This window comes from Aedes aegypti, chromosome 2 (genome assembly GCF_002204515.2).
Source record: "Aedes aegypti strain LVP_AGWG chromosome 2, AaegL5.0 Primary Assembly, whole genome shotgun sequence".
NCBI lineage: Eukaryota > Metazoa > Arthropoda > Insecta > Diptera > Culicidae > Aedes > Aedes aegypti.
In genome coordinates this window covers 159,658,148-160,811,580 of record NC_035108.1, presented here as the reverse complement: position 1 = coordinate 160,811,580, position 1,153,433 = coordinate 159,658,148, and the positions used below count along the sequence as shown (strand labels likewise).

Genomic DNA, 1,153,433 nt, shown 5'->3' with positions numbered 1-1,153,433 from the left:
GCTTTTCCTTCGCGTAGGCGAGTCGTCGAGGCTCGTGCCAGGCTGATGAACAGTAATGTTCGTTACGATAACGGTTGTTTCCGGAAATTCCCTGGTAGAACATCGAACAATGCTAATTTTCAGTTAACGATCGCTTGATTAAGAATCATACCCATCAGGAAGATTATATTCACGCTCATTCACAAATTAATTTTATTCCGTCAGGTAGTCGTTCGAATTTAATTTCGAATGGACTACCCAAGAAAAATCCTTTGCCGATATCGTAGCAGGAAATTTGAACTCCTCCCCTGTTCGATCCATGGGTACCCATTCTACTTGCTTCAAATCAAATGGAAAAAACCCTACCGCCACAGGTAACTCCTACTCCGCTTCTTTGTCTACCGGAAATTCTAATGGGAAATCACATGACATGTCTGCCTCTGATTTTAATTTTCTAACTGAACAATTGAATCTAATGATTGATGCAATGTTCAAAGCCACCACTATGACTGAAGCAGTCCAAGTAGGTGTAAAATTTACAAATCAAATTGTTATTGGATTACGTTTTTCTAATGGATCCAAATAATAATTTAAATATTTTAAATTGGAATGCTCGTTCTCTGAATGGTAAAGAGGACGAGCTGTTTAATTTTCTTACGGTTAATAACGTGCATATAGCAGTTATTACCGAAACGTATTTAAAACCTGGATTTAAACTCAAAAGAGATCCTAACTTTTTTGTTTATCGTAATGATCGCCTTGATGGGGCATGTGGGGGAGTTGCAATCATCATTCATAGGCGTATAAAACATCAACTGTTTTCGTCATTTGAAACTAAAGTTTTTGAAACTTTAGGTGTTTCTGTTGAAACACAGTTTGGTAAATATACTTTCATAGCTGCCTATTTGCCTTTTCAATGCTCTGGACAGAAAGTTAATTTGCTCCAAACTGACTTGCGAAAATTGACTCGCAATAAGTCAAATTTTTTTGCATTGGTGACTTTAATGCCAAACATCGGTCATGGAATAATTCTCAAAGTAATTCCAACGGCAGAATTTTATTTGATGAGTGCTCTGCAGGATATTTCTCAATTCAATACCCTGATAGCCCTTCATGTTTTTCCTCTTCTAGAAATCCATCTACGATTGACTTGGTCTTAACAGACTCTAGTCATCTTTGTAGCCAATTAGTTACTCATGCTGATTTTGATTCTGATCATGTCCCTGTTACATTTCAAATATCCCAAGAAGCGATTCTAAATCCTATCAGCTCCACTTTCAATTATTTACGAGCCGACTGGAATATATATAAAACGTATGTTGACTCTAATCTTGATGTTAACATTTCTTTAGAAACTAAACTTGATATTGACAATGCTCTTGAAACTTTAACAAATTCCATTGTTGAAGCCAGGAGCATTGCTATTCCAAAATGTGAAGTAAAATTTGAATCCGTGATTATAGACGATGATCTTAAACTCTTGATCCGTCTTAAAAACGTGAGGAGAAGGCAATTTCAACGCACTCGCGATCCTGCTATGAAAATTATATGGCAGGACTTGCAGAAAGAAATCAAAAAGCGTTTTGCTCAATTAAGAAACAAAAATTTTGAAAATAAAATTTCTCAATTGGACCCTGGCTCTAAGCCCTTTTGGAAATTATCTAAAATCTTGAAAAAACCTCAGAAGCCAATACCGGCATTGAAAGAGGAAAACAAATTATTACTAACTAATTGCGAAAAAGCTCAAAAACTTGCTATGCAGTTTGAAAGTGCGCACAATTTTAATTTAGGACTTACTAGTCCAATTGAAAATCAAGTTACTCAGGAGTTCGAAAATATTCTCAATCAAGAGAACGTTTTCGAAAATGCCTGGGAGACTGATTTGGAAGAAGTGAGAACTATTATCAAAAAATTCAAAAATATGAAAGCTCCTGGCAATGATGGAATTTTCTACATCCTCATCAAGAAACTTCCAGAAAGTAGCTTATCATTTCTAGTTGATATATTTTACAAATGTTTTCAATTAGCATATTTTCCTGACAAATGGAAAAATGCTAAGGTTGTTCCAATTTTAAAACCAGACAAAAATCCTGCAGAAGCTTCTAGCTATCGTCCAATCAGTTTGCTTTCCTCCATCAGTGAACTTTTTGAAAAGGTTATTTTGAACAGAATGATGGCCCACATTAACGAAAATTCAATTTTTGCCAATGAACAGTTCGGATTCCGCCATGGACATTCGACCACTCATCAACTTTTACGTGTAACAAATTTGATCCGTTCCAACAAATCTGAAGGCTATTCTACTGGTCTTGCTCTTCTAGACATAGAAAAAGCATTCGACAGTGTTTGGCATGAAGGTTTGATTGTAAATTTAAAAACTTTAATTTTCCAACATACATTGTTAGAATAATTCAAAGTTATCTGTCAAATCGTACACTTTAGGTTAATTATCAGAACTCCAGATCTGAAAGACTTCCTGTAAGAGCTGGTGTTCCTCAAGGCAGCATTTTGGGACCAATATTATACAATATTTTCACAACTGACTTACCTGAGTTACCTCAGGGATGTTAAAAATCTTTGTTTGCGGATGACACAGGCCTCTCCGCCAAAGGTCGAAGCCTGCGTGTCATCTGTAGTCGATTGCAAAAAAGTTTGGATATTTTTTCTTCATACTTGCAAAAATGGAAGATTTCTCCTAATGCTTCCAAAACTCAACTAATAATATTCCCACATAAACCAAAAGCTCTTTATTTGAAACCTTCAAGTAGGCATGTTGTCACGATGAGAGGGAATCCAATAAATTGGTCAGATGAAGTTAAGTATCTAGGGCTCATGCTTGATAAGAATTTAACTTTCAAAAATCACATTGAGGGCATTCAAGCCAAATGTAATAAATATGTAAAATGTCTTTATCCCCTTATTAATAGAAAATCAAAACTTTGTCTTAAGAACAAGCTTTTGATATTCAAACAAATTTTCAGGCCAGCCATGTTGTATGCTGTACCAATATGGACTAGCTGTTGTAATACCAAGAAGAAAGCTCTGCAGAGAATTCAAAATAAAATTTTGAAAATGATTCTGAGGCTTCCTCCTTGGTATAGTACCAATGAGTTACATAGAATATCCAATGTTGAAACATTAGAACAAATGTCAAATGAAATAATAAATAATTTCAGGCAAAAATCGTTACAATCTTCTATTGCCACGATTAATGCGTTATATGTTTAGGTTAAGTTAAAATCTGAACTGCTACGGCAGATGAAATGTTATATGTTGTTAACAAAATGTTAATAAAATCTTAAATTTGTTTTACCAAATCAGGATGATAGTGTTGTCCAATAACACAGAACACCTAGATATAAGAAATGAATGTAATGTTTGGAATGAGACTAATAAAAAAATTAAAAAAAAAAATCTTGAATTTGAACCAGATTTAAATCCCAAATACTTGTCTAACGTAACGAACCAGAAGGTGGGTCTTGATCACTCGAAAACTGCTTCGGCAAATAATTTTCCTTTTTTCAACTCCTCAGATTCCGCTTACTATGATCGATATCAATACATGATAATTCAATTTTAAATGACTTTACATAAAGTTATTTCGATTGTTCTAGCAAATATTTCTTTTTTCGCTTTCTTCACCATATAAAATTCGGTTTATGGTGAATATATCTTAAAGCGTTGATTTTTTATGAATATTTTTTATGAAGAACTTTCAATTTTGCACATTTTTGCTGAAGGCACCAAAGAGCTATCTCGAATATTTTTCAAGTTATGGACAATTTTCGGTTAAAAAACATATTATTTTCAAAATTTTGTCAATCGTTTCAAACAAAAACGTCCTCACAGTTTTTTCACCATAAACAGAGAAAAAGATAATCTTTCTAATGCCGACAAAAGATTGAAAATCCGTTTGCGCCTTTCGGAGATATCGGCATTTGAAAACAACCATTTTGTCGAAGAAAATATCTGATAACTCTGTAACCATAAGAGATAGAACAAAAGTTTCTTCGGCAAAAAGTTGCGCAATCAAAAGTTCTAAAAGTGCTCGGAACAAAGTTTTTGCGAGAAATTATCGTATAAAAAGTTATCAAGAAAAAACTGATTTTTCAGTACCACCCTAACTTTTTCGATAAAAAAATCAAAACTCGCGAACCATAAGAGATAGAAATTTGAGTTCTTCGGCAAAGTTGCTCCAAATCGGTTGTTCTAAAACATTGTAGAACATTGTGTAGTCCTAAATGCGTCAGCAAAAAAGTTTATGTGCTGATCTCGTAAACCATGTGGGCCACCCTAATTTCACATCTCTGAAAAATATGGAGAAACTTTGCCGAAGACACCATATATCTAAAATTGACGGTTTAGGCACAATCATTTTTGTCTTCCTAGATATGGTTTTGGGACCAATGTGCATTGTTAGAATAATGCAAAGCTATCTGTCAAATCGTACACTTCAGGTTAATTATCAGAGCTCCAGGTCTGAAAGACTTCCTGTAAGAGCTGGTGTTCCTCAAGGCAGCATTTTGGGACCAATATTATACAATATTTTTACATCTGATTTACCTGAGTTACCTCAGGGATGTCAAATATCCTTGTTTGCGGATGACGCAGGCCTCTCTGTCAAAGGACGGAGTCTGCGTGTCATCTGTAGTCGATTGCAAAAAAGTTTGAATATTGTTTCTTCATACTTGCAAAACTGAAAGATTTCTCCTAATGTTTCAAAAACTCAACTAATAATATTCCCACATAAACCAAATGCTGTCACGTTGAGAGGGGTTCCAATAAATTGGCCAGATGAAGCTAAGTATCTAGGGCTCATGCTAGATAAGAATTTAACTTTCAAAAATCACATTGAGGGAATTAAAGCCAAATGTAACAAATATGTAAAATGTCTCTATCATCAAATCAGAACTTTGTCTTAAGAACAAACTTTTGATATTTAAACAAATTTTCAGGCCAGCCATGTTGTAGGCTGTACCAATATGGACTAGCTGTTGCAATACCAGGAAGAAATCTCTTCAGAGAATTCAAAATTAAATTTTGAAAATGATTCTGAAGCTCCCTCCCTGGTATAGTACCAATGAGTTACATAGACTATCCAATGTTGAAACATTTGAACCAATGACGTATAAATATTTTTTTTATAATAATTTTAGACAAAATCTTTCTATTGCCCCGATAAATGTGTTATTCAGCTAGGTTGAGCTAGGTTAAGTTAATTGAAATCAACTCACCTGTAACAAATCTGAACTGCTAAGGCAAATGAAATGTAAAACATTGTAAGACATTAAAAAATAATAATATAATGTTTATCTAGATATGTAATAGGAAAATAAAGTTTTCATGGAAACTTCAATTTTAAATCGGGTCTTACTAAAGGAGAGCATTTCAACCCGTTTTCCTCAATATTGTATTTATCTCGTGAGGACGTTATCACTGCCACCTATTCCTCGGCAATGGTGATTCAATTCAATCTTATGAAGAAAAAAATCAACACATAGATTCCCCAACTACAGCATGCAGCTTGCAGTGCTGGTACACATTACTACAGCTACATATATATACATTACACTTCTCGAATGATGCCAGAAGCTATGCGAAATCCTTTGAGCTTCGCCCACATGAATCATGTTGGGTTATTCATGACATCGTTTCAGCATCAATGCAGCAGAACAGCATAATAAGTATACGGAAATGTCAAGGTTTCGTTACAGCATCTGGGATGCATTTTGATGTCAAGTGCTTCTAGCTGATTTCAACTTCGATACACTGAAGCCTACTATAGAATAGAAAAATATTTTGCTTAGAGTGTGAGCCCTCTATGATAACAAAACTATGGTGAATAGATTTTCTCCTTTTTCGAAAGTAGAGTAGAAAGTTGTCAGCCATAATAGAGGACACATAGCTCTGATTGTATTTCGTTTTTTGGGTTTAAATTCAGCATGAGCTTTGATCAGTATAACATTTAGACTGATGAAACTCTCATTTCACCTGATGTAGGAATTGTGATTTCTAAATGAGCATGTTGAACGTTCATTCGATACATATTGAGACGACTAAAATTGCAAGTTTTTAAGCTTAATCCTTAACCGCATTATCCAGCCAATTAGCACCAACAAAGAAAATATATTTAATTAGAATTATCAACATTCAATATTCAAGCCAACTGTGCAGTCAGTATCAAATTGTTCAATTCAGATTTGTTATTTGTGGACGACAACTAGGTATTACATTGTATTTCTGCTTAAAAAGACATTCTGGTTAACAAGCAGCTATTCAGCAAAACCAAGCCGGTATCAGAGGTCTTGCTCCAGGGGCATCATCATTTATCTGTGGGGAAGAGAGGAAAAAGAGGTCAGGTTCCATAAAGAGGAAAAACCACATGCTTGCAGCTCCATACTACAATGAGTTCAACGAGTGCCCTCAAAAGGGTGGTGCTAAACTTATGAGCGCAAAGAGAACCTATAGGTTATTATCATAGAAGCATAAGAAAACAGAATGTCCTGAAGGTTGAGGCTTCCTCAGTTTCACTTAATAAATGTAACTAGTAGTAATCGCAGTTGCGCGAATACTTGATATTTACATATCAGTCAGCACGCTGAATATTTTCTATGTTGAGAGGGCAATGCTTTCATCAAGATAGTGCAATTCTGTTTTGACTTTTGACAGATTTGATACATATTTTGCCACCCTAAATAGAAGATGGCTCAGTAGGGGAACTGGGGATAATTTGCCCATAGGGGGCAAAACGTGCCACCCTCGATTTGGACGAACGATGTGTTTTAGAATGCTTTTGTTTTACTCTAGATCTTAGAAAATGGATAAAAATGCTACTCTTAATATATGTTTATGTGTTTTTCTCAAGAAAATCGTTAAAAACGTTAAAAATTTTTTTTTCGCTGTTTACGTTGCAATTATGCGCGATTTTCAAGATCATTTTTTTCGATAAATAACCAAATTCCTGAAACTATCGCCGAGACCCAACTTGTGCACTGTCATAATTTGCATTTCAGTTAACTCTCCCTTACTCGATATTTCGTATTTCGATATCGAGTTAGAGAACCATTAAAAGTTGGTTTTCATGACCTCCCTTGGATCGCAGTTTCACTGGTTTTGTGTTCTGTAACTCGATGGTCCAATATTCAATATCGAGTAAGAAAGAGTTGACTGTATATGCAGAACATATGTTAAATTTGTCCTTGAAAAGCTTATTGAAGGACCTAAACTTTAATCATCTCATGGCGAAAAACGCCCACCCCTATTTCATAACACCAAAACAGCCGTTTGAATTCAAATTCTATCAAAAGTAACGTTGCAGTTACTCACAAATTGGAACCTTATAAATGTATGTTGTTCGCATCAGCATGTATACTATTATTGAACAATAACATCTGAACAAACGCCCAGATGTATGCAATATATGAACAAGCATGATTGTCTGCGTACGTTTACAGCACGGCTAACGCCGACCCCAAAGTGGCTATTTAACTCGTAAAACAATACATATGCAGTTAAGCAAGCATTTTTTTTTAATATTAATTTATAAACCTCATAAAAGCGAAAATGGATAGGTGTTTCTACTATTTGATAGAAAACATGTTTGTTTATCCGACCATAATTGAAAAAGAGCATAATGTAATATTTTTCACATCTAAAATCGCTGTTTTCCTTAACGTGGGCAAACTACCCCCAGTCCCTAATGTACATTTTTGTTCGACGACGCGACTCCAAACTGTTAGAGATGGTTCATACCGCGGTAAGTATATCAAACAATAGACGTTAGAAAATACTCTATTGAGGTCATCAACAAAAACAACAATTGTGACAGTACTTACATCTCAGGTAGTAAACTCAGAAATTAGTACAGCAACGATTACGTCATTAGTGAGCACTAGTGTGGGACAACATTTAGATTCTCGCTCCAGTCCACTTTTTGGATTGCATTTAAGTCCCATAACAACTATGCAAAATTTCAAGTCGATCTGAGAAACTATATTTTAGCGCCAGTCGTTCAAAGTTTGTATGGGATTTACTATGGGAAAACTTACTTTTACAAAGAAAAATCGCCAGAGGTCGCCCATTGTCCTCTATAAAAATTCGGAACATAAACCTCGATAGGTATTTTTACGATGAAGATTATTGCCGAAGACCGCCAAACAATCCGACACTTGTGAAAAAAGTTATTCAATGAAAACCTATTGGCAAGGCGACGTTGATTAACACGTAAAGGAATAACAATAATAACAAAATCGGGCAAAAATTCCGAATAGTCTATGCTTAATAACTTTTTTCACAAGCATCGGATTGCTTTGCGGTCTTCGGAAATGTTGTTCATCGTTACAAATCCCACCGGTCAAAGATCTTTTCGTAAAGGAAGTTGTATCGACTATCTAGGGCATAGCAGTGGCGCAGTTAGAGTTTTCAGAGCCCAGTGCGGTGTCATATTCAGGGGCCCTTAAAATAGGAGTATATGTCGCTGAGCTAACAGAAGAGTTTTTTGAAATCTTGTGAAAATATGGTGCAAAAATATCGAAACAAAAAAGTTATCGCGATTTGAATATTTTTTTAACGGTAAAAAATGAAGCTGCCGGTAGAGGGGTTAATAATAGTTCTCACTTCTTCCAAATCAGACTAAATTATAATTATGCGTGCTTTCAAACTGCATAGCAAGTTTTTGAGCTTTTTTCGCAACTAGTTAGTAATAATATGTTTTCCTCTTTCAAGGCCGGAATTGACTTCTGAAGTTTTTTCGAAATTTTAGATAATTTACTAACGGCTTAAAGGAGTAGTGATGAACGCTGAATCTGTTGCATGTTCCTTTGTGGGCGAGCGATGGAATTCGGATGATTTGTGTCCGGATCGCGTTGTGCGGGTAAAAAAAAACAAAGTGTGCGGGAGAAGAAAACAAAAAACAAAGTAATTTAATAGGATTTAGTCCGCTGAATCTGTTGCATGTTCCTTTGTGGGCGAGCGACGGTTTCGGTTTCGATCATCCGTGTAAATGCTTCCGTTCATACATTTATTTAGTTAACATCTAAAGAGATAACACTGAATCAATAATTTCACGCCACAATACTCGGCTCGTGGCCGCATCTCTTCATCCTCGATTCTGCCCCACGCTCGCCAAATCAATGCCAAATGCTTCCATATTCATTTCAAATTATATCTTTATCGTTTACCAAAACGAATCCTTTCCCATATCCAAAATCCCAGTGTTTTCTTGTGGAAGTGCAGAGGACTCCTCAGCTTCTATAAAGCAAGTTACACGTCAACATTTCCCTTCGATCCTAAAATTGACCTACATTCGGTCGCAGCCGGCGCCGGTATTTTTTGTTATAATGACGAGAGCACTAGTACTTACACATTGAATCTGCTACTGATACTGAGTAGCGTCTGTTGGTTCCCTGTGTAAGTACAGCTGTCCTTGCAATAACGGAGTAGCATAGGAATTCGTTTAAGTTTCAAGAGCATTGTCAACATCAAGTTTTGTTTACAAAGAAATGTTAACATGAAGATAACTATCGATATATGTTTCATATGCATTCCAGTCGGCTCAAAAATAACTGAATGTGGATCTGATAGGAGTGAGAATCGCTTCATGGGATATTTGAAATACAACAGGGACATGATCAGAATCAACAACAGCGTGAGTAATCAGTTGACTACAAAGATGACTAGAGTCGGTTAAAACCAAATCAAATGTATAAGGGTTTCTAGAAGAGGAAAAACAAGTAAAGCTGTCAGAGTATTGAATTGAGAAATATCATGGAAAGTACTCATCAAATAAATTTCTTCCATTGAAATCTCTTGGCGAATTACTTTATGAGCGATGTTTGGCATTTATGTCACAAATGACAAACAATTTTAACTTTTTGCGAGTGAATTTTCACAAGTCAGTTTGAATCAAACTAAATGGCTGCCCATTGTATTAGAAAGGAAAAAAGACAGCTAATAGGTGTTTCAACAGAAACACCCAAAGTTTCAAAAACTTTAGTCTCAAATTTCGAAAAATATTGTTGTTTTATTTGAGCCTTTGCATGCTATAAAACGTGTAGCGGCCTAAAGGCGGCTCGGAGTCTACTACTACAGAGTTCCGGACTGGATTTTAAACGAGTGGCTTGAGCGCCACCTCCGAGGAGGACTCTTCGACTCCATAACGCTTTGGAAGGCGGATTCCTCAACAAGAAACGGGAAAACTCAAGACAAAACGAAACGTGAAACGTACTTCAACTTTCTCAACTATCACTAACTAACACATGGCTTTTAGGGAAACAAGTACTTCAAAAAAGACATTTATTATCATTCAACTAACCTACATTAAGCGGAAGGTCATGGATTCAATTCCCAGCCCCGCCGAAAAAAAATAACCCGTCCAGCCACCAGAAGACGCTGCACGGAGGACCGTGCTTAGGGGAGCACACCCATCCTCCGTCAGTATCAGATGGTGACTGAGACAAACTGACCCACTTCGCAGGCAGCTAGCCTCAAACGACTCAGGAACACGGCAAAACGAACCACCGCAAGAGCAATGGACTATGGCTTATGGAAATCGATTGGACCAATAGCTGAGCACTCTCCTACCTGCTCGGTGTGAGAGCAAAATAGCAGAAGAGAGTGAAAGCAGATGTAAATATAGATAAGTTAAAAATAGAACTGTGTCGGTAAGGCAGATACAAATAAACTGATTCCGGCATAGTAGTGGCCACGAGCACGGAGTGCCATAAAAAAAAAAACTAACCTACATTTTCGTTTACGGTCTTTTCGGCCGACCTTTCTTCGTCTCCTACTATCCCCCTTCCTAGCTAACGTGTGCGGTTCTAATCTCTACTCTCTAGCGCTTTTTGTGTGTCCGTGCTAAACTTCTTGCATGCAACGTTGCGTTTTACTCACGGTTTGTCGAAGCTCACACTCCGAACTTACGGCATGATGGCGTTGCCGATGACGTAGGCTACCTCAGGATGACGCTCTGATGACTTACGTTGCTCCTTCGAATTCACTCTCATTCACGAGGGCGTTGAGGGATCTAGTCCCAACGGGATGACGGTAGGCGAATGGTAATATGCCTGGAGTGCGTTAGGGACGTTCGCAACTCCTTTCCGGTCTCAGGGCGCCGGCGAACTTTGGCACCAGAACGTGGAGGACGCGCGACGTAATGTGATGCAGCGGGACGTTTTCGCTTCTTCCTTTGTGCGATGTAAGGTAAAAAGGTGTAATACGCCCCCCTTAAGGAAAATCTGCTCTATCGCAGTAGCAAATGCATCAAGGTGTTGCTTATTTAGTTGGTCATGCTCTGCACGCAATATTCTTTCCCAGGTTGCTTCAAAAATGTGTACAAGATGTTTTTTGTAAACGGTCTATTTGTTTACGTTTCAAAACAACCCGGGCAATATGCCCTTCCCATAGAAAAAAGATCCACTGCGTTGCAGAAATGTTTCCAAGAATGGGCTTCATCCACCTTGAGGCTTGCTTATCAAATGCAAAATTTTAAACCAAAAATCTGATTTTCGATATTTTTAGAATGTCTATTGATTGTGTATGCTTCTAAAAGAACACATAAGCGCAACATCATTTTTTCACGAATATTTAAGATATGTAATCATATTTACGTATAAAACAACCCTCATTCCCGTGAAAATGAAGAGGGGCGTATTGCCCCGTATGGGCGTATTACACCGAGTTACCCTACGTGAGCTCTATTTTTAGAAAATAACAGCCGAAACTTGCGCTTGGCTAGACGGACACAATTAGCACATATAGGACACACAATAAATGTCATTTACCTTTGAACTGGTCAACTCGAGTTCAACACGCACAACGGTTTACCGCACAATCTAGCTAACTATTTTAGGCCTAAACGGGGATATGGGGACAATTAATATCAGTTAAAGAACACTTCACGTTTTAAACAAACTCACTAAATCACACCACGGGAGAAACTCTACTTCGCGGTCCTACTTCTACCACGATCTAGAACAAAGTGGACGAGAATATTTCTGTTCTTCCTCAGATATGATCTCACTGTATGGCTCCCGGAAACAGAAACTCGACGGTCTCCATTAATTATGTTTGAGTGATTTCAGTTATTAAAATCTCCTTCGCGATTGAATAGTCTTTCCTTATCATTCCGATACAAAGCCAAGTATTCAAAAGCTGACTACTTCGGGTTTCTCTAACACGGTAACGAAAACACGAACAGTGATTCTCGGTCTTGCGCATTTACGCTGCGTATCGGATAACCTATCTACACTTGAAGCAGTTGTATGCAACATCTGAATTGTTCGTGTCATTTTAGTTTTATAACGTCCATGTAACTTTTATTGATAAATATTTAAATGTATCTCAATTCAATTGACTAATTTTTAATAGAAAATAATAAATAAATAAATAAACAATTAACAAATAAACAAATAACAAAAAGGGCTACCGTTACAAACGTTTGACTTTTACTGTGCGCCCTATTTTCAAGTTGCCCACAAGAGAGAGCGAGACAGCACCAACACACGGCACACAGTAAAAGTCATGAGAACAAGGCACGTACAGAGGCTCATGCCTGTAAATGATGATAGCAACTCCCTCACATGCTGCATCCAGTCAATTATTACGTTTGGATATCTTTTAATAAGTAAGTAAGCAATCGTATACTGGAAAATCAGAACTGTTAAAGATTATGCCTGAGAAATAACTGGGGAAATGTTTATAAGAACACTGAGAAGCGAGCCGTGGGACGTAATACCAGAATACATGGAGTATTTTCTCGACTAAATTGTCTGAATCTTTGCAACAAGAAGCACTTCAATACGATGCATATTGTGGCCAAACATGAGCTCAGTAGCTTTCAAAAAAACCCACTGCTGAAGTGAATCAAAAGTGCCAAGAACATGATCCAGCTCCCTATATTAGAATACTAACGTGTTTACAAAATTTTCCCAAATTTCTTCATAGAAATTTTCATATAAACCTATGTCGTCAAAAATCACATAAGGCACTGTGAAGTTTTTTTTTTCGTATCCTTAAAAACACAGATATGACCTCTTCTCGTCCAGCAAACAATGTTTCAGACAATGATACTTTCCAAGCCCTCTATCGAAAACCGATTTTTGGAGTACACACATAGTCTTTTGATACAATTTGCTATACAGGAAAAGCAAAAAGTTGTTAGGCATTATATTATTCATCGGCAGTGCTATATTAATCGGGTCTCATGGCTCACTGCTTTGCCTTAGAAGTGAGCGCACAAATTGCCAACGTTTTATTTATTCAACTCACGGCGAAACTTTTCCATGCAGCTGGAACCGAAAGCAAAAGTGCACTGTGGCACATGCCAGTATTGTCTGGAGGGAACACTGGCAGAATAATATTGTCATGAATGACTCTAATGAACGTGGGTAATGTATACACGTTCCACTGTTTACATAATTTATCATGCATATTGAACGACCAACGAGCAATCTCAAACTAGGGCAACATTTACCAGATTGGTACATATTCTCTGAGGGCAGTTTAGTTAGTTTTGATAGGATGAATTATTTTTTCAACATAATACCAACGGCATGTTCTAGCCTTGACGAACATACCGTTGGGATATGCTGGAAATTAATTCCATTTTCAAACGATACTAAACTTATTCTATTATTAAAAAATGCTCAAAGAAAGAAAATTAATTGGAATTTGAAACATGCTGTAGAAAAAAACAAATGACGTAGTTTAATTGCAAAGTTTCATAAGAAAAAATATTCTTATTGTTCAACAGAGACATCCTTCTTATTCTTATTGTTCAACAGAGACGTGTCGAACAATCTTCCAACAAATAATATGTTTCTCGTTTAAGCAATTTCAGAATATGTAGAACAAAATTGGCATTAAAGTGATTCCGACACAAATAAAGCTTACCGTTTATCCGTCGGTAAAACGATCTAGTGTGATACAAACACATATCTATAAAGAGACCAACAATTTCACGCTTCAAAGGTGAAAACAAACAGAAACCGTTTTGCACGTAAGGTTGAGTAAACGCACTTCTATGAAAGAAACAAATTGGCATTTGTTATTACATTTCCGATCGTTTTATTTTCCTACCAAACACCCGGACGGAATCGATTGCTTCCTGTCTCGTTCCTTTAAGGGTGGTTGAACATTAAGTGTGCCTAACTCTCTATTTTTTTTCTCGAGAAATATCCTGTGGAATGTTGAAGGATGCATATGCGTTATCGGTGCCCTCTTCTAACGAAAAAACGGATCATAACCGCTTGATTCAGGATCCGATACCCTACACGTCGTCCCGCGAGAGAAACCTAGTTTTTTTCATGTTGCATCTTGCGGCTAGCATATATCCTCCTCGGATGCATTATTTCGTTACGTGAGCGTTTCAATGCAGTTAGGAGTGTTTATCTCTCCGGAAATATCTGACTAGTGGTATCCTAGTTGCATCAGAAGGAAATGGCGAGTCTTACATGGCAAAAAGTGAAAATAGATTGACATGCAATTCTATAGAAAAAGTTACTATTCTGAAAAAAAAAATTGCTAATGTTATTTGCTCGATACCAAAAAGGTTTTCTTGAAGTATGCTAACGATACAGAAAAAAAGCAAAAATAATTTAAATCTAAGGTCACCTGGGTCGAAAATAGGGATAATACTAAAATGGTTGAAGATTGCTTTGCATACGATATCAATGAATGTGAACAAAAAATATCAACAATATCGGAAAAAGAAAACTGTATAGTTGAAAATTATGATTACTATTAGAAAGAATTCAAAATTCTAATAATTTCCAGAAGACTGATTTTTTTTTTAAAGTGCCGGTCTGAAAATAACAAACCAATTTGTTCGGATTCTTAGGCTCTGCTATAAATATTTTTTTTGCTCCCAACGCTTCAAATTTATGAAAAAATTCCGATACCTAAGGCAGCGTTATTAGCACAAACATGGATCTTTGGATTAGCTAATAAAAGAGTACTCGAATATTCTACTTTAATACTTTTTATTTTTAAACTAGCATGCGGATCATAAAGAAAATAAAAAAAAAAGCAAATGAGTCATGTATTACTGGTTTTCAGACGCCGCTCAGTTGGACGAATGCCCAAAATCGTGAACTTTTTTCTGTAACGTTTTAAAGCTTGCTGCTATCGGTGAGCTGTCTTCGGATGAAAATTTTCAAATAATTTGGCGCTTCAAGTGACCAGAACACCAGAACGCTTCCACGGGTCAAACGATGACAAAGACCGCCAGCTAAGGGTTGCGTGGCGCGGTAAATGGCTGGGCATGGCGTACCATTGGTACCTCGCGTACCTGCAGGAATAAAATAGACCCCTTTGTACGGTCCTTAGCCTCTTGCCCAGCAACTCCTATCCCTACCTCCTCGTGGTACTGGCCGGGGTACGAGTAACCTTGGGGAAGATCGGGTAACCAACCCCCGGTGGGAACTTTGGTCGTATGCTGACAGGGAAGGGGGGGTTTGCTTTCGCAAACCTGGAGCGTCTGTACTCCACGTTAGGAGCGGCTCACAACAGCGTCTGTTCCCCATGTCAGGGGAGGCTGATCATCGTCCGAGTGCCAGAGAAGGACTCTAAGCTAAACTGCGCACTATGGCCCTCCGAACATTTAGGGGGAATGGTCCTCCGGAAATCTAGGGGGTTGGTGTCAGGCCCTGCAAGCCAGCCGTAAAAACACATCAGCACAGGAACGTCAACGAGAGAATACGGACCGGAACAATCGGCAAAGACCACAGCGACGAAAATGGACTAGCGATTGGAAACTCGGTACGTGGAACTGCAAATCTCTCAACTTCATTGGAAGTACTCGCATACTCTCCGATGTACTGAAGACCCGCGGTTTCGACATCGTAGCGCTGCAGGAGGTGTGCTGGACAGGAGCATTGGTGCGAACGTTTAGAGGTAATCATACCATCTACCAGAGCTGCGGCAACACACGCGAGCTGGGAACAGCTTTTATAGTGATGGGTGATATGCAAAGGCGCGTGATCGGGTGGTGGCCGATCAATGAACGAATGTGCAAGTTAAGAATCAAAGGCCGATTCTTTAACTTCAGCATAATCAACGTGCATAGCCCACACTCCGGAAGCACTGATGATGACAAGGACGCATTTTACGCGCAGCTCGAACGCGAGTACGACCGCTGCCCAAGCCACGACGTCAAGATCATCATAGGAGATTTGAACGCTCAGGTTGGCCAGGAGGAGGAGTTCAGACCGACGATTGGAAAGTTCAGCGCCCACCGGCTGACGAACGAGAACGGCCTACGACTGATAGATTTTGCCACCTCCAAGAAGGCCATTCGTAGCACCTATTTCCAGCACAGCCTCCCGTATCGGTACACCTGGAGATCACCCCAGCAGACAGAATCGCAAATCGACCACGTTTTGATCGATGGACGGCACTTCCCCGACATAACCGACGTCAGAACCTATCGTGGCGCCAACATTGACTCCGTCCACTACCTGGTGATGGTGAAACTGCGCCCAAAACTATCCGTCATCAACAATGTACGGTACCGACGCCCGCCCGGTACAATCTCGAGCGGCTGAAACAACCGGATGTCGCCAATGCGTACGCGCAACATCTTGAGGCAGCGTTGCCGGATGAGGGCGAGCTCGATAGGGCCCCTCTTGAGGACTGCTGGAGGACAGTCAAAGCAGCCATTAACGACGCTGCCGAAAGCGTTGTCGGATATGTGGAACGGAGCTCAAGAAACGATTGGTTCGACGAGGAGTGCCAGGAGGTTTTAGAGGAGAAGAATGCAGCGCGGGCTGCAATGCTGCAGCATGGTACGCGGCAAAACGTGGAACGATACAGACTGAAGCGGAAACAGCAAACCCGCCTATTCCGGGACAAAAAGCGCCGCCTGGAAGAGGTGGAATGCCAAGAGATGGAGTTGCTGTACCGTTCTCAAGAAACGCGGAAGTTCTATCAGAAGCTCAACACATCCCGCAAAGGCTTCGTGCCGCGAGCTGAGATGTGCCGGAATAAGGATGGGAGCATCTTGACGGACGGACGCGAGGTGATCGAAAGGTGGAAGCAGCACTACGATGAACACCTGAATGGCGCAGAGAACACAGGCACAGAAGGTCAGGACAGCGAAGGCGATGGCTACGTCAGCACAGCGGACAGCGGAAATCAACCAGCTCCCACGATGGGGGAAGTTAAGGATGCCATTCAACAGCTCAAGAACAACAAAGCCGCTGGCAAGGATGGTATCGGAGCCGAACTCATCAAGATGGGCCCGGACAGGTTGGCCGCTTGTCTGCATCGGCTGATAGTCAGAATCTGGGAAACGGAACAGCTACCGGAGCAGTGGAAGCAAGGCGTTATATGCCCTATCTACAAAAAGGGCGACAAACTGGAGTGTGAAAATTATCGTGCAATCACCATCCTAAACGCCGCCTATAAAGTGCTATCCCAGATTCTCTTCCGTCGTCTATCACCTATAGCAAACGAGTTCGTGGGAAGTTATCAAGCAGGTTTCATCGACGGCCGCTCGACAACGGACCAGATCTTTTCCGTGCGGCAAATCCTCCAGAAATGCCGTGAGTACCAGGTCCCTACGCACCATTTGTTCATCGATTTCAAGGCGGCATACGATAGTATCGACCGCATAGAGCTATGGAAAATCATGGACGAGAACAGCTTTCCCGGGAAGCTCACAAGATTGATCAGAGCAACGATGGACGGTGTGCAAAACTGCGTGAAGATCTCGGGCGAACACTCCAGTTCGTTCGAGTCTCGGCGGGGACTACGACAGGGCGACGGACTTTCGTGCCTGTTATTCAATATTGCGCTTGAAGGTGTCATGCGGAGAGCCGGACTTAACAGTCGAGGCACGATTTTCACGAGATCCGGACAATTTGTTTGCTTCGCGGACGACATGGATATTATTGGGAGAAAATTTGAAACGGTGGCAGATTTGTTCACCCGCCTGAAACGCGAAGCAACAAGAGTCGGGCTAATGGTGAATGCGTCGAAAACAAAGTACATGCTGGTTGGCGGAACTGAGCGCGACAGGACCCGCCTAGGAAGCAGTGTTACGATAGACGGGGATACCTTCGAGGTGGTGGACGAGTTCGTCTACCTCGGATCCTTGTTGACGACTGACAACAATGTTAGTCAGGAAATACGAAGGCGCATCATCAGCGGGAGTCGTGCCTACTATGGGCTCCAGAAGAAACTGCGGTCAAGAAAGATTCACCCCCGCACCAAATGCACGATGTACAAAACGCTCATAAGACCGGTAGTCCTCTATGGGCATGAGGCGTGGACTATGCTCGAGGAGGACTTGCAAGCTCTTGGGGTTTTCGAACGCCGAGTGCTAAGGACGATCTTCGGCGGCGTGCAGGAGAACGGCGTGTGGCGGCGAAGGATGAACCACGAGCTCGCTCAACTCTACGGCGAACCCAGTATCGTGAAGGTAGCTAAAGCTGGAAGGATACGCTGGGCAGGGCATGTTGCAAGAATGCCGGACAACAACCCTGTAAAGCTGGTGTTCGCCACGAATCCGGTCGGAACAAGAAGGCGTGGGGCGCAGCGAGCTAGGTGGATTGACCAGGTACACCAGGACCTGGAGAGCGTAGGTCACAGTCGAGGATGGAGAGAAGCGGCCATGAACCGAGGGAATTGGCGAAATATTGTTGGCGAGGCTTTATCAAGATAATTGATGTAAAGCCAAATAAGTAAGTAAGTAAGTACTTAGCTGGTAGTGCAGCCTGGGCACTGTTGTCCTTCTGACATCAGCTACAGTGAGAAGGTGCGTCTCGAGCGTCTGTTCACCAAGGAGGTGCGGCTCAAACAGCGTCTGTTCTGGTATCCAGCGGCTGAGTATGAAATGCTGTATCACGTCACACACTGGGGCAGAATCGAAAAAACGCGGAAACAACCTGTCGTTCTTCGGAATTAAGAGATAGACGTTTGATGTCTTCTGCGAAAATGATCCTTTCAATGAGGCCGATGTTTTGAGATGAAGTCATATTTTTTAGTGTTATTCGCATAAATGACTCAAATGCCATTTCGGTCAAATTACAGTTTAGGTGTATGGTTTCTTCGGCAAAGTTGACCGTTATTTCATGCTGAAAATAATTGCTGAAGACGTCAAATTTCCAAGGACTACTATTTTTGATCGGGCAAGTTCGGGCAGGTGTTTTCATCGCCGTTCACTTACGAAAGGTCAGAGCATTCATGTCTGATTTACTCAAGTATATGATATTCAATATATTTTTTCTATGCGATCTGGAAGTATGCTTAATATATAAGAATGTTAAACATTAGTTTATATGACAATGCAAAAGTTTTCCTATAAAAACAAATTTTCAACATAATCATGAGCATTCTTACGGTTTACTGGTAGCTTAATGTACCAAGCTATTTGCTTTGTACATTGTTTGTATATTTGCTATTCGCATAAAGGTGCTAAGCGCCAGACTTATTATATCACAACATTTTGGTTGAATTGAAATTGAGATATATGATTTCTTCGGCAGAGACAACCGTTATTTTAAGCTGAAAACAGTAGCTAGAGGCTACTGTTGAAATAAGTACGTAATTCCAAAATAAACTGTTTTATGAGCAAAAAACTATTCTTGTAATGCTGTACGACTTCAAAAATGAGTTCAGCAGTTCACACTGAAGCTTACACAATATATTTAACACTCAAAGTTTGCATGCAGTATGCATTAGCACCAGCAGATTGTTTAGTACTGGCATTTTCAACAGTATTGCTAACACCTTCATAAACTGGGAATATTTTTTATACAAAACTGACCTTAATAAAAATTAAATAGTTTAAAATCATCATTAGACCTCTATAAACTAGAAAACATGGCATGTCTGTATTGCCAACGAAGTAAAAAGCATCCTTGAAGGATATGCTATTTGGTACCGACCTGATCAAATTCACCCCAGCGATCAATTTGCCCCCGGATTACGGTAACTGGAATGTCAGGACGTTAAATGAACCCGGACGAGTGAGCCTTTTGGCTCGTGAATTGCAGAAGGTTGGAGTGAACGTGGCTACTATTCAGGAAGTAAGATGGTCTGGAACTGGAGAACGTGAATTCAGGGCGGTGGATCCCGTCGCCAACACAGCTTTCAAATACAACATCTACCATAGTGGCAGCGATAAGGTAGAGCATGGTGTAGGATTCATAGTGATCGGGAAACAGATGAAGCGAGTTATGAGGTGGAAACCGATTAATGAACGAATCTGCGTATTGAGGATACGGGGCAAATTCTTCAACTACAGTCTGATCAACATCTATGCGCCGACAAACGATAAGCCCGACGACACGATGGATGCGTTTTATGATTGTCTCGACAAGACCTACGGAGAGTGCCCAAAACACGACGTAAAAGTTGTTATCGGGGATGCCAACACTCAGGTCGGAAGAGAGGATTTTTTCTGCCCAATAATTGGTACGGAGAGCCTTCACTCCGCCACCAATGACAACGGCCTAAGGCTAATAACTTTCGCTGCAGCTAGAGGGATGGCCATCAGCAGCACCTACTTTGCACGCAAAGACATCCGAAAGCACACCTGGATGCACCCAAATGGCGAGCTCTGCAACCAAATAGACCACGTTTTGGTGGACGGTCGGCATTCCTCGGATGTCATCGATGTGAGGACCTTTAGAGGCCCAAACATCGACTCTGATCACTATCTCGTTGTTAGTACAATTCGTGCACGGTTGTCTACCGAGGCGAACACAAGAACACAGCGACCGTTGCGTTTCAATATCCAGCGCTTATCAACAGAAGGTGTAGCAGACGAGTACCGCCGGAAGCTTGATGAGCGGATAAGGGGATACAACGTAGGCGACAACCTCAACAATCTGTGGGAGTCTATCCACGGTGCGATGAGCACAGCAGCGCGAAAGGTGATACTGCTCAGAGACGACCCAGAAACGGATGGATTGATGAGGAGTGCCAGAATGTGACGGATGAGAAGAATGAAGAAGAAGACATCATTACTGAGGCGCAAAACAGCATGGAACAAAATGATATGCGGAGATTTTACGAAACTGTCAATGACGTACGGGGAGAAACTGCGCCGTCTCCCGTCATGTGCAATGACCGCGAAGGTAACTTGCTGACAGACAAAATCTTGGTGGCTGCCAGGTGGAAAGAACACTTCGAGCAATTTTTGAATGGAGAGAAGAGAGCGCGTCTGAGAACAGATTAATCATCAGCAACGTTGGACAAGCTGTGGAGCCCCGACACTGGATGAGGTTAGAAGAGCGATTAAGGAGTTGAAGAACTGTAAGGCTGCTGGAAAAGACGAGCTCCCGGCCGGACTTTTCAAGCACGGTAGTGAGCAGCTGTACGAAAGACTGCACCGTACTCTGTTAAGGATATGGGAGGAAGACGAATTGCCTGCTAGCTGGCAGGAGGGCCTCATCTGCCCTCTGTACAAGAAGGGCCGCAGATTGGAGTGTGCCATTTACCGAGGAATAACGCTCCTCAATTCGGCGTACAAAATAATGTCGCGTGTTCTGTTCAACAGATTGAGACCGCTGGAGGAGTCCTTCGTCGGCGAATACCAAGCTGGTTTTCGTGAGGGCCGATCAACGACGGATCAAATGTTTACCTTGCGACAAATCCTTGATAAGTTCCGGGAATACAACTTGCAGACTCACCATCTGTTCATTGATTTCAAGGCGGTACGATTCAGTAAAGAGAAATGAGTAATGGCAGATAATGGTAGAACACGGTTTTCCGGCGAAACTGATTAGACTGATTCGTGCAACGTTGGATGGATCGAAATCAAGTGTGCGGGTTGCGGATGAGACTTCAACCTCCTTCGTAATACTTGTTTTAATTGTGCATCGTGGTTTTTACGGCTAACCGGCCGAGTGGAAGTTTAACAACTACCGAAAAGCTAAACATTACATATAATTTGCAATTTGATTAAATGGACAAATTGATGTGAAGATTTGCGAAAAAGTTACACGTCTTCTCAGTGAGAATCGAACTCATGACTCCCTGATCTCTAGTTAGGGCGCGCTACCACTACGCTATAAGAGTACTCATGAACGCAGAAGTTAACCTGAATTCGATTTCAGCTCAATAATCACGTGGTTCTTTTTCGCAAAGTGCACCTCTTTCGGAAGAATTAGATGCCCATCCAAACACAACGCTTTCTATATATATCCAATGCCTAGCCCGAGAGCGCATTATTTTTTAGGTAGTGAAATGCCAATTGGATTGCAAATTATATGTAATGTTTTGATTTTCGGTAGTTGTTCTCCTTCGTAACCTTAGATGGATTGAAGCAAGGAGATGCGCTTTCGAACTTTTTGTTCAACATTGCTCTCGAAGGAGCTATAAGGAGAGCGGGCGTGCAAAGAAGCGGTACCATCGTCACCCGGTCGCATATGTTCCTGGGTTTTGCGGACGATATCGCTATAATCGGAAGCCGTAGCCGTAGCCGGAAGCCGTAGCCGGAGCCGTAGAAGAGGCATTCGTGTATTTTAAAAGGGAGACTGCGAGGATTGGACTTACCGTCAACACCAGCAAAACTAAGTACATGATCGCTGGTAGACAGCGTGGTTCCAATCGTGACGTTGGTAGTGAAGTGGTGCTGGGTGGTGAAAAATTTGAAATAATGGTAGAATTTGTGTATTTTGGTATTTTAGTGACATGCGATAATGATGTTACCCGCGAGGTGAAAAGGCGTCTTACAGCTGCGAATAGGGCATTTTACGGGCTCCATGACCAGCTTAAGTCCAGTAGCCTGCAGACGAATACAAAATTTGCGCTATACCGGGTACCCCCGTTGGATACATCGTTCAGATTAAAAATGGTTCAAACGTCATTTCGCTCATGAAACGGAGTGAATTAAGATGGAACGCTGTGGAACGGAACGCAGAATCAAAACAAAACATTGAAAGAGGTAACCAGAAACACGTGTCTAGGGTGACTAGATGTTCAAATTAAAAATGAACCCCGATGGTTTGCATGAGGTACCGTTCAAATTAACGGGGGTGCACGGTATAGGACACTTACCTTTCCTGTTGCTCTATACGGCCATGAATCCTGGTGGCGTCGTATGAATCATGAGTTGTACCAAGTATATAAAGAAGTGGATATGATCAAGCTCATAAAACATGGTAGGCTGCGTTGGGCTGGTCACGTGGCACGAATGCCGGAAGAACGACAAGCAAAAATAATATTCAGTAGAGAACCCAGACGAGGCCGTCGGCTTCACGTTGGCTTTTTGCAGTTGAAGGTTGAAGAGGACTAAAGGTGATTATAGAACGAAGCCACACTTCAAATTTTCAAGAGCACAAGACTTGAGAACCACAAAGCGCTCCGCGTTGAAAACTTATCCCAATTGTCACCAACGCGAATTGTTGTCAAATTCTCCAGTCTTGTGCATTTGAAAATTCGGATTTTGGCTTAATTTTATAATCACCTTAAGGGCCCTTAACGTTCAGGGCGACTGAAAGCGATTGGCTCAGGACCGAGCCCAGTGGAGGAGAATTATCCATTCGGCGTAGATTCAACGTAGTGGATTGTAGCCCATCAAGTATCAAGTAAGTTTTTGACATGGTTCGTATATTAATAAAATTAAAACAAGTTTGCTGAATACACCAACTCTCCATATGGTGGCCCTATCGAAATACACAGATAAATATAAAAGGACCTTGGGGCTTTCCTTAGCCGAGTGGTTAGAGTCCACGACTATACAAAGCAAAGCCATGCTGGAGGTGTCTGTGTTCGATTCCCGACCGGTCCAGGACTTTTTCGTAATGGAAATTTCCTTGACTTTCTTGGGTGTAGAATATCATCGCACCTATTACACGATATACGAATGCGAAAATGGCAACTTTGGCAAAGCAAGCTCTCAGTTAACAACTGTGGATGTGCTCATTAAACACTAAGCTGAAAATCAGGCTCTGTCCCAGTAAGAACATAATGCCAGGATAAGAAGAATATAAAAAGACCTCAAAATATCGTTTTATTTGAATATTTTCTAAGTTTGAAGTTTTTGATGGAAAAAATTTTCCACAAAATTATATAAATCGTGTTTGTGGAAATAAATAGGGTTCAATAACGCAAATAGGAAAAGAATGTCAAATTTTAGTTTAAAAAAATTGCTATTATCCTTAGTTTTTTTATTATTAGAGAGGCAAATGAAAAACCAAACTTCAAACTACATTATAACCAGTTGCTTGTTCTAACTGTTTCAACTGTACCCAAAACGAGGAAATTTGAAGATTATAGGCCTCTATATCAACGAAAATTACCTTATCTGATTTTCTAAGCTTCGGAACCCAATAATGTTCAAGAAAGTGGTGTTTTCATTTTTCAATACATTTGATGGCATATTATATATACCAAAATCGAATATGAAAAAATAATCATGAGTCGGATAATAATAATAATAAATATTAATATAAATATAGAGAATATTTATCCGGAAATTCTGATGATTCTGGAAAGATAAAAAAATAGGAATAGCTTTGCATAAATTAGTGCCTACATCCATAACCAATTAGCGCAATTATTCACCTACATTATAATCAAGTTTAATTATTCGGAAAAGATGACACTTGAAAAATTGCAACAAAGCTATAGGAACACATTGTTGTTTAATGTTTTGATGATTGAGATTAATCAATTTGATATGAATACATTCTTTATTTTATTTTTCAAATTTTAGATTTAAAGAAGGTTCAGTTTTTTTTTCGTATGCGTTAAAAAGTAGTGCATTACTTGTTAAAAGATAATAGGGTTCTAAATGGTATAAAAAATCAGATGCGGTCATATTAGACGTAAAACAGTAGGAACGGTGATTCCTGGCGACTATATTAGCTTTTAAGGAAAATGCTTTTACTCGTAGTATTGTCATTTCATGGTCTTAAAATTAACATTTGCTTAGTATCCATTATACTTGTAATCTGCTTGTTTGACAAAACCAACTAAAATACCTAACAAATCTAGAGCCGGTTCTCCATGACACTAAGCCCGAGTGGCCGCATCTGGTACATTCTAATTGCACCATTTATAATGTTTATAATGTTGAATGTCAGATCTTAATGATTTATGTAAAATTAAATGAATGTAATTGGAAATTAATAAAGATAAGTTGGCATGTCGCCTTTTTCTACCCGACTTGACCCAATGACCCACCGCAATAACTCCGGCTACAGGAGTATTCCCGAGTTCCTCCGGCCATTTCTAGAAACTAGATAGGTGGGCCAGTACACCGACAAAAAATCATTTGAATCCGTTAAGTATTCGCTGAGTGGTAAGGGTTTTAGTATTTTTGCTTTCAGTCAGGCCTATACGGGTTAACAACATATTACATTTCATTTGCCGTAGCAGTTCAGATTTTTTACAGGTGAGTTGATTTCACCTGCTTATAAGAGAGAAAAAACGCTAGCAATTTACTAAGCCTAACTTAACCTAAATATATATCGCATTAATCGTGGCAATAGAACATTGTAACGATTTTTGCCTGAAATTATTAATTATTTTATTTGACATTTGTTCCAATGTTTCAACATTGGATATTCTATGTAACTCATTGGTACTATACTATGGAGAAAGCTTCAGAATCATTTTCAAAATTTTATTCTGAATTCTTTGCAGAGCTTTCTTCTTGGTATTACAACAGCTAGTCCATATTGGTACAGCATACAACATGGCTGGCCTGAAAATTTGTTTGAATATCAAAAGCTTGTTCTTAAGACAAAGTTTTGATTTTCTTTTAATAAGGGGATAGAGACATTTTACATATTTGTTACATTTGTGATTTTTGAAAGTTAAATGCTTATCTAGCATGAGCCCTAGACTTAACTTCATCTGACCAATTTATTGAAACAAATTAAGAGTTTAATAATGCATAAATACTTATTTAAGTATTTCAAACTTTGGTCGCTATGAATAAAAGGAACTTCAACTGAAATTTGAGAACCGAACAGAGTCGATGAATCGACTCATAGACAGAACCCTGTTTTCACACAATATTCGTGTTTGCAATAGTTCTTAAGATATATCTTAATATATATATTTTGATAAATTTTCACCCCCGTGACATATCACCCTTAACGATGCTACCGTAATATTAATCATAACTACTCAACACCAGAGGATCAACCGAGAGCCCATCACACAGAAGATCCACTTGGTAGAAAAGTACGTGAGCCCTGGATTGCAAATCCAGACCAGTATGAGCGAGCATGACAGTTGAAGGACCAGCATGACACGTAGACCAACAGCACCATCGTATGGTACAATGGAGCGTTCTTATCTCAAAACGCTTTGTACGTGCTGATGTTGAAAATGACCTGAAAAAGAGTCTCTCTTTTCCGTGCCTAGACGGTGATAGAAATGCTACTGTATATGAGAGATACATCCTATGCTATATGGAAACAGCGAATGTATTTCACATGAGCAATCACAGTCGAGACACACGTTTACAATGCACAAATCCCACGGATGCAGCTTATCACTAAACATGTCAACAACATTGCTCGATCTCCCCCGAGGAGGGAACGGAATTGCCACCTAGCTGCCAGACCGACACGGACCGACGACGTTTCCTTAGCGAAAAAAATGGTAAATGTGACACCCAACACGCATCGAGCTGCACCTTGGTACTACAGTTTGTGATACAATATAGAAGCATTTTGTGAGCAGTTCTAAATTACATTCGAGGCTGTTCATAAACCACGTGATCATTTTTTTCGGATTTACAGACCACTCCTCTCAAAACGAAACTTCAAAAACAGTTTATCTGTTCAAAACTGAAATAGGAATTTCATTAGAAACTAGGAAGCATTGCCTAAGGTAGTGGTTCCCCCAGAAATTGGTCCAGGGAAAGTAATTTCCTTATTTGATTCTTTCCTAGGAATAACCCTGTAAGTATCATTCGAGCCTCATCAAAGAAGTTTTCAGAATACTTCCGAGAATTAGAATTTGTTTAAGAATTTCTACCCGGATTTTTCTTAGAATTACTCCAGGAAATATCCTATGGCGATTGATGCAAAAAAAACTCCAGACAATTCTATGAGATTCCATCAGAGATTTTTCTAAGAAATTAATCTAATAATTGAAAGAACAGCTTGAAGATTCATTGTAATAACTCCTTTTAGAGGACTTCTCAAAAAGTGGGCTTCGTGGTCGAGCGATTAGTGTCGTCAGGCAGTGAGCCCATCGTGCATGGGGTGTGGGTTCGATTCCCGTTTCGCGGCTGTGCCACTGGAGCATACTTGTCCATTGTCTAGTGTTAAGTTACAGTCTGTGCAGCTCAATGGCTGAAGACGGCGTCCGTGTCTTTTAAAAAGTTCCCCGAAAATTAGTATACATAATTCATAAACTTTCAATAGAACCAACGGATAAATAATTCAAGGGATTAATTATTAAGTACCTCAAGTGATATCATGTGTTGTCATACAGGAATTACATCTAAAATGTATAACATTGATTTAAAACAAAACTGTGCGAAATCACAAAAAAGTCTAAAATTCCTTAACATATTGCTAAATACTATAGAAATCTGTAGTGAAATTTCTGCAAGAATTTCTGAAGTATTTCTAGAAGGAATTTATTGTTACTAGTTTGAAATATATCCATGAATAAATTTTATATTTACCTATGTAAGAATTTTGGTGGCATGAAAAAAAATCTTAGATTCTTGGTGTTTATTTTAAAAGAATCCTAGAAAGGAATAGTAAATGGACAAGGGGAAAAATTAAATTGAATTGTCCTCTGCGATAGTAAATTGATAAGGGAAACTCTCAGTCAATAAAAGGCTTATTTAATTAAAAGCTAATTCATAAATTTCATAACGCTTAAGGGGGTGGGTGAATTTCTACAAAATGTAACAGCTCATACACAATTTGTAGAATTTCCATACAAAAAGTGTTGCAAAAGGTGGGTGGTTGTTTGTCGAAAATGGCCATTTATGGCGTTATTAAATTTGTTAATGAACCTATGAATTGGGTAAGTGCTCACTGAGCTGAGAAGCAGGTACTGTAAAAGCGGGTGAAATTGATCACCGTCTCACACGATTTTATTTCTTACTTATTTAGCACGAAAATCAATGCTACCTATAGTAAATAAACGTTGTTTATTTTAACTACTGTCGAATTGTATGTTGTGAAGTTTTTTTGTTTTAAGGAATGTTTATTTCTTTGAAAATAATGGATAATTCCATAATCGTGTTTGGTGTGGTCTTCTGGTTTTATACAAGGACATGGTGTCAATCTGAAAGTTTGTAAGGATGCTTGAAATATATCCCCAAAACAAATTTTATCATTAAAATTCGTACCAATTTGTTCAATTTGTTTGTTTAAATAATTGAATTTTTGATAAATATCAGAAGGATCCTTCGGAATTACATTTAGGGATTTTCTGCGGTATTCTTGAAATTTAATAGTTTACTTTTTCCGTAAATCTTGCGTTGTAAACAATTTAGGAAGCATATATAGATTTAGAGAGCCCAATTTAATAAAATAAAGTTTGTTTCAAACTAAACACTAATAGTTTTGACAAGTGATCAGTTTCACCCCGAAATAGGATCTCTTGATTTTTATTTTAAAAACGATTTTCAGCATCAAATCAAATTTCAGTATATGAGCCAATGAGGCTCACCGTCGTAGGGTAAATGTACCAATAGTGGAGGTACTAAGCACGATTGAACTTCATTTGACCGCCTAAATTCAAGAAACGCAATTTATGTACATATTAATGTTGTAACGGGAAGTAACGACCAAGGTATCTAGAAGGAAGGTAATCCAATATGTCAGATTTCCCATTCCGCCATTTTGAAATGCCAAGTGACAGCTGGTGAGTTTGTTTTGGTTGTTTGGAAATCAGATGCATGACGTGACAAAGTAGGTTAAGAATGTTTCTCTTGGATATGTGTGGTATATGCGGAAAAGTACCTGAATTTCCTTTACTGTGTAATGCACTGATAGTAGAATGACTATGAACTCGTCGAATATAACCTTCACCGTCAAACGGCAACACCATGGCACATCCTCTCTTCCATCGGTGGACCGTCGGTGGTGGGTGACTCTCATCCGAAGAATTGTTCGAAATTTCCACATTTACATGCATTCCTAATCAACTTTTCAAGTTTGTAATACACTTTTCTGATATTGAAAACACCGGAATACTATTTACATTACCGACGAAAATTTGACTCGCGATAAAAAAGCTCTTCAATGCTGGATGCTACAAAATTTTCACTTCATTGTTTTTATGTTTGTTGGAGTAAACATCCACTAACAACCCCATAGAAACGGTAGAGTGAAAAACAGGGTCGCCAGTCGCCAACTCGCCATCTGTCACTTCCACTTTCCCAGCAGGTAACCACACAGCGCACCCACTGACAGCTTAGATCGGTAAACCTGTCATTAATGAAACCTTGGTAAGGACCATTGATTTAATGAGAAAAATGATTTCATCGCAGTAACCGACAGCAAATCAGTGAAAAATAATACCTCCACTGTTGGTACACTGTTCCTTTAGTTGCGGTATATTTTTAATGTGTGTTCCTATAGTTGCGGTATCAGTTGTTTTGTTATGAGATCCTTCATTATAGAAACACTTCACCGCAACTATTGGTACAAGTAAGAAAACTTTAAGCAATTGAAGTTATATTTCATCAGTTTTAAAGCAATTTGAACGCTGTTTTTAACTATTTCAATTAATACAATAAAATCAGTGAAAATGGCATTACCGCAACTATAGGAACACTCTCAACTAATGGATTACTTACCCTACTTGTTTTCCTGCATTCAGTTGTTTGGGATTGGCAACTATATAGTGATCAGACATCGAAGACAGTAAAAAATGATCACCCGAAATCACGGTACTGTCCCAGAAAAAAGTAGAAGAAGATATGGTATGGTATGGTATGGTCAACATTGTTTGCCCAAACAAAATACTGCACTGTATCTCATACTATGACGCATTTGGAGTAGTGGCGTTCGAGGTAAGGGATGGTACACAAATTATGTAAGGATAAATTTTGAATTTCAAGAGAGTAGCTTATCATTCTTGGTTGATATATTTAACAACTGTTTTCAATTAGCATATTTTCCTGACAAATGGAAAATGCCAAGGTTGAACCAATTTTAAAAACAGTGAAAAATCCGGATGAAGCTTGAACCTATCGTCCAATCAGCTAAATTTCCTCAATCAGTAAACTTTTTGAAAAGGTTTCTTTCAACAGAATGATGGTCCACATCAACGAACGAAAATTTAATTTTCGCCAAAGAAAAGTTCGGATTTCGACATGAACTTTCGACCACTCATCAACTTTTACGTGTAACAAATTTGATTTATTCCGACAAATCCGATGGCTATTCTACTGGTCTTGCACTTCTAGACATATGAACAGCATTCGACAGTGCTTGGCATGAAGGCTTAATTATAAAATTAAAAACTTCAATTTTCTAACATACATTGTTAGAATAACCCAAAGTTATCTGTCAAATCGTACACTTCAGGTTATTTATTAGAACTCCTAGTCTGAAAAACTTCCTGTAAGAGCTCGTGTTCCTGAAGGCAGCATTTTGGGGCCAATATTATACAATATTTTCACATCTGACTTACCTGAGTTATCTCAGGGATGACAAAAATTTTTGTTTGCGGATGACAGAGGTCTCTCCGACAAAGGACGAAGTATATGTGTCATCTTTAGTAGATTGCAAAAGAGTTTGGATATTCTAAAACTCAACTTATAATATTCCCATATACCTGCAAATAGACATGTAGTCACGATGAGAGGGGTTCCAAGAAATCGGTCAGATGAAGTTAAATATCTAAGGCTCAAGCTAGATACAAAGGTAGCTTTCAAAAAGTTAGTTTTAGAGTTAGAGTTACATGGAATATCGAATGTTGAAAGTTTGGAATAAGTGTCGAATAAAATTATTATTGATTTTAGACAAAAATCGTTGCAACCTTCTATTGTCATGATAAAAGCGTTATAATTCTGAGTTAAATAAGTTAATTGAAAGCTTTTTTCTTACAAACAGATGAAACCAACTCACTTGTAAAAATACGACAAATGAAATATTATATATTGTTAACAAAATATTCAGCCATTCCTTGAAAAACTTATCTAGTGGGTAACCGAATTCCGTGAAAATTTGCTATTATATTTATTATCCGAAATAAGGATACACGTGTTAGGGTGACCATATCCGAAATAAAGTGAGCATAAAAATCGCGATTTTGTAAAATTTTTATGTTTTAAAAAATTATAACTTTTGAACCTCTCGACAGATTTTCAATTTTCTTGAATGAAATGAAAGCTAAAGATTTTGACTTCTCAAGAAAAATATAAAATAACAAAAGCTGTATTTTTACATGAAAACAAATAAAAAATTTCCGTTTATAAGTGTTTTGAAAGCCTCGGGACAAGTCCCTATAGTCCCTATTGCTGTTTTAATTTTTTCTTGAAAGTTCATGAAAAATGACTGATTTTTTTATTTTCAAAAGAATATATCTCGAAAACTAAAAAAAATCCTCAATAGACAGTAAACGACAAATTTACTGAACTTTCAAGAAATGAGAACAGCAATAGCCCCTTTGGTCCCAAGGCCTTCATAACACGAAAAAAACGGATTATTGATTTTTTAAGGTAAAAACTAGATTTTGTGGAATTTTATATTTTTTATTTTTTAGCCTAATCAAAAAATCCAAAAACACGTGTATCCTTATTTCAGATAAGGAACAGAACAGCAAATTTTCACGGAATTCTGTGACCCACTAGATCGGTTTTTTATGGAATGGCTGTATTAATAAATGCTTAATTTAGTTTTACCAAATTAGGATGATAGTGTTTTCTAACACAGCACCTTGATATAAGAAATGAATTTAATATTTGGAATGATACTGATTAAAAATAAAAAATAAAAAGTTCCTGGATGTAAAAAACCTCGGAAGCCTGAGATACATGCTAATGAACAACAATTCATTAATGCTTCAGAAGAAAAATAGTATTGATTGTCCCTTTCTGTCCCGTGAAATACAAATTTCATATAGAGGTTAAGCTATGATTCTGTTACACAATGCCTTTGAATTTGTTGGTCCCCCATGAGGGAAATCATGGAATTTATATATTTCCTTAAAAAAACTGAAAAAAGTTTGAAGCATTGTCCAACCATTGCATTATTTTCAGGTAAACAATCGATTTCTAATAGTTTTCCTGCTGCAACAGAATGATAGAACATCACATTGCACCGTCCTACGAAACAAATGCCAGCTCGTGAAAGTTAGGTGCTGCAGTGCTGATATTTGATTTAACAAACTACAGTCTATCCGTATAGCTACCTATTGTCTTCGCTCGCTGACATGACATCTGCAAAATCAATAATGGAAGATGTAAAATTGGAAAAGTTTTTTGCAGTAACCTTGCGTTCCATCGATCGCTGTGACTTGATTAAACTTGGCACGGTTTTCGATTGCCTCGGAAGTTTGCAGTGCAAAGAAGAACGAAAAAAGTCATGCATTATACAGTAAGTTTCCCAAAAGGAAAAAGTTTTACAATAAATAGGAGCAAATATTTTTCTGTTGTGCGTAACAGGACACAAGGATTAAATCTCGGAACATCCAACAATGTAGCTAAATGCATTTGTAGTAATAAGTGAATGTAAAGTTGTAAAAAAATGTCCATTAGTACAACACTATGCCAACTGCATGTGACAGAAAATGTCTTGTCCTACTCCACTAGGAAACGGATTAACACCTCACCAAGCCAAATGCTGCACCGACACCGAGTACATAATTCATGTAGCGACAAAATTACTTGCATTGTCCCACAGCAGCTCAGCTAACAAATGTAGGTACCTGTTTCTCTAATGTGAAAGCTAAAAGACGTGCAACGAGTGCACAGCAAGCTCTGTATCCCCACTGTGAAGCTTCTTCGTGGACCACTCCGCCCTCCCCCCTTTTTTCATCCCCACAAAAATGCGGATCCGGATATGCTGCTTTGTAATGCTTAAGTATGAGTTTGTATTTCTCGGATTTCGCACAATGCTATAGCGAGCGAACACTTTTCCTCATTTTCTGCTTTCCACTTGACACTTTGTAAATTGCATAAACTATTTTTCTTCCCTCTTTTTTTCATTTTGTCGCACCTCCACGTTTGCCCGGAGTTTGTTTCGTTCGCGTTTTTTTTTTTCGATATCCCTCCCAGCTAGCTTCCTACAAACGGTGACTTTATTCAGTTAAAGTTTCACCGAGTGCGATGTTGAAAAATGGTGCCCGCATTTTTTCCTGTCCTAAAAACGTGGGTGTTATTTCTGTAAACCTGCCGTCAGTAGAATGTTCCCCACTTACTGTTGAATCAGTTGGCAGGAACTCGCAGAACGGTAAGTATACCCAAGCACGAGTGGTGACGCTGTCGATGGTAGAAAATAAATTTACTGCGAACTTTTTATTTTTCCCAACGTGCTCGTGAAATAAATGCCGTTCTATGGCAGTTGCTTATTTTCGAAATTTTGCCGGTGGCATCAGTTTGATGAATGAGGACGCACATTATAGGGAAAAGACGGAATACATTTTAGGCAGATCACGTGGTAAGGTTATTTCTATGTAGGGTAATGAATATATTTTGCACTCAAAAATATTTCAGACAGAAAAAAAAACACCAGCCTAAAAACTGGACTCGGAAAAAATGCGACACTTTGTCTTTGGTATAACCTTTCATCGGGTTCATTCAAATATTACGTAGGGTAAGTGTTCCCTTAATTGTGGGTGTTGCTATAGTTGCGGTAGTGCCGTTTTCACTGATTTCATTACATTAGCCACAGAACTGACACTGCCAATCGACGTATTGGCTTGTTGATACACGGAATAGTTGAAAATAGCGTTCAAATTGCTTTAAAACTGATGAAATATCACTAAAATTGCTAATACTGTTCTTGCTTGTACCAATAGTTGCGGTATAGTGTTCCTCTAGTGGAGGATCTCATAAGAAAACCACGGATACCGCAACTATAGGAGCACAAATTAAAAATATACCGCAACTAAAAGAACATGGTACCAATAGTGGAGGTATTATTTTTCACTGACATGCCGTGGATTACTGCGATGAAATATTTTTTTCTCATTAAGTCAATGGTCGTTACTTATCGTTACAACATTCACATGTACATTAATTGCGCTTCTTCATGAAGTTCAATAGTGCTTAGTACCTACACTATTGGTACATCTACCCTAACGCAAAATTTGTCAAATTCATACCACCTCCCTCCCCCCGTAACAGCTTTTTTTATGGGAAATTTAAATTTAATGAAATGAAATTTTGAAATGAAAATGAATTTTGAAATGAAAACCCAAAATGAAATTTTGGGTAATACTAGTTTAGTGTGTTATGTTCATATGTGCAAAATTTTATCGCGATCTGTCAAGTAGTTTTTGAGATACATTCGAGACGTGGCCAAAAAGGTCAATTCGTCGAAGTGGTTCGTCCAGCAGACCACGAAGCGGGCTACGTGTTTTTAAGGTCAGGAAGACGCCAAACCGGATTGATAAGCAAAATACGGTGGCCAAATTGCTTGCGCAAAAGCTGTACAGTGAATGGCTGGTCAAACCAGGCTGTTTCGTTATGGAAGAGACACATACACCCAACCCCCCCGCGAAGTGACAGATAACGCAATTTTCACGTACCTACTTGCAACGTACACAATGGGGCCATCCACCGCTGCCGGCATGATTTTTCACTATGGCAGATCGGAATTTTGTTTCGTTGTTGACGGATGCAAAACAACGAATGGAAGGAAATGAAATAAGGGCGAGTCTGATATTTTCGTTTTCCAATGAAAATAAATTTAATAAAATCACCAAGTTTAAGCACCAAATAAACTTCAGAGCGCACCAATTCGTTCGGTGAATAGATTAAATGACTTGTTAGTGCTTTGTTTTGCGGGAAAGTAATCCATTAGAAATTACTCACAATACAGGCTAACTGATTTTGTGAATCGCTTTTATGCCCGCAAGAGAAATATTGTGGGCCTCGCAGCCGTGCGGTTAGTGTCGTCAGGCATTTAAGCGCTTCGTGTTATGGGGTGTGGGTTCGATTCCCGCTTCAGCCATTGAAACTTTTCGTCAGGAATGTTTCTCGGCTGTGCCACTGGAGCATGCTTGTCCGTTGTCTAGTGCTAAGTTACAGTCTGTGCAGCTAAGTGGCTGAAGACGGAGTCCTTGTCTTTTTATTTGAACGGGTTTCAATGAGATCGAATCAAGTCGAAAAGTGATATTTTTTATTTGCAGTTTTTTTTTATGCAGAATAGTGTTCAATTTTTCTAATACTCACCACCAGAGGTCTAAGTTTCAATCAAATAAGCCTATGAACTAATATACGATGACGCCATGCTGCAACTTCCAGCGAGAAGAAAACCTTTACTGCATAGAGAAAAATGTATAAAAATGTATGAATGCAGAAAAATAAACGATTTTGTTGCACATTTATCCACGCATTGTTCATCCGGTGAACATTCGTGTTGGTGCGGATGTCATTTTATGTAATATTTAGATTTAGATTGGAAAAAAAATCAACAAGAAAAGAAGACTGTGGATAAGTCCATTGGATGAATTACCCAGCTGTGCAAAAGCGGTAATGGCCGCCAAAAGTTAGCTGACTTTCCGGTAGGGATCCAACATATTGACGTTTGGCTTGAGTCCGGTCAATTGACTTGTCCACCGGTGTGATAAATTCACTCGGTCCAAGAATTTTGACACTTTAGCGGGTCACGCTTTTCAATGCTCCCCAAGTGTAAAAATTCTTGGACTGAGTAAAATTAGTGCACCGGTGGATAAGTCCATATCAACGACCCATGTTAAACGTCAGATCACTAGATCCCTTTTTTATAAAAGTGGGCTAATTTTTGGTGATATTACACGCTAACTTCAAAGTACCCATTAATGGGTACTTTCGTACCCATTTCCAACTAAAGTGGTTTAACTCATTAAAAGAGTAAAGCCGACTTACTCATTAAAGAGTATTCGCTTCAAACTTCAAATAATGGGTATATTTCACTCTTGGTATGTAGAATGAAAATGGGTATTAAAACCTCACTTTTTGCAGCAGATTGAGGTTAGGTATCCAAAGAAAATATGAGAAAATTTATAACAGTATTATTAAAAGACTTCTTGAATACAATATAATATATTTATTACTCATATATATCCCCTTGCGGAAACCAAACACTTAAGTGGTGAAGACGCGAATACACTCCAAAACATCCTCATTGGAACCAGCCGGAAGGTCAAACTTTGTACTCGGGAATGGCTGTAGCGAACAGTATGGAATCTGAAGAATGCTGAAATGTGAAAAAAGGAGCAATTCGTAAAACTTATCATTCCGGAAAAAAATCACCGCTATTACTTACGTATCTGTAAAAAGAACTAACTGAGCAGAATGACTTCCACGTTGAGCAACATTTTTTTCGTTAAATTTTGGTTCCGAATCAAAACAGCAACATTGAGACATTGATGGTGGTATGCTATACCGTGTACTATTTACCCATTAATTTTGCGAGTGAGCATACCTTATAATGGGGCTCAAGTACCCTTTTTCATGTCATTGGAAAATACCCTTCTTCTGACATTTCCATACAGTTCATAATAATGGGTACATGGTACTCATTTTAAGGGTACTTTTAAGTTAGCGTGTAGCGCTCGGGGGCCCAGATAGCCGTAGCGGTTAACGCGCAGCTATTCAGCATGACCATGCTGAGGGTCGTGGGTTCGAATCCCGCTGGTCGAGGATTTTCTCGATTCCCAGGGCATAGAGTATCTACAAAAGACTGTTTCCCTCCCTCTATTGTGTCACGTAATATTTGAACGATCCCTAACAAATTTGTCTTGCTTTGAATTGCCAAGTGGCCAATAAATAACTTCGTAAACAAAAGATCGGTTACTATAAGCAACTTACAGCATGCGGACCACATCACACCACTATTCAAAACTCGCTCGTGGGCCATACAAAATCTTCCCGATGGCCGTACAAATCCTTTCAGAGAATCTCAATTTGGTAATCACTCATTTATAATTATATTACAAATGCTAAACAAAAATTGTAAAAAAAGTTTATGTCCATCAAGCATAATTCTAGTTTACGCCCTATTTTGAGCACACTCCTTGATTTCATTGAGTTTGACAGTACCACGGACCAAAATTTTTCGGTACACTGACGTTGTACTGCAGCTGTCATGATGCTCCCGGGTTGCATACACCAAACAAATTCCCGGCCTCGAGTTTTTTGTCGGTACGTCCCGCGTGGAGGTTCCGGAAAAGTTTCCGAAGAAAGATGGACAAATTCGCGAAGAAGTACCTATTGTGGCAAGCGATCTGCGAGTGCGGACGGTACAGCGAGCCGTTCGTTACAACCGGCACCATAAACGGGCAGAATAATCGAGAGGAATGCTTGCAGAAGCGCTAGACGCCTTTGCTCCGCTCTTACCTGGCCGCTGTTCTGGCCGGATCTCGCTTCGTGCCATTACACCAAGCCTGTAATGGATTGGTACGAAGAGCGAAGAGCATTAATATGGTCCCGAAGAAGGCGAATCCGCCAAATACACTAGAACTTCATCCGATCGAAAAGTTTTGGGCGATAACGAAGAAGATGTTGAAGAAAAGCGGAAAAACATTCAAAACCGATGAAGCTTTGAAGAACAAAAAGGGAGGAATTGTGTAAGAAAGAAGGGCAAAGCCTTGCCCAAGATCGCATGAATAGAGTTAAGAGAAATGTACCGTAAGGACGCCATTCACCGCTCATGCTCCATTCACCGCTCATTGAATTATTTTGAAAAATCTGAACAAATTTTCGCAATAAAAGTCATCAAAATGTATTAGTATACCAGAATAGATTGTATCAGAATGAAATTCATATGATTTAATTTTATATACTATTTATAAAAAATAATTTTAGGCTGTTTAAGGCGGAAAACATGAGTTGAACAATGATTTTATTATGGCAGATCGAAAAATGCTTCTTAGCTGCCACGCTTTAATATGTTGTTGTACTATAGTACAAAGATAACAACCAGCTAATGAAAGTAAATTAATTCCAACTAATTGTATATATAGAGCCTCATACTTAGGATGAGCGGTGAATGGCGCCCTACACATGTATCATTGGCATACATGTTATTCGTAACTATTATACGTTGTTCACATTTCAACTTCTTTTCTACAAAAACAAATGTTTTATCTTGCGTCTAGTGCAAAAAGTCGCGAAAAATATTGAAAAACCGATTTTTGACAGAATTTAATGTGTTGAAATGCTGTTAAATGAGCGGTGAATGGCGTCCTTACGGTACGAACATTCAGCTTGGGGAATTTGTTGACGATATACAATCCAGAGACGTATGAGATGCGTATTCGATTACTGATTCTGCGTGGAATTTTCTTGATTTCATTAGAAGAATCTTCTTGACTTCCCAGACATAGGACGAGTAAATTGCTACAAGTTATTTTGAACTGATAACTTGAATCAAGTTTTGGAAAAAAAAAACTACAAATTCCCACCTATTTATGTCGAGGTGAATTGATCATTACACAGAAAAAAAAAATCCGTTCTCGTATCCGTGAACAGCAGACGTGAACTCGTCAACAAGCAAAAATACACCGTGAACTAGATCATGTTTATGTGACCTTTTGTGGTAGTTCATGGTGTATTTTTGACAGTTCACGTTTTCCAGAACTCTTTTTTGAGCGTGTATTTATGGTTGTGTACGCCAATAATTAATGCATTTATGTTGCGAGTGCCACCCTAGCGCGTGGTCACTCACTCTCTGTTGTGATCCACCACTATTGCAAACAGCAGATATATGTATTGATACTGATACCGATCGCTTCCCGATCGTTATCGCTCTAACCACCTCTACGGGGTAGAGATAGCAGAAACTGAAATACCCCAACAGTTAAAAATATACCTCCGCCGCGATCGGTACTTACTGCGCCGTAATAAAACTACGTATTATGTTTACTTTAAACGGAATAAAGTGTAGTTTAATGCTTAACTCGTGTTTTCGATAGTGATTACATCACCGCGGACCTCCGAACGTTATATGTGCGTAAACAATGGTAAAATCGTTGATTGATTTTGCATGAAAATCTATACTGTGTATTGCAGTCAGTTTCTAAACGGTTTTAGATTTAGGGTAGATGTACAAATAGTGGAGGTACTAAGCACGATTGAACTTCATTTAATCGCCTAAATTCAAGAAGCGCAATTAATGTACATGCTAGTGTTGTAACGGGAGGTAACGACCATTGAATTAATGAGAAAAATTATTTCATCGTAGTAATCCACGGCATGTCAGTGAAAAATAATACCTCCACTATTGATACACTGTTCCTTTAGTTGCGGTATATTTTTAATTTGTGTTCCTATAGTTGCGGTATCCGTGGTTTTCTTATGGGATATTACATTACACTTAACCGCAACTATTGGTACAAGTGAGAAAAGTTTTAGCAAATTTAGTGAGATTTCATCAGTTTTGAAGCAATTTGAACGCTCTTTTCAACTATTCCGTGTATCAACAAGCCAATACGTCGATTGGCAGTGTCGGTTCTGTGGCTAATGTAATAAAATCAGTGAAAACGGCACTACCGCAACTATAGGAACACCCACAACTAAGGGAACACTTACCCTAGATGTGAATACAATAGAGTCAAGAAACAAAGAAGTTGATGATCAATACTTGACTACAGTTAAGATTTTCTTTTAAATTGTATCTTAAACATATTTTGAATCATAGTTTCTCAAATTGTTGAGAAACTTTTATTTCGAATAAACTTATAAACCTCAAATTTGAACTAACAAACACCAGCAAAGGACGGCGTAGCTACTTTCTAAGCAACGTTGCGGTCACTGACAACGACAAACAATATCCGTTGTACACAAAAGAATCAATCCGTAATAGAGATCGCATGGTGATAAACGTAGATTAATGTGCTATGCAAGTGAATTATACATGAATTACAGTGTTGTGAAAAACTCAATTTCTCATAACTCACGCTTGAGATTTTTCATGCGCATCACGCAACTCAGCAGTCAAAAAATCATGTATGAGTTGGCTCATCTTTTTGACTCATTGTCTCGTATTTCCACAGTATACTCACATACGGCAATAATTTCTTGTTAGTCTGGTAAAATTATAGTAATCCTTTCTAACGCAAACAACAACATTCGGGCTTCACGAGTTTTTGACGGGCTTTGCGACTGAATCATTTTTTACGGTTTGAGTTGATTGAGTGATTTTGCATCAAAGTCTCAAGCGTGAGATTTGCAAAGCAGATCTCTAATGAGTTTGCTCTCACGGGAGAGCGTATTGATTGAGATTTGAGTGTGAGTCTATCAACACTGCATGAATTTGATAGTTAATAACCAGGGGACTGACACGGCTGTCACCCTGCATACATTTCGGCTCTTCCTCACATCGTTTTGGTACTTCGAGTTTTGGTACCCACTTTCTGGTCGGTTTGCCCTAACCTTGCTCCTGATTTTCGAGCATACGGCTCATACGCTGCTAGTGCTAGATTCTGGCAATCAAACATATCGCATTGAATCGTTGTATTTGATGACGCCTTTCATTAGTGCATCATTTTGTTTAATGTTTTACGCATCATCGAAGTATAATTGATGTCTCCTACCCATAAAAACATATGTTTTGTCCCTCCCAAAATAATCAAAACAAGAGCACTGGACGCCATGTTGAATTGATGTTGGGTTGGTAAATATTGGCTCATGCCACCCCCTGTTAATAACAGCATCACGAATACCGCTGTAATACGTAGTACTTGTCAGTTGACTGTCATTAAGATTCAGGTTACATGTGTCAAGCTATTTTAGGCTGATTTCTGAAATTCTTCAGTTGCCCATCGAGCTTGCTAAATCCAGGGATTGGAAACTAATTATGTGAGGCTAGATTTGTTATAACTGTGCTATTTGAACAATCTTAATCGAACTCAAATAAATTTCTTTCTAGTTTGAGCTGATCCCATAAAACGCGCTGCTTCAAAACTTAGTATCCGCTCTGTGGCCGAACAATCACGCATAGCAAGGAAAATGTAGATTCGCGAAAAAACAAAACATTTCTTCGAAAATTGAAGTCGCATATTCGTTTAGAATGATTAATTCACCTCGACAGATTGTAGAGAATTTCCTTTGGATCTCTATATGTTTTTTGAAGTAATATAGATACAGAGATTCTGTATACAGAGTTCTGCCGATATTATACAGATTCATACAGGTATTGGAGTAAAAATTAAAACAAACATGTGTTTGAAAACATACATTTTTGGAAACTTTAAACTGAAATTGAACTATTTTGCATTGTCGCCAAATAGGTATTATCTTGAAATTCTTGTGTAATTATAATTTCTATCTCAATTTGAATGGATTGTTCAAATACATTTACAGTCAACTCTCCCGTACTCAATATTTTGTACAGTCAACTTTTCATAGCTCGATATTAAGGGACCATCGAGTTAGGGAGGTATAAAAGATAATTTTCATGGCTACCTCGACGGTCCCTTGGATCGCAGTTGCACTAGTTTTGTGTTCTGTAACTACTACACCTCCCTAACTTCATGGTCCCTTCAAAATCGAGTTATGGAGTGTTGACTTTAATAATTAACCAAGTTAAAATAACAAAACATCCTCTCTACATTGAACCAAATTTAAACAAAATATGTTGCAGTTTTAACAAATATACAGCTCATTGTGGTACTTTCTATAAATAGTTATTTTCTTAAGGTGAAGATGAATCGAAGCCAAACTTCAAATTTTCAAGGGCACGAATCTGAATAACCAAACATCCGTTTGAGCTGAAAACTTAATCGATTGGTCACTTGCTGGTGGTGACTAATCGATTAAGTTTTCAATTCCAACGGGTGTTCGGTTCTCCAGATTTGTGCTCTTGAAAATTTGAGGTTTGGCTTTGATTCATCGTCACTTTAACATGAAATAAAACTGATTATTAGCTATTACTCTCAGACTCTACATAACAAATTATGTTTTAATTCAGTTTTTTTATAAAAACAAATTTATTATAGCCTTTGTTATTTTAACTAATTTTGTTACATTGTTCATAACCAACAAACAGCGCATCTAAAAAAAATCTGATTTGTGGTAAATAGCGGTTCATCTAACATGTAATTCCTGTTTAGGTCAATGATCTCAAAACTTTATGAGCCTTTATGATTATAAATTTTGTTCAAAATCCATTGGGAGATCATTGGTAACGCTTGAATATCTGAAGATCATTTAAGTTCATGCACAGTTCGAAGAAAACGTATAAATTTTTGAGACATATAATGTACACACAGCAAAAAAATCTCAAACTTACATGGCACGGAATTTTTTATGATAATCATGTAAAACGAGTTGCAACTGAACATTAAACGATAATTAATGTAAACTGTCTCATTGCATTCGATAATGCTTGCAAACTTGAGTGAAACTGAAACATTTCATGATCTTCCATCCAACATTCGCCAATGTTGCATGCTATCTTGCATCTTGAAAGTGAAATTTCAAACAAGAATTCTCAGTTTACATGATTCTACGATGAATATTCTGTCAAAAATAATGCACATGGATGGATCGACGGCTTGTCATTCCATGTGCATTATTTATGATTGAATTTTCAGCGTGAAAATCATGTAAACCGTGCCGTTTTGCATGCAACATTCTTCGAGAGAAGACGTTTCGCGTTCAATATTCAGGATTTTGGTAACAATGTTGTATATAATAGATGGTTTTATCATTGAATAATACATGGAAAATGGCTTTGCATGATTGAGGCTAATATTACGTTACGTGTAAATCTAAGATTTTTTTGGTGTGCATAATTGGAGCGTGGAGTATCATGCATATTTACATGATATGTTATGTAAACTTCAATGATATGTCATGTAATCCAGCTGGATTCTGAGTGATTACATGACATTTTTACATGATTTCAGACTTAAATTTACATGACGTCATGTTTACATCACATAAATGAAGTTTACATGACGTGTAATCTTCATTATTTTTAACTGTGTGGCTGACCTAAAACGCCACAGAAAATTAACAACAGTTCCACGCAAGTCTCATCTTCATTCTACTAGTTGTAAATTAAAGAACCATTAGGACCAATGCCTTCGATTTTTCGTTGGATCCGTTAGTGAAAGCTACACAGCAAAAAAATCTTAAATTTACATGGCACGTTAACTTCTATGATAATCATGTAAAACGAGTTATAACTGAATTTTCAACGATAAATAATGTATACTGTCTCACTGCATTCAACAATGCTTGCAATCTTGAGTGAAACTGAAACATTTCATGATCTTACATCCAACATTCGCCAATGTTGCAAGCTTTCTTGCATCTTGAAAGCAGACATCATGTATACGCGCTTCACATCAAGAGCTTGAGATCAGCTTGCCATGAGCGCACAAAAATAACCGCGCGCTTGAGCACGTGCTATGGTGAGACACATTTTTTTAGATCTCATGTAGCAATGTACTAGCTCAAACGATCACATCTGCACTGGCTCATGCGCCGTCTCATGAGAAAATCTCAATGTGACAGTGCATTTGAGCCTCGCAGGAGAAGGTTTCAGAAGCAAGAAAAAGGGATTAAACTATGGATCAAACTGCCCGTAGGCAGTTTCAAAGAACTGACGTGATTCAACGCGGTTAAGATTCTGGAATCTGAATTGAAAAACTTGGGCTGGCCACCGAAGAATCATAGGCATAGACCGAATTCGTATGCTTCCGTGGGGTCATTGTACTAGGCAAACATAACTGCATGAAAGTACTCCTAGTAAGCGCATGTGACGAGCCTCACGAGATGTCTCATGAGACTCGCTCACTAGGATATATTTTGTACGTATCTGCATCTCGTGTCTCACATAATCTGTGAGCTGCGATATGGTATATCGCATGGCACACTAGCTCATTCAGGTATACATGAGAAATACGACACTCTGCTTGAAAGTGAAATTGAAAACAAGATCGCTCAGTTTACATGATTCCACGCTGAATATTCTGCTAAATATAATGCACATGGATGGATCGACGACTTGTCATTCCATGTGCATTATTTATGATTGAATTTTCAGCGGGAAAATCATGTAAACCGAGCCATTTTGCAAGCAACATTCTTTGAGAGAAGACGTTTCGCGTTCAATATTAAGGAATTTGGTAACAATGTTGGATATAATAGATGTGTTTATAGGTTTTATCATTGAAGAATACATGAGTCATGGCTTTACATGATCGAAACTAAAATAACGTTACGCGTAAATTTAAGATTTTTTTGGTGTGTAGCGGTGGTAATACTTCTTTGACACCGTCTTTAACAAAAAAAATCGTAGAAGGTTCACTAAACATGGTTGCAACCACGAGCAAAAAGAAGGGTAAATCCCTGAATTCACAACTTCCTTCCAAAAAAGCGGATTCAAAACTGTCATTAAACGTGGTAAATATACAAGAAAGGACGTTTTTTCCGGAATGCACGCTTTCGTCCAAAGGTGAAATGATTAATGTTGATAATTGCATCGGAATGAGCAATCAGTGCTATGCTTTAGACAAGTTTTCCGAACACCAAATCAAAGCAACCTCTAGCCCAGACTTTTTGATTCGAGTGAGGAAACAAAGAATGGCCAGTTGATCCAAATTTGTGTGATTTAGGCAGGAGATCTTGAACTCCATTAGGAGAATAAAGGTTTTCTTCCAAATCACAAAGAAAGGAGACTGTCACGTTTTGCCGGAAACTCTTTAAGATAACGAACCTCCTCCCAAACATCTTGAAGAGAAGAAGCACAATTTTCTTTTACTTATGACTACAAAACTGAACGTATGTTCAAAGTCGTCTAGAAAAGTTTTCTCAAGTGATTATAAGTGTTCTGAAGAGATAATGGAATGAATAATTTACTTGGATTTTCTCCAGTCCATGAAATCATTATGGATACAAGAACCCAATCTGGCATTCTTCAGAAAGGGCTTCCTCAGGAATATTATTTAGTTTACTTTCACGAAAGTGATCTAAACAATATTATAGCCTTAGAAAAAGCAAGACTTAAGTTCGATTTCCGTGAAACATGGGAACAATTCCAGCAACCTGAAAAAAAATTTCAGAACCCCAATCAGTGCCGTCGGTGCCAAAAGTAGGGCATTGATACAAAACATTGCCGCATGGATGCTATATTATGATTTTCGGAGGTTCTAATCACGCTAAGGACGACTGTCCTGTGAAGTAAGATACAAAAAAGTGTGTATGTGCAAAAGGTGGGGGCAACCATAAGTCTTACTTTTGGGATTGCCCTTCGCGTAATCGTATCGTCGAGGCTCGTGCCAGGCAGATGAACGGTAATGTTTTTGGCCCGGGAATTCCCCAGGCAGAATCTCCAAGAATGCTCATTTTTCAGTTAACGATCGCTTGCTTAACAATCATACTCATCAGGTAAATTATAATCATGCTCATTCACAAGCTAATTTTCTTCCGTCGGGTAGCTGTTCGAATTTTTTAATTTCGAATGAATTTACCGAAGAAAACTCAAATGCCAACATTTTAGCAGGCAGTTTCAGTTCCTTCCCTTCAACCGTTCTAATTATTTGAAATTATATCGAACAACTCCTGTCGCTGCAGGCAGCTCCTATTCCGTCTCTTCATTAACAAAACAGAAAAAAATACGATTGAATTTTCTACATCCACATCAAGAAACTTCCAGAGAGTAGCTTATCATTCTTGAATTTATATACTTAACAAATGATTTTGGTTGGCATATTTTCCTGACAACAGTGTTTGGCATAAAGGTTTGATGAAATTAAAAAAAACTTCTCAGTTCTCCAACAGACATTGTTAGAATGATAAAAAGTTATCTCTCAAAACGTACACTTTGATTATCTGATCTCCAAGCTCGAAAGGTCTCCTGTTAGAGCTGGTTTTACTCAAGGCAGCATCTTTGAACCAATATTATACAATATTTTACATACGACTTACCACAGGGATGTCAACAAAATTTGTTTGCAGATGACACAGGCTTCTCCGCAAAAGGACGAGATGAGTTGCAAAAAAGTTTATATATTTTTTCTTCATACTTGCAAAACTGGGAGATTTCTCCTAATGCTTCCAGAGCTCAACTAATAATATTCCCACATAAACCAAAAACTCTTTATTTGAACCTTTTAAGTAGACATGTTGTCACGATGACAGGGGTTTCAAAAAATTGGTTAGATGATGTTAAGTATCTAGGGCTCATGTTAGATAGAAAGTTAAACAAAAACCACATTGAGGGCATTCGAGCAAATGTAACAAATATGTAAGAAGTCTTTATCTACTTATTAATAGAAAATCAAAACTTTGTCCTAACAACAAGCTTGTGATTTTCAAACGAATTTTCAGGCCTGCCGTATTGTATGCGGTACCAATAATGACTAGTTGTTGTTATACCAGGAAGAAAGCTCTGTAGAGAATTTAAAACATAATATTGCAACTAATTCTAAAGGGGATTTTTTTTTTATTATCGGACGATTTGGGCCGAAGGTTCTCCGATTTGCATGAAATTTTCACCAGAGGTAGAACTCGTGGATACATGACCAAAAGTGAAATTCAAAAAAATTATAGTGGCCTATTTTCCCGGAAAACTCTAGATGAATTTTCACGATTTTCCTATATACCTCAAACTTTAAAAATTCATTTCTCCTGAACTATGCATCGTAGAACAAAAGTCTTTTTGTGAAATCTAAAGGAAATTTCCTCAGCAATCTAAAAATATAAAAAGAAAAACATTTCTCAGAAAATTTTTCACCATGGAAAAAATTGTCGGAAAAATAGCGGAAAAACTATCGTCTGTATCATGAAAAAATTTCAAAAAAATATTTTTTGTTTCATCAATTCATACTCTAACTTTCGTCCATAGACGCCAAAGTGGTATCTTTTACCGGTTAGGCGACATAACTGAAAAATCGATGACCACCCGTACGCTTCCCTTAAGAAAATGTGTTCTATTGTGGGCCTCATAACCGTGCGCTAACGGCGGCAGTAATTTACACGCATTGTAAGTGTAACGCAGTAAACCATCCTTCCCTTTCCAGTTAGAAGAAGCTTTTCGTCAATAGGAGCACTCTCCATTGGTCTGTCTGTTGGGTGTTTTGTGTGCCCTTCATCAGCAACGTTATTTAGTATTAAAGCTAACAGCCTCTATGGGAGCCGCACGGGAAGTTCTTGTTACAATCAATCGTTATAATAACGTTTGAATGATCAAATCTGAGAGGCAGCATGCCTACTCGATAAGGAAACGAGAGAAACTACATTCTTACAAGTTAAATGGGTGCGTCTTATATAAGCGCACGATACGGCCAGACAAAACATACAAAAATTATCCTTACGCGCGTTTGCCCAATACAGTTAAGGGCGCTGTTGTGTTGGTCCCAACTGTAGAGGCTGCACGCTGACTGGCAGTGGAATATTCCACAACAGCCCTCAACGGAACAATAGATGGCGTCCCGTTATACAGTTGATTGATATTATATACGTGCAAATACTATACTATATTCTTCCAAGCAACAATTAGAATTTATAGCAAACATATAATTTTGTATAGAAAACAAAACTGAAAATTTAGAAGCGCGCGAATAAATTTTCAGTTCTGTTCATTTTGTTCATTATCTAATCATTTGATAAATTGATCAAAATTTAAAGAAGCAAGTAATTTACAAATAGCGCTTTATGTTTGCATAATTATCTTTTTTTCTTGATACTGTGGGACGAATAAAGGACATACAAATCACCCAACAGACCAATGGAGAGTGCTCCGATTGACGAAAAGCTTTTTCTGACTGGAAAAGGAAGGATGGTTTACTGCGTCACACTTACAATGCGTGTAAATTACTGTTCGCCGTCAGCGCACGGTTATGAGCTCCACAATAGAACACATTTTCCTATGGGAAGCGTGCGGGTGGTCATTGGTTTTTCAGTTCTGTCGCCTAAACCGTAAAAGATTCCACTTTGGCGTCTATGGACGAAAGTTAGAATATGAATTGATGAAACAAAAAATATTTTTTTGAAATTTTTTCATGATACAGACGATAGTTTTTCCGCTATTTTTCCGACAATTTTTTCCATGGTGAAAAATTTTCTGAGAAATGTTTTTCTTTTTATATTTTTAGATTGCTGAGGAAATTTCCTTTTGATTTCACAAAAAGACTTTTGTTTTACGATGCATAGTTCAGGAGATATGAATTTTTAAAATTTGAGGTATATAGGAAAATCGTGAAAATTCATCTAGAGTTTTCCGGGAAAATAGGCCACTATAATTTTTTTAAATTTCACTTTTGGTCATATATCCACGAGCTCTACCTCTGGTGAAAATTTCATGCAAATCGGAGAACCTCCGGCTCAAACCTATCCGATAATAAAAAAAATTCTCTAAAACTTTCTGGTATAGTACTAATGAGTTACATAGAATATCCAATTTAATTTTCGGATTTACAAAACGACGAAAGTAAGATTTTCAACTTTCGCAACTTAACCACTACTTTCGCCGCCCCGCTGTATGGAGAGACAAAGTGACTTTACCACGAATCAAAACAAAACACTACTTGAGTCGATTTTACACTGGTAGAAAATCGTCGCAAGTAACTGAATAAAACGGCTTATCATTTTGTCATAAAATTCTTGTGTGAAATAATAGGAACTCCATAGTTTTTGAACGCGAGCTCATTGTATGCAAAACTTAAGTGATTCATTTTAAAACAGTTTTAGAAGACAGGTTGTGATTCTTCTGAATTAATTTTCTCAAAACCGTATGGAAGTTACTTACGTCGATTTGGAAAAAGAAATCGAGGACAGATCTGCTAAACCGAGCCTCAGCATCATCCTTTTTTCACCTTAGAGTTATCGTTTGGGTAATATAAGGGATTGAACTATTGAGTCTTTTTTACCTGTAACAGTCTTTGGATTCAACTGAACGTTATCTTATAGGTGGCCAAAAAACTTGAAGTCCAGCCAAATCTGGGTTAGGAATTTCTAAACGCACTTACTCTTCAAAAACTGGCCGTTGTCGATATTCAAGGACCATGTGAATAAAGGTGCATCCACTACCTCACCATCCTTCCCCCGCAAAGCCACCAAGGAAAATTCAAGTTCTATTCATATTATTTCTAGTGAGTCTATATCCATCATATCCTTTCTAAAAAATATGTTGTATACAATAAAATGTTCCCCAACATTTGAACATTAACCAAAAAAATGTCGAATTCATTTTACCTTCAATATATTTTTACCGACAAAATATACGACGGCACACAGCTTTGGGAAAGTGAAATTTTACTGCCTTATCCTTTTCTGTTTTTTTTTGCCAGGTGTCACACCATGCTTGGATTTTCTTGGACAATCTAATTTTTTTCTAGAACAACGTCCCCAAAGCTCGCAAGTAATTTGTTTAATGCACTTTGTGTAATGTAGGATAAGAATATTTTGTATCCGAAATCCCCTATCTCATTAAGTTAAGCGGCACTTGCTAACGAACGTGAAGTGTTGATGCTTCTCTCTTTATTTCGTTTCGGCGTTGCATAAAATTAAATTCAAAATATTTATTAGCCTTTTGGGTAATATGTACCAATGTTGTTCACCTAGAATGGAAGGAAAACTGTGAATGAGTTGATTCACTCACCGATTAGTGTTGTCACTCTGGATGTAACTATTTTGAACAATCATGATTATGACTCCAAAAATCATGATTTTTTGTGACGGCATAATGATCTAACCCATTTATGAATTTCATAACTTGCAAATCGTAAGAATAGAATCAGATCCATGAAGGGCTAGCCAATCTGTCTGGCCCACCTTCTGGAGCCTCTGCTTCACTATGGACTCAACGTGAGAAAAAATATCCAACAATATAAGCTAAAACATAACCTGACTTTTTTCCAATATATCAACAGTTATCGCCACAGTCCTTACAGACTCCATCATTTTGAGAGTATACTTTGTTTGAACGCAATCGAAAGCGCATCGTTTTCAGAAGCTTTTATAGACAGTGATACCAGCATCTGCAAAAGGATACATAACATAAGCAACGCAACAATAGCAAATGAATCCCCCATGACTAAACGAATAATAATTGTTTCACTTTCAAGTCCATAGCATTTTTCCATCCCCAGCAATTGCTGCAGTTGATACTCGAAGTTATTGTGTTAAGCCCACGTAAGAGCAGAATCAACAGTGCTGAAGGAATAATCCCACAGAGTATTTGTATGTGCCACAGTCAGAATGAAAGTCACTATCATGGTTTGAAAATTACTGCATCTATTCATGCTTGGTTGGATGATAGCTTGCAATGTCGGAGTACCGTGATTCTACATTTGTACGTATGTCACAAGGTTGGAAAGCGTGTGTGCACTCCGAATGATGAGTGGGTAACGATGGTACTGGATATGTTTGCATATCCCGCTCGGTAATTGAATATGCATATTAATAATATTGAGACAACGAGGATTTGAAGCATATTGTGCGTACTTATTCGTATTTCCACCAGGATAATTTGAGTTCTCAGAGTGGAAAATGAATTTAGCATGTGTTAATTGGTTCTAGCATCATTCGTTAATCCTGTGGGAGCATTAAGATCGTGAATAGTAAGTTATGAACAGCAGCTCAAGCTGTCTGCAGAGAGTCGTGTAGCAGAATCAACAATTTCACGCCATAGTGCTCGGTTCGTGACCGCAGTTCTCCATCTTGGGAAGATGTTCACAAAATCGTTGCACCCATCTTTCTCGTTGCGCTTCAAGTCTGGTTGTACTAACCGGATTCGAAGCGAATACCATCTTTGCAGAGAATTTGTTCAGAATTCTTGCAATATGCCCTGCCCATTGTATTCTCCTTGTGAAAGGGTTAAGTGAGCCCTTGGTTTACTCAGCGTTCATAAACTCAAAAACTTGCATGTCCTCTTCGAGAACGTGAACTATTTTCATCCCCGTCGAGAGCTACAGATCAGATTAGAGTTTTGTATATAGTGAATAAAGAATTGAGAACAACTTCCAAAAACGTTGTGCCTTCATATTTCATAACTAACGTTATTATCAGCCGTCACCAAGGATCAATGGTAGATGAATTCATTTTTTTTTTTTAATTTCTTTATTAGTATCATTCCAAACATTACATTCATTTCTTAGATCTAGGTGTTCTGTGTTATAAGACAACACTATCATCCTAATTTGGTAAAACAAATTTAAGGTTTTATTAACATTTTGTTAACAACACCATATTACATTTCTTTTCCCGTAGCAAATCAGATTTTAACAGGTGAGTTGGTCTCACCTGCTTATAAGAGAAAAAAAACACGATTTCAATTTACTTAACCTAACTTAACCTAAACATACAGGAAGCTTCAGAATCATTTTCAAAATTTTGTTTTGAATTCTCTGTAGAGCTTTCTTCCTGGTATTACAACAGCTAGTCCATATTGGTATAGCATACAACATGGCTGGCCCGAAAATTTGTTTAAATATCAAAAGCTTGTTCTTAAAACAAAGTTTTGATTTTCTATTAATAAGGGGATAGAGACATTTTACATATTTATTACATTTGGCTTGAATGCCCTCAATGTGATTTTTGAAAGTTAAATTCTTATCTAGCATGGACCCTAGATACTTAACTTCATCTGACCAATCTATAAGAACCCCTCTCATCGTGACAACATGTCTTCTTGAAGGTTTCAAATAATGAGCTTTTGGTTTATGTAGGAATATTATCAGTTGAGCATTAGGAGAAATTTTCCATTTTTGCAAGTATTAAGAAAAAATATCCAAACTTGTTTGCAATCGACTACAGATGACACGCAGACTTCGTCCTTTGGCGGAGAGGCTTGTGTCATCCGCAAACAAGGATTTTTGACATCCCTGAGGTAACTCAGGTAAGTCAGATGTGAAAATATCATATAATATTGGTCCCAAAATGCTGCCTAGGGGAACACCAGCTCTTACAGGAAGTCTTTCAGATCTGGAGTTTTGATAAATAACCTGAAGTGTACGATTTGACAGATAACTTTGAATTATTCTAACAATGTATGTTGGAAAATTAAAGTTGTTTTATTTTGCGATCAAACCTTCATGCCAAACACTGTCAAACGTTTTTTCTATGTCTAGAAGGGCAAGACCAGTAGAATAGCCTTCAGATTTGTTGGAATGGATCAAATTTGTTACACGTAAAAGTTGATGAGTGGTCGAATGTCCATGGCGCAATCTGAACTGTTCATTGTCAAAAATTGAATTTTCGTTGATGTGGGCCATACTGATGGAGGAAAGCAAACTGATTGGACGATAGCTAGAAGCTTCTGCAAGATTTTTGTCTGGTTTTAAAATTGGAACAATCTTAGCATTTTTCCATTTGTCAGGGAAATATGCTAATTGAAAACATTTGTTGAATATATTAACTAAAAATGATAAGCTACTTTCTGGAAGTTTCTTGATGAGGATATAGAAAATTCCATCATCGCCAGGAGCTTTCATATTTTTGAATTTTTTAATGATAGTTCCCACTTCTTCCAAATCATTCTCAGGCATTTCCGAAAACGTTCTCTTGATTGAGAATATTTTCGAACTCCTGAGTAACTTGATTTTCAATTGGACTAGTAAGTCCTAAATTAAAATTGTATGCACTTTCAAACTGCATAGCAAGTTTTTGAGCTTTTTCGCAATTAGTTAGTAATAATTTGTTTTCCTCTTTCAATGCCGGTATTGGCTTCTGAGGTTTTTTTTTCAAAATTTAAGATAATTTCCAAAAGGGCTTAGAGCCAGGGTCCAATTGAGAAATCTAATTTTCAAAATTTTTGTTTCTTAATTGTGCAAAACGTTTCTTGATTTCTTTCTGCAAGTCCTGCCATATAATTTTCATAGAAAGATCACGAGTGCGTTGAAATTGCCTTCTCCTCACGTTTCAAGACGGATCAAGAGTTTATAATCACGGATTCAAATTTTACTTCACATTTTGGAATAGCAATGCTCCTGGCTTCAACAATGGAATTTGTTAAAGTAAAATAAAGAAATGTTAACATCAAGATAAGAATCAATATATGTTTCATATATATTCCAGTCGGATCGAAAATAATTGAAAGTGGAGCTGATAGGATTGAGAATCGCTTCATGGGATATTTGAAATGTAACAGGGACATGATCAGAATCAAAATCAGAATGAGTAACTAATTGGCTACAAAGATGACTAGAATCGGTTAAGACCAAATCAATCGTAGATGGATTTCTAGAAGAGGAAAAACATGTAGGGCTATCAAGGTATTGAATTGAGAAATATCCTGAAGAGCACTCATAAATAAAATTCTGCCGTTGGAATTACTTTGAAATTTATTCCATGACCGATGTTTGGCATAAAAGTCACCAATGATAAAAAAAAATTGACTTATTGCGAGTCAATTTTTGCAAGTCAGTTTGGAGCAAATTAACTTGCTGTCCAGAGCATTGAAAAGGCAAATAGGCAGCTATGAAAGCATATTTACCAAGCTGTGTTTCAACTGAAACACCTAAAGTTTCAAAAACTTTAGTTCAAATGACGGAAACAGTTGATGTTTTATACGCCTATGAATGATGATTTCAACTCCCCCACATGTCCCTTCAAGTCGATAATCACGATAAACAAAAGTTTGGATCCAGGTTCTAAATATGTTTCAGTAATAACTGCTATATGCACTAGACTGATGCAAATTTGAAGTTTTTGCTCCCCTATGCTTAAACGATGTCAATTATGATGAAAATGATCATCCCAAAATTTGAAGTGATTCGGAAGAAATTTGGTAGTGCACACGCTATTTGAAGTTTATATGGAAATTACTATGGAAAAAGCAAACCTTTTGTGTTCAGTCCTCTAACTGCTCGTCATAATAATCTATGGAAAAATGAACACACTCATCTCATGTGAAAACGCCCCAGCTACAACTTGCCGAAGACCACATTTCGATGGGACGTAAGGATAATTTGTTATAATTGATAACAAAGTCTATATCATGCTGAGATGATCATTCAATTACTTTCAGAGCAACACTGCTTTTTTGCTGTAGAACATAGTAGGCTGGATTACTTTGATCTATTCTTTCCGCCAGGAGCACCACTGTTGCCTACTGAACAGTTGGTCTTCGGCAAAGTTGTTGCTGGGAGGATTTCACATTAGAAGAATTTGTTCATTTTTCCATAAAATATTATGACGAAGAGATAGAGGGCTGAAAACAAAAGATTGGCGTTTTCCATAGAAATCTCCATATAAACTTCAAATGGCGTGTGCACAACCAAATTTCTTCCGAATCACTTCAAACTTAGGGAGGATGCTATTTACCATAATAAAAATTGTTTAAGCATAGGGGAGCAAACATTTCAAAATTTGCATCACTCTTGCACGTTATTAGCTGTAAGAAAATTAAACAGCTCGTCCTCTTTACCATTCAAAGAACGAGCATTCCAATTTAAAATAATTAAATTATTATTTATTGGATCCATCAGAAAAACGTAATCCAATAACAATTTGATTAGTAAATTTTACACCAACTTGGACTGTTTCAGTCATAGTGGTGGCTTTGAACATTGTATCAATCATTAGATTCAATTGTTCAGTTAGAAAATTAAAATCAGAGGCAGACATATCACTTGAAGTGGGTACATTTGGTGATTTTCCGTTAGAATTTTCGGGGGTTTTCCATTCAACCGGAAACAACCGTTATCGTAACGGATATTATCTTTCATCTGCCTCACACGAGCCTCGACGACTCTCTTACGCGAAGGGCAAGCCCAAAAATTGGTCTGGCGATTGCCCTTGCAATTGGCACATATGAACTTATCGGTATCTTCCTTCACTGGACAGACGTCCTTAGCGTGATAAGAACCTCTGCAAATCATGCATTTAGCATCCGTGCGACAATTTTTTATACTTTTTCTAAAGCTTTTATATTATTTAGATCTTTTTTGTTAAAGTGAACTAAATAATATTCTTGAGAAAGTCCTTCCCAAACAATCTCCTTTCTTTGCGATTTGGAAGGAAACCTTGATTCCCCTAATGGAGTCCAAGATCTCCTACCTAAGTCCCGCAAATTCGGAACAACTGACCACGAAAGGCGGCACTCTTTGTTTCCTCAGAGACTGCTTCGATTTGGTGTTCGGAAAATTTGTCTAGAGCATCGAACTGATTGCTCATTCCGATGTAATTATCAACATTATCCATTTCACCCTTGGAAGAAAGTTCGCATTCCGGAAAAACGTCCTTTCTTCAATTCTTGCCACGTTTAGTGACAGTTTTAAATCCCACTTTTTTAGAAGGGAGTTGTGAATTCAGAGATTTACCCTTCTTTTGTTTGTAATTGCAACCATGTTTAGTGAATAGATGAAAGAAGACGAGACCTCCTAAGAGGTTTTTTCCCAAGACGGTGTCCAAGAAGGATAAACACCGCTAGCTTTCGCCAACGGGTCCAACTAAAAATCGAAGGCACGGGTCCAAATAAGGATCGTTAAGGGATCAATAGTAGAAAAATAGTACTGAAAAGTACTGTTTTAGTAGCACTGAAAAGTACCGTTTTTAATTTTAGCACTGAAAAGTACTGTTTTATTGCTTTAGGTAGTTTTTAAAAAACTTCCAAGTGCAGAGAGAATTCGTGATTGGGTTGTTTACACATGGCCCTCTGTTAGCTTTCAACTTCTATTCATTACTCTCATGGCTTATTTGTGATTCTGTCCATCATTGCTTTCCTTACTCCCTTCCACTTTGAGTAGTGTCGCGTTCACCGAAATAGCCAATAAAATTCTCACAATTCACCGTGTGGAAAAGTTGAGGTGATTTTTCCATTTTACAAAAAAAAATAATATATAAAAGAAGAAAAAAACACAGTTGAATGGTGTAATGGGTCTAAAGGCCGCCTGGATTTGTGGGCCGAATGGGTTGTTTGGTGATGCGTCTGCACTAGATTGAAGCCACTGTGAAATATAACTAGAAAGAACAGCCTTTGTTTAAAAGAAGGACGAACATTGATATGTGTGTTAGCCATTTGAAGCAGTACCCAAGTAACAATTTAGATTCTAACTGGCTTTATTTATTTTTATCATAGTTTTATAGTGGATTTGCATATTCTTCAAGTTTTCATAGTGATTTTCACCCAATAGAAATGATCTTGAACCGTTTTTGGTTTTAAATACTTCTTCAAGAACACTTTGGATGCATCACATAAAACTTCATTTTCAATAAGAACAAGTGATCTTGGCAACAGTTTTATGAAATTCTCGTACTTATCTGTAAGAGTGCGCTCGAGTGAGAGTAAGAACTCTTGCCCGAGAACATCATAAATTTCTCCCCCATCAATCAACGCACTAATCTTTTAGAAAATTTGCAATTGCTTTGATAAAAAAAACCTTGTTTTTCTGATGCTTCGATTGAAATATGGGTTTTCAAAGAAAAGGCTAATATGGTCATTTTTCACAAAATTGACCATGGATCAGGAACTAAAGAAAAGTAAATCCTAAAAGTTACCAGAATTGAAGTTTATAAAGTTTATTTCTGAAAAATATTTTATTAAAAAATTTCCGCGAGTTCGGGCATAGATTTTCCAGCTTTTTTTTTATGAATTTCCCCAACGGTGGAAAATTTTGTGGAAAACTTTTTCCAGTTCATATTTTTTTTTTTTTGGATTTCTGAGAAAATTTGCTTAAATTTTCATATAAAAACTTTGTTTCTACAATGTTTCGTTCTTGAGTTATGATTTTTCAAAGAAAAGTCTTATATGGCACATCTGGACATTTTTCACAAAATTGGCCATAACTCAAAAACGAAAAAAAAGTGCATTCCAAAAATTTCAGTGATTAAAGCTTATAAAATTACCTTCTCGAAAATATTTTTTTGAAAATTTTACACGAGTTCGGGCATAGTTTTTACGGCTTTTCTTAACGAATTTTCCCAACGGCGGAAAATTTTGTGGAAAACTTTTTCCAGTTCATATTTTTTTTTTTATTTTTGAGAAAATTTGCTTAAATTTTCAAATAAAAACTTTGTTACTACAATGCTTCGTTCTTGAGTTATGATTTTTCAAAATAAGTAGTGTCAAGGGAAAACAAAAAATTTCCACCTGAGTTTTCCGGAAAAATAGGCGACCATGAATTTTTCTCAATTTTTTTTTATTCATATATCCATAAGCCCTGCCTGTGGAAAAAGTTTCATGAAAATCGGATACCCTTTGGCCCAAACCCGTACGGTAATAAAAAAAATCCCCTACTGTCTAATTGAAAATTGCTCTGTCCCGGGACGTCTGGTCACTTTAAACTATTTATTATTTTTATAAATATTATATTGTTAAGAATTTAGCAAGCATATTCGGATTCAGGGAGCTCTAATTTATTATGAAGAGTCGTTTGGAAAACTAACAATAATCGCAATGACAAGTGATCAATTTCACCCCGAAATGAGATTCCCCGATATTTTTTATTCGGGATAGTTTTTAGCACTAAAATGGCATTTGTAAGAAAATGTCGGTACATGAGCCAATGAGGCTCACCTTCGTACTTGTTTTCCTGCATTCAGTTGTATTTTTGGTATTATCAATATTATGGAAAACAGACAAGAAAACTCGTGAAAAATGATCAATTTCACCCGAGATTACGGTAACATTAAAAATATCTATTGGACCATGGCCCCGGGCCCCCACATTTGTAAATGCGGCCCTGTATCTGTGTATAGGTGAACATTGAGAAATAAATTAGTAACAGAAAACAAACGAAGCAAAAGCGTATGGAAATTTGAGAAGATTACAACAACCCATCTACTTCAAACATTCAGCTTTGTTGTGAAGACTTTAAGTTGAATTTGAGAAAAAAGTCGATTTTCATACAAAATGCTCTACTTTGACATAACGTAGCTTTTTGTACGTATGAGTAACTGCGATGAAATCTGTGTAGTTCCCTACACTAAGTTTCAGCAATTATATCACCGCTGTGAAGTTTTTAAACTGAATATGTACCGGCAAAAAACTACGTTTGTCAGCTGGTTTTGGACAAAACAAATTCTAAATCTCAGCGATCAATCACTTCGTTTGCTGAGATCTCGTTCGAAAAGATGTTTGCTGAGTGCTCGGTGGTACCAATCTCGGGAAAAAGCTTTGAAAAATACCGTAATTCGGTAAACAAAATTAAGTGTGTATAAATATGTTCAATTTCATTATCACAAATTTTTAGAATGACTAGATTGGTTTTTTTTGTAATCAAATTTGTAGTTTACTGTAAGCATTTCATCTCAAATACTCATTAAAAACAAAAAAAAACAGAATTATAGAATGTATGTACGTAAATCGGCTTTCACAACTATTCTGAACACTACTGTAAGTCAGATTTAAAAATATTGTTTAAAATTGGTCCTCAAACTGCTGACTTGAGGAATACCAGCGACATATTGTGAGAAGTCTTTCAGATTTCGAGTTCTCATAAATAACTTTAGATTTGAAAAATGTAAGATGCAAAACTAAGATTTTCAAATTTTACAGTCAAATATCCTTGCAAGATACTGTTTCATGATTTTTCTAGAACAAAACCATCTGTTGTAAAACGTTCAGATTAAATCAAATTCATTACTTGAAAAAGTTGTTCAGTGATAAGATGTCCAGTCCATGTCAAAATCCGAACTGCTAATTGAAAAAAAAAATAACGCAATCAACGAATTGAATTGCAAGAATAAAGAATCATAAAGCTATGTAGTAAACAAAATATGACTGTAATAGTTAAATGATTCGCAAGTGAAGCATTATCTGCATATTTATCTGCAGTTCAATATCAGACTTCTAGCTTTAATGGTGATTGTGCTACACATTAAAGAGCTATTCGTTTAAATACCCTGTCATAGCAAACAAACCATAAAAGACCATTCCATTACACCTCCTACAGGTTGATGTGGTAAAGCGGATACGATGAGATGTATCCTTTTGCAACATACTTTATTTTTCTCCTGTTGCCTTTCACCTGACACGTTATCTGTTATGTAAACGATAAACTTAAGGTGAAATAGGATAGCGTTCATATTTTGTGAAAATACAGTATTGGACTAAACATTTGCAACTTTTTCGATTTTCCATACAAAATGACCAACTTTGGTAAGCTATATCTCAGTTATTTATAGACCGATTTGAATGAAATTTTGACAGAACATCAGACATAACTTGAATTTTAATATATATTTTTGAGTAATTTTTCCAATCACAAGTTCAAAAGCAGTAACGGTTTGACTAAAGTCAATTTTTTGACGATTTTTTATAAATGACATAACTAAACATATTGAAGGAATAGCTTCATGGTATCTTCAGCAAAGTTGTAGATTTTAACGAGGTGAACAAGTTTGCTGAAGACAGTTTTTGTGTAGGGCTATCAGATTTTGGGATAAATAGTTTTGAATTTTTTGTCGAAAATTAGACTTTAGATAAACCGTTATAATTTATAAACCCGTGATTGGAAAAATCGCTCAAAAATATATGTTAAAATTCAAGTTATATCTGATGTTCTGTGAAAATTTCATTTAAATCGGACGATAAATAACTGAGATCTAGCTTACCAAAGTTGGTCATTTTGTATGGAAAATCGAAAAAGTTGCAAATGTTTTGTCCAATACTGTAGTGTCATTTTCAGAAACTGGACGCTTTCTCTTGCTCGTGAAAATGCGATGATCACGAACGATAACTATCGATAGCTTTATTTTGGATGCACACCCACATGTCCTTAATAGGAAATGATAAATTTCCGACTTCGATAAATTTGATGGCAATGTTCAATCTATACATATTGCAACACCGTTTATCAACTGCCTGGAAGTGACATCAAGCATAGATAATTTGAAAACTGAACGGCTGAGCAAGCACTTCATGTTATCGAAAAGGAAATCGTGCAAGTGCACTTTCCCATTGGTCCCTCTATAAGCACTTATTACATTTTGCGGATGCTTGAAAAATATTTTCGGCTTCTCGGAACAGCTCCCGGAAGTTCGCCTTTGTTCCTGATGAAAGTTTCTGGACAAAGCGGAGATGAAATAATTCTATTTCTGCCCCATTGTTTCTCGATAGCATTTCCTCCACGGATACCGCTACAGCTTTCTCTAACGGAAGAAGCTGCACTAATGCGACGATCCAAGTAAGAAGCATTCCGAAGTGAAAGGGGTATCCTCCAATCGATATAGCTCGTCACTTTTCTTCCCTCACCACACCACTAGAACTTCCGGTCGATAAGAAATTGAGCAAGCTGGTTTGCTATAACTTCAGCCCATTCTTTCCACAAATCGAAGCAATTTTCTTCTAGTACCTATTTTCCGCTTCGGAGCAAAGGCGATTAAAAGAAGATTATCTGCCACAGTTTGGAAGAGGAATCATTTCGATTTGTTTTAATTGACAGTTTTATGGGATTCCTTCGAAACAAAGTTTGCAAAGCGTGAAGACGCAATGGCATAGGTATTTCTCGATGGCAGTCCAATGGACACTGCGGGCTGATTCATGACATCAGATAGCACAGCACGCCTCTACCTTTGATTGGAATTGTTTGCTAAATGGTTTATCCAACCAACAGCTTTGTTTGTTAACGTAGTCTAGGTTGTTTTTGTAAGTTTTTGCTGATAATACTGACAAACGAGTTTCGTAAAACAAAGTTGTACAGTAAGGTGTGCGGTTACAAATCAAGTTATTAAAAAAAATGCTTGGGATTAAAATAAAAATAGAATTTATTACCGTGGTATTGTCGCTCCCTTGCGACACTTATCCACCTATTCATTACCATCATTTGCAAAAACGTTATATAGACTACCTTTACCTTTGAGTCGCATGACCGCTATAGCCGTAGCAAAATAATATAAAACGTTCACGCACCGTCTACCTTCTCCTATGTTTGGTAAAATATTGTGCATTTCTTTTACCACTGGACTATCGCAGAAGTTTTACAAGTGCGAAAACGCAAAAAAAAGCGCACAAGTCCCATGTTCTTCGTAAATCACAGAATAAGTGTTCTGAAGACACCAACATTATTTGGTGTAATCTCGCACTTTTATTCACAATTTCGCACTTATAAGGCCGCACTTTGTAGTCCAGTGCTGAAAGAAATACCCAATATGCTTAAACTAGAGGAAGGTCTTTTCTCTCAAAGCAAATTAGTGGACCCCTCGTACACCAGCTAGCTAAACAATTTGCAAAAAAGCCAATTTTTTGATAAATTTTAGGTATTTCTTCACATGATATACTTTGCATTTTCCTTCAAACACATATGAAACTTAGTGGAATAGTGTAGAGTAAAAATGTAGCTTTGATTTGAAGTAAAAAAATTTCAGTTTTTTAATTTTTGCAGCTATTTGAATGCTTTTATCACCATTGCATAATGTTCGGGCGCCATATAAAGAAGCGGCCTAAACTACCAAAAAGTATTTTGACATTTTTATATATTTATCATTTTGAAATATACTTTAAGTATTAGATTGAAATTGTACCAATTTTCAAATGCTTTTGACTTTTATGCCGTCATATTGGCTAAAGTTAAAAAATTTAAAAACGTAATAATAAAATAAAGCACAAAATTCATATTTTAGGAATGCAATATTTCCTTGATATTAAATACTATCTCGAGATCAAATAGAAACAAAATATGTGCTTTACTTTACTTTTGATGGCGCTACGTCCTTCAAGACATGACCTGCGCCACAATGTTACGCCAACTAACTCGATCCATGGCTGCTAACCTCCAGTTTCTCGATCGCCCCACACTTCCAAGATCTTGCTCCACTTGGTCAAACCATCTAGCTCGTTGCGCTCTCCTTCATCTTGTACCGGCCGGATTCGAGGAGAACAACATTTTTGCGAGATTGTTGTCCGGCATTCTCACAACGTGTACCACCCATCGAACTCTTCCAGCTTTGGCGACTTTCTGGATACTGGGTTCACCGTAGAGTTGCGCAAGCTCGTGGTTCATTCTTCTCCTCCATACGCCGTTCTCACATACTCCGCAAAATATCGTCCTAAGCACACGTCGTTCAAAAACTCCTAGCGCTTGCAGGTCCTCTTCGAGCATTGTCCACCTCTCATGCCCGTAGAGGACTACCGGTCTTTATTTTTCTTTATTTTTCTCCAATCATTGCGCATTGGCACACCGCTCATTTTGAATTCTGAGTTCACCATCAGAAATCTGAAAAACAAGGGCAGCTTCATAAATTAGGTGAGCAATGGTATTTACCCTATGAAATGAACACACTTAGCTCATTTCAACAGCTGAACAGTTCGGTTAAATAAAACACCGTAATTCCGTTGAATTTCTACAGATTCCGGTGAATTTTTACCGAATACTGTAAAAATTTACTGTACTCCGCTAATTTATTCCCGGATCTTTTTATTGTTAAAATTTCACAGGAATCCGTAAAATAATTGAGGTGTGAACGATTTTAACGTATATAGCGTATACAACAAAGTAACAAGTTTTCAATCGTTCGAGTCGAATGAATTATAGAAGTTTCGTTTTGAATGAAAAAAAATCTGGCGGCCATTTTGGATTTTGACGCCATCTTGATTTTAAACAGTTGAATGAGTTGAGCCATCATGTTGAATTTTGAGGCCTTCCAGTAGCGTCACGGGCGCTCCAAGCTTGTCAACCCCATGTATATGAACCGTGGCCAACAGAATTTTGACATTTTTGGGAATCTGACACTTTTGGGAAATTTAACAGTTTTGGGTTGTTCACGTAATCGTTTTAGTGTGCTATTGCTCAACAATTACACGATTGCTATAAATATGCAAGGAAATGATTAAACAATTGTGTATGCCTTAAAATAAAAGGAAAAACTGTTTTCAACTTGTTTTTGTTGTAAGCTACGGGGAAATTGTCTTTTGATGCCCCCTGAGTAGCGTAGCTAGGTGGGCGCGGTGGGTGCGGACCGCACCGGGCCCCGAGCTCCTAGGGGCCCCAAAATCGCAGTGCGGAATATAGGAAACTAGCAATTTGTAAGATCCCAAAAATCGAAATAAGCATGGTAAGCGTAAATCTTGGAGGAGACTTGGTTCAGCGATGTACAGGGGCCCCTTGATTATACCTTATTTTCTAACTTTCTTTAACTAGGTTTAGAGTCGACCGTGAGGCCCGGGTAACCGTGGCTTTGGGCCCCCACATTATAGGGACCTCAACTGATACTTGTTTTGTAAGTTATTTTTCTGCATGAGACAACTGAGCCTTATTATGGAGGCACAGATACTACACACGAATTATGAAACAAAACATTTCCAAATTGCAAGATAATTCCCGCTCACCAACGACAATCAAGGCAAGCTTGGGAAAAAACGCTAGTTTACTTTTGTTGTGTACCTTCGATCTTTCTGGACAAACTTGTAAAAAGGGCCATAGTTTTATGTTCATTTAATTTTAATATTGATTGGAAAAGAGTTAAAAGATTCGTGTTTCAATACTTTATATTCGATCAAATTTAAAGGTGCTATCGTGACATTACTTTTGGGTGTGCAAACGATTATTGTCATTTTTATTGAAATGCAAAAATATGTTTTGATCAATTACGCGCTTTTATCATATTTGTCCATTATTTAAGTTCTGGGCTCACAGTGAAAGTTCGTGACAGCAGAATCTCGGCTCACGTACATAAATTTTGTATCGGTTCCTCCCTCTCAGATTATGGCTAAACGCGACCCTGATGTAGATGTTTAAGTAGGCTCAGATACCTATTTTGAAGATGTTGAGTCTTATAACGGATTTGAATTTATTAATATTAACTTCATGTATTCTGATTCCCAATCAAATCTACCCAAGTTTGTAAACCTCCAAAAATCTGCATTGACCTTTTACATTTTTTTTTCTTACGATACAATACAAGTTTATTTTAATTTTTTTTCTCTTCCACAGTGACAAAAAAGTAATTTTACGCTCATCATGCTTTTAGGTAGTCTTTGGAGTCGTTGTTCCATAGGTTCTTTGGCTTTGAAAACGTTAATACCTTGATAGAGTTGAACAGATCGAGTTAAACAGATAGTTGAGTAAACTACTTTTTCTCCCTTTAAATTTTTCGATTTTTTGAGCCCTATCCCTAAATTAATTCTTTAAAGATAACTACAAGTATATCTCCAGCTTTTCTGCTGTAAAGTATACCAATGATTTCTTGAAATGGTTTCAGGAAATATTTTGATGATTCCTCGATGAGTTTCACTAAACGATCTCCAATGACTCCTCCATTGTAAATCGAAATTTTCTCAGGTATTATTTTTTTTTTTTTAAATCATCAAAAATACCTACCAAAAGTCATTCAATTTTTTTCATTCAACAACTTTGATGAGATAATAGAATTGAACAGGCTGGAGCCAGAAAACCAGTTTTCGCTGGACCACCCTATGTCACCATAGGAAAAAAGCTCTAAATCGGTTAATAGGGTCCTAAAACCCTGTCCCAATTTATTATCGAACGCTTAAATTTAGACCAAAAACACATATTTACTCAATTTTTAAATGTTCTGGAAGTTTAGCAACTACCGAAAAGCTAAACATATACTTTGCAACTGGATTAAATGGAAAAATTGATGTGAAGTTCTGCGAAAAAGTTACACGTCTACTCAGTGAGAATCGAAATCATGACTCCCTGATCTCTAGTTAGGATTCTCACTGAGATGATCTCAAAAATATATTGATCTAGCCCCCCAGAATCACGGGATAATATTCATTTTAGGTGATGCTAAACTTTTCAAGGTGCTGTAATATTCAGTATGAGTGTTGCAATACGCGATTCTATACTTATGGCGGGTAGTGTATGTAATATTGAGCTTTTCGGTAGTTGTTATCTTTTTTTATCTTTACAGTTTTATAGATTTTGTTGCACACCTTGGTTTAAACTCAAAATTTCGGTGTGTTTTGTTTTCCGTGTCCCTTCCGAAATGTCAAACAGAAACAACCTCAGTGTTAAAAAGTTGAATCCCTGTGGCGTTTTTGTCGACTAAATGAACGTTAAACATGATCAAAAGTGACAAGGTTAAAATTTGGACTAATTTTCTAATTTAATGTTTAAATGTGATAAAGCTACTATTTGAGAAAAAAAAACATGCCTAAGTAGTAGCAAAAATACACTCTATGATGTTATTAAATACAATCGAGATTTTATCTAAAATTTTAGGACCCTTTTTAAAAACTAAAAAAAAACTTTTTTCACAAAGTTGCTTGAAATGTAACAGTCTACAACTACTGAAGGATGTATACTATATTTTTTTTTTCAAATAAGAAAGTTAGTTATACCATTTCTATGAAAATGTGGACCGCCCCAAATTTCAATAACACCAAACAAAGGGACTAACTGGTTCAAAAAACTTTGTAGAACACCGTTTTCGTCTAATGTTATTTTTTTTTCTAAAGCTCAAATGCATATTTCCGCGAACAACAGCTTTCTGGACCATAGTGCATTGTTACTGCAGACCGAAGAATTTTCTGAATTTCCACAGTTGTCATCAGAAGGATATTGGTTCAGTGGAATAAGGTAAGGATCAGGGAGTCCCCAATAGTTGGTGATGCGATCCATGATATATTGACGTCTAATCGGATTCGCGAAATTGTTAGACAACCGCCGAACAAGTATCGCTTCACACAAAAATAAAAACACTCAAGTGTTAACTATAATTATCTATTACCGTTTTGCTAATCTTAATATGCTACCTACATTTTTGGCATTAAATTTTAAATATAATGCGTAATTTTAGTTATAGGGTAAGATTAAGTGATAAAATCCTAATTTGAATATGGAAATTGACGAGTGTCATGTTCAAAATTTTGTTACAACTGTAAGAAATTGAATTATTCGTCAAATTAAATAAATTCTCATGTTTTGTTTTTTTTTTCTGTTAACTGTGCATAAATTAAGAAATTAATTTCTTTCCGTGTACCCTACAACATAGGATCCACGAAGCTTTCATTCAATTTTTACTAGTGCTGCTACCTCATTGTCAAAAAAAGCTCGATTTAGATACGTCGACATGATATGAAATCAAAAGCCCGCGCGTGTTATACAAATTGTATATTGATTGGCGAATTGACCTAATCATGTTAATTTTCTTTCTGCACAATTTCCACTTCTGTGGAAAATTCCATCCTTTTTCAAATTTCCAATCAGGAAAAGGCTTCTTAAAAATTGTACAGCTTGCAGACAAACTGCGTCGTAGCTTTTAGGTCTAAACCAATTTGTATCGCGAGCGTCGTTTGATTTAAAGTGGAGTGCTCGAATTGACAAGTCGATATTTTGTCGGAGTGATTCTAGAAGAAAATTCAAATTGTTAAGGTGTATTAGCTTCAAACTGAAATCGAAGTTTTTTATAAGTTGTTTAGTAAAGAACCGTGTGACAACCACGTGTGCCTTAATAGTGGTTTAGTTCAGGCTTTGCCCATCCAACGTGGGCTGTTCGTCCGGAGTTGGTCCATATTTTTCCAGGACGAAGTTGAAGCAAGCCAGACCAGAGCGGTCAGTCCACGTGGTTCGAGTTGGCAGACCGAATTAGACTCTGCGGTGCCGTAGCGATCAACCGTTGGCGCGCAGAAAAGCTAGGCATTGAGCGGAGACACTGTAGCATCGGTGTAAAAGTGTACAATCCGAGTCGGGCTAGCAATACTGCTCGAATTAAGATCCGTTTAGTCAAGTGGGACGATATCGAGCCTCGTCCACGTGCTCGTCACTCCACTAGACAGGGACGCATCTACCCTGAGTTCATCGTCGCCCACGGATCGTGCTAGTGTTTGCTCTATGGTAAGTCCAAGGTAATCTCACCGCCAACAATCAAACCACCTCTCGAACATCGACTGGACTTCCAAGCTTGGCAACGAAACCACTGTAACTAATCGCTCAAGGACAGCGTGGGAGCCGCAACGTTTCCGGCTTAAGGTCAGACTAGTTTATTGCCTAAGAAGAAAGAAATACTATTTTTAGTAAAAGGTTCAAACATAAGCCAATACAGTTAGCCGTGACGTCACAAAATAAAGAGTAGGGTTTTCTTGAACTGAATCGAGTCGTAGAATAAACTGGTTCCTCTTATATGTGAAGCTTATAACAAACCTGATCAGTCAAATTTTAAATGCGAAGCTTGATGAGAAATAAATGTTACTTCGAATTCAGTTCTCCCTCCACTAGTTCGTGACGTCATATAAAGTTAAACTTTCGCAAATTGGTTGGTCTAGTTAGCAAAGACACAACTCGACTGCTCGACTGTACGATTTTTCTTTAGTTATACAATTTTTGTCGGATTTACTAGTCATTAGTAAAGTTTGCTTCATTGGTTGGGTCAATTTGTACACAATTCGGTCCGTTATTAACTGTTGGCCTGCTCTGAGATAGCGGTCTCATGCCGGGATCTAAATCCGAGTTAACGGTCCTTCAATTAGAAGGTGGCGCATAAACCGTTAGCTTTAAGATACAGAAAGGATTGTTACATTTTGGCGCCCAACGTGGGGCCCGAGAACAGTTAGTAGTTCGTGAATTTTTGAATTTAGAAGTTGGTTGGAATTCGAAATTTTAAGTTGTAAATATTTGCTTGTAAATTTGTACCTGGATTGCTTATTCTGAACTCAATTATATTCGTATCGTATTTTGTTTTTCTTAAGTTTCGGTTATATTTGAAGATTCGGTATTTAGTGATTCAATTAGTTCGATAAGGTATTCGGTTTTGATTAGTTATATTCGGTTTCGGTTAGTTGTATTCGGTTTGATAATAGTGCATAAGTGATTTTTTTGGTTCAATTTGATTTTTTAGTGATTAAGTGAATATTTTTCTACTAGTGAATTTGAATTTTTTGGTTTGTTTGACATGGAGTCGTTCAAAATTAATCCTAATCATTTAGATGAAAGTGAAGTGAATTATGAGTTGGCAGTAAGAAACTGTATGCTCACTGGATCCGTCGAAAATCATCGACGAGATCTACGAGTAGTTTTTCGTGATCCGGATTCGGAAAAGTACGTTAGTGTGACTGAAGCAATGATGACTGATGACCTTCGGGAAGTACCGAGAAAACTAAAAGAGATCGCAGATCTTCTGAATGAGGGACCACACCCGACCTGCTTCTCCAGGTTGGTTCATTATTACCATCGTGTTCGCAGGTACACCCCTCGTACTACTCAGCAACAAGAAGCTCTGCATAGTTTGCTGGAAATGATCTCGAAAATTGCGACCACTTATTTTGCTACTGGGTTGGACGAAACCGTCGGCCAGGGACCGAGTGCGGAGTCCACAACCCATGGAAACCCTTCTGACGTTAGTCCGCAGGAGAATCGGATTGGAGGTCAACTTTTGACGAGGCCCAATCTTGGTGATAATGAGACGCTCAGGAACGTGCAGCGAAATCCTGGATCCCCGTGGCTGATGAGTTGGGATGAGACTGAAGGAGCTGTGGGTGGAAATCCGGAGAAATCGGAGAGGGACATTGCCAAGGTGATACCCGCGTTAGTGGAAGACCTGCTGAATTTCCGACAAGCTGAACCGGCTTCGGGTTCAGGTACGGTCCCGCGCCAAATCGAGTTTTTCAATACCTTCCAATCGAATCCATGGACCCTTCGAGTTCCTTCGCTGCCGGCAGAGGAAACTCAGAGTACCACTGGTCTTTCTAACTTCCAAGGATTGGATGCAGGGGCTTCGAACCGTTCAATGAACCAGGGTGAAAAGCTTCGATCGCCTGCCCAACCACCTATCGTCGAACAAGCGACTTCGAGACAGTATTCCAACGATTCGGGCACCGTACGTATTAATGTGCCTCAGCAAAGCAGTGAATACATTCACGTCTCTGAAATAGAAACATACATTAAAAAGCGTGTCGATCAGATTATTCGTCAACAGATGGGTATTTCTCAAGTTCAAAACTCGTCTGTGGAGGCAATAACGGCCAAGATGGCGAATGCTAGCATTGATCCTAGAATTAATTTAGATCATGCAGGGCTTTCAGCTAATTCAGATGTACTTCGAAGCGGTATTCCCGTTCAGCGAGCGATGCCTGATCCTTCGCCGCCACTACAGTTATCTGGATACGCTACTGGGACATATCACAATCCTGCGTTAGGACAAGTTTCTGGAACTGGACGAAGTTTTCCTACTGGAGAACCATTCATGAACAGAACTAGATGCTCTACACCTCGGAATGAGAAAACTGCAAATCTTGACTATTTTCCAGGTGGTCAACGAAATTCTTTGCAGTTACCACCTAGTGGATACTCGAGACGATTGCCGCATCAGCAATGTAGTATTATTGAGAAATGGCCAAAGTTTACGGGTGACTCCAACGCTGTCCCTGTCACGGATTTTCTAAGACAAATAAACATCCTTTGTAGATCGTACGATATTACGAAACATGAGTTGAGGATGCATGCCCATTTGCTCTTCAGAGACAGCGCCTACGTCTGGTTTACCACATACGAGGAGAAGTTTACATCGTGGGAAATGTTGGAAGCATACCTAAAGATGAGGTACGATAATCCGAATCGTGACCGTATCATTCGAGAGGAGATGCGTGCCCGAAAACAGCGACCCTCTGAGTTGTTCAGTGCATACCTGACAGACATGGAGATGCTCGCACAACGAATGATTAAGAAAATGTCGGAGGCCGAAAAGTTCGAAATAATTGTAGAAAACATGAAGCTTTCCTACAAGCGTAGACTAGCCCTTGAACCAATTCACTCGATTGAGCATCTGGCTCAACTCTGCTTCAAGTTCGATGCTCTCGAGTCCAACTTATATTCTTGTTCCGTTCAACCTCAAGGTCGTCCAGCCATCCATCAAGTGGAATGTGAAGATGATGTCACTGGAGAGATTTTGAATGGTGAAGAAGTAGAGGAAATCTATGCGTTGAAAGCTAGAATGGGTAGAGGATTTGGCAGAGCTAAACCAAATGCTGAGACAAACTCAGAGAAGACCAAGCAAGCGATCTGTTGGAATTGTCAACGTGTAGGACATATGTGGAAGGATTGCGATAAGCGCAAAACCATATTTTGCCATATTTGTGGGTTGACGGACACTACGGCCTACAGATGTCCGAATAACCACAATTTGGGTCAACAGGAAGAATTGCCAAAAAACTAATAAAACAGGGCAATTCCAGGAATCCTTGCCCTCGTAACCATAATCAAGAGATTCCCAATCCCAATTACGACATATTCAACAGTATCCATCACATAAACACTACGTTTTACAAATGTCCGCATTTGAAAGTGAGAATTCTATCCGAAGAGATCGAAGGGTTAGCGGACACCGGCGCTAGTTTATCTATAATAAGTTCAGTAAACCTTATCAACAAGCTAGGACTGAAAATTCACCCCATCCCGCTAAAAATATCCACTGCTGACGGGACAGCCTATCGTTGTTTGGGTTATGTTAATGTTCCCTTTTCCTATGAACAGGCGACCCATGTGATTCCAACGATAATTGTGCCCGAGGTCACAAAAACGTTGATTTTAGGAGTTGATTTTCTGACTAAATTTGGGTTTCAATTAGTGTCGTCTGGAACTGAAAACACAAAAAAGGTGAAGAGTGACCACACTAATACGGATTTAACGTTCGCTGAAGATTATTTCGGAGATCGCACCGCTAGAATCTGCTTTCAATTAGAACCATATCCGGAAATTACTGCCGTGAGCACCGCAAATGAAATTGTAGACGAAAGTTTGGAGATGCCTACCGTAGAGTTGCCCAAAAAATCACTTGAAACAGTTAAAGATCTGATTACGGAACATACACTTAAGGAAAAAGAACAAGAAGCCCTCTACCACGCGATTAAAAGATTACCAGAAACTCGAGAAGGACAGTTAGGTCGTACCAATTTAATGGAACACCGAATAGACCTTCTTCCTGACGCGAAACCTAGAAAAGTTTCGTATTATCGGTGGTCTCCTAGTGTAGAGAAGGTAATCGACGCGGAAGTTCAACGGATGATGGACCTTGGAGTTGTTGAAGAGTGCCAAGGACCTGTCGACTTCCTAAACCCCCTCCTTCCTATTAAGAAACCAAACGGGAAGTGGAGGATCTGCCTCGATTCACGAAAACTTAACCAGTGTACCAAAAAGGATGACTTCCCGTTCCCTAATATGATGGGAATCATTCAACGCCTCCCAAAATCGAAATTCTTTTCCGTAATTGACTTATCAGAGAGTTACTATCAGGTACCCTTAGAGGTCTCAGCAAAAGATAAAACTGCCTTTCGCACAAATAAAGGTTTGTTCCGGTTTGTAGTCATGCCATTCGGGTTGACCAACGCACCTGCAACTATGGCACGATTGATGTCTCGCGTGCTCGGACATGACCTTGAGCCTTACGTATATGTTTATCTGGATGATATCATAATAGTCTCCAATAGTTTAGAAGAACATATTCGTCTAATTCAAATCGTCGCCGAAAGACTTCAAAGAGCTGGACTAACTATCAATCTTCAGAAAAGCAAATTCTGCCAGAAGAAAATAACGTACTTAGGCTACGTGCTATCAGAGGAAGGATTGTCGATGGATGTAAGCAAAATTCAGCCAGTCCTCGACTACCCGGTACCGAAGACTGTTAAGGATGTCCGTCGTCTTCTTGGACTTGCGGGTTTTTATCAGAAATTTCTGTCAAATTATTCTGAGATTACAACGCCAATCACCAACCTTCTTAAGAAAGGAGCTAAAAAGTTCACCTGGGCAGTGGAAGCTAACGTCGCCTTGGATAAGTTGAAAGCTGCTTTAGTTTCGGCGCCAGTATTGGCCAATGCTGATTTTACTTTGCCGTTCATTATCGAGGCCGATAGTTCTGATTTAGCGGTAGGTGCAGTACTGGTCCAGGTGCAAAACGGCGTAAGAAAGCCTATTGCCTACTACTCAAAAAAATTGTCAAGCACACAGAGGCGCTACAGTGCTACTGAACGGGAGTGTCTTGCAGTTCTTCTAAGTATTGAAAACTTTAAGCACTTTATCGAAGGATCCCAATTCATAATCCAAACGGATGCTATGAGTTTGACTTTCTTGCAAACTATGTCGATTGAGAGTAAGTCAGCAAGAATTGCAAGATGGGCCCTTAAACTCTCTAAGTACGACATGTTATTGCAATACAAGAAAGGGTCAGTAAATCACGTCGTCGTTGTGGATCCCTATATTGATCAACTGAAGAAAATGATAGAGGCCCATCCGGAAAGGTATTCTGACTTCCAAGTGTGTGATAAAAAAATATACAAGCACATTCACAATGCAGCAATTGCTGAAGATCCCTGTTTCCGTTGGAAGTATGTTGTCCCAGTGGTGGAAAGACGTGCAATTATTCAGGCGATACATGAAGAAGCTCACCTAGGTTTTGTTAAAACCCTGGCGAAAGTTCGCGAACGACATTACTGGCCGCATTTGGAAGCTGACGTTAAACGTTTTTGTAGCCAATGTGAAGTCTGTCGAGAATCAAAAATACCCAACATGAATGTGAAGCCAATATGCGGGAAGCCTAAATTATGCTCCCGACCATGGGAATTAATTTCTATGGATTTCCTGGGACCGTACCCACGGTCTAAAAAGGGTAATGTTTGGTTGCTCGTTGTAAGTGACTTCTTCTCTAAATTCGTCTTAATACAGTGCATGAGGACTGCGACAGCCGCTGCTACCTGTACATTTGTCGAGAACACTATCTTCAATGTGTTTGGAGCGCCCAGAATTTGTATTACGGATAATGCTACCGTATTCAAGTCTGAATTATTTCAGAAACTGCTAGCAACATATTCTGTCACTCACTGGCCATTATCGGTTTATCACCCTAGCCCCAACCCAGCTGAGCGTGTGAATAGGGTAATCGTAACGGCTATCCGCTGCTCGCTCAACCAGGAGAAAGATCACCGCAATTGGGATCATAATGTCCATCAAATTGCAAAAGCAATACGAACAAGTGTTCATGAAAGTACAGGTTACACTCCTTACTTCCTGAACTTCGGTCGCAACATGGTCAGTAGTGGGAGTGAGTACGAGACCATGAAAGAAAGTGAACCTCAGAAGAATCTCGAAAAAAAAGAAGACGAAATGAAGCAATTGCATATTCAGGTGCAGCATAACTTACTAAAGGCCTACCAAAAGTACAGCCACCCCTACAATGTGCGAGCCAATTACCGACACGTATTCCAAAAGGGCGATGTGGTGTATAAAAGAATGGTGCATCTCTCGGATAAATCCCGTAACTTTGTTGGAAAATTCGCAAATAAGTACGAAAAGGTACGAGTAAGTGAAGTGCTAGGTACCAATACATATGCTTTGGAACGACTAGATGGGCGAAAGATAGCTGGAAGCTATCATGGCTCTTTTCTAAAGCGTGCATAGGACGGCAAGCTATGACGGCCACCACAAAGGTGTGCATAAACCAGCATAATTAGATACAAAACACTCAAAGAGTTCATTCCCTACGTCCAATGTTTGAGATGTCAGCTAGTCTGTTTCCTCGCATTGTTGACTCAGCGTACAGAAGTACCAGCTATGACGGTACATCATCATGATGTGCATAAACTAGTAAATTTCACCAAAAAAAAAAAAAAAAACACTCCCAGAGGTATACACTTTTAGGTCCAATGTTCGAGATGTCTGAACAGTTTCCTCACATTGAAGACCTAAATAAACTCCATCAAACAAACCTAAAATTTAGAATATTTTAATAATTTTTGAATGCATTAACTGTGTTGGTATGTGATGCATCAGTTGCATTCCTGTCGACAAATATTGACCTTGACTCACAATCTCACTGGTTATGCACTTTGTTTACTTCAATAGCCCGGTTTAGAAACACAGATTTCCGCAATTCAAAAGTAGTTTTTCAATAGTTACCTATTTCCAAACAGTCACTTTACCTTTTAACTCCATTCACAGTAAATTTCATGCCAGTTAATTCCATTAGTTTCCGTTTTTTCGAAGAAAATCCGTAACACGATGCAGCAACCATACCGTTCAGTTTTCGTCACGTGTGTTTTTAGTTTTGACATTTATGATTAAGCTTTCGGAAGTTAAAAGCTTTCGCGTGTACCCGGTACTGAAAACTCAGTATTTGTGGATATAGTAAGCGTCGGTTTTGTTTCCGTGTGTTTAGGCTATGTCATTTGGATCAGAATGAAAGAGTCGGTAAGAGTTCGGTTATTAATTTAAGGCTTAGATTCTAGTTTTGCTATCGGTTGGAAAACCATATGCTCAGATATTTCTGAGGTTAATTCGGTTATGTTCGGTTTCGGAAAATAAGTATTGCTCAGATATTTCTGAGGTTAATTCAGAATAATTTCATACTCAGATATTTCTGAGGTTGAGTTTCGGTATATATAGGTTTGATAGGGAATTTGAATGATTGTTAGGTGAATGAGTTGAGTTCATAATGGCATAGTTTAAATAGTTTAGTTATGTGTTCAAGAATTCCAACTTAACAAAAAGTAAAATTAATTAAGTAGTTTGAATGGTACATAAGAAACAGAAAAGATTTTAATCTGTGTCTTTGTTGTGTAATCTAGAAGAAAAATTTTGAAAATTTTTCAAATTTTCAAAATTTTTAATATTAGTATAGGCAAATGTAAGAAATTGAATTATTCGTCAAATTAAATAAATTCTCATGTTTTGTTTTTTTTTCTGTTAACTGTGCATAAATTAAGAAATTAATTTCTTTCCGTGTACCCTACAACATAGGATCCACGAAGCTTTCATTCAATTTTTACTAGTGCTGCTACCTCATTGTCAAAAAAAGCTCGATTTAGATACGTCGACATGATATGAAATCAAAAGCCCGCGCGTGTTATACAAATTGTATATTGATTGGCGAATTGACCTAATCATGTTAATTTTCTTTCTGCACAATTTCCACTTCTGTGGAAAATTCCATCCTTTTTCAAATTTCCAATCAGGAAAAGGCTTCTTAAAAATTGTACAGCTTGCAGACAAACTGCGTCGTAGCTTTTAGGTCTAAACCAATTTGTATCGCGAGCGTCGTTTGATTTAAAGTGGAGTGCTCGAATTGACAAGTCGATATTTTGTCGGAGTGATTCTAGAAGAAAATTCAAATTGTTAAGGTGTATTAGCTTCAAACTGAAATCGAAGTTTTTTATAAGTTGTTTAGTAAAGAACCGTGTGACAACCACGTGTGCCTTAATAGTGGTTTAGTTCAGGCTTTGCCCATCCAACGTGGGCGGTTCGTCCGGAGTTGGTCCATATTTTTCCAGGACGAAGTTGAAGCAAGCCAGACCAGAGCGGTCAGTCCACGTGGTTCGAGTTGGCAGACCGAATTAGACTCTGCGGTGCCGTAGCGATCAACCGTTGGCGCGCAGAAAAGCTAGGCATTGAGCGGAGACACTGTAGCATCGGTGTAAAAGTGTACAATCCGAGTCGGGCTAGCAATACTGCTCGAATTAAGATCCGTTTAGTCAAGTGGGACGATATCGAGCCTCGTCCACGTGCTCGTCACTCCACTAGACAGGGACGCATCTACCCTGAGTTCATCGTCGCCCACGGATCGTGCTAGTGTTTGCTCTATGGTAAGTCCAAGGTAATCTCACCGCCAACAATCAAACCACCTCTCGAACATCGACTGGACTTCCAAGCTTGGCAACGAAACCACTGTAACTAATCGCTCAAGGACAGCGTGGGAGCCGCAACGTTTCCGGCTTAAGGTCAGACTAGTTTATTGCCTAAGAAGAAAGAAATACTATTTTTAGTAAAAGGTTCAAACATAAGCCAATACAGTTAGCCGTGACGTCACAAAATAAAGAGTAGGGTTTTCTTGAACTGAATCGAGTCGTAGAATAAACTGGTTCCTCTTATATGTGAAGCTTATAACAAACCTGATCAGTCAAATTTTAAATGCGAAGCTTGATGAGAAATAAATGTTACTTCGAATTCAGTTCTCCCTCCACTAGTTCGTGACGTCATATAAAGTTAAACTTTCGCAAATTGGTTGGTCTAGTTAGCAAAGACACAACTCGACTGCTCGACTGTACGATTTTTCTTTAGTTATACAATTTTTGTCGGATTTACTAGTCATTAGTAAAGTTTGCTTCATTGGTTGGGTCAATTTGTACACAATTCGGTCCGTTATTAACTGTTGGCCTGCTCTGAGATAGCGGTCTCATGCCGGGATCTAAATCCGAGTTAACGGTCCTTCAATTAGAAGGTGGCGCATAAACCGTTAGCTTTAAGATACAGAAAGGATTGTTACACAACTGGACACAAGTTTGGCAAAACTCCATTTTTCCCCCCGAGAGTAATGTTACAGATATTTGTAAAAACCTCTGATAATCTTATTACGTCAACTAAAATAGAAAAATTTTGCTGAAAAAAAAAACAAACTAAAAACAAACAATTCTACATTTATATCACTACAAATTTACTTGTTTTTGAATTGCTTACCGATAAAAAAAATACACTTAATGGAAATCCCATAAAATTCGTATAGTTAGGACCGTATTTTTAGAATTTGCATAAAAAAATATTATTGAAATCAAAATTTTTAAACATAATAATGTAAATAAGTTCAAATTCTTCTAGCAATGCTTTAGAAAAGCATTTATTATTTTTATTTATTTTTTGTTTGCTTATCTCTTCTTCCATTGTGATACAAATCCTAATTTCTCTTTATTATATTATTGATGATTTCAGAAACTCCTCCCGAATTTTCCGCGACTTCTTTTACCAATATTGTGTTGAGCAATGGTTTGAAAAATGCATGTTTTCAAACGCCTGTAATTTGTTTCGAACAGAAAAAAAGATATGGTATGTTTGCTTCTTACATGTTTGTTATTTCGAAATTAAATTGTTGATTCTCTCTGCTATTTATTACCCTTTAAATGGAGCATAAAGTTCTATAACGAAATTTGTTTTGTAATGAGTAAGACATGTATGTGTTTCAAAATTTTCCTTGATGACAAGTGAATTCAGTACAGCTGATCTGTTACCGAATCATTCCTTTTTATTTTGTCAAATCTCTCGTAAAGAGGATCCCTATTAATGTGTAAAATGACAGACGTCTGCTGTCGAAGTTCGTACTTCGATCAGAGAACTTAATGATGCCACAATCAATAGAGTTCACTTTTATCACGTCGTTATGTTTTGTTGATCGCATCAAAGAAGTTTGACGACGGAGTTCCAAGTTCATGGTTTTATTTCAAATGCTACTTGAAAAGCATCTCCATCAATACTCAAAGCCCTAAATGTGAGTCGATACTTCTCCAACTTAATTTTCCGAGGCTCAATGCTGTCTGTTTCAATTTCACAAGTTCGTCTATTTAACCCCATAATTTAATGCCTAGTTTCAATGTGTTGAGAATTTTACAATAATCAACGTTAAAATAACCTTTTCGAATGTATTCAGTCAATATAGCAAAAAACTCCTAAACTTAAAATTATGTGTTCTTTATATTGATATCTCCTGTCCTGTGTTCCGAATTAGAACATAGGGGGTCCAAATTAGAAAAGGGTTGGTCCAATTCGGACCTTCCAGGTCATGTCTAGTCATGTCCCGGTAGGAGATATCATAAAACTCTCTGAGAAAAAAATGTGCGCGCCGAATCGTGCTGTCACGAAAACATAAAACTTTTATGCCGTTTATCGAACTGAAAAGATATTGTCAAAAAACAGTTACTACCCAAGCAATCACAAGCATTATAACATTGCACGTATTCTACTGCATATCAACAACATTGCCTTTATTCGATATATTTAAAGAGCTGTCAAGCAATAAAGCATTAACTCCACATTACAACTGTATCAATGCACTAATATCACTTTATAAATTGCACTGCTGCACTAATGTTACTTTATAAATTGCTTCATTGCTTTATCGTCGTTTTTGCATTAGTACAACCGTAAAAGGGCCCTTTTCCACTTTTAAACTACTTTAATGGTAGGCTTACGGCAATGCAGCTACATTATATATGCAATGATATAATGCTCCATGGTTACTTGGGTAGGTTCAAATAGGACCATGTTCCCCTATTTATTCATCAAACTATGACTGATTCGTCATAAATTTGTAGGCACAAACGTTATGTAGTCAAATTCTATGTAGACCCATTTAAATTTTTATTTGTTCGTTAGTTATCTCCCACACGAAACAATCTGCCTAATTCTCAACGACTTTCTTCAAGCTTTTCACTGAATAGAATGGAAACTTAGTAGTACACATAGACATCACACGCGGAACATCACACTTCGCAGCTATCCACAGCTAGCAGTTCTGTACGACAAGCAGAAGTTTAACAACTTTGCGCGGTCTCTTCTGCACTCCGGTTACCGTTCTATCTCTGGGCTCTGCAGTTTGCACTAGTGCTCCTGCAGGCGTAGAACCAATATTTACTTTGATGAGATTGGAAAAGTTTGGATGAAAGGAAACTCGAGGTGACATTGTGGCACCTTGATTAAACTTTCAGCGCGCACGTTTTCCACGGTTGTCTGAAACAAATCTACGGATTACGAGTTCGGTATAGTGTCTGAAGGCTGCAGAACCGTGACACGGCAAACTATAACTGCTGTTGAAAAGTGAAAAGAAGAAATGCATTCCATTCCGAACGATGACAGTTTCTCGTGGTTAATGTGATTACCTTGCAACTTGCGGTTTAGCGAAGTTGAACAAAATATATATATCAGTTTACTCTGATACATGAGTAGATCGAGGGTATTTCGAGAATAAGTTTTTGGATGAACCAATACACCTGTTGTACTCATTTAGTTTTTCCAAACAATCTGCTAGGGTCCATTATTGCGAGATATTTATCTACTTAGAAATGATGAATTAAGATCCATTTACTCATGTAGAATCATATGCCCAAACACTAAGAAGACCTTAACTCAAACACATTTTAGCCTAATAAGGAACCAAATAAATCAATAAATATGTTTAGGATACTAAAAAAGCATTATTTATAGAAATGACAAAACAAATTTCTTACAAGTAGACCCAAAAAAGCAAATTCTCGTTTTAAGAACTTGTTCAATTTACACATCCCCGATCTTGTTCGTAAGTCGAGGTTACAGTGTATCTGAAATACTTAACGACTCGTAATACGTAATTTAAGGATTATACCATATTAGGATATGTTATTGATAGGTGTTTGTTATGCGTTTTTACTCGGGTAGATTCGTGGCAATCATAAAAAATCTACACACCTTCAAGAGAAACTCGGATTAATTATCACGCGAAAACGGTTAAAAAACTGAAGCGTCAGATAACATCAGTTTAAAATTGTACCAGCAGCAAACTTCAAATTAAAGTCTTCTCAACAGACTGCTTCCGCCGGATGATAAATCGTTTTTATTCTTTGCCTCCCTGCCTGGCTTTCGCTCCATTGATTGATGTTGCCAATAAGGATGAATTCCACGAGCAATTTACAGTGTAAGCTAAGTATAATCAAGCTTAAACGATGCCGTTGCTCACCCCAGTAAAAACATCAATTAATCACCACTCAATCTTCGTCCGATAACCGTCAATTCTTTGGACTAAGCGATGGACTCCGTAGGAATTCTTCTTCTTCTATACCTACCAACAGCACATCCAGACGTTTGCCTTCTGATGCCAATATTTTTCATGGAAAGCGTCCTACTAGCGAAAAGCACGCGTTCATATTTTAAAACCAAGCACTAAAAACAGCTAAAAGCGAAGATGGCAAAGATGAATTCCTGAAGCGTGTGGAAAATAATCAACGTTTTGCCTATAATGCTATTTTTCCTACTAAAAAAGAATTTGAAAACAGTGAGTGAGTGTATAAATTATAATTGTTTGCAGTTGCGTGCTTTTCGATATCTAAAGCATGTATTCGGTTTCTTCAAGCCGCCGGAATGATATTGTTGTTGATGCACAATGTTGATGATGGAGTTGAAAAATACTTATGGCTTAATACTTCATGCTTTTTAATAAATTTGTAAAACAGCGAAACAAATTTTGTCGCGAAGACGGTAGCTGCGACCTTTATGTATTTATCGAGCATTCAATACTTCTTCTTCTTTTTTTGGCATTACGTCCACACAAGGACATAGCCTGCTTCTTAGCTTAGTGTTCACTGAGCACTTCCACAGTTATTAACTGAGAGCTTCTTCGCCAAAGTTGCCATTTTCGCATTCGTATATCGTTTGGCAGATACGATGATATTGTATGCCCAGGGAAGTCAAAGAAATTTCTATTACGAAAAGATCCTGGACAGACCGGGAATCGAACCCAGACACCGTCAGTATGTTTTTGCTTTGTAGTTGCGGACTCTAACCACTCGGCTAAGGAAAGTCCCTTTCATTCAACACATACACAACAACAAAATAAGTAATATCGTCCGACGTCCAGCTATGCATCAATTGAACGTGACTTCATTCGATCACATCCAATGTTCTACAATGTTTCGCTTCAAATGTAAATCAGCGACATCGATGTAAATGCCAACAAAAATATCTCGGCCAACAACACGCAACTTGTTTCAAATTGATCATTCCTCTACAATGTGGTGAGATGACCGAGAGTTAACGGTGTTGGTTTCCACTCGCTGGATCGTAGTTCAAATCCCGTTCATTTTTTACTTTTCTTTTGTTCATTATTCAAACAGGTTCTAACGATAATAAATCTTCGAGCTGTTAGTAGAATACCTATAAGTAGATGAAAAAAACGAAAAAAAAACTATACCATTTAATTCCACTAGAGTTTGTATCCTTTGACAGATACGCGTATTTCGACCTCAACTGTAAGACCGTCTTCAGTGTACTAGACTCGACTTTAACGATTGTTAGACAAATTTTCAGCTGCCTCTGGCTAGTTTTTGAACGTAAAATATGTAATTGTACATCATATTTGCGACGAGAATTATGTGCATTTAAAATTACGTGATATTCATTTTTTGTTATGCATTAAGGTGAAGATGAATCGAAGCCAAACCTCAAATTTTCAAGAGCACAAATCTCGAGTTTGGCTCTCCGTTTAAGCTGAAAACTTAATCGATTCGTCACTAGCTGGCGGTGACCAATCGATTAGGTTTTTAGCTCAAACGGGTGTTCAGTTCTCCAGATTTGTGCTTTTGAAAATTTGAAGTTTGGCTTCCATTCATGTTCACCTCAAAGCTGGCAAACTTCGATCAAACATCACTGTCGCTCCGAGTCTTTGTTTAGTTATTTTTTCAAATCGGCTTGTGAAAATTAGATTTGGCGGATGGTGCTATGCCACGTGCAAATGTTCTGTGAAAACATGTTTTTCAAAGTGATAAAAGTGTTTTTTTTTTCGGATGATGATTTGCTGGCGTTTTGCTCGAAAGTGCTCTGTGATGGCTCCAACAATTGAATTCGTTTTGCGCGACTCGTTTTTTTATCTTCTGTGGTTCACGGATGCTCGGTTCGGGATAGGTTATGAGATGCAGTTTTTATGTCTGCGGCGCGTGCATTTTGATGGGAATTGCCAAGTTATGGCTCACGCTATTGTTCATTATTGAAGAGCGACGAATTGCAGAGGAGTTTCGACAAAGGAATTTGGTGAGTTAGTTCTGATCAGCAGTGCATGATCACAATGCGTAAATATTAACCATTTATCGGCCAGAACGTCTACCAATCGTATCCTATGCCACTACCCTTTCCATGAACATTCCACAACATCCGGTAACACCGTAGAGTTCTCTGCATCTTTCTTAAGTAGGTGTTAAATCAATCATCCTTTCCCATGCCCCAGCTTTCGCATGCACGTGGCCAGGACAGCTCTCGATTATTGGAGGATGCGTCAATCTTGTCTAAAAGTTAGAGATTAATCCCAAATTTTTAACTTTGGTAACGGACGGGAAGGAGGCAACCCTCTTACAATGGTCTAGGACTGTGCCACCTAAGAGTTTGTGCGAAATGCTTAATGCTAATGCTATTGCATTAAAGTTGGCAAGCTTCACCAAAGTCTCTTGGTTCCTTGTGCAACTTCGATTATTCTGGTCAATCACGGAGTAGCTACTACAAATTGAGCCGTCATCAATGCTCATGCTCATTATGATATCTAACATGCACAGTAGAGTGATGCAAATTTTGAAATTATAGCTCCCCTAAGCTTAAACGATTTTAATTATGGTAAATAGCATCCTCCCAAAGTTTGGAATGATTCGGAAGAAATTTGGTTGTGCACACGCCATTTGAAGTTTATATGGAGATTTCTATGGAAAACGCCAATCTTTTGTGATCAGCCCTCTATCTCTTCGTCATAATATTTTAAGGAAAAGTGAACACACTCATCTCATGTGAAAACTTCCCAGCTACAACTTTGCCGAAGACCACTTTTTGATTGGACGTCAGGATAAATTGTTATTCATCATCATAAAGTTGGTTAGCAAGTAACATGCTTCACCAACTGTTCGGCAGGCAACAGTGATGCTCCTGGCGGGAAGAATAGATCAAAGTAATCCAGGCTACTATGTTCTACAGCAAAAAAGCAGTGTTGCTCTGAAAGTAAATGAATGATCATCTCAGCATGATATAGACTTTGGTATCAATAATAACAAATTATCCTTACGGCCCATCAAAATGTGGTCTTCGGCAAAGTTGTAGCTGGGAAGTTTCCACACAAGATGAATGTGTTCACTTTTCCATAGATTATTATGGCGGGCAGTTAGAGGACTGAACACAAAAGGTTTGCCTTTTCCATAGTAATTTCCATATAAACTTCAAATAGCGTGTGCACAACCAAATTTCTACCGAATCACTTCTAATTTTGGGAGGATCATTTTCATCATACTTGACATCGTTTAAGCATAGGGGAGCAAAAACTTCAAAATTTGCATCAGTCTAATGCACAGTTATAAAAATCAGCATAATGCATTAGTAAATTCAGAAACGTTGAGTTAGATTCAAATGACAAAAACATTTGATACCGAAATTGACAATAATATTTTAATGTTTTTCGTAAGGCTTTTTATTAGTAATACAACAACATATACTGCTTTTATAAGCGTAGAACAGTAAAATTGATCCAAAGACATTTGGTCGGATGACGTTTAGTCGAAAGTACGTTTGGTCGAACGGACATTGTACAGAATGGACATTCGGTTGACAACATTTAAATGCAATAGAAATCATATGACATTTCGTTGAAAGGACATTTGGTCGAATCTAAAAAGTAAAGAAATAAATTTTACGTTTATTCAAATTATTGCCAAGAGTAGCATTTTGTCACTAACACACAAAATGCTTTAATTATTTAAAAAAGTTATAGTGGTTTAACAAACAATAAATATACGGATAGCAATATTTTGTTGTGCAATTTGATGAACCATATACTCCCCCAACTTGCTTTTTGATTCAGGCCTGTTCGGCGCGTCAAGACGATCTGATCTCACATGTAAGAAAGCCGGCTTTTGTCACCTCAGTCAAAATGTCTTATCTCACCCAATATACAGAATAAGCCCAATTTCCTTGTTCATTTATTCTCGATCAAACTATTTCTCGGTAAGGGGGCTCCGCAGCCTTGAGGTTACGCTTTCGCTTCATAAGCGGAAGGTCAAGGGTTCAATTCCCAGCCCCTCCACAAAAAAAAACCGTCCAGACACCAGAAGACGCCGCACGGAGGACCGTTCTTTGGGGAGCACATCCATCCTCCGTCATATCAGATGGTGACTGAGACAAAGCGACCCACTACACAGGCAGCTAGCCTCAAACGACTCAGGAACACGGCAAAACGAACCACCGCAAGAGCAATGGACTTATGGACTTATGGACTTAAGCATGGCTTATGGAAATCGACTGGACTAAGCAGAGCACTCTCCTACCTGCTCGGTGTGAGAGCACAAGATTAGAAGAGAGTGCAAGTAGATGTAAATATAGAATAGTTAAAAATAGATATGTATCGGTAAAGCAGATACACACTCAGGCAAATGGACTATCGATAAACATAGGAACCCCTTATGAAAATTCGCCACAAGGAATCGGGTTGAAATTCATAAATTTACCTTATGAAACCGAATTTTGAAAACAAAAATAGTTTTCGTGGCAACCTGGAATTTAACCAAGGACCTTGCGATCGATAGGCTAGGTCGTACACCCCGCGCCTTGGTGTTGAGCGATGCTAAAACGATACATAAAGCGTTCGTATTGCGATAACCGTTCCATCTTTCATAAGGCCAGCCCTGTCGTCGTAAAATTTGAGCTTCTTAGTCGTCCCTTTTTGAGGGGGGCGTTACTATAGCCCAGAGGGCGCTTCTGTTTCCAGGCGTTATGATGTTTTCTCATAAGAAATATCACACATATGTTAGTATATAGGGATTATCTATGACGGAGGTTATATTTGCTATGGGTTTTCGACTTTTAGTCTGTACAGATCATAAACGGAAATCCAAAAACCCTTAGCAACATTTAATATATAAAAATTACAAATATCACAAATACTTCAATATACATTCCTAACAAACGAGAACTAATATGATTTTGCACGTATTTAGTTTGTATTCCATTTCTATTAAAATATGGAACGAAGATATCAAGTACATGGGCTTAAAAGGATTCAGTTGATAATTTTGCTAATGTAAAAAGTGAAAATTATTTACTCCTTGTATCAATTGAAACTACCATACAAATGCCTGTGACTATTTATTAGAGTCTTACAACTAAGACTATTACGATGTGCACATTAAAACTAATCTCAATCCATGAAATAAACTCTGTCTTTTAGCATTTTGAGTTATTTTTTGTTTTTTATTTATGAGGGTTTACACTTGATTGGCCAGTTCATTTGCCTCGCAATTTTAATTAACCAAAACGCTTCTCCTCTAGTTTTATGAAATTGAAGCGAAATACTACACAAACTGTAATTCTAATTATGTATGCCAATGGTAATCACATTTCAGCGATAATTACTCAACCATAACTCGAAACGTTTTTTAACCAAGTATTATGCGTATTCTCAGTCCTGTCAGACTAAGAAAATTTGATTAGGAAGCAAAGAAAAGTTTTAAAGTTAAGCATAAATAAATTAATACCTAATATTCAATGTTTCAAATGATTGATTATATTTGAACGTAAAGTATTCATATATTATACATACATATAGAAAAATATTATATTTTTTGCTTTAAAAAAATTAATCAAATAATTAAGTTAACAAAGACTTTTTTTGAGTTTTCTAAAAGCATGACATCTAGAACCAGGGTTGGGAAAAAATCTGAAATTCACTCTACAGTAGCCAAACAAAGCCAATCACAGTCAGCGAAGCCAGTGAAACTCACCCCCATCGCTGCTGTAGGCAAAATGCCTTGAAAATTGCAAAACACCCATTGCTAAGGGCAACCCAAAATTACTGTAGAAAAATGCTCTAGGGTAAGTGTTCCCTTAGTTGTGGGTGTTCCTATAGTTGCGGTAGTGCCGTATTCACTGATTTTATTATATTAGCCACAGCAAGAACACTGCCAATCGACGCATTGGCTTGTTGATGCACATAATGGTTGAAAAGAGCGTTCAAATTGCTTTAAAACTGATGAAATATCACTTAAATTGCTAAAACTTTTCTTACCTGTACCAATAGTTGCGGTAAAGTGCTCCTATAGTTGAGGATCCCATAAGAAAACAATGGATACCGCAACTATAGGAACACAAATTAAAAATATACCACAACTAAAGGAACAATGTACCAATAGTGGAGGTATTATTTTTCTCTGACATGCCGTGGATTACTGCGATGAAATCATTTTTCTCATTAAGTCAATACTAGTTACTTCCCATTACAACATTAGCATGTACATTAATTGCGCTTCTTGAATTTAGACGGTTAAATGAAGTTCAATCATGCTTAGTACCTCCACTATTGGTACATCTACGCTATTTCCCGCATTTAGAGCCTCCAATGACACTCATGATTTAGAAAATTCATGCACCCAACAGAGGCTACTTGATGAGATTCAAGTTTTTGAATTACTGTACTGGGAGAGCCACGTGATTTTCGCGAAAATTCAATCCTACTACTATTATCATTCCCAGCACTGTCTAGAACGTTCGAACTTTTTTTAACTTTAAGAAGAGGTGTTCAATTTTCAGCCAAATCTTCTTTCTGGCATTACGTCCCCACTGGGACAGAACCTGCTTCTCAACTTAGTGTTCTTATGAGCACTTCCACAGTAATTAACTGAGAGCTTACTGTGCCAATGACCATTTTTTACATGCGTATATCGTGTGGCAGGTACGAAGATATTCTATGCCCTGGGAAATCGAGAAAATTTCCAACCCGAAAAGATCCTCGACCGGTGGTATTCGAACCCACGACCCTCAGCTTATTATTTATTTATTTATTTAGTTGGTGTTACATCAATTAATTTGATAAAACCTCGTTAACGATGTTACGCCAATTTACTCGGTCCATGGCTGTGTCTCTCCAACTTCGATTTTGGCCCACGTTCTCCAGATCTTGTTGCACCTGATCAAGCCACCTCGCTCGCTGTGCTCCTCGCCTTCTTGTGCCAACCGGATTCGACGAGAACACCATCATTGCAGGATTGTTGTCCGGTAGTCTTGCAACATGCCCTGCCCAGCGCACCCTTCCGGCTTTCGCAACCTTCTGGATACTGGGTTCGCCGTAGAGCCCAGCGAGCTCGTGGTTCATTCTCCGCCGCCACACACCGTTTCCCAAGTAACACAACTTGTTTTATAAATGAATAAAATACTTGATTCATACAAATTGGTATGTTTTGTGGTGAATATGGATAACTTTATTTTGTACACTTATATCACCGAAACAGCGCAAAAAATGGCGGCTTATAAAACATCTTTCAAGTCATAGAAGATGTTTCCCAATACATCATTAGAACATACAATTATGTGTTAAAGATATATTACATAGCATCACTAATACTTACTTGTTATATTGACGCTAAGAAGATGTATTGTTTTACATATTACATCTATTTTTGTTTTGATAGCATCAGTTCAAAACAAAATCAAAATAATGAAAGCGAATGTTTTTTTTTCTCTTCACGAATTGCTTATGGTGACTATTAACTTTTCTTCTGTTGATTCCCAATAGTGTACTCAAACTGTGTGCGGCTCCAGATTTATTGTGAAATGCACAATTGTATTAATTGTAAATTCATGCGCCTCAATGAAATGGAAAAACAAAACAAACTATCCTAATAATATGTGTGCCATCATAGAATTTTTCAGCGGATCAATTCCCAATGTCAGAAACACAATATGGCGTCTTCCTCACGAAGCCTGCAGTGCCGTCAAAAAATGTTCGGATGTTTATCGATTAAATATTGTTAACTTTCTATGAAAATTATGTTACTAAGTAACATCCACATTAATATCAATCAAACTACCCTGAATAACACACTATTTGTGGATAATCACAATGTGTTTATTGCGCTCACTTCTCAAATTGACATTCGGACAGCATAAACCAAACGACTTTATATACTATGTCGTGGCAATTTTTTGAACCGTCAATGTTGCCCCCGGCAAATTTTTACTCTGCATTCGTACGTACCACGTGACAACTGAAGCGCTTGTATAGTTTTTTCGAACAACGTATTTACGACGTAAAAATAACATGCATAAATCTCAAATCATCAAGTTGGCTCAAACAGGTGTTTATAATGCGCTATTGACGTTTTACTTAGCATCTCATTTTCAAGAAAGGTAATGAAGTCATATACTTGTATAATCAACGTATTCAATACGCATCAGAAACATATGTTTTTTTGATTGAACGTTGTGAGGCAACTTGTAATCATCAAACCTTACAATGACCGTATCTCACCACCAGTGTTGTGAAAAACTCAATTTCTCACAACTCACGCTTGATATTTTTCATGCGTGAGTTGTCAATCATGCAACTCAGCAGTCAAAAAATCATGGATGAGTTGGCTCACCTTTTTAACTCATTGTCTCATAATTCCACAGTTTACTCACACACGGCAATAATTTCTTGTCAGCCTGGTTAAACTATGTTAATCCTTTCTAACGTGAACAACATCATTCGGGTTTTACGAGTTTTAACCGGGTTTTGCGACTGAATCATTTTTTACGGTTTGAGTTGATTGAGTTGATTTTGCATCAAAATCTCAAGCGTGAGATTTGCAAAGCAGATCTCTAATGAGTTTGCTCTCACGGGAGAGCGTATTGATTGAGATTTTGAGTGTGAGTCTATCAACACTGCTCACCACAAGATGTTTTTCAATAGGATTATAATACTGTTGTAACACATCATATGTCAATATCTCAAATAGCATCGAATGCAATCGCTGTAGCTTAGCTGTGATGACGATGGACTTCAAAAAGTAACAGAGCATGTGCTACTGTATAGAATGCTTGCATTTATATTGGTGAACAATCTCGACTCCACTATGCATTACTTGGTGGTGTAGTGATAAGGTGTTGACTTCTGAATCCAAAGATCACGTGTTCGAGACCGGGAGAAAACTTTTTTTAATTTTTTTATCAAATTTTTGTGGCATCGTATGTCTGATTGTAAAAGTGTGGAAAAGTCGTGCGAAGTGCTTATATAGCCTCCACTTTGATAGGTGTAAAATGGTTTGTAAAGTTTATACCAGCTGAAAATTGTCTTATTGTCACCTTAAAAATTAAGATCAAAACTTTGAGCGTCATACGGGAGTGGGTTAGAAAGGCCCGGGTCAATATGAACAACTTGCCTGATGTTAATGCATCTTCATGGTGTTTCAATGTTATTCAAAACTAATTCAAAATACTTTTTTAGCGCAATCTTGAAAAAGTTATATTAACGCTCATGAAGCTACTATAATAATACCTAGACCGTTTGAGTTATTTCTAATTTATGATCTTGAATGACATGTTTTACGAATACTGTACTATAACTCATATATAACACAAGATGTTATATAATACTCAAGTAGAGCTTCAATATAACAATATATCGTTAATGCTGCACAAAAAGATGTATTTGGTGTTACTTGGGTTTCCTGTACTCCGCCAAAGATCGTCCTAAGCACCCTTCGTTCGAACACTCCAAGTGCTTGCAGGTCCTCTTCCAGCATGTTCCATGCTTCATGTCCATAGAGGACCACCGGTCTTATAAGCGTTTTGTACATGGTACATTTGGTGCGAGGGTGAATCTTTCTCGATCGCAGCTTCTTCTGGAGCCCATAGTAGGCGCGACTTCCACTGATGATGCGTCTCCGTATTTCACGACTAACGTTGTTATCAGCCGTTAACAAGGATCCGAGGTAGACGAACTCATCAACCACCTCAAAAGTATCCCCGTCTATCGTAACACTGCTTCCCAGGCGGGCTCTGTCGCGCTCGGTTCCGCCTATCAGCATGTACTTTGTTTTTGACGCATTCACCACCAGGCCGACTTTTGTCGCTTCACGTTTCAGGTGGGTGTACAGGTCTGCCACCGTTCCAAATGTTCTGCCGCCAATATCCATATCATCCGCGAAGCAAACAAATTGGCTGGATCTTGTGAAAACCGTACCTCGGTTATTGAATCCGGCTCTCCGCATGACACCTTCTAGCGTGATGTTGAACAGCAGGCACGAAAGTCCATCACCCTGTCGAAGTCCCCGGCGGGATTCAAACGAACTGGAATGTTCGCCCGAAATCTTCACGCTGTTCTGCACACCGTCCATCGTTGCTCTTATTAGTCTTGTGAGCTTCCCGGGAAAGCTGTACTCGTCCATGATTTTCCATAGCTCTTCGCGGTCGATGCTATCATAAGCCGCTTTGAAATCCATGAACAAGTGATGCGTTGGGACTTGGTATTCACGGCATTTTTGGAGGATTTGCCGTACAGTGAAGATTTGGTCCGTTGTCGAGCGGCCGTTGATGAAACCAGCTTGATAACTTCCCACAAACTCATTTGTTATTGGTGATAGACGACGGAAGATAATCTGGGATAACACTTTGTAGGCGGCATTCAGGATAGTGATCGCACGATAGTTTTCACATTCCAGTTTGTCGCCGTTTTTGTAGATAGGGCATATGACCCCTTGCTTCCACTCCTCCGGCAGCTGTTCCGTTTCCCAGATTCTGACAATCAGCCGGTGCAGACAGGCTGCCAACCTCTCCGGGCCCATTTTGATGAGTTCAGCTCCAATACCATCCTTACCAGCGGCCTTGTTATTCTTGAGCTGGTTGATGGCATCCTTTACTTCCCTCAATGTGGGGGCAGGTTGGTTTCCCTAATCCGCCGTGCTGACGTAGCCACTTCCTTCGCTGTCGTGACCCTCGGCGCCTGTGTTCTCCGTGCCATTCAGGTGTTCATCGTAGTGCTGCTTCCACCTTTCAATCACCTCACGTCCGTCCGTCAAGATGCTTCCGTCCTTATCCCTACACATTTCGGCTCGCGGCACGAAGCCTTTTCGGGATGCGTTAAGCTTTTCGTAGAACTTTCGCGTTTCTTGTGAACGATGCAGCTGTTCCATTTCTTCACATTCCGCTTCTTCCAGGCGGCGCTTTTTGTCCCGGAATAGGCGGGTTTGCTGCTTTCGTTTTCTTTTATATCGCTCCACGTTATGTCGCGTTCCTTGCTGCAGCATTACAGCCCGCGCTGCATCCTTCTCCTCCAAAACCTGCCTGCATTCTTCGTCGAACCAATCGTCACATGTTCTCCTTTCCACGTACCCGACGATGCTCTCGGCTGCGTTGTTGATGGCTGCTTTTATGTTGCTCCAGCAGTCCTCAAGAGGGGCTTCGTCAAGCTCGCTACCTCGAGATGCTGCGCGTATGCGGCAGCGACGTTCGGTTGGCCAGTCGCGCTAGGTTATACCGAGGCGGGCGTCGATACCGTACATTGTTAATGACGGATAGTTTTTGGCGCAGTTTCACCCTCACCAGGTAGTGGTCGGAGTCAATGTTAGCGCCACGATAGGTTCTGACGTCGGTAATATCGGAGAAGTGCCGTCCATCGATCAAAACGTGGTCGATTTGTGATTCCGTCTGCAGTGGTGATCTCCAGGTGTATCGATACGGGAGGCTGTGCTGGAAGTAGGTGCTGCGAATGGCCATGTTCTTGGAGGCGGCAAAATCTTTCAGTCGTAGGCCGTTCTCGTTCGTCAGCCGGTGGGCGCTGAACTTTCCAATCGTCGGTCTGAATTCCTTCTCCTGGCCAACCTGAGCGTTTAAATCTCCTATGATGATCTTGACGTCGTGGCTTGGGCAGCGGTCGTACTCGCGTTCGAGCTGCGCGTAAAATGCGTCCTTGTCATCATCACTGCTTCCGGAGTGAGGGCTATGCACGTTTATGATGCTGAAGTTGAATAACCGGCCTTTGAGCCTCAACTTGCACATTCTTTCGTTGATCGGCCACCACCCGATCACGCGCCTCTGCATATCACCCATCACTATAAAAGCTGTTCCCAGCTCACGTGTGTTGCCGCAGCTCTGGTAGATGGTATGATTACCTCTAAATGTTCGCACCATCGAACCTGTCCAGCACACCTCCTGCAGCGCTACGATGTCGAAACCGCGGATCTTCAGTGCATCGGTGAGTATGCGTGTGCTTCCGATGAAGTTGAGAGATTTGCAGTTCCACGTACCGAGTTTCCAATCGCTAGTCCATTTTCGTCGCTGTGGTCTTTGCCGATTGTTCCGGTCCGTATTCTCTCGTTGACGTTCCTGTGCTGGTGTATTTTTACGGCTGGCTTGCAGGGCCTGACACCAACCCCCTAGATTTCCGGAGGACCATTCCCCCTAAATGTTCGGAGGGCCATAGTGCGCAGTTTAGCTTAGAGTCCTTCTCTGGCACTCGGAAGATGATCAGCCGCCCCTGACATGGGAAACAGACGCTGTTGTGAGCCGCTCCTAACATGGAGTACAGACGCTCAAGGTTTGCAGAAGCTAACCCCCCCTTCCCTGTCAGCATACGACCAAAGTTCCCACCGGGGGTTGGTTACCCGATCTTCCCCAAGGTTACTCGTACCCCGGCCAGTACCACGAGGAGGTAGGGATAGGAGTTGCTAGGCAAGAGGCTAAGGACCACACAATGGGGTCTATTTTATTCCTGTAGGTACGCGAGGTACCAATGGTACGCCATGCCCAGCCATTTACCAACCACGACCCTCAGCTTGGTCTTGCTGAATAGCTGCGCGTTTACAGCTATGGCCGGCTTAAATTAAAATAAAATATCGCTCTTGAAGTGATATCTAAATGAAAAAAAAAAGTCAACAATTGCTCTGGATTTCAATATATTTCGCTATGGTTTTATCTTTTGTAGTTTTACGTTGGATATATTTGTGAATCTTGGAATTGTCAAGTATCAATTACAGAATTTTATCAAATTTAATAACACGAAAATGCTGCTCTTTTTGCATACTTGATTATAAAAGTTCACTTGAAAATTATTGGTCCAAAATAAACAAGGGTATGAACTGCCTGTCTTAAGAACATATAAGTTGAAATTTTTTTCAGCTATAAACATTAACATATTTCATCAAACTTCGAGAGTGGTCTTGGGCCTCTTAATAATCACGTGCTGTTATCGAAGGATCTCTCAAGATAATTTAACCAACAATTTCTTTAATAATACCGAATATTTGGGATAAAGCGCATACAGCCCATTTAATTAAGGGATTGTGCTACTTTGCCCTACATATTGATTCCCCAAATGTCGTTTCCTCGAACGTCAGTCCCTTGAATGTCTGTTCTCCGAATATCCCGTTTCACAACTTAATACATTTCAGAGTATTGGACGGACCAGTCATCTGGTAGCACTCTGTCACTGAGAACTATTTTTGCACCTTCATGAACTACATCACTTCTCGAAGCGACAGGTCATTCGGAAAAATGGAATTCGAGGAAAAGGATTATTCGGGGAACTGTCATTCGCAGAAGCGACATTCGAGGAAAAGTAGCAAAATCGTTTGACAAATAGTATGGAAATATAATATGAGACAAAATATAGATATTGTAAACAACGTATGGGCCCATTCACAAATATCATAACGCTTTAGGGGGTGGGTGGGTGTCCTAAGGATGTTACGGCTCATACAAAAATTGAATAATGTTCACACAAAAAGCGTTACAAAAGGGGTCCCACAAAAGCGTTGGGTGGGTGTCCAAAATGGTCAATTTTAGCGTTATGAAATAAATGAATGAGCCCTATAAAACGGAAAGAACTCACCAATAATACAGTGTAACTAGCGCATAAGAAACTCTCTGTAACGGTCTACAAACATGATTGACGACAATAAATAAATAAATAAATAAGTAAATAAATAAATAAATAAATAAATAAATAAATAAATAAGTAAATAAATAAATAAACAAATAAATAAATAAATAAATAAATAAATAAATAAATAAATAAATAAATAAATAAATAAATAAATAAATATAATAAATAAATTGCTCAGCATACACAATCAACATTGATCTTGATTGCATCGCTCGTTCTCGCAAGAGCAGACGACGCAACTAAAGTACCAAATACTACTCTCCACTTGATATACGTTAGTTAAGGTCAGAGAGCAAACAAAATTTAATTGTTTTTTTTTACAGGGCGTTAAAATGCAGCTGATCTACGAGAAACAAAGTATTATCACTTCAGGGCGTTGATACAGAATGAAAAAAATTATTGATTTTTACATGGCGTTACGATTCAATTCATTAATGTGGACTTAAATTAAATTACTGCAGGATGTTGATAGAGCTTGGAATTTTCAAGTAATGACCTACAGAGCATTGAGATCTACCTGATCTACTTAGAATAAGGTCAAATTACTCCAGGGCGGTAATACAGTTTGGAATATTCAATTGATGTTCTAAAGTTAACGCCCTTGAACGCACCTGAACTACATAAGATAAGCTTAAAATATTCCAGGACGTTGAACAGGCTAGAATTTCTAATTGATGACATATAGGACGTTAAGATAAACGTGAGAAAGGAACAAATTAATCCAGGGCGTTGATATATTTTGACAATTTCGATGACATCAATCAGAGCGTTGAGATGCACCTGATCTTCAAAGGATGAAGTCAAATTACTCCAGGGCGTTGATACCACTAAGAAATTTCTATTGATTTTAAACAGGGCTTAAATATCCTCCAGATCTTGCAAAGATCTATATGGAATAAATAGAATTACTGCAGACCATTGATATAGCTTGGTCGATTGATGTTATACAAAGTGTTAAGATGTTTCTGAACTATGTGATATAAGGCCAAATTACTCCAGGGCTTTGCAAAAGCTTGGAATTTTGAATTGATGTCCTACAGGGCGATGCGATGTACCTGATCTACATAAAATAAGCTCAAATTACTCCAGGGCATTGATACAGCATGGAATTTTCAATGGATACAGGGCATTAGGTTGCACCTGATTTACGTAAGACAAGGTCATTGGACAAGGTCATAAGATAAGGAAAATAGATATCGAACAGGGCGTTAATATGAATTGATTACATGACACGAGTCCAAATTACTCCAGGACGTTGATACTGTCACACATGGCGTCAAGATGCACTTGATTTACTTGGGATGAGGTTAAATTAGTCTAGGGCATTTAAACAGCTTGACATTTTTTAATAATGTCCTACAGCCCTGTACGTTAAGATGTTGCTGATGTATATGAGACAAGTTCAAATCACTCTAGGGCGTCAATAGATTGTAGCTTTCAATCGATGCAGGTAATTGAGGTACACCTGATCTACGTGAGACAAGGTCAAATCAGTCAAGGGCGTTTGTACATCTTGACATTTGTCCCACAGGGCGTTAAGATGCAGCTGATGTACATGGCACGAGTCCAAGTTACTCCAGGGCGTTGATAATGCTTATAATATTCAAGTGATGTGGGGCGTAAAGATGGGCCTAAGGATGCACTTGGTCTACATAAGGGAGGTCAAGTTACTCTTCGGCGTTGATAAAGCTTGAATTTTTAATTGATGTCATACAGGGCGTTAGGATGCTACAGATCTATATGGGACAAAGTAAAATTACTCCAGGGCGTTGATACAGCTTGTAGTTTTCAATTTTGATCTACGTGGAATAATGTGAAATTACTCTAGGGCGTTGATACAGCTCAAAAATTTCGATGGAATTTTTACAGGGCGGTAAAATGTTCAATATGAAGTTCTGAAAGAAATAGGGCAACAGAGCGTTGGTAGGTACAGGTTGGAAATTTCGATTGATATCTTATGGGGCGTTAGTTTGTTGTTGATTTTGCACATTTTTTTCTATGACTTCGGGTGAAAAATTGAAAAAAAATCTGAGAAAAGCTTCTTAGTCGTCGACTAAGCGCGACTAAGCAGGACGACAGGGCTGCATAAGGCAAAACGTATGAATTTCGATAGTCCAGTTCGCTGCGTGCAGATGAACTGATTCCAGCACAGTAGTGGCCAAGCACAGAGCGCCTTAAAAAAAGGATACTATTTCTCGGTGTTTACTTCGTAACCATTTAAACCACCACCGCGAACTCTGTTATTCACCCGAAGTCATAAACTCTGTCAGCAAAGCCATATATTTTCATGAGTAAGTCATTAAGGCGAAACTGAAGGATTTTCCGTTGGGATTTGCTTAACCGGCTCCAAGTACTGCTCTGAGAAGTATTGTAATTGCGTGAAATTCACAATAAGCCAATTTACTATAAGTAGAGAAACTCTATAGAAGGTTTTCCTAAAATAATTTTTCCCTACCGTTTTAGGCTGATTTCCGCATTCCGAAATCTTATCCACGTCCGTATGCTTCAAGGCCCGGAATTTAGCAATAGATTTCGAGCCATCTCTCCAAGCTTGCATCAGTTCATTATGAAGAACGATGACATTAAAAAAAATTGTTAAATATAAGATCTTACGATTTGGCCGGATGCCGTTTGGCCGTATTACGAAAAAAGCGGAAATTTGCTGGTTGGAACACGACTGCCTTCCATCTAGCGAATCCGACCCCTTAATTGGAACGACTGACGACTGGTGAAAATGCTCCAGACTAACGCATCTAGAGAGCAAAACGTCACGAAATGCACATATACATACACATTTGTTCTATATATGGAGATTTCAATGCGACGGTACTCAGACGTCAAAGTCAGTTTGACATATTATCTTGACATTCGAGTGCTTTATAGTTGGAATATTTTCCAATCAGCGAACATCCAACCATCGAGTCATTCCATGTAGCGGACCCCCAACGAGCGAATCCCCACTGTAACCTAATTGCTACAAGATGTGTATTATTCAGAAGAGCGGCCCAATAACTGTGATGGGACGTCATGTGTGTTGAGAAGACTCAGTCTCAGCTGATGATTCGTCTTTGTGTTACCAACGACGTGCTAAAGTTAAAAGTGATTTTCAGTAGTTTCATCCGAAATTTTTCCTTCTTTTAAACATAGGCTATTCTTTCCACTTCGACTATTGTCAATAATATCACTTATGTTTTAATTAGGAATTTTACCTTTTTTAAATCATTGCCAGTTCTTTGTAATTATACTTATACAACGATTATTTTCATTACACTTGCTTATATTTTCACAACAGATTTTTTTTTGTCTTTACCAAAGGCAGTTCTTTCAAGAGAAAAGTATTTCTTATAATTATTGGAATTGAGGTTAATAATGGGTTCATAAAGAGTCTTATTCCAAAGAGCAGAAGGGTTAATAGGGATATCATTCTCTTCCAAAATTGAGATTGCAACGTGTAAATTGAACTCTGCAACTGAACGACTCGGTATACACTCACGTCAAAGAAATTGACTGTTTCTCCGTTGTGAAAATAATAAGCAAAAATTTCATGTTTGCAAAAGCTGCATGGTGATTTGATTGCTAGAGCTATGAAATAATTTACTAAGTACGTTTTTCAAGGGATCGAAGCAAAGCGATCCTACAGAAGAGAATATGTCGTGAACCGTTTCGGTCACTGTCGAAAGTTGATTACAAACGCAATGGTTTATTCAATGGTTAAGAATAAGCTGTTCTTTGAAATTGAACTTTGAAATTCAGTACAAATGCATGCTAACTGTAGTTCATTATTGTTTTCGTTTTCGGCCAATTGACACTTTCGTACAGATGGCGTTTGGCCAAACGGCATTCAGCCAAATGGTATTCGGCCAAATGACCCGGAACCGTTCTAATATACTGAAGAAATCTCAAAGGCTACTCAATACTAGTATGTCTATGAAATTTAAAGAAATAAAATTCTAAAATTTTTCTAAAGATTTATAACTTATGCGTTAAAATATCTAACTGAGTAGTGTTTGATCCTTTGACCTTTACGATTGCTCCTAAGGGGGCGGGCGATGAGGGCAGGATCAAATATGTCGCACGTCATGTTTGTGTTAAATCTCCCTAATAAAGCTAATAATAATAATAATGTTTGTGTTGTAGTGAAAAAGTGCCACGATTCATTAGTAGTGTTTGATCTATTGATCACTACGTCGCTTGCTCTTGCGGGGCCAGTGATGAACACTTGTTCGGCGTACAATGCGATTATTGAATTATATCGCGAATCCGGTTAGGTGTGATTATATCATGGATTGCATCACCAATCATTGGTGACTACCTGATCCTTACCTTATCCCACTAACCTACTATCCTTTCCATGACAACTGTGGAGATGTAGGAGATTTTTCGGTCTCTAGTAACAATGGTTGTATAACTAACATTCCATCCCTTCCCATATGACCGTAAGGAAGTGGCCAGCGCCGTTATTGAGCTTTAAATTTTAAGCTCTCGATTTGTGCACATTGAAAATGGTGATCTAATCCAAAGCCGCATTAATTAAATCTATGTACAACTTCGAGTAGCAACTACGAATTGTACGGCTATGCTCCGGCTCATGCTCAACTCATGCGTTGAAATATCTAACAATATATCAGTTTTTAATAATATAGAGGATTTTTTATTTTGAACCCAATGTTAAATTTTGAAAATTTGTATCATTCTTTTTCTACACGTTTGCAAACTTTCAATTTATAATTATGTGTTAAGATTCTTCATATCTATGTACATTTTCTAAGCTTTGAGTATTACTGTTTCTTTTCTAGGTGTTTGATCCTTCGACCTTGACCCTTGCTCCTGCGGGGGCCGGCGATGAGGGCAGGATCAAACATGTCGCGCATCGGTCGAGTGAAAGTGAAAAAGTGGCGTGATCATTTAGTTGTGTTTGATCCTTCGACCTTGATGCTTGCTCCTGCGGGGGCCGGCGATGAGGGCAAGATCAAACATGTCGCGTATCGGTCGAGTAAAGTGAAAAAGTGCCGCGTTCGATAAGTTCTTTTTGATCTTTCGACGTTGACGCTTGCTCCTTGGCAGTGCGTCAAGAAAGCCCGAGCAGTCGTCAGTTGTTTTCCCTCTCGGGTCGCGCGCCTATTTTCTCTGTGTGTTTTTATATAGCCGAGCAAACGAGTGAAGCTGAAAGTGGATTGTTGCTGCTCAAGGATGACGGATCAATTGGTGAGCCCGTTTCATGCTACTATATCTAATCTATAAAATATGTATGATTGCACCTTTAATAATTTTTCAACAAACTATGAAATGTTCGTCACTGTGAGTGTCGAAATAAACTCTGATTCATAAATTATTTACGTCAAATTTTTTTTTTACTCAAAACACCTTTTTTCTTTTACTTTTATTTTTGTATTAAAAAAAAAACTTTGAATGGTTCGACACTACGAGTGTAGACTTGCGAAAGGTTCACTTTATTCAACAAACTTTGATAGGTTCGTCACCTCAAGTGTCGGCATAATTTTTATTTACATAGATATTGTTCACACCAAATAGAAAATTTTATATTTACATATAAGCATATTTATAGCTCACAAATAATTATTTATCATGGTCTAATCGCTTATCAAAGTGAATCCTGTGACCCAACGATCCTCCCCATTAACAAACATCCCTCCCAGTAACCTTTGTGTAGATGCAGAGGCAAACACGGTCTCCAAATAGCAAAGGTTACACACTAACATTCCTTCCCCCAATCCCACCTGACTGCAAGGACGTGGCCGGCACCGTTATTGACCATGTATAAATAGAGGCACTGAATTATGCACACTGAAGAAGATTTTGGCCAATCCCAGCCGATCTTCTAGTTGATTCTTTGTGCATTTTCACTGACTTCGGTCAATCACGGAATAGCAACCATTGATATGTGTAGTCAGTCTAAGCTAAGCTAAGCTAAGCTAAGCTTTGAGTATTACTGTTTCTTTTCTAGATAATAATTTGATAAGCCATATAAAGGGGCCCAGATAGCCGTAGCGGTAAACGCGCAGCTATTCAGCAAGACCAAGCTGAAGGTCGTGGGTTCGAATCCCACCGATCGAGGATCTTTTCGGGTTGGAAATTTTCTCGACTTCCCAGGGCATAGAGTATCTTCGTACCTGCCACACGATATACGCATGCAAAAATGGTCATCGGCATAGTAAGCTCTCAGTTAATAACTGTGGAAGTGCTCATAAGAACACTAAGCTGAGAAGCAGGCTCTGTCCCAGTGGGGACGTAACGCCAGACAGAAGAAGAAGCCATATAAAGGATACCTTCATTGCCTCGGGCATGCTTTAGTGGTTTTGAAGCTTTTGGGATTTCCAATAAATATATTTCTGTGTCCAAATCATGAATATTATCTTCTGTTCCAATCAAAATATGATACATCTTTCAACCAATCCAAAACACTTTATTTTATCTTAAAAAATGATATTGGTAAAGAATAGCTCGAATCCAGTATCAACTAATATATGAAATAAAAAAATAGGGTTTGAGCAGAATAAGAAATCCTTATCCAAAAATACTTTGTAATAAATATCCATATTATATGAGTTTTGCGTTTGTTTAGGGAATCATCGTCCACGGATCAATAATCTTCGCACTTATAAGAGAGCAATTCTCGCTGAAACCAGGCCGCCATCGGCACCCATCGTTAGAATTCCAATTTTATGTCACTGATCGCTAGTTTTCGATAAAACTTCAGGGTGGTCCTTCCGGTTTTCTCAAATTGGTGGACCCCTCGTACGACAGCTAGCTAAACAGTTTGCAAAAAAGCCCATTTTTTTTAATTTTGTCAGGAAAATCGTTTTTTCACCATTAGCCATTAGCCATTAGAATTCTGAGATCACCATCAGAAAGCTGAGGAAAAAATGCGTAAGATAGGTTACAGAAACTAGGTGAGCAATGGTATTTACTCTATGAAATGAACGATTTACTAAATCATGTTCTACGATATTGACGTATATAGCGAGTGCAAGCAATGCAAACATCATTCTTTGTACAACAAAGAAATCGTTGGTGTTTTATTCGAGTCGAGTGAAGAATAAAAGTATTATTTTGAGTGATAAAATCTGGCGGCCATCTTGGATTTTGATGCCATCTTGATTTTAAGTAGTAGAATGAATATTTCACCTTGATAGCACTCAGCAGGTCGATATTAGAGGCTACCAATAAACATAAGGTTACGTATACTCTTCTTATTATTCTTCATTTTCCTGACGTTACGTCCCTACCGGAATCGAATACTTAGCTTAATTTGTTATATATAACGGCAAACTTCGTCCATCAAGTAGGCTGTTGAAAAACGCTATGCAAGTCCCGTGTAGAAAATGTCAGATTAGTTTACTCCCGTTTTTCCCACTATTTTTTCTCCGCACAAACACGTCGGAGCTCTGGACGAATTCAACAGTCCAATCACCCGTTCTCAAGCTATTCCGTGACATACAAACATCATTCCATTTATATATTTATATAAATAGGAATTATTCTTTTAATGTAATTATTAATAACAGAATAATTCTTCAACATATCTATGAATTCAGTTATAAATAATACATAAATTTAAAGAATGAAAACCGCCTAAAAACATTGATTGAAATAAACAACCATTTTTAAACATATGCGTTTTTGTCATTGAATGAAGTTTATAAATTGCGCGTTAGGACATTAGTAAGTGTTGTCTTGATAATATCTGTAGTTTTAACGTAAAACATTGCCAAAAGTTCATTAAATAAGAATGGAAATCATAAATTTTAGGCAAAAAAAAATCCTTGATTTTCTGAACCATAATGTATCTTTATTACTACCGCCCAACATGCATGTGAAAAATAGCGAAATTGAAAGATGAGAAGCAGGCTTTGTTCTCATGTGTGCGTGATGCTGAAACGCAGGTGTATCATTTTGAGGTTGGAAAATCGGGCGGCCATCTTGAATTTCGACGCCATCTTAGTTTTTAGCGGTTAAATTTACCATTTATTTTTTACCATCTCAGAACTCATCATGTTGAATTATAAGGCCTTCGTTAAAAAAAACAATCAGATTATTTCTTTCTTATCTTATCTCAGCTGTTCAACTGATTGTTTATTTCTATCAATGATCACCAAATAAATGAAAGTATTAATGCTATTTTTCAACTCGAAGTTAAGCTGAGGGGCTGGCTCTGTTCCAGTAGGGATGTAACGTCGGGAAAATGAAGAACAAGAAGAAGAGTGAGTGTAACGGTAGCATTAAAATTCAACATGTTGTGTGCTATCAAGGTGAAAACTCATTCTACTACTTGAAACCAATTTTTTTCACTCAAAATAATACTCCTATTCTTCACCCGACTCGAATAATACACCAACCATTGAAAATTTGTTTCTTTTTGTACAAAAAATTATGTTTGCACTCGGCATATACGTCAAAATCTATGAACATGATTGAGAAAATCCTTCATTTCATAGTGTAAATACCATTGCTCACCTAGTTTTTGTAGCCTATCGTTCGCGTTTTTTCCTCAGCTTTCTGATGGTGATCTCAGATTCGAAAAGTAGCGGTGCGCTAATGGTGAAAAGACGATTTTTCTATCAAAATTCAAGATGGCGGCCAAATTCAAAATGGCCGTCAATTTTGTTTAACTTCAAATGAAAGCTATGTCCTTTCTCTATACGATGCCGCTAAGTTTGCTATGTATTCCTAGCGAAATATGAGACATGTCACGTGAAGAAATACGCAATATTTAACAAAAAATGGGCTTTTTCACAAACCGTTTAGCTAGCTGGCGTACGAGGTCTCCACCAATTTGAGAAAACCGAAAGGACCACCCTTAAGTTTTATCTAAAACTGACGATCAGTGACATAAAATTGGCATTTTAACGATGGGTGCCGATGGCGGCCTGGTTTCAGCGAGAATTGCTCAAGAGCAATACAACATATGTTTTCTTAGGTTGCCCCCAACTTAAGTTTTGTGTCGAAGGAAGTAGTAATTTGAGGTTTGATTAGTTATTATTATTGTTTAAGTGGTTTTTCGCCATATTCCGAGATTTTTTCAGTGCAGAAACACTTAATATGCTTCATATCAACTTTTTGCACTGAATATATGTATGTGGTTTCTATCAATTTTCAATATTTTTCAATAGCATTAACTTTATGTTTTTTTCAAAAATTTAAATATTGTTCTGGTATGACAATTTTTTTTTGAAATATTCTGCTTTTTCACAACCAGTAAAGCAAAATATCCTCGTTTCTGAAATATTCTTCTGGTGGCCCTAGCGTCGATAGACTCAAATTTAATACGTAGTCTCCTGCTTGAGTGGTGGTTATCTTATCACCTACACTATACGAAATGAAAAGTAAGTATAATTGAGAACATAACTTGAAGTTATAAAAGTAATAATTGAGATAAGTACACGTGGATCACGATATATGAAAATGTCAACTATGGCAAAGAATGCTCTCAGTTATTAAAACTGTGGAAGTGCTCATTGAACACTAAGCTGAGAAAAAAAAAACTCTTCCCCAGTGAGGACATTATACCAAGAAGAAGAAAGTTATAAAGTAAAAATATAACAGTCCTTATAGCATTTATTGATTCCACAAGTGAGTGACTTACAGTGTGCATTATGCTTTTTCCCAGAATATTGATTTACATGTTTCAGAGAGGAACGATAATCGTATTTCAACGTACTGCATTTCACATGTGAGTATGTGTATTTGCATTTTCCTTATTAAATCAACAACACAATAGCTTTTCATCATTTGCATCAAACGCATTAATAATACAATAACTTTTCATCATCTGGATCAGCAGATATGGAAATCTTTTTTCTGCGAAGAGGACGCTCCAGCAGTCGTTTCACATTATCCTCCCGAGGGATAAAAAGAATAACGAAAGCTTAATTTATGCATAATTTAACTTCTACTGCGAATCAACAGTTCCATCGCTCGTCGAGATTTAAACTTCCTTTGCTACCATATCGCTTTATCTCACACCTGGGTTGTGCATCATTCACGCAATTACTAATTAGTACTGTAAAACGGGGTAACTTTGATAGTTTTTTCGAAGAAAACTTGAATATTTCTACATGCTGTTTCAAAGAATTACAATTTATATTTTTAAAACAAGTACTGACATTCTAGCTATCGATTGCACTTGATAGATTGCCAAAAGATTTATTCTGAATGGATTTATAATTATTCATATAATCGAAAGGCGGTTTTCTGTTTTGGGGTAACTTTGATAAGGGGTGATCCATTAATTACGTAAGACAATTTTCGCGATTTTTCAACCCCCCTTCCCCCCATGGTAAGATTTTTTGTATGAAAATAAAGAATAAATTGTATGACGCGTAAGAAATCTGAAAACCCCCTCCCCCCGTAAACCCTTACGTGATTAATGGACAGCCCCTAATGGAGTATAAATATCGAATAAGTTTGAATGAACTACGGAACATTTATAGGGCGTTGCATACCTCTAGGCGTTTAACGCTATATGGAAATTTCTGACTTAGATTACAAAAATGGTCCCAGTTTGTAAAAATGGTTTTCGCTAAGAGTTTTGATACCGAATTCATGTTCTACTATAACTAGGCTGTCATGGGTAAGTGACGAACTCATTATGACTTTATCAAATAGTGGTCGTAGAACAGATTGTTTGTAAGCGTTGCAAAGATGCTAAAATCTTGTAAATTTTTAATAAAAATCGTCAAATGCACTTGATTCCAATGAAAAAAGCTTTGACATGAAGTGCCATACTAATATTCTTTAGTTTTGCATTCGTTTTTCTTAACTGATTGACGGAAACTTCGTTATTTCGTTTAATATGTTGGGGGTCCCGCACTATCAAAGTTACCCGCATTATCAAAGTTACCCCGTTTTACGGTATCCTATTATAATAGGATGATAAAGGTGTTCTCAGTCGAGTTTCAAATCGTATGGCGAGTACATATATTTTGTTACTCACCATACGATTTGTAACTCTGCTGAAGATACCCTAACAATTTGTTGAAAGTTTTTTTTTTGCAAATTGATAAGATGGGAAGAAGCTATTAAAAATATCTGGCATAATTAGAACAAGGATCATTGTACGCATTTAAAACTGTTCAACTACTTTTTGGCTCTATATCTGCACTATGTTCCGTTACCTGAATATTGCCGTAAATCAAATTCATAAAAACTAGTGCGCTTTTGTGCGTAAAGTTTTCAATCTGATTTGCTGCTTAAAATTCGGTCGTATCGCAAATTCGTCTTTATCATTACTTAACCACACCTCTTCTTCCTACCAACAAGAGTATGCAATCGGCTACAGGTTATTTTTTTCAAGCAGCACTACATATACATAGGACCAACAGTGAGAGTGAGTTCCCACTTTTCCAAAACTTTCACACATTCATACCCAACTTTCGGGGCAGCAAGTAAAAGTTGAATTTAATAATATGGACCACATCTGCAACTACGATGTCGGAGGTGAATATTTGTTGGTACAGTACAACTAGCATCTCCATCACTACTAACGGGGGATGTTGTTTGGTGTGGTTTTCGTTGAATGAAAACTTTTCTATTATTATGCACTAACCAGCTTATTAAAAACTGTTAACTATATTGCAGGGATAATGTACCTGAGTGAAAACCCGTATAAAGTGAGTTATTTGGCTAATTGATGGTGCTCTTAGTTAGAATAAATACGTAAGGCTAAATACCTACATTAAATATCTTCATTGTATGGACGTAAACTGAAACTGTTAGCAAATCGTTATGTTTAAGAGAAGGTGTGAAGTATTTTTTCCGGCTTCAATTTCAGAGTATACTTTACTTAATCATCAGTAGCTTAAACTTTTTCAACCAATATTTGTGGAAGAATGTATTACTGAAAAGAATGCCTTCGGATCTTCGATTTTATTACTCAACTGGTCAAGTTCGATTTTTAAAGTTTATGTTATACTAAAGAGATTCAAATGATGTCGTATTTTTATCGCAATGGCTGCCTGGATGAATCATGTGGCATCGTTAGGATACCACAACAGTAAAATACACTTTTATCTTGTCTGGGCTGTCTTTTATAGTGCTGTAATTAAATAAGGCTAAATGCCTACAAATTAAAAAAAAATAATCCTGCATTAGTAGGATCAATCATGTGAGTATAAACTTCCCATCATTGCGTGTGTAGCATAAACCTGTGTCTATTTCTGGCACGCATTGGACGGTTCTGTTTTGGCGGTCTAGTATCATCGAGAAAGCATGTGTTACGCTAACGCCCCATTACGATTCAACTTATAGGCATTGGCCAAAATGGCCATACCAAGAAGGATCAAAATGTGACCGCCATTATGGTTGGACAACGTTTACAAATGTCCTCTTTCGGTCGGTTCAAGCCATCTCTCGTTTGACTAATGTGCACGACACGACAAAGTCCCTTTTTAGAGCCAAGGAAAACGAATGAATTTAGATGACCGCAATCATTTGTAACATGGTGGTGTCCAGGCCACCGCGGCAGCAGCTATCAATGCTATTTCCATGTGTTCTGTTGACGGTGATGGTCTTTGTCTAGGGCGCGAATCCGAGATCCTATGAAGACCCTATCATTCTGCATCAACAATTAGAATGAGGACAAAAACAAATCGGGATTCTTATTATGGAAACTCTACATATCCAAATCCAGGGGTGGAAAGCTTTGAATGCATTTTGGTGCAGATAGTGTGCCGAGCTACTTGGGCATTTCCATGATTCACTTTGGCATTGGGGGGGGGTTCTCGACCGTCTAAAGCTATGACAAACTAAACTTGGAAAAATCAGTTCTGTATCTTTTTTCTTAGCTTTATTTCCACCCTTCAAATGTTATTAAAGTTTGAGTATATGCTTCAAAATTATTGTACCATGCGATATTTGCACTTTCCTTTTCCATCTGCCATAAGATTCCCATCATGAAAGAAAAAACACTTTGCATCAAGACAATAAAACCTGCTAAACTTTCACCAGCTTTACAATGATTTCCTTTTCCTTAATTCATGTCAATGCGCCAAAAATGTGAAATGATAGTGACATCCATGTTATGAGCACAAACTGTATTTATTCACATTTAAAAATATCAAAGGTTATCAATATCAAATATCAAACAAAAAATCAAGTCTCAATATTTGTCCAAAAGAGACAAACTTCCGCCTTTGGATAAATGGTGTTTTCTGTTGCTTTAAGTCTTTCTTCCTCTTGCGTGTTTGGGGTTTTTGAATTATCGCTTTTACCACATGTTTTGATTTGATTTATTGTGACTGTAGGCATTTGCCCATTATCTTAAACAAATTACAATGTTCTTCCGTCAATACAACTAAAAATTAAATCGTATTACATACTTAATTTGTTCTTTGGACATTTCGACATTTAAACAATCACGGTTTGCATAAAATGACATCATACGATATATAGGTTCATTCCTAGCATAGTTTTGAACTCTATTTGGAATTTGAAACGGCCTTGTTAATCTTAAACCTGTTCTACCCTCATATAATGAAATCTGCCCTACTAGGTATTGAGAATTATATCTACCATCAATTATATCCTTTAGGAACAAAGCGTCAGCCGTTTTTCTTCTAATTTCGAGCGAATCAATTCCAACAAGCGTGCATAATGATATATAATCCGGCAAAACGTCTCTCCACCCAAGGTTCCGGAGTGCAAACCTAACAAACTTTTTCTGTACACTTTCGATTCTTGTCTTATGCTTTTCGTAATATGGCTGCCAAACTATCCCAGCATACTCAATAATCGAACGAACTAATCCAACGTAGAGAGAAATTATTGTGTACGGATCATCGAATTCCTGTCCAAGCCGTCTAATCATTCCAAACATGGCATTAGTTTTTGCGATTACTTTGTCAATATGTTTAATCAATTCACTATCGTTTAATAGTGTTTAATCAATTCACTATCGAGGTCCACGCCCAAGTCATTCACACAAAACGATCGATGATGGATGATCGATGATCGATATTTTACCACATTTTCCATAGAGAACTTAACTGCCCATAAAGGCATAACTGTCCCATATGGAAAAAAGTAGGCATTGGGAAAATAGCGCTCAAAGTTTGAAGTTTGTTTTCTTATACAAATATTCATAATTTTCTAATACATTTCTGCATGCCATTTTCAATTAGCTGCACCGCACAGATAACTAATTTTGCTTCTATGGATAAGTAAAAAAAAGTTTGAACAGAATCCACGTTTTGCAATTGCTATTTTGGTTGAAGGTTCATGTATGGACTGTTATGCCATTATTTTCTAATAGGAGACTGCACCACCTACATATTTTTCCATAACATTTTCCAAAAAAGTGAATAACAATTTATTATGAATTATGTATATATTTATACCAAATTTTTGATTCTCAGCTTACATTTCAAGTCTTTTAAAGAGCCTTTCGGAATATAAAGAAAAATATCAACAAAACTTGTTTACAGTACTTTACTTGATTTAAATATATTTTACAAATCAGGGCAAGATGAGCACTTCTAATGGGAAGGAGATTTTTTTTTCAAATAATTGAAATACGCTTAGCAATGCTTGGATTGGATGTTTTAGCTTAATTACATCTGTTGGTTAGCTGGTATTTATAAAATTGAGCCGACTGTATGGTTCTCATCGTTTCCTTCCATTTCTAATAAAATGAAATAAATGCATTAATATCTCCAAACTATGAAATTATTCAAGATTTTCTGCTCGAACAAAATTCAAAATGTATAGCTTGGTGCAGAATATATAATACGTAGCAATGAGAAACCATTGGTAGTTAAAAATGTAAATTGTCTTTTTTTTAATTAAAAGAGTGCTCTTTTTGCCCCGCATGGGTGTTCAATAGACTGATGCAAATTTTGAAGTTTTTGCTCCCCTATGCTTAAACGATGTCAATTATGATGACAATGCTCGTCATAATAATCTATGGAAAAGTGAACACACTCATCTCATGTGAAAACTTGCCAGCTACAACTTTGCCCAAGACCACATTTTGATTGGACGTAAGGATAATTTGTTATTATTGATAACAAAGTCTATATCATGCTGAGATGATCACTCAATTACTTTCAGAGCAACACTGCTTTTTTGCTGTAGAACATAGTAGCCTAGATTACTTTGATCTATTCTTTCCGCCAGGAGCACCACCGTTGCCTGCCGAACAGTTGGTGAAGGGGATTTTTTTTTATTTTCGTACGGGTTTGGGCCGAAAGGTTTCAGATTTTCATGAAACTTTTTTCACAGGCAGGGCTCTGAGAAAAAATCAGAGTCGCCTATTTTCCCGGAAAACTCAGTTGGATTTTTTTTTGTTTTTCCCTGACACTACTTACTTTGAAAAATCATAACTAAAGAACGAAGCATCATAGAAACATATGAAAATGAAAGTAAATTTTCTCAGGAATAAAAAAAATATTAACTGGAAAAAGTTTTCCACAAAATTTCCCACCGGTGAGAAAATTCGTAAAGAAAAGCCGGAAAAACTATGCTCCAACTCGTGAAAAAATTTCAAAAAATATTTTTGAGAAGATAATTTCATTTTCGTTGAAATTTTTGAAATGTACTTTTTTTTCGTTTTGAGTTATAGCCAATTTTGTAAAAAATGTGCAAATGTGCCATTTTGAGCCTCTTATTTGAAAAATCATAACTCAAGAAAGAAGCATCGTAGAAACAAAGTTTTTTTTTATGAAAATGATAGCAAATTTTCTCAGCAATAAAAAATATTAACTGGAAAAAGTTTTACACAAAATTTTCACCACAGACAAACAGACGTCACACTCTCACCGATGTCCATCGACCACCTTTTTAACGGCCGATTCAAATATATGGTAGGTGGCCAATCCACCACCCGCAGCGCTCGCATCGTTTTTGTTCGCGTTTGACGTTTACACACTACCGCCATCTGTTCGTCCATCTGCCAAACACACCGATTTTAGCATTGGGCGCACATGTCATCGTGACTATGATTTTGATCGGGATTTGTTCTAAGTGTTACGTCTGTTTGTCTGTGTTTTCACCGTTGAGAAAATTCGAAAAAAAAGCCGGAAAAACTATGCTTACGGTTATGGTGGCATGCGAAATAAACATTTCCCAACCTATCACAAGCAAAATATTGAGAAAAACTAGCTGTCGGTGAAAATCAAAACAAACATTTACGCCTGATTGCCAAATAGGCTAAAATCACAATGAATTAGCAAGAAACACCGTGTGGAACACATCGGCACACATGATTAAATTACTGGGGTCGGTAAAATTTTACTGGGTTTTGGAACTACCGAAAAAGTCAGTAAAATGAAAACTGTCGCCATGCGTGATTCAAAAGCAAATTTCACCATGTTTTATTTTTTATCGATATATGATATAAAAAGAAAGCTCTCTGCAAAATTTCAGTAAAAAATCTCTGTTTTTCGATATTTGACATTTTTTTTTAGTTTACTGACTTTTTCGGTAGTTCCAAAACCCAGTTATTTTTACCGAACAGATTGAGTGTGCATTTGCACATCGTAACACCCCCAAGTAACCACAAGCATTATAACATTGCACGTATTCTACTGCATATCAACACCATTGATGCAACATTGCTTTTATTCAACAAATTTCAAGAGCTGTCAAGCAATAAAGCATTAACCCTACATTACAAATGTATCAAGCATAGCATAGACTGACTGTACATGTCAATGGTTGCTACTCCGTGATTGATCGGAACTGGTAAGAATTGCACTACGATCCAAATGAATAAGGGATGGGAGTTTCCGCTTACTCTCGAAGTGCAATTTTAGCAGATCTAATATTATTGATCAATAACGGCGCCGGCCAAGTCCTTACAGTCAGTTGGGATGGGGAAGGAATGTTAGGGTGTAATGATTGTTGCTTCTAGAGACCGAGAATACCTCTGCATCTCCACAATCACCACGGGAAGGGTGTTTATTAGTGAGGGAGGAAAAGATCTGGGAGTCACCTCTGGTCGGTGATGCGATCCATGGACAAGGGGGAAATATACGACTTGTATTTAAAGCTAGTTTTGTATTTTTGTCTCGAGAAGTTTTTGGCAAAATACGTCAACATCTATAATGTCGAACAATTCAAAAGACGTTTTTATTAATGACGAAAACTGAAAATTACATGTATATATTTTAACTTATGTGAAACAGGAATAATGCCGACACTTGTAGTGACGAACCATACATAGTTTGTTTGAAAATTACATATGAGTATTACTGTGCATTTTGTCTCGATATGGTAGAAGTTTTAGAAAATACGTCAACATTCACAATGTCGAACAATTCAAAAGATTTTTTTTTAATAAATAATTTTCAATAATGTCAAAAAGAGAATTTGTATATGTATATTCAAATTGTGTAAGAAAAAAGCATAATGCCGACACATATAGTGACGAACCATACAAAGTTTGTTTTAATATTACATAAAAGTTACGCTTTCAAGAAAATATGTGTTATCATAAGCATGAAACGAACTCACCAGTTGGTAATCCATTCTCGACTGAACACAAAACTGACACTGACAGCAAAACTTCTTGGCGTCCCGAAAATAAACCGTCTTGCTTGGGCCTTCCCAAATACGTACCCAGCAAGACGCTCCAAAACAGGTGAAAAAAAAAAAAAAAAAAAAAATCTCCGGCGACGAAAACACGCGCGAATCCGTCAGCAAAATCAATCGGACCCCTACATTACAAATGTATCAATGCACTTAAATCACTTTATAAATTGTACTGCTGCATTAATATTACTTTATAAGTTGCTTCATTGCTTTATCGTCCTTTTTGCATTAATTTAACTGTAAAAGTGCCCTTTTCCACTTTTAAACTACTTTAATGGTAAGCTTACGGCAATGCAGCTGCATTATATATGCAATTATATAATGCTCCATGGTTACTTGGGACCATCAAGACTCTTATATGCACACTGAAATGAATAAGAACAACCGCAAATGTGTTAAGCGACTCACCCCTTGACGGTAGGCGTACCTCGCTGCGTATACCCCCCTGTGTAATACACGTCTGGGTTAGTATACTATATAGGCAAATTTAATGCGCCACCAGCATAGAGGTCGCTAGGTAAGAAGGAGAGAAATGTCATTGAAAATGTTTGTTTACGTCCAAAATTCAATTTTTCGACGCAAAAATTAGCTCATAATCAAATAATTATTAAACTATTTTCCATTGGCATAATCATTTTGACCCTTTACTCTTGGGATACGCATGATTTCACAACAAATTTAGCCACAAACAAAGAATCTGGAAGTTTATAACCTATGTAGCCAAACACCAATTTTCCAATTTTATCCCACAAATCGTACATGAGCACTGACCGGATCTGTATATTTTGGAAGGAAAAAAAGTTTATCATGTTTTTCAATGCTCTCTGATCGTCTACAGCATAACTATTTCGATAAAAAGTGACATATGTGTGCTCCTTCCTATGCTGCACACGGTGCGTTCTCAACCCAACCTCTTTTATGACGGTTCTCCTACTAGCCACCAGATGTCGAAGTGATCGTTCAGCTTTGAAAATATTAGCCTATAGCAGTATATTATATTTAGTATTGAATCAATTATTATTTATAGATTTATCGATACAATAATATAAATAAATCTCGCATAACTTGTGATATCGTCCTAAAAGCCATTGGTAACCGAATGCGTAGCTCCTTGCTTCTAAGGAAATGAATGGACCAGGATGAAAGCTATCACCATTGGGAGATCAAGGAGCATCTTCTTTTCTTCGTAGCATTGTTGAATAACAGTTTCGTTTGCTCAGAAACAACTAGCTTACCAATGGCTTTTAAGGCGAGATCATAGATACTGCGAGAAATATGATAGTAATCGAAGCCATACGATTACGTGAATAAAAGAGTCGAAGAAATTTTTGGGAGTTTAACTGTCACGCTACTTTGAGAAAAAAAAGAACCGTAGACGACGGTGACCCAAAAACAGCGTCACACAGATTTTTCAAAAAATCATGACTTTACAAATGTTTGTCCGAATGTTGAATTGTTTATCCACTAACGAGAACATTGTGGTCAAACGCTATAGAACAATAACACACATAGTCGTAGCAAGGTAGACGGTCCGTAGGGGGCTGTGCAGATGGTCAACTCCAGTAAAAACAGCGTTACAATGGTTCAGAGCTCGTATCTTAGTTTACATTGAGTGGAATGTTTACCAAAACTATAGAAAAATACTTCACTGCCGCTATGCTATCAATTATTGATTATGAATCACGATTCGACACGTCTAGTGTAGATCTTCAATAAAAAAAACTTAACATGTTCGTAGCTAGAAAAAAACAGAAGTAAGGGGCTTCCATAAAAATTGGGGTGGGTAATGTCTGTTACATTACCGCGGGGTTGACGTAGAACTACTATGGACACAACTTCGATCAATTCTGGGTCAGACTCTTACAACAGTGCGGTACCCAGACAACCAAAATGCACGTATAACGAAATCACCTGGAGGCTTTGTATGTGCAAAATTTCACTTATAAGATGTCGCGAAAAGGCCTTCTACGTACAAAAGTGGAGGCGATATGCGTGCATATATTATGTGATGAATAATAACATACATTGCGAGTGTATAAATATTCTACCGAACTAACCAGTGATCTTATGCGACTCAACTTATGATAATAAATGTTGGTTTGACAGCTGCTACGGATTGATTCGACTTACTTTGTACGAGTGTACGGGACGAAGCAAAATGTACAAATGAACTCAGAAAAAAGTGTTTTATGCGAGTTTGATGTAATTAGTATGAATAAACGAGTTATAATGTGAACTTTCATGCGATTTCTGGTTGTCTGGGTAGCTTTTTGCAGGTGATAGGATGTTTGATGATAGGTGCTGTGATTGTAAGTATTCAATAAGGGAGATCTGTCATTTGGTTTGGAAGCTTTTTCAGAGTTTCGGATTTCAGATTTCAAAGTAAAATACTTTAAAAAGGATTTGATTTGATTATGTTGTTTGAATAACAGTGAAGTTTGAGTATGAGTGTGATGAAAGATTATTAATAATTTGTGATGTGTATGAATTTGTAGGTATACTAGTTTTGTGTTGTTATTGATCGGAAGAAGTTTTCAGAAATTAACTCTTTTTGGACTCATTTTGGTGGTCCTAAAAAGGACCATTTGTCGTTCTGTGGTTCCGAGAACCAGTGTTTGGGGTTCCAGGTATAATCCAGTGTGGTACCAGATGATTGAGTTTGTTTGTTTGGTCGTCGCTTCCTTGTGTTGTTTGGTTGGGTGATCGGTTTCAGTTCTGGCTCCAGCCATAGTTTGCCAAACTCCTCCAGTAGATTAGATGTTCGATAGCTCGGGTGCTTTGATCGTGATAATCGGTCTATGGTACGAAAAGTATGAACAATATCGACTGCACACTACACTTATATTTTTAATAAACATCAAATCGTACAAGAACCACCTAATGTGGTCGCTTCATTTGGACGAGTTGCCAACTTCAAATTTATGAAATAGACAAATTTGATATGTTCTTGTTTGAAAACGTCAATATTAAATTAACCGGTGACTACAATAGGAGTATCTTGTTTTACATAATTGAATAAATTACGGGTCATGAACATTTTTATATCTTGCACAGTACGTTCAAGGCCGTATCCTTCTGGTAAATCGCCACTCATCTATCTCTCACGCCTGAGCGTTTTAACTGGTTATGCAGCTGGAGCCAGCAATGTCGACGGAGGAGTGATCGTCTAGCAAGGAATTCTGGTCAGAATTTGGTCTGTAGCAATATCATTGAGCATTTAGGCTCTGTACATTGATACTCATCAATGTGCAGCAGGAGTGAACACGTTTGAAAAGAAGTACCCGGATAAAAAATACAATACAAAAACAATATAACGTATTGTAACAGCACCATTCAATATATTGGAAATACAATATAGTATATAGTAAAATGACAGTACAACTACAGTACAATATATTGTTTTGAACAGTTCACTGTATGGTATATGAGATTTTTGCAATAGGGTAACGTATATAACTTGGACATGCATATAATTTGGACAGGCTAGTCGTTCTATGCTCATTTCCAATGAGATGGTGAGGAATATATGTACTGGAAATTATGTATTGCATTATTAATACACTATGCTACTTAATAATGATAACAATTTTCAATACAATTACAAATTGGCTTCAAAACTATCAAAATTATAAATTGTATCAATAGAAACCTACGAATGCAAGAGGACGTGCATATCAAGAACATACATAAAATCCAATAATAGCGCTCAGAATTGGCATTCATAAAAAGTTTAAAAGTGGCAATATGATAAAATATGTCTAAAATTTAAACTAAGTTCATCTAAAATCTTAACATGAGTATATAAGGTGTAAAACAGGTGATGTCCAAAATACATTATGGTTTTTGTTCTGGTGATATAATTTGGCCATCTGATGAAATACACTGAAATGTCGCATGCATGCATACTTGCAGGCGTTTTTTCGTGGATCTGATGATATGATATGCTTGCATTAAATTAAATAATTAATTATCACTAATATACGCATCCAATAAGCGAAAAAAATGCATAAGTCAGATGTTAACTCCCAAAGTTTTATGGAACAACCATCGTTTGAAGAAACCATTGTATGGATATTGAGATAACGCCCCTGTCCAAATTATATTCACATGAGGGTGTCCAAAATGTATAACAGACAGGCCGCCAAAAAAACGCTTTTTTGGAAGCTAATACTACAGTTTGTAAGCTTGTTTTCCCCAGAAACTCAAAATACAATGAAACATTAAGCATATAAGTATCATTACGTAATAAAATATCAGTATCTAATGCAGTTAATCGATCGCCGTTTCCAGACGTATCCTTAGCCTGTCCAAAATACATAATTTACGCTATAATGTATGGGTGGTTAAGTATCGTAACAATACAAATGTAGATATTTTCTCATACATAAATTTTGAAAATACAATTCGATATATTGTTCATGTATTGTCTTGATTAGTAATTCGTGTATTGTTGTACAATACAAAAACAATTCAACGAACTGTATTTCAATTAGTGGTAAAAAGTATAGAATTTGTATTTTGTATGGATTGTCCCCCAACTTACCGGATATTCATGCCAAAAGTAGCAAAATAATTTTAACTTTTATAGAAGCAAAGAAATATACGTGGTTACAGCTAATGTCAAGTGACTTCTAAAAAACTACATATTTTACATTTTGAATATTTTTCGCACAACATTTCTCGATTACTTTTTCAAATCGACGTAAGTAACTTCCATACGATTTTGAGAAAATTAATTCAGAAGAATCACAACCTGTCTTCTAAAACTATTTTAAGATGAATCACCTTTTTAACATTTTTTCGACATGTACATTGCTTGAATTTTGCATACAATAAGCTCGCGTTCAAAAACTATGAAGTTCCTATTATTTCACATAAGAATTTTTATGACACAATTATAAGCCGTTTTATTCAGTTTGTTGCCACTACTGGCAGCACTGATTTGAATTGAATGGATACGCGATACCCCTCGACGAGACTATGCACGCAACAGGTGATATGAACCGATGCGTAAGAAACGTCAGGGAGACCAACGAACGTCAAAACCCACATACATTTCGCAAGTCATGGTAGATGCCAAGTATAATGTGAATTCTTTCTTCCTAATTATTGAAAATTACGAGTTATATCAAAAGTATTTAGATTGTGCCAGTTATTCCCTGAATTTGTTACGGTACCTTGCGCTATAAGTATGATATGCAGTACGATAGACAGTAAAATCTTGAAACTAAGAAAAATTTGTTCTAGTATAGGTTGTTAAGAGCACTACGTCTCAGATATTGTCCTCAGATCCGATTTCTGAAATACCCATTGTGCTTTGGCTGTAAGTTACTTCTGATTTATTAATTCGATCTAAGCAAACTGAATTAAATACTCCAATAGGGATCCTCTAGTTACACATCGAAATCAAGTTTGTTGGGGATCAATCGAATTAAGGCGACCAGTTGTAAGTAAACATGAATTTATTGCCAGCGAGTTAAACTTATAAATAAACACTTTACAGCTTAAAGAATTCTGCACTAAAAACCATCGTGCTTCTCTGTTAAGAGGTCCCGAAAAATCTCCCCAACAAAACCTTTAAGAACTGCTTTGATCATCAAGAAGAGGTGAAGTATGCCTGAAACGGATCTGTACGACTGCAAACTATGCCGGAGGTCGAATAACGTGGATGATATGGTCTTCTGTGCGGTATGTCAAGAATGGTATCATTACCAGTGCGTGGGTGTTACATCAGCGGTAGCAAACGAAAGCTGGATGTGCGCACGATGCGCGGCTCTACCGTCGCCCACACGAATTGGTGAGCTTTTTGGAAATTATCCGGTACTCCCGGCCACCATCGCTACCGTATCGTTAGTAGGGGCCACCGAATCATCGGCGATCGTAGGTTCAACCTCTTCCGAGGTATCACCTGCGGCGAGTGCTGCACTACCGCTAGTGGCAACTGCAGTATCTCCAGCTGTGACGTCGATTGCAGCTAGTCTGATGCCACCCGCAATTGCTGGACCATCCGGTTGGATAGGATTACCAGACGTACTCTTTTTGGAGTACAAGTACTCTATTTTGCCTTAAAAATGTGTGTACTATTCTTTTTAACTAAATGGGCTCAAGTGTACTATTTTTCAGTTGGTACTGACGATAATCGCCAAATCAAATAACCTGTAGAAGAAACAATATCAACCTTTTTCCCAGGATAACACGGTGTTCGGTCACACCGCGAAGACATCTCCCATTGACTGTATGCTAGGTGCACTTGGTGAGAAAAATAAGAGTAAAATTTCGTAAAATCTTTGATAAAAAGTTGAGAATAATATCTTCCTCAAAAACTTAATCTTACTAGAAATGTAGGAGAAGTGGCTGTGATTGAGAATCAGACATTTTTGCAAAAAAATGTCTAAATTATCAATTAGTAGTGCATTTAAAATTTTTAAGGTAGGCTAAGTGTAATCTTCAGTACTCTTTTAAAAAGTTGAAAATATATATATATATATATCTTTTCAGTGAGAGCAAATATGGTAACCCTACGGTTGGATAACTACAACGACCCCGGCTGTAAGTGCAACTAACTATGGCCAATCCCTATTGACGGAGCAGGCACGAGCGAGTTTACAATGGGTGCAGGAACATCGAGCATTCCTCGAGAGGCAAATGGAAGAGAGCCACAAGAAGGAATTAGAGAGGAAGAAGGCCATGTTGGGGCAGCTCGCGAAAAATGCCATGCAAGGCGTTATTACTGGAGTGACATCGAATAGCATCAATGAGCAGTCCGCTGCAGTTGGAACCAGTAGCGTAGGAGGCTGGCTGGGAAGGATGATCGGCGAGATGGAAAATCTGTCGCTCACACCAGCGTGCACGGAGACAAGGGTGACAGCACCAGTCGTATCCGTACACAACAACAACTCCACACCGACAACTGCGGGTTCTGCTAGCCGAAGCGTGTTCGAGCCATCTTTCTCATCACTTCTCCTTGGAGTGCCTAGTAGTATGTCGAGAGCTCCCACAGACTCATTTTCTGCATGTCAGTACACTACTATGCCATCTACCCCTCTATATGGATACTCACAACCGAGCCGAGAGTTCCAACAAATCAGCGTGTTTCCAATTACCACCCCGGTTTCCTCTATTAGTCTGAGGAATGCTAATTTGACGAACGTAGTCACCGCCTGCCCAACAGTTCCCACCGCATCGATTCCACCGCAGGTGCCGGTTTATGGAAGGTTACCAGCAAATTCAAGCATACCCAGAACGGATCCGAACCCCGTTCCCCCACAAGGTTCTTTGGGTAGCCATCCTTTGGTTAACGCAGCTCAAGCTCTTCCGTTGCCACAAGCGTCACCTTTACCAACGTTTCCTACGCAGCAGCAATTGTTAGCGCGACAAGTCATGCCGAGAAATCTTCCACTGTTTCGGGGAGACCCGGAAGATTGGCCGCTATTTTTGAGTGCATATACTAATTCAACAGCCGCATGTGGATACACAAACGTGGAGAATTTGGCACGGCTTCAACGTGCGCTACAGGGTAAGGCATTCGATGCAGTAAAAAGCCGTTTGCTTCTTCCAGCGTGCGTCCCACAAGTCATTTCCACGTTGTACATGCTGTACGGGAGGCCAGACCCAGACAACCAAAATGTACGTATAACGAAATCACCTGGAGGCTCTATATGTGCAAAATTTCACTTATAAGATGTTGCGAAACGGCCTTCTACGTACAAAAGTGGAGGCGATATGCGTGCATATATTATGTGATGAATAATAACATACAATGCGAGTGTATAAATATTCTACCGAACTAACCTGCAATATTATGCGACTAATGATAACAAATGATGATTTGACAGCTGCTATGGATTGATCCGAATTACTTTGTACGTGTTTACGGGACGAAACAAAATGTACAAATGAACTCAGAAAAGAAGTGTTTTATGCGAGGAAACTCATCAATCTGACGAGTTAATCCACGGTGTTTAGCGAGTTTGATGTAATTAGTATGAATAAACGAGTTGTAACGTGAACTTTCATGCGATTTCTGGTTGTCTGGGGAGTTGATCATCCAGACATTGCTGGACAAAGTTCGGGAAACTCCCGCACCAAGGGCAGACAGGCTGGAAACGTTGATCACCTTTGGTATGGCGGTGCAAAATCTGTGCGACCACATCGAGGCAACGGGGCAAGTAGCGCACCTGTGCAACCCGGTTTTACTGCGAGAGTTAGTCGACAAAATTCCTGCGCAACAACGTCTAAACTGGGCGTTATATAAACAACAGTTCGCTGGGGTTGATCTTCGCACATTTGCTGGTTTTATGTCGATGTTGGTATCAGCTGCCTCGGACGTCACAGTCACAACGGATTCTAAGCAATCACGCTTGGGACGAGGAGAGCGTGGCAGAGATAAAAACTTTCTCAATGCTCATGCTGCCAGCGAACCAGCCTCGAATCTAGTGAGTCAAGACGGGGAGATAAAGAAAGTAGAAGTCAAGGAGGTACTGTGCCTGGCATGCAATGGGCGTAATCACAAAGTGAAAGATTGTGCAACGTTCAAAAGGTGGGAGCCGGACAGTCGCTGGAAGACGATTCAAGATCATCATCTTTGTCGCACATGCTTAGGGAAGCACGGGCGCCGTCCTTGTAAGCTGCAAGCTGTTTGTGGTGTTGATGGGTGTCAGCAACGTCACCATCAGTTACTGCACTCCGGCAGTCAGAAACGACCTGCCCCAATGAGAGAAGGGCAAAAAACTATGAAGCAGAACGATAACCCTGCTGAAGGGCTAAATGCACATCATGCTACCAAGAAATCGACATTATTTCGCATCCTTCCCGTGAAGCTGTTTTGGAAAGGTAAAACTGTAGAAACCTTTGCGTTTTTGGATGACGGCTCGGACATGACTTTGGTCGAATCGATTGCAGAACGATTAGGCATCGATGACGGCGAACCACTCCCACTTTGCCTAACGTGGACCAGCAATGTAACTCGCCAGGAACCCAAGTCCCAACGAATTCGTCTGGAAATCTCCGGAGCCAGCAAAAGTGAATGGTTCACTTTAAACGATACAAGAACAGTTTCTAGCCTCAATCTTCCGAAGCAAACGTTGAAGTACGCTGAATTAGCTCGGCAATACAATTACCTTCGTGGTCTTCCAGTAACCAGCTATGAATCAGCAACTCCAGGCATTTTGATTGGCTAGAACAATGCCAGTCTTACTGCGACGCTATGTCTGCGCGAAGGTCAGCTAGGGGACCCCTTAGCCAGTAAGACTCGACTCGGTTGGTCGATCTACGGATATACAGCGGATGGAGAGAAGGTCACTGCACGATCTTCACGATCTCGTCAAGCAGTACTTCACGCTCGAGAGCATCGGCGTTTCGGCGGACAAGGCACCAGAATCGGAAGAGGACAAGCGTGCTCGTCAGATTTTAGAGGACACCACGAAGCGCATTTCAAACAAGTTTGAGACCGGGCTGCTGTGGCTCCATGACCATATGGAATTTCCTAATAGTTTTCCCATGGCAATGCGTCGTCTGGAATGTTTCGAGCGGAGGATGAAAAAGGATCCAGATCTGCGTACAAGCGTACAGCAACAGATGGGCGAATATGTGGAAAACAACTATATACACGAGGTGACGCAAGATGAAAAGGAGTCGATAGATCCTCGGAGGGTGTGGTACTTGCCGTTGGGCGCCGTAAGAAACCCGAAGAAGCCGGGCAAAACTAGGCTCGTTTGGGATGCTGCGGCAAAAGTGGGAGGAGTGTCTTTCAACTCGATGCTTCTCAAAGGGCCCGACTTACTAACACCTTTGGCTTTGGTGCTATGTAGATTTCGCGAACGACCGGTGGCAGTTTGCGGGGACCTGAAGCAAATGTTTCACCAGTTCAGAATTCGCCAACAAGATGCACACAGTCAGCGGTTCCTGTACCGAGAGCACCCCTCGCAACCCGTAAAAATGTTCGTTATGGACGTCGGTACCTTTGGGGCCACATGCTCTCCCTGTCAGGCCCAATATATTAAAAACCGCAACGCAAAGGAACACGAAACAGAATTTCCCGAAGCAGCGAAGGCAATTATAGAAAAACACTATGTCGATGATTACCTTGACAGTTTCGACACAGAAGCGGAAGCAATCAAGGTTGCTCTTGAAGTTAAGGAAGTTCATGCTCGTGGAGGTTTTGAGATCCGGAATTGGCACGCTAACTCGGATGCCCTTCTGCGACGGGTCGGAGAGCCCAGAGGAATCCAGTCGAAAGTCATCAGTATCGATTTAGAGGGCGATGCGGAACGAGTTTTGGGCCTCCTATGGTTGCCGGAGGAAGATGTAATCGCATTTGCCACTGACCAGCAGTTTGACGGTATTTTACCGACGAAGCGAAACATCCTACGTTGTGTCATGAGCCTGTTTGACTCACAAGGTATATTGTCGCTTATAACAATACAGGGACGGATGATCATTTAGGATACGTGGCGCAAACAGACGCAATGGGACGAAGAAGTCAATGAATCAGTTCGTATACGCTGGCTTTGATGGACGGAGCTGTTTAAGAAGGTCGGACAGATGAGACTACACGCTGGCGTGGGTTAAATCGCAGCATTGCCGGTACCGACAGTTCGTGGCTTTTCGAGTGGGAGAAATTCTAAGCAAGACAGAAGCCACCGAGTGGAGATACGTCCCAACACAACATAACCCAGCTGACGATGCAACTAAATGGGGCAAGGGACCCAGCACGGATGTAACGTCTCGCTGGTTCCAAGGACCCGACTTCCTCTATCAGCCGGAAATAAAGTGGCCGGAACAAAGATCGACACAGACGCTCGACACAGATGAAGAATTGAGACCCTGCATGGTACATCGTCAGAAAACATTCGAGGATGTCTACAATATCTGTAAATTTTCTAAGTGGGAACGTTTGCTTAGAACAGCCGCATACGTTCACCGCTACATCGAGAACAGCAAGCGGAAATGGAAAAAAGGGTTGCTGATCATGGGGCATCTACAGCAGGAAGAGTTGCAAAATGCAGAGAATAGCCTGTGGCGTACAGTGCAGTTATCAGCGTACCCAGATGAAGTCGCTGTGCTGAAACAAAGAAACGGAAACCCGAAGAAGGCTATCGATAAGACTAGTCCAGTCTACAAGCTGTCGCCGTTCTTAGACGAATACGGCGTGATGCGGGTAGACAGTCGCATCGGAGCAGTTCCGTACGTTACATATGACTTTAAGTTTCCGATCATCCTGCCGAGACATCACCATCTCACTAAACTAGTCGTTGACTGGTATCACCGCCGATATCTTCACGCTAATCATGCGACGGTGCAGAATGAGGTTCACCAACGCTTCCATGTCTCTAATCTTCGCTCCGTTGTACGACAAGTTACAAAAGAATGTCAGGCCTGCAAGATCTCCAAAACAGTACCAACCACGCCGAAGATGGCTCCTCTTCCAGAGTCACGTCTAGCGGCAAAGGAAAGACCGTTCTCCCACGTCGGGCTGGATTATTTCGGACCTATACAGGTCCGTACCGGGCGTGGCTGTGTCAAACGATGGGTAGCGTTGTTCACGTGCCTCACTGTGAGAGCAGTGCACTTGGAAGTCGCCCATTCGTTATCTACGGAATCATGTAAGATGGCAGTACGTCGGTTTGTGGCGCGTCGTGGATCACCTGTCGAAATTCGCTCCGATAATGGGACCAATTTTCAGGGGGCTAGTCGTGAGTTGCGTGATCAATTGGTGGCTCATGGGAGCGATTAGTAAGGTCCGTCAAGGTGGCACTTGGCTCACTATGTGGCGATCAAAACCCGGACGATGAAACGCTGCTGACAGTCCTTGCTGAGGCCGAGTCCATAATAAACTCTCGACCGTTAACCAGAATTCCTCTTGAAAGCGTTAGCCAGGAGGCGTTAACGCCAAATCATTTTATCCTGCTAAACTCGCACGGAGTCGTCCAACCTCCTACGAAGCTAGCGGAATTAACAGGCGCAACGCGGACAAACTGGGACCTGGCTAGGAAGCTCGTTGATCAGTTCTGGCGACGATGGGTCGCAGAATATCTTCCGACGATTGCAAGAAGAAGTAAATGGCTCGAAGAAGCTGAGAAGCTCAAAGTCGACGATTTGGTGCTGATCGTGGATGAAGGCCGACGTAACGGATGGACGAGGGGGCGGATAGCAGCGATAATTCCAGGAAGTGATGGTCGAATTCGCCAAGCCATGGTTCAGACCACAGGAGGGTTGTTTCGGCGCCCAGTGACCAAGTTGGCAGTGCTCCAGGTGCAAGGCGATGGTAACGCAGCAACAACGGAAGAACCGGAATTGCGTCACGGGTCGGGGACTGTTGCCACCACTGGCAGCACTGATTTGAATTGAATGGATACGCGATACCCCTCGACGAGACTATGCACGCAACAGGTGATATGAACCGATGCGTAAGAAACGTCAGGGAGACCAACGAACGTCAAAACCCACATACATTTCGCAAGTCATGGTAGATGCCAAGTATAATGTGAATTCTTTCTTCCTAATTATTGAAAATTACGAGTTATATCAAAAGTATTTAGATTGTGCCAGTTAATCCCTGAATTTGTTACGGTACCTTGCGCTATAAGTATGATATGCAGTACGATAGACAGTAAAATCTTGAAACTAAGAAAAATTTGTTCTAGTATAGGTTGTTAAGAGCACTACGTCTCAGATATTGTCCTCAGATCCGATTTCTGAAATACCCATTGTGCTTTGGCTGTAAGTTACTTCTGATTTATTAATTCGATCTAAGCAAACTGAATTAAATACTCCAATAGGGATCCTCTAGTTACACATCGAAATCAAGTTTGTTGGGGATCAATCGAATTAAGGCGACCAGTTGTAAGTAAACATGAATTTATTGCCAGCGAGTTAAACTTATAAATAAACACTTTACAGCTTAAAGAATTCTGCACTAAAAACCATCGTGCTTCTCTGTTAAGAGGTTCCGAAAAATCTCCCCAACACAGTTACTTGCGACGTTTTTCTACCAGTGTAAAATCGACTCAAGTAGTGTTTTGTTTTGATTCGAGGTTAAGTCACTTTGTCTCTCCATATAGCGGGGTGGCGAAAGTAGTGGTTATTTTGCGGAAGTTGAAAATCTTACTTTCGTCGTTTTGTACATCCAGAAATTAAACGTTCTAAAAGTGAAAAATTGAGTTGGTACAGAGCGAAACGTGTAGAATTTCGTCTGCAAAACACAAAGGATCGATAAAGTAAATTTGCATACTTTTTCGACTTTAGTCTGTATGGATAAGTTTTCGAGATTTCTTGCTTTCTGAACTTGTTTTGTTTACTTCTTTGACATAGAAAAAAGCAACAGTTGTTTTACGTGAAAATAGGAATTTGACCAAAATTGTAAGGTATAAAACCAATTAAAAACAATACAGTGTTCTGTTACAATATATTATATTGTTTTTGAATTGTATATCCAAACAAGAATAATGTTGTTTCGACATTTAATTACAATACGCTGTATTGTATCCAATACTTTATATTGTACATTGATGGTTTATTCCATTCACTGAATGGTACGTTTTTATCCGGGTAGACGGCCGTATAGTTTATCTTAATTTTTACCACTTAATTTTTTACCGTGCACATATGGTTCTTCTTTCCCCCATTTTCTCAATGCGACCCGACGCCTCTGCTGCTTTAGCGTTAGCTCTAGTGCGTTTTGCTCAAAATCTGACAGAACTAGTTCAATGAGAAAAACATTATTGCTTTCCGTCGACATTTTTCTGAATATTCGGTGTTTAATTCAATAGTTTTTGAGTAAAATAACAAATATAACAGGTAAATTCATCTTTTATCGTATCTTCTTTGTTTGTGTCGTGAAATTTGGGTACTTTAGTTGTGTTTCGAAGCGAATTTCCGAGCATTATTTATGCCGACGCAAATCGACTCCTCCCCGCCCTTTAACCGGAACCCCAAAACGATGCTAATGCTGCTTTCATTTTGCCCTTTAGGTGTCTTCCCAGCGAATGAACGGTGTCCGAAATGAGTGCGCCGGAACCGGAAAAAGTCAACGATAGTGTTTCAGCCAATCCGCCGTCGGTGGTAGACGACGGATCCCTGACTGCCCCAGCGGCCTCCAGCGTAAAGAAATCGCACCTCGAAGGAACCGACGCCACAATGAGTGACGACGACAACAAAGTGATCACAACCCTTGAAACGCCGAAATCTACGAAAGAAAAGGTGATTATCCACAGCCAGACGATCATTAAACCGGCGGCCGAATCGCCAACGGAGCCAAAAGCAACTAATGATTTGCTGGCCAAAATGAAGAGTCGTCTGAGTAAACAAATCGATCTAAGTGTTATTTCTACTCCAAAGTCGCATCAGATTTCCGGATCTCACGATTCGAGCGGATCGATTGAAATACCCGCCGATTTGATTCTGGGTAGCGACATTCCGGTAACTCCCGCAGCGGCGCATGTCGCCAAAGAAGAACTGGAAGATCACGATCTGATTGCGATCCTCGAAGGAGACGACGTCGATATTACGGAAACGGCAACGGAAATTGAAGTTCGGGTCGGCGGAGGAGACGAAGGTATGTATGAAGGAGAGCAACTGTTGGAGGAAATTCATATCTCTATCGTAGATGAGCAGGATCTTGAGGCGGAGAAGAAGGAACGGGAACGAGAGATCGCGATGAGACAAATGGCCACACTTCCGATTGCACCTAAGGGACGCAAACCAAAACATGCCGGAGATTGGCAAGAGCAGAAGATGCCACCTTTAAAAGCAAGCCCTACGAAACGCTATACTTCGAAGGCCGAATCTTCAACTCCACCAGGGATGATTAAAACGGTGTCTGTGGAAAAGGTTCCACCCGTTTCGAAACCTAATCTAGAGCTGAAAAGTCTTCCTGTAAAATCACCACCAGGAACACCCGGACAAGTAACCATCAAAGGCCAAACGACGATCAAACCAGTTCCTAGACCAATCGTCATCAAGACGGAACCAGTCGAAAAGGGTGCCTTCCCATCGCCCACTAAAAAGGTCATGGTTCCACCTGTTAAGGCTGCTTCCGCTTCGAAGGCACTGATTCAAAAACCTTCATCCCTTACAAAACCATTGCCTACAAAACCACCAACACAGAAACCAGCTTCTACTTCAAAAACAATACCGCAGAAAACTTCTTTAGTTTCGAGTGTTCCACCACAGAAGCCAACCACTCAAAAAGCTAATCCACCGGTACCCAGACCAATACCGATTCCTCCCGCAAAGACGAGTAATGATGATCTAATTAGTTCACTTGTTTCGGACTGGGATGATGAGCCAATTGTTCCGAAGAAAGAGCCAATCAGCCCCATTGCTTCCCCACCTGTAGCGCAACCGACGACAAACGTAACAATGGGTCCACCACAGCCACCCACCCCTGAGGAACCTGTAAAACGTTCACGTGTCATCAAGAAGAAAATAATATGGGACCCCGACAATCCCGAAACACACATGTCGTTTGCCAGTTTTGTTAAATCAAACAGAACGAAACCCTTACCGGAGAGTCCCAAAGAAACGTTCACACCGCCCGCTCCGATTCGCCCTCCGGGAACCGGCATTCGTCGGAAAAGAGCGGAATCCGTGGCCGCGCACATGATCAAAGATACTCCCCAGTTTGCTTTGCCACCGCCACGAAAACGAGCTCGCACTCCGGAACCGGTTTCATCAAAGGCCCCACCGGTTTCTTTCGCGCCCAAAAATACAGCTCGAAAAAAGAAGAGCGAAATCGAAAAACTTCTCGGAGACGAAGGGGCAATCAATATGCTGTATGACGTTGAATGCGAGAACAGCAACACAGATTTACTGAAAACTTCCGACCTCAAAGTCGATTCGGATGACGAAGACGAAAAGCTCATGGCAAAGGCCAAAATTATCACCGACGCTGTCATTAAGCAAGGTCACTCTCCAAACGATAACGCAACACACGTTCCACGAATGAGACCGAAACGCGCACCCACACCTCAACAAACGTCCCCCAGTCCGGCTCCACCTGCGACCACCACTTCCGGCACATCATCGCGTAAATCCAGTGGCACCACGAATGGCCCAGGCCGCAAACGAAAACAACCAGCATCCGGTTCGGAAGATTGGGATTACGTTTACAACTCGCGGAAAACCTGCGATGACGCAATGATCATACGACGTCGTTCCAACAGCTCCTACTCCAGCTCAACCAGCCCTCGTCGGCTAAGCGTTGACCAACCAAATACCACTGCTTCTGACACCCCAACAGACACACCCGAAAAGCCCAATTTCGAGTTCATCAAACCTTCTAACAAATCTCCTTCCAAATCCGAGAACATCAAACTCGATTCCTCCCTTGTCGCCAACATGAAGGGAAAACTCAGCAAAGTTCTAGGTAGCAAACCCGCAGACATATCATCCCCCGACAGCAGTCCTCCGGTGAAAGTGGAGAAGAAGCTCAAAGTGTCCCCGAAAGTGGTCAGTACGGAATCGACCACAGCAACAGCCCCAACGACAACAACGGTTCGTGTCGAGGAGAACGGGGCCGGCAAAAGTTGGGAGTCGCTGCTGGAAAAGCTCACGGAGCTTAAACTGCAGGAGCTCAGCTTCAAGCGAAGTGGCAACTACATTGAGCTTCTGCTGGCACCGAAGGAAACTAAACTCAAAGATGTATTCACTATTGAGGTAAGTAATGTAAAGTGCTAAAGGCACTATCTTTATAAGTGGTCATGCTGAAGGTGTCTGGATTCGATTTCCGGTCGGTCCAAAATCTTTTCGTAATCGAAATTTACTTGACTTTCCTGGGCATAGAGTATCATCGTACCTGCCACATGAGTCTCAGCATCTTTGCTATGGGGAGACTGAAAAGATTGATCCCAGTCAGTGGGATCGTAACACCTTATTTTTTCGGCATTCCATGCAATTTTGTACAATTATTTGTACATACGACAGACAATGTGGTAGCAGGAAATTCATCAGATGGTAAAACAAACGATATCATAGAACCAGTTTGTTTGTATTAACCCAAAAAAAATCAATGTGGATTTTTTAAGGGCTTTGGAAAATCTCAAAAACTTTGCATATATTGCATCAAAATGTCTCAAATTTTCATTACTTGAAGATTTGAATAAGTGAAATTAAACGCCCAATTATAAATTCTATTATTCCCTGTGTATTGCTGTTCAGCATGGTTTTATTTAGAACATGTAGGCTGTAAAACCTGATTGCATAAGATTGTTTCAGGGTTTTTGGAATGATTTTGTTCATGGATTTTTCTAAAAATTTTATAATAATTTCTGATTTTTTCCTCCCCTTTTCAGGAATTTCTGTATGAATTTGTTCAACAAATTCCACCAAGAAGTCTATTAAGATTTTTGCTGGATTCCTTTCCTCCTTAAAGCCTGATTCGCTGCTGACAAGTAATTTCTAGGCCTATCTTGATGTATGGAAAATTTCTGCAAGGAATCGATCAAGGAAGCGCTTTTTTCTGATCGCAGTACGCAGCTGAAAAGAGATGTCAGTTCAAACGGGAGCCGCTATAGAAAATTTCTGCATGGAATCGGCGAAAAATTTCTTTAACGATTCCTTTTCAGTAGCAAATCAGGCTTAACCCTTCTACCGGCAGCTTCATTTTTTACCGCAAAATGAATATTCAAATCGTTATAACTTTTTTGTTTTTCAATATTTTTGCACCATTTTTTCACAAGTTCTCAAAAAACTCTAGTTTTAGGATCTGTGTCGATATTGATCATTGGTCATTTGGTTTTGAAGATATTTTACAATTCCTTGGGGGAACGACGCGTTACTAGAACCCCCTGTTAATTTCTCAGGTTACAGAATTTTAATCGTATTTTGATATTCACTCTTCGGAACAATACATTAATGAGAGTTTGTTATGAAAAAATGAAGCAATTTGGTGCAGCCGTCTTTAAATAATGAGCATTTAGGTTTCTGGAACCACGCTGGCAAAATAAAGATCTCAAAAATTTCAAAATACATCATATCGTAATTTTTAGATATCTCCAAGAATTCTTAATTGATTTGTATGATTTTTTCAGAGAAGCTCCTTATTACTTGGCATTATATAGCCTACATTTTATTTTTTTGATAAATTGACCAAAAACAAAATGGCCGCCAAAGACATTTTATATGGAAAATGTCGGTCCCCAAGGAACATCGGAATATCTTCAAAACCAAATCACCATTGATTAATATCGATACGGATTCCTAAACTAGAAGAGTTGTTTGAAAGCTTTTGAAAAAATGGTGCAAAAATATTGGAAAACAAACAAGTTATAACGATTTGAATATTCATTTTGCGGTAAAAAATGAAGCTGCCGGTAGAGGGGTTAAATTCATTCATAAATTTCTCATGAAATTTCTCCAGAGATTTCTTTTAGGAATTCTTCAAACAACTATTCATGTGGTCTCTTTGTAGTCTAGTAATTCCTTCGATTGTTTCTTATATTATTTCTCCAGAGGTTATACCTTAAGGTGAAGATGAATCAAAGCCAAAGTTCAAATTTTCAAGAGCACAAATCTGGAGAACCAAACATCCATTTGAGCTGAAAACCTAATCGATTGGTCACCACCAGCTAGTGATCAATCGATTAGGTCTTCAGCTTAAACAGATGTTTGGTTCTTCAGATCCGTGCTCTTGAAAATTTGAAGTTTGGCTTCGATTCATCTTACCTCTAGAAAATCCTGCAGGATAGTATCCTGGGTTTCATTTGATGAGGAAATTTGTGGGCTTCGTGGCCGTGCGGTTAGCGACGTCAGTCATTCAGGCGTATTGTGTCACGGGGTGTGGGTTCGATTCCCACTCGGTCGGTGGAAACTTTTCGTCAAACGAAAAATTCATCACTGGGCTACTGGGTGTTATGTGTTGTCCGTTGCCTAATGTTAGTGATCGAAATTGCGAACTGCAGTGCTAACATGGCTGCCAAAACGAATGACCTAGCCTTAAGTACTCATTCTGTTTTGAGTTTTTCGATGCTATTTTGATACAAATGTTTATTCAAATATATGAAATTCCATTCCCCAGAAAACTGCATTTACCGTAAGGACGCCATTCACCGCTCATGCTCCATTCACCGCTCATCGAATTATTTTGAAAAATCTGAACAAATTTTCGCAATAAAAGTCATTAACATGTATTAGTATACCAGAATGAATTGTATCAGAATGAAATACATATGATTTCATTTTATATGCTATTTATTAGAGATAATTTTAGGCTGTTTAAGGCAGTAAAGATGAGTTGAACAATGATTTTATTATGGCAGATCGAAAAATGCTTCATAGCTGCCACGCTTTAATGTGTTGTTGTACTATAGTACAAAGATAACAACCAGCTAATGAACGTAAATTAATTCCAACTAGTTGTGGATAAAGAACCTCATACTTAGGATTAGAGGGTCTTGTTTCCCGGACCCAAAAAAATCCCGGGATTCGGGATTTTATTTTTAAAAATCCCGGGATTTCCCGGGATCGCGGGACAAAAATCAAATGCTTCCAAAACGACTATAGCGCGACCAGAGCGCGTATTTAAACTTTGTTTAGTCTTATAGAGCAGTTTCACAATACCCGAACCTGTTTTCTAAGGTTAAGTTGAATAACAATAGACAAAAACAATGTTGTCTTAGATTTTATTCATCAATATATCACCTATCTGGAGTTGAAGTCAACGGGCATTTATTATAGTTGATTTGAAACGAAAATCAATCATGTTGTATAAGGTATAGTATAGGTGATACCAATCACTCTCAAATTTTACCATATCTTATAAAATCTACTCTCATGATAATGCAACTTGTTTACATTGTTGTGTCAAATCTTCATGCATTTAAATTGTTGGCATGACAAACACAGACAAATTCGTCCTGGAAAATTGTATGGTACACCGAGCAAACTAAAAAGTGTACGGAAAGATAAAATGGCAATAACAAAATTTTAATATGATGAATAATTCAAGTACCACAGAATTTATTGACAAATGGAACAAACCGTAGAGTAACCTACAGTTTATTGGACAACACATAACTAATATAAAAGAAAAAAAAGCATAAGTGGCCCTAAGCCTCAATAAAACGCTTATTGAGTAAGATAAATGCAATAACCAAAATGCATTCCTGTATCAACAGTCAGCGGAAAAAACATGCAGCTTGTTCTGTGCCATTATTTAAAAATAATACAATATTTTCTAGTTCAACATGCAATTTCGGGAAATCCCGGGATTTTCGAAAATAAGACCCTCTACTTAGGATGAGCGGTGAATGGCGCCCTACACATGTATCATTGGCATACATGTCATTCGGTACCATTATGCGTTGTTCACATTCCAACTTCTTTCCTACAAAAACAAATGTTTTATCTTGCGTCTAGCGCAAAAAGTTGCGAAAAATATCGAAAAACCGATTTTTGACAGAATTTAATGTGTTGAAATGCTGTTGAGCGGTGAATGGCGTCCTTACGGTATATACTTTTCTATTTTTATTTTTTTTCTTTGCGTGTATCACTGATGCTAAGGGATAATTCGAATAAAACGTAACGACAAAATATTTGTATGGACCGTAACACTACGGAAGAATCCCTTCCTCCCCCGAATGCGTTACGTAATATTTGAACGATCCCTAAGGTCTGATGTTTTTTTTTTGTTTTTAACAAGAGGGAAATCTGCAAACAGATCCCCTGAGAAGGTAACTCAGGCAATGCGGGGATGACAAACCAACGACGACCCGCTAAAACCAGCCCATGCACTGTACTTGAGCACTTATTTTCGAATTGCTCAAGTGGTGTACAGTGCATTGACATGCCCTTGGACTCAGACCCTTATCTCCCCGGAACCACCTTAAGGTATTTCTTCGAGGAGGGACCAGTGCATATAGCACAACACGTGTAGCAGAACTAGCCTATGCAAACTGCTTCTCCTAGCCGACTGTGGTCTATGGTGAATCGATGGAGGAAGTAGAGTTGACAGCAGTGCACTCTATTTCCATAATTAAGAAATGGATGAAGTCTAGGAAACTAGGACTGGCCCGTCACAAGACTGAGGTGGTGGTGGTCAACAACCGTCCGAGCAACGGGCGCTTATCTCGGTAGGTGATTGCACCATAGAGTCGAAGCGATCCCTTAGGCATCTTGGGGTAATGATCGATGACAAGCTCAGCTTCGCTAGCCATGTTGAATATGCCTGTAAAGTGGCATCTACGGCAATAGAGGCGCTTTCGAGGATGATGTCTAACAGCTCTGCTGTAATTGCCAGCAAACGCAAGCTACTGGCAAGCGTGGCGCTATCCTTACTAAGGTATGAAGTACCAATCTGGTCAAAAGCACTTAGAACGAGCAGAAACCTAAAGCGGTTGGAAAGTAGCAAGTGCATACCGGACGGTATCTAAAGAAGTCGTGTGCATCATAGCCGGGATGACGCCCATCGGGCTCGTCATCAAGGAAGATGTTCAATGCTTCAACCAAAGGGGTACCAGAGGAGTCCGCGACACGTGTAAAGAGGAAACGCTCAGAAGCTGGCAGCAGGAATGTGTCCGTTGTCTGCTCTGTCGACACATATTAGGCACTTAGCGATTTGCTTACAATCGCTTGCCCTATGGCCTTCGGTGCCGCATTTTCTGCACATCTTGCTTCTGTCGGGACCATTACAATTCCACGACTTATGGCTTTTCCCGAAACACTTGAAACAACCTTCAGAAGGCTCAGCCGGCAAACCGACCAGCCTACCTTGAGTATGCCCAAGCTCTTCGCTTTGTTGGCCTCTGCGACCGGCAGCCCGATCGCCGCCACCTGGGTGCCCTGCGGGCCCTTTCTAAGGTGGATGGCCTACTGGCTACGTCGATGTCACATTGCTCTTTGAGAGCAGCCGAGACCTCCGCTGCGTCGGTGACCTCATCCAGATTTTTACACTGAAGAGTCCGCTTCAGCAGTAAGGGATCTTACATTAACCTCGGCCCCAAATACTTCTTGTGCCAGTTGCTTATAGACTGCACCCTTTTCCTTGGCGTCCTTCTTTAAGACTAGGATCATTTCACCAATCCTAGTTCGCCTCGTCTGCGCCCAATGGCGATAGCTTCTCCATACTTCGCATCGCCTTCAGAACCTCGGCGTATTTCGCTTCCTCCGTTTTGATAACGAGGGCTTCGCCTGAATTCCTACGTTTCGCTGTTTTCGGTTTAGCGCTCTCCTTGGGCTCCGTTTTCAGTTTCCTCTGTTTTTTTCTTATTTCCAACTTGTATCCACGGGTTGCTGTTGCCTTGCGCCCGTGGTTCCTGTGGATGCACTGCCTGGTTCTGGTTATCCCGTGGCTCCTTTTTCTTGGCTTTCTTGGCCTTAGGCTTGGTGTTGGCCTCTCCTTTGTTGCCATGTCCTCTTGATCGCGAGGCTTGGCTCGTGCCAGCTTTTCCGCTCTGTAGGACGGCCGCGTAGGTCAATTTTCCCTTAGCAACCATACGTGTTTTCGCCACGTGTTCATCCCCGGAAGGTCCCCTCTTCCGCATCGCGTATCGAATAATATCATCAGATATATTCGCGTTGCATGTGAAGGAAAACACTTCGGGCTGACACGACCTAGTGTCTTTTTTGCCCTCTACCTTGCCAAGTTGTTCCTTGGCTTTCTCGTAGTCCTGCTTTGCAGCTAGGACTGATTGTCGCAATTTCAGTAGACTTGTTTTCAAGTCTTTGCTGATATTGCTTTTGCTCTTAACAAACTCGATGATGACATCAAGTTGCTCAGCAGCTACCTGCATTTTAGGGAGGTCCCTATTGCGATCCGTGGCCTCGATTAGTCCCGGACCATCGGTCACCTCAAATGTTGCACTGGAGCGGCCAGTGCCTGCCGTCGTCACAGTATCAAGGCTTTTGCCCACACTGTTTTCACTAAAGTTGATGTTGGTTGCCTCCTTCCTTGGCGGGAACCTTAGACGGTTATTGATAGGTCCATAAGCCTCTCCTTCACATTCCGCTAGTTGTTTGTTTTGATTGATCATCTCTTATGGGTCCCCCTAAGAGCCGCTATCCATCTCCGCTGGAATAGTCGCCTTTATGATCCCATGGTTATCTATGCAAGCAGGGAGGCCGTGCTAGGGTTGACATAGTCCTTTATGGGGTACCATGTTCAGAGCCGGATCGGCACAGGTCCCTCGTTGGTATAGAAATAATCAATTTACATAAAATATTCCATGTTGAGCTATTGGAGCAAATGTCAAATGAAATTTTCAATAATTTTAAATAAAAATCATTGCAATCTTTCATTGTCACAATCAAGCATTGCAGAATTCGATCTCAATTGATTTCGAGAAACGATCAAAGCAAACGAAGAAAAACATCGCATCTGTAGGTATCGGTCTATGATCGGCAATGATTCACAAGTTGTAACAAGCTTGATAAATAGCAGCTGAGAAAGAGAGCCCCAAATAGAAGGCGATAATAAAACCCATTTTTCTCGCTTATTTACCATTGGGAATATTTGTTTTACTTCACAGGTATGATTAACAATCCCTGTACATCCTATAGCCATCTTTGGAGCTTGTATAAATGGGTTTTTTCATGCCCTGTTATCCCCTCATACAATCAGCGCTGTAGCAGTAGTCGATAAACAGACTCTCATGATGTGTTGCGGTACAATCATGATACAGAGAACGATAAGTAAGCGATACTCTGAATCCAACCTCTGGTCACGATAAGTGCAAATATATAATTAGGTTAAGTAAAGCTAAGTTAGGCAAGCATATCAAAGCCAATTTGTGTACATGTACCTATTTGATTCTCTTTTTTGCAGCTAATCAATGAACTGAAAACCGTACTGAACATACTGAAGGGTGATCCCAACGTGAGGGCTGTCCTAATGCGATCTAGTGGAAAGCATTTCTGCCGAGGAATCGACGTGTCGTACCTGATTCAGACCAACGCAGAAAAACGCAAAATAGCGGCTCAGGTTTACAGCGGTCATTTAAGGTAAACTGCGCAAGTTTTATGCAAAATGGGTAATAGCGATTTCACAGATTTATTTCTTTCTAGGAATTTCCTTCAAACGATGGCCACGTTCAACAAACCGTTGGTAGCTGCAATTCACGGTGACATGGTGGGTCTGGGAGTTACGATGCTACCTCTTTTCGATGTAGTCATCGCTCAGGACAGCTCCACGTTTCAAACACCGTACGGCATATTAGGGCATCTGCCAGAAGCAATGAAGATTTTTACTTCAACGAAAAACTTGAAGCCAAGAGCGGTAAATATATTTGTGAAGTTTATGTTCATCACACCCCGAAGTTCAACATCTTTTTGTCATTACAGATAACGGACCTGCTCTATCTGTGTCGAAAAGTGTCAGTTAATACAGCACTAGATTACGGACTGATTTCGGAGGCAGTCAACGCCGAAAAGTTTCAAGATCGAGCCGACAGTATCACCAAGAAGCTGGCCTCTCTTTCACAACAGGTAAGTGAAACACACCTGGATAGATTTATTTGTTGGATGCAATCATTCAAATCACCACCACTCGTGGTCATAAATTGGCACGCATTTAGCGCGATATGCTGGTCCTCGGTAGAATAGTTCACTGATTTCCGATGGTTCGTAGTCATCCAAATCGAATTTGCACTGGTGTGACATCGGGCAAGTGCAACGGTGGAAGACAAATCCGTAGTCGGGTCGGGCGTATCCACAAAAATCGTACGGTTTGCATCTGTCCAGAGCTGAAAAAAGTTTGAATTAAACGAGTGTGTCAGATAAATTGCATTTTAACATGAGAGAAATTAATATGACGCCAAAAATTATCTTTGTTCGGTTACTCAATGGAAAGCATGCCAAGTCAATTGTCCCATTGTTGAATTTCCACGCATAACTGTCCCAATACTGTATTTCTACGCATAACTGTCGCTCTATACAATTCGTAGCGCTGACCTCGAACACAATAATCAGTACACAGTTTTTAATTGCCTGTTGTTTGGAAAAATCGTTTTGAATATCTTCTTACGTTAGCTTTACACCCCATGTGGAACACAACCTGTTTTATGTATTTGTATTATCAGAGTACATTCATCATGTGTGCTTGACGTCAAATTTTAATGAAATTTTCAATATCAAAATATTATATCTCTTCCGTTTTTCAAGGAATTGTTGAATTTTCAGGATCGATCACAAAATTCTTCTAGTTTTTGGCACCACGGTCATCGATTCGAAATTTACCGTAATTTCGGATTTTTCACGGGGTGTACTGAGGTAACCCTACTTAAAGAATCAATAACCAGTTCAATTTCTAGTCCATGTGACAAATAATCTTCAAGATTTAGCAAACCAAGTCTAAATAAAAAAGCATTTTTGGATTACTTGATCACATACTGGGTTGTTCAGAATACCGGTTCACTGGTGGAAGTGGCCATTATGTTGGCGAATCTGAAACCTGGCTTGCGACATATCAATCTTCATGAATTTGCAAATTGCAAATCGAGTCTAAAGCTGGTTCAAATGTATTTGAATGACTTGCCCACATGTAGAATTGTTCCGGATATCCGGTTCCCTGGGGCGAATGGACACTAAATTGGCGGTTCTGAAACCTAGCTGCCGACATCAAACTTCATAAATTTCAAAACAAAGACTACAAAAGGGGTAATTCAAACGTGTTTCGATGACTTTATAACATGCCAGGTTGTTTTGGATACCCTGTTCCACAGAAGAAGTGGTCATTATATTGGCGGTTCTGATACCTGTTATGCGACATATCAAACTTCGAGAATTTGCAAATCAAGTCAAAAGAAGAATAGTTAACGATGTTTTGGATGACCTGGCCACATACGGGGTTATTCCGGATAACTGATTCTTCGGGGAAAATGGCAAATATGTTGGTGGATCTGAAACCTAATGTGTATCAAATATCATGATTTTGCTAACCAAGTTCAAAGAAATGTCAAATCGTTTGAAGATTTGTATCGTGAGTTCTGAGTTAAATATTTATTCTGCATAATAACCTTGAATTCTCAGATGAATTTCTGCCTGCAGCCTGAAAGTCTCGATATATGAATTTATTAAATCATATAAACTCTCTAACTTACTCATTAACTCTTTCTTTCACAAACTCATACATTTTTTCATCATAACATACACAGAAAACTTTGCTTTCCATCCCAAACTATTATATTTTCATTCCCCCACATGTGGCTCCATTTGGCACATGTCACTTGAGCTTTCATTAAATGCATCAACATAGTCTTGAGGATATACATCCTCTATATTACGTACAATCCATACGTAAGAATGGTATGCTTAGCGCATAATTGGTCACTACTATCAGTGGGACTGTTATGCGTAGAAATTCATCATAAACCCCGTTTTTCTAGGCATAATCGTCCCATTTTGAATTTCGTAGTTTAATTTACTTTTTTTCCATTGTACAAACTCTTGATTCTAATGAACACGCTATTCTTTGTACTGTTGCAAAGATTTTAATTTTATTTATCACCAACCTGGTTAATACGGCGCCCAAATGTGTTAAAATCTTTAAACACGATTTCTCGATTGCATATTTTGGAACGTGGGACAGTTATGCGTATAACGGCAGCGCATGTAGTGGAAATTATAAAATTTTAGGAACAAACTGAAAAATACAAAATTATGATTAGCGTACTAGGAATCCGATGCAAATATTAGAATTTCGGTAGAAATTCTGAAAATGATGAATTCTCGTAAGAGTTTTGTGATTTCGGTAAAAATTCTGGAATGTTGGTAGAAAATCAAGATTTCACTAGGATTCTTGTAGAGAAATCTTTTGAAAATGTAAGATTTTCTCTGAAATACCTGGAATTTCTACCGAAATTTCTAGCATTCCGACTAGAATTTGTGGAATCCATGCGAATGCAACTGAAATCCTTGAGAATCGGACTGGAATCCTTGCGAATACGCGTGAAATTCTTGGGAATACGTCGCTTTTAGAATAGCAAGGATGTCAGACGTATCCCAAGGAATCCTTGCAAATCCGACTGGAATACTAACGAATCCTTGTGAATTCAACTGGAAGTCTTGTGAATTTGACTGAAATTTTGCGAATCCTACTGGAATTTTTGTGCATCCGATCAGAATTTTGTGAATACAAGCGAAATCCTTGCTACTTCGTCTGAAATCTTTGTGAATCCGGGTGGAAGCTTTGCAAAACCGATTGGAATCTTTACGAATCGGACTGGAATCCTTGCGAATCCGACTGGAATCTTTGCGAATCCGACTGGAGTCCTTGCGAATCCGACTGGAATCCTCGCAATTCTGACTGGAATCCTTGTAAATCCGACTAGAATCCGTATGAATCCGACTGGAATCAATACGAATCCACCTGGGATCGTTGCGAATCCGATTGGAAACCTTGTAAATCCCACTGGAATCCTTTTTGAATCCGACTAGAATCCGTGCGAATCCGACTGGAGTCATTAAGAATTTGAGTGGAATTCTTGCTAATTCGTATAGAATCTTCCCGAGCAACACACATGTTATAATTGTGTATTATCAACTTATATATGACTAATTTTGGTCATATATCAGTTGATAATACACAATTATAACATGTGTGTTGCTGGGGTTTGCAAATCCGTGTGGAACCCTGGCTGGAATCCTTGCGAACCCGACTAGAATCCTCGCAATTTTGACTGAAATCCGTGTGAATCCGACTGGAATCCTTGTGAAGCCCACTGAAACCTTTGCAAACCCGAATAAAATTCTTGAGAATCAATCTGGAATCATTTTGAACTCGACTGAAATCATTGAGAATCTGATGGGAATTCTTGCGAATCCGACTAAAAACCTTCATTTCATTTATTTAGTTAACATCTAAACAGATAACACTGAATCAACAATTTCACGCCACAATACTCGGTTCGTGGCCGCATCTCTCCATCCTCGGTTCGCCCCACGCTCGCCAAATCGATACGCACTTGATCCGCCCACCTAGTTCGCTGCGCTCCACGCCTTCTTGTACCAACCGGATCCGAAGCGAACACCATCTTTGCAGGGTTGCTGTCCGGCATTCTTGCAACATGCCCTGTCCATCGTATCCTTCCAGCTTTGGCCACCTTCTGGATACTGGGTTCGCCGTAGTAGAGTTGGGCGAGCTCGTGGTTCATCCTTCGCCGCCACACGCCGTTTTCCTGCACACCGCCAAAGATCGTCCTAAGCACCCGACGTTCGAAGACTCCAAGTACTTGCAGGTCCTCCTCGAGCATCGTATACGTTTCATGCCCATAGAGGACTACCGGCCTTATGAGCGTTTTGTACATGGTACATTTGGTGCCGGCGTGAATCTATTTTGACCGCGGCTTCTTGTGAAGGCCATAGTAGGCCCAACATCCAATGATGATGCGCCTCCGTATTTCACGGCTAACGTTATTGTCAGTCGTCAGCAAGGATCCAAGGCAGACGAACTCGTCGACCATCTCAAAGGTATCCCCGTCTATCGTAACACTGCTACCTAGGCGAACCCTGTCGCGCTCGGCTCCACCAGCTAGCATGTACTTTGTTTTTGACGCATTCACCACCAGTCCAACTTTTGCTGCCTCGCGTTTCAGGCGGGTGTACAGGTCTGCCACCTTTTCAAATGTTCGGCCGACAATGTCCATATCATCCGCGAAGCAAACAAATTGACTGGATCTTGTAAAAATCGTACCCCGGCTGTTGAGCCCGGCTCTCCGCATGACACCTTCTAGCGCAATATTGAACAACAGGCATCACCTTGTAGTAGTCCCCGGCGGGATCCAAACGAACTGGAATGCACACCTTTCATCGTTGCTCTTATCAGTCTCGTGAGCTTCCCGGGAAAGCTGTTCTCGTCCATGATTTTCCATAGCTCTACGCGGTCGATACTATCGTATGCCGCCATGCAATCGATGAACAGGTGATGCGTTGGGACCTGGTATTCACGACATTTTTGGAGGATTTGTCGTACAGCTGACTAAAAACCTTGTGAATCCGAATAGTGTGATTCGCAAGGATTTCAGTCGGATTGGAAGGATTCCAGTCGGATTCGTAAGGATTCCAGAGAAATTTCGAATATTTTTAACGGAATGCCAAAAAAATTTACCACCTCAAGATTATTCATTTTTTCCAATCATGAATTTCCAATCCTAAAGATTCCGCATGTCATAAATATGCCAGCAGAATTCCGATATTTCAGTATTGTTCAATACTGTTTTCACAACCCAATGCTTGTAATTATCAGCGGTATTCTGCCGTTTCAGTTCCTTAGTCTACAATAATAATCTTCAGTTAAATTAAAAGTCTTTTACCTCAAAATCCAATATGCACCCAGTGTTCAAGTGTTGAGCCATTTGCAGTACTTTTCAGGGAGATATGCAGTATTTCAGTAGGACATTACTGCCGTGAATCGCAAGTTACACATTGACGACAATTCGACTTGTTGTTTTTTTCTATTTTTTTTTTCGAACAAATCATGGTGTCTCATTAGTGCAGCTGAAAGTTCATTGGAAGAAAACTGAACTCAACTAAATTTTGACGGAAATGCAGATTGGATTGACTGACTTGTGGGTACGGTAAATGGCTTGGCATAGCGTACCATTGGTACCTCGCGTACCTACAGGAATAAAATAGACCCCATTGTGTGGTCCTTCGCCTCTTGCCCAGCAACTCCTATCCCTACCTCCTCGAGGTACTGGGCGGGATACGAGTAACCTTAGAGAAGATCGAGTAACAGGGTTGGTTGGTGGGAGCTTTGATCGTATGCTGGCAGGGAAGGGGGAGTCTGTACTCCATGTTAGGAGCGGCTGACAACAGCGTCTGTTCGCCATATAAAGGGCGGCTGATCATCGTCCGAGTGCTAGAGAAGAACTCTAAGCTACTCTGCGCACTATGGCCCTCCAAACATTTAGGGGGAATGGTTCTCCGGAAATCTAAGAGATTGGTGTCAGGCCCTGCAAGCTAACCGTAAAAATACACCAGCACAGGAACATCAACGATAGAATACGGATTAGAACAATCGGCAAAAACCACAGCGACGAAAATGAACTAGCGATTGGAAACTCGGTACGTGGAACTGCAAATCTTACAACTTCATCGGAAGCACACGCGTACTCTCCGATGTACTGAAGATCCGCGGTTTCGACATCGTAGCGCTGCAGGAGATGTGCTGGCAGGTTCGATGGTGCGAACGTTTAGAGGTAATCATACCATCTACCAGAGCTGCGGCAACACACGTGAGCTAGGTACAGCTTTTATAGTGATGGGTGATATGCAAAGGCGCGTGATCGGGTGGTGGCCGATCAATGAACGAATGTGCAAGCTGAGAATCAAAGGCCGATTCTTTAACTTCCGCATAATCAACATGCATAGCCCACACCCCGGAAGTACTGATGATGACAAGGACGCATTTTACGCGCAGCTCGAACGCGAGTACGACGTCAAGATCATCATAGGAGATTTGAACGCTCAGGTTGGCCAGGAGGAGGAGTTCAGACCGACGATTGGAAAGTTCAGCGCCCACCGGCTGACAAACGAGAACGGCCTACAACTGATAGATTTTACCGCTTCCAAGAACATGGCCATTCGTAGCACCTACTTTCAGCACAGCCTCCCGTATCGGTACACATGGAGATCACCGCTGCAGACGGAATCACAAATCGACCACGTTTTGATCGATGGACGGCACTTCTCCGACATAACCGACGTCAGAACCTATCGTGGCGCTACATTGACTCTGATCACTATCTAGTGATGGTGAAACTGCGCCCAAAACTATCCGTCATTAACAATGTACGGTATCGACGCCCGCCTCGGTATAACCTAGCGCCACTGGCCCAACCGAACGTCGCCGCCGCATACGCACAGCATGTCGAGGTAGCGTTGCCGGAAGCGGGTAGGCTTAACGAAACCCCTCTTGAGGACTGCTGGAGCAAAATAAAGGCAGCCATCAACAACGCAGCCGAGAGCATCGTCGGGTACGTGGAAAGGAGGACATGTAACGATTGGTTCGACGACGAATGCAGTCAGGTTTTAGAGGAGAAGAATGCAGCGCGGGCTGCAATGCTGCAGCAAGAAACGCGACAAAACGTGGAGCGATATAAAAGGAAACGATAGCAGCAAACCCGCCTATTCTGGGACAAAAAGCGCCGCCTGGAAGAAACGGAATGTGGAGAAATGGAGCAGCTGCATCGTTCACAAGAAACGCGAAAGTTATACGAGAAGCTTTACGCATCCCGAAAAGGCTTCGTGCCGCGAGCCGAAATGTGTAGGGATAAGAACGTAAGCATCTTGACGAACGTGAGGTGATTGAAAGGTGGAAGCAGCACTACGATGAACACCTAAATGGCACGAAGAACACAAGCTCAAAGGATCACGACAGGAAGTGACTACGTCAGCACGGCGGATGAAGGAAACCAACCTGTCCCCACATTGAGGGAAGTTAAGGATGCCATAAACCAGCTCAATAACAACAAGGCAGCTGGTAAGGATGGTATTGGAGCTGAAATCATCAAAATGGGCCCGGAGAGGTTGGCCGCCTATCTGCACCGGCTGATTATCAGAATCTGGGAGACGGAACAGCTGCCGGAGGAGTGGAAGCAAGCATGCCCCACCTACAAGAAGGGCGACAAACTGGAATGTGAAAACCGTCGTGCGATCACTATCCTGAATGCCGTCTACAAAGTGCTATCCCAGATTATCTTCCGTCGTCTATCACCAATAGCAAATGAGTTTGTGGGAAGTTATCAAGCTGGTTTCATAACCGGCCGCTCGACGACGGATCAAATCTTCATTGTACGGCAAATCCTCCAGAAATGCCGTGAATACCAAGTCCCAACGCATCACCTGTTCATCGATTTAAAAGCGGCTTATGATAGCATTGACCACGAAGAGCTATGGAAAATAATGGACGAGTACAGCTTTCCCGGGAAGCTCACAAGAGCAACGATGGACGGTGTGCATAATAGCGTGAAGATTTCGGGTGAACATTCCAGTTCGCTCGAATCCCGCCGGGGACTTCGACAGGGTGATTGACTTTCGTGCCTACTGTTCAACATCGCGCTAGAAGGTGTCATGCAGAGAGCTGGGTTCAATAACCGATGTACGATTTTCACAAGATCTAGCCAATTTGTTTGCTTCGCGGATGATATGTATATTGTCGGCAGAACATTTGGAGCGGTGGCAGACCTGTACACCCGCCTAAAACGTGAAGCGACAAAAGTCGGCCTGGTGGTGATGTGTCATGCTGATAGGCGGAACTGAGCGCGACAGAGCCCGCCTAGGAAGCAGTGTTACGATAGACGGGGATACTTTTGAGATGGTTGATGATTTCGTCTACCTCGGATCATTGTTAACGGCGGATAACAACGTTAGTCGTGAAATACGGAGACGCATCATCAGTGGAAGTCGCGCCTACTATGGGCTCCAGAAGAAGCTGTGGTCGAGAAAGAAAACCCCCGCACCAAATGAAACGCTAATAAAATAAATAAACGCTAATAAGACCGGTAGTCCTCTATGGTTATGAAGCCAGGGCTGGCATCTCCTCAGTGCAAATATAAAAACACAAAGAGTTTGCACTTTGTGTTGATCATGGATTTGAGTGGAGTGCGACAGCAACACTTTCTCACTGGTTCTTACCTCTTTGAGGCCTCTTTATGTTTCTGCTCTCGCTGCAATGCATCCTTCGACACAAAGTGTTGATGGTGAACACACACTCTTTGTGTGGCTCATTGAGTACCTACTGAATGGGGCGAGCTTCTATAGAAAAATATGGGAGAATTGTTGGAACGGGACCGACTTTTGAAACCCAAGATGGCGACTTCCGGTTTGCGAAAATTCCTTCATACCCATGCAATATGGATATTTTTGGAATGGGGCCGATGAGTAGATGACGAAAATCGATGTCCGACGCCATTTTGGAACAAAGACTTCCGGTTTGTAAAAATTCCTTCAAACCCATGCAATATGGATATTTTTGGAATAGGGCCGACGGGTAGATGACGAAATTCGATGTCCGACGCTATTCTGGAATCCAAGATGGTGGCGACTTCCGGTTTGTGAAAATCACTTCAAACTCATGCAATATGCGTGGTTTTCAAGTAATTTTCACAGACCGGAAGTCATCATCTTGGATTTCTCAATGATGGCGTACACCGATTTCCGTCATTTACCCGTAGGCCTCATTCCAAAAATACCCATATTGCATGGGTTTGAATTGATTTTCACAAACCGGAAGTCGCCATCTTGGATTCCAAAACGACGTCGGACATCGGTTTTCATCATCTATTCGTTGGTCTCCTAAAATTTGAAGTGATTTCGGAAGAAATTTGGTTGTGCACACGCTATTTCAAGTTTATATGGAAATTACTATGGGAAAGGCAAACCTTTTGTGTTCAGTCCTCTAACTGCTCGTCATAATAATCAATGGAAAAGTGAACACTCTCATCTCATGTGAAAATTTACCAGCTACAACTTTGCCGAAGACCACATTTCGATGGGACGTAAGGATAATTTGTTATTATTGGCAACTAAGTTTAAATCATGCTGAAATGATCATTCAATTACTTTCAGAGCAACACTGCTTTTTTGCTGTAGAACATAGTAGCCTGGATTACTTTGATCTATTCTTCCCGCCAGGAACACCACTGTTGCCTGCCAAATAGTTGGTGAAGCATGCTACATGCAAACCAACTTTATGATGATGAATAACAATTTATCCTGAGGTCCGATCAAAAAGTGGTCTTCGGCAAAGTTGTAGCTGGGAGGATTTCACATTAAAAGTATTTGTTCACTTTTCCATAAAATATTATGATGGAGAGATAGAGAGCTGAACACAAAAGATTGGCGTTTTCCATAGTAATCTCCATATAAACTTCAAATGGCGTGTGTACAGTCAAATTTCTTCCGAATCACTTCAAACTTTGGGAGGATGCTATTTATTATAATTAAAATCGTTTAACCATATGGGAGCAAACATTTCAAAATTTGCATCACCCTAATGGACACTTATGCGGATTTCAGGGTGATTGTAGCAAAATTGCGTTCCAAGTCCGCAAACGGTATGTTTGTTGGAGAACATGCAGGATTCTATTTATGGCGTAGGTAGAGTTAGGATTGTTTATACAGGTTTCTGTGCCCGTTTTATTATTTTGAAACTTCCTCTCAATTTGTCTTAAAATCAAGCAAGCATTCGCTGGTTTATTATTCGCCATTCAGTACCTTCCGCCTTTAGTCTTTCTGTCTTCTAGTATATTTGGCCTTGAGGTTTTTTGCCTTGTAGTGTTTGCGACCTTTTCGAATTCCGTCTTGTGGTATTTTCTACCTATTGGCATTATGTCATTATTTTCTGCCTTTCGGCTGCTTTGATACTCCGCTTGAGTCCAAACATCTGGGTTCACTAATTAAGTTTGGTTATTTGCTCTGTTGACACAAATTACGCACATATCGAGTTGCTTACACAGTCAACTCTCCACAAGTCAGTATACCGTATTTCGATACCGATTTAAACTGTCCATAACTGCAAATTTGTAACATTTTAATTATAGCCGATTTCGAGTTAATACCGCTCAAATCACAAATGATTTTCATTTGATCAAATCATTAAGTTTCTTTCTAGAAACCCCGAAAACATACCAAGTAGGTTTGTTCATATTATGAAATGTAACAGCATAACAGTCAATGTGTCACATTGCATAACAGTCACACTGGGAATGTATACCAGTTTAATAAAGTACTAGCAATGATTCAAATTTATTTTCTGACATTGTGACATCTGACTTGTCTGATGAACTGTGCCGGATTTGAGCTTTGTATAACTATAATTAAATTTATGGTACTTTTTTGAAATTCTAGATTGTCTCCAGTCAGAGTAACTAAGACTGAAGAAGACTACAAGTGGTAGTCAAAATACGCGTTTCTGTCGAAAAATAAGCAGGGCGAAATTAAAAGGTTAAATACTCAAATGTACTTTTTTTATTCTCTTCATTTATATTCTGTTCAAAAGATTCGAATACGTTAAAGAGTGTAATTGCTTGCCCTATATCCTCCGCTGCTGTATCTTCTGCACATTATACTTCTGTCGGGGCCATTCCATTCCTTTTTTTTCACTACTCATTGAGATATTTGAAATCACACCAGACGCCTAAAGCATGGTATCGCTACATCGAGTATTGTAATACCCATTTTCAATAGTGTAATAGAGTCATTTTTTTTCCTAACCCGATATCGAGTTATGGAACCATCCTATTAAAAGCTGGTTTGGATTGCTACCTCGATGATCCCTTGAATCACAATTGCACTGATTTCATGTTCTATAACTCGATGGTCCCTTCATTATCGTGTTATAGAAAATGGACTGTATTTCAAAAAGTTGGAAGCCACCGTAGATCATAGGTTTTTGTCGTGGTGATTTTTAACTTTTCGGGGGTTATTAAATATTCAAAACAGGTGTTGTAGTTCTTGAAGATACGATTCCATACTGTAGGCGGGTGGTTTATGTATTATAATAGTTGCTTTAATTATTTTATATATTTACCCACGCAACGGTAATTATCTACAACCGTCAACTGATGCCTCTCGTCATTGATATCTTCACCGGTTTGGTTCACGAAAACCCAATGCTGCTGGGTATTATCACATTGGCAACGTGCCACTATTGAAACATTTTTGATGCCATATTTCTGGTAAAGAGTCTTTTTCTGAAGGGCAATTTGATTCGATTGACAACGCTCCAAATGCTTCGTTGACGAACAAAACTTCATCTGCGTTCGAGTGTTAATGTTCATGATGTGGCCATGGTGACTGTAGGTCACCGGACAGCTCGGAGTATTCAGAGGGCAGCGACAGATCTTCTCCACTGCACTTGGCATCCAATAACGATGGTGAACTATGTTGCACACGTCGTTCTCACGACAGGTACCCATCATAGTATCCTGGAATCGATGGGATTAAAATCTTTCACATATGATTTTAATTTGTATTGAGAATCAATCAATGCTTAAAACTTACATAAACTTCGTAATGATATCTGTAGGCATTGGCCACAATAAATGAAACTAAAATGGAATACAAAAATAGCAAAACCTTTTCGTCACTGATCACCATTTTTTCGAATTACTTAACCCACTTAATTGGCGCTTTCAAACGAGCTAAACGCTACATCAAGACTGAGCAGACCGCTGTCGAACGTTGCAAATCTCGTTAAAATCTCGATCAGAACAGCAGAGTGCCGAGCTCCTCTATTTGAAACCTATCATGCTGAAATTTTCCAAACAGATGTGTTGCCTCAAGTCGATCGACCGTCACACACACACAAGATTCCTTACCCGTGGTCGGGAAATAGCTTCTCCCCTAAGCACATGCATCTACGCTGCTGCCAGACAGAACACATGACATGAAAAATAAATTACTATGTCAGGCATTTCTCATCTTCGAATTCCAAACTGCTACAGCGTTGACTGTACGGGAAATGAACTCAAAGTTCGGCGGGCTTTATGTGAACGATGTGATGAGTTTTTTAGTCGGCACTGTTAGTCGAAAGTATCCACTTGATTTTGAACTGATCACCCTTCCCGGGGAAACCCATCTGCCGAAAAATTTAAACCGAACAGCCGGCGAAACGGTAGAAAAACGCAAAAAGGCAAAAACTAGTTTAAGCGCCACGAAGACACTAGGAGCTTAGCCAAAGACGCGCGGTCAAGTCAGTGTCAGACAGTTGGGAGACATAAATAAATATATGGACACAGTGGGAATGAAGTGCAAGATCAATAATAGAAGGCGATTAGAATTAATTGATTATATGTGCACTTTCTGAACAAATAAGCAATTTAAGTAATTCCAAATTAGACAAAACATTAAAAGCTTCAGAAAATTGAAATCAGTTTTTGGAAACCAGTGTTTGCGTGTCACCAAACCGTTATTTTTTTTACGAAATTGAAAAATACCTAATTTAAACTAATAAATTATGTACATTCTTTCCATCTAGGCACTCAAATCAATGAAAGCAAACCTCCGCCAAGAATTACTCGCCCGTTTGGACGAACAGCTAACTGCTGAGCAGAGAAAACTTTCTCAGCAGTGGATTACCACTGAGTGCCAGGAAAAATTCAAACAATTTGTAAACCGTGGTGGCGAATGGTAACACTTTTTCTTTGAGGTAAGTTTCGAGCAATAAATCCACTCGCGTCGTTACATGGATTTGGCCGAGCAATTCGACGTAAGTACACAGATGCTTTTATTCTACATTTTAGATTTACTGACTTTTCAGCCAGTTTAATAGTTATTTCAAGAAACGAACTTAGAACGAGATATTTTCATTGAAGATTTACTTTAAATGGAATTGATTAATGTTATCAGCTACTGATAAGAAGAGATAGAAATTCATTGAACGTAGAATTTTTTCTAATGCGGTTCAAAATTTGTTCATGTTCTACTAAAATTTGATTAATATTTACTATCCCTCAGATATCTATAATAAAGTAATTCAATTGTTTCAAATAGAATTTATTTTCATATATGCGAATATTTTATACAATTGGCATACAATTGTGGCGCATTGAGTGCAAATATGGTTTAAAACAGAAAAAAATAACTGAAGCATACAATATTTTGATCCATAGACACCTACACGTGTATAGCCCATAAGCAGAAGAAATTTGTGGGAAAATCCGCGGTCGATTTATTTAGACATCTTTTATTGCAATACATGTATGAACAAATCAGAATAAAAATCTTCCGTTCTTTCTATTAAAAACATAGACAATCAATTTGTAGAAAATTTGAGAAATTCTTTCATGGACGATGAATTGTCCTAGATACACGATTTGGATAGATCAAAATGACACTTGCTAGTCCTCAAAAGGCTTGAGTCTTTCATTAAATTCGGCTATGAAGTAAATTCTCTGGATTCAACTAATTGCTGGTGATTCTTTTTATTTGTCACGGGAATGCATAGAAACTTCGTGGCAGAGAAAGGTTTCAATCAATAACTGTAAACGTGCTCATAGGCACACTAATCTAAGAAGTAGACTCTGTCCCAGTGAAGATGTAATGCCAGTCTTCGAATAGTAGCCCCTGTTGAAGATGCTCTTATGTTGGTTTCATAACTAAAAGAGTAGAGCTTTTCATCAATAATAATTTTATTATATCCAAATCTTCTGTTTAATTACTTTAAAAATGTGACGACCTTGGGTCAAAACCCTCAAAATGGTTCACCCGAAATCATTTACCACAACATTAAATGCTTGCAGTAATAATAACAGGGAAACGATTCTATATTATGGTTGCACACCATTTTGCCACCAGTTTTTGTAAAGATCTAGAGAAGTGTTAAAGTATCGAATGGATATTAGGGGGAGTCAAATTCACATTTCAGAGCCATTTACAGTACTTTTCAGAGATATATATAGTAATTCAGTAGGACATTAGTGAGGATGAGGTTGATTATACACATTTGTGTAACTCCTTTATATCTCCCCATTATTATTACAAATTGCCTTAAAATTTATTATGAATCTTTTTTTACAAGGGAAAAATCTGCAAACAAACCACTGAGAAGGTAACTCAGAGAGTGTTGTGATGCCGCACCAACGACGGCCCACTAAAACCAGCCCATACACTGTACTTAAGGTGAAACTCCGTTGAATCTACAAATATCAATGGAAATGTAATGGTAGGCACAACTTTATTCTTTTATTCCCGGGAAGTAGTAAAATATGGATCAAATGTACGTCGTTACCAGTAATTGTTGTTCATGTTATTTTTCTCGTCAGTCTTTTCTATCAATTCGCTTTCAAATTGCTGGCTGTCGTACATAGCTTCCAACGATACTGACAACACTGCAACAGCAAAAGTGGACAAAAAAAAAGAAAAATTAAAAAAGTTAAATATTGTGATAGCGCGATTGTTTCGACCACGGTTTTGTAAAGTTTTGAGTTATTTCTACCTAAATCGTGTTGGGCGTCCTACGATTACCAGGAATAAGGAAATAAAGTGAAAAGTGTCCTTCATTTGCCGGTGAATTAGTGAAAACGCGCATCAAAATACTCGGTATACGTGTTGAAAATGACCACGAGTCGGCAGATTTCGTTCATTATTAGTTGAGAAAACGATTGAAATGGAACAGTTATCCTGTTCTTATGCTGTGTTAGCAATTTGGCTGTGATTTATTACAAGTTGCATAATTTGCGAAAAAGGGCAAATCGCTGGCTGAATGTGACTGTATGCGTGAGGAAGCCATTTTCCCTGCCATGACAGGGATTGTTTTTAAGCAATGCTTGTTGAATTGGTCGAGTGGTGTACAGAGTGCACATACATTACCCTTGGCCCTTATCTCCATTTACCGATTACCTTTTCTCTTTTGCTTCCGCACCGTCTCCATAGCCATCCAAACGGTCGTGGAAGCTATGGAAACGCGCGGAAGCAAAAGAGGAGAGGTAATCGGTACTGCGGGGTGGTCACTCTGGTCGTAAAAATGCCTTTAACAGTGCCAGTTGGGCTGCGATCGCTGCACAGATTGAAGATCCCCGAATATATTTGTTAGGTTATCAAGGAGCTATTTGAAAAATCGTATACTGGACTACGAAACAGATGCTGGAAAATGTGTACAATAATCACGGCGGGCGTCCCACAGGGTTCTATTCTTGGCCCGACTCTCTGAAACGCTATGTATAACGGAGTGTTGAAGCTGAGCTTTCCACGGGGTGTGAAGATCGTCGGCTTCGCGGATGATGTGGTGCTCGTAGTCATCGGTTTTTATCAACCGAAGTATAGGCTGACCATAAGCCAGTCAGATAAAAACGGGACAAATAAAAACAAAAACGGGACAATTTCAAAAGACATAGATTATGCACTTTTGCTACTTTTCCCAGAGTTCCAGTTCTCCGAATGACCCATTTCCCCGACTGACCCTTTCCCTTGTGAAGCAATGCAGCTCAAAAAAGTGCAATAATAGTCTTTACCCGAGCAGGCGAAAAAGAAAAGTAATAGCAAATTTTGATATGGACATACAAAAGTGAAATCAACTTGAAAGATATAAGAGATAAACGATCCGAAAATAATATCTAAAATTTACTCTTGGAATACTATTAGCAGATCATATTTAGCTTTTATAAGATCTCACCAATATCAGCGAGGTATTCTTTAGATCTTCCAACATCAAATTTAGCTATGGCTCAGAAGTTCCAGGAATAAAAATTTGATATTATCTTCAGATCGTTTATCACTTATGTCAATCAATTCAATATCTCGATTTAATGGTCAAAATTTTGCTTTTGCTCGGGTAGTGAGATAGTGTTGAAATAGAAAGATCGATAAGCTACCAAAGAAAGAGATATTTTAACGTTCTCGACTAAATACATATTGCCAAAAATACATATTGTTCACTACCTTGAAATGCAAAAGGTTATGACAATTATGAGCGTTAGCACTTTTCGGAAAACTGAGCTTTTTGGGGAAACGGGGTTTTCGGGGAACTAGCATTCTGAGAACAGGCTTTGGGAGAACGACATTCGGGAAAGTAGCAGAACCAGATTATGCAATCCCAAGCTCCATGTCTGTATGATTTAATAAAAATCACATAAGAACCTTGAAGCTCATTCTTTGATTTCCGAAAAGCAGCGTTTTTGGAGAATGTCCGAAAAAAAAAGTTACACTTTTCAATTTTTCAAAATGGCCTATTTTTAAATTTTAATAATATTGTTTGGATTAAACTCGATATAATTCGAAAATAGCTTCTTGTAGAGAAATTATTCATATAATCAGAATCATTTCAAGATGCCTACTGTATCATCAGAACGTATTTATTTTGACAAAAAAAAACAAAATTTTGAAAATCGACCAAAAGTTGTTCTTAGAAAAACTTTTTTATTAAAAATTTCTCCATCATGAAACTTTGTCCCAAACATCTGTATACTACCAAGATTCTATGGTGAAAATTTGAAAAATATCAAAAATGGGGTTTTGTGTTATTTAAAATTAAAGTCTTATTTTCGATTTTTTTATGAAAATAAATAAATTATTTTTTCAGTGTATATTTTTTTCTTATAGTCCAAACGGTTTACTACAACTTCTTCATAGAACATTTTTCTCTAAAATCAACAGTTAGAATTTTTCAAATAAGTTACGTGCAAAAATTTATAGGCCATTTTCAAAAGTTACACTTGAGTCAAAATGATCAATTTTTCTATGGAAAACGTTTATTCTATCATACCAAAAACATGTGCAAAATTTAATCCAAATCGAAGACTATCGAGGTCGATTTTTATTTTTTTTCGACTCATTCTGGATGGAATTCGTCATCAGTAGCTGTACAACAGTTTATTCAGCCAAAATCTGCTGTTCAACTCTTATTCCACCAAAATGTTTGTTGGGAACACATAGTTGTTTTTTTTTCATTTTAGGTATTATATGAATAATTATCTTATGAAGATCCGTATTTTGGAAATCCACCAAAATTTGGCATAAATATGGGTACAGAAACGCAAAAAGTTAAGCAAAAGCATGTACGGATCAAGTTTAACTCTGTTTGAGAAACTAATAACTGCTTGGAAAATAGATGAGTAAGACAATAAACTCTGAAATATTTCTAAAAACTGTTTGTTATGTTGTTATTTTTATTTTTTACTGGTGTTGAAAATTATGTGCCAATTCCCCATTTCCTAAAATACGTGACAATTCGAGCATTTTCCATAAAACGACGGGACAGTCCGTCGAGGGGAAGAAAACGGTACTGTCCCGTTAAATACGGTACGTATGGTCAGCCTACCGAAGTAGTGATGCTAATCAACCGAAAGGAAGTGCAGCATGCGAGAACATCGGTTGGACAGTGTACCCTCGACTCAAATCGGGAAGTCAGATACCTGGGAGTGATGATCGATGATCGGCTGAGCTTCAACAGCCATGTCGATTATGCATGTGAGAGGGTCGCGAAGGTGATATCAGCTCAATCCCAGATCATGCCCAACAATTCAGCGATCAGCAGCAGCAAGAAGCGACTGCTGGCGAGCGGGACTACATCGATACTTAGATACGCTGGCCACGTGTGGATGACAGCACTGCAGACGAAGAGAAACCGCTCCCAGGCTGAACAGTACGTTCAAACTGATGGCCATGTGTGTGTCGAGTGCGTATCGTACGATATCATCGGAGGCAGTCTATGTGATTGCAGGATTGATCCCTATAAGCCTTCAACTCGAAGAGGACAGCGAGTGTTACAGGGACCGAGGCGCACGGGGAATTCGGCAAAGAGCAAGAGATGAAACCATGAAGAAATGGCAACAGCAGTGGGATAGCGCTGAGAACGGTAGATGGACTCACCGACTAATTCCGTGCCTGTCGATGTGGGTAAACAGAAAACACGGAGAAGTGAATTTCCACTTGATGGAATTTTTATCTGGTTATGGCTGCTTCAAGAAATACGTGAATAGGTTTGGACACACAAGGCCGCCGTTATGCACCGGGTGCGACGATGTGCGATGTGGGACGCGGTAAACAGGACAATCGTCCAGATAATGTCTCTGTTACAACGGAGATGGCGAGAAGAGTCATTGGGGCAGCCGGAATCGTCGGATCGACGAGTCAGTCTGTTGGATCGAGCATATAAAGGAGACCAATGGGCGCGACCGGATTAGGCTAGAACTTCCGCCGGAGACTAGACCGAGTAGAGCGGGCGTAGCGTAGTATCGGTAATAAGTCGTTGAGGCGCCTGCAAACCGGAAATCATTCTCCAACCGGAATTGCTGGACCTACCCCGGCACTTAACCGACCAACTTCACGTCGGATTAGGCTATGTCCTTCCGCCGGGGACTAGTTGAGTAGATTGCAAAACAGCACCTGCTAATAGTTGTTATTAGAACGCTTTTCTGCCCCTCCTCTGTATCATAATCAAAAAATCAAAATAGTTTTTAGAAGCTTACACAACTGCACCGGTACCGTGAGGCGGTGAAGTGGATGAGCTATTGCTTCCCAACCGGCGCTGTTGAACGGATTCTTCACATCTTAAGTGACAACCGCGCAGTAACGGATACCGATCTTGTTATACTTACTTGCCACTACAGCTGTCTGAACGACCATCTGGGTAGCGTCCAAAGTAGATTTATCTTTCCTGAATCCAAATTGGTTGTTGGCCAGGCCGTCCGAATCTCCGTTTACGGTACTAGCCTGTTGAGGATCAACCTCTCCAATAACTTTCCCGTCGTATGTATGCCGACGGGTCACCTGGTGGTTTTCCGCATTTGGTAGTAACACCAATTTCTGTTGCTTCCATATATCCGGGAAGATTCCTTCATCAATACAACGCACTTCTGAACATGTCTGGATCTGCGTTGACTGCCGCTTTTAAGGCTTGACCACTTCCCCCAGGGCACCTGGAACCTTCTATAGAGTGGTCTATGTATCTAATGGTTCTGGATATGTTGCTGGAAACATCATTTTTAAGGTTAGCGCCCACTTGGATATAGTTCCGGATAGTATTTACATAATTGGGAATACAAACATGACTGACAATGTTTTCCGGAACCATTTTACGGAAATGGTCATATTTCTGAAGATTTCGAACCAATCTTGATGCGTCCGGCGGCATTCAACCTCCTATTAGTTCTAGTTTCTAGGAAAATAGTAAACATCTATCCAACTTTACGCCGCTCAAAAATACAAACGACAGAAAAAATGACATTTTGACATGACCTCGGAAGATCCGGAACATCTCCGGTATCCAGTGGCCAATATGCATGGCCAAGCAAGTTCCTAAAAGTAGACCAAATTTGCCGTCGGATGCTTCCGGATGCATCCAATTTCATCAATTTTTCATAAAGTTATGTGCATTTGAATTTAGGCAAAATTTTGCCTATCTCAATCATTTTGCCTATCCCCTGTACATCGATTATCGATCGCAGCAACTCGGGCGACTTCTCTTGGGGCGCTATGGCACCTTTGGTCTTAGCCATTACCACTCTGTAGGCGTCACCCCATGGACTACCCAAGTAACCATGGAGCATTATATAATTGCATATATAATGCAGCTGCATTGCCGTAAGCCTACCATTAAAGTAGTTTAAAAGTGGAAAAGGGCACTTTTACAGTTAAATTAATGCAAAAAGGACGATAAAGCAATGAAGCAACTTATAAAGTAATATTAATGCAGCAGTACAATTTATAAATTGATGTTAGTGCATTGATACATTTGTAATGTAGGCTTAATGCTATATTGCTTGACAGCTCTTGAAATTTGTTGAATAAAAGCAATGTTGCATCAATGGTGTTGATATGCAGTAGAATACGTGCAATGTAACAACATCCGACAAACGGTTTGTCCCGCGACAAACAGTGCATCGGATGCTCCATTTATCCTTACTATGCACGCGTGATGAGCTGTTCGAATCATGCTTCTGCAAGAGCAACGGCCCTCTTAGACCATTCAAATACTATGCTGTTAGTCGCTAGAGCCGATTTTTTTCCATCCTTGCTTGTGGTTACTTGGGTAGAATTGACACTCTGGCATAGACTATCAAAGCATGCCCGTTTTCGACTCTTGATTTCCTTTTTGAGAGCTAACTTAGCCTGTCTGAATGCTGCACCGCGTTCTTCTCTGTGTGATTCTGTGCGTGCGAGTTGCGTTCTTCGTATTGTCCGAAGGAAGATTGCTCGAAGATTTGCAATTGATTCGCACCACCAGTACACCGGCGGCCTGTTCTCTCTGAGAGGGTCTTTTCTCGACATGGAAGCATCACACGCTTGTGATATCAAAGCAACTAGCTCTTCACCGTTGAGGTCCAGAGTATTCCGTTCGTGCCTCAGGGCTTCAGTGAATACTTCACCGTCGAAACGCGCTGTTTCCCAACAACGGGCTTGGGTCGAGTTACATCGTACTGACCTCCGCCTGCCAGGCATTGTACTATAGTGAATCGATTGATGATCGCTATGTGTATCACTGTCATGGACGCGCCAGTTAATGGTACCTAGGACTACAGAATGTCACGTTGATTATCGATACTGCACCATGTCTGCAGAAGGTACTCACTGTACCCACATTTGCTAGCTCTACATTTGATGCAGCCAAGGATTCCAATAATAGTTGGCCTCTTTGACTGGTGCAGCGGCTACCCTGACTCCACTGCCCATGCAGTCACCAACTACTGGCTGCCGATTAGCTAGTTCGGCTATCATCCTGTCGACCATGTGGGAAAATTCCTCAATCGACCACCTAGAGGGCGCGTAACACCCCCTTAAGGCCGGTTTGCTACTGACAAGAAAAGGAATCGCCTATCTCGATGCGTGGAAAATTTCTCCCAAGAAATGGTCAAGAAAATCACTTTTTTCTGATCGCAGTACGCAGTTGAGAAGAAATGTCACTTCAAAGGGGGCTCTCTGTAGGAAATTTCTTGACCCTTTCAGTCAAGGAATTTCTTTACTTTTCTTGAGCGAAACAGCATACTTAGCTTTAGACTTGATGAATTTCTCTTATAAAGCTAGGTATGCTGTGCCGCTCAAGAAAAGTAAAAAATTCTGCTCAAGAAATTTCCTACAGTGAGCTCCATTTGAAATGACTTTTCTTTTCAACTGCGTATACACTGAGAAAAATGTACACGTCAAGATCGTGTGTTTTACTTAAAGATTTGCGCAATGAGGAAAACCACATGATTTGAGTGTGGTAGCCATATGGATTTCGTCATTGACTTCACGGTATAATAACATGTGTATCAACATTAGGTGGTCATGTGAAACAAACATGAATGCCCAAAAGTTAAATCATGAAAACCAACTGATTTGCTTGTTGAATTCGAAATGTAGTGGCTTTAGATAATCATGTGTAATAGAACATGAATGTCAGAAGACTGAAAGAAGAAATTTGATAGAGAACTCTTGCTCCCCAAAATATGGATTCGAGGCTCCTCTGCTTGTCGCAAAGCTCACTTGAAGGTTTTTTTTCCAAACAAGTGAGTCAGCAACAAGCGGAGCGCCGCGAACCCATATTTTGGGAAGCCCGGGATTAGCATATTTAATTTTATTCGAAGCTGAAAGCGAGGAAAATCTGTTAGTGGAATCCGATTTTTCTTTAACACCGGACATTATATCCAATGCTGGAAGTAATGCATTTTATTTATAGAAAATTAGAATGAACTCCTCATCTTCACTCGGACATCTTCACTAATAGAAAGAAAAACGAATCCGCAAATTTTCCTCTAACACTTTCAGCTTCAGAATTTGCTTCTTCTCTTTCGAACGTGATGATGACTGTCGCACGACACGAGGTCCGACCGCAATTTAGTTCGCTATGGATTCACTCAACAACAACAACACAGACAATTTAAAAATTTTAACACGGAAATCGACAGCATGCTCATTGAATTCAAATCGACCAACTTGAACACTGAATCGACCAACACTGAATCCGTGTTGGGTGATGATCTATGCACCCGTAGGTTGACGCATATGAATTTGAAATGGAAAGCTTCAGGAACTTATGTGGAAAACTATGGAATTCATGTTGTCGGTTGATGAATCAGTTCATGAAGCAAAACTAAAGAATTGAATGTGTAACACACACGAAGTTGGTAAGAAAATCACAACAAATCGATATAGACGTTCATGAATCGATACATAATTTTAAACACACGGATCAAACGTGTGGATTTTTATCAGTGTACTGCGATAAAAAAATGCTTTTCTTGAGTATTTCTTGCAAGAAATTTCCCACGCATCGAGATAGGCGATTACTTTTCTGTTGAAGTGCATACTTCGCATAACTTCACAATAGCTTCCAGGACATATGAACAAATTTGGGGAGTAGGGTACCGGTACCAATGGTTGTAATGTACCAGTAGATTGGACTATGGAATAAAACGTAATTTTTCGATAAAAACGTCCTGATTTATTTTTGGTGGATAGATCGCCTCTAGTTTAGTCGATTTGCCAAATTTCAGCTTTTTATTTTATCAAAAAGCCATAAAAATAATTAAGTTTACGCAAAAAATTTGCTCCCTTGCACCAATAGTTGCCATCGTGCTCCAGTGGATCGTGGATCCAACGTGGATCAACGGATACTTACTTATTTGGCTTTACATCAATTATCTTGATAAAGCCTCGCCAACAATATTTCGCCAATTCCCTCGGTTCATGGCCGCTTCTCTCCATCCTCGACTGTGACCCACGCTCTCCAGGTCCTGGTGTACCTGGTCAATCCACCTAGCTCGCTGCGCCCCACGCCTTCTTGTTCCGACCGGATTCGTGGCGAACACCATCTTTACAGGGTTGTTGTCCGGCATTCTTGCAACATGCCCTGCCCAGCATATCCTTCCAGCTTTAGCTACCTTCACGATACTGGGTTCGCCGTAGAGTTGAGCGAGCTCGTGGTTCATCCTTCGCCGCCACACGCCGTTCTCCTGCACGCCGCCGAAGACTGTCCTTAGCACTCGGCGTTCGAAGACACCAAGAGCTTGCAAGTCCTCCTCGAGCATAGTCCACGCCTCATGCCCATAGAGGACTACCGGTCTTATGAGCGTTTTGTACATCGTGCATTTGGTGCGGGGGTGAATCTTTCTTGACCGCAGTTTCTTCTGGAGCCCATAGTAGGCACGACTTCCGCTGATGATGCGCCTTCGTATTTCCCGACTAACATTATTGTCAGCCGTCAACAAGGATCCGAGGTAGACGAACTCGTCCACCACCTCGAAGGTATCCCCGTCTATCGTAACACTGCTTCCTAGGCGGGTCCTGTCGCGCTCAGTTCCGCCAACCAGCATGTACTTTGTTTTCGACGCATTCACCATTAGCCCGACTCTTGTTGCTTCGCGTTTTAGGCGGGTGAACAAATCTGCCACCGTTTCAAATTTTCTCCCAATTATATCCATGTCGTCCGCGAAGCAAACAAATTGTCCGGATCTCGTGAAAATCGTGCCTCGACTGTTAAGTTCGGCACTCCGCATGACACCTTCAAGCGCAATATTGAACAACAGGCACGAAAGTTCGTCGCCCTGTCGTAGTCCCCGCCGAGACTCGAACGAACTGGAGTGTTCGCCCGAGATCTTCACGCAGTTTTGCATACCGTCCATCGTTGCTCTGATCAATCTTGTGAGCTTCCCGGGAAAGCTGTTCTCGTCCATGATTTTCCATAGCTCTATGCGGTCGATACTATCGTATGCCGCCTTGAAATCGATGAACAAATGGTGCGTAGGGACCTGGTACTCACGGCATTTCTGGAGGATTTGCCGCACGGAAAAGATCTGGTCCGTTGTCGAGCGGCCGTCGATGAAACCTGCTTGATAACTTCCCACGAACTCGTTTGCTATAGGTGATAGACGACGGAAGAGAATCTGGGATAGCACTTTATAGGCGGCGTTTAGGATGGTGATTGCACGATAATTTTCACACTCCAGTTTGTCGCCCTTTTTGTAGATAGGGCATATAACGCCTTGCTTCCACTCCTCCGGTAGCTGTTCCGTTTCCCAGATTCTGACTATCAGCCGATGCAGACAAGCGGCCAACCTGTCCGGGCCCATCTTGATGAGTTCGGCTCCGATACCATCCTTGCCAGCGGCTTTGTTGTTCTTGAGCTGTTGAATGACATCCTTAACTTCCCCCATCGTGGGAGCTGGTTGGTTTCCACTGTCCGCTGTGCTGACGTAGCCATCGCCTTCGTTGTCCTGACCTTCTGTGCCTGTGTTCTCTGCGCCATTCAGGTGTTCATCGTAGTGCTGCTTCCACCTTTCGATCACCTCGCGTCCGTCCGTCAAGATGCTCCCATCCTTATCCCGGCACATCTCAGCTCGCGGCACGAAGCCTTTGCGGGATGTGTTGAGCTTCTGATAGAACTTCCGCGTTTCTTGAGAACGGTACAGCAACTCCATCTCTTGGCATTCCACCTCTTCCAGGCGGCGCTTTTTGTCCCGGAATAGGCGGGTTTGCTGTTTCCGCTTCAGTCTGTATCGTTCCACGTTTTGCCGCGTACCATGCTGCAGCATTGCAGCCCGCGCTGCATTCTTCTCCTCTAAAACCTCCTGGCACTCCTCGTCGAACCAATCGTTTCTTGAGCTCCGTTCCACATATCCGATAACGCTTTCGGCAGCGTCGTTAATGGCTGCTTTGACTGTCCTCCAGCAGTCCTCAAGAGGGGCCCTATCGAGCTCGCCCTCATCCGGCAACGCTGCCTCAAGATGCAGCGCGTACGCATTGGCGACATCCAGTTGTTTCAGCCGCTCGAGATTGTACCGGGGCGGGCGTCGGTACCGTACATTGTTGATGACGGATAGTTTTGGGCGCAGTTTCACCATCACCACCCGCATAAATAAGAACCATACTTGTACTGTTTCTAAAATTATCCACAACCATTTGCGACAATACATGTACTGTTTCGTATAATACTCAAAATAACAATATATCTACCGAACCACAAACTGTTTTGACAAAATGGCAAATGGTGTTTGAAAAAATAATAATATGGGGAATAGGCTGTTAAGTTATGTAACCATTCAAAAATGCCAATTTTCCGGAACATTTTTTTCTGTTTACAGTTCAAGAAATGGTTGAGATACTATCCAGTTTTTCGCCAATTTACTGTATTGCAAACAGTGTTGAAACAGTTGAACTGTAAAGTCGTAATAAAACAGATAACGTACATGTAATAGTTGATTTGTGGTGTGTTATAGTAATGGAATTACAAGCAATACTGTCCTGTTATGTGTTTACCATACACATTACTTGTTTCATTGCCTTATTCGAAATGAAATGAAAAAATGGAATAAAATGAAAACGTCGTGTATTATTTAGAAAGCTATTATTCTAACGACTTCACGGTTGGTTTTAATCAATAAATAATAAAGCATTAAACTGAAGCACTTTTTATAAAATAACAATTTTTTGGCACTAATCATACTCGCGCTATTGGCGGACCGGTTTGACTACGGCTGCTTCTCCCTAGGCAGGACATCCGGTCATTTTGTGGTAGTCGGGTTCATCGGACCTAAAATGTACGTAACCGTTAGATAATGTTCAACTCGGTTACATATAGGTTTACACAATCTTACCAAGTTTGGATGGTTTTCGGGAGATTCCAGTCACATAGTTGCTTGCACTTCCCTTAAAACAAGCAGCAGCAAGCGGCGTAAGCGTAATAATCATCCTACCTCGAAGTTTCTGTGGACGATAGCCGCTGAAGTTGCATGTTTTGAGAATGTTCTTTTTTCTTCTCTCACCACGGATTAGTTTGAGCACTATTCAATTTAATTTGGCCTGAAGAAAAACTACTTTTGTGGCATTTTCCATCCTACAAACGGATTAAGTTTTGTTGTTTTAGTCTGAAAATTGACAGAAACACGCAGACTGCGGAGATACACACGCTTGAAACTTTTTACAAGGGTTATGATTTTCGAAGACAAATTAACACCTTTTTAGCATTCTATCTTTTCGATCATTAACAGAAGTTAGTATCTTTTCATAAAAAAAAAAAACATAAATATTTGACGAATCTTGCGTGTCATATAAAAAATTGAATGAATAATTCTCGCATAACTTATGATCTCACCCTAAAAGCCATTGGTAACCATGTGTGTAGTTCGTTGTTTCTGAGAATTTTAATGGATTTACACGTTATTTAACAACTCTATGGTAGAGAAAGGATCATTCCCTACCTGCCAGTGGTATTTGTTTGTATGCTTATTCATTCAATTGCTCAGAAACAACGAGCTACACACGTGGTTATCAATGGCTTTTAGGGCGTTATCTCAGATTATGCGAGAATTGTTTGTAACTGACACAATCAATGTATGTTTTTATTGAAGTGCCAATAACGAAAATCAATGTGTTCAGCAATTTGACAAACTGTTTAAAATAGGTAACATATATTAAAATGCACTTGTATTTTTTTTTTACAAAGACGAACAATTTTTCAGAAGGTTATCTTACATTGTCGCTATTTCACACGAGTTTGCAGTGCCAAATAATTTAACAATTTGCATACACTTTAATTTATTGTCACTATTTGACATTCATTATTCAAATAGCCTTTTATGGTTCAAAGTTTCAAAATCTATATTGTTCAACGTAAAACCGACTATTTGTGATACACTTACATCACCAGTTAGAACAATCATACTGTTTGGAATAGAAGGCAAATGGTATTTTGCTATGCGGGCAGGTAGTGGTCGGAGTCAATGTTGGCGCCACGATAGGTTCTGACGTCGGTTATGTCGGAGAAGTGCCGTCCATCGATCAAAACGTGGTCGATTTGCGATTCTGTCTGCTGAGGTGATCTCCAGGTGTACCGATACGGGAGGCTGTGCTGGAAATAGGTGCTACGAATGGCCATGTTCTTGGAGGCGGCAAAATCTATCAGTCGTAGGCCATTATCGTTCGTCAGCCGGTGGGCGCTGAACTTTCCAATCGTCGGTCTGAACTCCTCCTCCTGGCCAACCTGAGCGTTCAAATCTCCTATGATGATCTTGACGTCGTGGCTTGGGCAGCGGTCGTACTCGCGTTCGAGCTGCGCGTAAAATGCGTCCTTGTCATCATCAGTGCTTCCGGAGTGTGGGCTATGCACGTTGATTATGCAGAAGTTAAAGAATCGGCCTTTGATTCTTAACTTGCACATTCGTTCATTGATCGGCCACCACCCGATCACGCGCCTTTGCATATCACCCATCACTATGAAAGCTGTTCCCAGCTCGCGTGTGTTGCCGCAGCTCTGGTAGATGGTATGATTACCTCTAAACGTTCGCACCAATGCTCCTGTCCAGCACACCTCCTGCAGCGCTACGATGTCGAAACCGCGGGTCTTCAGTACATCGGAGAGTATGCAAGTACTTCCAATGAAGTTGAGAGATTTGCAGTTCCACGTACCGAGTTTCCAATCGCTAGTCCATTTTCGTCGCTGTGGTCTTTGCCGATTGTTCCGGTCCGTATTCTCTCGTTGACGTTCCTGTGCTGATGTGTTTTTACGGTTGGCTTGCAGGGCCTGACACCAACCCCCTAGATTTCCGGAGGACCATTCCCCCTAAATGTTCGGAGGGCCATAGTGCGCAGTTTAGCTTAGAGTCCTTCTCTGGCACTCGGACGATGATCAGCCGCCCCTGACATGGGGAACAGACGCTGTTGTGAGCCGCTCCTAACGTGAAGTACAGACGCTCCAGGTTTGCAAAAGCAAACCCCCCCTTCCCTGTCAGCATACGACCAAAGTTCCCACCGTGGGTTGGTTACCCGATCTTCCCCAAGGTTACTCGTACCCCGGCCAGTACCACGAGGAGGTAGGGATAGGAGTTGCTGGGCAAGAGGCTAAGGACCGCACAGAGGGGTCTATTTTATTCCTGCAGGTACGCGAGGTACCAATGGTACGCCATGCCCAGCCATTTACCGCGCCGTGGATCAACGGATGGAAGCAGTTTTTAAAATGGATGTATAAATATGAAGAAAAGTTTTAGAGATGATCTTTATGCTTCATTCGAAAGATATTAGTTGCTGTTCGGAGGGAAAAATGTGAAACCTATGTAGAAATTAACCATTTAGTTTAAAATTCCTTGTACCTTTGCCGAACGTCTACTACTGGAGCACTAGCGCAACTACTGGAACACGTGTACCAACAGTGGCTCAAGCGATTTTATGTTAAAAAAAATAGTTTTATCCCTGTAACTTCAGATTTTTACAACCTGATTTCATTCATATAAAAACGGCCCATGGTAACCCTCAACCATTATTGGTACAAGCGCCCTTGCTGAGGCAAGGATTGCAGTTCTAATGGGAACAATGAGTGCCTCACATCTTATTCCAGTTGGATCGCTTTCATGTAGTGGGTTTGGTCGGTGCATCAATGTTCGATAACTTTTTTTTTTCAAATAGATACCTGCAAATTATATCTATTCATTTACTGGACCTACAAATTAGTTTTCTCTCTAATCAAATATTATTCTGTTACTCTATACTACATAAACACAGTGATGATACGCCGGCAAAACAAACGAGCATGGAAGGGAGAATAGGCCAAAATGTACATTTCTTTTATCTCATCATAGGTATTTAAAAAATGTTTATGCTTCTTTTTAGCATTACGTCCTTACTGCAGGGCCTGCTTCAAAAATTCATGTTTTGCTTTACAAACATATAACTGAAATCTACTTTAACTTATTTGTCATAATTTATTGTTCAAAATTATTAACATCGTAACACCATATTTTGAAGAATATTCGAAATTATAACATAATTTGAACCTTTTAACCCATATCAGGGGCCTTCCTTTACCGAGTGGTGAGGTCCGCGGATTCAAAGCAAAGCCATGATTAAGATGCCTGGGTTCGATTCGTAATTGGTTCAAGGTCTCTTCGTAATGAAAATTTGCTTGACTTCCCTGGGCATTGTATGTTCGTGTCTGCCACACGGTATACGAATGCATCGGGGGCCTAGATAGTCGTAGCGGTAAACGCGCAGCTATTCAGCAAGATTAAACTTTTTTTAGATTTCTGAACTGAAAGCGTAGAATTTCTTCGGTTTTCCATTGTCAATCGATTGATTCGACTAAGGGTAAGCATATTATACAACCAGTGTCGTGGAGTCGCTAAACGATAAAAAATGCCGGGTTTCCAAAATATATACTTTGAGAATCTAAAATGTATTGGTGTCTCCAAAATAATGAAAAACAGTGCTTCACAATTCAATTATTTCCGACGTTTTTCGGATCCTATATGACCGTATGGGCATTTTTATCTCGTAGTGGAAATGTTCTCTACATTCTGGCATGTTCGTTGACTTGGTTACGCTGTGCAATTAATTAATTGAGACAAAAACTAAATTCACTTCCTTAGGGGGTCCAAAATACGACCGTTACCCTATACCATTGTCAAAAATAGTCTTCAGTACCAAAATACATTTTTCACATTTCAAATTGTTCCCCATAAAAACTAATATTTTGTCCTGCGTCTACTACAAAAAAAATACAAAATATAAAAAAAGACAGAAATGAAATAAGCGGTGAATGGCATTCTTACGGTATTTAAAAATATATTATCCACAAATTAAACGAGTTTTTATATTTTAGGAACGATTTACCTATTATTATTTTAAGAATGATTGAACTTTCTTTTGATGCAAATTTTAATTTATTAATATTTTAAACGTACATCATCTAGTGCCCTGTTCATTTGGTGCTCCATTCCCCAGCAAATATTACAAATACAATCCAAACCTCGACGCATATGCTGTATAAATGACGCATGGCCGCGAAAGCACCGACAGTCTATTGCTGTTGTTTGCTTAGCGTATATCGTGTTCAAGTTATTCCATCTGGAATCTATAATAAAAATGGCTCTTCAGCTTGGTGATCCGTTCCCTAACTTCACCGTGGATACCACTATCGGCAAGATCAATCTACACGAGTGGGCTGGAGATTCCTGGATAATTTTCTTCTCGCATCCGGCCGATTTCACTCCCGTTTGTACTACAGAGCTATCGGCCGTTGCACGTTTGGTTCCGGAATTCGCCAAACGAAATGTGAAGCCGATTGCCCTCTCATGTGACTCTACAGAGTCACATCGTCAGTGGATCACCGACATCAAGGACTATGGCAAATTGGAAGACTTCAGCTACCCCATCATTGATGATGCAAGTCGGGAGTTGGCTGTGAAACTGAACATGCTCGACAAAGATGAAATAGGCGCCCAAGGGTTGCCGTTAACATGTCGAGCTGTTTTCATCATCGATAATAAAAAGAAACTACGTCTATCGCTGTTGTATCCCGCCACCACAGGTCGCAACTTCAACGAAATTCTGCGAGTCATTGACTCGATGCAGCTGACGGATAAGAAAAAGGTTGCCACTCCGGCCGACTGGAAGCAGGGCGAATGGTGCATGGTGCAACCGAGTGTAAAAGAAGATGAGCTGCCCGAGCTGTTCCCCAACGGTGTAACGAAAGTGGAGTTGCCATCCGGTAAAGGGTATCTCCGAAAGACCAACCCTTGAACGCTGCACATAACCATCATGCCTTTCATAAAATTGTATACCTACTTGTCCGAACTGTGAAGTATATGTATCCTTATGGTAATAAATCGATCTAATCACAATTAATGGTATCATTAATCTAGTAGAGTGGGCCGTCGTCCCAGGCGAGTTGGTGACATATGGCAATATAGATAATATACTAGTCTTTTATCTCCATTAATATGATAAAAGATAATACTTTCTCCACATACATCGAGCGTTGTTCAATTTAAGAAACGGACACCTTATACCTATATGCTATATAAACCTTTTTATTGTATCAATCAGTTTCATCACACCGTTCAACCGTATGCTCGGACACTTGTTTCAAATTTATGATTCAAAAAGTACAGTATTTAGGGTGCCGGTACCAATGGTTGTAATGTACCAGTAGATTGGACTATGGAATAAAATGAACATTTTTCGATAAAAACGACATGTACTATTTCTGGTGGATAGATCGTCTCTAGTTTAGTCGATTTGCCAAATTTCAGCTTTTTATTTTATCAAAAAGTCATATAAATAATTAAGTTTGTGCAAAAAATTTGCTCCCTTGCACCAGTAGTTGCCGTCGTGTTCCAGTAGTGGATCAACGGATGAAAGCAGTTTTTAATATGGATGTATAAAAATCAAGAAAAGCCCTAGAAATGATCTTTATGCTTCATTCTAAAGATATTAATTGCTGTTCCGAGGAAAAAACGTTAAACTTATGTAAAAATTTACCATTTTGTTGAAAATTCCTTGTATCATACCCGAACGTCTACTACTGGAGCTCTAGCGCAACTACTGGAACACGTGTACCAATAGTTGCTCAAGCGATTTTATGTTAAAAAAAATAGTTTTATCACTCTTTTATATTTTTCGCCTATAGTAAAGGTTGAAATCTTTCTGTTGACGCCAAAAGATCTCTGTTAAGGCTTTTCGTTATTTTGTTATTATTTTTTATAGCTTAGGTGGTCCACTAATGGCACCGGCACCCTATGGCGTTATTTTGTTACTAATTGAAAGTTCTACGATTGAACAAGCAAAAGATAATATAAATGGCATGTTAAACCTTCAAAATTTAATTTTGAGAAATACATATCAAACTTTGTGTACCGTGCAAGTACCATATTCGACGCAATTGTTACTTTTAATAGTTAACAGGGTGTCGACTACCTGGAAAAACCTGGAAAGTCAGGGAATGTCAGGGAATTCGATTCTTGACCTATGAAAGTCAGGGAAAGTCAGGGAAATTCACTAGAGGTTAGGGAAAAATATTCAATACTATAACATCAAACAAGTTGATTAAGACAGGATTGCAAGACAGGATATTTCCTGAAATTTTTATCATGTCGTTTTTGGAAACAATAAAGATAATATCAAAATATTGATATTTGTCCATTTTGTCATCTATTTCAATTTTGATTTTTCAATTTCAATTTTCCAGGATTTTATGAAAATATATTGTATTCCAAGCGTTACTTCAGGAGCTTAGGGGTCATGCAAAAATTACGTCACGCTCCAAGGGGAGGGAGGGGGTCGAGCCAAGCGGAGGACTCATACAAAAAATGTGACAAAGGGGGGGAGGGGGTCGAAAAGTTGAAATTTAGCGTGACATAATTTGTGTACCATCCCGTAGCCTTGAGGTTACGCTTTCGCTTCATAAGCGGAAGGTCATGGATTCAATTCCCAGCCCCTCCACAAAAAAACCCGTCCAGCCACCAGAAGACACCGCACGGAGGAGCGTGCTTTGGGAAGCATATTCATGCTCCGTCAGTATCAGATGGTGACTGAGACAAACTGACCCTTTTCGCAGGCACCTAGCCTTACTAACAGCAGAGCTCTCTCCTACCTGCTCGGTGTGAGAGTGAAAGTTGATGTAAATATATAAGTTAAAAATAGATCTGTATCGATAAAGAAGCTGATCAACTGATTCCGGCACAGTAGTGGCCACGAGCACAGAGTGCCTTAAAAAAAAAAAAAAGAATATACAGGAAATTCTTCAATAAATATGAAGATCATTATCTAAGATAATCCATAAAATCTATAGAAGCAGAAATTTCAGGAATTTAATTTGAAGAAATCTGCTTGATAATCCTTTGATAGTTTGTGAGATTACTTGGAAGGTTAGTCGGACATCGTCCCGTAGATGGACTCGAAACCAGTCTACTAAAAAAGTAAATTTAAATCCTTTTTTAATTGTTTGTGAGAACAATATGTGTTATGTCCGTTCTCGTATCGCGTTCTGTGAGTGTACATGAAGTTCTTACATTAGCTCAAACCCCCGAAAAAAAGTACTTGGAAGATACTCATTGAATACTCATTCTTAGTGGAGTTAAATCGAGGATTGTTGGGGGCACGACACATTAAAACGAACATCTGAAAACCTATTATTAGCGTGTTATTCAATTCCAGATTTCATTCCGTTAAAAATATTTAGATAAATTTCTCGGGGAGAACGGTTGCTTAAATAAAAAAAGTCACATCGGGATTCTTAAAATTAACTGAAATTACCAGTAAAGAATCTTGGTGAAGAACTTTAAGAAAAAATTAATACATTTTGGAAAAAGTGTCTATATGTTCCCTAAACATTTTTTTGAAGTGTTTCTGTAATATTCCTATGAATTCTAAATCAGGGTGGCCACCAAATTTTTATATTGAAATTCCCGCTTTTTTCCCGGTTTTCCCGGTATATTTTACATAATTTTCCCGGTTTTTTTTCCAACGACTTTAATTGACTTTTTGTATATGAAAAATCGTTTCTATGAAAAGCACTGCAACATATTTTTATTATTTATTATTATTTTATTGGAACAATAAGTTGACTATCAGATTGTCTCGCGTTCGCCGAAAATCAATGGAGCTCTGGAGCTATCTATCATGGGTAAAAGATGATTAATTGTAGGGTAGATGTACCAATAGTGGAGGTACTAAGCACTATGAAACTTCATTTAACCGCCTAAATTCAAGAAGCGCAATTAATGCACATGTTAATGTTTTAACAGGAAGTAACGATCATTCACTAAATGGGAAAAATGATTTCATCGCAGTAACCCACAGCATGTCAGTGAAAAATAATACCTCCACTATTGGTACACCGTTTCTTTAGTTGCGGTATATTTTTAATTTGTGTTCCTATAGTTGCGGTATCCGTGGTTTTCTTATGGGATCCTCCACTATAGGAACACTTTACCGCAACTATTGGTACAAGTAAGACAAGTTTTAGCAGTTTTAGTGATATTTCATCAGTTTTGAAGCAATTTAAACGCTCTTTTCAACTTTTCCGTGTATCAACAAACCAATACGTCGATTGGCAGTGCCGGTTCTGTGGCTAGTGTAATAAAATCGGTGAAAATGTCACTACCGCAACTATAGGAACACCCACAACTAAGGGAACACTTACCCTATTAGCACAATCAGATCTTACTCTTGACACGACAAGTGTTTTATTTGAATGCGTTTTGAACCATATTTATAACAATATGCCTATTAGGCCAAACCTCGAAATTTTCAAGTTCAAGTTTTAAGATCTAAAGAACCTGACAACCTTTAGCGTTGAAAATTTGATTTTCTGGTGATGAGAAAACGATCAAAATTTCAGCTCAGAGCTCTATTTGGTTCTCTAGACTCGTGCTCTTGAAATTTCTTAAGTGCATCTTAATGCTGAATTTCAGATAATTGGTGCCTAAGTAAATCATTCAGATGTTCAATAAGTTCTTTACCGTAATTGAAATGATTTCAATTTTTAATCCTTTGAATTTTCTTCATAAAATAAAGAGTTCTCTATAGCAAATAAGTTCAAGGTATGGATGAAACAAGGCTACATATATAGAAGCACTTACTTAGGGCTTACGCTCAATTTCAATAACATCGAAAATTATCACTGTTGACCTCCACCCACCCTCTCCTTTTTGTATGGATAGAACACATTTTATATGAGCTGCAACGGTTATTTAAATTGTTAATTGAGCCCTTATTCAAAACTTTGTCGATTAGTGAGCAGTGACATTTTTTTTCTCATCTGTAGACTGCCCATACTCGCATAACAGTCCCATTTATATAGGAAATCCCATATAATATGGGACTGTTATGCGAGTATGGGCAGTAGAGCCTTCAACCACTGATTCCATTATTTAGGAATATTGTGGTATAACCAGTGACATATTAAAAGCTTTTATAAATAAAGTCTTGGTTTCAAAATTAATAGTGGTATTCAGCAATTACAGAAGAGTGCTAAACCAATCTGCAATAAGTAATTAACCTTTTATTCAAACCGTCGAGTAAAAAAAGTTGAACAAAAGTTCAAACAAGATTAGCCCTGACAGTTGGAGAACAAAAATTCAAAAAAATATTTCCAAATATTGCTAAGAAAAGAGTGAAACATTTTTCAGCTACAGAGCTCATACTGAAGCGCTTCTTACTGCAAAGTTTCAAACAATTCGGCCGGGAAAACCCCCCCATGCCAAAGTGAATCATGGAAGCGCCCTCCCTGCACCCTATTTGTTCAAAATCGCGGATGTCTCATGACAATATTATTAAAAATAACTACTTTTTATAACTTATTTTGGAGGTTGGTTTGTAGATTACAGCTTGATGATGTTCGTTCAAAACAATTTTCCCGGTGATCTTCGCAAATTCCCGGTTTTTCCCGTCTTTTTCCCGGTGGAATCAAATTCCCGTCTTTTTCCCGCTTTTCCCGTTTTTCCCGGTTCGGTGGCCACCCTGCTAAATTCATTTCTAGGAAAAAATCATGACTGAAAGAATTTTTTTAATATTTCTAGAGATTCCTGTAGGTGAATTACGGTGAACAATTGTTTCAAAGAGAAGCAATTTTCTTCCATTATTCATCGGTAAGAAAATTTTATTTTCTTCAAAGGAAATACGCACAGGAGTTCGCCAACTGGAGGTGTAATTATAAAATTCTTAACCTAGTTAAAAATCTTTGGACTAGTTTATGGATAAACAACGTAAGAGTTCTTAAAGCATAATTCTTTGTGATATTAAAGTTATATATTTGGATAAAACATTTGAGGAGGTTCTGGGAGAAATATTAGAGGAGTTCCTGGAGAAAGAAGTATTGGGGAAATACTTGGAAAAATACATTTCAAAATTCAAATTGGATTTTCTGAGATGTTTTTGTTGAACTCCTTGATGCATTTTTCAAAGAAAGTTCTTTGACAATGGCTGTAATTTTACTTGAAAAAGAAGTAGCCATTTTTCACTAAGAAAGTCCTTCCAATTAAAAAGTATAGTAAATTGTCCTTTATGCATGAAACTTGTGAAATTATAGTTGAGGTAGTTCAATATCCGAGTACATCGTTTTCTACAATTTTAAAAGTAATTTTTGCGCTTGGAGATTTCAATATGATCAGTAGATGACTCAGAATTTACTTAGCTTCTAGGGGGATTAGGGGCATAATGAACATACGGGGCGAAATGGACACCCTCTCAATATCTGATAATACGCATATTTCATCAAAAGTCCATTCACTGCATGGAATCTGTAATGCATTTGAAATGTTTGACGGTATAAAAGTTTATTTTTTGCTTCAATTGTTCTTCCAAATTTGACTTAAAATTTTTCTCAGTTTCAAATTGGCATATAAGCAAGACCGTGGAAGAATCTAATTTTTGAGCAAAGTAACGAACCCAGAAAGGTTCTTTTTAGCTATTATGATTGAGGGAGAGCCCTTTTGCATATCGGAATGATTGACAGTCATTTAATATATTGGAATAACTAAATTTCATGCAGGTGTTCATTTCGCCCTGATACCTTTTTACCAGCCTTGTTTTCGACCCAATTTTCTATTTCGCTTTTCTGACATATGATATGATTTTTATCACTATGAATGAATGTGGCACGTCGTACTAACATCAAACTTGAAAACTAGCCGGGGGTAAATTAAAAACATTGCCATTTAATGGTTTTAAAACGAACATTTGCTTAACGTGTCCATTATGCCCCTAATTCCCCTACTCAGCTTTTACTGCTTTATTAATACGAATTATCAAGTTTGAAAAGTAAATACCCAAGTGCTCGGTTTTATCATATCAACTTGAAGAAAATTATCGTAAAAACTATTGCTCAGTTTATTCATACGACCTAACACATAAACTCTACCAAACAAACAAAACAACATGGCTGGTTCATCTCCACGGTTACTTATGATATCTTGGGAAGAAAAACAAAGTATTTTTTTTGTAGTACAGTCAACCCTCCCTTAATCGATATTCCGTATCTCGATATCGAGTTACAGAACCATAGTAACGGTTGGTTTTCATGGCTAACTAGATGGTCCCTCGAATCGCAGTTACTCTGGTTTTGTGTGCTGTAAATCGATACCTTTCTAACTCGATGATTCCTTCAATATCGAGTTATGGAGAGTTCAATGAAAATGAACAAGTTGTTGAAGAGGTTGCAGTTGTAGTTCTTATAAGCAGAGAAGGAATGCCTGAAAAAATATAATGAATATGTAAATAATTGTTGCAGCTGACATAAGTGAAATTGCTAATCGAATAATTCTGGACAAACATTTGAAAAGTGCCCAAGAGGTCTTGAGCCTTTTTTTAGAAACGTTGCTGTTGAGCCCTTCTTAGCCCGCCCACGCAAACTAACACCACTATCAGAAAGATTGGCGTTAGCTCTTCCTGATAATGATATTGGTGAGCGTGATCGAGTTGAATTGGGCTTAACAGCGTCTTGCAAAGTCAATGTTTACCAATGTCGATGTGCCCTTTTGAAATGTTTGTCCAGAATTGGAGGAATACTTAAACACTACGGGAGCCCCTTTGTCCCCTTCTACAGTCGTGACCATGCAGTTAGCGCTGACAGCTGTTACCGAGCTGGATTATGATGTGATTGTTTTAACCGAAACCTGGGTAGCTGATTATTGATAGCTGTTTCTTCTCAATTCAATTGCTGTTCGGATCCTACACCTGTCAATGACCAGCTTGAACAACTTTGGGTTAGGATCCTGTTGCCTGACAGAAATGTGAGCATTGGGGTACTTTACCTACCACCTGACATGAAGAACGATGCGGATGTTATTCGTTGTCATTTTGAGTCAATCGCAGCCGTTCACAACAACCTCTCAGAAGACGACTTAATTCTTCAGTTTGGTGATTATAATCAGTCAGACATCTACTGGGCTGCTGAAGCGGACAATCGTCTCTCTATCGATCTAGATCGCTCTAGTATGTGCCCAGCGAGTTCTGCACTTTTGGATGGGTTTTGCTTCCATGGACTCTCTCAGGTCAACACATTGACGAACACGACACACCGTACCCTCGATCTCGTCCTCGTCTGTGATACTGTGTTGCCTAATCTCACACTTCTTGCAGCCGCCGAAGCACTCACGACACTTGATGACCGTCATCCTGCAATTGAGCTGATAGTCTTGTGCCCGTTGAGAGTTACATACGAGATGTCACACGACTACACTGGATTTAACTTCCAAAAAGCTAATTTTGAGTCATTAAATGCCGCATCAATGTCTGTTGACTGGAACCATCAGGATTAGATCGCTGATATTAATGAAGTTGTCGATTCCTTCACGAATTATGTGCTCCAAGCAGTCACGAATAATGTTCCACCGCATCGCCCGCCCAGTAAACCGCCTTGGTCTACCAGTCAATTACGTCTGCATAGGCGCCGACGTTCTGCTGCCCTTCGGTACTATTGCAATAATCGATCGCAACAGCCAAATTTGTCGTTCAATGAAGCAAGTCGTGAGTACAGGAATTATAATGCTTTACTGTATGCTCGCTATAAACGAACAACGGAACAAAACCTTCGTACGAACCCAAAACAATTTTGGTCGTTCATAAATTAGAAAAGGAAAGAAAACGGCCTACCGACATCGATGTACCTAGACGAGCAGTCAGCCGACTGCGTCAGCGACAAATGCGCACTCTTCACGGCACAATTCCAACGTGCTTTCAACAATTTCGTTGCTGCGCCATCGCAAGTTCATGTTGCATTGGATGATACTACTCGTGATGTCTTCAGCTATGAAATGTTTGAAATCTCTGAACGGGAAGTAGCAAGGGCGATAACCAAGCTGAACTATTCCTACACTCCTGGACCAGACGGGAATCTGCAAGCGCTACTAAAAAGATGCTCAGCGTTGCTTATACCATTGGTGAAGCTGTTCAATCGATGCTGGTAAATAGGTGGAAGCAGTGTATCTGGACTTGAAGGCGGCGTTTGATCGTGTTGACCACGGAATCCTTCTACAAAAACTTCGCAAATGTGGCATGTCCGATAGCTACATCGATTGGTTTGAATCATATCTCACCAACCGATTGTAATGCGTAAAAATATGCTCTAATGAGTCGAGCTCATCCACGAATTTATCCGGAGTGCCACAAGGCAGCAATCTTGGACCTTTGTTGTTCTCGCTATTCATCAACGACGCATCGCTAGTCTTACCGCCCGGGACCAGGCTTTTCTCTTCAGAGATTGTTGAGTGCTTTCGAAGCGTAGTATTCACGAAACTGCATTACGTTGAGCATAGAAGAATGTTACAGTGACCCCACGCAGTTGAATCACCCACAATTTATGAATCAGCTGACTCCAAAAGACAAAATTATTATTAAACTTGTCACAAAACATCACAGAATTATTTTTACTGATAAGAAACTATGTGTAAAAATAATTCTGTGATGTTTTGTGACAAGTTTGATAATCATTTTGTCTTTTGAAGTCAGTTGATTCATAAATTGTGGGTGATTCAACTGCGTGGGGTCACTGTATATCGTTTAACCGAAAGCGGAACCCTATTCGTTTCCAATACACGCTATCTGGTACAGCGCTTGCACGAGTACAACGTGTCCGTGATTTGGGCGTTTGGTTAGACGAAGAATTCACGTTCAACTACCACTTCAATGACATCGTTGCGAGAGCAAACAAACAGCTTGGTTTTGTTCTGAAGGTAACAGAAGGTTTCAGCGCTGTGTCTGAGATCCCTTTACTGCGCTCTAATTCGTTCAATTCTGGAATTTGCTGCGATAGTGTGGTGTCCATTCCACGCCAGCTTGATTACCCGAATTGAATCTGTTCAGAGAAAATTCTTGCGCCATGCCCTTAGAAATCTTCCTTGGCGTGATCCCAGTAACCTGCCTCCTTACGAAGACCGCTGCCGTTTATTGGGGATTGATACTTTGGATAATATATAAGTAAATAAATAAATCTTGAAATGTGTCGGAAGGAAATGTGCAATAACTATTGGAGATATTCATTAGGTAATTTTCTTTCGTTCCTATCCAGAAATGTTTAGATGAATTTGTGTTTAAGTCTTCAAATAAATCCCTTGTTTTTTTGGGGGAAAATTGCACTGAAATTCTCAGAAGATTTCATTACAGATGTACTTGACGAATTCTTAAAGGAGCTCCTGGCAAAATATAAGAAGAAATCTAAAATTACTCTCTGATGGAACTCGAAAAAAAAACAAAGAAAACATTTGAAGAAATTTCGTTGGATTCTTTGGCGTATCCGCCACTTATTCGTTCTAAACAGATTTATTTTGAGTAGCTAATAATTCTGCTGGCAAAATCCGTTGTAGATTCTTGACAAAATCTTCTAATCTTTGGCAGAAGCCTGAGTTAAGTTCCAAGAATTCTCAAATCATTTGACTCATTTTTTCTACAAATGTAAATGCTTAATACAATTCTTGAAAATTTAAAAATAAATTTTAACCTTCGAGGTAAACCAATCAATTTTTTGGCCAGGCCAAATAAATTTCATTGGCTCTAATAATTTGATATATCCAAATATTTGTTACGCATTTAATTATTAAGTGGTTTGCTGGTTGAAGATTACGATGGACAATATTTTATAGCAGCTAGGGTTTGGGACTGGAACGAACAGAAGTACAGTGATAACGTTGCTTAAACAAAACACTTTAATATTTTTCATATATACATACCATACATGCTTAGGAATTTCTTCTCCGTGTAATTTTTATCGGAAGAACGAGAGAATTCTATATTCCTAAGCGTGTACAATAACTTCAAGTTACTCATAGATACGTAAATATATTAATTTCGAAGGCACCACCAGTCTGCGGACGGTCAAGAAGATTTTCCGCCAGACAAAAATTCGTACTGGTTCAAAACCGAATCCGGAATGTATTTCTCGAGTTGCTTACGCTCGATATCCGCCACACGGGTGAACGTTTCTAGGAAACGTAGGGTCATCACTGCTTCCTGGCATATTTCCTGCTTTGCTCTGAAACGGAGAATCTTAGTCATCCAATTATGAGAATACTAAATTCCTTATACTTACTTAAGATTTACATCCACGAAAGACATCACATACTGGCACAAATACTGAATGAAGAGATCCATTTCGGACGCTTGGAACTGCCTGAAGAGTGTCAACAAACCAACCATGCTAGGGAAGCCATCGATTGGATCGTTCTTTTTCTTCGCAATCAAACTGTCCACATTTTTCATGTACTGGAACCGCGGTAGATGTACGATTACGAACAGGAATGCCAATAGCGACAAGAATCGTGGACTCTTTGTGACGATGTACTTTTTTCTATAAGGGTTGTACAAACCCGCGCATTCTAGGTATCGATTCAATTCAACTACGAGATCAGTACTTGGCAATGGCTTCGTATCGTCCAACGTATGACGCTTGACATCCATGAGAATCGCGTCGTTCAAAGCCCTGAGCGATGATTCTAGCTTGGTGGATTTGACCTTGCAGCTACAGTTCAATTCGAAGGCGATATGCGTTCGAAGGATCTGCTTCTGTCCGATTCTCAGTATCCAGTCCAGCAACTGCGGCCAAATGCGGGAAAATGTGGTTGTAAGATTGGCATAGGTCTTGGCTGGATTCTCAACGAAGTCCAATTTGTGTAGTTCGGTTTCCACATTGCTCAGAGCGTCGTACCATAAAGGTTCGTGCTGCAATTTGCGTTGAATCGTTAGAAGGAAATTTTCCAATTCCGATGTTATCATGAAAGAATATAGTTTGTCCAAACCGACCAAACCGGGTGGGCCGAAGGTTTCATTGATGCGAGTGGCAAATTTATTCGTAAGGACAGCCTTGTTGGTTTTATGATCATACCATGTCGTACAGATATCGATGTAAGTGGTTACTCTAAAAGAAGTATGTAAGAATTCAATTAAGGACTTAAGTGTAGATGATGAACTTACTTAGGATCGGTAATTCGTAAAACTTCACGAGCCAAACGCCCTACAAACGTGACCGAGGCCATGTCCACCGGTTCGTAGCTTGGAATCGGAATGGTTTCACTCTGATATTCTGAATTCCACTCTTGAATCTTGTTTTTAATAAACGGGTTACACTCTCGTTGAACGTTGTAATTGATGATGCGTTGCATTTCTTCATTCCATATTCGGAGACAGTGTATATTCAAATAATCCTGGACATACTCAAACGAACGTTTGTAGCCATCGATAATTCGATACAGAGCCGTAAGCTTCGCATCTAGTTCAGATTCTTTGGCCTTTGGGTTGAAGGTTAAACTGCTATGAAATGCATCCGATACGTTTTTGACAAATTCTTTCCTGATACCGTCTTCAAGCAATTGTTTCGGATCCAGCTCAACTACTCCCACAAGAGTCGTTTTCATGGCTAAAATTCCTTCGGTAAAGGTTGATACCGAGTACGTGAGCTTGGCAATGAGAAATCTTTCGTCGAGTTGAGCATACTCCTTCATTTTTTCTTTTTCTAATCTCATGGGAATCTGCTTGATGACATTTGTCTGCAAATCAATAATCTGAGCCAAGATCGTGAACATAGTTTCCGGAATAATTTGCACAACTTTACGAACAAAGTTGGCCAGCTCGTTGCTGTAATATTTGGACACATCCATAAGATCTTCACTCTCAGCTTGATTCAGACGCAGTAATGGTATTTCCAACGCAGATGCTAGTTTCAGGAAAGTTGATCGCAGTTTGATGACTAAAATAGGGTTCTTTTTTATATTCTCTTGCATCATCGGTGTATAGCTGTCGATCAATCGCCATGCGTAACTGAAATCCCCAATTAGCTGTAAATTGATCAAATCGTCTTCCTTGATACTGATTGTGTGAAACATTTGATGAAGATACTGTCGGGTTTCTACGATGTTCTGCTTCACTTGCATGTTTTTACTCAGATCATGGAAGTCCTGCACTTCCTCCAAGGCTTGAATCAACTGGATAATTGTTCTTCCGGAAACGCTTAACATTTTATCATCATTACTCAGAGTATCGATTTCCTTCCGAATGTTCAAGAACCATTTACTCAAACTTGCATTCTTCTTCATTTTGCCAAACGGTTTATCTCCCGAATAGGCATCTGCCAGATCTTGAATTCGTTCGCAAGCCTCCTTCTTGAAATTTTCCCATCGATGCAATCGCTCGTCTAGCAGAGTCTTAAGAATGTCTCTTATCTTTGATTCTAGTTGAGCTGTGTTCAACAACAGCTCGAAAAATTCAATCCCTTTGAAATTAATATCAGCTTCAATGAGATCTTTGACTTGTTTGCATTTTTTCAGTGAAGCTGGACTTCCTACATCGATAACCGGGACTCCAGTGTGTAGCATAACCCAACGAACTGTAAGATTGCATTCGCGAATCAGTGCTGTTACCTTTGGTATATTATCTAAAAGTTTTTGCTCCGTAAGGTTTCCTTCTTTAAGAATATTTCTAGTACGATTGAGCAACGTATCCATCGAGCGCTTCTGCTTGGAACAAATTTCCTTCAGGTTAACTGTATCGAACGTATTTAGCAAGGCTGATTTCGCTGCCTTGAATGGATCCCAAGCATCTGAAAATAGTGACGGAAAGTATAATAATGTTCACCCTTTCGTTTAGAACAGGAACCTACTTAAGAGATTAACGGTAATTCCCATATAGAACGAAACAATCCAGTTATCGGAAAAGAACTTATCCACAATTTCACGCATCTTGGCAGCCTGAGTGTGCAGTGTTTTCGTAGAGAAGAACAAACACACATACAACATACCGGCCTGGTTGGCCAAGGCCGTTGATCGATGCTCAGGTAGCGGATATACCGATATCTGGTTGTACACGTCGTCGGATCGAAGTCTCCCTATCACCATTTCGATGTAGATAGGATCAACCGGGATGCGGTTGAAGTAATCTTCCGAATAGGCGAACACCTTCTTCGAACTGTATGCACTTCCGTCGTTGAAGCCGGTAGAGCGCAATAGTTTGCACACCTCATCGATGTTACTGTCGCCGTCGGTTTTCAGGGCACTGTACCGGTTATACGCGACGAGAAGTCGTTCTCGAACCACACCGGGTATCTGAAGATCAACCACTAGTAGCATTACGCCGTACAAGTAGAGGGCTTCGCACTGAAAATTAAGTAAAAATAATTTTATGAGTCGTTCAATTTTTTTAAAGACAATTTACACCGTCTTCAGCCAAAAGCTGCACAGACTGAACGATCACTAACATTAGGCAACGGACAACACGGAACACCCAGTAGCCCAGTGATAAATTTTTCGTTTGACGAAAAGTTTCCACCGACTGGAGCGGGAATCGAACCCACGCCCCGTGACACAATACGCCTAAACGACTTACGCCGCTAACCGCACGGCCACAAAGCCACGACAGTTGACAGTTTTGATAATTTTTTTAAAATTTTACAATAATCGCAAATTCATTTATTTTCTGGAGACAGATTTTAAGTTGTTCCTATGCTGATAAATACAATCGGTTTCCCATACTTAAACATTCGATAGTCGTCCAACAAAAAATACAGACAAATTAGTCAAATGACCAAATGTTCAAAAACTAATACTAAGTTTTTGGAAATTTGGAAATTTGAATAACAGAAGATTATAAGATCATCTAAAAATTAAATTACAATATACTGACCACATCACATTACTTTTCAAAATCTGTTCGCGGGTCGCACAAAACTCTCAATGGCCGCATGTGACCCGCAGGCCACAGCTTAATGATCATTGTTCTAGAAGAATATCTTACCGTGTGAGACTTTTGTTGGGTTCAAGATAAAATCTTAAAAACCCTCAACCTTCTGGTCGACGTATGATTGATCACCGCGAGAAGTAGACTTGCAAAAGTTTACTTTAATCAACAAACTTTGAATGGTTCGCCACTGTAAGTGTCGGCATAAGAGTGTTCTATGATGTTCCAGCCAATCGAGTTTTTTTCATAAAGGTAAAATATAATAACACATGCTTTCGTCCTGACAGCTGCAGGAATGTTAAATTTAGGTATTTGTTCAACAAACTTTGAATGGTTCGTCACGTCAAATGTCGACATTATTTTCCTCTATACATTGAAATTGTTCATATCAAATGAAAATATTATATTCATAAGCATGTTTATATCTGACAAATCATTATTTATCATGGTCTAATCGCTTATCAAAGTGAATCCTGTGACCCAACGATTCTCCCCATTAACAAACATACCTCCCAGTAACCTTTGTGGAGATGCAGAGGCAAACACGGTCTCTAAATAGCAAAGGTTACACACTAACATTCCTCCCACCTGACTGCAAGGACGTGGCCGGCGCCGTTATTGACCCTGTATAAATAGAGGCACTGAATTATGCACACTGAAGAAGATTATGGCCCAGTCCAACTTCTAGTTGATTCTTTGTGCATCTTCACTGACTTCGGTCTATCACGGAATAGCAACCATTGATATGTGTAGTCAGTCTAAGCTAAGCTAAGCTAAGTTAAGGTAATTAACGGTTTCTAGTACATTTTTTGCAAAGTCCTGCTGCAAAAATCGTCGATTATATGGCATTCCTAGATTTTTTTCCAGATTTTTTTTTTTAACTTCACCAATTTCTTGTGATGTGTTTTTTTTTTGTAGATTTCTAGTAACAAAATATTAACAGATTCAAAGATTATCGTATCGTATTTTTTGAAAAATTTCGTATTGAGATTTTTGTAAAAATTCCACACGGGTACTTAGAAGTTCTGTATAAGATGTGTGGTGAGATACTTGATATATTTCTATTCAGATTCTAATAAATTCTTGATTCGAAAGTTCTTTGGAAAATCACTGAAAAGGTAATTAAGGAATTTTCCTGTGAGTATTAAGTGGATTACTAAACTGCCCATATTCGTATAGTCGACGTAAGCGCCAATATAATCGAAATGCATTTTTTTCATTGATATACATTCTTTACCCAATAGTATACTGATTGAACATGCAAACAGTGCTTATTTGCTCTGAAATATTTGAACTACAGTAAACTCTCCCTTACTCGATATTCCGTATCTCGATATCGAGTTAGAGAACAATAGTAAAAGTTGATTTGCATGGCTACCTCGATGGTCCCTTGGATCGCATTTGCACTGGTTTTGTGTTCTATAACTCAATACCTCCCTAACTCGATGGTCCCTTCAATATCGAGTAAGGGAGAGTTGACTGTATAAGAGGAAAACGGGTTGACATGAGCACATACAGCACACCCGGTCAACCAGTCAGTGATTTTCGATAGCGATCGATATAGATTCGTATTGAACCGTTAGCTATCGCCATCGTTGGTCAGAGATCTATAAAGAATTATGAAGACTGGTTGGTCGGGCATACAACAACTTTATCCATATCACTTGATATAATTCGAAAATGGCTACTTCTAGAGAAGTTATCCATATAATCATTATGGTTTAGAATCATTTCAAAATTCATCAGTACGTAATAAAAAAAACAATTTTGAAAATCGGCCAAAATTTATCCTTGGAAAAACTTTTTTATTAAAAATTTCTCCATGAAACTTAGTCCCAGACACCTGTTTACTATCAAGATTCTATGGTGGAAATTAAAAAAAAATAATATAAAAGGGGGTTTTTGTGTGGGACCCAATCCACAAAGCTGTGACAACAACGGCGCGGGAAGTGATCGGCACTGGTCAACGACGAAGACGAAACGACTGGTTCGATGAAGAGCGCCAGAGAGTGACAGACATGAAGAAAGTCGCCAGAAGCCGTATGCTTGTGGCCGGTACCAGACAGAACAGAGAGCGGTACAGGGCATCGAGAGCCGAAGAAAAGCGAACCCACCGCAGAAAGAAAAGGCAGCACGAAGAAAGTGTGGTAGCTGACGCTCAAGAAAGCATGAACCGGAATGATATGCGGAGATTCTATGCAACGGTCAATGGTGCGCGGCACAATACCGTATCAGTGCCCGCCATGTACAATGATCGAGAAGGGAATTTGCTGACCGATAAAACGGCGGTGGCTGCTAGGTGGAAGGAGCACTTTCAGCAATTGTTGAACGGTGGAAATAGAAGTGTAGCGAGGAGCAGGATGAACATTGATGACGACGATCAAGCTGTGGACCCACCGACCATAGGAGAGGTTTAAAATGCTATCAGCGAGCTGAAGAACTGTAAGGCTGCTGGGAAGGACGAGATCCCGGTCGAGCTTCTCCAGCACGGAAGCGAGTAGCTTTACCAGTCGATCCACCGAGTACTTCTGAAGGTATGGAAGGACGAAGAATTGCCCACCGGCTGGTTGGATGGCCTCATCCGCCCTATCTACAAGAAAGGGCACAGACTGGAGTGTGCCTATTACAGAAGAATTACCCTGCTGAATTTGGCGTACAAAATTCTGTCGCGCATCCTGTTTAACAGACTGCGACCGCTCGAGGAGTCCTTCGTCGGCGAATACCAAGCTGGTTTTCGTGAGGGCCGTTCGACAACAGACCAGATGTTTAGCTTGCGAATGATCCTAGACAAATTCCGGGAGTTTAACTTGCAGACTCACCATCTGTTTATTGATTTCGAGGCGGCGTATAACTCAGTGAAAAGAAATGAGCTTTGGCAGATAATTTCTGAAAATGTTTTCCGGCGAAACTAATTAAACTGATACGTGCTACGCTGGATGGTTCGAAATCAAGTGTTCGGATCGCAGACGATGTGTCAACCTCCTTCGTGACGTTAGACGGATTGAAGCAGGGAGACGCACTTTCGAATTTACTGTTCAACATTGCACTCGAGGGTGCTATTAGGATATCTGGCGTGCAGAGAAATGGCACTATTATCACAAGGGCGCACATGCTCCTTGGCTTTGCGGACGATATAGACATAATTGGAATCGATCGCAGGTCAGTGGAAGAGGCCTTCGTGCCTCTGAAAAGGGAGGCAGTGAGGATAGGCCTAACCATTAATTCTACCAAGACGAAGTACATGGTTGCAGGTAGAGATAGAGTCAGGCATGGTGGTGTAGGTGCTGAGGTAGTGTTTGATGAGGATGTGTTTGAAGTTGTTGAAGAATTTGTTTACCTTGGAACACTTGTGACATGTGACAACGACGTTTCCCGCGAAGTGAAAAGACGTGTTGCGGCTGCGAATAGGGCCTTTTACGGACTACGTAACCGCAGTTTGCAAATGGAAACAAAATTCGCCCTGTATAAAACATTGATTCTTGCGGTGGCTCTCTACGGGCACGAACCGTGGACGTTGAAAGAGTCAGACCGGAAAGTGCTGCGGACAATACTCGGTGGGAAACGCATGAATCACGAGTTGTATCAAGTGTACAAAGATGAGAATATTATCAAGCGTGTAAAATACGGCAGACCTCAGTGGGCTGGTCACTTAGTGCGAATGTCGGAAGAAAGAATTGCGAGAATAATATTCAGCAGGGACCCAGGTAGAGGTCGGCGGCTTCGGGGAAGACCACGAATACGCTGGCTGTACGCAGTGGAAGAGGACCTGGCGACCCTAAACGTTCGGAGCAACTGGAGAAGTTTCGCCCAAGACCGACGAAGATGGAGTTCTACAATACGCCCGGAAATGGCGTGACGCTACGCTGTAGCCATCAAGGTATCAAGGTAGATAAAGCTATAAAAAAAACGAGCTCATTTATTTCAATTTAAAGTCTTTAGAATTTGAAGAATCTCAATTATACGATTTCCATTACCAACTTGCACCACGGTACCTTAGCTGAAAATGGATCAGCATACTTTCTGCATTTAAGGTGAAGAGAAGATGCATCGAAGCCAAACCTCGAATGTTCAAGAACACAAATCTAGAGAGCTAGACAACTCGCTAGCCAACTCGAGGATTGGCTTCGATGCATCTTCAACTTACGCACATGAAATGCCATCGATTGGACCAAGAATCTATTAAAATTCTCGCAACTAAATTGTGGTGAATCTCCCTTGAAATTTACTAAATGTTTTTACAGAAATCTAATAAGCGTGTTTCTGGAATTTGTCCAATTATATTACCGATACTTTAACAGGAAACAGGTAAAATTTTGGCAATGCTTCTCTCAAGGTGTACACCGAAGATCTCATCAAGATTTTTTAGGAATCCCACAAAAAATCAATTTTATTCACAGGAGTTCGTTCTTCTAGTAGCGCTGGACATTTTGTACAAGCAATATCATAGATTCTTAAAACAACTTGCATAAATCTTGTAAAATGGCATAGTCGGTGAAAGCCTTTTTAATACAAAAATTAACTATCACTGTATGTCATTCTTGTACTTCAATTGCAAGATAGTCACCATGTAGCAATTCATAATTAAAATTTCACTTTTATCCAGTATTTGAACAAAACTCTCACATACATATTGTAACCCTCTATTTGACACAATGTGTTCAAGCAAATTCATCAGATTTAGTGTGGTGGTTCATTTTGTCCCATATGGTGACCCATTTCTCACCATATAGTCCCCAATATAAAACATGTTTTCCAATTATGTTTCAAGCAGAACCTATACGAAATGTGAAAAGAGCACTTCGATGTATGAATCAACTTTGCGGGATGATTAATGTTTGATGTTTTTTATGTTTTTCAAGCCCATTTTCTTAGGTGACCTATACCTGAGACGAGACTCGCGAAGACGGTCTTCTTTTTCTGTGATTGCTGAGTTTTTTCTTATTCCACTTTGTGTTTATACCAATTATGCGCATGCTGTTCAAATCCTCACATGAACCTCTCAGCAAAAAATGGTTGAGTTTGCATCACATCGAATCATAAATAGCCGTTTGAGTAAAATTTCATGCCAGCAAACGTAGCAGACATTAGAAATAATTAATCTTCTGCTTAGGGACCGTTCAAATATTACGTAACGCAACAGGGGGAGGGAGGGGGTCTTACATAGTGTTACGGTTCATACAAAAATTTAAAATTTTCCATATAAAAGCTGTTACGTGGGGGAGGGAGGGGGTCTAAAGTTGGCAAATTTTGCGTTACGTAATATTTAAATGAACCCTTAGATTTATCAGCAACTTCGGAAAAAACTGCTCCGCCGACTGAGGTTTCTAATAACAGTTTACTTTGAACACAATACTTTTCACTTTTTCAGCCATAAAAACGGTGGGCTGCATTTGACGTTTCGTGAGAGGGGAATCTGGGCTGCATATGACGTTGATATTTTTCCTCTTCGCGAGTCTCTCTCAGACCTATACTAACCCTATCGCAAAGAATCCATCCTAGTGTTTTCTGATGATCTATCGCATAAAGTATCTGTCAGGAATCTATCAAAAATCTAGCCTAATATCTTCCGAGGAAATCGTCAAGCATCTTTCCAAAATTGTTAAGGATCCCCTAGGAATCATTTCTGAAATTTACAAAAGATCTAACAAGGATTCTTTATTTAAAAAAGAAAATAGAGGAGAATACTACGCAAGAAATCGAATAAAGGTTTAACAGGATAATGCCTATCAGTTCATCAGAATCGCCCACGAAGCTTTAGATAGCTTTGGGAAACATAAAAACTAGCGGAAATTAAATTGACACTTATATTAAGCTGTTCGGTAATTATTGTACTACTTATACACTGCTCACACTATTATGGGTCACCTAGTCACGATTATTAGGCACTCTATTTCACATTTAGTTCATATGCAAATGGTCCATTGTACTGGGTGACCCATGATAGTGTAATTACTGTACTGCCGTTCTAGGCATATTTGTCCCGCAGTTCATAAGGTTTACATAGAACATGGGACAAACAGGCGTAGAAGGACTGTGTACCTCATCTAATATTTCGATAGCATACCATTAGCTGCTTCCCTTCCTCATCTTGGAAAACTTTCTCCATTGATTGCTGGATAAACATCCCCGTGCTCAGCTCCTCTATGAAGGTGTTCAGATCCTTGATGTACTTGTGCATACTCTCGAAAACTATGTAGAACCGATTCAGGATAACAAGATAGTTCTCCCGGATTTCCTCGTCCAGAGCTTGAAGCTTTTCGTCTGCCTCAATCTTTGCGTCCTGTGCATCCGATATTTGGAAATAGCTGAAGTCCATAATAATCTCTCCATACTTTTGCTGCTCTTCTTTCGTTTTCAGACTACAAATGAAATCGATTAGGTTGCAGACTATGATATCTCATATAACCTTATCACAGCTTACCAGAAAACCTCGGGAATAAATTCCTTCAACCGCAACAGTTCACAGATGATCGTATTTCCTTCGGCGACAATCTGCAAGATCGTCTGTCCGCAAACATTATTCTCAGCGAGAAATTCTGCCATCTTCGAGCTGCATATGATGATTCACTAATTAATTCACATGTACCTATCTAGCGTACAGCATAATATAACGACACAACGCACTGATAAGAGTACCGTCGAATGCATAGCCCAAAATACAGCATAGAAAATAGTAAACAAACACCCCACATTTTGGAACTGATCGTATGTATTGGTGTCAACTCGACAACGCTACATGGAGAGCTTTCATTCTTTATACACATACATCAATATATTTTGCCACAGATATGTGCCTACACCTACTCATACATACACATAACATTTTAATGTGGTTGAGCGTGTAAAGAAAATTGTTCAGAGCTTTTCACACAGTGCAACATAAATGCTATGTTTTATCGTTTTTCATCAATCATAGGGTAAACGCTCCCTTAGCTCCAATAGTAGAGGTAGTGTGTTTTGGCATGTTATGCACTAAAAAGAGACTATGTTATATTTTTATTTTATACTAGTGGTCCCGGCAAACTTCGTTATGCCATTAAGTAGGCTGTTGAAAAACGCTATGGATCGTCCCATATAAAATAACAGTTCCGTTCACTCTCGTTTTCTCTTCTTTTTCGTTGAATATCCTGGGGTTTTAATACATACAAACACGTCGGAACACTTGAGGAACAAAACGGAGAAATTATCATTCAAATACGTTGACCCGTTCGTAAGCCATTTCGTGACATACAAACACCACACCACTTCCATTTTTACTTTATTTTTACTTACGTTAGTCTGTAATTTCTAGGGATATTCTGATAACAAATGGACCTCACGATAGGTAATCTATTTTTAATGAGTACGTATCAAAATCTTTGGAAATCGCAAATAACAATATTGTCACATTTTTCGTAGACTTCGCCATCGGTTCCTGATAAACCGACTAGCTTATGTAAGACCACTTACATGTCAGTGTGTAACCTAATTTTGTATTACTGCTACGAGTTTATTAGACCAACCAGCCCATATAAATATAACAGACACATAAATTTTCCGTAGTCGTCGCCTTGTTGAAATCAAATGTTACTGGATTCCATTGCTCATTGCTTTATCTAATGGAGCGAAGAATAAAATCCTAATCAAGCTTCTTCTTGAACCTATAATAATTATTATATAATGAACCAGATGTGTGAAATAGAAAAAAGTAGTATTTATATGGTGTACATCCTCACGTACTTGCTTAATGATCGTTAACATTCCAAATTCATATACAAAATAGATGCCAATATTCTTCTGAAATGGTTCACGTTTCCCTGAAGTCATCCAGTGCTAAAAAATATTGACAAATTCAATGGTTGCATAATTAAAAAGTTTAATTTAAAAAGATATTGCTATTTTGCTTATTACACTTTTTGAGATTAAAAAGGCCAAATTTTCAAGCTTTATCAAAAAATAATCCAGGGATGCTGCAAATCATTTGAAAACGGCCTCTTTCTATACTTTTCTTGCACTTCAAGACCCATATAAACGCGTCCCTGATCCATCCAAAAAAAAATTTTTGTCGAACAGTGCTATATGGGAATAATATAAAGAGTGATAAAACTATTTTTTAACACAAAATTGCTTGAGCCGCTATTGGTACAAGTGTTCCAGTAGTTGCGCTAGTGCTCCAGTACTAGACGTTCAGGAATGATACAAGGAATTTTGAACAAAATGATAAATTTTTACATAGGTTTAACATTTTTCCCTCGGAACTGCAACTAATATTTTTCGAATGAAGCATGAAGATCGTCCCTGTGGCTTTTCTTCATTTTTGTACATCCATTTTAACTGTTTCTACCCGTCGATCCAATACTGGAACACGACGGCAACTAATGGTGCAAGGGAGCAAACTTTTTGCATAAACTTAATTATATATATGACTTTACGATAAAATATTAAGCTGAAATTTGGCAAACCGACTAAACTAGAGACGATCTATCCACCAAAAATAGCACATGCCGTTTTTATCGAAAAGTGTACGTTTTATTCCATAGTCCAATCTACTGGTACATTACAACCATTGGTAGCGGCACCCTAACTTTTTTTATTTTTCGAAATTTCCACACCGTTTTTTCACAAACTTTCAAAAAAGTATTCTATTTTAAGAATCTGTATCCATGACTTCCTCATTGCTAAAAAAGCGTATTTTGCTTTGTTATAGATCTTTGAGTTACATTTCCAAACAAATAAACAGCAGAAAAATCAACAACTAATGCGATATATTGATAAAAAAAATCAAAATAGGAAAATATTTCATTCTTTTTGCTTTATGCAAAATAATTTTCACCGAAACTCATCAAGAAAAGTTCAAAACAAATAACGCAAGTTCGTTTGGCTCACACTTTGACAGAAATGTCAGCTTCCGCGTATCTCTCTTATAAAGGATCACTAATCACGTTATCTTCTTCTGGGCATTACGTTCCAACGTGAAAAAGCTTGTCTCAACTTGGGCAACTGAGTTATTAACTGAATGCTTTATTTGTTACCATACTTGCATTCATATATAATGTGGCAAGTACGATGATACTTTATGTTCTGGGAAATCAAGGAAATTTTCATAGCAAAAAAGTGCTGGACCGTACTGTAATCAAACCCAGGAAAAATGCTTTCCTAAATAGCCGCGGACGTTATCACTATACTCAGGAAGACCCTGACTTAGTCACTACCTACGAAATAAAATAATACTGTAAGCACTGTCTATCTATGCTATCGGTTACATAGACACTCGAATTATGCTGCACATGATGTTAGCATTGCTACTGTGTATTAGTGAGCCAAATGTAAACACGCGACACGGTAAGTGTATTTATGAAATGTGATCAAATGTCACTTTTTGACATTTGTTAAGTCAAATAATTATTTTAGCGTTTACTAATAAGTAGTGTTCAAATTTGTGACGAGTTAATTTGAAACGAAAAATATACAGTTTTAAAGTACGAGTGATTCTTAAGAGCGTGAGAGTTCACTACGATGGAGTTGTTATGTGAGTTTATTTAGTTAGAATGATAAGTTCAACATTTGTGTGGTGCTTATACGCTAAAAACTATGATGCATTAAGTTACAAAATATTGTATAGATGTACAAGCCCAGTTATGTTACGTTCATGTGAATCAGTGATGTTTTCTAATATTTATAGTCAATCTGATTGTTCAAAGGTATAAACAAGAAAGCTTTCAAAGCTTTGTTCGACGAGCGTAAATTTTCGCGGCAAATGGCAATTTTTATATAGCTTACACTATATAGGTCACAGGCAATTATGCCACAGTTTGATTGGAATCGTACAGATGTGTAGTAAATTAAACAATCACACACAATTATTGAAAATGTGTACAAATGAAGTTACCAGTGACATTTTCGTAATATAAAACATTATAATTGCAAGTTTTGCGACATTTTAGCTGCAAAATAATTTCTCATATATGTACGCGTAAAACATTGGGAAGATGCAATGCATAAAAATTAAGTGTACTGATGTTGACAGTTTTTCTACTTGTAGATGTATTATTTTTATTGCATTTCAGTTACATTGGTCTTCGTGATAGAATCTGACTTTTCGGCAAGCGCCAGTTTTATACGCATGTATTGGATAAAGACTTACAGATATGATTTGTTAACGCAAATAATTAATTTGGTTCAAACGAATGATTTGTGAAAAAAAAAAAAACAAACATATAATTTGCCATACTTTGCGCGACAATGTTTGTCATAAAAAGTTCTGCTAAAAATTTTGCATTTCATGATACTTAAAATTTTGATTCTTCACAATATTGTACGTTGCGTGAAATATCTTGAGCCGACGATATTAAAGCCTCGGAGAATCGTTTGTAGATCTCCGCAGTTACTTTAATACTTGCAACCATTCCATGGACAAATCGCCCAAAAGGCACCAAATCGATTTGAAATAAATGCGTAGATATTGTACCTTTCGCAGACATTGCAGCATTCGCTCTTATTTGATTTTAAAGGACAATCAAAGCAATCCATGCAGTCCATGATCGGCAATTTATCGCAATTTGTAACAAGTCTGATAAATAGGAGCAGTAAACGAGAGCCCCAAAGCGAGAGAGCGATGATAAATCAATTTTTCTCGCTTGTTTACCGTTGGGGGTTTACCGTTGGGGGTAGGTGTTTCACTTTACTGGTACGATAAACAATTCCCGAACTTCTAATAGAAACAGTGTCCCTCTGGTATAAACCAATTGAAGCTTGTTGAGAGGGGTTTTATTATGCACTGTTGTCCTTCCGATCTGATCAAAGTTGTAGCAGTATACGATAAACAGCCTCTCATAATGTGCTATATATTATGGCAGTTACAGAGAGCGATACGTGAGAGATTTTCTCAATTTTCCCAGGATTCAATCCCTGATCTTTCGTGAAGTGTTTATAGTAGTACTTTCTCATGTCTTCCGGGGATCTATAGTTTTCTCTTAATATGCCACATTCTGAATTTTTGTTTTATTATTATTTTCAATATAAAAAATTTTAAATATATACGAGTTGCAAGTTCTTGGTTCTTCAAAGAATTTCCTAAGTAGAAGCCTTTCAAGAATTCCAGCAGATATTCCTTCAAAAGTACCGTGACTTCGTCAAGAATTTTTCAAGAACTTTAGGAATTCCTATAATGATTTCTTCAAATATACCTTCAAGAAATAGAATAGGTATTTTAAAAATAATTTTAAATGATTATAATTGTTACGAGTGACATGAGTTTACTTGTAATCTCAAAGATACCCAGCATTTACTTTTACATGGATTCATCTCGAAATTGCACTTTTATGAATTCGACCAGCATTTCTTTCTGATTCCGTCTAAACATTAAAAATATCCCAGATTTTCAACGATTTCCACAAGTATTACAGAACTCTCCCTAAACATTTTTTATAATAAATCATTCAAAAATTTCAACAAAAATTCTTTAATACATTCGACTAGGAGTTTCATTAGATATTTAGTATCCAAACTTATTTTCAGGCAATTATCTATATCATTGCTTTCTCCAAAAATAATTTTATATTTCTAGTTGTTTTACAAAACATTTTTCCGGAAATTCATTCAAGGTTTTGTGTAAGATTTTGTTAGAGAAATCACAAACACATTATTCCAGGGATCCATTTAAAAAATTTTTAAAGATTGTTTCTGAAAAAAATTGTAATAGGAAATTTTGCTCAATATAAGCATTTTACGATGCTAGCACGTTCATTAAACCTTCCATAATTTGTTTTTGGGTAACCATCAAGAATTCTAACGTTTCGCAATTCATCAAGTATTTGCAAGTTATAGAAATACCTCTTTTTGGAGATGTTTTCAATTAATAAGTTTGATGATCCAGGAAATTGCATACAGAAAAAATGCAATTGCAGCATTGTTCCATGTACTCTTTAATTCTTCAAGGTATTTCCACATAAACTATGATAGAATAAGCAAATATTTATGGGCTTCGTGGCCTTGCGGTTAGCGGAGTCAGTCATCTAGGCGTATTGTGCCACGGGGTGTAGGTTCGATTCCCGCTCCAGTCGGTGAAAACTTTTCGTCAAACGAAAAATTCATCGCTGGGCTACTGGGTGTTTCGTGTTGTCCGTTGCCTAATGTTAGTGATCGTTCAGTCTGTGCAGCCTATGTGCTTTTTTTTTTTTAAATAAGCAAATATGTTTTCATTTTTCTTGAATACTTCTAAGACATCAGACTGTATGGGTTTAGAAGAATTTTGAGCGAAACTCCTGGAGAAAAATCTTTGGGATATTTCATAGGATTTGATGGTGTGAAACGTTTTCTTGAAATAATTTGGTACAATAGTATTAATATTCAAAACAGCAACAAGAAGGACTGAGAAATATTGATTAAACTCTTTTAACCTGAGAATGAATCTGGAAAAGGCATCTCGAATATGCCTTAAGCAATTTCTGCCATTATTTTGACACAATCACTGCCATTATTTTGACACTAAAGTTAATTTACTTCGACTTGTGAAACATGGAGCAAAATTACGAGTAACATAATTACGAAAGGATTTTTTAACCTAACTGACTATATTAAATGCTGAATCTGAAATTCCTGTTGAAGGACCGAGAAAAGTTTTTCACGAAATTATTGGAAAGACTTCCCATAAACCCTTACGTAATTGATGGACCGCCCCTAACACGATAGTGCGTGTTCTTGCTACTACCTTGGCATTTTTTTTAGAAGAAAATCGTAAGAGAACCTCAAGAGCTGTCGATGAATTTTTTGAATAATTTTGATGGATTTTTTTTTTATAAAAATACTAATATTCTGCCAAACTCTCAGAATATATCAACAATAAATCTGATTTTTACAGACTCCAACAGATATTATTGTCGCACCGCCACCAAACCGGATCGCGCCAGTGAGACTCGCGACGCGCCTCAACTCACCGCATTTTGAAATCAGTTTTTTAGTGTGGCGCTGCATTCTTACGATATTTATGAACACAGCGCACTATTCACATATTAGCAGCGACGCATGGGGCCCGAGAAAACAATAATTATAAATAAATGTTGGTCTTGATTTCTACCGGATACATAATATTGCATTAATTATGCAATTTTTCATAAGGCTTTCCTCAATCATTCTGCCGAAAATATCTTTCAGATCTTCTTAAGAAACGATTTGAAACATCGTTCAAACCCTATTAAAAATTACTAGTTAATTAATACAGCACGAATTCTACTGAGACATGTGCGATAGTTTTACCATCAATTCACATCATAATGTTGAATTGTTTCAACTATCTAACTAAAAATTATTCCACTTAAATTAAGGAAAATCTTCACAAATTTCTTCATGAATGTACCGGGTACCCCCGGTGGTTTGACCACATTTAATCTGAACACTTTTTAATCTGTACCCCGCTAATTTGCACATCGTTCAGATTAAAAATGATTCAAACGTCATTTAGCTCATGGAACGCTGTAGAACGGAACGCAAAATCAAAACAAAACAGTGAAAGAGGTTACGAGAAACACGATTCTAGGGTGACTAGATGTTCAAATTAAAAATGAACCCCGATGGTTTGCATGAGGTATCGTTCAAATTAGCGGGGGTTTACAATTTCTCAAGTATATTTTAAAAAGGAATGTTTCAGAGAGTTTTAGGAAATTTCGGCATGATTTTCCTCGCGTTGCTGATTTCTACAAAAGTTAGTTTGAACAGTTTTTTCCAACATTTTTGAAATCGACCATTTATATTTAAAATGTTGTAGGTACATGGAGAATTTCTGATTTCAAGTTCCTTCCATCCATTCTGGGCTTTTATGACTTCGTGGATTTCATAAAAATTTATTCAATTTAAAAGCTCTGAATAGAATTGACAAAAATAATCCTGCTTCTTTATTTCCTTCGTAGGAAAAGCTTTAAGATGTTTGGGATTTGTAAAAGAAATCATTAAATACGTCAAACATATAAGACTCCATAAATCATAAAATTCCTTAAAATTAAAAAAAAAAAACTTGCAATGTTTTTCATCTAAGTCAAAGCTGCCCGGATAAAAACGTATCATTCAGTGAATGGAATAGGGTAAAAGCACCGGTTTTGGCCAGCCTAAGAGAAAAAGTCAAAAAAAATTAAATGGGAAGCCGTATTTATACTACAAATATGTCAAATGCAAGCTTTCAATCCATATTATCTGTGTAAAATATCAAAACTCAGCGAAAACCATTTTTTTGCTTTGAAAATCCCGTTGGTCAATATATGCCAACGGTACCAGTTTCAGCCAGAGATTTAACTTCGGTTCCTAAATTGGCCAATCGGATTGATTTCTCATGAGAGTGGCCAAATTAGAAGTGCCCTGGCTAAATTAGGTATATGGGAGTTAAAATTATAAGGAAAATGAATCGTTTTTCTTATGTTTTAATCAATTTGGACGAGTAAATGAATGTAGCTCTATCATGTGAATATGATCTACTGAACACAAATGGTTTCATACTGATTGGCTATGTAAAACGGTGTATAATCCACTATGGTTACAACTGGCGTATGGCCAAAACCGGTGCTTCTACCCTAAACCATTAATGTACAACCATTAATCCATAGATAACAATATAGCATGAAACAAAAGTGCTGCTTCAACAGGGCAGCTATAGTGCTTTCAATAAATCGTAATTTGAGAGTCGTAACGAAGTGAACAAAATATTTAGAGCTTTGAGCAAATTTTGAAGCATTTTGCCTATCAGAACTTTATTTGCAAATTCACAAAATCTTCAAGGTTTTAGGAAATTTTAAGTTCCTTGACAGACTCTAGAACTGAACTGAATCTTAAACTCCATTCCAAAATAAGCTCTCTGTAGAAAATGGTCGCATGGTCGAGGTAACCAGCACTATCTATTCTTAAAGTAATTCCAACGGCAGAATTTTATTTGATGAGTGCTCTTCAGGATATTTCTCAATTCAATACCCTGATAGCCCTACATGTTTTTCCTCTTCTAGAAATCTATCTACGATTGACTTGGTCTTAATCGACTCTAGTCATCTTTGTAGCCAATTAGTTACTCATGCTGATTTTGATTCTGATCATGTCCCTGTTACATTTCATGAAGCGATTCTCAATCCTATCAGCTCCACTTTCAATTATTTACGAGCTGACTGGAATAGAGTAAGGTGGGGCAAAAGTTCGACCTTAGTGGTATAATCAAGGTTTCCAGGAAAACAATAGCAGTTACAACAAAACAAATACCATGCAGTGAACCTTCAACATATTGGCTATAATGTTGTTGAACAAACTTGTGTCAAAATATTTACCCATTTTTAGTTATAACAGTTTCAAAATTGATTGTCTTATTCGAACTTTTGCCCTACCGGTGGGGCAAGAGTTCGAATCTAGTGTGGGGCAAAAGTTCGCTGGCTAAAACACAAAATATCGATCTTTTTATGACAGGCATACTTTACACCAGCGTAAACTAAAGTTTGACGAAAAATACACACTAAATTTTCATCAAAAAATTGCCCAAAACCGGGTTGATTGTAATACACTCAAAAATAGCAGTTTTTCGCAAAACTAAGTGGAAATGTAAAATTTTGTTGACAGTTTTCACACGATCAGACAAATTTAACTAAATTTGAAGATAATATGTGGGTTTTAGGCAATTTGCAAATTTTTCCGTGATTTTATATATGGGTCGAACTTTTGCCCCGCTGATTCAAACTTTTGCCCCACTATGGGCCAAAAATTGTTTTCAAGCATTTATGCAAAAACTAATACACCTCAAAGCATCCTTATGATAGGCCTAGAAACGCCCTTACATAAAATATTGAAAAAGATTTTATCTTCAATTGGTTCCTTGCAACGAAAGTTTGACCAAAAATTACAATATTCACGTCGAAAAACAACAAATAGCCATAACTTTTCCAAATCTCAATCGATTTTTATGATATTTGGATTGAAAGTCTCTTACTTGAATAGCACTCAAACCACTATGACATTTATAAGATTTGTTTTGAATTGAGCTAGAAATCTTAAAAAGAAACTCTTACCCCACTCGAACTTTTGCCCCACTTTACTCTACATATGAAACGTATGTTGACTCCCATCTTGATGTTAACATTTCTTTAGAAACTAAACTTGATATTGACAATGCTCTTGAAACTTCAACAAATTCCATTGTTAAAGCCCGGAACATTGCAATTCCAAAATATGAAGTAAAATTTGAATCCGTGATTATAGACGATGATCTTAAACTCTTGATCCGTCTTAAAAACGTGAGAAGAAGGCAATTTCAACGCACTCGCGATCCTGCTATGAAAATTATATGGCAGGATTTGCAGAAAGAAATCAAGAAACGTTTTGCTCAATTAAGAAACAAAAATTTTGAAAATAAAATTTCTCAATTGGACCCTGGCTCTAAGCCCTTTTGGAAATTATCTAAAACCTCGAAAAAACATCAGAAGCCAATACCGGCATTGAAAGAGGAAAACAAATTATCACTAACTAATTGCGAAAAAGCTCAAAAACTTGCTATGCAGTTTGAAAGTGCGCACAATTTTAATTTAGGACTTACTAGTCCAATTGAAAATCAAGTGAATTTGAATTGAATTACTTTTTTATTTTACTCAGGAGTTCGAAAATATTCTCAATCAAGAGAACGTTTTCGAAAATGCCTGGGAGACTGATTTGGAAGAAGTGAGAACTATTATTAAAAAATTCAAAAATATGAAAGCTCCGGGCGATGATGGAATTTTCTACATCCTGATCAAGAAACTTCCAGAAAGTAGCTTATCATTTTTAGTTGATATATTTAACAAATGTTTTCAATTAGCATATTTTCCTGACGAATGGAAAAATGCTAAGGTTGTTACAATTTTAAAACCAGACAAAAATCCTGCAGTGGGGGACGGACCTGGTGTAGTGGTTAGAACACACGCCTCTCACGCCGAGGACCTGGGATCGAATCCCATCCCCGAGATAGTCACTAAAAAATCAGTGACGACTTCCTTCGGAAGGGAAGTAAAGCCGCTGGTCCCGAGATGAACTATCCCAGGGCTAAACATCTCGTTAATAGAGATAGAAAAATCCTGCAGAAGCTTCTAGCCAGGTCCGTCACACTCGGGTTCAGATTGTGTACCACTTCTAGTACTGCATTTGGTCCCTCGGTAGTACAAAAGGTACCCAAGTTTGACAGATCGCAGTGCACTTTTCACGGCATTCTAGATTACCGTATGAGCCATAAAATTTTGGGCAACTGCAAGGGACATCGGGGTCTTTAATTTGTCTTTGTTCTAGCTATCGTCCAATCAGTTTTCTTTCCTCCGTCAGTAAACTTTTTGAAAAGGTTATTTTGAACAGAATGATGGCCCACATCAACGAACATTCAATTTTTGCCAATGAACAGTTCGGATTCCGCCATGGACATTCGACCACTCATCAACTTTTACGTGTAACAAATTTGATCCGTTCCAACAAATCTATAGGCTATTCTACTGGTCTTGCTCTTCTAGACATAGAAAAAGCATTCGACAGTGTTTGGCATGAAGGTTTGATTGTAAAAATAAAAAACTTTAATTTTCCAACATACTTTGTGAGAATAATTCAAAGTTATCTGTCAAATCGTACTCTTCAGGTTAATTATCATAACTCCAGGTCTGAAAGACTTCCTGTAAGAGCTGGTGCTCCTCAAGGCAGCATTTTGGGACCAATATTATACAATATTTTCACATCTGACTTACCTGAGTTACCTCAGGGATGTCAAAAATCCCTGTTTAATATTCAAACAAATTTTCAGGCCAGCCATATTGTATGCTGTACCAATATGGACTAGCTGTTGTAATACCAGGAAGAAAGCTCTGCAGAGAATTCAAAATAAAATTTTGAAAATGATTCTGAGGCTTCCTCCCTGGTATAGTACCAATGAGTTACAAAGAATATCCAATATTGAAACATTGGAACAAATGTCAAAAAAAAATAATAAATAATTTCAGGCTAAAATCGATACAATTTCCTATTGCCACGATTAATGCGTTATATGTTTAGGTTAAGTGTATTACAAACTTTTTTTTTTCTTATAAGCAAGTGAAATCAACTCACCTATGATATGTAATATGTTGTTAACAAAATGTTAATAAAATCTTAGATTTGTGTTACCAAATTAGGATGATAGTGTTGTCTAATAAAACAGAACACCTAGATATAAGAAATAATGAATGCACTGTTTAAAATGATACTAAAAAATAAATCAGCACTATTTATGCTGGAAAAATGTATGTATGTTGGAAACGTCCGTGCTAAAAAATCCACTAGTGCTATGCCTACCTGTCAACTTTGAGCGTTTAAAATGTTGTGTAAGCTTAAGTATCCCGAATAAAAAATACAATACAAAAACAATATAATGTATTGTAACAGTACCATTCAATATATTGGAAATACAATACAGTATATGTAAAATGACAATACAATTACAGTACAATATATTGTTTTGAACAGTTCACTGTATGGTATATGAGATTTTTGCAATATAATGTATGGGTGGTTAAGTATCGTAACAATACAAATATAGATATTTTCTCATACAAACATTTTGACAATACAATACGATATAATGTTCATGAATTGTCTTGATAAGCAATTCGTGTATTGTTGTACAATACAAAAAACAATTCAACGAACTGTATCATGGTTGCATTCGTCGTTACAGCTAATGTCAAGTGACTTCTAAAAAACTACTTATTTTTACTTTTTGAATATTTTTCACCCAAAATTTCTTGCTTTCTGAACTTGTTGTGTTTATTTCTTTCAGCAAAGCTACATAGAAAAAAGCAACAGTTGTTTTACGCGAAAATAGGAATTTGACCAAAATTGTAAGGTATAAAACCAATTAACCTTTCGGTCGTCGCGCGATTTTTTGTAACGCGAGTAGTCGCGCGTTGTACTTTGTACAACACCCTTGGTTTTGCGAATATCCCTGGAGTTTGACCACCTAGAAAGATGACGCCTTCGGCAAAATTGTTCGGTAACTCAAGAGCTATCATTATTTTAGCCAAGAAATCCGGAGTTTTGCCACTAGGCGGCGCTATTTAACATGAAAATTTTTTTTCGCAGATCTCAGGATCCTGACCACTTAGGAAGATGGCGTCTTCGGCAAAGTTGTTTGGTAACTCAAGGACTATCATTGTTTGAGCTAATTGATTCAATATGTTGCCACCAGGCGGCGCTAGTGAGCATAAAACATTTGTTTCTCAAATATTTCAGGAGCCTGATTGCTTAGAAAGATAGCGTCTTCAGCAGAGTTGTTCAGTAGCTCAAATTCTTTGTTTGTTTAATCCTTAAAGTTCGAGATTTTATAAAATAATGATAGTCCCTAAGCTACTGAACAATTTTGCCGAAGGTGCCTGTCTAAAAAGTCAAGATTCTGCAGTATCCGCAAAACAAACATTTCATGCTCTCTAGCGCCGCCTGGTGACAAAATATCCTATTTCTTGGCTCAAATAACGATGGCCCTTGAGCTACTGAACTACTTTGCCGAAAATACTATCTTTCTAAGTGGTCAGGCTCCTGACATATCTACAAAAAAAGTTTCATGCTCACTAGCGCTGCCTAGTGGCAACATTTTGAATCAACTAGCTCGAACGATGATATTCCTTAATTTACTAAACAACTTTGCCGAAAACACCAACCTTCTAAATGGTCAGGATCCTGAAATGTATGCAAAACAAAAGTAAAACTTCCATGCCCACTAGTGCCACCTAGCGGTCAAATTCCGAATTAAATGAGGTACCATTAGATAGCGCTCCACCTCCAGAACAACTTTACTAAAAACCCCAGGTTTCTATATTATCTGGATTTTGAGATATACCGATTTCAAACTGTGGTTTACTCGAACCGTATATAGTGCGTTCATTATTATGCGAAATCCATGTACATTTGTTAATTTTAGCATATTATAAAGGGCCATACCACAGACAAACAGACGTCACACTCTCATCGCTGTCCATCGACCAACTTTTTAACGATCGATTCGAATAAATGGTAGGTGGTCAATTGACCACCCGCAGCGCTCGCATCATTTTTGTTCGTGTTTGACGTTTACATACTACCGCCACCTGTTGGTCCATCGGCCAACTACAGTGGTTTTAGCATTGGGTGTACATGTTTTCGCGACTATGATTTTGATCGCGATTTGTTCTAAGTGTTACGTCTGTTTCTCTGTGGCCATACTGTAGATAAAAACTGTCAAGTATTGTTCTTAAGAATATTCTTGAGGAATACATTTTGGTTTGGTGTCGATAGATATCTTTGTTACAAAATGATATCATATAAATCACAACTGTTGTATAAAGTACAACAGCGCGACAGCCCGAAGGTTAAAAACAATACAATGTTCTGTTACAATATATTCTATTGTTTTTGAATTGTATATCCAAACAAGAATAATATTGCTTCGACATTCAATTACAATACGCTGTATTGTATCCAATACGTTATATTGTACATTAATGGTTTATTCCATTCACTGAATCATACGTTTTTATCCGGGATGAACTACTGAACTCATTTTTGATATCATACAGCATAGCAAGTATGGTTTTTTGCTCATAAAACTGTTTATTCTCAAATAATGTGCTTATTTCAAGGATAATTGCCTATATTTGGGCGTATTTGGCAGATTTTCAAAACAGATGGCGGTAGTGTGTAAACGTCAAACGCGAACAAAAATGATGCGAGCGCTGTGGGTGGCGGATTGGCGATCTACCATATTTTTAAATCGACCGTTAGGTGGTCGATGGACAATGATGAGAGTGTGACGTCTGTTTGTCTGTGGTTTAATTTTGCAATAAAATGATCAAATACTCGAGTTGTAAGAGTTTTGACATCATTTTCAGATTCAGGAGACCCTAATTTAGTACAGATCGGACTCGATTATCCGGAGTATCGATTTTGTTTTTCACTCCGGATAATCGAATCACAAAAAAAGTTTAAATCTGCGATAAATGAACTCAAATATTATCTATTTTTGTTGTTTTATTTATATAGTAATGCAGTGGCGTAGCCAGAAATTATTTCTAAGGACATTAGGGGTGTTGAGAAGAAACATAATTTTTTAATCGGCATAAACAAAAACCCCTTTTTCGTTCCTTTCCTCTCCTACTTCCAAAACTGCTAAAACATTCGTATTTTATATTACAATACTAAATTATCTCAAAATTTACATAAAAACTGAAAAACAAGAATATAAAAAATATATTCCGGATAATCGAGTCCGACCTGTATATAGAGAAAAAAATTATTCTTGAACCGGCTTTGTTGTATGGTGATCAATTTCGCCCCAGTGTGTCATTTTTATTTTTTGATATTAAAACTATTTTTTTTTTTTTTTTTTTTTGATAATGTTACATATTATTTTATGTAGAGTAAACTGATAAAGATCAATGGAGTACTGATTTTGTCATAATTCATTTGACAATATTTCAATTCTGAAGGATAACACAACAAAAAGTTGTAAAATAGTGATCAATTGGCCCCGATTACGGTACATACTGCCAACGCAGACAGCCTGACATAAAAGATCGCTACGACAACATGGAGCTAGAATGTGCTATAATTGTATTATTGAAATAATTTGTATTGCAACATTTTTCCCATAAGAAGCCGCCGGCCCAATAGTGGATTACCAAAGCAAAAAAAAAATATAACATACTAACAAAAAGTCCTAAAAATAGTATTTAGGCGTGAACCAAAGAATTTGAACCTCTGGGAAAAATATTGAAAGAACGGTAAAATCATGTTTTGAGCATGAGCTCGCTTGAGTATTGATACACGTGTTCCAGTAATTGCACTAGCCGTTCGGTACGGCCGTAAAACGTTTTGCTATAATTCGTTGCAAAAAAATATTTGACATGAAGATCAGGAGCTATTTATCTAAGTACTATTTATTCATAGCTCAATTTTGTTCAAAAAATGATCGAGATAGATAGTTTCGCTCAAAATTTAAGCTCCCTTGCACCTATAGTAGACCTATTGTTCCTATACATAGTAGCACTACTAAGAGGATTTTTTTTTAACAAAATATCTGAAGAATTAAGAATGTTTGATGTAATCGAAAACTTTTGATCTATGTATTCTTTGAAGAAAAATATAAAATTGTAGTAAAAATACGATTCTGATTTGTGTTTTGCATACACTATGAAAGTAGTGCTAGTATAGGAACAAAAATTAGAAATAATGCTACTATAGGCGCATGTGTTCCTGTAGTGGCACAAGCGACATTAAATACACAAATATGAGTTTATTTTTCGTGGTTTATCTTTTTTCCACAGAACCAAGATGACAAGCTTTCAGAAGACTTAAACTTAATGCAGAGGGCTTTGTTTTTTTATACGAATATTTATTCTTAGCTATGCGGTTAACACTGACCCTAAATACTTTAGCGAATTTCAATGCGGTTCATTACTACAATCCGTGTTCCTTCCTGTTAGTACCCCCATACTCCCCTATATAAATTATGCTGGTAAACATGTAGCATAACTGCAGCCTGTACATTGTAAACAAACGAACTTCTCACCAATACAATCCCATCGAGTGCCAAAAAGCTCAAAGCGCTCGCGAAGCTGGATGCGTTTCCGCCATTTTGTTTTTGCTTCGGCTGGTTTTTTACCGCGGACGCTCGACTCGGCGATGTCATTCTGACAGTTCGCGTTGCATTGTGTGGAAGTGCTTTTTGTTATTTCTCCGCTCTTAGTTCGTCACATTTTTGACAGCTCTCGCTGGCTTTTCTTAGCTACATACAGTGTATCAAATTTTCAAACCGAATTTAGGTGGCTTAAAACTGGTGTAATTTGTGTGGAATAGAAGCTGCAAGTGAGGCGATTGCAGTTGCAATAAGTGAAGTGTATTTATAGAACTGATTCCGCCGGAAATCTGGCCGATAGAGGCTTTGAAAAGTCGCCTCCGAAAACTGGACTCGGTAGGGGCAACTCTTTTGCGTTTGTCAAAGGGAGGAAGGAAAACTCAGCAAGCCGAGCTCAAATTTAGTGGGGTTGCTTGGCAAACACCATTTTCGTTTTGATTGAAATCGTTTCTCGGGTGTTCCTCCGGGCCAAAATCCGGAAGCAATTTTGCGCTAGCGTCGAGTGTTGAAAAGCCGTCAAAATTGAGGAAATAGAGGAAATCGTGGAGACCGAGGAGGTCATCCTCTCTCCCGATGAAATGCAACATGAAGAATACGAAATCACCTCGGTGCCCATCGAAACTACAACGGTGCAAAACGTCAAGCGGGCCGACATTCGGGACCTGACTCGGGAGGCTCACTACCAGACCAAATTGCTGCAGCAGGAAAATGAAGGTAAGGACACAACATCCAATCCGTATCGTTTCGAAACTCGCACTGCCTGGTCTCCATTCGTAAACAATAATCTATCAAAATCTATTGCATAATTTGTCAGATATTCCAACTTTCATTACGACTTTTTTGGACGTCCGTCAAACGTCAATTTGTCATCGCTTTATTATCCCTCAAAGTTTAAGAAATTTGTAAGAGTTATCTTTGAAAATGTTACAAACGATTCAACTGGTTTTATTTTAATAACCATAGCGCTATCAAAACCAACAAAATCACCTAAAAATCCCATCGAATTTCTCAACTTCCAGGCTTTGTTCTGCTAGAAAATCATTTCCCCGATTTGACTTTTTCGGATGACATTTCCCCATCCAATATGGCGACGCAGAAAATATTGCGTTTATTATGATGGAATCCGAAATTCAAAATCAAATTGCAGTGCCCAACATAAGTGAAATTTTATGGCTAAACATTACATAGAGTGCTCTCAGTGTCCATTCTGCATTTATTATGGAAAAACGTAATTTCAATTTGAAACGCAGCAGTTTTTTCGCTGGATTCAAGTTTTTCCCCGTCAAAAGAAGCTGTCATTCTGTGTGTTGTTTGTAGTGGTGCACCAGCATAACCATCGTAGCAACGATATACTCATACTTGTTCGTTGTACTGTGGTGCCAGATTTTCAGAATAAAATATGGCAATTCAAAGATATTTTATTTATTGTCTTGTTTTTGGAAAGAGGATGAAAAATGTTCAATATCAGATAACAGTCGACTCTCCACAATTCAATATTCTATAGCTTGGTGGATTTTGAGTCCCTTAAATTTTCATACATCATGCTCTCCATAAATTGATATTTCCAGCCAGTGATGCATTTGAACGCGTTCCAGTTCAATTTGTTGAACGGAGTGATCAAGTAGGCTTGCTCATTGTTCAGTTCAAAAATTTGAACGCTGGTGAGCAGAAAATTGAACGCAGTTTGTTCTGACAGAATTCACGGCATCTTATCGTGCTAGTTGTTTGAAAGGTGCTCAAAGCAAAACAATATGTTTATGTATAACTAAATTGCAATGAGAATAGCTCAGAAAGCAAGAAATATTTGGTGAAAAATATCCAAAAAGTAAAAAAGTAAGTCGTATCATTCAGTGAATGGAATAAACCATTAATGTACAATATAACGTATTGGATACAATACAGCGTATTTTAATTGAATGTCGAAGCAACATCATTCTTGTTTGAATATACAATTTAAAAACAATATAATACATTGTAACAGAACACTGTATTGTTTTTAATTGGTTTCATACCTTACAATTTTGGTCAAATTGTTTTTTTAGCGTGCAGTTAGATTTCAGGAAGAACTCCAGAGGAAAAGTCCTGGAAGGATATCCAGAAGAATCTCAAAAGTTATTCCAGAAAAGCCCAATGAACGTTTTCATAAAAAATCCTGATGGATTTTATGAAGAGTACTCAAGAAACTTCGGGAAGTACTCCAATAGAATTCCTTAAAAAATCTTAGAAATATTTACGTTTCGTTTTCGTTCAGAGAAATTTTCGTAATAATCTTAGGAGTGTTTCCTGAAAAACCGGTTTGTTTCAATTTAGCACTATGGGCTACATTTTTTTTCTTCACAGAGTGTACGACTGCTCGTCACTTGAACTTCGCACCATGTCCTACTTTTGGTGAGATGGTAGACAGATAGATTAAGCTATTCGAAATATTACAAGAAGGGTATTTAGGGATTCCTGAAAAGGTTATTGGCGAGATTCTTTCTAGATTTACAATTAGATCGTAGCCAATTTTTAAAAAAGATCGTTACTAGAATCCTTACGGATATCGAACCAATAATTGACCAATTTCTTAAAAGTTCATTCTGAGAGATCACTGAAAAAGTTATCAGTAGATGACTGGTATTGGGAAATCGCATCGCAGTCAGAGATTGTTTGTCTCTATCATGTGTGCTCTTCCCGCCAGTCACCACATGATCCAGTTAGAACTGCTTTTTCTTATTAGTCAAATTTTACATATGTAGAGAAAATATCGACTGTGAGTCAGAAGCAATGTCAGAATATCTCGCCGAGGAAGAGAAGCACTTTAGAATATAATTGTTTAATCGATAAATAACATATGGAATGAAAATGTTCGTATCTTCTTGTTTTCAAGAAGCAAGCGTTTTAAATCGTTTTGACCGACCACAACTCGGCGCATGAATGTTCGGCGTGCAATTTTTTCGAGGGTCTGAAGCATAATATGTAAACGTAATTAACATTTCTAGGTGTTTTTTGATGATTTCACATTTGGAAATAATGAATACAGTGAAACCTCCATGAGTCGATATTGAAGGGACCATCGACTCATGGAAATATCGAGCCATGGAACAGCAATCCTTTGGAAAGCTGCTTCTAGGGACCATCATAGTAACCATGAAATTTTGTTTTTAGTATGGTTCCATGAGTCGATATCGAGTCATGGAACATCGACTCATGGAGGTATCACTGTACCTACATATAGTTGTGTGTTGCCAAACTGCTATTGATTTTTTTTGTATTCATATCCTTATTATAGTGAACAAAAAGTGACTATGATTTTGACCAAAATAAGTTCATCTGACCGTTGTGCACAACCCAAAAAAAAGGCAAGAAAACATGCCAACTGTCAGTGAGCAGTCTCCTCTCTCTCAGGAGGGGATGGCTGGATAAAAAAATGTGTGGAAAATGTGTTCACTGTATTCTATTCTCCAACTGAAACAAAGTGAACACATTTTTATCGAATATTTTTTATATTTGAACAAAAAAACTGCTTTTGAAGTTTCGATGATGACGATGATTACGATGACGGCATTTTACAGCTCAAAGCTAGTAGAATGTTCATGCAAAAAACGGGTGTTAAAATTAATATTTTCGTTATGGAGTTTATGGAGAACTTTTATAAATTTTTGAAATTTTGTTCACTGCTTGAACATTTGTAAGACCTGTTTGACAACACTGCTAAGTTTTTGACTTTTTCTTCACACTATGCAAGTGTACGTCGAATTTCATTAGTATTGGTTATCCCAAAAGAGTGAGTACCGAGTACGTGATGTTTTTCTCACATTTCCTTTGCGATGACGTTCTATCAATGTTTACGGACCGCCCGAACAGATTCTTCTATGTAGTAGTAACAGCGGTGCCGCCTTCGGTACAAAATGTCAAACTTCGGTTCACGCTCGTTCAGATCTACTCAAAAGTGAGTAGATTTCGACTCACTTCGGAACAAAGTGGAACTGCTCAAAAGTGAGTAAAGCCATGGTTACTCACTTTAGAGTAACACTGTCAAATGTCAAAATTGGAGTAACACTTACTCACTTCGTTTAATCTACAATTTGCGAAAGTGAGTAGATGTCACTCACTCTAGAAATAATGTTTTGGGAAATAAATTTGTTATTTTTATTTATAAATAGAATCAGAAAAATAAATTCGAAAGGCATAACATGTATTTTATTATCTCATACATAAATATATGAATAGTACATTATATTACAAGTAATACAATTGTGATGTTTGGGTCCATTTTTTTTCTCGGTTCTCTGGAATGGATCCCCGGAGGGGGATCAATTTACGATGACGTCACACGGCAACTTCCAGCAGGAAGAAACCTGAAGGTTCGTAGTAAACTGCGGACCGTGTTTACCAAAAATTAACGATTTTGCTGCGCATTTTACCACTCAATGTTCTTCCGGTGAATATTCATTCGCTGGATGTTGATCCGGATGTTTGCCCGAACCAGTAGCTTTTCCGGAAAGACTGAAAAGAACTGAGGATTAGTTCAATAAAAAAAAGTATGACGGTAAAACTTACTGTATATAAACTTTTTTCTTGCGGTTGTTCGATCAAAACCAGGACTTGGTTACCTTCAAAAACTCCGATCTCGCTTCACTTGATATCGGGATTAATAATAACAGTAACAATAAATCATCTATTGCACAACTTGCATGATTCGTTATAGGTAATTCTACAGATTTTAAGCACTGTTTTACTAGTATAATACATATTCTTACAACGATATTTACTCCTAAACTTGGAAGCCGAAATTTTCACAAGTATTTGACAGTTCCAAAGTGAGTCGAATATGTTAGTGTTTACTCAAAAGTGAGTAAGGTCGTTTTCTTTCATGAGTGAGTAACAAGTTACTCACTTTGATAAAATAAAGCTACTCACTTTTGACAGCTATTATGAAAGTTCAAAAGTGAGTCAAAGTTACTCTCTTTTGAGTAGATTTGAACGAGCGTGTTGCGTCTTTTGAGCGAAGCTTTTTTATGTTGGTGGGTGTTGTTGTTTGAGATGATTTTGACAAGCATAGGAAGAGGGAAAGCTTTGTTCGTCTAAAAATGTTGAATGGATTTGTCAATCAGTGGTAATAACAATGGGTTGCTGTACTGTTTTTCACTAAAAACTACATTGTCTTGCAATAATGATTGAGCTCAATTTTTGACAAAATCGTAATCTATAAAATTTGTTGGCTATTACAGGCAACTCTACCCTACTTTTTTGTAAACTGATGGTTTCCAACAATTTGTTCAATGTTTTTCTTAACGATTTCTGCAAACTTCTTTAAATATTTTCTAAAGATTTTAATTGATCACCTATCCTAAAGTATTTACAAAAATACTGTGATCCTTCATTTTAGGTTTCTGGTTAGTTGTTTGTCCATATGATTCTGACAAATATAATATCTATCTATATAAATAAAAATGGAGTGGTGTTTGTATGTCACGAAATGGGTTGAGAACGGTTCAACCGATTTTCAGAATTGGGTCCTAAAATGTTTAATGAATTTTTGTTTTTATTCAATAATACCAAAGAGCATGTTCTTGTAACTACTTTAGCAATTCTTCCAGCTCAAATAACGGCTATAACATATTTAAAATTTAATTTAAAAAATTGTTCCAAATATGAACCTTGACACTTTTGATCATGTTTAACGTTCACTTTGTCAGCAAAAATACCACAGGGCTTTTAGTTTTAACACTGGGGTTGTTCCTATCTGACATTTCGGAAGGGACACGGAAAACAAAATATACCCAAATTTTGAGTTTAAACCAAGGGTTGTGACAAAGTTTCAAAAACAATAAAAAAAATGTTTTATTGACTTTAACCAACGAAAATCATTTATAAATTAAGTAAACATGTGTTTTTGGCCTAAACTTAAGCGTTTGGTATCAAAATTGGGACAGGGTTTTAGGACCCTATTCTTTCACTGTTGAATTTACCAAGGGTTCCGACGTGTTCGTGCGTAGAAAAAGTTTAGGAATGTCTTCGGAATAGTCTTAGAAACGGGAGGAAACTTATGTGTCATTTTGTATCGGTGAATGTATGACATTTTTCAACAGCCTACTTGATAGCAAGACGAAGTTTGCTGGGATCACTAGTTGCTAATAAAAACGAGTATTGTCAAATTCGAATAAGCACGGTACAAGACAAAACAGAATAGCTATTTTACGAGCCGTTTCGGATCAGCTGATCGCTCATTTTATGAATGAACATTTGACAGGAGGCGATTGCGTATCGTATAGGCCTTTTCATGTGACAGGTCAGTCTATGCATTTGTTTACATCGGTGGAGGACCGGTGGTCACACGGGCCTGTCACTTTCATAGAAGAACTGTCAAAGAGCTTCCGGATCAGCTGATTTGAAGCGTCATGTGAATAGACCTATAAAAGTAACAGCAATATCATCAATGTTGTTTTGTTCTCTTCGTCTTTCATGAGTTTCTAACCGCCAAATCGTTTATATTTTTTTAGTAGTAAGATTCGTTTTTATGTAAAGAATATTAATGCAAAATTGTAAGCCCAATGAGTTTTCGAAAACTCATAATGTACAGTAAAAAGCGATCGAAGAAAACATACTAGTTCTCCATTATTTACTTTTAGTGCTTACTTTAATATGCCTATTGATTTATACATAGGACTTCCTATAGAAATTTGGTCACTTTTTTAACCCTCTCTTTCCCCTTGGTAGCACAGGTGATCCACCGATTTTCAACAAACGCTAGCTAAACGGAATTAGTACGATTAGCTAAATAATGATTGATATAAAATTATGCGCGCATTTGTCTAACCAAACATCGAAATAAATGACCTAAGGGTCAAACTATTAAAACAAATCAACGAACTATTGGAAAACAATTGAAAATTTTATAGTGCTTTTGAATAATTTAACTTATTTGAAACAACTTTTGAAGGGGGGTATGTAGCCTTGAGGTTACGCTTTCGCTTCATAAGCGGAAGGTCATGGGTTCGATTCCCAGCCCCTCCACAAAAAAACCCGTCCAGCCACCAGAAGACGCCTCACGAAGGACCGTGCTTTAGGGAGCACATCCATCCTCCGTCAGTATCAGATGGTGACTGAGACAAACTGACCCTCTTCGCAGGCAGCTAGCCTCACTAATAGCAGAGCTCTCTCCTACCTGCTCGGTGTGAGAGCAAAAGAGTAGGAGAGAGTGAAACTAGATGTAAATATAGATAAATTGAAAATAGATCTGTATCGGTAAAGAAGCTACAAGATCAACTGAGTCCGGCACAGTAGTGGCCACGAGCACGGAGTGCCTTAAAAAAAAATACAACTTTTGATTAAATACTTTTTAAAAAAACGCTATTTTGGCAGTTAAATTGTCGAACAAAGCTGTGGGAAAGAAAGGGTGAATGCAAGCCTCTATTTTTAAGAGATGGTCTCTTAAATCTTTTTTTTCTACCAAAATGGCCTCTAAAAGGGGCTGTCCATTAACCACGTGGTCATTTTTTGGAGATCCCGGAAAAAAATGCATTGTGGGATTATCTAATACTCTTATGAAAAAACGTATTTCTTGGTTTGGTTTGCATTTTTTTAATTGTCTTGGTTCCTTTTTTAAGGCTACTAGCCATGTATACACAAGAAACTAGTTTTCAATAGAGTATTAAACCTTTTTTCCTTTTAAATTTTCAGCACAAGAGCTCAACTTCCAGCCGGCATCCAGCGCCGAGGATACCGAGGGCTCTGACCAAGAGCATACCATGGGCGAGCATAACTTCAGCACAGAGCATGAGGATCATATGGACATGGAGGGCATCAGTCCCAATAATCAGTCAGCGATTCGCAAACGTCGTGGAAATCTTCCAAAGCATTCAGTTAAGATCTTGAAACGGTGGCTTTACGAACACAGGTACAATGCGTATCCCAGCGATGCCGAGAAAGTGACACTTTCGCAGGAAGCCAATTTGACGGTTTTACAGGTATAATTCATATCATTCATTCATGCGATAACAAAAGAAGTTATATCAAATGATCTTTTATGCAGGTCTGCAACTGGTTCATCAATGCACGTCGTCGGATTCTTCCAGAAATGATCAGGAGAGAAGGTCACGATCCTTTACATTACACCATTTCTCGACGAGGTAAAAAATTGAACAGCCAGTTAGCGAACATGCAAGTTCCCAATCCGATTACCATGAGTCCTGCGTCAGAAGTCATTGTTGGGGCCACGGAGGAGATTATCGAAGAGGAAGAGGTCATTGAAGAAGGAGTTCCAAATATCATTACTTCCAGCATTGGTCAGCAGTACGTACAGACGCCATCCGGTTTAGTAAAAGTTGAGGAGGACATCGATTTCGAAGATCACATCATATACCGGTTAGTACAGTACTTATATTTTTCCACTAACATTCGCCTTGTCAGAAAAGATCAAATTCTCATCCTGATTTTAACCTTATTCACCTTTGAAGCTACTCCTATAACATTCATTCCTATCGCACCCAAAAACCCATCTTCAACCATGTTCCCAAGAAAAGAAAATATTCAAAACGCAAGAAAATTCAAGCCTTTATCAAACGTCAGAAGAATATCCTCAGGTTACAGATAATAATTCCGCATAAATAGTTTCTGATTCAGGATATTTTTATTGTTAAATTTATTATTTCTTAGATCTGACGAGAGCAATATCGAATACGAATATCCAGAGGAAGAGGAAGAAGAACTTCAAACGGAGCAAACGGAATGGGATGGTATTATTCGATACGCCCACGACAAAGACGAGGAAATACCCGAAGAGTAAGCTTCGAAATCTAGGCAAAACATCCGGCATTCAAAATTATCTTTCTCGTAAATTATTCTTACAGAATCACAGAGGAGGAAGTAATTGCATCGGATAGTCCTGAGTACTATGCGGCAACACAAACCAATGTCACCCATCTGCCACAATTGCCACAAACGCTCAGCACCGCCAACATATCTGGTATGTAGTGATTTTGCACTGAAAGATGAATGTGTTCTTGATTAGTGTTTCCTTTTCTTATGTTTGAATAACAATAGTGCGAGCAACCACGACAACGGCAACGCATATCGTTACCAATCCAGGTACTACTCATTTAATCTTTTTTTCATTTTTCTGAAACGGCATGTTCACTGTTTTGTTCTTGTTCAAGACTATCAAACGATATTCGACTAAACACCATGCATTTCCTCTTCTTGCAGTTCCCGTTGGATTGTCCCGGGTCCATGTGGTGTCCTCTTCGCCTAGTGCCGCCAACGTTAGCAGTCCAATAGTGGGAACGGTGAAATCGATGGGTGGCGGCACAATTGTTACAAGTCAGCAAGCGCTACAAGTCAGTAAAACCACGACGGTGAAGAAACTAATCACAACCCCTGTGGTGGAAACAAACGCCAAAACGATAACTCCTATCACGACATCGACGACGGGAAACGCTGTGGTAACGGCAGTTAACTCGAACAACAACAATAATAACAACAATAACAGTAGCAGCAATAACAACACCACACAAGCCAACTCTCAGCACACAACGACAGCAGTGAAAGTAAAAGGTGAGTCTCAGAAAATCTTACACTTTATCCTAGTGTAGTCACCCCACAGATATGGAAATCCTACAAATATGGATCTCTGATAAAAACTGCCTCTATTCATTAATGCTAAAAAAAAACTAATTAACCAAGGTCTATACGAAATTTTTGTAGAATAAATTTGTTTCTGGGATTGGAATCACTTTCGATGAATTCTAGCATACCTAGGTATATGCAAAACGTCGACGATACTACAAAAGTTCACATCGCACCTTATCTTATGTCGAATTCGTTTTGGAACCTAGGCTGGAGCTTCCACAACCCGTTCTGAATCACCGTTTCAACCCCAATCCGATTCAGGTTCGACCGAACTACGATTTGCTTGACGTTGATTTGTTTATGTGTTGATCACCGTCCCAGTTCCTAAAAACGAAAACGACATTACTTTGTCTTCAATCTCAATTCGACACTGTGCATGTCGTTCTATTCTAATACTATTGAGAAATGATGAAGTACCTAGTCGTTTTTTTTACAATTATCATTCTTTACCATTTTGCATAGTCTCTTACGAAAAAGATACCGCTATTTATACCTTTTGGAGGAAACGGTTTGTCACCATTTACAGGTCGGACTCGATTATCCGGAGTATCATTTTTTTCACTCCGGATAATCAAATCCTCCGGATAATCGAATCACTAAGAAAAAAAAATTGAAATCTTCGATAAATGAACTTAAATATTACCGTAAAATGGGGTGTTAAGGAATGAAAAACAATTTCAACTCTAATTTCGAGCAACTTCTAGTATGTCAATAATTGAATAGAGGACAGCCAGCCTTACCATTCTCTCGTCGTGTATATCAAATGCCAAAAACAATTATGAGGATCCTATGACAGATCTCTGTAATAATCATAAAAATGTGTAATTTTGACGTATATGCAAAATAAGGTGTTAAGGAATTTGAGTTTCGTAAATAAAACCGTATTTTCCTAACGACAAAACATAATCCTTTTGGTCAATAACTTTGATGCTTTCATTCAATTTCATAAGTTATGAACTTGGAACTCCTGGAAACGCAAACCGTTTTATTTTACCTGCTTAAGGCGAAGTAGGTCGTCATTGAAATTTGTACGCTTCGTTGATGATTGTTGCTAATTCATCTCACAATTTCGAATCAAAGAAAATCAGTTGGTTTTGCACTGATTCAGCTGAAAAAGTATCAGCATACTTTATGCATGTTAGCGCGTACAGTGATACTTTTTCTAGTCAGTATAAACTATCAACACTGAGTTTTGTCACTTTGAAATGCAAGCTGAAAAGTAATCATTGTTGCCAACACGAATGACGGGCTACTTAGCCTTAATCCTTTATTGTTATTTATCCTCATTGGGAACTATTAATACATCGTGAAATTGTCTTGAAATGATCTTTATACTTATATGCAACAGGATCATACACTCAGGCAAATGGACTATCGATAAACATAGGAACCCCTTATGAAAATTCGCCACAAGAAATCGGGTTGAAATTCATAAATTTACCTTATGAAACCGAAATTTGAAAACAAAAATAGTTTTCGCGGCAACCTGGAATTTAACCAAAGACCTTGCGATCGATAGGCTAGGTCGTACACCCCGCGCCTATCGACGCCTTGGTGTTGAGCGATGCTAAAACGATACATAAAGCGTTCGTATTGCGATAACCGTTCCATCTTTCATAAGGCAAAACGTATGAATTTCGATAGTCCAGTTCGCTGCGTGTAACCTATACATTTTTGCAGTTTACGAATCCTATAAACTATGCAGAGAAACTTTGTAAATAACCTATTATAGAAGGATAATTTTAACAAGCTTTTAGTTTTAATAGAGGAAATGGCCAATTTGCCCTGTAAATAAAACACTATACTAAAGAACGTATTTGCATGCAACATCCAGTGGCATGGTCGAAAAAATACTGAAGAAAAGTGTTCGAGTATGGAGCGGAAATCTAACGCACACTCTATAACACAATGCGCTTAGTGCCCGGCGAGGCCGCGAAGTTTCTCAAAAAGAACTTAGAAATGACAAAATATTATTATTGTTTACCGCTTCATAGGATTACCACTAAAAGGATCAATAGCTTCAAAACCATTTCCAAATAAAAGAATCATTCCAACTTTCCAAACATCGAACAAGTTAAAAAAAAAATACAGTCAGTATATCGATATCGAATTAGAGAACCATTCAATGTTTGCATTGAAGCCAAACCTCAAATTTTCAAGAGCATAAATCTAGAGAAGTAAACTGCCGTTCAAGCTGAAAACTTAATCGATTGGTCACCACCAGCATGTGCCCAATCGATTAAGTTTTCAGCTCAAACCGCTGTCTGGTTCTCTAGATTCGTGTTCTTGAAAATTTGGGATTTGGCTTTATTTTTCAATATGGGACTGCACCAACTTCATATTTTTCCACAACATTTCCAAACAAAGTGTATAAATTTTCATATGCCTAGTAAAGTGCATATTCAACCATGAATGTTGCGATGAAAAAAAAGTGTTGGTTCGAAAATCAATATGGGACAGTTAAGCTTTTATGGGCAGTGTAATTCTAAAATCTAAAAACAGATAATTCGACAAATTTAGTTTATAAAACACAAAGTAAATGGTTGTAATCTTCCTTTCTAACAAAGCTCTATTTGTTAGATGCTAATTTGTTGCTGAAAATCCATAATTTGTAATCGTGGAACAGGTAGATTTGAGGCTAGGGAATCGCCACTGCTTTAACTTATAAAGTTCAAAGTCGTTTTTTTGTTACTGTGAACAGATTTCATTGCATTAAACATTTAGATTCCTTGAAACAAGAAGCTTATTTAAGAAGGTAGGAGGTCTGTTACTCTCTTATACTCTTGCGACCGTAACAAGAGTAGATACAACAATAGTACAATATGGTAGATCTTACTATGTAACGCACCTCGAAGAGGTGATTTACTCGCGTTACGGGAATCACTGTTGCTTTAAACACGGTCCGATGCACAAAATTGAGTTGATGACAAATTCGACTTTAATCGACCAACACATGTGTGTAATTTAATCATACTCTGAAAAACTGCTCCTTTGTTCCCTGGGCTTGGAATTATATTTTCAAGCGAGCGATGATTTTAGATATTTGAACGCTGTATTCTGTAGTGTTGATTAGAGATTGCATGGACTTCAAAAGAATGGCAAACATTTTTTTACAATCAGATTGTTTTTTGGGTGTTCTGATTTAGTGATCCTATTCAAACTACTGCATGATACGGTTATCATTCATTGAAATCATTTATACTCCAGGAACATACAATTTCAAGCTGGTGAGAACTTAAGGATGGTTTAAAGCACAATCGAGACCTAACAGGGCACCATGTTGCGGATAGGAGCAAAAGGCAGTCAGTAGCATTCACTTAAATAATTTTAGTTGTGTCTTGTGTACCAAAGTTGTTTTTATTGAAATTATATTCTGCGACGGTTAAAGTTTACTTCGCTTCGTTTTAGTGTATTTAATGTTTTAGAGAAAATGATATATAAGCGGTACACTTTAAGAGGACAGCCAAACTAGAGTATTAATCAAGTGCCCAATTGGAACGTAATCAGAAGATGTTATTTGAACAGCTGAATTGAATGTAAAATGCTGAAGCTGGTGAGTGTGTCCCAGTAAGAGAGCTTAATTTTCTTTTTTTTTCAATTTGTAGTTTACCATTGAGTATCTGCATGGCTTTAAATTATTAATCGATTATTATATAATCGTTAAAAAACTATGGATAGTTTGTCACTATAAGTGTCGGCATAAGCCCCTATTTCAGTTTGATTGAGATACGCGTATGTATTCTTTCATTTTATGCAATTTACTAAAAATCATCTTTGAACAGTTCAACAATTAAAATGTCGGCGCACTGATAAATAACTTTTTAAATTTAAGCTACATACACTCCCGTGCATAACTTTGGGTTCACCCCCTAAAAACATACAAAAGTGTTCAGTCCATGTCTCTGGGATTACACGTCCAATTGAAACTCTTTAAGCCGCATTCGAAAAGGAAAAAGTTATTCTTACTTCGTATGCATTTTTCCAATAACATTTTTCAAATTTTGTAGTAAAGTTGAGACATTTTTTAAAAAACACACTGAACAAAACATAGCTAATTTCCTCAGCATTGGATCGACCAAAATTTTAAAACAAGGTGTCATTAGAATCGTAATCTTATATTACCCAAACTTTTTCGCGATGACATCAATGACTGTTTCATTGATTTTGAATAGTTTTCAGATTTTTCTGCAAACATTTCGTGTGCGCCCTAGAAATCGCCTATCGCTATTGTGTAAATGCAGCCCTCAACATGGACTTACTGGATAGGCGCTCTCTAACAACTACAGCTATTGGAACCCATTCAATCATATCTTAAGTTTGTAATTATATTTTCTTCTAAAATGTGACCATTTTTATCCATAACTGTGGGATGACTGTAACTCAAATAAATTTATAAACACTCTCAAAAATGTTGTTATTCATAATTTGCTTTATTAACTCTAATGGTTTGATTGCTTTTCTTTTCTAGGTGTTATCCGCGACGACAAGGATCAGTTCAAATGTCTTTATCTTCTAGTAGAAACCGCAGTGGCCGTCCGCCAGCGAGAAAAAGAGCAGGACGACGTGCACGTTCTCGGGAACTAAAGGCGACAGCACTATCATTTTAGCTCCTTTCCTTCCATACTTTCCCATATCTCGCCTTCATTTCCCTTCGTCTGTTTCATCCAAAGTCGAGAATATCATCATCAAACCCTATTTCCTCCCGAAGTCCCTTCCCCGTTAGTACATAATCGTATAAGCAGAGCAAGATTTGTTATTTTTTCTATATAATACAACGTAGAAAAGCGAAATCCCTGAAAACAGAGAATTTTACTGTAATTTCGTAAGAACAAATTGAGCTAGGTGATAATATGAGGTAAATCTACGTACGCAAAGGAGAATGCAAACAGAAATCTACATACACACAATTCTGCTAGCAAGAATCACACAACACACAAACTTGTATATAAATGGACTATATACACTTACTTTAAAAACATAGGGCGTACACATAATAATGCAGAAAGGATTATTATTACGGTGGATCAGAAAAGAAACTACTATTAATCGTAATTATTACTACTAGTTTATAAGACAGAGTAGCGAAAACAGAGAGACCGAACGCGTGATTTCAGCAGTCCGAGAGAATCGTATATTTTAAATGCCAACCACTTTGCAATTTTACATAGATACCGTATTATTATTTTAATTTGCTCACTTGTACATTTCCGTCTCATTATTTTCTGATTTGCCAACATAATCGATGAATCACATCAAAGAATAAAGTTATTTGCAAAAAATACAACAAATAACAGTTTAGAAACAGCCACAAATCAATTATGCAATAATCAAGCAAAATGATGCAGCCAAAAGTCGATGCGTTCCAATCTCTGTGCTCTGAGGGCTCATTTTTTCGAAAGAGCAGTCACATGTGGACGATTGCAGGAAGTTGACTGTCCTGGAAATCTTCCGCCACTACCTGTGTTAGTGTTTTACGTACGTCGATAATTATTAATTTGTGAACCTGGTAAATTGTTTCTTTAATGGTAATTCAAAGCGCATGTAGTCATTACGAAGAAAGGAATACGTCGTACGGAGAGCGATAGTAGTCATATTAAATCAGGTCTTTTTTTGTTTTTAGTTGTTGAATCATTTGTGAAGGATAATGAATTCGTTTTGTATCTCTTCTTTCTGCATTATTAACTAGCAAAGCTTGGCAACGGATCCACACGATATTTTAGGCCCTTGTATCGGAAGTTAATAAAGTAACAACAAAGTGGTACTCTTACATTGCGTTTCCTTGTGCGGTTTATTTTCCTCTCGTTGAAATGTGCACGAATGCCCCTGTGTCTGATTTTTTATACTTATTTATCAAATTATGTTCAGTCAAACTTGGAACAGGAATAGAAAACAGTGAATTTTGGTATCATTAGTTGAAAATGATAAAACTCTCATAAATAAGTACATTTTATAAATAAATGTAAAAAACTATTCTATAGAAATAATCAAAAATTAAAATGAAACCCCTCACGAAAAATTTAAAAAACTATGTGTTTGGTTAAAAACATTCCCGAAAATTATCCGACATTTTTCCAACCTTTAATATTTTATTGCGAAACTCCAAATCTCTGAGGCCCAGATGGATCAGGTTACCGACTGGTCGCATTATGCATAGATCACACACATTATAAAAAACTCGCCTATGGTACACATCACGAGCATAGTGCTGGTTCAAATCCCGGACGAGTGAGAAAGTTTTTTTTATATTATTTGATTATCACAACATAATATTAAAAGTAGATAGAAATTATCCTTTTGTCAGTTTGTAGCTTACAAACTGTTTCAAATAGGTATCAGATTAATTAACTCATTACGCGTGGTAAAGATGGACAAATTATGGGTGAAATTATGAAAAAATCCACGTGCTCGGCTGGGATTTGAATCCAGGACTCTTGTATGCTAGACGAGCGCTTTACCAACTAAGCTACCGAGCCACTTGGTAACCCAATAACTGAGTTGGTTACAAGTTTAGAATTCAAATCCCTACAGACCACGCGGACCCCTTTCATAACCCATATCCATCCATCTCATTTTACTACACACGCGGAAAGTGCGAGTGCGATTTATTTAGTGTTGAAACTGTTTGCCTATCGTACCTACACTGCCCATAACTGCATATTTGTAACATTCGACAAAAGTAGGCACTGAGTAAATGGAGTACCAAGTATGAATTTCTCGTCAGTATAGGAAGGCCCCAAAATTTCAAAAAATTACCAAGAATTCAACAATGCTCACATATTGGGTGAATAGTCAGAAAAGAATTCTGATAGAAATTTCTTTGTCACAACATTACGAGGCCCATGTATAATCTCAATGTGACTGTTATGCGGTTATATTAAGCAATGTGACAAAACAACTTGGTATTTTTTCCGAATTTTCTAGAACAATCTCACAGATTTTATTAAATTAGTCGAAAGTATTGATGATTTGATGATGTTCCACGGTATTAACTCGAAATCGTCAAAAATGTCGAATGTTACTGTTTTGCAGTTATGGGCAGTACATCGCTTCCACAACAACTGTATTGTGGAAGAGTAAAGATGTGGGACGGCTATCAACGTGTCGTTCTCACGCAAGTGACGGCATGACTACTACAGAGAGGCAGTAACACTCTAATATAAATTGACGCTTATATTGAGCATACAAGAATCCTGGTTTCAAATCCCAGCCGAGCACGTGGATTTTTTTTTTGATAATTTCACCCATAATTTGTCCATCTTTACCAAGCGTAATGAGTTTATTAATTTAATAACCATGCGGATTGGATTACCGAACAGCTCAATATAAGCGTCAATTTATAGGTATCAGATAATAAGTGAGTTTTCGTTTTTAGGAACTTTGCCCCGAAGTTTCGAAAAAGGTCGCAGTGAAACTCTTATTAAGCTTGACAGCTGCTTAAGATGCAGTACTTCATGTAGCCTTTATGTAGTTCCGTCTGGAACTTTTTCTAAACGTTTTTGATCATGAAAGTGTTGTTTGTCGTGGGAAGACGAACTTTTGATTACTTGGGCTAGCGCCGCGGAGCACTTGTCGAAGCTCCGTAGAGAACCAAGATCAGAGTAGATATATTGTTGCTAAATATGGTAAATAGTTAAACAAATCCACTGCCGGAGAGAATCAAATGTGCCAAGAATAGGATCCGTATCCGTATAATTACAGTTGAGAACGGAGAAAACTTTGAAAACTGAACTGAAAAAAGCGGGAATTTCAAAATGGAAATTTAGTGGCCAGTCTGTTAATTCTGGGGAAATACGAAACGTCATTCAAACAACTGGCGACATAGTTCCAGACTCTGGGATCCAGAGTATGCCGAATCCATTCCCCACTAGGTCGGTTAAAATAGCCAGGAGTTCTCCCAGAAACTATTGAAGTCAGGAAATATCGAGGATGACGAGATGATGATGTCTTTCGCTGTAGCGATTCTTTCCTCCAGCATTTCAGTATAGGATTCCCTAAATTTTCTAGAGAACAGGTTATCATTACACATCGAATCATTCGTTCGTCCACGTTTGAAACTATCGGTAGGACAAACGTTGGCAATATTTTGTACATAGTGAAGCTAAGAAAAACTGAAAATTAAAAGTTACCTTATTTTAGGGGCTCAAACGCAAAGGGTCGTTACCACAAAACTAAGAAATCTTCCTGTCTTTACAGGGCTGGGACTGAGCACCTTAAAAATAAGATATTGAAGACCTGTTGTCTGAAAAAAGAGACCTAAAAGGAATCAAAAAGAAGCTGAAAAGAGACTAAACAGGAAGCAAGAAAACAAAACGAAACCTAATAGGAAACCAGGAAAGGCAGCATCCATTTATTACGTAACGCTAAAATTGGAAATTTTTGACCCCCTACCCCCTCCGTAACGCTTTTTGTATGAAAAATTTCATAATTTTGTATGAGTCGTAACGTTTAAGCTTACTCCCCCCCTCCCCCTAGAGTGTTACGTAATTTATGGATGCCGCCAAAGGGGCCTTCCTTATCTGAGTGGTTAGAGTCCGCGGCTACAAAGCAAAGACATGCTGATGATGTCTGGGTTCGATTCCCGGTCGGTCCAGGATCTTTTCGTAATGGAAATTTCCTTGACTTCCCTGGGCATAGAGTATTATCGTACCTGCCACACGATATACGAAATGGCAACTTTGGCAAAGAAAGCTCTCAGTTAATAACTGTAGAAGTGCTCATAAGAACAGTAAGCTGAGAAGCAGGCTCTGTCATAGTGAGGAGATAAAATCAAAGACTTTTTTTTGAGAATTCCTCGTGATATTACGACAAGTATTACTCCTCGTATTACTCCTCGTATTACTACTGTATGTGTTTTTTCATGATCTTCTCATTTCAAAAATTATTTCAGGTTTGTTCAAATATTACTTTGGAAATTGTACATTTAGCTGGTTTATGGACAAAAGGTCGAAAGACAAAACGTCGAAAGGACAAAAGGTCGAAAGACAAAAAGTCGAAAGGACAAAAGGTCGAAAATTATTTGCTTGGTGGGAAATTTTTCCTTCTTTGAAAAAAGATTTTCGACCTTTTGTTCCTTCTTTTTTGTTCTTCGACTTTTTGTCCTTTCGACCTTTTGTCTTTCGACCTTCTGTCCTTTCGGCCTTTTGTCTTTCGACCTTTTGTCATAGATTCCATTTAGCTATTATCACCTACGGAATTTCTCCAAGATTTTTGCTTAGGATGCCTCAAGAATTCAGCCTGAATTTTCCCAAGGAGTTCCACAGAGATGGTATTGCTCCGAAGATTAATTCTGAAATCATGGAAATTCTAAGGGAATTCTTCCAAGAAAGTCCTAATTCCTCCTAGATTTCATCCATAGATTTCCCTGGGACATCCGCCAAGATTCCTAGTCAGTAAATCTTCTAATATTCAATCAATAACCTCTCCAGAATACCTCCATGAATTTCTAATTTTCTCTAAGGATTTTAACTAGATATTTATCTGAAGATACCTTCAGCTATTTCTCCAGACAAGATTTCTACATAAATTCCAACACTAATTCTATAAGGTTTTCTTTGAAACTTTTTATTTTCAGGAATTCTCGTAGGAATGTCTTCAGGGAAAAGCCAAGCATTTTTTTTTCTGAAAAATAAATCTGTGAGGTATTTTTGAAGAAAATCCTAAAGTAACCTCTGATAAAAACTGTGTAAGTTTCAAAGTCATTCTTAATGGAACTCCTGGACTGAGATAATCCGAAAAAATCAATCGAATCTCGGGATGGTATTTCGCAGGATTTTCTAAAGGAATTTCTCGAAAAACATTGGGCAGAATCTCGAAAGAAATTGTGCAGGAAAGATTAGAGGAATTATTGCAAAAATGGCTGTAGCATTAACTGGTGTGAAACCTTAAATAGACTTTTGGAGCTTGCATGGAAATGTTTTGTGAAACATGTTAGAGAATATTTGGAAAAACTGCTGGGATAACATTCGGATTGAATGCTGGAGAATACTTGGATGAAATACTAGAAAAAAATTGTTCGAAGAACTCCTCCAGGAATACCTGAGTCCCTAGGAGGAAACGTGGATGAGAAATCCACATGAACAGGCAAAGCAATTTATGCAGGGTTTTACAAAAATAAAATGATGAAATCATTTTTTAATAACTAACTAAGAACTACTTCCAGAATTCAGAAAGCAATTCTGAATCAGCCAAGAACTTTTTGCCATTGGGAGTTCTATAGGAATTGTTCTGAAAATCATCAAGAGGTTCAGCAATGCTTTGATGATTATGTCAAGAGTGATCGTATATTCAAAAATCGTACTTTGTATAACACGATGCGACTGGTCTTAGATTAATTTATAACCTCTTCCAAAGATTATTCAAGAGTATTCTGATAATTATCTTAATTTAATCTTATTGGCGTGTTCGACAAACTTTAACAGAATAAAATTAGCTCTCAATTGGTGGTAATAGCAAGTGATTTTGATATATGAGGATTGAGTTATGATTTTTCAAACCTTAAAATGAGCATAAAAATACATTTTCAACTTGAAACATAGTGAAATCTCTATCAAATGAGCTGAAAATTTGACCAGACATTGTTCTTAGCATGAGAATTCGGAATACTGCTTGACCGGAAGATTTCGAGACATTTTTTCAAATATGAACAGGTCTAGTATACACCTAATTCTGTTTTTGCACGGGGGATGCGTACCGTGCAAAACAAGTTTTCAGTTCAAAATTTCAAAAACCGTGCAAAAAAAAGTAACACCATTTCTCGACGTTTCATGCAAAAATAAGGTTTTGGCGGAAAAAAATGTATGAAAACTTTTTTTGCACGGCCGTGTAAAAAAATCCGTGCAAAAATAGAATCGGGTGTACTCGGTCTCTAGTAACAACGGTTGTCTTACTAATATTCCTTCCCTCCCCGATGACCGTAAGGACGTGGCCGGCGCCGTTATTGACTTTTTATGTTTGAGCTCTCGATTTGTGCACATTGAAGAATGGTAATCCCAAGCCCCATTCATTAATTCCCTGTGCAACTTCGATTGTTCAGGTCAATCACAGAGTAGCAACTACGAATTGTACGATCATTTATGCTCGAGTTCATGCTCATGCTCAAATCCAAATATTGGCACAGATTTCTTGTGGGTCGAAATTGGTGCTTTTCCCCTACCCAGGTTTTTTTTTGTGAATAGTACAATAGGGAATGCTCGGAAGACGATGACTAACGATCAAAACTGTGCGTTTCTTCACCTTGGCTGACTCAAAAGAATAAGCGTTGCATTTAGTAATTTAGTAATTATGCAACTAAATTCAATTGTGTAATAAAGTCGACATACATTAATAATTCGGTGCAGGAAAGCAGCCTTTTTGGAGATGAACTGGCGTACTGAAAAACAGCAACTATTTTGAATCTTATGTAAAATATTGAATTGAATAATGGGTGTTCCAATCAAGATCTTATGTCATATAAAAATTAAAATACAGTATTAAAAATTGCTCGATATTTATTTCAATAGCTCAATATCCACTATATTACCAATCAATGCAATTGATGTACGGTTGTACGGAATGTCGATAGTGTAGTTCCAATCCATGCATGCAGGTTTGATTGGAGTGAATTATTTTTTATACATTTTTATCAAACGATCCGCTTCACGTCTTCCGCTTGCGATTGCTCCGTGGACGGTTCCATACTGCTCATGGTTGGTAGCCTCACCGGCAAACAGTAATACCGGAGTTCCAAGGCAATCGGTTAGCGGTACGGCTAAATCACGGCAGCTCGTTTTCAGTTGCTCCGTACGCAAAGAATAGCTCGAATACGAGCCTCGGAAATTACGATCTGATGACCATTTGGATCTAATTGAAATGGATAAAAAATTCAAAATTAGAATGATAGTACACACTCCAGTGCAAAAGCTTGAGTCATCTCCCTAGAAAATATTCAAAAGTGTTATGTCAATATTCCTGTGATTATACAACTTATGGAAACATTCTATGACTCATTCGAAAGGCAGTACGGTTATCTTATTTCGTAGATATTATTATTTCCTTTTTAAAACATTTTTGTAATTTTGTTTGATAATTTTTACTTTAAATTATGATATTTTTCAAAATTGCATTAAAAACATAACTGAGAAAATAAGCTAAGTTTTTCAATAGGGTAAAAATCTAATCTTCGCCCCCAAGAAATTTGCACTAATCTTCGCCCCTTCATACAAAAAAGTCTAAATTTGTATGAAGGGGGCGAAAACTAAAGCAGGGCGAAGACGAATATATTTATCCTATAGTTTTTAAAAAATGTCATGACTTAAGTAAAAATTAAGTGAACAAATTTAAAAAAATAGCTATACAAATTTTAAAGTAGAAGAGCAATTACGGAGATATGGACAAAACACATTTGTATGACGACCCATACTTTTGCATGAGACTGTAAAAATCTCACATCAGACAAACCTAATAATCTTCACCGGTTCCGGAATCTCTTCGTTTTTGAAAAATTTCTTCATCAAAAACGTCATACCGTCGATTACATCTCGATCGTCCAAGAGTTCCGCTTGACGACCCTCCTTCCCGATCATCCATACAGCTAACAAATTAGGCTGCCGATCGATCTTGAAGAAGGCCGACGCTCCTTCTGTCCAGGCATATTTGGACTCACAAAGTTTTTCCAGATCTTCAGCGTTCCAAATCAACCCAAAAGTATTTCCGATGGTGGTCCAAAATGGTTCGTCAAACTCCATTATTATTTTGTTGACTGTACCGAAGTAGATTCCCCGGATTGAATTTTGCTTGATTGTTGGAAGCTCGGGGGTGAACAAAGTGCTGATGTTCTCCTTCAGAACCCCTATAGAAGTTGTCACGATCACATGGTTGGCGTCGAAGCTAGTTCCATCAGTACATTTGATCGTCACCGGGTAGTCAGGGACTTTGGACCAATTGATGTTGGATACAGTTTTGTTGAAAACAATTTTGTCCTCGATTGGGATCGGGTCTGCGTTTTGTGCGGGGTGCTTTTTCTAAAATGAGATCATAAATAATCTTAGATGTGATTGGTAAGATTAACTAATTTTAACTGAAAACAGCTCTTGTTTTTTTTTTGTACAAACGAAGCATCTACAGTTAGACAATTCTGCTATGAGCATTTGTATTTCTATTTCCACGTGATATAATACCCCTTAAAAAATTAGATATTTTTATGTGAATCTGTTGAAAGCTCGAGTCTTGTAATTTGAATTGTTTGCCAAATGATATTCATATTAACTGTAGAAATGCTTAATGAAACAATTAGCTGAGAAGTATGCCTTGTCCCTTTTGGGACGTAACACCATAACGAAGAAGGAATTAATTTCTAGGCAGGAAAGCTCAAGTTTTCTTACGTGAACTCTTTCAAGGATTACTCAAATAAACATATTTTTCCCAGAAATTTGGCAGGATACCTCAAATGTTTAAAGTTTCTCCTGATTAACCATGTGTAACTTCGAAGAATACCTACAGTGATTCCTACGACAACTTTTTCAGAGATTCCACAAGAGTTGTTTCTAACAATTTCATCTGTGAATTCTCTTTTAAGTTCTCCTAAAAAGTTTCTCAAGAAATGCATTCAGAGAAATCAACAACTTATTGCACTATGACTTCTTGTACGATTAAGGAAATAACCAAATTGTTTTTGGAATGAGATTTTGTTGATATTTTTATCTGGGTTGTTCAACTTGGAACCTCGCTTTACATTAGGAATTATTTCAGAGATTGATTCAGTGATTGCTTCAGTTAATACTACAGGGATTTATTGAAGTATACATCTTAAAATACCTCCAAGACTTGCCAAAGAGTCTCACACCTCCACAAGTAGTTACACATTGAGCTCGGCGTGACAGGTATGTGTGATAACAACTACATCAGGCTTGTCCCCTCGAATATTTTAAAAGAATTCATGAAGAAATGTTTGAAACAATTTTTATTGCAAGGCAATTTCTTAGAAAATATTTGGTGTACTTCCTGGGAGTATAACGGAAGCATAAAAATTTCTGGTAAAATCTTTGCGAGAATATCTGAAAAAAAATCTGAAGCCAATTTTTGAAGATAAAACTAAAGTAAGTTGGAAAGCTTACCAACTGAAGAAATGTTTGTTAATATATTGGTGAAGTAGTGATGAAGCAGCAGCTGCTTATTGATGAATGAACTCCAGAAGATACGCCTTGAATAATTTCTAGAGAAACCGCAGATGTATTCTTTAAGGTATTCTAAGAAGTATCTCTGGACAAACTATTGGCAAACTACTTGAATGCGTTTCCAATCTCCAGAGAGAGACGTTCGTGCGATATTCATTCATGAGGAATTCAAGAAGAAATACCAGAATCAAAGTCTAGAGAAATAATTTGAAGTTATGGATAGTGGAGATATAGACGAATTTGGCAAGTAAGTCTTAAAATCAATATAATTCGATGAATTTGTTGAGAAATTCATAAGTAGGTAATGGTAGCATTTGTCGAATGTTTTGGATTTTGATGTACACTAGTAGTACTAGTTTGACCGAAATTAAGTTGCCAATATCTCAATTTTAAAATATTGAGTCTAGTACACGACAGTGAAGACGCTTTTACTCATGTTTATAAAGCAATACTATCAATGGAATGAATCAAACATTTTCTGGACGAATTGCCAAAGAAACACCAAGATGCATAATTGGAAGAATACTTTGAAGGATTTTTGGATGAATCTAAAAAAAAAAAACAATTAGGGAATTATTCGTGTAAGACAAGATTTTTGTCTTGAGGTTTCCGTAGATAATTCATGGAAGAATCGTATGGAATCCTTATAAATTCGATCAGTTATGGATAGCACACTGATATGGATCAGAGTTGGATTAAAACGGGAATATCTCATCAAATAGAGTTGCAATTATGCAGAACACATTTTACCTACTTGAACCAGGCTTGGGAACTGTGAACACTATTTACAACAGTTCATCGATTCTTCCAGTCAACCAAAACACAAAGCAGCAGCAGCATCAATACCATCAGGCGTTGCGCTGCCAACAGTTCACACACTGCTTGACTGTTTTTGTCTCTCCACTATGATCATTTTCGGGCAGCCATCTCGAGGTGAATGATTGAAAAAAATGTTAAATAATTCAATCGCTAATATTTCGCTTGTGTTTTCAACTAATTGAAATCTATTAGCGCTAATAGCAAGAGCACAATCATTCCATTGCGATACATATGAACAAGTTCAATTTCATGCTGCCTTTATCGAGCAAAAATGCAAAACCCCGTAAACCGGAAAAATCGTGTCACCACTGTGCTCGAGTCATTTCGCATTCGGGTTTGAAACAACGTTAGGAAGAAAAAGATAACAGTTTTGAAGAGCCGTTACATTTTTTTGTTTTGAACGGTCATGGTTTGCTTTGGATTTTGATGGTCGTGTAGAAAAATGTGAATGTCGAGGTGGTAAATGTTTGCTACAGTACATTTCCCATCCCTGACTTGAACCATACATCTGTACATCATCGCAATCAATTATAATATTACACTTTTTTATATTAAACTTTGGGAGGGGGGGGGGCCCAAATAGCCGTAGCGGTAAACGCGCAGCTATTCAGCAAGACCAAGCTGAGGGTCGTGGGTTCGAATCCCACCGGTCGAGGATCTTTTCGGGTTGGAAATTTTCTCGACTTCCCAGGGCATAGAGTATCATCGTACCTGCCACACGATATACACATGCAAAAATGGTCATTGGCATAGTAAGCTCTCAGTTAATAACTGTGGAAGTGCTCATTAGAACACTAAGCTGAGAAGCAGGCTCTGTTCCAGTGGGGACGTAACGCCAGAAAGAAGAAAGAAGAAGGGATTATTAGAGTATGTTTAAATCTACAAATGAACTTTAACACTTCACTTTTTGCAAAAAATAAAAAATAAAATACTAAAATCACTAAGGTGAGCAAATACCTTTAAACTCTAATATGTGTTGCTTATCTTGACAGATAGGCCTATTTCGTCTGCGACTTACAGACTTCTTCAGTGTCAAGTCGAGCACTCGACACTGAAGAAGTCTGTAAGTCGCAGACGAAATAGGCTGATTTTGATTCTGATCATGTGCCTGTTACATTTCAAATATCCCATGAAGCGATTCTCAATCCTATCAGCTCCACTTTTAATTATTTACGAGCCGACTGGAATACATATGAAACGTATGTTGACTCTAATCTTGATGTTAACATTTCTTTAGAAACTAAACTTGATATTGACAATGCTCTTGAAACTTTAACAAATTCCATTGTTGAAGCCAGGAGCATTGCAATTCCAAAATGTGAAGTAACATTTGAATCCATGATTATAGTCGATGATCTTAAACTCTTGATCCGTCTTAAAAACGTGAGGAGAAGGCAATTTCAACGCACTCGTGATCCTGCTATGAAAATTATATGGCAGGATTTGCAGAAAGTAATCAAGAAACGTTTTGCAGATTTAAGAAACAAAAATTTTGAAAATAAAATTTCTCAATTGGACCCTGGCTCTAAGCCCTTTTGGAAATTATCTAAAATCTTGAAAAAACCTCAGAAGCCAATACCGGCATTGAAAAAGGAAAACAAATTATTACTAACTAATTACGAAAAAGCTCAAAGACTTGCTGTGCAGTTTGAAAGTGCAGTGGACTTACTAGTCCAATTGAAAATCAAGTTTCTCAGGAGTTCGAAAATATTCTCAATCAAGAGAACGTTTTTGAAAATGCCTGGGAGACTGATTTGGAAGAAGTGAGAACTATAATTAAAAAAATCAAAAATATGAAAGCTCCTGGCGATGATGGAATTTTCTACATCCTCGTCAAGAAACATCCAGAAAGTAGCTTATCATTTTTAGTTGATATATTCAACAAATGTTTTCAATTAGCATATTTTCCTGACAAATGGGAAAATGCTAAGGTTGTTCCAATTTTAAAACCAGACAAAAATCCAGCAGAAGTTTCTAGCTATCGTCCAATCAGTTTGCTTTCGTCTATCAGTAAACTTTTTGAAAAGGTTATTTTGAACAGAATGATGGCCCACATCAACGAAAATTCAATTTTTGCCAATGAGCAGTTCAGATTCCGCCATGGACATTCGACCACTCATCAACTCTTACGTGTAACAAATTTGATCCGTTCCAACAAATCTGAAGGCTATTCTACTGGTCTTGCTCTTTTAGACATAGAAAAAGCATTCGACAGTGTTTGGCATGAAGGTTTGATTGTAAAATTAAAAAAACTTTAATTTTCCAACATACATTGTTAGAATAATTCAAAGTTATCTGTCAAATCGTACACTTCAGGTTAATTATCAGAACTCCAGATCTGAAAGACTTCCTGTAAGAGCTGGTGTTCCCCAAGGCAGCATTTTGGGACCAATATTATACAATATTTTCACATCTGACTTACCTGAGTTACCTCAGGGATGTCAAAAATCTTTGTTTGCGGATGACACAGGCCTCTCCGCCAAAGGACGAAGCCTGCGTGTCATTTGTAGTCGATTGCAAAAAAGTTTGGATATTTTTTCTTCATACTTGCAAAAATGGAAGATTTCTCCTAATGCTTCCAAAACTCAACTAATAATATTACCACATAAACCAAAAGCTCTTTATTTGAAACCTTCAAGTAGACATGTTGTCACGATGAGAGGGGTTCCAATAAATTGGTCAGATGAAGTTAAGTATCTAGGGCTCATGCTAGATAAGAATTTAACTTTCAAAAATCACATTGAGGGCATTCAAGCCAAATGTAATAAATATGTAAAATGTCTCTATCCCCTTATTAATAGAAAATCAAAACTTTGTCTTAAGAGCAAGCTTTTGATATTCAAACAAATTTTCAGGCCAGCCATGTTGTATGCTGTACCAATATGGACTAGCTGTTGTAATACCAGGAAGAAAGCTCTGCAGAGAATTCAAAATAAAATTTTGAAAATGATTCTGAGGCTTCCTCCCTGGTATAGTACCAATGAGTTACATAGAATATCCAATGTTGAAACATTGGAACAAATGTCAAATAAAATAATCAATAATTTCAGGCAAAAATCGTTACAATCTTCTATTGCCACGATTAATGCGTTATATGTTTAGGTTAAGTTAGGTTAAGTATATTGAAAACGTTTTTTTTCTCTTATAAGCAGGTGAAATCAACTCACCTGTAAAAAATCTGAACTGCTACGGCAAATGAAATGTAATATGTTGTTAACAAAATGTTAATAAAATCTTAGATTTGTTTTACCAAATTAGGATGATGGTGTTGCCTAATAACACAGAACACCTAGAAATAATGAATGTAATGTTTGGAATGATACTAATAAAGAAATTAAAAAAAAAAAGATAAGACGAGTCCGAAACAAACGCCAAAACGTATGCTTTCACTAGCACACCATTCGTTTACATCGCAGATAAATTGTTGTTATAGTGTTTTGATCCATAATATTAGTCGATTTGATCCATAATAGGGATCCTCCTCTCGCATTGATCCACATCTGTGGGGCAACAGCAGCAACATCCTTCATTATGCTTTGAAGAATGAGTTTTCAATATGGGATGATAAGTTTGTACTTACATTACAGTACTAGCGTGTTTGGAACATTTCTCAAAATTTCTCCATAGTAATTTCCATATAAACCTACATTGTCTTTGGGCCACCTTTAAATCACTACCTAGAATGCTTAAAATTTCACAGAACATTATTTTTATGGTAAGGATGGTAAGGAGCATATGGGAGATTGAATTCTCAAACATTTTTTAAAATTTGAATCGCCCTACTGTGGGGTGACTCTTTGCAAAAAGGAAACTCAGTTATAAAGGTTATTCTTGGCCACCAGTGTTGCCACCAATCGGTTGATTGGCTGCGAAATTGATCTTAGTTTCGTTCCGCCTTCTATTTTACCCACTTTACAAAAAGAGAAGGGTGAAAGTTCTTTAAAGTGTTACGGAGCAAAAATCAAATAATCTGTTCACCTAAATGCCATCTAAATAGTTAAAATCATTCCATCAAATCATAAGTCTAGCCTTAACAACATTTTTTTTTTATCGAAAACTCAGGAAGTTGAGTTCCCAAGTTTCACGACAAAGTGAAGTTTCGGAACATTTTCAAGGTTCAAGAATGCTTCACAGTGCACTGCAGTGACTTCAGACGAACCCTTTTGCTTGCTAAATACATTTTTCCTTACCAACAATAAATCTAGAACAGATTTGTATCCTTTCCCCATCCAACTCAGGGATTGATCTCCTTCGCAATAATCGTAGTCATCCAAGCTTGACGCAATTAAGTCATACCATGAGTCTGTGGCAATGTATCCTTCTTGATAGCTCTGGTAACATCTCAAAAACTGTTGCACTAGGACACGATCGATGTCTTTCATCTTCTCGTCATCCATCATCTTCAAGAACATGCTAGTGAAGAAATCTCCCAACGTTCCATCGTATGAGCTCATGGCTTCTGATTCCATAATTTCATGAGCAGCAGCCATCAACCGATTTGTTATTTCTTGCGGAACGATCTCACCAGTATTTTTCACCAGTACATTCTTGCTGGACACGACTGACGATTCCAACAGATTCAGAGGGCCAGCAAGTTCGTAGACTGCATTGTTTTTTTCTCCATGGCACCACTGGGCTCCCAAATCGATCACATTTCCACCAAACGGAACGGTGTGGACTCGACCTCCAATGCGATCAGTTGCTTCCAGGATTACCAAATTGGTTAGCCCATGCTCATACAAACAAGAAGCAGCTGCTAGACCCGATGCACCAGCGCCCACTATTATAATTCTAGCACTCATTTTCATACACGTCCGATTGGATTGAACGCAACTTGTGAACTAATCGTTGTAAATAATTGTAGCTCCATACTTATGGACATTCTCACGTGTTTGCAATTGTGGGAATTACAACCCCATCGCAATGGTGATAATATTTTGAGAGGTCAGTCCATGATAAACGTAAGATATAATTTTCAATACAAACCAACATGCATGGATGTGTTTTTATCGATTATCTTTATCAACCACAACATTATCTCAAAACGCAGAAGCAAAAAATCCTAACTTGAAAAATGTGATGTGAAATCGAAAACAGACAAGTTTTTTTTACGAGAGTATATGTACGTACTAGATTAGAACGATTCAAAATAAAAAATGTTTGAAAATCCAATCTCCCATATATTCCTTACCATCTTTTCCATAAAAATACTTCATTTCAGCTTCTTCGGTGGTGATTTAAAGGTGGCCCATATACGATGTAGGTTTATATGGAAATTACTATAGAAATTTTTTGAAAAATAGTCCAAAGATGTTTGTACTGTAATAACAAGTACAAATTTACCATCCCATAGTGAAAACTCATTATTCAAACCTGAATGAAGGATGTTGCTGAAGAAACACCCTTTTGAGCTGATATTGTTTGAGATTTTGGAGATGTTGCAAATTTGCAAGACATACCCATATGAAGCTAAATAATAGCAAACAAACTCATACATATATTTTCTCCTATCCGTCGGATTGAATTGCTCTTTTCAGAAAATTCCATTATTATAATAATAATTATGTTTTAAAGAATGAATTTTCACTATGTTTGTACTTACATTCCAGTGCTAACGTGTTTGAAACATTTTTTTAAATTTCTTCATAGTAATGTCCATATAAACCTACAAAGTCACCACCGAAAAAACGGAAAATTTTACGGAACTTTATTTTTATGGAGAGGGTGGTAAGGAAGATATGGGACATTGGATTTTCACAAATTTTAAATGTTGAACCGCCCTAGTACCGTGATTTCGGGTGAAATTGATCATTTTCACGGTTTTTCTAGTCTGTTTTCTATAATGTTAACAATGCCAAACAACTAAATGCAGGAAAACAAGTACGAAGGTGATCTTCATCGACTCATGTACCGAAATGTTCTAACAAATGTCATTTTAGTGTTAAAAAATATCTCTAAAATAAAAAATCAGGGGATCTCATTTCGGGGTGAAATTGATCACTTGTCAATGCCAATATTGTTAGTTTTCAAAACAACTCTACATGATAAATTTGAGGTCCCTGAATCCGAATATGCTTGTCAAAATCTTAACAATGCAATATTTATATAAATAATGAATAGTTAAATTTCAAGAATTACGCGGAAAATGCCTAAATGTATGCAATTTCCTAAGGAATTCAATGATATCTAACAGAAATTCAATTATTTCAACCATTTGAGCTAATTGGTACGAGTTTTGGTGATGAAATCTAGATATATCTCAAGCATCCTCACAAACTTTCAGGTTTATACTATGCTCAAATCCTTGCTTAGAAATAGAAGTTTATAGGTGCTTGTCAATACTGTACCGTGCATGATTTTGAAATGTTATATTATTTTCATAGTAATAAACATTCTTCAACGCTAAAAACTTCACAACACACAATTCGACAATAGTTACGACAAACAACGTTCATTTACTGTTCATTTAAACTTCAAACATTTTCTAGTAGACTCCTAGCTTTTGCCAATTTTTGGTACACTTAAACTCATATTAAAGCATATTCAGCAGCGTTACTAGTCGTATGGCAAGTTGCATAATATTTGTAGCTCCCCTTACGATTTGTAACTCTGTTAAAACACTCTTACTGAAGAATTTCTAATACAAAAAAAGAAGTAGAACTTTTTGTTTATTGAGAGTTTTTGCACCATTTCATTGCAAATGCTCAAAGCCTCTTCTGTTTCTAATTTTATGTCGATTTTGGTCATTCACTGAACATCTGGTTTCAGAGATATTCCGAATTTCCTAGCCGCAGAAATAACGCTCGTAGGTATCTCATGCTATAATGCGAATAATCACTTTTCAAAACAATATAATGATACAAACAATACATGAGCATGAACAGCAGTACAAGCACTAGAGTGTTGCAAATTTTGAAATTTTGGCTCCCCTATGCTTAAACGACTTATATTATGGTAAATAGCATCCTCCCAAAGTTTGAAATAAATCGGAAGAAATTTGACTGTGCACAGGCCATTTGAAGTTTATATGGAAAAGTGAACACAATCATCTCATGTGAAATCCTTTCAGCTACAGCTTTGCCGAAGACCACATTTTGATTGGACGTCAGGATAAATTCCTATCCATATTCATAAACTGGGTTTGCATTTTGCATGCTTAACCAACTGCTCGGCAGGCAACAGTGGCAGACATCATGTGGTATACGCGCTTTATATCAAGGGCTTGAGATCAGCTTGCCATGAGCACACAATAATAATCGCGCGCTTGAGCACGTGCTATGTGAGACACATTTTTTTAGATCTCATGTAACAATGTACTAGCTCAAACGATCACATCTGCACTGGCTCATGCGTCGTCTCATGAGAAAATGTCAATGTGACAGTGGATTTGAGACTCGCAGGCGAAGGTTTTCAGAAGCAAGGGAAAGGGATCAAAAACTTGCCTTAAACTTTCCGCAGGCCGTTTGAAATGACTGACGCGTTTCAACTCGGTTTAGATTCAAAACATATGTATTGAAAAACTTGTGCTGGCCACCGAAGAGACATAGGCATAGACCGAAGCCGTATGCTTCCGTCGGGTTATTTTATTAGGCAAACATAACTGTACTTTTAGTACTCCTAGTAAGCATATGTGACGAGCCTCACGAGATGTCTCATGAGACTCGCTCACTAAGACATATTTTGTACGTATCTGCATCTCGTGTCTCACATAATCTGTGAGCTGCGATATGAAAATGTCGCATGACACACTAGCACATTTTAGGTATACATGAGAAATACGACATTCTAAACAGTGGTGCTCCTGGTGGGTAGGATAGAACAAAAGTAATCCAGGTTCCTTTTTTTTCTTTTTTTATTAGTATCATTCTAAACATTACATTCATTTCTTATATCTAGGTGTTCTGTGTTATTAGACAAACACTATCATCCTATTTTTTTTAAAACAAATTTAAGATTTTAAATACATTTTGTTAACAACATATTACATTCCATTTGCCGTAGCAGTTCAGATTTTTTACATGTGAGTTGATTTTCACCTGCTTATAAGAGAATAAACGCTTTGAATATACTTAAACTAACTTAACCTAAACATATAACGCATTAATCGTGGAAATAGAAGATTGCCTGAAATTATTAATTATTTTATTTGACATTTTGTTCCAATGTTTCAACATTGGATAGTCTATGTAACTCATTGGAATAGTACCAGGGAGGAAGCCTCAGAATCATTTTCAAAATTTTATTTTGAATTCTCTGCAGAGCTTTCTTCCTGGTATTACATCAGCTAGCCCATATTGGTACAGCATACAACATGGCTGGCCTGAAAATTTGTTTGAATATCAAAAGTTTGTTCTTAAGACAAAGTTTTGGTTTTCTATTAATAAGGGGGTAGAAACATTTCACATATTTGTTATATTTGGCTTGTATGCCCTGAATGTGATTTTTGAAAGTTACATTCTTATCTAGCATGAGCCATAGATGCTTAACTTCATCTGACCAATTTATAGGAACCCCTCTCATCGTGACAACATGTCTACTTGAAGGTTACAAATAAAGAGCTTTTGGTTTATGTGGGAATATTATTAGTTGGGTTTTGGAAGCATTAGGAGAAATCTTCCATTTTTGCAAGTATGAAGAAAAAATATCCAAACTTTTTTGCAATCGACTACAGATCGTCCCCTTAATGCTACAACTAGATAACTCGAAAATCAAAATTTTGAGATGTGCAACTTTGAAAGTATGACCGTTTAACAAGGTGATGGTTAATCGCAGAGATTATGATTGAAAAATAATCTTTAACTTGTATATTTTGAATCACACGCTTAAGACCTGTGGATATTTTGCAGATCTAATTAAGAAAAATGTTTTGACATATTGAAGTCGAAAATTTCGAGTTATCTAGTTGTAGCATCAAGGGGACGAGATAACACGCAGGCTTCGTCCTGCTGCTGCCTTGGGGATGCTGCCTTAGAGTAATGCTGCCTTGGGGAACACCAGCTCTTACAGGAAGTCTTTCAGATCTGGAGTTCTGATAATTAACCTGAAGTGTACGATTTGACAGATAACTTTGAATTATTCTTACAAAGTATGTTGGAAAATTAAAGTTTTTTAATTTTACGATCATTCCAAACACTGTCGAATGCGTTTTCCATGTCTAGAAGAGCAAGACCAGTAGAATAGCCTTCAGATTTGTTGCAACGCATCAAATTTGTTACCCGTAAAAGTTGATGAGTGGTCGAATGTCCATGGCGGAATCCGAACTGTTCATTGGCAAAAATTGAATTTTCGTTGATGTGGGCCATCATTCTGTTCAAAATAACCCTTTCAAAAAGTTTACTGATGGAGGAAAGCAAACTGATTGGACAATAGTTAGAAGCTTCTGCGGGATTTTTGTCTGGTTTTAAAATTGAAACAACCTTAGCATTTTTCCGTTTGTCAGGAAAATATGCTAATTGAAAACATTTGTTAAATATATCAACTAAGAATGATAAGCTACTTTCTGGATGTTTCATGATGAGGATGTAAAAAATTTCATCATCGCCAGGAGCTTTCATATTTTAGATTTTTTTTAATAATGGTTCTCACTTCTTCCAAATCAGTCTCCCAGGCATTTTCGAAAACTTTCTCTTGATTGAAAATATATTCGAACTCCTGAGTAACTTGATTTTCAATTGGACTAGTAAGTCCTAAATTAAAATTGTGCGCACTTTCAAACTGCATAGCAAGTTTTTGAGCTTTTTCGCAATTGGTTAGTAATAATTTGTTTTCCTCTTTCAACGCCGGTATTGGCTTCTTAGGTTTTTTCAAAATTTTAGATAATTTCCAAAAGGGCTTAGAGCCAGGGTCTAATTGAGAAATCTTATTTTCAAAATTTTTGTTTCCTAATTGAGCAAAACGTTTCTTGATTTCTTTCTGCAAATCCTGCCATATAATTTTCATAGCAGGATCGGGAGTGCGTTGAAATTGCCTTCACCTCACGTTTTTAAGACGGATCAAGAGTTTAAGATCATCGTCTATAATCACGGATTCAAATTTTCACATTTTGGAATTGCAATGCTCCTGGCTTCAAAAATGGAATTTGTTAAAGTTTCAAGAGCATTGTCAATATCAAGTTTAGTTTGTAATGAAATGTTAACATTGAGATTAGAGTCAATATACGTTTCATATATATTCCAGTCGGCTCGAAAATAATTAAAAGTCGAGCTGATAGGATTGAGAATCGATTCATGTGATATTTTAAATGTAACAGGGACATGATCAGAATCAAAATCAGCATGAGTAACTAATTGGCTACAAAGATGACTAGAGTCGGTTAAGACCAAGTCAATCGTAGATGGATTTCTAGAGGAGGAAAACATGTAGGGCTATGAGAAATATCCTGAAGAGCACTCATCAAATAAAATTCTGCCGTTGTGATTACTTTGAGAATTATTCCATGACCGATGTTTGGCATTAAAGTCACCAATGACAAAAAATTTTGACTTATTGCGAGTCAATTTTCGCAAGTCAGTTTGGAGCAAATTAACTTGCTGTCCAGAGCATTGAAAAGGCAAATAGGCAGCTATGAAAGTATATTTACCAAACTGTGTTTCAACAGAAACACCTAAAGTTTCAAAAACTTTAGTTTCAAATGATGAAAACAGTTGATGTTTTATATGCCTATGAATGATGATTGCAACTCCCCTACATGCCCCATCAAGTCGATCATTACGATAAACAAAAAAGTTAGGATCTCTTTTGAGTTTAGATCCAGGTTTTAAATACGTTTCGGTAATAACTGCTATGTGCACGTTTGTGGATTATTTTAAATACAAATACAAATACAAATACAAATAACTGCTATGTGCACGTTATTAACCGTAAGAAAATTAACCCGTATAGGCCTGAGTGAGAGCAAAAATTCTAAAACCCTCACCGCTCAGCGAATTATTGATGGATTCAAATGACACACATATCTAGTTACTAGAAGTGGACAGTGAAACGCGGAAGTATTCTTGTGGTCGGAGTTATTCCGGTGGATCACTGGGTCAGGTCGGGTGACAAGGGTACTGTGCGTTTGTGCCCCTCAAGGTAGGCAAATTTCAAGTCACACATAATTTACGGAATTGGCTATAATGTGGCCAGTACATGACGGAATTATAAGAAAATTGCATCAGTGTAAACCTTTTGAGAAACGATTGAATTGGATAATCATGAGTTTTGCATTTGATTAATCCTACAAATGATCATTTTCGCGTTCCGGGACGCCTCGAATTTATGATAAAGTGTCCAATTTGTAACTGAACATCTGTGCCAAGCTTGTGGGAATGCATTTTAGTGCAAAATTATGTTTGATTTCTACTTTTCGAGAACTGAAACGGTTTAGTATACAACAAATCTATAGCCGGTTCTTCGGGGCATTACGTCCGAATGGCCACAACCGGTATATTTTAAATGGTGCAAAACACTTCATTTATAATGTTGAATATCAGATCTTAATGATTTATGCAAATTAAAATTATTGTCATTGCAAATAAATAAAGGTAACTTGGCATGTTCCAAAAAATAGACCTTTTTTACCCGACTTGACCCAGTAATTCACCGGAATAACTCCGGCCACAGGAATATTTCCGAGTCCTCTGGCCACTTCTAGAAACTAGATATGTGGGCCAGTGAACTGACAAAAAATCATTTGAATTCGTTAAGAATTCGCTGAGCGGTGAGGGTTTTAGAATTTTTGCTTTCACTCAGGCCTATACGGGTTAAACAACTCGTCCTCTTTACCATTCAGAGAACGAGCATTCCAATTTAAAATATTTAAATTATTATTTGGATCCATTAGAAAAACGTAATCCAATAACAATTTGATTTGTAAATTTTACACCTACTTGGACTGCTTCAGTCATAGTGGTGGCTTTGAACATTGCATAAATCATTAGATTCAATTGTTCAGTTAGAAAATTAAAATCAGAGGCAGACATATCATGTGATTTTCCATTAGAATTTCCGGTAGACGAAGAAGCGGAATTACCTGTGGCGGTAGGGTTTTTTTCCATTTGATTTGAAACAAGTAGAATGGGTACCCATGGATCGAACAGGGGAGGAGTTCATATTTCCTGCTACGATATCGGCAAAGGATTTGATTTACCGTGGGTAGATACATTCGAAATTGAAAGATTCGAATGGCTACCCGACGGATTAAAATTAGTTTGTGAATGAGCATGATTATGATCTTCCTGATGGGTATGATTCATGATCAAGCGATCGTTAACTGAAAAATGAGCATTGTTCGATACTCTACCAAGCAAATTGCGGAAACGACCGTTATCGTAACGGATATTATCTTTCATCTGCCTGGCACGAGCCTCAATGACCCTTTTGCGTGAAGGGCATTCCCAAAAGTTAGCTTTATGAGGGCCCTTGCAATTGGCGCATTCAAACTTTCTGCTATCTTCTTTCACAGGACAGACGTCCTTAGCGTGAGAAGAACCTCCGCAAATCATGCATTTAGCATCCATGCGACAATTTTTTGTACCATGACCCCACTTTTGGCACCGACGGCACTGAGTGGGGTTCTGTTAATTTCCTCCAGGTTTCTGGAAATGTTCCCATGTCACACGGACATCAAACATAAGTTTTGCTCTTTCTAAAGCTTCAATATTATTTAGTTCTCTTCTGTTAAAGTGAACTAAATAAAATGCTTGAGAAAGCCCTTTCCGACCAATGCCAGATTGGGTTCTCTTTTTCATAATGATTACTTGGACTGGGGAAAATCCAAGTAAATCATTTATTCCATTTTTGATCTTTTCAGGTGACTTATAGTAGTTTCAAGACAACTTTGAACAAACGTTCAGTTTTGTCGTCATAAGTAAGAAAATTGTGCTTCTTCTCTTCAAGATATCTGAGAAGAAGTTCACGATCTTTGAGAGTTTCCGGCAAAATGCGACAGTCTCCTTTCTTTGCGATTTGGAAGGAAACCTTGATTCCCTTAATGGAGTTCAAGATCTCCTGCCTAAATCCCCCAAATTCGGAACAACTGACCACGATAGGCGGCACTCTTTGCTTTCTCACTTGAATCAAAGAGTCTGGGCTAGAGGCTGCTTCGATTTGGTGTTCGGAAAATTTGTCTAGAGCATCGAACTGATTGCTCATTTCAATACAATTATTCATTTCACCCTTGGAAGAAAGTTCGCATTCCGGGGAAGCGTCCTTTCTTCCATTCTTGCCACGTGTAGTGACAGTTTTAAAACCCACTTTTTTGGAAGGAAGTAGTGAATTCAGAGATTCACCCTTCCTTTTGTTAGTTGTTGATACCATGTTTAGTTAATAAACGAAAGAAGACGTGACCTTCGAGAGGTTTTTTCCCAAGACGGTGTCCAAGAAGGATTACCACCAGTGCTGTTAAATGTCAAAATTTCAGAAAAATTAAAATACTCATAGCACCCTCCTATACGAAATATCACATCATCACATAATGCCAACCGATAGTAGTCTGGAAAACGTCACCGGAAAAATGCTTTTCCGATGACTTTTTCCACGGGGATCGATGATATTAGCAATATTCGAATGTCAAAGTCACGTGAAATTCATGACATTTAACAGCTCTGATTACCACCGCTAGCTTTCGCCAACGGGTCCAACGAAAAATCGAAGGCACGGGTCCAAACAAGGATCGTAAAGGGATCAATAGTAGAAAAAATAAGTACTGTTTTAGTAGCACTGAAAAGTTCCGTTTTTAATTTTAGCACTGAAAAGTACTGTTTTTGCAGCACTGAAAAGTACTGTTTTATTGCTTTAGGTAGTTTTTAAAAAACTTTCAAGAGCAGAGAGAGTTCGTGTACGCGCAGCACAAATGTACACACTTAGATTTTTTCTCGTTGTTCGGTAATATTTTTTACCGGAAACGTACTGTAAATAAATATTTAACTGAAGTTTCGGTATTACAGACGAGGTTACCGAACACCCTTGAAAAAATGAAAAAATCAAAACAATATTTGACAACTTTTACCGAAATCGTCGTTTTATTTACCGAAAAACTGTAAATCGTTTTAGATTCGCCGTAAACTGTAAGTTTTTACCGTACATCAGTTCATAGTGCTTCAATACTTTACCGAACAAATGGTAACTTGATATTTCTGAGTCAGCCATATTTGTTTAGAAGTGCTAATCATCACGATCGTATCGCGTACGGTACTGTCTAAAATTCTGTCTATAAATATTGTTACAACGGCAGGATGAGCGCCCGGTACTACTTTTCCGTAAGTATGACCTGCGAGTTTCCATTCAAAAGCGAATTTTTAACATGAATGTTTTCGTTGTAGTATACAACAGCCAAGTTATGTTTCCGGATAGCATCGTCGCATAACAACTATAAGCACCCACAACGGAATCGGTGGCGGTTTTGTTCATAAGTGATAAACAGCTGCAAAGAAGTCAGGATTGGCATAACTGAGTTGGTTTGTTCCTGTAGCGCTAGATTCAAAGCGCGAGTTCGAGTTGTTGGTTCTATCGCTGATGCTGTTCAATGTCCCGCTTTCATCAACAGGCAAACATAAGAATGAAAACATGTCCATGAGTTTGATTTAAAAATGAAAATCCGACAATCAATTACATTCGATATCAATACGAAATTAATTGTTTTTATTTTTTCGATCATCCTATTCTATTCCGACTGCCTGTTGTTTTGAACAATGCGTTCGGTAATTCATTTAACAATTCGCTCGGTAATAAATCACGAGCATATTGTAAAATTTTTGACAGCTGCGTGTCGATTAAAATTACTGACTGTTCGGTAGTTCTTAACTTTACCGGAAGCATTACCGAGCGCTCAGCGGTTTATATTTCGGTAAAAAAAATACCGGAGTCGGTGATATTTTCTAAGTGTGTACGATGCGCACTGGTGCGACAAACACTTGTTCGTTGGACAATGCGGTTATCGAATTTTATCGCAAACTCGGTTAGGCGTGAATATGTCATGGATCGCATCACCAACCTAAGGTGACTCCCAGATTCTTATTTAACCCACTTATCCAAAAAAATTTCCATGGCCTGTGGAGATACATAAGATTCTTTGGTCTATAGTAAAAATGATTGTCTAACTAACATTCCTTCTCTTCCCCGATGACCCTAAGGACGTGGCCGGTGTCGTTATTAACTTTTAAAATCTGAGCTCTCGATTTGTGCACATTAACAATGATAAGCTTATCCTAAGCTCATTCATTAAATCTCTTTGTTCTATTGAATTAATGGGAATTTTTTTTTCTAAAGACAGTTTTTTTTTGTAAATTTGTACATAGGGTAAGTGTTCCAATAGTGGAGGTTCTAAGCACGATTCAATTCCATTTAACCACCCATAATAAATCAAAAATTGTAATAATTGTACTTATTATTATTGTAAAGGAAAGTAACGCCCATTTACCCAATGAGAAAATGTTTTCATCGCTGTAATCAACGGCATTTCAGTGAAAAATAATACCTCCACTATTGGTACACTGTTTTTTTAGTTGCGGTATATTTTTGATTTGTGTTCCTATAGTTGCGGTATCCGTTGTTTTCTTATGGGATTCTCCACTATATGACACTTTGCTGCAACTATTGGTACAAGTGAGGAACGCTTCAGCAGTTTTAGTGATATATTTTAATTTTGAAGCAATTTGAACGATGTTTTCAACTATTTTGTGTGTCAACAAGCCAATACGTTGGCACTTACTCTAACCGCAGACAGCTTCAGATCATCTGCAAAAACTTATTTGAACTTACCTGGTACATCTACCTTTCATTGTACAAGATAAAATAATTATTATGGAATTTGAAAATTAAAAAAAATACAATCATTTCTCCTGACTGTGTTGGGCCTTTAACATAATTTGGCAGAATTCTCTCACGTCTTTCGCGTTCCAAATTCAATAACTTTTGCATCTATAAATCTCCATTAAATTCTTACCACTGGATAAACAATTCTCTCGGATCAGAATGACGGGCTACTTAGCCATAAACGAAATCAATTTTAATACCAAAGGTTGTTTCAATTTTTTTTTAATTCAATATATAATTATAACAAAATTTGTTTCACAAAAACATGTGCAGTTTTATGTCGTGTAGAGAAAATAACATATTTTGTTAAAATTCAGTAATGGAAAACAATTTGACCCCAGATTACGGTAGTCTATGCTTTAGAAATCCGAGAAAATTTCCAAACAGTAAAGACCCTCAAATGATGGGATTTGAACCCACAACCTGCAGCATGTTTTTGATGAGTTGTCAATAATCAATTAATAATTGCTTTTATTGATCTTAGTTGATGATCCAACTCTGAATGAAGGAATCTGTTAGAATGTCTTTTTATTGAAACAGTTCAATGGAACCAATACACACTACAAATAACTGTAACCGTATAATTTATGGACGGAACTGATAAACAATTGCGTGTATGTATACTGTATCACAGCATAGAATATTCCTTCTGAAAATGAATGACTCTCCTCTCAGTATACCGGGAGCAGTCCGTGCGAAATGAGTGTAAAAATAGTAATCGTCGGAGCCGGTGCAGCTGGCCTCGCGGCTGCTACGAAGCTATACGAAAGTGGATTGACCGATTTTGTCATCCTAGAAGCGAACGATCGAATTGGTGGTCGAATATGGACGGTTCCCTTCGGAGACAACGTGATTGACTTGGGTGCCCAGTTTTGTCATGGCCAAAAGCATAATGTCGTATTTGAGTTGGCTGGGCCACTGAATCTGTTGGAAGAATCTTTGTTCTCGAAGCGAAACGTACTTGTGTTCTCGAATGGATCACAAGCACCGGTGGATGTAACCGATCGTATGATGCATGTGGCGAACCAACTAATGGAAGCAGATTATATCAGGTCATCGTCATCAGAGAACTGTATCTTGGGCGAATATTTCGTGAAGAATTTTCGTCAAATACTATCTCAGCGAAAAGATTTCCCAAATGTGGAAGAAACCCTAGTGGATGATTTTATAACATTTTATCACAATTACCTGAAAGGCTATCTAGCTGTAGATTCATGGAATTCTTTGACTATGGCCGAAGTTCTGGATTATGAGGAATGTGAAGGCTTCGTTCGTCAAAGTTTGAAAGGAAAAGGTTTTGATAGTATTTTGCAACTATTAATGGTAATCGTTGAGAAGTGTAAATTGAACAATTACTAATTTTTCTTCTTTTTGTAGAAACAACACCCAGCTCAGAGTTGCAGCGCTATATCTTTAAAGGATAAGATATTGTTTAACAAACGCGTGATGCGTATTTCACGCGATAACACTGCAAATATGATAATCAAATGTGAAGATAACAGCGAGTATTCAGCGGAATCAGCCGTCATAACCGTATCCCTAGGAGTGCTCAAACAAATGCATGCTTCAATTTTTTCACCACCACTGCCAGATGTAAACGTAAACGCCATTGAAGGACTTCATTTTGGAACTGTCAATAAGGCTTTCTTGGAATTCCCGGAAGCATTTTGGATAGAGCGTGGCAACGTTTTCCGTTTGGTTTGGTGTGAATCTGACTTGGAGCAACTGCGGTCTTCTAGATACAGCTGGACTGAAGGGGTGTCAACTTTTTTCGGGATTGATGACTATCCAAATGTTCTAGCTGCGTGGCTGGTGGGCCCTGAAGGTCGACAAACTGAAAATCTAGCTGATGATGATATAAAGGAGGGATTGCTAATGTTACTACGGACATTTTTCAGCGGCTGTACCATTCCTGAACCAAAAAGATTTGTCAGGTTGGTTTCTAAGGTTTATGTTCATTCTCAAATGTTTAAATAAACCGTCTGATTTTTTTTAGATCCAAATGGAACAGTGATCCAAGCTTCTTGGGGTCGTATTCTAGCCGTAGCTTAGAAACTGAGAAGCTCAAAACTGGAGCTAAGGATCTATCGACTCCCGTAATCGGTTCCGGTGGCAAGCCGGTACTATTGTTTGCAGGTGAAGCCACTAGTCCAACCCATTGGTCTACAGTACACGGGGCAATAGAAAGCGGGTGGCGTGAAGCCGATCGGTTGATTCAGTGGTATCAATCTTAAGTGTAGTCCAAAGTGTTGTATTAAGGCAATAAATGTGACCTGGGAGGGAGGCACATATACTACACACGAAATTGGATACATTTTTTTTTTTCCAAATAGCAAGATAACTCCAGCTTGCCAACGACAATCATGGCAGGCTTAGTAAAAATCGCTAGTTTTCATTTGTTGTGTACCTTTGATCTTTCTGGACAAACATTGAAAAAGGGCCACAGTTTTCTATGCGTTTAATTTTCAGTTTTAATGAAAACAGTAAAAAAGAGTCTCATTCCAATACGTTATATTCAATTAGAATAAACGGTGCTCTCGTGACGATACTTTTGAATGTGCATGAATTGATTCTAATTCGATTTTTGCTACTTTTGATGAAATTCAAAAATATGGTTTGTCTAATTACGCGCTTTTTTAATGTTTGTCCATTGTTTAAGCCCCGGTCTCACAGTGACAGTTCGTGACAGCAAAATCTCGGCTCACTGTGACGTAGAGAAATTTTATATTGGTTTCTTCCTCCCAGAATGTGACCATTGTTGACATTAAAGTTGATTGTGTAATTTTACAAATCAGATGAGCTTATTTAACCTGATAAAGCCAGACCTTCCTTAGCCAAGTGGTTCTAGTCCGCGGGTGCAAAGCAAAGCCATGCTAGGATCGATTTTTGATCGGTTTAGGATCTTTTCGTAATGAAAATACCCTTGACTTCTCTGGGCATAGAGTACCATCATACTTACCACACGATATACGAATGCAAAAATGGCAACATTGGCAAAGAAAGCTTTTAGTTTATAACCGTGGAAGTGTTCATAAGAATACTAAGCTGAGAAGCAGACTCTGTCCCAGTGAGGACGTAATGCCAAGAGGAGGAAGAATAAGAAGCCAGTATTTTTATTTGCCTTAAAAAATATTAATAGTATGAGTCCAATATTCCTTTGAGCACATCAACTCTCTCTTTGATCGTCATTTTGATTATAGTCAATTATCGGACAAAACAAAAAAGCATACAATGTCAGGCAGGTAGTAAGAGATACTAAACATTACATATACTTTGCAACTGGATTAAATGGAAAAAATATGTGAAATTTGCGAAAAAGTTACACATTTTCTTGGTGAGAATCCAACTCACAACTCCCTGTTTACTAGATAGGGCGCGTTACCTCTACACCATGAGAGGACTCATGGACGCAGAATTAGATTTCAGCTCAATTATCACGTGGTCCTCTTTCACAAAGCGCACCTCTTTCGGAAGAATTAGATGCCCATCCAAATACAACACGCAAACAAATTTTGTTGTATAATCTACCGAATCCATGGTAGAATTAAGAACTGCACCAACGATTTTCAACCGACTACAAAAATCTGTTAAGTTTACTATAATCTGGTGAAAATCACTGAGCAGTGCAGTAGATTTGACTATGTCCATAGTAGCATCCACTGCAAAGCATTGTATTTCAATCCGTGACACGTTGTACGGTGGGACAACACAGTGTGGTCAAAAGTACCCAAGAAACAATTGTAGGCGATTAATAAACTTGCCTGCTTAACTAAAACTTTATAGCAGCCGTGGTAGTTGAACAAAAGCGTAAGTTGTATAAAATGATGATCAAATGTTGCATATATTCTTAGCAGCGCTTTAGTTCCTCACTTTCATGACATTTTAATAGTAAGTAGAACTAAAGTTGAAGCAACGTTGGTTGATAATTTAGTTTGGTTGTGTAAAAGCCTCTCTGTTATAATTGAAGATGAGTTGTTTCTATAGATCCGGACTCTGTTGTTCCATATGCGACATACAATTGAATAACAAGCTTTACCAATTTTTAGAAACACTTGTTTCGTCACTTTTTCAACAATACTTAAATGGGTCGAAACGGCAGTGATGATATATTTGCTTTGAGAAGCTTTGAGTTCAACTTTTCAACCACCCGTAATATAAAAGCTCTAAAACACAGTTGTAGGCTCATCGTAATCACAAATATTGTTCAACTTACTAAGAAACAATTTCTCCCTTGAGAAAAGTTTCTGAGAGCTGATTTATTCAGCTATTGGTTGTTTAATGATTGTCTTAGTAAACATCCCAGTAAACATTTTGGCTGGTATGTTTTTTGCTATACATCATTCTATATGAATCAAATCACTCGTATAAAATGCATGAAAACGCTATATACACACCAAAGTGGAGGCCATATACGCACTTCCCACGACTTTTTCAGACTTTCCATGGTCAGCAATACGATGCCACAAAATTCCTATAAAAATAAAAAATAAAGTTTCCAGCGAGACTTGAACACCAGACCTTTGGATCCCTAACCCAGTACCATACCACTACATCACAGACCGCTTCATGAATAAGGAGTGATTATTTGCCAATATGAAAGGAAGTTTGCTCTACAACACACACGCTTTGTTGTTCTTTGAAGCCCACCGCCAGAAGATACCAACTTCGGGTGGTAAATTTCGCTAAGTTATTGCGATTTTATTTGATGCTAGTCTGCATTGATATATGATCTGTCAGTTTATACAATTTGACGCGATTCTAGATCATACTATTTACGACATGGTTTGTTGTCAACAAAGTTTGTCGACAATGAATCGTAGTGGAGAATTATATACAATTTGTGTTAACATTTATTCGTTTTGATTTGGCATATTGTGCGATTCTGATTTTTGACGTATGAATATGAGATATTTGGCACACATTCTTATACGATACGTGGTTCACTGGGATAAAACTGTTATTCAAGCTTCAATCGCCCAGAAATGGAGAATCTATTCAATAATAAAACATTTGATTAACGTAATATAGTAGATGTCTATTCAATGATCTTACATCGGCTGTTAAACAGTAATAACATTTTGAACAGACTCTACAATGTGTATTCAACAATAACACAACCAGTTATCCATCGAACAATCAGAAATGCTTGTTCAGCGTTTGTCTAACAGGGATTTATAACGAGTAATAACTAAATCGTGGAAGAAAAGTTGAAGAAGTCCTTATTACTTATAATTACCATCATTCCAAAAATAGCCTTTGTACAGTGTTAATTCAACAACATATTATCATAAGGTGATTATTTATCTTCTATTAAACTGTGATAAAGCTTGCGTTTGAGACTTTTTCACAAGCAATAATGTTCAACAATGATGTTTACATATGTTTACACCGAAGGCAAGCAAAATACGTAGACAATGTTTAAACAACATACGTACGATAATCTGTTCGATTATCTTATTATCTTTAAATACTGCTCTTAACCTGCTGATCTATATATCCTTGGTTGGAGCAGTGGAGATGCATGCGCCTGTAAATCGGAAGGTCCTGAGTTCGAGCCCGACATCGCAACAAATTCATAGGCATCCAGATACGAGTATTAAATAAAGTGCGCAATCAACTATCAATGTTTTTGCTGTTTCCATTATAAAGTAAATGTTGAAGAAACATCGAACAAACCTCTTTTTGTACGTTTATACAATTAATTCTATAAATAAATATGATGTCTAATTCAGTTGAACAAAACACTTAAACAAACTGTGTTCAGCATGTGTTGGTGTTGAACGAATGCTGAACAAAGTCTACTATTTTGTACACTAGTTATCATGAGTAATAATGGTACCTACAACTTTTCTTCGACTATTTAGAAATAACACGTCATGAAATCGTGTCAACCAAACGTCTAATAAGCATCTCTGGATGTTCGCTGTATAGGGTGCAGAGCTACTTGGGCACTTCCATGATTCTCTTTGGCATAGGTGTTTTTTTCGGCCGAATTATCTGAAACTTTGCAAAAAGAAGCGCTTTAGTACGACGCATATTGGGGCCAAATATGAGCTCTGAAACTTGCAAGAAACCCCAATGCCGAAGTGAATCAAAAGTGCCAAGAATAGGATCCGGCTCCCTACCTGGTGGAAAAAAATGTTGAATATACATTATAAAGTTTATTTATAATGTTACTACTGTTTAACAGCCGAGGTAAGGTCATTGAATAAACATGTACTAGATTACGTTAATAAAATGGTTGTTGTTGAATAGATTCTCCATTTCTGGGCGAATAAGGCTTGAATAATAGTTTAATTTTAACTAAGTCAATAATTAGGCAACTATCAGCTTAATAAAACAGCTCTGAGAAACTTTTCTCAAAGCAAAAATTGTTACTTGGGTATGATGCTAAACTTCTCAAATCAAGATTGTTTCTAGTCAAAACTACAACTCTGGTTAAATCAACAGAAGAAATTTTCTTGTGTAGTGATGTTGACTATGTTTTGGTAGAGTTAACAGATTAATGTTGTCGGTTGAAAATCGTTTGTGCAGTTCTTAATTTTACCATGGATTCAGTAGTTTCTACAATAAAATTCATTTCAGTGAACGCTTTATTTTGTATATGCAATGCCTAGCCGAGAGCGGATTAATTATAAGATATTAGATATTGGAAAACCATTCAAATTTGTTTACAGGATAAATTCTTCTACCATTCAAGTCCACCACAATTAAAAGGAGTTAAGTTTGATCCTTCGACTTTGACGCTTGATCCTGTGGGGGCGGGCGATAAGGGCATGTCAAACATGTCGCGCGTCGTTCACGCAGCACGGTGGAATAGTATCGGATCGCGTTAGTAGTGTTTGATCCTTTAATCTTGTCGCTTGCTCCTGTAGGACGAGCGACGAACACATGTTCGGCTTTCAATGCTTTTATCGAGTAATAAATATCATGATATATAATAGGCGCATTCATTTCAAATTATATATTTATCGTTTACCAAAACGAATCCTTTCCCATACCCAAACTCCCAGTGTCTACTTGTGGAAGTACTTGGACTCCTTGGCTTCCATAAAGCAAGTAACACGTCAACATTTCCCTTCTTCTTCTTCTTGGCATGAACGTCCTCACTGGGACAGAGCCTGCATCTCTAGCTTAGTGTTCTTATGAGCACTTCCACAGTTATTAACTGAGAGCTTTCTTTGCCAAGGTTGCCATTTTCGCATTCGTATATCGTGTGGCAGGTACAATGATACTCTATGCCCAGGGAAGTCAAGGAAATTTCCATTACGAAAAGATCCTGGACCGACCGGGAATCGATCCCAGATACCTTCAGCATGGCTTTGCTTTGTAGCCGCGGACTCTAACCACTCGGCTAAGGAAGGCCCCAACATTTCCCTCCCATCCCTAAATTGACCTGCATTCGGACGCAGTCGGCACCGTTATTGTTTGTTATAATAATGAGAGCACCAGTACTTACACATTGAGTATACTACTGGTCCCGAGTAGTGTCTGTTGATTCCCTGTGTACACTCCCGTGCAAAAGTTTGGGTTCACTCCCTAAAAAACATACAAAAGTGTTCTGTCCATACCTCTGTGATTACACGTCCAATTGAAACTCTTTAACCCGCATTCGAAAGGCAAAGAGTTATTCTTACTTCGTATGTATTTTTCCAAAAACATTCTTTGAACTTTGTATACTAAATTTGTACTTAAAGTTGTGACATTTTTCAAAAAACACACTGAAAAATCATATCTAATTTCCTCAGCATTGGATAGACCAAAATTTTGATTCAAAGTGTCATTAGAATCGTAATCTTTTATTCTTTGAAGGGACTCCACGAAATTTTGGCGGAAAAATCTGGAAAGTATTCAAAACCAATGGAAAAGTCAGTCAAGTCATCATGCAAAAGTTTGGGTTCACCCCTCAGTATGGTGTATCGTGCAAAAGTTTGGGTACACCTGAACTTACTTAAATCTGTGAAATCTAAATCCAATCATGTACGCGCCATTATTTGTGCTCAAAAAAGCTTTAAACTATTGAAATCGGTTGAAAAATGACAGAGAAATTGACAAAACTGATGTGCGTGCGGCTCTGGTGAACCCAAACTTTTGCACGATTTGCATCATACTGAGGGGTGAACCCAAACTTTTGCACGATGACTTGACTGACTATTTCATTGATTTTGAATACTTTCCAGATTTTTCCGCCAAAATTTCGTAGGGTCCCTTCAAAGAATAAAAGATTACGATTCTAATGACACTTTGTATCAAAATTAAGTAAGTAAGTAAGAATTTAGTATACAAAGTTCAAAGAATGTTTTTGGAAAAATACATAAGAAGTAAGAATAACTCTTTGCCTTTCGAATGCGGGTTAAAGAGTTTCCATTGGACGTGTAATCACAGAGATATGGACTGAACACTTATGCATGTTTTTAAGGGGGTAAACCCAAACTTATGCATGGAAAATCATCGACGTACACAAGTAAGCATACGGTAACGCCGTAGCTCTCGCACGCATAGAGGCACGGATCCGATCCTCGCTGTTTGAAACCGATTTCCAATAATCTTGCGTGAAGTGCCTGATTCCAGCACCTTGCGGATTGTCGGAGTCCGTAAATGCTTCCCAGACAACCAGCAGTCGCATAACGGTTTACGTGAAAAGTCGTTTATCTATACACATTGCATCACACTCGCACTACATAGTGGGTGAAATCGTTTGATCGATGCGTTTTCTCGCATTAAACGCTATTTTATGAGTTTATATGTACAATGGATCATTAAAATAACCAAAACGGCCGCTATGGAAAGCATAGATTGCGCCACCGTAGCCTTGTGTGTTTGACAGAACAGCAATGCTGTCACAATGATAAATCCCATATACAGTGGCGCCATTGTTTTGATGCGGGGAGCACTGACAAAAACTACCTCCAATGATCCATTCGTTTCGTCCCGTATACTTGTACAAAGTAAGTCGGATCAATCCGTAGCAGCTGTCAAATATTTTTTGTTAAGACAAATTAAGTCGTATAAGGATGCAGATTAGTTCACAATAAAATCTGCACACTCGCAATGCATGCTATTTTTCATCATATATGTACGTATATCGCCTCGACTTTTGTACGTATAAGGCCTTTTCGCAGCATCTTATACATGAAACATTGCACATATAAACATCGCATAACGCAAAAGGTGATTTCGCTTTATGTGCATTCTGGTTGTCTGGGTTTTCTGCAACTTACACACAAACTCCTCCTGCCCGGGTGCTTCAAAACCAGGGGACTGTCGCATAGGGTAGAAGCACCGGTTTTGGCCATACGCCAGTTGTAGACATAGTGGATTATACACCGTTTTACATAGCCAATCAGCATGAAACCTTTTGTGTTCAATAGATCACATTCATATGATAGAGCTACATTCATTTACTCATCAAAATTGATTCAAAACATAAGAAAAACAATTCATTTTCCTCATAATTTTCACTCCCATACACCTAATTTGGCCAGGGCACTTATAATTTGGCCACTCTTATGAAAAATCAATGCAATTGGCTAATTTAGGAACCGAAGTTAAATCTCTGGCCAAAACTGGTTCCGTTGGCCTATATTGACCAACGGGATTTTCAAAGCGAAAACATGGTGTTAGCTCAGTTTCGATATTTTATACACATAATATGGATTGAAAGCTTGCATTTGACATACTTGTAGTATGAATACGGCTTCCCATTTAATTTTTATTGAACTTTTCTCTAAGGCTGGCCAAAACCGGTGCTTCTACCCTGTATAGTTCTTCGTCAACCTTGCCATTCAAGTAAGTCCAGCTTAAATCCAAGGAAATCACTTTCAGCGTCTTCATAAACTTCTTCTTCGGGTTGTTCAGGCGCTTCTGCCGCTCTTTCGCCCGGATTACCAATCAATTCCACTTAACATCCGCTATTCTGCGACACATTCACTTCCACAAGTACTGGCTCGCTCAGTTTTTCGGTATCGGCGTGCTGTTCTGAACCGTTGTCCAATTCATCGAATCGTGCGTCGCGGATGATAACGATCCTGTCCGTGTTGCGATTGAGGAAGCGAAATCCTTTGTTGTGCTCACAATATCCGACGAAGTTGAGTTTTTCGGTCTTCGGTTCGAATTTCTTGCGTTTTACATCCGGAATGTTGACATAAGCCTCACATCCGAATACACGGAGCTACTTGAAATCCGATTTCAGCCCCGTTCACAACTCGTACGGAATTCGCTGAACAGCTCTCGTCGGTAAACGGTTCTGGAGATGAACCGCCGTCATTACTGCTTCTCCCCAATAGCGTTTGGGAAGTCCAGCATCAAGCAGCAAACACTTCGCCAATTTCTTGCAAGGCCCTATTTTTTCGTTCAGCTACTCCATTCTTTTGTGGCGTGTATGGAGTGGTGAACTGATAGTGTATACTTTCGGCCTTGTAGAAGTTCAGGAAATCGGTTCCGACATACTCACCTCCGCCGTCTGACCTGATGGCTCGGGGTTTACGGTTGAACTGATTTTCGACCCATCGAACGTACTCCTTTATTTTATTAGCTGCTTCACTTTTCGACCTGAGGAGGTACACCACGCAATAGCGTGTACAATCATCAATCATGGTCATTATATATTTATTTCCGCTGGGAGTCGGGTTTTCCATAGGACCACACAGATCCGTATGGATTAAATCCAAAGGCTGCAGTGATTTTCGCTCTGTGAACTGCGGAAATGGCCGTCGAGCCATTTCCGGTGTTGCTTACACTCACGATGTCCATATCTCTGTGGCAAATTCTGTGGTGCCAGGTGTGCTGACACTTTTCCCTGTGATTACCTTCCACGGCCAGGCACTGTTCTGCTACCTTCAGCTTATATTGGCTTCCAACCATTTCGCAAACTGCTACAACGACTCCTTCAGCCGTTAGAATTTCACAAGAATTTTCCTTAAAGGTGACCACGAACTTCTACCGAGATCAATCCGCCCTCCAGGTTGGGAACAAATAGTACGTTGTCCAGAGTGATCGCGATACGTTTTCCATCACCATTCATCCCGAAGAGTACTCCAGTTCCGCATCCAGCCGACCGAGTTTTAGTGCCGTCGTCTAGGGTCACGTCACGTCGACTATTACGTCCTTCTTGAATTCATTGAAGAAGCTGCGATCATTAGTCATGTGGCAGGTACAGCCACTATCCACCGTCTATGCATCAGCAATCGCTCCTCCTGCGACAATGCAAACGGCCCCGTACACGACGGTATCGTCTCTCACTTGAGCCGGTGGGGTTTCGGCTTGAGCTTGCTTCGCATGCTGATCAGACTTCGCCTGCTTTAAGGGACCAATGACCTTCGGGTTAAAGTCCCTTTCAAACAACAACAACGTCGCCTGCTTTGATTCACTTGGCTTCTCACTCTTCTTCGTCGCTTTGTGGGCTTCGTGGCCTTGCGGTTAGCGGCGTCAGTCGTCTGGGCGTATTGTGCCACGGGGTGTGGGTTCGATTCCCGCTCCAGTCGGTGAAAACTTTTCGTCAAACGAAAAATTCATCGCTGGGCTACTGGGTGTTTCGTGTTGTCCGTTGCCTAATGTTAGTGATCGTGTTCAGTCTGTGCAGCATATGTGCTGAAGACGGTGTAAATTGTCTTTTTTTAAACTTTCGACACTGGCGACGGTAATATCCTGGCTGATTACAAAAGTATCACTTTTTCTTCCCCGTTTTCTGCCTTCAAAGCCTTCTCCGCCACGAGACCGCATGACTGACTCGCTCGCTTCTGGGTTTCATCCCGCAGTCGAGAAACTACGAAGTCCATTGTCAAATCAGCTAGGGGACGATTTTACAACGAAGTGAAAAAGCTGTCGAATGACTTCGGCAAACTTCGTAGCAGTATAATTATACTGAGCAGTTCCTGCAACTCGACACCAGCGTTATCCATTTTTTCGAACAAGTCCTCCGTTTGCTCAATATGCCGCTCGACATCACCACCTTCTTCCAAACTAAGAGCACAGAGCTGTCGCAAAAGAGATGCTTGATTTCCAATTGTCGCTTTGCTGTGGTACGTTTTAAGATTGTTCCACGTTTCACGCGCATTTGTCGATTTCTTGATGAAACGCAGCTGATTATCTTCCACAAAGAATGCGATAATAGCACGAGCCTTTGCATTAGTAATCCTTTATAAGAGAGATTCGCGGAAGCTGACATTTCTGTCAAAGTGTGAGCCAATCGAGCAGCGAGAGCTGTCAAAGTGTGAGCCAAACGAACATGCGTTATGTTTGTTTTGAACTTTTCTTGAAGAGTAATGTAATCCGCTTGAAATTATTTCGGTAAAAGTAATTTTGCATGAAGCATGAAATGAAATATTGAAATTTTTGTCAATGCGATTTTTAGTTTTTGATTTTTTCGGCTGTTGATTAGTTTGGATATGTAGCTCAAAGATCTATAACGAAACAAAATACACTTTTTAGCAATGAGGAAGTCATGTACGTGTTACAATATTATTCTCCTTGACGAGCAAAATCAGCACTGCTGCTCAGTTGCCAAATCATTCAATTTTACTTCCGCTTATCTCTCTATAAAGGATCACTACTTTGCATCATCCTTTTTCCACTGCGGCAGACTAGCATCCGTCTCCTCGGGTTTAGCAGCATCAATGACATACCAAATTTCATCACGCTCAAGCATCGTTTACATGCGATACCTTTTACCTTATAATATGCATGAAGTAAGGGGCCCAGATAGCCGTAGCGGTAAACGCGCAGCTATTCAGCAAGACCAAGCTGAGGGTCGTGGGTTCGAATCCCACCGGTCGAGAATCTTTTCGGGTTGGAAATTTTCTCGACTTCCCAGGGCATAGAGTATAATCGTACCTACCACACGATATACACATGCAAAAATGGTCATTGGCATAGTAAGCTCTCAGTGAATAACTGTGGAAGTGCTCATAAGAACACTAAGCTGTGAAGCAGGCTCTGTCCCAGTGGGGACATAACGCCAGAAAGAAGAAGATGCATGAAGTAAGTTCAACTATTTTTTTGCAGATATATTCACTCTCATCTCAACCTGTTGATTTGGCAAGCTATCTCTATCTTGGCAAGCTATTTAAAAATATCACTTGTTTTTATGATTTGATCAACGAAGTTGACAAAGAAAAGTGTATTTAAAATAGAATTTTCCACTGCATTTATTTGCATAAAGGTCCCGTGAAGCTCTGACTCAACTTAGTCAGCATTACGGTCATTATGCAATTGAATGGTATTGGGACGTACAGGTCGGACTCGATTATCCGGAGTATCGATTTTTTTTTTCACTCCGGATAGTCAAATCCTCCGGATAAACGAATCACTAAGGAAAAAAATTGAAATCTTCGATAAAAGAACTTAAATATTTTCTTTTATTTTTTTTTTTGTTGCTTTATTTATATGATGCCAGAAATTATTTATAGGAACATCCCTACCGTCCCTACCTTACAAAAAAAAATTGACCGGCATACACGAAAAACCACGTTTTCAAACCCCCCTTTTATTAAATACGTTCAAAACTGCAAACCCATTCATATTGTATATTGCAATACCAAATTATCTCAGATCTATGCATAAAAATTGAAAAATAAGAACATCAAAAACAAATTCCGAATAATCGAGTCTAAAATTCCGGAGTGTTGAATCCCGGATAATCGAGTCTCCGGATAATCGAGTCCGTCCTATATTAGCAAAACAATGTTAATTTTAGTGAGACAAGTATCAATCTTAGGGGGGTCCGTAGCCTTGAGGTTACGCTTTCGCTTCATAAGCGGAAGGTCATGGATTCAATTCCCAGCCCCTCCAAAAAATAACCCGTCCAGCCACCAGAAGATGCCGCATGGAGGACCGTGCTTAGGGGAACACATCCATCCTCCGTCAGTATCAGATGGTGACTGAGACAAACTGACCCACTTCGCAGGCAGCTAGCCTCAAACGACTCAGGAACACGACAAAACGAACCACCGCAAGAGCAATGGACTGGCATATGGAAATCGATTGGACCAACAGCAGAGCACTCTCCTACCTGCTCGGTGTGAGAGGAAAAAAAAAGTATCAATCTACAAAATAGTCCACACAACAAATCGATTAAAACATTTTGAACCATTATTAAACATAAATCCACAGACAAACAGACGTCACACTCTCATCGATGTTCATCCATCAATGGTAGGTGGCCAATCCACCACTAGTAGCGCTCGCATCGTTTTTGTTCGTATTTGACGTTTACACACTAAAACCACCTGTTGATCCATCGGCCAAACATTATTTTAGCATTGGGCGTACATATTCTCGCGACTATGATTTTAATCGTGATTTTATAAAATGTTTTACATCTGTTTGTCTGTGATAAATCTATGAAAGAGTTAAAATAATAGTAAAAGTTAAAATAATAGAAACACTGTATGATTTATAAATATTCTTGAAACATGCACAAAACCGACAAATGTATTGTGTAAACATTGAAAAGAATTAAGCGTGATAATGTTTGAAGAAAAACAATAGTGAGAATGTTTGAAGAAAGAATAGTGAGAAAATACAACTGAAAAGTTGAGAAATATTTTTTCTTTCATTTTACTCCTAAGGCTGATTGAAAATGAAATAAACGGTATGCTTGTTTTTTCCTATTGAAGAAATTGTTCATTTTGTACGGCTAAATTCTAAGTGGAAGTAATTTGTACGACAATAATGTCAAAGATGAAATCAGAAATATATGAATAAACTATCAAACCGTCTATTGACAGGTATTATAAAGATTGTCGAGAGATAATATTTATACATTTTAGTTCTTCTTTAGAATTACGTCCTCATTGGGAAAAAGTCGGTTTCTCAGCTTAGTGTTCTAAGCGTACTTCCACAGTTATTAGACGGATCGCAGTAAGCTGTGCGCGCGAACGGGCGTGTTTAAAATTGATCTGTCACGTTTTTATCATCTCCCCAAATAATTAGATTCGGCTGATGCTGTTTTTGAAAAAAGTGTCTTCTTCTGAAATATTTGAGCATAGGTTGAGGTGTATCGAGCTTTTCTCGTTATCGCGGCGATTATAATTTTAAAAGGAGAAAAAACGAAAAGGCTGGTGGTGCTGCTCCGAAAAAAAAAACGTGAAAATGTCTAACCCGTGTTTCTTTGTCTCGGGTTGCTTATCTGCGGTTTGGTGATATTCGGCTGATTGTTCCAAAACTTTCCAGTCCAGAATTTTAATATTTGATAAAGTAGTGATCGACACAAATTTGAATGGATAGAGCAAAACGGATCCTAAATGTTGAGACAACCGTGGTGTGCATTGCATTTGTTAATCGCAGAGTTAATTGAAGAGACCGTGAATCGTTCTATGCAGTTTGAAGGAAGTTTTTTTAACATGTGAGGAACGGAAAATTTGAAAAATCTTCTCCAATCCGTTATGAGTTTAATCTCGAAATTCGAAAAAAAATGAATATTAGCGTTTAGTATTAACAAAAGTGACATTCCACGAGTAAAAGGAAAACGTTGCTTCGTTATCAAAAATCAAAGGCCTACTACGATTGAAAATGTGTGTTAAACGCGTTCCAAACAACCATGACGCATGGATAAAAGTAAAATACCGTAATTTCGGGTGAAATTGATCATTTTTCACGGTTTTTCTAATCTGTTTTCTATAATGTTAACAATGCCAAACAACTAAATGCAGGAAAACAAGTACGAAGGTGAGCCTCATCGAATTATGTACCGAAATTTTCTAACAAATGTCATTTTAGTGTTAACAAAACCTCTAAAATAAAAAATCAGAGGATCTCATTTCGGGGTGAAATTGATCACTTGTCAATGCCATTATTGTTAGTTTCCAAAACAACTCTATATAATAAATTTCCGAATATGCTTGTAAAATTCTTAACAATGCAATATTTATATAAATAACGAATAGTTAAATTTCAAGAAATACGCGGAAAACGCCTAAATGTATGCAATTTCCTTAAGAATTCAATGATATCTAACAGAAATTCAATTATTTCAACCAAATGAGCTAATTGGTATGAGTTTTGGTGATGAAATCTGGTTTGGGGATATATCTCAAGCATCCTCACAAAATTTCAGGTTTATACTATGTTCAAATCCTTGCTTATAAATAGAAGTTCATAGCTGTTTGTCGATTCTGCACCGTGCATGATTTTGAAATTTTACATTATTTTCATATTAATAAACATTCTTTAACGCAAAAAACTTCACAACACACAATTCTACAGTAGTTACGACAAATAACGTTCATTTACTGCAACTTACATTGATATTTGTGCTCCATTACGAATAAATAAAATCGTGTGATACGATGATCAATTTCACCCTTCTGACCAATTACACCCGATTTTACGGTACTGCTAAATGTGTGTAATATTCAACCAAAATAAAATTGGACACGTAACACAGGAGCGAGTTATGGATAATTACGGAAACAAGTAATTTTTTGAGTGAAGAGATCAATTGTCACTAAAGCTGACTGAAATTGGTGAGATTGTTCCGTGTTATTATTACATCACGTCATAGATTGCTATAAAATCTGCTAAATCTGCTAAAAGCTAAGGAAATCATACAAAATGTCGAAGAAATGAAAATGTATGGAATTGTACAAGCGGCAATACAAAGTTTGTCGGAATAGCTAGTAAAACATATAATACATGTAGGGAAAGTGTACCAGTTATGGCTATAGTGGTTCCCTATTTGGCCATATGTGTTTTCACGAGAAATTTTACATTTTAAATCTTTTTGAATGTTTTAACATCAAGATCTAACTTAAATCTAATTACTACAACACACAAAAATTTTCAAAATTTGGTGACATGAAAGTAATCACGTATGGCGAAATAGGGAACCATTATGTCCATAACTGGTACACCTACCCTATATATTATTTAGTTGTACGAATGGCAGTTAATGAAATTATTCAGAACTGAAGTTTGTAATATGAGCAGGATAAGTTAAAAAAGCTTAGATATTTAAAGCAAGTTAAATGTTATGAATATATTTAATATAATTACCTTTGGAACCCTTTTTGAATTCATCATTATGGAAATTTTAAAGTATTACTTAGCATAGAAATGAACTTTCGTGGAACAGCTGTTTCACCTCTGTAATGCAATATCATCACACATATTACCAGACCTTAACTGTGATTCCGTAGTATTTTGATGAACATTTGTAAGTCAACGAACACACACGAAAATTTTAATCAGCACCCTCGAGCAAACTTAACCAACCTCACGCAGCTTAGTTGCTTTTTGGGAGCCGCGACGTCGTGTCGAGGAGTAATTTCGCGAACGCTTCCTCCGCAGCATTGATTGTTGTTAGGGGCCGTGCGTTATGAGTCCAAAAATACTTATCATTGGCGCCGGTGCGTCCGGAATCGCTGCTGCTACGCGTCTTTACGAAAATGGATTTCGGAACTTGATTATACTGGAAGCTGAGAATCGACTGGGTGGTAGGATTCACACGGTACCCTACGGGGACAACGTGCTTGACTATGGTGCTCAATGGTAAGAATTGAGTAATAATGCACATATCGTGAAGAATAATCGAGCACGCTGTTTCAGGGTTCATTCAAACGTGGACAACGTTGTGTACGATATGGGGGCAAAGTATAATCTAGTAGAAGTGGAAAAGCATCGTGAAGATGAACTCTGCATCAAATCGAACGGAGAGGAAGTTCCTATTGAAGTATCTAATCGAGTCATGGATGTACTTGAGCATTCGATAGACGATGAAGAAAATGTGAAACAGTATAAGAAATCCTTAGGAGACTATTACACGGACAGGTATTACTCTATATACACCCGATTCTGTTTTTGCACGGATTTTTTTTACACGGCCGTGCAAAAAAAAAAAAATTCCATACATTTTTTTCCGCCAAAATCGTATTTTTGCATGAAACGTCAAGAAATGGTGTTACTTTTTTTTGCACGGTTTTCGAAATTTTGAACTGAAATCTTTTTTTGCACGGTACGCATCCCCCGTGCAAAAACAGAATCGGGTGTATTTAGATTACTTGATGATGGTACTTATCAAAGCTATTAGTTTTCAAAAAGCATTACAGAGTGGCCAATTTGCTGATATCGATTACGAAACGTGTTATCAACTCTTCCAATTCTTTTTGAAATACCACCATACGTACAATGCCGTAGATAGCGTGTTTGAGATGTCTGCAGCAGGACTTTTGGAGTTTATTGACCATCAAGATGAATACCTTATAAATTGGCGGAAACGCGGATTCAAAACTATACTTGACTTAATGTTGGTAAGGAGGTTTACAATTATTGAAATTGGTTAATATTACATAGCATTTACCATTCGTAGAATCGACTTCCGGAGCAGAAGACGAAACCGATACCAATTGAGGATTACGTATTTTTCAACAAGCGTGTAGTTAACATCAGTTATTCAACCGATGCTAGTCAATCTGCCCGAGTGACCTGTAGTGATGGCAGTTGTTACATTGTAGATCACGTGATAATCACTGTTTCTCTTGGAGTTCTGAAAGAGATTCACTCTACCTTATTTACTCCAAGCTTACCTCAACTAAAGCAGAATGCCATCAAAGGACTGTACATCGGCGTCGTCGACAAGATGGTGTTGCAATTTGAAAAACCGTTCTGGCCGGTAGGATGGCGTGGTTTTGCTATGCTGTGGAATGAACACGACCTGAAGGATCTTCGTAACTCTGACAAAAGCTGGATAGAAGGCGTTGCAAGTTTCTTCGTCCCTGAATATCAACCGAACCTGCTAGTCGGATGGGTCCACGGAAAGGATGCTAGAACCATGGAGGAACTTACCGAGCGTGAAGTAGTCGAAGCGTTATTGTTCGTGCTAAGAAAGTTTCTGGTAAAATTTAACATTCCGGAGCCGAAGTCATTTACTCGTAGTACCTGGTACTCGAATAGAAATTTTCGGGGATCGTATTCCAGTCGATCGATGATCTCGGATGCACTGAACGCTAAAGCAGCTGATTTGGCGCAACCCTTGACAAATTCGCAACAGCTGCCAGTGGTGCAGTTTGCAGGAGAAGCAACACATCCAGAGTATTTTTCAACGGTGCAGGGTGCCATTGAGAGCGGTTGGAGAGAAGCAAACAGATTGATAGAAATTTACAAGGATAAAACTACGACAGTTAGTAAATTGTAAAGCAATCAGGAAGTATTATACAAAAGTGCTTTTTAGAAACAAAAATTTCATGTTTCGAGGTATAGTTGGAATTCAACATTCCATTCTATCTGTAATTTTCAAATAAAAATCACATGTAAAGTAAGGTGTTCCTTAAAACAATCAATTGATCGAAAAGTCAATAGCCAAAAGTCGCCAAACCTAGAATGAAGGATTTGCTTATTTGTAGAACAGAACAACTTTTGAAAAAAGTCGTTATATGTCAATCGGTTTATAAAAAATGTCATACTTTGCATACAAAACCTTTGAAGAACTACGAAGTCTTATTAAAAATTAGCGCGTTGTAGTTTTCGAAAAAAAAACTACTTAAATGTCTATAAAAGATTATAAAAACCATAAACATAGTTTTTCTGGGTAATTTCCTGATAAATTAAGTCGGCTTATTACAACTCTTACTTCAGATATTAGGGGTCATGCACAAATTACGTCACGCTTCATTTGGTCAAGCCAAGCGTGATAAGCCTTACAAAAATTTCGAAGGACTCATATAAAAAACGTGACAAAGGGGGAGGGGGATGGGGTCGCAAAAGTCGAAATTTAGCGTAACATAATTTGTGTACCATCCCTTATCGGATATTTTCTCTTGAATTTCTTCAGGAATTACACCCAGTTTTTCTCCAGGGAATATATCTGGAATGATGCGTAATTTGTTCAGGTATTAATTTAATATTTTTTAAATGTCTTCCGAAATCCTTCCAACCTTCAACTTTAGATATCCTCACACTATGGGCCAGGGTCGCAATCTGGCGGGACAAAATTAATAACTCGGTTACGAAGCATTTCCTGCATTTGGTGTCGTGGGCAAAGTTGTTTGTAACAAAGAGGACCATCTACTGACATAAACGGATAGTTCGTAAAACGTCCGCATAGGTGGTGCCACAATCTAACTTTTAACTGTTACGTTTTAGAGACTTGGCATATTCGGCAAAGTTGTTCAATTTGATAAAATAATAACTCTCTCGAAGACGTCAAAATTCCACAGCCTACTGTTTTCAAGTTATTGGCAAAATAAAACAAAATTAGTGGAAACAACTGTTTTTTCGCCGAATTTGACATTTTTATTAAGAACCATGCCATATAATATTTTTTGCTGATAAAAATATAACATACACAATCTCTGGTGGAAACTTTTTAATAATAAGACGCATGCAAATTGAGGAATAATGAGAAAACTTGAAAAATAGATCAATTTTTAAACCTTAATACTTCTAAAAGCGCAAAAAATCGCAAGCTCAAATTTGTTAGGCATTAGAATGATATCAAAATTTAAAAGAGGTATAATTTGGTGTTTTTTAGATATTTTCATTTTTCTACGGTTTTCTTCTTATTACGCGATTAATATTTTCGTCGCAAATGTTTAAGTGTAATTTAAAATTAAGAGAAATATAATTACATTTTTTATTATTTCATGAAATTATGATATCTTCCTACCATCTGGAATCAGTATGTTACAGTTTTTGGAAGCTTAAATAATTTAAATTTAAATTTTAATTATTTATTAGGATGTGTTAGTTTTGATTATGATTAATCACCCTTCTCTTTATTATTATTATTATTATTATCTTTATTAACGAGATTTGCAGCCCGAGGCTGGCTCATCTCGGGGTCCCTTCTCTTTTCCGCAACCGAGCGTAAATGAATTGTTTTCATACGGAAACTGTTTCCGTAGGAAAACATCAAATAAAAAATTCCGTTTGATCTTGTTGCTGGAAAGAAAAGGCTAAGAGAGCCTTATGTGTTAGTTGATTGGTTGGTATGAATCATCTGTTTCAAAACATCCAAGGATCAACGTTCTTCCCACTTAAAACCAAATTTACAAGCTCATGACAATAGATCGAACGCTCTGAAATTTTAGTATTTAGACATTGATTTTCCGACATTCACAAAATGAATTTGGGCTATGATGACAACAATCAACTGACACATGATCAAATTTTTCATGGCATACTGTATCATTTGAAACATTTAAGAAAAACATTTAATCTACACTTTTACCTACATTACTCGAAATCAACTCATGGAACTGCTCTAAAACTGAATTTCATGGCTACTAAGATGGCTTATTTAAACAGTTTTCTTAAAGTGTTTGTTCCATGACTCGTTATTTCTTAAAGTAATGGAAAACTCGTCTTAAACTAATGGAAATTAAACTGTATTGGAGTAGTATAATCATTGTAAAAAAAATGGAAATATCTCAAAAATACCAAAATATACCTCTCTGAAATTTTGACACCCGTTTCATCTAGTATTGTTCTTTGTTGCCTGAAAATTTGAGCTTGCGATTTTTTGCGCTTTTGGGGATATTAAGGTTTAAAAATTGCTCTATTTTTCAGTATTTCTTACTTTTTCTTACTTTTTCTTACGTCGTATTATTAAAATTTTTCCACCTGAGTTTGTGATTGTCATATTTTTACCAGCAAAAAATATTATATGACATGGTTCTGAAGAAAATTATCAAAGTCGATGAAAAAAAAAAACGTTTTTTTTTACTAATTTGGTCTTATTTTGCCAATAACTTGAAAACAGTAGGCTGTGGAATTTTGACGTATTCGAGAGAGTAGTTTCTTCTTCTTCTTGGCATTAACATCCCCACTAGAGCAGAGCCGGCTTCTCAGCTTAGTGTTCTTTGAGCACTTCCTCAGTTATTAACTAAGAGCTTCCTTTGCCAAACTTGCAATTTTTGCATTCGTATATCGTGTGGCAGGTACGATGATACTCTATGCCCAGGGAAGTCAAGAAAATTTCCATTACGAAAAGTTCCTGGACCGTCCGGGAATTGAATCCAGACACCTTAAGCATGGCTTTGCTTTGTAGCGGCGGACTCTAACCACTCGGCTAAGGAAGGAAGGAGAGAGTTGCTTATTTTATCAAACTGATCAACTTTGCCGGACATGGCAAATCTCTAGAACGTTACACTTAAAAGTTAAATTGTGGCGCCACCTATGCGGGCGATTAACGAAATATCCGTTTATGTCAGTAGATGGTCCTAATTGTTACAAAAAAAACTATGTCGAAGACACCAAATAGTACCTCAGGATATATTCTTCTAAGATTTTATCATATATTTCACCATGCATTCCGCTCGTTTTTTTCCTGAAAATTTTCTTGAAAGATTGAAAAATCAAAGATTGAAAATTTTGTCCACAGATATCTATGAGAACACTTTTTAAAGTGGTATTTTTTTTAAGATTGCAGTCACAATGAAATGGGGAAAAATAGAAGATTAAGAGAACAAAATAGTGTTTTATGTATAACAATCAATAAACGAAGAGTGCTCAAGTGTAGTTCAGGTGTCTCCTGCTAATTGTTGTGCTCCAATGTTGCGTAAAATTGCTGTAAAAAGCTGAACTTTTAGCTGCCTACCCGAGCAAAGTTGAATAACAACCGCATAACATAGTGATAACAAGATGTACAGCATGATTTCATTTTGTTATTTTTTGTTATCAATACGAAGACTCTTGTTATCAACGAATTTTGAGCTGTCAAATCGAGGATGCCACCGACGGGTGAATGAGGTCAAATGTTTGTTATCATAATTCGATCTTTATAACTAATTGATAACATAATGAGTTATCAATGAGGGAAATTGGCTGAATAACAAAAATTGTTATCAATGTGTTTCAAATGATAACACAATGAGATATTTATATGATATCTTTAGTATAAACTTTTGTTATCACGTTTGTTATGTTGCCTGCTTATTTAACCAAAATGATAACAAACTATGTTATCAAATGCTTGTTATCGGATAACACAACTTGTTATCATTTTGTTACCCAACTTTGCTCGGGTAGACTGCCGACAATACGTAAGTTCCCCTATTTTCAGCGCCATTTTCAACTTGCATAGAATATTGCGGTGCGGTATCGATTTGTGTGGTCTTGAAATGGAAAAAATGGCAAAAAATGGATTATCATCAGAAAGCACGAGTTATTGAACAGTCTCTTTTTATCAGGGTTAAGTGGGACCTGATAAAACAAACATTAGAGTCGACTAATGTTCCACAAGTTTCACTTATTATCATTTTTGAGCCTTCATACAATCAATATTGCCAAAAGGAATCCTTCGTTTATTGCGTAATTATTGAATGAAGAGGTTAAATTAGGCATTTCTTCATATCATTAACCATATTCTGATATTGTCAAAATTAATGTAAAAATTCAACATTCTTTACTGTTAAAATTTTGGGTGAATTAAAAATTAAAAAAATTAAAATTAAAATTAAAAATTTTCTCCATTTTAATCAGCCGCGAAAAGTAATTTCATCCATTAAGCGGTTTCTGCCTAACATGGCATTATGTATTGCATTTGCAGCAGTAATTAAAAGTTATAACCACAGACAAACAGACGTCACACTCTCATTGTTGTCCATTGACCACGTTTAAACGGTCGTTTCAAATATACGGTAGGTGGTCAATCCGTCACGTGTAGTGCTCCTATCGTTTTTGTACGTGTTTGACGTTTACCCAAACACTACCACCATCTGTTGGTCCATCGGCCAAACACACCGATTATAGCATTGGGCATACATATGTTTGTGACTATGATTTTAATCGCGATTTGTTCTAAGTGTTACGTCTGTTTTTTCTGTGTTATAACTATCCCATACTACTGTTACCGCTGTTCACAGAAACAAAAATTCAACAGCATATATTACTGCCCATAACTGCATATTTGTAACATTCGACAAAAGTAGACATTGAGTAAATGGGATACCAATTGTGCATTTTATGGCAGTATGAGAGAAAACTAAAATTTCTAAATATTACCAGTAACTCAAAACTGCTTATTTGAGGCTGATATTTTGTACAACTCATATTGCATACTAGGTGAATAGTCAGAAAATAATTCTGATAGAAATTTCATTGCTATTACATTACGAGGTTCATTTATAATCTCAATGTGACTGTTATGCGGTTATAATTACCAATGTGACAAAACAACTTGGTATTTTTTTCGAATTTTCCAGAACAATCTCACAGATTTCAGTAAGTTGATCGAAAGTATTCATCATTTGATGACTCCCCCAGTACTAACTCCAATTTGTCAAAAATGTCGAATGTGACTGTTATGCAGTTATGGGCAGATTAGGTACCGTAATCCGGGGTAACATTCTACCATATTTATCGGACTAACATTGATCAGTTTTTGGTATATATTAAAAATTAAATCTGAAGCATGTTAAAAGAAACCTTTTATGCATTTTTTTTCTTTAAGCTGATATAGAGTTATGTTAACAATTATCGGTAGGTAATTCCGTTACCTACCTTGATACCTTGATGGCTACAGCCGTATTTTACACGCTTGATAATATTCGCATCTGTGTACACTTGATACAACCCGTGATTCATGCGTTTGCACACACCATTTTCCCACCGAGTATTGTCCGCAGCACTTTACGCTCGAAAACACCGAAAGCTTTCCGATTTGCCTCCTTCAACGTCCTCGCTTCGTGCTCGTAGTGGGCCACCGGAAAAATCAATGTTTTATACAGGGCGAATTTTGTTTCCGTTTGCAAGCTGCGGGACCTAAGCTGGTTACGTAGTCCGTAAAAGGCCGTATTCGCAGCCGCAACACGTATTTTCACTTCGCGGGAAACGTCGTTGTCACATGTTACAAGTGTTCCAAGGTAAACAAATTCTTCAACAACTTCAAACACATCCCCATCAGACACTACAAACCAAAATTTTATTGCTGTAAACCAGCAAATTTTTGTTGATTTTTTTGTGTTGTAAATTCAGCAATCGATCCAGCAATATGAAATTTGCTGGATCATTCAGCAAAGCAAATTTGCATAAAAATGACAGCTGGTTTACTGACCATCCAGCAAAGTACATTTCCACTTGCTGAATAATCAGTACTTGGTTATTTGTTCCTCTATTGGGATTTTTTGCTGCTTTTCAGCAATTTTGGGTCACCAGGTCCTGGTTGATGAAAAGTTTAGATAAATGTCTTGAATTATAAAAATGCTACTCCGTTTCATGACATAAATATTTATTTTCATAATAAAAAGTCAAGCAATGTTTTTCTGTACTTGGTGGGGAAAGGAAAAGGCTAAGCACTATTTTCCGTTCCGGATTTGTTACCATCCTAGAAATAAACACATAAAATTTGAATTCTAACGATGGGTGCCGATGGCGGCCTGGTTTCAGCGAGAATTGCTCATAACAAACAATACCGGCGACGGCTGCGTCCGAATGCAGGTCAATTTGGGAATGGGAGGGAAATGTTGACGTGTTACTTGTTTTATAGAAGCCGTGGATTCCTCTGCACTTACACAAGAAAACACTGGGAGTTTGGATATGGGAAAGTATTCGTTTTGGTAAACGATAAAGATATAACACCCGCATAACGCGAACCGGACACGATTGATCCGTCGCTCGCTCACAAAGGAGCATGCAACAGATTCAACGGATAAATTTTTACTGACGAACATCTTTGTTTTTTTCGCATCCGCACACTTCGATCTTTTTTTTTCATCCGCACAACGCGAACCGGACACGATTAATCCGGATTTCGTCGCTCGCCCCAAAGGAGCATGCAACAGATTCAACGGATAAATTTTTACTGACGAACATCTTTGTTTTTTTCGCATCCGCACACTTCGATCTTTTTTTTTCATCCGCACAACGCGAACCGGACACGATTAATCCGGATTTCGTCGCTCGCCCCAAAGGAGCATGCAACAGATTCAATGGACCTATTTCTACTTCAGTGTCTATCGATCTATGGAATGGTACACAAATTATGTCACGCTAAATTTCAACATTTTCGACCCCCCTCCCCTCTTCGTCGCACTTTTTGTATGAGTCCTCCGAAATTGTTTAAGACTTGTCACGCTTGGTTCGACCCTCTCCCCCCTTGGAGCATGACGTAGTTTGTACATGACCCCTATTGTGAAAACTTCCCAAAAGCTTCAGTATTGCACTGCTATCGAGGGGGAGAGAAGATAATCGCTCATTGTTACATAGGTTCTTTTGAAAATGGAATTTGAATTCCACGGTGCTCCCCTGACCGTTATTATCAGAAAAAAAAATTCCATCAAATCTGTGCTCAGCCACTTCTATAGCAAAGAGTTTGATATAATATCGAATTTTTAAACATGGATCAATCAGATGTAATGTCAAGCTTTCATTCAAGGTACAAATCTCTCAGATTGGACTATTATTGCGAACGTGGCAACCATTTATGTCAAAAAAGAGCCCAAAAGGATGGGCAGGCCTGCTTTAGAAGTACTCGGTAGATCGACAGGTAAAGCTGCTCACTTTCGTGCTTGATAAGCTCGACCGGGATATAGCCCTTCCCAGTAGCCACAGCTTGGTCGTCATCTGCAATGTTCATCCTGTTTCTCGATACATTTCCATTTTCACCGTTCAAAAATTGCTGAAAGTTCTCGTTCCACCTGGCAGCTACTGCCATTTTATTGGTCAGCAAATTCTCTTCAAGATCATTGCACATGGCGGGCACTGGTATGGTATTGTGATGCGCGCCATTGACCGTAGCCTCAAATTTCTGAATATAGTTCCGGTTTATTTTATCTTGACCTCATCTTCTTCTTCTTCTTCTTTGTGGCGTTACGTCCCCACTGGGACAGAGCCTGCTTTTCAGCTTGAGATCGAATATCGAATAATCCACAATTGTGCGTCTCCACCATGATCCTCTTTTTTTCAATTGTAATATAATATTAGTTTTTATATGATATTATCTATATGGTTATATTTTATATTATTATATTATGTTATATTACATTATATTATATTATATTATATTATATTATATTATATTATATTATATTATATTATATTATATTATATTATATTATATTATATTATATTATATTATATTATATTATATTATATTATATTATATTATATTATATTATTATATTATATTATATTATATTATATTATTATATTATATTATATTATACCACATTATTTTATATTATTATATATTAATATATTATATTAAAGTAATAATATAACCTAAAATATTAAAATAAAACAATATAAGAGACATAATCTTAACCCAACAGACCCATTCGCGAAAGGGCTAACGTTCAACTCTCCTCGCCACTGAACTGTATTTCGACAGTTTGAATGGCTGGCTTGGGCGTTAGTAGTTGTGCTTTGTTTACCTCTGCTACATTACTCATTCGCAAGCATCGCCCACCGCCTATCCAATCTCATTCACTTGGCCAGCCCAACCGGTACATATTTTTCATTCAACAAGTGGTTGTTTGATTTTTATTTTGATCGCCGTCTTCAACACACTGTGACTTGTTGTACGCACACTCGAGTCCGGCTACGGATTGGAGGTGTTCATTTCTCGCGAAAATTGTTTTATTCGTTGAAATAATGGCTGCTTTTTATTTCAATATAATTCAATAATATCGAGAAAAAATATGCTGAATCATAATTTTTATGAATGTTCGTTATATTTTTTTTACATAAAATGAAAAAAAAAAACACATTTAATACGCAGCTAAACGACTCCGTATTGCTTTGTGGTTATTATTTTGGATTGGAAATTTTCTCATTTCTCCATGTCATAAAATATATTTAGTGTTTTCAACCAGCCGTACACATGAGAAAAGCTGTCAATTGACAACTTTAGAAGGGTAGAAGTGCTCATAAGTATACATATACATACATATGACATAATTAAGGCGTTATAGCAGAATGTGGATAATTTTCGTGGTTTGATTTGAAATAATCCACCAATTTCCAAGTTTCGTGGGTAATAGTTCATTGAATTGTAATTGGATTTAAATTGATCCATTCATGTATTCAATTAACATCTAAACAGATAGCACTGAATCAATAATTTCACGCCACAATTTTCGGTTCGTGGCCGCGTCTCTCCATCATCAGTTCTGCCTCATGCTCGCTAAATCGATGCGCACTTGATCCACCCACCTGGCTCGCTGCGCTTCACGCCTTCTTATATTGCGAATATTTTCTAAAATTTTTCTTTCGTCTACTTAGTTGCGCGACAGGCAGTTACGCGCAGCTCTACTCAGGTTGCGCGCAGCCAATCAAAAACAAAATTGAAAACGTCAAAATCAGCCGACCAGCTGGTCACAAACCCAATTTGTTTTGAAAACAATCATTTAATTTAATATTTTTCCTGTTATTTCAAAAGATTTTACTGCGAAATACACGGTAAGTTTCTCTTTCTTGGATTTGAATACTATCTTAAGCAGAAGATTGAATAAACAGCTTATTTTAGATGAATCAAATCACGCAAGCTGTTTTCAGGCGACAAGCTAGTGCTAACACTAAGTATCATGCACTCTATGGATTCTTTTTCCTGGGTTTTACGAAGCTCCAACTAGCCAAAATTTACGGGAAGACTTCGGTTACTATTGGAAACTGGATTCGGGAATATAAGAGTAGCGGCATGATGACTCGTAAAGAGAGAAAAAGGATATATCTCCAGTTCAACAACGAGAAGCGACAGTGCATCATAAAGTTGTTCCGGAATGAGCCGACTTTGTTTTTAGATGAAGCGAAACACAAGTACGAGCAGACCTTCCAGTCCCCAATAAGTATATCTAGCATTTCAAGAATTCTCCATGCCGAGGGATATACATGGAAAGCCATCGAGAGAAGAGCGATACAGGTGAAAGAAGCTCAAATCTGTTTTTTCGTGAACGAGTTGTGCTCATTCAATTGGAATCTCCACAATCTAGTATTTCTAGATGAGATTTCAATCGATAATAGGGGAATGCTTAGGACTCGTGGGTATGCCAAGGTAGGAGAAAAATTGATTTACCGGGGGGAGTTTAATCGTAAGGCTCGAGTGTCGTTATTGTGTTTTCTTGGGCAAAATGGGATGTTAGAAACATTCAAGACCGACGGAACGTTTACTAGATCGCGTTTCTTTGATTGCTGCAGAAAATTTGCAAACAGTGGCCAAGTATTTCGGCATCCAGGAGTCAACTCAGTGTGGGTGTTAGACGGTGCGCGAATTCACTGTGATCGGCACATAATAGAGTATTTGCGATCACTTGGCATTTATGTCGTATTCCTTCCGCCATACACTCCGTTCTTCAACCCTATAGAGTTTGTTTTCGGATACTGTAAAAAGAAGTTACAGAGAAACTACGTGGAGAACAGTGCTCAAATCATTACCACAATTTCTGATACATTGAATTCATTCACTAATTTCGATTGCACCAAGGTTTTCCGAAAATGTGGATATTTACCAGGGGGAAAATTCAATCCAGCCATTGGATTGAACCAAAATATCCAGTCAATGGGGTTTGAAAATTGAAAATAAAATTTTAAATTAAAATGTAAAACAAAACATTGCAAACGTTTATTGTTAATTCATCACATTACCATAACAGGTACAGTAAAAAACGTATAAAAATGTATCCCACCTACAGATGGTCCATATCCAAACAATCCTCAACCTGTGTGGCCAGTTCAGCACCAAAGACATCCTCGCTTACTTCCATGCTTCCAGATACATCGAATAAAACAGATTCATTGGTAGCTTGCATTGTGCGCAGCGCTGTCAGTCGAAGTTTCATTGAGCTCACAATAACGCAAACTTGATCCAACTCCTTTGTCAACTTATCCAACTCCTCTTTGAATCCCCCGTTCACGTTTTGCGCAATTTTGATGTCGTTCCTTGTACATGACAGCACTCTGGCACTTGCAGTAGGAACCGATTTGAAGAGATGGATCAAGTGCTGAGGAGGACCTTGATGCTTCAATTCATCCCGCTCCAGAGCATCTTTGGTAAAAAGGAATGAAGCCCAAACTGCCCAGTTCACGTCTTGAGAGATGTAGGATGCTTTGTGCAGTTTTTTCAGCTCTGTAACCAGTTCAGAAACCGCCTGATTCGAAGCGGCACCTGCTCTGTCTCTTTCTTCTGGCTTCAAGAGTTGAATTCGAAGCGTGTCATACATGTTTGCTGAGGTAACTGACTCGGAAAAAGCGTAGACAAAGACGTTTATTTCTTTATCCAAAAATTTCTGCAGCTTCTCTGGTTTCTCTATGAACTGTGCCGGCTTGTAAGTCCTCTTTGAAAACTTGTCCTGGAACGTGAGAAATTTATCGATTTCTTCGATAGTCGGTGTCGTTGTTTCTGCCCAGTGAGCTGCATACTGTTCAGTCCCGATTCCAGAAGCTGTGTCAAAGATCACTTCCCGTCTGATGTGGCTTTCACAAGAATTCCATAAGAGCTCCATCGTTTCTTCCACAGTGTTGCAGTTTATGCTCACCTTTCCCACCGATGGCCCTTTTTTGTGTCCTTTGAAATTCCTTGCGTAAATTTGAACGGTGAATCGGAACAGTTTTTGTTCATCCTCCTCTTCTTCATGATTTACGTCCAGATATTCCTCCTCATCATCCGCTATATCCTGGTTCTCAAAATAGTCCATATCATCCATATCGATTTTCAGCGAAACGAGCCTCGGGGATCCTGACAAATCCATCACTGTTCATTACAGATTTCGTCGCAGAAAACTAGAAATATCGATTAATCAATCATTGATCTATAATTTGCATTATAATAGGATTATTTACCTGATGATTAAACCACCGAATGTGAAAAATATGTATTCATTCTTATTCAAATACTCTCGAGCACTAGACAAGAACCAAAACAAATGCACTGCTGGACAACATCATTTGTTTACCACGCATAAGGGTAAAAGTACCCATTCTTGCCTCTCAAGCTTTAAATTGAAATTATTTATACTTATTGAACAAAACGATCAAAAATGCTTCCAATATTTAATAAATGTAAATATGAAGTATTTTTGAATATTATTTTGAGTGTCATTCGAATTCAAAAACAAATCAATTGATTATACTGTTGTTATAAATATAACGACTTATTGCCCATAAAAGGAAATTTACCCTGGCGCACAACTGGATGACAGATGTGTTGTGATGAGAAACGAAAATTTTTACCGAGAAGCACAATACCGACCGGATCCGAAGCGAACACCATCTTTGCAGGGTTGTTTTCCAAAATTCTTGCAACATACCCTGCCCATTAGACTGGCCCAGCTCAGTATGGGAGAAAAATAAAGTTGTATGATTCCACGGGGCACCCCCCAGGATTATTCCTTGGGGTTAGAGGAAGCCTTTCTGAAAAATTCAGTTCATTTGGTCGTTCCATGAGCTGGCGCATTTGAATTGAAGTTAATATGGGATTTTCAGCTCAAACATATGAGCAACAGCACATCATCTACTGTTTGGTTCAGGAAAATTGATGATCGCGTTCAATTGGACCCAGAATGTCAAAAACACTACTTGATGTAATAGCGAAGAATATGGTAGAAGATTGCAACATGATCAAAATTAATAAAGTTGGTGTTTTAACCATCTGAAGTATATCATGCAGTACTGCTTGTATTTCTTCAATATAGCTTGGAGGTAGCCACTAAGCGCATCATAGCCACCTATGACGCTGGGCGAGCTGAGACACATGTCGCATGCATATAAGTGACTGTACGGGAATGCTGATCTATAACTTTCAACAACTGAAAAAGTAATGGAAATGAGATTAAATCTAGATACAACCTTCTGCAATTATGTTCATTAGGGTATCAACTAGTGTATTTGTCATTCTGGGCTTATTTGAACGCGAACAATTGGTATACGGAACGAAACAGTGACATAGGATCAATTTTCAATACATTTGAGACGAATATCCCATACAAACTTCAAATCGAATGCGCCAGCTGGTGGAGCAACCAATTGAGTTGAAATTTTGAGAGAGCGTTTTTCTTACCCTAAGGCTTATATCTAGGGGGTGCCCCGTTGAGTTTTACAACTTTTTTGTTTGAGGGCTAGTCTACTGCCCATCGTATCCTTCAAACTTTGGCCACCTTCTGGATACTGGGTTCACCGTTGAAATGGGCGAACTGGTGGTTCATCATCCGCCGCCACACCCAATTTTCCTGCACACCGCCACAGATCGTCCTAAGTACCCAACGTTCAAAGACCTCAAGTGCTTTCAGGTCTTCCTCGAGTATCGTCAACGTTTCATGCCCATAGAGGACTACCGACCTTATGAGCAGCTTCTTGTGGTGGCCATAGTAGGCCCGACTACCACTAATGATGCACCTACATATTTCACTAACGTTATTGTCAGTCAACCGTCAGCAAGGATCCAAAGTAGATGAACTCGTCGACCACCTCAAACGTATGCTCGTATATCGAAACATTGCTATCTAGGCGAGAACTGTCGCGTTCGGCTCCACCAACTAGCATGTACCTGGGAGGGAGGCACCGATACTACACACGAAATATAGAACAACGTTTGTTTGAACTGCAAGATAACTCCAGCTTGCCAACAATAATCAAGGCAGGCTTGGGGAAAACCGCTGGTTTCCTTTTGTTGTGTACTTTCGATCTTTCCTGACAAACATGGAAAAAGGGCCACAGTTTTCTATGCAATAGATAATAATTTTCATTGGAAAAAGTAAAACGATGCGTTTTTCAATGCTTTATATTCAATCAGTTGGAAGATGCTCACGTGACATTACTTACATTTTGTGCATGAATTGATTTTCATTCAATTTTTGTCACTTTTGATGAAATGCGAAAATGTGTTTTAATCAGTTGCGCGCTTTTTCCATGTTAGTCCAATGTTTGAGATCTGGGCTCACAGTGACAGTTCGTGACAGCGGAATCTCGGCTCACTATGACGTACAGAAATTTTGTATTGGTTTCTCCCTCCCAGGCATGTACTACAATATTCTATTGTACATTGTCCTAGTCGCATTTGCCACCTATTCAACTTTCGCGTTTCAGGCGGGTGTACAGGTCTGCAACCTTTTCAAATGTTCGGCCGACAATGCACAGTGGTCCAGGAATCAGTTTTACGCAATGTCCATATTATCCGCGAATCAAACAAATTGACAGGATCTCGTAAAAATCATACCCCGGCTCTCCGCATAACACCATCTATCGCAATATTGAACAACAGGCATGAAAGTCCATCACCTTGTCGTAATCCCCGGCGGGATTCGTACAAATTGGAATGTTCGCCTGAAACTTTCATACAATAGGGTCATGAAGCCCTGACCAAATTTTAGTGCCAAACGCATAAGTTTAGTCCAAAAACACATGTTTACTCAATTTTTTAATGTTTTCCGTTGGTTTAAGTCCAAAAAACATTTTTTATGTTTTTTTTAGATTTTGTCACACCCCTTGGCTTAAACTCAAACTTTGGGTGTACAGTCGCCTCTCCACATCTCGATATCGAAAGGACCATCGAGATAGGGAGAGATCAAGACATGGGGCTCTGCACAAAAATCCATCCATCTCTTTCACTCTTCCATGAAATTAGTAAACAACAAGGCCAGTAAACGTCAAAATCCCATACAAAATCAAAACAGTGCAGAGCCCCATAGAACAAAATTTTAACGAATACTAGATTGAAAATCACTCCGTTACCAGGAAAATTAAAAACAAACAGATGTCATTGCGTCTTCGAAAATTGTTTTGAATCTCTAAAAACAAGTCTAGTAACCTTTGATAATGGGCATATCGACATACGGAGAGAAAATTGGGAACGAAAATCACATCGAGATAGGGAGATATCGAGATAAGGAGGATATCGAGATATGGAGAGTGAAAATGTATGCAGAATGAAGGGACCGAAAAAATCATCGACATAGGGAGAGATATCGAGATGTAGAACATCGAGATGTGGAGAGTCGACTGTATTTTGTTCTCCGTGTCCCTTCCGAAATGTCAGATAGGAACAATGGACCATTAAAATAACCAAAACGGCCGCTATGGAAAGCATAGATTGCGCCACCGTAGTCTTGTGTGTTTGACAGAACAGCAATGCTGTCACAATGTTAAATCCCATATACAGTGGCGCCTTTGTTTTGATACGGTGAGCACTGACAAAAACTGCCTTCAATGATCCATTCCAGTGTTAAAACTAAAACCCCTGTGGTGTTTTTTGTCGACTAAGCGAACGTCAAACATAATCAAAAGTGTCAAGGTTCATTAATGGATCCAATTTTTAAATTAAAGTTTAAACATGATGTAGCCGTTATTTGAGTGAGAAAAATTGCTAAAGTAGTTGCAGTAACATGCTCTTTCGTGTTATTTAATAAAAACCAGAGTTTATTAAAAAATAGGATCCAATTTTGCACAATTTCCATCGTTGCTCTTATCAGTCACGTGAGCATCCCGGGAAAGCTGTTCTCGTTCATGATTTTCCATAGCTCTAGGTAGTCGATACTATCGTATGCCGCCTTGAAATCGATGAACAGGTGATGCGTTGGGACCTAGTATTCACGACATTTTGGAGGATTTGCCGTACAGTAAAGATTTGGTCCGTAGTTGATCGGCCGTCAACAAAGCCGGCTTCCCAAGAACTCGTTTACTACATGTGACAGACGACGGAAGATGATCTAGGATAATACTTTGTAGGCCGCATTTAGAATGTTGATCGCTCGAAAGTTGTAGATGGAGCATATTATCCCTTTCCTCCCACTCTTCCGGTAGCTGTTATGTTTCCCAGATTGTGCCTATCAGCCGGTTCAGACAAATTACCAGGCTACCCAGACCCATCTTTATGAGTTCAGCTCTGATATTATCCTCACCAGCAGCGATTTTGTTCTTGAACTGGTGAATGGCATCCTCCCTCCTTCCCTGCCTGTGCTCTCAGCGCCATTCAGGTGTTTGTCGAAGTGTTGTTTCCACCTTTCGATAACCTTACGTTCGTCCGTAAAGATGCTCACATCCTTATTCTTGGACATCTCGGAACGCGGCACGAAACCTTTGCGGGATGCGTTGAGCTTCTGATAGAACTTACGTGTTTTTTGAGACCGGCATAACTGCTCCGTCTCCTCGCACTCTGTCTCCTCCAGGCGGTGTTTTTTTTTTCTCCCGAAGTAATCGGGTCTGCTGTTGCCGTTTCTGTCTATAACGTTCCACGTTCTGCCGGGTCCCTGATGCAGCATAATCACCCACGCTACATTCTTCTCCTCCAGAATCTACCAACATTCCTCGTCGAACCAATCATTTTGTCGACTTCTCATTGATATTGATAACCTTAATAAATCGACCTTTCTAAACGTTGTCCCTTATTCGTGTGAAATTCTATTATTATAATGCCTTTTTACTATCTTAACATCGTACAATGTTAGTCGAACGATGTACAGAAAACAGGTCGTGATTTCATTGATAAATCAAAAATATATATATAGCATGCGTAAAGTGTTCACTTTATATAATAAACAATTTTTTAATATGAATCAAAACGGTATGGAACGGTAATGGATTTTCTTTATCAAACATGATTTATAATTAATTTGTCCCTTCCTAGGCTGACCATAAGCTAATTGGATAGAAACGGGACAAATGAAGAACAAAAACGGGACATTCTTAAAAGACAAAGATAATGCTATACTACGATTCCCTTCACAAATTGTAGGAAATCTTTATTAAAATATAAGTGGATAAGTGGAATTTGCCCGTGGGAAAATTTAGACGAAAATGTTTTCGTTAGGCTGATCGAATCATAAACGTAAATTGCAGGGTTCTGAATTTTCGTTCAATGATGCGAAATCTACGATTTTTCGCACGTAAGGAGAATGCTTTTTCCGCTTCCTCGCGTGAACATCTTTTATCGCTCACACTAATTTTCCCTGGAGCTACGATGGAGGATAACCGAAAATCACTCCACTCTGTGGATAATTTGTTTTTCACTCCATAATATTTTCGCTCACCAACTACTCCCGAGAATTATCACTATGTGGATAAACAAAAACTAGTGCCGGCGATAGGATTCGAACCTAGAACATTGATAAAAACAACCGCGATACGTGCACGCTAACCATGCTACCACACCATGGTGCATAAAAGCAACTGCTGCTCGTGGCGATGGATACAGGAAAAATTCTCCATGGATCGGAGAAAGAGAAATCAAACTTCTCACAGCTGCGGAAATCTATTTTCGCTTTGTTTTGTGGACGGATAAAATCGCAAGGCAGCTGATCGCTGAAAATTGCTGTGAGGGATAAATCCATTATCGTGAGAGTGAGTGAGAATTCGGAAGCCTGGTAAATTGTTCTAATATTTCATGGATTGATTAAAAAAAATACATTTTTTAATGACTTTTAGCTTAATGTACGAAACTGTACGAAAGCCCACGACTGGTCCGTCTCCGACTCTTTATAAATCAATTATTGCGTATCAATAGTAAAAGAATCTCTACATGGATCATAAAAAGAAAACTTAAAAATTAGCAATTTGGGTATTTAATAATTAAGTATTTCGATCTGGAAAGTTCAAATGGTATAGCACTAATGTCGGCTTTCATTTACTTTTTGGTATTTTACTAAAAAGTTCTAAGCTTTGTTATCTTAAATATTCGTTATATTTTTTACTGCAAAAAAAAGATTCTGAGTTAGTAGAATTTGCCCTTAGGAAGAGAAATAGACGAATATATTCTTGATATGATAATCAAATCATAAAACGTAATATTTTTTAATCTTTACGTTGTTTTTTTTCAATGGTTCACTTTTTTAAAGATTATTAAATTAATTGCGCATCAATAGTAAAAGTAGATTTGTACTTTAATGTAATTTACAATGTTTGTTAGATAGAGCACCTAGATTATTAAATTGAAATATGTATTGAATACAAATAACTTAGTCCTTTTTTCAATATTTATCTCTTATTTATTTTAAGGTATTAATACTTCATAATATCGATGAATGGCCTCAAATTTTAATAAATTCTAATGTAAATAATCGTTTCAAGAATAAAAATTGGTTTCAAAATAAGTTTGCAAAAGAAAACTTGGAAGGAGATTGAAAATAGGTTCGATTGCTGAACTCATCTCCAAAATAAGTTTTTCCAATTACAGCCTAGGCTAGACCTAGGAAAATGTTGTCGTTTTATATTGAATTTTGCAACATATAAAATGTTTAATTAAAACTTATAATATTTTTATATAAACAAAGAATAACTAAAGACTAAAAAAATGGCATATTTATAAGTATACAACACAAAAAGATTTGAATAGAAAAACTTGTTTTTTTTTTGTTTGTACTGTTGTGTAGTATGCAGTGTCTATTCTCAATTAAAAAAAAGCGACAGTTTGAGCATTTTCAATAAAACGAGGAGACAACTCGCCAAGGTGGTAAAAACGGTACTGTCCCGTTAAATACTGGACGTGTGGTCACTGATTATTGGTCAGCCTATCCTTTACATAATTCCATTCCAGGTCATGGCCTGTGGATGACCTGATGCCGTAGACGATGTTTTGAAAACTTCCTTGCCAAAGATATGGATCTCGATTAATTTTATGATTGATTTTAAGCTCAAATAAGCAAATGTGGTGTACCTAAATGCTTAAACTCGAACACCCCCATGCACGTACGAAATTATCCTTAACCAGACGGGGCCCAAAACAAAACGGAGAACCAACTTCGGTACTGGTGTGTAAGCCCAACAACATTCACTGACTTGGGCTTTTCTTCGACACTTCAGTCGCTTCAATCAGTCTGTTCACGTTCACCGTTCGAAACGGTTCGTTTGGTGGAGCTCTCTTGCTTACACGTGGTTCTCGTTCCGTCTCAGTGCGCTCCGCTCCAAGCAACGACGTCGTTGTATTTCGAGCAACGGTTTCACACATTCGCTTTGTTACTTTGCAATGCTGATTGTTGTACGTTGAAGAAAAGGCTTGTTTCTCCTCCGTGGTGTTGGTTGCTGGAGTGCAGTTTTTTTTTATGTGTGATCGCGATTTGACGGGCTTCTCCGCGGGCTAAGGTCTTTCCTACTTAAGTGGCCTATCACCGCTGTCTGCCCGATAACGGTGCTTTCAAGTGTGTGCGCAAGAAGCGCTTGATACCGTTCAAGTACCGTGCGACGCCTATTGTTTCGCGAAACGATATCACTCCTGAGAATCCAAATCTGCTCATTGCTGATTGTAGTTTGAAAGATTTTACATAATAAATTAAATCAACCGCAGCGTCGTTGTGTTTGTGTTAAATCGTTGATATTTTCAACCGCCATACCACTGTGGTAGTCAGCTTAGCGGTGAAAAACTAAGCCGACTTGAATTAAGGTACCTTCAGTTGCGTACACACCAACACAGTGTGTTGAGATCGTAATAAGTCGAGAAATTTTGATTGAAGAGTAAACGGCAGTGCTGAGTCAGAAGAGTGCACAACTGAGCAATACACGTGTGTGTAGGTGTGGGTCTGTTCAAGAAGAGCATTTGAGAAAAGTGCACATCTCAACTTCAACGATTTAAGTCCCAACTGAGATGTGTGTCAGCCTGATGTAGTGTATGAAGTAAAATTAATCATTGATTAAAAGCGTGCTGCGAGCACTGAGTGTGTTTGTATATCTATATATGCCGTTGTGTTCATCGCGAAATGTGTAAAATCGGTGATCTACTTTTTGATCTTGTTGTATAGTTCCTCTCGGAGGTGTGTGGAAATAAAAAAAGAGTTGCACGTAGATCTCGCGAAGTGATTCACTCGACTTGTGGCGGATGGACAGAATTAATTTGAAAACAGCCAAGAAGAAGCAGACGGCTGCGACAAAGCAAAGGTCATTGAGCGTAAATATTTTCACTACATGCTACGTCGGGCTTGGCATACGCGAGTGTGCTATTGTGTCAGCACAACCCTGAGTGCTGAAATTGAAGCTACGTACGACGGGGCGCTAAAGAAGCTGTTTTTCGTTGATTGATCGTGAACCGAAATCGAGTGTGTTGTACTACCGCCTTACACGGATAAAGGCGACGAGAAGTTTTGGGATTGCAAGCTGATGGAATAACAATTATGACATGGGATCCTGTTCGAGACGACATTTCTTGTTGTCAATATGCGTTCTGCAGTTGGTGAGTAAACATTTTTTTTTGTATATTAAATTATTTACTGATCACTTTCAAGTTTGGGTGCCACACAAATTCATTATAATATGAAGGGTCTTTTTTAAGAATAGTTAATTCTCTAATTCTCTTAGCTTTTGTTTCAATGATTATGCTATTTTAATATATTTAAGCCTTTATTTTCTTTGTTTTCTGAACATTCTAATTAAAACTTAGCCTGCGACTTCATCTTTGTGTTCTTATTAACATTTCTTAAGCAACTGTTCGTTTTTTGACGTCTAAACTAAGATAGAGCCTTAGTGTTCTTCTGAGCACTTCCCTAGTTATTAAACTAAGAATTTTCTCTGTCAATTAACTGTTTTTGCTTTCGCATATCTTGCGTCAAGCACAATGACTCTCTATGCCCTGGAATGTCCAGAAAATCTATTTAAGAAGGTAGGAAGGTATATTCAGCCTTACAAAGGTGCATATATCCATGGGATTGGGTTAGCTGTCAGCGAAGATACACCGCATAGGGTAGGTCGAATCTATACCGATTTAGAGGTATTCACAGACACCATTCAATTTCTGGCCGAACTTACCATAATGAACATTTATATGGATCCGAGGAACAGGGTCGGCAAAAAAAGCTGCTAGACCTAGTCATGCAGTTCCTTGCGCGATACTAGGCGATTTGATCTATCACCACTCTTGGTGATCGCATAGGGTTGACGTAAGAGGAGAACGCTCATATGTGTTACTTGACACGTTAGTATTGAACAAGTTAATACCGCCTTGGCTAGATCATACCACTGGGGTTGAGTCAGTGGTTGATCTTCCCAGCCTTCACGTTGATTTACACTTCCCTATCTTAATGTCGCATGCCGTAATATTAACTGGACTACTGACTGCATAAGCAGATTGGGACGGCTTCTGCAAAAATATCTGTCGTTAGCGCACTGATGGTCAAAGCGTACTTTACTATATCAAATGGAGTACGCTGTTACGTCCCAAAGGTAGGTTGAAGAGGAGATTGTAGGACCGGTCCATGGTGATATATCGATGTCTACAAATCAATTAAAAGGTGGTGCAAATCGCTCGCTATGTCCAAACCAACAGATTATGACAATTGAATGTACCTCAGATTTTTTTCCGCAAGAGCTCAGTATTTGGGTTATGTTTTCATAATCGGAAGGTTTTAAAATATTCCATAGGTGAAATTTTAATGTTTTCCACTTTAAAGCTATTTTTTCATATACAGCCCATGAAAATCACGTTTTCCTACGCATTTTAGCTCATACAAAATGTATGGTAAAAAAAATTCACGGATAGAATATTTTAAAACCTTCCGATCATGAACCTATATACCAAATACTCGAATCTGAGGAACATTCGAGCTTCATATCTGCAGGTTAAGACATAGCGTGAATCGCTTAGAGCACTACACATCGAATTTTTATTGTTGACAACCAGCAAATTTTGCTAACGTTTAGTGAAGACTTCATCATATTTTGATGTAATTCTTTGGCAATCTGATTCATGATTCAGGTTGGTGAAAGATTGTTATAACAATATCTGGAATCTGGAACAAATGAATCCGGATTATATACTTGAAAAAGATTTCTTAAACTCACAAACACCTGTTGTAAAATGGAAGAACCATATATTTGTCGAGAAGAAAAAGCAACAAGTATACAACTACAAGATGTCTTGCTGGCAGTTTCAGTAACCTACAAGTTACTAAATATGCAGCAAACAAAATCTACTTAACTGAGTTATCAGTAAAATATGAATTGCTGAAACCATTCCAGCATTTCCTTTTTCTAGAAGGCAAAATAAAAATTTGGTGACACTGACACTGACTAACTTTGGATGAAGTTTAAGATCGTCAGGGGTAAAAGCAGGCGTATGGAAAGAGTAATCTGAGTAGTGGCAACTTCACCAATCATGCAAGCAGGGTTGTTATCCTCGGGATAGACCTTAACATTATAGTAATGAATTCCTACGGAATGAAAGTAAAACCATTGATCCCAAGATCCACTGGCCCAGGTTCAAAAATCGTCCATATTTCGACCCAGGACGTCTATTCCTCTACAATTTCATCAAACGGTATTTTTAGCACTGAAGCAATTATGTAAAAAGTCATATACTTTTGCAAACTTTATCACACACGCACAGCATGTTGAATGATATCTTTTGATTGTCGAGTTTACTCGCATAAAATACTGTTTTCTGAGTTCATTAGTGCATTTTGTTCCGTATATACGTACACAGCAAGTCAAATCAATTCGTAGCAGCTTTCAAATTAACTTTATTATCATAAGTTAAGTCGCATAAGACTACAGATTAGTTCACAATAGAATCAATAGATTCGCATTATATGCCAATTTTCATCATACAAAATAGGCACATGTATCGCCTCCACTTTCGTATGTAGAAGACCTTTTGACGACATTTTATACGGAAACTGCACATGTAAGCGTCGCGTAGCGCATAAGCTAATTTCGTTGTACGCACATTCTGGTTGTCTGGGTAATAGTAATGATTAAGTAAAGATACCAAAACCATTAAAAAATAGATTAAAAACTCATTGATATCGCTAGTCTAATATAGGGACTTCAATTTATTTTAGATAATTTATCTTTATTAGAGAGGAACTATGAAGGAAAGAGCATTATTTTATCTTTGTATAAGTGTTCCAGCTCGAAAAACGCTAGAATTTACCTAGTTAACCCCTCTACTGGCAGCTTCATTTTTTCATCACAAACAAATATTCAAATCGCAATCACTTTTTTGTTTCTCAATATTTTTGCACCATTTTTTCTCAAGTTCTCAAAAAATCATTTCAATTTCTGTGTCGATATTGACTATTAGTCATCTGGTTTTGAAGGTATTTCGATATTCCTTGGGAGACCGACATTTTCCATATACAATTTCTTAGGCCATCATTTTTTTCAATTTATTAAAAATATTAAATGTAGGCTATAATATGTCAGGTAATAAGGAGCTTCTCTGAAAAAATCATTCAAATCGGTTGAGTCGTCTCCAAGAAATTTAAAAACTACAATATGACTTTGGCTACTATGTCCTACAGCAAAAAACAGAGTTGCTTCGAAAGTAATTACATGATCATTTCAGCATGATTTGGACTTTGTTATCATTAATAACAAATTATCCTTACGTCCCATTAAAACATGGTCTTCGTTGTAGTTGGAAAAATTTCACATGAAAACAGTTTGTTCACTTTCCCATAGATTATAATGACGAGCGTTAGAGGACTGAGCACGAAAGGTTTGCCTTTTTCATAGAAATTTCCATCTAAACTTCAAATGGCGTGTGCACAACCAAATTTCTTCCAAACCACATCAAATTTTGGGAGAATGGTTTTCATAATAATTGACACCGTTTGAGCATAAGGGACCAAAACTTCAAAATTTGCATAAGTCTAATGTGCATATTAGGATGGTCCATTATTATATGAAAAAAAAATCTCATGTAAGCTACTTTGCCCATAACTGCATATTTGTAACATTCGACAAAAGTAGGCATTGAGTAAATGGAATACAAAGTGTGCATTTTATGGCAGTATGGGAGGAAATTAAAATTTCTAAAAATTACTAGGAACTCAAAAGTGCTTATTTGAGGCTGACAACTCATATGGCATACTAGGTGAATTGTCAGAAAATAATTCTGATAGAAATTTCATTGCTATTACATTACGAGGCTCATTTATAATCCCAATGTGACTGTTATGCGATTATAATTACCAAGTACACCCCCAATTCGGACCGCAGAAGCTACACTGTAAATTAGAGAGGAATCCGTCAATTCAAATTCATTTAGCATTTCCTTACAGTTGATGGATTCCGCTCAAATTTTCACAATAGCTTCTTTGACCTCCAGAAACTAAAAAAAAAGGAAGATGTTACCTAATCCGGGGGCAAATTGATCGCTGGGGCGAATTTGATCAGGTCGGTACCAAAAGATGTGGAGCTCGATATCGAAGGGACCATCGAGATAGGAAGAGATCGAGACCTGAGAGTGAGGAGACAGCTCCTATATTTTCTTGCCTTTTTTGACCGTTTTTCACACTCTGCCCTCCGAATGTGCGGTTTTCCAGTGACAGTTGGTGACAGGTTCTCATGACTTTTGGAAGCTCACAACCTAAGCCAGCTTAGGTTATGTTATTTTGATTCAGAAGAGCACACGAATTTATGGTTTTAAAAACTTTCGAAAAATAAACCGCACCCTAGTCTACACCTACTGCTGGGTAGGGTTCTCATAAAATTTTCACAAAGTTTAGATTGACGTTTCACAGACCCCTCGACAGGGGTGTCACAGAACTTTGAATATGGTTTTCGCAGAAACTCATGACAGGGTTCTCACTGAATCTTAAAGAGTATTCTGAACAGGATGATCTCTTACAGATTCCAGACCATTTTTTTTTTCAATTATTTTGAGTGAGATCCTGGATTCACGCAAAATCTTGGGGATTCTCACTGAATCCAGACATGACTGTTTCAAAAACCCTGACAGGATTTCAATATAGGAAATACTATCTGGTCCTATGACATAATCTTATTTCCAATAAAATGTTGAATATAGTTCTTATAAAAATTGTGCATCATTCTCTCAGAACTCAGCGGAGGATTTTTTTTAAAGAATCATAGCCAAGAGTCTGTCGTATATGTTTTAACGGAGTTCAGGACAAGAGCATCTTAATGTGAATCTAGCGGAATCTTGAGCAGAGTGCTCAACAGAAATTATATACTTGTTTTCCAAAGAAGCTTCTTATTATTGCAAAAAGTATTATTCGATTTTACAAAAATGCTGGAATTGCTCTCACTAAAACAATTGGCGACAGTGCATATTTTTTTTTGGATTGGTTGGGCAGGAGAGGTTTAAGTATATGGTAGTATAAAACTTTCAGGTTATTTACTATAAACCAAAGGCAACGATATGATCGATGTTGTTGACAAATACTGCCATACGACAATCAAAAGTTGATTCACATGTATGCAAATGATACAGCCTACGCGATTCAGCTATGCAAACGTGTTACGAAACAATTAGTTGTGTCCAGCACCAAGACGCCGCAAAACGCTGTTTTTTTTTGGTTCGCTGTGCAGGGACCATGTAGTCACCTTTAATGGCAACAGGAAAGAAAATACATGTTTATAATCTAGTTCACAATGGCGCACCCACGCCAGTCATCGGCCTGATTGGCGTCTCGTTTCACCTTCACCTGTTTTCCACCCGCAATAATATGTATTTACTCCCATATCAAGTGTGCCGTTAGGGTGCTCGTATTGATAACAGCACTCAAACAAACCATATACCTGAGGTTCGATATGCAATTCTTCAGTTCAACTCACTTCGTGCCATCATTGATGATTACCGATGCTTGGCTGATAACAAGCACCACCCCCACTTGTACCATATCTTCGACAGGTTCGTCAACCCAAAACCAATCGACATTATTGTTATCGAAGGGAGCTTTCAGCTCGGGTGTTGTTAGGTCAGATGGAGACCGATTCCGAGGTTTCGCATTAGTTTCCCATTTGAGTCAATCCGAATCCACTTGAATGTTGAGTGGTTGTCACTGTCGTTTCCAGGAAGTCACCGTCATACCAATCGCCTTTCACGAGTCCTATCGAACCACAAACGTGCTGCAGTGAATCGACAACATGACCCACGCCCACGCTCTGAAGTTTTGTAGCAGTGGTTCTCAAGCTTTTTGAAGCTGTGAGCCCCTTAAGTTTTATAAACAACACGAATGGAAATGAAGGTACCGTAATCCGGGGGCAAATTGATCACTGGGGCGAATTTGATCAGGTCGGTACCAAAAACCATTTCCTCCCAAGGATGCTGGAGGTCTCCACAGACATTCCTCGTTTTCTAGTTTATAGATTTCTTATGATGATTTTGAACTATTTCATTTTTGTTAGGGACAGTTTTGCATAGAAATATTCACAATTTTTTAAGGTGTAAGCAATACAGTTGGAAATGTCGGTGGTAAACAATCCACTGGTGCTATGCCTGCATGTCAACTTTGAGTGTATAAAATGTTGTGGAAGCTTTTGGAACTCATTTTTGATATCATACAGCATATCAAATATAGTTTTTTGTTCATAAAAACGTTTATTCTCAAATAATGTGCTTATTTCAAGGAAAATTGCCTACATTTTGGCGTATTAGGCATATTTTAAAAGTTTAATTTTGCGAAAAAATGATCAAATACTCGAGTAGTAAGAATTTTGACATCATTTTCAGATTCAAGAGACACAAATTTAGTAGATAGGTAAATTTTTCATTCTTAAACCTTCTCTGTTATATGATGATCAATTTCGCCCCAGAGTGTCCTTTTTTATATTAAAACTATTTTTATGATATGTTAAATATTATTTCATGAAAAGTCGATTACATGAACCGATAAAGGTGAATGAAGTACTCATTTTGTCGACATTTATTTGACAATATTGGAAATCCGAAGGATTACATAACAAAAAGTTGTAAAATAGTGATCAATTTGCCCCTGGATTACGATATGTGAAATCAAAATTTAAGGAAAAAAGAAACCATGAGACTTTTTTAAAGATTAATTTAATATAGGTAGCTCGAAAAAGAATCAAATAAATTGATTGCAATCATTACATCACCGTAAGGATTCAAAATAGCTCAAAAAAGAGTCAAATAAATTTCTTGCAATTATTACATCACCGTGAGACAGGCCTGTCCAACCTTTTTGAGCCACAAGCCAAATCTCTGGAACTTTATTGTGATACGGGCCAAGAATTTTTAGGTGCTATTCAGGTAAGGAACTACTTGGGCATATTCAAGGTTTTTTTCTCGGCCTAATTGTCTGAAACCTTGGAATAAAAAGCACTTCAATAAGACGCATGTTGTGGCCAAACCCCCAGGCCCAAGTGAATCAAAAGTGCCGAGAAAAAGATCTGGCTCCCAGTTTCCAACTTTTTCGTAGAACTGAACAAAAACTTATCCATTGAAGAGATAACTAGTTGAATAAATGCAATTCCATTTATTCAAATATATATCTCTTCAATTGACTAGCTTTTGTTCTGTTTACTGTAGGATTCTGTAAAATCTCTAGGAAGGTTATAGGAAACGCTCCTTGGACTATGTGATTATTTAAACGTGGGTACTTTGAGAATTGTACTCAGGATTATTTCCGAATTTGTTCCGGATTCTTTGATAACCCCTGCGATGGACTTTATAAGAAAAATTATCAGGTTATTAAACATCGTACTCAAAATTCTGTAAGAAATTCGCATAGGATTCTATCATGTACACTCCCGTGCAAAGGTTTGGGTTCACCCCCTCAAAAACATGCAAAAGTATTCTGTCCATATCTCTGTGATTACACGTCCAATTGGAATTCTTTAAGCCGCATTCGAAAGGCAAAGAGTTATTCTTACTTCGTATGTATTTTTCCAAAAACATTTTTTTAATTTTGTATGCTAAATTTTTACTTAAAGTTGTGACATTTTTCAAAAAATACACTGAAAAATCATATCTTATTTCCTCAGCATTGGGTCGACCAAAATTTTAAATTAAAATGTCATTAGAATCGTAATCTTATATTCTTTTAAGAGACCCCACGACATTTTGGCGGAAAAATCTGGAAAGTATTCAAAATCAATGAAACAGTCAGTCAAGTCATCGTGCAAAAGTTTGGGTTCACCCCTCAGTATGACGCAAATCGTGCAAAAGTTTGGGTTCACCTGAGCCACACGCACATTATTTTGGTCGATATCTCTGCCATTTTTCAACCGATTTTAATAGTTTAAAGCTTTTTTGAGCGCAAATAATGGCGCGTACATGATTGGTTTGAGATTTATCAGATTTAAGTAAGTTCAGGTGAACCCAAACCTTTGCACGACACACCATACTGAGGGGTGAACCCAAACTTTTGCACGATGACTTGACTAACTGTTTTATTTATTTTGAATACTTTGCAGATTTTTCCGCAAAAATTTCATAAGTGCTCTTCAAAGAATATAAGATTACGATTCTAAAGACACCTTGTTTTGAAATTTTGATCGATCCAATGCTGAGGAAATTAGTAATGTTTTTTCAGTGTGTTTTTTGAAAAATGTCACAACTTTAAGTAAAAAATTAGTATACAAAATTCAAAAAATGATTTTGGAAAAATACATACGAAGTAAGAATAACTCTTTGCCTTTCGAATGCGGCTTAAAGAGTTTGGACTGAACACTTTTGCATGTTTTTTAGAGGGTGAACCCAAACTTATGCACGGGAGTGTATGTCTAAACCAGCAGATTATGGAATTCGAATGTACCTCGGATTTTTTCCCGCTAGATATCAGTGTTTGGTCTATAATTTTATAATCGGAAGGTTTCGAAATATTCTATCGGTGAAATTGTTTTCAATCTTTTTGTATGGGATGAGAAAATCGTTTGTCAAATTCTGAGGAAATCCTTCTCCGAATGATCTGAGAATCTTCGACAGGAGTCTGTAAGATATGTGCCTAGAATTCCATCTGATGTTACCCCAAGATACATTTTGAGTCCAACCTGAAATTTATGAAAATGCTGTCTTCAGAATTCTGTTTTCAGGAACCAGGTTTGTCACCAACCCGGCCTGAAATTTTAATTTGTCTTAAATTTGGTGATAATTTTGCAATTATTCTCTAAAAATCCTATCCTGCATCTTGAGAGAGTTTCTTTTAAGTTTTCTGCGAAAAGCATGTCCATAATATTGTAAGAGTTCTGACCAAAATTGGGTTTGACTAATTTGGCCTTTTTGCAAGCTCAATCAGAATTCACATCTATGTATCAAACAGTGAAATATGTGATGGGAGAGATTTTTTTCTTATAATACTTTGAAAATTAATCAAAATAATGAAAAACATGTTTTTGTGAACTCTTATTAGGCTAGACTTCTGAGTAAAACAAATAAAAAAAAAACGTACGCATATTCAATATTTGACATAAATTTGTCTGAAATAATCTTGAAATAAAGTGTGTTCGCGCACATTCCAGCGTCTGTTAGGTTGGTGCCATAACTGATCAAACTGCTTTTCACTTGATAGAATTGGTTATGATGTACTTCTAACTGGATACTGAACAAGTACCACGGATTTTTTTCACTGACACAGTAACTCGAACATTGGTCTTTTGATGGCGGATAGTTTATTGCACACGAAATATACATTTGTTGTCAAGAGGTACGTAACAGTTACTTTATATTAACAAACAGTAATTCACAATCAACCAATACGCAAATGATCGCAGAGTTTTTTTTTATAGAAATTCAAAAAGGATTTTACATACACATCTCATCAGACATTAAAAAAAACTATCAAAGAAGTTCCAGAAAATCCTTCAATGAAATAATTTAAACTATATCCTTCACAGGCACATATAAAGATCACGAGTCAAATCCATGTAACACTGTTACATTGTAACAGGGCTGGTAGCAAGTCTCTTTTAAGACACTGTTCATATTTTAATTCAACTCTCTAAAAAGTCTTTAGTTTTAATGGTTTCTTAAGTTTTTTTACCAAAGTTGTCTCAAAAGTTACCATTTTCCTTTAGCTCCCCCGACTCGAAATTCCCTAACCAGGAATTTCCACATGATTAACTCTGAGAATAGGATTTTTCTTAGAAATTTTTCCACCACATTAAGTTTTACACCGAATTTTCCTGGAGTCACACCAGTAGACCTTTCAAAGATTCCTAAAAGAATTAAAAATCCCCAAGGATATATTCCAGAGTATTTGAAGATAAATGTTGAAGATTTGACCAGAAACCTCTACAATAATTTCTCAAGGAGTTCCTACGCTGATTATTTTAATCCCTCCGTGCATTAATCTATGGTTGATTTGAGGAATTGCTCTGAAAATTCTTCCAGGGATAATCCCTCTGGGAAATCAGTAGTAGTAATAATAATTTTCTTTTATGTCACCCCCCCCCTTCAAAAATCCGAAAATTTTGAAGGGGAGAAAAAAAAAGATTTATCATTTTTTTTGACATCAGTTAGGTTTTTTCAATTTTTAAAGCAAAAAACAAGTAAAATAATGATCCAGAGGACGTTTGAAAAAAGTTTAAGAATTATCGTTAAAAATAAAAATTCGTAAAAATAACTTTTTTTTTTCATCTTTATTTTTTTCTTCCTTATTTATTTTTATCCCCCCCCCACTCGTACCTTCCAAGTGGTCTCGGACATAAAAGAAATTTAATATTTGTATCTGCCTTAGTATGCACTCTTCCTTGAATTCCTGAATAAATTCAACCAGAGATTTATTATTAAGTTTCTCCAGAAATTTATCTAAACATTTTTCTAACATTTCATCACGAATTGCTCCTGCAGTTCTTCCAAACAATTCTCGAGTAATTTTTCAATGGGTTCTTCAAATTTTCATTTTTAATTTCACACCAGCCAATACAACAGCCATTGTTCCGGCCATTTACACATAAGTTTCGTCAGGAATATGTTTTAATGTTTTTCGAGAAATATCTCAAGAAAATTCTCAAGGATTTCATCTAGGGATTCGATTGATTATTTTTTTCAATTATCTTAAAAATTCATCAAGAAAAAGCTCCAAGACATCCCAAGAAGTAAGGGAGTTTTTTGTAGATCTAAGCAAGAATCCATCAGGGATATCTACAGATCTTTTGTTAGAGATTACTGAAGGATTAGTTTTGACGATACTTTTCAGATTTTTTTTCAAGGTTATCTCCAATAATGTCTTAAAAATTCCCAATACACCGAAAAATTTCCTGGAAATATTGTTTTAGATAAATTGTTTCTTCATTGGGAAATTTTTTAAAGAATTTGTGCTGGACATTCTGAAGAAAATGTAGGAGGAATCTTTGAAGTAATTTCTAAAGTTAGCCTTAGTTAATTTTTTGGTTGAAATCTAGGAAAAACTAAAGAAATCTTAAGAAATTAGTTGATTGTCCAACTGTAAGGCCGTCTTCAGTGTCGTGAACTAGACCCGACTTCGTCACTGAAGACGGCCTTACAGTTGAGGTCGAAATACGCGTATCTGTCAAAAGATACAAGCTATAGTGGAATTAAATGGTATAGTACTAAATTCGGTTACTAGTCCAATTGAAAATGAAGTTACTCAGGAGTTCGAAAATATTCTCAATCAAGAGAACGTTTTCGAAAATGCCTGGGAGACTGATTTGGAAGAAGTGAGAACTATTATTAAAAAATTCAAAAACATGAAAGCTCCTGGCGATGATGGAATTTTCTACATCCTCATCAAGAAACTTCCAGAAAGTAGCTTATCATTTTTAGTTGATATATTTAACAAATGTTTTCAATTAGCATATTTTCCTGACAAATGGAAAAATGCTAAGGTTGTTCCAATTTTAAAACCAGACAAAAATCCTGCAGAAGCTTCTAGCTATCGTCCAATCAGTTTGCTTTCCTCCATCAGTAAACTTTTTGAAAAGGTTATTTTGAACAGAATGATGGCCCACATCAACGAAAATTCAATTTTTGCCAATGAACAGTTCGGATTCCGCCATGGACATTCGACCACTCATCAGCTTTTACGTGTAACAAATTTGATCCGTTCCAACAAATCTGAAGGCTATTCTACTGGTCTTGCTCTTCTAGACATAGAAAAAGCATTCGACAGTGTTTGGCATGAAGGTTTGATTGTAAAATTAAAAAACTTTATTTTTCCAACATACATTGTTAGAATAATTCAAAGTTATCTGTCAAATCGTACACTTCAGATTAATTATCAGAACTCCAGATCTGAAAGACTTCCTGTAAGAGCTGGTGTTCCTCAAGGCAGCATTTTGGGACCAATATTATACAATATTTTCACATCTGACTTACCTGAGCTACCTCAGGGATGTCAAAAATCTTTGTTTGCGGATGACACAGGCCTCTCCGCCAAAGGACGAAGCCTGCGTGTCATCTGTAGTCGATTGCAAAAAAGTTTGGATATTTTTTCTTCATACTTGCAAAAATGGAAGATTTCTCCTAATGCTTCCAAAACTCAACTAATAATATTCCCACATAAACCAAAAGCTCTTTATTTGAAACCTTCAAGTAGACATGTTGTCACGATGAGAGGGGTTCCAATAAATTGGTCAGATGAAGTTAAGTATCTAGGGCTCATGCTAGATAAGAATTTAACTTTCAAAAATCACATTGAGGGCATTCAAGCCAAATGTAATAAATATGTAAAATGTCTCTATCCCCTTATTAATAGAAAATCAAAACTTTGTCTTAAGAACAAGCTGTTGATATTCAAACAAATTTTCAGGCCAGCCATGTTGTATGCTGTACCAATATGGACTAGCTGTTGTAATACCAGGAAGAAAGCTCTGCAGAGAATTCAAAATAAAATTTTGAAAATGATTCTGAGGCTTCCTCCCTGGTATAGTACCAATGAGTTACATAGAATATCCAATGTTGAAACATTGGAACAAATGTCAAATAAAATAATCAATAATTTCAGGCAAAAATCGTTACAATCTTCTATTGCCACGATTAATGCGTTATATGTTTAGGTTAAGTTAGGTTAAGTATATTAAAAACGTTTTTTTTTCTCTTATAAGCAGGTGAAATCAACTCACCTGTAAAAAAACTGAACTGCTACGGCAAATGAAATGTAATATGTTGTTAACAAAATGTTAATTAAATCTTAAATTTGTTTTACCAAATTAGGATGATAGTGTTGTCAAATAACACAGAACACCTAGATATAAGAAATGAATGTAATGTTTGGAATGATACTAATAAAGAAATTAAAAAAAAAAAAAAAAAAAAAACTAAATTCGGTTTTTCTTCTACTTATAGGTATTCCACTAAACAGCTCGTAGATTTATTATCATAAGAAATTTGTTAAAGAATCTTTGGAGAAATTTCTTGATGGAATTCCTGGAGCAATTTTTGGGGTTATATTTAAAAAAATACAGGTTAAATTCTTGATACCTTGAGCTACTTTCATGAAGGAATTCCTTAAGAAGGCCGTTGAAGAATCAATAAATGAATTTTCTGAGCAAATACTTGAATAAGTTTCTTGTAAAAAGTATCGATTAAAGTGAATATAGTAATACGAGCAGTAACACTTTTAATTTCAAAATATAATGAAAATATTCATAGAAAAATGTCTGGCCGTATTTTCTGTTCATTTTCATGTGATGTCTCTTTTTCGTTCTCAATCGGTTTCTGGTTTTGGTTTCTGTTTTGTTTCTGTTCGGTCTCTTTGGCTCTCTTCTTTCAAGCATTATGTTTCAAGCAAAATTCCTATTTTAACCTATCCTATCGCCACCAGCCCTGATGTAAGACATTTGCTTTGTTTTTTTTTATAATTCGCTTAGAATCTAGCCAGGAGTTTACCAAGTACCTATCCAGTAAGGAACATCAATCATGTCCAAATTTCACAAAAATCTTTCAGAGGATCACAAAAAATGAAAATAATTCGTTATAAACTTTTCCTTGGGAATCCGATGGAAAGTTTTTTTTTTTTAAAATATGAGTTGCAGGAATTTTTCAGATGTTTCCAAAAATCCATGTACATTTTATTGGCAAGAAATTTTCTGAAGATTTCTTTGGGATTTCAGTACGAAACTTGGTAATCAGCTTGACAGCCCATTCTGAACAATTGGAACCTGTACGAATTAAACTAAACTTCCTCAGGTGCTATACGAGAACAGTGTCTGATTTATGTCAAGAGTTTTTGCAGAAAAGTATTTTTTTTTCGAAGAAATTAACATTTATTATTTGAAATGCAGTTTAGATATACGTTTAACGTTTGATTTATGATAAATATTTAGATTATAGACAGCATCAATGAGGGAAAATCTAAACAGATGATTTTGAGTAATCATACATGCAATAATCCTCTACTAGAATGTCCATTAGGGCTGTTCAAAATTCAAAAAAGTTTGAAAATCCAGTCTCCCATATATTCTTTACGATCTTTTCTGTAAAAATAGTGTTCTGTGAAATTTTCAGCTTTTTTGGTGATGATTTAAAGGTGGCCCAAAGACAAAGTAGGTTTACACGGAAATTACTATGGTGACATTTTGAAATATGTTTCAAACTCGTTAGTACTTTAATGTAGGTACAAACTAATAATTTTATAGTTAAAACTCATTCTTTGAATCACATCAACAAAATTTAAAAAAAATGTCATTATGAATCGTCTTAGTGTCCATTTTCCGACCATTTTGCTTGTCCCGGGATTTGGGACAAAACATGAAGCTTATCCCGAAAAAATCCGGGATTTTTATATTTTTTTGAAATAACTGGATAACACCACCACTAGCTTTTGCTTATTACTAATTTTCCAAATTCAAATGAAACTATGGTCATCATACAAATCATAATTTTAAACCCATTTCTTTTAGAGAACTCGATAAGCCATAAATTTTGAAGAGCAAAAGAAATGTTTCAAGATCATTTAATGTATTGAATTGAATCATAAAAAAGAGTAATTTTATATAAACAATCGTAGACTGAAATTTAGGCGTAGGTTCTTTCAGATAAGTTTTTTCAGGTTAGTGCTAAAAACGGCTAATGTTGAAAAGAATCGCATTTGCAACTAGACCAACAAAACTAGATACTTTTTTATAATTTGAACTTTTCATGCAAATATTGCTTATTATATTTATTTATGATACTTATTATTGCATGAAAATATAATTGTTTTACATTTAAAATAAATGGTTTTATCCATTTTTCTATATCCCGGGAAACGGGAAAGAGACGTGGTTGGTAGTCTAATGGCTAGCGCTACTACTTCCTAAGCAGGATGTCGTGGGTTCAATCCCAGTCCCGTTTTTTTTTCTCATATTTGTAACATTCTTACCAATCGCAATCTTCCTTACGGCGATATATCTCCTTCTTCCAAGGTGTAGGAGATTCTCCGGTTTTCAAGCAACAACGGTTATCCGATTGTGGGCTTCGTGACCGTGCGGTTAATGTCGTCAAGGCATTTGACCGCTTCGTGTCAAGGAGTGCGGGTTCGATTCCCGCTTCAGTCTGATAAACTTTTCGTGAGGAAAGTTTTTCGACTGTGCCACTGGGCGTTGCATGCTATTCCGTTGTCTAGTGTGGTGCTTTTATCAAAGGACATATACGTCTACTTGAAGCTCTATCGGCTACTATCCGGCTACTCAGTGTAGTGTTCTAAGAGCACTTCCACTGTTAATTGAGAGCTTTCTTCGCCAAAGTTGCCATTCTCGTATTCGTATATCATGTGGCTGGTACGATGATACTCTACGCCCAGGGAAGTCAAGGAAATTTCTATTACGAAAAGATCCTGGACCGATCGGAAATCGGATACTTTCAGCATGGCTTTGCTTTGTAGCCGCGGATTCTAACCACTCGGCTAAGGAAGGTCCCTAGGAAGCATTAACGTGTTGGTGTTTTTTTTATATAATTAACATTCCTTCCTCTCCTCGATGGGCATAAGGACGTGGCCGGCGTTGTTATCAATCTAGAAATATCAAGGGTTGTGTGATTGCACATTGAGCTAACACCTTAGCTCCATCTGAGTGGTTCTTCATGCAACACTATCCTAATTGATCACGGAGTAGCAACTACGAAGTGTATGTTCCATCAGTTGATCTTTTTTTTATCGAAATTGTCAAAAATATTCCAAGCTTGAAATTTCTTACAATAATACTTAAAACTTTCGTCATTTTAAATGGCGGTCCGCGGAACATCACCGGTTGGGAAACCCTGCTCCATAGGACAGTAGTAGGCATCTAGTCGACAATCAACCCCCAACCGCGCGTCTTCGAACGAATGGATATGGGATATGTGAATAATTCATTCACCATGAACAAGCCGTCGGCTATCAGTGGCATTGGGGTTGAAATGTTTTGTAAAATTGGTTGGGAGTTCATCATTTCTACTATATATGAATACATGAAAAGAGGTGCCGTTCATACACCGTAGGCTTCTGTATTAGTTGAGGTTGACGCAAAGTTTGAGCTTTTTCTCCTGAAGCTATCGATCCTTTATCCGAAAATAAATATGTAACGGTTTCATGTTTATTACAGAAGGCTTTTCTCCTTTTAAAGTTGACAATCTATTTTTTCCTAGAAAGCGAGTCAGAATGTTTCGTGTTTCTTCATGGGGCTGATCAACAAATGGGCAAGTCGAATGTTTGCTTTCCCCATAAATTATTTATCTATTTAATAACGCGTCGGGTCAAAACTTTACCAACTAGCAACTTTTATCAACAATAATTTCCAGGAAATATCGATTTCTAGCATAGCGATAATCCACTTTGTTATCTTATCTCGTTTTGAAACGTAGATGAAATGTGGAAACCGAAAGCAGTCGGTTGATTGGTGTGAAGACGCTTCCCATTGAATCAGTTGAAGCCACATAGGTTTGAAGCAATGATTTCGTAATAATAGACAATCTGAAATCATGAAGAATTTAATTCAATCGATTGTTTTGGATTTAGATAATATGGCAAATGAATATTCTGAAGAACGATTTTACCACATATTAAAATTGTAAAACTTAGTAATACAATCGTACAACTAAGTTTATTGGAATACGTTCGAAGCCGCCTATATCATTCTAATTGTATTGCATGGCACTGTATAAATCGCGTATCACATTTTCAATTCGCAGCAGCATCTGCTTAATCGGCGCTTGGGTTGTTAATAACTTCATTAAGATAAGCCGCGACAGATAGTAACGACGGAAGTTATTTATGCTGCGTCACACAGCTTCCGTTTGAGGCGAGCCTTTTCCTAAATTCTGCGTGAGTTGGCATGTACCTACTGTTGTACAGTGTATTGATTTCGATACCGAGAATTACTTCCGCTAGTGAACCAATCTCAGGCTATGTGGAGAATCTTAAATAACTGATTTGAGGTTGTATCTTGTTACCAGCAGATTCAATTTTATCTTCTAGCAAGCGCATGGATGGATTATCATTACTGAAAGATACTCAGCACAGTTGGTTTCAACTAAGTTATAAAAATATCTTTAGAAAACAAAATCAGGGTTGTGGATAAAAATAAAACATAATACAATCTGAATAGCAACGCAAAAAGCAATAGAGGCGTAAAAACAAATATTTCTTTAGTAATTTAGTGCTCCACTACCAGAATTGTTTTATCAATGCGCTATAAAACCGACAACATTTTCTGGTAATTAATACCTAACTTATTACTTATGACTTTTCTGTTCCTATGGAAATACAAACAGGGTGTTAAAAAAAAACTGTATAACCTGGAATTATCGAAGAATTTTATTAAACCTGGAAAATACCTGGAATTTTCAAAGAATCTTGATAACAATCAGGGAAATTTCTTTGAAACAGTGAATCACGGTAGAATATGTTCATTTTCGCGTCAAAACCCTCCATAAAAATCTATCTAAAGCCTTGAGCTCATTTTATCGACTTCAAAAGATTGAATTTTATAAATATCTCTAAATTTTAACTATAATGGGTTTATGTATCTTCATGCAAGTTTTTTAAAATTACTCTAAATTTTAAAAACTGGAAAACTGATTTTAGGAAATAATCCGGAATGCAAAAAAATTCAAACTTCAAATGTCAAAACAATCAATTCATCAACTTTTGCGCTGATAGCAGGACTCTTTTTAGAGACTTGATCCCTACTATAATGCAAGTCTCTTTTTTTCCTCATCTGTAGAGCCTTTTAACCACTGCTTCCATTATTTAGGAATATTGTGGTATGACCCATATTTTATTTGGTGCTCATCAAATATCCTTTCACAATTGAGATGTGATAGACATTGGTTGATGTGTCATACTGTCCCAACTGGGCACAACTCGTTTTATAAAGTCTATTACCCTATTAGGACTACCTTGCCAAATTTCCAAGGGCTCTAATAACCCTTTTCCAAATGCTAACAATTTTTGATCAAGCAGTTTCGTTTTCAGCTTTGCAAAAACGACACTCAGAGGATTGTATTTTTCCTATATTTTTAAGATGATACCTACTTGGGCAGTGACCGGTCATCAGGCCAGTTATTACCCTAAGATTTCCTTTATTAAGATTCAGTATAGTCCGGGCTTTAGCTAAACTGGGTTTTATGAATCTTTTCGCTTGCTTGGATGTATCCGTGGCGTTCCAATTGGATTCTACCATGGACATTTCCCAATTTTTCAGTTTTTGCAAGTCTCTTAAAAGTGTCTTCTTTTGATGAAAGGTTTATAATGTCTTTATTTTTGCCCCAATAAGAGAAATTCCTTGTCCCTGGGTTCATTTAAGAGAAATTTCTGGTTAAATTTTTCAAAAAGTTTTAAACGGGAGTCTTTGAGGATGTCCAAGTGAAATCGATGTAAGAATCAGGACAAAATCCTGAAGTATTTGGGGCTTTCTTGAAAAATATCTGAATGTAAATTTAAGCAAATTCCTGGTGATTTCTGTTTCAATTTGGCAAACACCAGATTGCATTCTTGAGATATCCAAAACATGATCCTAACTTCGGAGTAACATCTGAATCGTTGGGCAAATACCTGAAAACATTTCTGTTGAAATTCCTTGTAAAAACCTTGAAAATTTGAATATGCATACAATACTACGAGCAGTATTATTTGTCGTAATGCCACGAGGAATTTAAACAATATATTCACCGAGAAATCTCTGCTCTGATTTTATGAGGAATCAAAATCGTATATCTTGGCTCCGGTTTGGTCTATATCATGCAAAAGGTCATATTTTCAATACACTCGCTACCTATTATATATATTCCTATATAGAATTGCTATATATTCATATTTTAAAGAGTCACTACCAGCCCTGCAATTGAAACTGTAAAAAATGAAAGTTTTTGAGTGAAATGCAAGCATTTCATCATATATCGAAAAAAATGTCGGACTCGATTATACAAGTGTTCGATTATCCGTAATTCTATAATCCTATTTTTGTTTACGTTCGAATACTCTTTCGATCGAAAACCGTTTTGTATTTTTCTTTACGCCAGCACAATCAAGTGAACCGTGTATTCGAACGAATAGGAATCGATCGAAAGTTGAACAAGGGTGATTATCCGGACAAAAATGAATTAATCATTCGAGGATTCATAAGTAGTATGTATCATTTGTGTTTACTTGGATGGAAATATACTTATTCAAATACGTAGCAAACTACTTTTGTTGCATTTACACGATGCAATGAAGTGATTAGACATATTTTTAAATAACTTGGCTTTTATCATAACCATTTTATGTATACAACTTAGAAAACAGCGGTGAAAACATAATTTTCATTGTAAAATATTGTCACAAAGATAGGTCATTTTTTTTTTTCTTTTCGCCCATTGAGCTATCTTTAATTAGTGATGGTGTAGCGACTGGGAGGACAATTGTAATTTTATGGCTTTCTCAGTCTAATAAATTGAAACGGCTTGTTTGGCTAAGCCCCGAGAAAGCCATAAAATTACAGCTATCTTTAATATTCGAACGTCCCATGGATATCATTTGACGTTTTTCACTGAACGCGGGCCAAAAATGAATAGTGCATGATCTGTTTTGGCACAAATACGCAGTAACCAATAAATTATAAAGATGAAGCATACTGATGCACTTGAAAGCTCCGTTCAGTTCACAATGGTTATCATAACGATTATTATTATTATTATTATCTATATTATTGAGACTTTCAGCCTGTGTGTGGCTGGTTCGTCTCCAAACAATAAGTATATAAATGATGAAGACTCATTTTTTAATACAATCCAGTTGAATAAAACTTAAGCTTCGATGTTATTCCACCTTGAAATTGCTTCAAAACATATTTAAAAAAATCTGGAAGCTTGAAACTCTATTGAATTAAAATTATGTTGTCATTATTTTTTATCAATTTGAAATTAGAGTACTATGCCAATATTAAATATTTGTCGGTCAGAACGTCTACCATACCGCTATGGTAAATATCAAATATTTGTCGGCCAGAACGTCTATCAAACGTATCCTGTGGCACTACCCTTTCCAGCAACATTCCACAACATCTTGTAAGACCTATGAGAGGTCGTAAAGATCTTTCTTAAGTAGGTGTTCAATCAATCGTCCTTTCCCATTCCCCAGCTTTCGGACGTGGCCAGGAAAACTCTCGATTATTAGAGGATGCGTCAATCTTGTCTAAGAGTTAGAGGTTAGTCCCAATTTTCTGACTTAGGTAACAGACGGGAAGGAGGCAATCCTCATACAATGGTCTAGGACTGTACCACCTACGAATTTGAGAGAAATGCTTAATACTAATTCTAAAATACTATGCTACTGCTAAGCCTGAAACAATTTCAGTTTTATAAATCAAAAATACTATATTTACCCTTAATAATTGATGAAGTCTTATGGAAGATATACCCGTAGCGGAAAACATACAGCTATAAGTGCGAAATCGCAAATAGATGTGCAGGATTACATCATTTCGGTCTGGTGTTTTCACCGCACTTATTGGTCATTGCATGCTAAATAAGTGCGGTGAAGACACCGAATCGATCCGACGTAATCACTTTTAATCACAATCCCGTAATTCTAACCGCACATGTTATGTGCGCAATGCGCTGTACAACTGCATAAATGGTTTATTGGGAAAGAAAGCTTTCAGTGATTAATTGTGGAAATGTTTATGAGAACATTACAATGAGAAACAGGCTCTGTCCCAGTTAGGACTTTCCGTCAAGAAGAAGTAGACGAAGATGTTAAAGGGAAATGTCGTCTCGTAATCGTAATAAACTTAACATGAACCTAAAAATATGGGTTTCAATTCCTATTATTGATCTAAAATGGACCATCTTAATTTAGATTTACGTCTATAACATAGTTCTTCCGATTATTAGAACATCGAAGTAGAGTAAAAATATCACATAAATTTTCAAAAATACCTGTGTGACAATAATAGATTCTCTCCTCTCTCGCTCTTTTTCGATTCTAACAGTATAACAGCCGAAAGACAATGTCCTTGACTAGCGGTCCTTTTGAAAAGTTACGCGAGAAACCATCATCTATTTGATAAACATTCGCGCTTCTTTTTTTTTTCTTTTTTTCAACTCCATATATATAATAAATATGGAAAAATTCATAAAAATCAAACGAATTTCAAAGAATTGAAAGAAAAATATGATAAACAGAGCTATTAAACGATACAAGTTTGCATTCAAAGTTGAAATAATTATTCTTAAGACGGCAGAGCAGTCATTTTCAACAATTTCGTTTTATCAATTACAATGTGTAGATGTGAATTGATGATTTGACAAATTGTTTTGTAGAACTATTTCGAATTCCTACGAATATTAAAAATAAAAATAAGAAAACTATCCATGTTTGCTCCTGATCCATTGTATTGAATGATATTCATGGAGGAATCTCTCACTCTATGGAGGTATAAAATGCAAACCCACTTTGCAGTGCAGCAGCGTAAAAGCTTTCTCTTTTGTGAGATAAAGTCGGTCGATAATTTACCGAGTACCGTAGTCGCTATTCCCATTATGATACCGAGATGACACTCAATGAAATTGAACTGTGCTGCGATTTCTGTTTCCGCTTGTCTTTCACAATTGAATCAGAATTTCGTTCTGCTCTACCTTCTACCATCAGCACTGCATAGCATTCGATTCCTTGAAAAATTTTGACGGAGAAGCAACGAAACAAAAAACAGCATATACATGATGAATTGGATACTCGAAGAATAAGTGCACGCGAAGTAATAAGATGAAGATATTTATTTACATCCTGCCCTAGCGAAGTCTACTTGCTTCGACTTTGCCTTTATTCAAGTCCATAGGCCTGCAATGAGTTGTAGGAAGGTTGGTTGTCTCTCTTTCGTATTTTTTTTTATTTATATCTCCTTATTAGCATTTTTGCTTTGCGGCTCTTCATCGGAGCTTTGTTTTGCTTCTTGTGGTGCCATTGCTTTCCCATGTTTCCCATATTTGCTTGCTCTTGGTCTCGGACTCGATCAGCAAAGCGTAACGTCTAACGCGCTTCCGTCTTATGGCTATGAATTCTTCAGCACAAGTTACTTCGAAGTTGAACATTTTTATCGTTCCACACTTACGGGACGGCATTTTTTGTAGAACGGCTTCCTCTGCTCTACTACTGCATAAACTGGCCGACAGACGCCAGAATCGCTTCTTTATAAACATTCTTTCACTGCTCTATTCTAGTTTACTTGGACATGCTACCGGCAGTGAGCTGCAAAATGACTCGCAAAATATGTTTTAATAAAAACGCAATGAAAAAATATGTTGGGAACTTTTCAGACTTCGTGGCAGGGCATCCTCTAAAGCAGATCTTCCGTTCATTGTGAGGGTAAAGCGATCGAAGTCATCTCGTCAATTGTTGTTTTTGTTAAAATTGCTCGTTTCCTTTTATCATGAGGGTTTATTACAGAGAGAAACTTACAGCAGGAAGAGGTGCGAAAACGGAATTCGTGCAAAAATGTTTATGATCCCTTTCGACCGGAAACCGAACGATCCATATGATGGGAGTTACTTAGTGGGCTTCGTAGTGAGGTGATTGAACGACCGGTAATTGGGCTTTGTTGGTTTCTTCTTATCCTGTAGATTTTTCTCAATAGAAGTGTTCTTAGTTAAAATGTGGTATAAATCATTCTGGAAGTGCCTTAGTTGATTCTTAGTCTACTGTACCGTAATCCGAATACAAATTGAGTGTTTCACAACTTTTAATGTTCAAATATAGTCAAATTAATCTCATGTAATTGTTTTTTTTTTATGAAATAGCATTTAACATTTCATATAATAAGTTTTTATATTGAAAACTTAAAATGATACGCTGGGGTGAATCTGACCACCATATAACAAAGCAGGCTTGAAAATAAAAAATCTCTTAAATATAAAAATGATGCTCAAATTCTTACAAACGGGTTGTAACATTTCTTCATTTTATTGCAAAAGAAAAATTTGTAAACCTGCATCATATGCCTAAATGTAAGCAATTTCGTGCTTTTTTTTCACATCAATTTATCCATTTAATCCGATTGAGAAGTAAATGTAATGTTTAGTTTTACCTAAGGTGTTCAAATTTCCACTCGGTTGATTAGCCGTGAAACCGATGAATGATAATTTGATAGTATATATCGAGCAATGGACTCATGCTCCGTAACCGGTCGTTTGAGAACGTCGCGACCCTTTGGAAGCCCGCGCTATACAAATCTCGCCCAGCACGTCGTTCGTGAGTAGTGTGTGGTTTTTCGATACCGAATAAATAATGCGCTCTCGGCTAGGCATTGTATATACAATAGAAAGTATTGTGTTTGGATGGGCATCTGAAAGGGGTGCACTTTGCGAAAGAGGACCACGTGATTATTGAGTTGAAATCGAATTCAGGTTAACTTCTGCGTCCATGAGTCCTCTCGTGGTGTAGGGGTAACGCGCCCTATCTAGTGAACAGGGAGTCGTGCATTCGATTCTCACCGAGAAAACGTGTAACTTTTTCTCAAATTTCACATTAATTTGTCCGTTTAATCTGAATAATAGAAAAAAATTACAAAAACTTATTGATACCTTGTGGCTAGTCATATAGTGTCATATTTTGCATGTTAACAAGTTCGACAATCCGTTAATTTTACTGGAATTAAAACAAAAGCCTACATAAACTACGGAGAAAGTCTTCAGACAAGAAAGATTCCCATAAGTTAGATTATGAAGCAAAGAAAGGTGCCGATTTTTTAAACAGCGTTTTAAGCTGTCGAAAAACCGAAAACTAAATTCTCCATCAAGTTGTATCAACGAAATAATAGTAAATGATGATGTAGACGTAGAACAAATAATGACATTTTAAAAATTCCTCATGCGAAATAGTTAAAGAATGACAGCGAAATATTGCAACTGGTATTGGTAGCGTCAGTTGTAATGTCATTCGAAACAGAAAATTTCACAAGTAATGTTAGAGTGTGGTGGAAACTGCATGAAAATTTGCTCAAAACATGAAAAATCAAGGGGTGTCGGTTTCACCCTGATAACCCCTAATGTTTGAAATGATACTAATCAAGAAATTAAAAAAAGTTGAAAATTTTATATACTTTCAAAATAATGATAAATTTATTCATTATTCACCCAATTTCTCTAATTCTGTGAATGTTTATTGAGACTTTTCAACTAATTTTAAATTAGAAACTGCTGTAATTTTATTATTAGCAAAATATATTTGAAACTTAGACGAAAAAAGTTTTACAACCACTTTCAACTTCTAGCTTTTTTATCATTAAAATTAGCATTTGACAGCGTAATGACATAACATTTTTTTTAGCTGTGAATCGTTGACCGTGATATTAATTATTTTTATCCTGATATGCTGTCATTTGCAAGAAACCATTGGTGAAATGCTCGGCTCGAGACCGGCACATCATCATCAAGTGAACTAAATAGCCGAATGTCCCGCAGAGATTTATATCGAATATTGGCTTTATCCTGTGGTCGAGTGTACGTCACGCCACCTGCCTCGTATAATGGCACACCCATCAGCAGAAAACAATGTTCTGGCTGAGTTCTCGTTTGCCGCCGCTGCTCGTCGTCAGCTGGCAGAAATTGTGATCGATAATAATCAATGTGGCGTGCATTCAGTTGATTGAGCAAAATGGTTACCCCATCCAAGGGCCTGTTGGAAATATCCTTGCCAATTTGTATGCATGGTGGATCGTGCGTGGCATTTAACTTTTTCCCTGAGTGCTTTTTGGCGCCATCATGATCAGAAATTGTGAACTTGAATTTTGGTGGATGGTCTTCGTGAATGACCTCTTTTAGACTTAACCTATTTTTTTAATTCCTTTATTAGTATTATTTCAAACATTACATTCATCTCTTATATCTAGGTGTTCTGTGTAAGGCAATGATAGTGTTGCATTTGACACAATTAAATAAACTTTTATTAACATCTTGTTAATCACATATTATATTTCATTTGCCATAGCAGTTACACTTGGAAAATGAATCAATATCGTAGGTAAGTTAGAATAGAATCGACAAATAACAGCGATTGCAACGAAGTAGATCGAAACCTTATTCTTATTTTCTTTTAGCTCATCTCACTTTTTCCAAACAAGTCACCGTGGAAAACGATCTCTTTAAATTCTTGAGTAATATGATTTTCAATTGGGGCAGTGAAAACTAAATTTAAATTATTTACGCTTTTCAAGTACATAACAAGTTTTTGAGTTGCTTCGCTATTTATTGATAATTTCCCTCTTTGAACGCCGCTATAAGCTTTTTCAAAGTTTTCATTTCCAAGAAGGCAGAGAGCCAGGGTGTAATTTTATATTTTCATCTTAATACCTCAATTCAGAACAGGTTTTTTTAATATCTTTTTAGAGATCCTTCCATAAAAATATCGTAGCAGGATAATGAAACGTACTCATTATCCTGCTACGAATCAAATGCGCTGAGACCTACAGTGTGTGCCGATAAAAAATGACTGGTTTTTTATTTTCAAAAAAAAAAAAATATCTCAAAAATTACATCGCTGAAAATTTGACAGTAAACGTAAAATTAAAAAAAAAACACCGACACGTTAGAGGCCGTTCAAATATTACGTAACGCAACAGGGGGAGGGAGGGGGTCTTACATTGTGTTACGGTCCATACAAAAAATTAAAATTTTCCATACAAAAGCTGTTACGTGGGGGTGGGAGGGGGTATAAAATTGGCAAATTTTGCGTTACGTAATATTTAATTTATTTACAATGTAAGACCCCCTCCCTCCCCCTGTTGCGTTACGTAATATTTGAACGGCCCCTAAGGAACAAAATAGCAAATTTTCACGGAATTCGGTGACCCACTAGATCGGGTTTTCATGGAATGGCTGTATATAGAAATATCTTGAAGACCACATGTCAAATAAAATTCTGCCGTTGGAATTGCTTCAAGAATTGTTCCTGTGATGTTTGACATTTAAGTCTCCAAATACAAAAAAAAGATATAACTTTGTAATCATACCAACATTATTGTACGATATACATATCAGCAGGAGTGTTATAATTTGTATTATTCTAGCTGATGTCTTGGTCAGCTTTGGAAACATAGTTTGGATGCCCAAAACAATATTCTCAAAAGTAATTACTAGATATTCAACTACATAACTATGTCATTGATCAATTGTTTTCTCGTTGATTAATATTTCGTTGAGGAACTTCTTTGCTCACTACGAAATCACTTCATGCTTCGATGAATATGGAAAAGTCAACATTACCAACATTACGGATCGGTGCTTTCTCCTCCAAGTAGCAACAACTGCGAATGCTGTTTGTAACACTTTCCTCCTCAATCGAGCGGCGTCATAGTTGAAACTTTGACTCCCGTTTCGTTTGATCTTGTCACGCTGCATTTTCCTCTTGTGCGGTGGATAACGACTGTTGAAATGATTGTTGTACAACCTAGACTCGTTCTGTGCGGGAATGTACTGGAGGTAGATACGAAGCAATCCTACTCTGAATCTGACTGTTTCTACTTGAGATTACTCGCTGGCAGATTGCGGGTTATTGTATTGTGGTTTTATCTCAGATGCACTTGAAAAAATGTTTTGGACATACATTTGTTTTTTTTTTCTTACAACCAGTTTTATATTATTTAAATTAAATTATTTTTCTTGATTTTCAACAGAAGAAACTGGAAGAAACCCATATGAACGTAAATAGCCCTTGAAGGATTGATTTATTTTAGTCCAAAAATTATCGGCTTTAAAGTCAAAAAATAAATAAATGTATAGATGAATTAACAAACAGATAAATATATAAACAAATAATTAAATATATAAATAGATAGACTAATAAATAAGTTAATGAATAAATAGACATGCTAATAAATTAAAATTAAATGTCCTAGACATTCATGTACAACACGATGTTTTACGAAATGTTTCCAAAAGATCGACTTTGGATAGAAAAACTGAAATGTGGACGTCCATAAATTTGAAAACAATCTTATTTTTGCTGTGTACAAACACAAAATTTTTGCTGTGTAGTACGAAAGGTTTGCTCTAGCATCATTTAACAGAAGAACAGGTTGTGATTGTTGAAACAAGTAGTTCAGTTGAGGAATATTGCCAGAGTGGATTCCAGGCGACAACTATCAGCAACTAAAACACAAGTATGGAAAAAAAACAACATCGTGAAAATGGAATGGCACTGAACCGGTTGATGCTTCCCCAGCGATGATGACTCCAATAATGAAAACGAACAGAATGGGTCTCACCTTGTCTCGTCTCGTTCCACTAGCGCACTGGTTGCCTCTCTTAGTGCTAGACGACCGGAAAAAGAAGTCAAAGCACTTTCGAAACTTGCACCATCCAGCGTCTGAAGGCAGACAACAAAAATAGGAGTATTGCTGTTACGCTACAGTGAGCATTAAGTGGCTCTCACTTTGGATCAACTTTGACTTTGTTGGGGGGTTCGTGCTTGAAGGAAACGCGAAAATGCTACACCAAAATCGCACATTTTAATAGCCCTACCGTCGGAAACTAAAACGTGAAGAAGCAGTCAAAGATCGTGCTTTCTCCGGACTCGAAAGGAAACGTCTGCTACCGACCAGGTACCGTGAAGCGGGTTATCTTTGATAACGCGGGGGAACTTCGATACTTCGATACCCAATTTACTTAATGAAATTACACAATTTCTGTTAATCAGTTAAGCAATACGAATACAAAAGAAAATTTCTTTGGAATCGATAACATTTGAAGTTTTTATGTTTTTTTTATGGTATTTTAGTATTTTGGACCAGGGACCACCCAATCTGCCCTCGCCTATACCGTGCACCCCCGCTAATTTGAACGGTGAACCTTATGCAAACCATCGGGTTTCATTTATAATTTGAACATCTAGTCACCCTAGAAACGTGTTTCTGGTCACCTCTTTCACTGTTTTGTTTTGATTCTGCGGTCCGTTCCACTACGTTCCATTTCACTTCACTCCGTTCCATGAGCTAAATGACGTTTGAACCATTTTTAATCTGAACGGTGTGCAAATTAGCGGGGTACAAATTAAAAAGTGTTCAGATGAAATGTGGTCAGCAAATTCTGCAGGCCACCAGCCACGTTTTCTTAAATTCAGCAAATCGTGAAGTTAATAACAAATAAAAATCAACGAAGATTCTACCCAGCAAGTGTCAATACCGGGTACCCCCGTTGGTTTGACCACCTTTTTTTTTTGTTGGGAAGGTTGAGCCACTGCGTCCAAAGTTCAATCCAATGAGCAGTGGCTTAACCTTCCCAAAAAAAAAAAAAATGTGGTCAAACCAACGGGGGTACCCGGTATTGACACTTGCTGGGTAGAATCTTCGTTGATTTTTATTTGTTATTAACTTCACGATTTGCTGAATTTATGAAAACGTGGCTGGTGGCCTGCAGAATTTGCTGAAAATTTCAGCAAATCAAACTTAAATTTCAGCAAAAAATTGATAAAAAATTCAGCTCGACGAAAATCAGCCAAAAATTGTTGATTACAGCGAAAAAAAATAGATAATGTTTTTTTCCTGTTTGCATTAACTTAAAACATTTTTGTAGGTGATTTTTTCTATCAATTTTGCATTTTAATGCATAAACTCTAATCCAGTGTTTCCCAAAGCTTTTTTGACTCTCGCCTCTTTGAGGCCAATATTTTGGAATAGCTCACAGACATGTTTTTTTTTTATATTTGATTTGAACGCTACATACTTTTCTGAAGTTTGGACAATATATTATCATAAATGTTCTGAAATTTTGTGAAACTTTCATGTTTATAGATGTAGTACTGATGTATTAAATGTGACAAAATATTTTCAACATTTTTTGTAGTAACTATTCGACGACTCTAAGAACGCCAAAACTTTAGGAAAATTATGAAGATCCAGAATAATTTTCCTATTTCACTGTTTGCCTTGTAACGTAGAAATTATATAGATTAGTAAATATTAACAATTGAGAATTGAACTGGGATTCACTGATATATAACCACCAGCCTGGGACACGGTAATATGAAAAATTTAGATTTTTGCTCCAGTCCACTTTTTGGATTGCACTTAGGTCCCATAACAACAGTGTAAAATTTCAGCTCGATCGGAGAAACTATATTTTAGCGCCAGCCGTTCAAAGTTTGTATGGAATTTACTATGGGAAAACTTACTTTTGGGAAGAAAAATCGCCAGAGGTCGCCCATTTTTGGGCTTCGGGGGGCCCGGGTCAGATCTCTTAACGGGGGCCCTTGGAATGAAATAAGCAAGAAACGCCCAGCATCTACATCTATCTACATCATTTCGTTAATATTGCTTGAAATAAATCATCTGTATAAAATATTTGAAAAGTCGTACATAATATATATGAAGATTGAGCTTGGACTGAATCGTTTTCAACCAAATCCAAAATTTAAAATGTTCCAGTTCAAATCAAGGCCATTTGATTCCTCAAGTGTTGATAACAACAGCAAAGATTACACTAATATTTATGTCAGTTTTTATGCAGATACTTCCAATTAATGAACTTGAACCACAATTGTTATTGGAGCAATAAACAAATCGATTAATTATTTTGTTTTATTGTGTAGCAATCTGATTTCCTACCTCTATTGTTGGAAAAAGTTATACTTTCGCAACTGGATTAATATTATTTTTTAAATACTCAATTTGATTTTCGCAACTATAATGGAACACTATACTTTTTTTATACTAATGGAGAGATCATTAGATTATATTTAAGAAAAAACAGACTGAAATTTCACACTTTACTTCACCTTTTAACTTTTTTTGTGCTCGACTTGAGCGAAGTGTAGTGTTAATGTTCAATTAGTGTTTTTCTAAGAAATGAACAAACGATTATATAGCGTGGTTTCAATTAGATTTTCAACTAGTCGTTATAAACAAGGAGAAATTGGTTTCAGAAAAGCACATGAGCTTCACTCTCGGTCAACTAACAACTTCTTGTGCTCATGTATTGTTCCTTTGATTTATAACTTTTATTTTGCAATTTCCATATTGACAATAGTTTGAAAAAACTATACACGCTTTGACAACTTGCAGATGATGCAAAGACCGTAGCAAAATTACCTTGACAATATTTCTACTTGAGCTAGTAATTTAGAGATAATTGTATTTCAATTTTGTAGATTTGGGTCATAATTTTGCTGAATTATAAGCACTGTAGTTTTGACCTGGGAGGGAGAAACCGATACAAAATTTATGTACGTCATAGTGAGCCGAGATTCTGCTGTCACGAACTGTCACTGTGAGCCCAGATCTTAAAAAATGGACAAACATGGAAAAAGCGCGTAATTGATCAAAACATATTTTTGCATTTCAACAAAGTTGACAACAATCGATTGAAAATTAATTCCTGCACACCCAAAAGCAATGCCACGATAGCGCCTTCTAATATGATCGAATATAAAGTATTGAAACACGCATCTTTTTACTCTTTTCCAATCAAAATTAAAATTAAATGCACATCAAACTATGGCCCTTTTTCCAAATTTGTCCAGAAAAATCGTAGAAAACTAGCGATTTTTCCCAAGCCTGCCTTGATTGTCGTTGGTGAGCGGGAGTTATCTTGCAATTTGGAAAAGTTTTGTTCAATATTTCGTGTGTAGTGTCTGTGCCTCCCTCCCAGGTTTTGACCATATCTCTCCAGAAATCCGTATATAAACCCGGGAAGTTTTTGATATATCCTTGATGGTTTTCATTGGCAAATATAAGGATTTTTATTGGCACTGAAATATCCTGGAAAAAATCGTATTGAATTTACTACTAACTATAAATAACATAATCTAATGTCATAGTATCTCTGTTATAATTCGTATCCAAATTGTACTTTTAATTCAAAATCAATAATGTAAAGGCGGAGACGAACCAGCCAACGGCTGAAAGTCTCGATAATAAAGATAATAATAATAATAATAATAATAATGTAAAAAATAATTACCGTAAAACGGAGTGACTTTGATAGTTTTTTCGAAGAAAACTTCAATATTTATGCATCCTGTTTCAAAGAATTACAATTTATATTTTTAAATCAAGTACTGGCATCCTAGCAATCGATTGCACTTAATAGATTTCCAAAAGATTTATTCTGAATGAATATATTATTTTTCATATAATCGAAAGTCGGTTTTCTGTTTTTGGGGCAACTTTGATAATCGAACAAAATTGAATGAGTTACGAAACATTTATAGATCGTTGCATACCTCTGGGCGTTTAACGCTATATGGAAATTTCCGACTTAGATTACAAAAATGGTCCCAGTTTGTAAAAACGGTTTTCGATCAAAGATTTGAGACCGCACGCAGAAGAATTTCTTTATGTTGCGATTACTATCTCGTTAATTACTTTTACCTACTCACAAATAGTTGTTTCGAAGTAAAACTAACTTACGCCAACACTAAATTAACGTCAAATCAAATGCACACACTTAATTGATTCAGCTATCCACTTATACCTATATCAATTATATTTTGGATAATTGCCACTATCCCAAAACATTCACATCTCTATACTTCAAGTCATGCTCACAAATCTACTTACTTTTAACTTGCAAGGAACAGGGTAGGTGATAAGAAAACCACCTCTCACGCAAGAGACCACGTATCAAGTTTACCGACATTTATTTTGATTTTTGCAATGTTTTTTTTTTAGATCGATAAAGCAGCAGCGAATCTTTTCAGATATGTTGATAAAGCAGAACAAAATGCGGAGTAAACATTGCAAAATATTACAAACCTAATTAAATTTACTTTGAGTCAACTAAAATATAGTTGAATTTTGACGTTTGACATATGTAAATTCAATAAAAAAAAGGTAGTTAACAACTATACGGTATAGTTGTTTTTAACAATATACTGTCTAATCAAGTATATTTATAGTTACCGTAAAACGGGGTAACTTTGATAGTTTTTTCGAAGAAAACTTCAATATTTATGCATGCTGTTTCAAAGAATTAAAATTTATATTTTTAAAACAAGTACTGACATCTTAGCTATCGATTGCACTTGATAGATTGCCAAAAGATTTATTCTGAATGGATATATAATTTTTCATATAATCGAAAGTCGGTTTTCTGTTTTGGGGTAACTTTGATAATGGAGTATAAATCGAACAAGATTGAATGAATTACGGAACATTTATAGGGCGTTGCATACCTCTAGGCGTTTAACGCTATATGGAAATTTCTGACTTAGATTACAAAAATGGTCCCAGTTTGTAAAAATGGTTTTCGCTAAGAGATTTGAGACCGAATTCATGTTCTACTATAACTAGGCTATCATGGGTTAGTGACGAACTCATTATGTTTTTATCAAATAGTGGTCGTAGAACAGATTGTTTGTAAGCGTTGCAAAAATTCTAAAATCTTGTAAATTTTTAATATTTGCATAAAAATCCTCAAATGCACTTGATTCCAACGAAAATAGCTTTGACATGAAGTGTCATATTAATACTCTTTACTTTTGCATTCATTTTTCTTAACTAATTGACAGAAACTTCGTTATTTCGTTTAGTATGTAGGGTGTCTCGCACTATCAAAGTTACCCGCATTATCAAAGTTACCCCGTTTTACGGTATCTCTAAATTAACCTTAAAATATAGTTAACTTGACCGGAAAAAATATTACGAACACTATATTTTGTTCTCCGTGCGAATTCATGTTCTACTATAACTAGGCTGTTAAGGATAAGTGATGAACTCATTATGACTTCATCAAACAGTGATCGTAGGACAGATTGTTTAAAAGCGTTGCAGAAATGCGAACATCTTATAAATTTTTAATATTTTCATATAAATCCTCAAATACACTTGATTCCAACGTAAATAGCTTTGACATGAAGTGTCATAATGATACTTTTTACTTTTGCATTCGTTTTGCTTAACTGATTAATAGAAACTTCGTTATTTCGTTTAAAATATTGTGGGTCTCGCACTATCAAAGTTACCCGCATTATCAAAGTTACCCCGTTTCAGGTAATTGAATTGTGTTTCTTTTTTTTTCACTTTTCGGGGGGCCGCCTTGATCGGGGGGCCCGGGGCATTTGCCCCCTCGGCACCCCCCAAATTCGGGCCTGTCCATAAGCCCTCAGCCCCCCGAAGTAATACCATGAGGTAGTTCCGGGGGGCACCGGACTTGTAGCCCAAGCCAAATAAAGGTGGCGTGGTAGAGTCGTTTTCCTCTGTATTTTTTTTCTCTGTACCACACTCGAGACGTGCATCCGTAATAGACCGTTGAGTAATAGACCATTGAGTGAGAACCACAGAGCCTAAACCCCATTGGCATCCCCGATAGCCTGGGTAGAGAAAGTTTCTAGCTTTGCAAGAAGTGCAAACCGCCTATAAAAAAAAATAAACACTCAAAGTTTGCATGTAGGCTTAGCACCAGCTGATTATTTAGTATCGACATATCCAACAGTATTGCTTACACTTTCAAAAGCTATGCATATTTCTATGCAAAACTGACCTTAATAAAAATGAAACAGATTAAAATCATCATTGGACGTCTGTAAACTAGAAATCATGGAAAGTCTGTGATGCCAACGGGCAAAAAATAAAATCATTAAAACAAATCCTTTTATTTCAACAACAAATGAGGATCTATAAGACAAAAAAAGCAAAAATAATCCTTGTTTATTCCAAAATATCAACAAAGTTACCTCGTTTTACGGTACTGACTTTTGAAATGATGTAGCGGAAATGGCATCTAGATAAATACAGCTTTCGCGGAAAATCAGATTTGCACGAACTTGTTTTCTAATCGAACTTTTATCTAACAATTATGGAAAGTTCTGATACTCGGCATGGCATCGCCAAAGAAGAAACTAGAGGTAGTGCAAAAAAAAATCATCCAACTTGTTCTCAGAGTTCAATAATTATCGGCAAATACACTCTGGATCATGTTCTTGGGATCTCTTTTCGCTCCATGGCACATACACACGATTGGACGCGGATCAATCGAAAACTGGTTTGGCAACCTGTGCCGGAAATGACTCTTAAGTGGTGGCATGAAGCTTACCCATTCACTGTGCCAGCCAGCCAGCTGGACACGCGTCGTCGTGCCTGCAGTCCTGCAACTCGGTAGATGGTAATTGCAAGAGAGTTCGTTGGGGTTTTGCTTATCGCGAAAGACATGATAGGGCAAGGGCAAATTTTGCACCACATCTGCTTTAAGATAACTTATTTGCCATTTATACATTGCTTGCGAAATTTGTAACGATAATACGTTCATTGACCTCAACTGTATGCCAGTTTCATTTAGAAATTGTTTCTAAGGCGAATGATCCAACTTTTATGAGAATTTATTGTCATTTCTTATTAGGAAATTTGCAACGATTGAACTATAATGCGTAGTTTGACCTCAACTGGGACCCAGATTTATTTCAGAACAAATAAAATATTGTATGATAAATAAGAATGATGATATTAATAATATTTTAAATTAATCCCGAATGCAAGGATTCACAACTCAATCTATTATTCAATTTTTAATATGATCGAATTTTGAATTGGAATCGACAATAGAGCATATTTTTCATTTTGTTCATAATGTTTTATATAACTTGATGAACAAACTAGAAGATAGTGAAAAAGGATTATTACTCTATTCAATCATCAATTTTCAAAATCTTCTTTTATAACAATGTTAAGATAATATTGATCGACAGTCTTCATTAAAATACACAGATTTCGAAATCCTTTGTACCATGCAGTTAACCGGACGAAGCCTCATTTTTTCTGTGATTATCACGGCAAAATCAGCCTTTTTATCTATCACGTGAAAATGCGTACAAGTGAAGCACCAAATTGGCATAGCAAATATTTTGAACGAATCCCTAAAACCATTCACGACTTATTTAATCCTTGCATAGGGTGCAGGATCTTTTCTCTGGCTACTGCACAAACTTTTCCATATTTGTCGGACTACTTGGTACCTATAACTGGCTCAACTCCAACAGAAGACTGAAATGAAGCTCCCACTAGCAATTTGCAGTATGTACCATGCTCTATTCACCATCTGTCGTTCAAGCTCTAACTCATTGGGCGATCGAATAGCATAGCAGAGGAAAAATAGTGCAAATATGAGTTCACCACCATTCGTTCTGCGGGTATAGCGTGAGTTGTCACAGTTGAACAGAGCCAGACAGGAGAGCACCGGAAAGTAGATAGTTGACATTGTTGGGCTGATGGTCACAGGCAGGCTGAGAGCTTTCCCGGAAACCGACGACACCCGGCGACAGCAACCGGACGAAATTGATGCCATGCTTCCGTATATCAATATAATCCAATTGGGCTCGAGCAAAAGCCAGTTATACGGTTTGCGACACTTTATCGCCATAGGCACCGTGTGGTTATGGATTGTTTTCCCCTATGTTTCGTACTCGGTGTTCACTAGTTGGCCAAATGCCTAGTCTTGGTGCATATTTGGTATTTGCAGTCTCTGTCAAACCGGGAGGCTTTGGCCGTGAATTATGAGTCTGGTTATTGCTAATCTCTCTTCGGATTGGACATCACACATGTCGTAGTATGCATGGAAAGTGCACATTTAGGCACCTCAAATTAACATGAAGCGATGACATTGGGACTCCTGTTAAGATCCAAATAGGATAAGTGTATGATGCAAGAAGATACGACGCATAATTTAGCAACTGTAGAATACTCTACTAACGATTTCCTTGATATTTCAGAGACAATTGAAGAATTAATACTTTCAATCGAAAAGCACATGACAAGATGCGCTAATTGCTGAATTTTAGTGCTAAATTTCCTAGAATGTAGTCAAGTGACTATACAATACATAATGCGAAGTTTATTGTGGAGTTAAAAGTTTTCGACTAGTATCTGCCATATTAGGTATCACACAAAAATAATTAATTGAAATCTTTGGAATGTAAATTTCATTATATGAGACAACTTTTTTGCTCACATAGATGAACCACGCTCAATAGTTTGAACAGTAAATAATAGAATACATAAAACCAAAGGTTGGAGCCACATCCTTCCACTCAATAATATATGTCTGGTACTGAATGCTACTTAACAATAAATCAGCATATTTTTGCATCTGCTTGTCACCAAATATAACCATTGACGAGTTCAGCTCAAATCAACCGTCTTTGCAAAATATGCTTTGTAAGAGAAAATCGAAACCAATTTATGGTCCTTCTTGCGTGTCAAGCAGACTGACGACGATTCTGGTACTGTTTGCTGCAGTAGCTAACTACAATATCGAATTCCCGTCCCGTCGTCGAAGACGTCGGGCGGTTATCGATAAAAGGCAAACAATTTCAAACAAGGAGAATGCAATTCAGCTCCATGATACATATGCCTTTTTTGCTCTCCGTAGTTCTGTAGGAGAAAAAAACTGAATAATTCACCCAGTGTTGCACGATATTAATCATATGTATTTTTTGTGTAATTTACTATTACTAGCTGTATAACAATATCTTTTCAAAATGATAGCCAACAGTGCTAAGATGACATTGAAATTTGTATAACAACCTTCAGTCTATTTATATATACTGTATAATTATATAATTAAACATTCAGAGTCGATTTACTAAGCTCAAATGAAGAGGTACATAAATAGTGTATTTAGAAAAGTTGTTATTGATAATATGTTACAAATGTTTGCTTAATAATGCTACTACAACTTACCGTAAACAAAGAAATTTTGATTAAACCTAAATAACTACCTTTCTATCTTACACTTTTCTAGAAATATGTAAAACTTAATTACAATCAACCTCTGTGAAGACATTAGGGGTCGTCCATAGATGAAGTAGCATTTTTGCTTTATTCACATTTTCTGTTGAAGCTGTACTTTTTCAAAAGTATCCAGCTTTTTACGCTGATTTGCTATAAACTTGAATCACCCCTTTGTGCCATGTCTTGGCAACACTATAATTTTTTTATGGTTGGATCTAAGTAAGCATCTCGAAGTTGAAAATGTTTGATGTTGACAAAGTGATGTCAGAAATTTACGTCTTGATTTTGGAAAATGTGTATCGATACTGTATTTTCTTATTTTATACTAATGTTCTGATTATTTTAGGTTGGCAGGCAGAATAATTGGTTTGGAATAATGCTTGAGAAAAATTTCATTAGGGTGCAGAGATACTTGGCCACTTCCTACTATCAATTTTGTGGAGTTGGAATAGATGTGGAAACAATTTCGCCATAGCTGAATTTGAGCTTCTACTGGAAAAAATATGTGAAAAATGACATTTTAAGAACAAAATAGTCCAAGGGACGATAACCGACTGTGTTTAGTTGGTGCGCTTAGAGAACATTAGAAAATGACGTCCATCCTTTGGTGAAGGAGGGAGGTTTATGAATGTGTTGCATGTATTACAGATGGGAGTGATGGGGAGGTCTAGAAATCATAAAAACGATGGACGTCATGGAAAGATTGAACCTTAGTGAGTCATACCGATAGAACATACTAACACCTATAATCTACGCTCAATACTTTAATTTTCGTTCCACAAATGTTGGACGTTATTTTCGAACAAGCTCTTGATCCGACAGGCTGCAGACGGGCACGGTTAAAACAAAATGCTTGATGTTCGTCGTAGACCTTGGCGAGAAAAAATAAATGAACATCTCGTACCACCTCTTCTTTTGCAAAGAAATTGAAAGGAATATGTTTTTGGGCGGCTAGGTTTTTCAAGCCATGATCGAAAGCACAGAACATTCATGCCAACAAATGTACTAAACGATGAAATTATATTTTCAATTGAATTTCTTTAAGTTTCGTTTAAAATTGCATTGATTCGGTCTCGCAACTCTTCCCAAACGAATATATGTGATCCTATGGTACCTAAAACGGTGAAACAAGCAGAAAATTAATGATTATTATATGGGAGCTAATTTCAAAATTCAGAAAAAGAAATGGTAGCCGATAATGAAAACAGTGAAACTTTTTGACAGTTATATAATATCACTGCCTACTAAGATTAAACCATAATATCTGCAGGCAAGAAAAGTCAAAATCGAATCACCCCCAGCAGTTTTATAGCTAGCGTAAAAAGCTGGATACAATATGCTCATTTAGGCAAATATTAACGCTATTATAGTGAAACAAGTTATTTATTCAGTGAGCTATGCGTTTAATTTTGCAGGAGATCTCCACTCAAAAAATTTATCGATTTGATTTCATATGCTCTTGATCGAATAGCCGGATAACAATAAGGACATCCAGTTCAAGTGTTATCGAAATTGTCCTATCATTCAGTTTCCTAAATCACTCGGTACTTCAGGGAGAGAACCATTTTATTTTTTCATGGTTTCATTGTAAAATATGTAAGCATATTTCAGTGAGGGAAACGAATTCAAAAGCGCTAAGATTTTTAAAACATTCCAAATATTACAATAATATTTTTTCTTTATCTGACCACTGTTTAAATTTAGATAATGATGACGAAGATACATTCCAGATTAAGGTAGTTTGTTGATTATATTCATTGAAATATGTTTCTTTATAACAATTCCTCTAATATAAGGAAGTTTTGTTCAACATATTAAAATAGTAGTTTACGGAACAAGTTGCAGAATGATGATTTTTACAGCACGAGTCGCAAATTTATCCTACGAGGCTTGCCGAGTTTCGTACAACATTTTTTGCGATTTCGTAGAAGACTACTTGAGGGTATCAGAAATGATTTCGGAATGTATTCACCATCATTTTACAATTTCTAAAAACTGTTGTGTAATAATTCATTACGCAACTCAAAACAGTTGCGTAATGAGGAAGCGTTGCGTAATGAATCATTACATTCCCGCACTGCATACTTCAGTGCAGGAAAGTAGGCCGCTTCATGACAGATTGGCGTGACGAAAAACAGCCTATTACGATGAGAAATTGCAAAAAATATCTTGTACCATTACTCATTACTCTTATCGATGCGATTAAAGATTTTTATTTGCTTGTACATTTTCAGTTGTAGAAAATAAACTTGTTTTAGGGTTTAATGGCAACAGCAGCAAAAGTACTACAAACTAACACTACTACAAATTGGACTTCAAAATTATGTAACTTAAACAGAATATAAGTTTGTTTGAAATGTGTCGTAATGACTTTTGAGCGCTATCAGTATTTCAAATATTATTCGTCAGATTATGATACAGTAAATAATAACAATTATTACCAAACCTTGTGTTCTGTATTAGACCAATTAAATAATACGTTTTTCTTTTATGACGAGAAAATACAGAATAAAATTTATTGATAATCAACAACTTATGTTACTAGGATGTTACTACCCGAACGATACTTGGCATGCCACGTTAATAACGCTGGGGATCACGCGACAGTACATCTCCTCCGTAAGCTAGAACCGCTCTGGAGCACGTACCATTCGGTTACTTTTAGAAACATATATCCCATCATCTCGATAGTATTTTTTTTTTTTTTTTTTTTTTTTATCTTTATTAAGGAGACTTTCAGCCAGTGGCTGGTTCGTCTCCGTTTCTCGATAGTATCCTCTCTACTTTTAAACTGAAGTGGGATCTTCGATAGCCTCATCATCTGCCGATAGATATTCGTCGTCTGGTAGATGAACATTGGTAGTATTACTTCCAACAATTGTTTCTTAAACGCTACTTCTATCGTCCTCGAAATCGTCATATTCATATTGCAGCAGTTGATGAGTTCTTCTTATAAATGTACCAATTTCAGCTGCATAGCATTCGTACAGATTTTTTCCTTTTCGTTTCGTAATTTTTGTCTTAATCCATCGCTGCCTGTCTGGATCTCGATAGTCTCTTGCATATGCTATCTCACCCGCAACGAAATATGCTTCGTTCCTTTTCGCATTATACTTCCATATTTTGACCATCTGTTGTACAAAAATATTATTCCGCAGAGAATCGAATCTAGTTCTCATCTCACGTCCAAACATAAGTTTGAATGATGTCTTATTTGTAGGCATTGCACTACAAATTAGCACGATACATTTGAAGATAACGGTTCATCGTTTAAGCAAGTGACTTACCTCAATAGTTTCGTTTGTTGTCCTCACCAAGTAGGCTTCTACCCACTTTGTGTAGCTGACGGATTTCACGCCAACTCGACAAAGGGATTGGCAGCACCCCTTCAGAATTCAATGAAACTTTCTGGGTGTGAAGACTATGTGAAACTAAGATACTTTACATACTTAGTTTTTTCAAAATCGATCTAGACTAACATTTGGAAAGGGTCAAAGTTTTTTTTTACTTTTTTTTTATATTAACCCGTATAACTCGAAAACGGTAAGACTTACAAAAAAGTGTTGTATGGGGGACTGTCGTGGAATTTCCTGAGGTTTTAGAAAAAATATATTGAAAAAATAAAAAAAAATTCTACACTGGAAAAACCATGATTCAAATCTTTAAAGTCGATTTAAAAAAACGGCCATTTCAGATTTTGATCATCCTCAAGCAAAAAGTTTCGTAATTAAATTTACTAGAAGTCGTCCATACATTGCAAATTGGGCATATTTTAGGGAAATATGTTTTTCTAACATCGAATTTTTCAAGTCCAAAATGATTTTTTTATTTTATTTTTAAATCGCTTTTAATAGTCTAGTATGATCATATTTTCAAGTGATAAATGAGTTTTAATCACAAAATAGATTATATTTGTTTCATTGGGAGCAGTTAAAAGAAATAAAACGGCATTATACAGAGTTTTTTTTTTAAACAAATTCAAAAGCATCTATTGATGATGTCTTATAAAGAGGCGTACATGATTTTTGAAGAAAGATGCCAAAATATAGAAATTGGTTCTACTTTTGTTTACTATGTTGAGGCCAAAACATTGTAGGCTTCTCGATAGCACAGGAATTCACAATGTATGTGTGTGCTCATACCACGAAAGTGTGAAATTATTGCTTAACAGTTTAGGAATTGTCTCTCAGGAAGAAATTAGAGAAAAACTGTTATGCGATGTTTAAGTAAGAACGACTGATTGTTTTTTTTCGAGAATGTGAAAATTGTAATTCCAAAAAAAATATTACAGGAGAACTAATATCACTTTTAGAGGAAAGCGACAAAGAAGATGTAGTTTTTCAGCAATGACTCACCACCGATCGCTGTAACTTAGAAACTATAATAACGCCTGTTGAAGAATTTGTAACGTATTTCGTGAAGAAAGTTGATAAGCTCATAACTCATGATTTTATTTGCAAAGAACAGTCTTCTTTTCTATGTAACAAAAAAGACTGCTTAAAACAAGGTGAAATAATGGTAATTAGCAACTTTTCTGAAAATTATAGTTTTATCATACAAAACGCTGCTCAATGATATCACTGGAATGATTTCCAAACAACGATACACCCATTCGAGATTTACCATAAAAAAGATAATAAATTGGAAAACGTTAGTTTAATTATAATATCAGAAGTGTTGACTCATGACACAGTAGCAGTTCAGCTATTTATTTCAACATTGATAAATTTTCTTAAAAAAAATTCTCAAAAGTTATTTTTATGTTAGATGGAGCTGCAGCTCATTATAAAAATAAATAAAAAATCCAGCTAATGTTATTTCAAGAAAATACATGGATTGGAAGCAGAGTGGCATCTTTTTGCCACATCCCACGGCAAAGGCCCCTGTGACGCTATTGGTGGCACTCTCAAGCGAATGGCAAAAAGAGCAAGTCTTGCAAAATACTATGGAAACACGATCGCAACTCCGCGAGAACTATTCGACTGGGCAGTGAAACAAACTGATACATGTATCACCAAATTAAATTTCTGTTATATATCTAATGAACAATATGTTAAAATGTCGGAGGAATTGGTGGAATTGTTTGATAATGTTAAAACTGTCCCTGGTACCCGAAAATATCATTGTTTTATGCCTATTAGTGATACACAAATTGCAGCAAAATGCATGATAAAAACAAACCACGACTTTGTTTTTCATAAGCATAATATTGACCGTTTCCAGACACCTGTTAATAAGAAATGAAATATTATTGTGATATTTTTCCAACCATAAAAAAACCCATCGGATTGCTAGACGGAGTTGATTTTCTCATAAGCGGATTGGTGCGAGATCAATTGTATTTAATTAAAAAAAAGCTCTGTATAATTCCGTTTTATTTCTTTTAACTACTCCCAATAAAACATATATAATCTATTTTGTGATTAAAACTCATTTATCACTTGAAAATATGATCATACTAGACTATTTAAAGCGAAATAAAAGTAAAATAAAAAAATCATTTTGGACATAAAAAATTCGACGTTAGAAAAACATTTTTTCCCTAAAATATGCCCAATTTAAAATGTATGGATGACTTTTAGTAATTTTAAGTACGATACTTTTACGATACTTTACTAAGGATGATCAAAATCTGAAATGGCCGTTTTTTTTTCAATCGACTTTAAAGTTTTGAATCATTTTTTTTCAGTGTAGAAAATGTTTTTTTATTTTTTCAATATTATTTTTTTAAACTTCAGGAAATTTCACGACAGTCTCCCATACAACATTTATTTGTGAGTCTTACCGTTTTCGAGTCATACGGGTTTATAAAAAAAAAAGTAAAAAAAAGCTTTGACCCTTTCCAAATGTTAGTCTACATCGATTTTGAAAAAAAAAACAAAGTATGCAAAGTATCTTAATTTCACATAGTCTTCACACCCAGAAAGATTCATTGAATTCTGAAGGGGTGCTGCCAATCGCGTGTCGAGTTGGCGTGAAGTCCGTCAACTATCGGGTATAATCAGGAAATTCTTATATTTCAAAATCAGGTGATTGATGTGTACTCGCTCGAATGGATGAGAACATACACTCAGAAACACGGATAGTCACAAAATTACTAATTTTAGTAAATAATGACTATTTTCTATCTGCATCTCTTTCATTCTGTGGGGAATTTATTCCTGTTGATCAATTCGCCTAGGTTGAAGCATCGCTAAGCTTCACCCCAGTTGAAATGAGAGTTAGTGTAAATATTTACAGCAGAACGAAAGAGAGGCAGATAGAAAATAGTCATTAATTTATAAACTTTAGTAATTCTGTGACTATTCCCAAGTAACACCAAAAACATCTTTCTAAGTGGCAGGTAGAAGATGATGTTATATAAGAGGTTTATAAGTGAAATCCAAGACGACAACTTTTGCAATATTGAAGCTATAAAATAGTTTTCCAAAAACATATTATAATCCAATTGCCTTGGTAAAAATACAGTTCCATGAGCGTTACCCAAGTAACACCAAAAACATCTTTCTAAGTGGCAGGTAGAAGATGATGTTATATAAGAGGTTTATAAGTGAAATCCAAGACAACTTTTGCAATATTGAAGCTATAAAATAGTTTTCCAAAAACATATTATAATCCAATTGCCTTGGTAAAAATACAGTTCCATGAGCGTTATCATAACTTCATAAGGACTTGTTTCCATTGACAAAAAAATAAGTTTCAATGATTTTTGTTTTTGATTGGTTGGTTACCGAATGCAAAACCATAAAAATGAATTTTCGTCAGGTAATTGCCCAATTTGACCTGCATCATTTTTTACCCACTCCAATCTGCCAGCGTTTTCTTCCAACATTTTGATAATCCTTTCTCAACATGGTAATGGAAGATCAGCTGGTAAAAGCTTCAAAGACGACACAAGAGAAACAACTCACTTTTCGCAGTATTTTCACGTGCGCTAGGTCAACAACCTCGTTAGGATGGAATTACTTAATGACATACTGCAGCATCCTGGAAACAATGGTGTACTACACAAGTCAAAATGTTTTGCTTCATCAATGGCTTTCTAATCTGGTACCGAACAGTTTCGTCGCGAGTTTTACACTAGAACTTACGCTATTCCTTATACCGTATCGCTGTTTCTTTATAGCAGTAACACTGTTTTCCACTTTGTTTCCAATAGGCCGCTACACTCCCGTTCGAATACATTTCTGCCGTTCTTTGAATGTTTCGAAATTGGTTTAAAATCATAGAATATTTGTTTGATAAAATAGAAGCTGTTGTGTGCTTGTCTCCATCATTATTACTGCATTGTTTACAAACAAATAATATTTTGACGTTTTATTTGTTTTTGAAAAAGAAGCTATAATTAAGTTATTAGGATGTTATAATGACTAACGCAAAAACAAAATAATAACCTATTCGAGATAATTTTTTAAACTTGCTCTTAAGATGGTTTATTAACGTATATTATAAGTGTTTTCACATACCTGTTATTAAGCTGTCATCAAGACATATATTGAACGTAATGTCAACATCTTAATTGAAGCAAGAGTTGTTCCATCAGAAAAAATGGTCATCAAAGTGCCGATTAAAAGTATGCAACTATGGTAGCTAGGAAGATATACCCCAAACTTTAGATAAGTGATCTGAATTCAATATGGTTATGCGGATCAGATGTGTTTTTTTTTTGTAAATAGGAAACATCATCATATGGAATAAATATGACCGATTCAATATCCAGTCATTTAAATGAATTATTGGTTCAAATTTATATTTCATACGTATTCCAAACATTTTCGAACAGCACTATAAGCTTTGTGCCATGTTGTTTTTTTTTTTGTGAATCAAAACTAATCTGACAAAAAACTGAAATTTTGATGATTTTGTATTCCATTTTTTCATTACATCAAAGGCGCATGATTTCTATGAGAGTCAAATTAAAAACTGCACCTTATATCTCGAACCGCATTGGAAACATGACTCATATTAATGAAAATAAAGCATTCTTAAATAATAAAATCAAATAATAAAAAATCATCGACATCATTACTTAGAAATAACTTTTTGGGATAAGATGGCCAAGTATAACCCGAAATGTTTATTTTTTCATTTATGTGTACAATCTATTTTGATTTCCACGTTATTGAACTTGATTATAAGCAGCTTGTTATATAAGTGCTTTCTGCAAGTTCAATCACTAGCAAACGGCTACATTGCAACTGACACACCTTGCTGTAATATAAATGTGATTTGCAAGTTATATTGCTTGAAATCAGCTTGATTACAACAAATTAAAGTAGATGCCAAATTGTCATCTTTTGTTAGCATGTATTGCTTACAGAATACCTTATTATAACTAACTGCTGTTTGAGATTCAGTCGTTACTTCTATTATGTTGAAAATACGTCTATAAATCGACAATTGAATGGAATTATAAGTGCTCTGGTTTGATTACGAGACATCTGTAAGATGTTATATAAGCCGCCATTTTTTGCGCTGTTTGAGCTATACAAGTGTACGATATTAAGTCAGTAATACTAGAAAATAACAACCGAACATGTATAAAACGTGCATTTGATACAGTTATACGACAAGTTGTGTTACTTGGGTTTTTATTTCTGAGATATTCCATGGAGATATTTGAACATTTCCCAATTCTGGTCTGCACTGGATACACTAGTTCGCATCGCTTACCCATGTCCTCAATGTCCTTATCGATGTTAGGCCACCAGAAATAGTTTCATACTAACGATTTCATTTTCACAATTCCTATGTGCGTTGAGTGCAATTCTTGAAGTAAAAACGGCCGAAGTTTTGTAGGCGCTACGATCTGATAGCCCCACCAGGAGCACTTCTTCCTCCACAATCAGCTCTGTTCTACGAACGAAGACCTTCTTCAACTCAGAATCTTGCACATTGGTACGCCATCCAGTCTTGACATAGTTCACGACTTATGACAGGATCTCGTCGAGTTTCAACAATCAATTGCTTCCGTTCTACTAATGATTTCGTTTTAGCTTCTATAAACTGTAGGAACATGACTTCTTCATCGTTGATATCATCGTCTTCATGGTATAATACTGGTGATCGCGACAGGAAATTGGCTACCTTATTGCTACCTCCTTTGATGTATTTGATCTCGTAATCATAATTGGCCAAGAAAACGGCCCATCTCTGTAATTTACCAAAAACCATGTCAACGATGCCTTTACGTCCAAAAAGTGATGCAAGGGGTTGGTGATCTGTCCAGATGGTAAAATTTCTTCCTAGTAAATAACTGCTTAATCTTCGGACTGCATAATATACTGCCAATGCTCCCATGTCTAACGAAGAGTATTCTTTTTCGTGGTTTTAGAGAACTCTTGAACCAAAAGCGTCCGTTACCAATACTACCGGTAAAGCAGGATCATATGGAACTAATACATTATCTGAACGAATTTTAAGCTTGATATCCTGGAAAGCAGTTTCGCATTCAGAGGACCATTCATATTTTTCTTCTTTCTTCAACAGTTGATACAGTGGGATAAATATGGTTGAGACATTCGGAATACATTTTTTTTTTTTTTTTTTTTTTTTTTTTTTTTTTTTTTTTTTTTTTTTTTTTTTTTTTTTATTAGTATCATTCCAAACATTACATTCATTTCTTATATCTAGGTGTTCTGTGTTATTAGACAACACTATCATCCTAATTTGGTAAAACAAATTTAAGATTTAATTAACATTTTGTTAACAACATATTACATTTCATTTGCCGTGGCAGTTCAGTTTTTTTACAGGTGAGTTGATTTCACCTGCTTATAAGAGAAAAAAAAAAAACGTTTTTAATATACTTAACCTAACTTAACCTAAACATATAACGCATTAATCGTGGCAATAGAAGATTGTAACGATTTTTGCCTGAAATTATTAATGATTGTATTTGACATTTGTTCCAATGTTTCAACATTGGATATTCTATGTAACTCATTGGTATTATACCAGGGAGGAAGCCTCAGAATCATTTTCAAAATTTTATTTTGAATTCTCTGTAGAGCTTTCTTCCTGGTATTACAACAGCTAGTCCATATTGGTACAGCATACAACATGGCTGGCCTGAAAATTTGTTTGAATATCAAAAGCTTGTTCTTAAGACAAAGTTTTGATTTTCTATTAATAAGGGTATAGAGACATTTTACATATTTATTACATTTGGCTTGAATGCCCTCAATGTGATTTTTGAAAGTTAAATTCTTATCTAGCATGAGCCCTAGATACTTAACTTCATCTGATCAATTTATTGGAACCCCTCTCATCGTGACAACATGTCTACTTGAAGGTTTCAAATAAAGAGCTTTTGGTTTATGTGGGAATATTATTAGTTGAGTTTTGGAAGCATTAGGAGAAATCTTCCATTTTTGCAAGTATGAAGAAAAAATATCCAAACTTTTTTGCAATCGACTACAGATGACACGCAGGCTTCGTCCTTTGGCGGAGAGGCCTGTGTCATCCGCAAACAAGGATTTTTGACATCCCTGAGGTAACTCAGGTAAGTCAGATGTGAAAATATTGTATAATGTTGGTCCCAAAATGCTGCCTTGAGGAACACCAGCTCTTACAGGAAGTCTTTCAGATCTGGAGTTCTGATAATTAACCTGAAGTGTACGATTTGACAGATAACTTTGAATTATTCTAACAATGTATGTTGGAAAATTAAAGTTTTTTAATTTTACAATCAAACCTTCATGCCAAACACTGTCGAATGCTTTTTCTATGTCTAGAAGAGCAAGACCAGTAGAATAGCCTTCAGATTTGTTGGAACGGATCAAATTTGTTACACGTAAAAGTTGATGAGTGGTCGAATGTCCATGGCGGAATCCGAACTGTTCATTGGCAAAAATTGAATTTTCGTTGATGTGGGCCATCATTCTGTTCAAAATAACCTTTTCAAAAAGTTTACTGATGGAGGAAAGCAAACTGATTGGACGATAGCTAGAAGCTTCTGCAGGATTTTTGTCTGGTTTTAAAATTGGAACAACCTTAGCATTTTTCCATTTGTCAGGAAAATATGCTAATTGAAAACATTTGTTAAATATATCAACTAAAAATGATAAGCTACTTTCTGGAAGTTTCTTGATGAGGATGTAGAAAATTCCATCATCGCCAGGAGCTTTCATGTTTTTGAATTTTTTAATAATAGTTCTCACTTCTTCCAAATCAGTCTCCCAGGCATTTTCGAAAACGTTCTCTTGATTGAGAATATTTTCGAACTCCTGAGTAACTTCATTTTCAATTGGACTAGTAAGTCCTAAATTAAAATTGTGCGCACTTTCAATCTGCATAGCAAGTTTTTGAGCTTTTTCGCAATTAGTTAGTAATAATTTGTTTTCTTCTTTCAATGCTGGTATTGGCTTCTGAGGTTTTTTCAAGATTTTAGATAATTTCCAAAAGGGCTTAGAGCCAGGGTCCAATTGAGAAATTTTATTTTCAAAATTTTTGTTTCTTAATTGAGCAAAACGTTTCTTGATTTCTTTCTGCAAATCCTGCCATATAATTTTCATAGCAGGATCGCGAGTGCGTTGAAATTGCCTTCTCCTCACGTTTTTAAGACGGATCAAGAGTTTAAGATCATCGTCTATAATCACGGATTCAAATTTTACTTCACATTTTGGAATTGCAATGCTCCGGGCTTCAACAATGGAATTTGTTAAAGTTTCAAGAGCATTGTCGATATCAAGTTTAGTTTCTAAAGAAATGTTAACATCAAGATTAGAGGCAACATACGTTTTATATATATATTCCAGTCGGCTCGTAAATAATTGAAAGTGGAGCTGATAGGATTGAGAATCGCTTCTTGGGATATTTGAAATGTAACAGGGACATGATCAGAATCAAAATCAGCATGAGTAATCAGTTGGCTACAAAGATGGCTAGAGTCGGTTAAGACCAAATCAATCGTAGATGGATTTCTAGAAGAGGAAAAACATGTGGGGCTATCAGGGTATTGAATTGAGAAATATCCTGAAGAGCACTCATCAAATAAAATTCTGCCGTTGGAATTACTTTGAGAATTATTCCATGACCGATGTTTGGCATTAAAGTCACCAATATTCGGAATACATTTTGAGTAGTACGTAACCATTCCCAAAAATTCTCGTAATAGTTTTACTTTTGCTGGCCTCGGGACATCCATTATTGCTCGTATCTTTTGCGGATCCTTATGGAGTCCGTCGCCGTCCACAATGTGTCCAAGAAATTGTAATCGTTTTTTGAAAAAACTCACATTTATTTCGGTTAAGTCTAAAACCAAAAGTTTCTCTAATACTTAAGACAAATTGTTGAGGGGTTCACTGATTGTCGCTCCAGTAACTAGAACAGTTCTGAAATCTCTTGAAAAATAGTGCATGCTGTGTTTGGTTCCAAAGGACAATCTGTTCACATAGTAGATTCCTTTATGAGTACTCCACGTCAACATCTTCTATGCTGGTATGCTGATTTCAAATCCAGTTTCGAAAAAAAAAATTGCCGCCTTTGGGTTTGGCAAACACATAGATCTTCCACTACAGGCATCGAATACCGTTTATCTCCCAGAAAAGGATTCACTGTAACGCGATAATCAGCACACAAACGGATTGAATTGGCCTTCTTCAATACAGGAATAAATTTTCAGCTTTTGAAATTATTCCAGTGTTCTCCAACCCCTCCAATTCTTCTTCGACTTTGGGTTGAAAAGAAATCGGAATTTTCCTCGGTTTCACAAACTTTAAAACAGCATCGGGCTTCAGTTGCAGATTCACTTTTTTGTGGAGTTTGGAATTGAAGTGTCTTGTTGAATTGAATGTTCAGTAACTCACCGATGAAATCTCTTCCAACCAAAGGATTCCTTCCGCCTTTAACAACGACCAATTCGCCAATCGCTTGTCGACCTTGATATTTCAATACCGCATTGAATGCACCTTTAGGCGTGGCTTCTCCTCCGGTGTAGAATACTAATCCTCGAAATGGATGCAGGGCAAATTCGTTAAACTGCGACTGATATAATTCTTCTGAAATAACAATAATCGGATCCAGTGTTTACCTCCAATTTCGTACATCGTCCATTCACAGAAACTTCCACAAAGTAAGGATCGCTATAGGCCATGTTGTTGATCTCCAAATGATTAACGTTTTTCTCCTTCTTTCCAAAATTCTCTTTAGTTTTCTTCTGGAAAACAACAGCAATATGTCCTTTTTCTTTACAAAGCTTGAAAACGTAACTTCGATATTGGCAGTTGCGAAAATTTTGTTTATTTAGTGCAAGCACAATGTTAAACTATGCTCAAAGTGACCGGATAATTGTCCATGCGATACCCGAGTGGAGAAAAATTGAACCCACCGCATTTGCTTTAACAAATCGTAGCCTTGCTCACTAGACTAACTGGAGACGCGCTTTTAAATAGTATTCCTGGTGATAAACTACCCAGCTGCTGGCTCTCGCGATAACGCTCGAACTGCAATACCACTTATTGCACCACAACCGGAACCCGTACGTGTGGCACGTTGTCACATGATTCAACTATTCATATCGGCACATTCATAAATACTTTCATTCTATACTGCTGACATACTGTTCTGGTTGGGATTAAATGACGCCGACGGCGACGACAATATGACTGCTACTGCGGCGGTGACGACGACGATATGTCTAACGATTATATCATTCATACATTTCCATAAATGCACCCGCAGTCTGTGTACTGTAATGGAGGCCCACATAGGCTTTTACTGAGAGCTGTTGGTTGAAAGGACCCAAAGCTAACATTTGACTAAATTATGTGTCCCGAGCTAGTGAACTATGTTTAGTTGATAGTGACTACATGGTGGGCATGCTCAAGAATGCTTTGCATTAGGGTGGCTCATAATTGCACACTTGTGATAATAAACTTAGGGGCCACACTGGGGCAGATCGCTGTTTTCGACGTACTCTAGATGTGCATCCTAGAGATTAGGTGTCTTCAACAAGTTATTTTTGAATAAATTGTACTACATACATCCAAAATAGTCAAGGCTTTGATCTAGATAATTTATAACTGGCATAGATCAGTTTTTGCTTTGGTAGTAGCGCTGTTTTGATGTTTTGAAAACTTGAAGACAAAATACTTTTTGAACAATTTTTTGCACGAAAAAATGATCAACATTGATTTTTCAGATATTTTAAATAAAGTGTCAAGTAGCGACATCCACGTCCATCCCTTGACATCCCGGGACAACACATCCCGGGATTTGACAAAGGATTTCCCGTTTCTAGGGATTTCATTTCTGACATCCCGGGAATCCCGAAGTGTACGTACACACTTAAATTATTTCACCGACCTCAGTAAAATTTTTCGCCGAGAACCCAACAGCTGAGAATTCGGTATTTTTTAATGCCGAATATCGGTACTTATTTTACCGAGATTTCGGCTATCCGAATGTTTTGTCGAGATCTCGGCGAACGTTACCGAGATTCGGTAAACGTTTACCGAGATCTCGGTAAAAGAATCGTCAAATAATTACCGAGATATCAGCTGTTGGGTTCTCGGCGAAACCGTTTAAGTGTGTATGTATTTGATGAAAACTACTAAATTTCAATGAAAAATTCAATCAAAGCCGAAGGAGTCAAAATGTAGTACAAATTACGTATTCCAATAAGTCTAAGGCACCAAACTTCTAGGATGCATATCCAGACTAAAGTAATGCTTGAAATATAATTTTCAATAATAATTTTAATTGTTTAATTTTTCTGATTACAAATGACAAACACACAAATTTTACGTTGGAATTCAAAAAGGAAAAGGCATAGCTTGAACATAATCTGGAAATTCCTCATCACACTGCCTACAAAACGTTACGCAAAAAAAAACTATCAGCTGACGACAATCACACGTGAGCAAAAAGTTATGTCTACTGCAAATATTACCTCCCATTTGGCGACCATGGACGGCTGAGGAAAAATGCTCAATTTGCACTTATATCGCATGTACATATTAGCTTTACCTTGACAATGGTGTGGTAAATGTGGTGAGCTTGGCCGTTGGCATTTCTATCGTCGTCGTCAGCCGTTTACATCAACACATTGTATGTTATGAATGGAATTTCCTATTTGATTCGATATATGAGTCTTTGGCACGTCTGGTCGTTTGGTGCGATAGTGTTCTTTATTTATACGCGTGCTGTATTATTCATATTATGCAAATTTTACGCTCATGAAATTGTTAATGATAACACTATTGAAGCACACGTGATCGTAGCAGAGATATTAGTAGAATGTAACATTGCTTTTCGAATCGTAACTTAAGTAAAGTACGTTGACATTCTTAATCCCGGATTTTTTCTCATCAAACTCAATTAATTCTTGCACCAATATACCCACATGTACTCACTAAACAAGAAGAACAGCAATAGCTCGCGACAAGCACTTGAGAATCACTCAACTAAACGGTTTAAATTAGTCGCTTTAGCTGCTTTTAATATTTGTAGAGTAATACCAACTCTCATTCTACAGTTCCCCACGGCCATATAGGCCAACATTATGTGCAGCAATGTAGTCTTAAATATGGAATTTCTCGCCTCGGTCGGCACTTCGCTTTAATTTATACTGAAACCGAAGATAAACAAATAGAGAGAGATGGAAGTGCGTACCGCTTGTTTGACAAGCGATGATTGGATGGTATCGCGTGAATTCTTCACATAACGCATCAAACGAGTGTTTTAAAATAAAGTGTCGAGAGCATGTTTTAGATGTACCTAGCAACACATTATAATTATATAAATATATGCGATGAAAGGTAAAAAATCCTTGATTAAATTAAAGCCAAGAATGTTCATAGCAGTGAAAATTTAAAATTTGGCTTTCTAACATGAACTTTTGCAGTAAATTTGAAAAAAAAAACTGAAAAATCAGTGATACATAATTTATTATGTACAGTGCTGTTTAGTGCAGCAGCAAAAGACAATTGTTCTTATCTGGATAATAATAATTACGGCAGTAACATATTACCGAACCAAACATTTCTAATCTTTACTTTTTTTTCTTTCGTTTTAGGTGAGTCGCAATAATGGATATACCCAAGATTTGTTTGAGACACCTGGTACTGGTAATGTAATACGTGTACACCCGATTCTCATTTGCATAGCCTTTACCTGGGAGGGAGAAACCAATACAAAATTTCTGTACGTCATAGTGAGCCGAGATTCCGCTGTCACGAACTGTCACTGTGAGCCCAGATCTCAAACATTGGACTAACATGAAAAAAGCGCGTAACTGATTAAAACACATTTTCGTATTTCTTCAAAAGTGATAAAAATCGAATAAAAATCAATTTATGCACATAATGCAAGTAATGTCACGTGAGCACCATTTAATCTGATTGAACATAAAGCATTGAAAAACGCATCGTTCTACTTTTCCAATGAAAATGAATATTTAGTGCATAGAAAACTGTGGCCCTTTTTTCATGTTTGTCAGGAAAGATCGAAGGTGCACAGCAAAAGGAAACTACCGATTTTCTCGAAGCCTGCCTTGATTGTTGTTGGCATACTGGAGTTATCTTGCAGTTCAAAATAACGTTGTCTTATATTTCGTGTGTAGTATCGGTGCCTCCCTCCCAGGCCTTTACTATTCTTCAGTCACAATACGTTTGTGGTTTGGCTTTTGGGCATTGGTAGAGGAAAAGCACTAAAGTTCGACCTACTACATTATTACACGGTAAAAAATAAGCACAATGCTATCAATAGTTCTGCACTTGGATTTGCACTACTGTTAAATCTTGACAATATCAAGGTAACAGCACTTGAATTTATGCAATGTTTTGATTTGAAATAAAAAAAAAAAGTTAAAATAAACGTTTCCTCCAGACCCAGATTTGAACGGAGTGCAAGTATTGTATCTTACCTCGATACTAATTCACATATGTTGAAAAGGGATGAATTGATCTCAATTACTTTCTACAACGAGCTGTCAATTATTGCTTTCATGCAAAATACATGATGTTCAAAATCAACGACTTTTTACTTTAGTGTCTAGTGCTAGAGACAGTAGAGAAAATCCAAAGTTAGAATCATGGTGATTGGTATTTTGAATTGAGTCAAGTGATCGAACGTGCTGATTTTTTACCGTGTATAGCAATTTTCGAATTTTCATACAAATTAAATTAGTCTACTTTGAATGGGTCGAAAATAAGTGTTCTTATCCTCGACTATAGGTACATAAGGAAATTATATCAACTTATGTCAATATGGTATAAATATTTTATTGATCATAAGTTGTTGAAAGTTTTATGCAGGACGTTGTTAACTCTAAAACCCCCAACGTCTGACTTTTCATTAAAAAGGAGCTTTTAAAATCATAACTTGTTTTTTTACTTAATCATTTATTTAATAGGCTCATGCGCCATCAGGCATTACGGAGCCGATTTTTTTGAAATATATTTAAAATTTCAAGTTTGCTTCTTAAGTATAGTGTTAGCTTTGGGGAACTGAAAAAACTCGCGGTTTGGTCGATGTTATGGGTAACAATAATATATAAAAAAGGGATAGGGTGATAGGGCTTGGCGTTGTCAGTCAGCAGTATGAAGTTGAAGCGTATTTGCTGCTGGCCTAACGATGAGTGGACTTAACAACCTGTAACGATGCAGAAGAAAAACAATTTTCAAAGGGGACACAAGGTGGACAAGTGGAACGACAAGACAAGAAATTGAACAATAATTCCAGCTTGCTTTATAAAACCATACACAAGCTTCATATACTCCAGGTCAAGTCTACCCAACACATCTCTTATGTGTTCCTTTTTTGGTTTCCCTTGGGCCCTGAGAGATATACATAAATTGGATCTGGCAACACCGTATTCGGGGCAATCCCAAACCACATGATTGGCGTCTTGATAGCCTGCACCACAGCTGCAGCGATTGCTGCCTATGAGCCCTATTCTATAGAGATGCGAGCCTAGTGAATAGTGATTGGACATAAGACGACACATTACCTTGATAAAATCTCAGCTTATGTCCAAGCCCTTAAACCATGGTTTCTTCAATACCTGCGGGAGAATGGAATGTAACCATCTGCCCATGTCTCCTGCATCCCATTTTTGTTACCAACTGGTTATAACTTGGTTAGTTATAGCCCTATGTTAAATCTTTTGGTCTCAGTCAAACCGTATACTCTTCAAGATTTATTATGTCCCGGAAGAAATGGGATTGGCCGTTTGGTTCCGGAGTTATTCCGGATTCAAATAAGGGATATTCGTTCCGGAAGTGATAGTTTACGAAGATTTTCCAAGATTAGTGGTAAGAAAATTATTCATTGTGTATTTTATATTAGTAAAGATTCTCATGGATTCTAACCATTTCGGATACCCGGTCACCTGGCACCGGTTCCTGAATTATCCCAAAGAGGACATTTTCTGAAACTTAAAGAATAGTACAGTGCGGCGGCTCAAAGTTCTTGATATTTTATCCTGAACGTCAGAGATATAATGCCAAAAACCAATATGAGGTTCTCGGCACATCCGAATATCCCGGAATAGGTTGCGACAGAGCCTCAGTGGGATACATTTGTAATCCTACTCACTCATCTCGTGCGACAGCTCAAAATTCATCATTTTTTCATGCTGAACATCATAACTATAATGCCATGAACCTATATTAGGTTCTGGCAACATCCGGATACCCAGAAATCGACACGAACCGACATCGAATCGAGGCACACTTTTGTAATCCGCAGAACGCTCCGATCGAGCAAAGTTCGTAACGCACGAAGTCAACCATCCAGGCTTAGGAACTGTGACCACTTTTACCACAGTTCATCAAAGGTACGAAGGTACGATGCTGCCATCTGGGAAAAGTTTGCTCTATGCGTGAAGCGCCGAAAATTTTACCCGGCCAAGTATAGGAAGCGAAATTTCAAATGCTCATATAAAATTAACTACAATATTTACTTGTTTTTAATTATGAATCGTGGTTTACGGCCAACTAGCCGAGTGGAAGTTTAACAACTACCGAAAAGCTAAACATTACATATAATTTGCAATTGGATTAGATGGACAAATTGATGTGAAGATTTGCGAAAAAGTCACACGTCTTCTCAGTGAGAATCGAACTCACGACTCCCTGATCTCTAGTTAGGGCGCGTTACCCCTACGCCATGAGAGGACTCATGAACGCAGAAGTTAACCTGAATTCGATTTCAGCTCAATAATCACGTGGTCCTTTTTCGCAAAGTGCACCTCTTTCGGAAGAATTAGATGCCCATCCAAACACAACGCTTTCTATATAAGGTACCGTGGGGTAAGTGGATACAGAAAAATCAATAATTAACTTCATTGTTATGTACAGCTAACGTGAATAATGTAATTCAAACTTTTTTCTGTGGATAACAAATGAGGGACTATTATACTTCAAATCGTCATTTATTTTTATTTTTCTGATTGTTATGTATTGAGTATGAGAGACTTAAAAATTTGAGCCAAATGATCCACTTGTCCCACCATGGTGGGGTAAGTGGATCACCAATTTAAAAAATCTGTTCTCGAAACAAATGTGGTGTGATTATGTATAATACAAATGATATTACTCTCGTTCTTAAGAATTATTATTGTTATTGTTGTTATTGTTATTAGTGCTAGTAATGTTACATTATAATACTTTGAAATTAAAAAAAGTTCCTTTATTCAATCAAAATATAATAAAAAGTATGTATATATTAGTTCATACTAAATCTAACAAAAAAAAGCATTGACTCTAGAAAAATTTGGAGAAAATTGATCCATTTATACGCATAAGTTATACAGAAGTATTGTTGGATTATTCCTAACGATATTTTCGAAAAACACTCTTAGTTTAAAAATATTAGTTACTTTTACTTTGGAATAACAAACTGATATACTTCTATTTTATTTATGAACATATGTGTATCATCTTTCTAAAACAATTTCTATGGTCAAATAAGGTACGATACTAAGCGTTCAATTGGAAAATTAGTATATTTTGCTCTTTTTCAACTCAACTTAGATAAAACACGAAAAGTTTCGTGTACATTTTGTAATTATTATTCTTTTAATTTTTTTTATGCCAGAAATGTTAAAAAAACTTTAAGGTGGATTAATTCAAATTTTCTATGGTCAATTTGACAAATTCAGGCTGGGAATGGAAGAAAATAAAGGAAAACAACATTTGCGGATATTGAAGCTTAATAAAATTCTCGTAAGCAGTCTGCCAATAAATGATAATAATTATTGATCCACTTACCCCACCCTATTAAAAAGTAGGGGTTAGTGTACCATGTCCAATATATTTGTATTTATTTATAAAAATCACATATTTTTCATTGTGATTCATTCAATTAGAACTGAAGTGCTCACCATGTGTCGAAAAAAAATAGTAGAATTTGATTTAAGATAGAGATACAATGGATTTTTGATTGATGGAAAACAATTTTGAAGTTAATTACTTTTTGCAGCTAACAAGTTTGCTTGTGTTAGTGTACGTGTAGTACCAGTTTTGCAATAGTATCAGTGTGGACATAAGAATATAACCTAAAACGAAGCAATGGTGCGAAAACATTCAACATATTCAAGCATTTATGCTTTATATTGACAAATGATCCACTGATACACTTCCCCTGCAATACACTGTACCTTTTATCCAATGCCTAGCCCGAGAGCGCATTGTTTTTTACACTTTTTACACTAGCCAGCAACTGCGCTGGCTGAGGTTTCTATTGTGTGGGCTTCCAATGGGTCGCGGCGTTCTCAAACGACCGGTTACGGAACATGAGTCCGTTGCTCGATAAATACTTGTTTTTAATTATGAATCGTGGTTTACGGCCAACCAGCCGAGTGGAAGTTTAACAACTACCGAAAAGCTAAACATTACATATAATTTGCAATTGGATTAGATGGACAAATTGATGTGAAGATTTGCGAAAAAGTTACACGTCTTCTCAGTGAGAATCGAATGGAGATCAGGGAGTCGTGAGTTCGATTCTGTTTGCTACAGTACTTTTCCCATCCCTGTGCAGGTGTAAGCCTCATTGCAATGATCTTCAGATCGCTAATCATATATGCTACCACTGCACCGTTGAGCCAGTATTGAATGACACGGAAATTTGGCAAATTTATATCCAACAATATAGTTCATCTGCACCTATCCATACTGCCACCTATGTACAAGAGAATTTATCGTAGGTTCATTTCATAATTTCATCAATTTTCTGCACTGCCCATAACTGCATATTTGTCACATTCGACATTTTGAACAATTTCGTGTTAATACCGGGGAGAGCCATCAAATAATAAATACTTTCGATCAACTTACTAAAATCTGTGAGATTGTTCTAGAAAATTCGAATAAAATACCAAGTTGTTTTGTCACATTGGCAATTGTAACCGCATAACAGTCACAAAGATATTATAAATGAACCCCGTAACGTAGTAGCAACGAAATTTGAGTTGTACAAAATTGCAGCCTCAAATAAACACTTTTGAGTTCTTGGTAATTTTTAGAAAGCAAACTTGGTGTACCATTTACTCAATGCCTACTTTTGTCGAATGTTACAAATATGCAGTTATGGACAGTGCAAGTATTACACAGTTGAAACATGTTATGAAACAATCGATTTGTATTTCATTAGATAATGACACATTAGCAATTATAGTTACTACTCAATCAAACATATTTTTTTTCACATATTGCAGACTCAATAAACCAATTATTTATTCGGTAAAAACAAATGGTTGAAAATGCATGAATACCCACGATGCGCATAAATATGGAGGCCATCTACATACTTTTTTTTTTTCTTTATTAAAGTGATTTTTAACTCGTTTGGCTAGTTCATCACTGCCATCTACATACTGTCGGACGAGGCTACTTTGGACTCTCACTTTTTGAATTTATTAGCAGCATAAATATTAATCTGAGCCATTTTGTGTCTTCAGCACTTTTGTTAGCCAATGTATGCTCTACCACTATGCATGATTTTTTTTTGGAACAACATCAACAATAACAGGATAAACAAGTAAACATTTAAAAAAAGGCTATGCAAACATTGTTTGATTTTTTTCAAAGCCGTGTAATGTTATTGGGGGCATCACAAAACTATCGAATCGTCATGTTCCATAAAAATTGTGATAGTGTTTTGTTTAAAATTGTTGTTTTATTGAAATAATTGATCAAAAGTCTTATCTTCCTGACTTTTATTTTATTGTCATTTTTTATTTGTATATTTTACATCACAAAAAAAAAAACAAAATGAACATACATATTTCAATACGTATTTATGGCAAGTTCACAACAACCCGGTGTAGTGGTTGGTTAGAACTCACGCCTCTCACACCAAGAACCTGGGATCGAATTCCATCCCCGAAATAGTCACTTCTGACGTAAATGTAATCGCGACGACTTTCCTTCGGAAGGGAAGAAAAGCCGTTGGTACCAAGATGAACTAGCCAAGGGTTTAATATCTCGTTAATAGAGACAGAAAAAAAAGTTCACAACATAATCGCCAAAAAAATATTTTCTGTCATATTTTATAGGAATTTGCAGTACAAAATAATTGCATCCTTCAATTGCTAAAATAAACTACTTGCATAACTTCACTGCATAGATTGCGTTTTAAATGAAAATTACTTTTTAGTTACAAGTATTGGTGCGATCCTTCTACATATCGTTCATATAATAGTAAGTGAAGCAAAGTCAGTTATTGTACATAACTCTTTAGTCACCGCAGTACCTAGTAGTTACATAGTTTTTTTATGTCAACTGAAAAATCAAACATTCGTAACTGATAGTTCTATTGAGCTTGAGCTTGATTGGCCACCCGTGGTTGCTACTCCAGTATCGCCAGATCAGTTGCACTTACACAAGGAATCAACCGAATGACTGCTTGGAACTAACAGACACCCTAAGTGTATAAGTGCTGATGATCTTCTATTTTTAAACAAAAATGGCGCCTGCCACGTCAGAATGCAGACCAATGAGGAAAAGGGGGAGGAATTGATGATGCATTAACTGGCTCCCACGTAAAACCGTATATACCACTGCGTTCACGCCAGTTCATGCGGGAGTATATGGGTTGGGGGAAATGCATGGCAGAGAGGTTTGCTCTTTGGTTAGCAGACTGCCTATGTATCAGGCGTAGGGAAACGGTTTCTTGTCCGTTTCTGGTTCTAGCATTTGCTATGAACGAGATAGAGAGTGGAAGATAGAAGCAAGTGAGAGATACAACTACAAGGGGCCCAGATAGCCGTAGCGGTAAACGCGCAGTTATTCAGCAAGACCAAGCTGAGGGTCGTGGGTTCGAATCCCACCGGTCGAGGATCTTTTCGGGTTGGAAATGTTCTCGACTTCCCAGGGCATAGAGTATCTTCGTACCTGCCACACGATATACGCATGCAAAAATGGTCGTTGGCATAGTAAGCTCTCAGTTAATAACTGTGGAAGTGCTCATAAGAACACTAAGCTGAGAAGCAGGCTCTGTCCCAGTGGGGACGTAACGCCAGAAAAGAAGAAGAAGAAGATACAACTACAAAGTACGAGGAAAGGGACGGGCCTGGGATTGAACCAATGACCTTCTGCATATGAAGCAGAAACGCTGACCATTAGACCACCAACCCCATCTAGATTCGTAACTGATAGTTCTATTTAAGAGGATGTTGAGTGTTTAAGTTTCATAATGAAAACAGAAAATTGTGAATAGCATGTTTGGCTGAAATTTGTTTCATGTGTTATTGTTTCGAACTTCGCAATTTTCTAAATTATGTTTATCAATGAAAAAACGTTCAATAACATCACAATGAACGATAATCTAAAAAAAATAGTTAATCAGATTTATAAAAAAAAAATTTTATCATCAAATTGTGAATTTTTTTGAAAATGTCCAAAGTAGCCCCTTTTTTCTTGAAGGACACATTTTTTCGCTATTCAAGCATTTTTGTTATTTCTTGAGAGTGCTTCGTGAAGCCCAAGCAGGATGGATCGTTGTTGCGTCGTCGGATAGGTTTTGTTCTTGGTTTCGCTCGTGTTTTCGTCGATGGAGAAAATTTTTTCCCCTGTTTTCAAGCGTCTTGCTGGGTAGTGCTTCGTGAAGCCCAAGCAGGATGGATCGTTGTTGCGTCGTCGGATAGGTTTTGTTCTCGGTTTCGCGCGTGTTTTCGTCGTCGGAGAAAATTGTTTCCCCTGTTTTCAATCGTCTTGCTGGGTAGTGCTCCGTGAAGCCCAAGCAGGATGGATCGTTGTTGCGTCGACGGATAGGTTTTGTTCTCGGTTTCGCGCGTGTTTTCGTCGTCGGAGAACTTCTTTTTTCCCTGTTTTCGCGCGTCTTGCTGGATAGTGCTTCGTGAAAACGGTTTGTTTTCGGGACGCCAAGAAGTTTTTCTGTTCGCACTGTGTTGCGAAGAGATATTTGTGTTCAGTCGAGGATGGATTACCAACTGGTGAGTTCGTTTCATGCTTATGATAACACATTTTTTCTTGAAAGTGTAACTTTTGTGTAATATTAAAACAAACTTTGTTTGGTTCGTCACTATAAGTGTCGGCATTATGCTTGTTTTACACAATTTCAATATACATATTTTTTTCTCTTTTTTACATTATTAAAAATATCTTTTGAAATGTTCGACATTGTGAATGTTGACGTATTTTTTAAAAATTCTACCATCTCGAGACAAAATTGCACAGTAATACTCATATGTAATTTTCAAACAAACTATGTATGGTTCGTCACTACAAGTGTCGGCATTATTGCTGTTTCATATGATTTAAAATATATTATGTAATTCTCAGTTTTCGCTATTAATAAAAACTTCTTTTGAATTGTTCGATATTATAAATGTTGACGTTTTTTTTTTTTAAATCTACTACTAAAAACTTCTCGAGACAAAAATACAAAACTAGTTTTAAATGTAAGTCGTATATTTCCCCCTTGTCCATGGATCGCATCACCGACCAAAGGTGACTCCCAGATCTTTTCCTCCCCCACTAATAAACACCCTTCCCGTGGTGATTGTGGAGATGCAGAGGTATTCTCGGTCTCTAGAAGCAACAATCATTACACCCTAACATTCCTTCCCCATCCCAACTGACTGTAAGGACTTGGCCGGCGCCGTTATTGATCAATAATATTAGATCTGCTAAAATTGTACTTCGAGAGTAAGCGGAAACTCCCATCCCTTATTCATTTGGATCCCAGTGCAATTCTTACCAGTTCCGATCAATCACGGAGTAGCAACCATTGACATGTACAGTCAGTCTATGCTATGCTATGCTATGCTATTCAAGCATTTTTGTTATTTCTTGATGGATTTGCCTCATATTTTGCACATTTGTTACGTACATATTCAATTTAAATATATGAAAAAATTATCAATATCTATCCATAATTCTTAGAGTTACAAATCGTCAAAGTTGAAGAACGTGGACGGTACATTTGAGCCAATGCATTATGGTCAATACAATTCCAGAAAAGTTTATTTGGCGATTACTAGAACTTCGTGTATGTGTGTTTTGCAGTTTATACCCTCGCATTGTATGCTATTATTCATCACATATATGTACGTAGAAGGCCTTTTCGCGACGTCTTATAAGTGAAATTTTGCACATACAAAGTCTCCAGGTGATTTCGTTATACGTACATTCTGGTTGTCTGGGAAGTATAGACCTAGATACTTAACTTTGTCTGTCCAATTTCTTAGAACATCTCATTCATTGTAACATGTCTACTTGAAGGTTTTAAATAAAAATCTGTTGTTTGATGTGGAAATATTGCGTTTTGCGAAAATATGTCATTTTTTATGTCATTGATCATAATTTTATTGAAAATCACTACCATGACATCCTGAACTCATTCATCCATCAACTCATCAGTCCACTATGTATAGCAATTACATCATAACTATCACCCAAAGAAAAACCCTTCTGCGGATCAAAACATAAAACACCGTCTGTAAGTTCTGGATAGGGGTTGAACCAAGTAATATACAACATCAAAAGCCGCATCACCTGTCGTGTTTTCGCTTCTGTTGTTATATGTGTTTTCGTCGGCTGACTTGTCCAACCGGTTGCTTCATTCTTTTAGTGTTTCCACAAGGCTACCTACCGTTGAGGATCTTAATTCCTTCCTTTAGCTGCTTTGAGAGTTTTACCGTGTTTTTGGCGGTTTGTGCCTTCATATGGGTTCAGGTGCACCTTGATTGTACCTACACTGTTTAGTAGCAAGGATCCGTAGGATGTGGAAACACACAACCCTACGATGGGAAGGAAAATAAGAACCTGTTTTGCTTTTCCTTTCCGTTTTGATTGCGGCTTGCGGTGCCGGGTGACCAAAATTGTATTGAAGTGTGTCTCTGGCTCTACCGGGTTCACGTGTAGGTTGTTAAGAAAGGCTACCAGGCAGAAGCGAAAACAAGCGAGTAGGGTAGGTGTACCGGTATTCACCACCCCGGATCATATACCGTAACACGGGGTGACTTTGATAGTTTTTTTTAAAGAAAACTTGAATATTTATGCATGCTGTTTCAAAGAATTATAATTTATATTTAAAAAAAGTACTGGTATCCTAACTATCGATTGCAGTTGATAGATTGCCAAAAGATTAATTCTGAATGGATATATCATTTTTCAAATAATCGAAAATCGGATTTCTGTTTTTGGGTAACTTTGATAATACAGTATAATTCGAACAAAATTGAATGCATTACGGAGCATTTATAGGGCGTTACATACCTCTAGGCGTTTAACGCTATATGTAAATTTCTGACTTCGATTACAAAAATGGTCCAAGTTTGTAAAAACGGTTTCACTAAGAGATTTGAGACCGAATTCAGTTCTGCTACAATTAGGCTGTCAAAGGTAAGTGACCAACTCATTATGACTTCATTAAATCTCGCATAACTTCTGATCTCGCCCTAAAAGCCATTGGTAACCATGTGTGTAGCTCATTGTTTCTGAGCATTTGAATGGATTTTCATGTTATTTAACAACGCTATAGGGAAGAAAGGATCATTATCTACCTGCCCGTGATGTTGGTTTGGATGCTTATTCTTTCATTTGCTCAGAAACAACGAGCTACACACGTGGCTACCAATGGCTTTTAGGGCGTTATCTCAGAGTATGCGAGAAATAGTGATCGTAGAATGGATTGTTTGTAAGCGTTTCAAAAATGCTAAAATCTTATAAATCATTAATATTTGTATATAAATCCTTAAATGTACTTGATTCCAACGAAAATAGCTTGGAATGTCATACTAATAGTCTTTACTTTTGCATTAGCTTTGCTTAACTGATGATGATGATGATGATGATGATGATGATGATGATTATTTAGCCACCATCAGCGCAAGGATTACCTATGGCTGCAGAATCATACCGGGATGGAATGATCTACATTAGCTTTGCTTAACTGATTAACAGAAACTTTGTTATTTCATTTAGCATGTTGTGGGTCTCACACTATCAAAGTTACCCGCATTATCAAAGTTACCCCGTTTTACGATACCGTATTACGACACAAATGTTCATTAAATCACTTTAAAATGATGTGCAACATTTTCAGAGGCATCAAAATTTGCTGACAAAATAAAAGAATAAAATAATTTCTTGCTCCTTTGTACTTATTTTCGTCATGGTGTTCCTGTATTCTACACGTTGAACAGTATTCAAAAGTCTTTTGTATTAATTTTAAAAACATATTTCCTTAGGCTGGTGAATACTGGTACACCTACTCTAGTACGACTTATTTTGGGTTTCGGACATTCGAAGCGAACACACATGGTAAGGACATTGAAAGGGGATTCGTTTCGTGTTACATGCCGCTTCAAGGATTTAGTATGGAAACGCATTAGAATTACGTGGTGAGATTTTGTTTGGAAAAGTTACACTACACAAATAAATCGAGTCCTTTGATGATTGTAACCAAAGATCGACGAATGTAAAAGCATATTTTATAAAAAGATGTTTTCGTTATAATTTTGGATATTCTAACTACTAACCAGCTGAAAGTATAACACAATTTGTAAGAAAAAAAACGAACTGAGTAACACAATTTGTTATAACTGAGCCGGTTATAAGCATAAAGGTGTTAGTCACAAAACCTTTTATTGAGAAAATCGTCTCTGGAGTTCGTTCAACAATTTTTCATTTCATATACAGTCGACTTTCCACATCTCGATATCTCTCCCTATGTCGATGATTTCATAAGTCCCTTCAGTCTGCATACATTTTCACTCTCCATATTTCGATATCCTCCTTATCTCGATATCTCCATATCTCGATGTGTTTCTGTTGATTTTTCGTTCTCAATTTTTTCTCCGTATGTCTATATGACCATTATCGATGGTAACTAGACCAAATTTTTGGGATTCAAAACAAATTAGGAGCGCAAAATGACGTTTGTTTGTGTATTACTTTCTTGGCAACGCACTGTTTTTCAATCTAGTATTCATCAAAAAATTGTTCTTTGTCTTGATCTCTCCCTATCTCGATGGTCCCTTCGATATCGAGATGTGGAGAGGCGACTGTAAATTGTGTAGGAGCTAAAATTTAAGCCCATATTCTACGACATTTTTTTGTTAGGACGTGTAATTTTTGAATATACTTAACTCAAAACCGACCGAAATGTCACTTACACTCTTTTCGCTTCTACATTCTTGTTTCTCTATCGAGATTCTACACAGAGAGTTGGAATACATTAAAAAGAGATGAAAAACTGAGTGAAAATAAAAATGTAACTTTGGAAGTCTTCATATCATCATAAAAAGGCCTACTGGGTGGCAAGACGAAGTTTGCCGGGACAGGCCGGGACCACTACATTAAACTAATTTAAAACAGTTTTTGTTACTAAAATAGATTTTGTTATAATTGAGTAATAAATTCCATAACCAACTCAGAGTATTTTTAATGATAATGAATCAAAATTTGTAATTTGTAAAAAATCTTAATTTTGACATAGTTGTGCTCCTAAAGGAATTGCTTAAAAAATATATAGTGGAAGCTTTGAATAAGTTCTTGTAGGAATCATTGCAGGAATACTTGGAAACAATCAGAAGTGATCAATGGAGAAATTCATAGTGTATTGTTGGTAAAATTTTTGAAGATTTCTTGAAAGAATTTCTGGAGTAATTCAAGGAAGTATCGATGGTAAAATTCAACGATGAAACGAGCGAATTTAATTAACGGAACGTCAGTAGGTTTTTTTATAATTCCGGGTGGAAATCCTGGAGAAAACCCCGAAAAACACATGAAGAAATGGCTTGAAAAATTCTTACACGTAAAACGACTGTAATCTTGCCTCAAAAAGCATGCTGGCTTTTTACTAAAATAGCTTTTCATCTTCAGAAATTCTCCTAGAGATTCATTTAGAGCTTTCTTCGTGAATACGTACAGGAATCCTGCCAGAAATTATTATAAAGATTCCGCTAGTAATTCTCCCAGGAATTCGTCTTCAGAAAATATTTAATCCAATCACAGTACAGATTTTTTTTCCTGAAAAAATAACAAAGAAATGAGATGAACCAGCCTAGGGCTGAAAATCTCAATAATAAAGAAAAAAAACAAAGGTTTCTACTGCGATTAGAGAAATTCGTGACAAAATCATTTTGAGAAAGCATTCAAGAATGCCTCGAAAAGCTCTAATGACAATTTTTCAGAAATAAATTTTTCCAGTTGTGTTCAAAACCAATCCTTCAAGAATTATCCCGCAAGTTATCCCAGAAATTGCTTCAAAAATTCTTATAGGGAACATTCCAGAACATCTTTATGGAATTCTCTCAGGAGTTTCACAATAAATTCATTCAGGGATTCCTCAGAAACTTTTAGAAAAACGCTTCGAGAGTTATCCGGTCTTATTACTTGATAAATCCTCATTGAAACGTGGTGCCTATTCAGTCTCTTTTTGGTCGCATTTTTCGGACATAAAATCTCTGAAGTTCCTTCTTTAGACATTTAGCCGCTATCAACCCTAAAGTGGTCGTATCATCAGCATATTACAGTTCATTGATTTACATTTTAATTGCTAATTGAAAAGTTAAAAACGATTTCAACAATAGATAAACACGACGTACATTATGCTTCTTTCTGGCATTAACGTCCCCACTGGGAAAGAGCCTGCTTCTCAGATTAGTGTTCTTATGAGCACTTCCACAGTTATTAACTGAGAGCTTACTGTGCCAATGACCATTTTTGCATGCGTATATCGTGTGGCAGGTACGAAGATACTCTATGCCCTGGGAAGTCGAGAAAATTTCCAACCCGAAAAGATCCTCGACCGGTGGGATTCGAACTCACGACCCTCAGCTTAGTCTTGCTGAATAGTTATTTTTTCGATTATTTGACTAGTCAATTGTCAATAGAAATATTAGTAGTAGAACGCTAGTGGCGCTTTTGTCACAAAACATATTTAACTAATTATTACCTTTAAATGTTATTTTTCATTAGTTGATCGATCCCACGCAACAGAGAATGTTTTGATTTGGCCTTTGATACTTTGAGGCCCGGTGCTCACGCTGTCACATCGCAGCAAACTAGATGTTGGTCACACTAACAGCAGCGACATTAGTATTCTTAGGTTAATGCTTTTACTCAATTGTCACATACTCATATGAAGGGCCCCCCAATTTAGCTCCGCACCGGGCCCCAAAAACCCAAGCTATGCCACTGGTTAATACATCGCGAGATGGGTACTTTTATGGAGAAACAGAGAAAATTTTTCTAACACAAACTTTTTCTTGTCTCAAATAATTTCTAGCGTGTCATTTTCAAACAAAACTAAACAAGTGAAAGTAACAATCATCTGAAAACTAAAAAAAAGCTCGATAAGTGAAGTAAAATTTTGTCTAATCAGTTAACTATAAATCATCAAGAAATCCATTTTAAAAGTTGCGTTTAAAAATATAATATTTTATGAACATAGTTAGAAAAATTACCAAGAGGAAGAAAATTATTGTCGACACTTGAAGTGACGAACCATTCAAAGTTTTATGAAACAATACATAAACGTAACGTTCCTATCGCTCACACTCACAATGAAAAACTATTCATAATTTGTTGAAAAAGTTAACCTTTATCCAGTTCACACTCATAGTGTCGAACGATTTAAAGTTTTTTTTTATTACAAAAATAAAAATTAATAGAAAGAGGTGTGTTTCATAAAATTAAGTATGTAAAACATAAATAATGTATGTATAAGTGATACAGACACTCACATCGACGAACCATTCATAGTTTACGAATCATTTTAATCATATTTAAGTAACCGCTGTAATGATAAAATGTGTAGTCATGTATATTTTACAGATGTTAAATTAAAGAATGAAACGAGCTCACCAATTATTCTTCCATCCTCGACTGAACAGCCACAAACCACTTTCAGTTTCAGTTAACGCATACAGACTAACTGATAAATAAATCTCTCTGGATATGCGAGAAAAATAACGCTTTTGCTTTCCACGCAAACATAAAAAAATCCCTCCGATTACTAGGCCGACAAAACACTACCCAGCAAAACGCGCGCAACGCAAAAAAAAACAACTTTTACTCCGGCGATTAGAAAAACAAACCCAGTTTTAAATTATCTAAGAAATAATTGCGAAAATTTGGTGTGTATGTTTCTGAAAACACAAGTTTATGGCTGGTATAAATTATTCCTGTCATTTAGATATCGATATTTTTTGTTTCGACTAGCGAACTTTTACCCCAGGCTAGATTCGATATCTTGCCCCACCTGTGGTGCAAAAGTTCGTTTAAGGCAATCAATTTTAAAACTGTTGTAACTAAACATGGGTAGAGTTTATTCAGCAAAATTTATGGAAATATTGATTACTCCACTAAGATCGAAGGTGGGGCTTACTCAATATGAAAATTTTATCAATGATTTGGACTATTTAAGGCTGAAAAATCTGAAATCAGAATTTATTGAATTACGTGCAATTATAAATCGCTGTAAATTAACGCTTGTTTTATTTGAACAATGTGAAATGATTTTTTTTCTGTCACACAACTGCAGCTTATTGATTTATTAGCATAATTTCTATCCAAACAGTCTTATAACGGAAAATTCGTGTAAAAACAAACGAAAACCTAGAAACACATCAATCATCCGTTGATGGTAGTTCCTGGGACAGCAAAACATGTACAACGCTACTGCAAAGGAAAAACTAGATAGACACAAACAATTTGTAGGCGGGACGCGCCTTTCTTGGCCGATTTTCGTTCTTCCATCGAAACAAGCAACAACAAATATAGACGGCCTAGCCAATCAAGTTAGACATTGAGGCAAACATCGAAGGCATTCGGCTCTTGTTTGGCTGCCATGGAATTTAATGCCACTCAATGCGCGTTCAAATGCATTATTGGGGTACAATTTTCTCGTTCGATGGAAAGCACAATCGGACAAGTGGTTTCGGCCTAAAATTACCGAAAAATTGGGCGTAAATTGACTTTAATCGGTTTCGGGAAGGAAGTGTGAAAAACGGTGAGATGAGTCTTCGGTTGAGATTTTCCGCGAAGGAAACGAATACATAACCTTTGATATTCACCTTCCAGCAATCACGACTGGTGGATGGGATGGAAAAAAAATGTGGAAATAAGAAAGGAAAAAATAACTTTCAACTTTTGTGCATCGTTTGGCGGCGGCAGATAGGCAACTATTAAATTCCCGACTCTGGCAGTGAGTGTTTCCACCTTTCGTTTTCGTTTATTTAGATTTAGGATATTGGGTTAATAGAGTTTCGTTTTACATCGCTGCACCAAGGAGAAGATTCGGTCTACTTGGGACTCGGACCGTGCTGTGCGTTTGTTGTGGCAGATGAAGTCAAAAGATTTTGCGACGACGACGACGACGACCAAGACGTGTCGTCATCGTTGAGGAAATCCAAACGGTGATTTTTGAGCATCCGCTGTAAAAGGCGCCCACTCGAGCGAAGTAGGAATTGGTGATGATTTATGAACCATGCCAGATATACCGGGCATGCCCGGGCAACTTATGTTTTACTTTCGTGGAAATGGACGTGCACAGAGGCTGTCCACCGGGCGGCATTCAAAATGTGTTCAAATTAGTCACATAAGCAGCTAAGCCTGCTAAATATCACGATGAACCCAAAACAGACGACAGTTGTGTAATGTTCCGTTGGAACGTGACTTGGTGACATTATGAACGGGTGTGCGGTAGTTATTATGTCGTATACACTTAAGATGGAAAAATATAGATTTGTTGTAGGTAGTGGATTTATGGAACTGAACAAGTGCCCGTTAGATTTAAATTATAGGCTCTGTCAATGAAATCGTAAATCATCGCCATAGTTTAATTTATGTGAAGGGAGTTTTCGTTAAGGTTACCATCAATCCTGATTTAGCAGAATATGTCTTGATTTGATTGATTCTTTCGTTCGAGATGTCCTGATTTATTTTTCATATTTCAAGATTTATCCTGCTTTTTACTGCTTGCCAAACTAAATTTTACTAGGAGATGCACGCCTAACATCTCGCACCCCACATCATGGCTAACTATATGTATTTGAAGAGGTCATTAACGTCTTAAGGTCTTTGTCAAATTTATAAAAAAAAACTTTTAACGATTTCTAGCGAGATCCTTAGCAAATTATCGTGAGATTCCAATGAAAAAACGAAACCTATTTTCGTGAAATCCCTTTAAATGTTTTAAGTAGATTCTAAGTAAAACCATGATTCAAGGAATCCTAGTGGCATTCCATTGCATGTTCAAAAAATCTCCGAAAATGTTTAGGCTCCAATTAGAAAAAACTTGATTGTTTTTGACACTTAGTAATTAGTCGGTAAATTTTTGGCGAGATTATTGCATGATTCACAGAAATACCTCAATGGGTATTTATAAACCCTCGGCAAATTCCTGAATTGGATTCCTTGTAAGATAGATGCTATAAGAAACTTTAAGCGACTGTTTGACAAAGAAGATTCCTACTATGGCTTTTGGTGAATTTCAAACAATAACTTTGAAATATTCCCAACGAGTTTTTGACGAATTGAAAAATACTTGCGTAATCGACACACGAGGCTTAGAAAAAGGGACAGATTACTTTCACAGCAGGAGGCCAACCATGAGCTCAGTATCTCTCGAATTGTCATTGCCGAAGTGAATCAAAAGTGCCAAAATTATGATCTTAAAATAAAAGAAAAATAGCTTTCTTTCATTTGCTTTTAGCTCACTAAGTACAGTCAGTCTCAACAAAACAGTCTTAATAATAAAAATATCTCGAATTTCGAGTATTCAGAACACTTATTTTTGAACAGTGATTTCTTAAGAAAATCATCCATATTTCTCCACATGATTACCAATTCTGATACATTAGAAAAACTCAAATTTACAAGTTAAATAAAAAACCTTTGAGACCTCTAATGTTTGTTCAGAATTTGAGACAAAATGGAACTTACAGGAAATTTGCACAATATCCCAATTTTGATTCTCCAGGAGATGGTCACCCTAGCAACATTTATCGAAAAGTTGAGAATCACTGCAACAGCTACTTAGCCCTTTCAGGACGGACCATATTTGAGTGATTATTTCAAAATTTACCTTATAAACTCATCATCTCGTAGAACAAAACTTTCTTTATTTTGGCTATTCTATCAATCTATGAACTTTTTAGGGTCAAATTCAGACCAGCACAATTGTGCTGGTCCGTCCCCAAAGCGGTCGATGTTCGAAAAAAAAATAATTTATTTTTATTTTCTTTTTAAATTGTTCCAGTCATACCTTTTTGAAAAATTTTAAACCCGTATTTTTTCATTTCGTCATTAGGGTGCTCTTTCGTGGAATAGGATGACCCAAAAATTCAGAAATAATTTTGTTTTTTTTTTATGTGCATTAAAATTAAAAAAATACTTTAATTACATGTGATTAATATAGATGATTTTTTTTTATAAATGGATCGAAAACAATATACGAGACATGAAAATACTTCATATTCTCTCTAAGATTCAAAGCATTAGGTGACGATGACGTTTATTTCAAGCTTTAATTCAAGAACTAGTCTACATCATAGAAAAATGGGTATGTATGTTTATGTGTGAAAACTTATTGTCTCAACCAAACCATCTTGGTTATGCTATGTTTGTTTATATCCTCAAAAATTGTATAAGATTTTTTTGTCAAAAATAATTTATGGAATAAAAATTAAAATTGAAAATAATTATGAAACTTCGAATTGTTTAGTGGAATACTTATAAATAAATGAAAACCGAATTTAGTACTGTACCATTTAATTCCACTAGAGTTTGTATCTTTTGACAGATACGCGTAATTTGACCTTTAAGGACTATAAGTCCGTTATCAGAGTCATGCACTAGACTCGAAAAGTAAGTTTATTTTTTTAGAGACACTTGGACCCTTGCCCGACAGCTTGGACGTTGATTACCAAGACGCATTTTTAAGCGCAAATAATTACCATCAAATTTATTCTTCTTTATGACGTTACAGAAGCCTGCTTCTCAACTACTAATGAGAACATCCACAGTTATTAACTGACAGCTCTCTTTATCAATCGACCAATTTTGCATGTGTATATCGTGTGACAGGTACGATCATACTCTACGCTCAGGGGAGTCGAGAAAATTTCCTTTACGAAAAGATCCTCGACCGGCTGGACTCTAACCTACGACCCTCAGCATGGTCTTGCTGAGTTTACTATTATGGCTACCTAGCCCCAATATCCAATTTACATCATTTTATTTTTTGCTTGAAATTGAATTTACGTCATTATAATATTAGTTTTAAGTACTTGGTAGGAGTGAAAGAACTAAGACGGATAGCTAACATATAACAGGGAATTCAAAAACCCTTTTAAAAACGCATTGTCAAAATCAGGTCATTAACCATATTAAAGCATGAATTTTCTCTTTGAAATTGTTACATATATTTCAGCTATTTGAAAAATTACATGAAACAATCAATTTTTTTCGAATATATTCAAAAATTATCAGATTTGAAAATAAATAAACTGACAATGCTTCTAATAAGACAATCCATACGACAGCTGCGATCAGCAGGCTTTTTTGTTTGCCATGAATTTTTAAAGTTGCACAATCGGTGTGACCGTTAGATTACAAAGTAAAATGTAAAGCTCTGAGGGACGATTCAAATATGACGTCCATTGTTTTTCGGGATTTCTAGACCCCCTCCCCTCCCCCATCTTTCACGCTTTTTGAATACCTATTTTTTTTAACCTAATACCTAACCACACTTTCATTGACCCTCCCCCTCCTCTAAATGATGAACGTAATTTTTTAACGACCCCTGACCATACTCGTAAGTTTTGTTTTCCTTTTCGTTTCGGTTACATGGGTACTTCTAGCTGTCAACCCTATCATGGAAAGTTTCCTGGTAAGCATAATGTACGATTATGACCATCGAAGGGAGCATCAAACGAATCAACGGACTAGCATGCAACGCCAAATGGCACAGTTCCTGACAAAAAAAAACCGAGCTGAAGCGGGAATTTAGCCCACACTTCTTTGATCGATGCGGCTAGTTACTTTGCAACACTATACACATGGCAATGAAGTCCAGATTTTGTTGTTTTTTATTTATCTTTACCGCCTGAGGCGGAATTCGATTAAGTGCAGATTTTAATTTTTAATATATCAGTCTCAACAATAATCTAGGCTCCAGAAATTCATGCATTGCTTTATAGTTTAGTTAAGTATTTCATAGTTCTGCAAAAGCTTAAAGTTTGCCAGTTTAAAACGCATTTCGTAGATCAACATAATAAACAATAGTTTTGCAAGTAATACCAGCATGGGCTGCATACAACAATAGTACGCCATTTAAAAGTCTCTGCAGTTCAGAAGCAAATAGTAAGTAAAGGTTTTAAGCTCCAGTTGTCCAACTTCATAAATATTATAGCAGATATTGAACCAGCATGCATTGTAGAACACCGAAATGGATTATTGATTCAATATGGTATTGCCAGATTATCAAAGCAAATGGACATTCAAATATTACGTCCATTGTTTTTAAGTCTATCTAAATCCTTCTTATGCTCACTATCACGCTTTTTCCCAAGCCCCTAGTACATGCACTGTCACACTGTACACCCCCACTCCCCTGAATGATAGACGTAATTTGTGAACGTTCCCCAAAAATTTTACTGCTTCTTAAACTTTGCTATAGGCGATTTAAGACAATAAATGTGATTCCCAATCTATTTCAAATATGGACTTATAAAAAAAAGGTTTTAAACCAAAGCTATGGTTTTCTGTTACATAATTTTTGTACGGTACATAATTTTTATGATTCGTATGTAATCACTCATCCATGTTCCAATACTATATTATGTACTATTGTGGACATTAGAACCAGATTCAACCTCTTAACTTCAATATAATGAAAATTGGTAGTCCTCAACGAACATCGACCGGGTAAGGGCCGGCACCAGCACAATTGTGCTGGTCCCACTTTGTCTCTCCAGAAATTTTTGCTGTGTGAATCAATTCACATTTGGTCTTCACCATTTCAAAGAATGACTCTTTCACTCTCGATTAGTATCTGTGCATACCTAGGAGAAACGAATAGTTGAAAAGTTACGACAGATAAAACTTTTTCAATTCTTACGATGTTTGTTTACATTTTGTTTACCCTGAGCTGGTGTTTTCTAAACACGATGTAAACAAAAGTTTTTGCGCTTAATTACAAGTATCAATGATAATTCAATAATCGAAATCAAAAAAGTTTGGTAAAACAATGATTTATTGGCTTAAAGAATCATTCAATGTCATGGGTGCCGAACAGCACAATTGTGCTGGTTCGTCCCGAAAGGGTTAGGCTTACCGGTCATGATGACTGGACAGAAGAACCACTCTGAAGTAATTCCTTCGAAATTCACAAAACAATTTTTTAAATATCTTTGCAAAATCCTGGGATATTTTTTTTATAGAAATGACGTTTTGAAAACTAACTTTAATATTTTATACAAAATTTCTCAGGAATCTTCGTATGAATTATATGAAGAAATTTCATTAGATCATTTTCTTTCCAAATTTTTATATGCAGGGTTTCTGGAATAAAACCTACAGAAACACCTTAAAATATCTTGAAAGGAGACGATTTTTCAGAAATTCCTTGATTCAGGACTTTTTCCTTCCAGCTATTGCTTCAGGAATACATTCTGAGACTCCTCCTCAAGAGATTCTTCCAGGAATTACTTTTATAATTCTTTCACCGAATTCTCCAGACGTAACTACAAAATTCAAAGATTTTTACAAGAACGTTTCCATGAAGTGTCTAGATAGTTTATTCCAGTTTTTTTAAGTAATACTTTCAGAGTTCTTAGTTTTTCAATGTAATCCTGCTGAAATTTCTCGGAACTTCCTAATACTTTTTTTTCGTGGTACTTCCACGGAATTCTTGAAAAGGTAATAAGAAATACATCCACGCTTATTTAAGCAAATCTACTAGGATCTTCTTCAAGATTCCTCAATAAGTTCGTCCAGAAATGAGGAATCTCAGGGGATTTCTGTAGCATTTATTTCACAGATAACTCCAGCAGTCTCTTTCAAAGATTTCACAAATAGTTCCTAAGGGATCATACACAAATTATGTCACGCTCCAATGGGGAGGGTGTCAAGCCAAACGTGACAAACCATTCTAGACCCCCCTCCCCGACCCCCCTCTCTCACGCTTTTTTTTCCAATAATTCCGCTCAAGAAACGAATACATAACCTTTGATATTCACCTTCCAGCAATCACGACTGGTGGATGCGTTGGAAGAAATATAGAAACAAGAAAACAAAAAATAATGTACTATTTGTAGTTACTACTCCGTTATTGACTAGAGTGATCGAAATTTCAGAAAGGATCCAACAGACGGAGCTTGGAAGTGGCTTACCATCTTCAGTATATTATTTCGAGAATTCCAAATATTATAAAGTCAATAACGACACCGGCCACGTCCTTATGTTCCTTACAATGTTAAATAGATTTCTGTGATAGTTTTGGCTCAGCTTTTGAGACGCAAAGACATTTTTACCATTGCGCTCCTTATTAGTCAGGCCTGTTTTTTCTGATCGTTTATCGTATACCAGAACAGGCACTACTACTAACACGGGCGTAGAATCCGTAAAAACGATCCGGGTCGCAGAACTTTGCCCGTTTGGCGCCACTTTCAAGAATAGAGTTGCAATATGTAATTCGTTGCTTGAGAATGTAGGTAAAATCTTATTTCTTATAACATATTGCACAGCAAACTGCGTGGCAATAAAGAGACAGAACTAGTTAAACATAATTTCCCACCATTTACCCATCATCAAAACAAATGGCACTGACATAATTCCCAAGATCGTTTCAACGCTTACCAATATTTCTGTGACGACAGACGCTGAGGAAGGCACCAAAAAGTCAACGGACGCCGCTCTAACGAGAATAAAAACGACATCAAATTTCTTTTCATTAGGTGATTGAGCTCCTGCTCCAGTAGACGACAGCCGAATTCGATACCATCGGGTCTTCTTTCATTCCACAAGCACTGCAAGCCATCATCGTTGTCAACCTTCTCAATTGATATTAATTCCAAACGAAAAGCTACCCATGCATTTCAAACGGTCAAAGTCAAAGTGTGCTGTCGTCCAACAATATCACTGGACTGGAGTGAAGTGCCGCACATTTATCAGATTTCTTCTAACTAAACCAAATTGCATCAGCCACCCCTTTTCGCTTGAATTAATTTTCATGAATTATTATTGTGTTGGGCTCCAAGAAAGTGAGAAATATTTCTGAGGCGCGCTATCTTGCTCAACGCTGGGAGGGTCTTCCATTGATTACGTGAACTTGAACTATCCTTGCATGCTTTACAATTAATAGTTTATCTCACACACAAATATGTAGATAAGCTTTAAAAATTGACATAATGGTTTGACGTAATTAAGGGACAACCTCCTGAAAATTGTAGAACTGGCAGCATTCAATGTTAATTGGACTGAACCTTTAGTGCGGCTTAAGGTTGCATAAAATAAAACACAGCCAAATGAAATCATCTTCTTTAATTTTCCTCGTCGGACTAAAGCCGCTTCTCAACTTAGCAAAAATAATTTTAGCCGCTTCTAAACTGAGAGCTTTCTATACTAATTGATGTGTTATTTCGTGAAAATCTACGAGAAGGACATAGAGCACTATAAGGTTTTCAATACGACCTTAATGGTTGGATTACCTTGAAAAAACATCACTTTAAAAATCGTATGAAATTTACTACTAAAGCTAAGTATGCTGTTCCGCTCAAGAAAAGTAAAAATTTCTGCCCAAGAAATGGTCAAGAAATTTCCTACAGTGAGCTCCATTTTAATTGACATTTCTTTTCAACTCCGTACTGCGATCAAAGAGAAATGCTTTTCTTGAGCATTCCTTGCAAGAAATTTCCCACGCATCGAGATAGGCGATTACTTTTCTGTTGAAGTGCATACTTCGCTTAACTATTAAATAACATAATCTCATCTCTGTTAGAAATCGTATCGGAAAAATAAACTCTATAATGTAAAAAAATAATTCATTGCATGGTGTTTCACCGACTAGTGGATTACAACAAAATTATAACACAATCATATCAAGTTTTGTTACAAATAACCAATTTTGTTTTATTTTTGTTAGAATCACTTTGAGTTGATGGGGGAGAGTATAACATAATTAAAACAAAATCAGTTATTACAACAAAGATTGTTTCAAATTTGTTTCAACTGAAAACATAAATATAACAAAATTCGTTGTACAAATTTGAAGGTAATCGCTAATAACAAATTTTGTTATAATCTGGTTATAAAAAATAACAAAATGAGTTTTTTTTTATTTGAAACATAATGAGTTAAATTTTTGTTTAAATTATAACATACATTGTTACAATTTTGTTTGTTATAATTTTTGTTATTTTAACTACTAACCAACCAAAATTATAAAATATTTTGTTGAAAAAACGTGCTATCTGAGTAACAAAATCTGTTACAACTCTGTTGTAATCCACTGGTCGGGAAGGCATTTTCCCCTTTGGCACTCCCCCAAATCTGTCTGTAATGAGTTGATAGACGTTTACGAGTATTTTTTTATATTTGAAGGGAAACAAAAGTTTTGAATGATTTTAAATGTTTGCTGATGATTGAATGATGGATTCTTGAGCCTTAAAGATCATTTGAAAAAAAAAAATGTTTTTTTTTATGGCTAGCTCGATGGTCCTTTGAACGGCAGTTGTACTGATTTTACGTTCTATAACTCGATGCCTCTCTTCCCTTCGATATCAAGAGTTAGCTGTGATAGAGAAATTGGAAAAAAAACTGTTATATACAGAATGATAAATGTAATAATGTGGCACAATTCCCATATTTTATACATTTTACGTTTATTCCCTTCAATTCGTTTATCAAAATGATCTCAATAGAAAGACAGACCCGGAATTCTTAAGTATGAATTAACGGCGGTTGCCTGGCTATAAAGTTTATATCTTATGCGTCTTTCACAGGAAGGTACTCTTCGATGTATCGAGTTTTATCCGACTACGGTGGTAGTGATCCAATTGAGACCTGACCCAACAACGCTCTTTCCAACGCAACGTTCACAACCATTCGTTCTTTTCCTGTTTTATTTTCTCGATGGTGGCTCTACGATGCCGTTGGAACTAGTCCTACCTAAAGTTATGAAATTGTAATGGCGTGTAAAATATAGTCTGCTGTACAAATAATCATGTGGCATGTCGTCATTTCAATGATTTTTCATTTAAACTTCAATTGAAAATGAATGAATTTTTCATGGTTGTGTAAATTTAACACCAATTCGATTGGAAAATACAGAAATGACAGTTGAAATTTGCGTTTATCTCGATGCTCCAAATATGTGAATGGAAACAAACTTAATGTTACATTACTTTTAAGCAGCGATAGTTTCCTCAGCAAACTCGTGTCTATAAAGATCCTCAAACGAATAAAGATCGAACCCATCGATTTATGTTGAGCAATGCATTCCAACTGGCTAACGGAGACTCCATCCATTAATTATGTAGCGCAGGATAGATGCTGCGTTGTGAACGGCTTTGGGATCCGATCTGTGTTTGTGGACCTATCATTATAATAAAAAAGAAATAAAGCGACCATCCAGCTAAATAATTGTTCATGTCGTCCAGTTTATCTTCACACACCAGTTCCACTTCTACCTCACTTCGATGATATACATCTTCTCTGAAGATCGTTTTGTCCAGAGTAATCAGAGAGACAACCTATAATAGCCTAACGAACATGTCGAGATTTTTATGATATCTGCTAAGCAGCTACTGGGCAGCTTAGAAACTAGGCCATCTGGAGCCAGATGCTGTCGTTTGGGATGTACCTTCACATTTTGTATGATAGATAACTGCAATTTGTTGTATATTTTATCACAGAATGAAATGAGAAATCAGTTCAAAGTAAGTTAACGTTGGGCTGCAGGATATGTCATATCAGTAACATATTTAAAGCTTATAATCTTTCATTTGGAATAGTTGGTTCAATATAATCTTCTCAGCCAGTTTAATTAAAGTTTTATATCATGATTAAATCAATTCGTGTGCCTATCAGCTTTCAGGAATTACCTAGCCTTACGATTAATTTCTCTTTGTGTCACGAATTGACGATATATATGGGCCTGTACTATATATCCGATTATCATTCTACACTCAGTAAGCATTTTGCCGACCTTTTCACATTATACTCATGTTAACCGTTGTCCTGCGTATAATGTTCGATAATTAAGTGCTAATTAATGGGAAGCGATTTGTTTTGTTTCAGTCCTCTTATAGGGAAAGTCGTTAAGCGAAGCATTGAGACAGCAATAACGATTCGAAAGAGTACTACTCCACTAATGGAATTAATATTATTCACGTATCAGGCATAAGAAGTTCGGCATCAGAGGTAATTTCTTTACCAAATGGAATGTTTACACCGTCATCGTCATATGGGTCATTCATCAAGAGTCCACAAAAAAGTGCAAATCGACCATCACGGATTTCGAACAAATCTTGGTCAACTATTCATTCACTTGATACATGCAGAAAGTTCCAATTCTATGCAGATCGCACCATCCCTCGAATAGGAACTATGACAAAACCCATGATTTTGCTTACCTCTTTGAATTTATATTTATGGCAATACTAAATTGCAGTGGTTCTCAACCTTTTTGTAACTGCGAATCCCTTCGAAGTTCTACAAACATCCTACGAACCTGTGAAATTGATGACAAGGAAATCAAAGTTTAAGGATGCCTTCCAAAGATATCCGGCCTCCAAATTAAAGGCTAGACTAGACGATATGTTTGACTTGTTGAGATAACTCCAGAAATCCATCAATTCTGATCTTTTCATATTCATTTTAATTTAGATGTTTCCTCGAACAGATATGTTCCAACGTTATAGCCAACAATGTAAACATTTTGCTATTTCAAATGATTGCAGTACCTTTTTCATTTGGTAATCGTGTTTGGTGTCGAAATTCACCAGAAAAATCGTGTTTTTTGTGACGTCGCCGAAGTTTTTTTTCTCGTTTTGTTGGCACGCGTTCTGTGTGCAATCGTGTTCAGATTTTCTCGTCACCGGAGTGATATTTTGCTTTTGTGAAATGAGCATGCTGATTAAAGTAGCTCACAGCTGCTCAATCAAGGGTGGATGACCGATTTGATGAGCTCGTTCCATGCTTTTATTTAAATGTACAATATATTATGAAACGTGACACCGGTGGGGATGTTACTTAAATTAATTGATTTACCAAAACATGAAGAGTTCGCCACTGTAAGTGTCGACATAGACTCTTGTTCATTGACATTAAATACCCCATACCTTTCCATTTACCTGATTTTATAACAAAATTCACCATTAAAATAGAATGTTTGAATGTCAAAATTTGTTATTGGTATGTTTGAAATAAGAGCTGAAAGAAATAATCAATAAGTTTGTAAGGCATAAAAACTAAATAATATGATATTTTGCTATTACAAAATAAAAACAAAAATATAGGCAATAGTAAATAACACAATATGTTGTTGTTTAAATATTGATAACAAAACAATAACTAAATAATGGTAAATTTAGCTCTTTGACTTGATTATCTAAATTTATCATGATTGAAAAATAAACTTTTTGTCTTCCTGCAAAAAACCTACTGTTGCTTTCAAAATGTTTAATGAATATCATACGAATTTTAAAATGAGTTACGGCGAAATTTGGTATTGGTTTGTTCTTATGAATTATTTAAATACAGTTTTAAAACTTCAAATTTGAAGTATCAAAATTATCACACATATAACTGAGATGGCGAAGTTTGTTTAATGTTTTTTAGTATTTTTGCACAAATAACAAATTTTACCTTGATCGTATATTTTGTTATTGATTAGTTATTCGATGACTTTCAAGGATGACAAGACCAAAAACCAATTTTGATATGATTGTATGTTTTGCTGTTGATGAGATATCTAATGTCATATATTGATAACATAATAATGGTTAAACTAGACATGATCGCAAAATTTGTAATTATTTTATCATTACTTTGTTATTCACCTCTACCCGGAAAAGGCCATTAGAGTAGTTTAAATTTCGTCATGAATTTTTCAAAAAACTGTTTAGATATCCGTCAAGTATCTGCGAAAAAACCTTTCAAGGATGACTGCTACATATATAAGCAACTCTAATCATAAATACTTCTGATAGATTCGACAGTATTCCGCCATTTATTTGAATAGAAACAGTTAAAAATACGAATTTGTTCAATTCTGTCAATAGTCAGCCAAGAAAATCGCAAGAACATTTTCGAAGATATCGCCAGGAATCTAACAAAATCTGCCTAGGGTCAATGCCTAGACTTTGCCATGGATACCTCTTCGAACGATGTTAGTTTCAAATCAGTTCAGGTGATTTAAAATTAGGCTGGAGTCTCTTACAGAAAGACACTTTCAAAACGATAAAATATATTTTTTTTACATTTGAAGTATGAACCGATAATTATAATATCTTGCAAGAGATTTCTCACATTTGTTTCCCACATTAATCAGTCAAGGAAAACTAAGCTTTTTTATTATGCCTTCGTGGACCCTATGAGAAGCCTTCACGGTGTTTGAAGTTCCGCGAACCAACGGTTGGAAAATCGTTACCTGGGTAAAGTATCTCGAACCACAAAAAAAAAGAAATAAAATGTGGCTCACGAAAATATACTAAACATATTTCGTAAGAAATCGATTAGCTGGCACTACTATTGCTATTTTTAAAAATCTATTATTTATTTGGTGTTCGGTCGTTTGGCCGAATGCCGTTTGGCCAAATTACGAACAAAAAAAAATAAATTGCTACAACGCTAATGTGTAGGATTCATACGTGTGATCCAACAACTGATTAGCTATTTAATTTGATGATTTGTGTTTTCAACGGAAGGCTAAGTTTTCAAGTGGTTTTTAATGATTTCATCAGACATTTTTCCTTGTTTATATATAGGCTAGTCTTCGGAGTTATACTGGCTTCAATACAATTGGCAATAATTTAGCATATATCTTGATTGATAATTTATCCTTCTTTAAATCATCGGCAGTTCTTTGTAGTTATGCTGATTTAACCGATTATTTGCATTACATTTGCTTAAATTTTTATAAGAGATTTTTCCTTCTTTTAATTATAGGCTGTTCTTTCACGAGAGAAGTATTTTTGAAAGTTATTAGAATTACAGTTTATAATACTTTCATAAGGAGTCTTACTCAGAACATATTAATTAGCTCAAGGGTTATCAAAGACAAGATGTCATTCTCATCCAAGATTAAGATTGCAACGTGTGATCTAAACTTTACATCATTACACTGTGTTTTATATTGTCAATTTCATGGGCTTTTTGAATAGCGCCCAAACCGTAAATTTTAGCGATATAGTTTGTTCGAAGAAATTTCTTGGTATATTAAAGAGCATCTTCTGATGCTAAAAGTTTTGTGATCAATCCACCTAGCAGTGAGATAGAAAAACTATTTTTTCAAAACATTTAGATAGACAACAGAAACAACTTTGTCGAAGACATGATTTTTCTATCTCTTATACTTTTTGAGATATATGCCGTTGTATGTGAATAGCCCCTAAGAATCATATTTTTTTTATCATAACTTTTTTCCAAGCTTTTAGATTTTTTTTGTGTTTTCTACAAAGTTGTTTGTCATGAAAAAAAAAACCCGTTATCTTTTGAAGTAACAAAGTTATTTATGAATTGCATTTAAATAAATGATGCCTTAAATAAATGAATACCCTGAAATAAATGATTTATAAAACTGAGCGATAGGACCATTTCGATGACACTTGAATTTGTTGTCATCATTCTTTTCCTGGCTATTCCATTAAGAGCATTGATATATCAAAACAAATCGATTGAGTGGAGATCTCCTGCAACATTGAACGCATAATATCTGAATAAATATCTTGTTATTACAGTAAACGTAAATATTTGCCTGAATAAGCATACAACATATATGAGCAAGTATTATTTTGAAGAGATAAAGCTCCAACAGAATATATGAATAAAAATAAAACGTTTGATTCTGTGTCTCGTTAACAAATAAGAAATCGAAGTTTTCCAAGTTGATAAATTATTGATTTTTAATTAACTTATTACAGTTTCAATTTGTTCATTCATAAATAAACCAATTCAGACACGAATACAATGTAATATTCACACAATTATCAAAAGCTCTATTTCATTTAACCCCTCTACCGGCAGCTTCATTTTTACCGGTAAAAATATTCAGATTGCGTTAAATTCTTTGTTTCTCAATATTTTTGCTCCAATTTTTCACAAGATCTCAAAAAACTCTTGTAGTTCAAGAATCCGTGTCGATATTAATCATTGGTGTTCTAGTTTTGTAAATATTCCGATGTCCCTTGGGGGACCGAAATTTTTCATATAAAATGTCTATGGCGGCCATTTTGTTTTTGGTCAATTTATCCAAAAAAAAAATGTGTACTCTACAATGTCAGGTAATTGGGAGCTACACTGAAAAAATCATGCAAATCGGTTCAGTATTCTTGGAGAAATCTGAAAATTACGATATGAGGATTTTTAGAGTTTTCAAGATCTTTATTTTTCCAGCGTGGTACCAGAAACATAAATTCTCATTACTCAAAGACGGCTGCACCAAATTGCTTCATTTTCTCACAACTTACTCGCGTTAATATATCATTCCGAAGAGTGAATATCCGAATACGATATAAAATCTATAGCCTGAGATATTTACGTGGGTTATGACTACGCGTCGGTCCCCCAAGGAAATTTAAAATATCTCCAGATACAGATGACCAATTATCAATAGCGACACATATTCTAAAACTAGTAGAGTGAGTGAGTTTTTGAGCGTTTGTGAAAGAATGGTGCAAAAATATCATGAAACAAAAAAGTTATCGCGATTTTAATATTTGTTTAATGGTTAAAAATGAAGCTGCCGGTAGAGGGGTTAATCACCCATATTTTATAAATCAAATAAAACAGTTTGATAAAAAAACAACCTTTTTCAGTGAGATTCATGTTACCGACATGATTCAAAATGCTACGTCTGCTAACCTTTTTTAAATTGACAGGGATATCAATATTATGACTGTGTTTAATTTATGAATAGAGCGGTTTCCCTGGTTAAGGTGAAACAGCTTGGAAACAATTTCTAAGATTGTACTAAAACTTCAAAGGCACAAATCACGCGAAGAAAACGTCCAATAACAGTGAACTTTTTTTGGATATGTGCACTAGCAGAAAGCTTAAAATAAGAAGATCAGTATGTTTGGTAATTAATTTTTCAGATTAGTACCATTGAAATTGTGAGTAGGTGCACAAGTCGGCCATCGTGACGGCCATCTTTGAATTCCAAGATGTTTCACCTTAAAAACGGGGTAGTGACTATTTTACGTAGAGCACCATAGGCGTAAATAGGTATCAAACTTAAGGGTCACGGCTCCTTCCTATTAAATAGGTAGTAGATCGTGTAGAAATTACACAAGTTTACGATGCTTGTTCCGATAATATTTGTAAACCGATTATAGAAGCTCACCTCCATACAGGGTAGATCAAAACCTGTAGTGCACCAAATCGATTGACCAACTGTATTTGAAACCACACATGACACTATCATGGAAAAAGAGTGAACGTAACAAAAATATATTTTTGGGTTCATTTTTACAAGATGACGGTTTTTACCCAGTCACGTGGAACTCGAATAAAATATGAAAAAATGAAATGAGACTAAAAGCAGGAAACAAATTTTCTTTTCCAATTCGGCTTGAAATACAATTTGGTAGGATTATAAACAGTATGTAGTTTTAAATGTAGAGTTGGTTGAATTGAAGTGCAAGATCTATGTAAAATATTAACCTTTTGAAGCAGAAAACTAATGCACGTTTGAAAATAAGAATTATTATTGCTTAGCATTTCAGTAGCAAGCTATTCATTTCTCCAAACTTCTTAGAATATTACTAGTAAAATTTTGGAATTTCTCTTAATTTAACATGAGATTGAATTATAACTTTTTTTCTGTTACATGCTAAAGTAAATTGAAGAATTGAAACTTGTATCAAATAAAGCAGCCGATCTCAAATTCGTACGGTACCGTAATCCGGGGGCAAATTGATCACTATTTCACAACTTTTTGACATGGTTTCCTTTGGAATTCAAAAATTGTCAAATTTATTTCGGTAAAATCAGTACTTCATTGATCTCTATCAGTACATGCAATAGATTTTTTATGAAATAAAATTTAACATTTCATAAAATTAGTTTTAATATCAAAAATTGAAAATGACACATTGGGGTGAAATTGATCACTATATAATAAAGCATATTTTTGAATGTAAACTTTACCTATCTACTAAATTTGGGTCTCCTGAATCTAAAAATGACGTCAACATTCTTACAACTAGTGTATATCATTATTTTATTGCAAAATTAAACTTAGTAAATCTGCACAATACGCCTAAATGTATGCAATTTCACTTGATATAAGCACTTCATTCAACAATAAACGGTTTAATGGTCAAAAAACTATTTTTGTAATGTTGTACGATTTCAAAAATGAGTTCAGCAATTCACACTGAAGCTTACACAACATTTTGAACACTTAAAGTTTATACGCAGGCTTAGTACCAGCTGATTGTTTAGTACCGACATTTCCAACAGTATTGCTAACACCTTCAAAAACTGTGAATATTTCTATGTAAAACTGACTTTAATTAAAAATGAAATAGTTTAAAATCATCATTAGACATCTATGAACTAGAAAACATGGAATGTCCGTGATGGCAACGAAGTATTGAACATCCTTGAAGGGAAATGCTATTTGGTACCGACGTGATCAAATTCACTCCAGTGATCAATTTGCCCCCGGATTACGGTAATAGTTATATGAAGCTTGCGCTTTGTGGTACTTTGTTCTTGAAATTTATAATATCCAGTTCACTTTTGATATAGCAAAAATTTATGGAAAACAAAAAAACATCACTTTTTGATCAAGAAAATGGAACAGACGTAAGTAGAGGCCGCCTGAATAACAGCTGTTTCATAGGACTCGGTAACCCTTAAAAGGCGTGGACGACATTGTTCCACGTTTTTGATCAATCTTTTGACTCAATAGATCAATTCTCAAAATTTTAACTGTATTGTGAATGGGATTAGTTGCACCTTTATATGCACTAGGATTTGTAAATCGGTGGCCAATCCGGATACATGGCCGGACATGTAGTGTACACCTTTTATTCCACGAGTCATTCTTGGTAAAATTTCAATATATTTCGAATAACTAAGTCTAGCAATCGCAAACAATATTGTCATCTCTTTTACAATTTTTTTCCTGTCCCCCCCCTTAGCTACACCAATGTAGAACGCAGCATTTATGAATCGTTGTCATTCACAAATAAAACAACCTGGTCCTATCTCATAGTTACGTTACGTTAGGCTTCTTGCCGTTCTCAGGTCTATAATAAGATTACAGAAATAAAACTGGTGTGGAACCTTCTCACGCAAAAGCGAACTAATTGGCAGAGTTATTGCTGCTCAATTGTTTACATCCGACGATGTCGACCATATCGTTTATGATTTGTGGCTTCTTGCTCTCTACTCTGATAGGTGTGTACGTACTTGCCGATGAATGTGGGGCGCCATTCTGCGTAATCCGTTCCTCCCACGCATTGAAGACAGTGGATCTGAGACATAAAATATGTATTTCCAAAGCTCTAAATTCCATTTAATGTTACAATCGTTTCGGTGATTACATCTCGATAATTTACAACGTTTTGTATAGTTTTGCTGATTTGTTCTGTTAGCTATTATGAAACAATGAATACCTAAACACATTATCCAGAAGACTCAAATATGTTTACGGTAATCTATTTTAGGTTGTATAAAACAATAATTTTTTTAAACAATTTCTTTCCCGTAGCTCTTCGGATACTTGAGGGATTTTTATAAAAGTTAAGTAAATACTTGAGAAATAATATTAAAACTCATTACATTTTTAAATACAGTTTCTAAAAGCCATAAAATTCAAATACGTGTTTTCAAGTTGTTGGATCAAAATGCTAAATTTGAATAGAAAATCTCGAAGAGGTGAGACAAAAACTCAAAATCAAAATATTATCAGCCTAAATTGAGCTTGAGATACGTATTTAAAACTGATTTAAGTGGACAGAACGAACATTTGAATTGAATTGTTGTTCTTGGTCAGTACAATTAAGTTGCCACAGGTCTGTCCCACTGACTAACTGACAAATGTATCCAAGCTGACAGCAAAAATAGAAACCATCAAAACGTAAAATGATAGGCACCATCTGGTTGAACGAGTTAAACTAAGCTGTGCTGAAACATAATCTAGTCGCAAACAACTGTTTGGATAATTTAAAATATAATTTATATGTAGCTCAAGTTCATTTGTCTTTTTTTTTCAATTTCAGAACAACAAGAATTGAAATGTTAAGAACATACAGTAGCCCACCAGCTATGGATGATACACAAACAAGGATCAGAAATCCTGATGAAAAAGAGTCGAAATTTAAGTAGAAAAACATATTTCCTACCCAAATATTTAATCTATATAGATTCATAATAAATGATATTTCAATTTGTCACATTTTTAATTTTATTAAATATACTTTCTTGTATAGCATAATTGCATAATTCGAATAAGCCAAACAATGAAGAGATCTGTTTGGATAATGTTAACAACTGATTTAATTAACAACACATTACAAATAGGTTAAATTTCGACAGATCCATCAGATAATAAATTGACTTCAATCACGAAACAGACACGCACGAGTCATGCAAGTTTCACCTATTTAAAGCTATCACTTTGTCTATGAGATAAATATTTCGATTTTGGCAATCATAAAGCATTTATTGTTGTAATTTCAGAAAAGAGGTTGCTTGATGTAAGTTTCTCCCCCATTTAGCTAGTCTTCTTCGTTGCGTGTGCAAGCAAGACAAGAGTGTATAATGGATGCTAATTTGATAACTAATACCTATTTTTCGTTTCTTCTCCTTTCAGTTATTTATCATCGAGCGGCAGGTGTTTGACTTCCTCGGATACATGTGGGCACCGATACTGGTGAACTTCTTTCATATAATATTTGTGATATTTGGATTCTTTGGTGCCTATCAATATCGTCCAAAGTATTTAGTAACGGTAAGTAAAGAACTGTATAAATTTTGATTTTCATCATTTTTAAAGCGTTTTAAATCTATTTCAAATCCAATCCAAATCCAATCCAAATCCAATCCAAATCCAATCCAAATCCAATCCAAATCCAATCCAAATCCAATCCAAATTCAATCCAAATCCAATCCAAATCCAATTCAAATCCAATCCAAATCCAATCCAAATCCAATCCAAATCCAATCCAAATCCAATCCAAATCCAATCCAAATCCAATCCAAATCCAATCCAAATCCAATCCAAATCCAATCCAAATCCAATCCAAATCCAATCCAAATCCAATCCAAATCCAATCCAAATCCAATCCAAATCCAATCCAAATCCAATCCAAATCCAATCCAAATCCAATCCAAATCCAATCCAAATCCAATCCAAATCCAATCCAAATCCAATCCAAATCCAATCCAAATCCAATCCAAATCCAATCCAAATCCAATCCAAATCCAATCCAAATCCAATCCAAATCCAATCCAAATCCAATCCAAATCCAATCCAAATCCAATCCAAATCCAATCCAAATCCAATCCAAATCCAATCCAAATCCAATCCAATCCAATCCAATCCAAATCCAATCCAAATCCAATCCAAATCCAATCCAAATCCAATCCAATCCAATCCAAATCCAATCCAAATCCAATCCAAATCCAATCCAAATCCAATCCAAATCCAATCCAAATCCAATCCAAATCCAATCCAAATCCAATCCAAATCCAATCCAAATCCAATCCAAATCCAATCCAACCAATCCAATCCATCAAATCCAATCCAAATCCAATCCAAATCCAATCCAAATCCAATCCAAATCCAATCCAAATCCAATCCAAATCCATCCAAATCCAATCCAAATCCAATCCAAATCCAATCCAATCCAATCCAAATCCAATCCAAATCCAATCCAAATCCAATCCCAAATCCAATCCAAATCCAATCCAAAATCCAATCAAATCCAATCCAAATCCAATCCAAATTCCAATCCAAATCCAATCCAAATCCAATCCAAATCCATCAATCCAATCCAAATCCAATCCAAATCCAAATCCAAATCCAATCCAAATCCAATCCAAATCCAATCCAATCCAATCCAATCCAATCCAAATCCATCCAATCCATCCAATCCAATCCAAATCCAATCCAATCATCACATCCAATCCAAATCCAATCCAAATCCAATCCCAATCCAATCCAAATCCAATCAAATCCAATCCCAAATCCAATCTCAAATCCCAATCCAAATCCAATCCAAATCCAATCCAATCCATCCAAAATCCAATCCAAATCATCCAAATCCAATCCAAATCCAATCCAAATCCAATCCAAATCCATCCAAATCCAATCCAAATCCAATCCAAATCCCAATCCAAATCCATAATCCAAATCCATCCAAATCCATCCAAATCCAATCCAAATCCAATCCAAATCCAATCCAAATCCAATCCAAATCCAATCCAAATCCAATCCAAATCCAATCCAAATCCAATCCAAATCCAATCCAAATCCAATCCAAATCCAATCCAAATCCAATCCAAATCCAATCCAAATCCAATCCAAATCCAAATCCAATCCAAATCCAATCCAAATCCAATCCAAATCCAATCCAAATCCAATCCAAATCCAATCCAAATCCAATCCAAATCCAATCCAAATCCAATCCAAATCCAATCCAAATCCAATCCAAATCCAATCCAAATCCAATCCAAATCCAATCCAAATCCAATCCAATCCAAATCCAATCCAAATCCAATCCAAATCCAATCCAAATCCAATCCAAATCCAATCCAAATCCAATCCAAATCCAATCCAAATCCCAATCCAAATCCAATCCAAATCCAATCCAATCCAAATCCAATCCAAATCCAATCCAAATCCAATCCAAATCCAATCCAAATCCAATCCAAATCCAATCCAAATCCAATCCAAATCCAATCCAAATCCAATCCAAAAATCCAAATAATCCAAATCCAATCCAAATCCAATCCAAATCCAATCCAAATCCAATCCAAATCCAATCCAAATCCAATCCAAATCCAATCCAAATCCAATCCAAATCAATCCAAATCCAATCCAAATCCAATCCAAATCCAATCCAAATCCAATCCAAATCCAATCCAAATCCAATCCAAATCCAATCCAAATCCAATCCAAATCCAATCCCAAATCCAATCCAAATCCTCCAAATCCAATCCCAATCCAAATCCCAATCCAAATCCAATCCAAATCCAATCCAAATCCAATTCCAAATCCAATCCAAAATCCAAATCCAATCCCAAATCCAATCCAAATCCAATCCCAAATCCAATCCAAATCCAATCCCAAATCCAATCCAAATCCAATCCAAAATCCAATCCAAATCCATCCAAATCCAATCCAAATCCAAATCCAATCCAAAATCCAATCCAAATCCAATCCAAATCCAATCCAAATCCAATCCAAATCCAATCCAAATCCAATCCAAATCCAATCCAAATCCAATCCAAATCCAATCCAAATCCAATCCAAATCCAAATCCAAATCCAATCCAAATCCAATCCAAATCCAATCCAAATCCAATCCAAATCCAATCCAAATCCAATCCAAATCCAATCCAAATCCAATCCAAATCCATCCAAATCCAATCCAAATCCAATCCAAATCCAATCCAAATCCAATCCAAATCCAATCCAAATCCAATCCAAATCCAATCCAAATCCAATCCAAATCCAATCCAAATCCAATCCAAATCCAATCCAAATCCAATCCAAATCCAATCCAAATCCAATCCAAATCCAATCCAAATCCATCCAATCCATCCAATCCAATCCAAATTCCATCCAAATCCAATCCAATCCAATCCAAATCCAATCCAAATCCAATCCAAATCCAATCCAAATCCAATCCAAATCCAATCCAAATCCAATCCAAATCCAATCAAATCCAATCCAAATCCAAATCCAATCCAATCCAATCCAAATCCAATCCAAATCCAATCCAAATCCAATCCAAATCCAATCCAAATCCAATCCATCAATCCAATCCAATCCAATCCAAATCCAATCCAAATCCAATCCAAATCCAATCCAAATCCAATCAAATCCAATCCAAATCCAATCCAAATCCAATCCAAATCCAATCCAAATCCAATCCAAATCCAATCCAAATCCAATCCAAATCCAATCCAAATCCAATCCAAATCCATCCAAATCCAATCCAAATCCAATCCAAATCCAATCCAAATCCAATCCAAATCCAATCCAAATCCAATCCAAATCCAATCCAAATCCAATCCAAATCCAATCCAAATCCAATCCAAATCCAATCCAAATCCAATCCAAATCCAATCCAAATCCAATCCAAATCCAATCCAAATCCAATCCAAATCCAATCCAAATCCAATCCAATCCAATCCAAATCCAATCCAAATCCAATCCAAATCCAATCCAAATCCAATCCAAATCCAATCCAAATCCAATCCAAATCCAAATCCAATCCAAATCCAATCCAAATCCAATCCAAATCCAATCCAAATCCAATCCAAATCCAATCCAAATCCAATCCAATCCATCCAAATCCAATCCAAATCCAATCCAAATCCAATCCAAATCCAATCAAATCCAATCCAAATCCAATCCAAATCCAATCCAAATCCAATCCAAATCCAATCCAAATCCAATCCAAATCCAATCCAAATCCAATCCAAATCCAATCCCAAATCCAATCCAAATCCAATCCAAATCCAATCAAATCCAATCCCAAATCCCAATCCAAATCCAATCCAAATCCAATCCAAATCCAATCCAAATCCAATCAATCCAATCAATCCAATCCAAATCCAATCCAAATCCAATCCAAATCCAATCCAAATCCAATCCAAATCCCAATCCAAATCCAATCCAAAATCCAATCCAAATCCAATCCAACAATCCAATCCAAATCCAATCCAAATCCAATCCAATCCAATCCAAATCCATCCAAATCCAATCCAAATCCAATCCAAATCCAATCCAAATCCAATCCAATCCAATCCAAATCCAATCCAAATCCAATCCAAATCCAACCAAATCCAATCCAAATCCAATCCAAATCCAATCCAAATCCAATCCAAATCCAATCCAAATCCAATCCAATCCAATCCAAATCCAATCCAAATCCAATCCAAATCCAATCCAAATCCAATCCAATCCAATCCAAATCCAATCCAAATCCAATCCAAATCCAATCCAAATCCAATCCAAATCCAATCCAATCCAATCCAAATCAATCCAAATCCAATCCAAATCCAATCCAAATCCAATCCAAATCCAATCCAAATCCAATCCAAATCCAATCCAAATCCAATCCCAAATCCAATCCAAATCCAATTCCAAATCCAATCCAATCCAATCCAAATCCAATCCAAATCCAATCCAATCCAATCCAAATCCAATCCAAATCCAATCCAAATCCAATCCAAATCCAAATCCAAATCCAATCCAATCCAAATCCAATCCAAATCCAATCCAAATCCAATCTAATCCAATCCAAATCCAATCCAAATCCCCAATCCAAATCCAATCAAATCCAATCCAAATCCAATTCCCAAATCCAATCCAATCCAATCCAATCCAATCCAATCCAATCCAATCCAATCCAAATCCAATCCAATCCAATCCAATCCAATCCAAATCCACAATCCAATCCCAAATCCAATCCAAATCCAATCCAAATCCAATCCAAATCCAATCCCAATCCCAATCCAAATCCAATCCAAATCCAATCCAAATCCAATCCAAATCCAATCCAAATCCAATCCAAATCCATCCAAAATCCAATCCAAATCCAATCAATCCCAATCCAAATCCAATCCAAATCCAATCCAAATCCAAATCCAAATCCAATCCAAATCCAATCCAAATCCAATCCAAATCCCAATCCAAATCCAATCCAAATCCAATCCAAATCCAATCCAAATAATCCAAATCCAATCAAATCCAATCCAAATCCAATTCCAAATCCAATCCAAATCCATCCAAATCCAATCCAATCCAATCCAAATCCAATCCAAATCCAATCCAAATCCAATCCAATCAATCCAAATCCAATCCAAATCCAATCCAAATCCAATCCAAATCCAATCCAAATCCAATTCCAAATCCAATCCAAATCCAATCCAAATCCAATCCAAATCCAATCCAAATCCAATCCAAATCCCAATCCAAATCCAATCCAAATCCAATCCAAATCCAATCCAAATCCAATCCAAATCCAATCCCAAATCCAATCCAAATCCAATCCAATCCCAAATCCAAATCCAATCCAAATCCAATCCAAATCCAATCCCAAATCCAATCCAAATCCAATCCAAATCCAATCCAAATCCAATCCAAATCCAATCCAACCATCCAATCCAATCCAATCCAATCCAATCCAAATCCAATCCAAATCCAATCCAAATCCCAATCCCAAATCCAATCCAAATCCAATCCAAATCCAATCCAAATCCAATCCAAATCCATCCAAATCCAATCCAAATCCAATCCAAATCCAATCCAAATCCAATCCAAATCCAATCCAAATCCAATCCAAATCCAATCCAATCCAATCCAATCCAAATCCAATCCAAATCCAATCCAAATCCCAATCCAAATCCAATCCAAATCCAATCCAAATCCAATCCAAATCCAATCCAAATCCCAATCCAAATCCAATCCAAATCCAATCCAAATCCAATCCAAATCCAATCCAAATCCAATCCAAAATCCAATCCAAATCCAATCCAAATCCAATCCAAATCCCAATCCAAATCCAATCCAAATCCAATCCAAATCCAATCCAAATCCAATCCAAATCCAATCCAAATCCAATCCAAATCCAATCCAAATCCAATCCAAATCCAATCCAAATCCAATCCAAATCCAATCCAAATCCAATCCAAATCCAATCCAAATCCAATCCAAATCCAATCCAAATCCAATCCAAATCCAATCCAAATCCAATCCAAATCCAATCCAAATCCAATCCAAATCCAATCCAAATCCAATCCAAATCCAATTCCAAATCCAATCCAAATCCAATCCAAATCCAATCCAAATCCAATCCAAATCCAATCCAATCCAATCCAAATCCAATCCAAATCCAATCCAAATCCAATCCAAATCCAATCCAAATCCAATCCAAATCCAATCCAAATCCAATCCAAATCCAATCCAAATCCAATCCAAATCCCAATCCAAATCCAATCCAATCAATCCAAATCCAATCCAATCAAATCCAAATCCAATCCAAATCCAATCCCAAATCCAATCCAAATCCAATCCAAATCCAATCCAAATCCAATCCAAATCCAATCCAAATCCAATCCAAATCCAATCCAAACCAATCCAATCCAATCAAATCCAATCCAAATCCAATCCAAATCCAATCCAAATCCAATCCAATCCAATCCAAATCCTCCAATCCAATCCAAATCCAAATCCCAATCCAATCCAAATCCAATCCAAATCCAATCCAAATCCAATCCAAATCCAATCCAAATCCAATCCAAATCCAATCCAAATCCAATCCAAAATCAATCCAAATCCAATCCAAATCCAATCAAATCCAATCCAAATCCAATTCAATCCAATCCAAATCCATCCAAATCCAATCCAAATCCAATCCAAATCCAATCCAAATCCAATCCAAATCCAATCCAAATCCAATCCAAATCCAATCCAAATCCAATCCAATCCAATCCAAATCCAATCCAAATCCAATCCAAATCCAATCCAAATCCAATCCAAATCCAATCCAAATCCAATCCAAATCCAATCCAAATCCAATCCAAATCCAATCCAAATCCAATCCAAATCCAATCCAATCCAATCCAAATCCAATCCACAAATCCAATCCAAATCCAATCCAAATCCAATCAAATCCAATCCAAATCCAATCCAAATCCAATCCAAATCCAATCCAAATCCAATCCAAATCCATCCAAATCCAATCCAAATCCAATCCAAATCCAATCCAATCCAATCCAAAATCCAATCCAAATCCAATTCCAAATCCAATCCAAATCCAATCCAAATCCAATCCAAATCCAATCCAAATCCAATCCAAAATCCAATCCAATCCAAATCCAATCCAAATCCAATCCAAATCCAATCCAAAATCCAATCCAAATCCAATTCCAAATCCAATCCAAATCCAATCCAAATCCAATCCAAATCCAATCCAAATCCAATCCAAATCCAATCCAATCCAATCCAATCCAAATCCAATCCAATCATCCAATCCAAATCCAATCCAAATCCAATCCAAATCAAATCCAATCCCAAATCCAATCCAAATCCAATCCAAATCCAATCCAATCCAATCCAAATCCAATTCCAATCCAAATCCAATCAATCCAATCCAAATCCAATCCAAATCCAATCCAAATCCAATCCAAATCCAATCCAAATCCAATCCAAATCCAATCCAAATCCAATCCAAATCCAATCCAAATCCAATCCAAATCCAATCCAAATCCAATCCAAATCCAATCCAAATCCAATCCAAATCCAATCAAATCCAATCCAAATCCAATCCAAATCCAATCCAAAATCAATCAATCACCAATCCAATCCAAATCCAATCCAAATCCAATCCAAATCCCAATCCAAAATCCATCCAAATCCAATCCAAAATCCATATCCAAATCCAATCCAAATCCAATCCAAATCCAATCCAAATCCAATCCAAATCCAATCCAAATCCAATCCAAATCCAATCCAAATCCAATCCAAATCCAATCCAAATCCAATCCAAATCCAATCCAAATCCAATCCAAATCCAATCCAAATCCAATCCCAAATCCAATCCAAATCCAATCCAAATCCAATCCAAATCCAATCCAAATCCAATCCAAATCCAATCCAAATCCAATCCAATCCAATCCAAATCCAATCCAAATCCAATCCAAATCCAATCCAAATCCAATCCAAATCCAATCCAAATCCAATCCAAATCCAATCCAAATCCAATCCAAATCCAATCCAAATCCAATCCAAATCCAATCCAAATCCAATCCAAATCCAATCCAAATCCAATCCAAATCCAATCCAAATCCAATTCCAAATCCAATCCAAATCCAATCCAAATCCAATCCAAATCAATCCAAATCCAATCCAAATCCAATCCAAATCCAATCCAAATCCAATCCAAATCCAATCCAAATCCAATCCAAATCCAATCCAAATCCAATCCAAATCCAATCCAAATCCAATCCAAATCCAATCCAATCATCCAAATCCAATCCAAATCCAATCCAAAATCCAATCCAAATCCAATCCAAATCCAATCCAAATCCAATCCAAATCCAATCCAAATCCAATCCAAATCCAATCCAAATCCAATCCAAATCCAATCCAAATCCAATCCAAATCCAATCCAAATCCAATCCAAATCCAATCCAAATCCAATCCAAATTCCAATCCAAATCCAATCCAAATCCAATCCAAATCCAATCCAAATCCAATCCAAATCCAATCCAAATCCAATCCAAATCCAATCCAAATCCAATCCAAATCCAATCCAAATCCAATCCAAATCCAATCCAAATCCAATCCAAATCCAATCCAAATCCAATCCAAATCCAATCCAAATCCAATCCAAATCCAATCCAAATCCAATCAAATCCAATCCAAATCCAATCCAAATCCAAATCCAAATCCAAATCCAAATCCAATCCAAATCCAATCCAAAATCCAATCCAAATCCAATCCAAATCCAATCAAATCCAATCCAAATCCAATCCAAATCCAATCCAAATCCAATCCAAATCCAATCCAAATCCAATCCAAATCCAATCCAAATCCAATCCAAATCCAATCCAATCCAACCAAATCCAATCCAAAATCCAATCCAAATCCAATCCACCAATCCAATCCAAATCCAATCCAAATCCAATCCAAATCCAATCCCAAATCCAACCAACAATCCAATCCAATCCAAATCCAATCCAAATCTCCAATCCAAATCCAATCCAAATCCAATCCAAATCCAATCCAAATCCAATCCAAATCCAATCCCAAATTCCAATCCAAATCAATCCAAATCCAATCCAATCCAATCCAAATCCAATCCAATCCAATCCAAATCAATCCAATTTCCAAATCCAATCCAAATCCAATCCAATCCAATCCAAATCCAATCCAAATCCAATCCAAATCCAATCCAAATTCCAATCCAAATCCAATCCAAATCCAATCCAAATCCAAATCCAATCCAATCCAATCCAATCCAAATCAATCCCAAATCCAATCCAAATCCAAATCCATCCAATCCAATCCAATCCAATCCAAATCCAATCAAATCCAATCCAAATCCAATCCAAATCCAATCCAATCTTAATCAGAATCCAATCCAAATCCAAGCCAAATCCCAATCCAAACTCCAATCCAAATCCAATCCAAATCCAATCCGAAATCCCAATCCAAATCCAATCCAGACTCCAAATCCAAATCCAAACCAAATCCATATCCAATCCAGCTAAATCCAATCCAATCCAATCCTAAATCCAATCCAAAATCCAATCCAAATCCAATCTAAATCCAAATCCAAAATCCAATCCAAATCCAATCCAGAAATCCAATCCAAATCAATCCAATCCAATCCAATCATCCAAATCCAATCCAAATCCAATCCAAATGCCAATCCAAATCCAAATCCATCCAAATCCAATCCAAATCAAATCCAAAATCCAATCCAAATCCAATCCAAATCCGATTTTTACTATTGATGTTCGGGGTAATGTACCATCATTGCGTATTATATGTGTTAATATGCCGAAACATCGTTTTACATTTAAACGGTGTGAATAGCTACCGTTTGGTCTACCATACATCATGGCTCTCCATTAATTAATAATCATCCTCGGAGGCTATGCCTCGTTCAGCCTATCTTCGAACCATTAGACTCTTTTTACTGTGTGAGGTAAAGTCAGTCATAAAGATTGCAACTCATCGCGTAAGCACCCGAACTACGTAGGTTCTCGCGTTGCCTGTCCAAGCTATGATGTGGGTGGCCACTACTGGCTTTTTTTGCACACGACCTTTTATTGCTAGAGGCTCGCAACAATGTGGGAACTGATTCACATGGATACAGAAAAACAAATTCTTTCGAAAGACTGTGAGTAAGCCCTTCTGTTTCACATAAAGTGCGGTCCAGAATAAAGTACTCATTAATAATTTCTCATACAAGTTTGAAAACCTGAAAACCTCGGCCGATCTGATCCGATTGATTCGAAATTTTCACTAAAGCTCACTCGTAATTTGAATTGATTTCTGCAGAAAATTTACAGCATAACACACCGTTTTGAAAAACAAACGAAATTTTAATTTTGAAATATTGTAAAAACTTTACTGAAAATGATAAACAGTAAACTTCTATTTCTCATCAAATTTTTAATATTGAAGAAAACATTACTGCTCTGAATGCTTAAATCTACAAAATAAATCAGATTCAAAATTTCACCATAAAAATTTTTCGAAATGGGAGTATTGAGATAACTTAAAAATTTGTAATCGAAAAGCGCTGAATTTACTCTTGGGTAAATTTCAAGTAAAAACTTCCAGTCCTGTGGTCCCCATGAAAAACTATGTCAAAATTACGCATTCCTAATATTTTAGAAGTGTTCACCATGAGAAGTAAGTGATGTGAAACATGTTTCAGGGTTGCAGATCCTATTTTGGGCATAGTTACCATTTTTGGTTTTCACACACCAAACTTTCAATAAAATTGTTGTTTTCATACATTTTGAAGCTCTCAACTACTTAAAAAAACAAAGGTTAAGGCAAACTTTGGCTTGATGATTCTTCTTCAATTGATTTCTTAGACTTAAAAAAGCAAGAGCAGGAGGGATTTGTACAATAAGAAGAAGCTGTCCTTTTAGTATTTGAAATACTACTATTTGAAACGACAATTGGAATTAAATTTGCTTCCTGTAATGTTGAATTACGGTAAAAATTAGTTTGCAGTTGAAAAAGCCATAGCAAAAGATTTTTTTGTTGACGTTTGCACCTGTTTAAAGTTTAAACATGAAGAATACCTTTTTTAAACTTTCGTATCTATTCTTAACTATCTGATATAGTAGTTTTCCAACTAATAACATGTTTGAAAAGTGGGACTTTGTCAGTTTTTTAAAAAAACTGGACCTCTCTGAGTCAATCGGGAAGCTGAGGCACAAGCTTCTATCAGTTTTGTGAGAGAATTGACCAATGCTTAGTTTATTCTGTCCAATACTGTACCTACCTTGCAAGCGTGTATCATGACTGCAGAGAAGCTTTCAACACGAGGCGAAATTGTTGATTGTGGCTGACGGCGTTCTTCCGCTTTCGCCATAAAAGTTATTGACATATAATTTCATCGAGAGTTCTATCTTTGAAGTGCGTTCGACAATCTCGATAAATTAGTTTCCCAAATTAGATTGTACCGTTCAATTATTCATTATCAACAATCTTCTGATACCATACGCTAATTTCACCTTCTTCTATTCTCGTTTCAGTACTCACTATGGAATCTTTTATGGATAGGATGGAACGTATTCCTAATATGTTTCTATTTAAATGTAGGACTCTTAGATAGGGTAAGTATCCGGTTATGACGTTGCATATACCGTCGAAGCGTTATTACTCCGATACAGTCTCGCACGAGAAGTCTAGTTTCGATTACAGCGTCAACTGAGAAAACAGCACTTATCTAATTGACTGCCCTGCTAATCCATGAGTACAAACTAGTTTCGAAAGAGCTATTCACAGTAGAAGTGACACTATTTCCTGCACTGGCGTCTCCAATCCTCATGAACAGTGGCAGATTCCATGTGATGAAAGTTGGCAATTAGCTTGCTTCTTTATTTGCAACATTTTTCTCCGACTCGCTTCATTAGTCTACCCAATTTCCTCTCAAAGTGCTCTTCGAGAAGTGGAAATGTGCGGAAATTTCCTCTCTTCGCTTGTTTCCACAAGTCGCAGCAAAATCTAATTAAAATCTTCGCTCCAGTTCTTCGGAGAAGTTTTCTGTCGCGCGTTGCGAGTGTTCGTGTCTCATACGGCTTCTAAATTTGGTGGCCAGTGTCAAATAACTTCCACTGCCACAATTGCCAAATGCTCCTTACATACAATTTGAAGGAAAGTTTGATTTGATGTGCAATAGTGATGCTTGTGTGGATTTGATTAGATCATCAGATTTTGGATTTACTCAATTGATAACAGGATAATTGTTTAAGGTCTTAATTCTTTCCTACGAAAAAGATCTTGTTTAAGTGTTGTAATATGTAGTAAAGGTACGAAAGGATAATGGAACAGCAGGAGTCTTTTTTTATATTTGTTTTTTCAAAGATCGCTTTATAAACTACTCCAGGGAATCTTATATGATAACAATTTTCCATTATCCATTGAGAAAAAAATGCAGTAAATTTTCTTAGAATTTCTCCAAGCATGTCTTTAAAAAATCCTACAAGAATTCTGTTAAAAACAAAATAAAAGCGCAAGCATCTATTCAACAACTATATACTCCAAAAATGTCTTCAGTCATTATTAATAATCATCCAGAACTTTTTCTGAAGAGTTTAAAAGTTGTAGTTGTAAGAGTTCAAGTTGAAGATTTCATCCTGGGACTCCTCCTCAGAAATGACTACAATAATTTTGCCAAAAGCTTTTCATAGTTCTTGGAATTTTTAGAAGGAATACTTCAATAAAGGATACTTGAAAATCCTTGATGATAATTCATGTAGAAGAAAATCATCTAGGAAAAATATACAAAAATGACCAAAGTCCACAAAAAAAGTTTTTGAATTACTCCACATTGATTCTTTTAAAGATCCCTGAAAGAATTTCCCTGAGTTTGCCTCTAACCAGTTTCTTTAAAACAGGGCATCCCAACCGGTAGACCGCGGACCCCCAAGGAACTGTGACAACTTCTCAGGGGATCCGTGGAGCCTCGTAAATAAGTGTATTGTTTGATAGATGAACGAAAGTAAGAAAGCGAGATGTTTTATGTTTCAAATAGTTTAATAATTTGTTTTTTTTTTCTATGTATCTTTCTTTCTGATAAAATACTGCAATATTATTCTGTCAATAAGAAATTGCAAGTCAAATTTAAGTTCATCGGCGTGAACTCTTAAAAGAAACAAGTTCCTTTCCTAAGGTCAGTGTTAAAAAAAAACTAATTATCATATGCCATGTTTGAGATAACACCGGTGTCTCCTTTCTTGTTTTTTTTTTGGATTGCAACAAACCTTCCCGATGTTAATAACAATATTAGGTTTTGACGGGTTTCCGACGCCATGTTTCCTTGAGTTCTGTGTTTTTAAATTAATATCTAAAGTGTAAGATTCATGAGACGAAACTCAAAAGATTTGTTTGCGGGAGAGCTAATAGATTAAAATTTAAGTGTTAGTCTACCAGCACTGCCTAGAGAAATTCATAGAAAATCTCTGACATGTCGTCAGTTTAAAACTTGGCAGATTCCGCCTGCTTTCTGGCAAGATTCTTGGAAAATTCAACCCTGGTAGTGAGTAACAGCATGACCGCTCTTGAGTTGAAAGTGGTGGACGGAAGTGAAGAAATTCAAAATTCTCCACTACTTCCACTCAAGTCCTTAATGAAATGTTCCTGAAAACATTACGATAGCTTCTAAATTTGTTAGTTATCAATTAGAATTTCAAAAAATTTAAATTTATGCTCATCCGAAAACTCTATATTGAATTTGTCCGCCATATTTGATTTTTTCAGAAAAAAACTAAATTTTCATGGTGTTTTCAACCACCGATTTTAAAAGTTTTTGCATCATTGGAAACAATTTAAACAAAATATGAAGAAATCGGAGGGGTATGTTTTTTTATCAAATGTTATGGGCGATTTTGTAAACCATTTCTTATCGGGCTATTGTAGTTTGCGGTCATAAAACGGGTACGGTAGCGATTCATGCTTGCTGTGTTGTATTTGAAATGTGAAAAATTGTCTCTATAATGCTTAATTTATTATATAAATAGATATTAGGTGCATTGAGGCTAGAAAGTGGGCGCGTACAAAGAGTTGGAGTCAATATAGGAGACAGACCCTCCCTCCCCACTAGTATGAAAATATAGTTTTCTCTTGTAATGGTCATTCAACTCGGTATCTAGCACACATACCTTGTAATTCTCAGTCTTCATATCGGTCACACGCAAATCATGCCACGCTCTAAGGGGTGGTGGAGGTCAGACAGAGCGTGACAAGCGTTAAATACTCTTCGAATCTTCTAAATCTGCAAATCTTCTATGGAGACGCCGAATTGTCGGACGCTTTGAAAACCGTGCGCTCGCCTTTTTAACGATATTTTTGGATTAAATTCCATTTTTCTCTAATTGGGATCCATAATTATAACGTATTCTACGTGCTGCATTCAAAAAAGTTGAAGAAATAATATTGTTTGGTGAGTTGAGGCCGCTGTTCGGGATTAGAAGCGCCCGTTCCATTCGAAGTATCTTCTTCTTCTTCTTCTTGGCATTACGTCCTCACTGGGACCGACCCTGCTCCTCAGCGTTGTGTTCTTATGAGCACTTCCACAGTTATTAACTGAGAGCTTTCTTTGCCAAAGTTACCATTTTCGCATTTCGTATATCGTGTGGCAGGTACGATGATACTCTATGCCCACCCATGGACCGACCGAAAATCGAACCCAGATACCTTCAGCATGGATTTGGATTGTAGCCGCGTATTCTAACCACTCGGCCAAGGAGAGCCCCATTCGAATTATACGGTAAAAAATTACGGGATGATAAACAAATATAATACACAAATTCTTCTTCTTATTTTTTACTTACGTTCTGTCAGGGACAGAGCCTGCTTCTCAGCTTAGTTTTCTCATAAGGAAATGTTCAAAAATGACGTAGCATTTTAAGGCAGATTTTTTATACCCCTTTCCACATCGTAGCTTTTTTCCTATATCTAATAAATGATTCGTTGTAACAGCTGAAAAATCAGGCGTTTACTGTTTGCCAGAAAACGCCGAAATTAAAAATCGATGAATTTTATAGCAAAAACAACCATGTATAATCGGGCAGCTCGAATGTATAACAGATTCATTCGAATAAGCTACATGTAGGCGTAAGCACTTTAAAATACTAAAAAAATCTACATATGATCAAATAACTTATATTTGGCATCAATATATTGGGGTTGAGGGGCCCAAATAGCCGTAGCGGTAAACTCACAGCTATTCAGCAAGACCAAGCTGAGGGTCGTGGGTTCGAACCCCACCGGTCGAGGATCTTTTCGGGTTGGAAATTTTCTCGACTTCCCAGGGCATAGAGTATCTTCGTACCTGCCACACGATATACGCATGCAAAAATGGTCATTGGCATAGTAAGCTCTCAGTTAATAACTGTGGAAGTGCTCATAAGAACACTAAGCTGAGAAGCAGGCTCTGTCCCAGTGGGGACGTAACGCCAGAAAAGAAGAAGAAGTATTGGGGTTCGCGACGAGATTTGGAAGAAAAACTGAAATTTAAAACGAGACAGGCAATCGGGAACAAGATTAATAGCATGTTGGAGGAATAAGGACAACTGTTAATAAAAAAAAGGAAAATGATGAACTTCCGCCAACGATCGCGATCGTATTAGTAAAATGTCATGGTCAGATGGACCACATCTATCTCCAGTTTCTTAAAACTGGTCCATTTCTAAACTTCATCTAGAAGCGACAAGTTGGTCCAAATTATTTTCACCAAAAAGTTAGTGCGTTCAGAAGAAAGTTAGTTGAAACCTCTGAAGTTTATACTTGTACAAATAAGTTAAAAAGTAAGGGAAAGTTTAAAGCAAATAAAAAAAAGTATTTCAAAGGGAATTATAAAAATAATAGTTGAATTTGTTTAGTGATATAATCACCGGTCAAGTAAAACTTGTAAAGTACATGGAAGATGTGAAAATTAGTGTACAATGTTTTAACTATAGATTTAAGGTATTAAAACGTCACGTTTAGAACAGAATCGCAGACTACGCTGAAAGCGAGAACTGTAGCGAACAGAAACGTATTTTGTGGCTTTTAATTTTGGGTGTGTTTTAACTGTTATGTGGCTTAGCCACACCACGTGGCTTTTCCTTTGGTCTGGATTCTATCCACAGGAATTGGGACCCTATCTACCGACGGGGTGGAATATCGTTTTTTACGATTGAGACGCTTCCCACGACGGGATTTGTGGACGACCCTCAAGCACGTGGTCGATTGTACTCATCCTCAGTAATCGTGAGCCTGTCGTACCAACGTGGTATACGGCGTCGCAGGCGATCCGACGTGAATAGAAGTCGGCGCCATCTCCGGGTACGAGCCGATCCTGGCACGAAATGAGGTTGGTGTAGCCAGCACCGGAGACTCACCTGCACGAAGAGCGAACCCATGATCTGGCGGTCAACAGAAACGCATAGGATCCCAGCAACGAGAGCAGTTCTACAAATGGCCGCAACGTCATCAGGTACCGATAGTAAGTAGTCCCTAGGGAAAGAGTAATAGTAAGCCAAATTGTGCAAATGCGAGAAGTTGATAATACATGTAGGCCTAAAACACACATTGAACGTTTAGCGGTATATTGAGTTTAATAGTAAGGGGAATTTGCCTTTAAATCTTGATCGGTCGGAATCAGATTGAGAGAGATTCGATATTTCTACGGTTGAGTATCTTCGTTGGTGCAAGTTTCGATTGAGTACAAATGGTATCAGGGTTTTGAATTTGAGAATCTAATAGGCTGGAGAACCTTCTCTCGGGTTAGGCGGGCACGCAACTACAGTACTGGCATCCTTGTTAAACGCAAGGTTGGCGCAAAAGTTAGTACCGGCAAAAGGTACTATTAGAAAACACCCTCACTTTACATCGTCACAAAAGCGTGAAAGTCCCCCACCCCATAAAATGCTATGTCATTCATGGACGGTCCATAACCACTTCAACAGTTATTAATTGAGAGCTTTCTTTGTCATTGTTGCCATTTTCCGCATCCGTATATCGTGTGGCTTTCGAAAAAATCCGGTAAAATCAATTATTTTTATTTCAGAAGATAACCACTGAAGTTTGCTGCTATAATAAGCAGTTTAATCGCAAAATTAAATATGTAACTTTTTGAACCATTTCATTCTACCGATTCAATTTTGAACCGGTTGAAAAAATTATTTTTATTTCAGAAAATATTCCGTGTAGCTGATTGTTAACATTTCATAGAAGATTAATCCTACAAATGTAATGTGTAACTTATTGTACCGGTTCATTTTACCGATTCATTTTTAAACCGGTAAAATATTTTATTTATATTCACGAAGATAACCAGAAAGAAACCAGAAAAAGTTAAATCGTTCGACTGAAATGTGACATATTTTAAACCGATTCGTTTAACCGATTCACTTTTGAGCCAGCGTATAAGGAAACTTATGCAGTTAGAGATTCTTCTTTAGTTGGAATTTTTCATGATAATGAGAATCAACGTTTAATGCTATATCTTGTTATTTGATGAGCCGGTTCATTATACATATCGATTTAATCAAAATTTAATTTTGACGTTAGGTGAAATGATATGCTAAATCTTGTTTTTTGATAAAATAACGGAAGCGATAAAATCAAAAATTTTTATATCAGAAGAAAACAGCTAAAGTTTGCTGCTATTATTTGTAATTTTAATTTAATTTTAACCGAATCATTTCACAGATGCACTTGTGAACAGGTAAAATCATTTATTTTTATTTCAGAAAATAACCCGTGAAGTTCACTGTTATCAATTGATAGCTGATTATTCGTACAACTGAAGTGTGTTGTTTTTAAATCGATTCATTATACCGATTCACTTTTAAGCTGGCATATAAGTTGTGCAATTAGTAATTCTTAAACGATAATGATGAAATATCAGGCTTTGGAAAATTTAACGATCATTGACACACGTGCCATAATTTCATCTTATTTATCCGCCTGCATTCATACAACATGCATGACATTTATCGTTCGTTGAAGATAACGAGCCATGAACGAAAACAAGACAGACAAACACCACCCATTGTTTGACGCCGATCCCTGTGTATCCCACTCTCACTCTCATTCTGATCAAGAAACAGAGGCGAATATTTTTTATTTTCTGTGCTATGTTTGCGACCAAAGGGGTGTTCAATGGTCCAACAGATTATAATTAGGTTGTTAAAGGCGTTACCAAAAAATATGAATGTTATTACCAATTTCATGCAAAACATAAATCACCCGAATGGCTCGATACTTTTGCAGTCTGTGAGAGTTGCTGCTCTTGAACGCTCTCGTGCCACGTACCAAACGAGAGAGTGAATGTTTACATCCATAGGACTTTTCGAATGCGATGTGCCACGAACTGTTATGATTCGTGAACTGTTACACTTTCCGAATATGGTTCGATCGGCTTATTCGGATTAAAATCCAAACACAGTGAAATATGTTTATAATTATGAAAGTCGAAGTGTAATGTTAAATCTTGTTATTAGATGAACCGTTTCAGGAGGTGAAATGTTGAGAAAAATCTTTCTTTATGAATCGGTTTACTTTTAAAGCAGAGTTGGTAGGTTAAGCGGATTAGCCAACTCATCCATGATGTTTTGCGTTTTGGCTATTAAGTTGCGTGAGCTACAATCAATGCATGAAAAATCTCAAGCAAGAGGTATGAGCATTCGAGATTTTTGCAACGCTATTTAGACGATGCTGCTATATTTTGTAAAAGTTTTATTGTACAACTGAAATGTGTAACTTTTTGAACCAGTATTTTTTTTTTCTCAGAAGATAATCCGTAAAATTTACTGTTATCATTGGATAGCAAATTAATTAAATTCTTAGTAAAGTTTGCTGTTTAATTGTGATGGAAGTTTGTAACTTATATTTATCTTTTTTAACTGGTTCAAATTACCGTTTCGCTTTTGAACCGGTAAAACCATTCATTTCTTATTTCAGAAGATTTATTTCAGAATATAAGCTTACTATATATAAGAATATAGCTTACTATATATAAGAATATAAGTTTAACCCTCTAATACCCAACCCCGCCTTTAGACGGGGTACACTTTGGAATTTTGTGTATTTTTTCGTAGCTCGGAAATTAAAATGATTTTATTTTTGGCTTAAACCTTGACCTATAACATGCATATAAGAAAAGTTTTTTATGATTTTTGAAACTTTTTTGTATTATTGAAAATTGTTTGAAAAATTGTATTCTTATATAACCTTCAAATGTCTGGGATTCATTTAACGTGTATTATAAAATATCGTACCTTTTATATTTTTCTGCGATCAACCTATCACAGAGGAAGAGCCTGATGGTATTGAAATGATTTCAAATCTGTTTTTCCGTTAGTTACACGGAAAATAAAAAATGTTCCAGAAAAAAATTGAAAAAATCATATTTTTAAAAGTATAGTAAAAACTCTAATTTTTATGTCAAAAATCAGTAACCAGAAGAGGCTTCAAGTAAAAATTGAAAATGATAGGGATGTTCAAAATTAAAAATAATAAAAATCAAAAACCAAAATTCATAAATTTGCGAAGAAAAATAAATCATTGCCCAAACCGTGTTTAGAATGATTTTAGATAACGAAAAATTATATTTAGATCGAAAACAAAAATTTGGGTATTAGAGGGTTAATGGAAATTAAGTCGTACACTGAAATATGCAACTTTTTAACCGGATCATTTTACCAATTCATTTTTGAACTAGTAAAATAACAATATCGCCATATGAGGGAAGTTGTGCAGTTTGTGATTCTACTTCGGTTGAACGTATTTTTATAATAGTAAAAATCGTAGTGTAATTTGATGAACTGTTTTTTTATGCATGACATTTTACTCTTGAATCGGTATTTTTTTCTGTTTACTAATAGAAATTGTACAACTGGAATGCGTTACTGATTTGCTCATGAAACGGTTCGAACAAATATGCCCACTATTGTTCTTTACTTCGATATCAAGCTACGGAACGTAGAGTTAGGGTAAGTTGATTTTATTTCGATTGGAGGTATAATTATAAGATTCAAAAGATGTTATTGGGTAGAAGTGTAACGTTGATTATTGTTACATATTTGTTTAACAGATTGATGAACCTATTGTAGTGTCGGTGACGATTACACGTTACATGTTTGCTTTGTATAAAGATTTTGAATTCTGTAGATCATAGTTGCCATGATAAATAAACGGTCTCTTTTTCGATCACAGTATTGTAAACCAGTCGACTTTTACTTGTGCTCCGATATTTCAGTTGGCGACGAGTTGAAAATAATACAGTGAATTATCGTTTGAAGAGATAAATCGAGAATTTTTCCTGAGCTAACGGTTGGTTTGTGAAAATTTTGTGAAATAATTTGTGGAAAGATTGCGGAATTGTAGTTGGGGGTAAGTCTAGAAATGCTCGATGTAAGGAAGTGAGAGGAATCAAATTTGTGCGTTGCCCAAAAGAAGTAACTTGCAGCAGAAAAATGGATGGAAATTAGTGAAATTTGTGCTTTGGAATATTAATACTCCCGAAAAAAAAAATTGGCTGAAAAAAAAAAAAAGAATGAAATTTTCACTCGTTTTCGTTTCTATGGTAACACTGCCATGTTGGAGAAAATTTAAGTCCGCACATTTCTAACACTGGGGTATCAGATGTCATTCCTATTAGAATACACCTGACAGCTGTTTGTTTTGTCCATGAATGAATCGAAAGTAAATAAGAATGGAATCAGGTTTGTCAGTCTTGATTTCTAGTGCTAGAAGAAAATGGTTGAAATTAAATAAAAAGTAACGTATAGATTGTATTTTGTGAACGATTTTGAATCAGATGTAGGAATTTCAATTAATGGTATGATGAGTGTTGTGAAGTGATCGGCAATTATGTGCCAGGAGAGCAACTGTGTGCTATGAAAAGAACGGCAAATGATTGCCAGGAGAGCATCTGGGTGCTGAAAAAAAAAATTGTCGGCAGATATGTGCCAGGAGAGCAACTGTGTGCTACAACATAATCGGCATTTCTGGCCTGGAGAGCAACCGTGTGCTTCACTATGATTATTTTGAATAATTAGAGAACAATTTAGTACCATTGTTGGTTGGAAAAGGAGGTAAGTGGCCTGTAATGATTGATGATTCTTATAAGAAATTTGAATTTATTCAATGGAAACATTTACTGTTATGGTGTGTTGGAATGACATCTAGATTTCAAGGTAGCATAGCGGTAAAAAAAAAAGTGAATGATTCAAAAATAGAAATGAATAAAAGTATGTAAAACAAAACTGCTACATTAGCTTTTTCATTACACTGAATCAAAAATATTATCTGATTTCCATTCGTTTTTCGGCATACATTATATAATTTACTGATTGCATACCAACCGATATTAAACTGTTTGAATAGGATGGAATCGTCAATGCATCGCGTGCGGCCCTTCGTGTTTGGTGCTGATCGATCTCAGCTGCCCACGGCGTGGCAGAAATGGAAACGAGAACTGCAAAGATACTTCGACGCGTGTGGAATAACTTCTCAGTGGGAAAAACGTTCTCAAATCTTACATCTGGCTGGTTCTGAAATTCTGGAGATTTTTGATCATCTTCCTGGAGTGAATAACGTATCGCATGTACTTACTGATCCGCCGTATTATGATGTGGCAATTCAGCGACTTGACGAATATTTTGAGCCAATGCGTAATAGAAATTATGAGCGTCATTTATTTCGCCAAGTAGTACAGAAGCAGGATGAGAGATTCGCGGATTTTGTGTTGCGTTTGCGTATTCAAGCCAAACGATGCGAGTTCGACAGATATGATTGTTTTGAAAACGATGACAGAATCATCGAACAGATTGTAGAAGCATGCGTGTCTACCGAACTCCGTAGACAAATTTTGGCGAAAGATATGTCATTGGAGGAAATCGTTTCTCTTGGAACCACCTTGGCAGATGTCCAACAACAGGTGAAGAACATGGATCGTGGTCCAACGGAAAATGAATTTTCGGGAGGTATGAACAAGATATTCAAGCGCTCTGTTAACATGAATTCATATTCTTCAGAAAATCGTTCTGACCGGTACTCTGGTAGGGTTCATCGAGATTCTGGAAGGGTGGATAGAGCTTTTGGTAGAAATGAACCAAATTCTATTACGGATGCGCGTTCGGGAGCGAAGACTTGTTTTGCTTGCGGACAACGAGGACATTTTAAAGGCGATCCCGCTTGTCGAGCAAAGAAAGCTAAATGTCTAAAATGTGGAGAGCTGGGACATTATGCAAACCGTTGCTTAAAGCGATCCAATACTAATTACAATAGTTTTAAACCTAAACGTTTGCGGTTGATTGAAGAAGAGCCACGTGACGTTATCAATGATGAGGTTTTCTATGCGATGGGCAAGAACACATTCGAATTTATCGTAGGCGGTATTAAGATTCCGATGATAATAGATTCTGGTGCCGATGCTAACGTCATCACTGAAGAAAAGTGGCAGAAAGTGAGTAATGCAGGTATTGAGGTTTTGGAATTCAGTCAGGAGGTTGATCGTAATCTGATCGGATATGCTACGTGCAAGCCCATGAAAATGTCAGGAATGTTTCAAGCAATGATACGTGCTGGGTTGAAAGAAGTTCAGGCAACATTCTACATAGTCGAACAAGGACAGCGTAATCTACTCGGCGATAAAACCGCTAAACAGCTGGAAGTTTTGAAGGTTGGCTTCGACATTGCTTCAATTCGAAATACATCTGTCGAGTTCCCGAAAATCAGAGGCGTGATTGTGGAAATCCCAATCAACGATTCGGTTCAACCTGTTCAACAAGGGTATAGGCGTGCTCCAATAGCTTTGGAAGGGAAAATACATGAGAAGTTGAAATCACTATTGGATAAGGACATTATCGAAAAGGTCAATGGACCATCACCATGGGTGTCACCAATGGTGCCCATTATGAAAGCATCTGGAGAGATAAGACTTTGCGTCGATATGAGGCGCGCTAACCAAGCGGTTCTTCGAGAGTCTCATCCCCTGCCGCTTATTGAGGAGTTATTGGGAAGTCTAGGCGATGCGGTGAAGTTGTCGAAGTTAGATATTAAAGAGGCGTATCATCAACTGGAACTGTCCGAAAAATCTCGCGAAATCACTACGTTTATCACAAAGTATGGATTGTTCAGGTAAAGTCACTTAACATGATCAAATGATAAAAAAAAATAAAGACAAAAATGAAGACTTATTTATTTTATAATCATTCTCAGATACAAACGTTTAATGTTTGGAATTTGCTGTGCTCCAGAACTTTTCCAAAAAGTAATGGACACCATTGTGGCAGGTTTAGAAGGAGTAGTGGTATACTTGGATGATATATTGGTTTTTGGCCGTTCACAGCAAGAGCATGACTTGCGATTGAAAGAGCTGATGAACCGTTTAGAACATTACGGGGTCCTTTTGAATATGGAAAAATGTCTGTTCTGCGTGGACAAATTGGAGTTTCTGGGTCATGAGCTTTCGCCAGAGGGAATAAAGCCGAATAAAAGTCGAGTTTTGGCTCTTCAACAGTGTCGTGAACCTGCTAATGCAGCGGAGCTAAGAAGTTTCCTCGGATTGGTCACTTATGTGGGTCGATTCATTCCTCACTTGGCTACCAAAACAGATCCACTGCGTGCTCTACTGAGATCTGGGAACAAATTTGAATGGACAAACAAACAAAAACTGGCCTTTGAGGCGATAAAAAGCGCCATCTGCAAAATAAGTCACTTGGGGTTCTTCAACGTCTACGACAACACCATTCTGATAACTGACGCAAGTCCCACGGGTCTCGGTGCTGTACTTTTGCAAGAAAATGCACAAGGAGAACAAAGAGTAATTGCTTACGCTAGTAAATCCTTAACAGATTTAGAGCGTAAATACTTCCAAACCGAAAAAGAAGCCCTGGGATTAGTATGGGCAGTGGATCGGTTTAACTTGTATCTTCAAGGAATACGGTTTAAATTAGTAACCGATTGTAAGCCGTTACTATTTTTGTTTAGTCCACGGTCGAAGCCTTGGGCTCGTTTGGAAAGATGGGTATTGCGGCTCCAATCATATAACTACGACATAGTTTACGAGCCAGGTGCTTCTAATCTCGCAGATGCATTATCAAGACTCTCACTTGCAGACTCTCAGCCGTTTGATGCAGAAAATGAACAGTATGTACAATTTCTTACGAATGCATCGACACCTGTTGCTTTGAAACTTGAAGAGATAAAAGCTCAATCCAGGGAAGATGAGATTATTTGTGGAGTAATTCGCGCACTTGCAGGAAGTCCATGGGTAGAGATAGCTTCGCCATTTAAACCATATGCCACTGAACTATGTGTATGGGAAGATGTTCTGCTTCGTGGAGAAAGGATTGTTATTCCACAATCGTTACATGATCAAGTGTTACACCTGGCTCATGAAGGACATCCTGGAATCGTAGTTATGAAGAGGCGATTGAGACAAAAAGTGTGGTGGCCGAATATGGATAAAGAGGTCGAAAAATTTGTCAAACGTTGCAGAGAATGCACTCTAGTGTCTTCCCTTTCTCCTCCGGAACCACTGATTCGAACGAAAATACCCGAGAAACCGTGGACTCACATAGCCGTTGATTTTATGGGACCTCTACCATCAGGACATAACTTGTTGGTGCTCGTTGATTACTTCAGTCGCTTCGTAGAAGTGATAGTTATGCGAGAAATTACAGCTAAGTTGACGGTACAAGCTCTTCACGAATCCTTTTGTCGGCATGGAATTCCTGAGTCGATGAGAACTGATAACGGCCCACAATTCATAAGCGAGACATTAAATCAGTTTGCATCAGAATTTGGAATCGAATTAGTTAAAACTTCTCCCTATTGGCCTCAAGCAAATGGTGAAGTGGAAAGAGCTAATAGAGCCTTGAAGAAACGTCTGCAGATCAGTCAGAAAACACCAAATTCTGATTGGAAGTGGGATTTGAGAATGTATCTTTTGATGTACAATTCGACTCCACATTCAACCACCGGAGTTGCTCCATCAGCTCTAATGTTTGGAAGAGTACTACGAGACAAACTACCATCAATGCCATCATTTGATAACAAATTGATCGAGGAAGTAAAGGATAGAGATCTTGAGATGAAAATGAGAGGTTCTGACTACATCGATCGGCGTAGACGTGCTATGCCAAACTCCATATCTGTGGGAGATACTGTGGTGGCCAAGCGTGTTAATAAAGAGAACAAACTATCCAGTAACTTTAATCCAGAGGAATTGGTGGTAGTCCAACGAAATGGATCAGATGCTACGCTGCGATCTAAGGAAACCGGAAAGACGTTTCATCGAAATGTTACTCATCTCAAACCGATTGCAACAGAACACCAAATTTAAGATAAGGAAATACCGTCTCAAACCGAGGATGTATCAGAGTCCGGTACTGGACAAGAACCAACCGGAATTCCGTCGCCATTCAGAGTGGATCAGCATATGGATGAACGAGGGACGGCGACGAATTCAAAACAGACAGTGCCACAACAAAGACCTCATCGAAGTTATCGACAACCGGGTTACCTGAATGACTATAGTTTGGCTACAGTTCGAGACATGTAAGAAGAAGAGGGAATGTAGTGTCGGTGACGATTACACGTTACATGTTTGCTTTGTATAAAGATTTTGAATTCTGTAGATCATAGTTGCCATGATAAATAAACGGCCTCTTTTTCGATCACAGTATTGTAAACCAGTCGACTTTTACTTGTGCTCCGATATTTCACCTATTACACTTTTGAACCTTCAAGCAATATTTTACCATAACGAAATCATTCATAATTTACAACAAATGTATGTAAATTATTGAACCGGTCCATTTCATCGCTTTCAAAAGCGATTTGTTTTTTTTTTTTTGTATATTGATAATAGTAAGAAATTAATAACGTACATTGAAATTTCGTTAGTTGAATTTTCAATTAGTAAACTTTGTTTTATCTCATATGGTTATACGAAAGTTTTATTGTAATATAATAAGCGAAAGTTTGATACCTGTGTTTGGATAAGGGAACTGAATCGGTTCAATAAATTCCTATGCTTTATAAACAATCTGTCATGCTCTTCAGCTGCAGTGACCTGCATGTTTTCTTTGACAATTCTTGCAAAACATTACTAAAGGACCTATGTACAAATGAGAGGCTCTCTTTGTTTACTTTATCTTTGATCAATAACTGAGTTACATTAACATCTTCAGTTGCGTTTTTTGAATGAAACGTTAGTCAAGGAAATTGCATTGCATGTCATTTTTATATCGTGTAGCATCTTTCTACTCGTGTTTAACAGCATACGCACGACGGCAAAAAAACTTGCGTTGCATATTGAACCCGGTGCACTTGAACTTCGGTTGAACCGAGGTTTGAAACATTGGTTCAAACCTGGGAGGGAGGCACCGATACTACACACGAAATTGGATACAATTGTTTTCCAAATTGCAAGATAACTCCAGTTTGCCAACGACAATCAAGGCAGGTTTAGTGAAAATCGCTAGTTTTTAATTGTTGTGTGCCTTCGATCTTTCTGGACAAACATTGAAAAAGGGCCACAGTTTTCTATGCCTTTAATATTCAGTTTCAATGAAAACAGTAAAAAAAGCTTCATTCCAATACGTTACATTCAATAAGAATTAACGGTGCTCTCGTGACGTTACTTTAAAATGTGCATGAATTGATTCTAATTCGATTTTTGCTACTTTCGATGAAATGCAAAAATATGCTTAGGCTAATTACGCGCTTTTATCATGTTTGTCCATTGTTTAAGATCCGGGCTCACAGTGACAGTTCGTGACAGCAAAATCTCGGCTCACTGTGACGTAGAGAAATTTGTATTGGTTTCTCCCTCTCAGGTTCAAACCATGATAGCCATGGTACAAAACAAACCGAAAGAAAGCAGTTCGAATTCAAGTTTATTCGAAGTTTATGATACAGGTCGGACTCGATTATCCGGAGACTCGACTATCCGGAATTTTAGACTCGATTATCCGGAATTTGTATGTTGATGTTCTTGTTTTTCAATATTTATGCATAAATCTGATATATTATTACAATATACAATATGAATGGTTTTGCAGTTTTAAACGTACCATGACCCCACAGTTATGGATCAAATAGTGTGGAGTCCAACCTATAAAATTCAATCAAACGACATGGGAAACGTAAAATTGTAATTTAAAAGCACGAATCGAATTGTTTCAAATTGGAACTTCGGTTAGTAAACTGTTTTGAGTGTAATATATACATAGAATTGCATAAAAATCAAAAATTGTGTCGGTTCCTGAAAACCATATTATGGATCAATTTTCATATTATGGATCAAATTGTGACATATTACGGATCAGTGCGCAAAATCAAGAGATTTTCAACTCAATGCATCTGTAATGGCAATGTATGGCGAAAGTTAACAATGTGTCATATATTACTGTAAAAAATAGCAGTGTTAGAGCTGGAAACAAGGGTAAAATGCCCTTTTGATTGTGATACTGCATTGTAGTAACTGATACATGAACTGTTTTCACTCCACACCAAGTTTTCCACCCATTTTTGTCTGCTAAAACATGAAATTTACAAACCTTGATGTTTTATTAGTTTTATCCTTACTGCTTTTGTCTGAAAATGTCGAATCCAATGCATAAAATAGCAGAAATCTACATTTTTTTAAAGTGATCCATATCCGTGGTAAACAATCATTTCCTGGTCCATATTATGGATCACTAGTTAGGACTGCTAATATTCGGTATTTTGAATAAAAAATCAAGTAAAATGTTTTCCAGAGATGAATTCATACTAAATCGAAGCGAACGAGCAAAAAACATGCTATAACATTTGAATTTTACCACCTGTGGGAGCTTAAGAATGCTGACGGCACTTCTTACAGAAAACGACCATATAATGATAGCTGTGTGCTACCAACTAAACATTTGTCAAATAAACAGTTATTTAGCGGTTGAATGTTGTGCTTAACATTACAAATGGTAAAAGACAAATAGTATAACATGGGAAAAATATGTTTTACGTCAACGTTTATGTTTTGAGCGAGTTATCCGATGTTGAACGTCAAAGTGATCCGTCACTGTGGGTGATCCGTAACTGTGTGGGCATGGTATTTAAGAAAAGGGAAAAAGTGGTTTTTTGTGTAGGTTGGTCAAAAATTTATTTTCCTTGTAAAGACCCCTACTGATTTTTGACAAGCAAAACAAAACAGGTGTCACCTAGAGGTGACACTGGGCGTTGGGGGGTTAAGAAGATCAATATAAATGCTTTACTATTTCACAAGTTTTGTCCTTTTCAATCAATTATTGTATTAGACATCTTTAGATTCTAAGATGTTTTCACCTTCAGCAAAGTTGTATATAATGTTGATTTTTTTTTTATCTAGTCACCAACTTTGTACAAACGTTTATTCGTGAGCTACAGAGCATTTAGTATTAAATAGATTTTTTATTATAACATATTCTATAACGATTCTAGCAAAAAGTTTAACTATAGAAAGTTGTTTATAATTGAAAAATCATTCTCTGAAGACACCAACCTTCTATCTCATCTTCTTTTAAAGTTATCAACGTTTACTGTTAAAAAACAGTTCCTAACTTCCCTACAACTTGTCCAAGTAACATTTAAGGATTTGTCATGATTGTAATTAATTTGAAACTAAAATCAATTATACCGTAACCAGTGTTGTTCCCTTGATCGACTTCTGTGTAATTTTGATTGTTTTGGTCAATCACGGAACAGTAAATACAACAAGTACGGTCATCAATGCTATACTATGCTACGTCAAACATATGTATGTATGTCAGTATGCTGACAACAGTATAATATTCATTTTACAATAACTTCACTATTATATTCATTGCTGTAAACATATTACGTTTGCAACCAACAATGCAATATACTTACCCAACAAAAAAAAACGAGAAATTACATACCATAACAAGGACAGCTAACAATGTCAAAAACCCATTTCCAAATTGAATAAAGTGATTAGAGCAAAAACTTCTGACCTGCTTGCTCCCAGGCACCGGAGAAAAATCTCAACTCATTCACTTCATCATCGAGGTCTTATCAACTGCTGGCATTTAATGTTTTCAACGCGACGAGCACTTCGTTTTTCTTGTTTCAATTGGATCGAAGCGATTTTTGTTGCTCTTTTGATATCATTATTGATGACGATGAAAGTCAAACCAAATAAAATGTCACGTACCTACTGAGGGTAGAACCTATCCCTTTCTTTCGGGGTCGTAAGATCAAATCGTGACACAAAGTGCCAAATCGTACTGGAGTATAGCACACTACCAGCCGGATCATATCACGTATTTAATTTTGCTATGTTACTGGTGAAAATTATGAACCTCGCTCAGAAACACTGCGAAAGCTCTGTGTAGTACATGCTTCCAAGTCCTAAATGTACAACAAAAGAGAAAGGTTGAATGGCCTGACCTAGTCAGCATGGAACTGCTGCATGGTTTAGTCAGTAGTATCTGGACATGAAACGAAAGCCATAGTGCTAGATTTAAATCAACAGATTCATCCTGCGGAACGTATATGAATTGCTTTTCTGTAGTTGGACTGGCTACACCGAAACATGTGTCTGGTCCAGGTTCGATGCAGTTTTCGGGATAACAGCCAACGCATACAATAGACGATCGTAAAAAAAAACTAGTAGATTCGGCCAACAGTGCATGCTGCGAATGAACATAGAATGTTTGGCTCACCTATGACCACGTTTTCGTTTTCGAATATGATAATAGCATTGTTATATGGAGTTGGCGTGCTTAGACACCAAGAATACTATACGAGACACCATTTAAATGAAGAGAAAAGTCAGCAATAAAAACTAGCGAAATACGAGCAATATAATAACAAATTATTGTATTCGTGTTTTGTGCATCTAAAATAATTTATATTTATAATATTTTTGGACATTTTCTACTATTAGCAAAATTTGGGGCAAGTGTGTCTTCCAATTTATATGTCACCGAGTAGTTTTTATTCTATTTGAGTCTAACAACATGTTCCCTCAAAAGTCTGAATACATTGTAAAAAAAATCATTAAAAAAAAAATGATTTTTTTCACCTGTTCTATCGATTTTTTTAAGAACGACTAAAAATAAGTAGTAGTAAAACAGATTTTGTAAAATTTGTGGCGTTTAAACGAAAAAAAAAAGTTTTACGCACGAAATTCTGCTAATGAAAATGCAGTAATACTTGAGAAAATGTAAATTTTAGCAACATAATGAAAATAGTGAACCAGGATAATGTATCGATAGTGGTTTTAGCCGTGGATAAAGAATTGAACTGAAATTTTAGCAACATAATGAAAATAGTGAACCAGGATAATGTATCGATAGTGGTTTTAGCCGTGGATAAAGAATTGAACTGATATTTGTAATCATAAACGAAAATTTTCTGTAAATATTTTATGTTGACAAGCTTTCTGATGTTTTGAGCTCTTTTTTGTCAAGGATTTTTTTTGTTGTTTTTTTACTATCCTGTCATAAATTGCAATTAAGACTCTCATTTGTGAGTAATATTAATAGAAAATATAGTAATTTCCATTTAACGTATTGCTTAACTTGATATGTAATCTGTACGTGGCCGTTTTGTCTCATATGGGTGGCACATTTGCTCCATAGTGCTAAAAATACGTTATTTTTAGATGTTGAGTACGTTGAGCAGCTCAAATACATAATACTTTAATAAAATATTTTAATTTTAAATGACAAAGTGCTTATGAGAACATGTAAAACTTACGATTGTGCGATATTTGCCAGAAAATCATTCGCCATGACGTCCGCCAGAAAACCATTTACCAGACAACCATTCGCCAGAAAGTACCATTCCCAAAATTATTTTTCTTGTCTATTATGATCAATTAATTCATGGTGAAACATCCCGGAATCCAAAGATGGCCGTTACAATAGTCAACTCGTGCCCCTGTTCATACCTTCAAGGGCACTAAATTGATAATGGTACCGTCTCATTTCAAGCTTTTTGCTAAGGCATAGATCGGAGACAATACTGCTATTCTACATCTCTTGCAAGTTTTTTGCCTATGAGGTACATAAGTATTTAATACAATATTCTAAGCTCTTTTATCTATTTTTACCTTCGAGAAAATTGCATCACCTTTTACCGCGAGTTATTCTTTATGAGTATATTTTATTTCAATAAAATTTCTCGTACATCTACCAGGTAATTAAAGGTATATTAGGGTTTTTTTTACTTTCTCTCAAATATCAGTACCCCAATGTCGTTTCCCCATTAGTTCTGCGAATGCCAGTTCCCTGAATATCCCAGTTTCGTAAGTGCTCTATTTCCCCGAAAAGTTTTTGGCATTCATAATTGTCATAACTTCATACATTTCAAGGTGATGAAAGGTTCATATGATATGCATCCTGCTTTCTTAATCAGCGGTTCTTTAAAGTTTCATCGGGCTTTTTTTTCTTCATCGCCACGCTGTCCGCTACTGAACATTTTGTTTTATAAATTTTGAACTGCATTTACTTTGAAGCCGTTCATAAACCACGTGGTCGTTTAAGGGGGTTGAAGGGAGTCCAAATATCACGATCCCTTTAGATTTCGGGTCATTCTGGGGAATGAATTGCGAGGAAAAGTGTCATTCGGGTAGCTGGCGCACCTGATCTAGATCAGTTTATTTTTCTTTTGATAAGAGCGTCCTAACAAAAAACTTATTTCTGCAAAGTTGTTCATTGAGGTATTTTTGATATTTCTTCCGAACACAATTACACTCCATAACTGACATGGATAGCGATGTATGACAATTTAGTAAAAACAGTGAAAAATCGATTTTGACCATTATTTCGTATAAAAAATGTAAAATAAAATTTTGTCATCAAGTCTTAGAAACTTAACTATAACAAAGTAAGTTTACATCATTTTCTAGCAAAATTTTCAGATTTAATTATATTTTTAGTAAAAACAGTCTAAAAATAGTATTTTACAAAATCCAGGTTAACTCATGAAGCGGCAGATGGTGGCAGCTAATTTTTTGTATAGTCAAGAACATTAGTTTCATTGCCGTGAAGAAAGAAAAGTGGGACTTTTCTGTTAAGGTGGTTTGAAAATTTGATGAAAATATGTTTTAAAAAAAATGCTTATATTTGATAAACTTTTAATGAATTTATATTTTTAAAATATATTTCAGAAACATATTCAATGTTGACAAAGTGTTTTGAAGAGGTCATCTCTAAACTGGTATTCTAATAAACATTTAAACATAATTCAAGATTATTTGTCCCATATGTGCCATGTCCTTCAATTTTTATTAGTATTGTGTTTAATAAAAGTCATATTATACGATGCAAATAAATGAAACACGTCTGAACTTTAAGAAATTCTTAGTTGTTTTTTTTTTTTCAATCTGATTATTCTCTAGATCTGAAAGCAGATTAAATGACATATATCCCATTTTAATCCCTTTTTTATCCATAAATTAGTCTAGCAAAAAATCCCCAAAGTATCATTGAAAATATTGCTAGTAAATTTTGTTAAATTACTTTTTATTGTTAAGCTTTGAAAACCCGATAACCCAATATTTTTATCCATTTTTTTATATGAAAAAATGGTCAAAACAGATTTTTTGACTGTTTTTACTAAAGTGTCATACAGCGCCACCCTCGTCAGTTATACAGTGTAAGTATCTTCGGAAGAAATGTCAAAAGTGCCTCAATGAACAACTTTGCCAAAAAAAGTTTTTTGCTAGGACGCTCCTATCAAAAGAGCAACCACACATTGAAGAACAGCTTAAAAAGTTGAAGTTACAAATGTTGATGTTGATCATTGAGTCGATTTTGTTTAAATCGTAAAGAAGTCATAACCCAAAACGGATATTCGATGCTTGCTTACTAAGTCAACTGGAGATAATTTCATTTTTTTTAACGATTTGGCTCGCTTATCTCTCCAACAATTGCAAACAATTGGACAAAATTAGAGAACAAAAAAACTGCTGGGGATGGAACACTTGCCTTAAGTTTCACTAATTTTGTTTTCAAAAGCTGTTCTTGTAGCATGTCTCTTTTCAAAAACTTGATCATTATTTCAATGTACGTCTCTATTTTTCAGAAAATGCCTCTAAAGTCTCTTTTTAAGCAAATGCTTTCTAAAGTCACAGTATTTCGAACGATTCTCTCAAGTTTTGCCAAATAAAACCTTCTGCAGAAATTCCTACGGAACCACATTCTTAGGAAAACATCGGAACAAATGTTTTTTTTTTGGAATTTCTGGATAAATTCTTACAAATATTATAAGTGAAATTTGTTGAGTAAAATTTGGAAAAAAAAATCATCGGATGATTAACTGAATCAATTTCTGGTATCATCCACGGAATCCCAGATGAAGTACTGAGATATCTACCGTTATGATTGAATGGAACATCCTTCGCCTACACAGCACAACAAAAATTACATTTTTGCGTGTCTCAAGGTTCAAATTATGTGTCTCTAGTAGATTTGGGGCTGCTGAATCTGATGCCGTTCTCAGAAATTTCCCAGCACGTCACAATTTTTAGCTACAGGTCGCCAAAGTTGTATAAAACATTGATTTTATTGATGTTCACCTAAAATTTGAAGTATATTTTATCAAACTTTTTTGTGATCTTTTCCACCTAGCATGCAAAAGAGGACTTAAACTTTCATTTTAGAAGTATTTTGATTGAAATTGCACGATTAAATTTAGATTAAACCGATTTTTTTTCAGTATGCTTGCAGTCTCCATACAAAATTCTTCGTTTCTCATATATGGCAAAATACAATACTTTTCTAAACCATCAAAAAATAACTTTTCCGCGTCAAAAGTATTACAAACTTTCATGATAAGTGTTGTTATACACATAAAATTTGAATTCTGTGGCAAATTAAGCAAATAAATTGCCTTACAAGCTGGTAAAGTTCCATGCAAGTTGGCATTTTTCGCATTTTCAACAATGTAGGGAATATTAAGACAACGATGTACTCTTTTCAATGGTTTATTCAATAATGGTCTTAGTTTTGTCAATTGTCATAGTCATAGCCTGCTTAATTATAGAATCATTCACCATAGCCTACTACAACTCGGCCATCCTGACATTCTCGATGTCCTCATCGAGACAATCAATATTTGAGCTATCATCATCAATCCATTTCCGCATATTTTGTGGTGAACAAACCGCGTTTAAAGGAACATTTGAAATTTGAAACCCTTCAATATCAACTACAACATATCGATCGTTTGGCAATATTTTAGAAATTGTGTATGGGCCTTTGAACTTTGGAGATAATTTGTGTGAATCAATTGTTTTTAATACAACGAAATCCCCTTCTTTGTATTTGGTTATTTTTGTACGCTTTCTATCAGTCATTTTTTTATTATAACTTTGGAGTTTTAAATTATTTTGTTGAGCTTTTGCTCTTATTTCAGAAATATTTTGTATTTCACTCGATGGTTGTCTATTATGAACAAATGATTTCAAATTAAAATTCTCATCATTCAAGTCTCTTTGCATTTTCCCAAATAACAAAATACTAGGATAATTGTTTATTGATTTATTATAAGTGTTGTTAAATACATATTCTATTTCTGGCAATAATTTATCCCATTTATAATGAGTCTCATTACACAATTTTGCCAACATGGGTGTTAAAGTTTTGTTTATTCTTTCTACCTGTCCATTTGCTTGTGGAGTTCGAATTGCAGTTTTTATGTGTTCAATACAATTTAAATTTAAAAAATCTTGAAATTTTGTTGATGTAAATCCGGTTCCACAATCTGTGATAATTCTTACAGGTTTGCTGTAGTAATTCATGTAATTTCCTAAATGCAAAAGTATTTCATCTGTATTAGTTGTTTTAGTTGGATAAAGCTTAGTAAATTTAGTAAACGCGTCAGTCATAATTAAAATATATTTAAATTTATTATTAGGCTGGATTTTTATAGGCCCATAATGATCTAAATGTATTGTATTGAACGGAGTATTCCCTTTTTCCACTATTTTCAAAAATCCTTCCTTTTTTCCAACTGGGTTGTAAAAGATACACGACAAGCAGTTTTTGATATGTTTCTTTACATACTTCCTCATAGATGAAAACCAAAAATTCTTTTTTATTTCTACTATAGTTTTTTCTATTCCTATATGTCCACGATTATCATGGCAAATCCTTAATATATTATCAATCATATTTTTGGGAACTACTAATAGATTTTTGCCATTGTCTTTTCTAAATAAAATTCCGTCTAATAACATAAAATTTGGAAAAGTCGATGTTACTAAAATTTGTTTAATATTTTTTAATTTTGAATCTTGCTCTTGAGCTATGGTAATATTATGCTCTATTTGTGATTCATTAAGTATTCCAACCGTACATCCTGTCATTTCTTTTGTTTGCTGATTATTATTTACCTTCTTATACATATGAATTCGACTAAGTGCGTCAACATGTCTCATTTTTTCCTCTTTTCTATATTCTAGCTCAAAATTATAGTTTTCCAAAAATAAAGCCCATCTATTTATTTTTGGATTCATTTCCTTTTTCTTCAATGTTTGTACCAACGCATTACAATCCGTGAAAATTTTGAAATTTTTACCAGCCAAATAGACATGGAATCTTTTAATTGCATGAATCACAGCTAAGGTTTCTAATTCGAAACTATGAAGTTTTGATTCGTACTCATCCGTTTTTTTGCTAAAGAAACTAACAGGATGAAGTTTATTATCTGTCTGTTTTTGCAATAAAATTGCACCAAATCCAAATGAACTTGCGTCACAATGAAGTTCAGTATCAGCATGTGGATCAAAAACTGCCAAAATAGGGGCTGAAACTAATTTTTGTTTCAAAAGATTGAAAGCATTTATTTGTTCTTGTCCAAATTCAAAAATAGCATCTTTTTGAAGTAAATTGTACAAAGGTCTGGCAATAACAGCAAAATTTTGAATAAATTTTCTGAAATAACTCATTAGTCCAAGAAACCTATGAACTTGCTTACAATTTTGAGGAACCGGAAAATTTTTGACTGTTTCTATGTGACTGCTATTTGGTTTTCTACCTTTATTGTTTATTGTATAGCCAAGATAATCAATTTCGTCAAACAAAAATTTACATTTCTCCAAATTAAGTTCTAATAAATTTTGGCTTAATATTTCAAAAACCTGTTGTAAAACTTCAAAATGTTCTTTGATTGTTCTAGTTGCTATTAAAATATCATCCAAATATACGCATAATTTTCCTTCTTTAATGAGCTTCTCAAAAATTTTATTTATAAAACGTTGAAATACAGCGGGAGCATTGCACAATCCAAATGGTACTCGTAAATACTCGAATTGGCCACTGGGTGTTACAAAAGAAGTATACTTTGTGCAATTTGGGGAAATTTTAATTTGATGAAAACCAGATTTAAGATCAAGAATGGAATAATATTTTTTGTCTTTAAGGTTATCAAATAAATCTTCTATAATAGGAAGTGGAAAATTATCACGTACAGTATCCTTATTCAACTTCCTGTAATCAACGCAAAGCCTAAAATCGTTATTTTTTTTCGGAATCAGAACTATAGGACTAGCGAAAGGTGAATTGCTCTCTTTTATAATACCTGCATTTAAAAGTTCGTTAATTTTGTCTTCTACCTTACGTTTCTGATCATATGACAACCTTCGAGGTTTGAAATGGAAAGGTTCTCCTTTCTTTAAATTAATTAACATCTCGTACTCATGAATTGGCTTCGATGGTTTAACATAATCAAGATATTTTTTTCGAAAAATTTCAGAAAATGTTGCCAAATGATCTTTTGATATATTTCCAATTTTCATATTATCAAGGATGTTGGAGTTAATATTATTAATTTTATATACCTTATGTTCAGGGAGTTCAGCTTTCAAATTACCAGGATCAATTGAGTAAATTTTGATATTATTTTGAATTATCGTCCGTATACAAGGTTGCATGATGACATCTCTTCCAATGATTGCATCAATAAGGTTTAAAACGTTATCCGGGACTACATAGAAATCAATACTGAAAACAATGTTTTGAATAAAAATTTTGTTGGTGAATAATCCTAAAATTTTGAGCCGTTTCCCACCGATACCCCGAAAACTTTTATAATTATTTACTTGTTTAATATCTTTTGCTTTAACCAAACCTCGGCGTATCAGTGAGACCGGACTTCCTGTGTCAAAAAGAGCTTTTAAATTTGTACAATTATCGATTAGTCTAAAATTTACCAAACCGTCACATTTATCTTGTCCGTCATATTGTTTCAAATCGTTGTCCTCTAAGGCGTGTATAGTCTTGTCGTTCATTTTTGGTTTTGATTTTCCAAATTTACTGTTTGTTTGCATGTGTTTCATCTGGTTGATATCATCTCCTCGATAAGCTCTGCAATCTGCCTCAAAATGTCCGGGTTGGTTGCACGAAAAGCAAAGCTTTGTCCACTTCCTCACTGGTGCTGGCGCTGGATCAAGTCGTATCAATCGGAATGCTTGCAATACCTCTTGAACTGTTTGAAAATTTTGAATCCTGGCTTGATTTCGAAGAATTTGATTTTCAATACCTTCTACCAGATATTCAACCAGTTCTTTCTCCGGTAAATTGAGCTTCTGTGCAATTGAATGTTTCGATTGGTAGTATTCTTCAAATGATTCTCTTCCGGACCAGGTTCTTTTTGCAAGTTGGCTTCTCAAATGGTACACATTGACGTTGATGGTGAACATGGCTTGTAAATTTTTAGTCAGTTCTTCATAGCTTTTCATCATAAAATCCGCGTTTGAATGCAACTAATACTGGGCTTTTCCTTTCAGTAGCTTGAATAATACGATTTTCATTGTCTGGTCATTAACATTGAGTGCTTGCTTTGTGTTGGATAAAGTCTTCAAAAAATGATTCACATCTTCATGATTGTAACCAGAAAACGTCGGCAACATCGAAGAAAGTTCGTCAGGGCGTAATGGCTGTATAGCTTGAGAATTTGATGTTTCAACTACGGTGATAACGGGTTGTTGACTGGAACATACAGGTGCCACCGATGCTGGCCTTCCAAATGTATTCATTGTTATTGCTGTAGAATCTCCCGATCCTCTCTCTGACGAAAGCTGTTGTCTACCTGAGATTGCTACACGCGTTGTATCTTGAATTTGAGCGAGATTTCCATCCCCTAGAATGAATTCCGCTGAGTCGCTAATACTTTCACGCTGGGCGAGACTTCCATCCCCAAGAACGGATTCCGCTAGTCGAGTTTCAGCGACATTTTCTTGGTTTGATTCGGTTGGATTGAATCCGGAACATTGTATTTCTTCAGCGGTCTTCTGACTACGTAGAAACATCTTGTTGGGTAATCCCACTTCTGATGATGTAGGGAATATTAAGACAACGATGTACTCTTTTCAATGGTTTATTCAATAATGGTCTTAGTTTTGTCAATTGTCATAGTCATAGCCTGCTTAATTATAGAATCATTCACCATAGCCTACTACAAACAACCAATACCTCAAAAACTAGACGTGCTATGATATTTCTGTAGACGGCAATGGATTTAGCAACCCTTAATTGGGGTCTAAAATGTTTAATGAATTCTTGTTTTTATTTAATAATACGAAAGAACATGTTCTTGCAACTACTTTAGCCATTTTTCTAGCTCAAATAACGGTCATAACATTTTTAAACTTCAGTTTTAAAAATGGTTCCAAATATGAACCTTGACACTTGTGATCATGTTTGACATTCTTTGTTTCGACAAAAATGCCACAGGGCTTATAGTTTTAACACTGGGTTTGTTCCTATCTGACATTTCGGAAGGGACATGGAAAACAAAATATACCCAATATTTGAGTTTAAACCAAGGGGTGAGACAAAATCTCAAAAATCATAAAAAAATGTTTTTTGGACTTAAACAAATGAAAATCATTTAAAAATTGAGTAAACATGTATTTTTGCCCTAAACTTAAGCGTTTGATACTAAAATTGGGACAGGGCTTTAGGACCCTATTAAGTAAATAGAGGTATTTTGATGCTGGAGACAAAAACGTGTTCCGCAGTGCTATCGATATTTCTTCAGTTTACTCCAGGTGCAATTCGACAAATTTTAGTAAAGTTTTACCCTTGACAGATATGGCTGATTCCCTTCTAACGATTAAAGATGCTCAACCCCAGGAAAATCCTAAGGAAAATAGATTGAATGTCTTGAATTCGTGGGCTCTAATCAATTCAAATCACATTAAAAAAGAAACCTCCAAGTTTGATAAAAATATTTAGATTTAAAGGTGGCGTAAGCGACTTGAAGGTGAATTTTCAAGTTATAAAAAATGACCTTCAGAGAAATTACCATAACTGCGTTATTTTCTGAACAATTTTAAAATTTTTAGAACCATTACCTTCACAATTAAATTCATGAAAACTTTGTAGAATGTCTAAAATCTAAACTAGGCTTAATTTAAAATAGTTTTCTCCAATTTTTTCCTAATTTTACTAAAAAATCATTATTTATGTTTGACCATATACCGATTCCAAATATTTTTACATGTGTTTAAGCAAGTTTAGTTGTTCTCAAATTGTTCATACAACACATTTTTCAAAAAAATGGCTTTGACTTAGATATTCAAAAAAAAACTACCCAAAAGCATGATTTTAATATGAGAAATTCAAATTTCTTAGGATTATTTAAGATTTTTTGCCGGAAATTGCATTTTTTTCTGGGAAAAAATAAGTTTATAAAGCATATTGTTTAAATTATGAGTTGAATAGTGGAAAGTGATTTGAGAGAAGTTCGTGGTGGCTGACGCAGCTGAAAGTGCTTGTGGCCCGCAAATTTAAAACATATTTTTGTTTTAAAATTATTAAAAAAAATTTGGAAAGTCCTTTTCAAAGGTTTAACAAATGAGAAAAACCAATTTCAGATAATGGATAATTTGGAGATAATGTCTAACTGGCATAAATTTGTAAAAAAAACTGCCATTTTTCATTAATAAATCATTTGTTTGTGCAGTTTTTGTTGAATAAGTTGGTCAAAACATTTTTTTCATTAAATATGCTGTATGAACAGTTTGCAAATAATCAAATAAGCTTCAAAAGCATGTCAAATGATTTGGAATCGGTTGAGTATTCATGAAGTTATGGTCAAACAAAGATGAAATTTTTAGTAAAATGAGGAAAACTGGGAGTAAACTATTTTTAACTAGAACTAGTTTGGATTTTAGACAAATTTGGTGTTTTACAAAGTTTTTATAAATTTAATTATGGAGAGAATGATGCTAAAAGTTTCAAAATTGGTTGGAAAATAACAAAATTATGTTTACTTAACTGAAGGTATAAAATTCACATTCAAGTCGCTTGCGCCACCACGTATTTTTGGCTCAAATTTGTAAGTCTCTCTTTTTATGTGATTTGAATTCAGAAGAGCACACGTGTTTTTGGGTTTAGACGACTTTTCAAAAATAAGCCGCACTCTTACTCCCAGGTAACAATGGTAGATTAATAACAGCTTAACCGGCTGAAATGAGGTTGTACAAACAGCATCGTAACTGAATAAGCTGTTATTCAGCTATCAATGTTACTTGGACTGGAGCTTGCTTGTATGTGTTAAGTTACACTCTGTGCAGCCAAATGGCTGAAGACGGTGTCCGTGTCTTTTTTAAAGTACATCAAAGAATTTCTTGAGACAAATCTGGAAGAACCCTGGATGAATCTTTGGACTACAAGATATCCTCAGCAAAATTTTTGATTGAATGCCATGAATAACTCACTGAAGAAGTGAATTCTGTATCTCCAAGGCAAAAGACTTCCTTGAAAACATTTGATAGAGTTTTAGGAAAAATTCCTGAATAAATTTTCGAAGTTATCCCTGAAAGCAGAGATTCCACGATATGTCTTGGAGTATCCTTAGAGGTGATCCTGGTTGAATTCTTGTACAAATCCTAAATTTAATATTTAGAAGAAAGCTTTAGATAATAAAAAAGTGGTCGAGTTCTGAAAATTCTAAAATTGCTGAAGAAATCCCTGAAGAAGCGTCTGGAATAATTTCTTAATTTTCCTAATAATAATTAGGAAAATTTCAAATTGAGGTCTTGAAAAAAAAACCTAGACAGAAATCTTGGAGGATACCAAGGGAAATAGGAGATGCTTTTTTAGTTCTTGAAAAAGTGCTGAAGGAAAATTTGCCTAAGAAACTCCAAGAAAAGATCCCCAGACAAATTCTGGATGACAGAGGACTTAATTGAAACATTCTTTTAAGATATTTTGGAGTTCCCAGTTGAAGAAATCATCAAATACACTTAGAAAAAATTATTAAAATTTACGTCATAGGTGCCTGACATACTAAAGAAATTGAAATGACGTAAATTTAAGTTACAAATGACGTAATTTTCCATCACATTGAACTGAATATTGTTTGGATCACAAAAATTTTCAATCACATTAAACGTAATGTTACAAGAATGACGTATTTTTACGATAAAAAAAGAAAAAAACGATTTTATGCTGATATCTGCTTTGTTTTCTACAACTTCACTATGCACAGAGATGCTTGGTATTTTGCAGCTTCTTAATATGTCATATATAAACCCTCATCTAAACACATAGACAGATCATAAATCTTCCCCGAAGCAACCAAATTGACTGGATTTGTTGAATATCGTTCCAATAAATAGGCACGGAATTCCATCACCCTGTCGTAGTCCTCGGCAGGATTAAGTTGGAGTGTTCACCGAAAATTCTACTTCTTTCTGACGTTACGTCCCAACTGGGACACGGCCTGCTTCTCAGCTCAGTGTTCTCATGAACAGCAGGGCGGTTTAAAATTTAGACAAAGTTTTGAAGTCCAATCTCTCATATTTTTCTCAACATCATGAGGATGGTAAAAAATAGTGTACTGTGCAAATTTCAGCTCTTTTGGTGACGATTCAAGGGTGGCCTAAATGCGATTTACATTTCTAGGTTTTTAAAGTTTTTATTTTTTAATGATTGCTAATGAATTGAATGATGGATTCTTGAGCCTTAAAAAACAAATATAGACTTTAGTGCGAGATTGATTGGAGTTGAGTAAAGTCTCCCATACGCATCCCAACTGAAACTCACAATTTATTTTTCAAATTTCAGGATAGCGATTTATTAAATTTAGGTACTGGCAGCGTGTCATGGTTCGAGGTGAACGGCTACGGTTGCAAGCCGACCTACCCGATGAACATCACTTCGGAGGATCCATACCGGCCGGTGAGGCCAGAACGGGTCGATGGCTGCTTGCTAGACTATCACATAGTAGAAATAACACACTCCGGAGTGCAATGTGCGCTGGCGGTAAGTACCTTAGATTGTCGTTGGTTTTCAACGTATAAAAGTTCAAGCAAGTATGAAGGATACTCTTTTCTATTGGTTCAGCCTACTCACGGTATTACATTAGAGTGCGGCTTAATTTTAACTAGTTCTCAAAACCAAAATGCGTGTGGCTTTCTGACTTTTTTTTCACTAGGACAAGTTTTGATATTAGAAAATATGGTTGTTTTACAAACTTCCAATAAATTCAATTTTGAAAAAAATTAAAAAAATCTAAATTGGTTGGAAAATAACAAAGTTATGTAAAGTTCTCTTTATGTAGTTAGAATTCAGAAGAGCACACGCATTTTAGGTTTGAGTACTTTTGAAGAATAAGTCACACCCTACTGAGCTTTCCGCCTTCCAGTGTGCCGTTATCGCAATCGAATATTGTTTCATCTTCGAATAGGAAACTTTTCCTCTCCGTAGGACTCCCATTGTCTGCTAAGCAGAAAATCGCATGTTCATTCTTTTTCACGGTTTTGTGTTTGCTCCCATTTCAGCTACTGGGTCTCTTCGGAGCCATCTGTCTGGGGCATACGTATCTGGACGAGGACGATAGCTGTAAGTAGCCAAAGTTCCAAATCGAAAATCCTTCGCTTAACCTTTTCCCCCTTTCCTCCTCGATGGAAAACGAGAATCGTGAAAAACAGAATTCACTCGGTTCGATTCGTTCTTTTTTTGTCGGTCGGACCTTTGTTGTTGTCCCCAATACTCGCCGCTCATTCCCATTCATAATTAATTCAACGATTTTCGTTCGTCACCAGAAAAGCACCATAAAAATGGCAACTCATTCATTTTCATTCTGTTTTCATTAGATCGGGTTTATCTCCATTTCACACCTTTGTTTCTGGTGGTGCTTTGATATAATCAGTACTTTTAATTAATTGAATTATTTATTCACTACTCTCCTCATCCTCTCCAATGGTTTTATCAGTTCATTTATTTTAGGAAATCTAACATCCTACACCGGTGTGTCCTTGATAATCGCTGGGTGAGGTCTTCGGTAGAACATAATCATTCGCACTCCCTTCCTTTTGGATTCATATCCAAGCCTATTTTGAGATACAGTTGGAATAGTTAATGTTGATCAAAATAAATCAGTTTGAAGTTTTTGATATAAAAAATATCCCAAAATTTGTAAAGAATGTAAAACACAAAGTGACAGACACCACGTCACTCATTTTTTTTTTTTTATAATCGCATAAATTTATATTTTATGTATATTGCTAGTGTGACTTTGCTTCTAGTATTACATTTTACTATTGAATTAACAATAACATTATGCTATAATTGAGGAATTAAACGCATTTGGAAAATTTTAGAGAGGTGGTCTTTAAGTTTTGACCGTTACTGTGCAAGTTATTAATATTTTACTTGAATAAATAATGAACACAGCTAAGATACTTTGCATTTCATTAGTAAACAATGAAGACAAAAGAAATTATACAAATAGCACGTGCAATCGCGTGTCTGAGCTTTGCATTACGTCCTCGATTTCATAATTATCCATGTACACACTTTTCAATGAAAAGCGTCAACACTTTCATACCTTTCCAACTGTATCCTAAAGCCCTCGTTAACCTTGCACCATGTAGATCATTATATACCGCCTCACATAAACTCATTTGCATATGAACCATTTAACACCGTAAAAGTAGCGCCGGTAGAGTGTTTCAAATTTTAAACCAGCACCGTTCAGCAAATTGGAAGAATAATTTCTCTCGCGTCTTATTAAATTATTAAGTTTCAGCCGTAGTCTGCAGCTGGGTCCGTGGACTGTGTCTACACAGCATAGCACAAACGATTCCGTTTTATCACGAACACATGGCCCTCGGGGATATCCCGAGTGCAATCTCGTCTCTCCACCCGAAAAAAAACCGTGCTTTGAGCCCAAATCCGGTCTGCAGATATTTCAACCTGTGAACCATAAAATTTGCAAACCGCATCTCTTTGATACATCCCTCTTGGCACGTTTTTACCTTCGACCTCAAAAAAAAGTTATCGTGTCGTGCTTTCTTTGTCCTACCTGTTGTTGACCCGTTGAACTCCTCCGCGATCCAGATGGGATTGCGCGCGAAAAACTAAAACGTGCTGCTCCACATTGCCTCGAAACCGTAATACTTGAAGTGATACTCGAAGTGCCTACTCACCGTGGAGCAAAAACCTGTTCACGGTGCTCCCCAGACCGTCATTATAAGAAACAAAATCAAAAACAGTTTTGCATTAAGTTGTGATAGCACATTTAATTTTTAAAAACCGTTCAAATATCTCTAATATCTTTAGAATTTCTGAACTGATATCATCAAAGGGACGTGATTTCAGAATGAGCCTTTTGGTTTTTTTTTTTGCCCAAACATAAGTTGCATAGAAAACGGCTGATGAGCACAGTTCTGATGGAGATTTTTTTCTGATAATAACGGTCTAGAGAGCACCGTGCTGTTGGGTGCTTTGTATACTTCACAGTTCCTTCTATGCAGCTGGATGCAATCTAATTGGTTGTAATTCAATAATGTACCAACGAACTAGGAGCAATCTTCAAACTTTGCAACGAAATCCAACTGGATGGCTACAGCATCGTGCTATCCAATTTCACAGTTGTCCATTGGAAAATGCCAATTTGACCGAGTTTGGCATTCTCAATGGTTTTGCTCCCGGGCAACGGTTATAAAAACTTGCTTTTCTGCTGGTACCACTTTCGGCGTGATTTTACAATCTTGCTGGTGGAAAAGCCCGTGTATGTGGATTGTACTTTGATAATGCCCAAAGCGAAACGGACGTGTGTGGTATGAAGGGTTCATGAATGTAGATGGAATATGAAAGCAGGCTCGATCCTAGGGAGCACACTTCGCCAACTAGTCTGAGATTCAAAAACAGAATTTTGTTTAACCCTCTAATATCCAACCCTGCCCTCAGAAGGGTACCATTTGTGATATTTTTGTAATTTTTAACGGCTTGGAAATCAAATTAATTTTATTTTTGAATCACTTCAGTATGTTTTAAAAATGTCTGAATCATTTAATAACTTTTAAATATCTGAGGTAGGGGTGCTCATACGATGCAAACAAATGCGTATACCAAACAATGTTATATTTTATATTTTTCAACGACGAATTTATCAAAAAAAGAGTTCGTTGGTATGGAATTTACTCAAAAACTTTTATTTTTCATTACTACATATGATGCTACTGGTACTCAGTTAAAATATGTTTTCTTAGTTTAAATTACTTATTGTAGTAACTTAGTAAAAATGTCAAACACACTTTCAAAATTTTAATTTTTGAAAGTTATGTATTTCCTATAACTGCCATTTAGATGTTTTGGCTATATTTAATGAAATAATAAAAGAAATAAATAAAAAAGAATAAAAGAAACTAGGGTAAAAGCATCGGTTTTAAGAGAAAATGTCAATTAAAACTATAAGGGAACCAGCTGGTGGTGACTATTCGATTAAGTTTTCAGCTTAAACGGATGTTCAGTTCTCCAGATTTGTGCTCTTGAAAATTTGAAGTTTGGCTTCGATTCATCTTCACCTTAATGCAACTAGAGTCGTCGCGAGTCCTAATCGAGGGTACGTGGACCCTAGTTTTTATAATAATCTCGCTGAAAAGACCACCATTCAGCGAACAGTTTCCCCGTGAACACCAAGATTAGAATACAGTGTTTTAGAGGATATCTTGACAAAACTGCTTCAAGGCAGAATTTTTGATCTCTCTGAGTATTTCCTTAAGTATAAAACTTTTTAAATTTTTACACGAATTTTCTTGAGCTACTCTTACAAAAATTCTGGAAGTAAATTATTGATTCAAGCAAAAATATAAATTAAGTCGAGTCTAGTACACGACACTGAAGACGGCCTTACAGTTGAGGTCGAAATACGCGTATCTGTCAAAGGATACAAACTCTAGTGGAATTGAATGGTATAGTACTAAATTCGGTTTTTTTCATCTACTTATAGGTATTCTACTAAACAGCTCGAAGATTTATTATAAAATAAATGTCATTAGAATTTCTACCTATCAAATTTTCAAACTTTTTCTAATATGGGTTTTCCAAATCGTTAATGTTGCTGTTCAAATTGAACCGAGATGGGTTTTGGACTTCGCTAACTGTGAATGTAAAACGGTTTTGTGTTTGATTATTTGTTTTGCGTTAAATTTTGTGAATGCGCTCTTATTGTCGCTCGATCCCGCTGGTGGAAATCCTTGCTACGCCCATGTCCGTATGTATACTTCGGTATGCCAAATGAGACATTTTGAATAACATCCTCAAGATTGAATCTACTTCTCAATTTTGTGTTTTGGACTATTTTTAAGATTCAAACAAACATAAACTTGGCTCAATCCTAATGATTTTTTTTTAATTCACAAAATAAACTATAAAGCTTCGTCTACCTAATGTTTGCTAAAAAAATATATCGATAAAATAAATTCTTATCTACGATCCATTTGCTTTCAAACTCATCAGATGTCTCCAGAAGTTCTGTTGAAAGTGTATCTTTTCAAACTCAAGGAATAGCCTTAAACTAGTATTCAAACTTATTTTATTAAATTAATATCAAATTATTTTCAACATGAGAAAATCCTATCGAAAGATGTAGTCAACATGTTTCGATAACGATAATCAACAGAGAGCACTTGCAGAACCCAAACAAAAAACTCCTTGAGACAGATTAATAATTGAAAACACCGCCCCTCGGTGCGCAATGGATTGGATATTGCGATGCTTCCCGGTTCTGGCAACGGATGTGATATTCAAATATTCATAACAGCAAGAAGGCAATTGTATCTATAAATATGTATGGCTTCTTCCATCATGTTGCTCCATGTCTGTCGCTTTTGTCAACCGTTCAGACTGTTCAGAAGAGCACCACTTTGAAGGCAAAAAGATGATTCTTCTGGTTCATTCACCAGTCGGGATCTTGATGTGCTTATTAGTCAGCTTCTTGATACGAGTATACATTAGGTCATACAACAAACAGCGTTCGATTTTTAAAACCAATTACTTCTTTATTTGTTCAAAAATATTTAATACGTCATGTTGGCATTTATAAAAGGAATACAATAGCAAATGGCTGCTTGAGCCATAACCTGTTTCTAAGAAAAATGAAACATGTTAGCTCAGGATTCAGAATATGAACATTCTTATTCATGAAATGTGTTTTTCTCCGGAAAGCACAATAGTTCTGTGCTATTTTATAAAATGTTTCTCCTCAAGAATCACAAATGCCGAGACCCAAAACATGTCTCAAATCGTTCTCGCAATCAGAAGGGCGAGTGGCTACCTTGAAAACAAAAGTAGTAAGTGTAAGGCATGTGTAAACTCAGTCCACTACAAATTCTCCCCACGCAGCAACGATCTTCGCTTGCTAATTTCCAGTTCCAAGGAAATGACGAGTAGGCTCGCGAGTTGTTGTACACGTTTCTCGAGATGAACGGTGCCAATCAGCGACAAGATTGAAGATGACTTTGACTTCCGGTGCACAAGGTCGTTTTTCGCACCCAAGATCTTGATACGGTACAGACTGCAGTTTAATATCATTCAAGCGTGACTGCCGATCATAGGGTTTGTACGCAAGGGCGAAGACAATCTTCCAGACGTTGTTACCTATATGATGATGCTTCTGTATAGTGAGGAGCAATAAAGCAAGCGAAGCCAATGATGCGTTTATGTGCTACCATACTGTCGTTATCTATCTATGAACTCTTTCCATGCCTTCCGATATAGGCCTACCCGAGCAGAATATGATTTCAAAATGTTATCAAAATGATATCAAGTTTAGTTTTAGAAAAAAAGATTGAAGAATAAATAATTTCTCAACAATCGATGATCGAAAACTTTGGTTTAAAATGACGGAAAAAGTTAATGTTGTATACGCCTATGAATGATGATTGCAACTCCCCCACATGCCCCATCAAGTCGATAATTACGATAAACAAAAAAGTTTTGATCTCTTTTGAGTTTGGATACAGGTTCCAAATAGGATTCAGTAATAACTGTTATATGTACGTTATTAGCTGTAAGTAAATTAAACAGCTCGTTCTCGTTACCATTCTAAGAACGAGCATTCCAATTTGAAATATTTAAATTATTATTTATTGGATCCATTAGAAAAACGTAATCCAATAACAATATGATTAGTAAATTTTACACCAACTTGGACTGCTCCAGTCATAGTAGTGGCATTGAACATTGCATCAATCATTTGATTCAATTGTTAGGTTAGAAAAATAAAATCAGAGGGAGACATGTTACTTGAAGTGGGTACATTATCTGCTGATTTTCCGTTAGAATTTTCGGTAGACGAAGAGGCGGAATAGAAGTTTCCTGGGGCGGCAGGGTTTTTTTCCATTTGATTTGAACACTAAGAACGGTTACTCGTAGTATGAAAAAGGGAGGAGTTCAAATTACCTGCTACGATATTGGCAAAAGATTTTCCTTGGGTAGATACATTCAAAATTAAAAGATTCGAACGGCTACCCGACGGAAAAATAAATAGTTTGTGAATGAGCATGATTATCATCTTCCTGATGGGAATGATTCTTAATCAAGCGATCGTTAACTGAAAAATGTGCATTGTTCGATACTCTACCAAGGAACATTCCCGTTCCTTCCAGCCTAGCACGAGCCTCGACGACTCGCCTACGTGAAGGGCAAGCCCAAAAGTTAGACTTATGATTGCCCCCGCAATTGGCGCATATGAACTTATCGGTATCTTCCTTCACTGGACAGACGTCCTTAGCGTCAGAAGAACCTCCGCAAACCATGTATTTATCATCCATGCGACAATGTTTTGTACCATGACCCCACTTTTGGCACCGACGGCACTGAGTGGGGTTCTGGTAATTTCCTCCAGGTTTCTGGAAATGTTCCCATGTCACACGGACAACGAACATAAGTCTAGCTTTTTCTGAAGCTTTAATATTAAGGCGAAGTAGGCCGTCATTGAAATTTGTACGCGTCGTTGATGATTGTTGCTAATTCATCTCACGATTTCAAATCAAAGAAAATCATTTGGTTTTGCACTGACACAGCTGAAAAAGTATCAGCATACTTTATACATGTTAGCGCGTATAGTGATACTTTTTCAAGTCAATATAAAAAATCAAGACTGAGTTTTAGCTGAAAAGACTCGCGAAACATTACTAAAGGACCTATCTAACATTGAGAGGCTCTCTTTGTTTACTTTCTCTTTCATTAATAACTGAGTCACATTAACCTCTTCTGTTGCGTTTTTTGTATGAAACGCTAGTCAAGGGAATTGACTTTCGATCTATAGTGAAAAACTTCCCAAAATCATTAGTATTCTACTGTTATAATCGAAAGAGAACGATAGAGGAGAGAATCTCTCATTTGTACATAGGTCCTTTAGTAATGTTCCGCGAGAAGTCATCATTGTTGCCAAAACGAATGACTGGCTACTTAGCCTTAATTAGATCTTTTTTGTTAAAGTGAACTAAATAATATTCTTGAGAAAGCCCTTTCCGAACAATGCCAGATTGGGTTCTCTTTTTCATAATGATTACTTGGACTGGGGTAAATCCAAGTAAATCAATTATTCCATTTTTGATCGATTCAGGTGACTTATAGCCTCTTGAGCCACCTTTCAAGATGACTTTGAACAAACGTTCAGTTTTGTCGTCATAAGTAAAAAAATTGTGCTTCTTCTCTTCAAGATGTTTGAGAAGAAGTTTCCGGCAAAACGCGACAGTCTCCTTTCTTTGCGATTTGGAAGAAAACCTTAATTCCCCTAATGGAGTTCAAGATCTCCTACCTAAATCCCCCAAATTCGGAACAACTGACCACGATAGGCGGCACTCTTTGCTTCCTCACTTGAATCAAAGAACCTAGGCTAGAGACTGGTGTTCGGAAAATTTGTCTGAGCATCGAACTGATAGTGATAGTTTTAAATCTCACTTTTTTGGAAGGAAGTTGTGAATTCAGATTCCTTTTGTTTGTAGTTGCAACCATGTTTAGTGAATAAACGAAAGAAGAAGAGACCTTATTAAAGTTTTTTCCCAAAACAGTGTCCAAGAAGACCACTAGCTTCCACTAACGGGTCCAACGAAAAATCGAAGGCACGAGTCCTAACAAGAATCGTAAAGGGATCAATAGTAGAATAATAGTAGTGAAAATTGTTGTTTTTGTAGCACTGAAAAGTACCGTTTTTAGCTCTCAAAAGTACTGTTTGTGTAGCACTGTTCTATTGCTTTAGTTAGTTTAAAAAAAACTTCCAACAGCAAAAAAAATGTGTGTACGCACAGCACGATGGTACGATGCGCATTGATCTTGATTTCCTTAAATCGATAAGTTTTTGTTTTGATATAGTGCTATAAAGATTAATCATTATTCTGTATATTTGATTCTTGTTAAGTCGACCAAAATATAATCATATTGAGTTATCATATGCGGTGACATCATAACATCAAACATAGTTTTCAATTGGTTCTTTTTCCCTGCTCGGGTATCCTTTATCGGATCTGGAACATAAGAGTCGATGAACGCGGACGCGTTCTTTGTGTTTGCACACTTCATTCTAAATGATACGGCCTCCGGCACTTCGTGACAAAGTCTTGCTTTTTAAGATGACCTTTTTCCATTTTATGTTGTGATTCAAAACTATTTGAATGTGTAAATTATGTTCATCAACAATTCAAACTCAAATCTTTTATCCGGCACGTGATAAGAGTCAATGTTGATAAATGATTTTTATAGCACATACCGCTAAACGATGCCAAGTCAAGTCAAGTTGCTGAAATTTTCCTCCCATGTCTAACTCGAAACCTAGGTTTCACGAAGGATAACCTTTCATGTACATATTTGACGCGATCAAACAACTTGACCCTCTTCAACATGTGCAAGCACGTAAACCTGTCAGTGGCACACAAAATTTCTGATAAATGTTTGGGGAAAGCTGAAAACCGAATCCTCTGTTGGCTTAGTGATTAAAATGTAATCCCTCGACGTTTCACCATGGGTCAGCAATCAAAATTGCGCGAAAGAAGTTGAAATGACTTTTTTGATGAAATGAATCATACGTGAAAAAGATTATTTGATTCCCGAAATCAAGCACTTTTAATCCATACATTTTCATATACATTCAACTCTTCATAACTCGATATTGAAGGGACCATCGAGTTATAGAACAAAAAACCAGTGCAAATGCGATTCAACGAACCATCTAGGTAGCCATAAAAAACAACTTTTACTTTTGTTCTCTAACTCGATATCGATAAACAAAATATCGAATAAGGGAGAGTTGACTGTGTTTGCATATCATATTTACCTAAACCATTTCTGAAATTTCACTCAAATCGGCGCTACTGCTCCACATTACATATTTTCGCTGCACACATTTCACCGCCTTTCACTGCCGAATTCGTTTCACCAATTTATTGATTTGTACAGCTACCGAAACGCTCTCATACACCTCCCATCATCTCCCGCAATCACGCTATCGGATTCAGCTGTTTTCCGCTATTTGGGAGTATTTAGAGACCCTTACCCAAAACATACCACCACGTCTTCGTTTTATTTGGCACAACTCAACCGCAAATTGCGCTCGCAAAGACGCACGTTCGGCACCTCGGTGTAATAGGATCGTTATCGTTTGAATTCTAGGCGTTTTTATTTGATTATTGCATTAGTTCGCCTTTCAATCAAAGTCGCACGCACGCACAGTTGAATATGTGAATGAATGTTACCCCTTCGCATACGAATCATGAAAAATATCAACCCTGAATCCCAAGCAAATCCCCACATACCTATCGCACCGCTCGGCGTGATTTTGAGTTCACATCAAAAGAAGGAAAACAAGTGTATGGAATGGCATAGAATAGAGTGCTGAAACTGCTATGGTCATATTAACCCAAAATTGTCCACATCGTTCACCAGAATATAAAGTTTTTTTTTACACTATATGATCGTCAGGGTTTAAATTTTGTAATTTAAGTATAACATCTAGAATCGAACACTCAAATTAGCGTAAAGTGGACTATTTCCTTCTACTTATCTTAAGAAATTTAGATATTTCCAAACTAATTTTGACATTTGGTCAAATGATCTGAAATGGTTTCGCAATGCATAGTACCGTAAATTCGGGTGAATTTGATCAGTAGAGTGAATTTGATCACCGTGTCACACGATTTCATTTCTCACTTATAAAGCACCAATATCAAATAACCTAGCGGTAAATGAACGATGTTTGTCGTAACCATTGTCGAGATTTATGTTGTGAAGTTTTTGTTGCGTTGAAGAATCTTCATATCTCCGAAAATAATTTATAATTCCAAAATAATGATTGGCGTGGTATTGGCATCCATAAACTTTAAGTTCGAACCAAGGATTAGGACATCGTGTTAGGCTTAAAGTTTGTGAGGACGCTTAAAATATAATATAACTGCATTCAGTTGTTTGGCATTGATAACATTCTAGAAAACACACCTGAAAAATCGATAAAAATGTTCAATTTTATCCGAAATAACGGTAACAAAGCGGGAGGATATTTTTACATTTTATATCATTGGTCTCATTGTTTTGAAGATATTCCAATAATTCTTGGGGGACCTACATGTTTCAAATGAAATTTCTATGATCGCCATTTCATCTGAAGTTAATTTATCAAAGTAATAAAATGTGAGTTATACAGTGTCGGGAATTATGGAGTTTCTCCACAGAATACTCATATTACTTGAGTTGCCTCCAAGTAATCTTAAAAAAAAAACAATATGATGTTTTACAAAGTTTTCAAGACCTCTGAACGGCCAAGTTGGTACCAGAAACATAAAAGCTCATTACTCAAAACCGGTTACACAAATTTTCTTCTTTCCACGACAGACTCCAATGAAAATATTGTTTTGAAAATTAAATAGGGGGACGGACCTGGTGTAGTGGTTAGAACACACGCATCTCGTTGATAAAGATAGAAAAAAATTTAAAATTGAATAATTAATCGTGATAACAATTCTCTAGCTTGAGATTTTTACATGGGATTTGGCTACGCGTCGGTAACCAAGGAATTTTGGAATATATTCGAGCTACCCAAGTAAACACCAGCCCGCTAATTTGCCTTTTCGGCCTTATAGGGTTATTGTACGGCTAAAATAGAGTGTGTTGGCTGTATAATAGCACTATATTGGAACGTAGGGCGAATTATAGTGCCATTTGGTTACTTTGGTAAATCAATTAGAAAATCTTCGAAGGTTTTATATCTAAAAGTTTTTAGGAATACCTACAAAAATTCCACTAGGAATTATTCTTAGAATTTCTGTACAGTTTCTTCCAGGTTATTCTCCTGAGATTATTCCAAGAATTGGTCAACATATTCCTACGAGATGTACAATAAAATTTGTTATGAATCCTTACAGAATAGTCCAGAAATCCTTTATTTAAGGATTTAAATTTATTCCAAAAAAAGTCCTCCTCCCTCAAATTTCTGAAAAAAAATTACACGGGGGTTTTCTCGTAGGTTACGTACTTTAGCATCTATGCACGAATCCTTTTACGATTTGCTTCAAAAATTATTCAATGTTCACAGAAAATCAATCTTCCGGCTGTCGCGCGGTTGACCACTGCTAAAAATACCGCGGGTATTATGTGTAAGAAACAAGAGGTATTTTCATCTGAGTTGTACAAGATACAACAGCAATATGACTAAAGTGTTAACAAGGAGTATTTCCAAAGGCAGCTCCAGAAACTAAATTAGAAATTCTTGCAGCAATTTTCTTTTAAACAACACAAATAACACCAAGGACGACTTCAGGAATTTATGCAGATCCATTCAGAAATTACTTAAATGGTTTCTTGAGGAATTCGTTTAGAAACTATTGATCACTGAATAGTTATTATTATTGTCTTATTTAACGAGGCTTAAATTCCCCCAAGTGTTAACTCAAAAATTCCCCTAATGACACCTCTAATAGTTCTGATGGAGATTCTTAAAACAATTCCTCCAGGAATTCTTCGGAGGATTTTCGACAGCAATTCCTCCGGGGATTTGGTCCAGGATTTTCTCTGAGGATTTCGTCCAGAAATTCATTAAGAAATTCCTCTGAGCATTTTCTCCAGAAATTCTTTCGGAGATATTTTCAGAGATTTTTTCCGAAGACATCAGAACATTCAAGAATTTCTCTTGGGATTTAAACCAGGAATTTATACGGGGATTTTTTGCAAGAATTTCTCCTAGAATTTATACAGGAATTCCTCCGGAAATTTCAAGAATTCCTCCGGCGATATCCCCAGAAACTACTCCGGGAATTTTCTCCGAAAATTTCTCACGGGATCGTCAATAGCTATTACTCCGGAGATTTCCAAAATTCTGCCTCCTGCCTGGATTTCCTCCAGGAATTGTTCCGGGAATTTCTTCAAGAAGCACCTCCGAGGATTTTCTCCCGCAACTCCTCCTGGGATTTCTTCCAGGAATTGTTCTGGAGATCTCGTCCAGAAATTCTTCCAGGGATTTCGTCCAGAAACTCCTCTGGCGATCTGCTTCAGGTATTTCTCCGGAGATTTTATCCAGAAATTTCTCCGGAGATTGTTTCAAAGAATTCATCCGGGGATTTCCCCCAAGAATTCCTTCGGGATGTTCTTCATGAATTTGTCCAAACGTTTGTCAAATCAGATTTAGAACAGCTCAAATCTTGTTCCAAATTCGACCAAAAATAGCCAGTTCCAAAAACATAGACCAGAAAACTGGTATAAAATAAAATTGGAACACCATTTGGAACACCGGTGCAAGCTCCAATTTTTAACATGGCCCAAAAATTTGGAACCAACCTGTGATTTGGACCACCGCACAAGTGGCGGGCCTTCATACAAAGGTCGGACAAAACCTCAAATATGTCCCAAATCGCTTGATAATGGTAATCTATTAACTATCTTGGATACCTGATATCATCCCGTTTGAAATAACAGCCAAATTGAAAATTCGATTTTCTAGTGATATTAAGTTTTGTCATCTAATCGAAAAAAAGGCTATTATTGTAAAAAAAATAGTTGTTATGCAGAAATTTGTGTATAAACCTAATCTAGAGATGCATATATAAGTTCCTTGTAGCAATTTCAGTATAGTTTCAAACGCGTTATGACACAATATACAGATTTGAATGATGAAAAAGATAAATTATAATGAAAAATGAAAATGGAATTTTCAACTCTTGGGACAAAGAGGGGCAAGAATTGCACTTCAGAAAGTATGGATGATTGGCATGCTTCATGACTCATTTTCTCGAAGCACTTCACATAAAACGGACAACGTTTTGAAAATTTATCATAATTTTTTTTTTATCATAAGTATGGATGATTGGCTGCTTCATAGTGAGTGACTCATTTTCTCGAAGCACTTCACATAAAACAGAAAATTTATCATAATTTTAAAAAAGGATTGCAAAAACCATCTTTTGCTACAACTAACAACTTAATGTGTCAAAATTTATGTTATTATAGCCAAATCAAAGGTTTAAGACTACGCTTTCAAATGAAGCCTATTGATTGATTTTGATTTCTTTGAGATCAGCCGTAGTTTGTTTGGTGAACCATTGTTGATGAATTTTTAACAGTCTAATTTGGCTGACTTTCGCGCACTTACGATGCTGCCAAAAATCGAAAACAAAACAGATCAATCTCAAATTTTGAGAAATCGTCGCTCAAGAAGTCTATAGAAAATATTAACAAGCGTTTTTGAGAACATGATTTTTTGAGGTTTTGTCCGGCCATGCGCCACTGTGCACCGGTGCAGTTGCCTTTGTTTTTTTAAATTCCATCCGACCAAGGCCCAATACCGTTCGATAGGGTGAAGCCTGGGCTATTGGGAGGGTTGTAGTCTTTGGGTACCAAAACCACGCATCGCACCACTCGATTGCCTTTTTCACATAGTGGCAGCTTGGCAAGTCTGGCCAGAACAGCGCAGGTCTATTATGTTGTTTCAGAAATGGAAGCAGCCGCTTTTCGAGGCATTCAGTGACGTACCCAGTAAACACAAAATCGTATAAGATAGCGCATAAGAGTACAAATGTGGAGGTCATATACATACATGCGCCATAAGGCTGCATGCAAGATGTGCGTATATCGCCTCCACATTTGTACTCTTATATCTCATCATTAACGATGGTGTGTTTACTGGGTAGTGATAAAAATGTCACTTTTTAGATCACACGTGCATATGGCATGCTGGACAAGGATTTTAGGGAATTTCAATAGTTTGATGGTTTTGAAAATTTAGGCCACCATCCCCGGTATAACACTCCTGTCCCGGAAGCTGCTTGAAATCCGCCTTCACATAAGTTCGTGCGAGAACGTCGAATTTTCTTACAGCGCGAGCAAAGTTTGGCCACGCTGCTCCTCTCACTTGGACGCCATTTTGAATACTGGATAGCAAAAGGAAAAGCAACCAACACTCTACTTTCAAATGTTGCATTGCAGGTTTTTTAATGCATTTTCAATAGAAACACATCAGTTCGAAGTGGATCAACTTTTGCGCGTTCCAGTTTTTATTCCAACAGAAATAAATCCAGGCGTTTACCGAAAGTTTGCTCAAAATTATACATTTAGCACCCCTTCAAGGATTTGCAAAGGTTTTCGTACAAGATGTTTGTTCAAATTCAATTCAATTGCTTTCGTGTATCTTCAGGAACCATTCTAGAGATTCTATCAAGGAATTCTGGGACACTTCCTTTACAGGAAAGCAGCGAAGGAATTCTTTTTAGATTAAAAACTAGTGAAATCATGGATTTTTTAAATTAAATTTCTTGCATTAACTTCATTAACCTCTTGTATATTTCCTGTAGAAATGTTAAAATAAAATGTAAATAAACTTTTCAATAAGCTCCTACAGGTATCCTTTGGAGAACTCTTGCAAGGATGTCAGGAAAACTCCGGAGCATTTCTCTGAATAAATCGCTCAAGTTATTGAATTTCAGAATAAATTATCAAAAAAAAAAACAACAGGCATAATCTTTGGCAAAAATCTTGAAACAGAATATAGAGAAATTCATAATTATTGCAGGAATCGCTTTAATAACTACTCGAGACATCTTTGAAACTGTTGTACTTATCTCAGGATAAAAATCTGAAATAATGCCTGGAGGAGTACCTTGAGAAATCATTGTGGAAAATTTGTGGGGAATCTTTAGAAGAACTTCTAGAAAAATCATTGGACAAATATCTTTGAAATGATCCTTGTTGGGGGTTTAGGGACAAAACGTCGAAAGACAAAACGTCGAAACCCAAAACGTCGAATCCCAAAACGTCGAAAGGGACAAAACGTCGAAGAGACAAAATGTCGAAAGTAGTCGTTTTTCTAGCGAATGTGTTGGTATTGAACGTAACTAGCGTTGCCAAGGAAAAAATTGGTTGCGATGCGAACGGCGTTGGGGACAATAAAATTTACCATTTTCATCAAAGTAAGCAAGTAACATTTTATATTGGAAAATGTCAATCCTACACCAATTTCAATCTAGAGGAGAAGCAGTGCATCACTTCGAGAACAAGCGTTAAAATGAAGCCAAAGGTAAAAGTAGATATGATCGAAGTATGAACGAGCGTCTCACACGACTTTTCCGTTAACTCAACTCTCGAGCATTTCAGGACCCTCTATCAGTTGGTCAGTTACATGACATGACGATCCTAGGCACGAATATAGATAATCAAACTAATACCTTCAATAATCCCAAGTCTTCCAAAGGATACCAGGCACAACACAGGCTGTCGAGCTGGATATGACGAATATTCTACGCAAACTTTATTACAACCTTCATTCAAACCTTTTTCCTGAATAACATTGCTATAAGTTTTTGCAATATTAAACTCTGTACTCGAGTAGAGAATACCCTTTCATTTCATTTCATTCATTTTGTGCACTAGCTTCTCTAAAATCTATACAGCAATTATTTGAAAGTAATTTTTATTTGCTACTGGTTATGCTATCTCTTGATAAATAGTGTATTGTTTATTCTTGTAAAGTACACTCATTCTTTCAACAAATTAGTGGCAGCAATTTCATCAAATTTACAACTGAATGTTTGACAATTAGTAATTTATTTATTTATTAAAAATTACTAATTCTTTTATCAAATTAGAACAAATTTAATCGATTTATTGTTTTACTTTTTGGAAACAGAAATTCTTCATCAGTATATCCAGTAAGTTTTTCGAAATGTACTACAGAACAGACTTCTACCGCATTGTTTTTTTATGTAGAGAATAAATGTATATAACCATATCGTATAAACACCATAATACAATACAGAACAATGCAAATTGATAGTTTTATTTCAAAACACACTCCTCGCATTTGCCGTTTCAAAGTTTGAGTAAAAGTAGCACATTCTCTCATCAATGTCTCTCCAATAATTATTTCATGACCTATTTAATATAAAACATTTAATTTATTCCGACAAGTTTTGGTTACTGTCATTTGATTTTTGTAATCTCTTCCAAGACAAGCTAATTATTATAATATAAAAGTGATAACACTGCGAAAAAAAATTCCCTGCTTTAATTTCCAAAAACTTTGTTTTGAATTTGGATTTTACGACGTTTTGGCAATCGACATTTTGTCTTTCGACGTTCTGTCCTTTCGACGTTTTGTCCCTTCGACGTTTTGTCCTTTGGACATTTTAGCTTTCGGCGTTTTGGCATTCGACATTTTGTCTTTCGACGTTATGTCCTTTCGACGTTTTGTCCCTTCGACGTTTTGACCTTTCGACGTTTTGGCATTCGACATTTTGGCATTCGACATTTTGTCTTTCGACATTTTGTCACCCAACCCTTGTTGGGGTTTCCTGGGAAATACATGTACAAATCTCTGGAAGGTCTCCTACAGTTTTAACCGGAGAAATCAGTGGAAAAGTATTTGGAACATTTTTTTGAGGAAATTCTTGGGGATGAATCCTGAGAGGATCGCTGAAGGTACTTTTGTTGCAAATCCTGAGCAAAACACTGGAGGAAAAAGCGAAACAAAGCCTGAAGGGTTTGTGAGAGATTTCCAAGAGAAAATGCTGGACAAGCATTCAGTAGGAAATCTTTTGAAAAACCTTTAAAAAAATGGCGGATTTCTTAAAAAAAAACGAGCTTCAAAAACGCTTGGAGAAAAGGATTTTTAGCATTTATTGAAGCCTTTCTCCTAAGATTATTTTTCAAAGCATTTTTTAAATGCCTGTTTTTTTAGACAAATCAAAACTTATTTTTTTATTATGTATTTTTTTCAAATATGCATTGCAAATCAAAATTCAAATCACTAAATCTAAAATTTAAAAATTACAAAATCTAAAAAATGAATCAAAAATAAAATCAGCGAGTTTAACAAAAAACGTATAAGGATAAAAATGTCATATTTTCTTGTATTATAGCAACATGATCTATTTATAAAAAAAAGAAATCGATGAAAATAAAACTTTATAACCATGATGAACTTCTTTATTTATGTCATGGATACAAATATGAAAACTCTTCTGTCTGTCTTATTCCTACAATTAAATTGTACCTTTTGAAAATTTTTCAAAAGAATCAAAATTCCTGAGAGTGGCTCCGTAATGGACTTTTGTAACTTTTTTTTTCATATAGAATGATCAATTTTGGTATGCAAGATCTAAGTTTTTTAATGGACCGATGTGAATGAAATTTTCACAGCACGTAATAGTAGTTTACGGAAAAAGTTGCAGAATGATGATTTTTACAGCACGAGTCATAAATTTATCCTACGAGGCTTGCCGAGTAGGATAATTACGACGAGTGCTGTAAAAATCGAGTTCTGCAACGAGTTGCGTACAACATTTTTTGCAATTTCGTAGAAGACCACTTGAGGGTACCAGGAACTATATCGGATTGCATTCACCATTAATTTACCATTTCTGAAAAATTGTTGTGTTATGATTCATAACGCAACTCAAAACAGTTGCGTAATGAGAAAACGTTGCGTAATGACTATTTCCGCACTGCATACTTCAGTGCAGGAAAGTAGGCCGTTTCATGACAGATTGGCGTGATGAAAAACAGCTTATTACGATGAGAAATTGCAAAAAAGGTATATTCAACATAGATTTCTATACGTATTTCCAATCACGAGTTCAAAAGTAATAACGATTTCACTAAAGTGAGGTGTTTGATGATAAATTATGAACATTTTATCTTAAAACATTTAAAATTCTACGCAAAAACTGTCCTAAGCAAACTTGTTCATCTTGTCTAAAGCTGCAAATTTGCTTTAGATATTATGAAGCTATTACTGCAATTTTTGAGTTAATATTATAATTTGTAAAAAAAAACATTTTAGTCATTATGGCTCTTAAACTAAATTTCAAACTAATCAATCCAAAAATAACTTAAATCTAACCCTCTAAAGTAGACCATGTTGTATGGAAACACGAAAAAGTTGCAAGTTTTTGTTCAATACTGTACATCTTCATGGGTCGATCCTTGGACTGAGCCCGCTTGGAGTTCTATGAGCTGTAATGAATTGAGTATTTTCAATACAAAAGTTACCAAAGATTTTTAATCGGCTATTACCACGCCAACTTGTATATAGCGCAAAATAGCGTAGTTTAGGATAGAAACAACTTTTTTTGATAAAATCATGTTCATGCCCAAACCCAAACTGTCAGTACGACTAAAATTACTGCAACATCATTACCTAAAGTATAAATATTCTTTTATTAAAAAAAAAATAGGCAGCCATCATGTTACATATTTTTTTGCTTCTTAGGTATCTATATGCATTCTATTCATACATATGTACGTTTTCCCGACTTTGACCGAGCCAAGAGAAATCACGCCGATCGGTTTTTGAAGAAACAACACTCTCGTCGCAGCGGGATTCATGAGTGGCATAATTTTTCTTTTTTCCCCCGCAGTCGACTTTATGGGAGGCGACGCAAAAAGCCCACAGCACACGGCGGTGCATCCGATGTACGTGAGCTATACTAGTTTACCAACAACAAATAGCGCCAACTCGACGCAGCTGAAACAGGCCAATGTCGCGGCCAAATCCGTGGCACCCTTGGTCATCACCGCCAACAATAATAATCATAACAACACCAGCAATAGTTCCCAATGCCTCAGTAATACTAGCGCTAAGCTCGGTGTCGTGCTCAAGTCGTTTAACGGTCACGGTAACAACTCATCCTCAAACACTAACACCCTACTGTCGTCATCATCTTCACCGTCATCGACGTTCACCAACTGCAACGGGAATGGTGGTAGCGGAAGACCTCCATCAGCACTTGGCGGAGGGCAGACCCATGAACAACACGTGCCACTTCATCAACAGCCACTTGCACACCCAATCAGTCGAAACACTAGCTTTAGCAAAACGCGCAGTGGTCAGTTGCGAAAAAACAGTAGTAGTGCCAGCATTCGCTTCACTGACGTTACCCAACAGCAGCAAGATGAAAACGTGATTCCCAACGAGGACGACACTTTCTTCATTCCGAAGAGTTCCTCCTGTCGGAACAACTTTGGAATTAGCAATCCCTTCAATAACGTCTCCAGTCGATACTATCGTGATGGCGATTGTGATTCACGAACTGAAGACGATGACGACAGCAGCCACTTGATTACAGGTTCCTCTCAGCAACTAGCACTTTCCACCCCGTTAAGACGGCATCCCTCGGTTTCATCGACCAACAATAGCATTGGTGGAGCCACCAATAGTAGTAGCACAACAACACCCATGAATGAGAACAACGGTTCGGCGATAGCTTTTGACCGAAATTTTCCCCACGGGACTCGACCTGATTTTAGCAATAGTGCTTACCAACATCGGATAGCAATTAAACCACAGCAGCAGCAAGTACAATACCCAACACCACCACCAGTGCCACCATTGCCACAGATGAACTTCCACCAGCAGCATTTCGAGGGCAGTAACGGCAGTGAAAGCTACCGAATGCCGTACCAGTATGTAACTCGGTCTCCCAATCTGAACCGAATAGCGCGGCGAAACAACGCTAACCTAATCAATAACAACAATAATAGCCCCCGCGTTATGAGCCCCAAGCATTGCGATCAAATCCGCGATTTCGCGGCAGGCCCTCCCGGCTACCCGGGGCACGAAAATAACAATTATCCTCCGCCACCACCGCCGTCGGTTTCCTCGGTAGGCGTCGGCAGTGGTTATCCTGTGATGGCGATGCATCGCGCTAAATCTCAGGATCGGTTATCGCACCGCACTCGAAGGCACCACCACCATAGTGGAGGAGGGGCACGGGGACAGTACCAGCAGCGGCCGCGCTCGTTCTGCAGCAATAACGGAGCCTATCCGGACTATGTGATTATGGAACATCCCGGCAATTAGGAATAGTTCCACCCAAAGCCTGACCATTTTTTTTTTTCATTTTCATTTAGCTACGTTTTATTGAAAGTGCTTTGCCCTTCTGGATAGGTCGTTCCAATCTGGTTCTAGATGTGTATGTTATGCGTGAAATAGTGACAGGCGCCAGGATGTCTACAGCGCGTCGACGGCGAATGTAAAGCGATGAATTGCATTTCTGAGCTGCTAGACAATGTGTATTATTTGTATGGTTTGCAAACGCTAACTATGTGAATTTCAAAATGAATTTGAATCTCGAAGAACAATTGTTATTTATAGTTTTCAGCAATCGAATAAAAAATTACAAATATTTTGGGCATCGGCATAAATGGGCATTCTATTCTTTGATTCTGAAGCTTGCTCCTGCGGGGATGAAGACAAAAAAGTTTGCGCCTAAACCATCAGTTTTAGATATATGTACATTCCCGTTAAAAAGTTTGGGGTTACCCCATGAAAAACACATAATAAAAATTTCTAGTTTATATCTCTATGAACACGCGTTCAATTGAAACTATCTTTGGCTTATTCCGAAGGCAATTAGTCAATTATATTTCGTATGTGTTTGGACAAACACATTTTTTTGAATTTTGTTTATCAAAATTTTTCTTGAAGTTGTGACATATTTCAAAAAATACACTGAAAACACGAAGGTAATTTTCTTTACCGACCTCAGTAAAACTTTTCGCCGAGAACCCAACAGCTGAGAATTCGATACTTATTTTACCGAGATTTCGGCAATCCGAATTTTTTGCCGAGATCTTGGCGAACGTTACCGAGATTCGGTAAACATTTACCGAGATCTCGGTAAAAGTTTTACCGAGAATCGTCAAATTATTATCGAGATATCAGCTGTTGGGTTCTCGGCGAAACCGTTTAAGTGTGTATGCGGCCATAGAACCGTAATCTTATATTCCTTGAAGAGCACCTAAAAATTTGGCGGAAATATCAGAAAATCATATTTTTTGTGTTTTTAAACAGTTTGCAATGGTTTATAGCATATACATAATTGGTATTACAGTAGGTGGTAGGTCATTTGGCATAAAGTCGTTTGGCATAGAGCCGTTTGGCATAAAGTCGTTTGGCATAATGGTCGTTTGGCATAATAGTCGTTTGGCATAATAAGTCGGAAACCAAGAATTTCTCAATTTTTCGTTTTTACATTGCTGTTGAATCTTTCTGATGACACCAGGCTTGTTTTGGAGTCAATTGATACAAAATGACACATTATTCAACAATCATTTGCCCTTCAATAAATTTAAGCATATTGGGAAAGTTATTGCCAATAGTATTTTATTATTTATCCAGAAATTACCCTTTTTTCATATATTAATTCTTCTTTTGAGTTTCACTTTTGAAACAAATTTTTGCACTGAAGATTTTTATATATTTGGCACAAATTTACCCTTCTATTAATTGTTCTATTTTTTTTTCTAAATATGATGTAACCATATGAAAACTGTTGATTTAAAATTTCAATATATTTCTCGTTCTTTTATGCATAGGCTGTTCTTTGGAGCTATATTTTTAAAGTATTTTTTTATGTTTCCAACTGACAAAAGGGCGGCAATCGATAACATTGATATGCTCAAATTATCAGTGAAAAGAGAAATCGATTACTGCAGTTACTTCGATGGGTTGTGCTACTTTTCCTCGAATGTCGGTCCCCGAATGTTGTTTCCCCGAACGCCAGTTCCCCGAATATCCCGTTTCTCCGACTAGTTCACTTACCCGAAAAGTTTTTAGCACTCATAATTTTTGTAACTTTATACATTTCAGGGTTGTGAACGAACTGAACATCTAATATGCACCCTTCTTTATTTAATTGGCGGTTCTTTAGAGTTTTACCGTCCTCAGCATTTTTGCCAACATGTGTATAGCCGAGAACGACAGAATACTTCCTTCTTTTGACTGTTTATCGTTCTTTCTCGTCACCACTTTTCGGAGGAACCAGTCATTGCCGCAATAATTTTTGGCGTCCATTCTTCTATTGGTTTAGTTGTAAATATTTTTAAAAGAAGGCAAACTTCTTTTAAAAATAGGCTGTTCTTTACATTTATACTGTTTTAAATTTTATTATTTAGTAAAGCTAAATGTTAACCATTTTTATATTTTGCTGTTTTATCAATTCTTGCCAGATGTGTTGTTAGAATGATAATTATTTTAGAACCTGTCAATATTCAACATATACTTGTTTTGGGGCAAACGCGTGATCTCCTTCCGAGATATGCTGGAAAAAATATTATTTCAATCATAAATTTTCCCTTCTCTCGATAATAGACGGTGTTTTTGATGTACACTTCCAAAATTAGAATTTATATTGAACCGTTGAAAAGTTTTGCCACAAATATTTTCTTTTAAAGATGTGTTGTTCATTTGAGCTATGCTATGAATAGATTTTTTTTGGGTTAGATCCTTAAAAATTTTAAATAAAAGAAAAATAATCTACTCTCGTATATAGGCTACTTTTTCATTTTTTATCATCGAGTGTTACGTCCAAACTGGGACAGAGCTTGATTTGCAGCGAAATATTCTATGAGCGTTCCCTTGATGAATAACTGGAAACTTTCTTTGCCAATTTACTGTTTTCAAATATGTATATCGCAACAAGTTCAAAGATACTCTATGCTCTGAGATGTAGAGACCCGTCACGAGTTTTATTTAGTAATGCTCTCTAATGTCACAACATTTTTTTTTAACTCTTAGCTTGGATAATCTCTGAACGAACACCACGCTTGTTTGGAAACTACCAAAATTTTTTTGCTATGGTCTCGGTGGTGTTGATTTCGATGAAAGCTTAAAAAATTCCGATATTTATTTTAAGTCAATCATTATGCCAAACGGCCATTATGCCAAACGACCATTATGCCAAACGGCTTTATGCCAAACGACTTTATGCCAAAAGGGGGTACAATCATTACAGTATATTACAGAATTGATTAACGTATTTTAAATAACTTCTAGTGACCCTAGTAAACTTTTGCACTATAAACTATACTGAGGAATGAGTCCAAAATTTGTACGATTTTTTGAAAGATTGTTATACTGATTGTGAATAGTTTTCAGCTTCATCCGCCAAAAAAGTGCATGTGCTCTTCAAAGACTTTGAGATATCCGTTCTAATGCCGTACTTGTTTTTAAATTTTGGTCGATCCAATGTCAAGAAAATTACCTATATTTCCTCAGTTTAATTTAAAAAAATGACACAAGTACAAGCAAAAATATAGTAAATGAAATTCATAAAAGTTTTAGTTAAAATACATACGTAGTAAGAGTAGCTCATTGACTTTCGAAGTAGCCTTAAAGAATTTCAATTAAACGTGTAATCCCAGGGATATGAACAAAACAGTTATTATATGTTCTCCTGGGGGTGACCCCAAACTTTTTCACGGAAGTGTATGGTGTCTTCAAGTTTCTCCATATTATTCAGATTTTTTTCTCAGGGTGGCACACATGATTTAGAACAGGGCTTCACAACCGGTGGTTTACTACGCTAACTCTGACAAAATACTTTTAATGTTTTTCTATTAACACATCTGTTCTAATTAAATCCAGTGCGAGCTTGGAAATGAAACTAAGATCGTTCCTAGAGGTATCTAGAAACTTAGAAATTCGTGGCATATATGCGGTTCAATCATTGGCAGATTTTGCCAGCTCCCTGACAAGATAATTGATTTTTGCCCATACTCTGGTTGTTACTGGCAACATTAAAACGACTGAAATTCTTCGTTTCTACTCAACCATTTAGTAGAACCCTCTCAAATCTCGAATCACGGTCTTTAGTAAAATTTTCGACTGATTACGGAGTTCCTGGAGATTTTTTTAAAGAAATCTTCCCACGGCCCACGAAATGTTCCCACGGTCAAACAACATGTGAGTGCGTCTTACTACCAAGTTTCAGAAAATTTGACCGAAAAAAACATATTAGGGCTCATTTACATATTTCATAACGCTATAGGGGGTGGGTGGGTACCCTCGTGATGTTACGGCTCATACAAAATTTGGGGAGTATTTCTACAAAAAGCGTTACGAGGGGGTGGGTGGGTGTCAAAAATGACCATTTTTGGCGTTATGAAATTTGTGAATGAACCCTTAGAGTAAATTATAGAGTTACTGAAATGGTTCTTTTACACAACTTGCTCTGTATGTTTTTTGTTGGATTATGGCAGATTATTGGCCTTTTTTGAACTGATGCAAAGAGGTCATGCACAAATTACGTCACGCTCCAAGGGGGGGAGGGGGTCAAGCCAAGCGTGACAAGCCTTACAAAATTTTCGGAGGACTCATACAAAAAACGTAACAAAGGGGGGGGGGTCAAAAAAGTTGGAATTTACCGTGACATAATTTGTGTACCATCCCAAAGAACATGGTTGACTCCGGGTCCAATGCTTATAGCAACATTCTTGCTATATCTGTGATGAATTACAGGCGTGATTTTTGAGTGTGTATGTCAATAAATATGTTCAATCATTTTAAGATCTCTGTCTAGTTTTGATATGCTTTGATTACAAAAGCATTCAATTTTAAGGGTCCGCGGACTGTTTGTAGGACTTCAAAGGGGATATCAGCTTTAAGAAGGTTGGGAACTACTGGCTTAAGATATATTAATATTTTTAATTGATGTGTTTAGACCTGTACAATGTTTACAAGGTTGTAGAACAACCTATTTGAAGTAACTTTGCCGGGTAACTCAAATTTCACTCACTTGTGGGTTATTATTTTTTCAAACAATAAAGTTGAGGATGTCCCTAAAAATCAAAGTGTCGTATTTCTCATGTAGACCTAAATGAGCTAGTGTGCCATGCGATATTTCATATCGCATCTCAAAGATGCGTGAGACTCGTCACATGCGCTTACTAGGAGTACTTTCATGCAGTTATCTTTGCATAGTACAATAACCCAACGGAAGCATACGGCTTCGGTCTATGCCCACGGTAAAAAGAAGCATGGTATTATACTCCGAAAAATGGCATTTGGCAGAGACGTCATTCCTATCGCAAACTCGAACGAGTGGAAAAGAAAGCAAGGCCTGCTCTCCTTTACAATCCTCAAGGCCACATGCTTGACGATAGGAATGACGACACATGTTTTGATGGAAAATCGTTGTTTACACATGGGAATAGCCTACCTTGTTGTGTATACCGTGTTGTCTATACCGTGGTCTATGACTTGACTATGCTTCTTCAGTAGTGAGCACACGGGCTAGAATCTCAACTGCGTTGAATAAAAATGTCAGCCTTTTCAAACTGGTTGCGGCCAGTTAAATCCATGGTTTAACCACTTTTCCCTGCTTCTGAATCTTTAGTCTACGAGTCTCAAATGAACTGTCACATTGAAATTTTCTCATGAGACGACGCATGAGCCAGTGCAGATGTGATCGTTTGAACTAGTACATTGCTACATGAGATCTGAAAAAAATGTGTCTCACCATAGCACGTGCTCAAGCGCGCGGATATTTGTGTGCGCTCATGGCCAGCTAATCGCAAGCTCATGATATGAAGCGCGTATACATTATGTTTGCTAAAAACACAGTTTTATACTTGGTATGTTTTACGATAATTTCTCGCAATAATTTTTCTCCGAGCACTAAGATCTATGACAAGACTGGCTAGGTCAAAGTGCAATTGCCACTTATCATTGGTCGTTTTCACAAAAGCCTACTTTCGCATCGTTGAGTTGAATTGCACCCGGGCACTTTGTTTGTAGTCCAGCCCTAGGACAGGACGTGACAGCACAACAAAGATTGCCCCTTGTTTTTCAGTCGATAAGCTGAACGATACAACAGCCAGTGCTACCAGTATCCTTTTTACGCAAATCTTGTGAACAAATTCAAATATCAAAGCTCATAAATCTGTTGTTTCTTGTACGCTTCATGCATTTAGTGTAATAAGCGATCAGGTTAAAATTCAAAACCAACGATATTTTTTGGAGAAAATGGACACAATTTTCCTTATAGTGCTCTTAAGTATTTTTTTACATTATAAAATCACATGCGGTTAACCTAACATCGATTATAGATTGATTTGTGACAAAATGATATCAAGAAAAATTTCAAAATTTTTGTTAAAAGCTCTAATTTACAAACTAGCAGGCCGGGCTAGCAACAAAGTGCCCTGTTGCAATCCAACGCAACGATGTGAAAGTAGGCCTTTGCCAAAACTAGTGATCCTTTATAGAGAGATAAGCGGAAGTAAAATGGAATAATTTGGCAACAGACCAGCAGTGCTGATTTTGCTCGGCATCGAGAATAATATTGTAACACGGACATGACTTCCTCATTGCTAAAAAGTGTATTTTGTTTCGTTATAGATCTTTGAGCTACATATATAAACTAATAAACAGCCGAAAAAATCAACAACTAAAAGTCGCATTGACAAATATTTAAAAAGAAAAATATTTCATTGTTTTGCTTTATGCAAAATTACTTTTACCGAAATAATTTCAAGCGGATTGCATTACTCCTCAAGAAAAGTTCAAAACAAACGTAACGCATGTTCGTTTGGCTCACACTTTGACAGCTCTCGCTGCTCGATTGGCTCACACTTTGACAGAAATGTCAGCTTCCGCGAATCTCTCTTATAAAGGATTACTAGCCAAAACGACCAATGAGATGTGGTCTTTTTTGACAGGCTATTGGTTTCGTTTTTGTGCGTTGAACTTACACGTCTTATCTTAGGTCCAGCCTAGGAACTTTATTGGTAGTGTTGCTAGTTCAAAAATTAGAGTTTCCACCAAAAAGTTTTAACATGTTCCATGAAATAAGTTTTTTAATCTACTTGTATTTGATGATGTTCAGCCTGACAAGTACCTATAATTCTCAAATAAATACTTGATTGGGAACATTATAATTGAAACTTTTTCAATTTATTCTTAAAATATTGCCAATTTTGGATATAAATCTGATCCCTAAAATAGCTTGCATCGCATAGTGCGCTAATTAAATGACATGTGCTAAAACGCCGCCATGTTTTTTTTTCTAATGAAGGAATTGGTTGCACTGGATTCCATGTCGTCAGGGTAATCGGGTGAAAATACAATACAGACCTTACGATTACGCAACTTTTTCCCGAAAAAACAAAAGTTCTATCTTTTATAGTTGCAGAGTAATCAGAGATTTTCTTTGAAAAATGTTGTTTTCAAACATTGATTTTTCTGAAATGCGTGAACAAATCTTTAATATTCTAACGTCATTAGAAATATTATGTTTTCTTTTGTTTATTGTGAGAGAACTGTGATTTTTCTTTGAAGAGTTTTTGACTAAAATCATGCATAACTTAAAAAACCTGAGTTATCTGGTTTAGGTGGCTTCAGCAAAAATGTTCAAAAGTTCTAAAAGTGTCTAATACAAAGTATACATAAAAACAATCAGCATCATATACCAAAATTTAGGTGTTAAAGAAAGCAAAACAAAACATATTTTTTGCTAGAACAACCAAAATAACTGTATAAGAAATTATAAATTGAGTAAGCAAGTACCGTTTTGATTCATACTAAGGACACTTAAGGACTCAACGAAATGTAACCGATCGAAAAGCATATAAATTTAAACATTATATATTATACCTGTGCGTTATCAAGCTTTTAAAACACTTAACTTTCGAATGGTGGGTGAAGATCTGGATTCCACTGCTTGAATTGCCTAAAATAAATAAAAATGCACGAATCTGGTAAAGCGTGCATTCAGCTTTTCAATTACGTTTTCTACATCGATTCTCATCCACCTACTGACATTCGATTTCAGCAAATACAATTACGCTTGGGAAAAAAATCATTTTCATAAAAATACCCCACACAAACATCCGCTAATTGCAAAATTAGTATTTGTGTTTTTTTTTTTTTTTCTTAAAAGACAATCATGATCCATCAACTGGAGGCATCACATTACCTTTTTTACACCAGAAATATAAAATTCATTTGTATTGTTTTATATTCAATTCCCAGTTTCAGAGCCTCTAGGTGAAATTGATTTTTGAAATGACACCAACAGTGGGTAAAACTCAATGTGTGCGTGTGCGCTCTCTTTCTCGTCGCATTCGCTCTCATAGCCAGATTGGCTTCGTGCTAGCGGAGATTGTTTTTGTTCGTTTTCACACTGATCGTGAACCATTCGGCTGAATTTTTGCGACACTGCCAGGACAGCTCACTAAAAGTAAAACTAAAATAAATCAATTAGGTATTAAATTTAAAACAAGCCGCAAGAGCTACGTCAAAACTAGTTGCATGTTAAAAATGTCCATGAATTGCTACGAAACGTGCCTGAAAGTTGAAAGCTTTTGAACGGGAAATTTTGAAACATTTCAAGTGAAACCTTTCCCATACAAAGTTGAGTGTCCGAAATTCGAATCAAAACGGTATTGAAATCTGATCAATCACAGTGAGCGGAATCTGAGGAGTTGAGAAAAAAAAACATTATTTTACTGAAGCAATTTGAACAGTGATCCAGGTCCAACTTTTAGAAGGTTACATAAGAAAGACATTAATTGAAAACTATATACAAAATTGTATTTGCTACCGTAGGTTGAATTGATCATCACGAAACTAATATTTGTATCGTAAATTGGCTTCTCTCTGTGACACCGAGAAAAGTCAATTTATGATGCAAGTGTATTTGCTACCAATTAGGTCCTAAAATTTTTAATGAAATCTTGTTTTTATTTAATAACACGAAAAAGCATGTTACTGTAACTACTTTAGCAATTTTTCCCGCTCAAATAATGGCTATATCATGTTTAAACTTTAATTTAAAAATTTGGTCCATAAATGAACCTTGACACTTTTGATCATGTTTGACATTCGCTTAGTCGACAAAAACACCACAGGGGTTTTAGTTCGACCACTGGGGTTGTTCCTATCTGACATTTCGTAAGGGACACGGAAAACAAAATACATCCAAAATTTGAGTTAAAGCCAAAGGATGTGACAAAATCTAAAAAAAATGTTTTTTGGGCTTAAACCAACGGAAAACATTAGAAAATTGAGTAAACATGTGTTTTTGGCCTAAACTTAAGCGTTTGGCACTTAAATTGGGACAGGGCTTTAGGACCCTATTGTACACAATGATGATTGGAACGCCAAACGTACACCAACAAAAAAATAATCTGGAGAAGTTCACAATTTCAAGAAGTTTTAGAAAAGATACCTTAATTATCAATTATAACTGTTACCAACAATATGTGGTTGTGTCTGGCCAACACCTTTTTAAAAGACAATATACACCGTCTTCAGCCATAGGCTGCACAGACTGAACATAACTAACATTAGACAACGGACACACGGAACGACCAGTGGACCAGTGAAGAATTTTTCGTTTGACGAAAAGTTTTCTTCGGCTGGGGCGGGAATCGAACCCACACTCCGTAGCACAATACGCCTAAACGACTGACGCCGCTAACCGCACGGCTACGAAGCCCACAACCTTCTACAGGCACTGGGTGTAACTTTTTTGTTTCTTAACGGGAAGACGGTTTGTTTCGATCTCTTCTGTATTGGTAGGAGAATCTTCAAATCAATAATAAAAGAAATTCATCGACTACATCGCCACCCTGAGTCGAACATGTAATTAGAACTGTTTTTCCCATAATTTTGATCATTTTTTTCCATACTAACTTCAAGCTCGTTTAGAGAGTCGGATTTCGCTCAAATTTTCACAATCTTCTAAGGGTCCCAAAAGTTAGGGGCTGTGATTTAAGATTTTTATAGTTTGAATTCTCTCATATAAAAATAGGATGGTTTATCTTTTTAGAAAGAGTTGCCTATCCTAGACCCAGAACTATAATAGCTGAATATCATGAAAATTCAATCAACTCTCATTCACCTCGAGCCAATCAATAATTAATGAAAACCACTTGTCGACGGGATTGATTTTAATGTGGCTTCATAGTACCTATCATTTGCAATTAAATTAAATTAATTTATCGGTTGGGACTTTGTGGACAGCCTGTCAGCTGTCTGTCACTATTTCATCGTTGACCCAAGTACAGACCCAGAAGGCAAAGCAGAGTGGTTCATTGTCCAGCATCATCATCGAAACGACTACTTTAATGAAATATAATGTTTTGTCTCTATTCGGTAACATGACTCGTATATGGAAACGTGGTATTTGCAAAATGATCTGGAGTTATAATTCATTTAAAAGATTTGCAATGGGAAAAATATAGTCCTGTAGGGAAAATTAAACCTTCAAGTATTACAAATATGAGTCACGTTCACCATTTGAGCCAAACTATACTGTTAATTCAATCGCATGACGCGATGTTCCTTATATAAATATCAGAACATTTATCTTTTTCACGATCGAACACATTTCGTTTATAGTAGAACTGCTACGCGATAGATTCAAATAAGGTAGTTATAACAAATAATTAGAAGTAGTTGAACTAATCCAGTAGATAAACTCGATTCTGAACTGCGCATACGTTGTAGTTGAATGTTCGTTTTTACTATTACCCTAGATAACCGTTATTGTTGCCGTTAGAATCGTAGTAGAAACTGTTGACACAGTAGTGATAAATTATTAAATTAGTTCTCCTCAAGTACAGATTGTTTAGGTTTATACATATTTATTGGCACACGATGTGAAGATTTCAAACCAAAGGCCGAACAAGCGAATAGCATTAATAGGATTGTACACTGCAGATGCCTACAATTCGTTACGCTGGATCAAAAAGATAGAGTTCATCAAAATTTCACAAGTTATACAAAATCAAAACTACATCTTAATACTGTACAACAGACTTAACAAGCATGAAGCGCTCATTGCTTGACGAAATGATGAGCCCACAAAACTGAAACGAAAACGAACTAAGTTAGTTTGCGCATTTAAAGCCAATTTAGAGACCTTTTACTTAAATCGCGTCGGTATAGTTGTAATGTTGTATAAGTTTGTTCGATTTTTAGAATCAATTTGTATAAGACGAAAACAACGCAAGAAAGCAAATGTTATGATCGAAGATGAATCGAAACGCGGCGAAGATATCGTTAGGACTACGATAATGAAGATTTAATAAAGAGATCTTTCATTTTCATCATTTTTACACATATACACCTCGTTGTTTCATTTCTTATTCCATTCTAGCTCTAAGAAGAGTATCTCACTTTTTATTTGTTGCATTGTCCGAGAACAAGTTAGAACGTTATTTTGCCAATAATTCATATTGTTAATCTTTATCAAAATAATTGTGTTAGTAAATAAAAATGCGTTCCTACTTGTTACAAAATAAACTAGACAACACGTTCGCTGTATTGTAACAATATTTTCAAATTCTGTTTATGATGTTGCAAATAAGTAAGTTTTGTTGTTATGAAATTACATTGCACTACACGTTTTGTTAGTCTTTATAGGAGTTTAACGGTTTATATCTAGATCATGAGTGTTTTCACGCTACTACCACCCTCTCTACTACTACCACAACAACTACTCATTTCTCGATGGAGGCTTCAAGGTACTTACAATGATGTCTAACACTAACCGTAGGTATTAACATAAGGTATTCTCAAATTAGTTCAGTAAATTGCTTCCTAGAAAACTAACCCATTCCACTAACCTTGACCATTCCATTTCTCTAGTCCATTCCACACCTTTTCACACACCTCAAGATCCCTCATTTCACACCAATCAGTAAGGGCTACACGAGTAAAGAATGAAAGAAAAAGTGTTTATCTCATGGTTCGAAATTGGAAGCAAACGATAGAAGGCTAGCCGCTAGCGTGTAAGAGGGAAATGCCTTCGGGAAGCATCTGCTTTACGGCTGAGCCACAAAAGAAAAAGAAACATATGTGTCTTCTCACGTGAGCTTAGGAAATTTTCCGAAAGGGTTGTTCGACAGCATCATCAAGTTTATCCAGTAGCAAATTGGCTTCGATTATTTGGTAAGGCATGATTCGACAAAATTTTCTTTTACGTCACTGAACAAGAGAAACAATGTGCATATGTCTGATTGGTGTAAGAACTGTGTTGGCTGTAAAGGTCCAACAATGAGAATTGGATTTCTAATTGACCATATACACTATCCGTCTAAAGTTACCCACAACAACAGGAACTTGTGATCTTCGGTGATTAAAAACCATTAAGGTGTTGTAATATTGAAAATGGGTGAAGAGATTCTATACTTTAGGTGGGTAGGGGTAGTCGGGACAGTTTCGCCAATGGGGTGGAATAAGAACCCTTTGAAAAAAATTTGGGGTGGGTAATGTCTATTACATTACCGCGGGGTTGACGTAGAACTACGATGATTAATAATTTGATTTGTCAAGTGTATGAATTTGTAAGTGTACTAGTTTTGTGTTGTTATTGATCGGATGAAGTTTTCAGAAGTTAACTCTTTTTGGACTTATTTTGGTAGTCCTGAAAAGAACCATTTGTCGTTCTGTGGTTCCGAGAACTAGTGTTTGGTGTTCCAGGAATAATGCCAGATGATTGAATTTGTTTGTTTGGTCGTTGCTTCCTTGTGTTGCTTGGTTGGGTGATCGGTTTCTGGCCGGTTTCGCCAAACTCCTCCAGTAGATTAGATGTTTGATAGCTCGGGTGCTTCGATCGTGATAATCGATAGAATCGGTCCAGTGCTTTGGTCTGTAGCAATATCCATTGCATGAGCATTTAGGCTCTGTACATTGATACTCATCAATATGCAGGCTTGGCCGCTATGATCCAGTATTTCACGCAGTTCGTCTCAAAGCGTCACTAATCGATGATTGCCTAAGCGCTGCAGCTTATTCCTCAAGTCAACCCTCTTGGTAGAATTGCTGCCTTTGGCGTGATTGAACTTAAAAAGTAAGAGGTTGTTTCCGAGATACGACCGCCAAAGTGACGTTGGATAACATTAGCATCTTCTATTTCCTGGCTTGAGACCGTCACGAACTTATGAAAGATTTCTGAGAGAACAGCACCAATTTTCGACCCAACACTAACTTTCGACCGATTTTCGATACGGTTTTGTCCTACTTTGTATGAAAATCCGAAAATTGGCACAGAATTCTTGTAGGTCGAAAAAAAGCGCTCTTCTAATCAATTTTCACACTATTTGTTGCATGCCATTGTTGATCTATTATGAACATTTTGTGTTATTATTTGGTTGGTTCGATTAACTCTTCAACCGGTCGATGGAAGAAGAAGCATGAGCGATAACTTTTGCTCAACAAGCAAATATTCCGCTTGAAGGTCCACGCATGATCCACTAAGATTGATTGCTTAAGTGGGTTCCGAAGCTTTTCGATACTCGTCGTATCCGTGGCGAACGTGCTGAAATTGCATTGAAGCACAATATCAAACAACTGCCCTTTTCAGGGCCACAATTGATTCAATAATTTATTTAGTTATCAATTACAGTTTCGGATGATTAGTTTTCAACGGAGATAAATGGCAAACAAAGTTTAACATAGGTTCCCGTCGTTCGGGTCGGGCGGCGGTAGCAGTCTTTTCTGTGTGCGTATTTCCATTCGTTCGACAATGTCTTACCAAATCGAAACGTCAACAAAGCGGTTGCTTATTAGTTTTAGCTCTGTGTTCGACGAGTTGATACTGATCGCTCTAGTATCATTTAGGTAGCGACGGCGACATTATGCGATCATCTCTAAATGCGAAACAAACCGGGAGGAATTCATCATTCAAGTGCCGTTCGCAATTTATCCGACTCATGCACACACTGTCGAGGATCGCCCCGCGCGCGCACAATGGGAAATTTATTTCCCATTTATGGTTGCGTGCAAATGACTGACCAAAATCTGAATCAATCACATTCAATCATCAGTAATGTCGCTCTTCACGGTGGAAAATTCTCACAACTCTTTTAAAATGAAATTGTCGTCCTGAAAAGGACGGTTGGTGGTAGTCACCGTCGATCAAACTGGGTTTTCATTCCATTGTTAGACAGAAACACACCAAAAGATCACCGAAAACGATTAAATTAAAATGCGGTCGGTAATTTTGTGCTTTCTTGTCCATCCTTGTATTCGATGGTTTGCTCACTCCTCCGACGGTAATTATCAAGGTTTCTGGACGCATTCTCCACGAATTCGATGGGCTAGTTGGATGCCAAGGGCCATGATGAGCGATTACACGGAACCCGCAGCTTTTAGCTTGGGAATAAACAGCAGCAGCAGCGACGAACGTGTAAATTTTATTCCGATATGAGTCCTTCTCCGGTTGCTGGTCAACGATTGACTGATGCGCGCGTGAAGTCGAGTTTGATTGGCTTCGACTGAACACAAGATAATAAAGAGAAGTAAGAAGAAGACCGAAAGGGGTGTTTCCCTTTGAATGACGAAAGTGGCTAAGATATCGCGCAATGATGTCTGTGTCAGGAATACACAAGAAAAATGTGCTTTTCTATGAAAAATAAGACATGCTTCGATATTTCCCAATTTTTCAATAGTTTAGTCATGATAATCAATAGTTTTCATTGTTGGAGTAGATTCGAAAGATTTCCAATCGATTGGTGCAAGAATCTTGAAAATCTATCCGGGCGTTAGTAAGTTATTAACAGTCAAAATCTAACAACTTTTCGTGACGCAAGCGATTTTTCGTTTTTCGAAATTGTACCCCAGTATGTTGCCGTAAGACGTTATCCAACGTCAAAAAATTGGAAGAGTTTGTCAAAAATAGCCCTTGCAGTGAAGTAACCCGCGACAAACCAACATATACCAATTGCTGATCCTGGCTTTTGTCATAGTCGTACACGACCTCGGCGAAAGTTCTACCTTGCGACTTATGAACAGTAAAAGCACAGGCGCTAACCATCGGGAACTGAATGCGTTTGCATTTGATTATGCCGCACAGTTTGAAAGTAAAATAAAAATTCTCTATACAGGAGTGAAATTGGAGTTTCAAAACCAAGAGCCTTACGTTGGCATGAAATATTTTGAACTCTTATAACTGTTTTCTGGTTTAACGAAATTCCTTGAATGGCACCTCAATTGAAAGACAAGACATCAAAGGGTCATGTCGTTTACTTACTGAATCCCACATAACTGTCTAAATAGTTTAATAACTGTTTTAGAAGAGAACGTTGATTTCAAGCAAATATATGAATAGGGGTGGCTAGAGAAAATTTGACGTCATTTGCTTTCCATTCTCCGCTTGGATCGCATCTCAGCAGGCAACAGATCGTCTTGCTCTGACCGGGCGTGCTTCTCAGGCACAGACGTCGATAGCGAAGGACTTCCCCGTTTGTCTTGCTTCGCTCAAATCAAACTGTCGAGCGAGCGAGAGAAGATGCCGTCCGAAGCCAAAGCCATCACCGCTGCCGCCGCCTAGAAGAAGAAGAGGAAGCAGTCCACAGGAGAAATTGCGGTCGAACACGGTCGGGCGAGTCATTCTCGCTTTGTGGTTCACCGCTTGTTTGCGTTGACCCAGCCATCGTCATCGCCGCCGCAAATTTCATCGGCCGAGGAGCTGTTGACCCGCGCTTCAAAATTTCGACTCGTGATGAAATCATCATTGGTGGTCAAGAAGCAATCCCGTTAGGAGCAAATACCAGAAGCCCCCTGAGTTTTGCTGGTCCGAGCAGTGTTAGTTATCCGTAACAACATCGAAGCTAACAAAGCCATCGGTTCTTTTCAGAGCCATCAAATTTGTGGAAAAGAGTTAAAAGAGAAATATTTCCGATTTTATTTATAACTTCTAATATTCCTAAATCAATTTCACAGCTTCATACAAAATTTCATTTGTCACGAATAATTTATGACTCAACCATTTGAGATTGTACTCGCGGACGCTGCTGCAGTGCCGTCGGGGTGAGTGCTCAACATTTCACAACGATTGCAAAATAGAGTGGCTTTTCCAACAGCGCCTTTTATGTTCCATATTTTGTGGGAACACTTTGATTAGCAAAATTATCACATGTAACAAAATTGCGACATTTTAAGAATGCATTTGAATAGACATTCTCATTGAACAATTGTAATAACTTTGGCACCCATGGATCAGAAATTTACCATCATAATAAAGAAAACAATTGAATATCATGCGTGATTTTAATTTATTGTAAGCTATTAAAATAATGTTGATATTTTTACTGTCCATACGAACGCGCATGTGAATTTTCCAAGATATGTAAATCCCTAACCAAGACATCAACTGCATGTACCTTATCCTAGATTGGTCAATCAGAAGAAGGCGAAGAATACGAAAGGGAGGAGCATCGTCTACAATTCAAATTATGTAAAACATACTATCTTTGACAGATTCGGTTTATTTAAGGGACGAATGACCTTCGGATTAAAATCCCTCTGTAACAACAACAGGATTCGGTTCATTTCATTTACACTTTCGAGCTAGTAAGAACTTCTCGTGATAATATAGCTAGTAATATATCTTAATGTGCTTACCAAAAACTTGCTATAATCTCTTAGTTCATTTCGTAGCATCATACAATATCTGATTTATCACGAATAATCGACAATACGACAATTTGAGGATGTTCCAAGAACGCTGCTGCAGTGCCGTCGGGATGCAATAACAGCATAATGCTCATCTTGTACATCCCTTGCCAAGAAATCAATTTCATATAGCCTATTTCTCAGATTAACGCAATAGACAACATGTAGAAACATCAATTCAGATCAATAGTTGCTCATTACAATTGGTCAAGAAACAATTTATTGATTTTAATGTCGCAATTTTAATACATTTTCCAATTTCCGTACTCGAGAATTTTGGAAGCGGGGGCCGTGATGCTCTGGATGGATTGTCCTCTATGACTGGTCCTGGCTGGAAATATTCGTGGGGAGAAACTCGACCCTTTACTGCAGGAATTTCATTAACAACTCTTTGGTAAAGCAGACATTTTCCGAGGAAAATTCTGATAAAAGAGAACTTTTTCAAAACAACTCTTATTGATTGGAATATTGATCAACAACTCTTTGTTAAGTAAAATCATCCTTAATAACTCTTTGCTTCATCGCCAAACCAAACCATTTCATTGAATTCATCATGTACAAGAATATGAATGGTAAGGAGAGGCAGATGGTGTATATTTCGCTGGCGTTACTTTCCAACAGGTCGCCGGTTCGCGCTGACTACTAATCCGTCCACTGAATGATTTTCAGTTGTTGCTTTCGCTTCGTTGATCTCTGGTTCCGTTCGCTACTCGCACACTGCTGTGGCTTTCACGCGCTCTTCTTTGCTGCTCCGCTGCTTGATCCGTTCATTATGCCGTTCGATTTGTGAATGAGCTGGGAGCAGAACAACCAGTGGTTTTATTTGCTCGAGCTCCGTTCACCGATGGCGAGTGGTGGGGTTCTCGCTTGGTTGTTTCGTCACTCCGTTTGTTACTCGCACGCGATTGGTTATTGCTATCGCGCTATTTTCGTTGATGGTGTAATTCTTCGCTGAGAAAAAAAGGCAACTCTATTGATTTTTCATGCAAAATGACCGACTTTGATAAACTATATCTCAGTTATTTATGGACCGATTTGAATGAAATTTTCACAGAATATCAGACATAACTTAAATTTTAACATATGTTTTTGAGTGATTTTTCCAATCACACGTTGAAAAGCAGTTACGGTTTGACTAAAGTGAATATTTTGACGATTTTTTTATGATTGACATAACTAAACATATTGAAGGAATAGCTTCATGGTATCTTCAGCAAAGTTGTAGACTTTTGTATGGAAAATCGAAAAAGTTGCAAATGCATGCGAATAAGTTGGGGCCTTCCTTAGCCGAGTGGTTAGTGTCCGCGGCTACAAAGCAAAGCCATGCTGAAGGTGTCTTGGTTCGATTCCCGGTCGGTCCAGGATCTTTTCGGAATGGAAATTTTCTTGACTTCCCTTGGCATAGAGTATAATCGTACCTGTCACACGATATACGAATGCAAAAATGGAAACTTTGGCAAAGAAAGCTCTCAGTTAATAACTGTGGAAGTGTCATAAGAACACTAAGCTGAGAAGCAGGCTCTGTTCCAGTGAGGACGTTATGCCAAGAAGAAGAAGATGTGAATAAGTTCTCTGTTTATTCAACAAACCAGCTGAATAATTCATGGGTGCACAACAGAAACAGGGATTTAGTTGAAATCTGGAAACGTAGCTCAATCTTGAAAGCTTGAGCGATTTCACAAACCAGATTCTGGATTAACAGCTCAGCAAGCTTCTAGCAGCGAGGTACTTCTCGCTAAGCAAGTTCGGAGGAGCTCTTACCAGCTCGAAAGCGGAAATGGAATGAAACTGAATCCAACGAAGGCAGCATGTTTTATAACCTTGGAATAGCAGATGATGCTCCTCCCTGTTGTGCTCTTCGCTTTCTGAACGACCAATCTGGGAAATGGGTATGTGCCAATAATGTGTTGGGCTTGGAATTACTTGAAAATTGCGGAGAATACTATTACGTGAGAAATTGGTCGAACATGAATTGTTGGAATGATTGGCATACCCTAAATATTCAATACGAGCTATTGATAATTAATAGTTTTCTTTATTATGACGGTAAATTTCTGATCCATGGGTGCCAAAATTATTACAATTGTTCAATGAGAATGTCTTTTCAAAAGCATTCTAAATATGTCGCAATTTTGTCACATGGGATAATTGTCCTAATCAAAGTGTTCCCATAAAATATGGAACATAAAAGGCGCTGTTGGAAAAGCCACTCTATTTTGCAATCGTTGTGAAATGTTGAGCACTCACCCCGACGGCACTGCAGCAGCGTCCGCGAGTACAATCTCAAATGGTTGAGTCATAAATTATTCGTGACAAATGAAATTTTGTATGAAGCTGTGAAATTGATTTAGGAATATTAGAAGTTATAAATAATATCGGAAATATTTCTCTTTTAACTCTTTTCCACAAATTTGATGGCTCTGAAAAGAACCGATGGCTTTGTTAGCTTCGATGTTGTTACGGATAACTAACACTGCTCGGACCAGCAAAACTCAGGGGGCTTCTGGTATTTGCTCCTAACGGGATTGCTTCTTGACCACCAATGATGATTTCATCACGAGTCGAAATTTTGAAGCGCGGGTCAACAGCTTCTCGGCCGATGAAATTTGCGGCGGCGATGACGATGGCTGGGTCAACGCAAACAAGCGGTGAACCACAAAGCGAGAATGACTCGCCCGACCGTGTTCGACCGCAATTTCTCCTGTGGACTGCTTCCTCTTCTTCTTCTAGGCGGCGGCAGCGGTGATGGCTTTGGCTTCGGACGGCATCTTCTCTCGCTCGTTCGACAGTTTGATTTGAGCGAAGCAAGACAAACGGGGGCGTCCTTCGTTATCGATGTCTGTGTCTGAAAAGCACGTCCGGTCAGAGCAAGCCGATCTGTCGCCTGCTGAGATGCGAGCCAATCGGAGAGTGAAAAGCAAATGACGTCAAATTTTCTCTAGCCACCCCTATTTATAGATTTTCTTGAAATCAACGTTCTCTTTTAAAACAGTTTTTAAACTATTTAGACAGGTATGTGGGATTCAGTAAGTAAACGACATGAAGCTTTGATGTCTTGGCTTTCGATTGAGGTGCTAATCAAGAAATTTCGTTAAGCCAGTGCAAAGTTATTAACGTTTAAAATATTTCATGCCAACGTAACGCTCCTGGTTTTGAAATTCCAATTTCACTCCTGTATAGAGAAGAAAGACGTACTTCTACGTCAAAATGCATACTTAGGGATTTTCACGTAACGAATTATTTTTTAAATCTAAACTACACAAGATTTATTCACACACAAGTTACTTATGGAACTAGCTACTATTACAGCTTGACCAGGAAAGAGAGTGAGCCACGCTGCTGGCTCACTTTTATTTGCTAATTATGCTTACCTAGCGCATTCTTAGCGCCCTAACACTTGATTAGCGTGCCGCGTGGCGTGATTCTCCGCGATGCGCGCCAACTGCTCCTATTCATTAATTCACCTAGCAGGATTTTCCTAACGCATTTTTTTTTATTTCGTCAGGAATAACATGCAACCCCAGAGCTGACGATGAAATGAAGCTAAACTCAAAGAAAAAGAAATAATCAATGTTTAAAAAAACTGCCCATATTGCCCCAAATAGTTCTTAAAAAATGTCATCATTTTAAAATGATGATGTTGGACTGTTAGAATGTTCTTCAAAATGTATTTGCGCATATAGGGTGTCCCAGAAAGTATGGGCATGACTTCAATAATGAAAATCATAAAACTTTTCCAAACAATCAAATATTTTTATATTTTTGTATTTTTCTATAGGCTATTTAAACCAGCATCTGTGATAAATTTGTTTAATTTTATGATCGTTTACAATGAAAATTTTGATTTTAGAAAATCAATTCTCATCTGGTCAGCACAGATCCTACATTATGTTTTTGTTGAAAACTAGCTAGTAAAATATGTTTGTATCAAAATCTATCACCGTGGTGAGTTCAAGTACAAGGATGTTTTACATATATTTTTGTTTGAAATTTTATTTGGCTTTGTTAGAGAACATTTGAAAAAATGGTATAATTCCAAAATATCGTATTTTTTCTCTACATAAGACAACATCACGAAGATATAACTCTTCAGTAAATAGTAATAAAAAAATAAATTCCAGATTGACGAAAGGTTAATCCCTATTCTCTTGGATAGTCAACTTTAATTTTTGATTTATTCATGTGTAAATATAAGGATTTCGGATGGTACACAAATTATGTCACGCTTAATTTTAACTTTTTTGACCACCTCCGCCCCCCCCCCTTTATCACGTTTTTTATGAGTCCTCCGAAATATTTGTAAGGCTTGTCACACTTGGCTCGACCCCCTCCCCCCCCTCGGAGCGTGACGTAATTTGTGCATGACCCGTTTGTTTTTTAACCATTTTCAAATCGACCACGGCTGGAATCGGATTTTTAGTTCCAATACAAATTTCACATGCTTAAGTTTAAAATTTCAATTTGAATAAGTGATAGTCCGATCAATTATCATATCGTCGCTGATAAATATATTATTTCAGATTTTTATTATACGCACTTTCTGACATAGAACAAATTTTGTAAAACGAAGCCGCTCAAAAATAACGAGATTTGTGTAAGACTGATAAGAGATGATTCAAAGAAATGTTAGGAAATCAACTAATTTATAATGAAATTATTCATTATAAAATCGCAATCTGCTCTTGTTGGGTATAGTAATTAAATGTGTAAAAATCAGATTTTTATCTTCACTAGTCTTGAAATGGCAGTATGGTGAAGTCGTGCCCATACTTTCCTGGACACCCTATAGTGTGTATTAATACTAATAGCCCTAAAATCAATAAATTGATATTTAAGATTACATCAGATAATTTCACAACCAAAAATAGGGTGCTCATATCACCCCATCGTCACAGTGGGAAATAAAGGTAGCAAACCGACGAAGAATTCTGTATCTTGTGAACGCTACGCAAAAACCTCGAGAAAATACTTGTACTTGTTGTTCTGATGGCCACATTTTATCAAAATTCCCAGTATTTCCCATATTATATGCAGGGAAGCTGTTTATGGGCTATCGATATAACGATATCTAGACGATAAGTGTATAAAAATGTGAGTATATGAATTGAAATTGACCCCATGGATCATTATTATGCTCATTTCACCCAAATCCTCCATTTTATCAAGTATTAGATATTGTTTATCACATTACACAGCGTTTTTGTGTGTCTCAAGGATCAAATTATGTGTCTCTAATGGATTTGGGGTTGCTGTATCTGATGTCGTTCTCAGAAATGTTCCAGCACGTCACAATTTTTAGGTACGGGTCGCAAAAGTTGTATAAAACACTGGTTTTATTGATATTCACATAGAATTTTAAATATGATTTGTCAAACCGTATTGTGATCTAATCCACCAAGCTTGCAAAATAGGACTTTGACTTTCATTTTAGAAGTCTCCATACAATTTTTTTCGACTCTTTTATATGGCAAAATACAACACTTTTCTAAATCACCAAAAAAAAAACAACTTTTGGGCATCGAAGGTATTATAAACTTTGCTGATTAGTATTGTTATACACATGAAGTTTGAATTCTGTGGAAAATTAGGCAAATAAATGTTCATACAAGCTGGGAAACTTGCATGCAAGTGGGCTACAATAGTTAAATTTCGCATTTTCAAAAGTCAATATCTCAAAAACTAGACGTGCCATTATATATTTGAAAACGGCATTGGTTTCAGCAACCCTTTATTTAGTAGATAGCGGTATTTTGGTGCTTGAGACAAAAACCGCAGTGTTATTTGCAGGGAACTCGCTTATGAGCTATGAATTTAAGAAAGTAAAAACCTACAGAAATTAAAACGGACCGCACGATTCCGTATCATTCTCATTTTACCAAAATTCCCCATTTTAATCATGAATATATATAGGGAAAAAGCACCAATTTTCGACCCATCCATACGATTTTGGCCTACTTTTTATGAAAATCCGAAAATTGGCACTGAATTCTTGTAGGTCAAAAATAAGTGTTTTCCCCTACAAGGTTTTCTAAGCGATAAGAGTCTAAGGAAGTATTTGAAACTGATCACATGGTTCATTATCATGCACATTTTATCCAATTTTTCCATTTTTATCAAGTTTATTAGGATTTTTAATACTATATACAGTATCGGACAAATAAAACGTCAAAGCGAAATTCATTCGGCTTCGTAAAGCAATATTCTACATGAGCCCTTAATTGAAAGTAATGAAATGGACCTCTCGGTAGTTATAATTCAAAACAGTTTTTTGATGACCCCCTCGATTTTTGACAATTCTTGGCTCACTCAAATTGTCATAACTCAGAAATTTCTTCAACAACCCCTTCACAATAACATTTCATATCAAATTTGGCCGCCATATTTTTACCGGAAAAACGAATTTTCACGGTGTTCGCAACCACCGATTTTTCGCATAATTTGAAAGTTTAGCTAGTTTTACACAAAATATGAAAAACAAAAAACAGAGGTGTATGTTTTTGGATCAAAAGTTATGTGCAATTTTGTAAAACATTTCTTATCGTGCTGGTGCAATTTGCTATCAAACTATGTATTTGTATTGTAAAAGATTATCTCTACGATGTTTTACATTGGCGCTAGGGGTCATTCAAAAATGACGTCAATAATTTGGGGAAAGAGTGAAAGAGCATGTATCAGATACCGTACACCCCCGCTAATTTGAACGCTACCTAATGCAAACCATCGAGGTTCATTTTTAATTTGAACTTCTGGTTATCCTATGGACAACAGAAAATCGTACTTCTGGCTACCGTTTTGGCTGTTTTGTTTTGATTCTGCGTTTCGTTTCACAATGTTTCATTTCAGTTCACTCTGTTCCAAGAGTTGAACGACGTTTGAACCATTTTTTTTTTCTCTGTTCGGATGCGCCACTGCGACTATTATTTAGATCTATTGTGGCATTACCCGTATCCTTAGTGTATAGTGCAGGCCTGCCCAACCTTTTTGAGCTGCGGGCCAAATCGCAGAAAAAATTGTGTGTCGCGGGCCACATTTTTAAACGCATAAATATTTCCATGAAGGTTGATAAAAATCAGTAAATGAAGTTCATAAAATCAGACAAAAATCAGTGAATGGAGTAAATTTCATTTGAAAAAATCGAAAAAAAGAAAATTGCTCCTAAGTATTCTTGTGGACATTGTGAGGGTCCCTTTCAAAATTATATAATAATCTAGTCCAGAATATTTAGAAGAATCTACCCCAGAAATGTTAAATCCTGTGGTGAGAATAATGCCAAGGATTAAAAAAATCGTACTCCGGATCCTGAATCCAACCAAATTTTTTTAACATGAGCCGGAGTGTGCTAAAATCCTGATCAAGCTTTCACGAAATGTTTGTTCCTTCAGAATCTCACTCAAAAATTATTTTGAAATGTCACCTAGAAATCTTTGAAAATGCTAAAAACTATTTCAAACCTCATATTTTTATTATAAATTCGTTTTGTGTTCTGGCAAAATGCTACATAGCGTTAAGTTGCAATCTTGCCCAGGATTTTAGAGAATTGTGTATTGAATTCGTTGAAAATCTTGGTAAATTTTTTTTGAGAATCTTGTCAATGTTGATAGAATTCATGGAAGAAACATTATTGAAACACTCTAAATTGGGATTCAGAATTTGAATCAGAATATCAGAAGGGTAAAAAACAAAACAAAGTAAATAATAACCATGGTGAAATATTAGGTTGAAACAAAATTGAAAATTAAACAGGCTTAGTACGTTCTAACTTCGGGTAAGTAAAATATTCAACGGGCCAGATATGAGAAGAATCTTCGAACTCTCCGCGGGCCGCACAAAATGAGGTCGCGGGCCGGATGCGGCCCGCGGGCCGTACGTTGGGCAGCCCTGGTATAGTGCATGTCGCATTACTCCATTTCCATTGATAGGTAATGAAGCATCGATTTTTGTTCAGTTCTTGTTTTGATTCCTCAGAGATTGATAAAAATCGAATGTGATGAAAAGATTCCGTTATTTACACCCTTCATAGAGACTTACATCTCAGCGACGGCGCGCCCCTTAGCAAACATAATCGATTTAATTAATCTGAGGAAACAAATCGGCACTACTGATATTTGACCATGCAACGGAACTCTAGTCACATCCTTGTTTCGCTTTTAGTTTAGTCCCAGAAAAATACTAGAAAAAAGGGCTTTGTACTAGCAGCGAAACCGAATCAAGCTAGAAAATTTGTTTTGTAATCAAAATTCACGTGAGTCCTTGAATTACCAGTACTTAACCGTTCTTGTTGAGTTAATACTCATGATTGTTATCCTGGCTTCAAGTGTAGTCTCGGGACTGACCAACTCCGAGTTCCTAACCATGTGCTAGATAAAATAGATTCAATTTCAGAAACTGTTGCCAGTAACAAGGACTTTGTACCGCGAATCCTAGAATTACAAGAACATATTACGCTAGCCCGACAAACAAGATGAGACTAGGGTTCAAATTGGTAGATCTTACCCCGTAACGCACCACGAAAAGGTGATCTGCCCGCGTTACGGGTAATTTTTAATTAAAACGATGTGCAAATTAAAAAGTGTTCAGATTAAATGCGGTCAAACCAACTGGGGTACCCGGTATTGGAGAAAGCGTGAGAGAGGGTGAAATTCCAAAAATCGATGTACGTCATATTTGAATCTTCTTCTAGAAGGAGGGGGGATACAAAGAGAGAAGGGGGTCAATATAGGATATACCGCCCTACTAGCATGAAAATAAAAAAAATCGAGGGGTCCTCAAAAACTGTTTCAATTATAGCTACCGAGGGGTCCATCAATTTGACCAACCGACAGCAAAGGCGCTCGACAGGAGCTTTCGAATAAGCATGAATTTGAACATTTTGAAAGACCAAGTGTAAATAGTGGGCCGGTCATCGAGAATCAGGTATTCAAAATAAGATTTAAAAAACTCGAATATTTAAATTTTTCACCGATAGAATATCTAGAGGCGAGGATTTTCTGAAAAGTTTGACTATGAACTGAAACCATGGGAAGGAAAATTTCAGGTTCATTCAAGTGTGATAATATCGTGATTCCAGGTATGCGTGTAACGTTTTCTAAAAGATGAATGCTGGTATTGAAACTGGCCGCACAGATCGTTATCATAGTCATTTACCCAAATTCCCCATTTTATCAGACTTTTGATAAGACTTATTATATTATATGTACGTTTCCCTTTTTGGAAGCTATAACGGTCTAAAAAAGTAAGTGTAGTAATTGAACCGAACGTATCTGTATCATGCACATTTTACCCAAATTCTCCATTTTATTAGGTTTCGATAACAGTCTAAGAAAGTGAGTACAGGAATTTAACCGACCGCACGGATTTTTATCATGCTCATTTTATTTAAATTCATCATTTTTAATAGGTATTTGGTACAATATTTCATATTATATTCCGTGCACCCCCGCTAATTTGAACGGTACCTCATGCAAACCATCGGGGTTCATTTTTAATTTGAACATCTAGTCACCCTAGAATCCTCTTTCACTGTTTTGTTTCGATTCTGCGTTCCGTTCCACAGCGTTTCATTTCACTTTACTTCGTTCCATGAGCTAAATGAAGTTTGAACCATTCTTAATCTGAACGATGTGCAAATTAGCGGGGTACAAATTAAAAAGTGTTCAGATTACATGTGGTCAAACCTTGTGATCCTCTATAAAGGATTTCTAGTCAAACCAATGGTCATGGGTATAACGAGCTATCGAAATAACGGCATGTTAGCAATCCGTACGGTCATCAAAACCACTTTTATTCTATTCTATAAACAATGTTATATTATGTACAGGTATTCGACGTTTACGCGTTGCGTTCACACGATACAGAATTATTCGTAGGTTTGCTACCTTTTTTCCCTCTATGCCTTATAACACGGCTTATGACATGTGGAGCTCAGTCTAATGAATTCGAACAATTGGAATCATTATTTTGTCTCCTTTTCATACGAAATATGTATTATCATAAATTATGAAGATTTATATAACATCACACTAGATCAGCACTAAATAACGGTAAAATCTTGATGAAGTTCACTAGAAACGTACTTAAAACACCGAAAAACATGTTATTATAGAATATTTGGAGAAACAATCACTTTTGTAGCAAAATATAACTGGTAGAGTTAAAACTTATTTTCTCTTCATATTCCTATTCTTCATATGTGCTCATAATAATGGATCCTTTTGAAATTATGATCCTTATTCTGCCCAGAGGTTACGTACAACCCTCCATGAGTCGATATTTTAAAGGGACCATCGACATATGGAAATATCGTGACAACAACAGAAATGCTTTGGAAAGCTGCTTAAGGGGCCTATAGTAGTAACCATTACCTAAAATTGATTTTGATTTTCTGTATAATTCTATGAATCAATATCGAGTAATGAAACATCGACTCATTAAGGTTTTAAAATAGTGCGCAGAAAAAGTAACACCCTTAAGGTGAAGATAAATCTGAGCCAAACCTTAAATTTTCAAGAGTACAAATCCTGAAGAACCAGATAACGCACTGAAAACTGAATGGATTGATTACCAATCTATCAAGTTTTCAGCTTGAATGGTTGTCGGAATCTTGAGATTTGTGCTCTTGGAAATTTGAGATTTGCCTTCGATTTATCACCCTTAAAAAATATAACGTTTTGCAATAGTATCATTACTTAAGATCAATAAGTATTTACTCCCAAAATTTCAGAGTATTATGTTTTGTTTCTAATTACAATGTCTGTTCGATTTTTGCAACACGTCCAAAACTATTATGTTGCCGAACGATCTTTTAATGGTGCATTTTTCTAGCACAATTTATTATGAGTTGAATTACAAAGTCGTCCTACAACCTTGGTTTTGATTAAATTGTAGAAATTGTTGAATGAAAAATCTAACAAATTTTGAAAAAACCGTTTGATTTTGGCATGGTGTCAAAATGTATGTTGGCAAAATCGAACGGATTCGGTCTAATATTTGAAAAGCCATAAGTGCGCAGAATATGGGCCCTTTACGGCACCATTACAATTTTGTGATCATGTTAGGTTTTTGAACCATGAGATAAATTTTGTTCTTTGCTCTATTAAATGACTACACTTATATTTTCACCGTCCATAATATTGTAAATAATAAACCATCGATTACTAATATGGCAATATTTTCTTTCTGCCCCATGTTTTCCCTCCCTGGTCTCTTTCATTTCCGGAACGCCGACGTACAGCCAGCAGAAATAGTAAAAAATCCAAACATCGCCAATCGCTATATTCGATTGAGTTCTCGCGTCCGGTGGACGCTATTCGACGAACGCACGAAGACGATGATCTCCGGGGCCCATCGCTCAGTCCGAAACCGATGACCCCACGCCGTGTAAAGCGACGATCTGTGATGCAACGTGGCACGACCAGCCGCCAAAGTACGACCAGCCGGCGAAGTCACACCAACAACCGGAGCAGTGTGAGAAACTCCCGCCGGAAAGTGCACCAAAATCCGGTGACCAAACTTATGAACCAGCAAAGCGCAGGGACTATGACCCTAACCAAAACCTTCCCGCAGTTTGCGCACAATAAAAATTCTGAACTGACTGAATCCAATCTCAAGTCGCTAAACAACGACTACATCATGAGCCAAACAGCAGCCTCCATGTTGAACAATTTTAGCCAAGGCGCCACCAATAATCTGAACACATTCAACCATCCTCCGAGGCACAACACTCATACTCCTACCCTTCCAGATGGCAGTCCCATCGATCCTATCTACTACAATATGAACTCCTCTTCGCCTTTGCTACAGCAACAAACTTCATGGGCTTCCTCGAATGCTCCAGGCGTCGGAGGCCATTCCAATCCAACCTATCAACATTCAATGTCCAATTTGAATCACAGCCCAGAACTTAACGAAGAATACTACACCAACAACCGGCCACCATCCGTGCGATCCAGCTATTCAAATTTTCATGGAACTCGGCCATTGAGCTCATACTCCGCGGTTGGGAACATGAACATCACCCAGCCAGGTGCGACCGGAGAGAACGTATTCGCCAGTCTAACCAATCAACAGCAGATGCAGCCTCAACAACAGCAACAGCAACATCAGCATCCACAACAGACCGCAATGGTGGACACAATGGGTGGCGATCCAATGGCTATCCCTCAGCTACCCAATCGGCGGTCGGTTTCACGGGAAAGTATTCGGGCGATGCAGTTTCTGAACAGTGGACCCCCGGCTTACAATCTGAACTACCATACGCCGCCGGAATCAGAGACCACTATGTAAATAATGATACCCAAGAAATCCTTCTAGGTGAATGGACTGGAACCTATCTCATAGCACCGAAAGTATAGGCTAATAGTTTTATAAGTGACATACGTATCAATCCGTCCTAGCTGATGTTGAGTGTATAAAATGGTACACTTTTACGTAACAATGATCTGAACTTAATAGGAAAATAGTTTAATGATAGCTTTCGTTTTATTGTACATAAATAGCCTAAGATACTAACATTGATGGATGAAATTGGTATGGTTTGGGAGAGTGAGATTTTTGAAATCATTAGAGTGCATTGTGCAAATATTCATTTTATGCAACAGGAGTGATCTTCAATAATGTTATCCTCGTGAATAACATGTTAAATCTATGAAACGTTCAATGTGAGAAGTTATGCATGCCTCAGCTGACCCAAAATCATATTTGGGTTTTTGTGTTTCCATCAGCAATGTGTGGTATACTGGTTTGGTTGAAGTTTTAGTTGACTTTAGTTGTTCGCGAAGATTTGGTTTGCATTAACACAAATCATGGATACATGTACGGAAAGTTGAGCAATTTACGCATGAACATAATTAATTTTTTGCAGATCCTAACTTCTACAAGCTCGTTGGTATAAAAAAGAAAGGCACTAGGACTGTGCAAATATCGATATTATCGGCTCGATTTTATCGATATGATATCCGATATCTTTCGACCCGATATTTTCCGATATCGATAAGACCTTTGTCCTTCCGATAATCAGGACAACACTCAATGATTATGTTAAAATTAGTCCAACGAAATTTCCGATATCCGATGAGTAGAACATATCATATCTACAATATTCAAATAATTGAATCCATTATGTAACAGTAGGTGTCAAATGACGCCGAAATAGTCGATTTTGTTTTAAAATCCCTTCATTAAAAATATCGGATATCGGTTCGATACCGATAATGTCAAATCCGATATATCGCCGATACCGATATTGAATCATTGGGATATCGCCGATACCGATAAATCGTCATTGTGCACAGCCCTAAAAGGCACCATTCGTACATTGAAAGTATTTCAACAAAATATTTCAATTCGAGCTTTTTATGAGTTCCGATCAATGTTATCGTTGATTGATGTTACCACGTTTTACTGTACTATTTTATTTCGAATCTAACCTAACAATATTGTTTGTCTTGATATCGTATATCGTGAACTCAGGTAAATGGACTATCGAAATAGGTACATTGGAACTCTTTATACAAATTCGTCAGAAGAAATCGATATGACATTCATAAATTCATAGCCTTATGAAACCAAAATTTGAAAACAAAAAAGTTTTCGCGGCAACCTTAAATCGAACCAAGAACCTTGCGATAAATAGACCCGTGCGTACACCATGCGCCTATCGACGCCTTGGCGTAGAATAATGCTAAAACGATACATAAAGCGTTCGTTTTGCAATAATCGTTTCATCTTTCATAAGGCAAAATGTATGAATTTCGTTAGTCCTGTTTGCTGCCAATGATTTTTTTTTTTGTTTTTTTTACAAGGGGGAAATCTGCAAACAGATCCCCTGAGAAGGTAACTCAGGAAATGCGGGGATGACGCACAAACGACGACTCGCTAAAACCAGCCCATGCACTGTACTTGAGCAATTTCTTTTGAAATGCTCAAGTGGTGTACAGTGCATTCTTGGCCTAAGACCCTTATCTTCCCGGAACCACCTTACGGTATTTCTTCGGGGAGGGGCCTGTGCATATAGCACAACACATGTAGCAGAAGTAGCCTACGCAAACTTCTTCTGCTAGCCGACTTAAACAATGTTACAAGGGATCAACCTCGGCAGGGTTAATTCTCTGTAAACTTTGAAAAAAAAAGTTTTTTTGAACAACTTTCTCGAAGACATTTTTGTTCTAACTCTTTATTTGAGCTAAGTATATTGATTCTGGAAGTGTCAAATTAAGGTAAACCCGAAAAATCAGTTTTTTTTGTCTAACTTTTTTGTTTTCAGTTTTACGTGAATGTGGTCTTCAGAAGAGTTGTAAAGGAAGTAACGGCACACATTTGCTGAACATTGTAAGTTTGTAATTCTCTTGGTTTTGTAGTTATTAGTAAATTTAAGTTAAAAACGATACGTATAAAGTTGGTTCGATGAAATTATTCTTTGAGTGGCATTCGAAAGGCCACACTTTGGTTAATTTTTGCTGCAAAAACTGTGAGAACGTCATTTTTGTAAATTGAGAAAATTCACTTAAAAAATTCAGTAACATTGGCACCATTTTTATTTTGAATTAAGGTACCATGGGGCAAGTGGGTAATGGATTTCGCATAGTTGGGATTCTTCAAATTCTGGGATTAAAACAAATGAGGTCGTGCATATTTTTTAGCTTGAGTCCCACCAAATATAAGCAGTATGCTGAAATTGATTTTTATGTTAAATTAAAGAAAAAAATACAGGAAAAGGTTTTGAACAATAAATTTAAACACTAACGTTTATATTGTCTATTACCTTTAACATTTGTTATCGCGTCCCAATGAACAATAACATGGCAAAAAATTATCCGCCAATCTAGACACGGGCTGGGTGAAAACCTACCAAGCCTCCCCCGTTAACATGTCCTATACCGTTTAGCACACCGCGATCTTCCACAAGCAGGCGCCAGAATTAAAGTGGTCCCACAAGCTTCAGATACATTAAATAGATATAGTCCCTCTGGCACTAATCCGAATGGCGCCCTCCGCTTCACCACTAGAACGTCAAGCACAATATCGAAAGTATCGCGTTGTTTAGCAAATCAAATGATTTATACAGTATACCACCTCCGACACTATGCCAAATGTACAGGAAAGACAGCGCCAGTAAAAAAGCGGAAGGCGCGCCACTCGGTTTAGTATCAGAGGGACTATACATATAACGAAGAAGAGATGAAAAGTTCACTTGAATTTGCTTATTACTTCGTAATTACAAGAACTACAAACTTTAAAGGTTTAGCAAAAATGTATATCATTACTTCCTCTACATCGCTTCTGAAGATTACATTCACGTAAAACTAAAAACTAAAAAGTTCGCTTCTGAAGATTACAATCACGTAAAACTAAAAAGTTAGATAAAAAACTGACTTTTCGAGTCAACCCTAATTTAAAACTGTCAGAATCAATTTACTTAGGTATCACAAATGAAGATTTAGAACAAAAGTGTCTTCGACAAAGCTGTTTATAAAAGCGCTTTATACAATCCACAAATTTCCTCAAACAAAAAAGTTTGAATCAAAATTAAATCTTGTATAAAGACCACCCCATTCAACTTTTATCTTGTAAGATTCAAAACTCAATTACAAACAACTTCTCTAAAGACACCATACATCTAAAATCGACGAGAACAGAGAAAACACATTTTTCCTGCTAAAATGTCGATTCGGAACATTATGCAGTGGCAATTTCAAAGGCATTAAGGCTAAGTAACCCGTCATTCGATTTGGCAACAATGATGACTTTTTAGCTTGCATTTCAAAGTGATAAAACTCAGTCTTGGCAGTTTATATTGACTTGAAAATGTATCACTGTATGCGCTAACATTCATAAAGCATGCTGATACTTTTTCAGCTGTGTCAGTGCAAAACAAACTGATGTTCTTTGACTCGAAATTGTGAGATGAATTAGCAACAATCATCAACGACGCGTATGAATTTCAATGACGGCCTACTTGGCGTTAATTATATATTTTTACCACTTTCAAATGCAGAGGACTTGAATCATAGAAGAACTGTGAAGGAATTTGAGTGGTATTCTTGAAAAATCGCTATAAAAAATTGACATATCTTGATCAGCATACTTTCTATACTATCCCATATAAACATTAAGCCATTTGATTTTTTTTTTGGCATTTGAAGAAACAAGCTCTGTGAGATTTCCTGGGATATTATAGAGACTGAGCGACTCTATCCAAGGTACAGTGGTAAAGTATTTACTGTACCTTGGATGTATTGTTTATGTTGAGAAATGCAACTCATTACTAAGAGAGTATTAACTGCCGATACTCGCATAACAGTCCCAATTGAATTTTCGTCACTTTTGAGTTAGCTCCATGAATAGTGTTTATTTTTAGTGTACTTTACGAAATCATTCTTAAAATTGTGTTTTTGTATGCGAAAAATAAAATACAAAACCACGTGCGTCCCATATTCAATATACCCGCATAACAGTCCCATTAGTAAATTACGATGAAATTCAACCAAAAGTATCCCTGTTATGATACATGTAATCTTACATCATAGTTTTCGCCACTTAAAAGGATAAATAATACAAATTATAGATGTTTAAAATCAGCTTTATTCAAGAAAAATGCTTATTTTTGAAAGACTTGAAAATATTCTCAGAAAGCCTTCCGACTCGATAAGTTACTGAACCGTATCTTGAAGTGTATTCTTGAGAGCCGCTAGACAAAAAAAAACTTAGAAATATCGCTTCCTCTTAAGTCAATGTGGCCATTACTATCATCATCCGGTAATCTCTTGTAGATTTATTGTTCAAATACATGAAAGGGAAGGCTTTTGAGGCCAGCGTAGAAATTCGCACTTCGCCACTGGCATAGGCAGTCTACAAGGGTAGTCAAACTCAGTATGATATCGAATGCCGGATAATAAAAGGGTCCTGGACATTAAGAATGATTATCCATATCTGACATCAGGTCACTGGAACTTGCTCGATTTTACACCTTGGTCTGTTACAAATCTAACATCAATTGTATGTGGATCCAGACAATTTTTCGTGATGGTCGGTTGCACCAATCCAACCAATCTAGGATAATCTTCAGTATCACAGAGTTTGATAATTCTAAGTTTTTTATTGCAATTAAAAGATGCTAGTTCTGATAGTTTCAAAAGTAAAGAAGCCTTGGAATCTCTTGTAAACTTGAAAAGTAATGTGTCATCATCCGTGATAACAAAGTAAACTAGTTCCAAGTAATGGGACTGGTATGCGGGTATCCACCAGCTGGCGTATTCAATTTGAATTTTGTATGAGATATTCGATTCAAATATATTGAAAATTGACTTTATGTCACTGTTTCGTTCCGTATACTAGTTGATCGCGTCCAATTCACCCCAGAATGTCAAATTCACTAATTGATACCCTAATGAACATAATTGCAGAGGATTGTATCTGGATTTAAGCTCATTTACATTAACTTTTCAGTTGTTGAAGGTTAGACTCGCTTAGATCCGTACAATCACATATATGCATGCGCCTTGTGCAGCAACTCGCCCAGCGTCATAGGTGGCTATGATGCGCTTAGTGGTTATGTTAACGAAATACAAAGCAGTATTGCATAAGCTTAACAATTCTACTTTGGACAGTTGAAACACCAACTTTATCAGTTTTAATCATGATACAACCTTCTACAATATTGTTCGCTATGGTATCAAGTAGTGTTTTTGACATTCTGGTTCCAATTGGACACGCTACACAATTGTCATAAACCAAACAGTAGATGAGTTGCTGTTTCCCATATGTTTAAGCTGGAATTCCCATATTATTTTCAAATCAAATGCGCCAGCTCATGGAACGACCAAATGAGCTGAGATTTTCAAGAAGTCTTCCTCTTACCCCAAAGAATAATCCTCGGGGGTGCCCCGTGGAATTATACAACTTTCTTTTTTTTTCATGCTGAGCTGGGCTAGTCTACTGTCCATAATTTCGTAAGACAATCTTTGGTATTTTTAACCTTGGCTTATTACTTGGCCAAGCGACTGTTTTCGACTATTACTTATAATTCAGTAGAAATAACTCATGAGCCTTCGTTATGTTGCATCGTAAAATGTTATGAAAATTGATTGAATTTCGTATACAAATCCAAAGAGAAAATCGACGGAGAGATTTCGATCACTACAGATACGCCTGTACCGTAAAATGGGGCGAATAGAAACACTCTCCAACATGTTTGAATGTGTACAACTTAAACTGTGTGGGTGTTCATATAACAGTTTGTAAAATACTATCAACAAAATAATATTGCTTTCTTACAGAAGTGATCATATATGTATTGGAAATTCAGAAATGTGTTCCTTCGATTTTGCGATTTTTTGTGTTGGTATATTCTATAACTCGATAATTCTATAAGTCGATGGTCCCTTGAATATCGAGTTATGGAGAGTCAACTGTAGTCTAGCGATACTCTGTTGCTATTGAACTAATGGAAAAAATATATTTCAGTGAGTTTTTAAAGTTTATCATTACATAATACTCGCATTTCTAACTGTAGGTCGCTTTGTTTCTATTCGCCCCACTTTTTCTATTCACCCCGTTTTACGGTATGATACTAAACGCGAGCAACGATAAGGGAAAGTACAATAATACAACATTAATGTAAACATTAAACAAGAACTACTCAAATGTTTGAATGAGAAGTAAAATGAATAATTCTTACATTATTGAACTTTTCTTCAAACCTACATTTTAAAATTGGTGCCAACTAGTCGAACACATTCTGATGAAGCAATAACTGTAACATTGATGAACATTTCGTTGATCGCAACAACTCCTGCTAAACTAAAATAACTAACAACGAATCAAATTGTGATCAAACTTATAATTTACATCTTTGTGATACCAAAGTTCAAAATTATTCGGAGGATGTGATCGATCACAATGTAAACGTTACTTTTTCTCGACAATCCTATACGGTGAGAACTGCTACATCAAAAATTTTAAACTATTTTATCAATGAAAACAATTTATTTAATAAATGTGTGACGCTTTAAATTAGAACAAGGAATTTTCTTTCAAAGCTAGAAAAAAATCTTCCGAATTTAGTAACTATGTAGAAAAAAATGACTTTTTAGCTTTATATCGTTTTTCATAAGAAAATTACACTATAAACGGGACAACGCGATAACGGCACTTTACACTGTAATTTGTACAGACTTTTCTCGTATCAGGTAAATAAACTTTCGACAGAAAACTAAAACAAAACAGAACAAGTTCACTTACGTACAAATATCACCAGCCATTGCGGTTTAGGTCCGCGCCATTGAAGACTTCTCCTTGGCCGCCCAGCATTCGTCCCAAAAGTGCACCAGTCTTTGTTCCTTATTCGAGCAGAAATCCTTAAAGTCTCGCAGCATTCGCAGCTGAAACAATTCCTCCGAGTGGGCAATAGCTAGCGATTTCCACTTTTTGTTCGGTATCATGTGATTCCAGGACCACAGGAAACCAGTCCTTCGAATGGCGTCGCAATCGTCTTTGGTCTTACTTCCTGTCACGTGACGAGTGATGTATGCTTCGTGTGCCGCGAACGAGATGTTATTCTGCATCTGTGATTCGTACGATGCCGAGTAACGGTTGATGAAGTTGGTGGGTTTCTTCATTGTGCTTCCACCAGATGCTAATCTTTGACGTGATTTAAGGCCTTGATTAGAATTTGGAACCAGAATGAACATATTTCCAGTGCAATGAACATATTGGTAATCCAGGGACACTTGATTGGACCCAGTCTTTGTCTCAACCGCACATCGCATAAACCCAAACCTGGCAACGATGGCTTCTTGGAATAACAGTAATCGCTTTGGCCACGTCTCTTTCTTGAATTCTTCAAACAGGAAGGTCCGCTTTTGCTTCAAGCATTCGATGTCCAGTGGAATGAAAATCGGACCTCGCAATGGATCACTTTTTTCGGTAAATGGTTCTGCCAGTGGATCCGCAGGAATGGAAACTAACTGGAAGCCTTGGGCTCGCCGGGACCATATCTGAATCAGGTCACTCACTATCGGTCCAGATGCGGTGATCCACTGAACGACGATTTCAAATGCATGCCCAGGAATCATTTTCTGGTGATACCGAGCATGGCCCCATTCTATTCGATCAGACTTATTGTTAACGTCGATATCTAGGTGAGTCTGTTTGTAGAGTGGCCGATCCACGAACTCCTCGTTGAAGTCTATCGTCTCACGAAGAAACGGTTGAACACCGACATCGATTGGGTCTATTGGTCTCTGCAAATCGGGATGTTGCACTTCCACCTCCATCCATTCATTTTCGAATGCTTCTAAATCACCGAGAGGCGGCAAATAATCTCGAGATTCTTTGTTCTGTTGCATGATGTAATAAAGGCAAAATCCTGGAATGACTGGTTTGGAGTACTCCCCTGATGCATGGCAGATCATCCGATTCCTTGAAAAGGTAAGTAATAACAATTGTAATGAATTACAAAGTGAATTAAGAAACATTTAGGTTTACAACTTCTACTAGGAGCTAAAATATGATCTTAGAACACTGAATTATGGCAGTAAACCTCCTAATCGAAAAGAGGAATGGACTGGTCTAATACTCATGATATGATGCATGGCAGGCAGATGTGATGCTGCTATCCCATCACCCATAGAAAAATAATGCTTGTGTGTAAAAATAAGATCATTTTGATGAACAATAGTGGTAAAATATCCAACTTTGATTCGTATTCGAAATAGTTATTCTAACTGCTTACATATGTCTATAAGTATTAACAATAACTTACCTCCGCATATCTTCGAGAATTTCAATTGGATTGCACGGTCCTTCTATGTGTTCCTGAAGCCACGTTATGGCATCGTACGAAACAAACGTGCAAGATGGCATGCTTTGCGCTGGTCCGAGGAAACCCACGCCGCTAATGGGATTTTTAAAAGCGTCAAATATTTCCTGAAGCGTGGCGGTTGGCTTCAGCTGTTTACTAGTCTCTATGCAGAAATCATCACTATCCTCCGGGAGTCCTTGTTCCGCAGCCGAGTTCAACGTTGAGAGCGGTATTCCATCAACTGCGGGTTTTCCACTCGTTGCACTGAGTTGACTAGCCGCAGCCTGGATGTTGGCTTTGTCTAACACCTTTGATCCGGAGCGCGTAAGCATGCTGTAGAGATAAAACAATGTAGATGTAAGGCTCTGATATTGTTTCTTGCTTAATTCAACATGCGTATTAATTGTATGCAGCGTCAAGCGAAGTGCGAATGCTTTAAGTGTTATTAAATATCTTTCACAAAATACTATGTGGAACTAACCTGTTACCATTACTGATATAATTGCGATCGAGATACAAGCAATTAGAACTACCATTGCCACTACCAATATAAAACATTTTATTCACAATTCCGTGCTGCAAGAAATAAAAATTCAGTGTTTCAAGGCATAAATCGTGTTACCAAATAATGCGAACAAAAAATATTCGAATACAACAGTTTTTAAGTGAGGTAATAAAGAAAGTGATACGTAAAATAATTAGATCTAGAGTGTGTAGAGTAAGATGTATGTTGCGTATAGTTGGATAACGAGCATAGATGTAAGTAAGAGAGGAAGAAAGCTTAAAGGTATGCGATTTATCAAGACCAATACCTATCACAAGAGTTCTTAGAAAAAAAATCTCTATCCTTTCTGAGTGTATGTATCATATAACAAAAAGTGCCCCAGAAAGTAAAAATCCCAGCTTAGCCAAACAGCAATTGTCACTCCAGATGCTTATTAGCAATTAATTCGAATACACTTAGGTTATAAATAATTGGCTTCCTTTTTAAAAAAAGACTTGTAAACATAAAAGTTTATAAATTTAAGCAATAGTCCATGCAATAAAAATAAGAGTGAGGTCCATACTTGACTAACCGTATGATGCTCAAATAATATTAGCCGACATTATGGCTAGTAGCGACTAAGTATCTAGAAATTATGAACTAGTAGATAAAATGTTTGTTCCTCAGAGAATCTTACTCTAAGAATATATTCAAGATTTTTTTTAAATCCTTCGCAAGTCTACGACATATATTACTGCTCGTATTTGTTTATGTATGTTTTATTATTTTCTCCAGGGATTAATTCAGATGTTCGATAGTTTTCTTTAGATATTTCTCTGAAGATTTCTTCAGTTCACTTTTACGGGCTTCCTAAGTAATCCCTCCAAAAGATTCGTTTTAAATAGGGATATTTACGTATTCTCGGCAGTCTATGCCGATGCCACGCTTCTTCTGTAATTTTCTCGAATATCAGCAGATAAATTACATGCTAGTCTGTTTACATTTATGCGCTGTTCAACTCTCTATCGTTTCACATCGAAAGACTTGTTAAAAGCTTTTTGGGAACGTTTTTACAACACTTCGAACATCTCATGCCAATGTGACTATTGTCGGCAGCCTCGGTTTTTCGGCAGTTTTCCTATAAGAACTGCAGGCAAATCTGTTCGACAGCTCCAAATCAGTCACATTTTGAGGCGTATTCGTTTGAATTGATGCCATCTCTGGCGAAATTGTTTATTCAGTCTCGGAAATCTCATCAGCTTACCGACAGAACAAAGAATCATCTGAATGTGTGTTTGATAGAAAAATACTGTGTATATGGCGTTTGAAATTAGATTGCCGGTAATAGTCGAATGGTGCCAAAGACGTAAAATCCCTACCTTCAGATTTTTTTGTTTCAGGATTAGTTATTTCAGAGTTTCCACCAGTATTTACTCCAACGATTCTCTCAGAAATTTTTCAAGTACGCCCTAAACCCACCAGGAATTTATGTATCCAATTCTACCATCGTTTTTCTACCTCCAAGATTCTCGCTTAGAACATTTTCTAGAATCAAACCATTTGTATCTCCAGAGATTTTCTAGGATTTCCTACAAAATTGTCGTTCTGGATTTTGTAAAGATTCAATTACGTAAGTGGTTATGAGGGGAGGGGGGTTTGAGATTTAATACGCGCCATACAATTAATTCTAATTTTCATACAAAACTCTTACCATGCGGCGAGAAGGGTTCGAAAATCCCAAAAAAAATGTCTTACGTAATTAATGGACAGCCTGTTATCAGAATTTTCTCTAACAATATCTTCAAAAAATACTCCAGAGATCTCTACTAAGATTCCTTCAGGAATTCTTCATGAAACTGTTTGAGTAATTTCCCAAAGAAGTCTTTAAATAATTTTCAAATAATTTTTCCAGGGATGTTTCCTGGAAAATGTCAAGGATTTTTATCAGTATTTTAGAAGGAAACCCTTAAGTAACATCTGATGAAACTTAGTAAAGTTATGAAGTAACTCTTGATTGTCTCCCACAAGGTTCTCCTGGAGCTCTTGAGACAATCTTGGAAGATTACCTAGACGAATTGCAATGACAACACTGCGGAACACGTTTTTGTCTCGAGCACCAAAATACCGCTATTTACTAATTCAAGGGTTGCTGAGTCCATTGCCGTTTTCAGAAATATCATGGCACGTCTAGTTTTCGAGGTATTGACTGTTGAAAATGCAAAATTTGACTGTTTCAGCCAACTTGCATGCAAGTTTGCCAGCTTGTACGGCAATTTATTCGCTTAATTTGTCACAGAATTCAAACTTCATGTATAAAACAATCGTTATCAACAAAGTTCATAATATTTTCGATGGAAAATGTTATTTTTTAATCGTTAAGAAAGGTATTGTATTCTGCCATCTAAGAGAAACGAAGAATTTTATATGAAGACTACAAGCATGTTGGAAAAAATCGATTTGAACTAAATTTTATCGTAAAATTTCTACTAAATTGTGTTTAAATTGAAAGTTCAAGTCCTATTTAGCATGTTTGATAGAGTATATCACAAAAAAGTTTGATATATCATTCTTTAAATTTCATGTAAACATCAATAAAACCAGTGTTTTATGCAACTTTGGCGACGTGTAGGTAAAAATTGTGACGTGCTGGAACATTTCTGAGAACGGCATCAGATTCAGTGACCCAAAATCTACTAGAGACACATAATTTGATCCTTGAGACACGCAAAAATGTCATTTTTGTTACGCTGTGCAATTGAACAAATAAGCAATCAAATGTCTGGATTATATCCTGCAGGAATTCCTTGTAAATTATCAGATGAAATCCCTGGCAAAATATATGAGAAGAAATGATCGGAGTACTTACTGGAATGATGATGTGAAACCTTAAATGAACTTTTGAAAAATCCATGAAGTATTTATCTGGAAAATTACTCGAGAAATTGTATGGACGAACTGCTAGACTAATCTTTAGATGAAATGTAGAAGAAATCCCTGGATAAAATTATGGAGAAACTTCATGAGGAATCGCAGGGCGGAATTATTGATTGAATTGTTATTAAAAATGAAGAATTTCTGGAAAAGCAATAAACTTATTTCCTCGGATAAACCCTTGAGCCATATTTAAAGCAATTCCTGGAGAAAATGTGGATGATTTCTTAAGGGAAACTGGAGAAATTGACGTAGGAATTCTAGTAGATCTTCCTTGAACGAATTTCTTCAAAAACTGTGAAATTAATCTTTATGTAATTTCTGTGAGAAACTCCTGTGAGACTTTTTTAAAAACCTCCTATAGTAACAACTGAAGAAATTAGTGAAAGAATCAGTAAAAAAAAATATTTGGAGAAAACCCTGAGATAGTCTTTGGAAAAAATTTCATAACATTCCTTGTGGACGGACATCACAGGAGCTAGAAGCGTTGAAGTGTTGAATGATGCAAATTCTGGAAAAATTCCTCTAATCACCCCTTGAAATACCGCTGGAATTTCTGCTTAAGAAATCTTTACAGAAATCACTACGAAAAAACCTGATGCTTTGAATCGACGAATCTAAGAGGGAATTCCCGAAGAACCTGTAAAATAGTTGCGTAATATCTCTGGAAGAAGTCGGTAGCAAGATTCACTGCAAGCAGAATAAAGAAAATGAGGTTTTTTAGATCATTTAGGTACAATGGAGACTTACATTTAAATAGATATAAAGTCTATGAAAAAGGACCTGCTACAGCCCTGTGACATTGAATCAATCTTTTCAGTAATAAGAATCAACTAGGCACCGTAAAACGTCATAATTCAGCGCATCGTGAAATTCCGCGCATTTGGTCCAAAAATTGTAAAATTTTTGAAAATTTCAAAATATTCCCATAACGCTATCCATATACGATGGTAATACATCACAATTGCACTTAAAATTATCATTAACAATTATTTCCAATTGATAAGCTATATTTCAAAATGCGCGGAGTTAGGGTAGCTGAATTACGGCATTATACGATACCTTCTTTCGTTAAAAAAATGACTGTCAAAAACATTGTTCTTCTAGGAATTACATCAGGAGTTCCTTCAAGAATATCTTTAGGAATTCCTCCTGGGATTCTATCAGGGGTTCTTATAGGGATTCTGTTAGGAGTTGCTATAGGGCTTCCATCAGAGTCCTTCTGGGGATTTCTCCAGGGTTTCCATCAAGAGTTCCTTCTGAGAATTGACCTGAGATTCTTCCAGAGATTACAGGAGTTCCTTGAGAAATTCCATCAGGATTTATTCTAGGGATATCATAAGGAGTTCTTCTAGGAATTCTATCAGGATTTCCACCAGGAATCTTATCAAGAATTCATCCAGGGATTTCATCAGGAGTTACTATAAAAAAGGAGCTCCTTCAAGAATATCTTTAGGAATTCCTCCAAGGATTCCATCAGGAGTTCCTCCAAGGATTCCATCAGAGGTTCCTATAGAGATTCCATCAAGAGTACCTCTATTAGTTCTTCTGAGGATTTCATCAGGTGTTCTCCATCAAAAGTTTCCACCTGGACTTTCTCCAGAGATTCCATCAGGAGTTCCTCCAGAGATTATATCAGGAGTTCCTAGAGGAATTCTTACAGAATTTCATAAGGAATTCCTCTAGGAATTCTATCAGGATTTCCATCTGGAATTTTATCAGAAATTCCTCCAGGGATTTCATCAGGAGTTTCTATAGGGATTTCATCAGCAGCTCTTCAAGGGACTTCATCAGGAGTTTCTCTATGATTCCATCTGGAGTTGCTTCAATAATATCTTCAGGAATTCTTCCAAGGCTTCCATCAGGAGTTACTCCAAGGATTCCTCCATGGTTCCTCCATGGATTACATCTGAAAAAAAAAACAGGTAATTCTCCATGATTTCCATCAGGAATACCTTCAAGGATTTCAGCTGAAATTCTTATAGGGATTTCACTAGAAATTCTTCCAGAAACTCTATCAATATTTTTCCGGGAATTAAAAAAAAACATCTAGAAGTTCTTCCAAAACATTCTTTAAAAATCCTCCAAGTGTTCCACCAAGATGATCTCCAAGAATCCCGTCACGAGATTTTTTATGGGATTTGACCACAATTTCCTATAAAGAATGCACCAGTAATTCCTTCAGAAACTTCACCAGTATTTTCTCTAATTATTTCACCAGTAATTTTCCAGGGTTAAGCCTGATTCGCTGCTGACAAGTAATTTCTTGGCCTATCTTGATGCATGGGAAATTCCTGCAAGGAATCGATCAAGGAAGCGCTTTTTTCTGATTGCAGTACGCAGTTGAAAAGAGATGTCGGTTCAAACGGGAGTCGCTGTAGAAAATTTCTGCAAGGAATCGGCGAGAAATTTCTTTAGCGATTCCTGTTCAGCAGCAAATCAGGCTTTAACAGGAATATCGCTAGAATTTCCATCAGAAAAATCTACTAGAGTTTTTCCAGAAGTTCTACGAGAAAATACTTCAATGGTTTTACCAGGATTTCCCTTTTTAGAAATTTTTAGGGTTATCAGAAATTCCTCCAGGGAGCTAACCAGAAATTCCACAAGTTCACAAGATTTTTCTAAGCAACCACCAATACTTCCGCGAGAGAATCGATCAGGAATTTCGCAAAGAATTGAACTAGTAATTCTTCCTTTCTCTACTCTAGGTATTTCATCAGAAAGGTATCAACAAATTTCCAAAAGATTATTCCTCCAGGGACTCCACTGATATTTACTCAGAGGATTAAACAAAGCATTTCTGCACTCAGGCAAATGGACTATTGATAAACATAGGAACCCCTTATGATAATTCGCCACAAGGAATCGGGTTGAAATTCATAAATATGCCTTATGAAACCGAAATTTGAAAACAAAAATAGTTTTCGCGGCAACCTGGAATCGAACCAAGGACCTTGCGATCGATAGGCTCGTGCGTACACCCCGCGCCTATCGCCGCCTTGGTGTGGAGTGCTGCTAAAAAGATACATAAAGCGTTCGTATTGGGATAATTGTTCCATCTTTCATAAGGCAAAATGTATGAATTTCGATAGGCCAGTTCGCTGCGTGTGTGAATGCCTTCAGGTTGAATTCCTGGAAGGTTTTTAAGGAAAATTTATGGAAAAAACCATGGAACAATTTATTGTGAAATTCTTGATGGAATCACTCAAGAAATCACTGGAGAAATTCCCAGAGAAATCCCTGGGAAAATTCCTTAATATTTTACTCAGGAATCTTCGGAGAAATTTCTGGTAGATTCTTGAAGTAATACCTTTAAAAATCCCAGGTCGAATGCCTTGTAGGGTCCCTTCAGGGTTACATGGAAGAATCTTTGAAGGAAACACTAGAATAATCCTGAGAATAACCTGGGGAAACCTCTCAAAAATTGCAAGCGAAATCTCTAAAAAACTCCATGGTAGTATCCAGTGTAAGAAGTTTTTTGAATTATTTTGCAGTATTTCTTAAAGAATCGCCGAAGTCTTCCTGGTGTAATCCATGGATGAATCCCTTGACGAATCCTTGGAGAAATTCTGAGTAGAATAACTGTAGTATTTCCTGCATGTATTTCTGTAGGAATTTTGGAAGGAATTTCTAGCTAAAATCATGAAGGGATCCTTGAAGCTATCCCTGGAAGAATGTTTGGATTAATCGCTGAAGTATTTTTGGAGGTATTTCTAGGGAAATCAGTAGAAGAATCACTGGAAGATTTTTGATAGGATCAATTCCTGATGGAATTTTTGATGGAAAGCTTGTATTAATTTCTTGGAAGGGATTCATGCTTTAAGAATTTCTAGAGGAATTCCTGGTGGAATCGGAGGAAAAGAATCCTTATAGAATCTATTTAGAAATTCCTGAAGTTTCGCTGGAAGAGTTCCTAAATAAATGTTTGGAGGATTTATTGGTGAAATTCTTGAAGGAAGCATTGAATGAATCACTGAAGAAACCTCTTGGGAAGGTTTTGGATAAATCCCTGGAGGACTCTGTAGGAAAAGTACAAGAAATAATTGCTGAATAAATTTCTTTTGGAATTTCTGAAGCAACTCCCGGTGGAATTTAAGGATGAATCCTAAAAGTAAGTTCTGAAATAAGTCCTGGTGAGATCCTTGGCGGAATTTCTGGCGATGAGTTTCTTCAGAAGTATCTGAGTTAGAGGAATTCCTGAAGAAATCTTGGAAAAAAAATTTTATAGCAATCTCTGGAGGAATTCTTGGGGGCTGAATTACTGAAGATATTACTTGAGAATTTTTTTGGATTGCTCTTTGAAGGAATCAGTTGAGGAAATCCTGAATAATCAGTCGAGGAACCCTTGAAAGTATCTCTGGAAGAATGCTACCTGAAGGTATGCCTGAAGAATTTTTCCCGGAGGAATTTCTGGTTGAATATGTGGATAAATTTCCAGTAGACATTTCTGGTAGAATCCCAGAAAAAATTTCTGGTGAAATGCCTAGTGAAAACTTCAAAGTAGAATAACTAGAGGAAATCACTAAAGATTATGCATAGAATCTTTGAAGAAATTACCATAGCCATTATCATATCATTCTCATATATTACTGTTCAAAATAATCCCCGACAGAGACCCCTCATAACTTTTAAGTTTGGCCGGAATACCTCGTGCGAATTATAAGTGGCATTCTTCATCAATATCCATTTCTTCCGGTTCTTAAATTTTGAAAATTCTGCTCTTCCTCACTACGATTATTACCCAAAAATCGTAGGAATATTCCCCACACAGCCGCCTAATTCGAAAAAATAACAATCACATACACGGAGAAATCAGACAACCCAAAAAAAAGTTCTTTTTACGCAAATTTGCGTAAACTGCATTTAGTTTTTACCCACGGTTGGGTTATTTTGCCTCTCTCGCAACAGCAATGTTGTCAAAAACAGAGAGAGACGCACCGACCCAGCGTCGAAGTTCAATGGAATAAGCCTAATTTGGGTTCTTTCGAGTTTACCTAACGTTAAGTTGTTTTAACTTATCACGGAGACTTCGAAAGCTAACGCTGGGTAGATTTTTTTTGCACTGAGTTGTTTTTTGCCACTGTGAAATGAAAACAACCTAATGATAGGTATATATCAGTTAACCCAAATATGGGTTATCCCACGGAAGAGCCGAATTGCGTCAAAAAAAGTCAAAGTTGGGTTGATTTGCGGCTCCGTGTATGAACCGAAGAAAAGAAAATAGGGCGCACAGTAAAACTCAAACGTTCTACACTGTAAGGTCAAAGTACCCTTTAAAGGGTAAAAAAGTACCCTCTTTGAGAGAAACTAGTTTAACTCATAAAAAGAGTAAAGGGCCCGTACCCATTAAAGAGTAAACGGCTTGTACGTCAAACCAACGTGTAAATTTTACCCACTTTCTCAAATAAATCATTTTCAAAACAGGGTAAAAAATACTCTATTTTTTATGCGATTTCTGAATTAAATTCCAAAATAATATTCAACATATGGTAACGGAATAAAAGATCGATTGATTGACGCTTAATTTAACTTTATTCATCAATGAAAATAATGATACTCGAAACAAACACGTCATCTCGGGGCGGGCGAAAGATAACGCCATTGGCTGGATCCCAATGGACAACGTTTCTCCCTGGAGCATCATGGCGCAGTAGTTTCATCCTTTACTCGAGTTGTTCGGGAATCAGGCGTCCGGACGTTTTTTTTAAGTTGAGTATATACAGCCTACAAACACACCACATTGTTACGCTTGAGTATAACTCATTAAGAACATCAATTGATAGTACTTACTAGTTTTTAATGTTTCGCACCATCTATCCACATAAACGACATAAACAGACTGCTGCAGGTCACACAGACGCCAGTATTATCAAAAATCGTGCGTAAGACAATTTTCACCCATTAAAGGGTAACCCCAGTATACTTGTAAATGGGCACATATTACCCTTTATTGGAAATTTTGAATTACCCATTATTTTGACAGCTACATATGTCAGGAAAAAATGGGCATTTTTTACTCCTTAAAGGGTAATGGCGAGTTTACAGTGTATACTGCCCATAACTGCATAACAGTCACATTCGACATTTTTGACACATTGGAGTTAATACCATGGAGAGTCATCAAATGATAAATACTTTCGATCAACTTACTAAAAACTGTGAGATTGTTCTAGAAAATTCGAAAAAAAATACCAAGTTGTTTTGTCACATTGGTAATTGTAACCGCATAACAGTCACATTGAGATTGTACATGAGCCTTGTAATGTAACAACAATGAAATTTCTATCAGAATTAATTTTTTAACTATTCACCTAGTATGCGATATAAGTTGTACAAAATATCAGCCTCAAATAAGCACTTTGGAGTTCCTGATAATTTTTAGAAATTTCAGTTTCCTCCCATACTGCCATAAAATGTTTGCTTGGCATTCCATTTACTCAATGCCTACTTTTGTCGAATGTTACAAATATGCAGTTATGGGCAGTATAGCATGCATATGGTCTAATCCACCGGTGTACTAAATTAACTCCGTCTGATAATTGTGACACTTGAGCGGGGCACGCTCCCGTATGATCACCACGTGATCTGGACCCGCTCTAGTGTCAAATTTCTTGAACCGAGTGAATTTAGTACACCGGTTGATAAGTCCATAGGCTCGTTCAATAGACTTGCCGAGGTCATTTAAAACATGCAAAGAAATATAGTGCTGCCTTGAATAACTTTGACAATCGCTCAAACGGTTGCCGCAACACAAATCGGTTTGACAATTTTGGGGGCGCAGTCAATGTTGGTCAAACCGTCTGAGCGTCAGGGGACTGCATAAGACTTGAGCACCCTGGCGTTTCTTTATGTTTGTTTTTGCTTATCACCATTTGAATCACGTTTCTGTAAGCCGCCCTCATATAATAGTCGGCCAGAAAACCCCTCAAAGCTTAATCCATCCCTACATTCAACCATACAAAACTAAAAATTAACATCTTCTATATTTTTGCTCAATTGAGTGTATCTTAGTCTAAAAAATATAATTACCTACATCGACATCTGTAAAATTCAAACACAATTATCTTATAGATTAAATACTAAACAAAAATTGAATGCACAAATGCAAATAAAACCAAAATCCAAGCCAATAAAAGCAAGCACAGAAAGCTTCTCAGCCACAACCAAAGAACATAGTCATAAAATTATCATAAGAACCTTAATCGAGGTTTCTCCGGAAGCCGATTGCTGCCGACTCGTTCCCGATACGGCTGGTTCTGCGAAACCTGCAGTAAAATATCATATCAAATCAAATCAAAACGTTATCGTATTGTCTACACATCTGATCTTAATGAAGGTGCAAAGTGAAAAAATAAATAAAATGGCGGTGGTTTAACAATATTTATGTGAGGATCCTTTCACCTTAAGAAAAAAAAATAACAAAACGGGGAATTGAACCGTGGTGTAATCGTATAAAACGAAAACCTTCACCAATATTACGAAAAAAAAAACAATAAAAGCAATAACTATAGAAGCTTAGAAGTAGAGCCTGAGGTTGAAAGGAAGAAACTTAAAAGCGGAGGAAATTATATGAAACAAAGGGAAGCAAAAGAGGTATCAACGAAAGCAGGCAGGATATAATGATGAAATTTTACGGTTTGCACACCTGATTAGGTGGTGGTCGGGAGATTATGCTGGTGCTGTGTCGTCTTTTGGTCAGGTGGGATGGCGGGCCCTGAAAGAAATTTTATGTGCATTTTGCGGATATGTTTGTATAGTATCTGAAATAAACTATTTGAGTGTACGGTGAGCTGTATGGGGAAAGGAGAGTTGCAGTTTTGATTAGAATAGTTTCAAGATAATAGAAAAGACATCTAAATTGCACACAAAATTAACACTGTATCTACGGAACGTTTGGTGTAGGTTGCTGAAATTTGCTGCAAATAACTTGTGTTACCGTAACTCATTAGTTCACAAACAGTAAATTTGGAGTGTTTGGATCGTCCTGTAATGTAGCTCGTTTTGCATCAAACCTGCTAATTTCTGTGGAAGCAGAGCGTTGCAATGGGATTATGAATTCTTACCCTCGGTTTTTTGCAGGAAATCTTTTTGATTTTGTTCAAATGTAACTCCACAAACTTGATGAACTCGTTGCAGATGTGTTTGTCCGACGGAATGGGTTTATTTTCAGTGTAGATGTCACACCGTTTAGCTGTCCCCTCCAGAATTTTCTTCATGGCTGGATCCTCTTTGGGCAGGAGGTACATTCGGTATCGCCAATATTTCATACTCTGTAAAGATAAAAAAACAACAACCATTAGACTTATAATTTCTAAAGATTTTTTTACTAATTTGCTTAATCATTTAATGTATAAGCTTTTACTGGGCAGCAAGTTGTATGCTACACGCACTTACAGCGCTACACTAGACTAATCTGGTTGGCCAGAGAAGTTCTGCAGTATGTCAGAGGAGGAATGGAGAACGAAGGTGGAAGACGAAGCATTTCGATAAGGATCTTTTCGTCGAAGCACTCCGAGCAGTAAGCGATGCTCCAAACATGGATGCAGGAGAGCTGACAGAAGCGCTGGCGAGAGCGTGTGACGCAACTATGCCGAGAAAATTGGAGCCAAGGAATCAACGGCGTCCTGCATACGGTGGAACGACAGACTCAGCACCCTTCGCGCAGCCTGCTTAAGAGCCAGAAGACGCGTGCAGAGAGCTAGATCCGAAGCCAGCATGGAAGAGCGTAAAGTGACCTACCGACTGGCCAGAGCCGCGTTCAAACGGGAAATATTGACGAGTAAAACGAACTGCTACAAGGAGTTGTGCCGGGAAGCTGACGCAAATCCCTGGGGCAACGCCTATCGAGTAGTGATGGCGAAGATCAAGGGCCCAGTTACCCCAGCTGAAATGTGTCCCGACAAACTGAAGGCGATAGTGAACGGTCTCTTTCCTACGTATGCTCCAACAGCGTGGCCGCACACACCGTACGCTGACGTAGATGAGGAAAATGCCGGTATACATGTGTCTAACGCCGAGCTGATAACGGTTGCGAAAGGATTGAAGCTGAACAAAGCTCCCGGACCAGGTGGTATCCCTAATGTTGCGCTAAGGGCAGCAATCTTGGCGTTCCCAGACATATTCAGGACAGCGTTGCAGAAGTGTCTAGTGGAAGGCTGCTTCCCAGACAGATGGAAGGTACAGAAGCTGGTGTTACTGCCAAAACCGGGAAAACCGCCAGGAGATCCTGTTTCATATAGACCAATATGCTTGCTAAATACTCTTGGCAAACTTTTGGAGAAGGTCATCCTCGGCAGGCTGACGATCTACACGGAAGGCGAGAACGGATTGTCGAAAAGGCAGTTCGGATTCCGTAAAAAGACTTCGACGGTGGATGCTATTCGGGCAGTCATCGCGTGCGCGGAGAAAGCGTCCAAGCAGAAGAGGAGAGGCAATCGATACTGCGCAGTGGTAACAATAGACGCCAAGAACGCGTTCAACAGTGCCAGTTGGGAGACTATCGCCGCAGCCCTACACAGAATGCGGGTTCCAGGATACCTGTGTAAAGTTCTGCAAAGTTACTTTCAGAACCGGGTACTGGTCTACGGCACAAACCAGGGACGGATGTCAATTGAAGTCACGGCGGGAGTTCCACAAGGATCCATACCTGGTCCAACATTGTGGAACATGATGTACGATGGAGTGCTAACCTTGTCACTGCCGAATGGAGTCGAGATCGTCGGGTTCGCAGATGACGTCGTTCTTGCGATAACTGGTGAGACTGCGGAGGAAGTGGAGATGCTGACGGCGGAATCGCTAGACACCATCGAATCGTGGATGACTGGAGTCAAGCTGCAGTTGGCTTATCATAAAACGGAGGTGGTGCTGGTCAGCAACTGCAAGGCGGTACAGCAGATGGAAATCAACGTCGGAGGGCACGCAATCCCATCGAAGCGCTCTCTAAAGCATCTCGGAGTAATGGTCGACGACAGGCTAAACTTCAACAGCCACGTAGACTATGCCTGCGAAAAGGCAGCGAAAGCGGCTAACACCGTAGTCAGGATCATACCCAACATTGGAGGACCAAGAAGCAGCACGAGGCGTCTTCTAGCGACCGTATCATCATCTATACTGAGGTATGGAGTCCCGGCTTGGGCTGCAGCGTTGGGAACCAAACGTAATCTAGATAAGCTGGCAGGTACGTTCCGGCTCATGGCTATACGGGTTGCGAGTGCCTACCGCACTATATCATCGGAGGCAGTGTGCGTTATCGCCGGAATGATCCCCATCTGCATCACTCTGGCTGAGGACATCGCATGTTACCAGCAAAGGGACACCAGGAATGTGAGGAATACCATTAGGTTGGACACAATGGCCAGGTGGCAGCAGGAGTGGGATAACTCGGAGAAAGGAAGGTGGACCAACAGGCTCATTCCTAACGTGTCGGTGTGGACGACTAGAAAACATGGAGAAGTTAACTTCTTCCTGACCCAGTTTCTGTCAGGCCATGCATGCTTCCGGAAATATCTGCACAGAGTCGGACACGCAGAATCTCCACATTGTCCGGCCTGTCCAAATATCGAGGAGACACCGGAGCACGTTATATTCGACTGCCCTCGATTCACGGATATACGAAGCGAGATGATGCCAGAAACCGCAAACGTCCTAAATCCGGACAACATCGTGCAGAACATGTGCCAGCATGAAAGCACCTGAAATGCGGTGAACAGGGGAATAACGGCGATTATATCGTTGCTGCAAAGGAGATGGCGTGAAGACCAGAGAGCTCCGGGTCGCGATCGGAGTAGGCTAGATCCTCCGTCGGGGACTAGACCAAGTAGAGCGGTCGTAGCGTAGTATCGGTTAATAGTCGTCGGGGCGCCTGCAAACCGGAAGCCATCCTCCAACCGGAATTGCAGAACCAACCCTGGCACTTGGCCAACCAACGTCGAGTCGGAGTAGGCTGAGTCCACCGCCGGGGTCCAGCTGAGTAATTCGCGAAATAGCACCGGCAAATGGTCGTCGGGGCGCCTGTGAACCGGAAGTATCCCTCCACCGGAATCGCAGGACCGACCTCGGCATCTGCCCGGCCAGCTTCGGAGTAGGCTAAGTCCACCGCCGGGGACTAGTTGAGTAGATCGCGTTGTTGCACCGGCAAATGATCGTCGGGGCGCCTGTGAACCGGAAGCTTCCCTCCACCGGAATCGCAGGACCGACCTCGGCATCTGCCCGGATAGCATCGGTTCGGGAGATCTTCCGCCGCCGGGGAAATCTTCGTCGGAGTAGGATAGATCCACCGTCGGGGACTACTCTGAGTAGTCCGTAGCGTATCACCGGCTTGAGTCGTCGGAGCGCCAGTGCACCGGAAGCCATCCTCCAACCGGAATCGCTGGACCGACTTCGGCACTCCACCGGCCAGTATCGAATCATGAAGAAGCGCGTAGCCGGAGTAGGCTAGCTCCACCGTCGGGGACTAAGCCGAGTAGTATCGATCGTCACAAACCAGTTTTGGGTCGTCTGGGCGCCAGTGAACCGGAATCGCTGGACCGACCTCGGCATCCAACTGGTCAACAAGGAGAGCTCGAACAGCATCAGCGGAGAACGAGTCGTCGTAGAGCAACGAAGTGCACATGAGCGTCCAGTAGAAGATCAACAGAGCTCTGACGCGAGGCCAGCCCAAGGGAAGTATGCGTCGTCGTACAGAAAGCTGTCCAAAGTCCGGCGAGATGTTCAACCGCCAATTGGGCAAAACGCTCCAACAGCGAACTAGCAGAACAGTTAGAGGCTGAGATTGAAGAAGTGCATGAGCACAGCCCTCCCCCGATGAAGTTGCCTGATGTAGTTCCGGGGGGGATCGAGGCACAGGAGCAGTAGGGAAAGTTTTTTAGTGGTTAAGCACGCCTAACGTGAGTCCCACACCGTGCCAACACACAACAGGCCTGGCTTTTGAAGCTTTTTTGTACCCTACTATAAATAAAAAAAAACTAGACTAATCTTAAAATTCATACCTCAATTAACTGGAAGTCTGTATCACCACGCGTGCAAATGTACTGATCCATATAGTTCCAATTGAAATTTTCCAGCTTTTCAGTAGTGAAGTTAACTCCAGACACCTCGTAGGTATCATGTTGTGGAGCGTGGAAGCGATATCGATAGTCGACATTGATCGGTGGGTAAGGATGCCTGTAAATGACACAAATGCGTAGTTAAAATGTTCTTGATTTTACATCAGGTTACGTAACACATACCTAGGCCGATATCTAGTAACGGTTATAACCGATCCACTCAGTGATATTTTGTGGAAAATTCTACCAATCGACAACAGATACTCTTGCGAAGGCTCCTGTGGAGGACGAATCCGTAGCACACTCGACTGGAAAGATGCTTGCAGTTGACCGCCACAGCAAGGGGCTTGCTGAGGATTTGTCGACGTTTTCTCCGGCAGCACAATCAGTTGGAAGCCCTTAACATCAATTAAAATAATTGCGATAAAATGGTGTTGATTTTCATCTAAATGACTATACCTGCGCTAGCCGTTGCGATACCAATTCCCTAAAAACTTCTTCGGTCGATAACGGTTTCTTATAGATTGCACGGTTCTGAGCAAATTCAGCATTTACATCATCCGGCAGAAGCGTATAATCCGAAACAACGTAATCATTATGGAGCGAACGTTTGTCCGGAAAATAATCGGTTGTTATGGGTAAGCATGCCGGAATAGTTAACGATTTCCAATCGACGCCTATTTTCAAATAGCAACCATAGCACGAAATGAAATGAAAACAGTTATAATTAAGGTCGGTTGTAGGTGTTATGTTGAAATACCAAACAGTACAAACATTATACCCTTAAAAACACTGTTATGAGAATGCAATCATTGTACGAAACTGATTTACATGTTGGTAGTACATACTAACATGCAATACATGTAATCCATAATACTAGTAAAGGGTCTACGCTATTAGTTAGATTCTACAAAATATTTCTGTTATTTTTAGTAAACATCATTAATGCCCAGAAAGTTTAAAAGACATTGCTTTCAAAATATTAGTCACTTGGCAACAAAAAACAATAGAATTAGACACGATAGTTATCGAACTATAAAGAATGTTAACAATGTTAGGTTGATACATGAAATAATAAACGAGAAAATGTCAGTACAAATTGCTTTTATTCAACCATGCATATTTCGCATACACTACAATCTTCAATAGTATTTTTATGATGTGGTGCATGGTGTGTGGATAATGTGTCTAATGATATGAACGAACCCAGGAATGATAATTTCGAAGCTTGAGATTAATATTTTTGATAAAAAAAGTGCTACAATTTCGGTTTTTTTAGCAACATGATATTTAAAAAATATAAATGATGAACATATCTTTTTGGCAAAAATTTATTGTTGTGAGTCTAATTTTGCAAAAATCTTTACCTACATATAAGAATGCATTTCGCATCAGCTCGAAAGTAACCATATCCGAAATGACGGAAATAATCGAAAAAAAAACTCAATTCAATTTTTCCTTAACCAAATCATCGTCTGTTCCTTCAAGACTCATCTCGGGTACTTTTTGTACAATTACGTAGCTGAATATTTAGTCCAGTTTTTTTCTTTGTATCATTTCGTTATGTTAGGTTGTATTACACGTTTTAATACTTTTATTATGTTGTTTGTTTTGAATTTAAAGTTTGTGTTGAATTCACACAAATTTGTTTGAGTAGTTTTAACACATCTTTGTGAGTGCTACAATTTCGGTTTTTTTTAGCAACATGATATTTAAAAAATATAAATGATGAACATATCTTTTTGGCAAAAATTTATTGTTGTGAGTCTAATTTTGCAAAAATCTTTACCTACATATAAGAATGCATTTCGCATCAGCTCGAAAGTAACCATATCCGAAATGACGGAAATAATCGAAAAAAAAACTCAATTCAATTTTTCCTTAACCAAATCATCGTCTGTTCCTTCAAGACTCATCTCGGGTACTTTTTGTACAATTACGTAGCTGAATATTTAGTCCAGTTTTTTTCTTTGTATCATTTCGTTATGTTAGGTTGTATTACACGTTTTAATACTTTTATTATGTTGTTTGTTTTGAATTTAAAGTTTGTGTTGAATTCACACAAATTTGTTTGAGTAGTTTTAACACATCTTTGTGAGTGCTACAATTTCGGTTTTTTTAGCAACATGATATTTAAAAAATATAAATGATGAACATATCTTTTTGGCAAAAATTTATTGTTGTGAGTCTAATTTTGCAAAAATCTTTACCTACATATAAGAATGCATTTCGCATCAGCTCGAAAGTAACCATATCCGAAATGACGGAAATAATCGAAAAAAAAAACTCAATTCAATTTTTCCTTAACCAAATCATCGTCTGTTCCTTCAAGACTCATCTCGGGTACTTTTTGTACAATTACGTAGCTGAATATTTAGTCCAGTTTTTTTCTTTGTATCATTTCGTTATGTTAGGTTGTATTACACGTTTTAATACTTTTATTATGTTGTTTGTTTTGAATTTAAAGTTTGTGTTGAATTCACACAAATTTGTTTGAGTAGTTTTAACACATCTTTGTGAGAATTAAATGTTCTATTTGTAATAAAGCGTTACGTCAAAATTCCTTACAAAACAAAAACAGTAGTCCCATTTGATAGCCAACTCGATCAATAATTACAAGCTTCAAATTGGTTTGCAGTCTTCCGCAATGTTCTTCATCTTAGAAGTACCTATCGAGATATGCGTTCAGATAATTTATAGAGATCTCTGGCGATTTACGATACATTGAAAAAGTGTGTTTTTCCACACAAACTTTGAACGACTGGCGCTAAAATATGTTTTCACCGATCAAGCTCAAATTTGGAACATTTAATATTGGACCGAAATGACATCCAAAAAGTGGACTGAAGCGGGAATGTGTGTTAAAAAAAATCTAGTCCTAGCGTCAAGTAAGTGTCAAGAAGGTATTTCGGTGGAAAGGTCCAAAAAATCTTAATATTGATTTGATAAACCTCTAAAGTTTTACCAAAATGATTTATTCTCAAACATATTACTTGTTTTTGTACATAAATTCAGAATTTGATGTGGCATGGGTGAATCTATGACAAAAGGTCGAATGACAAAAGGTCGTATGACAAAAGGTCGAATGGCAAAAAAGGTCGAATGGACAAAAATTTCAGAAGAACAAAAGACTATACTCTGTAGATAAAAAAACAAGTTGTCACTAAACCAAGCACAAGCGCTACAGCTAAAATAGACGTGACGAAAACGCGTATATTTTCAGAAAGACCGTGCTGAGGGAGGTTCAATTTCAGCTGGTCAACGATCTATCCCAGACAACCAAAATGTACGTACAACGAAATCACCTGGAGGCTTTGTATGTGCAACATTTCACTTATAATATGTCGCGAAAAGGCCTTCTACGTACAAAAGTGGAGGCGATATGCGTGCATATATTATGTGATGAATAATATACAATGCGAGTGAATAAACACAGACAAACAGACGTAACACTTAGAACAATTTTTTTCAAAATCCATCGCCCAGTTACACTATTATCATCTGGTGAGAATGTTGCACGAAAAGGTGTTTCGTGCAACAAGACCGGCAGATGGCGGTAGTGTGAAACGTCAAACGCGAACAAAAACGATGTACGTGCCTCTGGTTGTGAGATTTGTAACATAGCGAATTTAAAATGATCGTTAAATTAGTGGTCGATGGAAATTTCGGCAGTGTTACGTCTGTTTGTCTGTGGTATAAATATTCCACCGATCTAACCTGTGATCTTATGCGACTTAACTTATGATAACAAATCTCGATTTGACAGCTGCTACGGATTGATTCGACTTACTTTGTACGAGTGTACGGGACGAAACAAAATGTACAAATGAACTCAGAAAAGAAGTGTTTTATGCGAGGAAGCTCATCAATCTGACGAGTTTATCAATGCTGTTTTGCGAGTTTGATGTAATTAGTATGAATAAACGAGTTGTAACATGAACTTTCATGCGATTTCTGGTTGTCTGGGATTTGGGGTGAAATTTTGTTAGACTTTTCAGGTCGTACGTAGTGCATCCAGAGTTACTGTGTACGTGCTGTAGCCTTATGTGCAAGAGCCACATTCCTTTCAGGCTCACCCGTGCACTGTACATTTTGAGACCCTTTGTTGATGTTCCTCGTTTTTCTTGAGATATTTCTAAATGCGTTTCATGCGCTCCTTCGCATGCGCTATTGAAAGCCAGCGCAATAATTGAAGTCAGTGGCGTCTCGTCCTAAGGTGCACTTGGTGCACTGCACAGTCAAAGATTTCAAACTAACAAATGAAATATAGGGTAAGTGTACCAGTTATGGACATAGTGGTTCCCTATTTCACCATACGTGATAACTTTAATGTCTTCAAATTTTGGAAACTTTTGTGTGTTGTAGTAGTTAGATTTAAGATATATCTTGATGTTAAAACATTCAAAAATATTTAAAATATAAAAGTTATCAAAATTTTTCGTATGGCCAAATAGGGAACCACTATGGCTATAACTGGTACACTTTCCCTATGTATTATAATTCTCAATACTTCCAACATTCATAATGTATAGTTGCTTGAAAATGTTGTTTGATTTCTTCACCTTCAATTGGTGCATCGCCCTCAGTGAACAAACCGTTTGATTCTCCCTCCCATGGTCTTGAACAACCAGCAAGAGAAAACAGCAAAGCGAATAAGACAAACTGCCATGCGTCTCCATCGTATTGCAGAGAATGTTCATTTCAGCCGTGCACTCTTTCTTGTGCACGAAAATAGCTTGTATGGACACAGCAGCAATGTGTATTTGTATTGGCATTTCTAGAGCAACAGTGGCGTTGTATAGGTAAAATCTGGTTCACTCCAATTTGTGCACCCGAGAGAGAAATTGCCCATGACGCTCGCATTGGTTTGCAAGAATTGAGAAAGCGCGCGCAACTGGCGTCACGACGTCTGCTGTTGGAAGAGAAAGCGTCAACGCCATACATGCTTTTTGTGTATGTATGTTGCATGGAGCTTCCAGGTGTCGCGCGATACTAGGCGCAATATTGATTGAAATCAAAACTAGATGTTATAAACATATTGGCCAGATTGATTATGTTTTATCTTATTATATACACCAAATTCATGTGGCTTTGAATTGATTTATAAACTATGTGAGAATATAGCTTTTCTCGCTCAACAGACCGACAACTGATAAATTGCGGTGGGCGTAAAGTGGGTTTCAGCGTTCAACAGTCAGTCATCATTTCACTTAAAAGCTTTGATGTATCAACAAAAGTATACAAGGAGATGTACCAGCGCTGGACATCGTCAAAAAGCTAAGATATCGTGATACAATTAACAAGCTTTTAATAATAAGTATTATTATATAGAATAACAACGTTAGGAATAATGGAGATTCGGAATTTCGCGAAAGCCACGAAATCCACGGAATTTATCCTTCATCGCGAAACTTGGAAAATGACGCGTAAATAGTTGAATTCTGAATGTTTATATGATAATCTCAGAAAAGTTCAGATTTTTGCTCATAAGAATGGTTTATTTATTTGTAAGCCGAGTTTCATATAAAAAAAATGTGCTAATCGTTTAGTTTCAAGTTAAACGTCTTTCTTTTTGCTTTAAATTTTGCATTGATAATATGATATATTAAACTTATTATCTCAATTCACAAAATACGAAAAATGCTTGAAATTTACGCATATAAAGTTCATTTTTACTGTAAATATACATTTTTATGTCAAATATGATCAAACTATGGTACCGCGATTAATACGCAATTTTTTTCTTGCATCGCCTTGGTATCAGCGAAATGTTTAGAATTTTCCTTGTCCCTAAATATTGTATAAGGAATCATCCGAAATTGTTAAAACATACAACTAGTGATTGAAACGCAGAAAACAAACAAAAAATACGTCCAATGAGCAACAAATATAATAGCTTCCAGACACTTCAAGATTGCATACAGTATTGGAAATTACATTTTAAAGTGTTAATAATAAGAAATTACATTTTAAGCTGAAATACATTTTACAAAATCAATTGAAAAATTCGTATTCATAATTCAAAATAAACGGTTTGTGCGAGTCAGTGTACAGGTAATCAAATTCCTCACGGGACGCCTCTGATTGAAGTGAAGACAAAATTTTAAATCGAGAATCGAAATTGTAACTCCCGAATAGCGCGTCTTCAACCGTATCATGTAAACCATATAGACTGCATAATGAGGTAATAGTAGTTTACGGAACAAGTTGCAGAATGATTATTTTTACAGCACGAGTCGTATTTTTTTCCTACGAGGCTTGCCAAGTAGGATAATTGCAACGAGTGCTGTATAAATCGAGTTCTGCAACGAGTTACGTACAACACACACTTAAATTATTTTACGGATTCCTGTAAAATTTCAACAACTGAACAGTTCGGTGAAATAAATTAACGGAGTACGGTAAATTTTTACAGTATTCGGTGAAAAATCACCGGAATCCGTCAAATTTCGACGGAATTACGGTGTTTTATTTCACCGAACTGTTCAGCTGTTGAGATTACGGTGAAATTCACCGTAAGAGCTTAGTGTTCATGTTTTGCAATTTCGTAGAAGACCACATGAGGGTATCAGAAATTATATAGAAATGCATTCACCACTATTTTACAATTTCTGAAAAATTGTGTAATGATGCATTGCGTAAATCAAAACAGTTGCGTAATGAGAAAGCGTTGCGTAATGAATCATTACAGCACTGTTTTCAGTTGCGTAATGACTATTCCCGTACTGCATACTTCAGTGCAGGAATGTAGGCCGTTTCATGACAGATTGGCGTGATGGAAAACAGCCTATTACGATGAAAAATTGCAAAAATATAGTATTAGAGACTCTTCGTTACTAAGCACTTGTTTTACAACTTGGATACTCCAACTTGGTTGGAGACTCGTTAGGTAATTTATGTTCTCCTGAGAATTATGTAACTCTAAGTGCATCGAGCAGGATACCACTCGTTAGATGGTTCGTTCTGCCGAGGCTGGTTCCCTGTAACAATGTTCACGGCGGCTTGGAGAAGCAGTTTGCCTAGGTTTTTTGTGCTTCATGTGTTAAAGTGCTATATGCAATAGCATCTCCTTGAAGTAATACCATCAGGTGGTTCAAAAAAGAAATGAGTCGGAGTTCAAGAGTAATGTATGTGTTTTCTGTAAATCTTAATTCAGAGCTTGGGTAGATTGGTGCGACATCAAACCCGCATTCCTTGAATTATCTTCTCACTGTTCGGGTTGCAGATCATCTCCTAATAAAAAGCATGATGCATTGATGCACAAATGCAAGAATAATCAAATTATCAGAAAGCACTCAGTAAATGCTTGAGCAACTGAGAGCCAGACCCTAACCTAGTTGGGACGTAATTCCAGAAAAAAAATGATTATTATTAGTCCCTGATGCTAATTGAAATCAGTACATACCAACAGTCAGATAAAACTCTAATGCATAGCCCTACAAGCAGAAAAACTTCCGAAGAAGGAAAATCCTTTGTTAAAAATGCAATTGAAACGCCCATAAACACTGTGAAGCATGAAGAACAGCCGGTATTTATTAGAGACATTTAAATTGAAAAAAAGTAATAACAGGTAAGATGTAAATGTGACATCTATGGAGAACAGCCGAAGTTTAAAAAAAGGAATAATCGTCGATAAAAGTGTCTACAACAGTATAAAACCACATAATTCCTTTTGAAAATGTATCAAACAAAAAGCTAATAATAATTACTCTATGTTTTGAAGTTTCGAAATAATAACAACCGACGTTCAGAAAATAAATGTTTCGTTTCGAAAATAATATGCCTTAATACAAATTATTGCTTCAAACGGTAGTTCTAAAGAACAGCTATCATTTAAAAGAAGGAAAAACTTGTTGTCAACATGTTAGCAACTGAGTGTACGATAATCTTTTCAACGGTACAATTTGGACCTTTCGTCCATTCGACATTTTGTCCATTTGACCTTTTGTCTATTCGACCTTTTGTCCATTCGGCGTTTTGTCCATTCGACGTTTTGTCCATTCGACCTTTTTTCCATTTAACCTTTTGTCCATTCGACTTTTTGTCCTTCGATCTCTTGTCATTCGACTTTTTGTCCTACAACCGGCATGGGTACTATGCTACCGTGAATCGCAAGTCTGTCCCATCTGTAAAAAGTAGGCATTGAGAAAATGGGCTGTGAAGTTTTCAAACTCGTTTTCCATACGAATATTCAAAAAATTCCAGAGGATTTGAACATGTTTCAATGTTAATGAAACTTTCACAACTTGCTTTTCACTACGATATCCTTTCGAGAAAAATATAAAGATGTTCAAAAAAACAAGTTACATTTTAGTGTTCCGCGGTGCGAAAGTCTGTAGTGGGACTGATATGCGGTTACTTTTCATTATGAGACAAATTGACTTTACGTTTTTTTTCCTATTTTCTTCCGAACAAGTCATATTATTTCATTAGTGCAGCTGAAAAAGCATGGGAAGAGATGTTGAAAACTAATTTCAATTGAATTTTGACGAAAATGCAGATGGGACTGATTTGCGATTCACGGCAGTATGGTGGTCCAAAAAATCATTTTTCTCAACACCACTCATTCGATTCTAGATCAAATTCTGATTATCCTCCCAAAATGTGAGCTCATTTGAATGAAAACTAAGACTGCACAAGCCCTTTAAATATGCAGCAATGTTGCCTGTTCTGATGATAAAGGAGCACTGTTGAAGAATTTTTGATTAGATATACCTAAATCAATAACTAATTACTGAGACGTCAGATTTGAATATTCTCTTTGGCAAAGTTGATTAACCCTTAAAAGGCGTGGACGAATTTGTCCCACGTTCTTAATCATATCTTTTGACTCAATAGACCAATTCTCAAAACTTTAACGGTTTTGTAAAGGGGATTAGTTGCACCTTCATATGCATCCACAAGGATTTGGATACCGTTGGCCAATGCGGACACACGGCCGGAAATGTAGTGTAAACCTCCTATTCTAAGAGTAAAATTTCAATATATTTCGAATGTATTTATGTCAACGTGTATGAATATAGTATGTATTAAGTCTAGTAATCCCATGTGGGTCATATTTGTATCACAATAATCATTTGACCATTTGACATGTTCAGATATCGGAGGCCAGAACTCTCATTATGCGATTTTGTAGAACCGACCCAAATTTAATTTTGTTTTCCATAGAAACCAGATTTACCGTGCCAGTACCATATTATAGACAGCGCCATATTCTGAACGGTCCGTTCCTAATGTTGAACATTCATCGTTTTTACATTCAAAATAGTAAACTGTCAGTTCCAAACATGATTCATTGTAATGTTTCGAAACTAAAATACATGGTTATGTTGTTTTTCAACAAATATTATACGTAAAGTTCGTTTGCTGTCCATAATAAGGAACAATGTGTGTTCATAATTAGAACCATGGATGTATATGGCGTCCATAATTAGGAACATGCATGCGTCAGACTAACATATGATTTTTTAAATAATTGATAATGGATGGACTTTTTTTTTAATCTATACGTTTATTTAGATATTGGACAAATGCAATGGCAAGACAAACCAATATCCCAGCTGTTGAAATCCTTAATAATTTAAGTTATTCAAATTGGAATTTCTTAACCGTTCAGAATATGGTGCTTGCACGGTACTCGACACAAGATGACCATTGGAAGACAGTCGGGTCATATTGAATACTTGTGACCATTTTACGTCTAGTTTAAGAACCCCATTTTTTATTTAAAAAGGCCAAGTTTTACCATTAGAAAATTATCATTATTCAAAACTTAAGGTGAAGATGAATCGAAGCCAAACCTCAAATTTTCAAGAGCACGGATCTGGAGCACGGATCGATCGATTAGTTACTCGCTGGTGGTGACCAATCGATTAAGTTTTCAGCTCAAACGGATGTTCGGTTCTCCAGATTCGTGCTCTTGAGAAATTAAGGTTTGGCTTCGATTTATCTTCACCTTAAGAAACCCACTGTTTCAGCAAAGTTGTAAGCAAATTTAAATTATCCTGGTCGTATGGATACCATTTTAGGTTTTGTTCAATGGCTCCGGCATTGAGAATAAAAATTTGTATGAAAGTTCCGGCCTCCTATATTTGAACATGTCAAATGGTCAAGTGTTTATTGTGGTTCAAAAAGTGTCCACATGCGATCGCTAGACTTGATACATATTATATTCATAAATACATAAATATATTCGAAATACATCTCGTGGAGTACGAGGTGTACACTACATTTCCGGCCATGTATCCGGATTGGCCACCGGTATCCAAATCCTTGTGAATGCACATGAATCCTCTTCACAAAACCGTTAAAATTTTGAGAATTGGTCTATTGAGTTAAAAGATATGATCAAAAACGAGAAACAAAGTCTTCCACGCCTTTTAAGATTTTATTGACACTTTATTATGGAGCCCAAGGCAAAGTTGTAACTGCTGAATGATTCCAACAGTATCACCTCATTAGTTATTACCATTCCTAAAAGCACATGTTTGTATGGCCGATTGAATGATTTGCTTGCAAATATCCCATGGTTGTTCTCATACAAACTTTGAAGGGCTTGTGCAGTCTCCGTTTTCATCCAAATGAGCTCCAATTTTGGGAGGTCACTCAGAATTTGATCTAGAATCGAATGAAAAGTGTGGAGCAAAAACCATTTTTTGACTCATACTAATGTGAGGTACCCAAATCAGGTTTAACGCCCACTTTTTTGCTAGTTCAACTGTAGCGCATTTAAAAAAAAGTACAGTTTGCCACGAGGCAAATAGTTTTGACCATTTGTAATCTCGAAGTTTTTCTTTCGACGTTCGGTCGATTAAGTATTTGAGAATAACATGAAAATGTTGTCACCTACTTAAAAACTCTTGATAATAAAAACTGTAATAATTATTCGCAGTTCGAGGTAAGTTTAGTAAGTTTATCTTTATTTGAGTGGCTTTTTGCCCTTGGTGAGATCAGCACTTCAAGGTAAGGTGAGCGTTATACTCTACAAAATTGTCAATCCACTCAATTCAATGTATTCCAAATTCAAAGCGTTTTATAATTCCAAAATATACATATTATAAATATTCACAAGCACATCATATCTACAAAGAAAATACGACAAAATGCAATATGGCGGCGTCCATTTATTACGTAACGCTCAAATTGGAAATTTTTGACCCCCTCCCCCCCCTCCGTAACGCTTTTTGTATGAAAATTTTAATTTTTTTGTATGAGCCGTAACGCTTGAGCCTACTCCCCCCCTCCCCCTAGAGCGTTACATAATTTGTGGATGCCGCCTATCTACTGCGATAAAAAATACGACTTTAACAAAACAACAACGAAAAAACAATGTCAATCGACCTTTGAAACCATTTGCTAAATACATTGAAACAATAGCCAACAAAACGAGGGGTGTACTTGGAAAGAGAAGTGGTGTATACAGGAAGTGCAATTGCAAAAAGCCAAAGTGAAGAATATACAACATAAAAAAGGATACACATAATAGAAGCATAGTGTGAAAAGTAAAAATTCGTATCAACAGCGTGATGAGACAATACTTTTGAAAAAGAAGAGAAAATTGTAATGAGAAACAACAGCATATTGGTCCAACCTATGATCACTCGTCCGGCTGCAGCAATACACGACACGGGAAAGTAGGCACACGACATTGAGGTAGGTGGCCGCGCGATCGGATGGCATGTGGCACACATGGAGAAGGTAGAAGAGCACACAGGTAGTACACGGTCAGTGGAGAATATCAAACGAGTGTGTTTGGTTTGTGTGGTAGTAGAGTAAGGTAGTAACAGCGCGGCAGCAGATTGTGTGATCGGTCGTGTAGTAGTAGTAGGTGGTAGTAGTAGCACGGTTGTTTGGTAAAAACATCGATGAACGTTGAATGGTACGGAGAGGGATACCGTTGTTGATTGATCGACGTCGTTGTTGGTGAAGTTGTGTTCATTGATGATCCGGATTGGAATGATTGGAGATGATTTCGTTATGCACAATCATCAATATAGAATATTTGTTCGTGTACGGTAATCCATCGTGATCCAATCGTTATAACATTCAATCGATAGTGTTCAATGTTTGTTAACGATTGTGGCAATGAAAATTTCAAATAAAGCATCAATATTCGAATCAGATCGATGGATGGAACGATGAAAGCACATGAAACGTAAAAATATAGATTAATTATATTATTAAAAATCAAATAGCGATATTAATCAATGGGAATGCATCGATTAAATGAAACTAAGGAAAATCATCGCAAATGGCAGTTTGATTAAATGACTTGTTTGAGTAAGCATTTAGCAGTTCTTAGCCGTTGATGTTACCTGTGGTGAGAGATGGAGTCCATTCTTGCTCGCCAGTTACGCCCCACAGTAACGTAAGACTTTTTGATGGCGTCACAGTCACCGTTGGACCAGCAGCTGAGTGTAAACCAGACTTACGACGGTTCCCTAAAGAAATATTGTTGAAAAATGGAATTTTCATTAGACTAATTAAAACTTTGAAGTTTTTGCTCCCATGCGCTTTTGAAGCTTTCTTTCAGATGTGTATTGAGAAATTCTTCTGAAGATTTTTCCAGGAACTTGTCATATATTTGTTCAATTAAAACTTATATTTTTTGTGAATTTCCTTTTCAGAAACTTTAAAACGATAATATATCATATACGAATTTCACTGAGATGATGTTTGACAAATTTCCAGACGAATTCATGAAAAAAAATCTTCATGATTCCTTGAATGATTGATGAATTGAAAGAACACCTGAAAAAAATCTTCATGATTCCTTGAATGATTGATGAATTGAAAGATTCCTGTCTTTAGAAATCCTTGTGAAAATGTATGTTGTATTTCTTCCACAATACTTTGGAGGATTTTTTAAGAAATATATTGAGATATTTGAGAAAAAGCTCCTAGAGTAAATTGTCATGTCTACCTATCTCAAGTGATATTTTACCTTTTGACTTGGTACCTTTTATCTGTTCGTACCTACGATATTTCTGAGCTATAAGTACTGGCTACAGTTGGTGCTGAAGAGAGACTTCCCAAACTGTGGACTGATTAACATATTATTTTATTCTTTATTTACAGGATACAAAAGTGGCGACGAGGATCATGGAAACGTGTGTTGAAGATAATCGATTTTCTTTGAGGTGGCGAATTGCCAATTGTATCTATTTTTGAAAGTGTGGTGAAATTGCCGATTTGAGTTGAACCAAATTGTTCTTCAGAGCTGACGAAATTGTCGTTTATTCTGAACATAGTTGTTCTTTTGTGAAGCGATTGCTGTATTGAGATGAAAGAAAATGTTCTTTAGTATTGACGAATTTGTCAAATGTAATGTTGAGCAGTAAAATCCAATGATTTGAACGTTTTGTTGTAGTCATGGAATTTGCGTATTTAAGATAAGATCGTGGAATTCTTTGGATATATTTTCGATTCTTCGTTGTATGGGTTGTTGCAACTTGTAAATGGCTTTTAAAGAGTTATTAGAAAGTTTCTCATGTCTACCTATCTCAAGTGATATCCAGCCAACAAATTCACATAATGTTCACATAACAGAAATCCAACTTAACAAAGTGAACGCTTAAATGGAAATAAAAGATTGTTTAAAATGCATAGAATCCCTCTATTCGTACTAATATGGAGGCCATATACGTACAACAAAAAATTCAATATGGTAAATACAACTTAAGATGAATTCGTTTGGTGCTCTCTATGATTTCGTATGTAATATTGTTTTGCATTTTATATGACTTTGCTTTAACAAACAAACAAAAAATTTAAAAAATAAAATGAGTTGGTGTTCGCCCCCATGCAATAATCTTCAGATCGCTAATCATATATGCTACCACTGTGCCGTCCAGTCACTGTTGAATGGCTCGGATATTTGGCAAATATAAATCGAACAAAATAGCTCAACTGCACGTGGTACTTCTACCTCATCCATATTGCCACCCATGTTCAAGATAATTTGTCGTTGGTACATTTTGTAAATACATTAGTTAGCTAAATGCAAAACACTGCTGCAACACAACAAACTTTATTGAATAGAGTTATCGCTAATACTTAAAAAATGTAAAATTGAAAATGCACGAATTCTTTATTTGCACAAACATGATAGCATCCATTCAATTTAGACAATTCATCATGGTCAATACAATTCCAAACAACTTGATTTAGCGTTTACAATAACCAACGTGCATGACTGTGTGTTGCAGTTTATATGACTTCATTTTTACAAACATTGCAAAGTGAAAAATCGTGAGTCGAGCCGCAAGTTTCAATCCATCAGATTTCAAAGTAATATAAAAAGTGTTCTTATTAGACATTAAAACGCTGGAGGATCTTTTTCTGTGTTATTTAATATATTCAACGAAGAAAGGTAGGAAACCTAGTATGCAGCTGTAACAGCAGTATTAGACTGGGAAACAAATACGGTTCGATTTTTGACTTCCGTTGCTCCTCCAGTACATCCAACTCGAAGTGAAGTAATTATTAAAGCAGCTAAACAGAAATGCTTATACCAAGTGATTTCATTGTGTTTCTGTAAGATTTTCATGTTTCAACATCCAGTATATCAATTTATTCATGAACAGGTGTCTCATTTACGGTCTGTGTCTGTTTTTGAGATGCATCCGACGATGTGTAATCTCCCCCTGTATGATTTTATATATATACATGAGATGAACTCATATCCAATATCACATTAAAGATTACATTAGAATCAAATCAAGTAAAGGGGATATCGTAAGGGAATGACAATATGAAGTTACATATTTTGTCAAATGAAATTTCAATTGGACAAGATGCAAATTCTAATCAAATCAAATTACTGGCTCCATAAACAATTTCAATCAATAACATTTTGCATCATATCCAATTCCAACTTAAACTTCACATTTGTACAATTTCATATTAACTTGTTTATATAATCTCTGGTTTGCTGGGTATTAATTATATTAACATAGTAGCAATCGCCCTAACCCTAGGTGTTACTATCATAGCAACCGCCCTCTGTTATTTTTCCTAACAAGCTATTCCATCCCAATACTCAAACCAGTTAAGACGTGTTATCAATAAAGCTAGTTTGTTCGTTACGTTACGTGTTCGTGTCTTCACTACAAACGAGCCAAGACCCTCAATAGGCACCACGCAGAAGGATCTCGCTCATGGAATCCCGCAATTTCGCGGAAATATTGGAGGATACGAAAATTGGAGCTACCGTGTCTGGCTTTTCCTGGAAGCGGCCGGAGTCTCGGAGGTGCTAACGGAAGATGTGCCGGAACAAGCAGCCGAGAGGACGAAATTCGTTGAAAAGGATCGTAAGGGAAAAGCGCTGTTGGTTAGCTGCCTGGCGGACGACTGTCTGGAGGTAGTTCGTGAAAAGACGACAACTAAGCTGATGTGGGAAAGTTTGGAGGTAACATACGCTAAGAAGTCCGTTGCCAGCCAGACTCTCATCCGGAAGCAACTGGCGCGCCTCCGTATGAAGAACGGAATCGACATGAGAAGCCATTTTCTGGAGTTCGATGGATTGGTAAGAAAGCTGAAGACGGCCGGCGCGACTTTGGTGGAGGCAGATCTGGTGTCGCAGCTTTTCTTAACGTTACCTGATACCTACGACCCACTTGTAACGGCTTTAGAGAACGTAGCTGAGAAAGAGTTAACGCTGGATTTCGTCAAGCAACGGTTATTAGCAGAAGAATCGAAACGGACTGATCGCCAGGAAGAATTCGAAGAGGTGAAACCGGCAGCGTTTACTGGCCATGGACACAAGCAAAAGAAACAGCAAAAGTTCAACGGAAAGTGCCACGTATGCGGTAGGCGGGGTCATTACAAGAAAGATTGCCGTCTACAAAGCAAAAGTGAAGCAAATTCAGTTGTGAAGAATGCGGTGAGTTTCATGGCGGATGTGGACCCATGTAGACGCAAGAGAGCCGGAAGGATCGTTTTCAAATTAGATTCCGGATGCAGTGATCACTTGGTAAGTGAAAGCTCCGTATTTGCAAACCTGCGCAAGTTGGACGATCCGGTAGAAATTAAAGTTGCAAAGGAAGGCCAAGCAATGATAGCCAAGACGATCGGAGAAATCAACGCTGTTAGTAACCGAGGAGTGCCGTTTAACGTCAAGAATGTTCTACTCGTGCCAGACTTAAGGGAGAACTTAATGTCGGTCAAGAAAATGACGAAAGCTGGTATCGATGTGCTGTTCTCCGGAGATACGGCAGTCTTGAAGAAGAACGGTAGCGTGCTGGCAACTGGATACCTAAAAGGCAACTTGTTTGAGATAGAGCTGTTTCTACAGGATCGTTGTGCAAATATGTGTGACGTCGATACCGGAAAACTGTGGCATCGCAGATTAGGCCATATCAGCCAACATGGACTTGAAACGATGGCCCGAAATGGTGAATTAAAAGGAATGAGGAAAGCACCCAAGATCGGCATCTGCGAAGCATGTATCCAAGGTAAGCAATGTAGGGAACCTTTTAATGGAACCAGAGTCCGAGCAACTCGCCCCCTTGAAAGAATCCATTCGGATGTGTGTGGGCCTATCGACCCTGCAGCATGGGACGGGTCCCGATATTTTGTTAGCTTCATTGATGACTACAGCCACTTTGGAATGATCTATCCGATAAAAAGAAAATCCGAAGTTTTTGAGAAGTTCAAAGAATATGAAGCAGCAGTGACAGCGATGATTGGCAAATCGATTTCGCGGATGACGGTGGATCAAGGACGGGAGTATTTTTCAACTGATCAGAAAAACTACTACAAGCACAAAGGTATCCAAGTAGAACCCACGGTGGCGTACACGCCACAACAAAATGGTGTTGCGGAGCGGTTCAACCGAACACTCGTAGAGAGAATCCGTTCAGTCCTCATCGATTCACTGGTACCGAAAAACTTATGGTCCGAAGCAGCCCTGGCGTGCGTCTATCTTCTGAATCGAAGCCCTACGTCAGCCTTGCCAAGTGGTGTATCTCCGGCGGAGCTGTGGTTCAACTCCAAACCAAATTTGGATAAATTACGGATCTTCGGATGCAAAAGTTTTGCATGGATACCGGCGCAGAATAGGAAGAAGCTGGATCCGAAAAGCCGCGAAATGGTGATGATTGGTTATGTCCCTAATGGCTACCGGCTATGGGACAAGAAATCGAGGAAGATAATCATTGCGAGGGACGTTAAGTTTGATGAGAGTTCGTTTCCATACGCTGACATTGAGAACATGAAGCCTGATATAGATGTGCCATTGCTAGTTCGGTTCCCTTTCGAGCAAGAGGGGGAAGGTGAAGTTGAAGTCGAGGCGGAAAGCGAAGCCCAGAACGAAGACGTTGCTGTACCTGATAATCATGAGCAAGTCGATGCTCGTGAAAGTGAACCGGAAGAAGAGTTCAGCGACGCGCTCCCTCTGCAAACAGAACGACCGATACAAGAGTCGAGGCACAGCGGACGGGAGCGCAGGTTACCCGGTAAGTTGTTAGATTACTTAACTGGGTATAGAGCAACTTCTGCCAGTTTACTTCTACCAGATGCCCCCGAGACATTCGCTGAAATCAATGGCCGCCCCGATCGAAAAGTCTGGCTGAAAGCGGTGGAAGACGAGCTTCGTTCGATGGATGAGAATCACGTGTGGTACTTCACGAGCTGTCCGGCAGGTGTTAAACCGCTGAAGTCAAAATGGATTTTCCGAGTGAAGGAGGACGTGAACGGTCAGCCAGTACGATATAAAGCCCGACTGGTTGTTAAAGGTTTTCTTCAAAAACAAGGACTGGACTATGACGAAATATTTGCGCCCGTTGCAAAGTTAACCACAATTCGGATCATACTGTCAGCCGGCATCCATCAAGGTTTTCATTTCCATCAAATGGACGTGAAAACGGCTTTTCTGCATGGAGAATTGAAGGAAACGATTTTCATGGAAATTCCAGATGGCGTCGATGCACCACCAAACACTGTATGTCGATTAGTCAAGTCACTATACGGGTTGAAACAATCCCCGCGTTGTTGGAACGAGAAGTTCAACCAGAAGCTGTTAGAACTAGGATTCAAACGATCAATGCACGACTATTGTTTATATACAAGAATTCTACCTGGAGATGAGATCTACATCGTGCTTTACGTAGATGACCTGCTGATCGTTGGTAGGAAGAAATCGTCAATCTTGAAACTCAAGAAGCAGCTGATGTCTGTTTTTGCCATGTCAGATTGTGGAGAAGCTAACCATTTCTTGGGAATCAAGCTGGAATATAACGAGGATCGCACCAGAATACGTTTATCGCAAGTGTCAAATATTGAAAAGATGTTGAATCGTTTCCAAATGTCGGATTGTAATCCAGTTAAAACACCACTTGAAAAAGGACTTTTGCTACACGAAGATGGAGAATCTACAAATGAACCGTATCGTGAACTGCTGGGTACCATAATGTATATAATGCTGTGTACCAGACCAGACCTGTGTTTTCCCGTTAGTTATCTGGGGCGTTTTCAACAGAAACCTTCATCATCTCACTGGAAATGTTTGAAAAGAGTGGTACGCTACCTGAAGGGAAGGAAGTCAAGGCATTTGGAGTTTAAGCGAAACAATGATGCGGAAATTTTGATCGGTTATGCAGACGCTGACTGGGCATCGGATACTTTGGACAGGAAGTCGGTGAGCGGCTATGTGTTTGAGGTGTTTGGAAATCTGGTGTCTTGGTCAAGCAAGAAGCAGACTACAGTTGCTACTTCGTCCAGCGAAGCTGAATATGTAGCTTTGAGTTCCGCAGCGTCAGAAGGAATATGGATAGCAGGGGTACTTGAAGATCTACAACTGAAGCAAAAGGACGAAGCCTTCGTTATTTACGAAGATAATCAAGGATGTATCGGAATGGCCCGGAACTTTGAATCAAAACGATCGAAACACATCGACATAAAGCATCATTTCTTGCGTGATCATATTGCGAATGGACGTCTGAAGATTGAACATGTTGCAACTCAGCATCAGCTAGCGGATATGTTCACGAAGCCAATGGACCAGAAACGACTAGATGAGCTATGCAGCCAAATTGGAATGGCCGATTGAGAGGGGGTATTAACATAGTAGCAATCGCCCTAACCCTAGGTGTTACTATCATAGCAACCGCCCTCTGTTATTTTTCCTAACAAGCTATTCCATCCCAATACTCAAACCAGTTAAGACGTGTTATCAATAAAGCTAGTTTGTTCGTTACGTTACGTGTTCGTGTCTTCACTACAAACGAGCCAAGACCCTCAATAAATTATTTTACCTTTTATCTGTTCGTGCCTACGGTATTTCTGAGCTATAAGTACTGGCTACAGTTGGTGCTGAAGTGAGACTTCCCGGACTGTGGACTAATTAACATTATTATTTTATTCTTTATTTACAGGATATAAAATAAATTAACAAGACGTCCCGCGTTTCGCCGGACAGCACAATTTGCAACATGATATTACAGCGTCAAATCTATTTTTTTTTAAAGAAATAAGCATTTAGATCAAGATTTGGGCCTAAAATGATTGTAGAATTCATATCCATTACAGAAAATCTTTGATTGGGAACAAGATCTGAAAGGGCGTCCCGCGTTTCGCGGGACATATATGATCGCTTTATTCTGGAGCAATCATTAAACATTCTCAAGAAGAATTCATGGAAGAATACCATAAGGCATTCCTAGGAATTATGGAATATTTTTTGAAAAAAATATGGAAGAATTACTCGAGGAATAGTTGGCGCTCATGTTGGAATTACTAAGAAATTCATTTAAACAAAATAAAAGGTGTGGGAAATCCGATACCCCTGGCGCGATTCCTAGATAATTCTTTGAGTAAGTAAATAGAGAAAGAAGTATCTCTATGAGATAAAGGCTGGAGAATTTCGTAGGGCAGTATGTATATGAGTGTCACGTCCATGCCCAACACCATCGAGCTCTCTTCTACACTTCAACATTGATCAAGCTAATGGTCACAAGATCAAACCCCATTAATTTGACAAAAAACGAGTACAAACATATAAATTAAACACGTAATAATCAGATGCTGTATGAAATTGAAGACGAACAGCAGTAAAGAGAGAAGAGGGTTGGATAGCAAAGAAAGCTTCTGATTGTGTGTGATCCTTATGAGTTAAGTAGAGTTCTTTATCCTGTTTACAGGGTGATACCAGGGATGGGGTGCGACTCAAATCTCTTTCGGTGCTACACGCGCTGCTGCGAGATAGCACCCAAAATTCGAAAGAGACGTGCAGGAGTATTTTTCTCTGGACTGCACCCTGGCTGTGCTGACTCGCAATGTGCTTTGGGATGCATGGTATCGAGTTGTCTCATTTTCACACTTTGCGTTTCGTACACGCGTAAACAAATTCACTTGAATTCATTTCATTAATATGTGACTGTCTTAAACTTTGAAAACTCTTAAACACGTTGAACATAATTCGTCACCACCTTATGTTTCTGACTTTACCAAATATGTCAAGATCCACAACAATAAGATTTTGCAAAGCACTTATTAAGCTTGTCCGCTTTCAAAGCATACTATGTTGAAAATATTCTACACGGAGAAATATTTTTACCTAATTTTTGAGTTTACTTTACCCAAAATTAAGTATATCGATTATAGTTTCAACCCAAAATCTCTCGGTTTTCTCTTTCTCCCACACGAATGTTGTCAAAAATAGAGAGAGCTGCATCTACCCAATGGGGGTACTTTGGCCCAATAAGCCAAATTTGGGTAAATGCAACTTTTCTTATGTTTGGGTGGAAAGAACTCAATTTTGCGTTAAATCAACCCAAAATTGAGTATATTTTTCTAATGGAATTAAAGCCAAACTACCTAGTGGGGACCTTGGAAATTTAGCCAAAATTGAGTTATTGTGCTCAACTACGGAATTGCGTTGAAACAACCCAAAATTGGGTTGAATTCCGTCTCCGTGTAGAGTGGATTTTGTGCTTTCACGAAAGAGACTGAAAGAGTAGAGCTTGTGCTTTGCTTTGTCTCGCACAAAAACAAGTTGTCTCCTGCGCCTTGCTTTGAGTTTACTCGCAAAGAATGGGAGACGCACAATCAATTTCCTAGTGGCACGCATGTTTTTGGCACTGCACTGAGTTTTCAGACATTCCCTGGGTGATACAAAATTCCTCAAGGTCTAGTATTTTTTGACTGTATGGCGGCTAAAACCAGAGTTTAAGAAGAATATAGGGGTTGCTAGCTTTTAATGTTTTACAGTAGAGACGCAAATGTTTCTGCATCCGTTTAACCCCAGCTTAAATCTATCTATTCACATAAAACAAATGGAATGGTGTTTGTATGTCACGAGTTGGCTTGGGAACGGATCAAAAGATTTGCATAATTCTTTTAATATTGCCTTCGTTTATGACTCCGACGTGTTCGTGCGCAGGAAACAGTTTGGGAATGTCTCCAGAAAAATTGAAAATGAAAGAAAACTATTCTTTCAAGGAAGAATGACTGGGCTTTGATGATGATAATTGGAGATTTCGGCTTTTGTTCACGCAAAGAGCGAAAGTTTGTAAATATTTTAGCATCCTTCGGCTTACACCCTATTACTACACGCACTACCCACCCGAATGGCAATTTTTATGTATGGGGCTTTGCATGATAATCTTCCTCTCTCTTTCTTTCCTCCGTTAAGCTTGTAAACAACAAGGCCAGTAAAAGTCATAATCCCATGCAAATTCAAAACAGTGCAGAGCCCCATTGGCTGGCGGCTGATGAGCGATGACGGCGGCGGCTAAACATACCAGAGAATGCGACGGCTGTCATCACCCGGACATGTTTGCTACGTTCCACCGACCAATGACGACAAGGCTTGCGCTGATTGGTGGGTGGCAATTCATGGAATAGTATATAAGAAAATGAGTTTGTTCGTAGTGTCAGTCATTTTGTACGGGAGATGGGGCTCTGCACAGACATTCAATACAATAAAGTCCACAAATATGACTTAATTGTAGAAGTAATCCATCCGTTTGAAATATGTGGCAAATTAAGCAAATCAATTGCCATATAAACTACAAATCAATATGTGTAGTGTTGAACCATTCTAAGATCTTGCTTCATTTTGGAAAAAAAAAACAAAAATAAGGCATGTTACGAAACTTGAAATAAGATATTCTATTCACTGTTAAATAAAAATATAATCGCAATATTCCCTTCACTTTCTCGCTAATAATGTGTACCATCATATTGGACACATTTCAAACAAAAGCATGAAACGAACTTACCAGTTGATATTCCATCCTCGACTGTTCAACAAGAAGCTGTCCACTAATACGCGGAAATGAAATAAATCATTAACTTCGGCGACACAAAAATAAACTCGCTTACTTGGGCTTTATGAAGCGTACACTGAATTCAAAGCCTATACTGTGTTATCCATTAACTCCTTTAGATCTACAAGCGTAACCAATATTTTTTCAAAAATTTATGGCTATGGGTTTCACTCAAAACATGGTATACCATGTTCGAGAGGATATGCTTAAACGATGTTCAAAAATCACTGGTAACGCTCAGACCTAAGGAGTGTATCGAAAAGTAGGCGCAAACATTCAAAACGGTATATCTCAGAGCATAGTTTATTTTTTGAAAGCTTTTTTTCATGCAAATCTTCATCATACCATCAAGTATTGAAGCAACTAAATTTTTTTTGAATAATATGCAGTCTTAATATAAATACAACAAGCTTTATAAAGCATAGAAAATAAAATCTTGCACAAAACTACATTTTTGAAGTGTCGTCCGAGGATTCGATGATTTGTATTGAACAAAATAGGATGAATAGCTTATTCTATCGGAAAATATGTTTACTTAAAAAAAAACCTAAAGCAAAAAAACGTAAGTAGGGGAAGTGAACCAATTTTCGACCCAGCACTAATTTTCGACACATCCATACGATTTTTGCCTACTTTGTATAAAAATCCGGAAATTGGCACAAAATTCTTGTAGGTCCAAAATTAGTGCTTTTCCCCTACGAAAAACTACTAGTAACATTATTTTAGGATTCACTTGTGCGCGTTGATAGTCAACATGTTACTAGTGGATTTTTGTACTCCAGTTGCGTGCACTAGAGCAGCGTGCTCGATTTTCCGTATAGGGGTCACTTGTACCTGATAAGTTCATGGCCGTTGAGGGACCACTTAGCGTCAACTAACGGTCCTCAAATTTTTATCTGATTTTTTTTCTTACTAAAACGAGCACTTTACAATAAGGAACATTCCGTATTTTCGAAAAATAAGGGACATGCCCATAGAAGTAAAGGAATTTCCATTACGAAAGGTTCATGGACTGACCGGGAATCGAACCCAGACACCTTCAGCATAGCTTTGCTTTGTAAATAAACGAAAAACCGAATTTAGTTTTTTTTTGAATGGGCTACAATTCACTACGATGAATCTGCGCCGAATGGATGAGCCATTGGGCTCGGTCCTGGTCTTATCGCTTCCAGTCGCCCTGAACGTTTAGTGTCCTTAAGTCATCCTCAACTGCAAAAAGCCATCGTGTGCGCGGTCTACCACGAAGTCAGTGGCCTCTCTGTTGAATATTATCTTTGCTTGTCGTTCTTCTGGCATATGGGCAACGTGACCAGCCCAACGCAGCCTGCCGTGTTTTATGCGCTTGACAATATCCACCTCTTTATACACTTGGTACAACTCGTGATTCATGCGACGCCGCCAGATGCCGTCTATTTGTTTGCGGTCGAGTATTGCTAATGCTCTCCGGTCGACAACCGGAAGGATCAGTGTCTTGTATAACGCAAGTTTTGTTTTTGTTTGCAGGCTACGGGACTTCAGCTTACGGAGCCCGTAGAAAGCCCGACTCGCGGGTAAAATCATTATCGCATGTCACTAGTGTTCCAAGATACACAAATTCTTCCACCACTTCAAACTTTTCACCACCTAGCACCATTTTGCTACCACCAACACGTCCGGACCCACGTTGACCACCAGCTATCATGTACTTCGTTTTTGTGGTGTTGATCGTGAGCCCGATACTCGCTGTCTCCTTCTTGAAAGGCACGAACGCCTCTTCCACTGCCCGACGGTCAATTCCGATGATGTCGATATCGTCCGCAAAGCCAAGGAGCATATGAGAACGTGTGATAATGGTACCGCTTCTCTGCACATAAGCTCTCCTGATAGCAGCTTCGAGCGCTATGTTAAACAGCAAGTTAGAAAGAGCGTCACCCTGTTTCAATCCACCTAAGGCTACGAATGATGACGAAATCTCGTCCACCACCCGCACACTTGATTTAGATCCATCAAGCGTTGCACGTATCAGTCTAATCAGCTTCGCCGTAAAGCCAAGTTCGGACATATTTTGCCACAACTCGTTTCTCTTCACTGAATCGTACGCTGCTACAAACAGATGATGAGTCTGCAAGCTGTAGTCCTGGAATTTATCTAGGATTTTAATCTCCATTCAACAATGACTCGAAGTACTCTTTCTGTTGTGTTTCGGGATCAGCCGAAACAGTGAAAAACGTGGTTTACACAAATTAGTTAGAGAAAATTTATTCACATCCTCACTACTCTACGATTTACGGCAAAATAGGCCGAGTTATGCTCGGGCAACGCACAGGTTGCTGTGATTGAAAATCTGTTGCTATGGTAACGATTCTAGATTCAAATTTAGCACGGTGTGCTGCGATCACACAGCAAGTTTCCTTCACGGTCGTTGCACATGGCGGGAGACGGCGCTGTTTTTCTCCGCACAACATTGACGCATTCGTAGAACCGTCGCATGTCGTTCTGTTCCATAGCTTCTTGCCCTTGCTTCCTTGTACCGCTCTCTGCTCTGACGGGTACCAGACACCCGCATCCGGTTTCTAGCCAAGTTCTTCTCGTTCGTGATTCTCTAGCACTCCTCGTCGAACCAACCGTTCCTTGGTCTTCGTTGAGCAGTACCTACCACTTCTCGCGCTACTGTGCTCACCGCTCCGTGGACTGACTCCCACAGATCGCTGAGGTTGATGCTTTCGCTGATTTCGCTAATCCGCTCGTCGAGCTTTTGGTGGTAGTCCGCTGCTACACCATCTGCTGACAGGCAAAGATTGTCGATTTCTAGAACTCGAAACGGTTGATAATCGCGATCGAATTTTTCTTACAACGAGACAGTAGTCTGAGTCGATATTGGGGCCCCTGAAAGTTCTAACTTCGATGACATTGATAAATGTCAGCCGTCTACCAGAACATGATCGATTTGGGTGCAAAGTTCGCCATTTGGGTGTTGCCAGGTGTGCTTGCGGATATTGTTGCGTGCAAAGTAGGTGCTACTGATGGCCAACCCCCTGGTTACAGCAAAGTTCACTAAACGTAGGCCGTTGCCGTTTGTAACAGAATGAAGGCTCTCTGTACCAACGATAGGGCGGAAGAAATCCTCTCTTCCGACCTGCGCATTAGCGTCACCGATGACAATTTTCACGTCGTGTTTTGGGCATTCTCCATAGGTCTTGTCGACTCCTGACGTTTCATGTACCGAGTTCCCAATCATAGTTACACGGATAAAAATCTGATTCCCACACCATGATTTACAAGTCATGAAATTCATAAATTGGTTAGGTCGTGATATCAGGACGACAAATCATAATTTATGGAGTCATAATCATGATTCTTCATAAACGTAACATCAAGAGCAACAACACAAAGCGGTGCACTTTGTTGAAAGGCTAGTCCGCTAAGACCACGCAGATCCTAGCGAGGCTAGCCCGTTCACATCCGATTGCAAATCATAAAGAAATACAATACATTAGATGTCTCCTTCAACTGGGCAGCCAACTGACTGATACCTCAATCAGCAGCTGCAACTCTCTTTATTCAAACCAGGTATATTTTTACAATTCATCATTCTACACAAATATCATACCACTCTCAACGAATCTTCTCAACCGACGACCTCTATTCCAACACACTTTGCTTCAAGTCATTCGCATCGATCTCCCATCATTCACCACAATAGATTGGTACTGTGGTAAAGTACGTAACTCTCAATCTGAAGGTTCTTGGTTCAAATCTTGCTCTAGCATTTTTTTTTTGTTTTTAATTTATCGGGTTGACTGACAGAATCATAAATAGATCCGAAATGGATGCGCGAGTCATGATTTTTGAGCATACGATGCATGATTTCGAGCACTCAGCTGCAACTTGTGTCGCATTACGACAATCTGACTCATGATATCGTGAGTCCAAATCATGGTGTATTTTCATAAGATGAAAACACACTGGAATCGTGTATTTCGTTGCCAGAACGGTTGCCGAAAATAACGTTCTTTTCTTCTTCTTTTTCCATTTTTCGTGGTGGATAATTAATTCGATATGCTACCTTACCGGGGTCGCGCCATCTTAGATGTAGCTGACGTGATACAGCATTTCATACTCAGCCGCTGGATGCAAGAACAGACGCTGTTTGAGCCGCACCCTCTGGTATACAGACGCTCGGAACGTACCTCCTCACTCAGAAGGACAACAGTGCCCAGGCTGCAGTACCAGCTAAGTACGCAACCCTTAGCTGGCGGTCTTTGTCATCATTTGACCCGTGGAAGCGGATACGAATTTGTGAAGACCAGAGCTGTGTTGGTTGCTCCTTGCAGCCCGAATTTAGTACTATACCATTTAATTCCACTAGAGTTTGTATCCTTTAACAGAAACGCGTATTTCGACCTCAACAGTATCGACAAGGATACAAACTCAAGTGGAAATAAATGGTATACAGTTAACTCTCCCTTACTCGATATTCCGTATCTCGATATCGAGTTAGAGAACCATAGTAAAAGTTTGTTTTCATGGCTAACTCGATGGTCCCTTGGAACGCAGTTGCACTGCTTTTGTGCTCTGTAACTCGATACCTCCCTAACTCGATGGTCCCTTCAATATCGAGTAAGGGAGAGATGACTGTAGTACTAAATTCGGGCTGTAAAATGGTAAATCGACAGTCAGGAAGGAGCAACCAACACAGCTCTGGTCCAGCTGATTTCGTTTATTTATAGATATTACACTAAACAGTCGAAGATTTATTATTTGAGCGGTTCCACAGAAAATGACGACTTTTTTTTCCCAAATTTCATTTTTATATTTTTTGATTTGGATGAAATTTTGCACATGCTTTCTTTATGCCCAAAAATGCCTTTTTGCATCATCGGCTCGCCATTTTGACTCTAGCCTTACTTTTGAGAAGGGCCTAAGAAAAAAATCCTTAATAATTTTCAAAAAATTATAACTTAGAAATGGTTTGTCCGATCAGTTTGGTGCCTTCCGCAAAGTTTTAGGTTATTGTTGGGACTATCTGGAAAAAAAATATACATTAAAAATAAAATTTGTAATTTTTTATATATCGAAAATAAAGCTTAAAAATCAATTTCCTTAAAAATCGTATTTTTGATTTTTTTTTTTTTTTTATGTTAAAGTAGACAAAAAATGAAGTCTTTTGCACAGTGGGTCAAGATGGAGAAATCATGGACAAAAAAGTTATGATTTTTAAAAAAAAAGGTGAATTTTTGAAAATGGTCATAATAAACTTTTTAAATATTTTTAAACTCGATATTATGAAAGTACGCAAAATTTACAACAAAAAAGGTGTACGGAAAAATCAGGCTAACTTTTACCGTTTTAAAGATACAGCGATTTTAATACAAGTTATGATTTTAAAATAATAACTTTTTTGTCCATGATTTCTCCATCTTGACCCACTGTGCAAAAGACTTCATTTTTTTGTCTACTTCAACATATAAAAAAATATAAAAAATCAAAAATACGATTTTTGAGAAAATTGATTTTAAGCTTTATTTTCGATATATAAAAAATTACAACATTTTTTTTACAGTGTATATTTTTTCCAGATAACTTTACGGAAGACACCAAACTGATCGCACAAACCATTTCTAAGTTATATTATAATGATAGAAAATTGAAAATTATATCATAATTTTGTATTAAAATCGCTGTATCTTTAAAACGGTAAAAGTTAGCCTGATTTTTCCGTATACCTTTTTTGTTGTAAATTTTGCGTACTTTCATAATATCGAGTATAAAAATATTTAAAAAGTTTATTATGACCATTTTCAAAAATTCACCTTTTTTCAAAAAATCATAATTTTTTTGTCCATGATTTCTCCATCTTGACCCACTGTGCAAAAGACTTCATTTTTTGTCTACTTTAACATATAAAAAAATAAAAAAAATCAAAAATACGATTTTTAAGAAAATTGATTTTTAAGCTTTATTTTCCAAATAAAAAAAAAATACATTTTTTTTACTGTGTATATTTTTTCCAGATAGTTCCAACAATAACCTAAAACTTTGCGGAAGACACCAAACCGATCAGACAAATAGTATCTGAGTTTTATTTTTTTGAAAATTGTTAAGGCTTTTTTTCTTAGGCCCTTCTCAAAAGTAACGCTAGGGTAAAAATGGCGAACCGATGATGCAAATAGGCATTTTTGGGTATAAAGAAAGCATATGCCAAATTTCAGCCAAATCAAAAAATACAAAAGTAAACCGACATTCGAATTCAAATGGAACCGCTCATTTGCTTTGTAGCCGCGGACTTTAACCACTCGGCTAAGGAAGGCCCCCAATTATTCACAGCAAATAGAACGTAATTGTTTCCAATAAAATCTTTTGAAACTTTCAACAATGCACTTCATGTGTAATGTTTCACTGAAACTCTTCGATTATTTGAATGTTTTGAGGATGCAAAGCGTATTATTTAACCCGACTCAACCAGTGACTCATCAGCTTTATTCCGGCCATGTTCTGGAAATCACTCCGATCGCATACAACATAAAAACTGGAATTGTGTTAAAACATGTGTCAATATTTGGTGCAATTTACTTAAGAAATGGTAGGCTGACGATTTTTTGAATTCTAATTTTTCAGGCTGGGGTTAACGGGTTTAGTGCTTATTGATTGGAGGCTGTCCAAATATCACGTGACGTGGTTATTCATGAGGGGGTGAGTGTTTTGTGTGGACAAAAGTCCACGCAAAAGGGAGGCGCGTGGTTGACTTGCGGTCAATAATGGGCAATCTCACTTTAGGAAAGATTTCTAACTTTACCGTAGAATATTAACATGAAGGACGAATACAAAAGGTTGGCCTTCTCCATAGTAATTTAGTAATTTCCATACAAACTTTATCGTTCAAGCAAAGGGGAGCAAACACTTCAAAGTTTGGACCTAAGCCCATATAAATAATTCAAACAAACCTCTATTCTCCGAAATCCATTTCAAATCGTCATCGTGCAGAGGGCTGTCGAATGAAGCGTTGCTCCCATGCCGTCCGCGGCCCCACGTGCAAGTGGACGTATGTGCATACTCGCTACTGGTGTCCAAGTCGAAGGCAGTATAATTGGCGGTCGACGTTGCAGCCGGCACTGCTTGATAGTGATGCTGTTGGATGAGTACTCCTTGCGGTCCCTACAAGACAGGAAGAAAACTGAAATAATGACCAATGAAACCGCGAATGAATGTTGCAACCTTTGGGAATATATGTGTCCATCGCCGTCTATTGGACGTCAACTTGATTGTCACGTGAGACGGGTCGAATGGGTTGATCAATGCTCTCCCTGTTCTGACCACAGGTCCGCTGGACGACCCAAAGCTTCGGTTGATGTTCTTCTCGCCTAGTTTATCTGTCGCACTTGGCGAGCTGTTGTGTGATGCGAGGCTTAAATTCAGCATGCTAGTTGTGTTATGGTGAATATCCGGGTCGGACATTTTACGTCGCAGATCTGTTGGAAACAGCATATTCTCCCATTCTCGATTATTTCCATAAGTACCGAAGTTATCCAGACTGGGGACAGATGTTTTCTTAGTTCGAGCGACCCGTTGCAGCGAACACGTTCCTTGTACTGAAGGCAGCTGAAATATTTGATCGTCGTAGGCATCGTAGTCGAACAGACAGTTGTGGATATACTCGTTTTTACTCTCCTTTTTTGGCAAACGCAACTGAAATGAATCTGGATTCTCACGAAGTGTCGATTCAGAAATCACAGGAGGAGGCTTTATTCGGGGTATGAATGAAGCGTATCCTCCCGTTTTGTTCGTCGAATAGAAACTGAGATTGATCCAATGGGGCATAGAGTAATCGTCAATCGATGTGAGGGAATCTTTGTTGTGGAATTTGAGTAGAGGAACAGCATGCAGTGGTTGTTCACCAACGCATACTAAATCGCTTCCTACACCGTTGTCTATAATTCGTTGTTTTGTGATGTTGGTGAGCTCTCGATCTACTTCAAAGACACCAACTCCAGGTGTGATCACAACTGAAAGCTGTCCCGTGCGATCGAAACTCCTGTCCAGATAATGCTTCTCGAAGACATTCAATGATATGTTAAGAACTTCTAAGAAATTTCCTTGTGCGGCTGTGGAATTGGTCGCAGAAGGGATCTTCATATCCACATCGGGGCGCTCATGGTATTTCAAAACGACATCCCTGTATCCTGTGAACAATCGTCTCAGCTGAACCAGTGTTGAACTCCAGTCGTCGCAACGCTCGTTTTGAATTGCAACACGATAGAAATCTTCGTAGTATCGACCCTTATAGTCCATCTGCAGGCAATCCCGCATGTGAAGCGGAAACTCATCCAGGCTTTTCGCTGCGTAGAATGTCCTTGAAAACATGACAATCGTCACCTCGTGATTGCTACCAAGCTTTTTCCACTTCGTGTACAGATCGGCCAGGAATCCGTTTACCGCCTTTTCGAAATAGAGATCACCATGGATATCAAAGTCCCACATCTCCGAAGACATTTGAATGAACAGATAGACCATTGAGGTGTTACTTCTGAAGACAACTTTCGTGTCTTCCGTGATGACCCCACATGCTACCCTATCACCCTGGGACCACATTTCGTACACCTGACAACGGATGCAGTTCTCGCAATATTCAATCTTTTTGTTTAAATACACGCAAGTGTTTGTTAAATACGTCTTCAGTCGCCACATTTCCGACCGACCCATGTACTGATCTTTGAATGTTATCTCCACCGAATCCAAAGCCACTTCGCTGGGATCCACCTTTCGCATGTAGACATCTTTGTAGGGCTTCAGATTGAAAGCTAGCGCAATATTTGCTTCCACGCTGATAGTTTCTTTGTTCATGCACTCCTCTGTGAGACAAGTCACCTGGAGCAGCAATCGAACTCCATCGTCATCGGGATCGTAAATCTCCACAATGTCCTTCAGCTTCAGCTCGGGATGGTCTTTTGGATTCAAGAGTAAGTCTTCATCTGCAAAAAAGAAACATATAATTTTATTGTTTAAACAAATGACAATTGTATGTCTCTTGGGATTCTAATATAAAGTAGGTAGATCAAAATTTTATGATCTCATCATATTTTGAGTAGATCATGCAAGTCTTCTTCCTGCTTTGTACTTTACTGTATTTCAACAATAGATTTAGATAAAAATTTTGCTGGACCCCCTCCCAGATTTTTTTATGATATTGAGTAAGGTATCGTGGGGCAAGTGAGTATCGAAAATTGTATAGTTGAGGTTCGTTGAATGACAAAGACTTTGTCTTGACTTGACTTGACTTTTGTTTAAATTAGGTCGTGTATATTTTTAGATTGACTTTCACCAATTATAAGTGATATTCTGAAATTGACTTTTGTGTAAAACTCCAGAAAAAATATAGAAAAAGTTTTTGAAAAACGACTCCCCCATTTTCACTTGCCAAGTGGGGCTGACTGACAGATAGATTTACGATTTATAATAACTTTAACATTTTCTAAGAAGCCCCGGTAAACTATAACATGAATAACATGTGAAAGATGAATATTTTATTTTTGTCAATTCAATTTTCCTTAGTTTAGTCATGTTTGCTAAAATTAGTCGACAACATTACAATTAACACAATTATTGTTACTTATTACATCATGGAACAACAATTGCATTTCTGTGTTGTGGAATGTCTTGTCTACCACTTCTATTTTCTTTTTGAGAAAGTCGAATGTGACGTTAGATAAATTTTTGGGAGAAACCTGGGAGGGAGAAACCAATACAAAATTTCTGTGCGTCATAGTGAGCCGAGATTCCGCTGTCACGAACTGTCACTGTGAGCCCAGATCTCAAACATTAGACTAACATGGAAAAAGCGCGTAACAGATTAAAACACATTTTCGCATTTCATCATAAGTGACAAAAATTGAATGAAAATCAATTCATGCACATAATGCAAGTAATGCCACGTAAGCACCTTTCAACTGATTGAATTTAAAGCATTAAAAAACGCATCGTTTTACTTTTTCCAATGAAAATTAATATTTATTGCATAGAAAACTGTGGCCCTTTTTCCATGATTGTCAGGAAAGATCGAAAGTACACAACAAAAGAAAACTAGCGATTTTCCCCAAGCCTGCCTTGATTGTTGTTGGCAAGCTGGAGTTATCTTGCAGGTCAAACAAACGTTGTTATATATTTCGTGTGTAGTATCGGTGCCTCCCTCCCAGGGAGAAACCATTCCTCGGGACGGAATCCAAAAAAAATTGCAATCAAAATAGTCGAGAGAACATGTACGCCCAATGCTGAAATGATGACGATAGTGTGTAAACGTCAAAACCCGAACAAAGCCGATGCGAGCGCTGCGGGTGGTGGATTGACCACCTACAATATATTTGAACCGACCAAGGATGGAAAAAATTCACCTCTAGCGACTAACAACATAGTATTTGAATGGTCTAAGAGGGCCGTTGCTCTTGCAGAAGCATGATTTGAACAGCTCATCACGCGTGCATAGTAAGGATAAATGGAGCATCCGATGCACTGTTTGTCGCGGGACAAACCGTTTGTCGGATGTTGTTACAAGTCGCGATTAACATGAATCAGAACGCGTTCACGGCATAATTTTTCACTCAGACCATACCCGATTGACATTCGAATCTTAAATGACATACCACAAGGCAGATCGCGGAATAAAAACGTAAAAATCCCCCAAAAGTTATGACTATGGTTTGCGAACAATTCATCGTTAGCACACATGCCGAGCGATTCATGTTTCGCAGAGCGGAGTTTGTTGTTAGGACTTGACGACTAATGGTTAATCGTTGTTGCTATGATCGCACGATAAAGAACAACCGCGATGCATCATTTATTTTGCCATGATCACTAGATTTCCATCCTTGGAATCGACCGTTTAGAAGGTGCTCGATGGACAATGTTAAAAGCAAGGTATCTAGAAGGGAGGTAGCCCAATGTCTCAGATTTCCCATTCCGCCATTTTTAAATGCCAAGTGACAGCTGGCGAGTTTGTTTTGGTTGTTTGGATTTCAGATGCATGGCGTGACAAAGTAGGTATTGAATGTTTCTTTTACACCCACATCTGAGTGGTATACGCGGCGAAGTATCTGAATTTACTTCACTGTGTAATGCACTGATAGTAGAATGACTTTACTTACGAGATAAAGTTACAAGAATACAACCGTCATCGTCAGACGAAAAATATGGCTTAATTCATACGAATCTCTTTAGGGATTTCCGGGTTGTCTTCAAATGGATGTTAGAAATTTAACCTGGTGTGAAAAAGTCCAAAAAATCGACCATAGTTTTTTTTCTCTATTTCCGCATGAATAAACTTGTTGTTTAAACTCTAAAATACTTCTTTCCATCAAAACTTATTATAAAATTAAATTCTTAAGAAATTCCAAAAAAATATTGATTGATTGATTTGACTTTATTAACGAGATTTTTAGCCCTGGGCTAGTTCATCTCGGGACGGGCTTTACTTCCCTTCCGAAGGAAGTCGTCACTACAACTTTTTACGTCATAAGTGACTATGTCGGGGATGGGATTCGATCCCAGGTCCTCGGCGTGAGAGGCGAGTGTTCTAACCACTACACCAGGTCCGTCCCCCAAAAAATTATTTGACTAGTTTCACACAGAGTAGTAACAAAATTGTTGAAGCCACTCTGTGATATTCCATGAAGAATGTTAGTTTAAGGAGCCGTCCATTAATTACGTAGGACAATTTTCGGGGGTTTTTATTAGAGATGGTCGGGTTTCACATTTTTCAAACCCGAACCCGACCCGTACCCGACTTATTTTATTTCTTAAAACCCGGACCCGACCCGAACCCGAGACTGTAATTGAAAAGCAAACCCGGACCCGACCCGAACCCGCAAAATTTTCGCTGTTCAAACCCGAACCCGACCCGAAACCCGAAAAACTTCTCTAAGAAAAACCCGAATAGAACCCGAGTATGGAAAGATGATAAATTCATCGTTTCTGATGCATAGGAAAGCTTTTAGGTTGTTACTCTGTTCACCATTCTTACCAAACCCGACTAAGCCCGACTTTTTTTAAGCCCGAACCCGACCCGTACCCGATAATTTTGTAGTCTTCAAACCCGACTTGAACCCAAAGCCGAAAAAAATCAAATTTTCAAACCCGAACCCGTCGGGTTCGGGTTCGGGTCGGGTTTCGGGTTTGAAAACCCGAGACCCGACCATCTCTAACGGTTATCTTAAAGCCGCATGAATTAGGGGTCACCTGTGAGGTGGACTTTTACCACCGGAACAGGCAGTCCGTAGTGTTAATTCTTAGCCAATTGAAACAACCACTACCGACACTACGTGGCTATCTAGGCTGTTCGGGAAAAGGAAGTTAACATTGATGATTAACTTCTGACGTGCCCAAACAGTCCCCAGGAGTGCTTAGTGGATGAAATGAAGACATTCCTAGAGCAATTTTTGGAGCAACCTAATAAAGAATCTTTGATTAAATTCATAGAGAAAATTCTGACAGATTTCCGATAGATTTCTTGAAATAATAACTGGGTGAAGAGCAATTCCTGAGACAAACCGTGGATGAATTCATGAAGGAAAGGCTCATGTGCAAATGGTTTGAAGGATTATTGTAAAAATCGGCGTATGAACATATTGAGAAATAAATCAAAAACACTAGAAAAAACTTTTGAAGAGTTTTTCGAAAGACCTTTTGTAAGAATCTTTGGAAAATCAGCAGCCTGGAACAGTAATGATAATTAAATTATTAATTAATTATTAGTATAGTAATATGTACATATCTTTGATGGCACAGATCTCCCAATAGGTGGGGAACGTGCCTTTGGAGCCGGCTTTCTGCTGAACATATCTTGGTAAATTTCCAGAGTAATCTTTGAGAGAATTACTGAAGATATTTGCGTCAGATTTCCAAATCATTTTCCGAAGCAAATTCCGGTAAAAAGAATTTCACCGCTTGAAAAATTTTTGGATGAGTTTCAGGATAAATTCCTGAGAAATTTTCGGAGCGATGCCTGGAGGAGACCCTAATTATATTCATAAAGAAGTCTCTTGTGAAATCACTTTGGAATTCTTACAGCTTTCCATCAAGAAATCTGAAAAGTAATTTCTGGCGAATAATCGTCTCAGAAAGTTTCTTTGCATACTCTAGACTTTTGCACAAAGATTCACTACAAGAAGAGAAGAAAAATAGTGGCTTATAAAACCATTTTGTTAAAAAAATAAAGAGACTTTAGATTTAGAGACATTGAAAAATAGACCCGGTCAATCCAGGATCTTTTCTTAATGAAAATAACCTGGACTTTCCTGGACATAGAGTAACATCATGCCACACAGAAGAAGAAGATGCTACCACATCCTGAACTGCATTCCAACCCCTAGAAAAACTTACCTTTAAAACTCCTATTGTGGGCAATAATCCGGCACAACTTCTTCATTTCGCTGTCTGAATGGGACGAAGTTGACGACGTTTTCACCGCTCCATTAATTGAAGACGAACTGCTCACTGTGTGAATCTTCATTTTTCTTCACAGGCGGCAATACTGAACGATCGAAATTCGGTGGTTTACTGATATGCGAGCGTTCTTTTTTCTTTTCTGTATAAATATCAGCAACTCATTATCACATTCGTTCCTTATCGCTTTTATTGATTCAGAGCGTTAGCACTGAGACAAGTGTTCTGACTGTCGAGGCATTTCCTAAGAATGGATATTTTTAGTTGATTTCACCGCTCCGCCACGCGATGGATAGATAGAGTTATCAAAACACGTAAATTTGCGTCTTTATCACTAGATTATCACGAAAAATACTAAGCATTTTGTGAAAGTTTAAAAGATCCAACGCAATAAAACTGTAAACACTCTTTTTGATGTTTTCACAATACAAACATCTCAAATCAGCTGATAATTGTTTGACAGTTCTTCTACACGCACATTCAAATCTACTCAAAATTGGGTTAGTCGTATTTTAAGGCACTGTTTCAATAGGCCTTTTCATTAGAGATGCACGCAAACAAATTTTGTTGTATAATCTACCGAATCCACACTGAAACAAGCGTTGCAGTAATGAGAACCATGAACGTGTTTTTAAATTTACTATTCCAACCCCGATTGAGCTATCATGAACGCTTTTTATTTGCGTTTTGCTCCCTCTCAATCCAACCGCGTCGATAGCCGAGCGGCTAGCGTTCGCGCTTGACAATCGCCAGATGCTCGGTTTGATTCTGGTCTGCTGCAAGTTTTTAACCATGATATAGTAATTTTTACTATACAAATGGTGCCATGGTAAAATTGAATGCACAAAATATTCTAAATAAATGTGAATTTAGTCTGCACAAATCAAGTGGCGTTGTGTATTTAATTTAACCCTCTGATATAGTATTTTCAACCGCAACGCTGTTCTCAGTGCATGGTAGAATTAAGAACTGCACCAACGATTTTCAACCGACTACAAAAATCTGTTAAATCTGGTGAAAATCACTGAGCAGTGCAGTAAATTTGACTATGTCCATAGTAGCATCCACTACAAAGCATTGTATTTCAATCCGTAAAGGCCCAAACGCAATGATAGCGGAACGGCAACGGAATGCGGAACCGGTTCGCCAGCATGAACTATAATCAGCTTGTCGACTCAGTGTTGGTCGAATTTCATTCGTTGTCAGCTCAGTCGAGATGTAGTGATTCATGCTGGCGAACCGGTTCCGCATTCCGTTGCCGTTCCGCTATCATTGCGTTTGGGCCTTAACACCCACCGTACAACACATTGTGGTCAAAAGTATGATGCTAAACTTCTCAAATCAAGAATGTTTCTAGTCAAAAATACTACAACTCTGGTTAAATCAACAGAAGAAAATTTCTTGTGTAGTGATGTTGACTATGTTTTGGTAGAGTTAACAGATTAATGTAGTCGGTTGAAAATCGTTGGCGCAGTTCTTAATTTTACCATGGATTCAGTAGTTTCTACAATAAAATTCATTTCAGTGAAGATTTTTTTTTTCCGAATAGGGTCCTAAAATGTTTAATGAAATCTTGATTTTATTTAATAACAAGAAAGAGCATCTCGGATAAAAACGTAACATTCAGTGAATGGAATAAACAATTAATGTACAATATAACGTATTGGATACAAAACAGCGTATTGTAATAGGGTCCTAAAGCCCTGTCCTAACTTTAGTACCAAACGATTAAGTTTAAACCAGAATCACATGTTTACTCAATTTTTGAATGATTTTCGTTGGTTTAAGGTCAAAAAACATTTTTTTTCTGGTTTTTTAGATTTTGTCACACCCTTTGGTTTAAACTCAAATTTTGGGTGTATTTTGTTTTCCGTGTCCCTTCCAAAATGTCAAATAGGTACAACCCCAGTGTTAAAAAGATGAGCCGCTGTGGCGTTTTTGACGACTCAGTGAATGTCAAACATGATCTGAAGTGTCAAGGTTCAAATTTGAATCTATTTTTAAAATTTAATTTTAAATGTGATATAACCGTTATTTGAATAGGAAAAATTGCTAAAGTGGTTGCAAGAACATGCTCTTTCGTCTTATTGCGAATCTTTACTTCAATCCGCAGACTGTCCAACAAGTTGCGCGCCGATGGCCCATGCGCCGAGCTGTGCGCCAGCCAAAAAGTAAATAAAGAAATGTCAAAATATCTCGCCGAGGAAGTGAATCACTTTTAGGGCTTGAGTCCTAAACTGGAGAGCGATCATAATTGTTTTATCGATACAAAACATATATAATAATATTGTTCGTACCTTCTTGTTGCAAGCGATTGAAATCGTTTTGACCGACACACAATTCGACGCATAATCGATCGGCGCGCAACTTATTTGGTGGTCTGCGGTTTTGAGAAAAGATTCGCAAAGTGCCCAACTAGTACCAGACCATGGCGCGTAACATTCGAAGTAAAGAGGAAGTGATCGAAATGCTAAAAATTCTCGAGAAGCTCAATATTAAATAAAAAGATTTTAATAAAAATTTGCTACTCTGGCCAGAACAATCGAAGTTGCACAGAGATTTCATGAATGGGGCTTGGGATTAGCTTACCATTCTAAATGTGCACAAATCGAGAGCTCAAAATTTAAAAGTCAACGGCCACGTCCTTACGGTCATCGAGGAAGGGAAAAAATGTTAGTGTTACTACCGTTGTTACTAGAGACCGAGATCACCTCTGCATCTCCACGGTTGTCATGGGAATATAGGTGTTCCTCAAGGATCCGTTTTGGGTCCTTTGTTATTTTCGTTGTTTATAAACGATTTACCATCAATTCTGAAGCACTGCTCAATTCACATGTTTGCAGACGATGTGCAGCTTTACATTTGTTCAACTGATTATAATACACGTGATTTAGCACAACTTATTAACTATGATCTAGAAAGACTATCTCAATGGTCTTCAAGCAATTTACTTCCCATAAACTCAACAAAAACCAAAGCTATGTTCATCTCTCGACGACAAATTCGTGCAACTTTACCTGATTTAGTCATTAACGGTGACAAATTAGATTATGTTGATAAAGCTCGCAATCTTGGCGTGGTTTTTCAATCCAATCTTGAGTGGGATTGTCAAATTAATGCACAATGTGGGAAAATCTATGCAGGCTTACGACACTTACGACTCACTGCAAATATGCTACCTGTTTCAACCAAATTAAAGTTATTTAAATCACTCTTGTTACCGCATTTTTCATATGGTTCAGAACTAGTTTTGAACGCATCAGCAGCAGCCTTTAATCGACTGAGAGTGTCACTAAACCATTGCGTTAGATGGGTATTCAATTTATCCAGATTTTCTAATGTAACAGAATTTCAACGGCAATTGTTGGGTTGTTCGTTTTATAGATTCTTCAGATTACGATGCTATATAACCTTATTTAAAATTATTCACCATGGTCCACAATACTTAGTTGACAAGTTACAGTCTTTTCGAAGTGCTAGAGTTCGAAACTATATACTTATACATCATAACTCCTCTCATTATAGCAATACTTTTTTCGTACGTGCAATTAATCTTTGGAATCAACTTCCAACAGATATTAAATCTATATATTCACTAACAAGATTCCGAACTGAGTGCATGAGCTGGCTAAATGAAGGGAATTAGTTTAAGTTAGATGAATTGTTTAAGGGGGATAACATGTTTTTGATTGTTGTTTATTGTTATCAAATCATATTACGTTATGAGATAGATTTGTATGAATTGGATAGAATGTGGTGTGAACAACGAAAAATCCGATTGTAGTATTTTTATAAGGGTGATCCCTTACTCTACAAGTATAATTGAATAAATAAATAAATAAAAAAAATATTGGGTTAGTGGGATAAGGTAGAGATCTGGGAGTAACCAATGGTTGGTGATGCGATTCATTATATAATCACGCCTAACCGGATTCGCGATATTATTCGATACTCGCATGTACGCCAAACTAGTGTTCATCACTCGCCCTCGCAGGAGCAAGCAACAAGGTCGAAGGATCAAACACTACTGACACTCACGGCACTTTTTCACTACTACGGGACGACGCGCGACACGTTTGATTCTGCCCTCGTCGCCCGCCCCCGCAAGAGCAATCGACGTGATCAATAGATCAAACACAACTAACGATCTGCGGTGCTTTTTCATTTCCCTGCGCGAACGACGCGCAACATGTTCGATATAATCCTACCCTCGTCGCCCGCCGCCGCAGGAACAAGCATCAAGGTCGAAGGATCAAACACTACTCGCTAAAAGTTTTAAAATTGATTAGAACATAAAAAAGTTATGAAAACTTCCCTGAAGATTGTATGTTATAACTTAAAAATTCACCTGATGGGCCAAAAATCCAAGGCAAGATGGGTCACTATTTGAGAAAATTCTCGTCAAAGCGCATGTTCCTAATGTATGATCACAGACAGACCTAACACTCTAATTATTTTCATCACATAGCAAAATAGCACCCAATGATATTTGATAGTTGGCCGACGAGCTTGACGTTTGCTCACTACCGCCACTTAGTTCGCGGTTGGCCAAATGAAGTATTTTTAGCATTGAGCGTTAATGTTCACGTGACTATGTTTTAAATTGATAATAATTACAAAAAACGCAACAGAAGAGGTTAATATGACTCAGTTATTGATTAAAGAAAAAGTAAACAAAGAGAGCCTCTCATTTGTACATAGGTCCTTTAGTAATGTTTCGCGAGAATTGTTCTAGCTATCGTTTGTTTGTCTGTGGTAGGATCATTTAATCGTTTTCATTGTCGTTTACTCGAATTTGGCATAACGGTTTTTTGTCATAATCAGAATTATAGCCCTACTTTCAAAAGATGACTGTTCTTGATGAAATAGTGTTATGCCAAATGGCCAAATGACCGTTATGCCAAATGCCCTTTCAGCCAAATGACCTTATGCAAAATGGCTTAATGTCAAATGACCCAGACCTGTAGAAAATATAAAGCACCCTTATGAAGGCAAAAGCTTCTGCATTCTTCACCACAATTTACATACAATACTATAAATTTTCGGCTGTTTGTTTATAATAAAAAAATAAAACTCAGAAATTACCTTTCGTTCTTTATTCCAATTTATAATCGTTCAATGCTTCTCAACACTGTCTACTAATGGCAAAATATAGAATCCTTAAAAAGAGCAAAAAATGCCCCTCAGCAATGCAACTTACTACGGATAGAACTATTGAACAGAAGAATCTATGTGTATAAGATTATTGCCTATTTTAGCATAAAAACAACTTAAATTATGGACAAAAATATAACATTTGATACCATAACATTGCTTGATGTTATATATAGGTTTTATTATGCTGTATTATATATTATACTGGCACTGCTGTTCAGCCAAACTTTGGCATTTATCGCACGGAATAACAGGAATTGAAGGTTTCTACTGAATGAAAGATAAAAAGCATGCAACTAAATTTCAACTCTAACATGCAACGCAATAACGACTAAAGTGTGATGAACAGGTTACAAGTCTTTTGGGAAATGCTTGGTATGTGTTACTAAAATGCATCTACTGCTTCAGATAAGCATTGATTCCTTCCAAATCGCGTTTGAGCCAAGCCACGTTCAATCGGATGGTCTCGATGGACTGCGATACGGTACGTTCCGTGCCGGGGAACTCGTGATCCTTGAAAAACTGTTGAACCTCAAGAGCTCGTTCTTCGGTGGAGAAGTTCTCCGTCAGGTATTTGATCAGACGAGACAGAAGGAATCCTCCTTCGTAGCGATCCAACAGAATCTTCCAGTTTTCCTTGAAATAGTCCCACGTCATGTCCCGTCCCTTGGGATTTATTGCCACCGATACTATTACGAACACCGAATCTTGGGCGCGGACCTCGTTGGACATGGCGAATTCGATTACTTTGCGCAGAATTTGCACGTCACTGATAGAACCAAGGGCTCGCGAAATGCGGTCTTTTTCTTCATGCAAATCGGTTGCCCGGTATAGACGAAGCATTTCGTTAAAGGTGGTCAAATCGCCGTTCTGCAGGACTGCTTTGTAACACGTGCTGCGCAAATCTGCCGGTAGAATACACTTTCCTGAAGCGTGGTCCGCAAATCTAGAAAACAAAAATAAAATTTAGTATCTTTAGAATTAGTTGCTAACGATTAGAGTGCGGTTTATTTTTCGAATGTACTCAAAACCAAAAGTTCGTGAGCTCTGCTGCATTCAAATCATATAAAAAGACAAAACCTCAAAGTTTGAAGAAAAAATATTTAGATTTAGAGGTTGTGCAATCGACTTGAGCGTTTTTCAAAAGTTATAATATGTTGTTCAATGAAATTCAACCAATTTTGAATATTTTAGCACTCCATGTTAACATTATGACAAAATTGTAGAACATCAATTTTTCTAAGACTATAAGTAGTATTGGTCCAAAGTAGTTTTATTCATTTTTCTTCACCTCACGCTAAAAAAGAACTTTGTTCGACCATTTTTCTTACTGGCCTTACGTCTCAACTGAGCCAGCTTAGTCTCAACTTAGTGTTCTTATGAGCACTTCAACAGTTATTAACTGAGACGGATTCGCGCGTTTTCGTTGCCGGAGAATTTTTTTTCCCCTGTTTTGGAGCGTCTTGCTGGGTAGTGCTTCGTGAAGCCCAAGCAGGACAGTTCGGTTTTGCGTCGTCCGATTGATTTTGGTGACGGATTCGCGCGTTTTTGTTGCCGGAGAATTTTTTTTCCCCCTGTTTTGGAGCGTCTTGCTGGGTAGTGCTTCGTGAAGCCCAAGCAGGACAGTTCGGTTTTGCGTCGTCCGATTGATTTTGGTGACGGATTCGCGCGTTTTTGTTGCCGGAGAATTTTTTCCCCCTGTTTTGGAGCGTCTTGCTGGGTAGTGCTTCGTGAAGCCCAAGCAGGACAGTTCGGTTTTGCGTCGTCCGATTGATTTTGCTGACGGATTCGCGCGTGTTTTCGTCGCCGGATATTTTTTTTCACCTGTTCTGGAGCGTCTTGCTGGGTACGTATTGGGAAGGCCCAAGCAAGACGGCTTATTTTCGGGACGCCAAGAAGTTTTGCTGTCAGTGTCAGTTTTGTGTTCAGTCGAGAATGGATTACCAACTGGTGAGTTCGTTTCATGCTTATGATAACACATATTTTCTTGAAAGCGTAACTTTTATGTAATATTAAAACAAACTTTGTTTGGTTCGTCACTATATGTGTCGGCATTATGCTTTTTTCTTATACAATATGAATATACATATATTTTTCTCTTTTTGACATTATTAAAAATTATTTATTAAAAAAATCTTTTGAATTGTTCGACATTGTGAATGTTGACGTATTTTCTAAAACTTCTACCATATCGAGACAAAATGCACAGTAATACTCATATGTAATTTTCAAACAAACTATGTATGGTTCGTCACTACAAGTGTCGGCATTATTCCTGTTTCATATAAGTTAAAATATATACATGTAATTTTCAGTTTTCGTCATTAATAAAAACGTCTTTTGAATTGTTCGACATTATAGATGTTGACGTATTTTTCCAAAAACTTCTCGAGACAAAAATACAAAACTAGCTTTAAATATAAGTCGTATATTTCCCCCTTGTCCATGGATCGCATCACCGACCAGAGGTGACTCCCAGATCTTTTCCTCCCTCACTAATAAACACCCTTCCCGTGGTGATTGTGGAGATGCAGAGGTATTCTCGGTCTCTAGAAGCAACAATCATTACACCCTAACATTCCTTCCCCATCCCAACTGACTGTAAGGACTTGGCCGGCGCCGTTATTGATCAATAATATTAGATCTGCTAAAATTGCACTTCGAGAGTAAGCGGAAACTCCCATCCCTTATTCATTTGGATCGTAGTGCAATTCTTACCAGTTCCGATCAATCACGGAGTAGCAACCATTGACATGTACAGTCAGTCTATGCTATGCTATGCTATGCTTATGAGCACTTCAACAGTTATTAACTGAGAGCTTTCTTCGCCATTTGACCACTTTTGCATGCGCATATCGTGGGGTGGGTACAACATTGCTCTATGCTCTGAGAAGCTTTGCTTTAGCCTAGCTTAGCTTAGACTGACTACACATATCAATGGTTGCTATTCCGTGATTGACCGAAATCAGTGAAGATGCACAAAGAATCAACTAGAAGTTCGGCTGGATTTGGCCATAATCTTCTTCAGTGTATATTTATATATGGTCAATAACGGCGCCGGCCATGTCCTTGCAGTCAGGTAGGATTGTGGGAAGGAATGTTAGTTTGTAACCTTTGCTATTTGGAGACCGTGTTTTCCTCTGCATCTCCGCAAAGGTTACCGGGAGGGATGTTTGTTAATGGAAAGGATCGTTGGGTCACACGATTCACTTTGATAAGCAATTAGACCATGATAAACGATTATTTGTGAGATATAAACATGCATAGGAATATAATATTTTCAATTGATATAAAAAAAAACAAATAGGAGAAAATAATGTCGTTACTTTAAGTGACGAACCATTCAAAGAAAGTTGAATGAATAATTAAACGCAGCATTCCTACAGCTTTTAGCACGAAAGCATGTGTTACAATATTTTACTCATATAAAAAGAAAAAAACTGTATTGGTTGGACCATCACATAATACTCTTATGCCGACACTTACAGTGGCGAACCATTCAAAGTTTTTTGAATAAAGTAAACGTTTTGCAAGTCTACACTTATACAGTTGACTCTCCACATCTCGATATCGAAGGGACCATCGAGATAGGGAGAGATCGAAACATAGAACAAATTTTTTATGAATACTAGATTGAAAATCACTCCGTTACTAGGAAAACTAAAAACAAACAGACGTCATTTCGTTTTCGCAAATTGCTTTGCATCCCTAAAATCTAGTCTAGTAACCTTTGATAATGGGCATATTGGCATACGGAGAGAAAATTGGGAATGAAAATCACATCGAGATACGGAGATATCGAGATATGGAGAGTGGAAATGTATGCAGAATAAAGGGACCGAAAAAATCATCGACATAGGGAGAGATATCGATATGCAGAACATCGAGATATGGAGAGTCGACTAAAGTGTTGAGCCATTCAAAGTTTTTTTTTATTCAATTATATAAATAAAGGTAGAAGGAAAAGGCTTTTATGCAAAAAAAAAAAAAAAATAATATTAAAACATAAATAAAAACCATGAATAAGAGTTTATACCGACACTCACAGTGACGGACCATTCATAGTTTGTTGAAAAATCATATTTATGTCCCACCGTTGTAACGATTAAATGTGCGGTAACATTTTTTTTTACAGATTTGAAAAAAAAGAAAAAGCATGAAACGAGCTTACCCATTCATCCTTGATTAAGCAGTCACAATCCACTTTCAGCTTGAAGCATACATACTAACTGAGAAACGCGATTCTTTTTCGCACTCGCACCACGTGAACCGAAAACCCACAAAATTGCTCTATGCTCTGATAAGTCGATAAAATTTCCAACCCAAAGAGATGATTCGAACCCAAGACCCTCTGTTTGGTCTTGCTGAATAGTTGCGCGTTTACCGCTACTTTTGAGGTTACGCTTTTTATGTAATTTGAATGCAATAGAACCTACAAACTTTTGGTTTTGAGAACTTTTTTTTTGAGTAACCCTCCACTCTCCCCCACACTAAAGGTTCAAGATTGAGCCCCACTTGACAATCAATTCTCAGCAATGGCAACACAATAATCAAATTGAACACATTAAGGTGAAAATGAATCGAAGCCAAACCTCAAATTTTCAAGAGCACGAATCTGGAGAACCGAACATCCGTTCAGGCTGAAAACTTAATCGATTGATCACTAGCTGGTGGTGACCAATCGATTAAGTTTTCAGCTCAAATGGGTGTTCGGTTCTCCAGATCCGTGCTCTTGAAAATTTGAAGTTTGGCTTCGATTCATCTTCACCTTAATTTAGTAATAATTGCTGAGAATAATAAAAATTAACGATAATTAAATGAGAGATTAAAATTACAAAGATAAACAAAAAGGTGCTTCTAGTGGATGGAGTATCCTTTTAAAAAAGCACAATTAATCGTTGAAAACCAAAGATATTTTACGTAATGGGATACGTGTGGGAAATGAGTATACAGCTGAAGTGATGAAAACCGAAAAGGAAGATGAAAAATTATTTTAAAGCATCTATTTTGTAATGTTTGCATTTTTTAAACTTTGATTTGCAAGTTCTACCCCAAGCTACAATTAAATAATTTAAGTGGGAATGAATGTGAGCAAAGTAAAACATGAGCAGAACTTTTCAAGGGAGAAACTGGCTAATTCGTTTAAAGAATCCACACATTGATGAAACCTTTCCCGCTGTTTTGTTGATATGATGTTCCCAAGATAAAGTACTGTGTAGATAAATTCCTAACTATTTAAATGTGTCAACTCTTTCTATTACATCAGTACCTATTACTCAATCTGGAAGATTTCGATGTTTTTCCTCGGGGAACGAAAAATCATGTATTTATTTTTAGCAAATTGAGTGATAGGAGATTATCACAAAAATAGGACTGAAGTATGCTTAGGTCCTCGTGCATATTTGCAACAATTAAATTCGGATCAACATTCGAATAAATATAGCCGTATCATCAGCAAATAATCGCGGGACACCGGTAAGATCAAGTTTACTAATATCATTAATATAAATTAAAATAAGTAAAGGGCCTATATTGCTCCCTTGAGGAACACCAACACAAATTTCTCGTTTCGAACTTATCTCTCCGTTATATGAAACTAGTTGACTTCTGTTTTCCAAAAAGCTACGTTTTACATCATTCGCTACACCTCTTATTCCGTAATGATCTAATTTACGCAGTAGAATGCTGTGGTTAAGAGTGTCGAAGGCCTTCTTAAGGTCTAAAAACAATGCGCCCACATATATCTTTGATTCTGTTTCCTCTATTATTTTGTCCACAACTTCAGTTATAGCAACAGCAGTACTACGCACGAAACCCGTACAGCATGCTGTAAAGCACATTGTGTTGATCTAGGAAACGTACCATGCGATTAATTAACAATTTTTCAAAAATTGTATTCAAAATTGAAAGAGTTGATATACGGGCCGATAATTGTCTGGTTTAGAAGGATCTCCTGCTTTAAATATTGGGTTTACTTTGGCAAGTTTGAGGCAATCTGGGTATATTCCTGTTTGAATCATTGTATTGAAGGAGTCTGACAGAAGTCTGGAAAAGGATGCAACATTATCTTTTATAATCTTTGCTGGAAGATTATCAGCACCAGGGCTTTTTATTAACTTTTAAATCATTTATCAGCAAAATAAATTCATTTACTGAGGGTGAGCTTGAAACTGGACTGAAATGACGCAACGGGTTCGCATTGAATGGAGTTATACCCGCTGCTAATTTAGAGCCAATTGTAGAAAAATGATCGTTGAATGCTTCGCAAATAGTTTTATTATCAGATATGTGACAATTGTTAATTTCCAGTGATAACTGAGATTTATTTTGAAATTTACCAAGCAATGTGTTAACGCTTTTCCATAACTTTGAGTGTGACGTAATGTTAAGTAAACTTTCAAAATAATTTATTTTAGATTGCTTTTTAGCTGAATCCAACTTTTTTGAAACATGTTTCAGAAATTCTGTTAAACGTATATTTAGGGGGCCCAGATAGCCGTAGCGGTAAACGCGCAGCTATTCAGCAAGACCAAGCTGAGGGTCGTGGGTTCGAATCCCACCGGTCGAGGATCTTTTCGGGTTGGAAATTTTCTCGACATCCCAGGGCATAGAGTATTTTCGTACCTGCCACACGATGTACACATGTATAAATGGCCAAATGGCATAGAAAACTCTCAGTTAATAACTGTGGAAGTGCTCATAAGAAGCTGAGAAGCAGGCTTTGTCCCAGTTGGGACGTAACACCAGAAAGAAGAAATATATTATATAAGGATCTCATCTAGACCTTTTCAAATAATTATTTTTCTTTTTAATTAGTGCCCATGCATCAAACGTCATCCAAGGGCATTGTGTACCATTGAAATTATCATTTTTGGTAACTATTTTTGTGCAATCATCTGTTGTATTTGAGTTGTATTTCGAAATGATATTTTGCAATCAAATGTTAACATCCTCAATTGGTCGAACGCTATCAATGTAGCTTTTATATTTCATTCTCAGCTGATCATGATTAATTATTTTTCTCGACAACTGTAACTTTTTCATATGCATATGTGTTTCAAATTCCGACAAAATTGGAGTATGGAGTACGTAAATCGGCACAAATTGTGTGGTTACTTAATCGATTACCATCAGCCAGTTTACACAAAACATGGTCCAAAATATTTGCGCTCGCTGGTCTTGTGACAAACAGATATTTATGTTTTAGAACAACATTGTGATTTGATAAATTAACTGTAACATTTCTCGCATAATTTCTGATCGCGCCCTAAAAACCATTGGTAATCATGTGTGAAGCTCGTTGTTTTTTGAACATTTGAATGGATTTACACGTAATTTAACAACTAAACTGGTAAAGAAACGATCATTCTCTACCTGCAAGTGGTGTTGGTTTGGATGCTTATTCATTCATTTCCTCAGAAACACCGAGCTACACACGCGGTTACTAATGGCTTTTAGGCATAGATCAAGCGAGATTTAAAAATTTAAAAATAAAAATGAAATAATTTTGTTCATTCCTCTTCCTTTTCGGCGATGGTGCTAACTTCATAGATGCAGAGTATCTGTTCTCGTAGAACTATATAGGCAAACACTCTTCTTGACAGCAGAAATTTATTTAGAGCTTCAAGCTAGAACGGTAGGAGAACATCAACTCATAATGTTCATATAATATTACAAATATTTTACATATTAGTGTTCTACAGCAACAAATTAATTGTCTCCTTAAATCTTCAACCCGATATCGCTAGCTGGCTACTAAATGATAAATTTATTTAAGCGAATAGTAGTTCGTACTTAATTGTCCTAAAGATTCTAACCTACCAGTAGCAATTCTTCTTGTAATTAGCATAGCCTGACTGATCAATGTTAGTTGACAAAATTTTCCCTACTTCTTTTTTACGGCTCATTACAATTTCCTTCGAATTTGAGTTCCTAAATGCAACTAGGATGAGAAAAGGTACATTTGGTTTATTGCTAATATACCCAAGTAACCACAAGCATTATAACATTGCACGTATTCTACTGCATATCAACACCATTTATGTAACATTGCTTTTATTCGACATATTTCAAGAGTTGTCAAGCAATAAAGCATTAACGCTACATTAGAAATGTATCAATGCACTAATATCACTTTATAAATTGCACTGCTGCACTAATGTTACTTTATAAATTGCTTCATTACTTTATCATCGTTTTTGCATTAGTGCAACTGTAAAAGGGCCCTTTTCCACTTTTAAACTACTTTAATGGTAGGCTTACGGCAATGCAGCTGCATTATATATGCAATGATATAATGCTCCATGGTTACTTGGGTAGAGTCTTCTTGTTGCAGACACGATGGAATCTGGTGGCAAATTTGCCCCAATGGACCAATGCAAAACTCATTTTATGACATTTCAGCGGTGCCGTGTTATTTATGTGACCATGGAGAAACTAGTGAATTCGGCACCGCTCAAAAGTCTAATTCGTGAGCTCGTGCATGGACCAATGGACCTATGCACGTGTCCACTAATTTGACGTTTGAGCGGTGCCGAATTCACTCGTTGGCATGGTCACTAGCCTGGGACACGGTTATATGAAAAATTTAGATTCTTGCTCCAATCCACTTTTTGGACTCCATTTGGGTCCCATAACAACTGTGCAAAATTTCAGCTCGATCGGTGAAACTATATTTTAGCACCAGCCGTTCAAAGTTTGTATGGGATTTACTATGGGAAAACTTACTTTTGCAAAGAAAAATCGCCAGAAGTCGCCCATTGTCCTCTATAGAAATTCTGAACGCAGATTGGTATTTTTACGATGAACAACATTGTCGAAATCGCAAAGCAATCCGATGCTTGTGAAAAAAGTTATTAAGCATAGACTATTCGGAAATTTTGCCCAATTTTGTTATTATTGTTATTCCTTTACGTGTTAATCAACGTCGCCTTGCCAATAGGTTTCCATTGAATAACTTCCTTCACAAGTGTCGGATTGTTTCGCGGTCTTCGGCAATATTCTTCAGGGTAAAATTATCTATCGAGGTCTGCGTTCAGAATTTTTATAGGGGTCAATGGGCGACCTCTGGCGATTTTTCTTTGCCAAAGTAAGTTTTCCCGTAGTAAATCCCGTACAAACTATGAACGGCTGGCGCTAAAATATAGTTTCACCGATCGAGCTGAAATTTTGCACAGTTGTTATGGGACCCATATGCAATCCAAAAAGTGGACTGGAGCGAGAATCTAAATTTCGTCCCACGCTAATGGTCACATAAATAACATGGCACCGCTCAAACGTCAAATTAGTGAACCTGTGCATTGGTCCATTGGTTCATACGCGCAATTGTTTTATCGACCAACTGCAAAATGTTTTCATTCTCCAGATTTGGTAGCCCTAGCAACACTGCATTGTTTGAAACCTGAGACTTTGAAACCAACCTACGATCCGACTTATCTAAATTGGCCGCAAGTTGATGCACAAAATTAGTCAAATCATCATGAGATTTTGATAGTTCCAAAATTTGCTGTTTAAGGTTTTTATTTTCCAATTGAAATCTGCTGTAACTGAACGAACTTCTGATCTTATATTATTCATTTGGTCTGCCACAACACTGGCAACAGTTTTTTTTCAATTCCGAAGCAAGCATATTCGTCATTGAAGATCTGCTATTTTGCAAATCTTCGATTCTCTTGTAAATCTCAGAGCAATTTGAGATGCAGAAATACATGGTCGCTTTCGCCCTAGCAATGGCACTGCCGATTATATTCCTGCATCGCAAGTGAGCGGAAGAGAAGCAATACATGCACGAAATGATTTGATTAGTATCTGATTCCTCCCTCTTGCATACAAACGATATCGTTATCCATATCGACTAACAGCTGTTGAACAAAATGATAACAGTAAGAAAAAATAGAAACCTAGGTTTTACAGTTCAACACACACAATTATAGATCACGAAAACTTGATTTAGCTTTTAGTTTGGAGAGCTTTATATACCAGTTTGAAAATCGGTAATGGTTGAGATAATTCCGTTCGTTTATAAATAATTCAATATTTTACATGAGCTGCTAGATAATCTTTCGATCAAGGATCCCAAAGCATTATTCGCCCCAAGCTATAAACCTACTAGCATTCGTTCTGTATTCACTAAATCGATTGCCTTCTCGACCGGCTTGCCGACTGGTCCTTTCGAAAAACAAGCCGCATCATACTAACGATTCGATTCTTACCTGGCTTTCGCTTCGGCAACGGTTTGAGGACAACGGAACGATACCAGTCGACTGAGAACTAGCGGTCGCAGAAGTGTATCCAAGTGGTTCTCGTCAGGTTTCACCGTCCAGCCCAGCTTGTCGGCCACGGTTCGGTATAACCGAGTTCCGTATTGGTTGAAGTTTTCTTCAGCCGGCGAGTTGGCCAACAACAGTTGCAATTTAGTCAAGAAATTGGAGATTGATGACCACACGGTGTAGTCGTGCTCATTGTAGCATGCGTCCATCACTTTCAAGGCCTAAAATAAGTTAGCCTAATTTATTAACCTCCTTACTTACATAAAATATAAGGAAGGTAGATTGTAAACAGACATTTGGCATAATATCAAAATACTCGAGATTATACCAAATGGCCCGCTCTCCCTTTTCCCATACTTACATCAACCGTTGAACTCCTTCCGGCCTGGACCAATGCAAACAGATCGTCCAACAATCCAAGCCGATCCAAGGGCTGCATACTGTTGCTGCTGATTTCCGGAAGGAACTTGTCCAACATATCTGCCGTGTACTGCGTGCGATAGTACCCGATAGATGCCGGATTCAGCTTGACCCAGTGCGCCGGGTCCACATTTTCCACCTCGACTTCCACCGTTTCTTTGTCCATGATGAAAGTGTGTGCATGCGAAGAATTCGGGGTGGAAATTATGATCGGAATCATCCAGTGGCATTTCTGTTCTGCCCGGCACCCATCGGCACAGAACTTCTCCTGTTCCAGTTTCAGCACTCGTGTGCTTCCTTTCTGCTCGGACGACAAGATCTTCACTACCGGGAAACCCATCTGCTTAATCCAAGTGGACATGATGCTACCGACTGGCTTGTTACTTGCCTCCTCGAAAGCAGTCCACAAATCTTCGGTGAACGTGTTCTTATACTTGTGACGAGTCAGATATAGGTTCATTCCTTTTCGGAAATCATCGTCACCGAGATAGTGATAAAGCATGCGAATCACACTTGCACCCTTGTTGTAGCTGATTTCATCAAAAATCTCGTCAATTTCCGCCGGATGGCCAACGGGCACTTCGATCGGATGGGAGTTTTTGAGACAGTCTAGCTCTAAGGCACGAGTATACATATCGGTGATGAACTGATTCCAGATGGAATAGTTCGGGAAAAGCTTGTTAACGCAAAGGAATTCCGCAAACGATGCATAACCCTCATTCAACCACAAATGGGTCCACCATTCCATGGTCACAAGATTGCCAAACCACTGATGAGCAATTTCATGGGCAACAGTCAATGCAATCGATTGCTTCCGGATCAGTGATGTATTCTCCGAATCGACCAATACGAAAGTCTCTCGATATGTGATAAGACCCCAGTTTTCCATAGCACCAGCTGAGAAATCGGATATCGCCACCAAGTCCATCTTTGGTAGAGGATAGGCAATCGAGAAGTACGAATTGTAGTAATGCAGCACTTCGATTGCCACATCAAGAGCAAACTTTCCTTGCTCATTCTTTCCCACGGGAGTGAACACTCGTACCAGTACACCATCTTTCGATTTTCCTTCAACGTAGTCAAACTCTCCGACCACCACTGCTACCAGATAGGTGGACATGACTGGCGACCTTCCATACTTGAGCGTTTTAAGACCGTCTGATTCGCTTTCACTGACCACGGGCATGTTGGACAGAGCCACGCGGTCCTTTGGCACTGTTAAAGTGATGTCAAATGTTGCCTTTATAGCAGGTTCATCCCAGCACGGGAAACATCGTCTCGCATCCGTGGCTTCGAATTGTGTGACGCCGGCGAACCGTTCCTCACCCGAGGGGGTAAAATACTTGCTTCGGTAGAAGCCTTTCATTTTGTCGTTCAGCTCGCCGGTGAACTCCAGATCCAGTTGTGCCGAACCGGCTGGGATTTCCGATGGGAAAACGAAGCATACTGTTTCTTGGTCAGCGCAGAATTTGGTTTCCGTTGCCGTTAGCACCGTACTATCCGGACCGTAAGTGAGGGATGCTTTGGGAATCACCAAGTCAAGTGCATTCAGTGTGATGCGATCTGTCGGGGTATTGATCTGTAAGGTTTGAAGGAAAGTATGAAAATTGAGAAAACAAAAAAGTAGATACGTAATGTTTTCAAGGTTTTATTTAAGTGAATGTGATTGATCAAGTTTTAAAACAATTCAGAGGAGTTCCATATAATTGGCTCGTTAATACGTTTGTAGTCTGAGTGCATATGGTTCGCACCTACAAAGAATAAAAATGAATTTCAAAACTAAAAAACACAGGGATAAAAATTGAATATTTAATTTTTAGTGATTTCAGCTTAAGTTCTTTTTCTTCTTGGCATTGCGTCCTCACTGGGACAGAGCCTGCTTCTCAGCTTAGTGCTCAATGAGTACTTTCACAATTAGTAAATGAGAGCTTCCTTTGCCCAAATTGCCATTTTCGGATTCGTATATCGTGTGGCAGGTGCGATGATACTCTTTGCCCAGGGAAGTCAAGGAAATGTTCATCACGAAAAGATCCTGGACCGACCAGGAATCGAACCCAGACACCTTCAGCATGGCTTTGCTTTGTAGCCGTGGACTCTATGCACTCGGCTAAGGAAGGCCCCTAAAAACTAAAACATAATTTGAGTAAAAATCATGCGCATAAACAATCGAGATGGATTCCAAAATCTATTCTCCAAGGAATTCATGGATAACATAAGGAAGCATTTAAATTCAAATTTTGATGAAACATATACAAATTAAAAAGCGATAGTGGCAGTAAATCTTAAGGAGATGTAGATCCCAAGAAGTTCTAAGATAACCTTAAATAGTAGCTGAACTGTATAAAGTTTCCATACTCAATCAAACATGTTTGAGCCTTGTTCGAGAGAAATGTTTTAGATAAATCACTTCGCAGAACTGTTCTCCATGCTATTCAAGTCTCAATTTAGATGATGTTCATCGAATATCTATAAAAACTGCATTCTGACGATAGCAATACAATTTTCAAAAAGCTCAAGCCATTTACGTAATAATATATTTTATGTAATAATTCCATTCACGTTAAACTCTAGGAGCTCTAAAAAAAACTAACAAGAAATCCTAACAATACTGCCTGTGCCCGAATACAGTTTGTTTTTCACTTTACCAAATCTACTCTCAACGAAAATCGTTCATTCACTGTAAATAATCTCGTAGCCCATTTATTTGTGCAAAGCTCGGTCACCGCTCGCAGCTATGGTCAATGAACGACGAAATACGAACGGAGTCGCAGTTCAATCCATTATACCCTTAGGTACGACGGGCACGGGAGGCACCGCGAATGGTGGAGTGAGCGTTGAGCAAAATTACCCACTAGGTCAGTCATAACAAAAATTTCGCTGAGCATGGCAAAACATTCCAACCAACCTACCAATTGATGGTAAACAGCAAACGACATGAGAAAGCAGGAAAACTGTGGGCAGTGCAAATGATAAATATAATTGGGTTCAGTCGTGTTCACGAATTTGAACCTTGATAGGTAAGTCAGTTTAGGGATGATTATTCAAATATGGGGACCAAAAAGGGGATTTTACATTATTTTTTAAAAATTTTCTGGACATCTACTTCACAAAATTACGAATTTGAGCTTTTATAATATTTTTTTATAAACTTCAGTTAGACAAATCAAATGCAGAGTGTCCAATATTTTGCCCGAAAGATTCAGGTTTAGAATTTGTGACAAACCTTAGCAAAATTTAGAATAGACAAATTTAGGAAAATAAACATAAAAAAATCAAAAAATGCTAAGGTGGTGCTGCTTAGAGTGGTGATAAGTGCATCCTAGTCGATATCACTAGTGATAAACAGAGTTGCTTAATATCAATCATATCAGGTAATAGCTGATACTTCAAAACTATCAGTATCACTTGCGAGCTATCAATATCACTTTGATTTGACAACCAACAGCAGTGATGCGACACTGCACTTTATATCATAATCATTGCATAATGAGTGATCACGTGGTAATTATCCATGCTATCGATGTTTTTCAGTGATCAACACATAGTTTCAATCCATCTGCAACACTGTCAAAAATATTGCACTGATAAAGTGCCATTTTATTTGTTTAATTTAAGGCTAAACTTAACCCATCAGTGGCAGCATGATGTTGATGTGATATAGATTGATCAGAATTGAATCGCAGTCGGCCTGTACAAATCAGCAAATTTAAAGCGTGAAAGTGACAGCGAGCAACTCTGGTGATAAATTCGGAAGAAAAATCACCACAATCATTTTCTGATTTTGTCAATTTTAGGCATAGGGATCGTAAACATTAATTTAAATTCTCAAACCTTTCACAACTTAACCTAACTTTTGATCGCTAATGGAATTTTGCACTTTTTTAATTTTTTGTACATCTCTCGGTAACAGCGAATGGCACGAACGAAAACAAAACAGAGAAATAGTTTATAAACGGTTGTGTAATGCTATACGCTATAATCCAGGTGCGCACCGCAACAGTGCGATGATCGGTCTCTTGGAGCTGGATAACGTCGACAGCATTGGTTACAACACTACACAGTGGCACGAAATGGCGAGTTTTTTCATATTTTGTACATTTTCCGTTAACAAAAAGAGATATGAATTCTCTAATATTCCGATCTCTTCTTCTTGGCATTAACGTCCTCAGTTGTACAGGAGCCTGCTTCTTAGCTTAGTATTCTTATGAGCACTTCCACAGTTATTAACTGAGAGCTTTCTTGCCAAAGTTGCCATTTTCGCATTCGTATATCGTGTGACAGGTACGATTATACGCTATACCCAGGGAAATTTCCATTACGAAAAGATCCTGGACCGACCGGGAATCGAACCCAGACACCTTCAGCATGGCATTGCTTTGTAGCCGCGGACCAAGCCGCCGACTCTAACTACTCGGTTAAGGAAGGCCCCGATCTCTAAAATATCGAAATATAATCGGTTTGGTGTTTTTCAGAAATCACTTGTCCTTTTATACATATTCAGTATTGATCAAGATTTCCGAAAAAGTTACACGTCTTCTAGGTGAGAAACGAACTCACGACTCCCCGTTCACTAGACAGGGAGCGTTACCCCTATACTACGAAATGCAGAAGTTAACCTGAATTCGATTTCAACTCAATAATTACGTGATGTTCTTTCGCAAAGCACACCTTAGAAGCACCTCATGGTTTTTTTTTTTTCTATGTCGTTTATTTGAGAGGCTCAATTGTTTAATTGAAAACTTCACGGAGCCGAGGATCATGTTAACAAAATTTGTTATTCTAAACTATTTCAAAGAAATTCAATGATAAGATCTACGAGAGCTCTTCTTCCTAGGCTGTGAATCGGAACTGGAACTGGAGTTCGCAAATTTAGCTCGCCGTATATTTGCAGTTTCGTTTTCGAACGCTTCCTTGATGGCAATTGCAGCCGCTCTCATTTTTTCCATGCTCTCCTGCTGTTGCGTTTCCTCCTCCGAGGCGGGTTCAGTTACGCACATAGTTGCCTCATTTTGTTCCGTGTCGTCTGTTTCCGAGGGCTGGTCGATAAATTCCTCATCGAGAACTTCGATGATTTCGTCCGTCGGCATCACTTGCTCCGCAGGTATCACTTGCTTTCCGGAAACTACCGCAGCATATGAATTTATCGCTGACTTGTCCTGCTTCATCTGTTCCTGTTTCCTTTCCCGAGTTTTCCGCTGAGGGCAGGAGTCCCTTCGATGTCCCACAGTTTGACACAAAAAACAAGTGTCTTTCAGACCGTCGTAGAACATTTTGGCTTTCCGGCCCACCACATCGACTGAAGGTGGGATATCTTTCCTTACATCCATATATACTCCTCGCACTCCAGTGAACATATGGTCGAGGCCCAAATTCGGAGGAAATTTTTCTCGTACCACACGTTCTATTTTGCCGAATTCTCCAAGGACTGATAATAGTTCATCGTCTGGTAGTTCCGGGGGTAAATCGAATACCCGCACGTAACGTATATCGTCACCTGCGATCGTCATACGCACCTCTACTGTTGTTCCACTGGTATATACAAATGATCGTGGTCCCGCGTTCCTTTCGAGAGAGTTCATCATAGCTTCCTGGGTTGTAAACTTGATGAACAACGATCGATCACGCGCTGTTCTGTATGTTGTCTCCATCAGTGCCACATCCGTATCCAATTGCTTGACAAAATTGGCGATTTCGATCCAAGACGGTCGTGGGCTTCCCATCGGGAAGCGAAATTGAACAGTGTTCACAATCATCACATCACCCATGATGATGTATAGATGGAATTTACACAGCACCGAAAGCACTACCGGCGAACGGCGTAGAAGTTAAAAATCGAGGAGCACCTCATGGTTCAAAGTAATGGTTCAAAATAAATCTATTCAAGAAATCTTCTAGGGTTCGTCTAAGCATTTCTATAACAATACCTTCAATAAATCTCCTAAAATATTTATAGACATTCCCGGGTAGACGAGAAAAGCAAATTATTATAAAATTCTACCATTGAAATAGAATTTTTGAATGTCACAATTTGTTATTTGTTTGTTTGAAATAAGAGATAAAATAACAAAAATAATAATTATTAGCTCAGTTATCAAGAGAAGGGTAAATTTGGTCTTTAGAATGTTTTTGCCATTTACTTGTGTCTATACTCCTGATGTTAGATCGTTTAGCATTAGCATTAGCAATAGCATTAAAGGATAAAAGGATTCTGGGCGACAAATGGTTAGTATTTACGCATTGTGATTATGCGCTGCTGATCAGAACACATTCGATCACATATCACATTCGATTTTTGAATAAACACGAACGGGGGATACAAAAACGAGTCACGTGAAACGAATTCAATTGATGGTGCCATCACAGAGCACTCTCGAGCAATATGCAAACAAAACTTCACAAAACATCATCGGTTTTAATCTCCGATAAAAAATCTATCTATCACTTTGAAAAACATGTTCCCACAGATCATTTGCACGTGGCGTAGCACCATCCGCCGAATCTAATTTTCACCAGCGAAATGAAAAAAAGCAAAAGAACGCGGACGAGGTAAACGTGACACAAAATTCAAAACGCAGCCGCCGCGCGCATGGCTTGCTGTGATCTTTTCATACTCCTGATGTTAGATCGTTTTTGCAAAAAAAGTAAAAGAAAAAATTTAAATAAGGTTTCTAATGCATTCTTGGTATACACACAGTTAGAAAAAATAACCGACGTCGGTAGTTCGTTTACCGAAATCTCAACAGCTGAACGGTCGGTAATCCATTCGGTAAACGAAAAATTTACCGAAAGGACTGTAATTTGAACCCGACGGATGAGCTGTCAAAACTACCGGTAGATCGGTAGTGCTTACCGAGTTTCCGCGTCTATTGTGTAATGGTATTTACCGAATCATCGGTTATTTTGATGGAGGAAGCGAAATTGCGGATTTTGTTGCAAGGCAAAAAATTAATGCGTACTCATATTTTTTAAACAAAATTTATTCACTTGCCATAAATAATCACCTCAGATTGAGGAATCTAACCAGCCGGGTGGTTAGTTCGATAACCAAATTCGAGCTGGAGATGCAGAATTGTCTTAAAAATCACTAATACGTCCGGGTTCTGCACCATCGCGAAATGCTGTTCGTGCTGTTGTGGAGGGTCCAATTTTGTCATGTTTGCTCCTTTACATCCTATAATAAAAAGTAAATATACCTACTACAGATCTTGCTCAGCTGATAACTAAAACAAAAATTACAAACCTGTAACGTATCCGATCACTTCTTTTCTCAAAATCTAACGAAGTAGAACGGTTCGCGGTTTATTTACAAGAGTCGATTGAAATGACCATTATGGCGGATTTGACGTTTCTTGTTCCAAGTTACCGACTACGGTACTCATTACCGACAGTTCAGCTGAATATTTCACCGAAGTCAGCACTTGAGCTTGTTTAACGATTTATATACCGATAATATTTTCACCGATACCGTTAATCTAGAATCAAATCACCAAAGTTCAGTGATTTTTTTCGCAGATTTCAGTAATCCAGCCGCAATATACCGACAAGTCTGTAACTTTTTTGATCACCAATCTTATTCGGAAATTTCAATTACCGAACTCATAGAGTCTGTTAACTCTATTTTGAGCCGATGATGATGGATAGTAGGGTTCAAAGACATGACGTCTAAATCATGGGTAGCTGTGGTTTTCATAGAGTGTATTTGTGTTGGCAACCCTATGAGATTTTAGGGTATAGAGTGATACACTTTCAATTATTTCGAAGTGAAATTCAATTCTCACACGAAAATGATGTATGAACGATATGTTTGTAACACTCAGATCAAATAGATAGTTGAATTGAATTCCGAATATAATAAGATTTTTATCGAAATTTGTTTGGCAAACTGGAAAAATATATTGCTTTTGTCGAGATTTTTTGACTGATTACGTTAAAAGCATAATGAAGAAGCGGTCAAAACACCCTAGTTTCTTCGGCAAAGTGATAGACTATTGCGTTAGCAAAAGGCTAGTGGTATTTTCGAATCATTTTCAATGATATTTCTGGGCTTCAGGAACGCATTTCGGGGAAGAAGTCTAAAAAAAACCACAAAATCGATTTGATACACCTCTAAAACTTTACCAAATTGGCTCATTTTTGGGCAGATAATTTGTTTTGATAAATAAGTTCAGAATTTGATGTGGCACAGAGAGTCGGATAACTTTTTCCAAAAAGTGAACAGGTCTAATGTTCAAGGTGATTTTATCAGGATCGGTAAAGATATGGAGAAAAGTTAGCGTACACATTTAGCTCAAATCACCGAAGTCGGTAATTTGTTTACCACGATCTCAAGAGCTGAACGGTCGGTAATCAGTTCGGTAAACGAACCGATTACCGAAATTTCGAGCGCAGCTGTCAAAACTACCAACTGTTCGGTAATTTTTACTGAAAAAAATGTAATCCATGACCGCCGTTATTTTTCCTGTATCTTATCAGCAATATCAAGAACATAGACAAAATCTCACATTACCATCTATAATTTTTATTGCATCGCCATGATTGTACAATAATTGTAGATATTCATTCACGTTTGACGACACGGATAGGCCACGAACCAAGCAAGTCTGAAGAAAGAGCCGTCGTTTTTGGGGAAAGCTGGCTGCGTCGCTACCAAAACGGGACGGATAAAACGGGAATAAGCTGCTAGTGCATGGCGGTTCCTTGAAGCCGTACTGAAAATAATTTTTCTTGTTACTTTATAATTCAAAAACTATCATGCTTACCTTCATCCAGTGCCGTAGCGTGCGGTTGGCCAGGTTGGCACCCGCCAAGGGCGCCAGCCTTCAGGGGGCGCCAAAACGTGTGACGCACTTGGTAAATTTTTTGGATATACACATTTTGTAAAAGTGGGTCTTAAGTCATAGTTTTAAACAAATCTTTGACATAAATATGATATGTTGAAAGAATTTCTTAAACGATATTGACAAAATATGTTGGAAGCATCCCAGAAGTTATGAAAAAGGATACATTGTTCGATTTATTTTCGATTATTTTTTGATAGAAATGTTCAGACCTAAAAATAAAAATACATTGGAGATCTGTTTAAAAATAATTCTCTACATTTGTATACCATAAACCAGTACTCGTGGTAAAAATTATTTAAAAACAATCAATATCTAGAAATACTCCGGTTATGCTCTAATGACTCGAAGTTAAATAGCTGGATTTCACATAATTATTGGCTGGATTCACACACGGTTCAGGATTAACTCGATAAGCAAATTTCGAACAGAATTTTCAGCGAAATTTTTAGGTATTTCTAGACAGCGTTCTCATAGGATCTCGGGTTGAATTTCTAAAGAATCATAATCAAAATGTTGATGAATCCCTGAGCAGATTTCTAGAGCATATTAGTACACTGGAATGGTAACTTGAATGAAAAACAACGGAATTAGTTACTAACCGTAACAACAGGAATACTTTTTTGTTTCTCCAAACGAATATTCAAACCAGGCTAATAGCCGTTTAATTTTTTTGAATGTTCTAAGTAGAAAGATTGCTCGTTTGAAACAATTCTTCAAAAACCCATGCAGAAAGGTTTTATTGATTGGTGAAAGGGTTTTCTATCTAATTTCATGCTGCCGCTTTAATTAAGCTTCTGAAGGATATCTAGGCAAAATGTTCATAGACATCTTCTTTTGATCTTTTTGGGTATATCTTGGAAAAAAAACTGACAAACATTTTAAAATTTTAATATGATTTAACACAAACATATTTATAAAATTATTGCTTATTGAAGGAATTACTTAAGAAATTCTTCAAAGATAAGGTGAACAAATTGTGGCTAGTAAATTGCATTGAAGAGATAAACTGAAAATTTCTTTAGAAACATTGGACAAAAGTATTAGAAACCTAAAAACCTAGTTCAGCGATAACAATTTTTATTTATTTAAAAATATACGTTGCATTAGTAGTTCTGCTTATCCAATCCAGTAGTGTCTGTAAATCTTTGGTCAAAAAAAAACATAAATTTTATCAAGAATCTTCAAGATTGCCTCAAGGCTATTAGACAATTCACCCCTAAAATATATTAAGAATATTTTTTATATCTTCTTACAGAAGTCTTACCAGTTCTAATGGAGCGATGCACGAGTTCACTATTTGACATTTGAGCGGTGCCGTGTTATTTACCTGACCATGGAAACGAGTGAATTTGGCACCGCTGAAACGTCAAAATAGTGAACTCGTGCATTGATCCATTGTAAATTAATACTTGAGTATTCATGACAATTTTTAAGAATTTCGATAGATAATTATTGCAGATGTCACCAAAGACTATCGAAAAGAATCGTTGAATGTTTCAAGTAACCTTGTACAACGCAAAAAAAAAACTATGAGTAGGGGGCGCTCAAATGACGGTTCGCCAAGGGCGCCATGAAGCCACGCTACGGCTCTGATAATAATGTAACCTTCATAACCTATGATATTTCTAGATCCAGAAGATTTGGAAGGTTGGTGTTTTCGACAAAGTTGTTCAGTAGCTCAAGGACTGACAGTAACTCAAGGACTGATATGGTAATTTAGATGCAAAATTTCGCCACTAGGCGGCACTAGTGTGCATGAAACTTTTGTTCTGATTGAAACCTTTCCCCAGCAGATGGAAAAAGCTAACCAAGATCATAATTTGTTGTTTTGAAGTAATTACTGACGATCATAATCATCTATTGGTTTGTTGAAGATAAGAGATAAAAGATCAAAAATAATATCAAAAATTAATATGGAGAAGTATTGAACAATATCTTTTTAAGATATTATAAGGTCAAAACAATATGTGGAAAGTTTATTGATTGACCAACAAATAAATACCAAAACATGATCTGACAGATGGCGAAGAATACAGGGGGCCACGTGGCGTAGATGGCCATACTTCTGCTTTGATAAGCAGATGGTCATGGGTTTGATTCCTAGTCCCCCCAACAAAAAACTCTCGTCCAGCTGCTCGAGATGCATCAAGGAGGAGGACCGAGAGCAACTGCGACACTGGCATTTCGTCGTGGATTATAAATCCTCATAACAACATCGAACTATGGACGCTACGCTATGAACATTGCAGAAGGAATTCGTTCAGAAATCATTTTAAGATTTGCTAAATAAATATTTCTTAAAATAAATCTCCAGTAACATTAACATTTCTGGAAGATGGAGGAACCAGTGATGCATTTTGAACTGAACGCTAGCCAAATGTGAACAAAACACGTTAAAAATTTGCACGAGAACGCAGTAGACATTGAACTTTTGAACTGGAGCCTTGAGCTGCTCTCGACCAGCAAGATCGCAATGCACTACAATGGTAACACTGCGGAACACGTTTTCTCAAGCACCAAAATCTTTGTCTCAAGCACCAAAATATCGATATTTTATAAATCAAGGATTGCTGAATTCATTGCTGTTTTTGAAAATATCATAGCACGTCTAGTAGTTTATGAGATATTGGCTGTTGAAATTGCTAAATTTGACTCTTTCAACCAACTTGCATGCAAATTTGCCAGCTTGTATGGTAATTTATTTGCTTAATTTGTCACAGAACTCAAACTTCATGTGTACAACAATACTTATAAATAAAGTTTCTATTATGTTTGATGCTGAAACGTTGTTTTTTGATGGTTTAAAAAGTATCGTATTTTTCCATACAAGAGAAACAAAGAATTTAGTATGGAGACAGCAAGCATGTTGAAAAAATCGTTATATTCTGAATTTAATTGTGTAATTCAACCAAATTATGTTCGAAATGTAAGAAGTCCTATTTTGCATGCTTGATGGTGTAGATCACAAAAAGGTTGAAAATCGTACTTTAAATTTCATGTAAATATCAATGAAAATAGTATTTCATACAACTTTGGCGACCTGTAGCAAAAAATTGTGACGTGCTGGAATATTTCTGAGAACGGAATCAAATAGAGCAATCCCAAATCTACTAGAGACACATAATTTGATCCTCGAGACACGCAAAAATGTCATTTTTGTTACGCTGTTTAATCAAAGCATGGATTTAGGTTTTACCGAGGAAATATTTCTAGAATTGACAAGTTCAATTCAATCATAAATAAAAATATATAATTTCTTGCTTTGAGCACCTTCAAAACAACTTAAGGTGCCGTGGAATCTGTCAAAACCATTTGAGATCAATTTTTTGCTCTCTAGGGTTCAAATTTTTGAACTGAACATTGAGCAAGTCTGCTTGATTACCCCGTTCTAAAAATTGAACTGGAACGCGAACTGAACGCGTTCAAATTCATCACTGGAAGGAACTTCATCGAGAATCTTTTGAATTTGTGCGGAATTCCTTGATGAAATTCTTTGCAGAATTGACTGACGAATCTTTGGACTTCTCGTGTATTATTTGTCAAAAACTGTCTGGAATATATTTGAAAGATTTTTAAAGAAACAATGTCGAGAAAATCTCGGAAACATTTGAATATAAATCCGTGTTTAATTTCAACTCACTAAGAGACATATAATATTAATCAAAACGCAACTAATACCCAGATTTTTACCTGTGTTAAAACTAACGCTCAATATTGTGCAAGTTCACATTAAAAACGAAATATGGAACGCCAAAACAAAAAGAATTAAGAATAGGTGAATTTAGGTGAGAGAATTAAGAATATATTTAGGTACATAAGCATTATGCTTCAAGAAAAGACCATTCAAGACCACTCGGACACTTCAAGAAAAAGAAAACCAGAGAATTGAAATATGGCACTTACCACGTTACTCGCCAACTGAAATCAAAGTCACAGCTCGCGGCGGCAAGCACTCTCGTCGTGTGGTCTGGTCTTCTCGGAACGTTCGGTAGCGGTAGGTGAGGTGGGTTTATACAACAACAGCTGCCAAGCGAGCGCGCGCAAAGGCCGAAGCCGAATCGCAAATGGCCTTTTATGTTGGTTTGACTCCAATGGGGTATGGAATTTGCAACATTTCGAAATATTTATGCTCTCACAGCATAGAAAAGGTAGGTCGAGATTAAGCGCATTTTTACAGTAAAGTCCAAGGTATGCCTTCATCGAAAGCAGCAACGGAGACTAGAGTGGAGGAATTTCTTTGGACAGAGATCATTGAGCAACACCCACTGTGATATCAAATGACATATGGAGTCTCATCTATCTTAACCTAATACAGTAAAATTTCCACCTTTTCCATCGCAGCTCTCAGTAAATGAAAAGCAATTTGTTAACAATACATTTGTATCTTTTGCTGGATTTCCATACATAATGCACAATCCGAAAAAATCATGCGATTTTACGTCTTTTGGATGTACATAAAAGAAGCGAACCAAATGACGTGAATTTGTGTCTCATTTTAAATACGATGGTGTCTGGCACTGCAAATGTCAATCATAGCAGCATCGTATTCATGACCTTCATCATGTAAAATTACACCTTTCTTTCAATAAATCTTCCAGAACCCATTTTTACGTCATTTCATCACTTACATCATGTGTCATTTAGTCATAATGTGAATTACGTCCGGAGTGATTTTCATTACTTTTTAAGAGAGTGGTCAATTTAAGAGTGTTAAATCTGAATTATTTTTGGATCGTTTTTTCACATGTAATCAGATATAACTTGAACTTCGACATATATTTTGAGTGATTTTTCCACTAAACTTGAACCAAAGTGAATGTTTTTACAATTATTGACATAATTCAAGAAAATGAAGGAATACCTCCATGGAGAAGATCCCCGGTACACCGAGGTCGCTGAATTCATTATTAAAAATACATTGATTTAATGCAATCTTGTTGCCTATTCATGATAAATATAATCATTTTCGTAGCACACAATAGTAAACTTGAAATTATAAACATGAGTTTTGAAGATGTATACGTGCATCAAGAATCCTCGTTCGTATAGATTGAACAATATTCATTCTTCTTATCTTTCTTGCATGTTTGATACCATGTTCGATGAATTCGAAGTAAATTTAATGTATTTTGAGACACTGGTGCAAAAATGACAAAGATGTCATGTAACAAGTCAAGCTGTACGAAACTAGTGGACAGGATGTGGTACACCAAAATTCTAGCTTGTCTTATTGTTAGGTCAAAGTTAAGCCGATTCGTCATTTTTTTCGGATTTCAAACATCTCTTTTATTTATCCAAAGAGGCGTGCATATTTCATGGATGTGTTGTTCTACTCAAACATTACTCTAACTGATAGCATCTTCTTCAACTGGGACAAAGCCTGCTTCTCAGATTAGTGTTCCTATGAGCACTTCCACAGTTATTAACTGAGAGCTTTCTTTGCCGATTGACCATTTTTGCATGTGTATATCGTGTGGCAGGAACGAAGATACTCTATTCCCTGGGAATCGAGAAAATTTCCTTTACGAAATGATCCTCGACCAGCGGGATTCGAACCCACGACCCTCAGCATGGTCATGCTGAATAGCTGCGCGTTTGCCGCTACGGCTATCTGTGCCCCCGGTAGGATGATAGCATCCTTTGCTTCTAAAACACACTCTTGTATGGAGCATGATTTCTCAACCTTTCGGTGTCCGGTCTGATTAGATCTGGGAGATAGCAAACCCCTCTAAACAAGCTCCACAACTGGGGGACACTATTGCTACCGGTTGTTTGGAGATAGTCTATCGTGCCAGTAAATTAAAAAAACACCACGTTCGCTGCTGCTGTTTATCAAGCTTGTTACAACTTGCGAAACATTGCCGATCATAGACTGATAAATATGGGAATTTTTTCGACGCTTGCTTTGATCGTGTTTCTAAATAAAATGGGATCGAATCTGCAATGCCTGGTAACACTGCGGAACACGTTTTTGTCTCAAGCACCAAAATACCGCTATACACTCAATTAAGAGGTGCTGAATCCATTGCCATTTTCAAAAATATCATAGCACGTCTAGATTTTGAGATATTAGCTGTTGAAAATGCAAAAATAACTATTTCTGTCAACTTGCATGCAAGTTTTCCAGCTTGTAAGGCAATTTATTTGCTTAATTTGCCACAGAATTCAAACTTTATATGTATATCAAAACTTATCAATAAGCTTATACTACTTTCGATGCGGAAAAGTTATTTTTTGATGGTTTGAAGAAGTATTGTATTTTCCCATATAAGAGAAACGAAGAATTTTGTATGGAGACAGCAAGCATGTTGAAAAAATCGGTTTAAACTAAATTTAATCGCGCAATTTCAATCAAATTATATCTAAAATGAAAGTTTAGGTCGTATTATGCATGCTTGGTGGATAAGATTACAAAAAAGTTTGATAAATTATACTTTAAAATTTGGGTAAACATCAATAAAACCAGTGTTTTATTCAACATTGGTGACCAGTAGCTAAAAATTGTGACGTGCTGGAACATTTATGAGAATGGCGTCAGATTCAGCAACCCCAAATCTACTAGAGACACATAATTTGATCCTTGAGACACGCAAACATGTCATTTTTGTTACGCTGTGTAATTAATCAAATTATAGTTTATAAAGTTCGTTTAAATTAATTCTCCAGGGAATTGTCCAGAAATATTTTTGTACATTATTGGGAGAACAATTGAAAAAAAAAAAATCTGGAAATATTTCTAAAGGAAGGACCCTTGAGCAAGCCTTGAATGCTTTCTATATAAATTGTTGATATAATTATGGGAAAAATAATCAAAAAGGGTATGGGTAGTTATAAGCAACACGGTTATTTTTTTTTTTTTTAGACCACCACCTCCTCCTTGTGGTCCCTTATCCATTCAAAAATTATAAAATTTGTATGGACCATAGTCTCTGGATAGACCCTGCGTGTCTTATGGATAGCCCCAAAGGAAACACTAGATTTATCGAGCAATCCTCGGAAAGCCTCTTCTAGAGTGACTACTGGAGAAATAACTGGAAAAATAACGGGACGAATCCCTTCTTCAACTTCTGGCGGTACCCATTGAAAAATCTTTGAGGAAATATCCGGAGCAATTAATGAAAATTAATGGAGGTATCAGCGTTTTCCTGTAGGAAAGTTTGGAGGAATTCTTTTAAGCATTGCTTGAGATATCATTTGATGAATCCCTGGGAAAATTGCTGGAGGAATCTCTGGAGGATTCATTTGGAAAACTTCTGACTAAAATTTGTGAAGGACTCCCTTAAGACGTCGGTGAGAGATTTCTCACCAGCCATGAGCTACGTGAGTTGAATGACCATAGATTAAAACTCACGTAAATAAACAAATAAATAACAATAACCAGCCATGTCGTGAGGTAATTCGATCTAGACTACTCATGAAATTTTTCTAACAATTTATCTCTTGATATTTTGAGAAATTTACCAAAATAAACTCCTGTTGGGTTATTTAGGTACTATTTCTACCAAAAATGGCTAATAATTAAACAAGTTTACCTGTTTTCTTCTAGAAATTCCGTTGATGAGACCAGAAAATTATATTTATTATGTTGTTACATTTCTTCAGGACTTCAGCCAAGGTTTGAACAAAAATTCATCCAGATGTTGCTTTGTGAATTCCGTTTATGAGACGTGCAGGAATTACTTATGTAAAGTTTCACGAAATGCTTCTATAAATTTTAAAACTTCTTCCGAAAATTATTGGGCTTATTCTACGAGTGGCAGGAGGTGACAATTGTCCGTGTCGTATAGCGAGGTGATGATTCTCGACTCGAGTGAAGTGACTCTCCATTTGATTTGCACGGCGAGTCACTTCACTCGAGTCGAGAATTGTCACCTCGCCATACGACATCGACAATTGTCACCTCACGCCACTCGTAGAATAAACCCATATATAGGAGAAAAATGAAAAAAAAATCCCCATATCCTTATACATATAATCCAAGATTTACAATATTTACAAGCTTTCATCTGCCTCAATTACACAATCATTATCTCATATTTCCACTGTTTACTCGCACACGACAATAACTTCTGGTATGGTAGAATTATTGTAATCCTTTTTAACGTAACATTCGGGTTTCACGAGTTTTTGACGGGTTTTGTGACTGAATTATTTCTTACGGTTTGAGTTGATTGAGAGATTTTGCTTAGAAGTCTCAAGCGTAAGATTTGCGCTGCAGATCTCTAATGAGTTTGTTCTCTTGGGAGAGCTTATTGATTGAGATTTGAGTGTGAGTCTATCAACACTGTTTTTTACTATTATTTTCTAAAAGAAATCAGATTCTTCCTTCGTCTTGCTTAAAAACCAATTTCAAGCTTAGAAAAAGTGGCCATCTATGTGAGTTGTAGACATTGTACTCAAAGACAAACATCGTTACACCCTATTCTATACGTCGCTAATGAACGATTCAAACAAAAACAGTTATTCAAAACCTCCCTTGAAAAGAACAACATGTACCGTTATAAACCCTTGCCTGTTTTACCTGAAGATCAACGGTCGGTGGCCGCAAATGCTCGAGACAACGATTTACAAAATTTCACTTTCCGAGAAGAGGTCAATAAAACTGCTGTGTGGTAGGTGCCATTTATCATCTTTTTTCCATCGATGCTACTCAGCCCGAGTGTGTTAGTTTTTTTTGGCAACTTTAACCTGTCGGGTACGGAATTGGACCGCTAATTTTGCATTCATTATGTCGAAGGGACCCAATCATTTAGAATTGCTGCAAGGTCACCTCCGGTTCTAGGATTATTCATTCCAAAACAAGGCGTTTTGCAACAGTAAAAAATACTGTCATTGCTAATGGCTTTATTTTTTCCATATGTTAAAACATCAAAAAAGCATAACTGGAAAAGTATTGACATTGACTGCAAATATTTTCAATGAAAATAATCCTTTAAAGGAGGGTTATTCCATTGAGTACGCTTTGAAAAATATGCCCATTTTCGATCCCAGAGTCTTCTTCCGAAAGAGGTACACTTTGCAAAAAAGAACCACGTGATTATTGAGCTGAAATCTAATTCAGGTTAACTTCTGCGTCTATGAGTCCTCTCGTGGCGTAGGGGTAACGCGCCCTAACTAGAGATCGGGGAGTCGTGAGTTCGATTCTCACCGAGAAGACGTGTAACTTTTTCGCAAAACTTCTCATCAATTTGTCCATTTAATCCAATTGCAAAGTATATGTCATGTTTAGATTTTCGGTAGTTGTCAATACAATATGGATATTTCGAAGGAGAACCACAGAAAACACCTCAGAGATTTCATTAGGAATTCCTCCAAAGATTCTCCAACAAAGTCTTAAGTCCTGCAGACTTTTATGCAATTACAGTTAACTCTCCCTTACTCGATATTGAAGAAACCATCGAGTTAGGGAGGTATCGAGTTACAGAACACAAAACCAGTGCGACTGCGATCCAAGGGACCATCGAGGTAGCCATGAAAACCAACTTTTACTATGGTTCTCTAACTCGATATCGAGATACCGATTATCGAGTAAGGGAGAGTTAACTGTATTCTTCCATCGCTTCCTTTTGGGCACTCTCAACAGCTCTTCAACTTGAAATTTCTCTATGGATACTTTTTGGTTGTACCCTAGAGATCCCTTCTAAAATTTCTTAAGGAATTACTCCAGTAATTCTTTGAGATATTTCCCAAGTAGGTCTTCGAATATTTTTCAGGCGTTTCAAACAAGAGGCGTTTTAAAGAATATCTGCAGAGAAATTTCATGAATTTTTTTCAGAAATTATTAAATAAATCTTTGATAGAAATCTGGACGAGTAATATTTTAGAAGAAAACCTAAAGTAAACTCTGATGAAGCTCGTGTAAGATTTAAAGTACATAACTCTTGATGAACAAGGATCCCTGAATGAACTCCTGGACACTTGAGGAAGTTTTAGAAGATTTAATAGCTCGATTGTTCGGATATTAAAAACAAAAAACAATCGAATAGCTTATCCCGTAGGATTTCCTGAATTATAATTCCTTGAATAACATCGGAAGGAATTCCCAAAGAAGTTTGTGTAAGACTGATCGGAGTAACTAGTGGAAAATTTGCAGGGGTGTGGTGGAACCTTAAATAAACTTTAGAAGATTCCAAGGGTATTTTATTCGAGAAATTCATTGGAAAACGTTTGGATGAAATGCTGAAGAACCTCCTAGAAAAAAAAAATCTATAGGAGCATTATGATGAATCGACGATCGAGTTTATTGGGAAACCTTCCCTTCCTAATAGATTTCCTCGAATAACCCCTCGAGAAACCGTTGGAGCAATTCCTGTAAGTAACCATGGATGAACTCTAAAGGAATTCACATGAAAAAGCGTAGGATTTTTTGTGGGGTTCCTTGGTAAAATTTCTAAGCGAATTTCTTCAAAACTATGGAATAAATCTTTGTGAGTTTTCTTGAAGAAATTTCTATATATGAATCTTTGTAAAATTCTTTAGAGCAACAACTGGAGGAATCGATTGAAGAATTAGTGCATAGTTTGGGATAGCTTTCGAAAAAATAAATCAAAGAATTAAATGAAGAAATAATGGGAGCACAATCTGGAGAAATTCCTCTAGGCATCCTTCTAAAAGTCACTGGATGAATTTCTGGGATAATTGGTAGAGAGAAATCTATACAATATTCTAGAGAACATCTTTGAAAGCATTCCAGATCGAATCTCTTGGAATTACTGGGATATTTTTCTTGAAGCTTTTCCTCGAGGGATCTGAGAAAAAAATCTAGATGAGCCTGTTGAATAGTCACATTATAGTCTCTGAATGTTATTATTATATGTATGAATTATTGAACCCCTTTTTCCCCTACCAGCGTAACGAGCTCAAAAATCCAACATGAATCTCCCAAGGGTTTTGCCTAGGATCTTGCCAGAAGACTATCAGTTAATTCGTAATAAATCCTCTAGGGAAAACTCCCGATATTTCTATTGAGATTTTTCTAAAAATGCACCAATGATCTCTCTTGGCAAATTGTTTGACTTCAGTGTTATTGTTGTTATGTGGTTACTTTCGTATTACAGTCCTGATTTTGTTTTAGATGGTACTGAACCACAGACTCTCTGTGACTGAAATGTTAATTAGAACTCATCATGCACAGCAACGCAAAAAGATTTAATGCGTGTGAAAGAAATTGAACCCTTAGGCTTTAGGGTAACCCTTCCCATAATTGCGGTAAGCCTGTTGTTGAGGTAGCGTTTTTTATCTTTCTTGAGCATTGGGGTCATTTTTGTCCAATCGTCACAACGAAGCTTCCTTCATGGATTTTACCAGAAATTCCTCCAAGATAATCTCCACTGTAATTCCTACAGCGATTTCTTCAGGGATTCTCCTAGTGGTTTTCCTGAGATTCCTTCACGAAGAAAATTTATTCGCTATCAGACCGGTTCCGATAGCGCTCCAGAAATACCTTCATCAATTCTTCCTGAAGTTTTACAACAAGAAGTTCCCTCAAAAAATATTCCAGGAAGGGATATTCCAAAAGGGATTTCTTTAACGATTTCGCCAGGAATTTCTGATGGATTTTCTGCCAAAATGTCTCCAATAATTCCTCCAGTAAAATCTTTACTAGGATTTCTCTAAGGATTACTCAGGGGACTTTTCTAGGAATTATTGCAGAGATTACTTTTAGGACTCCTCTTGAGATGATGAACGGTAAGCAAAAAATGTTTCCAGAGACCCGATTAAAATTACATAACTGGATTATTACATATTGTAGGAAATCTACAATCAGAACACTTCTAAACATAGGGAGCCGGATCCTATTCTTGGCACTTTTGATTCACTTCGGCAGTGGGGTTTAAAAGCCACAGCATGCGTCGTATTGAAATGCTTCTTATTGCAAAGTTCGACCGAGAAGAACCTCCCATGCCAAAATGAATCATGGAAGTGCCCAAGTAGCTCTGCACCCTATATGCGAATGTTTTCATTTTGCAGCTGCTTAAAGTAATACACCTTGGTGGCATTACATAGCACATTATCATTGCAGTATAATAATATCTTTACAAAAAAAAATATAGTCAAAGTGGCTGTTTTTCATGTCCAAATAGTATAGCATAGCATAGACTGACTGTGCATGTTAATGGCAAACCTTCAATTTTCCCTTTCTCTTGGCCCGATAATTGTAACCCCAAACACCGGAAAATTTTCACCCGTCTTCGAATTGGCCATACCCGTCTTACTCATGAATACCGCCTCGATAAAATTGATACTCCAATCTGCACTTCTTGTAATTCCCCGCTAACTGTTCGCCATATTTTAATTGACTGTCTAATTTACCATAATGAACGCTTGGCTTATAACTTGGGCGGCACTCTGGATGAGGTGCTATCAACATCAAAGGAAATGGACCTTCTTGATTTCCTTACTGCTACCGGAGTACTGGACCAACTGTAAAATCCAGCAATAAGGGACGAATGACCTTCGGGTTAAAGTCCCTCTCAAACAACAACAACAACAACAGGATGTTAATGGTTGCTACTCCGTGATTAATCAGAACTGCCAAGAATTGCAATTTGATCTAAATGAATAATGAATGGGACCTTACGCTTACTCTGTATGTGCACATGTTAGCAGCTCTCATATTATTGATCAATAACGGCGAAGGCCAAGTCCTTACAGTCAGTTGGAATGGGGAAGGGATGTTAGTGTGTAATGATTGTTGCTTCTAAAGACCGAGAATACCTCTGCATCTCCACAATCACCACGGGCAGGGTGATGATTAGTGAGGAAGGGAAACGATCTGTGAGTCACGATTGGTCGGTGTTGCGATCCATGGTGGAGAAAAAACGCGACTCTTAATTAAAACTAGTTTTGCACGTTTGTCTCGCAGTGAAAAGATAGAAGATTGAAAAAACTACGTTGACAGTGGATGCGATTAACTGACACTGAAGAAGACTACGAGTGGTTGTCAAAATACGCTTATCTGTCAAAAGATTCTGCTCTTATCTTATTATTAAAAGGTTGATTACTCAAATCTACTTTTTTGATTCTCTTCATCAAGATTCTGCTCAGCGGGTTCAAATACATAAAAGAGTGGGACTTGCTTACGATTGACCTACTCTTAGTTATTTTTCCATTACGCTGGGCTCCATATGGATAAATTCAATAACAGAAACTAACGTATAGCTGCATGTAATATGCATTCGACGTGTGAGTAGACACAACCCCACACAATTCCGATTCCCCATTCAAAAGATTGGTACAAAAGCAACGGAATAAAAAAAATCACATCTGTTTGTGAGCAGAGAAGTTGTCGTTAGCACGTGTTTATACACTCACCTGGATTTTCACCGATGTGCTGCCTTCGAATGTGAACGATTTAAGATTCGGCTTCAGCGCCAAATCGTAATGCTCCGGAACCACATTGGTGGGCAATCGCTGAAAGGCCGGCTTTGACGACATTTTGCCAGATTCACTGCCGATCGAAGATGATGCTTCTACGTTTCCGTCACTAGTACTTTCACAGTTTGCACTTTTTGCCTCTACTTCACTTGATGAATAGTCACTCACACTAGCAGTCGGCGGCTTTGAAACGGTACTGAAATACCTTATCAAACTCAGTTGTGCAGCACTGTTTAGATTACTTCGATAAGCTAAGCCACATTTAAGACACGTATCCTGCAAACAATAATGCTTTCTCACTGCAGTAAGCGACGACGATCCGACGATAACTTGGCTGCGATTATGGCAATGTTGATGTGGCGATGGTTGCTTCGAAGAGCGGAGGAATTCCACGAGGTGACGGCTAGAGGGACACGATGTAGCAACGGGTAAAGTGCGCGCGAGTGTCGAAAATGAGCGCTTTTCACGCAGAAACTTCCACGGAGATAACACTTGCGATGATGACGGGCGAGAAATGCACTGTCTACTCTGATCAGCTTCCACCAACGACAAACATCTATGACCGGATGTTATGCACTGACTATTCCCTGTTCTTCCGGTGCGAGCTGCAATTGAGTTTAGAAGATGGATACAATAAGCAAACCCGATATATGACCAACGACTTCTTTATTGATCGTTCATGAGATTGAATATGGGACACACAATGTTAAACTTTACAATCTATAAAGAGCACCACTGGTTAGTCCGACCGACCGAACACACAACGGAGCAGATAGATGTGAACTGCAAAAGGCAACGCGAAAGACTGCCGGCGAGAGGGAAATCACGCATCGAAGAGACCCTTCTCTTCAAGCAAGTGGCGACACGGCTGCTGTTCACAACGAGCTCTCATTTTTCATTTTGTTTTCTTTTATATTGAAAATAGGTGGGATTCGCAGCGAATCGGACATTGCTGGTTCAAAATATTGAATTTGTTATGTTTGAGTTATAAATACAGTGGGATTCCGTTTTTGGCATGCTCCGTTTTTGGCATGCTCCATTTTTGGCACCCCCCGATTTTGGCAACAAAAAGGATCTGTTTTTAGCAACATTTTTTAAAAACCATAAAATTTGTAAATTTTTGTAAATATTGTTAAATAGCAGGTCAACTACAAACCGATTACATTCCAGAGCTCCATTTTCGTCGATATTCCCCCGAACCTCACCAACTACTAAGGGCTCCCGTACGCGCTCTATTTACTTCGGGATGGTCATTGGACATGCATTCGCATCGTTTCATGAGGCCACTAATCTTCCTCATTATCTCAATTAGATACCAATCTTACACTGAGGAAACGGAACGTATGAGGTACATAAGAATTTCTTATGGAATAACGACATAAGAAGTATTTTGTTCTTCATTCGAGAATCTTATAACATTCCACAACAGACTTATGAAATAACACTCATTACATAGACAGATATAATTCCATAAGAAACTCTTTTTGGATATCAAACGCATTGATCATTGACATTCATAAGACAATCTAATGGAGTACGATTTTCTTAACAATTTCATACGAAAATCTTATGGATTACGTGGAGAGATGCTAATAACAAAATAAACACGATTGAGATTCATAAGCGCGCGTATGGCAATGATTAGTAACACTTGTGAAAAACAGTCGACTTCCTATCAAAAACCACGTAAGAATTTCATACGAAATTCTTTTGGAATAAAGACATAAGAAGCATCTAATGAGACTCATAAGAAAAACTTGTGAACTTCCATCGATCATTGCGTTCATAATACAAATAGGTATAATATCATAAGATACTCTTATGAAGGATCATAGATATCAATTATGGAATTCTTTAGGACCATTATATATTTAGAGAATTGCTCTTTGAATTTAGGAAAATAAAGATATTCATGAGATCTCTAATGATAACGACAAGAATTTCTTGTGAATATCGGACGTTTTGTGTTTCATAAGAATCTTATGAAAGAGAGAAAACCAGTCAAGAAATCAATTCACAAGCGTTCTCTTATGAAATTCGTACGCAATTTCTGGCTCAGTGTATTTCTTAGGCATCCATAATAAGCGACTAGCCCACTTGAGTCTGCCAATATATAATTTAACTAAAAACACTTTTCTTCAGATTTGGAACAGCTTGTTTGACCAAAGCACAAGCACCGACATAAGGGCCACAATCATAAATTTCGTCTCTTCTTTTTATCTCACTGTTCTTATTATTAAGGAGGTAGTTATTGCGTATGTAAAATCACACCGCAGTAATAGAAACAAATACAGCAAAACGTCGTGTTTCATCATGTAACTTTTAAGGATTTTTTTTGAATAAATTGCGTTATTCAACTGACTTGCAGAAGTGTCATCATATAATCCATAAAAAGAGTGCATATATTACTACATCGTAGATTATTTTTAAAGAATTCCAATGTGCCGTTTAATACCGGCACCATGACAAATGCGAAGACAGTCCACTCCAAACTACACTTTATTCTCAATAATATTATTCAAGCGTGCGATAAATACGATTAAGAATGTTTCAACTTTCTTCTGTGGTATTAGTGCGTATATTGATCTTTCTGCGTCAAATATTTAGAGCTAGGTTCACTCTTTTTTTGGAGATTCTGTAAGACGTTAGATTTGTTAATAGATGATTCCGAATTCTATCGGGTAAGGGTCTCAACATAATCAAAATGTTCCTTACGAGCTGAGCCTATGATACATGAGTTTCCTAACAGTACACTGAAGGATCCCTAGGGAATTCTTGGTTCTTAGGGGACTTCTCAGAAACTTTGACGGATTCTGGGTGACTTTGAAAAGGTTCCAGAAAAATTGAGGAGTGCTAGTGGTAGCCTAAGAATAATGATTTCTTGAAATTTTTTATCGGAAGCTTAAGATTTTTCGGCAAAATCTCAGCGGAATCCCAGGATGTTAATTCATAGTAATATCGTTAGCGAGATCCATGAAATTCTAAGCGAGATCCTATGGATTCCTAGCAAGATACTTCAGAGCCCTAGCGTAGATCCCTACTGTAGATCCCTTACGAGCACCTGAAGATTCCTATCATGGTCTTGAGGTGTCATAGCAAGATCCTGTAAATTTCCGATTATTATCTCTATTAAAACTCATTTCAATTAAAAATGTTAAGAAGATTGTTTGTGGTTTCTTCAAAATTACGAATTGCATTTATGAATCATTAGATTAGTTGTTTATGTTTGCCTTTTGGACTGCAGTTAATCATTCATTATAGAATGCATTACTTCATCAGAAACATAAATTAAAGGAGTACCGTAATCCGGGGTAACATTGAGCAGCGGGGTAACATTGATCGCAATAACCCTTCTTGTAAAAAGTTCGAACCAGCAGTTATCGATGAAATATTTTCAATGCATGAATGGTGATTCTCTTCCATCTATTGATGAGCTGATAAACATTAAGGTTTTTACGAAAATTGAGTTACGTAGATGCGTAAATTGTTTAACTTTTGTAAACAATGATTTTCATGATTATGGATAACACGACCGAAGAATCCTGTCTCATATGAGTTCCTAAAACCAGGGTAGACAATCGTCACCGTCAAAAAGTCGTCGACGAAACTAAAAAAAGAATCGTCATCGTCACTCAACCATCGTTGGATGACGATTTGCTGCAGTGGTCCACCACAAAGCCTCGGCGTCATGACGAAAAAATAAGCCTCCTTCGTTATAGTCGAATCTTCGTTCGGGAGCTCTGAGCCGACTAAAAATATGAAGCGAGGCGTCGATAGATTATGAGCCTTTTTTGAAAAAAAAAAAAAATAAAAACAAAAAAACAAAACGTGTCCGGAATTGAACAAACGATCTCTGCATCGTCAACGTCACGCGCTTACCAACAGAGCTATTGTTGAATCTTGAGGAGTACGGATTGAATCGCCAATACAAGCAATTCTGGGATGGCATTCGCCGTTTTGTGCATAGCAAGCGAATATACAATAAACGCCTCCTTCGTTTGAGAGAGGAGAGCGAACGGAATGAAGACAAAGTTGTTCGTTGACGATTTTGGATTGAAGTTCGTCGTGCATTCTTTCGTCGATGACGAGACGACGATCTGCAAGAGTTATTATACTGGCTGACGATGTCTTTTTTTATTTCGTCATCGCACTGTGACGAAGCTGACGATTGCCTGCCCTGCCTAAAACGATATTGTCATGTCTACCTATATCAAGTGATATTACTTATGACTCTTGTACCTTTTACTTGTTCGTACCTACGGGAGTTCTGAGCTATGAATACTAGCTGCTGTAGGCGCAGAAGAGGAGACTTCCCGGACTGTGGATTGACTAACATATTATTTTATTCTTTGTTTGCAGGATATAAAATATATGAGCCAGAGAAATGCGATTGTTACTAAAAACCACATCGCCGAAAACGATTCCGCTGTAAAAAAATCATAAATAAGTTCAGTTAAGCATAATTTTCAAATTGCTATGAAGAATGCAGAATTTTCTTAGGAAATTGCCTACATTTAGGCGTATTCCATAATTTGAAGTATTTTTAATTTTGATATAACTCAAAAAGTAAATGACATCTACAAGTTTGGCCGTCATATTCGGCTTCATGGACCATGATTTTAGTATGTTATGATATTTTCATTATTACCGAACGTTGTTTTGCATGGGTGATAAATGTTACCCCATATCAGCTAAATAAAAAAAAACACTTAAAACATTTTTTTAAACATGTTTTAAACATTCAGACAATAAATTAAAGTGTATAGACACGAGCAATGGGTGTCAGTACTTGTTTTAAAAATATGAAACTTGCAACATATGCTTTTTTAAATGAATTTTTGAGGAAATAAAAAAAAGATCAATGTTACCCCGGACTACGGTAATTCTAAACTTATCGAATTTTGTCAAGTTCTACAATAAACATTCACGAAAACGCGACGTGAGACAAGACATAACACTTATAGTTCTTACTATCGTAGACGATAGTAAGAACTATAAGTATTATGTCTTGTCTCACGTCGCGTTTTCGTGAATGTCGTGTTGTTCTTACGTTAGCACAAATCACATAAATTTATAGTGTTCTACAATAAAGTTGATTTTTAATTTATTTTTAATGTTCGTAAAATTAAGGGAAAAAAGCTCATGCTGTTTTGCAGTAAACACGTCTTTGTAAGAAAACAGTAATAAATTTTATTTATTTTTCTCGTATTCTTACACAGGTTTAAGAAAATGTCCAGTTTACGAATGAAGGTCACTTATGCGATTATAGATTTTACATGGCCTACTCATACAAATAGTGTATAGGGAAAGTGTACCAGTTATGGCCATACTGGTTTCCTATTTGGCCATACGAGAAATTTTGACAACTTTCACATCTTAAATCTTTTTGAATGTTTTAACATCAAGATATATCTTAAATCTAACTTCTACAACACAAAAAACTTTTTAAAATTTAAAGACATTAAAGTTATGGCGTATAGCGAAATAGGGAACCACTATGTCCATAACTGGTACACCTACCCTATAAAGTAAAAAAAAAATGAAGACGTTGAGGCGTAAGAAGTATGTAAAACGGTTGTCACAAATAACATTACAGGGCGTTATAGATTCATATCATAGGTAGTACAGCCCTACGGAAAAACTGCTTCGAAGTGATCCGTTCCGAAGTCTCAATGCCATATGGTTCTCCAAGGATGATGTTATAATATTCTTATGATGTTTTCAAAACCAATAGTTGAGAAATAAAATTTATAATATGGGTTCCGATTTTGGCACGGTTCCGTTTTTGGCAACTGAAAATTTTGACTTTGTTGCCAAAAACGGAATCCCACTGTACATATACAAAAAAAAAATGGAAATTTTCCCTCATAGAATTTGTTTAGGAACCCATTCAAAAGTTTCGCCATGAGTACCTTGAACATAACTTTTAGTTTTCATATACCTACAGTAAGACGTAACTCGATTTTTATTTTCGTTACGTTATATCAAAGCATTTTTTTTGAAATTTGGGGGGGGGGGGGGGTGGAAATTAATCTTAAATTGATATTATTCACCTAACACATATTTTCAGTCTTTTTTTAAACATTTTTTTTCAATATTTTTTCTTGTTTAGGTTTTTTTAGTTTTGAATCATTGTTCTTCTTTCTGGCGTTACGTCCCCACTGGGACAGAGCCTGCTTCTCAGCTTAGTGTTCTTGTGAGAACTTCCACAGTTATTAACTGAGAGCTTACTATGCTAATGACCATTTTTTCATACGTATATCGTGTGGCAGGTACGATGATACTTTATGCCCTGGGAAGTCGAGAAAATTTCCAACCCGAAAAGATCCTCGACAGGTGGGATTTGAACCCACGACCCTCAGCTTGGTTTAGCTGAATAGCTGCGCGTTTACCACTACGGCTATCTGGGCCCCAGTTTTGAATCATATTTTTCTAATTATTTTTATTGTTAATAAATGTATTCCGGAAAAATCTTTGGATGAATTCTTGAACACTTGGAGATACTCTTAAAGAAATTCATAGATGAGATCTTTTAGATATTCATGAAAAAGTTAATGTTGAGCAGCTCATGAACATTTCTAGCAGGCAATTATGGAACTTCAAGTGTTTTATTATGAGGAATTCATTGTTAAATTCGTTAAACAAATCCTTTGTTATTTCTTGGAAGAGTTTCTAGATAAATTGCCTATGAATTCTTTAAAACAATGTATAAGAGAATTCAACAAGAAATTACTAGAAAACTACCAGAACTATCCTTGAGAGTTTTTCCAAGAAAAGTATTCTGAATGAATACCTGTTGAGTTTATCGGCGGTATTATAGGAGAATTCTCTCGGTGATCTGGGAAACTTGATCAGCTTTAAGAGGAATCTCTGCATAAGCTTTATAATAAAGAAATCCGTAAAGAAATCTCTAGACAGATACTTTAAGAATTACTAGTAGAATTTATTGAAAAAAATATAGAGAAATTTCTTAAGAAAATCCTGATGTAATCAAAGAAGGATCTCTTTCCACATAGAATCCTTGAAGAAATTTAAGTAGTTCATATATGGTTCTTGGATAAACAATTGGAGAAATTCGTAATGAAATTTCTGGAGACATTCCGAGAAGATTGTTTTTCAAGTTTTTGGGCAAATATGGTGCAGAACCATATGGGCGCTTCCATGATTCACTTTGGCATCGGGGGTTTTTCTCGACCGAATTGTCTGAAACTTTGCAGTTAGAAGCGCTTCAGTACTACGCATATTGTGGCCAAATATGAGCTCTGTGAGCTTTGAAAAACCCCAAGTGATTCAAAAGTGCCAAGAATAGGATCCGGCTCCTACCTTTACGATTTTTAGAATAATTTCTAGAGTATTCCACGAATTATTACTGGACTGTTCTTTAAAAGAGCCGCTGGAAGAATTTATGAAAAATTGCTGGAATAATTTGTGAATCTCTGGACAGAAGCTTTGGGAAAGATATCGTAGGATGAAAGGTTTGAAGAATTCATAGCAGAATTGACTTTATAGTATGTATTAATTACTTGGATGAATTCTTGATTGAATACACAGTAGAATTTAAAGATATATTTAAAAAAATGTTGGAAAAATGCAAAATCGTTGAATTTAATATTCCGAGAATCCATAATTCATTGTAAACAGTTCATTCTGGAGAAATTCCCGGAGGAACATTTGGAAAAAAAATCTGGTGGGATTCCTGAAATAACTTCTGAAGAAAATCTCTGAAGTTTTTATGTACGAATATCAGGAGGGTTGACTAATGGATTTTCTGGGAGATCCCAGTCGGAATTATTTGAGGAATATGTTTTAAGTTATATGCATGAATTTCAGAGGGTTCAACATGAGGCCATGGAGAAATTATTGGAGAAATCTCTGGAGGAACGCTCTGAATGATTGTAGTTGAAATCCGTCGTGGAATTCCAGGAGAAACATCAAATGCTTTGAGAATTCATTTGAAGAAATTCCTAAATCTATGCCTAAATTTTCCTTACGTATTTTTAGAAAACATATTATCATTAAATAAACGTTGAATATATCGATGATGGCAGCGTGGCCCGGCGACAAACAAGTTTAATCAGGGTTTGATCTAGTGTTTCTGGAAGCAAAGGCTTAATCAATTTCATGGAAAACTGAAGTGAGTGGCAGGCTTGGTTCCAATAGGAGCGTAAATGCCATAAACATAAAGAAAAATTATGTATACCAATGTACAGCAATGACAAAATGTCGGTTTTAACATTGTATAAGCTCACTCGATATAGATTCATGACTGCATTGATTGATAGTAAGCGTTTGCATTGCTCTGATTTGGTATTAATTGGTGAGTGAATCTTGAAAAATGTTTATTTTAGTCCATGAATCATGTTTATAACAAATATAGGAAGAATAAATGGGAACCAAAAAAAATTACGTTATATCGAGGTAAAAATTACATTGTATCAAGTTACGTTATAAAGAGGTTACGTTATACACAGAAAAAAAATCCGTTCTCGTATCCGTGAACAGCAGACGTGAAGTCGTCAACAATATATGTCTGTAATTGTGAATTGAACAAAAAAATTCCTGTTGGAGGAAGGAATAAAAGAGCATCAAATTTTAAAAACAAATGCAAAATCCCGCGAAATGCCGCGAATATTGTTAAATTTAAAGAATTTATATGACAATCTTAGTACATTTAGGATGTTTGCTCATGAAAATGGGTAATTCATTTTCAATTCGTTTAATTTCCAGTTGGTTGGTTTTTTGTTGTGTTTTAAATTTTCAATTGACAATATAAGATGAAACTTATCATCTTAATTTGTAATGAAGTTCCGTTAAATTTACACATATATAGAATATTTTCACTGTAAACATGCATTTTCATGTTAAATATTGTCAAAACTATGAGACCGCGAAAAAAGCCGCAAAATTTTGGTTTTATCGCCTGGGTCAACCGCGAAATTTCAAAAATGTTGCCGCGGATTTCCATTGTCCCTAATTATGACCATTAAAGTACACATCCAATATATGGAAAAATGCATATGTTCCAAATAATTTCTAAACACTTTATGCTATGGCTTTGATTTTAGGAATTAAATGTACTGCCCATGACCACATGTTTGCAACATTCGACAAAAGTAGGCATGAAGAAAATAGAAAGCTTAGTGTGTGTGTGTGTGTGTGTGTGTGTGTTTTTTTTTAATATGGGAAAATTACCAAGAACTCAACGATAGTTATTTTAGGCATAAATTTCATACGGCTCGACAGTTATGGCGTCCACTTAAATAATAGACAACCCCTGAATTTGAAACTTAAATTAAGTTAATAGCAATTGTTTTGGTGCTTGAGACAAAACATTGATCGGCAATAATATTCAACAGTGTGTGATCCTGCACTGTGAGCTAAAACAGCATTACGATAGCAAAACTGAAAGCTAAAAACATTTTTTCGTCTATTCGTCCCACTCTTGGAGAGCGTAAAATTAGAAATGTTACATTACACTCTTCAGTTTCATTTCAGTATCGATCATATACGAAACGAAGATAACACTGGCACTGTTTAGAACTATCACATATAATATAAGAAAACGACTAGTAGTATAGCGATTAGTAGCTTTAATAGTCTGAGAGAGACTCGCGAAGTGGAAAAATATCAACGTCATATGCAGCCTAGATTCCGCTGTCACGAAATGCAGCCCGTCGTTTTTGCGGCTGGAAAAATGAAAAGTATTTTATTCAAAATAAACTTTTATTCAAAATATCAGTCAACGGAACAGTTTTTCCAAAGATGCTGATAAATCTAACTACAAGGCTACCAGCATAGAAATTTACTTTACCTAGAACGGTTCGAACAGTTTTCTAACCATTGTTCGTACTGTCACTTAAGGCCCAAACGCAATGATAGCGGAACGCCAACGGATTGCGGAACCGGTTCGCCAGCAAGAATAACACCATCTCCACTGAGCTGTCAACGAATGAAAGTGAACCAACAACATGAACGACAAGCATGTTATTGTTCATGCTGGCGAATCGGTTCCGCTTTCCTTTGCCGTTCCGCTATCATTGCGTTGGGCCTTTATTTATTATATATTCCACGTATGGTGTATTTGTTATGGTAGAATCGTAATAAAACTAACAAGCAGTGATGCATTTTAAACTGAACGCGAGCCAAAAGTGAACTGAACGCGTTCTGATTTTGCACGAGACATTGAACTCTCGTGCAAGATTCTGCACCTGCTCATGAACGGCCGGTTCACTTCAAAATGCGCATTCAAGTTAAAACCCAAAAAAAAAACTGCATCAGAACATAATGAATCCCTATCATTACAAAAAAAAACGGAACCTTAAATATTCCTTAACATCTTTGCAAAACTCCCGCATTGAAATGTGTCATGTGTCTGCCATGACGACAGTTTTCATTTTGCGTTCAATTTTCAGCTCGCACGGGTTCAAATTTTTGAACTGCTCAATGTTCAAGCCTACTTGATCCCTCGTTTGAACTGGAACGCAAACTGTCAAATGGTCTCACTATTTGGAGACATTATCGAAACTTAAAAGAAAAAAAAAGAAATGATGTTCGTTCCTGACGGCAGTCTAACTGAAAACCCGACGGCTATGTTTATAAAAATCAATGTCTTGCATGGAATGTAAAGTTCCAAATTTTACTCTTTTAAATATAATCAAAATTCACCAATTTAACATGAAACTTAAAGCGCATTTAAAAGAAAGGTATGTAATTCAATATTTTGTGCATCTGTAGATGGCATTGACAAGCAAAACAGAACATTCCAGAAAATTCCTGCCGCTGTGTAGATGGAACAATCTTGTCCTCCTCGCCCATTTCAGTATCTTGCTAGCAGGAATATTGTGTAATTCCTTCGCCCACAGATCTGTTTGTCTCCCCCATTGGTCGATTGTCCACCTCGTCTCTGCATTAAAAATCGTTATGTTGTATCGTTACAGTTGTTCATCATGTACATCATTCGTGGCTAGCAACTTCATCCACAACAACATAATGCTGCCGAATGGTTTTACGTCAGTGAAAGATACCTTCAAAGCTATCCCCTCCTTTTTTAATGTAGTCCTTAACCTCGGCCAAACCGCGAGTACTTCGGTTCCCCAAACTAACATAGATTGCTAAGGCAAAATGATATCATTGTAAACAAATACAAAAAAGAAACCGGCTAATGGTGTATGAGCCTTAAATAAAGAATTAATTAGAAAAATATGGAACAATCCGGAATCGAAAGTAAGACAAGTAGCTGGTAGATCCACGATGGATTGGACGTATTGCAGAGTTGAAGCAGTTAACGGAAAAGTTCCGGAACCAATTGCACTTTCATGTGGCATTGCAGTGCGGGCCGTATACATTATATCTTAAATAAAATGGCTGAGAAAATTTGAAAATTTGTTTGTTAAACACAAAATAAAATAACATCAAAGGAAAAATAAATCGGCATTCGCCGTTATGCCTATTTGTGTATTCACTTTTTATTGCAAACCATCCAAATTATTTTCTAAATCGTATCCAAACCCTGAACGCTCTCTTTATTTGTTATACGGTTTAAACATATTGGAACCATAGCTTCAATGTTCCATAAGCCACCAGATGCACCATACAATATATGATCCCTATACAGTCGATGAACAAAACTTGTATGGGAGTAATTAGATTTTGGAACGGTAAACATTCTTAACAGCCCGTTTTTCGTATGGTCAGTTCAGTGAAAACTATTACCATTGAGGTCGAAACAATATCCCCCCAGTACTTTCCTTTTATGATTTACTAAACCATGTCCATTAAGGTTGGAGGAGGAAAATGGACCATAATGTGTGTGGTTCTTTTACGGTTTTGATTTATGTGGGTGGTTATTTCTAATGTCCGCTACGTTTGCTGGCATGAAATTACAGTCAAAAGCCTATTTATGCTTCGGTGTGATGCAAATGCAATATTTTTTGGCTGAGATGTCCATGTGAGGATTTGCCCGGCTTGCGCATGATTGATAGTAGCCATGGACGAAAAGAAGAACAACTAAAAGAAGCCAGTTGTCCTATCTTATCTTAGATACTAAGTGGTAATGAAAAAAACATCAAAATCTTAATTTTATAATAATTTTTAATTAATATTTGAAAAAAAAATGGCATTGAATAATTATTATCATAAACATTTTCACCAAAACATGAACATTCCTACCAAATCCCGTAACAACACTGATGATGATAGGAGGGACAGGGGGTTGAAATGATTGAGACCAGAGGGGCTTACAAATGCCGCTTTCACGTTGTGTTGGGTCATCAACTTGGAGAAGTAAAACTTCTGCACTTACCGGATAAAATACAGACACGGCTTGCAATTTTAGATTTTTGTATTAAGTTCCTCTGCATCACAAGCATTATTCACTGAATATTGATCAAACTTTATCTATGAACTAACAATATGTAAGCAAATAAGGCAAAATTGGGTTTGATTCCACGGCCAGTTTGACAGTTTGTTCTCTCCCAATTCCGATGGTTGCCTCTCTTGTTTACTATCTTCCCGCATGTAAATATGAGGTGTAGATAGTGGAGCGAGGGATGCGAAGAGTCTCTCACACAGCCATGGAGAACTTCCATTCAACATTATTTTTCTTGCTTGCAAAAACTCTTCATGCGACAGTGGGGGGTCAAGTAAAATTTATGTTTTAATTAGTTTGCAATAAACAATTTATAATTAAGTATATGAAAAACGGAATTGAATACTATACTATTTAATTCTATTAGAGTTTGTATTTTTTGACAGATACGCGTATTTCGACCTCAACTGTAAGGCCGTCTTCAGTGCCGTGTACTAGACTCCGACTTGAAGAAACCTATCGTAAGCACACATTATATATTTAAACTAGGTGTAGTCATAATTCCCTAATATTTTTAGTGAATCTTAAAATTGAAGAGCTATTAGGTACATCCCATCCCTCTTGAGTTGAAACTTTAAATTTAAGAGCTGAAAGGTACACCACGGGAACGATTAGTAGGTATCAAGTTGAAAAACCATGTATTGCCGTTGCCTTGGTCTCTGTTGACTGGCGTAGTAGGTACCTGTTTGCAAATTTCCAGGCTCTCCGCCACATCCAATATGCCAATATCCAAGAAGAAGAAACATTTCGCAAAATTTTGATATCGGCCGTCGTAATTGAATGACCCTCTGAAAAGACATGTTCTGCCACCTTAGATTTGAAATCGTATGTCATCCCATTGTCTATCGTCTTCTGAGCTTTGTTACTACTAGGTTGGCCAACACGTGGGTTACCAGGACAAAGACCTCGGCAAGCTTGGCTAAGCAACGGCCTACCGTGTGAGGCTGGGTTCTTCAACGACCTCTTTTACGGCTAGCTCGACCTGGAGCACTTCTACGGTCTCAAGATCGGCTGTAGTGGACCTACTTGGCTAATCAGACCTCGGATATGTGGAGGTGTAACTAAATTCTCGCGCTTAGTATCATACAGGCGTATCTGCAGTGATCGATTTCTCTTCATCGATTTTCTCTTTAGATTAGTGCTGGACGTTCTATCGATTTTCGGAACATTTTACAATGCAGTATGACGGAGGACGATGAGTTCTTTCTTTTGAATCAAAGATATTGGTAGAAAACATTCTCCCGGACATATAATTTGCTAAAGAGAAAATCGATGAAGAGTAATCGATCACTACAATTACGCCCTTATGATACTGAACGCGGGAAATAAACTAATGGGGTAAAATTTCAACTTTTATTCCCTAAACTTTACAGTGCTGTGTGGGTGAGTGTGATACTTGCACTATTTTTGTATACCGGCTGGTCTCTGGAGCATATGGAACAGTTCTAGAGTCGAAGAACAACGTGTTGACTCTTCACGGTACTCTAGGTCGCTGGACCTGTTATGAGGGGGAAGGATGGGTTAGTTCCCAGGCACGTCTGGATCGCTTCCGCGGTTCGTCACTGGCTTCCTCGCCGAAAAGGTGTCCGTACGACCGTGAATACGTAACGGAACTCTAGGTTTTACTTCGCGGGTCCTTAACACAGGAAACACTCGTCTGTAGACCTAACCTACTATTTAAGGGATCACGAGCTTTGCATACCTGATTCGTATATCTTCTTTTTTTCCAAGAACTTCTCCACTGTCCTTAAACTTCTTCAATCTTCATACATGCTTCACTGAAAACTTTTTTCCTTTAATGAACTTTAATTTTGTTTGGCTGAGGTCCTCTTCAAAAGTAGAGCGAGTCATTTCCTTAGCACCTACCTGTCTAATAGGAGACCTGATTGTATGCTTGAAAACAAAAACAATACTCATGGCCACATGGCTTAAGCAGGGTTTTCTTTTAGTGTAAACTCTCTGAAAAGCCATTTATAATTCCTTTCCGTACAGTCTATAATAGGACGGTTTACCCTTGTTTCAAGCTCCAACTCTGCTAATCTTTACTATAAAATGTGACGAATTATTAACTTTCGCCTAATCACTGCTACACAAATGCATTGAATTTAAAATCTCTTGATTTTGCAAACTGATACATAATATGCCATATAATTTTATCCGTGACATGAAAATTAATCCATAATAGTGTTTTCAGAAGAGCTAATTGATCCGTAACTGTGGAGTCATATTAGTTATTTTGAAGAATTTTTTACTGGACACTTAAACATATTCCTACATTTTTTAAAACTAATTTGGTTTTGGTTAATTCAGAGAAATTTCTCATAACTCATTTATTTTATTAAGGTGGAAGTTGAAGCATATCTGTGAAAATTTCAAACATTCGAATTATTTCGTAGTACGTAGTATTTAATTACAAAAAAATTTTGATATAGGAGGACGGCATTAATTACACTTTGATCATCCTCTTAGTTGCAGTACGTTTCACAATTCATCTATTTGTTTTATCTACACTATTTATACTCAACTGTTTCATGAGTATATAAATCAATTAATCGAAAATGGGACATTATGCCCAGAACAATGTACAAGGAATTTGGAAACTATATCAATTCAGTTGATACGAAACGAAGAGAAGGTTTTGCACCCATTTGAGAAAGACTCTAATGTTGATCTACTCAAATGGGCTTTTCCCTACTCCAAATAAAGAAATAAAGAAATGAAGAAAGGAACTGTGAATATTCACTACGCGATTACAGCATTGCCTTAGCCAGTCGTTCAATTTCATAATCATATAATTTATTTACTTATTCAATCTTTCATTTAGTCGTAATATATAATTTGCTTTGTTTTAGGTCAATATATAAACAATATTTTCATAGATTAAAAACTATTTACAAAAATACGAATCAAATTTTCTTACCTCATTTACTTTGAATGTTCCATCCATTGTTTGCCATTTCCTGTTGGTTTCTTCTTTTTCCTAAACGAAAGAACTGATTGACCCTCTTGGAGGTCTGCGGCATACAACAGCTCTATCAATGGCGGCTGGTAATTTATGTGCGGAAGTAACTTCCAATAATCGTTTCACTAATCCAAAGAATGTCTTCACTTTACAGGCTACCAATAACACAACCAGCTGAAAGCTTGTAAGAAAAAACTAGGAAATAACAATGGAAGAAATCATTCGAGAACGACAGCGATGTAGAAATCTTCTTACACTTAGGACACGATTTTCCTTGCTTTTGTTATCCTTCAGTTTTTTTTTATCTATGGACGAAATTTATGGGATGGGATGTGCGTGTGCTTGGTATGTAGCAAAATTTGGCGGCCATAAGTGGTCCGTAATTATAAAAGTAATATCGCACTGCGATAGTTGCGAAAGCCTTATCATAACTTATACCGAAGGCCGGAGAGAATGGTGATGAGCTAAGAGCTTTTGGGCTGTGCTCCGTTTTCAAAAAGAAAGCACATTTTTTGTCTGAGCATCAGTAGTAGCATTCGTTGCTGTGCGAGTTTGAAGAAATCAATCAAAAGGTATGCAAATTGGATTTGAACCTCACTTCGAGAATAATTGCTGCCGTTTTAGTTAGATGTGTTCGAAGCTATTGCTGTTTTGGAAGCTTTCGTTTGTAGTTTGGTAAGCTTCTTGTAAATTATTATTTCGCTTCTTTGCTAACTGCAATTTAGTGGGTTCCGCTTATAATTTACTATAATTTCTATCAGCTGCTATGACTTTAGTTTACTAATAACCGTATTTTCCATTGGTAAGTGCAAATTTAATGCTGTGCTGTGATTGTTATCAATCAGTTTCAATTCAAATAATGCCATTTCCAATAAATCTATGCGTTTGTCTACGTCTCTACTTGTTGTTTGTTAAATCGTTAGTTCTGAATATCATTGTTGTGTCAATGTGACTGGATACTACCGAATTATTCACTGAGGAACAACAACTAAGGTCGCAGTATCTGTCTTTGTAGTGGGCTAAAAAGTAATAAGCATCTCAACGATTAGTTAACGTTCCAAAAATAATAACAGAATATGCGAAAACTATTCTTATTACTTGTCACTTTTCCTAACTGATTCCAATTTCTTTTGATTGCATTCAAACTCTCACCGTACAAAAAAGCAACTTGTTCCGTACTTAGTTCGTTTCACGTGTTGTATAAAAAGATTCTTAATCCAAACATCCGTAATCATTCGCAACATATTTTTCTCTTGCTTTACTTCTTCTGGTAATATCGACACGTAGAAATGTTGCTCCGTTTTCGTTAAACCTACATAAATCCTGTATATTTTTTTTCTTGGAGAAATCACATCCCGTGCGTTTCCCGTTTTGTCGGTTTTTGGTAAGATTTTTTTGTTATATTTACACGCCTTAATGTAATTGTTTTGTTCTATGAATTATTATCAAATAGGTTTTAAAATACCATTTTCACATTTGTAAAAAATTTTGTTCACATTTCCTTGCATTCGTTTACTAGTAGTACATTTAAGGTCACTACAGTGACTCAAACGCCATTGCCTAACAGCTGGAATTTGTTTTACTCTTTCAAAATTTACCCTATGGTTTACGCTACTTTAAATCTTAATTGGATTCAATTGAGATTAGAGGGTATTATAAATGGTTGTAGTTTAGGGTCATGGCTTCTTTTTTTATCAGTTATTTTTTTATTTCATTTTCTATAATCAAGTTATCACATTCAATTCAGAACGAAATCAATCTCGTTAAACTATTAAAATTCAAACATTTATACATCTAAAGATTTTTTGCCTCTCATTTTCCAATCATATGCTACTGCTATTTGGTTGATTTTGTTTCCATTTGGGCAATCGATTTTTTTTACTACGTTTGTGGTTAGTCAATAATCTATCTGTCAACGCTGTCCAAGAGTTCAAGACTGCATTCAATTTTACGTATTTGTGACCAAGCATGGTTTCCTGGATTTCAATGATTCTCGTGGGTATGTCAATACTTACAGGTTCATTCCTTAGACACTGTTAACCAAATGTTTGGAATCACTATTGCAACAGTTCAGTGAATATTGCAAAGTGTTTAGAATCACGTAACAACTTATGAACATCAGAATGATGAAGCACAAACTTGTCATAAAACTGATACAAATATACAGTCAACTCTCTCTAACTCGATATCGAAGGGATCATCGGGTTAGGGAGATTACAGTATACAAAACCAGTGCAACTGCGATCCAAGGGACCATCGAGTTAGTCATGAAAATCAACTTTTACTATGGTTCTCTAACTCGATATCGAAATACGGAATATCGAGTAAGGGTGAGTTGACGGTAACTTTACTTCTTGAAACTATAAAACTTTATCAATAAATGTTTTTTTATCTTACCTTATATATCTTATACTGTTGTGATTCCTTGTCCTTGACATTCAGGAAACCCTGTCGCTTTCAAAAATGTAACAAGGATCATGAAATGTTCCTTTCAATACGAAAACATCCTGTTCACTTCTTTTGAAGCAGGATTCAATGATAGATCTTAGCCCCATAACGCACCACGGAAAGGTGATCTACTCGCGTTATGGGTTATTCCAGGTATTTCTCCAGAGGATTTTGCATAGATTTCTCCAAGGAGTTTTTCCGGCAACATCGCCAAGATATTTTTCCTTTCCAAATTCATCCAGTTCAAACGTTTAGAATATTTCCAGTAATTCCTCAAGGTGTTTTCTTAGATATTACTCCTGAAAACTATTTCTGGGATTCTATCATAAGATACTCCATAACCCCGTTACAACATAACTGTATAAAATACCGCTACACATCCGTGTTGTTTTTTCATAAGGGCCTATCTACATTAATCGATTTCTCTTCATCGTTCTCTCTTCATTATTGCAGAAAACTGATCCTCTTTGCGTAACATATTTTTGTGCTGTAGGATGAAGAATCACTATATCTTGCTACATTAACAAGAAATATTACAGATTTATCAAATATAGCGAAGTTATTAGCGAAAGAGAGAATTAGCGATGAAGAGAAATCGCTCATGTCAGTTAGGCCCAATTGAAGTAGAGTAAGGTGGAGCAAAAGTTCGACCTTAGTGGTATAATCAAAGTTTCCAGGAAAATAATAGTAGTTGGAACAAAACAAATACCATACAGTGAAGCTTACACATTTTAGCTAATTTTGCTGAACAAACTTGTGTCAAAATATTAACTCATTTTAAGTTATAACAGTTTCAAAATTTATGGTCTTAAGTGCACTTTTGCCCCACCGGTGGGGCAAGAGTTCGAATCTAATGTGGGACAAAAGTTCGCTGGCTAAAACATAAAAATATCGACACTTTTATGACAGGCACACTCTATACCAGCTATAAACTTAAGTTTTCCGAAAAATATACACTAAATTTTCATCAAAAAATTGCCCAAAACAGAATTAATTGTAGTATATTCAAAAATAGCAGTTTTTCGCAAAACTAAGTGCAAATGTAAAACTTTGGGGACATTTTTCGCACATTCAGGCAAATTTAGCTAAATTTGAAGATAATATGTGGATTTTAGGCAATTTGCAATTTTTTCCGTGAATTTATACATGGGTCGAACTTTTGCCCCGCTGATACGAACTTTTGCCCCACTATGGGCTAACAATTGTTTCCAAGCATTTATGCAAAAACTAATACACCTCAAAGCAACCTTATGAGCGGCCTAGAAACGCCCTTACATAAAATATTGACAAAGATTATCTTCATTTGGTTCCGTGCAACGAAAATTTGACCGAAAATTACAATATTAACATCGAAAAACAACAAATAGTCTTTTTGATTTAACTTTTCCATATATCAATCAATTTTTATGATATTTGGATATACGTAAATAGATAAATAGCATTCGAACCACCATGATATTTATAAGTTTTGTTTTGAATTGAGCTAGAAATCTTAAAAAGGATCTCTTACCCCACTCGAACTTTTGCCCCACTTTACTCTAACAGCACAAAAATCTGTTTTCAGAAGATATTCTTAAAAAATATTTAAAAAAATCATTCAAGAATTACACTCTTTTTTATGAAAACAAATCTAAGAATTCTTTTGCAGATTTTTTCAGCAATAGACAAATTTAAAAATATTTTAAACAAATCACTAAAATTGTTACAAAGGTAGCGGAGCATTTGCCGGCCAATTTTTGATACCTCCCTCCCCCATCGTAGCCTACTTTTACATACATAATACATGCTACATCATTTATGGGCGGTCCCGAAGATTATTCCTACAATTAATCAGAAGTTCCTTTATAAATAAGAGGAATAGTTTAGTCAGGAGTTCACCTATGAATTCCTTCAAGGAATACTGTAGTAATTCATACAAAGATTTCTTTACGCATTTTCGCAAGAAATTTTTGAATGCCCAACAAAATTTTCCTTTCGAATTTCTTCTAGAATTACTCTAGCAATGCTTCCATGGTTTTTTCCAAGCATATGTTAAACAATTCTTCTAAAAATATCTCCAGAAAATTCTACAGATGTGCTAAGATTTTTTTCAAGTAGCTTCTAAAATTCATCCAGGATTTCTTCTCAGTATTTATTTTAGTATTCTTCTTTAAATTAGTGCATAATTAAATTTAAAACTGCATCGCGTATTCCTTTAACTGAAAGTAAAACAATCGGAAGCCAAAGATTAGTGTTTTTGCTATATTCACAATAGATTCCACTTGGGATTCGCATCAGAATTCTATCAGGATTCTCATCTGAATCCTCTTAGGATTCTCGTCATAGTCCTTCCAGGATTCTCATAAGAATTCTTTAAAGATTCTCTTAAAAACCTCATAATTTCATAAGAACTCACATCATTAGAATTCTTGAAAAATTCTCTTTAGAAGCCGAGGATCAGAATCATCAGAATTTTGCTCAGAATTATATTCAGAATGCTAATTTTCATCACATTTTTTCCTCGTAGATTATGTATCAGAAATATTTTCAAGACTCTCATCAGAATCCATTCAAAGTTCACATTCAGAATCCTTCCAGAATTTCATCAGCATCTATGCCGAATTCTCATCAGAATCGATCCAGGATTCTCATCATAATTCTTCCATTATGCTCATCAGAATCATTGCAGAATTCTCATTAAACCGTTCCAAAATTTTCTTCAGGATACTTCCATGGATCGCACACAGGATTCTCATCCCAGTTCTTTTAGGTTTTTCATCATAATCCTTCAAATATTCTCCAGTAAATGCTTTGGGGATTTTCCTCATATTCTTCCAGGATTTTTAAGAGTCCTTTCAAAATACTTAAAAGAAGATTCTGACCAGAACTCATTCAGGTTTCTCATCAGATTCCTTAAAGCATTCACATGATTCTCCAGGATTCTTATCAAGTCCTTCCAGTATTGGCATCAGAGGCCTTCTAGGATTCTTACCAAAACCTCTTACCTTCCAGTTTTCTGAGTAGAATCCATCCGGATTTTTATCTGAATTCTTTTTGGATTTTCATCAAAATTCTTCATACATTTTCAACAGAATCCTTCCTAGATTTTCATCATAATTCTTCCAGGATTTACAAATCTTTTCACTACATATTTTTCCAAACTAACCTGGATTCTCATCAGAAACATTGAAGATATCTCATCTGTAGTAAGGATTTTCATCACAATTCTCCTGAATTCTCGAAGAGATTCTTCCAGCATTCTCATTAGCAAATTTCCAGGATATACATCAGAATCCCTTTAAAGTTCACATAAGAATCCTCTCAACATGCAAAATCCTTCCAGAATTTCATCGGCATCGATGCCGGATTCTCATCAGAACCATTCCAGGAATCTTATAAGAATCGTTCCAGGATTCCCATCACAATCCTTCCAGTATACTCATCAGAACCGTTACAGGATTCTCATCGAAACTCTTCCAAAATTTTCTTCGGAAAACTTCCATGGTTCTCATCAGATTCCTTCCAGGATTCTCCACTAATTGCTTCTAAGATTCTCCACAGAATCCTTCCAGAACACTTGATAGAGTTCTTCCAAGTTTCTTATCAGAATTCATTCAGGGTTATCTTCAGAATCCCTCCAGGATTCTAATCCAAATCCTTTCAGTATTCTGGTTAGTATCCTTCCAGGATTCTCATCATAATTCTTTTTAGTTTTCAATCAGAATTTTTCCAGGAATCCTATCAAAATCGTTCCAGGATTCTTATCACAATCCTTCCAGAATACTCGTCAGAATTATTCCAGAATATTCATCAGAATCATTCCAGGATTCTCATCAAAAACCTTCCAAAATTCTCTTCAGGATGCTTCTATGATTTTCATCACAGTTCCACTAAATGCATCCAGGATTCTCCACAGAATCATTTGTTAAAATTCTGTTAAAATATCTAGAAATGTACCTTGTCAATTTATAGCATTGGATAGTTTTCTTTGGAGGAGCTCCTGGCGATTCATCACTTACATTTCCAGGCAGACTTTCGTCAGGAATTCTTGAACAATATCATGGTAAAACAAACTCAGGAAATTGTGGAAGAATTCCAGCTAGTGTTCGTAATGGAATTCTTAGGGGTATTTCTAAACATTTTTGTTTCAAGAATCGTATGTTGCAATTGAGTGGGTTAGAAGCAAAGAGGTGTAAATGACAAAAACTCGTTTTGTGAAAATCGTCTTTGAATTGTTATCAGCAATTTCCCATTATATACAAATTGTATGGGAGCCAAAAAAGCAAGCCTATCTTCTGCGTTATGTTATTTTTTTCTGTAAGACGAAAAAATCACCTAAAAATACCCTTCGAAAACTTGAGAACAATCGACCAAAATGTCACTTCCACCCTTTGTATTTGGACCTCAATTAAGATTAAGAATCTTCATAGAAATTATTGTCGAAAGGGATTTTTCATGTATTCCATGACTTAACTCAAGGTAGATTCCTGAAAAAAGCTTGGAGAAATCCTTGGGAGATTCATAACAGATTCTTTCTGAAATATAATTCTGAGAAAAAATAATGTGTATGCACTGACATACATCACGTGAATTGACACATTAAAGTTCAGCAAAATTGAGTTTTTCTTGGACTTGAATAATTGTACTGCTTAAATTAGACATGAATGTAACAAGTTTTTTTTTTCACAATCAAACATTTTGAAATTTTTTTGATATTTAATAGTACTGTTTCACCTGCTTTGGGAAGAAATCCAGTTCGAAAAAATACTCAAATTTGACATGATTCAGTAAAAACCTTATTCCATCCAGGAAGCTCTACTTGGCATTAGTTTTTCTGTATGCTACTATCTACTCCACTACAGTTGGATACTTGTTTCCTTTTTTTCTAATTCTCAACCTTTTCCTACTAGTTTTGATTTCAGTTAATTGTATTTTGTTCTTTTGTTACTAATTATCTAATTAGCTGTCTTTGTCGTTTTTTGTTTGTTGTTGGTTGTTAGTGCTACTACTGCTACCTACCGATCATCAATTCTTCAATGGTAATGTTTTATTTTCTATGAACTTAAACGAAACCTCGAGCAGTAAATCAAACGTAATCGATCGTTTTTTACGTAATAATGGCTAGATAGTAGAGGAACGCGGGAAGTCTTTAGTAGTTAATTACCGGTTGGCTTGTCTAACAGTTTTCGGAGAAATTCGTTCACTACAGAGATTTTGATAGTACGTAGCCTGATTATTTGATAATTGTTATGTTGAGACGCTAAAAAGACTAACGGGAGATGCTAAAGATGTGAGAAATTTGGTAAAGCTGCTAGTCTTGAAATATATTTCGTGGTAGTGTTTTCTCGTAGACTCACGACTGCAATACACTGTTCTAGGCGGGAAAACTTAGTTCCGAAACAACGATAAAAATTGCTAGTCAAGATTTGGGATTCGTTCTGTTACTGTAAGGTTGGAGTGATTCATATTTTTGTAAGGATTTTATTCTCTTTTCACTTTGGTACAAAATACACAGTATAACGGCAATCGTATAATCGGTCCCTGAGGAGTTTGTTTAGTTCTTCTAGCATCACTGGATTCTAAGCGCGGAAATGAGATTGTGAAATTAACCAAACAAAAGCTTTCGGAAGGTTAGAAATGAAGACAAACAGAATTGGAAAATCAAATGTTAAAAAAGATAATGTTTATTTGATACCCTAATAAAAAAGTGTAGTTCATTCATGATGTCCCTGTTTTGTCTACGATTGATACGGGACGTGATACTAGGAAACAGAATAAGATGGTCTTATCATGGACGAGAGGAATAACGCTTTGTATCCAAGAAGCGGCTACAAATCAATCTGAAAATTTCGATTTTACGAGAACCATCCACAAAACTATCGAACATACCTAGTTTTGTTGATAATGCGGATAATTTTGATAGTGTGGAACTCAGAACATACTAAACGAAGTAACATAATTTCTGTCCATCAGTTAAGGAAACCGAATGCAAAAGTATAAAGTATTAGTACGACACTTCATGTCAGAGCCATTTTCGTTGAATTCTAGAACAATTGATTCGTATATTCCAAATTGGTATTTTTTTTTTTCATTTTCGAAGCGAATAGAGGTGAATAACAAAATAATGGTAAAATAAGAACAAATTTTGCAATCATATCTAGCTTAACCACTATTACACGGAGCCACAAATCCACCTAACTTTGACTTCTTTTGACGCAATTTGGCTCTTTTGTGGGATAACCCAAATTTGGATAAACTGTCATTTACATATCGTTAAGTAGTTCTCCTTTGACAACAGCGAAAAAACAACCCAATGCAAAAAAAAAAAAAAATACCCAGCGTTAGCTTTCGAAGTCTCCGTAATGGGTTGAAACAACTTAATGTTGGGTAAACTCGAAAGGACCCAAATTTGGCTTATTCCATTGAACTTTGACGATGGGTCGGTGCATCTCTCTCTGTTTTTGACAACATTGCTGTTGCGAGAGAGGCAAAACAACAAAACAATGGTAAAATAGGAACAAATTTTGCAATCATATCTAGCTTAACCATTATTACACGGAGCCACAAATCCACCCAACTTTGACTTCTTTTGACGTAATTTGGCTCTTTGGTGGGATAACCCAAATTTGGATAAACTGTCATTTACATATCGTTAAGTAGTTCTCCTTTGACAACAGTGAAAAAACAACCCTATGCAAAAAAAATACCCAGCGTTAGCTTTCGAAGTCTCCGTAATGGGTTGAAACAACTTAATGTTGGGTAAACTCGAAAGGACCCAAATTTGGCTTATTTCATTGAACTTTGACGATGGGTCGGTGCGTCTCTCTCTGTTTTTGACAACATTGCTGTTACGAGAGAGGCAAAACAACCCAACCGTGGGTAAAAACTAAATGCAGTTTACCCAAATTTGAGTAAAAAGAACTTATTTTTTGGGTAATCTGAACTCTCCGTGTATGTTATTAACAGTGTTGTGAAAAACTCAATAGTCCATTTTACGAAACGACAACACTGATGATATTGCTGTTACTTTCACACGTTACGACACCGCCTTCTATCAAAATTTCATTCATAAAATAAGAGATCAGCTGTTCAAAAACGTCTCGTAAAATGGACTATTTCTCATATCTCACGCTTGAGATTTTTCATGCGTGAGTTGTCAATCACGCAACACAGCAGTCAAAAAATCATGGATGAGTTGGCTCACCTTTTTGACTCATTGTCTCGTATTTCCACAGTTTACTCAAACACGGCAATAATTTCTTGTTAGTCTGGTAAAATTATAGGAATCCTTTCTAACGTAAACAACAACATTCGGGTTTCACGAGCTTTTGACGGGTTTTGCGACTGAATCATTTTCTCAGTTTGAGTTGATTGAGTGATTTCGCATCAAAATCTCAAGCGTGAGATTTGCGAAGCAGATCTCTAATGAGTTTGCTCTCACGGGAGAGCGTATAGATTGATATTTGAGTGTGAGTCTATCAACACTGGTTATTAATATATGACATTAAATATCTCACCAATAGCAAATCATACAATCATAGCAAAATTTGTCATTGGTATTGAAGAAACGGCTCATTTTAGTGAACGGATCCGATCCAAATCACTCATTTTATTGAGCCGTATCATTTAAACGGGTCAGTCGCTCAGTGACTCGCAAAGAAAGAGCGGACTGAACCGAGCGAACCGAAACTCCCTGTTGCGGGCTGAACCGGTTCACTCCCTGTTGCGCAACTTCATATCTTTCGCTCTCACATTTTTCGTACGTTCTTCTCCAGAAACTCACGATATAATCGACCGATTTCCCCTACCCAAACCAAATGGAAGAAACAAAATGTGCTTTGCCATTCAAGTGAGAGCTTTTTCTCTCCATCTAACATCTGCCTGTATGGAAATGAGTGGGGTAAAGTAGTCTGCCTATGCTGAGAGCGCTGAGAGTACGGAGTAGCGGAAAACTATACTTGCATATGTGGCGTGGCGCGCTAAACAGGGCACACGGAAAGCGTTATAGTAAAGCCGAGAAACGAACGAAGGAGAGTATGGGAAATGAATCAGTTTATTGTTTTTCTGAATCACTTGTACACGACGAAACACGTCTCAAATGAACAAATTGAAATTGAAACTGCGAAAAAAACCACATGCTCCGGTGGGGATCGAACCCACGACTCCCTATTTGCTAGATGGGCGCTTCAACCTGCAAGCTGCGGAGCCCCTTGAGAACACGGATATTTTCAAATAAGCGATTGAAATTTTTCAAAAATGTTTGTTTTGCTCACGTATTTTGTATAATGTTATTTTACCACCAACAACAGTTCATTTTATCCGCATAGTGCAGATAAAACGAACATTCCCATATTTTTTTCATTCCTGGAGATAAAAATATGTGATTTTTTTTTCTATCTGAGTTTGAATTCGTGTCGCTGAGTTAAGTGACATCTTTATTCTTGATGTTGTGCGATAAGACTATACAAATTCTTTGAAATTTTTAAACTCGTTAAAATTTGCGTTCAATCTGCACATCGTTGTGTTACTTTCAAACAATATAATGTGAAGTCATAATCATGAAACAACATACTCCAGACCTCTAACAGAACGATTTTTTGATGGACTATGTGTACTTGCTCCACTCTGACTGAAATAAAGACCACCGTTCAGTAATTTGTTTCACTCTGAATGAACAATTTCTAGGAATATACCAATCATTTAATGCTTGCTTTAAAACTGGGTGTATATTTCTAAGCTAAACAGATTATCAACATCCTTCGACATCAGTATAGTAAATTCTTCAATAATCCATATCTTTAATCGTAAAATCAGAGGCATTACAATAGCTTGAAAATTAAAGTTTTACAGGGTCGGGGCATTGAAGACCAAAAATATTCAAATATGCATTCAGTCAGAGTGGACCAAGTGAAAACCTTGAGTGCCGACCAAAACAAACTGGTCCAATGAGCACGTTCAGGGACATTCCATACAGAAACTATAAAACTACCAACATTTTCATTGGACTCTGAAATCGACTCAAAAAATGCAACAATCAATCAGTTTATTGCTTTTTGACACTTGGTTCGCTCTGTCTGCACAGAAATTGTTGCAATTTCTGACCACCCATCCAAATATCAAAATCAAAAGCATCGAAATAAGTAATATTTATGAATTTCATTTGATGGATAAGAAGATGAATCATTTTAGGCGAAAAAAAACTGACAAATCACTAGAAATGTCTTTCATTTCCTCGTATTCATCAGTGTGCTGATCATTTTCACTGTAACGGTAAAACGCACTTGGTCCACTCTGACTGCATATTTTTTGGACTTTTATTGATCATTCAAAGTTTGTTATATATATTTCGCAGTTTAGTACATTCATCAAATCTGGTCAAAGTGGTATGGAGGTAAAGCAATTTCGCTTCTAATGAAAGAATATTCTAATTTTCCACAGTTTTGTACTTGGTCCACTCTAACTTAACGCCAATTGATAACTAAGATAACAGAACTTGTCTTCTTTTTCTTTTTGGCATTGCGTTTTCACTGGGACAGAGCCTGCTACTCAGCTAAGTGTTCAATGAGCACTTCCGCAGAGCTTTTTAGCCAAAGTTGCCATTTTCGCTTTCGTATATCGTTTATGCCAGGGGAAGTCAATAAAATTTCTTTTACGAAAAAGACGGGGAATCGAGCCCAGACATCTTCAGCATGGCTTTGCTTTGTAGCCACGGACTCTAACCACTAAGAAAGACACCTGTAGTTGTAAAAATATAAAATGAAAAGATTAAAACTGAATAAAAATTAACATTTTCTTCCAGAAAGCTATCAAAGTTATCCCAATTTACGGTATTCTTAGACCAATTCTTTCAATTCTACCATTTGCCACACAAGAGGTCTAAACCAAGTAAGAATTGCGAACTCAGGGACATACTTCAAGTTATGGTGAAATAAAACAAAACGAAAACTTCATTTAATGGTTTTTCTCTTATCTTTGTTGCTGAAATCACTTTTTCCTAAAATCTCACTCGCTCGCTCATTCTACCATTCCACAAAATGTCTCTCCACCAGTTCCGGGTGAGATCTCAACGACAGGAACAGAACCTGCGCGCGCTAGGATGCGCATGCATGCATGCATGTCTATGTGACGGTTCACTTTGCAAAGTGAAATTTATTGGATGATTGAATACATTTTCCTCTAAATGAACATAATTCAAAAATGAAATTTAAAACGTAACTATAACTAAAACATTTGGGAAAGTTGGATGCAAAAATTATACAAAAAAAAAAGATAATCCAACCTAGTAATACATTTTCTTGGCGTTAATTAGATTAATGTAAAAAGATCGCATTAAAAATTGAAATGAATGAAAGTCGACCTAGGATTGCGCTACTACTGATGATGATTTAGAATGGATGCTCTCTTGTATGATGATGATCGATTTCTAGTTAAAATTGCAATCGAAATGCTTGTGTTTGGACAAATTTCATTTCATCTACACTGTTGGAGGATTCTACTGGATTTAACAACTCCGCTATCGTTTGTTCAAGTGGTAGTTTTCCTCCCTTAGTTAGGTGGTTAATTACTGATTAGCTAGTTAACTTGATATAGCATGGTCTGCCTGGACTGGACAGCAGCACATGTTGATGTCCCTCTATCAGTGTAGCATGGTTATAAGAATACTCCACTCGTTGCGCCGTATGCTGGTCCTCATTTTGCCTAGTTTCAGTGTTTTTTTTTGTAATCCACAAAGTGTTACTCATTGTTTCGTTCGTCGTGTCTTCTTATTCTCACAAGAGCAGTCCAGAAGGAGTCTCTAGTGGCAATACTCGGTATTTTCATAAACTTAATTCAACTTCAACTTTGTAACAACTGCGTAACGCATTTACCACAAAGAACGTTGAATCCATTGCGCGGAAAGTCGCGCGTCATCGCGGCATTTGCTCTTCATCTATCTCTCCTCAGTACTCTTACACACACATTTGTTTTATGTTTCAAGATCACAGAACGCAGAACGGGGGGTGGCACATTGTGCACGTGCATTCACTACTAACAATAATAACGTATTGCATCTAGGGTTTTACTTTGTCTTAACTCTCATTTATGGTGTTGGTGGTGGCGATTCGGCTCCGGATGCAGGTACACACCTTCCACCGTGAAGATGGACGTTTCTAAAAAGGGACCACGTACAAGTTATTACCAGTTCTGTTTAGTAAATTCAATTAGTTTGATCCTACCATCCGGAAGTTCATACAACTTTTTTGGCAACGGAGCAAAATACGGATGTCGAAGCGCCTCATCGGCGCTTATCCGATTGTCTGGGTTCAGTTGTAGGAAAGCACTAGCCATCATTTCACCCTCGATAATATCGTACAGACGGGGAAAACTTAAACCTAACTTGCGGGACTTGAAGAAACCTACGGAAATGGATAAACCATTTACAATCATTCGTATTATGAAGTGAAAGAATCTAAATTACCTAACATATGAAGCTTATAGCCCGGTAAATGCGTCACACCCGGCCACGTTTCCTCCGTGGGCGTTCCGAGGATTTTGAAGATCTTGTCAAGCTGATCATACGTGTCCCGGATACCGGGGAACGTTGGCATACCAGTGATCATTTCTACAAAAATGCACCCGACGCCCCACATGTCTAGCGAGGTTGAATACTCGGTACTCCCTAGTAGTACATCTAAAACAACATAAAGACCACATTTAAGTGCATAGTCCCAAGAACGCAAACCTAAAACCAACTTACCTGGAGGTCGATACCACAGCGTAACAACCTCGTGCGAGTACGTATGACTTGGAACACTCTTGGCACGGGCCAGCCCGAAATCGGCCAGCTTCAGTTCACCCATCTCGCTGATGAGCAGGTTCTGAGGTTTCACGTCCCGGTGCAGGACTCGTCGCTTATGGCAATAGGAGAGGCCCCGCAGTAGCTGAAACAGGAACAACCGCACGTTCCGATGGTCCAGCCCACCCGGATGCCGTTCCATGTACTGCGAAAGGTCGGTATTCTGTGGAGGGAGAAGCGCAAGAGAGAAGGAGAAAACTCAACTAATCATACTAATTCAATTGCAAGCTGATACCATCCCAACGGAACCAACCGGAAAATGAGGAAGTCGGACAGGAAACGTATCGTGAGAAAACATAAATCATAACTAGTTGCCCCATGTGAAGCCTGCCAGGAGGCTGGCTCTGATTATTAATTAGGTTTATCAAATGGCGTTCATGGCTTTTGCTACTAGGTATCTATAAGTGAATATAATAGGCACATATTTCTGTCTATTGATGATAAAGTGTAAGAACGCTTCCGACGCACTGTGTTGGATTTTGTCGATTTCATGCGCTTTTTTAATAACGCCCAAACCGCTGATTTTAGTGTTATAGTTTGTTCGTATAAGTATCTTGGTATATAAAAGCGCATCTTTTGATGAAAAAATTTTTATGATCAATCCACCAGTGAGATAGAAAAACTATTTTTTCATAACATAACAAGTTTTAGAATTGGCATTTGAAACAACTTTGTCGAAGATACGTGATTTTTATATCTCTTATACTTTTTGATATGCCGTTGTATGTGAATGGCCTCTTAAAATCTTATTTTTATCATAACTTTTTTTCCAAGATTTTTTACATTTTATGTGTTTTCTTCAAAGATGTTTGTCATGAAAAAACACGCTATCTTTTGAAGTAACAAAGCTATCTATGAATTACTCTTTTTTTTCAAGGGGAAATTTAGGCCCCTCTAACTGCCTTTGAAGCAAAATGGCGCAGACAACTGTTACAAATCATAAAAGTACCATATCTCTCGGCAGTTAATAAAAACTTTTGTCTACAGGCGTCTTCCGAATTCGACTGATAATTCCTTTACTCTAAGAGATAGAGAAATGCGATGTTCAGCAAAAACATACGTTTTAAGAATTCCAATAACTTTGTAGGAGACATGCAAAATATAAACAATTCAAGTGAAAGAAAAGTTGTGAACAAAAATTATTTTAAACGAGTTTTTTTTATACAATTTTGTGTACAGTCTGTTAAAAAAATTCGTAACTTTTGCATTACAAAAATCTCATAACTTAAAGCAATCCTCGCTGTAAGCTCATGCTCAGCTTAATACTTTTTTTTTCGTATAATTAGCAGTTCAACAAGTATTCAATTACAGAAGACTTAATATTTTCAATTTCAATTTACTGCGAAAAAATATTAAATTATTATTTATAGAGAATCGAATTCCTCCTGAAATCAGTCATCCAAAGCAACCAAATCATCGCTATGCGGAAGAGGTTCATTCTTTTTAAAATTGTCATTCAATTATGGGAAGAAATTAAAATTGTTAATTTTCCATACACACATATTTTCATATTACATTCAATTAGGATTTGCAAAAATTCAAGTGAATAAAGATTTAAAGATTAAATGCAATATTTATGTTACTGCATCTACAGTTAGCTGCATCTACAGTAAAACCAAATGCTACACGAGAAATTGATTTGATTCATAATATTGTTATACATATTCAAAAAAAACCCTTAACTATTCTTGAGCAAGTTGCTCTAGAACCCAAATCTTCTTCTTCTTGGCATTTACGTCCCCACTGGGACAGAGCCTGCTTCTCAGCGTTGTGTTCTTATGAGCACTTCCACAGTTATTAACTGAGAGCTTTTTTGCCAAAGTTGCCATTTTAGCATTCATATATCGTTTGGCAGGTACGATGATATTCTATGCCCAGGGAAGTCAAGGAAATTTCCATCACGAAAAGATCCTGGACTGACCGGGATTCGAACCCATACACCATGAGCATAGCTTTGTTTTGTAGCCGCAACCCTTTGTAGAACTCAAATCCCTTCTGGGATTATTTCTGATATCTCTCTAAGTTCTTCTGCAATCCCCAATATTCTTGAAAATATCACTCTGAGATTATTTAAAACAATTTTATCAGACTCTTTCGGTATTATTTCTGGGATTCTTCTAGACGTATTTTTGGGATTCTTACAGAAATCTCTCTGCGATTTTTGCGTGTATCTCCTTGGGATTTCTCTTAAAATCCTGGAAGTCAAATTTTTAGATTTTTTTTTCGGAAATATTAACAAAGTTTCTACCGATAAACCTGAAGCAATTTTACCGGATATTTTTAGAGGATTCTTCCAAAGATTTCCTAGGGCTCTAATAGAAATTCTTCTAGAATTCCTCCAAACTCTGAGATTCTTCCGAAAATGATTTTAAGATTATTCCGGTAACACTCCTGGGATTATTACGAGCCTTTGAATTCTGACAAAAATCCTTCTGGAATTCTTCTAAAATGCCTCTGTATTTTTTTCTTCTGGGAATTTTCCGAAAATCCTTTTGGGATACTTCTATCTTTGGAAGAATCTTTCAGAAAACCTAATAAGATTATTTTGGAAATCTTTCTGAGGCTGCTCTGAATACTTCCTACTAGATATTTTTTTGAAGATTCATTCATAAGATCTTTCGGAATTACTTTTAGGATGCTTCTGGGCATTGCACCTGATATTTTGAAGAAATCTCCGTGTAATTATTCTTTCGAGTATCTCCCTAGGATACTTTTGGAAATTCTTCTGGAATACTTTTGGATTTGTTCCGGAAATCCTGCTGGAAGCCAGCATAATTTCTTTCAAATATTCTTACCGATTTGTTTTTTCTTGAGGAATAACTCTCCCGTAAAACCTTTTGAGATTCATCCGGAAATACCATATCATCCGGACATCATTCATTCAAGGACCGGAAGTTTTCCTGAGATTATACCGCGAATCGTTATGGTATTCTTCCGGGAATACCATTGGGTTTCTTCAGACAATAATTCTAGGACTCTTCCGAATATCTTTCTGGAATCCTTCTGAAAATCCTGAATTTATTTACAATTCGTAGAAGGATTTCCTGAAGAATCCTGAGATAGTTTGCGAAAGAATTAAAGAGATCTCTGAATGTATTTCGGCGGATTTCTTAAATAATTACCTAAGGATGTCCGTAAAAAAAATGGAAAAATCCCATGAGGATTTATGGAAGAATTACAAATATATTTTTGAATGTATTTCATAGTGATATCAAAGGGATCCCAGAAGTTATTTCGGAACAATCCCTGTAAGATTTTCAGGAAATTCCTAGGGTTTGTGGAAGAATTCACTAAGACATCCAAGAGAATTCTTGAAAGTTTTCCGGAATAATCCCAGAGCGATGTGCGGAAGAACTTCAAACGGAATTTGCGGAGCTATTTGAGAGTTCTTTTTATAAGAGTATTAGAAATACCTCCAACGGAATCTCAGTGGAATTTTTTAAGAGTCCCAGAAGGCTGTCCGGAAGTTTTCTACAGAGATTTCCATTTGAATTCAAGGCGGAATTTCCTGAAGATTCTACCAAGAATTTTAGAAAATTTCAAAGCAAATTAACTAATAAAACCCAGAAAAAAAATTCCAGAACATTTCCCAAAGAATTACAGAAAGATTGTATCAGAAAATCAGAATTCCAAACAGATATTCGAAATTTTCCCAGAAAGATTTCTGGAAAAACTAAAGCAGAATTTCCGTTAGAATTGAAGGAGAATTTCTATAAAAAGGCCAAATCCTAATAGAAAATTCTTAAATAATTTCGGATGGATTTCAGATTGGTGAATAAATGGCAGTGAAAGAATAGATTTTATTCTATAGTTTCAGATGGATATCCGGGAGAATTTCAGAAGAATCGGATTAATCCTGAGATAATCTAAGAGGGGTGTCCAATAAAGTCCCAGGGACATTCATGAAAGAATTATTGATGGATTTCTGGAAAAAATTCAGATGGTTTAATATAATAATTTCAGATGGATTTCCGGAAGAAATCCTGAGGGATTGTTGTAAGAAAACCCGAAAGATTTCTGGAGAAATCTTCAAAAGATATTCAGAAGAATCCCCGATCTTTTCAAAGAATTCCATCCCTCTGGAAAGCAATCATAGAAACATTTTCAGCAGAATTCCAGGGAAATTTTCCGAAAGAAACACGGAAGGATGTCCATAAAAATCCAAGAGGAATTTCCGGGATAATCCAAGAGAAAGTCTCAGGAAGATTTTCGGAAGAATCAAAAAGGAATCAGAGATATAACTATAATAATTTTAGGAGGATTTCCAAAAGAAACGAAGAGGAATTTCCTAGAGATTTTTGGAAGAGCCCCAGGAAGATTTTTTGGAAGAATCCAACAGAGATTTTTGAAATATTCTCTGAATGACTTTCTGTAGTATCATAAAGAAATTGCAAGAAGAATCTCAGAAGCATTTCCGGAACACAGTAATGTCCCAATTTTGTCAGGCCCATGCTGCATTAAGGGTAAACAAAATCGGGAAAGAGCTAAAATCGGGAAAAAAATTTCGAAAGGTTTCTAGTTTTATTTTAACCTAAAGACTTCGTTTTATGATTTTGTTAAAATAAACATTGATTTTTTACTTCCATTGTCTATGTACCGCAATCCAAGGTAACATTTGTGGGCTTCGTAGCCGTGCGGTTAGTGTCACCAGGCATTTAGCCGCATCGTGCTAAGGAGTGTGGGTTCGATTCCCGCTGCAGACCGGAAAAACTTTTCGTGAGGAATGTTTTCTGACTGTGCCACTGGGCGTTGCATGCTAGTCCGTTGTCTAGTGTGGTGCTTCCTTCAAAGGGCAAAATGCCCACTGGAAGCATTAACGTGTCAGTGTCTTTTTTTTAACATTGATAAGCATCTTGGATAATTATTAAGAATTTCAAATTTCAAAAATTAGATCTTTAGATGATTGTATAGACGTGGCCAAGGTCAAAATTGACTTTATGCACCCAATATTGCTAGTATAGACGTGTTGACTCTAATTAAAATAAATATAAATTTTAGGCTGACATCATCGGGAAAAAAGGATGCTACAAATGGGGGGTAGACAAAATCGGGTCAGAAAGGGTGCTAATATCAGGGGGAAGATAAAATCGGGGGCTGACAAAATCGGGTCATTACTGTACTCCAATAAGGATTTTTGGACGGACATTGCAAGATAGGTATATGAAGAACTACAGAGGGATTTTCTGATAAATTTCAGAAGGATTTCGCAGAAAAATCAACGGATGATTGACTAGGGATTCCAGGAAGAATCTCGGTGAGATTTTCCGAAAAATCCCAGAGAGCTGTGCAGTTTCTAGAAGAATCGTTAAGTGATTAAATTTATAATATTAGATAAACTTCCAGAAAAAATCCCAGAATAAATGAAACAAGAATGAAAATATTTATTAACGCATAAGCTTTAGTTATTCGGAAACTATTTTTTTAAGTTTTCAATCAGAAATGTTATTTTTTTCCATGCACGCGCTTGGGAAATGAATCTGGCCATGGTGCAACAACCGCGCTTCATTCAATAAATCCTATGCAACAAAAAATATCGGCGCTATCCATGAAATTCAAAGTCATTTTGATGAGTATAACAACACAGCTACTATCGCAGTGCTGGACGGGTTTGATATTATCGCACGTCTCTTTCCTTAGAAAAATCGGCTCGAGTGATAGTCTTATGATTATTGTCGTGACCGACAATTTCACTCTCTGGTTTGATCCATCATGGAATTCAGCCTTTGGTTGCCCTTCCCAAAAATAATGAAAAAACAAAAACAATATTAAATTTTGCTAACATCTCGACCGTCACGTAATTGGTCGCCACCATAACCACCTCGCTGATGTTGTGTACTATTAGCGAGGGTTCACATATCTACATTGTTACACCATAAGGGTCTAACTGACATGAGCGATTTATCTTCATCGATCCTCTCTTTCGCTAATAATTTCGCTAAATTAGATAAATCTGTAATAATTCTTGTTTTACCACAAGAAAAAAATTCAAATCGCGATAACTTTTTTGTTTCTCGGTATTTTTGCACCATTTTTTTCACAAGAACTCAAAAAACTCTTCTAGTTTAAGAATCCGTGTCTGTATTGATGATTGGTTATCTGGTTAAAAAGATATTTCAATGTTCCTTGGGGGACCGACATTTTCCATAGAAAATGTCATAGGCGGTCATTTTGTTTTACGTCAATTTATCGTAAAAATAGAATGTGGGCTATACAATACCATGTTATACATAAGGAGCTACTCTGAAAAAAATCATTCAAATTGGTTAAGTATTCTTAGAGAAATATAAAAATTACGATATGAGGTTTTTTGAAGTTTTCAAGATCTTTATTTGGCCAGTGTGGTACCAGCAACATAAATGCTCATAACTCGAAGACGGCTGCACCAAATTGCTTAATTTTTTCACAACATACTCCCATTAATGTATTGTTACAAAAAGTTAGTATTCGAATACGATAAAAAATCTGTAGCCTGAGATATATGCGTGGATTAATGTTACGCGTCGGTCCCTTAAGGAATTTTAAAATATCTCAGGATCCAGATGACCAATGACCAATGTTGACACAGATTATAAGACTAGAAGACTTTTTTGAAAACTTATGAAAAAATGGTGCTAAAATACCGAGAAGCAAGAAAGTTATCGCGATTTGAATTTTTATCATGCGGTAAAAAATGAAGCTGCCGGTAAATAGAGGGGTTAATGAAGCAAGATATAGTGATTATTCATCCTATTACACAAAAATATGTTGCGAAAAGAGAATCAGTTTTCTGCAATAACGCAAAGAGAGCAACGAGCAAAATCGATTAATGTAGATAAGCCCCTATAAAAAACAATACTGATATCTAGTTAAAACTACAAAAGAGCGACAATTGAATGGTTGATCTGTTTCAAATATGAGTAATGCATGCATATTCTAATGAGTTTTTACTGTTATATACATTAGAGTAGGAACAGAGGAGTGATGTTCATCGAAAGTTCTTCAGAAATATTTTCAAAATAATCAAATTGCGTCACTAACTCTCCTTTTTTTCTGTACATTATATTTATAATTAACATAGCAGTAAAGGGATCTGTGAAGAAACATTAAACAAAATAGCTGTGAAGAAAACAAAGCAACTGTTTAAGAAATTCTTAAAGAAATTTGCAAGGATCTAACTGAAAACATTACTTTAGAAATAGTTTTATTAAATATTGGAAGATTTCATAATCTGGAATTGAATTCTTGCGCAATTCCAGAGCAGAATTCCTAGAGGCTTTCTGGTAGAATATTGGGGAATCCAGAAGTCAAAGAAGGAATTCTGAAAGATTTCAAGGACAATTCCTAAGATTATAAATAATCACTAATCTTTAGTCCATCTGTTGTTTCTACTTGCTTCAACATTTTGATGCTTCTCCTTCTTTCGCATGACGCTATCTTGAACAGCTTCATGAAAAAAACATTTTCATACTCCAAAAATCAACATTTTAAAGAATCTAAAGAAAACAAGTAAATTTTAGAAACTTCGATAAATCACAGGCTTTTTATACGAATGTATATTGATTTTTTAAAGTCCAAAATCTCATGAGCTTTTCTGCAAGGCACATCGTTAGGAATTTCGCCAAAAAGTTTCAGAAGTTCAACGGTGAATTCCTGAATTTTCCGACAAGAATTCAGTATTTTTTTACAAATTCAATTTAAACCGAAATTGTTCAAAAGTTTTAAGAATATTTTACAAACCTCTATAAATTTGATATAAATAGTATATAAATATGGAGTGATTCTTAGATCAATTTGTGAAGAATTCTTTTAAACAAGATCGAGGTATTCCTGGAATCCACTGATAGGCAAAATAAAGTGCCCACCTTACCAGTTTTCGAATTTCTCTCATTGATTTGGTTCAAATTAAAGTTAACACACTTAAATCTTTTTTGATATTTTATTTTTGATATTCTTTTAAAGTTGCACTTACGAAAATTTGATAAAAAAAAGAATTTTACTCAAAGAAAAAGAAAATCAATTTGTATTGAAAAAAAAAGTAGTGACAAAATAAAGTGCCCACTTCCTTCTTGACCCCAGAAAAGATGATTTAAGAAAAATAAAAAGCAAATTTATAGTTAATGTGTCCTCCTTTGGCCTTAAGGACTTGCTGGAGGCGCTTCGGCATGCTTTTCACCAGGTTTTGTAGGTGTTGTGGTTCTAGTTCTTCCCAGGCGCGCTGCAAGGCTTCAAAATAATTATTTTTGTTGGTAACACCAGTTTTGTCAACCCTGGCATCGATAATCGGCTACAAATTCTTGATGGGGTTGAGGTCTGGGCTTTGTGGAGGCCATTCCAGCGGTTTAATGCGACAAGACCGGAAGAAAGACTTGGTCTTCTTAGCAGTATGCTTCGGGTCGTTGTTCTAGAGAAATATGAATTTCTCTTCAAGGCTCGTCTGGATCAGCGAAACCTCCAGATTTTCCCGCAACATGTTGATGTAGGAATCTGCCGTCATTATTCCGTCGGTTTTCACGAAGCTTCCTACTCCACTCCATGAAAAACACCCCCAGACCATCACATTTCATCACATCACACCTCCATGCGTCACCGTTCCTTGGATGTAGCGCTCCTGAAGCTCGAGCTGTTTAACCAAAAGCGGCGGGCACGTGTGTGGTGCAGAGCGCCACATCCAAGGAACGGTGAAGCATGGAGGAGGAAATGTAATGGTCTGGGGGTGTTTTTCATGGAGTGGAGTAGGAAGCTTCGTGAAAACCGACGGAATAATGACGGCAGATTCCTACATCAACATGTTGCGGGAAAATCTGGAGGTTTCGCTGATGCAGACGGGCCTTGAAGAGAAATTCATATTTCTTTAGAACAACGACCCGAAGCATACTGCTAAGAATACCAAGTCTTTCTTCCGGTTTTGTCGCATTAAACCGCTGGAATGGCCTCCACAAAGCCCAGACCTCAACCCCATCAAGAATTTGTAGCCGATTATCGATGCCAGGGTTGACAAAACTGGTGTTACCAACAAAAATAATTATTTTGAAGCCTTGAAGCGCGCCTGGGAAGAACTAGAACCACAACACCTACAAAACCTGGTGAAAATCATGCCGAAGCGCCTCCAGCAAGTTCTTAAGGCCAAAGGAGGACACATTAACTATAAATTTGCTTTTTATTTTTCTTAAATCATCTTTTATGGGGTCAAGAAAGAAGTGGGCACTTTATTTTGTCACTACTTTTTTTCAATACAAATTGATTTTCTTTTTCTTTGAGTAAAATTCTTTTTTTAATCAAATTTTCGTAAGTGCAACTTTAAAAGAATATCAAAAATAAAATATCAAAAAAGATTTAAGTGTGTTAACTTTAATTTGAACCGAATCAATGGGAGAAATTCGAAAACTAGTGTGGTGGGCACTTTATTTTGCCTATCAGTGTACTTTTCGAACCAAATATGAAGACTGGATAACTCTCTAGGTATTATTTATGGAAAAATAGCTGAATTAGCATTCGGAAAAAAATGGCGTAATTTTTAAAACCTGAAAAAAAATACCAGGTGGAATTACTGGAGAATTTGTTTTTTTGAGAAGTTCAAGAATGAATTGCAATTTTTTTTAGTGAATCTGTAGAAAATTTTCGTTAAAAATCCCCTTAAGAATCGCTAATGCTGTTTTAGGCCATTTTTTTTTGAAAAATACTTGAATGGATCTCTGGTGAATTTTCCGGAAGAATCCTAGGACGACCTCCCAGAAAAAAAAAAAACAATAATATAATTCTCCGAAGAAATTGCTCGAGAAATTTTGAGTATTTTCGCTGAAGAGTTTTTGAAATTCCCCTGTTAATGTTGTAGAAAATCTCTTTTGTAGGCATGTTGTAAGAAACTTTAAACTATTATTTTTGAGAGAAATTTTCGATGGAATGTGGAATGGTGGATCTTCTCTGAGAAATCGATAAGAACATTTTGCCGATTGAATCTTGATTTTTTGCTGTGAATTTTCAAGAAATTCTGGTGGTGAATGCGGCCAAGACAAAGTACATGCTAGCTGGTGGGGCCGAGCGCGACAGGGCTCGCCTAGGTAGCAGTGTTACGATAGACGGGGATACGTTCGAGGTGGTCGACGAGTTCGTCTACCTTGGATCCTTGCTGACGGCTGACAATAACGTTAGCCGTGAAATACGGAGGCGCATCATCAGTGGAAGTCGGGCCTACTATGGCCTCCAGAAGAAGCTGCGGTCAAAAAAGATTCACGCCCGCACCAAATGTACCATGTACAAAATGCTCATAAGGCCGGTAGTCCTCTACGGGCATGAAACGTGGACGATGCTCGAGGAGGACCTGCAAGCACTTGGAGTCTTCGAACGTCGGGTGCTTAGGACGATCTTCGGCGGTGTGCAGGAGAACGGTGCGTGGCGGCGAAGGATGAACCACGAGCTCGCCCAACTCTACGGCGAACCCAGTATCCAGAAGGTGGTCAAAGCTGGAAGGATACGATGGGCAGGGCATGTTGCAAGAATGCCGGACAGCAACCCTGCAAAGATGGTGTTCGCTTCGGATCCGGTTGGTACAAGAAGGCGTGGAGCGCAGCGAGCTAGGTGGGCGGATCAAGTGCGTATCGATTTGGCGAGCGTGGGGCAGAACCGAGGATGGAGAGATGCGGCCACGAACCGAGTATTGTGGCGTGAAATTGTTGATTCAATGTTATCTGTGTAGATGTTAACTAAATAAATAAAATAATGTTCGTAGAAATCCGGTTTTCTGTATCTAGCGTTTTCAATTCTAAAATCTCATCAAAGTATGTAGTCTTTGAAAATGACTTCAGAGCTTAAAAACGCGTTGTCTAGTTTGTGGGGTTTTTCTGTATATCTTTGGGACTTACAAAAACACTCGGACATGGGGCACACACATATCTCAATGTGACATGAAATTTGTGATGATTATCAGCACAAAACAGATTTTTCTGTATGTTCGAAAATTACACACAAAAGTGTTGGTCCAGAAGCGCCCGATTATTGTACTAACCTTCCTAGCAGTAATTCCTGTTTTGCTGCATACAAGGCGTAATATTTTGAAGAATTTCTCTATGATTTTCTAGAGGGGATGAAAGTGTTCTTAGAACACTAGGATTAATCCAATCATTTATACCTAAAGCAATCGCTGATGACATTTTTGCAATATTTATTAATGTACACATAAAAGATGCTTTCGATTTTTGTAGTTTGATAATTTTGATAAGTTCTGTTTTTATTGAAAGTTCTATTTAGTATTGTCATTATAATCCAGAAACATATAATATTTTTGTGAGGGTATCAAAATTTCTTATATGTGTGGATATTTAAAATATTGGTGGTAGTGGTGGCTTATGGTTATAGTGGTCAATATCTTTTACAAAAATTCATCCCTATGACGCAAATGCAAAAAATTAGGCGACTTTAGCAAAAAGACGCACATAGTTACTAACAGAGCAATTGCTGATAGAGCAGCTGAAAAGTTGAACAATGAAAACTGGCTTTTCAAATCCAAACAAAATTTTCGTATTCCGTTTTTTTTTTCGTGTTCAACCATTATTATCGAAATGTGTTACCGGGTAATGATCTCTCTTCCAGCAGCCTTCCACTCTCTATCATGTCGGTGTGTTTCTAACCAAACGCTTTTCAAGGAGCAATGAATCATTTTACTCCACCGTCAACGACTTAGGGGAGGAATGGGGAGTAGAACGAAACTCGTCCTCCCCCCAATCAAGATTCTCCGAATGCACGCTTTCTTCAGTTTGCTTTGGATTCACCCACCTCCGCCCTTAAAGCTAACCAACGTGCGAAAATCCAGGACACCGCATAGCAATTGAGCTTACAAACACTATCGGTTCGGTACCTACAGCCAGCGAAATGAGAATGTCACTAACCTGTTTTTCTACTGCTATGTTAAAACTATTTGGCAAATATTTTTGATGTTCACTCCGAAATGAGCAAATGTGTTAGATAGGTTTACAAGAAACCATAGGGCAGTGAACTTCCACCTGGCGCAGTTTCTGTCAGGACATGGTTACTATAGGCAGTACCTGCGTGCCCCAATTGTGCTGGTGTGGAGGAAACAGTGGAGCATGTCGTGTTCGATTGCCCACGATTCATTGTTGTGAGAGATCGCATGCATGTTACATGCGGAAGGGACACGTCGCCGGACATTGCAAAGTAACTTAGAGCATGTGCAATTCAACGAGAACTACTCAAGTACAGAAAAACAGGGTGGTGCTATTTTGATTTCGCTAAGTGTATTCGTCGGAAGAAGAGAGTAAGAAATTGAACCACACAACTGGGACGGTAATACAAGCGAGGGGCAATAAATCAAATTGAAGTGGAAAATTGATACTACCACTAGCGGCGTTCTGAATCAGGTGCGTGTGGGAAACCACTGTGCTTGGCCTGGTTGGCCGGGACTATTCTCAATTCTAGCCGGAAATGCGAGGTTAGGAATTTTGTTCTTCCGATTGCCGTCATGGGCTCCTCCTATACATTGTTGCCATTTGGCTTTCCTGTTGTAAAATTCATGACTGGATATGTGCGTTTGTTTTACATGAAGCCTTTTATTTGTTTTCGGGGAGAAGGTTTATTACTTGAAAGGCCATAAATAAAAGGGGTTGTTTGTTACCGTCTTTCGACGGCTTTATTCGAATCCGAAGCCAAATAACATTGCGGAGAAGGGCTGTATTGGAGAATGATTTAATGGGGCCGGTTATTTTACACTCAATTTCGCTGCAACGGGAGTAATATACAGCAGATTGACAGTAGATAAAAATATATCTGATGCGGGGCAGTTAATAACAGCTTTATGTTTCTTGATGAAAAATAGAGTGGTTTATTGTTTTCGTATTGATTGTAGAGGGGTAAATATGTTCAAGATGTGATTCAAGAATATCAATGTTAAATTATAACAACAAGATCATAGATTATTTTAAACTGTCCGAATAGACACATATTGAAAACCATTACGAGCTTAAGGTTTGTATGGAAAACATCGTTCAAATATATGGGAAGAACACTAACATTACATTGAAATAAAGATATTTTTATTTGTGTATGCTATGCTATGTCTAACTGTGGAGTTATGGTATGACATGCAAATCACGTGACTTTGATTATTGAATATTGATAACATATTTTCACTTAGTGTAAAGTATCTTAAGATAAAACCTTTTTTAAAATCTTTATGTTTCATTTATGTAAATATCATAATTTAGAACTGAAATTTCTATTCATGGATTGTAGCCGAAATACGCGAATCCGTCAAAAGATAAGCAATGAATGAGGAATTAAAAGGGTACAAGATACTCAAATCCATTTTTTAAACTCTTCCAAAGAGATTCTACTAAGAGGGTTCGAGATTCGCATATTGATTTCACTTGCCCCATGGAAAACATTTTATAATGAATGATTCGTTCCTGTCAGAACCATGACAAGTGGCGCATAAGCGATTAAATATAATCAAGGAACTGGGAATGTTCACCGCCACCTCATGCGTCAGACTTATATCGCTTATCCCGCCGATTCTCATAAATCATTCCCGGAACTTACCACAAACTCAAACACAAACGTCAGCGTTTCCCTCGTGTGTACGATATCGTGCAGTGTCACAATGTTCGAATGTTTCAGTTCTTTCAGCAGGGACGCCTCCCGGATCGCCGTGAATGGCGCACCTTCCTCTTCCTGTAACCTGATTTCCTTCAACGCCACCACTTGATTCGTTAAACTGCAAATGGAGAAAAAGAAGAAAAACAAAACATCAGATGAGTTATCGCACCAGGAGCATCAGAAAGGATAAAGTTTTTCGAGAGAGAGAAAAATCGGCAACTTGTTTGCATCACTGTCGCGTGATCACGTTCCATTCAGCTTTTAGCCGAAACAAACAATAACGACGAAGAGCGAAAGTTTAATTCGATTAAAGCTCCTGAAGGGACGTGGCCAATGATAGGCACTGCATGGAAGACAAATTGGAGCTTTTCCCCCTAATAAACAACTGCCTTCGATGAGTACGTCTAGCACGTGGGGCGTGATGAATTTTCCCCACGCGATCATCGTCAACAGTCGTTTTTCTGAGGCGACCTAAACGGTTGAATTGGCTTCCGAAAAACATAGAGCATTTCCAGCTGAAAACGCAAATCACAGAGACGCTATCTTTTCCGAATTGAATGAAACTATTCACATGTATGAATGGCTATCCAATATAACATTTTCCATCAACATCTTTTTCTTCTTCTTGGCAATACGTCCTCACTGGGACAGAGCCTGCTTCTCAACTTAGTGTTCAATGAGTTTATTTCTTTAAAAAGCATAACTTTTGACCGCTTGACCGATTTTCAATTTTCTTAGACGAAATGAAAGCTAAAATTTCACAAAAATTGTTTTAACATGAAAAATCAAAAATTTTCATTTTTTCGTGTTTTGAAGGCCTCGGGACCAAAGGGGCTATTGCTGTTCTCATTTTTTCTTGAAAGTTCAGAAAATTTTACGTTTACTGTCAAATTTTCAAGGATGTATGTTTTTTTAGTTTTTGATATATATATTTTTTAATAAAATATCAGTAATTTTTTATCGACACACACTGGAGGTCTCAACGCATTAGATTTTTTATTTAAAAAAAAATCATAACTTTTGAACAGCTCAACCGATTTTCAATCTTTTTTTATGGAATAAAAAATAACACTGAATACAATTTTTTTACTTGAAAATATATTAAAATTTCTAGTTTTTTAGGAAATTTGTGCCAATAAAAAATAACTGATTCATTATTTTCAAAAAAAAAAAAAAAAAAAAAAAATATATATATATATATATATATATATATATATATATATATATATATATATATATATATATATATATCTCAAAAACTAAAAAACATACATCTTTGAAAAATTGACAGTAAACGTAAAGTTTTCTGAGCTTACAAGAAAAAATGAGAACAGCAATAATCCCTTTTGTCCCGAGGCCTTCAAAACAGGAAAAACGGATTTTTTTTTTCATGTAAAAAACAATTTTTCGTGAAATTTTATATATTTTTAAAAAGTCAAGATCTTTAGCTTTCATTTCGTCTAAGAAAATTGAAAATCGATCAGACGGTTAAAAAGTTATATTTTTTTAAACAAAAATTTTGCTAAATTGCGGTTTTTCTGGTCACCCTATTTCGGAAATGGTCACCCTAATCAAAAAATCCAAAAACACGTGTATCCTTATTTCGGATAAGGAAAAAAAGCAAATTTTCACGGAATTCGGTGACCCACTAGATCGGTTTTTCATGGAATGGCTGAGTTAGATTATATATAGAACTTTTTGCCTCAAAACAAAACCTTCATTTCCTTTTCTCTTGAGGAAACTGAAAAGCTTAGACCTAAACAGCTTGGCCATATAGCCTAAGATGATCAAATGCATAAAAAAGGTTGATATTGTGAATTGTTGAAATATTTGAGTCGAAGATTACAAGCAAAATTTCCTTTCAATTTAGTTATACAGTGATACAGTGAAATCCCGGAAAATAATTTTGAATGTGACGAAAATTGATCAGTTTACAAAAACTTCGAAAGCTTCAATCCCAGGCCCGTCCATAGGTTGATAACTTTATAAATTCATCTTTCCCTACCTTCGCGTTTTATCATGATTCTGATCAAACATCTTTCAACGCATACTAGAGAGGAAATCGTGGTCGCCGTGTACTGGGACATTATTCGGGGTTTTTCCGAAGTCAACCGGCTGATGCTGGAGTAGTATCAGCATACTTTCTCCATGGAAGAACCTATAGTGTTACTTTACGAATCAATATTAACTATAAGGACTAAGTTTCATGAATTTGAATTTTCCAATATGGCTGCCAAAGAAAATGACGGATTACTTAGTCTTAAGGAACATAGGAACAAGTTGAAACGGCATGGGTAAGATCAAATAGCAATGTGCCATAGTAAAACTTTATTATATTCTCGCCTTACCCATTCAATCTAGCAAATTAGCAAAATATCAACGTGCTGAATACAAGCTGTTGTAGAATCATTCGTCAGGTAATCTAGCGATAAAAACCTTGTTTGTTTTTATTACCCATGTTTATCAAAACTACATTCTTCAATAGAGATCTACCGAATTGAAAATAAATTTGGCATAGATTCTGGTTTTGATATTATTTTTTCAACAATTTGTTATTTCAACCTTTTTTGCAATTTATAGAAATATATTGAAATATTTTTAAGCACTTGACCATTCTAGGCTGTATGGCTTAACTTAGGGCTAGACTTTAATAAGGTCCTAAAGCCTTGTCTCAATTTTAACAACAATCGCTTAAGTTTGGGTCAAAAACACATGTTTATCAAATTTTTAAATTATATTCGTGGATTTAAGTAAAAAACTTTGTTTTACGGTTTTTAAGATTTTGTCACACTCCTTTGGTTTAAACTCAAATTTTGGGTATATCTAGTTTTCCGTGTCTCTTCCGAAATTTCAGACAGTTAGTGATAAAACTAAACCCCTGTGGCATTTTTGTCGACAAAGCGAACGTCAAACATGATCAAAAGTGTCAAGGTTCATATTTGGAACCATTTTTAAAATTAAAGTTTCAATATGTTATAACCATTATTTGAGCTGGAAAAAATGCTAGAAGTAGTTGAGAGAACATGCTCTTTCCTATTATTAAATAGAAACAAGAATTCATTAAAAATTTTAGAACCCAATTTTCTTAACAAAAGTTATAAGAAAATCGTAGGGTATGAATTTGAGAAAACATGGTTTTATTTATAATCTAACTAGGATTCACTATAATTTTTGACTCAGTGCTTTTTTCTAATACTCGTCATTGTTTACTGGAACTTCTTTGAAGACTTTATTATCTTTGGAACGCCAAATTTTCATCTAGTCCGGTCTGTCTAAACACCGATCAAATGTCTTGTTTTTAAATTATAAAATTTCAAATAATAACAATCATATTTATATGGGCTCCTTTCAAAACATAGACAAGGAAATTTAAGATAATTCGGATGGGAAATGTCATCGGATAGCTACTAACACATGCAAAAAGTTTAATTTAAGGTAATCCAGGGCAAGTTGAAACGCATGGGGCAAGACGAAATTCAAGATAATGAACATGATATCAATAAATATAAGAGAGTTTCTCTTTCCTTAAGGCTTGCATCATTTGTTGACTTAATGTTTCTGTAGGTCGGTTCATTCAAATATTACGTAACGCAAAATTTTCTAATTTTAGACCCTCTCCCTCCCCCACGTAACAGCTTCTGTATGGAAAATTTTTAATTTTTGTATGGACCGTAACACTATGTTAACCCCCTTGTTGCGTTACGTAATATTTGAACGATCCCTTACTAGACAGTCCTCGCACTGGTGGCTTTTTACGGCCGTTTTTCTATAAATCATTGCAAAACATTTTTTGACATGAAGGTTAGGAGCTATTTATCTAAGTACCATTGATAAACAGCTCGGGTTTGTTAAAAAAATGATCGAAATACATAGTTTTGCTTAGAATTTAAGCTCCCTCACATCTATTGTAAACCTATTGTTCCTAAAATAGCACTACTAAGAGATTTATTTTTGATTGAACACAATATTTGATGAATTGAGAACTTTTTTACATCAATCGAAAGCTTTTGATCCGTACTTTAAAGGAAAAATATAAGAGCTTTCTAAAAATATGATTTTGGCTAGTATATTGCCTACGCCGTGAAGCTAATGCTACTATAGGAACATAAATTGGAAATATTGCTACTATAGGCACATGTGTTCATATAGCGGCACAAGCGATAATAAATACAAAAATATTAGTTTTCGTTGTTTTCATATTTTTTCCACAAAACCATAAGATTTTTATTATGATGATGTAAAAATAATGTCACGAATATTTGTTCTTAGCTATTAGGGCTATTGGTACATCGACCCTCATATTTCTCATTGTTTTAAAATTTAATTCTGAAATATTTCCATTTTATCCCAGTTTTTTTCTACTTGCCCCGGTCTACCTAACAATGAAAATATTCAGTCTGAAAATGTATTTTTCATTTGCGTTTTGAGCTGGAAATGCACTATACATCTGCTCGATACGACGTACGATGATGATGATGGAGACGCATGGTTATTTATGTGCATTAAAGGTGTGGTGGGGGGTCGATAGATTCTACCCCATTACCCCGAATGCCATTTCCCCGAATGCCATCACCCCGAATTCCATTACCCCGAATGTACCATTACCCCGAACTCCATCACCCCGAATGCTTTTTCCCCGAATTTACAATTATCTTGACATGATGATATTGATGACATTTCCCCATGATATTGAAATTCGGGGTAATGTCATTCGGGGTGATGGATCGTTCGGGGTTTTGAAATACGGGGTGATGGCGTTCGGGTTAATGGCATTCGGGGTAATGGGATTCGGGGTAATGGGGTAGAATCGGGTCGATATGTTCGAGGTGGAGCAGCAGGTTTATGCCCATAATAACCGTTGGGCGACGGCGAGCTGTTTGCTTTTGTTTGTTTAGGGATTCTGTTTGTTTTTCTTATATTATTTTCGTGACAATTGACGAAGAAAGCGGATGAAAAAAAGGATGGCAACTCGAAATAGAATTATAACGGAACTCGTCTTTCTAAGGAAACGATAATCGACTATTCTATTTGAATATCAAATAGAATTCAATTTATATGAAACATTCAGGTCATTCTATACAAGGTTACCGCGTAAAACTTTTACTAAAATATTCAATTACTTTATATGTGTAGAACGACAAATTTGCATGCCAGTCGGACCATCTCTCGGCATACAGCTTCTTCTTTGCATTAACGTCCTCACTGGGACAGAGCCTGCTTCTCAGCTTAGTGTTCAATAAGCACTTCCACAATTTTTAACTGAGGGCTTTCTTTGCCTAAGTTGCCATTTTCGCATTCGTATATCGTGAGAAGTCAAGGAAATTTCCATTACGACAGGATCCTGGACCGACCAGGAATCGAACCCAGACACCTTCAACATGGCTTTGCTTTGTAGCCGAGGACTCTAACCACTCGGCAAAGGAAGGCCCCGCATAGTGCAGGTAAATATAACATTTCCACCAGTTTATGATGATGATAAACATATGTGAAAGTTTAGCTAGGAAAGTCTGTGAACACTTGGCGTGAAATTAGTTATTTCCATGATCTACAATAAAATAAGAGGAAATGAGAGCACTTCACATCACAATTAATTTCTATTCTACTACACAAAAACATCGAATCTTTATGAAAAAATGTTTTCCGAATACAAAGTGAAGAAGAGGTCATGATTGCGTAGAAAACACAGCAATTAACAGTGTGAAAGCAAAACAAATTAGTTCGACTCATCTTTTTTACCATTTCCAGGAAAATGGGTTCAAAAAGAGATTTCGCTCAAAATGTACAAATTGATGTCACGACCCTAAAAAAATAAATAAAAATATCCGTTATTGAAGCTGAGCTAACAATCACTAATGGCCAGCAGCCACGAGCAACTCAATATATCTTCTTGTGAGACGACGAAGACGGAGAACAACATCTTCTGCTCGGGTTGCGAACGATAATGATGATGGGAAAATCAACAACAGGCGACAAAATTGAAGGGATAGATTGCCTCATTTATCAGAAGCTTCACTCGCGTCGAGGAACAGACTCAATAGCTGGCGTCTTAATTATACCATACGGTTGGGAAACCCCATTGTAACTAAAGAGCATCAGTATTTCGATGCTCTATGATTAGTGGCCCTTTTTTCTACAAGTTTTACAGCTAGGGTGATTGATTTTACTTTGAACTATTCGTTGATTGAATAATACACAAAAAGTTCATCTTAAAGTGATACGGGAAAATCCGAAGAACTGAATAATTATATCTTTGAGACGGCTGGGCTTAACGGATATAGAAATATTACAATACAATCTCATTACAAGACCTTTGGGGAATAAATTTTGATTAGTTATGTTATGCTATACCTTCCAAGAAAATATCTTAAATTCTTGTTTTATTTCTGTTATAATCAAGACGTTAAGAGATTTATAAGGCAAATTATCAGGAGCGATGTGGAATTAAAAGAAGTTTTAATGTCATCAAGATATAATGTATCAATTTTTTATCATAACGTTTATACATAAATATCGTTCTGTAACTCCAAACAGTTCTAATGAGTTTTAAATTGTTGCAAAACAGTTGGTTTATAATAACAAAAGTATGGCTTTATCGTTTGACTATAAAAAGTTTTGAAGATCGCTAAGAGCGGCATTACAAAATATTATCTCTTAGCAACGTTCAATGTATTCTGTTTCTATTACAGCATTCTCGCAACTGTTATAAAACATCTATAAATCCATAAGAAAACTAAAAGGCTGTTGAATTGTTACTAGCGATTTGATCATGCCAAACCACATTTTTTTAACAATTTTTTCATGATGCTGAAAATAAAACCATGATATTTCGAGATAACCGTTGATGTTTCTGACAAACTAAGATTGTATTAGTTAATCTAATTTCAGCCATCGTCTTAAGATTTTGAAAGGTCACAGAAACCTGGTGCATACTGATAATCAGGACTTGCTTTTGCATAACTTTAGCCACATTTTCTTTCTCTCCATCATTACCGACAAAAATCATCACTTTCGCACCGATAATGGCGACGAAATTCTGCAAGCGTCCGACTAGTTTCATGGTTGAGTTCTGACGGTGGTATATTTTTCGCCAAGCTCGTTCACCAACGATGTCAAAGGACTGAACGCTTTTCTCGCACTAACTTTACCAGGGGAAAAAAACATAAACCTTCGCGCGAGATAGCGCAGGATCAAACGGCATCGTTTTGATATGGAAATTCACCGAAGAAACTTTCCCATTACTCCCTGAATGTCAATCCCTTTTTTCTTCTGAGGCTAAAACTTTCTTGTCGAGATTGAACTTTGCTGCCGTTTTTGAAGCATGCTACAAGGTTAATTTGCACACCCAATCGAAAATTTTAGAGAAGGTTTGTAGGCCAAAATTTTGGTAATGATTTGTCTGATGAAAATTCTCTCTTCAATTAAAAGTGTATTTTAACTTTCTATCTTTTTTTTTCCTCTCGATCTTTTGTTTTTTTTTTTGACTTCCTGTTGACGTTTTGTGTTTCAGCTAATCGTCATATTAATTTTGTTTTGAATCAACTACTTCTAATACATTTCTACTTATGTCTCACCTTCTATATAGTTCATACCAGCTTTATGAATCAGAAACATAATTCATTACGATTGTCGTATTTTCCTCTGATTAAGTAGGAATGACGTCACAAATTTAGAGAGTTCCACATTTCAGCCACCTTCCTTCGGAAAGTGAGCACATAACCTTCCAAGTTATGGGTGACCGCTTTCAAATGACGTCGTCCAAGAAGATTGCTACTTCCAATTTTCCCAGGCATCAAAAAGAAGAAAACAAATGACAAGTAAAAGAGGCACTTCCGGAATATGGGATTTCAATTTGACATTTCTTTATCATAAAAAAAAGATCCCCGGCTTCCAAAACCTATTTGCAGACACATTACGAAACGTGCATGTGCCGGGCAGAAGAAATAAAAGTACTTCTGAAGGCGCTTCCGGGATTGTATCATTCAGTTTCAAATTGAATTGATATCGATTTCGGTTTCGTTTGGTTTTGCCGTTGTTTATGATGCTCGATGGTCCTTCTGTGTAAGCTTTAGATTTTCACCAACATCTGACGTTCGACATTGGTAGCATACAGTAGGATGCCCTATGACCTACTTTCGCTGTGTTCGTATTTCTTTTTCTGAAACCATTTCAATTTTTCTTTGTATTTTATGCTCCGTACTCGAGTTGTTCGGTGTTCTACTCTTCGTTTTCTTCTCTTCACCATACCTGCCGAATGACAATTTCCGAAACAATATACCACTGCCAATTGAAAGAGTATACCACCGACAAGTAGACGTAACAATTAGATTATCGAGATCAATAAAATACTAGACTCATGGATGCTAAATACATGATTTGCAGAGATTCTTCTCACGCTAAAGATGTCTGCCATGTGAAGGAAGATACCAAAAAGTTTGTATGCACAAATTGCGGGGGCAACAATTAGTCTAACTTTTGGGATTGCCCTTCGCGCAAACAAATTGCTGACGCTCAAAATTTTAAATCAACAGAAAATTTAGCTAATTCTAGTAACACATCCTCCTCGGGTTATGATTTTTAACTGATTGATTAATTGAATCAAATTATCGATGTAATATTCAAAACCACCAGTAAAGCAGTCTAAATTGGTGTAAAATTTACTATTAAAATTGTTATTGGATTACATTTATCCAATGGATCCAATTTTATTTTTTTGAATCGAAATGCTCGTTTTTTGAATGGTAACGAGGACGAGCTGTTTATTTTTCTAAAAGCTAATAACATAGCAGTCGTTACTGAAACTTATTTGAAATCTGGAAAAAATAGATCCAAACTGTTTGGTTTATCGTAATGATCGCTTTGGTGCATATGGGGGAGTTGCAATCATCATTCAACTTGTTTCGTCATTTGAAACCAAGGTTTTTGAAACTTTGGGAGTTTCTTTCGAACCACAGCTTGGTAAATATACTCCCATTGTTGTCTTTTTGCCTTTTCAATGCACTGACCAGCAAGTTAATTTGCTTCAAAATAACTTGCAGAAATTGACTCGCAATAAGTCAATTTTTTTGTCATTGGTGACTTTAATGCCAAACATCGCTTATGGAATAATTTGCAAAGCAATTTCAATAGCAGAATTTTATTTGATGAGTGCTCTTCAGGATATTTCTTAACTCAATACCCTGATAGCCCTACATGTCTTCTAGAAACCCATCTACGATTGACTTGGTCTTGACCGACTCTAGTCATCTTTGTAGCCAATTAGTAACTCATGCTGATTTTGATTCTGATCATGTCCCTGTTACATTTCAAATATCCCATGAAGCGATTCTCAATCCTATCAGCTCCACTTTCAATTATTTTCGAGCCAACTGGAATTTATATGAAACATATATTGACTCTAATCTTGATGATAACATTATTTTACAAACAAAACTTGATATTGACAATGCTCTTGAAACTTTAACAAATTCCATTGTTTAAGCCAGGAGCATTGCAATTCCCAAAAGTGAAGTAAAATTTGAATCCGTGATTATAGACGATGATCTTAAACTCTTGAACTGCCTTAAAAACGTGAGGAGAAGGCAATTTCAACGCACTCGCGATCCTGCTATGAAAATTATATTACAGGATTTGCATAAAGAAATCAAGAAACGTTTTGCACAATTAAGAAACAAAAGTTTTGAAAATAAGATTTCTCAATTGGACCCTGGCTCTAAGCCCTTTTGGAAATTATCTAAAATTTTGAAAAAACCTCAGAAGTCGGCATTGAAAGAGGAAAACAAATTATTGCAAACTAATTGCGGAAAAGCTCAAAAACTTGCTATGCAGTTTGAAAGCGCGCACAATTTTGATTTAGGACTTTCTAGTCCAATTGACAATCAGGACTTCGAAAATATTCTCAATCAAGAGAACGTTTTTGAAAATGCAACTTCCAGAAAGTAGCTTATCATTTTTAGTTGATATATTTAACAAATGTTTTCAATTAGCATATATTCCTGACAAATGGAAAAATGCTAAGGATGTTCCAATTTTAAAACCAGACAAAAATCCTGCAGAAGCTTCTAGCTATCGTCCAATCAGTTTGCTTTCCTCCATCAGTAAACTTTTTGAAAAGGTTATTTTGAACAGAATGATGGCCCACATCAACGAAAATTCAATTTTTGCCAATGAACAGTTCGGATTCCGCCATGGACATACGACCACTCATCAACTTTTACGTGTAACAAATTTGATCCGTTCCAACAAATCTGAAGGCTATTCTACTGGTCTTACTCTTCTAGACATAGAAAAAGCATTCGACAGTGTTTGGCATGAAAGTGTGATCGTAAAATTAAAAAACTTTAATTTTCCAACATACATTGTTAGAATAATTCAAAGTTATCTGTCAAATCGTACACTTCAGGTTAATTATAAGAACTACAGATCTGAAAGACTTCCTGTAAGAGCTGGTGTCCTCAAGACAGCATTTTGGGACCAGTATTATACAATATTTTCACATCTGACTTACCTGAGTTACCTCAGGGATGTCAAAAATTCTTGTTTGCGTATGACACAGGCCTCTCCGCCAAAGGACGAAGCCTGCGAGTCATCTGTAGTAGATTGCAAAAAAGTTTGGATATTTTTTCTTCATACCTGCAAAAATGGAAGATTTCTCCTAATGCTTCCAAAACTCAACTAATAATATTCCCACAAAAACCAATATCTCTTTATTTGAATCCTTCAAGTAGACATGTTGTCACGTTGAGAGTGGTTGCAATAAATTGATCAGATGAAGTTAAGTATCTAGGGCTCATGCTAGATAAGAATTTAACTTTCAAAAATCACATTGAGGGCATACAAGCCAAATGTAACAAATATATAAAATGTCTGTATCTATTTATTAACAGACAATCGAAACTTTGTCTTAAGAACAAGCTTTTGATCTTCAAACAATTTTTCAGGCCTACCATGTAGTATGCTGTACCAATATGGACTAGCTGTTGTAATGCCAGAAAAAAAACCTCTGCAGAGGATTCAGAAAAAAAAAAATGAAAACGATTCTGAAGCTTCTTCCCTGGTATAGTACTAGTGAGTTACACAGAATATCCAATGTTGAAACTTTGGAGCAAATGTCAAATAAAATAAATAATAATGTTATACAAAAATAGTTACAATCTTCTAATGTCACGTCATCAAATTAGGATGATAATGTTGTCTAACACAGAAAACCTATATATAAAAAATGAATGTAAGGTTTGGAATGATACTAATAAAAAATTGAAAAAATTAAAAAAATTCTGAAGCTTCTTCCCTGGTATAGTACTACAGTTAACTCTCCCTTACTCGATATTCCGTATCTCGATATCGAGTTATAGAACCATAGTAAAAGTTGGTTTCCATGGCTAACTCGATGGTCCCTAGGATCGCAGTTGCACTGGTTTTGTGTTCTGTAACTCGATACCTCCCTAACTCGATAGTCCCTTCAATATCGAGTAAGGGAGAGATGACTGTAATTAATTACATAGACTATCCAATGTTGAAACATTGGAACAAATGTGCAATAAAATTATACAAAGCTCACCTCTATTTGTCTGTGACTATAGAATCTACAACCCGTTTATCAGTTGATTCCCTACGGAATTATCCTCATACTTGTTGTTTCGATTGGTTTGGAATAACATCGATAAGCATTTGGTTCATCCCATTTTTTTATTCAGGTGCAGATTTGCACTGTTCTTGATAGGATTTTTTATTTAAGCCGATAGCTATATTGGGAGGTATCAGGATAAATCAATATACGAAGAATTATTGATGGTAATTGACAAATAGTGTTGATTAATTATAGCAATTCAGAAGAAACTACAACAAACTACTAGTAGGTGTTTGTAGATTAAAAAGAGATCTGTTTCAGATATGGAGTTGACAAAACTTGCTAAACTCGCTCAAATTAAGTAAACTGTCATGCCCTGACAATTGAATATTTGAAATTCACTTTTCCGTTGCATTAATTTATTTTCTTAGCCTACAATACACGAAATATGTGGGCCTTCTTTGCCGAGTGGTTAAAGTGGTTGAAGGCGTCCGGGATCGATTCCCGGTCGGTCCAGGATCTTTTCGTAATGGAAATTTCCTTGACTTCTCTGGGCATAGAGCATCATCGTTCCTGCCACACGATATACGAATGCGAAAATGGCAACTTTGGCAAAGAAAGCTCTCAGTTAATAACTGTGGAAGTGGTCATAAGAACACTAAGCTGAGAAGCAGGCTCTGTCCCAGTGAGGACGTTAATGCCAAGAAGAAGAAGAAGAATACGAAATACCGGTTAACATTGTTCTTTAGTTAAAATGAGAAAAATGTTCAGCAGATCCTCTGCAATCGGTCACTGTCTTCAGCGTATGTTATTTATTATTCCATGCAGTTTTCTCCCATACATAGAGGTTATAAATTATGCTCACATTCATTCCGCCTGGATGGTTCATCCTCAGCATAGCCAACTGTTTTGTCATTCCTCTTCCGATACACAACAGAATGCGAATGTTTTCCCCCTTTTCACACGCTAGCTTCCTAAGCTTTGACGTCGAAAATTCGGCCCAAGAAGCTTGTTCTTTGCTTTTCTCTTCGTCGTCGGTTCGGCGACCCACTCAGGAGTATAATAAATTAGGAAGAAAGCCCATAAATTTAAAAATGCTTCTCTATATATTCTTTAGACAGTGTGCAATGGCTTAGGACGGAAGGTAATGACAAAGAAAACGAAACAATGCCAGAGATGGAGGATCTTGGCGTTTTTATCCCACACGCAAAAAGGATGCTGTGAACCTTCTAATCCCGCTTAATCTGATTGCCTACAGAGTTGAGAGGAAATTTGATGGAGAAACGTTTCGTGAAGACTGATACGACGAAAATGACAAATAAAATGTCTCTTGTATTCAGCAAAAGCAGAATTCGAATATCAAATCGATATTAGTTTAATTCTCATTGCAGTGAGCTGATATCAATGAAAGTATAAGCTCATTGGAAAGTATGGTAGTATGATTTCTCAATCCGCTTAAATTTGTCTATTTGCTTGGAGATTAAAAAAACTCATTAACTTACAGATTGGATGAACATACAATAGCTATACTGTCCCCCAGGGTTGGAGCTAGTTTAGATGGGTTTTATCATGCATTGTTATCCCCCTGATCTAATCAGAGCTGAAGCAGAAGATTATAAACAGACTCTTATGATGTACTGCGGATCATACTCTCAATTTTCTCAAAATTCAAATCCTGTCCATGGAATGACGAGAAATTTTTATTAACGAAAAGATCCTCAATCGGTGGGATTTGAACCCATGACCCTTAGCTTGATCTTGTAACATTTTTTGAATTTCAACAAAGATTTCACGAACCACGGGGTTGGTGGTCTGATGGCTACCGCTTCTGCTTCATATGCAGAAGGTCATGGGTTCAATCCCAGGCCCGTCCCTTTCCTCGTACTTTGTAGTTGTATATCTCTCACTTGCTTTTATCTTCCATTCTAAATATATCACACTCAAACTATTCGTTCATAGCAAACGCTAGAGCCAGAGACGGACAAGAAACCGTTTCCCTAACGCTTCCTACTTCCACGCGCACGCCTTTCTTACGCCTGATACATAGGCAGTCTGCTAACCACAAAAGCAAACCTCTCTGCCATGCCTTTCCCCCAATCCATACACTCCCGCATGAACTGACGTGGATGCAGTGGAATATACGGTCTACGTGGGAGTCAGTTCAATGCATCATCAATTCCTCCCCCTTCCCCTCTGCATTCTGACGTGGCAGGTGCCATTGTTGCCTAAAAATAGAAGATCACCAGCACTTATACACTGAGGATGCTTATTAGTCCCAAGCAGTCATTCGGTTGGTTCCTTGTGTAAGTGCAGCTGATCTGGCGATACTGGAGTGCATCCACGGGCGGCCAATCAAGCTCAAGCTCAAAGATTTCACGAACCATTCACATTCTCACATGCGTTGCTATAAAAGAATGCTATAAAAATTCAAATTTTCGTGTGAAAGCTTTTTGCAATTATTTAGTACTGAAAATAGTTTTAGGATTTATTATAGATGGCTCATCAACTTTGACATATTGGTTAACTGTGGTACTCGTATAAATTTATTGAATTGGTTGTTGTGAAGGTCGAAGACAATTACATTACAATTTTGGAGGTCTTTCGAACATCTTAGAGATATAATCCCTCATTTCTCCATCTACGTCGGCTTAGGGCAGAAGTTAGTTGCAGTGATAATTCAGTTATTCCGTTTAGTTCAAGGTGTGTTTAAGAGAAGAATAGAATAAAAGAAATTAGAAAATGGTCCTTAGAAGTGGTCAAAGTGAACAGCGTTTAATTATATCCTTCTTGCACTTTTTATTTGATCCAGTGAAATTTATGTTCCGGCTCTTACATCACCGGCAGCGAAAACTCTGCTCTCGAGCTTTGTTTAATTATTACAAAAGGTAATTTAATTTGTGAATTCATTTTCGTATAAGGTTCTAATAACTTTTCATGTCGGATTATTAGCGTCCGGCAGACGCTTTTTATCTTGGGCTTAAGCTCTTTACATTATTCACCCGCCATCTTGCGGAATCCATCCTACACCCTACACGTGGTTTCTTCCCGGAGTGGATCTCGCCTTGGCCCGCCAAAGTTGGTAGTCAAACGGGGCCGAGTGAATTGACTGGCCTGCCTGCGTTCGTTGGGTAGAGTACCGGTCCTGCCGACACCTCCGCCCCGCTTCTGTAGTTCGGCCGTTTGAGAAGCGAGTATTCCCGGTGGCACGACCGCCGATTGGCGCTGAGCTCTAACGCCGCCATAAAGAACTCCGACGAGACAGCGTTCTGGGTACATCGCAGCTCACCGGTGTGCCCCTCGGCTGATGAACCGCTACCGCCGAAACCGCTCAACATAAAATCCTGCGCAGGTATGTGTACGATCATGGCCATGCACACAACACAACACCTACACTTACACAGTCACTCACATTTTTTATGAAAAGATGAACGAATATACATAATGAATACAACATAAATTACCTCTCTTTACATTCATTTAACGCTGAGCCCTGTGGTCAATAAGTTCGCTGGATCATCTTACGTTGCGTTTATAGGCTTTCACTTTGATCACGTTTACCTTGCACTCGTTTCTTCAGGCGTGTCCACCTCGTGACCCTATTCAAAGTTGTTGACCATCTATTTGCGTAAATCCAATAACCGTTTGACAAACCCGTAAGAAGAGCTCTCCTGCTTCAAATAACTAGTCGGGCAAGACAATTATTACATGACCAGTGGTCTCTCGGAATAGAGAGTGGCGCATAAGTCACTGTGTTTGCAGCCTTTTGAGCGAGATTCGCAGACGGTTACAGTCTTGCTGAATAGCTGCGCGTTTACCGCTATGGCTATCCGGGCTCCTGCTGTCATCTGTTAGTATTAGACTTCAAATCAAGATTGTATGGCATAATTTGAATAAAGTTGAAACTTCGGATCTACAATTACTCTTCTTACATTGATCTCTTGGAGCTGTATCGATTAAAATTCGCATCCATGCCAGGCTTAGTTTTCTAACTTATTGCAAGTTGTTGGTTCAAAATATGCTGCAAGTAAATGATTTCTCAAAGGACCCATTCAGGGTCATCAAATATGTGATATCAAATTATGATTCCAATCACTGTATGAAGATTACGCTTTCAGATTCACTCCCAATGTTAACCGTCACTTAACTGAAAACTTCACAGATCATACAAATTGATTTAAGTTTGCACTAGTTTGAACCTTATTCTCTACAAGATTACTGGTTACATTTGAAGATTGGAAAATCTACACTGAAGGCAGTTCTTAGATAACCTTACGCATTCTATAAACTCAGTATTCAATGGAACATACTTGAATAAGCCAGTATGGGTATGAAAGTTGACTTTCAATTATTATGAATTCGCTTGTAAATCCGAAGGCAAATATTTTAAGAAGTTCAAGGACAAACTTAAACATCATTGAACTAAAAATAAAGAGTGGCCAATGGCGCTTAAACCTAGGCTTTCGAGCCTGGAGACAAGGAGGAAATTTGATTAATTATTTGTTGCTATGATTAACAGATCAAACAGGTCAAAAGGTTTTTGGTCAGTGTAAAAGTTTATTTGGATGAAATTCATTATATTTTTCGAAGTAACCTGACCAGTATTCTGTGAGGATTGTACCCAGGATTACGCCAGAATCTGGGTGGGTAATTTGTTTTTTTCTTAATTCTGTCGAAAATTCTGCCAGCCAGCAAAACAAGCGTCAAATGTAAATCCTGTCTAGGATTTCCTGCGTTCCTGGTTTGAAAATATCCTGCTCAAGAGTTCAACTGTGTTTATTTGCTCTGAAATTTCTGTCTAGAATTACACTGTTCGACAAAAAAAAAAAAAATTGGTTGGATCAGGGACGCGTTTATATGGGTCTTGAAGTGCAAGAAAAGTATAGAAAGAGGCCGTTTTCAAATGATTCTCAGCACCTCTGGATTTTTTTTGATAAAGCTTGAAAATTTGGCATTTTTAATCACAAAAAGTGTAATAAGCAAAATATCAATATATTTTTAAATTCAATTATACAACCATTGAATTTGTCAAATCAATATTTTTTAGCACTGGATGACTTCAGGGAAACGTGCACCATTTCAGAAGAATATTGACATCTATTTTGTATATGAATTTCGATTGTTAACAATCATTAAGCAAGTACGTGAGGATGTACACCATATAAATACTACTTTTTTTTCTATTTCACACATCTGGTTCATTATATAATAATTATTATAGGTTCATGAAGAAGCTTCATTAGGATTTTATTCTTTGCTCCATTAGATAAAGCAATGAACAATGCAATCCAGTAACATTTGATTTCAACAAGGATACGACGACTACGGAAAATTTATGTGTCTGTTATATTTATATGGGCTGGTTGGTCTAATAAACTCTTAGCAGAAATACAAAATTGATATAGGTTGGACATTGACATGTAAGTGATCTTACATGCGCTAGCTGGTTTATCAGGAGACGATGTCTGTAAAAAAATATGATAACATTGATATTTGCGATTTCTAAATATTTCGATAGGTTGTCATTAAAAATAGATTACTTATCGTGAGATTAATTTTCATCAGAATATCCCTACAAAAATTACAGATAACAGAAAATAGCAATAAATAATTTAGTAATCAACATTGTCCATTTTTTTGCGAAAGCCGCTCAGGCAGGCATGACCTTTTAATGATTCAGTTTGTGCACAATGCTGATCATTTGTGAAAACTGATTTAGTGGTAACATGCCTGCTTCTTACTTGTTAGATGAAACAATTTCTGGTTAAACCATTTCCGATTTTTTTTTTATTTTTTGATTCTACATTTCACATATTTTTCGGCAATTTTAATCAAACTCTCAGTTTTGAATTTTAGAATAAATTTCACATAAAATTGTGATTTAATCTATATGAGTAAAACACTTGTTTTTATATGTTTTCCTGTTTAAAGAAAGAAAAACAGACATTACGTGAAGTTTCGCAAAATTGTTTATCATAAGTGTATTGATAAATTGTTTCTTCACTTAATCGAAAAGCATTTTTACTCATTTAGAGGATATGGGAATGGGGGTTCATAAATGGACACGTTTGGCCTCATAAGGGAAACGAGTTTAAAATTAACCTTTTTGCAATTCCGTTGCAAATAAATCAACTTTTCATTGAGAAGTTGATCAACATAACGGCCTACTTTTCCTACTGAAAGAAACAGTGCTGAAAAGTGCTACTTTTCAGCACTCTTTTCGTTGCTGAGAAGTAGCACTTTTCAGTACTGTTTTGGTAGGCGTCAATCGAACAACCCAGTCTCTTCATGCCAATAGTGCTTATTTGCGTGGCGTGTGAATCGAGACGAGTCGTTCTCACCTCGGGTGATGTGAGGCGACTATTGTTAATCCAATGGGAGCGAGTCGACAATTGTCCCTCATTCGACTCGTCTCGCCTCCACGCCGCGCAGAATAAGCACAATTACATCTGATTCTAGATCCGTTGTGCGATCTGATTCCGACAGAGGCTGTCCATTAATCACGTGATCAGTTTTTTGGGATTCCAGGCCACCCCCCTCGTGGTCATTTGTCCATACAAAAATTTTAAAATTTGTGTGGACCGTAATCATTTGCCAGACCCCCCCCCTCTCCATGAATGACCACATGATTTATGGACGACCCCACACAGACTGGCGATTCTGATTTGGAATCGAATTGTCCAACATTTGTAATCAGCTACTGTTTGTGCTGTCTTACCTGATACCGATGGGAGCGTGAAAACTTGTGACATTCATGGGTAGGTAATACTGTATCACAGCCTACGTGATTGAAAAATACTGAATTGATACTACGCATGGATGTGTGCCCACGTGGGTTCTCTTGAAATGTTTGTTTGTGCTTTTAGAGTGCATCCAGCTGAAACGGCATTTTTCGAAATAGCAAAAAATGTTGTAGGCAACTCGTTGCAAAACTCGATTTTTTCAGCACTCGTTGTATTTATCCAACTCGGCGAGCCTCGTTGGATAAATGTACAACTCGTGCTGAAAAAATCATTATTTTGCAACTTGTTGCCTAAATAACTATAATGGTCGACTTCTTTATGTTTACAATTAGAGTTACATATTTCTCAGGAGCACATAAATGTACTGACGAGCCTCCACCCATACCGTCTCCCAGCTCATCGGAATCCTAGTGTGCTGCGCTAGACGGAGACTCACGAAAACTCTGAAAGCGCGCGCTAGGTGATGTGCTCTCGGGGAGACTCGTCGCATGCGCTGCTTGGCGCTACGGCTCGCCATCGGTATCCAAATTGCGAAACAACTGCTTAGTAACGAAAAGCCTCTACAACTATTATAGTCTTATTATGCAGGTGTCTAGATGGCCTACATGATATGGTCGAAGACTCGCGATCCAAGAGTTACAATTTCGATCCTCGTTGAAAACTTTTGTAATCACTTCAATTATTGCGCTGAATTTTAAACAGCACATGTGACGGAGCGCATGAGACCGCAGTGAGACACATCTCAATAAAAATGAGGCGCACCAAAAAAGGTCTCACAATGTACAGCGCTCCCGTGTGCTTGCAAGCAATGAGGCTCCTGCACCAAAGGCAACAGCACGTGCTCAGTAACTCTATTTACAATATGTTTACAACTAAACCCATTTGAAGAAAACATCCCATTGAACAAGGAACTAACGCTCCATTTGAAAGTTTGATTAAAATTGCCGAAAAATGTGAAATGTAGAACAATAAAAAAAGATTTGAAAATGGTTTAACCATCATTTTTTCATCTTACAAGTAAGAAACAGGCATGGTACCACTTAACCAGTTTTCACAAATGATTAGTATTGTGCACAAAATGAATCAAAAAGAGCTCATGCCTGCCTGAGTGGCTGTCGAGTGGTGTCACAACAAAGGTGAAATTGTTGATTACTGAATTGTTGGTTGCTATTTTACGTTAGTCTGTAATTTCTAGGGGTATTCTGATAACAAATGGACCTCACGATAGGTAATTTATTTTTAATGAGTACGTATAAAAATCTTTGGAAATCGCAAATAACAATATTGTCACATTTTTCATAGACTTCGCCATCGGTTCCTGATAAACCGACTAGCTCATGTAAGACCACTTACATGTCAGTGTCTAACCTAATTGTTTATTACTGCTAAGAGTTTATTATCCTAACCAGCCCATATAAATATAACTGACACATAAATTTTCCGTAGTCGTCGTATCCTTGTTGAAATCAAATGTAACTGGATTGCATTGCTCATTGCTTTATCTAATGGAGCAAAGAATAAAATCCTAATGAAGCTTCTTCTTGAACCTATAATAATTATTATATAATGAACCAGATGTGTGAAATAGAAAAAAAAAGTAGTATTTATATGGTGCACATCCTCACGTACTTGCTTAATGATCGTTAATTCGAAATTCATATACAAAATAGATGCCAGTATTCTTCTGAAATGGTGCACGTTTCCCCGAAGTCATCCAGTGCTAAAAAATATTGATTTGACAAATTCAATGGTTGTATAATTGAATTTAAAAAGATATTGATATTTTGCTTATTACACTTTTTGTGATTAAAAATGCCAAATTTTCAAGCTTTATCAAAAAATAATCCAGGGGTGCTGCAAATCATTTGAAAACGGCCTCTCTCTATACTTTTCTTGCACTTCAAGAGCCATATAAACGCGTCCCTGATCCATCCAAAAAAATTGTTTTGTCGAGCAGTGTTATGTCGAATTGTTTCCAACTTAGTATTAGATTCCAACTCAAGAGTACATGAATATATTTATCACGATTTGCGAATCGAACCTGGGATACGTACTTCCCCAATACCGTAATGAGTAAAGCAATTCCAAAATCTATTAAAACTTCAAAGAAATTTGCATTGACTTAAACTGCTTAGCATACCACAACTACTGTGCAAAATTCAGCACGATCGGTGAAACTATATTTTACCGCCAGCCGTTCAAAGTTTGTATGGGATTTACTATGGGAAAACTTACCTTTTCAAAGAAAAATCGCCAGAGGTCGCCCATTGTCTTCTAAAAACATCTGAACGCTAATCTCGATAGGTATTTTTACGGTGATAAACATTGTCGAAGATTGCAAAACAATCCGATGCTTGTGAAAAAAGTTATTAAGCATAAACAATTCTGAAATTTTGCCTAATATTGTTATTATTGTTATTCCTTTACACAGAAAAAAATCCGTTCTCGTATCCGTGAACAGCAGACGTGAACTCGTCAACAAGCACAAATACACCGTGAACTAGATCATGTTTATGCGTAAACATAATGTTAGTTCATGGTGTGTTTTTGACAGTTCACGTTTTCCAGAACTCTTTTTTGAGCGTGTACGTGTTAATCAACGTCGCCTTGCTAATAGGTTCTCACTGAATAACTTTTTTCACAAGTGTCGGATTGTTTCGCGATCTTCGGCAATATTCTTCATGTTAAAAATAACTATCAAAGTCTGTGCTCAGAATTTTTATAGAAGTTAATGGGTGATCTCTGTCGATTTTTCTATGCAAAAGTAAGATTTTCCAAAGTAAATCTCATACAAACTTTGAACGGCTGGCGCTAAAATATAGTTTCACCGATCGTGCTGAAATTTTGCACAGTTGTTGTGGGACCCAAATGCAATCCAAAAAGTGGCCTGGAGCGAGAATCTAAATTTTGTCCCACGTTATTAGTCATGCTCGATTCTTAATCACGAAACAAGATATGATTGGAAAATTAAGTATAAAATGTTACTTAAATAAATTTTTACCTTCAGGTTAAAATACATTCTGATTTTTTTAAAGATTCTGATTCAACCCTTTTAGTGCATTTGGATAATTTTTGGCAATTTCACACGGCAGCCATAGAAAACATTTCGTCAGAAATTATTGCATTATCTTATATTGATAATTCTAAGATATTCTCTTAGGAATCATTGATTGACTATCCTATCATACATTTAAAATGCTTTCAACTTAAATTGTCAAAAGTCATTCAGGATTTCAATTTTATGCAAAAAATAACGGATATTCAGCCATTCCGTTGAAAACCCGATCTAGTGGGTCACCGAATTTCGTGAAAATTTGCTTTTTTTTCCTTATCCGAAATAAGGATACACCTGTTTTTGGATTTTTATTATTAGGGTTACCATTTTCGAAATAGGGTGATCAGAAAAATTGCGACTAAGCAAAAATTTTATTTAAAAAAATATAACTTTTGAACCGCTTGACCGATTTTCAATGTTCTTAGACGAAATGAAAGCTAAAGATTTTGACTTTTCAAGAAAAATATAAAATTTCACAAACCTGTTTTACATGATAAAGAATCAAAAAATTCCGTTTTTTCACGTTTTGAAGCCCTCAGGACCAAAGGGGCTATTGCTGTTCTCATTTTTTTTAAAGTTCAGGAAATTTTACGTTTATTGTCAAATTTTCAGCGATGTATGTTTTTTAAGTTTTTGAGATATATTATTTTGAAGATAAAAAATCAGTAATTTTTTTATCGGCACACGCGGTAGGTATCAGCGCATTTTTTTATTAAAAAAAACATAACTTTTGAACAGCTCAACCGGTTTTCAACCTTTTTTTATGGAATAAGAGCTCAAAATTTCAATTTTTCAGAAAAACAACACTAAAAAATTGAAATCTGAGTTATTTATACGGATTTTCACTGGCCATGATCATCAAATCAACATTTTATTCAAAATATGTTTATTTGGTTATTTGTAACTTATGAGTGGAGTTGAGTATGAGAATTTCGACGAAAAGTTACGCTTTTTTGGAGTGTAACCATTAAACACACTAATTTTAAATAGATCAATTATGCATTCTAAAACAGTTAAGCATGTGCAAATGTTTTCATTGACAAATTGCCCTTACAAGTCAAAAAAAATCTTTCACGATTAACTGATTTTTCATAGGCTCAAGCACTATGAGGCATTACGGAGCCAATTTTGTCTTATTATTATAATTCAAATAATATTGTTACAGTCCAACTAGCTGCATCCTCGAATATTCCAGCAAACTTTGTACTGCCCCAGAGCTTAAACTTCAATTGCTGAGTCATGCTTTAATGGCCAAACTATGACACTCTGGGGGTCCAGATAGCCGTAGCGGTAAACGCGCAGCTATTCAGCAAGACCAAGCTGAGGGTTGTGGGTTCGAATCCCACCGGTCGAGGATCATTTCGGGTTGGAAATTTTCTCGACTTCCCAGGGCATAGAGTATCTTCGTACCTGCCACACGATATACACATGCAAAAATGGTCATTTGCATAGTAAGCTCCCAGTTAATAACTGTGGAAGTGCTCATAAGAACACTAAGCTGAGAAGCAGGCTCTGTCCCAGTGGGGACGTAACGCCAGAAAGAAGAAGATGACACTCTAAAACATTGTCAACATTTTGTGATCATTTATAGCATACAGCACTACATTTAGAATTTTGCTTGCGGGTTTTCCCGTACTTATCGATCACACAAATACGTACGAGTCCTGTATAAATACAATAGTGACAGAATTGTTTGAATCCATCAACCCATTCTTAAGCTTACTCGTGAAGAGGAATCCTCAATACATGGAATACGCTTAAGAAGAGTAAGAAATATCCGTTTCTATTCGGTTTTATTGAATCATAACACTTGCAGAGCTTAGTTTTACATGTCTTCCTTAAAAATCAATACTCACATCAAAACTCTCTTGAGAATATTCTACCCTATAAGTCCAAACTTAATTTCCCCGTAAACATAAGTCTGAATTCCATAACCCTGAACGCGCCAACATTTAACGTGTTGCTGTTGCTCCGAATATATAGTTACCTTCGGGGTATTTGGGGCAATGCCAGTTTAGGAACTGGAACTCGAGGTGGTGGTTTGAAGGTTTATGGCATTCGTGGTAATGGAGGTCTGGGTTAAAGGGTATAATTTTTAAAAGATAAATGCAATATGGTCAATACAAAGTAAATTTTGTGTAATTTCCAGTTTTGATTACTGGAAAATCGTATTTTTTGTGGCTCTGTTAGTTGCCTGGTGGTCTGCCTTACATAACTTGATTTGAATCCTATACACGCTGAAGATTCCTCTGTAAACTTTTATTTTAATCGGTCACTAACACTGAGTTAAAACTCACCAGTTGCTACGACCAGTGAAGGCAACGAAAAAAAAACATGCTTTGTGAGCTACACAAACTTTTCCATGCAGACGAAGACAAACATTTTAAAATTGAGCTGTATGAGTGCGCAATTTTGTTCAATTTCAAATTCAATTAAACAAAACAATTATGAATGATCTACACTTTGCATTATTTTGTATCTCTGCTTTCTACGTCGTTAATTTCATTTTCTTCCATTCGCCACTTACACTGAAAAACTTAACCAAGTATGAATGATTGCTACCTATAACAGAATACTAAGCCTGGAAGTATTCGTTGACGTATACTTACATTTTGATACCAGTGAGTTGCATGTTGCATTTGAATCGTAAGTACATGGACTCACCGTACTATCCAGAATATTGCGCTACGAAAACAATTTGGTTACATGATGAAATTGGCTCCGCAATGCCTTATAGCGCTTGAGCCTATGAAAAATCAGTTATTTGTAAAAAACGCTAACGGCATGTAAGTGCAATGTGTAATTAAAAACATTTAAACATGCTTAACTGGTTTAAAATGCATAATTATTCTATTTAAAATTAGTGATTTTAATGGTTACACTTTCAAATAGGCGTAATTTAAAATTTCGCCGATAATCTCATTCTAAACTCCACCCATAAAAAATACACTACACGTTAATGCTTCCAGTGGGCTATTTGCCCTTTGAAGGAAGCACCACACTAGACAACGGACTAGCATGCAACGCCCAGTGGCACAGTCGACACAGACATTTCTTTCGAAAAGTTTTTCAGCATGAGGCGGGAATCGAACCCACACTTCGTAGCACGGCTAAATGCCTCGGTGACACTAACCGCACGGCTACGAAGCCCACCTTAAGTTACAAATACACCATAAGTTACAAATAATCAAATAAACATATTTTGAATAAAATATTGATTGTATATTTCATTTGATGGTCACGGCCCGTGAAAATTCGTATAAATTGCCCAGATTTCCTTTCAATTTTTGGACTTATACAATCAATAGGGCGTAACTTCAAAACGGGCCCTATTATTTTTTTTTGAAATTTTGCCCAGACATGCAGCATAGCTATAGAAAACGACTGGTGATCACAGATTTAATGCAGATTTTTTTTTCTGATAATAACGGTCAGGGGAGCACCGTGCCCCATGATGAAGAGAATAAGGCATTTGAAAATACAACAAGACATCCTATTCATTACCATTTTAGTACCAAATTCATTCATCCAGTAAAGCAAAATTATCATAAATGTACTAACTTAAACAAAAAAAAAAGTACACAAACTGCAATTACACTACAAGCAATTTGCAAATAACTTTTTTGATAAAAACATGTTTCTCAAGGTAATGATCGAAAAATGACAGTTGTAATTTTTGATAAGTTTTATTTTAATAATAAATTATTTTAGAAAACTTTCAGAATTTTTCTCTAGCAAAAATATCCGGAAAAATGAATGAAAGTGGGCTGCGAGGCCGTGCGGTTAATGTTACCAAGCATTTAGCCGCATGTATCCAAGGAGTGTGATTTCGACTCCCGCTTCAGTCCGGAAAACTTTTCGTCGAAAACGTGTTACTACTGACCCACTAGGCATTGCATGCTAATCAGTTGTCTAGTGTGGTGCTTCCTTCGAAGGACATTTTTTTAGAAATATTTGAAATCCATAACTGTATGTTTCGAATCAACATTTTATATCAATAACTCAAAGCATTCCTGGAGGCTTTTTTGAAAATATCATAGATGTAATTCTTGGGGAGATTCCTCAAGGGAAGCTTCAGACTCCCTAAATGAATATCTGCTGGGATTGGTGTCAGAAGGCCAAGAAAATTTTATTGAAAACAGTTGGAAAAGTTCCACGAGGAACCGCATCTCGCTCTCATATGAATACTTTAGCAATCTAACACTAAACTCGATCCTAGATGCAAAACTAAACAAAACAAAACTAAATGAAAATAATAACAATAATTCGCAATAACATAGTATACTACTTGTTCTCAGGAAGTGATACATAACTATGAAGGCATGGTGTAAAGTTTGATGAAGACACTTTTCGTGTAGTTTTCTTGATTTTGGAAAAAAAAAGTTTATTTTTTTCTCAACTAGATTAGTCAGAAGAACTGAATTGAAATCATTAGAATGTGTCCACATTAAAGTTTATTTCAACATAATAAAATTGCATGAAAAAATCAATGAAAATAGCATAATAAGATATTTTTATACGAAGTTCAAAAAGACAATTCTCGCGGAACATTACTAAAGGACTTATGTACAAATGAGAGATTATCTCCTCTCTCGTACTCTTTCGATTATAACAGTGGAACACTAAAGATTTTGGGAAGTTTTTCACTATAGATCGAAAGTCAATTTCCTTGACTAGCGTTTCATACAAAAAACGCAACAGAAGAGATTAATGTGACTCAGTTATTAATGAAAGAGAAAGTAAACAAAGAGAGCCTCTCAATGTTAGATAGGTCCTTTAGTAATGTTCCGCGAGAATTATATGTTGAAAATCTTCGTACTTCACAATTACTTTCAATTCGATTCAATGTTCGTTTGTTCAATTTAATTCAATGTTCATTTGTTCATGTGTACAATTTTCACTTCACAGTTGTATATAATTCAATTAAACCTAACACAATCGATAATCCAACATCAGCTTCAATATTGCAGAGTGAAATAATCGCACATTGCCCGTGTTAGGCAAAACTGGCCACGATATTCAATGGCACCGAAAGGTAGATAAATTTGAATAATTTTATTGACGGACTAGGGCAGCGCGCAGCGCCAACTCATAAATAATGCAATAACAAATTTGAATATTTTCCTACACGTTGGTTGGCCTATCGTATTTTTTCGGGCTGGATGTTGCTACTGTCGTCGTTCCATTGCAGTACCTACCTTCTAAAAATAAACAAACCGGTGCCTTATCAAGAGAGATGGGTTCGGTACTAACAGAGCAAATTTTCACAGGAGGGACACATTTACGGCCGTGAGTGCACGTGGCGATTACGGTGCGAAATGGTCACACCTTTCTTTCTTGTGCTTTCGGCCTTGTTCGTTGGCCCCTTGAATCGAGAAGCTGAGCGATTTAACAAATCTGACGGTGTACAAATGTTTACGAATCGCTACGTGAGAGATAAGGTGTTGTGGAGAGAGGGATACTTACTTGCTATAACCCTTAAATACCGTTGCATAAGACCCTTCTCCAAGTTGTTCTAATTTGATGTAAGCTTCTGATTTGCCGAAAGGGGAGTCACCCTGAAAGTAAATAAATATATTAGGAGTTGATTAGCACAGAGAGGTTATTGTTTGATGGAACATCTGTAGGTATGGTGTTAACGAAACTTGATTTCAGACAACAAAATCAGCAACGACAAACAGAGTGCCTGAAGAAAAGAGATTCAATTTTCAACGATAACGGATATTAGAATAAAGTCAAATATTTGCCTGCTTCGGAATCAAACAACGGAAATACCTCTACCCACAATCAAGATCCATGCATGCATCCCAAGACTATGGATTTGTAAGAAGCAAAGCTCGTTCAGTCAGAAACCTTCATGTCCATTCGAACAAGCGAATCCTGCAACAAAGATGATGCGTCTCCATTGCACGGGAAGCTCTGCTCCGTCTATCGTCATATTGGTCTGTCGTCCGTTCGGATACAGAGCAAGCAGCGGCCCACTTCAAACAATGGAAACCCTATGTTGATTTCACTTTCAGGAAAGTTTCCCGCAAATGTTTATCCAGATATTAACGCTCGGAGATGTGTACCAGAGTATTATTTGTGCTTGTTCAGTGCCTTCGACGGTACGTGCTGTTCGTTCTAGTCGGCGTAATTGTCTTCCCTTCGAGGTAGGCGAATCTGGATGCTTCTTTTCAAGACAATCAATATCCAAACGAATGGCAAAATGAACTATTTTTGCAATTGACTTTGTCTTAAATAACAGATTTTAGTTTATTTTCAACATTGCATTAGGCTCCAAGATAATTTTCAGCAAGATCTAAATTTTTTTTTATTAACATGGTTTGGCAAAGTTGTTGTAGTACATGAAAACTAACCTGGGATCGAATACCATTTCCGAGATAATCACTAAACAAAATTTCAGTGACAACTTCCTTCGGAAGGGAAGTAAAGCCGTTGGTCTCAAAATTAACTAGCCAAGGGCTAAAAATCGCGTTAACGAAAATAGAAAAAAAAACTTTGATTTGCTGCTAGAAATTGTCCATGATTTCTTCCAGGGATTGGCTAGAAATTTACCTATGAATTGTTTCTAGATTATTTTCATGATTCTTTCAAGAATTCAATTAGTAATTTTTAGCCTAAGTACACATCATCAGAGATTATTTTTCAATACTTAATACAGAAATTTATCCTACAATATCTCCTAAGATCCATAAGAAATCAAATAGAAACTTCTAAAGAAATTGCTTCATATACGTTTCTTGGTCTCTACATAAGATTGCTCAAGAAGAACTGCAAGAACTTCTCGAATTTTCATTATAAATCACTTAACCTAAGTAAGGACTTTGAGTCTTTTTGGACCCATTAAAAAATTCAAATCAATGTAACTTTTGACTGGAATAACTCCGCAACTTGAAAATTTCTGACGGTTATTTTTTTGTGGGATATTTCTTTTTTACGGAAACAAAAGTTCCGAATGGGTTTCCTTAAAAAAAGTTACAAATTGTGACTTAGGGTCGTCTACGACCCGAAAATACAAACACCTCACAAAAATCAGTGTGTTGACCGATTTCAGTTCTTTTAGGCTTAAATACCTAGTTTCAGAAACCCTTCAGAAGATCCGAAATTGGTCACTGTGACCACCGGGAACCCGCTACATTTGAAAAAAGTATTTTTACAGAACCAAAGTAGCCATTCATCGAATTCAGTGGTTCCCAACCTTTTTGCAGTTGCGACCCCCTTTAGAGTTCCACAAACATCTCGCGGACCCCCTATTCCCGAAATCGAAATTTATGGAAAAATCTCATTATGATACACTTAAACATCTCTCCAAAAGTCCGATGAGGAACGTCCAAAAGAGGATCTTACCAAAATCCAACAACAAATCTTGTAAGCCATGTTGTTGGAAAGATTACAACAATTATAAATTTTCTTAGGACTTTTTAGGTGTCCACCAACCTTTGGAATCTGATTTGAATATATGAAGAACTTAAACTCTTGGAAATCTTGTCAGATAGAAAGCCGGATCCTATTCTTGGCAGTTTTGATTCACTTCGGCAGCGGTTTTTTTTTAGCTACAGAGATCATATTTGGCTACAATATGCGTCGTATTTAAGTGTTTCTTCTATGTATCAGAAAATTAAGCAGAGAAAAAAAACCATGCCAAAGTGAATCATTGAAGTGCCCGAGTAGCTCTGCACCCTATTTGGCAAAAAATATCACAAATAAAACATCTGTAGTTGTTATGATCCTCCAATATAGGAACACTTTATCGCAACTATTGGTACAAGCAAGAAAAGTTTTAGTAATTTTAGTGACATTTCATCAGTTTTAACGCAATTTGAACGCTCTTTTCAACTATTCCCTGTATCAACAAGAAAATACGTCGATTGGCAGTGTCGGTTATGTCGCTAATATAATAAAATCAGTGAAAACGGCACTATCGCAACTATAGGAACACCCACGACTAAGGGAACACTTACCGGAATCTTTTTTTTTTTTCGAAATAAATGGTGGTGCTGAATCTATTGACGTTTCCAAAAATATCATACCACGTCTAATTTTTGTGATATTGGCTGTTTCAAATGCAAAAAAAATGAGTATTTTAGCCAACTTGTATGCAAGTTTGTTAGCTTGTAAGGCAATTGATTAGCTTTATTTGCCACATAATTCAAACATTATATGTATAACAATACTTACCAACAAAGATTATACTACTTTCGATACGGAATAGTTAATTTTTGGTGCTTTGAAAAAGTATTTTATTTTCCCATATAAGAGAAACGAAAAAATATGTATGGATACAGCAAGCATGTTTATCGGTTTAATCTAAATTTAATCGGGCAATTTCAATCAATCTAAGATGAGAGTTTAAGTTCTATTTTGCATGTTTGGTGGATTAGACCACAAAAAAGTTTGATAAATTATACTTTAAACTTTATGTAAACATCAATAAAACCAGTGCACATTGGTCCCAAAGCCATACCTAGGAAGACAAAAATGATTGCACATAAACCGTCAATTTTAGATATATGTTGTCTTCGACAAAGTTTTTTTTCGACAAATATTTTTCAGATATTTTTTTTAGTGATGTGAAATTAGGGTGGCTCACATGGTCTACGAGATCAGCACATAAACTTTTCTGCTGACGCATTTAGACCTACACAATGTTCTAAAATGTCTTAGAACAACCGGTTAGGAGCAAATTTGCCGAAGAACCCAAATTTCTATCTCTTATGGTTCGCGAGTTAGGGTAGATGTACCAATAGTGGAGGTACTAAGCACGACTGAACTTCATTTAACCGCCTAAATTAAAGAAGCGTAATTAATGTATATGTTAATGTAGTAACGGGAAGTAACGACCATTGATTTAATGAGAAAAATGATTTCATCGCAGTAATCCACGGCATGTCAGTGAAAAATAATACCTCCACTATTAGTACACTGTTCCTTTAGTTGCGGTATATTTTTAATTTGTGTTCCTATAGTTGAGGTATCCGTTGTTTTCTTATGGGATCCTCCACTATAGGAACACTTTACCGCAACTATTGGTACAAGTAAAAAAAGTTTTAGCAATTTTAGTGATATTTCATCAGTTTTAAAGCAATTTGAAGCTCTTTTCATTTATTCCATGTATCAACAAGCCAATACGTCGATTGGCAGTGTCGGTTCTGTGGCTAAAGTAATAAAATCAGTGAAAACGGCACTACCGCAACTATAGGAACACCCACAACTAAGGGAACACTTATCCTATGATTTTTTTTCAACAAAAAAGTTAGGATGGTACTGAAAAATCAGATTTTTCTTGATAACTTTTAAGACGATAATTTCTCGCAAAAACTTTGTTCCGAGCACTTTTAGAACTTTTGATTGCGCAACTTTTTGCCGAAGAAACTACTGTTCTATCTCTTATAGTTACAGAGTTATCAGACATTTTATTCGAGAAAATGATTGCTTTCAAATGCTGATAACTCCGAAAGGCGCGAACGGATTTTCAATATTTTATCATCATTAGAAAGATTATCTCTCTCTCTCTCTGTTTATGGTGAAAAAAACTGTGGGGATGTTTTTTGTTTGAAAAGATTAAAAAAATTTTGAAAATAATATTTTTTTAAACGAAAACTGTCCATAACTAAGAGAGGTAGCTCTTTGGTGCCTTCAGCCAAAATGTGTCAGAGTCCTTCGTCATCCTGCATCGCAAAATGTTCGGAAAGCGATTAAATTTCGTATAGAGTAAGGTGGGGCCAAAGTTCGACCTTAGTGGTATAATCAAAGTTTCCATAAAAAACAATAGCAGTAGAAACAACATAAATACCATACAGTGAAACTTAAACATATTGGCTTTAATTTTGCGGAACAAACTTTTGTCAAAATATTTACCCATTTTTAGTTATAACAGTTTCAAAATTGATTAACTTAAACGAACTTTTGCCCCACCGGTGGGGTAAGAGTTCGAATCTAGTGTGGGGCAAAATATTGATACTTTAATGACAGGCATACCATATACTAGCCGGAAACTTATGTTTGCCGTAAAATAGACATTACATTTTCATCAAAAAAATGCCCAAAACAGGGTTAATTGTATAATACCCTAAAATAGCAGTTTTTCGCAAAACTAAGTGAAAATGTAAATTAATTTGAAGATAATATGTGGATTTGGGGCAATTTGCAAAATTTTCCGTGAGTTCATACATGGGTCGAACTTTTGCCCCACTATGGGTTAAAAATTGATTCCAAGCATTTATGCATAAGCTAATATACGCCAAAGCATCCTTATGATAGGCCTAGAAACGCCCTTACATAAAATATTTTAGCTTCATTTGGCTCCATGCATGGAAAGTTTGACCAAATATTACAATATTTACGTCGAAAAGCAACAAATAGCCATAACTTTTTCAAATCTCAAACGAATGTTATGATATTTGGAGAGAAAGTCTCTTACTTCAATAGTATTCGAACCATCATGACATTTATAAGTTTTGTTTTGAATTGAGCTAGAAATCTTGAAAAGAATCTCTTGCCCACTCGAACTTTTGCCCCACTTTACTCTACTAATCCAATAAAGAGAAATTGATATGTGTGTGTGTGTGTGTGATACAATCCACCTCCCACTGGCCGGCAGTGCTTTTATGGAAGAAAATTGTATGCATGTATTTAATGATACCCTTCGATATCTTTATATCTGCAGACAATTTTAGCCCAGGAGATGAAAGGTGATAGCTCTACTGAAATTCCAACGACCCATTTCAAGAATGGCAGTAAATACACACACATTCTGAGGTCATTTTTATTTACAGTAAGCCCCGCATAAAAACATCCAGATATCAAATGGATATATGCAATGTTTTTACACTTCCCGAATCGAAAATTATATTTTCGACCCTGGCACGTATTTAGTTTGAATTGGTAATAAGTGAGTAAAGTAAACAATAATAAAGAACGATTTTACCAGGATGTGAAGCAGTTTTTCTCCGTCGCCGCACTGGGGTTTCCGTAAAATACTATACACTTTTTCACTGCACTCCACGCATAACACGTTCGATCCTGACCGCATCACCCGCCCCGCAGGAGCAAGCGTCGCAGTCAAAGGATCACACACTACTGCAAAACAGGGGAAAAAATTCTCCGGCAACGAAAATACGCGCGAATCGGTCAGAAAAATCAATCGGACGACGCAAAACCGAACTGTCCTGCTTGGGCTTCACAAAGCACTACCCAGCAAGACGCTCCAAAACAGGGGAAACAAAATTCTCCGGCAACGAAAATACGCGCGAATCCGTCAGAAAAATCAATCGGACGACGCAAAACCGAACTGTCCTGCTTGGGCTTCACGAAGCACTACCCAGCAAGACGCTCCAAAACAGAGAAAAAAAAATTCTCCGGCAACGAAAATACGCGCGAATCCGTCAGAAAAATCAATCGGACGACGCAAAACCGAACTGTCCTGCTTGGGCTTCACGAAGCACTACCCAGCAAGGCGCTCCAAAACAGGGAAAACAAAAATCCAGCAACGAAAATACGCGCGAATCCGTCAGAAAAATCAATCGGACGACGCAAAACCGAACTGTCCTGCTTGGGCTTCACGAAGCACTACCCAGCAAGGCGCTCCAAAACAGGGAAAACAAAAATCCAGCAACGAAAATACGCGCGAATCCGTCAGAAAAATCAATCAGACGACGCAAAACCGAACTGTCCTGCTTGGGCTTCACAAAGCACTACCCAGCAAGGCGCTCCAAAACAGGGGAAAAAATTCTCCGGCAACGAAAATACGCGCGAATCCGTCAGCAAAATCAATCAGACGACGCAAAACCGAACTGTCCTGCTTGGGCTTCACAAAGCACTACCCAGCAAGACGCTCCAAAACAGTGGAAAAAAAAAATCTCCGGCAACGAAAATACGCGCGAATCCGTCAGAAAAATCAATCGGACGACGCAAAACCGAACTGTCCTGCTTGGGCTTCACGAAGCACTACCCAGCAAGACGCTCCAAAACAGGAGAAAAAAATTCTCCGGCAACGAAAATACGCGCGAATCCGTCAGAAAAATCAATCGGACGACGCAAAACCGAACTGTCCTGCTTGGGCTTCACGAAGCACTACCCAGCAAGGCGCTCCAAAACAGGGAAAACAAAAATCCAGCAACGAAAATACGCGCGAATCCGTCAGAAAAATCAATCGGACGACGCAAAACCGAACTGTCCTGCTTGGGCTTCACAAAGCACTACCCAGCAAGACGCTCCAAAACAGGGGAAAAAAATTCTCCGGCAACGAAAATACGCGCGAATCCGTCAGAAAAATCAATCGGACGACGCAAAACCGAACTGTCCTGCTTGGGCTTCACGAAGCACTACCCAGCAAGACGCTCCAAAACAGGGGAAAAAAAATTCTCCGGCAACGAAAATACGCGCGAATCCGTCAAAAAAATCAATCGGACGACGCAAAACCGAACTGTCCTGCTTGGGCTTCACGAAGCACTACCCAGCAAGACGCTCCAAAACAGGAGAAAAAAAATTCTCCGGCAACGAAAATACGCGCGAATCCGTCAGAAAAATCAATCGGACGACGCAAAACCGAACTGTCCTGCTTGGGCTTCACGAAGCACTACCCAGCAAGGCGCTCCAAAACAGGGAAAACAAAAATCCAGCAACGAAAATACGCGCGAATCCGTCAGAAAAATCAATCGGACGACGCAAAACCGAACTGTCCTGCTTGGGCTTCACAAAGCACTACCCAGCAAGACGCTCCAAAACAGGGGAAAAAAAATTCTCCGGCAACGAAAATACGCGCGAATCCGTCAGAAAAATCAATCGGACGACGCAAAACCGAACTGTCCTGCTTGGGCTTCACGAAGCACTACCCAGCAAGACGCTCCAAAACAGGGGAAAAAAAATTCTCCGGCAACGAAAATACGCGCGAATCCGTCAGAAAAATCAATCGGACGACGCAAAACCGAACTGTCCTGCTTGGGCTTCACGAAGCACTACCCAGCAAGACGCTCCAAAACAGGAGAAAAAAAATTCTCCGGCAACGAAAATACGCGCGAATCCGTCAGAAAAATCAATCGGACGACGCAAAACCGAACTGTCCTGCTTGGGCTTCACAAAGCACTACCCAGCAAGACCCCAATAAAGAGAAATTGATATGATATGATACTCAACGCGAGATTTGTCCATGAACTTGGTACTTTGGCATGGGAGGTTTTCTAGTCTGAATTATCTGCATCATGCAATTAAACACATTTCAATATTACACATATTGCGGCCAAATCTTCTTCTTCTTCTTCTTCCAGGCGTTACGTCCGAACTGGGCTAGATACTTATTGCATTCGTATATCGCTTGGAAAGTACGAGGGCACAGAAAGCCCTGGGAAGTCGAGAAAATTTCCTTTCAGAAATGCTCCTCGACCGGCGGGATTCAATCCCACGACCCACATCTTGATCTAGCTGAAAAACCGCGCGTCTACCGCCAAGGCTATCTGTGAAAAAAAAACCCTGCCGAAATGAACCAAAAGTGCCACGAACAGAATCCGACTCTTTATGTGCCGATGAGCCGCAAGGCGCATTTGTCACAAATATAAATTTCCCTATCGCTTTAAAGCTCCATAGGTATTTCAGATGCATTCCCACTGTGTCGATGTGCCAGAGCATTTGTCTTCCGGTTCAGCAATGTATTATGTACACTTCAATGCGACATATGCAAAATCCACTAGCTTGATATTGGCGCCGCCGTTGTTGCCGGGAGACTTTTCTCTCGTTTTGTGAAATCCGACATACATTTCCACTTCCACCCCTCCCCGTGGGTTACCAATCCCCCGTAGAGCGCAACACAACAACAACAACAGCAACTACAATGGCGGACCATCAAGGAACACAATGCATAATCATAAGCGTCATCTTTTTTCATACTATTTGCATGCAAGGCAGTTGGATGTCTGTTTTTATCAGTGTCCCTGCAGCTCCATGGATATTCAGCATTTTCCCATCATTTCTCCTTCATAACGTTCAAAACCATGAAAAATTATCACTCCTACCGGTTGCCAGCCCAGCTCAGACCCGTGTTACCGCCAAGAGCCACAAAAGTTATGTTGCATAACGACAAACTACTGCACTTTAGGGCTCCATCTCTCCAGTAACCCATCTTCATCCGGCGCTGTTGCCCCTCTTATCCCCAAGGCAACCCCACGGTGTTCTCCACACAGATGTTATAAGAGAAAAATCTCCATCAAATCTGTGCAAAGTTGAGTTTTGCAATCATTAGGAGAAATCTTTCATTTTTGCAAGTATAAAGAAAAAATATCCAAACTTTTTTGCAATCTACCACAGATGACACGCAGGCTCCGTCTTTTGGTGGAGAGACCTGTGTAATCCACAAAACAGATTTTTGACATCTCTGAGGTAACTCAGGTAAGTCAGATGTGAAAATATTTTATAATATTGGACCCAAAATGCTACCTTGAGTAACACCAGCTCTTACAGGAAGTGTATGTTGGAAAATAGTAGTTTTTTTTTTATTTCACCATCAAGCCTTCATGCCAAACACTATCGAATGGGGTTTCTATGTCTAGAAGAGCAAGACCAGTAGAGTAGCCTTCACATTTGTTGGAACGAATCAAATTTGTTACACGTAAAAATTGATTACTGGTCGAATGTCCATGTCGGAAACCGAACTGTTCATTGCCAAAAAATGAATTTTCGTTGATGTGGACCATCATTCTATTCAAAATGATAAATATATCAACCAAGAATGATAAGCAACTCTCTTAACAGGATGTAGAAAAATCCATCATCGCCAGGGGCTCATTTTTTAAGTTTTTGATGATAGTTCTCACTTCTTCCAAATCAGTCCGAGGAAATTCCGTTAACGTTCTCTTGATTAAGAATGCTTTCGAAATCCTAAGTAACTTGATTTTCAATTGGGCTAGTGAGTTTACAATAAGGGTCCAATTGAGAAATTTTATTTTATTTTTTGTTTCTTAATTGTGAAAATCGTATAATTCTCATAGCAGGATCGCGAGTGCGTTGAAATTACCTTCTCCTCACATTTCTAAGACGGATCAAAAGTTTAAGATCATCGTCTATGATCACGGACTCTAATTTTACTACTCAATTAGGTATTGCTTCAACAATGGAATTTGTTAAAGTTTCGAGAGCATTGTCAAGATTTTTTCCGATAATAACGATCTGGGGAGCACCGTGAACTCCTTTCCTAGACAATAAGAAGCTTTGACGAAAATAAAGACAAGTTCAAGTGTCTGGCGGGTGGCTCCAGTTAACATGTCAGAGCTGCATACCTACTTGCCTATGCATGATTTCATTATTTTAAATTTGAGCTTTCAGGTTGCTTCTCCAACTCAAGGACTAACTCTTCTGATTACAGACTAGTGCTAGAGGGGGAAAGCTCTTTCTTAATGATAGTACCGGCTCGTAAGGATAATAGCAGGGGGTGATAGAACAATGTGCAAGATAGCAATTGCCTCTTGCTGTGAATACGCCCAAGAAAATTATTTCTTGTGAAATACTTACTCGTTCTGGGCCGAGTAGGCAGGAGCGTAGTTAGAGGGGGTACTCATATTTATGAAAAAAATTGCGTCATGGTAAACTTTTAGGAGAATTATCAGAGTCTATAAGAAATCATACATCTGCCAAAGGTCTAACCAAAAATAATTATTTTTTTTTTTTTTGCAAAAATGACCATTTTTGAATTTTTATGACAGGTAGGATGATACTCTATGCCTAGGGAAGTCAAGGAAATTTCCAATACGAAAGATCCTGGACACTCCGGGTATCGAACCCAGATACCTTCAGCATGGCTTTGCTTTGTGGCCGCGGACTCTAACCCCCAAAATAATTCCCGGGAACACTCCAGATGGGATTTCTGAAAGTCCGTTTTTTTTCAAAAATAATATGTAAAACAATTCCTGGAAATATAATTAGCGGATTTTTAGAAGAATATTTTGCAATAAAATATTTGTAATAAGAAATTTCGATTCATCATGCATAGTTTATTAACAATTTTCAAGGGCACATCATGAGCAGATTAACAATATATTACAAAATATTAATAATAAAATTCTACAGTTGTTTATTAAATATTTTTGGGACTCAAAATTCTTGGCCGTTTTCTTTCTTCGTCATGGAAGGATTTTGTCGGTCAAATCTTCTGATTTTTTTCTGTAAGATTCGCTTATATACCGAAAATACAACAAGTCACCCTATGCCGACACTCTTAAAAACTAAGGGGTCTATTTGATAAATCGAGTCTATCAGAATGATTCGACTGGAGTCACTGTCGACCAATAAATTCACTCGACACGGCTCTGTCACTCGAGTTTCTCGACAATTGTCACTCTATGTGACTAGTTTACTATGGCAGACGACGGATGACATCTGAAATATGCCTGCTTGCTTTGATCGACAGTGATTACAGATGAATCACATGAATCTGCTCGATTTAAAAAATAGACCCCTAAATTCTCAGTGTTCTTGAACAAAAATATCTTAAGAAACCCTCAATTATTTTGTGGGGGTATCTTAAAAAAAATATTTGCTAATATGTAGAAACTTTTCATATGAGTTTTTGGAGAAATTCATGGATCATCATCTAAAAGAGCTCTTAAAGGGATTTCTGAGAAAATACTTGAAGTTCTTTATGAAATTATTTAAGGAAAAATCCCCTGAGTAATTGTTCAAGGAAATCCAGGAAAAATCCTAGGAGATGTTTAAAGTTTGTAAAGGATCTAGAAGAAATTTGTGCATATAGGGTACTAGACATACAGCCATTCCATGAAAAACCGATCTAGTGGGTCACCGAATTCCGTGAAAATTTGCTATTTTGTTCCTAATCCGAAATAAGGATACACGTGTTTTTGCATTTTTTGATTAGGGTGACCATTTCCGAAATAGAGTGACCAGAAAAATCACGATTTTGCAAAATTTTTATTTAAAAAAAATTATAACATTTGAACCGTTCGACCAATTTTCAATATTTTTGGACGAAATGAAAGCTAAAGATTTTGATTTTTCAGGAAAAATATAAAATTTCACAAAAATTCTTTTTTTACATGAAAAAAAATCAATAATTTCCGTTTTTTCGTGTTTTGAAGGCCTCGGGACCAAAGGGACTATTGCTGTTCTCATTTTTTCTTTAAAGTTCAGAAAAATTTACGTTTACTGTCAAATTTTCAGCGATATATGTTTTTTAGTTTTTGATATATATATTTGAAAATAAAAAGTCAGTCATTTTTCATCGGCACACACTGTAGGTGTCAGTGCATTAGATTTTTTATTTTAAAAACTGCCTGGCGACACTAATCACTCGGCCACGAAGCCCACAAAGGGGGAACATCACTTTTTGAGCCTTATGGGATGACGAGGTTTCGATTTAAATGTGTGGGCCTCAAGTCATTCCCGCTAATTATTGTGTTTTGCTAAGCAAATTGCTTTTAGTTGACAGTCGCACAAGTTCTGTTCAAAGCTGAATTTTTGTCTAGGATTCCATCTCCTACTGGACCTGGACACCTTATATTGAATCGACCCCTATGATATTAACAACTTGATGTCTGAAAAATTCTTTGAAAAAAACTCTTTTGTTATGAAACTTTGATGTTTCCAAAAAATGTATGCAAAAGACACCTTAGAGAACTTCTTGATTTCTCATGTGGATACCTCTAGAAATTCCATTAATTTTCTTTCTAGAACTTTTCAGGTAATTCAGCTAGTTTCAATTCTATCAGAGTATTCTGAGTAATTTCATCAAATTTATTTTACAATGAAGTTGGCTGCATAAATCAATCATGTATTACTTTATGAATATATTAGTATTTCCTTCAAGTGTCACTATTGCCATTGGGTCAAAAACTCGATTATTCTCGAATAATCATTTACATTTCTTTGAAAATTTTCATCATTTTGTTGAAAATTCATTATTGGAAGGGAATACAGTGATACCTCCATGATTCGATGTTCCATGATTCGATATCGACTCATGGAACCATACTAAAAACAAAATTTAATGGTTACTATAATAGTCCCTAGAAGCAGCTTTCCAAAGGATTGCTGTTCCATTGCTCGATATTTCCATGAGTCGATGGTTCCTTCAATATCGACTCATGGAGGTTTTACTGTAATACATTCTGCCGAAAAAATAAGTCATACATTTTGTATAGGATAGATCTAACAGCAGAGCAGCAAAATTGTAATTCTTGAAGGTTATTTTCTTAACCCTCAAAGCCCCGGGACAGACCTTTTATTTTCAATCGACTGATGCTCAGAAACAAATAAGTTTAACGAAATGCGGTTTTCACTATGATCGATGGGATGAGTTAGACTTCCTGCGAGTAGGGTTTTCAAACCGGAAGTTCAGTTCTGGACATGTTTATCAACCGGAAATAAGTGTTCCCTAGCAACATTTTTTACAAATTCAACAACGAAACCAATGTTTAACGAAAAGTATGTAGCCATTTTTAGACATTATGTAACGGACCAAGGCAAGAGTACACTATTTGGTTTATTTTCTTACATGGGACCAAATCCGGAACTTGGTTCCGGAAGTACTTTCCGGGTAGGAGCCGAGGCCAAGGAAAACATGTAAATTTGACCCGAAGCAACATATGCGGCTACTTAAACGTCATGATATCAACTCAGGAAGCTAATACAAGACATCAACTCTCAATATTGTCAATTTTACCTTATGGCCAAGACTTGGTTGTAGGGTCACTTCCGGTGAACTAGGAGACAAGCATAAATAACAGGTAAAACTAGACATGCGACCGCTCAAACTTCATGAAAGAACCTCAGTATTGCTGTTAGACCATGCTTCTTGCCTGTAGTTTTACCTTCGTCCAGATGACTAGATAATGACCGGATTTTGAGGTCACTTCCGGTGAATCAGGAACAAACAAGTAGCCGCATATGTTTTTTTTTTTTTTTTTTTTCCTTCTAAGCAATGGGGGGATAATCTGCTCAACAGACTCCGGACCGAGGTCCGGGAGTGTGGGGTTGGGGACCATTTACTACGTACAAGCAGTAAACAGGACTACACCCCCGACCCACTAAACCATTTCCATTGCCGCCAAACCCTTCGTCTCTCCGGGACCACCAAGAAGGCATTGCTTCGAAGAGGGGCTATTGCTCATCGCATCCTCCAGGTTAGCTGCGTAGCCATGCAGCAACGAACATCGATGACACGCTTATGGGGGTCCACCAAGGTAGCATGCTGGCGCATTGCCAGCTTCCCGGGTGGTCCTCACCTCCCGTTGTCCGCTGAAGGCGAGCAGGGTCGACCACTAAGCCCGCGCCCAGCTGCACCGCAGGTATCAAGAACTGATACTGCGGGCTTCGCAATTTGACCTACTGAAGGCTCAGGCCCTATCAGCTAGCACCAGCCGGGATTGCTGACGAAGGGGCCTCCACCTGCCCCGAACAACCAGAGGCTCGTATCCACCCAGTAGGCCGGCGCCACGACAGCAGCGCTACCAGGATGTTCTCCCCGCGGCCACTTAATCGCTGTAAGGGTCGATTTCGACCGTAGGGCACCGGTATGACCTACGTAGCCGACTGCGAACCCTTGGACCACCTGTTGATTAGCGTCTGCACTAGTCACTCCTCGAGTCCACACGCCACCTCCTTTGGAGTTCCGAGACGATGTGGGTGATAGCCGATGAAACGGCATTCCAGCCAAACTCGTCTGCACACATCCTCTGGACCAAATTGTCCGGAGTCGTGTCCCGACCGCATGTGACAAACATGCGGTCACGCATTGTGCGGAAACGCGGGCACACGAACAAAACGTGTTCCGCCGTTTCCTCTAAACCTGCACAAACTGGACATTCGGGAGAACCCGCATGACCGAAACGGTGTAGATATTGTCTAAAGCATCCATGGCCCGAAAGGACCTGTGTTAGGTGGAATGTTAGTTCCCCATGACGCCTATTGACCCAGATATCTAACTTCGGAATCAACCTGTGAGTCCACACTCCCTTGGTGGAACTGTCCCACGCACGCTGCCATTTGACCATGGAGGTCGTTCTGGCAGTCCTGCGTATGCCTCTTGTGCCGCGCCTTTCGAAGCACTCTATGTCTTCCATGATAAGGATACCAATAGGCATCATACCGGTGATGACACAAAGTGCATCGTGTGACACGGTACGGTACGCGCTCGCAACCCTCAGGCACATTAGCCACTCTAGCTTGCTACGGTAGCTATCGGTACTCAAAGCCGTGCCCCAAGCCGGGCCACCATACCTCAGTATGGACGAGGCGACACTGGCCAGAAGCTTACGCTTGCTGGCGTACACCGCAGAGCTATTGGACATCATCCGGGACAGTGCCACAATAGCTGTGGAGGCTCTCTTGCAGGCATAATCGACATGGCTACCGAAGGTAAGCTTGTCGTCGATCATCACCCCCAAGTGTTTGACGGAGCGCTTCGAAGTGATTGTGCAGTCGCCTACACTGATCACCGCTTGCTGCACCGACTTTCGGTTGTTGACAACAACAGCCTCCGTTTTGTGGTGAGCCAATTCCAGTTTCCTGGAGCTCATCCACTCCTCCACAATTGCGATCGAGTGGGCTGCAGTCAATTCCACTTCTTCGATCGATTCACCGTAGACCTCCAGCGTAATATCGTCGGCAAAGCCAACGATGACCACACCCGCCGGGAATTTTAATCTCAACACCTCGTCGTACATGACATTCCATAACACCGGACCCAGGATGGAACCTTGCGGGACTCCTGAGGTTATGTGAAAGCACTTCCGACCCACCTCTGTGTCATAGACTAATACCCGATTCTGGAAGTAACTTCCGAGAATCTTGTACAGGTACTCGGGTATCCCCAGACGCAGGAGCGCATTGGCCGTGTAGTTCCGGCGTCCAGAATAGAACTACGGACAACCCGTTCCGGTGGTAAGAGTCCACCAAACGGGGTAACCCCAATTCAAGGTGTGATGCGAAAAACCGTGCTGAGGAATGAATGGTCGAAGGGGTGAAAAAGATGTTCGGCCATTAACGGAGCCTGTGGGGCACCTGGGCACCCCTCACAGTATTTTGTCCCTTACCGCGTTAATGCAGGGCTCTGGCGTGGTGGACCTCTTTTCCCGTGCTACTCGTGGGATTCATAAATGAGTACAATATCTAATCAAAACAATAGTAGTAGTGCAGGTAGTAGCAGTAGTAGGGAAGCGAACCCCTTCGCAAGAAGTGGGCTAGCTAGATCTCCGTTGAGGAGAGTAGAAGCAGGAGGAGGCAGCAGTGCACGTAGTGCCAGTGCTGGAACCCATATTTCATCCCCGGCTAACGCATCGGGTGAAGTTATGGATGGAGCGTGGTTGATGAGGGCCATCAATAAAAGTAGAGATGGGCTCTCTGCGATGGAAGTGGCTGCACAGCAGCTCGACTCCATAATTGACTTTGCGTCCTCGAAGTCTAACATCAGCAAGGACCTCAAGCAGGCCTTGCTTAGACTTCGTAAGTCAATGTTGGCGGCCAAGCAGAACCATGCTGAACCCATGGTGACTGTGGCTGCGGCAGAACCCGTGGAACTGAAGGTGCCGAAGTCTACCCAGACGGAACCCTTCGTTTTCGCGGGCAGCCCCAAAAGCGTGGAAGCGAATGCTTACAGCAAGCAATCGCAGAAGCGCGCGAGGCAGCCGTCAGGGGAGGAGCTACCCGGAGGCGCTCGTAAGGCCAGGCGGATACTGACCCCGAAAACCGGCAGAAGTGCCGGAAAATCGGACCCCAGCCAGGCGTCCCGGAAAGCCGAGAAGGGTGGGCCCGAAAAGGCTGGCCCCTCACGGAGTGATGGGAACAGGGGGTTGCGACCTTTGAGAGGTCCTCCATCACCACAGGTCAGGGCGGAGCAGGGGGGGGACGCCCCCTGGACAACCGTAGTGAGGAAGAAGAAGAAGAAGAAACAGGAGAAACAGGAGCGCAGGGATACCAGATCTAAGAAAGGTAGGAGGGTAGGTGCCAAGCGCGAAAAGGGTGATGCGATCATCATCAAGACGGAAGAGTCCAAGTACTCGGAAGTCCTGAAGGCGATGCGCAGTGACGCGAAGCTTGCGGATCTAGGAGCCGACGTACGCAGTGTCAGACGCACTCGTACAGGTGAAATGATCCTCGAGCTTAAGCGCGACAAGGAGCGCAAGGGCGCCGCCTACAAAAGTTTGGCGGAAGAGGTCCTTGGCGCTGGTGTTGAAGTGAGGGCTCTGACGCAGTCAGTGACTCTGAAGGTGATGAACCTTGACGAGATCACTAACGCAGAAGAGCTCGTCACGGCACTGCGGCAACAGTGCGAAGTGCAGGTGCCCACCACCGCCGTTCAGCTACGGAAAGGTCCGGCAGGTACTCAGGTGGCCTTAGTACACCTACCTGTGGCAGACGCAAATAAGTCCGCTAAGGTAGGTAAGATCAAGGTTGGTTGGTCAGTATGTTCACTGAACATACATGAGCAACCAGTGATCTGCTTTAGGTGCAGGGAACCTGGACACAAGTCCTGGGGCTGTAAAGGCCCTGATAGGACTAAGTTGTGCAGGCGTTGTGGTGAGGAAGGTCATAAGGCACTAGGCTGCAAGAACCCTCCCAAGTGCTTGATTTGTTCCGGCAAGTCCGTGAACAACAATCACCCAACGGGAGGCTCAAGGTGCCCGACCTTCAAACGAGCCATCAACGAAAAATCACAGTGCAGGTAACGCAGCTGAACCTGAACCACTGTGACGCAGCTCAGCAACTGCTGTACCAGTCAGTTGCTGAGTGGGGGACGGACATCGCCATCATATCGGACCCATACCGAGTACCCGCCGGCAACGGCAACTGGGTCGTGGATGGATCCGGAAAAATGGCGGCGATATGGACAACGGGTAAATACCCTGTCCAGCAGTTGGTGTCTACTACCTACGAGGGCTTCGTGATCGCCAAAGTAAACGGGGTCCTCTTCTGTAGCTGCTATGCGCCTCCGAGTTGGTCGACCGAGCGGTTCACGCAGATGCTGGACTGCTTGACGACCGCGCTGACAGGGCGAAGGCCAGTTGTAATAGCGGGTGACTTCAATGCCTGGGCCGTGGAATGGGGAAGCCGTAACACGAACCAGCGAGGTCAAATCCTGCTAGAGGCACTGGCCGTGCTAGATGTCGATCTGGCTAATGTTGGTGCCAAAAGTACCTTCAGCCGTAACGGAGCGGAGTCGATTATCGACGTTACTTTTTGTAGTCCTGGCCTAACGAGTAGTTCGAACTGGAGGGTAGACGATGCCTACACTCACAGCGACCACCTGGCGGTTCGCTACAGTATCGACTACAACAACAGCAGGCAGCGGGTTGAGGAAGCGGCTAGGTCAAGGCCAAGCCCTCGTAGGTGGAAGACATCGTACTTCAATGATGAAGTACTTAGGGAGGCGCTCCGCCGTGAGCGTAACCTACTCGGCCTAAGCGGGGACGAACTGGTAGCGGTGCTTACGCGTGCATGCGATGCGACCATGCCTAGAAAAGTCCACCCTAGGAATGGGAGACCACCGACATACTGGTGGACTCAAGCTATTGCGAACCTGCGCCGTGCCTGCCTACGGGCCAGGAGACGGATGCAGCGAGCACGTACCGAGCAGGAGCGTGAAGAACGACGGGCGGTGTTCACCGCTGCCAAAGTCGCGCTGAAGTCTGAGATAAGGGCAAGCAAAAAGGCCTGCTTCGAGGGACTCTGTCAGAGTGCCAACGCGAACCCGTGGGGTGATGCCTACAGGATCGTAATGGCGAAGACAAGAGGTGCAATTGCTCCTACGGAGCAGTCTCCACAGATGCTGGAGGGGATCATCGAGGGGCTCTTCCCGCGCCACAACCCTAGCCCATGGCCTCCTTTTGTAGGACAGCCGGGGATTGGGGCTGGTGATGAGGATAGAGTAACTGATGAGGAACTTGTAGGGATTGCAAAATCCCTAAGCATGGGGAAGGCACCAGGTCCGGACGGAGTTCCAAACCTGGCCCTCAAAGTCGCAATCTTGGAGGCTCCCGGTATGTTCAGATCTGCTATGCAGATATGCCTGGACGAGGGAGTATTTCCAGATGCGTGGAAGAGGCAGAGCCTGGTACTATTGCCAAAGGCGGGGAAACCACCCGGTGACCCGTCGGCGTATAGACCAATTTGCTTGATTGACACGGTGGGGAAAGTGCTCGAGAAGATCATCCTCAACAGACTGTCGAGGTACACCAAGGGTGTAAATGGTCTCTCAGGCAACCAGTTCGGCTTCCGGAAAGGGAGGTCCACTGTAGACGCTATTCTGGCGGTTAAGAAAACCGCTGAGATAGCACTCCAGCGTAAGAGGAGGGGTATTCGCTACTGCGCAGTAGTGACTCTGGATGTAAGGAATGCATTTAATAGTGCCAGTTGGGCGGCTATTGCTGATGCGCTCCTGCGTCTGGGGATACCCGAGTACCTGTACAAGATTCTCGGAAGTTACTTCCAGAATCGGGTATTAGTCTATGACACAGAGGTGGGTCGGAAGTGCTTTCACATAACCTCAGGAGTCCCGCAAGGTTCCATCCTGGGTCCGGTGTTATGGAATGTCATGTACGACGAGGTGTTGAGATTAAAATTCCCGGCGGGTGTGGTCATCGTTGGCTTTGCCGACGATATTACGCTGGAGGTCTACGGTGAATCGATCGAAGAAGTGGAATTGACTGCAGCCCACTCGATCGCAATTGTGGAGGAGTGGATGAGCTCCAGGAAACTGGAATTGGCTCACCACAAAACGGAGGCTGTTGTTGTCAACAACCGAAAGTCGGTGCAGCAAGCGGTGATCAGTGTAGGCGACTGCACAATCACTTCGAAGCGCTCCGTCAAACACTTGGGGGTGATGATCGACGACAAGCTTACCTTCGGTAGCCATGTCGATTATGCCTGCAAGAGAGCCTCCACAGCTATTGTGGCACTGTCCCGGATGATGTCCAATAGCTCTGCGGTGTACGCCAGCAAGCGTAAGCTTCTGGCCAGTGTCGCCTCGTCCATACTGAGGTATGGTGGCCCGGCTTGGGGCACGGCTTTGAGTACCGATAGCTACCGTAGCAAGCTAGAGAGTACTTATAGGCTAATGTGCCTGAGGGTTGCGAGCGCGTACCGTACCGTGTCACACGATGCACTTTGTGTCATCACCGGTATGATGCCTATTGGTATCCTTATCATGGAAGACATAGAGTGCTTCGAAAGGCGCGGCACAAGAGGCATACGCAGGACTGCCAGACTGGCCTCCATGGTCAAATGGCAGCGTGCGTGGGACAGTTCCACCAAGGGAGTGTGGACTCACAGGTTGATTCCGAGGTTAGATATCTGGGTCAATAGGCGCCATGGGGAACTAACATTCCACCTAACACAGGTCCTTTCGGGTCATGGATGCTTTAGACAATATCTACACCGTTTCGGTCATGCGGGTTCTCCCGAATGTCCAGTTTGTGCAGGTTTAGAGGAAACGGCGGAACACGTTTTGTTCGTGTGCCGTTTCCGCACAATGCGTGACCGCATGTTTGCCACATGCGGTCGGGACACGACTCCGGACAATTTGGTCCAGAGGATGTGTGCAGACGAGTTTGGCTGGAATGCCGTTTCATCGGCTATCACCCACATCGTCTCGGAACTCCAAAGGAGGTGGCGTGTGGACTCGAGGAGTGACTAGTGCAGACGCTAATCAACAGGTGGTCCAAGGGTTCGCAGTCGGCTACGTAGGTCATACCGGTGCCCTACGGTCGAAATCGACCCTTACAGCGATTAAGTGGCCGCGGGGAGAACATCCTGGTAGCGCTGCTGTCGTGGCGCCGGCCTACTGGGTGGGTACGAGCCTCTGGTTGTTCGGGGCAGGTGGAGGCCCCTTCGTCAGCAATCCCAGCTCGTGCTAGCTGATAGGGCCTGAGCCTTCAGTAGGTCAAATTGCGAAGCCCGCAGTATCAGTTCTTGATACCTGCGGTGCAGCTGGGCGCGGGCTTAGTAGTCGACCCTGCCCGCCTTCAGCGGACAACGGGAGGTGAGGACCACCCGGGAAGCTGGCAATGCGCCAGCATGCTACCTTGGTGGACCCCCATAAGCGTGTCATCGATGTTCGTTGCTGCATGGCTACGCAGCTAACCTGGAGGATGCGATGTGCAATAGCCCCTCTCCGAAGCAATGCCTTCTTGGTGGTCCCGGAGAGACGAAGGGTTTGGCGGCAATGGAAATGGTTTAGTGGGTCGGGGGTGTAGTCCTGTTTACTGCTTGTACGTAGTAAATGGTCCCCAACCCCACACTCCCGGACCTCGGTCCGGAGTCTGTTGAGCAGATTATCCCCCCATTGCTTAGAAGGAAAAAAAAAAAAAAAAAAAAGACGCAGGAGCGCATCAGCAATAGCCGCCCAACTGGCACTATTAAATGCATTCCTTACATCCAGAGTCACTACTGCGCAGTAGCGAATACCCCTCCTCTTACGCTGGAGTGCTATCTCGGCGGTTTTCTTAACCGTCAGAATAGCGTCTACAGTGGACCTCCCTTTCCGGAAGCCGAACTGGTTGCCTGAGAGACCATTTACACCCTCGGTGTACCTCGACAGTCTGTTGAGGATGATCTTCTCGAGCACTTTCCCCATCGTGTCAATCAAGCATATTGGTCTATACGCCGACGGGTCACCGGGTGGTTTCCCCGCCTTTGGCAATAGTACCAGGCTCTGCCTCTTCCACGCATCTGGAAATACTCCCTCGTCCAGGCATATCTGCATAGCAGATCTGAACATACCGGGAGCCTCCAAGATTGCGACTTTGAGGGCCAGGTTTGGAACTCCGTCCGGACCTGGTGCCTTCCCCATGCTTAGGGATTTTGCAATCCCTACAAGTTCCTCATCAGTTACTCTATCCTCATCGCCAGCCCCAATCCCCGGCTGTCCTACAAAAGGAGGCCATGGGCTAGGGTTGTGGCGCGGGAAGAGCCCCTCGATGATCCCCTCCAGCATCTGTGGAGATTGCTCCGTAGGAGCAATTGCACCTCTTGTCTTCGCCATTACGATCCTGTAGGCATCACCCCACGGGTTCGCGTTGGCACTCTGACAGAGTCCCTCGAAGCAGGCCTTTTTGCTTGCCCTTATCTCGGACTTCAGCGCGACTTTGGCAGCGGTGAACACCGCCCGTCGTTCTTCACGCTCCTGCTCGGTACGTGCTCGCTGCATCCGTCTCCTGGCCCGTAGGCAGGCACGGCGCAGGTTCGCAATAGCTTGAGTCCACCAGTATGTCGGTGGTCTCCCATTCCTAGGGTGGACTTTTCTAGGCATGGTCGCATCGCATGCACGCGTAAGCACCGCTACCAGTTCGTCCCCGCTTAGGCCGAGTAGGTTACGCTCACGGCGGAGCGCCTCCCTAAGTACTTCATCATTGAAGTACGATGTCTTCCACCTACGAGGGCTTGGCCTTGACCTAGCCGCTTCCTCAACCCGCTGCCTGCTGTTGTTGTAGTCGATACTGTAGCGAACCGCCAGGTGGTCGCTGTGAGTGTAGGCATCGTCTACCCTCCAGTTCGAACTACTCGTTAGGCCAGGACTACAAAAAGTAACGTCGATAATCGACTCCGCTCCGTTACGGCTGAAGGTACTTTTGGCACCAACATTAGCCAGATCGACATCTAGCACGGCCAGTGCCTCTAGCAGGATTTGACCTCGCTGGTTCGTGTTACGGCTTCCCCATTCCACGGCCCAGGCATTGAAGTCACCCGCTATTACAACTGGCCTTCGCCCTGTCAGCGCGGTCGTCATACAGTCCAGCATCTGCGTGAACCGCTCGGTCGACCAACTCGGAGGCGCATAGCAGCTACAGAAGAGGACCCCGTTTACTTTGGCGATCACGAAGCCCTCGTAGGTAGTAGACACCAACTGCTGGACAGGGTATTTACCCGTTGTCCATATCGCCGCCATTTTTCCGGATCCATCCACGACCCAGTTGCCGTTGCCGGCGGGTACTCGGTATGGGTCCGATATGATGGCGGTGTCCGTCCCCCACTCAGCAACTGACTGATACAGCTGCTGTGCAGCCACTTCCATCGCAGAGAGCCCATCTCTACTTTTATTGATGGCCCACGCTCCATCCATAACTTCACCCGATGCGTTAGCCGGGGATGAAATATGGGTTCCAGCACTGGCACTACGTGCACTGCTGCCTCCTCCTGCTTCTACTCTCCTCAACGGAGATCTAGCTAGCCCACTTCTTGCGAAGGGGTTCGCTTCCCTACTACTGCTACTACCTGCACTTCCACTACTAATCTGATTGTTGTTTGAATTTGTACTCATTTTGGATCCCACGAGTAGCACGGGAAAAGAGGTCAACCACGCCAGAGCCCTGCATTAACGTGGTAAGGGACAAAATACTGTGAGGGGTGCCCAGGTGCCCCACAGGCTCCGTTAATGGCCGAACATCTTTTTCACCCCTTCGACCATTCATTCCTCAGCACGGTTTTTCGCATCACACCTTGAATTGGGGTTACCCCGTTTGGTGGACTCTTACCACTGGAACGGGTTGTCCGTAGTTCTATTCTGGACGCCGGAACTACACGGCCATAGCCGCATATGTTGCTTCGGGTCAAATGTACATGTGTTCCTCGGCCTCGGCTCCTACCCGGAAAGTACTTCCGGAATCAGGTTCCGGGTTTTGTCCCATGCAAGAAAATAAACCATATAGTGTATTCTTGCCTTGGTCCGTTACATAATGTCTAAAAATGGCTAAAACTTATCGTTAAACATTGGTTTCGTGGTTGAAGTTGTAAAAAAATGTGACTAGGGAACACTTATTTCCGGTTGAAAAACATGTCCAGACCTGAACTTCCGGTTTGAAAACCCCACTCGCAGGAAGTCTAACTCATCCCATCGATCATAGTGAAAACCGCATTTCGTTAAACTTATTTGTTTCTGAGCACCAGTCGATTGAAAATAAAAGGTCTGTCCCGGGGCTTTGAGGGTTAATAATTGAATAAATTTGTTAAAAAATTGCTGGAGGTGTCATTAGTAAAGTTTGTAGACTCATAGTTAGTGACAATGTTTGTAATTTTTTTGAAAAAAAAAAAATCATGAAGTAGTTTTTTGTCTTCTGTAACTCATGTGAGATTTCTTGTATGGAAACTTTGAAAAGTTATTTGAGGAATGTCTATAGAAATTTCTGAATTATTCCTGGGAGGAACGTTGAAAAAACTTATACTCAGGAACAGTGCTGGATTTGGACTTCGGGGGGCCCGGGTCAGATGTCTTTATGGGGGCCCTTCGTACAAAATGAGCGGAGAATCATAGGAAACTTTAGTAATATGATAATAAGATATTCGGAAAACTAAAAAAAATCGAGTAATAGAATACTTGTGAATACTGCGAAAGTTAAATAAAATACTTGAAAAGTCGTGGATGATGAGATTGAGTTTTGGCTGAATCGTTTTCAAGTCCAACATAAAAAATGTTCGAGTTGAAATAAAAAATATATGATTCATCGAGACCAAATAACTTAAATAACATTAGCAAAGATTAGGTAATTTTTTTTTTCATTTTTGCTGAAGATACTTTTATTTAATGATCTTGCACGACAATCGGTAATGAAGCAATAAGCAAATAGATTAATTATTTTATTCTATTGCGTAGAAATTTTCTAATTTTTCTAGCATTATTTTTTGAAAAAAAAAATGTTGGAGTCGCGACTGAATCCAACAATGTGCTATTAAATACTCAACGTAAAGGAACAAACGATTGTCTAGCGTTACTTTTTAAAGATTAAAATCAGATATTCAACCAGTCTATGCGGACAAGAAGCAATTGACTTCATAAAATCACATGAGCTTCAAATAGCAACTTCCAGAATTAACTATATGAGCCTTCCCCAAAGCTCAAGTCTTAATCCCTTGTCTTATAATTTCAATGTTTCAGATACTGCTAACAGTTTGGAAGAGCTATGCACGCTGAGAAAACGTAAAGATGATACTATAATCTCTGTAAATAGCCCTCGAGCGGAAAAGGGGGGGGTGGGGTTCTTTAACGGGGGCCCGTGGCATTTGCCCCCTTGGCACCCCCCAAATACGGGCCTGCTCAGTAATTCTTGTAGAAACTATATGGAATTCCTTGAGAAATGTTTATTTCATTTGACTTATTGAATTGACTTTTGTCGTCGAGCGTCACAACGCCCTGATAGAAATCCTGACTACGCCAGTGGCCGTAGGTCATAACGTCACATTCGGTGGATAAGTTCAAAAGCGACAGTTCTTTTGTCAGTTTTCAGCCCTCCTCAATTTTGTCCCCACATTCAACTTCTTCACCAGCACTATGTGTAGTAAAGATATGAGATTTTCCATTGCAAGTAACGTATCAGCATTCACAAAAGGATACATGCACATACAAAGGAACCGGAGACAAGTGATATAATTTATGTAACGTTTGCGGAGTAAATTGTCGTATTCTGAATCCTTTCTTCTTTGTTCTTGTAGTATGGTTTGAAAATTTGATATTGCAGCCTTGGGATGCATTTCAAGGATCAATGTTTCATGTGAAATCTACATGACCATTAAGGGATACGAACAAGTTAACTAGACAAATATACTGCCCATAAACGCATAATTGTCCCATGTGCATAAGAAACCCAGCAAACATGGGACTGACATGCATTTATGGGCAGTATAGGTAGATGATGAAATTAAATATCATTAAATATGTACTAATATCGATTGCAATCTCTTGCTTAGGTAGAGTATTCATTAACAATTCGAATAAACAGTCAACTCTCCATAACTCGACATTGAAGGGACCATCGAGTTAGGGAGGTATCGAGTTATAGAACACAAAACCAGTGCAAATGCGATCCAAGAGATCATCGGGGAAAACCAACTTTTACGATGGTTCTCTAAATCGATATCGAGATACTGAATATCGAGTAAGAGAGAGTTGACTGTAACTTTAAATAAATAAACCGCACTACCCACATCAAAAAGATCTCACACAATGGCTGGTTACATGCTACTATTAATAGAACCTGACCATTTACGCCCGAATTACAGACAGGATGGGTGTTGGATTCCATCACCAACTTGTTTCTAAGCAGCAGAAACAAAGGTGAAATGTCAACATCCACTAAAATGGACGGTTTGAAATAACATTTCAAATATTTCCCAGTTCAACAATACCGAATGGACGTCAACGACGAGCGCCGTAGCTCCGTATCCACTTCACAGTTCCAGAAACGATGAAACTGTTTGGACAGCCAACAATATTTGAAACTTTATTTGCTCAACTGTGCAAAAAAGGGCAACACCCAATGTAAGAACCATAGGAATCCAACGACGATGACGACGACGACGACGGCTCAATATGTAGACCACTGCAGCAGCAGTAAAGCAGCAAAACATGCAAGGGATGATAACACGAATTTACTCAGGCGGGACGACATAAAATACACTTTTAAGAGCACCTCAATATGGGCGACGGTTTAGCTTTTCCACTCCCAGATGCAGCACTTTGGGAATGAATTTAGGAAAGTTAAAGGTTGCTTCCCAGCAATAGGAAAAGTATTTTGTATTTTATGCTCAAAACTGACTCGCAAGCAACCCGCGGACCGCAGTTTGGTGATCACTGTTGTAAAACTATTGAAATTTAATGAGTTGTTTCTCCTTTTTTGATTCTGACTCGGTTAATTAGTTTTATTGTCATTGTCACTACACTCGCTAATGAACATAATGCGGTTTGCGTGTCAACGACGGTGATTAACGTTCCATTTCATCAGGAAGAGATTTTCGAATTTGTTACTATTTCGAGCGCTTGATGAATCCCATTTCAAATCGCGTGGTTTTATTTCAGACGCCCTTCCATTCATCCATAAGCATTGATTTTGCATTCTATCCCAGGCCATACGAGTGGAGATGTACGACCGGAAACACATCGTAACATTTCGCCTATTTCTGCGCTCTGCACAATCCACCAATTCTACTTTGTCGAGGTGGAAAATCTAATTAATCCTGGCAATGTCCGGCAGCGTTCAATTCGGCCTGTGGCAACTTGGATTGATTGGCAATTGGCGCTCACCCGTTCGATATTTTGCGGTGACATTTAATTTACTGCTGATTGTGGCACAATTCATCGAGCATCCGGACGAGTTGACTGCATTCAAAGCCTCGCAAAAGCCAATGAACGGTTCTGATATAGGTAGGGTAGGTGTACCAGTTATGGCCATAGTGGTTCCCTATTTCGCCATACGTGATATCTTGAATGCCTTCACATTTTGAAAAATCTTTTGTGTTTTAGCAGTAAAACAAAAGATAAATCTTGATGTTAAAACATTCAAAAAGATTAAAAATGTAAAAGTTATCCAAATTTTGCATATGGCCAAATAGGGAACCACTATGGCGATAACTGGTACACTTTCCCTAATTGAAATTATTCAAAGTGACCCCATGGGAACTACTCGGAACACGTTGGCATTCAGAGAAGAATATCCAAGAAGGAAGTGAATCGGAACTGCCATTGTGGAGTTTGTTAGCGGACAATTTATAAGGTGACTTGCGCGGAAACGATTCTTATTCGCATTACAATTATTTTTCAAAGCAATGGAATGAAAATTTATTACTATGCAAACTAAGAAAAACCTTTTCTTCCTAAACATATTTATACTTCAAAACTGTTTCCCTTGATCACACTTTGACAGGGAAGCATCCCACAAAACAATACTAATCATAGATAATCCTGTCGGCTTCCGTGAACCCAGTCAACAGGCAGGCAGTCATCATTTACTCATTCATTTCGAAATTGAATGTTTTCCTCCGAGTACCGACGATGCACAGTGAGCCAGTTTTCATGAAAGGCTGTCAAAAAATTTGAAATAAAAATTAAATTAAATCAACCTCTTCTGTTGTATTTTTTATGTGAAAGGTTAGCCAAAAACAGTGTCTTTCGATACTTAGCGAAAAAAATCCCAAGAGCTTTAGTATTGAATAGAAAAATAGCAAGAGAAAAAAAAATCTATCTTTTGAAAAGTTACACGAGAAATCATTATTACCTAGATTAGACATTAGTGGATTCAAATCAATATTCATCGTCGTTAGCCTTATATAGTTAACAACTTTTACTGTACGTATGTCAAATAAACAAAGGACAGCTTCACAATAACACCACACCGCTCATCGCGAAGATATTTTTCTCAAATGCTCTTTCAAGGTTAAATAATCGATTAGAGATGATTCGTCTTCTAAGTTTGCCTAAATTTTAGTTCTTGAAAATTTTGAACTCCGCAAAATTTATGAAAACAGCTATATTGTTGGAATTTCGTTTCATGAAAACCAAAACATGTAGACTATTCGCAAAACAGGGACTGCAGCCCTAAATTATGTCCAACCACACTTTTCATGGACAAAAAAAAACATATTATGAATGCGCAGTTTTTGCCATATATTTTTCAATCTACATCACTGTGCGACGACGGTGGTATCAATTTAACTTTTTTCCATCCTAAGGATTTAAATGTTTACCCCAACTTTCTGCAAGACGCAGCGTGGTGTTGTTGTAGCGGGTGCGGCAAAACAGAAGGAAACTCAAAATGCTGTAGATTATCGAAATGAGAATTAGCTGCTATGAGAGCTCCCCCTTGAGTGTTTGCTACTTGGAAAGCGGGTTTCTTTGTTTTTTTTTTTTGTAAGAAGGAAAAGATGGGCCTTATTTTCTCCCTTGTTATTATGTTTGCATTCCATTTTCGGCGAAGTCTTCGCCAATGAAACATAGCAAATGTTTGCCTGGATAGAACGATTTTAATTTCTGTTATCATAAGCTAACATTGGATATCGATTGATCATAAACAGGTCGTTGGAAAAATGGATATTAAAATTAGAAAGCGTTTTGCTTATTTTTGTTTTGGTTCATGGTGCTCAACAAGTTTGAATTACCTGTTTGTTGCTGTTATTGATAAATCTGCTTAGTATGATGTTTCTAGCAAAAAAAAAACGATTTATGTTTCAAAATCAATGGGACTTTTCACATGACGTTTCAAATCAGCTGACTTTGAAGCATTTTCACAGTTGTTTTATGAAGATGACAGTCCTGTGTTTGCACCGATCCTCCACTGATGTAAACAAATGCATAGATGGACCTGTCACATGAAAAGGTCTATAGAAGCGTGCATGGTGACGTCACGAAAAATTCTCCTTCTATGTTCCTCTTTTACCACACTCAATTGACTGTCCTGCTCTTTGACATTCACTGCTGGGATTGTTTAGATTTTTTTCGTATATGGAGTTGACATTCGCTGCTGGAATTAATGACATTTTCATATGGAGTCTAGAGGTTATGTCAGGCGTGCAACGATATAAAGTGATTATCTCGCTCAATGGTGTGGGTGCCCTAGCGTAGATGTGTTTGTGAAACTCAGAGGATAATAATAGGCACTCTGTCTCGAGAACGCTAAAATTAAATCAAATTGGGTAATTTTTCCTTATGCATTTTGATGAATCTGGAAAGCAAACTGTGAATTGACGCTTATATTGAGCTGTTCGGTAATCTAATCCGCATGGTTATTATATTAATTAACTCATTACGCGTGGTAAAGATGGACAAATTGTGGGTGGAATTATGAGAAAATCCACGTGCTCGGCTGGGATTTGAACCCAGGACTCTTGTATGCTAGAAGAGCGCTTTATCAACTAAGCTACCGAGCCACTTGGTGACCGCAGTTGGTTACAAGTTTAGAATTCAAATCCCTACAGACCAGGCAGACCCCTTTCATAACCCATATCCATCCATCTCATGTTACTATACACACGGGCAGAGTGAGTGCGATTTGTTTAGTGTTGAAACTGTTTGCCCATCGTACCTACCTACATCGCCTCCACAACAACTGTATTGTGGAAGAGTAAAGATGTGGGAAGGCTATCAACGTGTCGTTCTCACTCAAGAGACAGTAACACTCTAGTATAAATTGACGCTTATATTGAGCTGTTTGGTAATCCAATCCGCATGGTTATTAAATTAATTAACTCATTAGGTGTGGTAAAGATGTAATGCAAATTATCCTGAACTATCCTTGTTAATTACCCATTCGACCTTTTGTTTCACTACTGATTGTCTATTCGTTTAACGAAATGAAATTTCTTGATATTTCCAGGTTTTTCCAAGTTTAACAAAATAATTCCATGTTAAAAAAATACTCTAATTTTGTATGGCTAAAACAAAATAATGACAAAATTTGAAGTGTTTTTAATTTAATAGCTAATTTAAACAAATTCTAGACATTATTTATTACATGCTAAAGCTATTACAATATCAAATATTTCAATTTGAAGGAGCTTACAATACCAAGTTTATGTTCTATTCAAATGAATTTTATTAGCAAGTGTCTTTTAAGTCGTTTGTAAGAGCTCTTCCAAATGCATCAGTATGATTCTTCTTGAAAGTTTATTTTAGTACTGTGTTCTCGTGCAAAAAAGATTATGCGCCATCCATTCTCATGGGTCATTTGGCTACCTAAGACAGCTTCAAGGGCGCAAAATAAAAACTTTATTTGGATTTGTGACAATATGTTAAAACAAAAACTAAATTAACATATGTTTTGCCAATAATCATACAGTTCTGACTTGCAAAAAGCACAAATTCTTTACAGGGTAATACTAATTTTTGTCAGTAAAGTAAATGTTCGTAGATAAAAGATGTATGTATGAATTTTAATTTCCGGTGTTGACAAAGTAAAGATTAAATCTTTTTTCATTTACCTTAGTTTGTAGTCATATGTGTTGTTTTAAAGGAATTGCACCTGGCACGCACGTTTTCCACAGATATGTATTTTTGACTAAACTTCGCTAAAAAAATTGCCTGATTGAAACAGCATGTTACCACAATCTTTAAGACTTACTAGGGAATAGATTGAGACTGATTATCGAAAATTTTAGCGAAAAAATTATATGTATTTTTTGGTTAAAATATATGCTTTTGAATAACGTGCGTGTTAACTGTAATGCTTCTGAAACAATGCTTGTGGCTGGAAATTAAGGTAAAAAAAAATAATTTGTTATCTATGTATAGCAAAGACAAATGTTAGAGATGTCCTAAATTGGATATGCAATGGTAATTAAAATTCATTTAATCATTTTTTTCTATGATTACATATTTTACTGACAGGATATAGTAATCACCCTGTAACATATTTCTAATTGATTGAATCGTGTTAATGGTACAGTCAACTCTCCTCAACTCGATATTGAAGGAACCATCGAGTTAAGGAGGTATCGAGTTACAGAACACAAAACCATTGCAACTACGATCCAAGGGACCATTGAGTTAGCCATGAAAACCAACTTTTGCTATGGTTCTCTAACTCGATATCGAGATAAGGAATATCGAGTAAGGGAGAGTTAACTGTAGCTTAGCTTAGACTGACTACACATATCAATGGTTGCTATTCCGTGATTGACCGAAATCAGTGAAAATGCACAAAGAATCAACTAGAAGTTCGGCTGGGATTGGCCATAATCTTCTTCAATGTGCATAATTCAGTGCCTCTATTTATACAGGGTCAATAACGGCGCCGGCCACGTCCTTGCAGTCAGGTGGGGTTGGGGGAAGGAATGTTAGTGTGTAACCTTTGCTATTTGGAGACCGTGTTTGCCTCTGCATCTCCACAAAGGTTACTGGGAAGGATGTTTGTTAATGGGAAGGATCGTTGGGTCACAGGATTCACTTTGATAAGCGATTAGACCATGATAAATAATGATTTGTGTGATATATACATGCTTATTTGTAAATATAATATTTTCATTTGATATGAACAATTTCTATGTGGTGGAAAATTATGCCGACACTTGAGGTGACGAACCATTCAAAGTTTGTTGAACAAATACCTAAATGTAACATTCCTACAGCTGTCAGGACGAAAGCATGTGTTATTATATTTTACTTATTTGAAAAGAAACAAAAAAACTCGATTGGTTGGAACATCCTAGAACACTCTTATTCTTATGCCGACACTTACAGTGGCGAACTATCCAAAGTTTGTTGAATAAAGTGAACCTTTCGCAAGTTTACACTTGTAGTTTCGAACCATTCAAAGTTTTTTTTAATTACAAAGATAAAGGTAAAAAGGGGTGTTCTGAAAAAAAAAATGTGAAACATAAATAATTCATGAATCAGAGTTTGTGTCGACACTCACAGTGACGAACAATTCATAGTTTGTTGAAAATTCATATTTAGGTCCCACAATTGTAACGATTAAATGTGCAGTCATACATATTTTATAGATTAGAAATAGTAGCATGAAACGAGCTCACCAATTGATCCTTTATCCTTCACTGTGCAGCCACAATCCACTCTCAGCCTCACTCGTTTGCTCGGCTATATAAAAGCACTCAGAAAAAAATAGGCGCGCGACCCGAAAAGGAAAAAAAACTTGGCTTTCTTGACGCACTGCCCAGCAGCAAGCGTCAAGGTCAAAGGAAAGAACTAACCGATCACGCCACTTTTTCACTTACTAGACCGACGCGCGACATGTTTGATCCTGCCCTCGTCGCTGGCCCCCGTAGGAGCAAGCGTCAAGGTCGAAAGATCAAACAGAACTAACCGATCGCGGCACTTTTCACTTACTCTAACCGAACTAACCGATCACGCCACTTTTTCACTTACTAGACCGACGCGCGACATGTTTGATCCTGCCTCCGTCGCTCGCCCCCGTAGGAGCAAGCGTCAAGGTCGATGGATCAAACAGAACTCCACTACCCAGCAAGACGCTCCAAAACAGGGGAAAAAATTCTCCGACAACGAAAATACGCGTGAATCCGTCAGCAAAATCAATCGGACGACGCAAAACCGAACTGTCCTGCTTGGGCTTCACAAAGCACTCGAGTAAGGGAGAGTTAACTGTAGTAACAAAAGTCATCTGCTTTCAATAGTAAAAGTAAAGTAAAGAAGATTAAAGTCGAGGGAAAGAGAAGACTAATCATAATTGTTACGAATGTTCAAACTTAAACTGGTTTCAATAAATGTCTTGAAAATATAAAATTTGAAGAACATTTTCCTGAAAAAAAAATACTAAATAAGAACCAAAAACAACAAATATTTTCTTCAGGCTAGATGAATGGGTAGATAACATTATTTGAGAGATTATTTTTTTCTTCAGAAGTTCGTTTAGTTAAATTTTAGTGATTATTTTCCATGAAAGCTCCCCAAAAATTTTCTCAAGAAATTTCAAAGAAAAAACAAATATTTCAAATACCGTCGTTGGGGGTGACAATGGGTCAAAAAGGGATATGTGCGATTTATTTTTTGAATAACTATCGCAATTTAACTCCAATAAACTTCAAATTTGGTACATTAACAACTGTTCAAAAAATTAAAGACAAATATTTATTCACAGCGGCACCATGAGTGAATGAAAAATGACCCAATCTCACCCCATAGAGGGGGTGACATTGGGTCACTGTAATTGAAATAACTTGTTTTTGAGAATATGATTTCAAAACCATTCACAACTGAAAAATATTGATAAAAACCGATACAAACAAGACAAAAAGATATCGTAGATGTTTCACAAGTATGATCAACCCACTTAAAAGAAAGATTATACTGAAAATTGAAGAGCTATGAGAAAAAATATGTAAACCCAACATTTATCGTCAAGTTTACAAAAATTTTTTTGGTGTTTCCCTCAAATTGTCTTCAAAGTCTCATCCCCATTGCTATAAAGCCCATTCAGTTTCCCCAAAGGTGTACTGAAACAGTGATTATTTTAAACCTTCGCAAATAGTTAAATTTCGGTGCGACATTCCACGATCAATAATTTTCAAGCAGAAGTTGACGTCATAATCCCAGTAGTTCAGCGATCCTACTCATTTGTACTTCCGTGAGATGTTTCTATAATATGAAAACACTCATAAATAATCAAATTTAGAAAAAAAAACCCTTTGGATAAAAATTTACGATGTTGATGCTCACTAAACACAGTTGCTGGTTTGAGAAGTTGTCAAAATGCGTTGTATTGTTATTAAATGCACGGAATACTCAAGTAGACTAGTTTGATGTTTCAGAGATGCTGTATAAATACAGAAATTTAGATTTAAATTTAGAAAGATAATTTCTTCAATAAGAATAAACACATCTTAATGAAAAAAGAGAACACCCGGAACCGTAAAATGTCAAAAAAGTGGACTTGGAATTTCATTTACTATCGTTCTTGTTGACCCAATCTCACCCCCATTTTCAATGTTTTAGACATCGTACCGAAAAAAATGATTTTTTTGTGGGAAAATCAAACAGATTCCGGAAAATAGCTGTGATGTGTAATGAAAAGACTTTCAACATTCTACTAATACAACGATAGAGGCTAGAGTACATGCGTGATACTTTGTACAGGAGAAATTTAATGTTGTAAATTTTATCTAGTTTCAACATGCAAGTTTATTGATGTAGTAAACAAAAACTACTATTTCTAAAAATGCATATTGTTATGAATTATGTGTAGTAATGTGTTCCCTAACATATGAATTATTAATTTTAGTAATATCAGCGTTATTAGCTGAAATATTTCACAAAACATATTTTTCCGTTTTGACCCAATCTCACCCCCTAGACCCATTGTCACCCCCATCGACGGTATCTAAAAAAAACTGGATTTAAAAAAAAATATCACTAACAATACCTCAGGGATTCCAACAGGAAGTCCTTCATATATTTTTTCTGATATTTTTTAGGAAAGCCTTCAGTCCTTGAGGATTTTATCCGGTGATTATTCCATCGGTTTTTCTAGAACATCGTCCAAAACTCCCGTTTAAAAAGGTTGGAATATTCAATCAGAAACTACTCCAGATGTCTCAAAGGATTTCTCAAGATTTTCTACATTCTTTAGAATTTCTTTAAAATTTTAACTAGAAATTTCTCTAAATATACCATGAGAAATTACTTCAGAGATTGCTCCTAAAATTTCATTGCGACGTCATCGATTAATTCTAAGAGATTTCTCAAGGAAGTTTTAAAACAATTTCGAGATTTCTTCCATGTATTTCTTCAAGGAAATGTGAATAACATTTTCCAGCAAGCTGAGAAATTGCGGAAAAAAAAAATCCGTGACGTATTTCTAAAGCAAATCTTAGGATGACTGATGTAAAAACATGTGTAAGTTCTTAAGTCACCTTTGGTGAAAAAAAATTTCTAGAATAACTCACTCTTGAGGAATCTTGCAAGCTTTCCTAGATTATTGTTAAGACAATTGAAAGAAAAAAAATCAATTGAATCTCCGTATAATATCCCGCAGGATTTTGCGAAGAAACTCCTGCAAAAACATAAGACGAAATTCCTGAAAAATGTAGGACTCCTTATGGGGATTGTTTTAGTAATTAATTGAAAAATGTTTGGAAGAACCTCAGTAATTCTTGGATTAAATGCTGAAGAAATTCCTAGAAAAAAATCTAGGGAAACTCAATAATGTCGAATTTAAGAAATTACATGAAATTTTCTTAATAATAATTGAAATAATACCTTAAGGAAATTTTGGAGCAATTTATTTGAATAACCGTAAATTGAATGGCGTAGAAATTTTTGTCGCGTGTCTTGAAAAAAAAAACCTTTAACGAATTTTACCAAAACTCTGGAATTAATCTATGCGGGATTCTTGGGAAAAAAAATATGTGGAAATCTTTGGAAGATTTCTTGAGGTGACGATTGAAGAATTCGGTTGAAAAGTTAGTGAAAGAATGTCTGGATCCTAGCATAGTCTTTGAAAAATTGTTCAAAGTAATCCCTGAGAAAATTACTAGAGGTAGTGACGTTGAAGTGCTCAAGGATTTCCCGAGGCAAATTCTGGAGAAATTCCTTTAAGCATTCTTTGAAACATTACTGAAAGAATTGGTAGAAGAATTCTTTGAAGAATTTCTGGACAAAACCCTGAATTCGTTCCTGAAAGTGCTTTAGATTCAATCCAGATGGAGAAACCACAAGGATAATTTCGCAAGCTATTCTTGAGAAATATGAGAAGATATTTTGCATCATAATTATCTGCAAGCAAGATAAGTAGAGAAGAAACTTAAGAGACCATTTTGGTTAAAATAGAGACTTGAGAGACCTTTCATCAAAAAATACGGACTTGCATAAAAATAAAGACCAATTCTCTAAAACGAAACCTGCTACCGGCCCTATGTTAATCCTTCACTAATCAACTATATAGATATTGAAAACGTCAATCATGTGTTGGTAAGTCGATGAAATATCATACTCGAAAGAATCCTCACTGAACAACTCAAAAAGCGTTTCGATAGTGGCGAAGCCGAATTTTTTTTTTCGATTGAAGAGAATTTTCTTGCAAATAACACAGCATAACAAAAATGGCATTTGTGCATGTCTCAAGGATCAGATTATGTGTCTATAGTAGATTTGGGGTTGCTAAATCTGATGCCATTCTCAGAAATGTTCCATCACGTCACAATTTTTAGCTACCGGTCGCCAAAGTTGTATGAAACTCTGGTTTTATTGATGTTTACGTTAAATTTGAAATATAATTTACTTTTTTGTGATCTAATCCACCAAGCATACAGAATATGACTTAAACATTTATTTTAGGTTTAATTTGGTTGAAATTACACGATTCAATTAGGATTGAATCGATTTTTTCAACATGATTGCAGTCTCCATACAAAATCCTTTTTTTCTCTTATACATGTGTAAAATTACAATACTTTTTTAACCCATCAAAAAATAACTTTTCCGCATCAAAAGTATTATAAACTTTGTTCGTTAGTAATGTTGTGCATGTAAAGTTCGAATTCTGTGGTAAATTAAACAAATAAACTACCATACAAGCTACCGAACTTGCATGCAAGTTGGATGAAATAGTATTTTTTTGCATTATCAACAGCCAATATCTCAAAAACTAGACGTACTATGATATTTTTGAAAACGGCAATGGATTCAGCAACCCTTAATTGAGTGAATAGCGGTATTTTCGTGCTTGAGACAAAAACGTGTTCCGCAGTGTAAATTTCCCCAGAAATTTCAGTTAAAAAATGAATAGGGTCGGTGTTCCCTTAGTAGACAGTCCCCTATAGTCGCACTAGTGGCTTTTTATGGCCGTTATGCTATAAATCGTTGCAAAATATTTTTTGACATGAAGGTCAGGAGCTATTTATCTAAGTACTATTGCTACACAACTCGATTATGTTCGAAAAATGATCAAAATAAAAAGATTTGCTTAAAATTTTGGCTCCCTTGAGCCTATAGTTAACCTATTGGTCCTATAGTAGCACTACCAAGAGAAACTATTTTTTATTAAGCAAAATAATTGATTAATTAAAAACTTTTTTACGTCAATCAAAAGCTTTTGATTCACACTTTTAAGGAAAAATATGAAAGTTTTGTAAAAATACGCTTTTAATTTGTATTTTGCCTACGCTGTGAAGCTAGTGCTACTATAGGAACATAAATTAGAAATAGTGCTACTATAGGCACATGTGTTGCTGTAGTGGCACAAGCGATAATAAAAACCAAAAGATGAGTTTCGGTAGTTTTTATATTTTTTACACAAAACCAAGATAAAAAGCTTCCAGACGATGTAAAAATAATGACACTGGCTTAATTTTTCGATTTTATATGAATATTTGTTCTTAGCTATGCGGCTATTGGTACATCGACCCTAATTAAAGATAAATAACTTTGAATCATATATGCTTTTTGGCTTACCTGATAAATTTGAATTTTCTTTGCTAGTCAGTATTTGCGACATCTAAACATGCAATAAATGCGTTGATCCTAGAACTTTTCCATGATCATCAAGTGGACCAGAATTTGAAAGTTAGTATGCAATAAATAAATCAACCAATCTTCATCTTCATTCAAAGGAGAACTTCTATTTTAGTAAAGGCATAGAGCTTTAACTAAGGTACTGCGGGGCAAGTGAGAATCCGGGGTAAGTGGGACGTTCCGTCATAGCTCACTTAGGAAAAGTATTTCATGGGGGTATTCGTCTAGAAAGTTGAAGATACAATGACAAGGTATGTATTAAGTACAAAAATACTCTTATTTTTATTACCATGTCGTTCATGTAACAGTTGTCAATTCAGCGCCATTTTCAACTTGCTTGATAAATTGTGACACGTTTTACGTTTTGCATTGGCTCGCAAAAAAAAAAAATGTGTTATAAATCGAATATCCATCAGTAAGCTACAATTTTAAGTATTATTACAAGCTGCTAACGATAAGCCGGTATTTTGTTTTCATTTCATATTAAATGTTTGATGGTCTAACTTACCCCAAAATATGTTTATACCTGGGGTAAGTGGGACCTATCAAAACAAGCACCATAATCAAAACTTTTCCTACATGTTTCAAACATTTTCTCATAGAGTAGCATTAAAACATTCAAACAAATGATTTTTATCAAAAAAGATCAATCTCAACTTACGTAATTGCATAAGAAGGAGAAGAAATGTGTAATTCTTCTATTAATTTTTTTATTTATTTTTTAAATTTTTGAAATACGAATTCAAAATTGAATAAAGACTGGGATGAAATTTTAAATGCATGATGAGAACGATTACTTTTTTGTTATAATTGAACTTTATTAGTTATTTCTACCAAATTCATTAGTTACGGAAAACAATTCCACCCCATTAAGTGGTTTTCTGCCATGCATATAAATAATAACAGAACATATTACAATTTCGTAAATTATTGAAAGTTTATGTGCTACTTTTAATTAATAACTTATAAATGATATATTTTGAACGAGTTTTATTCCTTTTAACACTTTTATTGAGGATTTTTTCAGTTAATATTAAGTGTGACGTGACATACTATTAAACACACGTTTCCTTCCTAAAGCGTTACGTATTTTATGATTGATCTCTTATGTACATCAAAAATGTACTCAAAATTATATATCTATGATTTATTAATCCTATTATTGTAATGGTTGACTTACTGATGTGGATTGACGCATGAAACTGGATGTGTCCCACTTGCCCCGTTTGGCGAGGTAACTGCGTCTAATGGCTCATTCTAAAACTTTCTTTTAAAGTTTTCACAATTTCGAAATTATTTGACCAAATTCATGCACACACCAGCAAATGTGTTGCCAAAATGTGATGGTGTTGTTGGATTTAAGAAATATTGATATTTCAAAATTTTATTGAACAATTTGTTTGAACTATCGTTTTTTTATGTCCCACTAGCCTAGGGGTACCTTATTCTTCTCAACAATATCTTGCAGAACTAACGCTTATAAAGTTGGGTGACAAAACGGTCGAAAACAAAATGTCGAATTCCAAAATGTCAAATGTCAAAATGTCGAAAGGACAATACGTCGAAAAACAAAACGTCGAAAAAGAATTGGAAGGAAACGAAATATTTTTGGAAAAATAATTCTCTTTCAAAAGAATTAATAATTCACTATGTGTAAAACGAACACGACGTGTAAAAATATATTTGAAAAAACAATCCTAAATTTCTGTAGGAAATTTACTGCTTTCGACGTTTTTGGATTCGGCGTTTTGGCATTCGATGTTTTGTCTTTCGACGTTTTACGTCTTATAACGAAATAGGCCAATACTTTGCGTAACTAGATCAATGTCACGGAGCATGTAATATTGGCCATTATTCGACATTTTCAATTAAAATGATGGTATTAGATATGAAATAATCACTAAAACCAACAGTTCATAAACACGAACTGTAGGATTTTTACTAGAATCTTGGACGGATTATGATAAGAATCCAGAGAATAATTTGATGAAATACCTAAGAGGATGCTGTTAAAATTTTTGATGAGAACTCTGGAAGGATTATGATGGGAATCATGAGACTATTCTGATGTGAATCCTGAGAGCATTTTTTGGAGAATCAGCGTATGATTCTGGAAAGAGTCCGGAGAGGATGATGGCAAGGTATCATAATTAAATTTCACGATAATGAAAAAAATAAATTACAGAAACATCAAGTTACTAGATGGATCTAACTTTTAAGGAAAAAATATCTGCCAACATTTATTGGTATCCTATTGACAACTTTGCATTTCATCTTGCCCACCCGTTTCATCCAGTGTACCTTACAATATATGTGAGGATTTTATAGTCAAAGTAAGATTTGAATATAGAGAACATAAGTTTTTAGTATAGTATTACCTAAATGTTGCTTTCAGCGTATTACTAATTACAAAACTACATGTGATTATTTTTTTTCAATACAACGAAACCCTTTGTCCTAATGAAATAGCACATTCATCAAAGAAGAACCCGAAGCAGGCAAGTTCGCCGGATATATCTTCCCCGTCTTCCGTGGTGTGGTCAAAGACTCCACCCACACTTGTATCACCGGAAACAACAAATTCATTTCCTGTCGCTGTGATTCGCTATATGCATCGTAGGGCACCACCAACATCGGAAAGTGACAGCTTTTCTCGCTCGGCGTAGTGGTCTTCGTTGTGCGCTTTGCATATTCTTTCGATGTGAATTTTCTTTTTGCTACAGCAAAGGAACTCCACGAAATTGCAAAAGGCTGCTTGTTGGATATGGTTGAATATGTTTTTGTCACTACTGGACAAATAGCGCAGTTTTGGGCAGGACTGCCCAACCTTTTAATTCCCGGGCCAAATCTCTGAAACAGTCAATTTCATTATTTTATTGATCAATAATAGCACTTGTCAAGTCCTTACAGTCAGTTGGGATGTGGAGCGAGTGTTAGAATATTATGATTGTTGCTTCTAGAGACCGAGAATACCTCTGCATCTCCATAATAACCACGGGAAGGATGAGGGAGAGAGGGAAAAAAGATCTATGAGTTACCTCTGGTCGGGTAATGGGATCCATGGATAATGAGGAAATACATGACTCTTACTTAAAACTAGTTTTGTATTTTAGTCGAACTTTTAAAAAGGTTATTTTCAGTAACGAAACAAGTAAGGAATATGTGTATATTTAAATTATATGAAACATGAATAATGGTTTATGTCGTCAATTGTAGTGACGAACTATCCATAGTTTGTTTAAAAATTACATCAACGTAACGTTTCCGCGATAAAAATGTGTTATCCTAAGCATGGAACGAGCTCACCAGTGAGCAATCCATCCTCGACTGAACACGAATATCTTTTCGCACTCGCACAACGTGAAACGGACATAGTTGATCTTGCCCTAACTAAGCTACTAAACATTCACTTATTTTCAAAATTTGAAATTTGAGTTCAAGTTAAGGCTCAAGAATCCATCATTCAGTCATCAGAAATTATCAAAATTTGAAAACCAGTTTTTTCGTTCAAATTTCAATCAATCCTTATGAAAATCTATCATCGTATTTCAGATAGCAAGTGCAATGCAATGATAGATTTTCTTGGGCATTGCTTCAATTTTGAGCAAAAAAAAACTGGTGTTTAAAATTTGTAAAACGATGATGGTTATTTTCCTCTTAAGCTTGAAATGAAATTATTGAACTAAGAATGTTCCAACATTAAGTTGGTAGAACCATCAATACGCCAGATATGCAACAGATCTTCAAACACGTCGTGGATCGTACGTAGGGCACCCCTGGTTAAGTGTATAGTGACCAGAATCACACACTGCACGGACACCATCCGGCGATTTTAATTCCAAGCTCGTTGGTGGTCGTAAATCGAACCCAGCGCAGGCAGGTCACCGAAAGCTCAAGCGTCAAACCAAGAATGCACATCTTGTCACATCGGACTAGTGAGTTTCCGCTTTTCAACTCGTGACGGGACGGGAGAGACTTCGGAACGGACAACTTTACGATGGGAATTAGGTCACGTCTAAAAGCCACCACTACCATGGGGCATCAGAGTTCCAAAACTGAAATTGCTTCCGAAGCAGCCATACAGCCATACAGAATAGAATAGATGGCAAAGAAGCATATGAGTGTGCTAGGGATCGCGTTCTCTAGGTCCCGGAGCATTAATTTCTGGTTCCGGGGAAGTGCACGCTGGCTGGCTGGCGGAGACAGGAAGTGCGGAACTGTGGCATATACACACATGAAAAGAGCTTTTTGTGTGACTGGCAAAGCGCTGCGGGTGTGCATGATGTACACCATCAATAAATGATGAGCAGTGCACAACGAGATACAGATGAAAACTGAACGTAATTCTCCAAGGAAGGAAGGACGGGGCGTGTTTGATAGCATGATACGGGAAATTTTCGGAATCGAGATTAGTTTCGTGGTTGATGGGAAAGTATAACTTCATTACCAGTAGTGAAATGTATGATATAAGACAGTCGCGTATGATGTTTGAAGGAATCTGCAAATCCAATTACAATTTGTTGAGTCATCTGATTATTGCTGCATTCGCTATGCAATGCTGACGGAAGTTTCAAAACTTCCTGAAGCAATAAAATAGTAGAACAAGGCGAGGCAAAAATTCTACCTCAGCGGAACAATCAACATTTCCAGGAAATCTATTGCGGTTAAAATTTAACAAATACCACACGGTGGATCTTTGATATCCAACTTCCGTCAGAATATTTATCGCTTTTTTGTTTTGATCGTTTGAAAATTGATTGTCTTAAACGGACTTTTACCCCACTAAATTGCTATACTTGTGACACAAATACATACCAGCCATTAAGAGATACACACTAAACAAACCACAAAAAAGCACTTTTTTGAAAAATTAGGACAAAACATTAAGTTTTTTCGCGAAATAAAGCATATTCAGCTGGTAATATGTTTATTGTACAAGGGACTCCCTTAGTCGAGTGGTTAGAGTCCGCGGCTGCAAAGCAAAGCCATGGCTGAAGGTGTCTGGGTTCGATTCTCGGTCAGTCCATGATCTTTTTGTAATGGAGATTTCCTTGGCCTTGTCTTGCTTTTTTAATTAGAGAAAACACTGTCAGATGACAGTATAAAGTACATAAGAGTCTGGTGTCATGAAATTGAAAAACTTAAGTTTTTTTTTTCTCAGTTTTATTACCTGATAAGTCTTGGAATGCTTATTGATTACCTGGGAAAAGTTATGTTTTGTATTGTAAAAAATGTGTGTTGAATCAATCGTTTTTTCTTGATCGAAAAGGGCAACTTCAAATCCCGATATGAAACGTGCCGACAAGCCAATATGTCGATTGGCAGTGTCGGTTATATGGCTAATTCAATGAATTCAGCATAAGTGGCACTACCGCAACCATAGGCATCAATCAATTAACTTACCCCAAATGCACTAAACCGCTTTCGCCGGGGATGCAGGTCGTGTTTGTTGAGGAACACCTCGGATTTGGGCCGAGGCGGTTTCTTAGGTCGCATTATCACACGTGTTTCTTCCCGAATGTCTTCGTCTAGGAGTTTGCTGTCGGACGACACGGACAGCTGCCGGTGCACTCGTTCATGGTCACCCACCCGGTTCCAATCTGAAAACGGGAAAAAGAGAACGGAAATGTTGATAACAATCTTGTAATTAACTAGGTGCTTTACGGTAGGCATTTTTCGCAGAGGTAACAATCATAAAAAACAGAGTTATTTGCATTTGAAATTCATTACGAATTCGCTAATATTGGTGCACGCTTCGCTCGGCAAATAATCAGCCACCAGAGAAACGGTAGCAGTAAACGTAGCGCGCAAATATTTGCTGTTCAATTTTAGCGAAAGAAATTCACTCAGTTTAATTTGTTTGCACGAGCAACACGGGATCCGAGTTGCATTGGTTGGTAAAAATGATACAAATACACATTGATGTGAAATAATTACAATAATTGGATACATATTTTTATTACAGTGATTTTTTGATAGACATTAGTTTGGAGATAGACTTAAGGAATATAATTTCGAAAAAAATCAGTATATTTTTTACGAGCCTAAGAATTTAGAATATGTAAACATGCATATTATTTAAAATCGTTTTTTTGTACTAAAAGAAAACAGATAACATCAAATTAAACTGTGCTTCAGTACCAAATTGCGTTACATTCTTGCATATTCTCTCTCTCGGGAAGCATTAATATAAATAGTTCTACACTACAAGCAGGGCCGCATTTACGGGGGGGGGCGAGGGGGCCATAGCCCCGGGCCCCCACATTTTAGGGGCCCCCACAAATCTCGACAAATATATTTATATTTGAACGTTTATAAATAATTAGTATCAATGCAATGGTGCATACACTTTGGAATCGCATCATATGATTTGAAATATTATAAAAATTCGGAATAATGGGTCAAATTTATGCAAATAAATTCAAAAAATATTATTCAAACAAAATATTAGAATATTTAGGCTGGAGTTTTGTTGACTCCACGAGAAACAAGAAGACTAAGTAAGATTCAAAAACGATCAGGATAAGTATGCTATAATTTTGCTCAATTTTCTAACGATTTTCTAAATTAACTCATGATATTTTTCTAGGAAGTACTGAGCCAACTAGAATTTTATCTAGTGATTGTTTCATCGATTTCCTTAGTTAATCCTCCAAGATTTCCGCTGAGAACAGCTTCAAAAAAAAAAAACTCCTAAAGAACTCTAAGTATATTTAAAAAAAGTCAATGGCCCCCGGGCCCCCAGATTTGCGAATCCGGCCCTGACTACAAGCAAACCGACTGCTTCGCACTGTTACCTTTACTAGACAAGTTGACAGAATCGAGTAAGTACATCTACAACAGCACTATGGGCCCCAGAAATAAAAATATCGCGATAAAATGCCAAGCAAAAATTATTCTTAACCCCTCTATTAGCAGCATTTTGAATCACAAATTTTCAAATCGTGATGACCTTTTTTTATTTTTTGGGTATTTTGCACCATTTTTTCACAAGTTCTCATTAATCTCTTCCACTTTAAGAATCTCTGTCGATTTTAATCATTGGTCACCTAGATCCGAAGTTATTTGGAAATTTCTTGGGGGACCGACGCGTAGTCACAACCCACCGTGGCGCAGGAGAGGTAGGACATGTCTTCTTCTACTTTCTGGCGTTACGTCCCCACTGGGACAGAGCCTGCTTCTCAGCTTAGTGTTCTTATGAGCACTTCCACAGTTATTAACTGAGAGCTTACTATGCCAATGACCATTTTTGCATGTGTATATCGTGTGGCAGGTACGAAGATACTCTATGCCCTGGGAAGTCGAGAAAATTTCCAACCCGAAAAGATCCTCGACCGGTGGGATTCGAACCCACGACCCTCAGCTTGGTCATGCTGAATAGCTGCGCGTTTACCGCTACGGCTATCTGGGCCCCATGTACTACAAAAACACAAAAACACCTGGGTAGGACAGTCAAGATTAAAAAAAAAAAATAGCGCGAAGAATAAAATAACTACACAAATTCACAGAATGTTTGCTGTCCATCCAAAAAAGGAAACTAGAACAACCTCACTGATTGTAAATGCAAGCATTTTGTCCTGTTTTTGTCAAATTTGTTTAATAAAATTGTTATTAAAAGGATATAAGTATAAAAGATATTCATATTTTTCAATATGAACTATAGCAAAACATGATCCAATGAATGATACAAACGACAGGATAGGTAATAGGTTTCATTACACAGACTTGATTTCTGTTTCAATGCGTCTCTAAAAAGTTTCAATTTTTAATTTTATTCTAGTCAAAATGGTCTCTAACATATTTTTTGCTGCTTGCATTAAATCCTGAAGCAAATTTATACAGGCTCCAAATAAATCTTCAAAGAATATAACGAGTTCAAGAGCCTCTTCAAGAAATTCGTAGCAGATTCACCGAGGAAAAGCTTCAAGAAAAATAATTGTGACTTTTTTTAATACTTTCTTCTACAGGGTTCTCTCCAGAAATTCATGTAAAGATTTCTCTACCAATTCTCCTATAAACTCTTCCAGCGATTTTTCAAAGGATGCTCAGAAGAATTTCTACAAAATTTGCTCAAAATATCTTTGGAAACTCCAAAGCTACTACTTACAGTAATTTCCTCATTTTAAATTTGTTTTTAAAACTGTCCTAGAATTTCCTCCAGATATTTTTCACTAATCCTTAAACCAAATTCTCCAGTTGTTACTCATGGAGATTTTCAAAGGACTTCTGTATTTTTTTCCGAGGAAATTCTCAAAGGTTTATTTCAGAGTGTTCATATAAAAACAGGTTAAGGTGATTATAAAACGAAGCCAAAATTTGAATTTTCAAGTGCACAAGACTGAAGAATCTAACATCCGTTCGCGTTGAAAAACAATCAAATTGCTTGTTTGCTGGTGGTGACCAATGCGATAAAATTTGAACGCGAAGCGCTGTTTGGTTCTCAAGTCTAGTGCTCTCAAATTTTAGGTGTGGCTTTGTACTATAATCACCTTAGGAGTTTTTTACAAGAAACCCTGCAAGAATTTCTTCAAATGTTCATGTGGATTCCATCAAGAATTCATCCATGTTTCCTTCAATCCAAAATTCCTTGAAGAATTCTTCAAAAAAATCTATTTTTTGAAAGAATTTTTCAGCATTTTTGCATTTCTCAAAAAGTATCTCAAAAAATTCCCATGTAATATTCATAAGTTTATTTAAGGTTTTACACCAGTCTACAGATTTTTTTTTTTTTTCAATAATTCCTCCGATCATTCCTACTAATTTCTAAAGAGATTCTAACTAACTGTTCGAGAAATTTCCGAGATTCAATTGATTTTTTTGGTTATCTTAGCAAATTATCTGGGAAATTTTTTAAAACTTCCGGGAAGGATGACTTTAAAACATACCCTAGTTCTATGGTACTCTAGGATTTTATTTGGAAATACCTCACGGATTTATCTTTAAGAAACCATTTCTTGGCATTTCCCTGGAGACAGTCCTGCAAGAATTTCGGATTTTTTTTACTTATTTTTTATATACAAAGGTATCGACCGTGATAACTGGCTGTCTTGGTAGCGTCATTCTAAAAACACACCAAGCCGTTCCCATAGGGGACGTTAGCCACAAGGAAGGACATTGAAAGTAATACTGTTTCATATGGTATGCCCTCTTCAACATCTAATCCAATTTCTCTCGCCGTTTCCTTACGGTACCTATCCATCTAGTAGTATTCGTTGCTCTCTTCTCCATGCTCCCTCTTACTTCGAGCAAAATAGATCGATATGCCGATAAACAAATTAAAAAAAAACTTTTTTTTTATTTGAGACAATCCTAAAGACATACTGGAGAAATCTAAGAAGGAATCTCTGGATCAATTGGTGAAGGTATTTTTAGAGCAATCCCTAGTTGACATCATATATAAATCGTGGAAGGCAATTTCAATGGAAATCCCTAGAATTTTCTGGAGAAATTATTGATTGAATTTTAGAGGACGTTTTGGCCGGGAGCCTTAGAGGATCTGGTCGGGAATATCTGAACATTTGAATAAATTTCTGATGAAATTCCTATAGGGCCCTTAAATATGGTAACTTTCAATTGCTAGTCCAAGGTTCAGGGTTAAAATTGTTCTTTGCTTCACTGTGCACAAAATATTTTCCAACCTTTGTCCTACCCATGGTTCGCCTTTGTAACCCACGAACCTATCTCGGGTTACAAAACTTTTCTGATGCTTGGCTATTTGCTTTTCGAAACATACTTTGATGCAAGACTGTTGTGAAAAAATGGTGCTACCGTTTTTGAGTCTGATACAACTCCGCTCGAAAAAGATCTTGAAAATTTAAAAAAAATATCATATTGTTATTTTTAGATTTCCTGGAAACAACTCAACCGATTTATTTGATTTTTTCAGAGAAGATTCTTATCACCTAACATTGTAAAGCCCACATTTTATTTTTATTTTTTGAATAGTTAAATAAACAAATGGTGGCCGAACAAATTTTATATGGGAAGTGTTGGTTCTCCTAGGAATATCGGAATATCTTCAATATGGTCAATATCGACATAGATTCTAAAAGAGTTTTCTGATAACTAAAATATGGTGCAAAAATATTGAGAAACAAAAAAGTTATCATGTAAGTACATATGAATCGATAGAGGATTGAGCAGCGCATTAATGTAAAAAAACAAACACCTAATTTGTCTGCTTACGTCCGAGAAAATTGCAAAATAAGTGCGGCATCGACTTAGACTGACGGGAACAAATAAATTCCACTATATATGAAAAAGCCGTAGGGAGCCGGATCCTATTCTTGGCACTTTTGATTCTCTTCGGCAATGTTTTTTTTTTTGGGAGCTACTAAGCACATATTTTGCCAAAATACGCGTCATATTGAAGAGCTTTTAATTGCAAAGTTTCAGACAATTGGGTCCTAAAATTTTTAATGAATTTTTGTTTTTATTTATTAATACGAAAGAGCATGTTCTTGCAACTACTTTAGCAATTTTTCCATTTCAAGTAACGGCTATAACATATTTAAACTTAAATGGTTTCAAATATGAACCTTGACACTTTTGATCATGTTTGAGGTTCACTTTGTCGACAAAAATGCCACAGGGGTTTTAGTGTTAACACTGGGGTTGTTCCTATCTGACATGTTGGAAGGAACACGGAAAACAAAATATACCCAACATATTAGTTCAACAAAATCTCAAAAAAAAAAAAAAAAAACAAATTAAAAAAAGCCTGACGTGGAGAAAATTATCGTAGACATGGAAACAGCAATCATCCAAACCGTACTAATAAAGGACCAGAACACAACGAGGAACATCGTAGCAAAGGCCATTACAACAGAACAACGAAGCAGGGCAGACAAGGACAAGACGAGGATCGTGAAAGAATTTAAGGATAAACCAGTGTTCTACATCAAGGCGGATAAAGGCAACGCAGTCGTCATCATGGACAAGACGGATTACGACGAACAAATGGCGAAAAAGATCAACGAAGACCCCTACAGACATTTGAGAGTGGATCCACTACCCGGACTCATCAAGCTCACGGACAAAACCCTGAAGGACTGCAAGGCGATTATTGGCGAGGCTCGTTTGAAAGAGTCAAACCCCATTCTTCCACGGATTTAAGGACTACCGAAGATTCACAAACCAGTAGGTGAATTCCGGCGAACAATTTCATCGAAGAAAAGAAATTTTCTTCCATTACGCACCAGCAAGAAAATTTTATTTTCTTCGAAGAAAATACGCCCCGGAATTCACCTACAGGAAAGGAAATGCGAGAAATCATCTCGGCCGACGGATCCCCCACTCATAAACTGGCGAAATGGTTAGTCAAGGAATTCCAGAGTATTCCCCATTCCCCACTAGGTCAGTTAAAAACACCCAGGAGTTTTCCCAGAAACTATTAGAGTCAGGACACATCGAGGATGACGAGATAATGGTTTCTTTCGACGTAGCGGCTCTTTTCCCATAGCGTTCCAGTAAAGGATTCCCCAAATCTTCTCGAGGATTGGTTATTACCAGTGCTGGGAATGGTAATAGTAGTAGACTTGAATTTCGCGAAAATCACGTGGCTCTCTCACTACAGTAGTTTAAAATCGTAAATCTCATCAAGTAGCCTATATTGGGTACATGAATTTCTCTAAGTCAGTGATGTCATTGAAGGCTCTTAATGCGGGAAATAGAACATTTTTCTACAGTAATTTTGGGTTGCCCTTAGCAACGGGTGTTTTGCAATTTTCAAGGCTTTTTGCCTACAGCAGCGATGGGCGTGAGTTTCACTGGCTTTGCTGACTGTGATTGGCTTTGTTTGACTACTGTAGAGTTAATTTCAGATTTTTTCCCAACCCTGGTTATTACCCCAAAAGACGGATGCAGCATGGAAAGGAAAGGTCATGAGGTTGGCAAGATTGTGTATGGACGAAAACTACTTTCAACTTCGAGGAAATTTCTACAAACAGACGAAAGGAGCCCCCATGGGAAACCCTCTCTCCCCGTTTTTGTGCGAACTATTCATGGCTAATTTTGAGGAAAATTTAAAGAAACAAGGAGTATCACCGGATAAATGGTGGAGATATGTCGACGACATTTTCAGCGTTATCAAGCGGAACGATCTGGCTAAAATTTTGGATACAATCAACAGCGTACACAAGGATATCAAGTTCACCCACGAGGAGGAGAGGGATGGAAAACTACCATTTTTGGATCTACTTGTCACCAGGGAAGAAAATTCATCTTACAATTTTGAAATCTACAGGAAGCCTACAAACACCCAGCGAGTTATCCCTTACACATCGAATCATTCGTTCCAGCATAAGATGGCAGCGTTTCACCACATGATCCACAGGATGCAGACTCTACCCCTCAGCGAAGACGGAAAGACCAAGGAACTGGAATATATCTACGAGACGGCAAGGATCAACGGATACAAGGAAAGGACGATAAAAGCCATCATCGACAAAAAGGAAAGAATTTCGTCGACAAAAATCCACTAGGGTTTTGCTTTTTGACACTGGGATTTCTGAAATTTCGGAATGTACAAGGAAAACATAATTCACCAAAAATTAAAATTAAAATCTAGGGGTGTTCAATAAGCTCGAAAAACAAAATAATTTGTTACAATAGCAATAACTATTAGAAAAATTGACGAACTTGTATTCCTGGCGATCTTCACAGAAACTGACATAGGGCTTTAAGACTTTATTATCGCTTGTACTTGAACCAATCTAACCATCCCTGAATATATGCAAAAAATTTCACTCGCCTATGGAAGAAGTAAGTCCAGACTTCCACCTCACACTGGTTACAAGCAGAATATGGCGGAATAGTTTAACTTTTAAGGCTAACAACTAGTAAAAAATAGTATAAATTATGAGTACATTGTAAAATCAAATCAATTAGTAAAACCGTGAGAGAGAACTTTTCTAGGTGTTTTCCGATGATCTCACATTTTAAACCTTCGAATACTCAGATGTTTTTGGGTGTTACAAAACTGGCATTGAAATTTTTGTTATATTCATGTTCTTTTTCATAGTGAATGAAATGTGAAAATAATTAGAGCTCAGATTATGTTCACCTAACCGTTTTGCACAACCCTACAAAAAAAATCAAAGGAAGCAAAAAAAAAAAAAACACGCCAACTGTCAGTGAGCTGTATCTTTATATCTAGGTAAAATCTAAGATTGACGTTACTTTTATATGGGATATGTAAAAGAAATATAGGTACTAAGTTAAAACCATATTCTCTCCCAATATGCTGATAATGAAGTTTTGCGTTTGAACAAAATTACTCCATAAATAGCAATAAATTTCTGTATTAAATCGAATAAAATCATCGGTATACAATCACAAAAGTTCCCAACAATGAGAAAACAAAATTTTGTTGTTTTTGTCGCGCAATTTCGATGTCTGGCCCATAGTGAGTTGACACACCTGCGGAAGGCACACCAGCAGAAGCGCTTTACTCTGCACAGTCGCATGCAGGGAAACGCAGGGAAGCATGCCCTGTTTTCTAGGGGGTAGAGTTCTGCCTTGATGTACCACGGACATTCTCGAAGACGACACGATATGCAGCTTGGTGTGCAAAACGAAGAACTATTACTGTGCAGCATTCCATTACGCGCAGAAAAGGAAATGCACTTGTCAAAGCTGTACGCGAAGAAAACGCGAAATGGAAATTTAAAGTGCACTGCAAATACCAACAGTGTTTGCCGAGGTGTGCATAATGGGCGCTCAAATTGCAGCAGAAGATGAAAAAGGACACCCATCACGATCAAGTTTGATAAAAAGGAGAATAAGTCTTGAGTGTAGAGTAACGAATTCGTTGCCCATTACCCGTAGAAGACACTTAAAGAGCACCTTCACAATTAGTTCATCTTCAATGGCTTTTGACGAAACTCAATTAAGATGACATAAAGTAGCTATATCGGGCGCTCCGATTTGCCCTCCCCTTCCTGCCAAGAACAATGTTAATTTGAAGGAAAAAGCTCTTGATAAATGATATTAAAGAAATCTCGTCGCAGAGAACGATCCACTAGTGCCGTTCTCTTTTGACTTTCTAATTAACGAGAGCTTTTCTCCTTCACGAACTTTGAGTCGAAGAATGAAGGCGTTTCCAACACAAAAGGAGAGATTCGTTATTGAAATAATTGCATTAATTACGTCCTGCTTCTCAAAATTTGGACCAACTGGGGAATGACGCTTCAACCCGTAGATGCAAGACTAGACAAAATACTAATTGTGTGGTTTTTGAACTGTTTAAACTGGGAACTCATATCAGCAAACATTTTAAAGTCAACTACACCTTGATTAGATGTTGATTTCACAAATTGATTTGATTGGTTAAACATTCCCAAACAATAAGAGTGATCCCCGAACTATTGAGCATTCCACAATTTTTCGTAGCAATCACATTTCATGTTTTTTTTCCTTTACCATTGTTCCAGAACTCTATTCCCAGTGCGATTGTTTAAGTTTGGGTAATGTACAACTGTTTGCATAACACATTCCACCGACATGGGTCCGGGGAAAACGGTGGATTTATTCTTTCCGGAGCACAGGGATGGAACGAGAGAATATCTGTTTGGAGCTCGTACATACGTCGTAAGATAAACTCCAGCAAACACGGGGAAAAATATCGAGATGATTTATTCATGCAAATTGTTCTAGTAGCGATGCGGGGAAGCAAAGTTTATAATTAATTCTAGCACGACGAGCTCGGGCGAAACGTTTTTCGGCAGAGATTTCACGGGTCTACATTGCATTCATGGGAAAGTATACCGTCATACATTTTTTTGTTACGAATTTCATATTTGAGTGAAGTTGAAATGTATTTACCGAATAATTCGTCTGTATCTTGACAAACAAACGACCATGCATCTCCATTGAGTTTCACCCTACAAAAGATACCTTTCAAGTTGAAACGAACAGAGTGGCTTTCGTTGAGGAACATTCTGCGTAGACCGAAAAATTAGGTCACTGTGCCAGTACTTTTTTGTTGCTAGAAGAATCCTTGGAAAAGGATTGCCATGGAAATAAAACGCAAGCCCAATCCTTATGCCATTATTGGCACGTAGGAAGCTTCTCTACTTTCCTTTCGCTTTGTGTAGGAGTATTTTTCCGACAACCAATTGTTAAGCGATTTCTTGAAAGAGACTTACCTAGATACAGAAACAAGGCTTTTTCATAGCGTGATGATTCATACCGTAAATTCAGAGTGGTTGTAATAATTCATCTGGGTTTCTGTAATGAACTGCAAGGATCGTACACTGGTATCTTTTTGAGAATTTTCTCTGGAATTTCTCTTTGAAAGTAATTTGCCTATCTGACCTAATGTTATTTTTTAGAATTTTTCCCATAATTCCTTCAGAGTTAAATCCAGATATCTATCAAACTTTCATTCTGGTTTTTTTAGAAATACACACTAACTGATTTTCTAATCAATTCTACCTGAAATTTCTACAATTTTTTTTCCATCAGTTTTAAGTATTGAGCTTGCCTACCATAAGACTACACTAGACATAACCCAAGTAACCACTAGCCCGCTAATTCGCCTTTTTGACCTTATAGGGCTATTATAGGCTAATATAGAGCATGTTAGCTGTATAATAGCACTATATTGGCACAGAAGGCGAATTAGCAGGCTATTGGTTACTTGGGAATAAATCGAATAATAATTTTCAGCTAATTCCTCTAAGAATAACTCTTGATTTCTCCATAGCATTTTTGAAGAAAATTCTTTAGTGATTTCTGAAATTGATAACCAGAATTTTTGATTTTTTTTTCGCTAAATTAATACACGGAGGGAATTGTTTCAAAACATTTGAATGGGCATGTCACTAAATGTATCTCCATGCGTTGCTCTAGGCTCTAGAATTGCTTAAGAATGCTTAGGGAAAGTGTATCAGTTACGGCCATAGTGGTGTCTTATTTGGCCATAAGTGAAATTTTGAAAATATTCATATTTGGAGTCTTTTTGAATGGTTTAACTTGAAGACATATTGATATCTTACTACTAAAATAAAATAATTCAATATTCGAAAACAATTGAATGAACACCTACCCTGCTTGAATTTCTCAAAGAATGATTCCACATGGACTATGAATTGTTGATGTTGAGATAATAATACCATTGATTCATGGGCGTAGCCAGAAGGGGCAGGAGAGGGCCGCTGAAGCCCCCCCCCCCATCTGTCCGGTGAAAAAAAAAAATCAACATGTTTGCAACAAAGGATGATATTTTGTTTTAATTTTCCAAATATTGTCAAAATAAGGCTGTCGAAGATCTTTCCAGAAATCATTTAGAGAATTTGGCCTTGCCCTATCCCTCCCTGGCAGATGACAAAAAAAAATGCCACGTAAATTGAGCTTATGTTTGATTTTCTCAGAAGTTGTCTTCAACATTCATATTTCTGATTCCGATTGCTTTCTGATTTTAACCTTAAAGAATTCTTCAAATTCATTAAACAATTAGATTCTGCTCGAGACATCATTTGACGATTCTATCAACAGCTTTCAACATATCTTGAGTGTAGCTCGTCAACAATATTTTACGGAATTCAAAAAGGTATAAAACGAATTCTTCCATGAATTCATCAAATAATGTGACGAAAAATATGGATAAGAGATAGCTCCATATTTTCCTAAGGAAATGTCGCTTAGATTTTTCTAGAAGTTACGAACACCGCCAGTTCTTTGACGTTTCTCTCATTCTAGTTTACAATTTGTTAAAAGCAAGCGTCGTGTGTTTGAACTCGAAACGTTTTCTCCATATTCTGTATTGAAAAACGCCAAAAAATATCCATCGGAGTTCCAATCAAGGTTCTGTACGAAGCGGAAGGACATATCGTGACCTGCGAAACGATTACCGGCGAAGTGTATTGAGGAAAACTGATCGAAGCCGAGGACAACATGAACTGCCAGATGACGCAGCTGACCGTAACATATCGCGATGGGAGAACCTCCAATTTGGAAAACGTCTACATACGGGGATCGAAGGTTCGATTCATGAATTTGCCGGACATGCTCAAGAATGCGCCAATGTTCAAAAAGCAAGGGGCCAAAGCCGGCACGGCTTGCAGAGGAAAATCTGCAATTCTACGAGCGCAAGGTGGTGGTGGTGGCGCTGGAAATCACCAGCAAGGTTGAGGTAACTGGCAAGGTCAAGGACCATCTAGCGGAAGAGGTCGAGGAGGATTGTAATCTTAAGAAATCATAATATTTAAATCATTTGAAGTATGTAGATCCAGCAGTGAAAATGAGAAATACATTGAGAATCCTTTCAAAGTTGAAAAAAAAAATTTCGATTCTTCAAAGATTTAATAAATGATCACTCCAAGGTTTTTTATTCAGAAACCGTTTCTTGGAATACCTTGAATTTCTTCAATGAGTCCTTAGCAATAACTCAAGGTTTTTGTTTGGGAAAGTATTTTTATAGTGCTACCAAAACTTCCTTCAAAACACAAGGCTTCATGAATTGTTTCTAGATTTATAACAAAGAAGTTACAGGAAAGTTTAAATATAGGGATTCCTCCAATGATTTGCGTAAGGTGGCACCTTTGGAAATGTTTCTGCACATTTTCAAGAATTTTTTCATACCTTTTCTCTCGAACTTAATCAGAAGATAAACCAGGAATCACTTTAAGAATCCTGGCTACGTCCATGCATGAGTTATGCAAACATTATTGTTAATATCAAGTTATTGCAACAATCTAATCACCGTTAAACCAATCACACGAATCTACTTGGATCAAGTAGAAGTTTGCCGGCTTTTTTTAAATATTAAAATATAGTTGATTTGGCCACAGACGGGGTTGGTGGTCTGATGGCTACCGCTTCTGCTTCATATGCAGAAGGTCATGGGTTCAATCCCAGGCCCGTCCCTTTCCTCGTACTTTGTAGTTGTATATCTCTCACTTGCTTCTATCTTCTATTCTAAATATATCACACTCAAACTATTCGTTCATAGCAAACGCTAGAACCAGAGACGGACAAGAAACCGTTTCCCCAACGCTTCCTACTTCCACGCGCACGCCTTTCTTTCGCCTGATACATAGGCAGTCTGCTAACCACAAAAGCAAACCTCTCTGCCATGCCATTCCTTCAATCCATACACTCCGCATGAACTGGCGTGGATGCAGTGGAATACACGGTCTATGTGGGAGTCAGTTCAATACATCATCAATTCCTCCCCCTTCCCCTCATTGGTCTGCATTCTGACGTGGCAGGTGCCATTGTTGCCTAAAAATAGAAGATCACCAGCACTTATACACTGAGGATGCCTGTTAGTCCCAAGCAGTCATTCGGTTGGTTCCTTGTGTAAGTGCAGCTGATCTGGCGATACTGGAGTGCATCCACGGGCGCACACTGTAGCCGTCGCTGAAAAAATGTGATCGAAATTGTTTTGACCTTGAAAACATGATTTTAGTACTATAGTGTCTTTGGGAAAGTTTTTCCATAAAATAATCGCTATTTTATGAAAGTGTCAATTTGGTGATTAATCCACCAAAAAGTGAGAGCGAAATTTTATTTTTCGTATTTATGAATTTAAAAATAAACTTTATTCGGGAAAGTTGTAGGTAATATTAGAAGAAACAACTTTGCTGAAGACACCGTATGCATATTTTTTGATTTTCATGTACATTTGTGGAGTTTTTTGTGGAACGCCCCTAAAAATCACTTTTTTCATCATCATGGTTGGATGATTTTGTACAATTTTCAATTGTTCTAGTGTTAATTGTTACTTGCAAAAACGCATAACTTTCTCCAAAAGAGCATATTTTTATCTCTCATACTTTTCGAGTTATTGAAGGTTTTATATAAGATTTTGCAATTTTTTGACACTAAAAATCATTAGGTCGCGCACATTTCCGCAGTCTGAAACATGTTCATCTAATGGTTTGAAACTTATACTATGAAATGCAGAGAAAGCCGCTTTTAGCCTGCTTTAGCCTGACGGTTAAAAGAAAGTCTGAAAAAATGTTTACTTACATGCAGATATAATTTACACTTATTCACTACACCCTATATTGGCTTAACTTGAATATCTGGCATCACTGTATCGAATTTTATGCAATAAAGTCAACAATATAATCAATCAACAAAAGGTCGGAATAATCTGTTCAGACAAGTTTATCACAGACAAACAGACAACATATCCAACACACTTTTCGTCGTTCACCTTTCCAACGTTAGCTGTTTATTTTTTGCAGAAAAACACTTTATTACACCTATTGCTATTTTTTCTGCAGGAAGTCTCAGTCCTTTCTTGAGAATTTTTCGGAGCTCGCAGCAAAAACTAAAATGTATAATATAACTATGAAACATTAATTTTTTTCCTTTCAAATTCATATTCAATCCATAAATCAGTAAATATTAATGTTTAAGATTATCATCATTATTTTTAGCTTCGCTATCACTGGTTTGTTCGTTATCTTTTTTAACCAAAAGATTTTCCCATCCTGATAAGGAAACACTTTTTTCTCGGGAATGCTCTAATAGATGTAATCACAGGATTTGATGTCGCCAACAAACAGTGTAATAATTCTTAGTCAGTATCAATTCTGGAGATGCTCCCTGCCACTCTTAATATCCTTGTTACATCCTCTTGAGCCTCTTCGGTCAACTGTCCAATAGAGACCAAGAAAGAAATTACCTCACTTCCTCGTATAAGGATTCAGTGTACAAAGCGTTGAGCAAATTTCTCCATAGCATCGATGTTACTGAATCGATTCACATTTGAACTGTCGAATCTATTTATTGATCGCCTTCGTGTACTGCCGTTCTACGCATATTTGGCTCGCAGCCCATAAGGTTTACATAGAAAATGGGACAAGTAAGTGTAGATGAGCAGTGTAAGCAGGTTGTAATTTATTAATGGTCCCTTTTATACATGGGTTCGATCACCACAAATGAACAAATTCAACAAAATGTTATCATAGAAAAATGTATGAACAAATTTTGTTACATGATCTTTAATATGATCATCTTTAGATTTCAGTAATTCCGCTGTTTTATTTTGTATGATGCTGATAAATAACCTTCGCCAATCGTATCATCAATCAAGCGGTTCTGGTGATGACAAATCACATGACACGAGGGTTCTTCACGAGATATTTCCGATAACTATTACTAATATTCTAAAATATTTCAACAAATGTATTTTTTTTCATTCTCCACAAATTGTCAACTATTTATTGTAAAATGCATAAATGTTATAATTGTGAATAAAACTAAAATATAGGGATTTCTTATGAACAAACAAAACTATAACATTTTTTATTGGTTTAGTGGGAAAAAATTTCATTATCGGTATTTTACTAGTACTACCGATAAATCTATGACAAAAGGTCGAAAGACAAAAGGCCGAAAGAACAGAAGGTCGAAAGACAAAAGGTCGAAAGGACAAAAGGTCGAAGAACAAAAAAGAAGGGACAAAAGATCTAAAATCTTTTTTCAAAGAAGGAAAAATTTCCCACCAATTAAATCATTTTCGACCTTTTGTCCTTTCGACTTTTTGTCTTTCGACCTTTTGTCTTTCGACGTTTTGTCTTTCGACCTTTTGTCCATAAACCCTACCGATACTGATCGATGTAGTATCGTTGAATCGGTATTCAGCAAAAGTAGTCGGAGCCGGAATCCCTAATTGACCACCTACTTTTATATGGAACTAACGTTAGAAAAGTGAACGATGAAAAGAGTGTATGATATTTAGTCTGTTTGTCTGTGGTAAACCTGTCTGAACAGATTATTCCGATCTGTTGTTGATTGATTTGATTGCATAAAATTCGATACAGTGATGCTAGATATTCAAGATAAGCCAATATAGGGTGTAGTGAATAAGTGTAAATTATATCTGCATGTAAGTAAACATTTTTTCAGACTTTCTTTTGACCGTCAGGCTAAAGCAGGCTAAAAGCGGCTTTCTCTGCATTTCAAAGTATTAGTTTCAAACCGTTAGATGAACATGTTTCAGACTGCGGAAATGTGCGCGACCTAATGATTTTTAGTGTCAAAAAGGTGCAAAATTTTATATAAAACCTTCAATAACTCGAAAAGTATGAGAGATAAAAATATGCTCTTTTGGAGAAAGTTATGCGTTTTTGCAAGTAACAATTAACACTAGAACAATTGAAAATTGTACAAAACCATCCAACCATGTTATGATAAAAAAAGTGATTTTTAGGGGTGTTCCACAAAAAACTCCACAAATGTACATGAAAATCAAAAAATATGCATACGGTGTCTTCAGCGAAGTTGTTTCTTCTAATATTACCTACAACTTTCCCGAATAAAGTTTATTTTTAAATTCATATATACGAAAAATAAAATTTCGTTCTCACTTTTAGGTGGATTAATCACCAAATTGACACTTTAATATAATAGCGATTATTTTATGGAAAAACTTTCCCTAAGACACTATAGTACTAAAATCATGTTTTCAAGGTCAAAACAATTTCGATCACGTTTTTTCAGCGACGGCTACAGTGTGGGGCGGCCAATCAAGCTCAAGCTCAAGCTTAAAATATAGTTGATTTGCCCACAAGTAAATAAACCGTTTGTTCACAAAATTTCTTAACGCTGAAAATGGCCATTTTCTTTTAGGAATATGCATAAATATTTTTAGGTAAACACCTTGAATTTCACAAAAAAATCACTCAATTATACTCAAGACGTCAAAAATTTGTCCATGCAAACTTTTTTTACCATTAAGAAGGCTTTTGAAAAGACGCTACGAAGAAGTCACATGGAAAGTGACAGATTACTTTTCTGATGTTTTTTCCAATAATGATGAATGCAACAGTGAAAGAATCACCGGAGTTCATTACCCCGCTCTCAAGCCGTTTCGTGGCATACAAACACCATTCTATTTTTATTCGTAAATAGAAGATAGAAGATAGATAAAGCCCATCAAAAACTCGTGACAATCGAATGTTATGGTTCACGTTAGAAAGGATTACTAGAATACTCTCAGACTCACAAGCTTTGTGTGAGTAAACTGCGGAAATACGAGATCAAAATGAGTCAAGCCGATGAGCCAACTCACGTATTTAAAATTTCAATCGTGAGTTATGATAATACGAGTTTCTCACAACACTGCCCAGGAGGGTTCCTGGGTACGTCAGATAATTTTTTTTTTATTAGGGATTACTCCTATTTTTTCAGATGTTCCTTTCTGGATTCTTTCAGAGATTACTCCAGACAGTTTAGGGAAAACCCAAAGATAATGATCTTGTGAACATTCTTTCTCGTTTTAATCTTTGGCAATTTCACCAGAGAACATTGAAGGAATCATATCAATATAAACAGTCGTTTGGAGAACTCCAGGAAGAAAGTTTTTCAAAAAAAATCTTACAGAGATTTCAAAAAATCTGTGTTTTTGGGAATTTCTAATTTCTAATTCAAATAACCTAAACATTTGATCATCTTTATGCATTCCTGTAAGAATTATCTTTTGATTCCCTCACAAAATTGTTTGAAGGCTTGATTATATGAATATATGAATTACAGGAATTACAGATTCCCACGGAATATCCCAAGGAATTCCTCTAATATATTCTATGCATTTCATCAAGAATCAGGACAGCATTACTAAGTAGGATTAAAGATGCAAAAAATCAATAATATTTACCTCATTAAATATCTATGCATAAATTTCACAAAGCTTGACAAAAGTCCTATCAAAATCTTAACTACACACTTAGAAAAAATCATCGAAATTTACCTCATATGTGCCCAACATATAAGAGCAAGTAAAATTATGTGAATTTATGTTACAAATGACGTAGTTTTCCGTCAAATTGAACTGAATATTGTTCAAACAACATAGAAAAGTCACATTGGACTATGTTTTACAAGAATTTACTTATAGGGATTCCATTAAACAGCTCGAAGATTAATTATTAGAACAACCTATTTTATGTTCAAATACCATCAAATTTACGTATTTGTATTTTTTACATCGACTATTTTGCTAACCATGAATTCTACGTCATTTGTATCATTAGTTTTTTTTCTTAGTGTGTAAGCAGCATTCTGAAAAATATCTGAAGGAATTCAAGAGGGTACCGTAAAATGGAGTAAAACTGATAAATTTTGAGCGATTCGGTTCTATGAAATTGGGTGGGATGCATGCACACTTAGAAAAATTCATGTAAATTTACACTGATAGGCAAAATAAAGTGCCCACCTCACCAGTTTTCGAATTTCTCTCATTGATTTGGTTCAAATTAAAGTTAACACACTTAAATCTTTTTTGATATTTTATTTTTGATATTCTTTTAAGGTTGCACTTACGAAATTTTGATAAAAAAAAAGAATTTCACTCAAAGAAAAAGAAAATCAATTTGTATTGAAAAATAAATAGTGACAAAATAAAGTGCCCACTTCCTTCTTGGTCCCAGAAAAGATGATTTAAGAAAAATAAAAAGCAATTTAATAGTTAATATGTCCTTCTTTGGCCTTAAGGACTTGCTGGAGGCGCTTCGGCATGCTTTTCACCAGGTTTTGTAGGTGTTGTGGTTCTAGTTCTTCCCAGGCGCGCTCCAAGGCTTCAAATTAATAATTTTTGTTGGTAACACCAGTTTTGTCAACTCTGACATCGAGAGTCGCCCACAAATTCTCGAAGGGGTTGAGGTCTGAGCTTTGTGGAGGCCATTCCAGCGGTTTAATCCGACAAGACCGGAAGAAAGACTTGGTCTTCTTGGCAGTATGCTTCGGTTCGTTGTTCTAGAGAAATATGAATTTCTCTTCAAGGCCCGTCTGGATCAGCGAAACCCCCACATTTTCCCGCAAGATGTTGATGTAGGAATCTGCCGTCATTATTCCGTCGATTTTCACGAGGCTTCCTACTCCACTCCATGAAAAACACCCCCAGACCATCACATGTCATCACATCACACCTCCATGCGTCACCGTTCCTAAAATGTGGCTCCACAATGCCCTCCATCGTCCGAGTGCCAGAGAAGGACTCTAAGCTAAACTGCGCACTATGGCCCTCCGAACATTTAGGGGGAATGGTCCTCCGGAAATCTAGGGGGTTGGTGTCAGGCCCTGCGAGCCAGCCGTAAAAACACATCAGCACAGGAACGTCAACGAGAGAATACGGACCGGAACAATCGGCAAAGACCACAGCGACGAATATGGACTAGCGATTGGAAACTCGGTACGTGGAACTGCAAATCTCTTAACTTCATTGGAAGTACTCGCATACTCTCCGATGTACTGAAGACCCGCGGTTTCGACATCGTAGCGCTGCAGGAGGTGTGCTGGACAGGAGCATTGGTGCGAACGTTTAGAGGTAATCATACCATCTACCAGAGCTGCGGCAACACACGCGAGCTGGGAACAGCTTTTATAGTGATGGGTGATATGCAAAGGCGCGTGATCGGGTGGTGGCCGATCAATGAACGAATGTGCAAGTTAAGAATCAAAGGCCGATTCTTTAACTTCAGCATAATTAACGTGCATAGCCCACACTCCGGAAGCACTGATGATGACAAGGACGCATTTTACGCGCAGCTCGAACGCGAGTACGACCGCTGCCCAAGCCACGACGTCAAGATCATCATAGGAGATTTGAACGCTCAGGTTGGCCAGGAGGAGGAGTTCAGACCGACGATTGGAAAGTTCAGCGCCCACCGGCTGACGAACGAGAACGGCCTACGACTGATAGATTTTGCCGCCTCCAAGAACATGGCCATTCGTAGCACCTATTTCCAGCACAGCCTCCCGTATCGGTACACCTGGAGATCACCTCAGCAGACAGAATCGCAAATCGACCACGTTTTGATCGATGGACGGCACTTCTCCGACATAACCGACGTCAGAACCTATCGTGGCGCCAACATTGACTCCGACCACTACCTGGTGATGGTGAAACTGCGCCCAAAACTATCCGTCATCAACAATGTACGGTACCGACGCCCGCCCCGGTACAATCTCGAGCGGCTGAAACAACCGGATGTCGCCAATGCGTACGCGCAGCATCTTGAGGCAGCGTTGCCGGATGAGGGCGAGCTCGATAGGGCCCCTCTTGAGGACTGCTGGAGGACAGTCAAAGCAGCCATTAACGACGCTGCCGAAAGCGTTGTCGGATATGTGGAACGGAGCTCAAGAAACGATTGGTTCGACGAGGAGTGCCAAGAGGTTTTAGAGGAGAAGAATGCAGCGCGGGCTGCAATGCTGCAGCATGGTACGCGGCAAAACGTGGAACGATACAGACTGAAGCGGAAACAGCAAACCCGCCTATTCCAGGACAAAAAGCGCCGCCTGGAAGAGGTGGAATGCCAAGAGATGGAGTTGCTGTACCGTTCTCGAGAAACGCGGAAGTTCTATCAGAAGCTCAACACATCCCGCAAAGGCTTCGTGCCGCGAGCTGAGATGTGCCGGGATAAGGATGGGAGCATCTTGACGGACGGACGCGAGGTGATCGAAAGGTGGAAGCAGCACTACGATGAACACCTGAATGGCGCAGAGAACACAGGCACAGAAGGTCAGGACAGCGAAGGCGATGGCTACGTCAGCACAGCGGACAGCGGAAATCAACCAGCTCCCACGATGGGGGAAGTTAAGGATGCCATTCAACAGCTCAAGAACAACAAAGCCGCTGGCAAGGATGGTATCGGAGCCGAACTCATCAAGATTGGCCCGGACAGGTTGGCCGCTTGTCTGCATCGGCTGATAGTCAGAATCTGGGAAACGGAACAGCTACCGGAGAAGTGGAAGCAAGGCGTTATATGCCCTATCTACAAAAAGGGCGACAAACTGGAGTGTGAAAATTATCGTGCAATCACCATCCTAAACGCCGCCTATAAAGTGCTATCCCAGATTCTCTTCCGTCGTCTATCACCTTTAGCAAACGAGTTCGTGGGAAGTTATCAAGCAGGTTTCATCAACGGCCGCTCGACAACGGACCAGATCTTTTCCGTGCGGCAAATCCTCCAGAAATGCCGTGAGTACCAGGTCCCTACGCACCATTTGTTCATCGATTTCAAGGCGGCATACGATAGTATCGACCGCATAGAGCTATGGAAAATCATGGACGAGAACAGCTTTCCCGGGAAGCTCACAAGATTGATCAGAGCAACGATGGACGGTGTGCAAAACTGCGTGAAGATCTCGGGCGAACACTCCAGTTCGTTCGAGTCTCGGCGGGGACTACGACAGGGCGACGGACTTTCGTGCCTGTTGTTCAATATTGCGCTTGAAGGTGTCATGCGGAGAGCCGGACTTAACAGTCGAGGCACGATTTTCACGAGATCCGGACAATTTGTTTGCTTCGCGGACGACATGGATATTATTGGGAGAAAATTTGAAACGGTGGCAGATTTGTTCACCCGCCTGAAACGCGAAGCAACAAAAGTCGGGCTAATGGTGAATGCGTCGAAAACAAAGTACATGCTGGTTGGCGGAACTGAGCGCGACAGGACCCGCCTAGGAAGCAGTGTTACGATAGACGGGGATACCTTCGAGGTGGTGGACGAGTTCGTCTACCTCGGATCCTTGTTGACGGCTGACAACAATGTTAGTCGGGAAATACGAAGGCGCATCATCAGCGGAAGTCGTGCCTACTATGGGCTCCAGAAGAAACTGCGGTCAAGAAAGATTCACCCCCGCACCAAATGCACGATGTACAAAACGCTCATAAGACCGGTAGTCCTCTATGGGCATGAGGCGTGGACTATGCTCGAGGAGGACTTGCAAGCTCTTGGGGTTTTCGAACGCCGAGTGCTAAGGACGATCTTCGGCGGCGTGCAGGAGAACGGCGTGTGGCGGCGAAGGATGAACCACGAGCTCGCTCAACTCTACGGCGAACCCAGTATCGTGAAGGTAGCTAAAGCTGGAAGGATACGCTGGGCAGGGCATGTTGCAAGAATGCCGGACAACAACCCTGTAAAGATGGTGTTCGCCACGAATCCGGTCGGAACAAGAAGGCGTGGGGCGCAGCGAGCTAGGTGGATTGACCAGGTACACCAGGACCTGGAGAGCGTGGGTCACAGTCGAGGATGGAGAGAAGCGGCCATGAACCGAGGGAATTGGCGAAATATTGTTGGCGAGGCTTTATCAACCCGACTAAGGGTACATAACAAAATTATATCAGCATATGTTATTATGTTATAAGTTTTTTTCGAACATAGGTTGTTACAAACTTGATGCAGGATGTTGTTAAAATAACTAAAATTATAACAAAAAGTGTATGAATAGTAACATAAACATATCAAAATGTGTTTTAATTCTATCAAAAACATATCAAATCAAGTTATAATGTTTGATACAAAGTATCAAAATTATAATACAGTTCGATATACGATAATATTGTATATTATTGAAATGCATAACTATCCATTTATTTTGTTATAAAGTTGTTAAAAATGAACAAAAAAATATATTGAAGGAAAATAAAACACATTTTGTTATATTTCTGTTTTATTATGTTCTATGGATAACGGAGCCTAACAAAATTATATCATAATATGATATGCATATCATATTCTGATAAAATTATATAATATTTTTGTTACAAGCCTCTAGTCGGGAAGATAATTGATGTAAAGCCAAATAAGTGCAAGTGCCCTCCACAAAGCTCAGACCTCAACCCCATCGAGAATTTGTGGGAGATTCTCGATGCCAGGGTTGACAAAACTGGTGTTATCAACAAAAATAATTAATTTGAAGCCTTGGAGTGCACCTGGGAAGAACTAGAACCACAACATCTACAAAACCTGGTGAAAAGCATGCCGAAGCGCCTCCAGCAAGTCCTTAAGGCCAAAGGAGGACACATTAACTATTAAATTGCTTTTTATTTTTCTTAAATCATCTTTTCTGGGTCCAAGAAGGAAGTGGGCATTCTTTAAAAATTACGTCCAATATGAATGATTTTTTTATGATCCGACCAATATGAAGTTCAATGTGACGAAAAATTACGTCATATGTTACTTAAATTTACGTCATTTTACATGCTTTAGTATGTCGGGCACATATAACGTAAGTTTGCATGATTTATCCCAAGTGTGTGCGATAGGTATCCAAAAATTTATAAAAAAATGCTCCTCACTAAATATGGCGTCACAGAATCTAAATCGAATCGATGATGATGAGTTTTCTGCATTACAAAATAAACAACATTGAACGCCTAAAGGTACGCAATTTTCATTGAAATTGGTAACCTGTTATCGAAAAGAAATTTTTTCTCTCTGAAAATATTTTTATTATTCTCAATACGAATTCGAAACTGTATTCAGAATCAAATATGAAATTTATGAGACATTTTATTCAAATGATTTCTTTTAATGGCTTTGGCAATTGTTTGGGGAAGAAGCCTTCAACAGTGCATCAAACGTTTCCTAAAACATGTTTTTTCATGGTATAAGTATCTTCAATGTCAAAACAAATAATCTTGGTTGAGCATGTTTGCCCGCCGTAGTTTCTACTCCAGTATCGCCAGATCTGCTGTATTTACACAAAAAACCGCACAAATGACAGCTTGGGACTAACAGACACCTTCAGTGTATAAATGCTGATGATCTTCTATATTTAAGCAACAATGGCGCCTGTCACGTCAAAATGCAGACCCCTGCATCTATGCCAGTTCATGCGGGAAGGTATAGGGGTAAGGTAATTTTATGGCAGAGAGGCTTTAGGTTAATCTTTTGGTTAACAGACTGCCTATGTATCAGGCGTAAGAAAATGCGTGCAATAATGATAGAAGAGTGGAAGCGTAGGGAAACGGTTTTTTGTCAGTATATGGTTCTAGCGATTACTATGAAAGAACAGTTTGAAGACAGAAGACAGTGTAACAACTACAAAGTACGAGAAAAGGGACGGGCTTGGGATTCAACCTTCTGCTTATGAAGCAGAAGCGGTAGCCATTAGACCGCCAATCCCGTCTATATTTAATGTTAAACCAAATTATGAAAAATCAAGAGTAGCTATCAGACAATGCGGTATTTAAATAATTGAAATCGAATTAAAATCCTTTGGGAGACTATACATGTGGGTACGGGAATGATCATTTTTTTCCCACAGATCAACTAAACCCCGAATTTTATATATTTGAATTTTGTATATTTGAAGCGATATTTTCCTAGAAGTGTATTTACTAGAATTCCATAGAGAAATACTTGATGGAATAATTGGCATATTCCAGGATACAATTTTGGAAGACTTTTTGGATGAATCTCTCCAAAATTTCTTAAAAAGTTCATGAAATAAATCTATGTATTAAAACAATATTTTCGATAAAATAAAATAAAAATCCTAGAAGAGATCCAGGAAAATTATCTAGACTAGAGGAAGATTAAAAAATATTCTGAAGGAATCTAAATAAGATACTCGCTATAAGTTTAGGTTAAATTTAGTCAAATTCCTTGATTGGAAACAGGAATGATTAATTATTATTAATTCCTGATATTGTGATCAATTATAAACTTAGATCGATCACGCATCTCTAACTGGTCATGTATGTGCAACATGTCCTAAGAAAAATTAAATATTGTCTGAAGGGGAACATCATTTTGGATCCAGGAACATTTTCCGATCAACTTCAACCAAAGCATCCAAACATCCACTTTAATGTATCAACCATCGTCATTGATTCCGCCCGGCGACAAAGACGCCCCCATAAAACCGCAATAACAATAATGTAACTGTAGAACAAAGCCACCTAGTCTAATGACGCCATCACAGCCCCACTTTCCCGACAAACAACACTTCGGTCTTCCCATCGCCCATTACCGACTCCTATAGCTCTGTGAGAACCATCGATTTTTATTTCCAACATATCCATTGTCGCAACCAATGGCGGTTTGTCGGCTCAAATCCAAAGCTGGAGCAAAATGCAACACAACTATACAATAGGACGAACATTTGTGACACCCAATATGCCAGGAGATGATGTGTATAAGGACCAGAAAGGATCGTCGTCACCGCAGAGCTGTCCTTTCGAATTGTGGTGGTCGACGGAAATAGCTCGGCGTAAAAGTGTAGAAACTTCCGTCGAGTGGTTGACTGTTATTTTTCAACGAGGCAAGATAACGATGAAATCATCTTCGGTAAATCGTCTGAAATTAACGGTATTTAGTATGCAACTAAATTCGATTGAAGAAACTTTTCTTTTAATAATAATAATAAGTTTTCACAACAACAAAACAAACTTTCAATAATTGTCAAAAATAATTGTAAATTTTACTTTTTATGTCGCACATGGCAATTCAGTTTCTTTTGAACTTATAAATGTCGGCTTTTATTCCAAATATTATTGTGTATTTCTTTTACTACTGGACTGCGAAGTGGGGCCTCATAAGTGCGAAAGTGTGAATAAAAGTGCGGGATTGCATTGAACCCTGTTGGTGTCTTCAGAGCACTTATTCTTTGATTTACGAAGAATAAGCCCCCCGAAGACACCTACCCAATTTTATGCAATTGCGCACTTTTATTAGCGTTTTCGCACTTTTAAAATTTCTGCGATAGTCCAGTGGTGAAAGAAATGCGCAATATTATAATCCATTATTATTGTGCAATGTTCTATCCATTACAAATAGCCAAACTGCCTACAAGTGTTATCAATCTAAGAAATCCTTTTTGGTTAAGTCCCATCGCCCATTTCCCACCACAATCACACGTCTAGCTAATGTTTATTTAATTTCAACGATCCCATTCGGAAAATCCCTTAGGGTTGGCATCGGCAACGTCAGAAACGTCCATCGGAGAGCCATTTTCGGGATCATTTAGGAGGCAATTTTCTAGCCACGGCTGTGCGGCCCCCAAAAGGATTAGCATGTGGTTTCTTATAGATGGGGTGTTGGCGAGCAACAGTATCACAAGGAAACCCATCGCTGACCATAAAAAGGGGACTACTTTATTGCCCCATTTGAAACAATGATGCTGCAAAAGCATGCCGGCTGCACAAAACCGTCCAATCCTTTGTGTATGAATATTTCAGCGTTTATTTTCGAAGCGAAGTTTTATTGAGGCTGGCGTTGAGGATAAACGGATCGATAAAAATAGTTGAAGACGCAATTTTCTCCGGTTTCGGAATTTTTCCCCGGCGTTGGTGAGTGATGATGGTTTCCGCAATACAGGAAGGAGGCTTGATATCTGAAGCGAAATTTATTGCAGCAAATTTGGGTCATCCTTCCGAGGGGAAGCAATTTGATCCACAGCACGGCAACCCTCCAGATGGGAAATTCCTTAGCGTGCTCTCGTGATTTATGACAACCGGGCACGTCATTTAGCCATCATACTCTTTGACAACCCCATCACCCCAAGAGAGAAACGATTAATTAAGACGAACGCGAGTTTTCATCATTAGAATAAGGGAATAAGGTTCGTCTGAAGACGCGCTTTTGTCTGAAGGGGCCATTCAATGGCAAGTTTTTGGAACTTTCAATAATGACCCACTTGAAGTTTCATTGATGGGAGAAGTTTTGTTTAATTGATCTATTGCGAACAAACAAAAACATTAACCTAGGCGAAGTTTAGGCGTGGATGTTACAAATAATTTGGCACAATGAGAATTATATTCTTTGTTTAAAATGACATCTAGTATTGAAGATTTATGCAAATAATGTATGTATGACAATTGTCTCTATGCGAAATGTGAAACTAGCTGTCACCCTTTGTTGTGCCTTCTGTTAAGTTTTTTTTACCCAAAAATCCCGAATGTATGGGAAACTGAAAATTGCAAAACTTATCATGTTTCCCATAAAATTTACCATGTTTTTCAATTAATGTAAAGTTTTGAATGTGCTGTCAGTTATCTAGATAACGCTCAATATATCCCACAATTGTTTCCAAGTCCCGAAATTGTTATCAATAGTTACATTCCCACAAAATAAACGCAGTTTCAGCTAAAAAAAAGTCTATGGTGAGAATCCAAAAAGATCTTAAAAGTGTGTCGTCAATATCTGCTTAGAAATAATTTTGCATTTTATTGAGACAAAATTCATGCTATTTGATCCGGTAGAAACAGTAAGTGTAGTAAAAAATATAGTCGATTTTACTAACAAGAGGGATAAAACTTACGCTTACAAAGGGTGGTCCACAACAAATTAGTCCAACTTTGACAATGCATATCTCCGTCGTTTTCTAAGCGATTTTCAATTTTTTTTTACAGCAATAAGACACTATTGAAGATCAATATCGCCTTAAAAGTTATTTGAATGGATAATATACCCAAAGCTTTATAGCAAAATGTACCTCCTAGTTATATCTGGTACGAGTTTGTGGCACAAATTAACCAATGTAACAATGTTTGAGATAATGAACTATGGATTACTTTTGTTACCAGAACCCAAATTCACATGTTTGGGTTTAAATATAAGTTTTTTGTTACACACAAAATTTGCTATACTCGAAAAACTTCGAAAAACCCTATTTTTATATCTGTTCTTCTATAACGCAAAATTCGACCCGGTGACAATTAGTATTTTCTACATGAATTTAATTGTTGAAGCTCAGAAAACATGTTCAGTGTTAGCGTAGTTACGGTTGTTGAAATTCAAAAAACATGTTTTGGCAGAAATATAAATGTTTGATTACACTCAAAATATCTTATAATTAAAAAACAACGATTTTGATTAAAACAATTGCTATTAACGATTTACAGGTTTAGAGCTGAAAGTGGTCAGACGGCAAAATAATACAGCCATTCCATGAAAAACCGATCTAGTAGGTCACCGAATTCCGCGAAAATTTGCTATTTTGTTCCTTATTCGAATTAAGGATACATGTGATTTTGGATTTTTTTATTAAGGTGACCATTTCCAAAATAGGGTGACCAGAAAAATCGCGATTTTTCAAAAAAAAAATATTTTCTAAAAATCATAACTTTTGAACCGCTTGTCCGATTTTCAATTTTCGTGGACGGCATAAAAGCTTAAGATTTTGATTTTTTAAGAAAAATATAAAATTTCACAAAACATGTAAATGTAAATGTAAATGTTCAAAAGTAATGATTTTTAAAAAAATATTTTATTGCAAAATCGCGGTTTTTCTGGTCACCCTTGTTTGGAAATGGTCACCCTAATAAAAAAAAATCCAAAAACACGTGTATCCTTATTTCGAATAAGGAACAAAATAGCAATTTTTTACGGGATTCTGTGACCGACTAGATCGTTTTTTCATGGAATGGCAGAATAGCATTGAAGTATCTGCTACAAGAACTACAAGTATTAGTCATACAAATGACTAGATATGGAAATACGTTCTATGTATATATTAATCAATATTGGATAATTTCAAATATTCAAATATTCAAATATTTGAAATTACTGTAGAGAACTGCAGTAATTTCAAATATTTGTTTACAGTTATCTGTCCGGGATAAGACTTGATTGTTATAAATGGTGCATTGGAGATTTCGCTTATCAGTTTATTTGGAGGAGCGGGCCAGAGTCTATAAATGAAAAGTTGCGCGAAGTGCGAAACCAAATCTAACTATCGAACCATCTACCTATAAAGCAGGCAGATAGGGACAATTTTCGAAGACGAAGAATAACAATCATTTAAAGAAGTCTTTTTACGCAACTCTCTGTATATAGACTGGAGCGGGCCATTTGGCATAAATCCATTTGGCATAAGGACACTTGGCATAACGCCTTTTGGCCTTTTTTCAAATTTGGATTTACTGTCAAATCATTTAAACCAATGAGGGTTTTCGCAATTTTTTAGCAAAAGATATTTTGAGTGTAATCTGTAATCTTCATTTTACCCCATACATGTTCACCGAACTTGTATAGGGGGAGATCCCCCAGTGCCGGACAGCACCCAATACCGGACAAAGTCGAAACATTGAGAAATCATGGTCCAATCAAGATAGTGTATTAGTAGAAAAGAAAGCTATTATGTAGACTAATGTTTGCGTAGAATAACACATCCTTGAAATATGCATCCCTATTTAAAAAAGTAGAAAAGTTTGAAAATCTTTAAAAAATTGACGTATCTTCTTAATTTTGAGCCTATTTAGTAATTATTTTGAATACGAAAAAACACTTTGGACCCTGAAGCATGATCGAACACAATCCTAATTTGATAGTATGAATGTATTTTGTACCACAATTGAAGTAAATATGGACAAATTACAATTTTGGTTAAGCACCTCCTGTCCCTCAGTTTCGGACAGCTTGATTTGTTATATGATATCTTTGTAATTATTGCATCAGTGTCTCAAAATACTTTCATTTTTTATGGGTTCCGTCGACCATGGTATCAAACATGCAATAAAATTAAGAAGAATGAACATTCATAACAACATCGTAAAATGTGCTATTTTTCATCATATATGAAAGAGGTTTTTGATAGGCATCTTGCAAACTAAGAAAAACTCAAATTATGTTTGTAAATGTTGCAAATGCATTGAATTGAAACTATTTCTATAGTGTAAACATTCAATGATGTTCAAATTTACAGAATTCGAGGCATTTCCGGATCGTGTCCGGTATTGGGTACCACCTTTCAAGATCGATCAATTTGGTACTAAAATACATCATCAAAACTCAATGTCAAAATTCATATTTATATTTTCAAATTTATTTTTGTACACTATAAAAATGATAATATTTATCATAAATGGGTAACACGAGCCCATAAAATCAATATTTTTCGAATTATGAATTTAGTGGCTTAAGTGTCCGGTACTGGGGGATCTCCCCCTAAGTAAATAATTGCCGAACAAATTTATGTCAACTTTGAATTTCGATTTATGGACTAACGAGTTCAAAACCATTGCTTCTTGTGGTTTTGTATGCGAAAGAAATTTTGTGTGTAATCCAAAATTTCTCTTTTTGCTCAAATATAATCACTTTTTTTAAAATTTAATGTTATTTCCCAGTGAGCATGTACTGAATTTCTACAAATGAGTTTATGTAAAAAATATATATATATATATATGACATTCCAGAGATGTTTTGGTATATTTTTTTTAATTGTATTCAAAAATTTCTATGTGTGCTCAAATATGTTCACTGGGTGCAAGCAAATTTATAAAGAAAAAGCTAGATACTACTGCAATACATTTTGATTTACATGCAAACAGGTTGAAACCCTAAAGTTTCTCGTAGTGTTTTGAGTAACAAAAAATATGAGTGTATCCAATAATTTATATTTCTACTCAATAATGTTCACTGGGCTTCTGCAGTCAAATTGATGTCAATGAAACTACATGTCGTCGCTTTGAATTTTATTTATAAGCAAACAGTTTAAAATAAAGAGTATTTATTATCATCTTAGCGTTAGCGTTAGCGTTAGCGTAGTTACGGTATACTTCGTAGATTGGATACTAGCAACATTCATGTTTTTTTATTTTGATAATCTTATCTAGATTGCTTTCAGGAGCAGGGCTAGGGAGTGAACCTTGTTCCAATCCTTAACAAGAATACCAAAACCATGAATATCGCTATTCCCGGCCACGCCCATCTTTACCGCAACTTGGGAAGGGAGAGGAAATGTTGATGTAGATAAAGAGTATTTATTATCATCTTTGTACTGAAATAAATTTTGAGTATAATCAAAAAACTCTATTTCTGCTAAAACATTCACACGGCACTTCACTAATAACTTTCATGTCGAAAACAGTTCAAAAATTCGTTCCAAAACGCATACAATTGTTTTTTTAGTTATTCTTCAGTTCATTAGTTATTACTCAAAATATTTCATCAGTTTTAACGCGTGGTATATCTTCTGGCATTCTGACATGAATTTTACCATCAATTCTTGGTTAATTCACTAATAACTTTAACTAAGTGGCCCCTTGTAGATCTGTTTGGGTGGGCTTCGTAGCGTCGTCAGTCGTCTGGGCGTATTGTGCCACGAATTTTGGGTTCGATTCCCACTCCAGTAGGTGAAAACTTTTCGTCGACCGAAAAATTCATCACTGGGCTGCTTGGTGTTTCGTGTTGTCCGTTGCCTAATGTTAGTGATTGTTCAGTCTGTGCAGCCTATGTACTGAAGACGGTGTAAACTGTCTTTTTTTTTTTTTGAAAAAAGAAAGCCATCAGATTCAAAGATCCCAGACTGTATTCTAGGAGTTCACAAAAGGTATATCCGAACAATGCTAAGCCTTAAGGAATTCTTCAACAAAATCCTTCAGGAATTTAGTTAGTTGTCTAAGGTTTTTTTTTTCTAGCTCTATCCAAAACATAAGTCATGATTTTTTTTTTCAAGAAGTTCGTAAGTATTCGTCAAATATTTATTGACCTCTTTTGCATTCACCCTTAAATTGTCTGGACTCTGGAGCATGTCTATACGGATTCTTCCAAAATTATTTAAAGCGTTAGAAATTCAGAGATTTTTTTATAACTTTCTCAGAAAAATTGCTCAAGAAAACTCCACATTTTTGTTGGAACTCTTACAGCTAAAATTTGAAAAATGTTTTAAAGTTTTACAGACATCCCACGAAAATGTACCAAAGAATTCTCGGAAAAAAATCTCTGAAAATTCCCCTTTAAGAGTCCCGAAACTCGAAATTCCTCATAGATAATATAAGGAATGATGTAAAGTTGATTGAAAGGTGGAAACAGCACTTCGATGAACACCTGAACAGTGGTGAGAGTGCAGGTAATGAGGATCATTAAGTCCCAATTTCACGTAGACAATAGTCAGATGAAAATAAATCAATAATAATAATAATAATAATAACAACAGCATAAGAATAAGGAAGCAATTGGCAGGGATGGTATCGGAGCTCATCGAACTGGACCCAGAAGAGTTGGTCGTTTCTCTTTTCATAAGAACCAAAATTTACTCTAGTGCCTTACGATTGATCGTAAATGAAAAATTTCAGAAAAGCTCATTGGGCTTTTCCTTTAAACCTTCATAACTCAACATTTGTAAGTCTGTTCTGTTCCGTTCTATTGTGTAAGTTGTTGAGGTTTGGCATTTAACCAAAAGCACAAGCTTAACGTAAACCAATAAATTCCTGAGGGGTGACTGCATCGGACACAGCAGGAACTTTTTCAATTTTCGACTTGTCCACCAGCACGTAAGCCATCCAATTTAAAGGGAAAAAGAAAGTGAAGTACTCCCTTTCGCTTCCTGGCCATTCCGCCCGGAAACGATCTGCAACCCAATCCATTTATATCTCCGAAGTACACAAGTGCCAAACAACCCCAGCAACTCCAGAGCAGAAACACAGATAAAGTTGAAATAGAATTGCTAATGGTGTAATGCAAAATTGAAAGCGTTGTTGCCTATGGTGGTGCCTCCTCCTATCTGGTATATCTCGAGAGTTTCCAGGATGAGAGCTTATTATATTTGGGCCGAGTGTCCTGCAGCAAAATGAAAACAACTTGGTACTTCTTTTTTGATTACTGGATATTCCGGACGATACCATCTCTGCAAATTGATTTCGCCTTTGTTCCTCGCCATGACGGTAACGGTAACGGTAGAACTTGTCTAGACACTTTTATGATTGCCCAAGGAGCAGGAATCAGCAGTTGGCAGTAAATGAAATGTATGCAGAACTGGTATATATTTGATTGCGTCTTTTTTTCTTTTCGATTAAATGCAACTTACCACTCAAGTGAGAAGTAATATTGCCTCCTAATTGATGAACTTCAAGGGGACGATAGCTGAACTTTCCCACAGAAGTGGTAACACTGAAAACAATGTAAAACGGCTGTCGGCTAAGCTGTCGTTCGGTGCTAAGAAATGCCGGAAAACTTTTCCTCTACTTTCCAAAGTATACATTGGTACTTATCGATGAGTTTTTGCATTAGCTACGGTTGGCATTCGTTCGGTGAGTGCGCTTACAGAAAAGCTTTTGTAACACGATATGGCCTCAAGTGGCAGTTTGGTCATTTGAATGAAATGCAAAGAAGCAACGATGTAACGGGAAAAGTTGAAACGGTGGTTCGCGCGAGCAAAAGAATGAAATAGTTTTCATGAATATCCTTTGGGTTTGAACTTTGCATTCATTTTTTTTTTTGTAATAAATATTAAAAGCAAGCCAAATGTAACAAATCTATAAAATATCTATATACGGTTATTAGCAGAAAATCGAAACATAGTCTTAAGAACAAGCTTTTGGTCTTCAAACAAATTTTTAAGCCAATATGGACTAGCTGTTGTAATACCAGGCTACTGTCAGCTACATATAAAATGCAGCATGGCAACAAACCTATCAAAGCATTCTTCCTAGTCCAAAATTGCCGTCTATGCCGTGTTATGCCAATGATAGCACCAAACCACTTTCGAACACTATCTTAACAATCACCATGTTATATCCTTTGCATTCAAGCCAAATCTTCAGTCAACACACAAGTCATCTATCCAAAAACCTCAACGACAAGGCCCAATCAATCTGTAACGACCGGACAACAGCCCTGCTGCTCCGGTACGATTCAATGGTTCCCGCTTTTCCGATTAAGACAAGCACTTGGTAGAGTAGTGCGGTAACGGCAACTCTACGTAGATGCTATGGTTATAATAACTCGATAATTGGGAAATGACTCCAATCCTCTCTCTCTCTCTCTCAAGCCCTTGCCTGAACTTGGTCTACTGATGCGACTCATTGGAGCGTAACACCCTCTTATCAAAAGTGGCACTAGCCTGGCGTTGGTGTTCAGACACTACTGATTGAAATCGGAATAACAGAAGGAAGTTGGGGACTTCTGTAGTAGCGGCTGTGCAAAACATTGATTGAATTATTATTTTATGGAGACATATTACGTCGAATCGATCCATCGCCCAGCTCGACCGAATGGTACGTTATGCACGAGCTGAGCTGTATCCAAAGGGAGAAATGACTGCACGGAGGAAAGATACCTTTTCATGTTTTCCCTAGCTTTAAGAGGGAAAGTGGGGGGTGGTACACGAAAACCAGCAGCAATAAACGTCAAGGAATTGGATGCTCCAACAAGATCCGAGACGAAAGGAAATCAATTCGATTAAGTAATCGAGTCCCAAGAGAGACGAGTACTGTAGCTGCCGATCAATGCTTGTCAGTTGTCTAGGGTTACCAGTGTTGCTTCTTGTTCAAAAGATTTAGGTGATATTATAAACTCTCTTTATTGGTAGAACCATACCTGGATAAAACGAAACCTCTTTATGAAAATAACTGGCCTGCTTCTTACTTCAATTTCCATAGTTATTCATTTAAAAATTTTTTTGGTAAAGTTTCCTTTTCACATCCCAGAGGTTCTCAACCACCAGAGGTTCTCCACCACCTGATGACTTTTTAAGGGGTCTGCGAAGCCATTGTCAATTAGTGTAATTTATTTTGATCAAGCAATTCTCACTTCGCTTGTATTCGCCTAAGAATTTCTCAACTATATCGCCCAGATAATGTACAGTAACTGTTTCCAAGGAATTCTCTTCAAAGATTTGAATTCTTATAATAGTTTCTTGAAATTTCACCCAGGGCAGACAATCATCAGGTGACGAAATAAAAAAAGACATCGTCTTCCAGTATAATAACTCTGGCAGGTCGTCGTCTCGTCATCGACGAAAGAATCCAAAATCTTCATTCCGCTTGTTACTCCTACTCACAAAAAGAAGGCGTTAACTGTATATTCGCTTGCTTCGCGCCAACCAACGAATGCCATCACATAATTGCTGCTATTGGCAAGTGAACCCGCTCTCCTCATGATTCTACATAGCTCTGTTGGTAAGCGCGTGGGGTTGACGCTTCAGAGATCGTTGGTTCAAATCCAGACGTGTTTTGTTGTTTTGTTTTTTGGTTTATTTTTTAAAAATAAATGCTCTTAATCTGTCGAAGACACGATTCATATTTTTAGTCGGCTCAGTGCTTCCGAACGAAGATTCGCCCGTAACGAAGGAATCGTATTTGTTCGTCATGACACCGAGCCTATGTGATCGGATCTCTGCAGCAAATCGTCATCCGACGCTGGTTGAGTGACGATGACGATGCTTCTTTTAGTTTCGTCGCCGACTTTTTTCCATTTGACGGTGACAATTATCTAGCCTGATTCCACCAGACAAATTCCATGCCAAATCGGTCAGTAACAGAACTCGACTATCTTCGATTCGCAGTGAATTTTGTTTTCGATTTGTTAGAATGAGTGTTTTCCATAGGAAAATTATTCATTTTGACTCAAGAATAACTTTTGAAAATGGTCTATGCGTTTTCGCAGGCAATTTATTTGAAAAATTCTAACTCCAAAACTGCTGATATTAGTGAATGGAAAATTTAAAAAAAAAATAAAACTTATATTTTAAATTGCACAAACACCCCATTTTTAGTATTTATTAAATTTGCATTAAAGAATCTTGATAGGAAACAGATGTTTGGGACAAAGTTTCATGATGGAGAATTTTACAATAAAACAATTTTTCCAAAAACAACTTCTGGTCGATTTTCAAAATTTTATGTTTTTGTCAAAAATACGTTTTGATGATACAATAAGTATCTTGAAATTAATCATAACCATAATGATTATCATGAGCACTTCTCTAAAAGTATCCATTTTCATAATATATCATGTTCAATGCAAAAAATGTACATTTTTATAATAAAATAGGCAACTTTAATTGATTATTCGCGATTCTCCATCAAGAATAATACATTTTCGAGAGTATAGGCTATATTTATCTCCACTTGCTTTTTTTTGCTAGATGGAGAATCACGAATAACTAATGAAAATAGCCTATTTTATTATTGAGTTAATATATTTTTGCATTGAATTTGATGTAATTCGAAAATAACTACTTAGAGAAATGATAGGCATTATGGTTTAGAATAATTTCAAGACTCTTTTTGTCAAACCGTATCATCTTGACAAAAAATTCGATTAAAAGTTGTTCTTCGAAAAAAAATATTAAAAATTTCTCCATAATGAAACTTTGTCTCAAACATATGTTTGCAATGCAAAAAATGTACATTATTATAATAAAATAGGCCACGTTCATTAGTTATTCGCGATTCTCCATCAAGAATAATACATTTTCTTGAGTATAGGCCATATTTATCTCCACTTGCTATCTTTCTTGATGGAGAATCGCGAATAACTAATGAAAATAGTCTATTTTATTATTGAATTACAGTAATCTCTCCCTTACTCGATGTTGAAGGGACCATCGAGTTAGGGTGTATCGACTTACAGAACACAAAACCAGTGCATCTGCAATCCAAGGGATCATCGAGTTAGCCATGAAAACCAAATTTTACTATGGTTCTCTAACTCGATATTGAGATACTGAATATCGAGTAAGGGAGAGTTAACTGTAATATATTTTTGCATTGAATTTGATATAATTCGAAAATAACTACTTAGAGAAATGTTAGTCATTATGGGTTAGAATAATTTCAAGACTCTTATTGTCAAAACGCATCATCTTGACAAAAAAAAAAAGGTTAAAAGTTGTTCTTAGAAAAAAAAATATTAGGAATTACTCCATAATAAAACTTTGTCTCAAACATATGTTTGCTATCAAGATTCTATGTTGAAAATTGAAAAAAATATTTAAAATGGGGGTTTTGTGTAATTTAAAATTTAAGTTTACTTTTTAATTTTTCATAAAAAAACATAAAATATTTTTTAGTATATATTGTTTTTTTACAGAATAAACGGTTCACTACAACTTTTTTATAGAACATTTTTCTCTAAAATCAACAGTTTCGGAGTCTGAATTTTTTAAATAAATTGCATGAAAAATCGCATAGGCCATTTTCAAAAGTTATTTTTGAGTCAAAATTATCAAATTTTGCATGGAAAACACTCATTCTAACCAGAGTTGCTTCATATCAATCATATCAGCTGATGGCTGATGGTCTAAAACTATCAATATCACTTGCAAGCTATCAATATCACTTTGATTTGACAACCAACAGCAGTGATGCGACATCGCACTCTAGATCATAAACACTGCGGACTGAGTGATTACGTGGTAATTATCCATGCTATTAATGTTTTTCAGTGACCAACAAATAGTTTCAATCTATCTGTAACACTGCCCAAAATATCGTACTGATAAATTGCCATTTTATCTGCTTAACTAAAGGCTAAACTTAACCCATCTGTGATATTCATAGTCTATTGCCATCAATGCACTAGTGATGGAGTAGCCAGCATGATGTTGATGTGATATAGATTGATCCGAATTGTATCGCAGTCGGCCAGTACAAATCAACAAATTTTAGGCGCTGATAGTGACAGCGAGCAACTCTGATTCTAACATACCGAAAACATGTGTAGGGGAATGTGGGGCAAGATGAGCACCCGGGGCAAGATGGGCACCCCTAGTTTGTGTCGTTCCTACCGATTTTTTTTCAATACATTATTTGGGGTTCTGATGAATATCATTAAATTGATATGATGGCCATAAATTTCAGCTAAAAAATCAACAGCACAACGTAAATATTGTCCAAAATACATAGAAGTCGAAAAATTTACCTTTTCATATAAGATTTGTTCATTTAAAAGTGATATTTTTGTTGCGTAAACAAATTAATTCATACGTTTTTGGCCGTATAGTTATAGAATAATCTTCTGCAGATAATCAGGAGTAAAACTTTTTATCAAATTTAAAAAATATTTCAATTGTTTTGATTATATTAATAAATTTACACCCTTGGGGCAAGATGAGCACCATGTTCAAAATTAAGTAAAAGTATGAAAATATAGAACCACATTTAGCTGTGAGCTTGACTTACGGTATCTTCTTTGCACAAAACAATTTTTCTAAAAAATAAACAAACAAACAACAAATTTAATCGTTTTTTAAGTAAAATCTTAGCAATTTATGAAAAGTTATTTATTTTCTGATAAAAGTTTTAAAAACTAAGCTAGTTGAAGATAAATATTATCAGATATTAAAGATAATATCTTGGGATATTGCAAGCATAGTAATAGTTTTCTTTAGTAAATTGCATCTTTTTATGGGGGTGCCCATCTTGCCCCGCAGTTTTTTTTTGACCGATGATAAGAAAGCTATTTTTTAAAGTGTTATTTGGAAAACTATTTATCACTTTTTAAAACTTTTAATGGTTGGAGGTCAAAGTAATAATGTAAAAGATAAGGATGGTTACCAATTTTACCAAAATAATAACGTTTAAGAAGGCTTAAATCGCGCTTATCCTTAGGGTGCTCATCTTGCCCCGCCTGACCCTAAAATTTTTCGACTCATTCTGGATGGAGTTCATCACTATAGACACTTGATCAAGAATTTCATGATGAAATTTCTACAGAATTTTAAATGGATTCAGCTATTAAATCTTAAAGAAAAAAGATCCCAGTAAAAATATATGTAAAACTCCGTGTAATTCAATCGGATGTTTTCAATTTTACTATGAATTGATGTGGTGTCAGACCGGATTAGATGATGTTTTAGCGTTCTAAAGATAGGTCAAAAGCTATTAAATTCTGACTTTTCCTATGTAATTTCGATGCAGATATCCCGAGCAAAGTCGGATAACTGGATGATATCAATATGATTACAACTTTCATTGTCGCTGTTATCATTTTAATATTATGTTATCAATGATAACCGGATGATAAAAAACTTTGTCATCATTTTTTGATGAAAAAATGATAAAATTTCGATATTTCAAATCCTAAGTTTTTCTGAAACCATTGAAATAAAACACTTAGTTCATCCTAGAGATCCCAATTTTCCCGAGATTGGACTTCCCGGGAAACGGGAAATAATTTTTTTTTGTAATCATCTATGTTTCATGTATACTATATTTTAGCCCAGTAAATTTGTATGGTTATTTCTCTTTTTCGTGAGTAATTTTTTTAAGTTTCTCCAAGAAAAATCATTTGCCTTTTTCTGGCAACGCTTAAAAGAAGTTTATAAAATTAAATAAATGTCAACGTAAAGGTCATTTTAGGCAGATCGCATAGAGTTCAAATAATATTTGCCAACATTTATCAAACCTTTTCGAACACTATAATAAGAAGCCAACAAGAGTCTTTTCCCTCGAAATTTCCTTTATATTGTATTGCATATAAACTTTCTTGACAAAAAAACATCTTCTTCTTCTTCTTCTTTCTGGCATTACGTCCCAACTGGGACAAAACCTGCTTCTCAGATTAGTGTTCTTATGAGCACTTCCACAGTTATTAACTGAGAGCTTTCTTTGCCGATTGACCATTTTTGCATGTGTATATCGTGTGGCAGGTACGATGATACTTCTATGCCCTGGGAATCGAGAAAATTTCCTTTTACGAAAAGATCCTCGACCAGCGGGATTCGAACCCACGACCCTCAGCTTGGTCGTGCTGAATAGCTGCGCGTTTACCGCTACGGCTATCTGGGCCCCATATTGTCAAAATAGATATGCATTTTCAATAATTATTTGATAACCAACAATCAATAAACATCAAAATATAATTAGTGATCTAATGAGGACATTGGTTGGTATAATAAGTAATTTTATTTGAGTTAATTATTCTCAATTCAATATAATTCAATTCGTTATTGAAATAGAGCTCTCTAGGAAATACAGGTAATCATTTCCCGGGAAACGGAAATCTTTTGTTTTGTTGTTGTTCCGGTTCAGCAGATGTATTCGCCTGGCGAATCGCCACTTTCCTGCTTCCTGCCACTGCTGTTAGGTGTTAGGTCAAGGTAATCTGCATTACCTTGAAGCCCACAATATCAACAGTTTCGGTTCAACAAAGGCTCTACCCCAATTGGCATAATGGCCATTTGGCATAACGGCCATCTGGCATAACGGCCATCTGGCATAACGGCCATCTGGCATAATTTAAAAAAATATTTGTTTTCTTTCACATTTCAATATTTTAAGTGCTTGAAATGTTTGGCTAGGACAAGTAAAATTTAATGGAAAAAGGGCAAATATTGACAATGATTTTTAGTCCAAGAAGAGAGGCATCCCATAGCATATGGGACTATGAATTAGGATAAGTGGTCGTCCATGAACCACATGGACATGGAAGGCGGAAAGGGGGGTCTGGTCAAAGACCACGGTCCATAAAAACTTTAAAATTCCCCACTTGTGTTCAGGAGGGGGTATGGTCTGAAATTTCTGAAAAAAGACCACGTGGTTAATGGGCAGCCCCTTAGAAAAATTCGCCTTCTTTCAACCATGAGCTGTTCTTTTGAGTTTGCAGTTTAGGGAATTATAACGAATTGTTGGACGCTTTGAAAGCCGGAGAAAGGCCTTTTCACGATGTTTTTGGACTAAATTCCGACTTTTTTCGTCTTAAGTCCATAATTACGACGTCCTCTACATTCCCCATGCATAAGGTAGAAGAAAAATAACTCTTTGGTGTATTAAGGACAGTGTCCATGATTGAGTAGTGTTTGGTCCATTGGTTTTGTAACTTGCTCAAATGAGAGCGAGCGATGGAACCAGAAACACACTCGTTTGGCATGCAATGCGTACCCGAGTAATATCAGGAATCCGGTTAGGCGTGATCATATCATGGACCAAATCACCGAGTAGTGTTTGACCCGATGAATTTGTTGCATGCTTCTTGGTGAGCGAACGATGGAATCCGAATCAATTGTGGACGGTTCGCGTTAGGCGGGTGAAAAAAAATCGAAAGATATGTCGGTATCATTATTGTTTCAAACAATTTGTTTGTTATAATAATGGGAGCACCAGTACAATTACGACACATTGAGGATGCTGCTGATCCTGAGTAGCGTCTGTTGGTTCCCTGTATAGGTACAGTTTGTTTTTGCAATAACGGAGTAGCAACTGCGGACGGCAATCATTAAAGTCAGTGCCCGGAGCTGGAAGCGTCAGGAAATTCGAATCAACACGGTATCAAGGGCGTCCGATGTAAGTAAAAATCGATCATGGCGTGCTTATGATTCGCTACGCTTCAAACTAAAAGAACAGCTTATATTTGAAAGAAGGTAAAATTTCTAATAGGGTAATTCGCCAATTATTGTATGCATAAAATGCTCGCTGTTAAACATTAGGAACACACATATTCTTCAGCAATAGGCGAAATTTTAAGCCGTTCAACATTAGGCGAATCATCCTGCTGAATTTTCAACTGTGTATCAACTGATTGTTGTATCATTTAAGGCACAGCATCTCTCTTGGGATTTGCTCTCTTTGGGACATTGGATGTTCTTCATACGGTCAAAAATCGAGCTAATGCTTAAAAAATAAATAAAGACAGATAATTTGAGGAAATTATTCTTCAAATTATGCCAAATGACCGTTATGCCAAATGGCCATTATGCCAAATGGCATTATGCCAAACGGCATTATGCCAAATGGCATTATGCCAAATGGGGTAGAGCCCTACTGACCGTGTACCATGGTACGTCTGATTAATCTAAGAGATAGAATCATATCAAATAAGGAACAATATTTAAGGCTAAGTAGCCTGTCATTCGTTTTGGCAACAATGATGACTTTTCAACTTGCATTTCAAAGTGATAAAACTCAGTCGTGATATGATAATACTGACTTGAAAATGTATCACTGTACGCGCTAACATGCATAAAGTATGCTGATACTTTTTCAGCTGTGTCAGTGCAAAACCAACTGATTTTCTTTGATTCGAAATCGTGGGATAAATTAGCAACAATCATCAACGACACATACAAATTTCAATGACGGCCTACTTCGCCTTAAAAGAAATCATTAGACATGTCATACCTATATACTATTAAAATAATGAAGTATTTAAAGAAATGAAGATCAAATTATTTACAAAATACTAGCACCCAAATGGTTCTCTAACAAAAGCACTTTGAAACAACTGATTTAGGACCGGCTTAAGACCATATAAGCTACAGCTAAGCTTCTTCTAACTCGCCAGCCAAACCGCTTACATACGCCCCATACTCATCTGTCGAATCCACTTCACCCAAAATGTCCAGGAAAGTGTGTGTGCATGTGTATTCAAGCAACGTGTTCAACCGTGTAGTACAGGTTTTCATCCCCAGGGGAAAACACTGTCTTGTCACGTAATAGATGGCTGCTAGCCGTCGTCGTCGCTGGATTTTCTCACCCCATATACCGGCGTCTGGGTTAGGATAGTAAGGGCTGTATCAAAAAATTATTGGCAATCCATAGATCCACGTTTATGCCCGTCACGACCGCTATACAAGAAAAAAAAAGTATTTTCAAATTGGAAACGATTCTTAATATTCAAATGAATCAAATTGGTTTGAGTTTGCAGGCGAACTCTTTTTCTTAATCAATACTTTTTCTGGAGGCTTTCGTTGGAATTTTGAGATTTGTTACAATTTTAATCAACTTTCAGAAGTTTCAGAACCAGAAATTTCGGTACAAAAATATGCATTTAGCTTGGAAAACAATCATATTGAATGTAGCTAATTTCGATTATTTTCGATACAGTTCTTATGGAGTGGGTAGAATTGTGGCACCGACGTATGAATCAAGAAGATAATCCATGCGAACAAATATAGGACCCATGTCGCAGCACCTGACCCGCCGTCGATCGAAAATAACTTTCTTCTTCGGTTCGGAGTCCTTCAATAGTTCTACGCAAGTTGAGCCCAATTCAAGCCACGAACAGCAATCCGTCTTGAATGTTTGCACATGATGGTGCTCCTCATTCGGAGGGGATATCCGCTTTCCATGCCTCTTTTCCGATGATAATTTTCCAATCACATTTTTTCGTTCCTCGAATTTCCCGTTTCTTGGCACCAATGTAGCAAACAAAGAACGCAGTCAGTGGTATCGAATGCGAATAACGAGATCGAGCAGTGATTCGTTAGCGGGTGAGTGAAGTTTGCTTCCAATCACGTGTCAAAAAATTCTTGTTAATAAAGATTGATCTAATGAATAATAAATGCGTCGTGGACGAAAAACGTGGCTGTCGGGATAAATTGAGCTGAACGATACGAAAGACGGGGCTGATTTCGATCGATTTGCCATCAAATGGAAAAACAATGACTAGAAAAAATATGCGTTCAAAAATCAATAGTATCGAGATTAGACAGTCAACGTTTTACCAATATGGAGCGAAATCTTGAATTGCATCAAAAATGCGTAGCCATCCAGAAAATGGTAAGTTTATCTGTAATAAAAATGGAAGAAGAACTTTTGAAGTACCCTTGAAAAGACACTGCCTCAAAACCGAAAACCAAGCACAATAAGTCTCCACAAACTCCAAGTGGCGCGTGCCAACGCAATAAATTAATCTGTTTACACAGCGAAACAACTGTAGGGACAAATTCCGCTCCATGATGACACATTTCCGAGTGCCGACCCAAGAAGTAACTCCTTCATAACATTGCCACCCGGCTGCTGCACCATAGATGTCACAACAGCCACGTGACATTGCTCCCCCTCCCCCCTAACCGACGAATCAACACTTCATACGCTGAACTTTGTCCTCTTTTGCACGTTCCATTTGAAGGGCAACCACTTATCCCGATCCCGGTGTGGACTCACAGTCCCAGAGAACCAGTCTTTTCACTCAACCCATTGAAAAGTTAATTACAAAGTTTTTTAATAATTGATATTAAACATTGTACTCTAGCAATTCTAAAGAAGTGCTGCTTTTGCAACGTCTTACGTAGTGTTGCACAGTGGGCAAAATCGGACACTTATTAGAAATTTCTGAACTAGAATCTTGTTATTATGTATCAGGGGCCTTCATTAGCCGATTCCCGGTCGGTCCCGGATCTTTTCGTAATGGAAATATCCTTGACTTCCCTGGGCATAGAGTATCATCGTACCTACCACACAATTTACGAATGCGAAAATAGCAACTTTCGCAAAGAAAGCTCTTAGTTAATAACTGTGGAAGTGCTCATAAGAACACTAAGCTGAGAAGCAGGCTCTGTCCCAGTGAGGACGTAATTACAAGAAGAAGAAAAAGAAGAATCATTTCAATATTCTGATCCAGCGTATTCTAAATAAGTCCAATCTCAAGTCCTATTTTACCCACTGTGACGCGTTTGGATGGAAACAACGCAATGGGGATGTCATCAGACACGGAAGCCAACGCGCTGGATTCTGTTTGCGTCAACGAGCTAGGTACTTGCTTATCGTTTTTCGTGTTCAACGGCTCCAAACTGATGCACAAGTAGCGGTAACAGCAGCAGCAATCCTAACACCATCAGCATCACCGGCAGCTATTGCTAAGTAATGAAATATTGTTCAAGCATCTTGCTGCGGAGTTCACGCTTGGCATCTACCCGGGAAGAACTTCGTGGACTCACTCCTCTTCCCTATAATGCAGTCAGTGTGGCGCAAGAAAGGACACCATAAAGTGTCATGATGACGACGATGTTAGAGTTGGTCCCGGGATTAAGAGAGGTCGCCTTCGTTCCAAACTTGAACTAACCGGAAGAAATTGTTTGGCGAAGCTGTAAATTGGAATTGAATACAATGATGAGATCTTAACCACGAGGGGGCAAATATGCACTGAACACCACTGATGATGGTATCGTAGGAGGAAACTGTCGGACAAACTTTTCCCGGAAAGATGGCGATGCTCTGTACGTTGCCTGAAGCGAACAGATACTTATTCCCCACACAGCTTGAACTGCTCATTTGGATTCAAGTTGTTCGAGTTGGTTGTCTCCCCATGCGGAAGTTCTGCAAAACGAGAGGTGCTTCATCAGACGTATTGTGCTCCGTCTCCTCTGAAGGATGTGCGAAATGGTTGATTCTTTGTTGTTTTTGAATTTTCCATGCTTACACGCACGGAATAATGAGAAGATGATGTTTCGTGGTTTCTTTGAAGTTGAATGAGAATGGAGTTAGAAGAATTGAATTCGTGGGTTTTATAGAGGTTTACCACATTCACATAGTAAAAAATTTCAATCAGAATTATTGTTGAATTTTGTCAGAAAATGCCTAATTTCTTATTAGAGTTTAAAACAAAACTACAATTAGATAGAGTAAAAATCATATATTAACCCTTATCCATTCTTGATCTGTTTTGAGTATCCAACTCAAAAAGAAATTAAGCACAACTTGAACAATAATATCCTAAACTATGCCGGAAAGTAATTTTCTCGGATAATGATCCCCGTTCAAAATGGTCCAAGAAACATAGACTCCAACATGCCATCCTTCCAATGTTGATAGACTCACACTCAAATTTCAATCATACAGTTCTCCCGTAGAGGCAAACTCATTTGACTTGAATGTTTTCAGAACAAGCAAGTGCTGTTCACATGTCCAAAGAGTGTATTATTGGGTAAAGAACGCATATAAATGAAAACATGCATTTTGGTCATATTGGCGCTTACGTTGACTATGCGAACATGAGATCAACGGATGCTACTTGGGATTAGTTGCACCCTTATTGTGCAAGTTTAGGATTTCCCATTCTTTGTACTGGCAATACCGACGCCGACTGAGTCCGAATGCAGGTCAGTGTGGGATGGGGAGAAAATGTTGACGTGTTACTCGCTTTACGGAAGCCATTAAGACCTCTGCATTTCCACGAGAAAACACTGAGAGTTCAAAAAATGGGGAAGGGATTCGTCATGGTAACCCGACCGATGAATTACAACAGAGTTGTAACATATTTTGTTACTCAGTAGACATTTTTTTTTAGCAAAATTTGAAATTATTTTGGCTGCTTAAAATAACAAAAAATATTTTTCATACCTGAATTAGGCTGATACAAATATTAATTTTCTTTTATGTCAACCCCCCTTCAAAAATCCGAAAAATTTGAAGGGGAGAAAAAAAAAGTTTCATCTTTTTTTTGACATCAGTTAGATTTTTTCAAATTTTAAAGTAAAAACAAGTTAAATAATTATCCAGAGGATGTTTGAAAAAAGTTCAACTATTATCGTTAAAAATAAAAATTCGAAAATATAACTTTTTTTCATATTTATTTTTTTGTTCCTTATTTATTTTCATCCCCCCCCCCCCTCGTACCTTCCAAGTTGTCTCGGACATAAAAGAAATTTAATATTTGTATCAGCCTTATAACAACATTTGTTATTTTAATTCGGCTCTAAATTGCTTTTAAATTACTTGTAGCAAACCGTGCTAAAATTTTGTTTTAAATTAAATCAAATTTTGAATAGACTTTGTTATTATAAATGATTTTGTTTTAATTGTGTTACAGTTTCTTTGACCTACTAAAATATTTTCTAGCAAAAATGATACAAAATTTGGTATTTGTAATCCACTTGTCGGCTCTGGAGATCATACAGAAATAACGCATAATTTTCGGTTGTGCTACTTTTCCCCGAATTTCGTTTCCCTGAACGCCAGTTTCCCGAATACTAATTCCCCGAATAACACATTTTTCCGAAAAGTATTTAGCACTGATAATTGTCGTGACTATGAATTTCAAGATCTTCTGAAATCTAATCAATCAAAACAAGAAACCTCAAAGTTTGAGCCAAAAAAAAAAAAAAAAAGATTTAGAGGTAGCGCTTGACTTGAAGACTTTTAGTGATTTGTTTGCCACTATTCTCATCAAAATGAAATTCATGAAAAGTAAGTCAATCAAATTTGTCAAAAATCAAAATTAGTCTTAGTTAAAAGTAGTTTTCTCCATTTTTTCCTAATTTCAATCAAAAAATCTTCATTAGACCGTAACTTCATGAATATTGAACCTATTCCCAGAATTTTAACATGATTTTGAAGCTAATTTAGTTGTTCTTAAACTGTTTATACAACACATTTAACTAAAAATTGTTCTGAATTAGTTATTTATAAAAAATAGCAGAAAAGCATGATCTGACCAAAAAAAATTAATGTCGTTGCCGGTGCCGTTTTCTATACAGCTGAAACTGGTTTTTCTCATCTGTTAAACCTTTGAAAAGGTCTTTGCAACAATTTTTGATTAATTTCGTAACAATTGCGTTAATTAGAAAAAAATGCACTATTCATCTCGGAATTATAATTAAAAGCTTTATGAATTTATGAAAATTTATATTTTTAATCAGTACGCAGTCTTAATTTTTACAATGGCTTTTTAATTGCCTGACGTTTCGACACGGGAATTGTGTCTTCCTCAGGGAGTAAATATTGTTGTCGTTTGTAGTCATATGTTTTTTATAACTTAAACCAATTACAAATTAAAGACCTCCATGTCTTTTGCAGTTGCCCAAAATTTTATGGCTCGTAAGGTAATCTAGAATGCCGTGAAAAGTGTACTGCAATCTGTCAAACTTGGGTACATTTTGCACTACCGAGGGACCAAATGCAGTACTAGAAGTGGTACCCAATCTGAGCCCGAGTTGGACGGACCTGCTTTAACTGTCAGGTCGGGATATTTTAGGTACATGACTTAGCAAAAATAGTTATCTTGTTAACACAGCTTGTACTAGCAATGGCCAAACGACAACAATATTTACCCGATGAGGAAGACACAATTCCCGTGTCAAAACGTCGGGCGAATAAGAAAGTGGTTGTAAAAATTAAGACTGCGTAGCCGAAAAGCATAATTGATTACACCATACAGTTGATTCTCCACCAGTTCAATTGATAATTTTATTTAAAAATCATTTTTTGGGTAGTTTTTGTTCAATAACTATGTCAAAAAAAAAAATAGATTTGAAAATTTTGTATACACAGTTTTAAAATGAGAACCAAGCTTCAAAAGCATTTAAAATACTTCAAATCGGATCAGTATTTATGAAGTTATGGTCAAACAAATATGTTTTTTTAGTAAAATGTTGAAAAATTAGAGAAAACTACGTTTAACTAATGCTATTTTGATTTTAGACAAATTTGATGTTCTACAAACTTGATATAAATATAATTTCGAAGAGAATGGTGCTAAGTTTTGAAATTAATAGAAAATAACGAAGCTATGTAGACTTCATTGAAGATCATATTTTATTACTTTAAAAATTACCTTGAGGTTTCTCGTTCTATTGGATATGGATTCAGAAGAGCAAACGAATATTTGGTTTTGAGAACTAACAAAGCCGCACCTTATAGCACACTCATCATTTTCAAGGGATACATAGATAAATCCTTAATATAATAGAGTCATCAATTAGTCATTATTTTTCAAATGTAAATCAAATAGCCTACTCATCTGCATAAAATATGACTGAGGACCTGTACAAATAACTCCGAAAATTCATTCTAAGATTCTTTCAAGAGTTTCTCAATAGGGCCAAAGAAGTTCTCGAATAATTTATCCAGGAATTCGTTCACGAAGGAAATGCTTAAATTATTACTAGTGGAACTCCTAATGGAATGCACGATAAACTACTACGAAAACAAATTTCCGAAATGTTGTGTACCCATGAAGAAGTTTTGGGAGTCTTCAGAAAAGTACTGAAATAATAGTTGTGAAAATTACTAAACAAAACCATAGATAATATCTTCCAGAATTTTCTAAAGGGATTAATTAAAAGACCTCTCGTGGATTTTTTGGAGAAAATTTTGTTCGAACAAACGAAGAAACTACAGAAATAATTAATGTAGCAGTTTGAAGTATCCTTGGATCATTTACTTGAAAAATCCTTGATTGCAAGAATAATCCTTGGAGGGAATGGTGGAGAAATTCCTAGAAGAATTTCCAAATGGTGTCCTGGGGAATTCATAGAAAGATCTCTGAGAAAACCCGTGAAGGAATTCTCGAAAGAATGCCTATAAAAATGACTGAAAATAATTACTGAACAAAAAAAGGCGTATCCTGAGAAATTCTTTTAGATTTTCCATGAATATTACCTAAACAAATCTCTTTCACCATGGAATAAAGATTTGTACAGGAATTCTTCTAAGAAAATCCACAATCCTTTAAGAATTCTTGAAGAAATCTTTTGAATATATCCTAGAGAAGCAATTGGAGAAATTGGTAGAATAAATTCATGGAGAATTTTCAGAGTACTCCATTTGAAAATTACTGGTGGTATAAGCGTTGAACTGCTGAAGCTTCTTAGAACAAATTTTGGAGGAACTGATCTGAACATACCATGAGCAATCTCAAGAGAATTACTGAAAAAAATGCTAAGGTTTCATGGAACAATTTATTCCTGAACAATTCTCTAAAGAATTTCTGATGCTTTTCCTCGAAGAATATTTGAAGGAATTCCAGAATCTGAGCCTATGAAATAGTTACTCACATAATAGTCGCCGGAGCTTTTAGAATTGCACACCCGGATTCATAGAATGCAGAAAAAAAGGAACTTTAGAAACCATTTTCATTAAAACGAGACATAGGAAACCTTCTATAAAAAATAGATCTTTTCATAGACTTGTATTAACCTTCCAGTCGTCGCGCGGTTTGCCATTGTCAGAACCACCGCGTTGCAGTTCTGAACGAGAAGCAAGGTTTTTTCAGCAGTGTTGTACAAAATACAACAGCGCGACGACTGAAGTGTTAAAATAGTAGCCTAGTATAAAAAAGCGGCCTGCAAGCAGCCCTACCAGGCTGGCTCGGAAAAGTACCCATATAAGGATTAGTAACTGCATAACAAAAATGACTCAAGGATTATTATAATCGACTTTTCCAACATGCTTGCAGTCTCCATACAAAAATCTTCGTTTTCCTTATATGGCAAAACACAATACTTTTCTAAATCATCAAAAAATAACTTTTGAGCACCGAAAGTATTGCTAATTTTGTTGATAACGAACGTTTAGCATATAAAGATTGAATTCTGTGGCAAATAAAGCGAATAAATCACCATTCAAGCTGACAAACTTGCATGCAAGTTGGCTGAAATCGTCAAATTCAGCATTTTTGAAGCGAATATCTCAAAAACTACTATGGTATTGTTGAAAACGACAATGGAATCAGCTATCGTAAATTAAGTAAATAGTGATATTTTGGTGCAAGAGACAAAAAAGTGTTCTGCAGTGTTAGCAATTTTTTTTTAAATTCATATATTTAAGACCTAACCGAGGGTAGTAAGTTCGATTCCCGTTCATCGAGGATGATTTTTTTTCCATTTTCCAGAGCTTGAACTACCTTCATGCTTGCCACACGATACACACATGTAAATGAGGTCATTTGGCAAAGAAAGCTCTCAGTAATAACTGTGAAACCTAACCACCTAACTGAGAAGCAGGCTCTGTACCAGTAAGGACATAACGCCAGAAAGAAAAAGATTACAATAACCAAAACTTTTCAAATAAATGGTTCTTTTGAAAAATTTCCATAATTTTAATCCTTCAACACTTTTTGTCCACTCGTTTTTATCTCCCATGAATGACTAACATTCAAACACATCACAAAGAAGATCCCTATTACAAGTATAATAGCACGTTCTATTAAATGGCTTATGAAAGATTTCCTCACTTTAGAACATATATATCAAAAGTTATAAATTTCCTGCTTGAGGAAATCTACCAGAACTCAAACTATGCACTCCCAGCGCGGTAACTGCCGTCAGTCTTACACCTTCGCATTATTCCGCTCAAAGCTCTTTCTAAGAAACCACCGGAAACCGGAAAGACCAACTGCCATTAACTGTTTACAGCACCGAAATAGGATCGGACTAAATGGTTCATAAATCTTGGCCTTAACGACCTCTCACCCAATCCCGTCTTGGTGCCATTCTAGTCAACCGCAGCCTCCAAACTGAGTCAAAGTGATGACAACCATTTACATCTTCCCACTTTCGGTTCGTTTGACTCTCGAGAGGTTGAAATTTGTCTTCCCAAAGGTGGGAATTCCTTTGAGGGAGTGGGCGGGCGGTACGATTACCATTCTGCACCTATACTGGACCTACCAACCAAGAAGGCCACCGGCACTAGCCACAAAGCAGCGCAATAATGATAACATCCACCGCTATTTCTCCAGCAGTTATACTTCTAGGAAAAAGTGGTCCAAAATGCCACTTTGATGATTTGTGTCGATTTCTCTTAGGAAAATAATTTTTCGGGCCCTTTAAACTGATAACCGTAGTTGTACCATATTTGCTGCTACTAACATGAAAACCAAATTTGAGCTATCAAATCGAATAGAAAAGTTGATTGAAAAATGGGCCTGGCTCAAAATGATTCAATGCAATGGGTGGGGTAGAATGCCATTAAGCATGAAGAATTAGATGTCAGCAACCAAGCTTCTCCATGAGTTTGTTCCATAACACGGAAACGCATATTCATGAATGAAATCCCGCTGAACTTTACTAAAGGACTTATGTAAAAGAGAGATTCTATCCTCTCTCGCTCTCTTTAGATTTTTACTGTGCAATACTAAAGCTTTTGAAGAGTTTTTTTTTTTACTATAAATTACCAGACAATGTCCTTGGCTAGCGTTTCATACATAAAGAAACGTAACAGAAGAGGTTAAGGGGAATGTATCGAAGCCAAACCTCTAATTTTTAAGACCACAAATCTAGATCAGTTAAAGAGAAAGTAGACAAGAAGAGTTTCCCAATATTAGATAGGCCCTTTTGAGATGTTACGCAATAAATCATAAAATAAAATTGTTGAATTGCATCAGTAAATAAATAAAAACATGAGTTGACCTACAATGCATACTCTTAGCTAAACATTTTTCGACAATGTTTGGCAAATAACACCAATCGAATCCTTCTAACAATTATTCAAAAAGTCAACCATTTTACACCATGTTACCCTACTGGTAGAGCAATATACAGAGCGTTCTGAGCGGGTATTACAAATTTACCCCCCTGGGCGATTTGAGGGACGACACGCGTAGAGCCTGTTTAAGAATGGGCGAAAAAACAGCAACCAGAAAGACATTTCTACCGGAAAATAACCCTGTTGAAGTTGGCTTACACTGAGTAGGCTTCTCTAGGCGTGAGGTGGAGGTACACCAAAAATGAGTAATGTGGCGGAAAATTTTAAATGTAGACACTCAATTTAGTGAGCTTTCTCAGCATCAGTTTATTTGAAATGATTTAAACGGTAATAAAATAAAGGTTGATACCTAATGGAGTTACACAAATGCACAAACGTATTGTATGAAAACAGAGATCTAAAAGAAACTAAAAAGGAACCGAACAGAAAATAAGAGATAAGATTTGCATTTGGTTCTAAAACAAAGAGTTAAATGTTTGCTATTCAATAATAAATGGCTTCCATTTTTCGATTGGCTTATAACATTCTGCTCAGAAACTCAACTTTGCAACTTGGCAGGATAATTGGAAAATGATCCATCAATCCTAGGAAACGTCTTTCTAAACCCAAACCTAATAATTCAATCAACCATCAACCCTTCAGTTCTTCCATTTATCAACAAGAATAGATGAGTTGTGGGAACGTTGTTTAACCACCATCACAATCACAGAATGGCTTCCTTTTCTCTGTCGTCGGCAGACCCAACCTAAGCAGGACCTGCTTCATTTTCAGAAAAGCCAACCCACTTAGCTTGGGATCAGCATAAAATCACCCAACACGACATCCATGTACCTATACCAAAGCATTGTCGGACGATTGGACGGTTTGACGTCAGTATCGTCGTCCATAGGGCTCTGTGCCGTCGTCGTAACCTAATCTACTAAATTACTTCCCAACGTTTCCGATTCTGGTTTCATCACTCATCCAGCATTGGTCCAGCGTCGATTGACTGGGTCTGGGCATGGCATTAAATATCAACCGGTCAAGTCAGCTGTGAGAATGTGCGTTGTGGTCGTCGTCTATCGACAGGAGCCAGGGCTGTTAGCGGGTAGATGGCAGAATAATAGTGACTTAAAGTGACTTCAAATATTAGTTCAAAGGAATGCTTAGAATAAAATGAATGAAATACAGTATTGACCCGATTTTTGCATCCTTTTTCGCCTGATTTTGTCAGTCTAAAATTTATATTTATTTTAATCAGACTAAACACGTCTATACTGGCAATATTGGGTACGTAAAGTCAATTATGACATTGGCCACGTCTATACAATCATCTATTGACCGAAATTTTGAAATTTGAAATTTATAATAATTATCCAAGAAACTGATCAATGTTACGGTGCATAGAAAATGGCAGTAGAAAAAACATGTTTTTATTAACAAAATCATAAAACTAAGTCTTTAAGTTAAAATAAAACTTGAAACCAGTTGAAATTTTTTCCCGATTTTGTCATCCCTAAATGCAGCATAGGGCTGACAAAATGGGGACAAAACTGTATTCAAATTTCGTAGAAATCGAAATATTTGTGGAATTCAAGAACAAATGCATGGATGAGTTTGGCAAAATTTTCGATTGTGATTGTCGAGAAATTATACAGCGAAACAAAACTAACCTTCTCGCGGCTCTCAAAGATCAAATCATGTGTCTCCAGTAAATTTGGGGTTGCTAAATTCGTTCCGGTTTGCAAACATGTTCCATCACGCCGTAATTTTGTGCTCCCAGGTCGTCAAATATTTAAAAAATATTTTTTTTATTGGTGTTTGAATTTCATTATTTTTTGGTAATTCAATCCATCGAGCATGCAGAATAGGATATCTAATCCTTTCGGGAAAGACGATTGTTTACCTCTATGATCAGATTTCTCTTGATAAGAAGATCCCAATCAGTGGATTATAACAAAATAATTTCACGATTTACAAATAACAAATTTTGTTTCAGTTTTGTTAAAAGCACTTTGAGTTAATGGAGGAAATTGTAACACAATTGAAACAAAATCAGTTATAATAACAAAAGCTGTTTCATTTTTTTTTTATTTAAAACTGAATTATAACTCAAGTTGCTTTAAAAAATCTGATGGCAAAGAAAATAACGAATTTTGTTAAAATTCAGCTATGAAAAAAAAAATAATAAAATTAGTTATATTTTTGTTTGATTTGAAACATAATGTGTTATATTTTTGTGTAAATTATAACATGTTTTGTTTCAATTTTGTTTAGTGAGAAAGAAATTGTGTTGTATTTTTTGTTATTTTAACTACTAACCAGCCAAAATTATAACATATTTTGTTAGAAAAAATGCGCTAATTTAGTAACAAAATCTGTTACAACTTTGTTATGGCCAGAAACAATACTTAAGGGGGCAGGATCCGTCATTGATTTCGGAATTTTCAAATCAGTGTTTTCGTTCAAAATCAAGAAAATTTACATGAAAATGTGTTCACTGTATTCTATTCTCCAACCGAAACACAGTGAACAAATTTTCATCGAATAATTTCTAGATTTGGACAGAAAAACTGCTTTTGAAGTTTCGATGATGACGATGATTACGATGACGGAGCGTTGAGCGTTAAGCCGTGTGCTAGACTAAGAGGCTCGAATAGGGCTCCAGGAAAGCCTCCAGAGATTCCTTAGGGGCTGTCCATTTATTACGTTAGACATTTTTCAAAGTTTTTCAACCCCCATGATAAGATTTTTTGTATGAAAACTAAAAATAAATTGTATGGCACGTAAGAAATCTCAAAACCCCCCTTCTCCCATAAACTCTTACGTAATTAATGGACCGCTTTTTAAAGAATCCCTCTCGAAATATCTTCAGAGATTTCTCCAAGAATTCTTTAAAAGAATCCTCCAAGGATTTTACCAGAAATTCCTCCAAAATATGCCTTAATTCCTACATCAATTTCTCCAGAGATTCCCTAAGCGGATTTTTTAGGCCGGTTCCGATAGGGCTCTAGAAATACCTTCAGCAATTGCCAGGAGCTCCTCTACGGATTCCTCCAAAGATTTTTCCAGGAATTTATGCAGGGATATTCGTACATATTTCTCTTGTGATTTCGACAGGAGTATTTGAAGGAGATTCTTTTGGAATGCCTCCAGTGATGCCTTCAGTGAAACCTTTACTAGGATCAAAGAACTTTACCAGGAATTATTGCAGAGATAACTTCAAAGACTCCATCAGATTCCACCGAGAATTCTTCAAACCAGTGCAACTGCGATCCAAGGAATTATCGAGTTAGCCATGAAAACCAACTTTTACTATGGTTCTCTAACTCGATATCGAGATACGGAATATCGAGTAAGGGAGAGTTAACTGTAGTGACTTTTTGTTGGAAATAATGAGTTTTTAGTGACTAGGCATAAAATAATGGGGCCGGTGATCTAATAACTACCGCTTTGGCTTTATAAGGTTGAATCCTTTTCATCGTACTTTGTAGTTGCATTTTTCACTGGCTTCTATCTTACCCTCCTAATTTATCAAACTCAAACTATTCGTTCATAGCAATCGGTAGAACCAGAGACGGACAGGGAACCGTTTCCCTACGTTTAAATTCTTCCATCATTTTAGCACGCCTTTTCTTACGCCTTTACACGTCCAGTTTGCTAACCAAAGCAAGTATCTCTGCCATAAAATTACCTTACCCCTATACCTTCCGCATGAACTGACTTAGATGTATCCGGTCTACAGTTGGCCAGTTTTAAATGCAGCATCAATTCTTCCCCTTTCCCCACATTGGCCTTTATTCTCACGTGGCAGGCATCATTGTTGCCTTAAAATAAAACATCACCAGCACTTATACACTGAGAGTGTTTATTAGTCCCAAGCATTCATCTGGTTGGTTCCTTCTGTAAGTGCAGCTGATCTGACGACACTGGAGTAGTAACCACGGGTGGTAAGCTCAAGCTCACTAGGTGGAAACTGTGACTAAGTCGTCAAATGCAACTCGCTACCAGCCCTGTCAGCACCAACACGCCGGACACAATCATCAGAACGATAGTTCCGATGAGACTGAATTTCAGGAAAACCACAGCCTTCACGCCGTACCACTATTGACTGCTAACGACACGGTGGAGTTAGTTAGGCTTCATTGGATAATGATTCTCGCCGGTTGTAAGGATACAGTAGTTGTGGGGTAATTTGAACAGAACTTGGCGATTATCTGTAATCCACGGCTTGAATGAGAACATCAAAAGTTTCGTTGTGTAACGAAACCGATAAAAACAGTTTCAGAAAATCATACCTGTCTCTGACCCAGAACTTCTCAAATAACCCTAACCAAAGTTCAACATTCTCGGAGTAATTCCAGGATGAAGCTATTATGTTCCACCACAGCCTTTTCTCACGTCATTGTCTGATGTCTTCGAGGAACTTTTTTCCCGTGAAAGACACTCCGCAAACACATTTATCGGTTCCGTGATGGACGTGTCACTTTCATCCGCCTATATTGGCTTATAATGGCGGCGTCGTCGGCGTTTGTGGTTCACTGAAGCGTGTTGTGGATGAAGGAAACGAACTTTGTGGACTTCCGGGAAATAGGGTCTAAACTTGATTGAAGCTTGGGTGGAAAACGGTTGACATAGACGGGCCTGGAGCCTGAAAGATGTGCTTATCCAACCCCGAGGATGGACAGGAAGGATTTAGACGATAGGTTTTCTAGTGAAGTTTATCGTCTGTAGAATTTTTTTTCTTTTCTGTGATGTTTCACGATTGAAGGTGGTTTGATCAAACATATCATTCTATTTAACAGGGATGAATTTAAGCTAAATAGATGCTATTTCATTGTGATTTTACACCATTTTACAATGAAACGGTCCCAGAACTGTAACTTTTACAAATCGCTAGTTAAAAACAATATCAGTTAGATAATAACTCATTTCGCTTGTGTGAAGATAAACAAATTGTGATCGAAATCATAAAACAAAGTTCTTAGGCTGGATTTGAACCCACGACTCTTGTATGCTAGACGAACGCTTTACCAACTAAGCTACTGAGCCTTGATAGCTGACAGTTTCAGATTGTTCAGACTTTTATCAGTATCTCATTTTGCACCATTTATTCAATTTCTGCTTCTTGCTGCTTGCTGTTAAACTTAGCATGGTAAACTGTAAAATAAATAATAAGCAACCATATTGGATCATATTTTATCCGTGTTCTTCTTCTTCTTCTTCTTCTTCTTCTTCTTTGCATGACGTCCTAACTGGGACAGAGCCTGCTTCTTAGCCTAGTGTTCAACGAGCACTTCCACAGTTATTAATTGAGAGCTTTCTTTGCCAATGTTGCTATTTTCGCAGTCGTATATCGTGTGGCAGGTACCAATATACTCTTGCCCAGGGAAGTCAAAGAAAATTTCCATAACGAAAAGATCCTGGACCGACTGGAAATTGAACCCCCTCTAACTCTAGAATTTATGAAAGTCGCATTTAAATAAATCTCAATTAAAAACGTGTTTAGACCCACTTGAGAACAAGAAAAATGGGTTCATTAAGATATGGAAAAGGCACGTCATTATTTTAATATTTATGTTCACAAACCATCCCAAAATTACCACTTCGAGAGCTACGTTGCGTGTCGCCTAACTATAAACTCCTTTCATAGTGCCAAATTAACTGCCACCAGCACAAGTCAATAATTAAAAAGCCCTGCGAGACAAAACCCAGCGGACCACGTTCATAACAGGACATTCTGGCGCCTGTCGTCCGGTCAAAATAGTCATTACGGGTGCTGCTGCATCATGACCACACCCAGACTCTCTTTTACTATAGCTAGTGGAGCTCCACGTGCGCAGACATCACGAATCGTGAAATCGCCCCAAACACGTTCCACTAAATATTTTGGCTCGGTTCCATCGTGAAAAGCTTTCGACAGGATCCTCGCTTCCATGCTGGTGCTGCTGCTGATGCTGCCTAGAGGAGGCATTTATTATGGGATCATGGCGAAGTGAAGCATCCAAAACGGTCATGCACTGACATTAGTAGAGGAGCAGGTTACGAGAAATTCCGGTGGTGAAAATCGAGAAGCGAAATTTTATGTCTGTGGTATTATAATCATAAATTTATTTATCCGAAAATATTTTCAGGCAGATTCGAGCTGGTACATTTTCTCCGAAATTTGCCATGGAGCACTTCCAGCTCGTAACGTAAATCGCGTGGATGGAACTTTTCCGAATTGAATTAATTGTATGAATATGATACTTCCCATCGAAATTTTGTTCAATTTTCTGTTTTTACAATGTGCAAATTTATAACAAAAAACTGTTCATTTGATTAAAATTGTGCCATCGAACAAGTTTCAGTAAATAATAAGGATTGCATTAGCAAGTGATCAATCGACGTTTTTAGCTTAAACGGCTGACTGATTCTCTAGATTTGTGCTCTTGAATATTTGAGGCGTGGCTTTGATCTATCTTCACCTTAAAACTGTAAAAATATATATGTTGAGGTATTTGACTTTCCTTGGATATAACTAGGAAAATTTACGGTTAAACTTCAGCTATCTCAAGAAAAAATATTAAAAAAAAACCTTTTCAAAGCTTAGTCTAGGAAATTCAGTAAAATTTTGTAAAATGCCATCTTAATTTGCGTCTTGATCTGGAAATGCTCCATATCGGTAGCCGGTACTCACAGCAGCGCACATGACACACAATTATCGATCCGGGTCGTTTGTTCCCGCGTTTGTAGCAGCAATATCGGAAGCGCGCCAGAACGGAAACGGCGAGCAGTTCACTAATGAGAAAATTGAATTTATCTTGTGAAGCCGTCGCCGTTTGCAGATGCGTTCGCCACTTGTGTTCTACTGGCAAATCGTTATTATTGGGCAAACAGTGAAGGTGTATATTTGCCCGCAAAGGGTACAATTAGAGCAACAGCCTGAAAGCAGTTTCGCCTTCATTTGAATTGGGATTCGTAATGTGATTTCGTTTCCCGAAAAGTTGTTGTTGATGCTCAATAAGTGTCCTGTGCTTGCTGTTGTAATGTGAAATCAAACACACCGTAATGATGTAGATGATATGTTCAAACAAAGCTAGATAGGTACTATCGCTTCACATGAAGCGAACTCAATTTTCAACAAGGACCCTCTTGCTTTGATCTTTCAAGTGATGAAACGATGGTAGATACGTTATTTCTGTCAGGTTTGACGATTCTTTGTGTCTGATTTCAATTTGGAATGTGTGGAGAATACTGACAATTTTCACTCATGACTTGGTCGGTGCTCTGATTTCGACTGATGCAGTAATCTACAATGATACATGGTATAGATCCGTTAAAAGAACCCGTGACAAATATGATGTTGGTGAATATGGTCTAAACCAGAGATGTATTTGAACGCGTTCTGTTCATGTTCTGTTCAAAACCTGTGCTCACGAGAGCCGTGTTCAAGTTTAAACATATTGCTTGTTTGATCACAGGACTCTGATCATCGCGTGGCAACCGTTACCATTATTCGTTATTCTCCACGATATATGGCAGATACAAACAGGATGCAAAGGCAGGAGCATTACAATTCATAGTAGTTTTATTCGCGTCAAGTTAAAAGCTGTATTTAATAAGTGAATAGCTATTTATTAATATAAATTCTTTTTCTAGGTCGTACAAATAAGCAATGGTGGTTCTCGAAACATCTCTTGTATCGTTAATTCTAGATCCATGTTCTGGTGTTTTCATTGGCAAGACTGTTCTAAATAAACATGCATTTTGTTTTCAAAAATTGTATTTTTACATTGCCCGTTGAATTAGTTGCCAGAATATTTGAAACTTATTTCGCAACAAATGATGCACATCCACTATTCGAATAATTGATTGACTCTGTTAGCGACAGCAGCTCAACAAGCTTTTGGATATTGCTACTATGCCTGCGATTTATGTACGTCGGATCTAACAAAACTGTCTTCCGGTTTCCCGCAGCGTTCTGCCAAAAAACGAAGATACAGAATACATACACAGTTCGAACGAAACATGTAAATTTCTGATACATATAATGCACATAATTGGAGCGTGGAGTATCATGGATATTTACATGATATGTCATGTAAACTTCAATTATATGTCATGTAATCCAGCATAATCCTCTGTGATAACATGACATATAACCCATTTTTACATGATTTCAGATTTAAATTTACATGACGTCATGTTTACATCGCATAAATGAAGTTTACATGACGTGTAATCTTCATTATTTTTTACTGTGTATATTTCTATATTTGCGTGTTCCGAAGTGATTTTTTACCTATATCTGTGATTCTTGATCATTTGTCCCGAATTTCAGTTGGCTCAATAAGCGCATATAATTCCCTTGTTGGGGCGCAGCCATCGCCCAATCAACAGATTCACGTTATCCTAAAATCAGGATAGAAAGAGGGGTAGATTGTATGGAGGAATAGTAGGACTGTAAGGCCAAAGTACGCAAATGCGAGCTTGTCAAACAAATTGGGGAACATGAATTCGCGATCAGTCTAGTGATCCTTGTAATTATTCAAAATTTGAACATGAACACGAGAGCAATCAAAGGAACATTCATGAACGCTCACAGATCATGAGCGTTCAAAATGCATCTCTGGTCTAAACTCAAACAAACTCAATATGTTGTAAGCTTCTTTGTAGACGAGCGACGGAATCCGGATCAATTGTGTCCGTTTCGCATTAAGTGGGCGTTTTACGAGTATAAACATCTATGTTTGTGCTCTAGAATTCACTGCAAATTATACATTTATCGTTTATCAAAACGAATCCTTCCCAATATTCAAACCTCCAGTGTTTTTTTTTTTTTGAAAATGCAGAGGACTCCTCGGCTTCCAAAATGCAAATAAGACGTCAGTATTTCCCTCCCATCCCCAAATTGACCTGCATTCGGACACAGCCAGCGCCGTTATTGTTTGTTTTAATAATGAGAGCACATTTTGAATGATATTGATCCTGGGTAGCGTCTGTTGGTTCCCTGTGTAAGAACAGCTGCTCTTGCAATAACGGAGTAGCAACTGCGAGCGGTCAATCATGCTCATGGTCAGGCTTTCGAATCTACTGGCGTAATCAGTGATCTCTCGGAGATTTATATCCAACCAGACTAAACAGAATCTAACGGCACAAAGTCCAAAGGATATCCAGGGCTGTTCAACAACTCCGTTGAGTACAGAACATTGAATCAATAAGCCAGTATTCAGTCTAAAATAAAAAAAAGGTTTTCATTCATGCAAGCTTAGACGAATGCGTTTCAATCAGTTTTGGTGTAGTCAGCTTTGAGGTTGTCCTTTAACCTCTTTTGAGTAAAGGCCTCCAGATATACAGGCATAACTAGTGATTTTTTGAAGGGCGTAATATGGTGACCAGAAAAATCGCGACTATGCAAAATTTTTATTTGTTAAAAATCATAACTTTTGAACGGCTTGACCGATTTTCAATTTTCTTGGACGAAATGAAAGCTAAAGATTTTGACTTTTCAAGAAAATTTCACAAAAATTGTATTTTTTACATAAAAAAAAAACAAAAATTCCAATTTTTTTTCGTGTTTTGAAGGCTTTGGGATCAAAGAGGCAATTGCTGTTCTAATTTTTTCTTGAAAGTCCACAAAATTTTACGTTTATGATCAAATATTCAGCGATGTAGGTTTTTTAGTTTTTGAGATATAATTTTTTGAAAATAAGAAATCAGAAAAGAAAATTCCCTGAAATAGCTGCATGTAGTAGCCAAGGAAAGAATTTTGTATTCATATTGAGATATATTTTATAACGGTAGGTTTAAAATTTGGAAGAGATTATAACTTTGCTTTTTTTCTAACTTAGTTGCAGAGACGTTATTTACTTTGCAAGAGAATTGCTGAGTCAATTGGATTCACTATTTTCCAAGCATCCTCGACACATGATGCAGATATCATTCTTCAGCTCAAAAAAAATCATGGTTGCGCGTGATAGAGATGAGAAATACAGGATTCTTACTACATTGCCAAGAGACTGGACAGCATATAGGATAAGGAAGGAATTCGATGTCTCTCAACATTTTGCTGAAAAGGCAAAAGAACTCCATAAAAAAGAAGGGCTTACGCTGGTCAGACAGTTCTACGAAAGCGATGAGATAAGCCGCGCATGTCCCGGAAAACGGGACTACATAATTAAATCTGATTAATATGGTAAAGTTTACGTACAACGTAGATTAGTTCTTTGTAATTTACAAGAGGCATACGCCATATTCAAAAAGCAAATTCCTTTAATTAAAATTGGGTTCTCGATGTTTGCTGGCCAAAACATTGTATCTTAGCCGGTACGTTTGGTACGCATACTGTTTGTGTTTGTATTTATCATGTCAAAATGTCAAACTGATTTTCCAAATTCTTAAAAGTAAATTAATGCTTCAAAGTAGTATTCATTTTTTTTTAATTTTTTTCGTGTAAAAAAAATGTTTTCGGAGTTTTATATTTTTTCTGAAACGTTGAATCTTAAGCTTTCATTCCATAAAAAAGACTGAAAATCGGTTGAGCTGTTCAAAATTTATGATTTTTTAGAAATAAAAAATCTAATGCGCTGAGACCTACAGTGTGTGCCGATAAAAATGACTGATTTTTCATTTTCAAAAAAAAAATACCCCAAAAACTAAAACAACGCTAAAAATTTGACAGTGAACGTAAAATTTTCTGAACTTTCAAGAAAAAATGAGAACAGCAATAGCCGCTTTGGTTCCAAGGCCTTCAAAACACAAAAAACAGATTTTTTATTTTGTTTCCATGCAAAAACAATGTTTGTGTAATTCTATATTTTTCTTGAAAGTAAAAAATTTCAGCTTTCATATTGTTCACGAAAATTGAAAATCGGTCAAGCGGTTCAAAAGTAATGATTTTTAACAAATAAAAATGTTGCAAAGTCGCGATTTTTTCGGTCACTCTATTTCGGAAATGGTCATCCTAATCAAACAATCTAAAAGCACGTGTATCCTTAGGCAGCATCCATTTATTACGTAACGGTAAACTTGGAAATTTTTGACCCCCCCCCCCCCTCTCCGTAACGGTTCTTGGCATGAAAAATTTCAAATTTTTGTATGAGCCGTAACGCTTGAGCCTACTCCCCCCTCCCCATAGAGCGTTACGTTATTTGTGGATGGCGCCTTATTTCAAATAAAGAACAAAATAGCAAATTTTCACGGAATTCGGTGACCCACTAGATCGGTTTTTCATGGAATGGCTGTTTTAGTCTACAGTCGACTCTCCTCATCTCGATATCTCTCCCTATGTCGATGATTTCTTCGGTCCCTTCAGTCTGCATACATTTTTTCTCTCCATATCACGATATCCTCCTTATCTAGATATCTCGATGTGCTCCTGTTGATTTTTCGTTCCAAATTTTCTCTCCGTATGTCGATATGACCAGATAGCCGTAGCGTTAACGCGCAGCTATTCAGCAAGACTAAGCTGAGGGTCGTGGGTTCGAATCCCAACGGTCGAGGATCTTTTCGCAAAGGGAATTTTCTCGACTTCCCTGGGCATGGAGTATCATCGTACCTGCCACACGATATACACATGCAAAAATGGTCATTGGCATAGTAAGCTCTTAGTTAATAACTGTGGAAGTGCTCGTAAGAAAACTAAGCTGAGAAGCAGGCTCTGTTCCAGTGGGGACGAAACGCCAGAGAGAAGAAGAAGAAGATGTCGATATGACCATAACCAAAGGTGACTAGACTAGATTTTAGTGATTCAAAATAATTTCAGAACGCGAGATGACGTCTGCTTGTTTATTATTTTCCTGGTAACGGAGTGAGTTTCAATCTAGTGATCATTAAAAATTTGTTCCATGTCTCGATCTTTCCGTATCTCGATGGTCCCTTCGATATCGAGATGTGGAGAGGCGACTGTATCACACGAGTTCGTTCGAGTTCCAGTACATTTAAGCGGATTTCGAAACCCAGAAAACATACTCCCTGATTTCTTGCATTATATCATGTACTTCGAGCAAGTATAACACCAGAGTGGGGCAAAATGTCTGATTTTTTTTCATCCTGGAATTCCACAGAAATTAATTTAGGCATTGACCGAAAGTTTATTTCAGGGCTTCAAAAATTTATTCGGGAATTCATAGAGTGATTTTTCGATGCGTTTTACCAGATCATAAAAATTTAAGTATTCAATCAGAAATATTTTTAAAGATGTTTCTAGAATTCCAGATTTCTTCAAAGATTTAAGAAATTTCCTTTAAATATTCCGTGTCTACGGCAAAATTGTTACGTAGTCATAGTCAAAATATTGTTTCATAGTCAAAATATTTTTTTCCTGTAAATTTTGCGGTCTGGCCCAATGTACAGTGTTTTTTTTCTCAAAATTTGTCCAAAAATTCTGTGCTGAAAATTTCAAGTGAATTTTTCTTTGATATTTTTTTTCTTAGATTTCTTCATAAATCCATCCAGTATATCTTTCAACCTTAGAACTGCCTCCAAAATATTCATTTAGGACTTATTTAAAATTTTGACCGAGAATCTTTAAACTGCTCCAAAAAACACTCCAGAAATTTCTCAATTCCTCTAATAATTCATCCAGGACTTGTTAAACATTTCACTATGAATTCGTACAACGACTACCAAGATTTTTTTTATTTGGACTAGTTTCCCCAAAAATTGGCTTGAATGAAAAAAAGATATCAAAAACAAACTCTTATGAAACTTTTTGAAACTCCTGTTGAACTCGTGTAGGAAAAAACTCCCGCAAGGATCTCCTAAGGAACTTTTGGAACCTTGAGGAAGCCCTAGAACATTCTCTTGATAAATTGACAAAATTACCTAACTAAGAGAAATCTCTGAAAAAACTTGCGATGAAATCCATAGCGAAAATTGTATAGGAATGATATGACAGTTGTTCTGCCCTTTTCCGATGGAAACATTTAATGATTTTTTGAAGGAATATTCTAGGAAAATTTACTTGAGAAATAATTCGACAAATCTCAGTAAGAATCTTCTGGGGAAAGCCCTGGATAAAATGCTGGATTCATCCCTAGGAAAATTCCTGCAGAATCTTCTGGAGGAATCTCTAGACATCCTGAATGAACTTCTGTATGAGTACAACGCAGATCTCCTGAAAAATCTCCTAAGGGAGGGCTGGTAGCGGCCAGACAGCAATAGCAAGTGACCTTAGTGACTAAAATTATCGAACGAGTGACTTAAAAAAAATTAAACATACACAAGTTCAACAAACGGGGATGAAAATCAGTTTTTAATATTAACTAGAAACAAATTTGAAATGTGATTAACTGTAGTATATCTAAATATCTCTTTACTCGTCTGGAAAAAGGTTACATTGAATGGCTCGTTCTATGAAATGGGGTCACCAAATTACAATAGGCAAAGCAGCATAAATGGGAACAAATGATCCCCTTCCTCTTGAACAAGCTAGGCGAAGGTTACATTTTTTTCGGATTCAGTACGGTAGAAAACTTCTTGAAAATACCAAATGCACCAAAGAAAGAGATTTTTGAATGATCTTCTGGTGAAATTTCTTAAAATGGTTAAAATAAATTTAAAATTATTTCACAGACATTTGCCCGTGCAATATTTGATAATTTACCCTATTACGATTTTTTCCTTAAATGCATTGATTTCTTTTTCAACGATAATAGAACTGCGGTCAGATTTTCGCTAAATCATGTCCTGCCAATTTTTGCGAAATTTTGGACAAATTCTTCAAGGAGTTCGGAGGAAAATTTTCGAATTTAGGGGAAAAGCACTTATTTTCAACTTCGAGTCGAGTCTAGTACACGACACTGAAGACGGCCTTACAGTTGAGGTCGAAATACGCGTATCTGTCAAAGGATACAAACTCTAGTGGAATTAAATGGTATAGTACTAAATTCGGTTTTTTCATCTACTTAAAATAATTATTTGAACGTGAAAAATAGTATAGTTTTGACACATTTACCTGCTTTACACCCTTTAAACAGTCATCAAAAAAATAAAGTTTTATTACCCTGAAACACGTCAAAACCCTCAATTTTACTATAAATATAATCAAAACATTCAAATGTATGGTATTAACATTTGGAGGATATTTGAAACTTTTAAAGAAAATATCGAGTTAAAGAGGTAAACCTGCATAGGAAACTCAAACAGATCCCATCGATTAGGGAACATCGAGTTAGAGAGGTATCGACTTACAGAGGGATCAAAGTATGCTAAATTGTAGAGATGGTCGGGTCTCGGGTTTTCAAACCCGAAACCCGACCCGAACCCGAACCCGACGGGTTCGGGTCGGGTTCGGGTTTGAAAATTTTTATTTTTTCGGGTTCAGGTTCGGGTCGGGTTTGAAGACTAAAAAATTATCGGGTACGTGTCGGGTTCGGGCTTGAAAAAAGTCGGGTTTAGTCGGGTTTGGGTCGGGTTTGGTGAGAATTGTTCACAAAGTAACAACCTAAAAGCTTCCCTATGCTACAGAAACGATGAATTTATCATCTTTCCGAGCTCGGGTTCTATTCGGGTTTTTCTTAGAAAACTTTTTCGGGTTTCGGGTCGGGTTCGGTTTTGAACAGCGAAAATTTTTCGGGTTCGGGTCGGGTACGGGTTTGCTTTTCAATTTTTGTCTCGGGTTCGGGTCGGGTCCGGGTTTGAAGAAATAAAATAAGTCGGGTACGGGTCGGGTTCGGGTTCGAAAAATGTGAAATCCGACCATCTCTACTAAATTGATGAGACCGCGCATTCCATCGAATTAGTGAAAATATCGAGGTACAGAATATCGAGTAAGGGAGAGTTGGCTATATAAATATTTCTGATGGATTTTTTCAAAGAATTTCCATTGAACTGTTACAAAAATTTTCCTAGATTTCACACAGCATTATGCCTTGTTTTTTTAGAAATTTTTCAAGATATTCCTGCAGGATTTACCCCAGATTTTACGAACACCAAAAGAAAAAAATCAGCGGTATTAGAAAAGCTCCCAATTTTTATTCAACCAAAGAATGGTTCGTGACATCCTCCGTATGGGATATGCTGATATAGCCCTCTATCCAATAATTTTGCGTTAAAATTCGATGAATCGCCAAAAACTACATGCGAATCTAGCAGGAGTAATTCACCAAACCTCTTCCCACCTAGTTCATAGCCCCTCCATACCCCCAAAATTGTACCCAACAAACACTCGGTTTTATTGTCACGTTCGGGCTATGTTTAGATGACAACCAACTTTTTCCCATATTTTCGCATTCCCAACGTTGGCCATTGGCGCCACCATCGTCCATGATTGTCGGAACGTGTGCTAATCTATATTTCTTCCGGTCTGGTCTGTGTGTGTTTGGGTTTTTCGTTGGCTTTCGAGCTCCGATAAGCCGCAAGAACAAACAGCATCAATCGGATATGACGACGGGGGTGCTATCTCCACTATCCTCAGGGTGAGATAGTTTCCCGCTCAATTTGTAGTTAGCCCGAAGAAGTTTACCAAAGGAAAGGGAACGTCTTGGTAGGAATAAGAATTGGGTCACTTTGCGGTCAAATCGATTGCGTGGAATCGAGTAAATTGTGATGAAGTGCTTCTCCGGAATCGTCTTTTGGTCATTTGTCGAACAGATGATCAAATGGAAAAGTTGTAAATATGCATGGGATTCTGTACGTGCTTCTATATAAGATTGTAGATTTGAATAATTTACGATGCTGACGAGGTCTACTGGCAATGTACCAGTACCGTAGATACACGGTTTAGTGAACATTCGGTTGCAAGAATTTAATCGGAGAGTTGTGATAGGTGGATGCAGTACTTCAATAGACACTTGAATGGCTTAAATGTAAGCACGGTTGTGCACTCAAGATCGGTTCATCGGATCCTTTGCAAAACACGATTGGTGAGACCGTTCCAAAAATCAATATAAACAAATTCGACTTACGTTTGTTGTAGGTTTTGTCGACGGGAATGTTTCCATTTGGCTCCAACCGGTCCAGATACTCCTCGGATGTGTATCCATTGAAGGGCACTTTACTGCCACGATTGTGGCCATGACCGTGGTGGTGGTGCAGGTGGTGGGGATGGTGATGGTTATTGTGCTGTGTGCTATTATCGTCGTTCTCTTCTCGTGATATCGCTGTGGGTGGAAAAAAGGGAGAGAAGAAAAAATGAAAATCAAAATATGCTTGCGCTGCAGAATGATTTAACAAAAATATCTGATAGCAGATAGCAGAATGATTTAACAAAAATATCTGAGGAACTCTTTTTTTTTAATCAATGTATAGACTTCTGATTACTGTTAATACGTTAAACGAATCCTTCTAATAAATAAAATCCAATAAGTCTAAATTTTGAAGATTTTTTTCTTCGAAAATTTCGAGATTTTTTGAGAATGTTGCAATATAATTTTAAAGCGATTTGATGAATACGAATACTAGTTCGATGTCAAATACCGGTATATTCACCCTACTCGTTTCTACGCTCAATATTATTTCGTGGATCATATAGATATAGAAGAAGAGCGCGGTCAGGAATTGGCGGAAATTCCATCAGCTTTGTGACAGGCACGGGGGAACGTGCTGATAAAAATCGATAACAATTTGCACAACCGAGTTCGATGGAAGGGAAACGGCAAAAACAATCGCGCACAAGTTTGTTGCGGAATTCGTTGAGCTAACAAATCCTGTGGATTCAGTAGGGGGTTCTAGCTTATGAAGCTACGAGTTGCAAAACAATAATTTCAAGATAATTGAGTAACAGAATGCATGTCACGCAGCAGTCGAGTCATTGATGGTTCATTATTCAAATGGAGAAACAACTTTGTATGAATTGTCCTCAAAACAGCCTAATATAATCATACCGAAACTTTTTTGACCAAAGAAAGTATTCAGTTAATAGTTCTCAAAAGAATACATAGCTGAGGAGCAAGCTCTGTCCCAGTTGGAACGTAATGTTTGTAAAAAAAATTAAGAAATTTTGAGGGTTTGATAAAGCTAATTAAAGTCTTTTAAATACATTTGAAGCATGAAATTTGGTAAGGAGATGTTATTAATTGTATTGGAACAAAAAAGTTAAGTAACACCCAAAAAAAGAAGAATAAGAAACTACTTCGTCCAGCCCAGCAGCATCCGTACTGATCGTTTTGGGGTCGAAGGAAAAATTGTGACAAATTGACCATTTCCAAACTTTGTGCCACCACAGCCCATCCTCGAGTTAATCAACCGTAAATTATTGTTTGAATGAGAAAATTAATGACATTTGTAGCATTTCTCCCGGAATGGAATCAATTTTCCACATCGATGATGACAGGATCGAAGTTATACCCACTTGGACGCTTGGCCACTCCAAATAGAAACATACATAATTAAATTGAGAACGAAGCTTCTCCGATTGATGCGAGAGGGTCAGTGCCTCTTTCATGCGTAGAAATTCAATTAGGATTTGCCTACAGATCAAAGGACACAATCAAACTTGAGGAAATCAAACTTATGCTCTTTTCAGCTGCACTTTTGTTGAAGAAAACTATCTTTAATGTTTGCTTGCAAATCAATATTTAGGTAAAAGCGTTAAAATTAACTAAGAAACCATGAACCATAGCATTCTTCGCCGTATCTCTTAGGCTAAGCCTGAATTGATTGATGAAGAGTACGGGCCGTAGTCACATAAATCCATCATCATTATATGAACTGCTTTCACTTTGCCACACCTATTTTCTGCTGAGCTGCACTGCTATGAAAACAAGTGAGCTGTTTCAAATTCCTTGTCGCGGTAAGCAAAAGCCTCGCTCAGGTGCCTGTCGCTGCATAATAGTGATGGTGGTGATGATGATGATGATGATGGTAGCCTGTCGTGCAAAGGATCGCAAAAAAAGGAAATCTGAATCAATTCACATGAAACTAGAACGGGTTTTTTTAGGAGGCAACTAAGGTTCCGCTGTATGTTTACAATAACAATATCTAAAGTGGCTTCAATTATCAGGGGAAAATAGAACACTTTCAGAGAATGTACATGTACATTATGAAGTGACTTCATTCCAATTTTTTTAATTATAATTCGATTTGAAATCTTTTACATGTTTTCTTGTGTTAAAAATTACTATTAAATTTGTGTTTTGACTTTAAAACTTGGATATTTAGATGGAATTCAAAACCATTTTTTGTATTCTAAACTAGTGTTTTACCAACTAAGCAACTGAGCCACTTGGTGACTGAAAGCCTCAGAAGATTACAATTGATAAAAATGGTTTGAAGCCACCAAGTGACTCAGTAGCCTAATAAGTAAAGCGCTCGTCTAGCACAAAACAGTCTTGAGTTCAAATCCCATCTGAGGAAATGATTTTTTTTTTTTCAAATAAATTCACTCATATTTTTTCCGGGTATTTATTTATTATTTCGTCAATCAGAAGTAGACTACATGGTATGTATCAATATATGATTTTAGTCTCTTTCAGTGTGTAAGATCAAAGTAAAAATAATATAAAAGCAAGCATAATAAACAGAAAACTGTCATCCTTTTGCAGGTGATTTCGCACACCATCAACTCGGCAAAACCACCATGATGAAGAGCGGAAATGCCTCCATCGCTCTTTCCGGCTGACGACGTTGAGACCTAGGGGTACATTTACTGAGGAAATGGAGTGAAAACATAATCCAAGCAGATCAGTTGGGCATCGCGGACAGGATATTTTTTCAAACAACCAAATGGATACTTAAAAATACTTGGCATTGCATAGAGACCAGCGCAACGCTATCAGCAGGGCTGGTAGCAAAAGGTGGTACCGAAAAAAGTTATTTTAGTGACCAGATTTGAGAAATAAATGACTAAATAGTGACTCTCGATTCTCGAAAAAGTGACTTAAAGTGACTTGAAAATCAGACCGTATTCAGTTTTATTTCAATTATATTATACTGTTTTACGATCAATATCCAATATGATAGGGAATATTTAATATGATCTACTGTAGGTAATAGCTCTAGGTGAGTACCATATTTAGAAACTTGTATTGTACTTCCAAAATTTAAAGTTATTGCCTAATTTTTTTTTTCAAACAGAAAAGTTAACATTTACGTAAATAATCCGTTTTTAAGCAGTATCTATTATTATTTTTTAATATTTGTCTCATATATCACCAAAGTATTTTATTTTGTAATTTTTAATAAAAATTTGGTACCTTTGTAAAATTAAAATTTTTCTCAATTCACAATTCCATCCAAACTCCCAAAAAAATGACATCCTTAAGACCGAAGGAATTGAATTCATTGTAAACTGTCTAGATCCTAAAACTTTTAGGATTCAGTCAAGAAAAATTGTAAGCGTATGGATGAATTTCCGTCAAACATAATATTCACTACTTTAACGATTCTACCTAATAAAACCAATATTTTGTGTAACTAGATCAAGATAACGGAAAATGTAATACATGGGCATTAATCAATATTTCGGATAAAAAATTATGATAGAAGATCGAATATGATTGAAGTACTGCATAAAACCACGTTCTTCAAACGCCGACTAAGGAAGAACAAATGGTTGACATATGCCTGAGAGACAGTGAAATTTTCCACCAATAAGTTTAATGGGAGGTACGTTTGGCTGAATGAACATTCAGCATAAAGATGATAGGCTTAATAGGCTGTTCTTCTGAGTTATGCTGTTAAAGTATTTTTGTGGATTCCTCATGCTATGAGTAGTATGACCACTCGTATTACAGTATGTAATTTGCAATGATTTTTACAGGAATTATTCAGAACTTATTCAGGTATTTGCTTAAAGTTCCCTTCTAGAGGTTATTTTGGTAAATTACTCATGACATTACAGTAAGCATTACTGCTCGTATTGCTGTATGTAATTCATGTTTTTTTTAGGAATTTTATCAGAACTTATTCAGTTGCACGATCAAAGTTTCCTTCAGATATTAATCCGAAGATTTCGTCATGAGTTTAATTAGGGTCGATGTACCAATACCCGCATTGCTAAGAACAAATATTCGTATAAAATCGAAAATAAAGCTAGCCTTATTATTTTTGAATCATCTGATAGCTTTTTATCTGGGCTTTGTGGAAAAAATATGAAAACTACGGAAACTCATGTGTTTGTATTTATTATCGCTTGTGCTACTATAGGAACACATGTGCCTATAGTAGCACTATTTCTAATTTCTGTTCCTATAGTAACACTAGCATCACGACGTTAGCAAAATACAAATCAAAACGTTATTTTTACAAAACTTTTATATTTTTCCTTTAAAGTGTAGATCAGAAGATTTCGTTTGATGTAAAATAAGTTCTTAATTCATCAATTATATCGTAAAATAAAAAATAGTTTCTATCATTAGTGCTACTATAGGAACAATAGGTTTACTATAGGCGCAAGGGAGCTCAAATTTTAAGCAAAACTAATTATTTCATCTATTTTTTGAACAAAATCAAACTGTGTACCAATGGTACTTAGATAAATAGCTCCTGACCTGCATGTCAAAAAATATTTCGAACCGATTTATAGCAAAACGGCCGTGACTTGCGACTTTAGGAGACTCTCTACTAAGGGAACACCGACCCCAGTGATTTTTTATTGACTTTCTTAGAATTTCCACCAAGGCTATCGTCCAAGATACCATCAGGAATTTCTTCGAAGATTCTTTCACTATTTTTGTGATAGTCTCCAAGTCTAAGAATTTATCCAGTGATTCTTCCATAGATAACACTCGGATTTCATTCCATTTAAGACATCTCAAAAATTTCAAGCAGTATTTTCTCCAGAGATGCCTTCACTGATTTCTACGGATTTCCTCCAAAACTATCGTTCAGGATTTCTTCGCGAGTTAAACCAGGAATATATCTACGGATACCTTCAGAAATTATTCAAAACATACAACCTAAGATTTTTTCGGGAAGTCCTCCAGAATTTTTTGAGATTTTTGTTCAAGGAAATTCTCGAAGGTTTTTTCCAGGTCTAGCATTTGTTTCTGAAAGAATTCAATCGCTTGGCAAGATTATTGAGGAAATATTGGAAGAATTCTTAATAGACATCGGAGATTTTTTTATGCAATTCCTGGGAGAAGGTGAGGTACATTCTTTTAGAAATTCAAATAAAAACGGGCTGTAAGAATAACTGGAAAAATCAGCGTATGATCTCTTGAAGACAATCTTGTAGGGTTTCCAGGAAAATTCCCTACACTAATATCATTAAAAAACTCTGGAATGAACTTATAGGGATTTTTTGGGACGGATTCACATAACCAAAATTTAAGATCTGCCGTAGAAATAACTAGAAGCTCTTCTTCTTTCTGACGTTACGTTCTATGAGCGCTTCCACAGTTATTAACTGTGGTCTTTCTAGGAATATATTGGAATCATTTTTGGAGAATATCCTGGAATAGCCCCTGAGAAAATTGTCAGAGTAATCTTTGTGAAAATAAGTAGAGTTAGTTGCGTTGAATGTCCTTGAATGCAAACTCAGAAAAATGCCTTGAAGCATCCTTCGAAAAATCTTTGGAGGAACTTCTGGGCGAACACCTGCGAGAGTTGAGGGAGAATCTTCAAAGAATTTCTGGGGGAATGCCTGAAGGAGTCCCTGAAAGTTTTGCAGAGATATCTCTGGAGTTATCACTAGAAGAATCATTGAAGCGTTTCATCGAAGAGGAAAAAAAAACAAAAGAACCTGTGGAACAATCGCGAAAGAGGATCTGGAGGTTTCTCTGGAGACCCCAGAATGTTGGCCCACGATTCACTGCAAAACAAGTAAAAAATGACTTATGAATTAAAGTTTAGTTAAAAAAGAGACTTTGTAGAGCTTTCATGAAAATATTTGTTTAAGACTTGTATTAAAATAGTGAGCAAAAAAAATAACCTGCACCGACATTGATTCTTAACGATGGATTATTTACATTGAACGATTTCTCTTCATTATTGCCTTTCTACCGTTTTGTCTCAGATTCCGAACAGACTCAACTATTTTATAGCTCGGGAGTAGTGGTGATTATTTAGTTCGAGACCAGTAGAACTAGTTCAGAAAAATGTATTTGCGAAATAAATATTTTAAGACGATTTATTCGTGCTGTTCGGAATTTGAGTCAAGGTGTTCGGAATATGAGACAGAATTAACACAGTGTTCGGCATTTGAATCAAAATGTTGTTCCATACTTTTACGTGAAAACAATACTAGATGAGTTACAATAAATATTTTTATCAGTACACCTAACAGCTAACAGTTAGACTTTGCGAAGAAATTAAAATTTTCACAAATATCAGGTAATTTAAGCCTATCAGATGCATTTGAAGTCACTGTTGACCTTAAGTGTTCGGAATATGAGTCAAAACGGTAGGGGGAGATCCCCCAGTACCGGACACTTAAGCCACTAAATTCATAATTCGAAAAATATTGGTTACATGTGCTCGTGTTACCCATTTATGATAAATATTATCATTTTTATAGTGTACAAAAATAAATTTGATAATAAAAATATGAATTTTGACATTGCATTTTGATGATGTATTTTAGTACCAAATTGATCGATCTTTAAATGGGGCACCCAATACCGGACACGATCTGGAAATGCCTCGAATTATGTGAATTTGAACATCATTGAATGTGATTACTATAGGAATAGTACATAATTGCCAATTCAATGCATTTGCAACATTTACAAGAACATTTTGAGCTTTTCCTAGTTTGCAAGATGTCCATCAAAAAACTCTTTCATATATGATGAAAAATAGCACATTTTACGGTGTTGTTCTGAATGTTCATTCTTCTTAATTTTATTGCATGTTTGATACCATGATCGACGGAATCCATGAAAAATGAATGTATTTTGAGACACTGGTGCAATAATTACAAATACATCATATAACAAATCAAGCTGTCCGAAACTGGGGGACAGGAAGCGCTCAACCAAAATTGTAATTTGTCCATATTTAGTTCAATTTTGGTACAAAATACATTCATACTATCAAATTAGGATTATGTTCGAACATGCTTGCGTGATCCAAAGTATTTTTTCATATCTGAAATAATTACTAAATAGGCTCAAAATTAAGGCAAAACGTCAAATTTTTTAAAATTTTCAAACTTTTGTACTTTTTAAAAAGGCATGCATATTTCAAGGATGTGTTATTCTATGCAAACATTAGTCTCTAAAATAGCTTCCTTTTCTACTAATACACCATCTTAATCGGACCATGATTTCTCAATTTTTTGACTTTGTCCGGTATTGGGTGCTGTCCGGCACTGGGGGATCTCCCCCTATATGTTTTCTTAATTTACGATAAGAAATCACAATATCTTGCTTCAAGATTGCGAAGTTACATTGCGGAATTTCAGCGAAAGGGAGGATCGACGAAGAAAAATTGATCGTATCAGTTAACTCATTATAAAGAAACAATGTAGAATCCACTCAGTGAATATACACCGTAACATATTTCAATATGCCTTAGCTTGTTTCGTAAAAGAAAACTTAATATAATCATAATGGTATTGAAATATGCAAAAACGGTTTAAAAAAACTAGCCAAAAACTCATAAATGTGAACATGAGATTTTACTTGAATATATCACCTGCAACTTCGCAATGGAAAAACACATCCGGATACACGTTTTAAATGAAAAAAGTTCCTTCGATTTCCCCAATTAAGCACTCAACAGTTCAAGAAAGACTTAGTTCCAGTCGAAACCTAAAATACTTTTGCTATGACGTCAATCCAATTTCGCATCTCATCATATCGCAATGGGTACCCTTCTCCGTCAAAAGCGATCCTTCGTGTCAAGGAGAAACTTTCCTTGAATAGCGCTAGGATGTCCTTCAATTTCCTCGGCATTGTAGCCTGTCTGCTCCAGTGCACTTGGTTCTCGGTTTTGCCTCTGGGTCTGTGAACCATTTTTCCGTTTCCCATGCAAAAGCCCACCTACAATCGAGGCGCACACACCGCAGCACCATGGGCAGTTTACAGACAAGCGTTAAAAAAAATGCCGTCGCGTGTCATATTTATGAGTTTCGAGATACAAATTTGATACTTTGTTTAAAAAAAAAGTGTTATTACTAATGACACATATAAAGACGATATCCAATTATCCGCTGAAGTAATCATTTACTGTTAATTGTTAAAATTGTTAAAAATATGTGCAACATAAATGTCTTAATTTAATCCTTACATCACCCGTACTAAAATGCAAGTTTTAATTTTATTTTATTTTACTGAGATAGCTTTTCAGGTAAGCTTTCGAACAGTATATGAAGATCTATGTGGAATATTATGATTTTGCATAATAATTCATTCACCTTGAGTTTTAATTGAATTCTTTATTTTTCTAAAAACTCTAACTTGGAGGTACTGTATCAACGAAATTACATAAAATTTTGCATTGATATTTCCGGAACATCTTATTAGAAGTATTTACTATGTGGTGATGTATAAAAAACTAAACAAGAACAAGTTATTTTTTCGAACATTGGCCACCTAATCGCCCATAGTGAGCAGTTCGACTGACCTGACGGAAGGCGTCGTCTGGAGCCACCACCGGTGCCGGTTGCTATACACTAGGCAGGCAGGTCACTGGCACACGGAAATGGGTTCAGCGAGCGAGCAAGCCCTTACCCATGAATGAATAATCATCTCCACGGGCCAATCAGGAGTGCCGTATCGTGCCGTGCCGTATCTCCGCAACGGTTCACTGTGGGTCAAAAATCAAAGCTTTCGCGACAAAATTTGAAACACTTTCATAATGAACAATAATCGACCAGAAAGTAATACAAACTCAAATATTCACAAAAAAAAAAACTCGTATTTAGCATGGTATATTTTGAATTGAGTTAGGAAATTCCTAGAAATATGAATTTTTGAAAGCATTCATTTTAAAGATGAGGTTTTTTAAAATACTTTAAAATGCATTAAAAATGTGATCAGAAATTAATGATTGATCAGAAATTTATAATTGTTTATATAACATTCATCAATATTTCACAATGCATTTCAATTTCAGTTTCTACAAAAGAGGAAAGGGATGTACCTAATAGCTCTTAAATTTTAAGTTTCTACCAAAAGAGTAGGAAATATGACTATACCTAGTTTAAATATATATATATATATATATGGTTGTCATTTTTTACGACAAATCAAATAAAAAAAAAAGAAGCTGGAAATCAATTGCTCCAGTTCAAACCAAATTCAATTCCACAATTTGTTTTATTGAAACAATTATTTTGGACTTTTGCTGCGAAATTTTAATTCCCGACCCATAGTGCGGTCGTTGGACCTTCATTCATCCTGCTTGGCCTCTCTCATAGGCGTCCTGCGGTAATAAAACTAAAACAACACTCAAATTGCCATATCATTCCTCGTTGGATGTTTTCCGGCTCTTCACTTTCTGCCCATCTGTCCGGTGTCAATCTACGGTTCATGGTGAACGGGGAAAAACTGGGTCAATTACTTGCATAAACTACGCGGTAAACTGACTGGATTTTATTTTCGTTTTTTTTTTTTGCCTATCAAGCTTCAACAGAGAAGGTCCCTGCTGCTGTAAAACCAGAAAAAGGATGAAAACGAGAGTAATTTAAATTTAAATTAGAACTAGCTGGTGAACATAGGCCGGAGTCGGAGTGGTTGACATACACATTCTGCCGTGGATTGTCCTGGGTGTTCATTTTTAAATCAGGTGCTGCAGGTGTTCTGCTTCTGCCACGAATGACCGTCACAAGCACCTATTTTTCCGAGCCAAGTGGATATTCGTGATGCAAGTACACTTGCTGCTCTAATGGAGAGGGAGGAAATACAAAGTGGATCATGTTTGCTCGGTGGTTTCCGGTGAGAAGATCTGACCGTCATTGGGTCAAGTGGTTTGAATATACAATGTGGATTACATAGGTACAATTATATGTTTGTTTTTCTAGTTCATGGCTTTTTAGAGGTAAACTTCGTTGTCTAGTTCAGCCTTCGTGAAAATTGAGGTAATAAACATAGATGTATGTGGATTGAATTTTAATTAAATTTCGACCAAACTTCAGTGTTTTTCTGTGCACGTAATTTCGAAGAAAATCTTTCGCCTCTAGAATGACGAGCAAAATTTTGTGATTTTTCGTGGAATTCGATTCCAATATAACGCAAAGGACAGCGAAAATCACTTAGGTTATGTTGTATCGTTGCTAATACTCCAAGATGAATTAGAGTTAGGTTTGATTTACGAAAATCATGTACAAAGAACTCAACATAAGACAACCAAGATAACATTTTCATCTTTATATAGAAGTTACTGATTAGCCCAGCATTGTTTAAATTTAAAACCTCTTGGTGGGACGAAATTCTATAAGGGTCTACCCTGTCTATAAGTCTACCCTATATGAAATACTTCACAAGCTGTGAGGTTGTTATTACAAAGTTGTCGCATATCTAAAATTTTGACGAAAATGATGAATTAGACATAAATTTCAAATGAAAAAAAAAACAACACACACAAGTTTGTGAAATAACATTTTTCAGTAAAATTTGTTTTCACAATATTTTTAAAATTAATTTTTGCCGTTTTTCCCAATTTGAGGGACTTGAATAATTTGAAAAATTGTGTTTAAAGTATTATGATTTCTCAGTTGAGCGATATTTTTGTTATTTCTGAGCTGCGGTAAATGAATGAGGCTGGAGATTATCGGAAACATTCTTAAATAAATAAGAGCATGATTTTTCATTAAATCTTACCAGAAATTTCTCTATGATCTAAGACTTTTTTTAATTTCTCGTGATTTTACGATAAACATTACTGCTTGTGTTATTGTATGCATTTTTAATGATATCTTCAGAAATTGATTGAAGTTTTTGCCCATAGTTTCAGATATTACTCCGGAGATTTCTTCAGGGGATTTTTAAGTGATTATTTACCAAGATTTTTTCTTAGGAACTCTTATAAGAGTTTCGTTCTGGATACTCAACCAGGATTTTTCCAAGATTAAAAACGGAGATAACAAAAAAGAGATTAACAGGAATTTCTCCGAAGATTTTTTCAGAATTCATCAGGAAACCATCCAAATTCCCCCAAAAATTCTTTCGAACATTTTTCAAGATAGTCCTCCAGGATTTTATCCAGTGATTATCGTTTTTACTAAGGTTTCCGTTTAGGACATCTCCAAAAATTCAAGCAATGACTTCATTAAAATTTCAACCAAGAATTTACCTAGGAATTCATTCAGAAATTACAATAGAGATTAATATTAAGATTTCTGCTGGAATTCATTTAGAAATTCTTTGACATATTTCTCGAGCAAGTCTTCAAATATTTTCCGTTTTCCATGTTTGGAGACTTAGAATTCGACTTCTAATGCTTCGATTGCCCTGAAAATTTCACCACAGCTTGAAAGTAATTTTAAATTTGCTGAAAAAAGCTGAAAATTTAGAACTTTTCATACTCAAACATTTTGAGTTATCGCAAAACTAAAATTTTGACGAAAATGAAATGTTTGATGATCTAAGACTTTTTCAAATTTCTAGTGTTATTGCGAATAATATTACTGCTCGTATTATTGTATGCATTTTTTACTGATATTTTCTAGGAAATTAATCAGAAATTGATTCAAGCATAAGCCCAGAGTTTCAAATTTTACTCCGAAGATTTCTCCAGGGGATTTTTTTAGTGACTATTTCCCATGGAATGACTCCAACAATTATCCTTAGGAAGTCTTCGAAAAAAATTGTTTTGGATATCTCAACCAGGTTTTTCCCAAGATTGAAACCGAGAAAACCATAAAGATTATCTGGAATTTCTCCTAAGATTTTTTCAGAATTCAACGGGAGGCTATCACAAATTCCTCCAAAAATTTCTTTAGAAGTTTTTCATGAAAGTCTCAAGTCATCTCGGATTTTATCCAGTGATTATTCCATTCGTTTTTACTAAGACATCGTCCGAAATTCCCGTTCAGAACATCTTCAAACATTTAACCAACCCAATCCAGACATTCTTCCAGGAGATCTTCCAAGATTGTCTCCAGTTAAATGCAAAGGATTGTTTTTAGAAATTTCTGAGGCATTTATGAATAAAACCATGTGGTATTTCTTAAAAAAAAAAGTTATATCAGATGCACTTGTGAAATTTCTAAAGTCACCCTTGATGAACTAGGATTACTGAGAGAACTTCTGGACTCTTGAAGAAGTTTCAGAAGATTTTCTAGATTGTTGAAATCATATTGAACCCCTAACGAAATTTGTGTTCAATGCTGCGAAACCTTAAATAAACATTTGAAGATTCCATGAGTATTTTTTGAGAAATACTTTGAAAAATGTTTTGAGAGCTGCGATTACGGATAAAATGATGAAGGAATTGCTAGACAAAAATCTGGAGGAGCTCCATGATGTGTCCCAGGTCAAATTTATTGTGATATTCCGGAAGAGTTTCTAACAGATTTTCTCGAATGAGCCCTGCAGTCATTTTCAGAGCAAATTTTGGGAGTGTCCGGCGGAAGATTTTTTGTGAGGTTTCTTGGAAAAATCCGCAAACGATATCCTTCAAAAACTCCGCAATAAATCTTCGTGTATTAGAATAAATTCTGTAGAAATCTTTGAAAGATTACTTGGAGTAACAACTGTCTAAAGGAAATCCTAGGATAGTCCTAAAAAACAAAATCAAGCTATTTCTTGAGGAAATTACTGGAGGTAAAAGCGTTGAAGTGCACGATGATTTCCTGTATCAATTTCTCTAAGCATACTTCGAAAAACCGCTGGAAGACTTTCTAAGAGAAATTATAGATTAATCTCTTGAAAAAACTCTGGAGTGATCCAGCTTTCTGGAAAATGCCTTACGAAAATCCTGAAGAAATCTCAAGGATAATTCCAGAATGTTTTATCCGAGGAATCTGAGCAGAAATTCTGGAAGAACCTGTTCACCAGTCGCGTTATAGTATCTAAAGGTTTCTTTGGAGCCTGTAGAATTTCGCATTAGGATTCAATGCAAGCAGAATATGGGAGACTTTAAAGACTCTCCTATAAACATGAAGATTTTTTAGAGACTTACATTAAAATAGAGACTAGAGTTACTAAAAACCCAGACAACCGGAAATCGCATAACAATCCACATAATAACCCGTTTATTCATACAAACAACATCACACCTGCACTACACAATACATGAAATTGTCTGATTGGTGAATTTTCTCGCACAAAACGCTATTTTCTGATTTCTTTTGTACATTTCGTTTCTTCTCGTATACTAGTACAAAATAAATCTTAGCAATCCGCAGCAGATGTCAAATCAACATTTGTTATCACAAATTAAGTCACATAAAATTACAAATAAGTTCGCAATAAAATCTATACCCTCGCATTGTATGCCATTTTTCATCGTGTCAAATATGCACGTATCCGTTTTTGTACGCATAAGGCCTTATGACGACATCTTATAAGTGAATCTTTGCACATAGCAAAAGGTGCGTACATTTTGGTTGTCTGGGAAGAGACCTGCTGTCAGCCCTGCTAAACATTTGAAACCGACTGATCATGAACATGTTCCGTAACTTTATATTTTCCAGACGTCTGATAGAAAGTTTTGATATTTGATTTGACTTTCATAATATACGTTTTCAGTAAACAGTATCCTCAAATCTTTAAGATTTAATTTCAATTTTGATAAAAAATATAAAGATATAGATAAACAGATATAAAAACATAAAAGATCTTATAATCCAAGTCTTCAAATAATATTTTGTTGTTTGCATATGAAACTTGCTTATAAGATTGACATTCATAATTAAAAAAGCATATTCTTGGAATTCATTTAAGATTTTGCCAAGAGTCTCAAGGAAGAACAATGAAATTTATTTTTCCTTCAAAGATCTCGTTATAAATTCATTAGGAATCTTATAAAAAAAAATCGCTAAGAATTACTGGAGAACATCCTCATAATTTAAACAAAATACTGTCAGGAACTTCATAAGGACATCATCATAGATCGAAGGATAGTCAATCTAATAATCCAAACAACGCTTCACTTAGAAGCAGTACGAGTTTATCCAAGTATTCACCAAACAAAAATTACAATTGCAAGATATTCCACAAAGCTTTTCAGCTTAGCTACTAATCCAAATCGTATTAGCTGTTTAGTTTTTTTAAGGTGAAGATGAATCGAAGCCAAAGTTCAAATTTTCAGGAGCACGGCTCTGAAGATCCAAACATCCGTTTAAGCTGAAAACTTAATCGATTGATCACTAGCTGCTGCTGACCAATCGATTAGAGTTTGGTTCTCCAGATCTGTGCTCTTAAAAATTTGAACTTTGGCTTCGATTCATTTTCACCTTAAATAATTACAGAAATAAAACCCTGATAACATTCTAAATAATTTTCCAAAGCAATTTCAAGTAACGCCTAGGTTATCGTTAAGATACCTGCAAATATCTTATCAAAAATTCACCATGATTTGGAATAGAAATCTATCAAAAACGCGTCTAACGATTTTTCAAAAATTACAATTATTAACAACCAGAATTCTTATGTTTCCTTTTCTCCTTCTTGGCTATACGTCCTCACTGGAACAGAGCCTGCTTCTCAGCTTAGTGTTCAATGAGCACTTCCACAGTTATTAACTGAGAGCTTTATTTGCCAAAGTTGCCATTTGTGCATTCGTATATCGTGTGGCAGGTACGATTATACTCTATGCCCAGGGAAGTCAATGAAATTTCCATTACGAAAAGATCATGGGCCGACCGGGAATCGAACCCAGACACCTTCAGCATGGCTTTGCTTTGTAGCCTCGGACTCTAACCACTCGGCTGAGGAAGGCTGGTGTGGTCTACATTTTCCTGAGTATTTTCCGATCATTTGAATTTCCCGGATTTTTCTCGCTTTTCCCGAAATTCCTGGATGAATGGACACCCTGGCATTACTACTAGAGATCAAATATACCTCTGCATCTCCACAGTTGTCACGGATTATTTGGTTAGTGGGATAGGGTAAGGATCTAATTACGCCTAATCGGGTTCGATATTGACTAGATCTCCAAATATCACCAAATATTTGGTATGACTCGTATGGCGTATAGAAAAATCATTGATCGTTGTACAAACTATGGATTTCAATATAGTATTAGGGGAAATTTCATAAAGAATTTGGTTAAATTCGATCCGATTTATATAAAAAAGTAAAGATATGTGCCGATGATTTCTTCATTGTCCTTTAGTTTGTAACTAAAACTACTACTCTGGGCAAAGAAATGGGTAAAGTTTCAAAACAATAACATTTGAAAGGGTTTTTTTTCAATTTAAGAAACCCGATTAGTAATGAATGATTACTACAATAACAATAGAAGAATTCAGAGATACGACACCGTGAATTTGTGGAAACCGCTTAATAATACAATGTTCATCGTGATCCAACATTTCAAAACGTCCGAAAACGTCACTATGACATTTCTTCGCCTCTGATGTTTCGATATTGGAAATCCTGAACCCTCTAGCCATATACCATAACGATGTCTGCAGATGATCATCTTTCAATTAACAATCCGGGAAATGATGTCGCATTGCATTGCTGACAATTCCACAGCTTCACACAATTGTTATGTAATTTGCTACAGTTCCGTAACAGATGAGCCGCTGTTACACGCGATGAAATAAGTGCTACTAAACAACAAAACTACACCACACTTCCTTCCACGGTTTCTCTATCGAAGCTGAGATCAAACCAGATGACAGCTGGCGGTAGCAATAGCTTTGGGGCACCGGAGAACAATGGGGCGTAAAATTTAATAACACCTACTCTCCACCCTCTCGCATCGCTGCCGGTTAATGAGATTGCCTGGGTACGAACTGTGGGGAAGGAACCCTCTGCACATTTCAGAGGTTGAAATGCTAATGACGACGATGATAGTGAATCTGTAGGGTTTGGTTGGGGTGTTTAACTAACTGTTCGGTATAAAGTTTTCTCTGTTTCGGTTACCTTTTCCGAGCAGGAACTAATAACTCCGAACTATCTATGAATACCATATTTTGTAGTTCAGCAGAAGTCTGGGTATTGTCCACACCTCAATTTGGAATTATTATGGTATTGAAAAAAATTGCTTAGAACGATCCAAAATACTTCAATGATATATTCTAAAGCTATTGAGGACTGCTTGAGGAATTTAAATACTATTGAAACATTTCACTTATATGTATATGCATATATCAATCCTAAATAACTAATATACCAGATTCAAATCAATTTGGTGTTTATAGAATATGCATGAGATATTATATGAGCTTTTTTACCTCTTATGCAGGGCTCTTTCATGCCTTATTCAGAAGGTAAGTATTGAAAATCATCTTATTTGGAATAGTCTAGATTGGTATTCAACAGCGATTTTCTCCTTCTCGGGTTTCGTTGGGTGGCATCTGCTTATCTGTTTGGTCCGGGAAATCACTTGCATTTTCCGCTATAGGTAAACCACGAGATGAGAGTGGATGGAGTAATCGTAATGTTTGGTGTATTTATATGTCTATTAAAGTTCTTAAGTTAGGCGTAATGGAAACAGGGGTTGCTACCAGAATCCTAAGAGGAATGCCATTGAAATACCAAGACTCCTACAGGAATACATTGCATACATTCCAACCGTAATTCTAGGAGTTCCTACTAGAGACTCAAGACTTCTACTCAAGTTCTTTCCAACATCACATAATTCTTCTTATCGGCTCTCCAACATTTTAACTGAATTCTCTTGAAACTCACCACAAAACCTGAAAGATTACAGCAAAATTCAAAAGCTTCAGAACACCCAGATACACCCTGAAACTCTGGAAGGAATTATAACAAAGATCCATGAATTCCTATCCTACATACTCACTGGGGTCTCTTCATAGAAGCAGACAGTTCCAAAAGTACTAGATTGGACTATATCAGCTAAAGAGCAAAGCATAAATTCTAATTTCATCATCTTGTCCAGTTTGGAGAACAAAATTTCCTTTGAGATTTCTGTATCATGGGAGTTTATTTGCTATCTAAAAGGTTTTCCTATATGTAGCTTTCTCTGAAATCAGATTTTTTTTTTCATTCACCCTTTCTGTCATTCAACATTATACATCCTCAAAACTGTTCCACCATGGAAATAACTTAAACATAGAAAGAAAAAATCTACTCAACCAAACAAGCCTCTGTTAAAGGAAACACATGTAGCTTTAGCAACACATGTGCCATCTTTTCCGAAAATCCAGAGCATACAACGTGAACATGATACGTGCAGAATTATCGTATCGTCCAAAAAGCTTCATTGAATCTCCGCTTAGATTCTGAGTTTTTGTCTGCTCCCACCACAAACCTTCCAGAACCCGGCTTGAGGTTTCGTAGCAACAGGAATCGGATGAATAATGGCATCATCACCTTTTAAAGCAGCCACCACACAACACATTGGGGATGAGTTATCGCCTACCGCAGACTGGAAAATAATACAGCTATCAACAGCAGCAACAGCTCTGCTCTGCTGGTTGACCCCCGGAAATGGGAGAAAATTTTATGTGTGGGAAAAACTTTCCGACCGAAACTTCAATAATTCCTATCTATCCGCGCGCCGGGCGAGTCGTAAAAGCTAGTCTCCGTACCATTTTCCTTCGGGTTTTAGTGTGCTTTGGTTCCCGGTTGGTTGGCGGAGTAATCTTCTTTGCTTTTCAACTGACTGACCGCAGTCAAGTCGCCGCGCACAGGATTGATTTGGTTAATTCATGGCCAAAATTATTTTCTGCCCTTGAGATAGGTCGAGTAGACAACCTGAATCTCAAGGGCAGAAAATAATTTTGATAGAAAACATATTCCCTGATATTTCCAGGTTTTACAAAATGATTCCAGATTCCAGAAATGCTTTAAAATACATGACTGGTTATCAAAAAGATAGTTTTAGGTAACTAAACATTTTAACAAAAAATCTAATAAACTAATAATTTCGAAATGTTCTCATTTAGCGTTCACATATTTTTCGTTTAAGTAATGCTTTTGTAAGAAAATTTTGAAAATATGTTTAACTACACATCCGAAAGAGCTCTTATTTAGCTTTTTCAATTAGAGAAAAAGAAGTTTTAAATAATAAGAAAAAATGGGTGTTTTTAATTCAATTTATACCAAAAACCAGGGCTACTTCCAAAAGATTCTGTAAGCGTTAATAATCAGTAAAGCGAAATCTGTAGCAAACGGCCTATTGAATATTTTCCAAGGGATTAAAAAATAGGATTGATTTTAAATCAGGTCTTTTCTATAACCAATTGTATTTTTAGAATACTTAATAATGCTAAAGAAGCTTACAGCATTTTAAATACTTAAATTACAATTCTAGATTCAGTGGTAATCTAAGTTATAACATGCCTAAATTTTCCTAAACCTTTTTTCCCACGACTTTCAATATCCTTATTATTTTTATATATAGTGCTTAAACAAACAATATTGGAAACAGGCTATTTTTTCGAAATAAGATTACAAACAGTATTTTTTTTTTCAATATTAAATTGATTCTTTATCAATTGTTTTACTTTTGAAATCGTTGATTGACTATTGGAGACAGTATGGCCCATGAAAAAAAGTAAATTCTACGAAAGTGAATTTAGCACTCACAGACGTTATTTTTATTATTTTCGTAGGTAAATGTCATTTCTGATTACACCCGATTCTGTTTTCGCACGGATTTTTATTACATGGCCGTGCAAAATAAGTTTCCATACATTTTTTTCACCAAAACCTTATTTTTGCATGAAACGTCGAGAAATAGTATTATTTTTTCGCACGGTTTTTGAAATTTTGGACTGAAAACTTTTTTTGCATGGTACGCATCCCCCGTGCAAAAACAGAATCGGGTGTATTGTAATATGTTATACCAAGACATCACTATCTTCTTCTTCTATCTTCTATCTTCTATCTTCTATCTTCTATGTTCTATCTTCTATCTTCTATCTTCTATCTTCTATCTTCTATCTTCTATCTTATATCTTCTATCTCATATCTTCTATCTTCTATCTTTTATCTTATATCTTCAATGGCTTGAGAACGAGTCAGCGGATTTACCAGATTCTTTCACAGTTGACATCATGAAGTGTTCCGACGCACGCTATGGCTGAACCAGACGATTATAAAAATCCAATGTACATCGGACTTTTTCTCGCCTAGAGATCAGTATCTAGTCTATACTTTCATAATCGGAAGGTTTTAAAATATTCTACGGTGGATTTTTTTTCATGCATTTTTTATGCGCTGAAATGTGTCGAAAACGTGATTTTCATGAGTTTCAGTATAAAAAATAGCTAAAAAGTCAAAAAAATAAAAATTTCACCGACGGAATATTTAAAAACATTCCGATTGTGAAAATATAACCCAAATACTCAATTCTTGCGAGCAAAAAACCGAGACACATTTAATTTTTATAATATTCTGATTCAGACATAGCGTGCGACGTGTTTGTGTGTAAGTAAAGCACAGGATATACACTGAGAAAGTGAAAAAACGAGAGTGAATATAACTGTCGTTTTGTATAGAACGATTCATGGTGTTTTTCAACAGCCTATTTGATAGCAAGACAAAGTTTGCCGGGACCACTAGTATGAATTAAAAAAAAAGTTATAACAGGGAGTATCCACCTATCAGTGAAACATTGTTTTTTCAACACTTCTAAAATGTTTTAACCCTACCCGACTAGAGGCTTGTAACAAAAATATAAAATTTTATCAGCATATGATATGCATATCATATTATGATATAATTTTGTTAGGCTCCGTTATCCATAGAACATAATCATACAGAAACAGGGTGTCGACTCAATTTTGAAAATAAAATTCCCTGACTTTCCCTGACCTTCCAGTCATTTTCCAGAAAAGTTCCAGACCACTGAATTGGTTAATTTGAACCGAAATAAGTAAGATTTTTACAAGAAGATACATATTCGTTATGTTATAGGTCAGTGATTCCCAAAGTGGGCGAATTCGCCCCCTGGGGACGATTTTCAGGCTCAAGGGGGCGAAATTTTGTAAAACAGAATTTGGGGGGCGAAAATCCAGAAAGGGGGCGAAAAAGCAAACATGGGAGCATTTGAAAATAATTACTCATAAACTTTGGAGGACACACATCTGAAGGTTAATCAATTCCAAACTTAAATATTTCCAGGACTATTTCACCTTAGATCATTATATTTCTAATCATGGTCATTTTAAAATTATTATAGACAACATCAATCATGTGACAAACATAAATTATTTGTGTTATTCATTGAGCTTTTTAAACATCATGTGAGTTTTAAGAATTGTCAGCATTTGAGATTTTCACGAGATTTTGCAGGTGCCCAATATATATAAGGATCTCTTTCTGTATGTGAACTTTATGGTTTGGAAGTTAATATTTCTGGCATCCAACTTTTTACAAAAAAATCTACGGTACCATTTTTGATGTTTTTAATCATTCTATAAACAAATTTTGGAAAATTTAACCTACGAAAATCGCGTTCCAGCGATGCCAAAGACAAAAAAACTCTAATTATAAATAGATTTGAAGAAATTTCAGAGATGCGTTTGATTTATACTTCCAGAACGTCCGAAAAACTCGAGTTTTTCTTGGTGTTAGAAAAAACACGCTTTTGATAAATTGAATTGATAAATGAGCTGAAAAACATTCTGGATTTTTTCAGGGTTTTTGGATTGGATAAAAAAAAGCGTTAGAAACGTCAGGCATTTATAACTCACAATTTCTGAAAATTATTCCAGTAATTTTAGAAAAAGCAGATAAATTACAATTTACGGGGTGAGATCTTTCAAAAACGAAAAATTGCGAACAGAATCATTGCAGTTCACCCAAATATGACATATTCATGTAAAAATAAATGCATTTGCTTGGAAAACATTGCATTTGGTTCGGTTTTGGAGAACATCGCTCCCAACTACGTCACAAGGCGCCTATGAATACATTTGTTAAGTTGAACTGGACCAAACTTTTACCGACTAATACAGTAGGCTGTAATGTGCGCAAGATGTTTTTAAAATCGATGTTATAATTTACAGCCCAGGTTACCGATATTTGAGAAAATATTTTAAAATGTACAATGTACATTATATTCCATGTTTTTATAAAAAAGGTAGAAACCTCTTATATCGGACACTTTTCTAGTGAAAGAAAAAACGAATTCACAAATTTTCATCTAAAACTTCCAGCTTCAAAATTTGCTTCTTATCATTGGAAGCATGATGATGACTGTCGTTAAACACGAGGTCCAAGCACACAGATCGTACGTGTGGATTTTTATCAGTGCAGTAAAGGCAGTTGAAGAGTCAAGCATTTACGAGTTCTGCCATCTAGATTTAACGATTGTCTGATTCCACTGCTATCATCTTCTAAATAAACATGCTCCAGAAGCATATAAATCCACAAATTCAATGTTCACTAGGCCCGCTCAGCACCAAAATTAAAAATCAAGCAATGTCGTGCAGATTCTTGAAATACTTGGTTCCGGTTCACCCCCGGATATAATTAATGTTGTCCGAGGCAATGTTCTAATAAACATATGAACTATATAGCATTTGATAGCAAAATAATAGAAGTAAACAACTGATTCATAAATCGTGTTCACATTGATTCATATTTGTGGACAACTTTTTTGCCGATTCATAAATTGTGGTCTAAGACAATGTTAAAATAAGTGAAAATTTCAAATGTTTTCATCAACTTTAATGATAACATTGTGCATGAACTGCAGGTATATACCCCTCTTTACCATTCGGCATTGATTTCATAAAAAATATTGTTTATTTTGCTTTCTCTAATTTTTTGAATTTAAGCGGAGCCTTAAATGATTCATAACTGTGGGACCAGTGTACATAATAGTTGTTGTATTATGATTCTTTGGATGTGCGAGTAGAAGACATTTTTTGTCCTTATCAAAATATTTGAATCTCATATCAGGGGGGCGATTCCAGATTAATATTGGCCTCAAGGGGGCGAAAGTTTCAAGTTTGGGAAGCACTGTTATAGGTCGTATGAAAAAACTGATCAAAAGCTTTTATTTTATTGAGATATATGTACCTACCAGATGGCATTCCTGAACGTTTATTCAAGTTGATATGATAAAACTGAACAATTGAGAATCTATTTACTTTTCAAACTTGAAGATCCATATGAACAAAGATGTTCTCAGCTAGTGAACTTCCCCAGACCTAATTTAAAATTTTAGGCATGAACGAAAATTTTGGACTCCTTCCTGATTATAACTTTTTTATACAAGAGGCAACACTTACGATCATCCACCATACTTTTTTTAGTGAAAGAAAGCTATCCAAAAATTTGGCATAGAACTTTCTTGGAGAATTGCTTCAAGGAATTCCACATAGATTGCTCAGAAATTCTTCTTGAAATTCTTAAGATATTTTTCCATATATTCCTTCAATACTTCTCAATGAACTCTTGAAAGATTTCCTCCAGAAGCTTCTCATCTCCAAGATTCTCTAAAAATGGTTAGAGAATTTCTTTCAGTCTTAAATATTTCTAAAAATAGCATTTTGATTTCCTAGAACTATGCTTTTAAAAATATTTTTCAGGGTAACATATTTTTTTAAAATGGTTTTTATTTATTTTTGTCTTAGAATATCTTTGATAATTCTTCACGATGATTCGTTATAGTTAATATTTTATGATTTCGATATGAATTACCCCTAGCTTTTCTACCCGAGCAAAAAATCTAAATATTCGGAATGCATTCAGGGCTTGAACAATGCGCTGATAAGAAGGTTTCTAATGTTTCTCTTGTACTTGTCGTACCTTAAGCAATGCTCCGAGGAACTCTTCAAAGAACTCATCTACGAGTATCTCTAAGTAATATCATAAATTGTCAATAGCAGGGCTGGGAAGAATTTTGAAATTCACTCTACAGTAGCCAAACAAAGCCAATCACAGTCAGCGAAGCCAGTGAAACTCACGTCCATCGCTACTGTAGGCAAAAAGCCTTGAAAAACGTTCTATTTTCCGCTGCATTTTCCGCATTTAGAGCCTTCAATGACACTAACGTTTTAGCAAATTCATGCACCCAACATAGGCTACTTGATGAGATTCACGTTTTTGAACTACTGTATTGCCGTGAATCGCAAGTCAGTCCCATCTGTAAAAAGTAGGCATTGAGAAAATGAAGTGTGAAGTTTCCAAACTCATTTTCCATACGAATATTCAAAAAATTCCAGATGATTGGAACATGTCCAAATCTTAATGAAACTTTCACAATTTGCTTTTTACTTTTTACTCTTTCTGAGAAAAATATAAAGATGATCAAAACACGGTTAATTTTTGTGTTACACGGTGCAGAAATCTGTAGTGGGTTTGATTTGCGGTTACTTTTCATTATGGGATAATTTGACTTGCTGTTTTTTCCTACTTTTTCCGAACAAATCTTATTATGTCATTAGGGCAGCTGAAAGAGCATATGAAGATGTGTTGAAAACTGAACTCAACTCAATTTTGACGAAAATGCAGATGTGACTGACTTGCGATTCACGGCAGTGTACTGGGGAGAGCCACGTGATTTTCGCGAAATTCAAGCATACTACTATTACCATTCCCAGCACTGGTCAATAGATTATCAAGATTATTTCAAATGATATTCCTGAAATTTCTGCTTTTCAATCATTTTCTGGATTACTAAAAATATTGAGGAACTTTGAGAATCATCCTCGGAATTTCTGGAGAATTTTCTGGGCCCTGGATCCTTAGTCGAGTGGTTAGAGTTCACGGCTACAAAGCAAAGCCATGCTGAATGTGTATTGATTTAGCATGATCTATTACTTTGCAGACAATAAACTCGTTTGATGTTATAGTATTGATATTTTTTCCCTGACCTCAAGTGAAATTCCCTGATTTTCCCTGACTTTCCAGGTCAAAAAATAAATTCCCTGACATTCCCTGACTTTCCAGGTTTTTCCAGATAGTCGACACCCTGAGAAATATAACATAATGTGCTTTATTTTTCTTTAGGATATTTTTTTGTTCACACAGAAAGAAAAATCCGTGTAAATTTCAGCGTAAAATCGTGCACATGAAGGGAATGCCAGATATGTCGCAAATCTACACGTCACATCGTGTAAAATTTCATCAACATCATGTAAGTTTCCGCTAAACATCGTGTAATCTAGCATGGACTCTAACCGATTACGCGTCAATTCGCATAAATTTACACGATGTTGATATAATTTTACACGATGTGTCATGTAAATTTGCGACATATCTGGCATTCCCTTTATGTGCATGATTTTTCGCTGAAATTTACATGGATTTTTCTTTCTGTGCATTTTTAACAACTTTATAACAAAATAAATAGATAGTTATGCATTTCAATAATATACAATATTACTGTATATCGAACAGTATTATAATTTTGATACTTTGTATCAAACATTATAACTTGGTTTGATATGTTTTTGATAGAATTAAAACACATTTTGTTATGTTTATGTTACTATTCATACACTTTTTGTTATAATTTTAGTTATTTTAACAACATCCTGCATCAAGTTTGTAACAACCTATGTTCGAAAAAAACTTATAAGATAATAACGTCCCCTTAATGCTACAACTAGATAACTCGAAAATCAAAATTTTGAGATGTGTACTTTGAAAGTATGACCGTTTAACAAGGTGATGGTTAATCGCAGTGATTATGATTTAAAAATAATCTTTAACTTGTGTATTTTGAATCACACGCTTAAGACCTGTGGATATTTTGCAGATCTAATTAAGAAAAATGTTTTGACATATTGAAGTCAAAAATTTCAAATTTCGAGTTATCTAGTTGTAGCATCAAGGGGACGATAACATATGCTGATATAATTTTGTTATGTACCCTTAGTCGGGTAGCGATTTTGTTGTGAGTAGGTTAATTTTTGCATTAGGCGTAAACAATGTTTAGTGTTAATCTTTGTGGTTGGCGTAAGTTTTCGAGAATTTAATGTCACAAAAAGATACAAACTCTAAAATATAATAATATTACGATTGAAATCATTTTTATCTTATATTTTTTCAAAAGAAATTCATTGAAATATTGCATTTGTAATTCCGCAAATTATTTTGTTAATGAAATAATAAAACTGACTTTTGTATTTTATTAGAAACGTTTCATTTTGTAGCTTTGGTATAGTTTGTATGTATCCCAGATTGGAACGACATTGAAAAAATAAATTATAATCATAATCTATCTTATAACTTAAACATTATTGTAGTGTGTCAATTTGTAAATAAATAAGGTCATTTTGTAACTAAGAATAAAAGTGTACATTGAACTGCTGCAATACACAGAAAGTCAGTTTCATTTGATGTCGGAGAGGTGAGATACCGCGAAAAATATCCGACGTCATCAAAATAATCAACATGAAGATATACACAATCAAATAAAGAGCTATCCATTAATCACGTGGCCATTTATTTTTTTTTTTTGATTTCCAGACCCCCGCTTACCCTTGTGATATGGATCGAGGTCACTGACCAGCCCCTCCTCCATTCATAAATGATCACGTGGTTTATGGATGACCCCTATGGCCGATACAAATTTAGTTTGTATCGGATCATAGTTTTTTTCGGGCCAAATTTCATATTATGAGGGGACAATCAGAAATAGTAGTTTACGGAACAAGTTGCAGAATGATGATTTTTACAGCACGAGTTGTAAATTTATCCTACGAGTTCTGCAACGAATTACGTACAACATTTTTAGCAATTTCGTAGAAGACCACTTGAGGGTATCAGAAATTATATCGGATTGCATTTACCATTGTTTTACAATTTCTGAAAAATTATTGTGTTATGATTCATTACGCAACTCAAAACAGTTGCGTAATGAGAAAGCGTTGCGTTATGAACCATTACAGCACTGGTTTCAGTTGCGTAATGACTTTTCCCGCATTGCATACTTCAGTGCAGGAAAGTAGGCCATTTTATGACAGATTGGCGTGATGAAAAACTGCCTATTACGATGAGAAATCGCAAAAAAAAAACAATAATCAAAATTTTAAGATTTTCCGGAAATTTCTCAATCCGATGCTTTGCAATTTTTTAATTTAATTATTTATTTTTATTATCCCCCATCGAGCCCGAAGAACGATGGGAAAAAGAGTCAAAGAAATATTTGTATCATCCTAAAATTATCCATTTAATAAAATACATATCGGCCAAATGGCTGAACACTTATTTTTCAATATTTTTAACGTCTACCTCCTACCATCACAACATGCGGCATACCATAAGTTAGGTTTGAAAAAAGCGGTAGAGAATCTTATTTTTTAAATTGGAAATTATGGCCGTGAATTTGTTCTAGTTACTCCTCTGTGCACCGCTCAGATCGGAGGGCAGCGAGAAGCGTGCGATCTTATGGCTTGTTAATAAAACATGTGAGAATAGGTCGTATTTCCACCGGAGACGTGATTCCACTACTAAACAGTTTCCGAACAAGAACAGGTTGCTGTTTTTATAATGTGGCTACATCGGAGTCAACTGAAAAGTTAATAGCTGTCTGAGTTTTACGTGGTCTAAACTAGACAAAGGCAAGCCCATCTGCAAGTCGTTGACATTGGAAAAGTGACGTCTAATGTCGTTCAAATAGATTCATTAGTTCATGAATAAATATCAACCTATAAATCTCAGCTGAATTCATCATGATACATGATACAATCATAAAACTCCCTTGCTTTTGGGAAAATTATGGCATTATTCTTGACAATCGCAATCGTCAACCTTTATATTCATTACCGTATTTGCGGTAATCTTTCTAAACACCCCTGTCAAGGCAGCACATCCAAATTGCGTTTTATTATTCAGAACGATTTAAAAGCAATAACTTTGCCATATCCCCCAGGCCCAGCCATCGACAGCAGTAAATGTGCATGGGAAGTATTCAAGCTGGAACATGACAGCACCGAAGAGGAAGTAAATGATCCGGAATGACACATTTCAGCATCATTACACGGGATCCAGTCGACTCAATGAAGAGAGCAAATGCTTTTTGCCTGTTGAAACAAAACTTTCTCTTCAAACTTCAAACACACTCCCCCGCATATGAGTGTCCTGTACTATGAAACAACACCCAACGTTAAGCACAAACCACGCACCGCACACCGACGACAAATTGTTACACAGATATATTTTTCAAAAGGTTTTCCATGTTCGGTTTTCCCTTTGAAGCAATACCTCGTCGTCGTTCGGTACTAGTGCCACAATCGCATCCATTTCCTGGTCGATTACAACCATGACGACAACAGCTCTGATGGACCACTTCCCTTCTTCGCAGAAGCAGGAGATTAGAAGAACTGCGGCAACACGCCACCACCATCATTTCCATAGGGCTTCCGCATTATAAAATGGGGTGGTATCCCTCGAAAGGGTCCTTCCTTCCGTTGCTCTCCGCTTCTCCAGTGGAAATGACACACTTCAACAATTGTTTTTCGCTCAACACCATTTAGTGGCGCATGTATAGGATCTCACGTTACGTGGCATAGAACATTCTAAATCTGTGCTTCAGTCAACGTGAAACTTTTGGGGTTTTCAACTTTCTGGAGAAACTTTATAGATGACTTTCTAGGGATAATTTCTGAAGAAAATTCTTTATGTTTGTGCCTGAAAACACTTCTACAAACATTATTGGAATAATCTATTGAGGAATTCCTGCAGAATTCCAGAACGGATTTATAAACTAATAACTGAGGATTTTGAAATATTCTCGAACGTTTCAAATTATGAAGAATGACATTGGATGGCATTATTATTTACTCTCCCAAAATTTGTTCATTTGACTGTGAAAAGTTGAGCGAGCTTAGAGTTTGAATGAGCATGAGCATGATCATTGATGATCGTACAATTCGTAGTTACTACTCCGTGATTGACCAGAATAATCGAAGTTGCACAAGGAATCAACAGATGTAAATTGAGAGTAGCTTTCCATCGAGGAAAGGAAGGAATGATAACATGACAACCATCGTTACTAGAGAACGCGATCACCTCTGCATCTCCATAGTTGTTATGGGAAGGAATTTTGTTGACACATTTATAATCGAACCATTCCAAGTTTATTGTTTATAAAAACAGAAATCAGGCAAAATGAAAGGTTTGGGTTTTAATGTTATGTGAAATATGTAATTGAGTTTATGTCGAGACTTATAGAGACGAATTGTTCATATTTTGTTAAATAAATTCAAACAAATTATATTCCTACCATAACGGCATAACTGTCCCATATGGAATTAGTAAGCATTGAGAAAACAGCACTCAAAGTTTGAAGTTTGCATTTTCATACAAATGTCTAAAGTTTTCTAGTAAATTTTTGAATGCAATATTCATTTAGCTCCACACCACAGAATAGTCAATTTGCTAATATTGATCAGTAAAATATATAAAGTTGCATATAATTCCAGTTTTGCAGATGCTATTCAAAGTTCAAAGTTCATATAGAGATTGTTATGCATATTTTTCAATATGGGACTGCACCAACTTCATATTTTTCCACAACATTTTCAAACAAAGTGTTTAAATTTTCATATGCCTAGTGAAGTGCATATTCAAATATGAATGTTGAGATGAAAAAAGGTGTTGGTACGGAATTCAATATGGGACAGTTATACTTTTATGGGCAGCATTGTCATGATAAAAATATGTTTCATAATTATAAAATGTTCATCATTGAAATTTATTATAGAAGCATGAAACGAGCTCACCAAATCGATCATCCATCCTAAGCAGCCTCAAGCTTCATCGAAGATATTGATCAGCAAGCTCAATACACACAAAAAAAAACACTCCAACGACTCAGAAAGCTGAATTTAGTACGAAGGTGAAATTTACTGGATTTAAGGAAAACCACGTGGCCCAGATAGCAGTAGCAGTAAACGCGCAGCTATTCAGGAAAACCAAGCTGAAGGTCGTGGATTAGAATCCCACCGGTCGGAGATCTTTTCGGGGTTGAAAAACAAAACCCTCGGACCCCTGAAACTGTAACTCTAAATGCAAGCTACTTTCACATGGCTTTCTCAGTCTGGTAGTCAAAACCTACCTTGTACCTTGATGGCTACAGCGTAGCGTCACGCCATTGCCGAGCGTATTGTAGAGCTCCATCTTCGTCGGTCTTGGGCGAAACTTCTTCATTTGCCCCGAACGTTTAGGGTCGCCAGGTCCTCTTTCACTGCGTACAGCCATGGTTCATGATCTTCCCCGAAGTCGCCGACCTCTACCTGGTTCCCTGCTAAATATTTCGCAATTCTTACTTCCGACATTCGCACTAAGTGACGACCAGCCCACTGAAGTCTGCCGTATTTTACACGCTTGATAATATTTGCATCTTTGTACACTTGATACAACTCGTGTTTCATGCGTCTGCGCCACACACCATTTTCGAGTTTCCTACCGAGTATTGTCCGCAGCACTTTACGCTCGAAAACACCGAGAGCTTTCCGGTCTGACTCTTTCAACGTCCACGCTTTGTGCCCGTAGAGAGCCACCGGAAGATTCAATGTTTTATACAGGGCGAATTTTGTTTTCGTTTGCAAACTGCGGGACTTAAGCTGGTTACGTAGTCCGTAAAAGGCCCTATTCGCAGCCACAACACATCTTCGCGTGAAACGTCGTTGTGACATGTCACAAGTGTTCCAAGGTTAACAAATTCTTCAAGAACTTCAAGCACATCCCCATCAAGGTCTCTTCCACTGACCTGCGATCGATTCCAATTAGGTCTATATCGTCCGCAAAGCCACTGAGCATGTGCGACCTTGTGATAATAATGCCATTTCTCTGCACGCCAGATCTCCTAATAGCACCCTCGAGTGGAATGTTGAACAGTAGATTCGAAAGTGCGTCTCCTTGCTTCAACCCGTCTAACGTCACGAACGAGGTTGACACCTCGTCTGCGATCCGAACACTTGATTTCAAACCATACAGCGTAGCACGTATCCGCCTAATTCGTTTCGCCGGAAAACCATGCTCAGATATTATCTGCCACAGCTCATTTCTTTTCACTGAGTCGTACGGCGCATTGAAATCAATAAACAGATGGTGGTCTGCAAGTTATACTCCCGGAATTTATCTAGGATCATTCTCAAGCTAAACATCTGGTCCGTTGTCGAACGGCCCTCGCGAAAAACAGCTAGGTATTCGCCGACGAAGGACTCCTTGAGCGGTCTCAGTCAGTTAAACAGGATACGCGACAGAATTTTGTACGCCGAATTCAGCAGGGTCCATCCTACAACCGGTGGGCAATTCTTCGTCAATTGGTAGTCAAAAAACGATGTTTTTACATTCCCTACGTTTCGGCCGACGGGTTTTGCCCCATTTTCAAGGTGCGTAAGTTTTATCGTTTCCCGTCATAATAAGATTGTCGATTGATTGGCGACGGTGTGAGCTTAATCATATATTCTTGGCAGGCACACCCAAGTGTTACGTCTGTAATCAACGAAAGATAATTCCAGAATTCTCATAAAGCCATCTGATCTGTCTACCAAACATCTTTTCAAGAGACCGATAAGTCCAACAACAAAAAATCTAGCAATTGCAATAAAAACTTGCGCCAGCAATTTGTCAAAATTTTTCTCAGGAGTACGATAAAGATTTATTCGAGAACAACTACAAATTTGAGTGTACATTACCAAAAGTATTTGCTAAGTTCTCACCAAGAAAGTTCCCTAAGATAGGTTAGGTATCCACAGAACATATCGAAGGCATGCTTCTGTGAATATTAAAGAAAAAAAATCAAATGAGCTTCTTAGTAGCTAACCAACGGCCTTTCGAAGGATTTTAATCTATACCACAAAATCTCGTAAAAATCCTTCTGAAAGGTACGACAAGATTTGAGTGGAAACAGGGAAGACTTTTAAAATTTTAAACTCCGACAAAAGATCGACAAGAAATAGTTCAAGGATCTTGGTAGGAACATCTCGAAAATTGCCAAGAAATAAGTATAAAATACATCAGAAATTTCTTGAAACGATATTAAAACGATGAAAAACGATCAACCGATGTAACATACAACCGATAGATAGAACTGGATGACACAGAGAGATAGAGAAAGAGAACTATTAGTAAGAATGTTACAAATATGAGAAAAGGACGGGTCTGGGATGGAACCCGCGATCTTCTGCTTAGGAAGCAGAATCGATAGCCATTTGACTACCAATCCCGTCTCAGAAATTTTTTCGAAACGATATTATTGGCCGTCTGTTTACAACGGCTGCTAGTCAAAATCTGCGAGACGAAACAATTCAATTGGAACGATACGAATTATTATTTATCTTTATTAGAGTGGCTTTTCGCCCTTGGCGAGCTCACCACTTTGAATAATACGAATGTAAAAACTATAGTGCATCATAGGCCACTTGATGACGAACCAAATTTTCACTGTAGCTACGGCAATTCCTCCAGAAATGGCGTGAATATCAAGTCCCAATGCATAACGCATTCATTGATTCAAAAGCGGCGTACGATACCATAAGTCACAAAGAGCTATGCAAAATCATGGAGTAGCACAGCTTTCCCAAGACAGATAAAAGCAAGACAGATGGTTGGTGTGGAAAACTACGTGGAGATTTTGGGCGAACACTTCAGTTCGTTGGAATCACTTTGGAGACTTCAACGGGATGATGAACTTTATTGCCTGCGGAAGCAAGTCGTTAGACCGAAAGCCAAACGGCTAACACATTCATTAGTGTTTTTCTGTCTTTTAATCAAACGCTTTTCTTTCTAAAAATATTTTACAGAGGATATTGTGAGCTTCTACACTCAGGCATATGGACTATCGAAATACATAGGAACCCTTTATGAAAATTCGACGGATTGAAAACCATAGTTTTGCTTTATGAAAGCAAAATTTGAAATCAAAAACAGTTTTCACGGCAACCTGGAATCGAACCAAGAACCTTGCGACCGATAGGCTCGTGCGTACACCACGCGCCTACCAATGCCTTGAAGTGGAAGGATGCTAAAACGATGCATTAAGCGTTCGTATTGCAATGATCGTTCCATCTTTCATAAGGAAAAATGCATGAATTTTGATAGTCCAGCTCGCTGCGTGTTGGTAATGCAAAGTATCCTGATCCAACAACTGACAACTCACTCGAACCAAAAATTCATTCTTGGCCTAGGGGCCTTCCTTAGCCGAGTGGTTGGAGTCCACGGCTACAAAGCAAAGCCATGCTTAAGGTGTCTGGGTTCGATTCCCGGTCGGTCCAGGATCTTTTCGTAATGGGAATTTCCTAGACTTCCCTGAGCATAGAGTATAATCGTACCTGCCACTCGATATACGAATGCGAAAAATGGCAAGTTTGGCAAAGAATGCTCTCAATTGATAACTGTGGAAGTGCTCATAAGAACACTAAGCTGGGCAGCAGGCTTTGTCCCAGTGAGGACGTAATGCCAAGAAAAAGAAGAAAAACTCATTCAGCGGCTTTTAGATAATGCAAATTATCCTAACATACCCTTGTTAGTTACCCATTCGACCTAACGATTCATTAGAGAATTCTGTTTGATCTTCCGACCTTGGCGCTTGCTTCTGCGGGAGCGGGTGATGAGGGCAGGATCAAACATGTCGCGCGTCGGTCGAGTGAAGTGAAAAAGTTCCGCGATCGGTTAGTTCTGTTTGATCTTCGACCTTGATGATTGCTCCTTGGCAGTGCGTCAAGAAAGCCCGAGCAGTCGTCAGTTGTTTTCCCTCTCAGGTCGTGCGCCTATTTTCTCTGAGTGCTTTTATATAGCCGAGCAAACGAGTTAAGCTGAATGTGGATTGTTGCTGCTCAGTCAAGGATGACGGATCAATTGGTGAGCTCGTTTCATGCTACTATTTCTAATCTAAAAAATATGTATGACTGCACATTTAATCGATACAATGGTAGGACGTAAATATGATTTTTCAACAAACTATGAATGGTTCGTCACTGTGAGTGTCGACATAAACTCTAATTCATGAATTATTTATGTTTAACATTTTTTTGTTTTCAAAGCAGCCCTTTCTTTTTATATTTATTTTTGTAATTATAAAAAAACTTTGAATGGTTCGACACTACAAGTGTAGACTTGCGAAAGGTTCACTTTATTCAACAAACTTTGGATGGTTCGCCACTGTAAGTGTCGGCATAAGAATAATAGTGTTCTATGATGTTCCAGCCAATCGAGTTTTTGTTTCTTTTCAAATAAGTAAAATATAATAACACATGCTTTCGTCCTGACAGCTGTAGGAATGTTACATTTAGATATTTGTTCAACAAACTTTGAATGGTTCGTCACCTCAAGTGTCGGCATAATTTCCTTTACATAGAAATTGTTCATATCAAATGAAAATATTATAATTTCATAAAAGCATATTTATATTTGAACAAAAAACTATTTATCATGGTCTAATCACTTATCAAAGTGAATCCTTTGACCCAACGATCCTCCCCATTAACAAACATCCTTCCCAGTAACCTTTGTGGAGATGCAGAGGCAAACACGGTCTCCAAATAGCAAAGGTTACGAACTAACATTCCTTCCCCCAATCCCACCTGACTGCAAGGACGTGGCCGGCGTCGTTATTGACCCTGTATAAATAGAGGTACTGAATTATGCATGCTGAAGAAGATTATGGCCAATCCCAGCCGAACTTCTAGTTGATTCTTTGTGCATTTTCACTGACTTCGGTCAATCACGGAATAGCAACCATTGATATGTGTAGTCAGTCTAAGCTAAGCTAAGCTAAGCTAAGCTAAGCATTCGACCTAACGATTCATTAGAACTATCTGCCAATGAGTCTTTCGGCTTAATGGCCCTTTCGGCCTAACGGCATTCGAACAAATGACCTTCGGCCTAACGACAGTCGTCCGTTGCCTGCAGATCAACATCATCCTAGAAGTTGTAATTTTTCCAAGATTATAGATGATTAATGACAATATCATTAACCATATCAATTATCTACAACTTATTTTTGGTGTTTTGTAGATTTAGAGCTTGAGGATGTCCGTTCAAAATATTTTCCCGGTGATCATTTCAAATTCCCGTCTTTTTCGCGCTTTTCCCGGTTCGGTGGCCACTCTGTGTGATGCTGCCTAGAAAGTATGGGCACGACTTCACAATACTGCCATTTCGAGACTAGTGCAGATAAAAAACTGATTTTCACACATTTTGTTCTTGCACTTATCAAAAGATTTTGATTTTTAGGCGATTTTGTTCGCTTCCTGATCAGGGATGGGAAATGTACTGTAGCAAACATTTACCACCTCGACATTCACATGTTTCCACACGACCATCAAAATCCAAAACATACCATGACCGTTCAAAACAAAAAAAATGTCACGGCTTTTCAAAACTGTAATCTTCTTTTTCCCAACTGTTTTATTTTAGTTTTTTTTTTGTTATTCAAACCCGAATGCGAAAAGACTCGAGCACATTGGTAACATGATTTTTCCGGTTTTCGGGGCTTTTTGCTCGATAAAGGCGGCATAAAATTGGACTTGTTTATATGTATCGCAACAGAATGATTGTGCTCTTGCTGTTAGTACTAAAAGATTTCAATTAATTGAAAACACAAGCAAAATATAAGCAATTGAATTATTTAACATTTTTTTCAATCATTCACCTCGGGATGGCTGCCCGAAAACGATCATAGTAAAGAGACAAAAACATTCAAGCAGTGTGTGAACCGTTGGCAGCGCAACGCCTGATGGTATTGATGCTGCTGCTGATTTGTGTTTTTGTTGACTGGCAGAATCAATGAACTGTGGTAAATTGGGGTCACAGTTCCCAAGCATGTTCCTGATTGTTGATGGTATTACATTTCTGGAAGCTCCTCTTATCAGTTTTGCACAAATCGCGCTATATCTGAGCGACATTGTTGTACAGAATTTGTGCAAGGTCATGCAGTACGTACAATAAAAATCTGAAAAAATATATTTTGAATTTGTTTATCGGCATATCGGTCTATTTTGCTCGAAGTAAGAGGGAGCATGGAGAAGAAGATGGATAGGTACCGTAAGGGAACGGCGAGAGAAATTGGATAGATGTTGAAGAGGGCTTACCATATGAAACAGTATTACTTAAAACGTCCTTCCTTGTGGCTAACGTCCCCTATGGGAACGGCTTGGTGTGTTTTGAGAATGACACTACCAAGACAACCAGGCTGTCTTGGTAGCGTCATTCTCAAAACACACCAAGCCGTTCCCATAGGGGACGTTAGCCATAGTATTCATTGCTTTCTTCTCCATGCTCCCTCTTACTTCGACCAAATTAACCGATATGCCGATAAACAAATCTATATAAATAAAAATGGAATGGTGTTTGTATGTCACGAAATGGCTTTTGAACGTGTCAACGAATTTGCATAATTCTTTCACTGTTTTATTCGACAGGGGATGCGACGTGTTCGTGCGGGGAAAAAGTCTAGGAAAGTATTCGGAATATTTAGGAAAACGGGAGTAAACTAATCTACCATTTTGTATGGAAGATTTCAGGACATTTTTCAACAGCCTACTTGATGGCAAGACGAAGTTTGCCGGGACCACTAGTCTATATAAATAAAAAGGGAGTGGTGTTTGTATGTCACGAAATGGCTTGAGAACGGGGCAACCGATTTGCACAATTCTCATACTGTTGTCTTCTTTAAGGGTTCCGACGTGTTCGTGTGAAGAAAAAGTCTAGGAATGTTTTCGGAAAATTCGGTTACACGGGAGCGAATTAATATGTCATTTTGTATGGGATGTTTCATGGCATTTTTCAATAGCCTACTTGATGGCAAGACGAAGTTTGTCGGGACCACTAGTTTCCAATAAAATTTCTATTTAAGTTTATAATTTCCAATAAAATAAGCGATAGTATCGACCGTGATAATTATATTTTGAAAATGACATATTAATTCGCTCCCGTGTAACCGAATTTTCCGAAAACATTCCTAAACTTTTTCTTCACACGAACACGTCGGAACCCTTAAAGAAGACAACAGTATGAGAATTGTGCAAATCGGTTGCCCCGTTCTCAAGCCATTTCGTGACATACAAACACCACTCCCTTTTTATTTATATAGATTGAAAATGGCTAAAATATTAACGTCCCATAAAAAAATATAAAATTTCCATAAAAAATGCAAAATTTGCCAGTAAAGAAACAAGGGTAAAATCAACAGAAAAGTTAAAAATTTACATAAATAATAAAGAAGTGCATAGAAAAAACAAAATTTTCCATTAATAAAAAAAATTGAGCAATAAATAGATTCAAAAGTGCAGTAGAATCGACAATAATCTCACTAAAAAAATATCGAATTTTGCATTTGAAAACCTCAAAATGTCCCTATTTTCTTCACAAAAAGCAAGAAATAATTATAAATTTTCCACAAAAAAAGCCAAAATTTGCAATAAATAAATAATAATTCGCCCAAAATAAATCAAAAATTTCCATTAAAAAAACCAAAAAGAGCAATAGCAGTAAATGCAAAGTTGCAATAAATAAACCCAACTGAGCAAATCCAAATGACAATCAATACATGAAAATGTTCTAGAAAATTCCAATATTTAAGTAAAGAGGGATTCCACGGAGGCATGCAAGTCGATTCTGATCGACCATTTAAAAAATATCTGAAACTTTGTACAGTTTTTCAGTTCCATCTAAATCGTCATTTTCCGATATCAAATCTTCAAGTTGAGTCACGACTAACTTTTCAAAAGGGTGTATGTGAAAATGGTTCAAAAATATTCAAAAAGCTGCACAGCAAAAACGGTTCGTTCGATTGTTAGACAACTAAAGAAACAAAGTTAGACAACTAAATAAAGATTCCAAAAAAAATACACACAGTAAAAAAAAAAATTTTTTGCATTAAAAAACATCATTTTTGTCACAAAAACTCAAATATCTCAAAACCCTATCGGAATACCAATGTAATTTTTTGAGGGAAAACGGTCCATTATATTAGCTATCTACCATAAAAATTTGGTGATGGTAAGCCAATAAACAAAAAAGTTATGACATTTCAAATATTTCACAAATTTGACACTTAGTGAATTTTTTTTTTCATTGTTAATTTTTTTTAGGACCGCAGTTGCTAAATTTTTTGTTAAGGGTACCACATGAGGTTAACAAGTTGTTTTCATGATATTTTATTTAATTATTCATAACTATTATAGCATCTATTAGAAAGTTAGACGCGATCCAGTGTTGTGATCTAAAGTCTTGATAGTGTCATATTTTTTATTGTACGTAACCAAAGATGGTTAAAAGTAAAAAGATGATCGACTCTTTATTTTGCCATATATTTTGCCGACGACACGTTATTCAAGTAACACTACTGCCATCTGTTGAGTCAAAAGCGCGTAAACATTATATTCAGCTAAATTTAAATCATCGTGCAATCAAAAAACGAAAAATGGAAGAAATCAAAACAACCACGCTTAAAATGTGTTACACAGAAGTGAGTTCGACTTACATAACATCAGGCTCCTCTGGACCAACACAAAATCTGAGTAATTTTTTTACATGCTAGAAATGTTCAGGTGCTGGTTATTTCTTCCTTTTCTCACATTTTATGCCAATTAAAGATGATTGGCAATATTGGATATCCCCGTTTGAGCTGTGTACCTTTTTTCAAGCGTGAATGTCATAAACGAACACCTCAACATCTGGTGGTCACTAGGAGAACGTTGCATATCAGTTGGCTTTTGACTCACCAGAGCGGCGCTATTCATGTCGCCTAGAAAAGACGGGAGTCGATTATCTTATTCCTTCTAACCATCTTTGACGTAACTGAAGAAAAATTCTCTCAATAGTGTTGAAACCTTTTGATAAAAGAAACCTATAAGAAATCTAATATTGAAGACAAAAGCTACAAAAAAAGTTTTCTATACAGGTATACGACTAGTTTACCTGCAAAAAGTTTACCTCGTAGAGAACAAGGCGGGTCTATACCCAGGTGATCTAGTATACGTAAAGCAGGTCGATTTTCTCGGCGCTGGTTTTCTCCACAAAGTTAAAATCTGATTACACCTGGGTATAGACCCGCCTTGGTAGAGAATAGACTTTGTTAATCATATTTGGGAGAAAGCGAGTAACTTCAACAACATCAAAAACATGATAGGTACATACCATGAACATACTCACGAAAAATCTAAAAATATACTACCACTATGGTTATAAAAGATTTAATTGTAAAATTTTTCTTCAGTCAAGCAAACGACACCAAACTAGTCAGTAAAAACTTAAAAGTGATTTGCAGGCCGTTTGCAGAAAAAAAGTGTTCGAAAGAGCTACGAAATCTCACCGAAAGCACCATAGATAAACTGAAAGCGGCTGGTTATGCTCCAATGTCTACATTGAATACAAATTTACGCATTTGTACGTCCTGCCGTTTAAACGTTGACAAACGGGGAATCTGTACATCATCGGTGGATCAGGTTACAGGAAGTTCGAAAACAACAACAACTGAGGAATTACTAGATGCACCGACAACAACTGAGGAGTTACCAGAAGTACCAAGTGCAGATAGTCTTGCCACGGTACCATCAGCGACATCTGTTTCAACAAATCAATCAGAAGATGAGTGCATCCAGAAGGTCAACATCGAACGCTTCAACGAAGGGATAGCTGGAATAAAAGTGACTCCGATTAAATGGACGAAGATGGGTTACGTCAATTATCCCGAGAAAAAATACCGTGAAATCAACGAAGCTGTACGAAGAAACCTCTTCAAATTTGGACCTGAGGATGTGGAAAATACAGACTACGATGAGGTAATTATGAATATGAAGGAAAGGTTCTCGAATCTAGCCACGACAAGGAAAGAAAAATTATTGATTTTGTCGATGCTGCCAAGCTCGTGGTCTATTCAAGACGCCATTGATGAGTTCAAAACCAATAGAAATACAGCAAAAGAGGCAAAACAATTCAAAAATAACTGTCTTGCAACCAAAAATGCTAGGTCGAGTACTTCATTAACAGATGAGACAAAAGAAAAAATAATTCAATATTTTGAAGACGATGAAGTAAGTAGAGCTATGCCTGGCCAAAAAGATTATGTATCTGTAAAAAAAGATGGAAAGCGTCAAGCAATCCAAAAACGATTAATGATGACTACTTTGAAAGAAGCGTATACACGCTTCAAGGAAATTAACGAAAATATTAAGGTAGGTTTTTCCTCATTTGCAAGCCTTCGTCCAAGGCAATGCAAGCTTCTATCCAATTCAGGAACACATAATGTTTGTGTGTGCACAACACACGAAAATATTAACCTAATCTTACATAGTTTGAAAAGAATCAATTTATCAAAGGATATTAAAATGTTAACTGGTAGTCTTTTGTGTGAAAATACAACATCAAATTGCTATCTACGATCTTGTTCGGATTGTCCAGATTCTTCATCATTGGAAAATACTTTATTCGCTGAGTTTGAAGAAAATTATACTGATCAGTTATCATTTGAGCAATGGGTGACCACGGATAGGTGTGACCTAGAAACTATTGTAAAACCTGTAGATGAGTTTGTGTCATTTTTTTGCTTGAAATTAGAAAGTTTAATTCCTCACGACTTTATTAAAACAGAGCAATCCCGCTTTTTAAAAAATACGAAAAATACATTACAAGATGGTGAATTTTTAGTCATTTGTGATTTTTCTGAAAACTATAGCTTTGTATTGCAAGATGAATTGCAGTCCCATCACTGGAACGTACAACAAGCTACAATTCATCCATTCGTTATTTATTTCAATGGAAGTACGCAAATTGAACATTTTAGTTTTATTGTAATTTCCGAAGATTTAAGACACGACTCAGTATCTGTAAATTTGTTCATTGCCAAAATGATTAACTTTTTACGCGTTGATAAGGATAAAGAAATCAGAAAGATATATTTCATGTCTGATGGAGCAGCATCGCCGTACAAAAACCGTAAGAATTTTTCGAGCCTATGTCAATTTAAATCAAAGTACGGAATTGATGCAGAATGGCATTTCTTTGCTATGTCACATGGCAAAGGTCCTTGTGATGCTATTGGAGGAACCATAAAGCGCATGGCCACAAGAGCAAGTTTAGCCAAAGAACGTGAGCATCCAATTAAAACTGCAAAAGAACTATTTGATTGGGCGAATCGCAGAAAAGAAGAAGATTTAACAAAATTATCATTTTGTTTTACTACTACTGAAGAGTACGAATTAACGGCATCAGAGCTCAGCGAGCAATATAATAACGCGAAAACGATCCAAGGAACCCAAAAATTTCACTGTTTCATTCCATTGTCAGAAAATAAAATTAAAGCAAAACTATACTTGAACTGTACTGATAATGATGCAAAAGTGTTCGATATTGTAAAAAAATTGAATAACAATAAATAAATAAATAAGTATTAATAAAATGTTTTCATGATCTCATAACGCATACCCAAATCCAAAACTTTTAAAGTTTATATATAACATTTAGAAACTCATCGATCATACTCTAAAAAAAATATCCTGGTAAAAAAAAAATTATTTTCGTGTAATCTGTTAATTCATTTTAATTTATACATATATACATATACATATAATATTTATACATATACATAATATTTATACATATAATATACATAATACTAATGAATACATGAAAACGACTTGTTTAATTCACGCAAGGCCCTTAACAATAAAATCAGCAACAAACTGCGGTTCCCGTAATAATTTACACCGAAAAAAATTTTTTTTTTCTACTAAATGTGAAAATTGTGACATGTTTGAAATGTCATAACTTTTTTGTTTATTGATTTACCATCACCAAATTTTTATGGTAGATAGCTAATATAATGGACCGTTTTCCCTCAAAAAATTACGTTGGTATTCCGATAGGGTTTTGAGATATTTGAGTTTTTGTGTCAAAAATTATGTTTTTAATGCAAAAAAAAAAAATTTTTTACTGTGTGTATTTTTTTTTTGAATCTTTATTTAGTTGTCTAACTTTGTTTCTTTAGTTGTCTAACAATCGAACGAACCGTTTTTGCTGTGCAGCTTTTTGAATATTTTTGAACCATTTTCACATAAACCCTTTTGAAAAGTTAGTCGTGACTCAACTTGAAGATTTGATATCGGAAAATGACGATTTAGATGGAACTGGAAAACTGTGCAAAGTTTCAGCTCAATAGAAAAAAATGAATTGAAAAATTTACCAAATTTTGGTGCTGTTGCTTGGAATCACTCTAAAACTTTCCATAAAAATAACGTAATTTTCCAATAATGAGTAATAATGTGTGTAATGGATTTCATAATTTTTCAGTCAAACTGAAGCATTGTTTTCACAACTGGAGCTAATTAGTCGTCGTATGTAGATGTAGTAATTGCATTTTAGAGTTCGATAATTAATTACGTAAGAATTTAGGGGAGGGGAGGGGCCGGGTTTTGAAAAAATATTGCTTGCCATATAGAAAAAAATAATGTTTCATACAAAAAATCATACATGGAGGGGAGGCGAGGTTTCGAAAAATGGGATATCTAATCTTCCAATATTAGGAACACTTATGTCACTGCTTGGGTTATGTCCAACTACATTGATGGTAGAAGCTTATGCTCTCATGCCCCACCAGCCAGGGAACAATTGTGAAAACAATGCTTCAGTTTGACTGAAAATTTATGAAATCCATTACACACATTATTACTCATTATTGGAAAATTACGTTATTTTTATGGAAAGTTTTACTTAAATATTGGAATTTTCTACAACATTTTCATGTATTGATTGTCATTTTGAATTGCTCAGTTGGGTTTGTTTATTGCAACTTTGCATTTACTGCTATTGCTCTTTTGGATTTTTTTAATGGAAATTCTTGATTTATTGTGGGTGAATTATTATTTATTTATTGCAAATTTTGGCTTTTTTTGTGGAAAATTTATAATTATTTTTTGCTTTTTGTGAAGAAAATAGGGACATTTTGAGGTTTTTAAATGCAAAATTCGATATTTTTTAGTGAGATTATTGTCGATTCTACTGCACTTTTGAATCTATTTATTGCTCAAATTTTTTTTATTTATGGAAAATTTTGTTTTTTTCTATGCACTTCTTTATTTTTTTATGTAAATTTTTAACTTTTCTGTTGATTTTACCCTTGTTTCTTTACTGGCAAATTTTGCATTTTTTATGGAAATTTTATATTTTTTTATGGGACGATTAATTGTCTGCCCCGGTTCCAGCTGTGATCGATTTTAAAAAGGGTCAAAATTAAGTCCTTGTATATCCGTTAAAACATGTAAAAATCTAAAATTGTTGTTGCCTACCCGAAAGTATAGATATTTGACATAAGCAAATATGATATGAATTATTTATATTTATATTGAAAATACCTGAAAACCTATGATTTCAAGATGTTATCTTATGTTGAGAGAAAAACTAGCTATTTTTTAGAATTTTTTCATGTTGTCAAATGTTTTCCAGCAAAGCCAAATAAAATTTTAAACAAAAACTTCTGTGAAACAACAAAAGTTCCAACAAAACACAAAAATAGGGTCTGTGCCGGATAGATAAAAATTGTTTTTTTAAAATTAAAAATTTCAATGTTAAAGGTTATTTTATCAAACAAAAATTTCACAGGTAATACAAAAATATTTATTCACTTGTTTTTAATTATGAATCGTGGTTTACGGCTAACCAGCCGAGTGGAAGTTTAACAACTACCGAAAAGCTAAACATTACATATACTTTGCAATTGGATTAAATGGACAAATTGATGTGAAGTTTTGCGAAAAAGTTACACGTCTTCTCAGTGAGAATAGAACTCACGACTCCCTGATATCTAGTTAGGACGCGTTACCCCTACGCCATGAGAGGACTCATGGACGCAGAAGTTAACCAAAACTTCACATCAATTTGTCCATTTAATCCAATCGCAAAGTATATGTAATGTTTAGCTTTTCGGTAGTTGTTAATATTTATTTGTTTGAAAAAAATATTGTGATTCTCGTTATCAAACTCGTGTCCATACTTTCAGGGACACCCTATATGTTTCAAGACAACCGGACATTAACAAACATAATAAGTGTTTTCTTATTTATTCTGTTTGAAAATTACGGAAAAAAATGCTTTTCAGTTTTAACACTTGATGGAGTTTTGGGAATAAATTACGTACAGAATTAGACAGAACCACACCCAGCCAAACAACGCGGATACGAAGATATTCTGATAAATCTAAACCCCGAAACAGGGTGCGAATGGTGATCAAAAAACGAGGGGTCTGATTTGCATGCATACAGAATGAGAGGACAAACACCCTGTGATTCTGCTGGATGCGGGGTAATGGGGAATGGTGGTATACACGACATTAGCATACGTAAACAGTGCGAGCTTATCAGTAGTCCAAGGCGCCTCCTCTAGCTATTTTGCAGCTTTTTTGTTTACAAAATTCGACCTCGCTACTGTTGTTGGACTGAGCGGGGGATTCTTTTTGCATCAGTTGGATCGGAACCAGGCCTAAGTATATCTATGGACGATAATGCTTGGTAATGATAGCCTTACCAAGGGAGCAACGTCTTTGAAATGGATGCGGTTCCGCAGGAGGTGGGAGGCATAATTATCAGGTAATTAAAATTTTATCATTGAGCGGCATAATCTCGGAGTAGTTGAAGATTACCACTTAGTGCGGCTGCAAATAGCCTCGGGTTGTTTAGAGAGAATGGGATTAGATGGTATTTGTCTTCGTTGAAAGTATGTTTGTTCGATAACATTTGAAAGCGGATCAGTTCTAATTAAGTGGAATTGATAACACATTACATAGATGTAGAACTCAGATGAATGATAAGAATGAAAATTACATAATTATTTCGACTCAATTAATTTAATAAACCATTTTTCATTACCTGCTTCCAAGTACAAATTCCAACATGAAAGTTGTATCACATATTTTGTTCAATTTTAAATCATTCAAGTTGGTATTTCTCTATGAATGGAAATTCCTGTTAAACAATTTAAATAATTTGGACAGACTGTACACAAGTGTAAAATATTTCAAATGAATCGTAAATAATCAGATTTTCTACGTGTGTTGCCTTTGTGTGGCATCTATAAACATGATGATTTTTATCTGGAAAACTAAAAAGCGAAAATAGTGTTTAGTGTTCCAGGAAATATCCACAAACACACCTAACGATACCCATGTGGCGATGCCTGCTCTCCAAATAGGCTGGATGATGAGCGACATAATCTCGTTGTAACTTGAATTGAAGCGCGGTTATCCAGCCTCACGAAAATACGAGAAATGACAGAACGATGTGCTTCAACATTCAACGCTTGTCGACGAAAGGGGTAGCAGTACAGTGCTGCTAGCAGCTACACGAGCAGTTTCTGGATATGTCAACAGCCTGTGGGATCCTATCCATGAAGCTATGACCGCAGCGGAGTGGGATGTGATTGGCACTGGTCAACGACGAAGGCGAAACGACTGGTTCGATGAAAAGAGCCATAGTGACAGACTTGAAGAATAGCGCCAGAGGACGTATGCTTGTAATCGGAACAAGGTAGAACAGAGAGCGCAAGGCAGTGAGAGCTTATCAAAACGAATGCACCACAGAAAGAAAAGGCAGCATAAAGAAAATGTGATAGCTGTAAAATGAGATAGCTTCAACCGGAACGATATGTGGTGATTCTTTGCAACGTAGCGCAGCAAAATACAGTGCCTGTGGTCGCCATGTGCAATGATCGAGAAGATAATTTGCTGACCGATGAAACGGCGGTGGGTGTCAGGTGGAAGGAGCACTTTTAGCAGTTGTTGAACGGTGAAAATGGAGCTGTAGTGAGAAACAGCTTGGACACCGATGATCACGGTCGAGCTGTGGACCCACCAACTATAGGAGCTGAAGAATTTTAATAATGCTGGAAAAATGAGATCTCGGTTGACATTCTCAAGCACGGAATCTGGAATTCTGGAGGAATGGAAGGACGGAGTAATGCCTACCGGTCCTTTTCCTAGATAACCTCACAGCCCAATTTACAGGAAAAGGCACAACATGCACACTAAGCTCTTACGGTGAATTTCACCGTAATCTCAACAGCTGAACAGTTCGGTGAAATAAAACACCGTAACTTCGTTGGAATTTAACGGATTCCGGTGATTTTTTACCGAATACTGTAAAAATTTACCATACTCCATTAATTTATTTTACCGAACTGTTCAGCTGTTGAAATTTCACAGGAATCCGTAAAATAATTTAAGTGTGTGGAGTGCACCATAACAGAAGGATTACCCTTCTGAATTTGGCATACAAAATACTATCGCACATCCTGTTTAACAAATTGAAACCGCTTGCGGAATCCTTCGTCAGCTGGTTTCGCTCGGCAACGGACCAGACTCATACCTGCGAATGATCTTAGATAAGTTCCGCTAGTCTAACTTGCAAATTCATCATCTGTTTCTTGATTTCGTGGCAGCGTACGACTCAATGAAAATATATGAGCTTTGGCAAATCATGTTTGACCATGGTTTTCTGGCGGAACTAATTATGCTGATACGTGCAACAATGGATGGTTTGAAATCAAATGTTCGGATTGCTGACAAGGTGTCAAACTCATTTTCGACGTTAGACGTATTGCAGTAAAGAGACATAACTTCAAGGGTCAGGCGATATGCGAATGTCGAAAATAATTGCGAAAAAAAAATCAGCAGAAAGCCAGGCAGAGGTCGGCGACTAAGTGGAAGGTCAAGAATACCTTGGCTGTACACAATGAGAGAGAGCCTGTGAAATTGTTCAGACAACTCGAGAAGTATTACCCAACACCGACAAAGATGGAGCTCTACAAAACGCCAGGCAATGACATGACACTATGTCGTAGCCACGGTAGGTATATAAAAGTGCCTGACTAAAGTCCGGTGAACGTTGATAACATTTTCATCTATTATCCCCAGTAAGAGTGTGTTGAACCCATTTCGTTTCCTAAACAGCAAAAGAGTCAGCTTTCCCAATTTGCATAAAATAACCATTCTTCAAGAAAATTACGGCCTTCGCATCATTATTATCCTGGAGGTTAACTGACTATAAGCGACACAGCCCCATCGTTCAGTGTTCTGAACCTGGTAGGCGACGACGACGACACGGGCGGCGGCGGGTGAAATCTTAATCCTTTCAACTTTTGTTAGTCTACAAACTTTTGCTCTCGAAGCCTGAATAAATGGGCTGAGTGCCCTTTCGCTTGATAACTGTTTATCCGCATAAGGATCTATTTTTCACAGGTAATTTATCATTCGTTGAGACCCACGCGCGGCTTCCCAAGGCAAGTTCAGCATTCGGGAGGCAGACACAGTAGGATTCCCGGGATGCACGGTCCAGTTGTTTAATGGCGTTTTCCCCCTACGGAAATTATCTCATCAAAGTGCTCTTTTCACGCGAACCCACAGTTAATGCATACCTGGCTGAGATTGGAAGACAAAAGTCAAAGCGCACCATGGGAAGCCATCAATCGATTTATCGTTCTCCGTTGCAGTGTACTATGATGGGAAACTAACTTCGTGTCTTTTGTGATCGCAATATCCGTTTTCCGAGCAATAATCTAACGCAAAGGTTCCCAAACTTTCCGGAAGCACAACTCACTTAACCGTCAAGTTCATTTTTCGCGACCCGTAAGCATAAGCATTGATGATCGTACAATTCGTAGTTGCTACTTCGTGATTAACCGGAATAACCAAAATTGTACAGATGTAGCTTAGGAGTAGCATAACATCCTCAATGTACAATTTCGAGAACTCCATAATTCTTCTTCTTCTTTCTGGCATTACGTTCCCACTGGGACAGAGCCTGCTTCTCAGCTTAGTGTTCTTATGAGCACTTCCATAGTTATTACTGTGTCAATGACCATTTTTGCATGCGTATATCGTGTGGCAGGTACGAAGATACTCAATGCCCTGGGAGGTCGAGAAAATTTCCAACCCGAAAAGATCCTCGACCGGTGGGATTCGAACCCACTACCCTCAGCTTGGTCTTGCTGAATAGCTGCGCGTTTACCGCTACGGCTATCTGGGCCCCATGACTCCAGACTTAGTAATGTGAATAACGGCGCCGGCCACGTCCTTAAGGTCATCAGGGAAGGGAAGGAATATAAGTGTGACATCCATTGTTACTAGAGACCGAAATCACCTCTGCTTCTCCATGGTTGTCATGGGAAGGAATTTTGTAAGCGGGGAGGAATCATAGCTGCATGATCAGGATACACCTTGATAAGTAATGCGATTCATGCAACATCAGTTCAAAAATCACCTATCCTTACTTCCGAGACAACGTGAACATACGGTAAATCGACACTTTTAGCGTAGAACTTTTCAAAGGTTTTGTTTATATAATGATAAAAACAAGATAAAAGGTAAGGTATGGGGTTTCTACTGTTATGTTAAACATGTACAAGAGTTTATGTCAACACTCACAGTGACAAACCGTTCAACCGTTGTCAAGCCAAAAATACGTTTCGAAATATATTGTACATTCAAAATAAAAGCATGAAACGAGCTCACCAAATTTGGCATCCATCCTTGACTGAGTAGCCGGAATCCACTTTAATCAGCATGCTCATCGCAAAAAAAAAATCACTCCAGCTATGTGAAAATCAGAACTCAATTGCTTGGGTCATCAAGAAGCATTAAAAACGAAAAAACGAGCTTTCGGCATGGAGAGCGAAACAAATCAAACTGAATCGAAAAAAAATCTGCCTACATTGCGAAAAAACGCACTTTCTGCCTGAGCTTCAACGCAGCACTGCCCAGCTGAACACGTGCAAACGGAATCGAAAAAAAACTTTGGCGCTGACGCGAGAAAAACGAATCGAATATAACCCGAATACGACGTGAAAAAACGAACTTTCTGCCTGGGCTTCAACGCAGCACTCTCATATTCATTTTTCGCGAACCATCAGAAAAACAGTGAGGAAAAAATTACCATGTTTCCTGATATTCAATTTTCCGATATTTCAATATATGACAACTTATATCCCATACTTTCCCAAAATAAATAAAAAATATGTTTGATATACATCAAATGGAAATGAGTCTGAATTTATATCATAAAATTAATCACAGTTTTTTTTTGTTTAATTATTTTTATTTTAAGAAAACGATTTATCGAGCTGAAAATTTCGTGGACAAATTCATGCAACCTTAATTAGGATTTGAAGTATTAGTGGTTTGAAATTTGTTGGAAATTCTTCGTATATTATTTTAGACATCTGTGAATTCTTACAATATGATGGGAAAAAAATCCACTTGATTAATATACATTGTATCATGAACATGTTTTGAATTCCTCAATAGGGTTTGGAAAATTTGACATGTGCTAGCATGTTTGGCAAAATAAAGTCAGTGAAATAGAAATTTTGAAGCTATTGCACCTCTTTTCATATTTTTTTTTATTTATAGATTACTTTTAATGATTTTTCAGAGTTATTTAAGTCAATAAAAATACACATTCGTTGAAAATTTCACAAATATTATTTATTTGACCGAAGAAACTTAATTGTGCAGAATATTTCCATCAATTTGTTGGAAGTTGTTCGAACTATTTGTATAGATGAAATCTTATTAAATCCATAATCTCTCGGCTTGCTTCCTTTTATAAACTTTACTAACTCTTTGAGCAATTCAAACAAATGCGACATATACGATATTAGATATATCGGCTCAGTTTAAGAAATTATGATCTATCGCAGTGGTTCCTCCCAACCTTTTCAAAGCTGTGACCCCCTTCCAATTTCTACAAAGATCTTGCGGATCCCTAGCAATGAAGCTTTTTCAAAACATATGAGACCACAAAATTTGTCTGACATTTTAGGATCAGATAAATTTCACCGGAGAATTCCCGAAGTTCTCGCCAAGATAGTTTCCAAATATAGAATATACAGACAACCACAAATTTCGCTTTTGAATCTTTAAAAATATTGTTAGATATTCGTCAAAAATTTTCGCATTTGTTTTTAAGTGTCACTACGAGGGCTGTGCATTTTTGAAAGCATTTTGAGAAACACGAAGGTTTGGTTGCGTCGTCTCGATGGTGACGAACAACTGCGTCGCTTCTTTCTTCTTTCACCACTCATTCGTTTCGTTACCTGATTGGAAGCAGCGAACAAGAAAGGCGAAATGAAAGAGTAAGAACTTCGTTTCATTTGATTTCATTGAAATCTATCAAAATATTTCAAATTGGATTTTATCTATTTTTGCAATAGTAATGTACATAACTTGTTAGGTAATAAATTAAGATAGAGAAAGTATGCGGGCCACCACGTCGTTAATTTGAATTAATCTGCTCCTAAAGTTAAAACCTACCGATTGAAAGATCAGCTCGCTGCGGTGAGGCTCTGATATATGACGCGCGACGCACAGGCAGCACGAAAGAAATGAAAGACTACGCTTGCTGCGATGAAAGGAAATGTTTGTCGGATTGAAACGAAACAGTAGAGTTTCAATCGAAAGGGAAGCTTGAGTCAGTCAGTTGGGGACTGAAAATGCTCTGAATGAATTGCAAATGGACGGCCCTGCTCACTACTGCAGATGTCTGTTGAAACTCACATGAAAAATCTTACTGAGAGTAGATCCCTTCTAAGTTTTTTTTTTTGGAAAATGTTTTTTTTTTTTCAATCAATAGTTTGCCAAGCAATTTCCAACATTTTGATTCGGGCCACCAGCCAGGAAGCTGGCGGAAACTGTCAATGATTGGCATCAACATATTTCAGGAATTTTGCACTTGAAAATGAAAATCAAGTGAGTTGAAATTAGACTTGTTATCTCTTATTGATAGAAAGTCGTTATTATTTTTTTCTGTAATTGTAATGAGAAATGATAGTCTTTAACGAATATTTGAAATATCAAAAATCATAACTCTACTGACAACGATTTCTTGCTAAACAAACGAGGTATGAAACCAAAAAAAAAACGATACTTATTTATCAATACCTCACAGTTGCCCTAAGAAGTCCCACCGGTTGGGAAACGCTGATATATTGCAATATTCAGATACACGAGGGACAATAGCGCACAATGGGACTATTTAAGAAAAAGACGATCAAAATCTCTGATACAGGGCTGGTAGCGGCCTAAAATTAAAAACAAGTAACTGAAAGGTGCCTTCAAAACACAAGCATTAGTATAATACAATATTGCACCATACATTTGCAACTTTTTCCCTTTTCCATACAAAATAATCAATTTTAGAGTCTCAGATATCAGTTATTTTTAGACCAGGTTGAATGAAATTTTCACAGCACGTCGGCAATAACTTGAATTTCAACATAGATTTTTGAGCGATTCTTCCAATCACGAGTTCAAAAGCAATAACGGTTTAACTGTTTTTTTTTTACAAATTTCAATAATTGTCGCAATTTAAAAATTTGAAAGAATAGCTTTATGATATATTCAGTTTGATGAGACAGTTTTTTGTAGGGCTTCCCTATTTTCATATAAAACGTTCAGAATTTTTGGTCGAAAATTCCACTTTAGTCAAACCGCTACTTGGGCACTTTCATGATTCACTTTGGGATTGATTTCATGATTCACTAATGGAAATTATTCTGTAGAAACTCGATAGAAAACAGTAATCCAGAGTAAAATATTCACAGAATCCTATCCCAGAATATCACTGAATCCTGGGAAGGATTCCCACATAATCCTGAGCAAGATGTTCTGTAACAATAACGTTTTGTGCAATTTCTCTAGAAGATTTTTTTTCTCTGACTGACATTCCATCGATTTTATGAAAACGTTTGAATTGCTTGTGAATTGGGCCCACCATATGACATGATAACTAAGATTTGGCCAACAATTCAAAAAGGTCTGTCAGAAGTACGTCATGTGTTATTATATATTAATTCAAAAAATGTTGTAAAAAAATGCATACCAAAATCGTTTTGCCAGAATTTTTTATCGCGAGTTTCGCTAAGAAATCCCGTAAAAAAGCATACATTCAGAGGCGCCAGCTTCGTGAAAAAATAAGAGCGGCAAAGCTTATCATTCGAGATAGCGAAAAAAGTGTTTCTGGTTGCAAATTTAGATAATTATTAAGTTCTTGACAATTTTATTTTTTTTCAACAAATGTACGTACATTTTATCTTGAAAATCTATATAAATAAAAATAGAATGGTGTGTGTATGTCACGAAATAACTTACGAACGGGTGTACGGATTTGGATGATTCTTTCTTCGCTTCGTTCGACAAGGGTACCGACGTGTTTGTGTGTATAAAAATCCAAGGATATTCACCAGAAAAGTCGAAAAAACTAGAATGAACGGAACTGTCATTTTGTATGGGGTGATTCAAATCGTTTTCCAACAGCCTACTTGATGGCAAGACGAAGTTTGCCGGGACCACTAGTATACAATATTTTTTCAATCTTGAGATGTTTTCCTCAACTGCTTCGTCAGTAAATTTCAGTAATTCGGTAATTTCAATATTCCAACTTATGTAGCAGTAATTTTCAGTCTTGAAACTAAGCTCAAAAACTAAGTAATTAGAGCCTCATCTAGTCTTAAGTTTCAATGATACACCAGGACATGGTTGAACAACTGAGGTATGATGAAATGTAAAGGTACAATCATGAAGAGATAAAAACTAACTAAGAATATGTGACTGAAAATTGTTGACATCTCATTTGAAATCACGCGCAATCCGTGTCAAATTGGCCAGGTTCACCTTATAGTTTTTTCAACACTAATTACCAATGCTGATTTCAGTGGCAACTTTTCTTTGCTATGAGAAACTTCCAGATACCTACACAACGCCCTTAGATTCAGATCATTCTTCGCCCTCCCCACAAGTTCGTGGCTATGCATACGTTTGACCACATCTGAAAATTAGCAGAAATTCTTACCTAAATTATTAAATTACCTAGAATAACTTCCATAACCTTTTAAATTTTAAGTATTGAAAAAAAAAGTAAAAAGTGACTCAAGAGACTTATTGTTGCGAATAGTGATTTTTTAGTCGGTAGATGTGACTAAATTACTTAGAAGTGATTCGCTAACAGCCCTGCTAATGGTTCTTAGATGGCGGTCATGGCGCGATGGTGGACACTTCAGAGAATATGTTCAGAATGCTCTTATTCACCTTTGTACAAAATTATTGTGTATTTCTTTCACTATTGGACTGCAAAGTGCGATTTCATAGGTGTGAAAATGCAAATAAAAGTGCGGGATTGCATCAAATCATTTTAGTGTCTTCAGAGCACTAATTCTTTGGATTGTGAAGCATCACCGACTGAAGACAACGCCTCGATTTGATGCAATCGCGCACATTTATTAGCGTGCTCGCACTTGTAAAAACGTTTGCGACATTCTAGTGGTGAAAGAAATGCGCAATATTTCGAACTTTATTCACAAGGCAAAAGCATGTATTTCGAGAAATTTTGTTAGAGTAATATTGTCTTCAGAAAATTTGTAGAATATTAAATTTCAAGCAACTCAATTCATCGTAATTGATGAGACGAAAATTTTATTATTTGATTAGATATAAATTTGAAATTCGACAACACTATCCAGCAAAAAAAAAACAACACTTCTTTTATCAGATTAACGTTGTGTCTTAACCTCAAAATAATTTGTTATAAAAATGTAGATGAACATTCCGATTATATTGCGGTGAAACGCCGTCTAACACCCCTAGAGCTTTTGATCGACTTTTCCAGAAATAATCCCATTGTTTGGTGGCAAGTGCCAGTGTCAGCCAAGTCAAAGGATCTGCTCTTCGGCTGAATGTCACTCTCTTTGCGAAGCATAGTTTTCTGCTGCTGGAAAAGTACGGTTTTACTGCCTTTGGAAAAAAAGGATGGATGGCAAAAGTTGCCCTTTCTTCGTCGCTTATCTTGCGGTTTTACCGTCATCTTATCTTTGGAGGAAAGTTTTTACTACTTTGGTTCGTTACTTTTATGCATGTGACAGCTGTGATATGGAGCATAAACGATAATCTCATTGATTACGTAAATAGGTTCTGCAGATCAAGTCCTCGTGCACGACTTGACATTATTCGCTTGTACTCAGGTCTCTCCTCTGTGTAGAAAGTTTTAAATCCATAGGTATTTTTAGATCCTCTCAACGTTTCCACTGGAACTTACCTAAAATGAGAAAAAAGAAAGAAACAGAAAACAATTTAATATGCCATCCTCCATCATCGGAACGCATTCTATTTGGGAAAATTATATCCCCCTCTGGAGAAAAATTTTAACCCAACAGCAAATACGACGACCACCCTCTGCAAACGTTTTGCCATGCTCATTTGGTTTCAACGCGGGGAAAATTATGTCTTGCCATCGGCGGCGAACTGATGTTATCTGCTTCTGCTCCATCACTTCAGTTTTGAAGCAAGCTGAAAAAAAATCAAATCTCCAAACTCCCCCTTTGCCTGAATTGAAAACTCAAGTTAAGCCAGAGGGCAACAAGCTTAAAAAGGATATTCGGCCTATTGTTAAGCATACTTGGAGCCCTTTCTGCCTTTTTACCCGTTGTGAATCTATGCAGCCCGCTGCGTTATGATTTTCGTCCCATGTAGTTATCGATGGTGAATGCTCAGACGGCCAGAACTAGAGATTTTTCAATGGCTTACAGCAGCGCATAATATATGAGGGGTGAAATTTGATTTCGGGAAAATTGTTTAAGATGATTGATCGGAGCAGATTGTTTCTGTACGCTGCATTAACCCCTCTACCGGCAGCTTAATTTTATATCGCAAAAAAAAAATTAAAATCGCGATAACTTTTTTGTTTCTTGGTATTTTTGCACCATTTTTTCACAACATCTCAAAAAACTCTTCTAGTTTAAGAATCCATGTCGGTATTTATCATTGGTGATCTGGTTTTGAAGATATTCCAATGTTCCTTGGGGGACCTACATTCTCCATACAAAATGTCTTTGGCGGCCATTTTGTTTTTGGTCAATTTATCAAAAAAATAAAATGTGGGCTATACATTACCAGGTTATAAGGAGCAACTCTGAAAAATCATGCAAATCGGTTCAGTATTCTTGGAGAAATCTGAAAATTACGATATGAGGTTTTTTGAAGTTTCCTAGTTTTTTATTTGGCCTGCGTGGTACCAGAAACATAAATGCTCGTTACTCACAGACGGTTCCACCAAATTGCTTCATTTTATCACAACATACTCTCATTAATGAATTGTTCCAAGGAGTGAATATCCGAAAGCGATACAAATTCTATAACCTTAGATATGCACGTGGGTTATGGCTACGCGTCGGTCCCCCAAGGAATTTTGGAATATCTCCGGTTCCAGATGACCAATAATGAATGTTGAAAAATATTCTAAAACTAAAAGAGTTTTTTGAGAGCTTGTGAAAAACTGGTGCAAAAATACCAAGAATCAAAAAAGTTATCGCGATTTGACAATTTTTTGGGGTAAAAATGAAGTTACCGGTAGAGGGGTTAAGTATGCTACGTGTGGGAAATGGAAGTCAAATTATCCACTGACAGTGGACCATTGTTCGACGAAGGTATTTCCTATTTTTATATACACAGTTCGAACGAAACATATAAATTTCTGAGGTATATAATGCACATAATTGTAGCGTGGAATATCATGGATATTTACATGATATGTCATGTAAACTTTAATTATATGTCATGTAATCCAGAAGGATCCTGAGTGATTACATGACATATAACACATTCTTACATGATTTCAAACTGAAATTTACATGACGTCATGTTTACATCGCATAAATGAAGTTTACATGACGTGTAATCTTCATTATTTTTAACTGTGTATATACACACACATATATATATATATATATATATATATATATATATATATATATATATATATATATATATATATATATATATATATATATATATATATATATATATATATATATATATACACTGTTAAAAATAATGAAGATTACACGTCATGTAAATTTAAGTCTGAAATCATGTAAAAATGTGTTATATGTCATGTAACCACACAGGATCCTTCTGGATTACATGACATATAATTGAAGTTTACATGACATATCATGTAAATATCCATGATATTCTACGCTCCAATTATGTGCATTATCTGTCTCAGAAATTTACACGTTTCGTTCGTGTTTCCATCCAAGATTCTTCCTTGTATCTCTGAAAGGGCCCTACGAGGCATTCGTCCTGGGATTTCTGCATGAATTAATTCAAGAATCTACCAGAAATTTCTCTGTGGATTCCTAAATGAATTTATCCATCAATCTTCAAGTATTTCTTGAAGGCTTTTTAGAAGGAATCCACCACATATTACCTTATGGAATCCTTTAGGAACTCCTTCAGGGAACCCTGATGGAATTCCCGTTTTTAATCCCAGGAGGAACTCCTGATAGAGTCACTGGGTGATATAATGTTGAATTCCCCCAAGTCACTGATTGTGCACGTGCTGTAGCCTTAGGTGCAGGAGCCTCATTGCTTGCAAGCACACGGGAGCGCTGTACATTGTGAGACCTTTTTTGGTGCGCCTCATTCTTCTTGAGATGTGTCTCACTGCGGTCTCATACGCTCCGTCACATGTGCTGTTTAAAATTCAGCGCAATAATTGAAGTGATAACAAAAGTTTTCAACGAGGATCGAAATTGTAACTCTTGGATCACGAGTCTTCGACCATATCATGAAGGCCATCTAGACACCTGCATAGAGGCTCTTCGTTACTAAGCAGTTGTTTCACAACTTGAATACCGATGGCGCGCCGCGGCGACCGTAGCGCCGAGCAGCGCATGAGACGAGTCTCCCCGAGAGCACATCACCTAGCGAGCGCTTTTAGAATTTTCGTGAGCCTCCGTCCAGCGCAGCACACTAGAATTCCGATGAGCTGAGAGACGGTTTGGTTGGAGGCTCGTCAGTACATTTATGTGCTCCTGAGAAACATGTAAGTCTAAATCCAAATAAGAAATTTCTGGTAAAATCACAGGAGGAATTTCTGAAAACCCTCATGAATACCTGGAGATATTCCGGGAGGAATTTTGAAAAAATCCGGATGAATCCCTTGAGGATTACCAGGATTTATTTCTTAAGTAATTCTGGGAGAAATCTTTTGATGAATTGAGCATGAGCATGAGCATTAGCATGATTGACCGCCCGCAGATGCTACTCCGTTATTGCAAGAACAGCTGTACTTACACAGGGAACCAACAGACACTATACTACTCGGGATCAGTAGCATCCTCAATGTGTAAGTACTGGTGCTCTCATTATTATAACAAACAATAACAACGCCGGCTGCGTCCGAATGCAGGTCAATTTAGGGATGGGAGGGAAATGTTGACATGTTACTTGCTTTATGGAAGCCAGGGAGTCATCTGCACTTCCACAAGTAGACACTGAGAGTTTGGATATGGGAAAGGTTTGGGTAAAGGATTCGTTTTGGTAAACGATAAATATATAATTTGAAATGAATGCGCCTAACCGGATTCGCGATATTACTCAATAAATGCATTGAACGCCGAACAAGTGTTCGTCGCTCGCCCACAGGAGCAAGCGACAAGATCAAAGGATCAAACACTATTGACGCGGCCCGCGATACTTTTCCACCGTGGTACACGAACGGCACGCGACTTGTTTGATCTTGCCCTCATCGCCCGCTCCCGCAGGAGCAAGCAACCAGGTCGAAGGATCAAACAATACTAACACTCGCGGCACTTTTTCATTTCTTCCCGAACGACGCGCAACATGTTTGATCCTGCCTAAGTCGCCCGCTCCCGCAGGAGCAAGCAACCAGGTCGAAGGATCAAACAATACTCTGTAGAAGCAAGTGAAAGATACAACTACATAGTACGGCCTGGGATTGAACCCATGACTTTCTGCTTATGAAGCAGAAGCGGTAGCCATTAGACCACCAACCCCGTCCTTAAGTCTTGGAAATAATCTCCAATAAAATTCCAGGGAAACGCCCAGTATGCTCGTTAAAATATTCGTTCAAAAAGTTCCAATTATATGAGGTATTGTGCAAACTTCTCAGAATAAACCTTCTAAAAGCAAATTACTGGGAGAAAATTTTAAAAAATCGGAGAAATCTTTTGATGAATTCCACGAAGAAAATTTGGAAGGAATCTCTTGAGTAATTCCAGTAATGAAATCCTAACAACAAATTTCTATCAAAATCCCTGGAGGAATTCCTGATAACCCTCGAGAATCAGTGGAGACATTCCTGGAGGAATTCCTCAAGGATAAGTTCCGGGAGAAATATTTATATATTTAAATATTTATATTTTCCGGGAGGAATCCCTTGAGATATTCCAGCAGGACTCCCTTGAAGAGTTTCTGGAGGAATCTCTTAAAGAATCCCCTAGAGAAATCCCTGGAAGAAAATTATGGTAGAATTCCTTAACAAATTCCGAGGAGGAATCCGTAATAAATAGTCTGATGGAATCCAGAATAACCATATAGGAATCCCTGAAGGAACCTTCAAAAGAATTCCTGATAGAATCCTTGGCAGAACTTCTGATGGAATCCCAGAAGGCGTTCATGATGGAATCCGAATGAAATCTTAGAAGTATTTTTAATGGAATCCATGGAAGAACTTCTGATGGAATTATTGCAGAAACTTCCAATGAAATCTTTTGAAGAAATCCTGATGAAACCACTAGAAAAACTTCTGATGGAATCCTTGGAATAACTTCTGATGTATTCCCTGGATTCTATCAGGAGGAATCTCTGAAGGAACTCCTGACGGGATCCCTATAGGAGCTCCTGATGAAATCCCTGGTGGGATTAATATGCCTGGCGGAACTCCTTACTAAATCCCAAGAAGAAATCGTGATGGAATTTCTTGAGGAACCCCAGATATAATCTCTACCGGAATTCCAGGTGCAATCTCCTAAGGAACTCCTGATAGAATCTCTAGAGGAGCTCCTTATGATACGCCGGAACTCCTGATATAATCTCAGAAGGAACTCTTGATGGAATCCCTGGAGGAAATCCTAATTAAGTCCACAGAATAAATCTTTTGAAAGCCCTGAAGGTACTCCTGGTAGAATCCCTACAGGAACTCCTGATGGAATCCCTTTAGGAACTCCTGATGGAATCTTTGGAGGAATTTCTAAAGATATTCTTGAAGGAACTCCTCATGGAATCATTGAAGGAACTACTGATGAATTCCTGATGGAATCCCTTTAGGAGCTCCTGATGAAAACCCTGTAGGAATTCCTGAAAAGATTCCTGATGGGACTCCCGATAGAATCCCTAGAGGGACTCCTTATGACGAATTCCATGTCAAATCGACCAGTCACAGAACTCGACCATCTTCGATTTGCAGAAAATTTTGCACATGTTTTGGTACGGTACAATAAATGTTTTCCATTGGAAAATCAATCATTTTGACTCGAGAATAACTTTTGAAAATGGCCTATAAATGTTTGCATGCAAATTTTTTGAAAAATTCTAACACCGAAACTATTGATTTTAGACAAAAATGTTCTAAGAAGTAGTTGTAGTGAACCGTTTGGGACACAAGAAAAATATATACGCTGAAAAAATATTTTATGTTTTTCATGAAAAATTCATTAATAAAACTTAAATTTTAAATTACATAAATACCCCATTCATCATAGAGTATTGGTGGTAAACAGATGTTTGGGACACAGTTTCGTGATGGAGAAATTTTTAATAAAAAAGTTTTTCTAATGAAAACTTTTGGTCGATTTTCAAAATTTTGTTTTTTTTTTTTTTTTTTGTCAAAATGTAGAATACGTTCTGATTATACAATCTTGAAATGATTCTAAACCATAAAGATTTTCTGGATAACTTCTCTAGAAGTTGTCATTTTCGATTAATGCAAAAAAAATATTATTTAAATATTAAAATATGTCATTTTTATTAGTTATTCGTGATTATCCATAAAAAACAATACGGTTTTGAGAGTAAAGACCATATTTCTTTCCACTTAATTATTTTCCTTGTATCATCAGAGCGTATTAATTTGACGAAAATTCAAAATTTTGAAAATCAACCAAAAGTTGTTTTTAGAAAAAGTTTTTTTATTAAAAAACTCTCCATACTGAAACTTTTTTCCCAAACACCAGTTAAGTATTAAGATTCTATGGTGAAAATTAAAAAGATATTTAAAATGGGATTTTCGTGTAATTTAAAATAAGTTTTATTTTTAAATTTTTCATGAAAATAAATCAAATATTTTTCAACTGTATATTTTTTTCTTATAGCCTAAACGGCTCACTACAACTTCTACATAGAACATTTTCCTCTAAAATAAACAGTTTCGGAGTTATAATTTTTTAAATAAGTTTTAAAAATTTATAGGCCATTTTCAAAAATTATGCTTGAGTCAAAATGATTGATTTTTCTATGGAAAACACTAATTATTTCATACCAAAAACATGTGCATTCAAATTCAAATTCATTCAAATCGAATATTATCGAGCACGATTTTCATTTTTTTCGATTTCTGGAAAGAATTCGTCTTATAATATACTTAACTAGAAAAAAACTGATGGAATTCCTTGAGGAAACTCCTGATACAATTTCTAAAAAAACTCCTGATAGAATCTCATGAAGAATTCCAGTTGACATCTCAAAAGGATCTTTTAATGAAATCCTTAGAAGAACTCTGATGAAATCCTTAAGGTACTGCTGATGGAATCCCTAAAGGAACTCCTGAAGAAATCCCTGGAGGAACTCCTGATGGAATCCTTGTAGGAATTCCTATAGATGTTGTTGAAGGAACTCCTGGTGGAATCATTGGAGGAGCTTCTGATGAAGTCCCAGAAGAACTCTGATGGGGACCTTCCTTAGCCGAGTAGTCAGAGTCCACGGCTACAAAGCAAAGCCATGCTGAAGGTGTCTGAGTTCGAATCCCGGTCGGTCCAAGATCTTTTCGCAATGGTAGCTTCCTTGACTTCTTGATGTACTCCATTGCAATTCCTGGACGAACTTGTGTGATATTTGGAAACTTGTGTGAAATAATTCAAAAACATTTTGATAGGAAAAAACGCAAAAAGCAGGAATGTTCTGAAGGGATTGCTTTGCGACCCCGATTGTTGTTTAATGTCACAGTCCCAACATTTTTCGCAAATTGCAAAGGTCTGTTTTTGATTAAAACGCTTCCAAATCCTTTAAGAAATTAAGGCAAAGTCATAAATAAAACACACAACGTGCACCCTCTCAAAAGGATGGATTACGCGCCGGAGAGCTTAAATCCTTCAATGAGTGAAATTGTGTAATAAATGGTTTTATCCCCTGTCGTCATCATTCGTTCGGCTGCCAGTGGCCTTTCCCACTTCCTTACAGCAGCAGCTTGAGTTGTAGGAATGGGGAAATCCTGGAGGGTATTTGTGTGAGATTGTATACCCAGGGGGAGACAAATGAAAAATGTTTGGGTCGGTCGTCGAAGTTGTTGAGCCACCAAAACGCCAGGACTTTGTTCAAAAGAGCTGTTACTGAAATCCTCAATCTGTGCGCTCGTCGTTTTTGTCTGCATTTATCACCGGCCTCCTGTTTCGGCAAATATGACACAAGAGGCACACAGGACCGGCGAGAATGAGATATGCGATGAAATTTTTACTACCCTTCATTGAATGATAATCCCACATGCTGCGAGATTATATGCGTGTAATGTTACAATCGCCGTAGGAGTATTGCAGTGATATGACGAGGCAGGGTGGCGAAATCTGCAGTCAGTGCGTTGTATTCATAGGTGTAGGAAAGGCATGCAAGGACAGTTAAACTTTTGGCGTTTATTTCGAAGTAAAACTAATGAGAAGCTACACGATGGAATCGATGTGTATATAGAGCAGTTATTTTGCCAGAGATGCCTTCACTAATTTTTCAAGATTTCCTTCAAAATACAAGCATTTCTTCAGGGATGCATTCTTGAGTTGCTCCAGAGGTTCCTCTTGACGGTTTTTGAAAAAAATTTCAAAGAAAATTTGCGAATAATTTCAAGTATGGTCAAGTATGGTTCCTGGGGATTCATCCTTGTTCCTGAGAAAATCTTAGCGAATTTTCTAGATGGATTGCAAAGACGTCTATTAACGATCAACGCTCCGTCATCGTAATCATCGTCATCATCTAAACTTCAAAAGCAGTTTTTCTTTTAAAAACTTAAAATTATTCGATGAAAATGTTATTATTATTATTATTATCTTTATTAGTAAATTCTCTTGGTTTTAAACGAAAAAACTGCTTTTGAAAATTCCGAAATCAATCCTGCCCCCTTAAAAACTTAATTAATCGAATACCCGGAGAATGGAAATACAGAATCAGAAAAATATTGACCAAGTCTTTGAAAAGAGACATGCTACTAGCCCTGCAATTATTTACAAATTGTTATAACTAAACATGGGTAAATATTTTGAAATGTATTGAAGGTCCACTGTTTGGCGTTTGTTTTTTTTTTAACTGTAATAGAGTTTTTGTTGGAAAATAAAATGTGAAACTTTAGGCAGAACTGTTCCGTTTTACATTACGTACAACTTTATCTTCTTCTTTTTTCCATTACGTCTCCACTGTGACAAAGCCTGGTTCTCAGCTTAGTGTTCAATGAGCACTTCCAAAGTTATTAATTGACAGCTGTTTTTGATCAAAGTTGCCAGTTTCGCATTCGTATATCGTGTGGCAGGCACGATGATACTCTATACCCACGAAAGCCAAGGAAATTTCCATTACGCAAAGATCCAAAAAAAGGAGTTTCAGTTCTTGCTAAAATGTTTCATCGAGAATACCGTACTACGTTGATTGCTTCTAGTCCCGCTATGTGCAAAATTAACAAACTTCTCACAACAGATCAACTGTGTTTTCAACAATCTACTCATTAATCCATCGGAAAATTCGGTTTTCGTCAAACCACTTGAACGCTACTTTGTAACGAATCGTTCGCCCCTATCAATGAAAATTTACGCAGTAATCACGGCTGTTCTCGTCGCCAACAACCGCAACTCGTGGTTTTGCCTAGATTCTTGGAAAAGTTGGCAAACAGTTCTCCCGTCAAGAAAGAGGAAAGAACTCATTTAGCACGTCATATATTAAGTGGTCGATCCGGAGGTGGCGATGGGTTGGATGGATGGAGTCGAGTCGAGAGTGTAGTTGCGCCAACCAGATTGGAACGCCTTCGCCGTGTGCCATTTTAAATATTAATACCACGCAATGACTGGTGTTGTTCCGACCACCGAACGACGACGGCCAGGTGAGCACTCCCGTGCAAAAGTTTTGGGTCACCTTCTAAAAACATAAAAAAGTGTTTTTCCATATCTCTGCAATCAGTCGTAAAATTTGAACTCTATGGCTTATTCGAAAGATAATGTTACTTCATAAGAATTACAAATTTTCTCAGTATTGAATCGATTACAGTTTTGATTCAATGCAGTATTTGAACCGTACTCCTACATTAATTCATAGAAAGACAATTGAAATACTTGGAGACTTGGTGGAAAACGAAGTCGTCATTAATTTGAGGTCACCCATTAGTATCAGTATTGTGTGCAAAACTTAGTAGTCACTACAGTAATTTATCGATTATATCACGAACTTAAAAATTGTTGGCGTGATAAACACAAGCGCGATAAAATTAAAATGTATTTTTCTGCTATTTAATTTACATCAAAATTATGAATTTGTGTTGTCAAAATAGAGCGAATGAAATGACAAGCACGTAGGAGATGGGTCAAATAGATATACGATAATTGTTTTGGGATATTTTTCAATGTAAAATGTATGAACTTCATACAATTATTGTGGCGTGATAAAATCGAACAAACAATCGTGCTAAAATCGAGAGTGATATAATTAAGCGGTATTAAAGTGGAAAAATCGAGAAACCACTGTACTGCCCATAACTGCATAACAGTCACATTCGACATTTTTGACAAATTGGAGTTAATACCATGGAGAGTCATCAAATGATAAATACTTTCGATCAACTTACTGAAATCTGTGAGATTGTTCTAGAAAATTAGAGAAAAATACCAAGTTGTTTTGTCACATTGGCAACTGTAACTGCATAACAGTCACATTGAGATTATACATGAGTCTCGTAATGCAATAGCAATGAAATTTGTATCAGAATTATTTTCTGACTATTAACCTAGTATGCGATATGAGTTGTACAAAATATCAGCCTCGAATAAGCACTTTTGAGTTCCTGGTAATTTTTTGAAATTTTAGTTTCCTCCCATACTGCCATGAAATGCACACTTGGTATTCAATTTACTCAATGCCTACTTTTGTCGAATGTTACAAATATGCAGTTATGGGCAGTGTAGTACTTACTTAAAACATAAAAACTCTTTAGAAAAATTACTTTTAAATAAACCATAAACAATACGGTAACGACTGTTTATTTCGTTCTTAAACGCTAACAGTTGGCGCCAGCGGCAAAAATTACAGGCAACAACCTTTCGAACATTCAGTTTCTTTCACTGGCCGCCAAGCGACAACACTGTTGTTTGTATTCCACCCACTGATCGCGCTACGCTGGATTCTCAACTTGGTCAAACTTTCAACACAAGCGCATGGAAGAATGGTAGTCGGAGAACTGTCAAAACGTATGGAAAATAATGAAAAACGTATCCTCCCTAGTATAGTACCAATGAGTTACATAGAATATCCAATGTTGAAACATTGGAGCAAATGTCAAATAAAATAAATAATAATTTCATACAAAAATCGTTACAATCTTCTATTGCCACGATTAATGCGTTAAATGTTTAGGTTAGGTTAGGTTAGGTAAAGTAAATTGAAAACGTGTTTTTTTTTTCTCTTATAAGCAGGTGAAATCAACTCACCTGTAAAAAATCTGAACTGCTACGGCAAATGAAATGTAATATGTTGTTAACAAAATGTTAGTAAAATCTTAAATTTGTTTTACCAAATTAGGATGATAGTGTTGTCTAATAACCAGTGCTGGGAATGGTAATAGTAGTAGGCTTGAATTTCGCGAAAACCACGTGGCTCTCTCACTACAGTAGTTTAAAATCGTGAATCTCATCAAGTAGCCTATATTGGGTACATGATTTTCTCTAAATCAGTAGTGTCATTGAAGGCTCTAAATGCGGGAAATGCAGCGGGAAATAGAACATTTTTCTACAGTAATTTTGGGTTGCCCTTAGCAACGGGTGTTTGGTAATTTTCAATGCTCTTTGCCTACAGCAGCGATGGGCGTGAGTTTCACTGACTTCGCTGACTATGATTGGCTTTGTTTGACTACTGTAGAGTGAATTTCAGATGTTTTCCCAGCCCTGCTAATAACACAGAGCACCTAGATATAAGAAATTAATGTAATGTTTGGAATGATACTAATAAAGAAATTAAAAAAAAAATGAAAAACGTAAATTACTTGCACTGGAAACTGGATCAAAAAAGTAGTGATTAGAAATCAAGTGTAAAGTGAATACATAACTTTTAGTGTTTAGTTCATCTTCCGTGGTGCTTTCTTTGCTTCAGGATTTCGATTTTACTACCACTGAAAAAGAGCCATCAATTGCCCATTCAGTTTTGAATATCGCCCTATTGAAATTCATCGAAAAATGGTACAGATGTGAAGGTGAAATTCACTTAAGTATAAATGGCCGCAAATATGACACCTCACTTTTCCTTCCCCTTCCAGTCAATCTCTCTTGCGCTTCAAATAGTGCGTTTGAAAGTTCTCTACTCAAGTTTACTACTATTCATCAATAATAGTTAATAAGATGCAATATAAAATATTTTAAATTAGTGCTATTCCTTGTACAAGACATCTATTTTTTTGTTGGTATCTTTTGACGTCTGAAAAAAAATACACCATTAAAATTGTACAGCAATATTTCAAACAATAATACAAAGAACCATGATTTTGCTTACATTCTTCAATTTATACCATCGAATCTATTAGACTTAGAGACAAATGACCTTCGGCACGGAAGAAAACCGTTTGAGAATTTTTTTTGGATACAGGAATTTTGTTAAATTCAGTGTTACCATATATTTTTCACTGACATGCCGTGGGTTACTGCGATGAAATCATTTTTCTCATTCAGTCAATAGTCGCTACTTTCCGTTACAACATTAACATGTGCATTTATTGCGCTTCTTTTTTTTCTTTCTTTATTAAGGCCGCACGGGACGTCATCATAATCACTCTATTCATTTCAAGAAGCAAATCCCAAGAACCACTCCATATATCGATGCGAAAATGTATCACTATGTTGTAAAAGAGATGGAGGGCAGTGTAATGACAGGATTTTTAATTCAAATTTCTTCCACTAATTTGCACAATAAACATAAAATATTTTTTCCTGGGATTTCGTGTGGATGCTGATATTTTAGAGTGATTTCTTTGATTCCACTTTGGATCCTAAGATTAAGTGTGAATCGCAGAATTTCAGTGTTGATCCTGAGATTTCAGTGTGAATTCTGGGTTTTCAAAGTGGATTCTGGTATTTCAGTGTGGATCATTTGATTCCAGTTTGGATCTTGGGATTGTAGTGTTCATTTTAGGATTTCAGTGTTGATCCTGGGATTGTAATGTGGATCGTCGCAATTGAATGTGGAACTTGGGATTCAAATGTGGATCCAAAAATTCTAGTATGGATCCTGAAACTCCAGTGCGAATCCTGGTATTTTAGTGTGGATCTTTTGATAAAATTTTGAATTTGAATCTTGGGGTTGTGGTATGGATCGTTGAATTTCAGTGAAGTGTGGATTGCAGGATTTCAATGTGGATCTTGGGATACCAGTGTGGATCCCAGACTTACAGTGTGGATTCTGGTATTTCAGTGTGGATCCTTTTATTCAAGTTTGAATCATGGGATTGTGGTGTGGCTCGAAGGATTTCAAAGTGGATCCTGGACTCTGATGTGGATCGTAGGATTACAGTGTGGATCTTGGTAATCCAGTATAAAACCTTGGATTTCAGTGTGGGTATTGGAATACCAGTGTGGATCTTGAGATCTCCGTACAAATCCTAAGAATCCAGTGTGGATCCTAGGATTTAAATGTGGACCCTGATATTCCTACCTGGATTTTGGTATTTTAATGTGGATCCTTTGGTAACAGTATAAATCTTAGGTTTAAAGGGTTAATCTTGGATGTAAGGATCTTGGAATCACTGTGTGGCTTCTGAGATTCAAGCCTGAATTCTGGTATTTCAGTGTGGATCCTTTGATAACAGTGTAAATCTTGGGATTAAAGTGGGATTTCAAAATGGATTCTGAAAGTCCAGTGTAAATCCCGAGATTTCAGTATAGAGGCTGGATTTCCAGTGTAGATTCTGGAATTCCTGTGTGGATCCAGAGAGCGTGAACCGTAGGATTGCGATGTGGATTTTGGGATTGTAATTTAAAATGCAGAATTTCATTGGATTTCGGTCGGGAATCTAGGATTCAAATGTAGCTCCTTAGATTCCCAGGTGGATCCTGGTATTCCAGTGTGGATTATTGGATTCCAGTGTAAATCCTCGTGTTCCAATGAAAATCTGGTATTCCAGTGTAGATCCTAGGATTTCAGTGTGAACCCTAGGATTCCAGTATGAATGCTGGAATTCTGGTATAGATACTTGGACTTCAGGTTTCAGTATGGATCCTAGAAGTCCATTGTTGATTTTGGGCTCCATTGTGGATACTGGGATTCTAGTTAGAATATTGGATTTCCAGCGTAGATCCTTGTGTTACTGGTTTTCCAATATGGTTCCAAAAATTATAGTGTTCGTAGTGGAATTCCAGTGTAGAACCTAGGATTCCAGTGTGGATTCAGATATTCCAGTGAGGATCCCGGGATTCCAGTGTGGATCCTAGAATTTCAGTAAAGATCTTAAGAATCCAATATGGATTCTGGGATTCAAGTGTGGATGCTGGGTTTCCAGGGTGGATCCTGGTATTCCAGTGTGGAATTAAATTTTGTAGCGTCAATCATGGGTTTCCAGTGTGAATTTCGGGATTCCAGTGTGGATCCTGCGAATACATGGCGCATCCTGGGACCCCATTGTGAGATTCTAGTGTGGATCCAGGGACTCCAGTGTGGATTTCTAGTGTAAGTTTTGGTATTCCTGTGGAAATCATCTGAGAATTCTGAGAGGATTCGGTGTAGTTCGGAAGGAATCCTGTGGGATTTATGTGGCAAACAATTAAAATTGCTGGAAGAATCCTGGGAATCACTTTGGGAACATGTAAGAATCCCATAAGAATCATGTGGGAATTCTCTGGGAACTTTGTGTGAAACTCTTAAGTATTCTGTTGGAATTGTGTAGAAATAATGTGAGAATCGTGTGATTTCTATCAGCATCCTGGGGAAGTTTCAATGGAAAATCTCTGGGAATCCGATGGATATTGTTTTAGTATACTGAGGGAACTTTGTTGGATTCCTATTGGAATTCTGTGGGACACCTTCAATAGTCCTGTGAGAATAACATGGAAATGGTAATCCTGCTGCTCCGTCAGTAGTACTTTCTGCAGCAAAATAATACATACACGTGGAAATTTTCCAAATATGTAACCCAGAACCATTTACCAGGAGTAAAATCAAAGAGGAGAATGCAAATACCGTGTGGGACCGAAATCCGTACACCTAAGCACTAAGACAAATAAAACCCTCTGTTAAAAATATGTGCATATGGAGTAGACGACCAATTAGTCATTTTCCTAAAACTTTCACATCTTTTGAGATATAATACATCACAAGATGAGTCAAAAATTGAGTATAAACCTTAAATAATGAGTTTAAAAATCGTTTGCCTTGACTCGAAATACGAACACCCTGATGAGGTTGAATCAAAATCCGTACACATGTGATTCGAAATCCCAAAATTCAAAGCTTGAATATCAAAGAAGGTATTTTTATCTTGTTATTCTTGTTCTTGACATTATTTATGCAGAATTCTGCGAAAAAAAGTGGGGCGCAATTGAAGTGGATGATCTACTTTTATCGATATTATTATTTTTATTATGGTCATTAAGGGTATTTCTCGTTTATTATCGAAATCACAATCTGTTACTGCTGCTATGTTTTTATAATACCATCATGGGGGCTGATATTGGGTCATGGAGGTGACCTTGGGCCACGATTTTTAAAGCAAACTAAAACTAAAACAATGAAATCAGTATGACAAGCTTTAGGAATACGTTAAGAATAGTCACTAGGTGGTCATATATTAGCTTTTTGACGTCAACTATATCTTTTGAATGCCGAGTGTCAATCCTATGTACATTTTTATTTATAAATAATATACACTCTGATAACAAAGGCATATAAATAAGCTCTTCATGGAATTCTTCATGGAAATAATGGTAAATATACAGATATTCTCACAATATTATTTCTAATTTACAGAGAATATGCTTGGATGATTTTGATTAAACGAAGCTGATGGTTACTTGGCTGGTTTAAAAACTAATAATGATAAACCTTTGGGAAATATTTTGAAGCATAGCAATATCCCTTCCAAAATAGCTTAAAACCTTCAAACACGATTTCGGACACATAAACAAAGTTGTCTAAGGACAGGGCCTGGGATCGCCAAGCAGACAAAGAAACCATTAGACACCAAGCCCCCGTGCAAATAAAAACCTAGAAAACTAAGGCAGAGAATTTTTCGCGACGCACCAGAGCACTTGGTTCAGCAAACCATGGTTTGGCAAATTATGGTATAGAGAGCTTTTGGACGTGCAAGAGGGGTGACCCGAAACTTTTGAACGGGAGTGTATGAAGGCTCTGTTGCTGTCAAGGGACCAAACGATTTAAATGTTCCGGTTGCTGCCACGATTGGTACAGGTCGGTGCGTAGCTCAACGACCGGTCACACTCACTTGTAGCGACTGCTAGGGAGAACGCCGACGATGACAGCCCTCGCCTTGCTAGTAGTGTAAGAATTCAGGAAGTGGTTTTAATTAAAGCGTGCACGGTTCGCACATTTTTCCATCAAGTGGGAAATTATGATGGTGACGGTAGGTATCGTGCAAATGGTAGGAGGAGATGAGATGGGAAGAGATGAACGAGCGGTTACATTGTAGCAGGAAATTTACAACGTTTATGTAGATGCGTGTAGATGCGTGCATGTTGTGGTACTGGAAATTTAAGACTTGAAATTATTTAACAAAATGTTTAAAAACTCAAACATGATTCGAGTGGTGGATCTTAATCTGCCATTAAGCGCATCCCATCCTATCGATTTGCACAGTTAAGTAGTCATTAGTAGAGAACATCAAAATATTAACACCAAAATCAGCACATAGAAATCTCAGTCATGCTCATAACTATATTATTTAAGTACACCAAATCACGGGGAATCTGCTAAGGCCTTCACCAAAGCTCTTTCCCCAACATTGTAATTCTTTACGCGGTTCAATGACACATACCAAAACCAGCCGAAATGATTGTCGCATGACGTGTAGAACAACGTTATTGAGCTTCTCCTTGGAATCGACTGACATGAACTCACAGCAATATAAGTAGGAGTCCTCCATCCACCCACCATGGTACGAATAATATTACCTATGCTCACTGTTATTGTTATTATTATTATGTTAATTTTGCACTAAGAACCGTGGGGCATCATATTCCTCTAAATATATTCATGTACGTGCGTATCCGGGAGACGTGTGCCACATCCGATGTCGAACGTTTTGCTCTCGCTTACGAAGAGCGGAAACCACCTTCTTGGAACGTGGCTGCCGAAATAGGGCCACGCCAGCACAGAAATTCATCCAGCAGAATGTATTTGGGTGCCTCTTGAAAGTGCTACAAGACTGAACAAAGGGTAGGATAAATTTTACATAAATGAAACGTTGAACAATGGGCCAAACATCAAAAGTTTGCGACAAAATTCCAAGAACTTCCATAATAAGCTAAGCATAAATATAAGCATTGATGACCTTACAGTTTATAATCAGTTGCTACTCCGTTATTGACCGGAATAATCTAAATTGTACAGGGGACCAACAGATTCAGCTTGGGAGTAGTATACCATCTTCAATGTACAATTTCCAGAACTTCTAGCTTAGTAATATCAATAACAGCGCCGGCCACGTCCTACGGTCATCAAATAAGGGAAGGAATGTTAGTGTAACGTCCATTGCTACTACAGGCCGAGATCACTTCTACTAAACCTCTAACGTTGTACACATATTTGTCCCGCAGTCCATAAGGTTTACATAGAGCAAAGGACAAGTAGGCGTAGAGGGAAAATCTACATCTCCATGGTTTTCACGGGAAGGAGTTTTGTTAGTGGGAGGGATTAAAAAGTTCATGATCTGGATTCACCTTGGTTCATGGTGGCTCAATTTAAAAAGTTAGCCTATTCAAAGTTTTGCTTTTAGTAACTGCGACAAATAAATAAAATACGCGTTTTTCAATGTTTTTTTTATATAAAACAGAAATAAAGGCTTATGCCGACACTTATAGTGACGAACCATCCATAGTTTGTTAAACGATTAAATAAATGCAATATTTCCACGATACAAATTTGTGTAATTAAAAGCATGAAACGAGCTCACCAGTAATCCATCATCGGTTAAAGTCACTCTGACGACACGAAAAAAAACACTGCCGACAAAACGTGAAAGCAAAAACACGTAAGTTCCCCTACATTTCATAAAACAATCTTCTTTAGTCTCGAAATTTTGATTTCTGGCCCATAGTGCGTTTGCGACGACTGTCAATTTAAGGTGTTCAAAAACTATACAAACTTATTGCAGTTGATTCTACCTTTAAGTTCACGCTTCTTATGCAATCATAAAAGAAATGCCGTTGCATTACAGATCATTCTTTCCCCTTTAATTACAACTAGCGCAGAAGGCGAATTTAAGGCCCAAGTCAGTGGCGCGTCTGCAATGCGCGCGGGCTACTTTGATCGCAATTTTAACAAATTTGACCACTTTTTTCAAAATTCTAAACTCACTTGTCTCTTCGAAATTAAATGGAGATTATTTCTTGTGAAGAAACCATGTTCATAAAGTTATTAGATTTAGCTGGAATGTCTTTTGAGTGGTAAATGAAATGCCGAAAATATAAGACATTGCTTGCTATTTCATCTGATAGAAGCTGTTTGGGGGCATATTTTGAAAATTGGAAAACATCCATCGATAGATATTTCCTCAAGGATTATTTCTGTAAAAAAATATTTCCAATAAAATTAGGCAGGAATACGGGAATGTCTTTTTAACGCGATTTAAAAATCATCATTTTTCTCATAAAATTAGCCATCAAATTGCCAACGATAGCCATGCAACGATCGGTGAATCAGGCATAGTTCATCCAAGTGGGCAAAATGAATTCTAGGAGTAATCCACGTTGCAGCTAATGGGAAACTTTCTGGTGGTTGATGAGTTTTGATGATAGAGATATTTTGTTTCTTGGATAAGTACAATTTCATGGTGAAAGTTCATAATGATACTTATTTCAATACTGGACTATCGCAAAAGTTTTTACAAGTGCGGGAACGCTAATGAAAGTGCGCGATGGCATCAAATCGAGTCAGTTACTTCAGCGGGATTATTCATCGCAGTCCAAAGAATAAATGATCTGAAGACACCACTATGATTCGAAGCAATCTCGCACTTTTATTCCCAGTTCAGCAGTGAAAGAAATATACAACAACTTGATAAAACTTTTGCGCGAGTTAGAATTGATTTGACGCTTCCACACAAATTATGATTTGCATGAGGGAATAGATGTCAACAATATATAAAATTATGTTTGCTAAAACCTGATAAGGAAGTGTTGTTATGTTCCATGGTTATTTGAAAATGATGAGTAAACTACCTATCTAACTGATGCTTTTCTGAAATAAATTTGACTGCTCCAATTGCAATATTGAAATTATATGAAAATTCGCATGCCCACCCTAGCCGTTGAAGAAATGAACCGTTACTCTTTGAACGTGGCAAAGGATGGTATTACCATGGATGGTGGGTGCGCTCGTAAGACATGCAGTTGTTTGCCCCAAGATTATTTGGTTTTCTAATATGAAAGCATACATTTTTTTATATACCAATGAATTGCTGAGAAAATTTGCAATCTATTGGTGCTAATTATAAGGCTGAAAAATAAAATTCATAGCATACTTTTTAAATTTCCATTTCATGCGCAAATGATTTCCGTTGCAACAGCAGCGGGCCGTGGGAAGAAGGAATACGAAAAACCGACCAACAAGCGATAAATGAAATGTGTTCATCTAACTGTGAGTCATTTTGCTAATGATGTAGGATGGGTGATCTGTTGATATTGATATTGGTATCACGTGTTGATTACTTCGAGCCTCGAATTCTTGGATCAATTTTAATTTTATCTGCAAATTGTTCTGAACAAATCTTCTTAATTTTGTTGAATAAAATATATTGGGGGATTAGAGTTTTCTAAATTAGTAAATAATACGTCATAAGTCATTTTTAATTTCAGAGCGGTCGGTTCTCAGCATGCTCCTGGCGATCAACATGCTCGTGCTGTATGTATCGAGCGAGCGTGCTTGTGCGGAATGTACTAAGTATACGATGCAACTGATCTTGAATTAAATATTTCATATTACAATTGGCATTGGAAATTCCAAGTAAATATTTGTATCTCATGGCTTTCTAAGTGGGATGCCCGAAATTCATTGAAAATATTCTAATTGTTTGTGGCTGAGAACTTTGGACAGACAATTTGAATGTGATTATTGGGAATTTGTTGAATATTTTCCAATTACTGGTAGACACTGAAAAAGGCTGCAATATGAAAAGATGATTGCTTAAAAAGTCTTTGATAAAGTGTACAATATTTTGAAATACTTCGAGTTGAAAACAAACAAAGCTATGACAAGAACACTATTTGTATGACATGTAGGTTTATTAAAATAAATCCTAATAATATTTGAGATTTTTATGGAATAATTTGAATATTTCCGAATACCTGATGACAAATGGGCATTCCAGACAAATATTTGAATGAGATGAGGAGCTTTACCAACATTTTGAGTAATACATTACATTCAAATGAAATAAGGGTTTCTAAAAAAACGGTTCAATGTATAAACGAAATGAGTATTTTCTAGTAAACTCTCGAATATTTGAATGCTCTCTCGAAACATTCGCATTTTTTCAGCAACTTAGAAATACTTGTGTTTTGTAAAATTCTTTAAATTATTCTGAATATTTGATGGCGATTGATAATTTCTGACTTATATTTGAATGAGATTAGAATATTAGAAAATTTCTGAAAAAATAGAGTATCTCGTCAGTGATATTTGCATAAAAGGAATGTTTTAGAAGAAATTCTGAATGCATGATTGAGATAAGTATTTTTTTAATGCAATTTTAAATAAGACGTCTCAATATTATATGAATATAATTAAATAAATTATTTAAACAATATATGCTCCTTTTTTAAGAATTACCGCTGAATGTTTGACTGAGATGAGAATATTTTGAATGACTCCGGAATAATTCGGTTATTTATGAAAATTTTGAATATTTCTGAATATTCGATGTTATTTGAGAACTTCTGGCAAATATTTTAATGCGATGAGGATTTTGAAAAAATTAAGTATAACAAAATATTTAAATGCAATGAGTTTCTCGTGAATAATATTCATATATGGTTTCTGAATGAAATTTTGATAAATGTATGACTAAGATGAGTATTTTTATTTCACTTCAATATTTAAAATATCATGGAGTTCTTTGGAAAAAATCCGAATTATCGATTGCAATATAAAATTTCTGACAATATTTTGATGAGATGAGGATTTTTACGAAAATTCTGAGAAATATAAGAATGCGATAAGTATCTCGTAAACAACATTCGAATAAGACTGAATTTCTAAAATAAATACGGTATCTTGCATGAATGATACGAGTGTTTTCTAAATAACTCTCGACTATTTGAATGATCTCTGGAATCTTCCGCATATTTTCGAATATCTGCGAATTTCAAAGATTCTGACAACTTTTTCAATAAGATAAGAATATAAGAAAATTTCTGAATAATAGGAGATAAACATCTCGAAAGTAATATTTGCATATAAAGAAGTGTTTCAAAATAAATTCTGACGAGAATGGGATAGATATTTTCTCAATATAATTTCAAATGATATGAGTGTCAGAAAATTTCTTAATAATATATGAATAAGATGAGTATCTCATGAATGACAATTGAGTTATATGCTTTTTACAGGAATTCCGCTAAATGTATGACTAAGATGAGTAATTTTTTAATTACTCCGGAATACTCGAATAATTTATGAAATACTTTGAACAGTCACGAATTATCGATGCCATCATGCCAATCGAGAATTTCTGACAAATATTTTAATTAGAAGAGGATTCCAAAATATTTCTGAAAAATATATAAATGTGATGGGAATCTGTAAATGATATTAAAATTATAGAAAGGTTTCTTGAAGAAATTCTGAGAAATGTGTAAATGCGCTGAGTATTTTTTCAGTAACTTCTAAATTCTTGAGTGTTTTGTGGAATTCTTCAAATTACTCTGAATACTTGATGGTGATTGAGAATTTCTGGCATATATTTGAATAGAGTATTAGACAATTTCTGAAAAAAAATTGGAGTATCTCGTCAGCGATATTTGCATAAAAGGAGTGTTTTAAAAGAAATTTTTGAAGAAAGCATGAATGAGATAACTAGAGTATTTTTATAATTCAATTATAAATAAGACGAGAATACTAGAAAATATCCATATAATATATAAATAACATGAACATCTTGTGAATGATATTCAAACAATATAAGTGTTAAATAACTTCCGCTGAATGTGTGACTGAAATGAGAATCTTTAAATTGACTCCGCAATATTTTAGAAATTTATGAAAACTTTGAATATTTCCGAATACTCCATGCCTATTTAGTACTTCTGTTAAATATTTTAATAAGATGAGGATTCCAGATAATTTCAGAAAAAAATATATGAGGGCCTAGATAGCCGTAGCGGTAAACGCGCAGCTATTCAGCAAGACCAAGCTGAGGGTCGTGAGTTCGAATCCCACCGGTCGAGGATCTTTTCGAGTCGGAAATTTTCTCGACTTCCCAGGACATCAAGTATCTTCGTACCTGCCACACGATATACGCATGCAAAAATGGTCATTGGCATAGTAAGCTCTCAGTTAATAACTGTGGAAGTGCTCATTAGAACACTAAGCTGAGAAGCAGGCACTGTCCCAGTGGGGACGTAACGCCAGAAATAAGAAGAATATGAGTGAAATTTCTCGTGAATGTTATTTATATACGATAAGGGTTTCCTGATGAAATTCTGATGAATGTATGAATGAGATGAGTATTTTTAATTGACTGTAATATTTGAAATATAATAAAATTTGTTGAAATTTGAGAATTTCTTACAAGCATTTGAATAAGATGAGGATTCCAATATCTGAATAACATATAAATGAAATGCGTGTCTTGTTATTTGAATTACATAATGGTTTCCTAAAGAAATCCTGAAAAATACATGAATGGGTGAGAATTTTTTCAATGACTCTGGAATACTTGAGTGTTTTATGAAATTCTTTCAAGTGTTCCGAATACTTGATGCCAATTGAGAAATTCTGACATATGCTTGAATGATATTAGGATATTATAAAACTTCTATTTTATGCATAAAAAAGTGTTTGACAAGAAGTTTTGAAGAATGCATGCATGAGATAAGTATTTTTTGTTTCATTTAATTTAAAAAAAATTCTAGAAAATGTATTGATACTATAATAAAATAAATATCTCGTGAATGGTATTCAAACAATATAAGTACTTTTTTTTAGAATTTCCGCTAAATACGACTGGGACGAGAATCTTTTCAATGACTCCGGAATATTTCAGTAATTTATGAAAACTTTGAATATTTCTAAATTTTTTGATGCCAATTGAGAACTTCTGGCAAATATTTTAATGAGATGAGGATTCTAGAAAATTTTAGAATACAAGATATATAAATGAGATCAGTTCCTCGTGAATGATACTTATATACGATAAGGGTTTCTGAATGAAATTTTAAATTGAATTAAATATTTAAAATGTTCTGGAATTCTTTTAAAAAAATAGAATTCCAGATGGCAATTGAAAATTTCTGACAAATATTTGATTGAGAAGTGTAAGAATAAGATGAGTATTTCGTAAATTGCATTTGAATAAGATAGAATTTCTGAATTAAATACGAAAGAAAATATTCTAAATAACTCTTGAATATTTCAATGCTCTCTGGAATCTTTCGCATATTTTTGAATACCTGGGCAGTTTTTGAAAATTTTCTGAATAAGACTATGACATTAGATAATTTCTAATAAGCATTATTAAGTAATATTTGCACACGGGAAGTGTTTATAAAGAAATTCTGAAGAATGTATGAATTAGATAAATATTTTTTTAGTTTAAATTAAATTGAACCGAGGATACTAGAAAGTCTCTGTTCAATATATGTATATGATAAAAATCTCGTAAATGACATTTGAACAAAATAAGTGGTTTTTTAAAGAATTTCCGCTAAAATATATGACTGGGATGAGAATCTTTAAAATGACTCCGGAATATTTGAGTAATTTATTAAATGCTTTGAATATTTCCGAATACTCGATGCTAATTGAGGGCTTCTGAATGATATTCAATGATATTCATATACGACAGGTGTATCTGGTTGAAATACTAATGAATGTATAGTATTTTTAAATTACTTTAATATAAGAAATATTATGGAATTCTTTGAAAAATCCGAATTATAGTTAGCAATTGAAAATTTCTGACAACTATTTGAATGAGATAAGGATTCCAAAATATTTCTTATATATAAAAAATGAGACAGAGACGAGCCTACCAACGACTGAAAGCCTTTTTAATAAAGATAGATAATGAAAGTCGAAATGAGGTTTCCACCTTATAAATTATATTTGAATTATATAATGATTTCTCATAGAAATTGAATAATGAGTGTTTTTCATTGACTTCGGAATACTTGAGTGTTTAGTGCAATTAATTGAATTATTCTTTTTATTTGATGGCAATTGATAAATTCATGTTTTGAATAAGATTAGGATTTTAGAAAATATCAGAAAAAAATGGAGATAAGTGTGAGTGATATTTGCATAAAATAAGTGTTTTAAAACAAATTCTGCAGAATGCATGAATAGGACAACTTTTACCTTAATTCAATTTCAAATAATACGGGGGTACTACAAAAAATTTTAATAATATATTAATAAGATTAATTCCGCTGAACGTATAACTGAGATTAGTAATGATTCCGCAATATTTAAGTAAATTATTAATTACTGTGAATATTTCCAAATATGCCTGACGCCAATTGAGAACTTCTGAAAAATATTTGAATGAGATGAGGATGAAAGAAAATTTGAGAAAATTATTATTGAGATAAGTATCTCGTGAATGTTATTTGAAGGGTTTCTAAAAGAGAATATGACAAATGTATGGATGCGATTATTTTTTTAAGACTATGTAATGCTTAAAACGTTATGGAACTTTTTGAAAAATCAAAATTCTCGATGACAATTGCGAATTTATGACAAATATTTGAATGAGTTGAGGATTCCAAATAATATTTCAATGAAATGTGTATTTTGTTAATGACATTTGAGTGATATAATTGTTTCTAAACGAAATTCTAAAGAATGTATAAATGAGATGCAATATGTTTCAACGACTCCGAAATACTTGAGTATTTCATGGATTTTTTTTTCAAATTTCGTACAATTTTTAGCAATTGAGACATTAGAACATATATTTGTATGAATAAGTATTGTCTTAATTCAATGTTATATAAGACGAGAACACTAGAAATAAATTTTCGATATATGTTCGATTCCTCAATAGCTTAAAGTTTTCGGAATTTTTAAAAGTACTCCATAAAACACTCAAATATTCCGGAATCTTTGAAAAAATATTCATCTCATGCATACATTTTTCAGAATTTATTTAAGATACCTAAGACCTTAAGATACCATTATATGTTGGATATACAGTATTGGGAATAAAAAAGTAAACAAATGCCAATTTTCAAAATGGTCATGTTTGGAGGTATATAGCTCTATAACGTGAATTTAGCAGCTAGTAACGTGAATTTAGCATTTTCATTGGATTTTGAAATTAGTAAACATATGCTCAAATGTAGACGGATTAAAATTGGAAATAAAAAAGTAAACAACAACAAGGCTTTATAACTTAGGAATGAAAACAAATATGATTTTTTTTACCAAATTAGGTTTGTAATCTGGCACAGTCCTTACACAAAAAAAAACTATGGGATGATTTTGTAATATATATCTGTTTTAAGTTAATTAACATTGATGTTGTTTACTTTTTTATTTCCATTTTAAAACCGCCTGGAACTTTAAGACATGTGTATAAAAAATGTTAAAATCCAACAAAAGTAGTAAATTCACTTTATGTTTAGTTCACCACCGCAAATTCATGCCATTCGGATAATTGCACACCGAACTACCGACCTTCATAACAATTGTTTAACAATTATTTAAAATTGAATTAAAAAAAATACTTATCTCATTTATCTATTCTTCAGAATTTATTTTAAAACATTTCATTTATTCAAATATCAGTTATGCTCAATTGAGATGAAGTATTCAGAATAATTTAAAGAATTCCACAAAACACTCAAGTATTTCGAAGTTACTGCAAATATACTCAGTGCATTTATATATTTCTCAGAATTTCTCCAAGAAACTTTATATAATTTTAATATCATTTACAGTTTCCCATCATATTTATATTTTTTTTCAGAAATATCTTGGAATCCTCATCTCATTAAAATATTTGTCAGAAATTCTCGATTGCCATCATGCCATCGATAATTGGAAACTATTTGAATTTAATTTATGAAATTTCGAGTATTCCGGAGTCATTCAAAATATACACATCATGGTCATACATTTAGCGAAATTCCTGTAAAAAGCATTTATATTACTCAAATGTCATTCATGAGATACTCATCTTATTCATATATTATTAAGAAATTGTCTGACACTCATATCATTTGAAATTATATTGAGAAAATATCTATCCCATTCTCGTCAGAATTTCTTTTGAAACACTTCTTTATAAGCAAATATTACTTTCGAGATGTTTATCTCCCATTATTCAGAAATTTTCTTATATCCTTATTGAAAAGTTGTCAGAATCTTTGAAATTCCCAGGTATTCGAAATTATGCGGAAGATTCCAGAGAGCATTTGAGAGTTATTTAGAAAACACTCGTATCATTCATGCATGATACCGTATTCATTTTAAAAATTCTGTCTAAGTCGAATGTTGTTTACGAGATGCTTATCGCATTCTTATATTTCTCAGAATTTCGTAAAAATCCTTTCTCGTCTTATATAACATTGAATTAAGACAATAGTTATTCATACAAATATATGTTCTAATGTCTCATTTGCTAAAAATTGTACGAAATTTGAAAAAAAAACATGAAATACTCAAGTATTTCGGAGTCGTTGAAACATATTGCATCTCATTCATACATTCTTTAGAATTTCGTTTAGAAACAATTATATCACTCAAATGTCATTAACAAAATACACATTTCATTGAAATATTATTTGGAATCCTCAACTCATTCAAAATTTGTCATAAATTCGCAATTGCCATCGAGAATTTAGATTTTTCAAAAAGTTCCATAACATTTTAAGCATTGCATAGTCTTAAAAAAATAATCGCATCCATACATTTGTCATATTCTCTTTAAGAAACTCTTCAAATAACATTCACAAGGTACTTATCTCAATAATAATTTTCTCAAATTTTCTTTCATCCTCATCTCATTCAAATATTTTTCAGAAGTTCTCAATTGGCGTCAGGCATATTTGTAAATATTCACAGTAATTAATAATTTACTTAAATATTGCGGAATCATTACTAATCTCAGTTATACGTTCAGCGGAATTACTTTAAAAAAGTATTTATGTTATTTAAATGTCATTCACTCATCTTATTAATATATTATTAAAATGTTTTGTAGTGTCCCCGTATTATTTGAAATTAAATTAAGGTAAAAGTTGTCATATTCATGCATTCTGCAGAATTTGTTTTAAAACACTTATTTTATGCAAATATCACTCACACTTATCTCCAATTTTTTCTGATATTTTCTAAAATCCTAATCTTATTCAAAACATGAATTTATCAATTGCCATCAAATAAAAAGAATAATTCAATGAATTGCACTAAACACTCAAGTATTCCGAAGTCAATGAAAAAACACTAATAATTCATACAATTTTCAGAATTTCTATGAGAAATCATTATATAATTTTTTGTTTTCTTTATTAACGAGATTTTTAGCCCTGGGCTAGTTCATCTCGGGACCAACGGCTTTACTTCCCTTCCGAAGGAAGTCGTCACTATAACTTTTATGTCATAAGTGACTATCTCGGGGATGGGATTCGATCCCAGGTCCTCGGCGTGAGAGGCGAGTGTTCTAACCGCTACACCAGGTCCGTCCCCTACAACATCATTATATAATTCAAATGAAATTTATAAGGTGGAAACCTCATTTCGACTTTCATTATCTATCTTTATTGAAGAGACTTTCAGTCGTTGGTAGGCTCGTCTCTGTCTCATTTTTTTATATATTAGAAATATTTTGTAATCCTTATCTCATTCAAATAGTTGTCAGAAATTTTCAATTGCTATCGATAATTCCGATTTTTCGAAGAATTCCATAATGATGCTTATATTAAAGTAATTTAAAAATACTTAAATCATTCATACATTCATTAGTATTTCAACCAGATATACCAATCGTATATGAATATCATTCACGAGATGCTCAACTCATTTATTTTTTTTTTCTTTCTAAAATTTTCTTGAATCCTCATCTTATTAAATATTTGTCAGAAGCACTCAATTAGCATCGAGTATTCGGAAATATTCAAAGCATTTAATAAATTACTCAAATATTCCGGAGTCATTTTAAAGATTCTCATCCTAGTCATATATTTTAGCGAAAATTCTTTAAAAAACCACTTATTTTGTTCAAATGTCATTAACGAGATTTTTATCATATACATATATTAAAAAGAGACTTTCTAGTATCCTCGGTTCAATTTAATTTAAACTAAAAAAATATTTATCTAATTCATACATTCTTCAGAATTTCTTTAAAAACACTTCCCGTATGCAAATATTACTTACGAAATGCTTATCTCCTATTTTTCAGAAATTATCTAATAGCTTAGTCTTATTCAGAAAATATTCAAAAATATGCGAAAGATTCCAGAGAGCATTGAAATATTCAAGAGTTATTTAGAATATTTTCTTTCGTATTTAATTCAGAAATTCTATCTCAATCAAATGCAATTTACGAAATACTCATCTTATTCTTACATTTCTCAATAATATTCAAATGTCACAAATTTTCAATTGCCATCTGGAATTTTAATTTTTTTAAAGAATTCCAGAACATTTTAAATATTTAAGTCAATTCAAAATTTCATTCAGAAACCCTTATCGTATATAAGTATCATTCACGAGAAACTGATCTCATTTATATATCTTGTATTCTAAAATTTTCTAGAATCCTCATTACATTAAAATATTTGCCAGAAGTTCTCAATTGCCATCAAAAATTTAGAAATATTCAAAGTTTTCATAAATTATTGAAATATTCTGGGGTAATTTAAAAGATTCTCGTCTCAGTCGTATTTAGCGGAGATTCTAAAAAAAGTACTTATATGCTACTTGTTTTTATTTATGAATCGTGGTTTACGGCTAACCAGCCGAGTGGAAGTTTAATAACTACCGAAAAGCTAAAAATTACATATAATTTGCAATTGGATTAGATGGACAAATTGATGTGAAGATTTACGAAAAAGTTACACGTCTTCTTATTTTGTTTGAATATCTTTCACGAGATATTAATTGTATTCATATAATATCAATACATTTTCTAGAATTATTTTTAAATTAAATGAATCAAAAAATACTTATCTTATGAATGCATTCTTCAAAACTTCTTATCAAACACTTCTTTTATGCATAAAATAGAAGTATTATAATATCCTTATATCATTCAAACATATGTCAGAATTTCTCAATTGGCATCAAGTATTCGGAACACTTGAAAGAATTTCATAAAACACCCAAGTTTTCCAGAGTCTCATTCTCATCTCATTCAAAATTTCTTTTACAACACTTCTTTTATGCAAATATTGCTGACGAGATACTCCAATTTTTTTTTCAGAAATTGTCTAATATTCTATTCAAATATATGCCAGAAATTCTCAATCACCATCAAGTATTCAGAGTAATTTGAAGAATTCCACAAAACACTCAAAAATTTAGAAGTTACTGAAAAAATACTCAGCGCATTTACACATTTCTCAGAATTTCTTCAAGAAACCTTTCTATAATTTTAATATCATTTACAGATTCCCATCACATTTATATATTTTTCAGAAATATTTTGGAATCCTCTTCTAATTAAAATATTTGTCAGAAATTCTCGATTGGCATGATGGCATCGATAATTCGTGACTGTTCAAAGTATTTCATAAATTATTCGAGTATTCCGGAGTAATTAAAAAATTACTCATCTTAGTCATACATTTAGCGGAATTCCTGTAAAAAGCATATAACTCAATTGTCATTCATGAGATACTCATCTTATTCATATATTATTAAGAAATTTTCTGACACTCATATCATTTGAAATTATATTGAGAAAATATCTATCCCATTCAAGTCAGAATTTATTTTGAAACACTTCTTTATATGCAAATATTACTTTCGAGATGTTTATCTCCTATTATTCAGAAATTTTCTTATATTCTTATCTTATTGAAAAAGTTGTCAGAATCTTTGAAATTCGCAGTTATTCGAAAATATGCGGAAGATTCCAGAGATCATTCAAATAGTCGAGAGTTATTTAGAAAACACTCGTATTATTCATGCAAGATACCGTATTTATTTTAGAAATTCAGTCTTATTCGAATGTTGTTTACGAGATACTTATCGCATTCTTATATTTCTCAGAATTTTCGTAAAAATCCTCATCTCATCAAAATATTTGTCAGAAATTTTATATTGCAATCGATAATTCGGATTTTTTCCAAAGAACTCCATGATATTTTAAATATTGAAGTGAAATAAAAATACTCATCTTAGTCATACATTTATCAAAATTTCATTCAGAAACCATATATGAATATTATTCACGAGAAACTCATTGCATTTAAATATTTTGTTATACTTAATTTTTTCAAAATCCTCATCGCATTAAAATATTTGCCAGAAGTTCTCAAATAACATCGAATATTCAGAAATATTCAAAATTTTCATAAATAACCGAATTATTCCGGAGTCATTCAAAATATTCTCATCTCAGTCAAACATTCAGCGGTAATTCTTAAAAAAGGAGCATATATTGTTTAAATAATTTATTTAATTATATTCATATAATATTGAGACGTCTTATTTAAAATTGCATTAAAAAAATACTTATCTCAATCATGCATTCAGAATTTCTTCTAAAACATTCCTTTTATGCAAATATCACTGACGAGATACTCTATTTTTTCAGAAATTTTCTAATATTCTAATCTCATTCAAATATAAGTCAGAAATTATCAATCGCCATCAAATATTCAGAATAATTTAAAGAATTTCACAAAACACAAGTATTTCTAAGTTGCTGAAAAAATGCGAATGTTTCGAGAGAGCATTCAAATATTCGAGAGTTTACTAGAAAATACTCATTTCGTTTATACATTGAACCGTTTTTTTTAGAAACCCTTATTTCATTTGAATGTAATGTATTACTCAAAATGTTGGTAAAGCTCCTCATCTCATTCAAATATTTGTCTGGAATGCCCATTTGTCATCAGGTATTCGGAAATATTCAAATTATTCCATAAAAATCTCAAATATTATTAGGATTTATTTTAATAAACCTACATGTCATACAAATAGTGTTCTTGTCATAGCTTTGTTTGTTTTCAACTCGATGTATTTCAAAATATTGTACACTTTATCAAAGACTTTTTAAGCAATCATCTTTTCATATTGCAGCCTTTTTCAGTGTCTACCAGTTATTGGAAAATATTCAACAAATTCCCAATAATCACATTCAAATTGTCTGTCCAAAGTTCTCAGCCACAAACAATTAGAATATTTTCAATGAATTTCGGGCATCCCACTTAGAAAGCCATGAGATACAAATATTTACTTGGAATTTCCAATGCCAATTGTAATATGAAATATTTAATTCAAGATCAGTTGCATCGTATACTTAGTACATTCCGCACAAGCACGCTCGCTCGATACATACAGCACGAGCATGTTGATCGCCAGGAGCATGCTGAGAACCGACCGCTCTGAAATTAAAAATGACTTATGACGTATTATTTACTAATTTAGAAAACTCTAATCCCCCAATATATTTTATTCAACAAAATTAAGAAGATTTGTTCAGAACAATTTGCAGATAAAATTAAAATTGATCCAAGAATTCGAGGCTCGAAGTAATCAACACGTGATACCAATATCAATATCAACAGATCACCCATCCTACATCATTAGCAAAATGACTCACAGTTAGATGAACACATTTCATTTATCGCTTGTTGGTCGGTTTTTCGTATTCCTTCTTCCCACGGCCCGCTGCTGTTGCAGCGGAAATCATTTGCGCATGAAATGGAAATTTAAAAAGTATGCTATGAATTTTATTTTTCAGCCTTATAATTAGCACCAATAGATTGCAAATTTTCTCAGCAATTCATTGGTATATAAAAAAATGTATGCTTTCATATTAGAAAACCAAATAATCTTGGGGCAAACAACTGCATGTCTTACGAGCGCACCCACCATCCATGGTAATACCATCCTTTGCCACGTTCAAAGAGTAACGGTTCATTTCTTCAACGGCTAGGGTGGGCATGCGAATTTTCATATAATTTCAATATTGCAATTGGAGCAGTCAAATTTATTTCAGAAAAGCATCAGTTAGATAGGTAGTTTACTCATCATTTTCAAATAACCATGGAACATAACAACACTTCCTTATCAGGTTTTAGCAAACATAATTTTATATATTGTTGACATCTATTCCCTTGTGATAATATTGCTAATAGTGGGTTCATACCCGGAGTACAGCGAGATCTCTCTCTCTCTGGAAGTTGGTATTGAACTGTGGTGGTCGTGCATCAATTTTGTATTCGTTGGCAATTTGCAATAGAATTATTTACTGAATATTTTTGACGGGATATTTGAATCCATGTAATGCAGTTATGAAGTGGCATTATCCTATATTTGCATTCTTTATATGATAAACCATATCATGCATGGTGACTTGGATTGCTATATAGAGGGATTATAAATAACGAAAAGTTTATTATTTTTAAAGCTAAGTGGTACTGGTAGATTTTTAAATATTGTGGATAAACATTCATAATATTATCGCATTTTCTCATGTGGAGGATAACAATACTTTTTCCGGTAGAGAAATATTCCCTTGCGCATGTGGTAGTGATTAGTTCATTTCGGTAAAGATGTTCATTCAATAAATTTCAAATTGTCGGTTGATTCCAGATCCTCCACTGACTTGGGCCTTAAGTGATCAAAACATTTCCTGGAATGTCGATAAATTTTTCCGCTTCCAAACTGAATTCCAACACTCTCCGTTGGCTTGGTTCGGCACAAGTGGGCGGCCATAATTTACGCTCTAATGGGAGTAGACACTCTGCCGCGCTAATTTTGCACTACAGAACAAAGGAACGAAGATGACCGGTCGGTGGTAGCCTTCTGGGAAAGGACTTTCTCTTGTAAGTGAAGATAGATTTGGATAGCGCAGGGATAATTGAAACCCCCAACGGAACACCTAATTGAATTATTTGTCTGCGTGTGCAACGAACAACGTTTTTTGGGGTGGGGGTGTTGTTCTCAAACTTTTTTTTCAAGAAAATGGGAAACTTCATCAGCTAGTGGCATCATGTTTTAGCAGCACAACTAAGGTGGGTTTAACGTTGGATCCCAAGTGTTTGTGATGGCCTAAAAGCAAAACTAAAATTCTAGAAACCACTCCATTTCTGTCGCTTTGTTCGCTGGATTACTTTGGATTGACTTTCACAATATAGGAAGGAAACGCAATTGAGATAGAATCAATTGATGAAATTTGGGAAATGGTTGCCAAATTCCGAGTTGACGTGAATTTAGAATGAAGAAATATATTTTAGTCTAATTTATCGTCTATCTACTATCTTCTATCTTCTATTTTCTATCTTCTATCTTCTATCTTCCCAGAGTGGTTTTTGGTTTTGGTAATTGCTACTCCATGATTGACCGGAATAATCAAAATTGTACACGGAATCAACAGATGTAGCTTGGGAGTAGCATACCAACTTCAATGTACAATTTCGAGAACTCCAAACTTAGTAATGTCATTAACGGTGCCGGCCACGTCCTTACGGTCATTGGGTAAGGGAAGGAATATAAGTATGACATCCATTGTTACTAGAGACCAAGTTGTCATGGAAAGGAATTTTGTAAGTGCAGATCATACTGCACGATCAAGATTCACCTTGGTAAGTGATACGATTCTTGCAATCTCGGTTAGAAAAATCACAAGAAGACAACGTGAACTTACGGTAAGCAGACACTTTTGGCGGCGAACTTTTCAAAGGTTTTTTTTTTGTTATAATGATAAAAATAAGGTAAAACGAAATATATGGGGTTTCTACTGTTATGTAAAACATTTACAACAGTTTATGTCGACCTTTATAGTGTTTAACTGTTTTGTTACATCAGTTCATATACGTAACATTCCTACCGTTGTCATGATAAAAACACGTTTCGAATTATATTATACATTCAAAGTAAAAGCATGAAACGAGCTCACCAAATTGATCATTCATCCTTGACTGATAAGAGTTTTTCCATGGATTGCTTCAAAAACTCTTACAAGAATATCTCAAAGTATTTGATTGGGTATTCCATTAAGAATCCCGCCAGTATTTTTCTCGAAAACTTGAAGCTGGTATTGCTTCAGTAATTCTTCTATGAAAACTTTTAAGAATTAATTTATGATGATTAAATTTGGCGTAAAGAACTTTTTGGAGATTCCTGCAAGAATTTGTACAGATATACCAACATAATTTGCGCTACGGATTCGTCGAAGAGTTTAATCTGAAATTTATGAAGGATTTCCATCACGGATTATTTTTTTTTGGGTTCTTTCAATATTTTTTGTAGAAATTCTTTCAAAAAGTTTTTATGGAAATTTCTGCAAAACTTATCTAGGGGTTTCCCCAAGAATTTCTCCAAGAGTTTCTATACGTATTCCTTCGAGGAGTTTTCAATTAATGAAAAATCCTAGTAGATATTCATTTTACACTCTTTCCCAAGAGCAATTCCAACTCCAGAGATTATTCCATGCGTTTCTCTAGGGATTCTTTTAAAAATGCCTTAAAGCAATCCTCGAGGCTGCGATTCGTTTCTCCTGAAATTCCACCGATGATTCCTGCTATATTTTGCTGGGTTCTATTTGAACTTCGTCAAGGATTTTACTTTCGAATATACTGCCGTTCAACGCATATTTGTCCCGCGGTCCACAAGGTTTACATAGAGCATTGGACAAGTAGGCGCAGAAGGGCACCCTCCATGGATCCAGAATATTTTGGAAAGATGAAAAATATTCCTCTAAGGATTCTTGCAAAACTTTCCTTAAGATAATAAATCTTCGAGCAATTTATTGGAATAGCAATAAATAAAATACCTTTTAAATTTGGTTTTTCATTTCCTTAAGAACTGCACTGGGAAATTGTTGAAATATTCGTCTGGAGGTTTCTCCAAGAATCCTACCAGAGATTCTCCAGGTATTTCAATCAAACTACTTGAGCACCTTCGTGGTTCACATCGTTATTTTTTTAACCTAATTTTTGGGGAACTCAACAGTGAGTGTCTAAAAGAAAATCAGTTTCCCTATTTTTTCAGGTATTCTTTGATACAAAATCCTTTAAAGATTGTTGCAGGTTTTCAGGTATCTCTGTAGGAATTTTTCAGTGGCTTCCTTTGCAGATACTTCTAAGAAATCTCCTGGACGATTATTCAAGATGTTTGAAGATTTCATCAAAAATTGTTCTATTTTTTTTTTTTGTTTTTTATTCTTGCAGTCGTTTCCTTAGACATACTTTCAGCTTTGAAATGCATTAGAAAGATTGTGCTACTTTTCTCCGAATATCGTTTTCCTGAATGACCCTTTTCCCCGCATGATCCGTTTCCCCGAAAAGTTGTTACAATAGTCTCTAGAGGCAGGGTGCTGAACTAGAGAAAACGGTTAACAATCAAAAGAAGGAGATATTTGGTAATTCTCAACTAAACACATATTGTTTGAAACGACATTCGGGGCATCGACTTTCGAGGAATCGACATTCGGGGAAAAGTAGCACAACCCATCGAAAAGTGTTGTATATGCTACACTTTGTAAAAATAGTGAAAATACTCTACGGGGATTCATGACATTCTACCAAAATTGCATGAAAGAATATTTCTATGTAATTTTGTATAACTTTATCGAGGAATACCTTCAAGAAATCCACCAAGATTTTCAAAAGCAATCATATCAATGATTTGTTTTGAATTTTTTTTTCCGGAGTTTAATTTATACAGGTTAAGAAAACCACTCCAAGAAAAAAAACAGAGATATTTCAATATATTTTTTATGGATAATAACAGAAATTCCTCCAAGCGTTCCTCCAAAGAATTCTATGAAAACTATATGTTGCCTTTCCTCCAAGAACTCAACTAAATAATGCCCTTAGGATTTCTTCAGTAATTTTACAGAGTTTCTTCCAGTAGAGACTGTTTCGTTGATTCATACAAATAAACATGCAAGAATTAATTTAGGTTCTTCTCGAATTTTTTCAAAGATTACATTGGAAATTTCTCCGAGCATTCCTCGGAATTCTCTTTTGGAAACTCTTCCAGGAAGGAAGGATTCTTTCGGAAACTCTTCCAGGAAGACGGAAAAATTCCTTAATGAATTTCTCTTGTTAAACCTTCACAGATTTACTTGTATCCTTTCAAAAATTTCTGCAAGAATTTATCTATGATTCCTATCCATATTTCTCCAAGAAAAATGCCATTAATTCATCCATGCCGTCCCACTAGAAGTACAACATAAAAACTCCAGGAATTGTTTCAAGAGTAAGTTCTGGAGTTCCCCTAGGAGTTCTACCTGCATTCTTCAGTAATATCTCCATGAGTGTCGTGTATGAGAACTCAAACATAAATGCCTACAGTGATTTCACCAGAAATTTTTACAATAATTCATCCAGGTTTGCTGCAACAATTTTATCTAGTATTTTCCAGAGAATCCAGAAATAACGTTCCTAGGAATTCTCAAAAGATTCCTCCACGGATTTATCCAAGGATTATTTAAGAATTTTACGAATACAATCTGCATTGATTTACCAATTAATCAATTAATTTCTTCGCGAAAGCTAACGGAGATTTGATAAAGGTATGTTTCAGGGATTATTTTATAGATAACTTTTAAGATAAATAATACAGCTGATCCAGGAGCCCTTTTAACATTCAAAATCATTTTGATATCTTTTTTAGAATTTGTAAGTGAATCACAATATTTTTATATGAGGATTGACAGTTATTTTTACTATAAAACCGAGAAAACCTCTGCATTTTTTCATGCCTCGGCATAGACAATCGTTTTGTTAGAGACCATCTGTTGGCCTTTCTAACAAATCCATTCCGTTTTCGATGGCGGCTGTGAAAAATGCAGAGGTTTCCCCGGTTTTCTACTGACAATAGATGCCCAACACATTCCTACCTAATCCGTATGGATATAAGGACGTGACTGACGCTGCTATCAACACAGAAAAATATTTGGCCTACTGTGATTATACATTGAAGCTGGAGCGCCTATTCCATCGAGGTGGTTTTCTGTAAAATTCGTTTAGCCTTGGTTGATCACTATGGCGATTATAAAATTCAAAATGTTTAAAAATCCAATCTCCCATATCTTTTTTACCTTGAATGAATGAATTTCTGTGAAATTCTCAGCTTTTCTGAGGTACCATGCCCACACAGTTACGGATCACCCACAGTGACGGATCACTTTGGCGTTCAACATCGGATAACTCGCTCAAAACCTAAACGTTGACGTAAAACATATTTTTCCCATGTTATACTATTTGTCTTCTACCATTTGTAATGTTAAGCACAACATTCAACCGCTAAATAACGGTGTTTTTGACAAATGTTTAGTTGGTACCACACAGCTATCATTATATGGTATTTTCTGTTGGTAAATGGCTGGGCATGGCGTACCATTGGTACCTCGCGTACCTGAAGGAATAAAATAGACCCCTTTGTGCGGTCCTTAGCCTCTTGCCCAGCAACTCCTATCCCTACCTCCTCGCGGTACTGGCCGGGGTACGAGTAACCTTAGGGAAGATCGGGTAACCAACCCCCGGTGGGAACTTTGGTCGTATGCTGACAGGGAAGGGGGGGTTTGCTTTTGCTTTTGCTTCTGCAAACCTTGAGCGTCTGTACTCCATGTTAGGAGCGGCTCACAACAGCGTCTGTTCCCCATGTCAGGGGCGGCTGATCATCGTCCGAGTGCCAGAGAAGGACTCTAAGCTAAACTGCGCACTATGGTCCTCCGAACATTTAGGGGGAATGGTCCTCCGGAAATCTAGGGGGTTGGTGTCAGGCCCTGCAAGTCAGCCGTAAAAAAATGAAGCAACGAATAATCAACGAGAGAATACGAACCGGGACAATCGGCGAAGACCACAGCGACGTAAAGGGACTAGCGATTGGAAGCTCGGTACGTGGAACTGTAAATCTCTCAACTTCATCGGGAGCACACGCATACTCGCCGACGTGCTGAAGGACCGTGGATTCGGCATCGTAGCGTTGCAGGAAGTGTGTTGGAAGGGATCAATGGTGCGAACGTTTAGAGGTAACCATACCATCTACCAGAGCTGCGGCAATACACATGAGCTGGGAACAGCTTTTATAGTGATGGGTGATATGCAGAGGCGCGTGATCGGGTGGTGGCCGATCAATGAGAGAATGTGCAAGTGTAGGATCAAAGGCCGGTTCTTCAACTTCAGCATAATAAACGTGCACAGCCCTCACTCCGGAAGCACTGATGATGATAAAGACGCTTTTTACGCGCAGCTTGAACGCGAGTACGACAGTTGCCCAAGCCACGACGTCAAAATCATCATAGGAGATCTAAACGCTCAGGTTGGCCAGGAGGAGGAATTCAGACCGACGATTGGAAAGTTCAGCGCCCACCGGCTGACGAACGAAAACGGCCTACGACTAATTGATTTTGCCGCCTCCAAGAATATGGCCATTCGTAGTACCTACTTCCAGCACAGCCTTCCGTACCGATACACCTGGAGATCACCACAGCAGACAGAATCGCAAATCGACCACGTTCTGATTGATGGTCGGCACTTCTCCGACATTATCGACGTCAGGACCTATCGGGGCGCTAACATCGACTCTGACCACTATCTGGTGATGGTCAAACTGCGCCCAAAACTCTCCGTCGTTAACAACGTACGGTACCGACGGCCGCCCCGGTATGACCTAGAGCGGCTCAAGCAACCGAATGTCGCAGCGGCATACGCGCAGCAACTCGAGGCTGCATTACCGGAAGAGGGTGAGCTGGACGAAGCCCCTCTTGAGGACTGCTGGAGAACAGTAAAAGCAGCCATCAACGATGCAGCTGAGAGCAACGTCGGGTACGTGGGACGGAGTCGACGGAACGATTGGTTCGACGAGGAGTGCCAGGAGGTTTTGAAGGAGAAGAATGCAGCGCGGGCGGTCATGCTGCAGCAAGGGACCCGGCAGAACGTGGAACGCTATAAACGGAAACGGCAACAGCAGACCCGCCTCTTTCGGGAGAAAAAAACGCCGCCTGGAGGAGACGGAGTGCGAGGAGATGGAACAGCTGTGCCGGTCTCAGGAAAAGCGTAGGTTCTATCAGAAGCTCAACGCATCCCGCAACGGCTTCGTGCCGCGAGCCGAGATGTGCAGGGATAAGGATGGGAGCATTCTGACGGACGAGCGTGAGGTGATCGAAAGGTGGAAGCAGCACTTCGACGAGCACCTGAATGGTGCTGAGAGCACAGGCAATGAAGGACGGGACAACGGAGGAAATGCCTTCGTCAGTACTGCGGAAGATGGAAACCAACCAGCCCCCACTTTGAGGGAGGTTAAGGATGCCATTCACCAGCTCAAGAACAATAAAGCTGCTGGTAAGGATGGCATCGGAGCTGAACTCATAAAGATGGGTCCGGAAAGGCTGGCCATTTGTCTGCACCGACTGATAGGCACAATCTGGGAAACAGAACAGCTACCGGAGGAGTGGAAGGAAGGGGTAATCTGCCCCATCTACAAGAAAGGCGACAAGTTAGACTGTGAGAACTTTCGAGCGATCACCATTCTAAATGCGGCCTACAAAGTATTATCCCAGATCATCTTCCGTCGTTTGTCACCCGTAGTAAACGAGTTCGTGGGAAGTTATCAAGCCGGCTTCGTTGACGGCCGATCGACAACGGACCAGATCTTTACTGTACGGCAAATCCTCCAAAAATGTCGTGAATACCAGGTCCCAACGCATCACCTTTTCATCGATTTCAAGGCGGCATACGACAGTATCGACCGCGTAGAGCTATGGAAAATCATGGACGAGAACAGCTTTCCCGGGAAGCTCACGAGACTGATAAGAGCGACGATGGAAGGTGTGCAAAATTGTGTGAAGGTTTCAGGCGAACACTCCAGTTCGTTTGGATCCCACCGGGGACTACGACAAGGTGATGGACTTTCGTGCCTGTTGTTCAATATTGCGCTAGAAGGTGTTATGCGGAGAGCCGGGCTTAACAGCCGGGGTACGATTTTTACGAGATCCAGTCAATTTGTTTGCTTCGCGGATGATATGGACATCGTCGACCGAACATTTGAAAAGGTGGCAGACCTGTACACCCGCCTGAAACGCGAGGCAACAAAAGTTGGACTGGTGGTGAATGCGGCCAAGACAAAGTACATGCTAGCTGGTGGGGCCGAGCGCGACAGGGCTCGCCTAGGTAGCAGTGTTACGATAGACGGGGATACGTTCGAGGTGGTCGACGAGTTCGTCTACCTTGGATCCTTGCTGACGGCTGACAATAACGTTAGCCGTGAAATACGGAGGCGCATCATCAGTGGAAGTCGGGCCTACTATGGCCTCCAGAAGAAGCTGCGGTCAAAAAAGATTCACGCCCGCACCAAATGTACCATGTACAAAACGCTCATAAGGCCGGTAGTCCTCTACGGGCATGAAACGTGGACGATGCTCGAGGAGGACCTGCAAGCACTTGGAGTCTTCGAACGTCGTGTGCTTAGGACGATCTTCGGCGGTGTGCAGGAGAACGGTGTGTGGCGGCGAAGGATGAACCACGAGCTCGCCCAACTCTACGGCGAACCCAGTATCCAGAAGGTGGCCAAAGCTGGAAGGATACGATGGGCAGGGCATGTTGCAAGAATGCCGGACAGCAACCCTGCAAAGATGGTGTTCGCTTCGGATCCGGTTGGTACAAGAAGGCGTGGAGCGCAGCGAGCTAGGTGGGCGGATCAAGTGCGTATCGATTTGGCGAGCGTGGGGCAGAACCGAGGATGGAGAGATGCGGCCACGAATCGAGTATTGTGGCGTGAAATTGTTGATTCAGTGTTATCTGTGTAGATGTTAACTAAATAAATGAATGAATGGTATTTTCTGTAAGAAGTGCCGTCAGCATTCATAAGCTTCCACAGGTGGTAAAATTCAAATGTTATAGCATGTTTTATGCTCGTTCGCTTCGATTTAGTATGAACTCATCTTTGGAGAACATTTTACTTGAATTTTTATTCAATATACCGAATATTAGCAGTCCTAACTAGTGAACTAGATGATATGGACCAGAAAATGATTGTTTACCACGGTTATGGATCACTTCCAAAGAATGTAGATTTCTGCTATTTTATGCATTGGATTCGACATTTTTGGACAACAGCACTTAGGATAAAACTAATAAAACATCAAGGCTTGTAAATTTCATATTTTAGCAGACAAAAATGGGTGGAAAACTTGGTGTGGAGCGGAAACAGTTCTTGTCTCAGTTACTACAATGCAGTATCACAAAAAAAGGGCATTTAACCCTTGTTTCCAGCTCTAACACTGCTATTTTTTGCAGTAATATATGACACATTGTTAACTTTCGCCATACCATGCAATACAGATGCATTGAGTTGAAAATCTCTTGATTTTGCGCACTGATCCGTAATATGTCACAATTTGATCCATAATATGAAAATTGATCCATAATATGGTTTTCAGGAACCGACACAATTTTTAATTTTTATGCAATCCTATATAAATATTACACTCAAAACAGTTTACTAAACGAAGTTCCAATTTGGAACGATTCGATTCGTGCTTTTAAATTACAATTTTACGTTTTCCATGTCGTTTTATTGAATTTTATAGGTTGGACTCCACACTATTTGATCCATAACTGTGGGGTCATGGTATTTTAAAGGTAGCCCAAAGACGATGTGGTTGCTATGGAAATTACTATGGAGAAAATTTAAAGCGTGTTCTTAGTATCTCAGTACTGTAATGTAAGTGCAAACTTATCATCTCATAGTGAAAACTAATTCTCCAAAGCTCAATAAAGGTAGTTGCTATTTTTAAGCTTATTGCACTGCAAACTTCTGTAAAAATCGCAAACAAAATTAGCTCCAACAAGATTTGTTTTTCAACAACTTTCATATAAGGGTTTGAAGAATGGTTTTTCACTATGAGATAATAAGTTTGTACTTCCCGAAATGAACTAGCCCAGGGCTAAAAATCTCGTTAATAAAGATAAACAAAAAAAAAGTTTGTACTTACATCACAGTTTGGATCTTTTTTCAAAATTTCTCCTTAGTAATTTCCATATGTCCATGAACCACCTTTAAATCGCCTCCGAAAAAGCTGAAAATTTTACAGAACTCTATTTTTATTGTAAACTAGTGGTCCCGGCAAACTTTGTCTTGCCATCAAGTAGGCTGTTAAAAAACGCCATAAAACGTCCCGTACATAAAGGACAGTTCAGTTCACTCCCAATATTCCGGCTTACCCTTTCAATATCTTTTGCTTTTTATACACACAACCACGGAACACTGAAGAAACATAATTATGGAAGAATTTTCAGAATCCGATAGCTCGTTCTAAAATTATTTTGTGACATAGAAACACCATTTCATTTTTATTTATATAGATAGATAGATAGATAGCTATGGTAAAGAAGATATGGGGTATTGATATTTTTAACCTTTTCTAGCTTTCCAACCGCCCTATTGATCACGGAATAGCAACTACGTAATGTCTATTTCATTAGTTGATCGAATTTATCGTTGTTTTTTTTTTATTTGAAACATAATTATCTCGTATGATAAAGACTTGACTCGCCTCTCATCCGTGTGACCGTCTATAGAAAAATCCAGCCATTCCGGGAACACTGCCTACAGCCAATTGTACTCGACAACATCGTTCTGCCAGCAGTAGCAACGGACACGTGGCAAAATCCAAGCCGCTAAATGAGCTGTCCTCTTACCTTTTTTCCCTACTCAAGTGCCATCCTTTGGCATAGAAAAATCCTTGTATATCGTCGGCGTAATACCTAGCTAGGGGCGTCGATGGCTCTTACTTCCATTCACCGAGTGTCGAGGAGAGGAGGAAATCTCCCGTTCCATTTACTTCGAAGGAATTTTCTTTGTAGGAATTTGTCCTCTTTGGCTTCTTTTTTTTTTTGTTACATCGTGCCGTGTGAAAGGTTGACTCGCACTATGGATACGGAAGTTGCGAAATTCGAAGAACGGGTGGTCGGACGGCAAAGTTTATCAACAAATTCCAATAATTCCGGCAGACTGTTTCCGGGTGCGTTCGAATTGAGCTTGGCAGCTCTATTCTTGGTCGGGATGCTCCGGGTATCGTGTGTTTCGTGCTTTCACATTGAATTCAACTCGATAGTATAGCTCCTCGGGAGATTGCGTGAACCCATTTCCAGCAAGTATAGTGTTGAAAAGCAAGTTTGTCACAAAAGAGCAATTATTCCTTCTCCAGGAAGTTGGTAATTGGAATGGATTCAGCTCGTGCTAATAGAACTGTCTTTCACCGGAATTTATCTCTACCGGCACAAAAAAAAACAAGACTTATTGTTACATGTATAGGAATACAGGTTTGCTAAATTTACTCAAAAATTACTCCAAACATTCTCTTAGGAATTTTTCAAAAACAAATTATTCAGAAATTTTCTCAAAACAATCTTTAGTATTTTTTCTAAGTATAATCATAAAACAATCTCTAGTCAACGTTTCTAACAAATTTCCATATCATCCAGTGTACTTTCCAAAAACTTCCTTTTTTTTCTTGTCTGTAGAGCCTTTTACCCACTGCGTCCAATAATTAGGAATATTGTGGTAAAAAACTTCCTTACAATTACAGTCGACTCTCCACATCTCGACATTCTACATCTCGATATCTCTCCTTATGCCGATGAATTTTTCGGTCCCTTCATTCTGCATACATTTTCATTCTCCATATCTCGATATCCTCCTTATCTCAATATCTTTCTATCTCGATGTGATTTTCGTTCCCAATTTTCTCCCCGTATATCGATATGCCCATTATCAAAGATTACTAGACTAGATTTTAAAGATTCAAAACGATTTACGAAGACGAAATGACATCTCCTGGTAACGGAGTGATTTTTAATCTAGTATTCGTTAAACATTTGTTCTATATCTCGATCTCTCCCTATCTCGAAAGGCCCCTTCGATATCAAGATGTGGAGAGGCGACTGTAACTTCAAAACCTTCGATCAGGATTTTTTGAAGATTTTAGGGATTTGTACATGAATTTCTTTAAAGATTCTTCCAGAGATTTCCCAAAAAAGTTCTAAATAAACTTATTCAAAATTCATGTTCAAGGTTTTCTACAGAAATTCCTTCAACGATTTTTAAATGAATGTTAGATAAATTAACTCAGAAACACCTGAAAAAATCATGATTATCTGGCAGATTCTCTGTTAAGATTTGAATAGGCATAATTAAGAAACTGCTCAAAACGCAGGAGAATCCTCTGTAAAAAATTCTAAAGTATCTTCATGGTAAAATGAAAGAACATATGGAGTAATTACTTAATTTGTGAAGGAATTCCTGGAAAATCAGTGCAGTAGGATCATCTGAAGCTACTAGGATTTACATCAGGATTCTCTGCAAGGATTCTTCCACGAATTCTGGTAGAAATTTCATATTAAAATTCGAAAGATTTTTTCCATGAAATTATTTGTGAATTTTTACAAGATTTCAGCCAGCAACATATTGTGTTATATTTTGATGAATAATAAGAGTTCTTTTCAGTTACTCTTCCTACCGGAAGGTACGAAAGATATTTTTTTTTCAATAATGTGAGCAGGATATAAACATTTTTGAAAAGTTGTCTCAAGAAATTTTCTATTGAATAATAACAGTAAGTTTCTAGTTATTCACATAAAAATTTCGTTAACAATGCCAGAAATGTATAGTAGGGTTTCACCAACATTCGGCAAGATAGCTGTTTATGAAATGTTTCCAGAAATTCTTCCAAAAATATTTCTTAAGAATTTATATTTCCATAAAAAATTCTAATGGAGTTACTGAAAGTCTTTTTATAGGGTGGTCAATCGTATTGCATTTTAAGGCAAACACTTTAGGAACCGAAAAAAAGTTAATTTTAATACTATTTTGCTTAAAAAAAGTCTTTAGAGACCCTTCAAAAAACTGCTCTCAAATAGTGACAAAGTTTCTAAAAGAGACCTTCTACCCTGCCCTTTGAAATCATGTGCTATTGTATACTGATGCCCATTTTCGAATAATTTCAATAACAGTAAAACCTTGTTTGACGCAATCCACAGATCCCGGATAAGTAGAAGCCTTGAAACGGCGCTAATTAAATCGACGATAAATATCGACAAAATGTTCAAACAGCAAAAACGTGCTTTGAATACGACCATCGCCCGAATAAAATCGATTCTCAAGGGTCGCGAAATGGCTCATGTACTTTTTCTTGGTGGAGGCGGGGACGAATAGGTCGTCATTCTAATAAAGGAAAGTGGTGCTAAAATTTATTATACTCTACCACCAATCACTGCTTTCTGTATCTGAATTTCCCTGCTAGATTTCAAAGCTAGACGGCGACAATCCATCCGTAGAGTGAAGTGGGGCAAAAGTTTCTTTTTGGGATTTATAACACAATTTAATACACGTCATACAAATGTCGTGGTGATTCGAATGCTATTGATTCAAGAAACTTAAATTCGAAATATTATAAAAATCGATTGAGATTTGGTAAAGTTACAGCTAAAGAGCAACAGCTTTGATTTTTGAAAATTGTAATTGCATAAAACGAAATTATTCCATTTTATTCTTTGAAGAAGTATCATAAACTTATCATAAGTATGCTTGTTTTAGCAAAAATATTCGGAAACTGAGGCTAAAGTTCGAATAAACGGGACAAAAGTTTGAGCTGTATATGATCTCACGAAAACTCTTCAAAATTTCTTAAAATTTATTATGATCATCAAATTTAGTGAAATATGACAGATTGCACTAAAAAAGTTATCGAACTTTACGTTTTACCTTAGTATTACGAAAAAGTGTTATATTTGAGTACAAATTTTGGGCAAATTTCTAATCAAATTTCAATATATTTTTATGCAAACATCATTTTGAAGCCGATTAAAATATTGCGTATCGATATTTTGTGCTCCAATCAGCGAACTTTTGTCCCACCCCTAGTTCGAAATCTTTGCCCCTTGTGGTAAAAATTCGTTTAAGAGAATCAATTTGCAAACTGTACTAACTAAAAAATGGTGAATATTTCGACATAAGTACGATCAGAAAAAAAAATAGTCATTATATTCAAGATCCACTGTGGTGCATTTGAACTTCGACTGACATTTCAACTGCTCTTGTTGTCTCTGTAAACATTGAATATTCCACTAAACTTGAACTTTCGCCCCATCTTACTCTACTGCTTCATCTTGGATAACAGTTTAGAAGAGAGAGAGAGAGAGCCTCAAGCCAATAACCGTTCAAATGTGCCAACACGGTATACATTTAGGTGGCAAAATGAAATCACGATAATCGTTAATAACGCCGTAATTATTAATGAAATGTGTTTTGTAAACAATGACTTACCATAATTCATAACGAGCAACGACGGCGGTGGCATTACTACTACGTGAGAGAGCATGCCAAATGACGTGTGCTATACTTATAGGGTTCATATATGCATCTTGATTATTGGCGGAGGAAAAGTAATGACACCGCTTCGGGTGCAGACCGTCGCAGCCAAGTTCTATTAATTATAAATCTCGATTTGTCACACACGAGAAAAGCGAACATGTTGCTTTTCGTTATGAGTCGTAGTTTGGCGTGAGGAAAATTCAAGCAAATCCATATAATTCATGGCATGCAACCCAACAGCAGCATTATAAATCTCTCCCGTGATAATTGTGGTTGGATGTTATTGGCTTCAAAGCTAATGATTTGCTGTCAGTTAAGTAGCTTCTATTGATTTAGGAAAACTGATGATGTGTAAGCTGCAAAACATGAAATCAATAGGGTAGAAGCATCAGTTTTGGCCATACTCTAGTTGTAGCCATAGTGGATTATACACCGTTTTACATAGCCAATCAGCATGAAACTTTTTGTGTTCAGTAGATCACCTTCATATGATAGAGCTGCATTCATTTAGGGGGGAGATCCCCCAGTGCCGGACAGCACCCAATACCGGACAAAGTCGAAACATTGAGAAATCATGGTCCAATCAAGATGGTGCATTAGTAGAAAAGAAAGCTATTATTGTTTGCGTAGAATAACACATCCTTGAAATATGCATGCCTTTTTAAAAAAGTAGAGAAGTTTGAAAATCTTGAAAACATTTACGTATCTTCTTAATTTTGAGCTTATTTAGTAATTATTTTGAATATGAAAAAATTCTTTGGATCCCGCAAGCATGATCGAACATAATCCTAATTTGATAGTATGAATCTATTTTGTACCATAATTGAACTAAATATAAAAAATTACAATTTTCGTTAAGCACCTCCTGTCCCTCAGTTTCGGACAGCTTGATTTGTTATATGATATCTTTGTAATTAAAGCGTCAGTGTCTCAAAATACTTTCATTTTTCATGATCGACGGATCATGGTATCAAACATCGTTAAATGTGCTATTTTTTCTTTATATATGAAAGAGGTTTTTGATAGGCATCTTACAAACTAAGAAAAACTCAAATTATTGTAAATGTTGCAAATGCATTTAATTGGTAATTATAAACTATTCCTATAGTAAACACATTCAATAATGTTCAAATTTACAGAATTCGAGGCATTTCCGGACACGATGGTATTGGGTGCCACCTTTCAAGATCGATCAATTTGGTACTAAAATACATCATCAAAATTCAATGTCAAAATTCATATTTATATTTCAAATTTATTTTTGTACACTATAAAAATGATAATATTTATCATAAATGAGTAACACGAGCCCAAAAAATCAATATTTTTCGAATTATGAATATAGTGGCTTAAGTGTCCGGTACTGGGGGATCTCCCCCTACACGTCCGAATTGATGCCTAATTTGGCCACTCTTAGAAAAAATCAATGTGATTGGCCAATTTAGGAACCGAAGCTAACTCTGGCCGAAACTGGTCCTGGTGACCCATATTGACCAACTAGATTTTCAAAGCGAAAAAATGGTTTTAGCTTAGTTCCAATATTTTACAAACAAATTGAAAGCTTGCATTTGACCTATTTGTAGTATAAATAGAACTTCCCATACAATATTTATTGACATTTTCTCTTGAGCTGGCCAAAACCGGGTCTTTAACCCTATAGGATTCGGTTGTTTTTTATTCATTCATTAACATAACTTTGACTCAATTCCGCTTTCAGACGGGGTCTCTAGTGTGTAATGATTGTTGCTAGAGACCGAGAATACCTCTGCATCTCTTCTAGCACCACCGCAAAGGTTGTTGATTAGTGAGGGAGGAACAAGATCTGGGAGTCACCTTTGGTCGGTGCGATCGATGGATAAGGAGGAGAATTACGATTCTTACTTAAAACTAGTATTGAATTTTCGTCTCGTGATAAAAATACGTAACACAATACGAACTACTCATAATGTCGAACTATTCAAAGGTTATTTTTTACAAAGATGAAAAAAGTATGTGTACATTAGAAGTATATGAAACAGGAATAAGGATTTATGTCGACACTTGTAGTGAAGAACCATGCATAGTTTGATTGAAAATAACAAACGTAACGTTGCTACGATAAAAATGTGTTATCATAAGCATGGAACGAGCTCACCAGTTGGAAATCCATCCACTACTGAACGCGCACAACGCGAACTATATACGATTGATCTTCATTCCGTCGCTCACTTCACAGGGGCATGCAACGGAATCAAAAGACCACACACTTTTTAAAATTTGTCATATTTTTACAGAAACAGTGAGAACCCAACATTTCATTAGGGATACGTGGGGAATAGTGAGCATGGTTTTTCAATTGTTATGAATAGAGTCCGACAAATTCGCGTAAAAAACGAATAAAGTTAAAAGATTTTCCGTACGTCAATAGAAGGCGTCCGTCAATCGAGCCTATTTCAACGAAGTCGTGCTATTTCAATTTAATAGCTTAGTTTGGACATTTCTCGGGTTGATTTTAAAATTTTTGATTGATTTTCAAAATGTTCTGTGGTTTTTGGGATTCGTAGAACGACTGAATCTTCTTCTGAGGAATTCGTCAAATTCAAACCATGGCGACAGGAATGTATCGACCGAGGCATCTCAAAGTTATCAAACTGAAACTATTTTTATAAGTTTCATAGTGGATTCTTTACATCAACATTATTTATGAGCTTTTGATGGTGTTACCCTGGTTGGTTCTCGACTGATTTGCGGCAAAACTCAGTTCCAATATTTTTAATGGGCTTCTCCGGTGTTTCTTAGAAGATACTAGCTATGTTCCGAATTTAATTATTACCTCGCATGACTTATTTTGAAGTACATCTTTGAGGAAATGTTTTTAAAATTTCGAAATAAACTTAAATAAGTACTTTTTAAGTTTTTTGATTAACGTCATATATTTAATTCTATATTTCTTCCACTACTCTTACCATTGAACATCATAAAAAATCATTCTTTAATTTAGCGATTTCTTGAACTCAACCTATTTACAAGGAAAAATTTATGATACTTGACATACAGTACTTGCAAGAATAAAGTACACGAAGGTCGATTTTCATACAAAATGGCCATGTTTGGAGACCTGTATCTTTGCTTCTAACTAATAGATTGATCTTAAATTTGAACTGCATGTTGCAAATAACTTCAATGAACCTCAATATGAGCAAAAACCATCAAATTCTATGTAAAATTAAATTTATGTAGTTATTAAAAACCGCTAATTTTGACAAACATGGCAAAATTTTGATTCTAAAATATGTTCAAAACAAACAACTTAGGATAAATATTATCTTATACAAAGTTTTGGATTGCATTTTATTCGACAAATTTGCAGAAGCATACCTTCTTCTAAATATTCATTTTTCAAAAGTATTTTATTTTGAAAACTTCAACATTTTTCTGCAAACAATATTTTTCATATAACTTCACAACTCACAAATAGAATACAATAAATTTCACACAGATCAATGTTTAAGTAACTTATGAAACGCAATCCAAATATCAAGTCAATCGGTTTGCTATATACATCGATACGAACCTCCAAATTCGACAATTTTGTATGAAAATTGGCCTTCATGTACTTTTTTTTCTTTCCAGTACTGTAATAATTTTTTGTTAAATTTACTTAAAATAGAACAACGGCCAAAAAATATTTTATTGGGCAAATAACGAACATTGGAATATCTTCAAAACAAAATGTCCAATGAGCAGTATCGAAACGGAATTTGAAAATAGAAGCGGTTTTTAAGCACTTACCAAAAAATGATGCGAAAATATAAAATATAAAATAAATAAAAAAAAAGTAATCGTGACATAAACATTGGAGTAATCAAATCATTCTAACGATACACAGAGGTGCAGTTTATAAAAATGCTTTCAAAAAGCCAATCCACAGATATACACAGTATTGGACAAAATAAAGTACGCATTGGCCGTTTTTCATACAAAATTTCACTCAACTGAAAAAAAAACACGATAATTGAAACTCAAACTTTTGAGTCATTGTCTCACGTCGCGTCTTATGAGTGGTATCGAGGTTCTTACGTTAGCACAAACCCCAAGAAATTGAGTGAAAAAAGAACACGAGCTTTGGTGGGGATCGAACCAACGAGTCCTTATTCGCTAGATAGGCGCTTCAACCTATAAGCTTCGGAGCCCCAAGCGTCTTTCATTGTGTACATGTAAACTTAAAAACCTTACAACAGCAAAATTCCTTTAGCTGGAATTGCCTAGAACTTGAAAATTAATTAATTGTGCAACACTGAGAAAGCCATCAATTTCACTGAACAATTTTATTCTACAAACCTATGTGTCTTGTCATATTGCACAATTTTACAAATCTATTTTGATTGAATTGTAGAAATTGTTGATAATGATAGCAAAAATCTAACCAAACTTTTCGATTTTGGTACGATGTTAAAATGTATGTTGCCAACATCGCTTTCGTGTTGACAAAATCGAACGGGCACTGTACTGTAGTTTTAAGTTGAAAATAAAGTCTAACATTGAACAGCAATATCAGATAGATAAACATACGACAATTTATAAAGGTAAATACACACAAAACCTTAATTGTTGCTTCAAAACAGGATTATGGTTTGGTGACTTATGAACATTTGCTTGTCTGGTCAAGGCACGTTATATGCAAAAGTGTCCTAAGCGCCAAATCTCATAGCTTTCGAAATCCGCTCTCGAACTTTTTATTTCAAAAGATAGCAAAATACAATGTTGTAATATATTGAAAATATGAAAATGTACTTCAACATAATTTTATTATATATCTTATATTTTGGGGTATATGGGCCACATTGAATATGTATGGTCAAAAATCGGGTTTTCTTCAATACTAACGTAAATATCAATTTTCAAGGCCAACTATGTTCTGGAAAGTTTTTGGTATGAGCAAAATACACATTTTCTCTAACACCTTTAAAATTTTCGTATGAAAAGATTTATGGAATGTCAATGTAATTATAAGGTCGAACTTATTTATAACCTTGATTTATTAACGATATAAATAAGACAATAAGACAAAAGTCATGATAAACATTTACATCTCGTTTACGCTAAAAATTGTTCATTGTTTATGAATGTATGATTAATTAATCGCCCAATTTGACTTACAGTCATACCTCGATATAACGTAACTTCTTGATAACGTAATTTTTACCTCGATATAACATAACTTTTTTCGGTTCCCATTTATTTCTGCAGTTTTTTTTATAAACGTGATGAAAACTTCAATAATTATTGAATTATTTACTTTAGACACTTTACACCTACCATGTGCATTCGTGTCGGAGTTAATAACTACAGACTTCGTATTCAAAAAGACATGATAGAACTCTGCTTAGACCAATGGGAAGATGGGCCACGCTGCCACCGCCGATTTATTTAACCTCACTTCGACGTCGATTTTGATGATCCATAAATAATGCATATAGAAAAAAAATGGTTACATTTTTTTCAAAAAATGCTCAAAGAAATGTTAAGGTTAGGTTTAGAAATTCCTTCAGATATTCTTCAAATAAGTTCTCCAAGAATTTGATGTTTTTTTTTTCTGGAATTCCTTCACGGATTCATTTAGAATCATTCCTAGGATTCATCGAAAAAATTCTCCAACAATTTATCTATGGAGGGTTCCACCAGACATTTTTTCCAAATTAATACCAAAAAAAAAAATATTGAAAAAAAGGTAAGAAAGACTGACAATGCCTGCTAGGTGAATAACATAAATTTTATATGTATTTTCTCATCAACATATGCCCGCTGAACAAAATTAAGAAAAAATATACTCTGCTTCGATATAACGTAACGAAAATAAAAATCGCATATATATTTTCATGCATATATATTTTCAAGGCCAAATTCTTCAGAGAAAATGTGTATTTTGCTCATATCAAAAACTCTTCAGAACATAGTACGTCTTGAAATTTGATATTTTGGATAATATTGATAGTATAGTATAAATTTCTAAAGAGACCTATTATATCTCCCAAAATATTAGATATAGAAAAAAAAATGTTCTAGAAAGTATTAATAAACATTGGTCTAGATTCTGATTATGCATTGGCCAAAAAACTCTGCATTGTTTTCCAATTTTCATCGAAAATCATTGAAAATTTAGACGATAACACATATCTATGAAGATTAGAAAAATTATATCAGCACTGCTCCGACAAAAATAAACATAGTGGCCACCTCTTATTGATAGAATGCTATTGAAAACAACTTTAACAGAAGCTTATTAAAATTTAAATTTTCTAAAATATGCCATTTACTATAAATAAAACATTCGATTGCTTATAATTTCTAACTTATTGAATTTTCATCAAAGACAAGTTTGTCACTCAGTCACTTGGTGGCGAAACACTGGGATAAAGTAATTGGCAAATTACTCTAGTAATCCGTGAGCAGCACAATGAGAATTCTAGATTTTATCAACTATATTCAATTGAATTGAATTGATTTTGCATGGAATCGTTAGATTAAAGGTCAAAATGATTTACTAATTTTCTAATCCTTGTTTTGTTAGAGAAGACGATTTCTTTTCCGTTCGTCATATATTTTGAACTTGGAGTTCGATTGTGAATGATTATGTACTATAAAAATTGTCACCTATTTGATATCCACATCGACATACGTACCTGTAAAAAGAGAGAAAAAATATCGATTAGCATTTAGCGTTTTATATTTTTTTACTATAATGTTGTTTGATTCTGTCTTATGAATACGCCTGAATGGAGTGTGTAAAAGCAATAGAGGGATTCCACGGAGGCATGCAAGTCGATTCTGATCGACCATTTCAAAAATATCTGAAACTTTGCACAGTTTTCCAGTTCCATCTAAATCGTCATTTTCCAATATCAAATCTTCAAGTTGAGTCACGACTAACTTTTCAAAAGGGTGTATGTGAAAATGGTTCAAAAATATTCAAAAAGCTGCACAGCAAAAACGGTTCGTTCGATTGTTAGACAACTAAAGAAACAAAGTTAGACAACTAAATAAAGATTCCAAAAAAAAATACACACAGTAAAAAAAATATTTTTTTTTGCATTAAAAAACATCATTTTTGCTTAGCTTAGCTTAGCTTAGCTTAGACTGACTACACATATCAATGGTTGCTATTCCGTGATTGACCGAAGTCAGTGAAAATGCACAAAGAATCAACTAGAAGTTCGGCTGGGATTGGCCATAATCTTCTTCAGTGTGCATAATTCAGTGCCTCTATTTATACATGGTCAATAACGGCGCCGGCCACGTCCTTGCAGTCAGGTGGGATTGAGGGAAGGAATGTTAGTGTGTAATCTTTGCTATTTGGAGACCGTGTTTGCCTCTGCATCTCCACAAAGGTTACTGGGAGGGATGTTTGTTAATGGGAAGGATCGTTGGGTCACAGGATTCACTTTGATAAGTGATTAGACCATGATAAATAATTATTTGTGAGATATAAACATGCTTATATGTAAATATAATATTTTCGTTTGATATGAACAACATCTATGTAGAGAAAAAATATGCCGACACTTGATGTGACGAACGTTTCAAAGTTTGTTGAATAAAGTGAACCTTTTGGAAGTCTACACTTGAAGTGTCGAATCATTCAAAGTTTTTTTTTTAATTACAAAAATAAAGGTAAAAAGAAGAAAGTGTTTTGAAAAAAAATTTAGACATAAATAATTTATGAATCTGAGTTTATGTCGACACTCACAGTGACGAACCATTCATATTTTTTTGAAAAATCATATTTACGTCTCACCGTTGTAACGATTAAGGGTGCAATCATACATATTTTATAGATTAGAAACAGTAGCATAAAACGAGCTCACCAATTGATCCGTCATCCTTGAGCAGCAACAATCCTCTTTGAACTTCACTCGTTTTATAGGCTATATAAAAGCACTCAGAGAAAATAGGCGTGCAACCCGTGAGGGAAAACAACTGACGACTGCTCGGGCTTTCTTGACGCACTGCCCAGGAGCAAGCGTCAACGTCGGAAGATCAAAAAGAACTCTGCATTAAAAAACATCATTTTTGTCACAAAAACTCAAATATCTCAAAACCCTATCGGAATACCAACGTAATTTTTTGAGGGAAAACGGTCCATTATATTAGCTATCTACCATAAAAATTTGGTGATGGTAAGCCAATAAACAAAAAAGTTATGACATTTCAAATATTTCACAAATTTGACACTTAGTGAATTTTTTTTTTTTTTTCATTGTTAATTTTTTTAGGACTGCAGTTTGTTGCTGAATTTTTTGTTAAGGGTACCACATGAGGTTAACAAGTTGTTTTCATGATATTTTATTTAATTATTTATAACTATTATAGCATCTATTAGAAAGTTAGACGCGATCCAGTGTTGTGATCTAAAGTCTTGATAGTGTCATATTTTTTATTGTACGTAACTGAAGAAAAATTCTCTCAATAGTGTTGAAACCTTTTGATAAAAGAAACCTATAAGAAATCTAATATTGAAGACAAAAGCTACAAAAAAAGTTTTCTATACAGGTATACGACTAGTTTACCTGCAAAAAGTTTACCTCGTAGAGAACAAGGTGGGTCTATACCCAGGTGATCTAGTATACGTAAAGCAGGTCGGTTTTCTCGGCGCTGGTTTTCTCCACAAAGTTAAAATCTGATTACATCTGGGTATAGACCCGCCTTGGTAGAGAATAGACTTTGTTAATCATATTTGGGAGAAAGCGACTTCAACAACATCAAAACCATGATAGGTACATACCATGAACATACTCACGAAAAAGCTAAAAATATACTACCACTATGGTTATAAAAGATTTAATTGTAAAATTTTTCTTCAGTCAAGCAAACGACACCAAGCTAGTCAGTAAAAACTTAAAAGTGATTTTGTTTATTAAAATCTAACGAGCAACATGAGTAGTCGCTTTCTCAACTGTTGCAGGCCGTTTGCAGAAAAAAAGTGTTCGAAAGAGCTACGAAATCTCACCGAAAGCACCATAGATAAACTGAAAGCGGCTGGTTATGCTCCAATGTCTACATTGAATACAAATTTACGCATTTGTACGTCCTGCCGTTTAAACGTTGACAAACGGGCAATCTGTACATCATCGGTGGATCAGGTTGCAGGAAGTTCGAAAACAACAACAACTGAGGAATTACTAGATGCACCGACAACAACTGAGGAGTTGCCAGAAGTACCAAGTGCAGATAGTCTTGCCACGGTGCCATCAGCGACATCTGTTTCAACAAATCAATCAGAAGATGAGTGCATCCAGAAGGTCAACATCGAACGCTTCAACGAAGGGATAGCTGGAATAAAAGTGACTCCGATTAAATGGACGAAGATGGGTTACGTCAATCATCCCGAGAAAAAATACCGTGAAATTAACGAAGCTGTACGAAGAAACCTCTTCAAATTAGGACCTGAGGATGTGGAAACTACAGACTACGATGAGGTAATTATTAATATGAAGGAAAGGTTCTCGAATCTAGCCACGACAAGGAAAGAAAAATTATTGATTTTGTCGATGCTGCCAAGCTCGTGGTCTATTCAAGACGCCATTGATGAGTTCAAAACCAATAGAAATACAGCAAAAGAGGCAAAACAATTCAAAAATAACTGTCTTGCAACCAAAAATGCTAGGTCGAGTACTTCATTAACAGATGAGACAAAAGAAAAAAAAATCAATATTTTGAAGACGATGAAGTAAGTAGAGCTATGCCTGGCCAAAAAGATTATGTATCTGTAAAAAAAGATGGAAAGCGTCAAGCAATCCAAAAACGATTAATGATGACTACTTTGAAAGAAGCGTATACACGCTTCAAGGAAATTAACGAAAATATTAAGGTAGGTTTTTCCTCATTTGCAAGCCTTCGTCCAAGGCAATGCAAGCTTCTATCCAATTCAGGAAGACATAATGTTTGTGTGTGCACAACACACGAAAATATTAACCTAATCTTACATAGTTTGAAAAGAATCAATTTATCAAAGGATATTAAAATGTTAACTGGTAGTCTTTTGTGTGAAAATACAACATCAAATTGCTATCTACGATCTTGTTCGGATTGTCCAGATTCTTCATCATTGGAAAATACTTTATTCGCTGAGTTTGAAGAAAATTATATTGATCAGTTATCATTTGAGCAATGGGTGACCACGGATAGGTGTGACCTAGAAACTATTGTAAAACCTGTAGATGAGTTTGTGTCATTTTTTTGCTTGAAATTAGAAAGTTTAATTCCTCACGACTTTATTAAAACAGAGCAATCCCGCTTTTTAAAAAAATACGAAAAATACATTACAAGATGGTGAATTTTTAGTCATTTGTGATTTTTCTGAAAACTATAGCTTTGTATTGCAAGATGAAGTGCAGTCCCATCACTGGAACGTACAACAAGCTACAATTCATCCATTCGTTATTTATTTCAATGGAAGTACGCAAATTGAACATTTTAGTTTTATTGTAATTTCCGAAGATTTAAGACACGACTCAGTATCTGTAAATTTGTTCGTTGCCAAAATGATTAACTTTTTACGCGTTGATAAGGATAAAGAAATCAGAAAGATATATATCATGTCTGATGGAGCAGCATCGCAGTACAAAAACCGTAAGAATTTTTTGAGCCTATGTCAACTTAAATCAAAGTACGGAATTGATGCAGAATGGCATTTCTTTGCTACGTCACATGGCAAAGGTCCTTGTGATGCTATTGGAGGAACCATAAAGCGCATGGCCACAAGAGCAAGTTTAGCCAAAGAACGTGAGCATCCAATTAAAACTACAAAAGAACTATTTGATTGGGCGAATCGCAGAAAAGAAGAAGATTTAACAAAATTATCATTTTGTTTTACTACTGCTGAAGAGTACGAATTAACGGCATCAGAGCTCAGCGAGCAATATAATAACGCGAAAACGATCCAAGGAACCCAAAAATTTCACTGTTTTATTCCATTGTCAGAAAATAAAATTAAAGCAAAACTATACTCGAACTGTACTGATAATGATGCAAAAGTGTTCGATATTGTAAAAAAATTGACTAACTATAAATAAATAAATAAGTATTAATAAAATGTTTTCATGATCTCATAACGCATACCCAAATCCAAAACTTTTAAAGTTTATATATAACATTTAGAAACTCATCAATCATACTCTAAAAAAAAATATCCTGGTAAAAAAAAAAAAATATTTTCGTGTAATCTGTTAATTCATTTTAATTTATACATATATACATATACATATAATATTTATACATATACATAATATTTATACATATAATATACATAATACTAATGAATACATGAAAACGACTTGTTTAATTCACGCAAGGCCCTTAACAATAAAATCAGCAACAAACTGCGGTTCCCGTAATAATTTACACCGAAAAAAAATATTTTTTCCTACTAAATGTGAAAATTGTGACATGTTTGAAATGTCATAACTTTTTTGTTTATTGGTTTACCATCACCAAATTTTTATGGTAGATAGCTAATATAATGGACCGTTTTCCCTCAAAAAATTACGTTGGTATTCCGATAGGGTTTTGAGTTATTTGAGTTTTTGTGACAAAAATGATGTTTTTTAATGCAAAAAAAATTTTTTTTACTTTGTGTATTTTTTTTTGTGGAATCTTTATTTAGTTGTCTAACTTTGTTTCTTTAGTTGTCTAACAATCGAACGAACCGTTTTTGCTGTGCAGCTTTTTGAATATTTTTGAACCATTTTCACACCTTTTGAAAAGTTAGTCGTGACTCAACTTGAAGATTTGATATCGGAAAATTACGATTTAGATGGAACTGGAAAACTGTGCAAAGTTTCAGCTCAATAGAAAAAAATTAATTAAAAAATTTACCAAATTTTGGTGCTGTTGCTTGGAATCACTCAATAGCTTTAAACAGCATACTCACAGAGTAATAAATGCGTCCATAAAATATTCCAGAACCATATCCAGCTTCTAAATTAATGAACTTGCGCCACGCTGACGGGCAATCAAAACAATTCTTCCTTCAAATTTAATTGAGTTACGCTCCCCATATCCCATAACCATCTTTGAAAGCACTTATCATTGATTCACGTTTCGCGTTGCTCCTGCTCTGCTTTAGGGTAAACAGGTATAATACGCCCAGCCACCCCCCCCCCCCCCCAGGAAAAACTGCTCTATCACAATGGCAAATCCATTACTTATATAGTTTTTGGTGTCAAAGTGTTATTTACTTAGTTAATCATGCTCTGCCTGCAACTTTCTCTTGCCAGATAGCTTCTTAAACAAGTACAAGACGTTTTCTGCAAACGGTCCAAAACTTGACGTTTCATAACAAACCGGGCAATACGCCCCTCTTGTAGAAAACGTTTCGCAGCGTTGCAGAAATGCTTCCAAGGAGAATTCTACCACTTGCTAAGCTTAAAAGAGTCCATTAGCAGTCGTCTTCCGGTAAATGTTTTTGTTAAAAGTACAATAGTAAAGGATGGGCTTCATTTACAACGAGGCTTGACCATCGGAACCAAAATTTAACGCCAAACAGCTGATTTTTGATATTTTTGGTATTTCTATTGGTTGTTTATACTTCTCAAAGATCTTATATGCGCAACATCATTTTTTTGCGGATATTTAAGATTACATATCATATTTACGTGTTAAAGAAGCCTCAATCCCTTGAAAATGAAGTGGGGCGTATTGCCCGGTTGGGGCGCATTATACCTATTTACCCTATATGAATCATCGTGCGATGGTATATCAGTCTCGCAATATTGGCATTTATCAAGAACAACGCCGCTCCCAAATTCCCCAAGATGTCTCGGATCATCATCACGCCCATCCATGCCTATGGGAAGTCAGTCCGAGTGTATTTTTCTTCTTCCTGATATAAGGTCCCCATTGGGAAAGAGCCTGCTTCTCAGCTTAGTGTTGTTAAAAGCACTTCCACAGTTATTGACTTAGAGTTTTCTTTGCCAAAGTTGCTATTTTAGGGTTCGTATATCGTGTGGCATGTACGATGATACTCTATTCCCAGGGAAGTCAAAGAAATTTGTTCTATAATAAGATTCTGGATCAACCGAGAGTCGAACCCACAGCAAGCTTGTTTTGTAGCCACGGACGTTACCACTAGACTAAAGAAGGCTCCCGAGTCAGAGCGAATGCCGAACGCCAACCCCACAAACGAATGCGATTTTCAGACCACGAAACCACATTTCGTAGTTGTCGCCCCGTGGGACCCTGGTGGTTGTCTGGCCGCGAGGAATGTTAAATTTACCATCCTTCGGTTGTCGTTCGATTGTGGTGGTGTTTTGATGGGAATATCGTTCTCCATCGCAATGGATTGCATTTCAATTACGTCACCGACTGCCACGTTTCGCTTGTCGTTTCCCAGCGGACAGGAGACAACGAAGCATCATTATGCAGTATATTTCCGGTGCGCGTTAGAACAATTTCTACAATGCTGTCACATGCATTCGTTAGAGGTCCGTTTGCTATATGGTTTGTAATCTGATTAGAACAGTGGTTCTCAATCAAAGTTTTAATTCTTTAGTCATTTTAAACATAACAATATTTTCTTATATCTGGGTGTTCTACATTTGGCAACACAATCATCATAATTTGGTAAAACAGAATTGAGCTACTATTAGTTCGCATCGTACCCACGTGCTGGGCGTACACAAATTATTTCTGCTCTCACAAGTTTTTAAAACTACTTAAAGCAATGAAACAGTAAATGCTCAGATCAAAAGTGGAACAAATGATTTACTTGGATTTTCCACAGTTCAAGTAAGGTAAGTGTACCAGTTATAGACATAATGGTTCCCTATTCCGCCATACGTGATAATTTGATTATTTTCAAATTTTTAATCATTCTATGTGTTTTAGTAGTTTGATATCAAATCAATCTTGATGTTAAAACAATCAAAAATATTCAAAATGTGAGATTTTCGAGAAAACACATATGGCCAAATAGGGAACCACTATAGCCATAACTGGTACACTTTCCCTAATCATTAGAAATCCAATTTTGCATTCTTCGGAAAGGGTTTTCTCAAATATATTATTCAGTTCACTTTAACAAAAGTGATCGAAGTAATATTAATGTTTTAGGAAAAGCAAGACTTATGTTCGATGTCCGTGTGCCATGAGAACATTTCCAGAAACCTGGAGGATTTCCAGAACCCCACTCAGTGCCGTCGGTGTTAATAAGAAGGGAACCTTCAATTAGCTTCTGTAGACTCCATGGGATTTTTTTGAGAAATGTTTGAAGGAACTAAAGTTGAAATGTTGCGATGAAATTCTGAAGAAATCCCTCGAAAAAACAATCTAGAGGAACTCAATGATGAAACACAGAGTCGAATTTGAGGAATTCTTTGAAAAGTTCTTAATAGGTATTTCCGAGAATTCTTGGTTGAAATTCTTTGGAGCTATCGTGGATGAAATGACGTAGAAATTTTCATCGGGTTAGAAGAAAAATCCCTGATTTTTTTTTTTTTTTCAAAAACTGTAACTAACAGTTGCGGATTTTCTTGGAAAAATAGGCATATCTAACAGAAGTCCTAAGAGAGCGTTTGTAAAAATTTTCAAAGTAATCCCTGAGCAAATTACTGGATATAGTAACGTTGAAGCGCTCGAGAATTTCCTGGAGAAATTTCTCAAGATATGGAAAATTACTGAAAGAATTTCTGAAGAGGTTCTTGTAGGAGACTCTAAAAGTACTTCAGATGAAATCTCAGGAAAAACCACTAGGATAATTCCTGAAGCTTTTCCTCGGAAAATGTGAGATGAAATATTTGAACAATTAGTTGAAAAGTCTAAGAGACTGTTATCTAAAGCTCTGGAGCCTTCATAACTTTGTATTAGAATTCACTGGAAGCAAGATATGCAAAAAAGAAACTTTAGAGACCATTTTGGGTTGAAAAATAAAGACTTTTTTCATCCAAAATAGAGGTTTTTGAACTTGCTTTAAAATAGAGACCTGTTACCAGCCCTGAAGTTGATAAATTGATTGTTTCGACATTAAAATGAAAGTTGCTTAATGTGAAGATGCATCGAAGCCAAAGAACACAAAACTAGAGAACCAGACAGCGGTTTGAGCTGAAAACTTAATCGCTTGGTCACACGCTATCCGTAAGAGAACTGTCAACCAAAGTTTGAAAACGGCTGCCTTCGACACGGACACGTTACGCCGCAATTCCTCTCGTCCAATCGAGCAAACGAAGTGCGATCAGAACACACAGAAAAATGTCGTTAGTTTATTAAATTTCCAATGTCCAAACCAAACCCTTTGCACCACACGGCATCGACGACGTCAGGGCATAGCAGTATCAGTTCGTGACGGTGCCAAAAGAAAAAGCATTGGGTTTTCACAAAAATTTGCCACAAGCTGTCGTGAGTTAGTTTACTGGCTGACACTAAATCACGTTTCGATCAGACGTCCGGGGAAGATGATTGCGCGCGGAACGCATTCCCCGTTCGCGCAGATGGATTTTGGGACAGAAAAAGGCATTTTGCTGCCATCCGATCTGCAATTCCGACTGCAGTCACGAACCTCACTTCCTCAGTCCAGTCCACCACACAAATTGGCGCTCCATATTTCCGGTGCGGCGTGGCAGCCGATTTTCCCATGCAGCAGTTCCAGCTCAAAGCGCAAATGGAAATGACATTTGTTGAAACGCTTGGAGATAGAAAATGCACCAAATATTTCAAAATTGAAAGGATTGGTGGAGAACGTCATATTGGATAACCTCTAAGCTTTTGCAAAGTTTCCTTCAATAGAAAAAAATGTGGCATCCACGGTCTATTTGAGTTTTGGGTTGGAAGTGCCCCAAGCATACCACACCACATGGCGATGGCGGTCTGGCTCGAGAAGACTCGTCGGGACCTAACGGCGGCGAAGGCACGCAAACTTTATTTAATTTTGCACCCAGTTAAAGATACGGAAACAATTGTCCGGAAAGTTTTCGGCGGTTGTCTGCAATGAAATTCAATTGGCTGGAAATGAGAAAGGCACAAGCGTTTGACGGCGCTAGCGCAAGAATCGAATGATTGCACACATGATTTCCGGTCGGAGACGCCGGGTATGGGAAATGATTTTAAAGTTTGATGATGTGATGTGGTAATCTTGGCAAAGAATGTGATTGGAATTATCGCAAAATTATTGTATCCTCTGCTTTACTTCGTCGCACTAAAACTGTTTTAAACCATGCTTCTCAGCTAAGTGTTTTTATGAGCACTTCCGCAGTTATTAACTGAGAGCAATATTTGTCAATCGACCATTTTTGCATCTTGATACAAAATTTGTTTAAAATGAAGCGTTATTACTTTCTCAGCGTGGTGAAATGATTGAGAGATAACGTTCGCGACTTTCAATCGCAAGACCAAGGCTCGAATCCCACCGTTAAAACATGTATTTGTACGCATTATTTGCGAGGAGAGTGATGCTTAGCTCAAATGACGAGATATTACAATTTATGATTTAGAGTTTAGTGTACAACAATGCTTGTCACGCACATTGAAAATTCTCGAAATTTCAGGCAAACCAATGCCAATTTTCAGTGAACATTAAGTCTAAAAGAAGAAATTTCAGCGTTTCTCAAGTGTGAATCAACACTTGACTTATTGAATTCATTCACAACTTCAACACTTCAAGTGTGAATGATTAAGCTTGTTAAGAAATTAGCTCAACACGACTTCAGCCACTCTAGATGAACGTTCAGCACATAGTTAACGGAACAACACAAAAAACGCCTCAGTCGCACCACTTTTGTGAATGAAATATCATTACACCCTGGTAAGCTACTCACGATTCTCTCGCTCGCTGATGTCATGCACCAGTATGATTTTTTTTTTTTTGCAATGATTGAAAATTTCCCACCCAAACCCAAACAGAGATGACAGCCTCAGTAGCGGAAGCAGGCACGTTCCTTTCACTTCTACTACACCCGCACTCCCGCAAGAATAGCTGTGAGCAGATTGTGCACCCCTGCAATATACGAGCTACACGAGCACTACTGCGGCTTGGGGTGGTTTAAATCTGTGCGACTGCGAATTGCTATCGGCTGGCTTTCTCCAGAAAACTCTACAAAACGAAACATCCATAAAATTTAAAAAAAATATTAGTTTTAACTAAGACAGGGCCTTTTTTCGTATTGTCATACCGTCCACGAAAAAAATGCAAAGCCGTGCTGAAAAAATGGAAATTTCCTTGACTTGACTTCGTTAACATAACTTGATTTGACTTGACATAAAATTTCATCGTGCCTGCCAGACGATATACGATACAGTAAGAACACTAAGCTGATAAAGCTGATCAGCTCCGATGTTTTCTGATGGGATCCTCCATTATAGGAACACATTATCTCATTTATTGGTACAAGTAAGAAAAGTTTTTGCAATTTTAGTGATATCACTGCGGAACACGGTTTTGTCTCAAGCACCAAAATACCGCTATTTACTTAATTAAGGATTGCTGAATCCATTGTCATTTACAGAAATATCATAGCACGTCTAGTTTTTGAGATAATGGCTATTGAAAATGCTAAATTTGACTATTTCAGCCAACTTGCATGCAAGTTTGCCAGCTTGTACGGCAATTTATTTGGTTAATTTGTCTCAGAACTCAAACTTCATGTGTGTAACAATACCTAAAAACAAAGTTCATAATATTTCCGATGTTCAAAAGTTATTTTTTCTTGGTTTAGAAAAGTATTGTATTTTGCCATATAAGAGAAACGAAGAATTTTGTATCTAAATTTAACCTTGCAGTTTCAACAAAATTATATCTGAAATGAAAGTTAAAGTCTTATTTTGCATGCTTGGTGGATTAGATCCCAATTTTTTTTGTAAATCATTGTTCATTTTTTATGTAAACATCAATAAAACTAGTCTTTTATGCAACTTTGGCGACCTGTAGCTAAAAATTGTGACGTGCTGGAATATTTCTGAGAACGGCATCAGATTCAGCAGCCCCAAATCTACTAGAGATACATAATTTGATCCTTGAGACACGCAAAAATATCATTTTTGTTACGCTGTGTATTTTATCAGTTTTAAAGCAATTTGAACGCTCTTTTTGACTATTCCGTGTATCAACAAGCCAATACGTCGATTGGCAGTGTCGGTTCTGTAGCTTATGTAATAATATCAGTGAAAACGGCACTAGGGTCGATGTACCAATAGCCGCATAGCTAAGAACAAAAATTCGTATAAAATCGAAAAATAACGCTATCGTCATTATTTTTTCATCATATGAAAGCTTTTTATCTTGGTTTTGTGGGAAAAATATGAAAACTACGAAAACTCAAATGTTTGCATTTATTATCGCGTGTGCCACTATAGGAATACATGTGCCTATAGTAGCACTATTTCTAATTTCTGTTCCTATAGTAGCACTAGCATCCCGGCGTTGGCAAAATACTTATCAAAACCGTATGTTTACAAAACTTTTATATTTTTCCTACAAAGTGTGGATCAAAAGCTTTCGTTTGATGTAAAAAAAGTTCTTAATTCATCAATTATTTTGTAAAATAAAAAATAGTTTCTCTCAGTAGTGCTACTATAGGAACAATAGGTTAACTATAGGCGCAAGGGAGCTCAAATTTTAAGCAAAACTAATTATTTAGATCAATTTTTGAACAAAATCAAGCTGTGTATCAATGGTACTTAGATAAATAGCTCCTGACCTTCATGTCAAAAAATGTTTTGAAAAGGTTTATAGCAAAACGGCCGTAAAAAGCCACTAGTGCGACTATAAGGGACTGTCCACTAAGGTAACACCGACCCTACCGCAACTAAAAGAACACCCACAACTAAGGGAACACTTACCCTTTGTCATGTCCAATGGAGTTCTATGCAGAAATGATTACGGTCAAGAAATTTCTTTACTTTTCTTGTGCAAAATAGCATAGGCGCCGTTCACAAATTACGTAACGCTCTAGGAGGAGGGGGGAGTATGCTCAAGCGTTACGGCTCATACAAAAATTTAAAAAAAATCATACAAAAAGCATTACGTAGGAGGGGTGGAGGTTTCAATTCAAATTTTCAATTTTAGCGTTACGTAATAAATGGATGCCGCCATACTTAGCTTAACTCCTCTACCGATATCATTTTTCTAACAAAAACAATTATTTAAATGGAAATAACTTTTCGTAAAGAAATCATTTTAAGAATAATTATGCAAAATTTACTGAGTAATTATGTATCTATCTGATAATCCTTTGACCACATAAACATCTTTTCTGAATATTTTTTAGATATGATTCGTGTTTTTTTCGCAAATTTTTGTCCATTCCAGCAACCCCTCCCCCTCTCCCCTTGTAGTCATTTACAGTCAATTAAATTATGAGTAGAGTTTTTAAATAAATTATCAAGAATTGTTGTAACATTACATTTTCATGAAAAACAATTTAATTGAAAACAGATTTACAGTCATACTGTTATAATATAGTAGTGTTATATTCACGAACAGGTTTTCAGTGAACATCACTTTATAAAAGTACATAACACTTGATTAACACAAACTTGGAAAAAAAAATATATGCATAATATTAAAGCTCCAAATACTTATCATTGAAGTATTATTCAAAAAACCTCCATATGAAAGCAGATTTTTTTTTTGGTTTCAATGCCAAAAAATCTTCACACAGCGTACTTTGAACGAACAGCACATTTTTAAAAGTGAATATTTTTGGCAAGATTTTTTAACGATCCAATATAAATTTTAATTTTAGAAGTGTTATAAGAAGAACCTATTTTTGAAAGAAGGGAAAGTTTGTACTTGGAAAAAATATCTTTCGAGCATATTACGAAACAAGATCCAGTTTTTGTAAAAAATAAATGTATGCTGAAATATTAGTAGGATTAATAGCAATGATTATTCTAACAGCAAAGTTTGAATGAATGAGAGATAAGGAGAGATATCGAGATGTGAAGAGACGACTGTACGTAAACAAAATAAGCGATTTACATTTCATGCCCATGTTTGATATTTAAGGTGAAGATGCATCGAAACCAAACCTTAAATTTCCAAGAGCACAAATCTAGAGAACTTAACAGCTGTCCGAACTGACAACTTAATCAATTCGTCACCATCAGCCTGTGACCAATCTCAAACCACTGTATGGTTCTTTAGATTTGTGCTCATGATAATTTGATGTTTGGTTTCGATGCATCTTCATCTTAATACAAGCTAAATATAACGCATAAGAATCAATGGTAACAAATTTCTACAACTGATTTGTCGGTTAGTAAGTTTGAAAATTTGAATTTTTTGTCCGATATATTTTCCCCGTGATATTCCAGAGTTTCTCCTGGTTTACGTATTTCTTCTGGTTCGGTGGCCATCTTAAATCTATAAAAAAATCTTGGGGAACTTAATAAAGAAACACTGAACAAATGAATTTAAACATGATCTTGTAGGAATCCATGGGAGATCTGATGCAGGAATCGCTAGAGTAATTCTTCAAGAAATCGTTTGACATATCTAGAAGAGATTCTGAAAAAAAATGTCCCTGGACTTTCTTTAGCAATTCTGTGGAGAATCGGTGTGGGGAATTTTAATGAAATTTATTTGGCAATGATTTGAAGAATTATTCTGAAATTCAACGTTAGAACTCCTGGAGGAATTCTTGTAAGATTTTCTGCATCAATTTCTAAACAAATTCCTTCAAAACCCCTGTAGTAAACACTTTTTACAATTTTCGGATAAATCACTGTAGAAATTACTTAAAGTATGAGCATTGGCCTGCTGAACATTTTCTGGAGGAAATTTTGAAGCAGTTTCTTTAAGCATCGCTTGAGAAATCGCTGAAGGACTTTCTAGACGAATCCCTGTGATAAATTTATGTATGCATTATAGAAGGAATCTGAGGAGAATGTGAACGTGAAGGTATCCTGAAACTCTTCTCCATGGAATAAATACTGAAGAACCAGTAAAGAATAAATCTTTGGAGTCTCGGATTTACAGAAGGATTCTCTGCAAGGACTCTTCGTAAACATGTAATCTTGATTACCGAGGGGAATTGTTTGATGTACTCCCATTTCAGGTTGGCCGGTGACGCAGCAGAAAAACATATTACGTGGCGTAATTTAGTACCGGATTTCGACGTCGGGGTCCCAAGTCTTTGTAATCTGGGGCCTTGAAACAAAATTCGCTATAAGAACAGCAAGGAAGTACAGGCAATACCCTACCAGGAAATTTATAATATCTTCGTAAACATTAAAGTTTTTACCTATGAATTTCATTTTAATTTTATGAATTTCGAGCACAATTATGGTAAATTCTCAAATTTAAGTAAATACTAGAATGTTAAATAAATCCTAAAATTGTAAAATAGAAAGGAAACTGTCCTCTTAAATAGTGATTTTTGCACCTCAAATGACTTCAAACAAAACAAGTTTCAACACTTAAATTATTTTACGGATTCCTGTAAAATTTCAACAGCTGAACAGTTCGGTGGAATAAATTAACGGAGTACGGTAATTTTTACAGTATTCGGTGAAAAATCACCGGAATCCGTAAAATTTCGACGGAATTGCGGTGATTTATTTCACCGAACTGTTCAGCTGTTGAGATTACGGTGAAATTCACCGTAAGAGCTTAGTGTGTCCGTTTGAATTTAAATTGACAGAAAATTCAGCATTCTGATAGGCAAACCAATAACACAGCGTAACAAAAATGACCAGGGTGGCCACCAAATATCCATTTTGAAATTCCCGCTTTTTTCCCGGTTTTCCCGATAAAATTTTCAAAATTTTCCCGGTTTCGAATTAAAGAATCGCAGCCGAGCACGTGGATTTTTTTTTCATAATTTCACCCATAATTTGTCCATCTTTACCACGCGTGATGAGTTAATTAATTTAATAACCATGCGGATTGGATTACCGAACAGCTCAATATAAGCGTCAATTTATTTTAAAGCATTGTTTTGAAGAATATTCGGATTCATGGATTAATTATTCAGTAACTTAACTTCAGAAAATTTTGAATGCAATATGTTTGAGTGCTTAAATCTTCGGCAAGAAAAGTTAGAGAAAAAAAGTCATGCCATGATAGTAAGACAAAGAAAATCATAAAATATTTCGATACATTGCCAACCAATTTGAAACATTTTTCTAAGAACTTTTGTGTAGCAAAGTAGATTGATGCTACAAGAAATTAAATCATTATTGTTTAAATGATATTTGTCCAAGATTGCAGATGGCAATATCATTAATCATATCAACTTTCTACAACTTTTTTTTGGTGGTTTGTAAATTTAGAGCATGAAGATGTTCATTCAAAACGATTTTCCCGGTGACCATCTCAAATTCCCGGTTTTTCCCGTCTTTTTCCCGATGGATTCAAATTCCCGTCTTTTTCCTGCTTTTCCCGTTTTTCCCGGTTCGGTGGTCACCCTGCTGACATGTTTGCGTGTCTCAAGAATAAAATTATGTGTCTCCAGTAGATTTGGGGTTGCTGTATCTGATGCCGTTTTCAGCACGTCACAATTTTAAGCTACAGGTCGCCAAAATTGTATAAAACACTGGTTTCATTGATGTTTACATGAAATTTAAACAATTATTTATCGAAAATTGTTATGATCTTATCTACCAAGCATACAACATAGGACTTTAACTTTCATTTCAGATATAATTGGATTGAAATTGCTTTATAATAATGTTTTACATAATTTATCGTTCAACTAAGATCCTTTCAAGGCATAAAGCACGTTGTTATAGGATTTCGGAAGTATCTCCAAAGCTCCGATAATTTAATTAGAGTACAATAAAAAAAATTATGAGAAGTTTGAATTAATCTCACTATCAAATCGAATAGATATGATAACCGAATCATGAGCATAATTAAATTGATTCTAACTCATTAGATGAAACCAAGTAAACGTTTCAGATTTAGAGTGTCCCATGCCGTTCATCAGAACGCAAAGCAGATGAATGGAAGCTGCTTCAGCTATATACGTACAAATGTGCCAAAGTTTTTTTTTCTGGCATTCACAGTCCATAGGGAGTTTTGTTTTGGTTCTATCGTAATTATTCATCGCGCAAATGAAAAATAAAATAACAATCTGTATGCAATGGGAAAAAATAACGACCCGGCGATGTTGACGGCCAACTTTGCCGGTTCCCACGCGCCTAGCACGAGACACGTGCGATACATTACGTGAAAAAACTCACACAACGTTTAGCCGCCCAAACATTGTTTTTATGAGTCATAACGAACGCTAATATTTCTTTTTTAATATCGCACTTTTGAGGGAAACCTAAAAAAGCCATTTGCTTTATTCGGGAAAACGGGTACGTCAAAATTATGATTTCCTGCATCAGAGTCGGAGAGGGGACAATTATTGATTGACATTGACAGGATTTTCCAAGGACAAACCGCAATGCTCGTTACATAAGAGCTTGTTTGCAAAATGGCTAGGAAAGAGTTCTTCCAGTAGAAACTGCGAGGGATGCTGATGTCAGACAATCCGAGCAATGCAACTCGCCCATTGCGGTTGTACGTGCAGTTTTGAAAGAAATATAATCCGATTACAGGCCTTCCACAGTGGCTGTTTTTATAATTTTTATGCACACATGATGTAGTTGGGGCCTAAATAACCGTATCGGTAATCGCACAGCTGTTCAGCAAGACCATGCAGAGAGTGGCGGAATCGAGTTCCATTTAGTCGAGGATATTTCCGAGATGAAAGATTTCTCGATTTTCCAAGATATAAAGCATCTTGATGATTATCATACGATATGCACATGCAAAAATAGTTATAACTGATAAAGAATGCTCTCAGGTCAGTGTTGTAAACATTTGACATTTCTCGCGACGTTCGTTTCGCGTCCTTGAACAGCACTCAGTCAGTTGTTTTTTTTCCTACTGTCATCTGCTATCGTTACCTCTCACACACGAGCAATAGAATGAATATCGAGAAAAACAAAAAAAAACTGTGAAATGAATGTTGTATGACACGATAACATTTTCATAAATGATAAATTTTGCATAGATTATAGAGATGCATGATCAAAGACAATAAGAATTGATTATTTTTGTTTGTTATTTCGAATTTGACACCCACACAGTGAATGTAGCTTTTATTACGAATGAAGATAGAAATAAACAAAGCCGTACCGTTTTCTGGCGACGTTATCATGGTCAGCTACATTCAATTGACATTTTACTTTCCTACGTTCGTTTTGTGAATGCGATCAGACGGAAGAAAAGTAATTCTTTTTGAGGAATGATGTTTTGTTTCTTTTATCCTTATTTTTTTTACCTTATATCTCATCTGGAACAAAGTCTGCTTCTCAGCATTGTACTTTCATAGTTATCAAGAAATTGATGGGTCATACAGTGGACACAATGTTATAGATCACTCCTTATTGTGGGTCATTTTCATTTAAATTACAAGTGTGACTAATAATGGTGATTAGGTGTCACATAATAGTGCGAGCAGTATACATAACGCCAAGTGGATTCCAACTACGCACCATCAAAATCTATTAATGTTCAAGCAAATTTCAACTCAAAATTTAAACCTAATCTCCCCATCCTTCCCTAATTAACTACCAGAACAAGATTACAAATGCGACCGGGAGTCCCATATTTTCGCCACCCGGCACCATTTCATTTCGGTCCTGCTACCAAAATTCTCATCAGACCCTAATTGAAATCACAAGCTCAAGGGTCTATCATTTGCATTCCAATTTAATTACGATCCAAATCATAAAGCTGCCAACCACTGACTGTAAGGCTCGTCACGGTTGACACAGAGTAGCTGTGGCTGCTGCATTACACGGGTGCTACATTTGAAAGAGACCGACCAAACCACTTTATTCCATCATAAATAGGTATGATTTCGGGGGTACAGACACTGAATCCGCACAAAGTCGTGCCGGAAAATTCCATTCATGGTGTTTTTCTTTGCGAGGAATATGCTAATGAAATGTTTTCGTTACTTTCGATATTCCAAGCGAGCTTTCTTTGGAAATTGTCGTTATTATGAAAGCGAAAAAAAATAAGGAAACCAATTTAACACAATGCTAAAAAAGAATGAAAAATTATCAAAAATCAATATCATATATTTTTTTCTTTTTAGTATAATACTAATTTTCATGTTTTTTGACACATGGAATGTTGTTAACACTTCAGTCGTCGCGCTGTTGTATTTTGTACAACACTGGTGAGAAAACCTCGCTTTTCGAACACAACTGTAGCGTGGTGGTTCTGACGGTGGTCAACCACGCGACGACTGGAAGGTTAAATAGGTTATCAAAAAATTATTCAGGGGTTTAATTATTTCTTGTCAAACTAGAATCTGCTATATCAAAGCAATTTAAATCAAAATGGATTGCAAAAATATCATGATTTTTTGTGGTTCAATTGATGTGGCAAAGGCATGTCCTTTCCCATGCGGCTAGAGAGAATTAAAAGTTTTCTGTTCGGGAAGTTGGCCCGTTTTGAACTCGGGAGAAATTTGCAAACCGTTACGCCAGGCGAAGGCAAGCTGAGCCGATTTTAATTATGAGCAATTTAATTAAGTACAGCAGTGAATGGGAAACTTTTCGTTCGTTCAATCTGCGCTATGACAGTAGTGGCCGGAGTTGGGCGGCTGTCAGTGCAAAAGGACGAACAAATTTTTCAATGCGCTCCAACAAAGTTTGTTCTGATTGACGTTTCTTTCGCATGGTGGTCATGGTCATGTATGAAATTTCTCGTTGGCTGACTGCTGATATTCTGATTTTAATTGCGAAGTTAAGACTCTTGAGAAAAGGGGTTTATTTCCCTCAGATGTACTGGAACCCGAGGAGGAAAGAATAACTCGCAATAACTTATGTATACCATATTTTGGTATCATACCATAATTAGGTATTGTTCAGTTATCAATACCACATTTTGGTATTATAATATTATTTGAAAAACATGTTTAAAACAATTAAACATATTTCATTTTGGTATTCAATAGGTATTGAGGACAGCTGAAGGTATTGAACTATTATTGAAAAAAATCACTTTTATATGAAAATCCATCATGTACTTTTCAGGTATTACAATACCTGATCTAATTGTCAGCTTGGTATTTGTAGAATATGCAGAAGGTATTATTTTAGGTATTTTACCTCTTTTGTAGGGCTCATTCATACCTCATTCAGGTTGTAAGTATTGGAAATTATCTGGTATGGAATATCTCAATTTGGTATTCAGTAGTTATTTTCTTCTGCACGGGAACCCAGGGACCAAGATAGCCGTAGCAGTAAATGAGCAGCTATTTAGCAAGACTGAAGGTCGTGGGTTCGAATCCCATCGGTCGAGTATCTTTTAGGGTTAATTTGTTTTCGATTTTCCAGGGTATATAGTATCTTCGTAACTACCACACGATATACACTTACAAGATTAACCAATCGGCAGAGAAATCTCTCAGTTGATAACTGTGAAAGTGCTAATATGAACACTAAGCTAAGAAACAGACTCTGTCTTGTTTGGAACGTAGCGCCAGAAAGAAGAAGAAGAAGAATAAGAAAAAGATGTCTTGGAATCTGTACAAACTATTAGAAGAAATCTACTTGCTTAACATGTATTTCACGTTTGACATATGGTTTCTATTGAAAACCTAGCCGTGAATTGTAACGGTTTAAGTAATAAAAATTCGCCAAGAAATAACGGAAGCTCGTCTGTTACATCTGAATAAATCATAAGAAAGCTTTTCTATCATATTTCAAGTAAAAAATTTAAAATGATAAAACCATTTAATCTCTCAAAAAAGCACATCCTTCATGTTTAGAACATATTCCAGTAATAGTGGTATTGGCTAACTTCTGTTCGTATAATCTAGTTTACATTGATTTCCCATTAACACTCATTATTATACCGACGCCCCGCCATTACTGGTGTAAATGAGCAAAAAAGTTAAGGGTTTTAATAGTCTTTCTATATTTCCTTACTAATTTCCAAGATATTTTTACACATTTATTTCATTTTGCATGTTAGAAAAAAACAGACAAAAATAAAAATTGCCTAATACACGCTACAAACTGCACTACCACTGTTTTTGGATCACTGGATCAGCCACCCTATAAATAAAAAACATTTTCGAAATATTCCTAGCCTTTCTGCAGGGTGACCAGTGACAGTTAATTTCTAATTTCCTGTTTTCTTCCAGTTTTTCCGGTATTTCAAAAACCCAGTTTGATGATAAGTTTTTATACAGTGACTCAATTTCATTTTCGTACGGGGCACTGTTTTCATATCAAGTTGGTACAAAACTATTAAATGGTGCATGGACTTCGATATACTTTATCAATAATGAAGGTTATAGGTGTCATCATGTTGGCAATGACAAACTGTATTCATTTGCTTAAATCTTTGGAATAATGGAAAAGTATTTAGATTGTGTCTATAATTGACCCAATTCCATATTCGTACACCTAACAAAAAAGATATATACAGCATTCAAAACTAATTTTTAATGGACTAGATGATTACTTAAGCTCTTCGTTGTGTTGTTCAGATGCAGTAGAATACATTTGGAAAATTTATAAGCGGACATATTTGAAACTTAAGTAAATTTAAGAAAAATACCAGTTTTCCCATGTTTTTTGCTAAAATATTCGGTAACTCGAACAATAAATTGAATGTTTTTCAACATCACTTCCTTAAGAATGATAACTGCGAATATTGCACAAGTTTCAAAAAATTATAATCAGTTTTAGAGTAGCTAGGAGTGAATATCGACAACTTATACTTTTGAATCTTAGGTAGTATAACATTTATAACAAATCCAAAACCAAAAATTTTAGTCAATTTCTTTATGTTTAGCTCCTAAATGTATATACATAATCCATAGTTAATGTTCCTATCAAAACATTGCGTAATTATCATTTTCAATTTACATTTTACTACCAAACATGATTACAGAGATTTATAGAATAAATATTATTACCATAACCGCAACACAGGATATATTCTATTATCAATGCTCTCTGCTCATTCAAGTTATTTTGTATTTATCTCATAAAATCAATAAATTGCAAAATAAGGTGCTATTTTGAATTTTGAATTTCAAAGATAATTGAATATTACGATGACATCAATTATGTGGAGGTATGTACAGCGTAGTTTAGGGTACTTTACTGTAAAACGAAGTTCGTAGTTCAAATTATTTTTACATACAAATTCAAAATTAACATTTACCTGTTGTTTAGAATGAAAATTTGGTTTTCATTGATTAAAAATATCATTTTAGAAGAGTTTTGAACTTATGGCACAACAATTTTCTGAACTCAAAAGGTATAAAAACTGTTTATGATTTCTGTAAACTGTATATATTTCAACTAAATTTCTATCAGAGCTTACGAGTATAATCTATAGATTGGATCCAATGACAAAAATAAACGTTATTGTTCGAAATATAGGATTTTATAGCAAAAATCATTGGAAAACTGGCATTTCTCATAATTTTACCTAATAAATTAATAAACTAATAAATTATCCAAATGTATTTCACTAAATCTGAACATCATAATAAAGCACTTCAGTAATCAAATAGAGCTTCTAAATTTAGTTTTGAACGTTGTGCGTTTGAATTTTGGTAGGTGTACGAATATGGAATTGGGTGAATATTAAACAATTTAACGCCGACTTTCTTATTCAAATTTATTTATTTATTTGAATAAGAGAGTCGGCGCGGTGAGACCAAACAAATACTTTTCTATTAATCCAAAGATGAATTTAAATGGGAACATTTTGTGATTGGCAAACAATAGATGACACCTATTACCTTCTATGTGGATAAAGTATTTGTAGCTCAATACTTCATTTAATAGTTTTTTACTAACTTGATGTGGAAACAGTATCCTGTACGAATATGAAATTGGGCCACTGTAGTTGAGATGACGAGATTTTTCATCATTTCACATGATTTTGAAATACAAACATTTTTACCATTCGACAAACAACCCTTTCAGGATCTGGAGGAAATCATACTTTTTGGTAAATTAGAAATTTGTGGTGTTGTCCTCTAAAATTTAAAAAAGGTCAACATTTTTGAAAAATATTTGATTCATTATATGTTGAGTTCATACAAGAATTCAGTACAATTTTTTGAAAAGTTATCTCTCAGTTGAAAAACGATTTTTTGAAATACTAGGGATGTCGTAACCCTACCTTTAGAATTGAAAAAAGAAAGATTCGAGAGGAGGGATTTTAGCTAAGATTTATAGGAAGTTGTAAATAAAATTTATGGGAGCTTAACGAGTATGCTTGCCTAGAGAAATACAATTGATTATCATATATATTAAATCCCAAATTGTCTGACTGTCGGTAACGCTTTGATATGCTTCACGGAAATGTTATTAATCACTATGACATACATTTTAAAAACACTGCACCAGTTTATTCTAATGTTGGAACACTACAACAACGATTCTACCAAATATTCGAGAAACTTCGATAATATTATTTTCTAATTCGTAGAATGATCTGGAGCTTTTGAAATGTTTCGCATTAGAAGGAACACAACAATAGCATTTATGGCTACTAGAACGTTACATCAGCATTGAGGCAACATGTCTAAGGGAGCAAGGATAGAGCATAAATTTAGGCGTTTTGCAAATATTAGTACCAAGCATTTGTCGATGTTGGGTAATGACAACAACATCATGATCATTATCCTCTACTTCTTGACATTACATCTCTTTTGCAGTTCTGTTTCTGTGTTCATAGAGTACAGTTGTTAATAAAAAATTCTTTGCTGCAGCACGAAATGTTACATTATCTTTGTGAAAGCTATAATAACGTTTCACATAGATGCTACGATAAAATTTTGTGTCACTATAAAGAGAGAATAATCGAATTGTCTTTTCAGATGAATAAAACACCATTGGAAAAATGTTTCTTCCTAAAAAGTTTTTTAACTTGTTTTCATTTAGAAAGTTCTTTCCGAAGTGTATCGCTGGTAGAACATAAGAAATACGGTAAATATTTTTTTGCTGTCTCTAACTTCTAACTAACATTCATTACATACATTCTGAAAAATTAATACAGATTAAGAAGACGGATTCCATTTTTGACAGTTTTGATTCACTCCAAGAGGAAAATAACCATCATCATTTTACAAATTTTCAAAACCAGTTTTTTGCTCAAAATTGAAGCAATGTTCAAGATAATCTATCATTGCACTGCATTTGCTATCTGTAATGCGATGATAGATTTTCATGAGGATTTCATTGAATTTGAACGAAAAAACTGGGTTTTCATTCTTGATGATTGCTGATGATTGAATGATGGATTCTTGAGCCTTAAAAGTTTTTTTAAAGCTTCCGGGCATATTTTGCCATATTCATATTTGTATTACTCTGTATATAAATGGATATTACTGGAAAGCTTAAGACAACTTGGTAAAACAAAATACTTGATACCAAAGTGAGCGAAGGAGGTGCCCAAGTAATTATTTACCCTATTATGATGTAAATATCTTAAAAAATCGGCTTCGTCATGCTATCTGGCGCTGAGCACAACAAATAAATGCGTAACTTTTGAAAATATGAATATTGTTTATGTTTTTTTCTCTAGGAAGCTTTTATTCAAGCATCACCATATGTTGTAGTTTCGTACCCTTTCGACTGGATTTCATAGTTCTACAGCACTTTTTTAAAATGAAAAATCTATTGCGCGATTATTATTAACGTTTCACTTTCTAACAATTGAGTCAGGAAAATAATCTGTTTGATTTAGTTGAATGAATATTGAATGTTAAAATTTTAGAAATATTTGAAGGGTTATAACGCTCTCCTAGCAGAACATAATACAAGTCGGACTCGATTATCCGGAGTATCGATTTTTTCACTTTGGATAATCGAATTACTTAAAGGAAAACACGAATAAGGAACAACGTAAGAAACAGTCGATTTTTGAAGGTTATCAAAATTAATGATTGTTATAAATTGGCTGGAAAATATCAACTGTTTATATTATTATTTTTAGGATGAGCTTGTTTATTTTTAAGTTTAAGCTTGTTCTTTAAAAATATCTTGAATAAGAAGCCTCCTATGAAAATCAAGTTATTTTTTAAGCAACAATTTATCAGATATCAGAAAAAAAAGATTAGGGTTCTTCTTCTTGGCATTAACGTCCTCACTGGGACAGAGCCTGCTTCTCAGCTTAGTGTTCTTATGAGCACATCCACAGTTATTAACTGAGAGCTTTCTTCGCCAAAGTGGTCATTTTCGCATTCGTATCTCGTGTGGCAGGTACGATGATACTTTATGCCCAGGGAAGTCAAGGAAATGTCCATTACGAAAAGATCCTGGACCGACCGGGAATCGAACCCAGACACCTTAAAAAAAGATTAGGGTAACCAATATAATTTGGACCCCTAAATATTTTGGACCCCCCGGGCCATTTTCCTGCAAATTTCCCAGTTTAAATCGAAAGACCAATTTAGTTCGCATACCATTTGGAAAGATAGGACTATTCCGCAATTACATCAACCGTTTGTACATAAAAATATGTGTTTATTTTATCTGAAATTAATTTAATTTAATCGGTTCATCCATGCAACCGTTACAACACGTTACTCACAGAAATTGAAGCCGTCAGAAATTTTTCAAATGTAAACAAAAACTTTTTTTCAAATTTCTGAACCAAAAGCGTAGATTTTCTTTGGTTTTCCATTGTGAATCGATTTATTAGACAATGGGCAAGCATATTATACAACCAGTGTCGTGGACTTTGCGCCAAATTATGAAAAAATGCCGGGTGTCCAAAATAATACTTTGAGGGTCCAAATTGTATTGGTGTGTCCAAAATAATGAAAAATAGTGCTTCACAATTCAATTATTTTTGACGTTTTTTTGGATCCTACATGACCGTATGGACATTTTTATCTCGAAGACGAAGTTTTTCTACATTTTGGCATGTTCTTTGACTTGGTTACGTTGTGCAATTGATAATTTGGTACAAAAAACTATAATCACTTCCTTAGGGGGTCCAATATACGACCGTAACCCTATTTAAAAAAAGAACTGAAGTTAATAGAATTCAGGTTTAAAGTGCAATCTGACGGAAGTACGAATATAATATTTCTATGAAAAATAATCAACGCCTTAATATAGTTGCTTATTTAGTTTCCACGCCATATTAGAGAACCATAGAGAAAAAAATAAGTTATTTTCAGAAGAACTCTCAAAGCTCAATGAAAATTACCAAAATTGGCAACATTGCTGTAATGAAATCGAATTTATTTTCCATGCATTATTTTCATAACATCTTATTCTGGGATTACCGATTAAAACATTTGGGAAAAAAACCTTTTGAAATTTCTGTAGATTGGTAAATATGCGTCCATGTTTTTAAAAGAATGAGATTTTTTCAATAAAACGGCTAAAAAAGTAAAATTTGTACTTTAGAATGCAGCCAAACCTCATGATTTAGCTCTCTATTATACAAATATAGTTTCTTTAGTAATCTAAACCAACCAACACGATTTTGGCTACATTTTTTTTTGGTGGGAGTATAAGAATGGTATTTCAGCATACTTGGCCATAAATGGATAAATGACTAGAGTGATCTAGTGTCAGAGATTGGTGGAATATTTTTAGTTCTTTTAAAGCTCTACCTTCAGTACAACAACATACAATTTGTTCATAAAAATGCGGATGTTGTTGTTGTGCGATAAACAATGATTAACTATGAAGAACAGCTTTTCCTATGATTTTTTTGTAAACACTATCTAGTTCTTCACCCATGAGCATTTTGTTAGCTTTTTTTTTAAGATGACATCGTAGAATAGTAGTTAAACGATGCACAGAAAATCGGAGAGGATTTCATTAATAACTAACAAGAGAAAGCATAAACAAAGTGTCCACTTTATAAAAATGAACAGTCATTAAGCTGTTTAAGTAAATGTTATACTTTTGCTTCATCTCACTTTGCTCTACATGCGTCTTTCGTGCAGATATTATGATTGGAGCATTCCACAAAATAACAATAGTTGGATGCCATTAGAACAATGAAAATCATAATAATTTCAACGCATACATGCTAAAATATCGAATAAAATTGTGCCCATAAAACTTTGTAAAGTGTTCAGAACGTAGTTCAGAATTGTGTGATTCGTGGTTGCGAAACGATCAAACACAATTTATTTTTTATCGAGGTGAGATCAGCATCCTTGTCCGGTCCACCAATAAAGTTTACCAAGCAACAATGATGATAATAATATTCCCAGGCATACAGTTAGCCCCAATTCCCACTCCGGGATCGAGTGCAATTTTCCGTAAAATTTCAAATGGACGGTGGAATATTTGATATGTCGCGGAACTGTCCCTCGTGTAATTCCTTACCCACCTCTAGCTCTGTTGACGACTCCGGGCGTAGCGTTTCTAACTAATTAAATTTCAACTGGAACCGAAAATGTCCGTGGGCAATGGGTCTCCAGCTTTAGTGGCATTTATGCTACTGAATGGGAAACCTCGCCCGATAAAAAAGCAAGCTGAACATTAATGACATTTGCCACCCAGGGAAAAGTTACCGTGTAGCTACGGCGCCTTCCACACCTGGTGACGGCAACGCGATGATACCGAAAGGTGGCGGAGGTGGTGGAAACCGAATGGAATTTTAAAAATCTCATCCCAAATCCCTCGATGGCACTTTTAATGACAACTTAGCTTGTCCCTACGAGACCCTCGACCAATGAAAATGTGAAACACTTGCAAAGCTTTCCCGACACGGTCTCAATGCAAACTCTCGACGGTTTTATAAAGACCCATCAGTTGGCGTGAATGGATGGTGGGGTCCCTTTTTATTTCCATCAACTGCCACAAATGCGAAAAATTTGCATGCAGGCACGTTCGTGAAAACTGGCTGCCAGAGGTTGCTCACCCACTATGTTATCGTAATCAGCTTCCCCTACGGTTCGCTTCCAGTACCGCTTCCGGATGGAGTGAACTGAGTGAAGATTTTTTGTGTCGGTTTAGTGAGGGAAGTATGGGAATGAAAGGATTTTCTTACCTTTGGACCGCTTTTCAGAATGTTTATTATTGGGCGTAGATCGTGGGGTTAAACCGCTTGCATATTTGGCTTCAGCTAGAATTGGTTCATCTCACGGTGTCAAAATCTCGATTATTAAACTATTTTTTACACTTCCAGACTATTTTCGATTATCTACTATTTCTTACACATCTCAGCCTTACTGACCATAATATTCTAAAGTTATAGTGAACGCTATACAACAAATTCAACTCCATCATTATTCCAGCGGTCATAGCCAAGCGTAGGTAGTCAATGTAGCCATTGCGACATAAATTATGAATGGTTGCAAACGAACGCCCCACAGTGGTCCAGATTCAAAAAATCATGACAAAAATAGCTGATTTTCAGTTTGATGAACATGATTTAGATTTTAAATCTCTATTTTGGACAAAGACACTTTTTTTATTCTCATTAAACAAAGTTGTAACAAATTAGCTGTTTTTCAAACAATTTCAATGGTTCGAACTTTTCCAAATTTCATTTTCTTAAAAGCAGATTTTTTGTCACTAATACCCCTCTGCTTCTGACCCTTTTCTTCTTCTCATGTTTCTTCTTAAATTCTCGTCTGTAAATCTGGCAAAACCCAGCTTATTGAAAAGTGGACCTCTGTGCGCTGTCGACATCATAACATCAAACATAATATAATATTCAAATATACTCCCCCGCCTATAGCTTGTAGGCTGCCCAAACTATAGTAACACTGCACACCGGCCAATGTATGTAGGCGACACGATCGATATGGAGGCGAATTTGACAATTTGACAGATGACTGTGGGTGATTGACACTAAACTGTTGACATTGAGAAAAGATTGGTTTTGGGCTTAGGTTTTTTGTTGACGCGATAGGTTCGATAGGCGAATGGACATTGATACCTATCAAATATTGACATATCCTTTATCAAGGATCAATATTGGTAATCCCATCCTGATAATAATTGTAGATTTAAAACATGTTATTCGATTGGCATACACTCCAGATTGAAAAAATGGGGCGACTCTCTAAAACAGTAGTGTGGGTAAAATTACCTGAGTAATATAGTCTAAGGATTGTTCTGACCACCACTTTTCTAACTGTTTTATACAAATGTAAACTCGGCCAAGTTTGCATTCATTCGTTAACATAAGGTACGAATTGTTATAAGTAATTGTTTTAGATCCCCCTTCGATTGGCTTTTCGGTCGGTAACATATTTAAAACCGGAATTACTTCATATCATCAACGTTTCGACCCTTGGTTTGGCCCTTCTTCAGGAAGATTAAAAGGTTATCGCTATTTTGTCGTCGTACCAACTGCTCTTGATGCGTCACTTGACATAGTGAACATACATGCCGTGTACGACCTCAACCTAGGGAAAGTACTGTATGAATTCTTGGAAGAGTAGTAGAAAACTTCTGGAATCTTTATAAAATTGAACCAACTCTCAAGGTATTCTCAAATTGTTCCTAGGGGTGTTCAAATTTCCCCTAGAGTAATTAAACCAATACAATTTTTTTCGCTCGCCAAAGCGACATGATAATTGTACCAAATTTTAAGATAAATGTTATGTTTTAAGGTATTTCAAACCTGAATGACCCTAGATAACCATGCAAATAATATATTGACACATATATTGAGGTGTTCGGTAATCCAATCCGCATGGTTATTAAATTAATTATCTCATTACGCGCGGTAAAAATGAATAAATAATGGGTAAAATTATGAAAAAAATCTACGAGCTCGACTGGGATTTGAACCCAGGACTCTTGTATGCTAGACAAGCGCTTTACCAACTAAGCTACCCAGCCACTTGGTGACCCAGCCGAGCATGTTGATTTTTTTCATAATTTCACCCATAATTTATCCATCTTTCCGAACCGTAATGAGTTAATTATTTTATGCAAATGATGCATGTGGAGCAAGAAATATTTTGAGTATCCCTAACGAGGCAGATTTATGTCGATGGATTTTTCGACACAAATTTTCTTGCAGAATTGCAGAGAACATGCTTGAACTGAAACATCAATTTTTGATTACACTCAAAATTTAAGTTACTGAAAAAACATAAGAAATTACTTTTTACTTAATTATTTGTCTATGAACCAAAATTGAAAGCACTGACATCATGTGACATGTAGTTCTTTCGACATTAGTTCGGTTACAGTAGTCTACAAAACATTTTTTAAGGAAAAATCAAGTTCGAGATTGAACCCAACATACTTTTTTTTTGAAATTCAAACTTGAAGAAATTCTAGTTTTTCTAACTTGTTTTTCTCGAAATTAAATTTAAATGCGGTGACATGTAGTTTTTTCGATATAAACTGGATTGTACACGTTCAGTTAACAGGTTTGAGCAGAAATATAAATTGTGGATTACACTCTAATTTTGTTTTACTAAAAATCAACGAAAAGCCCTAAATTTTCATCTCGTTTGCCTCTAAATCAATTTTCAAATCAATGACATGTAATTTTTGCGATATAAATTCGCTATTAGAAGCTCAGTGAATATGTGTGGGCATTAGAGATGGACAAAACGAATCTATCACAAAAGGTCGAAGAACAAAAAAGAAGGGACAAAAGGTCGAAAACCTATTTTCAAAGAAGGAAAAATTCCACACCAAGCAAATCATATTCGACCTCTTGTCTTTCGACGTTTTGTCCATAAGCCGGGCAAAACGGTTCATTTTAGTGAACGAATCCGATCCGAATCACTCATTTTAATGAATAAGGTCTTTTGAACGGTTCAATGGCTCAGCGACTCGCAAAGGAAAAGTGAAATGAACCGAGCGGACGGAAAAAAAAGAGCGGATCACTCCCTGATGCGCGACAAGCGTCGTAAATTTCGTATCTTTCGCTCTCTCGTTTTTTGTGCCCCAGAAACTCACGACATGCTGTTCAAGTGGACACTTTTTCTCTCTACCTTTCCTCTATCTGCATGCGAGTAGGCGGGAAAATGAGTTGTTTGGTTGTGAATGCGGATTGTGAATGCGGAGCCGCAAACTGTATTTGTATGTGTGCCTTGGCGCGCAAAGCAAGGCACGTATCAAGCGTTATAAATTATAATAAAGCCGAGAAACGAGCGAAGGAGAATAGGGGAGATGAATCGGTTCGTTCTTTTCCCGGGTCATTTTTTGTCTGATTCGTGCTGATCAAATGAATCGACTCTCCGCAAAAAAAAGCCACGGATCACTCGTTCTTTTGAGTGATCCGGATCTTTTGAACGGCTCCGAATCCTTTTGCCCATCTCTAGTGGGCATTAATAGTAAATTTTGGATACACTCAAAATCTTTTTGCTCAAAATCTACGGAACTACTTATTTTTTATAACTATTTGCCTTCAAATCGAGTTTCAGAGCGATGACATGTAATTTCTCTTCATGATTTAATTGTGCAAAAACAGTGCGTACATTTGTGTAGAAAGATAAACGTTGGATTACACTCGAAACTTCTTTTGCTTAAAAAACACAAAAATTAGATTAACTCATTACGCGTGGTAAAGATGGACAAATTATGGGTGAAATTATGAAAAAAAAAATGCACGTGCTCGGCTGGGATTTGAACCCAGGACTCTTGTATGCTAGACGAGCGCTTTACCAACTAAGCTACGGAGCCACTTGGTGACCCAATAACTGAGTTGATTAAAAGTTTAAAATTCAAATCCCAACAGACCACGCAGACCCCTTTCATAACCCATATCTATCCATCTCATTATTATTGAAAAATTGAAAAAAAAACTAGGAATGCTTGACGTTTTTCTTAGTAAAATAAATGTTAAGTGTAATTTCGAATTTCTATTATTATTAAAAAAAAGTTCTCCGGACTGTTGCAATCAAATCAATGTCAAGAAAACTACATGTGCTTTACATTTTGGTTCATAAGCCAACATGTATTTCTTAGTGCTTTTCAGTAATATAAATTATGAGTGTAATCAAGAATTTATATTCCTGATCTAACACACTGCATTTTTACAAGCAAAATCATATCAAAAATGTCAAAAATGTATCATTGAACAACATTGCAGAGAGAAGTTTTGATCTAGGACGTTCATAAGAAGAGATAAAAATGATCTAATGACCAAAAGGATCAAAATATAGTGCAACTTATTTCCAAACACTTTGTCGAAGATACCTTTTTTTATGTATTTATTCATGTTCGAAGCACTAGAGATTTAGCTATCGACATCAGCGACCTACCCAAATTTGCCTCGTTAGGGGATGCTCGAAATATGTGTTTTCAAATATATGTGATATTCTTTTTATTATTCACGATTGTTCGAATTCGATAAACTTTAAATAGTAACTTTTCCGGTAAGATTTGACACGATTATCATGCACTTCCAGTCAACGAAAAAGAAATGTATTGGTTCAATTGTTCTAGGAGAAATTTGAACACCCCTAGGAATAGTTTCTTCCAATCGTACAAAACTTTAGGATATGGACATAAGAAACGTGAAGGAATTTTGAAAATCGGCTGAGCCATCATTGATACATAGGGTAGGTGTACCAGTTATGGACATAATAGTTCCCCATTTCGCCATACATGATAATTTTATTATTTTAAATTTTTAATCATACTGTGTGTTTTAGTAGTTTGATATCAAATGAATCTTGATGTTAAAACATTCAAAAATATTCAAAATGCGAAACTGTTCGAGAAAACACATATGGCCAAATAGGGAAACACTATAGCCATAACTAGTACACTTTAACTAGCCGATATAGATGTTTTTGTTCTCGGGGCTCCGCGTTGCATTTTTGATCACGGGGCTCCTTATGTTAAAATGTCCTAATGTTAAAATGTCCGAGAAATCTTAAGATTACGAAACTGATGTTCACAAATTTCAAAATGATCAAAATGATCACCAAAAACTACTTTTTCATTATTTTTTTATTTAGAAGTTCTTTATTAAATTTCGCTCAAATTCACCGCAGCTAGTGCGAATTACCATGTACGAGATCATTCAACTCAACTTCACAACATGAACATAAGCCAGCTTTCCATTAACCCTATTAGAGTATCTGAAAGTCTCTTTAACACTTAGAACAAGCTTTGCAACTAGGGAAAGTGTACCAGTTATGGCCATAATGGTTCCCTATTTGGTCATATGTACAATTTCGATAACATTCACATTTTTAATCTTTTCGAATGTTAAACTTCAAGTTATACCGTATATCTAACTGCTGAAATGCACAAAAACTTTTGAAATGTGGATTTATTCAAAACAACACGTATGGCGAAATAGGGAACCACTATGGCCATAACCGCACATCTACCCTAATCCTCTGTTCACATCCCAGCTATTAAATTTGATCTCAAATTTCAATCTGATATTGAAAGATGTTCGTAAGTTTGTTAAATATCACCGCAATAGCTGAATTGTTGCTAAAAGTATTGCCGTTTCACAAAAGTTACAATCCAAATTTTAAATTATCATTGCTAGATATAACATCCAACATCATTATCCAGGACATTCATCACGCACAATAAGATTTCAAAAGAGAAAAATATGTGTGCTCATACCCTCCCATCTCATATCCCAGCCCTTACCCTTCGGTTGCACTTCAGCACAATACAAAATAAGAATCCCAAGATCAACTAAATCCAGACTAAAGTACAACTGACAAGTAAGTAGCTACACTTCCCACCGGGCGCCTATTCGAAACACTACAAAATTCTCGTCATGCCCAGGGCATCATCCCACATTGCTGGATCAATTTTTCCCATTCATCTTCGTCATCATTCACAAAACACAAGACTGACAGAAACGCGCAAAAATATAACCCAAGAGAGATATATACGACGGCTTTACGGGAAAATATGGGCCACCGTGATTGTTGTTTGGGAAAAAGTTGCACACACCACACACATTTCTCTTATCCGTGAGCCATTCATAGGGTAAAATGGGGCAAAACTTCGGGGGCAAAAGTTGCTTTTGAAGATTTCAGGCTCTATTCAAAACAAATTTTATTAATTTTAAGGTGGCTAGAATGCTGTTTAGTTCCTTACATTTCTCCATAGTGATTTCCATAATAACCTAGATCGTTTTTGGGCCACCTTTAAATACCCATCGAAAAAGCTGAGAATTTCACAGAGCTCTATTTCTATCATATGGATAATAATGAAGATATGGGAGGTTGCGTTTTCAAACTGTTTTGATTTTGGTATTCGTTTTTCACTAAAGTTGAACTTTTGCTCCATCTTACTCTACAGCCTGAATTGGATCTAGATTGCAAAATGCTCCTTGAGGACGGGCATAAAAACCGAATCTCTCTACATTTTTCTCATATCTAGAGCTTTTTCCTTATCAGAAAAAAATCCTCCCAAAAAGGATAGCTGCAGGTGGTCGGGGGGCGCCACTCCCATGGGAAATGAGTTAATGGAGACTGGGAGCTTTTCAAACGCTGGTTGCTGCTCCTTTTTTTGTGACCTGGCAAACTTCGCAAACGATTCTCGTTCTGATTCGAGGGTGTACATTTGGGAGCGGGATGGTAGTGATTTCATCAACCAAATTAGAAAAGTTCAGCGTCGCCAACGTCGACGTTGCGTTTTCAAGATCGGAGTCAAAGTTATGCGCTTTTTTGGGTGACAATCTTAAAAGAAAACGCAATAAAATAATGTCTTCGTCAGCGGCACCGGGAGCTTCAGTGGCAATCCCGACAAAGTTTTATTTGATGGAATGCAGAATTTTGGGGAGATAACGGTTATTTTTGTAGAGAGTTAATCTGGGAAAAACACTGTTAAAATCATTGACAAAGTTTATTACGATGGGTGAAATATTCAGCTTATCAGAGTCACGAAACGGTAGTTTCTGTAAGTATTTATGTAAAGTAGAAATTCTTCTTCTTCTCGGTTTTATTTCCCATTGGGACAGTATCTGCTTCTCAGCTTAGGGTTCCACAGTTATTAACTGGGAATTTTCATTGTCATTTTGCGATTTTTGCATTCTATGCCTAAGGAAGTCAAGAAAATGCTCTTTATAAAAAAAACTGAATATCTTCGGCATGGCATCATAGTGTTTTTGAGCTTGAGCTTGATTGGCCGCCCGTGATTGCTACTCCAATACCTATCTCCAAATCAGCTGCACTCACACAATGAACCAACCAGATGACTGCTTGGGACTAACAGATACCCTCAGTGTATAAGTGCTAATGAACTTCTATTTTTAGGCAACAATGGCGCCTGCCACGTTACGTCAATGCTGACCAATGCGAGAAAAGAGTAAGAATTGATGATGCATTTAAAACTGGCCCACAAACTAGAAGAGTTATTCGAGAAGTTCTGAAAATTTCAACAAAATCCATCGAGAAACATTGTGTGTTTTTCAGCATGTGAAATGTATGTTGACTGGATAAAGGTTAATTAACTCATTAGGCGTGGTAAAAATGGATAAATTATGAAAAAATCCACGTGAACAGGTGGGATTCGAACCAACGATTGTTATATGCTAGACAAGTGCTTCACCAACTAAGCTACCGAGTCACTTGATAACCTAATAACTCAGAAGGTTTCAAGTTTCCAATTCAAATTCCAACAGCTAACGCAGATCTCCTTCATAACTCATTCCATCAATCTCCTGTATACATATCAGGCCGTCCCTTATTTTTCGAAAATGCGAAATGTTATAAGTTTGTCATTGTAAAGTGGTCGTTTTGGTAAGACAAAAATCTGGTAAAAATTTGAATTCCGTACCAAATCGAGCTCGTTGCTCTAATGTTCGCAACATGAGTACGAAAAGCCACTAGTAACAAAGTGATAATCAGTATAGGGTAACTCGGTGTTATACGCCCCACCCGTGCAATACGCCCCTCCTCGATATTTAACGAACCAGATTCAATATGAAATTGAAAATGACTGAGAATCCTCACAATTCATGAGACTGTCTCACTATGAAAATTTGACAGTTATAACGCGCAGCAAAACAGAGATAATGTAAAAAGTATCAAAAGCCGATTTTCGATGTAATTTTTCACGCAGTGTTTTTAAGCATTTTTTGAGTCATATACCACAACATCAAAGCAACCAATTGTAAAACGTTGGCTCTTGAACTAATGAACGAATATCATTAGTTAGAATGACCAAAAAGAGTGGAAATTCACTGAAATATTCGTTTTCCAACAACTTCTCATCCCTGGGCAATATGCCCCATCACGGGCCGGATGATATGCCCCACTCTTGATGCCATCTATTTCCGAGCAAGCTCTTTAGCAGTTTTTCAGCGTGCATAAGCAGCTGACAGTCCTGGGGCATATAACCCCTGTGTTGTGGGGCATACTGTCCATTTGTCATGGGGCGTACTATCCGTTTGTTGTGGGGCATATTATACTGATACTGGGGCATATTGCCCAGGCTCTTTTTGAAGTGCGTGATCCAGATGATTGTAAAAAAGATGTTATTTTCAGATAATTAAACAGATGTTGCGGAAAAGCTTACATTTGCTTAACAACTAGTAAGATAATGGTCCTATTAAAGTGCTTTTTTCATTAGAGATAGTGCTTTTGACCGAGATATATACATTTTTGTTTAAGGGGGGGCATATTATACCGAGTTACCCTATAATTTTAGGTAAAATAATATTTTATACTATGGTTATCTTCATAACACTGCACGCTGACATCAAATTCAGAACTACAAAGGGGTCGTCCATATAGTACGTAACGCAACAGGGGTAAGGAGGGGGTGTTTCGTAATGTTACGGTCCACACAAACATTTTAATTTTTTCATACAAAAGCTGTTACATGGGGCAGGTAGGAGGTCTAAAATTGGCAAATATTGCGTAACGTAATATTTGAATCATCCCAAAGAAAACAAACTTCTATGATGATTATCAACGCGCGCAGGACAAATTGTTACTAGTGGCTTTTCGTACTCATGCTGCGTGCACTAGAGCAGCGAGCTCAATTTTGCGCACGGGGTCATCTACGCCTAATACCTTCAGGGCCGTTGGGGGACCACTTAGCGTTTACGTATGGACTTCAAATTTTTACCTTATTTTTTTCTTATCAAAACGAGCACTTTACAATGACGAACTTATAACATTTCGCATTTTCGAAAAATAAGGGACGGCCTAATACATATGCGCGCAGAGCGAGTGCAATTCATAAAGTGTTGAAACTGTTTACCTATCAATGATCAACACTGAATAAACCGCATTCGCTCTGCGCGCATGTGTATAGATGAAATGGATATGGATATGGATATGAGTTGTGAAGGAGAGCTGCGCGAGCTGTTGGGATTTGGAGTAAAAATTTGTAACCTTCTGAGTTATTAGGTTATCAGGGGCCCAGATAGCCGTAGCGGTAAACGCGCAGCTATTCAGCATGACCATGCTGAGGGTCGTGGGTTCGAATCCCGCTGGTCAAGAATCTTTTCGTAAAGGAAATTTTCTCGATTCCCAGGGCATAGAAGTATCTTCGTACCTGCCACACGATATACACATGCAAAAATGGTCAATCGGAAAAGAAAGCTCTCATTTAATAACTGTGGAAGTGCTCATAAGAACACTAATCTGAGAAGCAGGCTCTGTCCCAGTTGGGACGTAAAGCCAGAAAGAAGAAGAAGGTGGCTCGGTATCTTAGTTGGTAAAGCACTCGTCTAACATACAAGAGTCGTCGGTTCAAATCCTACCTGAGCACGTGGATTTTTTTTTTCATAATTTCACTTATAATTTATTCATCTTTACTACGCGTGATAAGTTAAAAAAAATTCCATGCGGAATGTTTTACCGTCAATTTCCGTATTAATTTCAATTTTGATTACGTTTATCACAGAACTCTTGTATGCTTCGTGAGCATTTGGCTCATCACATACACAGAAAAAAATATTTAATTTTCAATGTGATGTAAACTGAAGCCTACTGTAAAAATAAATCAAATTCGTGTATTATTGCAGTATCATGTAAATTTAAATTAATATACATTCAATTTTCAACTAAAAATGGTTGATTATTACATGATCGTGTAAATTTAAAAAGAATTCAATTGAAAAATAATGGATTGGTCGTTGAAATTTACGTTTATTTTGATGCTCCAAATATGTGCATGAAAATAAACTTAAATTTACAACATATTTTTAGCTGTGTAATATTATTTCAGAGCTTTCACAATTAAAAAAGTTGGGAAAGACTAGCTTGGAGAATTGTTTCAAGTATTTCATTATTTTTATGCATAATAGTCCTGCAAGAACTCTTCCAAATAGTAAAGAGCTCATATCTAGACCCAGACATTTGATTGGTCCGTTCAAAAAAGCTCAAGAGCATCTAGCGATATGAAAAAATAATGATACTACCTGAATCTGGTCATTTGCATGATTAGCGGCATAACATCGGTGGACACTTACCTGAGAATGGAAGAAAAAAGAATAAAACATTAATATCGTATCCAAGTACACATGCTACTTTCATAACACCAGAATAAATAATGAGCGATTTTTTTTCCGAGCAAAACTCCATTTTCCAGCAAATTGAAAACCATTCTCAGCTACCCATTCTAGGAAAAAAAAAAATGAATAACGACATCGATAAAATGAAAATTGCCTCCCCATAGCCATGCAACGCTTTCATCGCCGATGATGCTTTCCAGATCCTCTGCATCTTCCAACCCGACCAGTGAATCGCAACAAAATTATATCACAAAGTTTGTTACGAATAAAAAATATTGTTTCATTTATGTTAGAAGATCTCTTATTATATAATAATCAACACAAAATAAGCCATAATAACTAAGCCTGTTTAAAATTAGTTTAATAAAGAACAAAATTCAGAGGAATTGCTCAACAAAATCAATTTTTCTAATATTAAGAAAATAACAAATTTTGAGTTGACGGGGTTGGTGGCCATGGGTTCCGTCCCTTTCCTCGTACTTTGTAGTTGTATCTTTCACTTCTATCTTCTATCTTCCACTCCTAATCTATCACAGTTCATAGCATTTGCTAGAACCAGAGACGGACAAAACAACCGTTTCTCTACGCTTCCATTCTTCCATTATTATAGCACGCCTCTCCTTACGCCTGATACATAGGCAGTCTGCTAACGAAACAACTAGCCTCTCTTCCATAAAATAATACCCTACACCTACATCTTCTCGCATGAACTGGCGTAGATACAGGGGTATATCTGGTCTACTGTGGGAGCCAGTTTAATGCATCATCAATTCCTCCCCATTCCCCTCATTGGTCTTCATTATGACGTGGCAGGTGCCATTGTTGCCTCAAAATAGAAGATCACCAGCACACATTTATACTTAGGGCGTCTGTTAGTCCCAAGCAGTCATCTGGTTGGTTCCTTGTGTAAGTGCAGCTGATCTCGCGATACTGGAGTAGCAAGCACGGGCGGCCAATCAAGCTCAAGCTCAAGCTCAAAATAACAAATTTCGATTAAATTCAATTATTGAAAATGACACAATGAGTCAAAAAAAATTCATTTAAATATTTATTATATATTTTGACTATTTCAACTACTAACCAGCCAAAATTATAACATATTTTGTAAGAAACAAGTACTAACTGAGTATCAAACTTTGTTACAATCCTATTGTCATCCACTGGTCGGGATCCTCGATTGTCCGTGTCGTGTCCATCGGTTCTAGCGGGGTTCGATGGGCGCCCACTATCGCAATATCCGTCCGGAAAACCCAAGGCCCACAACACAATCTGCTGCTTTATCGATGTCACTTTATTTATATTGTCAGAAATTGGCACTTAAGCACATTATAAGGTTCCTGATGGTTGACTTCCCACCACGCTCTATGCAGGCAGGCAGACAGACAGCCAGGAAAGAAAGTGACCCTCCGGGAGATGTCATTATGGCATTCCCTTGGTTCTCCTCCTTTTATGTATCGAAGGCGGCGGCAGCATCATCGATGCAATGGGAAGATGACGAACTACCAAGTTGATGGTCGGTACCGTAATTCGGGGTAATATTGATCAGGTTTTTTCGATTATATTGTTGATATATTGTTGAAAATTCCGTTGCAAAATACAGATTATATACTAACTGTATTCATATTTATATTGAAATAAATAAGTAATTCATTGGCATCGCATAAAGGAAGGATGTAACTTTCATCTGAAGTTAAAAAATGACAGCCATATTAAATTTGGCCGCCATCTTAAATTTTATCAGAAATATCTATTTCCACCATTAGTGCATTGATTTTTTTAAATTCTGAGGATACTATTAGAAAGTTGAGGTAAACTGTGTATGACAAGCTATAAAACTATGATATGAACGATCTTCTAAAAAAAATCTACAATTTTGACGTATATAGCAAGTGTGATCAATGCGAGCATCATTGTTGAACAACGAAGTAACAAGTTTTTTTTTTTGTAGCTGGTACTTTCCTCGAGTCGAATGAAGAAGATTGTTATAATTTAAAGGGAAACATTCTGACGGCTATCTTGGGTTTTGAAGCCATTATTCAATATTGCCTCGCTCATCAAAGATACCACTTTTTACGGTGAATCCTGTACATAAAAAGAGAAGCCGATGCCCGGCTTGTAATCTAATGTTGCAAGTGTAGTCTGTACATTAAAATCGCATTATTGCAAGCAGCAGAATGTGATGCAATGCAAATTCCGCTGCAATCTACATAAGGTATGTAGCGATTGCAGCACTAGGATCAACAAAAGGACGACAAACTGGAGGAAACACAACGGAGCATAGTGCTACTGTTCGTTCAGACCGACCGACGGACGACGAAGGCGACGTTGATAAAGTGTTCCCTTCAGGGTAATGCAAATCATAAAAGATGCCACTGTTTGTGACAGCTCAGTAGTGCAGCAGCGCTGAGTGATGCAAGTGGAACTATGACAGAAAGTCAACAAGGGGAAAACAAATAGTTTGAAAAAGTGCAATAAGCTAAAATTTTGTCAAAATCTCATCAGTTGAATAGTTTGGTAATCTGAATTCTGTCAATTCCAACCAAACTAACTATAGCAATGTACAGGAAATAAAGAACCTACACCTTCAATTAACGTTTTACGTAAAAGTGATATTGTACAAAGTTTTGCCAATTATAAATACCTACATTGTTTTTGTTCGGGAAGAAATTCAGGATGGCTCAATGTAAAAAACATAATCATTGTTAATACAATTTTATAGTTTGTTCTTGAAAATAACAAATCAAAAATGTTGAAGCCGATTCAAAAATATTTGAACTTTTAAATTTACCATTCAAGATTTTTTTTTTTTTGCTAACTTATGTTGGGTTGCCCATCGAATAAAGTTTTTGTACTATTTTTAATATTTTAAGTTTCTTAGCAAAGCTTTCTTTCCATCACCTCTAGAACTGAATCCCTTATTGAAGCCTGTTTGAAACCTGATTCCTGTTTTCGTCTATCGAAATGATCGTCTAAATGGATCATGTGGTGGAATTGCCAGCACAATTCTTCTTCTTCTTCTTCCACTGGGACAGAGCCGTCTTCTCAGCTTAGTGTTCTTATGAGCACTTCCACAGTTATTAACTGAGAGCATTCATTTCCTAAATAGCCATTTTCGCATTCGTATATCGTATGGAAGGTTCGATTATACTCTATGCCAGGGAAGTCAAGGAAGTCTCCATTACGAAAAGATCCTGGACCTACCGGGAATCGAACCCAGACACCTTCAGCATGGCTTTGTTTTGTAGCGATGTACTGGACAGAAAGTTTATATACTTCAAACTGATTTGCGGAACTTAAATTGCAATAAGTCTCTCATTAGGGACTTTAATCTCAAACATCGCTCGTAGAACCATTCTCAGAGCAATACCAATAACCAGATTTTTTTTTAATAGCAATTTTTATCTCAATCCAATACCCTGATAGACCTATTTTTTTTCCTCTTTTAGAAGCTCTTCAGAAGCTTATAGGTTATTTTCAACGCTGAATTTCATTATATTACATTTCAAATTTCCCATAAAACTATTATCTATCTTAGTTCTCAGCTCTCAGTTCTTATTTCAATTATTTAAGGGATTATTTATATACACGTAAAACATGCATGAATAGTATTTTTTTAGGGTTTTTGATCCTATACATTTTGAGACGGCTTTCGAAGGAAGTCGTCAATGAAATCTTAGTATCCTAAGCAGAGGCGCGTCCACGTTCGAAACCATGGGTAAGACAAACGTTGGCAAATAATTTGTGCACCGTGAAGCTAAGAAATCCTAGACTGAAAAAGTTACTATATTTGATATATACTGACAGGTTTTTGCTTATAATCCTTTATTTTCATGCCAGTCGTTACAACAAAACAAAGAAAGCTTTTCATCTTTACAGGGCTGGTAGCGACTAAATGTCTTAAAATAGAAAATTATAGGCCACTTGCCTGAAAAAAAAGGTTGAAAGGAACCAAAAGAGAGCCTAAAGGGAACATGAAAGAGGCCGGAAATAGATCCAACAGGAACCAAGAAAACATAACGAAACCTTAAAGGAGCAATAAGATAAGGGTTTGATTCTTCATTGCATCAGAGCAGACATTTCAAGATCTAAGGCCTTTATGGAATTACTTGATTTTCTCTAAAAATTTGATCTGAAATTAATTCAGATAAAATGATCAGATAATACTTTCTAAAGGAGTTTGTTTGAGTCCTTAATTTTCCTAAGAATTTCTCCAAGAATCTTGTTTTGGATGCTACAAAAATTCAACCTGGATTTACCCAAGGACCACAGGAATGGAATTTCTCGACAGATTGTTTCAGGAATCTCCAGAATTCCTCCAAAAAATGTTTGTGAAATTTTTAAAGAAAGTCCTAACTTCTCTAAGATTTTATCCGGTGATTAATCCATTGATTTGCCTGGGACATCCTGCAAGGTTTTCGGTTAAAATATCTTCTAAAATTCAATCACTAACTTCTCAAGAAATGCCGCCAAGATTTTTTCAGGATTTCCTATTAAACTGTCTTTGTTAATTTTAATAAGATTTCAACAAGAGATTTCTCAAGCAATTTTTTCAGGGATTTTTTCTAATGTTTCTGCAGAAATTTCTAGTGAGATACTTTGACATTTTCTCAAGTAAGTCTTCTCAAGTAAGTAAGTAATTCCAACGAAATTTTTCTGAAAAACAAATCTGTGGGGCACTTTATAAGAAATTTCTGAAGTGAACTCATATAAAACTAGTGGATGTTTTAAGGTCACTCTTAACTGATCTCTGAAACAACGACTGTACTCTTGAGGATGTTTTAGAATACTTTCTAGATAATCTGAAAAACAAATCAATCGAAATTCAAGTCCCATGGTTTTCTAAATGAATTTCTCGAAAAACATTGGTTGAAGGTTGAAGATTTCCTTGTGAGAAATTTTGTAGAAATCTTTATCTTAGGAAGATCTCCTAAAGTAACAACTGGAGAATTCAGTTGAAGGATTAATGAAAAAATATCTGATGGATATTCTAGGGGAGATTTGGAAAAGAAAATCAAAGTAATACCTGGGGATATTACTGGAGGAGCGAGTTCTCGAGATATTCTTCTAAACATCGTTTAAAAAATATCTGGAAGAATTTCTGGGAGAACTGGTAGAGAAATCTCTAGAAAAAAATCTGGACAGATCCTTGTAAGAGACCCTGAAAAAATCTAGACAAAACCACTATGTTAATTCCTGAAGCATTGAGTCGCATGACCGCTAAAGCCATAAAACAATTAAAATAAAAACAATCACGGTCGATACCTTCTCCTACATAATAAAATATATGAAAAGAATATCTTTCATGTTTATATCCTGTTTAAATCAATTTTATTAAGAAAATTTTACAAAAATAGAAAAAAAAACTGTGAGGTTGTTCTAAATTCCTAGATAACAAATAGACGAACAGCTAAATTTCTGATAATTTGTGTAGCTTTTTTTCTTCCCATCAAACTGACCTTAATAGCAGAAGTTTTCAAAAAAAATCAAGATTATTGAAAAATGTTTCATTGGGCAGAAACTCCATTGAATATTTCACTGGAACTACTTCAACAATTCAACAAAAAAAAACGGAAAATCGTCATAACAGTGGCGATTTCCTAACCTCAAATCTACCTGTTCCACGAATCGAAATTCTTGACTTTACGCAACCAAATTGCATCTATTAAGTGAAGATTTGCTAGAAAGGAAGATTCCAATCATATACTATTTGCTTTATGATCTCAATTTGTCGAAAAAGGCATTTTTAAATGCGTAGAACAGGTAAAAAGTGAGGTTACGAGTCGCCTCTGCGTCATAATCTGCTCAAAATTTGCTTATGACTGATGCCACAAATATCAGTGGGAATTCGATCAAATCATTTTTCAGTAGCCAACTACTGGAGTTCTATAGGAATTACTTTGAAAATCGTCAAGAAATTCAGCAACACTTTGATATAATATATCAAGAGTGATCGCACTTTCAAAAATCACTAGCACCATCATACTCGGGCTGTGTATAACACGATGGGACTGGTCTTAGATTTACCCGTTAGTTCATCCAACGATTCTTCAAGAAATTACTAAGGAAGTTCCAAAAACTTCTTTAGAATTATTTTCAGGAACGCTCATGGCAATTTGTCGCAGAACATTCACAGCTTTGGCCATAGATAATTTTAAAAATCATCCATTGATTCATTCAGAAATGCCATAGAGGATTGCTGCATTTGTTTTTTTTAACGGTTAAAAAAGTATCTTGTAACATTTCTTACAGTTAGTTTCCTATAGCTTGTGTGTATATTGAACAGATGATAAATAGTTTAACTTATTTTTCAAGCTTCGGACAATCCTTTGACTGTCATACCCAGGTATTTATGTGCGTAGTACATGTCCTACCTGTCCTACCTACTTCCCCGTCACTTATCCTAAGTGACTAACTCGAGAATGAGATTCTTGACATTTTTGGCAAGTATTGTCTGGAGTATGAAAAATTGTCAAGGTTTTACAAACGCCGAAGCCTCTAAATAACTACTAATAAGCTTGCATTTCTCTACCAGCAAAATTTTTGAAAAAGTTGTTTCGAACAGAATGATCATTTACACAAATATTTTTTGCCGAAAAAAAACGAACAGTTCAAACTTTGACAAGTACTTCCGATCACTCATCAAATTCTACATGTATAGGCATGAAGGTTTGTAAATGTTAGCATTGTTATTAAAAGCCAAAAAATATCAACTTAGGATGATACTATTGTCTAACACAGAAAATCTAGATATAAGAAAAATGTATAAGAAATATTCCATATTGAGCTCCTTTAAAAATGAAAAAAAAAAAAACAATTTTTTTTGCCAGCAGTGCACAACAAAAATACACCAATTTTTAGGGAGGACCATAATTCATAATTAAGAATCAATTAGTAAATGAAACAAGAGAATTGGTTTCAGAACATTACATGTGAAAGCCACAATGCCAAACGATTCTCAGAGAACTTCAACAAAATACAATTATTTCATTATTCATATCCATTTTTAAGCAACTTGAAACATTATTTACAAGTGGTTATTCATTCACACCACCTATCTGCCATATATTTACACAGCTGAATGAATATCTTATCCATGGAGAAAGAGTCCGCTCTGCCTTAACGTAGCTACTGCACGGTTTGTCGGCACAAACAAGTCACATTCACAGGCACGTTTTGCACAATACCGAGTAGCAGTGTTGGCAATGTAGTATACTCAGAATGAAAATAAATGCTTAATTATCAACAGCCTTAGCAGTGAATGCAGCGGTAGCAGCAGCAGTTCCTTCCACGCGCCGGTCGCTTGCTTGCCATTTGTCTGTCCTGTCCAACCGGCGCCGCCGTTAAAACTCGGGTTGCCGCTCTTCCAGGCTCCGACGATGACGACGACGTTGTCCGTTGCCACGTGCTTTTTCAAGGCTCGTACCTCTAGAGTAGTCGTCGAGAGCACCTGATGGAACAATGCATTCCTCGCTCTTCGTATATCCAACGTGCATTCATGCATGCCAGGAAAGTCAATCTTTCCCTTTCCACCGAGCCCCTCCGGGTACTAATAGACGAAGTGTGCTAGATGAAGTACACGGCCATCTACCGTTGCGTTGCTTGCTACAAGCGACGAAAAATTAACTGCAGAATATAACACTAATGAAAGGATGCAACCAAATGGCAAATGGCATCAAGTTTTCGCCCTTCGCACCTGCGGCCCGGGTGGAGTTCCTCCAACCTTTTCAGTAGGAAGAGAACTCTCCACGGAAAATGAGGCACGATGACTCGTTGAATTGATGTACTGTTTCCTTCCTGTCTTGTTGAGCAAGCAAAGCGCGTGAGTTGAACTACGTACTCGTACATTGAGCCTTCTAATGTTTTTCAATGAATCTTCCGCTACTGTGCTGATGCATCGTACTGTCGAAACGTTTGAATGGTGTGGTCTTTTCATTTGCAGTCAGTGATGGATACCGTTTTGTATCATATTCATGTTTTTAGTAACTTGCAGTATATTGAACAATCAAGAATTACTTCTTTGAATAACTACAGTCGAAGCTATTCTGATTTCAGGGATGTTTTATCCATCTCAATAATGGATTACGCGAATTTCGTGATTTGCACTGATTTGAAGTGATTGTGTATAACTCGATATTGAAGAGGCTGTCGACTTAAGGAGATATATAGTTAAAGAACATAAAATCAGTGCAACGGTGGTTCAAGGAATGGTCGAGATGGTCAAGACTTTTTCTTAAATTCTATAACTTAATATCAACATACAGAATATCGAGTTACATAGAGTTGACTATGTATTTACATTTTTCATTATTTTTAATATGGACAAACTACAAGTTTCAATATGAATGTTTCCATGTTTCCTAAAATTAAAAAACATTTTTTAAATTATCCATCCACCAACTTCTCTAAAGTTTTCGATGATTGTCTCCTGATAGTCTTCGAGGAAATTTTTATTGAAGTCTTCTTGACATTCTTCAAGGATTTCCTTGGAAAATCGTTCAAGGGACAGAGGATACCAAAATGCTATTTTTACAAAATATATTAAAAGACTACAAACGATACAAAAGATAAAATATACAATTCCACGGTGCTCCCCTGACCGTTATTATCAAAAAAAAAAAACTCCATCAAATCTGTGCTCACCAGTCGTTTTCAATAGCTAAGCTGCATGTCTGGGATTTTTTTAAATCGTAGGGCCCGTTTTGAAGTTACGCCCTTTTGCATGTGTAAGTCTACTAATTGAAAGGAAATCTGAGAAATTTGAACGGGTTTTCATTGGCCGTGGTTATCAGAAGAAATATACCTTCAGAATTTGGTTCAAAGTTGGTTTGTATCCACCTCTTGGTGGACCTTTGAATGAGAAGATAGACGAAATTTGGAGTTACGCCCTTTTTTAGGTATGACCATTGAAAACACTAATTTTAAATAGATTAATTAGACATTCTCGATCGCAAACTGTACTTGTGAAGTAAAGACTCACCCGCTGCTAAGACCCTTCCCAAACGGGAGCTAAACAAAGTATTCCAAACAGGCAAAGACAAACATTTAAAGTGAAGCTCTGTAAATGCTATGATTTTGAATTCCATTGAACAAAATAATAACGGAAAACTCCACTCGCAATGTATTCTTTGACGTGTACTTTTTTTTTTTTTTTTTATGTTGCTAGCCGTACAGTGAATACTGTTCAAAGCTCTAAACTAGACTTTAGATAGTAAAGAGGACGTAATCCTTCTGAAGCAGTTCACCAGACGTGCACGGAAACATGGCTTCCAAGAAGACACTGTTGCGATCTGTCTCAGAAGGTTACGGTAGAAGGTGGGAAACGTTCTTTTCACACTATCACTTCACTTGATAACTATTAGATTACTTCATAGCACTATTCACTGGTATTGATATCACCATCTTCATTATTAACAGAATTTCTACTAACAACGTCACCATTATCCATATTAATTTTATTATTAACATCACATCTATAACCCAGCCACAACACAATACTACTGCTTCATCAAGTTTAAAGTATAAAACTTCTCATTAAAAATAATCACTGTAAAAAATAAATCACATCAACACCAATATAATTATCTTCATTAAAATAAAAGTAGGATTCTCGTTTCTTATATCACTAATATTCAAATTATCACAAACTATCATCACTCTAATAATCACAACCTTAGTAGCTTACTACCATTAACCACACAAAATTATTCGACACAATAACGTCATCTCACTATATTATCACATTATCACTATTTTCTTAGTAACATGATCAAAACCAGCTACGGAATTATTCATATATCTTCTTAAGGTGATCCCGCCGAGGGCTGAAGGCCGTATAATAATGAGAACAATGTCCTGCAACAATGAAGCGCATCGCACAGCAATCACAAGTACAGACTATACTATAATCACTTACACTTACAAAAATTCAACCTCAGCGAATAAACTGTTTCTATTTTTTACCGCGCCGATAATATGTCATTACTAGGATCTGTTATAAGAAGAAATTTGTTCTTTACGTTGTATGAAAACTCTAACCGACACTATCAGATTATTAAAATTGTAGTAATCTCTGATAATTTGGTGTTATAAATAATATGTGAATATAATATGTGCTTACCTTTTCAGTGTTGGGGGTGTTAGTGATTAGTTCGTACTCACTTATATCCTAGTATTTTTCTCATGAGTTACTATTCCTATTCACGGTTACAGGTACCTACAAATAGAGATAGCGATTAGTCACACGTTTTTTTAGTCTGACGGCATTCTTATAGTATATTCAATGCTATAATGAAAATCCTAATCCTGAAATGACGCTTGTTGACGAAAAGAGAATGATATAATTAGTAAATTAGTAAATAGTGGTATTATTAGTAAAAGAAACGGGTTTAATAAGATTTTGTTGTATCCTTGTACGTCGATGCGTGTTCCTGTTCAGCACGATTTCTTCAATGTTAGGAGGTTTTGATTAAACTGTTACCGGATGAGTGTCTGGAAGCATAAATAAAAAACGTATAGAAAAAACAAACAAGGACCGCTTCATCATAGACCACGTAAAGTATCGGTTCTCGGTGATGCTAATCAATAGTGCTCATTAGAAAACACTCTTGATTATTATCACCATTGGCACCACTAGTGTGCATCTTTCTCTTTAGAGTAAAGATACATTTAAGCCCCGAGACCTGACAGCAGTCAAGCTGATCACAAGGTTGTGCCTTTGCCCAGGGGCAATGTATTCTTTGACGTGTACTTTGCTTCGATATACAACAGGTAGCAATCAATTGCATGTAAAATAATCTGAATCATGAAACATGGGTTCACAAAACTAGCCAGAATATTGTGCTACAATCACTAATTTTGTTACATTATGAAATTAGCTCCGTAATACCTCAAAGCACTTGAGCCTATGAAAAATCAGGTGATTATGAAAGATTTTTGAGGCATATAAGGGCAATGTGTCATTGGTAGCATTTGAACATGATCAACGCTATTAGAATGCCTTATTATTCGATTTAAAATTGGTTACACTTGCAAAATGACGTAACCCCTTTTTTTGATCTTCTTATTAAAAAATTCCTCCCAGAAGTTACAAATAACTACATAAACTAACTGTGAATCAAACTTTAATATTGTATTTATCCTGATAAGCACGGCCAATAAGAAACCGTTCAAATATCCCAGGTTTCCTTTGAATTCAGGGGAGTTGTCTGGGGTTTGGGTCAGGGGAGCCCCCTTGAATTCTTGAGAAATCTCCAGGAATCTCCAGGAATTAGGTATTGATTCTCTTGTGAACTCTTCTTTGATTTTTGGTGAATTTCTTACTCTATTCTCCATCGAATGGAGTAAGATCCTTCATAAGTTAATTTAACAATATCTTAACAGTTTTATGAAAGAGTTTTGCAATTCATCATTAAATTCTTCCCAAAATGTCTTAATAAGAACACTGTTCAAGAGATCTAGCTATATAAATAAAATAGAATGGTATTTGGTCATGAAATGGCGTGAAAACGGGTCAGCAAATTCACACTTTTCTCTAACTATTAACTTCGTTGAGAAGGAAAGTCCCTGCAATAGTCGCAAAATAAGGGAAAAAAACTAATCTATAACTCTTTACTTACTAATTACTGAGACGACCGATTTGAAAACGGTCTTCGGCAAAGTTGTAGCTGCTGAATGTATCTCACAGTATCAAAGTAGCACTAATCCCCAAAAGCACATGGGCAAACGCTTGAATGAATTGCTTGCTTTGCCCATAGTAATTCCCATATAAACTTTAAAGGGCTTATGCCGTCTCACTTTTCATCTGAATGAGCTCAAATTTTGGGAGGACACTCGGGATTTGATATAGAATCAAATGAGTAGTGTGGAGCAAAAACGATTTTTTGAACCACTCTAATAAGTAGTCTGCTAACCAAAAGCAATCCTCTCCGCCATAAAGATACGTTACCCCTATACCTTCTCGCATGAACTGGCGTAGATGCAGAGGCATATCGGGTCTACTATAGGCCAGTTTTAAATAAATTGATGTTGCTCCCCCTTCCCCTAATTGGTCAGCAACCTGACGTGGCAGGCACCATTGTTGTCTAAAAATAAAATATCACTTGCACTTATATATAAGGGTAGAATTAAAAAATCTACAGTTTGCATGCTTTCCAACGGAATTTTTAGGTGATTTTTTTTCCGTTCCGCCGGAAAAATAACATAATTCGTAGAAACGAAACGAAAGATTGCTTACTTTACTTTTGATGGCTCTACGTCCTTCAAGACATGACCTGCGTCACAACCCGAGGAGGAACAAATAACTCCTCAATAACTTATGCATACCATTTTTTGGTATCATACCAAAATTAGGTATTGTTCAGTTATCAATACCTCAATTTGGTATTATAATGGTATTGAAAAAAATCTTTAAAACAATTAAAAATACTTCATTGAGGTATTAAACAGCTATTGAGGTCTGCTGGAGGTATTGAACTACAATTGAAAAATTTCATTTTTATATGAAAATCCATCAAGTATTATTGAGGTATTACAATACCTGATCTAGTTATCAGTTTGGTGTTCGTAGAATATGCTTGAGATATTATTTGAGGTATTTTACCTCTTATGCAGGGCTAATTCATACCTCATTCATGTATGTAGTATTGGAAATTATCTGGTATGGAATACCTCAATTTGGTATTCAGTAGTAATTTTCTTCTGCTCGGGAATGCACTATGGTCCAGAAAGCAGTTTTACGCGGAAAGATGCATTTTGAGCTCTAGAATGAAAGATTAGACGAAAACGGTCTTCTACAAAGTTGTTTGTATTAGTGAGGCCCTTTGTTTGGTGTTATTGAAAATTAGTGGGGTCCACGTTTTCATATAAATGGTGTCAATAAATTTCTTGTTTGTAGAAATTATATTATACATGCTTCAGCAAAGATGTAGAGCATTCAATTTCATGCAACTTTGCTAAAAAAGTTTTTTTGACCGATTTAGAGCTTTTGTTCCTACGGTGACATAGGGTGGTCCGAGCAAAATTGGTTTTCTTGCTCTAGCGTTTTCAAGTCTAACATCTCATCAAAGTAGTCTAAGAAACAGAATGCCTAAGAAATTCTTATAGAATTTTCTAGAGAAAAAAATACTCAAAAAATTCAGTAATATGCATTTGTGATTTTTTTTTTTAGAAATTTCTGTAAAAATCTTTTGACGATATAGTAGAAAAACAACTTGCGAAATCAGTGGAAGAGTTACTGGGAAAATCTCGGAAGAGAATTCTGTAATAATCCCTGGGAAAATTTCCAGAGAGATCCCTATGAAAATTACTAGAGGAATTAGCGTGTGGATCAATTGGTCGGCGTTAAGTCTGAGTGGATCAAGTACAAAACTTAGAAAAATCGAATTATTATGTCCTTAGATGCAGAATTAATTTATCTCCATTTCATTTTGATCAGATTTGATGAATGTTGTAGACTGGGAGAGATATGCAAAAAAATTTCTTCTGAATGATCAATAAATATCGATAAAAGTATATATTGGTCAGTCCACTCTTGCTCAAATGCTCAAATGCTTTTTACAATAACAACGAAACCTATCAGCGCGATGAGAAATTCGAGGAAATGCAAGATATTCCAAATGATTTCTCAGATTATTCGGCATAAATACACTAAAGTTTTACACGGTTTTTTTTGCACGTTTTATTTTTACACGGCTTTTTTTACACACGCCACGCCGGAATTTAGACGGTACTTTTTTTGCACGTTATTCGATTTTAACACGTTTTTTTCCTTATTTACACGGATTTCGGAATTAACACGGCTTTTTTTCTTATTTACACGGATTTCAGAATTAACACGGTACACTTTACACGGATTCCAGAATTGACACGGTTTATTTTTACACAAATCCCGGAATTAGCACGGTTTTTTTTGCGCGGATTTTTTTTTTTGCACGGTACAGGGGACCGTGTAAAAAAGACCTTAGTGTATTACATAACTTGATGCACTTGATTTTTATTTTTGGCCATTTACCACAATTGGCAGGTAATCGGAAATTTCAAAAATGTGCAGACACAGTGGACCAAGTGTCAAAAAGCAATAAACTGATTCATTATTGCATTTTTTTAAGCTGATTCCATATCCGATAGAAGCTTTTGATAGTTATACATCCTACACGGAAAAAAATCCGTTGCCGGATTCATGAACAAAAAGTCATGATTTCATAAAATTTTATGTTTCATGATATCATGACTTAAAGTCATGAAATCGTGACTATTATGCAAGAATTCGTATGCTCAGGGCGTCACATCTTTTCTAGTGAAATTATAAAAAAGTTTTGAAAAAGTTTAAATTCTTCGGAACCTTGTCATCATATCGATGACATTCTTGGTGAAATTCTCGTGAGTTCCCACATTGTTTCACGACACAATCAATGTACTTACTTAATCCTGACTTTGCAGAACCGGGCAGTTTTTGACTTTGAGCGAAGATTTTGTTTGACAAGCTCGTCGGCGATTTTAACTGTTCATAAGTGATGCATACCCCACGTCCTATAACAGAGCAGGTCACCAAAGGCCTTCGGCAGCCGGATGATCCAGTTCCACTTTCCACATCCGCAGAGTGGTTAAGGAGTGTTCCATGACTCATGCAATCCAGGGACCATTTACCAATTCAATCGATGCTCGAAACAACATTTTGCGTACAAACCTAACCACCGAATGTTCGCGTTCCTGCTAAAGATGTCACAATCGTTAGGTTGACATGTGTGGAATGTTTTCACGGTTTTTTACGAAACTATCAGCACAAAAGCAGTAACAATTTTAATCTTTATTTTATTTGTTTACCAATGGCAAATATAGACTGGGATCTAAATTGACGTATAATGTTTCGTTTTCATGAACTGAGTTCATGATTCAGGGATCCTGCTTCATGATTTCATGACTCAACTTGCCACTTTTCAGCACCAAAATTGGAATCATAAATGACAGGCATCTGAATACATGAGAAGTGCTTATGTTTTCATGACCTGTGTTCATGGTATCAGATTCTGCTTCATGATTTCATGACCGAAATTGCAACTTTTGGTATCAAAAATAAGAATCATAAATGACAGATGACTAAATCCATCAATAGTGCTTATGTTTCCATGAATTTTATTCATAGTTCCAGCATACATGCTTCATGATTTGAGAATTTTAATTGCCATTTTTCTTCGCTAAAAATTGAAAACGTAACGTACAGCCGGCGTTATGGTAAAATGCTTCATGATTTCATGACTTTTGGTCATGGTGTATTTTCATAACATGAAAACACACTTTCCTCCCGAAATCATGACTCTTTCTCCTGTTTTAGAGTGCCGCATTTGTACCCGTGTAGAACCCGACAATTGAACTAGTATATTTTGTTCGGTACTCAAGATATTCACTTGGTCCACTCTGATTGAACAAAACCTTGAATATTTCTGGTCTCCAATGCTCTAACCCAACAAAACTTCAGTTTTGAAAATGACGTAATATCACTGATTTCAGGATTTAAAAAAATGGATTATTAAATAATTTACTATACTGATGTTGAATGATGTTGGTAATCTGTTTAACTAAAATATATGAACCCAGTTTGACCATGAAAAGATTAAATGATTGATATTTTTCAGTCACATTGAACCAAATCACTGAGCGGTGTTTTTAGTTCGGTCAGAGTGGACCAAGTGCACTAAGTTCATCAGAAAAATGTTTTGTAATAGGTTTGGGCTATGTTTTTCCATGATTATCACATCACATTATATTGTTTGAAAATAACACAAAGATGTGTAGAAATATTGAACCAAAATTTTCACGGGTTTAAAAATTGCAAAGTGTTAGACTTTAAGCCCATTTTTCTCGAAATATGAAAAATGTCACTTGGTCCACTCTGACTTAACGCCGAACAATTGAAGAAGATATTTCTAGAGGAAATTGAGAAGTGATCCTTGAGGAGTCCTGGGAAATATTTCGGAAAAGATTTCTGGGAAATTTTCACGAAGAATTCCTGAAACTTTTTCTTCAGATATCTAAACTGAAATTCCGCAAGAACCCCTGAAGTGATTCTATGAAGCCTTTAAATTGTTGTACGTACATTCTGGTAGTCAGTAGAAAAAAGAGAAAGAGTGACCTTTGAGGCCATTTTAGTTAAAAAGATTCTTGGGAGACCATACATTTTTGGAGTGATACTTGGGGGGAAAGTTTCCGTGTAATCTCCATGCAAATTACTAGAGATAATAACGTATGGAAGAATAGTTGAAGACATCTCAAGAGGAATTTGGGGGCTGATCCATAAGGATTCCTTGAAAATATTCCAGAAAAAGATTTCTGAAAAACTTTCTCGAAGAATTCCGGAATTTTTTTCTCCAGAGAAATTCCGGAAGGACTCGTAAAATGATTGTTAAGTGATGCCTTTATATTTTTGTACCAAAATTTACTGCAAGCAGGAAAAAGAGAAAAAGGGAGCTTAGATATCATTTTCGATAAAAAGAGACTTAAGAGACCACCCATTGAAAATAGAGGCTTGCATTTTTTCTATCTTTTTGTCTTGTTGACTATACTAACTGAAGATCTGAGAGACGATTGAAAATCCTACAATAATCACATACAAGCGACGCTGGTTAAGTGACGATTACGATGCTTCTTTTAGTTTCGTCGCCGACTTTTTCCATTTGACGGTGACGATTGTCTAGCCTGATTTTGAGATACGATCAAAGCATGCGAAGCAAAACATCCCATTTGTGTCGGTCCATGTTTCACAAGTTGTAACAAGCTTGATAAATAACAGTAGCGAACAAGAGCCCCATAGAGAAAGCGATGATAAAAGTCGTTTTCTCGCTTATTTACCATTGGGGGTAGCTGTTTTATTTCACTGACATGATTAACAATCCTTGAACATTCTATAGGAATAGTGTCCCCAGGTTTGGAGCTGGTTTAGATGACTTTTATTTATCATGTACTGTTAACCCCCGATCAAATCAGAGTTGTAGCAGATGATGAACAAACTCTCATGAAGTGTTGCGGATAATTAGTGTTACAGAGAGCGATAAGTGAGAAATATTCTCCTTTTTTTTAGGATTCAATTTAAATTTCGCACATTAATGCGTGAATGATTGAACCTTTTAGCATTTTGATTCATATCGGACAGGTCCAGTTATGCCGATATATTGCATCCTGTTCGTGCGCGAAGGATATCTATAAAAGCTGCATCAATTAATTCCGCGGCTTCAAGTACGCGATAAATTCAATTGATTTACTTTATTCATACATGCGTGGATCAATCTGTACGAGAATAAAAGCCAGACACAACCTGAAACTGTAGTTCTAATACAAATACGTAAGTGCAGCAGAAACGACTCGATGGTTGGCAACAATGTAACCAATCACTTTATTATTTCAATTCTGCAAAAAACGACGCTCAATCACAGTAGCCAAACTGAACCACGGTGCGTTGTTGGTCTGCCAATGGATCACCTCTTCCGGTCTGGGAATCGAGTGCTATCATGTTCGCTATCACTACGTTTTCTTCATTGGCATTACATCCCTTCTGGTACAGAGCCTACTTTTCAGCTTACCAGAGTTAAGAAAGCACTCAGTTTCTTTAATAGCATTTGTATATCGTGTTGCAGGTACGAAGACACAATTTCCTAAGAAATTTTCATTACTTGAAGATCCTGCATCATCAAGGAATCGAATCTAGAAAGGTTCAGTATGATTTTACTTCAAAGCTGTGGACGTTACTACACGGCCAAGAAAGGTCCCTATCACTGCGAAGTGAAACTCGAAACCTTCTATCGGAACATAAAAGGCTGACACCGGAGAAAACAACTCTGTAACGAACCACCAGACTTACTATCAATCATCGAACTTTTTTTCCTGTTGGAAAATGTTTTCCCAGCGTTCTACACTGGCAAGTGGAAAGCGCCGTTTCAATCGGGAAAAATAAATTTCGGGCTGTATGGAGAATCAACAGAATTCGATCACCTCCTATCATCATTCCCCTCAACACCATTAATGGCGGGTGATGCTCCAAACGAGTGAAACTTTTATACCCACCACCAATACATGTAATCTCATTTTCAACGCCTGTTTACAATAATAAAAAAATGCTGAAAGTTATTTTTCCCTCCGTCACCCAAACCCATTCCCACAGAACAACTTTGGAGAAATTGAATGGTCGTCGGTTCCAAACCCACCTATCCAATTCATTTATCCACAGGCTCGACAGTTCACGTCGATTTTCTGTGCGGCTGATGGGTTCTCCTGTTGTTGAACCATCATCGTCAGCAATTCCCGTATACCTACTCGTCAAATTGATGACGCGCAACACCACCGGAGTAAAAGTGAAATAAAAGTAACTTTTGGCCGATCAATTTATTCGTAACTGCTGCCTGTGTTGTTAAACGAGCAAGATTGCAAATTGCGGGAAATATTTCACATCGTGTTACATAACTTTTAACGTCACGTTCAATGGTGTGTGGTTGAAACTGGCTGAAAGACGAATGATGGCAGTTTCTGGTTCTAGTTCAGTTATCTAGTGAATCTTGGCTCATTTTAATTTATTGATTTGAATTTATGGATTTCTGTAAGAAATTAGTAACATTGAAAAAGGTTTTCTTAACTTTTATATAGAGAATTTCCAGGGCTGAACAGTAATTTCTCCAGGAACACTTCTTAAAGTTTCTTTAAATACACATCCAGGGATCTCAAAGGTATTTGAAATATTTTTTTGAAATACCCTGCAGAAATTATGTGAAAAAACGTATTCGCGAAGATATGCCTGCCCGACCTTTTTGAATCAAGGACCAAATTTAAGAAGCCGTGTTGAGCAGCGGGCCAAATATTTTGAGTGAACTAACATTTTGAACATTTCAGTTAAATCTAGCGCAAGTCAATTAGTGAAAAAAAAATTGTTTTATATTAACTAATTGTTGCTGACAATCCTATGCAGGATTCTGTAAAATTCATCGCATGACTCTTTTATGATCTTACCCAGAGTTTTGTGAGAGTTGAGCTTACGAATACATCAGAAACTTACCCAGATTTCTTAAGAAAATCCTTTTCTGAACTGTGTGAGATGATTGTGCTACTTTTCCCCGAAAATCGTTTCCCCAAATGTCATATACCGGAATGTCATTTCCCCGAACGCTAGTTCCCCGAATGATCCTTTTTACCCCGAATGCCATTTCTCCGAATGACCCGTTTCCTCGAAAAGTTATGCAGGTCAAAAAAGATAAAGAATATTCCTCAGTGAAAGGGTCGTGAATTAGAAAGAACGATAAGCAATCTAATGGAGGAGATACTGGGTCATTCTCGCCCAAACACATACTGCCGAAAATGCTGAAACCGGTAAATCTCGTAAGAACCACCGATCAAATAAAGAAGGGGGCATGACCGGTTCATTAACCACCCTGAAATGGATGAATCTATGACAATTATGAGAGCCGAGCACTTTTCGGGGAAATGGGTTATTTGGGGAAACGGGATATTCGAGGAAAACTAGCACAACCGTGTGAGATTGATGTCCAGGATTTTCAAAAAACCACCACAGAATTATGTGAAGCAATTTTTAAAACTAACTTTCAAACGTATCCCAGAAAAAAATATTTGGAGGAATCATTGGAATTTTTAAAAGCTATTCTCTCAACCATTTCTTTCATGAATCCTTGAAGAAGAGTCTAGCAGAATTTCTGAAACAAATTCGTGAAAAACTCTTGAAAGATTTTTTCGATAAATTTTTAGGAAAATTCATGTTTATGAATTCCAGAATTAATTTCTGGACAAATCCCTGAAGAATAGTTAAAGAAGTTCTACGAGTGAAGCTAAGTATTTCAAAGGCCTCTAATGAAAACTCGTGGTGGATTTCCTGAAAAAAACTCTAAAAGAATGTTTGTAGTATCCTTGAAGTAATTAAACTGTTTTGGGCTAAAAGAAAATGTCTTGAGAAATACCTGGTTTTTGATGCGTGAATTAAGAAAGAAATTCAGTGAAATTTTCAGTTCCTGTTGAATTTTCTGTAGAATGTTCAGGAAAAAATAATGGTTTCATAACTAAAATTATGTTAAAAATTTCCTTGCGGTTTTCATTATTTGGGAAGTCTTGAATGAAATCTATATAAATAAAAATGGAATGGTGTTTGTATGTCACGAAATGGCTTGAGAATGGGCTAACGGATTTTGAAAATTCTTCCATAGTTATGTTCCTGACGTGTTCCGACGTGTTTGTGTACATAAAAAGCAAAGGATATTTAACGGGAAAGTTGAAAAAAACAGAAGTGAACGGAACTTCCATTTTGCACGGGGCGTTCCATGGCGTTTTTCAACAGCCTACTTGATGGCAAGACGAAGTTTGCCGGGACCACTAGTATTATTATAAATTATCTTGAATTTTTTTGGAGAAATTTTTGGAGTTTTTCTCAAAGGTTCTTCTTGAAATAAAATACGTAAGATAACATGGAGAAATTTGTAATCTATCCTTAGATAGATTCCTGGTTGAATTCTTAAAATAATCTTTGCAAAAAAACCCTGAAAGAATTTGTTGCAAAATTGCCAGGATAATTCCTAGTCTAGTCCAGCAAATCGCTAGGTTAATTCGAGGAGAAATATACCAGCATATTTTTAGCAAACTTCGGTGTTAAAATTGGATTCTAACCAGATTTCTTCACCTAACAAGAAGTCTTAGTCGAAGTTTTCTAGTACTCGTACAAGAGGAATCGCTAAGGAATCATAAGAAATGATTCGAACTATGGATTTATGGACTAATGGAAGAGTTCGAGAAACGTGCATGGAAAAATATACCGAAAAACTGTAGAATTCTTTAGACAACTATTTGCAACAATCTTCAAAACACTCACTGAAAGGAACGTTGTTGGAATTTTTGGAACAAATCTTAGAGCGATTATTTGTGATTTTGAAATGTTTGGAGTTCCTAAATTAATTTCCAAAGAATATTGTCATGAAAATTCCTAGGAGAGATTCCTACAAAAATTTGTGAAGGAATCGCTGTAGACTCTGTGGAGAAATTTCAAGAAACGCGTGGATAATTTCTATTTCGTGGATAATTGCAATAATCTGGAAAATATTGGTAGAATGTCATGAAAATATCATTAGAAGAATTCCTAGATAACTACAGGCGAATTCCATGTAAAATCGGTCAATCACAGAACTCGACTATCTTCGATTTGCAGTAAATATTGCACATGTCTTCGGTATGGTAGGATAAGTATCCATAGATAAATCGATCATTTTAACTCAAGAATAACTTTTAAAAATAGTCTGTGAGTTTTTGCATGTAATTTATTTGGAAAATTCTACAGTGAAACGACTATCGACTAACGAAATCGACTCATGTAACCACATTGAAAGCAAAACTTCATGGTTACTATGACGGTCCCCTCAAACAGCATGCACGACTCCCACGACTTCCCTCCAGATATCGACTCAGGAGGTTTGACTGTAGTTCCGTAACTGTTGATTTTAGAGAAAAATGTTCAATGGAGAAGTTGTAGTGAACCATTCGGGCTACAAGAAATAAAAATATACACAGGAAAAAATATTTTATTTTTTATCGTGTGAAATTCAACAACAAAACTTAAGTTTTACAGTACACTAGAACCTCATTTTCATTATTTTTTTTTTTATTTTCACCATAGAATCTTGATAGGAAATAGATTGTTGGGATAAAGTTTCATGATGGAGAAATTAACAATAAAAAAGCTTTTCTAAAAACAACTTTTGATTGATTTTCAATTTTTTTTTTTCAAGAATCTTGAAATCGTTCTAACGGTTCATTACGGTGATTACCATGATCACTTCTCTTGAAAGTATTCATTTTTGAGCTATTAAATGTTTAGTGCAAAAATGTATAAATTAAACAATAAAATAGGCATTAGTTATTCGTGATTCTCCATCAAGAAAAATAGTTTTTTGAGAGTATAGGCTATATTTTTCTTGATGAAGAATCGCGAATAACTAATGGAAGTTGCCTATTTTATTATTTAAATAATATTTTTTGCATTGAACAAGAAATAACTCGAAAATTACTACTTCTAGAGAAATGATCGTGATAATCATTACGGTTTAGAATAATTTCACGATACTCATTGTATCATCAAAACGAATTTATTTTGATAAAATAAAAACAAATTTTGAAAATCGATCAACTTTTTTATAAAAAATTTTACATCATGAAACTTTGTCCCAAACATCTTTTTTTAATCAAGATTCTATGGTGAAAATTAGAAAAGAAAACATTAAAAATGAGGTTTTGGTAGTATTTAAAATTTGAGTTTGATTTTTGAATTTTACATGATAAAAAATAAAATATTTTTTCAGTGTACATTTTTTTTGTAACCCAAACGATTCACTACAACTTCTCCATAGAACATTTTTCTCGAAAACCAACAATTTTAGAACAACATTTTTTAACACTTCAGTCTCGCGCTGTTGTATTTTGTACAACAGTGGTGAAATAACCTCGCTTTTCGTACACAGCATCAGCGTGGTGGTTCTGACGATGGCAAACCGCGCGACGACTGAAGGGTTAAATAAATTGCATGCGATAACTCATAGGCCATTCTCAAAAAATATTCTTGAGTCAAAATGATCGATTTATCTATGGAAAACACTTATACAGAGAACATGGGTGAAATTTCTATTTTTTTTTTGTTTCAAGAGAAATATGAGACATAACACGCGAAAAAATGCCTAAAAATCACGAATCTTTTTTTTAAACTGGCTATCAATTTATGTTAATCAAAACACTTCTCGTCTAATTTCGACATAAATTCTTTAACGATACGTGCCGATGGCGGCCTAATTTCAGCGATACCACATACGCTTAACAAAAATATCATTTTTGAGTATCAAATTATGTGTCTCTAGTAGATTAGGAGTTACTGTATCTGATATTGTTCTCAGAAATGTTTCAGCACATCACAAATTTGATGTCGTAAAAAATGTGCAAAAACTGGTTTCATTGAAGTTTACATGAAATTTAGATGCACCAAGCATGTGAAATAAGACTGAAACATTCATTTCAGATATAGCACGATCTAATATAGATAAAATCAATTTTTCAACATGCTTTCAGTCTCCATAAAAAAAATTTTCGTTTCTTTTTATATGGCAAAACACAATACTTTCCTAAATCATAAAACAAAAACTTTTGACCATCGAACGTTTTAGGAACTTTGTTGACAAGTGTTTTACACATGAAGTTTGAATTCTGTGGCAAATTAAGCAACAAAATTGCAATACAAGATGGTAAACTTGCATGCAAGTAGTAATAGTCTGAAATTGCATTTTCATCAGCCAAAATCTGAAAAACTAGTTTTGGACATTTCGGCCGGATTTTTTTGGCCTATATCAAGGGAAATCACTTATAGTTAGTTACTCTGAATGACTAACTTATTCCGTTTTTAGGGCAAGTGACATTGCAATAGGGGCCTTCCTTAGCAGAGTGGTTAAAGTCCGCGGCCAAAAAACAAAGCTATTCTGGAGGTGTTTGGTTTCGATTCCCGGTCGGTCCAGAATCCTTTCGTAACGGAAATTTCCTTGACTTCCCTGGACATAGAGTATAATCGTACCTGCCACGCGATATACGAATGCGAAAATTGGAACTGGACAAGCAAAGCTCTCAGTTAATAACTGTGGAAGTGCTCATTGACCACGATGCTGAAAAGCAGGATCTGTCCCAGTGAGGACGTAAAGCCGAGAAGAAGAAGATATTGAAATAGTCTCAGAAACTGACAGAACGTTTTGCGTTTCCCTTTTCTCAACCATAAATCGCACATCCTAAAAAAAAGGATCTACGACACACAACACGAACCCCGAAAATATATTATTGGATTAAGCTTTACCGAACGTTTCTCCGGAAAAGTGTAGTATCACTCAAACTGATGTGTATCCGTGCTGTTTCGATAGACGTCCGGGATTTGGAGTCGCTTGCAAATATACTCTGCCCACCACCCAAACAGGAAACGGATTGTGCCAGGATAAGTATTCGAAATTCGAAGCTCAAGCACTCAACCGATCCGGAGCAATCCTATAAAAGGAAATCGCACATTCAGCCGCACCGCAATTGCTTGAACGTCATAATCTGTCTGAGCTCTGCTGGCACACCGCCGCCGCCGCCGCTTTTCCGCTAGCTGGGTAATCAAATCAGACAAAACAACTTGGATCGGATCAGAACCATTTTGGGAACAAACGAACAACAAACGGCAAGTCAGAGAAAATCCCACACTGGAATAGGAAATCACATGCAATCTGTTTGCGGTTTGGAAACTGCTGTTGGGGGTGTGCAAACTCGGTTGAGTTGTATGCATGAAAAATTGAAAGCGAAGTCGGTTTTGGGAATGTTGAAGGTTGATGTGATCTTGCAACTTTTGGGAAAGATTTAAAAATAGGTAACGAATGAATTACGTTCGCATAAACTCATGCTGTTCGACCTTATGCATATGAACTGTCAAAAATACACCATGAACTACCACATCATGATTACACATAAACATGATCTAGTTCACGGTGTATTTTTGTTTGTTGAAAAGTTCACGTGAACAGCAGACGGGTACGAGAACGGATTTTTTTCTGTGTATGATATCAAGAATTGAAAAAAAAATGGGATACTTGCATGCAAGTTAACTGAAGTTCTTGAAACATATTTTTTAACAGCCAATATCTCAAAAACTGGACGTGCTATGATAAATATCCAATGGATTCAGCGACCCTAAATCAAATAAATAGCGGTATTTTGGTGCTGACAAGAAAATGTTCTGCAATAAAAATAATAGACTTCGAAATATCAAGACAAAACTGATGCATCCAATGTAACTGAACATAATAGTCCATAATTTATAAACTATATCAACCATATGATCAATTAACATTGAAATGCTTTTAATCCGATTACGCTTTCTTGCATATCAGTTGTAACAGACGATAACACTTTGTTAATTTGTCAAGACATATCTTAGAAAGGAGCGTAAACTTGATTCAATAATATCGTTCATTGTTCACCACATCGAGCGGTGCTTCGAATGGTTTCTTATTAAAACATATATCCTCCACGAGTAAATGGACGGAATAAATAAGTACAATAAGCACTTATAATAGAAATGGTTGCTGTCGTTGGACAAACTCACCGGCACAACTTGCCCGTATTGAACTTCGCCTGGTTTGCATAGGTAGTGCAGACCGGAGGAGTGTAACAAAATGAGACATAGAGTGCAAAAGCTAGAAGACACCTGCGCTTTGCCATAGGTGAAGCTCAGCCCATAAAGTGCACTGAAAATGAGTGTTTATGGGGGAATGGCAGAGACAGCCGGCGAATATGCATTTGCTTTCATCAAAACCGGCCGGTGGCTCTGATGCAAGTTTCAGCTCAGCAGCAAATGCGACGGTAGGGCGGTTCTGATTGCTAAAAAGTTTTTAGAAACTCCACATTCCTTATATTTTTTGCAATCCACATGTTTGAAATTTTCAGCCGTTTTAGTAAGGATTTGAAGGTGGCTCTAACACTTAGAAGTTAAGTATAAAAATTTATATGAAGAAAATAAAGTAATACTTCTAATACTGGTAGAACTATAATATACATACATCACAGGAATAAAAATCCATGTAAATTTCAGCGCATAATAATGCACATGAAGGGAATGTCAGAAATGTCGCAAACTTATACGTCACATCGTGTAAAATAACAATAACATCATGTAAGTTTCCGCTATACATCGTGTAATATAGCATGGATTCTAACCGATTACGCGATAATTGGCATAAATTTACATGATGTTGATGTAATTTTACATGATGTGTCATGTAAATTTGCGACAAATCTGGCATTCCCTTTATGTTCACGGTTTGTCGCAAATTTACATGGATTTTTCTTTCTGTTGTGTTAATGCAAGTATTACCCATTACTATGATGAAGAAGTCCCGTGGGGTGCTTAATAATAGCAAACAAATTGATAGATATCTCTTCTACCGTTCGTTTGATTAAAAATTACTTTGATTTGAATAATTTGCTAATATGATAGTACTATGGTAATTGCAACAAGTTTCAAATTTTCCATTTTTTTTTTCATAGAAATTTTCATAAAAAACCTACATTGTTTTGAGGCCACCTTTGAATCACCACCAAAAATTTAAAAAAAAAATAACGAATAACTATTTGCATTATAATGATTAAGAAAGTAATATGGAAGATAGGATTTTTAAACTTTCTTCTTCTTTGAACGCCCTAATGTGGCGGTTCTTCTCGCTTATACAAAGGAGCCCCAAAGTAGCGGAACGCGGGGTAAGTGAACTATAGGAAGCGGGGAAAGCAAACTTTCAGTGCAATTACTGTTCATTTGTCACGGATATAAAGCGCAATCTGAACGGCAGTGAATAATTGATACCACTTGTTAACTACATGTACTTTTTATATAACGTACTATGGGATCATCCAAATATGACGTCCATCATTTAGGGGAGGGGGAGGGAGGTCTATGAAAGTGTGACACTGCATGTATTAGGTATTGGAAAAAGCGTGACAGAGGGGGGAGGGGGGTCTAGAAATCTCGAAAAACGATGGACGTCATATATGAATCGCCCCTAACGCTGAGGAAGCTAATGTGAATTAACTTAAATTATTGAGATCAGTCAAAATTCTCGGTCAACTTTAAAAAAAAATGAATATGTATTTTTAAACTTTAAAGAGACCCACCAAAAAATCAAAGTTCTATCCCCTATAAGAATATTTTAAATCCAAACTACTTTAAAAAATTTGAATAAAATCGAAGGCTATGAAGATGCTCAACAAGCTTATTATAAGGGAATTGTTCGATGAATTTTAACAATCAAGTTATCGAAACTTCAGAGCTAAAGAACACTTACGACTTTTACATTTATTTTTATTGATGGATACATACCTGCAATGAGAATAAAAACAAAATTAGTGAGCATAAAAATACATTTCGAAATAAAAGAGATCAATCCTTTTTCCCCATGTTTGCTACAAATGTTCTACTATCTCAGCTACGGAAACTTCATAGTAAATTTTGCAGAAACCTTCTCTGACTGATCGAAAAAAATCACCGACGGTAGCAAAATGCTTATCTAATCAATGTATTAGAAATTCCCCCAGATATACCACCCTTATCGAACGAATTTTTGAGAAGTGAGAGTCTATGAGTAATGCGATGTTATCAATTACTTACTTGGTTCCTAGGTTGTGTACGTTCGTTCCCATTCAATCACATATCTAATCATCCAGGGTGAATGGATGCATTGGTTAACAGAAGCACAATGCTAGCTGCTTAACCTTACTTAGTTCCTAACAAAAAAACAAATACAAATGACTTAGGGTCGTTTGCGACCTGCAAAATTCAAACAGCTTGCAAAAATCAGTTTGTTGACCAAATTTAATTCTGCTGAGCTCAAAAGAAAGGCACACATGTCTAGTTTTAGAAACCCTCCCAGAGATCCGGATTTGGTCACTGTGGCCACCGGGAACCTACTACAACTACATCTAAAAAAATCCTTTTAGAGACCCATACTTTAAAAACCTGTAGTTTCGTAGCTGAAAAAGTAATCTGAACCGTCCTCATATTGTTGAATAGGTATTCACGTGGTCTGTGAATAGATATTCTCAAATCCCTTAGTTATTCATATCCGGTTCCGGAAACCCGGAACATCTGAGAATTAAGTTTCCATCACAGATTTGTATATGTAATTCACATCGATACTATTAGGTTAATTGATATTTTGGCATAAATATTTCTCTGTAATAAGGGACCAATTACTAGCGCACATCCCTTCAACAAATCGGTCCAGTATGGTCCATGCGGAACCGGTTCCAATCTGGACAATTCCATGAAATTACTCTGATTCATGCCCCAAAATGGATGAATGGATGGCTATTCTGGTCTTTTTGGAGCACTGGAATGACCACCGGGAAACCCGTAATATGGGACCACTAAGTGTTAGCACCAAACGTAGGCATGCGACGGCTCAATCTTCATGATTTTGAATCTATGTGACTCTACTAGTTCAATTATAGATAAATGGCCACTTTGTTTCTTCTGAACCACCAAAATAAAACAGGAATGACCACCGGAGATACCCGTATTGTGAAACATTTCAGTTTTTGTACCAAACTGGGCATGTGACGACTCAATCTTCATGATTTTGAATCCCTATGGCTCTGCTAGTTCAATTATAGATAAATCGCCACTTTGATACTTCTGAGCCACCAAAATATCCCTAGAATGACCACCGAAGATACCCGTATTGTGGGACATTTCCGTTTTTGTACCAAAACTAGGCATGCGAAGGCTTAATATTCATGATTTTGAATACCTGTGACTTTTCTAGTTAAATTATAGATAAATGACCACTTCGGTACTTCTGGGCCACCGAAATATCGCAGGAATGACCACCGGAGATACCCGTATTGTGGGACATTTCAGTTTTTGTACCAAAACTAGGCATGTGACGGCTCAATCTTCATGATTTTGAATCCCTATGGCTCTGCTAGTTCAATTATAGATAAATGGCCACTTTGGTACTTCTGGGCCACCAAAATATCCCTAGAATGACCACTGAAGATACCCGTATTGTGGGACATTTTCGTTTTTGTACCAAAACTAGGCATGCGACGGCTCAATCTTCATGATTTTGAATACCTGTGACTCTTCTAGTTCAATTATTGATGAATGACCACTTTGATTCTTCTGGCCCACCGAAATAACCCAAGAATGACCACCGGACTAGAGTTTCCAATTTTCCCGGGATTTGACTTCCCGAGAAACGGGAAATCAAATTGTCATTTCCCGGAAATTCCCGGGATCCCGAAAAAATCTTAAAACGTGAAAATTAAGCTAATTTGATGGAGTTTTTTAAAATTATTCATATTTTATGTATATCATAATTTTTACCAGTAAATATGTACGATTATTTTTCTTTTTTGAGAGTAATTTATTTATGTTACTTAAAAAAAATCTGTAAGCGCTGGCTTGAAAACAAAGGTTTATAAAATTAAGCAATGAGTTATTTTACGAAGCTGCTCGAATGACAGGAAACCTGGGAGCAAAGTCTACCTTTTCAATCATCGTCGTCAGGTTGATGACTGTGCGCATTTCTAGCGTAGCTTTTTATACAAGAGAAAATTTTAATGGAGAAAAATTATTAAAATATTCCTGATCACAAAAGTGCCTTTTTATGTGCAATTTGGGTAACAAAGAGGTAGCTGATACAACAACTAGGTGTAATGTTGCAGTAACGAACATTTTTGTTATTTTTTCCATGTCACCGTTTGGTAAGATGAGGCGTAGTTAAAAATCACGCTGGATTTAATCCCAGGTCTCCTGTCAATTGACGCCGTTGCGGCGATCAGCTGTTCCGAAACGTCTCGTAAAATGGTTTATAGTGTGGAGGTCAGTCGTATGAAGTTCTAATAATATTTGCCAACATTGAATCAATCTTTTAGAACACTAGAATAAAAACAAACCAATTAGAATTTATAAAAATTTTATAATCCTACTCCCTGGCCCAGATCGTGGTGATTGACGGTGCAAAAGTGAAGGTGCACCATAAAATAATATCCGTCTGTATAACGTATCGTCTTCCCAATACTTTGGCACACCTCTAACGATTCATGATTTATCATGAAAAGGGTGCTTGCAGGCTGAGGATCTGTTAATATGTTCCTGCATATTATCAGGTACTTTTCGAATAGAGGGACCGGCAGGGCTCAGTAGTTACTTATACACCATTGCTTGTTGTTGCAATTTGTTTAGATGAATTGTGGCATCCTTTGTACTAATCGGTAATGGTGGATAAGTTTCGAAGCTAACGCATGATCCAACTTTTTCTTATGTGACTTAAAAGTGAGTTTCTGTGTAACACTCGTCGTTATAAAATTGATGATAATGATGCTTGAAGAATTGCATAGTGTGATAAACTGTTGAAATTGCATTGGAAGTGATTGTGATGGTTATGTTAATACCACAGACATAATAATAATAATAGTATGCATTTTGCACTTAGTTCTACAAAAACACTATTGCCCAGTTCTTCACATTTTTACAATGAAAGTGTTAATAATAACAGCGAGTGGAATAGAAGTGTTTTTTTTTGTTACGGTCGTAGTAGTTGATTTAAATAGTAAAAACAAATATTAAAATAAAATTAAACATCCTTCAGTTATTTAGTAATATGTAATATATAGTGGATGGTAATAAAAAAATGGTATGGAAGTGGCGTGACGTAATATTAGTGAAATTTGTAGTTGTGATAGTGGAGAGTGGTAGAACGGAAGGTGATGTGTATAACGAAAGTTCTTGAATGATAATCGATTATAAAAGCGATAGTGTCAAAAACAAAAGTGTCGACAACGCCGTGCGGGGTGACATTGGGCCTAGGGGGTGACTAGTACAAGAGTGAAATAACTAATCCATGACCGTCCAGTGGATATTTATAATGTATTCTTGAAGCTTTATTGCAACATTGTTTTCATTATTCTGGTTTTAATTAGCTGTAAAAATCTTGGCCCGAAGTACCCTTATGGACGGCACGACGGTAGCAAAAGTGTGGCAATTATGTGACAGTGAATGATAAAATGAAATTGGGATGGGAACATTTTAAGAAAACTATTTCGTTCTTCACTTTAACCACTCTAGTAGCATTTCAGGTCTTATCATAGTTTGATAATAGTCTGGATTACTAGACTACAAAACTACGGCAAGGGATGATTGCTGCTAGGGTACACAATGACCATTTGCGCAACTTTGCTTAGGAACGTCTGAGTGTTGAACGTAATAGAGGCTTATAAAAGCAAATGTCGGGAAGGAGCTTAGGGCAGATTAAAAGTCCCAGTACTACCCCTACCGCTACAGGCAAAAAGAAAAAAAAAACTTTATAATCCTACACAAATCATGCCAAAGTTAGTTCATTTATTGTATTGCATATAAACTTTCTTGGAAAAACATTTAGTCAAAACTATATACATTTTTCAAAAACTGTTTGATTACGAAAAACAAACAATATACAGCTAAATATAATTAGTGATCTAGTAAAGGCATTGGTTGGTATGAAAAAAAAGTAAATCGTGCGATGGTTTTTATTCAAAATACAGTCAACTTTCGCCAACTCGATATTAAAGGGACCATCGAGTTAGGGAGGTACACCCGATTCTGTTTTTGCACGGGGGATGCGTACCGTGCAAAAAAAGTTTACAGTTCAAAATTTCAAAACCGTGCAAAAAAAGTAACACAATTTCTCGACGGTTCATGCAAAAATAAGGTTTTGGTGGAAAAAAATGTATGGCAACTTTTTTTTTGCACGGCCGTGTAAAAAATCCGTGCAATAACAGAATCGGGTGTATCGATATACAGAACACATATTTTTCAATTTTGACATTTTTCATTAGTTTGACAAAAAAACATTATAAATAGTAACATGCAAAATAGTAATTTTTTACACCTATTTTTAACAGACATAAAAAAATAAATTTGTGTCAATCTCAAATCGGTTGTAAATTTGTATTTAACTCTCAGTGTAATTATAATATTTAAATTTGTGAACTCCATTAACATTTGGAGGAAAAATGATTTTTTTAATGAAAATATTGAAAGAGAGTTAAATTTGCTTGTAATATTGTATCAGATACCATCGAGTTAGAGAGGTATCGACTTATACTTATGCTAGATTGAAGGGACCGTGCGTTTTATCGAGTTAAGGGAAATATCGAGATACATAATATCGAGTAAGGGAGAGTTGACTGTAGATGGTTAGTTCTTTATTTATATAGATCTTATAGCTATAGAAATACCGGGAAATACGGGAGTCCCGGGAAATCCTCTCCCGGGAAACGGGAATCCCGGGAAATCTCATTTCCCGGGAAATGTTCCCGGGATTGGAAACCCTACACCGGAGATACCCGTATTGTGGGATATTTCAGGTTTTGTACCAAAAATAGGCATGCGACGGCACAATCTTCATGATTTTGGATTCCTGTGACTTATCTAGTTCTATTATAGAAGAATGCCACTCTGGCTGATTGTGACCGAAAATAAACTTGACACAAGCGACACAAAAGTCTATTTGGACAAATTGAGATGTAAAATTTGTGAAAAACAATGGAATCGTTCTGGTTAGCTTCGATCCCACGACTCCCAATACCATACCCAATACTGACGCAGTTTTTGTCTGGACATGGCAGACAATACTTGCACATGTTCGGCCACACAAGATCGTCATCCTGCCACGAATACATCAACACAGAGGGAACCCCTGAGCATATATTTTTTGCCTTTCTTGGTGAGGATGTAAACGTTGACAATATCGTCCAATGGATGTGCAACGACGCGGATAAGTGGAATGCGTTGAACAGGACAGTGACAGAGATAATGTCGTCACTACAGCGGAAATGGAGAGTAGAGCAGCGACATGAAGCGTAGAGATCAGTGCTTGGCTTCGGGTCGTCGGAGCATCAACGAACTGGAAGTCATGCCAGCCTGACGAAGAAATGAGTGTGATATGGCCTTGGCTCGTCGGGGCGCCGATGAACCGGAAGTCATCCCCCAACCGGGACTGCCGGACCACCTCTGCAACCCGGGCACGAAGACTGCGCATAGCGTGAAATTTCCCCTGCAATATCCGCCGGTAGACGGGGCCCACAATGCCGCTGTTTTCCCCCACCGGAAGTAGTGTACAATTTCCGTCGCCGAGGGGAGACAAGATGATCAAAGGGAGCAAGCGGGAGCCAGCTTAAGACAGCAATCAACAGAAGCGGCGAGCTTAAAGTATGCCGGCGTTATAAAATAGAAGCTCCCGTCTCTCGAAGTAATACCATGATGTAGTTCCGGGGGCACATAGGTTTTATTTCCAAATTAGAATATTGATTGAGTTTTTTTTACACTAACTAGGTTGGTGTAACTCTGTAAAAATTATGACAAAAAAGGGTTCTACATGGCGAATTTATGCTAGAATATACTGTACTAATCGCCGGGGTTGAATTTTTAGAATATTGAGAATATCTTTCACTTATCGCTCTCTGTAACAATCATGATCCGCAACGAATCATGAGAGACTGTTTATCGTCTACTGCAACAGCTCTGATTATATCGAGGGGATAACAGTGCATGGTAAAACCCATCTAAACAAGCTCCAACCCTGGGTGACACTGTTGCTATGGGATGTTTGGGGATCGTTTATCATGCCAGTAAAGTAAAACACCTACCCCCAATGGTAAATAGGCAAGAAAAATGGGTTTATCATCATTCTCTCTCTTTGAGGCCCTCCTTCGCAGCTGCTATTTATCAAGCTTGTTACAACTTGTGAAACATTGCCGATTATGGACCAATACAGATGCGGTGTTTTCCCTCGCTTGCTTTGATCGTGCTTCTAAATCAATTGAGAACGAATTTTGCAATACCTGGTAATCATACATTACATCTTTTTTGTACTTCCAAAATGGCCACAGTTCGTCTTGTAATTCGTCGAAACTCGTGATCTAACGTATTCAGCATCATTTTTCACAACTGACAATGAATAAATTAAGCCAAAAAAAGCAAACTGAAAATGTCTCAAGTCTCGCTCAATCGCTACACAGCTAAAAATATGTTGTAAAATTAAGTTTATTTTCATGCACATATTTGGAGCATCAAAATAAACCTAAATTTCAACGACCAATCCATTATTTTTCAATCGAATTCACTTTAAATTTACACGATCATGTAATATTCAACCATTTTTGGTTGAAAATTGAATGTATATTCATTTAAATTTACTTGATGCTGTAACAATACACGAATTTGGTTTATTTTTACAGTAGACGTCAGTTTACATCACATTGAAAATTAAATACTTTTTTCTGTGTATATACGGGAAAGAAATCAAAGCCATGACTATTTGATAGAAGAAACAGTTTTTATTCATTAACCAATCCCATTTTATCAGATTTCAATCCAGTTCATTCAGAAAACATCATATTAAACGAGCACGTGTGAATTCATTCGGATGCAATCAAGATACAAAATCACTCTATTAATGTTGCTAATCCAAAACTGCTGGAACCCCATCGCTAAAAGTAGCTATCGGCAAGCCAAGAGCCGTCTTCGGTGCCCTTGGAAAGGTCGACGTTCTTTCACTTGTTTGCTAACGGTCGGCAACAATCAAACCCGGGGCGGCACGATTACAACGACGTGGTAAAAGCAACGTGAAAAAATAAACATAAGACGTGAACCCTCCAGCAGACTCATAATCGTTTCCTGTTGGCGGTCTGCAAAAAAGATCGCGCGCGTACCTTCATATATTGTAGGGGAAGATCCTCAAGTGCCGGATACCTAAGCGGATAAATTCATGATTCCAAAATTATTGGTTTTATGCGACACGTCAATGGTTTAACGGTTTTCAAACTGTATTTTTTGAATGGTGTGCTTATTACAAGGATGTTTTATTCTATGCAAACATTGCTCTCTATAATAGCTTTCTTCTCTTCTAATGCACTATTAATTGAATAATGATTCTCCATTTTCCAACGATGTCCGGTATTCGGTTCTGTCCGGTGCTTGGAGATCTCACCCTATACTATTTACGAATAAACGTGTGCGCTGTCGATTTGCACAAACTTGGAAGATCTTTTCTCATAGGTTGACAACTCAGAACAGCAGCATAATCAGCCAACCGAAGGAAGACCGTTGCGTAAATTTGGTGCAGTTTGTCGTCGACGTCCACAAAGTGTTGAGATTTTATTGTTGCAGATATGAATACTTGCATCCACTAAAAACGGAAACCACGCTTGACTGGATTCTCGCCGCCGCGATTCTTTGCGAACAAATGTTTTATGAAAACATGGAGAAAAAACAGTCTGCGATGCCGGAACGGAAAGATAGGTAGCGCGGGTAAATAAAACATATATGCAAAATCACTCCAGCATGCGCTTTTTCATGGGGGTTCCCGAGTGATCGGGAAGAGCAAAAAGTACATCATATGGTATAACAATTACTAATAATCTAGATACTAAAGATAATTGAAGATGGAATTGAGAATGTTTCAATATAGGAAGGTCCTTAAATAGTATCTACAATTTCTATCAGAAACTCGACGTATCCCACAGAGGCTTACTGCCGCGGGCAGGTTCAAGACAACGGGTAAACTGACTACGTCAAAATGTTGAACAACAGCAACCAACCGGCTCCGACTTTGAGCGAAGTTAAGGATGCCGTTCAACAGCTCAAGAATAACAAGGATGCTGGGATGGATGGTATCGGAGTGGAACTTGGGCGACCAGCTACAATGTGAGAACTTTCGAGCGACCATTATTCTAAATGCCATCTACAAAGTATCATCCCATATCATCTTTCGTCGTCTATCACCAATAGCAAACGAGTTCGTGGGAAGTTATCAAGCCGGATTCAAGAACAACCACTCGACGATGGACCAGATCTTTACAGTACGGCAAATTCTCCAAAAATGCCGGAAATATCAGGTTCCTACATATTACCAGTTCATTCACTTCAAACCGGCATACGACAGTATCGACCACATAGAGCTAAGGAGGACTATGGACGAGCTTTCCCGGGAAGCTCGTAAGACAGATAAGAGCAACGATGGAATGTTTGCAAAATTGTGTGAAGGTTTCAGGCGAACATTCCAGTTCGTTCGAATCTCGCCGGTGACTACGACAACGTGATGGACTTTCATGTCTGTTGTTCAATATCGCGTTATAAAGTGTTATGCGTAAAGCCGGGCTAAACAGCCGGGGGACGATTTTCACAAGATTCAGTCAATTTGTTTGCATCGCGGATGATATGGACATTGCCGGAGCGCGACAGGGCTCGTCAAGGAAGCAATGTTACGATAGACGGGGATACGTTGGGGGTGGTCGACGAGTTCGTCTACCTTGGATCCTTACAGACCTCAGATTCCTTCGCAAGAAGCTGCGGTCAAAACAGATTCATCCTCGCACCAAATGTACCATGTACACACAGTTAAAAATAATGAAGATTACACGTCATGTAAACTTCATTTATGCGATGTAAACATGACGTCATGTAAATTCAAGTCTGGAATCATGTAAAAGTGTGTTATATGTCATGTAATCACTCAGGATTCTGCTGGATTACATGACATATAATTAAAGTTTACATTACATATCATGTAAATATCCATGATATTCCACGCTCCATTTATGTGCATTATATGTCTCAGAAATTTACACGTTTCGTTCGAACTGTGCAGAACGCTCGTAAGACCGGTAGTCTTCTACGGGCATGACACGTGGACAATGCTTAAGGAGGACCTGCAAGCACTTGTAGTCTTCGAACTCCGGGGGCTTAGGGCGATCTTTGGCGGTGAAGGATGAACTACGAGCTCGCCGAACTCTACGGCGAACGCAGTATCCAGAAGGTGGCCAAATCTAGAAAGATACGATGAGCATGTTGCAATAATGAGGGACAGCAACCCTGTAAAGATGGTGTTCGCGAATCCGCAATGGCATGACGCTACGCTGTAGTCATCAACCTACAAGGTGTAACGTGTCAGTGAAAGCTCATTTTTCAAATTTTAATAAAGGAATTTGTCTGTTTTCTTTATTTCAATGTAGAATGAATAATATATCTATAATTACATTGAAAAAACTTTCCAAATACACAGTTCGAACGAAACGTGTAAATTTCTGAGACATATAATGCACATAATTGGAGCGTGGAATATCATTGATATTTACATGATATGTCATGTAAACTTCAATTATATGTCATGTAATCTAGCAGGATCCTGAGTGATTACATGACATATAACACATTTTTACATGATTTCTAACTGAAATTTACATGACGTCATGTTTACATCGCATAAATGAAGTTTACATGACGTGTAATCTTCATTATTTTTAACTGTGTACTTTCCAGTGAAAACGCTTCAATCATTTGTTTTTATTATATTGATTCCGTATCATCTTCGGATATTCAGATCTTTATTTCGTTATAGGTCTAAAGTACTCATACCACGAGGTCCCCTCGGAAGTACTGCTAATATTATTCAGTTTACTTTGCTCATTTTGCAAATCTTGCACTAGCACAGCACTACCCCCACGGCATACAAGACAGCGGGAGAAGCTTTAACATCAGCATATGCTCGCATTTCGCCGGTGGTGCAAATACAACTACACTACTCGAGTCGACAGTAAGCATGATGACAATGGCACATGTTTGTTTTATAGCGAACCGGCGCTCGCGTGGACGACGTTTATTTGAGTTTGGGTCTTCATAAAAAGGAAGCAATAAACAATCGCTTGCTTTTTGGTCTCTCGGGCTGTGCGGTTTTTTTTGCGTGCGGTGTTTGCAAAAAAAAAGGTTCAGAAGAAAAAACGTTGAGTCAGTGGAACGTGAATGAATTTGCATACAATGTGGATGACCCTAATAAGTAGCCCTGAACATGTCAATTGGCTGACGAGGTAAAATTCGATCATGATTGCGTAAATATCGACACATTCCTCAGTCTGCTACACATTCTATAAAGTCCAATTTAATTTACATGTTTTCGTATATTATACTATCCAAAGATTCAATTAAGCTAACTTACAGTAAATATAACATAGTTTACTTTCTTCGAATGTGCTTGAACAAGGTTGCTAACTGACAAAGGGATTGAATTTTACTACAATGCACATAGGCACAACATTAATAACTGAAGCCTCCCCAACCATGCGAAAAAATCAATTTTGATATCTTAACGCTGATTCGAAACAAAAACTCACTTATTAATTGTTCAGAATTTCAACAAATGTTCCGCTCCAATGAGAAACCCCACTCGGAACTGTTGGAAAATGTTTTTACCTTTTACTGAAAATTTCAACGCTTCAAATAGTTTCTCACTCATGCATCAAACTTTTTTCATCACAAGTCAATTGCTTCAATATGGAGTACCGAAAGCATTTTTTGTAAACTTCATCACTATCATCCAGAGTAAATTTTATTGTGAAAGCCAAGCGGAAAGCAATATTGGTGGCTAGGTTTGGCAAAGCGCAAAAAGTTATATTCAAAATAGGTTTATTCCATTTAGGAAGAACCATTCAAAACCAGCTAGCTATCCACGCTGCGTGAACTGTTGAAAGCTTTTGAAAATCCGGCAATTTGGGATAAAAATTGCCACAAACGCACACACTGACACCCTACCCTTTCGCTTCCCCGGGAGAATTTGATAAAAGTCAAAATTTGCCTAAAGCAATACATACCAGACACACATATAGCCTAGGATGTTGTGCTGCTACAGGGGATGTGATTCACAATTCGGCCAAACTATTTTAACTTTTCCCACTATATGCAAATTTAATGGGTAGCTGGAGCTGCTGAAAAGCCGCCGCCCTCCTGGTGGTTATTTTCATTCATAGAATTTGCTACGTGCTACGTGCCTAGGGCAGAGAGGATTGTATCGAATAGAACTCAGGAAAATACTCAATTTGGTATGGTGCTTCAACAGGATATTTGTGCGATGTAATTTGGTAAATGGTTTGGATTTGATGCGCCCAAAGCCATCATTTATTGGTTAGGTGGATTTGCCTCAGAAAAATGGGCCGATGAATATTATACATCTTGATGAATATAATGTGCTTTTGTTAATGTGTATTTTAATTTTAATGGTAATAATATCATGGGTTGAATTCTGAGAAAGATGAGAGTATCTCGTATATATCGCTCTCTGAAACAATCATGATCCGTAACACATCAGTCTGTTTATCGTCTACTGATACGGCTTTGATTAGATCGGGTAGACAACGGTGTAAGATAAAACTCATCTCAACAAGCTCCAAGGATTGCGTACCATGCCAGTAGAAGTTGATCGTGCTTTGAAATCAATTGACAACGATTTCTGCAATGCCTGTAACACACGAAATTACTTTCACGGAAAGAGCGGCGATCAAACGTTCTGAAAAGAAGATCACGGTCAAAAAATATACAAAAAATGTGTGCTCCGCGGCTTAAAATGCCTGTTAAGGAGCTTAATTGAATGCTCCTGATATTATGTTTACCACTTATCGTCGGCAAAATAAGATGGTCGCCATATAATATGTAGTGTGTTATATGGCTACCAATCTAGCGAAAATTGTTCAAAATTGCGAATAGTAACAGATATACAGCTTTCGTTAATTATTTTCCGATTTGTGTGATCATAATACATTACAATATTGATTTTGCATCTACTCACAGACTGATGTGTACCCTACAGCGAAGCTTCATTAGAGGCCCAGTAACAGTCAATGCAAGCAAAACACGCCCCCAGCCAATCAATCCAGCATTTTAGTTTATATTACACCCTTCATCGTCATCAATCAAGCCTCCAAATGTGCAATCATGTAGAAATATATCAACAACAACTCACCAGTGGAGAGATTTTCAGTGAACCGTACATCCACCAAGACATGAAGGAAATCGTAGTAATGTGGTTCGGTGTTTATATCGAGAGGTAATGAACGAACGGTTCATACACATTCATTAGCACGGCTGAGAACGCATAAACTTTGACTCAGGTGACTCGCTCGAAAGCATTTACCCGTATCAATAATAGTTGATCCAGTCAATGTGTGTACGATAGGGTGGCCCATAATAAGCGTAAAGTGGAGCAAAAGTATTCTAGTGAAATAATCAACATTTTCAGAAAAAAATATTACATTTAAAAATAACATATACCACACAGTCGATCATATTGGCTAAAACTTCACTAAACTAATTTGTGTCAAAAAATCCCCATTTTTAGTTATAACAGTTTCTAAATTGATTCTCTTAAACGAAGTTTTGCCCCATAGTTTTTGTAGTTTGATAATTATGGGCCATCCTAGTGTACATACATCACTATGGAGTGTTTTATCAGCTTCGAAAATTTAATCTAGCGATAGCCTCCTCCCATGAAAATGCGTTTTTGTCAGCAACAACCCAACAGGCGGATTATTTGAACCGATGAAATGTTTGACACGTAACGTAAACACCACTGAACATGAATACCATTTAGTTATTCAGTGTATTTATTTGGTATATTTAATTCATCGCCTAACTCAGCGGTCACCAAACTGCGGCCCGCGGGCCGCATGCGGCCCTCCGAAGGGTTTTGTGCGGCCCGCGAACTAATTACAAACCTAGGAGTAGTGTGGCCCGCCTGTTGTGATTTCCTTATGCTCAATCATTGTTTTTAAATTGAGAGACGAGATTTTCACTGTTCATCCATGTTTAACCGATGTATGTTTGATATGAATTAAAGAGGGATCGACTGAATGCTTAGCTCAGGGATAACTGAATGTTGAACATTATTTGAGGCTAAGTTTCTCCAAGTTCTAAGATTTTTTTGAATTCAATATGTACGACTTGATTGCCCAAAGAAATGGACACTTCTTCAAAATTTAACTAGAATAACCAGGTCTTGATATTTATGCTAGCTCGATCTGACAGATGAGCTTTGTGGGTTTCTTCTGGTTTACCCTAGCTGAGCACAGAAGCTTATTTGATAAGGTTTTTTTTCAATCGTCTTGAAAATACTCATATATTGAAGAAAAACCAGGAGGCTTCGCAAATTCTTGTAAATAGCGTTAGCGTAGTAATGGCGTACTTCGTTGTTTGGAGCTAGATTTATTGATATTTTATTCTTTGATAGTCTCATCTAGAATGCTTTCAGGAACAAGGCTTGGATGGCATCGCAGACTTTTGTAAAAAATACCTTAACTCCAAAATGACTATGCTGAATCCAAAAAATTTTGACAATGATGTTGAAATATTGACATGTACAAGGAAAGGAATTTGTTGAAAACGTCGAAAGTTTCTCCAAGTTTTGCAAATCTCTCCAAAATTAAGTGCGTGGTTTCTTGTATGTTTTTTAGTTTTGGCTATGATTGTTTCCATGTTCTTACGCACATAGGTAAAACAGCAGGGTCTCGGTATTACATACTGCGTATAAACAAAATTTTTGAAAATCTTATTGCAAGGGTGCATAGCGGCCCGCGTCATGTTTTGAGAATACCAGTGTGGCCCACATGATCAGGTAGGCTGAGGACCACTGGCCTAACTCAAGCAAAATATAGTTGTGTACTCGCGTAATTAGCGATCATCTGAATGGGTCCCAATCAGTGCTGTGCAATCTGATGCATCTATTACATCCAATCCACAACAAATCCAGTAAACCGTTGATGCAGCTGCGATTGTTAATGTTCGAATTCTGCTTAGGCAGTCTGAGCCACATATTTTTCCATATGATGAGTAGCGGTTGTGATTATGTTATTTGAACAAATAATTACAGAAAACCGGGAATCATGGCATGTTGTACTGAACCCAATACGCCAAATCCCCAGCTAATGGCGGTAAACGTAGTTAAGGACATATAGGAAGGAATCCCTGTCATGGCAGTGAAAATGGCTTCCTCACATATACAAACACATTTCTGGAAGTCCACATTATTTCTCAAAATATTTCACTTACCTACACTAAGTTCACTCCCAAATTGCTAACGAGACATCAGAACACTATTACCTTACAATTTCCGTAGTTTTAACACTAGTAGCTGGTGGAAATTTCATGAATCGTGCTAATTTTCAACACGGACGTTTAACTTTGCTACAATTGTTTACACTTATTCGCCTGTGAACGAAGAACACTTTTCGCCGAATTTTACCACTTTCGCTAAACGTAAAACCTCCAATACAGTTTACTTTCACTACTTGATTATAAAAGAACAATAACTGGTGGATTTCTGAAGAAAACAACTTAAAATTTCACCAAACCGTGCTAAAAACAATCACTTGATCACAGCATTTCGCTTTTTTTATTTTTCTAATTTTACGCCGGCTGTTCATTTGCAGGGCTGTCAGATACGTTGATGGCTTCTTACGACATCCAGCAATCTTATTTAGTCGAAGGGGAAAAGACTTAAATTGAAGTAGCGATTACTGGCAACGACGTCTTATCAATTATAATTTCACTATTACCAACAAATAAGAGAATATTTTCTGTGTACCACTACTTTTATACAGTTATTAGTGGATTTAAAGGAGTTTCACCTTAAATTTTCCAATAACTCATGCTTTGGTCGGGATCACTGACCGCATCAATTGGGTACACGAGTCGTTTGTGAGCTTAGCGAAAGCAAAATGCGAACATTACCAACGCAGTAATAAAAAATGCAAATATTTTCCATTTGCATGGATCCGTGCGGTCACGTTATGCATGTTTTAATGCATTAAAAGCTGGTTGGTTTTCGAAGCCGGTATCTGTTTCGGATGAGAAGGATTGAACTTTTTTGAAAAGTGATAGATTGGCGCTGAAATACAGTAAAATACCCTAGTAGCAGTATCTCAATTTATGGTGCACCAAAATGGCTGAAATTTGAATGACGAACTACAAAAATCCTACAGTTTTGCCTTTTTTGTATGAATTCTTTCATAATTTTCATAAGAAATTTATTCAAAAACAAAAACTTCCCAATGATCAGAGATTCTTCGGGAATAATAAACCAGGTATTCTTCCAAGGTAGAAGATATCTATGAATACCTCCAGGACATTGTCAAATAGGAGAAGAGCACCAATTTTCTAACCAGCACTATTTTTGATCCATCCATACGATTTCAGCCTGCATTGTATGAATATTCGAAAATTGGCACAGAATTCTTGCAGGTTAAAAAAAAACTAATGATTTTCCCACAAATATTTCATATTTGAAAAAAAATCCGTATTTCTGAAGGGAAGTAGCCAGTGTTGGGAAAAAATCTGAAATTCATTCTACAGTAGCCAAACAAAGCCTATCGCAGTCATCGAAGCCAATGAAACTCACGTCTATCGCTGCTGTAGGCAAAGAGCCTTGAAAATTGCAAAACACCCATTGCTAAGGGCAGTGGCGATTCCCTAATCTCAAATCTACCTGTTCCACGAATAGAAATTCTTGATTTTATGCAACTAATTTGCATCTATCAAGTAAAGATTTGCTAGAAAGGAAGATTCAAATCATTTACTATTTGCTTTATGATCTCAATTTGACGAAAAAGACATTCTTAGATGCGTAGAACAGGTAAAAAGTGAGGTTACGAGTCGCCTCTGGCTAAGGGCAACCCAAAATAACTGTAGAAAAATGTTCTATTTCCCGCATTTAGAGCCTTCAATTACACTAACAATTTAGAAAATTCATGCGCTCAACAAAGGCTACTTGATGAGATTCACGATTTTGAACTACTGTACTGGCAAAACCACATGATTTTCGCGAAATTCAAGCCTACTACTATTACCATTCCCAGCACTGGAAGTAGCCCACATGTGGCCCTCCCAATCGAATCTATCAAAACTTGTCCTAAATAAAAAAAAAGCGAGAGTTGATTCCCAACTAGTTGGGAAGAAGAAGAAGAAACAACACTTACTACTAAATCACCAAAGCTGCCAACGAAAACATTGGTGCAATGCCTCTTTGTTATCCACATCATCAAGGAAGTGCCATTTCATTCAGATATGGCAGCGGCATCACGGTATGATATAATCGGTATTACAACTAACGACAAAAGGCCTCCATACGCTGCTCATACCGTCCGGATTTTGATTCACCACGGGCAGCTCTTTAGTTGCCCTAAAAAACTTCATATTTAGTTTTTCGACCTAGTTCGGTTGACAAAAAATAAATCGATTTAAAATAAACTAGTTTTATAAAAAAAAAATCATTAAATCCAAATACCATGTTCTTTTTGAAGTTCATATAACGTAAAGTAAACATGCCAAATTTCATACAAATCCGTGCACTTTTACTAATAACTGAAGCAGCCCAATTGATTTTGTATTTTTTACATGAAATCATTAGTGGTTATTTTGCACCACTTTCCCTCGTATAAAAATCTGATATTTCGCGAAATATCTTATATTATATAGGAAAACAACTCCCGTAAATTTCAGCTAGATCAATACAACCTCTCTTGGCGAAGGGGTTGGTACTCTCAAACTGGATCAAGTTCAAACAGCAACCCAAAAAAATGGTCGAAAATTTGTGAAACGGCATTTCTGGATTACACCTCATATGAAAGCCCATGAGTTGCCTATAAAACGTCATTTTTAGTTTTTTGACCTAGTTCGGTTGGAAAGAAAAAAGTCGATTTGAAAATCACTAGAATTGTTATGATAATCTTATTCTTCTCGATTTGATTTCAAAATCCATATACAGTCGCCTCTCCACATCTCAATATCGAAGGGACCATCGAGATAGGGAGAGATCGAGACAAAGAAAAATGTTTAATGAATACTAGATTGAAAAACACTCCGTTACTAAGAAAGTAATACACAAACAGATGTCATTTTGCGCTCCTAATTTGTTTTGAATCTCGAAACTTTGGTCTAGTAACCTTCGATATTGGTCATATCGACATACCGTCAAACGGGGCTTCTTTTGACATTATTTTCACATTCTTTAACTTTGAGGATTTGTAACTCTTAGAATTATGGATAGATGTTGATAATTTTTGCCTATATTTAAGTTGTGTATGTACGTAACAAATGTGCAAAATATGAGGCAAATCCATCAAGAAATAACAAAAATGCTTGAATAGTGAAAAAAAAGTGTCCTTCAATACAAAAAAGGGGCTACTTTGGGCATTTTCACAGTTTGCTAATAAAATGATTTTTCCTTATAAGCATAGCATAAGCATAAGCATAGATGACCGTACAATTCGTAGTTGCTACTCCGTGATTGACCAGAACAATCGAAGTTGCACAGGGAATTAATGAATGGGGCTTGGGATTAGCTTACCATTCTTCAATGTGCACAAATCGAGAGCTCAAATTTAAAAGTCAATAACGGCGCCGGCCACGTCCTTACGGTCATCGGGGAAGGGAAGGAATGTTAGTGTGACTACCGTTGTTACTAGAGACCGAGATCACCTCTGCATCTCCACGGTTGTCATGGAGAGGATATTGGGTTAGTGGGATAAGGTAAAGATCTGGGAGTCACCAATGTTTGGTGATGCGAGCCATGATATAATCACGCCTAACCGGATTCGCGAAATAATTCGATAATCGCATTAAACGCCGAACAAGTGTTCGTCACTCGCCCACGCAAGAGCAAGCGACGCGATCAATAGATCAAACACTACTAGCGATCCGCGGCGCTTTTTCATTTCTCTGAGCGAACGACGCGCGACAAGTTTGATCCTGCCCCCATCGCCCGCCCCCGCAGGAGCAAGCGTCAAGGTGGAAGGATCAAACACTACTAACGAACCGATCACTTTTTCACCGCTTCACTACCGACGCGCGACATGTTTGATCCTGCCCTCATCACCCGCCCCAGCAGGATCAAGTGTCAAGGTCGAAGGATCAAACACTACTCTATTCAAAAGATGTTTTTATTAATGACGAAAACTGAAAATTACATGTATATATTTTAAATTATATGAAACAGGAATAATGCCGACACTTGTAGTGACGAACTATACATAGTTTGTTTGAAAATTACATATGAGTATTACTGTGCATTTTGTCTCGATATGTTACAAGTTTTAAAAAATACGTCAACATTCACAATGTCGAACAATTCAAAAGATAATTTTTAATAACGTATAAAAGAGACAAATATATGTATATTGAAATTGTATAAGAAAAAAACATAATGCCGACACTTATAGTGACGAACCATACAAAGTTTGTTTTAAAATTACTTAAAAGTTACGCTTTCAAGAAAATATGTGTTATCACAAGAATGAAACGAACTCACCAGTTGGTAATCCATCCTCGACTGAACACAAAACTGATACTGACAGCAAAACTTTTTGGCGTCCCGAAAACAAACCGTCTTGCTTGTGCCTTCCAAATACCTACCCAGCAAGTCGCTCCAAAACAGAAAAAAAATCTTAGGAGCCGAAAACACGCGCGAAACCGTGAGCCAAATCTATCGGACGAGGCAAAACCGAACTGTCCTGCTTGGGCTTCACGAAGCACTACCCAGCAAGACGCTTGAATACAGGAGAAAAAAAATCTCCGGCGACGAAAACATGCGCGAAACCGTGATCCAAATCTATCGGACGACGCAAAACCGAACTGTCCTGCTTGGGCTTCACGAAGCACTACCCAGCAAGACGCTTGAAAACAGGAAAAAAAAAATCTCCGGCGACGAAAACATGCGCGAAACCGTGAGCCAAATTTATCGGACGACGCAAAACTGAACTGTCCTGCTTGGGCTTTACGAAGCACTACCCAGCAAGACGCTTGAAAACAGGAGAAAAAAAAAATCTCCGGCGACGAAAACATGCGCGAAACCGTGAGCCAAATCTATCGGACGACGCAAAACCGAACTGTCCTGCTTGGGCTTCACGAAGCACTACCCAGCAAGACGCTTGAAAACAGGAAAAAAAAAAAAAAAATCTCCGGCGACGAAAACATGCGCGAAACCGTGAGCCAAATCTATCGGACGACGCAAAACCGAACTGTCCTGTTTGGGCTTCACGAAGCACTCTAATAAAATGATTTTTCCTTATAACTTTCAAACTGATTCAATAGATTGTCGTCCACTGTGATGTTATGGAACGTTTTTCATTGATAAACTTAATGCAGGAAATGGCAAAGCTAGAATCAATTACACATATATAACAAATTTCAACGAAACATGACATTCACTATTCTCAGTTTGCAGTATGAAACTTAAATTTTCGACATCCTCTTAAATGGAACTATCAGTTACGAATGCTCGATTTTCAAGTTGACATAAATGAACGACGTAACTACTAGGTACTGCGATGATAAATGTGTGATGTACAAAAACTCTTTTTTTTCTATTCTTACTGTTATATGAACGATATGTTGAAGGATCACATTAATACCGGTAACTAATTAAATACCAGTAAGTAATTTTCATTAAAAACGCAATCAATGAAGTAAAGTTTAACAAGATCGTAAAGAAGTAAGTTTGATTTGTAATATGCTTTTAGCTTATTAGCAGTTTAGAGCTGGATTAAGAGTAGTTTAATTTAGGCATTTGAAGGATGCAACTGTTCTGTACTACAAACTCATGTAAAATATGACAAAAAATAGTTTTTTAGAGATTATGTTGTGAATTTGGCATTGGTTCGTATTGAAATATATGTGTTTTATGTCTATTCACTTTTACAAACATTTATTTTATTTTTTTTATGTTTTAAAATACACAAACCAAAACATTATAATAAAATAATGGTCGCAAAAATAAGATCTTTGATCAATTATTTTAATAAAACAACAATTTTAAGCAGAACAAATCACAAGATTTTCATGAAACATGACGATTCGATAGTTTTATGATGCTCCCAATAAGTTTCCATGACATGGGTAAAATTCAAACAATGTTTGTATAGCCAATGTTTTATACCTTGTGAATTTTTGTTCGGGCTTTTTTGAAATGTTTTCTTGTTTATCCTGTTATTGTTGATGTTGTTCCAAGAAAAAATCATGCCTAGTGGTAGAGCATATATTGGTTAATAAAAGTGCTGAAGACACAAAATTGCTCAGATTAATATTTACGCTACTAATAAATACAAAAGGTGAGTGTCCAAAGTAGCCCCTGGAATCAAAAGTAGCCCCGTCTGACGGTACGGAGAAAATTGAGAACGAAAAATCAACAGAAACACATCGAGATATGGAGATATCGAGATATGGAGAGTGAACATGTATGCGGACTGAAGGGACTCATGAAATCATCGACATAGGGAGAGATATCGAGATGTAGAACATCGAGATGTGGAGAGTCGACTGTACCATGTTATATCATAGTTATATAACGTAGAGTAATCATGCCAAATTTCAACCTAATCCGTGGCTCTTAAGCCAATTGACAATTTGTGCATGAGTATATCGTGTGGCTGGCATGAACATATTCTATGCCCAGGGAAATCTCTTTTTCAGAAAAAAAAACTTTACTGGTTTGGTTCGAACCCACGACCCTCAGCTTCTTCTTGCTGAATAGCTACGTGGTAATTTGGATATAATTGGAAATATAACTGCCATTTCCTGATGAAAATTTTAAATGCACATTCGGAGAATCCATGAAAAATTTAATCGAGAAATATTTGAAACAGCCTGCTATGGTAATATGTGAGAATTTTCGTACAGCAATTTTAGGAGGAAACTCAGAACGAATTCATTGAGACAACTTTGATGAATTTCTGATGCTATCTCTGGAAGATTTCATGGAGTAATTACTAAACGAATCAGTGTAAGTATTCCAGGTGTATTTATTGGAATAAATCTTAGAGGAATTTTGAAGCAATTCCCGGAAAATTTTAGAATAAAATCACACTGAAAATAATTTGATTACTAAAAACTGCATTACAACTCCTGATGGAATTCTCGTAGGATTTAAAAAAAAAAAATTTCTAAGTATTTCTGTAAAAATAACATAAAGAAATATATGAAAAAAATACTAGGAGGAATTTATTGGACTAACTTTCACATTCATTCGCAACAAATGAATTCCCGTACGGATTAATGGGATACTCGCTGGAGGAATTCCTAGAGGTGTCCCTGAATTTCTTGAGAAGTCTCTGGAATAAATAGTTGAAAAAAATCATAACCTCTTCCTCAAGGAATTTGTGCAGAACCTATGAAGGAGTCAAGTATAATTTTTGGATACTCTATTTACAACAGGATTTTTTACTCTTCCATCAAATGTTGCAGGCATCCAATTTCGATTAATCAAGAGATCTTTCCGTTATTATTCATGAAATATTAGATTTTATACTTCAATACCCCACGCAAAAATTTTAGAATTTATCCTTCAATACTCCACGCAAAAAATTTTGTAGGAATATCCAATGAAGTTCCTGAAGGTTTCCTCTCCACAAAACCTGAAGAAGGGATACTCTTTGAGAATTCCTCGAATAATATCTAAAAAAAAAATTATTTGACTTTTGATATTTAGGATGAAATAGACAGAATCTAGAAATCACACTTGAAAACAAAGAAACCCGAAAAGTTTTGATTGAAACTCAAGAGAAGTTTTTGGTATTTTTTTATCTTTATTAACGAGATGTTTTGCAGATTTCCCCTTGTAAAAAAATATCTTTATCTGGCCAGCGTGATACCAGAAACCTAAATGTCAGAACAGAGAATATTGGAATATCTCTGGATCCAGATGACCAATAATCAATATCGACACACACAGAAAAAAATATATAATTTTAAATGTGATGTAAACTGAAGTCTAGTGTAAAAATAAATTAAATTCGTGTATTTTTACAGCATCATGTAAACTTAAATGAATATACATTCAATTTTCAATCAAAACTGGTTGAATATTACATGATCGTGTAAATTTAAAGTGAAATCGATTTAAAAATAATGGATTGGTCGTTGAAATTTAGGTTTATTTTGATGCTCCAAATATGTGCATCAAAATAAACTTAATTTTACAACATTTTTTTAAGCTGTGCAGATTGCAAAACACAGTAACAATAAAGTTAACACGATTTAAATATTTTTTTCCGCGGTAAAAAATGAAGCTGTCAGAAAAGGAGTTAATACAATTGCTCCATGAAATTTGTCCAAGGCAACTTCAACCAGAGTTTGTTTTAAGGATGACCCCAGATATTACTCCGGATACTCTACCAACAATTTCTTCAGGAATTCCTTCAAAGAATCGTTCGCAGATTTTACAAAAAAATTCTGGAGTTCCTCCAGTGATTTCGCTAGAAATTAGTCCAAATTTACCGATAAGGACATTTACAGGCGTTTAAACACCAATTTCTGTAGAGATGTCCTCACTGATTTCTTAGGATTTCCTCCTGAAGTTTCGTTCAGTTTTGCAAAGATTTCCATTAAAAATTTCTTTAAGGATACCTTCAGAAGTTACCTTAGAGATTCCTCCAAAGATTTCTTCAGAAAGTCTAATAGAAATGCTTTTCTTGAAACGCATTGAACAGAATCCCTGAACAAACTTGTGTGAAAATGGTCGGTACAGTTGCTGGTGTCAGATTTCAATACCTTAAAGAAATATTAGAGGATCTATGGAGCTCTAAATTACTCAAGAACTCTTTGGAAAAACTGCAGGAGTAATTCTTGGAAATTTCTAGAGGAACTTGAAGGTGAATCCAACTACCAAAACTTTGAGGTACTAATCTCACGAAGGCAGCATCTAACAATAGGTTACATTTTATGTTGGCTTTGTTCACCATTAGGAAGCTTAGAATAAAAAATATTTCTTCAGTTTAATGCCTTTGAAAACGTGAATAGGGGCACATGTCGGCCTTCTTTCGATTCAATTGGATTGTTTCAACTTAATGATGAAATAATAATCAAATTTATTGAGTTCCTGAATATAAAAGAGTTCTCAATGAATATCCTGGAATCTCTGGAATAAATAAATGTAAGCAATTCCTGAGATGAATCGTAGGAATTCAAATGAAAAAAGCTGGAGAAATAACTAAAAATAATAAGGAGTGGTCCTTAAAGAATTCTTGCAGGGATTCCTGGAAAATCTTTAACAAATTTCTTCAAAAACTCTGGAATAAATCCTTGGGAATTTTCTTGGAAGAAGTTATGTAGAAATCTTTGGAAGATCTGCTAGAGTAACTACTTCAGTGGAAAACAGGAATTTTTGGAAAAATCCTTGAAGGAAATCTAGCAATAGCATTTTGGATTTTTTTTTAGAGTGATTCCTGTGGAAATTCCTTGTTAGGTATTTCAAATCAGAATTCACTGCAAGGAGAACGGAGAAATAGTGGCTTAAGACATTGAAGAAATAGTGACTTAACGATCAACGCTCCGTCATCGTAATCATCGTCATCATCGAAACTTGAAAAGCAGTTGTCCTGTTCAAAACTAAACATTATTCGATGAAAAAATGTTCACTGTGTTTCGGTTGGAGAACAGAATACAGTGAACACATTTTCCTGTAAATTTTCTTTATTTTGAACGAAAAAATTGCTGTTAAAAATTCCGAAATCAATGACGGATCCTGCCCCCTTAGGATATTGTTTTAATTAAAAGAGAGACTACACACCTTGCTTTAAAATTAGAGACTAAGGAGACTTGCATTACAATAGAGACCAAAAAAAAAGTCTCTAAAAAAGTCGTTCTACCAACCCTAGAATTTGCACCAAAACTTTAAGGCGAAGTAGGCCGTCATTGAAATTTGTACGCGACGTTGATGATTGTAGCTAATTCATTTCACGATTTTGAATCAAAGAAAATCAGTTGGTTTTGCACTGACACAGTTGAAAAAGTATCAGCATACTTTATACATGTAAGCGCGTACAGTGATACTTTTTCAAGCCAATATAAACTATCAAGACTGAGTTTTATCACTATGAAATGCAAGCTGAAAAGTCATCATTGTTGCCAAAACGAATGACGGGCTACTTAGCCTTAAGAGAAGTTTCAAAATAAATTTTCAGAAAATCTTTCAAAAATTTTCCCTTAAATTTTACAGAAAGTCAGAAGTTGCCAGAAATCCTTCTTTTCTTCACTTTTTCTTGTCAAGATGTTTTTTTTTTATTGAAATTGCGAAAATCTATAAAATGTTTCGCTATTTTAGATGAGTATCATTATATCACAAAAATATTAACTCCAGTGACCAATTTTGTGAAAATTGTATTTTTTTTAGAGATCAAAGATAATGACCAAGTTACTGAAAAGTGGCTCGCTTCCAGCCCTACATTTTATGATTAGCATATATATTTTCAAAATTTAATATACGTTTGTGAGTTTCATATATGTTGTTCTGAATTAAATTTCAATGACTGTTTGTCGGACTATGTAATATGTAACCCTTATTATAAATCACTATTACAGCCCTTTTTACCAGAAGTAACCAAACCCTTAAAACTGAATGCGAAACTTTTAAGATTATTTGTTTAGGCAGGTAAAATTTTTTAAGTGTAATTACAAATTTATTGTATAGAAATCCTGTTTTACCGTTTTGATTCATATTCCGAACATTTAAGCCTTACGGTGACTTCAAATGCATATATTAGGCATTCATCAGCCGAAATTTGTCAAACTTTGTATCTCTTTCGAAAGTTAAATTGTAAAGTATTGAGTGTGCCCAAAAATATGTTTGAACACGTTTTACTGTTATTTTTACCCAAAGGTATGGAACAACATTTTACTTCAAATGTCGAAATATAAAAATGACCATTCATTTCTGGGCAATTATTGACATATTTCAGCGAAATCTCTATACAATGTGTTCAGAATATAAGTCTGTTTGGAATTTGACACAAAACGGTATATCACACATTCGCCCATTTTTTTTGGGTTATCCATACTGGAAGGCGATTTTACCGTTAGTCAAATAAGGTTTAATCCGAAAGCAACATGATTACGATAAGATAACCCATCTCGATAATTAATCCCCTATACAAAAATAGCTCATACTTACATAATCGACCAAAGCTGTGCGATAACCGCTTTTTTAGCTTCTGAAGGGCACCTCCTTTTTTCTCACGCATTGTTACTCCTGCGAATGGAAAAGATGAAAAAGAAACGATAAGAAACTTGTTAATTATGATGTTAAGTATTGTATGAATGTGAATAATCGCCTTTGAATACTTAAGTTTTCTGTTCGGACCAACTGTCAAAGGTAAACGTGTAGGATTTTGGTGGCCTTATTTGATCACAACACGACACCGAAAATGTTTCCAATTGCAAGTCGAGTTGGTGGCACTCATAACTGCTGCATTAATTGCGGTCCTGACAGCAAGCAAATATTTTGATCCCCGTCAATTTACGCTTCCCATTCAAATAGCCGCAAAAGTGTGCCCTTTGAGCTCGCAAGCTTTGGGTAGTAACAAGTGAATGCACTCCTGTCATGTCATGTCAACTGTAAAATCACGGACTTTCGATCCGTTAACCGGCGATGGTCATGATACGGATTATAAATCCATGTATCGCACTGTCAATTGAACTGCCAATTCATCGGCACTGCAAACAGATTAATTACGAAATAGTGGGGGGAGCTGGGAGGGCAGCAACTAATGAAAGGAACATCATTACAATTGCACGGATGTTTGCGTTTTCACACTGGATTAATGCTCGAGACGATCATCAAGGAGAATTCTCACCGTTCAGTGACATATAATGGCAATGAACCGTTTTGGTTCACATTCCGAAAGCTGAAGGTTTACAGGGACTTATAATACATAAGCATTACTAAACGGAAATCGTAAATTGTAAAAAAAATCATCTCTGCTCCAAATCAAACGGTAAACTATTGAGTATACTTAATAAATAATTTTTAGTTATTATTAATTAATTATGTTATACCGTATTGACATGAGCATGTATAAGCATGATAGACAACCCGCAGTTGCTACTCCGTTATTGAAAGAACAGCTGTACTTACACATAGAACCAACAGACGCTACTCAGGATCAATAGCATCTTCAGTGTGTAGTACCGGTGCTCTAATTATTATATTAAAAAAAAAACAATAACGGAACCGGCTGCGTCCGAATGCAGGTCAATTTGTGGATGGGTGACAAATTTTAACGTGTTACTTGCCGAAGAAAAACGAAGGAAGCCATCAGAAAAAAAACTCAAAGTTTTGATATGGGAAAGAATGAGTAATTATGTTTTACTATTATTCTTACCCACAAGTATAAAATAACATTTCACTTGACTACAGAATTGTTACAACTTCTAGGGTTTAAATTAGCGAATTAAATTCAACGAAATCTTTATACAAAACTCGAGTGTTCAGAATTTGAGACAAAACGGTACCATCTGGGTAGGTTAGAAGAAAATGAAGACGAAGCAAAAAAATCGGAAACGATATCGTATTACGAAGATGCCCATTAGCATTTATTAGCGGGCGGCGCAATGACGAATGAAGAATCGAGAACCATTCATGATTACGAGAGAGATCACACGATAGTCGGGTAATGTATTGGCTGCAAGAGGGCAAAAAACGACAGTTACACACTGTTAATGAATGGAATTATCGTCCATTAGCAGATGCATACTAAAGATTTCCTCCTCATAGAAGATTGAACTAAAATTAAACCCCTTCGGGTTACAGTTATGGACATAATGTGGAATTGGGTAAACGTTTAACTTCAAATAAATTGTTGGGGTATAAATTAAAAAAGAATTTATTTTTCCAGAATCGTTTGAAAGAAATAAACCCTAAATAAACTTTTACCTAGAAGCCGGTAAGAAGAAGAAAAAACAACTTATTCAAGACTCCAGTCGCAGCGGCAACACGTCTTTCCAGTTTACGGAAAACATGTCACATAAGTTTCAAGGTACACATTTTTTTTCTATAACTTTAAACACCTTCCCATTTACCACTATTTCAGCACCAACACCACCAGGCAGGCTTGCCTCCTTCTCTTTCTACTACCATGTACTTCATTCTGGAAGAAACGCCTTTCTCTCTCTTCAAAGCAACTACAGGGTGTCTATTCAAAATCAGTTTTCCAATTCCCGGATTGTTGCCCAAATAATTTGAATGAAACGAATGACTGTAGCTAAAAATTGTGACGTGCTGGAACATTTATGAGAACAGCATCAGATTCAGCAGCCCCAAATCTACTAGAGACACATAATTTTATCCTTGAGACACACAAAAATGTCATTTTTGTTACGCTGTGTAATAATTGCATAGGTGCTCATCAATAAACTGCAGGTTATGTCTTAGCATAAACGTAACGTCGGTAAGAAGAAGAAAAAACAACTTATTCAAGACTCCAGTCGCAACGGCAACACGTCTTTCCAGTTTACGGAAAACATGTCACATAAGTTTCAAGGTACACATTTTTTTTCTATAACTTTAAACACCTTCCCATTTACCACTATTTCAGCACCAATACCACCAGGCAGGCTTGCCTCCTTCTCTTTCTACTACCATGTACTTCATTCTGGAAGAAACGCCTTTCTCTCTCTTCAAAGCAACTACAGGGTGCCTATTCAAAATCAGTTTTCCAATTCCCGGATTGTTGCCCAAATAATTTGAATGAAACGAATGACGAATTGATCCAGCATTTTTGCCTTTTTATACAAAATGGACAAATTACTTTTCATTAGTTCTTTGTAATTATATTTACAAAATACTGTGAGATTGAAGAAGTTTGAATATCGAAAGAGTTTTGGACAACAAGGACTCGAAGAAAGTTTAGAGAGATTTTGGAATTATGTAAACAAATTTCAGCTCTGTGTATTTCCTCAAAACCTGTATGTATAAACTGGGACTATATTTCCACAAAAGGGTAAAGTTCAATATCCAACCTTCTACGAATGCCTTCAGAAGTATGCGTTAGACAAGACACATAGTTGGTATCTGGAGTAGTTCGTGATTCAAGGACTAATCAAACAGGTATCCGGAAAAAGCTTCATCGAGAATCAGAATCATCAACAATCCCAGAAATCCATCAAACGTCATCTGTCGTGGATTCCAATAGATATCCAAAAAAATATGCAAAATTTTTTTTTTTAAGTTTTTTTCCAACCTCTACAAATCTATTAAGAATTTCAAGCAATATCAGCCAAGGATCTTTTCTAGAATCTACTAAAAGCTTATTATCAATCTTTTAATAACCATTTCAGTAATCTTTAAGTCAGCATCCATTTATTACGTAACGCTAAATTCAATTATCGATTTTATTCTCGTTAGTATTCCAGTAAGATCTCATTGAAAATCATAAATCTAAATTGAAATACAAAAAGCTTAATCTCACTAAGAATCTTTCCAGGAATCCCTTGATACCATTTTAGAAATCATTTAAGGATTTCAATCGTTAACTATCTCTTCAGCAATTCACTAAACTTATTGTTAGAAACGCTGGCCAAAACTGGTACTTTTACCCTAATATATGATAAAGTTTCCACCTTGGAAAATTACTGTTTATTGTTGAAAATATTGGTATATTTCGTATCAAAGGATGGAGGAGTTCTGAGAGAACGTATTTTCCATGGTCACAATGAAATATTTGGCAAGGGTTATAGTGTTGGGAGTATTTGCGTCTTATGGGTCCCTTTGGTCCCGAGGCCATCAAAACACGAAAAAACGGAAATTATTGATTTTTTTATGTAAAAAACAATGTTTGTGAAAAGTAAAAATCTTTAGCTTTGATTTCGTCCAAGAAAATTGAAAATTGGTCAAGCGGTTCAAAAGTTATGATTTTGAAAAAAAAAAATGCAAAGTTGCGATTTTTCTGGTCACTCTTTTTTGGAAATGGTCACCCTAAAAAAATCAAAAAACACTTGTATCCTTGATTCGGATAAGGAACAAATTAGCTAATTTTCACGGAATTCGGTGACCCACTAGATCGGTTTTCCATGGAATGGCTGAATAAGGTACCCCGGGGCAAGTGAGAATCCGGGTAAGTGGGGCGTTTCGTCATAGCTCAACTAGGAAAAGTTTTTCATGGGGGTATTCTTCTAGAACGTTGAAGATACAATGACAAGGATGTAGTACTAAACATATTGTTATTTTTATTACCATGTGGTTCCTGTACCAGTTGTCAGTTCAGCGCCATTTTCAACTTGCATGACAAATTGTGACACGTTTCACGTCTTGCATTGACTCGCAAAAAATAAATGTGTTTTAAATCGAATTTCCATCAGTAGGCAATAATTTTTAGTATTATTACAAGCTGCTAACGATAAACCAGTATTTTGTTTTCATTTCATATGAAATTTTCGATGGTCTGTCTTACCCCAAAATATATTTGTACCTGGGGTAAGTGGGACCTATCAAAACAAAAACCAGAATCAAAACTTTTCGTTCACGATTCATACATTTTGCTAGAGAGTACCACTAAAACATTAAAACAAATGATTTTTATCAAAAAAGATTAACCTCAAATTACGTAATTGCATAAGAGGGAGAAGAAAAGTGTTTCTATTCTTTATTTTTTAATTATTTTTTTATTTTTGAAATACGACTCCAAAATTGAACAAACACACAGCTGAAATTTGAAATGCATCATGAGAAGGATTACTTTTCTATGTTATTTGAACTTTATTTGTTGTTTCTACCAAATTAAATAGTGATGGAAAACAATTCGATCCCATAAGGTGGTTTTCTGCCATGCATATAAATAATAACAAAACATATTTATAATTTCGTCAATTATTGAATGTTTATGTGCTACATTTTAATTAACAACTTACAAATGATATATTTTGAACATGTTTAATTCCTCTTAACGCTTTTATTGAAGAATTTTCAGTTAATATTAAATGTGAGGTGACATACTATTAAATAAAGGGTTTCTTCCTAAAACGTAACGTATTTTATGGTTGATCCCTTATGTACATCAAATATGTACTTAAAATTAAAAATCTATGAATCATCAATCCTATTATTGTAATGGTTGACTTACTGATGTGGATTGACGCATGAAACTGGATGTGTCCCACTTGCCCCGCTTAGCAAGGTAACTGCGTCCATTGGCTCATTCTAAAACTTTCTTCCAAGGTTTTCACAATTTCGAAATTATTCGATTAGTTTCATGCACACACCAGCAAATATGTTGCCAAAATGTGATTGTGTTGTTGGATTTGAAAAATATTGACATTTGAAAATTTTATTGAACAATTTGTTTGAACTATCGTTTTTTTCGTTCCCACTTGCCCCGCGGTACCTTACTTAATTTGCTAAACTGTGCACTTCGAGAGTGAGCGAAAAGTCCCATCCCTTATTCATTTGGATCAAACTGCAATTCTTACCAGTTCCGATCAATCACGGAGTAGCAACCATTGACATGTTCAGTCAGTCTCTGCTATGCTATGCTATGCTTCGATGGATACTTGTATTTCGATTTCAACTGTTAGGCTCCCTTCTGTGTCGTGTACTAGACATGACACTGAAGAGGTTGGAATACGCGAATCTGTCAAAGGATACAAATTCTAGTTAGAATTCAATAGCAGTACTAAATTCGGTTTTCATTTCTTAACAGGTATTCCACTAAACGCATAACAAATTAGATTCATTATCATTCTTAAAAGGATTGCTCAAGAATTTCATCATCATCTTACAGTGATACCTCCACTGCCCATAACTGCATATTTGTAACATTCGACAAAAGTAGGCATTGAGTAAATGTGATACAAAGTTTGCATTTTACTGCAATATGGGAGGAAACTAAAATTTCGAAAAATCATTAAGAATTCAAAAGAGCTTATTTGAGGCTGAAATATATATCGCATATTGGGTGAATAGTCAGAAAATAATTCTGATAGAAATTTCGTTGCTACTACATTATGAGGCTCATGTATAATCTCAATGCGACTGTTATGCGGTTACAATTGCCAATGTGACAAAACAAGTTGGTATTTTTTTTTTCGAATTTTTTTCATAGAACAATCTCACAGATTTCAGTAAGTTGATCGAAAGTATTTATCATTTGATGACTCTCCATGGTGTTAACTCCAATTTGCCAAAAATGTCAAATGTGACTGTTACGCAGTTATGGGCAGTCCATGAGTCGATGTTTCATGAATCGATATCGACTCATGGAACCACACTAAAAAGCAAAATTTCATGGTTTCTATGATGGTCCCTAAAAGCAGCTTTCCAAAGGATGACTCGATATTTCCATGAGTCGATCGTCCCTTCAATATCGACTCATGGAGGTTTCACTGTATTTGGAATACTGCAATTTGATACTCAGCATATGTAAATACAAATATTATCTAACCAGATTTAGCAGTCTAATGGCGTTTCCAATCTCCATTGAATATTAACGAACCATTTGTGCGTCATTGCGGATGAAAAAATCTGTCCAATGTTCTTCCTTACCGGCATACATTCCATACAACAATAGCGCGCGCAGTTTGCAAATCTTCCCCAGTAAGGCTGTCATATCAGGCAAGGAAACTAAACGGCATCCATTCGCCGATTGATATCACTCCCTGCAATTGACAGTCTCAGTCAAGTCGCACACACAATATGTAAGCAACAAGCAAGGCCATAAACCTCCAAGGATGGCACTTAGCAATTGTAGTTGTGGCATGGCAGCAGAAACAATGCTCACTATATCGCCACCTGCCTCGTGATCATCGTTGATAATTGCACCAGCGCACTCTTACACAGATAAACAGTACAACAGTCCGGTCAAGTAATTTACCGCTCAAGCGGCAGATTTATCGCTCGTTAGTCGATAATCTGTAACTTGCTTCAGCAACGACGACGCACAGTGGCGTATGTCCGGACAAAATCTCAAACATGCACTAGAGGCTATCCAATATGACATGTCCCATCAAAACTTTACGTAATTTCCTAGACTACGTTTTGGAAAGAGCTATTAAAATAAAAGGATTTATATAATTTAAAAAATTATAACTCAAAAACGATGCAATTAAGTGTAATGTTGTCTTTGCAAAAGTTTAAGCAAATAAAAAAAACTATTAGATAAAAATACACTGTGAGAAAAAATCATCCAACTAGAATCCATGTTGAGCGATTTTTTTAATTTTTGAAAACAACAAATTGTCAATATGTTTGATATTATAATTATTATAATTGAGTAAAGGAGTAAAGCATTTTCAAATAACGTAATTTCTCGATTACCATGCCCACACAGTTACGGATCACCCACAGTGACGGATCACTTTGGCGTTCAACATCGGATAACTCGCTCAAAACATAAACGTTGACGTAAAACATATTTTTCGCAAGTTATACTATTTGTCTTCCACCATTTGTAATGTTAAGCACAACATTCAACCGCTAAATAACGGTGTATTTGACAAATGTTTAGTTGGTAACACACAGCTATCATTATATGGTCGTTTTCTGTAAAAAGTGCCGTCAGCATTCATAAGCTCCCACAGGTGGTAAAATTCAAATGTTATAGCATGTTTTATGCTCGTTCGCTTCGATTAAGTGTAAATTCATCTTTGGAAAACATTTTACTTGAATTTTTATTCTAAATACCGAATATTAGCACTTCTAACTAGTGATCCATAATATGGACCAGGAAATGATTGTTTACCACGGTTATGGATCACTTCCAAAGAATTTAGATTTCTGTTATTTTATGCATTGGATTCGACATTTTCAGACAATAGCACTAAGGATAAAACTAATAAAACATCAAGGTTTGTAAATTTCATTTTTCAGCAGACAAAAATGGGTGGAAAACTTGGTGTGGAGCGATAGCAGTTCATGTTCCAGTTACTGCAATGCAGTATCACAATAAAAAGGGCATTTTATCCTTGTTTCCAGCTCTAACACTGCTATTTTTTGCAGTAATATATGACACATTGTTAACTTTCGCCATACCATGCAATACAGATGCATTGAGATGAAAATCTCTTTATTTTGCGCACTGATCCGTAATATGTCACAATTTGATCCATAATATGAAAATTGATCCATAATATGGTTTTCAGGAACCGACACAATTTTTAATTTTTATGCAATCCTATGTACATATTACACTCAAAACAGTTTACCAACCGAAGTTCCAATTTGAAACGATTCGATTCGTGCTTTTGAGTTACTATTTTACGTTTTCCATGTCGTTTTATTGAATTTTATTGGTTGGACTCCACACTATTTGATCCATAACTGTGGGGTCATGGTATATCAACGGACAACAAAATTTTGGTGTGATATACTAAAGCGAGATATAAAGAAACAATGTCTGGCATACAATTTTCATTAAAATCTGATTGAACATTGCAGAAGTCGAATGAACCAAATGGATAGCACATATGAATTGATCAAACAGTAAAGTATTGGTTGCTTTACGATTGCCATCTGATGTGAAATGTATGAAAATCACATAATTATCATGGCGTGACATAATCGAAAAGAGAACCTTGCCTAAAACGAGCGTGACAAAATGAAGCGCGATAAAACTGAGCTGTGGTATAATCGAAAAGATACTATATTTCATCATGCGGGGAAAATTCAAATTGAAATTATCATAAGGGAGTTAAATTTATATCTTCGCTTACAGCTTTTGAACGAGTTTTTGTATTACATTATAATTTTTTGACCCGATTTTGCCAGCCCCTTTCTCGGAAAACTTTTTGTTGTCATGAATTATTTAAATTAATTAAATTCAGATCTATTTGAAACACATTCTAAGTACATATTGTCCGACCTTTGCATGAAGGCGCGCCACTGTGCGACGACAATAGCCTTCAACTCAGTGTTGTAAAAGTGCTAGGGCAGCTATACTCAGAGTGCACATCGCGTTGAGTAGCGTTTTCACTCTATCACTCCAACCATGGAGAAAATTGCACTATCAAAGGTCAGGTTCACGAACGGCCGCGGCACTCAAGAACCACCCAGCAAGAGTAAGTAGGTATGTAGGAGGACCGATAACTTCTGGTGTTTGAAGTTGTGTGAAGTTTGTTGCAAAAGTAATTATAAAGCGCTAATTAGTGTATACCCTTGCTGCAAATAGCGTCAATCAAGAGTGATTTATGGGTACATGTGAGGTGCGTTATCAAGCTGTGGTTTTAAACATAGGCGGAGTACGTAGTTGTTAAGAGCAGTGACGGAAATCTGTAAAACATGCACGCTGAAACGGAGCAGAAACAAAACAAAGTGCTCGTGAACATGTGAGTGTATTTTACTAGTATAGACGCTAAAACTGATTCGAAAACCCTTCACTTATTCGAAAACCTATTTTTCAAGGGTTAATTCTTTTTCCTCTTCTTGGCATTACATTCCAATTGGAAAGAACATGTGTTTGACGTTTCAAAGATAAACTTTGAAATGAAGTCAACTCTTCCCTACTCGATATCTGGTATCTCGATATCGGATTCGAGAACCCAAGTACAAATTGCTTTTCATTGCTAACTCGATGATCCATTGTATCGCATTTACACTGGTATTGTGTTCTGTAACTCAATACCTCCCTATCTCGATGATCCCATCAATATGAAGTTTTGGAGAAAACCTGGTTGACTGTGATATGAACCGGTTCAACAAAAATGAAACATTATTCAACATTACACTCCTATTCAAAACTCATCAAACCTTCAAAATATTATAATTGCATGAAACGTTCAAACACAATAGGATTATAAACATTATCACAATAAATTACAAAGACAATTACAAAGACAATTTACACCGTCTTCAGCGCAAAGGCTGCACAGACTGAATGATCACTAACATTAGGCAACGGACAACACGAAACACCCAGCAGCCCAGCGATGAATTTTTCGTTTGACGAAAAGTTTTCACTGACTGGAGCGGGAATCGAACCCACACCCCGAGGCACAATACGCCTAGACGACTGACGCCGCTAACCGCAAGGCCACGAAGCCATTTCATAATTACTAGGCGTATTAGTGAATAAAACCCATATGCGTGGAAATTTTCGGTTCAAGAGTGAAACAATGAACCGGTTTATCAAATAGCAATACTTAACATTACATTTGGATTTACATTACTATAAAACTACTTACAAACAAAATTGAATCAGTAACGACATAACCCAAGTAATATTGGTAGCTGAATATTCAGTTGAAATAAGCATTTAAGTCGAGAAAGCTTATATTCAGCTAACAATGTTACTTGTGAAGTTCTCTTATGTATCTTCTAGATCAAAAGTGAATGAGTAGAATGAACCAGTTCTAACAAGTTCAATATTTTAATCTGTCATGATATTATACCAGCAAATTATACCGGTTCTCTTCATAGATAAAAGAAAATGCACGATATCCATCTGAATACAAGAAAGCTAACAAAGCACAACTAAACATTGCTTGAATTTACAAATAAATCGATAAAAAATTGTACAACTTACACAAAACACTAACATCACGTACGCAAAGTCAAACGGTAAGCGGATTCAGGAACTAGACAGACGCAACTTCCAACTTCCCCAGATAACGTATCCGCATAAGCTCAACGGCTCAACACGTTCCACGTTGATAGCTTCCGCTATGATTTCGCTCCAGCTAATAAAAGACCTTCAAACCGCACGGCCCTGGTTTAGTTCAAGTGCCGAAGTTATAGAAAATGGGTAGAATTAAATTGTTCCTTATGTTGCTAATTTTCGCCACGGTCGTCCATGGTTTGGCAAATCCAGCGCATTCTGTGTTCATAAAACGTGCCTTGCCACTGAGCCCTCACGGGCCAAGTGATCCAAACAGTTCCGAAGAGGAAACCGTTGTTCCAGTCGCATTACCAGTTGTAGCCCAGCAATTGCAACCGCTCCCGCTGAGGGTCGAAAGTTCCGAAATTTCTCCAACTTCTACGGCAGCAGACGTTCCCGAAGTTACCACCGACAACAAGAAACGACAGGTCTCATATTTCCCACCGATCATGGACGGAAACGACGAAGACGCTGACGACGAGTACTTTCCAGCAGCTATTCATCAGCGGAAACCGTATCCATCGAACTGCAAAGCCGGGAAAGATTGCACCATCATCAAAAAATTGCCGTCGTTCAAGAAACACAAGTCAAAACATTCCGAACCATGCAACTACATACTGGTGGAGAAAAGAATGTACAGTTGCGAACCAGACGATGCCGTAATGCAGTTGCTGAAAAAGGCGGACGGGACAATTGTTGGAAGCCTTTCGCCGGATGGCCGGATAGGACTGGATCCATCGAGGGATCTTGACGATAGTTGAAGTTGTTTTAGTTGTGAAGATTGTTGTTGATTTTATGTTTGGAATAAAAATAAGGCTGTTAAATTGATTAGTGACGATGTGATTATTTCATTTCAACCATTGAGTCCATTTGCCTCAAGTTTCCGGCTGATGTAACAGGTTTGTTACCTTTCTGATTTTCGCCTGACAATATCCATATCAGCCGCGAGACTTACGAATTGACCAAAACTGTTTAACCCCGTTGTTACACTTTCTAACGTAATGATCAACAACCAGCACGAGAGTTCACCATGTCGTAATAACCGACGGGATCCGAAAAAAAAACTGATCACTCTTCTTAGCTTTCAAAGCGAAATTTTCTTATTCAAAATTTTTCATAACTATACGCGGTCAATGTTGTCGTATGCCGCCTAGATATCCATCATTCGTCAGAATGATGATCACACGAAAGTTCTTAAACTAAAATGTTTTGTACTTCACGGTAGTTGTACTTTTGTACTTGTACGGTAGTTGTACTTTAAACCAAATTCAGCTGGGCATCAAATGGATTGTACATCGTGGTGGCATCCTTACCAGCTGATTCTTGTTAAACTGCTACAATACTTCTCTACCTCTTTTTAAAATAAAAGTCAACGCCCGCTGAACTCCAGTGACGGAAAGTGGCGAACAGTTCTGCTGAACTGAAACAAAAACAAAATCAAACGCTCCCGAGCGTCAGAGCGCTGGTTTACTCGCATCTGTCTTGCTCCCGAGTAACCGAAGCTAAAGTGATTCGTGAACGTGTTCGGAGCTGTTCAGAGTCATATTGTGCTTTTGGGAGAAAAGCTGCTTCTCCTCCGAGATTTATGATTTCCAAGGATTTTTGGCTACAAACTAGTAGTTTACTGTCGATTTGGTGGCTATACAATTAATTTGTCTGTCAAAACCATAATAAAACACATATTGCTCGATTACTCGCGAGTAAACGTTCCCGAGCTTGTTGATACTTCTTTTGACATGTTCTCCCGAGCAGACGGGTGCGGACTTACTCACACCAAGCCAGTTCGTGAGTCTGTGATGTTTTTTAAGCGTTGGTATACACTCGTGAGCTGCTTCGTGCTGCGCACTTTTCCACCACTGCTGAACTCACGTAGGCATGACTTCGCCTGTACACAGAAAAAACCCGTTCACGTATCCGTGAACAGCAGACGTGAACTCGTCGACAAGCAAAAATACACCGTGAACTAGATCATGTTTATGTGAACGCGTTGCCTAGATCCGAGAACGATGAAGGTAGTTCACGGTGTATTTTTGACAGTTCACGTTTTCCAGAACTCTTTTTTGAGGGTGTATCACTGTTTTTTACAATATTTACATATCTCTTGAGCTACTTCATATCCTTGCTCTTCAGCAGGGCTGGTAGTGATGGAGTGCTTTCAAAAACCTTAGTACATAGTGACAATGGGAAATCGTGGCAAAATTCGCTAGTAACCAATGCGATCAAACCAAAATTTCACGGCTTTGTCGCGGTCCCATATATTTTTTTTACTTATTCGTTTCTATGAAGGCACAAACACCCTAAGGCATTACGGATCCGAAATAAAAATAATCATACAAATGAAACAAATAGTTCTAAGATTTAAAATTATTTTTGAGCATTCTTTTTTGATAGAGATTCCAGTTGATTTTCCACCAGAAGTGTTATGATGCTGACACAGATCTTGATTAATTTTTCCCGTCGACTTTTTCTCTCCGCTTCACATTTCTACCAGTGCTCCTTTTGCTCGTTTGCTCGTCTCCTCAAATCTTCTGCGGTTCCATATGTTTGACAATACATTAAGTTTTTTTACTTCGGTCGATGTAACGCGTTAAAGGAAACCGCGTTAATTAAAAACCGCGTTAATTCGAAAAACATGTTTTTCGAAGTTTCATCATAATGTAGAATATTGATTTGTATGGAAATATGGTTTTGGATGTTTTTTTTCGTCGGATCTTGAATTGATGCGGTTCTTAAAACGTCGTTTTTTTTAATTAACGCTTTATTTTACGCGGTACCGCGTAAAAATCGAAAAAAAAATTCCAGGTGAACCTTCATCATGCAAATAGCGCATCAGCAGTGCTCAGCAGAAGGTTCACCAAGGAAAATATTGATGTGGGACTAATTCATATTAGTAAATAATGGCAGGGTACTTGGTTGCCTTTCGAGCAATTGTAGAGTTTTGAAAGACGAAACTTAATCCAAACCACGAACAGCTATTCTTGCATAAAGGTACACAACAATTTGTCCCAATCTGGAGGATGCGAACTAAATATCCTCAAGCAGCCTAATCTGTCAATCTAAAACATTCGTAAAAATGATCGGAGTATGCCTGGTCATGATTTCGTCACGCTAAAAATTGTTATACAATGTCCAGATTGGTCCAAATTATGCTTAAGTATTTTACAACTGCTTTTCCAGAATCCACTAAAAACCTTATGAACAATCTACCAATAACCTTTTTAGCGATCTCTCAAAGAACTTTGAAGAAACTGGCTATTAACTTCCTCGATTCCTGTGGAGATTCCTGCAAAGATCTTATCAAAAATTTGCCATGAATCCAAATGGAAATCTTTCAAACATCTCACCAAGAACATTGCCAGGATTTCTTAGATACCCTTCTAAGAATGTTGATGTTCTATAAAATCTCCTTTGAATTTGTTCAATATTTTTCCGCAATAAATCTGCAAAGCAGTTCACTAGAAAACTGTAAGAATTGTTAGAATAATCTACCGAACAATTCCCTAGGAAACCACTTTTTTTTTAATTTTGATAAAACAAATAATTAGCTTCTAGTTGACATGCAGTTTTCTAGTTTCGCCCATAAGCTTGAAATTGTTGTTTGAATTCCCGGATATTTCCCGATTTTTTCCAGCCTTGTATTTCCCGTTTTTTTTACTTAAGAATTAAGTCGGACATTAAACCTATGACCCAATGGTAAAATTCTATCAAAAATTTTTTGACCGTCATTTTCTGAATCCGTTCCCTTGTGCGCTAGTAAACTGACCGAAATCCAAATTCAATTATGCAGATTATAATGCAGAACCTTATCAAAGTTCCCAGCATAAAAGCCCGGAAAATGAACAGCAATCCAGTTGAATAAACTCAATAAAATACACAATTAGATTAAAAACCCAACCTGCAATGCAAAATCACAAAAACGCTCCAGACGCCGGAAGAAAATTTAATTATTCGCATATTAATTCGCATAGTGAAGGTATTTTTTTTTTCGCTTCCTGTTTATGTGTATGTGTATCCATCCATTCGAGTTTAACATTGAGTTTCGCGGTTCACGCGCAAATGAAACCATCCGCATCATAATAATCATCGTTTGTTGGTTGATGGAGAGAAAAAAATGCAGACAGCGAAAAACAATAACTGCATAATCAGAGTGCATCAAATTACGTTCGGTCGGTTCAAAATGGAATTACACCCCTCAAACGTCCGAAAACGAGCAAAACGAACCACGATGGGACCATGTCAGAAAAAACGGTCAAAACCTTAAAGGCAATGATTCCCAAAGTGGTCTAATTCGCCCCTTGGGGGCGATTTCCAGATTCAAGGGGGTCGAAAAATTGTAAAATTGAGTTTGGGGGCTACAAAACAGAAAGGGGACATATGACATTTGAAAGAGACGATCAATTTGATGGAAGATTATGCTCTGATAATCTGAAGGATAAGAATTTGATATCTATTTGTTTGTATGCAAGCTAGACGATAAAATCAGTAATTACGTAAGACGTATATCGCTTTTTTATAATAGTAAGGGTTGAATTCTTTCCCCCAACTTGGATCGACTATTTCAAGTTCATTTTTTCTGGTTGTTTTTCGATAGTAAAATGATTGTTTAACAATAGTTTTACAACTGAAACAGTTATAGATTTTTCTGAAATGGTCCCATTGTGCGACTGATCCAATGAGAAAATTACCTACCAGTAGGAGCACCCACGTTTCCACGGTTTATACTAGCCGTTAGAGGAGGAAAAAATCTCATTATTACAAACAGTTTAGAAGAGTACCGGCTACTGTGCAATTGATGCGCTATTTGCTCCCCTGACGTACTGAGTTTTTGGTTTGATATTTTTTCTCGTTGGTTTCCTCCTGGCCATCGGAAACGGAAAGATGCAATGGATAAAAACCATACCGCCAGAAACTTTTTCACTTTCCAACCAAAGCGCAATGGCAAACTGTGTTGCACCGTGCAGGGCAGTCAATTCTACGAGCAATAATAACTAAATAGCGTGTAATATGCTTCGGACGACGATAGGAGTAAAAACTGGAACTTCCTGTTGGGAAAGCTGTGTAAAATGAGCGAGGAAAATGTGGAAAGCGTAGGTGGCACTACTGCAGTCAACCAGGGTGGTTTCTTTTGAAGAACCCTGCCGAACTGAGGGAAATATCCAAATGTTACAAACATGATATTTTCGATAGCAATTCGATAATGTTTTATGATGTTCCCAATCATGAAAATGCTTCTCAATGCACTTTCAAGGAATGCTTAAATTTGTTTACGAACAAAATCAATAGTACCAACAACAGATCTTTTCGTTATCATTCACTACTCGGAACATATTTTTTGTTTTGTTCGTTACTTTGTCGCATTCTCGAAAGGGTTTTTCGTGTCCATGACACTAAATGGGTTCGGACCATTCAAAAGCTTCATCATGAAATACAATAAAACCATGTACCTACTAAGGTACACAGCACTTGTGAATCCGGTTACCTATATTTAGTCGGTGTATTGATGTGGTGCATATCGAGTTATAGATATTGAAGGAGCAGTGAAGTGCATCATACTATGACAATATATAAAAAAATATGGAAAATTAAAGAATTGTTTTTATTTTTTTCTCTATATTTATTATTTTCAATCCTAGGATAGTTCATTTTGGGACCCGCGACTTTACTTCCCTTCCGAAAAAGTCGTCACTATAACCTTAATGCAACAAGTGTTTATCTCTAGGAGAACTCAAAAGAATCTAACGCAGAATCACCAAAAATATGAACACTAATGGTCATGACGTTATGACCCACAAATCCTAATCCGGCCTTCATAGCATGGGAAACTATAATTGAATTCGCTGCTATCGCGGTTTCGCATCTAAGTAGAGCATTTTCCTCGGACTACATTCGATCCAATTGTCCAGTTCGCCGGCAAGCGGCCGGCTTTATGTAGTTCGGTGACCTTGCATAATTATCCCAGTTATCTATTTCCGTTCGTGACTAAATAGCCTAAATGCAAACGCAAGCTCCGTAGAAAGCACGAACGGTGTGCAAAACCAGGAAAACATTCCGCCGTATTAAATGCGAACGTTTATAGCCACATCGCATCGCATTTTCGCTTCACATTGTTTGTGCAGTTTTTCCACAACATATGCTTCGATTTACTTTCCCATGTTGTGCCCGATCAGAAGAAAATAGCAAGCCTATACTAATAACATATTAATCTGAAGTATAATACCTCGATTTATTTTTGATTAGCAATCATATGAAAAAAATGGAGATCTGACGAAGACCATATTATGCTAGGGGCGATCCATTAATTACGTAGACAATTTTGGCGGTTTTTAGACCCCCCCTACCCCATAGTAAGATTTTTTGTATGAAAATTAAACATAATTTGTATGGCGCGTAAGAAATCTCAAAACAACCCCCTACCCCGCATAAACCCTTAGCTAATTAATGGACGACCCCCTACCATAACAAAATTAGTTACTGATGAGCTATTTTTTTAAAGAAAAAATGTGACCAAGAGCGAGGATCTCTTTTTCATTGAAAACCATATTTCTGTTAACTTGTTATTGAATACCTTATCAATAAGTATTGGGCTTTTTAAGTAGTTTCACAAAATTGTGTTATTTCTTCACTGCCATTCTACGCATACTTGTCCCGCGGTCCATAAGGTTTACTTAGAACATGGAAATGTAGGCATAAAAGGGCAGAACAGAATAATTCAGTTTGTTATTGTGCAGGTGAAATTGGTAGAAATATGGTGTTTATTTTGGTACTGTGACTCTCATTACCACCTCATAAAGATAATCCTATGTAGAGTGCATGTAAACAAGAGTGACGTCTTGTTCCAGCTTTGACAGGTCTCCTGCTCAATTGAAACGCAGATTTGTATGGAATTGACAGTTCACCGCTGTTCAAATTTTGACATTGACGCCACTCTTATTTAAATCCACTCTGATTCTATGGTATGCTGCTTATTCATATGTAATTGCAAAACCCTGATATGGTATTCGTTTGCCATTTTGTTCTGTTCGGGTGGTGGTTTCTTTTGTTGGGCGTTTAGCTCATGCCGAAAGCACTGCAAAAGAAGCGGACTCTTAGTTATTTGCAACCATTCATTCACAAGACGGTATGGACTGCTTATCTAATTAATTTGATCGAATCCATTCCGGCAAGTCACTGCATAGAGCAGTGATTTTGCGTCGTGGATAAATGTCACCGCTTCTCGTTAATCAAAACGGTTGAACTGGGATATGGATCGTGTCAATGTGTGTTGCCGGGCAGTATACTAAACTAGACTACCAACGAACCGAATTGCTAGCGAGTGCAAATAGGGGTGTAGGTCCTAATATTGGACCCATACTTGTGTTTCTAAACCAACAATTTTAAAACAAAATAGCAGCCGTCAGCATATCAGCAAATTTCAGAGCACATACTTCATTACCAATTGGGCCAATATTTTAATCCACATGCCGAACATGACAAACATTCCCCTAAAATACGCCATATACCAGGCAGCAGCAGCTCAGGTCGATGAACATTGAACTCAACCTTGCCAGAGTATGGAGGCTCATTTGCGTCATCGCCGTCACAGAACAGCTCAACACTTTTGTACAAAGGCACACTAATGCATACTGTGTAGCGTTTAATGTGAGTATGTTTGCATACATAGACTGTTTCACGTGAGGTACTGACTGGATAGCATTTACCTTCGAAGATATCAATAATTCAAAGCGTTTTCGAACGATAATAGCGTTGTCTTATGTTGGGGGGAATATAGCATTCCGAATAATGAGTGCGCATAAACGATTACAAGTTACTTGGAATATTTTAGTTGACTGAACACCTGTGACATCGTGATTTAATTGACATTTTCATATTGCGATACGGTTAGGTCAATTTGGGGAAGAAATGTACATACCTGAAAAGAGAATAAAAAAAACATTGATTAAAGGAATGGTTTATCAAATATCCCAGTAGAATGTATGTATAAAATCATCATAGAAATATAAAAAAATCCCAGAGTTGTCTGTCTGTCAGTAACGTTTTGGAATATTTTACGTGAGATGCTTCACAGCAGAAGAAATATTATAATTATTATTTACGAGGCTTTATTAACGAGGCTTTCAGCCCGTGGCTGGTTCACCTCGACAGCAGAAGAAATAAAACAATTGCTGTTAAAATGCGAAAACCCTACAACAGCTTTTTAAAAAGTAAAGCGTTCTTCAAAATATACTATAATCAGGTCTCCTATTGAACACTGCCACTTACTTTGTGTCCACCGTAATTTTTCAGATTCAATCAATTCAGATGAAATTTGTACGTAATAACATCATAAGGACTCTTCATTTTATAAAGTGGACACTTTGTTTATGCTATATCTTTTTTATTTATTGATAAATTCGTAATCGGTTTTCTGTGCATCGTTCAACTATTATTCTACAATGCTCTGAAAATCTTAGAAAATGATTTTGGTTGAAGAGCTAAATAGTTTTTCCAAAAACTCTATAGAAAAGCTGATTGTCAAACTTTAACATTATTTTTCGCATGAAAAAAATCCTAATTTTTATGAACAAATTGTATGTTTGTATCCTTTACTTTCTACTAAACGTGTAGCTTTAAAAAAAAAATATTCCACCATTCACTGACATTAGGTAACATTAGTGATTTATCCATTTACTCCCAAATTTGTTGATACAACATCCTTTCACTCCCAGCAAAAGAGAAAAGTAAAAAGCGTGTTCAAAACTAGTTAAGATTACTAAAGAAACTATATTTGTGCAAACGAGAGCCAAATCGCGAGTTTAAACCGCAGTCTTAAGTATAAATTTTACTCTTTATGGTCGTTTTACTTAGAAGTCTCATACTTTTAAAATCATGTACGCATATTAATCGATCTACAGCTAATTGTAAACGTTTTTCACTGTATATTTAAATTGGTAGTCTCAGAATAACGTATTATGAAAATAATATGTGTAAAATAATATCGATTTTGTTGCAGCAGTGTTGCCAATTTTGATTATTGTCATTGTGCTTCGAAAGGACTTCTAAAAATAAAGCAATTGTTTTTCGATTGTGCTTTAAATGTGACATGGGGACTAATTAAGTAACTCTATGAAGGCGTAAGTTATTTTTAATATTAATACTATATTAGCACTTCCGTCAGGACGTACTTTAAATCAAAAAAAAATCTACTCATATCAGTTCCCTTCAAATTTAAAATATTTTTCTCCAAATATATCGGGGAAAAATGATTTAATCATATCTGTAAAATTGTTGCACCAAAAATAACTTGATTTTTTCCATCAGGCTTCTGATTGATGTTGCTTTCGAAGAACAAGCCTTTTTTGAAAATAAGGGGTCTATTTTGTAAATCGAGCGGTTCCATGTGACACATCTGTAGTCATTGTCGATCAAAGTAATCATGCATATTTCAGATGTCACCCGTCGACTCCCATAGTAATCTAGTCACATAGAGTGACAACTGTCGATAAACTCGAGTGACAGAGCCGAGTCGAGCGAAATTTATGGTCGACAGTGACTCCAGTCGAATCGCTTTTGATCGACTCGACTTATAAAATAGGGCCCTAAAAATATAGATTGTCGAATTTTCCAGCCAATTTTTGACAATCATTGATTTTGATAATCTCAAAAAATCGACCGTTCTAAACGTTGTTTCATATCCGTGTGCAAATAAATTATTTTGGAGAATATTTTATTATTATAACATTGTATAATACTAGTCGAACGATGCATAGAAAACCGATTGAAATTTGATTGATAAGTTAAAAAGATATAGCACGCACAAGGTGTCAACTTTATAAAATGAACAGTCCTTATTACATGTCAGCGTCAGCTACAACCAAAACACTAGTTTCCTTCCATTAAAAAATGCTTAGAATTTCGATGGAAGGATAGTGGGTTGCAGCGTCCAAGCTTCCCCCAGCACCATCCAGGCTTCGACCCAAGATTTTGCTTGACAAACTCGTCGGCGATTTTAACTGTTCAGAAGTGATGCATTCCCCACGTCCTATAACAAAGCAACTCACAAAGGGCCTTCGGCAGCCGGATGTTCCAGTTCTACTTTCACACATCCGCAGAGTCGTTAACCCTTCAGTCGTCGCGCGGTTTGTCACCGTCAGAACCACCACGCTGATGTTGTGTACGATAAGCGAGGTTTCATCACCACTGTTGTACAAAATACAACAGCGCGACGACTGAAGTGTTAAGGAGTGTTCCATCACTCATGCAATCCACCAGCCCAGGGACCATTTGCCAATTCAATTGATGCTCGAAACAACATTTTGCGTACAAACCTAACCACCGAATGTTTGCGTTCCTGCTAAAGATGTTACATTCGTTAGGTTGTTAGGAATGTTTTCACGGTTTATTACAAAACTAGTAACAATTTTAATCTTAATATTATTTGTTTACCAATGGCAAATATAAACTGGGATCTAAATTGACGTATAATGTTTCGTTTTCATGAGATGAGTTCATAATTCAGGGATCCTGCTTCATGATTTCATGACTCAACTTGCCACTTTTCAGCACCAAAATTGGAATCATAAATGACCTGAATACTCGAGAAGTGCTTATGTTTTCATGATCTGTGTTCATGGTATCAGATTCTGCTTCATGATTTCATGACCGAAATTGCAACTTTTCGTATCAAAAATAAGAATCATAAATGACAGATGACTAAATCCATGAATAGTGCTTATGTTTCCATGAATTTTATTCATGGTTCCAGCATACATGCTTCATGATTTGAGGATTTCAACTGACATTTTTCTTCGCTAAAAATTTAGAACGTAACGTACAGCTGGCGTTACGGTAAAATGCTTCATAATTTCATGACTTTTGGTAATGGTGTATTTTCATAACATGAAAACACACCTTCCTCCCGAAATCATGATTTATCCTGTTTTTGAGTGCCGCATTTTTACTCGTGTACATGATTCTAACATAGAGAAAAATCTGTTTAATCATTTAACATGACTTTTATTGACAAAAAAAAACTCTTCGATAGTTATTTTCGTTTATTTTGTACAACAATAGTGGGAGAACCTCGCTTGTAGTACACAGCATCAGCGTGGCGGTTTTGACTTCAGTGAGTCGTGCGACAATCGAAAGATTAACCGGATGTCACTCAAATGGTCCCAGCTAGAACAAGCTTGTTGTTGTGTACGACAGCCGCAATTTTTCGACATCTCTGTTTTAAAAACATTGTGGTACAAAGAAGCAACAATATCCTGGAAATTCGTTTTTTTCTGTTTCGAATGTTTTAGCATAGAATAGGGCCCAGAAAGCCGTAGCGGTAAACGCGCAGCTATTCAGCAAGACCAAGCTGAGGGTCGTGGGTTCGAATCCCACCGGTCGAGGATCTTTTCGGGATGGAAATTTTCTCGACTTCCCTGGGCATAGAGTAGCTTCGTACCTGCCACACGATAAACGAGTACAAAAATGGTCAATTGGCAAAGAAAGCTCTCAGTTAATAACTGTGAAAGTGCTCATAAGAACACTAAGCTGAGAAGCAGGCTCTGCCTCAGTTGGAACGTAACGCCACAAAAAAGAAGAAGTATATTGATTGTCCATATATTTGGAGGATGTCCTTCTTGAACTTGGTCCCCGGTGATGATAATTTTCCTTATGAGAATTCACTAAAGAAACACAACTACAACTCGTATAGTGTCCGACAAGAATAATTGAAAAATAGGCAAAATTACTGAAGGAATTCCTTAAACGAAAGATAGCAGGAATTTTTGGTGAAAAAAACACTAAGCTTTCTTCAAATGGTTAGCAGAAATATAACACGGTGTGAAAAAGCTCATCGGCCATAGTTTTTTAATCCACCAATTAATCCTGTTTCGGGCTCTGCTTCAATTTTAAAAGTAATTTCTCATGAAGAAAATGATAACTTGAACCTTAAACTATTTTTTTTACAAGAAAACTAATGTTTTAAATTCTTATGTAGTTCTGAATATTATTTGACTGATTTCAGACAGAGTTGTAGCAAAATGTTTAAGGCCACCCTTAGATATTTCTAGAAAAATTTAAGCAATATAAAATTCATTAAGGAACCTCCAAAAGCAGCTTCAGAACCTTTGCTACAAATCTCTTGGAAATTTCCCAAATAATATTGTGAGATTTTTGCATACTTTCAACGTGAATTTCTCCTGGAGGACAACCATTCCATCTATGTCTACATTTTATCCACAGTTGGAATATGTTCCGGATTCACTTAAAAAATATCCTTTCAAGTGTGCAAAGTTTTAGCTCGCAATTCAACCAAAAATGCATTGATTATTTCAAATCATTTACTCTGTGAATTTCTTCAATTAATTCATTCTCAATTTTTTTTTTACAAATTCTTCCGTGAAGCGCATCAAAAGTTCTACAGAAATATTTCCTTAATAGATCACAAATTGCATCAGAAACTCTTCTATGTTTTTTCTTCCGGGAAATTCTGTTTCAAACCCCCGGATTAGACAAGAAAACATTGAATAATGTTGCTTCTGAAAACCTCCAGGAATACTTTTGCTGCTGAAATAAGCATAGGGGTAAAGAAATCTGTGGATAAACATTTTGCAAAATAACTGGGAAGGGAGGATTTTAAAAAATATTCTTATAGAAATTTGTAAGGATCATCCTTAAAACATTTATTTAAAAAGAATGGTATCAATTATTGGCAGAATCCATATTCTTGGATTGAATTTTTGTGCATTTTATGCAGGGCGGAATTCTTGAAGAATTCTGGGTAATCCAGATATTAAGAACAGAATTACTAGATTTCAAGGATTATTTCTAAACAAGATTATGATGGAACTTATTGCGATTTTTACATAGGCTTTTACATATCTTTTTTTTTTCAAGGTACCGCGGGGCAAGTGAGAATCCGGGGTAAGTGGGACGTTCCGTCATAGCTCACTTAGGAAAAGTTTTTCATGGGGGTATTCGTCTAGAAAGTTGAAGATTCAATGACAAGGTATGTATTAAGTACAAAAATACTCTTATTTTTATTACCATGTCGTTCATGTAACAGTTGTCAATTCAGCGCCATTTTCAACTTGCTTGATAGATTATGACACGTTTTACGTTTTCCATTGGCTCGCAAAAAATAAATGTGTTATAAATCGAATATCCATCAGTAAGCTACAATTTCAAGTATTATTACAAGCTGCTAACGATAAACCGGTATTTTGTTTTCATTTCATATGAAATTTTTGATGGTCTAACTTACTCTAAAATATGTTCATACCTGGGGTAAGTGGGATCTATCAAAACAAGCACCATAATCAAAACTTTTCCTACATGTTTCAAACATTTTCTCATAGAGTAGCAATAAAACATTCAAACAAATGATTTTTATCAAAAAAGATCAATCTCAACTTACGTAATTGCATAAAAGGGAGAAGAAATGTGTAATTCTTCTATATATTTTTTATTTATTTTTAAATTTTTGAAATACGAATTCAAAATTTAACAAAGATTGGGATGAAATTTGAAATGCATCATGAGAACGATTACTTTTTTGTTTTAATTGAACTTTATAAGTTATTTCTACCAAATTTAGTAGTTACGGAAAACAATTCCACCCCATTAAGTGGTTTTCTGCCATGCATATAAATAATAACAGAACATATTACAATTTCGTAAATTATTGAAAGTTTATGTGCTACTTTTAATTAATAATTTAAAAATGATATATTTTGAACGAGTTTCATTACTTTTAACACTTTTATGGAGGATTTTTCAGTTAATATTAAGTGTGACGTGACATACTATTAAACACACGTTTTCTTCCTAAAGTGTTACGTATTTTATGATTGATCCATTATGTACATCAAAAATGTATTCAACATTATATACCTATGATTTATCAATCCTATTATTGTAATGGTTGATTTACTGATGTGGATTGACGCATGAAACTGGATGTGTCCCACTTGCCCCGTTTGGCGAGGTAACTGCGTCTAATGGCTCATTCTAAAACTTTCTTCTAAAGTTTTCACAATTTCAAAATTATTCGACCAAATTCATGCACACACCAGCAAATGTGTTGCCAAAATGTGATGGTGTTGTTGGATTTGAGAAATATTGATATATTTGTTTGAACTATCGTTTTTTATGTCCCACTTGCCCCGGGGTACCTTACTCCAAAAAAGAACACCATAAATAATCTAAAACTAGCTAAATTTTAAGAGTTTCAAAATTGCGGAATTCTTATACGTATGGTTCCTGATTTATGAAAGCCCATCAGAAATTCTTGAACATTTTTCAAAGTAATGCAAAATATAAATTCAGTAAAATCCAACATAACAAATACTATTTGACATCTCTGGCAATATTCTTAAAAACTACCGCCAATTTGTTAAACTTCTACGAATATACCGCATATCTTAAAAGTTTGTTTGGTAATTCTGTACAAAAAATATCTTCATCAATCTGTTCGCCATAGTATGAAACTTCGGAGTTCATGTAAAATATTTTCTAAGATGTTGTAAAAATGTCAGTAAAAATTCCATTTGAATTAACGCCAATCATTGCCCATTATAAAAGACGAAGAAAAAAGTGTGTGAATCCTACAAAAACCACTCAAGTTTTTCTGTGAGCTATATCGACGGTTACGGTGAATTCTTGAATTTTATGAAAGGAATTAAGTATTTTTTTCGAATTTGAGTTGAAATTACCCTAAAAACATTCTTTCGAAACTTTTTTGTATGTATTACTTTGGAAATATGATACAAATTGAACATGGACATGGAGCGATTGGTGGAGTTATTTGGATAGTAATTTTTTAACTAAAATGGAGAGGGGATAGACGTTAAAATAGTGTTAAAAGTTAAAAAACGGGGTAATTTCTGAAACCTAAAAGATTGCCTGATGGAATTCCTGAAGGAATCTTCCAAGAAGTTCAATAACAAATTGCATTAGTAAACAATTCTATTAGTAAACAAGTTGAGAAATTTTTTAAAAATTCTCAGAAGAATCGTTAGAGCTTGTTTTTTGAGTTTAAAGAAAAAAAAATGTCTGGAAAATACTTCAATGAATTTCTGGTGAATTTTTCGGCAAAATTTTATGTTGAAGTAATTTAAAGCTTAAGAAAGAACGTCAAAAATAAAGTCGAAAAAAATTGGTGTGCTCTTAAAATATTCTGTGGAAAGAATCCTTGCTTGGTGATCTTGAAGTAAATTTTGAGGAGACTGTTCGAACTTCTTGTACTAGTTCTTGGAGAAATCCTCAATAATTCCAGAAAATCCTAAACAAAATATAAATGTACAATCGAAAGATATTCTAAACTAATCATTTGAATTTATATGTAATAAGTACGTAGAAGGCTTCCCTGGATATTTTTTTTAAATAATTTCTAAAGCATTATCTGGTGGAATTCTTTAGGAGATTTCTCAGTAATTTGATAGGGATTCTTCGAGAAATTTTCTAGTAAAATCAAAAAGCCTAAGGAAACATCAAAAACAAAATAAAAACTGTTGAATTAATCCCAGGAATGATTTTCCGTGGGAGCGCTATGAGAAACTTAGTAAAAGCTTGTAAACGTGTTCTTGGAGAAAGCACTGAAAAATAATACAAAGTAATAGTGTATTTTATTTCTGTAAAACCAGAATTTGCAAAGCCCCCTCCAGATAAAAATCCTAGCTACGCCAATGAAGGCCTCTTACTAGAATAGTACTCGACCACCATTACATTTATAATGTTTGTTTTGGATAGACTCTTAAAAAGGAATTTTTGCTCCACTTTACTCTACTATAAATTTAAAGTTTTTATTTGCAATACAATCAAGAATTTCCATGTATTTATTAGAAATTTCTTTTGAAGCTGACCACAATGGGTAATTCCACCATAACTTTAGTATTGCCGTGTTTTATTTATTAAAATGGCATACTTTTGAATCATGGAATGAAAATTTTCATTAGATACTTACAAAAAACAAGCTTTAAGATCCCTATCACTCATTTCAAGCGAAACTTCAACCCTTACTTTCCATTCATTCAACGACTAAGTACAAGCAGTGCCCAGCGCCCAAATTACACAGTTATGACCTCGTAGGTCAGAAACAGATGGTGTATTTCTTAGTCGATTTCTGCACGGAATTAACTTCTCACTTGAGCGAAATAAATGACCACTTTGCAGCAGCTGCTATGCGGCCATACCATCAACTCAACATCCACATCAACTCAGCCGCCAGCAAGCAAACTGGAGTTCGGGGTCCATCGCAAAACCGCTGCGACACAGAACGAAACGTTACGTTTCCACGGTGCTTTCCAGACCGTTAATATCAGAATAAAAATTATCTCCACTAAATCTGTGCTCAACAGTCGATTGTGGCAGTTCAAGTTTATGTCTGAGCAAAATTTTGGAAAAATCTTACGTTATTTGAAGAGCACTTGCGAAGTGTTGCTTAGCTTAGACTGACTACACATATGGTTGCAGTTCCGTGATTGACGAAGTCAGTGAAAATGCACAAAGAATCAACTAGAAATTTGGCTGGGATTGGTCATAATCTTCTTCAGTGTACATAATTCAGTGCCTCTATTTATACAGGGTCGATAACGGCGCCGGCCACGTCCTTGCAGTTAGGTGGGATTGGGGGAAGGAATGTTAGTGTGTAACCTTTGCTATTTGGAGACCGTGTTTGCCTCTGCATCTCCACAAAGGTTACTGGGAGGGATGTTTGTTAATGAGAAGGATCGTTGGGCGTTAATGAGAAGGATTCGCTTTGATAAGCGATTAGACCATGATAAATAATTATTTGTGAGATATAAACATGCTCATATGTAAATATAATATTTTCATATGATATGAACAATTTCTATGTAGAGGAAAATTATGCCGACACTTGAGGTGACGAACCATTCAAAGTTTGTGGAACAAATACCTAAATGTAACATTCCTAACACTCTTATTTTTATGCCGACACTTACAGTGGCGAACCATCCAAAGTTTGTTGAATAAAGTGAACCTTTCGCAAGTCTTCATTTGTAGTGTCGAACCATTCAAAGTTTTTTTAATTACAAAAATTAAGGTAAAAAGAAAGGGGTGCTTTGAAAAACAATTTTAAACATAAATAGGGTAAGTGTACCAGTTATGGACATAGTGGTTCCCTATTTCGCCATACGTAATTACTTTAATGTCTTCAAATTTTGAAAATGTGTGTGTGTTGTAGTAGTTAGATTTAAGTTATATCTTGATGTTAAAGCATTCAAAAAGATTTAAAATGTGAAGGTTACCAAAATGTCACATATGGCCAAATAGGGAACCACTATGGCCATAACTGGTGCACTTTCCCTAATTCATGAATCAGAGCTAATGTCGGCACTCACAGTGACGAACCATTCATAGTTTGTTAAAAAATCATATTTACGTCCCACCGTTGAAACGATTAAATGTACAATCATATATATTCTATAGATTAAAAATAGTAGCATGAAACGAGCTCACTAATTGATCCGTCATCCTTGATTGAGCAGCAACAATCCATTTTCAGCTTCACTCGTTTGCTCGGCTATATAATAAAATTAATAAATAAAATAATAAAATAGCCATTCAAGTCACCGAGCAAAAGATTCAATTCACTTCTTATGATGGTGTATCGTTGGTGTGGGTTCTTCTACCATTTAATAAGTCTATGACACATTTAAACGTAAATAATGGGGCGTACATAATTGGCATTGGTATAGGGCTCTTCCTTAACCAAGTGGTTAGAGTCCGCGGCCACAAAGCAAAGCCATGCTGAAGGTGTCTGGATGCGATTCACGGTCGGTCCAGGATCTTTTCGTAATGGAAAGTTCCTTGGCTTCCCTGGGCACAGAGTATCATCGTACCAGCCACACGATATACGAATGCGAAAATGGCAACTTTGACAGAGAAAGCTCTCAGTTAATAACTGTGTGCTCATTGACCACTAAGCTGAGAAGCACGCTCTGTCCCATTGAGAGCGTAATGCCAAGAAGAAGAAGAAGCACATATTTGATGTAGATTTTTCTCTGATAACAACGGACTGGGAAGCACCGTGATTTCCCATTTCCATCGTTCGTCGACGACCATCCGGCGAGAAACTCCCACGGACCAGGGCCGCAACCATCAACATCACCATAACCGCATTACCACGCGAATCTCGGGATTGTTGTTTCTCTTGGTTTGAATTTTATATCATCTTTCCATTGACGGCCTGGCGTGATGGTGCGGAAGATTCGACCATTTCGTGCGATAATGAATTACTGACATTACTCAATCATAGACAGCCAGTTGCAGGGAGTGAACGTGGTCAAACCTGTGAACTGCAAGAGCCGTCCGTACGTAAATGGGAATCCCTGGTGGCACACACGAGGGGTAAATATAATTGGATTCGCCTTGACTGGTGGAGCCACTCAACAAGTTTGGGGCATGTGTGTCAAATTGAGCGAATTAAATGATACTAACTTAAGAGGCAACCAGTTTTTCGCATGTCAAGGAAATCGAAGGAATACTAAAAAAGAGCTGCATGAGCGTTAGAAGAATTGATAATTAAAATGTGCAAATTTTATTTCACCACACTATCAACCTAATGAAATGGGTACCATCAGTAGGTAAGAGTGTTCTGTCATTCAATAAATTTGCGAAAACTATTTAATGCAATGGAACTCAGTGAAGCAGTGTTTTTTCAACGAATATTAATTGATTGATTGATTGATACATTGAAAAGAGAGATAATCTAATGTTTTTAGGCTGTTTGCTTTATATTTGCTCAATGATCATTGGGAATGGCAAAAAGTGTTACAAGTCATCTGAAAAAGAAGTAAGTGATCACATAAATTAGCTCAGAGTTGCAATCAAGTATTATCTACGTATCAAGTATCCTTATCGCATCATGTTCTCAATGAATTTATCCAGGAAGTCATCTTTACCTAACTCGATATTTTATAACTCAATAACGAATTAGAAAACCATAGTTTGCATTCTGGATGGTCCCTTGAAACGCACTTATACTAATTTTGTGTAACATAACTCGATACCTCCCATAACCAAGAGACTTTCAGATTGTGATGCTTCCGTAACCAACATCAAAAATATGCACTACTGCATTGAGGTTGTTTGTCAGCTTGGGCCTTTGGCCTAAGCCTTGTAATGCAGGCTACGGAAACATTGTGTTGGTTTGTATAGTGCTGCCAGTCCCTTGTTCCTAACTTGATGATCCCTTGAATACCGAGTTGCGGAGAGTTTATTTATGCCCTAGGACTATTTTCCGTTGAGATGATCTTGCAAAATAAAACCATCAGTTTCTCCAGAGATGCATCCAAAGAATTCTGAAGATTAGCATAGCATAGCATAGCTTACCATGAACACTTAGGGGCGGTCCATTAATTACGTAAGGGATTATGGGGGGAGGGGGGGTTTGAGATTTCTTACGCACCATACAAATTATTTTTGATTTTCATACAAAAAATCTTATCATGGGGGGAGGGGGTGTCGAAAAACCGCCAAAATTGTCTTACGTAATTAATGGACCGACCCTTACATAAATCGTAGATGGAGTCGCAAATATGACAATAAGTGAATTTTTTTTTACTGCACCAAAATGTACAATACAGTAAATTCACTCCTCTTCACACACCTGGCTTTAAAGAGCTTAGTCCTTGTATCTACTTACAGGAGCATTCGGAACCGAAACAGCTTCCATAGATGGAGGAGGTACTCAAATTGCGAATGTTTGATATAATGTAATCGAATGGAATCCCTGAAGAAATTTGTTTAGGAATTATAAGAATGATTACTGTAGTATTGACTGGTGTTCAATGAATTTTTGAACAATTCAAGGAGTGGACAGGGAGTCATGAGTTCGATACTCACCGAGAAGACGTGAATCTTTCACATCAATTTGTCCATTCAATTCAATTGCAAAGTATATGTAATGTTTAGTTTTACGGTAGTTGTTCAAACTTTCACTCGGCTGTTTTTGGCTAACGATAAATCATAATTAAAAATAATCGATGAGGATTTTACTTGATAAATTACTCAAGAAACTTTTGGAAGTACTGCAAGTGTCATCCTTGGATGAAATGCTGTAAACTTCTTAGATAAATTTCTGGAGCAACTTCATGGGTAAGCCCAGATTGAATTGCTGGTGGAATTCTAGGAAGAATTCCTCAAATAATCCCTGTAGCAACCATGAATAGATTAATCCATATTAAAATTCATTTTTTGCCGTGCATATCAAATGAAGAAAATAGAGGAAAAATATATATCTACATTAGAAGAGCAAGATTTCTAGAGCAAACTCAGAAAAAAATCGCAAATCGCTGGAAGAATTTCTGGGAGAGTTGGTAAGGAATCTCTTGAACAAATTCTAGAAAAGTCCAGAAGACATTAATGGAAACAATGACTAGAGCTCTCACTGAATTTTTCTAAAGGGCTCAAGAAATAATGAGAGATTCTCAAGCAGAAGCAAAGTTCTGACCAACAAATAGAAATATTGTTTTGATTAATAATAAAGATAGCAAAGCAAGCTTTGTATTTTTGACTATTTGTGATAAGACTCGGTTGAAAAAAGATTGAAAAAGAACGTCGACATTCATAATGTCGAACTATTCGAAGTTTATTTTTAGTTATGGCGAAAAAAGAAAGGTATGTGTACATTAAAATTTTATGAAACAGGAATAAGGATTTATGTTGACACTTGTAGGGCTGTTACAGAAGGTTTAAAATCGAATCCGCGAAACTCGCGACATTTGAAATCCGATCCGCGCCTGGAACCACCAACTCGCGCCAAACAAAAATGACTGCAATTGTCATTGAAATCTTCAATTATGATGAAAACGAACACAATGCAGGGTGTCTACTCATTTGCAGAAATGAAATTTCCTGATATTACCAGGTTTTAACAACAATTCCTGATTCAATATTATTGACGACATAATTGAAGTATTTTTCATTCTAGATAACTGAACTTTTATTTTCAAAGATAGGAGTTAGACATTAAGATAGTTTAACAATAGATTTTAAAGTATTTTTCACTTAAAAACAAAATATCTGTTTATTCTAAATGTGTAAACAGCTTAAGGAAAAAAATGTGAGTTTGTTTTAATTTCCACGAAAACCAAGAATGCTAATCAAATAACCTGAAAATGCTCAAAATTAGACATGAAGAAAATACTCTATTCGAACTTAAGAGAATAATTTAAGGTAAAAATGCCTTTCCCTTAAGATATAATTCAGATTCATGGACATCAGTGACGTACACAGAATGAAAATTACTCTAGAGGGCGTTTGGTATTTTTTCATTGATAATATCTTGGGGAACTCCTTGAAGAAATTTGGACAGTATCCCTGAAGAAATTTATGCATGAATGATCGGAATAATAACTATAATAATTGCTGGTGTGGAACCTCGAATGAAGTTGTGAAGAATCCATGGAGATTTTGAAATTTTATTTTAAAAATATTCGAGAAATGTTTGGACGTCAGCGATAATATTTTGATGAAATGCTGGAGAAATGCCGAGAGAAATGACTGGAGAAACTTAATGAGTTTTTTTTTGTGAAAGTGTCTTAAAGGAAATTCACGAGGCCCGAAATCCTCGAAAATTGATAATCGACGCGATATTTAGGAAATCCCGCGAAAAACCGCGACATTTGTCAAATCTGGAGAATTTACATGACAATCGCAGTAAATTCTAGTGACTTACTTATAACAACGTTTAATTTATTTCGGAGTGATGGTTCGATCAAAAATGTTGTCATTTAATTTTAACTTGAACGTCGTTTTAGCTTGATTGTTTCATTTTAGATTTTGAATTTCTATTCTACTAATAAAATTTGCATTTTTTGTGCTAAAATTTACCAAAAATATGGATCTGCAAAATTTTGGTTCATGGTCTGAGCCACCCGCGAAAGTTAAAGAATTTTGCAGTTAATTCTCGTTGTCCCTATCAGTGAGGAATACCAGGACAATTTTATTGAAGAATTCTTGTAAACAAAATTAAAAGATTTAATCTAATAATACTTGATGAATTTTTTGTAGTAGTTCATTACAGGGGATTTTTTTTATTATCGTACAAATTGGGCCGAAGGGTCTCAGATTTCCATGAAACTTTTTCCACAGGCAGGGCTCATGGATATATAAATAAAAAAAAATTGAGAAAAATTCAGGTTCGCCTATTTTTCCGGAAAACTCAGGTGGAAATTTTTTGTTTTCCCTTGACACTACTTACTTTGAAAAATCATAACTCAAGAACGAAGCATCGTAGAAACAAAGTTTTTATACGAAAATTTAAGCATATTTTCTCAAAAATCCAAAAAAATATGAACTGGAAAAAATGTTTTTCACAAAATTTTCCACCGTTGGGAAAATTCGTAAAGAAAAGCCGGAAAAACAATGCCCGAACTCGTGGAAAATTAAAAAAAAAATATTTTCGAGTTTTATAAGCTTTAATCACTGAAATTTTTGGAATGCACTTTTCATTCGTTTATGAGTTATGGCCAATTTTGTGAAAAATGTCCAGATGTGCCATATAAGACTTTTCTTTGAAAAATCATAACTCAAGAACGAAACATTGTAGAAACAAAGTTTTTATATGAAAATTTAAGCAAATTTTCTCAGAAATCCTAAAAAATATGAACTGGAAAAAGTTTTCCACAAAATTTTCCACCGTTGGGGAAATTTATAAAGAAAAACTGAAAAATCTATGCCCGAACTCGCGGAAAATTTTTATTAAAATATTTTTGAGAAGGAAACTTTATAAACTTCAATTCTAGTAACTTTTAGGATGTACTTTTTTTTGATCCTGAGTTATGGTCAATTTTGTGAAAAATGACCATATTAGCCTTTTCTTTGAAAACCTATATTTCAATCGAAGCATGTAGTTTCGTTCTTAAGAAATTTTGTTTATGAACTTATAAATTTGTAAATATATGGTTCAAACAGCTCATCCTAGCAATATTTGATCATGTTTTAGGAACGAAAAATGAGCGTATTGACAAATATTGTAGGATTGGATCTTATTGATCGCTCTTTTCAAATATTCTTTGTTTGAAAGCTGGAATAGCTAATCGGGTTTTCATTATTTGTTTTCATAAACAGTGAAAAATGTCCTGGAAAACTGGGAAAAATTTCATATTTTTGAGATAATTTGAATCCGGTTCGACAAGTCATGATGAGTCTTGAGTCATGATTTTTAAACGAAAAGGCATGTATGGCAAATCTTTGCATTTTTTACAAAATTGACCATAGATCAGGAACTAAAGAAAAGTACATCCTAAAAGTTACCAGAATTGAAGTTTATAAAGTTTCTTTCTTAAAAATATTTTATTAAAAAATTTCCGCGAGTTCGGGCATAGATTTTCCAGCTTTTCTTTATGAATTTCCCCAACGGTGGAAAATTTTGTGGAAAACTTTTTCCAGTTCATATTTTTTTTTTTTGATTAATGAGAAAATTTGCTTAAATTTTCATATGAAAACTTTGTTTCTACAATGTTTCGTTCTTGAGTTATGATTTTTCAAAGAAAAGTCTTATATGGCACATCTGGACATTTTTCACAAAATTGGCCATAACTCAAAAACGAATAAAAAGTGCATTCCAAAAATTTCAGTGATTAAAGTTTATAAAATTACATTCTCAAAAATATTTTTTTGATTTTCCACGAGTTCGGGCATACTTTTCCAGCTTTTCTTTACGAATTTTCCCAACGGTAAAAATTTTTGTGGAAAACTTTTTCCGGATTTTTGAGAAAATTTGCTTAAATCTTCATATAAAAACTTTGTTTCTACGATGCTTCGTTCTTGAGTTATGATTTTTCAAAGTAAGTAGTGACAAGGGAAAACAAAAAATGTCCACCTGAGTTTTCCGGAAAAATAGGCGACCTTGAATTTTTCTCAATTTTTTTTATTCATATGTCCAGGAGCCCTGCCTGTGGAAAAAGTTTCATGAAAATCTGAGACCCTTCGGCCCAAACCCGTACGGTAATAAAAAAATCCCCTAGAGTAATCGTAGATGAATTTTCAAAGTATTCCCTATGATAATGCCTGGAATAAATAAAACAATCGGCGTAGGAAGGGTTTCTAGAAAAAAAAATAGAGGAACAACTTTTTTCAAAAACTGAGAAAAACCAATCTCATAGAAAAATTGGTGAAAGAACCAGTAAAAAAAATATCTGGCGGAAATCCTGGACTAAACGCTAGGATTTATTCAGAATAACATATGTGAAAATCACTGGAGGTAGTGCATTGGAGTGTTCTAGGGGTTTTTGATCAAAATTCTTAAGAAACTCCTCAAAGCAGCCCTTGAAAGAATTCCAGAAGGAATAACGGATGAACTCAATAGAATTTCTGAAGCATTCCTCGTGATCTGAAAAAAATATCATTAGTAATTAGTGGAATAGTCGCGTAATAGTATCTGAAGGCTTCTGTGGTGCCTCTAAAATTCTGCACCAGGATTCACTGCAAGTAGATAAGGGAAAAAAGTGACTTTTGATTAAAATAGAGACTGTCTCATGTAACATAAAAAAAAATACTTTTCAGAGACTTGCATTGAAAAACAGACTGAGAAACGTATTTTTCGTATCTGTTGTAATATTTGCTCTTTCCGTACAAAGCTTATTATTTTTGTAGAATAGTCAAAAAACAATTTTGTAAAAAAAAATGAATGTTCTCAACCGTGCTACAAATGCTCATGGACTACTTCATTATCTAAGCATGCTTTATGCTGTATAAATAAAAATGATTTAAAATTATAATACCGAACAAAGCAAGTAGCGTTTCGATAGCGGGCAGCCTAAAATTTCTTTGATATGTTTAGTAAAAAAAGGAAATATTCTACCATGTATTACTAATTCTAAATAATTTCCCTGATTGTAACCGAAATTCCCTGAGAATTCCAAGTTTTTTCCAGGTTTCACAAAATTTCATGACAATTTCAGGTTTTTCCAGGTACACCCTGACAATATGTATGTACACAAAACTTCACGTAACAATACCCAATCATTGTTCGTAAAAAAATCGTAACATCGTAACTTAATTGTTTCAACAAATTTCTGTATTTTCAGTAGGGTAAAAGCATCGGTTTTGGCCAGCCTAAGAGAAAATATCAATAAAAATTAAATGGGAAGCCGTATTTATACTACAAATATGTCAAACGCAAGCTTTCAATCCATATTTTGTGTGTAAAATATCAAAACTGAGCTAAAACCGTTTTTTCACTTTGAAAATCCCGTTGGTCAATATAGGAACCCGGGGCTAGTTTTGACCAGTGATTTAACTTCGGTTCCTAAATTGGCCAATCGCATTGATTTCTCATAAGAGTGGCCAAATTAGGAGTTTCCTGGCCAAATTAGGTGTGTGGGAGTTAAAATTATAAGGAAAATGAATTGTTTTTCTTAAGTATTGCATCAATTTGGACGAGTAAATGAATGTAGCTCTATCATGTGAATGTGATCTACTGAACACAAAAGGTTTCATGCTGAATGGTTATGTAAAACGATGTATAATCCCCCATGGCTACAACTGGCGTATGGCCAAAACCGGTGCTTCTACCCTACCGTAACCCAAGGGCAAATTAATCACTATTTAACAACGTTCTGTTATATTGGGAATTGAGATTTTTTGAGATGAGATGAATCGACAAAACCAGTACTTCGTTGATCTCTATATATGTATTGGACTATTTTTTTTTTGGGAAATAATATTGAATGTATCATAAAACTAGCTTGAACATTAAAATTTGAAAATGCGAGGCTAAATTGGATAAGAGTGAATAAGAAATTTCCTTATCTACTAAATTTGGGTCCCCTAATTCAGAAAATCGCGTTTGTATATTTGATTGTTTTGTTCTGCAAAGGAGAACTTTGAAAACCAGCATCATATGCCTAAATGTAAGCAATTTCCCATAAATAAATAAATAAATAAATAAATAATCATAAACGGTTTTATGATTGAAAAATTGATTGATTTTAAAACGAGTTCTATAGTTAACATTTGAGCTAAAAAAAACCTGGGGGATGCGAAATGAAAATCAACAAGCAGCCAGGCTGCTGTCGAACAAAACTTTTCGTAAAAATGTTCCGAGTACGCCCAGGAATGTTCGGTCATGATTTCGTCACGCTGAAAAATGTTATGTAATTTATATAACACAAAGACTGTCAAATGTTGAAGAAAAGTTGTGCTTGGTTCAAATTATGCAGAACTCTTTGACAACTTATTTTAAATATTGGATATGTTTCTTTTTAGCACGATGCCAGAAACTTTCTGATTAAGTCTGTTTATTGGGAAAATCGTCAGCCTTGAATTGTTGATACTTTATGTGAAGTATTTTAAGAGTGCACTTTGGATGTGGTTTCCTGCGAGACAAGCAAACAAACAACAGTTAGCACTTGCGGAAAAGATTCTGTTCAATTTGAACAATTCAAATATTCTAGTCCGCACCCCCTAGTACAAAACAGTTTATTTGCATATAAACTTGAAGCAATGTAAAAATGTAGCAAATGTTAAAACTGAAAATAACAGTTTTCTGCTCTAAAATCGACGAATCGGAAAAATAAAAACAAAATAAAATACAAAACTGCTGTGTATTGATATTCGAATTGTTTCAAATTATTGGTGGAAAACAAATAAATACTTGCAAACACTTATCAGTAAAACTGGGGACCTAGTGACTAAACTATTAAAAACATTTTACATTTTTAAATACAAATTTTCTAATGAAGGACTGCACAATTGTAGGTTTCAAAACAAATGTGTTGGCTTTTTTTGTGGCACGATTTGAGAAATCCGCGAGTTTCGCGACAGAGTTTCATTCATTCGCGATTTTCGCGCCTGGCGCACCAAATCCGCTACAAATCCGCGAAAATTGCGAAATTCACGACTGTTGTAACAGCCCTGCACTTGTAGTGGCGAACCATCCATATTTTGTTTGAAAATTACATAAACGTCACGACACTAAGAAAAAAATATTTTATCATAAGCATGAAACGAGCTCACCAGTTGGCAATTCAACCCCAACTGAACACGTATATCTTTTCACGCTGGAACTCGGCGCCACAAGAGAAAAAAAAACGAACCGCCTTGCTTGAGCTTTACGAAGCACTGCCCAGCAAGATGCGCGAAACGAGTGAAAAACTTCAAGCTACCTAAATACATTAGAGATAAAAGATCTGAAGATAATGTCAAAACTTAAAATTTGATGCTTGCAGATCTAATGAGTAGCTCGCTTATATTATTTAGATTATACAAAAGCTAAATGTGATAAGCTAATGGTATTCCAGGAGTAATTTTTAGATGTCATTTTCAGATCTTATATCTCTCATATCTATAAAGTTATCACTTTTAGATGTCCATATCAAAATTTGCTATCACTAGACTTTTATCACAAGCTCGTTTTTTTTTTTTTTTGGGTTGGTGGTCTGATGGCTACCGCTTCTGCTTCATATGCAGAAGGTCATGGGTTCAATCCCAGGCCCGTCCCTTTCCTCGTACTTTGTAGTTGTACATCTCTCACTCTCACACTCAAACTATTCGTTCATAGCAAACGCTAGAACCAGAGACGGAAAAGTAACCGTTTCCCTAACGCTTCCTACTTCCACGCGCACGCCTTTCTTACGCCTGATACATAGGCAGTCTGCTAACCACAAAAGCAAACCTCTCTGCCATGCCTTTCCCCCAATCCATACACTCCCGCATGAACTGGCGTGGATGCAGTGGAATATGCGGTCTACGTGGGAGTCAGTTCAATGCATCATCAATTCCTCCCCCTTCCCCTCATTGGTCTGCATTCTGACGTGGCAGGTGCCATTGTTGCCTAAAAATAGAAGATCACCAGCACTTATACACTGAGGATGCCTGTTAGTCCCAAGCAGTCATTCGGTTGGTTCCTTGTGTAAGTGCAGCTGATCTGGCGATACTGGAGTGCATCCACGGGCGGCCAATCAAGCTCAAGCTCAAGCTCAAGGCTCGTTTTTTTTTTTGCTTTCTTTTGATTATGACAGTTCAAATGCTTAAGCTTAAGGTAAATTTTTCACTACATATCGAAACACAGTATGCTCGGCTAGCGAGTCGTACAAAAACCGCATCTGAAGATGTAATTGCGGCTACGATATTGATAAAAGAAGCAGACTTTGTCACAGTTAAGATGTAACATAAATACATCTTAGTATGATGAAGACATACGATACGAGTTGAAGAAATACCTAAAAAGCATCCAAGATTCGGTGATTATAGGTAGGGGAGACTCCTTAAATTAGTACACCCGATTCTGATGGATTTTTTTACAAGGCCGTGCAAAAAAAAAATTTCCGTAAATTTTTTTCCGCCAAAACTTTATTTTTGCATGAAACGTCGGTGTTACTTTTTCGCACGATTTTTGAAATTTTGAACTGAAAACTTTTTTTGCACGGCACGCATCCCCCGTGCAAAAACAGAATCTGGTGTATGGCGTTAACTCTGCGGGGAAATCTTACTTTAACGCATAGGCTTTCAGGTAAAAATGTGTTGCATGATCATGCATTACGAAATGGTGCATAATTTCGATAAAAATACTCAAAACTCTCAAAATTGCCCAACATTTTCCTGTAAATACTAATTTATGAATTTGGGGATAATTGATCCCCATTTTTGACTAAATATACTGAAGCCAATCGATGTAATTATTCTATAACGACTTTTATCGTCAGAGATATCACAATTAGAAGCAAATGGAAATTTCTAAACAGAATTTTATTGTACCACAAATATAAAGTCTGTATATTAGTTTACAGGGTCAAGTGTAGTGTGCCCAGCCTATATTTCTTAAATCATATCATAACTAATTGGAACACATTTAAAATAAAATAATTCTAATTTTTGTGTTTGATTTTATCTTTTTAATCTCCCTGTTCTGAAAATTTCACACGATTTGCTAAAATATACAAAAAAAAAATTTTAAGATTCTTCTAAGCCGTTCAAAAGATTCCTGTTGAATTTAGTTTTATCAAACAAACCGCTCCTAAAATATAGTTGGTTATATCATCTGATGGATTTTCAGCTCTGACATTGTCTTTCGTGTAGACGAAGTATCGCAAAAAATACTTAGAATAAAACTGTTTTAGGTTCCGAAAATATAAAGAGGGATCTGGGATCAAATTTCCCCGGGGATCAAGTCTCTCCTACTTGTAATATAGTGACGACGACAGATAAGAACATCCTAAGCATACTCATTACAATTATAAGCAAAATGATTAGAAAAATCCACACTGGCTAAGTTCCTTCGGCCTTTTGCCGATTTACTGAGATTTGGAAAAAAAATCTTGAATAATTTGTTACTACAGTCGCCTCTCCACATCTCGATATCGAAGGGACCATCGAGATAGGGAGAGATCGAGACATAGAACAATTTTTTAACGAACACTAGATTGAAAATCACCCCGTTGCCAGGAAAATCAAAAACAAACAGATTTCATTTCGTCTTCGCAAATTGTTTTGAATCTCTAAAATCTAGTCTAGTAACCTTTGAAAATGGGCATATCGACATACGGAGAGAAAATTGGGAACAAAAATCACATCGAGATATGGAGATATCGAGATAAGGAGGATATCGAGATATGGAGTGAAAATGTATGCAGAGTGAAGGGACCGAAAAAATCATCGACATAGGGAGAGATATCGCGATGTAGAACATCGAGATGTGGAGAGTTGACTGTATTACATAGTATTACACAATGCTAAGACTGACAATACCATCATAAAATGCTGTTCAGAATACCAGGTTTAAACAGCGCTAGCTTTAACTTCAATCTATTACACGACCATGCGAATTGTGGAAGAATTCAATGGTGACATAAAGCGCCTCTATTAAGTTCAACTTCCATTGATTTCGCATTCCAAACTCAGCTCAAACAACGCTTCCCACATTTTACATGCGTAGCATCATCTAGTGCTACAGAACAGCAGCAAAAACTACATTACAATAAAACAAGACAAAACTGTTCGCTCAACCTGCCCATAAATCGAACGATCGATGTCCAAAAAAGACACGTCTCTATCTGTATTCTACTGTAATTCTAGTTTCAGAAAGCAATAAAATTCTATTTGCTTAATGTTTTCACAACCTGAATCCGGTGTCGAACTACGTAACGCGCTTGTAGTGGAGAAGCATTAAGCAAACAAATGAAACACAAATCTATCCAATTCCAACACACAACAGAAAACGCGAAGGCTGCGGCGTACGTACCTTCCTTCTTCGACTCCTTCTTGATGTACATAGGAGGCTCAATCCTGATCGATTAAAACGCGTTCCCGCGTTGCCCACTCGACACACCTCACCTCTGGCGGGTAAGGCAAGAAAAAAATCAAACAACAAAACCAGTCGACGACTGCTGTTCGGCACTACTTCTGCCTCTCCAGTTGTTCGAGGTGTTCGAAGTTCTGCTTCTTCTGTTTTTCTGTTTTCTCTCTTCCAGAACCTACAGACACCGAATTTCAACCAGCTGTGCACACACCACGAAATTCGGGAGGCTTCCTCGCGTCAATTAATAATTAATTCTTCACTCCTGCGGTTCTCTATTCACAAACGGTAGAACCGCGGGATATCTTCCACTTACAAACTTTCACTGCTTGTTGCCACTGACACGATTCTGAACACTACGCTCCCTGTTCTTCTGCTTTCCAACAATGACAGCAGCTCACAGCGGTGCGAAGGAGAATAAATCTTTATCACTTTTGCTGGGATTAATTTTTAAACACCATTACTCTTCGGGGTTTTTGGAAGCCACTCACTGGGAGGCATCGGCGAAAGGTCGATCCGGTAGTGATTTGTTTTGATAATCTTTCACTCGACTTCGTAGCGTTGCACGGGTGGGATCAATAGCAGAAAACTGGGAGGTTAAACAGATGTGGTCAAAGATTTTCACTGATATTTGTCTGTTTGACACTATTCACGGTTTCAACGACGTAGGCTTTGTACACTGCCTAACAATTGTTCACGTTAAATGGATTTACAGCATGTAATCTACGACAACTGGAGCTACGACTATTGAAGGTATAATGATGCATTGAAGTTATGATACGATACAGCATAGATTGGATCAAATTTCGAAACGACTCGCACACGTTGAACACGATACTCTACTTTGCAACACTATGTGGCGTAATACGGATAGACACTCAACACTGACGACGGTGACACTCGATATTGGTTCTGATTAGCAGCACTCAGTTATTCATGCAAATTTTCCTGCCGTACAGATTGAACGGCCGCACGGCAAAACTATATATGAGTAATACTTGCTCACGCCTTAAATGGGAGCAGTTGACGTAGTCGTTTACGCGTGGGGTTCAACAGATCCCGGACAACACCGCACAATATATCACTGCACCGTAAAGCTCTTGTGCAGTAGTGAGGATTATCGACACTGCACCTTTTTTTCCGCTTTGCTCAGGTTCCCCGCGACTAGACAATTAATTACAATTCAGCACATATGCACACTACTGGCAGCGGAATCAGACACTGAATAAGGTCGGATTACCTCAACGACCGGCGAGAACTAGCCAGCTTTACGGTAGACCAGAATTAATTAGCTAATTAGCGAACGCATCAATCCGAAGTCACACAAGTCTCAAACGTGACGCATACTCTCGGCAACTAACGAAGTCGACGACGACGACAACTGTAGCGTGGTTGCTATCTGATTGCATCCAATTCCCGAGTAACCGCCAATGAACTCTTATGCACCGCAATCTGCACTTCAAGTAATGCAACTATTCGAATACTTCGCGAACGGCACGAAAACCGACGACGGATAGACGCAGAGGTCTGGCAAGCTCCGCAATGGGGAAATTGTGTGGGACAATATGCACTGCACACACCCACAAACACACACACATACACGGAAACCGGAATGACAGACAGCCAAGAACCACGGTGTGACTTGGATAGACGAAGACGACGGCGATCAACGGCGCTTCAACACGAGGGAGTACAAATTGCTACTAAACGCAGTAACTTGGAGCACTTACTACCGAGGCCTTGTTGGTTTGGTGGGCGCTTGACCTGATTGAGTCTCGCTCACCACAGTTCGCTCTCACTGATTCTTTCCATCTCGAAATCGGATCGGACTATCGATAAAATATACGGCCAGAAGAGAGCGGGAGAGAGCCCGGCCCTTGCGCTATCAACAGAATTCTCATCTAATGCTAACGAGAGGCAACGACTTTGGCCGGTGAGGCAGTGAGTTTATCAGCGCTTCCTTACAGCTTTACGGTATCAACGCCAGCCAGCGCCGTTGGATTTCCAGCTATGTTTTTGTCTGGCGATTCTATGCTCTGCCTGTCAGCGTGGACTCACTCAGTCAGTGCTTCTGCGCCTTCATCACTTTATTTTTCCTCTCGCTCTCAAAGAACAACACTCACTTTACCTAGTTATCCGGCGAAGGTGAAGTGCGGTATCATCAGCTGGAGGCACATTGGGTATTCACCAGGGATGATAGCAAAAGTCAAAAATAATCGATAAATTGATATAAAAAAATTAAAGCAATTAATTTATAGAATATCACACCTTTGAAAACATTGACAAGCCTCATAATAAAAAAAATTGAAAATATAGTAGAAATCCAACCCAATTTTTTCTCCAAATTTTCACCAGTAATCGTCATGAATTTTTATTCGAAAAATTGGGTAGCGTAAGAGCATCGGTTTTGGCCAGTATAAAAGGAAATACAAAAAACATATTTTCAATTTTATATGTACTACAAGTAAGTAAGTCAAATGAAGGCTTTCAATCCATATTTTGTAAGAAAAATATCGACACTGAGAAACTTTTTGTTCACTTTAAACTTCACGTAGGTTTATACAGGCTTTGGAAACTCTCACATATCCCGGGAAACTGATGTCTGAGCATCTCATTAGCCGGATTGTTTCTAATCATGCTCGAATAATTTTGAATGGGCTCTAATAAATTTGAAAAAATCATAGTTGTAGGCGAGGTATCTTTTGATTTCCAGTCGTTTTTTGGAAAATGCTACCTATTGCCGCTGTTACACTGCCCTTGTTTGCATAGGCGACGTAAGCGTCAATATGACTAAAATGGATATATCATTGCTATGCATTCTTTAAATAATATCAAACTTGCTGGACATTCGAACATCACTTCTTTGTTCAAAAATATTAGAGGAAAACAGATGGATATGAGTACATACATAAAGTTATCCGAACAAACACACGATATGTCTAGTGTTTGTTCGGATAATTTAGCGTATGCGCCAAGAGGCTATGGCAATGACCTGACCAGGTTTTACGTCAATATATGCATGTAATCGTTCATCAAGATGACTGTTTTGTCGGATGGATAGATGTATGTGTTTTTAGTTGACAGAAGTTTTACATGAAACAAATAATCTTCTCCAGTCAACTTTTGAATTCCAATCTTCAGCAAATGTACAGATTTTTTGACTAAAATAATGATGCAAGGATGCAGCCGGGAACACAAAAACGCCTGAACTTCTCATTTATGGTGGTAAGGAACCGTCTCACTATATTACAGATTCCAAGGATCAACTCCTTTTACATGCTTTGTAAGTCTTCCATCAATTCCAGCTCGTATAGAGAGACCGTTGCTCATATGAATTGCACTGTTAATTAATTGCCAAGTTCTAGGTCATTCCCGCCTAAGGAATCTTGCTATTATAAGGTTTTGAATTTTACATGTACACACATGATATCTAGCAAAATGTTGACGATTTGTTTTTAAGAATGTCTACATTCAAGTTTATCCCTGGGAATTCAAAAAAAAGAAACAAAAAAATGGCCTCTAAAAGAGGAGGGATACGGAAGCATGTGAAATTTTTGTTGTGGAACTAGAAATAAAATTCTTGCAAGAATTTCAAGACAATTGAATTTATTCACCTATAATTTGTCCGAACTAGCTAAATTCCCTGATAAATATCAGAAATAATTCTTTGTAAGCTAGTGAAGAAGTTTTTGCAAAAATCACTCAGCAAATGATTTTTACAGTACAGCAAAACATGGAGTAATATCATTCGAAATTGGGTTTTATTTTCTAACAGTATTATTGAAACTTGGAACACAATTTTGAAACGTGGATCAAATCGATAAAACATGCTATTTTTCGTCATATATCAATTCTCAGTTAACCAGATTAAGTAGTGAATTATCCTTCGGTAGTGTCTAACATCGAGAGGCTATTTTTGTGTACTTTCTTTTTAATCAATAAGGCTAACACAAATATTAATTTTCTTTTATGCCACCACCCCTCTCAAAAATTAAGGATTTGGGTATTCTGTTGGATTCGCAACTGACATTCTCCCATCATATCGCTTATATTGTCGAAAAAGCATCAAGAACGCTTGGCATCGTCTTTAGATCTGCAAAGAACTTTACCGACATCAATTGCCTGGAAGCGTTATACTGTTCCCTCGTTCGAGCAACATTGGAAATTGGGTCTGCGGTCTGGAGTCCGAACTACAACAACGGATGCGAGCGAATCGAATCAGTTCAACGGAGATTTCTTCGTATTGCACTTCGAAGGCTACCTTGTAGAGACCCTTTACGCCTTCCGAGTTACGAGAGCCGCTGCCAACTGATCGACTTGCAATCTTTGCGAAATCGAAGAGACGTTTGTAGAGCTTTAACCGTTGTCGATACGCTAACTATATCGCGATATCGCGAAGCTATCCTGCAACAAATGCATCTCAACGTGCAACCTCGTCCACTGCGGAATAGTTCGATGATGAGGCTTCCATATCGTCGCACCAATAATGGATTGAGCAATGCTGTTCATGGTTTGCAACGTGTTTTAATCGAGTGACGTCAATCTTCGATTTCCACATGACACAAAATATACTTCGCCGTAAATTTTCAAGTTTTTTCGCTGGCCGGAGAAACTGAAGACATATTTTAAGTTTGAAATGTTTTACGATCTAGAATTTTTTATATTCAATGTTTTGTCACGTTTGTTTTGTTATAACGAAGTATTTTTGTTTTTATTTTTAATATCATTGGGACTATACATAGTCCGTTGATGTAAACCTAAATAAATAAATAAACACTGAAAAGAAGTCGAAAATATTGAAGGGGAGAAAAGTAAGGTATTTTACTTTTGTTTTACTTTATAAGGTTTTCGAGGCAAAGAAGCCGTTGAAACAACTACCCTATGGTAAAACTAAGTGAATGTCACCATTTGTAAAAAATAATGAAATAAAAAAAATTGTGGAATTAACTTTCTTTGCATTTTAGTTTTTTGTTCCTTATTAATTTTTATAACCAAAACACCCCCCTGCACCTTCCAAGTGGTCTCGGACATGAAAGAAAATTAATATTTGCATCAGCCTAACTGAACCACTATAACTTCTTCTGTTGAGTTTTTTGTATGAAACGCTAGCCAAGGACTGTTGTTCGATCTACAGGGAATAACTCCCCAAAATGTTCAATATTGCACTATTATAATCAAAAGAGAGCGAGAGAGGAGAAAATCTCTCATTGTCACTTAGTACCTTCTGAAAACTTTCGCGAGAATTGTCGAATTGAGATGATCTTCCTATCCCGTGACGTTTATGAAGATAGTTTGGGTTCCCTGTATTTTCTTAAGAAGACGTTGAACTAACATTTCTTCCCTCTTTCAGCGATTGTAAGGACATGGGCAGGTGTACAATGTGATGCTTGATTTGTTTTTTTATTATGTTAAAAAAGACGTTCATCCCAAACGGTTGTTTTTTCGACACTTTTTATAGAAAAACAGCGCCAATTTTTGACCCAAAATTGGAACATAATTATTTGAGGTCGAACATTAATACTTATCCTCTAGATTTCTCGAAACCGATAGAGCTATGCTACATATCAATACTCAGTAGACCAGATTGTTTGATCTTGTACTACATTGAAAAAAAAGTTACGCCTTTTTAGTCATAAATGAATGCTATTTTATCTTGCATTGTATTGTGTAAATTGGTTATATATTACTGGATTACCATATTATAACAAAATTTCACCCACTGTGCAGCCCGGAAAATCAGTCAGCAATCCAACCCTCCCCATGTTAACGCAGCGTTGCATGTATTTTCTCCTGCATTCCCAATTTCTCAGCTCATCCGTCTGTGGTAGGTATATGGTGGTGGTGAGCTTCAGTAGAAGTTAGACATCACTCACGTCGGGCGAAGAGAACTGCAGCAAGCACGCTACTGACAGTACTGACGTCATACCAACCCGGTCGAACCCGGTTGCTTGCGGGTGGGTGGTGGGTGATAATTTTCGTGACTTGATTTCGTTACTCCCGATGGCAAACGACGACATAAAACGAACGTAACGATGCTTTGTGCACCATAGGCACCTAGATACGTTCGAAACAGTTGTGAATGGGTTGTTTTAGTTGTCGTAGGTGGTAACAATCGTAGTAGTGGTATTGTGAAAATCACAAGTTGTCAAGCGGGATGCATGTCGCGTCGCAGTACGATTTTCCGCAGGGGGTGCAAAAACGTAAATAAGGAGGCATTTCGAGAGGATTTGGGCAGTAGAGTAAAGTAGGGTAAAATTTCGTGTGGGGTTAAAGTTTAAGATTTCTAGCTCAATTCTAAACAAATGTTATAAATGTCATGTCATAGAAATTGATAGAGATTTGACAAAGTTATCACTAGTTTTTGTTTAATGAATCTTTCATTGTATGGAACAAAATGAAAATGAAATCTTTCAAGGACGTAACTAGGTCTATCATAAGGATGCTTTGAGGTGTATTAGTTTTCGCATGAATGTTTGGAAACCAGTTTCGGCCCATACTGGGGCGAAAGTTCGAGACATATATTATATCAAGTAAAAATTACCTAAAATCAACATATCATCTATCAACTTATCAAATTAAGCCTGATAAGCGAAAAAAATACACCAAGATTGCACGTTTTACCTTTGGCTCATTAAGGTCCAACTTTTGCCCCACCTTACTCTATAGAAGCACAAACACACGTGAAACGTTGAAGAGAGCGGCCGGGCAAATGCAATACTTTGTCACTTGTTTGCTCTTTTGCACAACAACCCTTCCGTTGGTCCGTCCGACCAAGCCGAGTTGGCTCGAAAATCGGTTATGAATCATCGCCCGTCTGTCGGGCATCTAGAATATTGCTGAGAGCTGTGAAGGAATCGTTGGCTGTTTGTATCCATTGGCTATGGCTCGATGTTGTATTTACTGGATTTGCTAACGCTTGCTAGCGGGTATTGAGAATATTGCATTCAGTGTTGTGATGAAAGGCGATGGTACTGTTACTGTGTAACAGTTTTCGATGCAACGATGTTACAATTTGGAGTGGACTAAAAGGCACGCGAGATAAGCATTTGCGTTCAGGATTAGGATGAACTTTGAAGACAAAAACAAACTTAAATACATCATTTATATTTTATTCATAAATGATGTATTTAAGTTTGTTTTTGTCTTCAATTTGTTACATATATTTCATAATCGAAAGCCGATTTCCCGAAACTACGATTTGCGAAATCTTACATTTATGTTTATCAATTAACTAATTTCAAACATTCTTTCAGCATTTGTAATTGCCAAATTACTATGAAGTATTCATACAAAGAAGTACATTACAAGACAAATTACGAAGATTGTTCAAAAATCAATCAATAAATACGTATTTCTGGCCTCATTTCATTCCCAATGACGAGATATTATTTATCATACTCTTTTTATGCAGATGCATGATGTGCAATGTTACCTTTGTTTTTATATTTGTCGTTAGCAATCATTTACCTGAAAAATAAAAATAAAAAATATTATTGCATATACATTTGAATATTATGGATTTGTTTAAATATAATATCTTTGCAACTCCCTTTGAAGTTCTCCATTTCGGTTTCTAATTGAAATTATCAATCACCAAGCACAAAAGCTAATCTATCAAAGGTATTGGAATTCAAAACAGAGCAAAGCATTATTAAAAAAGGTCATTGAAATTAAATAAAAAAAAATCTCTCTGGAGTATATAATTTGTATAACGTAAGCCGCTTGTGCTACACACCGGCCGCATTCGGCAACAGGCCTTCACCAGTAATGCATGATCGTAGTTTTATTTGGCACTAACTGAAAACACCACGTCCGCCAACCTTTATACTTCATAAACCAATCAACTTTATGAACTACCAAAAATAGATTTCAAGTAGCGGTACGCTCTAAACGAAAACAAAAACAAACCTTTGAAGTTTGTATGGTTATATCCGCGGTAGTAAGGTTGGTATTTGTTGGTTGCACTTCCATCGTGCACCACTGCACCGTCGTCATCTCTCCCGAGCAGCCGAGACTGCCCGATAGGGTGGCCTATAATCATCAAAGTGCAAAAATCTTAAATTACAGCCTCAAATTTGTTAATTCGGACCCAAAAAGCTACATTGAAAGTTTGAACGGATGCATCCAAACTTTAAGCTTATTGAGCTTCATCTTAGACTTGAATTCGAAGATGGAGCTCAACGAGCTAAAAGTTTGCATGAGAAATACAATGAATTTGTTTCGTTATTGACTTGAAGATTCCACATGATATAGTCCGAAGACCACAACTACAGCGCCACATATGGTCATATGTCATTGAACATTTTTTCCTACACCTTTGATCGATTTTCTCCTTACAAACTTCAAGATTGTTGAGCCCACCGTTAGACTTTTGTGAATTTCGTTCAGATGTTTACAGTAGCTTCTGAGGTTTTGAAAGAATAAATTTTTAGGGTTAAAGCTAAGATTTTAGTGGTTCAATTGTTATCATATAAAAATGGTCCACCTTACTACCCAACCATTAGTTACACGTTTGCTGCCTCCATTTGAAAGGCCATTCGTTGACCATGGTGCCGGGGCTCTGGAGGCGTTGGTTAGTTTACTACGCACAGTTTCAACGAGCTGCTCTATAGAGTAGAGATGCTGGCTGCCATTGATGGACAGCGAGAATGTACGTGCACCAGTAACTGTATAGAATTTCGACATACTTACTTTGCCAAGTGCAACCGTGGTTAAACTCGGGCGAATCCAACCAACACGTGCCGATCGGCTGTACATGGGCATTGATAGTATCGGTCCGCGGGGTGGTAAACGTAAATAATGAGTATTATAAACGGTTGAAATTGCTTCAAAACAATATTTTCTAACAAATCAGTGAAGGAGCTACTCCAGACTTACTGGTGGTGATAACTGAGGAATACAGATTCATTATTTGCCGTAGTATGATCCGGATCCTATTCTTGGCACTTTTGATTCACTTCGGCAGTGGGGTTTTTTGAGAACTACTGAACTCATATTTGGCAACAATATGCGTCGCATTGTAGTACATCTTATTTCGATGTTTCAGACGATTCGACCGATAAAAACCCCCCATGCCGAAGTGAATCATGGAAGTGCCCAAGTAGCTCTGAGCGCTATCTATATTTTTTTCAAAAAAAAGTGTCGTGAAAAACTAAATTTCTCAAAACTCACTTCTGAGATTTATCACGCGTGAGCAGTGAATCAAATTATCATCAAAATAGACGAAAAACAAACAACAAAGCAAGCTCGCTCACAACCGTTTGTCGCAACTGTTGCGGATAAGGACACAATCAAAAGCAAAATTATCATGACAATCACAAAGCACAACAATGTTGCAATTTTTTCAACTCGCGATTAATCAGATATTTTAAACACAAAACCCAACATGGAGAAATTTCTCGAAAATTGCAATGCTAAGCCCAGAAAATCGCTGCGCACGTGGTGATCGATCTTTGTCATATTTTGTTCAAGTTATGATAAACTGATGTTGCGGAATACAATTGTAGCAACAAGAATAGGAGATGACAATGTCTTTGTTGCTGCGTGTTGGGTGACAATTGATTCACTGCGCGTGAGTTTTCAATCACTAACTCAGCAGTCAAAAAAATCATGGATGAGTTGACTCATTTGTTTGACTCATTGCTCCGTATTTCGAAAATATTCTTGCACAAAGCAATGGTTTTTTGTTAGTCTGGTAGAATTATAATAATCCTTTTCTAACATAAACAACATACGGTTTTCACGTGTTTTTGACGGTTTATGAGACTGAATTATTTTTAACGGCTTGAGTGTGATTTAGTGATTTTGCATGACAATCTCAAGCTTAAGATTTGCGAAGCAGAGTTTTCTCTCGCTGAAGAGCCACCAACACTGCCAATAATTAGTGGATAGTCCAAATGCGTAGATGGGAACCTTAAAAATTAAAGTAGAGAGAAACATTCTTAGATGAAATGAGGGATTGGGCACTCCCCATTACCTCAATTATGGAAATAGATCTGGTGTTTTGATTTGTTCAAAGATTGTCTTCTGCATTCTATTTTTTTTTAAATAATTACATCAAGATAAACTTCTTGAAGACCAGCAAACAATCTGGCATCTGACAAAGATCCAATCTACAATTCCTTACAATTGATCTCACAAAGAATCTGCCAAAAATTGGCTGGGCAACTTCAAGGGTTTCTGTCAAGGATATTATTACGGTTCACTCACAAATTATACCACGCTCCAAGGGGTACAGAGGTCAGGTATGGCGTCAGAAGATTTACACTATTTTTGGAAGACTCATACAAAAAACGTGACAAGGAGGAGGGAGGGGATCGAAAAAGTTTCAGTTAAGCGTGACATAATTTGTTTAACATCCCTTAGCAGATCCACAAGTAAAATATGAATAAATCTTTTCAGAAATTAATTGAAAAATTCTACAAGACAATTATGTAACGAAAAATTGGAATTTTTTGACCCACTCTCCCTACGTAACGCTTTTTGTATGAAAAATTTATTATTTTTTGTAAGAGCCGTAACGCTTGAGCCTGTCCTTTTTCATATAATGATTTTTTTAAATGTCACAGTCGTCTTTGATGAATTTGGTGAGATGTTTCTGATTGTCATTATTGAATGGTTTCATTTGTTTAGGACACATGTCAAACAGGAGGGAGTTCAAAATTACTTTCCTTTTCGTTTCAGAGAGCGAGTAAGGGCGCTTAAGCCTAGGCTTTAAAGCAAGAACATACGGGAAAAATACCTGTGTCACATCCTAGGAAAATAACCATAAACAACAATGCAATGCGTAATAACTTTCTAGCAACGTCACTCCCAACAATTTTGCCTATCTTCTTTTAAATGGAACGGTTGGTATGGTTATCCCCATTTCTTTCCTCACAATATTTACAAAAAAAATCTGTCTACATGTTATTTATTCGTGAATAATCTGATCACCAGGAGTTTTTAAATAGCCTCCAAGCCCCAAGTTTAGAGGTCCTGGCCATTTTAAAATTTGTATCAAAACATTGATATGCTGAAAATATCAATGCTGACAGAAAATACTGGAAGGAATTTCAGTATTTTCAGGTGTGAGAATTCCTGAAAGAACTTTTCAAGAGATTTTTTTCATAGTATCCTCTATTCTTCTTGAATTCTTACGAAGTGTTCCTATATAAATCATCAAAACCAAAAACATTTTTTCAGTGATTGGCTTAAGTACGAGCGTGAGCATGAGCAAGGATGACGCCCAACACGGTCATCAAGGAAGGGAAGGAATGTTAGTTAGACCCCATTGTTACTAGAGACCGAATATACCTCTGCATCTCCACAGTTGTCATGGAAAGAATGTTGGGTTAGTGCGATAAAGTAAGGATCTAGGAGTCATCTTTGGTTGGTGGTGCGATCCACGATATAATCACACCCAGATATTACTCGAATACGCATTGCATAACAAACAAGCATCCTTCCGGTCTCATTGTTCGCTTCCGTAAGAGCAAGCAACACAATTGATGAACCAACCACTACTCCCACTAATTGGCTTAAGTAGGGTCTAGATATTACCTTAACAATTTGTTTCGGAATGCTTTTGGGTTTACTCCAATAAGTCTGCAAAACACCCTAAATAATTAATTATTTTTTTTTGAATTTTTTCTAAACAATTTTCCCAGTTTTTCTTCTTAAATTATTCTAGGAATTCCTGCATGCATTACATAAAATATCCTACGTCGAATACTATAGGAATTTCTCCAGACAATTCTCTGGGATTTAACTAAAGATGTTTTGCCAAGAATTTAATTGAAGAATTCTCCCTCTGCTCTGTAGGCATTTCGGTGATATCAGAGATATTCTAAGATTAATGGAGAAGTTTTTGATGTTAATTCCAGAATAGCCATAAGAGTTATGCCGAGAAGATTTTTAAGAAGGAAATTCTAGACGATTTCTTAGAGGTCTTCTAAGAAAAGTTTACAAAAAAATATCACAGAAATATTGGGATGTATTTCATTCGTCTTCTTCTTTCTGGCGTTACGTCCCCACTGGGACAAACCCTGCTTCTCAGATTAGTATTCTTATGAGCACTTCCACAGTTATTAACTGAGAGCTTTCTTTGTCGATTTGACCATTTTTGCATATGTATATCGTGTGGCAGGTACGAAGATACTCTATGCCCTGGGAATCGAGAAAATTTCCTTTACGAAAAGATCCTCGACCAGCGGGATTCGAACCCACGACCCTCAGCATGGTCATGCTGAATAGCTGCGCGGTTTACCGCTACGGCTATCTGGGCCCTAATGCATTTCATCAAGAATTCAAAAAAAAAAGCCTACAGAAAAGAGATCAATGAGAGAATCTTTTATGAAATTCGTGGAATATTTACGAAAGGATCCTTAAACTGCAGGGTGTCCATTCAAAACCAATTTTCCAATTCCCGGATTTTTCCCGATTGCCCAAAATAATAACAAACTGATGGCAAAATGATCTTTGGACTTGATAACAGGGTGGCCAGTGAAAAGTCAATTTCAAATTCCCGGTTTTCTCCCGGTTTTTTCCTGGTATTTCAAATATATTCCCGGTTTGATGATATGCTAAGAAACATTATTGCGATTTTTTTACCATTTAAAAAGACTTTTAAGTACGAGTTTTTTGGTCATAAACCAAAGAATTTCTATTAGGGGTAGACGAAAATCAGATATTTTGCTGTGCATTCAAATTTCCTGGGCTTATACTGATTCTGCTTAATTCCAGTTTGATATAATAGATCCGGCAGAAATATGGACAAACCTTTTTTTTTAATTATTATTTTGTCAATCTTCAAGCGTCGCGACTAATATTTCAATAGCGCGCTGTGTTCATAAACATCGTAAGAATGCAGCGCCAAATTTAAAAACTGATTTTGAAAAACGGCGACTTGAGGTGCGTCGCGAGTCTCACTGGCGCGATCCGGATGGGTGGTGACGCGACAATATATGAAACGATATTTTAACGATCAACGCTCCGTCATCGTAATCATCGTCATCATCAAAACTTGAAAAGCAGTTTTTCTGTTCAAAACTAAAAATTATTCGATGAAAATGTGTTCACTGTGTTTCGGTAGGGGAACAGAATGCAGTGAACACATTTTCCTGTAAATTTTCTTGATTTTGAACGAATCAATGACGGATCCTCCCCCCCTTAACGACGATCACTTTAAGTAATCGTGGAATTTGTTATAAAAAAGTTCAGTGTTAAAAAAGTTTGACCCTTTTTTATATGATGGGATCGATTCAATCTTTGAATGAATTATAGTTTAAATTTCAAACGGTCACAGATTTGGTAGACATAAAAATGAATTTATCAATTGTTCAACATTTCGTTCCATGGTCAGCAGCATAGAATTTATTGTTATGTTTGATCCCCACAAATCTGGAACATTTTCTCAGGGCCATTATTTCTGATAAAGATTAGATAAAAATCTCAAATTAATTAGAATTTTACCAAGTTGAGCAAGCCATTTTAAAGTCAGTAAGCATCGAAGCGTCCTGTATTTTGCCTAGCTTTGCTACTCTACCCTTTTCCAGTAGAGAAGCTAGGCAAAATACAGGACGCTTTGATGCTTAGTGACTTTAAAATGGCTTGCTCAACTTTCACCACCTAATTAAATTTAAATCTTGTCGCTCCCTTGCGACGCCTATCCACCTATTCATTTCCATCATTTGCTCCTATAGACTCCCTTTAGCTTTGAGTCGCATGACCGCTACAGCCATGAAACAAAATAATATATAAAGAATATGTTCCTGACTTTATTGATTTATTCGATTTATTTATGATTTATTCAGAAGCTTTTGTAAATATCCACTAAAGTTTAGATCGTGCTGGTTAAAACATTACTTGGTATGCACAATTTTCCCGGTACTAATTGAAATTCCCGTATATTTCCCGGTTTTCTCCCGGTGATTCGAAATTCCCGGCTTTTTCCCGGTTTTCCCGATTTCCCGGTGCGCTGGTCACCCTGATTGATACTTCAGTTTTTTTCTGATATAACGATGCTATAAGCTTCAAACGATATAAACTATTCGTTGAAATATATAAAGACCGTCCACCCACTAAAACTTATAGAAAGTTCAGATAGAACTCGGAATTAAAAGAACAAATTTCTGCTCTGTGTATCTAAATGTATACTTCCTCAAAAGGGCAACGCTCATTAGTTAAGCTATTACCATCTGACAATGCCTTCGGAACTATGTGTAAGACATGGCCGTTCCTTGAGAAATTCTTGGTCTAGTGGAACTCATGTTGAATCTAAGGAGAGATTAACGTAAACGATATCCCCAAACATATTTTTTTGATCTCCTATGAAGTAACATAAGACCGAAATTCCATCTTCCAAGAATCACGTGAATCAAAAATCTGGCTAAGAATACCTAAAGGATCTCGCTATTTATTTATCCATCAAAGAGCTTACCATGAATTTATAAAAGAATAATTTAATAAATTTGATGGGATGAAATGCATACCAAATCTCTTCAGAGGCCTCATAAGACCATTATAATAGATTAAGGACTACTCAAATTAGTAATCGAGATAAGGCTTCACCAAGAATCAGTATCATCAATAACCAAAGAAAACCTCCTAACGGAATTCTTAATTAATCTGATCATCATCAAAACAAAATATTTGGCACAAATTACAAATACTTCGAAGAGCTTAATCCATCTGTCTACCAACTCACCAAAAGTTAAACATGGTGCGAAGTTGTAGTGACAAGCAGTCGTACACTTTGTGGAAAAAACCAAAAGTGCCCTTAATGCTTGAAATTGAAACAAATCGGGGTTTCCGAAAATACCCTTGGGATTCTTAAGAAAATTCTACTGGAGTTCTTCCGAAAATGTTTCTAAGATTTTTCAAGGAATTCTGCTGGAGTACTTCCGGGTGTTTCTTGAGGATTCTTCGCAAAATCCTTCTGGAATTCTTTCGAAAATGTTCATGTTTCCTTAGTTACTTTTGAGATTCTTCTGGATACCTCCTAGGATTTTTCTTCTGGAGTTCTTCCGAAAATCCTGCTGAAAATCTTCAAGACGTCTTTCGAGAATTCTTCCAAAACGTTCTTGGGATTCTTCTAGAAATCCTTCTGCGCAGCTTCCACTTTTTCGATTATGCCTATGCAATTCTTGCGCAAATCTGTTCGTGTTCTTCCTAAAATCTTTCGAATATTTTTCGAGGATTCTTCCGGGCAACCCTCTGGGATTTGTCACGTAATCTTTTCAGGATTCTCCCGGATATGCTCTCCAGAATCTTCTACTAAAAGGATTCCTCTGGAAATCTTCCTAAGATGCTTCCGGACATTCCTCTCTTACTCTTTCGTATACTTTCAGAAATTTTTCTACAATTCTTGCCGAAATCTATTTGAGATACGTCTATTAAATTCGTTAGAATTCTCGCGGAAATTCATCAAGAATCGTTTTGGAAATACTCTTGAAATTCTTCAAGAAATCCCTCGAAGAATGGTTTCCCGGTGTGTTCTTCTAATTCCCGGATATTTTCCGGTCATTTGTTATTTCCGGTTTTTTCCCGCTTTTCCCGGATTTCTCGGATGGATGGACACCCTGCTAAACATACCAGAAATTATGGGTAATAGTCTTGAATATCACAAAAAAATAGAATAGATGAAGTTCAAAAAAAAAACTTGCATTGATATCTGAAAAAGCATTGGTAAAATCTCTAGAATGATCCCTAAAGGAATTCCGAGTATTATGAAGTTTAGGAGAAAACATTCGAAGGAATCTGTTAGAAATTCGTGGATGTGTCATAATTGGAACTCTTAGAAAAATATTTTCTTGGATTGAAGGAAGTGATACTTTCCACAAGAGCTAATAATTTATGTGACATTATCAACATTTAAACCTGCGCACGCCGCTGACGTGTCATCAGTCGAAAATACAAAAATCCAGCAACGTTTTGTTTATTATTGTTTCAGGGCGGTCGCGCCCATCTTTCAGTTATTGAACTACTGCTGCGCTGTGGGACGGGTTGCTCATCATCTTTCCTCCAGCCCAGATTCATCCGAATATACGCACGCCGTATCTACAACCCGTGCTTCCATATGCAGTTGATGGCTTCCCGGGTCGGCGGCAGCATCAACGAATTTGTTTATTTGGAAAGCCGTCCTGTTATTTCAAGCTTCCTTCATCGATTTTCCATTTCGACCGATTTTTCATGCACTTGTGGCGTTGGTCGATGGAAAGCTGACATTCACATTTAGATCTAGCGCGGGCGTTCTCCCGGACACCGAACAGTGGGGCAGATCGATGTTTTCGATGGCCAAAACCTCTGGTGCTCTGGATATGCATCCTAGAGTAGGGTTTCCCAACAATAATAGCAGGTACGATGATACTTTATGCCCTGCGAAATCGAAAAGATTTCCAACCCTCGAAAGGTGGGATTCGAATCCATGACCCTCAGCTTGGCCTTACTGAATAGCTACGCATTTACCGCTACGACTATCTGGGTCATGACTGATTAGTATAAACCAGATTGAATGGATGGAGAGGATATCTGTGCTAGCACAACGAAAACAAATTAAGAAAAAAAAGAAAAAGAATACAGAAAACAGGATGCTGCAATTAAGAGATAAAACTGATCTTGATTAGTTATAACTAATCTACAACAAAGATGACTCCTTCATCTTTGTTGTAGATAAGTTATGACTGATCAAGATGTAGTACAAATTATTCTAAAATATGTTGTCGATGGAATCAAACCTCTTGAACACATATTAGAGATTTTGGCCATCGAATCTGCCGCAGTGTGCGCCGTAGCATCACTCAACCCGTATAAATATTTTGCATAAGCCAATGATCTTGGCCGTGCCATCCGTAGTGGCCGCTAGCACCGTGGTTTCGAATGGCGCGCAAAAATCAGTATTGGCAGGAATTCCACGTTCCGGGGTGTCGTCAATGATCGCCTGTGCGCAAAACGAGCAAGGGCGTTGACCAGCCGCCAGTGAGCTCCGAGCAGACGCAAGAAGCAAGAATATAACATAATGTGTTTCCTTGATGTTTCTTTTATATCATATTTATGATGATATTTTTATGATACCATTAAGGACTGTTCATTTAAGAAAGTGGACACGTATTTTTTAAAGCAAACTGTTTATTTTCGAACAAATTCATGAGTTCTCTTGAAATACATGGAAATCAAAGTGATCTCGACCAAATTCACATAAGTTTGAACATTTATTGAGCATTCCTGGATAATGCTCTAGCTTTTCACTTGATGTCTTCCATCGGGTTCTGCACAACTTTCTTCGTAACTTTTCTTTGTGTTGCTTACCACATTTTCTTGAAAAAATCCATGGAACTTGCTTATCTTCTTTCCTTCTTAAGATGTTGTTTGATTATTTCCCAATATTTCCAAATGGGGCGTAGTTATGGGCAATTCGGTAGAATCTGCCATGTTTCAATAAATTCGACTTTTTCCTTCTTGATCATCTCCAAAGTAGCTGAAGCATAGTGAGTCGATGCCAGGCCTGGCCAAAACAATGGAGGCTTGTTATACTTTCGGTAGATGGGCAGAAGACGTTTTTAAATGCATTCAATTCTGTAATTTTCGCCGTTGATTGAACCCGTTGTGAAAATGTAGTACTTTTCATACCGCAAGAGCATATTGCTTGCCACAAAACTTTTTTCACAAATTTTTCTGTTCGGATGTATTGCACGTCGTCATAAGCATCTGTTTTCGATACAGTGTTGAAAAATTGGAATTTGGACACTTCGCGATTTAAGAAAAATCCCGGGACGACAGGTTTTCTGAGCACCATTTGTGCATAATAAATCTGCGTGTCGCCATGATAAACCGACCTATCGCTTGTAATTTGCAACTGTTTGATGTCAACTTTCTTCTGCTGTCAAAATAAACACTTGAGTACACACTGAAACGAAATTTGAATTTTTTCCTTGGAAAAAATCTAGCGAAATTTGCACCATATTAAACAAGAATATGATAAATTCTCCATAATTATAAAAACATTATTGCAAAATAAGAAAATTATTGCATTACTGTTCATAACTTAGGTTGCTATTTACAACAAACTTACATGTGCAATGTCGAAAATGTAGCAAATGTTTTTCTATATGTATATGTTACAAAACATATAGCAAGTCAAGAACGAAGCCATCTTGGTATCAAAATTATAACAAACTCTATTGTTTTCAATCGTTGTCAATAGGAATGTATTATAATCATGTTGTTTGATTCTAGTCGGGATGTGACCGACGGCAGTGCATCAGCAGGCACGTCGACGATATGCAAAGGTGTAAATGGAATGCAATTTTCCGTGAGTTGGTGGTAATTGAATTATTAATATAGCATAATGAGAGCCGGTAGCGAGGAAGCAACTACTGGTCGAGGAGTGCCAGTTTTAGCGAAGCCGTTAGAACAACGGGAAGAAGAAACATCTTCACTTCCTTACGAGGATTGTAAATTTAAGATAACACGAGTTTGACAACGTTTTTTTTTGTAGAAAAGAACGGGATTAGAGCTGAGCAGGAGGTCTGAATTGATTTTTTTATCTCAAAATCAAGAACTTATACATTATTTTACGAGGCAGCGTGTCGTTGTTCAAAAACCAATCAAAGAAGTCTTGTTTATTGTTTTCAAGACTCGAAGAACACAATTTACTCGGAGGAAATGAAGAGCTATGTAGACTCTGTTTTATGAAATCTTTAATAAATTAAAAAAAGTGTACAAATAAGTAATCGGAATTGATTAATGTTTATCAGTCATAAGTGAATCCAGTGAATCGAAGGTGCCAAGAATAGGATCTGGCTTCCTTTTACATGTGACAGAGAAAGTGCTCATTCTGAATATTTTAAAAAACCATGTTAAGTTAAGCCCGAAAACAAATCTATTACTCAGCATACACTTCTTAACAGTACATAATGTTGAACTTTGAGAAATTTAATAAAAAAAATTTGAGATTTTGAAATCCTTAGTAACAGAAATATGTTGTCCTTTGATAAATTTTGCATTGCTTTTTTTGCTTTCAATTATCAAGCGCTTCGAATAAGTGTTTTCCATAGAAAAATCTTTCATTTTGACTCAAGAATAACATTTGAAAATGGCCTATACATTTTTGCATGCAACTTATTCGAAACTCCGAAACTATTGATTTTAGAGAAAAATGTTCTATGAAGAAGTTGTAGGGAATTGTTTGGACAAAAAAAAATACACACTGAAAAAATATGTTATAAATTTTCATGAAAGATTAAAAAATAAAACTTAAATTTTAAATTACACAAATGGGGTTTTTGATGGAAAAACGCGAATAACTAATGAAAATAGCCCATTTTAATATTTGAATAGTATTTGTTTGCACTAAACTCGATATAACTCGAAAATGGCTACTTCTAGAAAAATTAGGCATATTATTATTATGGTTCAGAATAATTTCAAGATTCTTATTGCATCATCAGAACATAGGGGGAGATCTCCCAGTGCCGGACAGCACCCAATACCAGACAAAGTCGAAACATTGAGAAATCATGGTGTATTAGTAGAAAAGAATGTGATGGTGTATTAGTAGAAAAGAAAGCTATTATGTAGACTAATGTTTGCGTAGAATAACACATCCTTGAAATATGCATCCCTTTTTAAAAAAGTAGAAATGTTTGAAAATCTTTTAAAAAAATGACGTATCTTTTTAATTTTGAGCCTATTTAGTAATTATTTTGAATATGAAAAAATACTTTGGATCCCGCAAGCATGATCGAACATAATTCTAATTTCATAGTATGAATGTATTTTGTACCATAATTGAAGTAAATATGAACAAATTACAATTTTGGTTAAGCACCTCCTGTCCCTCAGTTTCGGACAGCTTGATTTGTTATATGATATCTTTGTAATTATTGCATCAGTGTCTCAAAATACTTTCATTTTTCATGAGTTCCGTCGACCATGGTATCAAACATGCAATAAAATTAAGAAGAATGAACATTCATAACACCATCGTAAAATATGCTATTTTTCATCATATATGAAAGAGGTTTTTGATAGGCATCTTGCAAACTAAGAAAAACTCAAATTATTTTTGTAAATGTTGCAATTGCATTGAATTGGTAATTATCTACTATTCCTATAGTGTACACATTCAATGATGTTCAAATTTACAGAATTTGAGGCATTTCCAGATCGTGTCCGGTATTGGGTGCCACCTTTCAAGATCGATCAATTTGGTACTAAAATACATCATCAAAACTCAATGTCAAAATTCATATTTATATTTTTAAATTTATTTTTGTACACTTTAAAAATGATAATATTTATCATAAATGGGTAACACGAGCCCATAAAATCAATATTTTTCGAATTATGAATTTAGTGGCTTAAGTGTCCGGTACTGGGGGATTTCCCCCTATTTATTTGGATAAAAAAATCAAAATTTTGAATATCGGCCAGAAATTGTTGTTAGAAAAACTTTTTTATTAAAAATTTCTCCATCATGAAACTTTGTCCCAAACATCTGTTTACTATCAAGATTCTATGGTGATAATTCAAAAAAATTATTATAAATGGGGTTTTTGTGTATTTCAAAATTTAAGTTTTGTTTTTCAATGTTTTATGAAAATTATTGAAGTATTTTTTCAGTGTATATTTTTTTCTTATAGTTCAAACGTTTCACTACAATTTCTTCATAGAACATTTTTCTATAAAATCAACAGTTTTGAAGCTAAAATTTTTCAAATAAGTTGCATACAAAAAAAAATATAGGCCATTTTCGAAAGTTATTCCAGAGTCAAAATGATCCATTTTTCAATGGAAAACACTTATTCTACCATACCAAAAACATCTGCAAAATTTAATCCAAATTGAAGACTATCGAGCACGATTTTTATTTTTTTCGACTCATTCTGGATGGAATTCGTCTATAGGGTTTCGATCTACTTCGTCGTAAGTAGACCTGTGCGCCGCCGCGCCACGCCGCCGCCGCCGATCAATTTTACGTCACGCCGACGCCGCATGAGGTACCGGCGGCGCGCCATACGCCGGTCAGCAAGTCGCCGCCGATTTTGTATTTTCACGCCGATCGTTAATACAGCTCGAAAAAAAATAATCCTTTATCAAGAAATGCTCTACATACTTTTAGATGGCGTCGTTTGTATGTATGTATATGAACAATCCACAACATCTTAGAAAATATTCTCACAGAAATTCATCAGGGGTTTTCCATGGATTTTTCTAGGGGATCCTTCAATATTTTTTCTAAGAACTCCATCGAGAATCCTTCCAAATATACCTCCTGATTGTTTTCAACTACCCTAGAATACCTACAAAGATTTCTTTGTGACCACTTCTAAGATTTCCTGTACTAATTACTTGTGCTGGGACTTCGGTATACCTATAAGACCAGAGATTCTTCCAAAAACGCTTCCAGAGATTCCTTCAACAATTCTCTTGCCGCTAGATTTCTCGAGAAAACTAATGAAAAAGTTCTAACCGATATTCTTAAAAAAATCCATCATGCGTATGCCTAGAAATTTTCATAAAGTTTTTTCGATATGTTTGTTTTTTTTTTTTTTTTTGGGGAATCCTATAATGATTTCTTTATAAATAACTTCACAGCTATTTCAAAGATTTCTCTGATATTTGAATTGATATTTCATTTAGGAGAAGAAATTCATTTAGGGAAAAACAATTCAACTAGGATTTTTTGTAAAGAATTCATTTAGAGATTTAATACATTCCGTCTTGAATATTTAATTTTGTTTCCTAAATTTCTGTAGGAGTTTTTTTTTAAGATTCCTCCAGAAATAACTTCAGGGATTATCCTTGCAAATTGAAATTATCCAGAGATTTGTTTGAAATATCCTACCGATATTACCCTTGGATTTTTTACAATTCTCCGAAAGAAATTCTAAAATTATTTATCGAAGCACCACTCCAAGCATTATTTCAGGGATAATTTTAAACGATTATGTAGGGATCCATATTGAAATCACTCCAAGGAATCTTTCAAGAATTATATGTCTCCTGTCATTCTGCAGCGTTTTTTTTTATTTTATTTTCAAAGGATTTCTACAAGCATTACATGGGTATGGGATAGCTGGATTTTTTAACAATTTATATTGAATGAAATTCGCTGGAGATTACTTATAGGTTTAGAATATTTCTAATGGAATCTTCAAGGGTTTCTCCAGGGATTCATACAGAATTTAATATTTGGATTACTCCAAGAAATTGATCGAGTATTCGTCCATCGACTTCTTCAGGAATACCACCAAAGATTTTCTTAAAAAATCCTAAAAGGGTTGTTCCTATACTTTCTAGTGATTTTTCATTTTGTATATACAAGAACTTATTTTATTAAGGCATTAATTTAAGAAATTTTTGCAGAATACTGTTCAGATATCTCTAATCTTACAAATGCATTAGAAACATATTGTCTAATGCTTTATGTAATTAATTGATTATGCTACATTAACAATATATGTATATTGAAGTATCCCTGAAAAAATCCTTGACGAATTCCTGGACTGACACTTGGGCGAGTCACGGACACCGTCTTCAGTTGTACATATTACATTGTACACCAGACAATGGACAAGCATGATCCAATGGCACAGCCAAGAAAAATTCCTGAAGAAAAGTTTCAACAGCTGAAGCGGGGATCAAACCAACAATCCATGACACGATGATTATCCATAAAAAATGTTTTTTTTTTATAATTGGTTAGTGATTTCTTTTAAGTTTTTCTTACGGCATTTAAATAACAATTGTTGAGGAAAACATCGAGAAACTTTGTTCATAACTCAAGATGACAATTTGGGCAAAATGTTGAGAATGTGTTTCGACGTAGTCATTGAAAAACGTTCATGGAGGAGTTCTAATAAGTGAATAACAGAAGAGCCCATTTTAAAAATTCTTTGGACTTTGTTAAAAATTGTGTGGTTTCCCCCTTCCCGTCGCATTTATCCAATATAGACTTTTGAAAATTAACTCTAGCCATCTAGACCAGATTGACGCTTCTTAAGCATTCAAGAGTTTTTCTGACCACATCCTTGCGACAGCTGGAAGGTGTTATAGGAGAATATGCTTATCATAGACATTTGCAGGCACCTCTACAATTAAACAAATTGCAAAAAAAAAAAGTTAAATTTCATACATTATTCTACAAGAAAAAGAAAGAAGTAATAATAATTAAAAAAAATTTCAATGATTCCGCAAAATCTAAGCTATTTTTTGCCATTCGTTTTCATTCTTACGAATTTAACTAAAAATTTTGCAGAAATTAAATCGAAAATTGTGTCCTTAACGTATCGATTGTACAGTTAACTCTCCCTTACTCGATATTCCTTATCTCGATATCGAGTTAGAGAACCATAGTAAAAGTTGGTTTTCATGGCTAACTCGATGATCCCTTGGAACGCAGTTGCACTGCTTTTGTGTTCTGTAACTCGATACCTCCCTAACTCGATGGTCCCTTCAATATCGAGTAAGGGAGAGATGACTGTACTTTCATCAATAGGTTCATATATGCCAAAGGAATTTCGCAAGCAGTTTATTCAAGAATAAGATAATAAATCTAATGGTATTCTTGTGAAAAAAGAAACCCACAAAAATGGAAAAAGTTAAAAAATTTCAGCGGCAACACCTACATCATTTTTTACTAATATTTAATTCCAAAATTGTTCCTCGTGTTGCTTTAACGATTCCAGCACTGAAGAAGGCATTCCCATTTTGGCAACATAAAAATAACGCCTTGTTGCTAAAATCGTAAGGCACTGTATTTATTTAGGTAGAGTAGGTGTACCAATTATGAACATAATAGTTCCCAATTTCGTCAAACGTGATATTTTGATTATCTTCAAATTTTTGATCATTATATGTGTATAAGCAGTTTGATATCAAATATATCTTGATGCTGAAACATTAAAAAATATTCAAAATGTGAAAGTTTCCGAGAAGACACATATGTCTAAATAGGGAACCACTATGGCCATAACTGGTACACTTTCCCTAGTTATTAAAATTCTACACACACTACATCATAATACACAAGTTTTTCCAGAAACTGCTCCATGCGTTTCTTAAGAGATTCTTCAAAATAAATCTCTCAGGACTCCGCATTGAATTCTCTAAGGTATGGTCTTACGATTCATCCGAAAACTTCAGTAATAGTTACAATAATGATCACAAGAGTGTTTCTGGCATTTCTATTTTGCGAATTTCTTCATATAGTACTAATAGATTGATATTTTCCAGGACTCTTGCAACTATGCCTGCAAGGATACTACGAATAGTTCCTCCAAATGTTCTGCAAAAGGTTCTCCAAATATTCTATTTTTTTAATATTCCTGGAAATGTTTTTACGATTTTTTTTTTCCAAAAAATATTCCAGGATATATCTCTAGATTTTGTCCAGTGATTATTAAAAAAACATTGAATGTATTTTTTTTTTAATTGAAATTGGAAAACTCTTTGATCGGAATGAATTTGTATGCTTCTCACAGGATCCGCCTTGCAAGATACGAGTACGACAGAGCGCGGTTGCCGTGAAATAAATATTGAAATCGATACTCGCACAAGCACAATGCAAATTCAGAAATAATCGTAGTTAATTCTTTAAATTTAGTTTCCGTTTAACATGTATTCTGCAAATATTTAATCAGACATCCATCATTCTTGCTTCCAAGAATATCTCTATTAGTTCTTCTCTTTTTTATTTTCGACTTTTGCAGTCAGCTATTTTTACTGTTAGGGGAAAGGTATTCAATGTCGGCAGATAGAGATATGTTTGCCAAAAGTGTAATTGTGGTAACATTGTGCTAAAAGATTATGTAGCCGGCGGGACTTGAACCCACAATTTCCATTCTGTACACGGACGCATTACCAATTATACTACAGCTACGCTACGGTAAACTGAAGTATTTGGCTAATGACCTTTGTAGCATCCCCAAGCCCCACAACCTTGCTAGTCCAATATACCACACTTATCCCTCACCATATCTCTATCTGCCGGCATTGAATACAGTCGGTGTGAGAAAACGCAACACTATTGTACCTACATCCCCATATGATCGCACGGGTTGTCGATTCGGCTGAGGAATAGGTACGTGGTTGCTGCCGTACACACTGACCAACGACGGCTGTGATACATCCGTATCAAAGGGGTTTACTCTTCTCTTTTTTATTTTCGACTTTTGCAGTCAGCTATTTTTACTGTTAGGGGAAAGGTTAGTTCTTTCCATGAGAAAATCATCGAAACACGAAGTTTTACAGCTAATACGGAACAAAAAATTGGAGCCCAAACTGTCGTAGCGTTAAACGACAACCAGAGATTAAATTTTGAGAAAATTGAGATCATCTCTCACTAATCGCTCTCTGTAACAATCATGATTCGCTGCGCATCATAAGAGTTAGTTAATCGTATATCGCTACAGCTCTCTGCTACAATGCATGATTAAACCCATCTAAACAAGCACTGAATCTTGGACACTATTTTTATATGATGTTTGGGGATTGCTCATCATGCCAGTAACACCTACCCCAAGGTCTACCCCACATGGTAAATAAGCAAAATAGGATTTTATCAGAACTCTGCTTCACTTCTGTTATTTAGCAAGTTTGTTACAACTTGCGAAACATTGCCGATCATGCGCCGATACAGATGTGATGTTTTTCTTCGCTTATTTTGATCGCGCTTCAAAATCAATTGAGAACAAGTCCTGTAGGGTGCCGGTACCAATGGTTGTAATGTACCAGCAGATTGGACTATGGAATAGAACGTAATTTTTTCGATAAAAACGACAAGTGCTATTTTTGGTGGATAGATCGTCTCAAGTTTAGCCGATTTTCCGAATTTCAGCTTTTTATTTTATCAAAAAGTCATATACATAATTATGTTTATGCAAAAAATTTGCTCCCTTGCACCAATAGTTGCCGTCGTGTTCCAGTAGTGGATCAACGGATTGAAGCAGTTTTTAGAATGGATGTATAAAAATGAATAAAAGCCCCCGAAATGATCTTATGCTTCATTCGAAAGATATTAGTTGCTGTTCCGAGGGAAAAATGTTAAACCTATGTAAAAATTTACCATTTTGTTTGAAATTCCTTGTATCATTCCGGAACGTCTACTACTGGAGCACTAGCGCAAGTACTGGAGCACGTGTACCAATAGTGGCTTAAGCGATTTTATGTTAAAAATAGTTTTATCACTCTTTTTATATTTATCCCATATAGTAGAGGTTGAAATCTTTCTGTTGACGCCAAAAGATCTCTGTTAAGGCATTTCGTCATTTTGTTATGATTTTTTACAGCTTAGGTAGTCCACTAATGGCATCAGCACCCTAATGCCTGCGTACAACTACTCAGCCTGATCATGCTAATGGTGGATTCAAATCCTACAACTCGAGGATTTTTTTATAATTTTCTCGACTCCCCAGGGTATAAAATATCTTAGTACTTGTCATACAAAACTGTAAAAAACGTCGATGGGGCCCTAAAGGCCTGTCTCAAACTTAGTGCCAAACGCTTAAGTTTAGGCCAAAAACACATGTTTACTCAATTTTTTAATGTATTTCGTTTGTTTAAGTCCAAAAAAAAAATGTTTATGTTTTCTTAACATTTTGACACACCCCTTGGCTTAAACTCAAATTTTGGGTTTATTTTGTTTCCCGTCTCCCTTCCGAAATGTCAGATAGGAACAACCCCAGTGTGAAAACTAAAAGCCCTGTGGCGTTTTTGTCGACTAAGCTCGAAAGTGATCGAAAGTGCCAAGGTTCATTTAGGCACCCAATTTTTAAATTTAAGTTTAAATATGATGATAAAGCGAGAAGTTTAAATTTAAATTTAAGTTTAAATATGAGCGAGATAAAATGCTAAAATAGTGACAATAACATGTTTTTTCGATATCATTAAACATTTTAGGACCCTATTGGTTAAGAAAGTTCTGAGCTGTGGAAATGCTCATAAATACACTAATCTGAGCAGAAGGCTCTGAATCAGTTGGGGCGTAATGCAAAAAAAGGAAAATTTTCAAACATTTTGGTCCTTAATTTTCCCCACGCCGATATACGCCGCCGTCACCGCCGCCGAAACATGTTAACGGCGTGACGCCGATGACGCCGCCGCCGCCGGCACAAAAATGTTCTCACGCCGCCGCCGATTGAAAATATATCGGCGCACAGGTCTAGTCGTAAGCGCTATTATTCGTCGTATCAAACTTAAAATGTTACTACGGCGGATATTCAAACTTACTTGCAACATAGATTCAGTTTCCAAGGTAATTTTCTTTAAGCTGGTATGGTTCGTCCACTTGTACACTAAAAATGCAATAAAATTACTGTATTTCCATATTTCAAAATTCAATTTAATTCTCTACGTTGCATTTTTTCACCGATGAAGACGAAGACGTATCGCATGGACTAAGTCGTATCGAGCGAAATCTGATTAGCGATCGACTGAGCAACGCCACATTCAAATTTCTTCCCTTAGTGACTTATTTCACATGATTATTCGGTCAAACGGAATTGTGTTTATATGTTTGGACTGTATTTGGATGGCGCACATCGCCCTGTTTTTACCTGAATATAGTTCCGATGATTGTCACAAATTTTCTTTGATTTGATGTATTTTTACAAAACTTTTATATTTTTCCTTGAAAGAATGGATCAAACGCTTTCTATCAAAGTAAAAAAGTTTTTAATTCTTCCTTCATCTTGTTCAATATGCAAAATAGCTTTTCTTAGTAGTGCTACTATAGGCACAATTAACCAACTAAAATTCGAATCAAAACTATTTATTTCGATCATTTTTTGAAAACATCGGGCACTGAATCAAAGGTACTTACACTCGCGTGCTTAGGTTTTGGTTCACCCCCTAAAAAACATACATAAGTGTTCAGTCCATATCTCTGGGATTACACGTCTAATTGAAACTCTCTAAGCCTCATTCGAAGAGCAACGAGATAGTCTTTATTCGTACGCATTTTTCCAAAAACATTTTTTTTTATTTTGTGTATTAAATTTTTACTTAAAATTGTGACATTTTTCCTAAAACACACTAAAAAATCATTGCTAATTTCCTCAGCATTGGATCGACCAAAATTTTAAAACAAGGTGTGTCATTAGAATCGTAATATTATATTCTTTGAAGAGCACTCACGAATTTTTGCGGAAAGAGCTGATAACTATTCAAAATCAATGAAACAATCATTCAAGTCATTGTGCAAAAGTTTGGGTTCACCTCTCAGTATGGTGTATAGTGCAAAAGTTTGGGCAATGCATTTCACATTTTTCTAAAATTAATTTGAATTCCCAGAGCAGCCCGAGGTTACGGCAATCGCTTTGAATCATACAATTTCGGCCATAATTAATACTATTCGACCAAACTCCGATGTCTCCTAACAAACCCTCGTTGAAGTTCCTAACGATTATTACCCCGAAGCTAATTTAACGATTTAATTCATCAAATCCCGTGAGATATCACTCTCTCAAAAATTTTGGCCCTGTCACACCAAGGGAATCACAACGGCAACCAGTTGGCGTCTATTGGACAGTAAAAGCACTTCTCCATCTACGAAACTCTTAATTTTTCCCCATCATCTAGATGGCTACGATGCCGGCAGTGGTGATAACGATGGTGCGAGCGACCAACTAGAGGAAAGACAACAATTTTCGACCTAAAAGAATTCTGCATCACTGTCATTCATAGTAGACACCTTGCTGTTCTGAATAGTAGCAGCGCATGTCGATTTTAATATAACGTACTCAATTTTGGCATGCTCTAGTTTTGTTAAGTTTTGTCATATCAAAATAACATTTTTTTTTTTCAAACCCCTGCTGGAAACTTTTGTTTTACAAATTTTTTAAACAATTTTGAGTTGGGTGTCCGTTTTTTAACTATGTGGAGATTGTTTATATAGTAAGTGATATAAAATTTAAAAACTCAATGTCAAGCAGGCATATCAATCAAAACTACTATTATTTTGAACAATTTTACCTAATATCTCACTTTCTGACACAGGCTCACAGAAATTTGAAATGTTGTGGTTACAAAATTAAACATAAGTACATTTAGATCAGTAGAAAAAATCAGCTGAATAGCTTGAAAGGGAATAAAACTAGAGCATGTCAAAGTTGTATGAAAACCAACATGCGCTGATATTACAGAGAAGAGCACTGTAAGTATCATAAGATGGTCCGAAAATTAGCACCATTGCCCTATGGTGCCCAATTGGAGAATAGACCGACGAGTGTGGCAACAATAGTGCAGAAGTGTATCATTGTACATCGTACCGAAAAGAATTGAAACAACCCCGGAATCAAATTCCGGACTACTAGAGTCAGTGCAGATGGATGCATGTACGGGAAGTGGAAGAAGCGCCAAGCGCAGGCCTCGCAGGCAAAGAAAAAGGGACTTGAAACCGTTTTAAACCAGAGGAACCGACCTACGAAATGGTGCACTTTGACGCGATGACATGAATATTTCATGAACATTTTAATCACATGAATAATAGCACCGTTGTAAATGGTTCGTATTTTTCACCGGGTTTTTTGTTTCGCTTCGGGTACGGGAAGATTTTTCCCCTTTGCTGTTGAAGCTGATGTTACTCGTCAGTGTTTGTCGGTTGGGGTGTGAAGGCTTTTTTCCACAGTCTGGTGATATAAAACGCGATGCTTAAGTTGATTCAATTTATTATACACTAATAGAGCAGTACTAGATGTGTCAAATTCAGTCATTTCTGAACTATGGTTCAAAATGTATTTTTTATAATAATGCGATTAGCTGGTGTTCTGCTCTGAATTCAAATAAATATAAAACCTAACCGCTAACGGAGCCTTTGGAGTACCAGGGCGCCCTCTGCTACCCGGAGCAATGGCGCAGGTGACCTTGTGTTTCTCCGAGATAATCGGCTGCCCTTCTTCAGTCGCTAATCTAAGGCTAAATAAGGGTGGGATTATGAATTTGTTGCTATTTAATTTAAATTATCACCTATGTGGTTTCGCATTATGCGTTTAACACAGTGTATTCTGTGCATTTACGCCCTTGGCGACTTTCAATAGATACCTATCTGGTTTTTTTTCGCTGCTGGTCTTTCTCGTGCTGAGGTTGCAAAATGCTCAATCCTGCTTAGTTTGGGTAGTGGCTACGGTTAGGATAGCTCAGATCTACAGCATAAAAGAACAGTAACGATCAATCTTTCCAGACTCATGGTACAGCGCCTGTACTACAGCCCAAGTGGTGCTAGTTCAAGTTCTATCTAGGTAACCTTGTGGACCCAGTTTTTGCTACTTTCAGCAAACTTGAAATGGCAAACTCACGCTCCATGCCATGCTCGTTAATAACGCAATCGTTGCTACACTCATTTCTGAGTTAACTACCAGAGATGTATGTGCTGTCACATGCGATGTTTCTGTTGGAGACCTCAACAGGAAATACTTCTATTGTTCGGTATATTTACCACATGATGAACCATCCCCGAAGGATGATTTCAAACGAGTTTTCGACCCTGCGTAACAGAAGGCCTTCCGCTGATTGTGGGTAGTGATGCCAATACTCATCATATCATCTGGGACAGCTCAGATATCAATTTCAGAGGCTCCAATCTGATGCAATACTTAAGTAGTACAGATCTTGGATTACTTAACATAGGCAATCGCCCAACCTTCATGGTATTTACTAGAGAAGAAATGTTGAGTTGACGAATTGGCATGTATCATATGAGAAATCATTATCTGATCATCGTTACATCTTCTTCGAACATTCAAATGTAATTGCACAGGCTTTACGTTTTAGGAATCCCCGGTCAACTCTACACTGAATTGGTTGCGAACAAATTTCATTGATATTCTCCGTCTATTGACAATCCAAGTGATTTGGATGCTGTTGTTGATACTACAACATCCTACATTATGGAAGCTTTTGAAAAAGCATGTCCTCTGTGAAGACTAGAAGAAAGACCCCATAGTGGAATTCCGATCTTATTAGATTCAGGAAACAATGTAGAAGGAGTTGAAACAAACGCCGTTCAGCTGAATCAGAGTCGTTCAAGTCGGCTCGCAAGGCTTACAAGTAGTCTCTTCGATCTGCTGAACGATCCGACTGGAAAAAAAACCTTTGTAGAATTGTTTCCAGTCCGCTGAACAAAATTCTAACAAAAGCTAAGGATTTCCAAGTGAACCAAATTCGCCTACCTAATCGTGACTTTACTTCTTCTGATGAAGAAGTTTTTGAAGAATGTTTATTCAATACACACTTCCCCGGATGAACGGATGAACTAAATGTCTTTTCATGAAGTTATTAGTCTCTGGCTTCGGCACGCAGTATCGTAACTACTGAATCGATTCAATGAGCACTCAATAGTTTTTTTTCCTTTCAAATCTCCAGGAGCAGATGGGATTTATCCTGTTCTGCTCCAAAAGGGATTTGAGTTTATCAAACATGTTTTGAAAAAAGCTACTTGTAAGCAGTTTTGCTACCGGGTATATTCCCAAATCTCGGCGTGATATTACTGTTCAGGATTATCCCGAAAGGAAGACGTGCGTCGTATGAAGAAGCGAAGAGTTTTAGAGCAATCCGTCTGACCCTCTTCTCTTCTGAAAAGTCTGGAACGCATTATCGATCATCACCTCCGTGATGTTTATTTGGCGAACATGGCATACCAATCTGGAAAGCCCACTGTAACTCTTTTACAAAAAGTTGTATACGATATCGAGAAATCGCTCAGAAGCAATCCTGCTTGGTTGTTTTCTTGGATATTGAGGGTGCCTTTAATAACGCGTCTTTCGATACCATATTGAAAGCTCCACGAAACCATGGCCTATCTACAATGATTACCAATTGGATACATCAAATGCTCAAAAATCGACATCTCTTCTCAACATTGCGTCAAGCTGCGAAATTGATTGTTTGCGGATGCTCCTAAAGGGGAGTCTTATCACCACTTTTGTGGAATCTAGCAGCAGATACGCAACTCAATAATTGTGGGTTTCCAACTTCTGGATTTGTCGACGAATATCTAGCTTTGATAATTGGTATGTGCATAAGCACCCTGTTCGACCTGATGTAAAGTGTTCTTCAGATAGTCGAAAGTTGGTGTCGCTAGGCCATAATTCGGTTAACTCGAATAAAACATCTATTGTTCTCTTTACAGAGATTAATGTGACTGATCAGGTAAAGTATGTCTGCGTCGTTCTAGATTCCAAACTTTCTTGGACACCTCACATTGATTTCAGAGTCAAAAAAGCTTGCATGTCCTTCGGTCAATTCCGGCGAACCATTGGTGAAACCTGGGGCCTCAAACCCAAGTAAGGTACCGCGGGGCAAGTGGGAACGAAAAAAACGATAGTTCCAACAAATTGTTCAATAACATTTTCAAATGTCAATATTTTTCAAATCCAACAACACAATCACGTTTTGGCAACATATTTGCTAGTGTGTGCATGAAACTAATAAAATAATTTCGAAATTGTAAAAACCTTGGAAGAAAGTTTTAGAATGAGCCATTGGACGCAGTTGCCTCGCTAAACGGGGCAAGTGGGACACATCCAGTTTCATGCGTCAATCCACATCAGTAAGTCAAGCATTACAATAATAGATTTTTAATTTTAAGTACATATTTGATGTACATAAGGGATCAACCATAAAATACGTTACGTTTTAGGAAGAAACCCTTTATTTAATAGTATGTTACCTCACATTTAATATTAACTGAAAATTCCTCAATAAAAGCGTAAAGAGGAATTAAACATGTTCACAATATATCATTTATAAGTTTTTAATTAAAATGTAGTACGTAAACAATCAATAATTGACGAAATTATAAATATGTTTTGTTATTATTTATATGCATGGCAGAAAACCACCTTATGGGATGGAATCGTTTTCCATCACTACTTAATTTGGTAGAAATAACAAATAAAGTTCAAATAAAATAGAAAAGTAATTGTCATCATGATGCATTTCAAATTTCAGCTATGTGTTTGTTCAATTTAGAAGTCGTATATCAAAAATAAAAATTAATTAAAAAGTAAAGAATAATAAAACTTTTCTTCTCCCTCTTATGCAATAACGTAATTTGAGGTTGATCTTTTTTAAAAAAAATCATTTGTTTGGATGTTTTAGTGCTACTCTCTAGGAAAATGTATGAAACGTGTACGAAAAGTTTTGATTCTGGTTTTTGTTTTGATAGGTCCCACTTACCCCAGGTACAAATATATTTTGGGGTAAGATAGACCATCGAAAATTTCATATGAAATGAAAACAAAATACTGGTTTATCGTTAGCAGCTTGTAATAATACTTAAAATTATAGCTTACTGATGGAAATTCGATTTAAAACACATTTATTTTTTGCGAGTCATTGCAAGACGTGAAACGTGTCACAATTTATCATGCAAGTTGAAAATTGCGCTGAACTGACAACTGTTACATGAAACACATGGTAATGAAAATAACAATATGTTTAGTACTAAATACATTCCTTGTAATTGTATCTTCAACTGTCCAGAAGAATACCCCCATGAAAAACTTTTCCTAGTTGAGCTATGACGAAACGCCCCACTTACCCCGGATTCTCACTTGCCCCGGGGTACCTTATATCAAATGGATTTACACAACATTTGTTCGACCAATATTGACATACAAATGTCTTGTGAGGTGGCAAAAGGGCGAAGTGAAAACAATCCAATGCAAATTGGGCCATCTCCAAAGGATGTGCTTGATGGCGATGTCTGTTGCGTTCTCTACACGCTCAAAAAAGAGTTCTGTAAAACGTGAACTGTCAAAAATACACCATGAACTACCATCATGTTTACGCAAAAACATGATCTAGTTCACGGTGTATTTTTGCTTGTTGACGAGTTCACGCCTGCTGTTCACGGATACGAGAACGGATTTTTTCTGTGTACGACTCACACGGCAGCGCTCGAGGCTTTTTTCGACGTTGTGCCACTACACATACATCTTAAACAAGAAGCACTTTCTTGCTCATATCGCTTATGGGTACTGGAACTACTGGAGACAAATCCGATGAATCGTAGATCTACACACACTTCGTTGCTTCCACATTTGGTGAATTGGGACAAAATTATCCTTGCTCCAAGTAATATCACAATTTCTTGTCACCTTCTTTACATTTACTACACAATTCCCCTTCACGGGAAGAGTGGACGACTGGCTATTTGGAAAGAAGTATATCAGACAATATAGTATGTTACATTTAGTATGACAGCATAGTTTGTTGGCTCCCTTCTTAAAAGTAGAGCTGGTGCTGGTGTATACTCTCGTGGGCTAAGGCTGAATCACTTTTATTCTGTACCGAACACTGTACCGTAGCTTTGCGGTCTTAGCCAATGTTGCTCATAATAAAAATACCTTTGGAGGTCCGTGTTCAGAATTTTTATAGAAGTCAATGGGCGACCTCTGGCGATTTTTGTTTGAAAAAGTAAGTTTTCCCATAGTAAATCCCATACAAACTTTGAACGGCTGGCGCTAAAATATAGTTTCTCCAATCGAGCTGAAATTTTGCACAGTTGTTATGGGACCTAAATGCAATCCAAAAAGTGGACTGGAGCAAGAATCTAAATGTTTTATATAACCGTGTCCCAGGCTATTGGGCACTGCCGACTCAACTATCACATGGCAAATGTTCAGCGTGGTGACTCATTTGTGTGTGATAGTTGTGATTCCGATTATGGAACTTCGTATCATCTGATATGTAACTGTCCAGTTTTCGCGCAACAGCGATTCAGATTACTTGGAAAAAAATATTGAGTGAAACTTATTTCAGAAACCTGAATCTTCATGACATTCTTTTATTGTTAAAAAATGGTGCCTAATATAAAAATGTTGAGATTTCAATAATGTTTAAGGTGGACAAATGATACCTTCGATTTTATGTTAAACAATTGGAACAGACCCATACATTGTACGTAATATTGCTCACGAACGTTGTTAATGTAGCCACAAATTGAAAATAAATAACACTAAAACAACGTAACGCAATAAGCTTTGATGCTGCTATCTGTTCCGCAATTGGGCAGACTGCGAAACATGTCCGCCATAAAACCAGACCCACTAAAATGACACCATCCAGACAAACACATGCACGACATAGGGAAAATTGGCACGGGATTCAATTTCCATAGGTTCGACGTTCATCGATAGCATAGGTAGGGAGTACGTCATCTGGAAATCGTCATGCTTCGCTGTCTGCAATGGGAACGCCAACGCAACCTACTAGTAACTTCAGCGAATAGCTGCTCCAGAAACATACAGCTTGTTCGCGGCAGTGAAGTTTTATGATGCGGCTTATGGCGAACATTCCACCGATATCGTAGAATGTCGTGTCGCGTGCGGTATTTGTTGGGATGATTGAGTACACTACAGAACACGAGTGTAACATGATGCACATTCACCACAGTATGAGGTGGCAATTTTGCTAGGAAATGGATACGAAATGGTAAAGTCACAGGTGGCCGAGAATTTTTCGTTTGAATTTATTCGGCGATAACGTAAACGTGATGTAATATTTGAAAAAAGTTTTATGATTTCACTTGCTCGTGTTCTTGTGAGGCTCAAGCACTATCAAGCACAACGGAGCTGACTGTGAGAACGGCCCATATCGCACAAATACGTTTCACATGTGAACATTTGGCATAATAAACGTTTCACATAATTTAGTTTCTTTAGAAAGTAATCCAAGCATTCCAAGATTCCTTCAAGTATTTCTCCACACATTGCATCAGAAGTTCATTCAATAATGCTTTCACAAACTCTTCATTCTAACGGTACCAACAGAAAATAATCCAGAGACTCAGATTCATTGAGAAATTTCTCAACCTATTTTTGGTCCTTCAAAAATGTATTCATTTGGTTTCAGGCTCCAGGTCAAGATTTCTTTAAGAATTCAACAAAGATTTATAGAATTTCACAATAAGACTTATAGGGGCGATTTTTTATTATTTTTCAGATTTATCGTTCAAATTTTACTCAAAAAATATACTGTTAGCACAAGTTTGATTTTGAAAATTTCACAACTTATGGGAAAATTTCAAAACCCTAATTCTGCTATTAGACATCTGCAAAAATTACTCCTCGAATTATTTTAGGGGTTCGTCCAGAGATTCTTCCAAAAATTCCTTAACAATTCTCTTCAGCGCTGCATGTATTGTTTCATAAATTCTCCTAGGATTTCTTCCAAGATTTTTGTACAGTATTTTTTTCCAGAATTCAACCAGTATTTTTTTATTTTATGTCCAGAAATTGCTCCCAAGATTCCTCTAGGATATTCTTTAGATGATTCCTTGAGTGATTTTTTAGATATTTCCCAATCAAGTATGTTTTTTATTTGGTTTATTCCTCAGAAGCTTCCATAACAATTTTGTTGAGTTCACTTGCTGAATTGACGCTGATCATCAAGACACGAATCACAATTTCCATAAATGATGTAATATAATCACAACTGAGCAGCGTAACGTACTGGCAAGAAATTTTCTGCTATGTTTCAACAATTGCCTGATGCTTCGGTTCCCAGCTAACAAGCTTTGGAGAGCGGCACGTAAAATTGCAACAAAAAATTGAACCCAGATTGGGATCTCGCAGGATACAAACTCTGCTTCACGCCCCGGTTAGCGACAAGGGCCTCTACAAGAAGGTCCTTTTTTATCATTGCTGCAGGATGCCACATCCGTACGTTCCATACGTCAAGCAAGCTGACACCAGAGCGTAAGGACGACGGGATTGGGATTTGTGGTAACCGTTGTCAGAGACTTCAGAACGAGACTCGCTGTCGGGTAAAAATGCGCAGCGGGAAAAAAATGGAAAAATTGAATTTATTTCAGTCTAGTAGTTAGTCGGACGGGCAGCAATTTTATTGAAGCGAGAAAATAAAAGCTTCTCTTTGTGTCATTCGGAAACAATATTGCAATAAAATCGAACCAGAGAACACCATTACGGAGCCGTCGTATGGGACACCCGGCTCCAATAGAATGGAATAATGATCATTTAGTGGACCAGCTCATTTTTATAGCTTTCAAAGTTAATCATTTTCTACCGAAGAATCTGTTACCTCTTTTCGATGGATTTTTTTAGTAGTGAATTCAAAGCTGTCCTTAGAGAAAGTTCTTGTGCGATACCTTTCACAATGCAATAAACTTCAATAAAGTACGTACCTTATAAAAAGGAATAAACTTAATTCACATACATTTCCTTGCTTCCGCTGTTCAAACTTTCAAACAGAAATAAGAAACATCGGAGTCTGCCGTTTCAACATTATGCGTAAAAGTAACAAAGCACCAGTTGAAGTATTCAACACGGAGAAGAAACAACTTCAGCAAAGTACACGGATAAGTTTCGCTCGCTAGGAACGGAACTGCCGGCAATTCGTTTGCAATTGTGGTGCACTATTTCGCGTTTTCTTTGTAAGCAACTTACCATGCCCCAGTAACGATGAAATAGTTCGCGCGAGGAAGCTAGGAAAAAAATGATCAAAGAATAACTCTTTGAAATTTGGATACTGTAAAATGTGACAATCGCGTTTCAATGAGTAGAAACGGAATGATAGGGAAAATACTCTTAACAACAACCCACTATGGGTCGGATATAAACATTTCGCGAGGTTCAAAAACTTGTTCATAAAATGAATTATAGGGTGCCGGTACCGATGGTTGTAATGTACCAGTAGATTGGACTATGGGATAAAACGTACATTTTCCGATAAAAACGACATGCTTTATTTTTGGAGGATATATCGCCTCTAGTTTAGTCGATTTGCCAAATTTCAGCTTTTTATTTTATCAAAAATTTATATAAATAATTGAGTTAACGCAAAAAATTTGCTCCCTTGCATCAGTAGTTGCCGTCGTGTTCTAATAGTGGATCAACGAATGGAAGCAGTTTTTAAAATGGATGTATAAAAATAAAGAAAAGTCCCAGAGACGATCTTTGTGCATCATTCGAAAGATATTAGTTGCTGTTCCGAGGGAAAAATGGTGAACCTTTGTAAAAATTGACTGTTTTGTTTAAAATTCCCTGTATCATTCCCGAACGTCTACTACTGGAGCACAAGCGCAACTACTGGAATACATGTACCAATAGTGGCTCAACCGATTTCATGCTGAAAAAAATATTTTATCACTCTTTTTATATTTTAACCATATGTTGACGCCAAAAGATCTCTGGTAAGGCTTAATATGTTATGATTTTTTATAGCATAAGTAGTTCACTAATGGCACTATTTGCACTATGGGTCAGGGACGCAATCTGGCAGGACAAAATAATAACTCGGTAACGAAGCGTTTCCGGTATTTGGTGTCTTCGGCAAAGTTTTTTTTAACAACGAGGGCCATCTACTGACATAAACGGATAGTTCGTAAATCGTCCACATAGGAGGCGCCACAATTTAATTTTTTACTGTTAAGTTGTTCATTTTGATGAAATAAAACAACTCTCTCGAAGAAGTTTAAATATCACAGCCTACTGGTTTCGAGCTATTGGCAAAATTAGACCAAATTGATGAAAAAACGATTTTTTCACCGAATTTGACATTTATCCTATGAACCATGTCATATAATATTTTTTTCTGATAAATATATAACAAACGCAAGCTCTGGTGGACATTTTTTAATAATACGACGCTTAAAAATTGGGAAATAATGAACAAATTTTTCAGAAATATCATAGCACGTCTAGTTTTTGAGATATTGTCTGTTGAAAATGTTAAATTTTACTATTTCAGCCAACTTGCATGCAAGTTTGCCAACTTGTATGGCAATTTATTTGCTTAATTTGCCTCAGAACTCAAACTTCATGTGTATAACAATATTTATAAACAAAGTTCATAATACTTCCGATGCTAAAAAGTTATTTTTTGTTGGTTTAGAAAAGTATTGTATTTTGCCATATAAGCGAGACGAAGAATTTTGTATGGAGAATGTAAGGATGTTGAAAAAATCGATTTAATCTAAATTTAACCGTGCAATTTCAACCAAATCATATCTGGAATGAAAGTTAAAGTCCTATTTTGCATGCTTGGTGGATTAGATTCCAAAAAAATGTGATAATTCATTGTTTAATTTTTATGTAAACATCAATAAAACCAATGTTGTATGCATCTTTGGCGACCTGTAGCTAAAAATTTTGACGTGCTGGAACATTTCTGAGAACTGAAAAACTCTGTAGCCTGAGATATTTATGTGGGATATGGCAAAACGTCGGTCCCCCAAGGAATTTCGGAATAACTCTGGATCCAGATGACCTATGATCAGTATTGACACAGATACTTAAAAAAGGGTTTTGTGAAAAAATGTTGCAATAACATCTAAAAAACAAAAAGGTTATCGCTGTTGGAATATTTTTTGTGATGAAAAAATGATGCTGCCGGTAGAGGAGTTAGTAAACAAAAATTGAAAAAAAAATTGTGAGAATGTGTTTATATTGCAGCCAGAACAATCGTCAACATAAGTTCAATGCTCTTGAGTTTTTGAGAACGTACATACGTCGTTTAAGTTTGTTTAAGTATGAACTATTAGATTGAAATAAGCATCTAATATATTTTTTTTTTTTTTTGGCTCATGTAATGGATTAGGAATTTTGGTGAATTTATCAAATGAAAACCAATCATATACGAGAAAGAGACAAAAAATAAAAATTCCCAAATAATAATTTCCAGCATATAATAATGCAGTGGATTTCAAAAGCTGTTGTAGATCAATATTTTATCACATCAAATAAGGCCTCCACTACAGCTAAAGTATTTCTGACCCTTATGTTTCTCCTTTCATTCACTTTCACTTTGTGAACTTGTTAACGTAACGTAACGTCAACGTAACTACGTAACTACATGTAGTTCTTATTAATCTATTCCATAAATTATGTACAGCACAAAGAAATGATAGTGGCTCTGGTTCATATCAAATATATTATGACAAATCATGTTTTAATAACAATCGAAATAATTGTTACTGATCACATTTTTTATGGATTTCAAAGTATTATGAGATTCTTCATACTTTACTTTTTCAAATATGTGTAAAAAAATATGAACGATATTTAAAACTTTGCTATGTAATATGGAAAATACCTAACAATTATTCTCGATTCAATTCTAAATAATTCTAAATAATTATTACACCGAACACGACTTTTTATGCATACATGAGTTTGCATTACTGTATGGTTGATTTTTGTTCATTGTGCTTGAAATTTTGTGACGAAATTTTACTTTCTGGCCCATAGTTTAACGACAGGAACAAAGAACCTAACGATAGCGCCGATGATAACAATAAGTTGGATGCGATCGCACAATTTTGTTTCAATATTTGCACTTTTAAAACTCAAGTGGAGTAGAACAGTCAAATATGTTTTAGAATGACAGAATTTGAAAAGGAACACTATTACTCTTGACATATCGGATCCAATGGGAATGCAAATAGGGTGTCGGCTCCTATTCTTGGCACTTTTGATTCACTTCGGCAATGGGTTTTTTTTAAAGCTACAGATCTCATATTTGGCCACAATGTGCGTCGTACTGAAACGTATCTTATTGCGAAATTTCAGATAATTCGGCCCCCATGCCAAAGTAAATCATGAAAGTGCCCAAGTGGTTCTGCACCCTACCTTGGTTTTGTACATTTTCGATACGAAAACATTCATTCATGTCACTCAGAAAGATGGTTTCTCTCGATTCATCAAAGACAATAAACTGCTCAGAGGCGACTCGTAACCTCACTTTTTACCTGTTCTACGAATCTAAAAATGATTAATTCGGCAGAATTAGATTAAAAAGCAAACAGTAAATTATTGGAATCGTTGTTTCTAACAGATCTCTTCTCAATAGAAGCAAATTTGTTGCTAAAACTCAAGAACTTCTATTCGTGGAACAGGTAGATTTGAGGTTAGGGAATCGCCACTGAAACTGCTAATGGCATTCTTTTGGAATCACATGGTCTCGTGGCTGGACCTCGACTAACCACGAGGTAAATCGCTTTGGGTACGTTGTTTTGCGAACTTAATGGGAAAACTGCTCATCCTTCGATGATTGACCGGCGGCGGTAGCAGCGGTGCAGAATGATGAGTAGGCAAACAAAAAACGTATCTGCACGCAATTGAAATGATTGGCATCGCTTTAGATCTTCGCAAAAAACAGGAAACCAAAACACAGAAGCCTTCGCTGTCGACAATCGATACAGACAATTCCGAGGCGACGACGCTTCATTCCAATGATCGACGGTATGTACATACGTTGCATGTAGATTAGGGCCGTTCAAAATTTAAAAATGTTTGAGAATCCAATCTCCCATATGTTCCTTACTAGGTTTATATGGAAATTACTATAGAGAAATTTTGAGATATGTTCCAAACACGCTAGTACTGTAATGTAAGTACAAACTTATTATCCCATAGTGAAAACTCATACTTCAAACCATAATGAAGAAATTTGCTGAAGAGGGAAACTCAATCCGGCGGGTAGCAGAAGAGATATTCATGAGTTTGTTTGCTATTATTTAGCTTAATATGGGATTATAGCCCTGCAAACATGTACAAAAATCCCAAACAAAATTAGCTCAAAAGGGATTTGTTTCTTCAGCAACATCCTTCATTAAGCTTTGAAGAATGAGTTTTCAATATGGGATGATAAGATTGTACTTACATTACAGCACTAGCGTGTTTGGAACATTTCTCAAAATTTCTCCATAGTAATTTCCATATAAACCTACATTGTCTTTGGGCCACCTTTAAATCACCACCTAGAAAGCTGAAAATTTCACAGAACACTATTTTTATGGTAAGGAGCATATGGGAGATTGAAGTTTCAAACAATTTTAAAATTTGAATCGCCCTAATGTAGATATTGAATTTGGTTCGAATTAGGGTAGATGTAGCTGTATTCGCTGCCCAGATAACATACCGTTGTACGTCGAAAAAACAAAAGATCGAAAATAATTTACTAAGTGGAAAATTTTTGCTCGTTTGAAAAAAATCGACCTCTCTGTTATTTCAACCCGATTCCTTGTGGCGAATTTTCATAAGTGATTGTTATGTATTTCGATAGTCCATTTTTCTGAGTGTAGTTTTTGAACCAAAGCTTTCATTGCCAATTACATAAGTCATAAGGATATTCTATGCACCGGGAAGATCAGAAAAGGGCAAACCCGAAAAAATATTTAATCGCACGGCTAAAAGTCTTGCTGATTATCCGTGCGTTAGACACCTCGGCTACGTGAAACGGGGATCAAAGAAAGGTTTTAGTATAAAGCAGCCTTTCACCAATTTTCATTTTGGGATAACAGCCATAAACATGTTTTAATGCAATTCAGCACAACATCCGGCATATGAAAATGGAATAACCTTGCATATTGCGCAAATTTTGTTCTGTTTTGATCTGAAAATTCACTTTTCCGTAAATACCTACATACAAGCATCGTCGTTTCGTTGATTTTTTTTGTTCATTTGTTTCGTAGTGTTTCCCAGTACAAAACTCTTTTTCTGATCGTCGTCGTTGTCGTCACCGCATCTCAACCAATGCGAACAGTCGGCCTCCACGGAAAGTCCGTCAGCGCGTAAAGTGAGGATTCGCCGAAAGTGCTTTGATGGTACCCTTCTTGTTGCCGCCGCCGGCCGGCCCAATGGTGATGAGTGAGAGATATTTTTTTATTTCTTGCCATGGACCCTGAATTTCTTTTTTCCTTTTTTCTTTTTATAGACATTTCTTGCAAGATGAGGATGCAATTTTTGAAGCAGGTGCTTATGACGACATGGTAATTTAACATGCTAACAGAGACTTGCAAATTTATTCCAGTAATAAGACGCACTGGATTATGGGCTCGCATCGGAACGAGTTTGCGAGGAATTGAAATTTACATGTTAATTTTCCATTTGTTTCGTTGTGCATTTGGTACATTAAGTGGATGGAGGTTTTTTTTCTAAATTGGCAAGTGAGGCCGATTGAAAACATATATTTGCGAAAGGGATTATTATATTTCAAAATTAAAACTTTCGCGATTATCTTTAGGTTTGTCAAAAGTTATAACATGAGCCATGAATGTTTTACATAGCTTAATTGTGCTATGATTCTGAAAATGTAGAGTGGGTATTGCAACACTTGAAAAGTTAGAATCACTACCACATCAACTACACACCTAAAAATATGTTGTGAATTTAGGTTTATTTTTATGCACATATTTGGAGCATCAAAATAGACTGAAATGTCAACGATAAATCGCTTATTTTTCAATCCAATACCCTTTACATTTACACGATCGTGTAGCATTCAAGCATCTTTATTTGAAAATTGGGTCTTAAAGCCCTGTCCCAATTTTAGTGCCAAACGCTTAAGTTTAGGCCAAAAACACATGTTTACTCAATTTTCTAATGTTTTCCGTTGGTTTAAGGCCAAAAAATTTTTTTTTCAGATTTTGTCACATCCTTTGGCATAAACTCAAATTTTGGGTGTATTTTGTTTTCCGTGTCCCTTACAAAATGTCAGATAGGAACAACCCCAGTGGCCGAACTAAAACCCCTGTGGTGTTTTTGTCGACAAAGCGAACGTCAAACATGATCTTAAGTGTCAAGGTTCATTTATGGACCCAATTTTTAAATTAACGTTTAAACATGATATAGCCGTAATTTGAGCGGGAAAAATTGCTAAAGTAGTTGCAGTAAGATGCTCTTTCGTGTTATTGAATAAAAACAAGATTTTATTAAAAATTTTAGGACCCAATTAAACCTGATGCCGTAACATAGATGAATTTGGTTCATGCCTTAGTTCACACTACATTGAAATTTAAATATGTTTATCTGTGTAACGATCTCTGGTAATTTTAAACTATTTGTGAAAATAGGTGTTGTAATACTCGATGAAGCGATTACATACTTTTGGCAAGTGGTGTAAGTTTTGTGAAGCCTATCCACAAGTTTTTTGTCTTTATTTTATAGTACACATTTACTAGGGCCCAGATAGCCGTAGCGGTAAACGCGCAGCTATTCAGCATGACCATGCTGAGGGTCGTGGGTTCGAATCCCGCTGATCGAGGATCTTTTCGTGAAGGAAATTTTCTCGATTCCCAGGGCATAGAGTATCTTCGTACCTGCCACACGATATACACATGCAAAAATGGTCAATCGGCAAAGAAAGCTTTCAGTTAATAACTGTGGAAGTGCTCATAAGAACACTAATCTGAGAAGCAGGCTTTGTCCCAGTTGGGACGTAACGCCAGAAAGAAGAAGAACATTTACTCCGCGCATTTATTTAATAAAGTGCTAAAAAACTGCTGGATTCAGGCCTGTTCTAGCCTAACAAGCAGAAAAAATCCTTGAATTTCAAACTTTTGTTATTAAAGTACGTGATTCATTCAATGACTATCTATCAGTTTCATATAAAACTTGTAAGTGATCGATATTCATTGCTCGCATTTTAAGAGCAAAGCACCGAGTTAAAATTAAATAATCATCAGTTCCGCTCTGTTCAGTCCCGATGATAAATTATATTTCAATTCCTTTTAATAAACCATCCAAAGGGCACTTATTTAATATCTCATTTATCAAAGTGAATTTCGCAGTGAACTGGCTGCTGCAACACAACTATTAGCGGCACTCATGTGCTATATATGAAGTACGCAACAAACCTAGCGACAGCGCATTGCAGAGGCAGATGTACTCAAACACATGTACCTATACACTGAAATACCGTCGTCGTAGGCATCGAACCAGAAATGCACAGCATCATCCGGCTGCCCACATGAGAATCTATCTGGTGTCCCATCAATCGACAGCTCTCTGCTATAAAACATCATAAACGATACATCATTTTTTTCCTTACATTCGTACACGTTGTCCCTCCGCTAGCCATCTTTTTTCCTGGTGTTCTAACCACAGGGATGGTAGCGAGTCGTTTCAAAATAGGAACTTTATAGAACTCATGCTTGGAAAAAGAGATCAAACAAAAACGGAATAGGAACAAAAAAAGAGGTCAAACATTAAAGAAAAATAAACATGAACTAAGAAAATAAAAATAATCCAAACAGGAACCAGAAAATACAATTTTATAAGAATTTTTCAGAGAACCCAGCCAAACATTTCTCTATGGATATTTAAAAAAATTGAAGTATTACGACAAGTATTACTGCTTATATTACTGAATACGTTTTTATCCAGATTTTTCACAGTTCACCAGCCACCACAAATTTCTTTCAAAATTGTCAACCAGGATTTCTTAGGAATTTTCCTAATAGAGTAGAAGCACCGGTTTTGGCCATACGCCAGTTGTAGCCGTAGGGGATTATACACCGTTTTGCACAGCCAATCAGCATGAAACCTTTTGTGTTTAGTATATCACATTCACATGATAGAGCTACATTCATTTACTCGTCCAAATTGATTAAAAACATAAGAAAAACAATTCATTTTCCTTATAATTTTAACTCTCATACACCTAATTTGGCCAGGGCACTCCTAATTTGGCCACTCTCATGAGAAATAAATGCGATTGGCCAATTTAGGAACTGAAGATAAATCTATGGCCGAAACTGGTTCCGTTGGCCTATATTGACCAACGGGATTTTCAAAACGAAAAAATGGTTATACCTCAGTTTCGATATTTACACAAATAATATGGATTGAAAGCTTGCATTTGACATACTTGTAGTATAAATACGGTTTGCCATTGAATTTTTATTGACATTTGCTCTTAAGCTGGCAAAAACCGGTGCTTTTACTCTATTACCTTCAGAAAAGCTTCACCAGCTCAAGAACAATAAAGCTGCTGGTAAGGATGGTATCGGAGCTGAACTCATCAAGATGGGTCCGGCGAGGCTGGCCATTTATCTGCACCGGCTGATAGGCACAATCTGGGAAACAGAACAGCTACCGGAGGAGTGAAAGGAAGGGGTAATATGCCCCATCTACAAGAAAGTCGACAAGTTAGATTGTGAGAACATTCGAGCGATCACCATTCTAAATGCGGCCAACAAAGTATTATCCCAGATCATTTTTCGTCGTCTGTCACCTGTAGTAAACGAGTTCGTGGGAAGTTATCAAGCCGGCTTCGTTGACGGCCGATTGACAACGGACCGGATCTTTACTGTACGGCAAATCCTCCAAAAATGTCGTGAATATCAGGTCCCAACGCATCACCTTTTCATCGATTTCAAGGCGGCATACGACAGTATCAACCGCGTAGAGCTATGGAAAATCATGGACGAGGACAGCTTTCCCGGAAAGCTCACGAGACTGAATAGAGCGACGATGGAAGGTGTGCAAAATTGTGTGAAGGTTTCAGGCGAACACTCCAGTTCGTTTGGATCCCTCCGGGGACTACGACAAGGTGATGGATTTTCGTGCCTGTTGTTCAATATTGCGCTAGAAGGTGTTATGCAAAGAGCCGGGCTTAACAGCCGGGGTACGATTTTTACGAGATCCAGTCAATTTGTTTGCTTCTCGGATGATATGACATCGTCGGCCGAACATTTGAAACGGTGGCAGACCTGTACACCCACCTGAAACGCGAGGCAGCAAAAGTTGGACTGGTGATGAATGCGACTAAGACAAAGAACATGCTAGCTGGTGGGGCCGAGCGCGACAGGGCTCGCCTAGGTAGCAGTGTTACGATAGACGGGGATACGTTCGAGGTTGTCGACGAGTTCGTTTACCTTGGATCCTTGCTGACGGCTGACAATAACGTTAGCCGTGAAATACGGAGGCGCATCATCAGTGGAAGTCCGGCCTACTATGGCCTCCACAAGGAGCTGCGGTCAAAAGAGATTCACGTCCGCACCAAATGTACCATGTACAAAACGCTCATAAGGCCAGTACTCCTCTACGGACATGAAACGTGGACGATGCTCGAAGAGGACCTGCAAGCACTTGGAGTCTTCGAACGTCGGGTGCTTAGGACGATCTTCGACGGTGTGCAGGAAAACGGTGTGTGGCGGCGAAGGATGAACCACGAGCTCGCCCAACTCTACGGTGAAGCAAGGATCCAGAAGGTGACCAAAAATGGAAGGATACGATGGGCAGGGCATGTTGCAAGAATGCCGGACAGCAACCCTGCAAAGATGGTGTTCGCTTCGGATCCGGTTGGTACAAGAAGGCGTGGAGGGCAGCGAGCTAGGTGGGCGGATCAAGAGCGTATCGATTTGGCCACGCTCGCCAAAACCGAGGATGGATAGAACCGAGTATTGTGGCATGAAATTGTTGATTCGGTGTTACCTGTCTAGATGTTAACAAAATAAATGAATAAATACCTTCAGAAAAATACTACAGATACTTTTCCTAAGACTTTTTCAATATTTCAGATATTATTTATAAGATTTCCCATAGAAGTATTTATAGAATTTATTCACGGATGTCTCTAGCAGGTAATTGTCAAGAATTGTTTTTTAGAAATTATTGGAGAAATTACTTGAACAATCCGGGAGGTATTTCCAGGGCTGGTAGCGACTAAGATACTTGCAAATAAAAAATTTAGAGACCTTTGACTGAAAAAAATAACCAAACAGGAACCAAGAAGAGATCAAAAATGGACCAAATAGGTACAACAAATCAAGAACAACAACAGGAACTAAGTGATAAGATGTTTATTGCTCGGACAATCTTAGCAGACATTTTTCTATTAATATTTTAAAAAGTATACACTGTTAAGTTTTTATTACAGTTGTATCCACTCACATCTGTTGTACCTCATTATTGTTTGGGGTCATGCAAGTAAATCAAACCTTCAAAAAATTCAAGTTCTGCAGAATAGATGCCTCAAAATCATTTTTCATTTACCGCAACTGTTTCCCACTGTTCAGCTCTACTCCAACGTTTCGCAGAACCTCCTTCCTTTACGTGGCTTATGTAAGTTACAGACATGCTTGTTTATGAATGATATGTTGAAAAAAACAAATATGCATCAGAACCTCAGCTTCACTGGGGGGGCTCCCTTAAAAGGAATTTTTATTCCACTGGGAAACCCCCTAAATATTCATAGTGTATAAATGCCTCATTACTGTTCATCCATTCAATGTAAACTGTTTAAATGTTACGTGTTTACTGTTGTGCTTGTTTTTTTTTTTTGTAAAATATAAATAATACGATAGATGCGTCCACTACCAGGGGGCTCCGAAAATGAGTCTCTTGGTGTGGGAGGTAGTGGTGGGCCATAAAAAAAAAAAAAATATATATATATATATATATATATATATATATATATATATATATATATATATATATATATATAATTTGCAATTGGATTAGATGGACAAATTGATGTGAAGATTTGCGTCTTTTTTCGCAAAGTGTACCTGTTTCGGAAGAATTAGATGCCCATCCAAACACAACGCTTTCTATACATGTATCCAATGCCTAGCCCGAGAGCGCATTGTTTTTTAGGTATAGGAATAGCACACTACACTAGCCAACAACTACGCCAGCAAATATATAGTTTTTTGGGAAGTCCTATTATTGCTCGTATGTACTTTTTCATCATGTTCTCCAGGAATTGATTTAGGTATTTGTCCAAAATTTTCTTCAGATGCTACTCCAAAGATTTCTTCAGGAGTTCAATAAATAATTTTACGAACTTCCTAAGGAATCCTTCTACGAGTTTTGTTCTAGATATCTTGCGGAGTATTTCTAAGGAAGTCTCTAGGAGTTGTTTCAAGAATCTTATAGAATTCGACCAGTACTTTCTCCCGGTATTTTGTAGGAATCCCTACAAAATTAACGTTCAGATTTTTTTAAGATTTCAATCAAGAATTTCTCTTTAGAATCAGGTCACCCAGTCAGTGTTCGTAAAGATTGCTGTATAGTAAATTCCAAAATCTCCGGAACCTAACTTCACGCTTCTTTACGGTTCATGCAGGCAGTTTGGCACATGAAAAATTTCATGATCAAAAGAAGATTTGCTACCAGTCCTGTAACCATCAAACAATTCAACTTGTCGAGACGGGAACAACCTAATTCGCTGCACACTATGGTGCACAGGGTAGCAGCAACGAATATCTCCCGGTTCGCACAGCCTAGCGAGTCCCAATCTGGTTCTGATAAATTGACTAATCTTGATTGGGGTAATAAGCGAACCATACGGGCTCCGACATGGTTGGGTCACGTAGCCTCCAGTTTTGTGGTGTGGTTGGTGGAGCATATGTTTCACATCCATCATCATCGTCGTCATCCGTCCGACCAAAGCACTCTTCTTCCAAAACCAGAGCGAAGAAAATTAAAACGTTGATTAATTTCTGCGAAATGTAGTTTGTGTCATTTGAATTTACAGTAATGAAGACTGAAATTAGTGCTCAATTCGCCAGACAATAATGTGGGTTTTAGTGATTCTGAAGAATAACTCACTTGATAAATTTGTGGTTGAGAATGATAATTTCATAACAGAAATTCAGAACTGTTGGTGGAACCACAAAAAAAGTTATTTTAGTGACCATATTTGAACCAATGATGACCAAATCAATCTTCAAGCTTTTTCACCGGGTTATGATGCATATTGAGTAATTCCTTGCAACATAGGGTCATTTAACTTCTGGGATGTCTGGAGCCAATTTCGAGCCCCTGGAAAAGAGCGTCAATCCGAGGACTACAAATCCTATCATGTGAGCAATCTTCACGAGCGAATTCTCAAACTATCGAAAATAAAGTTACAAAGTTTTACGGTACCACCACGATCTAAGCCTTTAGTCAGACTCCTGCTGCACATTCTTTCGAATTAGCAGCAATCATCTCATTTCCATCACCCCGCATCATCAGCGCAGTTTTAATCAAGCGAAAGACGCGCTTCTCTTTTCTCGGACGCAAGCACATAAACAAAACAATTTCGAATTGACAGACGCGACGTTTGTCTTCCGCGATCCAATTAGTGTCCCTTGCTTGGTTCTTGTTTGATGAAATGGGACCATTTCCCCGTATTTGTTGTTGTCATCGCCTCATTGATGAAGTGTCCCGTCGAACCCTTTCGCCTTCTTCTTTCCGACATTACGTCCCAACTGTAATAAAGCCTGTTCTTATAAGCCTTTCCACAGTTATTGATTGAGAGCATTATTTTTTGCCAATTAACCATTTTTTGCATTCGTATATCGTGTGGCAAGCACGAAAATATTCTATGCCCTAGTAAGTCGAAAAAATTTCCGGTGGTATTCCAACCCACGACCCTCAGCTGAAAAGCTGCGCGTTTACCGCTACGGCTGTTTAGGCCGTCGAACCCTTTTGGAGGTCTATTTTTCCCCATCCAACGTTGCTGCGCGTCCGAATACGATGAATCATCATCCACAATAAAGGGGTGTGCGATTCTATCTTCCGAATCATGCTCCAGGCAGGTCAATTTGTCGTTCATTATTCATGAGAAAACCTTCACCTTGTCGCGGTTCTACGTCGCACACAGGAGTAATTTGGATCAATTTCTGCCTTCAATGATCTTCCCATTACTTTGCCAGGTCTTTCGTATATGTTAACTTTTTCAATATTGAATTTGATCAAAAACGATTAAAAATTTGTTATGTAAATTAGGCTTGAAAATGAAAAAAGAAATCATAATAATAAATCTTCGAGCTGTTAAATGGAATACCTATGAGTAATTGAAAAACGAATTTAAAACTATACCATCTAATTCCACGAGTCACCATTTTGAACTGCACGACGCCTCCAATAATACCATTGAGCTGATCATCACCATCTCATCTGAGCAACTTCACAAATCCATTGAGAAGATGGAGTGACAAGAGAACCGTCCTACGATGCATCCTAAGCCCCGAGTTTAGAACTTCTAACTTGTCGTGAAAGTATGACAAGATGTAGAAGCTAAACAAAATAATACAAAAATTGTATATAACGTTATTGGTTGGCCCCTAATACTTTATGGTAAGGGCCTAAATAAAGATAGGTGTGAGGGTTTTATGCCCATAGGAGAAGAGATTTTTTTTCACTCCTACAGGCTTTCCCTCATTCCAAAAAAAAAAAAAAAATTCCACGGGTCTAGTATAAGACACTAAAGACGGCCTAACAGTTGAGTTCGAAATACGCCTATCTGTCGAAGGATACAAACTCTAGTGGAATTAAATGGTATAGTACTAAATTCGGTATCACGACACTGAAGACGGCCTTACAGTTGATATTGAAATACGCATATCTATACGATACACCGACTCTAGTGGGGTTAAATGGTATAGTACTAATTAGACTTTCATTTACCTAAATAAAACGTAGGTATTTCTTGGAAAGTTTTGTGCAGAAGCTATTCCTATATCCATAAACAAAAAGGGTAGCAAAAATGTAGCCACAACATGCGGCATGCTATTAGCTACGTAAAAATGTGTTAAAAATTGTATGTAATTTTTCAAATTTGAAATTTTGTCCACGAATGTGTTCCAGTCACTCCTCTGTACATCTGTCGAAATTCAGGCCTTCCGCTCTGTTGGACTTTTCTGTAGCGAGCACATTGCTGAGAGTAGTGGCGACGAGTGGGTGCTTCATTAAAAATTCCAATCAATTGCTGCAATCGAGTTGTACCATAGTCGATTCGATTCAGTCCATTTAGCCCAGGCCTATTTTGCAAAACGGAATCGGAATAGCTCACAGATTAAACAAATCTTGATGGAGGCACATTGGTACGAGATACGAACCACTCCCCGGTAAACTCCATTGATCTCACATCGAGGGATATTTAGGTCATTTGTCGAGCGCGAACGGTTATTTGTACTCTCGGAGCACAAACATACAGACATACAACACACATGGCACATGACGAAACTTGAGCACTTATCAGAATAATCAATCGGAAGCAGCATGCTAGAGTAGGAGCTTCACAATTAGGTAGTTGAATTGGGATGGACCCATAGAGCTTCAACAACTCAACTTGTAAATAAAAGTGGCATTTCCAGATGGCAGCCAAATCCAATGATTGTTTAAAGTATTCCGTGTTTTGTTAAAAACTAGCTAATGAAATAATAAAACATATGCAAAAGTTTGAAAACAATTTCCATTAAAAAAAATAGTATTTGAATAATTTCTAATATTTCAGATTGCTTGTTTGCTATTTGTTTTCGGAGACAATATATTCATATATGCTACTTCTAAATTTTAATTACTAATTTAAATTATTGCTTATTTTCAATTTTTTAGACCATAAAAATCTGAACAAAATGTGCGCATGTATTAATTGCTAATCAGTATGACATTAGACTGGCCCAGCTTAGTATGGGAGAAAATTAAAGTTGTATAATTCCACGGGGCACCCTCCAGGATTTGTCCTTAGGGTTAGAAAACTTCCTGAAAGTTTCAGCTCATTTGGTCGTTCCATGAGCTGGCGCATTTGAATTGAAGTTAATATTGGATTTCCAGCTCAATCATATGGGATTCAACACATCATCTACTGTTTGGTTCAGGAAAATCTCTTATCGCGCTCAATTGCACCCAGCAGAATGTCAAAAACACTACTTGATACCATAGCGAACAATATTGTAAAAGGTTGTATCATGATTTAAATTGATAAAGTTGGTGTATTATCTGATGGAAGTAGATTTGCTAAGCTAATGCTATAGGGGAAGACGGGGTAAGAGCGCCCGCCGGGGTAAGACGGACCACCTTCAGTTTGGCATGAAAATGGCAATTTTCTTAAAAGTTCATCAATCACTTTCCATAAACACAAGATTTTTGACATTCCGGAGTATTTAGTGTGATATTTAAATCAAATTTTTCATAACAAATGTCAAAAACAAAGTTTCTGCTCGTCGATATTGAATTTGATCTAAATTTAACAGATGCTTACTTAAGGATTTCGGAAGGGATTTTTTTGGAAAAACATAACAAATTCCCGTCCATGCTTTAACAGAAATGTGAAATGTGCTTCGGTGAAGTGAAATATGAATTGTAAATATTAAGCTTTGAAATAAGGCCATAGTAGTGAAAATTGCGCAAGCGGGGTAAAACCGACCACTGTTGACGGGGTAAGATCGCCACCCCTAATTTATATCAAATAACTGTGTAAACCATTTTTAAAGTTTTAACTACGTTGTACATTACTGTTCAAGTGAAATGAAATCAATTTTGTGAAAAATACAAGCCAAATCCGCATAGTTTTTCCAAAATATGGGTGTTTCAAGGTAATAATAAGTATACATTTAAGTTTTTTGAAATAATTAACCCTAAAAATGATTCAATATTCACGTTAATCAATGTAGAATTCATAAAACATTATACTTTTATGAATCACAGGGAACTGATATATTTTTTCACAAAATTATGTACGAAAATCGTGGTGGTCGCTCTTACCCCTTGGGTGGGCGGTTTTGCCCCGTCGCTAAAAATAATCGTGATAAGACATCACTTTTTAAAAGCTTCAAGAAATAAATATTTTTTAGAAATACAACACCTGTGATATTTTTTGATCATGCCTAAGGCTTCAAAAAACGACATGCTGGGTCGAAAAAGGATTTATTGATTCTTGATTTTGACATATGATTTAAATTGCTTAGGTGGGCGGTCTTACCCCGTCTTCCCCTACTTCTTTGTATTTCTTCAGCATAGCCACCTATGACGCTGGGTGAAATACTGCACAAGGCGCTTGCATATATGTGATTGTACTGGAGACTGATCTAAGCCTAACTTTCAATAACTGAAATTTCAATGAAAACCAGCTTAAATCCAGATACAACCTTCTGCATTTATGTTCATTAGGGTATCAACTAGTGTATTTGTCATTCTGGGATCAATTGAACGCGATCAACTAGTATACGGAACGAAACAATGACATTGGGTCAATTCTCTATATATTTGAAACGAATATCCCATACAAACTTCAAATTGAATGCGCCAGCTGGTGGAGCAACCAATCGAGTTGAAATTTTGTTAGAGCTTTTTTCTTATCCTAAGGCACATATCTAGGGAGTGCCCCGTTGAGTTTTACAACATTTTTGTTTTAGGGCCAGTCTAGTATGACATTACTCATCAAAGTTTTGCTAATTTTCCTAGACTTGTTTGGGAAATGGTCTATAAAAACGATACTAATGTTTCGGAAATGTATAACTCAAAATGGTATATTTGATTGGAATTATGTCTTTAGCCGATTCTCTTGAATAGGGTTTTGAGAGGAAAATGCTCCATATGAAACAACATTGTAGATGACCTAATGATACATGTTAGACTTTTACCTTCTTTATACAGCAGAACGCTTCAATGTAAAGATGATGATAGTTACCTGTAAAAGAAAGCAAAATATATAAGTTATGAACTCGGCAAGTTGATTTAGATATTAAAAATATATGATCTATCGCAACATTATTGATCCTGACCGCATCACCCGCCTCCGCAGGAGCAAGCGAGACGGCCAAAGGATCAAACACCCTATATGAAACGGAACAAAATGCACAAAAGAATTCAAAAAAAATATTTTCGCTGATTCTATCGTTTTGAAGAAAGTTGCGGATTCCAATAATGTTTCAACATTATATACGTTGACGTGAATTCTTGAAGACCGGACTCAAGATGTGTTCTACAAAAATGTGTCACTTTTTTGTGGAATTCCGTGCTCCTTGCTTTCATATCATGGGACAAACAAGTGTGACCAGTTCGAAGACGAGACAACGCTATCTGTTCCCTCCGGAAATGGAGGTAATCTCAAGGTGTCGTTTCAGCTTTAATGTTACGGCAAAATAGCTATCGCTCTTTGTCCTATTCTTGCGACCAGGCTTCCTTAATCCGATGTTTGATCCATGCTTTAATGTCGTCGCCAGGAGTCTTCCGGGTCAGTCGTACAGTCCCGACTAGGGAAGGGACGCAGTGGCCGGAGACCCAGATAAACATAAATTTGGTGGGGATGTAGGTTAGTATTTTTCGGATTCCTTGGATAAAGGGGTGTTTATTGGTTGCTCACATGATGACCATAAGAACACTGGCTGAGTCGGTGGCGATTCGGAGAGGGCCATAGCTAGAACGATGCTCAGAATTTTTATAGAGGTCAATGGGCGGCCTCTGGCGATTTTTCTTTGCAAAAGTAAGTTTTCCCATAGTAAATCCCATACAAACTTTGAACGGCTGGCGCTAAAATAAAGTTTCTCCGATCGAGCTAAAATTTTGCACAGTTGTTATGGGACCTAAATGCAATCCAAAAAGTGGACTGGAGCGAGAATCTAAATTTTTCATATAACCGTGTCCCATGCTAATGCACACCCTTCGGTAAAGATTGATAAACACCGCTCATTACCACCAGCATTACCCGAGGAGGAAAGAATAACTCGAAATAACTTATGCATACCATATTTTGGTATCATACCATAATTAGGTATTGTCCAGTACTCAATACCTCAATTTGGTATTATGATGGTGTTAAAACAAACTAATGTTCAAAACAATTAAAAATACTTCATTGAGGTATTAACCAGCTATTGAGGACTGCTGGAGGTATTGAACTACTATTGAAAAATTTCACTTTTGTATGAAAATCCATCATGTATTATTTAGGTATTACAATATCTGATCTAAATATCACCTTGGTATTTATAGAATATGCAGAAGGTATTATTTGAGGTATTTTAGCTCTTATGCAGGGCTCATTCAGGTTGTAGGTATTGGAAATTATCTGGTATGGGATACCTCAATTTGGTATTCAGCAGTTATTTTCTTCTGCTCGGGTAGCGTCACAGCTATAACTGATCTCTGTGGGACGTCGGTTTCTTAATTTACTATCTTCGACTGGTAGTTCCCAATCAACACTCAGAAGGAGCGGCAATTGAGAAAATTCTTCACGAAGGCGAGCATGTTTCCCGTTACACCCCATTTTTATAGTTGTTGCAAGACGTATGGGGCCCATGCCCTGTTGTACTTAGGTCCTGGCCAAATCAAGTGATGCTACTTCCGCATGTTCACCTTATCCAATTGCTTCATTTAGAATTTGACCTAGTGAGTCTAGGTATGTTTCTGTGCCATGACCAGGTCTGAAAACATGTTGTCGGCGATCAATCATTTTGTGTGTTTCGAGAATTCCATCAATTTTCGGTTAACCATTCTTTTCATAATTTTCGCTGGACAGCTGGTAAGGTCGCATTCGCTGGACCCGAACTCTTTAGTAAGAGGATAACCAGCCCACGTTTCCAGCTATCTGGAAGGGTTTGTTAGACCATTCTCGATTGATTGTGTTAAGCAACAGTCTTTTACCATTCAATGGAATGTACTTCAGCATTGGGTATCCTACCTCATCCGATCCAACTGCTTTTCATTTAGCTTTATTAGGAGCATATTCTAGCTCCTTAATCGAAAATGGTTGACTGAGAGTTTGTCCCTGATTGGACGGAACTACAAAACGCTGAATTGCAGATTGTGGATTCGGGTTGCGGGTGATGAAGCGACTAGAGTATCGACAAATTGAAGAAAGACCGTGAAAGTGATCCGCGAGATCTGCAATAACTGTTGGACCTCTTGTGGTAATACCATCGATTTTCAGTGCCATGCCAACATAGCTTTTTCCTTGAGCAGCGTCCATTTATTATGTAGCGCTCAAATTGGAAAACGATTTTTCGAGTACATAATTGCTTATGTGATTTCTGGTTGTCCTGGTTGTCATTTTCTTCGATCGAATACTATTTCGATTTGAAATGGATGTGATTGAATTCAGTAACATCCGAATGGTGATATTGCTGTGTGCGTTTGAAATGCAAATATCAAATGCGGGAACCTCAAATGCGGTAAGATTTTCAACAAGAAAGGCGAAGTCAAAATTTGATTTTCTTTACTAGGTTGGCGGTGATATGCATCATGGTTGCTAAGTAACCTTTGGTTACTTTGTGTTACCGCATTTGAAGCTCAGTTAGACTGGATTTGCACGTCAAACGCAAACAGCAATACATATTCAAAAACGACGTCGGCCGAAATTGTGTTTTTTTGCTGTGTATTGTGTTAGCGTAAAATAAAACACCGTAAATCCGTCGAAATTAAACGGATTCCGGTGAAATTTTACCGAAAACTATAAAAAATTACCGTGGTCCGTTAATTTATTTCACCGAACTTTTCAGATTACGGTGAAATTCACGGATTCCTGTAAAATAATTTAAGTGTGTATACAAATGGATATTGTTACTGTCGCATTGACGCATCCCAAAGCTTATAGCTCTATTTATAAACGATTTCGCTATTCTATGAGTTTTATCGATCACGAAAAACAATACGCGTCTTCTGCCCTCTTCGGATCTTTGTGGGTTGGAATTACAGTGTTCAATACGGAACGTTCTGAATCGCCCCCAATCACTCGTGCACAACAATCACGGTGCTAATCGAATCAACTGTTAGGTGCGAAAAGTGTCATCTTTATGCATTCCAATAAGCTTCCGCATCCGCTTGTAGGAAGTTTATTTGCATTTGTGCCATAATGGCACTAAACATACATCCTAAAAAATGTCATATTCAAAGCAGAATAAATTCATTTTTTAAAATTACTACAAACTTAAATTATTTTACAGATTCAACAGCTGAACAGTTCAGTGAAATAAATTAACGGAGTACGGTAAATTTTTACAGTATACGGTGAAAAATCACCGGAATCCGTTAAATTTCGACGGAATTACGGTGTTTTATTTCACCGAACTGTTCAGCTGTTGAGATTACGGTGAAATTCACCGTAAGAGCTTAGTGTGTATATTACCAAGCATAGGATCTTTGTACAGAAATGGTCAATTGATAAAGAAAAGTCTCAGTTAAGAAACATGTAAGTAAGGACTGTTCATTTTATAAAGTGGACACCTTGTGCATGCTGTATCTTTCTTATTAATCAATGAAATTTCAATCGGTTTTTTGCACATCGTTCGACTAGTATTGTACAATGTTGTGATAATAAAAATTCTCCAAAATAATTAAATTTCACACGAATATGGAACAACGATTAGATCGGTCGATTTTTTGAGGTTATCAAAATCAATGATTGTAAGAAATTGGCTGGAAAATTCGATAATTTATATTTTCTATTTTCAAAAAAGGCTTGTCTTCGAAAGCATCATCAATCAGAAGCCTGATGGAAAAAATCAAGTTATTTTTGGAGCAACAATTTTACAGCTATAATAAAATCAATTTTCCCGTATATTTTTAAAGAATTTTTTTTTAAATTTGATGGGAATTGATATGAGTAGAATTTTTTGTGTAAAAGTACGTCCTGACGGAAGTCCTAGTATAGTATTAATATGAAAAATAACTTACGCCTTCATAGAGTTACTTAATAAGTCCCCACGTCACATTCAAAGCACAACAGAAACACAATTGCTTTATTCTTAGAAGACCTATCAAAGTACATTGACAATCATATTTTAACTGTTCTCTTTTGCTGTGAGTGAAAAGATGGTGTATCAGCAAATTTGGCCATAAATGGGTAAATCACTAAAGTTACCTAATGTCATAGAATGGTGGAATATAATTGATATTTTTAAAGCTTTACCTTTAGTAGAATAGTAAAGGATACAAACATACAATTTGTTCATAAAAATAAGGATTTTTGTTTTGCGAAAAATAATGTTAAACTTTGACGGACAGCTTTTTTTAAGAGTTTTTGGAAAAACTATTTAGCTCTTCAACCAAAAGCATTTTCAAAGATTTCATATTTTTATAGCATTTTAGAATAATTAGGTCAACGATACACAGAAAACCGATTACGATTTTATCAATAAATAAAAAATATGTAGCATAAACAAAGTGTCCACTTTATAAAATGAACAGTCCTTACTCATAGAAACAAAGCCCAGAAGAAGCTTCTGTACCAGTTGTAACGTAACGCCAGAGAGAAAAAGATTGAATGATGTATGTATGTATTTAGATAGCAACCCCATCAAAGCTTAAGTCTTGATCTAAAGGCGGTTCAACAATATCAATTTTCATTATCAATTTGAATTAATAATACTGTTGTAAGAGAGAAGAAGATTGAAGAAATATCAAAAAATATTAAACAAGAACCGTATGCTGTTGAATTTTCTTAAGCATTTCTACAACTACCGTTCTGCCTGTAGTCGCAAAACATTCCTATATGCAAATAGTAGCCATTAAGAAAAACGAAGTCTAGATTATAAACTGCATAGTTATTGTAATGTTAAAAAATGGCACGGAGTTTATGATTTCTCTATATTGGCAGAGCAAATCAACTGCAATGAAGCAGGTATATTGTAATATATTACCAATAAACATGGAAATCTCGACGTTAGATTAGGAAAATATGGATTTTTTTACAACTGATCTGGTCGGTATTGAGGAAGACCGGATCAAAACTTAGCCATAATCTTTATCGATTGCGTTAATTTTTACGATTAGTTCTGGGAATTCAAAGCAGCTAATCCGTAGGGTATGACTGTTTTCAATTCCGTCCTTTTCCGCACAAAGTTGGGAACCATTTACACCCATTACCCTGCCCATTACAAGCCCTATTTTTGAGTTGATGATCGCTTTAGTATGATGGTCGAAGATATTTTGTATGATGAGTTGAGGTCCCCAAAGAACATCGAAATATCAATGAAACGTCAAATGTACAACATAAACACAAATTCTGAAAAAATATGAAAATTTGTAAAGCAATGGTGCGAACATATTGAAAAACAAAATAATCGCGATTTATATAATGTTCTGGGACTAAAAATCATTCTGACGATAAAGATGTTCATTACAAAAACCGTTGGTAACTTAAAATTAATGAAAATCCATTCGGGGCACTTATACTCCGTCAGACTCCATTGCGCAAACCGCTGTAATCACGTTGGTTGTCGACATTGCATCCCGTGTCGCAATTGCCAGCAAGGATTAAACTTTTGAGCAACAGTTCTGTTCAGTTAATAATTTCAACACGTGATGGAGAAACACGTGAAGCACCATCAAACAACGATGATGCTGATGTCGGTCGTCGGCGGATATATGTATCGATTTCCGCGGGATGTTCGCTTTTCTCACGTCGCTTCCAAAACGGGACGTCATGATGGCTTACGCGGTTCGATCGTCGTCGTCGCTGTCGGCAAGAGATAATTAAAGCTTAAATCAATTATAATCAGTGCTCATTATCAGGACCGTTACTCTCTCTATACGGATCACGTAATTAATCCGCGGAAGGTAGGTAGATACTTCAGAAAAGTAGCACCCTAATTAAAAGCCTCGGAAATTCTGATTGCGAAGGATAGATAAGCGTTGTTTGGAAATTTGTCTGGAGTTTTAAATTCTTCAGAACTTTTCAATACCAAGTATTCATTTTTAATTGCAACAATGGAAATAGATAGGTTGATGCCATTTGTCTAAACATGTATCTGTTTATCTTCTTCTCCTTCTTATTTTTAGCCTACATCTTGACTTAATGTTTTATGAGCGCTTCCATAGTTATTAAGTGAGATATCTCTATGGATCCTTCAAGAAATTCTTAAAGTAACTCTTACTGGAATTCTTTTAGACCTACTCCAGCAACTACATAAGGAAACTTTTTCCAGCTTTTTTTCAAGAGTTTTGAGTGAAGAATTGCCTTAGGCGAGCTACTACTCAAAGAATGAATTATAACCTTTTTTCTCAATGTTTTTTTCTCGGTGTAACACAGTGTAATGGGAGAAAGATATTGTCCATTTCTATCACATTCAACGAACGATAATCATCATCAGCAATCACGAGACGATGACCTGTGAAAATCTTGCAAATAAATAGATATTCAGAAACGGTGCCGCAATGCAAAGCTCATTAAAAAAGCGAGACTTGCCAGACATAGCTAAATTTTGTGTATTCAGCCCGCGTGGGTGACCGTGTGTACTTTGCATCTAAGAACATATTCATTAATCCTTTCCACGCCACCACAGAGGCGTGTATTCGATACGGTCGGTCGGTTGTCGCATCCGTTTCCGAATGTTCGGTTTCACATGTTTACAATTTTGTATTCATTGGTTGTTACTGGGCTGGAGACAAACGAGCTACAGGCACACCACTACTGGCAATGGCAGGCACTGGTCTGCGGCGGTCGTCGCTACAGTATGGCCCATGAAAAATGCGAAAATTATCATATCATGTTCTATGATAGTTTTTATGTGAAAAACGAGAAACAATCTCAATGCCTAGGGAAGTCAAGAAAATTTCCTTTAAGATAAAATCCTTGACCTATGGGATTCGAACCCACGACCTTCAGCTTGATCTTGCGGAATAGTTGCGCGTTCACCGCTACGGCTTTCTGGGCCCAAGGCTTGAACCTTTTTTTTTTGCTTAAACTGATTATTCTGATGAACTGTGATTTAGGATTCATGTAAGTATGATATGCGGTTCCATCTTGTTGAAAAACTATGAGCTGGTGATCGCTAATCAAGGAAATAAATTTCTTTCATAAATAGTTTTATGAAAATTATGACAATTGTTCTATGTGGCAAAGTCATGCCATAATATACTACACAAATCGGAATCACATACGAAAACAATATAAAGAACGCATGTGTTTACAACATTCAAATTTGCACTTTTTGCGTCTTTTTATGGACCACACTGTACATCTGAAGGGAAATGATGTGTGAGTTGTCATTGCTTTTGAGGCTGTTGAATTGCGCTCGCAGAATGAGAATTACTCAATTCATTGGGGATGTGTTCACATCGGGAATGGGTGTAAGTACTGAACAGAACGAACGCTGCGACACGTGTATGAATAAATCAGTGCTTATGGCTGAATCAAAGTAGAGGTTTTCGAGGGTTTGAAAATATACATACATATTAAGAAGTAAAGCAATATGAAGGTTTGATTTTACCATAATTTCCAGCTCAACGTTCTAAAACGCTGTGTCGAAAGTCATAATGGGAGAAAATCAATGTTTAAGTTAGATACAGTATTGGACAAAACATTTGCAACTTTTTCGATTTTCCATACAAAATGACCAACTTTGGTAAGCTAGATCTCAGTAATTTATCGTCCGATTTGAATGAAATTTTCATAGAACATCAGATATAACTTGAATTTTAACATATATTTTTGAGTGATTTTTCCAATCACGGGTTTATAAATTATAACGGTTTATCTAAAGTGTAATTTTCGACGAAAAATTCAAAACTATTTATCTCAAAAGCTGATAGCCCTACACAAAAACTGTCTCCGGCAAACTTGTTCACCTCGTTAAAATCTACAACTTTGCTGAAGATACCATGATGATATTCCTTCAATATGTTTAGTTATGTCATTTATAAAAAATCGTCAAATAATTGACTTTAGTCAAACCGTTACTGCTTTTGAACTTGTGATTGGAAAAATTACTCAAAAATATATGTTAAAATTCAAGTTATGTCTGATGTTCTGCCAAAATTTCATTCAAATCGGTCTATAAATAACTGAGATATAGCTTACCAAAGTTGGTCATTTTGTATGGAAAATCCGAAAAGTTGCAAATGTTTTGTCCAATACTGTATATCTTAAGGAACGTTAAAGTAAACTTGAAAAATCCAAACTATTATAACTTCAAAACAAATTCCTCCAAGCCTAAGGTTTTTTCCCTAAGATCATTCCAAAGATTTTGCAAGAATAACTCCTGGACAGGATCCTGTTCCAGAAATTGTAAAGTAATTTAAATATCTACACAGAATCCTGAGCATTTCCTAAAAATTGTTGGTAGTCTCTCTGGTGAATGCTGTAGTAATTCCATACATTAGTTCTGTAGACACTTTTTTCAAATTCATCTATGAATTTCTCAGGGTAATCGTCTAAGAATTCAACTTATGCCACCTTCAGAAATTTCTCCATATATTCTTTGACAATTTTTTTTTTTTTTTTTTTGAGGCATTCCGCCTCCCGTAATGACTATAGGGATTATTTCAGGATTTTTAAAACAACTTTTTGATACTTTTCGAGAACCCCATTCAAAAATATTTAATTTGATCTTAAGATATTTCCAGAAGATCCTCAAGATATTTCTTTATAAATTGATTTTGGTAATTCTTCTGAGATTCTGCCATAATATGGATGTATAGATTCGTCCAGGATAGGAGAGCACTATGAAAGAATTAAAAAAAAAAATATTCAAAAAATTCTATTGGCATCATTAGAGGATTTTTTCAAACAATCAACCAGAAGATTCTAAGATTCCTTCAAAAAGTTTAAAACATTTCTTCAGATGTTTGAAATTTTTCAAGATTTCTTTTTAGTGTCATTTTTTTCAGTCTTCTAGGTATATCTCTAAATTTTCTCTATTTATCTCTAAATTTTACTTTTGAGGTATCCTAAAGAATCACCAAAAACGGTAGTTCTGCTGAAACTCCCCAAGAAGTTCCTTAAGAAATTGTTATAAATAGTTCAGGATTTTTTTTTTATTTTCTGCTTGTTAAAAGTTTTTTCAAATCAAAATCCAGAAAGTTAACCAGGAATTTTTTTTTGGGTGTTCATCCAAATATTAACTTTTTGAATTTCACAGAAATTTTCAAGTAAGTTACAAGGATCTACTTAGGAATTTACCCAGTAATTTCACATTGTTCTTTTTTATGAAACAATTTCTTCAGAAATTATTACAGTTTTATCCAAGAATACCACTAAAAACAAATTCTTCTAGAAATTTCTGAGAAAACCTTAAAATTTTACACAAAAGAATAACTGCAAGGATGTTTCGAGGAAGTTTACTAGATTTTCAGTAGGGGAAGGCGGGATAAGACCGCCCGCCTAAGCAATTTAATTCATAAGTCAAAGTCAAGAATCAATAAATCCTTTTTAGACGTAGCATGTCGTTTTTTAAGCCTTAAGCATGATCAAAAATTATCACAGGTGTTGTATTTGCAAAAAAATATTTATTTCTTGAAGTTTGAAGAAGTGATGTCTTATCATGATTATTTTTAACGACGGGATAAAACCGCCCACCCACGGGGTAAGAGCGACCACCACGGTTTTCGTATACAGTTTTGCGAAAAAAATTTATCAGTTCCCTGTGATTCTAAAAAGTATAATGTTTTATAAATTCTACATTGATTAACGTGGATATAGAATCATTTTTAGTGTTAATTTATAAAAAAAAACTTGGTTATATCCGGCTCGAAGGACCATATACTTATCATCACCTTAATAATTCATATTTTTGAAAAATATGCGGATTTGACTTGTATTGTTAACAAAATTGATTTCATTTCATTTGAGATTGACTATTCAATCATACACTTTATTTGGTGTAAATTAGGGGTGGCGGTCTTACCCCATCAATGGTGGCCGGTTTTACCCCGCTTGTGCAATTTTCACAAGAAGGCCCTTATTTCAAAGCTAAATATTTACAAATCATATTTCACATCATTGAAACATTTTTTACATTTCTGTTAAAGCATGAACGGGTAATTTGTTATGTTTTTACAAAAAAATCCCTTCCGAAGTCCTTAAGAGTTAAATTTAGACCAAATTCAATATCGACGAGCAGAAAATTTGTTTTGGATATTTGTTATGGAAAATTTAATGTGAATATCACCCTAAATAGTTCGGAACGTTAAAATATTTGTGTTTATGGTGCTTGGTGAACTTTCAAGGAAACCGCCATTTTCATGCCAAACTGAAGGTGGTCCGTCTTACCCCGGCTGGCGCTCTTACAACGCCTTCCCTTATATTTTAAATATTTCTTCAAAAAATATTTCCAAGGTGTTCGGGAGTAAGGCAGACAAAAACATACAAAAAATTATAAAAATTATCCGATACCATATCACCCCAAGATCCCCTAAAAAAGGGTAGTCAATTTTTCTTTCCTTACTTTGAATGCGAATGCTACTCAGCGCGCAGAAAACCACGACAGAGTCTACATGGACTGCAGCATAAGTGTTGAATGTTGCATGTAAACTAGGAACCTTTGTAATTGTAAATAGTGTAAAATAAATCCATGTTAAGTGTATAAATGTGAACGCCAAATATATGTTTTACGTGAAAGTTATCGGATTGTTATGGATCATTGGAAACTCGAAGAAGCTACCCAATCATCTTTAAATGGACTGAAGAAACCCATTGTTCCACCAACTTTCGGAAATGAAGCCCCTATGGAATCCCCAAAACTACTACGTAGGCTCCAGCCTAAGGGCTGTCCACAGTCGAAGGTAATCTCTGGTACTAGACTCCAACACAAGGATTTTTACAATTATTAATTCTGTGACACTTCCGAAAATCAATCAATATACATTGCTTCAAGAAATGCCTCAACGACTAATTAAATATTTCCTCTAAGGAAGTCTGAGAAATTATGTCCAAACAATTCCTTTACGAAATAGGTCCTTAATGGATTTCTCTGCGAGTGGTTCGTAGAAATTTCTGAAGAATTTACTTTACTTTACTGAAGTTATCTGAAAAAGAAAATACAGGAATACAAATAGAACATGACGCAATTTTTGAAGTAATTTCAGACTTAATTTCAGAACACTTAGATGAATCAAATTTTCCTGGAAATATTTATTGAAAAATTCCTGGACAAATCATAAGAATAAAAATCATGTAAACATTTAGGAGGTAATTATAGAACCAATTTTGTAAAGAAAATCGTGTGGAAGTTTTCGACGAAATGACGATAAAGGAACTCTTGAAGATAGTACCGTAAGAAATTTGGAGAAGTATCGGAAGGGTTTAGGGAAAAAATGTCGAAAGACCAAGGATGGAAAAAAATCGTCTCTAGCGACAAACAAAACGGTATACGAACGGTCTAAGAGGGCCGTCGCTCTTGCAGCAAGCATGATTTGAACACCTCACCACGCGCGCACTCTACCGACATATGAAGCATCCGATGCATTGTTTGTCGTGGGACAAAGTGTTTATCGAATGTTGTTACAAGTAGCGATCAACTTGAATCATAGCAGATTTGCGCCATTATTTTTCACTAAAATCATGACCGGATGATTTTAGAATTACAAACAATATATTATATATTTATTATTTATTTTTATTCGCAAATTTTCAAATTTTGGTTTTTGATTTTTATAATTTTTATTTTTGAACATCCCTAGCTTTTTTCATTTTTTCTTGAAGCCTTTTCTAGTTGTTGATTTTTGGCAATAATAAAAATTTAAATTGTTCCGGTATTTGAAAAATTTTAATTTTTTAATTTTTTTCGGAGCGTATTTTATTTTCCGTGTAACTAACGGAAAAACAGGTTTGAAATGATTTTAATACCACCAGGCTCTTCGTTTGTGATAGGTTAATCGTAGAAAATTATAAAAGGTACGATTTTTTATATTACACGTTAAATGAAGCCCAGGCATTTGTAGGTTATATAAGAATGCAATTTTTCAAACAATTTCTAAAAATACAAAAAAGTTTCAAAAGTCATAAAAAACTTTTCTTATATGCGTGTTATGAGTCAAGGTATAAGCCAAAAATAAAATCATTTTGATTTGCGAGCTACGAAAAAATACACAAAATTCCATAGTGTACCCCGTCTAAAGGCGGGGTTGGGTATTAGAGGGTTAACCGCATCAGATGTAATGAAGACGACTAGCCTCTGGACTCACATAAAGGCAGATGAAGTAGAGTTTTCATTCCCGGGAACATTTCCCGGGAATTGAGATTTCCCGGGATTCCCGTTTCCCGGGAAATGATTTTCTGTTTTCCGGGATTCCCGTATTTCCCGGGTAGCTTTATAAAAAAAGAAATAACTATCTATTTTCGAACGAAAACCATCGCACCATTTACTTATCATATAATTCTTACCAATGAACTCACTACATCACTAGTTATATTTCGATACTGATTTTTTGTTTTTTTTTTTTTTGTAATGAACAAGTTGTTTATAAAATTGATATCGTTTTTGAAGAATATTGCTCAATAAAATAAAGGAATTTTCAAGAGATCTTCTCTATGAATTCAGTAGGCTTCTAAAGTTTTCATGAATGTAACAGTTACAATTTTTAATATAAAGACTCTAGTTGGATCAAGAATAAACTCCACGAGGACTTTTGCTTAATGCTATAAACTTTGTTGTTTAGCAAACAGAGAAACATGAATAAATTACTCACAATGAAGAGAAATAACCAACAAATTTACTGGTATAAAATACATATAGGGTCGATGAAGCCGCATGACTAAGAACAAATATTCGAATAAAATCGAAAAATAAAGCCAATGCCATTGTTTCTACGTCTGAAAGCTTTTTATCACGGTTTTGTGAAAAAAAAAACACGAAAAATACGAAAACAAATAATGATTGATATAAAAAAGTTCTTATTCAATTAATTATTTTGTTTAATGAAAAATAGTTTTTCTTAGTAGTGCTACTATAGGAACATTAGGTTTCCTATAGATGCAAGGGAACTTAAACTATAAGCAAAACTATATTTCGATATTTCGAGTTGTGTATCAATGGTACTTAGGTAAATGGTTCCTGAGCTTCATGTTAAAAATATTTTGCAACAATTTGTAGCAAAACGGCAGTAAAAAGCTACTAGTGTGACAATAGGGGACTGTCTACTAAGGGAACACCGACCCTACATGAAATACGAATCATTTAAAAAATAAAATTCCACCAAATTTGCTTTTTTTTCACGTTTTTTAGAATTTTCCGGGATCCCGGGATTTCCCGGGAAATGGCAATTTTATTTCCCGTTTCCCGGGAAATCAAATCCCGGGAAATTTTAAAACTCTAAGATGAAGGGAATATCGATAGCAGTGCAAAATTTCCTTTCCCTATTAATCGTAGGTGAACAAAAATCTTTTTTTTTTTCACCAGAGTTATATGCATCAGAAAATGAGAATTCCGTAATACAGTCAACTCTCCATAACTCCATAATATTGAAGGGACCATCGAGTTAGGGAAGTATCGAGTTACAAAACACAAGACCAGTGCAACTACGATCCAAGGAACTACGAGTTAGCCTTGAAAATCAACTTTTTCTATGGTTCTCTAACTCGATATCGAGATAAGTAATATCGAGTAAGGGAGAGTTAACTGTAGCTTATTTTGCTTTTCTTCAAAACAAGATATTTACTTCAATTAGTTGAAATTTTTCTTAGTGAATTTTTTCAAGTATCGGTGCAGAAATTTGATGGTTGCGTTGAATTAAATACCGGTTATGCTATGCTGTTGTGAAATAGTATATTATTTATTCTTTCAATTAACTAATGACATCAAATTTTGATAACTAGGCAATTATTTATTCTTTGAAAATTTACTCATTCTTTTATCGAATAAGAAAAAAAAATGAATCGATTTGTTAATTTGATTCTCAGAAACAAAAAATTTTCATCAGAATATCCAGTTTGTTTTGTAATATCTACAATTGAAAATATATATAGCCTTATCATAGCATAAGCATAAGCAAAAGCATTGATGATCGTACAATTCGTAGTTGCTACTCCGTGATTGACCAGCATAATCGAAGTTGCACGAGGAACCAACAGATGTAGCTTGGGAGTAGCTTTCCATCTTCAATGTACACTTTCGAGAACCCCAAACATTACAGAGTCCATAACGGGGCGCCGGCCACATCCTTACGGTCATCGGGGAAAAAAAGGATAATGAGTGTGACATCCATTGTTACTAGAGACCGAGATCACCTCTGCATCTCCATGGTTGTCACAGGAAGGAATTCTAAGCTACATAATCAGGATTCACCTTGGTAAGTGATGCGATTCATGTAGCCTCAGTTCAAAAAGTCACACATAAGACTGTAAAGACAACGTGAACCTATTGTAAGTCTACATTTTTAGTGTCGAACTTTTCAAAGGTGTTTCTGTAATTACAAGAAATATGTAAAAGGAAAGGTATGTTATGTTGAACATGAACAAGCGTTTTTGTCGACACTTACAGTGACGAACCATTCATATTATGTTGTAAAAAAAATATAAGAGTGACATTCCTATCGTTGTCATGCTATTTTATTTTAAGAACTCCGACAGGTTAATGCTTCCAGTAGAACATTTGTCTTTTGAAGGAAGCACCACACAAGAAAATGGACTAGCATGCAACACCTAGAGGCACAGTCGAAAATCTTTCCTGACGAAAAGTATTCCGGAATAAAGCGGGAATCCACACTTTTGGACTCTTTGACTCGATGCGGTCAAATAATTGGTAGCGCTAACCGCACGGCCACGGAGCCCACAATATGGTTCATATTGAATTTAATCATAAGTTAATCAAACGTTTAGGATAAAGGCATGTAACGGACTCACCAAATTAATCATCCATGCGTGACTGGGCAGCCATACGCGATTCACACACAAATTCCGGCAAAACGAAAACCGAACTCGAACTCGAAGCTTGGGCCACTCTTTTTCGGACGTTAATTTTCAAAAATTTAAATTAATAATCGTGTCACAAACGCTGCTTAAATTCACTAAAACGATGATCAAAATCAACAGAATAAAACGCGAGCAAAAAATTTTGACGTCCGTATCTACGCGCGGGTTACTACGATCATCCTTGAAAATCTATATAGCTTTATCGTATAAAAACTAGATAGCAAGAACAATACAAGCAACAAGTTTTATTTCATAACACGCCCCTCGGATCCCCTTTAAATGTTTGACTAAAACTAGCACTTTTGTGAGAGACCCCAAAACATTGTAATAGCATGAAAATTATATAAAATATCTTAAGCACTTTTGAAAAGCTATTTTCGATTTAATTTTTTTAAATTACCTTCTCCAAGATCACCTAAATTTAAGATATCACAGTGATAACATTGGAAAAACATATATTTTGCAAATTTTTAACTATTTAAATCATTGTTTAGTATTCTGGTTTGACGTCACATTTTTATCCATTTTCTTTGTATTTCTTATTAATCGAATAAATTGACATTTTGTCAGATATTCTCGCATTTTTGTTCTTTTATTCGACATTTTGGCATTCGAGGTTTAGCATTCGACATTTTGTCTTTCGACATTTTGTCCTTCCGACGTTTTGTCCTTCGACAACATTTTGGCATTCGACATTTTGTCTTTCGACGTTTTGTCACCCAACCTATCAGACGAAATCTTTGAAGAAACTACTAGATAAATTTATGTGAGAATTCTGACGATTTACAAGCTATCTTTAGAATCATGCTGTAGTTGCTGGTGTTAACTCTGAAAAAAAGAAAAAAAAAGTTTTTTTTACACGGATTTTTTGCACGGATTTCGGAATTAACACGGCTTTTCTTGTTTACACGGATTTCAGAATTAACACGGCTTTTTTTATTTACGCGGATTTCAGAATTAACAGGGTTCTTTTTACACGGGTTCCAAAATTAACACGGTTTTTTTACATAGATTCCGGAATTAGCACGTTTTTTGCGCGGATTTTTTTCACAGTACGTATACTGCCGTGAATCGCAAGTCAGTCCCATCTGCATTTTTTTCAAAATTGAGCTGAGTTCAGTTTTCAGCATATCTTCCAATGCTCTTTCAATTGCACTAATGAGCTATTATGATTCGTTCAGAAAAATAGGATAAAACAGCAAGTCAAATTGTCCCATAATGAAAAGTAACCGCATATTAGTCCCACTGCAGATTTGCGCACCGTGTAACACATAAATGAACCGTGTTTTGATTATCTTTATATTTTTCTCTGAAATATATTGTAGTGAAAAGCAAATTGTGGAAGTTTCATTAAGATTTGAAAATGTTCCAATCCTATGGAATTTTTTGAATATTTGTATGGAAAACGAGTTTGGAAACTTCACAGCCCGTTTTCTCAATTCCTACTTTTTACAGATGAGACTGACTTGCGATTCACGGTAGTATACTCCGTATAAAAAAAGCCTTAGTGTATATTCCTGAGAAAAATGATGGATGAAACCAATTTATTAAAAACTCCAGAGATATTCCTCGGAAGAAAAGCTTTTCTGGCATTCCTTCCCTACTGGGATAGAACCTACTTCTCAGCATAGTGCTCTTATGAGAACTTCCATAGTTGTTAACAAAGAGCTATATTTTCCAATTGACCATTTTTGCATGTCTACATCGTATGGCAGGCACAAAGGTTCTCTTTGCCCTGGGAAGTAGAGAAAACTTCCTTTCCGAAAAAATCCTCGGCCGGCGGGATTTGAAACCATCATCCTCAACTTGATCACACTAAATATTTGCGTGTATGAATTATTTCATGAAAAACTACCAAGAGTATTGTTTGAACCAGGGGTTAAATTCTGAGAATATTGAGAATATCTCTTACTTATCGCTCTCTGTAACAATCATGATCCGCTGATATTCTATCGCGTATTGCTACAGCTCTGATTATATCAAGAGATAACCGTGCATGATAAAACCCATCTAACCAAGCTCCGAATATACAGTTGTGTTCAGAATAATAGTAGTGAAAGCCGATTTTCATACAAAATGCTCAACTTTGGCGTGCTGTAACTTTGTTTCCATATGAGCAATCGGCATGAAATTTTGGCAGTAAACTACAAATATATTCAATATCATTATCACATTTTTTTATGGGTTAATCAGCTGGAGCTGCATGACAGCTTCGTTGTCTGTGCTGGACCCCGTAGTGCAAATTTTTACCTCTACTTTTGCCAATATTTAGTCGGAATAGGCTATGTTGCCCGCTTTAACACTATTTTGTTTGAATATTGTGCAGAAGTAGTTTTATTAAATTGTTTTTGCTTCAGTTTCCCTCCCGTAGTCATGTTTGTATAGTCATCCTTTAGTTCTGAGCAATCGAATTCTTGTTTACGCATGGAGAAGTGACATGAAAATATATATTATTAATTAATGCATTTCTTGGAAATAACATACAGAGCTATGTTGTAGTAGTCTATGTTGACAAATTGTAGCACAGATGTCATCTCCAAGCATCTTTTCACAATGTTAGACAGAAACGATAGCGATAGGGAGATCCTTTTTTCCCGAATGGAATGAAGGTTATTGAAGTGAAAAACATTAAATGTACTTCCATCTGTACGCGAACAAGAACTATCTGAAGTGCCTCGTCATTGTACGTCATGTATTCTCTAGTATTTTAGTCGTTTATGCTACTAGTCTGAAACGTGATGTGTTATAGGGGGATTAGGGGGATAATGAACATACGGGGCGAAATGGACACCCCCTCAATATCTGAGAATATGCATACTTCATCAATAGTTCATACACTGCATTTTTGCTCCAATTTTACTTCAAAATTTGACTGAAAGTTTTTTTCAGTTTCAAATTGGCATATAAGCAAGGCCGTGGAAGAATCTAATTTTTGAGCAAAGAAAGGTTCTTTTTAGCCATAATGATTGAGGGAGAGCTCTTTTATATATCGGAACGATTGTCAGTCATTAAATATATTGGAATCATTAAATTTCATGCAGGTGTTCATTTCGCCCCGATACCTTTTTACCAGCCTTGTTTTCAACCAAATTTTCTATCTCGCTTTTCTGACATATGATATGATTTTTATCATTATGAACAAATGTAGCACGTCGTACTAACATCAAACTTGAAAACTAGCCGGGCGTAAATTAAAACATTGCCATTGTATGGTCTTAAAACGAACATTTGCTTAACGTGTCCATTATGCCCCTAATTCCCCTACTATATGAATAAATTTCAGAATATGAATCAAGTGTTTGGTTTTAAATAGTCTTATCTTCCGAACGCCGTACTGAAATGCTAATCAATACAATACTTTTCTAGGAGAGATGACTGTCTATGTTGCTGTCTTGTAGTACCGAATCCAAGTTGTAGATAATTAATATGAGGAGAAGTATCAAATCTAAATGTACTGTAAATGTGTTTGGTTTGGTCATCGATGTGCTTTATGTTCGTCTTATTGTTATTGTTCTGAGGTCTTCTCAAAATGAGAATTCAATTGAATAATGTCTCAAGTTAGTTTACAGTTTGGACAGACAAAGTTATTGGTACGGTATTATGAATATATAGGGGGGCTGAAATGGTATACAATATGCGTTCGCTAAAAATTAAAAATGTTGCTTACCCCTTTCTTAGTATACCCACCAACGCATATGGATCGTATTTACCTCAGTTTAATGTTAACTCGATCCGTGTCCGTGCTGATCTATGTGCTTCGGCTCCTAACACGACGTTTGATACATACGACAGACCACTTGCTCCCTCGTGATGGTGTTGTTGTTAGTTGTTATACATGAAAAGAAAGAAAGAAAGAAAGCTTAGTATTAGGAATAAACAGGATTTAGTGAGTTTTCATTGAATTACGTTTGACTACATCGCTGATTATGTATAGTCAACGACATCGGAAACTTTATGTGTTGACTGTTGATCTAGTTTTTCTTCAGTCCCGTTGGTCAGTATTGCTAAAGGTCCTTTTTAACATGTTTATTAGTACTTGGACAAGTTGAATATTTTAAGTTTACTACTTTTGCATGTTGGTCAATAACGATTTTGATCAGTTTGTTTTATACATCTATTCATATTCAAATCTGGTCTCGTCTGTTTTCATTTAAAATCGTCGTAAATAAAGCTTCATCGCGCCTAAGCCCTATCTATTTATTATAATTTTGCGAGAAAGAAGTTGTTGTAGTTTTATGAAACCAACATAATAAATGTGGTTTTTTATTATGATTCTAATGAGAGAAGCATAACAAATTAACATTTGTGTCACATTCTACTCGATGGATCCTTAGTCATTCTCCTCAAATATAACTACTTATATACTCAATTTTATTGACACAAGATTTGAAATAATAGTTGAAAATAATAGTTTTTCTTTTGTAAATTTTTGTTTAGCAATAAAAAAAGGGCTTGTTTATACACTTATAGCTTGGGTGGAAATGGTTGAAAACAAAAAAAATCAAAAACTCAAAATGCAGCAGATATTTAAATTAATAAAACTACTTTTATTTTGAGCGATTTCACCTGGTGCTTAACTTTTTAGCCGGTAGGGTGAAAATTTTCAAATCTTGTGCCAATAAAATTGAGTATATTTGTAGTTCACTGCCGAAATTTCATGCCGATTGCTCATATGGAACCATATGCATTCCAAAGTTGAGCATTATATATGATAAACGGCATTCACTACTATTATTTTGAACACAACTGTACCAGTTTATGGTATCATACTGGAGTACTAGAGTAAAACATTTACCCCCGATGGTAATTAAGCGAGAAAAATATTGCTGCTTATCAAGCTTGTTACAAGTTGCGAAACATTGCCGATCATGGACAGATGCAGATGAGATGTTCTTCTTCGCTTGCTTTGATCATGCTAAGATACCAATTGTGAACGAATTCTGCAATGTCTAGTTTGAACATTTTAATAAAACCTTAAGAAAAATAAATAAAATAATATTGGAAGGAACTCATGAAAAAAACTCTAGGTGTTATTTGATATACGTATTTTCGGCAGTCTAAGCCGATGCCGCGCTTGTTTTGTAATTTTCTCGGACATAAGCATACAAATTCCGTACAAAGTTTGACTGTTTACAATTATGCGTTGCTCAATCCTATATCGATCGACAGACCTGTCAAAATGCTTTTAGAAACGTTTTTACAACGCTGCGAACATCTCTTGTCCGTGTGACTATTGTCAGCAGCCTCATTCTCTTCGGCAGCTTTCCCATAAAAACTGCTGGTGAATCACTTCGGCAGCTCCAAATCATGTTTTGCAAATGTTTTCATTGATGTGTTTTGATAGAAAAATACTGTGTATTTGGCGTTTGAAATTTGGTTGCCGATAATAGTCGAATGATACCGAATCCGTAAGTCTCCCTAGCATGTCAAGAGAGAATACTCGTGGTAATTCGTCTAAGAATTTGTTCCATGAAAATTTCTGAAGGTATCACTGTTGGAGTATTTAGTTGAGCAATTAGAAAACTGCGAACAAATTTGTATGATGGAATCAAACGTTGATTTCGTATCAAAAAATGTAATTCCACTACAGTGGGGATTCGCTCGTTGGGGGTCCGCTACATGGAATGACTCGATGGTTGGATGTTCGCTGGTTGGAATAAATTCCAACTAAAAAGCACTCGAATGTCAAGAGTAGATGTCAAACTGACTTTGACGTCTGAGCACCGTCGCATTGGAGTCTCAGAACTAATGTGCATGTATATGTGCGTTTCGTGACGATTTGCTCTTCAGATGCGTGAGCCTTGAGCATTTTCCTCAGCTGTCAGTCGTTCCAACTAAAGGGTCGGATTCGCTAGCTGGAAGGCAGTCGTGTTCCAACCAGCGAATCCCCGCTGTACAAATCAACACTATTATACCCAATCGACAGTTTATATTGAATACTTATTCTTAAAATAGTACACGTAAAATGTTAAAATTAGAGAAACACGTCGGACACGTTCGCGCTATAAATAGGTAGGTAAAGGAAATATTGGCGAAAATGTGACCGGCGAAAGGGGTGGACACACTGCATCCGTGCCGATTCCATTCCAACTCTCTCGCCAATATTTGCACCACTTCTGGTCAAACCAAGTAGAAGGAAATGACTGCGTAATTTGTATGCAGTGCGCACAGGAATGTATCAGCGACCACGAAGAAGCATCACAGTAAATAGCTAGAAACCGCAACGTGGTTGGCACCGTCTGAGGTGCCAATAGGTTGCAATTATTTGAGAAATGAACTAAAGGAATGTGTAGTGCAAGAATTGGAAACAGAAATCGAGAAAGGATTTTGTGATTTACGGTTCTGGTACGAATCGCAGAAAGTCACCGCTACTATTAACGAAACTAAAGTTATCATTTTATGAAATCCCATTGCACTCAATAGGATAGCAGACAGTTCTATCATTCAATCAAACGAAGAATATTCAAGATTTTTTTTTCTTCTTGCCATTATGTTTACCAAACATCAGGACTCAGGCGAAAACGATCAAAATTGTTTCAGAAAAATTAGCGGTAAATTAGGCTTTATTTGTTACGAAGGATGCCAAAAACCTTTTAATGGGTCTACTGATAATCATTAATGGACAGAGAAACATGAATAAATTACTCACAATGAAGAGAAATAACCAACAAATTTACTGGTATAAGATACATATAGGGTCGATGAAGCCGCATGACTAAGAACAAATATTCGAATAAAATCGAAAAATAAAGCCAATGCCATTGTTTCTACGTCTGAAAGCTTTTTATCACGGTTTTGTGAAAAAAAAAACACGAAAAATACGAAAACAAATAATGATTGATATAAAAAAGTTCTTATTCAATTAATTATTTTGTTTAATGAAAAATAGTTTTTCTTAGTAGTGCTACTATAGGAACATTAGGTTTCCTATAGATGCAAGGGAACTTAAACTATAAGCAAAACTATATTTCGATATTTCGAGTTGTGTATCAATGGTACTTAGGTAAATGGTTCCTGAGCTTCATGTTAAAAATATTTTGCAACAATTTGTAGCAAAACGGCAGTAAAAAGCTACTAGTGTGACAATAGGGGACTGTCTACTAAGGGAACACCGACCCTACATGAAATACGAATCATTTAAAAAATAAAATTCCACCAAATTTGCTTTTTTTTCACGTTTTTTAGAATTTTCCGGGATCCCGGGATTTCCCGGGAAATGGCAATTTTATTTCCCGTTTCCCGGGAAATCAAATCCCGGGAAATTTTAAAACTCTAAGATGAAGGGAATATCGATAGCAGTGCAAAATTTCCTTTCCCTATTAATCGTAGGTGAACAAAAATCTTTTTTTTTTTCACCAGAGTTATATGCATCAGAAAATGAGAATTCCGTAATACAGTCAACTCTCCATAACTCCATAATATTGAAGGGACCATCGAGTTAGGGATGTATCGAGTTACAAAACACAAGACCAGTGCAACTACGATCCAAGGAACTACGAGTTAGCCTTGAAAATCAACTTTTTCTATGGTTCTCTAACTCGATATCGAGATAAGTAATATCGAGTAAGGGAGAGTTAACTGTAGCTTATTTTGCTTTTCTTCAAAACAAGATATTTACTTCAATTAGTTGAAATTTTTCTTAGTGAATTTTTTCAAGTATCGGTGCAGAAATTTGATGGTTGCGTTGAATTAAATACCGGTTATGCTATGCTGTTGTGAAATAGTATATTATTTATTCTTTCAATTAACTAATGACATCAAATTTTGATAACTAGGCAATTATTTATTCTTTGAAAATTTACTCATTCTTTTATCGAATAAGAAAAAAAAAATGAATCGATTTGTTAATTTGATTCTCAGAAACAAAAAATTTTCATCAGAATATCCAGTTTGTTTTGTAATATCTACAATTGAAAATATATATAGCCTTATCATAGCATAAGCATAAGCAAAAGCATTGATGATCGTACAATTCGTAGTTGCTACTCCGTGATTGACCAGCATAATCGAAGTTGCACGAGGAACCAACAGATGTAGCTTGGGAGTAGCTTTTCATCTTCAATGTACACTTTCGAGAACCCCAAACATTACAGAGTCCATAACGGGGCGCCGGCCACATCCTTACGGTCATCGGGGAAAAAAAGGATAATGAGTGTGACATCCATTGTTACTAGAGACCGAGATCACCTCTGCATCTCCATGGTTGTCACAGGAAGGAATTCTAAGCTACATAATCAGGATTCACCTTGGTAAGTGATGCGATTCATGTAGCCTCAGTTCAAAAAGTCACACATAAGACTGTAAAGACAACGTGAACCTATTGTAAGTCTACATTTTTAGTGTCGAACTTTTCAAAGGTGTTTCTGTAATTACAAGAAATATGTAAAAGGAAAGGTATGTTATGTTGAACATGAACAAGCGTTTTTGTCGACACTTACAGTGACGAACCATTCATATTATGTTGTAAAAAAAATATAAGAGTGACATTCCTATCGTTGTCATGCTATTTTATTTTAAGAACTCCGACAGGTTAATGCTTCCAGTAGAACATTTGTCTTTTGAAGGAAGCACCACACAAGAAAATGGACTAGCATGCAACACCTAGAGGCACAGTCGAAAATCTTTCCTGACGAAAAGTATTCCGGAATAAAGCGGGAATCCACACTTTTGGACTCTTTGACTCGATGCGGTCAAATAATTGGTAGCGCTAACCGCACGGCCACGGAGCCCACAATATGGTTCATATTGAATTTAATCATAAGTTAATCAAACGTTTAGGATAAAGGCATGTAATGGACTCACCAAATTAATCATCCATGCGTGACTGGGCAGCCATACGCGATTCACACACAAATTCCGGCAAAACGAAAACCGAACTCGAACTCGAAGCTTGGGCCACTCTTTTTCGGACGTTAATTTTCAAAAATTTAAATTAATAATCGTGTCACAAACGCTGCTTAAATTCACTAAAACGATGATCAAAATCAACAGAATAAAACGCGAGCAAAAAATTTTGACGTCCGTATCTACGCGCGGGTTACTACGATCATCCTTGAAAATCTATATAGCTTTATCGTATAAAAACTAGATAGCAAGAACAATACAAGCAACAAGTTTTATTTCATAACACGCCCCTCGGATCCCCTTTAAATGTTTGACTAAAACTAGCACTTTTGTGAGAGACCCCAAAACATTGTAATAGCATGAAAATTATATAAAATATCTTAAGCACTTTTGAAAAGCTATTTTCGATTTAATTTTTTTAAATTACCTTCTCCAAGATCACCTAAATTTAAGATATCACAGTGATAACATTGGAAAAACATATATTTTGCAAATTTTTAACTATTTAAATCATTGTTTAGTATTCTGGTTTGACGTCACATTTTTATCCATTTTCTTTGTATTTCTTATTAATCGAATAAATTGACATTTTGTCAGATATTCTCGCATTTTTGTTCTTTTATTCGACATTTTGGCATTCGAGGTTTAGCATTCGACATTTTGTCTTTCGACATTTTGTCCTTCCGACGTTTTGTCCTTCGACAACATTTTGGCATTCGACATTTTGTCTTTCGACGTTTTGTCACCCAACCTATCAGACGAAATCTTTGAAGAAACTACTAGATAAATTTATGTGAGAATTCTGACGATTTACAAGCTATCTTTAGAATCATGCTGTAGTTGCTGGTGTTAACTCTGAAAAAAAGAAAAAAAAAGTTTTTTTTACACGGATTTTTTGCACGGATTTCGGAATTAACACGGCTTTTCTTGTTTACACGGATTTCAGAATTAACACGGCTTTTTTTATTTACGCGGATTTCAGAATTAACAGGGTTCTTTTTACACGGGTTCCAAAATTAACACGGTTTTTTTACATAGATTCCGGAATTAGCACGTTTTTTGCGCGGATTTTTTTCACAGTACGTATACTGCCGTGAATCGCAAGTCAGTCCCATCTGCATTTTTTTCAAAATTGAGCTGAGTTCAGTTTTCAGCATATCTTCCAATGCTCTTTCAATTGCACTAATGAGCTATTATGATTCGTTCAGAAAAATAGGATAAAACAGCAAGTCAAATTGTCCCATAATGAAAAGTAACCGCATATTAGTCCCACTGCAGATTTGCGCACCGTGTAACACATAAATGAACCGTGTTTTGATTATCTTTATATTTTTCTCTGAAATATATTGTAGTGAAAAGCAAATTGTGGAAGTTTCATTAAGATTTGAAAATGTTCCAATCCTATGGAATTTTTTGAATATTTGTATGGAAAACGAGTTTGGAAACTTCACAGCCCGTTTTCTCAATTCCTACTTTTTACAGATGAGACTGACTTGCGATTCACGGTAGTATACTCCGTATAAAAAAAGCCTTAGTGTATATTCCTGAGAAAAATGATGGATGAAACCAATTTATTAAAAACTCCAGAGATATTCCTCGGAAGAAAAGCTTTTCTGGCATTCCTTCCCTACTGGGATAGAACCTACTTCTCAGCATAGTGCTCTTATGAGAACTTCCATAGTTGTTAACAAAGAGCTATATTTTCCAATTGACCATTTTTGCATGTCTACATCGTATGGCAGGCACAAAGGTTCTCTTTGCCCTGGGAAGTAGAGAAAACTTCCTTTCCGAAAAAATCCTCGGCCGGCGGGATTTGAAACCATCATCCTCAACTTGATCACACTAAATATTTGCGTGTATGAATTATTTCATGAAAAACTACCAAGAGTATTGTTTGAACCAGGGGTTAAATTCTGAGAATATTGAGAATATCTCTTACTTATCGCTCTCTGTAACAATCATGATCCGCTGATATTCTATCGCGTATTGCTACAGCTCTGATTATATCAAGAGATAACCGTGCATGATAAAACCCATCTAACCAAGCTCCGAATATACAGTTGTGTTCAGAATAATAGTAGTGAAAGCCGATTTTCATACAAAATGCTCAACTTTGGCGTGCTGTAACTTTGTTTCCATATGAGCAATCGGCATGAAATTTTGGCAGTAAACTACAAATATATTCAATATCATTATCACATTTTTTTATGGGTTAATCAGCTGGAGCTGCATGACAGCTTCGTTGTCTGTGCTGGACCCCGTAGTGCAAATTTTTACCTCTACTTTTGCCAATATTTAGTCGGAATAGGCTATGTTGCCCGCTTTAACACTATTTTGTTTGAATATTGTGCAGAAGTAGTTTTATTAAATTGTTTTTGCTTCAGTTTCCCTCCCGTAGTCATGTTTGTATAGTCATCCTTTAGTTCTGAGCAATCGAATTCTTGTTTACGCATGGAGAAGTGACATGAAAATATATGTTATTAATTAATGCATTTCTTGGAAATAACATACAGAGCTATGTTGTAGTAGTCTATGTTGACAAATTGTAGCACAGATGTCATCTCCAAGCATCTTTTCACAATGTTAGACAGAAACGATAGCGATAGGGAGATCCTTTTTTCCCGAATGGAATGAAGGTTATTGAAGTGAAAAACATTAAATGTACTTCCATCTGTACGCGAACAAGAACTATCTGAAGTGCCTCGTCATTGTACGTCATGTATTCTCTAGTATTTTAGTCGTTTATGCTACTAGTCTGAAACGTGATGTGTTATAGGGGGATTAGGGGGATAATGAACATACGGGGCGAAATGGACACCCCCTCAATATCTGAGAATATGCATACTTCATCAATAGTTCATACACTGCATTTTTGCTCCAATTTTACTTCAAAATTTGACTGAAAGTTTTTTTCAGTTTCAAATTGGCATATAAGCAAGGCCGTGGAAGAATCTAATTTTTGAGCAAAGAAAGGTTCTTTTTAGCCATAATGATTGAGGGAGAGCTCTTTTATATATCGGAACGATTGTCAGTCATTAAATATATTGGAATCATTAAATTTCATGCAGGTGTTCATTTCGCCCCGATACCTTTTTACCAGCCTTGTTTTCAACCAAATTTTCTATCTCGCTTTTCTGACATATGATATGATTTTTATCATTATGAACAAATGTAGCACGTCGTACTAACATCAAACTTGAAAACTAGCCGGGCGTAAATTAAAACATTGCCATTGTATGGTCTTAAAACGAACATTTGCTTAACGTGTCCATTATGCCCCTAATTCCCCTACTATATGAATAAATTTCAGAATATGAATCAAGTGTTTGGTTTTAAATAGTCTTATCTTCCGAACGCCGTACTGAAATGCTAATCAATACAATACTTTTCTAGGAGAGATGACTGTCTATGTTGCTGTCTTGTAGTACCGAATCCAAGTTGTAGATAATTAATATGAGGAGAAGTATAAATGTGTTTGGTTTGGTCATCGATGTGCTTTATGTTCGTCTTATTGTTATTGTTCTGAGGTCTTCTCAAAATGAGAATTCAATTGAATAATGTCTCAAGTTAGTTTACAGTTTGGACAGACAAAGTTATTGGTACGGTATTATGAATATATAGGGGGGCTGAAATGGTATACAATATGCGTTCGCTAAAAATTAAAAATGTTGCTTACCCCTTTCTTAGTATACCCACCAACGCATATGGATCGTATTTACCTCAGTTTAATGTTAACTCGATCCGTGTCCGTGCTGATCTATGTGCTTCGGCTCCTAACACGACGTTTGATACATACGACAGACCACTTGCTCCCTCGTGATGGTGTTGTTGTTAGTTGTTATACATGAAAAGAAAGAAAGAAAGAAAGCTTAGTATTAGGAATAAACAGGATTTAGTGAGTTTTCATTGAATTACGTTTGACTACATCGCTGATTATGTATAGTCAACGACATCGGAAACTTTATGTGTTGACTGTTGATCTAGTTTTTCTTCAGTCCCGTTGGTCAGTATTGCTAAAGGTCCTTTTTAACATGTTTATTAGTACTTGGACAAGTTGAATATTTTAAGTTTACTACTTTTGCATGTTGGTCAATAACGATTTTGATCAGTTTGTTTTATACATCTATTCATATTCAAATCTGGTCTCGTCTGTTTTCATTTAAAATCGTCGTAAATAAAGCTTCATCGCGCCTAAGCCCTATCTATTTATTATAATTTTGCGAGAAAGAAGTTGTTGTAGTTTTATGAAACCAACATAATAAATGTGGTTTTTTATTATGATTCTAATGAGAGAAGCATAACAAATTAACATTTGTGTCACATTCTACTCGATGGATCCTTAGTCATTCTCCTCAAATATAACTACTTATATACTCAATTTTATTGACACAAGATTTGAAATAATAGTTGAAAATAATAGTTTTTCTTTTGTAAATTTTTGTTTAGCAATAAAAAAAGGCTTGTTTATACACTTATAGCTTGGGTGGAAATGGTTGAAAACAAAAAAAATCAAAAACTCAAAATGCAGCAGATATTTAAATTAATAAAACTACTTTTATTTTGAGCGATTTCACCTGGTGCTTAACTTTTTAGCCGGTAGGGTGAAAATTTTCAAATCTTGTGCCAATAAAATTGAGTATATTTGTAGTTCACTGCCGAAATTTCATGCCGATTGCTCATATGGAACCATATGCATTCCAAAGTTGAGCATTATATATGATAAACGGCATTCACTACTATTATTTTGAACACAACTGTACCAGTTTATGGTATCATACTGGAGTACTAGAGTAAAACATTTACCCCCGATGGTAATTAAGCGAGAAAAATATTGCTGCTTATCAAGCTTGTTACAAGTTGCGAAACATTGCCGATCATGGACAGATGCAGATGAGATGTTCTTCTTCGCTTGCTTTGATCATGCTAAGATACCAATTGTGAACGAATTCTGCAATGTCTAGTTTGAACATTTTAATAAAACCTTAAGAAAAATAAATAAAATAATATTGGAAGGAACTCATGAAAAAAACTCTAGGTGTTATTTGATATACGTATTTTCGGCAGTCTAAGCCGATGCCGCGCTTGTTTTGTAATTTTCTCGGACATAAGCATACAAATTCCGTACAAAGTTTGACTGTTTACAATTATGCGTTGCTCAATCCTATATCGATCGACAGACCTGTCAAAATGCTTTTAGAAACGTTTTTACAACGCTGCGAACATCTCTTGTCCGTGTGACTATTGTCAGCAGCCTCATTCTCTTCGGCAGCTTTCCCATAAAAACTGCTGGTGAATCACTTCGGCAGCTCCAAATCATGTTTTGCAAATGTTTTCATTGATGTGTTTTGATAGAAAAATACTGTGTATTTGGCGTTTGAAATTTGGTTGCCGATAATAGTCGAATGATACCGAATCCGTAAGTCTCCCTAGCATGTCAAGAGAGAATACTCGTGGTAATTCGTCTAAGAATTTGTTCCATGAAAATTTCTGAAGGTATCACTGTTGGAGTATTTAGTTGAGCAATTAGAAAACTGCAAACAAATTTGTATGATGGAATCAAACGTTGATTTCGTATCAAAAAATGTAATTCCACTACAAATCAACACTATTATACCCAATCGACAGTTTATATTGAATACTTATTCTTAAAATAGTACACGTAAAATGTTAAAATTAGAGAAACACGTCGGACACGTTCGCGCTATAAATAGGTAGGTAAAGGAAATATTGGCGAAAATGTGACCGGCGAAAGGGGTGGACACACTGCATCCGTGCCGATTCCATTCCAACTCTCTCGCCAATATTTGCACCACTTCTGGTCAAACCAAGTAGAAGGAAATGACTGCGTAATTTGTATGCAGTGCGCACAGGAATGTATCAGCGACCACGAAGAAGCATCACAGTAAATAGCTAGAAACCGCAACGTGGTTGGCACCGTCTGAGGTGCCAATAGGTTGCAATTATTTGAGAAATGAACTAAAGGAATGTGTAGTGCAAGAATTGGAAACAGAAATCGAGAAAGGATTTTGTGATTTACGGTTCTGGTACGAATCGCAGAAAGTCACCGCTACTATTAACGAAACTAAAGTTATCATTTTATGAAATCCCATTGCACTCAATAGGATAGCAGACAGTTCTATCATTCAATCAAACGAAGAATATTCAAGATTTTTTTTTCTTCTTGCCATTATGTTTACCAAACATCAGGACTCAGGCGAAAACGATCAAAATTGTTTCAGAAAAATTAGCGGTAAATTAGGCTTTATTTGTTACGAAGGATGCCAAAAACCTTTTAATGGGTCTACTGAGTGATTCCAAGCAACAGCACCAAAATTTGGAAAATTTTTTAATTCATTTTTTTCTATTGAGCTGAAACTTTGCACAGTTTTCCAGTTCCATCTAAATCGTCATTTTCCGATATCAAATCTTCAAGTTGAGTCACGACTAACTTTTCAAAAGGGTGTATGTGAAAATGGTTCAAAAATATTCAAAAAGCTGCACAGCAAAAACGGTTCGTTCGATTGTTAGACAACTAAAGAAACAAAGTTAGACAACTAAATAAAGAATCCAAAAAAAATACACACAGTAAAAAAAAATTTTTTTTTGCATTAAAAAACATAATTTTCGACACAAAAACTCAAATATCTCAAAACCCTATCGGAATACCAACGTAATTTTTTGAGGGAAAACGGTCCATTATATTAGCTATCTATCATAAAAATTTGGTGATGGTGAACCAATAAACAAAAAAGTTATGACATTTCAAAAATGTCACAATTTTCACATTTAGTAGAAAAAAAAAATTTTTTCGGTGTAAATTACCGTTTTGATTCATATTACGGACAGCTTCAAATTCCGGACACTCTCGTTTGTATGGGAAACATTTCACACGAAATGTTTCAATTTTCGCCATCCAAAAGTTCTCATTTTCGAGGCTCGTTTTATTAGATTTTTTCCATAAATACCATTACAAACTTATAATGCCCAACTACCTTAGACGTCTCTTAAGTGGTTGAACGATTTCAATTGATGATTTGACTGTTCCATTAATGATTATCATGAGCTGTCCGTAATTCGAATCAAAGCGTCCGGAATATGAGACAAAAGTGAGGAAGCGTCCGGAATAAGAATCATGAAAAGGCCACACGTTTTGATTTATTTAAAATTATTCAAGTTGCGCACGCGTATTCTTTACCCACCATCCGAAAGTTAAGGGCTTCCGACGCTCGATAACGCTAAAAAATCATACAGAATGATTTATTTTGTATGGTCCAAGCTGGGTTTCACTGAGTCCTTAAGTGTCCGTAATATGAATCAAAACGGTATTACGGGAACCGCAGTTTGTTGCTGATTTTATTGTTAAGGGCCTTGCGTGAATTAAACAAGTCGTTTTCATGTATTCATTAGTATTAGTGGGCTTTGTAGCCGTGCGGTTAGCGGCGTCAGTCGTTTAGGCGTATTGTGCTACAGAGTGTGGGTTCGATTCCCGCCCCAGTCGGAGAAAACTTTTCGTCAAACGAAAAATTCTTCATTGGTCCACTGGTCGTTCCGTGTGTCCGTTGTCTAATGTAAGTTATGTTCAGTCTGTGCAGCATATGGCTGAAGACGGTGTAAATTGTCTTTTTGTCTTTTTATTATGTATATTATATGTATAAATATTATGTATATGTATAAATATTATATGTATATGTATATATGTATAAATTAAAATGAATTAACAGATTACACGAAAATATTTTTTTTTTTACCAGGATATTTTTTTTAGAGTATGATCGATGAGTTTCTAAATGTTATATATAAACTTTAAAAGTTTTGGATTTGGGTATGCGTTATGGGATCATGAAAACATTTTATTAATACTTATTTATTTATTTATTGGGGATTTGTTGAAACAGATGTCGCTGATGGTACCGTGGCAAGACTATCTGCACTTGGTACTTCTGGTAACTCCTCAGTTGTTGTCGGTGCATCTAGTAATTCCTCAGTTGTTGTTGTTTTCGAACTTCCTGCAACCTGATCCACCGATGATGTACAGATTGCCCGTTTGTCAACGTTTAAACGGCAGGACGTACAAATGCGTAAATTTGTATTCAATGTAGACATTGGAGCATAACCAGCCGCTTTCAGTTTATCTATGGTGCTTTCGGTGAGATTTCGTAGCTCTTTCGAACACTTTTTTTTTCTGCAAACGGCCTGCAACATGTTGCTCGTTAGATTTTAATAAACAAAATCACTTTTAAGTTTTTACTGACTAGTTTGGTGTCGTTTGCTTGACTGAAGAAAAATTTTACAATTAAATCTTTTATAACCATACCAAATATGATAAACAAAGTCTATTCTCTACCAAGGCGGGTCTATACCCAGGTGTAATCAGATTTTAACTTTGTGGAGAAAACCAGCGCCGAGAAAACCGACCTGCTTTACGTATACTAGATCACCTGGGTATAGACCCGCCTTGTTCTCTACGAGGTAAACTTTTTGCAGGTAAACTAGTCGTATACCTGTAAAGAAAACTTTTTTTGTAGCTTTTGTCTTCAATATTAGATTTCTTATAGGTTTCTTTTATCAAAAGGTTTCAACACTATTGAGAGAAATTTTCTTCAGTTACGTACAATAAAAAATATGACACTATCAAGACTTTAGATCACAACACTGGATCGCGTCTAACTTTCTAATAGATGCTATAATAGTTATGAATAATTAAATAAAATATCATGAAAACAACTTGTTAACCTCATGCGGTACCCTTAACAAAAAAAATCAGCAACAAACTGCGGTCCTAAAAAAAATTAACAATGAAAAAAAAACAAATTCACCAAGTGTCAAATTTGTGAAATATTTGAAATGTCATAACTATTTTGTTTATTGGCTTACCATCACCAAATTTTTATGGTAGATAGCTAATATAATGGACCGTTTTCCCTCAAAAAATTACGTTGGTATTCCGATAGGGTTTTGAGATATTTGAGTTTTTGTGACAACAATGATGTTTTTTAATGCAAAAAAAAAAAATTTTTTACTGTGTTCATTTTTTTTGGAATCTTTATTTAGTTGTCTAACTTTGTTTCTTTAGTTGTCTAACAATCGAACGAACCGTTTTTGCTGTGCAGCTTTTTGAATATTTTTGAACCATTTTCACATACACCCTTTTGAAAAGTTAGTCGTGACTCAACTTGAAGATTTGATATCGGAAAATGACGATTTAGATGGAACTGAAAAACTGTGCAAAGTTTCAGATATTTTTGAAATGGTCGATCAGAATCGACTTGCATGCCTCCGTGGAATCCCTCTACTTCATCACTGGAACATGACTTTCCTTCATCTGAATGAATTGAGTGAAATAGCAAAAGTTTCATTCTGACTCCAATATAAACAGTTAGAAAATTGAAATAGCTTTGTTGAAAATTGTTGAACTCAATATACATTTTATCATTCTAAAAATTGTTGTGCACATTTTAGTCCTTTTATTACTTTTCAACTAAAATTCTTCCTCCCAGAATGTAGCCATTTGAAGCTCGACGTTTATCTTTCTTTTCACATCGCAGCGTGACCCACACTGGCTGGCTGAGATTGCAGCAAACTGTATTGCTAAACGTAGCGTTAAATTTGCTCGCATTTTTACCCATTCATTCCAAAGCATCCCGGTAACGAGCGGTTTTCCGTTCGGACTATTTCATCGATATGGAGCTCTTACACCGAAGCGATTTCCATTCACAGACATCGCAGAGTGAGTACGAGAAATGGGTTGTGGTGGTGGGGAAGGTACTGCTGTTGCATCGCACTCAAACCATTCCTCAAACCAGATGCAACGATTGCTGGAGTCACTGCACACTGAACCACGAACCGAATTTACTTGCACTTTGATTTGATGATAAAAGTGAGTTGGAAATTTCGCCGCATAGATGGCGTGTCCTAGAGCTTTTCAGCAAAATTATAAAACACACCCTCAAGCACAAGATGTATTGCCTGGCTAAAATGTGTTCCTAACCCAGTGTGCACTGAAGATAGATGCAATTCCGGTCCAATCCAGACTGCGTCCCGTTGCGCGAGAAGCTGCACTTCAAAGTATAAACGAACGAGCGTGCTGTGGCGGTAGCCTATAGTCAAATGGTATTGCGTAAAAACCTCCTCTTCTTTGGCAGTTGCAATAATAGTTTGTTGTGCTTCATTTCTCTTGCGATTGATAACATCACGCACGGATAGACGACCATTTCCTTCGATATATGGAACGACTACTTGAATGAGTTTTGAAGAGCCTGGTTTCGTTTTTTTATCTGCTGTGGAGCTATCGTTTACAACTCACTTTGTCATAAGTGGTGGATAGGATAGTATGCAACGATTTGTTCCGCCAGAACTGAATCAGGCACTTTGTAAGAGCATTGAGAAACTTATTCGTTTGAAAATAAGTAAGGAGAAGGATCGTATTTCCGACACTTTTGTTTCTGCATTTCGGCAGGGGTATTTAGAGACGATATTTTTCCACAATATGCACCGTGTATCTTGCAAAAATGAACATAGGTGCTAGAATATTGATCTACCCCACGGTGTACTATACTGTCGACTCACCACAACTCGATGCTCTATAACTCGATATAGCCTATAACTCGATGGATTTTGCGGTCCCTTCAAATTCTCATACATCATGCTCTCCATAAGTCGATATTTCTATAACTCGTTGTCTCCAATAGTCGATGCCACGTTTAAAAACATAAAAATAAAAAAATGAATTTTTAGTAAAAATAAGGGATTTTTCGAACATTTTGAAAAAAGTGTCCAAATATATTTTTTCAAAATGCTTTCAACAAAATGTTGCAGAAATGATCATAAAAGTATTGGAAATATAGAAATTTAAACCTTTGATTTTAAAATTGTTGGTATCGGTATGTTCTATAACTCGATAATTCTATAAGTCGATGGTCCCTTGAATATCGAGTTACGGAGAGTCGACTGTATTAAGAAGGTGATATATTCCGAAAAGCTACTTGACGACGTCATTCCTATGGGGTTGTCCATTAATTACGTAAGGGTTTATGGGGGGAGGGGGGGTCTGAGATTTCTTACGCACCATACAATTTATTTTTAATTTTCATACAAAAAATCTTACCAGGGGGGGAGGGGGGTTTGAAAAAACCCGAAAATTGTCTTACGTAATTAATGGACCACCCCTATCCACCTCGAACAAATTTGCGAAAAAATGATTTAGTGGTCCGGAAGGTATATGGTAGGATAGGAGTGACGTCACATATTTACATCAGTAAAGAGCCTGCCTTGTTTATTTTTATGCCGTGGATCTACCCAACATGGTGTGAAACACTCGGTTAGGGGAAGTGGTGGAAAAATGAACAGGGGTGGTAAAATGAACACCGTGCCTTTTATCGAGAAAAAACGATGAATTTCGATGAATTTTCATCACGCACGGACGATTTAGAGCATAAATCTGAGTGTTCGAGTTGATACGTAGGTCAATTGAAGTGAAAATATCAACAAAAACTAAGATTTTAGAAAACCACGCTTGAAAATTAGAACTGACGTAACTTTTAGCTCAGAAGACTTGAGGTTTTTCAGTGAGGTAAATATCGTTATGATATAATGGCAATAATTTTTTTTAAAAATATTTGTTTTGCTCACGTTTTTTGCGTGGTGTTCGTTTTACCACCAACCGCTGTTCATTTTACCCACATAGTGCAGGTAAAATGAACATTTGCATCGCTTTTTGATAGCGATGAAAATATGCGAAAATTTAGCTATTTTAGTTTGAATCCATGTCGCTGCTCTCGATTACATCCCTATTTTTGATGTTGTGCGATAGAACTATACAAATTTCTCGTTTTTCTATCAGAAACAAGATGATTTCCTTAAGGTGTTCATTTTACCACCCCTTCCCCTATTACACTGCGGAACATTTTCCTGGCTCAAACACAAGAATACAGCTATTTAGTTGATTTAAGGATGTTGAATGTATAGCCGATTTAAAAAAAAAAAACTCGTAACTAGAACGAGATGTCAAATATGCATTGCTTAACGAGGACCAGAGTTGGGAAAAGTTATCAGATTCACGCTATAGTAGCCAGTGAAACTCAAGTCTACCGCTGGTGTAGGAAAAATGCCTTGAAAGTAGCAAAACGCCCGCTGCTACGGGCAACCCAAAATTACTGTAGAAAAATGTTCTATTTCCTGCGGAATTTCCCGCATTCACAGTCTATGATGACACTACAGATTTAGAAAATTCATGCACCCAAAAAAGGCTACTTGATGAGTTTCACAAATGTTTAGCTAATGTAGCGAGAGAGCCACGCGATTTACGCGAATTTCAAGCCAACTACTATAACCATTCCCAGCCCTTCTCAGGATAATTTATTTGCTTAATTTACAGCAGAATTCAAACTTTATGTGTCAATGATTACTTATCAGAAAAGTTCGTAATACTTTTGATACTCAAAAGCTATTTTTGATGCTCTATAAAAGTATTATATTTTGTTATATAAAAGAAACAGCTTTGTATGGAGACTAATTTGAAAGTTAAAAAATCTTCTACGGGCGAAAATTAGTGCATACTTTTTGTATCTGACAGATTTAGTTCGCAATCAATAGGATAAAATCACTATATTTGAACCATGAAACCGACAGGTGGGTGAAAATCCTTCTGAAGTCGAACGAACAAAACGTACTGTCATATTCAGTATTGGACAAAATATTTGCAACCTTTTTTGGTTTTCCTTAAAGCCTTCCTGGTAGGCTAGACATCAGTTATTTATGAACCGATCTGAATGAAACTTTCACAGCACGTCAGACATAACTTGAACGATTTTTCTGATCACGAGTTCAAAAATAAAAACGGTTTAATTAAAGTGCAACTTTTGAGGAAAAAATATAAACGATTTATCTGAAAATAGGAAAGCCCTAAACAAAAACTGTCCTCAGAAAACTTGTTCATCTTGTTTACATCTACATTTTTGCTGAAGACACCACAAAGCTATTCCTTAAACTTTTTGAATTACGTAAATTATTAAGATATGTCTACAAATTCACTTTAGTCAAACTGTTATTGCTTTTGAACTCGTGATTGGAAAAAACGCTCAAAAACATATGTTGAGATTCAAATTATGATTTACGTGCTGTAAAATTTTATTCAAATCCGTCTATAAATAGCCGACATCTAAGTCTCCAAAGTTGTAAGCAAAATAAAAAAATGCAAATGCATTGTCCAACACAGTAGACACGCTTAATTTGCATCAATGTTGAGCCTTTTTTAAATGAAATATGCTCGTATGTATTAAATTGAAATGATGATAAAAATCAGTACCATTTTGTACTACTTTTCAAAACATTGCTGCAATTTTCAACCCATGACTGTTCTAATTCTCGGAAACTGTTTATTGAAATGTAAATGTTTTTTTTTTCAAATGGTTTCATGAAGTGTAGATTACATCATTGTTTATCTGAAAACGATACCGACCATTATACCAAATCAGGGAATATTTTGAAAATGCTACCGTTTGTGCATTTCTGTTTTTATTTATCGAGAATCCTCTCATGATACTACTTTGAATATGATAAAAAATATCACAAGGAGTATAACAAGCATCTAAAGCAACATACGTAAAAACTTTTATTAAGTTCACGGGAATTTTTGTATGCTCATATTGAAAAATATATACCTAAGTCGTAGTTATAAAATATCAATGGGCTGTAGAGAGTAATTGTCGCTACAAAATCTTTTCTATAACAAGCTTAGACTGTATAATTTACGTGCAGATTTTTCTACGTGTGTTCCCTTCTAAGGTAGTGAGATTTATTAATTATCATATTTTTTAGGTATTAATTTTAGATTACAAATATTATTATAAGGTAGTAATTAGCCGTTTATCTTGTCGTTTCAGATAATCATACTATGCTTATTTTTGTAATTTAAAACCATTTGTTGCGAAACGAAAATTGGCAATTGAATTTTTGCAACTACGTAGTCTCCAAAACGATTAACCCTCTAATACCTAACCCCGCCTTTAGACGGGGTACACTTTGTAATTTTGTGTATGTTTTCGTAGGTCGGAAATCAAAATGATTTGATTTTTGGCTTAAACCTTGACTCATAACACGCATTTAAGAAAAGTTTTTTATAACTTTTGAAACATTTTTGTATTTTTGAATTTTTTTGAAAAATTGTATTCTTATAAGTATAAACTACAAATGCCTGGGGTTCATTCAACGTGCTATATAAAAAATCGTACATTTTATATTTTTCTACGATCAACCTATTACAGAGTAATAAATTCAAACCTATTTTGTTCGTTAATTACACGGAAACAAATCCCAGAAAAAAAATACAGAATTAAAATTTTTAAAAGTATTCTAAAAACTTGAATTTTTGTTATTGCCAAAAACTAGTAACTAGAAGAGGCTTCAAGAAAAAATGAAAAAGGATAAAAATAAAAATTATATATATTTTTTTTTTTTTTTTTTTGTATGGTATTCAGTTGGAGCTGCCTGACAGCTTAACTTGTCAAGGCTGAACCCTCGGTCTGGCTTTTGCCAAGTTTCCCCTCTACCAGGACCAATACTCAGACGGACTAGGCAATGGCGCCCACATGAACACTGTTTTTTTATTAGTATTGTGACGTGGTAGTTTTTGAAAAGTACCCATATTGCCTTGCTTCTGAGAAAAGGAAGCATTGTGAAAATCAGCAGCTCCATCAGAATTTCTTTGAAATAGTAGTGTAGTAGTGCCATTACTAATACTGTCTAGTCGAAATGGTTTTGAATAATTTGTCATTCAAGTGCTATTCTGATTACTCCTGTCTTTTACGTAAGATTAGAGTCTTAAATGTCAATTGTCGTCAAGTCTTAACAAAATTAGGCTGTTTAGTAGTAGTTCTAGTTAATTTCATTTGTTGTTGTCAAAAGTATTTATTGGTCATTACATTCATATATCCTTAAAGAAAAAAAGTCGCTTTCCTTGTCTGTTCAAAAAATTTTCGAAACTAGCAAGTGTACCCTAATGATCGATCTCAGCGTCTTACTTTCCATAGTCATTTTTATAGTGAATATTGAAGAGTAAAGTTACCTTAGGCTTCTATTACAGTCTCCTACAAGATTCACTTTTCGGTGGCAAATGCAATGCTTCACAACGCCTACTTTCTACTTGTAAATTTTGCGAAAATGAAGCTGGAATTAGATTACTTATACCGCTGTTACAAAAGAGGTATTTCTTATTATGGCAATGTAAAGACCATATTAAAATAAGACTGTCGCCACTTATTTCTACTCAGTGAATCTACTAGTCATTTTCCTAAGAGTTCCTAAGTATTCCCTACGTCGTATATGATAACGATGTATCTAGCTAGCTAATAGTAAGAGTGGCTACGGATCATTCTGGTTAGCAAAAGGCAAACTGAACGTTACCAATAGTATTAATGTCCACTTCGAATAGATTAATTATTTGAAATGGGCATCAATTCTATCAATGACGCAGAATGTCCGTTGGATCACATCCGAGATATTATTGCGTCTATGCCATATGAATTATGACGCGGCTATAAGCAAAAAATGCCAAAATGTGATACCACCACTACAGGTTACGCCTTTGGTTTCCATCATATGGGCTAATGGATTATGCCCTCCCATCGCGGCAAGGTCGCATAACCAAGGGGAGGGTTTTTTTTAAAGTGACGGGCCTGGGATTGAACCCATGACCTTCTGCTTATGGAGCAGAAGCGGTAGCCATTAGACCACCAACCCCGTCTAAAAAAAAAAAAAAAAAAAATTAAAAATTATATTTTTTATATTAAATTAAAAGACAAAAATAAAAATTATAAAAATCAAAAACCAAAATTCATAGATTTTCAAATAAAAATAAACCATTGCCCAAAACGCGCTTAGATCGATTTTAGATAACTAAAAATTATATTTAGATCGAATATAAAAATTTGGGTATTAGAGGGTTAAGGTTATTTTTTCTTTCAAATCATCAATTTAAGAATTCATGCATTGCAATACAATACCTAGCTATTCAATATAGTTTCAACGGTATTTTTTTGTCAGTGGCTTCAGGGATATTACTGGGGCTTTTAATCTGCCCTAAGTTCATGTTCAAAAGTTGTTTTTATAAGCCTCTATTACGTTCATCACACAGACATTTTGAGGTAATGTTGCTCAAATGGGCACTTGTACCATAACACCAATCATCCCTTGCCGTAGTTTTGCAGTCTAGTATTCCAGACTACTATAAAACTATGCTATCTGAAATGCAGCCATTCCATTATGAATCATGAATCGTTTGAGGTGTGCCAAAGTATTGGGAAGGTCATATATTTCAAAGACGCATGGTGCACCTTCTACTTTGGCACCGTCAAACCCTGTGATCTGCCAGGGAATATGGTTTCAACGGTATTCAATATGGTATTGGTACATTTAGTGTTGATAAATGCAAAGCTAGTCTAATATGCCTCAATTATAAATTGTTGATGTAAATGATAAATAAACATAAAACTTGTATCACCGTAATAAGCCAATATCAATTCTCTTCGAAGTGTCGAAAACTGAAACACAACAATTGCCGGAATCTTGATATGCAGTTTCGACCGGTCGAAAACTGAAACCAAGTAGGGTAGAAGCACTAGATTTCGCCCCCCTAAACCATGTAATCAGGGGCCCAAATAGCCGTAGCGGTAAACGCGCAGCTATTCAGCAAGACCAAGCTGAGGGTCGTGGGTTCGAATCCCACCGATCGAGGATCTTTTCGGGTTGGAAATTTTCTCGACTTCCCAGGGCATAGAGTATCTTCGTACCTGCCACACGATATACGCATGCAAAAATGGTCATTGGCATAGTAAGCTCTCAGTTAATAACTGTGGAAGTGCTCATAAGAACATAAGATGAGAAGCAGGCTCTGTCCCAGTGGGGACGTAACGCCAGAAAAGAAGAAGAAGAAGAAACCATGTAATCGCAGAAATAGTAAATTTCTGACTGTATTAACCAATATCAAATAAAGTTATTGAGCTTATGCAACTACTCATCTATTATTTCATGATGATCAAGCTGCAGAGTTATCCAAAATAAAGTCCACCATTGAAAAAAGTATGATTTTTGGATTGATGGTGTGCTTTAATTTTCGTCCCCCCAAATTCAATATTCACCCCACCCATACTCTAATTAATTAAAGTACAGGTTTTCGATAGTTTAATCAAGTACTTATTATCTTTCTCACTTTTCATCTTTACTGGTACTTATCCTGTCTATTTCCACTATGTCTTCTTCTTTTTGGCATTACGTCCACACTGGGACTGAGCCTGATTTTCAGCTTAATTTCAAAGAGCACTTCAACAGTTATGAACTAAATGGTCTCTTTACATAAGTTGCCATTTTTACAGTCGTATACCGTGTGGCAGGCACGATGATACTTCATGAACAAGGAAGTCAAAGAAAATTTCCATTACGAAAATATCCTGAACCGATAGGTAATCCAACTCAGACACCTTCAGCATGGATTTGCTTTGTAGCCGCCTACTAACGAAGGCTATGGAAGGTCCTGATTTTCACTATGTATTGTTTTTTATTATTGCAAAATAATTATTTATGCTGATGTAGCATTTATGTGAAATATGTTATTGTTCCCAGGAAGTCGAGAAATTTCCCAACATAAAATGATCCTATGTCAGAATGTCGGAATCAACCCCGATATGTTTGAATTACCAATCCTGCACTTCGTTCACTAGGCTGACTAGAAATATTAATATTACCATATTCGCACCTTCATAATGTACAGGATCATCCAATATTTTTTTAAATAATTATATCAAGTACCGTAATTTCGGGTGAAATTGATTATTTTCAGCGTTTTCTATAATGTTAGCAATGCCAAAAACTGAATGCGGGAAAAAAAGTACTGCGGCAAACCCAATTAACTCATGTAGTGGTAAAAATAATATTAAAAATTAAAAATCGGTAGATCCCATTCCGTTTCCATTCCATTGTTGCTGAATATGGTGGGTTATTTGATTGACAATATTAAGTTCAATTTGTTCTTCGTCACAGATTATCGGTATAATAATGAGCAACAAATATCATACACTGAAATGAATTTTATTGTAGAAACTACTGAATCCATGGTAAAACTAAGAACTGCACCAACGATTTTCAACCGACTACATAAATCTGTTAACTCTTTTGAAACATAGTCAACATCATTACACAAAAAAATATTCAGTTATTTATCCAGAGTTGCAGTATTTATGACTAGAAACAAACTTGATTGAACCACACTGTGCTGTACGGTAGGTGTCACGGACTGAAATGCTTTGTACTAAATGCTACTATGGACATGGTCACATTTACTGCACTACTCAGGATTTTTTATCTGATTATAGTAAACTAAACAGATTTTAGTAGTCGGTTGAAAATCGTTGATGAAGTTTAAATTAAAATTCTTGACAAACATGTGTGAAGGGTCCAAGAGGTCTTGAGCCTTTTTTGAGAAACTTTGCTGTTGAGCCCTTTTTAGCCCGCCCACGCAAACTAACACCACTACCAGAAAGATTGATGTTAGCTTTTCCTGATAGTGCTATTGGTGAGCGTGATCGAGTTGAATTGGGCTCAACAGCGTCTTGCAAAGCCAATGTTTACCAATGTCGATGTGTCTTTTTGAAATGTTTGTCCAGAATTGTTCTACCAATGTGTCAAAAACTAGCACAGGATAAAAAATAGTATGGAAAAAACTACGAGTTGAAAATATTCTAATTCTTCCTAAAGCATATTGTTAGACATTTTGAAAACTACATGAACTCGTAGAAACAAATTTGATGTACATGCACCTCAGCTGAAAATCAATATAGACACCGTGAAGTGGTCATATCTTGAGCTACTCATGCAGTTTTATATTTTGCTGGAATCAAATTTTAATCTATACCAAGTCGAGAAATGACTGAAACTAAAACAATAGTACCTTTTATTTGCTGTTTGTTTTAAATTAGTAATAACTCTTGGTAACAAAAGTGATTTCTAATGCTTTGATGAATTGCTTTTTTAACCAAAAGCGCCCAGCTTGATATGTCACATCGTCCCAAATGGGATTATGATTAAGAATTTTCAAAATAAATGAAAAAAAAATCGCCCTAATTCGCACATTCGATGGAGCCAAATCAACGTGTATTCATATTCACACATTATCCCAACCAATAATTATCAAATGTACCTACATACAAGTGATGTGTTTGTCAATTTTATTTCGTTTGGAAATCGTTAACCATTGTTCGATGTGATGATGATGATGATGATGATTATTTAGCCACCATCAGCGCAAGGATTACCTATGACTGCAGAATCATACCGGGATGGTATGATCTACCTGATGGTTTGTTGTAGCAGGGCTAGTTAATATCTTTGAAGACCTTTGGAAGACAACACTAAGGCTGTTTTCTCATGACAAAAGGCTGGCGACCCCACGCACTTTCATCCAGTCAACAGTTCAATTAACTCCCTTAGGCTACCCCTCCCCAACACCCAATATATAGTAATATATCATATATAGTGTTAATAAAGTATCTTACCGTAAAATGATAGAGATAATGTTAGTGTGACTACCGTTGATCGTTAACCATTGTTCGATGTGTTCATAAATTAATTTATTATCGAACCAACTCCTCTCGCTGAAGTGTGACGATTATAGACGATAATGGGAAACATAAATATATTATGTTCCGTCAGTGTAAACATGCACCGTTTTGAACTCTGAATCTGAATATGATGGAGAGCGTGTATGGTGAACCGACGACAAGGGCATATAAGGCTTAATAGAGGCGTATTCTGATGCTTCGGAATAGTTGTAGGGTGTAAATGGTTGGAGCATTATATTGATTTAGAAACGTAATAGCGGAACAGGAATAACCTTTTCGTGCCTTAGAGATCAAATCATATGTCTCTAGCAAATTTGAGGCTAGCACGTCACAATTTTGTGCTGCATGTCGCAAAATATTGATTTAAAGATGTTTAAATAATCCATCATATTTTTGAGCTGCGGTGTTAATTTCAGGTCAATCTTAGCCCCAGAAGCGGGCACCCAGGCCTCTAAACTTAACCATTTTGTGTGAAAAAAGACCAATCCGTACTTTATTCTGTCTAGTACTATATAAATGTATACAGCTATTAGCTGATGCAGCACATTTTAGCAATTATACATTCATAATTCATCCACGGCAATAAAACTGTCTTCCTCTGCCCAAAAGACTATTTTTATCGTTAGGATCATATTGATTCGCAGTACTTTATTTTTATGGCGTCAACAGGTTAGGCTGCAAAACTGTCTACAATTTTTTCTTCACTAATACATACCTTCTTGCAATAAAATAAGCGGTGCAATGAGTTTCCAAACTTGATCAGGTCCCAGTTGGTAAAAAAGATACTCTTATCGATTCGGCAATCTGGTTGGATGCTTTTGCATACTCGAATTCACCTCCTTCAATAGAAATCGCTCCCATGTAAGTTGATAAGCATAGCTGATCGAATAACAGTCATCCGACCCTTTGCTCGGTGAATTCGAATGCCCAACGTATCCATCGTATCCACAGCTTCATCAAAAGGTATTAGATACTGTCTGCAGTGGAATGAAATCTTTGCCACAGCAAAGTCCATCACCGCAAGGTCGATACTGACTAAGCAATCTAGGCGCACTATCCCGAGCAGGAACGAATAACTCGTACCTGTCTATGCATACCATATTTTTATATTATGCCTTAATTAGGTATTGTTCCACAATACCTAGATATTGTTCACATCTCAATTTGATATTGTTATGGTCTTGAAAATATTGTTTTAAACAGTTAAAAAATACCTCATTGAGGCATTGGAAAGCAATTAAAAACTACTTGAGGTATTGAACTACTATTGAAAAATATAACCTCTTTTTTCTTTTTTTTTTTGTGGTTGTAAAATATAAATGAGATGTTCTTCGAGATATTTTACTTCTTATGTAGAACTCTTCCATACCTTATTCAGATGACAACTACCGTCGTTGGGGGTGACAATGGGTCAAAAAGGGATATGTGCGATTTATTTTTTGAATAACTATCGCAATTTAACTCCAATAAACTTCAAATTTGGTGTGTATGTACTTTGATGGTACATTAACAGCTGTTCAAAAAATTAATGACAAATATTTATTCACAGCGGCACCACAAGTGAATGAAAAATGACCCAATCTCACCCCATAGAGGGGGTGACATTGGGTCACTGTAATTAAAATAACTTGTTTTTGAGAATATGATTTCAAAACCATTCAGAACTGAAAAATATTGATAAAAAACGATGCAAACAAGACAAAAAGATATCTAAGATGTTTCACAAGTATGATAAACCCACTTAACAAAAAGATTATACAGAAAATTGAAGAGCTATAAGAAAAAATATGTAAACCCAACATTTATCGTCAAGTTTACATAAATTTTCTTGGTTTTTCCCTCAAATTGTCTTCACAGTCTCATCCCCATTGCTATAAAGCCCATTCAGTTTCCCCAAAGGTGTACTGAAACAGTCATTATTTTAAACCTTCGCAAATAGTTAAATTTCGGTGCGACATTCCACATTCAATAAATTTCAGGCAGAAGTTGACGTCATAATCTCAGTATTTCAGCGATCCAACTCATTTGTACTTCCTTGAGATGTTTCTATTATATGAAAACACTGATAAATAATCAAATTTAGAAAAAAACACCCTTTTGATAAAAATTTACGATGTTGCTGCGCACGAAACACAGTTGCTGGTTTGAGAAGTTGTCAAAATGCGTTATATTGTTATTCAATGCACGGAATACTCAAGTAGACTTGTTTGATGCTTCAGAGATGCTGTGTATGGAAAGAAAAAACACATCTTAATGAAAAAAGAGAACACCCGGCACCGTAAAATGTCAAATAAGTGGACTTGGAATTTCATTTACTATCGTTCTTGCTTGACCCAATCTCACTCCCATTTTCAATGTTTTAGACATCGTACCGAAAAAAATGATTTTTTTGTGGAAAAATCAAACAGATTCCGGAAAATACCTGTAATGTGTAATGAAAACACTTTCAACATTCTACTAATACAACGATAGAGGCTAGAGTACATGCGTGATACTTTGTAAAGGAGAAATTTAATGTTGTAAATTTTATCTAGTTTCAACATGCAAGTCTATTGATGTAGTAAACAAAAACTACTATTTCTAAAAATGTATATTGTTATGAATTATGTGTAATAATATGTTACCTAACATATGAATTATTAATTTTAGTAATATCAGCGTTATTAGCTGAAATATTTCACAAAACATATTTTTCCGTTTTGACCCAATCTCACCCCCTAGACCCATTGTCACCCCCATCGACGGTATTAAAAATTATCTGGTATGGAATACCTTAGTTTAGTACTGTGCAGTAATTCCCTTCTGCTCGAGTAATGCACTGCTATGCTCCAACACCCAAGAGAAGCCAAATAAGACGGTAGGATTAAGACTCTTGGGAGGATTAACGATTCCACATCAGAGCACCCCGACGACCAACTCGATGACGATGATAGTCATTTCCTTTGAATGTCATGCTTTCAGTTCCACAGAAACTGGCTCACAGACATTGTACCTGGTCTCGTCAGTTTGGTAGACTTCGAAACGTGCGATGGTGGGAAGGCGGCAACTTGAGAACCCACGAAATAGAGATAAGATACGTTCCAACTTGTGCATTGTGTCCGTAATTGTCATAGAAGACAGTATTGTTAAGCTCTTGGCTTTCAATTTTCTTTTGAGGTTGTTGTTTCCAAGCATTTATTATCAGTCAATCGCAAAGCAAAGCGAGTGGTTATTGATGCAAAGTAGAAGGAAGGATTATGCAGGAGGAAAGTGTTTCACAAAACACAAAAGGGTCAATTCCTATCTGGTGCTACATGTATTCTTCTTCTTTCTGGCATTACGTACTCACTGGGACAGAGAATGCTTTTCAGCTTAGTGTTCTTATGAGCACTTCTACCGTTATTAACTGAGAGCTATCTTTACCCAAGTTGCCATTTTCGCATTGGTATATCGCGTGGAGGTACGACACTCTATGCCCAGGGAAGTCAAGGAAAAGATCCTGGACCGATCGGGAATCGAACCCAGACACTTTCAGCATGGCTTTGCTTTGTAGCCGCGGACTCTAACCACTCGGCTAAGGAAGGTCCCAATGCATTGCCAATGTATTCCAGGAAGGATAATTTTCGGAAGTAACCAAGCACTTCTGGAGGTATTTTTGGTGGAATCTCAAACGGGACCTCTCAAACAATTTATGGGATAAGCTTTGTAGGAACCTCAATTCCCTGAATAATATAAAACCGTAATGAATAATTATAGACAAATTTTGAAGAATCGTTTTTACATTTTCTGAGATTTGTTTAGGTAATTTTTTTGAAGCACCATGGAGTAATTCCGTAGATAAGTTTTGAGAGACTTTCTTGAGCAATTCTGGGAGAAATTTCTTGCGGATTTGCTGATACAAATACAAAAATCCTCAACGCCATTGTACGCATTGTACCACTCGATGGCCTGTTTCCCATAGTGGCAGCTCGCCAAGTCCGGCCACAACAGAACAGGTCTATTATGTTGCTTTGGGAATGGTAGTAGCAACTTTTCTACGTACTTCTGGACGTATATTTGTTACACACTTAAATTATTTCACCGACCTCAGTAAAACTTTTCGCCGAGAACCCAACAGCTGAGCGTTCGGTAATTTTCAATGCCGAATCTCGGTACTTATTTTACCGAGATTTCGGCAAACCAAATTTTTTGCCGAGATCTCGGCGAACGTTATTGTCGCACCGCCACCAAACCGGATCGCGCCAGTGAGACTCGCAACGCGCCTCAGCTCGCGCGATTTTGAAATCAGTTTTTTAGTGTGGCGCTGCATTCTTACGATTTTTATGAACACAGCGCACTATTCAGATATTAGCTGCGACGCACGGAGCCCGAGAAAACAATAATTATAAATAAATGTTGGTCTTGATTTTTACCGGATACATAATACCGAGATTCGGTAAACGTTTACCGAAATCTCGGTAAAAGTTTTACCGAGAATCGTCAAATTATTACCGAGATATCAGCTGTTGGGTTCTCGGCGAATCCGTTTAAGTGTGTAATTAATGGTTCCCGTAGTGATGAAAATGGCGTTTTATAGACTACGCGTGCATATGTCCTGAGACAACGTATTTTTCGGGACATCGATTGTTTGATATTTTTTCATCGGTGAAGAACCCAGTTCAAAATAAAAGAAATATTAAAATATGTTATTTTGAATACATTAATCCATAAGTTCTTATTTTATGCCTCAAATATCATTGAAATATTTCTGCTGCACTTCCCAATGCAAAATTTGAATACCACCACTCTTTCGTCTGTCCGTATATAGGGAGGAGCTTAATTAAAACAGAAAACCATGTTTGCCTGTCATCAACTGGCAGTGATTAGCCAGGTGCATGATGAGCAACATCAAATCCCTCCCAAAAATCAAATTTACACGAATTAGTAACCTAATAAAACCTAGGCTTATAAATTTTGCGACATCGTTTCGCAACCGAGCTGCCATAGAAAGAGCAGAAACGAAAAAGAAAAAACAAAACAACAAAAACATGAACAACATTACCTTCTTTGACACTTTTTGTGTTGTTTTGCAGCGGTGTGGTTGTGTTGCCGTTACCACTACCAACACTGCCGCCGCCTCCGCCACTGCTACCGCCTCCACTGCCAGCACTGATACTGATGCTGCCAGCGCCGCCAGCATTTCCACTACCACTACCACCACCTCCGCCTCCACTACTACCACTGACGACACCAGATGATTGATTTTTATCCACCGAACAATACATATTTCGCACTGTTGTATGTTGTGCAAATTCTACACACTAGCAAATATGCACACTCAAAATCTAGCACCGACAGCTATTTGTTTTCCTTTCTTCGGCCTTGCTTCGAAGGATTTTTTCTTATCTTTACTTCTGCACAAGCTTTTATCCTTAGTAGCAAATTGTGTGGTATTATTATTCTACTTCACTTCTGTATTCTGCTTATTTTTGTACCCAACACAAACACTTTTACTTAAACTTGGAATATTGTACACTTTGCTATCTTCTTTCCGCTTCACATACGCACTTGATTCAGTTTTTACACTTGTACAGGAACAGTGTTGCCATGCATTACAAAAGTTGTTCTTCGGGTGACGATAGAAACTGCAAATAGAAGAATATTCAAATAATTATTATTTATCTTTTTTTTTTCAGGTAAGCAGATTGTAAGCATAGACCATTAAAATCATTTTTATTTTACTGACTGAAACTAAAACTCTTCAGGTCTCATAAAGTCAAAGCCATATCTCGATTATTTTTTCAAATCGACGTAAGTAACTTTCATACGGTTTTAAGAAAACGAATTGAGAAGAATCACAACCTGTCTTCTAAAACTGCTTTAAAATGAATCACCTTTTTACCATTTTTTCGCCGTGTACATCGCTCAAATCGATATGTGAAGATGTCGAGATATGAAGAGGAAACTTTCTATGAATGAACGCAGTACTCGGTTTAAACTAAATGTGATTCAGTCAGAGAACAATTTTAGAATGAATAGAAGAACAAGATGTCAAAGAAGCCACGGTTAATGAGTTGGGATTAACGATTGGTTCAAACCAACAGGTGGGTTCGATGTCATCCCCTCTCAATCATTCAACCCTAGATTGCGTTGCAATTCTTGAAATCTGCCAGGATCCTGGGACTTCGTGAATATATCGGCAATTGATCTTAAGTAACAACGTATTGACTCGGATTTGTCCTTCCGGAAACAGACTTTCGGTCCTCGTTGTCAGTCGCCGAGTCGACATCGGCATATCCAAACAGGGGCGGAGCATCAGTGCGATGAAACATCAGTACCAACACTCTACCGGAGGTAACGAACGACTTTCTTCAAACATTGCCAGGGAGTTTCTGTTGGATGTTGTTGATATCGGCCTTGGTACCCTACAGGAGAGCAGATGTCCAAACGAACACTCAACACAAACTGTCTAACAGCCCCCCGCCCTAAAGGGTTTTCTTGTAAGCATCCCCTCAAGTTGCAGTCTTGGTTTTTGCCCTTTTTCCATTCCGACATTGTCAACGATCTTTTCGACATGCGCCTGCTGCGAAATACCGGTCATACCTGCTTTCCTATAATACTGGTCATATGGAAAGCAGTTAAAAATTGCTTCTTCGATCGAACGATTGGCTCCAATTTCCTAACCCACGATTAGTAAGTCGTCGAAATACAACATTTTTGTTTTTTTTTTACAGCTTGATGTCCTTAAAGTCTACGCCCTCACGTTGCATTATAACGGGCCCTTCTTGAGCCTAGTATTTAGAGGCCGCGGTTGCAAAGCAAAGCCATGCTGCGGTCCAGGATCAATAATGTAAATTTCCTTAACTTCCCTGGAAATAGAGTATTATCGTACCTGCCACTCGAATGCAAAAATGGCAATTTTGGTAAAGAAAGCTCTCAGTTAATTACTGTGGAAGTGCTCATTGAACTGAGAATCTGACTCTGTCCCAGTGAGGACGTAATGACAAGAAAAAGAAGAACGAGCAGCTTTTACAGACCATTTGCCTCAATTGGTCTCAGTTCGTCATCGATAGCCTCCAACCATTTGGTTCGATCTTTCCATCTCTCGATGTTGCTGTAGCACTGAGGAGCATCTGTGGAATACCAGGCAACAGAAGTTGCTCTGCAACCGGTAAAAAATTAAACAAATTACCGGGGAGCCATCTGCTGCGTCTTAACGTCGGTTTGATCCGTTCCGAAAACATCTTCGTCATCAGAAACCGGCGAACCAGCGCGTAGCAGGGATGCATCGTCAGACTGCCGTTCAACGTCAGGAGCACTTTCACGAGACATTCGGCATTCCTCCATCAACAGTTCATTTGAATCTTAAGAGTATGTTGTCTCATATTCATGCGGTACAACAATCAGTGGAATCTTTTCATGCTCTTCACGATTCTTTTCGTACGGGAATGCTTCGATTTGGCACAGATTTGTCGATATCACTGGAATGTCACCCAAATTTTGTACAAATCACCTCGAAAATTCGCAGCAGCAATAACTTTATCACCCTTCTTCAGAATTTCAGAACCAGATTTTCCGGACCGATGGTAGAGGTGACCACTCTAGCGACAAACAGAAGAAGTACTTCCCGAACAACAGCATTCTGCTACAACAAACAGCATCATACAGCCCCCAGGCAAATGGGACCGATGAAAGGAAGAACCGATCGTTGGCAGAAATGATGCGGTGCTTACTGACTGAGGATGCTAATCTGGAGAAGAAGTTCTGGGGTGAAGCCATTTCATCAGCTAACATACCTGCAGAATATTCTACATACGACGGCAGCAAGTGTGACGCCCTATGAGCTATGGCATGGTCGCAAATCTTCGTATACCCATCTCCGGGTGTTTGGATCGTTGGCATGGGTGTATATTCCAAGCTGAACGCGAAAGAAGCTGGACCGGAAAGCTAAAAAACTAGTGCTGGTGGGCTACGCTGAGGGACGCAAAGCTTACCGTCTACTGAATCCGGAAACCAACGAGTGAATCAAAAACACTCGCAACATGAATATGGACAATGGATCGAATGCAATGGAACTACATATCAAGCATTGAAATCAAATTGAACGCCGATGACAGCAATGAAGAGGATAGCAATGATGCTGCTAGCGTGGCGTCAGAAAGGAGATTTCAAGGTTTTCCACAGCAGCATGCTGATCGTATGAGTGAAGCTGATGCAGAATTCGTTCCTATGCTAGATGATGGTGTGCCGGAGTTTGCCCCAAGTGGCGACTACATGCAAACCCCACGAAAATCTTAAAGGTCCAATAAAGGCATTCCTCCAAGGCAACTGTTTCTGTGTACCGGAAATGATGGACTCCTTGAAACTAAGACATTCACCGAGGCCATGGCAAGTCCTGAAAGGGACAAGTGGCGTTTCGCCATGCAGGATGAGTTGCAGTCAATTGAAGATAACGAGACCTGGGACCTGGCAAACCTACCACCTGGACGGAAGCCAGTCGGATCGAAATGGGTCTTCAAGATCAAGCGAGGTGCCGAAGCTGAAGTTACGCGATTCAAGGCGAGACTGATTGCACAGAGGTACAACCAGCAGTACGGAAACGGATAATGATCAAGTCTTCGCACTTGTGGTTCGGCAAACGTTTCCGACTTTGTTGGCGATCGCTGCGAAGCATGGTATGATGGTGCGTCGATATGATGTTAAGGCTACCTTTCCATACGGCACTCTTGAGGAGATTTACCTCCGCCAACCACCTGGATTCACTGGTTCACCCCAATCGATACTGGATACTTCAAGCGATGAAGGAGAGCTACTTTCAGACAACAAAAACTACCAGAAGATAGTTGGTCACTTGGTATATGTGTCGGTCAACAATAGACCGGAGACCTTAGTCGTAGAACGAGCTGTCCGAACCAAAACGACTGGAACGAACTGGCCCGCTACTCGAGGGGCACCAAAGACTACAAGCTGCGAGTAAGTAATAACGCGAAATCAGAAGACCTGGTCGGATTCTATGATGCAGATTAGGCCGAATGCAGAGAAGATCGGAAATCCAACAACGGCTTCGTCATGATGTTTAATGGCGGAACCATTAGCTGTACGTGCAGGAAACAGAGCTGTGTGCCATTTTCGACCGCAGCAGCAGAGTTCGTGGCGCTCTCGGAGGCCACACAGGAACTGATTTGGCTAAAACGTCTTCTAAACGATTTCAACGAGCAGCAGAGCAACCCTACCATTTTAGAGGACAACCAGAGCGCACTGAAGATGCTGGAATCCGGAAAATTCAGCAATAGAACCAACCACATTGCCTCTCGGTTTCTATTTGCACTGGACGTGAAGCAGAAAGGAGGGGTCCAATTCGTGTATTGTCCCACTGAAGAAATGGCTGCTAACCAGCTAACCAAACCTATTGGAGGAGTTCGGATGGCCAAGCTTCGGACGACGTGCGGACAAGAGGCCCCGTGTTGAAGAGGAGTGTTCGTGGATCGAAGCAACACTGCGGTCCTCTAACTTCATCACTGCAACCTATTGTTTCATACCAAGATATTATTTTCTTAGGCAGATGATGGAAGCAGACGATAGATTGATTTTTAAAAAAATGTTGATAACCCCGAGAGAATACTGAAGGAACGATAACTTTTCGAAGAGGAAGGATCTTTCCCAGCTTTCCGGATGGGTATTAAGTCCAAGATTGTGAGAGCTGATGAAGTGCCGACCTATCTAGGCTGCCTTCTCACCAGGGGTTATCAAACGATCTACATCTCGCATAATTTCTGATCTCGCCCTAAAAGCCATTGGTAACCATGTGTGTAGCTCGTTGTTACTGAGCATCTGAATGGATTTTCATGTTATTTAAAAACGCTATGAGGAAGAAAGGATCAATATCTACCTGCCCGTGATGTTCGTTTGGATGCTTATTCCTTCATTTGTTCAGAAACAACGAGCTACGCTCGTGGTTACCAATGGCTTTTAGGGCGTTATCTCAGAGTATGCGAGACATTATAATCGTTGTTAAATTAAGAAGAAATCATCGACATAGGGAAGGATAATGAGATGTAGAAAATCGAGAAGTGCGCCTGGCAACACTGAATCACCAATACTGCCGTTTTGTCTCCCACCGATATATGTATATTTTTATGCTTACCACTCTCTTTTCGCCTTCTTCGGATTCCAAAAAATGTCTTTCCACCACGCAAGGAACGAGATGATGATGATACTTGATCCCCCCAGCAGCAGCTCAGCTAGCCAATAGCTTTCTTACCGCAGCCCTCGCAGGGATATGACGTCAGCGGAAGCAGCAAATTTTTCACTAGAAACCGGACACCAAATCCGTTCAATCACTTCTCCGGAGATTCCAGGTTGCTCCAATGAACACTCTCGAAAAATGCGACAATCTTCCACTAGAGGTGGGATTCCTTCCCCCTTGCACTCTGAGAAAGATTCAGCACTGTGGGGCACAACTTTTTTCTTCTCAATCCACCACCTACTTGGATAGATCACTAGCTGTCACTTCTTTTGATCGGATAAAAACCAGCAGGATTCAACTGCAGTAGGCTTTTGTTCCATGGGGAGCATCAGGAATTTGCTCACACTACGCTGCAAGAATATCTTTGCACACGGATTCCGTTTTTTTTATCCTCACATTTGCCAGGAGGAGCAATCTCTATTATAGATGCAGATTACGCCGCGACGACGAACCACCAAACGAACGACGACCGCAACCGATTTGAGGGCGACTACACTGAAAGAAGGCGACCGAACTGTTCAACTTTGACGGATTCGACAATATTTTTACAGCATCTCACCGCCGTCGCACTGCGAGAAAAGCGATCTTTTCGTCTCTCTCATCCGTGCCCCGCGTGAGCAAAACTTTGTTTCATACGTTTCATGTGTTTGTTTTTCTGTTTTCCCTGTGATGGAAATGGTACTCTTTACTCACATGACCAAGCTGGAATGATTTCTGTCACTCTACGGAGGACTTGATTCTCTGCTCTGTTCTTTCTGCAGCGATAATCCGGTTTAGAAATTGAATGAGTGTGAGCTTGGACTTGGATGTCGCGAATCCTCGCGTATCTTCCGGTGAGGCCATAGTAACGCGTCTGCGTCCGCGAACGCGATGCGATCAAAGGATTTCCTGTTGTTGATATTCTGCTTTGCGGGCTCGCACACGCGGACGCGTCGCTCGACGCGTTTACTATGGCAGCGCCCTTCCGTATCTTCGATTCATGACAGCCACAGCACGCACACACACGACGTCGACTTTGATTACGATTGTTGCCAGCACCGGTGTTTTCCCTGCGACGCTTTATGGTGCCCGACAGATTTTACGGCGGAGCGTCGTTTCATATCTGGAATTAGGCTGATAACATACTGAGGGAGATGCTACATCATTCAAGAATGTGAAATTATGTATGCCAGTGGTCCTCAGCTTATATGCTTATGTGGGCCACTTTCATAACAGCGCGGGCCGCAAGGTATTAGAGGATTTATTTTAAAAACTTTCATTGATAATGTAAATTTAACTCATTTTTTATCAACACGGAGATGAGTTTTGTGGTCCTTCGGGACTCTCTTGTAGATCAAGATCTGGTTCAAAACAATCCAGAAAGTATTGCCCTTTCAAACAATATCAGAGTCCAAATAAATACGCGTTGTAGATATGTCTGGGCTCCCTGATACTAAGACACCTTCTTAAAATAAGGGGCCCAAACGCAAATGGATGTAAGTCATATTTTGGTCAGTTAAGCTAAGCATGTTGTTCCGCTCAAGAAAAGTAAAAATTTCTGCCCAAGAAATGCTCGAGAAATTTCCTACAGTGAGCTCCATTTGAATTGACATTTCTTTTAAACTGCGTACTGCGATCAAAGAAAAATGCTTTTCTTAAGCATTCCTTGCAAGAAATTTCCCACACATCTAGATAGGCCATTACTTTTCTGTTGAAGTGCATACTTCGCTTTATGTGTTAAGCCTGATTTGCTACTGAAAAGGAATCGCTAAAGAAATTTCTCGCCGATTCCTTGCAGAAATTTTCTACAGCGACTCCCATTTGAACTGACAGTTCTTTTCAATTGCGTACTGCGATCAGAAAAAAGCGCATTCTTGATCGATTCCTTGCAGAAACTTCACATGCATCAAGATAGGCCGAGAAATTACTTGTCAGCAGCGAATCAGTAATTAAGTAGGTAATACAATTTGTATGGAATGGACAATTGCTGGAAAAACTTCAAAGTCGATTCTCTCAAAACTAGATTTTTGTCACTCACACCCTCAAATATAATGCCTCTCAAAATCATACTTTTATCACTTGCACCCCTTTGTTTCTACCCCCTCAACTCTGCTTGAAACCCATTGAGATATATTCATGAGTCCTTTTCTTAATTATGTAGTTGTTATGCATCAGAATCTTTCCTCGGATTCTATAGCACCTATTAGAGGTTATCGTACAACATTTGCATACACAATATTTGCAAATGAACCAACATTTTTAAGTTTAAATTTTTGAATAGCAAAAACGGTACTGTCAACAGCCCTGCTGATTACTGGTATAAAAAAAGAAAACACGTGAAAATTTTCCGGACGTTGTCGTCATAAGTAAAAAATTTGTGCTTCTTCTCTTCGCGATCTTTAAGAGTTTCCGGCAAAACGCGACAGTCTCCTTTCTTTGCGATTTGGAAGGAAACCTTGATTCCCCTAATGGAGTTCAAGATCTCCTGCCTAAATCCCCCAAATTCGGAACAACTTGATGTTGTTGGAGAGTGATGTGGAAAAAGAAAAGTTAAAAAAAATAGAATTGAAAATAAAAAAAAAATGATCTTAATTATTAAAAGAAAGATTCCGACAATGGCACAGTCGGTAGTGATTGTAGTGATTTTGGTAGTGAATAGTGAATATTAAAGCTGATCATTAATGGCTGGACGGTTGAAAGTGTGGTTAAAAAAATATCTGATGAAATCAAAAATGCAAGTAAGTTGTTATTCTTTAGAAATTCTTACTGAATTTTGACGACAGAAGTGATGCTGGCAATCTTTTGATTAACAAGCATCACAAAGACCGTGGACTGAAGGTGTTTGTTTCAATTTTGAGATGTGTAAATATCAGCATGATTCGCATTTCAGTACAGTACCGTACAGTTTGTGCTATGCAGTGATATCGCCGCTGAACTTTCGCTACTTTTTTTCTTCTTATTTGCGCTTTGCGATCGTTAGACAGTGATTCAAGGTGGGGTGCAGAAAGTGGGCAGTGTTTGTTTTATCTGACCATCTGATTTTCGTCGATTATACTCGTGATTTAACGCAAAGCTAAAATGCAAATGTGACAGTTTTAGAATGGTGATTCGTCGAAGTTAGTAACGATAACTTTGGAGGGAATATCACCACAAACATTTAACTGCCAACAATTTTTCAATTCGAAGCACAGGAAACCGTGAATATTCATTGATATTACAAACATTCGCAACATAACCTCACATTGTTCGCAAGTAGCAAATCGGTGTTTTCAAAAGTAAATCAAATTATTCAATTGCTGATATTTTTAACCTTACTGTCGCACGATTTACTATCGCAAAAATCATAACTCTGATGCTGTGTACGAGAAGCGATGTTCATTCTACCAGTTTTGAACAAAATAAATATAATAGCCTAACCACTGGGGCCTTCCATAGCCGAGTGGTTAGAGTCCGCGGCTACAAGGCAAAGCCAGGCTGAAGGTGTCTGGGTTCGATTCCCGGTTTGTCTAGGATCTTTTCGTAATGGAAATTTCCTTGATTTCCCTGAGCATAGAGTATCATCGTACCTGCCACACGATATACGAATGCGAAAATGGCAACTAAGGCATAGAAAGCTCTCAGCTAATAACTGTCGAAGTACTCATATGAACACTAAGCTGAGAAGCCGGCTCTGTCCCAGTTACGACGTGAATGCCAAGAAAAAAAAAGAAGCCTAACCACTGGAGCGATTAAATTGCAAAGAATAATAAGTAGAACTTTTTATAATCTGACTTGCTTTAGAACCTGGAATAGAGTATGTGTTTTTTTTTCAAATCACACTCCAAATTACTAATCAAGAAAAAAGATGTGCTTTCCTGTTAACAAGCAAACTGTTTATTATGATCCAGACGAAAGGGAATAAATAATACCTCATAGCGTTTTGTAAAAATTGGGTGTTGATTATGTACTAAACTTTTGCTAATTTGCTTATGCGTAGAAGAGAATACTACCAACAGTGTTAACGAAACTGTTAACTGTTTGAGAAATAAATATTAAACTAATTTAGAAGATGTAATAATTTTGACAGAGCCAGAACATTATATCAGTTAAAGATAACTTTCAAGATAATTGATGAAATAATATGACTTTTATGAGAGAAACATTACCGCAGCATAAAATTTCGCGAATTATGCTTAATTGGAAAGAAAATCCGATGTAATCTTCAAAGGCTGTTTGAACAATTTGATTATGCGAATATTTTGAAAAGTAGCTGGAAGTATTTAATTATTTTCACAAATATTGAATCGCATACAAAGAGAATTTCCTCCAAATTAAATTTTTGAACATTCGTTGGTTAAAAGAAAAGCTGAGCGTAATTTTGTATTGGTTTGTAATTCCACCTCGAATACTGCTAAGTCCACGTGTCGAGAGTGTCGAGCAGTCCACGTCCAAGGCATGCCACTCGAGAGTGAGGAGCAGAATGAAAGTCCAGCTGAAAAGCTGGTACGTCCATGGTATGGGCGTCCCGCTCGAGAGGTTCGAGCATAATGAAAGTCCAGCTGAAATGCTGGTACGTCCATGGTATGGGCGTCCCGCTCGAGAGGTTCGAGCAGCATAAAAGTCCAGCTGAAATGCTGGTACGTCCATGGTATGGGCGTCCCGCTCGAGAGGTTCGAGCAGAATGAAAGTCCAGCTGAAATGCTGGTACGTCCATGGTATGGGCGTCCCGCTCGAGAGGTTCGAGCAGATTGAAAGTCCAGCTGAAATGCTGGTACGTCCATGGTATGGGCGTCCCGCTCGAGAGGTTCGAGCAGAATGAAAGTCCAGCTGAAATGCTGGTACGTCCATGGTATGGGCGTCCCGCTCGAGAGGTTCGAGCAGATCGAAAGTCCAGCTGAAATGCTGGTACGTCCATGTTATGGGCATCCCGCTCGAGAGGTTCGAGCAGAATGAAAGTCCAGCTGAAATGCTGGTACGTCCATGGTATGGGCGTCCCGCTCGAGAGGTTCGAGCAGCATGAAAGTCCAGCTGAAATGCTGGTACGTCCATGGTATGGGCGTCCTTTTCGAGAGGGTCGAGCAGAATGAAAGTCCAGCTGAAATGCTGGTACGTCCATGGTATGGGCGTCCCGCTCGAGAGGTTCGAGCAGCATAAAAGTCCAGCTGAAATGCTGGTACGTCCATGGTATGGGCGTCCCGCTCGAGAGGTTCGAGCAGAATGAAAGTCCAGCTGAAATGCTGGTACGTCCATGGTATGGGCGTCCCGCTCGAGAGGTTCGAGCAGATTGAAAGTCCAGCTGAAATGCTGGTACGTCCATGGTATGGGCATCCCACTCGAGAGATCCGAACAGAATGAAAGTCCATGGGTATGAGGGTCTCGCTCGAGAGTGTTGAGCAGATTCAAAGACTAGCTATTGTCAGGAGTTGAGAAATAGAACGTGTAATCGCATTCTTGGCGTACATTCGTTGAAATACTTTCTGATTTTTTTTTTGCTCAATGGACAATTATGGAGCCTGGAAAGCTCCATCCGAAGAAGCATATTGAAATCAGCTATTGTCAGGAGTTGAGAAATAGAACGTGTAATTGCATTCGTAGCGGACATTTGTTGAAATACTTTCTGATTTTCTATACGTGTAATCGCATTCTTGGCGTACATTTGTTGAAATATTTTCTGATTTTCTTTGCTTGATGGACATTTCTGGAGCCTGGTAAGCTCCATCCGAAGAAGCATATTGAAAAAAGCTATTGTCAGGAGTTGAGAAATAGAACCTGTAATCGCAATCTTGGCGTACATTTGTTGAAATATTTTCTGATTTTCTTTGCTTGATGGACATTTCTGGAGCCTGGTAAGCTCCATCCGAAGCATATTAAAATCAGCTATTGTCAGAAGTTGAGAAATAGAACGTGTAATCGCATTCTTGGCGTACATTCGTTGAAATACTCTCTGATTTTCTTCGCTTGAAGGAAATTTCTGGAGCCTGGTAAGCTCCATCCGAAGAAGCATATAGAAATCAGTTATTGTCAGGAGTTGAGAAATAGAACGTACATTTGTTGAAATACTTTCTGATTTTTTTTTTGCTCAATGGACATTTATGGAGCCTGGAAAGCTCCATCCGAAGAAGCATATTGAAAAAAGCTATTGTCAGGAGTTGAGAAATAGAACGTGTAATTGCATTCGTAGCGTACATTTGTTGAAATACTTTTTGATTTTTTTTGCTCAATAGACATTTATGGAGCCTTGAAAGCTCCATCCGAAGAAGCATATTGAAATCAGCTATTGTCAGGAGTTGAGAAATAGAACGTGTAATTGCATTCGTTGCGTACATTTGTTGAAATACTTTCTGATTTTCTTTGCTCAATGGATATTTCTGGAGCCTGGTAAGCTCCATCCGAAGAAGCATATTGAAATCAGCTATTGTCAAGAGTTGAAAAATAGAACGTGTAATCACATTCTTGGCGTACATTCGTTGAAATACTTTCTGATTTTCTTTGCTCAATGGATATTTCTGGAGCCTGGTAAGCTCCATCCGAAGAAGCATATTGAAATCAGTTATTGTCAGGAGTTGAAAAATAGAACGTGTAATCGCATTCTTGGCGTACATTCGTTGAAATACTCTCTGATTTTTTTCGCTTGAAGGAAATTTCTGGAGCCTGGTAAGCTCCATCCGAAGAAGCATATAGAAATCAGTTATTGTCAGGAGTTGAGAAATAGAACGTACATTTGGCGTACATTTGTTGAAATACTTTCTGATTTTTTTTTTTTTTGCTCAATGGACATTTATGGAGCCTGGAAAGCTCCATCCGAAGAAGCATATTGAAAAAAGCTATTGTCAGGAGTTGAGAAATAGAACGTGTAATTGCATTCGTAGCGTACATTTGTTGAAATACTTTCTGATTTTTTTTTTGCTCAATAGACATTTATGGAGCCTGGAATGCTCCATCCGAAGAAGCATATTGAAAAAAGCTATTGTCAGGAGTTGAGAAATAGAACGTGTGATTGCATTCGTAGCGTACATTTGTTGAAATACTTTCTGATTTTTTTTTGCTCAATAGATTTTTATGGAGCCTGGAAAGCTCCATCCGAAGAAGCATATTGAAATCAGCTATTTTCAGGAGTTGAGAAATAGAATGTGTAATTGCATTCGTAGCGTACATTTGTTGAAATATTTTCTGATTTTCTTTGCATGATGGACATTTCTGGAGCCTGGTAAGCTCCATCCGAAGAAGCATATTGAAATCAGCTATTGTCAGTAGTTGAGAAATAGAACGTGTAATCGCATTCTTGGCGTACATTCGTTGAAATACTCTCTGATTTTCTTCGCTTGAAGGAAATTTCTGGAGCCTGGTAAGCTCCATCCGAAGAAGCATATTGAAATCAGCTATTGTCAGTAGTTGAGAAATAGAACGTGTAATCGCATTCTTGGCGTACATTCGTTGAAATACTCTCTGATTTTCTTTGCTTGAAGAATATTTCTGGAGCCTGGTAAGCTCTATTCGAAGAAGGACATTGAAATCAGTTATTGTCAGGAGTTGAAAAATAGAACGTGTAATCGCATTCTTGGCGTACATTCGTTGAAATACTCTCTGATTTTCTTCGCTTGAAGAAAATTTCTGGAGCCTGGTAAGCTCCATCCGAAGAAGCAAATTGAAATCAGTTATTGTCAGGAGTTGAGAAATAGAACGTACATTTGTTGAAATACTTTCTGATTTTTTTTTGCTCAATAGACATTTATGGAGCCTGGAAAGCTCTATCCGAAGAAGCATATTGAAAAAAGCTATTATCAGGAGTTGAGAAATAGAACGTGTAATTGCATTCGTAGCGTACATTTGTTGAAATACTCTCTGATTTTTTTTTGCTCAATAGACATTTATGGAGCCTGGAAAGCTCCATCCGAAGAAGCATATTGAAATCAGCTATTGTCAGGAGTTGAGAAATAGAATGTGTAATTGCATTCGTAGCGTACATTCGTTGAAATATTTTCTGATTTTCTTTGCATGATGGACATTTCTGGAGCTTGGTAAGCTCCATCCGAAGAAGCATATTGAAATCAGCTATTGTCAGGAGTTGAGAAATAGAACTTGTAATCGCATTCTTGGCGTACATTTGTTGAAATACTTTTTGATTTTTTTTTTTTGCTCAATGGACAATTATGGAGCCTGGACAGCTCCATCTGAAGAAGCATATTGAAATCAGCTATTGTCAGGAGTTGAAAAATAGAACGTGTAATTGCATTCGTAGCGGACATTTGTTGAAATACTTTCTGATTTTCTATACGTGTAATCGCAATCTTGGCGTACATTTGTTGAAATATTTTCTGATTTTCTTTGCTTGATGGACATTTCTGGAGCCTGGTAAGCTCCATACGAAGAAGCATATTGAAATCAGTTATTGTCAAGAGTTGAGAAATAGAACTTGTAATTGCATTCGAAGCGGACATTTGTTGAAATACTTTCTGATTTTCTATACGTATTCTTCTGATTTTCTAAACGCATTCTTGGCGTACATTTGTTGAAATTTTTTCTGATTTTCTTTGCTTGATGGACATTTCTGGAGCCTGGTTAGCTCCATCCGAAGCATATTGAAAAAAGCTATTGTCAGGAGTTGAGAAATAGAACGTGTAATCGCATTCTTGGCGTACATTCGTTGAAATACTCTCTGATTTTCTTCGCTTGAAGGAAATTTCTGGAGCCTGGTAAGCTCCATCCGAAGAAGCATATAGAAATCAGTTATTGTCAGGAGTTGAGAAAAAGAACGTTTATTTGTTGAAATACTTTCTGATTTTTTTTTGCTCAATGGACATTTATGAAGCCTGGAAAGCTCCATCCGAAGAAGCATATTGAAATCAGCTATTGTTAGGAGTTGAGAAATAGAACGTGTAATTGCATTCGTAGCGTACATTTGTTGAAATACTTTTTGATTTTTTTTGCTCAATAGACATTTATGGAGCCTTGAAAGCTCCATCCGAAGAAGCATATTGAAATCAGCTATTGTCAGGAGTTGAGAAATAGAACGTGTAATTGCATTCGTTGCGTACATTTGTTGAAATACTTTCTGATTTTCTTTGCTCAATGGATATTTCTGGAGCCTGGTAAGCTCCATCCGAAGAAGCATATTGAAATCAGCTATTGTCAAGAGTTGAAAAATAGAACGTGTAATCACATTCTTGGCGTACATTCGTTGAAATACTTTCTGATTTTCTTTGCTCAATGGATATTTCTGGAGCCTGGTAAGCTCCATCCGAAGAAGCATATTGAAATCAGTTATTGTCAGGAGTTGAAAAATAGAACGTGTAATCGCATTCTTGGCGTACATTCGTTGAAATACTCTCTGATTTTTTTCGCTTGAAGGAAATTTCTGGAGCCTGGTAAGCTCCATCCGAAGAAGCATATAGAAATCAGTTATTGTCAGGAGTTGAGAAATAGAACGTACATTTGGCGTACATTTGTTGAAATACTTTCTGATTTTTTTTTTTTTGCTCAATGGACATTTATGGAGCCTGGAAAGCTCCATCCGAAGAAGCATATTGAAAAAAGCTATTGTCAGGAGTTGAGAAATAGAACGTGTAATTGCATTCGTAGCGTACATTTGTTGAAATACTTTCTGATTTTTTTTTTGCTCAATAGACATTTATGGAGCCTGGAATGCTCCATCCGAAGAAGCATATTGAAAAAAGCTATTGTCAGGAGTTGAGAAATAGAACGTGTGATTGCATTCGTAGCGTACATTTGTTGAAATACTTTCTGATTTTTTTTGCTCAATAGATTTTTATGGAGCCTGGAAAGCTCCATCCGAAGAAGCATATTGAAATCAGCTATTTTCAGGAGTTGAGAAATAGAATGTGTAATTGCATTCGTAGCGTACATTTGTTGAAATATTTTCTGATTTTCTTTGCATGATGGACATTTCTGGAGCCTGGTAAGCTCCATCCGAAGAAGCATATTGAAATCAGCTATTGTCAGTAGTTGAGAAATAGAACGTGTAATCGCATTCTTGGCGTACATTCGTTGAAATACTCTCTGATTTTCTTCGCTTGAAGGAAATTTCTGGAGCCTGGTAAGCTCCATCCGAAGAAGCATATTGAAATCAGCTATTGTCAGTAGTTGAGAAATAGAACGTGTAATCGCATTCTTGGCGTACATTCGTTGAAATACTCTCTGATTTTCTTTGCTTGAAGAATATTTCTGGAGCCTGGTAAGCTCTATTCGAAGAAGGACATTGAAATCAGTTATTGTCAGGAGTTGAAAAATAGAACGTGTAATCGCATTCTTGGCGTACATTCGTTGAAATACTCTCTGATTTTCTTCGCTTGAAGAAAATTTCTGGAGCCTGGTAAGCTCCATCCGAAGAAGCAAATTGAAATCAGTTATTGTCAGGAGTTGAGAAATAGAACGTACATTTGTTGAAATACTTTCTGATTTTTTTTTGCTCAATAGACATTTATGGAGCCTGGAAAGCTCTATCCGAAGAAGCATATTGAAAAAAGCTATTATCAGGAGTTGAGAAATAGAACGTGTAATTGCATTCGTAGCGTACATTTGTTGAAATACTCTCTGATTTTTTTTGCTCAATAGACATTTATGGAGCCTGGAAAGCTCCATCCGAAGAAGCATATTGAAATCAGCTATTGTCAGGAGTTGAGAAATAGAATGTGTAATTGCATTCGTAGCGTACATTCGTTGAAATATTTTCTGATTTTCTTTGCATGATGGACATTTCTGGAGCTTGGTAAGCTCCATCCGAAGAAGCATATTGAAATCAGCTATTGTCATGAGTTGAGAAATAGAACGTGTAATCGCATTCTTGGCGTACATTCGTTGAAATACTTTCTGATTTTCTTTGCTCAATGGATATTTCTGGAGCCTGGTAAGCTCCATCCGAAGAAGCATATTGAAATCAGCTATTGTCAGGAGTTGAGAAATAGAACTTGTAATCGCATTCTTGGCGTACATTTGTTGAAATACTTTTTGATTTTTTTTTTTTGCTCAATGGACAATTATGGAGCCTGGACAGCTCCATCTGAAGAAGCATATTGAAATCAGCTATTGTCAGGAGTTGAAAAATAGAACGTGTAATTGCATTCGTAGCGGACATTTGTTGAAATACTTTCTGATTTTCTATACGTGTAATCGCAATCTTGGCGTACATTTGTTGAAATATTTTCTGATTTTCTTTGCTTGATGGACATTTCTGGAGCCTGGTAAGCTCCATACGAAGAAGCATATTGAAATCAGTTATTGTCAAGAGTTGAGAAATAGAACTTGTAATTGCATTCGAAGCGGACATTTGTTGAAATACTTTCTGATTTTCTATACGTATTCTTCTGATTTTCTAAACGCATTCTTGGCGTACATTTGTTGAAATTTTTTCTGATTTTCTTTGCTTGATGGACATTTCTGGAGCCTGGTTAGCTCCATCCGAAGCATATTGAAAAAAGCTATTGTCAGGAGTTGAGAAATAGAACGTGTAATCGCATTCTTGGCGTACATTCGTTGAAATACTCTCTGATTTTCTTCGCTTGAAGGAAATTTCTGGAGCCTGGTAAGCTCCATCCGAAGAAGCATATAGAAATCAGTTATTGTCAGGAGTTGAGAAAAAGAACGTTTATTTGTTGAAATACTTTCTGATTTTTTTTTGCTCAATGGACATTTATGAAGCCTGGAAAGCTCCATCCGAAGAAGCATATTGAAATCAGCTATTGTTAGGAGTTGAGAAATAGAACGTGTAATTGCATTCGTAGCGTACATTTGTTGAAATACTTTCTGATTTTCTTTTCTCAATGGATATTTCTGGAGCCTGGAAAGCTCCATCCGAAGAAGCATATTGAAATCAGCTATTTGAGAAATAGAACGTGTAATCGCATTCTTGGCGTACATTCGTTGAAATACTTTCTGATTTTCTTTGCTCAATGGATATTTCTGGAGCCTGGTAAGCTCCATCCGAAGAAGCATATTGAAATCAGTTATTGTCAGGAGTTGAAAAATAGAACGTGTAATCGCATTCTTGGTGTACATTCGTTGAAATACTCTCTGATTTTCTTCGCTTGAAGAAAATTTCTGGAGCCTGGAAAGCTCCATCCGAAGAAGCATATTAAAATCAGTTATTGTCAGGAGTTGAGAAATAGAACGTACATTTGGCGTACATTTGTTGTAATACTTTCTGATTTTTTTTGCTCAATGGACATTTATGGAGCCTGGAAAGCTCCATCCGAAGAAGCATATTGAAAAAAGCTATTGTCATTAGTTGAGAAATAGAACGTGTAATTGCATTCGTAGCGTACATTTGTTGAAATACTTTCTGATTTTTTTGCTCAATAGACATTTATGGAGCCTAGAAAGCTCCATCCGAAGAAGCATATTGAAATCAGCTATTGTCAGGAGTTGAGAAATAGAATGTGTAATTGCATTCGTAGCGTACATTTGTGGAAATATTTTCTGATTTTCTTTGCATGATGGACATTTCTGGAGCCTGGTAAGCTCCATACGAAGAAGCATATTGAAATCAGCTATTGTCAGGAGTTGAGAAATAGAACGTGTAATCGCATTCTTGGCGTACATTCGTTGAAATATTCTCTGATTTTCTTCGCTTGAAGGAAATTTCTGGAGCCTGGTAAGCTCCATCCGAAGAAGCATATTGAAATCAGTTATTGTCAGGAGTTGAGAAATAGAACGTACATTTGGCGTACATTTGTTGAAATACTTTCTGATTTTTTTTGCTCAATGGACATTTATGGAGCCTGGAAAGCTCCATCCGAAGAAGCATATTGAAAAAAGCTAATGTCAGGAGTTGAGAAATAAAACGTGTAATTGCATTCGTAGCGTACATTTGTTGAAATATTTTCTGATTTTCTTCGCTTGATGGACATTTCTGGAGCCTGGTAAGCTCCATCCGAAAAAGCATATTGAAAAAAGCTATTGTCAGGAGTTGAGAAATAGAATGTGTAATTGCATTCGTAGCGTACATATGTTGAAATACTTTCTGATTTTCTTTGCTCAATGGATATTTCTGGAGCCTGGTAAGCTCCATCCGAAGAAGCATATTGAAATCAGTTATTGTCAGGAGTTGAGAAATAGAACGTGTAATTGCATTCTTGGCGTACATTTGTTGAAATACTTTCTGATTTTTTTTTTGCTCAATGGACATTTATGGAGCCTGATAAGCTTCATATGAAAAAGAAAGATTAAATCATCTATTGATTTTTGTTGAGTAGACTATTTAGAATTTCATTGTATTTAATAATATTATAATAATATTTTTATATGATTGCTCGGTTTACACTTCTGCATTCAGATATATCAATACGAAACAGAAGTATAAGGTCAGCTTTTGAATTTTGTTGGGTGATAGATCATGTTGAATTACAGAGATGTAGTATTATTTGGAACATTTTCTGATTTGCTTACTCGATTGGCACTTCTGAAGCCCGATAAGTTCCATCCTTAAAAAGCAGAATTGAATCAGACATTGAGTTTTGTTGAGAGATAGATTTTTTAGACATTAAATAAAAAGATTTTCGGATTTAATAAATCGATTGGTACTTCTGGAGCTTAAAAAGAAAACAATTCAATATGTGAATAATAAAAAAACATATTGAACATTTTCTGTGATGGTAACTTGATTGATAATAAAAAGTAAATAGATTTATACTGTTGGAGATTGAAAGATGTCATCAAAATAAAAGCATAGATAAATCAACTATTGGCTACTGTTGATTTAAGAAGCATTCGAAATCTAGATTGTGTGCTTCGTATTAAAATATTGTTAACAAATGTGTGTGTATTATTGGTTATTTATGGTTTTGAAATGATGTTCTATGGTAGGTACAAAGACACTATCGTCTTTTGTTGGTATACCATTTATTTGGAATCCATTAACCATTTGTTTTATATTTCAGGTGTTCATAACATCACAAATCAACGATTTCATAAGAAAAGCACATTGAAGAAGGAGATAGTAAATAAAAAAAAAAAAGATAATAATTAGAAAGAGTAGGGGAGGAGGTGGATGTAGGAATAATATGTGTAATGAGTAACCCTTATAAATCAATAACAAAGCTTTTATGTAAATTAGACTTGAACATAGACAGAACATATTCTATTTAATATCTCCATGAAGGTTAACCGATTCCTATCGAATGATTTGGACCAGTGTACTATTAAATGAAGTGAAGCACAACCAGAACTGACGGATTCCAATAATATGCGAAGGCGAGAGAAGACCGTTTGAGAGACTGAGAGAGAACTTTCAATAGCCAGCTTCGTAGGACTGACCCAACTTGAAGTTGAATGGACAGTGAGTAGTATGTGGAAGCGAGATAGAAAGAGCGAAGGCGAAAAAGCGAGCTTCCGATAGGGATGAAAGGGACCGTGGTTGAATGAGCGTTCAGTTTGAAGAATGATGTTGTTGGAGAGTGATGTGGAAAAAGAAAAGATAAAAATTAGAATTGAAAATAAAAAAAAAATGATCTTAATTATTAAAAGAAAGATTCCGACACAACTGACCACGATAGGTGGCACTCTTTGCTTCCTCACATGAATAAGAGAGCCTGGGCTAGAGGCTGCTTCGATTTGGTGTTCGGAAAATTTGTCTAAAGCATCGAACTGATTGCTCATTTCGATACAATTATTCATTTCACCCTTGGGAGAAAGTTCGCATTCCGGGGAAACGTCCTCTCTTCCATTCGTGCCACGTTTAGTAACAGATTTAAATCCCACTTTTTTGGAAGGAAGTTGTGAATTCAGAGATTCACCCTTCCTTTTGTTTGTTGTTGATACCATGTTAAGTAAATAAACGGATGAAGACGTGACCTCCTAAGAGGTTTTTTCCCAAGACGGTGTCCAAGAAGGATTACCACCGCTAGCTTTCGCCAACGGATCCAACGAAAAATCGAAGGCACGGGTCCAAACAAGGATCGTAAAGGGATCAATAGTAGAAAAAATAGTACTGAAAAGTACTGTTTTAGTAGCACTGAAAAGCACCGTTTTTAATTTTAGCACTGAAATGTACTGTTTTATTGCTTTAGGTAGTTTTTAAGAAAACTTCCAAGAGCAGAGAGAATTCGTGTACGCACAGCATGAAGGTACGGTGCGCACTTACAAGTTACAGTCATTTTTTCTTGTACCTTCTCATATAAACTGAACATATTTTTCACTGAAGTGTAACAGAGGCATATACAAACATAATCAAAAATGTGTGTCCTGCTTTGGACCAGAATCACACTTAATTTAGAATGCCGAATCTCGGCTAATTTTAACCGAGATTCGCACAGCCGAGTAAACGGCAAACAAACTTCCTGTGATCTCAGGAAATAAAAGAAGAGTATCAGTAAATTGTGCTTCGTTGCTAGGCAACTGGCCAATTTGTTAGCTGAGTCTCGGTTAAAATAGGAAAACCGTGATTCGCACAGCCGAGCTCGTGAAAAAAAATCTAAGTGTATACATCTGGTCACTTTACCCAAAGACAATGTAGGTTTATATGGAAATTACTATGGAGAAATTTTGAGAAATGTTCCAAACAGGCTAATACTGTAATGTAAGTAGAAACTTATCATCCCATATTGAAAACTCATTCTTCCAACCTTAATGAAGGGTGTTGCTGAAGAAACAAATCCCCTTTGAGCTAATTTTAGATTTTTGTACATGTTTGGGGTAATTCATGGTTTGAAGAATGAGTTTTTACTATTTATTACCACCTTCAAATCACCACCTAGAAAGCTGAAAATTTCACAGAACACTATTTTTATGGTAAGGATGGTATGGAACATTTGGGAGACTGGATTCTCATACCTTTTTAAATCTTGAACCGCCCTAGTACCCAAATATCACTTGTTCATTGATTTTAAATCGACCTATGATACAATCGATCGAGAACAGCTATGGCAGATTATGCACGAATACGGTTTCCCGATCAAACTGATAAGAAGAGCGGGGATAGACACGAGTGGCACGATCATCACAAAGTCCGTTTAGCTACTTGGTTTCGCCGACGACATTGATATTGTAGCACGCAACTTTGAGACGGATACGTACATCCGACAAAGGGCTGAAGCTAGGTGAATCGAAGACGAAGTACATGATAGCGAGAGGCACAAGAGAGAGCACGGCAAGCCTGCCACCTCGAGTTCAGTAGCTTGCGCAACTCTACAGTGAACTCAGTATCTATAAAGTCGTCATAACTGGAAGGGTACAATTGGCAGGGCACGTTGTGAGAATGCCGGACAACAATCCCGCCGGTACAAGACGAAAAGGAGCATAACGAGGTAGACGGTATGACTAGTGGAACGACAATAGGCTAATATTTTTAAAGCTGAAAGATCACTTCGACATCTGGTGGCTAGTAGGAGAACCGTCAAAAAAGAGGTTGTGTTGAGAATGCACCGTGTACAGCATAGGAAGGATCACACAAATTACACTACTTTTTCTCGGAATAGTTATTTTGTAGACGATCAGAGAGCATTGAAAAATATGATGAACTTTTTTTCCTCCGGAAATGTACAGATCCGGTCAGTGTTCATGTGCGATTAGTGGGATAAAATTGGAAAATTGCTGTTTGGCAATATAGGTTATAAACATCAGGATTCTTTGTTAGTGTTTAAATTTGTTGTCGAATCACATGTATCGCAAGAATAAAGGGTAAAAATGATGATGCCAATGAAAAATAGCTCGATAATGAATTGATAATGACCTAATTTTTGGGTTGAAAAATTGAATTTCGGACGTAAAAATTTTCAGTGACATTTATCTCGTTCTTCCCCAGCGACCTCTATGATAGTGGCGCATTATATTTGCCAATACGAAGCTACTCAGTTGCTAGCCAGACATCGCCCGCGTATTTCTTTACTTCTTTCGCTCTCGTTCGCATTTTGTTAAAAAGGTCCGGTGCGCGAAAAAACACCCTAGTGGTTGATTTTAGTGTTCTCCCTGTGTGCCCTGAAGTGGCCAAAGTTCAATCATTTTTGGAGAGTGAAATACATCTCCAACATGCGGACGTTAAGAGCATACAGTTGCATCACACACGAAATGAATTCCTATGAAGTTGTCTCACGCTACCAAAAAAAACATAATTGGAAGCGAACAATGCTATGTGGGAACGCCATGTTTCGGATTCCTGTTTACATGGACAGTGATGCAGTGACGGTTCGGGTCCATGACCTCCCTCCGTCGATGAGTCCCACCATTGTCGTTGATCATATGCTGAAATATGGAGAGGTAATCTCCATCAGAAATGAAAAATGGAAGCACTATTTCCCCGGCATATCGAACGGAGTGCGAGTCCTGAGGATGAATTTATTTCGTCACATTCCTTCATTCATTATCATTGGAAATGAGACAACAATGGTGTCTTACATCGACCAGCCAAAATCCTGCCGGCTATGCGGCCAACCGATCCATGCTGGCAGCAAATGACCGGATTTAAGTACCTACTCCACCTAATCATCAACCACTTTCAACATCGACATCTTCGAAATCTATCGACGGGCTGTTTACTCAGGATGATTTCCCACCGATCAACAATGACCAGCAAACATTTCCATCTCGTGTTATAGCAGATGAGCCAGAAGAAGCAAAACAAAAGACCGACGACGAGTGGACAGATGATGACAATACATCGAGCACAATGGAACAACAAACAAGCGACGGCGATCAAGACGGGCTAACAAAGAGGGTGCAACGAAAAAAACTAGCTCTGATCAGTGTTCCCCAAACACCGATCATGCGGAAATCGATTCACTTTCTGGTGAAAAGAATAATTTACCCGAACAAAAATTAATTAAAGGTACTGTACCTTTATGAAGTAGAAATCGGCTCTGTTAAGCTGGGTACGGCGGGTGAGCCTTTAAATAAACGAATTGAAAAAAAATATACGAAGCTACAAGACCAAAGGGCTTTCTATAGAAATCCAAACATTTTTGAACATACATGATACACTAAAATCTATTAAGACATTCAATATTTTTGTCCATACTTGGTAAAACCTACAAATGTAAACTCTTTTTACGATGTTAAATCCAGTGTCGTTGGATTACTATCCCTACTCGAGCTGTCCGCCGAACTCAGCGTTTCTTGTGTATCTTCCTTTATCAAGCGCACAATGTTGGGATCTTTCTTCTCCTTACTCTTTTCTCGATCCTTGTCCCGATCGCGCTCCTTATCCTTGTCCTTGTTGTGCTTGTGCTTATGCTTATGTTTGTGCTTCTTCTTGTCTTTCTTTTTCTTTTTCTGAAACGAAAGATAAGGTTTGAGGAGTTATGTTCGAGAGTTGAGAATGTTCATTCTTACCTTGCTTCCATCGGATTTACCGCTAACGCTGGGCTCGGAGGGAACCGCAGGTAACGATTCTGCCGACTTGCTGAACATACCCGGCTCGAATCCGGTAGGGCCCGTCACCGAACTGTTGCTGGGAGTTATACCCGGCAGAGAAATTGAGTTATCTGAGTAAAATTCGGTTTTCGCCTTCTTGGCCGGCGGAGCGCTATCAACCACCGTTACCGAGTTGTTATCGTCCAGGTCGACAATTTCTTCCTTGAGAATGGATTTGTCCATTTCAACGATTTCGGTTTTGATGCTGTTGGCGTCGACGGTTTCCACGATGATATCTTCGCGAATTTCTTCGGACAACAGGGGTGAAGGTTCACGACTTTTGGCCATCAGCAGCTCCGTTGGACCAATGTCGATCAAATCCAGAGGTTTTATGTCCAATGGACTTGTTGAACGAGCACGCTTGCTAGAGAACGATTCCAGATCGATTCCGGCCGGTTCCGGTGGGTTGGGCTCTTTGTCGGCAACTGCTGCAAATGACGATGCAAGCTTTTGCGGTTTCAGAATCGATGCCAGCTCAGGATTCGGTAGACAGTGGGGAACACGTGTGTTGTACAAGGTGTAATAGAGGTCCACCATGTCGCAACGTAACCGAGTGTCGTGGGAGAGGAGACCACTGAAATAAGAAAAGGTTATTTAAACCAAGACCAAGTCTTCAAAAAGAAACTTGCTACTAGCTCTGTATAAAAGAAAACTTACTTCATATTGTTCCAAATCCGCAGTGCAAGCTCCTCCCGATCCAACCGGTGCTTATTGCCCTTATCAAACGGCAAATTCTCTATCAAAAGCCGTCCCAGCTTGTGGCGTGCCATCGGATCTGGATCCGTTTCCAACATATCGATCAAATGCTCCAGATCTTCCCAGCGGCCGTCGATTTTCACAAAATCAACCAAGCACTCCATGGCAGCGACACGCACATCGATGTACTGACCATAGGCGGCGTAACTCCGGTAGATTTTCGGATTGGTCGGAAGATGACCGCATTTCTGTAGCTTCCGGATAACCTTGAGGCATGCTATCGACACCGTGTACTTGTACGATGGGAGGTGTTTCTCCAGGTTCAATATCCGCGTGACCTCCTCCAGGACCAATCTGTTGAAAAAAGCACATGTAAATCGTGAAGAAAGTTATTAAGCAAGAAGAATGCATAATTGTTAAAGAGATTTTCTGATTTTTCTCTGGAGGGTGGTCAAACTGCCACACATTGCCATAGTTAGTTGTCTACTGAGTGAGAAAAGCATTGTACTCACTTGGAATCCGCCGACAAATTCTCCGAGGTAAGAGCCATTCCTTGGTGGACCACGGAGATGACCGGAGTGATCGAATTGCCCAATGCTTCGACCAGCGCTGCCCGATAGTAATTATCCGAGTAGTGGTTCTTGGTATTGTCGTTGTACTTAAACAAATCCAGCAGGAAGCGGATCACCTCCGGAGGACAGATACCATGGGCGGTGCGCAAACCAGCCATCGCAACCGGAATGGTCTTTTGCAGGAAGTAGTGCTGAAAGTTGGTGAAATTGTTCTGCCGAATGATGTGCGGTGCGCTGAATGATCCGAAAAACTTCTTAAAGATTGTCAACATGGCCGGGGGTCCTTGCCAGGACGTGACCATAGCGGTGGCAACTTTCGTCAGACAGAGTGCCGCTTTGCACCGGACTTCATAGAAGACTTGCTCGTTTTCGATGGTGTCCGTCAGGGCAAGTCGCGTGGCAGGCGAGGCGTATCGTTCCAGGGCGTCAATTGCTTCCAGCTGGGCTGTAACGTCTCGTTCGTGGCGCAACTGAAATTGCCACTGGAAATCCGGTTGTTCGATGTGCACTGAACGGAGAATGGTCATTTCTGGATCTAGGCGAATCCAGAGGACGGGTGATTCACTGAAATTAGATTAAGATTTCAAATGTTCATTATTATTTTCATTTGGCAGCGTTTAATAGGGCGATAAGAGCGCAAGTCAATCCAAAGCCGAATATAGGAGGAGTAACCGACATGGGAGAGGAATGGATTATTGGATGTTACAGGTATAAATAGTATGGACTTGTCACAATGATTCTAATAATGCTGCAAAATATAATAAATTGGTAGGTCAAACATTTCTATTTATGATTTTAGAACCAACGAACAAATTAATTCAATATTGAATAATAGGGGATTAAGAACATAATCACATCGACTGATGAGTCCATAAGATGTCCCTCACACACGTTCTTAAGTTACAGCGACTTCAGCGGTGCAAGTTTTGTGATTTTAGACAGTATGGATTGCAAGTAATTTCATGTGGGCTACATGGCTGTGCGGTTAATGATACGAAGCATTTAGCTGCATCGAGTCAAGGGGTGTGGGTTCGATTCCCGCTTCAGTCCGGAAAACTTTTCGTCAGGAAGGTTTTTCGACTGTGCCACTGGGCGTCGCATGCTAGTCCGTTGTCCTAGTGTGGTGCCTTCTTCAAAGGGCAAATCGTCCACACTGGAAGCATTCACGTGTCAGTATTCTTAAATTGTTATTTGGTGGGAAAAATTACCGTACAAGTCAAAAATTAGCTTGATATGTGTTAATCGAATACCGCTCTTTCGAGGCATTTAAGAAGTGGTTTGACGAATTTGAACCCGGCCGAATGAACACCAATGATATTGAACATTTGGATCGCTCGAAAGAAATAATGACACTTTGAGAATATCAGAAGCTCACATCATCGTTTTTGTACCGTAAAATATCCATATTTCGCTCACTGACAATTTAAACATATTTTGCGAAATAAATTTTTGTTGCCTAGTATTTGGAACAATTCGACTTCAGCCATGGTCACATAACATGCAATAAAATAGTCCAATATGTATCAACAAAATATTGGTAAAATGGCAGTGAGCGAAATATGGTAGCATCACGGTAAATCTTAAAGTGAAATCGCAGTAGACAGCTAATAGTTTGAATTCCATATTCAAATAACGTTGGTTTCTTTTTATAAATATTTTCTATGCCTCGTTTATTGTTGTGGGACATAGTGGGACGAAAACAACAACAACGAAGTGTCGAGTTGATGATTGTGTGAGCTTTTAGGAGTAATATTAGCGAAATAAAAATACCATCAGTGCAGCAGTATCCCTAATGTAAAAACCGATTTTCATGTCAAAAACCAGCATTTTCCGCACAGATATATTCAAATGAAGTCGTCTGACATTATTTTCATTAATTTGATAATTCTTCATATTGAAATATGAGCGAATTTTAAATAACTGTCGACAGGAGGTTCTTAATCTCACGATCTGTAGTGGCCTGCTATCGAAGAAGATTGTAAAATGACATGTTTCTGATGAATTATCATTATCAAATCACAAACAAACCTGGTGTTGAAGCCAAAAACAAATAACCACTGTTGCCCGACCAACGGGAATCGTGAATGACCAGATGCGATCCACATCTACCGTAGGTAGAGTGGTCCTTTTCTGCTGCACGCATCTGGTCAGTCCGTCCCACTTGTTCATGTAGGTACGTGTATTATTTTCTGTTATGTAAATTACTCTCCGATCGCTTCTCGATCGCCAGCCAGCCAGCCAGCCAGCAATCAGCTGGCAGTTGAAAACTTACCTTCGCGATATATACACATCGCCGTGCGGCCGTAATAAACGGCAATAAAAATTTACTGTTTGTGTTCGCGTGAAATAAAGTGTAGTTCTGTTCTTCGTCTAAATAAACTGTTTAATTGTTTAAGTTAAAAGACGACTTTTAGTGCTAGTCCGAAAGACCGTGAAGTGCGCGCTAACACCTGGTTCGATATTGAAGCTGAATCAGAAACAGGAGAAACCTCAATGAAAATCGATTAGGAACTCTATCGTTTTCAGTTAACGAAAATAAATTCATATAACAGTAAATTCGGTGACCAGTTTACGACTATTTCATAACTGAAACAATAGATGTATTCATTGGGAGCATTGACCAAATGATCTCATCTTACTAGTTTTCCTATTCAACAAAGATCATCTAACAGAGATGTGCCTTGGTGGAATGACAAGCCGACAGGATTGAGGAAACAATCCAGGCGAGTGTTCAATAAAGCATAACAAACTTCAAATGGGATTATCACAAAAGGCCGAATGCACAGAAGGCCGAATCACAAAAGGCCGAATCACAGAAGGCCGAATCACAGAAGGCCGAATCACAGAAGGCCGAATGCACAGAAGGCCGAATCACAGAAGGCCGAATCACAGAAGGCCGAATCACAAAAGGTCGAATCACAAAAGGCCGAATCACAAAAGGCCGAATCACAAAAGGCCGAATCACAGAAGGCCAAATTAGAGTTACAATCCTAAAGAATAAAGCTTGGATATGAAAAGAACAAGTCCATGCTTTGTTAAATGCAGTCATGTCAGTAACCAGTGCGCTATCCTCCATGCGGCGAAGCCGCATTGAGGATAGAGGAACTGAGGCGGCAGAAGGCCGCCGAAGTCTCCGATATCCGAAGGTTGTGTATAGCATCTATTTGGTGTCATGCAAATAGCAAATCCAATTGCCCGGTATAATGCAAGCAGAGGATGTTTTTCCATTTTTAGGTCCGACGAGCGACAGCGAGTTCGGACAGCAAGCGTTTGCCCGGTATAATGCCAACATAGTCTTTTACGCAACAAGCAGGAGAATGATTGCTGCGATGGGGTATAACAAGTGTTTAAGGTGATTATAGAACGAAGCCACATCTCAAATTTTCAAGAGCACAAGACTTGTGAACCAAATAGCGCTCCGCAAATTTTATCCCATTTGTCACTACCAGCAAGCAAGCAATTTGATTGATTTTCAACGCGAACTCTTGTCAGATCCTCCAGTCTTGTGCACTTGAAAATTCAAAGTTTGGCTTTGTTTTATAATCACCTTAAGTGATCATAAGAATACTAAGTTTACGAAGAATACTTTTCATCGTACAGTGCCTGTTCGATTTTGACTCGGTTTGAATTTGGCAACACGGAAATCCATGTACACAAAAATGGATCATGGTCAGTCACAAATCCTGTCAATCTCAATGATTCTGTGGGCCTTCTTAAGGCTTACCATATTCAAAATAGGTAAATTTTATACGTCGATACAAGTTTTAATAAAAACAACCATTAAATTTAAGTAACATGAAAATTTTTGCATGTTGCCAAAATCGAACAGGCACTGTATACCCTTCCAGTTTTCGCCAGGTTTTTACAATTATGTTGTACAAAATACAACAGTACCACTACTTAAGCTCCATCATAGAACTTTTTTTTGGGTGTGTCAGCTAAGAATAGACCAGCTGACACACCCAAAAACCACTAACCATACACTCTGATTCAGCTAGTAATGTTACTTGTGCATCTTGTCCCGCTTACCCTACTGTAAAAATGTCCTTAAAATTGTAGAAAAATACGGCTTTCCGTAAAATTTATTTTAATATTTCGGCCTTTTGTGATTCGGCCTTTTGTGATTCGGCTTTTTGTGATTCGGCCTTTTGTGATTTGGCCTTTTGTGATTTGGCCTTCTGTGATTCGGCCTTCTGTGATTCGGCCTTCTGTGATTCGGCCTTCTGTGATTCGGCCTTTTGTATGATTCGGCCTTTTGTGCTTTCGGCCTTTTGTGATTCGGCCTTATGTGATTCGGCCTTTTGTGATTCGGCCTTTTGTGGTAGACCCCTTCAAGTTGGGTTGAATACAAAAAACCCTAACAGAACACAACAGAGAACTAAAATACGTCAAGCATAACGGGTATGTGAAAACATCAACAACGCTCCTGCAGCTGCAAGGCTTCACAAAGTCGGATGAAGAACGTAAAGAACAGGTCTTAGATGGGGTCTACCACAGAAGGCCGAATCACAAAAGGCCGAATCACATAAGGCCGAATCACAAAAGGCCGAAAGCACAAAAGGCCGAATCATACAAAAGGCCGAATCTCAGAAGGCCGAATCACAGAAGGCCGAATCACAAAAGGCCGAAATATTAAAATAAATTTTAGGGAAAGCCTCATTTTTCTATAATGTTATGGTCATTTTTACAGTAGGGTAAGCGGGACAAGATGCACAAGTTACATTACTAGCTGAATCAGAGTGTATGGTTAGTGGTTTTTGGGTGTGTCAGCTGCACGCAGAGAAATACCAGCTATTCAAAACAATAAATAACTTTGTTGTTCTCAATAAACTTGTTCAATTTGTTGTAATACAAAAAATGCGTTGAAACAACAATCATTTTTATCAAAATAAAGCAACAGTATTGTTGGATTTACTGGGTACATTGTTAACAAGATTTGTTTTTAAAACAACAAAAGAAAAACTTTACGTCAAATGAAAGTTTATTTGTTTCAATTTACATCATTATTGATTCTAATAATTATGCACGTAGCATAAAAACTGTCTCGCCATTTTGTTGCTTAGTAGAACCGGTGAAAAAGCGAATATTTCCGATACATTATATTAAATTGAAGAACATGGCGTTGTTAAAATGTTCGTGCGAGAAGTTCAGGTCATAGATTTTTGTATCAGTTTTGGAGTAAGGAAAACCAGAATCAGAATTATTTCTGGTGAGTATTAACCATCTTTTCTAAAATTTTAATTCCACTAATGTATTCTCTAGTATTGCAGTCAACTCTTACACGAGCCGGTTATGTCATCCCGTCACTTTGTCGCGAAGCGGATAAAGAACATTCTCCAGTTAAATGGATTTTGGTGCATGTTCCAATTCTTCTACTTTCACAAAATAAAAGTAAAGTAGAGGTTTCGTTTTCGTTGTTTATTGTTTAATTCCTAAAAAAAATAATAATAAAGGGACTGGGACCAACAAAACAGTGTTTTTATTTCAAACAAGAACATTGTCACATCAAAAAACAGTGTAATTTAATTTAAAAAATGGAAGGTTTTATTTCAATGCAAAAATTTGTTGTTTCAAAAGAAAAAAAATTTGAAACAAAAAAATATTTTGTTGTACCCCGTTTAACGCAGCTGTCAAATTCAACAATTTTTATTTTTGAAATAAATTAGGAATTGTTATTGAAACAATAAAAGGCAATTATAAGCCGGCAAATAATACAGATATATTGTTGTAATGATACAGAATATATTTGACATTAAAATTGTTTTCTCTGCGTGTGGTATATTCTTAGCTGACACAGCCAAAAAAAGCTCTATAATTGGAGCTTAAGTAGTCGAGCTGTTGTATTTTGTACAAGATTAGTGTAAAAACCTGGCGAAAACTGGAAGAGTATACAGTGCCTGTTCGATGTTGGCAACATGCAAAAATTTTCATGTTACCTAAATTGAACCGTTCCAAAATGTAATGGTTATTTTTATTAAAACTTGTATCGACGTATTAAATTTACCTATTTTGAATATGGTAAGCTTTAAGAAGGCCCACAAAATCATTGAGATTGACAGGATTTGTGACTGACCATGATCCATTTTTGTGTACATGGAAATCCATGTTGTCAAATTCAAACCGAGTCAAAACCGAACAGGCACTGTACGATGAAAAGTATTCTTAGTAAACTTAGTATTCTTATGATCACTCAAAGTGATTATGAAACGAAGCCAAACTTTGAATTTTCAAGTGCACAAGACTGGAGGATCTGACAAGAGTTCGCGTTGAAAATCAATCAAATTGCTTGCTTGCTGGTAGTGACAAATGGGATAAAATTTGCGGAGCGCTATTTGGTTCACAAGTCTTGTGCTCTTGAAAATTTGAGGTGTGGCTTCGTTCTATAATCACCTTAAACACTTGTTATATCATTCTCCTGCTTTTTGCGTAAAAGACTGTATTGGCATTATACCGGGCAAACGCTTGCTGTCCGAACTCGCTGTCGCTCGTCGGACCTAAAAATGGAAAAACATCCTCTGCTTACATTATACCGGGCAATTGCCTGGATTTGCTATTTGCATGACACCGAATAGATGCTATACAAAACCTTCGGATATCGGAGACTTCGGCGGCCTTCTGCCGCCTCAGTTCCTCTATCCTCAATGCGGCCTTCTGTGATTCGGCCTTTTGTGATTCGGCCTTCTGTGATTCGGCCTTTTGTGATTCGGCCTTTTGTGATAATCCCCTTAGATGAGGCAAGACATGTACAGTATTGGACAAAACATTTGCAACTTTTTCGATTTTCCATACAAAGTGAGTGATTTTTCCAATCACAAGTTGAAAAGCAGTAACGGTTTGACTAAAGTGAGTTTTTTGACGATATTTTATATTTGACATAACTTAACATATTGAAGGAATAGCTTCATGGTATCTTCAGCAAAGTTGTAGATTTTGACGAGATGAATAAGTTTGCTGAAGACAGTTTTTGTGTAGGGCTATCAGGTTTTGAGATAAAATGTTTCGAATTTTTCGTTGAAAATTACACTTTAGTCAAACCGTTTTTACTTATAAACTTGTGATTGGAAAAATTATTCAAAAATATATGTTAAAATTCAAGTTATATCTGATGTTCTGTGAAAGTTTAATTCGGATCGGTCCATAAATACCTGAGATCTAGCTTACCAAAGATGGTCATTTTGTATGGAAAATCGAAAAAGTTGCAAATGTTTTGTCCAATACTGTATGGTCGATAAATGCCAATCAGAAAGCTTGTGATATCTTCACGCCATCGATTGTCGCATGGGCATTGAGTTCTTACCAGCCTTCCAGAAAAGATATAAGGAAAAAAGACGCTTTGTCCGCTCTTAACCGAAATATTCAAAGCTGGAAGGAAGGATAAAAGCCTTTTCTCTGTTCTTTTAAAGAAAATGGACAAAATAATGTATGACTTCATTAAGTCAACAAGTTTAATTGAAATACCTCTTTGTAAAAATCAACTTGCGCATTATCAGGTAAATCTACCATTACGGCGTAGCAGTCAAGCTTCATACCAAAGAAATAGTCGTTGTTGCTTTTCTCGTTGTTAAAGGAGCATTCGATAATGGATCCTATAGCTCATGAGTTCATCAAAGGAAGAAAGGGGCTAGAATAAATATATTATCGAATGGGTTATGGCTATGCTCAAAGATCTGACAATTTCTGCTGTGGTCTCTAGTAATAGACCAACTTCTTAAAAATCTAAAACACCAAGGTTTCGAGGTAATTGAATACGCAGATGATGTGACCATCGTGGTTCGTGGAAAGTTTTATAACACGATTTCCGATTTCCGAGCATTACTCTCAAATGATGTAGAAGTGAGGCATTGAACGTAAGCCATTCAGAAACTTATCATGCCTTCTATTATAAAGAGAAAAAGGTAAGTCTTACACAGCCTTCTATGAATGGAATTCATATTCAATTTTCGGAAGAAAATAACACTTTGTGTTGATAACTCGGGTAGAAACAGCAAATCTGTGCTCAAATCAATTTCACCACACCTCACAACGGGGACAATGTTCGCGCCACAGGTAAGTACACACTTAATTCAGAATGCCGAATCTCGGCTAATTTTAACCGAGATCTGCACAGCCGAGTAGTCGGCAAACATATTTCCCGAGATCTCAGCAAATAAAAGCCGAGTATCAGTAAATCGCGCTTCGTTACTAAGCAACGGGACAATTTGTTAGCTGAGTCTCGGTTAAATTCGGGAAACCGAGATTCGCACAGCCGAGCTCGTGAAAAAAATCTAAGTGTGTACGATTTCTTCTTCTTCACAGGTACTTAGGAGCACAACACAGCAATGGTAAGTCTTATAACACTTTATTTAACCTTGGTAACTATTAATTTCACTACTTTATTACTTTTTACTTAACTTTAAATCAATATTCAAATTCTAGCAGTTCACCTCCAGTGGGTGGTAAAAGTATCACTAATTTGTTGTGACTCTGCTTCGTTGATGACGGTGATGATGGTCGCCGATGCCGTAGAGTAAGAGAGGGAGAACCGATGCTCAAACCCCTTTTATAGTCCAGGGTTTCTCCATCTTGATGGAGTTGCCGGAAGAGCAAAACGCAAAATTCCGAAGGGCGCCATGTTCAGTAGCCATAGTTTTCCATGCTGTGGGATTTCCTATAGTGAAGTACAGATGGCGCCACAATACTCTCTTCGCACTTGATTTTATGTGCGAACACTTTGGATAAGAAATTGAACTGGAACTCTCATCTGAACAAGGTCATAACTAAGGGTACCAATGCCTTATGAGTCTGTAATTAAGCTTTTGGAGAAACTGGGGGGACTGCGGTCCAATATTGTGAACTTGATTTATTCAGTGATAGTTCGACCAAAAATTACGTATGTTTCACTGGCATGGTTACCCAAGACAAATGAGGTAACCGCTCAGAAGAAGCAGGCTAAGTCGCAAAGGTTTGCTCGTATATCAATGACAGGGGAAATGAAAAGTACACCTTCGGTTGCTTTGGATGCCCTTTCAAATATACTTCTTTTGTATCAATTCATTAAACTGAAAATTGCGAAAAATGCCTTGCAGTTTATTCGTTACAATAAAATACTAGATGATGATCTGATTGGTTATATGAAGGTCATAAAAGAAATCAATTTGAATTTAGATTAAAAACTAAGATTAGATGACAACGAACTAATGATGTGCCCTTCAAAGTTGTAATTAATCCCCTACCAGCAGCTTCATTTTTTACTGCAAAAAAAAATTTATTCGCGATAACTTTTTTGTGTCTCAATATTGGGGATTTTGCTCTCCAACCTCCCACACCTGAAAAATTTTGTCCCACCAAAATATTCTCCCACCATGTTTGCTATATACACCCGATTCTATTTTTGCACGGGGGATGTGTACCTTGCAAAAAAAGTTTTCAGTTCAAAATTTCAAACACCGTGCAAAAAAAGTAACACAATTTCTCGACGGTTCATGCAAAAATAAGGTTTTGGCGAAAACAAATGTATGGAAACTTTTTTGCACGGCCGTGTAAAAAAAATCCGTGCAAAAACAGAATCGGGTGTATTGGATGACGTCGTAGCTAACAAAATCAATTCTTGCTACCAGCCCTGGGTATGTATGTCTATGACTGATTCTGATCTAATAGGGGCACTAGAAATTTCTAGAGGAATCTAATGAGAAATCCCAGATGCAATTCATCGAGCAATTCTTGGAAAAGATTAATAGCTTAAGTAAGTTTTGAGAAATTCCGGAGAGTAATTATGGATGAATTTTTGAGAGAATCCTTATAAAAATGCCTTGATTAAATGAAAAATGCGTAGGAATTATTGTAGGGTTTCGTGTAAAAATGTCGATTTTTTTCGAAAACTATAATAAACCTTTGGGGAAAAACTTCTGTAGGGCATGCGGGAAGAATCCTAGAAGTTGAAGTTGAAGAAATCTGTGAAAGAATTAGTGATCTGGAAGAAATACTGAGATTTTTTCTTCAGAGTAATCTCTGTGAAAATTGCGTAGGAATGCTATAAAATTTTTAGTATAAAAGAAATTCCTCTGAGCTTCTATTGAAAAATTGCTGGTGGCATTCCTGTTGGAGTTCTTGAAAGTATTCCAGAAGAAATCTCTGGATGAATAGTTACGTAATAGTCTCTGAAGGTTTCTCTGGAGCCTCTAGAATGTTGCACTAGAATTCATTGCAAGCAGATTAACCATCTATGCCCGACGACTTTAATCGACAGTTTCTTTATGAAAAAGCGTTTAAAAAAGTAATTCAAAAAACAATATTTCAAAGGGTCTATTTTTTTCAAAATCAGTTTAAAATTTATTGGTTGTTTTACAATAGTAAACTGTTTGCTCACCAATAGTTTTACTATTCAAAAAGTTAGTTGACTTTTAGATTAATCTGATAAGTATAGAATCATAATCTACTGTTAACTCTCCCTTACTCGATATTTCGTATCTCGATATCGAGTTAGAGAACCACAGTAAAAGTTGGTTTTCAAGGCTACTGCGATGGTCCCTCGGATCGCATTTGCACTGGTTTTGTGTTCCATTTTTCGATACCTGCCTTACTCGAGTTACGGAGAGTTGACTCTAGAAACTAATGCATAGTATTCCTCTGGTTCAGTTTGCCTCAAGTTCGTCAAAAATAATTGAGCTCTGGAGCTATACCATGGGAAAGAGTGGGTTATGGCAAAAAAGTGACTTTAGATACCATATTAATTATAATGTCTTTAGGGACCTTAACTAAAAATAATCACTTTTTAGAGATATGCATTGAAATAGTATCCAAGCCTTTAAAAAAGATATGCTTCAATGGACACTGCCTTAGTGGTTCGAGGTTTTTTTTCTTGCGTATAGCCGAAATCCTCTGTTAATTCCAGCTTTCTCCAGTTTGAATAAAATTCCCTGATAATTCCAAGTTTTCCAGGATTTTACAGGTTGTAGACACCCTGCTAACTTAAAACTTAGCCTAAATTTAGAAGGCCGATTCAAAATTTTCTCCCGAAAAATTAGCTCAAAATAGTTGAAAAAAGTGACTTTTTGACGAAAAAAGTGACTTTAGTTGAAAAGGCTTCAAAAAAGAGACTTTAAAGTGACTGGCCTAAAAAAAGTGACCAAGTCACTAAAAAGTGACTCGCTACCAGCCTTGTACATACCGAATGCTCGCCATGACCCTATGACCAACATTTGTATATGTATACCCTTAGCTGATGTGGCTTTTCTAATAGGTAGTTCTTTCACTCATTGATTGTCTTCAAAACCTTGTCAAGTATAGAAAATTGATTTTATTTCATTTATTACTACATTGAAACTACATTGTACTTGTTGACTATTAGGTATTATTTTATGTTTAGCACTATTGATATTATCAAGGCCAGAATTCCCAGTGAGTGAAGAATTTTATAGTACTAGAACACCATAGAAGATCGCTAAACATTACCTAATCATGAAACGGCTTTTTGCTCTATTATTTTAAGTAGATGCTATTGGTCTCCCTTTGCTCCTATCCGCAACCCGGTGCACGCGCCCTGTTGGTTTTCGAAAACCTCGTAGAAGATTACAAACCGTCAATGGCATTCCCAATTACTACCCCACATTGCACATTCAAGGGTCTGACTGTGCTCCTAATCCACCCTCAGTTTGTAATCTTCTCGCCAGATTGAAATTATATTTTCCCGAAGTGAAAGTAATTTTGATGAGTGATAGCCGTACTATGCAGTAGTTTAACCAGAATCTTTAGGTCAGAAGACAAAATCTAAATTTTGTAATAAAAAGGTTGCCATTGCTTTGAAATGCACCCAACATCTAATCAAAGCTACTAACAACAGCGATCAATCATCAAAACTCATCGCTCCCTGGAAAATATAATCCCAAGCCCAGGGATAAACTAACGTTGAAAACTTGCACGAAATTCTATTCGTCAACAAAACGAACAATACATACTCATACATTAGTTTATATGGCAGTCTAGCAGAAGCACGCACCTTGCATTCAATGCACAATCCAACGTTACATGTGCGTTATATGCTGATTTTGTCAACTACGACGCCATCCAACATATGGTAAACATGGTGAGAGAACATTTTGGTGGGACAAAATTTTTCAGGTGTGAGTCTATTGTAGGGCAAAATTGAAGCTACTCTGAAGAAATCATACAAATCGGTTAAGTATTCTTGGAAATATTTGAAAATAAAGATATGATGCTTTTTGAAGTTTACAACATTTTTATTTGGCCAGCATGGTACTAGAACCCTAAACTTTAGGGCCTAAAGTCGGTACTCAATAACGACTGCACCAAATTGCTTCATTTTTTCACAACACGCTCTCATTAATGTATTGTTCCGAAGAATGAAAATCCAAATACGATAGAAGACACCTTTCTACCAGCAGCTTTATTTTTTCCTGCAAACAAAATGTTCCAAATCGCAAACTGTTTTTGTCTCTTGATGTTTTTGCACCATGTTCTCACACGTTCTCAAAACCTCTTCTAGTTTTAGAATCTGTGTCGATATTGATCATTGGTGATCTGGATCCGGAAATATTCCAAAATTCTTCTATCGTATTTGGATTTTCATTCTTCGGAACAATACATTAATGAGAGCGTGTTGTGAAAAAATGAAGCAATTTGGTGCAGTCGTTATTGAGTACCGACTTTAGGCCCTAAAGTTTAGGGTTCTAGTACCATGCTGGCCAAATAAAAATGTTGTAAACTAAATGTTTGAACATCAATTCAAATTTGTTTTGTGGTTGTAATTCGATAATAAAAAAATAAACTATAAACTTTGTCTTGAAAATCATTAAATCTCTAATCATCATTATAACCATCATATATATGAAACAATCACTCTCGGGAAAATATAATCCCAAGCTCAAAGTTTCAAAGTTCGTTGAAATTGAAGGAAGCTAAGGGAATTCTAAGTACTAATAATACAGGTCACTTACTCCATAGGCGATAGATCCATATCGACTTCTTCTCCGGTGCACAGGGGAATTTTCTTCTTTTTATTTCTCCTGCTTTTTGAGTGACACGTGATGTCAGCTTTGACGACGATGTTCTCAATTTGCAACGTATGTTTGAACGTTCCGTCCAATTCCTGAAGCTGAATCAGCAAAGGTCCGACGTACTTCTTCACTCCCTTCTGGTTGACTGCGTCCTGACGAACTTCCAACTCGATAGTGTTTCTCTTGCGATTGAACACCGAAGTCATGGTAAACTTAGCATGGCCTCCGGTCCGAACCCATTGATCGATGAAAACGGCCATATCTTTTCCGGTGACGGTAAAAATGGCCTTCGTGAATATGTTCGTCGAGATGTGCAATTGATGCCACAACCCGCTGCTGATCTTCGTTGAAGCTGCATTCGAAGCCAAAGCCAGCTGCTTGTTAAACACCTGCAAGAGCAGCTCCTGGCCAATCCTATGCTCCAGCATTCTTATGACCAGATGAGCCTTCTTCCGCATAATTTCGATATACTTCGGAGAGATCGTGTGAAGATTTTTGATTGGAAAATAGAACGGATTGTCGTTGTAGGCTTTGGCCGGAGCAGCCGGGGATTGATTGATACTGGACACGGCAGGTGGCGCCGGAGCTTGACTACAGTCCAGTATGATTCCGCCGAACTTTTCCTCGTACTTAACCACCTCTGCCAGTTCATCGCGAATCCAGCTGCGGTAGGCATTGTTTCCGAAACACTTTTTCGAGTATAGTCCACACATGTACTCGGCAATTCCTCGGGCCAGCCACGCATCGGACCAGTTCTGCATAGTGATGAAACATCCGAAGAACTGCTCTGCAATTGCTTTGGACATCACCTGGAATAAGGTAAACTTGTAAGTTTCGACGCCATGATAGTTAGCGAGGGTCTTAAAAATACAACTTCAGAAATTTCACGCCTGGAAAAATGGCCAGAAAAAAAGGCTAGACAGAAACCAAGAAATATACAAAACTGGAATGAAGAATTTATTTTCATAATGATTTCTTGAAGACAAGGATGTAATAAGGCAAAAAAGAGAAGTAAGACTAGTATTACTCTTAACATTATAAGTATCACTGTATGTATTTGATCATGATTGTTTCCAGGATTTTCATCAAAAACTAAACCAGATATAAGTCAAAAGTTTCCGAAGATTTCTTCATAAGTACATTCAGTAATTCTTTTACGGACTTCCTACGATATTTCTCACATATTTATGTCTCAAGAAAGCCTTAAATTATGCAGAAATTTATAATTCTAGGAATTCATCCAAGATTTCCGTTTAGAATTCAAGGAGTAATTTTTCCAGAAGTGGGGCAAGTGGAAAAATGGTCGTTTTTAACACTAAATTGAAAAACTAACAGTTATATTTATCTGTAATTATTTTTACGATTTCTATTAACTTTGAAATTGCATTCACAGCAAAGACAGGGCTGGTAGCGACTGAATTCCATTAAAATAGGAACTCTAGAGAACTTATGCTTGAAAACAGAAATCAAGCAGGAACAGAAATAAAACCAGTGCTATAAACATTTGACACTTTGCGCGACGTTCGTTTCGTTGCCACGGTCAGCGGTCATTTTTTTGCATTCATTCGCTACCGTCACCTCTCTCTCACACACACACACAAGCGGTAAAATCAAGAACATAAAAAAAAGTGTCAATTGAATGTCGTCTGACTGACACGATGAAATTTGCATAGAATCCAGACGTATCGCACCATAAACAACATGAATAATTTAATCTTGCTTGTTATGTCGAATGCAGCGGCTATTACGAAACATGACAGAAAGGAACAAAACCGCAACGTTTCCTAGCGAAGCTATCGTTGTCAGAGGCATTCAATTGACATTTTTCTTTCCAACATTCGTTTGACCGCTCGTGTTGTGAATGTTTAAGGGAAGCTCTACCGAATAAAGAGACCATGCGGGAATCAAGAAAACAAAAATAATCCAAACAGAAATCAGGAGATAATTGTGTTCATATGAATATTTCATGAAACCCGACAGTTTTCTATGAGTATTTATATTTTTTTAGTTTTAGTAATACTTTAACTGCTCGTAATATTGTATGTATTTTCAAGATTTATTTTCCAGGAATTTTGATACAAACTAATTCATGTTTTTGCCCAAAGAATACATTTGTTAATTCTTTAACTGCTTTCCAAAAGAATTTAGCTTTATTAATTCGACGAAGATCCTGGAGTTCATCCAGTTATACATCAATCGGTTTCGTTCAAAATTTTCATTTAGGATATTTATAAAAGCTCATGCAAACATGTATCCATAGATGCCTCCAGTGATTCTCCAGAATTATACACGGTTTCGACCAACATTTTCTCTTGGAATACTTCTAGAAATTACTCTACAGATTCCTCCTATGATATCTTCAGAAAGTGCAGCAGAAAATCTCTGGAAAATTTCCCAAGCTAGTTCACAAAGATATTTTCCAGTAGTTTTGTTTCCATGGATGTCTTCAGGAAATCGCTAAGGACATCTTGAAACCAAATTTGTAGAAATCCCTAATAATCCCTAATTGATATTTACTGAACAGTGTTTCTAATCGTCTCATTGCGGAGTGAACAGAAAAAATACAACATTTTCACAAGTCTTTATACGAAATATATTTTTTTTAACAGCAATTGTGGTATCAGCCAAGGGAGACGCGACCCATATTTGAGACTAACAAAATTTGTTTTTATTCACACGGTTCGAGTTGTACACATTCAAACATGTTGTAGAGTGTTTCTATTCGCCCAATTTTACGGTACTTTAGAGACCATTTTGGTAGAAAAATATACTTTCCAACCCCTCCCAAATTATAGGCATATCTAAAATGAGACCCACGAAATATTATTCCATTCTTACCTTCCGCGACACAAACGTCTGATCGATGATAGCAATCGAGTGCAACAGGTGCGTGGACAGTATCGTCATCGTAGCGTAGGCATTCCCATCGTTATCGATTTCGTCCACAAACACCTGCTTGTAGCAGCTGAATGGGTAGCGCTGTGTCAACGCTTCCTCGTAGAACTCGAAAGCTTCGTGCATGTATCGAACGGTATTTTTGAGGAGGGGCATCATCTGCGGCAAACAGAAGTGAGTCACTTCGTGCATATGGGGATCTACGTAGATTTCGAACGGTCCCACTGCAAGGGCGATGTTTGGGGCCGACACCGGAACCGATACAGTGTAGTGATAGGTTTTCCTCCGGAGATCCGGAGTCATGACCACTTCGACCAGCTCTCCACAGGAAACCGCAGTCATGTTTTTATCGACCGTAAACTCAAGCTTCCAAGTGCACGGTTCCGCGTAGCTGTCCACACAAGGGAACCAAAGCCTTGAGGAGTTTTCATGTCCATAGGTGAACATATGAGCTGCTCTCTCTTCCATGCTCCCTTCCCCTTCCGGAATGACGAAATGAACTCCCCCGGAAGGGTCTTCCAGCGAAAACTCAATTCCAATCCTCAAGCCACGTCCCTCGCCAATCAAATGGGCAGCCTGATCTGGAACGACAATCGCCAGTTCCCCGGCATTGTGATCGGCATCCGTCTTCTTTGCCGCCTCCAAGTGGCACTTGGAGAAAAACTCCAGCGACTTGTTCTTGATTTCCCCCTGGCAAATGTCCAGGAACGGATCGAAATAGTGGAACGTGGCCTCATAGCTGTCGTTCAATATGACCCGATAGATTCGACATTGGCGGCAGTTCAGGCGGATAACTTTGAGCGTTTCCTTCACCGGAACAATCGTCAGTTCCACAAACCCGATTATGCTTTTGCGTTCAAAGCTGATGCCGGTCAAGCTCAGAATTTGATGCGCTGTAATGAGTGAGGAAAAAGCAAATCAAAATAATCGTTCAAACCACATGAAATGGAAGATACTTATAATTTATACGGTCGCACATTATCCGCCGTTTTCTCCCGCTTCATTTTGGTTACGAATCACTCGAATTAGACGCACATTTTTACCGAAAAACATCAAAATTATTCCAAAACTTTTAATCACTCCCACGATTGTTTACTTCTTGCTGTCATCAGGCCGAAAATGACGCCGCGGCGACAAAATAACTGGACAGGGTTGAAGCCAACTTTGCCGTCTCCGATTAACGGTAAACTGCCAGCCTCGATTATGCTGTCAGTTTCCAGCAAGACGTCAAAGTCAGCTGTTGTCCAGTTAAAAATATAAACAACGCAGATTGCATCACGCGCAGCGATTTTGCCGGTTTTCTTTGAATTTTCTTAAAGTTTACACATTTGATTAGATAAAAACTGTTGAAGTTACTTTCCCGGGATGTGGCCAATCATTTTGCACTTCCTACGGACGAACGCCGTGTACATCACGCTACCGGTAGCGGCCCTTGTCGGTGTCGTCGGATACAACCTGGAGAACCTGCTTTCCGATAAATATACGCCTTATAGCGGTAAATACTTTCAACAATAATGGTCATAATTGGCATTTACTTTATCCGGCCATTCATCGTTGAAAATATGGCTGTAGGGTAGAGGGGTACTTGGACACTTTTCCCTAACCCGGATACATTAAATCGCTCATTGAAACATCACGTTGATTTTTCCAATAAATAACTACAAAGACATCTTTTCCCTCCGCAAAGAATCGATCGAAGAGAAACGAGTGGAACGAATCACGGATGACGAACACCTGAAAGATGCAACAAAGGTCGATAAGCTCGTCTACAAGGAGAACGTCCTGGGAAGAAACCTGTCTCCGTCTCTCACGAAAAAGTAGTCTGTGCCTCAAACATAGTTTTGGTATTTTGAAAGTTCAACTGTAAATAAAAAAACTGGGTCATTAATCATAAGTATTACCCATTATTTTTAATTCCATATAATCCTTTTTCCCGTAGTTAACCATTTGAATTTTAGATTCACATTTTCCCCACTATTATCAATCCCGTGGATCTCCGTGGTCTTTTAAACATATTTTTCAAAGATCTGGTAAATTTCCTAGAAATATTACCAAAACTTTAAACCAAACATTTCGTAGAATGGACTTTTAGCATTAAAGCGTAGTATGCACTTCAACAGAAAAGTACCGTGCAAGCACCATATTCTGAACAGTTAAGAAAATCCAATTTGAATAACTTAAATTATTAAGGATTTCAACAGCTGGGATATTGGTTCGTCTTGCCGTTGCATTTGTCTTATATCTAAATAAACGTATAGATTAAAATAAAACGTCCATCAATTATCAATTATTTAAAAAATCAAATGTTAGTCAGACGCATGCATGTTCCTAATTATGGACGCCATATACATCAATGGTCCTAATTGTGAACACACATTGTTCCTTATTATGGACAGCAAACGAACTTTACGTATAATATTTGTTGAAAAAACAACTCAACCATGTATTTTAGTTTTGAAATGTTACAATGAATCATGTTTCGAACTGACAGTCTACTATTTTTTATGTAAAAATAATGAATGTTCAGCATAAGGAACGGACCGTTCAGAATATGGCGCTGTCTATAATATGGTACTGGCACGGTACACCCGATTCTGTTTTTGCACGGGGGATGCGTACCGTGCAAAAAAAAGTTTTCAGTTCAAAATTTCAAAAACCGTGCAAAAAAGTAACACCATTTCTCGACGTTTCATGCAAAAATAAGGTTTTGGCGGAAAAATGTAAATGTTCGTCCCTTCCACAATTTTGCAGAACCCTTTTTATGAACTATAGTGGTAGTGGAGCACCGCAGCGCCTGCAGGCGGGGTGATGAAGAGGATATTTATTGCGGTCGTGAATAATTTCGTGGTGGCGGAGGACCATCAGATTGGTAGAACTGACCTTTTAGGAACCCCTATGAGAGGAGTATATTTAACGGGGAAGCGCTCATGGTTCTGGTAAATAAACGAGGAAGCGGCCTGATGGTTCCGGCGACCGTTTGACTTCTGAGGTTGCGACAGATTTTTCCGCAATGTTCTGCATTTATTTGGGTGTCGAAGATAATAGACGCGTGTCATTATTTCTCTCTTCTATTCATTTGCTGAGCTTATGCAGAGCGAATAGTGACCAGTGAACCAAAATGTACCGTCAAAAACTGTAGTGAGCGTGACAATCACACATAGACTACCATGACTTTCATGCAACAAAAACATTCATGTGATACTGAAAATAAAAGTCATGCACGACTATGACTTTTTTTTGGTCAGCAATAAATGTATCATGGTTGTAATGAATTACTGTAGTAGACGTTAATCTGCATAATCATAATGTGCCACTCACAATGTGCACCGATTGAAATATGTTTTTCTTTTCATTCTTGTATCATCCAGCCGCACCAGCTTGAGGGCTGTCCATAACTCACGGGTTATTTTTCTATTTTCAGACTCCTCTTCCTTCGTCGGTCGGTTTTTCGTCTATACAAAAAAAATGTGTCGATCGTGATCTTTGGTCAAAAAAAACTACCACCGCCCTTCTCTCCCCATGGATGACCACGTTGTTTATGGACAGCACCTTGTGCGAGAACGGCTCGAAGCAGAAACCAACGAATAAAGAGGGTAGAAGCAAACCTAAAAAAACCCTGGTGCTCCGTTTGTGCCACTTTTTTGTTGCTTCCAATGAACGCCCTCTCCTCCAATGGACCAATGCACGAGTTCAGTCGTCGACGTTTGAGCGGTGCCATGTTATTTACGTTACCATGGCAGCTAGTGAATACGGCACCGCTCAAAGGTCCATGAAAAAATGCACGAGTTCACCAATTTGACGTTTGAGCGGTGCCGAATTCACTCGTTGCCATGGTCACGTAAATATCACGGCACCGCTCAAACGTCAGATAGTGAACTCGTGCATCGGTCCATTGTGCAGCAGTGAAAACGCATGTTGTACAAAACACTGCAAGATAACGTCATAAAGGCGGCATTTGACAGTTCAGAGCTGTGATGAAGTGGCGATTTGGATCAGAAGCAAACGAATGAAGAGTTGTCGCTACGATCGCAGCTGGGTCGTGATTGTTTTTTACATTCATTTCGCATTCCCGTCATCCACGACAGCATAACGTTCATGGGAGGCTGAAAAGAATGGCACGCTACTCTTATCCTGGGAGGGAGGCACCGATATTACACACGAAATATGACACAAAGCTGCAGTCGAATTGCAAGAAAACTCCAGCTTGCCAACGACAATCAAGTCAGACTTGATGAAAATCGCTAGTTTTCTTTTGTTGTGTTCCTTCGATCGTTCTGGACAAACATGGAAAAAGGGCCAAAGTTTTCTGTGCATTTAATTTTCGTCTTTGTTGGAAAAAAATAAAATAATGCGTATTTGAACACTATATATTCAATCAGAATAAAAGGTGCTATTGTGGCATTACTTTTGAATGTACATGAATAGCTTTTCAATCGATTTTTTATCACATTTGAAAAAAAATGCAAAAATACGTTTTAATCAATTACGCGCTTTTATCATGTTTGTCCATTGTTTTAGATCTGGGCTCACAGTGACAGTTTGTGACAGCAGAATCTCGGCTCACCTTGACGTACATAAATTTCGTATTGGTTTCTCCCTCCCAGCTCTTATCCATGTCAGGTAATACATTCATGGCTGCAGTAAGAATGTATCAGTAGCAACCTGAATGTCACAAATTAATGTTTTGAAACCTCTTGCATGTGAATGTAACAGCAATGCGACAATAGCATCAAAAATGTATTATACGCTTCACTGATAGTGACGTAACTATTTGGTCAGGATAAACATAGCGGAAGAATAAAAGAGATAACTAGTGGCACGCATCCATGATCTTTGCACCTGAGTTGATTCAGAACATGGATTTCTTCGTTCCTGCCGTGAGTCCGATTTGACACTGACATTTCATTATGTCTACAAACACTCAACGCAGGGGTGAGGTGGAAATTTGTGGAAAATGCTCCTATTTGTACACCCACAGTGTTGAAACAACTGTGCCGCACGACAGTTTCACATAAAAAAAGTGGTGAATACCGGGTACCCCCGTTGGTTTGACCACATTTAATCTGAACACTTTTTAATTTGTACCCCGCTAATTTGCACATCGTTCAAATTAAAAATGGTTCAAACGTCATTTAGCTCTTGGATCGCAGTAAAGTGAAATGGAACGCTGTGAAACGGAACGCAAAATCAAAACAAAACAGCGAAAGAGGTTACCAGAAACACGATTCTAGGGTGACTAGATGTTCAAATTAAAAATGAACCCCGATGGTTTGCATGAGGTACCGTTCAAATTAGCGGGGGTGCACGGTATCCATATTTTCAAAAAAATATAACAAAATAAGGAGTTCATATAAACTATTTCTAAAAGCGTCAATAATCATGAAACATAATCGGCTTTCGAAGAAAAATATAAAAATAAGATCTGACGGAAATGGTCTATTGAGTTTTTTACAATATTGTCGCACCGCCGAATCGCGCCAGTGGACTTGCGACGCGCTTCAACCCGCCGCATTTAAAAATCGGTTTGTTTAGTGAGGCGCTGCATTCATACGATATTTATGAACACAGCGCGCTATTCCAGGGTTATGATACAGCTTTGAAATCTAACACGATGGGATTATGGGATACAAGATGATACTGATACTGATACCGATTACCCCCGTTGGTTTGACCACATTTAATCTAAACACTTTTTAATTTGTACCCCGCTAATTTGCACATCGTTCAGATTAAAAATCATGGCTCATGGAACGGAGTAAAGTGGAATGGAATGTTACGGAACGGAACGCATAATCAAAACAAAACAGTGAAAGAGGTGACCAGAAACACGTTTCTAGGGTGACTAGATGTTCAAATTAAAAAAGAATCTCGATGGTTTGCATGAGGTACCGTTCAAATTAACGGGGGTGTACGGTATAGATACTGATATGTATATCGCCACCGTCAAAACCACCACGCTGCTGTTGTGAAAGAAAAGCGAGGTTTTTTCAATAGTGTTGTATAAAATATAACAGCGCGACGTTTGGAGTGTTAATTTTTTTTTCACGTTTTGCCCTTCGAATGTACGGCTTTCCAATGACAGTTGGTGACAGGTTCCCTTGACTTTTGGGAGTTCGCAATCTAAGCCAGCTGTCTCCTCTCTCTCAGGTCTGGAGCATTTCCACCAGCTGTCAGCCGTTCCAACTAACGGGTCGGATTCGCTAGATGGAAGGCAGACGTGTTCCAACCAGCGAATCGCCGCTGTATTCAGTGAATGGTACGTTTTTATCCGAGCGGGATGTTCATGGTTCTCATTAATAGAGATAATAAACTATAGAAGAAGAATGGCGCAGTCTGAGATAGGCGTTGATCCATAAGTCATGGATCCGGTAGAAATCAAGACCAACTCTTAGGGCCCATTCACAAATTTCATAACGCTGGAGGGGGTGGGTGGGTGTCCTAACGGTGTTACGGTTCATACAAAAACAGAAAAAAATATCAATACAAAAAGCGTCACAAGGGGGTGGGTGGGTGTCCAAAATGGCCATTTTTAGCGTTATGAAATATTTGAACAAGCCCTTATTTGGCCTTCTTTAGCCGAGTGGTTAGAGTCCGCGGCTACGAAGCAACGTCATGCTGAAGGTGTCTGGGTTCGATTCCCGGTCGTTCTAGGATCTTTTCGTAAAGGAAATTTCCTTGACTTCCATGGGCATAGAGTATAATCGTACCTGCCACACGATATACGAATGCGAAAATGGCAACTTTGGCAAAGAAAGCTCTTAGTTAATAACTGTGGAAGTGCTCATAAGAACACTAAGCTGAGAAGCCGGCTCTGTCCCAATGGGAACGGTAATGCCAAGATAAGAAGACTTATTTGAAATTATTGTTTTTTTTTCGGGCTCCCTGAATAGCGCACTGTTTTCATAAACTACTTAAGAATGCAGCGCCACAATAAAAAACTGATTTCAAAATGCGTCGCGAGTAACACTGGCGCGATCCAGTTTGGTATATACTGCTTCGTGTTGATAATGGGTTGACCAACGTGCGAAGTTTGCTTTTTGATCAATTTCACAATGTCGCAACTAGATTCTCAATAATGCATATAATGCACACGGCGAAGGGCATAGATGTGCACTATAGCGGAGCAAGTCGCGACGTTGCGAAGTTGGTCAATAAGCAAACTTTGCACGTTGGTTAACCCATTTTTTGACGCGAAGCAGTACCGTATACCCCCGTTAATTTCAACGGTACCTTATGCAAACCATCGGGATTCTTTTTTGATTTGAACATCTAGTCACCCTAGAAACGTGTTTCTGGTCACCTCTTTCACTGTTTTGTTTTGATTCTGCGTTCCGTTCCGCAGCATTCCATTCCACTTTACTCCGTTCCATGAGCTAAATGACGTTTGAACCATTTTTAATCTGAACGATGTGCAAATTAGCGGGGTACAAATTAAAAAGTGTTCAGATTAAATGTGGTCAAACCAACGGGGGTAATCGGTACCCGAATATACAATATAACGTATTGGATACAATACAGTGTATTGTAATTGAATGTCGAAGCAACATTATTGTTGTTTGAATACACAATTCAAAAACAATTAATTATATTGTGAGAATACACTGTATTGTTTTTTTTATTGGTTTATTATACCTTACAATTTTGGTCAAATTCTTATTTTCGTGTAAAACAACTGTTGCTCTTTTTCTAGACAAAACAAGTTCAGAAAGCAGAAATGTAGGATGAAAAATATTTAAAAAGTAAAAATAAGTAGTTTTGAAGAAGTCACTGTTGGGACGAATATCCGGTAAGTTGGACGACAATCCATACAAAACACAAATTCTATACTCTTCACCACCAATTGATATACAGTTCGTTAAATTCTTTGTATAGTGTACAACAATATACAAATTGCTATTAAAAACAATACATGAACAATATATCGTATTGTATTTTCAAAATGTATGTATGAGAAAATATCTATATATGTATTGTTACGATACTTAACAACCCATACATTATATTGAAAAAATCTCACAGACCATAAAGTGAACTGTTTAAAACAATATATTGTACTGTAAATGTATTGTCATTTTACAATATATTGTATTGTATTTTCAATGTTTTGAATGGTCCTGTATCAATATTGTTATATTGTTTTTGTATTGTTTTTTTTTTATCCGGGAAGCCCTTTTTAAAAAATACGCGTGATAAATCCAGTTCACATCATGCTGTCAGTTAAAATAGCATCGCTTGGCAACTCTGATCCTGCTCACAAGAAGATGACAGAATTTTTCCATCATAAACAATCTCGTCCTTTCTGCTCTACGCACGCTAACTCGGAAGTACCCATTAATGGGTACTTTCGTACCCATTTTCGACTAAAGTGGCTTAACTCATTAAATGGGTATGGGCGACTTACTCATTAAAGAGTATTAGACATGAACTTCAAAAGATGGGTATTTTTAACTCTTGATTGGTTTTGGAATAATGGGTAAAATAACCTCATTTTTGTGTCGATATCGCTCTGGATTCGGTTGACTAACCTCGAAATTTTGAAAAAAAAATACATGAACAAGAATAAAACAAATTTATGTTCGCACATTATCGTCACAATCATATATTTTTTCAATTATAAAATGCCGATCGTTGACCTCCAACAGGTTATCTAAATTAACCACTGGGGATCACCCACTGGACCACTGATGCCTCTTCATACGGAACACTTTCCGTATAATCTCCCTCGGTACTCCATCCCAGCATATTGGAAATCTCTGGAAAATATTGTGCCACATCTGTATCCAAATTCTGTTGAATAAAAATGTTGAAATCAGTGATCAACCCAAACAAAAACTGCGTCAGAAAGTACTTACCTTAATAGATGTTTTTAAAAAATGAGCTTTGAATGCACTCCAAGTGTATAATTCCCGCATCAAAAAAGGTTTTCATTTCACTAAAAGCAAACAGAGCCGCAACAGCAACTGGAAAATGGCGGTGCTGCTCTTCAGAATACCACGCGTATTATTTACCCATTATTGTTAATCGATTAGAAGCTTCATCATGGGGATAAAGTACCCTTTTTATGACATTTGAAAAATACTCTTTTTCTGACAACTCAGTACTGTTCATAAAAATGGGTATTTGGAACCCATTTAATGGGTACTTTCAAGTTAGCGTGCGTGAAAGTTATATCCCGTGATTTTCGGCTTTGTTTAGTTGCGTCGTGTCATTTTTATCAATAATTACAGTAGTATATTTTCGCTCCGCGATAACAGTATTCGGATTGCGAAAAGTAATATCGTTTTACATAGTTCAAAGGGGTTTTCGATTGCCTGTGGAGACATTGTGTACATTCTGCTATGGAACCGCCCAACAATATGCATCCCCTGCCTCGACTGCCCACGGAAATTTTGGTGACAATCTTCCAGCACCTGCCGATGTCCGATTTGGCCCAGGTGCGGCTCACTTGTCACCACTGGTACGATACGGTTTGCTACACTTCCTCCCTGATGGATCGATTTGTGCTATCGTTCAAAAGCTGCCGTCTGTACGAAGGATGCGAGCAGAGTCGAGTTCTGGCCAAGTCCAAGAGTAGCTACGGAAAGGCCACCCTCAAAGCCGTGGCCATCGAGGAAAGCAGCAGTTTGTGGCGTTCGCTGGGCGGCAATTTGCAGGATCTCACCCTGAATGATTGTTCGCTGTCGGGAGATACTTTGGTCCGGATGCTCAAGTTCACTCCCAATTTGCGGTACTTGGCCCTGAAAACGACTAAGTTCGAGGACTTCCACATTCAGGACGTGATCGTCGATTTCAAACTGGACAAGCTGGAAACGCTAACGTTGCGTTCGATTTTCGTGTACGACGAATGCTTTGACGCGTTCAAAAGGATTTGTCCCCGGTTGAAGGTCCTCAAGCTCAACTATTCGTCGTTCGAGGGGTCCGGCGAAAAGCTGGTCCAGTTTGTCCAAGCGGTGCGCAGCACTCTGGAGGGAATCAACCTGAGCTATACCAAAGTGAGTGCCACGCTGCTGCAGAGGATATCCACGATCGAGAGGCTACGGCTCAAGAAGATATCTCTGAAATCCAGCTACGATTTGAAGCAACGGGACATCATTCAGCTCAGCCGGGTTCAGCCGTCGATCGTGCATCTGAACATTGACAACCTGTTTCCCGCGGATGATCAGGTAAGTTGCTAATTATGTATAAGACACAGACGTAGAGTAATTTTGAAGATAATTCTAGAGAAACATTTCGAGGATTTATCGAGGAGTCATTAAAAAATATGATACAGTCAAATCTTCTATTGAAGAGAATATCGAGTTATGCAGTGCTGGGAGTAGGTGTCTTTTTAGAGACTTGATCTCTATATTAATGCAGGTCTCAAAAATGTATGTTATTTTTCAAAACCAAAACGGTTTCTAGTCATTTATCGTTTACAGCAATTTCTGACGCATAATTCTAGAGGCTTCAGAGAATTTTACGCGATTATTCTCTACTAATTTTTATTTATATTATATAATACCAATTTGGAAAAATAGCTTCAGGATTTGTTCTAGCAATTTCTCCAGAGATTCCTTTTAGAATGAATTAGAAACATCATTATGTTTTGTAACACCCGGATTTTTTTTTGTTAATACGTGTCTAATGAAAAGTATTGTATTTCTGTATTTTTCAATTATTTTATGGAATTGTCCAGTTCTAGAATAAAAGTCACTGATACACGCAAAAAAATTGTGCAGTAAAAACTACCATTTTAGGGGGTTAACTTAAGCGCTCGCACCGGCAATTTTCAGCAGACCAGAAATGCGCTTGATTTTACCATGTCTGTTGTCGAAATCAGATTGTTGTAAATTATTTCTGTCAAGTGTACCAGTAATGTGGTGGGATGTACCGTAAACATAGTAAATTGGTCTGAAATTCCATGGTAGTTTCAAGAATGGGCGTAGTCAGCTACAATAGTATTTTTTACCACAGATTTTTTTCCCGTGTACGATTATTGTTTTTACACGGCCTTTGTATACAAATTGTATACTTGAATCTTATAAAACATCATTGAAGATACTTTAGCCATCAAAAGTGTGTGGAGCGTCTGTAACAATTAACATGACAGGTCTATAAATCAATAGCATATCCCTCTCCTACGGAAGTCCTCTTCGAAATGGACCATTTGGAAGTCTGGCCATCATTTGGCTCCATAATTATGATGTAATGACATCCAAATAATATTCTTGAATTGAATAAATTGATAAATTGAAAAAAGGGGTTCCGTTTTTGGAAACTGAAAATTTCGATTTTGTTGCCAAAAACAGAATTCCACTGTAGCTGCCATTTGCCAATTTCCATTCGAAATCACCTTCAGTTGACTTTAAAAAGGTGTTGCGACGCGTTTTTGGACCAGCCTAAGAAATGAACCGGTCTAGTCGCGAGCATAACCGCAACATGACAGTTCGCATAGTAGTAGTGGTAGGTGAAGGAGAGATGGCGAACAAACCGGTCGATGAGAGAGCGAAGAGAATAGGCAAAGTAAATAAAAAACATATGAGATTGGTAAATAAGGGATCTTTCGCCATACGCGTCCAATCGCAAAACGCAACATACTAGTCCAGTTGTTAATTACACCTATCGTTTGTCTGGTGAGTTGCACGCTTACTGTCAATGATGATGTCACGCTACACGATAAGTGTTCATCTGCAACAACCAGACAGCTCACCAATCCACCGCGAGGTGGATCGTGCTGAGTTGTTGAGTTGAAGGAGAGCGAAAGAAGGAAGGCACAAAAGTCTGTTTGACAGCTCTGCAGAAAGCGCGTGCGCACGGACAGAGCGCGTGCGCACGGACAGAGCGCGTGCGCACGGAAAGAGCGCCAGTTCGGCTCGATTTGCAATGATCGGTTATTATTTTTATTTTTTCGCTATTGGAATTCTATGGTTTGGTTGATCGATGTTAAAGTTTGTTTTAAAAGCAGCTCCACTTATTTTAAAACATATTGCCGTGTACAATAGTAGACAACACAACTAATTTAATTAAAATAATTTGAAATTATAATTAGTACATATACAAAAGGGGAAGAACGTTTAGGCTGGTTGTGCATTACGATAAAATCTCTTAACATAAGCAATGCTTGTTGTTGGTTCTTGTGGAAGGATCAACATGTTCGGCTTAACGAATCTTATTTTAAATATCGAATAACACCACATGCAATTGAACAAAAAGGATGTGATTACAATAGACTTTTGATATTTTCAATTCTGAACCACCGCAAAAAAAATATTGGGAATCAAAATTCTCCTGAGAGGGATGATGTGGGGGAGGCTCATTCTAAATAATATTGTCGTTCAATTATGGGGATAAATTAAAATTGTTATTGTTCTATACATATTTATTTATTATAATTTCCTGTAAATATTGATACAGCACAATTCAAGTATTTAAATATCAAATAGCAAACATAGATATGGTCGGTGTTCAGACAGACTGAACCAAGTGTTTTTTTCAATCGAGTAAGAAAAATGTACCCCAAACATGTGAAACATCAAAATATTATAGATATTTACTGTAATAATGGAACTTATCTATTTGATGATACATTTGTATCAAAATAACATGGAAGATTTAAAATAGATGGAGTTCTTTACGTATCCTTAGAGCTCCAAAATTCATCTAGTCTGGTCTGTCTAAACACCGACCACATGATTCTCAAAAACTCATGAGAATGGTATTTTACTCTTTGAACTGTTATTTAATTTGGATGTGTTTAAAAGATTTATAAATTTAATTTATTATTGATGTTACGAGCTATGTCTGTAGTTAAACTTAATGCTACACAAGAAATATATTTGAATCAAAGTATTTTTATATATAAATCATATGAAAAAAAAAAAAATGTTCCAGAAAGTACTCTAGAATTCTTTGGGAGCGTCTCCCGGGATTCTTCCTTAAATCATTCATGAATCCTTCAAATCCTCTCTGGGATTGTTCTGCTGAAAATCTTGAGATTATTTCTGAATTTTCTTCCAGATATCGCTATGGGATTCATCCAAAAAAAACGTTACCATTCCGGTATTACTTCTGAGATTCTTTCGGATATCCCATTGCGATTATTCTGGACATCTTTTTGGATTTTTTTGCAGAACTCTGTATGTGATTTTGCGTGTATCTCCTTAAGGATTACTTTTGAAATCCAGGAAATTAAATTCTTTGAAATTCTTGAAAATTGTTTTCGAAATACTATGTAAGATTTTACCATAAATCCTGATGCAATCCATTTGGATATTTAAAGAGGATTTTATAAAAAAATGTACGACTCTACTAGAAATTCTTCGAGAATTCCTCCGAAAATAACTCTTGATTTTTATCCGGAAATACTTCTGGTATTCTTATGAGAATGCCTCTGGTATTCTTCCAAAAATGACTTGAGATGCTTTCGGAAATCTTTCTGAAATTCTTCAAGAAATAAAACTGAGATTTTTACGCCAATATCTTTGAAATACTCCTGGGACTCTTACAAAAATGCTGTGGGAGTTTTTTTTTCGGATATCTTTCTATTCTAAATTTTTCAATAAATTTTGCTGGGATTGTGCTGTAAAACCTGCTAAGATTCATCCAAAAATACGACTGTCATTCTTCCGGATATCATTCAAGAATTCCACCGGAAGTTTTCGTGAGATTCAACCGTAAATCGTTCTGGTATTTTTCAGAAATTCCATTGAGATTCTTAAAAATATCCTTCTGAAAAATTTTCTGAGAATTGTTTTGGGATTATAGAAGGATTTCCAGAAGAATTCCAAGGCGATTCACAGAAACATCACTTCTGTATGAAGGATTATCGTTAATATCTGAAATAATCCCATGAGAATTCTAAATCCAAATTACAGTGATATTCAAAAGAATCCCAGAAGTTATTTCGCCAGAATCCCTGAAAGATTTAAAGGATATTCACAGACATCCAGAAGATTTCATGAATATTTTCCAGAATAATTCCGATGTCCAGATGAACTGCAGAAAGATTCATGGAATAATTTCAAACGGGATTTTCGGAATCATTTGAAAGTAACTTTTAGAAGATCCTCAGAAAAAGAAATCAGTAATCAAAGTAATCAAAAAAATCTCTTTATTTCAAGCAATGCTCGTTGGTTCATGTCGAAGGATCAACATGTTCGGCTTAACGAATCTTATTTTAAATATTGAATGACACCACATACAATTAAACTAGTATGTGATTACAATTCTGAATCACCGCAAAAAAAATATTTAGAATCACAATCCTTCTGAGAGGGATGATGTGGTGGATGCACATTCTAATTAAAATTGTCGTTCAATTATGGCGATAAATTAAAATTGTTATTGTTCCATAAATACTTGTTTATTATAATTACTAGTAAATATTGATACAGCATATAAAAAGACATTGGTCCAGAAATTACTCCAGAATTCTATGGAATTTCCCTCCTGGGATTCTTCCTTAAATCACTTATGAATCCTTCAAAACCTCTCTGGGATTGTTCTGGAAATCTAAAGATTATTTCTGATTTTTCTCTAAGTTCTTCTGGAAATCACAGAATACTTACAGATATCGCTTTTGAACTCATCTAAAAAACATCGTTAGCATTCCGGTACTATATCTGAGATTCTTTCGGATATCCTTTGTGATTCTTCTGGACATCTTATTGGAATATTTGCATAAATCTGTATGTGAGTTTGCGTTTATCTCCTGAGGGATTACTTTTGAAATCCTGGAAATCAAATTCGAATCGAAATTCTCGAAGATTCCTTCGGAAATTCAATGCAAGATTCTAACAAAAATCCTGATGCAATTCTTCTGGATATTTTTAGAGGATTTCATCATCGCTTCTTAAAATTGACGCTCACCATAAGCCAATCATTTTATCGTTGGACGCCCGTTCTCGTCACGCAAGACTGCAATCATCTCCTGAGCTCAGTGCTGACTATGACTTCTCCCGTTGTGACTACCATGCTATTAACAACTTGATAGCTTCTCAGGATTGGATTCAGCTTCTTGACCAAGACTCTGTTGATAACTCAGTGGCTACTTTCTACCACGTTATTAATCGAATCATCAGCGAAACTGTTCCCGTCAAAGCTAAGCGGTCTACGAAATCGTTCAGGCAACCTTGGTGGACACCGCAGCTTCGTAACCTCCGCAACCGTTTACGAAAAGCCAGAAAAAGATTCTATCGTAACAGAAATCCCACAACGATCAGTAATCTTAAGACAGCGGAGGATGATTATTTGCGCCTACAACATAATCGTTTCCGGGAATACGTCAACAGCCTCCAATCGAATTTTAAGCAAGATCCATCATCCTTTTGGACGTACATAAATAGGCGAAAAAGTTCAGCCACAATCCCTGCCGAAGTTTCTTATCGCACGCGTAGTGCCGGCTCACCCGAAGAAAACGCAAATCTCTTTGCAGAGTTCTTTCGTTCAGTATACGTTGAAAATCCACCTCCAATATCTCAGGACTACGTAAACAGCCTTCCATCGTACAACATACAGCTCCATCGAGTCACGTTTGACGGTGATAGTATACGTGCAGCACTCAGCAAAGTAGATGCTTCAAAAGGTCCCGGACCCGACCTTATTCCGCCAAGCTTCATCAAACAATGCGCTCAATCGCTTGCGACGCCGATTGCATCGATTTTCAACCGTTCGTTGATCGAGGGAGTCTTCCCCGAAGCGTGGAAGCTCGCGTCTATCACTCCTATACATAAATCGGGGAGTGTACATGACGTGGAAAACTACCGACCAATATCTATTCTCTGCTGCTTGGCGAAGGTCTTCGAAACTTTGCTACACGATGCTTTGTATCCAGTTGTGCAGCCCGCCATATCTGAGTTTCAGCACGGATTCGTCAAAAAGCGATCTACGACGTCGAATCTGATGACGTTCACTCATGCTGTGTTCGACAAACTCGAGAAACGTAGCCAAGTTGATGCCATATATGTGGATTTCTCAAAAGCTTTCGACAAGGTACCTCACAATTTAGCCATCGCAAAACTGAACCGCCTTGGACCGCCTTCTTGGACCATCCAGTGGCTGAAATCTTATTTATCCTCCCGTAAAGCTTTTGTGAAAGTACAAGGAGCGAGATCTGATATATTTGGTATATCCTCCGGAGTTCCACAAGGAAGTCACCTAGGTCCACTTATTTTCGTGCTCTTCATAAACGATTTGTGTGATCAGCTGGACTGTGGCAAACTACTGTATGCAGATGATTTGAAGCTATTTCGTACGATCAAAACATTGCTGGACTGTTGCGCGCTACAAGCTGATGTCGATAGAGTTTCCAATTGGTGTGATCTTAACGGTATGCAGATGAATGCTAACAAATGCAAAGTCATATCGTTCAGCCGTCGTCAGTCCACCACAGTTTTTGACTATTCTTTGAATAGCTCATCGCTGGAGAGAGTATCGTCCATCAAGGATCTTGGAGTGATCCTTGATTCCAAACTCCGATTCCATGAACATATCGCCACGATGACAGCCAAAGCCAATGCAATGCTTGGCTTTCTACGCCGCAATACACAGCTTTTCGACGATGCTTATGCACTTAAGTCACTTTATTGCGCCTTAGTTCGCAGTGTGCTTGAATACGGAGTGCAGATTTGGGCTCCGTATCATGCTGTTCATGTCGAAAATATCGAAAGAGTCCAAAAGCGTTTCATAAGGTACGCTCTTCGAGGTCTGCCATGGAATGATCCAGCTCACCTGCCTCCATATGAGCATCGCTGCGCGCTGATAGGTGTGCAGTCTTTGGCTAACCGTCGAACTCTGCTGCAGAGATTATTTGTCTTCGACGTTATCACCGGCAACATTGATTGCAGCAGTCTGCTGGCAAATGTGCAGTTTCACGCGCCAGCTCGTCAGCTCCGGAATCGACAATTGCTTTGGATACCTTCCCATCGCTCGCTCTATGGGTATAATAATCCGCTCGATTCATGTTGTAGATTGTTTAATGACGTTTGTGATGTTTTTGATTTTAATATTAGTAAATTTGTGTTTAAGAATAGAATTAAGTAAACCTAAGCTCAGTCTGTGCGGCATAATGTCGAAGATGTTGTAAATAAATAAATAGATTTCGCCAAAAAATGTACTACGACTCTACTACAAATTCGTCGAGAATTCCTCCGAAAATAACTCTGGCCGTTTTCCGGAAATACTTCTGGGATTATTATGAGAATACCTCTGGTATTCTTCCGGAAATCACCTGAGATGCTTTCGGAATCCCTTTAGAATACTTTCGAGGATGCTTCCGAAAATCTTTCTGAAATTATTCTAGAAATGCCACTGAGATTTTTACGTCCATATTCTTGAAATTTGTCTGGGACTCTTCCAAAAATCCTGTAGGAAATCTTCCAGATATCTTTCTAGCATTCTTTCGCGAAACCTTCTGGGATACTTTCGAAAATCTTTCTGAGGATCCTTCAAATCCTTCTGTTAAGGATTCTTGCAGAAATTCTTCCCGAATTACCTCTAGACTCTGGGAGTTTCCTGAATTTTTCAAGAAAACTGTTATTATTTCGACTATCTCTCTAGGATTCTTTCGGAAATTCTTCTACAATACCCTCAGATTTCTTTTTGTTATCCTGCTGGAGGACTTCAAAACATCTTTCAAAGATTCTTCCAGAAATTTTACTGGAATTTTTCAAGAAATTCTGCTGGGATTCTTCCGTAAAACCTGCCGAAATTCATCCGGAAATACGACTGGAATTCTGCTTGAATGATAAGCATTCAAGAATTCCACCGGAAGTTTTTGTGGGATTCAACCGTAAATTGTCCTGGTATTTTGTTTAAATACATTGAGATTCTTAGGGAAAAATATACAGGATTCTTAAAAATATCCTTCTGAAAATTCTTCTGGAAATTGCTTTGGAATTAAAGGAGGATTTCCGGAAGAATCCCAGGTCGATTTACAGAAGAACCACAGAGAAATCACTAAAATATTATCAGGGAGATTTCTAAAGGAATTATTTTAAAGATTCTCGTAAATTCCTGAAACAATCTCAGGAGAATTTCGAATGGATTTTGAATGTTTTTTTACAGTGATATCCAAAAGAATCCCAGAAGTTATTTCGCAAGAACCCCTGAAGATTCAATGAAAAGTCACAGACATCCAGAAGATTTCATGAATATTTTCCAGAATAATTACGATGTCCAGAAGAGCTCCAGAAAGATTTACGGAATAATTTCAAATGGAATTTCCAGAACCATTTAAAAGTCACTTTCAAAAGATGCTCAGAAGAAGAGATCAGTAATCAAAGAATCTCATAGGTATTTTTTTTAAAATCCCAGTGACTGTCCGGTAGTTTTCTTGGAGGATTTCCATTTGAAGTCAAGATGGATTTTCAGAAAATTCTAACAAGGATTTAAGAAAATTTTCAAGGAAAATCAATGATAAATCACGAAAAAAATCAAAAACACTTCCTTATGAATTTCCAGAAGAATCACAGAGTTTTTTTTTCTCAAAAAATCTTAGAAAAAAATTCTAAAGAATCACGAAGAAATTTTCGGAATAATTCTGGATGTACAAAATTATCTCAGGCAGAAACAATAAAATCAATAGCAATAAATCTGTAAGAATATAAGAAGGATTTCTGTAAGAATATAAGGAGGATTTACAAACAATTACAGAGGAATTTTCGGATGATTTCCATAAATATTAATTTAAAAAAATTCCCGTCATCTGGAAGATTCTTAGCAGGATTTTCGGAAGTATTCCACAGGGATTTCTGGGAGAATTCCATTGGGATTTACAAAAGAATTCCAGAGGAATTTCCGAAAGAATCCCAAGAATTTGCACGGAAGAAAGTGAAGTGAAATAATAGATTTTTTTGATTATAGTCTCAGGCGTCTTTCCGAGAGTATTCTAGAATAATAGGTATAATCTAAGACATTTTTCGGAAAGAATCTCAAAGGGATTTTGAAGAACTTTCAAAGAGTTTCACAGAAGAAATACTGAAGAATTACGAGGAAAATATCAGAATTTAAATAATAATTTCGATTGGATTTCCAGAAGAAATCCCGAGAAATTTTGTGAGAATCCCCGAACCCAGAATTTAAAATAGATTCCATTACACTGGAAAGCAATCATTTAATCATTTTCGGCAGAATTCCAGAATTTTACAGCAGAATCCTGAAAGGATTTTCATAATAACCCAAGATGGGTTTCTGGGATAGTCCAATAGGAAGTCCCAAGGAGGTTATTGGAAAAATCAGAGCGATCAAAGAAATAACTACATATAATAATTTCAGAAGGGTTTCTGAAAGAATCTCAGTGAATTTTCAAGATGTCCGCTAGCAACACAACTAATATATACTAATATTTACAACTCAATACTTAAGTATAAATTGCGTTAAGGTGATTATAGAATAAAGTCACACCTCAAATTTTCAAAAGCACAAGACTTGAGAACCAAACAGCTCTCACCGTTGAAAATTTATCCCATTAGTCACCACCAGCAAGCAAGCAGATTGATTGGTTTTCAACGCAAACTGTTGTCAGATTCTCCAGTCTTGTGCCCTTGTTTGGCTTCGTTTTATAATCACCTTAAGCTGAGTGTACGCCATCCAGTTTGGGGGCGGATTGACGGTATCGAAGTGGATTAAAAACAATTATAGGAGAACGTGTGGAAAATACATATGAACTGCGCAGAATACATCAGACCGATTTAGCATTGCTGCGCACTTCTAAAAGCATTTTATTTTTATTAAAATGTTTGATAATAGTAGAACGACAATGATCATCAGTTGATTTTCCGCTACTGTTTTTTTTTTAAATCACAATTGTTATTTCTTTCCGTGCACGCGCTCGGGAAATGAATCTGGCCATGGTGCAACAACCGCGCTACATTGGATGAATCCTATGCGACAAAAATTGTCGGCGCTATCCGTCAAATTCGCTCACCAAAGCTATTTTGGTGACTTTAACATCACAGCTACTGTTAGCCATCTATACTTTGGTAGCGCAACTAGTCAGATGATGAGAGATTTGATTTTTCACGCATCCATCACATGCCGCTAAAGGGGAAAAATGTTTTATTTTCCTGAAATAAGACGGTTCACAGTGAAACAGTTGGGCGGAAAAGGTAGGAATATCCATTCTCTATGTTCTACATACGTTTGTTTTTTGTATTATTGCACTACTTTCATAAAAATTGAGATCCGGCTGGTAGGAGCACTAGTTTGAGGTTGGAAAATCAGGATATGTGAGGTTAGTTTCATTGGAACTTTCGCCTGAGCGATTTTTGCGCTTGAATAAAACACGCTTCGGGACATTCTCCGCTGCCCCTAAACATACCATTGGGTAGATAAATGAATTCTCTACCATTGAATCTCATTCAATTTCATACATAAGTGAAGTAAGCGGTGTAAATAAATATTTTGTTTCGAATGTTTTGAAACCATGAATGAGTTTGACATTGCTCTCGTCAACCATCATCATGACGACAGCAGCACACCCCACCGGACGAATTGTCGTATTGGGAGCGAATCGCAAATTAATAATTTGATTGATTCCAACGTAAATTTTATTGTGTTCGGAAAGTTTAATACGGAAATAAGTATAATTTGTGGTGAGAATAGTTGCGGAAAGCCCGAAAATTTGTTGGTTCAGTGTATAATTATCTGTAAGTAGTCCTGGAAGTAGAATATGTGCGATAAGTGAAATGAAGATTGAATTTAATTTGTGTTACTTACCATTTCCCTAGCGGCAGTATAATATCGGTTACCTGGTTTCCTGAAAATCAATTAGGTCCCAAATTAACGTTCCCGTTGACTGCGAAAAATAGAAAGTAGAAGTAGGATGAGAAATAGTGATTTCTGATTAGTAATTATAAACACCCAAATCATGAACAGCACCTGCAACATAAGTAGGGTAACGGCACCAGTATTCATCCGACCAAAAATTTGATTCTACTAAACTTGGAAGTTGTGAGAAGGAAACCACTTTTTTTGTAAGTAAATGAATTAGTTGTAAGAAAGTTATGGAAAATAATTAAAAATATATTGCAGTTGAGCGTTCCTGAAAACCAATCAGCTGCTTCGAATTTTTTGGTTTCATTTCGGGAACATTTATCATAAATGGACAATGCGGAATTCCGGAGATATTCCGGGTTGTACTGGGGTCACAAGGGTGCCAACTTTTGGAAATGTGATTATTTTTTATTTATTGCAGCTACATACAACATCGTAGATTTCATGTAAAACGTAAGATGATGATCGATTGTTCAAAACATACCATGCAACGTTTCAATCTTCGTGAATTCGAAAGGACATGTCAAGTCAATAAAGGAGAAATAAACTAAATACAAACACATTTGGCCACTCCAGAGCACCTGAAACAAGTTCCGCCAGGGCCTCTTTGTGGACATTTCCGGTTCATGTCCAAAACATACCTTGCGACGTCTCAATTTTCATGAATTCGGAGAACATGTCAGTAAAAGAAGAAGAAACTCGGTGCAAAGAGATGGGGCCATTCCAAAACTTCTGGCACAAGTTTCACGAAGGCCTGTTTGGGGAGATTTCTGTTTTATGTCCAAAACATTCCGTGCGATGTCTCAATCTTCATATGAATTCAAGGGAACTTATTATCAACTATCTCACAATTGGTCAAGGATTTCATCAGAACAATAGTCTAGCCCGAAATTCATCAAACATCTAATCTGGAATCCATCCGAGATTTAATCTATTATCCGCAAGGGTTTTTCCTTCAAATAATCCATGCATTTTTGTTTTCTTTTTTTATTTATCAGGCTTTAAACTTAATTAGCCAGTTTATTCGCATCAATTCAAATATTTTACAATTCTTTCCATACTTGACATGTCATTTCGAATTCACGAAGATTGAGACGTCGCACGGTATGATTTGGACATAAAACGGAACTGTCCCCAAAGGGGCCCTGGCGGAACCGACTACGGTGTTCCGGAACAGTCACTAATTCAAATAATGTTTAAATGATGACAATCGATCAATATCTTACGTTTTACATAAAAAACATTGGTTTTGTAACTGTAATAAATAAAAAAATAATCACATTTTCGAAATTTGGCGTCCTTGTGACCCCAGTAAAACCCGGAATATCTACGGAATGGTTCCGAATTGTCCAACTAGTACCTTTTTAAAATCAACTGAAGGTGGTTTCAAAAAAATCGAATGGAAATTGATGAAATGGCAGCTATTTGAAAATGCCATGTCGGAGGTCGGTAACGTAAAGGTGAAAACATTTCTTTAGAAATGGTTTTATCAATTATTGGCAGATTCCTTATTCTAAGATTGAATTCTTGTGCAATTCCAGGGCGGAATTCCTCGAGACTTTCTGGCAGAATTCTGAGGAATCCAGAAGACAAGAAAATAAGTTCTCTAATAGACTCTAAGACTCTAATAGAATGTCTTGAGGAATTTGTTTTGTTTGTTTTTTAAAAAGGTTTTAATTATCTTTTAATCATTCACCTCTAGAGAAAAGCTTTAGAAAAATCACTTAGCTTTATTGATCCGTTGTTTCTTCGCATGACGCTTTCTTGGTGAACTTCGTACACATTTTTATTCTTACTCCAAAGAGCAAAATTTAGAAGAATATAAAATAGATGAAATCTAGGAGTTTTGAGAAATTGCAGAATTCTCGTACGTATCGTTCCTGATTTCTGAAAGTCGATAAGGAATTCCTCAACAAATTTTCAAAGTAATGAAATCATTTCCTCAGTTAAATCTGCAATTCAAGAATGTTACCATAAGAGATACCGTTTTGATTCATATTACGGACACTTAAGGACTCAGGGAAATATAACCCAGCATAGAGCATACAAAACAAATCATTCTGTATGATTCCTTAGCGCTATCGAGCGTCGGAAGCCCTTTACTTTCGAACGGTGGGTGAAGAATACGCTTCCGCAACTTCAATAATTTTAAATAAATGAAAATGTGTGGCCTTTTCATGATTCTTATTCCGGACGCTTCCTCACTTTTGCCTCATATTCCGGACACTTTGAATCGAATTCCGGACAGCTCATGATAATCATTAATGGAACAGTCAAATCATCAATCGAAATCGTTAAACCACCAAAGAGACATCTAAGGTAGTTGGGCATTATAAATTTTCAAAGATATATATGGAAAAAGTTTACTAAAACGAGCCTTGAAATTGAGAACTTTTGAACAGCAAAAATTGAAACATTTCGCGTGAAATGTTTTCCATACAAAGTAGAGTGTCCGGAATTTGAAGCTGTCCGTAATATGAATCAAAACGGCATGTGCCAATGCTATTAAAATATACCGCCAAAAAACAAGAATGTTTGTAGTAAATCTTACAAAAACCACTTGTGAGGTATTTTGTCAAAAAAGCTCAGAAATTCTACGGTGAATCCTTGAAGTTTCCGACAGGAATTCAGTCAATTTTCCGAATTCAATTCAAGAAATTATCCAACAAATGTCTGTAGTTCTTCCAAAACTTTTTTTGTATGTGTTAGCCTATACATCTGATATAAATTGGATATGGATATGTAATGATTCGTAAAGTAATTTGTGAGGTATTCCTAGAATAGTTTTTAAACCAAAGATTTTATTTTATTTTATTTTATTTTATTTTATTTTATTTTATTTTATTGATGTACAAGGGGGTCAGGGGCCAAGTCTCCAGCATAAGTTTGAAAACTCACACCGTCCATAATACACCGGGGGGTTTTGGAGTTTGGGAAGTAGGCAACGCAACATCTTTGACCAGAAGGTTCTTTAAGTTTTGCTTCTACTCTTGACTTCCAATACACGTATGAATGATGCAAGGTCAAAAGAACATGAATCAGTTATACATATAGGGGTAGTGAAGTGTTTTGCCTAAGGATATGGGAAAGGAGGGATTTTGGGTGGTGTTTTGTAAATAGCTCTGTGGAACAAGTTTGTTATTAGTTTAAAATTTAGTTAATCTGATTCACCTTGCAATCAGTAATAAGAATATTTACAAAAACATGATACTTAACTTTTCTCGGCCAATACGCTGCCATGTCTTTCCTCTCCGATGAATTTTTCCTCGTTGTAATGGCGGGTTAGATATGAAAACAAGGATAAAGAGAGAAGAAAAGTTAGTGATTGTTACATGCTTTATTGCTGTATTGGCCACAATGAAATCATAGAAAATTCGCTCTTTGGATTCCCATGATAACAATCTCCATGCAGCTTACGAGAAACTCCATGGCAATGATCACTGTACGCCATATGCGGCATTCAGGACATCTCAACAATACAACAACTTTCAATGTAGGACAGTTCAGCGTTAATGCATGTGAGAAGTTCTTGGTGATATTCTCACAACGGTCATTCAGAATGGTTCGACGGATGTAGATAAAAGATCATTATGATAAAATTAACGCGACGACATGTTAGTGAACTCAGAACGATTATTGTATTTGTAATTGTTAATTTCGATAGTTAAACTTAGGGTCGGTTATTGTATATAACTTTTAATATAATCAGGAGTAAAGCACGAACGCGAAGTAATGACCTTCCATCCCATCTTCAAGTGCTCCCCACAAGCACAACACTTCATTCTGGCACTTTAGAAAGTCCATGTTGTAACTTGTTCACACAAGAAATCTGCCTCGACCGAGTTGGCAGAACGCGCCCATACCCCTTTCTGAACCAAAGGACAGGGAATAGTTTTTAAACCAAAGATTTTTAGATGTTATAAAGAAGAAACTCGGGATTCACATTCAGAAAAATATGGAGTTATTCATAGAACCTGAAAAAATACCTGATGAAATTTCTGGAGATTTTTTTTTTCGCGGAAGAGTTTTGAAAGAACAGTATTCCGCTAGAAATTTCATAACAATTTCTTAAGTGGACATTTCCGAATTTTTAATATTTGATTTTTAAAAGAGTTTCAGTTAACAGCCAGACCTCGCCCGCGTCGTACGTACTTATTGCCTCTTGCTTTCGTTCGCAGTTCGTGGAAAATGGCCGGTGCGCGGAAAAACACTTTGGTGATCGATTTCAGTGTTCTCCCAGTTCGCCCAGATGTGGCAAAAGTGCAGCAGTTCTTGGAGCATGAAATAAGGCTCCAATATACGGACATTAGGAGCATACAGTTGCACCACTCTCGTAACTGTGTGCTCATAGAGATGAAATCGAAGGAGATCGTCGCACGCTACCAATCTGACCATAATTGGAAGAGGTCAATGCTGTGTAATAACACAAAATTTAGGATTCCGGTCTATGCGGATTGTGACGCAGTGACGGTCCGGGTTCACGACCTCCCACCGTCTATGAGTCACGCAACCGTCGCCGACCACATGCTTAAGTATGGAGAGGTTATCTCCATTAGGAATGAGAAGTGGAAGCACTACTTTCCGGGCATTTCTAACGGAATGCGAGTCCTTAGAATGAATCTTTTGAGGCAAATCCCATCGTTTATTACTATTGAAAACGAGATCACTATGATTTCGTACATCGACCAGCCTAAATCATGCCAACGATGTACCGGACCGTATCATCCTGGCACAAAATGTCCAGATTCAACTGTCGCACCTGCTGAAAAATCGTCTCAAATATCAGCAGCATCAAAATCATCCGACGAGTTGTTTGATCAAGATGACTTCCCACCGATAAACAACGATCGGCAAAAATCTCCATCTCCCGTTCGTGAAGAAGCAGAGCAACAGAACAACGACGACGACGACGACTGGACTGATGATGACAATGCATCGAACTCTTCCACTGAGCACAATGGGGCTACAAACAAGCGACGGCGATCGAGGCGGGTTAACCAAAAGAGTGGAATAAAAAAGACTTGCTCTGATCAGTGTTCCCCAAACACGGATCGCACGGAAATCGATGTATCAAGAAATGGTACAAAATGTTTATCGAAAAATAAAATTGTAGAGGGGGGAAATTGTTCTATGAATAATAGAAAATTAATATCGGCTCTGTAAAGCTTGTTACGGCATGTGAGCCTTAAAGTAAACGATTTGGTAAAAAAAAAAAAAGAGTTTCGAAAACATGCAGAGACCAACATCAAATTGATTTTTAATGAAATCTTAAGATACACTTAAAGAATTTTCTGCAAAAAAACGCAAATAAATCTGTGGAGAACTTTTCTCAGACATCGCTAAGAACATTTTCCAAATTAAAATTGCTATGAAAATCTTGTGGAATATTAGGAGTAACACCTGGAAGGATCATTTGCCTTTTTGCAGAATAATTTTTGCTATGAATTTTTCAAGAGTGATATTTTTAAAAAGCTACAGAGCGCATTGAAGTGCTTCTTATTGCAAAATTTCAGACAATTCAGTCGAGAAAAAACCCATGCCAAAGTGAATAATGAAAGTGCCCCTCAGTCAGGGCTGTCCAACGTAAGGCCCGCGGCATCACTTTGAAAATGATTCTTATATTGGTACCGTTGACGCTACCCACTCGAAGTTCGAACTAATCAAAACTAATTTAAAGTGACCAGATATATTTTGCTCTAATCCGGGACAAATATTATAATACTTAGAATGTACCCCGAAATATCACTATCGCCAAAAAGTGGGTCTTCATTTATTGATATTTTGAGAAGGAATATATAAGATTTTTTTTAAAATAAGGTGTAACCTATGTGTAACCATTTCGTCTATTCTATTGGTGCCTTTTACCGGGGCGCATATGGATCACTTTTTTGTAACTTTTTGTAAGCTTATTATGAATTAAGCTATTGTCAGCTATTTAATTAGATATAATGTAACTTTTAAGAAACATATAACAAATTATAAATAACTTTGACAGAAACAAAAATTTAAAATGTGACTTTGAGGTGGAACTATTATCATATTGAAGCATATTTTAAGATATAAAATCAGTCCCATTCACTTAATGTGGGTCCCCTGAAACTAAAAAAATAACTCCCTCTTAGAACTATGAAATAAGGGTGTCTGGCCATTTGGTCGTTTGGCCGAACGCCGTTTGGCCTAACGCCATTTGGCCGAATGTCATTTGACCGCATGGGTCGTTTGGCCGAATGCCGTTTGGCCGAATCAAGAACAAAAAAAAATGATTTAATTTTTTCAACGCTGATGTGTAGGATTTATGATTACAGCCCTGATCTACCAGTTAACTTATCGATCTATATGATGTGGTGGGCCGCTATATAAGTGCTCTAAGAGAATACTGTGAAATTCAGCTTCAACATTCATTACAAATGTATGTTAACTGTAGTTCACTATTGTTTTCAACATCGGCCAAATGGCATTCGGCCAAATGACCCGGAACCGAAATAAGATCATTTAATTGCAAAAGTAAATTTTAGCATTTCGCATCATTCTTCCGGATGTAGGCAATTTTTTGTTTGAATGAGCAAAATTTTCGTAAATTGAAGATTTTTCTGTCAAAGAATATATTTTCAGGACTGATATTGTTAAGCATGTTGGTTAAACCACAGACAAACAGACGTAACAGCTTGAACAATTATTAATTCAAAACATAGTCTCGCAAACATTGACGCCCAATGCTAAAATCACTGAGTTTGGCAAACCGCGAACTAGGTGGCGGTAGTGCGCAAACGTCAAACTCGACCAAAACTGATGCGAGCGCCACGAATGGCTCATCGGCCCACTACCAAAAATTAGAATTGAGCTCTATTCTATTGTACGATGAAAGCAATTCAAGTGTTACGTCTGTTTGTCTGTGGTTAAACGTTAAATAACTGAATAGTTTCATGTGAAACTTATTGGTTAGTAAAACAGAACAGATGATCATCCTTTTGAAATGAAAAAAATCTATAAAATATTTGGACTATTCGTCTGCTTTAGGGTCTCATGACTTTTTTCGTTTCTTAAATTCCAATTCTAGAAACCTGAAATTCATTAAATTTTTGTTGAAATTCGGTGGAGATTTTCAAGAACTGAAATAATTGACTCACATTTCAAATTTTAGTACGAGTTAACATTTACTTTGGAAGCTTTATGTTTTGTATATCTGTCTCAATATTCATAAGAAATTGTCACATATTGTATGTTGTATTGTATATTATATAATAAATTATATCAAGCATTTGAAAGTGTATTTTGAAATTATAATACAAGTTGGCTGTCATACAGATGATAAAATGACAACAAGTGGTCAACTGATCAAATCCGGGACGTTTTCCGGGACGCTTCGTAATGCGGGACAGGATGCTTGAATCCGGGACGTCTGGTCACTTTAAACTAATTAGGTATTTTAGGTTTTGATTCAATTTCAAGAATTACAATAACTATCTCTTTCTGAACATTCTTCACAATTATTTAGACAAGCCTAAAAATGAACCTATCTTGAACAAAGTTTGTTGCGAATAGCTAAATTGGTCAAACACAGAGTGCTTCGTGAGGCCAGCAGGACAGTTCGGTTTTGGGTCGTCCGATCGATTTTGCTCACGATTTCGCGCGTTTTCGTCGCCGGAGAATTTTTTTCCCTGTTTTGAAGCGTCTTGCTGGGTAGTGCTTCGTGAGGCCCAAGCAGGACGGTTCGGTTTTGCGTCGTCCGATAGATTTTGCTCACGATTTCGCGCGTTTTCGTCGCCGGAGAATTTTTTTTTCCTGTTTTGGAGCGTCTTGCTGGGTAGTGCTTCGTAAGGCCCAAGCAGGACAGTTCGGTTTTGCGTCGTCCGATCGATTTTGCTCACGATTTCGCGCGTTTTCGTCGCCGGAGATTTTTTTTTCCTGTTTTGAAGCGTCTTGCTAGGTAGTGCTTCGTAAGGCCCAAGCAGGACAGTTCGGTTTTGCGTCGTCCGATAGATTTTGCTCACGATTTCGCGGGTTTTCGTCACCGGAGATTTTTTTTCCCTGTTTTGGAGCGTCTTGCTGGGTAGGTATTTGGGAAGGCCAAAGCAAGACGGTTTGTTTTCGGAACGCCAAGAAGTTTTGCTGTCAGTGTCAGTTTTGTGTTCAGTCGAGAATGGATTACCAACTGGTGAGTTCGTTTCATGCTAATGATAACACATTTTTTCTTCAAAGCGTAACTTTTATGTAATATTAAAACAAACTTTGTATGGTTCGTCACTATAAGTGTCGGCATTATGCTATTTTCTTATACAATTGCAATATACATATATTTTCCTCTTTTTGACATTATTAAAAATTATCTTTTGAACAGAGTTGCACAATATCAGTCATATCAGCTGATGGCTGATGGACTAAAACTGTCAATATCAGTTGCGAACTATCAATATCACTTTGATCTAACAACCAACAGCGGTGATGCGACATCGCACTCTAGATCACAATCACTGCAGAATGAGTGATCACGTGGTAATTACCCACATTATTGATGTTTTTCAGTGACCAACACACAGTTTCAATCCATCTGCAGCACTATCAAGAATATCGTACTGATAAGTTGCCATTTTATTTGCTTAATTTAAGGCTAAACTTGACCCATCAGTGATATCCATAGTCTATCGCCATCAATGCAAGGGTGATAGAACAGACAGCATGATGTTGATGTGATATGGAATGATCCGAATTGTATCGCAGTCGGCCTGTACAAATCAGCAAATTTCAAGCATTGATAGTGACAGCAAGCAACTCTGCTTTTGAATTGTTCGACATTGTGGATGTTGACGTATTTTTTAAAATTTCTACCATATCGAGACAAAATGCACAGTAACACTCATATGTCATTTTCAAACAAACTATGTATGGTTCGTCACTACAAGTGTCGGCATTATTCCTGTTTCATATAATTTAAAATATATACATGTAATTTTCAGTTTTCGTCATTAATAAAATCATCTTTTGAATTGTTCGACATTATAGATGTTGACGTATTTTTTAGAGCTTCTACCAAAAACTTCTCGAAACAAAAATACAAAACTAGCTTTAAATATAAGTCGTATATTTCCCCCTTGTCCATGGATCGCATCACCGACCAGAGGTGACTCCCAGATCTTTTCCTCCCTCACTAATAAACACCTTTCCCGTGGTGATTGTGGAGATGCAGAGGTATTCTCGGTCTCTAGAAGCAACAATCATTACACCCTAACATTCCTTCCCCATCCCAACTGACTGTAAGGACTTGACCGGCGCCGTTATTGATCAATAATATTAGATCTGCTAAAATTGCACTTCGAGAGTAAGCGGAAACTCCCATCCCTTATTCATTTGGATCGTAGTGCAATTCTTACCAGTTCAGATCAATCACGGAGTAGCAACCATTGACATGTACAGTCAGTCTATGCTATGCTAATAATTTTTGCTATGAATTTTTCAAGCAAATCTTGAATATCTCCCGAGAGATTTTCTGAAAGATTCTTTAAAGGTATCTGAAGAGAAACATCAGGAAGAACCTCAAAAGCAAAGAGAGTTCTCTGATGAACTCTATCAAACCAAAATTGTGAAAAGAATCTTTCCTAGATTATTTTGAAAATAATGTTGGTGAGACTCCTAGAATTGCTTGTACCTATTTCTTCAGCCAGTTCCAGAAAATCCTAAATCATTGAATAATAAATAACTGGACTATATTTTAAATTAACAATAGGATTTTTTTATGTAATACGTACGTGAAGGACCATCATGCAGAAATTTGTTGAATTAGAACTACTAATCCCAGGAATGATTTTCCGTCGAAATCATAGGATGAACTCAGTGAAAATTCATAAAGAAGTTCTCGGAGAAACCAATGAAAAAATTATGTCATTTTTTTTTTAATTTCTTGATGGTTTTTGCCAGGCATTCTCTTGGATCCCTCCAAAGTTTATCTCATGTCCTTTCTTGGGATTTTATTCAAAACTACCATAAAAGATTTCAACAAATAATTTCTGTAAAAATACCAGAAGTAATCACCTCCAAGTTTCCTTCTGGGCTGGACGATTTTCTGCATAAACTGATGGAATAATTATTGAAAAACAATCTTAATAGGAATTTTCAAAGGAATCCCTGTATATATTGGTACTTCTAAGAGTTTCTTTGGGAATTTCTCGTGATATTACGGCATGGATTACTTAAAGTCTTTTTTCATAATTTCCGCAAACAATTTCATCAGAACAATTGTCAGAAGTTTTCGTCAGGTATTGCTCAGGTGATTTTTGCAGGATAAGATCAAAAAACACTGGTAGATTCCTATTAATAACATTTTCGTTATGGATAGCTTTAAAAGTTAAACTAGGATTTTTTCCAAAGGCATCTCCAGAAATTCCTACAATAATTTGACATTTTTTTCCTGTGATTTTCATGGATTTTCCTAGAACATTCCTTTGATATTTTCGTTGTAGACTTCTTTGAAATTTTAACCAGTATTATTAGCGTAACATAAACTAGAATCAGCTAGAAATATATAAATCAGTTTAACCGCTTGCCACAGTGGTATCCTGACGGTCGAATACCGCACCCATCACTAACAAAACACTATCTATCTAACGGCTATCTAATTAACATGTCTTTCTCTCCCCGATGGACATAAGGACATTGCCGGCACCGTTATAAATTTATAAGTATTGAGGTTTCTATGATTGTACATTTTAGATGTGCAATGTCACTATCCTGATTGATCACGGAGTGTATGTTCTGTCAGTTAATCAACTGAACGGTTTGATCGAATGGCTTCCGGAAATTTCCCAAGGAATTCCTCAAAATATTTTTCCAGAAATTATTTCTGTCATTTATAATTTAGGTACTACTTTTAATCCACAGAACCCTTGGTGTTGCAAAGAGCCAAAGTTGAAGATTTCTATCCTGGACGATTGTCCGCTATCACCTTGACCTGCTGCTAGGTCAAATGTTGGTCGATTCATTTTATTTCTATGGTCTGCCTCTGCGAAGTCTAACGCTTGCTTGCCTTGAGCATCAAGGCTGATATGCGATCGACCCCTGGGGCTCTATATTTGATTTCATGCTTCGGAATGATAGCTGTGTCTATGCTCTGCACACGAGTAATGCAACGAACATTTGACGAATCATGCTGAGAAGTCAATGTCTTAGTTTTCGATGTAATCGAACTAGCGTTTCATCTTTGCCGCCCCCTCTACGTCGTAGATTGTCTCGGTTTTCTCACCTTCATCAGCTAGATAATAGGCCCACGCTGATTTATCAAGATAACGTGATTTTTGAAATCCAGGACAGATTATAATAAGGTACCGCGGGGTAAGTGGGTAAATGGGGTAAGTGAAAACAATTGATATATTTTACTGAATATGTGAACTAACGGTTTAAACTCATGCGTTAACCTTTTTTTTTTAGTTCGTTTATTTAAAGGCTCACACGCCGTACCCAGCTTTACAGAGCCGATTTCTGCTTTCTACTATGCGTAGAATGTTCAAAACCACTGTTACATTTATTTTCAAAAATAGCATTTTTTCCATCAGAAGATGTATTGATTTGCGCATGATCAGTGTTTGGGGAACACTGATCAGAACAAGTCTTTTTCGTTCCACTCTCTTTGTTGACCCGCCTCGATCGCCGTCGTTTGTTTGTCGTCCCATTGTGTTCTGTGGATGAGCTGGATGCTTTGTCATCGTCAGTCCACACGTCGTCGTTATTTTGATTCGTTTCTTCTGGCTCCTCTACGTTATCTGGAGAAGGAGATTGATGATCGATGTTTATCGGCGGGAAGTCGTCCTTAGTGAACAGCCCGACGGAAGATGTCGATTCTGTTGATTCTGGAAGTGTTTTGCCAGCAGGAGCGATGCTTGAATCTGGACATTTCTTGCCAGGATGAAGCGGTTGTGCGCATAGGCGGCAGGATTTAGGCTGGTTGAAATAAGACACCATTGTAATTTCATTTTCAATGGTAATGAATGAAGGTACGTGTCTAAGCAGATTCATCCTGAGAACTCGCACTCCATTGGATAGTCCCGGGAAATAATGCTTCCATTTCTCATTCCGAATGGAGATTACCTCTCCATATTTTAACATGTGGTCGGCGACGGTGGCGTGACTCATCGCCGGGGGAAGATCGTGGACACGAACCGTCACTGCCTCACAATCCACGTACACGGGAATCCGAAATTTTGTGTTTCCACAAATCATTGATCGCTTCCAATTGTGTTCTGCTTGGTAGCGCGCAACGATTTCATGCGACTTCATTTCGATGAGCACACAGTTGCGTGAGTGATGCAACTGTATGCTCCTAATATCCGCATATTGGAGTTTTAATTCACTCTCCAAAAATTGATGCACTCTAGCCACTTCGGGGCGAACAGGTAGCACACTAAAATCAACCACTAGGGGTTTTTCGCGCACCGGACATTTTCCAAAAACTGCGAAACAAAGCGAGAGGTAAAGAATGACGTCCGACGCGTGCGATGTCTGGCTATCAACTGATGCGTTAACCTTTGAGGCCATTCAGAACATTACGATAGGTAAGAGATTTCGAAGATTTTTCAGCCATTTTTGCATAATAGAGCGAAAAATTGTTAACCTGTCAACTCGTAACAAGTTGGCGGCGTACAATCTTATTTTAATATTTTCACTGGAAAAAAGTTGCGGAAAATAATTTCCTGTACCACTTTTTAGTTGTCCTCTGTGACAGTTTCAAACTGCAATAAAAAAAGTTTTAGAATTAATTCGACGTAGACCTAAAAATAACTAAATTTAAACACCGTCAATTTTCTTATCAGGTGGGGCAAGTGAAAAGTTTATCATTAGAGATTGAATTTGAGTTTTCAAACTTAAGTAGCCATAAGTAAACATGGTTCGCAATTATCATAGAAAAACATAACGTGCTGATAATTCAAGTAACACCATACCCAAGCGTTAAAAGCTATTAGAAATCATGGAAATTCTCTAAAAGATGTTGGCAAACATTACAATATCAATATGTCTACTTCGGGCAGCCAATTAAAAGGAAGACGTTGACTGAAAAGTTGCAATATTAGAGAACACACAAATCTCGTGGAATGTCTATGTAAGCTAGTTCAAAACATAAAAATGGGGTATAGGTCTATCCACATAAAAAAAATTCTAAATACGTTATTGAAGTATTCCGTTTGATTTCTCCCGAAGAGTTATCCGACGTCATATTCAACTTTCTCAAAAACAAATAACGAGCGGTGGAAATTCTACAGAGCAGAAATGCAATTGCTATCCTATAATGTAAGAACTAACATTGGAAATGTTGCAGTTATAATGTTGTCGAATCATTTCAACTAACATAACTGAACACAAGAAAATTCATGTGAAAAGAATAACATTTTCTTTGTTTACATGTTACTTATGTTATTGTTCATTGTGAAGCCTTAACAAATGTTAAAACTAATAGAAATCGTGAATATAACTGTTTGTTTTTGAAATTATTGTTCAAAACGGTAAACTTTTCACTTGCCCCACTTTTGGGGCAAGTGAAAAGTAAGGAGACATTTTTCAAAAACTTTTTCTGTATTTTTTTCTTCAATTTTTCATAAAAATTAATTTCAGCATGCTGATTCTATTTTGTGGGAGTCAAGCTAAAAAATATACACGACCTCATTTGTTTCAATTTAAAGTCTCTAGAATTTGAAGAATCTCAACTATGCGAATTCCATTACCCACTTGCCCCACGGTACCTTAACTGCTTTTTTATTTTTACAGATTCTCGGCGAAATAAGCAGAAACCTCCCGAACATGAAGCGGATCAAGCTGCACATATGCCGAGTGCATAATTTGTACCAATCATTTCTGCGGAACATGCAGCGATTAGAGTATCTCAAGATCACCGACGCTACACACGTGGCGGGCAACCTCGACCTTAGCAGCTATGAAAATGCCAACTTGGAAAAGCTCTACGTTTCGGCTGCCACTTTTTCACGGAACACATTGCCACGGTTTTTTGAAAAATCACCAAACATCCGCAGCCTGACGCTGTACCAGTGTTCGTACGAGAACATCCACGATTTGCAGCTTTCGTTTGCCCATTTGAAGTCCCTGGAATACCTGAATCTTCAGCGTACATTCGACATCGATGACAGTTTCTTCAGTAGGACCGTGTTCGACAGCGTTAATATGCCATTTGAGCGCATACGTTTCTTCGCCGTTACAAACCTCACGAAACTGTGCTACCTAAACCTGAGCCGATGTCGGGATCTGTCGGACGAAACACTGGTGGCCCTAAGCTTTCCACGACTCAAGAAGATCGACCTTCGAGGATTGAACATCACAGATTTCGGGATACGTGCGCTGGTTCGACAGTGTCCCAGGCTGGAGTATGTTCACGTGGACGCTTGCAAGCGAATCTGCGACAGTGCGGTTTTGATGCTATGCCGAGATTTGAAACGTCTGAAGCTACTTAATTTGGACGGTTGCCGATCGATTACCGACGCCTCGATAGACCATGTTATCAATCACTGCCGAACGCTGGTGTGGCTTAACATGATGAACTGTCCACTGCTGACCGATGCCGCCAAGCAACGGCTGGAAAGTATGCGGAGCATACGCTCCTTGTACGTCTAGTGAACATTGTGATTAGTGGCGATGGTGATGGAGGGCACTATTTATTGAAGACGCATCAATGTTAAGACAACCCGGAGACTTACGCGCTTTCAAAGAGAAGCAAAATAAGGCACAATAATCGATTCGTTCAGATTTAAATTATGATCATCCTTGTGATTTATAGAAGAAGATATTTACATAAAAACTCATAGGAGTGGTGTGTATTTACACGTAATTGCGGAGAAAGAGGAAGCTATCGTTTTTAGAATAATTCTGGCCATTAGTAGAAAATGTTTCAAAGTCAAAATTTAGAAATTTTGCTGAATGTAGTATTGTGGCGATCAAATGTAGTAGACTAATTATATTACATATCTGAATATATATTTTCTAAAACTAAACTAAAACATGGTTTTTATTATAAACAGGTCTCTTTTTTAGAGATTTGGTCACTATTTTAATGCAAGTCTTTATTTTGTATAGAAAGTCTATAAAGTATCTCTAAAGTTATTTGTTTTTCTTCCTTCCCTGTAGTAAATCTTTGTGTGAACTTTTGAGGCTTCAGAGAATCCTAAAGACTTTACCATAGTTTATTAGTTATTTTTTTAACAGAAATTCTTAAGTTTCAGCAAAACGCCAAATTTTGTAATCT

At 37.1% G+C, this 1,153,433-nt stretch overlaps 15 protein-coding genes, 5 long non-coding RNA genes and 1 other non-coding gene across 45 annotated transcripts; 9 read left to right on the top strand and 12 right to left on the bottom strand.

Annotated features, from left to right (window-relative positions):
- Positions 1–124,240: 124,240 nt before the first annotated feature.
- LOC5571406 (cell surface glycoprotein 1) lies at positions 124,241–148,244 on the top strand. 4 transcript variants are annotated; one of them, XM_021842981.1, is made up of 8 exons: positions 124,242–124,363; positions 124,537–124,765; positions 124,904–125,120; positions 125,172–127,222; positions 134,325–134,500; positions 134,564–134,774; positions 134,840–134,983; positions 147,477–148,244. In XM_021842981.1, the coding sequence occupies exons 2-8, from the start codon at positions 124,568–124,570 to the stop codon at positions 147,630–147,632; spliced, it is 3,153 nt and encodes a 1,050-aa protein (XP_021698673.1). In that variant the 5' UTR covers positions 124,242–124,363; positions 124,537–124,567; the 3' UTR covers positions 147,633–148,244. The 4 variants fall into 4 exon arrangements, with proteins under 4 accessions (XP_021698671.1, XP_021698670.1, XP_021698673.1 ...); XM_021842979.1 differs by having other exon boundaries at positions 124,241–124,363; positions 124,537–125,120; XM_021842980.1 differs by having other exon boundaries at positions 124,904–127,222.
- LOC5571404 lies at positions 134,968–147,409 on the bottom strand. 3 transcript variants are annotated; one of them, XM_021842983.1, is made up of 4 exons: positions 146,610–147,407; positions 146,501–146,547; positions 146,028–146,424; positions 134,968–135,240 (listed from the first exon to the last, which is right to left on the bottom strand). In XM_021842983.1, the coding sequence occupies exons 3-4, from the start codon at positions 146,416–146,418 to the stop codon at positions 135,035–135,037; spliced, it is 597 nt and encodes a 198-aa protein (XP_021698675.1). In that variant the 5' UTR covers positions 146,419–146,424; positions 146,501–146,547; positions 146,610–147,407; the 3' UTR covers positions 134,968–135,034. The 3 variants fall into 3 exon arrangements, with proteins under 3 accessions (XP_021698675.1, XP_021698674.1, XP_001653656.2); XM_021842982.1 differs by having other exon boundaries at positions 146,619–147,407; XM_001653606.2 differs by having other exon boundaries at positions 146,501–147,409.
- Positions 148,245–164,685: 16,441 nt separating the features above from the next.
- On the top strand, positions 164,686–165,525 carry LOC5571409 (peroxiredoxin-6). The gene has a single exon (XM_001653607.3). The coding sequence runs from the start codon at positions 164,768–164,770 to the stop codon at positions 165,422–165,424; it is 657 nt and encodes a 218-aa protein (XP_001653657.3). The 5' UTR covers positions 164,686–164,767; the 3' UTR covers positions 165,425–165,525.
- Positions 165,526–174,927: 9,402 nt separating this feature from the next.
- On the bottom strand, positions 174,928–186,064 carry LOC5571408 (WASH complex subunit 5). 3 transcript variants are annotated; one of them, XR_002500128.1, is made up of 8 exons: positions 185,969–186,064; positions 185,766–185,894; positions 185,409–185,703; positions 178,272–178,764; positions 176,591–178,211; positions 175,710–176,534; positions 175,351–175,652; positions 174,928–175,279 (listed from the first exon to the last, which is right to left on the bottom strand). XR_002500128.1 is itself a non-coding variant. In XM_021842976.1 (7 exons), the coding sequence occupies exons 1-7, from the start codon at positions 186,034–186,036 to the stop codon at positions 175,496–175,498; spliced, it is 3,588 nt and encodes a 1,195-aa protein (XP_021698668.1). In that variant the 5' UTR covers positions 186,037–186,064; the 3' UTR covers positions 175,304–175,495. The 3 variants fall into 3 exon arrangements, 2 of the variants coding, with proteins under 2 accessions (XP_021698668.1, XP_001653658.2); XM_021842976.1 differs by lacking the exon at positions 174,928–175,279 and having other exon boundaries at positions 175,304–175,652; XM_001653608.2 differs by lacking the exon at positions 174,928–175,279 and having other exon boundaries at positions 175,347–175,652; positions 185,766–186,056.
- Positions 186,065–188,728: 2,664 nt separating this feature from the next.
- On the top strand, positions 188,729–217,314 carry LOC5571407 (ras guanine nucleotide exchange factor P). 4 transcript variants are annotated; one of them, XM_021842974.1, is made up of 9 exons: positions 188,729–188,802; positions 202,123–202,649; positions 209,601–209,887; positions 209,953–210,284; positions 210,576–210,701; positions 210,770–210,885; positions 210,963–211,007; positions 211,125–211,472; positions 216,016–217,314. In XM_021842974.1, exons 2-9 carry the CDS (start codon positions 202,514–202,516, stop codon positions 216,129–216,131), a joined length of 1,506 nt encoding a protein of 501 aa, XP_021698666.1. In that variant the 5' UTR covers positions 188,729–188,802; positions 202,123–202,513; the 3' UTR covers positions 216,132–217,314. The 4 variants fall into 4 exon arrangements, with proteins under 4 accessions (XP_021698666.1, XP_021698667.1, XP_001653659.2 ...); XM_021842975.1 differs by lacking the exon at positions 188,729–188,802 and adding an exon at positions 188,836–188,852; XM_001653609.2 differs by lacking the exon at positions 188,729–188,802 and having other exon boundaries at positions 201,976–202,649.
- Positions 206,206–206,839, bottom strand: LOC110676168. Its single transcript, XR_002500127.1, has 2 exons — positions 206,478–206,839; positions 206,206–206,423 (listed from the first exon to the last, which is right to left on the bottom strand). It is a non-coding gene; the product is annotated as an uncharacterized LOC110676168 (long non-coding RNA).
- A 5,701-nt stretch (positions 217,315–223,015) lies between the features above and the next one.
- On the bottom strand, positions 223,016–231,422 carry LOC5571411 (peroxisomal N(1)-acetyl-spermine/spermidine oxidase). The gene is made up of 3 exons (XM_001653611.2): positions 230,707–231,422; positions 223,983–224,545; positions 223,016–223,385 (listed from the first exon to the last, which is right to left on the bottom strand). The coding sequence occupies exons 1-3, from the start codon at positions 231,322–231,324 to the stop codon at positions 223,148–223,150; spliced, it is 1,419 nt and encodes a 472-aa protein (XP_001653661.2). The 5' UTR covers positions 231,325–231,422; the 3' UTR covers positions 223,016–223,147.
- Positions 231,423–242,972: 11,550 nt separating this feature from the next.
- LOC5571410 (spermine oxidase) lies at positions 242,973–244,613 on the top strand. The gene is made up of 3 exons (XM_001653612.2): positions 242,973–243,631; positions 243,686–244,242; positions 244,305–244,613. The coding sequence occupies exons 1-3, from the start codon at positions 243,008–243,010 to the stop codon at positions 244,540–244,542; spliced, it is 1,419 nt and encodes a 472-aa protein (XP_001653662.2). The 5' UTR covers positions 242,973–243,007; the 3' UTR covers positions 244,543–244,613.
- Positions 244,614–259,339: 14,726 nt separating this feature from the next.
- On the top strand, positions 259,340–261,689 carry LOC5571412 (spermine oxidase). The gene is made up of 4 exons (XM_001653613.2): positions 259,340–259,795; positions 259,853–260,074; positions 260,334–260,553; positions 260,613–261,689. Exons 1-4 carry the CDS (start codon positions 259,623–259,625, stop codon positions 261,435–261,437), a joined length of 1,440 nt encoding a protein of 479 aa, XP_001653663.2. The 5' UTR covers positions 259,340–259,622; the 3' UTR covers positions 261,438–261,689.
- An 18,272-nt stretch (positions 261,690–279,961) lies between these two features.
- Positions 279,962–462,000, top strand: LOC5576960 (sodium/potassium-transporting ATPase subunit beta-1-interacting protein). 4 transcript variants are annotated; one of them, XM_021842970.1, is made up of 7 exons: positions 279,962–280,139; positions 280,897–281,324; positions 369,383–369,520; positions 381,030–381,110; positions 411,564–411,761; positions 412,280–412,340; positions 430,622–432,577. In XM_021842970.1, exons 2-7 carry the CDS (start codon positions 281,271–281,273, stop codon positions 432,061–432,063), a joined length of 1,974 nt encoding a protein of 657 aa, XP_021698662.1. In that variant the 5' UTR covers positions 279,962–280,139; positions 280,897–281,270; the 3' UTR covers positions 432,064–432,577. The 4 variants fall into 4 exon arrangements, with proteins under 4 accessions (XP_021698662.1, XP_021698663.1, XP_021698661.1 ...); XM_021842972.1 differs by adding an exon at positions 459,680–459,833 and having other exon boundaries at positions 279,963–281,324; positions 430,622–430,676; XM_021842971.1 differs by lacking the exon at positions 430,622–432,577 and adding an exon at positions 459,680–462,000 and having other exon boundaries at positions 279,962–281,324.
- A 5,143-nt stretch (positions 462,001–467,143) lies between these two features.
- LOC5576958 (GATOR complex protein DEPDC5) lies at positions 467,144–520,829 on the bottom strand. Of its 6 annotated transcripts, none has more exons than XM_021842965.1 (13): positions 520,321–520,829; positions 514,168–515,921; positions 513,897–514,107; positions 497,020–497,145; positions 496,296–496,313; positions 485,165–485,382; positions 484,889–485,103; positions 484,649–484,823; positions 480,725–480,931; positions 480,307–480,375; positions 479,859–479,926; positions 469,208–469,579; positions 467,144–468,864 (listed from the first exon to the last, which is right to left on the bottom strand). In XM_021842965.1, exons 1-13 carry the CDS (start codon positions 520,448–520,450, stop codon positions 467,712–467,714), a joined length of 4,716 nt encoding a protein of 1,571 aa, XP_021698657.1. In that variant the 5' UTR covers positions 520,451–520,829; the 3' UTR covers positions 467,144–467,711. The 6 variants fall into 6 exon arrangements, with proteins under 6 accessions (XP_021698657.1, XP_021698655.1, XP_021698659.1 ...); XM_021842963.1 differs by lacking the exon at positions 479,859–479,926 and adding an exon at positions 469,728–469,822; XM_021842967.1 differs by lacking the exon at positions 480,307–480,375.
- A 4,628-nt stretch (positions 520,830–525,457) lies between these two features.
- LOC5576957 (puromycin-sensitive aminopeptidase) lies at positions 525,458–570,916 on the bottom strand. Of its 4 annotated transcripts, none has more exons than XM_021842961.1 (5): positions 570,744–570,916; positions 558,380–559,047; positions 536,167–537,804; positions 535,749–536,026; positions 525,458–526,483 (listed from the first exon to the last, which is right to left on the bottom strand). In XM_021842961.1, the coding sequence occupies exons 1-5, from the start codon at positions 570,808–570,810 to the stop codon at positions 525,934–525,936; spliced, it is 3,201 nt and encodes a 1,066-aa protein (XP_021698653.1). In that variant the 5' UTR covers positions 570,811–570,916; the 3' UTR covers positions 525,458–525,933. The 4 variants fall into 4 exon arrangements, with proteins under 4 accessions (XP_021698653.1, XP_021698652.1, XP_021698654.1 ...); XM_021842960.1 differs by lacking the exon at positions 570,744–570,916 and adding an exon at positions 559,160–559,262; XM_021842962.1 differs by lacking the exon at positions 570,744–570,916 and adding an exon at positions 559,145–559,253.
- Positions 570,917–586,144: 15,228 nt separating this feature from the next.
- On the bottom strand, positions 586,145–1,082,941 carry LOC5565863 (cyclin-dependent kinase 14). 3 transcript variants are annotated; one of them, XM_021842957.1, is made up of 11 exons: positions 1,081,879–1,082,941; positions 1,076,797–1,077,379; positions 933,620–933,697; positions 737,860–738,054; positions 671,062–671,258; positions 628,446–628,537; positions 601,562–601,736; positions 587,936–588,197; positions 587,657–587,869; positions 587,415–587,594; positions 586,145–587,348 (listed from the first exon to the last, which is right to left on the bottom strand). In XM_021842957.1, exons 2-11 carry the CDS (start codon positions 1,077,017–1,077,019, stop codon positions 587,275–587,277), a joined length of 1,689 nt encoding a protein of 562 aa, XP_021698649.1. In that variant the 5' UTR covers positions 1,077,020–1,077,379; positions 1,081,879–1,082,941; the 3' UTR covers positions 586,145–587,274. The 3 variants fall into 3 exon arrangements, with proteins under 3 accessions (XP_021698649.1, XP_021698651.1, XP_021698650.1); XM_021842959.1 differs by lacking the exons at positions 1,076,797–1,077,379; positions 1,081,879–1,082,941 and adding exons at positions 974,206–974,848; positions 975,103–975,969; XM_021842958.1 differs by lacking the exons at positions 1,076,797–1,077,379; positions 1,081,879–1,082,941 and adding an exon at positions 974,206–975,969.
- LOC110676165 lies at positions 615,644–617,964 on the top strand. Its single transcript, XR_002500125.1, has 3 exons — positions 615,644–615,884; positions 615,994–616,069; positions 616,134–617,964. It is a non-coding gene; the product is annotated as an uncharacterized LOC110676165 (long non-coding RNA).
- Positions 872,654–872,725, bottom strand: Trnaa-agc. Its single transcript has one exon. It is a non-coding gene; the product is annotated as a tRNA-Ala (tRNA).
- LOC110676166 lies at positions 890,431–892,036 on the bottom strand. Its single transcript, XR_002500126.1, has 2 exons — positions 891,453–892,036; positions 890,431–891,282 (listed from the first exon to the last, which is right to left on the bottom strand). It is a non-coding gene; the product is annotated as an uncharacterized LOC110676166 (long non-coding RNA).
- A 16,910-nt stretch (positions 1,082,942–1,099,851) lies between the features above and the next one.
- LOC5579149 (transcription initiation factor TFIID subunit 2) lies at positions 1,099,852–1,118,582 on the bottom strand. The gene is made up of 7 exons (XM_001664194.2): positions 1,118,411–1,118,582; positions 1,117,394–1,118,345; positions 1,114,496–1,115,364; positions 1,101,504–1,102,127; positions 1,100,953–1,101,345; positions 1,100,215–1,100,869; positions 1,099,852–1,100,154 (listed from the first exon to the last, which is right to left on the bottom strand). Exons 1-7 carry the CDS (start codon positions 1,118,452–1,118,454, stop codon positions 1,099,930–1,099,932), a joined length of 3,762 nt encoding a protein of 1,253 aa, XP_001664244.2. The 5' UTR covers positions 1,118,455–1,118,582; the 3' UTR covers positions 1,099,852–1,099,929.
- A 75-nt stretch (positions 1,118,583–1,118,657) lies between these two features.
- On the top strand, positions 1,118,658–1,119,344 carry LOC5579150 (small integral membrane protein 12-A). Of its 2 annotated transcripts, XM_021842956.1 has the most exons (3): positions 1,118,658–1,118,746; positions 1,118,803–1,118,945; positions 1,119,138–1,119,344. In XM_021842956.1, the coding sequence occupies exons 2-3, from the start codon at positions 1,118,816–1,118,818 to the stop codon at positions 1,119,269–1,119,271; spliced, it is 264 nt and encodes an 87-aa protein (XP_021698648.1). In that variant the 5' UTR covers positions 1,118,658–1,118,746; positions 1,118,803–1,118,815; the 3' UTR covers positions 1,119,272–1,119,344. The 2 variants fall into 2 exon arrangements, with proteins under 2 accessions (XP_021698648.1, XP_001664246.1); XM_001664196.2 differs by having other exon boundaries at positions 1,118,682–1,118,945.
- A 6,681-nt stretch (positions 1,119,345–1,126,025) lies between these two features.
- On the bottom strand, positions 1,126,026–1,126,592 carry LOC110676164. The gene is made up of 2 exons (XR_002500124.1): positions 1,126,303–1,126,592; positions 1,126,026–1,126,237 (listed from the first exon to the last, which is right to left on the bottom strand). It is a non-coding gene; the product is annotated as an uncharacterized LOC110676164 (long non-coding RNA).
- Positions 1,126,593–1,126,610: 18 nt separating this feature from the next.
- LOC5579151 (F-box/LRR-repeat protein 13) lies at positions 1,126,611–1,153,182 on the top strand. Its single transcript, XM_001664197.2, has 2 exons — positions 1,126,611–1,127,613; positions 1,151,948–1,153,182. The coding sequence occupies exons 1-2, from the start codon at positions 1,126,789–1,126,791 to the stop codon at positions 1,152,803–1,152,805; spliced, it is 1,683 nt and encodes a 560-aa protein (XP_001664247.2). The 5' UTR covers positions 1,126,611–1,126,788; the 3' UTR covers positions 1,152,806–1,153,182.
- Positions 1,137,962–1,138,229, bottom strand: LOC110676163. Its single transcript, XR_002500123.1, has 2 exons — positions 1,138,145–1,138,229; positions 1,137,962–1,138,084 (listed from the first exon to the last, which is right to left on the bottom strand). It is a non-coding gene; the product is annotated as an uncharacterized LOC110676163 (long non-coding RNA).
- Positions 1,153,183–1,153,433: the final 251 nt, after the last annotated feature.

What these genes read in the sequence shown, in the direction of transcription:
- LOC5571406 (XM_021842978.1), top strand. Translation starts at nt 124,568, where the DNA reads ATGAGTGCGCCGGAACCGGAAAAAGTCAACGATAGTGTTTCAGCCAAT. An exon ending in AAGATGTATTCACTATTGAG is followed by an intron (nt 127,223 to 134,324) that starts GTAAGTAATGTA and finishes TCTTTTTTGCAG; the next exon opens with CTAATCAATGAACTGAAAAC. An exon ending in AAAACTTGAAGCCAAGAGCG is followed by an intron (nt 134,775 to 134,839) that starts GTAAATATATTT and finishes TTGTCATTACAG; the next exon opens with ATAACGGACCTGCTCTATCT.
- LOC5571404 (XM_001653606.2), bottom strand. Translation starts at nt 146,596, where the DNA reads ATGGTGATCAGTGACGAAAAGGTTTTGCTATTTTTGTATTCCATTTTA. An exon ending in GATATCATTACGAAGTTTAT is followed by an intron (nt 146,425 to 146,500) that starts GTAAGTTTTAAG and finishes CATCGATTCCAG; the next exon opens with GATACTATGATGGGTACCTG. An exon ending in AGATAATTACCGTTGCGTGG is followed by an intron (nt 135,241 to 146,027) that starts GTAAATATATAA and finishes AACTTTTTTCAG; the next exon opens with CTCTGGACAGATGCAAACCG.
- LOC5571409 (XM_001653607.3), top strand. Translation starts at nt 164,768, where the DNA reads ATGGCTCTTCAGCTTGGTGATCCGTTCCCTAACTTCACCGTGGATACC.
- LOC5571408 (XM_021842976.1), bottom strand. Translation starts at nt 186,036, where the DNA reads ATGTGGGGTGTTTGTTTACTATTTTCTATGCTGTATTTTGGGCTATGC. An exon ending in TTTATTCCCGAGGTTTTCTG is followed by an intron (nt 185,704 to 185,765) that starts GTAAGCTGTGAT and finishes TTTCATTTGTAG; the next exon opens with TCTGAAAACGAAAGAAGAGC. An exon ending in TTACGAATTACCGATCCTAA is followed by an intron (nt 176,535 to 176,590) that starts GTAAGTTCATCA and finishes TACTTCTTTTAG; the next exon opens with AGTAACCACTTACATCGATA.
- LOC5571407 (XM_021842974.1), top strand. Translation starts at nt 202,514, where the DNA reads ATGCAACATGAAGAATACGAAATCACCTCGGTGCCCATCGAAACTACA. An exon ending in CCAATTTGACGGTTTTACAG is followed by an intron (nt 209,888 to 209,952) that starts GTATAATTCATA and finishes TCTTTTATGCAG; the next exon opens with GTCTGCAACTGGTTCATCAA. An exon ending in GCATATCGTTACCAATCCAG is followed by an intron (nt 211,008 to 211,124) that starts GTACTACTCATT and finishes CTCTTCTTGCAG; the next exon opens with TTCCCGTTGGATTGTCCCGG.
- LOC5571411 (XM_001653611.2), bottom strand. Translation starts at nt 231,324, where the DNA reads ATGAAAATGAGTGCTAGAATTATAATAGTGGGCGCTGGTGCATCGGGT. An exon ending in CTGTTCTAGATTTATTGTTG is followed by an intron (nt 224,546 to 230,706) that starts GTAAGGAAAAAT and finishes ATCTCATTTTAG; the next exon opens with AAAAAGCACCCCGCACAAAA. An exon ending in GAACCGGTGAAGATTATTAG is followed by an intron (nt 223,386 to 223,982) that starts GTTTGTCTGATG and finishes CATTTCAATTAG; the next exon opens with ATCCAAATGGTCATCAGATC.
- LOC5571410 (XM_001653612.2), top strand. Translation starts at nt 243,008, where the DNA reads ATGAGTGTAAAAATAGTAATCGTCGGAGCCGGTGCAGCTGGCCTCGCG. An exon ending in GTATTTTGCAACTATTAATG is followed by an intron (nt 243,632 to 243,685) that starts GTAATCGTTGAG and finishes TTCTTTTTGTAG; the next exon opens with AAACAACACCCAGCTCAGAG. An exon ending in GAACCAAAAAGATTTGTCAG is followed by an intron (nt 244,243 to 244,304) that starts GTTGGTTTCTAA and finishes GATTTTTTTTAG; the next exon opens with ATCCAAATGGAACAGTGATC.
- LOC5571412 (XM_001653613.2), top strand. Translation starts at nt 259,623, where the DNA reads ATGAGTCCAAAAATACTTATCATTGGCGCCGGTGCGTCCGGAATCGCT. An exon ending in CTTGACTATGGTGCTCAATG is followed by an intron (nt 259,796 to 259,852) that starts GTAAGAATTGAG and finishes ACGCTGTTTCAG; the next exon opens with GGTTCATTCAAACGTGGACA. An exon ending in GGAGACTATTACACGGACAG is followed by an intron (nt 260,075 to 260,333) that starts GTATTACTCTAT and finishes CAAAGCTATTAG; the next exon opens with TTTTCAAAAAGCATTACAGA.
- LOC5576960 (XM_021842970.1), top strand. Translation starts at nt 281,271, where the DNA reads ATGGGATCCTGTTCGAGACGACATTTCTTGTTGTCAATATGCGTTCTG. An exon ending in ATGTAGGACTCTTAGATAGG is followed by an intron (nt 381,111 to 411,563) that starts GTAAGTATCCGG and finishes TTCAAATTTCAG; the next exon opens with GATAGCGATTTATTAAATTT. An exon ending in GAGTGCAATGTGCGCTGGCG is followed by an intron (nt 411,762 to 412,279) that starts GTAAGTACCTTA and finishes CTCCCATTTCAG; the next exon opens with CTACTGGGTCTCTTCGGAGC.
- LOC5576958 (XM_021842963.1), bottom strand. Translation starts at nt 520,450, where the DNA reads ATGAAGATTCACACAGTGAGCAGTTCGTCTTCAATTAATGGAGCGGTG. An exon ending in CCACAATAGGAGTTTTAAAG is followed by an intron (nt 515,922 to 520,320) that starts GTAAGTTTTTCT and finishes TCTTTTTTGCAG; the next exon opens with ATGAAGACTTACTCTTGAAT. An exon ending in ATGGATTTCGGAGAATAGAG is followed by an intron (nt 497,146 to 513,896) that starts GTTTGTTTGAAT and finishes ATATTTCTTTAG; the next exon opens with GGAACCGTCGTAAGTCTGGT.
- LOC5576957 (XM_021842961.1), bottom strand. Translation starts at nt 570,810, where the DNA reads ATGCTTGTGATGCAGAGGAACTTAATACAAAAATCTAAAATTGCAAGC. An exon ending in GCACATCGGTGAAAATCCAG is followed by an intron (nt 537,805 to 558,379) that starts GTGAGTGTATAA and finishes CAAACCTTACAG; the next exon opens with ATCAATACCCCGACAGATCG. An exon ending in GAAGGAGTTCAACGGTTGAT is followed by an intron (nt 536,027 to 536,166) that starts GTAAGTATGGGA and finishes AACTTATTTTAG; the next exon opens with GCCTTGAAAGTGATGGACGC.
- LOC5565863 (XM_021842957.1), bottom strand. Translation starts at nt 1,077,019, where the DNA reads ATGTATTGTTCGGTGGATAAAAATCAATCATCTGGTGTCGTCAGTGGT. An exon ending in CACAAAAAGTGTCAAAGAAG is followed by an intron (nt 933,698 to 1,076,796) that starts GTAATGTTGTTC and finishes TTCCATTCGCAG; the next exon opens with GAGTAACAATGCGTGAGAAA. An exon ending in AGCGGTTTAGTGCATTTGGG is followed by an intron (nt 628,538 to 671,061) that starts GTAAGTTAATTG and finishes ATTTACTTTCAG; the next exon opens with GGTGACTCCCCTTTCGGCAA.
- LOC5579149 (XM_001664194.2), bottom strand. Translation starts at nt 1,118,454, where the DNA reads ATGAAGCGGGAGAAAACGGCGGATAATGTGCGACCGTATAAATT. An exon ending in ATGGATCTATCGCCTATGGA is followed by an intron (nt 1,102,128 to 1,114,495) that starts GTAAGTGACCTG and finishes ATCTAATTTCAG; the next exon opens with TGAATCACCCGTCCTCTGGA. An exon ending in AATTTGTCGGCGGATTCCAA is followed by an intron (nt 1,101,346 to 1,101,503) that starts GTGAGTACAATG and finishes TTTTTTCAACAG; the next exon opens with ATTGGTCCTGGAGGAGGTCA.
- LOC5579150 (XM_021842956.1), top strand. Translation starts at nt 1,118,816, where the DNA reads ATGTGGCCAATCATTTTGCACTTCCTACGGACGAACGCCGTGTACATC. An exon ending in TAAATATACGCCTTATAGCG is followed by an intron (nt 1,118,946 to 1,119,137) that starts GTAAATACTTTC and finishes CCCTCCGCAAAG; the next exon opens with AATCGATCGAAGAGAAACGA.
- LOC5579151 (XM_001664197.2), top strand. Translation starts at nt 1,126,789, where the DNA reads ATGGAACCGCCCAACAATATGCATCCCCTGCCTCGACTGCCCACGGAA. An exon ending in TGTTTCCCGCGGATGATCAG is followed by an intron (nt 1,127,614 to 1,151,947) that starts GTAAGTTGCTAA and finishes TTATTTTTACAG; the next exon opens with ATTCTCGGCGAAATAAGCAG.